The sequence below is a fragment of the Lingula anatina genome, chromosome 1, assembly GCF_051362555.1.
Source record: "Lingula anatina isolate TDL-2025a chromosome 1, LinAna3.0, whole genome shotgun sequence".
Lineage (NCBI taxonomy): Eukaryota > Metazoa > Brachiopoda > Lingulata > Lingulida > Lingulidae > Lingula > Lingula anatina.
In genome coordinates, this window is record NC_141767.1 from 3,949,378 (window position 1) to 5,091,790 (window position 1,142,413).

At 35.6% G+C, this 1,142,413-nt stretch overlaps 97 protein-coding genes, 8 long non-coding RNA genes and 1 other non-coding gene across 206 annotated transcripts; 55 read left to right on the forward strand and 51 right to left on the reverse strand.

The window, feature by feature from the left end:
* Positions 1-788: 788 nt before the first annotated feature.
* Positions 789-11,704, reverse strand: LOC106172086 (mitochondrial tRNA methylthiotransferase CDK5RAP1). The gene is made up of 12 exons (XM_013552677.2): positions 11,339-11,704; positions 10,844-10,947; positions 10,514-10,655; positions 10,073-10,198; positions 9,794-9,875; positions 9,479-9,599; positions 8,955-9,197; positions 8,576-8,729; positions 8,136-8,266; positions 7,493-7,642; positions 2,475-2,621; positions 789-1,564 (listed from the first exon to the last, which is right to left on the reverse strand). Exons 1-12 carry the CDS (start codon positions 11,682-11,684, stop codon positions 1,484-1,486), a joined length of 1,827 nt encoding a protein of 608 aa, XP_013408131.2. The 5' UTR covers positions 11,685-11,704; the 3' UTR covers positions 789-1,483.
* A 175-nt stretch (positions 11,705-11,879) lies between these two features.
* On the forward strand, positions 11,880-20,696 carry LOC106172104 (transmembrane protein 50B). 2 transcript variants are annotated; one of them, XM_013552698.2, is made up of 7 exons: positions 11,880-11,988; positions 12,637-12,802; positions 17,679-17,791; positions 18,018-18,085; positions 18,417-18,512; positions 18,812-18,875; positions 20,132-20,696. In XM_013552698.2, the coding sequence occupies exons 2-7, from the start codon at positions 12,704-12,706 to the stop codon at positions 20,175-20,177; spliced, it is 486 nt and encodes a 161-aa protein (XP_013408152.1). In that variant the 5' UTR covers positions 11,880-11,988; positions 12,637-12,703; the 3' UTR covers positions 20,178-20,696. The 2 variants fall into 2 exon arrangements, with proteins under 2 accessions (XP_013408152.1, XP_086855670.1); XM_086999544.1 differs by lacking the exon at positions 20,132-20,696 and adding an exon at positions 19,542-19,628.
* Positions 20,578-22,535, reverse strand: LOC147763850 (uncharacterized). Its single transcript, XM_086999543.1, has 2 exons — positions 21,304-22,535; positions 20,578-20,994 (listed from the first exon to the last, which is right to left on the reverse strand). The coding sequence occupies exons 1-2, from the start codon at positions 22,514-22,516 to the stop codon at positions 20,771-20,773; spliced, it is 1,437 nt and encodes a 478-aa protein (XP_086855669.1). The 5' UTR covers positions 22,517-22,535; the 3' UTR covers positions 20,578-20,770.
* A 1,700-nt stretch (positions 22,536-24,235) lies between these two features.
* On the forward strand, positions 24,236-31,108 carry LOC106172113 (polymerase delta-interacting protein 2). The gene is made up of 11 exons (XM_013552709.2): positions 24,236-24,541; positions 25,413-25,473; positions 25,789-25,886; positions 26,282-26,369; positions 27,971-28,022; positions 28,219-28,329; positions 29,124-29,266; positions 29,459-29,476; positions 29,672-29,815; positions 30,357-30,442; positions 30,655-31,108. The coding sequence occupies exons 1-11, from the start codon at positions 24,405-24,407 to the stop codon at positions 30,731-30,733; spliced, it is 1,017 nt and encodes a 338-aa protein (XP_013408163.2). The 5' UTR covers positions 24,236-24,404; the 3' UTR covers positions 30,734-31,108.
* LOC106172114 (polymerase delta-interacting protein 2-like) lies at positions 30,325-35,502 on the reverse strand. The gene is made up of 11 exons (XM_013552710.2): positions 35,351-35,502; positions 34,948-35,008; positions 33,746-33,846; positions 33,418-33,496; positions 33,175-33,238; positions 32,738-32,848; positions 32,436-32,566; positions 32,149-32,184; positions 31,791-31,913; positions 31,607-31,686; positions 30,325-31,381 (listed from the first exon to the last, which is right to left on the reverse strand). The coding sequence occupies exons 1-11, from the start codon at positions 35,425-35,427 to the stop codon at positions 31,285-31,287; spliced, it is 960 nt and encodes a 319-aa protein (XP_013408164.2). The 5' UTR covers positions 35,428-35,502; the 3' UTR covers positions 30,325-31,284.
* An 88-nt stretch (positions 35,503-35,590) lies between these two features.
* LOC106172115 (pescadillo homolog) lies at positions 35,591-49,773 on the forward strand. Its single transcript, XM_087001700.1, has 15 exons — positions 35,591-35,766; positions 39,791-39,870; positions 40,383-40,536; positions 40,756-40,865; positions 41,012-41,183; positions 41,435-41,524; positions 41,723-41,839; positions 45,714-45,785; positions 46,101-46,190; positions 46,629-46,762; positions 47,191-47,316; positions 47,589-47,761; positions 48,047-48,264; positions 48,393-48,560; positions 49,150-49,773. The coding sequence occupies exons 1-15, from the start codon at positions 35,746-35,748 to the stop codon at positions 49,231-49,233; spliced, it is 1,809 nt and encodes a 602-aa protein (XP_086857826.1). The 5' UTR covers positions 35,591-35,745; the 3' UTR covers positions 49,234-49,773.
* A 165-nt stretch (positions 49,774-49,938) lies between these two features.
* On the forward strand, positions 49,939-55,488 carry LOC106172116 (uncharacterized). Of its 2 annotated transcripts, none has more exons than XM_013552714.2 (4): positions 49,939-51,680; positions 51,937-52,034; positions 52,821-54,438; positions 54,721-55,488. In XM_013552714.2, exons 2-4 carry the CDS (start codon positions 51,968-51,970, stop codon positions 54,785-54,787), a joined length of 1,752 nt encoding a protein of 583 aa, XP_013408168.2. In that variant the 5' UTR covers positions 49,939-51,680; positions 51,937-51,967; the 3' UTR covers positions 54,788-55,488. The 2 variants fall into 2 exon arrangements, with proteins under 2 accessions (XP_013408168.2, XP_013408167.2); XM_013552713.2 differs by lacking the exon at positions 49,939-51,680 and adding an exon at positions 51,709-51,825.
* On the reverse strand, positions 54,931-58,275 carry LOC106172117 (glutathione S-transferase theta-1). Its single transcript, XM_013552715.2, has 4 exons — positions 58,085-58,275; positions 56,787-56,874; positions 56,320-56,470; positions 54,931-55,931 (listed from the first exon to the last, which is right to left on the reverse strand). Exons 1-4 carry the CDS (start codon positions 58,194-58,196, stop codon positions 55,596-55,598), a joined length of 687 nt encoding a protein of 228 aa, XP_013408169.2. The 5' UTR covers positions 58,197-58,275; the 3' UTR covers positions 54,931-55,595.
* LOC106172100 (unconventional myosin-XIX-like) lies at positions 58,264-96,487 on the forward strand. The gene is made up of 25 exons (XM_087001696.1): positions 58,264-58,426; positions 59,263-59,310; positions 59,881-59,982; positions 61,507-61,606; positions 61,845-61,996; positions 62,425-62,538; positions 63,505-63,563; positions 63,828-63,889; positions 64,094-64,163; positions 64,433-64,535; positions 65,301-65,394; positions 65,678-65,760; positions 90,274-90,358; positions 90,769-90,955; positions 91,244-91,311; positions 91,490-91,611; positions 91,865-91,975; positions 92,276-92,455; positions 92,705-92,833; positions 93,049-93,227; positions 93,564-93,784; positions 94,142-94,263; positions 94,483-94,600; positions 94,779-95,152; positions 95,586-96,487. The coding sequence occupies exons 1-25, from the start codon at positions 58,349-58,351 to the stop codon at positions 95,700-95,702; spliced, it is 3,078 nt and encodes a 1,025-aa protein (XP_086857822.1). The 5' UTR covers positions 58,264-58,348; the 3' UTR covers positions 95,703-96,487.
* Positions 64,634-73,648, reverse strand: LOC106150738 (uncharacterized). The gene is made up of 3 exons (XM_013523722.3): positions 72,712-73,648; positions 68,317-68,476; positions 64,634-68,025 (listed from the first exon to the last, which is right to left on the reverse strand). The coding sequence occupies exons 1-3, from the start codon at positions 72,844-72,846 to the stop codon at positions 66,233-66,235; spliced, it is 2,088 nt and encodes a 695-aa protein (XP_013379176.2). The 5' UTR covers positions 72,847-73,648; the 3' UTR covers positions 64,634-66,232.
* On the reverse strand, positions 74,922-78,979 carry LOC106150744 (uncharacterized). Its single transcript, XM_013523731.2, has 4 exons — positions 78,607-78,979; positions 78,005-78,164; positions 76,213-77,766; positions 74,922-75,515 (listed from the first exon to the last, which is right to left on the reverse strand). The coding sequence occupies exons 1-4, from the start codon at positions 78,724-78,726 to the stop codon at positions 75,244-75,246; spliced, it is 2,106 nt and encodes a 701-aa protein (XP_013379185.2). The 5' UTR covers positions 78,727-78,979; the 3' UTR covers positions 74,922-75,243.
* LOC106172102 (uncharacterized) lies at positions 82,290-85,462 on the reverse strand. Its single transcript, XM_087001699.1, has 4 exons — positions 85,195-85,462; positions 84,826-84,985; positions 82,907-84,610; positions 82,290-82,702 (listed from the first exon to the last, which is right to left on the reverse strand). The coding sequence occupies exons 1-4, from the start codon at positions 85,318-85,320 to the stop codon at positions 82,431-82,433; spliced, it is 2,262 nt and encodes a 753-aa protein (XP_086857825.1). The 5' UTR covers positions 85,321-85,462; the 3' UTR covers positions 82,290-82,430.
* On the reverse strand, positions 85,595-88,957 carry LOC147763851 (uncharacterized). Its single transcript, XM_087001697.1, has 2 exons — positions 86,823-88,957; positions 85,595-86,660 (listed from the first exon to the last, which is right to left on the reverse strand). The coding sequence occupies exons 1-2, from the start codon at positions 88,933-88,935 to the stop codon at positions 86,353-86,355; spliced, it is 2,421 nt and encodes an 806-aa protein (XP_086857823.1). The 5' UTR covers positions 88,936-88,957; the 3' UTR covers positions 85,595-86,352.
* Positions 96,488-97,406: 919 nt separating the features above from the next.
* Positions 97,407-111,478, forward strand: LOC106150725 (protein yippee-like 2). Of its 3 annotated transcripts, none has more exons than XM_013523703.3 (6): positions 97,407-97,576; positions 99,890-99,979; positions 100,347-100,601; positions 102,114-102,157; positions 106,005-106,113; positions 108,521-111,478. In XM_013523703.3, exons 3-6 carry the CDS (start codon positions 100,482-100,484, stop codon positions 108,608-108,610), a joined length of 363 nt encoding a protein of 120 aa, XP_013379157.1. In that variant the 5' UTR covers positions 97,407-97,576; positions 99,890-99,979; positions 100,347-100,481; the 3' UTR covers positions 108,611-111,478. The 3 variants fall into 3 exon arrangements, with proteins under 3 accessions (XP_013379157.1, XP_013379163.1, XP_086857828.1); XM_087001702.1 differs by lacking the exon at positions 97,407-97,576 and adding an exon at positions 98,654-98,678; XM_013523709.3 differs by lacking the exon at positions 99,890-99,979 and having other exon boundaries at positions 97,414-97,576.
* Positions 111,479-113,593: 2,115 nt separating this feature from the next.
* On the forward strand, positions 113,594-127,049 carry LOC106150783 (DNA replication ATP-dependent helicase/nuclease DNA2). Of its 3 annotated transcripts, none has more exons than XM_087000205.1 (31): positions 113,594-113,660; positions 113,969-114,038; positions 114,455-114,502; positions 114,938-116,475; positions 116,651-116,731; positions 116,928-117,161; positions 117,380-117,404; positions 117,591-117,739; positions 118,085-118,201; positions 118,470-118,535; positions 118,679-118,721; positions 118,943-119,032; positions 119,828-119,945; positions 120,248-120,416; positions 120,741-120,923; positions 121,152-121,265; positions 121,522-121,656; positions 121,907-122,029; positions 122,261-122,340; positions 122,587-122,639; positions 122,805-122,853; positions 122,988-123,103; positions 123,293-123,421; positions 123,654-123,847; positions 124,084-124,170; positions 124,344-124,458; positions 124,822-124,896; positions 125,181-125,273; positions 125,565-125,759; positions 126,066-126,212; positions 126,367-127,049. In XM_087000205.1, exons 2-31 carry the CDS (start codon positions 114,015-114,017, stop codon positions 126,397-126,399), a joined length of 4,623 nt encoding a protein of 1,540 aa, XP_086856331.1. In that variant the 5' UTR covers positions 113,594-113,660; positions 113,969-114,014; the 3' UTR covers positions 126,400-127,049. The 3 variants fall into 3 exon arrangements, with proteins under 3 accessions (XP_086856331.1, XP_086856332.1, XP_086856330.1); XM_087000206.1 differs by having other exon boundaries at positions 118,946-119,032; positions 121,519-121,656; XM_087000204.1 differs by having other exon boundaries at positions 113,595-113,660; positions 121,519-121,656.
* Positions 126,816-129,965, reverse strand: LOC106150765 (co-chaperone protein HGH1 homolog). Of its 3 annotated transcripts, none has more exons than XM_013523758.2 (5): positions 129,928-129,965; positions 128,793-129,284; positions 128,408-128,572; positions 128,023-128,213; positions 126,816-127,678 (listed from the first exon to the last, which is right to left on the reverse strand). In XM_013523758.2, exons 1-5 carry the CDS (start codon positions 129,947-129,949, stop codon positions 127,421-127,423), a joined length of 1,128 nt encoding a protein of 375 aa, XP_013379212.2. In that variant the 5' UTR covers positions 129,950-129,965; the 3' UTR covers positions 126,816-127,420. The 3 variants fall into 3 exon arrangements, with proteins under 3 accessions (XP_013379212.2, XP_013379205.2, XP_086856333.1); XM_013523751.2 differs by having other exon boundaries at positions 129,760-129,965; XM_087000207.1 differs by lacking the exon at positions 129,928-129,965 and adding an exon at positions 129,717-129,846.
* Positions 129,966-130,130: 165 nt separating this feature from the next.
* Positions 130,131-140,735, forward strand: LOC106150653 (microprocessor complex subunit DGCR8). 2 transcript variants are annotated; one of them, XM_087012334.1, is made up of 17 exons: positions 130,131-130,212; positions 130,442-130,502; positions 131,013-131,634; positions 131,881-132,023; positions 132,542-132,638; positions 132,872-132,985; positions 133,138-133,207; positions 133,381-133,441; positions 133,665-133,743; positions 133,906-134,007; positions 134,181-134,279; positions 134,514-134,605; positions 134,781-134,881; positions 135,112-135,211; positions 135,358-135,498; positions 138,187-138,306; positions 138,512-140,735. In XM_087012334.1, the coding sequence occupies exons 3-17, from the start codon at positions 131,037-131,039 to the stop codon at positions 138,599-138,601; spliced, it is 2,007 nt and encodes a 668-aa protein (XP_086868460.1). In that variant the 5' UTR covers positions 130,131-130,212; positions 130,442-130,502; positions 131,013-131,036; the 3' UTR covers positions 138,602-140,735. The 2 variants fall into 2 exon arrangements, with proteins under 2 accessions (XP_086868460.1, XP_086868459.1); XM_087012333.1 differs by lacking the exons at positions 138,187-138,306; positions 138,512-140,735 and adding an exon at positions 136,192-137,883.
* On the reverse strand, positions 140,529-142,818 carry LOC106150696 (RWD domain-containing protein 4). 4 transcript variants are annotated; one of them, XM_013523644.2, is made up of 5 exons: positions 142,743-142,818; positions 142,289-142,349; positions 142,047-142,127; positions 141,723-141,832; positions 140,529-141,228 (listed from the first exon to the last, which is right to left on the reverse strand). In XM_013523644.2, exons 2-5 carry the CDS (start codon positions 142,310-142,312, stop codon positions 140,880-140,882), a joined length of 564 nt encoding a protein of 187 aa, XP_013379098.1. In that variant the 5' UTR covers positions 142,313-142,349; positions 142,743-142,818; the 3' UTR covers positions 140,529-140,879. The 4 variants fall into 4 exon arrangements, with proteins under 4 accessions (XP_013379098.1, XP_013379116.1, XP_013379127.1 ...); XM_013523662.2 differs by having other exon boundaries at positions 142,765-142,783; XM_013523673.2 differs by having other exon boundaries at positions 142,734-142,769.
* On the forward strand, positions 142,713-162,000 carry LOC106170233 (trafficking protein particle complex subunit 11). The gene is made up of 31 exons (XM_013550027.2): positions 142,713-142,856; positions 143,233-143,433; positions 143,794-143,963; positions 144,342-144,627; positions 144,966-145,039; positions 145,261-145,357; positions 145,703-145,836; positions 146,118-146,259; positions 146,490-146,580; positions 146,830-146,909; positions 147,120-147,198; positions 147,329-147,383; positions 147,557-147,637; positions 148,025-148,089; positions 148,600-148,661; positions 149,045-149,180; positions 149,403-149,475; positions 149,682-149,739; positions 150,034-150,192; positions 150,738-150,937; positions 151,224-151,349; positions 151,583-151,632; positions 151,853-151,953; positions 152,154-152,213; positions 152,485-152,610; positions 153,031-153,138; positions 153,407-153,458; positions 153,659-153,764; positions 154,017-154,239; positions 155,834-156,001; positions 160,705-162,000. Exons 2-31 carry the CDS (start codon positions 143,233-143,235, stop codon positions 160,735-160,737), a joined length of 3,396 nt encoding a protein of 1,131 aa, XP_013405481.2. The 5' UTR covers positions 142,713-142,856; the 3' UTR covers positions 160,738-162,000.
* Positions 162,001-163,336: 1,336 nt separating this feature from the next.
* On the reverse strand, positions 163,337-174,041 carry LOC106170204 (sedoheptulokinase). The gene is made up of 4 exons (XM_013549975.3): positions 173,371-174,041; positions 170,155-170,330; positions 165,773-165,970; positions 163,337-165,514 (listed from the first exon to the last, which is right to left on the reverse strand). Exons 1-4 carry the CDS (start codon positions 173,994-173,996, stop codon positions 165,129-165,131), a joined length of 1,386 nt encoding a protein of 461 aa, XP_013405429.1. The 5' UTR covers positions 173,997-174,041; the 3' UTR covers positions 163,337-165,128.
* A 2,128-nt stretch (positions 174,042-176,169) lies between these two features.
* On the forward strand, positions 176,170-179,005 carry LOC106170224 (pre-mRNA-splicing factor SYF2). Its single transcript, XM_013550007.3, has 7 exons — positions 176,170-176,299; positions 176,575-176,661; positions 176,914-177,039; positions 177,655-177,772; positions 177,908-177,998; positions 178,252-178,350; positions 178,558-179,005. The coding sequence occupies exons 1-7, from the start codon at positions 176,288-176,290 to the stop codon at positions 178,721-178,723; spliced, it is 699 nt and encodes a 232-aa protein (XP_013405461.2). The 5' UTR covers positions 176,170-176,287; the 3' UTR covers positions 178,724-179,005.
* Positions 179,006-179,402: 397 nt separating this feature from the next.
* LOC106170207 (polyphosphoinositide phosphatase) lies at positions 179,403-211,551 on the reverse strand. 7 transcript variants are annotated; one of them, XM_086998794.1, is made up of 26 exons: positions 211,436-211,551; positions 210,214-210,315; positions 209,852-209,950; positions 209,180-209,306; positions 208,695-208,845; positions 208,495-208,545; positions 207,977-208,287; positions 207,406-207,540; positions 190,263-190,363; positions 189,881-190,043; positions 189,463-189,560; positions 189,052-189,185; positions 188,669-188,785; positions 188,321-188,456; positions 187,824-187,882; positions 187,357-187,523; positions 185,072-185,213; positions 184,452-184,517; positions 184,042-184,100; positions 183,634-183,778; positions 183,284-183,349; positions 182,017-182,097; positions 180,832-181,003; positions 180,472-180,551; positions 180,246-180,317; positions 179,403-179,967 (listed from the first exon to the last, which is right to left on the reverse strand). In XM_086998794.1, exons 2-26 carry the CDS (start codon positions 210,268-210,270, stop codon positions 179,790-179,792), a joined length of 2,967 nt encoding a protein of 988 aa, XP_086854920.1. In that variant the 5' UTR covers positions 210,271-210,315; positions 211,436-211,551; the 3' UTR covers positions 179,403-179,789. The 7 variants fall into 7 exon arrangements, with proteins under 7 accessions (XP_086854920.1, XP_086854921.1, XP_086854918.1 ...); XM_086998795.1 differs by lacking the exon at positions 211,436-211,551 and adding an exon at positions 211,190-211,266; XM_086998792.1 differs by lacking the exons at positions 182,017-182,097; positions 210,214-210,315; positions 211,436-211,551 and adding exons at positions 182,553-182,633; positions 210,356-210,642.
* On the forward strand, positions 211,516-255,794 carry LOC106170225 (intermembrane lipid transfer protein VPS13D). Of its 4 annotated transcripts, none has more exons than XM_024076460.2 (77): positions 211,516-211,658; positions 212,158-212,260; positions 212,626-212,703; positions 212,933-213,045; positions 213,382-213,459; positions 213,729-213,812; positions 214,157-214,273; positions 214,480-214,608; positions 214,906-214,956; positions 215,205-215,446; positions 215,692-215,860; positions 216,156-216,281; positions 216,469-216,676; positions 216,862-217,005; positions 217,211-217,386; positions 221,274-221,443; positions 221,820-221,944; positions 222,074-222,165; positions 222,375-222,561; positions 222,865-223,036; positions 223,376-223,598; positions 223,887-224,014; positions 224,314-224,420; positions 226,314-226,479; positions 226,738-226,937; positions 227,264-227,485; positions 227,721-227,875; positions 228,055-228,211; positions 228,403-230,188; positions 230,596-230,721; positions 231,719-231,872; positions 232,169-232,346; positions 232,630-232,885; positions 233,106-233,286; positions 233,667-234,323; positions 234,647-234,886; positions 235,140-235,365; positions 235,637-235,867; positions 236,008-236,090; positions 236,257-236,355; positions 239,625-239,852; positions 240,100-240,259; positions 240,533-240,726; positions 241,132-241,213; positions 241,451-241,568; positions 241,726-241,799; positions 242,059-242,155; positions 242,337-242,450; positions 242,639-242,747; positions 243,131-243,265; positions 243,663-243,813; positions 244,014-244,218; positions 244,421-244,637; positions 244,918-245,097; positions 245,321-245,487; positions 245,858-245,908; positions 246,073-246,153; positions 246,276-246,420; positions 246,637-246,812; positions 247,106-247,229; positions 247,516-247,588; positions 247,863-248,019; positions 248,328-248,433; positions 248,742-248,963; positions 249,440-249,700; positions 249,976-250,086; positions 250,380-250,526; positions 250,767-250,910; positions 251,024-251,160; positions 251,453-251,634; positions 251,804-251,877; positions 252,086-252,253; positions 252,647-252,847; positions 253,285-253,538; positions 253,769-253,929; positions 254,263-254,393; positions 254,665-255,794. In XM_024076460.2, exons 2-77 carry the CDS (start codon positions 212,164-212,166, stop codon positions 254,761-254,763), a joined length of 13,569 nt encoding a protein of 4,522 aa, XP_023932228.2. In that variant the 5' UTR covers positions 211,516-211,658; positions 212,158-212,163; the 3' UTR covers positions 254,764-255,794. The 4 variants fall into 4 exon arrangements, with proteins under 4 accessions (XP_023932228.2, XP_086854914.1, XP_023932229.2 ...); XM_024076461.2 differs by having other exon boundaries at positions 211,521-211,658; positions 212,162-212,260; XM_013550008.3 differs by having other exon boundaries at positions 211,522-211,658; positions 212,155-212,260.
* LOC106170208 (uncharacterized) lies at positions 255,761-266,330 on the reverse strand. Of its 3 annotated transcripts, none has more exons than XM_086998790.1 (10): positions 266,143-266,330; positions 264,314-264,536; positions 263,805-264,181; positions 263,575-263,626; positions 263,241-263,359; positions 262,747-262,992; positions 261,938-262,248; positions 259,137-259,257; positions 258,814-258,983; positions 255,761-258,312 (listed from the first exon to the last, which is right to left on the reverse strand). In XM_086998790.1, exons 2-10 carry the CDS (start codon positions 264,508-264,510, stop codon positions 256,627-256,629), a joined length of 3,279 nt encoding a protein of 1,092 aa, XP_086854916.1. In that variant the 5' UTR covers positions 264,511-264,536; positions 266,143-266,330; the 3' UTR covers positions 255,761-256,626. The 3 variants fall into 3 exon arrangements, with proteins under 3 accessions (XP_086854916.1, XP_086854915.1, XP_023932243.2); XM_086998789.1 differs by having other exon boundaries at positions 262,747-262,995; XM_024076475.2 differs by lacking the exon at positions 266,143-266,330 and adding an exon at positions 265,913-266,084 and having other exon boundaries at positions 262,747-262,995.
* Positions 266,331-266,447: 117 nt separating this feature from the next.
* LOC106170226 (trophoblast glycoprotein) lies at positions 266,448-271,100 on the forward strand. Its single transcript, XM_013550010.3, has 2 exons — positions 266,448-266,631; positions 267,549-271,100. Exon 2 carries the CDS (start codon positions 267,568-267,570, stop codon positions 268,750-268,752), a length of 1,185 nt encoding a protein of 394 aa, XP_013405464.2. The 5' UTR covers positions 266,448-266,631; positions 267,549-267,567; the 3' UTR covers positions 268,753-271,100.
* Positions 271,101-273,729: 2,629 nt separating this feature from the next.
* On the reverse strand, positions 273,730-282,688 carry LOC106170229 (src substrate cortactin). Of its 5 annotated transcripts, none has more exons than XM_024076467.2 (16): positions 282,511-282,688; positions 281,732-281,836; positions 280,692-280,765; positions 280,046-280,175; positions 279,108-279,218; positions 278,532-278,586; positions 278,275-278,330; positions 278,065-278,119; positions 277,703-277,813; positions 277,322-277,432; positions 276,901-277,067; positions 276,647-276,713; positions 276,299-276,447; positions 275,454-275,811; positions 275,046-275,101; positions 273,730-274,716 (listed from the first exon to the last, which is right to left on the reverse strand). In XM_024076467.2, the coding sequence occupies exons 2-16, from the start codon at positions 281,807-281,809 to the stop codon at positions 274,636-274,638; spliced, it is 1,659 nt and encodes a 552-aa protein (XP_023932235.2). In that variant the 5' UTR covers positions 281,810-281,836; positions 282,511-282,688; the 3' UTR covers positions 273,730-274,635. The 5 variants fall into 5 exon arrangements, with proteins under 5 accessions (XP_023932235.2, XP_023932234.2, XP_086854931.1 ...); XM_024076466.2 differs by having other exon boundaries at positions 282,517-282,684; XM_086998805.1 differs by lacking the exons at positions 279,108-279,218; positions 282,511-282,688 and adding an exon at positions 282,341-282,394.
* A 3-nt stretch (positions 282,689-282,691) lies between these two features.
* LOC106170227 (glucose dehydrogenase [FAD, quinone]) lies at positions 282,692-300,270 on the forward strand. 13 transcript variants are annotated; one of them, XM_086998800.1, is made up of 13 exons: positions 282,692-282,814; positions 286,586-286,720; positions 287,354-287,562; positions 287,918-288,107; positions 288,335-288,463; positions 288,799-288,920; positions 289,113-289,280; positions 289,642-289,795; positions 296,466-296,582; positions 296,791-296,948; positions 298,629-298,806; positions 299,015-299,237; positions 299,655-300,270. In XM_086998800.1, exons 2-13 carry the CDS (start codon positions 286,591-286,593, stop codon positions 299,797-299,799), a joined length of 1,923 nt encoding a protein of 640 aa, XP_086854926.1. In that variant the 5' UTR covers positions 282,692-282,814; positions 286,586-286,590; the 3' UTR covers positions 299,800-300,270. The 13 variants fall into 13 exon arrangements, with proteins under 13 accessions (XP_086854926.1, XP_013405465.2, XP_013405467.2 ...); XM_013550011.2 differs by lacking the exon at positions 282,692-282,814 and adding an exon at positions 282,821-283,153; XM_086998801.1 differs by lacking the exon at positions 282,692-282,814 and adding an exon at positions 283,195-283,369.
* A 412-nt stretch (positions 300,271-300,682) lies between these two features.
* On the forward strand, positions 300,683-328,334 carry LOC106170231 (chitin synthase chs-2). Of its 2 annotated transcripts, none has more exons than XM_024076464.2 (32): positions 300,683-300,971; positions 304,897-305,029; positions 305,229-305,294; positions 305,509-305,733; positions 305,989-306,103; positions 306,207-306,354; positions 314,147-314,261; positions 314,427-314,553; positions 314,711-314,782; positions 315,012-315,153; positions 315,496-315,721; positions 315,909-316,073; positions 316,330-316,472; positions 316,774-316,842; positions 317,006-317,054; positions 317,227-317,282; positions 317,512-317,661; positions 318,209-318,311; positions 318,499-318,741; positions 319,370-319,677; positions 319,881-320,106; positions 320,394-320,543; positions 320,719-321,671; positions 321,952-322,245; positions 322,452-322,531; positions 322,657-322,759; positions 323,212-323,371; positions 323,731-323,802; positions 324,060-324,195; positions 324,461-324,661; positions 324,766-326,719; positions 326,923-328,334. In XM_024076464.2, the coding sequence occupies exons 2-32, from the start codon at positions 304,925-304,927 to the stop codon at positions 327,089-327,091; spliced, it is 7,125 nt and encodes a 2,374-aa protein (XP_023932232.2). In that variant the 5' UTR covers positions 300,683-300,971; positions 304,897-304,924; the 3' UTR covers positions 327,092-328,334. The 2 variants fall into 2 exon arrangements, with proteins under 2 accessions (XP_023932232.2, XP_013405480.2); XM_013550026.3 differs by lacking the exon at positions 300,683-300,971 and adding an exon at positions 301,432-301,564.
* LOC147763852 (uncharacterized) lies at positions 305,380-309,744 on the reverse strand. The gene is made up of 3 exons (XR_015332056.1): positions 309,258-309,744; positions 306,224-306,341; positions 305,380-305,641 (listed from the first exon to the last, which is right to left on the reverse strand). It is a non-coding gene; the product is annotated as an uncharacterized LOC147763852 (long non-coding RNA).
* Positions 327,739-333,252, reverse strand: LOC106170230 (RUS family member 1). Its single transcript, XM_013550025.2, has 14 exons — positions 333,039-333,252; positions 332,561-332,638; positions 332,253-332,367; positions 331,763-331,808; positions 331,607-331,639; positions 331,339-331,444; positions 331,051-331,152; positions 330,714-330,784; positions 330,182-330,393; positions 329,999-330,056; positions 329,773-329,846; positions 329,451-329,557; positions 329,102-329,150; positions 327,739-328,716 (listed from the first exon to the last, which is right to left on the reverse strand). The coding sequence occupies exons 1-14, from the start codon at positions 333,171-333,173 to the stop codon at positions 328,544-328,546; spliced, it is 1,359 nt and encodes a 452-aa protein (XP_013405479.2). The 5' UTR covers positions 333,174-333,252; the 3' UTR covers positions 327,739-328,543.
* A 144-nt stretch (positions 333,253-333,396) lies between these two features.
* On the forward strand, positions 333,397-339,658 carry LOC106170237 (uncharacterized). Its single transcript, XM_013550031.2, has 5 exons — positions 333,397-333,566; positions 334,481-334,690; positions 335,054-335,938; positions 336,154-337,637; positions 338,480-339,658. The coding sequence occupies exons 2-5, from the start codon at positions 334,484-334,486 to the stop codon at positions 338,808-338,810; spliced, it is 2,907 nt and encodes a 968-aa protein (XP_013405485.2). The 5' UTR covers positions 333,397-333,566; positions 334,481-334,483; the 3' UTR covers positions 338,811-339,658.
* Positions 338,886-348,844, reverse strand: LOC106170202 (dynein axonemal intermediate chain 4). The gene is made up of 9 exons (XM_013549974.2): positions 348,680-348,844; positions 347,484-347,568; positions 345,832-345,979; positions 341,929-342,118; positions 341,374-341,514; positions 340,989-341,088; positions 340,694-340,759; positions 340,302-340,394; positions 338,886-340,029 (listed from the first exon to the last, which is right to left on the reverse strand). The coding sequence occupies exons 1-9, from the start codon at positions 348,820-348,822 to the stop codon at positions 339,901-339,903; spliced, it is 1,095 nt and encodes a 364-aa protein (XP_013405428.2). The 5' UTR covers positions 348,823-348,844; the 3' UTR covers positions 338,886-339,900.
* Positions 348,845-348,891: 47 nt separating this feature from the next.
* LOC106170215 (3-oxoacyl-[acyl-carrier-protein] synthase, mitochondrial) lies at positions 348,892-351,966 on the forward strand. 3 transcript variants are annotated; one of them, XM_087001718.1, is made up of 5 exons: positions 348,892-349,013; positions 349,479-349,634; positions 350,105-350,305; positions 350,482-350,639; positions 351,125-351,966. In XM_087001718.1, the coding sequence occupies exons 2-5, from the start codon at positions 349,508-349,510 to the stop codon at positions 351,914-351,916; spliced, it is 1,278 nt and encodes a 425-aa protein (XP_086857844.1). In that variant the 5' UTR covers positions 348,892-349,013; positions 349,479-349,507; the 3' UTR covers positions 351,917-351,966. The 3 variants fall into 3 exon arrangements, with proteins under 3 accessions (XP_086857844.1, XP_013405442.3, XP_086857845.1); XM_013549988.3 differs by having other exon boundaries at positions 348,990-349,013; positions 349,464-349,634; XM_087001719.1 differs by lacking the exon at positions 348,892-349,013 and adding an exon at positions 349,206-349,220.
* A 269-nt stretch (positions 351,967-352,235) lies between these two features.
* On the reverse strand, positions 352,236-369,495 carry LOC106170212 (kinase suppressor of Ras 2). Its single transcript, XM_013549984.2, has 20 exons — positions 369,161-369,495; positions 363,957-364,106; positions 362,912-363,056; positions 362,126-362,375; positions 361,696-361,878; positions 361,277-361,392; positions 360,632-360,695; positions 358,401-358,481; positions 357,645-357,742; positions 356,826-357,095; positions 356,476-356,572; positions 356,258-356,306; positions 355,979-356,059; positions 355,692-355,783; positions 355,245-355,335; positions 354,803-354,891; positions 354,356-354,586; positions 353,976-354,107; positions 353,573-353,702; positions 352,236-353,339 (listed from the first exon to the last, which is right to left on the reverse strand). Exons 1-20 carry the CDS (start codon positions 369,317-369,319, stop codon positions 353,187-353,189), a joined length of 2,661 nt encoding a protein of 886 aa, XP_013405438.1. The 5' UTR covers positions 369,320-369,495; the 3' UTR covers positions 352,236-353,186.
* Positions 369,496-369,627: 132 nt separating this feature from the next.
* LOC106170217 (replication factor C subunit 5) lies at positions 369,628-376,970 on the forward strand. The gene is made up of 11 exons (XM_087001722.1): positions 369,628-369,773; positions 370,366-370,430; positions 373,256-373,392; positions 373,647-373,726; positions 374,057-374,130; positions 374,696-374,855; positions 375,163-375,244; positions 375,458-375,587; positions 375,998-376,075; positions 376,310-376,364; positions 376,572-376,970. The coding sequence occupies exons 1-11, from the start codon at positions 369,736-369,738 to the stop codon at positions 376,669-376,671; spliced, it is 999 nt and encodes a 332-aa protein (XP_086857848.1). The 5' UTR covers positions 369,628-369,735; the 3' UTR covers positions 376,672-376,970.
* A 686-nt stretch (positions 376,971-377,656) lies between these two features.
* Positions 377,657-384,809, reverse strand: LOC106170216 (carboxypeptidase D). Of its 3 annotated transcripts, none has more exons than XM_013549991.2 (10): positions 384,645-384,809; positions 383,945-384,001; positions 382,280-382,472; positions 381,626-381,723; positions 381,225-381,397; positions 380,707-380,891; positions 380,104-380,259; positions 379,650-379,802; positions 379,291-379,433; positions 377,657-378,966 (listed from the first exon to the last, which is right to left on the reverse strand). In XM_013549991.2, the coding sequence occupies exons 3-10, from the start codon at positions 382,458-382,460 to the stop codon at positions 378,787-378,789; spliced, it is 1,269 nt and encodes a 422-aa protein (XP_013405445.2). In that variant the 5' UTR covers positions 382,461-382,472; positions 383,945-384,001; positions 384,645-384,809; the 3' UTR covers positions 377,657-378,786. The 3 variants fall into 3 exon arrangements, with proteins under 3 accessions (XP_013405445.2, XP_013405447.2, XP_013405444.2); XM_013549993.2 differs by lacking the exon at positions 384,645-384,809 and adding an exon at positions 384,385-384,546; XM_013549990.3 differs by lacking the exon at positions 384,645-384,809 and adding an exon at positions 384,335-384,477.
* A 15-nt stretch (positions 384,810-384,824) lies between these two features.
* LOC106170213 (serine/threonine-protein kinase NLK) lies at positions 384,825-407,054 on the forward strand. Of its 2 annotated transcripts, none has more exons than XM_013549985.3 (10): positions 384,825-385,232; positions 387,363-387,492; positions 389,476-389,531; positions 391,254-391,360; positions 392,080-392,165; positions 401,443-401,652; positions 402,081-402,269; positions 402,675-402,873; positions 403,095-403,188; positions 403,615-407,054. In XM_013549985.3, exons 1-10 carry the CDS (start codon positions 385,060-385,062, stop codon positions 403,667-403,669), a joined length of 1,299 nt encoding a protein of 432 aa, XP_013405439.1. In that variant the 5' UTR covers positions 384,825-385,059; the 3' UTR covers positions 403,670-407,054. The 2 variants fall into 2 exon arrangements, with proteins under 2 accessions (XP_013405439.1, XP_013405440.1); XM_013549986.3 differs by having other exon boundaries at positions 384,826-385,232; positions 403,095-403,225.
* Positions 397,194-399,821, forward strand: LOC147763853 (uncharacterized). Its single transcript, XR_015332054.1, has 3 exons — positions 397,194-397,805; positions 398,378-398,443; positions 398,798-399,821. It is a non-coding gene; the product is annotated as an uncharacterized LOC147763853 (long non-coding RNA).
* On the reverse strand, positions 399,181-401,103 carry LOC106166229 (uncharacterized). Its single transcript, XR_015332053.1, has 3 exons — positions 400,914-401,103; positions 400,289-400,363; positions 399,181-399,999 (listed from the first exon to the last, which is right to left on the reverse strand). It is a non-coding gene; the product is annotated as an uncharacterized LOC106166229 (long non-coding RNA).
* LOC106170221 (serine/threonine/tyrosine-interacting-like protein 1) lies at positions 406,864-412,163 on the reverse strand. The gene is made up of 9 exons (XM_013550002.3): positions 411,927-412,163; positions 410,901-410,962; positions 410,144-410,246; positions 409,819-409,884; positions 409,598-409,665; positions 409,254-409,399; positions 408,582-408,679; positions 408,266-408,378; positions 406,864-407,778 (listed from the first exon to the last, which is right to left on the reverse strand). Exons 1-9 carry the CDS (start codon positions 412,027-412,029, stop codon positions 407,647-407,649), a joined length of 891 nt encoding a protein of 296 aa, XP_013405456.2. The 5' UTR covers positions 412,030-412,163; the 3' UTR covers positions 406,864-407,646.
* Positions 412,164-412,290: 127 nt separating this feature from the next.
* On the forward strand, positions 412,291-420,387 carry LOC106159255 (malate dehydrogenase, mitochondrial). Of its 2 annotated transcripts, none has more exons than XM_013535475.3 (8): positions 412,291-412,475; positions 413,503-413,758; positions 414,030-414,139; positions 414,392-414,517; positions 414,765-414,869; positions 415,042-415,113; positions 415,317-415,469; positions 418,440-420,387. In XM_013535475.3, exons 1-8 carry the CDS (start codon positions 412,398-412,400, stop codon positions 418,572-418,574), a joined length of 1,035 nt encoding a protein of 344 aa, XP_013390929.3. In that variant the 5' UTR covers positions 412,291-412,397; the 3' UTR covers positions 418,575-420,387. The 2 variants fall into 2 exon arrangements, with proteins under 2 accessions (XP_013390929.3, XP_013390930.3); XM_013535476.3 differs by lacking the exon at positions 418,440-420,387 and adding an exon at positions 417,340-417,788.
* LOC147763854 (uncharacterized) lies at positions 419,411-427,844 on the reverse strand. The gene is made up of 4 exons (XM_087001717.1): positions 427,540-427,844; positions 426,686-427,321; positions 423,407-423,485; positions 419,411-423,239 (listed from the first exon to the last, which is right to left on the reverse strand). The coding sequence occupies exons 1-4, from the start codon at positions 427,619-427,621 to the stop codon at positions 422,402-422,404; spliced, it is 1,635 nt and encodes a 544-aa protein (XP_086857843.1). The 5' UTR covers positions 427,622-427,844; the 3' UTR covers positions 419,411-422,401.
* Positions 420,697-439,751, forward strand: LOC106170218 (inactive peptidyl-prolyl cis-trans isomerase FKBP6). The gene is made up of 13 exons (XM_013549997.3): positions 420,697-421,073; positions 428,415-428,541; positions 428,853-429,116; positions 429,415-429,504; positions 429,815-430,017; positions 432,261-432,320; positions 432,518-432,577; positions 433,005-433,202; positions 437,939-438,048; positions 438,299-438,366; positions 438,660-438,741; positions 439,163-439,289; positions 439,509-439,751. Exons 1-13 carry the CDS (start codon positions 420,996-420,998, stop codon positions 439,569-439,571), a joined length of 1,530 nt encoding a protein of 509 aa, XP_013405451.2. The 5' UTR covers positions 420,697-420,995; the 3' UTR covers positions 439,572-439,751.
* Positions 423,468-426,061, forward strand: LOC106172011 (uncharacterized). The gene is made up of 3 exons (XR_015332055.1): positions 423,468-424,061; positions 424,336-424,422; positions 424,691-426,061. It is a non-coding gene; the product is annotated as an uncharacterized LOC106172011 (long non-coding RNA).
* A 1,077-nt stretch (positions 439,752-440,828) lies between the features above and the next one.
* LOC106170236 (protein mono-ADP-ribosyltransferase PARP14-like) lies at positions 440,829-464,736 on the forward strand. 2 transcript variants are annotated; one of them, XM_087001714.1, is made up of 24 exons: positions 440,829-441,211; positions 442,354-442,595; positions 442,777-444,184; positions 444,446-444,523; positions 445,185-445,397; positions 445,778-446,221; positions 446,433-446,693; positions 447,314-447,559; positions 447,909-449,645; positions 450,039-450,515; positions 450,965-451,170; positions 451,528-451,764; positions 455,205-455,426; positions 456,009-456,105; positions 456,361-456,516; positions 456,760-456,825; positions 459,581-459,757; positions 460,138-460,350; positions 460,569-460,762; positions 461,213-461,421; positions 461,657-461,862; positions 462,040-462,188; positions 462,506-462,680; positions 463,102-464,736. In XM_087001714.1, exons 1-24 carry the CDS (start codon positions 441,031-441,033, stop codon positions 463,377-463,379), a joined length of 7,872 nt encoding a protein of 2,623 aa, XP_086857840.1. In that variant the 5' UTR covers positions 440,829-441,030; the 3' UTR covers positions 463,380-464,736. The 2 variants fall into 2 exon arrangements, with proteins under 2 accessions (XP_086857840.1, XP_086857841.1); XM_087001715.1 differs by having other exon boundaries at positions 460,138-460,329.
* A 1,633-nt stretch (positions 464,737-466,369) lies between these two features.
* On the forward strand, positions 466,370-478,558 carry LOC106159252 (uncharacterized). The gene is made up of 6 exons (XM_087001716.1): positions 466,370-466,772; positions 473,941-474,170; positions 474,369-476,328; positions 476,985-477,197; positions 477,570-478,004; positions 478,183-478,558. Exons 1-6 carry the CDS (start codon positions 466,592-466,594, stop codon positions 478,449-478,451), a joined length of 3,288 nt encoding a protein of 1,095 aa, XP_086857842.1. The 5' UTR covers positions 466,370-466,591; the 3' UTR covers positions 478,452-478,558.
* Positions 478,559-478,957: 399 nt separating this feature from the next.
* Positions 478,958-492,302, forward strand: LOC106165603 (protein mono-ADP-ribosyltransferase PARP14). The gene is made up of 10 exons (XM_087001231.1): positions 478,958-479,213; positions 479,604-481,316; positions 482,031-482,507; positions 482,923-483,122; positions 484,180-484,276; positions 484,544-484,699; positions 484,966-485,031; positions 485,414-485,590; positions 487,137-487,349; positions 487,571-492,302. Exons 1-10 carry the CDS (start codon positions 478,958-478,960, stop codon positions 487,744-487,746), a joined length of 3,531 nt encoding a protein of 1,176 aa, XP_086857357.1. The 3' UTR covers positions 487,747-492,302.
* A 1,526-nt stretch (positions 492,303-493,828) lies between these two features.
* Positions 493,829-502,753, forward strand: LOC106165627 (transmembrane protein 214-B). Its single transcript, XM_013543914.2, has 16 exons — positions 493,829-494,019; positions 494,953-495,158; positions 495,622-495,775; positions 496,240-496,371; positions 496,505-496,587; positions 496,851-496,956; positions 497,167-497,248; positions 497,484-497,622; positions 497,897-497,998; positions 498,373-498,464; positions 498,779-498,944; positions 500,034-500,151; positions 500,305-500,401; positions 500,832-501,000; positions 501,298-501,437; positions 501,565-502,753. The coding sequence occupies exons 1-16, from the start codon at positions 493,893-493,895 to the stop codon at positions 501,683-501,685; spliced, it is 2,034 nt and encodes a 677-aa protein (XP_013399368.2). The 5' UTR covers positions 493,829-493,892; the 3' UTR covers positions 501,686-502,753.
* Positions 501,489-506,314, reverse strand: LOC106165628 (deoxyribonuclease TATDN1). 3 transcript variants are annotated; one of them, XM_087001724.1, is made up of 12 exons: positions 506,181-506,314; positions 505,642-505,662; positions 505,429-505,473; positions 505,163-505,212; positions 504,833-504,896; positions 504,520-504,666; positions 504,283-504,325; positions 504,001-504,127; positions 503,723-503,799; positions 503,431-503,501; positions 503,123-503,255; positions 501,489-502,887 (listed from the first exon to the last, which is right to left on the reverse strand). In XM_087001724.1, the coding sequence occupies exons 1-12, from the start codon at positions 506,233-506,235 to the stop codon at positions 502,788-502,790; spliced, it is 933 nt and encodes a 310-aa protein (XP_086857850.1). In that variant the 5' UTR covers positions 506,236-506,314; the 3' UTR covers positions 501,489-502,787. The 3 variants fall into 3 exon arrangements, with proteins under 3 accessions (XP_086857850.1, XP_013399370.2, XP_013399369.1); XM_013543916.2 differs by lacking the exon at positions 506,181-506,314 and adding an exon at positions 505,862-505,945; XM_013543915.2 differs by lacking the exon at positions 506,181-506,314 and having other exon boundaries at positions 505,642-505,850.
* Positions 505,961-511,126, forward strand: LOC106165630 (mRNA export factor-like). Of its 2 annotated transcripts, none has more exons than XM_087001720.1 (10): positions 505,961-506,133; positions 506,941-507,148; positions 507,758-507,850; positions 508,086-508,172; positions 508,402-508,488; positions 508,870-508,941; positions 509,155-509,262; positions 509,455-509,634; positions 509,881-510,075; positions 510,525-511,126. In XM_087001720.1, the coding sequence occupies exons 2-10, from the start codon at positions 506,948-506,950 to the stop codon at positions 510,615-510,617; spliced, it is 1,116 nt and encodes a 371-aa protein (XP_086857846.1). In that variant the 5' UTR covers positions 505,961-506,133; positions 506,941-506,947; the 3' UTR covers positions 510,618-511,126. The 2 variants fall into 2 exon arrangements, with proteins under 2 accessions (XP_086857846.1, XP_086857847.1); XM_087001721.1 differs by having other exon boundaries at positions 506,006-506,137.
* A 46-nt stretch (positions 511,127-511,172) lies between these two features.
* On the reverse strand, positions 511,173-513,734 carry LOC106165631 (regucalcin). Its single transcript, XM_013543920.2, has 5 exons — positions 513,290-513,734; positions 512,727-512,909; positions 512,188-512,403; positions 511,763-511,915; positions 511,173-511,566 (listed from the first exon to the last, which is right to left on the reverse strand). The coding sequence occupies exons 1-5, from the start codon at positions 513,453-513,455 to the stop codon at positions 511,358-511,360; spliced, it is 927 nt and encodes a 308-aa protein (XP_013399374.2). The 5' UTR covers positions 513,456-513,734; the 3' UTR covers positions 511,173-511,357.
* Positions 513,735-518,527: 4,793 nt separating this feature from the next.
* On the forward strand, positions 518,528-592,890 carry LOC106165620 (neurocalcin homolog). Of its 8 annotated transcripts, none has more exons than XM_013543894.2 (5): positions 518,528-518,588; positions 520,763-520,820; positions 524,021-524,056; positions 585,438-585,928; positions 589,216-592,890. In XM_013543894.2, the coding sequence occupies exons 4-5, from the start codon at positions 585,551-585,553 to the stop codon at positions 589,414-589,416; spliced, it is 579 nt and encodes a 192-aa protein (XP_013399348.1). In that variant the 5' UTR covers positions 518,528-518,588; positions 520,763-520,820; positions 524,021-524,056; positions 585,438-585,550; the 3' UTR covers positions 589,417-592,890. The 8 variants fall into 8 exon arrangements, with proteins under 8 accessions (XP_013399348.1, XP_013399350.1, XP_013399354.1 ...); XM_013543896.2 differs by having other exon boundaries at positions 518,541-518,588; positions 524,024-524,056; XM_013543898.2 differs by lacking the exons at positions 518,528-518,588; positions 520,763-520,820; positions 524,021-524,056 and adding exons at positions 575,857-576,025; positions 576,153-576,280.
* Positions 539,914-563,270, forward strand: LOC106165618 (neuronal calcium sensor 2). Of its 6 annotated transcripts, none has more exons than XM_013543874.2 (4): positions 539,914-540,103; positions 555,347-555,511; positions 558,709-558,981; positions 561,196-563,270. In XM_013543874.2, the coding sequence occupies exons 2-4, from the start codon at positions 555,395-555,397 to the stop codon at positions 561,391-561,393; spliced, it is 588 nt and encodes a 195-aa protein (XP_013399328.1). In that variant the 5' UTR covers positions 539,914-540,103; positions 555,347-555,394; the 3' UTR covers positions 561,394-563,270. The 6 variants fall into 6 exon arrangements, with proteins under 6 accessions (XP_013399328.1, XP_013399339.1, XP_013399331.1 ...); XM_013543885.2 differs by lacking the exon at positions 539,914-540,103 and adding an exon at positions 542,604-542,622; XM_013543877.2 differs by lacking the exon at positions 539,914-540,103 and adding an exon at positions 544,073-544,277.
* A 647-nt stretch (positions 592,891-593,537) lies between the features above and the next one.
* LOC106165612 (dual specificity protein phosphatase 23) lies at positions 593,538-605,935 on the reverse strand. The gene is made up of 4 exons (XM_013543865.3): positions 605,785-605,935; positions 597,454-597,656; positions 597,109-597,212; positions 593,538-596,365 (listed from the first exon to the last, which is right to left on the reverse strand). Exons 2-4 carry the CDS (start codon positions 597,617-597,619, stop codon positions 596,168-596,170), a joined length of 468 nt encoding a protein of 155 aa, XP_013399319.1. The 5' UTR covers positions 597,620-597,656; positions 605,785-605,935; the 3' UTR covers positions 593,538-596,167.
* Positions 601,033-603,993, forward strand: LOC147763855 (uncharacterized). Its single transcript, XR_015331903.1, has 2 exons — positions 601,033-602,641; positions 603,795-603,993. It is a non-coding gene; the product is annotated as an uncharacterized LOC147763855 (long non-coding RNA).
* Positions 605,936-606,119: 184 nt separating the features above from the next.
* Positions 606,120-620,185, forward strand: LOC106165640 (uncharacterized). Its single transcript, XM_087000746.1, has 10 exons — positions 606,120-606,469; positions 608,421-608,547; positions 608,907-609,074; positions 609,816-609,989; positions 617,340-617,413; positions 617,945-618,142; positions 618,418-618,511; positions 618,823-618,956; positions 619,188-619,331; positions 619,578-620,185. Exons 1-10 carry the CDS (start codon positions 606,167-606,169, stop codon positions 619,701-619,703), a joined length of 1,542 nt encoding a protein of 513 aa, XP_086856872.1. The 5' UTR covers positions 606,120-606,166; the 3' UTR covers positions 619,704-620,185.
* On the forward strand, positions 613,890-615,990 carry LOC106165641 (uncharacterized). Of its 2 annotated transcripts, XM_087000747.1 has the most exons (3): positions 613,899-614,046; positions 614,077-614,129; positions 614,297-615,990. In XM_087000747.1, the coding sequence occupies exons 1-3, from the start codon at positions 614,035-614,037 to the stop codon at positions 614,688-614,690; spliced, it is 459 nt and encodes a 152-aa protein (XP_086856873.1). In that variant the 5' UTR covers positions 613,899-614,034; the 3' UTR covers positions 614,691-615,990. The 2 variants fall into 2 exon arrangements, with proteins under 2 accessions (XP_013399388.1, XP_086856873.1); XM_013543934.3 differs by having other exon boundaries at positions 613,890-614,129.
* A 4-nt stretch (positions 620,186-620,189) lies between the features above and the next one.
* LOC106165607 (uncharacterized) lies at positions 620,190-624,372 on the reverse strand. Its single transcript, XM_013543861.2, has 9 exons — positions 624,205-624,372; positions 623,959-624,010; positions 623,524-623,585; positions 623,061-623,271; positions 622,302-622,783; positions 622,014-622,095; positions 621,254-621,427; positions 620,785-620,936; positions 620,190-620,633 (listed from the first exon to the last, which is right to left on the reverse strand). The coding sequence occupies exons 1-9, from the start codon at positions 624,268-624,270 to the stop codon at positions 620,382-620,384; spliced, it is 1,533 nt and encodes a 510-aa protein (XP_013399315.2). The 5' UTR covers positions 624,271-624,372; the 3' UTR covers positions 620,190-620,381.
* Positions 624,373-626,472: 2,100 nt separating this feature from the next.
* On the forward strand, positions 626,473-629,426 carry LOC106181577 (uncharacterized). The gene has a single exon (XM_013566010.2). It carries the CDS (start codon positions 626,913-626,915, stop codon positions 628,458-628,460), a length of 1,548 nt encoding a protein of 515 aa, XP_013421464.2. The 5' UTR covers positions 626,473-626,912; the 3' UTR covers positions 628,461-629,426.
* Positions 629,427-631,376: 1,950 nt separating this feature from the next.
* Positions 631,377-637,090, forward strand: LOC106165611 (ribonuclease H1). Its single transcript, XM_013543864.2, has 9 exons — positions 631,377-631,583; positions 632,863-632,975; positions 633,418-633,537; positions 633,749-633,961; positions 634,184-634,295; positions 634,620-634,674; positions 635,078-635,162; positions 635,435-635,559; positions 635,772-637,090. Exons 1-9 carry the CDS (start codon positions 631,474-631,476, stop codon positions 635,862-635,864), a joined length of 1,026 nt encoding a protein of 341 aa, XP_013399318.1. The 5' UTR covers positions 631,377-631,473; the 3' UTR covers positions 635,865-637,090.
* Positions 637,091-637,197: 107 nt separating this feature from the next.
* LOC106165645 (elongin-C) lies at positions 637,198-640,126 on the reverse strand. The gene is made up of 4 exons (XM_013543947.2): positions 639,968-640,126; positions 639,451-639,658; positions 639,030-639,078; positions 637,198-638,090 (listed from the first exon to the last, which is right to left on the reverse strand). The coding sequence occupies exons 2-4, from the start codon at positions 639,620-639,622 to the stop codon at positions 637,949-637,951; spliced, it is 363 nt and encodes a 120-aa protein (XP_013399401.1). The 5' UTR covers positions 639,623-639,658; positions 639,968-640,126; the 3' UTR covers positions 637,198-637,948.
* Positions 640,127-640,210: 84 nt separating this feature from the next.
* LOC106165638 (RB1-inducible coiled-coil protein 1) lies at positions 640,211-676,861 on the forward strand. 4 transcript variants are annotated; one of them, XR_015332779.1, is made up of 28 exons: positions 640,211-640,370; positions 641,260-641,434; positions 641,671-641,797; positions 642,103-642,184; positions 642,457-642,542; positions 643,044-643,159; positions 643,577-643,663; positions 643,996-644,128; positions 644,520-644,576; positions 644,907-645,077; positions 645,332-645,516; positions 645,806-645,992; positions 646,342-646,423; positions 646,732-646,790; positions 646,959-647,068; positions 647,295-647,932; positions 648,281-649,686; positions 650,061-650,168; positions 651,220-651,328; positions 651,539-651,632; positions 651,726-651,827; positions 655,987-656,035; positions 656,335-656,382; positions 656,872-656,936; positions 667,032-667,159; positions 668,015-668,082; positions 669,133-669,322; positions 675,877-676,861. XR_015332779.1 is itself a non-coding variant. In XM_013543929.2 (27 exons), exons 2-27 carry the CDS (start codon positions 641,367-641,369, stop codon positions 676,015-676,017), a joined length of 4,506 nt encoding a protein of 1,501 aa, XP_013399383.1. In that variant the 5' UTR covers positions 640,211-640,370; positions 641,260-641,366; the 3' UTR covers positions 676,018-676,861. The 4 variants fall into 4 exon arrangements, 3 of the variants coding, with proteins under 3 accessions (XP_013399383.1, XP_013399384.1, XP_086860054.1); XM_013543929.2 differs by lacking the exon at positions 669,133-669,322; XM_013543930.2 differs by lacking the exon at positions 669,133-669,322 and having other exon boundaries at positions 648,392-649,686.
* Positions 676,862-683,189: 6,328 nt separating this feature from the next.
* Positions 683,190-692,930, reverse strand: LOC106165604 (uncharacterized). Its single transcript, XM_013543856.2, has 6 exons — positions 692,436-692,930; positions 688,352-688,472; positions 687,021-687,270; positions 686,531-686,721; positions 686,243-686,339; positions 683,190-686,026 (listed from the first exon to the last, which is right to left on the reverse strand). Exons 2-6 carry the CDS (start codon positions 688,463-688,465, stop codon positions 684,813-684,815), a joined length of 1,866 nt encoding a protein of 621 aa, XP_013399310.1. The 5' UTR covers positions 688,466-688,472; positions 692,436-692,930; the 3' UTR covers positions 683,190-684,812.
* Positions 692,931-697,352: 4,422 nt separating this feature from the next.
* Positions 697,353-706,930, forward strand: LOC106165617 (small ribosomal subunit protein eS7). The gene is made up of 7 exons (XM_086999415.1): positions 697,353-697,430; positions 697,829-697,903; positions 698,361-698,432; positions 701,179-701,319; positions 701,552-701,616; positions 701,925-702,075; positions 706,783-706,930. The coding sequence occupies exons 1-7, from the start codon at positions 697,428-697,430 to the stop codon at positions 706,858-706,860; spliced, it is 585 nt and encodes a 194-aa protein (XP_086855541.1). The 5' UTR covers positions 697,353-697,427; the 3' UTR covers positions 706,861-706,930.
* A 331-nt stretch (positions 706,931-707,261) lies between these two features.
* Positions 707,262-710,899, reverse strand: LOC106165616 (peroxisomal membrane protein PEX13). The gene is made up of 4 exons (XM_013543872.2): positions 710,766-710,899; positions 709,216-709,967; positions 708,812-708,934; positions 707,262-708,646 (listed from the first exon to the last, which is right to left on the reverse strand). Exons 1-4 carry the CDS (start codon positions 710,837-710,839, stop codon positions 708,324-708,326), a joined length of 1,272 nt encoding a protein of 423 aa, XP_013399326.1. The 5' UTR covers positions 710,840-710,899; the 3' UTR covers positions 707,262-708,323.
* An 18-nt stretch (positions 710,900-710,917) lies between these two features.
* Positions 710,918-722,002, forward strand: LOC106165615 (phosphatidylinositol-glycan-specific phospholipase D). Of its 2 annotated transcripts, XM_013543870.3 has the most exons (25): positions 710,918-711,204; positions 711,535-711,590; positions 711,858-711,936; positions 712,107-712,204; positions 712,547-712,657; positions 713,308-713,356; positions 713,537-713,597; positions 713,828-713,935; positions 714,108-714,135; positions 715,936-716,075; positions 716,305-716,491; positions 716,626-716,741; positions 717,060-717,172; positions 717,302-717,387; positions 717,688-717,795; positions 718,017-718,094; positions 718,274-718,427; positions 718,628-718,662; positions 718,914-719,011; positions 719,176-719,366; positions 719,712-719,866; positions 720,107-720,194; positions 720,455-720,558; positions 720,779-720,859; positions 721,208-722,002. In XM_013543870.3, the coding sequence occupies exons 1-25, from the start codon at positions 711,099-711,101 to the stop codon at positions 721,286-721,288; spliced, it is 2,511 nt and encodes an 836-aa protein (XP_013399324.1). In that variant the 5' UTR covers positions 710,918-711,098; the 3' UTR covers positions 721,289-722,002. The 2 variants fall into 2 exon arrangements, with proteins under 2 accessions (XP_013399324.1, XP_086855539.1); XM_086999413.1 differs by lacking the exon at positions 711,535-711,590 and having other exon boundaries at positions 711,057-711,204.
* Positions 722,003-722,615: 613 nt separating this feature from the next.
* Positions 722,616-738,663, reverse strand: LOC106165614 (uncharacterized). Of its 3 annotated transcripts, none has more exons than XM_013543869.2 (6): positions 738,478-738,663; positions 736,676-736,813; positions 730,981-733,746; positions 723,792-727,601; positions 723,450-723,554; positions 722,616-723,181 (listed from the first exon to the last, which is right to left on the reverse strand). In XM_013543869.2, exons 2-6 carry the CDS (start codon positions 736,794-736,796, stop codon positions 723,138-723,140), a joined length of 6,846 nt encoding a protein of 2,281 aa, XP_013399323.2. In that variant the 5' UTR covers positions 736,797-736,813; positions 738,478-738,663; the 3' UTR covers positions 722,616-723,137. The 3 variants fall into 3 exon arrangements, with proteins under 3 accessions (XP_013399323.2, XP_013399322.2, XP_013399320.2); XM_013543868.2 differs by having other exon boundaries at positions 723,450-723,551; positions 723,792-727,616; XM_013543866.2 differs by having other exon boundaries at positions 723,792-727,616.
* Positions 738,664-739,091: 428 nt separating this feature from the next.
* Positions 739,092-745,354, reverse strand: LOC106165642 (eukaryotic translation initiation factor 2 subunit 1). Of its 2 annotated transcripts, none has more exons than XM_013543935.2 (8): positions 745,178-745,354; positions 744,354-744,606; positions 744,043-744,122; positions 743,697-743,845; positions 743,138-743,244; positions 741,281-741,378; positions 740,741-740,884; positions 739,092-740,167 (listed from the first exon to the last, which is right to left on the reverse strand). In XM_013543935.2, the coding sequence occupies exons 2-8, from the start codon at positions 744,589-744,591 to the stop codon at positions 739,994-739,996; spliced, it is 990 nt and encodes a 329-aa protein (XP_013399389.1). In that variant the 5' UTR covers positions 744,592-744,606; positions 745,178-745,354; the 3' UTR covers positions 739,092-739,993. The 2 variants fall into 2 exon arrangements, with proteins under 2 accessions (XP_013399389.1, XP_013399390.1); XM_013543936.2 differs by having other exon boundaries at positions 745,186-745,325.
* A 592-nt stretch (positions 745,355-745,946) lies between these two features.
* LOC106165639 (uncharacterized) lies at positions 745,947-757,292 on the reverse strand. Its single transcript, XM_013543931.2, has 17 exons — positions 757,099-757,292; positions 756,842-756,888; positions 756,224-756,312; positions 755,432-755,553; positions 754,941-755,221; positions 754,334-754,480; positions 752,412-753,952; positions 751,993-752,085; positions 751,395-751,574; positions 750,814-750,972; positions 750,333-750,569; positions 750,041-750,148; positions 749,625-749,717; positions 749,232-749,360; positions 748,794-748,969; positions 748,286-748,376; positions 745,947-746,642 (listed from the first exon to the last, which is right to left on the reverse strand). The coding sequence occupies exons 1-17, from the start codon at positions 757,117-757,119 to the stop codon at positions 746,572-746,574; spliced, it is 3,585 nt and encodes a 1,194-aa protein (XP_013399385.1). The 5' UTR covers positions 757,120-757,292; the 3' UTR covers positions 745,947-746,571.
* A 118-nt stretch (positions 757,293-757,410) lies between these two features.
* On the forward strand, positions 757,411-772,641 carry LOC106165626 (HAUS augmin-like complex subunit 3). The gene is made up of 14 exons (XM_013543913.2): positions 757,411-757,567; positions 759,912-760,092; positions 760,320-760,427; positions 760,855-760,938; positions 761,078-761,189; positions 762,888-763,091; positions 767,888-768,030; positions 768,428-768,562; positions 769,204-769,387; positions 769,862-770,014; positions 770,286-770,382; positions 770,865-771,009; positions 771,542-771,719; positions 772,065-772,641. The coding sequence occupies exons 2-14, from the start codon at positions 759,917-759,919 to the stop codon at positions 772,191-772,193; spliced, it is 1,848 nt and encodes a 615-aa protein (XP_013399367.1). The 5' UTR covers positions 757,411-757,567; positions 759,912-759,916; the 3' UTR covers positions 772,194-772,641.
* On the reverse strand, positions 772,625-796,675 carry LOC106165625 (cyclin-G-associated kinase). The gene is made up of 25 exons (XM_086999412.1): positions 796,467-796,675; positions 795,478-795,539; positions 795,104-795,163; positions 794,753-794,867; positions 793,370-793,506; positions 789,862-789,987; positions 789,394-789,483; positions 787,955-788,090; positions 786,742-786,873; positions 785,978-786,149; positions 785,564-785,616; positions 785,261-785,409; positions 784,739-784,861; positions 784,177-784,310; positions 783,753-783,866; positions 778,817-778,897; positions 778,313-778,430; positions 777,982-778,061; positions 777,278-777,480; positions 775,903-777,090; positions 775,670-775,780; positions 774,722-774,892; positions 774,238-774,389; positions 773,753-773,929; positions 772,625-773,541 (listed from the first exon to the last, which is right to left on the reverse strand). Exons 1-25 carry the CDS (start codon positions 796,594-796,596, stop codon positions 773,440-773,442), a joined length of 4,116 nt encoding a protein of 1,371 aa, XP_086855538.1. The 5' UTR covers positions 796,597-796,675; the 3' UTR covers positions 772,625-773,439.
* A 12,580-nt stretch (positions 796,676-809,255) lies between these two features.
* On the forward strand, positions 809,256-813,361 carry LOC106165605 (uncharacterized). Of its 2 annotated transcripts, none has more exons than XM_013543858.3 (2): positions 809,256-809,428; positions 811,713-813,361. In XM_013543858.3, exon 2 carries the CDS (start codon positions 812,011-812,013, stop codon positions 813,037-813,039), a length of 1,029 nt encoding a protein of 342 aa, XP_013399312.2. In that variant the 5' UTR covers positions 809,256-809,428; positions 811,713-812,010; the 3' UTR covers positions 813,040-813,361. The 2 variants fall into 2 exon arrangements, with proteins under 2 accessions (XP_013399312.2, XP_013399311.2); XM_013543857.2 differs by lacking the exon at positions 809,256-809,428 and adding an exon at positions 809,669-809,876.
* A 2,843-nt stretch (positions 813,362-816,204) lies between these two features.
* LOC106165643 (uncharacterized) lies at positions 816,205-824,771 on the reverse strand. 5 transcript variants are annotated; one of them, XM_013543944.2, is made up of 3 exons: positions 824,551-824,771; positions 824,028-824,116; positions 816,205-819,765 (listed from the first exon to the last, which is right to left on the reverse strand). In XM_013543944.2, the coding sequence occupies exon 3, from the start codon at positions 819,760-819,762 to the stop codon at positions 818,206-818,208; it is 1,557 nt and encodes a 518-aa protein (XP_013399398.1). In that variant the 5' UTR covers positions 819,763-819,765; positions 824,028-824,116; positions 824,551-824,771; the 3' UTR covers positions 816,205-818,205. The 5 variants fall into 5 exon arrangements, with proteins under 5 accessions (XP_013399398.1, XP_013399395.1, XP_013399394.1 ...); XM_013543941.2 differs by having other exon boundaries at positions 824,450-824,771; XM_013543940.2 differs by lacking the exon at positions 824,551-824,771 and adding an exon at positions 824,439-824,546.
* Positions 824,772-826,591: 1,820 nt separating this feature from the next.
* On the forward strand, positions 826,592-838,223 carry LOC106165633 (uncharacterized). The gene is made up of 17 exons (XM_013543924.2): positions 826,592-826,659; positions 826,984-827,130; positions 827,913-828,128; positions 828,633-828,751; positions 828,979-829,087; positions 829,673-829,833; positions 830,101-830,223; positions 832,244-832,358; positions 832,704-832,885; positions 833,147-833,254; positions 833,461-833,538; positions 833,877-834,006; positions 834,132-834,305; positions 834,928-835,161; positions 835,345-835,460; positions 835,898-836,048; positions 836,228-838,223. Exons 2-17 carry the CDS (start codon positions 827,007-827,009, stop codon positions 836,371-836,373), a joined length of 2,286 nt encoding a protein of 761 aa, XP_013399378.2. The 5' UTR covers positions 826,592-826,659; positions 826,984-827,006; the 3' UTR covers positions 836,374-838,223.
* A 1,967-nt stretch (positions 838,224-840,190) lies between these two features.
* Positions 840,191-842,090, reverse strand: LOC106165637 (transcription elongation factor 1 homolog). Its single transcript, XM_013543928.2, has 4 exons — positions 841,999-842,090; positions 841,362-841,488; positions 840,955-841,025; positions 840,191-840,734 (listed from the first exon to the last, which is right to left on the reverse strand). The coding sequence occupies exons 2-4, from the start codon at positions 841,475-841,477 to the stop codon at positions 840,670-840,672; spliced, it is 252 nt and encodes an 83-aa protein (XP_013399382.1). The 5' UTR covers positions 841,478-841,488; positions 841,999-842,090; the 3' UTR covers positions 840,191-840,669.
* Positions 841,739-851,983, forward strand: LOC106165632 (DNA repair endonuclease XPF). Of its 4 annotated transcripts, none has more exons than XM_013543923.2 (23): positions 841,739-841,984; positions 843,040-843,168; positions 843,433-843,529; positions 843,678-843,760; positions 844,010-844,132; positions 844,396-844,453; positions 844,795-844,947; positions 845,446-845,559; positions 845,782-845,930; positions 846,217-846,270; positions 846,443-846,512; positions 846,736-846,829; positions 847,049-847,200; positions 847,443-847,514; positions 848,032-848,190; positions 848,334-848,543; positions 848,782-848,919; positions 849,204-849,338; positions 849,463-849,549; positions 849,808-849,981; positions 850,252-850,395; positions 850,632-850,727; positions 850,928-851,983. In XM_013543923.2, the coding sequence occupies exons 2-23, from the start codon at positions 843,086-843,088 to the stop codon at positions 851,168-851,170; spliced, it is 2,688 nt and encodes an 895-aa protein (XP_013399377.2). In that variant the 5' UTR covers positions 841,739-841,984; positions 843,040-843,085; the 3' UTR covers positions 851,171-851,983. The 4 variants fall into 4 exon arrangements, with proteins under 4 accessions (XP_013399377.2, XP_013399375.2, XP_013399376.2 ...); XM_013543921.2 differs by lacking the exon at positions 841,739-841,984 and adding an exon at positions 842,247-842,294; XM_013543922.2 differs by lacking the exon at positions 841,739-841,984 and adding an exon at positions 842,250-842,399.
* Positions 851,763-856,137, reverse strand: LOC106165634 (AP-1 complex subunit mu-1). Its single transcript, XM_086999103.1, has 12 exons — positions 855,974-856,137; positions 855,461-855,533; positions 855,125-855,281; positions 854,750-854,817; positions 854,305-854,435; positions 853,693-853,837; positions 853,393-853,519; positions 853,083-853,225; positions 852,828-852,899; positions 852,460-852,618; positions 852,108-852,233; positions 851,763-851,932 (listed from the first exon to the last, which is right to left on the reverse strand). The coding sequence occupies exons 2-12, from the start codon at positions 855,500-855,502 to the stop codon at positions 851,834-851,836; spliced, it is 1,269 nt and encodes a 422-aa protein (XP_086855229.1). The 5' UTR covers positions 855,503-855,533; positions 855,974-856,137; the 3' UTR covers positions 851,763-851,833.
* A 4-nt stretch (positions 856,138-856,141) lies between these two features.
* LOC106165635 (BET1-like protein) lies at positions 856,142-858,896 on the forward strand. Its single transcript, XM_013543927.2, has 4 exons — positions 856,142-856,313; positions 856,633-856,712; positions 857,296-857,352; positions 857,624-858,896. Exons 1-4 carry the CDS (start codon positions 856,271-856,273, stop codon positions 857,792-857,794), a joined length of 351 nt encoding a protein of 116 aa, XP_013399381.1. The 5' UTR covers positions 856,142-856,270; the 3' UTR covers positions 857,795-858,896.
* A 1,505-nt stretch (positions 858,897-860,401) lies between these two features.
* LOC106165613 (uncharacterized) lies at positions 860,402-861,874 on the reverse strand. The gene is made up of 3 exons (XM_086999108.1): positions 861,717-861,874; positions 861,378-861,486; positions 860,402-860,856 (listed from the first exon to the last, which is right to left on the reverse strand). Exons 2-3 carry the CDS (start codon positions 861,451-861,453, stop codon positions 860,621-860,623), a joined length of 312 nt encoding a protein of 103 aa, XP_086855234.1. The 5' UTR covers positions 861,454-861,486; positions 861,717-861,874; the 3' UTR covers positions 860,402-860,620.
* A 1,448-nt stretch (positions 861,875-863,322) lies between these two features.
* Positions 863,323-869,717, reverse strand: LOC106165623 (uncharacterized). Of its 2 annotated transcripts, none has more exons than XM_013543910.3 (11): positions 869,528-869,717; positions 869,076-869,232; positions 867,823-868,068; positions 867,572-867,637; positions 866,754-867,095; positions 866,473-866,581; positions 865,806-865,989; positions 865,482-865,666; positions 865,104-865,215; positions 864,875-864,941; positions 863,323-864,629 (listed from the first exon to the last, which is right to left on the reverse strand). In XM_013543910.3, the coding sequence occupies exons 2-11, from the start codon at positions 869,218-869,220 to the stop codon at positions 864,538-864,540; spliced, it is 1,548 nt and encodes a 515-aa protein (XP_013399364.2). In that variant the 5' UTR covers positions 869,221-869,232; positions 869,528-869,717; the 3' UTR covers positions 863,323-864,537. The 2 variants fall into 2 exon arrangements, with proteins under 2 accessions (XP_013399364.2, XP_013399363.2); XM_013543909.3 differs by having other exon boundaries at positions 866,754-867,104.
* On the forward strand, positions 869,625-871,065 carry LOC106165624 (uncharacterized). The gene is made up of 2 exons (XR_001238726.2): positions 869,625-869,951; positions 870,441-871,065. It is a non-coding gene; the product is annotated as an uncharacterized LOC106165624 (long non-coding RNA).
* A 191-nt stretch (positions 871,066-871,256) lies between these two features.
* Positions 871,257-888,479, reverse strand: LOC106165622 (uncharacterized). Of its 5 annotated transcripts, XM_086999093.1 has the most exons (9): positions 887,609-888,479; positions 887,247-887,379; positions 878,935-879,098; positions 875,632-877,840; positions 874,871-874,989; positions 874,202-874,354; positions 873,680-873,817; positions 873,081-873,359; positions 871,257-872,088 (listed from the first exon to the last, which is right to left on the reverse strand). In XM_086999093.1, the coding sequence occupies exons 4-9, from the start codon at positions 877,799-877,801 to the stop codon at positions 871,915-871,917; spliced, it is 3,033 nt and encodes a 1,010-aa protein (XP_086855219.1). In that variant the 5' UTR covers positions 877,802-877,840; positions 878,935-879,098; positions 887,247-887,379; positions 887,609-888,479; the 3' UTR covers positions 871,257-871,914. The 5 variants fall into 5 exon arrangements, with proteins under 5 accessions (XP_086855219.1, XP_086855218.1, XP_086855215.1 ...); XM_086999092.1 differs by lacking the exon at positions 887,247-887,379; XM_086999089.1 differs by lacking the exons at positions 887,247-887,379; positions 887,609-888,479 and adding an exon at positions 880,948-881,559.
* Trnaq-uug (transfer RNA glutamine (anticodon UUG)) lies at positions 887,877-887,948 on the forward strand. The gene has a single exon. It is a non-coding gene; the product is annotated as a tRNA-Gln (tRNA).
* A 176-nt stretch (positions 888,480-888,655) lies between the features above and the next one.
* LOC106151692 (large ribosomal subunit protein eL15-like) lies at positions 888,656-890,257 on the reverse strand. The gene is made up of 4 exons (XM_013525073.2): positions 890,189-890,257; positions 889,683-889,874; positions 889,289-889,425; positions 888,656-889,042 (listed from the first exon to the last, which is right to left on the reverse strand). Exons 2-4 carry the CDS (start codon positions 889,852-889,854, stop codon positions 888,737-888,739), a joined length of 615 nt encoding a protein of 204 aa, XP_013380527.2. The 5' UTR covers positions 889,855-889,874; positions 890,189-890,257; the 3' UTR covers positions 888,656-888,736.
* Positions 890,258-890,359: 102 nt separating this feature from the next.
* Positions 890,360-915,941, forward strand: LOC106151691 (dihydropyrimidinase). 9 transcript variants are annotated; one of them, XM_013525069.2, is made up of 15 exons: positions 890,360-890,531; positions 907,075-907,169; positions 907,993-908,066; positions 908,940-909,050; positions 909,375-909,539; positions 909,800-909,942; positions 910,090-910,158; positions 911,345-911,465; positions 911,802-911,958; positions 912,462-912,603; positions 912,892-912,975; positions 913,300-913,479; positions 913,758-913,844; positions 914,068-914,269; positions 914,573-915,941. In XM_013525069.2, the coding sequence occupies exons 1-15, from the start codon at positions 890,514-890,516 to the stop codon at positions 914,656-914,658; spliced, it is 1,734 nt and encodes a 577-aa protein (XP_013380523.2). In that variant the 5' UTR covers positions 890,360-890,513; the 3' UTR covers positions 914,659-915,941. The 9 variants fall into 9 exon arrangements, with proteins under 9 accessions (XP_013380523.2, XP_023933033.2, XP_013380518.2 ...); XM_024077265.2 differs by lacking the exons at positions 890,360-890,531; positions 911,345-911,465 and adding exons at positions 894,688-895,138; positions 910,583-910,703; XM_013525064.2 differs by lacking the exon at positions 890,360-890,531 and adding an exon at positions 894,688-895,138.
* LOC147763856 (uncharacterized) lies at positions 894,327-895,097 on the reverse strand. The gene is made up of 2 exons (XR_015332085.1): positions 894,933-895,097; positions 894,327-894,694 (listed from the first exon to the last, which is right to left on the reverse strand). It is a non-coding gene; the product is annotated as an uncharacterized LOC147763856 (long non-coding RNA).
* Positions 915,942-916,078: 137 nt separating the features above from the next.
* On the forward strand, positions 916,079-919,521 carry LOC147763857 (uncharacterized). Its single transcript, XM_086999101.1, has 2 exons — positions 916,079-916,664; positions 916,815-919,521. Exons 1-2 carry the CDS (start codon positions 916,593-916,595, stop codon positions 918,393-918,395), a joined length of 1,653 nt encoding a protein of 550 aa, XP_086855227.1. The 5' UTR covers positions 916,079-916,592; the 3' UTR covers positions 918,396-919,521.
* On the reverse strand, positions 919,283-921,456 carry LOC106151696 (2-iminobutanoate/2-iminopropanoate deaminase). The gene is made up of 6 exons (XM_013525076.3): positions 921,304-921,456; positions 920,894-920,999; positions 920,670-920,724; positions 920,448-920,516; positions 920,170-920,225; positions 919,283-919,931 (listed from the first exon to the last, which is right to left on the reverse strand). The coding sequence occupies exons 1-6, from the start codon at positions 921,369-921,371 to the stop codon at positions 919,863-919,865; spliced, it is 423 nt and encodes a 140-aa protein (XP_013380530.2). The 5' UTR covers positions 921,372-921,456; the 3' UTR covers positions 919,283-919,862.
* A 100-nt stretch (positions 921,457-921,556) lies between these two features.
* Positions 921,557-927,028, forward strand: LOC106151694 (ribonucleases P/MRP protein subunit POP1). 2 transcript variants are annotated; one of them, XM_013525074.2, is made up of 10 exons: positions 921,557-921,664; positions 922,035-922,183; positions 922,519-922,663; positions 922,784-922,968; positions 923,272-923,508; positions 923,820-923,907; positions 924,096-924,818; positions 924,978-925,118; positions 925,309-925,403; positions 925,542-927,028. In XM_013525074.2, exons 2-10 carry the CDS (start codon positions 922,052-922,054, stop codon positions 926,685-926,687), a joined length of 2,892 nt encoding a protein of 963 aa, XP_013380528.2. In that variant the 5' UTR covers positions 921,557-921,664; positions 922,035-922,051; the 3' UTR covers positions 926,688-927,028. The 2 variants fall into 2 exon arrangements, with proteins under 2 accessions (XP_013380528.2, XP_086855223.1); XM_086999097.1 differs by having other exon boundaries at positions 921,557-922,183.
* A 132-nt stretch (positions 927,029-927,160) lies between these two features.
* LOC106151695 (acyl-protein thioesterase 1) lies at positions 927,161-945,004 on the reverse strand. Its single transcript, XM_086999105.1, has 8 exons — positions 944,808-945,004; positions 941,520-941,551; positions 938,255-938,323; positions 937,147-937,194; positions 935,562-935,632; positions 935,132-935,307; positions 933,249-933,416; positions 927,161-929,273 (listed from the first exon to the last, which is right to left on the reverse strand). Exons 1-8 carry the CDS (start codon positions 944,982-944,984, stop codon positions 929,223-929,225), a joined length of 792 nt encoding a protein of 263 aa, XP_086855231.1. The 5' UTR covers positions 944,985-945,004; the 3' UTR covers positions 927,161-929,222.
* Positions 945,005-945,227: 223 nt separating this feature from the next.
* On the forward strand, positions 945,228-954,392 carry LOC106151699 (NIPA-like protein 2). The gene is made up of 12 exons (XM_013525078.2): positions 945,228-945,409; positions 947,743-947,811; positions 948,154-948,337; positions 948,717-948,776; positions 949,147-949,199; positions 949,686-949,754; positions 950,104-950,200; positions 950,597-950,732; positions 951,024-951,112; positions 951,897-951,960; positions 952,203-952,306; positions 952,553-954,392. Exons 1-12 carry the CDS (start codon positions 945,344-945,346, stop codon positions 952,696-952,698), a joined length of 1,137 nt encoding a protein of 378 aa, XP_013380532.2. The 5' UTR covers positions 945,228-945,343; the 3' UTR covers positions 952,699-954,392.
* Positions 954,384-965,713, reverse strand: LOC106151700 (microcephalin-like). Of its 2 annotated transcripts, none has more exons than XM_024077264.2 (13): positions 965,546-965,713; positions 964,911-965,139; positions 964,095-964,299; positions 963,765-963,852; positions 963,419-963,601; positions 963,058-963,184; positions 962,036-962,110; positions 960,480-961,791; positions 960,125-960,287; positions 959,821-959,898; positions 959,373-959,513; positions 959,001-959,088; positions 954,384-955,465 (listed from the first exon to the last, which is right to left on the reverse strand). In XM_024077264.2, the coding sequence occupies exons 2-13, from the start codon at positions 965,101-965,103 to the stop codon at positions 955,383-955,385; spliced, it is 2,736 nt and encodes a 911-aa protein (XP_023933032.2). In that variant the 5' UTR covers positions 965,104-965,139; positions 965,546-965,713; the 3' UTR covers positions 954,384-955,382. The 2 variants fall into 2 exon arrangements, with proteins under 2 accessions (XP_023933032.2, XP_013380533.2); XM_013525079.3 differs by lacking the exon at positions 965,546-965,713 and adding an exon at positions 965,349-965,521.
* LOC106151701 (protein aveugle-like) lies at positions 965,610-969,456 on the forward strand. 2 transcript variants are annotated; one of them, XM_013525082.2, is made up of 6 exons: positions 965,610-965,782; positions 966,388-966,508; positions 966,724-966,895; positions 967,119-967,185; positions 967,510-967,586; positions 967,798-969,456. In XM_013525082.2, the coding sequence occupies exons 2-6, from the start codon at positions 966,443-966,445 to the stop codon at positions 967,824-967,826; spliced, it is 411 nt and encodes a 136-aa protein (XP_013380536.1). In that variant the 5' UTR covers positions 965,610-965,782; positions 966,388-966,442; the 3' UTR covers positions 967,827-969,456. The 2 variants fall into 2 exon arrangements, with proteins under 2 accessions (XP_013380536.1, XP_013380537.1); XM_013525083.2 differs by having other exon boundaries at positions 965,621-965,782; positions 966,401-966,508.
* A 521-nt stretch (positions 969,457-969,977) lies between these two features.
* On the forward strand, positions 969,978-975,307 carry LOC147763858 (uncharacterized). Its single transcript, XM_087001271.1, has 2 exons — positions 969,978-973,025; positions 973,240-975,307. Exon 2 carries the CDS (start codon positions 974,402-974,404, stop codon positions 975,305-975,307), a length of 906 nt encoding a protein of 301 aa, XP_086857397.1. The 5' UTR covers positions 969,978-973,025; positions 973,240-974,401.
* A 13,016-nt stretch (positions 975,308-988,323) lies between these two features.
* Positions 988,324-1,000,598, reverse strand: LOC106175686 (trimethylguanosine synthase). Of its 3 annotated transcripts, none has more exons than XM_086999094.1 (12): positions 1,000,446-1,000,598; positions 996,879-997,028; positions 996,522-996,661; positions 996,172-996,257; positions 994,642-995,893; positions 994,346-994,454; positions 993,919-994,092; positions 993,125-993,705; positions 992,806-992,937; positions 989,581-989,799; positions 989,154-989,230; positions 988,324-988,972 (listed from the first exon to the last, which is right to left on the reverse strand). In XM_086999094.1, exons 2-12 carry the CDS (start codon positions 996,977-996,979, stop codon positions 988,853-988,855), a joined length of 2,991 nt encoding a protein of 996 aa, XP_086855220.1. In that variant the 5' UTR covers positions 996,980-997,028; positions 1,000,446-1,000,598; the 3' UTR covers positions 988,324-988,852. The 3 variants fall into 3 exon arrangements, with proteins under 3 accessions (XP_086855220.1, XP_086855221.1, XP_086855222.1); XM_086999095.1 differs by having other exon boundaries at positions 996,879-997,024; positions 1,000,446-1,000,592; XM_086999096.1 differs by lacking the exons at positions 996,172-996,257; positions 1,000,446-1,000,598 and having other exon boundaries at positions 996,879-997,023.
* Positions 1,000,599-1,000,812: 214 nt separating this feature from the next.
* Positions 1,000,813-1,017,922, forward strand: LOC147763859 (uncharacterized). Its single transcript, XM_086999099.1, has 5 exons — positions 1,000,813-1,002,773; positions 1,003,205-1,003,323; positions 1,003,597-1,003,644; positions 1,006,301-1,006,351; positions 1,012,921-1,017,922. The coding sequence occupies exons 1-5, from the start codon at positions 1,001,062-1,001,064 to the stop codon at positions 1,013,235-1,013,237; spliced, it is 2,247 nt and encodes a 748-aa protein (XP_086855225.1). The 5' UTR covers positions 1,000,813-1,001,061; the 3' UTR covers positions 1,013,238-1,017,922.
* A 49-nt stretch (positions 1,017,923-1,017,971) lies between these two features.
* Positions 1,017,972-1,020,561, reverse strand: LOC106175661 (uncharacterized). The gene is made up of 4 exons (XR_001239702.2): positions 1,020,396-1,020,561; positions 1,019,332-1,019,486; positions 1,018,635-1,018,789; positions 1,017,972-1,018,285 (listed from the first exon to the last, which is right to left on the reverse strand). It is a non-coding gene; the product is annotated as an uncharacterized LOC106175661 (long non-coding RNA).
* Positions 1,020,562-1,025,886: 5,325 nt separating this feature from the next.
* LOC106175662 (nucleolar protein 4) lies at positions 1,025,887-1,056,265 on the forward strand. Of its 2 annotated transcripts, none has more exons than XM_013557765.2 (10): positions 1,025,887-1,026,826; positions 1,031,937-1,032,080; positions 1,034,606-1,034,833; positions 1,050,979-1,051,072; positions 1,051,651-1,051,865; positions 1,052,453-1,052,587; positions 1,052,808-1,053,008; positions 1,053,225-1,053,341; positions 1,053,594-1,053,900; positions 1,054,228-1,056,265. In XM_013557765.2, exons 1-10 carry the CDS (start codon positions 1,026,551-1,026,553, stop codon positions 1,054,389-1,054,391), a joined length of 1,881 nt encoding a protein of 626 aa, XP_013413219.2. In that variant the 5' UTR covers positions 1,025,887-1,026,550; the 3' UTR covers positions 1,054,392-1,056,265. The 2 variants fall into 2 exon arrangements, with proteins under 2 accessions (XP_013413219.2, XP_013413218.2); XM_013557764.2 differs by having other exon boundaries at positions 1,026,080-1,026,826; positions 1,053,594-1,053,906.
* Positions 1,056,266-1,057,165: 900 nt separating this feature from the next.
* LOC106175684 (organic cation transporter protein) lies at positions 1,057,166-1,064,511 on the reverse strand. The gene is made up of 11 exons (XM_013557802.2): positions 1,064,357-1,064,511; positions 1,062,829-1,063,226; positions 1,062,244-1,062,475; positions 1,061,266-1,061,455; positions 1,060,825-1,060,957; positions 1,060,473-1,060,573; positions 1,059,815-1,059,949; positions 1,059,395-1,059,477; positions 1,059,084-1,059,204; positions 1,058,742-1,058,814; positions 1,057,166-1,058,611 (listed from the first exon to the last, which is right to left on the reverse strand). The coding sequence occupies exons 1-11, from the start codon at positions 1,064,391-1,064,393 to the stop codon at positions 1,058,264-1,058,266; spliced, it is 1,851 nt and encodes a 616-aa protein (XP_013413256.2). The 5' UTR covers positions 1,064,394-1,064,511; the 3' UTR covers positions 1,057,166-1,058,263.
* Positions 1,064,512-1,065,724: 1,213 nt separating this feature from the next.
* LOC106175664 (uncharacterized) lies at positions 1,065,725-1,069,885 on the reverse strand. The gene is made up of 6 exons (XM_013557767.2): positions 1,068,496-1,069,885; positions 1,067,970-1,068,091; positions 1,067,422-1,067,635; positions 1,066,970-1,067,152; positions 1,066,541-1,066,666; positions 1,065,725-1,066,199 (listed from the first exon to the last, which is right to left on the reverse strand). The coding sequence occupies exons 1-6, from the start codon at positions 1,068,623-1,068,625 to the stop codon at positions 1,066,120-1,066,122; spliced, it is 855 nt and encodes a 284-aa protein (XP_013413221.1). The 5' UTR covers positions 1,068,626-1,069,885; the 3' UTR covers positions 1,065,725-1,066,119.
* A 39-nt stretch (positions 1,069,886-1,069,924) lies between these two features.
* On the forward strand, positions 1,069,925-1,076,787 carry LOC106175663 (tetraspanin-9). The gene is made up of 8 exons (XM_013557766.2): positions 1,069,925-1,070,155; positions 1,070,706-1,070,792; positions 1,071,944-1,071,992; positions 1,072,203-1,072,255; positions 1,072,486-1,072,560; positions 1,074,580-1,074,648; positions 1,074,830-1,075,048; positions 1,075,580-1,076,787. The coding sequence occupies exons 1-8, from the start codon at positions 1,070,096-1,070,098 to the stop codon at positions 1,075,877-1,075,879; spliced, it is 912 nt and encodes a 303-aa protein (XP_013413220.2). The 5' UTR covers positions 1,069,925-1,070,095; the 3' UTR covers positions 1,075,880-1,076,787.
* Positions 1,076,788-1,078,229: 1,442 nt separating this feature from the next.
* On the forward strand, positions 1,078,230-1,081,326 carry LOC147763860 (uncharacterized). The gene is made up of 2 exons (XM_086999106.1): positions 1,078,230-1,078,334; positions 1,079,475-1,081,326. The coding sequence occupies exon 2, from the start codon at positions 1,079,591-1,079,593 to the stop codon at positions 1,080,359-1,080,361; it is 771 nt and encodes a 256-aa protein (XP_086855232.1). The 5' UTR covers positions 1,078,230-1,078,334; positions 1,079,475-1,079,590; the 3' UTR covers positions 1,080,362-1,081,326.
* Positions 1,081,327-1,082,121: 795 nt separating this feature from the next.
* Positions 1,082,122-1,084,051, forward strand: LOC106175667 (uncharacterized). The gene is made up of 6 exons (XM_013557769.2): positions 1,082,122-1,082,191; positions 1,082,494-1,082,611; positions 1,082,856-1,082,896; positions 1,083,039-1,083,156; positions 1,083,575-1,083,615; positions 1,084,005-1,084,051. The coding sequence occupies exons 1-6, from the start codon at positions 1,082,122-1,082,124 to the stop codon at positions 1,084,049-1,084,051; spliced, it is 435 nt and encodes a 144-aa protein (XP_013413223.2).
* Positions 1,084,052-1,084,135: 84 nt separating this feature from the next.
* Positions 1,084,136-1,098,817, reverse strand: LOC106175685 (phospholipid-transporting ATPase ABCA3). Of its 2 annotated transcripts, XM_013557804.2 has the most exons (21): positions 1,098,623-1,098,817; positions 1,095,317-1,096,366; positions 1,094,718-1,094,969; positions 1,094,287-1,094,543; positions 1,093,277-1,093,511; positions 1,092,580-1,092,759; positions 1,092,056-1,092,237; positions 1,091,572-1,091,712; positions 1,091,144-1,091,261; positions 1,090,622-1,090,776; positions 1,090,286-1,090,441; positions 1,089,727-1,089,937; positions 1,089,247-1,089,493; positions 1,088,784-1,088,950; positions 1,087,405-1,088,457; positions 1,086,989-1,087,195; positions 1,086,268-1,086,651; positions 1,085,921-1,086,054; positions 1,085,434-1,085,621; positions 1,085,071-1,085,241; positions 1,084,136-1,084,861 (listed from the first exon to the last, which is right to left on the reverse strand). In XM_013557804.2, the coding sequence occupies exons 2-21, from the start codon at positions 1,095,645-1,095,647 to the stop codon at positions 1,084,417-1,084,419; spliced, it is 5,214 nt and encodes a 1,737-aa protein (XP_013413258.2). In that variant the 5' UTR covers positions 1,095,648-1,096,366; positions 1,098,623-1,098,817; the 3' UTR covers positions 1,084,136-1,084,416. The 2 variants fall into 2 exon arrangements, with proteins under 2 accessions (XP_013413258.2, XP_086855214.1); XM_086999088.1 differs by lacking the exons at positions 1,095,317-1,096,366; positions 1,098,623-1,098,817 and adding an exon at positions 1,095,211-1,095,312.
* Positions 1,098,818-1,110,798: 11,981 nt separating this feature from the next.
* LOC106175681 (phospholipid-transporting ATPase ABCA3) lies at positions 1,110,799-1,128,727 on the reverse strand. The gene is made up of 21 exons (XM_013557793.2): positions 1,128,593-1,128,727; positions 1,127,343-1,127,833; positions 1,126,791-1,127,039; positions 1,126,366-1,126,616; positions 1,125,923-1,126,160; positions 1,125,439-1,125,612; positions 1,123,407-1,123,588; positions 1,123,039-1,123,179; positions 1,122,477-1,122,597; positions 1,122,201-1,122,355; positions 1,121,749-1,121,904; positions 1,120,886-1,121,096; positions 1,120,208-1,120,457; positions 1,119,781-1,119,968; positions 1,118,506-1,119,537; positions 1,117,768-1,118,004; positions 1,116,960-1,117,313; positions 1,116,396-1,116,529; positions 1,115,867-1,116,054; positions 1,114,288-1,114,458; positions 1,110,799-1,114,021 (listed from the first exon to the last, which is right to left on the reverse strand). Exons 2-21 carry the CDS (start codon positions 1,127,752-1,127,754, stop codon positions 1,113,604-1,113,606), a joined length of 5,262 nt encoding a protein of 1,753 aa, XP_013413247.2. The 5' UTR covers positions 1,127,755-1,127,833; positions 1,128,593-1,128,727; the 3' UTR covers positions 1,110,799-1,113,603.
* A 1,168-nt stretch (positions 1,128,728-1,129,895) lies between these two features.
* LOC106175682 (protein FAM110B) lies at positions 1,129,896-1,140,627 on the reverse strand. 3 transcript variants are annotated; one of them, XM_013557794.2, is made up of 3 exons: positions 1,139,682-1,140,627; positions 1,134,727-1,134,865; positions 1,129,896-1,132,206 (listed from the first exon to the last, which is right to left on the reverse strand). In XM_013557794.2, exons 1-3 carry the CDS (start codon positions 1,139,782-1,139,784, stop codon positions 1,131,096-1,131,098), a joined length of 1,353 nt encoding a protein of 450 aa, XP_013413248.2. In that variant the 5' UTR covers positions 1,139,785-1,140,627; the 3' UTR covers positions 1,129,896-1,131,095. The 3 variants fall into 3 exon arrangements, with proteins under 3 accessions (XP_013413248.2, XP_013413249.2, XP_086855228.1); XM_013557795.2 differs by lacking the exon at positions 1,139,682-1,140,627 and adding an exon at positions 1,137,801-1,138,253; XM_086999102.1 differs by lacking the exon at positions 1,139,682-1,140,627 and adding an exon at positions 1,137,294-1,137,647.
* Between the last annotated feature and the right edge of the window lie 1,786 nt (positions 1,140,628-1,142,413).

Sequence of the window (1,142,413 nt, forward strand, 5' to 3'; positions counted from 1 at the left end):
CATGGCAGTATTTCCAGGAAGAACTTGTCATCTTTCTGAAACGCTTTGTGAAATGGACTTTGTAACTTCTGACGTTCTAATAAATGGTATAATATTGATCTTTGATGGTAAACGCATTTGAAAGTGGACCCATTCTAATGTTTAACTCCCGAGTACAATTGTTTTTACTTGCCAACGCGGTTCGTTACATGCGGTCCATTACAGAAAACCGAACAAGTCTGCTTGAAGGAGATAAAAGCAGAACATCAGAAGCTCCCATCCTATGTATGATGAAAGTACAGCGTATCACCAACCTGCGCTGACAGCTATATAATAGGTGTATTTATATCAAAATACCATCAGTACAAGTCTTAAGTTAATGCATTTTTTATCTACTTGGTGCGTTGGCAGCCAGTTTGCACACACATCACACATATACTTGAAATTATTCCTTCTCATTTGCATTGCACATAGTATGAAGGAAAAAGCTTGATATTAAATAAAACGCAACACACAAATCAAGATATTTAAGAGAAACAATTACAGCTATGATCTTTTAATGTTAACTCGTGTAGCTGATGCAAGGTAGTTTGGCACATCTTGGATTTTCTTACTTTTTATGTTGCAAAATAAATAAATAAATAAATTAGTGAGTTAATAAATTAATAAACAATAGAATAATCAGAGGAGAGTGGTACATTTTCTTTTCAAAGTATGTTTTATTTATTTTTTTTTCGACAACAATCCCAATCCTCTTGTACTCTGACATAAGGCCTGATGCCGGTGTGGCCAGAGCGCACGATCAACCCTGGAGACTCAAAGTAGCTTTTATTTTCTTACCAATACTTAGTGATACATCTTATAACCATCAGAAATAGATTTTGCATTAGCACTTGGTAAGTGCTATTTCTCCCAGTGGAGTTAGGTCATAAAGTTGCGTTGTTGTTTTTTTATTTTATCAAGAGATCACAGCAAGTGCTTGTGTACTACAAGTAGAAAATGGGAGATCTGACTTGGCAATTCTATGATACTAAGGACCAGTGCATCTGCACGCCAATTATCAATCAATATAAAAATAGCACACACAAAAGTAGCCATCTTTGACTCAGATGACATTTGGCATCCATGCAATCATTACAGATAGATTTATGTCAATAACACTCAACTTTAGAGAGAAAACTTAAAAGTGGATTTCTTTGATCTATTTTAATGTTTAGGGCATAATATAATGTACGTTGTATTGCTCTGAATGTACTGAATTTCAATGTTACAAATGTGCCAAGTGTGGATTTTATGAAGGGGGGAGGGGTGATAATTCAAATATTCTAATTAGTAAAATGTGCAACTTTGTTTCTGATTAAATATCAGACTTTGTGATAATAAGTCCAGGCCCTTTATCATTTTCTTTAGTTTCTTGAATACTGTCTGTTTTCAGAGGTTTGGCTCTCAAACTGAAGTCAACGGTCTAAACTCCCGACTCCTTGTCCGTGTATCAGTGTGTATGTCACTCTGCTGTGGTGAATTCACGTAGAGAGTTGCGAGCTACAGGAACACCTCTCATTGTCTGACCTTCTGCACTTGTAACCTGATAAAGATTAAAAATATCATTTGACTCAGACCTTTTCCTTGTTAGCGGATATGAGGTAATTTTTATGAAACACTTTGAAGTAGTCAGTTCACAGGCAGATTAATTAGAACATAAATATGAAAAATAAAAATAACACTGGCTTTTCAGTCTAGAACTTCAATCATCTGTGTTTTATCTTTTAATGGTTGATTAAGAATAGAAATTCCATAATAAGAAAATATTACACAACAGCCAAGACATCAATTACTGCACATCACGATTCATTGATACATAGATCCCATGTGAGCAATTTTTAGATGTGAGCCTGGGTTTCATCTTCATGAATGATAACAATATAAACAAATGCATAAATGTGTGCCAAACACATAGTGGAACCACAGGCATGAAAAAGAAAAAAATCTCAAAAACCTCTTTCTCACCAGTATGAAGAAAGTGAAGCTGCTTAAACAATATGTAAAATTATGTTAATATTTCCTATTTCAAATATTATGTTTTTGATGTAAATTAATCCCCTGACCACTTTAAACAAATATAATTGTAATAGTGCAGGGGAGGAATTTAAATTTTTCATTTTTGTTGCAAAATGATAATAGTCTCTACGAGGATGAACAGCAAGGTTTTATGATGACTTTAAATGGTTTCTTCTCACTGAGAACTTTGTTAACTTCTGCCAATTTAATAGTCAAGATCTGAGTTTGGTTTACAATATGAGTTATATAACAAACTTATTTCACTCAGTTGTGTTTATATATTATATCTCTTGATTCAGAGACTATTTACTATAGGCAACGATTTGATCTGAATTAATTTACATCCTTTTATGTGTTGTACATAAAAGATTCAAGTTATAGCTTCACTGTAAAGCAATTGCAATGTTTCTTTAAAGCATGATAGAAATATTGTATACCTTCACAATAACATAATCACCAGGTTTCAAGGGACTTGAACTAGCTGCATCTTGGTCACTGTTCCCAGGTAAAGAGCACTGGGGAAAAACAACCTTAATACCTCCATCATTTCTACCAACCAGGTCAGCAGACGACTTTTTGCTGTCCTGAAAAATCAATCAAAGAAATGGCTGAACATCACTTGTAAATTAAGGGTCATCTAAAAGGTTCACATTTTTTTCTAAAATGAAAATTTCATAAAACAAATCAGGGTGGTTAAAGACAAAATTTAAAGAACTGAACTAAATAATCACTGCTATTATCACTAGAGCCACAATCGTCACCTTGAATGGTAAAAGAATCTTAATATCACACACAAGGCTTTTTTAATCTTCTATCAATATGAAAAATAAAACACAATCAACATAAGTTCCAAATCTAGAGCAATGTTAGCATGTATACAGCTGACAGACTTGAGCACTGACAAGAACAGTTTGTGTGTCTCTATTTTAAAACTCCTGCTGGTTAATAACCCAGGTGAACATGTTCACCAACATGAGCATTGGAATGAACACAATAACTGATGTTCCAATGTAAATTGAAAAGAACTGACATTATGGTATATTAATAAAAAAAATTAAGAAATGCTACATTTGAAGTAAAAATGCAATAACAGTTGGAATTACTGTCAGTGCTAATTAATGGATGATTCCAGATGTAAGATTTTAGTGTCTAGGGGGGATTCATGCTCTGTTATCAGACTTGATTTCATGTTCCAAGGGAGAAGTAGGAAGAAAGACAAAAACTGAAAATCTCAATATCCATCAGCATAGGATTTATAAAAAATAAGATCAGAAATTTTTTGGCAATTAAATGTTCCTCAATTTCATATTTTTCCAACAATAGAATGAAACTAGAAAAGATCACCAAGGCATACAAATCAATTAATCAATGCATCAACTCCAAAGTCTATTCAATTCTCAGTTAGCAGTTTCAGGCCCATCCTGAATGTCATATCATATCATATCAATATTTTTAGTTTGAGTTTAGGCTGCTATCTAAAAACCCAAAAAAAGCAAAACACATACCCTCCTTTGGAGGTAATACATGATACTTTTTTCTTGTGTGGAACTTTCACCCTTTTGCTATAAAAATAATAAAATAACTATCTCAAAGGCAGCATCAGCTGACCTTGGCAGAGATAATAAGTACTTCCTAGTTCTTCTGTGAATCTATCATTAATTGGTCCTTTCTCAAATCACCTAAGGTCATCACATAAATTTTCTTCCAATTCCCACATGCTTGGGAACTGAATAATGCATAGCAAGTATGTTTTCAAATTAATCTAGAGAATAATAAAATAATGAAAACCAAAGCAAGTCAAAACAAATCAGTAATGGGGGTCAACTGAAAATCTCTCAATGAAAATGATGCAGTTGAACTGTTGTTGTCATAATGACCAATGGCGCTGACTTAGACATTGTCACTGACCTGTCTTCATAGACATTCAGCGTGTTTGCATGGATGGGAGCAGATTGAGAATGTTAATAAAGGGTGAAAGTCTATGAACTATAAACTAGACTTCCTATCAACATTTTCATACAAAATACAAAAACTTTTGAAACTTGCTCTCCTAAATGAAAAGAAAATATCTTCAACAAGCAGGAAAACTCCCACCCTAAAATATGTTTATTATCAGTCATCATAATCATCATCACTAACATTATTATTATATACATATAAATAAATAGCCATGCTTATCTGAATCAAAAGTGAATATTGCACAATGGCTTTTGTACCAACACAACTGTTTTCACATCCAGAACTTTTTTTAACATGCTGCTGATCAGAGAACAAAAGCTCAACAGCTTTATTCATTTATCCATGCTTCCTAATTTATAGAGAAAAAAATCTGATCATGAACAAAGCTGACATCTTACCAATCAAATGATATGCAATTGGACAAAACTGCTAGTGATGAATATGCATGTATTACCTCAAAATGATGCCACTCAGTGTATCTAAATGAGCTCACACTGAAGATACATATTCAAGAAATGGAAAATACGTATAATCCAAGGTGACAACATATATTTGTATTGGCTCATTCAATAATACTCCGTTTTAATCTAAGTGCAGATACAAGTAAATAATGACTGATTCATTTTTGTAGAGTCCTCCTAACATGACACAGCCAGACAGACAGACACACAGACAGACAGCCAGTCAGAAAGACAGACCCACAGACAGCCAGACAGACACAGACACACAAATAAATACCCTTGGTCAAACTGAAATCATTTACAGTCAAAATATAGTTGTCTTGGTTTTTTCTTTTTAGTATTATCATAATGATTTTTCTTGCTTAAAATGAAATTTCTGTTAAACAGCAGAAATATTCCTCTAAAAATCAAAGAATACTCCACATGATTGATGATACCAATCAAGCATCATACACTGCAGCCGTCAGATTTGATAAATTTTCCACGAAATTTGCCTGCCTTCTGTCATTTATATTTAATATTCTGCTATAAATTAAGGACATAATTCACGGGAAGCAGTGTAAAGTTTTTGATGAAAACTCCATCATTGTATCTTGTTTCTAACAAGCTCAGCCTAAATAGAATCCATCCATCCTTATAACCACTGATACAGCATATCACAAAATTGACATCACCAGCAACAAAGACTGTAAGCAACAGAACTGAGAAACTGATGAGATCTGATTTCAGGAACTCTTTGGGAATTTTTCTTTCCTGTTATAAAAACCTCATCCACCATGCAAACAGGCCGTTAAGCAAATCAAGTATTTTGGAAATGGTATGATTCTCCAGAGTGATCTAATACCCAGCATCTTAGATAGAGCCTAAAATAAGGCAAATAACAGTGTGTGATGTTTTACAAGAATAGAAAAAGTATGAGGATCCATGTGAATTGGGGGTTACTTTTGGGCTATAAGAGTCAAACTCTACCTGCTGGGACTGTTGTGCAATAGACTATGATTGAGCATAAGAGAAAAAATACCATTTTCCGTGCTCAAATTCCATCAACTTAAATTCAATACCACTCTCACGGGTCCCAGCAATTTAAAGTGCAGAACTGGCTTGATAAACAGCTTTACATTCACTAAAGCAAAACACTATATCTGTCATGTGGTATCTCTGTTAAATATTACATAACTATAATCTTCACTTGTCAGAATGTATTGATCATTCAATCCAAGACAGCTAATACAGATCACTTGTTGACTGAGAGGTTTTTTCTCCCATCAGTCACCACACGTTTCTTCCAGCAGTCCCTACAGTCAACTGCTTCTTTCTTGCAGTGTACTCTTAACAAGGACAAGACACATTGTCTTAATTCAATCACTTAGAAGTCACCAATCCTGCTGCAGGTGGCTCCTAAGCCAGAAACACCATTCATGCACAAAGGGTAAGGTGTATATACGTGTTGTTGAAGCATCAGCCATTCAACCCAGCCCAGATTTACCCGGACTCTAGTCTAGTTAGACACTGGCTCCTAAAATCTGATCACCATCTCAAAATTCACACTTGCCAATCAGCACCAATAAATATGAAATAAACCTGAGCATCTTCCTTTGAACATACTACTTCATAGTGAAATAATTGATTTGCAATTTATGACCTGACAAAACATGTCCCCCAGCGACCCAGCACTGAATGGTGTTATTATGGTAAGAAAAATCCAACCGTGACATGAGCCTATTCTAGAAAACACATTTTTGATATATGGAAATTGTTTTCTTCTGATGTAGTAAATTGCATTTTGCAAAAAAAAAAAAAAAAAAAAAAAAAAAAAAAAAAAAAAATAATAATAATAATAAATAAATAATAAACAGCTTTTTAGGAAATTCATTTATAAGAATCTGACAGACTGACAAAGTATACCTTAAAATATCTCAAATTATACAAAAAAAAAAAAATTCCTTGGTTAAAATAATGAATCAATTTGGGCATTATCAATTTCACCCAACTTCTAATTAGCATGGGTGACCAGAGTTCTAATTAAGTGTCACCCAATGACTGATCAATCAGTGGGGGGCTGAAGGTCAACAGACAAGGGAATGGCTTAAAATGGACACTTTAATAAGATATATTAATTACAGATTGAAAAAACAATCATTCATTATCATCCCTTTTCCTCCACCTGGGAGCATATATTCATCACTGACAAAATGTACTTGTTGAAGTTCTGGTTGTGTTCAACGTTAAAGTATTATTTATAAAATACTTCGGAAGAAATAAACAGGATGTTACAAATTTCATCAAAAATGCATGATGCTTGTGGGAAGCTACATGTAACAGGCTACTGTTCAACATTCTGACAGAAATCCAATATGACTACTGAAATATCACTCAAAAAACAATCACTACTGTCTGGCTGAATAGCATACATGTGAGAGAGTTTCCAACTCAAGCTGACGAGCAATGCATTCAACATGGAAATATCGGGATCAATAATGGAAAGGTATACACTATTGACTCTATGCTCCAGACAGCACCTATCACTTATTTGTCATCACTCATCCATTATTTCAGCAATGTAACTAACATAGAAAGAAAACTAACAACAAAAAAAAAGACAGCCGAATGGAAAATATCAAATAGCAAGAGTTATTTATCAAAAAAACAGGATTTTGACAAGACTGATGCATGAAGAGATTTGCCTGACAGAGGACAATATATAACACATGACACCTAGCTCTATCAACAAACTAATTAATGCACAATATATGAATGGTAAACATGGAACCTTGGAATATCCCATGCCCACTACAATAGTACTTTATGTTAATCTTACTATTTATTTCATCTTTATGTCAAAAACCTCAAAATAAATGAAATATTTGATGTTTTATGGGGATATTAACAAAAAAACTAGTAAAAAGCAAACAACAAAATGTAATTTGAATATTACAACTGACAAGAAATGTCAAAATTCATTTCTGCAGACAAGCAATGGGAAAGACATGGAAGGAAATCTTCAGAATTTATTCCTTTTTTATTATTCTACCTACCCCATCGATAAGGACCAATTGCAACTTCCCAATTTCACTTTTTCTCTTCATTCCCATCTCTTTTCTTGCTGTATCTAAAATTTCTTCCATTCTCCTCTGCTTTACTATTTGTGGAACATCATCTTGTAACCAATGGAATGCCTTGGTTTTCTTAAATAAGAGAGATAACAAGTAGGTTTACAAAAATATACACAGTCTTATCAGGCAGTCTTCCTTCTTTTTTTCCCCACAAGGTAATTTAAAATGTTTACATAATGGCAGCATATTAAAAGTTTATGATTGGTTTAAAGGTAAAAAAATGCAAGTGTCATCAGGGCCTATTTATCTTTCATTGCAATGCAATATACTTATTCTTTTTCCATATTTCACATAAATAATAAAACATGTAATCAGTTCTTCAAGTAAATCGCAACTACTCAATAAAATATTTCAGCAATGTAGCTGTACTGGTATGCTAAGACAGGTTTTACCTGCTAATTAGGCTATAGGGGACTTCACTCCCTTGCACAAGTTGTCCACAAGTTACCTTCTTGTTGTTTATGCAGAAGTTAGTTTATTGGCATATTAGGGCCTTCCATAATAGCCAGCTATTTAGTTACCAATATACCTAATGTATCTATCCTTCAAACTGATCAACACACACCTGTCTCATACTGTACGGGAATGCCCACACAAAGTCATACTTGGCCAGCCTGAGGAGTGACAAAGTATCTTCATGGGCTTCTTCAGTCTCTCCACAAAAACCAGCTATGAAATCACTGGTCAGTGAGACACCTACAATCACAAAGAAAGGTAAGAGAAACAACATTCTTTACAATGTATTTCTCTATATGGCACCTAACCCTCCTCCATAACCACAGGTGTTAATGTATAACTCTGTAATGTCAAAAATCCATAATTCTTGATAGAATAAAATTCTGGATGATATGTAAGTCAAATTAGTAAAAATCATCCCTGAACAGGCCCTGCCCTGCCATGATAAATTAGTCAGATTCATATTCAGTAATGAAGGATATGGAAGTTTTTCCCTTTCGCAAAGACAAAATAATTTTTTAAAATGTCTCAAGAGCAGAATCAACTAACCTGGTAAGACCTCCTGAATGTGGTGTAACAGTTGTATATATGCCTCACGTGTGTAGCCTCTCCTCATGGCAGCTAACACATCAGAGTTCCCGCTCTGTGCAGGCAAATGTATCTGCTTACATATATTAGGCCTGTCCCGTATCAGATAGAGCACCTGAACAAAAGAAAGTAAGTTTCAAAAACTTCTATGTAATCTTATTAGGTTACAAAAATCAATCCTATTTATATCTTCTTAAATAATCTTTTCACACTTTACATAAAACAAAAGGCTCAAATTGTTGTAATATTTCAACACAAGATATAAAAATAAAGCATGAGAGTGTCTTAAACTCTTAATCTGCATTAAGCACTGTTACTATATATTGATGTAACATTGTACTTCATCTGGGAAGTCCTTAGGATGTGGTGACGTAAACCGTATTCTCATGTCAGGATCCACCAGAGAAGCCCTGTCCAGCAGGTCACTGAACCTCTTGCCACCATGTTTGGGCCTGTAGACCGTCTCAAACCCCTCACTCATCACTGTGGGCCTGTCACCACCAATACCCCCAAAATGCTGAGATTCAGAAAGGTCTCTGTAACTGTTCACATTCTGACCAAGTAGCATGACTTCTTTTACACCCTAAAAATGCACACAATTGATAATTACCTTTTGTTATTGGGCAACATATGGCAAGATTTCTAGTGCACCAAGATAAGCTATACGGGCTGAGCAATCATGGTAGTTCACTGTCTTATGGAACTGTACATGCAAGGTGTAAGAAGAATTTTTTTAATTTATGGATGCCCTTCTTCAGTATAGCTAAGCATATGTGGGAAATTATAATTACCATTTAAAAGTTGAAAGGCAGCCATACTGCTAGCTTTAAAATGCTGAAAAAGATCAAATGTGTTGCTTCATACCTGATCAGACAAAGTTTTTATTTCATTGATAATGGACTCAATAGGCCGACTCCTCTCCCTGCCTCTGGTAAATGGTACAATACAGTAGCTACACATGTTGTCACAGCCTCGCATTATTGACCTACAATATATCAGTTTACAAGAAGTTCAATGTGAATGAAGGATTTAATGCATACATACATGTAAACACAAATACTTATATAAAAACATGCACATGAATGTTGATATACACCACTCTCAGAAATTAAGTTGATTCTTAGCAACAGATCAAAATTTAGTATGACTGTTTCTCTGAGAGATGTAAATACTACTTACACAAAGGCAGATTTAGAATTTTCATTCAATCTGACAGGCATAATATCTGCATAGGTTTCTTCCATTGACAGCTGAACATTGACTGGAAGAAATGGAAAAACACTTTTTCTGCAATCTTGTAATGTATAGTTTATCTCTCAGTCTGAAAATTAGTGAGATAATATGAATAAATTCCATGAAAAGCTTTTCTTTTTTTCACAGTTGCACATGGATTAATATTCATGAGATTGCTTTATAAACTTGTGTTTTTATTAGTTTGGGACTGCAATCTGTGCATACCTGCTGAATGGCCAGCCTGTGAGGAGGCCAGCATCCTTGGTAGATCTCTGTATGAATCAGGACCACAGATGATGTCTACATCCTCTTGTTCTAAAAGTTTAGTTTTCAAACGTTCTGCCATGCAGCCTGATAGAAAAAACAGTTCGGCTCTCAAACTTTAAAAAACCCTGCCATGTGTCAAATTTCAGCTTTTTCATCCACTCAACAATATATCATTATTTTTAATATTTCAATACTCTTCTATTCTAGAATACAATCCAACTAAGTTGCAAGAAATACATTAGAATAATCAATTAATCAAACAGAAAGGAGACATCTAGCAAGTTTTGAAACTGATATAAAGCATTTTCAGGTAAAAGAATAAGATCTTACAAAGTTCTGTATTTTAAACATCTTTGTAATAAAAAAATTAACAATTAAATAAATTACATAAACCTTTACCCAAAATGCCTATCTTCACAGGAACTTTTGGGTTACGTTTTTGCCTTCTTTTCTTTAAACCAGAGTAATAGGCCAACCGTTTCCTAATCTTCTGCTCAGCCCCCTCTCTTATCGCACAGGTGACAACTAACAGGACATCTGCCTGAAAGATAATGGTTATAACTTTGATATCTTAGAATAATTAACTCACACCATATATACAACTCAACAAAGAACCTTTATTTTATAAGTTTAATGATTCTCCGTCAATTTATGTTTTTCTTTCAACAGCCAAACACTACAGAGACTACAAAGTGTATCTCATCATGAAAATATGAAATAACTTCATACTTCTGGTAGGCAATCTGTGCGTTCAAATCCTTTTTCCTTGAGAATACTCCAAGCAACCTCTGTATCACTAAAATTCATCTGACATCCATGAGTTTCTATACACACTGTAAAAGAAATATGTGGTAAACTACCTTATTAATCAAAATTTTTAAATTATCAGAATTGCTTTGAATACATAGTTATTTTTATAAATAAGCTCATTTCCATACAGTTACATGGGTGAACATAGTTTCTTCATCTTTCTATCCTTATTTCTATTCAGTTGAGTGCTTTATTTTTGCACAGCAACAATGATTAAATATAATATATTTCTTCAAAATTCTGAACTATTCTTAGTGTTTTTGCATAATGAAAGTCTAACATGCTATCATATTGGTTGTTTTGTGTGGTTTACAAATTCATAAAACAATCCAGGTGACAGCCGAAAGTGTCCGAAAATTCTTAGAAATAATAATAATTTCTCCTTGATACTGTCACTGATAAGAAGTTGGTTACCCTTTCTTCCTTTTCCACTGAGAATTTCTGGTGAAAAATACGGCACAATGTCTTCATTTTCGGATGGACCTACATACTGGTCGACTTCAAAGTTCGTGGTGCCTTTAGTAATAAAATAATGAAGCGAAGGGCCGTCTGCAAGCTTATTGCCATACTTTTTAATTTTCAAACCATTTTTAGATGTTTCCTTTTGAGTTTCCTCATTTTTGCTGTTTGATTCATATTCAGCGATGGTTGAAAACTCCCTTTTAGGTCTTATTGGGCTACATTTTGTTCTGAGGATTGCAGAATTAGTCAATATTCGACAGAATTGTTTAACAGCAGTTTCCATCATGGGCGCAGACATATTGATAATATCAAACGCGCGCGTTGAACGTTGTATTGTTCAGTCTTTGGTACTAAATAGCCATATTTTGCCAAAATAAAAACGACGAAACTTTACAAATCCTCATTCCATGTTTATAAAATATATCAACATCTTAAGTTGCTTAAGTGTTGAAGATATAATAAAGGAAGGAATGTTACTCAACATCTTTACGACGTGCTATACCAAATAAGTAAATGTGAAGGTCACGTGAAAAAGCCGAAGAATATTTGATGAATCAACTAGTAACCTAAAACAAGGTTGTGTTTTCATCTGAATGAGTTAGGTAAGATACCTGGTATTATTCTCATTTACTTAACAATAAACTTAAGTTTATAATGGTATTTTAACTTGATGGTTGAATAACTAGACTCAATGTTTGACGCGGGCGGAAATTAATGTTGTTTCCAATGTCCAATCCAGTTCCTCCATTTATCGGCTCCGACGACCCCTCTCATGTTCGAAGTAACTCATTACTGGTATATCTAGACATTCCGCTGGCTCATAAGTTTGGAATTGTTTGGAAAATAGACAAAAATAACAGGCTATTAAGTAGTCGCCCTCAGAATGGTGCAAAACTGAAAAGTGCACTGCACGATGTGAAAAACTTCAAAAAGAGTTAATTATATTGTAGTGTTTGGTAGAGGCAAAGGGTCAAATGTAATCATTTCACACCTAGAGGCTGGATTTTTGTTGTTCTTAAAATACAATGTTAATTAGGTGCAATTCTGTACTTATCAGAACAATGGCATATGGTGTTATACATGAAAATAGTACCTGAGTAAAAGTACACTTTGATATGTAATCTGAATAATTTTTGCCAATAATTTTGGATAACTTAAATTTCTAGTGCCAAGTCTCTCTGCTCCTCTGTTTTTTGGTATATTAGATACTGGTACTCTTCTATTGAAATGGATTTACTTTTATTTTGCAGATCAATTTCTGTGAAACTGGATTGTTGCCCTACTCGTGGTAGATAACAAACATCTTTTGAGCCAAGGATGGCTGGATGTTTGGATAATTTTCAATGGCCTTCGTGTGAGTGCTGTGAGCTGGGAGAAAAAAGGAATGCCATTGCATCTATTGTGTCAGGTGCTATGGTAAGAGAATTTCATTTAAGCCTGCCAGGCCTAACAATTTAGACAACTCTCATGAACAGTTAAAAGTTGTGTACTATCAGATTTACAATGAGTTGTTTTATGTAAGGAAGTGAATGTTATTTTGTTGATATATAATCGTTTATCTTATAATTTAAATTAAAGATATGTTGTTAACTTCTATTTTTTAAGTTGTAACATTTTTATGTACAGACACAGATGTGTCTGTACATATAGCCGTCATCTGCGTCTGTCGTCGCCGTCGCCGTCGTCGCCGTCGTTGCCGTCGTCGCCGTGCACTTTTACCGATAACACGATAAGTGGAAAAACGTTTTTTCTTTTGGCTTGAAACTTACAGAACTGATGAATATTCATAATACGCAGGTCAAGTTCGAAAATCGGCATGATCGGGTCACTTATAGGGAATTTATGCTGTTTTTTCACTTTTTTCAGCATATATGCAGCACCGATAACACGATAAGTGGAAAACCATTTTATCTTTTGACTTGAAACTTACAAAACTTAGAATATTCATAATACGCAGGTCAAGTTCGAAAATCAACATGATCGGGTCACTTATAGGGAATTTGTGCTGTTTTTTCACTTTTTTCAGCATATATGCAGCACCGATAACACGATAAGTGAAAAACCATTTTACCTTTTGGCTTGAAAGTTACAGAACTGATGAATATTCATAATACGCAGGTCAAGTTCGAAAATCAGCATGATCGGGTCATTTTTAGGGAATTTATGCTGTTTTTTCCCTTTTTTCAGCATATATGCAACCCCGATAACACGATAAGTGGAAAACCATTCTACCTTTTGGCTTGAAACTTACAAAACTGATGAATATTCATAATACACAGGTCAAGTTCAAAAATCAGCATGATTGGGTCATTTTTCGGGAATTTATGCTGTTTTTTCACTTTTTACAGCATATTTGCAGCACTGATAACACCATAAGTGGAAAACCAATTTACCTTTTGGCTTGAAACTTGCAGAACTGATAAATATTCATAATACGCATGTCAAGTTTGAAAATCAGCATGATTCGATTATTGTTAGGGAATTTATGCTGTTTTTTCATTTTTTTCAGCATATATGCAGCACTGATAACACAATAAGTGGAAAACTGTTTTTTCATTTGGCTTGAAACTTACAGAACTAATGAATATTTATAATACGCAGGTCAAGTTTGAAAATCAGCAAGATTGGGCAATTTTTAAAAGTTATTCTGTTTTTTTTTGTTTGTTTGTTTGTTTTTTTTTTCTTTTTTTTCAATTTTTTCAGCACTTTTATAACACCGATAACATGATAAGTGTAAAAATGTTTTTCCTTTTGGATTGAAATTTACAGAACTGGTGAATATTTATAATACGCAGGTCAAGTTTGAAAATTGGCATGATTGGACTATTTTTACAAAAGTAATGCTGTTTTTTTCCTTTATTCAGCATACATGCAACACTGATAACGCATTTTAAGGAAAACCAATCAGCCTTTTGTCTTGCAACTCACAGGAGTGATCAATCTGACCAGTATACAGATCAAGTTTGAAAAATAAGCTTGATCAGTTGAGTTTTGATGAAGTTATTAGCCTTTTTGTATATAAGTGGTTTTTCTTCAGATTTAATTCTTAAGCATGTTAACAGTCTCATTACGGAACTAATTGGATATGTAAAAGTGTTGTTTTAACATTTTCTGCTTCTTAACAATATTGTTAGTTGATTATATAAAAGTGACGGTTAACCTATTATCGTGCATTGTGTAATAAAGTATCAAAAATGGAAAGGAACTCATCATTGCAGTTCGTCAGATTCAATCATTCACTATGTTCAGAATCTCCAAATGGAGCTAATTGGACATTATAAATTGTTCTATTGATATTTTTCCTATGTCAACAATTTTCCTAGTTGATCATTTAAAAATGGCAGTTAATTGATTATGGTTTTATGTAAAAAAGGTGTTGAAAATAGAAAGAAAATCATTTCAGTACAGTTATCTCTTGTTAACATTTTGCCATTTTGAAAGTGTGACCCTAACTTCCATGTCCTTGGAGACTTTTCCATATCACATTTTCTGAATATCCATGATACTTTTATTTTTTTATAAAAAATTGATGGTCATTATGTTGTTAAGTATCATGTTATATTGCGTGAAAGTTAAAGAAAACCCTATTTTGGACACTGCTGCCAGGATAGCGATTAAGGGAAAACCATGTTACTTATGATAATCAACCTTACTGAAAAGACTGAAGTGCAGCTTGTGTTGGAAAACCATCGTAATTGTTTTCTGTTTTGAAAGCAATGCAGTACAGTGCTATTTGGTGCAATAAATGTATATGGATAGTAGGCAGTTAATTCAGGGTTATAAAATAATTTGCTTAATTAATTTTCAAGTGGGCATTAAATGAGATTACATAAACACACATTGAGATTCCATTGTAAAGTCCCATCGGTTTAGCTTTCTTAACTGTGTCACATAATTAGGAATCGATGATTATTATGCAGGTAAATGTTATTTAATATGGAAAATAAGTTTACAAAAAAAATTTTGTGTAACGCTTACATTAATGCTAAAGATGAATAACAGTGCCTTATTATTCTCAAACTCAATAGGGTTATTCATATCATGTTAGTAATTGTACAGCTAGATTAAAAGTTTGAATAGCAGCTTTATTGGTATTTTTTGTTATGTTTTATTTTACATTTTCTTTTAATTTTTTATGCTGTTTTTTTCACTTTTTTCAACACATATGCAACATTAATAACACAATATAAGAAAAACAGCTTAGCCAATTGTCATTATACTCACAGGAGTGGTCAATCTTACAAAAATGCAGGTTGAGTTCGAAAATCAGCGTTATCGGGCCATTATTTTAGAAGTTGTACTGTTTTTTCAAATTTCCTCAGATTCAATTCTTAGGCATGTTAACAGTCTCATTATTGAACTAATAAGATACGTAAAAGTGTTTGTTTGATATTTCCTGCATCTTTACAACATTGTTAGTTGATTATGTAAAAATGATGGTAAACTTGTTATCATGTATTGTGTAATCAAGTGTCCAAAACGGAAATAAACTCATATCATTGCAGTTTGTCAGATTCAATCATCCACATCTGCCATGATGACCATGATGGGAAAACTGTGTTACTTATGATTGTCAAACTTTCAAAAAAGAAACACAGGACTAAAATGCAGCCCAAGTTGGAAAAGCAGTCTAATGGGCTTCTTTTTCTGGAAGTTATACATTTTAGTGAAATATTCATTATCTTTTTGGCATATTCATTGTGGGACTCGAAGCTCCCATGGACATGAAGCCGGATGGTAATCAAATTTTCTACATGTTCATGCTATTTATAGTCAATAATCAAAAATTGGTGATAATTATTCTATAATTTATTATGTAATGTTACATCAAAATTGACAATAATCTTTTTGCACTGCTACTGCAAACATTATGAAAAGAAAACTGTGTTATTTATTATTATATTTAACTTAAGAGTATGATTTTTAGGATTGGCATGCAGTTCAAATTAGAAAGCCAGGTCAATTGGGTTATCATTTATTATTGAATTTAATGCAATTTTGTGTGAAATTTCATTTTTCTCATTCTGGCACTTTCTAAGTATAAACTTGAACTCTGATGGGCCTGAAGCCTTATGCTTTTACTTTCGTCGGTGTTACCTGTTGTGCAAAATTAAAATTTGATGTTGACTGTGCAGTTAAATATAATGTATTATTGCATCAGAAGTGGTAGTCTCCTATTTTGTGCATTATTGTTTTGTGCTCTTCTTAAGTTGTGACTAATGGGTCTGAAAGACCTTTGAGAGGGTCAGTCTATAAATTTCCCTTGGGTATCATTTCGCTAATTTCAGTTATAAAGTAATTTGCCTAATTGATAGGCTACATAAAGCACACTTGTGATTTGAGATTACATAAAGCACACTTGTTGATATTTCCCTGTAAACTCCCATAGGTTAAGCTCTCTGCTAGATTAATAATAAGGAAGCAGTGATAATTATGCAGGTAAATTTTGTTTAATATTGCAAATAAGTTTTTAATATATATATATATATCAAACTGAAAGATTAAAAGTTTGAATAGCAGCTTCATTGGAATTATATTTACCTCTGCCAAGGAGGTTATATTTTCACCCCTGTTTGTCATCAACATAACCCAAAAAGTTATGGACCGATTTTGCTGAAATTTTCAGGAACTGTCAGAAGTAGGCCAAAGAGGACAAAAATCAATAATAACAATTGCTACCTTGGCAGAGGTCTGCACTCTCGGAGTGCTTTTCTAGTTTTGTTATGTTTTCCTTTATAATTTTTTCTCAAACACTTGCATTTGTGACTTTTAACTCTCATCCGCCTGAGACTCTGACATTTCTGTATTTCCACATAAGCAGTTGTATTGTTTTTTATGTCTTTAAACATTATGTTACTTATGTAATATTATTTTATGCACTGTCATCATTTTTCAAATATTGAGACTTTCATCATGTGAATTTGAACTCTCATGGTCCTGAAACTAATCTTATTGAAAGGGTAAATTGAGACCATCTTCTGGGACTTCTGGAAGACAGTCAGGTTATTAAGTTTATATTGCCTGGTATCTATTTTTTCTTCTGTTGGAAGACCATCAAAATGGAGGATGGATCAAAATAGATACTTTGGAATACTGTCAGAGAATATCTCTGGGTCCGCTCATGTTATTGACCATTTTACCTGTTGTGCATGATTAAAATTCAGTGTTGACTGATAGTGCTATTATAAGCATTATTTATTATTGCATCAAAATTGACAAATTGACCTTTTTTGCATCTTTATTTTCTGTTTTTTGTCTGTACATTTGACAGCTTTGCTGCCTTGTTTATAAGTTCTTTAGTGGTTGGTGGATCGCCATAGATGCTGCAGCAGTTTTCCCCAATGAAGCTGATCTGCCTAAGGCAGCCCACATTTGTGGAGCAGTTGGAACAATAGCATTATTCATGTAAGAATGTGTTTTATTATTATTATTTGTCCTGAGTGATGTTGACAGTAGGTGTGGCAATTAATAAACATGATTAATTATGATATCTTTTGGTAAAGATTAGCTCCATAGTGGAAGTTCTATTCAGTTATAAATAAAGTCATTTAGGTACATTGTCCTGTCAAATACATGCTTTGTGTAGCCAAAGGTTCAAATGCAAATAAATAACTGAAGTTTTATATCACAGGATAAATTCGGTATCAAATGGCCAAGTGAGAGGTGACTCATATTCGACTGGTTGCCTGGGACAAAGAGGTAAAATTGTGTTTTCACTTGAGTTTTAGAAAATAACGTACTGTAACCATGTAACATTGACTTATATTCATGAAAAATTCCTTCTTTTGTACTTATGGGTTGCTGGCAGATTTTTCAAAATTGCCCCACTTGGTATTCTTGACTATAAATATCCTTTTCTACTTACAGAATGCTTCTGCAATGAACATTTGTATATATTGCCTCAGTTTGCCTGCCTTAGCATATTGATAAATAGTAGGCACACACACAAAAAAAATTAGTTTGTTGACAGATGAAGCTATGTAGGTATTGATTGGGTCTTTTGCATTAATATTGAGTTGTTGTTTTCCAGGAGCAAGGGTGTGGTTATTTATTGGTTTTCTGCTGGCTTTTGGCTCCCTTATTGCTGCAGCCTGGATTTTATTTGGACTTTATGTTGTTCCACCAAGTAAGTGATCATTCTATCAAGTTAGAATAAGACCTTCATCATTTGTGTCCAGGAACTAACAAAATTTTCAGCTTTTGGAGTTTCATTTTGCAGTTGGTGTCATCTGTTCATTTATAACATCTCTGCTTTTTTTAACAAAGTTTAGATGGAATTTTCAAATGGCTTTTTAATTAATTTAAATCATCATAAAAGCAAAAAAAGTTGAAATGATCACCAAAGTCCGTTTTTATATACATTATCAAAATGTGCATTTGTACAAGATCCATTTAGAATAGAAACCAAAACTAATTCAATTTCAGATAACATACCTAATCCAATGCCTGGAGTTCAGATTTTCCTCCAAAACGCCCTTATTTTCTTTGGGTGAGTACAAACATCCTTTTATAAAGATTTCTATTGCTTATCTATTAGCTGTTTATTTTTAGACATTGAATTAGATGCTTATGCTATTGCTAATGAAATATTTGTGCTGTGTAAACTGAGAGTAATTCAAATGAAAATTAGATAAAATGTGTAACTTGGAGCTTCATCCTCATTTTAATTAAAATGATGGTCCCATCTTTCTCACTGTAAACTTCTGTCATTTTTGGCTGTTAACATCTTGATCCTGTTATTTCAGAGGTTTTGTGAAGTTTGGAATGCATTTAATATAACATCTTCATCTGGTTATTTCAGAGCTTTGATGATGAAGTTTGGAACTCATTTAATATAACATCTTCATCTTAATATTTCAGAGGTTTAGTGATGAAGTTTGGAATGCATTTCATATAGCATTTTTATCCCGTTATTTCAGAGGTTTGGTGAGAAAGTTTGGAATCCATTTAACATAGCATCTTTATCCTGTTATTTCAGAGGTTTGGTGAGAAAGTTTGGAATCCATTTAACATAGCATCTTTACCCTGGTATTTCAGAGGTTTGGTGAGAAAGTTTGGAATCCATTTAACATAGCATCTTTATCCTGTTATTTCAGAGGTTTGGTGAGAAAGTTTGGAATCCATTTAACATAGCATCTTTACCCTGGTATTTCAGAGGTTTGGTGATGAAGTTTGGAATCCATTTAATATAGCATTTTTATCCCGTTATTTCAGAGGTTTGGTGATGAAGTTTGGAATCCATTTAATATAGCATTTTTATCCCGTTATTTCAGAGGTTTGGTGATGAAGTTTGGAATCCATTTTATATAGCATTTTTATCCCATTATTTCAGAGGTTTGGTGATGAAGTTTGGAATCCATTTAATATAGCATTTTTATCCCGTTATTTCGGAGGTTTGGTTATGAAGTTTGGAATCCATTTAATATAGCATTTTTATCCCGTTATTTCATAGGTTTGGTGATGAAGTTTGGAATCCATTTAATTTAGCATTTTTATCCCATTATTTCAGAGGTTTGGTGATGAAGTTTGGAATCCATTTTATATAGCATTTTTATCCCATTATTTCAGAGGTTTGGTGATGAAGTTTGGAATCCATTTAATATAGCATTTTTATCCCGTTATTTCGGAGGTTTGGTGATGAAGTTTGGAATCCATTTAATATAGCATTTTTATCCCGTTATTTCAGAGGTTTGGTGATGAAGTTTGGAATCCATTTAATATAGCATTTTTATCCCGTTATTTCAGAGGTTTGGTGATGAAGTTTGGAAGAACGGAAGATCTGTGGGGCTGAGGAGTTGTCAGGACAAACCACCAGATGTCACCTTCAGCTGGGATTATTTATTAAATTATGTTTTTTAAGTGCAATGAGAAACTTATTGCAGTTCATTGAATTTGCAGGATCTTTAAATATAAACTAGGACCCAGCAAACTTCATATAAAGGAGTAGAACTTGGGCATAGCAATCCTTCTTTTGTTAGTATTTATACATTTTACAAATAAAACAACGTAGCAAGTGTATTATGTTGTTGCATAAGGCATGTCTGTCACGTACTGGTATGTTAATTCTTTTCTGTATCATATTTGCCGTCAGTTATCCTTTACCGTTTGAAATCTGTATAGATTCAAAGCTGTAAATATTGAATGTTTTGGTGACTGAAAATTCGCATGGCAATTTTAGTCTACATTTCAGACTGTTTTCACTTTTTTCTTTATTGTTAAAGAACAGTCAACACTAGAGTGTAGTCTGTACGTGTGGATAAAATCTATTCTTAGTTTTATAAAACGTGTAAAATAAAAAATAAATACTCAATATTGTCTAGAGTTACAGTCTTTATGTCAAATTGTGCTGTGGATGTATATAATATTATTATTTAGTGGGATAGGTTAACTTGGTTCCGTTGGGGTGTAGCGCATTGGAGGACCTTGTGCCCGCGTGTTTAGGATATCCCTATTAGGGGGTATTTCTCTCCTTTTTGGTGCCGGTTTCTTCACTTTTCTAGGCTTTTGCACTGATACTGGATCACAATGAAGCTGCACGTTGAAATTGAGAAGAATCGGTGGCATTGCTTCGATTGCTTGGAAGTTAATGTTGCGAGCATTGCATCGACCTAAGGTAGAAGTTTATGTAAATCAGGAAAATGTTTCTATCCCATAAGAAAGTGACAAAACTTAAAATAACAGTCTTTTAAGTCCTAATACCTTAAAGTCATTAATGTTGTATGTTACTGCTTTGTATTTTCAATCCTATAATGTATACGTGGCCGATCAACACGTAAGTAAAATATTTGAAAGATCTGTTTTGAAATATTTTTGTCTCTTTTTTAATTAAAAAAGATATATACCTGTATCATTCAACCTTCCTTAAGGTGCTATTGAGGAAATTTGTACAAAACAAAAATTTCAGGGTTAAATCTTACCTGTTATCACTACGTTGATGGCTCCGTCTTGCCAGTGTGCTTTCGCGTGAAGCTCCTGTGGAATACTGGGAAATTGACATGTCGATCTGGCAGCGGTTTTGGTTATTGCAGCGTTTTTCTGACACGTTCCATTGACTTGGGTATCATGAGCCGAGAGAGGTCGATCTCGTGGTTTCTTGACATTTCTTGGTTTCTTTTCGGCTGTTTTCTCAATTACGACAGGCGCATCAACTAGAGCAAATGGTTTCGGTATAAGTTTTTCTTCTGTTGCTCTTGAATCTTTGTTCTTGGAGGAGGCTTTTTGTTTATGTTTCTTTTTAGCACTTTTGGCAGTCATCTCACTTTGTGGTTTACTTGGTGTTGAATTCTTGTCTATTGGTGGCAACCGAAAAGAATCCCTTCTCGGCTCAGGATCATAGTAGACGTACAGCATGTCGGAATCGGTGACGGGCGGATAGTGCTCCATCGGACTGAGTCTCCGATTAGATATTTTTCTTTTGTTGTGTTGAGGGCCTAAGTGAGACTGTGTGCTCTTAAAACTGTATGCGCTGATCACATTTGAAGAGAAGGCAGTACTCAAAGAAGCATTATTTCCGATAGCCTCTATTTCTTCAAAATCGCTCTCGTATTCGGTGTCGTTTTCGCTGCTTGAGCTTTCATCTTCTTCGCTACAACTTCTGCTTCTATTATGTTTGTAGGTAATACATTTAACATCTGAGGGTATATACATGTAGGTATAACAGCTGACATTTTTGAGAGATCCCGCAGTGTCGGCAGATGAATTTTTACTCGATGCCTTGTTACCATTTTGATGTTCCTTGCTTCTTTCTGAACGAACGGCGCTCTTCTTCTCAGATAGAGCTTTTTCCGATCTCTCTCGAGATTTGGCGGGTTTAGAAAGTGTACCCGATTTAATTTCAGGCTGTCCAGCACTCAGTTCATGCTGATAAACTTTGGAGGTATGATGGTAACTAGAATATCTTGAGACTGTTTCTGCATTGCCTTCATAGTCTTGCACTCCCGAGGTACTTGCTGATTCACGATCATGTACTTCCTTTTCGATGCTATGATTCCGCCTATTTCTTGGGATGTTTTGGGCGTAAAAATCAAGGAAGGAATCGTCATCTTCCATATTGTACATGTGTCGGTTGCTTGTTGTGATGATAGTTGTTGTCCTTAGTAACGTCAGTGACGTGAAAAAATGAAACGTCATAGCGAGAGCTACGTAAACTTACGTTGTACAAATGTTTAACGTTATGGTAGACTTTGAGTCACACCTGGAATCGCAGTTTCATTAAGTCATACGCTAAATTCCGTCTAAATAGGTATTTCTTTCAACAAAACTAAATTGCACCATCTCTTTAAATATTTTTTTGAATGTGTCGATTGCGTAATATTGTGATTACCAACGTCAGTGACGTAAATAAAGCAAACGTAACTTAGAATGACTACGTATTTAAACCTCTAGCGCATGGCTCTGTGTATAAACAAACTCACGCAAATTACTATAGTTACCGTAACTTGAGAAGGAAAGTATACTTAATTATCAAGGGAATAGAATTTTTATCAGTTTTTGCTAATGTCAAAATGATGATAATAATCTTTTCAATTTGTGAAATACATATAAAAGTTGACAACTTATCTTCTCAAAAAAAAAAAAAAAAAAAAAAAAAAAAAAAAAAACACCTTTGCATCAGAATATATAAAATAAGCATTTAGAGCTGCAGCCAAAGGAAAGTGTCTAATCCAAATGAGATGGGTTTTGGGTGTATTTTAACGTTGTGTGTTAAACCGTCCTTCCCTGGTTTTTATCGAAAGAAAAAAAAAATGGATTTTACTGATGTTAGGTGCAACTTTCTGAATGTTACAAAATTACATTACGTCTTTTCAAAATCCTAAAATGGTAGTCGAGTCTGAAAGAATCTTTTGTAGTGCCTTTGATGTTTTGGGAATGGGGTAGCAGTTTTAGGATAGTTGGTCTTCACACAATAAATAAATAAATAAATAAATAAGAATAGTGAAGGTCTGTTACAAAATGTTAAATGGCACACAGAGTAATTTTGTAAAGACCTACTGTTTTAGGGGGTCTTGATATCAGAGTGTAGATTTAATTTATGGTCGTTTTTTTAACAAGTGCATATTCAGTTGACTATCGCATCTTATTGAATGCGGGCGCCTAAACACTGTTTAAAAAAAATGTTTTCTCCTTTTTAACTAGGGGTTGGTATAGCTGATTTAACATAGGGTGAAAATATATATATTCATCTAAACGGTAGCCATATGTTTGATTTACGCTTCCTATTTTTGTGGATTTAAACGTCTTTTGGACCCCCCTTTTTTTTGACGTCATACACGTAAAAATGAATAGACCCGAACAATTAAGCAGGCCTATTTGTAGGCCCCTGTCACTTGCCTATTCTGCCAAAGTTTGTGTGGGGAAGGGAGCGAGGTATGGAATTTTTAAAAAATGCCGAGCGTGGCATAGGGGCCTGTTCATGCAGTTGCACGAAATTATTCCGCTCATAAACATCGATTCGCAGTTTGTCTTATTTGATAAGATACATGTACTTGATTTTTTTCTCTTACATTGTCTTGTAGGCCCCTACACTGTATCAACTCCTAATAAGCTCTAGGATCAAACTAAGATCCCATATAAAAACCTAGGAACAAACATACACGTAAATAGAGAAACGTTATTTGTCTGTCATGACCGTGGCGATACACGTACGCTTTATGCGGTTTCGTGTGTGTGTGTGTGTGTGTGTGTGTGTGTGAAATGCGAGTGCTTTCTCTCAGTGTGTACGACTCAAGGTATTCTAGCATATATCGCTCAGGTGACAGTGCATTATCTCACATTTAAAACATGGAATTTGTTGAATCCTAGTAATTTGCTGTGCTCTGCTTGGGAACACAACACTGTTGCATCGATGTTGATGTATTGCTTTTTTTAAACACACCTTGTCATGGTTTTGTTGTAGATAATTTGTTAGTTTTGTGATCAAGCTTGATATTTCTAATTTTCTGAATTCTAAACGTGCCAGAAATTAAGCACTCAAAGGGCATGAGCTATTATACAAAAGTTCTACGATAATAATGCAAATATGGTATTGCCCATAAGGATGTATTGTAAGCTCGTTTCTAGCTGTACTGGCAAGATTCTTAGGAATGGTGTGAGCTGGACCAAACCTGAAGTTATTTTGTCACAATGTAATAAGCGGACATATACGACAGATACCATGTAAGTATCAGCTATAGCAATGATAGTATAAATTTACAATTTGGTTTAATATTTTCACCTAGTTGATGGCGGGTGTTTGAGCAGTGTTAGGTAAATTTTGCCGTGACGGAGATAATTAAGTAGGTATATCAGAAAATTTTTCAAACTGATCAGAAAATTATTATACTTATATCTTCTGAAAGGTAATACAAAAAACAGATTAATTCTTTTGGAATTTTTAAAATATTCCTACAAGCAACAAAGATATTGAAGTTTTTTAACTGCAAAAATTCACCAAAAGTGTCCACACTTTTCAGCAGTGATCACTCAGCGATAGCTGCAGCTCAAATTGCTTGTGACCAATTAGGGCAATTAGGGGTCTATGTTAATCTAATGACCCGGAAAAAAACCAAATTGGCGACCGCACAAGCACATGGCTTCCATGCAGATCATGTACTATAAATATTGCGCATCAAATAAACTATACTTTGCATGGTTCAATTTTCATGATTTTTTGCCATAATATTGCAAATTTCATGAACTTTACATGGCATAAATTACAAAAACTTCCATGCAGTACTTATATGAAATTTTAAACATTTTGTCAAGGCAAAACTTCAAAACGTCCTCAAATCAAAGTTCTCTAAGACTGCAACACGGAAAAATCACATGACCGTTATTTACTCTTTGACTTACAGCTTATTTAGTAAATGGCTTGTATTAGTTTATTTACAAGGTGCTAAAAGAGGGATTTAAAAAAGGAATGTCATAGGCGAGCTGTTAGCAGGCCAGTCTCGGTTTTGCACTTCACTGCCCCTGGATAGTTACTACTGTGGCACCCCTAGCGGATTGTGATATACCTAAATTAAGTCATTTGTTTCTTCTCATTCAGTTGGGAGGAAATGGGCGTTGCTGAAACTCCTAAGCTGCAAGGGAACTACAGAAAAGGACAGGTAAACTTATAAACTGATGTTATTATTTGTCTGTTTTATTTGATTTTCTGGTACTTCGTACATGACAATCTAGCTGAATTGCTTTAATTTAGTTAGAAAAAGATTAACCAACACTTATGTAACAGAAAAGAATAATACATGTGAGTAGTGCTTTGTACATTTTTTTGTATATGTAAAAGTGGTTTCTTAGTCACAGTAAGCATTACCTGAAGAGCCTTTAAAATGGAAAATTAAATTATATTAAACAAAGGAAGAATGTTATGCTTTGTCTTTATCAATATATAAATACATACATACATTTTTTTTTCATCTTAGCATTTTATTCACAAAGTGCTAGGATACAGAGGAGTAGTGATACGTTCCTTTACACCTGAAGTCTTTGAGAGCAGCGTATTAAACAGCACCCTTGACAGGTGGATATCACTAGGCAATAGCTTGCATTTATTTCTGCTCATTTGAAATACTACTCAATTTAGCAAACAGATTGTTTTTTGATGAAAAAAACAGCATTTTCTTTTTTCTCTCTGTGCTTGTGTAAATACCCTTCAGCCTTAAACCATAACATCTGTATCCTTTTAACAAACTAAATATAGAGCAAAAGTAATACTGAGTATGCAGTTTTCTTGTTTATTATTGCAATTTATAAATCAGTATCATATATGGGAAGTTCCAATAAATTAATTTTAAAATGTCATGTATTTATTTTTAATAGTTCATATAAATTATTTGGCAAGTGTCAATATTCATCATCAATGTTGAGAAAATGCCTATAATTCTGGAATATTTTTTTCCACTGATTTTTTTTTAGCTGCAGAGAAACTATCCATGCAGGCTCAACAGTGACTGGCAAACCACATAAATATTATCTTGCCTTAGTGGACAGATGTGACCTGGATGTGAGTACTCCATAGGATGTGCATATAACTAACTCATCAGGGTTGCAAATAACTGCTCATCCCAAAGTTCTTGATGGTCTTACTTATAATCTTGCACATAGTGACAAAATAATAATTTGATGGTATTGGTGGTGATTTAGTAGAGCCTATTAAACAGGAGTTGCCCTATTCTAGCTCTGGCTTTGATAGTGTATGAAAAGATATAATCATTAAAGGTGGGTGGGTGGGGAAAAAACTTGGCTTTTCAGGAAGCCTTGGTTTTCAGTGGCCCTTTACTCCCCCACCCCTCCATTTGTGTTTATGTCACGTGACATACGCGTGATTATGAAATAATTGTATCACCAGCATTGGTGCTGGCAGCATGGTGGTAGTTTTACAACCAATACAAAATGTCAAATATTCATTAAGGGAACAAGAGACATTCAGAAGACCTAAAATTAAAACCAAACGATCTATGAGTGACTTTTTAACCAGTGCGATATACAAGTTCCAAAATTGACTGATAGACTTTTATTTCATTTTTAACCTTGCATTTTAGCTATTTGTTTTAAATTTATTCACACGTCTCTTGATATTCCTTTATTCTTATTCACTAGTGGTTTAATATAACTATGATGCAAAGAATGTATTTATCCAACCCTCGAGTTGCAAATTTGATGATAATAATAATTTGAAATTTGGTTAGTTCTGACCCATCTCGTCTTCGCTGCTGCCACATGACCTTTACCGCTTCTTCTTGACTACAAGCCCATGTTTCACCATCTCTTGGATTTAGGTCACAAATAATCTCAACTTGATTTACCTAAATTTGAGGGTCTGTCGGTGCATTGGCCTGGGTGTGACATTTGTTGCAATGTACCCTTGTCCGAATTTTGAAAAATTAAATGCTTAATATCTCCAATGTCAGAGGAACTATGGGAAAAGTTACTATAGAAGTCTTACTGAAAGTCATATGTGGAGATTTCAAATATGGATTTGACCTTAATTCAAGGTAAAATGGGCCTAAATTGTGTAAAAATGGGAATTTTCTGTGAAAAAAATATTTGTTTGTGCCAGTTTTCAGAAACTACATGGACCTAAGCTTTCATATTATAGTGTAGAGTTACGCTTGGGATCTTCTTCCACTCTTTGATTTCCGTCATGTGAGTTTGGGTTTGATTGGTGGATTATCACAGGAGAAGCAGCCAATGCATACTGAAACTGAAAACTATAATTTTTAATTTCAAGTAGTCAATGAAGAAGCATAAATCTTGTTGCCTTGGTAATTTCATTCATGGTGCCAAGTTTGTTCCTCATTCCAAAATTATAGTAGTTTACTGAAACATAATATAAGTTAGGGATTTCTGTTTCATACTATATACAGTTATTTCTGTGATATATTATATTTTACACCCACCACTGACCAATTTACTGTGCAGTGTGTTTTCATAATCCAATTTTATGTCAATATTTAATGCTCTTACAAATTGCAATTCAAGTCCTAAAACTTTTACAGCAAAGGCTAGTGTATAACACAAATTTTGAAAGGTATCAAGTTATTCACTTAATTGACAAGTTGAGTTAATTTAGATGATTTATGTCATGTTTTTGTTGATTTTCAGCTTGCTGATTTTGGTTCTTTATTTACTGGAAGCAAGATTTTACAGCTTGAAGGTATTTCTGATCAATACGAAACTTTATGAAATCTTAATTGCAATTTTATTTTATAATTAAGTATACCCTGAAATTTTATAGCACATAGGTATTATAAATTAATATAAAGTATTAAGTTATTTAACTAACATTATTTAAACATTTATGCAAAATATTGCAACATTTGTCCGAGTTTAGTTTTGTTTCTGATTTTCAGGACTTGACTATGTTAGCCATGATGAAATCTTTCCCTACAAAGATACTAATGTAAAAAATCCGGTGGAACATGTAAACTTGCAGGATTTATTGAGTTTTGATTTAGAATCAGGTAAGAGGAAGAGAAAAATACAGAACATAAAGTTCCAAATATTGTACAGAATAAAACCCTGACTTGGTTCCGTTAGTGACGTCAGAAGCTTACCCTGTTTATTTTATATCATATCAGAAATCCAGAATTAAATCCACATTGACTTCACCAAGCCCTCAAATATTGAACAAAACCTAGATAATGATTCCAATTTGGTAATAAATGATTGATAACACCCATAGCTTGAAGGTAATCTGTCACTTTTTGTTGTACATCCTATATGGTTTTCTTTTTAATAATATGTATTTAAAAAGACATAACTGATAATAGGTAATCCCTGTTGTAATTTAGGGGTGTAATTTTTGGTTCAGGAATTAGAGATGGGTGAAACTGTCACCATGAGATTTATGTTGTGTAAGATTATATGTTAATTCAGAGAAGAATTTCATCAGCTGTGTAATTTTTTAGGCAGGGCTTGACATTAAAGGTGGCCCACTGGCCCTGGGCCAATGAAAACCAACCTAGGGCCATTGAATCGAAGGGGTCACTGGCCCAAAGTGCAAGTAAAATATCATGTGCCAAATCATCCTTGCAATATTTACCAATATCTTGGGCCAGTCCCAAAAAGTTTGTGTCAAGCCCTGTTAGGGGAAAGTGATTTTCTTCAAATCAACAGCTCATACTGAAATAATGATAAAGATGCTCTAGACATTGAAATATTTGAGGTAAACAATTTCAGTGTTAGTTCTTTATCAAAAATCACTGTATTTCACATTTTTCTAACCTGAAGTAATCTTATGGTATTTTTGATGCAGTTCAGCCACACCACTTATTCAAACCTGAAGAACTGATTGCAAAAGAGAGGAAAAGACTAAAGCTGCACTTAGTATACAGAGAATCAGCACAAAATATCAAAATGTCATTTATGCCAGTGTATTTAGGAGAAATCAATGAAAAGGTATGCTACATTGAGTTAATATGCCTCCATCCATAAAGTACAAATTTGACACAGGTATAACATATATTATTATCAGATTTTTTAAATTCATAATGCTAGTTAAGTGTTCAATGAAATATATATTTGTGGTGAGTCAGCTTTTTTTGCATTTAATTTTTGTGTATTAACATAACTTTTTTGTATCAATTTCAGTTAAAATGCGAAAATGTGGTATGTATACTTGTTACTGAAATATCCAAGTAACTTTGGAAGGAATCTTTTATCAGATACCTGTTTAAAGAGCTTAAATAAACTGATATCTGTCAACAGAAAAATAAATATTATAGTATTATTTTAAACACAGGTTTGCATATTAAATTTAAGTGCTTCTTTCATAAGCTTGATTTGATATGTGTTTATTTGCAGTGGAGGCTAATTATAAGGATAGAGAATTTAGGTGAAGAAGAGCTACTTTTAGAAAAACAGGACTATAGAGTTTCATTTGTTGGGCCAGATTCACCACTCCAAGTCAGAAGGGTGCTATTTGACAAAGTGTTTTACCACAATAGTGTAAATACCTTTATTTTATTTATTCATGTTTGAAAACTGCCTATGTGCCTTGTATACCAAGTTACACTTTAATACATTTTATACACTTAAAGGGATTACAACTCTTCGTTTTGGCCAAAAAATGAATTTTCCTGGAGTAAACTATAATTTTCTAATAATTACCAATGGTTAATGAATCCATTTTCACTTTCAAAGTTAGTCCCCGTTTTTTTCCAAAGTTTTTTTTTGTTATAATCTCTTAAGAGATTATAACAGGATATAGCCATCAATGGAGGTCATGTGCATGGTCTAAAGACAAGCTCAGATATCAGAATAAATAGCTATAACTGCCATATTTGTGGTAAAACAGAATATATTATATTTCTGTGAGTTGTTCACAATGTTTTTATCGTGAAATATAGATATCATACGAAGAGTTATTATCCCTTTAAATACATACATTCAGTCATTTGTATTTTCACGAAAAAAAAACTAAAGAAATCATTTCAGAGGAATCATTGAATAACAAATTGTTTGTGAAGATTATTTATTTCTTTTTAAGCATATTAAACCTTGGCTTACAAAGGAAAGGCCTGCTATCCAGTTTAACAATACAATTATTGACTCCAATTCATCAGGTGAAATTTGGTAAGTACCACTTCTGTATATAAATGAAAATATGTTTAATAATTATGTAATTATGTATATAATAATTATGTAGTGCTTGTGTTTCAGTTAAGTTTGTAAATTTGTAATTATTAAAGAGCATTCATTGTTCCATATTAGACATCTTCTTAATGCTTTTCACATCAATCACACTGAACTTGCACACATTATTTGTTTTCTTTTTCATCTTTCAGGGGAACTATCACATTCAAAAGTGATAAAGGAAGCATATTAGACTTCAAAGTACCAAAAATCTCCATGGAATCCAGATAGGGGCACTTTACATTGTATGGAACACTTATGCTTACAAATGGCACTATTTAAAAAACATTATTGTACCTGACAGTCTGTTTCTACCCTATTTATATTGACAAAATGCTGCACTTATTGTTAAGTATCAAGCCAAAATTGTTACATTTGATTCATATTCATTTTTAAAAGAAGTAACACATACAGCGGTAGCAATGTTATGCAGATTGTTGTTTAACATTTAAAAGTTACAAAATGAATGAGTCAAAAAAGTGTTTTTGTTTTTTCATATATCTTGAATAACGTGGCAGCTTGAATACAAATGCAAACAGGCTTCAATGTCATTATAACATATATATTTCAAGTAGTAAGGTCAAATGAACAATTTTTTCAAAACAATGAGCTTTCAGCATGAGCTTTTAAACATGAAATATATCATGTTACAACTGAGACCTGTTTATTGTAAAGATAATTTGGCCTTGTGCCCACTTATTGTAAAAAAATTCTTGCAGTTTAACCTTTGCTCCCTTCCCCCTTCCGCAAAAATTGCATGTCACTAAATTTCATGCTTTTGCTCAGTTTGTTTCTAGGAAATCATGGGTTCTCAAAAGAAACACAGGAATTTTCACTTTAATCATGTCTCCATTTTTCTTCTCCATTGTGTATGCTCCCCTAAAAAGAGAAATATGATCAAAAGTTGGATACACAAGTTGGAATTGTGAGAATAGTTTCATTGGATCTCAGTTTTGATAGTCAAAAAAGTTTTCATTTATGATAGATCCACATATTTGATTTACCTGTTGACTGTTTCGTCTGTTCACTCTGACAGACTTGGTCACAACTGCATAGGACAGATAAAGAAAAGGTTTGGTTATGAGATGAGGGCACAATACTTACCACATGTAACCATTACTAGTGTGGAGTTCCACATAACTTCTGTACTGAAAGGTTGGCCTGTTCATGTTAAGTATAGGTTCCTGAATTTAAAAAATCATATTTGAAGTACACGATCATATTCATTTCTATTTTTGTCTTCTGAAATCAACAGCCTCAATGATAATGGTTATATGACAAACCTTACCTGCCCTACAACCCCTTTTCCATTTACAGTCTGATTTGGACCTCCTGATATATGCCAATGACGCGACCGGAGCTGAACCTGTTCTTTGTTAGTGTTCTCTATCCTTATACAATAAACCCAGATCTGTAAAAGAGTACATTAAGATTACAGTTAAATTGTTATTAAACAGAAAAATTAAAATCATCATTTCACAACCTTTACTCAAATGTAAAAAAAATAGTTTAACTCATTCAGTGTGGAACTTCCTCCACAATCAGATCAACTCTAGTAGTACTAATGATACTTACTAATATCAAAATTTTGCAGATACATTAGTAATTGTTCCAGATAATTACATATATGTTACCTATATACTTACATATTTGTTTTGGTCATCTAGTATAGGTATAACATCCTAAAATGGTTTAAATAAAGAATGTGTAGAAATTTAGCCTTTGTTTGAAGTCTTTGCTGTACTTTAAATATAACAATACTTGCTGAAATACGAAGAAATTTCTTCTATCACATGTGCTTCATATCAAGGTGAGTTAGATATATCATTGTTTAATATTGTCATTATAATCATTATGACATTGTTGTACAATACCAATGACAAAAATGTCACTGTGAAATAAACTATCAATATCACACAGGGTAAAAACATACCACAAGGGATGGCATAACTGTGACCTTAATTCCATGAGTGCAAGCCACATAGACATTTAAAGGCTCCTGTAGGTGCATTTTACATTTTTTCTTCCAGTTATTTAGATGAGCTCTAGGCCTACAGTTAGGGACTGAAAATGAAAGGAAAAGATCAAATATTAAATTGTTTACAGCAAATCTATTATAAAAAAACCAGTGATAACTCATGATTAATAAACAAATATGGAGCTTCTGGAGATGAAGGAAGATTGTAGTTATGTCAGGCGAAGATTTAAAAATTCCAAATTTTTATTCTGCCTTACCTTCTTTGAAATTGTATGTGAAAAAATTCTCGAATTCCGCATGTTCTACGGGCCAATCTGACACTGTTGATGTGTATGGTAACATGTCTTCATGGGCAACAAAGCCAAAGCCTGTAATGGATACGACACCAAACATTAACACACTCTTTGTGCCTTTGATGTGATCATATCATCAATATGAAAATCTTAAGAACTGGTCTCATATTAGAAATGACTGATAAAGCTTAGGTCACAACACAGTGTTATGATCTATATGTGGCCATGCCACATCACCAACTTGAAGGAACAGAGGGAATGCCTTGACTACCTATGATGAGCTAAACTTAATCAGATGCCACACAAAGCATTGTAAATGAATGCACACTGACACATTCACTAAGTAGTAATATAAATATATTGCAATTATGTCCTAAGCAGACTTTTACAGGTAATCATACCATTGAGTATCTGTGGTTTCAATTCACCCTTTTGAGCCATAAAAATACATTCTTCATTGCCAGCCTGCAAAAGACAAAAGTAGTTCAAATTAATAATGATTCATAAACCATTTCTACTATTGAACCATTTTGATTCTGTATCCACAAATTTCCAATTCAAAACATAAAAACATTATCATCGCTAATTTACCTAAAATACGTATTCAAAGATTTCAACAGATCTTACATTATAAGAAAACTTACCCCTTCCATACTTGTATCCTCCAGGTCTACAAGCACTTGGTAATAAATTTCTTCTGCTGGCAGTTTTATAACATCAAGACTTGTATAACAAAGAAATTAATACATTTACTTGAAACTGCAAAATTATTTTTTTTATTTTGCACTGAATATCAAAGCAACTCAATTCATCAATTGGACATGTCATGCTTCAAGTTGATTAAAATTTTATTTAAAATGCCATGCTTTCGAAAAGAAAAAAAACCCACAGCTTCCAGCAAATGATGCATCAGAAAAATGTAATTCCAAATATCATTTACTGTAGACAAGCATGTAATAACTATGTTCCTACCTGCCATCTGGTGTTACAGATATATCTCTGTCATCATAAATCTTTGCCTGACATGGATATAAAACCACTCCTCTGTATCCAAGTTTCTTGTGGATAAATAGCTAGAAAACAAGTTTTTTTTAAACAAGTTTTGTTAAAACATAACTCCTCTGTAGCTAAAAACAATTAACATCCCGTTTCACATACAGAAATTTTATCATTACTATTACTATTCACAATGCGGCCTTACAGGTACTATTACGTACTGCAAGATAATCGTCCTGTGGAGTACAGAAGCAAATTACTGAGATGTGATATTCAAACATTAAAAGTGAAATACTTGATGTCATGCATGGTTTGGAAAAGTCTCATTATTATGCATATGGCTGTAAAGTCACAGTTGAAAGCGACCAAAATATTAAGAATTCAATTTTCAAGAAGGATTTGAACAGGATGATGTTAGAAATTCAAAAATATGACATCAGCGTCAAACATGTGCCAGGAAAGAACAATCCAATAGCTGATGCTCTTTCCAGATTATCCTCATGCAAAGGCGTCACCATTGAAGGTGTAGATGTCACTCTACACAAGATTGACATGCAGCTAAATGCTAGCCCTACTAAAACAGATACTAGATGAAACATCATCTACTCCCTTCATAATTTCATTATACAAGGATGACCCAGTACAAGGTTGGAGTATCCTGCACCTCCAAGACTTTTGGAACTGCTGTGATGAATTATCAGTTATGATTCGTAGTGACTAATAGTTCAAATATTCAGTTAAGCACTACGGATATAGACAAACATTAAAATGCAAGTGTCTGGTGTCTTCAAGTCACCAATATCTAGTGTCCTTAAAGTGGTAGTGTAACATAAACAAGTCTGACAGCAGGGGCCTTTAAGGTCACCTCCTAGGAACAACGTCTTGTATATATCTCAGCACATATAGAAATGAAATCAGTTGTAGTAGTTTCCATTCTTCTTGAGAGTTGTTCTATGATTCTCCTCATGAAATTAATTAGTGTCCATTTAAACATAGAAGTACTTCTATGATTTAAACAACCCGTGAGACCATTTCATTGACAGTCACCATCTCAAATCATGAACATTTGATTTAATATCATAGATGGATAACACAATGTACATTAATCCTATACATAGCTATAATTCCTTTTAAAAAAATTTAATATTGTATACTCAAACAGTTATAATGACAATCACCTGCCCACTGTTGTATTGTCCTTTGAGATCATTTTGCTGATTTCCAATATGGACACCATAACTGTAATATAAAAAAGTTTTTTTAAAAATCAGTATTATTAACTAATTAATCTCACAAAAAACATTTCAGTTTTGTTTAATTGATTGTATTTTGTCTCTACTGCTAATGATGTAATTGACTTTGAATAAACGTGCACTAACTCTGGAATATGAGGACCCACAGAGATTGTCAGGAAGTGGATATTCAGAGGTATTTAAGGGCCTCAAGGTTCACATATCGTTATGAGGTCTTACCAGCTGTAAGGCTTAGGGTACCGTGGGAATGTAGGGCCAAAAACTGAGGCTAGTAGAACCGCGGACTAATAATGGCTATAATACTGTATTTTTGCATAGAGAATCGTACCTTATTTGCCTTGAAGTGCATAACTTGTTGTTTTGTTTGAAGGCAAAAGTAATGCTTTTCGCGACTTTTCGCATCATCGTCCCTTGCAGATATTTGGGACAAAGTCAAAGATCTTCTGGTAAAGAAGAGCAAAATAAAGTACACAAGTTAAATCAAGGACAGGCTGAGGCGAAACTGTTGTTTGATTTATTAATTATCATGTAAAATCTAAAGGAAAAAACATGATTAAAGTATTTATCTTAAGCTCAGGGATTTTGTAAATTAATGGTTGGGGTAAAACAGTCACACGTGACTCCAAAAAAATACGTTGGTCTTGCCTTGGGCAAAACACGTGTATTTGCTCTCGCCTGCCCTCTATAAACCGGAAGTTCTGCTATCCATGTGGTCACAGCAAAATGGTGAAGCACAAGAAAAAGGTATGTGTATCAAAGTGGTGGAGAAATTGTTATTTGAATTATCTAAAGCAGTCCTTACTTACTGATCGCACGTTTAACACATTATCATAGAGACTTGTCCAGTATTTACATGTACTGTAGTTTCTTGCCAAGATGCCCTCAGTACGCTGTACAGTACTGAGGGTTTAACATGCTTACCGTGTAAGTACATGTAGGCTAGGACCTTACATTGAAGCTGTGTGCCCCAATGGTGGACCCATTAGAAAACAACACTTAACTAGGGTTGTTGGAACCTAAACAGATTTTAAGTGAACAGTGAATTTAAACACAATGTATTTTTCCTTTATGATAAATGTTTGTATATGGGCATTTTTACAATCCTGGGCACTTTTCGGATTTTCCCACATATTGCTAATTAACAAATTACATACATATGATCAAAGAATTTTTTTATCACTATGTTAGAGAATGGTGTAAGTGAAGATAAACACTGAAAATAGAAACCAAATATCACCACCGAGTCCAAAGATATGCTAAAGCAAAGCCCGAAAAATGACCAAAAATTTTTCCCGTTTTAGTCATATGAAATAAAAAGCAATCTGAAATAAATTAAAACAGTGTTTGACATTGCATTTCTTTGGATTATAAAACACTCAGTAGTATGGTGGAAGCAAAAAAGTTTAAATATTAACAGGAGAGAGGTGTATCCTAGTAAAAAAAGTCTTTTAATGGCATGCTGGTATTTCCGTTAAACGAAATGTCCATTCCGAAACAAAAATAAATGACTTTCAGAAAATATATCATAAAACATACAGTATAATTTACCATCCTAATCATTATTTGGATGTATTGGTATTGTTTGCATCAAATAATGAAATCTGCGCAATGATTCTGGAGCTTGACATGGAGTGCAAAATAACCCTACCGTGTTTTTCCGTTAAATTTGTCCATTCCGAAACATTGGGTTTCTCTTACATAAAAAGAACATGTTGACACCTAGCCAGTAACAATATATATTTCTCTAAAGCCCAGGACATGTGATATTTATTTTTATATAAGAAAACCCCAGTGCACAGAAACCCATTTAACTGTGGTCTTTTTTGAGATGCTTGTTAAAAATTGTCCATTCCGAAACAAAGTACCTTTACATTGCCAATGTTATAAATAGAGAGAATTCTGTCTTTAATGCTGTATGTTTCACTTGACATAAGCAAATTACTGTTAGAGCATCATGCATATGACATGTAAATAATAGAAAAACATTTCTTCAGTGGCATCTTTTTAAATTTCTATATATATCCTCAACAAAAAAATTCATTTTTGCGAGTCAGGATCTTTTCTTTGGATCTACTAGAACTTCCATTGCATACTTTCCCAAAGTTCATGTATTTCAAAGTTAAATTAACAATTAATTGAAGAGATTATATCAGTATAAATAGAAATATAGGCAATTTGGATGCTTTGTATCGGAAAGGACATTTTTTAACACATTGTCTAAAACACTTGTTTACTCTTTGGTCTGCTCATCTATTTATTATTCATGAGGAAGAGGATGATGGGAAGCACATCAAATTTATGTAGAATATAATTTTGAATAATATAGCTTATCTTACTTTAAATACTGCTTACTTTTGATGTACAAAAAAGTATTCGAAAATAGTTATGAGGCTACACGTGTTAAAGTTGCAAAGGTCAGTTCACTGGCACGGTTTACAGAGGCGCTTGCAGGCAGACACAGGGTTATAATTAACTTCCTGTGATTATCTATAATATATACATACATCATGATATATATATATATACACCATTTAAGCAATTTCGTTAATGTTAAATAAATGTCCATTCCGAAACACAGGACATGCCTAAAAGGACATATTTAAAAATGTAATTACTAAATTTAAACCTGACCTTGTCAAATAATATTTTATACAGCTATGAGCTGTAACAAAAGGAAGTAGAATAGGGTATAATGGAGTGTAGAAGACTCTATTTTATATCATGATCAAATACTAAGGGAGTAACATTTAAAAAAAGAATCAAAAACTATCCAAAATGACCAATTAATGTAATAAAAACAATTCAGTTTTAATCTAGTTTACTCATATTTTGTCTAATGATTGCTTCACCTGTACCTTGTAAACCAACATACTATGAGATCTTAAGGCAATTTCATAAATGTTAAACAAATGTCCATTCCGAAACAAGGACATGTCTAAAAGGACATATTTATAAATGTAATTACTAAATTTAAACCTGACCTTGTGAAATAATATTTTATACAGCTATGCACTGTAACAAAAGAAACTGGAATAAGGTATAATGGCATAAAGAATACCTGGAATATATCTCAGAATCAATATTTAATAAAATAAAATTCCAGTAATGAATTACTAGTACAAAATAGACAAAACAAGCACAAAATGTAATAAAAAGACTTCAATTTTAGTTCAGCTTCCACCTATTCTGCCCAGTTATTCATAGACTTCACCTAAAACTTATAAAAACTCAAATACTACAATATATTAAAACAATATCATAAATGTTAAAAAAATGTCCTTTCCGAAACAGGGATGTTTCGGAAAGGACATTTATTTTAACATGACACTGCAATTAGCACACATGTCCGTGCAAAATAATATTTTACACAATCATGAAGCATAACATAAAGAACTAATGCAAGGTAAAGTGAAGTACAGAAGTCCTCAGAATATCTCAGAATCAAAAACTTCATGGAGTCACATTTAATACTGAAACAGGAAAATTACAAAATGTCATTGATTCGTCAAATTTTGGATATTTTCATCCATTTTTTTTGCAAATACATAAAAGAGCAATACTCTCTGAGTAAAACTAAGTGGTTTTTTGGAGATCAATACCTTAAATTACCATAAAAGTCACACACTTCAAGGTTTAGCTTATGAAAATTAAAAAAATGATTTTCAAAATTCAAATGATCATATCTTTATACATACACAAGGTTTTATCTCAGGATTGTCATTTCTTATACCCTTCAGGTCTATACTTTCAAGAAAAGTACACATTTCAACACAAAAATGACTTCTATTTTTGACCCTTGTTGGGAAAAAAAGGAGCCCAGGATTGTAAAAATGCCCATATACAATGTACATGCATTTATACTATATTCCATTTCGCCTCTCTTATATTCTCTGTTTACATCCGACTGTGTGGCTTCGTATCCTGATTGCTTGATTGTTAAGTTTGCAGATGATACCACCTGCGCTGGCTTTATTAGCACTTCCGAGTCTGACTATCGAAATCAAGTTTCGGCCCTTGTTTCATGGTGCTCTGAAAACGACCTCGAGCTTAACGTTAAAAAGACAAAAGAAATTATTGTAGATTTTAGGAAAAACCCAACAGAAATTAGCCATCTTACGCTGAATGGTTCTGAGGTTGAAATAGTCAGACATTTCAAATTTCTTGGCATACATATATCTGATGATCTTAAATGGCACATTAACATAGATGATATTGTCCGCAAAGCTCAGCAAAGACTCTACTTTCTACGACGATTGAGGTCATTCTATGTCAACCAAGAACTGCTGGCAAAATTTTACCGGGCTGTGATTGAGAGTGTGCTAACACAATCTTTCACCGTCTGGTACAGTAGTGCTACAGTAGAGGACAAGAATCGCCTCAACCGCGTAGTAAAAACTGCCAGGCGCATTGTAGGTAGGGACCTGCCGTCTATTGAATGTTTGTATACGAGACGAGTGCTCAAGAAAGTAAAGTCAATCACGAGTGACCCTGGTCACCCAGCGAATAGCCTACTTATGCATATGTCAACAAGCCGACTGCGGTCATTAAAAGCAACCTCCACGCGCACTAAGAATAGTTTTTATCCATCAGCAGTACGTATTTTTAATGAACAAAATGTATTTTAATAATTCCACTGTATCACATTTTATCGACAGATCATACCAACTTTCATTTTATATTTGTATAAATATGACAATAAATTATTATTATTATTATTTGATTAAGCAACACCACCTTTGTTAATGCCCATCGTTTGTTTTATTTCCAGTTTGAGAGTGGTGCAGCTACGGCATATGTGTCTAGAAACCGGGCACTGAAAAAATTACAGCTGTCATTACCAGATTTTAGGTGAGGAAATAAGATTTGAAGTCTCAGTATCTTGACATAATTTATTGAAGGTGCACTTTGATATTATATGTTAAAGATTCCTGAGAAAAAACTCATGCTTAATTAATTTTTTGGGGTTAACAGTATTTCTTCTTACTAGTCAACCTTTAATCCCACTTTTCTGATACTGGCTATAACTCAGTAACAATCTGGGAAAACAGCAAAGTCCTTATGGTTTAAAATATGAGCAATAAGTATTAATTACTTGTCCTCAGGTAACTTCAACAAGAAATGGTTTATAAATGCACTTGACATGTGTTTGAAATAGTACACTTTGCCTCTTTATAGTTTGTTATGAAGTCAAGATGATGATCCCAATAATGGTAGTGATGATGATTGAATCCTGTGATACACATCTTTTAGTTATTTAACTTAATACATTTAATTAAAGAGTAAATTGTAACATGTGTCCTAAGGTAAGAAAAAGTAATGGCCAAGCTCATCTTCACAATGGCACATGTATATTGTTCCAGGCGACTATGCATCTTAAAAGGCATTTACCCCCATGAACCCAGGCATAAGAAGAAGGTGGGGAAGGGCAGCACAGCCCCTAAAACCTACTATTTTTACAAGGACATACAGTTCATGGCACATGAACCTATCATACAAAAGTTTAGAGCATTTAAGGTAGGTGCTGTTTGAATTTATGTTTACGATTTAAGATTTTTTTACATTGGACAAGGGTTGTTGTGTTTTTGATGGTTTTTCATCAGAGAAGACCACTTGTTTTAAAGGGTATTGTTATTCTGATGGAATAGGACACTTTGTAGACATTTTTTGGTATTGGAATTGTTATGACACTTGGCACATTTGTTGTTATCACAACATTCCGTTTATAATTTACAGATTTTTGTCAGAAAACTGAAGAAGGCTCTTGCTAAAAATGAATCTGATAAAGCAATGCGCCTTAGAAACAACAAGCCCAAATATCAGCTGGACCACATTATCAAAGAAAGGTATATATGTAGATATCTTGTATCTTTCTTCACCCAAGAGATTATGAAATTTTGGGACTAAAATGTATTCAGTCAAGTTGAGCATTATATGAAAGTGCTTATAATACATTAGGTATATTCAGACAGTTTACTTTATTTCTCTCCAGGTACCCTACCTTCATTGATGCTATACGAGACTTGGAGGACTGCCTGTCTATGTCATTTTTGTTCTCAACTTTTCCTAAGACCAGAAAGACTCACTCAGAAATCATACACTTGTGTCGCAGATTAACAGTGGAGTTCATGCATTATGTTATTGCTTCTAAGTCATTGAGAAAGGTAAAATTATTCAGGTTTAACAGCAGATAATGTATTTTTTATAGTTTTTATAGCACTGCCATTGTTAATATTTGTTAAAGTCCTGTTTAATACACCAGGTGGATTTATATGTGTTATGGTAACAAGATTGAGAATAGTTCCATCTATATTCTCAGTCCTAGACCTGCTGAAATATGTATACTAAATCTAGTCATAGATTTAAAAACTATTTATATGGATGGTGTTGAACATACCAATGTATTTTATTTTAGGTATTCATTTCCATCAAAGGAATATATTTTCAAGTGGAGATTTTGGGTCAAACAATAACTTGGGTTATTCCTCACAAATATGGCTATGATGTAAGTCCTTGCGATCATTAAGTATTTCCCAGATCTTGATAGAATTATTTTCGTGATGCAGTTGTTGAGTAATATAAAATTATTGTGGCAAATTTGTTCTGTGTAAATAATGCCAATGCTATAAGTTTTTAAAATAAGCTGATATTTCTTAGCAACAGAATTCCCACTTTTATAAACAAATATGAAATTATATTTCAGCATCCTGAAGACGTAGACTACAAAATCATGGCCACCTTTGTGGAATTTTACACCACAATGCTTGGTTTCATCAACTTCAAATTGTACAATTCCCTTAATTTGCATTACCCTCCAAAGGTGAGTTTAACTTGTAATCCATCCATTTATTTGGGCATTTTTATGTACAGACACAGATGTGTCTGTACATATAGCCATCATCTGCGTCTGTCGTCGCCGTCGGCGTCGCCGTCGTCGCCGTCGTGCACTTTTACCGATAACACGATAAGTGGAACACCGTTTTTGCTTTTGGCTTGAAACTTACAGAACTGGTGAATATTCCTAATACGCAGGTCAAGTTCGAAAATCAGCATGATCGGGCCATTTTTAGGGAAGTTATGCTGTTTTTTCACTTTTTTCAGCATATATGCAGCACCGATAACACGATAAGTGAAATAACATTTTACCTTTTGGCTTAAAACTAACAGAACTGATGGATATTCATAATACGCAGGTCAAGTTTGAAAATCGGCATGATCGGGCCTTTATTTTAGAAGTTATGCTGTTTTTTCACATTTCCTCAGATTCAATTATTAGGCATGTGAACAGTCTCATTATTTAACTAATAAGATACGTAAAAGTGTTTGTTTGATATTTCCTGCATCTTTACAACATTGTTAATTGATTGTGTAAAAATGATGGTAAACTTGTTATCGTGTATTGTGTAATAAAGTGTCAAAAATGGTAGTAAACTCATCATTGCAGTTTGTCAGATTCAATCATACACTATGTTCAGAATCTCAGAATGGAGGAAATTGGACATTAAACACTGTTCTATTGATATTTTTCCCATCTCATCAATTTTCTTAGTTGGTCATATAAAAATGGCAACAAACTGTTTATTTTGTTTTATGTTAAAAAAATGTTAAAAATGGAAATAAACCCATTTCAGAACAGTGCTGTCTTGTTTACATTTTGGCATTTTTAAGATGTGACTTTGAAGTTTCATGAGCCTGCAGACCTTTGCTAATCACATTTTCTGAATATCCATGATACTAATATTTTATGATTAAAAATTGATGGTCATTATGCTGTTAAACATTATGTAATATTGCATCAAAATTTGAAGAAACCCCTGTTTTGTATGATGACCATTTAAGAAAAACCATGTCACTTACTGTTTTCAAACTTGCAGGAAAGAAACATAGGGCTAAAATACAGCTTCAGTAGGCAATGCAGTCTGTTTGGTAATTTTTTCTGGCAGTTAAACAGTTTTTTGTGAAAATTTAATTTTTCACATATTGGCATTTTCAAGGTGTGACTTTGAAGTTCCATGAGCCTGCAGACCTTTGCTAGTCACGTTTTCTGAATGTTCATGTTACTAATATTCTATTATTAAAAATTGATGGTCATTATGCTGTTAAACATTATGTAATATTGCATCAAAATTTGAAGAAACCCCTATTTTGGGCACTGCTCCCATGATGACCATTTAAGAAAAACCATGTCACTTATTATTTTCAAACTTACAGGAAAGAAACATGGGGCTAAAATACAGCTTCAGTAGGCAATGCAGTCTGTTTGGTAATTTTTTCTGGCAGTTAAACAGTTTTTTGTTAAAATTTAATTTTTCACATATTGGCATTTTCAAGGTGTGACCTTGAAGTTCCATGAGCCTGCAGACCTTTGCTAGTCACGTTTTCTGAATGTTCATGTGACTAATATTCCATTATTAAAAATTGATGATCATTATGCTGTTAAACATTATGTAATATTGGATCAAAATTTGAAGAAACCCCTATTTTGGGCACTGCTCTCATAATGACCATTTAACAAAAATCATGTCAATTACCGTTCTCAAACTTACAGGAAAGAAACATGGGTCTAAAATACAGCTTCAGTTGGCAATGCAGGCTGTTTGGTAATTTTTTCTGGCAGTTAAACAGTTTTTTGTGAAATTTAATTTTCCACTTATTGGCATTTTCAAGGTGTGACTTTGAAGTTCCATGATCCTGAAGACCTTTGCTTGTCACGTTTTCTGAATGTCCATGTTACTAATATTCTATTATTAAAAATTGATGGTCATTATGCTGTTAAGCATTATGTAATATTGCATCAAAACAGAAGAAAACACAATTTTTGGTGCTGCTGCTATGATGAGCATTATGGGAAAACCGTGTTATGACTGTCAAACCTTTAAAAAAGAAACACAGGACTAAAATGCAGAATGAGTTGGAAAAGCAGTCTAATTGGCTTCTTTTTCTGGAAGTTATACATTTGAGTGAAATATTCATTATCTTTTTGGCATATTCATTGTGGGACTCGGAGCTCCCATGGACATGAAGCCGAATGGTAATCAAATTTTCTACATGTCCATGCTATTTATTGTCAATAATCAAAGATTGGTGATAATTATTCTATAATTTATTATGTAATGTTACATCAAAATTGACAACAATATTTTTGCATTGCTACTGCAAACATTATGAAAAGAAAACTGTTACTTATTATTATTTTTAACTTACAAGTATGATTTTTAGGATTGGCATGCAGTTCAAATTAGAAAGCCAGGTCAATTGGGTTATCATTTATTATTGAATTTATGCAATTTTGTGTGAAATTTTCATTTTTCTCATTCTGGCGCTTTCTAAGTATAAACTTGAACTCTGATGGGCCTGAAGCCTTATGCTTTTACTTTCTTTGTTGTTACCTGTTGTGTATAATTAAAATTTGATGTTGACTGTGCAGTAAAACATAATGTATTATTGCATCAGAATTGGTAGTCTCCTATTTTGTGCATTATTGTTTTGTGCTTTTCTTAAGATGTGACTTATGGGCCTGAAAGACCTTTGAGAGGGTCAGTCTGTTAATATCCCTTGGGTATCACTTAGCTAATTTCTGAGTTATAAAGTCATTTGCCTAATTGATAGGCCATTAAAGGAGATTACATAAAGCACACTTGTTGATATTTCCTTGTAAACTCCCAAAAGTTAAGCTCTCTGCTAGATTAATAATAAGGAAGCAGTGATAATTGTGCAGGTTATTATATATATATATATATAATGTATAATCAAAGATTAAAAGTTTGAATAGCAGCTTCATTGAAATTATATTTACTTCAGGCTCTGCCTAGGAGGTTATATTTTTACCCCTGTTTGTCTGTCATCAACATAACTCAAAAAGTTATGGACCGATTTTGCTGAAATTTTCAGGAACTGTCAGAATTGGGCCAAAGAGGACAATGATTAGTTTTGAGTGGTGGTCTGGCTCAATAATCAATCAATAACCAACAATAATCAACAATTGCTGCCTTGGCAGAGGTCTGCACTCTAGGTGGTTTTCTAGTTTTGTTATGTTTTCCTTTACAATTTTTTCTCAAACACTTGCATTTGTGACTTTTAACTCTCAACCGCTCGAGGCTCTGCACATTTTCTGTATTTTCACATAAGCAATTGTATTTTTTTTATGTCTTAAAACATTATTTAAAATTATTTTATGCACTGTCATCATATTTCAAATATTGAGACTTTCATCATGTGACTATAGTCTCTCATGGTCCTGAAACTGTAATCTTATCGAAGGGGTGGATTGAGACCATCTTCTGGGTCTTCTTGAAGACAGGTTATTAAGTTTATATTGACTGGTATCTATTTTTTTCTGTTGGAAGACCATCAAAATGGAGGATGGATCAACATAGATACTTTGGAATACTGTCAGAAAATATCTCAGGGTCCGCTCCTGTTATTGACCATGTTACCTGTTGTGCATGATTAAAATTCAGTGTTGACTGACAGTGCTATTATAAACATTATTTATTATTGCATCAAAATTGACAAAATGACCTTTTTTTGCATCTTTATTTTCTGTTTTTTTGTCTGTACATTTGACAGCTTTGCTGCCTTGTTAAAAATAATGCTCTGTAAGGATTTCATATGTGTAGAAAATTTCATGGTTTGTCCTGTCAAGTAACATGCCTGATGCTTAGTCCTGTAGGAAATTATTTTGTATATTTCAGCTTTCATTAGAAACTGAGCCAGTTACAAGTGAAGATAAAGATGCATGTTCTGAGGCTGAGAGACTGGAGGAGGTAAGCCAATTGGTTCTGCAGAAAACATGCTTCAGAAATCTTGTATAGTTTGTGCTTGTAAGGAAATATAGCCTGGTGCAGTGTTTTAACCTTACGACCAATTTTGTTAAATTTCGTCTCTGTAGTGAATGATGGTAGGCTTTGTTTTATTGTGTTAGAATCTTTAAATTTTGAAAATGTATTGTAATTTTATAATTTACAACAGAATATGTTTAATTTCCATATTTCTGCATAAAAGATATTTTTGAATTTTCAAAATGTGGGTTAAGTGGATGCAGAAAAATTCATATCAAGCTTCTACAACCTCTGCTTTAGAGATTAGCAGCTATGACCCAGACGCTGAAGTCAGTGGTTGATGACAGCCAGGAAGAGGAGGTGGAGATGGATGAGTTTCCAGCTTCACAGGTACTTACAGTTGTGGGCAGGGGTTTTCCTAGGATTAGGGGTACAGGTTGCTCAGAATTAGCACCTGCAATTTTGTACTAAATTTCAGGGAGTCCAAGTATGCCTAAAGCCATCATATTTTCAAAAAAGCCGTCAATAAGCCGTCCAGCTGTCTTTGAAAATATAGGCTGTCCAGTGATGCTGGCGGCCGTCAGAATGATGGCTGGTCGGTTCACTGGGAAAACCCTTGGTTGTGGGTCATTTCACAAAGTTAACATTTGAGTTTTGTCAGTGAACCACACAATTTACGTGATATCTTTATTATTTTCAATTACTCTTGATATTTTCCATATTTTTATAATATAAAAGAGCAAAAATAATTATACAATTATATGAACATTACACACACAAAAAAAAATTCTCAAAGTTGTGACTTTATCAGTTGTACCTCTTCTTCAGTCAGATGATCCAGATATTATAGAGCAGGCAAAGGTGGAGCAAGAAAAGCTGAAAAAATTTCAAAATCTATTCAAAGGCTTAAAGTTCTTTCTAAATAGGGAAGTTCCAAGAGAAACACTTGTCTTTGTTATAAGGTAAGTATAAAGTTTGTCTTAGATTTTTATTGTAATGTGTAAGAGATTGAAGAAGTTTTGCTGGATTGAAATTTAGAAATGAAAACTTGAAAAATTGATGATTTCAGATGTAAAATTGTATCTTCCACCTTGTTAGAGTTGGCCCCTTTTCAGATCAAGTGTCATGCTTAATTGAATGGTTTCACTTTGTGAAGTCTTAACATGTAATTGCTCTACAGGGGTTTTTATCCCCCTTCACTAGTTTTCCATAGTTTTGCTGCCTGGTATTAATTAATTGGCTGTATTAAGTGTGGGTGTGACTCTTCTACATAATAGCCATGTTTCTAAGTTGTCAATTTCGCAAAGTGTCCGTGCAGATTAAATGTATTATGCGATAGGAAAAAAGACCATCCAGTGTTAACCTTAGTTGAAGTCTGTGTATTCTTCAGGTCATTTGGAGGTGAAGTGTCCTGGGACAAAACTGTGGCAGTTGGTGCTACCTACTCTGAGACAGATGAGACAATAACTCACCAGATTGTGGACAGACCAAATGTTGAGAAGCAGTACTTATCAAGGTATGAAAAAAAAAAAACAAATGCAAATAAGGGGGGAAATCAGTCCCTATATTGTATCAGTGCTCATGGCTGTATCTGTTTCGGTGGTTTTGCTGTTTCAAGTGCATTGCAGAATCCAAAAAGGTCCAGGAATCGCTAAGAATAGTTTCAATATCTCACGTAATAGTAAGGTTACAAGACCTGACTGTGATTAGATACTGTGGGTGATATTTGACCCAGCCATAGTTTTGGTTTGATGATTAATTTAACTTCAAATCCATTTTGATTTACAGGTATTATGTTCAGCCCCAGTGGTTATTTGACTGTGTGAATGCCAGGAAGTTGCTTCCTGTGGAGGATTATTTCCTAGGAGCTATTTTGCCACCACACCTATCTCCTTTTGTGGAAGAGGGAGAGGACGATTATTTGCCGCCAGAAAGATGTGAGGCACTGGAAGAAGATTCAGGTACTTGTGTCTTTTAGTACCTTTCAGACTGAACATTTTACATTGCTTTGTAATCCACAGTTACTAGATTATGTTATTCCAAAATAGTTACATTTCATTTTGAACATTTTTCTAACATAAAGATACTCAATGCAACAATAGTTTGAAACAAACAAGATGGGAATTGGAAGTTTATAAGGTTTCAGAGTATTGATATAGTTCAAAACGGTAATGTGATGTGTGGAAATTTACTAAAGATTTTAAAACAATTTAGAAACGAGTCAACCTGCATTGTTAATGAAATAGGTGTCAATGAAGATTCAGAGGAAGAGGATGTAGAGGAAAATGAAGATGAGGGAGGAGACGAATCAGACGAGGATGTTGATGAAGAGGAGGAAGAAGATAGTGATGTGGAGGAGGATGAGGATAGTGAGGAGGAAGATGCTGCTTTAAGAAAGCAAAAGAAAAGGAAGTTGCATGATGTAGAAATAGACCATATGAAGAAAAAGAAACGAGAAATGAAGGTAAACTAACATGTAATTGAATTAAGATGAAAAGAATGTTCCCAAGTTTTTATCTACTTTAGATCAATAATACAGGTTTTAACTCTAAGAAAATATTTAGTGGGCATACATGTTTCTGATTTTTGTAGGTCTTGAATATGTCTGTAGAAGCAGGAACTGTTGAGACAGATGATGTGGAGAAAAAACTAAAAAAACAGACAGACGAGGAAAGAAAACTGTCAGAAATGATGATTCCGAAGAAAAAACGCAGACTTTACAACAAAATAATGTATTCTAAGAAAAAGAAAGCACAGGAGGTGAGTAATGTGTTCAACGTTTTCATGTGAGAACTTTGATCAAATGTGTGAAATAATCTTATACTCTGATTTAGTTATGCCTGAAGGCTGTGCTTGTTGCATATAAGGAGACAGGTATTCCATACCTGCTCCATCATTGTATATTTATTGTGAAAAGAATGTGCAAAGAATGCATGTTGACATTTACATCGTTTAAGTCAAGTGAAATAAGTTTATTTAATGGTTTATCCATAACACTCCTCTAAGCGATAGTTTGTTACGATAAGAATTTTGTTAAGTACACCAAAGAAATTCCTTGTTTTCCAAATTTATTTGACTTTAAATAAATTCATGGTGTTAATATAGTATCTCAATCATCAGAATTTTTTTTATTCAAACTTAATTGCTTTTTATGGAAAATACTGAGATCAATATATTAAGACCGTAGTTTATTGCTTGAAATTATAATCTAGATATTTGTCACGATTTGGCATAATGGACAGTAACAAATGTTGTTTTTTCCTACAATGTTACATCCATTTATAAATGTTGTATTTTTTTTGTTTGTAATTAACTGTTTTATTTTCAATTTCAATTTTTCATTTATCAGGTCAACAAATTGAAACAAAAACGTGAGGCATATGATAAAGCTCAAAAAGCAGAAAAAAAGAAGAAGAGAAAAGTTGCTGCATGATTCACAAATTTAAGTCCAGAGATGCCTTGTTCCAATTTATGAGACTGAAAATATTGGAGAGTGATTGTTTTGTAGACCTGCAACTAAAGAAATTTCATGTATGATGTATACCCATTGGTATTCATGTATACATGGAATTATCTTTTTAAGTGTAAATCTTAAATTAAAGGACTGTCATCTGGTTCACAAAATCATTACTTTATCCTATTGTGTCATAAAAGCAAATGAGTAAGATTTTGTTCAAAGAATAGGAAAACAGAGGAGAGACCAATCCAAATGGTTCAACGTACGTGAAACTGTGATGATGAAAAGATAATAGTTAATGTTTTCATGAAGACATAAAATTGTATTGAACAAATGTGTAGAACTACTCAAACCTTACGTGTTTTTTGCGTCATGTTGAATATTACAGAAAATGTCATTTATGTTATCAGGAAGAAAGATTGCAAGGGAGCTTGCGATTGGTGTACACATTAACATTTTCACATCATTTAGTCATGCATGTATATATGGGAATCTGAATAAATCGATATCCTCTTACCTATAGTCTCTCCGTACTTCCGTATTTGTCAGCCAAGCGGTGACCAGGCGAGGTGAATAACAAGGTCCTAATATGGAAAAAGTAAAATGTGGCATGTTCAGACTTCAAATACATTTTGTTATATCACAATGTTTTCATTCGACCTGTTTAATTCGTTAACAATACGGAAACGAAGGCTTTTTTAAATGTATTCCTTAACATAAGTATATTGAAGGAAGATAGGTAATTTGGATGTTATTTTTATCAAGAACTTTGACATCGCAAAGAAATGTGGTGATATTGAACTGTTCGTGAAAACATTACATATTTCGTAAAATACCCAAAATATCCATCGATGGAAGATGCTCAAAATGTGCTAAAAACTCCAGATTTAAACCGTTGAATGAAGATTGCACACTTGTCTCTTTCCATCCATCCTGTCACCAGACAATGCCTGTGCGACCAACGCCGCTTACTTTTCTTATTAACAGTCACAAATCTGCTACTATCTTACTGAAGACATCTGTAAGGTTTCAATAAAAGTCGACCAAAATTATTTAGCGCGTATTGAAAATTTATTGGAAAAATGGGTCACTGATTTATTCCACATTTTGTGGAGTCATCTGTTGCACGAAGATGCAGGTGGATTCGAAAATCGGCGTGATTTGATCATAATTTAACCTGTTATTAGAAGGACGTAACTTGAAGGACTTCGTCATTTACCATAAAATGTATTTTTGACTAATTCATTTATCTAAATTTTGTATTGGTCACCGATTTATTTCCCACTTTGTGGAGTCGTCTGTTGGACGATGATCCAGATTTAAAAGTCGGCCTGATTGGATCATACTTTAACGGTAAATCTGTCATTATTAATTTTTGAAGGACTTTCTCTTTTACCATGAAATGTATTTTTTGTCTAATTTTATTTATCTATTTATTCTAAAGGCATTTATGTTCATCGAATTTCGTTGTATTTAGTTATTAATTTTGCACAGTCATGGAAAGTAAGACAGTGCTACAAGCTAGGTCTCTGGGTCAAAGTTTAAGTAAAAAATATGATATAATTTACCCTGTATCGGTGCGCCATAAGGAATAGAAACTCAGAAAAAATATTTAGTCAAATCCACGAATGGCAAAGTATTAATGCAAATTTAAAATTGATTTTTCTCGTTTACATGGGGGGCAAAGTATAGATTTTAAAGCATTTTTTGGTATTTATCCCTATTGTATAACAGCAGGTGATTAATGTAAGTACGTGGTAAATATCGGATGCAGCTTGAAGTGGTATTTGCTCCTTTGTGACTTGTGCTAATCTATTTGGGTTCCATATTTGCCTTTAATTTAGAGCATCGATGTCGTAGCACCGATACCGCTTCTAAAGTGTAATCAAATTGGTCGATATGATCAGACATTGATTTTTTTCATTGTGTATCCAAGTTGACAGAATAACAAAATGTGGCTTTGATAATATACTCTGTGGACTCACGTGATTGCTTGCCAACAATAAAAACAACAGTGAACTTTCCAATAATTCGATATAATGCAAATGTCAGTTAATTCAGTGCCTGCCAGTCTATATCTCAATCATCTGGACGAAGTGGCATTTATTCACCTTGCTTGATAGAAACGCGGACAAATGAAACACCGATGTGTTTTAACTTCAAATATTTTAATAATTTCGCGCATTGTATGTTAGCATTGTTTGATAAGAAAACAGCCTGCTAATGTCGCGGTCTCGCTGCTGAACGTTATTTCAACAATTAACTAGAGGACCTTAAGAGTGACAGGTGTAAACACGTTTTATTTTCACGCCGAATTTTGGGTTCAGCGAGGTTTAGACGAAAAGCCATAGTCACCCTAGCAACAATGTAATGGGAACAAGCTGAAGTGACATTTTACGGACGACCAGTCAGGGACGATAAAGGTACGTCTTAAATACCCGTTTAGGTGGTTTGTTCCTAGCGTCTTTCCTCAAACTTTTACGCTTGGCAGTAAGAACGAGATGGACGAACGTCCTACCTGCTCATTTTGAAATTTGCTGATATTTCAACAGGCCTACTCTTTAACAGGTTCGGCAATAATTATCAAACATGAATTGAAACTGTCAGGTTCAGATATTCACTATGTGTCTAATAACATTATTATTATTATTATTATTATTATTATTATTATTATTTCAGTAATCAGAGTAAGAAAGACACAAGAATCAAGATGACCACTTTGCACGTCCCGCAGATCTCCATTTCTCCCGTGGACTCAGATATTCACAGCTTAGACGGTAAGCTTCCCATGGCAAGAAAGAAAAAAAAACATTGAACGAAAATTTTGATTACCACATGCTACTCAACTCAAAAGTCTAAAACTTGTGAAGTATTAATTTAGGATTGCCAACAGTGCTCAAAATGCGTAGACCTTAACAATGAAATTACAACTGAAAACAAACAAAATCGATATCGAAAAAACACACTGAATATGTGTTTAAGTGTAGAGTAGACAGCCCTGTTTATTAAAAGCAAAGGAGATAACTTCTTTAGAGCGATCTTTGTTATTATTCGATTGTGAATTGCTATGTTTAACATATTTGTGAAAAATTATCAAATTCGAGCTTAGCACGGCTGTGCTTATTGGCGAAATGAACGGGGCGAATGAAAAAAAAAACGCTTTTGGTTGAGATATTTTTGATGGCTGGAAAGGATGGATTTATCACTGGGTAGTTAAGAAAATATTAAAAAATGCCATGAAAATCCGTTTTGAAAGGAACGCCAATAAAAAGCCACATTTTCCTTTCGACAAAGTGCCACACTTGTATTTCTTCAGAATAAACGGCTTAATTTAATTGGCATAATGGCCCTGAGTTTTGAAATTGCAAATTTTTGAATAAATAATTTTCGTTCTGTTTTTTTTCCATACCGTTTTACAAAGTTGATTGAATCAAATTCAATTGGCATAATGGCCCTGAGTTTTGAAATTGCAAATTTTTGAATAAATAATTTTCGTTCTGTTTTTTTTCCATACCGTTTTACAAAGTTGATTGAATCAAATATACAATAATATACACTTTCAGATCTGTTCCGTAAAAGCAGACGTTTACAGAAGGTTTTGAGTGACACTGAGCAACAGCTTATCCGTGGCATCATTGACGCCAGACGAGATGCTGCCATTTCACGCGCTGAGCTCGAGCGTGAAAAGATGATGTTAAGCTCTGAAGTACAAGAAAAAGATTCCCGAATGGAACAACTTCAAGATGAACTTAACGAGAAAATACAGCTACGTGCCGAGATGGCCGGCCGGACCGAAAAACTGTTGGATATTAAAGAAAAGCAGCGAAAACGGGACGTGACTAAATTAGAAAAAACAATTAAAGAGCTACATCAAGACATTTACGAAAAAGCCCAAACAATTGATCAACGAGAAAAAGAATTAGTCGATTTCAAGGAACAAATACGAGGGCTTTTAGAAGAAAATGATAAGCTTAGAGAATCAGTAGCAATCCATGAACGCGTTTTTGTTGAGAAAAACGAACTCCAAGAAGAAATCATTCGAGTAAAACGCGACCTAGAAGAAAAGGACAATCTTTTAAATAAGTTTGTTTATCCTGTGCAGGAAAACCAATCTGACAGTAAAGAATCGAACCTCCTAAAGCGTGTGTTAACCCCCAGACCAAAACAGCTGGAAATGGAAGTAAACCAACTGAAAATAAGACTTGCACAAAAAGAGAGGGAACTAGATGATATGGCAGACGACTTACAACAGAGAGAGGACGAAATGGAGAGACTGCAAGAACTAAACAAAAACCTCGAAGAAAATGTCAAAGCAATGAATGCGAAATACGAAGCGAAAGCCGTGGAGTTGGCGCAGCTGAATGAAAGGCAAAGCAAAAGAATGAATAAATTAAATGGAGAAGTGAAAGAACTGATGATAGAAGCCAGCAAAAATGGTGTGTCGGAATCTCAGCGCGAGATTAAAGCTCTAGAATGCAGCGTTTTACTCTTATCAAACCAATACAATAACTTACAACATGAGCTTCAAAGAATTTCTAGAAAAATAAGGGAAATCAGTGACCAGGATGTTGAATTATCAAGCGTTCCGGTGGCAAAACGCTTTTCCGTTTTGATCAACAGTCTTAAAGAGGAGAACATTAAAGAGAAAGACAAGCTTCAGAATACAGCATCAGTATTAAACGGGGATTTAAAAGGATGCAGTGCGAAGCTACAACTTGTCAAGTGGAAATTGGAAGCTAAGATGCGCGGACTGCCTGATATTGAAGAGCAAAAATTCCCGCGCAGCATACTCAAATATACGCCGTCTACGCCCCAGAAAAACTACACGGGGAGCGGGGTAAGCCCACAACTCAGTAAAGACAAGACGGAGGCTTCTTCGTCTACGCCATCAACTAAACCTACATCAGCAGATTCTAGGAAGCAAGTTCGCCTTCATTGTCCGCCACTGGATCAGAACGGTTCTCCCGCAAAGAAAGAAATCGACTATGCGAGGAGCTCATTTAAATTAGAGTCGCACTCAGCAAAGGGACATTCAAGAATGCAGCGAACACCCCACTGCCCAGCACAGGTCAGCCACGGGGCCAAACACAGTGTGACAGGGCTGAAGTTATTTAATCTACCGCCAGCTAAATCGACCCCAGAAGACCGTGAAGACAGCGGACACCTAACACGGCGTGCAAAGTAAGTTTACATTATTTTAAATCTCTGTCCCATGATGGAGTGTTTAACGCTTTAAAAGAATATTATCAAAGTATATGTTTGTACGCCAGACACGTTTTTTTTTACAAAACATTTTTCCAATCTTTTTGATAAGTGTCTGAGTATTACTTAAAATACAATCGTCACTGGAAATCGCGTTAAATGAACCCCGATGTCAACTTTGAACCTTTGCAAGAGGTATCTTAATGTGTTTGTTCAAGTTGTTTTGAAGACTCTAATCAAGATTTAAATTGTTGATAATAGGTGCGACTCTGGGAGATCATCCACCAACCTCCGCACCATGCCAAGCCGTTACCACATGTCCAGGTGATCAATACAATGACGTCACAAAATCACGTCGGGTCACATCCAAGCATGGGACATATCGATCTTCAAAACAACGGGTGAAATTGGTGGAAAGATCCAATTATTTAACATCACTGCTTCAAACTTCAATGGACAACAACTCACAAATAAATATAATTGACAAACTATATTCTTTAATGAATAAAAATTTATAGAATAAATCAAATTGCAAAATTCTTGATTTACTCCTTTTGATCTACATTTGCGCCAGTCATCCAATAATAAAAAAGAGCACCAAATCTAATGCAACTGCTTTCATTTTAATTACTTAAGTCATTCTAAATCACTACATGCATAGATTTATGTTAAATACAATTGATCTATAAAATAATGCTGGTAAAAAACTCCCAATACTTTTATATTGATCCTTTTTCATCAATATCAATGAACCTGTAGATCTGCAATAACAAAGTGCCACACTGGTTCTGTATGTCAGTTAGATTGAGTGCATGATTTGGCACTTTAGGAATTTATTACTTCAACTAGAACGTGCAGATCACCACCATGATCTTACTGTTCTTAGTCGGACCATTTCTGACGTACTCAGAAAAGTTTATCGAAATTCATCTTCAACTTTTTGAGTTAGGTTGTTAACTAATGAGCCAACAAAGGCAAAAATGAGAAAAGATTTGATAAATGTACATCAAATTTATAACAAGTCTCCAGTTTCAATAAAAATGTCATTTAACATGTTGTATTTTTATTTTATTGGAATGAATGAATCGACATGATTATGGTCTGGAAAGACATTCACTCTTTTTCACCTTCTGTTCCTAAAGTTTTGACTGATTACCAGAATTCATCTCATATACTTTGTAGATAAACTTAAAGGTACTATCAAAGTGGGGTTGCATTCTTTCCCTAACTCTTTCCATGTAGGCTCTCAAGATGGGTCTGTTTTTCCGGAAATCATATCCACCAGCGATAGGCTGCCACAGTTCACAGACTGCCAGGAGGTCAGCAATGGAGATATCATCATTACTTCTGATAAACTTGGTATCCTTCAGGAAAACATTCTCTATGTGGTCAAGGACGGTGTCCAGGTCACCCCTAAACCGTTCTGCCTTTCCTTCATTCACCGGCTGACCAGTGGCCCTTGGTATTATCACCTGAAAGGCAAAATGCAATTTGAATGCAAATAACTTGATAGCATCATTATTAAAATTCATGTATTACATTATATTTACAGTGAAGCATTTAAAAAAAGTGGCAATATGATATATATATATATGTACATATATATATATATATACATATATATACATATATATATACATATATATATACATATATATACATATATATACATATATATATATCCCACTGATACTGGAATTTATTACACCATGCTCCCATCCTCACTGCACCCTACACCTCTTTAGTATATTGATTTTTTAAATAATCACTAACAAAACAAAATTTGTCTACAAAAAACCAATAAATATCATGAAAAACAGTGTAAAATTGATGAGACTTATTGAGCTATTAGTTTCGTACCCTTGTCTGGAAATACATTGCTCCATAAAATCTAGTATTTGCATGTTGCCACTCTATGTACTCATCAATCCTTGCCCTCTGTTTAAGGTCATGTGGATACCAGTGGTCCTCCACCTTGTGCTTCTCAATCAAATAACGAAGGATGGCAACACTAATATGAAATAAATATGCTCCTATAATTTTTCCTTTACATGCTGATTTTTCTTTCATGTGTAAATCTTACATAAATTAATAGTGGTGAGTAGTTCTTTTAAGATTAAAAATTGTTTTCAAAAGCTAAAGAAGGGTTATTCTACATTTTACTAAAATATTGGATCAATTAAATTTTTCATGTCAAATTACTTCATATAAGATTAACTTTTCTTGAAGACTTTGTGACTACCACATGGTATTTATGGGTCTATATTGACACTTGGGCTATTGTGGTTACTACGTAGTGAAAGCAAATTGTAAAATTAAATTCTTGCCTTTCAGTGAGTAAAAATCCATCATCATCAATAACAGGCACACGCTGAAAGGGGTTTATCTTTTTGTACTCTGGTGTTAAATGCTCCCCTGGAAAATAGTCAAGAGTAAATGAGATATATACTATTGCAATATAATATTTGACTTGCCTTTACAATGGTTTATGTGTCTAGGTTTATTTGCCTGTTCAAAGTCTGGTATAGTGATGAGTATTGTATGATTTCACTTTAATTTGAAAACTGAAGAAATGAACAATCAGTGGATATATGAGATTATAAAATATAATATAAATAAATTTAAGGTAGGGTAAATAATAACTTTTTTATTTTTGAAAACCCAAGAGTGCAGCAGCTCTCAAATTTTTATTTTACATCTCATCTCCTCAACACGCACATTACTGTAAAGCCAACCAGTTTTCCCATCAACAGAGATATCACTTTCCTTAAATTCATCTGTCTATCTACCAGTTTGACCGTCATAAAATCATACACCCGTTATAAACAGATGAAAACTGGTTCAGCAACCGGTTTTCATTTCCAACTTTTTGAGGCCTTTGCTTTCATGCGTTAGCACAGACAGTACCTATCAGAATCGTCAATAGGAGTGCTAACGCATGAATTTTGGTGCTAAATAGGGCTGGGTGAATCTCAAATGTTTTGATTAAAAGGTGTTTTCTATGACAGAATTTGATGCTAGACACACATCTGGCAACAATAATTAAGGTCACAATTTTCAAAATGGCAGACAGTTAAAGGGACCATAGTTTGTTATACCCCTCTTCTTATGTTTTTTGGGGATTTTACACCTGTTAATCAAAACATTTGACATTCACCCAACTATTTATCTCAAGTTCCAGTATAAACATATAGGCCTACTGTCTACAGTTACACGTGATTTGTCTTTTTTAAGATGAAAATTGTCAGTTTATCACCTAAATAATTGTTGTAGAAATAAAAAATTGTCAGATGTGTTTTCAGCATCAAATTTCACCTAGAAAACCCATGTTATAATTTTTTTAAAAAAGATAAAATCAAACACAAATAACATTAATTTGTATATATTAAATGTGTTTAAATTGAAAGTTAATTCTATAAAATTACAATTTAAAAAGTTATGCCTACAGACAAACTGAGTGAACTTGATTTAAGCACGTCCTACTTTTTGACACTGCATGCTGCGATTTCAAAGTTCATGTCACAGTTATTTACAACTGAATGTGTCTACCGGTGCCTACAAAATTGATAAGAAAAACAAAAAGAAATTATGAGATGAAACTTGATAAAAGGAGGGATATATTCACCTTTCCTTAATGCAACAGGGGCATCTTGAAATTGTATTCCAGTGGCCTTCAAGAATAAATATACAGCCCTCGCCGGCTGCGACATCAAATCGTAATAATACTTGAGCACCATGTTGGCAGAATGTTTTGATCTTAGGTCAAGGTCGAGGTTGTACTCGTTATCAGCCAATAGAAATTGCTCTAAGGGAAGAAAAAGAATAACGGTCGCCATGATTGGTTGAAGTGAGCCCAATCATACACGTGAGTATCAATTTCGAAGTCAAAATGGAGAGGGGTGTTAGTGTTCTTAGCACTAGAAATGCCGATCTACCACGAAAAACACAGGTTGGAAGCATAACCAAGGTGAATGTTTATTTTTTATAAGTTAATTAAATGAACATGATAACATACTGATTTTCCAATGGTCAGAATTGAGTGAAACGACTTCTTATGTTTATACCCTGCTATGCAGAGGCTGCGTGTAGTACAGTGCATGTTTTACTTTCACCACATCGTGTTGTTGATATATATGATGTATTGCATTGTATCAATCTCTGTCACCCTTATTACGCTTTTATTAACTGACGAGTAGATTATAAATTTTTATCCCCTGTTAAAAGTTGTTTGTGTCAATTACCATCCTCGCCTGACGCATTCATTAATATTTATGATTTTCACTCAAATGTGTAACCGATGTTTTAAATTCACTTGAGTTTTTTTTTATTTTGTTTTGTTTTTGTGGGTTTGTATCCTTCCAAACATAGGGGGAGTTGACCAGGACAAAACTGGGCAAAGACACAGTACAATTCAACAGCTAATTTACAAAAAAGAAGCAATAAAAAAAAAAATGAATATTGACCCTCTATAGTTATCGACTGTTGTTATTGATTAACACTTTATCTTATGAATATTATTTTAAGCTTTCCAAAGGATAAGTTCTTAGACAGAAAATTGACATGTCATTCCCTGGTCTAAATTAAAATTTATAAAAGAATTGTGTTCTATTGAATGAATCAAATAACTGAGTTGGTCTGCACAGGTACATGTTTAGCACGAAAATTCATGCGTTAGCACTCCTGTTGACAGTTCTGATACATGAATTTTTGTGCTAGTACATGTTACAAGCATGTTCTTTTGACAGCAGCTGCTGCATACTCAGTAGATACATTTGATAAAATGTACTATTTTTTATATTTCAGAGTAGTTATAATGGAAATGGAAAAGATGACCAGTCTGTATTTAAGCAGGTACATTTATATATTAAATAGCAGCAATTAGGCTCAAATTGTAGGCTTACTAATATGCACCCCTTGAGCAAGTTAACTATCAATACTCAGCACTCAATAATATAGTTCTCATTTTGGTATGTAGACTTACAAGACTTACAAGGTTATACCATAGGAATTTCAGTTTTCTTGTTTAAAGCTTTTTAAAGATGTTCATGTTGGTAATGTTTTGCCTGGATGTAAATGCCTGGATCATTTATGACAAAAATTTAGAAACAATCAATAATGAATTTGTCAAAAAGAAAAAATAACTAGATTTTCTGCCAAATTTGGTTAAAAATCACTCTGCCTCAGTGAGTCTGTCTTGATATATCCATCCAAAGCAGCATTAATCAGGGGCAGATTTAGGTCGTCTTCTGGGTCTTCCGGAAGACGGTCAGATTTTCAAGTTTACATAGACGGATATTTAACTTTTTCTGTCGGAAGACGGTCAAAAATGAGGATGGATCATCAGAGATATTTTGGAAGACTGTCAGAAAATATCTCTGGATCCGCCCCTGTTAATGCAATCACACATGTCTATTGTTCCAGGGAATGCTGGTGTTTGTCCACCATGATGTAGATATCTGGACAGAGGGCACTGTCTCTGGGATTGAAGGAGAAAACATCCTTGTAACTCTTCCTTCAGGAAAGGTATGTTATTAGATGGAGGCATAAAATGTATATTATGAATAAAATATTGTTGAATCTCACTTAATATTATAAGTCAAGTATATTGGTGGGATCTGGATCTTTTTTCTGGCTGGAGTTGTCCATAGTCAGTTAAGTTGATGCTAAGATCTAATAAACAGATCTTAGGTTGATGGTAACATGGCAGTTTTACAGAACATTACAACAGACACTTTTATGTCGACCTAAATGTGTGTCATCTTTGCAACTCTCACTGGTGTCTTCTGGACCAGGCGGTGAGCTGTCCCTCTTTTCCAAGGAAAAGGTAGGTGGACTGTCGCAGTGTGATTCACTGCAAGATGATTTCTTTCCAGCGCCATGTATTTCCCTAGGGACTGTGAGAAACTGCATTTTGGAATGATCTGACTTTGTTTCTCTGGTTTTTATCTGTTGTTCAAGCTGCATCACAATCTTAAGGAGTTTCTTCTTATTCTGCGGAACTTTAGCTAGAGCGATTTGTTTCAATTTTGTAGCTCTAGCTTCCTGTGATGGGGCATGTATTTCAGTATGAGTAAGACTGTCATTTCTTTCTGAAAAACTTGTACTGGCAGCCATGTCATAATCAGACATTTATCACATCTTGATTATATACTGCTTTCTTCACACTGCTGAACTTATTATCCAGGCTAAAATTGTTTCAGTTCTTCTCAGTATTTTTGAGACCACTACAGCATTAAGAAGCACCTGAACACATGCACATTAGTCTTGAAGCCTCATCAGTCCTCGCTTATTCATACCATCTTTTTATGATGATTCAAAGTGCTGTTTCAGTGGGCAGCACAGGTACAAACCAAAAGGTCCTTAGTTCTTAGAATAAATGCACTTTCAAAAGTGTATTCATGACTTAAGATTGGATGATTAGGCCTAAAATCCCTGAGGTAGTCAGACTAATAGCGTTAGCTCAAAAAGCATTCAGAAAGTTTCAATCACATGCTTAGTGATGTATATTCTTCTGACTCTATTCCTGTCTGTGTCTTGCTGGTCAGTTGTTGCTTCTACTTTGAAAAGGAACTTGATTAGATATTTCTATTCAAAATTGGAAAAGCATTCTTGAGAACCATGCTGTTCTTTTCTAGCTGTGCCATGTTTCTTGAGAATTGCAGCTGTTTTCATTGAACATTTCTCAATTTTGTACCAAGCAATCGCAGTGTGTACAGAACTGTCCAGATTTTACTTTTTATTGAAAATGTGGGTGTCAGCTTACACTAAAATTTGGCTTAGTACTTCCTTTGTTGCAATTATTGATCAGCACACGAGAGTATTCTTGTAGGAAATCTATTGTTTGTCTTAAAGGGGAATTTAATATGTGATGATTAATATATGAAAATCTTGCATTTATATGAGAATGGATAATGATGTTTTTTTCATCACTGTATTATTGATTTGGTTAAAAAAAGTTATTTCCCCACAAGCAGCTTTCACTTCATGACAATAGAAATATTGGAATTGACATTTTATAAAAAAATTTCATTTCTTTCATTTTTACAGGAACAATGGGTAAAACATAAGGATATTGCATTGAGAAATGAATGTGATTATGGTTCCACAGAGGATCTCACTCTGTTAACTCCACTTACCTGTGCCTCAGGTATGTTTACTCAAAGGCATGTACATACATTTAAAGATGTTGAAGCAGATATGGTTGAAGATAGACAACTAAAACCCATGGAACCTGTTATAGTTTCTAGTTTACCATAGGGGGAATCCTGACTGTGTACACAAGTAAGCTCACACACACATATATGCATACATGCACATGTACGCATACATGCACACACACACACTGTTGTGATGTATAAATTAACGGTGTTTTTTTTTTAATCCAGTGTTCCAGTGTTTGAAGAAAAGATACCAACAAGATGTGTTTTACACAAGGGCAGGGGTCACCTTGGTGGCCATTAATCCTTTCAAGGATGTCCCTTCATTATATAAAAAAGAAGTCATTGACCGCTACCACCAGTTACATGGACAGAGGAAGGTATTCATAATAATTAGACGGCTAAATGATATTGAAATATCAATTAATATTGAACATTGCTAAAACAAACCTTCAGTTTTGCATGTACAAGCACTAATCCAACTTGATTGTATGGAATTGAAATAAAGATGCTGTAGATTGCATTGAATATGTTTGATTAAGTAATTGATACATTCAAGATTGTGTCTGACTATGGCCACATTCAGAATAGGGGACTAACTAGTCCAAGGGTCAAATATGGCGACCCACTACAAAGCTTTCCATCTAATTCACTAAAAGACATTGAATAGATATTCCATGGGGAAGTGTTCTGCAAAGTGGGTTGACCATATTTGACCCTCGGACTAGTTAGTCCCCTATTCTGAATGGGGCCTATGCTGTTAAAATTTGGTTTTATGTCTGTGACTTGGGGTTTGTTAATCTTTTAGGTGTTATCCCCCCATGTGTTTGCCATAGCCCAGGAAGCCTACAGTCACATGAGGCAACAAGTGGGGAGAATGAACCAGAGTGTCATAGTCAGCGGAGAGAGTGGCTCTGGAAAGGTGAGTACATGCTGTGGTAGAAGAGGGGACGTCTTGAGAAGGTCCAAAGGTTCATTGGTTCCAAAAAGTGGTAACATTTTCATCAGTTTTTTAATTAATTGGTCCGAAGGTGTCTGTTATGAACATTTGGACCAATGAACTTTCAGACTTTTGCTACAGCCCCGTAGGAGAGACAGAAGTGATGGAAATCACATGAGATCTATAGGAGGTGGGGTCAGCTACAGTAAGAGACTAGATGCAAAGATGACTAAATGCAGCATAGCAACCCATAAAAGCTAACAGATATTTTGTAGGAATGTTTTTATAGTTGTATTCTCTTATAAGTACTGTTGAATTACAGTCCTTTATATACCAGTATAAAATCAACATGTTTTGTGTGTCACTTATTTATTGCTCTCTAAGCTGACATTATAAGTATATATAGTTTCACAATATCAGCAGTTGCATTTGAGGCTGGGATGGTTTTAATTGGATTGTGAAAATAAGAGAGAGAGAAAGAATAACATAGAGTAGAGTAATAGAGAAGTGGCAATGGTTGTGGTAGATGTGACGGTAGTGATCCAGATACTATTTTCTGCAGAGATAGGCTCACAGGAGAAATGTACTCCAGATGCGATAGGTGTGATGGTGATAATTGTACTGGGAGATACTGAGTTGGGTTTTTTTTTCACCAAGAGAAATAATCTGCATGTCACTATTGGTTTATGATACAACAATAAATGCTGTGCAATTATGAAAAATTGTCAATTTGGTTGTTTTGGGGTATTCGACTAAAGAGAACTTTTCCCATCATAAAAATGTCACACAAAGCAAGTTATTTGAAAATCATCTGTTTATTTTTATAAATTTATATTAATACCAGAAAATACAGTTATATTTTATGATATTGCTTCTAATACCTTATTAGACTTAGACACTACAACTTTGAATTTTCATTAATAGCATCATTATTTTGCATTGTTTTAGACTGTCACTGCCAAACACCTGATGAAATACCTGACCAGTATATCCAACTCCAATGCTGGGTAAGTACTGAATGTAAACATATATTAAGTAGATTTCAACAGGATTTTTAATTTGGGGTTAAAAAATCACTGAAATTGAAATCACTGATGGAGATTTTAAAATGAAAATGAGTTTAGGAAACCTGGCAGTTTTGGTTATGCTTATGTAGATAATAATTTGTGTTTAATGTCAACATAAAGATAACTATTCATGAAAGTATGTCAATTACTGTTTCAAATATATGAACACAAATTGTGATATTTATTTACCACTTCTATTTTCAGTGATACTGGAACAAGAATTGAAAGCAGGATCTTAGATTCCAATCCAATTTTAGAAGCATTTGGTAAGATAAGAAGTATTGAATGGAACAGCATATATTTTCATAAAAATTCGTTATATTAGTTTTAAAATTTTTTTTGTCTATTTAACACTTTTAATTAAACATTTTATGAGTCTTATTCACATTTTTTAAATTTTACTTTATATCTTATATATTGTACAATCCAACTATTTTAGTTGCGAATAAACATTATTATTATTATTTTAGGAAATGCAAGCACCAGCAGGAACAGCAACAGCTCGCGGTTTGGAAAATACATCCAGTTACAGTTTCAGAGGTAATTTGAGGGACAGATTGGAAGCTACTGTACTTGACACAGTTTTAATTCTCACTTAAAATTTTAGTTTTTAATGGGGTATTATGTCAAGCATGAATTACTTAAAATACAAGCATTACTTAAAATGAGCCGTTTTTCTGCTTCCCATTCAAGGTTTATCTGTGTATCTTAGATTTTAAGTGATAAATTAAATCTTCAAAAAATATTAAGAAAATTTATGGTGGGTTACTGTATATGCTTTAGATAGATATTTAATATTAATTTTCCAGGAATGGTCAGATTCTTGGTGCTTCCATCCAAACATATCTCTTGGAGAAAACTAGAGTTGTTCATCAGGCAGAAAATGAGAGGAATTTCCACATATTTTATCAGGTAATGGTTGTTTACAAGACTTCTCAGTGCTTTGAATAATTTTTATGAAGCACATCATGCACAATCCTATTTATTTTCAAAATAACAAATAAGCAGTGTTTGGATTTTTATTGTTTATTTATTTTCAGCCTAGCAATCAGTTTGAAAGGCATTACATAGTATAATACACTTGAAACTTGAACACAGCTCTGAACACAGAAGTTATTCTTTAAATAAATAAAATGGTAAAGTGGGCACCCTTTGCCAAAGCAGATGGGTAAATGGCCACAAAGCATACTTGACAGTATAGAGAATTGCACATACATGTACTTACTTAGGGCTGTGAAAAAATTCTCACTTGTCAAACATAAATGATTTCCAGAAACTGTTAATGTGAAACAAACTAAACATTAAATTAACACTAAACCTACTCATATTAATATTCCAATGTAAAATTGTTAATAAAAAACTGTTTCAGCACAATGTTATGTTAAATATATAGCACACAATTGAGCATGAGTAATATACATGGTCTAACCAAAGTTGATGGACAATTATGGGGAAAAAACAAGAAAAAAATGATAAACTGAACTAAACTACTGTAATAAATTCAACAACTCCAATGTCAAATAAATAAAATCTAAAGAAAATGCATTTCTACAGCAATGAAAATGGAATTCAATATTGTACACACACATTTTAGTACATTACAGGACACTCACAATGAGAGGAATGCCTACATTACAAGAAGTGAACAGGATACTAATGTCATGTACTATATTTCAGATGTTAAATGGGGGAAATGATGTGGAGAAGGAAGAATGGCTCGGACACAAGGACTCCTTGTTTAAAATGATTACAAATCATGACGCATGCACAGGTGATTTGTCCCCATGGCTATACATAGCTAAACACTTTATATTTAATATTATAATATCATAATATTTAAAAAACTGGTCTTTTGTTTTTGTGTCTGATAATTTTTCCTTTCCACTATTTCGTATAAAAATATCAGTCAGTCTTAAATGAGATATGCATATTCATGCGTACTCAGCTCAAACTAAATGTTATTCAGATATTCCTTGTTACTGTCAGATAGAACTGTTTAAATGGTTAGTCATCTGATTCTAGTCTAACTGTTATTTCTAATAATTATTAAACAGAAGACCAACAAAGTTGGAGACAGACGAGGGAGGCAATGGGAGACATTGGGATAACAGCCCAGCAGCAGGATAGCATATTCAAGGTAAAAACTGAATGGCTAGCCTATTTCCACTGTGTGTAAAATAAATAACCCTAATTGCATCTGTTATCATTTTTTCCCTCCCCAGTGAGACACATGGTTGTTAATATACACAAATAAACATTTGACAAAATTTAAGATATAAATGACATATTCTAAAAGAATTTCCCATCATGTTGTGGCTCATGGTCACATAAATAAACACTCAAACACCAGACACAATTTAGAGATCAATAATTGGAATGGATCACATATAGCACCCTTTTTACTGTGACTTTCAGTCACTGCAGTGAGCAAGATTTCACATTTAATGCCCTAGACCATTAATTTATCAAACAAATACCCTAGACCATCAATTTATCAAACTAATCTATCAACATGTGCGTCTCTACTTCATGTTATTTCATATTTTACTAATTTAAGTGGAGATAATTAGCTCAGCTCTACATTTGGGCTATCAGTTGAATTGACACTGCTAAGTTGTACTGGATCTACCATGGAAAGATCGCTTGTTTGTAGCAATTTCCAACACAGCTGCTGTCATCTGCGTTCCATTCGTCACTCGGTCAATTTGGATAGATTTTGGCAAGATTCCCTTTTCTAGGGTCACCTTAAACTCCTGCCCTTTGCCTCGGACACGCTGCATGTCTATGTTACAATATAACAGTTCTGCGTTGTTGTCATCCTTGAAAATGAGGGCATCTTCATGATGGAGGCAGAGCCTGCCAGCTTGGTAACCACAGTTCAGCAGAGCCTGGTGGTACTTCCTTAACAGTGGCGCCATCTTTTCTACTTCCTGGTTTGAGCAGACTATTGTCAGGGTGCGCACAGGAATCTCCTGTGGCAGGAATGCAGAGAAGTCACACATACACACACCAAGGTTTCTCAGGTTTTTCAATTTCTTTCTGAGCTTACGAATGGTCTCTTTGTCTTTTTCCATTTGGACCACCCAGTACTCCTGGTAGTCACCAAAGTCTTGGATGGTATATTCAACTTTGTTAGAATCTGACATTTGTGAATGGCACTTGTCTGTCACATCCTCAAATGGTTCGATATCACCGTCAGACATTCGCCGTCTTCTGTTCCTGGACTTGTGCAAGACTAGTGACTCGTTTTGGGATTGAGCAAACTCTGGATTGGAAGGAATTGTTGTGGTTACTATGATTTCTTTAACTTCAGTGTCAGGATTGCTGCTAATAGTGAATCGCCGTCCAGGTCTGATCTGATCAAACATCTCTCCATGCGCCAGCTCCTCAACTTGCAACATGGTGGGTTGGTATTCAGCAGTGCCCACAGTTGCCTCTGTTTTCATTGCACCAGGTGGAAAATTAAAAGTGAATTTCTCCAGGGAAATCACAGCACCTATTTCTGAAACTCTGCGGGTCATTTTGTGTCTCTCTGTTGTTTGGGGTGTACACAGGGGTAAGAACGGCTTGGATCGGACTGGATGGGCTGATTTAGCTTGTCTCATTTTGTTGTTGGACTGGATGAGATTAGGTCTGTCAGTATGGCTACCTAGATTCCCCAGTTGTGCATGTTGCTCTTGGCTTGGCATTTCAAAACTTCTGCCAGGAAGAGCTGCAATAGGGAACCTATTAGCTGCCTCAGGTTTTGGTCTGAAAGGCAGTTCTTGGTTTTTGATAAGAATTATTTTCTTTGTTAGAGCATCTATTTGTTTTTGAAGTTTGTCAATCTCCACAAACTTTGCAGTGGTTTGTGATTGCACACTGTTGAATTCCTTTATGATTTCCTCAGTCTGGACTTCAGATTCTGAAGTTTGGACATATTCTGTCCCGACTTCTGCATCTGCATATTCAGGCTGAGGCTCTGGCTCTGGCTCTGGTTCTATAACTGGCTCTGGTTCTGGCTCAGGTTGCATTTCAACTGTCATTTCAGGCTCAGAATCAGGTACCTCTGGCTCTGGCTCAGGTTCGGGCTCTGGTGGCGGAGGGGGTGGGATTTTGGCAGCAGTCTGTACTAAAAGTACTTTCAAGCTCTCTATCTCCTCTTTGAAATTTGAGGCATCCTCTTTACTTTTGGCTATTTCTTTGTACTGTCGGCGTATCATTTCTTCTTGCATTTTGATCTTCTGCCTTAGTACCATTTCTTGTTTTTTGAAGGCTTTCTCATCTAGCTTTTTATCATCTCCAGATTCTGATGTGTGAAGTGTAACTGCTGTTGTCATGTTGTTTGAAAGTCGTGCCTCTACTTCCCGTAACTGTATGCTTAGCAGGATCCTGATGATGACTGTCTGATGGCGCTCCCATGCTAAAATGAAGAGATACTTAGTGTAATAATAATAATAATAATAATAATTATAATAATAATAAAATTTAAATGATAAAATAAATGACATAGAAAATTAACTTCCAAGGCATCTACTTTAATAATTCTGCTTTACAAATATACTATCCTCATTTTAGAAAATGCGAAACTTTGAAGCTAAATTTTGGTCTAATTGAAACACTATTTGCACCATTTATCACTTCAATATATTGCAACAAAATAATTTTTAGTGAATTAAAGAACAGAGAATTTTTTTGAAGAATAATTTCCTACCTTCTGTGAGAAATTCGGAGTTCATCTGCCTGAGGTGTTGCTCCGAGTCCTGCTGGGTATTCTTGATGACGGTGACCAGCTTGGTGAGCCCCACCCCTCCCAGTGGCACCATGCTGTGTAGGAAGGTGGCAATCTCCTGAACCTGGCTCTTGGCATTCTCCTAAAGAATGGCCAGAATTGTTGCAGTTAAGACCCATATTGTCATAATTACGTAAAGAAATGAAGATATATTTTGTTAGCAGTTGAATATGTAGGATTGCTTGTAAAAGTTATAGAAATCTATTTTACTTTCTGTCTGCCAATCACCAGTGATTTGTAGATTTGTTTTGGTATTTGACTTAGACCCCATTTCTATAGATTAGATCGATCTACTTTAGATCGACCTAACTCCCTGGGGGTTCACGCTAAATAGTTGTCAGCCGAGCGGACACGAAAGTTAATTACCCCCTTACAGCTTGTAGTAGGTGCGACGGACATTTAAGCTGGATTATCTGACAGTAATCTAGTGGGACTCCCCGCGGGGATAGATCGATCTAAAAGCCCTGGGAATACAGCCTTAGAGATTTATTTTGCCAGTTATTGACAACATTGCCAGTAAAAATAGCACCTCAATCATTATTGCTGATAAACTTATGACTTATGTAATAAGTTATTTATAAAGTCATCTATTTCACTTTAGACTTTAGTGTGCCAATCACCACTGAAGTTGTAAATTTGCTCTGACAGATGGTATTTGACTGAGAGATATATTTTGCCATCAATTGATAAAGTTGCCAGTGAAAGTAGCACCACAATCATTGCTGCTGATAAAATTATGACTTATGTAAAAAGTTATTTATAAAGTCATCTATTTTACTTAAGACTGCAGTCTGCCAATCAGCAATGAATTTGTAGACTTGCTCTGATAGTTGGTATTTGATTGAGAGATGCATTTTGTCAATAATTGAACAAATTGCTTGTGAAAGTGCCATCTCAGTCATGGCTAATGATAAACTTACAATATATGACTTATTTTTAAAAATATTTATTAAGTCATCTATTTGATTTTAGAACACGGTCTGCCAAACACCACTGAATTGGAAGATTGACGCTGATAGTTGATATTAGACATGGAGATTTTCACAAAGCTTGTTTTATTCACTTTTGACATTTTGATACATCTGATATTCTGCATGAATCACTCATCTAAAAAATCAATGAAGATAACAGGAAAGCCTGTCTTATTGATTTCATGATTTCATCTAATGTGATGTAACGGCAGCTTTCCAGCGGGAATGCATTGTGAGATGAACGCTCCAGACAGATTCCGCTTGGATTTGGTCGTCGTCTTGACAACCTTTTCTCTGGTCGTGTTAGCTGAAGGCCCCATTGTTGTCTCAGCAATGATTTAGATTAACTGCCACTGATTACATTCACTCTCAGTTATTAACAGTCTCCCAAGGGCTTTCTTGTGCGGTATGTTTGCTTTTATAGTGAAAGTCTGATCTTTGCAGGTGTTTGAATATAATTCATTAAATATGCAGACTGATACAATTGCTCCTATTTCTATTGACTTGGCCCATTGGGTCACTACTTTTCCCTGGCTTATTATGGGCATAACAATACATCCAAAATATTGTATGGAATACACTGGTCTATCCAAGTTTGAAACCACTGCTTTATGATAGTTATCCGTTCCACAGTTTTTTTTATTTTATTTAAGACTGGCTTAAAAGGACACATTTGAATTAATCTTTCATGCAGAATGCAGTTGGAATAGACCTTTATCTCAAGAGAAAATGATGAAGTTTGTGAAAGATTGATATCTTCAACATTGTAGTAATACTAGAATTGGGTTTTAGTTTGGATCATTGTCATTTACTTACAGTATGTACCATATCTTTGAATTAGAATAATTGTTTTAAAAAAAAGTATTCCAAACAGGTGTGTTTAATTTAGTAAATTTAATTGTTTGGGATTTTCTTGTAGAAATTGTGCTTAGTTTTAAGTGAAATGATTATATTGATGTGATTCAAAAATCCTTGATATAAAAAGTAACACCCATTCATTACAAAAATATTGTTATAGGCTATTGTGTTTCATATTTGACAGGCTTTGTGATGCTCGCCACTAATACATTTCTAAATGTAATTGGCTCTATTCTAATCTAACTGCAAACATGACTGTTGCACTTAGAGAGGAGGCAAAGTAAATAAACGGTACAAAGATAAAGTGACTTCTGATGTTCAGTCCAATGGGTAGGCTCTAAGTCGGCCTAAAGCACCGCGGTAAAAGAGGGAAATGCAAATACAGTATATTCTCTTCTTGCTGCTGTCTTTTGGCAAAACTAAACAAAAAATTTGCATACAGTCATGGCCTGGTGCCAACCACCTGACTAGCACATCAAAAACACCGTTGTGAACTTGGGTGACTTAACTTAAAACAAACTTTCTTTAGCTTTTCAATTGCACTTGCTTACGCCAGTGACCTTAACTATGCATTGGCAAATGACCCGAACGCTGGGCGCAACCTCAACAAGGTTTACCTTTAGAAAAGAACAGTGTTTGTTACCTTGACATGTTTTTGGAGACAAAACTACCCATGGGAAAATTGTAACCACCGTTAGAGGGAATGTCGTTGCACTTAGTTGGAGAGCTTTATCTCCTCATTGAACTGCCTTTGGTATTGATTCATGTAAAATCAAACTCTTAGATGTGAAACTGCCCTGTGGTTTGACTTACGTTTGATGTTGATTTAAGTGTTAATAAGAAAGCAGAAAACTAATTGTACCATGAAAAATGACTATGAAATAGTCTATTCATATTGCTTCAGGTATCTTATCATTTATAAATGCATTCCGCCTGGAATCTTCCGTCTTCATTTTCTCAGATACACTGGGAATATGTCACAGTTTGCTGGTTGGTAATGGAGATATGCATATTAGGTTAAAATATCCACTCATCTGAAATTTTTTCTTTCTTTTTGTATACCAGTTCCTGTTTTAAAGATAAAGCTTACAAATTGGCCAAGGTACTTTTTAGTCAAACTGATTTATTTTGAAGATGTTTGTTGTAAAACGGTGCTCCTTGGATGTTTCTTATAAAACTGAATTTAGTAAGTACAGTAATTAACCTAAAATATTTTTTTGAAAACCTGTAATAACAAATCAGATTGCCAGGCTTCATCAGTTCAAAAACACTCCTGTCTTTACAGTTTTTATATTAATGTTTTTTTATATGATATGAAGATTAATATTGAAAATAGTCAGTGGAAGTTTTGAATGATTTATATCAAATTTCTATCATTCTTTTTTATGTGAATTATTTTTAAATTTATATTGAATGCTAATTAATATTGTTTTAATTTATTTTCATTTTTTTAATCTTGACAGTGAAAAGTTTTTAAAATGATGTTAATAGATATAAACCAGAGTAAAATCTTGTTAATTTTTATAAGCTTCTCTTTACAAACAAAAACTAAACTGTTTGCCCTCTTGATAATAATCTCTAGTTATATATATATATGAATGAAAACCTTTGATGCATGTGTACACAAATTAAAATTCCTGTTTGATTTGAACATCCTGACAAAAGTTTCATTGAGCATGACTCTAAAAGACACCTCCATTTCATTGCATTGAGTGGTGACACTAGAATGGACCCACTCTATCTCATTGGATTGAGTGGTGACACTAGAATGGACCCACTCTATCTCATTGGATTGAGTGGTGACACTAGAATGGACCCACTCTATCTCATTGGATTGAGTGGTGACACTAGAATGGACCCACTCTATCTCATTGGATTGACAAACCAGAAATAGTCAATTTCATACAGGATAAATTATATTTGAATAAAATTCAATTAAACTAATTTTGTGGAATTCAGTGTTTTTTCATTCAGGAGAAAATCAAAATGAATTTTTTGGATTTTTTCACTTGTTTCAAATGAAATTTATTGAAATCTGTCACCTATATGAACCTCTTGTGTTTATCTCTAATTTTATTGTATTGAAACTTGTGTAAGTTGTATAATGTTAACCATTCACAAAACTCAATTAAGTTTGATACAAAATCTGCCCCCTTTGCCATTCAAGATAATTATTAGATATAAAATATTTAAATTGAAGGCAATAAAAATGAATAATAATGAAATATGGGTTGCTCACCATTGAAAAAATATTTAAAGTTTGTATTAAATTTAAGATGTAGACAGAGGTATGGGAGCTCATCAGTAATTTCTGTGTGAACTTTACCAAAATATTTTTTGTCACGATATTTTTTAAAAATATTTTCTGTATTCAAATGGTAAGGAAAAAACTAGATCTTTTCTCTTTACTTCTTACAGGTAAGAACATACAATGCACTGGTTAGCTTCTACTGGAAGCCATTTTGTTGTGTTTGGACATAGCCCTCACCTTGATAAATCGTTTCGTGGCATAATCACAGAGACCATCGTTGTTACAGGCACTGTAGAAGTCATCTGAAGTAATCAAATGTTTACACAAATAATCCAAGTTCTTTTTCAGTTCCTGTTCCTTCTTATTATCCATATTGGAAGCTGTGTTTATCAGAAATGGTTAGTTTCATCGTCATCTCCCGTCATGTCTCATTGCTGTTTCTGAACTTCTAACAACCTGTTTTTCAGACGTCTGGTTAATATACAGAACAATGATCTTGGTTTCACGCCAAACACATTTCACTTTATGCTCATTTCACAAAATTGTTTTGAATCAACACTGAGGTTTGCTACCTGCATAAAGGAGATGTTGTGATTAGAAAGGTGCACCATTCTTCTGATTGTTTGTGCTTCTGAGGCGCAGCGTGTGAACACAATGCCGTGTTTGCATGACTTAGACCATGGGCACAATCGGCTTTTTCTATGCAAACTTTTGAAATTTCATGCATGGTGCATTTTAGTTTTCTTCATTAAAATCATATTCATAAATTCTCCTACTTGAACTGGTTGGCGAAAAGTAAAGAGTTTGTTCTGAAACAAAGAAAGGCTGAAATGTACAGAAATCACCGTGAATGGACACTGAATGGCTACCAGCTCTGTTGCTATACAGTTCAAGTGTGTATAAGCACCATGGGCCTGCCGACCAAAGCAGTACCATTTCCACAAGGGGCACTTGACGTAAACAAGCACCTGCTTCCCCTCTCACAGGGGGTTATGTCATATTGGTCATTATTGATAATTTATTATGGTCATATGGACACGGTTCAACTGTGTCAGCTGCATATAAATGGGAATGGTCAGCTTTTGTTTGGTTTTAATCAAGTGAAGTTGTTTGCTTCATCTAATTACATAGTTTGATTTGTGATATCAATAACAATTTTCGGTCAAGCAGTGCTTATATATATTTTTTCATTTTTCAATTTTGTTATAATAATCTAATTTCGAGGAATATTAAGTAAACTGCTACTAAATTTTTCTTTCTTTCTTTTATTAATTTTTTTTTTATGTATAATAAATCATAAAAATTGCAGTGTTCCAAAATTAAATAATATTTTTGGTTATGGTAGGTGAAAACAAACAGTCTAGTATTTTACTCTGTTTTGAAAAATATAATCTTTAAATTTAAACCAAGACATGACAATTTGTAATATGAAAAATTAATGATATTGCTTTATTTTTGCAATTTTCTTGTTAACTACAAGCTGAACTTTGCCCGTTTTATTTAAAAACTTGTGATTATTTCATTCACATAATTTTTTAGAACAGCACAAATTTAAAATCAGTTTTTTCTATCTTATTTTTCAGTGTCTTTAGATAGTTGGTAATATGTTTAATGGTTGAAGTAATTATTTCATTAAAGCCCTTCAGTGAAAATGTGCTTCATGTAATATTGGGTATATTGTGAAATAGAAAACCGCCTCTCAACATTTATGTTTATGTAATTGTTGCCGGCTTGTTGAACATGAATACATTGTAGCGACTCAAGTTGCTAGTCCAATCAAAATGCTTTATCAATGTTGTGAGGTTATAGAGTCTGTGAGTAGACCAGAGTGCCATCTATTGACTGTTTCCTTTTTGTTGACTGTGTCTACAAATTATGTGCCACAAATTTAACACAAACCAATGATTAAAAATAATTAATTTTTGTTTGCAAATGTGTTTAATTGGCATTCTTCAGTCAAATTAAAAATACTGATAAGTGTAGTTTGTATATTGTGCTCTTACCTGAATGGACAAATCAGTGCATGTTAAAGGGATAATAACTCTTCGTATGAGGTCTATATTTCACAATAAAAACATTGTGAATAACTCATAGAAATATAATATATTCTGTTTTAAGACAAAAACAGCAGTTAAAGCCATTATTCTGATATCTGAGCTTGTCTTCAGACCACATGACCTCCATTGATGGCTATACTCTGTTATAATCTCTTAAGAGATTTTAACAAAAAACCAAACTTTTTAGAAAAAAAACAGGGACTAACTTTGAATGTAAAAATGGATTCATTAACCATTGGTAAGTACGGGAAAATTGTTGTTTACTCCAGGAAAATTCATTTTTTGGCCAAAACGAAGAGTTATTATCCCTTTAAGTTTCTTTCAAATGAGTTTCTGGCAGACTTAATTCTTGCAATACTTCATGTTCATCAAGTCTCATACATGAACATATAATGATTGCATTATTTGTAATATGTGTCAAGAATACTTCTGTTGGAGAATGTAAGACTACATTGCTTGTTGGACTTACAAAATTTACATGGAAACATTCTACAAAAAGATAATTAACTGTCCTTCTGTCTGACTTAAAATTAACATGCATACATTAAATGCATAGAGAAATCTGTCTGTCTTTTTGTCTTTCCTTGCATTCATCCATTTAGAGTATATAAGTGAAAGTTTTACTTGTTTCTGACAAATAATAAGCCATTTTTTTTAGATATTTTTCTTCAATTTTCACACTGTATAGATCTATGGTTTAACTTTACTATATTCAAGCATCGCGCAGTTTTTTAACGAGCCACTGAGACCCCTCGCTTTGGTCCAATGAAGTACAGAAAATTTGAAACCCCTTTTCTCCAGCAGTCATTAGTATTTCCAAAAGTTTTTCATTTTTTTCTTCTTTTACATGCTTGCTCTTGATCTCATTTTTTTGACGGCCGCTTATGATGTCTTCTTGAAACATGTAGTTGAGGATACTGGAAACATCCAAATTATCTACAAGAAGGCACCAGTGTTTTTTCAGGCACTTCTGATAAGGCATACCTGAAAAGATGAGATCTTTCTTTAAATCCAAGGAATCACAATTCAGACATAAAAGTGATGTGTAAGCTTTACCTCTGTTTAAAAAATTGATCACAGCAGTGAAGCACACATTTTGTTTCATGTTGGCATATTTTTGACTTCTTTTTGATGTTTTATACTATAAAACCTTCCAATATGGCAAAAAAATCAATAGTTCTACGTTCAACATTTAAAAATAAAAAGGTGTTAAATTGACAATAAATGCTCCAAAGTGCCCTTACGGTACTGACTGGATCATTTCAACTGAAAAAAATTTGAATTCAACAGATACTTTATTTTTTAAGTAATAATTATTAATATTAGGACATCCCTATTGAGTGGTAACAACACAATTGAAAAGCAGACTACCTAATTGTTCTAATTTATACAGTAAAAGAACCAAGATGTTACATAAAAATGTATTTTTAATTATTTCAAAATTATGAAATTGAAAAACTGACAATTTTTCAGAGTTGAAACGATCGAGCCATTATTATGTGCTTATGCTTAGCAACAAGAAACACAAATGCTAATATTTTATATTTTATCTCAGAAGAAAGGAAGAGGGATTAGTGAATATTTAGATGCAGGAAAAAAACTCATTTTTGGTATTTTGATGATCATAAACCTGTCAGGACCCTTAAGCTGTTTGATATACTCACCATATTGATATACTTACTGTAAGATAAAGGAGAAGGTGAAACAAGGCTTGCAGCACTAAAGGTCAGGGTGCATAGCATGACTGGATCATTTTCATGTGTTACACAGTAATGTGGACTGTGAAGTATAGACACTTCTGTAGGTATTGGCTCCTTCCCCAGTGGAAGCTGGAAGTTCTGTCCTTTTGCTTTCATTTCGGTCATGTCAACTTCCATTTTCAGCATCACTGTCTTCTGTTCCTTTTTGAATATCAGAAGATCTTTGTGGTGTATAGAGTGAGAACTAGGCTGATTGTCAATTTCTATCATGTTCTTCTGTCTGAGCTCTTTTATTTTAGGGCATTTTCGTGCCAGGTCTTGATTTGTGGCTGATATGACAAGTCTGTTAACAGGTGGCGCTGGGGGTATGAAAGCTGTGAAGTCACAAATGCAAGTACCTAGGTTTCTCAGATTTGCTAGTTTTTCTTTAAGTGTGTGAATTTCTTGATCTTTCGGCTCCACTCTGATGGCCCAGTACTCTTGGTATTCTCCACACCCATTGATGGTGTATTCCACCATGTCAGCACCAGATTTCTTACAGCCACATGTACTGGTAACATCTTCATACTGTGTTTCTCCAGGGTTTCTTCTCTTTCTGGTTTTGTGTAGCATAAAACTTTGCGGCATACACCTCCGATATTTTGCATCTGGTGGAATTTTAGACTTAACAAGGATCTTTTTTATTATAGTGGAAGGCATTGTTGTCAGTTTGATACATTTTCCAGGTTGGATTTCTGAAGACACTTGCCCTTGCTCTAGTTCTTTGATTTGGTCTTGGCTAGGGAGGTACGTTGCAGCATTCATGGTCACATGACCGTCCACTGAGTCAGGAGGAACGGTGAATGCTGCATTTGAAAGTTCCAAGGCCCCACCCTGCTCATCTACTTCCAGAGTTCCACTATCAATTTCTTCTTTAGGTTGTTTTACTGATTTAACAGGACTTTTTTTGCTTGACTTTTGGGTTTGAGGAGGTATATATGCTGTTGTAGGACGTCTTGGTTTCTGTGTCTTTTCTCTAACCATTTTGTTCATCACTGAAAAAGTGGGAACAGTTTGTATCTCTTGCTCTTTTGTATCTAGCTGTTTTCTGAACCTTTCTTCCATCAATTTGATCTTTTGCTCCAATTTCTCAATGTTGGCAAGAGTCATTGTGGTCTGCATGTCTTTGTTTTCAGACATTAATACTGTCATGGTACCAGTTTCTTCATGACTAGTGTTTTCTGTCTGAATTGCTACAGGTACTGCTCGTTTGATTGGATTGTTTTTCTTCCAAGCATTATATGCCAAAGATTGCTTTTCTTGACTCTGCTTTGCCTGACTGTTTCGCCACAGTGTTTTATAATGCTGAACTTTGTCCCTCAAATCACTGATTTCCTTCTCAAGCTTCCTAATTGTTTCACTATTGTGAATCGGTTCTGTTTCTACCTGTTTGAGGACTGGTTCCATTCTTGTTTGCTCTTCATGGTGAATGGCCACTTCGGTGTGGATGAAACTAAGGAGAACTTTTATAACTTGTTCACGGAATACCTCCCATCCTGAAAAAAATAATTTTAGAAATATCCTAAAATAATATTGTATGATATTGTTTTTAAACCAGCATCAAAAGTGTTCTGAAGTCACATCAGTAATGCGACATTTTTGTGTTCCAATGTAAGGAATGGTGTAATGTTATTGGTAGAGACAAATTTCCTCTCTGCTGTCTTTAAGCAAGGACTTCAAATTTATGTTCATTGTTTGAACAGTTAAAATTTTTATATGTTATGTACTATATACCTTCTTTCATGAAGTCTTTCATTTGCTTCACTTGATCTGGTTGTAGCTGTGGCTGAGTAGATTGAACCAGTTTGATGAAGTCCTGAATGCTATGACTTTTCTTTGAAGTCAGAAATAGCAAACAAAATGCCATCTCTTGCTGTGAAGAAACACTTCTTTCCTGAAGAGAAAGAATAGAAGATCCAAGAAAAACACCCAGAGAGGGCAGACTTCTGCTAAGGCGCCTCAGTTTTCATTATAATTAGTTAATTAATTATAAATGGATCACCACCAAAATCCAATTGTTTCAAAGTAAACCAATTTCTTACATATCCAGAAATAGTTCATATTCTATCTATAACATTTTAGTTAGGCTGTTAACTAACAAACCAACAAATCAACAAAGGCAAAAACATAACCCCCTTGACAGAGGTTAAAATATCGTGAAAGTGAGGGAAAAAAAAAAACAGGTGACAGCACTCAGAATTCAAGTTTTTGATATATTGTAATAGCTTTGATAACAAGGTATTCCCCACGTCAAGCAGTTTGCCTAGATAGAAGCCCGTCTTTACCACACAAATAAACTGCATTTCAATGGATCACTTGTTTTTCAAATGATTTACCTTAAATGCTGAGATTGCAGCAGCATCAAGCAGCCCTGATGTTGTCATTGCTGTCCAGAAATTCTGGGAAGGAATGACATTAGAACATATATATTGCAGATTTCTTCTAACTGCATCCATTTTGGATTTGCAATGAGCTTAAATTTCCATTGTGCAGTTTTCAATTCATGATCCTAATCTGGGTTATGTCAAACAATTTCTATTGTTCAATACCCTTTTGTCAATTTCTGTTCAATATTCAAACACAAAATGTAATGCAGAAATATTCACTTTTCTAAAGCCTTTGAGATGAAAGTCAGCTCTAAAAATAGCACAGAAAAATTTCATATCTGGAGATTGCAAATATGGAGATTTTTCAGCAATCTATTTTAGATATTATTGCTAATCTGTAATCAATTTTTGTGTGTGAAGATTGAAGCTTTTTATAATTTCAGATTGAATAAAGAGTTGTTTGATATCATTTGAGAAATATTGTATGATAAAATTTGTTTTATATAATTCTTTTTTTTTACTTAAAGTATCTGAAGTTCATGCTGCAAGTTGGTGATCAGTTAATAAAATAACATACAGAGTGGGAGAAGGCAATTTCTGTTTCATATTTTAGGTGGTTTTATTTTTCTTGAAAAATTGTTGCTACTTCATTTCTCTTACCCCAAAGTATTGAAGGGAATTTAAGCAAGATTCTTGTATGGGCTAAGGAGTGATTGAAAGCTTTTCAGAGTAAAAGAATACCAGAGAGGAAAGAGTGGTCTGTAAGATTTTTTCATACACAGTTTTATTGTACCACCAGCGTTAGCGCTGGCGGTACACATGGTTTCGGTCCCGTCCGGATCGTTCCGCCGGCTCCGCCAGCTCCGCCGGACGGCTACCGTTACCGCTTCTCCTCCTAGACGGTAAGGGCCCCCGTACCCATCTCATGGATTTAGGTCACCTATAATCTCAACTCGTTCCATGTAAAATTTAGGCTTTGTCGGTATTGGGGTCTGGGTGTGGCACTCATTACAATGCACCCTTGTCTAAAAATGGCAAAATTAAATGCTAATTATCTACCCTACGGAAGGAGTTATGGGAAAATTTTCTATAGACGGCTTTCCAAAAGTCATATGTGTAGATTTCAAATATACCCTTGGATTTGACCTTTGACCTTTACTTCAAGGTCAAATGGGCCAAAATTTTCAAAAAAATGAAATTTTTTACGAAAAAAAATTTTTTTGCCCTGTTATTCAGACACTACACAGACTTAACCAATAATATTATTGGAAAGTGTTACCCTTCAGGTCATCTTTCATCTCCATGAATTTGGGGTCAATCGGTGCATTTTCACGGGAGTAGCGGCCATAAGATACCGAAACTGAAAACTGTCTCTAATTCGGGAACCGTTAATGCTAGAGACCCATTCTTTTTTGCATTTTGTAGAGCATGTTAAGCCCAACACTGGAGGTGGTCTCGGTTTTTTTGTATTCCATACGGTTTTCGTGTTACGCTGTATCAAAAAGTACATATTGGTGGTAAAAGCAAAATGTGCAGTACGGTAATGGATAATAAATTTTGAACTCTAGAAAAATAAAACATAAGGCTTGGCAAAGCAGACAACTTGTGTTCAAAAATGACATTATTTCATCAAATTTGAACTTCTGAAACTTCAGAGCACCTCCTATTTCAAGAATTTTGACCAAAATGACATTTTCTTTATTTTAATTAATTTTTTCTGTACGAAATTTAAGGCACATTATGGTAACTCCAAAATTATAACATTTAGTCCCTTATATCTCCAAAACTGGCAGAGATAGGTCCATAGTTACTATTGAAGTTGAATAGGAAGTCATATACTGGCTATCTTTCTGTGACCTTGAAATTGACCTTTGACCTACTTTTCACCATGAACTGAACTTTGCAAATTTTGCTTCCCTTTTATCTCCAAAACTGGCAGAGATAGGTCCATAGTTACTATTGAACTTGAATAGGAAGTCATATACTGGCAATCTAAATGTGATCTTAAAATTGACCTTTGACCTACTTTTCACCATGAACTGAACTTTGCAAATTTTGCTTCCCTTTTATCTCCAAAACTGGCAGAGATAGGTCCGTAGTTACTATTGAACTTGAATAGGAAGTCATATACTGGCAATCTATATGTGACCTTAAAATTGACCTTTGACCTACTTTTCACCATGAATTGAACTTTGCAAATTTTTCTTCCCTTTTATCTCCAAAACTGGCAGAGATAGGTCCATAGTTACTCTTGAACTTGAATAGGAAGTCATATACTGGCAATCTAAATGTGACCTTAAAATTGACCTTTGACCTACTTTACACCATGAACTGAATTTTGCAAATTTTGCTTTTCTTTTATCTCCAAAACTGGCAGAGATAGGTCCGTAGTTACTATTGAACTTGAATGGAAAGTCATATACTGGCAATCTAAATGTGACCTTAAAATTGACCTTTAACCTACTTTTCACCATGAATTGAACTTTGCAAATTTTGCTTTCCTTTTATCTCCAAAACTGGCAGAGATAGGTCCGTAGTTACTATTGAACTTGAATAGGAAGTCATATACTGGCAATCTATATGTGACCTTAAAATTGACCTTTGACCTACTTTTCACCATGAATTGAACTTTGCAAATTTTGCTTTCCTTTTATCTCCAAAACTGGCAGAGATAGGTCCGAAGTTACTATTGAACTTGAATAGGAAGTCATATACTGGCAATCTATATGTGACCTTAAAATTGACCTTTGACCTACTTTTCACCATGAATTGAACTTTGCAAATTTTGCTTTCCTTTTATCTCCAAAACTGGCAGAGATAGGTCCGTAGTTACTATTGAACTTGAATAGGAAGTCATATACTGGCAATCTATATGTGACCTTAAAATTGACCTTTGACCTTCTTTTCACCATGAACTGAACTTTGCAAATTTTTCTTCCCTTTTATCTCCAAAACTGGCAGAGATAGGTCCATAGTTACTATTGAACTTCAATAGGAAGTCATATACTGGCAATCTAAATGTGACCTTAAAATTGACCTTTGACCTACTTTACACCATGAACTGAATTTTGCAAATTTTGCTTTTCTTTTATCTCCAAAACTGGCTGAGATAGGTCCGTAGTTACTATTGAACTTGAATAGAAAGTCATATACTGGCAATCTAAATGTGACCTTAAAATTGACCTTTAACCTACTTTTCACCATAAACTGAACTTTGCAAATTTTGCTTCCCTTTTATCTCCAAAACTGGCAGAGATAGGTCCATAGTTACTATTGAACTTGAATAGGAAGTCATATACTGGCAATCTAAATGTGACCTTAAAATTGACCTTTGACCTACTTTTCACCATGAACTGAACTTTGCAAATTTTGCTTTCCTTTTGTCTCCAAAACTGGCAGAGATAGGTCCATAGTTACTCTTGAACTTGAATAGGAAGTCATATACTGGCAATTTACTGTGACCTTGAAATTGACCCTTGACCTATCTTATGAAGAACTTAAATTTGATTGTACCATATATATTTTTTGCAAAAGTTTAAAAATTCTTGTTGATTGCATTTTTACAGCTTGTCAAGCACAAAACTGGTGGCTGTGTCCCTTATTTTGTGTATGTGGGGGTCTATACGAATGCGCTTGCTCCAGCTGGTGGTACAATATTCGGAGGCGGTATCGCCTCTCTGATCCTCTAGTTAAAATTACTTTTTCTCCTGGCAAAGTGGATGATGAAAATGTCTAGGCTAAATATATCCTGCAATTTTATTTCAATAAATATATGATCTATAAATATAAGACAAAATTATTAGGTTGTGGTTTATGAATTATTTTCAGAATTTCTAAGTGTTATTTAGACGCTCCTCCAACCATGCAGACCCTTCACTCTGACGCAGTGCATCACAGAATATATGATATCCTCTCTCCCCGACTGTCATCAGTATTCCAAGCAGCTTTCCATTTCTCTCTTGCCTCACACTCTTGTCTTTGACCTCATTCATCTGACGACTGCTGAGGACATGTTCCTGGTACAAGTAATCGATGACACCAGAATCTTCCAAATTTTCTATGATGTCACACCAGTTGCTTCTCAGCCTGTCTTGGTAAGGCATCCCTGTAGTGAAAAAGAATGGGTCGAGTTGTTTACATTTACCTTATACATTAAGATCAAATAACATGTTTTTGAAAACTTATCATCATACCAACAACGATGTAGAAGCCCAAAGCTATGTGTATGCTGTACATATGTTAAGAAGTAGACACATTGGTAACAGCGACATTCTTATTTCATGACAGTGGAGTGGTATTATTTCCTTACCTTGTTCTATTTCAGCAGCTAGTAATGTTGGAATGTTACACAGTACTCTCCTCCTCTTCAGTGTTGTGTTGACTACTTGCAGCATGCTGGGGATGGTACTGTTCCCTAGACCTACTTTCACTTCCATACCCTTGCCTCTCAACTCCAACATGTTCACTTTTAACACATGTAGAGGTGCTTCTGTTGTGGGATTTTTGATTGTGATCTCGTCTTGGTGGTGAACATAAGCACTGGACGGCTGATATGCTCTATTGATGAACGATGGGTTTGTGTTGTATTGAATGTACAGTGAGCAGTTCCTTTGCACCTCTTGATTGGTGAATATAAGGCAAAGATAGTTATTGGGGATTGTTTGTGGTATGAATAATGTGATGTCACACATACATATGTCCAACTTTCGCAGATTTGCCAAACGTTTTTGTAATCGTTTGATTATTTCCTTTTGCTTTTTCAAGTCATCTTCCTTTTCCTTTAGGATTACCCAGAATTCCTGGTACTGACCAGAACCGTTGATCTGGTAGGTCACTCCATTGTCATCCTGAGTATAATTTAATTGGTCTGTGATATCTGTTATGTTGTCATCTGGCAAGGCAGCAGCAAACTTTTTGTTTGGTGATGGGATACCTGGCTGAAATGACTGTGCCTTTCTTTTGTGAACTGTACTTTGATGAACAAACAGAGAATTGAACTGCCCCGGAGGTTTTGTGCGGACGCTGCAAGCAAAATTGACGTCTGGCTGTGAGTTGATATTGTAACAATTTCCAAGACAAATTTCATCAGATAGGTCACCTTTTACCAGCTTCTGTTGTAGCTGCATGTTATCTTTACACATCTTGGCAGTGACTTGTGTCTTGGTTTTGACTGCACCACGCTGTATACTAATGGAGGACTTGTCGTCAAGGGTAATGAAACCACCAGTCTGTGGAGACACAGTAACTGATTGGTCAGTTTTTTCTTGGAATCCTTGAGCAATAGGTGGCAGTGAAGGGCCACTTGCAGGATGTGTTTTGGTTCGTGAACGTCCGCCAATGTTTTTCAAGTGCACGAAAGGTCCCTGTTCAGGTAAACTGACTAGTTTGGAAGGTAAGCTTAATGAACGATGCATGGAGGAGGATCCACCAGGATCACTTCTAACACTATGGGGCCTTTCTGACAGAGCTGGCAAACCTTTCCTTCTTTCATGAAATACATCATCATCGTCATCTCTGGTATCTAATGATAAGTTCCTGAGTTGATGCATTAAAATATCTGTCTGGATATTCTGATCACTGAATTTGTACTTTGCTGTTGAATTTCCAGTGGCCTCTTTCTGTGAGTTGGCATAAGGATGCATATCATCTTTGTGCTCCTTTTTTTGTCCCTGTGATTTTTCACTTGCTTCTGAAAGTAGTTCATTGTTTGTGTTATCATGGTTAACCTGCTCTGTTTTGCTTTGGGACTGGGTCAGGAGTTTCTTGTTACATTCTGCAAGATTAGTTTTTAAATGTAAAACTTCACTCTTCAAACGGTTGCATTCTCCCATGAGATATTTCTTTTCACTTTCCAGTTTTTCCCTGGATTTGTTGATCTCTGCTAGTTCCACCCTTACTTCTTCTCTTGCTTTTTGTGTTAATATGGAAATTTTTTGGTTTTCAATGGCATTTCCTTCACGTTCTCGAATGGTTATCAGAATACCTATTATCTGTTGATGATATCTTTCCCAAGCTGAAAGAGAAACCCACAAATATGCATTTTATCAGAAACTGTTGAAAGATCTTGTGATTTGTCAGTCAGTTTATCACTAAAAATCATGAAAACTGATGGAGAAACTGTTGATATATTAGAAACCCAATAGTAAACCCTTGTGCAGCAAGACTTACAAATATTGTCACCAAAATCTCACAATCTCTAATGTGTCAAAATTAAGTCTGGTGACTGACCTTCAGATAGGTGTTCCCTTGCAGTATAAAGCTGTGCCTGGTTGATGTTATTTCCAGTTTTCTCAATGATCTCCACCAGCTTTGTGATGGCAACTCCACCTAGTGGGGTCAGGCTGAGGAGGAATGTGGCAACGCCGTGGCCTTGGAGTTTGATATACTCCTGAGGATATGAAAGAATAGGAAATTATACTAGTCATCTTTCGAATTTTATCATGGGTTTGAATTGTGCATGATCTTCATTTAAACATGAATGCAGTAAGCAGCAGATTGTAACTTGCTGCTAAAAAGAGTGTATGATTTGTAGTTTTTTTTTCTGGAACATACTTCTATGGTGTGAAATGTCACCTGATACAGTTTGACATCACTCACCTTTATTTTATAGAGTGTTGTTCTCTCAATTAACCCTCCATCTACACATGCCCTGTAAAAACTGTCAGTTGGAGTGATAGTGAAGCATAAGCTTTCCAAATGCTGTTTAATTTTCTCGTAGTCCATGATTTATTCTGTGTTCTGTCTGCTGACTGACAAGTTACGGCTTGTTGGTCTAAAACTGCCGTGAAACCCCAAACGGTTGTGTAAAACCTGTGAGCTCATGCAGAATTACTATTGACAAACATTCAATCCCTTTGATCCAATGTTTTGTAAATATAATGGTTGCAGTGTAAAGAAAATACGTGGCAGACCGCCTTAATAATTGCTTTTGTTATGTGGGTTAAAGCTTTACAGTGAATGAAGGGTAAAAATCTGGTGGATTTACAATCAGCATGCCTTTTAAACCTTTTAAAAACATATTTACTTTCATGAAAAAAATTCAGCACCTCCAGTGAAAAGTTTTAATAAGTATTATGATGCATTTATAACATTGGTTAATATTTGAGCATTGTTTGAAGCCACAGTACCTCATTGGGTGATATGTTCCACTCCACCAGACTTGTATAGGTATGAAATCAGATATGGGACTAGAAAAGATTGGTCTACCAACCCCATAATGTTCAATTGAATTGTATGTCATTACAACTAAAATTGCATTTTTGGCTGATGTAAGTCTTAAAATGTTATGATTTTACATGGAAATTGTTCATATTTGCATTATGTGCAGTAACATCAAAACACTATCTTTATTGATGTGGTATATTTGTAGTTATTACAGTTGATCACATATAAAGTCTGTTTATCATAAATAAAATATTTTATAGACACATATAAATGAAGTGAATGAAATTCTGTTTTGGCAGCACCTGTAACATTAATTATTTCTCTTTCTTCACTTATTCCTGCATGTTTAATTCACTGCAGTCATTCAGTTGAAATACTGTATCAAAATTGTTTTTCTTCCAAGCATTTAGATAATTTTTGAAAATGTGTTGTCACCACATTTATTTATAACTTTCATTAATTTGCAGCAACTGATGCCTAAATGTTCTTAACATGGCATATTTCAGTCATACGAAGGATATCTACCACAAAACCTGCTTTATTTTGATTTTTTAAAATTCCCCATTGCCTTAGCTATAGTAAAGAAGTTAGTTATGTGCCTGATATAAATTGGGCTTTTAACTGTTGGAAGCACTGCTCCATCTCAGTTGCCAGCCAGTCGTAGGAATCTTGAAGTGAACCTAGGAAGGAAATAAACCCTTTCTCCTGTCTATGTGCTAGTATGTCTAGAAATTTAGCCATTTTGTCCATCCGTGTCTTTTCCTGTTCTATCTCCTCTTGCATACGCTCATTTATTGTGTTGTCTTGTCTTAGGGAGTTAACCAAGTCCTTGAAGTCTACATCTTTAATGAGTTTTAGACGAAACTGGCGCAGAATTTGTCCATGAGGGGCCTCAATTTCTGGAAAAAGGAGCAAAAATTAAAGTCAAATTGAATAAATGTGTTTTTTATTGAAGCTACATTTATATTCCTGGGTGTAAGTGTGACATAAACTTAAAAGAATTGTTTACTTTTGTGTATATTGAATCTCAGTATCTTATTCTATAAAATAATAATGATCACCTATGCCGTTAATATTGATGACAATAGTGCATATCCTTTGGGGCATGTAACTGTCCATTTTATTTCTCGCAACTTCCATACTGCTGGGAATGTTGGAATTTGTTAAAGAAAGTTTGAATCTCTGTCCTCTTGTTCGGCATTTATCAATATCTAACTTAAAACTTCCTTGAACAGTGAGGAGTTTATCAAACATGAAAACAATGTCATCCTCATTGCAGAGTTCATAATTGCTGACTTCTTGGCCACATTTTATCATGTTTCTGTCCTTTGACTTGAAGATTTCAAGGCATTTTAGTTCAAGGCTTTGGTCAGAACAAACTACCTCTATGAAGGACACTGGTGGAAGTTGTGGCAGAAAGAGAGTAAAGTCACAAGGAACACTGCCCAAATTGTGCACACTGAGAAGTCTGTTTCTCAGCGCACGATTTTCCTCCATAAGCACCATCCAGAATTCTTGAATCTCTCCAAGTTGGCCGAGCTTGTAGTTCACTGTGTTTTCCTCTGGCTGTGACTGGGAGATGCACTTGTCTGTGATGTCCTCCCAGTCACTTACGATGCCCCTTTCTGCTAGCCGCTGGTGTACCACCAGTGCTGCCTGGGGCTGGTCACTTGGTTTGCTGGTGGACATGGTGACTTTTTTCTGAAATTTTATGTTGTTTGGCCTGAAGTTATACCTGCTACCAAGTTTCACAAATTCAGACATGCCACACCTTTTGACGTATTCAGATTTTGCTGGGTTACTTATGTTTTTTGTACACTGGATATAGATTGGACCTTTTAGTGCTTCTGGAGGGATTGTTAATGAGGCCCCCTGCATGTCTAAAAAGCCTCCTTGGGGTGTCACTTCTTCACATACTGTGGTTATATTTGGGTTGACTTTTTTCAACCCAGGTAGTGGTTTACTCCTTGATTTTCCGCTTGAAACAAATCTCCTGCTTAGGAAACTACTGGAACTGGCAGCAGCATCTATGCCAGGGCGATCTTCTTTCCTTTGTAGGGAATTCAAAACTGATTTGTGGGATACCGACTCTGATTCTGGTGGTGAAGAGAAATTTGGCATGCTGGCTCTTCTGGGAGGAGCTCCACTTTGCTGAATTGTCGGCAGTTTGTCTGATTTTGTTGCAGATTGTTGCCGTGGAATTCTGACTGCAGATGTGATCCTAAGAGGTTCTGACTGTGGTCGCGAGATGTTACCACGCGGGGATGTGACAGTGGAGGAATTTGACAGGAGACTTCTCAGATGGTCATTTTCAGCACTGAGCTTATCTATGGTCTGTTGAAGGTTATACAGCTGTGTCTTCAGGTTTTCTATTTGTAGCTGAGATGCACTTCTGTACTGGATGTAGATTGATTGTAACTCTTTTGTTTGAGCATCAAGGTTATGGTTTTGTTTTTCAAGCAGTCCAAGTTGTTGCGTTCGCATTTCTAGTTCATGTGTCACGCTTTTCAGTTTTAGAAGTATCTCCTCTGAAATTTGCTCCTGATGAGGACCATCTTGGGGCAAAACAAACTGGACTGTCTTCTTGCCAGAATTTTGTAGTTCAATTTCAGTTTCATTGTCATGGCAACTACAGTCACAGCTCTTAGAAGAGGTTTTGTCCACAGTTGTCTTTTGACTGAGTTCTTGAATTTCTTTTTCTTTCTCTTTTAGCTTTTCCTCCAGTTGCATGGTATACTTATCTTGTTTCGACCTTATCTCTCTCATGTTTTCATGAATCTGTTCCTTGTCCCTGATTGCTTCTCTCCTTTCTCTTTCTTGCTCTTCTGATGAGATTTGCAGCTGAGATTTAGCCTCCTTGATTTCTTCTTCCAGGTCCTGTATCTTTTTTTCCTTTAGGGATAAGAGCTGGGCGTACCTGTCTATTCTGCCTGAGATGTCAGTCTGCAGTTCCCCCGAGATCTGGGAGTGTCTCCTTTTTAATTCATCATTTTCTTGTTTCACCTCCTCATGTTCCTTGTCTCTGGCCTCTAGTTTAATCTGAAGCTCCTGTAGAGATATTTCAAGCTGAGAATTGAGTCTTTGAAGTTTTCTGTCCTTGTAAAGGATTTCATGTTTTAGCTTGGTTGACTCTTCATGCGCTTTTTCTTGTTGGTATTCTAGTAACAGTTTCATTATTTGTTGCTTGTCAGTTTCCCAAGCTGAAAAAGGAAAAAAAATATATTATAGTAAAATCCATTCCATTTTGAATGTGGTACCACTTAAATTCAATAATTTTTAATTTAGGACAGTCGGTTTACAGATTCTGAGATAATTGTTGAAAAAAGACCATCCAACCATCAATGATGGTTATAATAATCATAACATTGAAATAATCACCTATATACTATTAATATTGATGACAATGGACAGGTTACCTTCAAATATTGCCGTGGTGTCCTTCCAGCACCATACTTCTTCTTGACCACAACCTTCCAGGACATTGACCAAGGAGGTCAGGCCAGCTTGACCCAGTGGAAGGACATAGATCAGCATCATGGCGACTCCATGAACATCATTTTTCATTAGACCCTCAAAAGAGAATATTTTACAATGTTTTTTTTTAATTAGGAGTTTTGAGTCCATATATGTTAATGAGAACATGAAATAAATGATTTGCACGTAATGTAATCCATACCCTTTAGAATAATAAAAAATAATGTAGACAGTGTATCCTGAAAGTATTAAGTACCAATTATAATACTTACAGTGTCACCCAGTTATATGTGACACCATGTTTCAGTTTAATCTTGTTTATGAGTTAAAATTGACTCACCCTCAGGGACTGCACGATGTTTTTATGGAGAAGTTCCTCTTCTAGTGCTTTGGTAAAAAACTCCTCCGTTAGCCTTATGTTTTTGATCAAAAAGTTAACTAAGTCACAAATTTTGCACTGTTTTGTCATGGTTTTATCACCTTATCATATATATATATATATATTCATCATGCATATCTCAATCTTTCTAAGTGTATAAATTTCAGATAAAATATTTTAATTACCTTGGCCCCCAAAAGATCAATAACCAATCAATCTCTGCATATTGTTACTAATTGGTCAGCCCTTTATCACTACTGGTAATTGCCAAATCTACCAACCACAATATTGGCGGCCCAGACCTTTGATTGATTACTTTCATCAATATTGGAATAAATGGCTCTGTGTATTTTGTGTAACAGGGTATGGGTTATTGCATAAAGTTAATTTAGCCATGCATAGTACAAATGCTGTAAAAGCATAATTTAGTATTAATCACAATACAGCTTATCCTTTCTTTCCTTTTGACTGATTTTATTTGGTTTGACTTGTCTGCTCAGTATTTTGTATGTAAGTATCAGCGCTCTATATTTATTTATTTATTTATTTATTAAAATATTTTAAAGGACAAGTTTTATGTGTGTCAATTTGATGTTATCAGCAAAAAAAAGGCATAACAATAATTCAAGTATATATATATATATATTTGTCATCACCAGGTCCTAGGTGCCATCCTTCACCTTGGTAACTTGGTGTTTGATGGAGATGGAGACCAGGGATGTTATGTGGACACTGATGACCAAGGTGAGAATTCTTAACATGTAGTTTATTATCAGGGGCAGATCCAGAGATATTTTCTGACAGTCTTCCAAATTATCTTTGTTGATCTTTCCTCCATTTTTGACTGTCTTCCGACAGAAAAAATGAGATTCCATCAACGTAAATTTGAAAATCTGACCATCTTCTGGAAGACACAGAAGATGGCCTCAATCCGCCCCTGATTATCTAGGTTTACTTTTTTATAATTTAGCTTGTCATCTATATATTTTATATGCACTGAGATTACTCCTAATAAAAGTTGTAATGCAGTTTAAAACTGCCCTTTAAGATTTTCTTTTCAAAATATCACAAAATCTGAGATATTTTAAAAGCTTAATATAGTTGTTTGTAAATTTGATATATTTCTCTACACCTCTCTTTCACCTCTCTTGCAGACTGTAATGTTTCCCTGGACCTGGCTAGCAAGCTGCTGGGTGTGGATCCCTCAGTGCTAGAGAAAGCTCTAACATTCCGCCGTATTGCTGCCTCCCACAGCCGCAGACAGAGTGTCTTCCATAAACCATGTAATGAGCAGGAGGGGAGGAGCAGACGAGATTGTCTGTCTAAGACCCTTTATTCCAGGTAGTTTTTACGCTCCTAAAATTGCACTGGCCTAAACAAAAGAAATATTTCTGAAACTTTTTGATATTTTTAAATATTCTTAAAGAGATTTATTCTTTGCATATATATATACATGGAGGAATGTTGTGTTGATTTGTAATTGTTTTTCCCTAAGATGTTTTTTTTAACCTTTATATAAAACCCTGTTTTCTATTTGTTATGAAATATGTTTAATATATACAGCTCAGATAATTTTAATGTTATTTATATTATTTCTCATGTCTAAAGATTAAAATGTAATATTTTTAGGTTATTTGACTGGTTAGTTTCCTTCATCAATGGATGTATCAAAACCAAGGAACTGTACAGTTTTATAGGTTGGTAAAACAATCTGATTCTTAATATTTCCACCTTTTTCTGAAAGAAAATAACATAATTGTTCACTTTCATATGAAGTTTTGCAAGCAAGGACAATTTTGACTGATATTGTCTTTTAAAGAGTTTACACTAAATGACTTTTGAGTTGCTGTGATATCAGTTCTTGTTTTCCTGAAGGGTTGCTTGATATCTATGGTTTTGAGAGCTTCATAAACAACAGCTTGGAGCAGCTGTGCATCAACTATGCCAATGAGAGGCTTCAGCAGCACTTTGTGGCACATTTTCTGAAAGAACTGCAGGTAAATGTTAGCTTTAAAGTTTGATTCTTAAATTCACTGCAGAATGGATTAGAAAGGAAAATTGAAGAACAGTCTATAGAAAAGTTTTCCAATGCTTAAGTTTGGTGTATTCTCATTTTCTTTGAAAGATAGAGAGATTAATTTTCAAGAATTTTTGATAAACTGTGAGCAAAATTAACACGTTTTCAGACAACATGGTCATAAAAAGGACATTGATCTAGTTTTTACCAATTACAAACTTATTCACTTTTAGGCTGAGTATGTTAAAGAGGCATTGCCATGGACACATACAGACTTTGTGGACAACAGACCATGTGTGGAGCTACTTGATGGGAGTCTGGGAATCTTCTCACTGCTCATAGAGGTACTTGTATCACAGGCTTTAGTAGCAAAATAGAGAAAAACAATATATATATAGAATACTGGACTCAGTGTGATTTTAGCTTGTAATTACTTTTAAAAGTAGTTTAAATGATTTATTTAATTTACTTGAGATAAAATCATCAAACAAAACTATTGATTTTTTTGTCTGATAGAACATTAGATCATAATATAAGTAGGTGTATATTGAGCTTGCCCTTTCTGAACAAAATGTATATCTGTGCATGGTTTTAAGTCTTCCGTCTGAAGAAAAAGTTAACTTTTGATATCAACTCTGTTTCAGGAATGCAACCTCAATAGACCATCCTCTGTCAAAATGATCTGTGATCGGATTTTTACCTCGGCACGAAGTCACCGTCACTTCCAGCAGCCCAAGAAAGACCTTGAGAACCCTTGGTTTGCTGTGAAGCACTATGCAGGGACGGTACAGTACCAAGTCAGTGGACTGGTGGATAAAAATAAGGTGAGTTTGGATGGTGAGGTATTAGTGAATATTTAATGCTGAGTATTGAAGATTGGAAATAAAAAATATGAGATAATAAATATAACATTTTTTTATTTCACATATATAGGAAACTTTAGAAAAGTGACAAAATATTTAAAAGACTATCAGAATTTTAATAAAGCGACTAGATATATAGATCTCTGACTTTCAGCATTTTTCATCCTTAAGGAGTAATTCACATTATCGCCTAGTAATTTCTGTTTTCAGGACAATGTTCCAGCAGAACTGGTGGACATGTTGAAGAACAGTGATAATGACTTCATAGCCTCCTTGTTTGCTGACTTTGAAACAGATCAACCTGGCAAGAAAAAGAAGACTGTTCTTGCCAAATTTAAGGTACTTTTGTAGTTTTCTGTTTTTTTAATTTCACTTTTTCATGATCTAAATGAAATAATTAATGATAATTTGTAATAATTTGATGTGATTCATTTGAAATGTCATAAAAATTCAAACAAACATTACAAGTTGCCAATTATTAAGAATAAAGCAGATAAAAATCAAAACTAGTAGACATGGAGAATCTGCATCTTTTTCACTACCATTATTCACAGAGTTCTTTGGATGCGTTGATGAAAACCCTGAACAGCACAGAATGTCTCTACATCCGGTGTATAAAACCAAACCAGCAGTGTGAGGCAGGCCACTTTGATGGCCAGTATGTTATAACGCAGCTGGAGGCCTGTGGAGTGATGGAGACAGTGGAGATTAGTAGGAATGGATATCCAGCAAGGTGAATATTAGTGAAGAGTGAGGAGCTGTACAGGGATGAGATTTATTCAACAATGGGCAGATTTGTTGAATTTTTGGGAGCCAAAAATGTCATTGGCTAGGCACCCCTGTCAACCCCATGCCATATTTTCCAACTATTTCACTAAATGGCAGTCTCATCCCTGGCTATAGCATTATAGAGATAAAAGGATGAAAATTAGGGCCATTAAATTTTATAAAATTAAATAGAATGTGTTGAGCAGAAGAAAAAAGGAAAGTCATACCATGATGATTAGTGATTGTCTTGTATTTGGCCATTCATGAAGAGAGAAATAACTTTAAAAATATTTTCTTATAGAATTCCTTATGACAAGTTTGTACAGAAGTTTGGAATAATCATCAAAAGTGAGCCAACTCATCCGGTCTCTCTGTCATCCCAGTCAGAATCAGACCGAGACGCAGAGAAGGAGAATGACCTTCTGTTTGACCCTCTGGACAAACTGTTTAAGAAGCAGCTGTCCCTGCTGGATACCCCCAAAAAGAGTGGCACCCCTAAAAAGAAACTTCGAAGAAGGACAGGTAACTTTGACTCAAAGTCAGAAAAATATATATTGCTCTGTCATCAACTGCATTATTTGACTATTTTTCATTCTGCAGTGAACCATCACAAGGAGATGTATAACCTCCTTGACTAATCTCAGTAAAGTTCATGTTTTATATTTAGAAATATGCTTACTAGCCAATGTTTAAAATCTTCAGCTTTATGGAGAATGAAAAAGTCCACCTGTAGAGTGCTATTCCTTAAAAAAAAACATATAATAGTCATATATCCAAAGTTAACTTAAAACATAGTCTTATCTCTATAGTTAACTTAAAACAGTGTTTATTTTTCATTGACATTACAGTATGTGCAACTTTGCTTTATATATATTTTAGGCCTCTCCAGCTCTGATCATACTAGAAAGTGCTGTGCTTCTGTAATGAAGATTGTTTTTGGTTTTCAACCAAACTTGAGCAAGCAGTTTGGCAGGACCAAACTCTTCTTGCAAGATGGCCAGGTAATAAAAACTGAAAGATTAGTCTTTCTGTTTTGTATGTTACATCCACAAGAGTCTTACTTATATGTAAATGTCAACAGTATCTTACAAAATCAGTGAAGTTATTTTGAAATTTAAGAATGAAAATGTTCTTTTAAATACAGCAAAAGCACCTGTTTGTGTTAGCTTTTGCTTTTGCAGAGCTCCAGTTACTTATGTGTATTCTCTTCTGTGCTGTAGCTGGAACAGTTAGAGGCTGCCCGGTGCAAACTTCTGAGCAGATATGCCTTTACCATACAGTGTGCTTGGAGGAGGTACCAATGTAAAAAGAGGAAATCCATCCTGAAGATACAAGCTGGTATGCTTCCCTTAATTTTTTATCTTTCTTTCTTTTTAGTCTTTACTTCTATTTCTGTCTTCACTTCACTAAGTTGAAATCTCGGCTAACGTGTACAACTTCAAAATGGTGAAGAGCTGTTTATGCTTTTTTCACACAAAATAAAACATGTTGAAAAGAAAATTAAACCTCATTTCAGTTATGAGAGGCTGGCTGGTGAGACGAAAATGGCAGAAAACCCTAGATGCCGTCAGGACAATACAAGCAGCTTGGAAGCTATGCAAGGCAAAGAGGGTACAAGCCATGTGTAGCCAAACAGGGGCCATCACTGATATTGAAAAGACATCCCCCAAAACGCCAGAAGAGCAGATGGTATCTCAGAACACTAACAACGTACACTCTTACTCAGTGCATGAGTGGAGGCCCTGTGATAAAGATGTCAGACATGAGAACATGCTGCCCTCTCCCAGGCTGGTGAAGTCTTTACAGGACCTCAGTTTGTCAGTGGGGTTACCAAGACTGAGCCATGTTGAGGCACAGGATGGAATTGTGTCTTTTAGAAGAATGCCTAGGGTAAGACTGGGTTCCCATGCCTAGATCGATCCATCTGGATTGGTCCAACTCCCTGGGGAGTCTCACTAAATGACTATCAACTAACAGGCCTCAATGTCTGTCACACCTACCGAATCAGCTAGAGGGGAAAGGTAATTACCCCCTAACAGCTTTACTAGGCGAAACAACCATTCAAGCTGGTTAAATTAATAACAATTAAGTGAGACTCCCCAGGGAGATAGATCGATCCAAATATCTGTGGGAATGGTACCCAAATCTTTTCTAATTAGGGTACCCTTTGGATTCTAGCTCGTGGAACAAAGAACTTACCAAATTCTAAAGAAGGTTTTATTCAGTTTTAGTAAATCAAATATGATGTCTTTATTTTCTATGCTATAGATTGTAATGGCATGTAGAAGTTATTGTACAAATTGACTTTCATTTTGTTTTCTAGGTCCACATAAAATTCCACACTAAGCCAAATAAGGTGCTGAAGTATGCTCACTTCATCAGTCAAAAGGAATTCCTGTGTAGCTTGACAGACTGTCTTCCTCAGTATGATCCAGTATAAACAAATATGTACAATGTGGAACTGTGAAATATCTTCTTTTTATTTTTTTTCTCTATGCCAATCATTGCATTTGATAAAGAAAAAATGATAAATATGTTATTGCATATCATTCTGCTTATTCCAGATGGTGAAATTGGTTGTAAATACAGTAATCTTATGCTAAAGTAGGATTGAGTTAAGTGCAATTTTAAAAGAGATATTACTAGATATGGGTGATGGTGTTGGTAGTATCTTGTACCAATTGATAAGGTGTTGTCACTGCTGTGTAGCTAAATTCCTGTGATTAGTAGAGATTAATTACATTTGTTGACCTTTTAGTTTGTAAGATATTTGAAATGTGTTATAGTAAAATGTATATTTTATTTATTTCAAACCAATACAAATATGTCATAATTATATCAAAATACCACTCCAGTTGTACTGAGAATTATAATTAATAATATCCATTTAAATACAGATTTTTTTTTTTTTTTTTTTTGAGGGTGGGGACTTAGTTGTGTTGTCTGATGTTGTTGCACAGCATCGGCTCAGTGAACCAATGACTTACAGGTTGTTCATGTCTTTTGCACAATAGATTATTTGTGTTTAGAGTGGTGTTCTAAATGTTTTGTGATATCATCCTGATAAATTGAAGTATTTTTAAAACTTGGCTACTCCAAACTTAGTTATTAACAAAACATTGAAATTCAAAATCACACACAGGTGCAAGAGATGTTGGTGAATACTATCTGCAGATAAGGGAAAATCAATTAAATAAATAAATTGGAAAACATACTTAAAAACTATATTCTAAGTGATTGAATAGGTTGAAGTTGAAACTAGGCATCCAAGGGAAATATGCTTCAAAAATGTAGTCAAAGTTGCGTTTTCAAAGAGTATTGTGTGCCAATAATCCATCCATCTCAGTCCCTTAAATATTTTTTTTTAAATGATTAATGGCTTTGTCTGCTTTCCAAACAATGTGATAAATAGCATTTATTATTTGGATATAATGTATAATGTCACAAAAAGTTATTAGAAGGGTTTTTTTACAGAGCCCCCCCCCCCCCCCCAAAAAAAAAAAAAAAATTATAACCAACAGTAATTGCATTTCACTAAAAAACAAACAGGCAGCCATCACCTTATTATTCATTCAAATGATAATACCCCCCCCCCCAAAAAAAAAAAAAAAAAAAACTACATGGAAAAAAACGTGAAACAGTTTGTGATAACCAGCGTTAACTTAAAAATGTACACCTTGATCAGTAATTTAATGCACCTATGTTGATTGGAATTTTATTAACGTTCAATTTGAATCAAATGCGATGAAAAAAATTATTACATTTTTTTGTCATTGCATTGTTTATGAATCTTGTATCAAGTTTTTATTCCATTTCTATGGTGGTTATTTGACATCAATAAGAAATATAGGAGTAAAATTCATAATCAAAGCAGTCATTTGTTTTCCAATCATTAACAGTGATGATTCAAATATCAAACAATTGTAATGCTAGTATAGAGAAAGTTCGTCAATACAGTGCAGATGTTGCAGAAGAATGTTTTTAATAAGCCTTTAGTTCTCAGGAAAAGTGAAACCCGTTACTTATAATAAAGTTGTTAAACGTGTGTGGTAAAATGATAACCCCAATCGTATGTCAAGACACGTGCCGTTTGTTTATATTTGACAAGGAAGCACGTGTACCGGAAGTATATGTAAAATAGTGTCAGACACGTGACTGACGTCAGCGAATTTCCGCCAAGCAGAAAAAAGGTAAACACGGACAACCAAGTCGCCATAACCTTCACAGCTGACATCGAGAAAAAGAAAGGATTCTGACATCGCAGAGCTTAAAATTTCAAGAAAGCAATCTTCACGAGAAAGATAGATTGTATAGGTAAGCATTTATCTGGTTTGTTGAACAGGTTATTTTCCAGGGATCGCAGAAACCCTATTTGATCGTGCGTGTTTGGATCTGCTGCTGCCTCGTCAAAACAAAGACATGCACGTTCTCTTTAACACAGTGTTTTCTTTTATGTTTACAACTCCATGCGACAGTTTTGATTTAGAGAATTTGTAAATCCCTTAACCTTGAACATTGCTGAAACTAAGACAAATATGTCTATAGAACTAACATACTGTATAGAGCGTGTTTACATGCTGGAGCCATAACCATGTGGGATTTTCCTGATCAACTTCATTTGCGAATTCAAGCTTTTTCTCTCTCTGCGTGATCAAGACATTTTAATGGGCATTGATACAATCTCACCGTGCTATTCAAGGCGTATGTAACTTAAGCAGTTACAGATACAGACATGTGAAGCAAACAAAGGACCTTTGTCGTGGTCGTGGCGAGGTGTTAGGGGAGGGGGGAGGCGAGGACGGGGAGGGGACTGATACACGACAGATAAAAATGATACTAGCACTGAAGCGTAAATGCATATAAAAATTGACATTGCCAGATAAATGGTCATGCATTTAACCTTGGGATGCCTATCTTATTGCCATATTCAGGCAGTATTCAGGTTGTTGAGTCCGTGGTAACTAATATTGATTTTCATGGACTTCTGATGAGTAGAGTAGCTGAATCTGTTCTTGGAATGGGTAAGGTGAATGAGTTTAATGTCATTTGGAATTGCCCTTTTATAGTGGCAATGCTTCTAACCCAAGAAACTAAATATAGGGCAGCTTTCTGTAGAAAGATTAAGAAAAGTTATCATCCCTTGAATAATTATATATGACTCATTCTTTGTTCACTTTCTCTTTCTTTTTTTACTTCAGTCCTTTGCACATCATTTTCCCTTTTCTCAGTTTCTTGGTGTGAATTTTAACACAGTATTCTTCTCTGTGCTGTTCAACTTGACACCATGTATCTCTTTGTTCCAGTCACCTTGATCATGACTGTTATATTATTTACATGTAGACAAGAGGTTTTTATTGATTCCAGGTAGAAAGAAAACTGAATTATTCATATAAGCCCCGGGGAGACTTGCAAAAAGGTACAAGAAAACTGAATGTGAACAATATAAAGATGCAATTTAAAGATATTGCGTTTCAAATTAGTAGCACATAAACCATGTGTATTAAAACCAGGTCACGATATCTCAAGATTAGGTGGTCACAATAACAATAACAATCTGGTCTAATCCCTCAGCCTGATTGTTATTATTGATTTCAGCTATCTTTGCTACATAGCAGGGTATTATGTGGTATTTAATAAGATCATGTCTGCAAAATGGAGCTGCAATAAAAATATAAAGAACTTTTGTTCAACGTCTATATTCTGTCCAGCTTTAATATAAGCTGATATCAGATCCACACACATGTATTGGCAAATGCATTCTTTTGTCCTGAGAGTGGAGAGAGCTTGGAATGATCTCTGCTTTAGAAATGGTGAGGAAATAATCTGATAACACACTGCAGACTTTGTGGCTTCTTTGTGTGTGTAGGGACAATATGTAAAGCTGGAGGAAATGCCCATGTGACTCATTAGAAGCCCAGACTTGTTTGTGTACAATGTTCTTTTTCCAAGTCTGTGTGTTGGGACAGTTTGGGAACCTGAAGGAAATACCCATATGACTCATTAGACAGAAGCCTAGACTTCTTCTTGTACAATACTTCCTCTTTTGTTATGTACTTAGCAAGTCATTTGGAAATGGTTATGTTACCATGCAAGTTTTTTTTTCTTGTCATGCAATTGAATGATGAATAAGCTTTCTTAGTTCTGTTGTTAACCTTGACCAACATCTTAATACTGGATACTAAATTTCACATTTATGAGAGAAATTTGCTAATATTATGATGAGTAAGATGTTTGCTGAAATTTTATTTTGGAAATCCCCATATATAGTGTGACATTATCTTTTCCTTTTGTCAGCCTAGTGGAATTGTCTCTATTGTTCTACTTGAGTATCATGAAGTATGCTAGAATAGAACATAAAGCTCAGTCATGACATTGTTGATTATAATCTTTGTTAGCATTGTATTGAAGTTAGATATTCATCTGTTCCCTTGATTGTTTCTAAGTGATATAGTAATTGAGACAATAAAGCTATTATCTGCAATCATGATAATGGTATAATGACAACTAAGAGTCCAGGTGTGAGGTAATAGCCCTCTGGAGACATCACTTTTAGGAGACCTGCAGTTTAAGCAGACACTTTCACCTATTTAGTCATGAAAAGCATTTAAAGTCATATCATTGTTTTAGTTTCAGTTCCTGTGGATTGAGACGTCTGAAAGTGATATCTCCAAAGTCTGGTTACTGCTGACGGCTGCCCTCAAATTACTTTTATATCAGGTAAGAGCTGACAGCTGCTGCAGTCCAGTTTTGGAAGTAATTGAACAAAGAAAACCAACCAACAGCATCTGCTGAAGTGAAGTCTTTGTCAGGATGTACCTACTGACTCTCAGCTTCTAGGGGTTTTGAGTGATTCATTTTGACTAATTAGAGCTCTTTTTTCCATGGTCAATATATCAAGTAAATTAAATTTCAGGAGGTGTTACCTCACAGTAGTGTGGTGTATCTCCAAGGCATCACTAAGTAGACAAACAAAGCTATGAGCATGAACGAGTTAGCAGTTTATCATGACCTGAACACAATGCAGTAACCCAAGAGACTTTAATTCCATGTTCCCATAATTTTGACCAATTGCCTTTGTTTTCAGATGAATCGCATGTGGAGTTGGATGACCTGAAAGATTAGTGAGGGAGAAGCGAGGCATCAGAGGATCATTTTGCCTTTGTTTCTCTCCATGATTATCAGTGATGTGGGTCTGTCTTCATAATAGTTGCCAGAATTGATGTCTACACTCACCATGGTGAAGACGTTCCAGGCGTATCTCCCGAGCCAGTGCCATCGCACTTATAGCTGCGTCCACTGCCGAGCTCACCTAGCCAATCACGATGAACTGATCTCAAAGGTGGGGATACTTTTCATTTAACTTACAGGCATGTAGTTTTTGTTAAAACCATAAATCCATTTTTTGTATGTTTTATGCCTTAAGCAGCCTGAAGATCCCCAGTCATAAGGCCACTGGGCCATTTCTCCCAACTTTTTTCTCATAACCCTAAATCATATCTCCAGAAAAAGGTTGCACAATGGCTAGGCTTTTGGGATTCACCATTATAATGTACTCTTTAATAATCCCAAGTATCCCACTTGAGCTTGATTTCCCATGCAGTATTTCAGCTCATGAGGCCCCTATATTTTCATGTAAACATATAACAAACTGACGGAACAGATTTCATTCACACCATTTTATGAAATTGATATGTTGAACAAGTCCTCATCCCAGATTGAAAGTGAACTGCAACATGCATACATAGCTATAAAATATGTGATGCAAGTTTTGTTGAATAGAACATGTTGAGAATGATGGTTGGCTCATTTTTTTCTTCTTTTTTCATATGTAACATATGATCCATGAAAGCAGGGATCTTTTTTCAGATTGCTATTTTGTATAGGCTGTGAAATACAGGGTGGTTTAAAGTTAACATCACAAGGTAAAGATGGACCGATTGATCAGAGCATATGCAGCATTATACCTTGACATCATTTTTGTTGTGTTTTGGAAACTGTAACCAAATTAAGTCCCACACAAAGCAAGTCAATATCCTAAAAGGCTAGAAACTCTTGTTTACTGAACTTTGTCATGGTGTGTTTCCGATACACATCCATTAGTTTCTGTGTGAGCTTTCCATTTAAGGTTTCTTACAGTCCACCTGCATTTCATACTGAGGTATATTGATTGCATGCAAGGAAACTATTTAGACCAGGAAAACATCAAGGTGGCAAGCCCAATACATTTCACTTGATTGGTTAACTTAATGTCAGCCAAGTATTAGATTAATTTAACAGAATGATTTGATAGGCATTGGGGCCATATTTCATTTGTCTCAAAATTTATTTTCAATAAAAGAACAATGTTTATTTACCATACACATGTATTAGCCTCAAAACGATTGCCAATGGTAATTTGTTATGCTACCCTCATGTCAGATAAGAGATAACAAGTTTCCCTGTATATAAGTGAATAGATATACTTGTGTTACATCATATACATATATGAAGTGCTGATGACATTTATTGATTTTTACACCCAATCAATGGTGATGAGATCATAGTTTGGCACCAAGTCCTGTTTGCTCCCTTGTCTGGAAACCGTAAGATAGGAAAGTGGAGCTAGTTTACACCTCCTGCTTTTGTAAACAATGTAATTTGAGCAGGAAATTTGTCATCTTGTGTCTTAAGGGTGAAATCCTTGCGGCTTTCTTTGTCTAAACAGCATCAGCATGATACTGTGAAGATAGTGTGGATGGATAGTGTTATTTGATGGGAATTGTGTCCAAAATATCTTTAAATGTTAAAAAGAACATGCCATAAATATCTTATCATTAATGTGTAACTTTCTTTTCTTTTTTATCTTTCACAGTCCTTTCAGGGCAGTCAAGGCAGAGCATATCTCTTCAATTCTGTGTAAGTATAATAAAATATTTATTTCTTTATTGGTGTAGGTCTTTTTTACATGTCTATGACCTAACTTCTTGTACTAACATATATGATCTTTACATTGTAATCTACCCAATAAATATTTACATACATTTCCTTTGCCAGTCTCTCTTGATTGCCACACTGAGTATATTCACTTAGGGACAACAAAAGAAGTATAAAATGGTGGTCAGTCCACTAGGGAAGTGTCCCTGTAGCTTTGTTGACTCTTGTAACCATAAAATTTATTCAGGTGTAAGGAGCAATTCAGGTAAAAGAAATTGATGATATAATAGTAAGCAGCATTATGATGAGTAAGATGTTTGCTGAAATTTTATTTTGGGAATCCCCATATATAGTGTGACATTATCTTTTCCTTTTGTCAAGGGTGCTGAAATGGCCACAGTGTATTCAGCTGCCATTCTCAGGCCTGTAAGAGGATGGGGGTGGGGTGGGGTGGAGAGGAGAGGGATGGGGGGGGGGGGGGGGTAGGGTGGTTGCAAGGACTGCACTTTTGGTCAGAAAAGGTCTATTCTGACTGAAAAATTGACAGGTTCCATGCCATTTTTCAAAATGGGTCAATCAAGGGAGTAAAAAAGTCTGCTGTTTTTACAAAAAGAACCCCCTTTTGAAATTGCTGACTGCAGGCCTTCATTCACATTACAGTATCATATCATTTTCTGTAACTGTTCCAAACAAATTTTTTAATCAAATTTGTTCCATCCTGGGGCCCCTGAGAGGTCATGCAAAGAGATGCAGTATGGGAAGAAGAGTGTGGGGAAGTTCCAGTGCAGGGAAGTTGAGTACTGGCCCTGTTTTTCTTGAACCTCTCAATTCAAATCACAGTAGAATAGGATTTACTTTATATCAAAAGTCCTGTTCTAATTTCGTGTAACGTGAACTCATAAAAATCCCATATCCTATGTCGTTGTCGGTAAACAGTATGGCTCGATAATACATTTCAGAGATAAAGTATGCAAATTACTTGTGCAGTTTACTCCCTTGAAACTGAGTTTGGTTCTATTTATTTGATTTCAGTATTATTATTAAAATCATTATCAAAAAATTATTTGTTATTAAAAATTGTATAAAGTAATAATTGAAAATTAAGGTTGATATTTGAGGACCACTTTGCCTTTTCCATTCTTTCAAAACACTGTCTCCAATTTTTTTCTGGCTCACGTCATTATGGACCTTATTATGTGCATGATGTTGAATTTTGATGGCTGCTTTTCCTGATCCTGTTGAATTTTTTTTTTTTACTTTTGGCACATTCCATTATTTCATGCACATTATACAGAATTCTCTCTACATTTTGATTTAAAAGATGGTGTTCTCATTAAGATATCTTCTCAGATGCAGGATCCTTATAGTTAAAGGAAAGGGGGTTTCATCAATAGTGCCATCGAGTGGTGTACTTGTGAGGACTAGTTGATCGTATTATATGTAACCTCAACTAACCATCTGGGCAATACACAGGCTGAGGTAAACCTGATAAGGTCTGTAGGGAAATGGGCAAAGTGTTGATATTGTAAAAGGATGAAGCATTAAAGTAAGCCAGGACACCTGGCACAGTAAGGCACTTTGAGGTCAGGTATTCTTTGGTTAATTTAATATCCTCTTCCCAACTTCATGAATCTTGACATGTAGTTAAAGTGAATGTCAGTGTTGCCCATATGATGTACATGCCAATTTGATAACATTTGCTTGGCAGTTTCGCTAGCCTGAGCTTGCCAAGTAGAATGCAATCTTCGTGTATTGGTCTATTATTTATTGTATCCCTTGTGAGATGTTTGGGTTGGAGAATTTGTACCATTTACTAGAGGCAGCAAATATGATTACATTGGCTACTTCTGCCTTTATCTTTCATGAGGCTCAGCTGATCATTAATTTTTTCGTGTCTTTTGGCAATAGCTTTTACATTTGCAGTTTCTACATGTAAGGTCAACTTTGTTTCCAAAACACTCCAGTATCATAATCATTTGTGGAACAATGCCAGAAGGGTGAAAATATAAGGGTACTATTTATCTTTACTGTGGTAAAGTGGGCTCATGTTATAAAAGATTAGATACGAAGTTTCATGTTGTACTGTTGACATCACATATGGATTGTCCCTAAAAGGATAGATCAGTATGTCACCTGATGTTTTGACTCCTTTGTCAACCTTAAAAGATCAAGTACCATTCATAAAACATTTACTTTTAGATATACTAATCTGCACCCTCGTTAACCAAGTGCAACATATGGCCGTAGACAGATTATTGTGCACATGGGCAATTTTGTACTTGAGCTAAATAAATCAAATACTGTACTGAGGTATGGTAGGTACTAGTAGGATTGGTAGTTCAGTTTGTGCCTTTTAAATAGAGTGCCATGCTAAGGTGAGCTTATACAAATAATGTTTATTGGTGCTTTTATCCGAGTTGCCCAGTTGGTTCTGTATAACTTTGAAAACCTGTTATTGATCGGATTCTATAAAGTAGGGCAGCACGTTTCTTAAACTTGTGTTTAAATTGTGTCATGGGCACAGGTAAATCTCAAATTGATATCAGGAAAGGAAAACGGTCTGAGGAATTACAATGCTGTTCTCTTAAATGAATTTCATACCTTGCAAAGTTTTATAAATGTTTTTTTCTGATTCTGCAGTTATGAGAGACTTGCAGAGGTAAAACTGTGGATTAATTCAGTGCTGTCTGTTGTTTTCTCTTCTTGCCAAGTTTGATTATAGTTTTCTCCTTTATAGAATGTAACTTAAAGAAGATACTGGCAAACCATGGACTAGATATAGTGCATGCAAAAAGATTTTGATGTTGTTTCTTTTACTTTTTCTCTAAACTCCCAAAACCTATCTTATCCAAAAATTTAAAGGACTGAAATCAGATACATTTTAAGATCAATTTCTCAAATTCAGATGACCCTAAACAATGAATTACAACCTTCTGTTTTGGGCCCTAATGAAAGCTCTGGTATCGTAGTTTCAATATTTATACAACTGATGCAACACATTTAAATTTGACTTCTTCAAATCGTGTAATCCTATCCAAATGCACAATTCATTTGACACAAAGTATTTGCCATCTCCACTTAAAATATTCCATGGTTAATTTAAAGCTTTTAGTTAGACTAATCAGATATGAAGAATTAAGTAGATAACATGTGCACATTGTGAGCCTTTATAGATGAAAATTTAAGATTGCTGGCTAAAATTAAAAGCATAATGGTGTTGTGTGAATGCCATGATAGATTGATTTTCCCTTTCACTTACATGTCAGCCATTGTAAAAGCATTGTGTTAATAGCCCAGTTATTACATGGACCAACTCATTAATGGAATCGCTTTCATGCAACTTGTTTAACAAGACTATTTTTCTTTCATCAAATACCCTTGGGATTTGTCCATTAAAACCAAACCAACCAATTAAACTTCTCTGAGTGGAAGTTTAGATTAAAGTGATGGCAGAGAGAGTTAAAGTAATACTATAGATTTTCTGTCAGATCTGCACACTGATGAATTTGGCATTGTACTTTTTCAACGTGAGGGATGTAGCGGTGCCAAAGTTAAAGATTGATTCAAAGATAATGTAGTTTCATGTGCTTAGTACTATGTGTGTCCATAACAAGTTATGCATGGTGGAATCGGACCAATGCTGCCAATTTCTACTATTGATTTCAGTTCACATTGTTAAAAAAACCTAATTGTGAAACCAGTATGTATTCTGATGTCTGTAATTTGCAAACATAGATAATAAAAAACAATCTTGTTGATGTTGTTGAAGCAAGAGATAATTTGTTGTATTAAAAACAAAAAATAAAAGGATGATACATTTTTATTTCAGTGTCAATGTTGGGTGTGGCCCTGCTGAAGAGAGGGTGCTTTTGACAGGGCTCCATGCTGTGGCTGATATATACTGTGAATGCTGTAAAACAACACTGGGCTGGAAATATGTAAGTTTTATTGTAGGATTTACACACAGCTTGATCTGCTAGCAGCAGGGGTTTCTGCTCTATATTGTACTACTGTCACATGTATTGGAGACATACTCAGGTTATCATAACCTGTCGTAGATACCTGGTGCGGCAGGACAGACTGGTCACATGGGGTCAATGGTGTCTCAGTGACTTGACTTCCAGCTAGTGTCATGTGGTCAGTAGGTGACATTTGTCCGGTCCTCTGACCCCCGTTCATTGACCAGCCTGACACTGGTTCAGAAGTTCAACTGCATCAGATATCATAACCCATTAGTCCATATCCATCTGACACCGAAACATTTTGCACGATTTATAGATGGATTGTGTGGCACTGTAAGTGTGAAGTCTATTTCAAATGGAAAATGAAGATGTAGCGATTTGTTTACACTATTAATCATTGCTAGAGTATCCTGATTCCTGTTCAGATAAAAGGTGCCTAGCCTACAGTGTACATATATCAAGCTCACCTGATTTTTGTCCTTCTAAATAGTTATGTCTAAATATTCCCTTCTAAGAAAAGTGAAGGTTTCAGGTATGATTCACTATCCATCCAATATATTGCTATTTTCATAGATTGACTAAAAACATATTAAACAAACTGTTATCTCAGATTTTAATGAAAAAACTTTTGTTCAACTGTTATAACTCCCTGTAAGATGATAAAATCTGCCATACACCAAATTGAGGTCTTATTCTGCAGTTTTTTTTTACCCAAACAATGCTGTAAAGTTGTAATAATAATGGCTTCTCTAATGACTGACAAACTGTGGAATATAAAAGTGATATTTTTACCACAAAACATTATTACATCACCAGTGAGATTGTGCACCACAGCTTTTAGAAAAAGCAAACGTGGATAATTTGTACTTTAATTTTGTTCATCATTTGACATGTTAACAGTGAGATTATGTCCCAGGTTAATGTTGCAGACATATTAAAATGTTTTGGTTTTGTATTTTAATATAATTGGACTGTTAAAGATAAACATTTGGGACATTACAAAAGGACAGAGGCACATTTTCCATGCACAAGGAGATTTAGGAATCACCATGAGAATAATAAGATAGTAGTTGCCATGGAATTTTCCGTGCTCATGCACCCAAGTAGTTTTCTTAGATCACTTGAATGGAGTCATCACTGATATAATGGCCACTGAATTGTTCATATCATGATCTGACATTTAATTTGAGCTGAATTTAATTGCTCAGTGGAGATGGAGAGAGAAATCCATTTGTTAGTGAAGCAATGAAGTGTGTGGAAAGTGGCAGACGGATATTTAAATAGAAGATATCTTTGCAGTGCACGGTCAGACCAAAGGGAAATTTTTCTCTCAATATTTTATCAAGATATACTCCTTGGAGAATTCTAGTTCACAGTTTCATGATAAGACCCTGCTGATATTTTTGGTTACAGTGATGATTTTACATTCAATATGATATTTCTTTATGGCAATTTGTATATTAGTACATTAGTGTAGAGAGAAATTATTTACAGTTAGTTATACCATATATTTGCATGATATATGATATCTTATTCCCTCCTTTCTGCTGATTAACTTTTTTGGGTGACAGACAGATATTAATAAACAACATGAGATGAAATGTCATTCAAAGTTTTTAAAAAACCTTTTAATATGTTTTGTTCTATTTCTGTGGTTTTGGATATACTGCTAAATAATGGTCTTTGTTGAAACTAATGGGCCTCGTCTGATTTTGTTGTCAGTTAATGCATTGCAACAGCTACCAGTCTTATTTAAAATAAAATAGAATTCACCATTTTAACAACAGGGATTTTGAAAATTAATCATAGAAATGTAAGATTTATGCTTATTTTGGTAGATTAGAGATGTGTCAGTGCTGGTAGAGCTACAAAAAACTTGTCAAACAGCGTGATTACCACTAAACTCAACTTAAAGATGTAAAGTGGGTTGATTTTTACGTGGAAAGTAGAATGATAAATTGGGACATTTGTCTGTCTGGAAAGCCAAAATAATTACACAGTCTAAGTTGTCTGATTCACCATGAGTGCAGTGCTATTACTTTTTGTACTAGATTTATTAATGAAATTCTCCATGCAAACAAAGGAGAAGGAGCCAGTTAACTGAGTACAATATCTTATGGTCATACAAAAGATGTGGTTTTTGTTGCTGTTTCCCTTTTTTTTCACAACAAAAGAGTCCTTTTCAGTTTCCTGTCTCACATAAATATATTCCATGTTTTACAATATTGTGTTTCAGGAAAATGCAAAGGTTAAATCAGTTCACAGCAGACTGCAAAATGGAAAATGTCAGTAATTGGATGGCCATATTGATGAGGTTGAAAATTAATGTCGTGCCTAATCATGATTCAATATTTTACTCACTGATTACTTTCTTGTTTTACAGGAACATGCTTTTGAATCCAGTCAAAAATACAAAGAAGGCAAATACATCATAGAACTTGCACACATGATTAAAGACAATGGATGGGATTGAGCTTTACAGTTCAAGATTTTCAAGATCTGCTTTTATTTCCAAGAATCACAGACAATTTGCTGTTGAAAGTGATACTATGTTGCCATGGTGATGGCTGAAGATTCCATAGGATCTAATTTTCACTTAAGGCATATATCATGTTACTGAGCATGTGAGGCTGATGTCTTCTTGCTGCATTAATGGCGTTTTCACCATGGCAAACATTATTTTTCATACAAAACAAGAAGAAGGAGGATTATCCATTTTTTCATCTCATCACAGACATTATTCTGAACATGTTGATTGACTCAAGAGGAGCTCAACAAGGCACCATCATTTCATTTTGAGCATTACACATTCATTTATAAGTGTTGTTAGACACAAACACACCTTTCGCCTTTGTTGTTAAGAGCCATGTATTGGCACTACATAAGAATGTATTGATCAGACTTTGTTTTTGCAACATGACTGCAAAACCTATAAGCAACAGAACCTGCATATAACATGTAGCTTTATTAGTTGGCTAGGTATTGACTGTTGCTGGGTTCCAGGGAAATGTGTATACATGATGCAGTTTATTTTCGTCCACCTGTTGTTAAAGTGGAATCTACAGTTAAGGTTAACATGCATTTTGCTTGTTAATAACAATTAAAGAAAATTGTTATTTGGACCAAAAGTTTTTTTGAAGCCATTGCTTGCAATGGTTTAAGTTATGTTTTTGTATTATTTGGCCAATTGTACCAATTATTTTAGGATGCCCTTGATCTGTCATCTCAAGTTTCCCTAGTTCCACATTAAGCTGTCAGGTTTTACCATTTAATAACATGTCTGGGGATCTAACAAGCTAGATGAGGTAGAAGAACATTCCAGTAAGGTCAGGAAACTCAGAGAGCAAGAAAGGATACTTCCTGTACCTGAATACAGCACCAACCCTGTGCTGCAGCTAACAGCAAACTGCATACTTTGGTGCCAGTCCAAACTTTTTACCGATATTATTTGGAATCCAGGCATCTTTGAGCTTATTAACCTCAAAAAACACTAAACCAGTCAAATTTCTTTTATCGTTAAGTAATTTTCCCTTAAATTATTCTGTGAGCAATAATAAGTCTTGGCTCCATAAAACTGGTTCAGCATGCTCATCTGTTCTTGTGGTAATAGGTAACCTCACAGGTGTGCATGCTTTACTGAGCTGTCAGCTGTCAGACTACCACCTGCAGGCGTTCTACCCTCACCTCCCCTGACCTCTGCTATCATATATACATGTATATGTATAGAACCCTGGTCTTTTCAGGCTTATTAGCTGATATTTTTATGGTTAAAAGGGTGTCTTCACTTAATTTCGCCATGCACATCGATCTTTTAATAAAAGGTCAGTTGTAATATTATAATGATGTGCTTTTCATGGTCAAATAGAAACTTACATCTGAAATGGTGTATCGTTTATTTTTTCACATAAGCACAATTATCAAGTTTTTACTCACTGAAATTTGCTACATTTTGTTAACGAATGAGACTTTTAACTACCATGTTGTTAAAATGAAGGGAAATCCTAACATGTCCCTTTAGATGTGTTTAGTTAAAATGCATGGACAGTGCTGCATTGTCAGCTGCACATTTAGTTTCAATCGCTCATGTAGCCAACGGAGCTTTGGGTGTGATTTAGTTCATGCACAAGTCGGTGGTAATTATGGATCAACTGAGTCTTTTGAATATTGATTTCATGTTGTTTTGTGGAACTGTGTTAGTTGCCTACAGTTTTTTACTGTTGTTATCTTACCTTTGGGTAATGGTTTTACGATATTGGTTTTGCTGCACTAGAAAACAGTGAATGCGTTGTGGAAAGGTAACGCCAGAACAAGATCTTATTTTAATTAGGTTCAGTGAGACATCGGTTTAAATAGCGTTTCAGCTGCAGGCGTAATGTAGTGAAAAAAAAAAGCAAAAAAGATCACTTATCATTCCTTGAGCAATATTGCTGGAAAGAAATGGACCGCTGGGTGTTAAACGTTGTTTTAAATCTACAGAGAGAGATCGATATCATTGGTGACTGATATCGCACAGAGAGCAAGTGCGTTGCGGTGGTTGGCCGTTTCATTTATTGTGGCCAAGTGATGAAAGCCATTTCAAGCCGACTAAGCTCTGTTGAATGTGGTTAAGCTAAGTCACAGGTGATCTTATTGGTATGCCAAACACTATGCTACTACTGTAAATGAAAAATATTGCAAGTTGTTAGTATTATGTAAATCGGAGTCTTCGTTTGAAATGATGATCTTACCTATTGCAAGATGCGTAATTTTCAGTTTCACACAGATAAACCAGACTTTTCAGCTTTGATTTTGGACGTTGTGTGCTAACAAATATTGTGAGAGTTGATACCATGAATTTGACGCAAACTTGGCTTTATCATCCACAAACCTCTCATCTGCATTCATTGCAAGACTGGAGTTTTGATAAGTTTAAAAGAAGCAAAATTTCTGAAAATGTACTAGCGTCAGATATAAACATTCTCTGTTGTAACATTCATTTGATAAGTTATTAATTTACAAATTATTCCTCGTCTATGAGAGGGGAAACGTATTTGGTTCGTCACCAGGTTAGGTATGTCAAGATTACTTTTTCATTTATCCATTGTGTCAAAATATATCGTAAAAATATATATATATTCTTATAGCGTGGATGTGACTGAGTGACTGTTGTAGTGAGTTATTTATTGTATTTGTGGAATCTCTTGTGTCTGGCGTCATTGAGGTAGGGGTGTTATTGACGTACTCAGCAGTACGCTATCATCATGTATTATTCTATACTGCGAGACGTGCTTACTGGAAAGTGTAATGATGTATGCTATCACTTGCATGTACATGATGTTTATAATAAATGGCATATCGAAAACATCGTGTTTTTTCTGGAACGGATTTGAAAAAAAAGTAACGATATTGGAATGTTTTGGAAAGCGTAGAAAACTTGTTCGTGAAAAGATGTCTCGCGCATTCCCCCCCCCCCTCCTCCGTCTTTAAATTGCTAGGATCCTGTGAGGATTTAAGAATAGCATATTCTTGTGTCTAGGACTGGTGGCATAAGTATTCAATCAAATATTAGACGTAGAACAGTGGGACAAAGAGAACGGATATGATGGAAAAAAAGGCAATAAATTACCCGAAAATATCGAGTTGATACAGCCACTTTTCAACACAACTGGAAATGCGTGCTCTGAGACGTCGATATTCTCCTTCAGATTTAAGGTAGTGGATACCGCCACGATAATTAGACTCCGTATTAATCTTATCGGTATTGGCATTATCCTTATTTGAATCTAATGATACTGCAGCTAAATGGCAACTTTCTGTTATTGTGATTTGATATTTTAATAATCTGGCATTCCTAGTCGATAAGCCCCGGTATTCAATCAACCTGACGTTCTTTCCAATAAAAAAATTAATTTGGGCTCACAAGATGTCTTGTCGGGCGTTTGTGAACTTTTTTTTTTTTGGTCTTCTTTGAAACTATTTTCATGTGATCCAAATATATCGATCAAAATATATATATATAGGGAAAAAACGGGAAAAGGGTGTTATGAAGAGGTTTTGCGTCATAGAACCAAAGGCGTGTAACAAAGTTGCAGTAAATACCAAAAGTTGTGTAACTGATGAGCATTGCATGTCCTAAACACTAGCCATCTTTATACATTGAACTTAATTGGTTGTTTTGAAAACCACATAATTTAGGGACTCTATAAAGGCTTGATTAGAGATGGATTGAAAGCCAAAATACCAAAAAAAAATTGTCTTTAATAAGAATTGTTGTAATAAGAATAATAATGAAAACTTCTAGTGGAATTGACAGCGGAGATCGAGCGAAACGTATTAAAAACGTAGTCAGAATCCGTTGTCTAGAGTGTTTCGCGCACGTGTTATCTGGCGTTAAAATTTCCGAGCAAAGCTAGTAGTGGTTAAGTCCAATACCATATCAGTCTAAAAGGTAATGGCTTAAACCCAATTATGCGACAGCTGAATGACTATCTTCTGTATGTTGTGATTTCGATATCTTGTATATTCCGACAGGCTCAGAACTCAAAAATGATTTCATTACCCATGTGGTATGCGATTGGCATCACTTTCATACTGAAAATAGTATTTGATAGCGTGCGCGCACGCCTGCAAACACAAACATACACACTATAATAATAATAATAATAATACTAATAATAATAATAATAATCCTTACAATAGTTGCAAACATAATCTTTTCTGTTTATGGGCAGGGGGAAATCGTGAATACAGCAGTTTTGGTTGCTAAAGAAAATCCGCTTTTGCCTGATTACATTCAGTAAAAAATATGAGGTACGTATTGGCTCTTGACATTATCAAAGCACAATGAATATCCGCTGAACGACACGTTGAACGTCTTCATTTTCAAATATCCATATGTATCGGAGGTTATTTGAACAATAAAGCATGTACGGAAATAGAAAAAAATGAAGAAACTGTGCATCGCCTCAGAAACTGAGGTTATTTGATACTGATCCAAACACGCCTTTGGATAGGTATACAAGTTTTTTTATAGTGAAGATAAAATTGAGCGTTAAAGGAAATTGTAGAAAACGCCCACTAATCGCTGCCTCTATCTTAAAACGGTAGGCCTATTTTGTTATGGTAATATGAAGCGTCTGTACTTATTTGCTGAGAAAAAAGGTACCTAAAAATAACACTCTTCTCTTATTGTACATATACTTAGTAAAAAATAATTCATAGACATCTCAAAATGATAAATTTTCTTACGTTTTCTTAGTTCGTTGGCTGTTCCCTTGTTTGTGGACCTGTCCTTTTCTCTCTTATAGGGCCTAATGCCATTTTCTTAATTATTTTCTTTCTAATTACAATCAGAATTAAAAATAAATAGGTAGTAGGCCAATTTATGACTCAAATACTGGGACTTATTGTATGTTGGCTTATAAATGTAAAATATATCTGTCGACTTAAAATCCCATACAGCTCTTTTCTATTAGAGGTTCAAAAGACGGAGCGAAAGCGAGGCTGAGCGGCGAGAACTTGGAAAATGTTACAGATAGAAAAAGGTGATTGCAATATGTACGGGTATAATTTGAAATGAGCACTAATGGATAAATGAAGTGCACATTTTAATCGGCTTACCGCAGTTTTAAATCAAACTTTGTAATTCGTTTTGATTGTCACTGGCTAAGTTCAATGATGCAAATGTTGTAGATCCAATCTAAAGCATTTTAAAGCATTCTAAAGCAGTTTAGATTAGATATGAAAGAGGGTGTCTCTAGATGGATTAAACATTAGCTGTGTGTTTGGCTTACCCAAGACTACCCCCTTCATATACTAGTTTAAAAAGTTATGTTTTACATTTTTGGGCCAGGTTTGGTTGAAGGAGAGTCCAATATCTGTTGAAAATCCGGACAGCAATGGGAAAGTTAAAGAAAGATATGGTATGTATAATTGATAAAGAAAAGTTGATGTAGGTCAATATGATGGTATGAGATATAGAAAAGTAATGCTACAAATCAGTGTTTGCCTCTTAGGAAAATTAGGTGCTGGACCGAAAGTCCAGCCATCTTGAAAAGTAGCTAGACTGAATGTCTGCCGGGTGGGAAAACTTCTCAGTCCGTTCTGAAAGTTATCAGCCCCGGGCAGACGGTCCAGCGTTAATTTCTAACACTGCTACAAATAAACAATTTAGTCTAGAATGACATGGGTAGGGAGAATGAAAATATTTGGGTGATGATTTGATTATTAAAAAATGTATGTAAATATATATAAAAAGTATTATTCTTATGTCACTTACTAGCAGTAGAGAATTGAATTTAGACGTTATGTCATACGTACATGTACTTGTTTGTTTTAGTCTGTGAAGGAGGGCGCAAATCAGATGAAGATTTTGTCATTTTTCAAGGTATGTGTGTAATTGAACTACAAATTTTAAAATTACATTTGCCCATATACTATCTTCACATTAGATAACATTTAACAATATTTAGTAAAATCTTTAAATAGTGTAATTGTGGCTGTGTCTCAATCTTTTCAATAGGGAAAATCCTTAAAAAATTATATACTGTAAAGCCTTCTTGGTGCTTTACTATAAAGAATAGAACTATTTGGTAGCCTCCTTTCAATATTGTCTCTACCCCTCAATAGAAGTGTGGTAATTTTGAGTATTTATGACTGAAAAAATATAGCATATCGGTAAAATTCACTATTTCCTCCATTGTCGTGTGTACAGTGCAACTTCAAGTTTGTATTTGCAACGGGTATTAATATTAATATCTGTAAGTAGAAAAAAAGAAGTAACATTAATCTTTTAGAAAGTAAATATTTTTTATTTTTTTAGCCTCCATCATCAGACCAGCCAAAATCTTTGTTCAGTGCAATAGGACAAGGTGACATGGCACCAAAGAGTAAACTGAAACTTAAGAAAAAAACTCAACCTGAGATTTCTGTAACCACACATGAGGAAAAGTCAGAAGTGGTTGATCTTTTTACTGAGTCCCTAGAGCAAAAGAACACACATGGTCATCAAAGTCAGTTGATTATCCCTGAAACACAAGAGTTTACTTCTTTAGAATCACAAAGTGAGTGTGCCAGTGAAAATGAAGACAGGGTGGATATACATGGAGGTCAAGATGGAATCATACCTGATACACCTGAAGACCCACTGAAATCTGTTGCTTGTAAAAAGAAACCCCTACAGCGGAGCTTTTTAACACCTGTGTCAGTGCTCTCTGTTAAACCAAACAAGCAACAAAATAGTAAAATAAAAACTAAGCCCAAGAGTAGACCATCTAAATCTGTCGTTGATTTACCAAACTTGACTTCACCCAACCCTGTCCCCAACTTCAGCATGGAGCAACCACAGAATACTGTAGACTGGAAGACAACAGTACCTGTAGACTTTGTACAACCAGTGCTGGGAGTCTCTGTTGACAGAAAACCACCACAGGGCAGTTCAAATAGGAGTAAACCCAAGGGAGTTTTTTCCTCTGCCAAGTCCCTGTCCCCATGGAAAAAGAATAGCAGCAAAGGAAGTACCAGTGGGAAAAGAAGATGGCTTAGCAAAGGGCAATCCCCTGACCCTAAGAGATTAGCAGGAGAAAATGGAAAAGAGATTGATGATAAAAAAGTAGAAAGTGTAAAGAAAGATCTGGATTTTGATTTACCCAAAAATAATGGTAGTCAGTCAGAACAGGGTGAAGTGCTTGACATTTCAGATGACTTTCTTGAGGAAATTTTGCATGAACTGCAGAGCCAAAATCCCAGCAAGCCAAAGCACAGCATCACAGAGATGACATCACATGGTTTGAAAGTAAAAAAGAAAAGAACACAAATAAAAATGGGCAATGATAAAACACAAGAAAGTGGTGATAAGAGTGGTTTTACTTCATTTGGGAATCCAACGTCAATTTCTAATAAGAATGATGAGATTCTTGCTGAGGTGCTAGGGGAGTTGAACAGTGCATCAGAAATTTCTTTGAACAAAAAACCTGTGTCTGACAGTGCTGGGGATACAGTGATGACAGAAGAGCCTGAAATCACAGATTTCTTGTCTGGTAGTTGTGTTGACTCTGAAAGCTGTCAACACAGTGATGTCTCAAAAGGCATCCCAGAAATCGATTCTTTCAGCCAGGAAAAGGAAAAAAGTGTATCACAGGAAATGAAGATAGAAACTGTAGAATCACAGGAAGAAATGCTGCAATCTGATACAGATAATAGTTTCAAACACCAGGAAGCACCTGCTGAGAATGATCATCCTGGATTGTCTGTATCATTTGGCAATGATTCCTGGATGTGTGATGTTGACTTTGATAACATTGCAGATGAAGAGCTGAGTAGAGGAATAAAACAATTAACACCATTTAAACAGAAAGGGAGGTACGTGGACTGAGTTTAGGATTGCTAATGATAAACTGATTTTACAGACAAATTTTCTTTTTAATTCTGGTATCTTTATAAACTCAGTGAGAGGTGAGAATGTCTTCAGTCACTTTACTTGTCTTTTAGAATTTTTTGGATAAATAAATATATTTAATTTGTTTTTTTTTATAAGGAAAAAAGATGAAGTTATAGACAGCAGAGCCCCTGCAGTTCAGTTTGGAAGACATCTGGTTCTGGCAGTCCATCATGAAAGGTTATCAGTTTTATAAAACTAATTTCTGCACAGTTTTGATTTCTAAGTTAATTGTGAGTTCTCTAGACTTCCAAAAACATAACAAGCAAGCACTCTTTTAATACATTGTAAAAGTCATAGGTAATTAAACTTTTTGTATATATTTGTGGGAAGACTCATGAGTCAGGGTTCATGGTACTTTGCCCTTTCATTTCAGAAATGAAGTTATTTTAGATGTAGAGTCAGCGTCTGGAAATCAGAGAAGGAAATGTGTTCTCTCTGGATTCTGGACAGATACATTGGTTCAACCAGGAGACATTGTCAATGTTCTTGGAGACTTTGATGACAGTGGGGTGTGTCATATTAGTGATAACCAGGGTCTCTTAGTCATCAATCCTGATGTACTGATATCTGGGACATCTGTAGTGGGAACAGTGTATTGTATGAGAAAGTGAGTGTTTGTCTACACAAAAAGTGTTTAATGTTAATCATATATCCTAACTTGTTTATCAGATAGTTTGCATTGCTTGCTCTGTATGAAGATGAAGATTACAATATTATTTTGTGTTGATTTATTATTACTGGTACTTTAAAAATTAAAAATGATTTAACTGGATGATAGAAATATTCATGTTCTTTGCTGTCATTAAAGTTTTTCTCCTTTTTCAGAACACTGCTAAATGAAAAGTTTAGGGTAAGTGTGTGTGTTTTATTTTGTCATTTAAAAGGAAAGTAAAACATTGAAAAGAAATCCAATGTTTATATATATGGCTTTTGGTCAGATTCAATCTTGAAAAAGTAAAAAAGGGAAGAAAAAACAATTGCAGTTGACCAGTAAGAATATCTCTCATGTACTTAAATAAACAATGTATCATTCCAGGGCTGTGACAGTGGCAATATGGCCATGCTCCACGGGAGCATCATCCATGCCTTGTTCCAGGCTGTGGTACAGCAGAGGGCATTCAGCAAAGACAAGGTGGAGGCCATTGTGAAGGAAATTCTTCAGCAAAAGAAATTCCTCATTGAAATGTATGTTCAAACATATCCAGAATTCATTGATGAGTCACTGACATTTTTTTCTTGATTATATACATGAGATTACTTTGGATTTAGCACTTTATGTTAATGTGATAATTGTTTATCTTTTTGAAAATTTACCAGTCCAACATTTATTTCTTTTTCAAATTAGTTAAATATATTTTTCATTTTAATATAATTTCAGTTTTATTTCATATGAAAATAAGTTTGTATTAATAAGTTTGTATTAGTTTGTATTTTATTATTATTATTTTTTTTGTGATAATCTTGAATTGAAACAAATGATGATTTTATGATAATTTTTTAATGATTAGAAAATTTATCCGTCTATACAAGGTATGGACAAGATGCCACAGAGGCAGTGGTGAGGGCTGAGATAGATAAATATATTCCTCCTATGTTGGCGTGGACTGAGAAATACATGCCTCCACCGGTACATAGTTTTGGTGCAAGGTAAGAGTATATTGTTCTTTTAATTACAGTGGAGTCAAGGTTATACACGTCTAAGCAAGCATTAATTCTAATATTAAATATGAAAGTCCTTGTAATTTTTCCATGCCATTTTGGTGAATTGCATGAATTTTGCATGCTGTTATTTCAAAGCAACTGATGCAATTATTTTACCAGTATACAATTTATTCTATAGAAGATGGCCTGTGTAAGTTACATTTTTGAAAAGGCTAAGCATATTTTATATTTTTGATTTCACTTCTCACACCAGACCGTCCACCTCTGATCTCCATGTTACCAAAGTGATGGACATTGAAGAAAACATCTGGTCTCCAAGGTATGAAGAGAGAGAACTGGCTTTGAAACTGGAGTAGAATAATTGATGAATTAAAGTGAATTGTCAGCATTTGTTTGTTCAAATTTTATTTTTCATAGATAGTTATAGATCGCTCACTCTGTCCTGACTTCAATAAATTTCAGATATGGGGTTAAAGGCAAAATTGATTTGACAGTGAAAGTAAAGGTAAAAGGCTTTTTTTTTCTTTTAAAGGGTTTGTTATTGCAGAATGCATGGCATAAATTATTAGATTAAGAAAGACTGGTACTTTTAGCTACTGTACTTTTAGCAGTTGATCTTTAGCTACTGTACTTTTAGCTGTTCATCTTAACTTAAATGGTAAAGCCTTATATGAGTGGCAGAAGTCACAAGTCATTTGGGAACTTAGTAATTTCTTTATGTTGCAGCAGATAAATGGCAAACAGAAATGTGAGAAAGTGATGCCATTAGAACTGAAGACTGGGAAACCATCCTTTTCAATAGAACACCAAGGGCAGGTAATACTGAACAGAATATCCATTCAGTTGTATTTATAAGAAAAGTTATTAAATATATTATTGGACTTACACGTTACAATGAAGTCTTTATGACTTGCTCTCGAAAAAAAAAAGGTTAAAATGTTTACAGTTGGCATAGATTAAAGGTAGCTCGTCTGCATTATCAATCAATTGTGTTTTTCTTCATTCATTATTTTATATTTCCTTGTCATAATTGATGAAAAGATTGTATTGTTCAAGGTTTAAGCAGTGAAAAAACTAACCCTCACCCCTGAATATGCTGCATGCCATTTTTAATTCAAGATTCACTTCATATTAACAAAACTCACACCTTTTGATAACTGTAAACTGCACATAACCAGAACACCTGGACTGGAAAACTTGTGTAGTTAATGAGAAGATGTGAGTTAGGTTTTGTTTCTCTGATAGCAGAAAAAAACTTTTTTTTTTTTTGAGAAAATACAAGTTATAAAGTGACAAGTTTATGCAGTCTATGGGACCATTCCCAGACCCTGTCATACTAACTGTAGATCTATCTGTCCCCCAGAGGATTTTGGCTAAATTGCAATCAACTTAAGTGGCTTATATATCTGGCACGCCTACTGAAGCTGTTAGGGGTAATTAATTATCGTTTAGCAGCTTAAGTAGGCGTGCAGACATAAAAGCTACTTAAGCTGAAAGCAATTTAGCGAGAAACCCCTTGGAGATGGATCAATCCTGGTAGATCGTTCCAGGTATGGGAACCCAGTCTATTATAGTTAATTTCTTAATAACAACTACTTGCCTTGTGGTCAGGTTACGTTGTATTCCCTGATGAGTTCAGACAGGAGAGAGGATCCTGGGGGAGGACTGCTGCTCTACTTGAAGGATGGCAGCATGAAGACTATTACAGCAGACAATGCCAAGAAGAGAGGTGAAAGAGGATTTATATCACTCAGCATGTGCCATTTTGTGTTTGGATTAATAAGCAGTTAGGTTTTATGTACATGTATTAAGTCAAATGTGATTTTGAGTTTTTGTTTATTAGTTTAGTATATTGAGCAGTAATAATTGAAGCGCTATGAAGAACTGCTCTGTGGTGAATCACATGAATTTCCTGTAGTTCAATATAAGCTTGATGTCACATTTTAATATATGGTAGTAATTATTGTGTATAAATATCCATAATGCACACCTAATTATGACTGTATGTCAATAACACATTTTATAATTTAGGTCTCCTTCAGCTGAGAAATGAACTAGTTCACTACCTTAGTCTAAATACAGAGAAGGTTGAAAGTGAAAGTGGTACAACCTACCACCTCCCCAAACTACCTCGTCCTATTAACAACCCCAGGTCATGCTCCAAGTGTCCACAGCTTCTGAACTGTGCTGTCTACCAGAGGTAAGACTGTGTGTGATTTCATGCATTTATATGGGGTTTTAGGCAATTTTTAGAAAATGAAAAAAGTTACTTTTTTGATGTTATGTAATGTGGGCAAGATCTTCACTTGGATAAGGAAACTGTGCTGTTGTGAGTCTATACATGTATTTGTGTTATTTCACAAATATGTAGTTTATATTTAATTGGTGTATGGATACATCATTGTAGCTGAGAATGATAACTGTTATCTTTTTCTAAACAAAGTTTAACTTATGTTGACAGTGAACAAATGTTAAAGATATCAATAATTGTTATTTATATATAACATGCAAATGTCAAAAATAGGTCCATAGATCACCATGATCTCCCAGACGACCATGCCATGACAAGCCTGATCCCAGCCACCCTGGCACACCTACGCCAGAGCCACCTGGAGTACTTTTCACACTGGTGTCTGCTGCAAGAACTGGAAGCTAAAGAAAGCTACAAATCTCTCAAAGACATTTGGTGTAAAAGTGCTGAACAAAGGTGAGGGCAGCGTAGCTCACACAGAAGTATGAGACTAATACAGTTATGGTCATTTGTTTGTATAGAAAGAATAAGTGTCAAAGTAATATGAAGGGATAGCTTACTGTTAATGCCTTCAACTATACTTGTGTATTTTAAGAATTTAAAATAGAATTTAAGGACTGGTATAATAAAGCCTGACCCAACCCTGGTCACTTTTCAATCACAATTTTGAATACTGGTTTGCAGAGAGAAGGAAGGGAATTGCCTTAGTGACATGGTTTTGGTGGATAGACATGATGCAGTACTAGCTTTGGATAATGGTTCATTTATTCACACATTTCACAAACAACCTTCTAAGCAGTAAGTGAATTAAGAAAACTTTGGGTTTTTAAAATGCATAAGATTTTTTAGTATATTAGTAAAGATTTCTTTCACAAGATATGTCCTAATATTAAAAATACTGTTTGAGCACATCACCTTAAATAACAGTTCATGCTGAACAAAAATATAATATGATATAGAATTGTGCACTACCATTTTAATGCAGTTTAAAGAGGTAAAGAAAATACCATTATCACCTTAAACAAGTATTTATGACCCTACTCTTTTTCAGAAGCCCTAACATATCCCTAGCAGGATTTAGTAAGGGAGATTCCTTGGTAGTGAGTGGCCAGACAAGTGGACACATTGCCCTGTGCACTGCCTCTGTGGTCCAGGTGACACAGACAGAGATCACTATGATACTTGACAGGTAGTTTTTTAATAATATCACATTGTGTTAGGTGAGACAGTGTGCTGGTTGTGCTTTTACCATTTCCCTTAGATGTGTTATAGAATATATTGAAAATGTCTTTATTACAGTTGGTATAAATTTTTATTTGTCTTTCTTGTCCTACTGATAGAAATTTGTAATAAAAATTTTTCAGTAATAGTATTTTGTGATTCATCACACTTGTTGCAAAACAGGTTATAACCATTTTGAATTTGTCTTACTTATTCAGGAATCTGCAGAATACCAATTTCAACAGTGATGCTGTTTATCGACTGGATAAAAATGACTCCTTCAACTCCATGGCTTCTAATTACACAAATCTTTCCAAACTTTTGTCAGATAATCCACACAGGTAAGAGTTTGTTTTTCAGGTGTTATTAATCATGTCAAGAGTTTGTTTGACAGTTTAAGATGAATATATATAATTTCTCATGTAAATAAAATTTGAATTGATCCAGAATTTTTTTTTAAATTTTTACTCACGGTTTTAAATTTACAGGATAGGTCAGAAATACAGGACACAATCATTTATTTGCTTTTATCATAAATTTTTGGGATTTTAACTTTGACCTTTTTATTTTAGTTTGAGACTTAGGGAGCTGATCATTGATGCTAGGAAGCCCGAGTTTGAACTAACATTAGCTAAAGGAGCAATAGAAAAAGGTATTCACAATTTCTTTAGGACTTTGTTTATGAATTTTGTTTATATTTTAGTAATAGTTTTGGTAAAAGATATTGTTCAACAAAATTCATCTATATTGCTGTACAATATTGCCCCCAGCTAAGCAGTGAATCATGTAGCATGTGAACCATTATTTGCATGGCAATGGTAGGTTACACCAGCAAATTTTTCATGCCATCTCTCTTGTCAACCTTTGTGTTGTTTTAAAATTGAATATTATCTTACAGTGAAACATATATTCAAATCACTCAACAAGCCACAGAAAACTGCCATATTGAAGGTAAGTTTTGTAAAAATGATAGTTGAAGCGAGCATCTGTTAGAAAATGAAGAAATAAATAAGTAAAAGTTTTATGCTTCAAACATACAAAAGTTAACAGGTTCTAAAAGTGCTCTTGATGAAAAAGAGCAGCATGGCAATATTAAATTTTGTTGTCTATTTTTAGATCCTAATGTGCAAAGACTATGTGTTAATGAAAGGCTATCCTGGCACAGGTATTTATATTACATTCTTAAAACCTCATTGCAATTGATTTTTAAGTCATACAGTTTTCCATCTATAATAATTGGAATTGTGCAATACTGTTGAATCTAAGCGTGCTGAATTATTGAAACTTCTTTTATTACAGGAAAAACATCCACAATTGTTGCTCTTGTTCGTATTCTGCACCAGTTGGGACTTTCTATTCTCCTAACAAGTTACACTCATTCTGCTGTGGATAACATACTGCTGAAACTGAAAAAGGTAAAACATTCGTCAGGATAAACAATCTTAAAAGATTTGACTTTGTTTCATTTTTTTATTTGTTGAGGTTTCGATGTAGTCTTGAATGTGACAGTGATAAAACATTTGATCATCAGTGAAACATCATTTTGTGTTTATTTTCATGACAGACTTTTTGATTATTTAGTTAAATTATATTTTATTTTCAAGCTTGATCTGAAATTTTTGAGACTTGGCCGAGAGTCCAGGATACATCCAGATATCTTGCCGTATTCTGAAGGTACTCTCACAAAGAACATCAAAACTGTTGGAGATCTAGCAGAATTTTACACAACTAAGGTATGGTGATTAAACCTTTATATGAAAATAATTTTTTATTATCGGGTATTTAGGATGCCTAGATTTTTCCTTGTTAAGAGTAGGATGTTGTTTATTTTCATTGCATAGCATTGGTTGAAATCTGATGTAGATTATTTAATGGTTCGTTTCTTCAAACATATATGTAACCTCATAGTAAGCATGATACAGATAAGTTTTCTTAATCTTCATCTTTGATCTTATTACTTTACAGCAAATTGTGGCAACCACCTGTTTGGGGACCAACCACGTGTTGTTCACAAAGCGCAGGTTTGACAGCTGTATCATTGACGAGGCGTCCCAGGTCCTCCAGCCCACCTGCTTTGGACCTCTGTCCTGTGCTGCCAAGTTTGTGCTAGTGGGGGATCCTAAACAGCTGCCACCTGTGGTACAAAGTACAGAAGCAAGGTAAGATGGTGTCCATTGTCAAGGCTCAACAGTCATTGCTTCAGGTTGTGGTTAAATTGAAGTTAGTTCATGATACATCCACTTAAAATTATCTGTAGATTTTAATGTGACAGACTATATGTATTGTTTCGTTAACAAAAATAATATTTCCAGAGAAATGGACTTTAAGCATATCTGTAGTTTAAGGGTATATGTGATCCTCAGTTTAAGTATTTAAACCTGTAATTTGTTTGCAGAGACTTGGGAATGGATGAGAGTTTGTTCATGAGGTTGGACAATACTGGAGCCACATATGAGCTCAATCTGCAGTACAGAATGAACAGGTGAGGAATGCTGAATGTTTGGAATCTCTTGTGACCAACCAATAGAATAAATAGTTCTTTCAGTCATAAAGTACAAAATATATATTTTATAGGTAAAAATGGGCTATGTCTTTGTTTGACTCAGTAATGAACTTCTTATTACTCTTATACTATTTTCTCCTTGTGTTGAGTAGTTCAATAATGCGTCTGAGTAATGAGCTGGTGTATGAGGGAGCATTGAAATGTGGCTCTCAGGACGTGGCAGAGGCCCGTCTCCAGCTGTCCAACATAGAGGATGTGAGAGCAGAGGTAAGTAGAAGACAACTTTAAACTAAAACAGTGGTGGATAAGAATGTGTCTTGTTGAATTAAGAATACTTAGAGGTTAAATTTTGTCAAAAATGCAACAAAAATATGTTTTATAAAATAACTGCAGCTAATGCTTTTGATAAGTGAAGATTTGGATGAGAATGGAAACACCATTTATAAACTTATAAAAATCTTTCTTGTCATGCTTATTAAAACATACTCTTAAGACTCTTTGTATGTTACATTTGTTAAAAGTATTTCAGTATTTTATACATTTATTTTGCTGAACAACTGGAATTTTGTATAAACTGTATATGTGCTATAAGATATTTCACAGTAACCATTATATTTGTAATCCATTTAGCTGAGTGGCATGATGCCTGCCTGGCTGGAATGTGCATTGAGCCCGCAGCCTGTTCTTTTCTTGGATACAGATAATGTAAGTAAATTCTTGTGATTAGACACCTTTTAAACAAGCAGAAATATTCTGAATATTTGAATTTGTGTAAACTTATAACTTTCATATATTTTTCAAGGTCAAATAATGTAGATTGATTTATCTAGTGCCATGTAAAAGGTTAATGCTCCTCAGAACCTCATTCACATGTATGGAGAGAGATTTCATAGGTCAAGTCTCATTCACAATATATATATATATATATATATATATATATATATATATATATATATATATATATATATATATATATATATTTCTCACAGATATCAGCTACAGAAAGTTATGATGCTCAGGGATTGGTGAAGAACGATTTAGAGGCAGAAATTGTTTGCCAATTAGCCAAGTGTTTTCTTAGGGTAAGTAATATACAGATTTCATAATCTTACATCAAAATTAAAGAAAAGTGGGGTTGAAACAAAAGGGTAAGCAAGTTAATATTTTACTTAATCTTCCTTTCTTGCTTCTTTCATATAATTTGCAAATAAAGATAAAACATTTGTATGTAATAAGTAAACCCCCCCCTCAGAAAAATTACTTTGATTTGTAATGTTGTGATTTATATACAGTTTTTAGATGACAAAGTTCTTTTAACATTAGCATGTAATGATATTTAAAAAGTTCACATTGTGAAATATATATTTATGTAGGGTGGGTTATCCCCACAAGAGCTTGGCATCATAGCCCCATACAGAAACCAGGTGAAAGTCCTTCACACTCGTCTTGGTGGCTCTGGAGAGGTGGAGGTGAACACGGTGGATCAATACCAAGGCAGAGACAAGAGTGTCATCATCCTCTCCTTTGTCAGGAGTAATTCCAAGGATGATTCCAGCAGTAAAGGCAGGGTAGGCAAACTTCTCCTAATAAATAGGCATTTTTCTTTTTTAAGAAGGGTTTGTTTAATGCACAGCACAATTTGGTCTTTTTTTTAATCAAATTTCATACACAAGGTCAATGCAAGAGATTTGATACACGATGATAGGCAAAGATGCCTTCCACACACTCATTCACACAATGAGAAAGAAAATAATTAGAAGAAACAATTTGGTCTTATGAGTGCAGGTCATTGCATCTGTATATGCCATGGTGTTGTATGTAAATTACCCCAAAAAGGAGTAAAACTTAAGCTAAGTTTTCAACTGTCTTTTCAGGGTGGAACAGAGATACTTTGTGACTGGAGAAGACTGAATGTTGCTGTGACAAGAGCAAAACACAAGCTTCTCTTTGTGGGCAGTGTTTCCACTCTAAAGAAGTATCAGCCTTTACAGAAATTGATCCAGATATTGAACCCAGAGGAAATATCCTTTTTGACAAAAATGCTGTAGTTGTATTTGTCGAAGATATTGATAAATGTAACTTTGGGGTTATTCTGCTGGCTAAGTGTTTCTATGTGAACTGAGCATGACCCAATTCCGAAAGGTTTTTATTTTAAATTTCCTTTACTCTTCTTACATATGCCAGATAACCTCAGTACCAGACAGATGAAGGCAGTCTGTGAGGAGGCCAGCTATGCCAATACATGAGGAGCTATGTCACAATAAACTATATCAAGGGCAAAAGAAAAAATCTTTATACAATTAATGACTTTGGTTGAGGTTGATGTTTCAAGATTATACCAGAAGCTGTATATTTTTGATGTCTGATTGACATTTCCTTTTTTTTTTAGATTGTCATGTATGGTGACGTCTTCATTGTTCAGTTTTGCATTTTCTCAGGACTCGCATTTCCAGATATAAAATCATAATAATGCTATTTATATCATTTAATTTATTGTGAAAGGAAATGTTGATAGTATTCTGAATGTCTTTTCTCATCTGCCAGTATACCAAGTGAACAAAAATGTGCAAATAATTTTGCATTTCAAGTTTTAAGTTTTTGTATTAAGTTAAAACAAAATAACATTTTAATAAACATATTATATTTATTTACACCAATTTATTTTCTGTGTAACCAAATAAAATAAAATAAAACTGCCAGTTGCATTTGTTATTTTTTATAAAACTGCTTCCATCCCCTTCAGACTGGTTTGCAGTTCCCCTCTGCTCAAAGCCAGGCACAAAATGTGTACCTTGCAGTTGGAAGATCACTGCAAAACTTGAAAAATTTCTTTGATAATCAATATATAAAGTTGACCTCCTAAATAAACAATTACTCTGTATAAAAACCATTAAAGTTTGCAGACTTTGACTTATGAAACTTTGAACAAAAGAAGTACACAGAAGTTTTTTAATTGAGCACCACTGAAAAAATCAGTACTTGATATATTTTTAAGGCATCAAATAAATGGATCACTCTGTTGTGAATAGATCATGCTACTGTGGCATGTATCGGGTAAAGAAAGATATCAATAAACTCCTGCAGAGGGTCAATATTTCCCAACATCTGCATTTCCACACTTCACCTACATGCCCCAAATAGAAAGTTGTTTAAATTGCACTGCATGCACCCATTTCTTTGAGTTGAATGGAAAGACATTCCTCTTCCCTACAAGAGATATTTTAAAAAATTAGCTGTCCTTTGCATCTCCCCCTGCATCCTTTGCAACTCTGCTAGCTTTGTTCAATTTTTCTTGAATGTCTGCTGGAATTTCAACTTCTTTGAGGTTTGCATGCTCTGGTGCTGGCTCATCACCAATCAGTATAGACACTACATCTTCACATGCTTCTATTACTGCTTCATTCTTTTCCCAGTTGTGCAATTCTCGCAGTATGATGTATGCATTTTTGTCTTTAAGGTACTCCCTGCCTTCTTTTGTTGCACAGAGCTATGAAAAAATTATAAAAATTAAGTTATTCAGGTCTTCAGAAATACCTGATGGTGCTTGACCTATTAATACACACTGGGCACTGCTTCTTTAGTTCACAGAGCTATAAATGCAAATAAATCAGTTATTCAGGACTTCAGAAATACCTGGCTGTGGTTCATCCAAAACCTACAAATTGGGTACTACCTGTATAGTTTAGCTTTAAAATCAATGAGCAGCAATCACATCACACTGATTTTCTGATCTTATTTGTGTTATCCCATCTCAATGAGAGTCATAATAAAAATGAAGTCACTCAACAGATATTTTAATCACACTACTTAGTTATCAGTGACCAGTATCACCTGGTGGACAGCCTCTATTAACATGACCCTGATATCTGGCTCTGGTTCTCTAGTCTTGGTGGGTTCCAGGTATTGCAGCTCCACTGGTAACTTGTCATTGTCCTCCTCATCAAACTCCTCTGGACCAGCCAGGGGGAGGAGAAGGTGGGGGAGGAGATCTACTTGAGGACTTAACAACCACTGGTGATTATCTGAATGAGAGAAATGTAATTACTTCAAATACAGTTACTAGTAACTTTTTTTTACTTTAAGTGACTGTCTGATTACATCAGAAATTATACATCATAAAATGAAATAAATGATTGGTTCAAATTTTTATCTGATACAAAACACATGCTAAAACAAATTTTCTTAAATAATAAGATTTCATCAAATAAAATCTTACCAGTTTCAAAACTGCAATTTTTAAGTGTAGCTACAATTCCTCTGCGTCTAACTACCGACTCAGGATACTGCGTGTATGGAAGCAGTCTCTGGATGACACAGCCATCTTTATTGAGAATGAACTGGCGAGCCTCGGGAATCTGGGTCAGATTACACAGGAATGGACCTAATGAGGTAAAAGAGGGTTCACGTTTTATAACAATAATACATTGAAAGTGCATGTAAAATTCTGAGTTAATAAATAACAAATGCTGCAACAAATGTCAGTTTATCAAATTTTAATTCAAAGATACGATATATTACTTGGACAGTAGACTTTTCATTATCTTCATAGATTTCTTTATTACACAATTTCTATGTATGCACAACACGAAAATTGCCCTCACCCAGATGATGTAGTTTTGCTTTGGGGTTGAATCCCTCAGTACAGAAGACCTGTATTAGTTTGTCAAACCCAAGTGTCTCCTTTTCCTTCTGAATCACTTCCACCATTTTCTTGGCACAATCTAATGGTCTGGACAAATTGCTTAACAACATACATGCTTCGTCAGCAAGTTCACTTTCAGGATTACAAACATATTTCATAAGCTCCTGGAGAAGATTGGGTTTTGTCTTCAGAGACAGCAGCTTCGGACACACCAAATCTTCTGCAGTTAGATTCACCAGGGCTTTGTATGCCTGTTTTGATATGCTTTGGATGTCATCTTGCAGTAAACCTGCAACTGCCTCCAAGTACACGTCTCTGCTACACAGCAGAGTTCTTCCTTCTGATGTCCCTGTAAGACCTGTCACATAGTCTATGGCTATTGCCTTTACATCCCCCCTTGACTTGTGTGACAGGAAGGGTATTACCTCATCTAACTGCTTTCTGCTCATGGCTAAAATGAAATACAGAGCATTTAATAAATAATGTAAAGAGGCAAGAAGAGGAGAACAACAAGAAGAAATATCTTCGTTATATAAAACATTTAAATGTTCTAAATTTTCAATGGCAATAATCATTCAGAATAACGAACACCCAAATATTACCCTCCTGGTAATGATCATATGCTAGTGAGTATATGGTGGGAAAGAAGTGTGTATGTTATATACAGCGTATTATCACATCATCATCATTTAACAAACTGCTTACTTTTGAAAGTATAACCTCAAGTTAAACCAAGCTTAAGTTAAAAGTTTTGTTATCTTTACCATTTAAATAATAATAATTATTATCATTATTATCATTATTATCATCATCATCATTATTATTATCATTATTTCGCATTTATTCTATTTCCAGGCACATTAACTTATAAGTCTTTATGTACCAGTACTCCCCAATGCAGTCTAGTCTACTAGAGTCTAGATTACCTAGCTGTTGTGTATGTATGCTCAGAGCCGACACAAGATATTTGTTTGAATCGCTTGATTCTGAAACTTGCAAGTAGGTTTTCAACGCCCTAACAAATGTTTTGTAGTATGTCAGAGATAAACATCTAAAACCGTTCATACGTCATATACATAACACCAGACATTTACATTTCTCCACTGCCTTAGCCATGTGTTCCAAAAGCAAAGCCAGTATTTTTATAAGGGTTTAGTTTCGAGGAATAATTATATTACGTGAACGCATATAGAAATATAATCACAGGAAATAATTGAAATTAAAATGTTTATTATACTATGATAAACGGAATTTTTTGTACTTTTACATGTTAAATGGATGTAACTTATAGGTATTTCTTTCGATAATAATATATACATAAAGTTTAGCTTCGGATTCGCCATGTTTCTTGTTCCAGAAGTACCAGTCAAAAACTGCAGGTTTTTAGCTTTTGTATTCGACCTGTGTTCTGATTGCTTCTTAAAACAAGAGAATAATACTACCAGTTCACATTGCGTAACTCATCTTACAGATAAATGGAGATGATTTTGTAACAATGAGATGTGACTTGCAACTTTTTATTCTTGACCTCGCTGACAGCAGACTTCAGTGTCAACCAGACGCTGTTGCTACTTGTATTTTCTAATTTATATTTGTTCTGTATTTCAGATGGAAGTGCCGTTAGAAGAGAAAAACTAACATATGCCGTGTAATCTTCGAATGAAGTGGAGTGAGTGTCAGTTCCGCCGATTGAAATGAAAATTAAGCGTTGAAAATAATGGTTTATATATTTACCCTGTTCAAGTTTACCCTTAACAGCCATATTGCCTTTATCATGATTTAATAAAATGATGCACTTTCAAGTTCACATAGATAACATGCCTGAACAATTTTTTTTATTCCTGTTGAAAGGAAGCTCTGGTGCTGTCTTCACAAAAACTTGGGAAGAAAGCAGTCACCCCTTGTACTTTCTAGCATCGTTTTCTGTTCTATTGCTTTCTTATGTTCTTGGCATTTACAACTTCACTGTAAGTAAATAGTTAGTTTCAACATTTTTTAACAATAGCCTGTTCTCAAAAGCACTGAGATTGATACTAATGAAGTTAAAAGTGAATATTTGATCTTTTTCTTTATTAGTACTTGAACAGTGCATTTGAGTCCTCGTTTGGAACAAATCTGACTGGCAGACAAGCAGGATTTTTGTCAGAATACAAATTGTATATAGGAGTGTGTATTTCAGACAAAGACATGTCTATGCTGAACCATGAGTAAGGAGCAGAAAGACGCGCAGCCACCAACTTTACCACCAGCATCAGAGCAATCGTCCAATCACATTTCTCATGTATTGGACTTTGGCCATGGTGAAGGTGGTAATATGCAACCCAAGGTGGAGAGGGACCAAGAACCTGCCTTTAAAAAACGTAAACTAGACAGCCAAAGCGGAATCTCTAGTAACAATGATCAATTCTCTACAGGACCAGACTTAGTTAGTATTGAATGTGAAACATCCAAAAATCTCTCATTAGAATGCCAAGCTTCCAAAGATGTAGACTCTGATTCACAGATCTCTATGATCATTGAGGACCAGAATCACAGGCCAGAAAGTCCAGTAGACATTGAGAAAACCATGGCCTCTTCTCACAATGCTCAAGTTTTTGAAATTATAGATGATTTAGGCTCTGATAGAGAAGAATACTATGAAAGTGAGGATGACTATGATGATGATGACATAGATGCTCTGCTAGATGAGTGCCTAGATAAGCCCAGAAATACTTCTGCCTCTGAGGCTGATGTGGATGGAGATGTAGACACAGAGACAGATCCAAGTGCCCCTGAAGAAAAAGAGAAGGTTGTACTGATAGGTAAGTGACAAGAGAAAGGGTGACTCTCAAATATTATATGAACAAGTTACGAAAATCCCCTTCCCAATTATGCCAAATATGGAGGCTCTGTTTAGCTTTTATCAAGTTGTGGACATACTGCTTTTGATTTTTAAGAAACTGTGTGTTAATGAACAGAGTGTATTTAAATGGGACTTAAATAGAAAAGACTTAAAAATGCTCTTTTTGCAAAGGTTTAACTTCATATGAATTTTGTGAATATTACAGAAAAGGGGCATGATCCTTTTGAGGTGCTTCCAGAAGGCTGGGTGACAGTCACTCACAACAGTGGTATTCCAGTCTACCTTCACAAGCAATCCAGAGTGTGTACTCTTGCCAAACCATATTTCCTGGGGCCAGGGAGTGCCAGGGTAAGGTCCTTTTCACATCTGAGTGTTACAGCATTTTGTATTGTGCCAAGTTTACTGGTACTAACATTGTACTAATCAAAATTTATCTAGTTAACTGAACACATCTAGCATGGAGCTACATTTACGTGACTTGCATGACATCCAGGCTATTGAGTTGTCAGTCTCTAAAGCTAGAGTGGAGCAGAAAGCTGTACTGCGTGGTTTTTAAAGGGCATAAGACTAATTAACTATGGGTATAACATCACACCACATTTACAACTGAAAGAAAACAACTGCGACATATTTATGTCTTGGTCAATTTTAACATTCTTTTCATACACTTTTTTGAATAGGTTTTCTTCTACAAAACAAATAACATGCATGAATGAATGAATGAAGTTAATTTGGTGTCTTGTGATGCAGTTTGTATAAGAGCCAGCTTACTCTTTTCTCATGAGCACTATAATTAGCCTGATATCTTTTTGGTTCCCTGACATATTGGATGAGTAAACCACTGAAATCAGAAGTTATATTTTCAGAAACATGACATCCCTGTCAGTGCCATCCCTTGTCTGCAATACAGGAAAGAGTTGGAGAAGGAGTCAATGAAACAAGATCAAAATGGCAGTGAAGATTGTATGTTAAAAGGCTACATGTTGTCAAAGAGAAAACTATCAGATATGTTATGTAAAAAGTGCTTTAAATTTTTATTACACACTGCATCTCAGTTTTGGATATTTTTTTTGTTTTTTGTCAATTTTATTATTACTACTGCCTGTATGTTATTCTGTAACTTAAGATTGAAATATAAATATGACATCTTAATGATAAAATCATAATTTACTATGAAAATCATTTGATTATTTCAGATTCCCAAGATAACTGCACACCCAATCTAGTCAATGGAACTAGTCCGCCCAACCTTCCCTCCATCCCAGTCAAAGTGATGAGTGTTGAGGAAAAGAAAAAGGAAACAATATTAGGTAAGATCTTTGATTATGTCTTTTGTTTTCAAGAAAAACTCAGGTGTGAAATGTTGAGAGTGAAATTTAGTATTGTAATTGATGATGCTACTTTTTATGGCGTTTTATGGCTTTGTGCAATTAATTATATATCTACATGATTTCTCTTATAGACCACAAACAGCTGCATGAGTATTGTCAAAAACTGTTCCAGTTTAAGACCATTACAGTCAGAAGGTTTAAGTAAGTACTGCTTCGTGTTATAAGAATACAAACATTTATGAATATAAAAGACATAACATAAGTCACTTGAAATTGCCTTTATGGTGGTATTGATTGTGTCTGTACATCCTTGGAAGAGCAAAGATGATTTATCCTATAACTTCAAATAGATAACATCTGAATATCAATTCCAGGACTTGGAAAGACAGGAGAAAACATCAGAAGCAGAAGAAGAAAGAAGCAAGGCCATCAATGGTACAAACTTTCAGACTGTCTTATCTGACAGATTCTACTTCTTGGCAGAATTATTGTGCATTTTTCTTTTAGAAGCGCATGCTTTCTCTTCTGGAATTAGGCTATAATACATGGTATTCTGAATCGACTTTTTATTTCCAAGTAATATGGTTAAACTTATTCTTCTGTAATCAAGGAATCCTGTATATCAAAGTCTGTTACATGTGTCCGTTTTATTGTGCAGCCTGAAAGTGCCAAACTTATCACCTGTCCACTTAACATTGCCAAAGATGCTGGTGGTGGAGCACCAAGTAGACCAAAAGGTAACTATTTCTCAAAATGTACACGGTAATTGTGAAACGCTAACAATGGCACCAGTTTTGAAGAAGAAATTTTTATTGTCTTTGACAAAATAACTTTGCTATAAAAAGAGAGAAAAGGTAAAAAATGCATTTATAATGGCAAACTCATTTTCTTGTTTTCAGCATATGTCCTCAGCCCTCATGGCAAATCCTATGTGTGCATTCTTCAGGAGTATGTGCAACACACTATGAAACTGCAGCCCAAATACATCTTCCAGGAGATTGGTAAGATCAGAATTATAATACTTTTTTTTTTTTGATAAAGAATTTTAATAACTCAGGGGTAGTCTTTAAATGCATGCTATTCCATGGATCAAAATATTGTTTAAGAATTTTAGCATGGGGGGTTTGTCAATTTTTTCCAGGTGTGAGTAAATAGGTTTTTTGTAAAATTTCAGATAATTCTGCCAATCCCCACCGAGCAACTGTGGTTATTGATGACATAGAATATGGCTCAGGACTGGCCAAAAGCAAAAAACAGGCAAAACTTAATGCAGGTAAATTTTTTTTTTTGTTTTGTGACAGTTAGCAACATTGTCTTTATACATGGAAGTAGTTTTTATGTGACTGAGACAATATGGATTTCATTAATACTTGGATTTTCTACATCCTATAGATTTTTCTTTACCAGATGTATAAAACTACACATTGTTATCATTCTGTGCATTTGATGTGAACACACCTCTTTTCAATTTTCATGCCATTGAATATGCTTATGGTTTGTCTTACAGCCAAAGAAACATTAAATGTTTTGATACCAGAGATGAAGAAATTTACAGAGGAGAAGGAATCTACTTCAGAATCACTGCTTTCAGATGTTTCAGTGAGTAAACCAGAGATATGTTTTTTGCTTGTACATTTATATATGGCATAGACATATATGTTTAACTCTGATATTGGAACTTACATAAGCAACTGACCTGGGTGGAGTGTTGAGATCCTGTATTTTTCAGTGAACTTTATATTAAAAGGTTGGTGTGTGATATACTTTGTTTCAGTTTTATGATGAAATTCGCATCGAAGATCCCAGGGTATATGAACTAAGTCAGAAAACCGGCCACCCCTCTCCCTATGAAATACTACTAGTCTGTCTCAATAGGTAAACAGCCTTTTCTTTTTAAATACTTAAATCTTTTACTTGCTGTGCTGTCAAACAGGTCTGTAAGCTGTATATCTAATCTTCTTCATCTTCTTACTTTTTTGAAAATGAACTATTTCCATCACCAGTTTCATGACCTATGTTTGTAATAGAATAGTGTCAGCCAACATTAATGATCGATTGTGAAAGTATTCCTGTGTTCTATTACTGCCATTTCTTATTTTGTGTAGGAACCAAGGTATGGGTGATACTAAAGTAAAAATGACCATGAATACTCTGAAACACCAGAAAGTAGAGTTTACCATGACAGTTGGAAAGCACACTGCAACAGTGAGTATGATGTGTAGTCCAAATACTTTCAGATATAGTCATCATGTGATAATGTCTCATCACGAAGCATATAGTTCAGCATTAAACAGATGTTGTGTTGGGCATAAGTTGGTGAAGATATTAAGAGCAGTGTGTCATGTATGCAGGTGCCATGCAAGAACAAACGTGAAGGGAAGCAACTAGCTGCCCAGTCCATTCTCAAGCTGTTCCACCCCTATGTCTACAACTGGGGCTCCATCCTGCGCCTGTACTCTGTCAGCGATAAACAAGTGATGGAAGAGAAAAAGGTAAGCTGACATCAATGAATAAGAAACCCCAAATGAATTTGAATTATTTAAGTGCTAAATATGGGCTCATAGGGCTATATTGCAACAGATTTGCTTACAAAGCTAAATAATTCCATGTGAAAAATTTTCCTCTGCATTAAGATAGTAGTGAAAAATGACACTCTTGGAATGGTCAGGCTGCTTTACCTCTTCAGTTCAAGCTTTTAGTTGCGTCTTGTTTACACTGACCGCTGATTAACCTCTGTTTATGATAAACATAAAATATCTGTGGGCGTGGCAGCTACATCATTATTCCTTCATGGGAAATGAGATAGAGAAGACAGTATATCAGGAAGGCCCAACAAAAGGTCAGTGTCTCAGTTGATTGGATTTAAAAGCAACCCATTGTCCAAGCATGCCACAACATTTATAACTATGGTTTTGTGTGTTTAATGATTTATAATTATTGTTTGGTATGTTTAACTCTAACCCATCATTAACTAATTTTTTATGCATTATGTTATTTACATGTTTATTTCCATATTGAAATATGAACATACTTTGACAGGCTTAATAAGCAGGTGTTGTAGCTTGGTTAAAATTGTACAAGTTTTATCAAGAAAGTTTTATATATCCTGTATATATTCATATAAAAACCTTCTGTAATTTGGACATATGGTTCACTTAAATTTCTTAATTGATTCTTTTTGATAGGAAGATGATGAGATTGAGGAGACCTTTGGTTTCATAGGTCCACAATTACTAATACATGCTGCCAGTCAAACAGAAGTTATTGGAAACGTCACATTCCACAAGGCCACCCAGTTCCCAGATGTTGTGTATGACCCAGAAAACAGATTACAGAAATCCAATTCTCTTCTCAGAACCAATCCTAATAATGGCTGCCAGAAATGCCAAGACAAACCACTTGGGAAGTCTGAGCCAGCTATACATAAGGCTACACAATTTCCAGAGTGTACCTACAGTAGTATGGATGACAACTGGGAAAGTTCAAGACCTCCAAGAAGTCAGAGCAACACCAAAAGCAGCAGTCCAGTAATACAGCACAATCCATTACCCTTCAAGTTGAACCCAGCAGGGTATGCCATGAATCCATATGCCTCTCACATGTTTCGATACCCAGTAAGTGTAGGGATGACCAGATATCCCAGCAGACTGCCCTGTATGCTGGCCACCACTCCTAGTTCCCAGGGGTATGCTCCCTACCAGCCACGCCCTAGTCCAGACATACAGGTTCAACAAAAGGAAAAAGACATTCAAGTAATGGGAGCAGGAAAGCCTAATGTGGTCGAAGCCAGCTGTTATGCCAGAGAAGTGACCAGCCCAGAGAGCTCTCAGGCTGTCCCTTACCAACAACAGACCTGGTCTGGGAGTGGTCAAGATGCCCATCTGCATTATCCCTGGCCCCACGGCACCAGCAGTATCCCCATCACGCCCAGCACTGTGGGGTTAACAGTACCCTACACTGCCCAGCCATTGTCTGCAGCTGCTGTGACTGCAGCACCCAGTGAAAACCTCTACCACTTACCAGCAGATGCTGCCTCATTCTCTCAATATCAGTTAGCTGCACCAAGGTCACAGAATGTCACCAGTGGGAGTAGACATTCTAGGCAAAAGTAGAAGCCTTTATGTTGACATTCACATGTTAAGTTCAGTAATCTGCAAGGAAATGCAGATTGCATTTTATTTGAACTTTTTTGTGTTTTTTTATTCCCCTAAGAGCATAGGGTCTCATGTTAGTTGTTGAAGGTGAAATATTATTAAGGTTTTGCAATTGTTTAAAGGGATGTTGGAAGTGATGCATGCCATTTTTGTCATTCAATCTACTTCTAATTGCATGACCAAAGTGATTTTATTGTTGATCAAATGCGTGATGTTAATTGCAAGTTTGTTATCAAATTTTACTCATAAGATGAGTGGAATATCATGACTTGTTTGTTTTCTTGATGTTTGACTAATTGATGTTCATTCCAGTTAGATTTATTGAAGTTCCATTGTAATCAAAACCTAATTATTTATTGTTAGTAGCTCAAGGGGCAAACTTTGTTATGAATTTTTTATTTCACAGAAATGACTCTAATTCTACCTGTGTTTTGTAATTAAAATTGTGAATTAATTATTCAAGTTATAATATTATGTTTTCAAAAATTTTATCTTGTCTTTTGATTGCGGTCACTGATAATAGCAGAAGCACTGAGAAATATATTTTAAAACCAGGATGGTAAAATGGGCTCAACTTACTTTATGTTGGGAATAACTGCATCTGGGGATAAGGTGCCGAGTTCTGAAAATTATTAAGTAAATTGATTATTAACTTTCAGCACAGGGTTGTGCTTAAATTGTAGCATTCTTTAGTCTGTGATCAAATAAATTGTTCAAATTTTGTGTTTTGACTCTTGAATTGTTACTGTAATGTACATGTACATAATGTACGTGTATTCCATTGCTAAATTTCACATTTGTATTTCAAGTGTTTTGGACTTTTTAGAAAAATCCTTAGTGCCTGAATTCATTTTCTTTGCAACTTGACTATGCTGTTGTAGGAAGGAAAATTTGTCACAGAGGGAATTTTGAACTCCAAACTAATTGACACTTACAAAATATCTGCCTTTTCTGGACCAGGATGAAGAAAACATGAGTTTAAAAATGTTTTTTTACATTATGCCACTGTATTGATTATTTTTATAGCAACATGAAGACAGTGTCCTTCAGCTAGCAAGGGATTTTGAAGAGAACAAGGTGAACAAACCAAATTATGCCATGCTTGAAAAACTGAAGAAAGAAATGGACAAGTTATCCTCACAGCAGGTAAAGTCTGTTCACTCTTAGAATGATTAAGTGTTAGTCACATTGGGGAAGAATTCATTTAAAGTAAGCATCAGGTTTTTGTGTCATTTTTCTGAAATTAATTTTAAGTAAGTATCAGGTTTTTGAGTAATTTTTCTGAAGATTTTTAAATAGCAGTCTTGTTTATGGTTGGTTGGCTGTTTTAATTAAAGTTATTTCTTGACAGGATTTGTTCAAGTCCAAAGGAAAACTTCATTTAGAAGATGGACCCAATCTTCCCTCTTCCTCTGTCATAACAGCTGTGGACTTGGGGTAAAATTACGTATCAGGTTTATTTGACCAGGGATGTGTTTGGCCAGAGTACATGGTTGACAGCATCATGTGGGTATTGCCAATTGCAAGTTGCCAATGGATAGGTTGTGCTTGCATAGCCAGAGTTTTTGCTGTTATATTTTTCTTTAAAAATGCTTGTGTTGACATATACAAAAATTAACCATCCTGGAAAATTGAAATTTCTTTTTTCCATTAAATCTACCTGCCAAGTGGTGATTGTTACTTAGGAACAGGATAAAGTTTTAACTCTCATTCTTAACAATATGGTGGAATGGGATGTGCCTCTGCAAACCAAATGTTTGGTGCAGACACAAAGAATTTCATTTGCAAACCTTTTAAATAGCAAACATTTGGACTAATTACTGGGCACCCAGTTTTGGCATAAATATGTATCACGGTGTGTAGTATTTTTTGACTATCTGAAAGTGATCTAGACCAATGTCCTTGCAGATTAGATCTTTGAAGTAATCATAAAAAACTTGGATATATTATGAGATCTGCAAAAGACAAGAAGTGATAATGAATGCAGCATAAGATCCTGTCCAAATGTTTTCTAGAAGTTTTCATTTAGCTTATTTGTTTGTTTGTCACATATCAAGAACTGAAACACTATTAATAACCAAAAAATGCATTTGATTTTGAACAATGCAGATTTATCTAATGTTTCATATATAAATTGACCAAGGGAATAATACCAAAGAAACCAAGTTTCTTTTTTCATCCGACTTTGCCAAATATCTCTTGTACTATCTCTTTACATTGTTGTGGACCAAAAATACAGAAACTACTCATTCTTAAACTTGTGAAAGATAATGAAATCAAATACTTATTTTGAGATTTTTTGTCATTGTATATGTTTTTATTTATGTGCAGTTGCAATGAATACACAAGTGCAGGCTTCATAGCTTTCATACAACTGCTGGTAGTTATATATATTCAAGAATAGTGATATATTTAAGGCATAAATTGTGATTATATCATTTTAGCCCAGTACTTTGCCTGCCTGCCAATGTGCTTTTGATTATTTGTCATATGTATTGTGATAATAACTCTTATATCTGCTATTATAACTAGACATGTAATACAATGTTAAGCTGTAGTGATTTTTGTTAGAAGTGGCATTTATTGTAACCTTTGTTCCACTTCATAATTTAGTGATCAATTTATTGTCAATTTCAATTTATTCTATCCAGGATTTTCCTGCCAAATTGAATTTTCCTCAATTTTCTACTCACGAATCATTGTTTGACCAGTCCCTGAAGTTTGATTCAATGTTTTATATCATTTCCAATTTAGTTATAAGTGACTGGAAGGTCAATAGACAACCAGGTCTTCCAGTAGATTTTTGAAGGAAACATCAACATCAGGTACTTTGATTCGAGGTGTTCTATTGTTTTTAAGGTATGGATTGAAAAGGTTGCAGGACAAGTAGACATCGAAAATATCAGCGCTGATTGAAAACCTCTGAAATTTGCAATATTTGGAGAATAATACACAAGAGCTGTAAGAATTAGCATAATTGTTGAGATGCTGCTCTAAGTTTAAGATTTTCAAGTCTGTACATGTGACAGAACAGTTTACTTAATATAAAGGGTAGTTAGACAGTTGATTGTATAAGGTTGTGCTGGGTAGGGCTGTATTCATCTTACTCTATATGTTGGTGGAGGTGTTTGTATTTTTAAAGCTGTAGTGGATGTTAGTGGTGCTGGAAATAATCTCTAGATCAAATTGTTAGTGAAAATTGTAAACTAATGAAATGCATTTATTGTCTGTACAGGAAATGGCTCTTACAGTTGCTAAGAAATTGAACTCAATTTTTTTAATCCACGCTTCCCAAGTTGAAGATCACGTTGGTTCTCAGAACAGAACAAACTGAATGTCAGCTATAAATGACACATCTGTGCGACATCTTCCTGTTCAGATGAGGTTTATTTTATTGCACTCATTCATTAGACAATGTATTATGATATTTCAATGTATCTCTTGTATGAAAGCAAACTGTTAGACTCCTGCAAGTAGTCTCTAATGTAGTAGCAACATACCTCAAAGAATAATGCTGAAAAAAAGCATTGTCTATTTCATAGATGGCTATAATAAAACAGTGCATGTGCTCAAAATTGGGTATGACTTTTTTTAATGATTTATATAGTATAGTGCAGCATGGTTTATTTGAGCATTAAACATCTTCTAAAAGCTTCTTTTTATTAGTAAATATCTGCCTCAGAGCACCAAAAATATAAATATTTAATAATCTTTGGAAGTTAAGACTCTTCTTTCTGTTTTCCAGTTTGACTAAGATGTTTCACTACATCCACCCAGTCATACCCCCTGGGCTTCTCTCCTCTGTTGTCAAGTTTGTCAAACATTCGTCTTTTCTGAGCTTTCGTCAATTGTTCTTTCTTTTCTTTTTTCTTTGAGCTTTGCTCAGGAGTCTCTTCTTCAGTTTTTATCTCCTTAGCAGCCTGAGGAGGTGCACTTGGCTGGTCTATGAGCAAGTCTTCTGCATTTTCCTTGGCACATTCTATGAGGGTGTATGTCATTGCAGTCTCTAGTAGAGGCTCTGCTTCCTCAAGGAGTCTTGCTATTATTTTCTTTTTGACATCCTCTAACCTGAAAAAGTAAATGAAAGTTAAGACTATGAGTCAAATGCACAGTTTAAGATATTCTCAGGCAAAACAAAATGGCTTTCTCTCTCAAGCATACAGTTTAATGTATTTATCTGTTTTCCAAACTTGTGCTCTCTGGATGTTTTCTGCATCTTAAAGTTCCATCATATGTCAATAAAAACAGTTTTTGGAGGAGAGGTTTGTAATTTCACTACTCTGAGAGGATGTTTCATGCTTTGAATTGTACATATATACTTTAAATGAGACAAACAAATCTCACAATGGACACTTCATCAATATAATTCTAAATCAGAGGCGTTTACTGCTAAAAAGCAAATGATATCCTATCTGCAGGAACTTATCTAGAATTTTGTTTGTTATTTGTATTAACAGCTGACACCTATTTCCTCTTAAATGTATGCCACTATTTTTTGTGAGCACAACTTCAGCAAAATGCCACAGGACAGTCTTGGAAACTAGGATTTTTACTCCACTTACAAGTGTTTATTATAAAAGGTATCCAGCTTGATATTTGGCAGTTCTTCTGGGTAATTCTCAGGCCAACTGATTTCCAGCAAAAATGATTTGTAACTTCCATCTTCTCCAATCTATAAGTGCAAATGGATATTTCTGAGTGAAAAAAGAACTGAATGATGGAAATCATGAAAATAATAATAAAATTCCAATAGAAAATAATTTATGAAAGAAAATTAAAATCTACAAAAGTCTTCAAATTAGATATCAAAATTCAGCACATGAAAAAGCATGAAATAAGACTGGCACTACATATCAGACCTATCACAATAATTATAAACCACAAACCTTGTATTGAAAGGAAGTCTCACTGGCTATTTTAAAACATTCATCGCCATCATAAATAGATGTTAAAACTTCAACTTCTTCCTGTAAGGCAAAATGACCATTATAAATTAACACCAAATAATTATAGAAATATCTCTATCATGGCCTGACATTTACAGAGTACATAATACTGAGTGTCAATCTTTGATACATGTACTAGTATTTAAAGCAGAATAATCACTACCTTTGGAACCGAATATTACCTCCTGCAATTCTTTCGCTGTCATTTTAAATCAGGTCCTAGCAGCTAATAGCGAAGAAGTCCTGAAGAGAGAAAATATAAATCACTGATTACCATACAATAACTAGTAGCTGTAGGATTGTCATCTCGCGGTTGTCTAAGAGAAATATGGTTTTCAGTACACATAATTAACTGGCAGATAATGAGATCTTCCATCTCCTCTTAGCGAATAAGCAATAACAATTGTGATAGGATTACTTCTACGTAACAGGGAACAAATGTAAATTACTAAATCCGCCGGACAGAGGATTAACAACCTGGCCTTGTCAAAGCCAGCTACTGTGACTGATGGATTACAACAAAGGGATATGTGGTTATTAGTATAAAGCAAATCAGTTGTGATAAAAGCATGCTACAAATTCGATAACACACAGGGTAATTATGGCAATAGGAATAAAACGAATTACGACTTGTACGTTTCGCGTGGATTATCTTCACCTGGGCGCGGCCATCTTGGATTTACCCGGCATTCACCGTGAAAGCCACTTCCTGAATCAGAAGGCAGAACATCAGGACATGTATTAGGAAAGGTAACGAAAACATTTTATAAGGGGTAGTTCTATTTTTTAACACAGGCAGTCTTCCCTGTTTAACCTTTTTCCATGGTAGATATTGCGTCTGAATATTTTGTATAACAACATCCTAGAGTTTATATGAAATGTGCAAAAATGTAGAAGGGGTGGGGAGGGGGGGGGGCGTCCTATTTTAACAGGTCATAATTACCTGTTGTAAGTTGGTTGAAGTGCTGTGCACCCTAGTGTTTTTTCGTGTTTTTACAGTGCTGCACTGTGCCATGCATGCATTCATCATGCATTGCCATTTTGCAACTGGTTACTGTTGCCAGTGTTGCTATATAAATGCATAAATATATAATTACAAGTACCAATTCACGTATTTCTCTTGTAGATGTCTTGGGCAAGTGAGCTTCCTCCAGACCTGCTGTGTAGGCCACTTGGGCTGGTGGTGCTAACAGGGTTGGACAACACCTACAATGCAGTCCATAAAGCTATCTGGGATGCTTTTTGTAATAACAGAAGGGCTGACAGGGTTCCTCTGCAGTTTAAGGTGCTCAACTTGGACCATGACTACCCCAAGTGCAGGACTAAGGTAAGTTTTGTTTTCAATTTTTTTTCTATTTTTTGCTTCTTAATTAAAGACAGTAATATTTTAGCAATTTTTTTGTCAAATTTATCCTTGATTTGGTGTTTGTTTTTGTAAAGAAAGTTAAGTCGAGAAAAAGCCCAGTAGTTGGTGTCTAAAACATGTTGAATTAAACATTATCACTTTTCATTAATGCCTTAATAGTTCTTGTTAATGCTTTGCATTTACATGTATTTTATGATTAATTTAGAGAATCGGTGACTATTTTAAATCAGATTTAGACTCAGAATAAGCAAAATGAAGGCCATATACACCTTGTAGAGAGTGCTAAAAGTGATACGACATGGTATATCTGTAAATTTCCAGAGGACCACATACGAGTGGTATGTTCCCAAGGGGATCCTGAAGAGTGCCTGGATGAACAAGCACTTAGACCAGGTGCCCTCAGTTGTGGTGGTGTTCTTTGACCTGGACTGGGATGAGCCACTGTGGAAAGAGAAGCAGATGGAATGTGCTACAAGAATTGAGATTGTCAGGTGATTTGAGGGAGGGATCTTTTAGATATGTGCTACAGTTGATAAGTGACAAAGTTGCTGTAAAATACATTTATGACATTACTCAATTTGATTTGATTTATATGATTTAAGTGTAAAGGCATAATGACTTTTTAGTTTTATTTTGATTGAATGTTTTAATCCAGGTAGTAGATATCAGGGGCAGATCCAGAGATATTTCTGACAGTCTTCCAAATTATCTTTGTTGATCCATCCTCCATTTTTGACCGTCTTCCAACAGAAAAAATTAGATGCCTGTCAGTGTAACTTAGAATATTCTGGTTGTCTTCCGGAATACCAAGAAGACGGCCTCCTTCTGCTCCTGGATTTCACGAATTATAACATTTTTTTCTGCTTCAGGAATAGTCTTGATGGCCGCAGCACCAGAGTATGTGTGGTGCTGATCCAGAAGAACGCTCCACTCCCTCCAGGAGAAGACATGGTGGCAGCAGAGAGGGCAGCCTCTTTCTGCAGTGCATGTGAGCTGTCTGCCAAGTCCCTGTTTGTTCTCCCTAACACTGACCACCTGCTGGGCTATGTGATTAGGCTGGAGAATGCCTTCTATGAACAGGCCCAGAGTTATTATCACACTGAGGCTAGGAGAGTGAAAGCACATAAAGAGTTCCTGAATAAGACTACTCACCAGGTATAACATGACATGACATAGCACTGTCATCATGGGCATAGCAGTAAACAGTGAATATTTTGTAATACATTATATTGATACTGGTGTGACAAAATGTCGTATGTAACAGTATATAATCAGTGTGTAACCAATGACTAGAGATATTGTGGCAGGGGGGAGGGGGGGGGACTTGGATAGCGCGTACGGTATCTCCCTTCCTTAATTTTTTTCTACCTTTGGGCCTCCACCTTTTTTGCCAAACCCTGGGCTAAATAGAAACATGTTAGGCATCATATCATGTTATTGCGGTTTGTAGCAATTTTTGATTTTTAATTAAAATTTTCTTTTTCATTTTTCAGCTATTATATGTGAGACATCAGTTCAAAATAGCATTCTTTAATGAGCTGAAGCAGGACACTCACACAGCCCTCAAGTGAGCACCTTTTGTTATTGATAATATTGAACATTATTCTCAATAAAATCTTGTTATAGTTTTGGTATATTATTTTGATGATATATGTATTAATCAATAGGACAAAGTAGTGTGATACTGTATCTTGCTTGCAGAAAATTTGTTCAGCTTGTCTAATAACATACACATCTATTTCTCTCTGTCACTGAAATTGATTTAGGGTTATTATTGTGTGTTCACAGGCACTATAAACAGGCTTATGGGAATGTTCTTGAACTGAGGATGCTGAATACCAATATGCTGGAAGTAAAGACAGTTGCTGGATTTATTAATTACAAGGTATGTGATCTGAACAAAGGTGAGGTTAATATACTGTTTGTTATCATTTTGATCATTATTTTAAAGTTTAGCTTAATTGTGATTTATAAACAATATATATATTTATTGTATTGTATTGTATATTGTACATACATACGTAAAGTACAATGTTTAAGAATTTACATAGAAGGTGATTTATAATATTGTTATATTGGTAATTCTTCATTTCCTCTAAGATGGTTGTCTTAAAATTGTTCCTGATTTTGTTTTGCAACTGGAATGCTTCCAAAGCAATTATATCAGTTCTCAATTACAACCCTTTCAGCAGGTGATAATCAATTTTTGAAAACTCTGCACTGTAATTAGATTTGCAGATTGTCTTTCCAACATAATGCACCCCTGGACGCCATCAGTCAGTTCAGAAAGCATATTGATTTCTTTAAGAAGAAGATTGGCACTGGAGAATTGTCATTTGAGCATAGTGCTTGGATGTCTAGACAGTAAGTACCACGGAGACATTGAAATAACATGAGTGAAAATATACCCTGCACTCAGCGGAATTATTAGTCTGCAGTTTTTTATGTTGTTACAGATGAACATGATTATTAAGATTTAGTGTTTTAGGAATGTGTAATGGAATCCTGATTATTGAGATACCACAGAAATGAAGAAAGTATTAGTTGGTTTCAAAAGAAACCTTACTTTTCAGGTTCCAAATATTTGGTAACTTTGGGAAATGAATAAAGTATTAGTTGGTATCAACAGAAACATTACTTTTCAGGTTCCAGATATTTGGGGACTTGTTTGATGAAGCTATCAAGCTGGGTCTCACTGCCATTCAAACCCAGCATCCAGGGTTCTACTACCAGCAGGCTGCCAATCATTCTATATCAAGGAAACAGTTATGTAGAGGGCTGTGCCATGTTAGTACTTTTTACCTTGCTCTCTCAAGTACATGTTGAAACCTTAAAAAAAATTCATCATGCTCTTAATAGTTTCTTCAAGCTACAGCTAAAATTAAGTGTACTAACCACAACAATAATGCCGCGTCTTTCATGTTTTGAGGTGTAGGTGAACTAAAAAATATTTTTCAGTCAAACATTTTTCGATTATACACTGAAAAATATGTTAAGTTGTTGTTTGTCTCCTTCAGCCCAACATCACCTACCCTTCCCCTGACCCACTGGAAGGCTTGAGCAGTCTTGATTACTATGGCCAGAGACCATGGAGGCAAGGACACCAGAGTAAGCATTAATTACTGGAGTCATTTTCTTTTTATTATTACTCTAGACCCCCATAAAGTATATTACTAAAAATTACAAGTTCCATTCTTTAGACATCATCCTTCACAATTTTTTACTCTAGACCTCCCCATCCGTAATTTCTCAAACAATATAATACACCAAAAATAGTTATAAGATCCATTCTTTGGACACCATCCCCTTATATGAAACATTTTGAAATCTTGTTAAAGATTGAACTCTCCCTTCCAGGCATAGACCCTCCAGATGCAGCCAAGGAAAAGGATGGTATCCTTGCTCTGCAGTACCTGGAAAGTACAGTGGACCATGAGGTGGGTTAAGAATACTGGAGGTGGTTTTGTTACCTCTTCTTGTTATTCCTGGTTGGTGAATTTAAAATTGATTTTGAAACAGGTTATTTTAAAATTGTTAGATATAATATTGAATTGCATGTTCCAAGCAAGCAATTATCTGTTTCTTAGTGAATTGTAAAAACAAGTTATTGAAAATTGCACTGAGACTCAACAATTCTGACATTTCAGTGGATAATTATTCCCCTATTGAGCAGTGCTGTCACACAGTTTAAGAAATACAAGTCCCCAAGAATGAAGAGATATCTCAGTAAGTACAGCTTTTTGCAAATGTGTTGTCTTTAACAATATTTTCTGATGTACTCTGGAGAAAAAAGTACTTAACTTACTTACAAAAATCATTCCAAGTATTCTATAGCTAAAATGGAATCTCTTTTCAGTGGTCCAGATGGGAGAAGAGTATTATCATGCTAAACAATATACCAATGCTTTGTCGTAAGTATTACTTTAACTTCGACCAATTTTGTCTACATTTGGGTGAAGTAATTCCAATTGTTAAATATATTTTAGTAGTAATGATTTGTGGTGACTGTATGTCTGTTCTCCTTCTTTAATGAAGATATTCATGAGATGGTGTTAAAAATGGTATTGTTTTGTATTTTATCTAGGTTGCTGAGTCGTGTAACATATGATTACCGTGTTGAGCACTGGTGGCTGCTTCTCACCAATATCTTGATCACATCACTCAGGTAAGATACCCTTATTCAGGTCACATGCTTTATGTTTTTGTATTTCAAAGTAGATGCATTTTGTCATAGTTTAGAGATATGCATAAAGTACATTCACTCACACTTTGTTTATTATTATTTGTTAAAGTTTAGTGGTAACTAAAATATCTCTAGTGACACTAAAGATAATGAAGATGTTTTCTTTTCATCTCAGCTATTTCTGTTACATCTGTTGCAGAGCAGAATGCATCAAACATATTTTGTATTGTGAGTTTTAAGTGATGTTCAGGATGGAGTCAATTTGTCAATTAGCTTGTACAGATCTATGTATTCTTTAATTGTTTTACTCAAATAGCTTCAAAAACCCAGACAACCATTTAATATTTTTTTTTATTGTTCTTACTTCAGATGCGCCTACCTGGTGGGAAATGTGGAAGAATATGTCGCTTTATGCCTTGAGTTGATCAGCAAATGTATCCTTCTCATTTTGTGTATATGATATCTCATAACTGATCATTAATGCTTTACATTCTATTATATTATTCTAATATTATGTAAATAATTATGTTATAATGAAGAGATAGTTCCATTTTATTGTCCATTTTATTGACTGGCTTCTGGTCATGTGAAGTATCATTTGTCAGATTGATCATCAGTGGAGAATTTCATTCTTAAATTACTACTTCTCACTTAAGTAAAAGCCATTATAGAACCAAACCTGTTCAGTGTGATAATTTTTCTGCGGGTGTTGCTGTAATTGGAATTTGCCTTTATTCTGTGTCCAAGTCAGCTCAATATTTTTTTATTTGTTGGAGAGTTCTTGCTTTGGTTTTAAATTCTCTAACTTATTGTATGTTTGTAAGAAATTATTGGGAGTACTATTACAGTAACTGTCTTTTAGCCTCATTCTTACTCGTTTCTTAACTTATTGTTACTGTTTGTTGCTGTTATATATGATATCAGACCTTGACGTGAACTCTAAGATATTCCCTTATCAAAAGAAGAGAAAACTAGGATACAGATGAACCTGATCCGGGTGATGTCAGTGAGTACTGCTGTGTTCATGAGTTTTCTCTTTGAAGAGCAGTTTAAAAAAATTAAAATATGTGTAAACATTAGAGAATGCTAAAAGAACAGCATTTTCATGCATGTTTTTCGGAACTAAAAGACATTTTTCAAATTATTTTAAAATAAAAATATCATGTCCCATGTATCCCATTTGATATATTGGGTGAGCTGAAATTTTAGAACATAACTAGAAAAGCACTCATACAGCACACATACCTCTGCTAGTGCATTCTCATAGTTATGAATTGCTTGATTGATTAATATATCACCACCAAAATCTAACTGATTCTAAGGCTGTATTCCCAGAGCTTTTAGATCATAATGACAATGTTAACCCTTCTATTTGTTTGCCATCTTCAGAGTGACCCTCCAGAGCCAGAACCTGGCTGTGATGCTGACTGTGTAGAGAAAGCTAAACCTTTGTGGAAGTGTGAGGCCTCCAAGGAGCAGGAGCAGTGCATGTTTACTGTGGAGATGCAGAACATTATTCCATTTGGTAAGATTGTGCAAAGAAGAGATTTATTAAATATTTTTTAATATCAGCTTTGTTTTGTTGAAAATGTTTTAACTATTTCTTTATTTATTGATAAGCTGATGAGTTAATGTGTCATACATTTGATCTAGTTCAAATAATTCACAAATAATATATTTATAGAGTATTATGAAATGTTGGTGTATACCAGGTTTTTCACCTCTAACCTCCTTTCTTTTCACCTAGTGGAGTGTAAAGCAGCTTTCAGTGAGGAGACATTCACAGCAGATGTACCCATTGTCCTGCACATATTTTTAAAGTAAGTGATATGAAATGCTATGTTTACTTCATTTTTTAAATGAAGCGTAAGTTATTAAAAATTTTTTGGTCTTGCAGAATATTTTTTCAAATTTTGAAAAGAATGAATAATCTTTTTAATGGATTGTAATTATGTACCATCTCAACTTAAACTTTGATCTCAATGTAGTGCAGTTTATGTAGTGATGACAATTTTTCTAATTTCAGAACTACCTGCCCATTCCCAATGAGATTTTCAAAGTTGTCTGTGCTTTTAAACAACCAGGTAGAGTAGTCTCCTCATATAGATTAAATTTGAATTGACCATGATATTTTATTGAAAAGACATGCATTTATATATAGGAAATAAAAATATTAAGACCCACCCTTTCCTCCTTAAACCTGTTTTAACCCCTTTCTTTCTTTCTTTCTTTCTTTAAACCTATTTCACCCCTATTCACCATCCCCCTTCCCCTCCCCCCTATTTTAAGCCTCCCTTTCTTCCTTAAACCTATTTAAACCCCCTTCTCTCCTTAAACCTTGTCACTCCCCTTTCATTGTGGTATTGTTCTGTATCCAGGTGTACAACCAGTACTGTGTGGTCAGTGATGGGCAGGGTATAGGGTCTGGAGAGTCCTCAGAGGAACAGACAGGAGACCTGTACCTGGTGCCAGGCAAGCCAAAGATGTACACCTTCACATACCTACCCAGACAGGAGGATGTGGGGAAAACACTACAGGTAATACTTACCTAGGACTAGCTTTATTGTACGAATATTTGCTGAGGATGTACCCTTGGTAAACATATTGGCATAACTGGTATTGTAAGCTTAAGCCCTGCTTTGATTGACATTGCTGTGTATTTGTTTTCTGTCTTGGTTTTCTATTTGCTGTGATCTGAGCCGCACAGATTTACTTCTTGTTGGCCAGCTCAGCTGATTGATGTTGTTGTGTGGTTTCCCATCTCGCATCCGGTTTATCAGCAAATCTTCTCAACTTGATTTTTTTTTATTTGATCAATGCACTTCTTCAGTAATTGTATTCCTGACTTGACTTCACCATTTTTAAGTTGATTTTTCTGCTAGTTGAATGATTTCAAGAAGTTCAGTATTGAAATCTAACTACTTTCTATTTCTTTTATATCTACAGTGACCCTTTCACCCAGTGTTTATCAAACTGAAACTGTAATATTTTCATCAGTGTGAGTACACAGTGTGCCCAGTCTATGCAAATGCAAACGGAGATGTTGTCTTATTGTCTTTCCAAACTATGTATTGTTTTGCAGATATCTTCCATTGCCCTTGAGTTAGGCTCGGAGACTTCCCGTTGCTCTGTCCTTCACTGGTTACACTGGAGTGACAGCGGCAGTGAGGGACTGATATTACCTGCACCAGAACACAGTGGAAAGAAGAAGAAAAAGATCAGCTCACAGGAAGACCTAGAGACTGTGGAGTGGGACTTGATTGATACCAATTCCTCTGCAAAGTAAATTAATTTTTATTTCCATTTGCATCCAGATTTGTGTTTGAACACTTCATTTTAATATTTGTTATTAAGATGTATGTAACATTTCTCATTCCTTCCGTTATCGAGGAAATTTATACCCAGAAGTAAAACCAGTCCTTTTGAGGGGATAGTGGGGCCTTTTTTGCTCATTGTCACTTTGAAGATTTTGTAATTTTAAATGGTAAGAGGCAGTTAACATACGAAATTTTGTTGAAAAGTCTCTGTATCTCTGTATGTAGTTGCTTATATCTGTTCTTTCATGTAGCTTGGTCCCCAGGGTGGCCTGTGTGGATGTTAACATAGAGCATCACTCGCCTGCTCTTATCATGGAATTTTACCACATCAAACTCAATATAAAAAACACAGAAACTTCCAGCACCAGGAAAAACAGGTATCACATCCTTTAACCTTTTGTGTACCATCAGTGAGTTGTGAATTAAATAACTTATTCTCAGACATTTGTAAATTGAAGGCTGTTACAGTTATTTGAGTATTTTGGATTTTCATTATTCTGGCCATGTAGTTGTTTGAGATACAGATTTCCTAATAAGTCTGCAGTATAAGTAAAATATATATTTAGAAGGAAATGCATATCTCAGTCTTGACTGCTCTTTCTTGTTTCAGTTTATCTGTAGGACAAAAAGAAAAACTGGATACTTTCTTGGATCACACAAGTAATATTGCCATATCAAGCATTTCAGATTTATTGTGGTTCTGCTTTACCTTGTAATTTTAATCGATTGTTCATGTCACAATTTATGTCATTTCCTAACACAATCTTATGATTTAAAAAAACACATGATTTAGGTTGTTATGGTAACCATATGTATATAATGAAAATAATTGGTAATTAAAAAAATATATATAGATATATTGATGTTCCTGTAATTTCAGCCCATGTCACAGTGGACCATGCTGAGTACCAGGACAAAGTAGTGCCCAGACGTGAGCAGGTGCCCCTAGGGAACCAGGGGGTATTAGAACCTGGTCAGGAGGTGAGATATAGCCACTTAGTGTTAACTGATGTATCTATATATTACCAGTCTGTTACCAGTTTCAATAATCAGAATACATATTTGATTGACATGTGTTTCTTTTAATACAGTGATGAGATGTTTCAGAGGATAGGCACAGAATTTATGTGAGGTAGTAAATTTTGAACTCAAAAATCCATAAAGATTTTTTTCTATTTCAGAGCAACAAAAGCATTTTTGTGAAATGCCTTCAGCCAGGAACAAGAACAATAGTTATTAGGGTAATGTCATGAGCTTGTTTATTGTTATATATTTTAAAAATATGATTTTGACAAATTTACATGGCTTTTAGTTGTTGGTTAATTTATTTTCTTTAATAATTAGCTGGTATAACATGCCATTGACATGTTTGAGTTACATATAAAGGATACATATAAATTGTTGAGTAATTTTAATTTTGTGTTAATTGCTCCTGTGATGATAATTATGATGTGAATTAGACTGTTTGGTCCATTTGTGAACATGACAGATACTTTTATGGATTTTTTTCAGATTACTTATGAAGTGGATGTGGACGTCTCGGGTCATATGGTAACTTGTACCTGTGAGAAAGAAGAAACTATAACTATTCCTGCAGTGCCACCCTTTGAAGTCACTTTTCTAGTCAAGTCAATGAAGGTGAATTATAGCTTGACTTTGCATTTTGAATGGATTAATACTTTGTCAATTATCACACTTTGCTCTATTAAAAGGAATTGTAAAAAGTTTCCCATTGTTAGTAATAATAAAGTTAAATTGCATCTCACGTGCTATTCTGTAGTGCAATCTATATTTCTTCAAGGATTTAAATTAAATGATACCTCCTAAGTTTCCAATACTCCTTTATTATTGACATATGGGGGAATTTTCAGGCCTCTGTTTCACACAAAAGAAACTTATTTAAGTCAGGTTCCCTGGCGAAGGTCTTGGTTACCAACATCACTTCACTATACGCCTAGTCAACTACGGATTTAAGATTCTTTGTGAAACAGGGCCCAGTAGGCTCTTGTTTAGCCAGCTCACTGGCCTGTTATAACAATATTTTTGACCATTTTTCAGTTTGAGGCTGTAGAATCTGTCCATGCTGACTGCCCGTTCATGGTGCTGACTGACATCAACAATAGCTCCCAGTGGCCCATACAGATACAGACCAGTGAACTCAAGCTGGTGAGGAGAAATTAAAACTGAACACACTAGTTATGATGTATTGATCTCTACCCAGTAGATGAGTTTGGAATTTAATTGGATTAGTCTGTGGTAATGAGATTTAATGCCCCATCATGGCTACTGTTTTGTCCGTGGAAAGGTTTAACTGATAATTAAGATATATGAATAATATTTAATGCAGTTTGTTAATAAAAAAGACGAAGTAAATTAATATATATTTTACATGTCATAGTTATAAGAATTATAAATACTCTTATTTCTTTTTCAGTCACCATTTATAAAGAATGTTGGTGAAAATGTGCAATCACAGTTGGAATCAAGTATGTTTAAATTAATTTCAATGCAGTATACTGATTATTTTAATTACGTTTGCACTCTAATGCAATTCTAATACTTTTAACAGTTGTTAACTTTAGAAAGGACTGATAAAGTGAACTGGAAAGTTAAATTTAATTCTGTTTTTGTATTGTTTAAAAAGAAATAAAAAGCAAAGTTTTGATTAAGGTGTATGTAATTTCAGTATCCCTCAAGTCCAGTGAGCATGCTGGGGAGTGTCTTTGTATGGTGGCTCCCCCTGTCATACAGCCCACTGTACCCCTGGGAAACTACGTCATACACTGGAAAAGGTAAGGTACACTTACTTCAAATGTGGAAGGTTTTGATTCGGAATTCAACTGAAATGTTTTTTTCTCTGAAGTGTATTTTGTAGTTAGATTCAAATTTTATACTTAATGATTTTTTACATTTTTAATTATGTATTATTATGTCGGTGCATGTTGGTAGAGATCCAAATTTATACAGAAGAGGAAAATGATACTCTAAACACACAATGAAATATTTTCAGTAGTATCAAATTCACCTTTATCTGTATTTTCCAGACATGGTGATGACACCCTCCCGTCTGTGACCACCACCCTCCCCCTGCCCCATGTGACTCTGGAACACATCCCGCTGGCCGTGGATGTAGACATTCCTTCTAACGGCTCTGTCAGGGATACTCTACCTGTGACATATACAATCTATAACAAGACTGGCTACATACAGGAGATAGAAGTGACCATGGATTCCAGTGAGCTTTTTATGCTGTCTGGGCACAAGCAGGTATAGTGACTTATACAGATGGCTTTATTTATGTGTCTGTCTGTTTTTGTATGGTGATCAATATTCTCTGTGCATCTGCCTCGTCGGTCTGTCTAGAGATCATGCAGTTGATACCGTAACAACGCAATTTCCTGAACACAGCAGGTTTATTGTAAAATGGTGTGTCATTGTTTTAGGCTAGTAGATTTAGTTTTTCATTTCCAAGCTCTTTGTCCATTTATTTCATCTGTTGCATTTTTCAGTTTGTCAAATAATGGCCTCTCAGTTTGATATAAGTGGCAAATGATTCCTTTTGAGAATTAAATAAAATAGGCAGTCCAGTTATGGCACACCATCAATATCCACCATTAGAAAATGTGATAAACCTAGACATGATCTATATCTAATTGACTTTTTGATGTTCGATTTGGTTCATAATTCACTTTTTGATGTTAGATTTGGTTCATGACACTTAAATCTGCTATTGATTTGTACATTTAACGACCTCTTTGGTAGATAGAGTAAGTTAAGTGCATTTAACTGCCTCTATTTCCCCGTCTCAGTGTAATGATCTCTTTGATTCTGCACATTTGTTACATTCATGTCTTTAAGCAAGTAATGTTTGACAAATAATGTGCAATTGGCTGCGTCTATTCCATCTATTTCTTGATACTCAGCTCATGAGCAGTTTGACAGACTCTGACCGGTTGTTGGTCTTGTACCTGCAGAATAATGTTTAGAGAGTTTCTGTGTAAAAAAGTTAATCCTGGTCCTGTTAATCGTCATAGATCTCCTCCAAACAAGGGGATCCACTCACAGAGCATACTATGCTACATTTATCACACTTCCCACATTAACATCACTTATTGATTTTTTTTTTAAAAAGTCAATAAAAACAAATGAAAGTACACCATGAGTTAGAAAATATCAGAATTGAAGGCAGGATACAGCTGAGGTATCATAGGTAGTAAATGCTTAAAAGCATCAGGAAACAATGATATGGTTAAGGCTTTAACATCAGATCGTGTTATTGATTCAGTCTGTTAATCCAGGGATACCTCAGTTAGCATTGCTTTGTTGAGTTTTAAGCTTCAAACCACTTGAATTATCTCATATCTCAATATAAAGGCACCTCCTTCAGCATCAGATACACAATAGAGCAAAATTCAATTATTGATGAGATGCTCCAAGAACTTCACTCAGCATCAGTGTATTAATTTTATAATCTGCACATTTTAGTTGTTTTTAACAGTATTTACCATGTAACAGTGTCTTTCTTTATTTCTTTTTGACAATTGTTTCAATTTAAATAAAAATAATATATATTTTAATTTTCTTATTATTTCAGAGGAATTATTTAGGTTTATGCTAATATAGCAATAAGTAGTTTAAACTTTTAAATATTTACCTGAAAAAATTAATGAAATTAGGTTTTAAAAGATTCATCAAAGGGTAAAACCAACATAAGCTTACCAATGATCACACATAATTCAAAGTATAGATACTTAGTTGAACTTGACTGTCAAGTAATAAGGTTTTATGGTATGATTTAAACACCACGCTCAAAGTACAACTGTGATTTATAAAAAAAAAAAAAAAAACATTCTCGTTTCAGCTTCACTTCAGAATCCTCCCCAGCAGCAAGTATAAGCTAAACTATAACCTGTACCCCCTGGCTCCTGGTCATATCCCCCTGCCACGCCTACATCTGAACATGCTCAGGTACCCTGGGACCATGGACGACATAGTACATAAGATGATACCTTCACATGTATTTATCATGGTAAGAAAAATAAAGTTCTCATTAAGAGTTTGAACTCAAACAAATTTGGCTTGTTTATTATTGTACCACCAGCGTTAGCGCTGGCGGTACACATGGTTTCGGTCTCGTCCAGATCGTTCCGCCGGCTCCGCCGGCTCCGCCGGACGGCTACCGTTACCGCTTCTCCTCCTAGACGGTAAGGCCCCCCATACCCATCTCATGGATTTAGGTCACCTATAATCTCAACTCGTTCCACGTAAAATTTGGGCTTTGTCGGTATTGGGGTCTGGGTGTGGCACTCATTGCAATGCACCCTTGTCTAAAAATGGCAAAATTAAATGCTAATTATCTACCCTACGGAAGGAGTTATGGGAAAAATTTCTATAGACGGCTTTCCAAAAGTCATATGTGTAGATTTCAAATATACCCTTGGATTTGAACTTTGACCTTTACTTCAAGGTCAAATGGGCCAAAATTTTCAAAAAAATGAAATTTTTTACGAAAAAAAATTTTTTTGCCCTGTTATTCAGACACCACACAGACTTAACCAATAATATTATTGGAAAGTGTTACCCTTCAGGTCATCTTTCATCTCCATGAATTTGGGGTCAATCGGTGCATTTTCACGGGAGTAGCGGCCATAAGATACCGAAACTGAAAACTGTCTCTAATTCGGGAACCGTTAATGCTAGAGACCCATTCTTTTTTGCATTTTGTAGAGCATGTAAAGCCCAACACTGGAGGTGGTCTCGGTTTTTTTGTATTCCATACGGTTTTCGAGTTACGCTGTATCAAAAAGTACATATTGGTGGTAAAAGCAAAATGTGCAGTACGGTAATGGATAATAAACTTTGAACTCTGGAAAAATAAAACATAAGGCTTGGCAAAGCAGACAACTTGTGTTCAAAAATGACATTATTTCATCAAATTTGAACTTCTGAAACTTCAGAGCACCTCCAATTTCAAGAATTTTGACCAAAATGACATTTTCTTTATTTTAATTAATTTTTTCTGTACGAAATTTAAGGCACATTATGGTAACTCCAAAATTATAACATTTAGTCCCTTATATCTCCAAAACTGGCAGAGATAGGTCTATAGTTACTATTGAAGTTGAATAGGAAGTCATATACTGGCAATCTATATGTGACCTTAAAATTGACCTTTGACCTACTTTTCACCATGAACTGAACTTTGCAAATTTTTCTTCCCTTTTATCTCCAAAACTGGCAGAGATAGGTCCATAGTTACTATTGAACTTGAATAGGAAGTCATATACTGGCAATCTAAATGTGACCTTAAAATTGACCTTTGACCAACTTTTCACCATGAACTGAACTTTGCAAATTTTTCTTCCCTTTTATCTCCAAAACTGGCAGAGATAGGTCCATAGTTACTATTGAACTTGAATAGGAAGTCATATACTGGCAATCTATATGTGACCTTAAAATTGACCTTTGACCTACTTTTCACCATGAACTGAACTTTGCAAATTTTGCTTCCGTTTTATCTCCAAAACTGGCAGAGATAGGTCCGTAGTTACTATTGAACTTGAATAGGAAGTCATATACTGGCAATATAAATGTGACCTTAAAATTGACCTTTGACCTACTTTTCACCATGAACTGAACTTTGCATGTAAAGCCCAATACTGGAGGTGGTCTCGGTTTTTTTGTATTCCATACGGTTTTCGAGTTACGCTGTATCAAAAAGTACATATTGGTGGTAAAAGCAAAATGTGCAGTACGGTAATGGATAATAAATTTTGAACTCTGGAAAAATAAAACATAAGGCTTGGCAAAGCAGACAACTTGTGTTCAAAAATGACATTATTTCATCAAACTTGAACTTCTGAAACTTCAGAGCACCTCTTATTTCAAGAATTTTGACCAAAATGACATTTTCTTTATTTTAATTAATTTTTTCTGTACGAAATTTAAGGCACATTATGGTAACTCCAAAATTATAACATTTAGTCCCTTATATCTCCAAAACTGGCAGAGATAGGTCCATAGTTACTATTGAACTTGAATAGGAAGTCATATACTGGCAATATAAATGTGACCTAAAAATTGACCTTTGACCTACTTTTCACCATGAACTGTACTTTGCAAATTTTGCTTTCCTTTTATCTCCAAAACTGTCAGAGATAGGTCCATAGTTACTATTGAAGTTGAATAGGAAGTCATATACTGGCAATCTAAATGTGACCTTAAAATTGACCTTTGACCTACTTTTCACCATGAACTGAACATTGCAAATTTTGCTTCCCTTTTATCTCCAAAACTGGCAGAGATAGGTCCGTAGTTTCTATTGGACTTGAATAGGAAGTCGTATACTGGCAATCTTACTGTGACCTTGAAATTGACCTTTGACCTACTTTTCACCATGAACTGAATTTTGCAAATTTTGGTTTCCTTTTATCTCCAAAACTGGCTGAGATAGGTCCGTAGTTACTATTGGACTTGAATAGGAAGTCATATACTGGCAATCTATATGTGACCTTCAAATTGACCTTTGACCTACTTATAATCATGAACTGAACTCTGCTAATTTCTTTCTCTTTTAACTCCAAACATGGCAGAGATAGGTCCATAGTTACTATTGAAGTTGAATAGGAAGTCATATACTGGCAATAAAAATGTGACCTTAAAATTGACCTTTGACCTACTTTTCACCATGATCTGAACTTTGCAAATTTTGCTTTCCTTTTATCTCCAAAACTGGCGGAGATAGGTCCATAGTTACTATTGAACTTGAATAGGAAGTCATATACTGGCAATATAAATGTGACCTTAAAATTGACCTTTGACCTACTTTTCACCATGAACTGAACTTTGCAAATTTTTCTTCCCTTTTATCTCCAAAACTGTCAGAGATAGGTCCATAGTTACTATTGAACTTGAATAGGAAGTCATATACTGGCAATCTAAATGTGACCTTAAAATTGACCTTTGACCTACTTTTCACCATGAACTGAACTTTGCAAATTTTGCTTCCCTTTTGTCTCCAAAACTGGCAGAGATAGGTCCATAGTTACTATTGAACTTGAATAGGAAGTCATATACTGGCAATCTAAATGTGACCTTAAAATTGACCTTTGACCTACTTTTCACCATGAACTGAACATTGCAAATTTTGCTTCCCTTTTATCTCCAAAACTGGCAGAGATAGGTCCGTAGTTTCTATTGGACTTGAATAGGAAGTCATATACTGGCAATCTTACTGTGACCTTGAAATTGACCTTTGACCTACTTTTCACCATGAACTGAACTTTGCAAATTTTGGTTTCCTTTTATCTCCAAAACTGGCTGAGATAGGTCCGTAGTTACTATTGGACTTGAATAGGAAGTCATATACTGGCAATCTATATGTGACCTTCAAATTGACCTTTGACCTACTTATAATCATGAACTGAACTCTGCTAATTTCTTTCTCTTTTAACTCCAAACATGGCAGAGATAGGTCCATAGTTACTATTGAAGTTGAATAGGAAGTCATATACTGGCAATTTACTGCGACCTTGAAATTGACCTTTGACCTACCTTACGATGAACTTAACTTTGATTGTACCATTTTAAGTTATATATATTTTTTGCGTATTTTGAAAATTCTTGTTGATTGCATTTTTATAGCTTGTCAAGCATAAGACTGGTGGCTGTGTCCCTTATTTTGTGTATGTGGGGGTCTATACGAATGCGCTTGCTCCAGCTGGTGGTACAATATTCGGAGGCGGTATCGCCTCTCTGATCCTCTAGTTTATTTGAACATTTTTTGTGTCGCTTTTATTTCAACTTTTTGTAGGGAAATGATTATCTGTCATATCCCCCCATTTTTAATTTGCTTAACCAATTGCTTTCTTAACAGATTAATGTATTTAGAATAAAAGTCTTTTTTATTTTTTGTTTTTTTTTTATTGATAATAACTGCTTAAACGTTAAGTGTTTCAGATAGGACAAGTTCATTGAGTTTTTTTTTTTTTTTAATTTGGTACGCTCAGTGAGGTTCTTAGTCACCTGAGTGTTAACCATCCCGTCATTGCACATTTATTCTTTTGAATAGATGGGCATGAAAAGATTGGCATAAAGATGAAATTATGATTTTTGTCAGGAAAATCTTTTAATGTGTTATTCATGGAATTCATTCTCATTCTTTACCTTTTGGGATTTGAGGAGTTGTGTAAGCTAATATAACTGAGATAGGGAGGCTGTGAGTGTATTTCTTTTATTGCCTCATATCTTGCATGCTCCATTTAATTAAAAATACCATATCTGAGGGAAGAGTTATTAAAATCGTGAGTGCACATTTTCAATTCAATCTATTACTTTTAAGACAGGCTGCATGCTTGGTTTGTTCAGTAATCTAAAGATTACATTTGTCCAATAGCATACAAAACTCAAATGATTCCTGACAAAGAAAGAACATTGCCTGATTTCCAATATGAAAGCCTGATGAAGTTTTTTGAGAGCCTGGAGGCCAAGCTCACAATAAGGTGCTGCATACTCTGCATTGAAGCACCACTCAAATCAATATGTGTTATGAAGTAAACAAATTGGCCAATGAATGGTTATTGCTTGGTCTGAGATAATAAGGATAAATGTAGAGTCTGTGAAAAGTTGTCACAGTGGCAATTAAGAAAATGAACTTGGTGTATTGACTTGCTATGGTAAAAGGAATCCATTTAGCTAAGTAATCCAGCTGCTGTCTGTTTTTTTTTCTTCCAGCCTCAAGGGAAAAGCAATGGTATAACAGTGTAATGGAAGCCAGCCTAAGGCAACATTGTTGTTTCTCTATTTTGTGGATGAGAAGAGTAAATTCATGAGATGCCAATGGAACATTTGGCAGGAAACATTTCGTGCAGACTAACATGAAAATGCGTGCATTAGCACTCCTGCTCGCATGTTTGATATGTATGAACCCATGACTTTTCACGCTACATGTAGAGCAGATCAAGATCTAGTATATATTCTTTTATGTATTGAATTTAAATGTCATTGCTTTTGTATTCATGTTGTGTTTTTAATGAAATCTGAATGTTAAAGAGAGGCTTTTGTGATATACATGGTGGGGAGAACTTCTAGGAAAGAATTATATACATACATAATTGAAGGAGAGGAAATCATACGTTTCAGGTTTTCTCTTTTATGGCATTAAAATGACATATTTTATTTAGATTGGTTATGTAATTTGAAAGCTTTTGGAAGTGTGATAATTTGTGTTGCATTCTCACCTGTATGTTTCCAGGATGTGGGTATCAGGTTTGGAAAAATTGTGATTTAGAATTTTTGATATTTGTTTCAAAGCTTCAGCAATATTATATGTTAATAATAAAAATTATTGCCATTATCTGGCAAGCACTTAAGGATACTTTTAAGTTCAATTGTCCATTGAAAAAAGTCAATGAAGTTTATGCTTATCTAAAGAATTGTTATAATTATTTTTTTTTATTTTTTTATTTATTTATTTATTTATTATTATTTTTTTTTTTTTTTGGTGAAGCTGAATGGTCACTTATGTGTTATCATTTTTGGTATCAGTGCAACAAAACATTCAAAAACACTGACTTTTCCTTATTCTTTGTACAATGCATGAAATGTTAATTATGTGTGCCATCATCATCAAGAAGGAATGTGGTGCTCTGCTGCATTTGTTACTGCCTTAAGTAAGTTAACACTATTTTCATTCTAACCTAAAAAAAAAAAAAAAAAAAAGCAATTTTACATCCACGTTTATCAGGCGCATGGTGTTTTGCAACTCTCTGTGGAGAGACATTGGATTATTTTGAAATCATTTAAGGAAGACGCAAAAACAGGGTAAAGTTTGTTTGAACTTTTGCGCTGAATCCATCTGTATGTGAATACTTACTTTATTGCCTCCACCAAATTGTTCAGCTGAATGGTTTGTAACAAATAAAAACTAAGGAGTGCTGAAAGGTGTTCAGAATGAATCCAGGCATGTGATGCCATAATCAATATCTTTTCATTCTGATAATAAATTGGGTATGGATATAAGGGTTTGGACTAACATTTAGAGTGGTTTTGGATGTCACCAAGATATTGAAATGACATAACCAACAATAAATTTAATCTCATCCAGGTATAATATCAAAGATTTTTTTTTTTTTTTTTTTTTTTTTTTTTTTTTTTTTTTTTTTTTTTTTTTGGAAAAATTTGGTGCATTTAGGCCATTTTTTTCTTCAAATTTTACAAACACAATTGGGAATTTAGTCTATCAACTGACTGAATTTTATGACCTGTATTAAAAAAAAACACCTTGCTGCATATGATAAATCAGAAATGCATCTCAAGTTGATAGTGGTCAGTAATTGAGACAAAAAAAATTACATTCTCTCAAGATGTAGCAGAATTTTTTGTTCTTATCAAAAAACGTTTATCCATAGGTCATAAACACATTCTGTGTTTGATTCTCAGCAGTGCAACCAACAGCTGGCACACCAGAGCTTGGGTTAATTTTCAAAATGCTTCCAAACACAGAATTAACAGTTGCCATATGGGAAATATCTACAGAATGAAAAGCCAAGCAAAAAAAGGGGGAGGGGGACTTAATTTGTTGCCAGGTGTTCAAAAATTGAATTCACAGGGAAAACATCTTTGTGGGCTTCTTGTTTAAACATACATAAGTCTATCAAGTAGGAATTTTAAAGAAATTACTGACAATAAATAAATAAATGAATCATTAAAAATTCAAAACAAAAAGGCTATAATCAGTTTAATGTGAAGTAAGTACCCATACAGAAACTGCTGTATTAATGGTGGTTAAAGTGGGACAAAAAATCTAAATGCTTTCTCGTGATAAAAAATCTGGAGCTAATCAATAATTCAACTAAAAACTGGCCAAACATCTACCGTGGTTTAGATGCCTGTATCTGTTTAAACACGTACATTGTACATCCATGTTTACTGTACAGTTATCTAGCTACCATACTGGTAATGTAAGTGCTTCCAAGTTGAATATCCCTGTAGAACATGGGAGACCACATACTGTTGTATTTAACGTGATCCATGAGTTTAAGACCACAAAATAATGGTTAACTATGGCCAGCTGGGCAATAATGTCATTACTGAAAATCCATGCAAAAATTCTTGCTGGAGAGTAAAGTAATGTGCACAAATAAATATCTCTGTGGTCATTGTAGAGAGGAATAGTTTAAAACCATAAGTTACTCTTTTATACTTGGCTAACCAGAGTATTAATAGTACACAGATACAGATATGTATCTGATGAAGGCATTCATTTTACGCACACACACACAATAAAAAAACACTAAAATAAAGAAAACTTTCAATACATATTTTGCTCATTCACAAACATATTAAGCAGATAATACAAACAATGTAATTCACTTTGCTTTATTTCAAAAAGAAAAAGGCATGTTTAGGCAGCTAATGTTTAATCAATCAACTGCACTTTTCATTACAAATCACTTCGCTTACCCAAATACACAAGTGTACATCACAAAATCATTTGGAAAATTAACACCCTATATATTGTAGCTAGGACACAATATTGCATCGTAGATTGTAGTATAAGTGACAATTGGCAAACTCCTATACCCAGCATATACATCATCATTTAAGTATACAGGGGTGTTGGTTTGAATAGAGGTATATTCAAAAAGACATCTGGAGTTTTCAGGGTGCTGGTTAAAGTGTCCGACTCCAGAGGTATATGAAACTCAGGGTGATAGATTTCCCTAGATGGAATAAAAAAATGTCCAATGTAGTGTATGTACTAAATAAAAAGGTTATCACAATGTAAAGATAAAATTAAGTAGAGATATTTTATATTACTGCAATATTAGTGTTCATAAAACAAAACAAATGTGTTGTTGACAGAGATGAAAAGTTCTCCCAGGAAGAAAACTAGTTCTAAAATGTGCTTAGACATTATTTTACTTTGCACAGGAAGAATGCCAGAATTAATTATCTTGTAGCTTCTGGGTGATATACTTTTTCTAGACTGTCACAGACGTTCATTACACCTTCAAGCAGGATAGTTAACATTCCACACCAGGAAGGTCTCATCTATAATTATGGCACAAATTGTGTCTGAATTCATAAAGAAGGATTGCTATTTTTACAATCCCTGGATTTTATTTTAATATTTTATTAATCCTAGGCAAAGTGTTGCTGATGAGAGCGTTAACCACATGCCTTTGTTGAATCATGATGTGCCAGAGGCAATACTGTGCAGCAGTATCAAAAGAAACTCCAGTGAATGGCAGAGGGCAATGACAGAGATAAAAACGCTTGGAATCACCCATGGCCAAAGCCTCACCATTTGGCATAAAATCAAGTTAAATTTTTATGAGATTTGGGAGAGAGTAGGGTTAGAAATAATGGCAGATTAGGTAATGCTGTATTGCAACGAATGACAGCTGACAGAATTTATCCACTGACATGATGGGAAATATTTACCATCTACTGTAGTGCATAAAATTAAGCACGCATTCACCATGTTTTTTGTCAGTAGTAATTTGTATTCTACTGGTAGCACAACATTCCCAGCACATAAAGTTTCACCCTTATGGCTGAAATGTTAACCCCACCTCACAGAGATTCTCATACATTTTTCAGTCTCGTATGATTCATGTAATCCCAAAAGCCTTGTTATAATTTCCACTGAAGTTTGGTGTGTGGCTTATAATTATCCACCTAATGTGTAAAAAGGTACCAAGATTAGAGCTCAGCTCCAGTTTTCAAAACGACCTAGATAATGTCAATCTTGATCACTGGTTTCCAAAAGCTACTTCAAACTAGAATACTGAAAGCTAATATAAGCATTCCATTACCATAATCACAATATTATTGACTAAATTCTGATCCCATTTAACCATTGTCCATACTACTACAGTATAATTTACTAGTGCTTCTCATGTTCTTAATCTACAGAAATCACCTCTGATGAACATCTACTGATTTTACAAACGAAAAAAAAAAAATTAAAAATTAAAATCTGACCACCAACATAAGATGCCTAACAGACTGAATGATGTGGGAATTTCTTTGGGATACAAGCTTTTGCTGACAAATACTGTGAATACTGAATAATGTTACTGACTGCAAATTCACATATCACGTCAAAATGTTCCACTTCAAGCATTATGCAAGATACTTTTCCTTTTCTACTAAATCATTGCAATGGCAGCGCCAATGGCAGAATCAGTTCCTTGAACATAAGTAACAGGCAGACTATACAGTTTCTCAATTTCCCTCTGAATCACTTTATTTTTGGTTAGCGCGGCACCACTGCCAACAATTCTCTTCACTCCTGCTCCAAGTAAAAAATCTCGTGGCATCATGGTGTGCAGATTGGTCACTACTCCTTGGCACAATGCCAGCGTTACACTGCCAAGGCTTAAGTTGCTGGTATTGATATTACTGACAGTGGCGTGCTGATTTGGCATATGGCGTTCACCATAGATTGTTGGGCTGATCACCAAATCGGTGCTCTCCTCTTCCTCTCCCTGTTCTAAAAGAGTAGCCCACACTTTGGTGTCTGGAACTGCATGACCTTGAAAGGGAAAGAGAGAGAGAGAGAGTAAAGAATTGTGCACTTGTTTTCCTTTTAACTTGAGAAATATATTAAAATGTTTCTTTTTGTAAGAATTCAATACCTTTATTTCAATCTTGTTGTAAAACTAAGCAATACCTTTGCTAATGATAAACTAATTATAATAGCATGTGAAAGTACATGTAACAATTAAACCAATCTTACCAACAGAGATTGTGACAATGATCAACTTTCACAAGGAAAAAAACCTAGTCCTACCCAGTTCATGAGTCCATTGCTGTAGCATCTTCACAAAAGCCGCCATGACATTTCCCCCTGTCAAACTGGCAGCCACTGCAATATAGGTGTCACTGAAGTAGGGGAAATACTCGATGGGTGATTTCAGGTCACAGGGGGGTGGCGTGAATCCCTTGGGCATCGCAAATGCCACCTGGGCAGAAGTGCTAATGTTTAAAACTGAAACAGTAGAAAAATGTTTTACCACTTAATACTGCTATCAGACAGCGTGACTTTGTGTACTGGTTTTATATCTTATTCTAGCTATTAAGTGCATTTAATTTGAAAATATGTGAAATGTTTGATAAAATAAGGTTTGAATTCACTGACATGTGCCTCACGACTCAATTTCTCATTATCTTACAAAATCTCATGAAGCAGAGACATGCAATTTGAAGTAAACATGACACAATCTATTCAGCAAATGCCTCTTTTAGCAAAGAGCACACACTGTGAATCTATACAGTGTATCTATCTTTGGTTCCGGCTGCTTGACGACCTGAATAGATTGCATCAAGCATGTAAAGGTATTCTTTATGCTCCTTTCAAGTTCCAGTTGTCACATAAATTTTAGTGCTCTTTGAAATCTATCTCCAATCTTTCAGTAACTGGCAGAGAAGTAATGTTACCATATAAATTATTGCCTTCCTTAAAATCATCTTGATTGAAAAAAACTGCAACATTACAAAACATCATACCCATATATGATGGGTACAAGAAAGGATTAATATTTTAGTATACTGTCTCTTACAGTAAATCAAATTAACTCCACTCCTTTGCAAACCACTTTTAGGGAAATTTATACAAAGGTGTTTTACAAAAGACATCACATTTATGATATTTATCACCTGCCTTGCAACTATGAAGTAACTTTAATCACACACACACACACACACACACACACACACACACAAAAAAAAAAAAAAAAAAAAAAAAAGATGATTGTCAGTACATATAAATGTGTTTTAATAAAACATGGCGATGTAAATGTGATCTTTCATTCAGATTCCACACTGAATCTTGGCAGCCATGTACCAGCTTGCCCTGGTCAAACAAATCCAGTAATATCTATCCTTAAACAAATGTAATGGAGTTGGCATTTATAAATAGAAACTCAATCAGCATAATGAAGTATGTGAAAACAGTTCACTGTACATATGAACAAATCCTATACTGCCAGGAGGCAGAGACATCTACAAATAATCAACTTGATGATCCACTGGCAGTTACAGGCCTTCCCAACTACCAGACTCGGCACCTACGGGTCCAGTATAAACCGGTTTATCAGACCACACTACCCGTTTTCAAGGTGTGTGTCAGATCGCATTACAGAGTATCAGCCACCACACCGATTTTGCCTGGTGCGCGATGTGATAGCAATGATCCTAATCGGGGTTGGAAAGTAGTGCATCTCATCTAGATTCATGCGCTGCTGCAATTTTCTCTGTTTATGCTAAAATCTGACAGTACCGCAATTTTTAACATAAAATTTAGGTTCGGACATAGCCAATGATGTTTTGTAAATAAGAACTTGCAAACTTATATATTAATTTAGAAAAGTAGACTTAATTTTGATAGCAGAAGCATATTCTGTCGGGGGTTAAATTATTTTCATGACTACCGGGATGGACGAGATTGAGGGCAGGGGTAATCCTAGAGAGGGGTGAGAAACGTCTATTGTTCTCGTCAGCGAGGCTGTCCTTTTTCAGGGTTTGTATGCACGGACAGAAAACTTAAGTATTGTGGGAACGTTACTAATGAAGCCACTGGTAGTACTAGTAGATATCAGCCTGTAGGCTTGAACAAGCGCCTCTTTTATGCGATCTGACACACACCTTGAAAACGGGTAGTGTGGTCAGATATACCGGTTTATTCTGGACCCGTAGGTGCCGAGTCTGGTAGTTGGGAAGGCCTGAGTTAGCTAAAAACCCAACATTGAGTTTTCTGTGCCATCAAAATAAAAGAAAAGACAAAATGATAGATGCAAAAGTGTAGTATATGTATCTTCATCACTAAAACTGACATAAAACATTCCTCAATAGTTAACCCCTGGCAAGATGAAAAACATCAAATATGCATGTAAAGCTCACAGAAAAATTAGAATTGTGTTTGGAAAAGCATGATGGATTCCCTTATCCCTTCATACAAGATACTTGTATCCAGTAAAAAGCACATTAAAATAATTTGATAAAATACATATGACAAAAAGCATGAATGTCAAGCACCAGCATTGTGCAGGGCAATTCCACAGGATGATCAATTACGGGGCCTGCACGGGTGCTTGAGGCCCGATTGAATTATTCAATTTTTTAAGAATGATTTAACATGTACAAAGCCATTACGAATATTCTTCCGTTTTATGATGTGCTAAAGAGCAAGGGAAATTGTGTCTGGTGGTGCCATATCCTTTTCTCAGGAATTGAATAACCTTGCATAACCTACAACAATACTGGCTTTAGAAAAATCACAATGAAATTCATCTACCACAAACAATGGCATCAGTGTGGTTGAATGTACCTGGATAAATAACTGCATTTTATTCAAAGGTGATAATAAAAGTTAGGGAAAGGTTGGCTGCCAAGGTTGAATAATGGTTAAACCCTTTTATCTGTTCCAATACCAACAAGTAGTCCTTTAATTTTTTTAATTAACAAAAGTAATTTCTATTCAATTTCCAAGAAACTGGCACAATGGTAGAACTAGCATACAATGTTGTTGTTTTTTAAATAATTTCAATAGCCAATTTGAATCCCTCTTTGTCTTAAACATCAATTACTTTGCAAGACATCTTCTATTAATTGCTAGATAAATTACAAAGTAATGACATTTCCTCAAATTTTGCTACAAGAATCTTGATACTCTCTGAAAAGACCCAGAGCCAAAACAAAATGGAATTTCCCCACAGGCTGATCAATAGCGTCTCTTAATCCATCTAAATTGCCTTCAATATCATTTACCTAAATTGTTTCATCTCCGCAACAATGCATTGAAATGTCTTCACTTCTCTCAGACAACAGGATGGCTCAATAATGCTAAGTCAATTGAGCCTCAGTGGTATATAGTGTGATATGAGGATAAAGATATGCTTTCTGCAGCAAAATGGCATGTTACTGCAATACATGAATTATGTCAATTTCATCATATTTTTTGTTTGTTTGTGTTTCTTGTAAAATTTATCAGCCAAAAACTAAGACTAAAAGACTACAGTGTTTATTGATTTCCAGTATGTTTCACCATTGAAATTATACAATTTGCCAGTTTTTTTTTTCAATAAAAATACTACACAGCTAATCTGGTAAATATACAGACATTTACAAGTAAAAAAGAACACCTATGAAAAAAATAACTAGAAAAGCACTCAGAGAGCGCAACTTTTACCAAGGCAAATAATTAACTAATATTTTACTATTACTTAATTTAATAAATTGAAAATCATCATCAAAATCTAATCATTTCTTCCTTAGCACATTTGTGACCTATTCTGAAAATTTAATTAATCAATTAGTCAATTAATAAATTAATGGATAATCACCAATATATAATCATTTCTTCCTTGGTTCATTTGTGACCTATCCAGAAAATTTCATCAAAATCTACATATAAGTAACTAATTTTTTATCTATATATTAATGGATTATCTCCAAAATCTTATCACTTCTTCCGTTGTCTATTTCTGAGCTATCCTGAAAATATTTGAAATTGGCCCATTTGTGACTTATCCTGAAAATTAAAATAAATAAATGGATGGATCATCACCAAAATTTAATAATATCATCTATGGGCTATTTGGGACCTATCCTCAAAATTTCTTCAAAATCTGTCATTACTTTTTGTGTAATGGTGTGCACAGACAGACAAACAGTAACAAAAAAATAACCACTTCTGCTGTTGAAGGTAACAAATCAAAAGACACAGATTTAATAACACCTAAATAAGATAGATAGCAGAACAGTGTCTGTATATAAAAAAAGAAAACTTGTACACCTGGGGTATTCATTTGTGAAAGTAATTCTTAGTATTTTGTTATAATGAAACTGCCTGATCCTTCATCTTTAAACAAAGCTTTGTGAAGGTCTCCAAGTCCATTTCATTTACAACTAAAAAAAAGGCCGGATGAATCTCTTGAGTTTGAACAATCATTGATTTTTCTTGTAAGGATTTAGGTGCTTTTCCTGAGTAGTAATTGTATGAAATCAATATTCAAAGGTTGAGCTTAGCTTTAAATCTGTTAATATACTCAAATAACAATGCATCTTCAGAGTTGAAAACTTGTGATTCTGTGGGAAAAATATCTTTTTTTTCCTCACTAAATGAGACATATTTACTCAGAACTGACTGGATTAGAAATCAAACAAGGAAATTACCTGCATCATGTTCTTGCTGTATGCCAGAAAGGATTGAACACTGTAGGTCCCCCATTGCGACACTGACTGGGGTCCCCTTAGCCAAACCATACCAATCAGAAGATAGGTGGCCAGCTATGGAACCTGGTGGTCGCACCTCAGGCAGAATGTGAACTGGAAACTGTGCCCTAGAAAGTCTGGAAAATTTAGAATTTTATGAGAGAGAGCTGGAGTCTTAGCATCTTAAGTTTTGGAGTTCCATATAAAGATGAGATAAATGACAGGTCAAATCTTTATCAGGGGTGGATTGCGACCATCTTCTGGATCTTCAGGAAGACAGGTATCTAATTTTCTCTGTCAGAAGTCAAAATTGGAGGACGGATTAACAAAGATCATTTGGAAGACTGTCAGAAAATATATCTGGATCCACCCCTGTTTATGCTTTCATCATATTATTTTTGATTTATTTTTTGCTCTCCTTAACTTACCTGACATCACCATAATTTACCTTCTCGTTTCAACTATATGAGCACTGTATTTAAAGAAATCTAGTATCTTTCTTTTTCCACAAGATGTAATAATCATTGTCTCTCAAGAAACCTTTAATAGATTTATGAAATCACCCCCATCATCCTTCAAAATATTGACAAACCTGTTCAACACGATATTGCATTCAGTCAATTAAGATAATAACTTCAAGAACAATCTAAGAAAGATCAATGACATTTTCATTGCTCCGTTTTCTTGGAAATTACTCTTTGATATACTGCACAAAAATTTTCATTGATTCTAGAAATAATTCTCTTTCAGTTGAAGCATCTTTCATCCAGCCTACTTTCTTTACTAATTCAATCAACAAGTGGGGCACTATTTTATCCCTGGTAACAAGCTGACTGAAATCACCAATGTCACATATAGAACTATGGTCAATGTCCGATAGAGTCACCAGAGGAAAGCCTTTGCACTAAACAGAACATTCAATGAAAACACTTTGATCCATTTATCAAGAAAGAGAAATGGATCTTCAAAGGGTTTTATGGTCTATTCAGAGAATGGTCAAAGAATGAAAAGTTCAAGTCGATAATAAAAACTTATCTTCTCTAAGACTGCATTCCCATAGATTTAGATCGATCCATCTAGATTGACCTAACTCCCTGGGGGTTCACGCTATATTGATGTCAGCCAAGCGCGTACGGTAGTTAATTACCCCCTTACAGCTTTTAGTAGGTGGGACAGATGCTTAAGCCGGCTAAGCTGACAGTAATCTAGAGAGACTCCCCTACAGGGATAGATCCATCTAAAATCTGTGGAAAATGGGGTCTAAGCCATATCTCAAAGACACCTCTTCTTTGCAACTTAAATAACTGCATTTTTACTAAAATATTCAAAAGTTATTAAAAAATTTATTCCAATCTCTAATTCCTACAAATTGATCAGAAATATATATATATGATAACAAGTCTTATTAGACTGCTCTAATAAAATATGATCTGAACTCTTAACTTTCTTTAAATATCAGAGTGTCACATACAAGAGCTGTGCAAGGAGGGTTTCAATCCATGTTAATTGCCCTGATAATTGCTCAAAACAGTTCTGTTACCTCCTTTACACTTAAATAAAATTCCTTTTATTTTCCTCAAGTGAAAATTGGAATAATGCAATATTATCTCAGATTTGTTCATTCAAAAGACAGTAAGACTTAAATACAGAAAACAAGGTAGCCACAGAAGAAACAATGTTAATGTTTGAACATTATTATCTGAAGAACTTACAGAAGTAATTGCCAAGTTTATTTGATATTATCTTCTGTGGATGCATGATTCTGCTGTAAGTTAGTCTGTGAAGTATTGTCAATCAAGTAAAATAAATTTTGAACTTTTCAATTCCTACACAAACTTTTGAATTAAAGCACACCTATGGTGAAAGTTTTCAATGCAAAGGTTTGTGTAGGAACTGAAAAATTAAAAATCTACTCAACTCAACCTCTGTGGATGAGTTTCTTTTTTATACCACAATTAATCAGCATATGTGTGCTTTATGTCAAAAATATAAAAAAAAATTGTTCATTCTGCTTGGATAAAATCAAGAATACTAGAATTTGCCCTGTCAAAAAAAAAGGGTCAAATAGCTTGTGGGCACTGAAAGTCAGTTGACACTGCAGTCATTACAGCTCAACAGGTTCATCATTAAATAATGAAATCTTCATTAAGGTATAAGGTCAGTATACTGAGTATGGATGGACCAAGTTTGACATTATTCCAAAAGAGAAAAGGGGTCCAGTGCTTTTGTTAACAAGAAAAACCCTCAACCAAAAGAAAAAATGGAAATATGAAAACTACCACATATAATAATATTTCTGAGTAAATAGAAATGCATTTTTTATATCAAGTGGATACAGCTGGACGTTTACGTACTTACAGGTAAAAAGACGATTAATGATTTAGTGCATACCTCAGCAGTAATATAATTGCATCCAGCTGTTATATGATATAAAAGGCACAACTCACATTACTCTAGATGTTATATTTAGAACTGATATAAACAACCTAATTTGTTATATAAATATAGAACTGATATAACCCTTGATAACTTACACAGGCTGTGGTAATAATGCAATATTGCATTTCTTTGGGAATGATTCTTCTGGTTGTTCACAGTGGGGTCTATTTTGAATTTCTTAAAAGAGTGTGTGTGTGCAAGGGTAGATCCAATATTATTTGAAGGTGGGGGGGGGGGGGGGGGGGGTGAGTCTGCAGATGTGAAGCCCACCCTCCCACTCCTTGGTGTGGGGCCCTGGACCCGCTTAAGGGCCGCAAAAAATTTTGGTATTTCAGAGGGTGAACAGTGCCATTTGGTACTGTTAAGAAGTATGATTCAGCGAGTCAAAAGTCTAATTTCAAGAGGGGACCATTGGTGTGATTTTTTTCCAGAAATTGAAGGGGGGGTGGGCAGGACCCTCCCCCCTGACCACCGCTCTAAATCCGCCACTGTGTGTGTGAATGGCCAATCTTGTCCTACCTAGAGGTAGTGAACTACATTACAACCTGCTGGGTTAACCCCCAATCCAAACAACTCAGATCGTAACAAGGAGGAATATAATCCCCCCCCCCCCCAAGTACCTAGCTCTTTGAATAATTATGCAAGGATAATAAGCAATTGGTCCGTCAAAACAAAACATAAATAAATAAAATAAAAATAAATGAAAAATTTAACTTTGAGATTTTATACCAGACTTACATGTCTGTATTCCATGAATTTGCAATAGTGCTGAAGTAGCCCCAACTGGCTGCATTTTGTGTTGACATCACAGGCTTTGACAGTTCACATAGAGTGGCCACAAAAAAGTCTTGGATTGTACCGGCACAGTCATATTTATCTAAAAGCTCAGGGTGGTTCTTTTTATACCAGAATATAGTAGCACACCCATAACCAGTGGACAATCTTAAGTGAGAATCATGCCGTGGCAAGGTCTCTAAGAATTCAGGGGTACATCGACAGTCCTGCCAAGTGGTAAGGTTACTGGTGCTTTCCACCTCAAACCTCCCAAACGGGTTCTTGCTCCATGCCTTCCCCCGCTTCCAAAACATCACCCCGTGCATCTGTCCCGATATTCCAATTTTAAGGACATGAGACAGCTTATCTCGTGGAAGACGTGACACCATGTACTGTAAGGCCGTGATGATCTTCTTCGGGTCCTGCTCGTTCGCAAGGGGACCATTGTCACGACTGGAAACTGACGCCTGGGTGTCCGCAGAAGACGCCGCCACTACCTCGTTAGTGGCACAGTCAACAATGGCCGCTTTGACAGTCGTTGTCCCTAAGTCGAGACCCAGAACGTACCTCCGCTCCGAACTTAGCGCCATGTTGTTGATTGCGCTTTAAATCGGTGTGTGATTGGCTGTGACGCTTTGTCCTACTTAAAGTGTGTTTCTGTTAAAAGGCGTCTTATCTGAGCAGGGTTAAAGTGCACACGTTAAAGATCTTTGGATTGCAATATATCCGTAATAACATATTGATATCATCATGATGATTTTTTATTCCTACATTCTATAAAGTTATTTTTGAAAACTATTTTGAAAATGAGAATTTAATAAGGAGAAAGAAAGGTAAAGACAATTATGGATAACTGTCAGTGTTTCTTTATCAAGGTTAAGAAACTGATAGTATGAGTTTGTGCTCCGTGTAGGCCTATGTCCCGTTTTATATATTTTCATTTTTATGTTTTTCAATTAATTTTGCAAGATTAATTAATTATTTTGCTGCCTTAAGGTCTAACGGGCTGTGTAGCCCTACAGTATATGCCATTTAAGAAATCTTTTGTATCGTTTTTTTTTTTTTTTTTTTTTTTTTTTTTTTTTTTTTTTTTTTACATTATTGAATCATAAGACATCAGTTTTGTTTGGGAATTATACAGGGTGGTTATTGACAAGAATGACGAGAATAAAAGATAGACATATGGTTTACACACAAGCCACTTTTTTAATGACATGAAATTAACCGTGGTTAAACCAGAAAAACACTCGATCTGCCGATCGGCAGCGGGGTATATAGGGAATGTGAAATTGATGTGTCGGATGTGTAACTATTTAAACACCTGAATTCCCTGATAACACACACTTTGGCGACTTGTGTTTACAGTAAATATCCGACCTGTCATTTATGAATTAAGTATTCGAAACCCCAAGAATTCAGATACTAAAAATTGTTCGTCACCAAAATGACATGCATGAGCAAGAATCACGTCAAAATCACACACAGATATATAAACCAACGCTTTTTCTTAAATATTAGGCTTTACGAGTCAAACGATTTAAAAGCAAATCACATAATTTAAAGACCAAGGGTATTTAATTGTTATTTATTATTTTTTTTCACGTGTGTTGAAGTTTTGAATATCATGCTACAAGTAAATTTAACAATGCATGGCGGCTGAAGTACAGTAATCAGTGGGGGTCATGTCGATACTCCCCCGCACCGATACTTCCCCGCACCAATAATCCCCCTTAGTAAATTTCTGTGTATTATGCAAATCGATACGACCCCACACCGATAGATCCCCGCATCGATACATCCCCAGTAAAATTGCCGATGTAAAATTGCCGCTACTCCCCCACTCCGATACTTCCCCACTTCCCGCATCGATACTGCGGGGAAGTATTGGTACGGGGGAGCATCGGTGAGGGGAAGTATTGGTGCGGGGATGTACCGGTGCGGGGCAGTATCGGTGCGGGGACGTATAGGGATGTAATCAATGTATCCTCGTCGATGGGGCAGTTGACAGTGGAAAACACGGTTGGCACAATTAGTAGTTTTAAAATAGTGGCAAAGTAGGTCTAAATGGCCAGGTGTGGGACTAGGGCGAAGAGAAATAGAAGGTAAAGGCTAAAATGCATTTTAAAAATAATTAAGAAAAAGAGTACCGCTGGGGGTTCGTCCTGGTACATAGGGTCCCTCAGTACGGTTCCCAGGGCTCTTTTTTTTTTTTTTTTTTTTTTTTGGGGGGGGGGGGGGGCGGGGGCGATGTGTAATAGGGGGAAAGTTATTTGCATTTTGACATAAAATGAAAAAAAAAAAGACTTTTATTTATTTTTATAAAGCAACCAAACGAAATTTTTTTTATTTCCTGACGAAGTGAAAATCAGTTTGTCACCGCCTACAGCGGTTTTTTGGCCTCATTATCCTAATGAAAAATGTCCAAACAGAACGTAAAATTGTTAGAAATAAAATCAAAATGAACTAGACTGAGAGGCGACTGTACCCAAAAATAATAAGACCATTTTGAATTTGTTTATCAGACGACCAATTTAACATTTGTCAGGCTGCCTCTACCCCTACCCTTCCCCCACCGCTCTTAAGGCTGCTGAATCTAGGCCCTACTAGATACTCTCCCCTCTCCGGCATGGAGCCGGGCGTGCGGCGTTTATCGAGTTTATCTCCGTTAAGATTATCATTTAGTCATTATTCTCATAAACCCCAAGTTTTTCAAGTGACAACAATTAATTAAACAGATTTCAACAAAAGGAAAACAATTTTTTGAAGAGACATTTATTCCGATAAACGTGAGACGACGCAATCTAGTTTCGTTTGTTCTTTGCGTACAGCTAGCACAATCAGCAGGGCGAGCTTCTGTAAAAAGAGATCTGAAAACGAGACAATGTCTACACAGGTACGTATTGTAGAAACTTTGTTAAAATAAAATGACAAATTTCACCAATTTTCAAAATATTTTATGTAAGAATGTGCTGTATAAAGTTAAATGAATATTATATCTATGGGAAATGAGAAATAGATGTGGTATGTTTACCTTATTTATAGTGAAACAAGAGTAGGCTTTGGAAGTTCTTGAAACTGGCTGTTTTGTGTTAACTCTAGTTGAAACGTAATGGGGTCATGTCAAAAATAATAATTAACAGTTGTTTGTGCTGTTTATCTTTTTTTAAGGATCCAGAAGCAGGCACTTCATCAACAAGTGGAGCATCTAGCAGAGAAGACAGACTCAAAAGACTTAAAGAACTGCATTTGAGAAGGGTAAGTAAGCAATTCTAAGTCTTGTAAATTAATAATAATTAGCGTACATGTGAATATAAAATCTCGTAACAGATGTAGTCGTAACAAGCCTTGGAACTTAACCATGTACATGCAGTTTGTGAAAAGGAGAGAAATGCTAGTGACGTCAACAGTTTTAATACAGACTTTCTGGTGAACACTTCATTTTCAAACAGCTGTCAATCGATGTATTTTATTAGTTTATTCATAGCTTTAGAAATCAATATTTTTTAGAATGAAGCAAGAAAACTTAACCACCAAGAAGTAGTAGAAGAGGACAGGAGAAAGAAACTTCCCACAAATTGGGAAGCTAAGAGAAAGAGGGTGGAATGGGAGGAGGAAGAGGAAAAGAAAAGACAAGTAGGATATAATATTTCCCTAATCATACGTCAACCCTCTACCTTACCTGCCATTAGGGTTAACATCAGTCACAAATTCATAATGTACTTAAATGTACCATGCTCTTTAATACAATCTAAGGCAAAAATCTGAAACATGTGACAATACATACAAAGATAATTTTATTAATTATTAAATTTTTACACATAAGGTTTAAACAATACATTTTTCATAAATCAATAAAGTAATTAAATATAAAATAAAAATTTACATTTTACTACTCTACATTATTGAGCTTAAATATTTACGGTATGACATGTATGCATTTGTGTAACAAGATGCGTCACCCACTGTATGCTTTATACGAGTATGATTATTGAGGTATATACTTTCCTCTATTTGAACTAGCTTATGTATATGGAAGCATCAGGTGAAGCATGGTGCGCACTGAAGTATATTTAAATACAAGCAAGTGCACACCCCTTGTGAATGATGTACGAGTGTGATTTTCCTTTTTATCAAAGCACAACTTGTGGGATAAATTAGGGTGACCATGTATTGAAGTTAAGCACTTGCCCTGGGAGAGGCTGGGACAACTGTTTCTAGTACTGTTATAAATTGCTGTCCTTATTCCAGGAATGTGAGGCAAAAGGAGAGGACTATGACAGGGTGAAGTTACTGGATGTGGGGGCGGATGAAGCTGAGAGGTGGGAGAGGAAAAAGAAGAAGAAAAACCCTGATCCTGGTTTTTCAGGTAAGTTTTGAATGAAATGATTAACAGACATTTTGCAGAAGGAATTTAGTTTCTTTAATGTAAAATGTAGAATATTTTTAATTGGTTGAGTTTAATTGACTTGTTTATTGAACTTTGAACTTTTGTTTTCCTCAGATTATGAAGCTGCCACACACAGACAGTATCAGAGGCTGACAAAACAGTTGAAGCCAGATATGAATGATTATGAGAGGAAGAAGGAAAAAATGTAAGATATAAAATGATTTTGAATTGGAGTAATTAGAGTGAAAGTTGCCTGGTAAAGGTGACATTTTCAAAACTTTTTAAACATAAGCAAAAGAGGTGTGTTTGTGTGTGCATGTGTGAGAATGATCGAAGTATTTCACAGTATGATTTCATCTAATACTGATAAACAAACTATAAGATGATAATTATAAACATTTGCTTGTTCTCTATTTTTGAAAGTGGAAGACTGTAATATGAATGTATTGTTCCCATAGGGGTGAGGAATTCTATGCTGACACCAGTACTCTGATCACATCACAACCAACTGACAGCAAGGAAGCCATTGACAGGATGGTGGAAGATGTGGAGAAACAGTAAGTTAGACTTTGACATCAGTTTATGTTGGTCACGGTAATGGTGACCTTTTTTTACGGTTGGTTTAAAATTGGTTACTCTTATTCCGTTTTATATCTGCAACTTTTATTGTCTGTTTAAGGAAATCTAGGGTGTTAATACAATGAAGACAAAGGTCTTTTCATATTTTTCATGCTTAATTTTGTATAAAATCATCTTTATTCCAGAATTGAAGAGAGGTCTAAATATAGCAGAAGGAGAGCACATGATGAAGATGCAGATATTGACTACATTAACGACCGTAATGCAAAATTCAACAAGAAACTGGAGAGATTTTATGGACAATATACCACGGAAATTAAGCAAAACTTGGAGAGAGGAACAGCTGTATAGTTGAAGAGATTAACCTTTGTATAGAAGTGTGACTTGCAGGACTTAATTATCTTCATTTTAATGATTAAAATATTTTTTTAGTTTTTGCACATTCATTAAAATGTGCCAAGTTCAAATACATTGGGTGGACCACAAATGCATATTGTAAAAAATAAAATAACTGTAGTAGTTCAGCATGTTCTATTTTATCATGTATCATATTTGAAGACATTTTGCATTACATTTACATAATCATAAAATGAAACATGAATGTATGAAAAATAAATAGAATTTGAAAATGCATTTAGCAGGTTTGTTAATTTATTTTGATATGTAAGCCTCCTTGAAATGGTGAATTGTTTCTTTTCTAATTTATTTCATATTTTAAAGCTGCAAGATGTCGTGGGCATTACCTTGGCTGAGAAGGTAGTACTGACATTATGTAGGCTTCATATAAACTTATTTATGCAGTTTTATTGTCTTTAGATCTGAACTGGAAAATATAAGTTTTGCAGAATAGAAATATGATTAGGGAATTTTTAGCATATGAAGGATACCTTTAGCAGAATTTCTGGGATAGATTGTATTTTATAAATGCGAGAATTAATTACTTCAATTTCTTGTCTGTAATGAACAATCTCACAGCGAAAGGCATTTGGGCACCCAAACTGCTGAGCAATTGAAGACGCCAACACTGCAATAAGGAAGTTAATTGGAAATGTTTTTTTTATTATTTCTGTTTAGATTTTACAGTTTAAACTACAATACTTCCATTTAACATTTATGTTGTTTATATCTAAGTAAACAACATTATCACATTAAATTCACATTTAATACAAGCACCATAAATTAATCAAATGTTTCTTTATAAATTAATAAAAGTTAGAACCCCTCTGTTTGTACGAGCAGCACTTAGACTGTTTAGATTGATAAGATCCATAAGCAGCAATTCCTGTAAACTGCAGCATTTCTATCACAGTTCAAATCCAATACTGATATAGTTAGTTAGTAATAGGTGCCCTCCCTTAGCATCCTCATCCACAAACACATGAAAGTGACAACTGTTCCTAACAAATTCTTTGTTTTATCATCGATAGAGAAAGCTGACATATTCCTGGTACTTCTTCAAGCTTGCTATACTAGGGGTCTGAGCCCCTTCCTTCCCCACCCTGACACAGTTGGTGTAAACCTCCCTGGAGTACCTGCTGATGCAAGGTGGTGTCACTTCCTTGGAACTGTCCAATGTGAAGATGCTTCTTCTGATTCTGATGAAGGAGTAAAAGGAAATCAATAGCAAGTAGTAACAAGTTGAGTTGCTAGAAATGGTGCTATAGACAGTTAAAATGACACTAAGCTTAAAGCTGAAGTTACAACATTAAAAACCCTTTTTGGTATGTAATACTTCTGATATGGTACTGGGACCCATATCTCGAGGTTCACGCTACACTGGTACGATATGGATATATGGAAATATGTTCAGATATGGATATTACATATCTTCAAATAAACAAATAAACAGTTACATTTAGTATCTAAAACTTACAGTGTTGTACTTGCACGTGCACCGTCCTCGTAATCCAAATTGTTGGATGCATTCTCGCCAATCTGAACGTACCTGGAGATTAAAAAGAAAACTTAATACTTTTTCACAAACTTTAAAAGATGATTTTAACTTGTTTAACTGTGAATCGATTGCATAAAAGTTATAGTTATCATTTTAAAAGGAAGTTGTATTATAACAAACAAAAGAAGAAAAATAGCAGACTTGCCTTTTATAAACGCTCTTGTCTGTTTTTGTCAGGTCTGTAATCTCCACTCCATAGGTTTCTTCCATTGTTGGGAAAATGCTCTAAAATATGACAAAAATATCTGTGATCAGAACAATAGAAAGCCATCAGAATCTGGTATTAATTTGGTTCCAGTTTTTATAACCCTTTCATATCTATCAAATTGTAACCTTGCTTCCCTGAAATCCAAAAAGGCAAAACTGTCTGCTTATGAAAGTTACAGGGTATCTAGAAAATAAGATTACCTTCAAATGAAACAAAACTTGTATATAATAATAAATAATCAGATTATTATCATTATATTCATCACACTAATTCTTGCCCTTTCTATCCGACATTTACCTGAAAAGAGATGTATTTTGACTTGCTGGCCATACCGATGCTTTCATCAGAGTCTGAGCTCTCTACATCTCCCTCTATACTGGCTTCTTCACCGTCTTCTTCGCTGTCTGAGGACTGTGTGGACATTGTGGAATCCTTGCCAGATATGTTTGGGTTTGGATCTATGGCAGTGCTTTTAAGAGAAAAAAGCAATGCAGTGCAAAAGATAATTATGCACAATATATATATATATATATATATATATATATATATATATATATATATATATAAAGACTTTTAAAAAGCATACATTTAGGTCTTCATATTTCATATGATTACAAAAATATAAACAAAGAAAAGATTAAAGATTAAATGAATTTCTAAGTCCCTGATAATCTTTTCTGGGTATTTTTCAACTAAAGAACAAAACTTAGTAAAGTCAATGACTTCTTAAAATGGATGACATGCAGCTTTATGATGGTGTTAATTCAACACTCTTACTATATATATCCAAGTTCATCAGATTAGTTTATTACCTCCGCCAAGGAGGTTATGTTTTCACCCCTGTTTGTTTGTCATCAACATAACTCAAAAAGTTATGGATCGATTTGGATGAAATTTTCAGGAACTGTCAGAAGTGGGCCAAGGAAGAGATGATTAGTTTTTGGTGGTGATCCGAATCAATAATCAATCAATAATCAATAATAATAAAAAATTGTTGCCTTGGTGGAGGTCTGCGCTCTTGGAGTGCTTTTCCAGTTAAAAAATGGACTTCATATAACTGCAGGGTATAGAGTGTACAAGCTGCAGGTTTTATCAATACTTATCGTGTTCAAGCATAGTGATACAGTGTAAATCTATATTGTTATTTATTATATTATTGTTAGGAGTGAAATAAACCAAATTACTGCATTCCAACTGTAGTATTAAGTGCTCCGTTGTAAAATCATTAATTTAAAATAGAAATTTAAAGATTTGGCATTATTTTTCTTTATTAATCCACTGTCTATACATAATAATACCAAAACCCTGTAAATAATGCAATATTTTGACATAGAAATAAAGGTACAGGTGAAAAAGTCTTAAATATAAAACTACATAATACAAGAGACTATACTGTCATGAAAAAAGTATAAACCAAGGAAGCTTTGTAGGGGAAATAAAGCAAGCTTGTCTGTTAGTACATTAAATAACCAACACACCAACCTTTGAATTAATACTGATGACTCTTGCCTGGTCAAGGATGAGTTTTTTGAAGAATGACGGTTTTGGTAAGACAGAGCAAGCCTACAACACAAATACCAAGCAAACACAGCGTGCAAACTTAAAAATGTAGTAGATGTGGATGCTGTAGCACAGATCAAACTTTCACAACTTTTAAACTTTATCTTGCCAAAACTGTAAATATTAACATTATATGCTTATATTTTTGAGGTGTGATCAGAAAGTTTGTTTTTGCCGTAAAATTAACCATTTCCAATTACACAGTCCATGCCAACTCCGCTAGGAATTTCTGTCACAAGAGAACTTAAATTAAGCCCAAAAATTGATCCCAACTTTCAGACCTAATTATCAGGCCAAGTCCTTTTGTGACTCTCATCCACATCTTCACCAAGCACTTACCACCAGAAGTTTCAGGAAAGGTAATTTTTTCAGGATAAAAGCATATTGTGGGAAAATCATCATCTTTTTCATCACAAAGGAAAAGCCCTATTCGAAAAGTTCAGCCATGTTTGTCTTACCACTCCAATTGTTTAGAGCCCAAGAAAAAGTATATAAACTTGAGTAGTAAGGAACTGGTTTGAACAGGGCCTGCTATCTTTCTGGAATATACAGACAAACAAGGCCCCTACCCTCACTAATTGTTATCAAATTTTGGACTGTCAGTGCAGGTGTCAAAAGGGAAAGGGGTTTGAAGTGAAAATGTTTTTATAAAAAGCAAGACAATAAATAACACAACCCAATTCACCTAATCTTTTCTGCCAAAGTTAAAGATAAATCCCTGAAACCACTGATTCGTAAGTTTATATAACTTAAAGAGAAGAAAAGGAAAATATATCTACAGTTATTGTGTGTACTTCTAAGACCAACTAATCTACTTATTCAATAACAGACTGACAAGGTGAAATAGCAAAATAAAAAAATAACCACACAAAAATGTATAACACAACAAATCAACCTTCATTTTAGTTAAACAAACACCACTATTAAACATAAATACCAAACATAAAAATAAAAATATGAATTAAGATATTCCACTTATGCTCAGAATTTGAAACCTTGTTACGTCCCACAATTAATGATTGCTTTTCATTTCAGCCTCTTTACGGTAAGACATTTAAAATATATTCCAAAATAAATTGAAAATACAATTGATTTTGGGATCTTAATTGTGTGTAAGGTTCATAAATTCTGTCCACAAGATAGCAAAAAAGAACAATATACTAATTCCAAATTCTTTTTATAAACATACCTCCTGGAAGGGGCAACTCTGACAGCAAAGGGACTGAAGTTCTGGTTGGTCTTTGGCATGAAATTTCTTTAAAAAATCATTGTTTTCAAGTTCATATTACTGTTTTAACTGTACATGCATCATACTTACAAAATAGCAAAGCTGGTACAGTAAAACTAAATTAAATTTAGTGCGTACAGTATGCTAAATATTGTCTACATAACACTTTCCTTATACAAGCTGGTACAAAACTGTATAATATGTGAACTGTTAAAGAAATCTTTCAGAACGTTGTCTATGCTTATTCAGATACAATGTGACCAATTCTGATCAATGTAAAGATATACCATTCTTTATATCTTAAGTATTACCTTATGGAGTCAGGCATATGAAAAGCAAATAAGTCATCCAGTCTAGTCAATTCAAATGGCCTGTAGTACTCAAAATAGGAGTTAATTCTTTCATCACTCTTGTGGCTCCTGATGACAATTTGTTTTCCTTCTATGCCTTTGGATTCTGAAACACATTATTACATATATCTCAAAATGTCACCATACTTAATGACAACACAAACCATATGTGTCGAAATTTCTAGAAAATCAGGGTTGTTAGTCATTCCTGTTTATTCTACATATTTTAACACCAATATTGTTATTTTACAGGTTGTATTGGAAATAATACTATACACAATATTAGTAGCACTGCAGCACTGGAAACAATGATTTGAGAAAAGCCCAAGAAAAAGTAGAGGATTTCAAAATATAATGCTTTAATCATACCTTCATCATAAGGCAAGGGAAGGCAATCTCTGACTGGTTTCTCCCACCACTGAGAATAACTGGGGATGGCAATTGTAAATTAATGTTAATAAAAAATAACAATCTATTTGAGAAAATATTATGACTTTTTTTTAACAAGATAGCATTTTGTCAAAGTAACACCTTTTATCAGAGTGCAGAACAAATATTCAATTTATCATTTTATGAATTGTTCTTTAGACATATCAAACAGATCAACTGAAACCTGTTTATAAATTACATACCCTTTACCAAGAAGCAATGATATTTTGAAAAACTAAATCATGGGTCTACATGTTCTTAATATAATTATTCTTTAGGTATTACATGTACCTTCATCATTACAACAGTATGTGCATCAATCACTTAATCGCAGCAAACAAACAACAAACCTTTTGTTCAATTTTGAATTCATCATCAAAATGGACCCAGAGCCCTCCTGATCTAAAACATCTAGGCTACAAAGATACATGACAATACAAAACAAGCTGAACCATCAAGTCAAGGGTTATTTCTCAATATGTGCCAGTGGCCAAAGAGCTGCTACCTCTATCCATACTAGTGGTAATTATTCTATCTGGTAGTAAAATGTCAAGATCTTAAAATTATTTTGCCATATTTAAGACTGTGAAAGTCCACATTAAAAAAAGTTCATAGCTATTGAGATAATAACCCTCACTTGTTATGTTTCAAGCCAGCAATATACTCCACACTGCGCTACATTAGAAATAGCCCGTGCAAGTGAAAGCTTAGTGAAATACATCAAAATAAAGCACCTGTGATGCATTAATAATAATAATATCATCTCAAAACACAGCAATTATGCAAAGCGACAGTGTAAAATCAAATGCATTAATGCAGACATATGAATTTAAATAAATGAATAGCCCCTCAGCCGAGATTACTTCCCACAAGATGTTTCAGGACACACATACACCCAAGCTCAAAACCATAATTGGAGTGTATAAAAAATAAAAAATAATAGTTTTTTTAAATTTTTAATCTGCTGTACCTGCGTTGATTTTTAGGAAATCTCCCCATGGCCAGACAGTTGTGAAGGTAATAGTCAGTGGACAGGTCCCAAATTGCTGCATGTCCTTTCTGTGGTTGAAAAACCCCCAGAAATACATTGATAGCATTCTGTTTTTCATTGTCTGTTACAAATAGAAAAATATTTATAACTAGAGGATCAGAGAGGCGATACCGCCTCCGAATATTGTACCACCAGCTGGAGCAAGAGCATTCGTATAGACCCCCACATATACAAAATAAGGAACACAGCCACCAGTCTTGTGCTTGACAAGCTGTAAAAATGCAATCAACAAGAATTTTCAAAATATGCAAAAAATATATATATTACTAAAAATGGTACAATCAAAGTTAAGTTCATCGTAAGGTAGGTCAAAGGTCAATTCCAAGGTCACAGTAAATTGCCAGTATATGACTTCCTATTCAACTTCAATAGTAACTATGGGCCTATCTCTGCCAGGTTTGGAGTTAAAAGAGAAAGAAATTAGCAGAGTTCAGTTCATGATAATAAGTAGGTCAAAGGTCAATTTCAAGGTCACACTTAGATTGCCAGTATATGACTTCCTATTCACGTTCAATAGTAACTATGGACCTATCTCTGCCAGTTTTGGAGATAAAGGGGAAGCAAAATATGCAAAGTTCAGTTCATGGTGAAAAGTAGGTCAAAGGTCAATTTTAAGGTCACTTTTAGATTGCCAGTATATGTCTTCCTATTCAACTTCAATAGAGACTATGGACCTATCTCTGCCAGTTTTGGAGATAAAAGGGAATCAAATTTTGCAAAGTTCAGTTCATGGTGAAAAGTAGGTCAAAGGTCAATTTTAAGGTCACATGTAGATTGCCAGTATATGACTTCCTATTCAACTTCAATAGAGACTATGGACCTATCTCTGCCAGTTTTGGAGATAAAAGGGAAGCAAAATTTGCAAAGTTCAGTTCATGGTGAAAAGTAGGTCAAAGGTCAATTTTAAGGTCACATTTAGATTGCCAGTATATGTCTTCCTATTCAACTTCAATAGTAACTATGGACCTATCTCTGCCAGTTTTGGAGATATAAGGGACTAAATGTTATAATTTTGGAGTTACCATAATGTGCCATAAATTTCCTACAGAAAAAATTAATTAAAATAAAGAAAAGGTCATTTTGGTCAAAATTCTTGAAATGGGAGGTGCTCTGAAGTTCCAGATGTTCAAATTTGATGAAATAATGTCATTTTTGACCACAAGTTGTCTGCTTTGCCAAGCCTTATGTTTTATTTTTCCGGAGTTCAAAATTTATTATCCATTACCGTACTGCACATTTTGCTTTCACCACCAATATGTACTTTTTAATACAGCGTAACTCGAAAACCGTATGGAATACAAAAAAACGGAGACCACCTCCAGTGTTGGGCTTTACATGCTCTACAAAATGCAAAAAAGAATGGGTGTCTGGCATTAACGGTTCCCGATTTAGAGACAGTTTTCAGTTTCGATATCTTATGGCCGCTAATTCTGTGAAAATGCACCGATTGACCCCAAATTCACGGAGATGAAAGATGACCTGAAGGGTAACACTTTCCATTAATATTATTAGTTAAGTCTGTGTGGTGTCTGAATAAGACCGCAAATAATTTTTTTTTCAGCAAGAATTTTGTTTTTTTGAAAATTTTGGCCCATTTGACCTTGAAATAAAGGTCAAAGGTCAAATCCAAGGGCATATTTGAAATCTACACATATGACTTTTGGAAAGCTGTCTGTAGAAATTTTTCCCATAATTCCTTCCGTAGGGGAGATAATTAGCATTTAATTTTGCCATTTTTGGACAAGGGTGCATTGCAATGAGTGCCACACCTAGACCCCAATACCGACAAAGCCCAAATTTTACGTGGAACGAGTTGAGATTATAGGTGACCTAAATCCAAGAGATGGGTATGGAGGCCATTACCGTCTAGGAGGAGAAGCGGTAACGGTGACTTGGCGGCGGAGCCGCAGGAGCCGGCGGAGCCGCAGGAGCCGGCGGAACATACGGGTCGGGACTAAAACCATGTGTACCGCCAGCGCCTACGCTGGTGGTACAATTATATAAACATTTTGATCAAAGTCAAGTTCAAGTGATAGTATAGCTATATGTAAAATAAAACACTTCAAAACCCCTCTCCTCTTTTTCTATTTCAGTATGCATGGGTGTTCTTATATTTACTTAGCAATATGCATCAAATATTTCCATACATAAGCTGAATATTGTTGGAGTTTCGATCCCCCACCCTTTCAATGTGTTTCTCCTACCTGAGAATGTGTTGCTGTAGTATCTGGAGAGTGTGTGCATGATGTCCCTGGAGTGAGAGGTCCATGGGGCAGTCTTCCTGTACGTCTCTATCCTGTGGACGAGCTGGGAACCACCATACTGTAGAGCCAACACATCACCGTGGTCTTCATAAAGCTCCTCAAGCATTCTAGACCAGAGAGAATTAGATTTTACTGTGTGTTTTTCCTTCTCTGCAAATGTGCGTGATAATTCTTATAGCAAAATATTGCTTTTAGAATTCTATGTTATCTATAAAATACTCTTTTGATTTCAATTTCTCATGTGTGTAATAATTCTTATAGCAAAATATTGCTTTTAGAATTCTATGTTATCTATAAAATACTCTTTTGATTTCAATTTCTCATGTGTGTAATATTTCTTATAGCAAAATATCGCTTTTAGAATTCTATGTTATCTATAAAATATTCTTTTGATTTCAATTTCTCACCTGGTGCAGTCAGTGTCAAATTCCAGCTCAGGTTTGTGTATCACTCCCAATGCGTACAACTGAAACAAAATATCAAAAGTAAATTGAGATCCTTTGTAAATATGATGTTAACAGTTTTGATAAATAAGGATTGAAGAGTTAATTAAATTAATTAATATACAATGTTTTGTGATATTTCCAGCAAAAATTATCCATAAATAAGACATAAGTACATGTTATTCATCAGTTACTGTTAGTGTCTGAGCAGTAGTCATACAAGTGAGCTAGCCCAGCTGGTCAGGTGCCCTTGCCTTTAGGGTGCATACGTAGTTGCTGCTTTCAGCAGTTAGTCATCAGTCTTCAGTGCTGTCTAGCAGCCAGGGAAAACTAAAAACTTCCACATATCTATGGTGTTCAAAAAGTATCAATGCTATCAAAGCTAAAAGTTAATTAAACTGAACAACAATCACAATTTTTACAAATTACAGGCATTTGGTGTAAAAATAATTACAGCCTACCTGATATGCTAGTGCACATTTCCCAATTGCAAACTGTGCTGTGTTGGTTCTGTCCAGACAGTCCACACAGTTGGTCCTAACCACCCCTGTCTGCCGCATCCCCTGTTCATCTCTATATCCCTGGAGACTCTTCCACCTGTAGACAAATAAAGTCTTAAATAGATATACAAATACATAAATGAATAAATCCTTCGACCCAAGGCAAGATTATGTGTGGTATGTTTTTTGTGAGGCATTAGCAAACTTTGATGCTAACACAGCTTTCTGCTGTATTTATTTATTTATTTAGTTAGTTAATATTGAAGAATTAGTTTCAGGTCATTTACTCTGGTCCATGTTGCTGCCTACCTGAAATCCTGGCTCCACTGGTGACAGTGGAAGTCTGGTTTACTAGAAAATATCCCATTCTTCCGCACACACCACTGGGCTATCTTACCAAGATCATGCATCACATTGGCATTTTTCCTGAAAATATTTTTGATAACATTTTAACCCTCAATTTCACATACTACTACGATTGAAGACTGTATGTATAGAAACAGTTACATTTACTCATATTTATCTATTCAGAATAACTTTTCAATGATAGACAAATATCTCTTTATAAATTTAAATTTCATATTATATATTATTTTACACCATTTCATAAAAAACTCATGCAAATAAAGGCATCTGTGTGTGTGCACATGTGAGCATGTGTGTGTGTGTGTGTGTGTGTGTGTGTCACATACTTTTTGTTTGCTCTAGCCATGTCAAATCCTATGTGTTCTATTGCATGCTCAGGTGGCAGGAACTGATTCAGGTATTTGATAACCCTGATAAACTCTTCACTTATCAAACTTTCTCGTTTTTTGTTTTCTCTAGTCTGCAATGAAAATTTGTGTTATAGATAATGTAAAATTACCTGTCAATTATTAGTATTTTGGTTTATATTTGTCATATCAAATTGTTTTATTTCATCTAGGATCCAAAATAAATAATAATTAATTATTTTGGATCCTAGATTTCATGTATTAGACACTTTTTAGAGAGAAGATGCCATTAAAACGTCTGAACACCTTGTGGCAGAACAACAGTTTTAATGGTAACTGAAAACTACAGACCTATTAAATTATGTATCGCCTTAAGGTATTCAAACTTACCTTGACAAGGTTAAGGATAATAATTGGGGCCCCATATCGCCTCAGTAACTTATTAAAGTGTTGACCTGGTGCTGTGCCATAGGGGTCAGTGTGGTCAACTGAAATACCAAAGAAGCAATGAAATTATTGAAACAGATGCAACAATATTCAAACAACTGACAGTCATCATTCTAATCATAATAATTCTTAAAAAAACAGATGTATCCTTGTTTTTAAAATGAATTAATCATGTTTCACTTTGAAACATAATGGAAAAAAGATGTAGCAAAATGTATCTTAAAATGATATTCTCAATGACAATCTCCATCCCAATCAAACTATTTCTCTTAAATATGAGAAAAACTAGGCAATAATAAAAGATATATCATAATGCATTTTTCCTGCCCTTTATAAAATTACAAAATAAATCTTGTCTTACTCTGAATAGGGGGCTTTGGCATGACCTTGGATAGATCATGTGACCAGAAAAGTGGAATGGAACCTCGCAATTGCACAAAGGAAGATATCCTGGCTCTTCTTAGGTCTAAAATTGTGGAATCATGCACAATTTGCTCGGTCTCTACCTCATTGGCAACTTCACCCTGAATATAAAGAAAATGTGTACATTCTTCATTTCTACAGAGCATTGTCTTTATAAGTAGCAAACACATTGAAAAGATTTTCTTATTGGTGCCATTCAGTGCCGCTCGGTGAACATTCACATATAATGGAAAATTTGGAAATGATTTAAAATACATATAAATTCAATGATGCAATGAGTTATGTGTGGAACAAACTTACAACTGTAGAAATATTCTTACCATACAATTAACTCCTCTTTTCAAGAACCTGGTCCCTGCCATTCTGGTAGATCTCCTAGCAATCACTGTCAGATAGATATTACGACCATACACTATCACATCTGTTATTTCTGTTAAGTCAGTCTTTAAAATTGTGAAGTAATACAGGTGAAATAATTAAATAACTAGAATATCAGAGAGGCAATACCACCTCCGGGTATTGTACCACCAGCTGGAGTAAGCATATTTGTATCTAAAACAAAAAAAAAAAAAAAAAAGGAAACCACCTCCTTTGTTGTGCTTGACAAGCTCTACAAAATGCAGTAAACAAGAGTTCCCAATTATTTTACTGAAAATTATAATTTATAACAAAGTCATAGGGAAAAAGTAAAATCCAGGGTTGCAGTAAGACTGTGAACATAGGACTTCCCATCCAAGTATATATAGCGCAACATTAATCAAAGCGCAAATGTCAATAAAATGACATTTTCAACTAACAGCTATATGATTCTGTTGTATTGTAAAAACAAAATTTTTGACAGCAAACTAGCCTCAGAGATTCCTCTCAATTCAAGCACACATAAAATGGTCTTTTAAATTAATGTAATACATACCATGGGGCTTATATCACTGGCAGTGATATCAGTGTGTTCTACTCAAAATAGGGGTTTGTTGAAACATTTAAGATTTCTATTGTACGTATAACAAATAATGCAATGCTACCACACCTAGCCCAATATACACGACGCATGTGTCACAGGTCAGGTCCCAATCTAGTCTACTTCTTAAATGGCCCAGACCACATCCCAATTAGGACGTGGCCCATACCATAATTGGGTCTTTGCATTGTTAACAGCTTAATGAGCATGTTAATTGGCCAAGTAATTTACAGGTGAGCTGCCAGTTTGTTTGTATGACAGTATGAAGCAGCATTCAGAACTGAAAATATAACACTGAAAGAAGAGATCAGGGCCCCGTATCTCGAAAGCTTTGCTATGTTGCGCACGTGCGCAAGCGTCTCGATTCCATTACTCGCCCATACTCTTCTCATATAATACACTGTAGCCTCTTATTGATATAGCGATTCGCAATACGCGATGCTTTCGAGATACGGGGCCCAGTTCCTCTCCTTTGTCAGAGGAATTTTGAGAAAATGATTAATAAGTTCTGAATTTCACTGGTTTTCCTAACTTTGCTCTTTAAATGATTGTTTTTGAAGAGAATCTGCCAAGTATTGTTATTAGTTCTCAATTCCAAATGTTTATCACAACTCTGTAGAAGCCCAAAATAATTCTGCGATGCCAGTTAATTGCACTCGACTTTAAAGTGTCCTTCTCATCTCTTTCAAAATTTTGGCCACAGGTAACAATGTCCTGTATGTACACTCCAAACCTTTCGTCACGTGGCCTGACTGGGATAGTTAAAGAAAATGTATGCCCAAAGTCAAATGTGCAGTGTTCATTGGTTGTTTTGAAGTTGTTATCCTGATATCTTGCACACAACTAGGATAGGTATTCTACTTATTCAGAATTGTGAGCAGGAACTCACTTTTTCTTTCTCATAATTTTAAAGGATAAATGGAGAAGTTTGCAAGAAATATAAAATTTTGTATGGTGCACTTCCCACAGATAGTCTGATATGCAGAAATAGATGGCTGTCCTTTATCAACAAGAAAGCTCTTGTAGGTTGTGCTTTCTTTAAATTATGACCACCAGTTGTTGACTTCTCCTAAATAAATTTACAATTAAGTTTCTTAGGCTGTATTCCCAGAGCTTTTAGATCGATATATATACATATTTAAAGCTAAATCAAGGAAACCTTAACTTAAAGGTCATACATATACACCCAACATATATTTAGCCATCAAACGCGTCATACCATTAAACACATCCAGGGTAAAAGCATGTAACATGCTTGGGAGCAAAACGTGCTTAGGAGCTAAATGCATTGAAAAAATGAGACAAAGCAGGCACTAAGAATTGTGTTTAGGAGCTAAATGATGTTTTTACAGTGTACGTTATAATTGTGTACCTGTGTATTTGTATAAAAATAAAACCATTTCAGGTCATTTTAATGCCTTTTCATGCAAGAATGTTGTCTAACAACTGAGTTGATACAATGTTGTTATTTGACGTTGATCCTACTTTCAAATCCAATGTTTATCCAACGTCTTGTCAACGTTGAATTCAACATTGTTTCAACGTTGAAACAAAGTCATTTTGCCCGCTGGGTACTGACTGTGAGCAGTGCAGTGGTTTGCTTACAAACAGAGGGGTGCACATGTTCAAGTAATGCTGGAAAGAATGTTTACTTGATGACAGTATATTTTTGTGCCATTGCGAGTTATGACAGTGTGTCTGCTGTCCATGGGGATGGGAAATGTTTCACCCATTTATTTTGTTCACGGAGTTTTGCAGGCATTTCTTAGTATGGCTGTTAATGGGAAATTATTTGGTGGTTTAAAGCTTCCACTTGTATATCCTTTTCCCTTTGGTGTAGTCAATCACAATATGTAGCTTACTTTATTTATTTGGTTCATATATATTTACACTACTATTCCCTGTTGTTTTTTTCCTCCAACATGGTCACGAGACTATTGTTACGGAGCAAATATGACGTCACTGAAAATGGGTAGTCCATTATTTAGTAATATATATATATACACCTTGTAAATATTTCGATAAATTGCTCTTACTGCATTTTTATTGACTTAATACATACCTACAGGCTTTTTATTTACACCATGTTTGCTCACCAATAAAAAATGCAAACCTGGCCTTTCACAGACTCATAAAATAACCTCGATCAACAAAAGCACAAAAAAATTCTGAGTGTTGTTAACATTATTCAACACTCACTGTTATGGCATGGGGTATAAACCTCTGTCAGACCACTTACAAGTATTGATATACTGAAGACATAAGTAAATGTCTGAAAATATCAGCTTATCGCTACCACTGTATCTTTCAACCCCTTCAAGCACACCGCGCGGCCATTTGTAAACTGAAGGCACTGCAATCTGAATTTGATCGTAAGAAAAATGTTCCTAAATAACAGCTCTTAATTAGCAAAATGAAAAGTTTGCAGCAAAATTGCAGCAATATTTTGCAGGAGTTTGAAAGAAAAAATTTATTCCTGCTAATTTGCAGCCATACTGCAGATATTTGTTGCCATTTTGCAACACAAAAAATGTATTGTCATTGTTATAGTGAGGAAAGACGACAATGGTCTGGAGCTTTCAAACGTTTATTCACCGAATCATTTTTTAAAAAAATTTCACAAGTATTTATACTCTATTTTCCAAAGAATTTTCCATTCTCATGTTACAAAATGCTATTCAATATTTCCTTATTAGGTAATTGCAGTGAGAAGTACTCGTTTTTAATTTAAATATTAAAAATATTATTCGAATTACTCAAGCTTGACCTTGTCCATCTCGAGTTTGCATGAGTTTTACACGTTAGAAAAGTGCAAATCTATTAAAAAATTAACCAATCAAATCAAACTATATGTGACTTTGAAATGTTCCATTTGTTGACACTTAAAGAAATTCAACTTGCACTCAATAACTTCCTATCCTTTTACACATTTGATTCTGTTTTAATTGTTATCTGTACTTATTTTAAGTGTAAGTCATTTGCTTTAAAACATACACCCCTTCTTCAAATGAATTCCTCCTCGAATTCGAAAACTTTACAACATCATTTTTGTTCCTTGCAGAGACACCATGAGTGACCAACAGAAATACGATGTTCAGCAATTCATTGCATTAAAAAATAAATCTATTAATCCAGTAGAATGCCAGGATACATCTAGTCAATCAAAACCTTTAACAGGATCTGGGAAAGGAAAGGTAAGAAATACTTCAAGGAGATAACACACTTGAGAGCAAGAATGAGGGCAGGTGAGGTGAGGATGAATAACTGCACCCTCTTTATTGGTAAAAACTATGTCAAATAAATAATGATGAGGTGTTGCCTTCTATTTCACCTTTGTGGTTTCTAACATGTTAGTCAAAATACTTTTAGATTGTAACTTATAAGCCAAAGATACGTAATGTGTGCTCAAAACTGACAAAATGTTTTTCTTTCTTTCTTTTTTTTTTTTTTTGCAAGTTGCCAGAATTAATTATTTTTTCCAAAATGATGATTGCACTATCGATAAGAGAAAAAAGAACCAAGTAACTGGCTACGAAACAGCAAACAAAACGAAAATAGATGTTAACTGCTCAGTGTTAAGTCTCATCTACCCAGATAACTCACCAAGTTGTGCCAGAGTTATTTCTACCAGGGCTCATACTTCATATCTGAACTTTAGGGACCATTCAGATCGAGAAGAGCTGAGTGGTAGCTAGGCCTCGACCTAAATATGGCTGCAACCTAAATATGGTGGACCTACATTAAAGAAAGATAGCCTTATCCTGTAATGGTCTCTCCATCCATCACACGCCTACCCATGCGTCAAATCTCGACCTGTTGAATTGAGCCGAGGTTTCATGGGGAGGCATGTGAGAGGCGGAGAGACCATTACACGATTAAGCTATCTTCCTTTCATGTAGGTCCACCATATTTAGGTTGCAGCCTAGCTAACACTTGGCTCTTCTCAATCTGAATGGCCATTTATTGAAAGTTAACTACTTTCTCCATTATTTTTTCCAACAGGCCAGATCAAGTGAAGGACTTTCACTGACTAAACAAATAAAAAAGTAATATGAGTTCTACTTTAACAGTGTACATGTATATGAGCTTCATGTATGTGGACGTCGTGTGGGAGATGTAGATTTTGTCAAAGATTTCCCTTACCAAATATCAGACCTGCTGCAAATTTGCAGCAAATATTGCTGCAAACTGTTATTCCTTCTTGCAAATTAGCAGAAATAAAATTTTGCAGGAAAACTCATGCAAACTTGTTGCTGCAAATTTTTGATTTTGCTAAGGCAGGATATTGGTTAATGGTAATACATTCTTGATCAGCAGCATTTTGTTAAGAGCTGTATTGTTCTTGCATGCTTTTTATTGTGCATTATGTGCTAAATGTTTATATTGCCATACCATAACAGATAATTAACAGAAGCTTAAAGAGTAAGGGTTCCGAGTGCGTTTTTTGTCATCTTTAGACACTTAATGAACAAATAAACATAACCCAAGATTGAAAAATAAATCGGTTTCGATTAAGACAATATATCACTAGATTTGTAAAAATACACACCAGAAGACTAATCAATGTGACACAGTACCGGTGGTCTCGTGACCCTCCTTTCTAACCAGCATTCTATGGAGTGTGAGTGCAGGTGTGCACATCAGTTTTTCCTGTGTTTAACAAAAATGAGGAGAGTTCAAAAGAGAAAGGGACACTTCTGTGTAGCTTACGGCTGTTCAAGCAGCTCTGTTTCATTTCATTTGTTCCCCAAAGCGCCAAAAGCACCTGCAATTAGAAGACAGTGGATTGCCTTTGTGAAAACAACAAGGAAAGATTACATGGAGCCCTCCCAGCATTCGGAACTTTTTGAAAAACATTTCGATGTTACGTGCTACCCTTTTAAGTACCAATTGCTAAGGAATATGGGGAAAGAAGATGAAAAAGTTTGAAAGAGTTATTACCCGACGCTGTACCAACCATACACGTTCTCAATCAAGTGAATCAAGTTGCCCAAGCCGAGTCAAGTGAAACTGCAAGTGCAACTGTTAGAGCAGATGGAGATATAAACCATTGAGGTCTATATACAGAAAAAGGGAGTTGTCAAAGGTAAGTAATACCAGTTTAAATCAGTATGAATTGATAAGATGTAAGGGATATAGCGTAGCAACATGATATGTTGTACATGTACTGTGGGAATAATGCTTATTGTCCCTCAATTTTAAACATTATAACAGGTTATATCACTTTACTTAAAACATATTTTAATAAAATGTTGCAAGAGTATGAAATGGAGGTATCCATTCCTCAAGTTCAGAGAAGAGAATCTGCAGAAACTCTGACTGATGGTCAAGAGATAGGATCTGGAGAAGATCAAATGGAATATACAGACATGTTGGATGTTCCTTTGGTGAGTTCTTGATAACATATACATGTATGTCTTCATTTCGTCTCAATTGCCCTATAGTTTGAACATTTGATAGATTTCAAATGTTAAATCCTGTTATTCACTTGTGTTGCTCATTTTATTACTCTTTAAGTTGATGGGTATGGATTGTTTATGGTGGGATAAACATTAATATGATGGTTGAAAATATCTGCAACTATATTTATTGTACTTTTGTACATGAAATATCTTAACCTTTCAGGATATGTTCACCAGCTCCTCAGATGCCTGATGCAGTCTATGCAGGAGGACATCCTTGATGAAACTGCACTAGGGAAAGCCCCCTCCATTGTGTGCACAATACAAAAGACCAAGACTTAAAAGAAATTCAGAACTTGTCTAGATTTAATAAGTAATTTGGATAAGTGTGACATTCATGAGGACTAAAAAAATGTCAAAATTCTAGGTTTACAATTTAGTTTACAACACTACTTTTCACAGAAAACATCCTTACTGCTATTACTACAAAAAAGAAGTCCAGATCTATTTTTTTTTTTTTTTTTTTTTTTGGATTTAGTGGACCTTAACATATTCCTTCTTTTCCCACAAAAAATTTATGGTTACATAATTTTTTGAAATAAAGATTCCACAGAATACTCAAAGACAAAATTTAAACAGCTAAATACTTATACAAAATATCTATGTCATGATTCAATTACAAAAAAAAAAATTAAAAAATTATTCTGTCAAATATCATTACTTTAACTAACAATTGTAATTAATTCAGTTCATTGTCTATTCCATTGCTGTACAAAGACATCATTATTCTAATGAAATGAAATTAGAATTTTTATGCTTCCAAAATATTTTGATAGAGATAAATGTCCAGTTATCATACAGATTGTTTAAACAGCTTTTCTAATGGACTGTACATTTAAAATCTCATCATTTAAACGATTCAGTATCAGGTATATCATGAAACTATATTCTTCCTTCTATAATACATATCTTGGGAATCTCCCCACATGTTGGAAATTTACCATTTTTGAATAAAAAAACCTACTGTCACATATTCTTTATAATTCAATTTAACCTTATCTGTAAACACAATTTATGTTATTATTTTCAAATATGTAAGTCATTTGGTGCAATTTTACTTAAAACATTGAAACAAGAATATCAAATACTGAGCCAAGTGTAAAATATCTATAAATCTAATTTTTCCGAACCTACAGTACAGCTCTAACTGATGCATTATCCTTTAACTGAATAAAAAAAATCATATCTTAATTTGCAGTGTGGAAGAAGTGTCCATTTTAGTTTCTTTGCCATAAACTTTCTCTGCACCTTTTTGTTGTCTCTGTTAAAGTCCCATTTTACACCTGTCCATTCTTTTGTGTTCTCACAAACATTTTCTGTGTCTGAGCCTTGTTTGTCTTCATTCTCTACAACTTTTACTACCTCACCTGCACTTTGTTTCATCTCTACTTCAGAAACTTTGTCTCTGTCTGTATCTTTAAAAATAGGAAAGTCCATTCCCATCCGTTCGTCAGTAAGTCCTTCATGAGCATTATTTTCAAAATCTGTCACAGCCCTTTCATCTACAGCATGTTTCTCCTCATACTGTGGGTCATCATTATCAAATCCTTCATCAGCACTCTTCACATTATCTGTTAAAACATTATCATCTACAGCAAGTTTCTTATCATACTTCAGTTCACCCATTTTACTCTCACTTAATCCGTTGTCATCATCATCATCAGTTTTCTTCCCTAGCTTTTAATCATAATCTTTCTCGACAGACACTTTGTTTCTCCCCTTTTTCGAAATCAGTTCTCTGTCCTACCTCTTGATCATTTACAAAAATAATGTCCTCGCTCAGTTCATTCCCATCATTTTCTTCACCTACAACTTGTTCCTTCACAAACTCCATCATACATCCATCTTTCTTAGCAGTACTCAATGTCTCGACTTCAGTTCCCTTCTCCATTTCTGATGGTCCATCTACTTTGCTTTGGTTTCTATCTTTAACTTCTTGTTTCATTTCAGATTCTGCACTAATGTCATTATTTTGTTGCTGCAAACAGCCACATTGTTTTTGTAACAAGTCGGCTAGTTTAGATAGGCATTCTACAAGCCTGCCGTTAATATTATAGTCCTTTTCAGAATCCCAGTCATCATCTTCGTACACATACTAATCTTCAAAGTTGGATCCATAGCTACACTGTATATCCCTCCCCTGCAGTGATCCTGGTCGAGCTCGCCATTATGTAGGGGTCCATGTTCCACCCTACCCAGGTTCTTCTAATATTTTGCTTGTCACTGATGCATGGGAGAGGGAATATAACCACAAACTCACATATTCAGTTCCAAGTCTAAAAGTGTCTTTATTAGGTCCCAACATTCAGCATTTATACACATTATCTACAGGGAATCTATCTGCATGCTACAGTGGCAGCAACTCATTTAAATACTAATTGCAATGCAATAGATAACAAGTGAGAGCTTCTACTTTTAAGTTATATCAGTTCTACTTATCATGGATAAATATACAGAGGATGATAAATATTCATTCAAGACTGAAGCAAGGTGAATGCTAATATGCTGACTGATTGTATAAACATAATATGTAAATGAGTGATTTCATCACTTGCATTTAGTGGACCTTAACATGACTTTGCTGGGGGCTGACATTTTTCTTTGTTTCTGGCTACCGGCACATGCGCATTTATTGTTGGCATGACTTGAGCAATCAGCGCTTGCACCCCACACACGCTGAGCCATTTACCTTAAGAGGCCAAAAATATCAAACATGTGAGATGTTTTGCTCAGCTGTGCGAGAGGCAAAAATCTCACCAAAATACCCCTGCAAATGGTGAGCAATTGGCGCGCCCACTTGCGCTGCGCCGTTTTCTCACCGTTTGCTTAAAGTTAGATGTGAAGCATGTGCATGTACATGTAGTTTATCTGTAATGCAAGTAAATCACCACTAACACTCAGTCAGAAGTCATCAGTGGGTCAGAAAAAAAACTTCAAATCTGCACCTTCTTCAAATTTCTGGTCATAAATTTGAACTAATTATCTACCCCTCCAAAGCGTATAAGTCAAATGACATAGCTATGAATGACATATAACTGCTACACGTGCAAGTGCATAATCATTCAAATTAGAGTTAGCAGAAACAGCCAAAGGATATATATCTATATAGCAAAGAAAGAGAGCAAAAAATATACCTGCTCAAATATCATTTTTGGAGAAATATGATAATAAAAGTGGAGAGAAACATTACTCAGAAAGTTATCAAGAAGAAAGAAGATCCAAGTTGGGTTCCTTTTCATTGATTATACCAAGGCTTTTCACTCTGTGTACCACGATGCCCTCTTGAAGACTCAATGACTCAATGACAGAGCCCCACAAAGCCATGATAATGCCAAAGGAGTGATGCGGGTAAACAACCAGCACACTGAAGAGTTTTCATCTAAAAAAGGATTGAGACAGGGGTGCCTGGTATCACTGCTTCCTACAACACAATTGGTAAAAATCATGCAAGGAGCCTTAGAAAGACCACAAAATTGACTGGGCAAAGACCATGCAGGGAGAAATATGGAACATAAGATATGCAGAGGACACTGTAATGAACCTTTTCATACATATGGAATGAATGTCCTAAACTTATATAATTTTGTACGCTTAATTCAACCGTGGGCTCAAAATAGGACATTACATTTTTGACTTACTGAGCAGATAACGCAATCTAAAGATTCCACAATTTGCATCAGATTTACGTGAGGCCGCGCAAAGAAAACCAAAGTCAACACAATGACCAGTTAAACGATTTAATCATTGACGCTCAGTATCTACATATTCTAAGTGAATTAGTCTCCAACTCTTAACTTCTCGAAACCATGTCTGTCCATGCTACGTCTCTCTCCCATCTCCTCCTCTTTTTCTTCCCCCCCCCCCCTCCCAAAGGTATCAATTTTCATTGCTTATATACTAATTTGTTACCTTACATGGATCTAAACTTTAATTGCTTATAATTGTATAGTTAATTTCTTTACTTCGGCGTTATACAAAGAGGCCGCCACACCTCAAGAACTATTGGACCACAACACTTTACATCACATGACCTCATAAGATTTTTATGTCGGACACAATGATGCTGGTGAAGTCCAGAGAAGAATGCAAGGAGATGGGAAAGACTTTTATGAATGTAAGCAGAGAAGTGGGCCTCAACAAAACACCTGCAATGACAGTGCATGGGGAGGGAGAGGTGGAGATAGAAGAGGAAAGGATTGAGAAAGTAAAAAGGGAGACAGTAAGGACAACATCAAGAGCAGAATTAGGCAAGCAAAATTTATTACCAACAAAATGGAGGAAGTGTGGAAGGCAGAATTGAGCACATTTCAAAGTAAGATTAGGTTATGGCGTGGAGCATACTTCTGTCTGGGTGTGAAATGTGGGCCATCAGAAAACAAGAAGAGAGTCACAGGTGTTATGACTCAATCCTGTTTTGATTCTTTCAGACACACACAGGACAGCAAAACTGCAGCAAGCAGTATCGTGTCTCCATTCAGATTCAACCCAGGGACCTAGCGTACTAAGTGGAAATATCCATTTATGATGTAATGACTGACATGAATATTAAATGTGATTAATTAAATTAGCTATATCCAGTTCCCACTTTTTGACACGTACGGTAATGACTGGGTCTTTTCAATGGAGGAAAATTGTGAATTTTACAGATACTGTATTTTTTTAAGTCATAATTTCTCAAAATAAGAGCAGTCCTATTGAGTGGTTGCAACAAAATTGAAAAGCAGACTACCTTATAGTTCTATTCTATGCATTAAAAGCACCACAAATGCTTTACAAAAATATAACTTTCATGATTTTAAAATAATGTATCTGAAAGTTTGATAATTTTTGCCCATTGAAAAGATTGAGTAATTACCATAATGCATGAGAGAAAACTTAATGTCAGGGTTATTTAAGTGCTGATTCAGGATCCCCACATGCTTTCCTGGCTCAGTGAAGTTCAGTCCACTCTAACCTGATAATTTTCATGTGATCTATTTTACATTTTCCAAAATTTATGAATATGAAATAAAAATCGATGCATATTCTAAGCAGAAAGCATGCTCACAAGATCAATGCCATGTTGATATTTTAATGCCCATGTCCCATTTTTGCTACCCAATATTGTGGACATATACATACACACACCTGTACACTATACCTCTTTTTTTAATGCCAATTTCATTGAAAGGTATTCCAATATCTTCCACGATAATCAGTATTTTGTGATGTTGCAATCGATCAAATGCTTTGTTGTAATCAATCAAACCAAAAAAGGTAATCTTTCTTTCTTGAATTCTGTGCTTTCCAATTGTTCAAGTATGTAATTTCCACCTCATGTTCTGTTTTTCTTATTATAAGCCATCTTGCCTTTATCTTTCACTATTTCTTAATTTTCATCATCAGCAATATTCTGTTAAGGATGAAGTTTCCTGATCTTCATATCAGGATGGCAGCAAAAAGATAATGTTTATGCCTGAATCATAACATTTCTGTTTTAATAGTGCAAATGAAGATGAAAACAAGCAGCAAAAGATTAGTGATTACACTGATAAAGAAAGTACAAAGGTATGTAGATAAATAACAGCATGACATATGTTGTATACTCCAAATTCAGATTTTTTCTCATGTTAAATCTATTGCAGCAACCATTTCTGACATAAATGTACCGAATGCTGCACTATGCAGGATGTTTGCTTATATAGACTATATGCGTATGGTGACATATCATAGCCAAGCATGCATCATAAGCTCTACCCTTCCTACTTTTGAATATTTAACAAACACTGTACTTCAAATCCAAATGAAATACTAAATTTATCCAAATAAAATGGTTCAAGGGAATCGCAATCCATTCAACTTTCTCTACATTTTAGAAACATGAACCATGTAGTGTTGGACGTTCAGTACAACATGACAACAGCTATAAAGGTCACCACACTTCCCCTGACCAGGTAGGTATGATATATTTGTTTAAAACAAAATAAAATGACATTTTTAATGCAATGCAATACAAAATTTGCACTTGAAACAAAGGGCTCAGTCATCTTTCAATAATAAAAGCATGTATTCTGCTGCAAATCCAAAAGTGGAAAACACAACTTCTGTACAAATTCTGCAGGAAGAAACCAAGTCATTTCCAAATGAAGAAAGTGAGTCTCCTGCTATCAACGGTTGGCCAGAGAAAAGATCTGCTCCAGCCAAAGATGAGGCATCAAAGGATTCTAAGACCAGGCCCCCCTTACCAGACAAACTTCCAGATGGTTCACTTCCAGCAGGTTACACCAAGCCTAAATACAGAGGCTGCAATAATACCCTGATGAAAAAGAGCTACAAATCTTATATCTTTAGTATAATTTTAGTATTTTTCACTTGCGATGTTTATGCCCCTGATGTACGACATGTAAAAAATGTTGATAATCCAATGGTAGTTGATGGTGTTGACATTACCTTATACCAATATGTGCATCCTGTTGACCCACAACTCCCAGCACAAGTTGAGGATAACGACGAGGATATCCATCACCAGCCAGGTCAGCACCCACAAGAAGGGTTTGATCTTACCTTATACCAAGATTTGCATCCCGTTGATCCACAACTCCCAGTACAAGTTGAGGATAACTGCGAGAATATTCATCAACAGCCAGGTCAGCAACAAGAAGGGGTAGATCTTACTTTATACCAAGATTTGCATCCTGTTGATCCACAACTCCCAGTACAAGTTGAGGATAACTGCGAGAATATTCATCACCAGCCAGGTCAGCAACAAGGAGTAGATCTTACCTTATACCACGAATTGCATCCTGTTGATCCACAACTCCCAGTACAAGTTGAGGATAACTGTGAGAATATTCATCACCAGCCAGGTCAGCAACAAGAAGGGGTAGATCTTACTTTATACCAAGATTTGCATCCTGTTGATCCACAACTCCCAGTACAAGTTGAGGATAACTGCGAGAATATTCATCACCAGCCAGGTCAGCAACAAGAAGGGGTAGATCTTACTTTATACCAAGATTTGCATCCTGTTGATCCACAACTCCCAGTACAAGTTGAGGATAACTGCGAGAATATTCATCACCAGCCAGGTCAGCAACAAGAAGGGGTAGATCTTACTTTATACCAAGATTTGCATCCTGTTGATCCACAACTCCCAGTACAAGTTGAGGATAACTGCGAGAATATTCATCACCAGCCAGGTCAGCAACAAGGAGTAGATCTTACCTTATACCACGAATTGCATCCTGTTGATCCACAACTCCCAGTACAAGTTGAGGATAACTGTGAGAATATCCATTACCAGCCAGGTCAGCAACAAGAAGAGGTAGATCTTACCTTAATATACCAAGATTTGCATCCTGTTGATCCACAACTACCAGTACAGGTTGAGGATGACTGCAAGAATATCCATCACCAGCCAGGTCAGCAACAAGAAGGGGCAGATCTTACCTTATACCAAGATTTGCATCCTGTTGACCAGACTGCATCAATGGACTAACAGATCTGCGGATCAAATTTGGCTGACCTACCTTGAAAGCTTGGCCATATTTGATCCGCGAAACAACTTTGGTTATGAGTGCAGCACAAGATCCAAACAAAAGATACCTTATACAGTCAACTGTTGCTGATGAAGCAGTGTTGGTGCCATTGTTGTGGGATGTTACGTGTAGAAGTGTGTGTTGAAAACAGAAATATTTAACTTCAGGGTATATTTATATATTAGCTGAAAAAATTATTGTTATTATTATTATTATCAAGCTTTAGAATGTAGTGGGGAGGGGGGAACACCCACTGTTACCCCCCCCCCCCCCTTGCAGGCCCAGGCACTACATTTTTAAATCAAGTAGCCATTAAAAGTTGTATTCTAATATATGAAATCAACAAACAGAAATATGAGTTATAACACTTCTTTTATTCATATCCGTTTGGACCCTTCATTCAAATAGTTGATTTCTCTCTTTTTGGCCAGACACACTTACCTTTAACAACACACAGGTGCACACTTAAACAAATTTTTCTCTTACTTAACATTTGAGTTTATTTCCATTTTTGACACTTTATTATACAATAAGAGATTAACCATCATTTTTATATAATCAATGAACAATATTGGTCAGATGTAGAAAATGTCAAAAGAACACTTTTACATATCTAATTAGTTCAATAATGATACTGTTAACATACTTAAGTACTGAATCTGAGGAAAAACCACTGATATACAAAAAAAAAGGCAAAACTTCATGAAAACAGAACCAACCAAGCTGATTTTCAAACTCAGCGAGTATTTTAGTGAGATCATTCCTGTACGTTTGAAGACCATAGGCCTATTGGTTTTCCTTGAAATGTGTTATCAGTGTTGCATGTATGCTGAAAATTGCAAAATATATATGAAAACTAAAGATATGTTAAAGCAAATGGTTGAGGGAAAAAAAGGGAATAGGTTGGTGCAGACGGTTCTTAGCACTGTTTTTCATTTGCTTCTTCAAGGTACTGCTTGTTCTGAATCAATATTATTACCTTTACTATCCTAAAATCTTTCATTGTATATAAAGGTTCTTTGGTGTTGTTTACATTATTATCATTGTTATTTTGTAACCTTTCAATGTATTTACTTTTCATGGTGATGCTTATATTAAAACTTGCAGTGTACACATCTTGATGGCGCTTATAGCATTGTTATTGCTATTGTCAAGGTACATAATTTTAAAGGTGTTGTCAATATTTTATTTAGTATAAGTTGGTGGAAGTCATTTCCATGGCACTGCTTACAAAACTCTTACTGCACATAAAGTAATATAATTATATATTTCAATGGCAACTAACAAATATCCCATTTTTCTTGTTTGAAAAAAGGAGGAATGTGTTAGGAACCACAGTATAGAAAATACTGTATCTAGTACTTTTAAAACATCCATACATGATGTAGTATTAATTCAATCAGAGGAAGCCATAGTTTGATAAAATTCACACACAGAAAGCCAAGATGTATAAGTAGCTTTAAACCCCATTCCCACAGATTTTAGATCGATCTATCCCCATGGGAGTCTCACTAGATTACTGTCAGCTTAGCCAGCTTAAATGTCTGTTCTGCCTACTAAAAGCTGAAAGGGGGTAATTAACTTCCGTGCGTGGTCGGCTGACAGCAATTAAGCGTGAACCCCCAGGGAGTTAGGTCGATCTAGATGGATCGATCTAAATCTCTGGGAATGCGCTCTTAGACTGGGTTCCTATGCCTAGATCGATCCATCTGGATCGATCTAACTCCCTGGAGAGTCTCACTAAATTGCTGTCAACTAACGGGCCTAAATGTCTGTCACGCCTACCTAATAAGTTATAGGGTAAAGATAATTACCCCCTAACAGCTTTACTAGGCATGACAGACATTTAAGCCGGTCAAGTTGACAGTAAATTAGTGAGACTTTAGATAGATTGATCCAAATATCTGTGGGGATGGTCCCTTAGATTATATTTCACACTTAGCAGTTCAAATTTTACTTTCCTTTGTTTGAAGCCAGTAATTTATTAGAGCTTGATGACATGGAGTTATTAGGAGTGCCCACAAGAAGGGGATAAATTTGTGTCTAAAGTAACCAATCAGTTTTTAAGTTATGTGATTGACAATTTAATTGATAAAGTTTGGCATAAAAATCTGTGAACTTAAATCTAGAAAGGAGAGAGGAGATTGACAGAGAACAGGGGCGCATCCAGAGATATTTTCCAATAGTTTTCCAAATTATCTTTGTTGATTTATCTTCCATTTTCTTCCAACAGGAAAAATTGGATACCCATCAATGTAAACTTGAAAATTTGACCGTCTTTCAACACCCAGAAGACGGCCTCAATCCACCCCTGGAGAAGGGGGAGAGCTAGAGACCGTACTTGTACCATGTAACTCTTAGTGTAGTAAAATAAATTCTGTAGAAGTTACAACATGGAGTCCTTTCATTCTTTTCCGTGTGTAGAGTTTAAGGCTAGAACCTGGGATTCTCTGTAACAGTATTACATAGGTTTTATATAAAAAGTTATTAAATGTAATGTGGAGGCCCCGGGATAAGTAAAGGGAGGTACCCAACACTAAGCATATGACTTCCTATTCAAGCTGAATAGTAACTATGGGTGTATCTCTGTATCTCTGCTAATTTTGGAGTATTTCACATTTTAAAGGGATAAGAACTCTTCATATGAGGTCTATATTTCACAATAAAAACATTGTGAATAACTCATAGAAATATATATTCTGTTTTACCACAAAAATGCAGTTATAGCTATTATTCTGATATCTGAGCTTGTCTTTAGACCACATGACCTCCATTGATGGCTATACTCTGTTAAAATCTCTTAAGAGATTTTAACAAAAACCAAACTTTTTAGAAAAAAAACAGGGACTAACTTTAAATGTAAAAATGGATTCATTAACCATTGGTAAGTATGGGAAAATTGTTGTTTACTCCAGGAAAATTCATTTTTTGGCCGAAACGAAGAGTTATTATCCCTTTAATTTCACCACTGAATATTGCGACATTGTACTTTTTTATGTAGTCCAACTCGTAAAACATACTGAAAACAAAAAACAAACACCACTTCCAGTATTGCTCTTGGCAAGCTCTACAAAAAGCAAAAAACAAGAGATCTGTAGCATTTACGGTTGCAGAATTAGAGAGAGCTTTCAGTTTTGGCATCTTATGGTTGCTTCTCTCATGAAAATTCACTGACTGACCCCAAACTCCTGACGCTGAATGGAGTCCCTAGTTGTAACCCCTCACTATAATTATAGGAGAGATTAGGTCTGTGCACTTTCTGAAAATTGGCATATATACAAATATTTTTTCCAGAAAATTCCCATTTTTAGACAATTTTGACACGTTTGACCTTGAAATAAAGGTCAAAGGTCAAATCCCAGGGCATATTTGGAATCTCCACATACGACTTTCAGTCAGACTTCTGTAGAAGCTTTTCCCATAATTCCTTGGGAGATATTAAGCATTTAATTTTTTTAAATTCTGACAAGGGTGCATTTCAACGAGTGTCATGCCTAAGCCAATGCACCAACTTTAAAAAGGATACCCATCTGTCCAATGAAACCATGGATTAAATACAAAATCCAGTCTGAATTTGCTTGAGTCTTGAAGTCTTTCAGGAGGTAGCTGTTCCACACATACTTGTCCTCTGGTTCATTTCTTACTCCATAAACCAAGTCATCTGGAAGGGAAATGAATGGTGATTAATTAATTGATAACTTCAAAACAGAAATACCCATTTTATTTAGTTTGAAGCATCTAAAAATGAAGACTTGCAAGAGGCCCATGGCCAGCAATTTCAAAAGGGGGGTTCTTTTTCTGAAATAGTGGGCCTTTTCCCATAAAAACGTCATGTACCTAGATCAAATTTTACCCAGATTGGACCTTTTCCCAGCAAAAGGGGCAGTTCTTTCTAATCCCCCCCCCCCCCCCCCCCCCAGGCTACGGGCCTGTGTAAGATGTTGCCTTTGCATCATAAAATTTAGATGTTAATGCACAGTCTATTTTCAAGAGGTAAATATCCTAATGAATAGTACGTCTGGCCAGAAAAGGTCAAAATAATAATTCATTTTCCAAGAAACAAAAGTGGCTGATTAAAACCCCAAGCATATGCTTACCTTCCATTTGTGATGAAGCAGTTTTGTTGTTGTTTTCCTCCTTTTTTCTGGCACCATTCCCGTTTGCGTCACCATCCTCACCAGATGTGCAGTCATCCGAGGTGTCACCTATCTCCAACTCCTGTACATCAGGGACATACGTGTCTGCATCTTCTACCTCTTCACCTGTAGACTCAGGAACATATTTGCTTGGCTTGAGCACAGAAAACTTCCTCTCCTTCTCCTCAATGTTTTCTTGCATAAAATGGTTCTCTAGGTTTTTGCTTGGCGTCAGGTTGTACTGAAGGGTGTGTGTAAGATCATAGCTGTAACTGCACAGAAAAGAGAATTCTTTACAATATCTTTAAGTCATCAGAAGTTTCCATAATAAAAGAGTTCTTTCTGAATATGATAAACATCCTATTCAAGTATTTTAGTAAAATCTATTTAGCACGAGTGTGCATGCGTGTGCACACGTGCATGTTCACAAGCACATGTGAAGGGGTGGGAGGGGGCTTGTTAAGGAATGTGTTACTTACCTAAAATAAAAGTTACTGGACAAATCATTAGCTTGGAACATCTTCACATACCTTGAAGAAAATAATAAAAACATAAAATGATATAGATATATTGTGTAGCAATCCAATTAGTACAACATATTTAAAAGAATCAACAGCTATATAACTGAAATGAATCAGTGTTTATTATCAAGTAATAATAATAAAATACTTAAACTTACTTTGACTCGTCAGGATGCGAAGGTCTTTCATTAGGAATGTAAACCATGCTGGTGTCTTCTATCTTATAAATAGTGTGGTGTCCAATAATTGCAACCTTCCTCCTCTTGGTGATGAGAACCATGTAATAGCCCTCCAGAAATCTCACAAAGCCTGAAAACAAAAGATGCTGTTTTTTACACAATACAATTCTAAAGAGAGGATGGCCTAAAACATTTTTACAAAGGAAAAGGTACACTACCCATCCCAATACATCTCTTAAGCATCATGCCCACAGGTGGGGGCCAGTTTCAAATGAACCACCTTTTAAGCTTGAAAGGGTCCAATCTGAATCAATGATTCATCTACCTGTAAGTTCAATGCCATTTTCCAATCAAGGAAGAAGAACACAATCTTTGAAATTGCTGGGTACCTGTCCACCTGAACTTGGTAACAAAGGAAAATGAAGATCTGTTAAATTATTTTTTCAATGAAGAGCTCTAATTACCTACAATTCCAAATGCTGACACAGCGCGGTGCAGACCTGCCACCACTCCCTTGCTGCCCTCTTTTGGTCGGTTACCAGAGTCTATCATATGAAGTAAGTTGCGAATTTCTCTGTGGGTGTATTCCAGCTAACAATGTAATAAGATGTTTTTAGGAAAAAAAAATTGAATGTCTAAAAAATCATTTCAAAAATTAAAAAAAAAAAATCAGATGGATACCTTATAACAACAAATACAAATTGCCTAAGTCTAATTGAAAAGGAAATTATTCTTTCTTGAAATAGAATAACGATTCACCATCTCCTTGAAAAAACATCATCTTTTTACTTAATTAGCATTAACAGCATGTATAAATAAAACAATGGCAAGTGACATGTATTTAACAACAAAAATGATCATTAAGGACTACTGAATATTTGTATTTATGGACAGCATATGCAAACAAAATAAATGTGACTTGTTATAATGTAAGGCAATCACATTAACTCATTACTGTTTCTTTCATTCTATCAAATTATAATATCTGAGAACTCTGATTCTTAGCACACAAGAAAAAAAAAACATCAAAAAATGGAAATACACAGGCTTCACACACTCATTAATTGATATTTATATTACACTGGTGTCAACTGTGTCTGAACTAAGTAAGATATTGCCTCAAACTATCTGATTACCCCATCATCATGTAAGACCAGGTCCCTGCTCTCCTGGCGGTCTATTTTAAGAACTCTGAACCTGCTTTCAGTATTGTTGGAACCAACCACATAATAACGCTGAAAACAAAAAGACATCTGAGTTAGAGGTGAGCACAGTGCAATGCATAGCTCCTTTAACTGGTTATTATACAGTACATTCCATAATACTAATGTATATAATATTTGTATTTCATAAAAAACAGTAAAAGAAACAAACCAACTGACAATAAAAAAAACAAAAACTCTTATTCCAAACGTGTATTAAACAGCAAACACTGACATATTCTAATGCATTTTTATTTAGTCTTTATCTTGCACTTAATATTTTGGTTTTTACTCACAGCTTTAGTTTCATAGACAACAATTCTCTGCATACAACTTATGCAGAATCTCTCCATGCTGCACTGTGGATAGTGCTACAACTTATAATGTTGATGTCATATCTGAAAACAAACATCTATATACATGTACAAACATACTTACAGCTCTTGTAAAATACACATCAATCTTATGCATCATAGTCAACAGGAAAGATGGTCTCATATTTTTCTTGTGTCCCTGTATCTCTGCCATCTATTTGTTTACTTTCTCTGACCTACTTGTTGATATGTGCTTGTGCATATGTACAGCTCTATTGAATGCACAAGCAATGCTAGGATCAATCTCCACTATCTGATAGCAAACCACATATATCATAAACTAAAAGAGAACTGTCTGAATTGCTTTGGGGCGTGTGACTAGCATATATATACAAATAAATCATAGCCGGAACAATAACATTTGACATTTTTAGTGAGAAAATTATGTCAAGGTTATTGTTGTTACTATTAAAAGATACATTTCTGATAAATAATATTTCCCCCAGAATATAACATTATGAGCAAACATACTTCTCTCTTTTTTTTTTAGCTGAGCGACTATAATACATAATGATGTACATTTATGTCCCATATTTTAAGGAAATGTCCTAATTTGACTACATGTATATGCATCACCTTGCAGTATTTCAAGTGCTTTTTCTTTATCTCTACTGCACCACCTTGCTTAATGAAGCAACTTTACTTGTCATTTTCAGTCTCAGGAGATCGATTTTAGGGTCAATACTTATACAATTTTTTAACCTTTTGTCTCATGCTGGGTACTTAACATGATAATTAATCAAAATATTTTCAGTTTAAATTCCTCTGGCAGGCTTTATGTTTAACCCAGTATATATAATAGTAGCATCTGTACTAGTACCCTGTACATTTGTATTATTGAATATTTTCCACTGTTGACCAAACCTGAACCTAGTCGGCCTTAAGTCCCCAAGATTACCTCATCTTATGTCACCCTGACCCAGTGCAGGAGGTCACGGCTACATGTAGAACATGCTACATAACTAACAATAACATGTAATGAATGAAAAAATGTCAAAGTGCAAGGATCTAGCAGCTGGGAAGTAGTTGCATATAAATCATGATAAATAAGGTTTGAAGAGGGATGGGGGGGCAAATTACACAAACTGAAATCCTCTGAAATATATTCAAGGTAAAATACAACATATTTGGCACCTGTCATTACCTTGGGGATTTTATCAGTGGGGCATCTTCACCTTCTCTCTTACTGCGGAAGTGTGCCGTGAAAACAGTGAGATATAGCGAGATATCACGAGATCAGGCATGGCGAACATCGTGAAAGCGCAACTGCTCAAAGATTAATTTTAACTGAGTTCACAGTTATTTGATGGCATAATCATTTACTGCTAAGCGTTGTTACGAGCTGAATTACATCTGTACTATATCAGGTACACATTTGATAGGTTGACCTTGTAATTTGACCTTTTGCAGCGTTTGTTTACAAGTAAAAGTGTACGCAAAAGTAAAAATATCTGTGCCATGTAATGCAAGAGCACGTTCAAAGTCACGTTCTATTGCGTCATTAGCATCGTTGTTTTGATATTTTGTCAGTGATGTTAATGTGTGGTGATTACTGAAGTTCAGAATTTCAGTGTGCCTAATGCATCAGTTTTTAAAGTTTTTTTTTCGTCAGTGCATCATTTTCAGCTTTTTAAGATGGAGTGAAATTAAAATATTAAAGCTAGGTACGAACACAATCCACTTAAGCCTGAATGTAACAAACATGATTGTTAAGAACTATTTCCAGTATGTGTTTGTCTCATAATTTCAGTATATAGTTGATTCGATAATCCAGTAAATAACATTGCCATGGGCACAGTACATACATGTGTGATATATCTATAGGTGTAGTATGAATTCTGAAATCATGTTATTAATTTGCACTAGGCAGTTATGCTTGAGGGCCTTGCAGCATGGGTTCTGAACACATATGTAGGGGAATATCTGGAGAATCTCAACACAGATCAACTTTCCATTGGTTTACTGCAGGGTATGTTGCCATTGATTTTTGATCTTGGTTATCCTATGTGTATTGTATCTGAATTCAAACCTTCATCTGCCTGTTACATCTACTTGTAGTTTACACCAGATCAAAGTGGTTCACATTGAGGTACAGCCGTATTCATAAAACTGCCAACTGGACAAGTGCTTTGTTTTACTTGATATATATACCCGTTTTAAAATTCCAGTGTGTGTGGCAGTTGCTTTCCATGAATTACAGTCTTAACAAATAAATAATATGGGCTTTAAAGGTTTAGGTTATCAAAATTAGATAACATTTATGGGCTTTAAAGGTTTAAGGTTATCAAAAATTAGAGTGATATCACATTATTCATTAACTGATCATTTTTGTAGGTGCGGTGGAGTTGGAAAATCTTCCATTGAAAAAAGATGCTCTCAAAAGTTTAGACTTGCCAATTGAGGTCAAAGCAGGTAAGGGTGACTTTAATATAGATATCTCATTGTTTAAATATCTTTTGTTATTGTTGTTGGCAAAGATGATGACTTATGCTGTATAAAATCTTATCTAAAAGCACACATACTTGGGGTATTTTAATTCTCAAAAAAAGATTTGTCTGTTTTAGTAAAGTGATACTAGAAACTTCTGCTAATTATAATATATAAATGCAGAAAAGTGAATCTTTATTTTATCATATTACAGGATTTGTTGGTAAAATCTCCCTGCAGATCCCAGTGAGAAGACTGAAGAGTGAGCCTTGGGTAATCTCTTTAGATAAGGTCTACCTAGTGGCAGGGCCACTGTCACATAAAAAGGTAATATATACAGTATGAACTAGCCATCATGATATGTCTATGACTTATTGTTTTATAATAAATGAGAAAAGGAAACTTTTTTATTAAGTTACAAATTTCTATCTCAGTTAGAGGAATATGTATGGAAGTGAGGTATAGTTAGCTTATTAACTAAGTAAAAAGGAGTAAGTTAGATTTTCACTAAATTAAAGTAGACCAAATTGCACAATCATTCTACTTCAGGAAAGTATCCCATAGTTTCAGGTATAGGTGGTTGTAGACAAATTTTATTAATTAGACTGAATTGGATGTGGATTGATTGCTATTATTGATTGTATGTGTATTATATCATTACAGTATGATGAAGAAAAAGAGCAGAAAATTAAAGATGAAAGAAAGAAAGCACAACTCCTTGAGTTAGAAACCAAGTGGAAGGTATAGTTGAGCCTTAAAGCAATATTAAACAATGTTGAGTAGCATGATTAAATAGTGTATTATTGCCAGCTAAATGTTTCAGTATTTTGAATCCTTAAGTACAAATTTTGTTTTGCATGGTTTTTTAATGCTAAATTTGTTTAAGTGAGAAATGAAGCAACTCAATTTTCCCTGGAATATGTTACAATTAGAATATTGACCTTACATTGGTGAGTAGCTGTATTCATGTTAATTCCCAAGGTGAAATGTAATTTTTTTAATGCTGCTAGGTAGCAAGACAAGCTCATGTAGAAACCTCTTCATGGCTTTCTCTGGGATATTCTTTGGTCTCCAACATTGTGGAAAACCTACAGGTATACATAATGTATATTTGATTATATATATGCTTCCACTCAGTTATTTCATTGACATTACTCTCATAAATAAAAAATGAGCAAAAATTTGACCTGTATTTAACTGCATGTTAAGCTGTGAACATTTAATGAAATATTCAGTTCAATCTGGCTCAACATGTTTTGCCTCATAAATAATGGATGACTGACTGTGATAATGTTACATTCAACACTTTAGAAATATCCACACTATCTGCTCCATAAATTGAGTGAATATTTCATTATTAATGAAGAGTTGTGACTTTATTACATGCCAATTCTGTTTTGTGATGCTTTAACTTATTTGAAATACCCTGTCCTTGTAGCTGAAAGTCAACAATGTCCACATCCGCTATGAGGACAACCAGACCATCCCTGGATGCTCTTTTGCCTGTGGGATAAGGATTAAAAGCCTGTCTGCTCAGAGCACAGATGGAAGTTGGGTATGTTTACATGAAACATATATAACAAAAAACATTAAAAAACAAATTTTGAAACATCTCTTGGCTTTCATAAAAGTATGCAATTTTATAAACATATTTATTTATACTGTACAAAAAGCTACATAGATGTGGTCCAGTTTTTGCCTGACTTAAAAAAATGCTGGTGTATATTTGCACTACAGTCATTTAATATTTAATTTTTTAAGGTGCCAAAGTTTGTTCACAAGGCAGAGGCTGGGGTGATGCACAAGCTGTTAGATCTCCAGGATTTCTCTATATATTGGGACACAGATGCAAAATTGTGTGGAGACATGACTAGCATGCAAGAGCTTGCTGTAAGTGTGGTACTATAGGCTCATAGTAGCACGTGAAATATTCACCCAATGCTTAAGTTAAGTTGCATTGTGTAAGAGGATGATTTTTTTGCCAATTTAACTGTGATTTGATAAAAAAAATAAATGATTTGGCTTATAGAAAAATCTTTCTGTAGTAACCATCAATATTTTCTTTTTTTTATTTTTGATTTTATATACTATAATAATGTGTGCTATATAGGTTTACATTGTATGGTTTAATTGAAAAACTTTCTTTATGTTTGTATATAAACAAATTAAACTGTTGTGGTTTTTCAGGATGTTTTAATAAGAGACATGGGCCAGTCTGCTTCCACTGGGATTTTCAAAGTGAGTCTGTAATTGTTGCTCTGTGGTGTCCATCTGGTGATAATTAACCATTTACTGAAAATAACAAAATAATTGTGAAAATAGTGACAGTCTTGCCATATATAAGGGAAGTTGATTTTCTGTAGATAGGCATCATTATATTTTTGGTTAAAAGTAATTAAATGATGAGTAGACTTGACAAAAAGTTCCATGACATGTTACATAATTGAAAACCCTTAAAAATTAGTTCATTATTCCCCTACTTTCAGGATCACAATTTCATCCTGGAGTCAGTGAATGCAGAAGCCAAGATGAAGAGGAACACATCAGAGCTTCCAATTAGGTCCACGTCCACTCCTAGGATCAACCTGGACATCAAACTACAGCAGCTGCCCATATCCCTGAGTGAGGGCCAGTACAGGGGAATGGTGGCTTGGATGAAGGAGTTTGACAGATATGAAAAACACAGGAAATTCATGAAATGGAGGCCTTTCTGTACTGTGATAGAAGAGTATGTTGATAAATAGAAATTGATGTTTTTGTATGCCTTTCTACGTACATTATTTTGCCTTGTGCTGTAAAACTGCAACAATTACTGAAATGTTTGTAAAAATGTATGAAGAAGGCAGAAGAGTTGTATAGTCTACCTGAATGATTTCATGTGATATGAAATGAATCGCCTGAAATTTGTAGACTTCTCTTAACTTATACTACAATTTGCCTTTCTGAAAACCATTCTTCTGTATGCTATTTCAGTCCTAAGGCCTGGTGGTTGTATGCCATTAACTCCAACCTGTTCTCCATACAAGAAAGATGCAAGAGACAGAACAAGGAGTACATCCTACAGAGGGCCAGGGATAATGTTGTTTATGTTGAAGGATACAGGAGAGAACTCAAAAACGAATATCTGACACCTTCTCAAATAGTATGTGCTTTGTTTACCTGTGTCTGTGCATGTCCTGTTATAATATATGGAAGATCTTTCGCAACAGAAGAAAGCAGAAGGGCAGATTACTGCAAAGTATTATATTATTATTTAATTAATTTTTTCTGAAATTCACATCGTTTGAAAAAGAATTAGAATAATCAAAATTATAGTACTTCGGAATCCACTTTTCTTCAAATTTAGGTTGGTACATAAATACACAAAAATAGAGTGTACCATTAGATGACACAAGAAACACTAAAAAAATAATAATAAAAGAAATTTACCATTATAGGCTGTGAAAGAAAAGTTACTGAAAGAGTTGAACTTTGAAGAGTTGAAAATTTTGCATGAACTAGCCATGGAGTTAGTAACAGCAGAAGAGAAGCTCAAAGAAAGGGAGGAGCAGAAAAAGCAAGAGGTGTGTATTCAGTCCTAAACTAGTAATATAAATTCACATCTTGTTATAAATAACTTTAATTTACTTTTACATAAAGATGAATGAAATATGCTTTTGTTGGTAGTGTGGATAAAGAGATGACAGTGTTGATATTTATATGTAGCTCTTAATCATTTCATGCCTCTCTCGCATTCTTTTTGTCTTTTAGAAATCAAAACAAACTGGGAAGGGTGCTCCCCAGGCCCAGCAGCACTACCTGGGGATGTTCCAGGGGTGGTGGAGCGGCTGGGGTGGGGCCTCTACAACAGCTGCTAAGTCTACAGGGGAACCACCCCCACAGGATAAAGAAGAGAAGCACCCCCTTCCTGAGTTAGATGAAGATGAGCCTCCTGCAAAAATAGCTAAACATGAAATAGGTAATTGTGAACATGTTCTGTTTTATCAAAAGCAAAGGTTATTTCAGAGCATATACACTATACTGTTTCACTTTGCTTTGATCATCAAAAATTGAATTTTATGACAGATTTAAAATACTGTATGCAAATTTTACATCATGTAAATGATGTTTAAAGTGTGATCTATATTGCTGTTTGTTTTTCAGAGCAAGAAATAATGGATGTTTTCCATGAGGCTGAAGAAAATACTTCACTGTTGAAGAGGGATTTTGTGTTTGCCAGACTGAACTTCTGTCTGCAGAGTGGCTCTTTCCAATTAAAGGGTGAAAATGCTGCATCACTTACTACAGGTGTGTTTCATCAAATAGTGGTCACTTGTTATGTGATAGATAAATTTGATTTACTGTATTTGCGGTGAAGTAATATATAAGAAAATTTCTTTTGTGCAAATATGGAATGAGTCTCATATTCAGAATTTTTTTAATAATGTATATTGAAAATTAAATGCAAGATTTGTTAAATTTTCCCTTTGAAATATTCTTCTTATCATTCCAGACGCCCATGGCTCAAGTCCCCTCCTTGTTCTGGAGTGTACTAACATCAAGATGGAGTTTGAGAGTAGACCACGGTTCAAGTCTCTGCTGTTTGGCATCAGTGTGGATGGGTTGGTGCTGAAGGACCTCCTGACACCCAACACTGTCATGCCCATACTAATCTCTCCACAAATGAGGGTAAGGGACACTGGGTTACTATGTGCCTTTTTTAGTCTGCTTGTCCTTCAGATGCCAGGGTATAAGAATTTTCTGGTCCAAGGCAGAAATAAGGTCCAGTAATTAAAATTTTTACAGTTTCACTGGCCTCAGTTCAATTTTACTGATGTGGAAAAAGTGAACAGTGCTGACGGACTTCACTGTGTTTACAGTGGGTAAATGATACCTCTTTATATAATTCATATAAAGAAAACTTGTATCTTGAGTTAATCTGAAGCTACTGTATTCTAATTATTTCATTTTAGCAGTAAAGAGATTCACTGTTGTGCAAATTGATTTATCATTATTATTGTACCACCAGCGTTAGCGCTGGCGGTACACATGGTTTCGGTCCCGTCCGGATCGTTCCGCCGGACGGCTACCGTTACCGCTTCTCCTCCTAGACGGTAAGGGCCCCCGTACCCATCTCATGGATTTAGGTCACCTATAATCTCAACTCGTTCCACGTAAAATTTGGGCTTTGTCGGTATTGGGGTCTGGGTGTGGCACTCATTACAATGCACCCTTGTCTAAAAATGGCAAAATTAAATGCTAATTATCTACCCTACGGAAGGAGTTATGGGAAAAATTTCTATAGACGGCTTTCCAAAAGTCATATGTGTAGATTTCAAATATACCCTTGGATTTGACCTTTGACCTTTACTTCAAGGTCAAATGGGTCAAAATTTTCAAAAAAATGAAATTTTTTACGAAAAAAAAATTTTTTGCCCTGTTATTCAGACACTACACAGACTTAACCAATAATATTATTGGAAAGTGTTACCCTTCAGGTCATCTTTCATCTCCATGAATTTGGGGTCAATCGGTGCATTTTCACGGGAGTAGCGGCCATAAGATACCGAAACTGAAAACTGTCTCTAATTCGGGAACCGTTAATGCTAGAGACCCATTCTTTTTTGCATTTTGTAGAGCATGTAAAGCCCAACACTGGGGGTGGTCTCGGTTTTTTTGTATTCCATACGGTTTTCGAGTTATGCTGTATCAAAAAGTACATATTGGTGGTAAAAGCAAAATGTGCAGTACGGTAATGGATAATAAATTTTGAACTCTGGAAAAATAAAACATAAGGCTTGGCAAAGCAGACAACCTGTGTTCAAAAATGACATTATAACATCAAATTTGAACTTCTGAATCTTCAGAGCACCTCCTATTTCAAGAATTTTGACCAAAATGACATTTTCTTTATTTTAATTAATTTTTTCTGTACGAAATTTAAGGCACATTATGGTAACTCCAAAATTATAACATTTAGTCCCTTATATCTCCAAAACTGGCAGAGATAGGTCCATAGTTACTATTGAAGTTGAATAGGAAGTCATATACTGGCAATCTTACTGTGACCTTGAAATTGACCTTTGACCTACTTTTCACCATGAACTGAACTTTGCAAATTTTGCTTCCCTTTTATCTCCAAAACTGGCAGAGATAGGTCCATAGTTAGTATTGAACTTGAATAGGAAGTCATATACTGGCAATCTAAATGTGACCTTGAAATTGACCTTTGACCTACTTTTCACCATGAATTGAACTTTGCAAATTTTGCTTTCCTTTTATCTCCAAACCTGGCAGAGATAGGTCCGTAGTTACTATTGAACTTGAATAGGAAGTCATATACTGGCAATCTAAATGTGACCTTGAAATTGACCTTTGACCTACTTTTCACCATGAATTGAACTTTGCAAATTTTGCTTTCCTTTTATCTCCAAAACTGGCAGAGATAGGTCCGTAGTTACTATTGAACTTGAATAGGAAGTCATATACTGGCAATCTATATGTGACCTTAAAATTGACCTTTGACCTACTTTTCACCATGAACTGAACTTTGCAAATTTTGCTTCCCTTTTATCTCCAAAACTGGCTGAGATAGGTCCGTAGTTACTATTGAACTTGAATAGAAAGTCATATACTGGCAATCTAAATGTGACCTTGAAATTGACCTTTGACCTACTTTTCACCATGAATTGAACTTTGCAAATTTTGCTTTCCTTTTATCTCCAAAACTGGCAGAGATAGGTCCGTAGTTACTATTGAACTTGAATAGGAAGTCATATACTGGCAATCTATATGTGACCTTAAAATTGACCTTTGACCTTCTTTTCACCATGAACTGAACTTTGCAAATTTTTCTTCCCTTTTATCTCTAAAACTGGCAGAGATAGGTCCATAGTTACTATTGAACTTGAATAGGAAGTCATAAACTGGCAATCTAAATGTGACCTTAAAATTGACCTTTGACCTACTTTTCACCATGAACTGAACTTTGTAAATTTTGCTTTCCTTTTATCTCCAAAACTGGCAGAGATAGGTCCGTAGTTACTATTGAACTTGAATAGGAAGTCATATACTGGCAATATAAATGTGACATTAAAATTGACCTTTGACCTACTTTTCACCATAAACTGAACTTTGCAAATTTTGCTTCCCTTTTATCTCCAAAACTGGCAGAGATAGGTCCATAGTTACTATTGAACTTGAATAGGAAGTCATATACTGGCAATCTAAATGTGACCTTAAAATTGACCTTTGACCTACTTTTCACCATGAACTGAACTTTGCAAATTTTGCTTTCCTTTTATCTCCAAAACTGGCAGAGATAAGTCCGTAGTTACTATTGAAGTTGAATAGGAAGTCATATACTGGCAATCTATATGTGACCTTAAAATTGACCTTTGACCTACTTTTCACCATGAACTGAACTTTGCAAATTTTGCTTCCCTTTTATCTCCAAAACTGGCAGAGATAGGTCTATAGTTACTATTGAACTTGAATAGGAAGTCATAAACTGGCAATCTAAATGTGCCCTTAAAATTGACCTTTGACCTACTTTTCACCATGAACTGAACTTTGTAAATTTTGCTTCCCTTTTATCTCCAAAACTGGCAGAGATAGGTCCATAGTTACTATTGAACTTGAATAGGAAGTCATATACTGGCAATCTAAATGTGACCTTAAAATTGACCTTTGACCTACTTTTCACCATGAACTGAACTTTGCAAATTTTGCTTTCCTTTTATCTCCAAAACTGGCAGAGATAGGTCCGTAGTTACTATTGAACTTGAATAGGAAGTCATATACTGGCAATCTAAATGTGACCTTAAAATTGACTTTTGACGTACTTTTCACCATGAACTGAACTTTGCAAAATTTGCTTTCCTTTTATCTCCAAAACTGACAGAGATAGGTCCGTAGTTACTATTGAACTTGATAAGAAAGTCATATACTGGCAATCTAAATGTGACCTTGAAATTGACCTTTGACCTACTTTTCACCATGAACTGAATTTTGCAAATTTTGCTTCCCTTTTATCTCCAAAACTGGCAGAGATAGGTCCATAGTTACTTTTGAATTTGAATAGGAAGTCCTATACTGGCAATCTAAGTGTGACCTTGAAATTGACCTTTGACCTACTTTTTATCATGAAGTGAACTCTGCTAATTTCTTTCTCTTTTAACTTCAAACTTGACAGAGATAGGTCCATAGTTACTCTTGAACTTGAATAGGAAGTCATATACTGGCAATTTACTGTGACCTTGAAATTGACCCTTGACCTATCTTACAAAGAACTTAAATTTGGTTGTACCATATATATTTTTTGCAATAGTTTAAAAATTCTTGTTGATTGCATTTTTACAGCTTGTCAAGCACAAAACTGGTGGCTGTGTCCCTTATTTTGTGTATGTGGGGGTCTATACGAATGCGCTTGCTCCAGCTGGTGGTACAATATTCGGAGGCGGTATCGCCTCTCTGATCCTCTAGTTATTACAAAGTGTTTGCCAACTTTAACCATTAAAATTACAAATTTAACTTAACAAGTCAAGTTACTGTTTTGCCCCTGATTTGACTTTCAGGACAGAAGCAGCCAGGTGAAGCATTTCTTCACAGGTTTTGGTGGTGTTGGGGCAGACCAGCACCCTCAGGAACACGGAGGGGCTCTGTTCTCACACTCCAGAGTGGCAGAGGAGGCCATATTCCAGTTTGAGTATGAACAGAAACCACTGGGGAGTACAGCTGACCACAGGTAGGGGGCAGGGATGAGAGTTCTGGATGACTGTGCAAAGTAGAGGTAGTCACTGTATTGTTGCAGTTGATATCAAACTGAAAAGAAATGTTTTAGATATTGTACTAGCTAATACAGCTGACCACGGGAAGGGTGCACTGCTGGTAATCTGGGTGACTATGTGAAGGTTTTTCTCACTGAACTGAATTAGATGTTGGAATTTTATCATAGGCCCTGGTTCTCTGCAGACCAGAAAGGCAGATACTGATATTTGAGCACAATTATGTGTATGTGTATAGGTAATCTTTTGATACATCCTGCAAATTCTTGTTATAACTGGATTAACAGCTGTTTTCTTACAGATGACTGTTTTACTTTGCTGATATATTCATTCTAGGGTATTTATGAAGACAAAGCCTCTGAACATTGTCTACAACCCTTTCACTATTAAGAGAGTGAGAGAGTTTTTCAAACAGAGAGCAACTGGCATTGCACAAAAACAGTCTGAGATCCATTTAGCAGGTAAGAACTCCCTAGTGTCAATAAAACTTATAAAGTATTGCATAAATATTGAAAAAATGTATAAATCAGGCTATATTGACATATCTGTGGGAAAAGTGCCTCAGAAATTTATATTTCCGCGTTTTCTAGTTGATGCAAGAAGAAAATATGAAGAACTGAAAAATCAAACTAAAGCTGAATTGAAGCATACTCTAGATCAAATGTTGGAGGGAAAGGAACAGGTAGGCCTTGCTATCACAGTTATGTTTTAATTATCTCTACCAGATAAGCATTTAAGAATATGGAATGTTTTATTACATAGATATTTCAAAATGGAATAGATGCCATGTTTAAAATTTGAACACAGATGGTAATGAGATATATTTTTGTTAAAGTGTACTTTGATGTCTTTCTTTTGTATCATTCTTTAAATTTTTCTTTCCAATTTCAGAGAAAAGCCAAGCGTTGGGAATTCAATCTTGATATCACTGCCCCACAGTTTGTGTGCCCAGAGAATTTCCAGGATCACAACACGACCTTAGTGGTGTTTGACTTTGGCCACCTTTACTTCAGGAATTCCTCAGCTAAGATCAAGAAGAAAGACATGGAGATGCAGGCTTCTATTGATGATGATGATGGTGAGTAGATGTGTGGATACAAACAGGAATAGTCTGAATATAAATATGATAGCGATAAAAACTTCATGAATGTTGAAGCCCATTTTAACAGGTCATTTTCATCATAAAAATATATAAATGTTCATGGATATTAGTTGCTACCCTCTAGGTATGTTCATGTTTTTCATTGCTTTTAACTTCAGAATAGCTTATTATCAGAAGACATTCAAATCCCTAATAATAATTTTTACCTCGGTCACCTCTTAAGTATGCTAGAATTCTAGAATTTATCCCTATTATGACCCAAGAATGTTTCATTTTCAGAGGACTTCCAAACTCCCAGCAGTACTCCCCCAGGTGAGGAGGAGGAGCCAGCTGAGGGGGAGGAGGACTCTGACACCGTCTCCCAGGCAACCACAGTGACATCCAATGAGCTGTCAGAACTTTTGGCTGCCAATCTTCCTGCACACGATTTGAGGAGCAGACTCTATGACAAGTTAGTGTTATGGGATATTTATTATTTATACTGAATTTATTCATACAATTATAACAGAAAACAATTATATAAAATGAAAAAAATGTGACAGAAAGATGACTGATAATCTGAATTTGGAGTTGGGGTAGGAGCATTGGCATAAAGAGGTGAATATTGGGACAATTTTAGTCATTTGGAGGACATTCTACCTGTCAGACATTGAAAACAATCTTTGTTTTGTGTCAAAAACAGTACTGTAATGCCATCTTTATGTCCTTTTGGATACGAGATGTTTCTTTGAAAGTATTGAATTGTAACATTCCAGAAAAGATTATAAGTACACCCATCATTGTTTCACAGGTATATCCTTGAGCTCACAGAGTTACAGGTGATGGTAGGCAAAGGAAAAGACAACTGGAAACAAGCCCACTATAAAGGTTCAGGACACATGCACATCCTGGACAGGTTCACCATATCTCTGCAGTTTGAGAGGAGACTTCTGTACACTGATGATCCCTCCTTCCCCAGTGCATCCATGTCAGGAAATATGCCCAGTCTGGTGATGCATGTTAATGAACAGAAGGTGAGAGAAAATTGACCTGATTTATGTAGTTATGACATTCCACAATAAGAACAGTCATTTGTGTTATGCCCGGAAATATGCTATGCTTTGAGCTTCTTTTCTGGTGTTCTTAAATGTGCACTTAACAGCCCATTTCGCTACAAATTATATTTAAATTCTCACCATCTGAGACTGCATGCAAGACAGTTATGTCATATAAAAGACCTGTTATGACCAAAAAAAGCAATAAATCTAATATAGAAGATTTTATTTATTTGAGCTTTTTATAACTATTTTTGCCATCTTCAGGTGAAGGCGTTGAGGAAGTGTATAGACACCATCTCCAGTGACCCAGTCCGCCCCTCCCCCACTACCACCCCATCCCCTGCCACACCCGACACACAGCATACACAGCTGGGACAGTCCACATACCAGCTGTGAGTAGGAATATAGGAAGAAAGCTTATATTTTAATACATAACCTTATCACTTGCTTTTTCTTTAAGCATTAAAAGATAAATAATATTCAGGAGTTGACATTGATATCTAAAAAATCTCAGCATATTGCTTTGAAGGAAATCTGTCACATTTGCTTTGTAACAAATGTTAGTGTGATTTTGTTCATGATTTATGATATTAACTAAAGCCAGAGTGTATGCACATCAATTTTAGATTAACAAAAGGTGAAAGATAAATAAGCAAGTTGTTTTAGACCTCAACTTACAAAACTTTTTCAGTATGTCAGAAGCCCAGATGCGTCAGCGCAGAGAAGCATCTCAAGAAAGTGTTTTATTACTGCTGCAGTTCACCATCAGTCAGATGGCCCTGGATATCCAGAGTAGAGGTAAAGATATGTGAAGGAGAGAAAAAGATAAGAAGTGTTTTAAAATAGTTTTAATTATTCATGTATTTCTCATTAAAAGAATCCAGTTTTATGTTTATAATAACGGGTACCGGAGAAGATCAGCATTGGTCAGAATTGTGCCGGAAGTGACGTGCAGTGGTGTTAGAAGCGAAGCTGAGTGGTCATTTTTTTATAGAGGTGAACGGCAGTGAAGACGGGTTGTCGGAGGAAAAAGAAGTTTTCTAAACAACATGGTAAGATAACTCTCCTTTTTTACGCATTTTGGGCAGAGAATACTTGTAGAAATAATAGACGCATGATATGAAAACGTGACACGGAACTTGAAGGTGCAAAATCGTGCTTAATTTGCGGTCAACTTGTTTAGAAATAAATGCTGCGTCGACCGCCAGCGCGACAAAAAGCGTAAAGGGGAAATAATTCCCGGGAGTCTATAAATCGTTGTCATGTGGAAATTTGGCATTAATATAATCCGATATGTCCATATCTAAGTATTTTTGGGTGTTTTATGGTATGGGCTGCAATTACAACGATGTTTTAGAGGTCTTGAAGGACCTTGTGAAAACCAGGAAGTAGTTCGTAACTAACAAGTGGAATGAACCGATCTCCGACTGCTGTGCACAGCTGTATCTTTTTTTTCAATATATTGACGAATTTTTAGATCTTTATATGTCCATCTTGCATGAAATTCCACACACATGATCACACTGATACACCTTTTACACTGGGGAAGGCGCTAATCAGTGACAAATGCCAAGACAAAGGTGACATTCTGACAGCCTCTTATCTGAGTTAAAAATCACTGACAAAAGAGACTGGCAATCACTTTCCTCAGGCTGGCAATCATTAGCCTATAGAAATTGGTCATGTTACATCTTATCTACCTGTGAGAATCGTTTTACCAACTGAGTATTGCATAATAATGTCAATTATTAGTACTTTGAGCTAGTCTTAATTACCTGTCAGCTCACCTGAATTCTCTTTCCGTCTTTTTGGGAAGATCTTGTCAGTGAAATGTTTTATTTGTCCTGTGAATGCATTGCACTTTATTGTATATTTGTACCGATGAGCGCCTTCCCCAGTGTAAAAGGTGTATCAGTGTGATCATGTGTGTGGAATTTCATGCCAGATGGACATATAAAGATCTAAAAATTCGTCAATATATTGAAAAAAAAGATACAGCTGTGCACAGCAGTCGGAGATCGGTACATTCCACTTGTTAGTTACGAACTACTTCCTGGTTTTCACAAGGTCCTTCAAGACCTCTAAAACATCGTTGTAATTGCAGCCCATACCATAAAACACCCAAAAATACTTAGATATGGACATATCGGATTATATTAATGCCAAATTTCCACATGACAACGATTTATAGACTCCCGGGAATTATTTCCCCTTTACGCTTTTTGTCGCGCTGGCGGTCGACGCAGCATTTATTTCTAAACAAGTTGACCGCAAATTAAGCACGATTTTGCACCTTCAAGTTACGTGTCACGTTTTCATATCATGCGTCTATTATTTCTACAAGCATTCTCTGCCCAAAATGCGTAAAAAAGGAGAGTTATCTTACCATGTTGTTTAGAAAACTTCTTTTTCCTCCGACAACCCGTCTTCACTGCCGTTCACCTCTATGTTAAAATGACCACTCAGCTTCGCTTCTAACACCACTGCACGTCACTTCCGGCACAATTCTGACCAATGCTGATCTTCTCCGGTACCTGTTATTGGAAAGATTTACTCACCAAATTACTGCAAATTTAAATCTTATCAAACTTTTTCTATATTTTCATTTAATTAGTAAATAAATATAAATTCAGTGAAAAAAACAACTGTGTTCCATATCTGCATACCCCAGTTCCCTCTGTATAATCCCAGGTCTCCCTGTGGCAGAGATCCAGGTTTCAGGAGTCAGTGTGAACGCCACCAAGAGGACCTTTGACACCTCAGCCAAGTTCTCTCTGCACAGCCTACTGGTGGTAGATGCCATGCAGACCTTTGGAAGAGATTTTGAACTCTTAGTTGCATCGCACAAACGATTAAGGTTGGTTATGGCGCTGTGTGAAGAGATAGTATGGATACATGTAATAATGTACACTTCGATAAAGGGTAATTGAGTTTTCAGGTGAATAATAATGACATGCTTATTCAATCTCTGTGTTTGAATATTACATATTCTGAAATAGTATAAAGCAGGGCCTGCTTTGCATTTTGTCAGTCTACATTTATGTATTTGCTTAAAATAATGCACTAAAAGTGAAAAAATTATAAACAAAAATTGCGACTGTTTGACTATTTCTAGCTTAGACAGCCACAGTGGCAGCATGCGTGACTCAGAACCTACCTCCCCCACTTCCCCACATTCCCCCCAGTCCCCGCAGTCCCCCTGCTCCCCTCAGTCCCCCAGTGATAAGATGCTGGCCTCAAGGAACCCTCAGACCAGCCTCAGTGCCTTCCAGTCAGCCTTCACCACAGCCTGGCAGAGCCTGAACCCACTGGCAGGTAGGACACACAGCACAGTAGTCTGGTTATTGCTTATAGGAGGAATGGCATAAATACACATTAGAAGAGTTTCAACTTGAAATTGGAATGAAAATGAGAGGTGAAATTGAGAAAAGTTGTCATGAAATTTAACAACACTTAAACCTGTACACATAAGAAAAATCATGATTTTACTGTTGCAGTCTGACAGACTTGTATATAAAGTGTTTAATAATTAATGTAAAAAGTAGCCAACATTAGAATAATCAACCTTAGAAGTAAAAACAATGTCAGCTCCTAGGCTTTTAAAAGTTACTGACATTATTCCCATTATTTCCAATATTAAGCCAGGAGGAGGGAGCGTTCATATTCCTTTGACCCAGATCGTGCCGCCTCCCCAGTTCCTCAGCAGCAGCACAATTTTATACCAGTAGACGACACAAATCAAAGTGAGGATGCTCTGATTTATCTGGAGTTAGAACAAGTAGAGCCAGGAGGGCAGGCTGGCGGTGGCAATGAGGAAACTGAGAGGATCATCAACTTACAGTTTAATAATTTGGATGTTGTAGGTAGGTAGCATTAATTGGCTAATATTGCTAATTTGCAAAAATGACCTTCATTTGCACTAAGATATTATAAAATTGGGTATTTACAGCAAATGGATGCACTCTCTTTATTATTGTTTAATTTCATTGATTGACAAATGAAACCTAGGCAGACATATCTGTTAGTTGGAAAAACTTTTCTATCACAGTATGATCAAAGATGACAGTAACTATTCTGTTTGCTCTGCTTGTTTTCTAGTCAACCAAGAGACCATAGTGGAGCTGCTGAGGTTTTTAAAGGAGATAGCTCCACCCCAAGCTCAACACAAGTCCAAAAAGCATTCAAAGAAGAGCGAATCACTTATGAAAAGCATGCGGAGTATGAATAAAAGTGAATCAATTTTGCTAAATCCTGTGAGTAAAATGTCATGATCTCATTGTTTGACTTAAATTTTATATATCAGTATTATTCAAATTAATTGATATCTGAAAGTTATTTGAAAATGAATTTCTGTTAATATTACTTGGAAAACTATCTGTAATGTTTTTAAAATGCCATCTTTTCTCATTGTTTCACCGTTGTTTTTCTTTAGGGCCTGGGTGCCATGAAAACCACAGTAACAGCTGATGTCCGTAGGTTGAATGTAATGTTGATGAGAGTTGTAGAAAATGATTATGCCAAAGAGGCAAAGAAGGTCGCTATGGCAACCATGAGTAGAACAAAATTCTGCACCACATTCCATAGCACAGGTATTTCTTTCAGTTTTACCTTTTGTTGGATCATTAGTTTGTAGGCATATTTTTTGAAATGGGTTAATCTGTAAGTATGTAACATTCAGCAAGTTAATGCATATAATTTTATTTGTATTTTATTTGAAAATATTTGATTATGTGTAAGTTTGTGTCTAAGACAGTTGGCATCTAGTCAATTTGTATTCCAGGAGAAAAGATGTGTTTCGATGCCTATCTGGGTGGACTTCAGCTTAAAGACCTCACTTACGACGGTCCTTTTCTTCACCGTAAGACAGTCTTCAGTGTGGGTCACGACCCAGAGTGCAGCACAAACTATGACGAGTTCTCTCACACAGAGATATACAACACGGCATATGAATCTGTCCTGGATGCAGATTGCCTTGATAAGGCACTGATATTCCAATATTCAGAAGGAGGGAGATTTATGGATGAGTCTGAAACTTTTGATAACTCCCACTTTCTTAGGGATGACAGTGCCAGATGTGTAGAAATAAGAATGGCGTCACTTCATTATATTCACTCCCCTAGCTTCCTTAGTGATCTGACATTGTGTGGGTCTGATATCAAGGATTATCTGACAGGAGCCATGGATAACATCAAGACTGCAGCCACAGAAATGGCCATGGGGTTTGTGTCTAAGAAATCGGACCACATGGGCACCTCTCAGTACCCCCTGGCTACATCCCACTTAGGTGAGCCTAGCAGAATGTATGGTTCGGAGGAAGATGTGTTCAGCATGATGGACAGACAGGGTGACATCCATGAAGGGGACGACAAGAAACTCGTGATCAGTGGCATACTTCAGAGCCCAGTGATAGTGTTGCCTCGCACTCCTACAAGCTCTGAAGTTCTGGTGGCTTATCTTGGGAAAACTTATTTCAGAAACAAACAGCTGGAAGAGGTGCCGGCTTTGCCTAACATTCCCTTTTCTGAATCTTTCCTCAATGTGGAAGAAGAAGAAGGAGAGAAAATGTTCATTGAAATTCGAGACATAAGAATGTACAGCAGAGATGAAAAGGACATTGTTGAGAGCGAAGCTGTAAATCATTCACTGCCTGAAATTTATTCCAAAGCTCGCTGCGGAGTCCCAATATTACATGATACTATTATAGAACTCAAAATAGAAAAACAAGAGCCCCAAATAGGCTATATCAATAGAAACTCAACCCAAGAGTTTTCATTGGATGAGAATGTGTTTCCACAATTTGGGGACCAGACTCTGTCATATGAGTCTCCAGATACTGTGATACAGATCAGTGGCAGGGTTGTGACTCCACTCAAACTAGCCCTTCACAGGCAAGTCTATGAGCAGATTTTACAAACATTGGACAATCTTACGCATAATAATGAGGAATCACAGTCAAATGAGTCTTTTCAAGGCAGTGAAGGAAATGAGAGCATGCCGACCACAGAGTCCAGCGTGATGTCGGTGCCTAGTATGTCAGCCTTGAAACTTGATATGGGGGAGGTGGCCTCAAGTACCAGTATTACAAGCATTTCCAGCTCAACAGTCTCTAGTCAAGCAAGCAACCCCATTGCAATAAGAGCAAAATTTGACTTGCCTGTATTTGATATTGAGATGCAGAATGATCTGGGAGGGGAGCCAAATAAGTCCATTGTACTTGTTAGTTTCAAGGATTTTGTGGTGGATTATGAGAAATCCAACCCTTACATAACTGAAATTGAAGTGGCCCTCCAATCACTAACTGTGAAAGATTTGCTGCAGGATGAACAAACTAAACATGGCTTCCTGATGGTGTCAAAAGGCGCTCTTCCCACAGGAGAGTTTGCTGCTGCGGGTGAAACTAAAATGTACATGTCCACGTCTTGCCCCGATAGTATGATACAGGCTGCGGCTCCTGACATGCCGCCATCTTTGCCAAGCAGTTTGCGACAGGAGAATGTCTTCACCGCCCGAGCTGCCCAGTCTAAAGGCAGCACAGCAAGCAGGACACATAGGTCCAGACAAGAGAAGTTAGTAATATTTTTAGATGTTTGACCTAATATTCAATTATTTACTTAAATTAAGATATACACACTGATGAAAAATATCATATGCATGTGTTGGTGATTGTGTTCCCTCTTTACTGTACATTCGTTTTTTCTCAGCTGATTGGGGTTTCTCAGTAGTTATAGAATATGGATATCTATGCATGTTTTGGTGTAGTAAAGTCACATACCAGTATGCACATATGCTAAAACTTCTTTCCTATGCTAAAACGACTTTCATTACCTTTCTTTGTGTTAATGGATTATTATCAGTGGCCTACATAGTAATGACTTAATTGTCTCTTGTTGTGCCTTTTGAATGCATACAATCTCTTCAGTATAGTGTAGTTATCTTCACTCTCTCTATATCTGACTGTTCTGTTGTTTTATAGGGATTCAGATGAGAGGGATACATTTGCCAAAACCAGTTTATCTGCTGGCGTAATGCCGATACCTCGCTCTAAAATGTCCCATGTTCCTATCCCCAATCTACTTAGAAGTCAGCGCTTGCCTACATGGTACATCTTAGAACCCTAACACTAATTAACCCAAAGAAATATTTATCTAAATTCCTAAATTTGCATTTGAGTTTTTTACAATGCTGATTTATCACTAACAACGAATAATTTTTTTTTTTTTTTGACTAGATATCAGAAAGATGTTTTGACTTATAGCAATTTGATACCCTCATGTTTGCATAAATCTGGTGTAAAACCTTGACACATAATTTATTTTTTTTAGAAGTCCGCTTTTTTCTGCTTTAAAAACCCTTTATCGGTGTCTTCATTACTAGTATATGCATGGTATTAAGCCAGACTATAGATAATGTTACAATACCATGTTGAAACTAGAAAATGCTTCCTTTTAAGAATAATACCTTAATATCTATTTTATAGATGATTTTCATCTTCTCAATGAGTGAAATTGCTTTGTGGGAAAGGGAGGCCTTGTTATGTCGAAACAGGTGTTGGGATACTAAGAACCACGCTGGGAATTAGATATTGTGTGTCCCACTGCTACAATAATGATAAGCAAGATGGAATTCCTGTCATGAGCATTAGTCATTTCCATGAAAGAGGAAAATCATCAATTAATACAATAAAAAAGATTCTCTTCTACCCTTAAATTTCCGATTTTAATTTTCAACCATTATTTTGCTTTGGTTTATAATCCTTGCTTGACATTTTGAATTCTTGTTTTCTTTCATTTTTCACTAATATGTTATTGCCTTTGCATGCTTTCTAGGGATGAAATGCTTTTTTTTTTTTTCTTTAATAACATCTTCACATATTAGTCCATTAGATTACATCATAAGTAGTCTAAAAAAAGAAATAAGCCATGAAGTAGCTCTTTTTATTTTTAAAATGGTTAACTTAAAGTACGTTATTGTTCTTTACATGGAGGATTATAGTAAAGATATCCTTTTTGATCAAGTAAAAGTCAACTGTACTTAATAGATATATTTTTATATGCCCCAATTCTTCAATATTGCTAATCCATGTGTTATATCCCCAGGCCCAGTGAGTACCCCAGCACACCCCCTCCCACCCCCCAGCTGTCCCTGCCTGCCATGCTGCCCCAGGACAGGGACAGGGGGGAGGCCCTGGTACACATCAAGGTACAGCTGGTGGATAGGAAGTGCCCTGAGTTTGCTACCACTTACAACAAGGTGGGCTGTGTTTGGCTGAAGAAATTACAAATTTTTTATATTAATTATGTTGAAAATGTTACATGTAAATGTAGAAAGAATTACTAAAATGGGAAAACAGATGTAAATAGTATAGCCATATACAGGTACATACATCCAGGCACATTTTTGTGTTAAAAATGTAAAGCGCTAAAAACACTTGATATAAGGTTAAAAAATTTTGCAGGTTGTAAAAGAAAGGTTACGTGATGATTAAGCATGATATGTAAAGGCTTCTATTAATAAACATTAACAGAATATATCTCATACATTTCCAGACAAACCGTTTTATAGATGTTGACTTTAATGGCCTAGACACTACGGCCAATCTCAACACCTGGGTGGTGGTGTTGGACTTCTTGGGGATGGGAGCCAAGATACATGACACAGAGGCTTATTCCGAGAAGACTGACCCAATGACCCCACCAGCAGCAGATACTGTTAGTGAAGAGTCAGGTACTACAGCATAATAAGGATTAAGTCTGGATAACTCTATGAATTTAAGTCTGTTATAATAATACTTTTTTGTTTTTTTTTTCAGAGATTTTTTACTACAGAAAGTTGTGCCTGTCTTCCTTCACTGAAAGTTACTGTGTTATTCCATGGCTGGCATTTATCTTTAAACATGTTTTGAACATTTTGCCAGTTCTCTAATCTCAGTTTTCAAAGAATAAAGCCAAATTTTCACTCCTTTTCAAACATAAATTTCTAATTGATATTCAAATAACCTCTGTATTAGGAGAAAAGGAAACAGTCAACTCTGAAATAGAACTGAAGGTGAAGAGCCTCAACCTCCTGCTGAACAAAAAAGAATATGAGCTTGCCAAGGCCAACGTGTCCAACTTGAAGTGTCACCTGAAGCTGAGAGATGGTAACATGGCTGTTTGTGGTCAGCTGGGCAGTATGTCCTTGACTGACCAGTCACCTCATGGGGTGCTCTACAGGGAGAAGTTCATGACAACAGGGACACAGGCTCTGGACTTTGACATATTCAAGTAAGAGGAAATCCATTTGGAATGTGTAGTGCTAGGATATTCTATCAGAATATTTCAACAAGTTTGGTCTTTGTTGTTGAAGTGTTCACTTTGTGAGGGAAGTTTGCCATACGTTGACAATTTTGGGAATGTATGTACTGATACCCAATTAAAATCACACATTATAAAGATGATGTACTCTGTTACAATATTATTTAACATGTTCTTCCCCTCCCTGCAGATATGGCACACCAGACCCGATGTTACGACGTGAGTTTGACCTGAGTGTGAAGCTCCGCATGGCCTCTGTACGCTACACGCACTCCCAGAGATTCATATCAGAAACCGTGGCATTTATTCAGCACTTCAACCAGATGCAGGAGGTGCTGGGGCGCATGAGAGCCTCCAGCTCTGGACAGAAGGTAATGATGAATTCTTCTACTAATATCAATCTTAAAAGTAATGTTTTATGTGCTTTGACATAATACAGGTGACAAGAGGGTAAGGCTGTAGATTGATCATCAGAATTCATATGTTAAATTCAATATCAGAAGTACTGATTCAGAATTAAACTTAAAAGACTAATAAACAGCTAGACAAAAATATTATTTAGAACAGCCAGTTTAATTTACACAATCAGCATTACTAATAGTTAGATTTATAAATAATGTAGTTTGGTATTGTTTAGTAAAAACGTAAGGTGTAAAATTTGGGAAAGTTTCAAATTATGTTTTGAAATTTCGGAAAAGTTAGGCTGGGGCATATGTTCAGTTGATGATGTGGTATTTTCAAATCCTTCCAGATTGATGAGAAGGCATCTCGTGGTGGCAGAATGAAACTTGACATAGTGGCAGGTTCCCCAATCATTCTTATTCCTCACAGCTCTAAGACCACAGACATCTTGGTGGTAGACCTGGGCACACTCACTGTGAAGAACACTTTCAAGTTTGCTGACAATACAGTGAAATCTGAGTTCACTCATAAAAAGAAAGAAAGGCATTCCTCTTCTAGCTCTGTGGGTGAAGAACCAAAAAACTCTACCCATTCCATGCCCCTGTCTCCAAAGAAAGCTGTTGACCCAATGTCCATGAGTATTTATGGGGGTTTGGACACAGATTGGAGGGAAGATACTATGGAAGCCACTGAATCTAGTGCAATAAGTGAATCTGCTCAAACAGCATCATCTACAAGTCCCAGGTGTAACTCATCAAAACCAAAGCTTGAGAAAAAGCCCTCACTCCAAAGACAAGACAGTGTGAATGGCAGAAAGCTGGGGTGGATTCTCAACCCCCCGCCTTCCTATGAGGAGAGTGTGGAACACGTGTGTTTGTTGGATGTCCTGTCTATCAGCCTGGAGGACATGGACCTGTACTCTGCTGAGAGGGTGGAGAAGGGGGAGTACAGCAGTAGTACACCACACCTGGACTTTGTTTTCAATACCTGTGTTATACAAAGACAGGTGAGTATGAGCTATCACATCTTAAATTACCTTCTGATAATTTTTAAAAAAAGGGACAGGCAAGGTTCCTGCTACGTTAGACATGTAAAAACATTATAACTATTAAATAATGTTCAAGGTTGTTTTCATTGAAATGAAAGGGGTCAAACCACTGATTCAGAGAAATAAATCACAGCAAATTCTACAATTTTGCTTATCAAGAGTTGAAGATGTGTTAGTATTTGTAGAATATTCAATTATTTTTCTTAGACTAGGTCAATGTAATTAAAAAAACATTGTCTCTTGTATATGAAATTAGTACACATTTTCTTTCCCTTCTTCAGGCGGTCAAGCTTCTGAAACAAAAATGTGCTCTGAACCTAGAAGTGGAAAGAAACCTGGATGGCGACCTCAGTCACAGTGTTCCAGATTTCAACATCAACGGCACCCTGTCCTCAGTTCACTGCTCTATAGATGTTAACCAATACAAGCTGGTCCGAGGGTTGTTGGATCACAACCTGGGGGAGGCTGTGGAGGAGTTCAAGAGACCATTGCTCACTGAAATGCAAGATCCTAAGAATATTGTAAGTGGAGTGACAAGGAGGTTGTATGGATTTTAGACAAATTATGTTCTTGTGAAATATGTTAGATTAGTGTTATTCTGAGCAGACTGATGAATTTTTGTGGCAGGGAGTGAGATAGGTTTGAACCCGTGGTGCAAAGTGGAGATTGTTCAATATATTTCATAAAAATAAAACAGTGGCACTGATAATGATTGGTGGTTCAAAATTTAGATACTTACCATCAAATAAATATTCAAATATTCATTATTTTCAGACTGTTTTGAGTGGCCATGTGTTCAAAGCCATTGCCATATGTATAGAGCTGAAGAATGTGAGCGTGGAGTTCCTGATGGCCCATGAGCAGCCTGACTGTCCTGAGGTCTCTCTTGCCAGGCTGGACTTCATCAAATCCAAACTCTGCTTTGAAAGCTACTCAGATCAGACCAAAGATGTGGACTTGGTGTCTCATGAAATCAGAGCTTCTGATACAAGATTTAGAGGTAAGTTTTATATACAGAATACATGGGAGAATAGATAATAAATAATTTTGTTTTAGCCTACCTATGGTATAAAAAACCTGAAATAAAATTTGAATTCATTAATAGAAATTCATATTTATCACATACTGACTGTATTTGCGAAAATTACAAAATGGATTAAACACAAATGATTTGATTGGTCATTTGTTTTTCTAATCACAATGAAAAAAATTAGAAAACCAAATGATAATTGAAGGAATGTTTTAACTCTTTTATCTTAACCAATTTTAAGACTTCCCAGACAACCACAAATCCAGCATCTTCCAAGAAATTCTCCACCCGACACGCCACCAGGGAGAACACAGGGCTCTGCAGATGGAGCTCCATTACCGCTCCACCAAGGACGCTGTCCACTACACTGCACTGCTCAACAACATGAGATTGCTCTGTATATTTGACTGGCTGCTGGAGGTGCAGGAATTCCTCTCCACCAGCCCCGAGGACCCCTTCAGCTCCAATTTTAGTGAGTATTTCTTCAAATTAGATATCAGTCAATAATGTGTGTCAGTTTATTTATTAGTAAGAGACTGGTAAAAGGTTGGAAAAATTTAAAATGTATCAGTAAATCACAACAAAATTGTTTTATTTCATGTACCTTGCCAGACAAGAGGCACCCCAGCCAGCATCAAGTAGCAGTGAGCATGGTGGATGGAATTGCCACAAAGAGGAAGCCACCTCAGTTTCAGGTAATGCACTTATTTAATAGGATTTTTTTCCACATTACTGGTAAAGTGATGGAAATATGGACACTTGTAAATTGTTTATTGCAATAATACCCTGTGTAGTGCATTTTGTATACATAAAAATATGTCAGTTGTTATTTTGAAATGTTTTGGTCTGCTTTTTTTACAGGAACAGAAACCGATGGATTTGAAACTGAATATCACAGAGACAGAGTTTGTGGTGGTGGAGAATATGACCACATGGGACACTAAGGCAGTCATTTTGAAGGTACGCAGTAGTCAACTTTTGAATATTTTTTATAACTCTAGACAAGGACCTTCAGAGAAATGTGTTTCTTTACTGACCTTCCAGTGTCAAAAAATAACCTTCTTGACAATAGTTGAATGGAACTACATGTCATTTTGCCTACCAATAAGGTACCAATGCCAATAACATGTAGCAAGGCTGTTGCAACATTAATTTTAAAATTGTACCTTGTACCTGAACTCTGCAGCCTTATAAGCATATTATTTTTATGTACAGACACAGATGTGTCTGTACATATAGCCATCATCTGCGTCTGTCGTCGCCGTCATCGCCGTCGTGCACTTTTACCGATAACATGATAAGTGGAACACCGTTTTTGCTTTTGGCTTGAAACTTACAGAACTGGTGAATATTCCTAATACGCAGGTCAAGTTCGAAAATCAGCATGATCGGGCCATTTTTAGGGAAGTTATGCTGTTTTTTCACTTTTTTCAGCATATATGCAGCACCGATAACACGATAAGTGGAAAACCATTTTACTTTTTGGCTTGAAACTTACAAAACTGATGAATATTCATAATCCGCAGGTCAAGTTCGAAAATCAGCATGATCGGGTCATTTTTAGGGAAGTTACACTGTTTTTTCACTTTTCTCAGCATATATGCAACACCGATAACACGATAAGTGAAATAACATTTTACCTTTTGGCTTAAAACTAACAGAACTGATGGATATTCATAATACGCAGGTCAAGTTCAAAAATCAGCATGATCGGGCCTTTATTTTAGAAGTTATGCTGTTTTTTCACATTTCCTCAGATTCAATTATTAGGCATGTGAACAGTCTCATTATTTAACTAATAAGATACGTAAAAGTGTTTGTTTGATATTTCCTGCATCTTTACAACATTGTTTATTGATTGTGTAAAAATGATGGTAAACTTGTTATCATGTATTGTGTAATAAAGTGTCAAAAATGGTAATAAACTCATCATTGCAGTTTGTCAGATTCAATCATCCACTATGTTCAGAATCTCAGAATGGAGGAAATTGGACATTAAACACTGTTCTATTGATATTTTTCCCATCTCATCAATTTTCTTAGTTGGTCATATAAAAATGGCAACAAACTGTTTATTTTGTTTTATGTTAAAAAAATGTTAAAAATGGAAATAAACCCATTTCAGAACAGTGCTGTCTTGTTCACATTTTGGCATTTTTAAGATGTGACTTTGAAGTTTCATGAGCCTGCAGACCTTTGCTAATCACATTTTCTGAATATCCATGATACTAATATTTTATGATTAAAAATTGATGGTCATTATGCTGTTAAACATTATGTAATATTGCATCAAAATTTGAAGAAACCCCTATTTTGGGCACTGCTCCCATGATGACCATTTAAGAAAAACCATGTCACTTACTGTTTTCAAACTTACAGGAAAGAAACATGGGGCTAAAATACAGCTTCAGTAGGCAATGCAGTCTGTTTGGTAATTTTTTCTGTCATGAAAAACCGTGTTATGACTGTCAAACCTTTAAAAAAGAAACACAGGACTAAAATGCAGAATGAGTTGGAAAAGCAGTCTAATTGGCTTCTTTTTCTGGAAGTTATACATTTGAGTGAAATATTCATTATCTTTTTGGCATATTCATTGTGGGACTCGGAGCTCCCATGGACATGAAGCCGAATGGTAATCAAATTTTCTACATGTCCATGCTATTTATTGTCAATAATCAAAGATTGGTGATAATTATTCTATAATTTATTATGTAATGTTACATCAAAATTGACAACAATATTTTTGCAAACATTATGAAAAGAAAACTGTGTTACTTATTGTTATTTTTAACTTACAAGTATGATTTTTAGGATTGGCATGCAGTTCAAATTAGAAAGGCAGGTCAATTGGGTTATCATTTATTATTGAATTTATGCAATTTTGTGTGAAATTTTCATTTTTCTCATTCTGGCACTTTCTAAGTATAAAATTGAACTCTGATGGGCCTGAAACCTTATGCTTTTACTTTTGTCGTTGTTACCTGTTGTGCATAATTAAAATTTGATGTTGGCTGTGCAGTAAAACATAATGTATTATTGCATCAGAATTGGTAGTCTCCTATTTGGTGCATTATTGTTTTGTGCTTTTCTTAAGATGTGACTTATGGGCCTGAAAGACCTTTGAGAGGGTCAGTATGTTAATATCCCTTGGGTATCACTTAGCCTAATTTCTGAGTTATAAAGTCATTTGCCTAATTGAGAAGCCATTAAAGGAGATTACGTAAAGCACACTTGTTGATATTTCCTTGTAAACTCCCAAAAGTTAAGCTCTCTGCTAGATTAATAATAAATAAGCAGTGATAATTATGCAGGTTATTATATATATATATATATATATATATATATATATATATATATATATATATATATATATATATATATATATAAAATCAAAGATTAAAAGTTTGAATAGCAGCTTCATTGAAATTATATTTACATATAATCTGCCTAGGAGGTTATATTTTCACCCCTGTTTGTCTGTCATCAACATAACTCAAAAAGTTATGGACCGATTTTGCTGAAATTTTTAGGAACTGTCAGAATTGGGCCAAAGAGGACAATGATTAGTTTTTAGTGGTGGTCTGGCTCAATAATCAATCAATAATCAACAATAATCAATTGCTGCCTTGGCAGAGGTCTGCACTCTTGGTGGTTTTCTAGTTTTGTTATGTTTTCCTTTACAATTTTTTCTCAAACACTTGCATTTGTGACTTTTAACTCTCACCCGCTCAAGGCTCTGCACATTTTCTGTATTTCCACATAAGCAATTGTATTTTTTTTTATGTCTTTAAACATTTAAAATTATTTTATGCACTGTCATCATTTTTCAAATATTGAGACTTTCATCATGTGACTATAGTCTCTCATGGTCCTGAAACTGTAATCTTATCGAAGGGGTGGATTGAGACCATCTTCTGGGTCTTCTTGAAGACAGGTTATTAAGTTTATATTGACTGGTATCTATTTTTTTCTGTTGGAAGACCATCAAAATGGAGGATGGATCAACATAGATACTTTGGAATACTGTCAGAAAATATCTCAGGGTCCGCTCCTGTTATTGACCATGTTACCTGTTGTGCATGATTAAAATTCAGTGTTGACTGACAGTGCTATTATAAGCATTATTTATTATTGCATCAAAATTGACAAATTGACCTTTTTTTGCATCTTTATTTTCTGTTTTTTGTCTGTACATTTGACAGCTTTGCTGCCTTGTTTCTTTTCTGAAGAGCACAGCAGTATTATCCTACAGATCAGCCACAGAGAGGCCCCTGTCCTGTAGCCTACAGAGCCTAGAGGTGTTCTCCTGTACACTGAATGCAGAGAATGAGACTGCCCTCTCTATCATAGACCCTATGACAGTGTCCATTGAGCTGAGTGGGACAGGGAGGAGGGGGGACAGTGGGGCACATGGCCTGGCTGATGCTGCTGTAGATGACAGACCTCCTGTGTTAGAGGTATGTACCTGGGAGTGAATTGTAATGAACCTTTTAGGAAAGAAATGAAGATTGGATCATGTGATGTGACCGTGGGTGAATCTGATTCATAAATCTGCTTTGATTGATTTAAAGAAATAGTAAAAATTATTTTCTTTGAGTTAAATTATGTATCTAGGTTCTGCTATCTTATTTCTGCAATGCTTTCAGAACTCGATGATTTTAAAATGCATATGTATATAATCATGCAATCTTGTATCCTATACAGGTCGGCTTCAGTACATTAAACATCAGGTTGTCATACAATGACCTGAAGTTGTTTCTTGCCATCATTAACTCTGTGCCAGAGCAGGCGTACCAAGCCAAGAAAAGCAAGAGTGACCTGGCTATCACAGCAGACACAATACCAGCTGAGTCTAAATATTCAGGTAAGTCTGAGGTCAAAAGTGCTTATTAAACAGTTTTTGAATCTCTGTTTATAAAAAATAATCTTTAAAAATCTTAGTATTATCAAATTGCTCCAGTTACAGGACTCTCTTGTTGGAAGTTGAACAGCATAGTTTGATACTTTCTATCCTATCTAACTCTGCCATGTAGAATAAGTGACAAATATTATCTGGACTAAATATTCCGGTGAGAAAATTCTGTATAGAATGACATTGGTTTGAAAAAGAAATAAAACTCATCAGTTTCTTTTCCAGTGGAAGCTTTCCAGTCCCTGCACAATCTAGGTTTCAAGTACATTGACTGTGAGCTGGCATTACAGGAGTGCGGAGGGAAGCTGGATGATGCTGCCCTCTGGCTTACAACCAATGCTGAACCGGTGAGGAAGGCAAAAAGTGGAGAGAAGAAAGATGATGGCCAGCTAGGAGGCATGAACATTTCTGGAGTAGAGGTGAGTTTTATTATCTCAGTTATAATATAATCAGTAATCATGATGATTTTTAGATTTAAAAATTTAAGATTAAAGATTAAAATCTTAAGTATAAAATGAAGTACAAATTATCTGGAATGAAATAAACTCAAACAGTTATTTCTGTACATATCATATTTTATATATTACTAATATACAATATTTTAAACTCTTGACATACATTTTTATGGTTTTAGCTATCTTAAAGATATCCAGAAGATTCTTGCTGCAGCAATGTTTGGTTTGTTTTGTTTGTTTTGTACAGAAATCCTTCATAAATTAATGTCAATTTTTGTACCTATGTTGCTGAAAGCAGGCAGTATCTGTTTGGTCTGTTTAGTACAGAAATCCCTCATATATTAATGTGTATTTTTTGTACCCCTGTAGCTGAAGGCAAACAGTATCTGTCTGTGTCTGATTGATGATTGTCTGGATGCTGATGTGCCTCTTACAGAGTTCACCATCTCAGGTGAGGTCACTGTTAGTGTTACACTTGGATGCTGTTTATTTGAGAATCAGTGATACTGTATCTGACTGGAGTTGTTTTAATTATAAATTTGTTTCAAAGAAACAATGTTATTTAAAGAATGATTACATTGGTTTTGATTGATCTATTGATTGAAGAATTATATAAAGCCAAAGTGTAAAATTTGACCTTTTTTCACCAGGTTTTTCAGTATAACTCATAATTTATTTTTGATTGCAGGTTTATCAGTTCTTCAGACCTTGAGAAACAAGTTGACAGGAAAGGCCAACTTTGCCTTAGCAGCTGATTACTACAACAGAAAACTTTCAGGCTGGGAGCCATTTATTGAGAGTTGGAAGTGAGTTGTTTGTAAACTCCAAATTACCAATGGTGTCTTTGAAGACATGGCTACTATACTGTATAACCTTGAATGGTTGAAATAAAACCTTAATATTTCTTCTTCATGTTTTTATAGCATTTCTGTATTTAATTCAAATATTTTTTTAAAATTTCAGTTGCACTGTGGAATGGCAGCAACATATGTACCATGAGACCCCTGAAGACAACAGTTTGACTGTATCAGTGTCGGGTAAGTAGCTGAATAATTTAATGACCAGTGTGTTTTCTTGAAATACTGATTTAATTGAATTTTATATTTGGTGGTTTTGAGTACAATAACAATAGCATACAAAGAGAACAAAAGCTCTTTTTTTACACTTAAAAAATCTTTGTTTTACCCATGGGAGGTATTTTGATGTGCAATCAACCACCTTCATCACAAATGCAACACGGGTGGCAAGTCTAACTTTATGAACAAATGCTTCAAAGGTATTTTTGTCTTTCACCAGCATTTAACCCTTTGAATATCAACCTGACCAGTCCACTGTTAGACCTGTATAAGAAAACCAAGGTGAAGTGGACTGAGGATTACTATAAAACTGAAAGGTTGGTGGCCATTAAGTGCATAACTTTTATCATAGGAAGAATGTACTTCACTGAACATTAGTCATATTGAGTTGTTTATTTGTTAGAAAATGACAATTTTCACAAAGTAATGATTTTCATCCTGCATTGAAAGTAGTGCTTCATGGAACCCTTTGCTTACCTTCTGTTTGGTTGTCTTTAGTCCTCAAGACATGCCCTCTGCTGGAAAGAGAAGAGTCCCTTTTGTACCCTATGGACTGAAGAATCTGACTGGATGCAAGCTGCAGTTTGGCACGACAACTGATATGACTGATAGGTGAGGACACACCTGTATAATTCAGGAAAATCTAAAGATATTCGCTGAAATTTTAAAGAAACATGAAGTCAGAAATGGGACTCGGTGCAAAAAACTGCACCTGTGCAAAGTATTGTAGTCTGAATTGTTTTTGTTTTTCTTATACTTCTTCCAGTAATTTTCTTACCTTCAAATGTTATTGTTTCCAGCTGGGGCAGAACCACATATCTGGGTGGCGCCATCTACAACTGGAGAACAGTTATGCCTGGAGATGAAGTGTCATTTCTGTTTGAGGAAAAGGGAAAGATGAGACATCAGGTAGAGAAATATTTTTTCTTTGCTTTGTAGGCATTGTCTGTGTTAAAATAGTGAACACATGTTAGTTGCAGTAGCATTTATTACTACTGTATGATTGCATACTTTTGAAATAGCATGCAGAATCAACATAAATAACAAAATTAAACTTAATTTTCAATTGGAGCAAACACTATAATTTTCAAAATCCTGTTAATGTCAAAAGATTGTATGCATAATTGCATTTCTTTTCTGTCATTTGTACCTGTATTATCCTTTTTAACCTTGCCAATTTTCAACTTTGCTCTTTGTCTCTCTCCTTCTTCTGACCCCATGTTGACCTAGGTGTGATCCCTTTGGAGGAAATCTTATTCAGTTGATGCTGACTAACTTTTGTTTTGTTCTAGAAAACTCACGAGCTGAAAGTCCACCAGATTGTAGTGAAGGTGGATGGATGGAAGACAGCTAGTCCAGTATCAGTGGATAAAGTGGGGACGTACTTCAGGAATGCTGATGCCGAAGTGAATACATCCTCCAGTTTGGTAAGTCAGTTGTTATAGAGACAACTGCACATAATTGTTCATATAGGGTGGTTAGGTGACTCAGGACACATGGTGAATTTATGTATATTTGCAGGTCTTGGTTCGGAGGGTTACAAAGACTGGCACTTTTGGTCAGAAAAGTCTCCTCTGAATCAAAATTTATTCTTGATACCATGACATTACTAAATTTGGGTCAACTAATGGTTTAAAAAAAATGAAGAATTAAAAAAAAAACTATTATCAAACTGCTGGCCACAGGCTACTTCAATTCTTCTATCTTATCTAGAAATTTTTAAAAAGTAATCCAATTTTTGGTGTGGATTGGCTTATTATCTCTCTCTATTCTCTTCTTATTTTGTGATCATGGCTGTTACATTAGTAATATTTGTACCTCCAGTTTAAAGACCTGCCCACAGCCAGGCTGGTGTTTGACATCAAGATAGTGGGCAGTGCAAAGAAGGTGATCACAGTGAGATCTGCTCTGAAGATGGTGAACAGGCTGGAAGATGTGGTGGAAATACAGGTCCACAATATGCTGAACAACACTGGTGTGTACATAGTCATCATCTTCATGCAGGGTTGCATATTAAAGACTATAGACTGTTAGTGTTATATATAATTTAGAATATTGCTCAAGGTACCAGTTGACAGAATTTTACCCTTCATCAGAAATGTTAAATTTTTTTTACTGCTGTGTTACTATAATAACCCTGTAATTACCAAACACGTTATATTTTCATACTTGCAGAGAAGCCCCACATCTTCTCCCTGGACCCAGGCTGCCCCCTGTACATCCCTGTACCCCTGGTCCACTGCCGTCTCCACGCACGTCCCCGCGGCTGGAGTATGGCCTACTGTCAGAAACCCATCTACTGGACACATGTCCAGAAACCAGGCGAGGTCAGGGACAGCTTGAGGAGCTGTCATACTGTCAATGGAGAGGGCATATACAGGTATGAATGTCACTATGATTCTGTGACTTTTGTAAAGAGAAGTTATTTGATACCCAACTTGTGTGGTACCATGGAAGTCATGTGAGATTTTAGAAAAATGTTAGACTGAAATATTTAATAAGAAAGATTATATTCAAAAAGACAGGTCGGAACTCGATTACAGAAAGACAAAGGCCTATAATGCTGTACAAAATTCTTCCAGATTCTGTGTTGAAGTTAAGAAGGAAAACTTCCCCATGGACTACGCCACTAAAAAGACAGACACCATGGCTGAGGTGTTCATGCATCCTGGACACACCCTGACACTAGTGCCACCTACTGTCATTGTTAACCTACTCCCCATAGAGCTACAGTACTACATTAAAGGCACTCAGATCAAGGGAGCCATCAAACCTGGGAAAGAGAAACCTTTATTTGCTGTAAGATGCGTTGATTTAAATATTGTTTTGAATATATTTAGAGCCATTTCTAAGCTCCTATTTATGGACAATCAAAGTGAATGTAGGACAGATGTCTGCTATTAAGATATGACAAACCATATTAAGGACAGTATTGTATTCTTAACAATTGCAATAGAAGTACTAAAAATTGGAAATTGGAAAAAATGAATTTTGATTGGTTTTAACATATTCAAATTGAAGCTGTCATTGAGATGTTGTATGGTGGATGTTGTATCATTTTTACCCTGTATCTTCCCAGGCTGACATCAGCCAAGCCATAGAATTAGGTATTCTGCTGGAGAACTTCCCCACCTGTAGAGAGCTGGTCATCCCTCCAGGTGTGACAGATTACCTGGTGAAGATTAGACTGTATGACACGTACAACAGACTGCTGGAGCTCATGGTGAGAATACACGCAAGGAAAGGAGGAGCACTGAAGGTATTGATCAGTGATGAATACACAATTGCTGAATGAATTTTATCAATCAATTCAGTTTATCTCACCTAGTTAGGTAAACAATTTTCATTAAGAGAATTTTGTAAAATTCAAATCCTGAACCGATTTCGTAAGAATTTACAAACTCTGCATATCATGCAGGGTACTGTGTAACCTTAAGTCACATTGAAATCAATTATTGATATTATTTTATATTCTACTTCAGCTGCACATCTTGGCCCCCTACTGGCTGGTGAACAAGTCAGGCCTCCCATTGCTGTTCAGACAAGACAGTGCTAAGACCGAGGCAGCGGGACAGTTTGAAGAACATGAACTGGCCAGGAGTCATGCACCTCTGCTCTTCAGTTTTGCAGACAAAGATGCTCCATTCCTGTGAGTGATTTTCGTGTGTTAGAATTAAAAATGTGTACACATTTTGAACAGTGCTTTTCAAAGATTAGGTATGCTCTTGTATAGTAACAGCCATATTGTTAGTTTTTGTTAGACTTGTACCAAAACCAAATAAGGGGGTGTGTGAGCACTGAAAAACTGAAAGCTTTGGTGTCATGATGCTGAAATAAGTCATTTGTGTGAAAGAAATGTTTTACTTCAATGTACACAGGTCTCTATTGTTTTAGACTTTTTATCTGGATTTTAAAATGCCAAATATGTGTAAAGAATACATGTTAGTACTTATATATATCCCATACAGTAGCCTGTCATTAGGTGATGAGTTCCTGAGGTATGTTTATGATTATTACAGGTGTATTATGAGACTGGGGAAACATGTACATGAAAACTCCTTGTCACAGTGGTAAGTACAGAATAATGTTATTTTCCTATTATGTGACAAAACTTTGATTAATGCCTTAAATCATTCTTCAGATAGACATTGTATTTCCTTTGTTAATTTCACATATGAAATGTTAAAATTTGGAAATTTTATGAGTTACGACATGCTATAAACTTGTATTTTAGGTGCCACAGATTCAGTTTGTCAAGAGGAGTTGGCATGCGCCAGCTGCACGTCACACCAAGAGATAACAGGAAGGTGGACAAGTGAGTAACTTCTGGCTGTGTAAGTCTTTTTCTGTTAAATAGTATCACAATTTCAAGCTATGACAGGTGATTTTTAATGACTATTTCAAATTTTTGATCCAAGTTATCAATTGTTTTTATAGAGTGTATAACATTGGCATAGAGATTCGGCAAGGCCAAGGTCGCCATAGAGACACCTATATTGTGACCTTCACCCCAAGATTCACCCTGGATAATAAATCTTCGTACAGACTGGCATTTGCACAGAGACACCAAGTGACTGGCAAGGTGAGAAATAATGGGCAGATTGACTTAAAAACATTAACTCCTTTGATCACTGTCACTATTGAGGAGATCACCCAAGTCGCCTGTGCTTCTGTCTCACCCTTCCTTTTGTAATACTACACAATTTTATAGAAAAACTACGTAGAGATCATAACATGCAATATCACAATATAAACATTGCATTTCACACATACAAGAATACTTCATACTTTTCCTCAGGGCCCTGAGAATCCATCAGGTGTGTTTAGTGCCTACCCCAACTCCAGTCTGACTTTCCACTGGCCGCGCCAAGACCTGGATACACTGCTGTGTGTGCGCAGGATGGATGACATGGACTGCTACTGGTCAGGGGGATTCTTTCTGGATAAAGTAAACTCTTTTCATGTCAACATGAGGTAGGTAATACTAAATGTGATTAACAGTCTGGTCATCAAGTGTAAATGTTAAACCTCTATGGCAGTCTGACAAGCCTGTCTGTATGTTCGTGAAAAAAAACATTAGAATTTATCACCATTAGCTCAAGTTGATTGACATGTGTTCATTGGTTGTTGTAAATTTTTGAAAAGCTCTTCTATAATTTTATCAAATCAACAAGGCCAGTCTTTCACACTGTTGTAAACTTTTTGCTTGACATAATAATAATACTGGACTCAAACATAATCCTTTTATTTTGTCATTTTATTTCAAGGGGTCCTCAGAAGATGCCACTATTTCTAAGAGTGGATGTAGTATTACAGGGAGCCACTTACTTTGTGATATTCTCTGATGCTGATCAAATGCCTCCACCTTACAGAATTGACAACTTCTCAGAGGTAATGAGGGGGGGTTCACTTGATATACCTTTTGATTGAGGCTATCATATGTCAGAAGGAAACTGGGGTTTATAATAAACTTTACAACTAATTCATTACCAATGTGATTTGTGGATTGGATATTTTTCCTTATATTTACAATTAAAAATTATGTTTATAGTTATAAGGCTTTTACTAGTGAAATTCATGTTTTTCATTGAAAAACTTTTCAGATACTGACAGAGCAATTTTGTCTAGTTTTATCTATGTATGTCTAAGTATTTAAAACATTTTTGTATTTATGCAGGTGCCCCTTGTTGTGTACCAAAGAGATGTGGTGGATGATCGACTCAGAACATTGATAAAACCAAAAACTTCATGTAAGTTTTACTAGATATATTACATTTGATTTTAGGCCTAATGTTACTGTTTCTTGAGAAGTGCATTTTTTGGAAAGTATGGATTTTATTTTTGAAAAAAAATGTGCTCCCCTTGCTTACTAAATTAGAAACACAGGTAGCTGCTCTAACGTCCTATCTTTCCAAAACCATGGCAGATCAAGCAAACATTGTTACTGAAGCAACTGATATCAACTTTTAATGAAAGTCTTGATTATATGTCCTCTTTCTTTAATTCACTATACTGTGTTTTCAGGGCCATATGCATTAGATGAGCCCAGCCTGCAATCCATATTAGCTTGCTGTGTCCAGGGCGGGACCAAGGCCTACTATGATCTGGACAGGATAGGAGACGGCCAGCAGCTCCATTATGAGAACTTCTTTTATATAGCTGTCACAGGCACTTTTATCAGGTGAGATGATTTGAGGAGATGTTAAAGCCTGGGAATTAACAAAAAGACTGGATTGACAAACAGACAGGTTGGATTGGACAATGTATGAAATACTCATAAATTTATTATTGTATATTGAGAGAAAGAATTTGCATATGATTTTGCATGGATTAAAAAGTTGAGTTGATAACAAATCTAATTTCTGAAAAAGTCACTTGACACTGATTTTTGATGCAAATTATATTTTTTCTTCTTAACCATTTATAAAATATGTAATACTATTTTTCCTCTCGGTCATATATAACATATGTACCTATATCTGTGTTCAGAGAGCCCCAGCCAGGTTCCCTGCAGCCCCTCTCCTCAGACTTGGAGTCCCAGATGTTGGTGTTGGATGTCCCCACAGACTCCACCGCTGTGGTCTTCAAGAGGAAAGTAAGTAATTACTGGTGTATGTGGTTTGAACGTATTGATGCTTCCTAATTTATTTTCACTGTTCAGCCATTTATTAAACACCATAATTGGTGCATTTTTGGTATACTTCTGATGAAACATTTTTGACCAGCCTTTTGATCAACAATTGAAAAATTTTTCATAAGAGTGAATGTCAAAGGTAAAACTTTGTTCAAACCAAGATGAATGTGTTGTCTATTATCAATCTACTTAAAACCAATTTAAGACATTAAGTTTGATAAAGTAATAAACAACATAGAACTAAGTCAGTTCAATGTATTAATCTCCAGGAGACAGGTAAGAGGTCTCAGTTATGGAGGATGACCACCAGTGGTCTGATACAACATGAGGGTTCTGCCGTCCCCAGGGACCCCAGGAAGAGTCCAGCCAAGGACAATGTGTTTGTACTGGACATCTCGGCCATAGCCCCGCTGCCCACCCAGTATGTACCCCTGATGCTGAGGAAGATGGACCCCAGGAGGAGGGCCACACAGACATGGCAGTTCACTGAGGTAAGGGGGCAGGGGGGTTAGATATTAGATATTGTAAAGAATCCAGCTTCTGGCTCCAGTTTCATAAAAGAGAACTGAAATTGAAAGTTTGTCTATACTTCATGACTTTGGTTTACCTCAATCTGTGAAATAAGTGGTCTGATATTGAATTGACTCAGTAAGACAGACAGCCTGTGACAACTGTGAACTTGAAGTAGAATAGTATTACAGTAAAAGTCAAGTATTGCTGTTTCTTGTGACCAGAAATTGAGTTTTCTTTGTGCTTTCTTGAATTTGTAATCTGAGTTTATATGATATAGCATATTTCTTTGAGTGCTGTTTGTATGACATTATTTTTATGACTAGTTACATTTTTCTCCTATCTGTGAAAGCCCAAGTAAGTCGAGCGTGGATTGCAGGCTTTATAAATCCCAGAGTCCATCTCGGTAACAATTTATATTGACTGTGAATGTAACCATATGTACTCTGTGATTCAGGATGGTCGCCTGGTCAGTGCCTTTGGCAGCCTCAGTGTCCAGTCCAGAGACGGGGTCACTGGACTGAAGGATGGGGCAGCGGTGGTGGTGGGACCTGGTCTACCACTGACCATTACTGGCAGTTCAGAGTCCAGCACCCCTGTACCTGTGTACATGGCCCTGGGCAGACAGAAGATGAGGAGTGGTTCTGGTGTACTGGCTGTCAGGGTGATACCAGATGGTCCCACTAGAGTTCTGGAGATTACTGATCTCATGCAGAGGGTAAGGGGGAATATGTGTGTATGTTTTCTAGCTAGTAATACATGGTAAGCTAGGAATGGAAGCCTGTAAATGTTAGGAGCCTATTTATCTTCTTATCACAGATAAATGTGGAAAATATGAGGGAAAGAACCTTGTAAGCTGATTTAATCAACAAACTTATATACAAGTATTTATACTACATTGTACAGGGACAAGACATTCATTGTGAACGAGTTACCTTTGGTTGATAATGTTTTCTGATAATAATTGCTTATTGATATTATAACTATTTGTAGGATGTAGCAATATCAGACTCTGATGACTACACCATGGTGACAGAGAAAGGGACAGAACAACAGAGAAGAAGTAGTTCTATAACAGACCATGACAAGATTGGGGAGTTGAAGGTGTGTTACGAAAACAGAAATTTTGCCACAAGTCTATACTACTAATGGGAATAAAATACATTTGATATTGGAAACACCTCTAGGAAACACCATTTGGAAAATAGTCCTTTTAAAATATTTGAAAGTGATGTTTAATAATAGAGACACCACTAGGAAAACAAGATTTTTGATAAGGTTTTGGAATTGATGTGATAATGTGTTTTATTTTGAAAAGTTATATTTTGCAAATCCTGTTTCAAACATGTAGTGTATATAGCATTATGTTTATAGCATGTTTTCATTTCATCTTCTAGGTATCCTTAAATCTCCATGGCGTGGGGATTTCCCTGGTCAACCACATCCCTGAAGAACTTGTATACATCTCATTCATGGACATTGACGTTGGGTTTTCTTCCAAAAGGGGATCACAACTTCTGGAGATGTCTGTCAAGAATGTGCAGGTTAATATGACCTAGTTGGATAAGGATTTACAGCATCAAAACTTTGAAAGTTCCGATCAGTAGAAAATGACAGTGGAACATGTTTATATTGTCAGATGTATCAAATTAAACTTTGTCAAGAAATTATCACTATAATATGTGAAGTACAGCAATTTTATTTGATACTTTCTCACTGTGTCATATTGTAAACCAAACTCCCTATGTATTATCTAACCATTGAGCCATCATTCTGTGTTTTAGGTTGACAGTCAGTTGTTTGGCGCCCTGACCCCAGTGGTGCTGTTTGTTACCAGGTTAAAAGAGGGCATCAGAGACGACTCTCCTGCACTGCAAATCTCTGCACATAAAGTGGCCAATAAGGAATGGAATGCTGAAATATACAAGGTGTTTATTTCATATTTTACTGCTCACAGTAAAAAAAAAATAATGGTAAATTATAATCACGTTTATAATCATGTTTCATCCCTTAAAGTATTAATTCATATTTGTTCTGCCAGCACCTTGCTGTCTATATGAAGAGAATGACTTTGATCATTGAGGAACGTTTGTTGTGGAAACTACTGCAATTTGCTGACATTGGATTGGATGACAGTGACTTGGAGCAAGTTGATGAAAGTGACTTCTCAGCACAAAGGTAAGTTCATCCTATTTTGTCTTTGGTATTTCCATTATTCTTGGGCTTTCATTGAAACATGTTTATTTTGTAGGTAGGTGATATCTTAGCAGTGTATGGGAGTGAATGTCAATCTAAGCAATGTGTTGTTGCTCAACAAAAATATGTTGACTTTTGTATGGGATGTACTTCATGGTGAGGTTGTTGAGGCAATCTATAATGACTTGATCTGCTCTTAGTTTAGCAAAGTTATAGCACCAATACTTTTTACTATCAAATTAAATAATTATCACTGTTCTAATTTCTTCTATAGAAACCAAGCAGTAGCCACAGCCATCCAGGCCAAGAGATACTACTTTGGAGTGCTAAAGATCCAGACGCGCCGTATCAACCTGGGCATGCACACGTCCACCAAGCTGCCCCCTGACCTGGAGGCCATCAAGGTCAAGATGGGAATACCTCTCATCAAGTTTGAGGATGCCAAGGTTGAATTAGGTAGGTCAAGGTGAAGGTGAAGGGCATTTGTTACCAATAATGCTACTCATTTGCAAGATAATGAACAAAAAGTTTATTAAGATTTGGTTGTGGAAAGGATAGTTTTCTATAACATATTTTGAATACCTACTTTCTTTGGTATGATATATTTGTTCAATTTGTTTTTCAGACCCTTTTGTTCAGTACCATCCATTTGAAACCAGTGCTTTGCTTATAAATTCAATCATCACTCATTACACTGAGGTAGGTGACATTGGTATAGACAAATGTAAATTTTAAGATGTTAAAAGTAATTTATCACCCTACAGAATTCTTTGTTTCGTTATTTATAGTTAAATTGTTGACAAATATTTAAGATGCAAGTAATATGTCAATCAAAGAATATAAAGAATATAAGCTTTATACTGTGGATTATTTAGTACTGACAGTTGAATTATTTTATACTTCCCAGGAACTAAAAAGCCAGGCAGCTAAGATCCTGGGTTCTGTAGACTTCCTGGGGAATCCCCTGGGTCTGGTGAATGATGTGACCGCAGGGATCTCTGGGGTGGTCAGAGAGGGCAATATAGGGGGTCTGTTTACCAATGTGGCCCACGGCTTCACCAACTCTGCTGCCAAGGTAAGCACAGTGCATTAGGTATCAGTTTGTGTAGAAACACAGGTATTTGAGGTTCATAAGATGGAAGTGATATTGCCTCAAAGTATCATACATATACTGTATATGTAGTCATTTAAAAATTGTCAATGTGTATTCTTGTGGCATTTCTTATTTTGTGCACATCTTTTTCCTTTGTTCTGTAAGACTGCTTTGTAGTCATGCTCCACGCTACTACACTGTATCAGTACATCTTTATGAGTTAGACATTTTATCTGGGGATATTCAAAGAGCTAAATAAACTGAACCATCTTTGCTATTTCCTATAGCAGTACTCTTGTGTGGACTGTTTAATGTAAAGGACAGATTCAAGTTAATATGGAACAAGAATGAAACCACTGAATCATTTATTTCCAGGTGACTGGTTCTCTGTCAGATGGTCTTAGTAAGCTGACCTTTGATGAGCAGTACCAGACTGTGAGGCAGCAGATCAAGAATGAAGGGGACAGTGGAGGCAATATTATAGCAGGAATCAAAGGGCTGGGTCATGGCTTGGTGGGAGGTCTCACCAGTATTGTACAGAACACAGTACAGGGGTACAGCAGTGGAGGAGTAGAGGTGAGAGAACTGGATATACTGTGTGTATGTATTTATAGTGGAGAGGCACAGGTGAGGGAATAGAATATATTATGTGTATATATGTATTTATAGTGGAGAGGCACAGGTGAGGGAATAGAATATATTATGTGTATATATGTATTTATAGTGGAGAGGCACAGGTGAGGGAATAGAATATATTATGTGTATATATGTATTTATAGTGGAGAGGCACAGGTGAGGGAATAGAATATGCTGTATGCCTGCATTTATGACTGCATATGCATACATTCTGCCACACATGCACATACACAATGTAGAAAATAGTGAGTAGGAAAAAAACTTTTGTGACATTTCTGTGCTGGAGAGATATAAAAAGAGTTTCTTGTTGTAACATATATATATTTTTATTTTATAAAAAGTTTTTTAAAAATCACCATCCCCCATTCTGATTTCAGGGTTTGATGGCAGGGCTGGGTCGCGGTATGGTGGGCACTGTCACCAAGCCAGTCACGGGAATGCTGGACTTTGCCTCCCATACAGCCACCGCCATGAGAGACACCAGTCGCACTAGTAGTGCAAGGAGACAGAACAGGCACCGCAGTACCAGGCATTGCCTGGGCCCTGGGGGACTCCTGCCAGAGTACTCAGAACATGATGCCCTGGCACAGACCTTCCTCTACTTGCTGAATGATGGGGATTACTCTGAAAGGTAATTAGAATGGGGTGCATTTGTTCTTTTGGAGTCTGTGATCATGCTGACATATATATATATTTGAAATGTATAGGCATAAAGGGCCCATGATGCTCTCTGATATGTAAGTATACTTAGAATTGGATTATCCTGCATTCCTTGGATTATCCTATCATATGTATTTCTTATATTACTAAGCTGTAGTACAATGTTTAAGCATACAGATACATATCTTATATCAATTCTAGATACATTGCCATGATCCCAGTGAAGAGTGGTCGGGAGAGTCTGAGAGTTCTGATCACCAGTGACCAGCTGTATTTTCTACGCCATGAATCTCCAGACATGGACAATGTCACCCTGCAGGTGCCCTATGAGGAACTGAAGGGATGCAGGGTCATAGATTTAGGTAATAGAGACATCAAAACGGGAAAAATGAATGTTTTATGTTTCCATTTTCATTAAGTGATTACTGATCTTGATGTATTTTATCACTTGAAAACACTTTATATCATTAATATCAAGTTTTATTTATAACAATTATGTTTAAGATCAAAATCTGTAATTTTTATGGTCTTGATATGTAGTAAGTGGATTGAGAAATTATATAAAACAATTCTTTCTGGTTGCTTGATATTTTAACACATTTATGTGTACTTAGTACTGTGTAATAAATGACAAATTCAATTTTGAACCATATTTGCAAACACTTATACAGTTGACATATTTTCCTCATATACAGTCCAGAATGATGGAACCCTTGGCTACTATGTCCAGTTGTCCATATCCAGCAGTCAAAATGGAGGGGCAGCCCCTAATATACCTCTGAGGACCCCGCAGATTAGATGTGATAGCGAGATGACAGCCATGCAGGTGATGTAGCACATATGTTGTAGTGTAATTTGATATGAGTATAATTAGTACCTGGTTTGTAATTGGATAAAGGTATACATGTCTATATCACAGTAGTTTGAAGCTAATACATTGTTTTTGGTTAGATTAATCACTAGTATCTCATTCTTTTCTGTCTTTACACTGTAGAAACCACAACTTGTTTTACTAAGTCAGTGTATTTTGTACCTGGTAAACAGTCATTTAGTATCATTTATGTATGATGACATCTTTTCCTTTGACTCAATTCTAGGTAACAGAGCAGATTCTATATGCTAAAAACCTGTTTGATGAAAAAAGACAAACAGTGGATGCTGGAGAGGAAGAAAACCAAGCAGAATTATTTTCATGAGATTCAAAAGATATGCAAAAGTTTATTTTGTGAAGAAAAACAAAGATCTACTTCGAAGCAGAGTATAGGGTTTTGTGCAGTGTGAGAAATTGTAAACTGACCTCTTGGATGTTGACAGGGAAAACCAGCAGACTTTTGGAAGTTGTTCTTGAATGTGCCATAAGAGTTAAATGTCTTAGTGGTTGGTCTTACCAGAAATGTTACAGTGTCATTTGCCCAAGTTCTTAATTTGAGCAGCATCAACGTGTATTTGCAACTGGAGAAAAAAGCTTTTTTGAAAAATAGATTTTAATGGTGCTTGTAAAAATAATGACACATTAGATGAGAATTAGTGGTTGTTTATGGAATTATTGTGCTTTCATTGCATCACATTGAATTATTGAATTTTTTGTGCCAATATGAGCACTGCTCTGTTATTAATTTACATGGCAACTGTGATAGATAATATATTAACATGGTCATCTAGTCGGATGGTTAAGGTTGTGTGTATTGGTGCTTGTATTGTGGAACTTGTAATTATATCTGATATTTGTGGATGTGATCAGCAATACACATGTATTTTTAATTAACAACAATATTGTTGGTGGATTGGGGCTTGCTTATCATCAAAGTTTGCTGTACCTTCATTATCCATTTGTGCAAAAAATACAATAGTTGCTCAAGTCCAATGATGTTACAGAATCTTTTTACACCATTTAACAAAAATTCCTAGATTCATTTCGTTACTAAACTCAGGAGGCATAGTTTGTGTAGACTGCATGAATTACATCTTGAGAATGCCTTCATTAAATATTGTTACAATTTAATAATTATATTTTACCCCAAAGTGCAAGGAATTTCATTTTTGGAGTAGAAGTATTTTTGGCAATTTTAGACAGAGTTCCTGTGCTACAATGTCTGAACAGTCTTAAACATTCAAATTCAGACTAATGTTATAGAATTTCATAATGCTTATTTTGAATGGAATATTTCCCTAAAAAGGAAAAAACTTGTAAAATGTAAATAAAGATTTTATTGTTGAATCCCACTTATTCATGTGTTCACAAGTTTCAAATTATTTACATATCATGTAAGTCTGTATTGGGAGGAATCAATTCTTGAAATCAGTCACCAAATGACCCTACATATGACAGCCCTTTTGTGTACTAGCTTTTCTACAGTAACTAATATTTCATTACATGTTGATTACATTATTTCTTAAAACAATTCGAATAGTAAATAAGTTCACCTTAAATCAGCAACTATCTATGCTTTGAGATCTAGAACTTGTCATCCTGTGTACTGCAACTAAACCCTGCCGATTCTGTACACAGCTACATAAATATCAGAGCCAAGGCATAACAATTGTATTAACATAATATTATAGTTAGTCTATAACTAATAAATCAATGTTCACGTTCAGTTTCTTACTTCTCATACTAAGATTCTGATTTAACTCTTGAAATTTTACATTCAAAAGAGCCCACTGCACACCTATTGCTGTAACTAATAATTCCATAAACAATTTTCCAACTGTCCAGTGGCTTGAGTTATTTAATAAAACCCAATCTTAAATTCTGGTCCAAATAACTCCTGTTATTCCTATTATAACATAGAGCAGCTCACTTTCCAATGTTTGAAGTTATTTTGCTTCCTTTAAGAGATTTTGTTGACAATGTTGCTAATCACCAAAATTAATCAGTCTATCTTGAGCATCTTGCTCAGAAGATGAGGCTATCCAGGTGAATAGCCTCTGTCCAGGTAATGTACTTGCCCCCCTCCCAACCTACAGACTTGGAAATTGAAGAAAAATTACTGCCTTATTCTTAGTGCATAACACAGCCCACAAAATTCTCTAAATTGAATGCCACAGGTTTTCATCCACTACTCCTGATGTACTACCAGAGTATTCTGAGAGCTGCTTCCTGGAGAATCATCCGAAGTAGTGAACTCAACTTTGTACATCTCGCCGTTTATTTCGATGTAATCTCCAGAAGACAGATTCATCAGCTGTTCAGCAGAAAGCTGAATGTCTGAGGCAGCATCTCCAATGATGGTTTTCCCTCCCTGCGCCCCGCCAGTCACTGACACAGCAGTCACGGTGGCTGCAGGCATAGTTGGGACATTGTCTACCATAGGGGGAGCAGCACTCAGGGTGCCATCAGACTCAATGACCACATCCCCTGCCAGAGCCTGGAGACCCTGGATTGCTTCCACTGCCTCGTGGTGGACCACATTACTATCATAGGGTGACAAGGAAACGAACTGGCTCACAGTATGGCTATTTCTTCCTAGGATATTTGGAGAGTTGCTAATAACACCTGACACTTTCTGCTTACTCATGAGCGATCGGGCTAGGTCAGTCAGTTTGACACTCTTCTCTTTATTGGTAATAGGGTCTCTTTCAATGGCAACATTTTCCCCTGAAGTGCCTTCTTCATCTCTTTGGACTATGGTGATACAGCTGGAGTCCTCCACCACACAGCTTGCAGTACCATCTTTCTTCAGAAATATAGAGATCTTGTGTTTCTTCTTCATGTGGTTGAACAAATTCCTGCGTTGCTTGTTGCGGTACTCGCACAACATGCAGGCATACGAGGTGTAGGGGTCATCATCTTCTTCTGTATCCATTACATTGTGTTTGCGCATGTGAATGAGAAGATTGTTCTTCTTGGAAGTTCTGAAATCACATATGACACAGGAATACACGCCTTCTTCATCCTGGGGGTGAACCTCCCCATGCATGGAGTGGACATGCTTGTACAAGTTTAACAGCTTGGCAAAGCTCATGGTGCAGTAGCTGCAAGCAAAAAGCTTATCAGCATTACTGTAGTCTGGAGGGTCGTACTTCTTGCGTGGCTTGCCATCGAGACTGGCATTCAAATCTGGCTTGGCTTCAAGGCTGTCTGGTGGGACCTCATTCACTGTCTCCACCTGGGGTTTGATTTTATCACTAGTGGCCTGTGTTTCTGCCTGTTGATCTACTTGTGTTTCTGCCTGTATTTCTGCCTGTGTTTCTGCTTGTGTTTCCGCCTGTTGATCTGCTTGTGTTTTTGCCTGTGGATCTGCTTGCAGATCTGCTTGTGGATCTAATTGTGGAGCTGCTTGCAGATCTGCTTGTGGATCTGAAGCAGAGGGCTGCTGGCTCTGGCTAGGATCAAGTTCTAATCCACTGATTGACTTCTTCCTAGATTTCACTGCTACACTGATGTTGTGCTTAGAACGCATGTGGCGATACACATGTTCTCGCTGAGTGGCACGATACTCACACAACCCACAGGCATAGGGTTTCTCCTTGGTGTGAGTCAACTCATGGCGAAACAAACGGCTTTGTGCTTCAGTAACAAAGGAGCAATGGGAACAGTAGAATTTCAGCTCTGGGCCTTTCTTGTGAAATTTCATATGCTGCTTTAAATCCTTCCTTTTACTGGTGGTGAAATTACATATGTGACAGATGAAAGTGCCTTCCACTTCGTCCTTTGCCTCGTGCCTGCGTTTGATGTGCTGTTTCAGGTCTGGGTTCTCGTTAGCACAGGTGTAATCACAGTACGGGCAGGTGACTTTCTTTTCCTGAAAGAAAGCAAATTCTATAATTTATCATTCTATTCTTCTGTGCACATTTTTTCAAGATCCTTTTATAGTCTAAAAATCAAAGAATAGTTGTAATCTATAGCCATCTCCTTAAACAAAGTAGTGAAGATTACTTTCAACACACATAAAACATGTTTTGTGCACTTAAATTTTTTTATTCTATCACCTTTAATATTGAAATTGCACTATACTGTAAATTTTTTTCTACTTCCAACTAATGATAGCTTTTACTCAAATCATTAAGTATATATTCTTTACAATAACTGGCAAACATTTAACACCAGCAACAACAGTGATCAAGAGCAATATTTAAACAAACGGCAAAATAGGTGTTTCATTGCCTCTTGTATAATATCATTATGATGATTATCAAGTGCATGGTTTCTACATGTCATGCCTCATAGGTAGAAACACATGTTCAGTCCCTTTAGAAACACTTTACATTTTGATCATTTTAAACACTTAAAGTTATAACATTACCTCATGCCTATATTTGATGTGTCTCTCTAAGTGGATCTTCTGCCTGAAAGCCAGGCCACACTGCGTACACTTAAAATTCCTCTCGTTAGTGTGCTGGGACATATGGCGCTTCAGGTTGCTGCTGGTGGATGTCTTGTAGTTGCAGTGCTGGCAGACATGGGGCCGAGAGGCTACAGAATAAATGAATGAATATAACTGACGTTGTAGGAATGCAAGTACCGCAGCAAGTAATCACCATATAATTTTATTTCAGGTCATTTTTTTTTCAAGATACACTACACAGAGTAACAATGCTTATGCATAAACAACCAAGCAAAACTTACTCATATGTATTTTCCTGTGCTTGTAATAATTGGTCTTCTTGTTTGTGATATAATCACATTCTTGACATTTGTACATAAACATCCCATCCTTCAGTACCACATCCACATACACTGTGGTGTTCTAGAATAATGACAAGTATATTGAATTAGTACAGTTTTGTTCATCAACCAGGGCTTCTCCCAGGATTGGGGGTACAGGCTGTCCAAAATTAACATCTGTAATTTCTCACAAAATTTCAGGTAGTCCAAGTATGCCTGAAGCCATCATATTTCCAAAAAAATCTATAAGCCGTCCAGCCGTCTTTGAAAATATAGACCATCCAGTGATGCTGGTGGCCGTCCAAATGATGGCTTGACAGTTTGCTGGGAAAACCCTTGTCATCAACACAATGAACTAGAGGATCAGAGAGGCGATACCGCCTCCGAATATTGTACCACCAGCTGGAGCAAGCGCATTCATATAGACCCCCACATACACAAAAGAAGGGACACAGCCACCAGTCTTATGCTTGACAAGCTGTAAAAATGCAATCAACAAGAATTTTCAAAATATGCAAAAAAATATATATAACTTAAAATGGTACAATCAAAGTTAAGTTCATCGTAAGGTAGGTCAAAGGTCAATTTCAAGGTCACAGTAAATTGCCAGTATATGACTTCCTATTCAACTTTAATGGTAACTATGGACCTATCTCTGCCAGGTTTGGAGTTAAAAGAGAAAGAAATTTGCAAAGTTCAGTTCATAGTTAAAAGTAGGTCAAAGGTCAATTTCAAGGTCATATTTAGATTGCCAGTATTTGACTTTCCATGCAAGTTCAATAGAAACTATGGACCTATCTCTGCCAGTTTTGGAGATAAAAGGGAACCAAAATTTGCAAAGTTCAATTCATGATAAAAAGTAGGTCAAAGGTCAATTTCAAGGTCACACTTAGATTGCCAGTATATGACTTTCCATGCAAGTTCAATAGAAACTATGGACCTATCTCTGACTTCCTATTCAAGTTCAATAGTAACTATGGACCTATCTCTGCCAGTTTTGGAGATATAAGGGACTAAATGTTTTAATTTTGGAGTTACCATAATGTGCCATAAATTTCCTACAGAAAAAATAAATTAAAATAAAGAAAATGTCATTTTGGTCAAAATTCTTGAAATAAGAGGTGCTCTGAAGTTCCAGATGTTCAAATTTGATGAAATAATATCATTTTTGACCACAAGTTGTCTGCTTTGCCAAGCCTTATGTTTTATTTTTCCGGAGTTCAAAATTTATTATCCATTACAGTACTGCACATTTTGCTTTCACCACCAATATGTGCAAGTATATGACTTCCTATTCAAGTTCAATAAAAACTATGGACCTATCTCTGCCAGTTTTGGAGATAAAAGGGAAGCAAAATTTGCAAAGTTCAGTTCATGGTGAAAAGTAGGTCAAAGGTCAATTTCAAGGTCACAGTAAGATTGCCAGTATATGACTTCCTATTCAAGTTCAATAGTAATTATGGACCTATCTCTGCCAGTTTTGGAGACAAAAGGGAACCAAAATTTGCAAAGTTCAATTCATGATAAAAAGTAGGTCAAAGGTCAATTTCAAGGTCACATTTAGATTGCCAGTATATGACTTCCTATTCAACTTCAATAGTAACTATGGACCTATCTCTGCCAGGTTTGGAGTTAAAAGAGAAAGAAAATATAAGGACCAGAAAACTTGCAAAGTGAAGTTCATCATGAAAAGTAGGTCAAAGGTCAATTTCAAGGTCACAGTTAGATTGCTAGTTAATGACTTCCTATTCAAATTCTATGGGCGTATCTCTGCTAATTTTGGGAGTATTTTTTTTCATTTTATGTTAACTACTGAATATTGCATTGTTGTACTATTTAATAAAGTGCAACTCCTAAACCGTATGGAAAATAAGAAAATGGACACCACCTTTAGTATTGTGCTTGACAAGCTGTACTTCATGCAAAAAACAAGACGTCTCTAGTGTAAACAGTTCCACAATTACAGAGTTTTTAGTTTCGGCATCAAATGACTGCTTCTCCCGTGAAAATGCACCGATTGACCCCAAACCCACGAAGATGAAAGGAGTCCCTAAATAGTAGCCCTCACTATAATATGAAAGCTTAGGTCTGTGTAGTTTCCGAAAATTGGCACAAACAATTCTTTTTTTGCAGAAAATTCCCATTTTTAGAAAATTTTGGCCTGTTTGACCTTGAAATAAAGGTCAAATGTCAAATCCAAGGGCATATTTGGAAACTCCATATATGACTTTTGGTCAGACCTCTATAGTAACTTTTTCCAAAATTCCTTCAGTTTGGGAGATATTTAGCATCAAATTTTCAAAAATTTTGACAAGGGTGCATTTCAGTGAGCATCACACCCAGACCAATGCACCAACTGAGACAAAAATACCAGGGGGTTCAAGTTGACATTATATGTGACCTAAATCCAAGAGATGGGGACACAGGTCCTTGCGGTCTAGGAGGAGAAGCGGTAACGGTGACTTGTTTCCGGCGCCCGACTGCGGAGCCGGCGGAGCCGCAGGAGCCGGCGGAGCCGGCAGAGCTGTACGAGACGGGCCGGGACTAAAACCATGAGTACCGCCAGCGTATACGCTGGTGGTACTAATAATCTTAGCCTTAAACTAACAAGGAGTCATGTTTCTCTCCATGTCCACATTTACATGCCTCTTACACATAAACCTTTTTTGTCAGCTTTATTAGAACTTTTGATTGATTAAAACTTTTACATTATTTGGTTAATAAAATATGGCTTCATATTGAAAGACATGTCCCTTACTAACCTCCAACTCTTCTCCCGTCTCTTCTACCACCCCTGACCCCCCTTCCTTCCCCTGCTGCAGGCTGCTAGGCTTCACTATCACAATGTTGGGCCCCTTGCCAGCAGGCTGCATAATACGCGTCCCTTCAAAGGTCTCTACAATTGTTGCTGTTGCTGTCGTTGTTGCTGTCGTTGTTGTTGTAACAGGCACAGGGACATCAAGCTTCACACTGCTGTTTCCATAACTGTGGTCATTGGAATTTGATGGTTCACCTTTATGGGGTTCCACCAGTAATACTACTGAATTGTCAGCAGCGGCTCCATTGCTGGGCTCTGTTGAGAAGAGCACAAAATCAATGAAGTCACGTAAAGTAGATTTATGCCAAATAGGTAAATATACTGTATACACTATGAAAGAAAACTTTCAACAGCTTAAATAGATCCCAAAACGTATCTTCAGATTTTTTCCGCATTAACTTTTTATTTACATAGATAACCCTTGTTACTTATAATGGAGTTGCCAGCCTTTATATGCAATTAATAATGGACTTTGTTTTATCTTGTTTAAATTTAATTTTTTTTTAATTAAATTTTGTTAGGATTTTAATTTAGTTAGGACATTAATTCTTTATATACCAAGATTAAAGCAAGTTTAAGATTTTCAAAGTAGAGCTGCTTGTGTTTCCTCATCTTCCTATAAATAAATCTAAAATCAGGAATTGCCAGACAGACCTTGAACTTCTGAATTCAAGTGCATTACACCCAGTTGTAACATTATGTAATACTGTAATAAAACTCAGTCCAAGCTCTTCCCTGACCTATCAAACCTACCTAGAAGCTCCTGCTGAGGGTTCTCCTCTGCCACCCCCTCTTGTTGCACTGGAGCATTCCCTGTGATAGAACTGAGCACATCAGACAGTTCCTGCAATATGGCTGCCGTCTCAGCTGTCTGCTGCTCCATACTTATGGCCTCTGCTGCTTTGTCAACATCTTCTGGCTGAGCAGTTACTGAGACTTCTTGGACTTCTGCAGTATTTTCTGTCTGAGTGAGGGCCTCAGTTTCATCTTTTTTTGAGTCTTCTGGTTTAAATAGAATTTTTTTTTCAAAATAATTGTGAATGACTTAGGAAGATCCCTGTTGCTTTTCATTTAATTAACTACTATAACTTATATTTATTCAAAACATTAGTTTGTTTATTAATGTCACAATTTCCCTAATTTATATCATAACATGAAATTTCCCAATACCACCTTATTTTATAAAGAGAAGACCTAATTGTTTATCTGTATCTTTAGATCACATTAACTGCAATATTAAAATGTACCTATCATCTTGACATGTATTTCCACAGTATCTACTACAGCACTAGGAACTGGTTCAACAGGAACACTTGCCAAAGCATCAACAGCCTGGTCACCTTTAGCAACAGACATCTCTTTTTTCCTAGAAAGAGATCATTTCAACGGTAGTTGAATGTTTTTTAATACTAAACATTTTAGAGAGAAACCTTTAACAAAAAATTTCAAAATTTATAAAATCAATAAACAATTTTTTAATTAAAATTTAAATAAATACTGAAGTATTTACAGCAGAGAGAACATTTTTTTTTCTTTTGCTTTTATGAATGAAATATCATACAGGGAATTATCTTTTTTTACCTTCCTCCTCTTGCCATTCCTTCTTTGGTTTCTGGCGACTTTGCATCTTGGGCTGAAATTAAATAGATTTAAAAGTATTTTCATTTATATTACAAACCTTTAATTGCAAATTACGTTACTTCAATGGTCCACTAAAAAATTTCATCTATGCAAACATTTGGCTTCACTGAAGAACATAAAAACTAGGAAGAAATTATGAAAAATAATGTGTAACTTGATTATATAAATACCTGTTGTTGGTTTCTTTGCTGATTGCTGTGTAATTAACTCCACCTCCATGTCTTGGAATCTCTTACTCAAGACCCTTTTCCTGGAGGTCCTCCTCAGAGGGGATCCCAATGTATCAGACAAATCAGTTGAGTTTGAAGTTTCCATAGGCAAGGTTTTGGGAACCTGAGTTTGCATCTTACACTCATCTGTCTCTGTTAGAGGCTCCGTCTTTGCAGCTGACTTTTGGTTTGTGTCTGTCTGTTGCTCAGCTTGTTTCTGAACAGCATTTGACTTATCAGGCTTTTTGACAGGGCTGTTTCTTGTCTTTGGTGCTGTTACTTTTGCTTCCCTTGTGGTAGTTGCCTGTGCTCCAGATGTTGTGTTTCTTTTTGAGGATCTAAGAATAGTATAATAAATAAAAGCCAAATACTAGAAACTTAAACATCAAAAAGTGCAATTATCACCTATTTATTTGTTGTTGTAAATACAAAAGCACCGCGTAATAAATATAACATTGCAATAAAATTACCTTCCAACTTCAATTTTAGCCTGGTCACATTCTTTCTCAGACTTAACATCTTCCACAGACTTATGTCTTGTGCTTCTGGTGGGAGTCACAGCAACTTTCCCTACTTTAGTTCTTTTACTTGGAGGTGATGAAGTCTTGACATCTTCGACAGTTGAAGCACTGGCGGAACCCCGCTTTGACCTGGTTGTCATTGACATGGTTGTGGGCAAATGTCAGCCAATGCCTATATTAAAACAAAATGAACACATTATGATAATTTCTGTGACAGCACAACAGTGTTCTCATTTACGGCGTCCCAATATGTGAAAAACGCAATGAAATTAAAAAGGACGTAAAATAATCAACACCCTTTCGTCCCAGGGACGAAAAAAAATGCGGTCCTGTTTAGGCGGGTGATTAGTGGGAGAGATAAAAAAAAACAACTGAAAGGGATGATTATCTTAGTGACCACGAAAATTATACAGAATGAGTGATGTGATTGGTGAAACTAGCGTATTAATTTACAAAAACACACCGTGTTTGGCAGTTTGCTGGGGCTGTCACATCACTTAGTGCGCCATCTACCGAATGACGCAATACGCAAAATGGCGCTCATTACGGCCGAGGTTATCCCTGACGAAAAAGACCGAGGTGTGCCGAATGCAGGTGGTTGTAATGTCTCAAAATGGCGCAGTCCCATGCTAAAAAAAAAGATCCGGACTTTCAACAAAACCTGGCTGGAAGATCCCAGTTTTAAAGACTGGCTTTATGTCACGGACAACTTTATGTTTTGCTCCATTTGTAAACGTGCCAAGAAGAGTAACGTTTTTACAACTGATCCTGGATGCAGTGATTACCAGAGATCTACACTTGTTCGACACGTGCAGTCCGAACAACATAAGCAAGCGGCTTCTACTCTTAAGGGCCAGTCAGCTCTACAGCAGGCTATATCCACAGCGGAACAAAAAACAGATGACAACCTCGGTCATCAGATGAAAACTGTGTACTTTTTGGTATCTCATAACTTGGCTCTAAATCTCTACCCGGACCTTTGCCTACTTCAGTCAATGAAGGGACACTATACGTCAGCTAAGATGTTATATTTTTATTTTGCTATATTTTTACATAATTTTGACCTGTTACATGTATTTCAATAAACACATTTGTGCAATTCTAAATGGTACTTATTTTTTTTTCTTCTTCAAGAGAAGGACTCGGAAAATTTACATGGGACTCACATTTTGTCAAACATGTGAGTCCCATGGACTCGGATTTTAAAAAAATTATTGAGAACACTGCACAATGTAACAAAAAAAAATGATACAAGATTATGCTCTAACCTTCTGGCCAAAATATTAGAATAAAGACCTTTGAACATATTTACATGAATCATATCCTTCATTTATCTACCATTATCCACAGAAGTAGAGAAAACAAAACATGTAGGAGGGCGTAACATAAACGGGATATCAGTAGCACACCTTAACCACCAGATTATATCTGGTTTGATGAATTTTCTACAATTAATTAAACAAATATTAGAGGATTAAAATGAATTAAGTTTTAAGAAATAATCCATCAATGGATAAAGCAACGCGAACTGTTCTATTTGTCGATAACCTTGATCAACTGTGGCTCTCTGCAAACTCCCAGTTACGCACTCTAGGAATTCAAGCATTCGGCAGTTTATCCGTTGCTTAAGGACCTTGCACGGAATGCCTACACTTAAAATGATTGCTTTACAACCTTTTCAATTACTCGGTTTTAAGATTCTCTCCATCTAGGAGGTAAGAAAACATCGAATTCCATTTGTGATCTCCAGTGCATAAGAAGGCAATCTGTAAGCTTACCTTTGATCACGTCATGTACAGTCGTCCTTGGCTATCTTCAACACTGAAAGCGTGTCAGCAGTGGTTTTCCGGGTCAAAATATTCTTTTAATTCGCTGTTTTAAACCAAAAGTTGCCTTCATCAAGAAAAATACAATATGTCTTCCAATGCACGCGCTTGGAAGTACATCTTGATTGGTCAAATTTGTCAGTCCCTGGGAAGGCGGGAGAAGGTTTTCTTGGTATTTTATGAATAATTAACAAATTGTTTTCATTTTTGTATTCAACAGATATAAAAACCATGTATCTGCACTAATGACTTATCTAGTATTGCCAAAAAAGCCCAAAATTATCAGACCAACTTTCACAAAAGCCATCCAATCATTGAGCAGAAAGAATTTAAGCCCGATTATTTACACCTTTACTTTGACCTACTTTTGATTCGCCGTGAAGCAGGTACCTGTTGCGTCGTGGTGTTGCGGACGGAATGTGATCTCAACATACTTTAAAGGTAAACAGATGGATTGTTTTGAAAAAGAAGTTCGCAGTTATAGCTTGTAATATATTTTGTATTTTTTTAATGTTAACATCGATGGCCTGTGTGTATTTTTATCGCATTTTAAGATAATTTTTATTACTCCAAATTATCTTTTTGTCCGACACTGGCTGCATGCACTGTTAGACTTGAGTAGCGCAGCATGGTTGGGTATACAAAAAATAACAAGCAGTGAAGTAGTATTGAGCTGGTGCTCGACATGCTTTGAAAATTGCACACTTGGAATTTTATAGTTCATCTTTTAAGGCAAATAAATTAAAGATATTTGATTATTATTATTATTATTATTAATTTATTTTCAATTATTTCCAAATTGAAATAAAATAAGTTTGATGCTTGATCATTCTTCAATTTGAAGTCCTTTGCAAGACTTTGTTAAGCTTTATGTAAAATACTTGTAATGAAAATTTCAAAAACGGAGATAATGCTCAGAGCATGTAATATGCTGACAAGAAATGTTGATGAAATTGGAGGGTTCAACTGTCTTATGATGCGAAGATTGCCATCAGATAACAAACAATGTGGGAAAATACACTTCTGAAAGCATGATAATATTATTATTTTTTTATACAAACAATTTCATTTATTTTTAGTGAAGTTTCATTAGTTCATTGTATATAACCTATTCATATAATTTTGTGTTAGATTAAAAGACTTTTAAGTAGGCATTATAATTAGCTTTCATTTTATCTCGTTGGTTTTTTCTGTGGATTAGATTTTTACTGTGTATTGTTTAGGCAATCTGCAAAAAATGGGCAATTACTTTTCTGTAAGAGACATGTTTATGTTCCTATTGATTTTTTCTTGTTGGTATGCATTCAGTGCACTGACTTATATATAAATTCTGAGTTTTTTTTTTTTTTTTGTTCCAGGTTCGCCACAAACAACAAAATGGAAGTGCTGCATCACAGTTCTGTTTTCACTGTAGCTGCTTTCACAGTGTTATGTCTCTCTGGTTGGGGGATCAGTGCCCTGCCCAACCTCACCTGTCCCAAGGACCTGCCACAGGGGTGCTCATGTAACGACACCACAGCCACATTTACTTGCCGAAACACAAACTTTCAAAATGCTGATGTTCTAAAACAAGTGCCACTGAATGCAAGGACAGTTGTGTTCACTGGGAACAACATCCAAGAGCTTCCTATCAACGTAGTGGGAAACTGCTCCCATGACAGCACACTGCAGCATAAGAACTTAACCAGTCTGGATCTTTCCAATAACAGCATCAGAGTGATACCAGGCCAGTCATTCCATTGCATTCCTAATCTAAGAATCCTCACATTGAATGAAAACAACTGGATGCTGGACAACCACACGCGGGTGTTCAGCAATTTGGGCAGTTTAGAGACTTTGAACTTAAGGAATGCATTGCAGGATAATCCTAGCACACAGTATATGACTTTCATGCGTTTTATTTTGACTGATAGTAATATAATTCAGTTGAAATACTTGGATTTATCCAAGAATGAGATAGAAATTTTTCCCATTAATGCACAGGATATGTTGTGCAAGATCCCGAATCTCCAGTGGTTGGATCTGTCTAACAACAAGATTGGCTCAATAGGCACAATGAACCTGAATGTGACCTGCTCTAGCAAACTGAAACATCTTAATCTGACTCAGAATAATATCTCAGTGTTGAAGTCAGAATTCCTGACTGCTCTGAAAAAACTGCAGCTCACCAATGTATATCTTGGTAACAATCCATTTCTCTGTGATTGTGACTTACAGGATTTCTATAATTGGCTGAAGGTGAGTAACAGCAGTCACTTCGTTATTGACAAACAAACACTCCAATGTGAATTACCAATACAACTGGCTGATCACAAGATTTTAGATCTGACCCAGGGTGAACTGGTCTGCTCAGAGGACTTCCCTCAGAAGTCACTGCCTGGCTCCTATGTGGCACTTAGTGTGGTCTGTGGCATCCTGGGCGTACTGACACTAGCCGTTATCTACATGAACAGACACAAGGTCCAGGCATGCATGAAAAGGATGACCAAGCCATTCAGACTTACAGAAGACACCCACATCGGCTACGCAGCAGTGCAGACCTCTCAGACAGGACAGGTGTGATTGAGATATAGACAGTGTTGACTGTTCTCTTGCAGATTTCCTGTACATCTCAAAATATATGTAAAAGAGTATTTTATTTGTAATGAGGATAGATGTCATTGTGATATATATATATATATATATATATATATATATATATATATATATATATATATATATATATATATACCTTAACTGTTAAAGCTAAATTTTAAAAGGTGGTGATGTTTTTTTAAACACAGCATTTAAAACTGGAGTCTGCACCCTCTCTTTGAGTAGTTCCATCAATTTTATGTCAATTTAATGCATGCTCTAGATGTATAAAATATAGCATTTCAGTATTGAGGGTTAGAGCACTGCAATGAATTCTAATGGAACCTTGAATGGTATCTATTTGGTGATTGACATTTTTCAATAATTGGCTATTTGACTATTACCCATGATCATTTCATTATCTCAATCACATTTCTATCAACTAGTATTATTGAATCATTTTCATTGTGTACTTATGTGCCTATTTCTCAGAAAATTGCCATTTTGATATATTTGTCTGTGTCTAATAATCATGTTATTAGATGCCAGTCCTGAGTTTTATATTCTTGCAGATTATCGGCTGTTGGGGTCAACTAGCCTACTCTATGTACAGTACTTAAAACCATCGCCTTCCTTTTATTCATAGTTACCAATTACAATCAGTTATTTTTTCATTGGTATTTCTGCCATCTTACAAGAAAGTATCTGGATTAGATTGACACCAGATTGGGTACCATATAGATTGGAGTCTGTAAAAGGCAAGGTTTCAGTTTTTAAATGAACCTGGCAGCTGTATTGGGCTCTAAAACTTGGGGGGAAAAACATCACTAATCTTAATTCACAGTACAGGGTTGTCGTGATATTACCCTTCACAACTATTGATTCTCAGTCATACTTTATAGTAGCTCATAAGAACAAGGCTAATGAAATTGTCCTTAATTAATAAGTAAGGTTATGCCCTATCTGATGTCTTGGCAATAGACATTTACAGCTTGTAATTTTCTTTTCCTTTCATGCAAGCTCCAATACATGTGTGAAAATCTCTATATGCCATTGAGGTGTTTTATCATTATCATTTTTTATGCTGAGAAGTGTTGTGGTACATTTGTATTTATCACAGAGATTTGTGTTGATGAGGATTTTGCATGGCACTGTGTGTGTTGATTGTATTGCAAGGTGGAGTAAAACCTTTGAATCATGAATAATGTACATGTAGATAAATGTGCTGTTTTGGAATACAGAGATGCTGTGATTTTTATGTATTGATTTGAAATCTACCTTTATATATGTATATATACAGGCTTTAATGTTAAGAAATATAATTGTAATTGTCATGGTTAATGTAGATTAGTGTAAATATGCTGTTTTTAACCAAAAATATTAACTTATGACTTTATTAGCAACATTTTAACCTTTTTATTTAATGGGAGGGGTTTAAAGTATTATAAATGCATTTGTTACTTGTTTGAGTATTGAGCCATCAGAAGTATTTAAACATAAATCCTGTTAGATCAATCCATCTTTAGATCAAAACTGACATATTTTGAGAATGAAGAGTAAAATTTTTAGAAAGATCTCTGTAGATTTTTCATCAAAGACTGATATTATAGCTATTATCTTTGTCCATTTCCTTGATTGGTCAATTGGCATCACATCCCAAGTTGAAAAGATGCTGAATTGAAGGATATGATAGTTTAGACAGTAATCAGCATTATGGGAATGTTTTTTTTTTTACCATTCAGTGCTTGTATCGTGCCCCTGTGCACACTCCAGGCAAATGAGTTATACTTAACAGATAACATTCAAATGCATGAAGTAGGATAGCATAATATCAAGCAACTTTGGGGATATTATCTTTTTCATTGGTTGATGGAAAATACCACGGAACAATTGTAATCTGTGTTTAGGGAATATTGGGAAGTTAGAAATTCATGAAACAGTAGCTAATTACATAGTACCATATCTGCCCCATGAGACTAATATGTCAATATAAGATAATTGTGTAATCATGTTGCAGTTTTTGGAATACTTAAGAGGGAAAAAAAAGATTAAGCAGAAGTAGCTAGAGAAATTGACAACAGCATTGCAAATATGCAAAGCGTAGTTCTGTAGTTATACATTTTTTTTTTCAATTGAGAAACTGAAAAATGCTATTTTGTATAAGTATATGGCACATCTTAAGTTTTGATTCAAGAGTGACTCATTTTTTTTTTTTATGCATTTTACTTTCATTTTTGCTTTAGAGTTTGTGAAGCACAAGATCTTAAAAAGGCATTAGATTTACTCCAATGTTCCATGTCTTCCTGAGAATAAACTGAATGCTAATTTTTTATTAATTCATGGTTTTTCTGATCTTGTGTTTTGTTCTTTTTACAGTGTCTTTTGTATTTCTGTCCTTGAACCTCCACCTCGGTCTATTTTACAATGATCACTTCTCATTTGTTATCATATGATAATAAAACTACAATACACTAGAACTTATTACACAAACTGAACAAATACAAACAAGGACCCTTATAAATGATAACAAAACATTCCTGTATTGTAGTTTAACGTCATAATTTGAGCTTGGATTTAAAGATAACATTATTGTTGACTAATGCACCTAAAGCTTTAGAATGTATGTGGGAGCGTGTCCACATCACTGATTAAAAATCACTTTGCAGTCTGAACTCGTTCTGCTGCAGGTTAATATGTATTGCTCATATTCTACTCAGCTCACTGGCAAATGTATTTGGGATAGGCATTGATCTTCACAAATTAATTGCGTGATACATATCAATTCATAATAGGTTTTAAGAAAATGAGTACATTTGAAATCTTAATGAGTTTCATCAATTTTCTGCTTTCGATAAATTTAGTTTGTTTTTCTGATCAATGTTTTAGTACAAACACATTCTTTTTGCAAAAATCATAAAAATAAGTAACGCTCAAGTAATCCAACAGTTTTTATTTTATCATAAATTTCATTAGCTTGAAGAAACTACCCTGGTAATGTGTGGGTTAGAAAATGCTCTGAGCTATCTTTGCATGTCACTTATGCTTGACAAAAAGCATCAACTAGTTGAAAGTTAATGGTTCATAAGTCCCAAGTGTACTGTATTCTCCAGATCACCTCCTAACAGGGCATTTTCCTTTAACTGTTTGCTTTACTATAGCCTCTTCTGCAAGTCAAACATGGTTATCTAATGTATTTGTACATCATACAACTGTCAGACATGTCCTAACCTCTTCTGCAGGTTCTACGCCCAAAAAGCTTCCAAAATATATACACAATAGCCTTTTTCCTCAATGTACAAAAGCGCCATTACATTTCAATGAAAAAGCTACCTGTGTCAAATAAATTGTGAATTATGTCAACAACCAGTCAGTGCAGGTTATGTATTCTAATATTTTTGAACATGAATACAGCCTGCTGTTATCTTTACCTTGGTGTATTATAACAGGCTTGTTGTGACAGGCAGACAGATGTGAAGTTTCATTATTTCACCCTGCAAAAGAGAGTAAACGGGCAACAAGAGCTGGTAATATTTGCAGTAGAACACCTGGAACCAATAATAATATTGCAAATAGCAGTGATAGGTGAGATAAAGTGGATAGTAAATGGGCAGAGGAACTGTATCTAAGATGTATTCACAGTGAAGTTCTTACACACACTGACACTTACAAGCTGAGTGTCAGACGGCACATGGTGTACAGACGTCACTACACATTCCACACTGGAAAGTGCACCCCCTCTTCTCATAAAGAAACTCCAACACAGTAGTTGATTATTTTATTTACAGACCATAAGTATGCACCCCTCGTAAAGATGTAATCTTGAATCGATGAAAAGAAACCACAATTACCAAGGGCAAGTATGTTTTATCTTAGACTATGAAAAATGAAGCTACTATGGAATATAATGTTTTTTTTTATATTGGCCCAGTACATATTGCTGAAGAATGTCTGCAAGCTGGTTAAGGGGCAGCTCTTGTACATTGCCGTGTAATTGAGGGTAATTTTGGAGACAGTAAAGCAAAATAATAGAATAAATATATACAATGGTGATTCATATGCAGCTTTACACATCTGTTGGTTGCAAATATCAATCACAAAGTCTGCCCACATCAAACTGATTTTTCATTATTAATAACCATATTGCAGCAAAATAAATTTGCAGCCATGTTATTTGCAAGTCAACTCAGACATGAAATTGGAGACTAGTGCCAGGTTAAAAACAGGTTACATCATTTCAATATAATTTTGCATCCTTGTTCACCACCCAAAAGTCTTGCAAATACCTTGCTCAATAGATTATCTTGGCAAATTAATTTTGTATTCAGGGAATATTTGTGATATAAATGTAAGTAATGTACTTTCGTGACATCAAAATTATAATGTGATTTTAGGACCACATAAAAAGGTCATGAGACCACAGAACCATATTTTTTGCACATTCATCTTCAGTAAAACTGCATCATTGGGGCAGGGTATTACAAAAGCATAACTTGTGAAACTTTTACTTATACCTTTATCCTCACAATGGCTATGTTATGTGTGAAACAATCAAGCAAAAGGTTTGCAATACTGGTAAGCACATGATAAATGTCACAATAAAAATCATTACTGCAGCCAATTCGAAGAAAAACTTCCTTTTCATGTTTAGAAATTCAGATGAATACAGCTACCCAAAATTTTTTCCATAAATTGCTGTTGGAAACTTAAAGTGACCACTACCAATCTCAATTTACATTTAAGGCCCATGATTTACACCATAGAGATTAATGGAAAAGTTTTCAAGTCGGGATACTTGGAACTTCATTCGTACAACTATTAGTAAGTAGCATCAATTTATTTGCAACCAGTAGTAAAAGATGTTATATTCAACATAAGTACCTCCTTGGTATAACAAATAACAATGAATATTATTGTTGAACGTCCAGGACCATCAAAATATTGAAGTGAAAAACAAATCCATCCAAGTTTTAATTCATGTACAAATGTTTGGATTTATTTCATTGTTTTTCCCAAGTATACAGATTTCAATTCTAATATTAAACTTCTTCACAAAATGGAAGAACCAATACCAGTTTTGTTGATATTTTGCCCATTAATCTTCTTTAAAAAATTTAACTACACACAACCTCAGGTAATATTAGTTGCAGTAGTAAAATATTCATCTCTACCAATTAGTAGCACACAATATTTGTCATGAAACCACTGGCTACATTTATAGCTTAGTAAATCATGATTATGAAAACTATTTTATACACCGGCTGTTGCAACAGTGTGCTATCATTATTTCGTCATTTAGAGATGTAAATTCTTGCATAAATGGTGGGAAAAACAATCCATTCTCATAAGCTCTGTGCCTCAAAAGTATTATATTTGCCTGAGGCACTTGCTTTGAAATGACAATTACCATAGAAATAACTGTACAAAATATTGTAAATACTGCAAATGGGAATGCATCGAGTTTAAAAATCCAATTTCACGTCCTATTTAAATCTAAGGCATGATGAGTGACCCAGAAAAGAAATGAACCAACTATTTCTGTTTAATATAAGCATATTACTATATATTAATTAACACTTCACTGAGCATATGGAATTTGGAAGCATAATTTATATAAATATGTAACGATACAATAATCTGTAAATGAAAATATTTTATCTTAGCTGGTAAAGCAGTTAATCTGTAAAGTTCAATTCTAATTTACCTCTACAGTTACTTGGATTGAGTAGCTTTTTGAAATTTATAAAAATGGTTGGCTGCTGTAATTGTTTCCATTTGTTGCTTTGTAATAATACACAGCATATCTGTCCAGTTTGATCAGCAATGGAATAAAGTGGTTTCCCTTAAAATATTATTTACAAAATGTATATTTTTTTATTCCTGAAGTTCCACATAATTTGCTGGAAAAAGTCCAGATTTGCCATTAAACTCTCCTTTCCACCATCCTTCATCAATCTGAAATGTAAAAATAACCACATACAAAACAATATACTGAATACCAAACCAATGTTACATCATCTTACTAATTTACAGAACAAAATTAATAAATCAATGTTTTTCCACTGTTTTCTTGCCATAATAAAGGATTCAATATCTACTATAATGATTAAAAATTTCTTGACTGTAATTATCTACATTACCTTCTTTGGTTTATGACTTTCAAATACCAATGGTCTTGCTCATACTTAACTAACTACTTCATTCATAAAATGAAAAGTCTTATCTTTTAATATGCGCATATGCAAAACTAAGTTAAGATATCATTTCTTGTATTCATTACTTACCATTTCAATATTTGTAATAATATCATCTGGATCAAATGTTAGTTCATCATCATCCGCTGTAATAGAAAAGACAATTTTGTCAATCTAATTGTTGACATATTGTTGCAAACATGTAACAAGAAATACATAATTTCAGTTATGGGTCTTCCACAAAAAGACTGAGTCGCATAAATTTGTATAATATTTCTGTTCTATAATCATATCACTTCAATTACTGTTAATATATTTCCACATTGGAGGGTACCATAGTACAAACCAACAAATATAATGGGGCATGTCAGAATAATGAAAATATAACACAAAATGTGTGCATCATTGAGAGTAACTTTTTTGTGAAATGACCATTATATGATTGTATCTAAATAGAATGCTAAATTGATTAAATACATGCAGTATCATTCAAATTACCTGCTTGGTAATCATACAATGCAACAGCTGTGCGACCCTTCCCAGCTGCACTTGGCACATTGTCTGGTGGTGCTTCGTAATTGTTGTCTTCTTCCTCTTCTTCCTGATAGACAGGTTCTGGCTCTCGTTTCTGGGGTACTTCTTCAGCCTCGTTGTACACTGGCTCTGGCTCGTAGCTGGGCTGCCCTGCCTCTTGGTATTCCGACTCTTCTGGTTCATAACTGGGCTGCTGGACAGGTTCTGGTTCATACATGGGTTCTGGGGCTTCCTCTTCTTCTGGCTCTTCCATTGGTGGTTCCTGTTGTTGTTCTTGCTCGCGTCTCCTTGCCTCCTCTTCTCGTTCTCTTGCTCGCCTTTCCTATGGTAAAAAACAACACAATAAAGGTTTCTTTCAATTCGTTGTATATATTTTAAATACTGCTCACCCAACCCCCGTCAAAGTACCAAGAAAATGTCAAATATTTAAACCAAGTATGAAGATGAAAAGGAAATTACCATGAACAATAAATAACAGTTGACAAATGAATCTGTTCACCAGTTCTAACATCAACTACCAATCTTGATTACTGATATCTGCAGTCAGGCTGACATCCAGCGGATATACACTGCCTACTGTGACAGTTTTAACATTAAAATGACCATGACAGAATTTTTATTAATTACATGTAAATTACATATTCCATGAAGATGAATTATTATTTATTACTTAAAATGAAGATGTTCTTTAAGTTGGAGCTGTGGTTTAAAAACATTTTCCTTAACCCCTGGTAGCAGTTGAAGCTTTCAAAGACAATTACAACTGCCTTATAACAACATTTTGTTTCTGTTATACATAAAGAACCCACCTCCTCTTTTTTCTTTTGTTCCTCTCTTTCCCTCGCTTCCCTTGCCTCTCTTCTTGCTCTCTCTTCTTCTGCTCTTTTCCTAGACTCTTCATCATTTTGTTTAGCTAGATTTTCAAATCTAGCTTTAAGACTTTTAGCACCATCTGAACCTAATAAACAACAACAACTGTCATTCATTTCTCTTTATATCTTTAAATGTCATCACATATACTGCAAATAAGTTACATAATATACAACTGGTGTAACAGTGAAGCTCTAGATACTTTTTATTGGCTTAAATGCCTTTTATGATGGTGCCAAAAAAATCAACATCCCCAAAAAAATACCAGCTACATTATTTCAACTTACTCCCAGTTCCTTTCTGTTTCTGATACCCAGAAGTTGGTCCTTTCATATCTTCAAAGGATCCAGCAGACTGAAATCAAAATACACACCATACAGATTATCAAACATATTCAAAGACTAAATCATAATGCAAGCACAAAATACACAAACACACTTTACATGTAAACCATAAAATAACCCACATTCGTTCATTCATGATATTTATAACATGGCATTGCATTACATAGAATTTATGCAGTCACAAAGTAACCACAAACCTGATCTTTTCTGTCTGCCTGCACTCCAAATTTGCCGCCATAGCCTTGTTTAGCCTCAGTTTGCGATGGATGCAATTCTGTTTTACTGACATCATCAAAACCCTTGGCAGACTTATCTTGTCTATCTGTCTGGACTCCATATTTACCCCCAAATCCAGTGGAATAATCTACACAAAATTACAAAAAAATGTCTGTTTTCATCGTATATAACCAACATAAGAACAGTTATCCTGAAATACATATTTTTTTCAAAATAATATTTTTTAAATCAAAAAATGAAAATTTCTTTCATATGCATAAATGATATTAGTTGCACATGAAAATCAGAAAAAAAATATCAAAAATACTCCATAAAACATCATTTCATTTGTGTTCAGAGTTTTGTAGAACATCTTCACCATTCATTCATTGATTTTCATACCCTTCTGAGAGGCATGCTGTGCAAGTTTCTCTTGATGCTCATAACCCAGAGCCGATGCATCAACCCTGTCTTTTTGGATGCCATATTTACCACCAAAACCTGTTGCATAATCTGTAATCCAAACAATTATCTTTACAGATCAAAAGGGCAAATCATAATTCAATAATCAGGATGAGGATTCATTAATTTATTGCCACTATTTTCTGCTGCCAATCATTTCATTTGCCACATGACTATAATTAAATAATTTCCAGAAATCAATAACATCATTTTACCATTGCAGTAATCAAATGCACTGATCAATTCTCATAATTAATTTATTTATTTGTATCAATGTGATACAAGGTAAATTTGAAGGATAATGATTGTCTTGATTGTCACCTTTCTGTGAGGCGTGTTTGGCCAGTTTTTCCTGGTGTTCCCAACCCAGTGCTGATTTGTCAACTCTATCTGTTTGTACACCAAACTTTCCTCCATAACCTGCTGCACTATCTAAATAAATCACGTCCAATTCACAGGTAAATTTAACAATTTCAAACTTTCATACTGTTATGGTGCTTATTCAAAAAATAATTCAAAATATCAACGACTCACTCAAGAGATATACAATCTTCTAACAAAATAGCAATGTGCAGGTGAAAATGGTGAAAATAAATCACTACCACTTAATGTAAAAGGATGAGGTTAAAAAGAGTGCTCAAAATCAAGAGGACACTTTTTGTAAATTTTGAACGCTATTCTACCTTTCTGTGATTCATGTTTTTCTGTTTTGCCTTCATAATCCCAGCCAACAGCAGCCTAAAAATCAAATCACGTGTTACAATGATGACTGTTTTTGAAATTATTATTGTAATTGCACAAGAAGAGATAACATTTAACATCTACCTCAGCAATCTGTAATCAAATATTCATATCCCTTGTCATGGGTTAAATGAAATGTTCTATGGTTTTACCTTGTCTACCCTATCTTTTTGTACTCCAAACTTGCCTCCAAAACCTGTTGTATAATCTGAAAAAAAAATTAAATGTGAACAGTAATTTCAAATATATAATTTTATAACAAGTTGTACAGTCATATTTTGTAATGTATCTTACTTTTAAACATTTAACACTATCTAACTTAAAATGCTGTTTTGAAACAAGTGGAAAAATAACTAATTACCACTCGAAAATGTCAAAATGATATCAATAAACAGGACAATTTTCTCACCTTTCTGTGACGCATGTTTAGCAGTCTTTCCTTCGTATTCAAAACCAACAGCAGCCTTAAATAGCACAAAAATGTATTAATATTTCCACCTACATGTTTGGATAAAAAGCATGCAATTTCCTGCATTTTTTTCCTGGTATAATGCATCTATGATACATATTTCAAATATCTTATTCTTGTCTAACATTAATAAAAGAAAAAATTCTAGAAATACACTTTTTTTTTGTTCTACCAGAAAGACTCACCTCTGTCTTGATGAGAAAATAATCATGCACAAGATTTTTAATTTATCTGTGAAGCATTCAAAAATTGAAGTCAACAAAAATTCTGAATCATCCTTGCAAATGCTTCTAGAGACCACCACTAAAATCACTAATTTTACACAGACATAGACAAGACTATATTTGAATAATTAGCTGTTAAAAGTGAAACCACTTTACAAACTTAGTTACGGTACCAGGATACTATAGTATCATGAAGACAAATTCAACACAGAATGTTGGCTCAACAGCACCAGTTGTCAAGGTCTATATAACAACTTCTAACATGCAAACCAATGTCAGTAAAGGGTCTCACTTTATCTTTTCTATCTGCTTGAACACCAAATTTGCCACCAAATCCTTTGGATGCATCAGTTTGGCTGGAATGTTTGGCTAAACTTGCTGTATATTCATGCCCCACTGCAGCCTGCAGAACAGGAAACTCCATAGGTCAACATGCTGAACACTATAATACCAACACCATGGAACACAAAACATTTCTCCCCCCATGCATGGCCAATATGAGCCAAACAAATATTAAAAAGCAAACATAATGATATTGAATTGGATATCTATCTTTCCTAAAAAAAGACTGTCCATTTTTTTTCTTTTTAGAAAATCAAGAATGAAATATTTAGAAAATCCAAATTTACTGAAAGAATGAATCACATGATGGTTATAAACTGATTTAACTGTATTTGTAATTTTGTCGATGATCAAATACTGAAGTTTTGCTGAAACAAAAAACAAACCAAGAATTCAAAATTGTCACGTTACATAAAAAACCATACCCAGAATTTACTCAACAGCCAATATCACACTGGCTTACATTACTGTACATGTAACATTAAAAAAAAAGAAATACCATCCCTACATTTAAATTATGAAAGCATGATCGATTATGCTGTGATTGTATCAAGAAATAATAAATTTTAGATATCCAAGTATGACTGGCTTACACATTCAGAACCTTCCTGTATATATGAGGCATTTCAAAACAGCATTCCTCAATGCCATGCAGGGTAACAGCATGTGTAAACTAGTGTATAAACTAAAGCACATAATGAAGGACAAAAAGCTATTTCTGAAAATGTGCAAGGAAGTGAAACCCAACAATATAAAGGAAACAGCTCTCAAAAGTCATAAATTAGTTTGTTAATGTTTTAACAAATGAAATGTTTGTTAAGTGATGACAACAGTGTCAACTGTACTGAACATATCAACAATATCAATAACTGTCGGCCACAATCTTACTTTGTCCATTCGGTCGGTCTGGACTCCATGCTGACCGCCATAACCATAGGATGCTTTTGGACCTGCATCATACTGCTGTTTCTTAAATGTGGTGTCATCAGTTTGTACCTCCTGTCTAAGCTGCTTCAAACTGTATGAATAATACATAGCATTCACCAATAAGTTTTGAATAAATAACAGAAAAATGTTATGTGAAGTGGTAACATCATTTTAACTTCATTCCACACTTGAGCATTTAATAAAAGATGAAGCACTAAAACAACCAGTTATCAGAATGTTTTTCTTTTGTTCTCTTTGTTTTTACTACATTTTCAGTAATAATCTTAAGACCATGACCACAACACTGTTCACTCAATATACAAATCTATAGGCCACTAACAATGCAGGCCTGTAGCCAGGGGGGGTTCGGGGGGGTTCGAAAGAACCGCCCCTTTTGCTGGGAAAAGGTCCATTTGGGTAAAATTTGATCCAGGTACACGAAGTTTTTATGGGAAAAGGTTCACTTTTTCAGAAAGAGAACCCCCCTTTTGAAATTGCTGGCTACGGGCCTGCAATGAATCTCACACAACATACCAGACTGATATTACACGCAGATAAATGTTTACAATTAGTAACACTCTACAAATTTCAGTAATTAAAATCTTACTCAATGGAACCTTGGTGACCCGACCCCTCAATAGTTTTAGCACCCCATCGTTGTTCTTGCTCACTGACATCATTCTGAAGACACAAAGGAAATTTCAACATTTAATTTAATAGTATGATATATGAAATTAAAATACTAGTATGAATAAACCATTTGCAGATGATAAATGTAAAGTCCTTGAGATGACATCACAGAGGACATGAATACAAGGGCTTTTCAGCTCTTCCTTGCCATTTAAGCTTGTTTGCGAAAGGAGTAAGAGCCTCTCTTAACCCCCCCCCCCCCCCCGCCCTTTTGAGTCAAAATGGTGATTTGAAGTATTGTAATAAGAAATACATTTAGATGAAACATGACTAAGGTAAGCAAAACACATTGCCTTTGTAATAACTTTGTCTTATTATGCCGAAAAAAAAGCTCTCAAATAAGCATTGCAGTGTACTGTACGCAGTTATCAAGACCTACTGACAAAGTAATCCAACTTGTTTGTTGTAATTTATATCATTGTCCTCTATATCTGTAATGTCATTTTAAGGATGCTTTTTTGACTTCAAAATCTGCTATTAGTAATAGCCTGTTTCTGTCTGAACTCTCATAAATAATCCAGTAAAACAAAGAAGACTGTAACATACAAAAAAAGCTGTAACAGAGGTAAAATTTTAGTATTTTGATAAGATAAATACATAAGGGTAGTCTAGAGAAGATCTGAACTTGCTAAAGCTTCGCTTACTTAAAAGACATGAGGTGCATAATCAGTAAGTAAATTCTTAGCTTCACAGCTCAAGAAAACAATGTTATCTGAGATTTCACAATGATAACACTGTTGACAAGTGTAATGGTGCTATAACATGCAAACAGGAAGAGATTTTAAATTATAAATTTATGCAAATTAATGTGACTTGACGTCCATTTCTGATACATTGTGTATTAATTTTTGTGTACAACAAACAAATAACATTCTTTGATTTTTTTCTTATATTCAGCAATCTCAAGATATGTTTGATTGCTAAAGCATACTTAAGGGAAATTTATAGTCAACCTACCACAAAATCTGGGTCAGTCTCCCAGTCATCATCATCATCATTAGCAACAGTTTTGATGTCCACTCCAGCCCTCCACATCTTGTCACTGTGAGTTTGATCTCCAGACTAAAATAAATCAAATCTTGAGTTAAATGTTTGGAAATTCTGCATATCTCCTCTTTGAGAGTGACAGGTTATATGTAACCCAATAAAACTGAATATACACTATACAACAAACAATAAATAAAGTTTTTGTTTACACAAACAATACTGGTAGATGTGTGTTGTGCAGCCCATTTTCTACTAAACATGGAGTGGAGTTAGAGGTATAAAGACCAGGGCTAAGACAGGTTGCTCTCTCTATAATAACATTCGCTTCTTGTGAAGTCACAGCACTAAATGTATGTACCAGTACAGTGCAGTACAAATTAATTAAGCTATCCTACAACTTAAATGGCAAAACAATATAAACTATGACCCCTGTACCTTTACCTAATGAACATTAAAACATATATTTATATCATTTTAAAAGCCGACAAACAATCTAAATTTAGTGACCAACAATCATTAACTGAGTCAGTGACTAAATGATTCATTCATGAAAGAGACAGACTTGAATGTTAAACACACCACCCGGTGTACCAAACACTTCCTCACTATAATCGCCATAAGCCGTGTATAAATCAAAATTTCGATACAATATGCAAGTGGGAGCGATTTAAAGAAGCCATCTGTTCATACTATTCCATGCAATTTGAACATTCAAATGCGTTTAATTAAAACACGTCGACTTTACTTACTCTTACCGTGTTCAATCCAACGACCACACTTCCTTATTGCTGTCACGTGATCGACAGTACTTCCGCAGTTTCTTTAGACAGAGATTGTAATTTTGTATAACTTTGATTTACTGGGATTATCTATTCTTAACTTTAATATGAACACTATTTTTCCCAAAATAGATAAATACCAAAATATTACGGGCTTTGTTGAGTAACCGCCCACTTCGAACTACTTGAAGCGATTTACTGGCGCCACCTACAATCATCAAGATAAGCTCGTGCAGCACCAGGCTGCTCCTCTGACTACAGCACATTGCAACAGGTGCGTTATAATAATGTTATGTTTATAGAGCTGATTGAGTCTAGATGTGATAAGCTTTGTACAGTTGAACATCGGTATGGACGTCACACATCGTCAGTGACCTGAAGGTGGGATTATCTTAAGGGATTATCTGAAGGGGAATATCTGGGCCACAAAGACGTTTTTTTCTCTCAGGATTAGAGGTCTTGCAGGAGATGTGCGCCGGAGAAATCTGACTAGCGACACAACAACAATATCATTGCGTTTTGCAACAACTGAAAGCATAGTAATCGGAGTCGACAAAAAGAAATTTACACATGCTCGGAGCTTTTGCAGTGAACAATTAAACCGCAAGTTTACGTAAGTCTGCAAAAGGTATTTTTCTATGAGTAAATGGTGTGCATTAATATCTGCTTTCAGGAGTAGGATATTTGTGTATGCCTTTGGCACTGTAGTGTATGTTTTTTCGCCGGCTGAACCATTGTAGTTCTCAACACTGGTACTAATGGAAGTACAGGTAAAAGAGACCTGCTGACTCGCCTTTTATAGGCCTACCCTGAGACTCCCAACAAAAAAGTAGGCCTACGTCCTGTACTTTATATATATATTTATATATATATATATATATATATAGAGAGAGAGAGAGAGAGAGAGAGAGAGAGATATTGATTTAATTGCTTTTAATTGGTTTTCAGTGTTTATCTTTAGATTTGAAAGATTGATGTTTTTTTAACAGTAAGCTCCATTGTTTTCTGTATTACTTTTCAGTTTGATTTTGAAATTGTGTTGACTTGAATGACTTGAATCGATGTAATATATAGGGCCGACCAAATAACTTGATTGAAGCCAAAAAGTTCAAAAGCACAGTTTACTTTATTTTAGGAAAGAGCATAATTAACTAAAAAAACTTATAAGGATGTGTTGTGACAAAATGTCGAATGGCTAATTGATATGATTCTTTTTTGTTCATAAGGACATGGAATTAAGTAATCTGCTGGTTTTGAAGGATACACACTCATTTTTTCATGTGTCTTTTATTATTAGAATTGACTCAAATTGCAGCTTTTGTATGGGGATGTTGTTAAAATCCCTGAATTTGTTGACTTTTAATGCATACATTTTATTTTTTATTTTTTCTTTCAAATGTCCATTGCAGCTACGTTTTTATCAGTCTTCAAGAGAGGTTTCATAGTATAAATTACGAGGGTTTATTAATCTGGAATAAACAAGTGATTAATTGCTGTCTGAATAGGATGGATCTTTTGTTCTTGACACTTGTCATTGTATATTAACAAACCAACTCTAAGACCAGTGGTCATTACTGACACTAATTAGGTTATCCATTGCATGGGCATAATTCTAGTTGTCTTCATTCCTGCAAATGTATTACTTATGATCTATATGAATTATAGTTGATATTCTAGTCTACTTTATCATGAACACTTGGAGAATTTATGATTCCCTGTTGTTATTATAGAAACATCTTGAGTAGTTTTCCTTCATTTGGAGACAGGTAATATGCAGGTCTGGTAAATAATAGATATCATGAGGATAGAGGTAACTGATATTTTGATTGCTTGGCTGAACTTAAAAAGAAAATTGAGGTGAGATGTTGATAGTGAACACTAACCTTTGTGAAAGCCATAGGGAGCCAATTATTGGCACGAAATGCTCAATAAATCTGATTTTTCTTTATTGTCTTATGTCAGGACTTCCTCATTTATTCCTTCACTGGAAGAACTGTACCCAACTGGGTATGTCAATTTTTTTTAGTCCTCAAATTATTTCTTTACCACCCCTCCATTGGTTTGCCTGATTTAAAGGTTTGATGGTTTTTTACTAACAGAGTCTATATGATGTAGAAATGATATGCTGGCCTTTTACACAGTTGATCAATTACAAAACTCTTTTAATTTTGATAAGAAAAGCCCCCTTTGAAAAATACTATTCATAAAATAAAGAGGGAATAAAAACAACAAAAATAAATTGGTGTGCCTAATTCAAGCAGTGGATGGAGGCTGCGATATCTATTTTCTCCCTGCCTGTTCCTGTCACCATACCAGTTGTTTGATGATAAATGTGAGAATTCTCATCTTACAGTGCTTCCTTGGGAAAACAATTTTCTGGGACAATTGATTTAAATGTCACGATTTCTTGGAAAACTCTTTTATATTGCATGCTTGCCATGATCAATCTTTTTAAATGATTTGACGCATTCCTCTGTTGTTTGCGTTTCCTTGGGCAAATTTATACTTCATTCTTGAAATAAAAAGATGTTAGTAAATAAGAAGTCATCTGAATTAAACTTGGTTTTTAAAACGGGCTATAATCAAATAGTGTTGATTGATAAATTGCCAGTTCTCTTTCATTCTTATGTTAATTTGGCTGTGTATATTGCAAATGAAAGTTTACATAATTATTAAAGTGTTTTGTTTTGGCAAATTTTGTAAACTGTATAGCTTTCACTTAAAATCTTAAATAAAATTATGAATTCAATGTTTAAATAGATCGAATTGCTGAGGTCATATCAGGGCTTGAGATAAAACTATTTTCAGGCACTTGCCATTTGAAAATCTATTTCATTGCTACTTTTCTCTCCAAAATTAATATTTTTTTAAAACTTGGGAAGGGAGATTCAGATATTGGTGGTGGAGTTAGTTGAGCCAGGCCCGTAGCCAGGGGGGGTTCGGGGGGTTTGATCTAGGTACATGAAGTTTTTATGGAAAAAGGTCCACTTTTTCAGAAAAAAAAAACCCCCTTTTGAAATTGCTGGCTATGGGCCTGTGGGCATTTATATCAACTTAGTATGAAGCTCAACTGAGTAAAGTGACCAAACCAGTCTGATGTGTAGTTATGCATATCACATCACATCACAGTAATCAACTAGTAAGGAACAGACAAAGATCCAGACAGATTGACATCTCCTGAACACCAACAGGTTCATTAGAAGTTACCTTAACAATTAACTCATACACTAGGCTGTTTAATTGTACTGACAGGGTGTAGCACTAGCACTTATTTTATATACTTGGATTGGACATCAATATTATCTTTATGGGTGAAAGATTTAATAAATTGAAGTAAATTGAATAGGTGAAAGATTACTGGAATAATTATGTAAGTTAGAATGATTGCAAGTCAGGTGACCCCTGTTACCTGTCAGTCAAAGCATAACAATAAGAACTTTCCTACCCCTACTGTAAACTATCCAGTAAAAAATTAGACAGTATCACCAAAAGTGTGATTACCTCTGCCAAGGAGGTTGTTTTCACCCCTGTTTGTTTGTTTGTCTGTCTGTCTGTCATCAACATAACTCAAAAAGTTATGGACCGATTTTGATGAAATTTTCAGGAACTGTCAGAAGTGGGCCAAGGAACAGATGATTAGTTTTTGGTGGTGATCCAGATCAATAATCAATCAATAATAAAAAATTGCTGCCTTGGCGGACCTCTGCGCTCTCAGAGTGCTTTTCTAGTTATCATTGTTCTTATAGGCAGTAGGAGATAGTTTGAAAGAAGTCCTCCTGAGACACTGAAGCAGACCAGACATACACTAGACCAGTGTAACTGAAATATTAAATTAACTATTTTTATTGTTGAACTACAGAAGAGTCCAGTTTTGCTCTATGTAACACCAATAGGTATGCCAAGGCCTGCATTGGTTCCAAGTTGCATTTTATGACTGCTTAAGACCATATATAAAATAACATACTGTAGATAGAAAATAAACCAGTATTGTTGTAATAAAAGAGAAATAGTATCTTTGCCTTGGAGATGTTCTTTTATATTACAGATGGTATGACAATGGGCTGGAAGTTCACAGGGTCAATAGTTGTGGCAGTGGTCGCTGTCTTTGTGTATTGGAAGGTGTTCTCTGGACCATCAAGAATTGTTGAAATCTTAGATGAGGAGTATGATTATATCATTGGTGAGAAGAATGCTTAGACTTACATAGCTTATAAAATATCGGTGACTGAATATGATCTCTCTCTCTCTCTCTCTCTCTCTCTCTCTCTCTCTCTCTCTCTCTCTCTCTCTCTCTCTCTCTCTCTCTCTCTGCATTTTAATTTATTAGCCATCTCCATTTTTAAAAAACAAGCTGATGTTATTTGAATTATAGTTTTCTCTTGATAGGGCTACGCTGATTTTATTTTAAGGATTTTAAGTGATTTATTGTTAGAGACCAGTTACTTTAAGATTCCCCAGCAGATTGAAAAATGTGAAATCTGTAGCTGTGTACATAAATTCAGTTGCCATTCTAAATTTATCCAAAAATCAAACAAAGGTACAAAAGCATCTTTCACTTCCTGCACAGAACTATTTGAGGGCATACCTGTGAATAAATGTGTTTATTATATATTTGGGAGAAAAGCTTTTACAGGTACACTTTCAAAAGTTTTTGTAAAGAGTAAAAAGTTTAATTTTTTTTTCTCAGCATGATCCATTTGATTCTGTTGACTTGATAAACCCAAATGTTTTTGGCTATAACTTTCAAGCTCCCTCCACAGCATTTTCCTCATCATTGTATACTTGTATATAGTAAAACCAGATTTTTTTTTAGTTGGTGCAGGATCTGCAGGCTGTGTGTTGGCCAACAGATTGTCTGAGGATTCAGATTCCAAAGTACTGCTAGTGGAAGCAGGAGGGGAGGAGAAATGGAACCTGTTGATTGACATCCCCTTGTTAACTCCAATGACACAACTCAGTGATATTGATTGGCAGTTTAAGACAGTTCCCCAGCAACATGCCTGCAAAGGAATGCATAACAATGTAAGGATGCCATGTGTTGTTTCTTTATTAGGTACAGTTGTATTTATATGTTGTAACTCAGATTACATTGGTCTTTATATTTTTTGTCACTATATGGACATGTCTTTTGTCTTTGTTTAGGAGACAGATAAGAAAAAAAATATCTCACAAGGTTATCAAAATTTCCAGAATTCGGTAATTTCTGTCTGAAGCTTGATTGAATGTTACAGAAAGGTTGCATTAATAACTATATCATACTAAAGTAGATCTGGTTTAAAAGCAGCTAACTACTCTATCTGGGTCACAGCAACAGAAAGCATAAAAATTAACATCTTAAATTTCATAATATGAAGATATTTTAATATATATTTCCAAGCAATGTCGGTGGCCAAGGGGTAAAGTCCTAGGGGGCAGCAGTTGTCTTAATTACATGATTTATATTCGTGGGAGTCGACATGACTTTGACCAATGGGCTGCCAGTGGCTGTGAAGGATGGGGCTACGATGACGTTCTTCCATATTTTATGAAATCTGAGGATAACACAAATGCAGAATATGCAAATTCAGGTGATAATGCAGAAAAAAAATTTTTTCAGTGAAAAGTTTAAAGTGCACTCTCCTAGACAAGAAATAGATAAATGAACCCACAAAAATGCTTACCTTAGACTATTTGTAATTGGTATCATATTTTAATTTTATAGGAACCAGTGCCCTGTTTGCCTAAGGTGATTTTAGATTATCTTGTTTGTGGTATAGCACAAAATTGGTAGTAACTCATATAATTTGTTTTTAAGGTTTTCACGGTAAGGGAGGCCCTCTGACAGTGTCAGATTCCAACGTAACAGAACTGACATCTTATTTTCTTGAATCTGCCAAAGAGCTCAACTACCCAGTGATAGATGTCAATGGAGAGTCACAAATAGGTAAGTGCTGGTGCAATGGTAATAGATCAATATGAACTGTGCCTTTGAAAAATACCAAATATTAGTACTAGTAGGTGTGTGGTAAAGAAGGAATAGCATGTCATTAAATTAAAAACTTTTAATTTAGACCCAAAAGTGTCAAAAGTTCAAATATTTTGAGAGTTGTATTCCAGAGTTGTAACTGCTTGCAAATTAAGGCCTTTTCCACAATTTTATCAACTAATTTACATATCATGCCATTTAACTTAACTTTTAAAACAAACAAGTTATAATTCAGCATAATTCATATATACATACTGCATATGACTGATAACCTAAAAAATTGATGTCCACAGGATTTATGCACTCCCAGGCCACTGTGAATAAGGGTGTGCGCCAAAGTACTGCTAAAGCTTTTCTACGACCAGCAATGGATAGAGAAAATCTCCACATATCCATCAAATCACATACAAAAAGGGTGAATATTCACTATCTATTTACTTTGCAAGAATGTGTGTGCATGTAAGTGTGTGTGTGTGTGTGTGTTCTCTAGGCTCAGTTATAAGTGACATGTGGATGATGGATGTCAGTTTTAGCAATGTCAGAAACTGAGGGTGCTGTATAAAACTGTCGTGAAGTGCTTTTCTTGGATATATCTTTTTATTCTCAGGTTCTGATTGAAAACAAGAAGGCAGTGGGTATAGAATTTATCAAGGATGGAACTCTCCGGAAAGTCAAAGCAAGAAAGGAAGTAATTCTGTCTGCAGGGTCAATTGGTTCACCCCACATACTGCTGCTGTCAGGTGTTGGGCCCAAAGAACATCTGAGAAAATTCCAGGTAAAAGAATTTCTACAGCTGTGGCTTAGTCTGGATAACTATCCCATCCTTTGGATTGAAGAAAGAAAATATTTTTAAGTATCAGTTGCTAGATTTGCAGTAGCAAAATTTAATTGGTTGAAAAGATTTTGCAATAAGCATGAAATAACAATACTATTATTGTTGGAAACCATGTATAATGTAATTGAATTGAACCTGCAGATATATTCAGTTCAACAAATAAGAATGAGAAAAAAAACATTACTAATCATTATTAGATCTCTCTCTCTGATCAGATGTAAATAAAGTCTACTGTATGTAGCAGTTATTATTATTATTATTACTATTATTACTATTATTATTATAAAATATTTATACACAGATCCCAGTAGAGGCTGATCTCCCAGTGGGTGAGAACCTAGAAGACCACATCATGACTGACATTGCCACGTTCCTAATTGATAAACCTCTGAGCATAACAGAGGACAAAGTGCTGTCTGTTTCTTCCTTTTTTGATTACCTGCTTTATGGTAAAGGTATGGTGTCTGAGGACAACATGTTTGTTTGTTTGTTTTTATGTGTATGTTTTGTGTTTCAAGCATTTTAAGTGCATAGCTGAGTATTGATTAAGGTCATCAGGGAGGGTTATAATTAAATTGGCTTTGCTGTATTCCTGCATTACCTGTTTATGACTGAGGTTTTCCAGCTGTCGTGTTTTGCTAAAATTTAATATCATGTTGAAGAATACAGTTATTAATTATGAAGGATATAGAAATATTTGCCATGTATCAAATTACCCAGAAAATTGAATCAGTTTCTTGCTGATAAATATCTTATTTGACAGAAAATTGAATACACCTATTTGATGTTCAACAGTGACTGTTTTTTCATAAATGTAATTATCTTAAATATGTTCTGTTGTGTAAAAATTTCCAATAAAAATGTTGTAAAATCTGCTTTAGAAAGTGTCTTATTAGATCTAATAGGATTGTTGGATTAAATTGAATTACCTACCTGTTAGATTCCTATTTGATTCCTGTTGAAAATGATTTTAGTTATGTCCATTAAAGTTGAGTCAGTTTTTTTAAGTACAAATTTTCATGGGTTCATATAGGGAATAATATTCCATTTCTTTTATAGATGACTGTAGGTTTCCTATATAATTTTTTATTGGATCCAATAGGAAATTTTTTAAATAGCTGGTGTTTCTAGATTTTGTTCTAAGTCAAATTATGGATTGACCTTAATGTATGCTTAGCTATCTCTTTAAGTTGAAGTCAATTTCTTTAATTTGTCTTAGTTATAATCATCTTTATGTTTTCATCTTTTAAATTTTTCAATTTATAATTTTTTAGTCAGTCTTCACATTTTTAAGTGTATTTGTAATACTATGTTAAACTTTCTAACATTTTGTAGTAATTTTAATTGTTATTAAAAATGATCTTTTTTATACCTCTTAATACATATATAACCTTTGATAACCATATATTATGTACACTCTGCCTAATACATTAACCTTCTTCCATGTACATGCTTACACTCTAAGGGACCATTCCCAGACTCTATCGACTAACTATGGATCGATCTATCTCCAAGGGTATTCTTGCTAAAGTGCAATCAACTTAAGCAGCTTATATGTCTGTCATGCCTATCGAAGCTGCTAGGGGGTAATTAATTATCATTCAGCAGCTGCAGTTGGCGTGCCAGACATCAAAGCTGCTTAAGCTGAAAGCAATTTAACAAGAAACCCCTTGAAGATGGATTGATCCTGTTAGATCGATCTAGATATAGGAACACAGTCTAACTTGCATGTCTGATGCTGTTGGACTAAACTTGGCATCGGTACTTACCAAAAAAAAAAAAAAAAAAACTAATAAATAAAACCAAGGCATTCTTCACCTTATCCACTTTGAGAGGTCCCAACAGAGCAAGAGGGATTTTTACTCCTTTACACAAGTTCATTTCTCCAAAAGTTCCCTCCCTAACTTGGCCATATCATGCAAAGGGCAGGGTCAGTTAAGGTGACTCTCTTACACAATAGGCTAGCTATTTAGTTGTCAATCTCTCAAAGTGCGTACAGGTCAAGATAAGTGTACCCTTCAATGTGAAAAGGGCCTTACTATACAGTTACGAAGTTATCTAATGTACACCATTCTTATGCTGTTGGCTGCAATTCCAGCTAAGGTAAACACAACTAGCTTTTGTCAAATAGTGTCACCTGAAAAAAAAAATACATCATCTCCTCCAGAGTTTAATCCACAATGTATTAAAAATCCACTTTTGGCATGGGAGTATTGGATGTCCTTAACCAACTTGATCTCTGCTGAAACATTAAATTTAATAACTACTGACACTAAGATCATTTTTGTCACAACTTTCCATCAGTCCTATTGTCTGGGTATTCAAAATAATGTAGCTGGGTATTTAAAATAACGTAACTGTAACCAACCCTTTTTTGCCTGGTTTCCAATGAAATAAACACAACAAATGATAATTAAAGATGCAGTGTATTTTTTAGTCTAAATGTTGCTGCCATAAATACCACATGAGAAACCATGAAGATGATTTAGAGCTCAAGTGCCTTCTGTTGTAGGTGTGATAGGGTCTAATGGTGTAGCAGGGAGTGGGTTTGCACCATTAAAACATGTCACTCTAGCTGGTGGCAAGAATCCTGAAGTAGAGCTATTCATGATATTAGGAACATACGGGAGCTCTGGAAAAAAAGATCTTAATCCCTTTTTTCAAGCAATGCATTTTAAACCAGAGGTACAAAGGTGTATGTTTATGGTAACACAGCATGGATGTTTTTTTTTTCCTCTGAGCAATTTGTTTGTCTACTATGCCTCTTGTTACGTCAATTAAGGCTTATTGACAGATAAGTTTCCTAACCCCCTCTCTCTGGATGCATGCTTATTACAAGGCAGCTGGAATGGAAATTGCAATTACTTTACTTGATGTAACTATGTCCCTGGTTAATAATTGCATAGTGAATGTCTTTCAGTATTAGTTGTTTTTCTATGTATGTCACCAGAATTTCTCCGAGTTGATGCTGGAATTGTTCGTTTTGCACATTTCATGTCATGCTGTTGCTTTTTAATTTGCACTTTAACATGCTGGCATGACTCAAGGTACTAAACAAAATGTCACATAGATCAGCTTGTTTATAAATAGTTTTACTGGTCTTATTTGTTGGCATTTTCTGCATTTAGCATATTTTGATGTATTTCAATCACCTTCAAAAAGAAGGCAAATGTTTGCACATCAGTTGGAAATAGTTAATCCACTAGCTATAGCCTAGGTGGTTGAGAAGTCAAGTTGCAGTGATATAAAAAAAGTCACCATTATGCTTTTGCATTCTTTTAAATGCTGTGTCTTTTCTTTCATTATTTTTTATTTATTCATTATTATTATTTTGATTTTTCCTGTACTCTAATGCTGCTATAGAAATCTGTTAATATCTGACAAACAGTGTGAAAATAGGCCTAATGAGGTTTTATACTAAAAGTATAACCTTCTGTTTTTATTGCCCTTATAAATAACAGGCTATTTTATGTGGGTGGCTTCTTGATCTATTTTTATATTTAGGATATGATCTTGAATCCATGTCTGGTTCTCCTCTTATTCAAGGGTTGTTTACCTCTATTGCCGGTGTGGATGGTCTTGCCTTTGTCCATTTAACAGAGTTATCACTCAGAGCTGTCCCTTCAACAGAGCTGATGTTTGGTGTTAGTTTAGTTGGTGCAGATAGCTATAGTAAAGGGATGTTTATAAGCCTGCTTGGTCTGCAGCAGGGGGTAATATTCTTTTTTTTTTTTTCACTTTTGCCAATTAGATGTAATATGTACTAATTGCCTCTAGTCTTTTTTTTCAAAAAGTTTTATTAAACTTCTAGATATGTATATAATACTATAATACAAAAAAATGCAAAAGAAAAAAATGCAAAATACCTAACTGAAAACCTCTTTCACACACACACACAAACTCATTTGTTAAATACATGCATGTATTAAATGTCTAACAGTATAGTGCAAAGGCATATTTCAGGCACGTATTACATATGACATTGCCATGTATAAACTTTATGCACCCATATTAGAAGCTTATTACACCTTTGCAAAAACATAAGCATCTTAATTTACAGGTCAATATTAAAAACATTGCAAAATATAAGCACACAGCTTACTTGAAATAACTGAAGCATGAAACTGTCTTGATTCTACTTAGAAACTAGTGTCTGCTGTAGATTATATTATTGGAATCATTCTGCCTTAAGACTTCATATAATCTGTACTTACTTTTTGTGGCTAAAAAGGGGCTTAGATTCTTATATTCAATATAAAGGGCACAAAACCCCTCTGAGGGTATGGTTATTAGCAGGTCTGTTACATTTAGGGTGGCATTCAACCAGTGGCATTGATGGGATTGCATTTTTGAAGAAAGCCAGACAACCTTCTGAAATAGTACCAAGTTTGCAGTTGTTTATGTTCATGGGACATGCTGGGGTGACATCTAAAACAGATGTTCCCAAATTAACAAATATGGCTAAAGAGGTAAAAATGACAATATTATAGGATTGTCCCCGAGACATATTTGTCAATACCCTATCAAAAATTACCAGATCCAATTGAATGTGAGAGTTAGGTACATTTTTTAAAACCCTGATAATAAAAAAAAGGGGGGTAGCATTTTGAAGAGGAAAAGGTAACTTGTTTGTTTTCAGACTAGTCTTGGTTTACATTTGTAAATTCTATAATCTGTTTTGGGGAGTTTATGTAGCTATCTAATAATATTTTGTGGGAACGAGGCTGTAAGTGTATGGAGACTGAAGTAACTAATTACAGGACTACTGAGTACAAGTTAATTTAATTAAATTTATTCCTATACTGGTGCATACATTTTTATGATCTTGTACACTAATTAATGCATTACACTTTATGCAAATCAGAGTAAATATGTCCATACCTTAAGTTTAACAGTTAGTATAATGTAAAGGACAATGATAAGACAACAATTGATAACATCTCCCATGTTATGACATGGTCATAATTGTTATCATTTTTATGAAGGATGTCATTATATTATATGGAGTCTCCTTGTAACTTGTAAAATTACAATATTGTTTCTTTTTCACTCCAAACCCCAAATATTTCAGGCCAAATCTGATTTAAAGAGAGTTTTATGTACAGAAAAGTCTCTCACCTAGAGTTTCATGTTTTCCTACAAGCTTCTTCAGAAACTCAGTGGAAGAGAGTCCTGAGCATGAGCATCAGGAAATGTAAATTATCTAAACTACAGCCTTGTTATTATTTTGAACCTAATTAAAACACTTGTAAAATAGGGAGTTGATTAAGGGATGTTTAAGGGGCTCAAACATACACACACAGACAAAAAAACAAAAAGGACAGAAAAACAAATTGCGAGCAAAAAATCTTGTTTTCCATATAAGCAGTTTTCTTACATTTAGGGTTACCATCAAATACTGGTCTGGAAGGAAGTGCTTTTTTTGACACAGTAAGAGAAGTTTCTGATGCAATGTCAGGAATGCAGTTACATCTTTTTGCCACTCATTTAGGGAATGATCCACATAACCTATTTGTGGACAATGCAAATTTCAGAACTGAGGTAAAAAAATAAGTTGGTATTTATTGCAGAAAGTGAGAGATTGCTGAGGAAATTTTTTCATCAGAATTGAACAGAATCATGCAATTGTGGGTGCAATCAAGATTTTATGGTAAAGGGTAATTTTGTCATAATCTCTATTTCAAGTAGACCACCCATTAAAAATCATCCATTATTAACATGATCTCAAATTTTCAAATTTAATTCATTCACTTTAACTAATTCTTATGATTGAATTTAATTTGCTTCATGAAAGAAAGAAATCATAGCTTCTAAAATTGAATGTTAAACACTGTAAGCTTAATATTTTATGTGAAATAGTAATATATGTCAAGATTTTTGAAATACGTTAATTTTTTTTCAGAACATTGTCAACAAACACAGCACATGACATGGCTATCAATTGGTACTAGTTTTTACCATTATCATGTAGCCTACCACCAAAAACAACTCTTACTCAAATACAATTAAAGGGATAAAAGCTCTTCATTTTGGCTGGAAAAGTGCTATAAAACAATACATCCTAGGGTAAACAATGATTTTCCCATACTTAACCAGTGGATAATGATCCTTCCCACATTCAAAGTTAGTTGATTTTTTAAAATGTGTTGTAGTGATAAATAATTATGGAGGGTACAGCCATCTATGAAGGTCCATGTGGTTGGATGGCAAGCACAGAATTTCAGAATAATTGTGAGAACTGCCATTGTGGTGGTAAAATGGAATTGATTATATTTCTTTGTGTTGTTTGCAATGTATTTATTGTGGAATTTTGAAAATCTTTTGAATAGTTGTTATTCCTTTAAAAATAAAAAGTCAGTTCAACGTTTTTATATGATTTTTATGTTGACTATTATTGTTAACATTATTATTACATGTGTCAAAAAGGAAAATTGCTTGATATTGCCACTTTTTTTATTTATTATTATTTTTTTTTTTTTTGGGGGGGGGGCGATGAGATTAAAAAGAAGAAATGGGTACCTCTGAAGCTAATAAACTAAGCAGGTGCCCCCTGTGCCCCCCTCCTCTGCTTTCCACTATCTTCCCTTAATGAAACATTAATGTTTTTAGAGCAGATTAATAACACTTATATTGATGCTTTGCAAAATATAACATTGTGACACTGATTTTTTTTTTTTATTTTTTATTTTAAGGCTTATATGATGGATTATTTGTAAATCAATATAACATTAAAAGTTGAAGGCTAGAAATTTGAATGTGCACAGGATTTTAAAGTAGATATGGTGTTGTTTGGTTCAATTTTGTGTTTATATTTGGAAGAGAACCCTGTACTGAGTATAAATAAGTTAATTCAATTAGATTTATTCCTGTACTGGTGCATACATTTTTATGATCTTGTACACTTATTGATGCATTATATTTTATGCAAATCAAAGTAGATATCTCTATTACTTAAAGTTCACAAATTAGCAGGAGTAAAGGACAGTGATAGACAAATGATAACATCTCCCATGTTGTGACATGAGGTCGCACTTGTTCTCATTTTTATGAAAGATTATTTGTCTCCTTGTTGCTAGTAAAATTGTAACTTTGTTTCTTTTTCACTCCAAACCTCAAATTTTTCAGGCCAAACTGAGAGTTTTATGCACAGACAGTCTCTCACATACCTTGAGTTTCATGTTTTCCTACAAGCTTCTTCAAAAACTCTGTGGAAGAGAGCCCTGTACATGAGCATAAGAAAATGTAAATTATCTAAACCACAGCCTTGTTATTATAATAATGAACCTAATTAAAACACTTGTAAAATAGAGAGTTGATAAATGGACTGTTTAAGTGTCTCAAACACACACTCACAAAAGCACTCAGGCAGACAAAAAGCAAAAAGGACAGTGAGCAAAAAATTGTGAGCAAAAAATCTTAGTTTTCATATAAGCAGTTTTCTCACATTCAGGTTTACCATCAAATTGTGGTCTGGAAGGAAGTGCTTTTTTTGACACAGTAAGAGAAGTTCCTGATGCAATGTCAGGAATGCAGTTACATCTTCTTGCATCTCATCCAGGAAATGACCCATATAACCTGTATGCGGCTAATGTAAATTTTCAAAATGAGGTAAAATTAAGTTGGTATTTATTGTAAAAATGAAAGATTACCAGTGAATTTTTTTTCATAAAAAATTGTGGGTGCAATAAAGATTTTCAGGTAAATGTTGATTTTTTTCTCTAGATCTCCATTTCAAGTAGAACATCATCTAAAAATCGATTGTTTACTTTATCCCAAATTTTCAGATAAAACATATTTACTTTTATTCACACTTCTTTGATTTAGTTTAAATGTTCCATGAAAGAAATGAATCATAGCTTAAAAATTAAATTTTGAACACTGTAATCATTGATTTAATATTTTATGTAAAATAGTAATATATGTCAGGATTTTTTAAATAAGTTGATTTTATTTCAGAACATTATTGTCAACAAACACTAACATGACATGGCTATCAATTGGTACTAGTTTTTACCATTATCATGTAGCCTACCACCAAAAACAACACTTACTCAAATACAATTAAAGTGATAACAATGCTTCATTTTGCCAGAAAAAGTGACTTACCAATGGTAAATAACATTCAGAATTAGTCAATTGTTTTTCTTTTTTCTTTAAGTATATTTTTTGTAATAATCTCTCAAGGGATCATTATGGAGGATAGCCATCTGTGTCCATGTGGTCTGATGACAAGCACAGATTTCAAAATAATTGTGATAACCGCTGTTTTAGTGATAAAATGGAATTTATATTATATATTATATAATTATGTTAGTTTTCTTTGTGTTGTTTACAATTTATTATGGAATTTTGAATCTCATATGAAGAGTTGTTATCCCTTTAAATATAAAAAGTCAGTTGAACATTTTCAAATGATTTTTATCATTAACATTATTTTTTATTTTATTATTATAAAAAGAAAGTATCCGTAGTTGGCAATGGTTGGGTTTTCATCAATCTCCCTGTGAATTTCCATTTAAAATTTTGGAAGATTTTTGTAGTTGTTGTGTGGACATTTTGTGACCAGTGCTTTATTTTGCAAGATTTTGGTGCACACCATCACTGGTGGATCTTTGATTGTGTTAATAAGGGGATATAACAAAAAAAAAAAAAAAGAAAAACCAATAGATTTTTATTTCATTTGTCAATAATTAGGAAAAAATTGGTTAATATTTTCACTTTTTCAGTGGGGGAGGGGTAAAAAGGAGGAAGTGGGTATCACTCAAGCTAACATACTAAGCAGGTGCACCCTGTACCCCCCACTCTCACACACCAAACCCACCCACAGATCCACCATTGACTTTATTTTGCTTGATTTTTAAGTTGCATTTTTAACTGTAGGTATGGTATTTGGTGTATTGTAAAAATTGGTTGGGTGTTGTTAACATGGTAATTTTGTTGTAACCATGGTCTCTGCTCTTTCCACTATCTTCCCTTAATGAAACATTAATGATTATACAGCAGGTTAATAACACTTGTGTTAATGTTTTATAAAATATAACATTGTGACAATAACTTTTTGAAACATTTTAAGGATATTATGAAGGAGTTTTTGTTATTTCAAACATTAAATTGTTAAATTGGTTAAAGTGAAAGACTAGAAATTTGAATGGTTTTCTAAAAGGAGATATGATATTGATTCAATATCATTGATATCATTGATTCAATTGTTTTTTTTTTTTTTTTTTTTTTTTTTTTTTTTAATTTTTCACAATGATAATGCATGGTTTATTTTATTGCTTTTGCCAGGTATTTGAAGCTATACATGGGGGCAGAGCTGGAATGCATGGCTTCTCTATCTTTCCCATTTTATTGCACCCTAAGAGCAGGGGAACCATACGCTTGAAGAGCACGGACCCGTTTGAACACCCAGAAATAGACCCCCACTATCTGGAACACCCTGATGATGTTAAAGTGATGGTGGAAGGTAAGACAAAAAGGGTTGAAAGATTTACTGATGTAATCCTTCCCAAAAGTCATTGATTTTTAAACATTTATTTTTATTTGTTCTTTTCTTTTTTTTTTAGGTAAACATTGTCACACTTCTTTCTGTATGGTGTCTGTATATTTGCCATGTTTGCTGTCTAATATTAAAGACATATATCTATATAATGCATCTTTGTTACTCATTGCAGCAATGAAGCTGGCTATCAAAGTAGGCAATACAACAGCATTTAAGAAGATAGGAGCCCAGTTGTCAGACAGAGTACTTCCTTCCTGTAGCCACCATAAGCCACTGTCAGATGACTACCTGGCGTGTTACATTCATCATATCACTCTGACTGTGTATCATCCTACCAGTACATGTCGTATGGGGGCACCTGCTGATGCCATGGCAGTAGTGGACCCACAGCTCAGGTAATACACTGTTCATCTCAACTAATGGCAGATTACTATAAAGCTCAAGTAGCGTGTGGCATAAAAATTTACAGTTTTGACATTTCAAAGGTCTGATTTATTTTTTGATATAGAATGTAATGAAAACTTTGCGAGAAAAACAATCACCAGAGGAATTCCACAATTTACTGCATTTGAGCAGAATTTTGTTTATTCTCATTTAAAACTTTCTAGACCATTAGGATACCAAATAAAATTCACAGACCAAGTCAAGTTACTTAGAATTGTCTGTGGCTGTGTCTCACAAAATGCTTCAGATGGGGGGAGGTTACTAGACCACACTTTTTTGAGAATAGAAAGATTGTCAAATTACATGAAAGAAAGTTATTTAAAAGTTAAGTATTTAAATTTCAACTGTGTGTTGCTATTGTTTTCCAGAGTGAAGGGTATAGCAGGACTGCGTGTGGCTGATGCCTCTATCATGCCTCATGTTGTATCAGGAAATACCAATGCCCCTACCATCATGATAGGAGAAAAAGCAGCCGATTTGATCAGGGGAAAGAAAATGGCAAACAAAAAATAAATGATTTGTTATCAACATCTGTTGTATTTTTGATACAATATGTACTTAAAAAGTTCATTCAGATATTTAAGAGAAGTTTTAAACCATATGCGACATTTTTGCTCAGTTCCGAAGAAAACCAGTGTTATTTTAAGCAAGTATTGATATGAGTCCTCCAGATGTCATGCGCATACAATCAATTTTTCAGTAACACAAAGATATGAACTGTCTTGAAGTGGAAACTTTTAAATATTATATTAGCTAATGATATAGTTTTATAATCAGAGCTGACAGTTTGATTTCATTGCTTGTTCATTTACCACCATTTTCGATACATTCCATATATGTTATTGTAATCTTTGTTACTTGAATCCATATTTTGATTTTTACTCTCAGTAAGTAGCTATTATAATTTGGTATATTTCACTCGATGCTACTTAATGGATTTTACCTCAAGCACAAAGGTTTAATAAAATATATTTGAGTACGTTTCCTAGGAGACTATTTTGATAATTTACTACAATTCACGATTTTGTCTTTGGTGTGTTCGTGCTCTTTGTTAACATTCAAGATGGCTGTCTAATATTTGCATTTATATTTGAGATATGAACTAAAGAAATTTAAAGAAAAGCAAAAAAATTCATTACACGAAATTTACTAATGATGAGTCCGCGTCAGATGGAAAAATAAGGGTCTTACATAACGTTACGTACCCACATTTATTAAAATACCTTTTTCGTTTAACCCAAGGCAACAACGCCAAAAATTCAATGACGCAAACAATCAATGCGCACACAAAAAGCCTTATTTGTTAAAGTTAAGAAAAAAACGTTCATTTCATTGTGCTCAATCAAGTGCGCAGTTTCAACAGAGCTTGCTCCGTCTTGAGACAGGGGATTGGGGAGGCTGAGGCACATTGTACCGACATCGCCACTGTAAGATTTACCATGTGGTATCTTTGAAACAGAACATTAACGTCCATTTGAGACGTCTTCTCAATATATTCATTTATTTGTTGTCTCTGAAGACGAAAACAAAATGTACTCCAGTTTTCCATTCGTCTCTCCCGAAAAATGGACCCAATAGCTATATTATTCTTTACACGTTTTGAGACGCCTGCATTGTTCGAAGTTTACAGGTATTTCGTGAGACCCTAGGGACTAAATTCCTTCACTTTGCATCCGGGGGCCAGGGTAAGTATTTTACTTCCAACTGAAAATCCTTTTTTTACGCATTTCATCAAAATGTTCCAGATATGTTATTTGTCGAAGTCGAAGAAATGTGTTCAACAGTGCAATGCTGATTACCAACGTAAAAAAATTAAAATAAAAAACATGGTCGCAAACCTTTTCATCGTCAAAAGTCGTGAAAAGTGCAATGTGTGTTTTGTAATACATGACTTACATAAGGATAAGAAGAATTTTTTTTAAAGTAAGCACGGTTTAGGGTATTAACGGGCAATTAGGAACACCTTCAGGCTAGTGCATCAGCCCGCGTTACCAATACATCACCTCGCTTCTACAAATTAATAAACTTCTAAAAAAGTATTGTTAATCGTTATCCAGAAACAATAAGTACAGAAGGTCCAGGATTGGTTTTCTACTCGAACAAGGAAGTATAAGTGAAAATTCGATAATCAAACTATCGTACCCAGCACTGGGTCAATTATATAACATTGATTTCTATGGCATTCCTTCCTTGTTCACACAATAGTTTGGGTTAAGACTAATTCGAAGAAATTGAAAATTTTATATCTTCGCCAGAACGAGCATCAAACAGAGCAAGGGTAAGTCGCACTGCCTTATTTTCGGAGTGCTTTTCCTTTTTTTGAGTGGTTCAACACCATAATATTGGCATCATATGCATGTATTGAACAATCATATGTTCTAGAACAAAAGTTTTTGATCCAAATGTACTCTTTATCAAAATCAATGTGAAAAGCGCTACATATATACAGTTGAAATACGCATGCAAGAATTAACGCACAAACTTGTAAGTCAACTTAAATAGGTTGCCATGTAATGAATCCAAAGTCGCAAACAAGGCCGCATTTTGTTTCTTAAACTGATTCTTACTGTGTTTGTGATTTTTTTCTATTGCTCATAGTTTACCCACACCTTTTGGTGCATTATAAACACCGCCGTCAGAAGTGGGCACTAAGGTTGACAGGAATATACGCGGAAACGTGTATCGATATTCTGGGTATAAAAGTTCTGCCTCTTGTTGTTAACAAAAACAGTCCTATTTAAAAAAGGAAATTCTTATGTTAAATTACATCATTGAATTTAATTGCATCTAATTATAATGTAACTACGTAATTCTAGCCAACAGGGTTTAAATCGACTAAGTCTACCACTGTACGTATCTTTTTTACTGTTCAATAATCCACTAGGATGTTTGGGATAAATTTTGATAGCCCTATATAGATGTTAATATCAGCATAAATTGGTTACCATCAGCAAACTCTGAGAGCTTGAACTAAAGCTAGGTGGCCTCTATAGAGATGTTAATGTTTTTTTTTTTTTTTTTAATTCATGACTCCGTGGGATAAATGCAACATATCAAACTACTACTTACCATATTTTGCACAATTAAGGTTATTTAAACATTGTCAGAGGGTTAGCATATATAAATATTAATTAACAAATAAACTTTGATTGATATTTTTGCCTCGCTGCCATAAGTGACTGCACCAGTTGGAATCTAAAGGTTTACATGACCCCTTCGATTTTTTGTTGAGCATATTTGTAACTCTGACGGAAAAAGGGTTCTAGTTGACCTGCAGAACTGAACACGGAAGTAATGTAAAATAGCAGCTATACCAGTATGATTGTCGCACCTGCGTTGAAATGACAATAGGTTATATTGGTTTAGTTATGTTTACTTTAGGACCCACTGTTAAATGGAGGGGAATATTTGAATCAGTGCCTGTATGTTTATTAAAAGCTTGATTAAGACAATTCAAGTGGAAAAGGTCGATTTTCCTTTTGGGGGTGCATAATTTTGATATATCTGACTACTGACTACTTAAGAAATGCATTTTTTTAAATATCCAGTGTATTTCTTATTTATTTGAGAAATCAAGGGGAATTCTAAATTTTTCTAGATTTAACTACATAACATAGAATGTTTGTCGAAAAGTAGCGCTATAATTGAGTAAGGAGCACATTTAAGTTTTCAGGGTTTGGCTAAACATTAAATCAATATAAATGAAAAAGGAACTTTTGAGATGTTGAAAAATAGCACCTAGACGACCGTTGGTGCCAACCTTAAATAACAGTGCGTTTTATTTATTCAATTATGTACACTTAGTGAGGGTCCCTTTGAGTATTTGCGTGACTCATCAAAACCACTTTTTATTTCACGAGATGCGTTGAACGTGCATTTTATTTAGCGTAAAGAATCCTATCCCCGTGACTGGTGAATACTGGTTTTCGTTACTTGTCATTCTTGAAACGTATTCATACTCCGTGATTCGCAGATTTCAACTCGTATTTCTTTCATGTTCTATGTTCGACAACATAAAAAGCGTTTAGGGTGGTACTAGCACACAAAAACTCAACTTGGTTTGCGCTTACCATCGCTTCACTAATACTGCCCTCCATTACTGAAGTCGAGAAAACATTTATGTGACGGCATTTTTCTTGTGAATCGGGTGGATGAAGAGTCACCCAATCATGAACCTTGCTGTCTGTGGAAATGTGGGCATATATGTACTCTATCAAGAAATATTTTACCGTCACATGACTGCAATACAGATACCTCGTGAAACGGAAGAGAGAATGCGTTTTCGTCAATATTGTTGCAATATTCCATAATGCTTAATCATCAATTTTCAATTATGTAATTTCGGACCCGTGGAACAGATGGAAGTTCAAACCCCCACATTGATGTGAATACGTGAAAAATGAAAATTTCCAAATAATGATAATAATGATGCATAAAAATTAACAAAAATCCTGTTAATAATTCAGATATAAAGCCTTTCATTTCTGTGTAACCCCAACACTCCTCTAGTGGACTTCCGCACGTGCACGTATCAAATACGTAGGCCTATTTTAATTTTGTTGCATGTAGTCATTGCTAATTTCTGTGAATTGTGATTTTCAAGTTTTATTTTTTTTTAATTTGTTAATATTTCCCGTGAACAATAATGTATGCCCCCCAATGGGACCCTCTTACCTGGCTCACTCACACACACCAATGTGTTTTTTCTTTCTCATTGTGAACGGAATTTGATGTATGATTTTTATATCGAATGCGACAGGGAAGTCACCGAACCTTCTCAGCCCAAACATTTTAAGTGTCAGAAGCATAACACTCAATTTCAGTGGCGGATTTAGGGGGTTGTCAGGGGGCCCTGACCCTCTCCCCCTTCGATTTCTGAAAAAAATGGTCACACCAATGGTCCCCTCTTGAAATTAAAATTTTAACTGTTCTAAACCGCACGAAATGACACCGTTCGCCCTAAAATACAAAAACTTTCGGTGCCCGCTGCGGACCCCCCTCCCCCCTTCAAATAATCCTGGGTCCGCCCCTGGTAGCACTAAGTGACGTTTCGTGGAATTATGGTGGATACCTGCGAAATTGAAATTTAATCCTCACTCAGTGCCAAGAAGGAAACATTAGCATTTATATTCATACGTTCACGTTTACTCAGTGCCATGTAGGAATCATTAGCATTTCCATTCATATTCATTTAAGTTGCATACGCTTATTAGCTTACATATGTCATTCATCATAATAAACACAATAATTTTGATCTAGCTGTGCCATTATTACGCTAATTATTTAATATGTTTATATAATACCAGTATTGAATTCGTATGAGAAAACCTATAGTCATTCTTTTATGATTTTTTTCAATGGACAAGTAACAGAGGATTTTTTTTCTTTGGCTAGATATGCTAACTTTACTAGGGTCAATCTAAATCAATAAGATCAATAAAAATATACAAGTTAAAAATATACATTTTGTTTAGTATCCTGTTTCCATACACGTCAATTTTCAAACACACACTCAGCTAGTAAATGTTAAGGGCTTCATCTCTTTGTATGTAATTCAATGGATATTCGATGAAAAAAAAAAAAAGGATGATAAAAATTAATTTTTTACAGCAATTTCGAAGTTTCTACCTCAGTCAGGATGGCTGATATCGGCGTGGATGATTTATCCACCTTGGAGGAGGTAACAGAGGATACTATCCTAGAATGCCTTCACAGCCGCTACACACACCGAGATCAAATATACGTGAGTCATTACCATAGCTTTACATAAAAAATGACAATTAAAATTAAATATCTCACGAATATTTCAAGCATATCTAATGTTTGTTTTTAATAACCATAATTTTTTCTATGATGATTTTATTTAATTTTCTGCATGTAGTGTACATAGAGGTTAATATATTTGAAAGTGCCACTGTCAATATGTTTCTCTTCATTTTTAGACTTACATAGGAGATGTTCTGGTTGCAGTCAATCCGTTTAAAGACTTAAAGATCTATGGAAAAAAGGTACAACTCGCCCATTTCATTTATACATCTATTCACATTTTAAACTGAATGTGAAGAAAAAGAAATGATTGACTTGAAAGAAAAATCAACGCATGTTATTTTATTCAAAGAACGTCTAATGTTATAAGTGTAATTTAGGTAGGCCTACATTACAAGAAACTAACAAAGAAAAAAGCATTCCATCAGTCGTTACCCTTGGGTGCTAATCTTTCAGGATCACGAAGAGTTTTCCGGCGGTCAACCCCCCTCTACCCGGCCTCATGTTTTCGGGGTGGGCCAGCACGCCTACCGTCAGCTGATTGGTCGAGCTAGACCACAGTGCGTCTTTGTGAGCGGAGAGTCGGGGTCTGGAAAGACAGAGACCACAAAACTCCTCGTCAAACACATCACCTGCCTCAGCAATGCTGACGTTAAGATCATGAGCGAGAAGCTGAATAAGGCAAAAATAATTCATTTTCTTTTTTCACTGGCTGTTTTATATTTTAAGGACTGAATGCCGTTTGTTCTACATTTCTTTTCGTTACGTGTCGACCCCCATAAGGAGAGAGAGAGAGAGAGAGAGTTTACTCTGCTTTGATATACCCAAAATGTCTACTTCCATAATTTCTTGTTATGTTTTCAAACTGTCACTTAATTGCAATAATGATTTCACTCAATTTTTGTTGAAATCTTTCTTTATACACTTACTCAACAGGTGAACCCTCTCTTGGAGGTATTTGGAAACGCCGAAACAGTGATGAACAAAAATTCAAGCAGATATGGCAAATTTGTAGAGTTGTTCTTTACCAAAGAGGGACACATCATTGGAGGTAACTTCCTCTTTTTCTGATAATAAATGTGCACTTTCTATGACATTCTCCTCGTCTGAAACTTGGATCTAAAATTATTTTACAATTTTTCTCACAATTTCAGGAAAAGTTTCAGATTACCTGTTGGAGAAGTCCCGCGTTGTTCGCCAGGGAGGCAGAGAGCAGAATTTCCACATATTTTACACGGTGTTAGGCGGGATGCCGCAGGATCGTCTGCGTTTATTTGACCTGAAGGCACCTGAGGATTACAGGTAATAATATATTCCCAAATAATCTGAGAAGTAACCGAAAGAGATTTTTTCATATCATGCATGTATACATATATGATACGTATGTAAGGCAGACAAGAGTGTCCAACTTGAAACAGGGAGATCAAATTTGATTCAAAGTGAAATTTGCTTATGTCATATCCTAGACATGTCATATCCTTTAAATTACAAAAACATACACAAGAAATTATGAAAACTATCGGTAGGGATACATGTAGCTGCTGGGCGTACATGTACTGGATACATTGTTAGTCTGTTGAACTCTCGAATAGGCCTATAGCCAACTAAAGGTAGCATTTTTTTTATCTAAACAAGACCCAGCATGTACACTTTGATAAAGTCTTTTTTTGTAGACTAAGTTGCCTTAGTTGCCTTAGCTAACGTGTAACAAAATTGACGACTCCATTGCAAAATATATACAGACTTGACATTTAATATGGAATATTTTTTTCGAAATAATTTTTTATCAGTTTATTCCTATTTTGCTGACTGATAAATGAAAATAAGGATTAAAATCGTGTTTTAATAACTTAAAATTATCTCTTTGATGTCATTGTGACATCAGTTCATTAATGGAATTCGCCAGAGAAGCAAACAAAAACACATTGCCTATTCTATGTCATACGACTCCCATTAAAATATATATTTTGGATCTCCATATTTTCCAAATTATTGTCTGTAAAAGGGTAATACGCTCCACAAAAGACCCTCATGTCAGTTGCTAGTCACAGTAATGGTCGTTGTTACTCCTGGCCTCTTCGTGGCTGTTGCCAGCGCTCTCAAGCGGCAAGGCATTTCTTGGGGGTAGGTTTTTAGAGTTCAATCTGGAATAGCATTCCAGGCATCGGTCTAAAATTGTCCAATCTGGTCCAGTTTTGTTGTAGGACATGTAGGCAGTTGATTGGTGAGTAATGGTCTACCGAAATATTGTCTATGTGGCTCAAATGTGGCGATTTTGATGACCAGGGCAGCTGCTCATTCCCTTGGTTCTGTAAGTTATCTGCTATTAAAAGTGCTCTGTGTGAACCTGCAACCTCATCGTGCAACTTAGAATTGTTCCTAAGGTGCTCCCTATCAAATGATAGTCAAGTGGTTCCGAGATTATTCCTTTATTTGATCTGGTTCAGGTTTTCGTCGATGACTACCACTGGTGTTTTGGCACCAATGTGGAATCTACTCCAAATACTGACGCTGTCAATCACCCTTGTCACTTTAGACCCGGCATATGCTTCGTCGTAGGCCTCTTCTGAATATCTGTAAACTCTGTTTTGACTAATTGGGCGGTACAGGTGAAATCTGACCTCAATAAGGAAAGCCACGCAGTTTCAGTGTTCTACCCAGAATCGTTCATGGCCCCCAATTCATTAGAGAAACAGACGACGATGTTTTGCTGTATACAGTGGGTACCTCGGAGGTCATTTGGTGTTCTTACCTGCTAAAACCAGTTTGGTGTTCGCTAAGGGCTTTGAAAAACGCATTTTAGTGGCAATTTACCCCTCGTTCTGAACGGACTGTGTTTTTTGTTTAGTTGCAGAAGCGTATCCCGAAAGACAGTGGGTCCTGTACCCTGTAGGTAAAATTTTGATACTTTGGGGGTGACCTCTGTGTAGGTACATCAGGCTGGGCATTACTCTATAAAACTGTGGGGACCGTTCCGTTTGGCGCTATGATCTGTCTGGTTATGTCTGTCTTTTTCGCGCCATTCTGCCTTAGATTAACAAATTTGTAATGCACTACTTGACTCATCGTACGCACTGCAAAACTGACGGCTTGCATGCAAAATTTCGAATTCTTCTATGCAATAGTTGCTGAAAAATGGATACTTTTTTGACAGAACCAAGCTTTGCCTAAGCCAAGCTTTGATCAGCCCAAAGGAACACTACCCAATTAAATCACTGCAAATTACATAATGTAGCAGCGCAACAGGCATGAAAGTCAGTTAATTGGTAGTGACACACCTGACTGCACACTTTTACATTCACAAATCTTATATGAGATAGGAGTTTTTTGAAAAAAGAACGTATTTTTACCTAGGTATACCTTCGAAACTGAAATATTCCATATTAAATGTCAAGTCTGTATATATATATATATATATATATATATATATATATATATATATATATATATTCTAAACACATTGGTTCCATGAACTCACTACAATATTTACGTACTACCGTCAGTGTCACTATATGGATAATAGAGTTATAGCAAATTATATTATCGACTTAGTTTCAACCTTATCTTGGAAAATCCCCTTTATATGACACAAAAAGTCAATTGTCAACACAATCTCATCCATGCATATATTAGACATATATTTGTGGTGCTGGGATTTTTCCGCACCCTGCCCAGGAGGTCGACAAAACGACCAAAATCATGTTTTACAAATTCGTAGGCACCTTCAAGTTCTATGTCATGTATACCCAAATCCATTAAAACCACATCAATGCTTGTAACAGAAATTTTGTGAAATCTAGACGAGAATGAACGGATTGCTTTTAGCAAGTCGGGAGTCCAGGAAGCCCATTTAAATATAATATTGCTCAGACCTATCAGCTCCTTCCCATCCGGCACAGGGTGGGTTGAAATTATACCAGGAGTAATACATGGGCGTCCTGTAAACGGAGATATATGATCAAATTTCGACAATAATTGATTCAAGTAATTACTAAGATATCTGAGGTGAGAATCTCCGAGGATTCTGAAAGTGGTTTTCCGATTATAACATTTGCAAAGGTCTGCCTCACTTATAAAATGGAAAATGCGCCTGCTTCTAGTTCCCCATTTCTAGTCTCCTCGAATATTCCACCAGCGTCCATTCATGTATTCCTCATTGTTTGTATTATTACAATTTTTGCCTTCTGTTCTTGCGTTCAGTTTACCTGATTTTTCGTGGTAAGCATAATCAAAGGAATGGATCTTTCTGTGGATTCTACAAGGATTATTTTGTTTTGGTCCAGTACCGTGGTGTCTGAACGCAACAAAATCCGTGTAGTCCAATTGTATCGTGCGAGCCAGAGCTTTGTATTGGTCAATACACTGAATACTGTTCACGATACTTTTCTATTTTGTGGTTTGCGTAGTGTCCTGATTGATGACTTCCTGTTATTTGCCATATGACGACACTCTTTGTCTTTCTTGGAAAAGATTGAGAAATGTATCTATGGAGACACCAAAAACTTCTGATCCATATAGAACGCGTAAACTATGTTTTGTAGCAAAAATAAAGACGTGAAAAGAATTCGCACCGCATATGAGAACTCGACATCCATCGTAAATCATGACAATTCCATAGCCACGTGTCCTCACATTTAATGGGACACATAACAATGTGGAAATTACTTTTAACAGATGTTGTTTTCTGCTGGAACTAAATTATTCTGTCATATCGTGGTGCCAAGCATATGCGTTTTACTTATGAGATATACTGTTTAACTAAAAGATTTCTTTCAAAGGGATATAATAACAAGGACTTTTCAGCCACCACACTAGTTTTAATTTTGAAATAATTAGTGAATTTTGGTATTCAACAAAACATTCTCAAAATTACTGATGATTCATAATTATATTTTTTTCGCCACGATGTCTTCTTAAAAACTGAAAATGAAAAGGAAAAAAATATTAAATGAAACCAGTATGTTTACTTTTGGGAGTTCAGTCTAATACTATATATTTTACGTAATCTACTGCATACGTAAATATTTCAACAGTTATCTATATATCGATACATATGCCAAATACAGGTGTCACATATTCAGCACTTACCACTTCTGGCAAATGTTGTGGGTACATGTAGCTGTTTACTCCAGCGTGGGGTCGTACTTTTTCAAAAGCTTAAATAAAAACAATATTGTAGAACACAATTATTAATGAAATTTTCTGAAATACTGCTCATTAACCCATTTATTTATAAGCTTGTAACATCACAGTGGGACTTTTGGTTTCTATGAACTATAACAGTTTCAAACACTTTGAATGGTGATTGTTTAGACACAATTATTTTAAATTTCCTCTCAAGTATTACTTTTTCATAAAATCAGTTATTAAATCCTTTTTACTACTAGAGGTAGATATATCAAACCGCACTGATTCAAACAGTTAAAAAGAGCGGTTGCTTTCATAGTAATAATGGTATATAAAATCAACCATACCTTTTCACATAATTCAATACATTCATCCTTGTCTGTTCGCCCATTTCCTGAATTAGATAGACATCTGTAATTTTATGCGCTTTTCCATGTCGTATACACACGCATATATATATATATATATATATATATATATATATATATATATATATATATATATATATATATATATATCATCATTAAACATATATATATATATCATCATTAAACATATATATATATATATATATATATATATATATATATGTTTAATGATGTGAGGTAAGGTTAAGGTTGAAAGCTGTGCACCGGGAATGGTGTATTAGAAAGCAATATGACAGTAACACGCAAACTTGGTAGGTACGCACTGTTGTGCGAAAGACCAATATAAATCACTTAGCAGAAAATAGCCAGAAGAAAAATACCCATGGATGAATTATGCCAGGTCTTATTCTTTGTCCACTCCCATTAGTTATAGGCTGTCATTATTTCTGATCCGCCCCCCTCGCCTTCAAAACCCACGAAATTTCGCTATATTTTACACTAAGTCGCCAGATTTCTTACGGATGATCCCATTACGAGCATTGTCATAACGAACACTTAGGAACATTTTATTTTTGATCGACGCTTAATGTCTTTTAAAGGATATCCTTACTCATAAATACTGCATTGGTTTTTTAGGCAAAGAGTGCGTTCTTCTTCAGTTGTTTGAGAAACAGGACCATGTTAGACATAGGAAACACTCACCATTGGCATCTAGATTCCCAAATTTGGCCATATCATCTTCTGTCAGTACTCCATCTTTATCAAAATCACCCACTTCAAAGAGTGCACGAGACCACAGTGGGCGAATTCTGCTATCCAGTTTGACCAGATATCTCTGTATCTCACTGTGCGTGACTTCATCATTGTCTGAAAACCCAAAGAATAATGGGTATTGGCCAATACCAATTTCACATGCAATCAATTCATAAAATTATTCTTTTAGGCCACGCAACATTGGGTGAGTTTACGACACCATCTTGTGCAATGCTAAATTTTCGGGTATTATAAGAAAAGACAGGACATGCTAAAACTTACGGTCAAAGTCCATGTTAGCCACTATCCCAACCCATTCCAGTTTAGTGAGGATGCCATCGTTATTGGTGTCCACGGCATCACAGATCAATTTCCCAATCTCTCTTGCTGTAAGCTGAGGGTTTGCTCCATTAACAGGGGTACAATCCCTAAAACAATGTGAAATTCAACCTTTCTGAAGGTATTTGCAAGTATGGCTTTGTTGTGTTCTTGGACGTTGATGAGGAACCAAAATAGTAGCATTTTATGAATCTGATAAATACCATCAGAGCGATCTTTTGTATTCTTAACGGGAAACCATGTTTGTGCATTTCAAAATCATCCCACATTGAACATAAATCCATCCTAATTAAAAAAAAATTAAAAACATCTCAACGGATTTAAACAGACCCCTGAAGGACGAAAAGCAATACACCGAGAGAGAGAGAGAGGGAGAGAGAGAGAGATTTGATCATGACCACAAGTGCTTACATTTTTGTTGTCATGGAGACAACACAGCAGCCCACGATCATCATGTTTAACTTCATCTTCATTCTGCAGTTTGTGGTACTTAAACAGAATTCAGATATCAACTTAATACATGAAATACCTCGTTGTCACACGCATGTTGATTTTGAATTCACGTAGCATTACATTTTAAGTATTACTTATAAAGGATGGATTAAGCTTTCTTTCTTAATAGCAATGCCAGACTTAAGAGATCATAAGAGAACAGGAGAATCTATTAAACAAAAAATCACCGCTATGTAAGCGGGCACATAACTTAGAGGATAACCTGTAACCATTCGCGATCAAAATTACTCTGAGAAAGAGTTGACGCATTACAAAATAATACACTGATAAAATTCCCTCTAAATAAGCGTTAGTCTCTATGTTTGGTTTAACTTTAAAATACATCAATTTAATTCTTGAAATTAGATGTATAATTTTAACGTAACACGGATTAGGCAAATGAAATATATCATAGATAAGTAATATGACAACATATATCAAATAGAAATAAAATTTCGATACTTGAAAATAGGTAAAATATGGATAACATTTAAAAACTCACCTGATATCGTGGATGTTCACAACAGCAATGTTTATGAATATGATTCTGCGACTGAAATGACAACGAAAAAACACTCCACTCTCTACACGAAAAAAATTTTTGAGGGTCACATACGGGTAGCCCTACTTTGGAAGTATTCGGTGAACGTAGACACTAAAACCGGCTGTGGCTTGAAAGGTATGTCATACAGACATGTCCGGCTTATAAGAGTGAGACTTAAATTATTACAAAAAGAAAATTTTGCCAATAACATATGTTAAAGACATACATGTAACATACATGTATACCTAACTATAAGCATATAGGACGTTGAGATCACGTAGGAATCGAGGCTCAAAGGATATGACGCGAGATTCCAGCATAAATTTTACATGCATAAGGTAACAGATAACAGACATATAAAAAGCAATATTGAAATGCAGCAGTGTCACATATACATATACTAGTACATGCCAGTATAACATCTTGTCACATTCAACACTACCATGTGCATTTGAAAAACGGAGTTTATTATACTTTTTTAATACTTTCAGGTAAACAGTAAACGTGTGTCCCGGAAAGCTTAAGCACAAAGCTTGTGTAATTTTGTCTCATGTTTTCAAATAGCAAGAAATATTTCGTGTTTATTTGAGTTGGGATTCATACCGCGTCCGATTATTTATCAATGTAAATAGGTGGTTTTTGGTCCGCCAGACGGACCACTGGACATTGAGACCATTCTCAGAGCCCAGAAAGCCAGACAAATTACCTATGCAAGATTGAGGGTAAAAGCTATCCAGCAAAGAGTAGTAGTCCTTTTTTCAGTCCTATATGGGTGAAAATCAAGGATCCTATGTCACCACCGTATTTGGCTATTAAAATAATTCCACACAAGATGTATATAATCGTGGTTAAAAATAGCAAGATAGGGTCACCAACCAAAAAGTGGGGGGTAAAGCCGGGTTGGCCAGTGATTAAGCACTACAACGCCTTTGTTCGGATTTCAATTTTACTGAATGAATCAGTATTATGCTCTAGGCAATGCCTTGCTGGGTAAGACAAATCATCAGAATAGATTATAGTAGTACCCCAAGAAGCTAATGTAAGTCGAATTTTAGGAGGAAGCACGTACATGTAACCGGGTAGACCAAAACTAAGACACTGAAGCAAAATCTCACAAGGCAACAGCCTCTTTCGAGGCTGGCAGAGCTATTTTAGTTTCCAATGCAAAACACACTTGTTACCAAGCATATGGCAAGACTGATAATTTGTAATAAGTTATGTGTGTCTAAAAGGACATTACATAATGATTAAATAACAATAAATATTGAAGGCACCATATAAGTTTTTATTTTATTGACAGTGGTTTGTAATATTTTTGTAGACGAAGAATATAAAAAAGATAAAACCGTCACAAGTACGCTGTATTTCTGCCCAATTTGTCCTCTTAAATCAGTTCAGTGCAATTTCAATTATCACTGATGTATTTATTTATTTATTTATTTATTTACTTATTTATCATTTTGTGATGAAGAATCATCAACGGCAACAGAGGATGTCTGGAGCACATGAAGAAATTTCCCAACATCTACCAGCAAAGATTTAAAGAACTGGAAGACCAGCTTCGCTGGGAGGGCTTTACACCGGAGGCAAGTCGTTCTCACACAACAAAAAGTTTATTTTTGAGACCATGTCTTGATATTCAAATGTTCCTAAAACTCAAGTCCGTTTCTAATCTCAAAGTCTTGGAACATTGTTTAGCCTACAGTGTACATGAAAAAGGTTAAAGTTTACTTTATAAAATAATATTCCAGGACGTTACCAACATTTACCAAATGCTGGCAGCTATTCTTCACATAACGAACATCAAATTCGTGCCAGTGGACAAAACTGAAGAAAATTCTGCCGCACAGATTGATGATATGGAGCCCCTAGACCACGGTAAGATTTTTATTTATTTTTACTTTAGATTTTAAATAAAATGTGACTAGGTAGGCCTAATAAGCTATTGAGAAGACCTCAGTAGATGATAAGTTTCGTAATTGTGCAAAAGAATTTAAAGACTGAGAGGTAAAATCGTGTTGTTTTTCATATTTAGCATGTCGTCTGCTCTCCACGGATCCAGAGAGTATGAAGGCAGCATTTACTTCCTTTGAGTTTTGGGCTCAAGGTAAGCACAATTTTGTCTAAGTATAAATCTGGGCAGTGAAAGTAACTTTCAATTTTCTCTTGGCGCTAACAGACTAACATTCATTTTGAAGATCACGAAAGACAATCGCCCTTTTCTGTTCCTTCCTTAATGAATTTCATTTGTGAATTAGTTAAGGTGAAATTCTAAGTTAAAACACTAAATAATAGCAACTATCTTACTTTATAACTATGGTTGTACTTAAAATTAGGAGAAAAAACAACCAGAAAAAGGACCGTACCCTGGGCAAGCGACTGTCGTGACGCTTTGGCGAAATGGCTGTATGAAAGACTGTTCGGCTGGGTTGTTAGAAGGGTGAACGAGAACATGGGCCCTCAAAGTGTAGCCGACACGTGCGTACACACCTAGCCATTTCTTAATATTATCATTCTCATTTATAAACCATTTCTTAAAATGATTCATATTGAAATATTTTCATTTATGAAAAAATAAACAGATAAAAGTTGTTAACTGTTGCAACATGTATAACACGACATGTATTAGGGTTAAAATCTGCAAGCAAACTAAGCACTAAATGTATTTCATAGTTGGTGATAATTATCTTTAATACAGTTTTATAGCCCTTTTAGCTCGGTACATTAAAATGAAGTATCTTTTTTAATCCAGGATGGTTGTCGAAATACGTGTACATTTTCACATTCCATTTTCTCAAAACATTTTATTTTATGATATAGGGACAAAATACCACACGTGATTGGCATTCTGGATATTTCTGGGTTTGAAAACCTTCAACAGAACAGTTTCGAGCAACTGTGCATCAATGTTGCAAACGAACGCCTTCATTCTTTTTTCAATGAATGCATTTTCTCTCAAGAGCAAGAGGATTACGAGAGAGAAGGAATAGCATGGAAACACATCGACTTCCAGAACAATGAAGCCGTTCTGGAACTTTTCTATAAGGTAGACTGACGATTAATTTCATAAATATGTGTGTGTGTGCGTGTGTGTGTGTGTGTGTGTGTGAGAGAGAGAGAGAGAGAGAGAGAGAGAGATGATTCTGGATGGGGCGGGAAATTAAAATTTACAGAATGGGATAACACAGAGATTTAGTAGTCTACCACTCCAATTTGTACCTTCTTTTTTCCAGAAACCTATCAACGTCTTCTCGTTGTTGGATGAACAGTGTCGCCTTATACCGGTCGGATCAGACGTTACCTACGTACGAAACCTAGACGACCATTTCAAAGATGACAAACATTACGTTTCATCCAAAGCTGAACTTTTATTTGGCATTCAGCATTATGCCGGCAAGGTTGGTCATCACCTGTAATTTGTAATGAGAGTTAGAAATGTTGCAAAGTGAAGGTTTTTTTTAATATCATTAAGTTGGAAATTAGTTATCTTCCACTAATCCTTACCATCGTTGTAATACTGAACTGCAGGACAGAGTCAGACGAGAAGTGAAATAAACGTATTTGCCGAAAAAACTTTATATAAGAGTGTCATGAAGGACAGAACGCATATAGTATGCGATGACATACATCTTTTTAACTCAATTATTTTTCAAGGTTGTGTACGAGGCTCAAGGGTTTGTGGAGAAGAACCGGGACAATCTTAGCCCAGATATTCTTGACTGTATGAGGGACAGCGACAATTTACTGATAAGTGACCTTTTCTCCGCGGAACTGTCCTCCACGGGAACGATTTCTCGGTGAGGCCGCGCGTTAGACCTTAATTAAAATAAAACAATATGAAGTAAAAAAAATCCAGAAATTTCAGCAATTTCCTTCTTTATCGCCAAAGTATATCCTATCCAAAACTTATTTCCAAATTCCATGCCCCCGTTATTGGTGAAACTTCCAAATATCTACTTTTTACTAATTATTCTTCTTGGTAAATGAAAATGAGTTCAGAAGTATAGAATCTGAATCCAATTTGATGTTCTCATAGTTTAAAATCCAGGGCCGCTTTCAGTGGATTTGGTATAGCCTATTCTGTTAACATCTTTGCAGAACGAAGAGCAAAATTCGCCGAGGAATGACAACCAAGAGAGACAAAGCAACGCCAAAAAAAGGCACTGGGTAGGTTAATAATATTGTAGCTTTATATATTGAAAATTTGGGTCGCTGAAACGCGGCATTTTATTACCTTTGGTCTGCATACATCAGCTATTTGAATTCTAGTTAAATGGAGGTTTATTTTTCATATGCACAATTTTGATTACAACTTTCATCATTATTTCAGAGCAAACGGAAAGACAAATCTTCAGAATTCACTGACCACCTTTTTCAGGGTAAGCTACACACAAGTAATGCACCGTTTCTTACTCACATGAGATAAAATTGACTGTAACGATTTTAGACGCGCTTTTAAAATAGTTCTTTTATCCAGATAATTTTTATTCCAGCAATTTTGGTTTTAAGCACCCGATATAATAATTACTGAATAATTACTGAATCTTTCAGAACTCACTTAAAGAATTGGTTGATAAGATGACGAGATCAGAAACTCATTTCATACGGTAAGAATCCGTGTACTATCGATAATACTTTTAAAAAAGCAAATAAAGTTTTCGTGCCCACCGCAACTTAAATAAAAAACCTATAAACATTCCCTAATCAAATAACCAATCAACCTAAATCAATTTAACCCAATCAGGTCTAATATAAACTTATAAAAGTAATATCATTTAACGATTAAGTAAGTAAGTAAGTAAGTAATAATAATAATGATGATAATAATTGTTGTAGCTGTTTGAAACCAAATGACGACTTGGTTCCCGACGCGTTCAGAGCGGATAAAGTCCGCCACCAGTTACTCAGCAATGGGATTACAGAGGTGGTGCGCATCAGAAAACAGGGCTTCCCCGTCAGGATATCTATCGAGGAATTCAACACAAGGTTAGGGATTTTTTATTAGAAATATAAAACGGCATTCTTTATCGTTACTTAATCATTTTCGTTAAGTCTGTTTCATTAAACAATTCACTGCGGATTCAACTGACTTTTCAGATTTATAAAATGCGCACGGTGAGCGCTAGACCTTTATATAGCAAAGAAAAGTATTTCTTTTTGAATTTTTTTTAAACTTAAAAATACTTTTCAGTCTTTCACCAAGGTATACTACGTCTGAAACCGTTCACATATCTGAAATTACGATCCATACAGAAGTCTTGAGTTCCTAGTGAATGAGTCACTTTTGTAATAGCGGAAGGGACTGGTAAATTTCCCTGGTGGCTATAAAATTAGAAATTTAGAACTTCTTATAGATGGATTGTTATATATCGTTTTTTCTCAACGGATTAAGATTTAGTATATACCTAGATTTAGAATATACCTTGGTGATAAAAAGAAATTTAAAGTAATTACCAAAAAAAAAAAAAAAAATCAATTATATTTCTAAGATTTAATACGCACTGTATAGCTTGTATTGTCTTTTATTAACTAGATATCAAGCGTTGTGCAGTAGGCCGATTTCCGGGAGAGATTTGTGTCTTCTCATTCTTGGGAAACTTGGACTTGGCAACCAGTACGCTGTTGGAAAACAAAAGGTACTGAGTACTGGCAAATTAAAATTTGGTAACAAATGGTTAAATCAGGCACCCAGGTATATAAATGTATATTGCATGTGTTTAGCTTATTTGACATCAATGTTAATCATACAAAACAAATGAAATAGTCATTTTATTTCGCGTTTTTTCAATATGTGATAACATAGAATTGTTTTAACCCTGGTAGGTATTCCTGAAGTTGGAAGCAGTTCAAAAGCTGGATGCATTGAAGTTGCAGAAACTCCACGCTGCTGTGACAATACAGCGGTTCACCCGAGGACATTTGGCCAGATCGAGATATCGACCTCAGATTCTTAAAAACATTGAAGAAAAGAGGCGTCAAGCAATGAAGATTGCAAGAGAGAAAGAATTACGTTATATGGAGAAACATACGGAGAATTCCTCTCAATTAATTTCTGCAGAACAAGAGGTAAAAAAATCGAGCATTTATTTTTCCTCCCTCGTTTTACAGCAAAAATAACATCAAAAAATATATACAGAAAACTTATAAATACACACTTGACAGTATAAACACTTACATTATGATTTCTCCCTTTGAACTGTTACAATACACTATACTACGTTGGGAAATACGGTTAGCTGCAGGAGAGACCCTTCTTGTACGGATTCTTGTAGCGTTATGACCGAGAAGCATTCAAATAAGCGCGCTACTCACACAAGTAATGAAAACTACTCATAACTGTTATAGCTAAAACAAGGAATCTGTACTTACACCTTGTTTATATAAAACATGGAATCTGGCACTTACACGCATTATGGGCCCAAAGATTAATAAACTCAAAAATGGTAGTCACGAAGGTATCATGCCAGTTACAAAATATCAATAAAGAAAGGAATGGCCCCTGTGTATTCAGTGTACCTGCTACTAAAAGGTGTGAAAATAGTAATCGCATGGGTACTGTTATTTCCCAATGTTTTTTTTTTTTTGAAAATGAATAAATTAAATAAGGATTTTCCACATGTTAACCATATAGTAATATTGATATGACCAATAAATGGTCCTTTTTCAACAGAAACAGACTCATTATTTTTTTCAGAATTCTTCAAACACAAGAGAAACTATCCCAATGACTGCAAGATCTCCGTTAAAGACCGGGTCTGCTTCGTATGACTCAAATGAAATAACCCCCAAAGCCCCAATAACAAATGCATCAGAGAGCAAGACTTCTACGTCCAGCAGCATCTCTGGCACTGGGTCTACTGGAGGGTCGAGTTCTACTTCGTCTAATCAGCGCCTCAATGGTGGACGAAAACTATCTCGTCTCGACACGCAGGATGAAATCGCGATTATCAGGATTGATGAGGAGGAGGACATGGAATCCGTTTTTGAGGATTTTGATTACGTGTATGTGTTTTTCTGTGGTGAATTGTTTTAATGTTTAAATACATGATATATTTATTCCAGTTCCCATTAAAACCAGCAGGGGCAAATATTGTTTTTTTCAAAATGTGTAAATTTTTGACATTTTACCATAAATCGTGCCATATTGGAACATTTTCCAACTTCTGGGTCCACTGCTACATGTATTTATCTCATTGGTGTTTTAGCGATGCACGTTGGGACAGATTCAATGTGAACGACCAGGAAGATTGGGGAGAGGGGCATTGCTATCAGAACACTCTGAAGGTTTTGAAGATATGTTTGTATCTGGTCCTGTTCCTCTTGGTGATGAGTTCAGCTTTTGTTGCCAAGATTTCCCTACTGATGATGACATCTGGCATGTACTACCTGAGACCCTTCTTACAGGACCCCAGAAATAATGGAACCATGGCTGTAAGATTTAGTATTATGCTATCTCAATACATTCATCAATATATGCAGTAGTTTTTAATCACTCCTCTTCCCATGTTTTGAGGTAGGGTGGAGCAATTCATATGAATGTATATGTCTTGTAATCTTATGATCTTGTGAAGGAATTATGAAGGTAAACTAGTCATAAAGTTATAGACAATATCTTCTGAATTATTCAAACTTACATTTGATCAAACAAAATCTTTTGACAAAACATTTCAAGGGGCAACTTACGCTTTATTTTCTATTTTCCTCTATCTTATTTTCAGAACTCTGAGGGTTTCCATGAGATGAAGGACACCATCTTCACATTCCTAATTCTATGTATCACATTCCCATACTTCATCATTTTCTTGGTTTCTTTCTTCAAAACCATCTTTGGAAGTCAGCAGTGGCCATCATACAAAATCCTTATCTTAGTAAGTATAACTACAAAGATTCTGTCGACTCATTTTCTACTGCATGAAACTAAATACACTTAAGTTGATAAGCACTTTGTTTTGCAAAAGTGAAAAAATAACAAAATTGATAGATTTTATTGTGAATAATAATAATATCACACCAAAGAGCATGTTTTTATTGTTTTTTTTTCAGGTCTTGTTCACTGAAGGTCTACATACACTGGGGCTTGTCCTGTTAGTATTCTGTGTTTTGCCATACCTGAGTCTGTTACAAGCCCTGCTGCTGGTTAATGCTACAGGTCTCATTCCTGCATTCTTCAAGTTGATTAGTCCTTTAAGGAACAACCAAGAAAAAGGAATCCGATGCACCTTGATCAAATTATTTGACTTTCTGGCATGCCTTGCACAACTTTCTGCACCAGTTGTGTTGGTCCTCATGAAAGTCTTTGACATAGATTTTTCTGAGACAGCACTTGTCAATTTTGTTTGGCAGGCTCCTCTTGGATTGATCCTGACATCTGTGCCTCTATGGGAGAACTACACTGGCAGTAGATTTTTCGACACAAGAATAGCATTGCATGCTGGTAGGCAGAAGCTGACCTGTGTGACCAGCTTGTTCAAATTCGGTTGCACATTCTTGTTTGCCTACTACTTGAATGTCATTAATGGCAATGAGTTGAACTTCGATATTGATGCATTCACACTCTTGATTCAGGGGACCAACCCCAATTCAACCAACATCACCCACACCAGTGATGCAAATATATCTGTTGACCAGGTTTTCATCCAGTTGTCTCCATTTCTGGCACAAGTGCTTGGTGTGCTGATCTGTGTGTTTTTAACACACCAGGCCTGCAAGCTGTGCATGCAGCTCATTGCCTTCTCTCTTCCAATGCTGCTGCTCTCTCCCATTGCAGTTACAATTCTTCTGGTTAATGAAACTTACAACTTCCTGCCTACTTCCCTATCTGCACCTGATGGTGCAGACAACCATGTGGTATATGTGTTTGACTTCCATCACGGACAGAAGGATTCTGTATCGTTTTCATTGACCATTATTTTGGGAGCAATCTGGTGGTTCTCCATGATGTGGATATCCAGACACATCTGGTTTCCTCAGTCCAATAGATTTGCCAGGAATGAAGAGTAAGTATTGAATTCTCCCCATTTTTTTCAAATAAATGTGAAAAAGATTGTTCCTTCGTCCCTTTGCATGTTTTGTATAACTTATAATTGTTCAAGCGAATACATTCTGGAAATAATGATAAAAAATTGCTCCTTTAACATGCAAGGTCAAAGAAATGTTGAAGAGTATATCTGATCTAAATCTCCTAAATGCTGGTGGATTTCTTGATTACAATTGCTGTCCTGCATATTTTCTTAATTGATATAATGATAATGAAAATATTCATGTGTACTTTTCTAGCCTTTTTGTCTCCTCATTCTACTGTGGTGCCCTCATTGACATATGGAACATGTGTAATCGGAGAAGCCACGACAAGGAGAAGTACCTTAAATGGAAGGCAGAAGACTTTGAAAAGTACTTCAAAAAAGAAGTGCCGAGTGGAGATTACCTCTTGGCATCAATGACCTCATCTGAGCTGAAAAGTATGAAAGGAGAGGATTCTACTGACAGTGCAGTTCCAATGATTTATGCCTGTGCTACAATGTGGCATGAAACGAGAGTAGAGATGACACAACTGATGAAGTCCATTCTAAAGTAGGTCCACCTCCTGAGAATTAATTTAAAAAGTTAAAAACATTCAAACCTTTTTTGAAAGAAAGTTACGTTTAATGCATTAGATACCTCGAGCTCTTTACAAAGTCTATTTTTGGATTATTGTGATGGTGCTAAGTTAACAGTACAAGTAGCAATAAATGATATTATCTGGGCATTTTCTCATCAATTGTCTTTTTCTTTCATAGAATGGACGAGGACCAAAATGTGAGGAGATTACAAAGAGAACATTTCAAGATAAAAGATCCAGATTACTATGAATTGGAAAGTAAGTTAAAATAAAGCTTACCTGTATAACAGTAGAGACAGGTAAAAATAACATAATTACATAGTAGAAAAAATGTTGTTAAAATTATAAATAGGCACAATATTAAAATTTAAATTCATTTCCAGCTCATATTTTATTTGATGATGCAATGGGGAAGAATGCAGAAAACCAGTGGGTGCCGAACAGCTTTGTGCAACAGTTTGTGGAAGTGATGGATGAAGTTTTGAGGTAAATGAATATTTCAAAGTCAAATAAAAAGTGCAAAGATGGTTTGTATGCTCTTGTGTATGCTTTTCCAGTGAGGAGAGGAAAAAAAAAACTACCTTACTCACAAATCTAACAGCAAAATGACTGGCCACCTATAGTCTGTACAGAGATGGTTTTATTTTGACCATTCCAGAAATCTGAAGAATTCACATCAAAAGATGGGGCATTTAAATTAGACGTTTTTGAGCATTCTGAACTCGGCATACATTATGTTTTTCTAAAACTCCTGTTATTTCAAGAACCATGTGAAACTGCAGGAAAGAATGAATTTGTAGAATAAAGTACAGCAAGAGTTCCAAACTACCAGTACATATGAGCACCAAAGTATATACAAGAATGTTTTAAAGAGAGGGGTTTCAAGAGCATGACTCTTAATAGTTCACATAGCTATCTTATAAGTTGTATATTTTCAGTGATGTGGTATGCACGGCAGATGGCAAAGCTTTCAAACCACCCACCAAATGGACCACTCCATACGGAGGTCGCCTTGAGTGGACTCTCCCTGGAGGAACTAAACTGATCACACACCTTAAAAACAAAAATAAAATTAGGCATCGCAAGAGATGGTCACAGGTAAAAATTGAACTTTTTAAAAATATTACAGTATGTACTACTTGTAAGAAAGATTTTTTCTTTACTGCAAGACTGGCAGAGCATATTTGAAACAGGTGCTACTATAGTTGTAACTTGTAAATGTATAATGTAGGTACAGCTATCTTTGTTATAGAAAAGCAATTGCATACTACACGGAATATTATCCTTAGGTGCTAGAATCAATAAAACTGTTCGATTGGCAGATAAAATTTATTCAAAATACATTCACTAAAATAACGTTAGGTAATGAAAAACATTAAAATGATACCTATAAAATCATTCTTTTCATTTTTATGTCCTTCTTATACATTAACTTTACCAATGACACTACTTTCCAGGTGATGTACATGTACTACCTTTTGGGCTTTAAGACCCTTCAGGACAATTCAATGGGAAATTCCCACGAAATTGTAAGTAACAGTCCAAACTCCATTTTATATTAATTTGGAGTGAGTGAAATTATAAAGTGTGATATTGTGCATTTAAGTACATATCCGCATAACAACACAAGTGAAATCTATAATTTACCTTCATTTTTTCCTCTATCTTGTCACTTCTTGATGAAGGTACCAGTAAGACTGGAGGCATATTTGTAATGATAGGCTTGAATTATGGTGGTCTTTACTGTGCTACATGCACATAATTTCTTTCTAAATCGACATTTAAGGCTGACAATACATTCCTCCTGGCCTTAGATGGAGATGTGGACTTCAAACCAGATGCAGTCAGTATGTTGGTGGATAAGATGAAGAAAAACCCCTTGGTTGGCGCAGTGTGTGGACGCATTCACCCTATTGGAACCGGTAGGTTTTACTTTTGTGAAGAGCACTCTCCACCTGACTAGTTTAAACAATTGCATGATACCTTATGAAGATAGCTTTATTAAACAGAATAAGTACAGCAACTCTTGACAATCAATACAATACTATGTAAGTATTGCTAAAATTAATCGGTTTCAATACTAAGGCATATCAAATATGCAGGGTAAAGTTGCCTTTCTCTAAAAATGTGAGCACCTTGAGATATAAGGGATGTTTTATATTTTGAATTTTCTTTTGCATATTTCAGGTCCTATGGTGTGGTATCAAATGTTTGAGTATGCCATTGGCCATTGGCTTCAGAAAGCTACAGAGCACGTGTTGGGCTGTGTACTGTGCAGTCCTGGATGCTTCAGTTTGTTCAGGGGATCTGCACTAATGGATGACAATGTCATGAAGCGATATACTCAGAAGCCAGAGCAAGCATCGCATTACGTCCAGTATGACCAAGGTCTGTATAAAACTGATGAAAAACTTGCTAAATGTTTAAGTATGTAACCCAAGATATTTGAAAAAAGTCCAATGTTTATCCTATTTTAAAATTTCTTGCTACAGGAGAGGATCGCTGGTTGTGTACCTTACTGCTACAGAGAGGCTACCGTGTAGATTACGTGGCTGCTTCAGATGCTCTGACTTATGCTCCTGAAACTTTCAATGAATTCTTTAATCAAAGAAGGCGCTGGCTTCCATCCACAATGGCAAATATCTTGGATCTATTGAAAGACTACAAAAATACTGTTCGCCGGAATAACAACATCAGTTATCTCTACATTGCATATCAGTTCATCCTGATGGTGACAACAGTTCTGGGACCTGCAACAGTGGCATTGATGATTGCAAGCTCTATCCGTTCCTTGTTCCCATTTCTCGATGTTTATTTGTCAAACCTGATAGCATCTGGACCCTTGATCATTTTCTTCATCATCTGCTTTGTTGCCAAACCTCCCACCCAGTTATTTGTGGCAGGGATCCTTAGTGCACTCTATGCTCTTCTCATGATGGCAGTCATAGTAGGGACTGTGGTGACAGCTGTGACAGATGGGTTCTTTAATCCTTCTGTGGTCTTTTTGATTGGTCTCAGTGGGGTTTACTTGGTTTCTGGACTGATCCATCCCAAGGAATTTTTCTGTCTTATTCACGGGGTTCTCTACTTTCTCTGCATTCCATCAGGTTATTTGATCCTGGTCATTTACTCCTTATGTAATCTTAATGTGGTCAGCTGGGGTACCAGGGAAGGTCCTGCCAAACAAGCTTCAGCACAAAAGGAAAGTCCAAAGTCCAAGGGACTTCTATCCCTTTTTAAAAGTGGTGGGTTACAAGAGCTGAAAGAGTTGTTTGGAGGGAAAAACAGTGATGCCCAACAAAGGATTATCAAACTGCTTGAAAACTTGGATGAAAAGGTAAAATATTTAATTGCCAAAGACAAAAAACCCAAGAATGATGTTGAATTGGGAGACTATGACACACCTGAGAATATGAACACAGACACAATACCTGAAAAAGTGTTTGAAAAGCCCGAGTTAAAACCAAGCCAACCAGAACCTCAGGAGTCTAAACAAGAAGATGGTGATTTTTGGGCAAAGCAACCATGGCTAGGGTCAGGAAAAGAAAAACAAATAACAAACCAGGAAAACACCTTTTGGAAAAACTTCATTGAGAAGTATCTCTATCCTCTTGAAAATGACCCAGAAGAACAGAAGAGAATTGCAGCTGAACTGAAATCATTAAGAAATGATGTGAACTTCGCTTTTTGGATGATCAACGCCATTTGGATGGTATTGAACATGGCTCTGCAAGATCAACGTACAAAGCAGCTGCTGAGCTTCAGATTGGGCGCTGACACAACTGGCAACAATATCAATGTAGAAATTGTCAGTTTTGTTTTCTTGATCACATTTGCAGTTATTCTGTTGTTCCAAGTATTTGGAATGTTTGTCCACCGCTGGGGTACCTTTGTGCATCTTATGTCCTTCACATCCCTTTCTTTGAAATCATTTCGTAGGATGGACATAGAGGACATCGATAAGAGTGAATTTGATGAAGAGGACTTGCCTCAGGTTTTAAGCTTCACAAGACAGTTGGTAAGAGAGCAGCTGTTGGAAGAACCAGAGCCAGACTACGACTGGAGCGATGAAGATGATGACAGCACGTACTGTACAAGGGGCCATGCTTATCACAATACATATGAAGATTTACCAGAGGAATCCATTTATGAAGAAATTCCTAAAGGTCCAGATCTGCTACGTTCCTTGAAGAGGGGCATGACAGAACGCAGAAACAGAGGTCAGACGGAAAAAAGGGACGTTCGTAGACGTCGTCTCCCAAGACGTGACTGGGATGAAGTTGGTCAGCAGCAAACTAGCTTTAAACACAGGGTTGTTCCACAGTTGAGGTTCCTGGACAATGTGAAGAATATGATGCCTCCCCAGATTCCACAGAGAGGAATCAGTCGTAACCGCCCAACAAGATACCAATCAAGATATAATGGCCAACGTTTTGGAAATAAAAGGTAATTTAAAATTACTTTCTCCAGAGCAAAGTAGTAAATATTAATGGAGATGACACAAATATAATTACAGCAGTTACATCAATACTGCACAAGAAAAATCAATAAAAATGCATATAAAATATTTGTCAGAAATGCACTTCGTCCAAGCACATAAAAAATATAACATTGGTTCATGAACACTGCCTTAATCTTTTTAAATTCAGGGATATCTTTGGTCGAGCATTTGAAAGAGGGCTATCCAAGTACATTCGATATTCTCAGAAGAAGGCGAGACGTAGCGTCCCTCACAATGGTAGGATTACTGAAAACCATACATCTACCAATGAAACACGCTATATGGTCAATAGTCATGACGACTTCACTTACTTGTAAATGAATGAACATGTTTCAATCTGATGATAATCAGGAAGAATTTGTAAAGGAAGAGATTGAACAGTTATTGCTATTCAAGATAAATTAGTTACAAAAAATTGTTACATGGTATATGAACATATTCATTTATTAATCATGCGTATATTACGGAGTAAACAAATTCAATTAGTTTATACGGTAATGACTTGATCTTTTCTCTGGGAAAATTTATCTAACTTTCAGATACATGAATTTGGAATCATTGAAAATATGTTTTTAGTAGCATTTGTTGTGCTTTTACTTATAGAATGGAACTACAGAGTAGCCTGCCATTTAATTTTGTTGCAACCTCTAAATAGGAATGTTGTGATTTTAAGAATTATTGACTTAAAAAATAGTATCTTTACAATTCACAATTTTCCCCATTGAAAATATTTGAAAGCATTTGTTGTGCTTTTACTTATAGAATGGAACTACAGAGTAGCCTGCCATTTAATTTTGTTGCAACCTCTAAATAGGAATGTTGTGATTTTAAGAATTATTGACTTAAACAATAGTATCTTTACAATTCACAATTTTCCCCATTGAAAATATTGAGTCATTTCTGCCTGTTAGTTCCAAAAATATATCATAGCATTTTACCTTTTTGCATTTACACATGTACTAAATAGCACTTACACAGGTACTTTCACCTGCCTTTATTGAAAAAAAACAAAATTAAACAAATATTTTCATCATAATCACCAGAAAAAAGTTATGGATGTCACTATTTATATTTATATACTGAAAATAACAATATTATAATGATGTTTTTTTTAACACACTGGCAGATCTACTGTTCTTACCACAGTCAGAGAAAAGAAATCAACTCTTAAGCTTGTAGGGAACAAAGGGGGGTGTTCAGAATAAAGTTATCGTACCAGCAGGAACGATCTATCTTTGCAGGGATTCTCACTAAGGTGCATTCAATGTAATAAAATTAATTGTCTGGCATGCCCCTGCAAGAAGCTAGTTTATTAAATGAAAGTTAATTACCTCCTAGCTTTTAGTTTATTCTGAATACTTTCAAAGAAAACTTCATAAATTTTCTTTAATATTTTATCTGATAAATTTTTCATATTATATTTTTGAAGCACATACTATTTTTATATAAAAATTAAGTTCTTTCTCTAAACTAGTTATATCAAAATATACATATATACGGTTGGTTTTTTAACCACAATGTATTGTTCATATTAGTTAAATAAAGTAATGTATAGTTCAACTTATTACTGTTACCTTGTTTCAAACTTTTAAGTTGTAACCTTTTATCAAAGAAAGAGATGAAAAATGAGGAGACTTAACAGTGGCACAACTGTACTCTTAACTAAGTAAAACCAACAGTGGCATTTCAATTGAAGAAAGTGTGAAAAAATGCAAATAAATAAATGTAGTCAATTCAATCAAAAATTGCGAGGATTTTTGACATCATGTTCAGTACAACTTCTTTCCCAGAAGCTCTGTGTCCAGCCATTTTGCTCTCCATTCATCTGCTCCTAACAATGCATAGGATGTTAACCAACCTTCCCTTGGCAACTCGGCCATGAACACGGGGTAGAGTCTTGATACTAGTCTACATGATTCCTCTAACACTTCTGCACAATTTCCTATTACGAAAAAGAGCCGATTCACTTAAAATGATGAGCCTCAAAAAATTATAATAAATAAACATTTCAAATATTTAATTCAATTGTTATGTAGCAATCAATGAATGTAATCCATAACATCCAATACCTATACCAATTTGGCAGATAGAATACCAAGAACAGTGATGAGATTAAGTTTTAAAACTGGACAGACAAAAAAGAAAAAAAAAATTATATTTAAGTGCAAGGTATTTTTGACTCAGTTCTGTCTTGTGTTTGGAGTTCATAAGATTTTCCAGTCCCAAGGTGAAGCATTTATGTTACAAATAGGGAGGCTGAATCCATTCCTTCCTCAAGTACATAAATATGTACCGTAAATATTAAAGTTTGATTTTCAATCACCTACCATTTTCTGCTATAGCAACTACATTTTGAAAATCTTCATTAATGTTTTCCTGAAACACACACAAAAAAAAAGAAAAAAAATCCTTAATTAGTGTAACTGTGAACCATCAAGATTTTTATTTATATGTTTTAACAACATTCATTTTAACACACATTTACCTCCTCCTAATGTTTCTTCAGTGATTCACTTAAGTCCAGTTACTGCTGAATAGAGACAGACATTGGATGCAAAGCGTTTTCCTTAAGGATATTGTGAGACCTGGATGTAAGCAGATTGGAACAAAATACCTCCATGCATGAAGTGTGACATGGCTTCCACTCAACAATCCTTACCTATAAAGTGCTCTCACCTTTTTTCCTATTTTTTCCACAATAAAGTTTACAAGTTCAGCATGGAAACATGCCTTAATCTGGGAATCAACTGTTTGTGTTTCATGGAGAAGAATGTATATTTTTCCTGTAAAACGAGAAAAGGCTGTTATGATTTCATGTTAAAACTCACATGTAGGAGAGGTGAGTAATTAATTTGCCAAATCACTGATAAAAGTTTATAAGTCATCTGCTTTTTAGTTTTTTCCTTTATAGATAATTAACATCAAGTTAATATTAAACAACCTAAATGAATACAATTCTAATTTTAGTCCTTCATTTACAACAAAAAAGTTTTCCTACCTGTACTAAGGTCCAGATCAAGTATATATCTATCACCAGCATAAATCTTTTTTAGTTTACTGAATTCACTGGGACTGAAATATAGAAATTATTGCATTTTGATATTCAACACTAAATATATGCTGCTATTTTGTTATACAGTTTATACTGAAGAATAATAACAAAATTAAATAAATAAATAGAGAAATAAATAATCATTTATAGTGAGATACACAACTTACAGTACCTTTTCATCATAGCTGCAAATGAGGTTCCTAGAAATATTTCTAATTTTCTTCTGGTTCCTAAAATCAAGAAAAGGTCATAAAATAGGTTGTAAGCTTCATCAAGTTGTTTTTAACACTAAAAATTGGAATCAGCTTGGTACCCTTTGTTCCTGAACATCACAGCTAGGCAAAAATATACTTACTCCATAAAACAGGTTCTTGCATGTTAACTATCTTAACAGGAAGTATATCACTACTGATGGCACCATGGAATGTCGTCTGAGCTTGTAGATAATGCTGAACAAGAATATGCAACCTGGCTTGATTCAAGGTCTCCATTTTCACTGCTTTGACAGCCATGAAGTTGGAGAATAAGTGCAGCATAGTAAACAGGAAAAAGAGTACCCATGTCAACCTGGAAGATGTAAACATAAAAACAACTGAAGCAACCTTTGACATCTTGTGCACTTCAGTTACATAAAAGTAATCCCATGTGATAAAAGTGTCTTTTGCAAATCACGTATCTCCCTTTGTGGAAAGAATATTTTCTTTTACTAGAAATGAGTACCACTCAGCAACAATTAAGAAACCATAACATTTGGAAAAATATAACATGGGTATAACAATCAGTACCAGGGAAAAATATTTGAGCTAGTGACTTTAATATTAGGAATCTTGTGAAATTTGAATGACTGAAATAATGTAGAATCTACCTAGCTTACAAAATGTCCTTACATTTGGTGACCAGATACCACTGGCATCATTAACAAGCCACAAATCAAAGCTGCCAGGTTTACCAAAGTTTCCTACTTAAGAACAACGTAAAAAGGTATTAGGATAATTGACAAAAACTATAAGGCAACACCAAACTTTTATGTCTTTTAATATAAGTCAAGGAATTTTTATACATTAATTTTTGTATAATTTGCACAAATTTAGAATAAGTCTCTTTTTGTCAAATAAAAAATGTAAGGTACTTATTTTTGGATACCGAAGTGAGATATGAAAACAGACATCAATTTATATCACATAAATATTAAACAGACTACCAGCTAGTATGCCTGAACTTTACCTGGCTTCCATCTTTGGCAGAGACATCTGCCATGTTATTTCTTCTAGCCTGGTGTTGGGTTAGTGCTGCCCTTGTGGCTCCCCCAGCAACTCCAACTATGGACTGAATTTAAGTAAAAAAAAAAAAAAAAAAAAAAAATGTAATCAGTATAGGAATATCATTTTCTACATTTCTATTTCAGAGCAAAAAAAAAATACTCATGTAACCACTGATGGATAGGCAAATAGTTTTAAGAAACAAACAACAGGATTAAGCTTATATTCAAGAAAAAAAAATAATCAAATGTACCTTGCTTACACCAGCAATACAGACGATGAGTGTAAAATATCCTTGAAAAAGGGGAGCAAGAATCTCAAGAAATATTGCACAATCATTCAAGATGTCAGCAAACAACCTGAAATGAAAACATATAAAGAAAAAATATTTAAATGTTTATGACTTATTGGTTTACTAAACATGAGACATTTGGTTCACATCAAAACTACTTAATAGTCTTTGTTATATCCCTCTGTAGTTCAAGGAATAAAGTTTGAGGACTGTAGAATGAAAAGCTCACCTCCATCTCTTGGCATCACAATCTAAACTGGTTCTGGAAAATACAAATTGTTACAATTAGACCTGCATCATCTGATTAACATTTCTCTAGAACTGTATTACCTCTGAACAATTCTTAAAGAGACAAGCACAACTAAGTATTCCATAAATTACATACCCTTGAAACCAAGCAAAACCAATCCTCCCAAGCATACCCATACCATCTGAAAAACAATATATTCATTTTCAGAAAATTAAAATCAGTTATATATCATTTCATTTTAAAATTATCAAATATAAATAAATAAATAGGTATCTTCAACAAGTATCTGATAATACCTAAAAACCATCATTTTATGTAATTCAAAGGTCAGAAACACTCTGAAAATATATAAACAAGATTATTTTGACTGATTTTACTTAGCTAAAAACACAATTTTTCAGCAAGGTTGCCAATTTATTAGTACAAAGGCTGTAACATGCCTTTGGAATGTAAACATAAACTACCTTAAAATAACATACACACACACACACTAATCAAATTAAAGCAAACAAACAGATTTAATTAAAAATACTTGTGGCAACAAAATTCATTACATTTCATGTTTTATGTGGTGCTGATAATAGTGAAAATATTTACTGCATAAATCAATTTTATGCATATGTACCTTTCAACAGCCATGTTATGGTAGCTGCCAATGGTGTTGCAGACTCATCTCCAACACCAACACCTTTCAATACAGCTTGGGTTGCCAAGGTTCCAGTAATGGAACTTGCAAATGCCTTAAGTATCAAATATTTATTATTTACAGGTTTTAATTAAAATTTGAATAATCAGATCCATAAACAACAGCTACTCTTCCTTTTTAAAATTCCTGAGAAGAAAATTATCCAAAAATATACTCTAATATATATATATAATGCAAAAGTTTAAACTTTAATGTTGGTATAAATAAGATATAAATTAATATAGCACCTGTAGAGTATCCCACAGCTGGTACTGCATGTAATCCTCGCTGACACTGTCAGGGTAACCCTGGGGCAAGAATACAGACTGAAAGCATAGGAAAAATACAAATAAAATCACTTAAAAATATGTGACTAGATTTTAATGGATTATTATAAACACACATATACAGTATATCCTGAATTTTTAAATGAGAAAATAAATAAAACTGAAGAAATAATACATGAAACAAAAAAGCTTCAGTCTAAAATTCCCAACATAAAATTATTTGCATCTCATTGATTAAGCTATGCAAATATGCATGAATGCAATTTCTTTGACGTCCCTTAATTGTCACTTTGAGTCTGTGTGAGCATTTTCGGATTACATAGGTACAGTGTCATTATATCATTTTTACACTAAAATCTAGTTACTTTTTTTCAAGGAATAAAGACTTTTTTTGCTTTTTACCGTCAAATTTCAATTTTTGCAACGTTTTGACATTTACCCTAAAAAGATCGAAGACCGATGTGAACCTCTCCGACCGGTCACACGTGATGAGACGTCCATCAACAGCCTCTATATATTCTTTCTTTGCGGTGCTAGATCCATAACTTTCCTTAAGAACAACTATATCACCCATAATGCTATTTATTACTAAATCAAATGTTCGTGCACACACGTAAACAATTCAATGTGATTAGTAGTGGATAGACGGCACTGCTATCAGATATCAAGCAAGACGAGTATCTTTTGTTTCACACATTGGAATGTTTTTATTACAATATTGTTTATTTGGTTTAAATCTATATTTTTAATCAATTGGTATTATTATGTAATTCAAATTTATCAAAGGTCAGAATTTTTACCTTACCATTCGGAATTGTTTTATCTTGACTATTTTGCCCTCTATCGGCACGTTATTCAAGTAAATTTTACTTTTTCAAATTTCCGGAGCCCGGCCGAAGGGGAATGTGTTTTATGCTGCATTATATCAAACATTGAAGAATCTCACATAGTCGAAGCCCCAGGACAGGTATGTATATTCCCCTAGTAATCTAAAGCATCAATTTTTATAGTAGTCAGTATGATTACGATGATGATCAAATGAGTTCTCGATAGATTTTATTTTGCTTTAACTTGAAGTGTGTGTGGTTTCTTGAACATTAGTACTATGCACACTGCCTGCGGTCTCGTGTTTTGTGGTTTGAATAACCATAACTGCCTTAACTGAAGTTAATGATTTTAGAATTTATTTAGAATTCTGATGGACAATAAACACCAGACGAAAAATTCACAAATTATGTAACAAGACTACTTTGGCTGAAACCATGAAAGTGAAAAAGTCTAAAATAGTCTAACCAGTTAAAATTTTTGGCAATTTGATATTTACACACATTTCTCTCTTTAGCTGAAGTTGAATATCAACAGTTAAAGCTTGATAATTGTTAATGGCCCTCTCAAGTTCTAAATTTCTGAAAGCAACCTAATCATATATATGTTATATTTCATTTTCTGTCAGGATATCACAAGTTGTTCTTTACTAAGTCTTTAATTCCTGATATTGAACAAGAAAAATTGATCTAACTGGGGAAAAAAGGTGACGCAGTTATACCACTGTAACGTTACCATTTGTTTGTTTCATCCACCATATTGCCAAGAAGAGCCAATTTCATCTTGAGTGGCAAAATAGTGGAAGACCAGATGGTTTATAAACAAATTGATGCCACATTTATTTGGAATTCCCAAGAAGCAAATGATATTGTTTTGTAGTATGGCAAGCATTAAATGTCCTGACAATCCATAAACAAATAGATTCAGCATCTATTTTAAGTTCCAAATAGCAAAAAATATTGTTTATGTTGTATGCCAAGCATTAAATGAGTTAAGGAGTTACTGGTAAGCTCAGTGAAATAAGTTGTGAATGCCATATATTGTTTCTGTTTTCAGAAAATGGAGTCCTGGGAGCTTGACCTGCCTGACTTTGAAGTCCCAACATTTGAGTCACCCAAGGCAAAGAAGGATGCCAGTTCTAAGCAGCAAGGTCGGCGCAGGTCCTTGCGCCTGCTAAAGAGGCAATCCACTGATGTTGGGGGAGAGTCACCTGGAGTGGGGTTAGGCACTTATTATGATGACAGTGCTGTTATAGTCCCTGCAAAGGTATGTTTATCTAAGACTCCATTCCCACAGATTTTAGATCTATCTATCCCTATGGGGAGTCTCACTAGATTACTGTCAGCTTTGCCGGCTTAAATGTCTGTCCCGCCTACTAAAAGCTGTAAGGGGGTAATTAACTACCGTGATGATGCTATAAGTAAGCTTATTAATTTTTATGTGACCAAATATGTTTAGTTTACCAAATGTTTAATCGTTGGGAGGTACATTTTAACTCATTTGTAAAGGAATTTTCAAAATTGAATTTAAAAAAAAGAGATGGGGTGAGTTCAGTATGATTGGGATAGAAGTAAAAAAATTATAAGAAAGAGAGAGATAAAAAGTGAAAAAATTCATTGTATATTTCAGGTCCAGAGAAGAAGATCAACTAACAGAAGAAGCAGAGCAGCAGCACCACTGGATCCTCCAATTACTGATCTGGAGAATGAAATATCTGAGCAGGCTGATAGATCAGAGACAGTTAGTGTTTTACAGTCCATTTATGATGACGGAGAAGATACAGAAAATACAGATACCAACCAGTGTACAGAGCCAATATTGTCTAGAGGGAGAAAAGTAAATGGTGGAAAAAGTGGCAGGAGGCCAAAGGCCAGGGGTAAAAAGAAATCTTGCAAAAATTTGGACAGTAGGCCAAGTGAAGAAGAATTGGAAACTAGGACAGATTCTTTTTCCAGTGAATTATTGCATCTCCAGACTGACAAAACTGACGTTGAGAATAACCCTATTCAAGAATCTATTGATATTGAACAACCTGTACTTAGGAATGATTGGGAATCAGAAAATGTGGAGAAGGACCACCAGGACTCGCATTGTGATGGAGAGACAGCTCCTGCTGCACATCCTTCAAGTGAACTTAACATCTCTGACTTAGGAACTGCATTGGAGACTGTTAATTTATCTAGTAACAAAGACATGGTTTTACCAGATGAATTCAGCGATCTCGAACTTCCCTTCTGTGAGGAGGAAGATCAGAAATATGAGAAAAAGGCAAAGAAGGAAAGTAGACGATCCAAGAGACGATCGTCTGATTTTTATGTGATGGAACCAACATATTCAGTTGAAGAAGAACTGAATGACATTGACATGATAGATTCAGTTGAGGAGGAAATGGAAACATGCAGAAAATCTAAGAGACTGAAAAGAAAATCTATTGAGATTTTCCGTCAGAGTAGCACTCCTAAAAAAAATGAGTGGGATGAAGATGACCTTGACACTGCTGAGGAAACTTCGAAGGTAATTTTACAGTACAAATATTCATGTAGGTAATCATTTATAAATGAATTGGGTAGATTAGGGTAGAAAAGGTATTGTAATTTCACAGTGGATGAAATGAAAGGAAAAATTATGAGTTTTTGTACCTTGCTGTATAAAAGAGCCATTTTGCTTTTCAAACTTGAAAAGGTTATTTTTATTATCAATCATTATGTAATTGATATTTTTTCCTCCAGATTTGCTCATCAGATGATCAAGATATGGAGAGCTTACCACAAAAAGAGAGCATGGATGTTTTGGATGAATGGGACAGTAATAATCATAAGAGTCAAATGTCAAGCAAATGTCCAAAAGAGGCAAAAGGGAAACAGACACGAAAGAGAAAAAGTTCAGAACCATCTGTAGAAGAGATTTATTTGAACAAGAATTTTTCCATGCCTCCAGCAAAAGTTTGGGAAACTATTTTTGAAAATCCACTAAAAAACAAAGCTGGTGTGGAACTGATGACAAGTCTTAAAAAAATGAGGCGGTCTATACAGTTCAGCGAGTTTGCTGCACCGCCATCAAAGACAAAGTCCAGACACAAGAAAGCATTAGGCATGGGTTGGAAACCACCCACAAAGAAAAGTTTAGAGAAAATAGAAAAGTTGCTTGAATCCAAACTTGCTGCTCTGGATGCCTCTCTGCAGAGGAGTCCTTATAACACAGTGCATGAAGAAATTGTTCCAATGCAAGAGGAAGATTTTAGCTCCCTTGACTCTGACGTGGACAGCACACTAGCTGCATTGGCCACCTCTGTCAGCAGAATGAGTGATGTGTTCTTAGCAGATGACGAGGAAAAGTTTGCTAGCTTAGACTCTCTTGTTGAGACAAAAGAACCATCCAATAACGAATCAGATACTGAGGAAGATGACAGTGCCAATATTGGTGAAGATAACAACAGGAAGAATCTAGGTGGCAGTAATGTAGTAAATGATGAAATAGACAGCAATGACAGCGCTTTGTTTGAAAACACAAACAGTATTAGCCATGAGGCTGGCAGAGCAGGTGCTGGAATGATTCACATGGACAGTCCTCTAGAGGAACTGCCAGAAGATGAAATGATTTCTGAAAAGGCTGAAGAAACATATGGTACAGCGAATGCAATTGCTACTGTTCCTACCAACGAACAAGATCAAGATGATGTATTTTTCACACCAATGAAATGGGCTCCACTTGGAGCCAAACCACCAAATGAATCACATAAAAGTACAGTTTCTAGCTTGTCTGATACAGACCTGACGTTCAGAACTTGCCGCTCCGAAACAATTTCTGCCACTGAAACAGATTATGAAGTGTTTAAAACACCAAAAGCAGAAAGTAGGTGCAATGTAAACCACTCTGCAGACAGTTTAGAGCAATCTGATATATCAGAGCAATCTGAGAACAGTACAAGTTTTCAAGGGGATGTTGATAATATAGACTCCTCAGACCACTACAACTTAGATACTAGTAATAATAGCCTGAACACTGCCATGATGATGCTTTTAAACAGCAGCAGGGAGACATCGTCCAGTGAGACAGATGACTCCAAGTCAACACTGTCATCTCTTCAGTCCCCCAGGGACGTTTTCTCCATGAGTGGGGTGGGAGATGCTCTTCTCAGTGATGGAGATGAAGAAGAAAATGCTCTGCTGGAGGAAAGCTCGGCAAATTCTTCCTCATTTTCAGACTATGATAGGTGAAAATGTTGATTCACAACTGCATGCATTTGTTTCTAGCACAAAGGTTGGATCATATATACGCGAGTTGGAGCGCCCATGCATGTCTGTTTTTACCACATCCCTCTTTTGGGGCTGCATGTTGTTTGAGTATGAACCGTTGAAATGAAGGTGGAAAGGACAGTCCAACTTGTGCATTTCTTTTGCATTTTGTAGAGTGTTAAATGAGAAATCAGATGTCAAAGTTGCCATTTATTTAAATGGTAGTTTGGAGGTAATTTGGTTTATTTGAAGAAATATTGGTTTAGTAGGTTGGTTAGATATTATGTATACTTTTTATTTTTGTAAACCTATCAATCCCATGATGTAATTAAGCCTTTGAAAGTGAACACTTTATCTATTTTAATAACTCCTTTTTTTCTGTTTATTCAGCATGAAACTCAAATCAAAGTCAATGAGGTTTTTAACTGCACTAGTATTTTGTTGTCTTTGGGTATGTGCATGTTAAGCAAGTGTACCCAATAAATTATTTTTTATAAACAGCATGACTATCTTTTATGATATTGTTTGCATGTGAAAAATCCTACACCATTTTAATCTCACTTACACAACTGCACCATTTTCAAGTATCTGGTGACCAATTTACCTTTGATTAACTTCACTCAAATTTAGAATAGTACATGATTAAATCCAAGGAATAAATTGAATCTTCAAGTGCAAGCAAATTGGAAGTATGCAATCTGAAAACTAATTTTGGATAACCTTTTGCATTTATCACAGATATATATAAGTACAGTCATCAATAGAAATGGGTGTCATTCTGATATTACATCGTCATTTACAGCGACTTTTGTTTTTTTAGTCCTGGAGAACTATATAGAGCCAGCCTACTGTTAGATGTCCCACCCTGTGCTTCAGTAGAAAAGAAAAATGCATGCATTTTAGCCAGATCCTTGCAGCTCCTCTCCTACAGGAAGTTTGAGGAAAGTAGGTCACCTGTTTCTGAGAGTTCGAGATCTACGCAGCATGTTCATTGGTCTAACCCACCAGTACAAATGATTTTATATGATGACAGCATTCAGTGCTCAAGTTTGGATGACACTCTTTTATACTCTGTTCCAGAGGTGCCACAAACCAAATCAAGTGATGGAGAGAACATTTTAGGTCCTAGTCTGAACTCCTGGGAATTGTAAATCAGTAATTAAAATTACCATATCTGCCAGCATGGTTGCTTTGTGAAAATATTTAAAAAAACTTTACAACTCGCCTTTGAGTTACTGAAACTCAACTTTAATGATCACATTTTTCAAAATATCACAATGATGCAGGAAGAATACATACACTTCAAATGAAGCTCAAATAATAGTCACAGACATTTACAATAAAATTATCCATTTTAATATGTAATGTACACACTTAACAAAGACCAGTATTGTTGCCTCTTAAGTTATGAGATTAGGGAAGCACTTCTAAACACATATATCTTGCTCTGCTATGCTAATAGATACAATACAATGTCTTTAAACACAATATACACATTATATAATACTAAACACTATAGTCATTCTATCTGAACTTTGTAGAGTAGCAAATCCACTGTAACTTAATAAGCAATATTTTGAAAAGGACATCGGTATCACTTCTGAGTATACATCAGCATACTGAATGGTTATGCCTGTTACATAATAATAAGAACTTTATCTTATAGAGAATGCCAATAACAACACACTAACAATATATAATGTGGACGGAATATGTGCATGCTGCTTTCAGGAATGCATATCTCAAAAATCTTTTTTTTTTACAAATAAAATGCTATTTAGTTTTAAAATACTTTTAGACACTGCAGTAATGTGGACGGAATAGTGCATGCTGCTTCCAGGAATACCTATCTCAAAAATCTTTTTTACAAATAACATTGTATTTTCTTTTAAAATAATTTTGGACACTGCATTCATGTTAAAAAATGTTAAACCATATGTAATTATGGAATAAAATAAAGTGGCGAGCAGTTCTTTGCCTCTTTTTGCTGGTTTGGAAAGTTTCCTGTCATTTTTACTAGATTGTCTCTCTATAAAACGTTGATATGTATATATTGTACAAAGTATATCAATATACCTGGATGGTTGTTGGCACAAAAGAGGTGGGCAGACATTGTGTATACATAACTCAATAGTTTGAGTAGTATCTTGAGCCACTGTTACATTTACCATATTCACTACAGTAGGTCCTCTAAAAAGGTCTCTCATTCAACATATAGAAGAAATTGTGCTAAGTCTCCTCTCACTTCTTTTCATTTTTGACAATGTATACTTGGTGTTCAGATCCAATGGCCAGCTTATGGATGGCTCCTGTTTTTGTGCTGTCCACACAGTAAACACCTTGAGGGAGATCATACACCTGCCCAGTTACCTGTGTATTACAAACATCACATAACATTAGTTTTATACTTTACTCTAGATAGTTAAACCATCATATTGGATTGAATTAAAATTATTCCCATCAAATATGTGTGAAGTTTTCAACAAGCTGTGATGCTTATAATTTCCATTAATTAATATTTACATATTTAAATTCAACATATAACAATACGTAATTAATAGCCAATGGTCATGGCATTGTGTAGAATCTTGATTTAGTTGGTCTGAATTTTAAAATGCTGTAACTCAAAAACCCAAACTTACATTCAGTGTGCCTCTGTCAATGACCATGGCCATGTTGTGGTCACATCCACCACACACCATGTAGTCTTTCCCCAGCCACTGGGCACAGTACAGCTGGAAGGAAACCAGAACTTTTCTATTACAACTTCAGTCTTGACTATCATAATTAGACGACTGAATTGACTTCTGTTTAATGATAAAAAAACATCATGAAAAACCTTTGCATTCACTTGATGCAGATTTATTCTACAGTCTCAGTAAAATACCCAATATAAATGAAAACCGTGACTTAAAACACACACACACACAAAAAAAAAAATAAATAAATAAAAATAAAAAATTCATTCTGCATTTGCAGTACAGTGCAGATATCTGAGGCCTGTGCCATTTCACTTCCATACTGTTTCACTCACCAGACTTGAATGCATGTGGTCTATGGGAACATCTTTGATCTTAGCTCCATTATTAAAGTCCCAGATCTGCAAGTAAAGCAGAACTTCACATTTGAAAATATGCCTTTAGTTTTCTCTAATGAAACAGACACCGAGACATGAATTTAACATCCTTTGTAAACGGTACTGATATGTAGGTTCATGCAAATCTAATGATACCAACTCTCTCTCTCTCTTTTGTTCTATTCATTTATGGATTATCTGGGCTACCATATGCAATATCCATAGGAGTGGTACATGTAATATAATCTTGTACCTGCAGTGTGTTCTCCTTTCTCCAAGAGCCTGTGAGGATGTGGTTATGAACTGGATCAATATCCAAGGCATCTCCACATATGTGTGGACCAAACAGTGACCTTCAACAACAATAACATAACTGTTATGATTGAATAGATTATCTTTAAAAAATTTAAAATATGCTTCACTGAAATATATTATGTAGTGACAAGTTTGAAGAACAACATGTTACTCTAGCTGTTTTGAAAAACGTTTTTTCTTATCTAGACTCCCTTGTAAGGATTAACATTAAAAAGAACGAAATTTTCATATCTGATAGCTTTAACAATATCCCCTGGTTGACAATATTATGATGGATTTTGACCGAGACTTGAGGAGTGACAATTCAAATGCAATTTCCTCACCTGGTGGACCCTTTCTGTCTCAGATCCCAGAACTGTACAGTATCATCCCACCCTCCTGATATGAAGATGTTGGGTTCATATGGATGGAATTTCAAGGCAAAGACCCTCAGCCGATGACCATTCATCAAATCTCTACTATCACTGAAAGGTGACAAATAAAATACATTGCTGGATTATGCTCATAGCCCAATTGCTCCTCCTACTTTTTTTTCAAAATATTGATGTGCAAAGACTTCACTGAAGATGAATTTTATGAAAAAAAGACTGTCCTTATTTTGGTTATTCTACATATAGAAATAATGAATGAATCTATTTTTCCTCAATTTTTGTCTGAACTTATCGGCTTGATAAATTATGTATTTGCTTTTATCAATACAGGAGCTATGGGGAAGAATTTACATTATTTGTCATTTGCAGCCTACAAATTTTTTTTTAATATTAAAACTCTAAATGGCCTAACTAGCAGTTAATAATATAGACGTGTATCTGCACCAATCTCTTTTTTTTTTTAAATCTATCCTGCACAATTTTTCCCCCACCTCCACAGTCTCATACCTTGGCTCACAGGTAAAAACTTTCCTCTTGCTCTCAGTGTCATAGACATGGATCTCAGAGTCAGCACCAGCTGTGATAAACTTTTCTGTGCTAGGAGTGAATGCGGAAGTCAGCGTCTGCCTCACCTCATGGATTGTGTGGATACAAGAACCAGATGTGTAGTGCCAGAACTTTATCTGTCCAGAGGCATCTAGAAATAATCAGTTGTGTAGTTTAACAATTGACCAATTGATCAGATCTTTGAAATAACTCAAAAATTTCTTTTATGAAAATTAAGAAAAAGTTTATTGCACTGAAGCACAGCTGGAACTAGAGGAAAAAACATTCAATTTCTTTCCAGCCATTAATCTGGCTGAACACTGCACTTCATAGCATGAAGCAACTCTTTCACACTGTTTTGCCACCTCTTTAGAATACTGTCACACGGTACTTTGTTTGTTTGTTTATAGGGGCGTGTGCATTTCTGAGAAATCTTAGTGTTTCACCTATTGGGCTAACCCTGCTGCCTTACTAAGAAATCTTAGTGTTTCACCTATTGGGCTAACCCTGCTGCCTTACTAAGAAATCTTAGTGTTTCACCTATTGGACTAACCCTGCTGCCTTACTAAGAAATCTTGCACCCCATTTCCAGAGATTAGATCGATCTACTTTAGATAGACCTAACTCCCTGGGGGTTCACGCTAAATTGCAGTCAGCCGAGCGGACACCATAGTTAATTATCCCCTTACAGCTTGTAGTAGGCGGGACGGACATTTAAGCCGGATTATCTGACAGTAATCTAGTGAGACTCCCCGCGGTGTTAAATCGATCTAAAAGCTCTGGGAATACAGCCTTAGTGTTTCACCTATTGGGCTAACCCTGCTGCCTTACTAAGAAATCTAACACCTCATTTCCATAGATTAGATCGACCTACTTTAGATTGACTTAACTCCCTGGGGGTTCACCCTAAATAGCTGTCAGCCGGGCGGACACGAAAGTTAATTACCCACTTACAGCTTGTAGTAGGTGGGACGGACATTTAAGTCGGATTATCTGAAAGTAATCTAGTGAGACTCCCTGCGGAGATAGATCGATCTAAAATCTATGGGAATAGTGTTTCACCTATTGGGCTAAGCCTGCTGCCTTACTAAGAAATCTTAGTGTTTCACCTATTGGGCTAACCCTGCTGCCTTACTAAGAAATCTTAGTGTTTCACCTATTGGGCTAACCCTGCTGCCTTACTAAGAAATCTTAGTGTTTCACCTATTGGGCTAACCCTCCCGCAGAAAAAAAGCACTTTAAAACGTTATGATATTTTTATTGTCCATTGCTAACTTTCATTGCTTTATTGCCCATTACAATTTGTGATCTTATATGTGTTATTGCCTGGCGTTGAGTTATAACTGGTGCTTTTTTCTATAAAACAGCAAATCGATTCATGTTGCTGAATCAGTGAAAATGATGTATATCCCGAGAACCCATTACTCTACTGCCTAATGTTGTAGTTAGGGTTGTGCAATGTTCTCAAGTATAGAAACGTCTGCTTTGATTATGCAAAGCATGTGTGTTGATGCATGAAGGGAGCAAAATATTCAAATTAAAGAAGAGAAAAATCTAGGCATCATCATTGAAGTTATTGGTGATGAATTATTATTTCTAAACGAGGAGAGAGGAGGAAATGACAGTTAATGATTTAGTAACTATAACAATAAAACAGAACTCTGAGGGGGCTTCTGGTAAAGTAACAGCTGGCCAACACCATGTAATCTGACAAAGAACTGAACTGTATGCAATAAAGAACAGAAATATTTGAATGTCAAAAAAGAGGACAATGTTTTTTAGTTTATTTATAAAAGTATAAAAATGGCCTTACATCAAAATACTGATTTTCAGTAGATGCTGATCTTCAGTTGGCATTTTGCTCTTTCAATGTATGCTAAAAACATTTTTGGACACGCTATTATACAAAATAACTGGGTAATTTATAAATTATACATTTGTGGATCTGCAAGGGTGAATTAAAATTAGTTGCAGCTCTTCTTCGTTATTCTTTTCTTCAGTCTCAAGATGATAATCAAGAGTTATAAACCCACTGTGTACAATTTCCGACCACCTTGCAAACACACAAAGGCCATGGTTCTTTACTGTTTTCCCTCAGGTGGCAGTGAATGGTTTGCTGGTTTTTCACCCCAGTTATATGTGGTCAATGAAATAACTAAATACATTCGGTGGTCATGCAGGGCCATTTCAGCCATTAAATACCTATGTTCTTACTTCATTGCAAGTGACACAATGATAAATGTATAGCCCTTGTTTTATAACAGTGCTAGTAACACTGACGAAGAATGAATACACTATTGTATAAATACATCTGCTATACAAGTGGAGTTAAAACAGCGGAAACAAGTTGAGCAAACTATGCAAATGTGTTTTATGTGTTGGGTTAAATAAACAACATGCTTCTTTGGCAAATTTCTTCTTGCTTGAACAGAAAAGTAACTTTTTTGAGATTATCTGAAATACTTGCTTAGGACTTTGAATCTTTGCTTAGTGCAAACATTACGTGGATCAATAGCTTTAGATAGTCAAATTAAAACCTTATAATGCTGTTTTAAGAAATGCACTGGCTCATATCTAAAAGGTTTCTGTCAAATACTGAAGATCACAAGAGCCCCCACTGCAATAAAATTGAAACTGAAACTCATTTCTTACTGAAATGTAAAAAGCATAGTGACAGAAAAACTAGATTAATGATACCACCAGAGCAGGAAACGACCCTGTAAAACTTAAGCTGCTGCTCAGTCTATTAAGTGAATCATGCTTAAGAGCCATGCATGTATATATAACTGAAAGCATTAACAAAACGAGATACCCATTACTTGCCATTGTCTATGATCCTCTGCTATTTTCTAGTCCTCATGCCTATTTTGTTAATAATATATTTTGTATAAATATGTGTGTAAAAAGCAATAGTGTAGAGAGCCTATAAAATATAGTTTTTACACATTTTAGTTCTTAATTAAGTATTAATATTTATAATTGTTATTATAAATATCAATGGACATGGTACTCATCACTGGTGTAATTCAAATTGACAATTCACTAAAATGACAAGAAAACAACACTGATAATGATTTGCACATTTTGTTTCAATAAAAATTAAATGCCTGGTGTCATTTTGACGCAGGGTACAGCAGTTATTTGCACTCTGGCCACACACACTTTTAATGCTTTTAACGAAAGGCATTATTTCCTAGGGAGCCTGCCAATACAAGAATTACAGGATATGCACCTTGTTCTCCTACAGTTAAATTCCCACGGTTGTATGCACAAATGATTAAAAACACATCAAGAAATATTAAATGTGATACTGAGTAGAATTATCCATTATACTTTATGTGTGATAAAGCAAAATTGAGGTAATCTGATGATTAATCTGTAAATTCGGAACACACTTGATTTATTTGATCTTTAAATGTGATCTTATCTCTGATAGCTATATAGAAACACCTGTCACTCACACAGCAAGCTCACTGCCCTGCTCACTTGGGTTATTTTGGGCTGAACAGTTGACATTGCTGCCAACAATGATGAATGAGAAACAAGTTTGTTTACCAGCTCTACAAGTTTACACATTGGACCCTTCACGCCAAATACTGGTTACAACACCAACTGTTAAAACATCTAGCTAATCCTTTACAAAAGAGACTTGCTTTCAAATTTGATACCACAGCATTGCTGGTTTAAAAACACATGCTACTTCGACAAGACACACTTAAAGAATTAAAAATGTTTATTCTAATAAACAGAATTTTAAATTTCCAGTATTGCTTGTAAAATATGTACAGATAATGAAATATTTCTGCAATATGAAAATAATTTTAAACAGAATTCTATTAAAAAAATCAAAACAAGGAGACTTACATGTTGCCATCAGGATGTGAGAATGTTCAATTTTGTCATCTCCTGCCATTGCTATGACAAAGTTAATGCTGGTCACTGGTAAATGAGTGTGGATGGTCTCATCATCTGATAATACATGGAGAAGCTGCCCCGTGTCTGGATTGAAAACCTAAGAAATGAGAAAATGCACCCAACTTACTACATGAAATCAAATATACTGAGCGTGAGTTTATTTTGGTATAATTCTAGTAGCTAAGAAATGATGTATCTATGTATATATATTTTAAACATATGAGATTTAAGTGTTGGTGGTATCGCTAATTGATTTACAAGATATATCTGCTTCACTTAAAGCATGGGCATAGAATCCACGCCCTACAGGTAGCAGCAAACATTTTCTGTATGCTGAAATGACAAAGATATAATGTTGAGAGGTACAGTGTATGAATGCTGCCATGAATATTTTAGTAACTGTGTTCTACTGCCTTGACTATGCAAGGCCTGATAAAAAAAATCTTTAGAACTGCTGTAGGGCCAAACAGAACTGTTACTGATATATATTGGTTGGCGAGTTTTTTGTAAAGAGGTTTTAAGTACATAAAAACTGTTAATGCTGGTCAAATACATTGTGGGTAATTTTTCAGTATACAAACGACACTGTCAATATTTTTCATAATGTCACTTTTTCTCCACTTCTCCAAACCAGGCCAAATGCATTTTCCTCTTTTAAGAGGAAAAAAAATCAGATTTGGTTGCACATGTCAACCAACTTATCAATGTTGTCTGGCCTAAAGCAATAAAAATCCTAAAATTTATCATCGATTTTTTTTTCTTATAAAAAATAAAGCAGGAAAATCAGAAAATGTATATTGGCAAGTTTCTGGGAATTCTGAGCTAGTGCATTTGATGACTGGAAATCATTGAAAGTTCACTTTGAATAATTTACAGCAGATCAATCGTAGAATTTTCCAGCCTTGAGCACCAGTGTTCTATTCTGCGTCTAATGGCATCACACACACACTTTACTGCTGTTAGTATTCTACCTATTGCAGGTAAATCTGATAAATAGTACCCTTATTGATTTTTGATAATTTAGATTTAGTTCTGAGAATTCTTCTTAATGGCTTTTAACTCTCCATGTTCTGCAATCAATAAGTTTTCTTCCCAAGTGAACATACTTAGGTAGAAGAACCATCAATTCAAGGGTTGATTTTCTTTCTTTGGCACTATATAGTTTCTTCACACACATACACAATGACACATATAAAATAGATCTAAATTAATTAAGAAAATACGAAAATAAAAAATTAGAATCTCAGGCATGTAAAAAGTAATTTTACTGAATTTTTAGATCAAACATGAAACTAAATGATTATTTTCTCTTCAGTTCTGTAAAACAATTACACAAAAGTATAATTCCACCATGTTTTGTGCATCACCTCCGTATAATTGCTTTTAAAGATGATATTACCTGCAGTAATAGTTTCCATCTTATCTTTAAAAACCTAGCAACACTTTATGTGTATTCTCACCTTTTCTAGTCTCATAAGATGCCAACCAGAGTTGAAAGTTTTGTTTTTCCTATCTCCATTACAAATTGAAATACTGCACCGATTTTGTTATCTGGCCAATAAATATGCCACAGGGTAAAAAGTATCTCTATCAAAGCTTACTTTGATTGTCCCATCTGCTTGACCCACTGCCAATACATTTCCCTCAGGATGGAAGCGACAACACATCACTTCATGTGAACATTCCCTAAAACAAATAGAAAAAAAAAACATTAAAGTTTCAACTATTTATACAGCACAAAACTGTTTGTGTGTTTTTTTAATCTACAAAAGATATTTTTCCCCTAACCTTTATTTTGAAAAAATCTGAGAGTCCTCGGCATTTTGGTATTTTTTTTTTCATTTTCCGCTGACTTATTATCATTTATTTACTTAAAGTTCAACTATAAATTCTATTTATTTTCAATGCAAGAAGATTTTTAAAAGCAAATGACTGAGATAAAAATAAGGGAGGAGCATGATCTAAAATTGCAAGAAGTAAGGCTTATTATATACTAGTACAAAAGTGACCACTGGCCTATGAAAAACGCTGTAGGAAAATTGTACTAAAGCTAAATCGAATGAGACCAAACCATGCAGACTTCTGCAAACTTGCAGTATCCCCCCACCACCACCACAACTCTGTGATATTCAATATCTCTTCTAAATCAATTTGTGTGATGACTTTAAGCGGATGGCGTCTTGAAAATCCAAAGGTTCATTTGTCCTTAAAATCATATATACACGCCTCTGATGAACTTCACTTTATTGCCAGTATACCATACAGTTTTCTTCATGCATTAATTAGGACTATCGAACCTTCCGATCAACGAACCTTCAGACTATGGCTTTTAAGCAATGTCTCTGCTACTCAAATAAATTAGTTGGCAATTCATTTATTTATTTTTAGATGTTTTTTTTACATGAAACTTTATGCCTTTCAAATATGATTCCAGGTGCATTTTCAATAGTTTATAAATTTGTAATAAATGATGCTGTTCACAATTGCAGATCCTGTCAATTACAAACAATATGAAAAAGAAGCTGTTAAGTTTCATGCATCTATTTGCATAACTCGACATTTTTAATGGTTAAATGCATAAAATCCCATGCACCTGCACTTGTCTTGTTAGCTCCCTCCCCCCCTCCCTTTAATAAATTAAATTATTTTTTTTCAGAGGTTGTCCTAAGCATCGGCACTATTGATGTGGGCCGGATCACATATAAAGCAAAAATCATTTATCGATTTAAAAATCAGGTTGTTTTGTGTGTGTTACAAAAAATAGAAACAGTAAATATTGTGAAGACTTTAAACTTACAGAGTGTCTACCCATTTCAGATTTCCCTCCATACGTGGTTGCCTTGAACGAAAAGACTCCATGTCTGAACTCACACTTGTTCTCCTAGTAGAAGCGACTGAGCCCACTGACCCAGACCTTCCCCTTGGTGTGAACAGAAACATGCTGACATGGACTGTTGAACCGTTTAATATATCCGAATAAGATCTAACGATATGGAAATACTATTGTGCGTCGGTCGTCACTCAGCAAAACGTAAACTATGTCAGAGCAATTGAGGTCAAAGGTCAGAGGTGATAGCTCCGCAGTGAATGGTTATCATGTGCTGGCCAGTGGAGTAGAACCGTGAAGGGGGGTGGGTATCTATTTACTTCGTTTATTTTTAAATATCTCACACGTGTTTGTAGTTAAAACTATAAGATAAAGTATGTTGTATAAATACAGTTGAGAAAGCTGATTTCAGATTGACTGGCATGCAGTACTTTAGTAAAGATGTTTTTTTAAAAAGTATTTAATCTGATTCTACTGTAATTAGGTACATGTACATGTACTGGTACTACAGGTATTAATTAATCCTGACGTACATTACTTCCTGGACTTGTAGATTGTAGTAACACGGGTGTAAATTACACTAGTACTGCATATCAATATCAATAATAGTATTAGATTTTATTAAAATTCCATTCTTGTAAATAAAATTTATTTTTCTTTTTACTATGAGTTTTGGTGTCTCAGGATCCCATGTCAAACTTCATGATTTGTAATTTAACAGTATATTTTAATGGGCTCATATACTTGATCAAAGCCTTCACCTTTCAAGGAGGACTTGGAAGATTAAGTTAAACAGCCATGCTTCAACCAAGGCGTGTGGTGGTGACGGGTCTGGGTTTGGTGACTTGTCTGGGCTGTGGCACGGCACATGTGTGGGAGAGAGTCATCAAAGGTCACTGTGGCCTGACTAAACTAGATGGCAAAGGCAAGAACCAGTTTTCAATTGTGTCCATTTATTCCTGTTTTCTCCCTGAATTCAAACTGGAGACAAGAAATAGTGTATTTGAAATATTGAAGTACTGCACAGTATATTATAAAAAATATTAAAGTATGTATGAAATACATTGTAAATGTCCCAATGTTACATTAGTTCCAAGTTTCAATTAATAGACTGAAGGTTCAGTTATCAGAAGATATAAGCTATAATTGCTTTTTGATACCTATTTTCTTAAGACAACATTGTTGGTGAAAACCTTTCATTTCTCTAATTGCTGTTCAATGAACCTCTTTGTACAGATCAATTGAAAAGTTTCAACTAGTGAACACCCATGAATCTTAAGACTTCTAAAATGATAATTAAAGTCTATTCAAATTATTGAAAATTAATTCTTGTGTATTGTTGAAATCTAGAGTGATATATCAATATTGATTGATGCTGTTTGCCATTTGGTGTAGAATTTGCAGGTATTCCCAGTCAGGTGGCAGGGCGTGTGCCCATAGGAAGTTGTCCAGGAGAACTGAACCTGGAGGACATTGCTTCCTCTAGAGAAAGGAGATCCATGGCACAGGCTACATTGTATGCTCTAGCAGCAGCTAGTGAGGCCTTGTCAGATGCCAACTGGAAACCAGAGACTGACAAGGAAAGGCAGAGAACAGGTGAATTAAAAGTGAATTGTTATGTATAACAGCATGCAGTAAGTGCAAAGATTAAGTAATGAATACCTAGTGTTAACTTGATAAAAAATCCCAATGACATATAGAAAAATCAAAATTATGATTTTTGTTTAAAGGGATGAAATGGCTCATTAGTCTATGTTATTTTCTATTTTTAGGGGTAGCTGTCGGCGTTGGAATGGTTTCAATGGAAGAAATACATGAGGCTGGAGCTTTACTTTCAGATGGCAAATACAGCAAAATAAAACCTCACTTTATACCCAGAATCTTGGTTAATATGAGTGCTGGACACATTAGTTTGAGGCATGGCTTGAAGGTATGAAAGCCAGTCAGTTATCTTTCCAATATAATATTTTTCCAAGAAAGTATGAAGTAGGCCATGGAGGCAGGATTAAAATATTGCTGTTCAAAAATTTATTTTATTGCTTCAGTAATTGATATTAGAATTTCTATTTTACTATTTGAATGTAGAATTAGTGACTTCATGGTCTCTGTACAGGGGCGGATTTAGGGCGTCTTCTGGGTCTTCCAGAAGACGGTCAGATTTTCAAGTTTACATTGGCGGGTATCTAATTTTTTCTGTCGGAAGACGGTCAAAAATGAAGAACGGATCAGCAAAGATAATTTGGAAGACTGTCAGGAAATAACTCTGAATCCGCCCCTGCTGTACTATATTGGTGTACAAAAAATTATTTTATTGCTTCAACAATAACATAAACATACCCTCATTGATACTATAATTTCTATTTCACTATTTGAATGTAGTATTAGTGACTTCAAAGTCTCTGCTCTCTTTTTCAGGGCCCAAACCATGCAGTGTCCACAGCATGTTCTACTGGACTCCATGCCCTGGGGGATGCTTCCAGGTTTATACAGTATGGGGATGCTGATGTAATGGTGTGTGGGGGGACAGAGGCATCTCTGTACCCCCTAGCTGTAGCAGGGTTTGCCAAAATGAGAGCACTGAGCACCAACTTCAATGACACACCTGCTAAAGCCTCGAGGCCATTTGACAAATCTCGCGATGGTTTTGTAATGTCGGAGGGTGCTGGTATTGTGGTTTTAGAAGACTATGAGCATGCGGTTAACCGAGGAGCTAAAATGTATGCTGAAGTACTTGGATATGGATTATCTGGGGATGCTTACCACATTTCTTCACCTTCCGAAGATGGGACTGGTGCACGCAGCTGCATGGGAAATGCAATAAAGAATGCTAATCTGACACCAAAAGATGTGACATACATTAATGCTCATGCTACTTCAACTCCTCTTGGCGACGCAGTTGAAGCACGGGCCATTTCAGAACTATTTGGACCTGAATGTCAGCACCTCTCGGTTTCATCTTCCAAAGGTGCTATTGGACATTTACTTGGAGCAGCAGGAAGTGTTGAAGCAATTTTAACCATATTGGCAATTAACAAAGGAATACTTCCCCCTACACTGAATCTCGAAGACCCAGAACCAGTGGGGACTTTTAACCATATCAGAGAATCTCAAGACTGGAAACAAGGTCCAGGTCGTAGAATAGCACTTACAAATTCTTTTGGGTTTGGTGGAACAAATTGTAGCCTATGCTTGGGCGAACTTGTATAATATACATTATAAATTCAAATTGCAAAATAAAAAGTTCCTAATGTGTGTAAGCTGGTCTCAAACATTTCACCTTTAAAAACACAACTTTGTGGAATCTTTTCATGCAATTGAAAATTTGGTGGGACATTTTTAAAAAGATTGTTAATAATTTTTAATTAGATTAATTATTTTCAATTAGGGTTACGCAATGTAGTAAAATACATAATCATAATGTACCCATTCAAATGATATTTATGGTGGACATGACACACAGCTCTTCATAGCAGTTAAATAATTTTCTGCTCAAAAAACACTGGATGTTTACTGACAAACATATCCAGAAGTTAAATACAATTTTATTCATGTCATTATTTACAATTATCGTTTGTCCAATATATTATTATATCATAATATTATTGCACTGACATAAACTGATGACGTATGGATGAAGTGGAACATGTACAATTCTTTTTACAGCATGTTACCATACACATAATTTGGATGCAAACAAGCAGGTGTTATCTTACAACAGCACTGTGCAACTTTCACATGCTGAAATGAACAAAACAAATTACAAGATAATGTGGCGTCTAAACGTTGCTCACATAATTAAGAGAAAACTTATAGCACAAGTCTGGTATGTTTTAAAGTAATACGTAAGATGTACAAGTCTGACATGAAGAGTGGACAGATGCACTTGTCATAGGGTGTTCTCAAACTTCTTGGAAGTTTGTGCGAGATGATCTTTACACATCTGCACTAATAAAAAGTTGCCTTACACATACTTAAGACTGAGAGGAAGTTAACGTTTCACACTGGGTGTAAAAGAGAATACAAATTTGTGGCAACTATAAAAAGGTATCAAACTAAAGAGAGAACAGCAGAATTGTCAAAAAATTTGTCATGGTACAAGAATGTTAAGTAAACCAAAATAAAAGCAACTATTTCATTTAAAAACGAACTTTTTATGTTATTACAATACAACAGATGCACTCTTCAACAGCATGCAGACTGCACATCAGCTGCAGCAGTGGTATGGCCGATTCCTTTTAATACTAATTGTAACACTAAGTGTTAAATCCTGTAGTATCACTGAGTGAATCACAGCTTTGTAACAGTAAGGGTTTTGCTCTTCTGGAAAATTCAACCTTTATTCCCTCATCATTGTCTCCCACCATCTGCTGCTTGCTTTTATAAGAGAACTGCACCATCGTATAAATGACTTAAATGAATGGAAAGCCTGTTTCCTAGCCGGATGAGTCTCTTCTCTCAAGTTAACACTTCACTGTATTTAGAATACTGATTCTGCGCTGCGGGAAAGGTGGATAGGATGTGACGGACTTCTTGATAGTGGTTTCTTTGGTAAACGTTCAAGTATCTTTAAGAATCTGACAAACTCCGGTCTCGATTCTGGATTGTAGGACCAGCACTGCATTAATACATCCTAGGAGAGGGAAGACAAGCCAGTCTTAGGATAAACAATAGTACAAGAGAGTAACTGAAGGTTATACATCAGGTTTTTACCTCAATAATCTAAACAACCTGAGCCAAAAATATAGTGCGTTTCATTAAATCAAATCAAATCAAATCATATTTTCTATCAATATATCATATACTAACAAAAAACCCACGTCTTCTTTTATCTAAAGTACATAATGCGACCTTGTCACCACTTACTTTGACGTCTTTGGATGCATTGACGTTCCCAAGAGATTGTTTCATGCCCCTCCCCACCTGCCAAATGATGGACTCTGGGGGCTGATTCTTGAATGGCCATTCACCACAGAACATCTCATACCAAACAGTTCTGAAAAGAATCAATGTTTATTGTCATTTTGATTCCGGTAAGCATTTTTTAAAACTTTTTCTAAAATAAGTAATCATTATATAAAAGTATTTCTAAAATAATTCATGCTCACCAGCTTTATTAACAAGTATCTGCATTTAGCATTTACTTAGAGAAAACAGATCTGAATTGCTTATAGTCAAGAATTGCAAGCCTTTGAAAAACTAGAACACAATCAACTGTAAAAACAACAAGATTTGCCACAGCAACAGCAAGCAGAAATAGTTCACCTACCCAAATGCATACACATCTGAATGCTCTGAGAAAGGCAAATCTTCATTTCTCTCTCCAGCATGTAAGGAACGCATGATCTCTGGGGACAAGTAGCACAACCAACCTGGAGGAATGACAAGGAAGTCCCCCTTCCTGAAACAGAAGATCATGAAAGAGGTAAGATTTGTGTAGTAACTCGTCAATGTATCATAGGGGGAAATTATCTATTCTACATGGATTCTGTTTATATCAAAAAAAGAAAAGATGTGTAACCATTTGGCTTTGGATGAAATAACATGATAAAAGAAAGCAAGAAACCTAGGTAAAGATATCTACATTTATGTTTATGGAAAGTTTTAATTTGTTATATTCCATCCAATGCAAGACACATAACTACTCACCCATTTCCTTGGCACAACCTGGTAACATTAAAGAGACCAAAGTCAGTGATCACAACTTTCCCATTTTCCAGGAAAATATTCTTGGTCTTCAGGTCTTTATGGACAATGCCTCTGTGATGAAGATAGCTCATACCCTGAACTATCTGAGATGAGATGATAACTATTCTATTCATGGTGAATTTTTCTTTCCTCATGTGGATATGAGTATAGAGAGTATATCCTTTCAGAATACTGAAAAAATTGAAAAAAGATTTAACTTATTGTAAAATCAGTTAATCACAACTCAAAATTATGTCGTTTTTAAAAAAATACAATAGTAATAATAAAAATCTAGTGATAAATATATCATCACCATCAAATTAAAACAGAAATCAATATAGATAAAACTTCTTGCAATTGTAACACTTCATCTAAAATCATAACTTGTTGGCAGTGAATGAATGTTACCTTGTTACAATGGCTAAGTGCGGAGGCTTCATGCAAGCACCCATGAATAATACTAAATTGTCATGCCTAGTTTTTCTCAGCATTGCCACCTGGAAATTAACAATCATATCCAAACTATGTTTGCAGATAAATATTTCACATATTTAAAACCAAGGATTTATCTGGATGATCTTTTATGTCAACAGTACATTTCGTTGTTCTTCCAACACAAAAGGCATAAGCTTTTTTAAAGTTTAATGCAAACTCATATTTTTAAGAAACTTACAAAGTGTGCCAATTAATTTAATAAACTAAGTATTTTTAATGGTACATTAGAATTTTTAGTCAAATTTATTGGCCTTTTTTAAAGTGCCAGTAATTTTCAAATTTAAATAATTTTTATAAGGAGAATAGAAACATCACTGGATGTGCCATATAGAAATTCATCACAAATATCACCTACCTCCATTTTGAATGCTGATAACTGTGCTTGATTGTCTGCATTAGGGTCCATGTTTAACATTTTGATTGCTACTTCTCCATGCCAATGACCCCTGAAAAAGACATTGTGATCCTAATTAGTCTGTACTACAAGGAATGGGATCATGAGCCTTGTGTCAAGGATATTGGGGGGTGGGGGGGGGGGGGTGGGGGTGGGGGGTGGAGAATACATTACCAAGCAATAAGAAATCATCTCTTTACAATCTTAACACATTCTGGACACACTTGACCTTTAAAACCACAAGAATTTCAAAATAAATTCTATGACAGGTGTGGATTTTGTGGAATTCTGAATGAGATAGAGCTTGTCATTCGCTGCTTTTTTAAAAGACACATGCACCAACATAAAAAATATTGTTCGACAATTGTCAAAATCAATTTGAACTTATTTCTAAACAAGCAAACTTACTTGTATACAGTTCCAAACCTTCCATGACCTATTATATCACCCCTTGTTAAGTCTTCATAAGGGATGTCCCATTCTTTTATCTGAACAGATATCTGAAAACAAAAACAGTACACTGTCAAGACCCAGTCTGTCAACAATTGATTAGAACATGACATGTATCTGAATTTGTAATATACAAAAGATGTCTTAATGTAACAGATCTTGATCTTACTGAATTGTGGTCTAAAACACATATTAAAGAAAGCAAGCAACTACTTCAGTAAAATGTTTTAGTAATATTAACTTACACTTAAAGCCCGATGCAGCAGGGCATCATCTTGACTGTCTATGGAATCTGTGCGGTCAGGAATTATTTTTTCTGAATTACTCTGAAAAAAAATCGTATTATTTAATCAATATTTTCACACACACACACACACACACACACACACACACACACACACACACAGTATGGTATTCATAAAAAATTTCAGACATAAAGAAGTTACCCAATACTTCATTTGATCTTTTTCACTTCTAATCTCAGATTAGTAGCATTCAGTATTATTATACAGAAAAGTACTTACTGTTATTGTTTTGTCACTGTCATTTGACGTGTTGGTATTTATAACATCTCTGAAAACAAATAAAATATTACCCATCAGTTAACTACCTCTGGAGAAAGGTATTTTAGAATTTATTGGTTGGAGGTCTCTATCCTTCTAAATTCATTTGAGAGAGAGAGAGAGAGAGAGAGATCAGCAATGTAACTATGTCATTCAAGTTTGCTAATAAAAATACTTACGCATTGTGGTTATCATTCACCCTAGGTTCAAAGCCATTGTATGTATTCAGATAGCCACTTGTTGTAGAACTTACAATGCTGCTATTATCATTTGTTTCTAAAGGGAAAAACAAAACAAGCCAATAAATATTTCATTAAGTTGGTGATTCACACAGGTTCATGACACACTCAAAATTTACATTTCACCTGCTGCACTGCACACACATTTTGTTTATCTCATGCTTTCCCTAAACTGCCCATCAATTCACCTATCAAATTCAGGATCTATGCTTCCCAATTTTATCTTTCCTCCTCTTGCATTTATATTATGCAAATCAACCCTGACTGTAACCATGGTAACATCCACGTACCTGGAAACTGGAACTCTGTGACCCTGATCACTGGAGAGTTGGGTCCTGCTGGGGTGGGTGGGGTCATACTGGTGGATGTGGATGAGGGGTTGGTGATCAGCGCGGGGGATGAGGGGGTGGATGAGCTACAGGAGGAGGGGTTTGAGCTGGAGTCTGGCACTGAAACAAAGGTGGGGACAGACTGGACAGGCTTCATCTTGTTGTTACTTTCGTGGTTGTGGTTGTTGCCTGATAGGTCCATCACATGTCTTGGAGAAGCTGGTGACCCGCCTGAAACAACAACATTTAAAATCTGGGTTAAGCTCACCGCACATTTTGTTATCATCTAATCACAAAAATAGTTATCTCCAGTTGGAAAATAACAATGGAAATGCACTTATCACCTGTTCTACTTTTTCCATTTTATCTCATATATATAATAAAGTGGAAAATTATCTTTTTTTTGTGGTTGGTTTCAAGAAATTTATCAATAAAAATGTAATGAGCATATTTACCTTTGGTTGTTTCATTTTTAAAACAATTTGTATTTCATTCCATTTCATTTTTTTCTCTATGTTTAAAATATTATCTGCTTTACAGCTTTGATTTACTATGTGTGAGATACATCCTAACTAAATACCATTTATATCAAACTAAAAGAAAAAAGAGCTTAAGTCAGTGAATGTGAATATAAATTTTTTTGCTCAAGCAAAATTAATCCAAAGAATGGAATCAAATCAACTGCTACCCAAAGGTGACAAAATAATTAAGGTCAATCATTTTAGTTATATGGGAAATTTCACTGGCATACATGAACGGTGGTGAAGTTTCCTGACTTACCATCTTGTCTAATGAATTCTAAGTACTTATATAAGAACTCGTCCGGTAGTCCACATGCTGGGGCAGCTTTGGTAGCACACTCTCTATGGAATTTTTTCCTAGGATATGAAATAAAATTAGATTCTTTCATAGAAGTCTCTAAAAAACACTAATGACAGATTGAATATCATTTTCCAATTTTTTTTTACTTCAACAAAATTTTGTTATAAATAGTGATAAAAGACAAAGCTGGGATAAAATTTTTTTAATCAAGTTTAACTTCTTCAAATTAATAAAATTGCAAGTTATTTTTATTTGTTAAGCTTAATGTTACTTTATATATAAAGAATCATTTTACATCATATTATAAAATAACTACACTATACATTTTGCCAGCATAACATTTTACGTACTCAAGATGACATAATATCTGATAATTTTGAGAAAGGATAGCTTGTTCTCTGAAGCAATTTCTAGGAGAAGACATATAGTGATACATTTATGTACAAAAGAAATTCAGAACCCAACTTCAATGAAATATGTGAAGATAATGCAGACAGTGGTTGGTGTTCACAAATGTTTGCTTTTCATCACAAATTTCAAAATAAAAATGTATGCAATTTCGTTCATTTTGTTGGTTAATATCCTCACACATTAAATAAATCTGTTCTAATGTGTGATGTGCCTGTACCATGTTTAATACCCATTTATATTTCAACTTGACCCCCACAAACTGCTGCAGAGAACAAGATTGCACACACAAAGGTGTCCACTTACTTGCAATATTTACACACTTTTCCTCTAAACACATGTTTACTGCAGTAATCACAATCTCCGAATATAAGTTTACTGCTGAATCTATGCAGAAAAACATACAAAGCATATGGTGAACAGGTGAGTTATACAGAAAAAGGGTAAGTTACCATATATATCCTACTACATCTAAAAACTGAGAACTCAGAAAGGCCTTGTGGTAAAAAGTGGTAAGGTTATATACCCACAAATATATTATTTTGTCACCTTGAAGTTATTTCTTTCATTTATTTATCAATCTATCATGTCTGTCATCTGGCATATACTAAGGGACTATGTTGACCAACAAATTGATAAAAGGTGGGTATGTCATTTGACTTAATAGCTAAGGTACCAGTTTTATCTGTCAGAAAGCTATTTTCAACATAATTCAAAATTTCTTATAGAATGTAGACAGCTATCATTTTGGAGGCCAACTCCACAACCGCTTAGACCTAAATTACCACAAACTGCACTTGATGCAAAAGCTATGAAAATTAATCCAGTGACACAGATTTTGATTTGACATCTGGTTACCTGATGTTAGGCAATTTTATTTACAAAGGTTCATTTAAAATTCATCATTTAAAATTCATTTTTTTTTATAAGGAAGTAATTTTCATAAAATCAGTTGCACCATTACAAACATAGTTCTCATGTTCCTATTTGTTCTTAGATATTTTTTGACAAGCTGAGACAACAGAGAACATCAAGAAGCCAAAAACAGCACCTTCAACCCCCCCCCCCAAAAAAAAAACTGCCAATATATGATGTCATCAGAAACTTGACTATGCTTTTATGTGAAAACTTGCCATGTCCATAAAATATTATATGATAATACATTAACAACCAGTTTATACAAATATATTTTTACCTTGTTTTGTCTAAGAGGGTATATAACCTTAAGCAGATTGGAATACTTGATTCAAATTCAGATCATTGGAGAAAAAAATATTTGACTGAAAAAACAAATCTGAGTACTCAGTTATCAGAAGTATTTAACAGTGCAGTATTAGGGTTCACAAACTGCTTGGCTTTCACTAACAGAATTTCAGTTTTAGGCAAATAGCAACTTAATCATGGCTTAACTATTTTCATTCAAAATTAAACATAATTTGTCTTTTTTTGTCATTTTCTTCACTATAATTATTTATTCATTGGATCAAAATGCATATGTTAGTTTCAGCCCAGCATTGTATGTAACCCTACATATATGGCTTTAGAAAGTGATTCACTATTTGTGAACATCATCAAAAGAAGGTGAAACGATGACCTTTGCTATGAAAATAAACAGTTCATTTCAAGAGACACCAATTTCTGGAAGAAACAAAAAAGATCTCCGAGTCCCTAAAGGCTGTTAGATTAATACGTATAGTTGTTTAATGATACAGATCCAAAATAGGAGTAGAATATAATCATGCATTAATTCTAATATACAAAAGAGAGGGTTTAGAGAAACAAAGCAAGGGATATGCTCATAGCCACATTGCTTCTATGAAATTAAACCAGTGTCTGCACAAACAATTATCAAGTATACATGCACCACATTGATATTGCACATTGGCACTGCCCAACTTTCACCAAGCTGGCAAAACGGATCTTCTTACTTGCAGTTTTTACATTTATATCCACGAAAAAGTGGCCGATAACAGTAGTCACAGCTACTGCTAGTTAACTTAAACATGTTAGTAAACCTTGGCAGCAGTTGAAAAAGAAAGACTTTTCATTACTGACTAGACAATAATCCCCACAACCAACATCTTTCTCACTATTTCATGCACTGACAAAAAATAGCTATTAATATAGTAATGGGTAAATCTAAGTCATGTCATGCCTTTCTTCATTATCACTGATAGCTAATAATAATTATCAGCTTTAGGCAACAAAATTGTGTACATCCTAGAGTAAAATCCAAAACATGCAAGTGCAAAATGAAAACTTTTTTATGTTTAAGACCATAACAAACTAATTTTGTTTTCTTTTTTTCAACAACATTCATCAGGTTGTCTCAAACAAACACAGCTTAAATGAACTTATAAAAGTAAATAATAAATGAACAACAATAATACACTGCACTGAATTAAGGATTATATAACAGATCTATAAATTTTAACATACACCTTAATCTTGTTAACTTATAGTTAAAACTTTTTTTAGCTTAAAGTTATATATATTGAATAAACAAACATATATAAAAATTTTGCCATTCATTTTACCTGTGGTTGATAGAATGTAACATACTCCTTGCAGTTTTAGGGGACTTTTGCACCATGAGAGTATCTGGAAAAAGAGGTGATTAAATTGTTGTATTCATTAAAAAACAATATATATATTATTATATAATATTTAACAACACAATCGGGACAATGAGGTACAGTTCTCGCAGACAATTTTACTCTAGGAGGGTGTCTGCTTTTAACCTGATGCTTTGGGTTAATAAGGATTCATAACATGCAGGCAACATGAGTGAGAATTACCTGACTTTTGTAGTGTATCTCCTATACTATTTTGTTGTATTGCATGTACAATTACAAATTAATATGTAAATCTGTATGTAAACTGCACCTGTAAACCCTACTGAGACACATCTGCGGTGGGGCATATAAGAAGCGAACTTTACTTTTACTTTACTATGAAATAAAGTAGTTGTATTACAATCAAAGATGGTTTCGTCTTAATTAATTTGCAAATTAAAATCCACAATCATAATCAACAATAAGATTTCAATATATGTATAAGAACATCCAATATGTTTGTGTACATAAATGGTGATTCATATGGGAACAAAACGTAATCAAGCTGCTCTGATTCAGGGTACTTGGGATTGGTGCCTTCAATTATTAAAGACCAGACAGACATACCTGCTCTATTTGTCCCTCCACTTTCTCCACTGTCTGTGGACATACGGCGGCCATCATAAATGGTGTCATGGCTGCCATGCAGGTTTAAATTAATTGGCTTCTTCTTAGTTGTAGATCTTTGAAACAAAATTTATATGTCAAATTTAATATCTAAAAGCAGATGTTTTCACCAATGTTAAACACTAGAAATACTATTTCAGACGATGACCTTAAATAAATTCAGTTATGTACAAGACTAAATGATAAAGATTAACATTTAATGATGACATATAATGCATCTTTAACTATAGCTAAAATATGCAAAACTGAAATAAATAAATAATACCAATATTGTGACTACATATATACCAAAGAACTACAGACCTTACATTTCAAGTACCAGGTAGTAAACTGTATAAAAATTCACATCTGGAACTTACTTGCTACTTTTCTGTTCTGTTACTCTATTTGCCAATTGCGACTCATGTGATTTGCTTTTAGTCAGGGGAAATTCAGGTAGTATGATGTGGTGTCTCTTCAATGGAGGTGGAGTGCCTGTCGGGTGAATCTTTGGCTTAGACTGCCTGCCCAATGGAGGTGTCGGTGGTGGTGTTAATCTTCTTCTGGATTTTGGAAAATAAAATCTAGATGAATCTAATGGCAGTCAAATAGTTCAAGTATCTGTCATGAATGAATATTTTATTGCTAGTTTCACATGTACACTTTAACTCTATTTTTAATAATTTGGATGATAATCTCAAGAACAAAGTGGTCATCTTCTAAATTTTCTGTATGCCCCTAGCATAATCCATGACCAAAGACCAAAATTCTCATGTGGTATTAAGAGAGTATCACTTAAAGAGCACTTACCTGTCTGGTGATGGATGAGGACCAGGTGAGTTAGGTGTGCTGTGAGATGGGGTGGAGTCACTGGAATGTCTGTCAAGAACTGTGTTTGGTGGCAGAGATGACGTGGAAGGCCTGCTGGTGGGCTTGGGGTGGATCTCGGGTTGTTCTTCTTCCCGCTCTTTCTCCTGCTCTGTGGTGGGGGTGCTGGAGCCAGAGGGTTCCCAGTGGAAATCATCACTGCCACCTGGCTTCTCACCATGGGTCTGGCGATCTGAAGGAAGATGACAGAGGTCAATGACCGACTCTGCTTTTTGTGAAAAGGGGCATCTGCACTCCAGAGTTGTATCATGGGAGCACGACCTGTGTACCCTTATGAACATGACAAACACCTATTCCACATTAATTGGCTGGACATATAGATCATTTTGTGTGCAAAACATGACAGTCGCAGTTTTACAAGCAGCTAACACAATCCATTGGCTTGACGTATCCCAACCACTGTTGCAGGGCTTCGATTAATAAAATTTGGGTAACATTTACTCATTCATTACCAACAAAATTACTTCTTTACAGTAATTCAAGTGTTTGTGCACCTATGTGGTGCAGTACTTTGTTACCAATCAAAGAAGGAAGTTGTCATGCCTTTTGACCAACTCTGATTTTTGGGAAAAGATGCACCTGCACATGCTCACACAGACATGTATCAACTGAGACAGAGTAATCAACTGTTGACAAAATTTTTTGTAATATTCTAGTCTATTTGTTGCAAAGATGTATGTGAAATCTTAGAATTGTGTCACCTATTACCTAAACAGATCTTCAGTTTACACAAAGCCTTGTTAAGTCTGCTGGTCTCATCAAACCCTCCTTTATATCTCTGCAGCATATCTGTTACTTGGTCAGGGCTCATTTCTAACAGCTTCTCCACTGTTGCACTCTCTGTGAGGATGCCCTGAAAATATGATTTAGATCTTATAGAATGCTTTGGTTAAAGTGAAGAAATCATACATCTTTTTTTTTCACTGGTTTCGCTCTTGCTTGAAAAGTAAAAATTTTAAGTGTTTGGCACATTTTCTGGTCAACCTTTATGGTAACTTGTGTGGTCACTTTGATATTTTAATTTAATCAAGATATCCTGTAATAATGTGAACAAAAAGCTTAATCAATGGCAAAGAGAAAATTCTATTATGTTTCAATTAGGCTGATATGGATGCTTCAAATGGAATACCTGCATGGAAAAAAATATGACATGACTTCACTTAAATAAAAACATTATGCATCTTTTAAACATTACAGTGCAATACACTGACAATAGAGGTCCCAGGCACACTACGTACAAATATTTAATACTGTACATAAAAATCAAAACATTCTTTATTTGTTATAAAACAGATATTAAAATAATCATGAGGTATCCGACATGAGGGTAGTAAAAAAGTTCACATTGACCAACATATTCTAATGGCATTGAATAATTGTTTTTGCAGGTGTCATATCTGAACGTATTTGTCTGCTATCAGTCTAATACCAAAAACTACAGCTGTTAATTCAATGTGTATTGCAAAAGACAAGACTTTCATAAGTAACCCAGAATCTGACAGCATTGGTTTTTGCTTAGAGCAAGCAGCATACACACATTTCCCAATTATTACACAGAATACTAGAAGATTGTTTAAAGTGAAAGTGAAATACAGAACAGAAGATTGTACTTGACCGCCATATCAAACTGCAAATTTAGGTGGGAATCATTTTTTAAATTGACTGCAGAGAAGTCCTGTAAAAGCCATTAAATAATAAGCTTCACACTGAGAATTTTCCTCTGGACCATATATCTTCAGTTTATAATTCTAACCTTAGTGACCTCCTCCTTCAGTCCCACTATCTCCAACCAGCTGGCTGTGTTGGGGTACTTGGTGAGCGTCCCTGGCAATACCCCATTATTGGCTGCCCGAGCTCGCTGAATATGGATCAACTGATTGGTGAAGTAGGTGATCAGTTTCGTCTGAAATTAAATTCAAGATTTTACATAGAGATATAACAATATCACTTCAATCACTTATTATAATCATGTCACCTTGTAAAATTTAATTCATCACAGACTGTGACTAAGATCTCCAAGAGATTTGCAGGTTGTCCAGGTGATTCCCTATACTATAGCCATTAGAAATAATATAATCGCCAAACAGAACAAAAATGTGTAGTTCTTTTTTTTCAAGGTGGTATAAATAATATGACTGAGCTGAATTATTTTGCAATCTTGTGATATACATGTAAAATAACCAAATAAACAACTGAAAAAGAAAGCTACAAGTAACAACTGGAACATAAATCTGGCAATAACAGATAAACTAAAGGAAAAGCAATATGTACAAAGTTCAAGTTATCTGCCTTACTAATTAAGTCACTTATTCTGATCCTTTTGGCAGTAAAGTTGATCAAAAGATGATCAAATGCAAACTTTCCAACCACTTTATTTTATTTCATTGTGTTTTGTTGCTTTTATAAACTGGTACTTTGATAAATATACAATGATCACAGTAATATTCTTGACACCTTCATTTTAATTTGGTTTCTCATTGTTACCTTTTAAAAGATTTTTTACACACCTTATAAAACCAATTCTTTAAAGACTCAAACACCTTTCTTTTTTTCAAAAATGGGACAGAATAAGTGTAACACTCTATCTGTATACTAACAACTGCTCTGTCTGCCTACAAAAACACTTCCAAAAACATTCCAAAATAGTTCATCCTCTCCCAGCCCCCCTCTCCTGCTGTGTTCCCACAGTTGTACAAAGTCATGTAGACTTTCACCAACCACTTAGACATGAAGGCCAGAAATTCCTGGTAAAAAACCCTTGAAGCAATAAGCAATGCAATTGTTATGCATGTCAAATATGTGTCAAATTTGACCCCCTGTCCTTTGATGTTATTGTTTTTGTGTAGTGGTGCGCAACAAGAAATCTTTCTACCACTGCCACACTTGAAAACAATCTGTGTTGTAGCTGATTAAAAAGAGTTTGTCTCTGAAAATATGACCTTTGTTCATGTTTGAATACAATGCCCATAATATGCATAACTGCTCTGAATGACAAAAGTTGATATTCAACAATGCGATCCAAATTTCATAAATGTATACAATTAAAAATACCACATGTCAGTATAAAATGCCACATGCAATCACTCAATAGTTTCAAATATGATATAAAGGCCCATGTCTAGTTGAGATAAGTTGACCGAACTTAGACTATGAGCGGATTCTCAACGAATTGAGCCAGGCTTTACAAAGCCGGTGACCTAAAAATGGCAGACGTACATGAAAGAAAACCGCCTAATCTTTTAATAGTCTCTCCGCCTCCCCACACGTCGTCCCTGCGGGATACAGTAATTAAATCTCGGCTCCGTTCGCCATGCGGAAGCTACCTGAGAAATATTAAGTGCGCATGCTCATCAGTTAAACTCGTGGTGAAGAAAGCATGGCGGCTGAAGGCGTTCGAAGGAAAAAAGCTCTTCTGTTTTATTATCTGTCAAAACAGAGACGAAAAAGGAATGAATTGGCTCGTAGAGCAGCAACGAATCGACTATCTACGGAGATAATATCACCAGAGATATTCACAGAACTACCCAGCCCCAGTAGACGTAGTTGGAGGTTGGAGCCGAGATTTAATTACTGTACCCCGCAGGGACGACGTGTGGGGAGGCGGAGAGACTATTAAAAGATTAGGCGGTTTTTCTTTCATGTACGTCTGCCATTTTTAGGTCACCGGCTTTGTAAAGCCTGGCTCAATTCGTTGAGAATCCGCTCTATACTTGCTACGCTATGAGGGCAAGTTTCCAGTGTAGATAGGTCAACCTAACTTCATGCTTCTTAATTTTTCAATTTATTTAGTTGATAACGAATCATGAGACAGTGAAATAGATGTTTTAATCCCAATTCACTCATGACAAAAGTATAATTGCTTCATCCGTAAGCAATCCATTTTTTCTGTGATGGTCCTTATTGTCCTTTTATGCATGATAAATCACATGTAATAATAATTACTTAAACTATTAACATAGTTTTATATTTTCAGACATGTACATAGTAATTCAGTTGCAATACAAAACAGCAAAGAGCTCCATGTTATGACTTCAGTTGTTGTGAAATCAACAACCCAGATTTAGCCCTAAGTGCATTGTTCCACTTCTAGACATGCAGTACAAAACAGCAGTAGGCTACTCAATTTGGAATTCTTCCAAAATATTTACCTGATTACCTTTATATCTAGGGGCTGAATGTATGTGTGGGGCCTACAGAGAAGAATGACTGTATACCATATCATTCCAATGTTTTCAACTGATGTACAAAGTACAGAGCTTTGAAATACTTAGGAAGCAAATGGACTATCCATTCACTGCTATCTGAAAGCATCACTAGGTCTTTCCAAATAAGAAACAAACATGTATAAGAAAGCAATTAAAACATTTACCCCAAAAAATTACACACCAACACAACTGACCAAAAAGATACTGTCCCTCTAAAGGAACATTATAAGAGATTATCATCATCCAGGCTCATCCTTCACATAAACTTTTTTTTCAATAATCCAAGGGCATGTTACACCTTATTCAGTTAAGAAATAAGTGTCACCTGTCCAAGAATGACTTTTTTGCATGATGTGAAATGCATGAAAGTTTGTGCAGTTTAAAAAAAAATCTAGAAAACTGCTGAGTTTAGTATATTTGCCCTGCCATAATATATTAATGATTATTAAAATAGTTATCCAGCCAAAAAAGAAATACTGATGACCCCTCCCCCCTTAAAAAACGTGCTTATATTTCTCAAGCAGAAGAAAACAGAGCGTGTGACAAAATTTTGATGCATCCCCAATGAAACTATCGCTCAACAAAGATCGTTCCATACTGTGGGGACTCTTTGTTAAGTACAACCAGATTAACTGAATGACATGCCCCCTCAAGCAACTATGGGGAGATAAACTTTTGTGTGATTTTGGTCGCATTTAAAACGAGGTGAAAAAATTTTCAAAGTTAAGTGCACATGAAAGTTAATCACCCCTAAATGCTTCAGATGTGTCATTCACCTGATTGCATTCAGCGAGAGTCCTTGCAGAGTTGGATTGATCTGTGCAGAATGACAGTTTCTCTGGGAACGAATCGTAAGAAACAAACTAAGGACATCTGTTCATGTGTTGCTCCAAAAATAAAGTCCTAATTCTACATATTAAAATGTGAGCAAACTTTTTTATTTCTTTTTTTAATAAGTTCTACTGATGAAAATTGAAGAAGGGCATAGTGGCTTACTGCGACCTCTTCTTGCTCCCAGCTGTAAATTCCTAACTGCTAGCTTTTTAAGTCATTGTGCACCACAAATTAGTTACTAGTTATCAATAATAATGCCAACATACAAAAAATTGGATGAGTTGATAACTAATTACTGATAACATATTTTTAAACATCCTGGGACAATATATAAATAAATACCCTATGGAAATGGTGCACAATATGTAGGACCACAAGTGATAAACACAATAAAAATATATGCCAGGTAACTAACAGCGTAAATCCAGGCACTCACAGACATGTATCACTTGCATGATATGCATCACAATAAATTACAGGCCTCTCCACAAAAATACTCTGAAAAGTGACTGTTGTCAAAACCCTATATTTCTCCACACCCAACATGTTTTGCTGTAGATCTGTAATATTTCAGGAAGTCTCATGTGTCTATTAATTTATCTTTGAGTCAAAAAGTCAAAGAAAATGCTATTAATAGATTGGTGTTTACACTGACGCCTAATTTTAGATCTTGCATATATCTATACAGGGTATTCTGCTGCAATTTAGCCAAATAAATGAGAAGAGAAATGCAAGTGTAGAACTCTCATTTTATGTAGGTAAGTTTTTCCTAAACTAAGATCGTCTAAACTGCATTACATGTAAAAATTATCTTACTTTGATATACATTCAAGAGACACAGCTAATTTAGTTTTACTACAGAAAAATGGTTTCTATTACCTAAATTTTAAGCTGTTTCTGTGGTTTGAAATGTATCAAAATTATAAAAGTTTATTTTCAAATTTCAGGTGAATGTCAAGGCTTCAATTTCATTAACTTGCCTTTAGAACACTCGAGTTTTGGTGATCAATCACATTCAGAAATAAGGAGCGATGAAAACTGATTCCATATTATTTGAAGAAAGTTAGTTATACAATATCACTGAGCTTATTACAAAATTCAGAAGCAAATCTTCAATGAATTCTTAACTGCAATTCCAGAAATTAAAAAAAATCTAGCCCTCCTCATAACAAAGAGCTATTTTCATCTTACCAGCACAGGGATGCTTGAATTTTCAGTTGCCTAGTGTCAGATGTAGTATAGACAGACACCGAAAGTGTTATCAATAAAGGTAGAGAAAAATCAACTCTGAATAACTTCAATGTGTGAAACCTTGCAGCATTTTTCAAATCTTAAATGACAGACCTGTATTGTCATTAAAATGGTTAAGTGATTTTTATAATAATTCATAAAATAATAAAAAGCATTTTATGACTATTCAAGATGGGTGCCTACTTGAACACAGAAGTAGTTTTTTGCATTTCTTTGATGTAATCTTGCCTGGTATCACATCATTGTTGAAAACGTCCTGGTAATGCTGCTTCCTTATGACTCAAATGAAAAGTGCAACTCTTCCTTGTATTTCAGTGCCTTCATCCAAGTGCAAATGTACCAATCTTACAACATGACGAAGTAACATTTCTGTTAAAATCACATAATTTTGGGCAGATTGGACACTTGGGTAATTTGACAAAAGTAAGATCTCCATGTGAACTTTTTGGTGATAATCCAAGAATTATAAACTCTATTAATCTCAATGTATACCTTAATCTTATTCAATAAGGTCCCTTAATAGCATTACATAACAAAGAAATTATGTAAAGAAAACACAGAAAAAATATAAAAACAAAATTGAATAGAGATGTTAAAAAACTTGATGCACAGAAGCGGAGGGGATTGTCAAATCAAGTATCGTTTGGCCAAAATATTGTCTACCAACCTCTGCACCACGTATTTCTTGCTGCGTGATTTCCTCTGTAGTTGCACATTGTGTTCTAAGACCACGCAAATGTTTCGCCGTGTAGTCGATCATACTCTGTGCAATAGAACAAGTCCTCTCTGCCCTTTTGATAGGGTCTTCTTCACTGACTGAAGACATCACGTAATCTTTTCAGCATCAAAGTGTATCTTCCACATACATCATACCATGCATCGTATTTTGCTGTTTGCAAACTCAGATTTACGCCGTCTATTTTGGTAAACATTAGTCATATTTTCCTTGGGAGTGAATCAACACATCGGCCATATTGTGTTTTTCTTCTCGTACAATATGCGCGAAAAAGCGAGACTAAAAAAAATCCCCTTGGTTAAATCTAAAAATGGAAATTTAGTATGATTAAATTGTTATTTGCTTTCATGTTTGAATGATCATGACTTTCTCATAATAATTCTTTACAGTTTCTGTAGCTAAAACACGTGTAATATCCTTTTAACTACATTTACAATTATATCAAAACAATTTTGTTAATAACATTCCATGTTTCCTACGTTATCGTTCCCGCGAAATTTACGACGATGGCTGGGAGAGACCGAATAAGTGCGAATCTTCCATGGTAAGAAGCAAGGAACACGTGAATAAGAACGTGAAAGTGGAGCAAAAGGCTCTTGTTAGTTAACAGCACCAAACAGAAAGCAGTTTAACTTATTGCCGCTGCTCTTCTCGTTCTGCGACTATTGTAACTGCATGTACTTCAGCTGCTCCAGCCACTTTACTGTTTGAACTACTGGTATTTGGCCTAGGCTCTACTCTAGGTTCAACCTGACTGGAAGTTCCAACATGTCAAATATTAAGCAGCGATTGTATTGCTAAATTGTTAAAAGAATGCAGAACGATTGCTATTTTGCTGTTTAGATTAAGCATATAGCCATTATAACGATACGAACTAGTCTGAGTGATGTTTGTTTTGAAATAATTAATGCTTATGTCATGAAATCAAGATGATTATGATAATGGATTTACTTAGCATACCGTAATGCATGTTAAATACATTTGTTTGCCCTCTTTTATAATACATAAAATTTGAATTTATTACTTGTTACTTGTATGTAGATATATCAAATGTATCTACATGCAACATACATGTATATAAGTATTGATAAATTATAACATATGTATGTTGGTGCATTTTGACTGTTTAATTACAGGGTTGAAAAATACAGACCAAAGCAGCTAGATGATCTGATTTCACATAAGGATATAATTTCTACCAGTGAGTATTTTACTTGACTAGATGAAACTAAGTTTAGGATTTATCAAGCTTATTGAATAATCTGGCATCATCAGTTAATTGTTTATTAACCCATTACAGTGACGTCATATTTGCTCCGTAACACTCGTCCAGCGGCCATTCTGGAGGGAAAGAACGACGGGGAATAGTAGCGTAAATATAGGTGAACCAAATAAAATGAAATAATCTTCATATCGTGATCAAGTACACCAAAAGGAAAATAGTATATACATGTGAGAACTTCAGCTGATCAGCGTGATCGACCCATATTAACTCAAGACAGTCCAAAGACGTGAAATCCTGACCTACCCCTGTATCCCAACATCGTGGAATGTTGTCAGAAGCTAGTTCAGTTATCTTGTACTTCATTTTTCTTGTTCATTGGGTAATAAAAGTTATAGTTTTAGAGTTTACTGTGTAATCATAAGTTCAACCTTTCATAGAAGCACCTTTGTACATAAAGGATAGATATAAGGAGAAATTTGAGCTGACTATCGGGATCAACCCTTACGGACTCAAAGAAGACAGTATGCAGGGTTGTGACAAGAAATATTGCTGTCAGATATGATTTAACTGTACATCATGAAGCTGTCAGAAATTATTTCAGCATTCTTGTGCTTCATTTTGGTTCATTAGGAAGTATTTGTAACATGACTGTTGTTTGAGAGTTCAATATTTTACCATGAATTCAATCATTCACAGTAGCAACATTGTTAGCATTTTATTATTAGTCCAGACCTTCACAGAAGCAATGTATTTTTCAAACTTATGACATTCAATGTAACATAACAACAAGTCAGTTCATGAATTGATCTTTATTTGATTGAAAATATAGAAAATGCACATTTTGTATGGATAAAAGTAAACATAAAATGCAAAACACTGTTGCACAATTCAATGACAGATTATCAGGGTCCCTTTCCTTTTGGTTGATAACACTGACATGAAAAATATTTCCATACTTTTAATGATGCAATGCAACATGTACATAAGCATATCAAGTCGAATCAAGCCACCATAATTTGAGAAACCTGTTTAGTATATTTTTAATCTATGTCTAGAGAAATGCTTGATTGAAGACTCACAACTGATATGTGGTGTGTGGGTATGTACATATAAGGCCTTAGATGGTGTTACTAAGCAGTTTGTAATTTTATTTAGGAGAATTCCTCAACTGGTGGTCACAATTTAAAAATGCACAACCTACATGTACAACAGCCATCTGTTTCTGCATATCAGACCATCTGTGGGAGGTGCACCATACAAAATTTTATATTTCTTGCAAACTTTTCCATTTAGCCTTTAAAAATATGAGAAAGAAAAAAAGTGTTTTCATTTCTTCTTGTGCTTCTGCTCACAATTCTAAATAAATAGAAAACCTGTCCTTGTTGTATGCAAGCTATCAGGATAACAACTTTAAAACAATAAATGAACAATTAAATAAATAAACAAATCCAATTAAATAACTCCTGTCATGCACTGAATTTCACTCTCCTGATGTTCAGATCCTGTCTCCTCAGCTGGTCACAAAGATATAAGAATATTTTTCGCTGCTTCTACCTTGTGTGCCATCTAGCTGCCTTTTGTACCTGTCACCTTTTTTTTTTTTTTTTTTTTTTTTTTGATAACCAAGATTTATTTGCACCCAATCATTCAGTGTGGCTTGGCGGGAAAATGTCAGATCAATTTCCTAAATGTAAATTAACAAAAAAAGGTAACAATAGTTATTTTTATTCATATTGTAACTTGCATCATAATACAGTAGGAAAACACAGAATTCAACATTTTTCAAATTCATTTCATTAAGTTCATTCAGTTAAATGGTACCTGAGCTAGAATATATACTTACAAACCAGATTTACTCTTAACACTACACTAAATCTAAAATCAAGCCACTAACTTCCAAATACACATGACACAGGTAATTGATTTAATTGGCCCAGCTGAGCTGTGTACATTGTACTGTAGCCTTGACACTAATTGACAATAATGCTAACCAGGTATTAAAGAGGTAGATGACAGCAGATAAAATCCAAAGAGCACCATAACTGATAACAAATTACACCCAAGGCAATAAGTGAGTCTTCATAATGAAAGTCGAAACCCTGCCTGAGCATTTCCACACGTTTTTACAACACACTCTCCACCAAGACTTTTTGGGCACTACTAATATGCAGTGTACGTGCGCTCATATCTTATACACCTCGGTCATTGGTTTTCTACTTTTTTCTTTTATGGTAAAGGCTGCACAGCTGGGTCTTCATTCTTTGCTGTAAAATAAATTAGTTTTATCCTTTACTTGTCCGATGAGTCGATTCAAAGCCACTCCTCAGTCTCTCCTCCGTTTACGGTTTTCGTCCCTACACCTTGGATTGTTACCACTGCAGGCAGTCTGTGAACGCTTGTTAAGTTATTTATCTTCTCTCTATCATATACCCTGCAGTAATTCATCATTTTACTTGGTTTAATATCAAAGAAAACACAGAAATTAAATGCTAAATTGTACATGTAGACATGATCATGCGCAGCAGATGATTCCGGTCTCCCTCCAGTATGGCTGCCGTTTGTTTTGATGACGAGGGCTACAATGGGTTAATAGTAACTCCGGATTAAGTGGCTTTTTCTACTCTGTAGAAAAAAAATTGAGAACTTGTAAAAATGTGGGTTTTCTCGCATTGTCCATTTTTCTGCTTTTTGAAATGATGAGCCCTAATACAAAAACATTAATTTTTTTGAACATTTTAAAATGGAGCAATCAAGTCATCCTGTGCAAGAACTTAATTTTAGATGGCCAATTCTTGTTTCAGTTAACAAGTTTGTTGTGGAAGACAGACTGCCACATCTGTTGTTCTATGGTCCACCTGGGACTGGGAAAACAAGTACTATTCTTGCAGTGGCAAAGCAGTTATACTCTCCAAAAGAATTTAACTCCATGGTTTTGGAGGTATGATAAATGCCCTTCACACATCTGAATGTGAGTGCTCATGTGTGTTTGTATCTGTGTGTGTGTGTGTGGAGGGGGGGGGGGGGAGGGGTTCATAATGCCTTGCAATATGTGCAAATTGTCAACATATTTTCCCACATGAAGAAATAATAATTTGTACTTAATATACATGTGTATTATAATAGTATTTTTGATAGACAAATTGTATGTGATAGTTATGGAAATGTTAAACAGGTTTTCTTTGTGGTATTAAGCTCAATGCATCAGATGACAGAGGAATTGGTATAGTGAGAGGGCAGATCCTGAGTTTTGCAAGTACAAGAACGATTTTTAAGTAAGTTGCATTTTTGTAAAAATAGTTGTCATTTTATATGATAAAATAAAGATGAAAATATAACATCAACTGGAAGGTTATTAAAAGTGTAATGAGTAGTTGGCCATGATTAGTTAAGGCTATAATAATTCTGATAAAAAAGACAGTAGTACAGAACTTTCCAATCACTTACTATGATGTGCAAAATAAAAAAATTCATAAGTAAATTAAAAATAACTGAAGTTAAAAAAAAAAAGAAAAACATAATGAGATAATAGTGCAAAATATACAGGAAAAAAGGTATGAGCATCAACTTTTACATTTATTGTTGTGAACAATATAAATTTTCAGAAAAGGGTTTAAGTTGGTCATCCTGGATGAAGCAGATGCTATGACACGTGATGCTCAGAATGCACTCAGGAGAGGTAGGTACAACCAAACAACTCCCAGCTGACTTGGGACAACTAATATCATTGCAAGATTACTGATAGTCAACACAATGCCTGTTTATTTAAGTACTTTTTCCTAATGAGTGGTATACTTATTGATACAGTCTGTACTGGTACACCTTTAGAGACCCTAACATGTAACTACTCTACAGTGGGTTTTAATTGCTTTCATGTTTGCTTCATAATGGTTGGGGGCAAGTTGACAAATTGGATGTGTCACGTAGTGGGCGTAATAGTCGGACTCTTTTAAGTTGCCAATCTCTAAAGGTGCACCAATTCAGACTGCATCACCAAAGTAATCTGCTTGGTGTGAAAAAGACCTTAGTTTATAAAAAATAGTGCATTTGTTTCTAACATATGTTGAGCAGCTAATTACAGAAGATTTTGCCTTTCTTCATTAAGGTAAGTTGAGAATATTGCTGGATTTTAAAGAAATTTTAAAGTTGACCTGGTTGCAGGACTTGTAAAAATGTTTTTTTGGTACAGCCACCTTTGTGCATTTCTCAGTATATGACTGCATCAAAAATTTCTTTTTTTACAGTTATTGAAAAGTTTACAGAAAACACAAGGTTTTGTTTGATCTGCAATTATCTGTCAAAGATCATTCCTGCACTGCAGTCCCGCTGCACCAGGTTTAGATTTGGTCCTCTCACTCCTGAACAGATGCTGCCAAGATTGGAACATGTCATACAGGAGGAGAAGTAAGTCCAAGAATTTATCATTGTTTTTTCTCTGCAAAAAAAAGGGGGGGGGGGATGGGGGGGGGGGGGAGGGGAATAAAACAGTTTCACATGATTCAAAGATTCTGTTTTTTTTTTTTTGCTAAAATTTAATCTTTTTAGCTATTCACAAAATTAAATGTTGACAACTCAAAAGACCTTTCAAAAATAAATTATTGGCAACTTGATCACTGCAAAACCAATAGACAATTGCCAATGAATAACTTGGGATTGTGTGAGGATAGTAATCTAAATATTGTCTCATCTACCACATTTGATGTGCTTTCAGAGTAAATGTTTCTGAAGATGGTCGCAAAGCTTTAGTAACATTAGCAAATGGTGACATGAGGAAGGCTTTGAATATTCTGCAGGTAATGCTCTATTTTCCATTACTGGCATGTCAGGTATACAGGCTTATAGCAGGTGAAAAGTTTTTAACACTGATGAACATATAATACATATCATAGAACTTTTAAATTGTTGGAAATTGCAAGTACACGGTACGCGTAAGAATAAATTAGGAATTGGTTGTACAAAGAATAGTATGGGAGGAATTGAATTTTATATTTTATGCATATTTCCAGAGTACTCACATGGGCCATGAAGAAGTGACAGAAGACAATGTATATACATGTGTTGGACATCCTCTAAGGCAAGACATTGAAAATATTGTCAATTGGATGCTGAATGAAGACTTTACTACAGCTTACAATAGTATCCTTGATGATAGTCACATGTTGGACCAGTTCTGTATTAGAAAGACAGGGCTTGACATTAAAGGTGGCCCACTGGCCCTGGGCCACTGAAAACCAACCTAGGGCCATTGAATTGATGGAGTCACTGGCCCAAAGGCCAAAGAGCAAGTAAAATGTCATGTGTCAAATCATCCTTGCAGGCCAGTATCGGCCAGTATCGTAAAAAGTTGGTGTCAAGCCCTGAAAGATTTTGTATGTTTCCTAAAGATGCTAATTTTTCTTTACTATATTAGCAGTAAGTTCTTTTAAACAGCACTATGGATTTTAATATTTTGTAGCTATATGACTTGTAACATGGGGAATTTATTACTGTTTAATGTAGAATGCTGCAAATACTCAATATTTTCTTATTTTCTTAACTTCACACAGATATTTTAAATTTGAAGACCTTGAAAGGGCTAGCTTTACAAGATATTTTATTTGAAGTTCATACCTATGTACACAGAAGTAAGTAGTCAGTTGAATTGTTTAACACAAACATTACCTCACCCCCCCCTTTCAGAATATGTACTGGTTTCTGTCCAAAATAAAGCATTGTTTCTATTGGTAATAGTAAGACATCTGTTTTAAATCTTTTGAATTGTAAATTTTAGCCTGACTAGTTGCTCTTTAGGTCTGCTGGTTTGGCTAATCAAATAATGGTATATCTAATATAGCTTTATTTTGTCCAATTTCTTGCAGTTGACTTTCCTATTCATGTGAGAATACACCTTTTGGAGAAAATGGCTGATGTGGAGTGAGTATAAAATTTTTACTTTTATTTTAAGAGCTATACAAATTGTATTGGGAAAATGCCTTTATTATAATTTGATATGTAATTGAAATTCTGATCAAGCCTTTTAGAATTTTTACTAAGAGAAACATGTTTGAGAATTTCATTCTTTTAAGGATGTCATCCCATGCAAGTTATTTAATGTAATTAAACAGCGCCATTCTATTACAGGTTTCGCCTTACATCTGGTACCAATGAAAAGTTACAGCTGAGTTCTCTTATTGCTGCATTTCAAGTTGCTAGGGACTTAATAGTGGATGAAGCAAAATAAAGTGATCTAATAGCCTAAAAAATGAAATAAGATGATAAAAAGGACAACTTGGGCCCATTTAGTGATACGAACATTTTAACGTCACTGTACCTTTCTGACTGGAACTCTTGAACAGAGCTCTGATAGTCAAATGCCTAGTTGCTGGGGTATTAACAAAGACTTCCTGGTAATTTAACTTCATTTATGGATGAATTGGAATTATGGAACTCTAACATTTCGAGCAATATTTCTTTAATAAAGTTAAACGTGTAACAAATGTCAACTTCTTTATAATGGAAAAATATATGAACAAATTTTCATTAAGTTTTATGATTAAATACGTGAAGCAACTTTTAGAGAAGCCTGCACATGAAACTTGATCGTAACGAAACTGATGGATGGTCCATGTTGGCCTTGTTTATTTGGTCACAATATGGAGGTTTTCCTTAACCAAAATATTCTTTAAGGAACCTTGGATTTCCTTGTTTACCCTTTATTTGGTTTACACATTTTTAAGGACGGTCCATTGGGTCAACCAGAAACTTCAGGACTGTTTGGCAGACATGACATTTCAAAAACTAAAATTGTTTTATACTTTCCCACCATAAAGGATATAGGTGCAAAAGGTATCTACCTATTTCTAAAAAGTTATTAAGTGACCCAATTAAAAAGAGAAATTCACATGTGAGTAATTTTTAAGATTAAAGGGTTACTGTTCCGTTTGCCTCTTCACTTGTACAAATTCCTTAAAAAATATGAAAAAAACGCATGGAACAGGAGCAGGTAAATACAAACCTAGCCTCTGAAAGACGTTTTGTTTCAACTCCTAATTTTAATGGGGACTGCTCTTCAGCTGGTTTCCAAAATTCTTTTTGCAGTTGTTTTGGTGGATAACATTTTGACATTTTTGTTTACTTATGAATCTTTTTCTCAACCATAATAAGGTGTAAAGAATCGGCTTTTTCACAAACCCTAAATAACTCGAGCCAATAACAACACAAATGCCTTGGTTTAAAAATTTTATTCTTTTAATACATGATTGTACACGGGATGTTTAAAATGTTTAACTTCTTAAAATAAAATTTTGATACTGCATGCCTAACACTTGTGCTCACAATTCTTACTCTAAGTCCATTGTAATACTTATTATGTTAAAGCATAGAATGGCACTTATAAGAAGAATATTCTCCAGTCTGGAATTAAAAATAAAAACTTTCAGACAAATTGCAAATCCACATCAACTACGATGCACTGAAAAATACAATTTCCTTATGACTCCCCACTGAAACCATCCTTTCACGAAACTTATCCTGTGAAAAAATTTGCAAAATATGACAAAGTCATACTAATTTGCCAAATTGATCATAAAAGTTTCCATGTTTTTACATGCACGAAAAAGTAACTTGTTAAATTTTCTGAATCAATGAAGGTAAATTAATGCCTATATTCTTGGTAATAAACTGTGTTTCCCTTTTACTATGTATTGTTAGAAATAAAATACAACTGTGCGTTATAACAATATAAAATAAAATGTAAAAATAGCATATGATTACTTATACCAAACTACAGCATTTCACTAGCCAACTGGCTATTAACAGTAAGTAAAAATGCTAGTAAAAATCCAGAAATGCTGCTCTTAGTTCTTAAAAACAAATACATCTGCAGAAAACTTTACCTTATCATGTTAATTCAGGAGACAAAAAGAATGTAATAAATTGCATAAAAGTTTCACTTCATTTAACCCGACAGTCTTTCATGTAAAAAAAAAAACATCTTAAAATAATACCAATAAATTGATTATCAAAGGCATTGATGCATGTGACCCTCAAAAAGGATGTTGCATATATTTTAAATATAATTTTTTGCACTGCTCTTCACTTTAAAAAGTCTGGATAATAACAGGAATTTAATAGGTAGTATGTATATTCATTTGAAAGTAGTAGTAGCAGTAGCAGTAGCAGTACTATATTCAGTTGAAAGCTTCTGGTTAACTTGGGAACAATATAAATGATTTCAAAAGAAGTATTAGCTAATATTAATATCACATTTAACAGCAAATTGCTTGGAATGATTATTCAACTTGATATGGTACCCCATATATAAAAACAGACATTAACATTAACATTAATAAATTGTTTAAAAGAACTTTTTTAACAGCAAGTTTAAAGCTGAAACTCCAATGCCACTTAAAACAGCAAGTTTGGTTCCCCCTGATGCTGCAGTCTCTTTATCAAATAGTGTCACATTCTGAACTGTGACATCTCCCTCGGAAATTTGAACAGTTACCAGTGACTCGTTGGTCCCATGAGCAGTAACCTATTTAAAAGAAATAAGTCATAAATGTAAATATTAGGAGTGAACAATAGCTTAAAATTTCAGATATATTATGGGTGTTCAACGCTTATTGTGCACCAAATGTTGGCTAAAAATGCTTGATGAATTTTTTTTGTTCCTGTTGTTTCGTAATACATGTATCAAAAATACTTTTAAAAATGCTACACAGAGAATCATTACTTTTAAAATGGTAATAAATGAAGGTTCCATTTTACCATTCAAAACCAATTAGTTACCGACCTGACAGCCAAGCAGAATAAGAATTAGGCATGCCCATTTTATATATTTTGAAAAAATACAACTTACTTTGAGATTATATGTGCCAGGGAGTAACAGTTTCCAATATTCTCCTAGTTGTGTTGTTTTCACTGGATGTATGCGGTCATCAATTGTCACCTCAGCACTGGGTATAGGGGTTCCAGTTCTGTCACGGACTATACCTTTAACACCTAAAATCAAATAATTGGAAATGCTGCATTTAAAGAGATGTCTTTCCTCTGACACCTTGTTACACATTGTACTTTAATCACTTTCCTTTATATCATAAATGTTTTCAGTCATGAAACCAGTTCATAAAAAATGTCTCGTTGTTTTAGTTGGGAATTACATCTATGCACATATTTTATGCATAAACTATTAACCACAGCTTATAGAATATCTCTTACCCATGAATGCCTGCTGAAGGTAGATTATAAGAGGATTCTTATTTTGCTCCCAGTATGATTCTAACTGAGATGCCAAAGGATATTTACAGCAACTGATTTCAAGGGTGATTTCCATGCAACCTTTGTAGATGTAATTGTAGTCCTGCATTCCTCCTAACAGAAAAGGTGTCAAATTTACAGCTTGAAAATTAAGTACAGTTTTAAGAAAATTTACATCTTCAAGGTGAAGATGTAAAATAAATAAATAAATAAATGAATAACTTGGAAAATGTGCAATTCTTCTACTATTGTACAACACTATTTTCACATATAATGTCTGAAAAAAATTAGTAGGATATAACTTTGCTATGGAAAATATAGATATTAGAAGAAATAAAATTGTATTTCAGTTTCACTCAATAAACTAAAATAAATCATGAAAGAGTTTGACCAGATTTTCAGACCAATGACCTACCTGTGATAACATACCACTGTGCCCCATTGGTAATGCCCCTGAGAAAGCTATCCCCACACTCCTGTCCTCTGTGCATGGTGGGATGTGCAAGAGAGTAAGACAATGCAAGGACTTGAAAAATGTCATCATCTGGGGACTTGGAATACTGGTTTATTCCTGGAATGATAACAGACTGTTTATTCTGTTTCTGAAAACAATTCTGAAAATATACCAGTACAGTTGGAAAACATGGCGAATTATCTGAATTGAGCATTGTATCGAGTCTTTTCTTGTATCATTTCCAAATGAAAGTGACAGTAAAATGTGGGAATAATCACAGCCAACCTTAAACACCAATTTGCTTTCACAATTTCACTGCCTACTCTTTAGGTGAAAGTACTATCTGGAGCATGTGCTCTTTAAAACAACAGGCAAATCAGTTTAAATAATTCAAGGCAGTGAAACTGTGAAAGCAAATTAAGTCACCCTAGTGTAATTGCATAGCAGAACTTCTCAAAACATATGCCAGTACATACAGCTGGAACACTAAGACATGATGGTAGCTGTTAATGGGGTTCAATATAGAGAAACTGAAAAGGAAATGGTCAGTGCCTGTTATCTCACCTTTAATGTTAGAGTCATAGGGATAATTAGCTACAACTGCACCTCCGTGAAAGTTGGCTGACAAGACAAACTGGTTCTCATTTAACCAAGAGATGACAGCTTCTGTCTCTGGAGCTCTGGCCACATTGTTCTCTCTAAAGAAGTCAGGGAAGTTTCTGTGAAGATCAATGTCATCAGCATTATACCTAAAATGAAAAGTATTGGTGAAAAATAACGAGAGACTGGCAAATTACAAATTACTGAAATTTTGTAAAATAATTATCAAAAAGATGGGAGCCAATTTTTCCATCAGTTCCTTGAAGTAGTCCTGAAGTTTGTAAATATGTATATCATTTCTTTAAGCATTTTGGGGCCAATGTATTTCATCTAGTTACTTATCCATTAAGGTCATTTTATTAATAATTTTAATATGATTTTCTTACTTAAATACTCCTATTTAGAATTATGCAATATGATAATATAGGAATTCCAGCAAACAACTTGTAAGATAGAATGACTCCATTGTATACATGGCTAACCTGCCCAGATCTCCTAAACACTGGCCTTCCTTTGAGATTTCAAACCCATCTGGATTCATGCTAGGCATAATGTGAATCCTAGCAGAAGTCATCAAGGCCTTTATGGTGCTGTTACTTTGGAAACTGGAGGCAAGATATTCAATAAGATGTATCAAGACTTCTCTGCTTACTGCCTGAAATAATGTTTTGTACATACTGTTAAACACAGATGCAAGAAAGCAAAATTTCAAGTAAGTCACAAAATGTAAATTTCCATGTATTTAATTCAGAAAAACTTGCTCTCAGCAAAAAAATATTAGTTGATTAATAGTAATAACTTATGACATATATAGAGAAGAAAAAAAACAAGAACTGCTTACTTGAAACCCACTAAAAAGTAACTGTAAATATAGTGACATTACCTCATTTCCATGCATGTTTCCAATATATTTAAGTTCAGGTCTCAGCAAGACATGCTCTTTTGGGGACTGTCCTAATGCCATCACCCACAGTTCTCTTCCTGGAAATGAAAGATGGGTTGGTGAGTGAAGGAAGGAAGGAAGGAAGAGAAGGAAGTGGATGTGAGAGGGGTCAGCAATAATCTTAAACTTGTAGCAAAAGTTCAGTACCATAGGGACATTTTCTGCATTAAATTTAAAACTTCGTAAATTTTGCAATTAATTAGCACATCATTTTTCAAAAAATCAAAGCAGTGCATTCTTGAAACATACAAAAGAATAACTGGCAGGTCATATTACAAATTGGATTGTGCAAGATGACACACCATACCATAAAGTGAGAGATATGGAAAATTATCTATTGGCCTAATAAAAAAATTATGTCATGAGTATTTTAAATAGGTAGGAAAAATGTAAAGTTGACATTGGTCTCAAAGGGTGAAGACCGACCAAAATTGCTTTTAAAAACCATAATCTCTTACTTTGCATACTTTTTGATTTATTACTTCACAGTCCTGATTTCCTTAATTCAGTTATTATTTTAAAATATTGCAACAAAGTCCACACTAAAATTTGATTGTGCTGTGTTAAAGGTAACTGTTCTCAGAAGACATTTACCTTGCCTGGACTGTCCAACGCTGTACAGGTGAGTGACTGCAGGGTACTGTCTGGCAATCTTTTCCAGAGTGGCCGTCAAAGAGGTATAGTTATGATACTGGAAAGGCACTTTTCCCCTGACAGCAGGCACATGTAGCAGACATCCCCACACAATGCTGAGAAAAGTCCAGCCCAGTGACATGATGTGAATTATCTGCAATATTACAATTTTACATGAAATTAAAATAATCTGCTTGGTTATTATTTTCACAATCAAAACATTACAGTGTTTCCTTAGGGCAGAGAAGTTTTTCTGTAATAAATTACAAGACTAAACAGTGGTTAAAGTGGCTCTGGTTACCTCCTACTGAGTACCGGTAGTCTGTAGGTGCTTAAAGAAGAGGCAACAACCAACTGCTGTACTTGTTTTCAGTTTAAATTTCTTGTCCAGGGAAGCAATAGTCAAAATATACACATAAATTGGCCATAAAATGTGACACTGACAAAAATGTGAATAAACTATGGGTGATATACAGTGGTCGACAATAGTTTTGAATCAAAATATCTTCCTTTGTCTACATATTTTACTAGATGAATCAGATATTGGTGGATGCACTTGAAATACTGCAGGTGATGTAGCTTAAAATATCATTAGTTTGTAATTCTCAAATTAGGCATTTAATGAATGCTCTCACAAGAGAAAAGAAAGATTACCAGCTGCAGTTGTACATGTTCATGTATGATCAGCTTGCCCTCTTCAATGTAATGCTACAAACTTTATACCTTTATTCCTCATCATAAAAAAGTTGAAAGAGCAAATCCAAGATGAAGATCTCAAACCCTATGCTGGTGATACAATTTATATCAGTAAAAAAAAAAAAAAAAAAATTAAAAAGAAAAATGGTAATGCCAGCTTTTCTCCAGGCTTAAAGTACCTACCAGTGAATATCCACACCTCTTCCTATAAATGACTATGCGTGTTTGCATGTGAGCATAAACACCAATTTTTATAGCATCTCGTCCTTGCATTGATAATGTAGTCTGCTGGATCATATTATTCTATGCTTAACAGCCAAATGTTTAGTATCATATCAAAAGCCAAACCATACTGTTGCTCTTTATATGACAATAAAAGTCATTTTGATCACAGGATGCAGCTTAATTTTAAGTTTGATATAAACTGCTGTAAATCATGCATTTCTACCTAAAAGCTTGATTTTGTACAGTTAGATTTTGAAAACGGCACACTTTAAGTGCAAAATTTGTCAATGATTTAAAGGGATAATAACTCTTGGAGTAAACAACAATTTTCACATACTTACCAATGGTTAATGAATCCAGTCCCTGGTTTTTTTCTAAAATGTTTTTTTTTTGTCATAAATTCTTAAGAGATTATAACAGAGTATAGCCATCAGTGAAGGTCACGTGGTCTAAAGACAAGCTCAGATATCAGAATAATAGCTATAACTGCCATTTTTGTGGTACAACAGAACATATTATATTTCTGTAAGTTGTTCACAATGTTTTCATTGTGAAATATACGAAAGATCTAATACGAAGAGTTATTATCCCTTTAACTTTATATATATATATATATATATATATATATATATATATATATATATATATATATATATATATATATATATATATATTAAAATGTCTTATCTACAAAATGACTCTTACCTATATTTTGGATTACATTGCAAGTCTCATTGCCCAGTGGAGGTTTCTCCTAAATACCTAAAACAAAGTAATCACAATATTACATAAAAAGAATATCCATCAAAGTTCAGCATAAGGAATGTTCAACATTTCTGCAAAATCACTGCATGTTTAAAGTAGGAAATAGAAAAAAAGAAAAAAAAGCAAAGCTTCAAAAAAAAAAAAAATGCATGGCACAATTTGCAGTATCCTCCCCCCCCCCCCCCCCAGCTGTATCTCTGTGAATTTTAGTGCTAATCCAAATAAAGTTATGTGGTAATTTAAATCAACGTCTCTGTTTACTGATCAAATGAAATATTACTCTACTCTAACTGTACATTTTGTCAGTTAAAATTAAATCAGAACACCAACACTGATCCAGTCATGTTCAAATGAATTGTCACTCCGTGTCACTTCTTTACCGTACTATGGTACATTTTGTCAGTCAAAGTAAATCAGGGCACCAACTTTGACCCGTCCTTCAAGGAGGAAAAAGGTTGACCTAACTTTGTTCCTGTCTTTACGTACATGTACGAAATATTACTTAAGCAAAATGAGGACATACGTCACACGATGTATTTTTGTAAACAACGGGTTCGGTTCACGGGCGATTTGATGTCAGCAGATGAGATTTAAGTGGGCGTGATGACTGCGTCAGTGAGTCAGTGGATTATCTACTCACCCACAATTCGAAGAATTGTCTCAAGTTACGCCGATTCTGAACAAAGATCATTTTGCCAGTAAAGAGAAAAAGGCTGTTGGTTACTACAAAAACATCGCTATATGAAACGAAGACGTCCAGTGGGCGCTGTCATCTTGGTTTGAGCACCACGGGTAATCTTTACGCTAGTCACGTGACTTCTTTGTGCGAGGCTCACCGCGTGTGAGTTTATCCTCCCTTTCTTTTCACACTCAATTTTATTCTCAAAATTTTATTGAAGATCCCAACGGAGGATCACCATTTTCACCAGACACGTAGGTGAGAGCACCATTTCGGCATGAAAAATTTGTGAAGATGCAGACGTAAAGGGAAGAAGAGAAAATCGAAAGACTGTGCAGGCACTTTGTCTGAGCAAGCAGACAGCTGAGATATTGTAATGGCGGTGGTAAGCCAGAGGCACACCCGACATATGATGGCTTTTCATGGTTCTGGGGCACCTCAACACGCTATCCTTGCAGCAGCAACAGTACCCTACTACCAGACAGTGATTCCAGCCCAAGATGTGCAGCCAGACCGGCCGATAGGATATGGAGCTTTTGGAGTTGTATGGTGAGTTCGCGTTTGGGGCCATTGTTTGGGTGGACTCGGTGAAAAGAGGGTGGGGGATGGATGAAGTGAAAAATATTTCATATGCATAAAAATATCCATAATGTTGTATTTTTTCATTACAATTTGTCAATTTATACTTATTAACTTTGTGTAAAGGTATTTTTAATTTAAAAAAGAGAAGGAAGAAAAAAAAAAAGAAAAAACACATTGCCCTTAGATGACCCCAGTCAGGGCATCTCAGGCAGGTGCCCCCAAATGGTGTCATAGCAGGTATTGTGTCATATGAGGATTTTTTCTTATAAGGACATGTTTAAGCCTTAAATGGCTTCAGTCTGTGGAAATTAATCAACATAACCTTTTTATGTGAATTTTTGTGGGTTTTCCATGGAAAGTTTATCCGGAGAAAAAATTGTGGGAGGCAGGGTTCTTTAATTTTTAACCTTGATGAAATAAATGACACTGTGATTAGGGGTTTCAGAAATAAAATATTTTTTAGTATACTGTAAATTTTGATACCCTGTTAACTATATTTTTAAAAATTAAACTGTATTCAAATTATAAACGTGTACCAGATGTCAATACAAAATAGCTTGATGTTTAATTTTTATGGAGTCTTCATTGGAATTGCTCAGGAAAAATTAAAGATTTTAGCAGATGGTCAAGATTTGTACCTTCAAAAGGAGATATACTACCTCTCTATTCATTGCTGTGTTATCAGAAAGCGGTATTGTGTGTGCGGCCCTAAAATCTGTCCTTTTGTCCTCTGGAGAGTCCTGCTTGATGAATGTAGTTCTCCCATGTATTATGTAAGCAAATCAGCCAGAGGGACTGAATGGGGAATATTATTGCTATCAGCTGGTTACCTTTTCTTCTAATTCCTGACTGATAAGCCCCTAGCGCTTTTTGTTTTCCTTGGAAGAAGGTGGTTTTAAAAACGATGATAACATAATAATACAACCAGTCTTTCAGGTCAGCAATTTCTTTAATTTATTTTCATGTTTATCTAAGGTTATTTTGATGCTTTTGAAGTTTGAAAAAAAATGCAAGTAAATTCAATGTGACCTTGCCTCTCATTAATATGTGATTTTCGTCAGGACAAAGGAACTGCCAAATTGTGCATACAACACCTTACGGGACATATTGGACAAAGGCATTTATACATAGTAGATAGCAATAACCTGGGGTCATTGAATCAGTTTGTGCTATCAAAACAGAGGAGAGGATCAGAGGAGTGACCACAAAGGATATGAGAGAATGGAAATTGTGTTTGAATTACCATGAGACTGATATCCTCAGATAAAAACTGAACCCTTGTACCCTTTGTGATATGATACCTCGTGTTTTGTTTGCTTGGTTGCCATGGTGATATATGATAACAGGGAGCAGCTTTTCTAATGAAAAAGTAGTCATTACTCCATTTGATTTTCATGATATTCATGTTTTTTTTTTTCTTTTTTTTTTTTTTTTCTAGAATTGTTTTACTGAACTGTGCAATCATTCTAAAAAAAGTTGTTTGGAAAAATTCTCTGCTCCTGATACTATAGAGAGGAAAAAGGAGAAATTTCCTACTTAGCTAGTAAATTTGTGACAGATTTTGCTATATCTGTTGCTCTTAGATACTACCAGTGTTGTGAAATTTTACCTGACATTCTCAAAGGCAATAATTCTTCAATTTTTGAGTATAGGGGTAACCTACATTTTGTAGTCACTGATGACTTTAAGTGATAAGATAATTACACGGTGTGTAGGAAGACGTAATTAAAATTCAAGATAAAGAAATTCACAAAGTATTTTCTAAGCACAACTTGGTAAATTATTTTTGAAGTGATATAAACATGGCAGTTGAAATGATTGAAAATGAATTCTGGTACCGTAAATAACCTTCTTACAATCCTTTCTTACAATGTTTACCCAGATAAAAAATTAAATAAATGTGGTTTCTGTTCAGCAACATATTCTGTCTGAGTAAGAGTTTTTTATAAACCAAACTTGTCAGTGAGATATTGAGGAAAAAAAATAAAAAAGTTATTCTGAAAAAAATTGTTACTTGCTTCATTGAACTAAAAAAATAGGTATTATGATTAATTCTATATAACCTAACTTGACTTTCTTATTTTTATCTAATTACAGGTCTGTAACAGATCCCAGAGATGGCAAGCGTGTTGCTCTGAAAAAAATGCCAAATGTCTTCCAGAATCTTATTTCTGCCAAGCGTGTTTACAGGGAGCTTAAGATGTTGTGTATGTTCAAGCATGAAAATGTAAGTAACTCAGTTTAATATTAATTTAGTTGTTTATAAAAAATCATATGTAAATGTATTTAATGTGCATATTCAGTCTAGTGATTTTTTTTCTTTTTTGCAAAAATTCAGTATGAGATAATTTCCTGACTGACAATGAGAACATTGCATTGCGCATCAATGCACAAGATAACAGAGAGCAGTGTTTTTGAAATGGAATGAGTGTTAAAATGTTGCATTAATGGAAAATTGATACAAATGAGATGTGTACCTTGACTCTTTATTTTTCTTTGTCCTTTCAAGTACTCCATCCTTTTTTTTGAGCGCCTTGTATTGTCACCTTAACTTTGATGTATGAATTACTTATGGTTCACTCCAAGTGCCTCTCTAGGATATTGTGATCAATCTCCATAAAATTGTCTTTGTACAAGTTTCATAATGGCAGAAAGTGTTCTTTACAAGATCAAATCATTGGCTCTTGGACTTTGTATTGTCTGCAGTTGTGCCTGTGTGTGTGCTCCAGTGTATACTTAAATATAGAATTCATCAATTATTTCCCAAACCACAGACCATCTTGAGGAAAGCTTGCCTCCAGAAAATTGTGCCCTAAGGAAGTGATATTGTTAATGAAATTGAGATGTCTTCTTGCCTGTCTCCATAAATGTTGCTGTCTAAACACACTGTTTTTGATAGTAGCCCAACTTTTTATTCAAGATTTAAGTCTAAAAGTCCAGATGGTTATGTTTGTCTAGTAGGTTGATTTACCTTCTGTTCAAGGCTGTGTTCAAGCATGTGTATATGGACATTTTAGAAGGGTTGCACTGTATGGGTTCAGCAGTGATGTGTATATTTCACTTCTTCAAACAGATTTGTTATCATTTTAATAACAGAGACTGGTTGAGCTGTTATTACTGGTAGCACTGCATGAGAAAATCGCCAAATTATCCTGCGAAGGTCAGTTTTCCTTTGAGACCCATTTCTAGTGTAGTGTTTCAGCAACATAACTGCACAGGTGTAGAACTGGTCTAAGGAAGTCTGTTGATAAAAATGAAATCCAAGGAAATTTCAACTCAGGGTCAGGTCAGAGTTTGTTTTAGTAGGCAGTAATTAAGATGGACTCTTCTAGCCTGTAACAGCAGGTGCTGATTAACCTGTTCATGATAACTGAACTAGCAGTAGCCCATAGACTAACATACAAATGGTTTGGTAAGATAAATTAACCATAACATAAATGGTAGCATGTGTGTGTCTGGGTTGTCTGTAAGCAAGTCCCCAGTCCTGTAATGTCTGTGTGTGGCCAAAGTGGATATGCTGCATAGAAATGAACACAGGGTAGCTGTTACAACAAAGGCATTTACAGCACAAAGCACTTTAACATACCTGGGTGACTCAGTCTGGCCCAGAGAGGCTCAGTGCTGCCACAAAAATCCTACCCAACAAGAAAGATAAACAACATACCTAAGTGAAAAACTGTATGAAATTCCAGCACTGGCACAAAAAGTTCCAAAAATGTGAGTGAAATTGACTTGAGCATGTGCGCAATTTCGCTCTTTTTAAATGAGAAAAAAAAAAGAATTTATCCTCAGCTTATGTAATGCCCTACTTCTAAGCACTCATTTCAGATATTATAGGCTTGGATTAACCTTTTGAATTAATCAACCATTATATATACGAGCGGCTCTTCAGATAAGAGGACTCTGCCTATCATTTGTTTTTGAAAAGGGGAAAATACAAACATCATAGATAGATACCTTGGTTATCACTGATTGATTATTGTCATTCCAGACATACTTGGCGTGGTGACGCTGACCAATGGTTTTGGTATTACATGTTACATACTCTGCTGGCACCATACCAATTTAACAGAGTGCTGTCAGCCAATTCATTGATATTACTCCCCCCCCCCCCCCTCCTCTTTTAACTTGGTTCCCATGGCACTTCAATATTATAAATTTTTTCTGTAAAGTATCATGTTTTTAATAAATGTTTATTTTCCATTTTCAGGTGTTGTCTGCACTAGATATTCTGCAGCCTCCACACATAGATTTTTTCGAAGAAATGTATCCTTTCCATCATGATTAAGATATTGTTCTACAGACTAGAAGTTATTTTTAAAGACTACATGAAAGAGAGCTGCTTTATCTGCTCCCTCTATTAATAGAATGCCATAAAAGTAGTATTTATGGTGTGCTTTTGAATAAAACAAAAAGGAGAAAACTTATTGGGAGTTTCGAAGAAATTTTGAACTTAAATAGCAACAGCATCAAAATAAAAATAATTATGATAATGATAATATTATCATTATAATAATAGGTAGATTTACAATTTAGCAAAATATGTAAGCTGAAAAAAAGGTATATCGTTTTCTTGCAATTAATGATTCACAGTGTGTTACTGTTGGTACAGTCAGCTGGGGATTCATTCTAATGTCAACATCTTACCTATAGAAGACATGTTAAGGCAGGTGCTATGTCAAGTGTGTTGCTATGGGGGATAAAATAAAACATACACCCCCAAACAACTGGTCTCATAAATGAAGTATTGCAATCAATCATCTCACCTTAATCTACACATGTTGTACCTTTCTGTTAGACAATAATGACAAGAACCTTGAGGGAAATCACCTGTTGGGTATAAAAGGTAAATTGCCACATAAAAACAACTGTTGGCCACCAGTAATGTTAAATTCTCATTTTAGTCGGCAGTAAGGAAAGGGGGAGATTAATATATACATGTACTTTGTGGAAATGTCTGAGAGGAAGTCATGCTTAGAATGGTTCCACTGCAGTAATTTGCAAATGTATCTCCATGATGAATTATTTCCTGTAGGCATTATTAAACACTTTTTGTTCCCGATATGATAAACATTTTAATAATTTTCTAGGTGTAGAATGCATACTTGCCTAGTACTGAGTAGAAATATTTTTTCATCCCCAATGTGGTGGCATGTAGTTCTTTTGAGCTCAGTATTCTTATTAGTAGCTGCAGGAAGTGAAGCACTGATGGTGAAAGGCTCCATGATTATCTCTGCGTCTGGGGAATATAGTATAACATATGCAGTCCCTCCCCAGGCTAACTTTTACCCTAGACCTCTTCATTCAGCTACAATTGAATAAAGAAAGAGCCAGCACTGTATTGATGTGGTTTCATCTTTAGTAACTTTGCTTTATTCAAGATCATTTTGTGAAATAAAACCCTTATTTTTCTCCAGAATATTTATGATGTGCATTTCACCTCCTGTAATATGATTTTTTTATGGAATAATAAGAACTCTGAACCAGATGGATTATAGGCTGATGTGTGTGATCATATTTCTATAAAAAGATTGGGGAAGGTAAACAGTATTGACTTTGAACACAAGTATGCTCACAACTTAATCATGCTAGGCAATCTACTATGCTTGGATTTATATTTCAAAAAGGATACACTGACTGACTCTATGCTAGTGTTTCTATTTTTGTGAATCATTCAAAAGTATTATAATGGAAATCTTGATAAATTAGAATGGTTATCAGAAATTACAGATTTTTTTCACCAGGAGGTTGATCATTATGCTACATTAAACTTAAAACTTGTAAATATGAAATGATAATGTTTGGCAGTTCAAGAGTCACCTGTTTGGCTAGGTTATGTGGGTAATACAGTTTGTGATGCTGCCTCCATTGAGGGGACATTTTCAGATACATGTGTATGTTGAGTATATGGGTAAGATTGGGAAGGGGGATTTCAGTAATGTGTTCATTATATCTGGACAGATCTTTTTTCCTTGATGACGCTGTCAGTTATGTGGTAACAGAGTTGATGCAAAGTGACCTGCACAAGATCATCGTTTCTCCACAACCTCTTACTTCCGACCATGTCAAAGTCTTCTTATATCAAATACTCAGAGGTGAGTAGTGAAAATGGGGGAATTCTGTAGTGAAATTCTACTGAAATATTTATATTAACAATAAACATTTTGACTTGATTTGTTACTGTCCAACTTAGCAGAATGTTTGCAAATTAATGTTTCTTCACAGATGCCTCTGCCTCAACTGGAAATGTTGTAGGGTCTATTGAAAAATTCTAATTATTCTAACATTGCCAAGTTTTCATTTTGCGTAGGGGATTGCTCTTCAGATAAACATGTTTTTGTTGTGTATAAGGTGATTAGCGTCACAGTGGTTACTCAGTATGGTAATTGATTGGAGCTGTAATGTGGAGAAAAATGTTCCAGGTTTCTATCCTTATCTTTGTGGGCTTCCTGGAATAAGTTTAAGTTGAATGATTAAAATATTCAAGGAAAAGACAGTTCTGTTTAGTGAAATGTTAACTTAATTTGACAGGCAAAGCCAGCTAATTTCCTACATATCCAAAAAAAAAAAAAAAATGAATTGCACTTTAATGAATTTTTCAAAATGTTTTGCCCGTTTTTTACAGAAAGACATGTTTTACATAGAATCACCATTGGGAATTGAATAAAAATCTTTTTAAAATTTTTCTATTTGAATTTAAATGTATTAGTTGACTGGGAATAGTATGTGTACAGAATGATGAATTGAATGCTTAGTTTAATAATAACTTCTATTCAGTATTGAAAGTGAGTGAGAAGTTGTTCATTTTTTCTAGGTGTGAAATATCTCCACTGCGCCAGAATACTACATCGAGACATTAAGCCTGGAAACCTGCTTGTAAATAGCAACTGTGTCCTTAAGGTGAGTCCATTCTGAAGCATACTACCATTAATAATAAAGTTGTAGCTGGCAGAATCCTAGGCGCTGTAATTACTCAATAAATTTGAACTTGTGTTTGACTGTTTCAGTAGCTAAGTACTTTTATTCAGCACTAAATGTTTCAATACAAACTGTATTCTATGTTTAGTTCTGAATATACTATTTAGGTAGTAAAGGATTGGCAATAAGAATCCATCATATTACAGACTGACAGTTAAGTTGATAGTAGGAACCTGGGTAAATCAATTTGATGTTTTATCTCCCAAAACCATGTTTCAGTTTGTGAACCAGATAAAAAGATAGAGGTATTAATAATAAAACTTAATTGCAAGTTGGGGTCAAGTAAGATGAATTGTTTACTGATGATTACATCGAGAAATAATACACACTTTGTAGTAAGTGAAGTGTTCAAAAATTTTGAATAATACCATATAGCAGTTGCTGATATATATTCCTGAAGCAACCATCAGTAGTTTCAATTCAGAGTAGTTTGGTTAGGTCCAGGTTAATGGGGTAAGATCAGTCATGTCCTTGAATTTATTCTATCCTGATACAATTTATCAAATGGGGAAGGATATCATCTTGCAGCTTCAATAATTGACCACGGCTTGACTTGGTTCAGAGAAAAGTTTTGTCATTGAAGTAGATTTTAAAGGAGAAAAAGTTCATAAAGAAAGGTTGAGATTTGTATACCTGATTGATGGAAAGGTGTTAGGAGTGGCGTAAATGTCTTGAAACTTGATTATCAGGATGGGAATCAAAATATATTGTAGACAAAGGCATGCTGACAAGGTTGTTCATTAATTTTATCAGCAGCCGACTGCATGGGTAAAGAGGGCATGGCATGCTGTAGACCATGTTAATAAGGGGTGATTGCATTCAAAGTGCAGCCTTAAGGGCAATATGGAGACTAAGTTCAATTTGCTAACTTGTCCCTATCCCCTCCCTGTTTTAAACATGTCGTAATTATTGTCATGATTAAAATAATTATCTCAAGTGCGCCATTTCTTGGTATCAAATCCCAGTTATGAATTTTTTATGAAGGAGTAGGGACTTTTCTACAATGGTTTGTTTGGTTGCGTTGTTAAAAGTAATTGTGATTGCGTAGACTGATTAAAACAGGAACTATTGTTCTATTCGTGATAGTTCAGAGATGAGTAAGGTCAGGAAATGTTCAAAGCAATTTTGTCGGTATCGTGACACCTATTTGTGAGGGAAATTATGTTTTTATGACTCAGTGCACACATTTCTTTTGGATAAGTTCCTGTTAATTTAGATATATCATTTGTATTTTTATGGTGATTATGATGCCTCATACTTTTCTATCGTACCAAGAAAAATCAGGAGTGTAGTAGTTTTGCAGTCTATGAGACTGAGGGCTGCATTTTTTTCATTAAAATATGATGTTTTATTTAGGGTAAATTAGAAAGTTAGTTGATTGGATCCTTGTCTTGAGACTGAAAAAAAAGTCTTTATTGGTATATCATAGTGAAGTTGGAAATGATTAATAAAAAATATTTTGGATGACCTCCAACAATAGATATCCCATTTCCAGTTAATGATTTATTTTTCTTGGATAATCATATCTTCCTAGAAAGTGTTTTTTTTTCCTGATGAGAGTATCATTTAGGAGTCAGTTCATTCAGTGTACAGCTGTATATCTGAGTGTTTTGTAATGTTGATGAGATGTGACCCTGAATGTTCCTCACAGCTGTGGAAATATATGGAGTTGAGATGTTCACCATCTGGACAGGCAACATGAACCATGTATCATTATAGCTCTTGTACCTATGAAAAATTCAGAAAGAAGGCCATATATTCCTTGCATAGTCACTTGGTCTTTGTTTGGCCTGTTTATCTTCTTTTGGCTGTTAGCGATGAGGATAATATACAGATATATTACCTTTAAAGATGTAGTATTGATGTGGAAATTATTTGAAAAAGAAAGGAGAATATTAGAACAGCTTCAAAGGCTAGTATTCTCTTGGTTATGGTGGTCTTTGTAATGCAGCATTGAAATATTGGTGCATAAAGTTGTCACACTTCTGCATCTGGTTATTTATGCATACAGTTTGTTTGGCTGTCAGTAGCCCCCATCTTATAACGCCCACCTGCCAAGAAAAAAAGATGAAGATCAAAGATGATATTTTTTCAGAAATAAATCTGATGCAGTGAACTAAGAGCTCGAGTCCAGTTAAAAGTTAATTGGTGATTTGAGTTCCCTTGTATAACCCAGGTCACGGAGAGGGCAGTGATCGTAAAATGTCATCTGGAGGGTTGAAGTGGGCAGGTGGTGCAGCAGAGATAGGGAAAAAAACAGGGCAAAATGGTCGTTTTTGTAGGGGTTGTGATAACAGGAATTTTTTGTGTTGTAGATGGGCAAAATGGTTTGAGATATACTAAATAAGAAATGCTTTGATTTTACTGGCTTATTTGATAGAAATTTGGTTAAGTTAACTTTGAATCTCTGCCTCTTTTAAGCTGTTTGATGAAAATGAAATAGCCTGTTTGTAGTTGGAAAAACGGGTTAATATTTCATTTACTAGACAAACCAGCTTCTGTGCACAGACATGGCACCAGTGGAAGCAGGTTTTTTGTGAGGAAGATAGACTCCTGTTTTAAGTTAAGTGCATGTATTGTGTCAGACAATTTACCCAGACATAAAATTCTTTTTAGAAAGGAAGCAGTGCAAAGACCATAGTTAGCACATTTTGTCAATGTTTTTGTTTTCCCCTAAAAAAGATATATATGCATCTGTGTCTGGTATGCATGCCAGTCTTCTCTGACAGCTGTTGTAATTTTTTGCTTTATGAAATCTTAAACATGAAAGAGATGAAAGAGATGCACTTTCAAATAGACATCAGGCAATATGTGAATCTTGTTTATTAAAGTATGGATGCTACCAAACAGCCGTTAAAATTTTGTTCATGAAATCGGACATGGCAACAGATTTGAAGATGACCGGAACACACTTTGTACTTTATATGGGCAGTCAGTCAAATATGTAGATTTTTTTTCAATCACTGAAATGCATATTCTATGAAAGTGATCCCTTTTATTAAATTTGTGGGTAGGGGCCTCACTCTTTTTTGTTTGGTTTTTGTCTTGTGTGGTTATCTTAATAAGTGCATTAGGTCGAATTTGTCTGGAAAACATCACAGAGTATTCTAGCTGAATAGACAACTGGTGTTTTGGTAGTACTTGTTATGATGATAAACATGAATATTTTTTACCTGCTGATCTATTTCATTTCAATTTAGATTGTTTTATTGATGTCACTTAGCAGTTTTGTGCATACTAGATTTGTTTGGTATCTGTTTTGTCAGCTAGGCTGCCTTGTTAAAAATTAAACTATACTCTAGACAGCATCCGTCATATTTTAAGCACATTTATTACTTCTACTGCCCTACTTTTTGTATTATTCTCAAGTTTATAGAAAAAGAAGACCTTCATCATTTCAAAACTTACAAGTATTTTTTCATTTTTTTTAGCATTAGGAGAGTGATTGTCTGGCACACTTCCTCTAAACACTAGCAACATTGTCTTTGTCATTGTAGTACCTTAGTTGTGTTACAAGAGGAAATATATTGAGGTGTAAAGACTCATCAATTTGATTTGATTCTGCTTGAAGAATTGGACTGCTGAAATGTAATCATTGGTCATGAATATAATTGTGGCATGAATTTGTACATGTGTTTACCTTCCTGTACTCCTTAATGCTATCATTGTCACGTCCTGTGAAGGAAGGAAAAGACAAAGCAAACAAAGACCACTACTCTTGCCATGAACTCTAATTTTTGTCTTATCAGCAGAAGTCAAATTGTCACGGGACATGTCAGGTACATAACATGATAGGGAGGTTGAGAATCTGACTGTTACCTGTCAAAATCTTCAGCCTTCTGTCCCCACACTGACCCTAGTTGCTCCCATAACTGACCTTGTAGTTAGCTTTCCATCATTCAGCGTGACTACTTGTGGTACTCACGCAAGCGTGTGAATTTTTTTAGAGCCATGGTGCTAAAAAAGCTTAATTTTTTACTGAACGAAAGTGTGAAGTTGTTTGGTTTTTTGCCAACAAAAAATACACTGTCATTTTGGTAGAAAGTGATAGTAGATTAATTTTTTCCCTAAGGAAAAGTATGCTAGAGCAATTCCAGGAGAAATAAAAAAAGATCTTACTATATAAGAACTTAAAAATAAAACCATTACCATTGTTATTTTGGAGAGAGAGAGAGAGTTGTCATTCTAACAAATAGCCATCCTACTTTGTTCATCTTCTTTGTCTTCTTGCATGAGATATACTGTAACTTGTAAAACTAATCATTTATTACTCATCAGTCATGAGATAGTAGGTTTACCTTTTTATGAGTCTTATGGGGAATACTTAATTTTGAACATTAGGATAAGTTTTCAGTCCTAATTTTTTAAAGAGGAAATATGCATTATATTGTGCAAGTAGGCATTTTGCAATGGATGTCTGGCAGTTATTTCTTCTATTTAACCTGAAGGCAAGAATTTACATTAAAGAAATGGGTAGTATGGTTAAAAGGGCTGGTTTGGTTCCAGTGATGGCATGTAAATCACCTATTATGCAAATGTATCAGCTGTGCAGTCAGACAATGGCACTTCAGACAAAAGAAAGTATTGAGTGAATCGTGTAATTTTCTCTGTGTGATAAGTGCGTGTCTCTATTTTAAGCCGAGTCCGACAAGGTCCTCTTTATCCCCGTGATGTGATAGCAGTTAATGTCAGCTGATGGACGAGTCACCTGGTGACCAGGGGGACAGAACAGTTCCCCTCCACTCCAGCTGGGGCACATGTGTGCACTGTCTGACCCCGCGGTCACAGGGAGCTGGTTAATAGGAGACATACCTGCTATCAACATTATCTCCCATCTCTTAGTCAGTCTCTTTATCTGAACTTCAAAGATGCTCATCTGCATACTGGGATTGTCTGGTTTCAAGATTTATGTGACTATGATATACTTTACTAGGTACTTACATGGGGAAATAATTAAATTAAGATGAATAAGCTAGTGAAGTGTTACCTCCCCTTTTAAGTGGCAATATCTTACTTGGGGTATTGCTCACTATGGTGATCTCCATCAGGTATATCAAAGTTGAAGAATGATGTTTCTTAAAGGATGTCTTTCCGCTGTAGACGCTTAAATAGGCCTTTCTCTGAAACTTTGCCTATTTGATCCTGAACCCCAAAGCATGTCTCACACGAAACCGTTGAGAAAATAAAGGTCGAGGTATAGGTTTTTAAGATCACTTAAAGAAAAAAAAGCGCAGCATTTTTTTTTTCGTCTAAACTTCTCGCCATTACTCCCCTACGCATGGAATTCTGGGACTTGCCTCAATTTGCATATGACTGAATACTACTGTTTACTACGCTCTGGAGAAGACCCGGATGTCACTGCAAACCAAGATGGAGGGTAGTCCGAGTACACGTGAGTTGAAAGAGAGAAGAATAACTCTACGGGACAATGAAAAAGGAAATAAAACGGGAAATGCAGAAGCAGAGGATGTTATTTTCATTGGCAGGCCGGTGAGGTAGACAAAGCAGAAGTAGGAAATAAAACTGACAAGCGAGAAACTGACAAAATTCTGCCGGATACGGGTAGGTTATTTCGATCTCTTATCACGTCCGACTCTTTCATTGAGAACATATTCAGGAGGCGGATTTAGGGCGTCTTCTGGTTCTTCCGGAAGACGGTTAGATTTTCAAGTTTTCATTGGCGGGTATATGTAATATTTCTGTCGAAAGGCGGTCAAAAATGGAGGATGGATCAACATTACTCGGAAGACTGTCAGAATAGACTTATATCTCTGGATCCGCCCCTGTTATCCCTGCTGTACGCAGAAAAGTTTATTATTCTTTAGAGCAGTCAGTACAAACAAGGATTGAGCTAAATAGTCTTCTATTAAAGACTGGTTTTTGTCGGCTTACTTAACGTCGTTATATACTCAAGTCCAAAAAAAAAAAAAAAAAAAAAAAAGAGAGAAAAAACAACCTTTCACTATTTACCTTATTCGAATTTAATTTAAATTAAAAGATTTAAAGCGAGCACATTAATTGCAGCATCTGATGGTAGTAAATGTTTATTCTCTGTTTATGTTTTTAAAGTTGACTTCATGGGGAATCTCTGGAGAATAAGGATAATACACTGGTATATATATTTTTTTATCCAGGTAATATGCATGTGGTAACATCTACCCCTACATCAGGTTCAAGGCCAACATAGAGCCAGAGCCAAAGTAAGTACCTGACACCCAGAATCCAAACACACAATAGCTGTTTATTTTACCATGTTCAGTACACCTTGCCATCAATATCAATCTAATGCATGTTAGTACTTGGAACAATGCCATTTTATTATAAAGTTTAACACTGCCATGGCAGCTAGTCCTAGAATTGTGACAAGCACAGGATATCAGTACTTATTGTGGGGAACATTATATAATAAATTGGATTTTGAAACAAATAATTTTGATAACCATGCTCTATTCAGTGCTCTTATGTCTGGCGTAGACATTACAGATAGTGGGTGCTATTAATTTCACAAAAAAAATGCATTGAAGTCTTTCCAATAGTCAATGTTTTGTTTTTAGGTATACTAAGCAGCAAAGCAAGCACTCAAAATCATGGATGACAGTAAGACCTCAAGCTGTTACATAAACAATTAGCTCAAATAAAGGTACATTCCAGTCTTACAAACCAGGAATTTGACATGGGAATTACAAGTACACATTTCTAAGCAGCCATGGTGCAGATGGAACCAAGAGACTCAAGGCACCGTGGTCCTTATATGTATATAAGAATTTTTTTTATCAAAATGATGATTACCTCACATGAACTTTTCATTTATAAATCCATCCAGACATACATTATTTCCTTGTATGACATTAACTTTTAAAATGATTGATTTTATGAACAGATTGTGTACAGAGTTGCATTTTACTTTTGATATGAGAAAGGGATAAATGAAAGCACCTTGTTTTTCTATGCCTTTATTTTTTATGTTCACTGAATGGTTGCACAAATTACAGTAGAATGAAAAGAATCCTTCTACTCAGTGACTTGCATATTACAGGTCTTATGAATGTTTGGTCAGTAAACTGATACTCATGGTAATAGTTATTCTGTGATTTTCTTCAAAGTGAAGTAATCCAGCAAATTCAACGGCAGTCAAAATGTAGGGGACATTACAGTGAGTGGGAGATGGGCCAGTCCCATCTCCACTGATGCTGAGTCATTGCTTGGTAAATTCTCTAGCAAAAGCATCTTTATATCCAGTGCAAGGCCAGGATTTCCATCACACTTGTCACAATGTATTCAGCACTTTCCTTGGCAACACCATCATTTTCTTGGCAACACCATCATGTATGCTCTGATAATGAAAAAAATATATTCACTTTTATATCTGTCATTTCTGTTTTGATATGTACAATAGCTTACTTCAAAAATAAAATATTTGAAAATGTATGAACACTAAAACAACCATAAGGACTGGATTTCACACCACCAAATTTTATCGAATAAATTTACTTTGAAAATAAGAAGGAATATGAATGGTGTTTGTGTATTGTGAGAAACTTAGAATTTATCTTTTCAATAAAGATTTAATGAGTTTTATACCTCTTCTGCGAGTAACTGAATTCTCCTTTCATGTTCTTGAGTCAATCCTCCTGATCTCACACCTCTTCCAAGCCTTGTACTACTGGACCTAGAAGTGCTATGTATCACTGCCAACTCTACTAAACCTTTATACAGGGCTTTTTTTCTAATGAGGCTGACATCACAAGATAGTATGCTGTAAAATAATAATAAAACTAATAATAATAATAATTGGCACTGATTTAATTGCATGCTAGTAATAATATTGTGAACTGTTCAAATGGGTTTCACTTCAATTAATCATTGTCCTGCACTCAAGCGTATCAATTGTTATCCCTAAACTATAAGTTTTTTGTATGTGTGGATTATTACATGTGAATATAGGTGAGGGTAAGGTGGGTCCTACACATTACTATCAAAACTAAGGAATATGCCAGATTAACTAAAAGGCCTGTATTATTTAAAAATAACAGAAAACTCTTTACCTCAGGGAGCTCTTTACCCTCTAGTTCTGGACTGCTCTGACTGCTTGCCTCATCAACAATAGGCCTACTCTCGATCTGAAAAGTATAAAAACAGATCGACTAGAAAAGCAAGATAAGATACGTGTGTGCGTAGCACAAAATTCAGGCACTCCTATTGACGATTTTGACATCTGCACGATGCTCACCACTACTGCCAGTAAGTATCAAAATCGTCTGGAACGCATTTGTAGTCCGTGCTACGCTGTGCGTGCAAATCGCGATGTCAAAATTGCGGCTCAGAAAGCATAGCAAACAACAAAAAAAGTAACAGTCGTTCATAAATATCCAACCGAAAAGGGCTGGTTCAGTTGACCCGAAAAATATCACTGTCTCTAATCATGTCACCGGTATATTTCCTGATACAAGTCACTCATTCGGTGAATCGGCATTGAGAATTACGGCATCGAGCACTGTTGACATAATAGGCTACACTCCGTCGTAAATATTTCCAAGCCATTCGTTGATTTTTGGACTATTTTAACCGACGAGAAGTTAAATGAATTCTTTAAATGTTTAAGTGCACAAACCTGTTCACGAACAATGAAGGGAAAGAGTTTTAACTAACGTGCATCTGTAAACGACTTACTTCGAACTCCACCGCGCCATATTTGTTTCTCCTAGTGTACGAGTGCTATTTTAGGCAACGCACTCTGATTGGCTAAAACCTTGCGGTAGTCGTCTTCTCTTTTTTGGGGAGAGGACGTTCTCCAATACAGACTCGAATGTGAAATAATTAATTATTTTGATTGCCGTCTACCTCAAAGGCGAATTTTGGTTTAGATCGTGACTTTCATATATAAGAAAAAGTTTGGGATATGTTTTATTTTCCCTCATATCGGAAAGACCCCCTTTAAGGACAGTGAAGTTAAGAAAAATACATTTTCTTAATATAATCTAGGCCTAATTACAGGTGAAATCATTCTCTATTCACATTGAAAAAATTTTCAAATGCCTGTTTATATATTTATTTATTCATTTTATACAGAATGATACACTGTCTGAATAAAGACCCACATTGGCTTTTAACTATTCAGGCTTGACACAGGCTTAGTCATGTCTGCCTAGTTACCTAGCCACCTTCATGTATACCTGATACTACCCATTCATTTTTACAGATCTGTGATTTTGGGCTTGCTAGAGTGGAAGAGCCAGATGAGACCATCCATTTGACTCAGGAAGTGGTCACACAGTATTACAGGGCTCCAGAGATATTGATGGGGGCCACACACTATTCCTCAGCTGTTGATATCTGGTCCGTGGGCTGCATCTTTGCAGAACTGCTGGGAAGGAGGATATTATTTCAAGCTCAAAGTCCAATTCAGCAGGTGAGAAAGCTGATAGTGTTGTGTAGTCCATTGGAAATGTTGAAGACCATCTAGTCACTGTGGGGTTCTGGTTGATGTTTTAGGGCGCAAAGATGACTGATCAATCTAATGTGTGGACAAGAAGTAGTTCCTGATTTTGGGAACTGTTTGATCTACTTTTCCTTGCTTGTCTTATGCTAATATTTTTTAAAGCAACTGTTGGAAAAAAGAAATTAACTACCCTGTGTAGAGATTGCAGTTTTATTGTAGACATGCTTTTGGCAGTTTTGGAAAGTAGTTGCTTTTTAAAGTTCTGAAAAACTAATATTTCCAACTTATTTTGATATTCCAGTTTGTATCAGTTATTGTCATGTTCAGAAAGGGCTTGAAAATTGTTGTAATTTCCATCATTGCATTTTTGATTCATTATTAACTTTGTGTCATTTCAGTTGGACCTCATAACTGATCTCCTAGGTACACCCCCATTAGACGACATGCGTACAGCGTGTCAGGGGGCAAAAGCTCACATGCTACGACAACCACCCAAACCTCCGTCTCTCACTGCACTTTATACATTGTCCAGTCAAGCCACACACGAGGCTGTCCACCTGTTGTCCAGGATGCTTGTGTTTAATCCTGTGAGTATCAGAAAGGGACCATCTTATATGTATCAGAAAGTGACCATCTTATATGAAGATTGTGTTTTATTGTGAAAGCCCATATGAAAAGCTAAGAGACTTTCAGGGAACTTGTTGTGTATATTGGCTATGAAAATTGTAAAAATCCTCTGGCACTAAATGGAATATCTCAGAAGGATTTAGCATGTTTTGATTTATGTTTTGATGGATTTTATTTAATGCCATGAGTCTTAATAACTGAGAATATGTTAGCTGAGACAATGTTTAAGTAAAATTTGGTTGAAGATATTTACATCATTGTACCTCCTTATTTACCAGTCACATAATTAAAAATGTGATGCATTCCTGTCCTTTTCAATTTAAACATAAAAATTAACATTTGTCATTTTGTCGTTTTTTTTTAAGGAAAAGAGGATCAGTGCCACAGATGCCTTAGCACATCCTTACTTGGAAGAAGGCCGTCTTCGTTATCATTCATGTATGTGCAAGTGCTGCCATAACATCCCTGCTGGAAGGCAGTACACTGTGGATTTTGAACCAGTGTGCTTGCATCCTTTCAGCTATGCTTTTGAGGACGAGCTTACATCTACACATCGTGTAAAAGGTGGGTATTTTCCTTATTAATGTAACTGAATATCATATATATTTTTCCTTACTTGATTATTTAGCTCTAGCTTTAAATATGAAATATTCATATTCATTGGACAATAATTGTTAAAGCCTATATTTAAGCTTCTTTATGGGTAAGAACTGTAACCATTGTGGTGTCTGAGGGGTAGAGAGTGAAAAAACAAAGTTGCTGAACTTTACCATTATAACTTTCAGACAAACTACACAAGTTTATTCTTGAGCAGCAACAGGGCAATCGTGTTCCATTATGCATCAACCCTAACTCTGTGGCCTTCAAGAGCTTTGCTAGGTGAGCCACACTCACTGAGGAGTAGTGCATTAGACAAGTAAGATCAAATTCACTGTGCTAAAACCATGTGAATGTATGCATATATATATATTTTAATGTAGACGTCAGCATGCATGTAAGAAGTTTGATGCTTGTATTAAGACAGTGGATTAATTGACTGAATTGTGGTAAGTTAAAAAGTAGAGGAATTTTTAATGAATGTTATCCTATTTTAAATGGAATAATTATGGGGATCTGTTCTTTTTCTTTCTTTGCTGTAACTCTTCACATTCTTTTGCTTGTACAAATGACAGACAAACATGAGCATTTCTTCAAAATGATGGGATGTTTACATCTAGTAGATTTAATAATATATTTAAATATTTAAAAAGGGCTTTGAAATATTTTGAGTACAGGGCTTTAAAACTTCTACATTTGTGTTTCCAGTTCATCAGTTGCCCATCCATCTGAATTGCCACCATCGCCTCACGTGTGGGACTGAGAGATTCCATCATCCCTGTGCATAATCTGTGCCATTCTAACCGCAGGAGTTTGTGTGCCTGTGAGCAATGGACCTACTTCAGCTGTCCAAGTGTTTTTTTACCAACATTTTTTTCAATTTGAAGGATCAAGGCTCAATGATATTTAAAAGTTCCCAGACAACTTTTGGTTTTGTATTCATTTTATTGCTAATTTGATGGATTTTGTGCATTTTGTGATGTTGTCATAATGAATGGAAGCTGGACACATAGTGCGCCTTGTAATAATCATAGTTTTACAGAATCCACTAAGCACCGTTTGTGGTGCAACAAGAAAGGTGGGGAAAGCTCTTGTGAAATTTCCTCTACCTAGTTTTGATGGTCAAAGTTGAGGCCATGATGATAGTTGTTTATCACTAGTTAAAAGTTGGTGAAGGGTAAAATGGATGACCATTACCATTTAGCTGGTTTCTCTAATGTATCTCTATGTGATTGTGTGTATGTATGTATGTTTGTGCAGCCTGAAAAAGATAGTTGTAAGTAGATGTAAATACTGAGAATCTATCCAAGGGCACTTTTTCGCTGGAACAGAATACCTCCCAAAAAAGAAGTGCGAAAATAGAATATAATTAAAGGCAATGCAAAGACTGGTTATAATGTACAAATACTGCACATCTATATTCTTCAGGCACACACTATTATTTTAAGTTATTACTGTATTAAAGAACAATATTGAAAACTGTGCTGTCAGTAACTTGCCATACAGGACTTTGGGGCAAAGGCAATATTAAAACTTGTCATGTGTAAACAGCACAATGAAACCTCTTAATTAAACTAATTCACTGTTGGATGACAGCATTTTACATTTTAGTATCTTGATAAGAACAGTTTGTGTTTTTTTATGTATATCTCTTAGATGTTTGTGACCAGATGCACTTAATCTAGTTCTTTGCACTGGCCAGTCTTATATTGAACCAAAGCAGAGTTTATTCTACCATGTACATAGATTTTTGTCAGGGAGGAAGAGGGAGAAAGTGACAACTTTTTAAATCCTTTTTGTGTAAGTCCTGTATTGTGAAACTTGTGTAACTTTTGACCTATAATGTGTCATCACAGAAAATATGTGTTGAGGTTGTTTATATAAACTTTTCAATCATTCCAACAAATTGGATCAAAAGACAAACGTTACCATGGTGCTTTCCTATGCAAAAATAGACCTAATGTAGTAAAACATCCACATCTGTACCTCCCAAAGGGGTACTGAACAATCTCAAGGACAGGGTGAAAATATGTAAGTTTTATATACATCATATCAGCTCTTCCATATTTTACCTTCCTAGTTTGAGTGGTGCACTTGAGAAACATTTGCAGTTTTAGGCTTTGTCCTCCTAAGTACTACACCCAACTGCTGAGAGATCTCCATGGTCTTGAAGAAATCAATCATATTTTTTATGGTCCAGTGCAATTTTTAAAGCTGTTGACTTAGTTAACTTGCACGGTGGTCAAATCCTCATAATTATACAGATCACTATCCAGTTAATAGACTGTGTCATTTTAGATAAGTGGCTGGATAATCATGTCAACTTTCTCTCTTTGTTAATTGTGGCATTTGGAGTTCATAATTAATTTGTTGTAACCCTCATGACTTTGTGCTTTCACATGTTTGAGATTTAGTGGAGGCTGGTTACACTGAAACTTTCCAGTGGTGCATCATAAATGAAGGCAATTATTGACCAAAAACTTAACGAAGATCTCATTTTTGGCTTCCATTATCAAGCCGACAGTATGTCTTAAATAAGCTGCTGCATTATCACTTACATCAGCTTTACTTGTATTTTGTCATTGTTGTGTTAAAAAGTTTAAGATGTTTTTGCCATTTTGTATCTTTAATTTACAAGTTAATATGTCATCTCCAGTATTCAAACACAGCGATGCAATCTCAGTACCTGTATACTGCAATGCAAATGTTATAAACAGGGTATAAACTCAAACATTTGATACTTCTTCAGGAGAAAAAATTCTCCATGTGGTTTGAATACCGTGCAATACAATCTAGAAATGAGAAGAAATTCTATCTAGTAAAAGTGGACTTTGTGTCGCTTTGAGGAGTTGTGGATATTGCTGCCACCTGTTGGCAAGCATTTTAAACCAGTTGAGGATTATGCAATATTTTAGAATCTTGCTGTAAATCCAAGTAAGACCAAGAGATGTTTGAAGAAATAGCATATCTTTAAATATTAGTCTCGTAGGTCCAATTGACTTTGTGTGTATATATCAATCTTGAGCTTACAGTTTATGGGAGTGTAGTATTTTTTGCATTATCATGTGATTGTGCAATGGGAAAATAACCAGTCACTGTGTGTGTTTTAGCTAAAGGGTTGCCTCATTTTTATTAGGAAGTTTCAGCTGAGCAGTAAGGATGTTGCCAGGAAATGGCAGAGCCCTCTGTCTCCTTAGATATTTTAAGCCAGACTTGTTAGTAATATGAACTAAGTGTTCTGTGCACCTCTTTAGGGTGTTTAAGCAGTTTGCTTAAACAAAAATAGTGTCTTAAATTTAATGATGTCACAAATTATATGACATCTGTTATGCCACTTATATTATTATAGAAATATATACTGGTATTGCACCTTAGATAGTTATCACAGTATTGTTTGGTGTAAGGGGTTTGAGTGCATAGCGCATATTTGTAGATGTCAGACAGTTGGACATCTCAAGATGGCAAGGCTAGTATCAATATATTCCGGTACTTCTTGAAAGCGAAAATGTTGATAAGAGGGATGATAAACTTATTAGAAAGGATTGTAAATTAATGAAGTTTCCCATTCAATAGAAACTCATTCCACAGTCATCTCTAAGCAATTACATTGTTATCAAACTGGTTGTTTCCACATATACTTCACTTAAACAAAAAATCACATCCTTTATTATAATTATTATGGAGCAATTTCCCAATCTTTCCAAAATCGTATTTGTAAGAATTCTAACAAGTTGACCAAATTAAGTAATGTTTAATCCAAATTCATCGGAGCTTACGAAAACATCAATGTAAATAGATCATTGCCATCTCAAGGATTGTTTTATTTATTTCAGTAAAAGAGAGATGTGTAGAATATTGTATAGTGCATGTTTCATATTTACGGAGATCTGGGGAAGTGTTTCTACAAGTCTAGTAGCACATAGTTGACAATAATTATATATGCTGTTGTCAGAGGGTTAGTTGGCAATTAAATATCTATTCTGTTGTCAAAAGTGATCAATGTCTAGATGAGTTACTAGTCAAAATGTCCAATTTCAGACCCCATGTGTTGTGATCACTTCATGCTCTTTGGTTTGGTGGAGATAGAAAACTGACCTTTATGTACAAATTATAAAAAAATGAAATCCAATAAAAACATGAAACTTTTATGTCTGAATTTTGAGATTGAATTCTATATTTCTTTTCAACACTTCCTTTGGTTTTGATGACATTGCTGGCCAGAAAAAAAGTTTTGTATATGAGAACATTGGATATCAAGTGCTTGACAGAACGGGTGATTATAACTGGAACATACCCCACCAGTATGGAACTAGCTGGGAAGTTTTCTCTTCAATGTTTTATTGTTTGGATAGATAAATAATTACAATGCTCAAAGCTAAAAGAAAGAAATATTTACAAAATGTGATTAAAAGAAAATATTTACAAAATGTACAAAATTTATATTAATCAAAAATAAACAGTTTGTGCATGTCAACATGCTGTAAGTACTTTGTAGCCCTGATGCAACCTCTCCCAAGTTCTTGCATTATAGACTCTTATCCAAGAAGAGCACTGTGTAATCCAACAATTTTCTTGCTGTTTTATCACTTGCTTTCCAACTCCTCAGATGTCTCAAACTTCAGGACTGTATTCCATGATATGCAACTGAAGAAGTTTGACATAAAAATTTTAATGATTTTACTTTCTCAGCATATATATATAGCAGTGCTTGCTAACATTTGCCTCATGAGAATTCGTCTATTAGAAATTAGGATCACTAATATCCGTAGTCTTTTGGCCTAACACTTCTTCTTCCCACTTTGCTAGCTGTTCTACAAACCCCCTGTTAGGTCGCACTGTAGGACTACACCGTAGTGCATGCTGGTAGGCTTCCTGTAAGGAAAAAAGAAGTAGGACAGTTTTTCTAAGTTGTAAAATCACAATGAGACCCACCAGGCTGTGAGTTGTCACATCTTATGTGTCACAACAAACACAATCAATTAAAAACATGAAACTTTTATGTCTGAATCAATTAAGTTCCATCACGGGAATTTCTACTGTGGCCATGCTTGGCAAGGATACAAAGGGCTCATTCCCATGGTCTATGTAGATCGATCCAACTCCCCGAGGACTAACTGAATGCAATCATACAGATTAACACACCTTCTTTTGTTTGCAATGTACTGTAATAATCACCAGCTTTTATGTTTCTACTCAACCCCAGACCTGTTTAGCTGATTGCATTAAGAGAGAGTCCCTCCAGGTAGACTGATCTACAGAGACCGATATTATCAATGGGCATGAGCCCATCCCTGCAACATGGACCAATATAGCTGTCATGTAATATATTGAACATATGCAAGCAATATAAATTATATACCTTAAGTGTCCATTTATTGTGGTGCATTAGGTATGCCATCACAATGCAAGCACTTCTGCTGATTCCTCTGGCAGAATACACAAGAACAACACGATTCCCATTTCTGTGCTCGTCTGAAAAATAAATTATAAAAATGGAATTTTGTTATTCATATTTATGTAAAACTAAGTAGTCCAAAACTGAGGTAAAAAAAATTATTTAAACATTTCTATTCTTGGGTACCTGCTTCCTTGAATATTTGAATCAGTCTCAAAAATGTACAAATAATTATTGAACAAAGGAATAACTGTGGTTTCAGTCAGATGTTTAAACTCACCAAGAAAAGTACATGCTTCCTTAAACTGTGAATACATATCTGCCTCTTCATTGTCCTCAACAGGAATATGTAAGAGTTGCGGGCCTTGTTCCTTGAAACTAGAGTCATGAGAAATATACATGTTCAACTGAGTGTATTTTGTTTAATGATAAATCTATAATATTTCTTTTGTATTTTAGTTTTTTTCATTAGCAGGTAAAAGACTTAACTTGAAGTCCATTTATAATAATTTTAGCAGAAAAGAAATATACAGCTCTTGACAACTGGCACATGAAACAACATATATTAGAACATACATTTTTTTTTTTTTTTTGAGAAATTATGGCCCCAGACCTGTGCCTTGTAATACCAGGCATGTAGGTGCTCAGAGGTTTAAGAAAACAGCCCCTTTGGCTGGAAAAAGGCTCACGGTCTAAATCAAATTTGCTTTGGGTTTTATGCCACCTCTTAAATAGGGTCAACTTAAAAAATAAAAAAGGTCTTTTTCAGAAATAGAACCCCATGCGGAATTGCTGGATACATGCCTAATTACTGCACACTTACACGTGCACACAGTTGTTTCCATCCCTTTGCAATGGACCTTTTTTGTCTGTATAAAGCATCAAATCCAATGGCAAAAGCAGTATCATCATCATGAAAATTAGTATTTATAAATAACATCTATAAACTCACATCTCTCCAGGTTCAACACAGCAGTTGATGTGACCCTTGACCTTGAGATCTTTCTGTATATAAGCTGCATTGCCTTGTCTCATATTTCCCATGTATAGGAAACCTGGAATAACCTCAATGGGATACGTTTTCAAATTATCCATTTCCTGGAAAAGAAACAGAAATAAGATTTCTAAGATGTCAGTCCTTGTCACGTTCATTTCTTGAAACTAGGGATAAAATCAAGTCAGGATGAATCTTTATGTTAGAAATGTTTGAAAAAAATCGTAAACCCATTCCTAAAAAAATATTTTAAAATAAGAGAAAATTAAAATTTGAAATGGATTGACTTTTTAATTTCTTACCTGGGGCATGAAAATTATCTTCTGTGTCCTGAGAAATGGATATAGTGCTGAAAAATCTTCATAACCTCCTAAAATACCAAACAATATTTTACACGTGAGACAAATCATGAGAGACACTGTTTGCATATTTTCCCATAAATTTTTATTAACCTCTCTAAACTGGACATATGCAATATCAAAAGTTAAAATGGATATCAAAAGTTAAAAAGACATAAGATTACCTTTAAGTATGTTTACAGGATTCCTACTTGTTTCAGCCATCACACTTGCACACTGATATGCAGGGCCTGTAAACAAGATTTGAGAAATTTTGCTTAAAGTGCTATAAGAGTGTTGTTTTATCTTTTTGCAACAGATAAAAATAGCTTAAACAAAAGTGAAATATATGAACTGAATTATGGCTTTTTATCTTAAAAAAAAATGAACACTTATTCCTTTAACAAGAAACTACAATATTTGAATTCAAAAACCAAACTACACTCGCTGTTCTAACTGTAAAAGGACTTCTTGTAAGATCATCAAGCAGTAGATTTTGGATGTAGTTACTTTCTGTATCTTTTAAGCTGTCTGTGTTGCCATCATATACCACCACATGCTGTTTGCACTCAAGTTCAGCTCCATATGGCACTGTGAAGTCCCCATTTTCATTCTGAAGAAAAAATTGTTAATGTAAAGGAAAAAAATATATAAAAGAGCAAAAAAGTGCAAAGATCTTTAAAGCACATACGGCAAATAACTTTTGCTAAATACACCACAAAATAAATTTTTTGGTCTTCAGTATTTTCTTTTCCAGTTCATTTGAAACACTGTAACTTCTTTTTCTGTGTATTTTTATTTTGTTCATTTCAAACATAAACTCTTCAACATCTTTTGCCATTACAATTTATGAGTTCTAGTGTTTACAAAATCAATTTGTCCTTAATCTTTCACAACTAATTGAGTATAAATTTTCAAAGGAGTTTTAATTAGTAACACAACAATAGTAATGAAAATAAATTGATCTCTTTGAATGAATTTTTATATTAACTGAAACATGCACACACACACACACACACACACACACACACACAAATTCAAATTTACTATGATTGAATGCAGTTTCTCTCCATTATCTATAGTAACTGATTCTTTTTATGACACGTGACAGTGTAACAAAACAAATACAATCATTCACCAACAAAATACCATTCCGTAAATCCAAATTTTCTATCACTGTCTTACAAACAGTATATAAAACCAGATCAGAATCAGTAAAACAGGACATTTATTTTAGATAAATCACATAAATCATGTATACAAATACCTTGGGAGCTTTTTTGGAGGTTACCACATGACTCTCATTGTATTCATGCTTCTTTCTAGCATCTGAAATTACAAAGCAATTACCCTTATAAAACACAATGTAAGGAAAAATCTTTAACTTGTACATATCATGAATGTAAGTCTGTTGTTCACCCCCACCCTGTAACTCTCTACCAATTTTTTAATACTAAGCAAAATTAAATTATGTGGTGACTTTGATCAATGTCTCTGCTATTCAAATTAATTAGTTTAGAAATTTACTAACATATTTTTCATCTTTTTAAATAAACCTCCAAGTTAATTGACCAATGAGATTTCAGCCCAGCAAAACATCAACTCTCCTAATATTTGAAGGGCATAATGTTTCATGTAAAAAAAATTCTTAAAATTAGTAACTGAATTAATTGCCAAACTTTATTTGAGTCACAGAGACATTGCTCAAAGTCATCTCAAAGATATTTAATATCACAGAGCTATATGGTGGGGGGAGGAGGGATACTGCAATACTGCAAAAGTGCCAAAAAGTGTACGGTACATCTATACATCTTCTAACTGCATATTTTTTCAATTGAAGTGCATTTCAGTGAACTGATGAAAACTGTATCATACTGGGTATGCGACAGTATCATATCTCTACAGTTGTACAGATCCTTTTTTATTTACAGAAAACTAATAATGACTTATTACATGTATTTTTAGCATCTAATATATGACATGTACATGTAACTTTACATGTTTAATTACAGTACGTATATACCCCCGGTACATGTACTGGTATGTCAAAAATCAAAATTCAACATTTTAACTTGTAATTTTACTTGATGTTTGTATATTAAATGACAAATAACACAAAAAGTTAAAAAGCGTTTGATATCTCTCCAAAATCTAAATGACGGGCCTATACTGAATCCATATGAAGTTGTTATTTGAAATTACTGCCACAGTGGCACTGACATATATGAACTGTGAGCAAACGAAGTAAAACTTACTGTGTTAATCATTAATAAAGCTAATTAAAATAACTTACCAAGAAGCATCATATAATTCGGGTCGCTTAAACATGGATATAAAGTCGCTGCATTTAATAAATTGTAAAGATCAGTCGCCTCTAGGAGCACTATTCCTGCCATCGTTATATTAAATTTGTGTTGGTTTTTTATTCTAGCAGGTGCTGAAGAACACAGTTTGTATACAAGTTTACCTCCTCACTTCCGGTGACAGAAAAATAGTCCTCATGTTATTCATCTTAATGTTACTTTCATGTAGAATGTTTAGAAAATACAAGATGACCATTACAACACAATTTTTTAAAAGAAACAACTGTTTGAATCAGCATTTGATTAACTTTAATGAAAATGTTTGTAAATTAATACGCAAACGTAAGATGTCTGCTATGTTGCTAGCCCTAGACGAATGGAATTATGGGACATTATCAGGTTGTGCTTGGCTGGGGAACCATTTTGATTGTCCTTGTTAAGTTAATTTCGCAATATCTGCAATGTTTTCAAGGTTTGCAAGACCACGAGCCATTTCCCTCGTAGGGAACGCCATGAGGAACTTTTCTTCCAGCTCTCCAGTAAGTGTTACCTTATGTCTATGTCGTATTTAGAAGGTACGCGGCTCATGTGTGGACTGTGCACAGTGCCACAGTTGCACAATAAACGTGTTGAGAAAGAGCTTTAAGTAGGTCTAGGTCGTAGGCTACGTGCATTTTGTCATCTGAATAATGACGGTGGCTAAAAGTAAAACCTTGTTAAATATGCCAATTATTTTACATCACATGTTAACTTGACAACAGACTTTTTAAAAAATCTAAATAGAATTAGGTCGACCTAGTCAGACGAATGTGTTTTTAATGAATTTAAGCACACTCAGGCTTATCTCCAGTACAGCCAGTAAAGGTGAAATAAATCCAAGTTTCATAACTTCCTCAGCTTATGTCAGTGGACAATTCTAGATAAAGAGTCATTTATATAGATACCATACCTTGCAGATTCTTAGGAGAGTTTTTTAGTATTTCATTTTGCTATTAAACAGCAACTTTGCAAAGTTCTAAGGTGAAAAAAAGATAAAAGCCCTTATCTAATTTTCTTCTGGCATTGTATGCCCTGTTCACACTACCAGAGGTTTTAGCCCTTTTTACAAGTTCACAGTTCCAAGCCAACCGTTTGTCAATCAGAATTACTCATAATCTGGTCAATGAACTGGTTGTGTTGAGCACAGTGGGGACATAATTTTAATGACTATCTTACATTATAGCCATGCTATTTAGTTGTCAATCTTTCAAAATGGTGAGAACCAGAAAAGTGTACTACATGATGTGGAAATGGCCTTAAAGTTAGAGAGAAATCACTGGATCCCTAAGCCTAGTAAAAGTAATATGATTTTGCCTGGTGGTTTGAATGTATGTGCTCTCAGAATATTTGGTCATAAAAAAGCTAATGATGTGTTCAGATCTGATGGATGCTATAATTTAACTGAAATTATTTTAAAACCTCAAAAATTGTTTTCATTCTTCAGCACTATATACCTTTATGGATTATATACTGGTTTGTGCCTGTATGTAATAAATTGTGTACTAATAAGTTTTTGTTACATTTCAGCATAATGCCAGAGTGGCAGTAATGGGTGCTAGTGGTGGTATTGGACAGCCTTTGGCCCTTCTCCTTAAGGAATCTCCTCTGGTTACCCAGTTAGCCTTGTATGATATTGTACATGTGACACCTGGCGTGGCCAAAGATCTGAGTCACATATGTACTAAAGCTCAGGTCACAGGTTACATGGGCCCAGAAACCATGCAAGACTGCCTCACAGGATGTGATGTTGTCATGATCCCAGCAGGAGTTCCTAGAAAACCAGGTAATGTTGTTGATAACTCCATCAGGATTAGATATCAGTCCACTTACTGTGGGATACTACTTTCTTAGACTGACAGGTAAATTACAAAGTTTTGCTTGGGAAGTGATAAAAAAATATAAACCTACAGGGCATTTGCTCCATAATATGAAAGTGACACATTTTTAGACAGATTTATTGACATACACTGCCCTGGAATTTTTTCTCCAAATTATTATATTAGATTTGCAGTATTCAGTAAACAGAGGTATTTATGATGTTTTCCTTCACGTAGGCATGAGCCGAGATGATCTTTTCAACACAAATGCCAGCATAGTGCGGGATATTGCTGATGCTGCAGCTCAGTATTGTCCGCAAGCAATGATGTGTATTATTACAAATCCAGTGAGTATGCTTGTTATGTATTTAGGAACTACATTGTAAACATGTAAGCCATTGAAATAATTGTCATGTAAACGTAAAATTACATTGTTTTTAAAATATGTACTGGTGTTTATGATTTTTATGCACAGGTCATTTTTAGCCATTTTAAAGCAAGTTAGGATAAATTAGTTTGGTTTAATCGTATTACATAGCTGAAAAGAAAAGAGGTTGCTTTTATTAGCAAATTTTGAAATATTACCATTATCTTTGCAGGTGAATTCTACAGTCCCGATTGCGAGTGAAGTTTTCAAGAAGAGAGGCGTATATGATCCAAACAGGATATTTGGTGTAACAACTCTGGATATTGTCAGGGCCAATGCATTCATTGCAGAGGCAAAGGTATACATTACAAACTGCATTGCTCAATTAGGGTAGTTAAGTTACAGTGCATTCCTTTTGAAATTAGTTGTTTGCAGATATATGCCTTTCATAATCACTTGTTATTGATCAATTAAATTTGTCCTCTTGTTGGATTGAATAATCATCAAGTATTTTTCCCTTTTGCATAGTAGCAGAAAAAGAAACTGTATGGCTTGTTTATAATTAAAACAATTTATTGTCACTAATCTGGGTATAAACCTTTCAGGGCTTGGACCCCACTAAAGTTAAGGTCCCAGTTATTGGTGGCCATTCAGGTGTAACAATTATACCTGTTATCTCCCAGGCAACACCTGGGGTGTCTTTCAAACAGGTAAGAAGAATTCTTCGGTGAAATAAGTAGTTCATTTTGATATGAATAGACTTATTCCATATCTGTGTGAAACAGCATTCGTCATTTTGTTAGATGGAATGTAAATTATTGTTACTAAAGCCATTTTTATATGTCTTTGGGGAATGATATTTGTGTTGTTTTATGTATTCAGGAGGAACGAGAGAAAATAACGAAGAGAATTCAGAATGCTGGAACAGAAGTGGTAGAGGCAAAAGCAGGAGGAGTAAGTTCATTGGGGCATTGCACTACTTGTTTGGGAGGCTCTTTATGTTGTTTGCATTGTAAATGGTATCTAAAATCCACAAAAGTGGATATTTTTTCCAGCAAAGATAAGATTGGTATTCATAAGTCTTTAAATGGGGGAGTGGAGAGGATGGGTGATGTAAATATTATGCCAGATACATACTTAGAAAAACTGTGTTTCAGGGTTCAGCTACTTTGTCTATGGCTTATGCTGGGGCTCAGTTTGCGTTCTCTCTCCTACAAGCAATGAATGGCAAGGAAGGAGTTGTGGAGTGTGCATATGTGAAATCAGATGAAACGGATGCTAAATACTTTTCTACTCCTTTGCAATTGGGGGTAAGTTTTTTTTTTTTCTTGCTCTATTTTTGTTCATTAAGATGTCTATTATGAAATGTAATGATTTTGTGTCATCTTTTTGAAGAATATTCACATTATTTAATTAATTGGAGCTCTATTGTAATTGTCATCCTTTTCTATTTATATTCATTTAAGGATAAATATTGAAGATCATTATATGTTAAATACTACATAATTTGAATATTTTAGTTTTAGTACCGCATGCTTTTGCTTCAAAATGATTTGATCAAGCTTGGCTGAGCCTGCATCATTTGCTTGTCTGCTGTAGTTTTTATGCTGAAACCAGCATTGTGTGTGGATTGACAACAAGGTTTTTGGGGCACTTGTCCTAAGGGCAAGTGCTGTCTCATATTAAATTGCTAAAAAAAAAAGGATTTTTACACATTATTTTGAAATGTCATTCAGGTCAGCAAAAAGTTTGAAATCTGTGTCAACCATGGCAACATTGTTGTTTTTATTTGCCCAAGGGTAGCCTTATTGTCAACCCTTGTTTGTATATTATGTTTTTAAATTTGATTTTTGTTCCTTAGTTGTCAATCTGAAATAAAAGAAATATATTTCATTTTCATATAGTGGGATGAATTTTTCTAATTTTGGTTGTTTGCTCTGAAGTAATTTTTATCATGTTAACCTGATTAAATGAGTGGCATTTAGTCCATTCTGTTCCCAAGACATTCCAAAATGTTTGCAATATTAGTAAACATTTAACATTTAAGTCCAGCAATTCAGTTTATTTGTCTCGCAGCACATGTAAACACTGTTTAATGTTGGAAACAACCAAACCACAGTGAGTCAGTGACCATCCAGTTGGGCCAATATAATGTGAATCCAACTGACCTGATGGACTTGTTATATTTCGCCTTGGTGTGACATACTCTGGGATTAAGTGAAATATCTTTAATAGCACAAAATTAGTGAAGACTAGTCAGTGTACAAACTTTAAAATTTTGTTTTATAAATTTGAAACCAATTAGTATTTTCTCCAAACAAGTGAAGAAAATTATTGATAAGGCTGCTGGGTCTTGTAAATATGTTAATCAAAATTTTAGACTTTTTATTGAACACATAGCAGAGCGATCTATTAAATGATACATTTCCATTTCTTTCTCATTGTTTTTTCCAACTTTTCACCACAGGCTGTTCAAATCCTTTTCATATTGTTAAAGATTTCTTGTTTTGCATGTTTATATCTGTAACATTTTAAGTACAGAAATTCTGAAAAAAAAATGGGCCCAAGAGAAACAAAATTCTTGTATTAAAGGTTTTACTTTTGTGATTTATAATGAAAACTCAATTTGAATATATACTTACATTTCACTTTTCACTGCATTCATGGCAACATCAGTTTTGCTTTTTGTGTTAAAACCTGATTGTATGAGATAGTTAAAAGAGGGAAGATTTGCACCATTGTTTATTTGCTTTGTTACTAATTTTTTTTTATTATTTTAGATATTTTTAAAACTTACTTTTATCTGATTTTAATTCTGCTTTTCTAGATATTACCATTTACAAAATAAAAGAATGAATAAAATTAATATATTAGATAATTTAATATTCATTACTTTCTTTTATCTGATTTTAATTCCTCCTTTCTAGATATTACCATTTACAAAGTAAAAGAATGGATAAAATTTGTATATTAGATAATTTAACATAAATAACCATTTTGAAACAACACTAACATTTTGCACACACATCACTTGTTGGTTCTGCAACTTTCTTATTGTTTCCCTTTTGGGAATAAAACAAAACCGAGCCTGACTTTACAAAGCATTTGAAATGTGTGGATTTGCTTGCTGCAGCCATATGCGCATGCCTTAAGCTCATGTTGGCTTTTGTTTAATTTCAGCGCAATGGTGTTGAGAAAAACCATGGAGTTGGGAATCTTATTGAATTTGAGTCGCAACTTCTTGATCAAGCAATGGATGAACTGAAGGCTAATATTAAAAAAGGAGAGGATTTTGTTAATCAGTAAAATAATTTGCTGCTGACTTTACTTGCATTAAATTGCGTTATGTTACAAAGCTTCATTTGCACTTTTGAAATTGCCAGACAAAAAGCACCAAGACAGCATTTAGAACTTGTGGCATTTGAGAAACTTTTTGTAATCTATGCTTTATGATACTTAATTGAATACTCAGCAGAGCAATTATGATCTGGTTTCATTTGCAGTCATAAGTGTTTAATTATTGTAGATGTATATATGATCATAATAAAGAACAAGAGGGTACAAATGAAAGTAAAGATTTTGTTCAAGATAAAATCATTCTTGTAATAAAATTCTGAGTTGGATAGTAAGTGGGCTTTTTTCTGTGATTGTAATTTTCATGTGAAGAGGGTGCATTCTATGTGTGTAGGTAGGACAACATGCCTGACATACAAGCACAGATTTGAATTTTTATTAATTAGATATAAAAATCCTGTCATTAATCACGTTAACCAGCAGCTGGTGATGGACAGCAGTCAAATAAAGTCAAATATGATTAACTTTTATCCCATTTATTGAAGAACTTTTAGGTGAAAGAAAATATTGGTTAATAGACTACTGCAAATGGTTTACTGCTTTGCTTATAGAAAGGGGAATATGCTTCTAAAGTCAGGAACCACATGCTAGCCCTCCGTTTAATAAATGTGCTGAATTAGTGCAGAATGGCACTTGAAATGCAAATTGTAATTGTACTTTAAGAGTTGCAGAACTGAAGATGAAATTCTTTGCACCCTATTGCAAATAAACAGCACTAACAGTAGCATGACTTTCAAAAAAGCAAAATTTCCATTTTCCTTCTTTGAAATTGGTTTTACTTTATTGCATGCATAGTGGGCTAAGGGAAATAACTTTTTTTTTTTCATCTCAAAACATAGGGCGAGAACTTACATTTCCACTTTACAGGATGTGAAACACCTATTCCTGGCTTATGCTTTTCATCATGCAATTTCTTTTCATTTTAGCCAAGTGGTATGTTAGACAATTTGGGTATTGGACACTTAACAGAATTTGAAATGAACTTATTAAGAAATGCAATGCCAGAGCTGAAGGACAATATCCAAAAAGGAGAAGACTTTATTTTAAAACAAGCAGAGTAACCAGAATTTTCCCCTAGACCACCAAGGACATCAGTGGATATACTTATTATAAAAATTGAAAAAAAATATCACAGGTAAAGGTTTTCATCAGAAGATAATCACCTTTTCTCATGTGATACATAAAGCTGTTGCTGGATATGGGGTACTGTGTTACAAGAATTAACCACAAAGCCAATGCATTTAGCTGATGCAATACTAAAATTCATCAAGAACATAATTTTCTGTGTAGCCTACAATGTAATATTACATTTTTGTTGACTTCGTTATAGCAAGTCATTGCCTGTGGCAGCGTGGCTTCATGTAAAAATAATTTGCAGTTTTATGTTATTTTATTTTTATAAGCTGAGGATCTATACTAAGTCACAACTGATGTTTTACCTCCCTACATGCTCAAGTCAGATGGTGCATGCGAAAATGCCAAGTATTTTATTTAAAGGGATAACAACTTTCATATTAGATTGAAAGTTTCACAACTAATACATCGTAAACAACACATATACATATAATAAATTCCATTTTACCACCAAAATGGCAGTAATTGCAATTATTCTAAATTCTATGCTTGCCATCGGACCATGTGGACCATTATAGGTGGCTATCTTCTACAGTTATCTCTAAAGAGATAATTTTTTAAAAAATCGCCTTGTCATTGGAAATTAGAAATATTGTTGTTTACCTCAGGAAAATCTGTTTTATGGCACCTTACCCACAAAAAGTAAAAGTTGTCATCCCTTTCATGTTTCAGTTCGTTCACTTAGGATCAGAATTAATTATTTTTTGTGGTTTTTGGTCAATACTAGGTTCATAGTAAATTAAAGATTTTAGGGGAAGTCATATAGCCTGATGTGCAATGCCATATTTTGTCTATAAATAGTTTTTCTAAGAATCAGTACTGTAGTAGTAGTTGTGGTAATCTTTTGAAATATTAGTGTAATTACCTGCTTGTTTATCAGGTATATATATGCCATTTATGATCATTCACTCGAATCCTGTTTTGTGAAAGTATTATATCAAAATAGTTTTTTATGTTTATGTTTGTTTTAAAGGTTGTCTGGAGATGCATTTAAGTACGAAATGAAGCCAAATTTATGCCAAGATTATAAAGCCTGACAATTACTGTGTCAAACAGCGTTTCATATATGATAACCATTATTTTTACTGTTTTTTTTTTTTTTCAATTTACACTTTAAAGTTAGTATAATTTAGTTTCTTTCTCTCACTATTAACCTAACCCTTATGTATCATGAAAAAAGTTTTTAAAAACTTTCTAAACACATTTGGAGACAAAGTGACAAATTTATTGATCCAAAAAGAAATCCATTGCCATCTCGCTTTAGCATTATATATGCATGATCTTGAATCAGTAAAAGTAATGAAAACTCTTTTATAGCAGCTTCACCCCAAAAAAGGATGAATTCTAAAGCAGGCAGCTTTTGAAGTATCTGTCACTAATTTCCTGAAATCTGACAAGACGGTAATGTACATGTACAATTGCAAATGAACAAAGCAGAAACTGCAAATGCGCATAATTCCATGCAGTTGGCCACACATTTCAGATCAAGATGAACAATTTACTTGACTTTGATGTCAGGTGATGTGATCTTCAGGCATGAACCAAGGGGAAGGAGTACTAATTAAGGCAAAATTTCGTGGTAGACTTTGGGGGTGTACAAATTAATGTACTGTAGTTTAACAGGCAACTCTGAAGAAGTAAGTTTTTATTTTTGGTGTGTGCGCGGCACATGTTATCACTTTCAAGACAGCTAGACTCATTGATACATACACGTTGGAATAAAATAACTTACCTAATAAAGACATTTTGTTTCTTTTATTATTGTTCAAAGTAACTGCTTCAGATCAGTGTTGCTTCATTACGTAACGTTCAGTACAATACAGAATTTGTCATATTTTCTGAAATTTAAAAAAAAATCCAAAATCATACGTAAAATAACAATCTAGATAAAAATCAAAATTTTTTCGTTTATTAGTTTGCAGAGGGTACAAGACGTATTTAAAAACAAGATTCCAGAGTTATTCCAAATATTCATGTATTGGGAGAGTGATTCAAAGATTGGCGCCATGTATACGCACTGATATTTGTACTTATATACACTAATAAAATATTCTGAACAGGAGAGTTGTAGACGAAAAATACAAAAAAAAACCATTTTATTTGCTTATTTTCATAGATAGATGTAAACTTGGACAGCTATGTCTACATGCTGCATATTGACACTCAAAGGCTGAAGGACCTGGGCCCCGTAACAAGCATCGCGCATTGAGACCGAGCGCAAGCGTCTCGATTCCATATTTCGCCCATACTCGCCCCATATAATACACTGTAGCCTCTATGTGACATAGCTATTCACCATACGTGATGCTTTCGAGATACGGGCCCCAGGGTAGTGAGGAAGCCACACAATGGAGCACGTTGATTATGACCCAGGAGTTCACGTTACGGCTACGACGGAAACAAACGATGAAGTGGAGGAGTTAGAGGTGAGTTTGTTGCACGGTGTCTTAGGGAACTCTTTTATATACATGGCGCATGATTAAAGAGCAAAAATACAAAACATTTCGCATTGCATGCCGTGTTATCTCAGATCTCCCGATCTGGAGGGGGGTGGGGGGGAGAGGTCAAATTCATGATGTTCGCTGCATGTTTTGACTGAAAGAGGGCATACAACCAGCTGGTATATTCTATTTATATAAAAGGTAATTCGTGTGCTTCAATTGCCTTCTAAGTGCATTGTAAATACGCAAGACACCCCTCAATGCAGACATACGAGGTTATTTTGAATGCTCAGCACTTACTCGGAGCAAGGAGTTATAACTCAATCCTTGCTCGGAGCAACCTTGCTCGGTAAAAAATTACGTACCTACAGTACCTTCAAAAAAGATTTTAAAAGAGAAATATACACACAGTTAATCCACAAACCCAAATCTACATTCCTTTGCAAATTCAGGATAAGTGCCCACAATTTGGCAATTGAAAAGGGGAGACACATGAATCCTAAAATACCCATAGAGAAAAGGCTATGCACGGTGTGCAACATGGGGTCAGTTGAGGATGAGTTCCATTTTATGATGATATGCCCCTCTTATGCTCCACTAAGAGCCATATTCCTTAACCAGGTTAAAGATATACTGGGCAGTGCAGCCCCTGAGTCCATCAGTGACCTTTTTATTACCGTACTGCAATGTAATGATTTTGATATTGCAAAATGCACAACTAATTTTCTTTATGATTGTTTTAAAGCTAGGGATATGAAAATTGCATCCATGCTGAATAAAACCTAGATTAACTGATGATGCAGTTTTCATATCCCCCTAAATAATAGTTAGTTTTATATAAGGTTTAGTGTAGCCTATTCTAGTTGAATCAGTTTTTTTTTTTTTTTTAATTATCCCTATATTGATCTTTATTGAGTAGTACATGTACTTTCCCTGCTTTAGTCTAGACATTATATAATGTATATCAAACTGTATATGGTAATCACTCTGCGGATTACTTCTTGTATTTGTATTTGATCATGCCCGGATGTAGGGCGATAGTCAATAAACTTCTGATTCTGATTCTGACTATAATTTGTTGTAAATTCATTAAAATTTCAATTTGTTACATGTTGGTCACAATAAAACCTGTTATTTTTGTTACAAAGGTGTAATCTGCGTATGTTTAACAGCTGTCATGGCCAGAAATTACATGGTCAGAATTATAATGCATCCCACCACATGTTTGACTAGTAAGCTTATAGTTGGAACTTGCACTGAAATACAAGTAACTATTTGTTCCTCCCCCATATTTCTGGGTTATCTTGAACATGTTATTCGTCTTCCATGTTGTAAATGACATTTTCAGTCATCACAACATCTTCTGCAGAGCCAGCTGTCTCGGCATTTTTAGAAAATGCATCATTTGACCTTCTGTGCTTTGTTGATATAGCATACAGCATATTCAGATCTACAGGGCTGTTTCCTTTTTGGTCTTTATCATCATCACTTGCCTGACAGTGTGTCGTCAGATCCCTATCAGGTGTTTCTACCTGTATTTCATTTTCAATATCAATCACACTGTAGTGGTTTCCCTCTAGTTCTAGTTCAAAATACAAGGGGTCATGGGACTCCTTTTTAGAATTACTTGTACATGGGTTATTGTAATTTTCCTGATCCTCCATATTGATATCTTCATATTGATTGTAACATCGCTGATCTGTTTTATAATTTTGTTTGAGCAATATTGGATTGGGCTTGTTTTCTAATTCACAAGGGTTGTGATCGTCCTGATCCTCCATATCAATATCTTCATAGTGGTTGTGACGTCGTTGTTCTTTTTTATCAGTGTTTGCTTGGAGCATTGCTGAATCAATTTCATCATATTGGTTATGGCTTTTTGGATTGACTATTTCTGTATAGTGGTGGATGGTCCCATTATCATCCTCACTGAATTGTGTGCTGCCTCCAGCAATAAGGTCAACAGCAGTGTTTTGATGACAACTTCTGTGCTCACTGGCCTCAGCATAGTACAAGCTGTTTTCCGTTTCTATCACATACTGGTTGGGCTCCCCCTCACCCGTTCCCTCTTTGCTAGGATCTCTTCCAGAGAGTAGTTCTATATTTGAGCTCTTTGTAGTTGAAAGAATTTGACAATGTGGCATTCTCTGTCTAAAAGAGAAATGATAAATACATTGATAATCTGTTGTCTTTCTTTTCTCTTTTAACAACATCTACATAAAGGGAAGATAATGTCTGATAGACCATTTCAAGTAATTATGATCATCTTGAATTACTTTCTTAGCTCATTCAGAAAGGTTCAAAGTTTTCAGTTTTACCTGCATACTAAAATGACTGCTATGAAAATCAGCACCACCAGGAAAAGGCTTCCTCCCACTGCTCCTCCAATAATGGCACCTTAAAGAAGGACGGAAGTACATACGTTTTTTTATGTAGTCCGACTGAGTAATTTTTTAATATTCGAGTCCCAGGACTCCCGTTTCCGAGCGATAGCCTGATGCGATGTAATTGACGATAATGCAAAACCACTCACCTGAACGCGACTGCCTAACACTCGCTGAAACGGAAATGACGTAACATGTTTGGTATACTCGCTTCACCGTCATGCTGCTAAATAGTTTGGAAGTTTGAAGCGGGTTGTGTTTCTCATCATATTCTAACTGAAACAAGTTGTGTGGTGCATGGAAGCAACAGTACTAGTTTCTCTATTGACGAAGTTTTGTTTCATTTCTTTCGGGTAAAAAATAGAAATTGAGAAGACAGTGGATCAATTTTGTTTGCGTGCCGTAAAGATTTTGATCTGCCGTCGAAGACGATGCGGATATGTGAGAAACAATTTGAGATTCGCGCTACCTGATATAGTAACGACAATTGAAAACATTGAAAAAGAAGAAGAAATGTAAAATTTTGCTGACAGAGATAGTTACGACCACTCGCCTGCATACCAAGATATTCATCATACAGAGGCACAAGGTATCATAGATTGTAATTAGAATGCAGTCTTCCATAAGTACTTCCATTACTTTTTATTTATGATAAGTTTATATGATTTGAAACTAACTGATGACACTCAGTATACCAGTGAAGGGCAGAAGCTGTGGAGATTTTTTAAATCACTTGTTCAGATTATCTTTTTACCCTACCTATAGTTTACTTCTGTGTGTGTGAGTGTATTTTAATAGAAAAGATTTGAATTGTGTTATTAAGTCTGTCCACATATACATAGAATGTTTTCTTATATTTTCAGATACTAGTAACAAGAGGGTCCCAGCTGAAGGGAATGAAGGTTCAATATCATTTGCTGTTCAGTCTAAGCCTAAGCTTCAATGTAAAGGTGGGAAAGCTTCATTATATATTAGTTCATTTTGTGTACTTTAATTTATGACAATTGCATTGATTATTATTATTATTATTTTTATTGCCACAGATGTCCAGACAAACAGAAATGAAATATGTCACATGCAGAATATTCTGGTCACATCATTTATGCCTCTGACAAATCTCTTCAGCAGCACTTGGTCAGAATTTACATTGAATTGAGTTCATAATGGATTTGAATTACTTTAAATCATTTTAATTACTTTAAAAGTACATTGTTTTAGGTTTGGTCCACTGACTGCTGACGGTTGAAGAAAATTCAGTGACATACCTCTGGTGGGAATAGCCCCACCCCCTTTGACAGCACAGTACAGGAGATCACAATTTTGTGAGACTGTCTCAATTTAACAAGTGAAGGGCAGCTCTTTTGCAAGCCATGAAAATTTCTATGTATATTTGACTTGGAACCAAAATGTTATAGGGTCCACAGAGGCACCAAATGGAGAAATTATGTTCATAATTAATTTTGACACCCTTCAATATATGAAAGCAAAACATGAAAACATTTCACATGAGATGAATATTTAATATGCATTTGTACCATGTGAAACTTAGAGTTCAAGCCTTAATTCATATGTCATGAAGTCTTAAATATTGTGCAATAAACTTGCAAATGAAATGTGTATAATAAAGTGTACTGTGAGATAATCATATAAATTCAATTTGAACTTCTTTTATCTTAAGCTTATCCCATAATAGTAGTGTGGAAAAATAAAACTGACTTAATATAATGGAAACGCTGGACAAGATTTAACTATGAAGATTTCTATCTGACACTTGTGATAAATGTGCATATACAGTATATATTTTTATTCTTTGATGATTAACCATTTCTTTATACAAGATCAACTCTATGTCACTTCAGTCTTCGTGCACGTTAATGGAATAGAAGTAAATCCAAGTTGGGCAATTTTAACTGTCCACTTGATGTAAGCATGCTTCTAATCTTAATCAATGCACAAGCAGGTAGGGGGACCCTGCATTCTTTTCCCCCAAAGAAATCTGCACCACCACACCACTTGGCAATAATATATTTGAAGATATTTCCTGTAAGAATATAATACAATTGCCCAGTAAGTTTCATGACAATAAATGAAAAAATATTATATATTCCATTCGGGTGAATTAAAAGCAATGTATACATTTCAATAAAATGTAGAGGAAGATTTAGAGAATTTCAGAATTGTGCTGATGGTAGTATTGCTTGAGTAACTGACTGAATATGTTTACATGTACCATATGTCTGATTTACCGTATGATTTACTTGAATTACTATTTCCTGTGCTGAAAGTATGCAATTTCCAATGTATAGGGATTTAGACAGCCCTGATCAAATCCTGAGTGCATGGTGATATAACAAACACCACCTTTCTACAAATTATAAATAAATAAATAAATAAAAAACGCTGGTAAATTAGGTTACACATGGCATATATGTATGTTAGACATGCAGACATAATTTACATAACTTATTTAATTCAAAATGTTACGTTTTGCTCCTATTCCTGAAGTATTTTGCATAATACTTCTAATGTTATATTACTTACCACTAAGGAAGTAAATATAGAACTTGTAAACTGGAAGTGACACCAGTGCCACCGCCGTCTCCCTCGTCTTCAGAGTCTGACTGAAAGGGTTCAAATTTGTAAGGGAGTACCGACTGTGTCAAGCTTCGGACGCTTGCCGTGCTCGCCTCATTTCTTTCATCATCTACGTCGTCCAGACCATAGTCCGACGCGTGAATCTGCCTACCAACTCAGTCGCAGACAGTGTAGGCCATACCCCTGACGTCACCTCGCAGTGGCCTCGATTTCGGCTATTTCCAGCCTTCCTCCAAACGAGCGGTTTTCACAGGTGAGAACCCGTGCATTCAATGCGCTATAAATAGGTCACTAGTGTACGTATTGAAGTCGCGCTTTCGGCGAGTCGTATTTAAGAAAATACACTATTGGACTACATAAAAAAACGTATGTACTTCCGTCCTTCTTTAAACATGAGCAAATGGGACTAATTTATAAATAACCACTCTCATTATAGGTTACTGTTAGTGATAATAAGAATAAGCAATTTGGCTACATATACATTTTTTTTATGATTGGACATAATTTAAAGAAGTTAAGGATTTAAAAGAAATATTGCTCAGTTAATGAAAATATGAAATCAAAGTATATCATATATATTGCATATTGTTTAATGTGTATTTTAGTTGAAATACATACCGGAATTTTCATCTTTCCATATTTTTCTTGTAGGATTCAGCTTGATTTCTGTTGATGCATGGGCAGAAAGGTGCTCTGATTCAGTTGTGGTGACATATTTGATTGAACTTAAAACAGTGGCGTTTATGTTGGTTTTGTCAGTTGCTAAAGTCTCAGAAGTGTCAGTAGTTTCCCATGCCCTGGTATATGCAGTAGACTCTGGTAAAGTTATTTCAGTGATTCCCTGTGTTAGTGTGACTGGCATTATTGCTATTGATGTTGTTGTTTTCTGTGTACTGGTAGACATTGCTAAGGAAGATGGGTATGTGGATGTATATCTCATGAGTGGTGATGTTGTTGTTGTTGATGATACCACTGCTGCTGCTGAGCAGGTATATGTAACAATAAGGTAATTGGTCCAGTTAGATGGACAATCAGACTGTGAAACACTCCTGCGTGTTATATATATACTACAGTTTACTTTGTCCTCACACAACAACTGTACATCAGTTGGGAGGTTTCTATTGCACTTTGGTATACTTTCCTCTAAACAGTTGTTGTCTGTGGATAATGTGTAGCCATACAGTGCCTCCAACACTGTGATATTGTATCCTGGGAGACACATAAGAACCATGGTATCTCCTTCACATCCTGATACTGTAATATTACCCGTAAGAAATATATCAGTACTTAAAGTTAAATATGCCAAGTCTTGTATTTTTAAAGAGAAGTCACCATTTTCTAGATAAGAGATTTAAATACTGTGCAGACTGTAATACAAGAAATATCTAACTAGTAAGTTTGTTTGGATTTGTACACCCAAAGTTACTCATTTGTAATGTTTTTTTCTAAAGCAAATATCTCACTCCTCTTACCTGTAGTCTGTTCACCAGTGGTCGTTAACATAGTAAAAGTAAGTCCAAAGACTAAGATAAAAAGAAATGTTATCTTTGCCATATTCTAGTCAGCAGTTCTTTTTCTCATATATCCTGACCCTGAAGGTATTTACTTTGAGTCTACCAAAGTCCTCCTTGAACAGCAGTCAAAAGATCTTTCTTGTGAGCATTTGGTTATCTGGCTATTTAAAATTATTTCAGTGGATTTGAAGAAGGGTAACATAGTAGCACAAAAGATCATTTCAGTAGTTTCTTCTGGTTGGAGTTTTGAGGTCACTTCCTGGTTGTGGTTACTCCTTTGAATAACAAAGTGTGATTGATTTAATTCTAGGTCATGTTGTATTGGTTTCTTTGCAGTGTACCAGCATGCAGGGGCTTGAGGTGAACTAAACACTTTTGTAGTTTTCCATAGAAGTTTTTTTCAACGAATATTATAAAATGGTTTTTACAGAAAATATCTATGGTTGTTTTGGGGTATCTAATAAGCTAGGGAAGACAAATGAGGCTCCATTTACCTCTTTTTGGATCAATAAAAAGATCTGAAAATGTTCATGTTTTAATCAAAATTGACTAATTCTTAACCGAGACTCTGCATGCAGTTAGCAATTTTTTGTGGATTACTGAATAGTTTGGTGGCAACTGTTTCTCCAAATGTTTCATAAGATTTTTGAGGTACTTATACAATAAATACATTGTTTAGACAATAAGGACTATGAAAGTGACACGTTGCAACTTCTTGGAATTCACTTCAGTATTTCATCACCCTAAACATGTTTTTGAATTGTGACATTTTTTCCAAACTTTATATAATAGTTTCAAAATATGTGAACTGATATTTTATGCTTACATTGTAGGATGACGGCCCAGAAGATTTAGTCTCCCTGAAGCAAGGCCTAGATTTGGCTCAGCTCCAGCAGGGAGATGGCACGGTGTTTGAGGTGGATGAGAATGGGCTGGTGGAGAAGATGGGAATCGCGGAGGGTATTTGTTATTGTGACCATTTAGATCATTCTTTTAACTTCTTTGTTGTGTGTGTATTTTCTTTTATTCCGTCTTTCTTTAATTCTGTCATTACTTTGTGATGAAAATGTATTGGGAAACTTAGAACTTTTATTAAAAGTAGAAATATGAAAAACTGCAGGATGTTGTAAGTGTAGAACTTTTATTAAAAACAGAAGTATGAAAAACTGCAGGATGTTGTAAGTGCTTCCATAGTGTTCCGTGAAATCTGCACAAAACGACAGTTTCATCATGATAATTTAACTGTCACAAATTTTTTCCTTTTTCTACAGCACAAGAAAAAGAATACTTTTCAAAGGAAGCCAAATTGGCAGTGTACAGTTCCGTAGCAGAATGTGGTCTTCCAGATGATGATGAAAGCGCAGAGCAGTATCACTCAGACGATGACAATGACACTGATGATGAAAGTGGTCCGTCACCCTTTCAGTTATTAGCAAGAAACATGCAGGACCTGACTCCTCCAGAGGGAGGGGTGTTAAAACAGGTGCTGAAGCCTGGCACAGGGGATGTTGTTCCAAAAGAGGCATTTGTCCTAGGTATGTACTGGGGTATATGTAGGGATTTGATGCACTGAATTATGTGAAGGAATTTAACTTAATAAAGAAGGGTTGAAATCATTTTTTTCTGAAAAATTTTGTTCATACAGAGTTAATGAATAAAATTTAATGTTTTTTCATCTTTGTCTTTTAATGGAGCTTTTGAGTTGCTGCTAAAAGGTCTTTGTTTAAAAGTTGAATTTTACAAATGAATTGCTACTTTCACCAATTACAAATACTCTTACTGGTTAAGTTGTATAACAGTGATTAATAGATCACTCTTATTTGACCATTTCAGTGCATTACAATGGATACCTAGAGTACTCTGGAGAACCATTTGACAGCACCAGATTGAGAGATAGGCAGTTCCGCTTTCAGCTGGGCAAAGGTAGGTCCAAAAGTAACATAAGCTCTAATTTGGGAATATAAATGAGATGTAAGTTTTTGATGACCATTTTAATTGCTCCATAATTTTCATAATTTACTAGAATGAATCTGCCAGGCATTGCAATGAGATGGAGAATGGTGTGATAAATTTTGTAAACGAAAAAGAAGGGGAAATGTAAAAGATGGTGAATTTTGAAAGACGATACCTTATAATGATACAAGTATTAAATTTAAAAGCAAAAAATCACTGTGTCAGTTGATGATGGATTCTGATTTATCACATGCCTAATGTTCCCAGTTTTAACTTGTAGGAGACACCATCATGGGGCTGGAAATAGCAGTCTCTTCCATGAGGAAGGGGGAGTTGGCAAGGTTTATATTTTCCTACAAATATGCCTATGGAGAAAGAGGTTGTCCTCCAAGAATTGGAGAGAAAGCAGACGTTATGTTTGAGGTGGAACTGCTGAATTTTTATGACCAGGGTGCTGTGGATGCATTTTATGAGAAAACTGAGGTCAGGGAGGTTGCCATTATTATTATGTCGAATTTGCCTTTGCAGCAAGTTACTGTACTTTCATGTTTTTAGATGTTACCAAGAATGTAAAGTGATGTGCATGCTTTCTTTATGGTTCCTAATTGTAGATTGAGTTATATGCATGATTTCTCGTGACTTATAACTCAAACCTATCACAGTTAATTGTTTCATAGAAAATATTTTTGAGTTTCATTTTTTTTTATGTACAGACACAGATGTGTCTGTACATATTGCCATCACCTGCGTCTGTCGTCGCCGTCGCCGATGCCGATGCCGGCGCCGTGCACTTTCCTTGTAAACACGATAAGTGGAGGGCAGTTTTACTTTTTGGCTTTATATTTACAGAGCTGATGAATATTCATAAAACGCAGGTCAAGTTCGAAAATCAGCATGATCGGGCCATTATTGTATAAGTTATGCTGTTTTTTCACTTTTCAGCATATATGCAACACTGTAAACACATTTTAAGGCAAACCGTTAGGCCTGTTGTCATGAAACTCACAGAAGTAATCAATCTTACTAAAACGCAGGTCAAGTTCGAAAATCGGCATGATCGGGCCACTATTTTAGTAGTTATGCTGTTTTTTCATTTTTCAGCATATATGCAACACCGTAAACACAATATAAGAAAAACAGATGGGCCAATTGTCATTAAACTCACAGGAGTGGTCAATCTTACTAAAATGCAGGTTGAGTTCGAAAATCAGCATAATCGGGGCATTATTTTAGAAGTTAAGCTGTTTTTTCACATTGCCTCAGATTCAACTCTTAGGCAATGTTAACAGTCTCATTACTGAACTAATAAGATACGTAAAAGTGTTTGTTTGACATTTCCTGCATCTTTACAATATTGTTAGTTGATTATGTAAAAATGATGGTAAACTTGTTAGCGTGTATTGTGTAATAAAGTGTCAAAAATGGAAATAAACTCATATCATTGCAGTTTGTCAGATTCAATCATTCACTATGTTCAGAATCTCAGAATGGAGGAAATTGGACATTAAACACTATTCTATTGATATTTTTCCCATCTCATCAATTTTCTTAGTTGATCATATAAAAATTGCAGTAAACTGTTTATTTTGTTTTATGTTAAAAAAAAGTGTTAAAAATGGAAATAAACCCATGTCAGAACAGAGCTGTCTTGTTTCACATTTCCTCAGATTCAATTCTTAGGCATGTTAACAGTTTCATTATTTAACTAATAAGACATGTAAAAGTGTTTGTTTGACATTTCCTGCATCTTTACAACATTGTTAGTTGATTATGTAAAAATGATGGTAAACTTGTTATCGTGTATTGTGTAATAAAGTGTCAAAAATGGAAATAAACTCATATCATTGCAGTTTGTCAGATTCAATCATTCACTATGTTCAGAATCTTAGAATGGAGGAAATTGGACATTAAACACTATTCTATTGATATTTTTCCCATCTCATCAATTTTCTCAGTTGATCGTATAAAAATGGCAGTAACCTGTTAATTTTGTTTTATGTTAAAAAAAATTGTTAAAAATGAAAAAAAAAAAAACATTTCAGAACAGTGCTGTCTTGTTTACATTTTGGCATTTTCAAGTTGTGACTTTGAAGTTCCATGGGCCTGAAGACCTTTGCTAGTCACATTTTCTGAATATCCATGATACTTATATTTAATTATTAAAAATTGATGGTCATTATGCTGTTAAACATTATGTAATGTTGCATCAAAATTTGAAAAAAACCTATTTTGGGCACTGCTCCCATGATGACCATTTAAGAGAAACCATGTCACTTACTGTTCTCAAACAGTACAGTAAATATGTACAGATGTGTCTGTACATATTGCCATCACCTGTGTCTGTAGTCGCCGTCACTGTCGCTGTCGCCGACGCAGTGCACTTTCATTGTAAACACGATAAGTGGAGGGCAGTTTTACTTTTTGGCTTAATATTTACAGAGCTGATGAATATTCATAAAACGCAGGTCAAGTTCGAAAATCAGCATGATCGGGCCATTATTGTAGAAGTTATGCTGTTTTTTCACTTTTCAGCATATATGCAACACTGTAAACACATTTTAAGGAATGTACTTTTGCATCAGAATTGACAGTAGCCTATTTTGTGCATAGTTATTTCCTGTTTTTTGTCTGTACATTTGACAGCTTTGCTGCCTTGTTCAAAATATTAAGTTACTGAAATTTACATTAATGTTTAAGTTGAAACATAATTATTACCTGAATTTCAGGAAGAACGTCGAAATGCGCCTTTAAGTGAAATACTCAGAGTTGTGCAGCATGATAAACAGGTAAGATTATAGTTTGCCTTTTTGTTTGTTCCATATAATCCTTAACAGCTTTTTCTTTGCTGCTGAAATATGTTACCTTTGTCATAGAAAATACTGCCCTAGAATATTTTTCATCAAAGGCACCAATGTGGTATTTTCATTCATTTTCATATTATGCAGACATTTACTTTTTGTAACATCTGTTTTTTTTTTTTTAGAAAGCAGGAGAGTTATTCAATAAACAGAAGTACAGACCTGCCTTGAATTTATACAGAAAGGTAAAAGTTAGAATTTCTTCATTTTTATTTTGAATAATGATTAGAAAAAATAGCCAAGAATCAGGATAGGTGTAAATGTTACAGTATATTTTGCTAGGACAGGTATGTGGATATATGTATTAAAAGGAAACGAATTAAATCAGTGGATATGATCTATGATGGATGGTGTAAGACTACATACAGAATGGCTTAAAACAAAAAAATAAAGAGACACTTGATTACTCCTGTGTAATCAATCTGTAACCTTTGAAATAAGCTTAAAGAACAATAACCAGTGACAAGATTAGTGAGGCAATACATGTAGGGGTTGTACTAAAACAGTGATTGTTAGTTTAAGAGAAGTTCTGCAGGCAGCCTTTTAATATAATTATTTGCTGTCATTGCCATCCTTTTTACTTTAATTCATTTTTTACTTTTTTTTTTTAAGATAATCAGGACTCTTGAGGGAGTCCATCTTCAAAATGATGATGAGGAAAAGGAACAGCAAGACTTATTGCAGAAAGTGTATCTCAATTCAGCCAACTGTAACACAAAACTTTCAAGAAATGCAGATGCTGTGAGAGACTGCAAGATGGTGATGGAGAAGGATAGGAACAATGTCAAAGCAATGTACTTACGAGCCAAAGTAAGAAAATGTGGTGTGTTGCATTTAGTGTATTACATTTTTTATGTACAGACACAGATGTGTCTGTACATATTGCCATCACCTGCGTCTGTCGTCGCCGTCGCCGATGGCGATGGCGATGCCGATGGCGATGGCGATGCCGGCGCCGTGCACTTTCCTTGTAAACACGATAAGTGGAGGGCAGTTTTATTTTTTGGCTTTATATTTACAGAGCTGATGAATATTCATAAAACGCAGGTCAAGTTCGAAAATCAGCATGATCGGGCCATTATTGTAGAAGTTATGCTGTTTTTTCACTTTTCAGCATATTTTTCACATTTCCTCAGATTCAATTCTTAGGCATGTTAACAGTCTCATTATTAAACTAATAAGATACGTAAAAGTTTTTGTTTGACATTTCCTGCATCTTTACAACATTGTTAGTTGATTTTGTAAAAATGATGGTAAACTTGTTATCGTGTATTGTGTAATAAAGTGTCAAAAATGGAAATAAACACATATCATTACAGTTTGTCAGATTCAATCATCCACTATGTTCAGAATCTCATAATGGAAGAAATTGGACATTTAACACTGCTCTGTTGATATTTTTCCCATATCATCAATTTTCTTAGTTGATCATATAAAAATGGCAGTAAACTGTTAATTTTGTTATATGTTAAAAATTGTTAAAAATTGAAAAAAAAAAAAAATTTCAGAACAGTGCTGTCTTGTTTACATTTTGGCATTTTCAAGTTGTGACTTTTAAATTCCATGGGCCTGAAGACCTTTGCTAGTCACATTTTCTGAATATCCATGATACTAATATTTTATTATTAAAAATTGATGGTCATCATGCTGTTAAACATTATGTAATATTGCATCAAAATTTAAAAAAAAAACTATTTTGGGCACTGCTCCCATGATGACCATTTAAGAAAAACCATGTCACTTACTGTTCTCAAACAGTACAGTAAATATATATAGATGTGTCTGTACATATTGCCATCACCTGCGTCTGTTGTCCCCATCATCGTCGTCGCTGGCGCCGTGCACTTTCATTGTAAACACGATAAGTAGAAGGCAGTTTTACTTTTTGGCTTTATATTTACACAGCTGATGAATATTCATAAAACGCAGGTCAAGTTCGAAAATCAGCATGATCGGGCCATTATTGTAGAAGTTATGCTGTTTTTTTCACTTTTCAGCATATATGCAACACTTTAAACACATTCCAAGGAAAAACCGATAGGCCTGTTGTCATGAAACTCACAAGAGTAATCTATCTTACTAAAACGCAGGTCAAGTTAGAAAATCGGCATGATCAGGCCACTATTTTAGTAGTTATGCTATTTTTATGTACAGACACAGATGTGTCTGTACATATTGCCATCACCTGCGTCTGTCGTCGCCGTCGCCGGCGCCGTGCACTTTCCTTGTAAACACGATAAGTGGAGGGCAGTTTTACTTTTTGGCTTTATATTTACAGAGCTGATGAATATTCATAAAACGCAGGTCAAGTTCGAAAATCAGCATGATCGGGCCATTATTGTATAAGTTATGCTGTTTTTTCACTTTTCAGCATATATGCAACCCTGTAAACACATTTTAAGGCAAACCGTTAGGCCTGTTGTCATGAAACTCACAGGAATAATCAATCTTACTAAAATGCAGGTCAAGTTCGAAAATCGGCATGATCGGGCCACTATTTTAGTAGTTATGCTGTTTTTTCATTTTTCAGCATATATGCAACACCGTAAACACAATATAAGAAAAACAGATGGGCTAATTGTCATTAAACTCACAGGAGTGGTCAATCTTACTAAAACGCAGGTTGAGTTCGAAAATCGGCACAATAGGGGCATTATTTTAGAAGTTAAGCTGTTTTTTCACATTGCCTCAGATTCAACTCTTAGGCAATGTTAACAGTCTCATTACTGAACTAATAAGATACGTAAAAGTGTTTGTTTGACATTTCCTGCATCTTTACAATATTGTTAGTTGATTATGTAAAAATGATGGTAAACTTGTTAGCGTGTATTGTGTAATAAAGCGTCAAAAATGGAAATAAACTCATATCATTGCAGTTTGTCAGGTTCAATCATTCACTATGTTCAGAATCTCAGAATGGAGGAAATTGGACATTAAACACTATTCTATTGATATTTTTCCCATCTCATCAATTTTCTTAGTTGATCATATAAAAATTGCAGTAAACTGTTAATTTTGTTTTATGTTAAAAAAAGTGTTAAAAATGGAAATAAACCCATGTCAGAACAGAGCTGTCTTGTTTCACATTTCCTCAGATTCAATTCTTAGGCATGTTAACAGTCTCATTATTTAACTAATAAGACATGTAAAAGTGTTTGTTTGACATTTCCTGCATCTTTACAACATTGTTAGTTGAATATGTAAAAATGATGGTAAACTTGTTATCGTGTATTGTGTAATAAAGTTTCAAAAATGGAAATAAACTCATATCATTGCAGTTTGTCAGATTCAATCATTCAGTATGTTCAGAATCTTAGAATGGAGGAAATTGGACATTAAACACTATTCTATTGATATTTTTCCCATCTCATCAATTTTCTCAGTTGATTGTATAAAAATGGCAGTAACCTGTTAATTTTGTTTTATGTTTAAAAAAATTGTTAAAAATGAAAAAAAAAAACAAAAACATTTCAGAACAGTGCTGTCTTGTTTACATTTTGGCATTTTCAAGTTGTGACTTTGAAGTTCCATGGGCCTGAAGACCTTTGCTAGTCACATTTTCTGAATATCCATGATACTAATATTTAATTATTAAAAAATGATGGTCATTATGCTGTTAAACATTATGTATTATTGCATCAAAATTTGAAAAAAACCTATTTTGGGCACTGCTCCCATGATGACCATGTAAGAGAAACCATGTCACTTACTGTTCTCAAACAGTACAGTAAATATGTACAGATGTGTCTGTACATATTGCCATCACCTGTGTCTGTCGTCGCCGTCACTGTCGCTGTCGCCGGCGCCATGCACTTTCATTGTAAACACGATAAGTGGAGGGCAGTTTTACTTTTTGGCATAATATTTACAGAGCTAATGAATATTCATAAAACGCAGGTCAAGTTCGAAAATCAGCATGATCGGGCCATTATTGTAGAAGTTATGCTGTTTTTTCACTTTTCAGCATATATGCAACACTGTAAACACATTTTAAGGAATGTACTTTTGCATCAGAATTGACAGTAGCCTATTTTGTGCATAGTTATTTCCTGTTTTTTGTCTGTACATTTGACAGCTTTGCTGCCTTGTTTTTACATATTTGAATTGTTGTACCACAAAATTGCAAGTTAAAATGCAGTAGGATACCTTTTCTAATTCCAATAATTGTACCACCAGCGTTAGCGCTGGCGGTACACATGGTTTTAGTCCCGTCCGGATCGTTCCGCCGGCTCCTGCGGCTCCGCCGGACGGCTACCGTTACCGCTTCTCCTCCTAGACGGTAAGGGCCCCTGTACCCATCTCTTGGATTTAGGTCACCTATAATCTCAACTCGTTCCACGTAAAATTTGGGCTTTGTCAGTTTTGGGGTCTAGGTGTGGCACTCATTACAATGCACCCTTGTCTAAAAATGGCAAAATTAAATGCTAATTATCTACCCTACGGAAGGAATTATGGGAAAATTTTCTACAGACGGCTTTCCAAAAGTCATATGTGTAGATTTCAAATATGCCCTTGGATTTGACCTTTGACCTTTATTTCAAGGTCAAACGGGCCAAAATTTTCAAAAAAATGAATTTTTTTACGAAAAAATAATTATTTGCCCTGTTATTCAGACACCACACAGACTTAACCAATAATATTATTGGAAAGTGTTACCCTTCAGGTCATCTTTCATCTCCGTGAATTTGGGGTCAATCGGTGCATTTTCACGGGAGTAGCGGCCATAAGATACCGAAACTGAAAACTGTCTCTAATTCGGGAACCGTTAATGCTAGAGACCCATTCTTTTTTGCATTTTGTAGAGCATGTAAAGCCCAACACTGGAGGTGGTCTCGGTTTTTTTGTATTCCATACGGTTTTCGAGTTACACTGTATCAAAAAGTACATATTGGTGGTGAAAGCAAAATGTGCAGTACGGTAATGGATAATAAATTTTGAACTCCGGAAAAATAAAACATAAGGCTTGGCAAAGCAGACAACTTGTGGTCAAAAATGACATTATTTCATCAAATTTGAACATCTGGAACTTCAGAGCACCTCCCATTTCAAGAATTTTGACCAAAATGACATTTTCTTTATTTTAATTAATTTTTTCTGTACGAAATTTATGGCACATTATGGTAACTCCAAAATTATAACATTTAGTCCCTTATATCTCCAAAACTGGCAGAGATAGGTCCATAGTTACTATTGAACTTGAATAGGAAGTCATATACTGGCAATCTAAATGTGACCTTGAAATTGACCTTTGACCTACTTTTCACCATGAACTGAACTTTGCAAATTTTGGTTCCCTTTTATTTCCAAAACTGGCAGAGATAGGTCCATAGTTACTATTGAAGTTGAATAGGAAGTCATATACTGGCAATCTAAATGTGACCTTGTTTATTAATTTCTCTTTAAAACAAAATATTTTAAAAATTTATGTAATTGCCATATTTTTTCTTTTACAATTTCAAATTTTGTTGGCAGGAATGATTTTTTAAAGCAGAAGAAATATACAGCACATAAATATTATACTTCCATTCACTTTTTGCTAACTTCAGGCACTTTACCAGGATGGAAAATTTGATGGTGCTATAAACTGGATTAAGAGGGCACAGGCAAAAAGCCCAAATAACACAGACATAAATAATTTACTGGGAAAAATAAATGAGTAAGTTACTACAGTGACCCTCCATAGCCATTGACTGGTTGCACATTGCTTAAAATACATTGCTTTTATTTTTTTCTATTTTTTAATGGTTTTAAAATATAAATAGCATTATAGAAACTGCTTTGATGCTTTAAATGCATAAAGAAACTGAAATGTATCATGACTGTTCTCAATGTTTTAAGGTTATTATGTAGTTTTGAGCTAATCTGTATTTTGTGTACATAAGAATACATAATAATTATAATTGCAGTGACATGAACAGATTCAGGCAACTAGAAATTGACGTTTGCAAGAGGATGTTTTCACAGCCAGGGCCAAGTATGGCATTTTTGTGACTAGAACATTAAAAGTGAATTCCTGTATAATAATATTTATCCTTCACACTTCTAATATCTTAGATTGAGTGCTGTACTTTTTAGTATTGATACATTGGCATATGAAAGATCCAATGGTTTCTTATTTATCTAACACCTTCATAACTATTGTTATGATTGCTGTTGCTGCTTTATGAAATATGGCAGTAGCTATCGAATATAAAAGATAAAATTTAAGATTTTCATTATTTGCTAACAAATAAGTACATATGTTTCTCTTTAACCGTTATGCTTTAGAGGAAGATCCCAAAAAGGAAAGTGAATCTTCAAAAGGAAATTGTTCTGAAGAATTTAAGAGATCTTCAAGAGAGGGACTTCTGTAAGTATTTTCTATTTTAGCATAGAGCTGTGGGGACCCTAGAACCTTGATAGCTTCATATCTCTCAAGACTTCAGTCTTCACAGAAGATTTATCAGTTTGAAGATATTTAATCAACAAAAATTCTTTGATGTTTATCATTTGTAAATATGGTGCAGAAAGTTTGGTATAATCCTAATTGTTAATCATTTCTGTATATAATAATAACAATAAATTTATTTGAAAAACTAGGCGAGGACCTTTACAATGGAAGCACACCACAGGGTCAGAGGTTCCCTGAGATGCTTCCCTATATACTGCAGCATTTCAAGCAAGTTAAGAATAGAAACTCTTTCTTAAATTTTATATATTATTTGAAATTTCTGTCCATTGTTGAGTTAAATCATTTGTCTAAACGTTATTCTTGTGTCTCATCTTTCTAGGGCATTTAAAAACAATCCAAATTTAGAAGAGATGCCATTTACAGTTGCCACTTTTAGCAAGGAAGAGATCGCCTGTGTTCTAGAAATAGCTGAGGAACTTGGGCTAGTCAGGGATGTTAATCAAAAGGTAGTAACATTCTTCAGTGAATATTAAAATGTATTTTGGTAATTTTGTTTAGTTTAAGTAAAATAATACAATGGTAGTAACATTCTTCAGTGAATATTAAAATGTATTTTGGTAATTTTGTTTAGTATAAGTAAAATAATACAATACATTCATTTTTTTTTTTTTTTTTGTAATTCTTTGAACAGGTGTGCTTAAACAAAATTTGTTTCCTTTTTATAGGGTGGAATCCTGACAGTCAAATTTTTAAAGAAGAAATGTGCTACTGATGATGTTGTACAGTAAAATTATAACATCAAATTATAAAATGGCAAAATAAAAAACAGTTCAAGCATATATTGAAGTATGATGATATACAAAAATAGATCATACCTTTGCTGTATGCTGCAGTGTTTCATGCATAAAGACCCACATGAAAGATAAACTATGATAGATCAGAAGCAAAAATAAAAACAATACTTTTTACCAACTGTTAGATTGCATTCACAACGAGTTGAGCCAGGCTTTACAAATCCTGGGGACTAAATATGGCAGACGTACATGAAAGAAAAACTGCCTAATCTTTAAATAGTCTCTCCGCCTCTCACACGCCTCCCCATGTGTCGTCCCAATGGAGCCGAGATTTAATGACTGCCTGCCCCCCCCCCCCGCAGGGATGATGTGTGGGGAGGTGTGTGAGAGGCGGAGAGACTATTAAAAGATTAGGCGGTTTTTCTTTCATGTACGACCGCCATATTTAGTCCCCAGGATTTGTAAAGCCTGGCTCAACTCGTTGTGAATGCGATCTTAAATTAACTGTAACCAATATCAATAAAAAAAGAGAACAAAATAGACCTGATACATATGGAATATATTTCAGAATTTAAAAGTCAATAGAGTGAAGCAAAGTTATTTTCCTGTCTTTTATATCAAAATGATTTTGCTTTGAGTAACCTTGTTCATTTCATACATTCAGGTCTCTTTTGTACCCAAGTTTCATTGTATAAATGTATATATATTTGAAAAAGAAAAAGAATTCAGAATAAAGATAGTTTTGTACGTTTATAAAATAAAATAATAAAATAAATGTAAACATATCTAAAAAAAAAAAAAAAAAAGAATTCAGAATAAAGATAGTTTTGTATGTTTATAAAATGGGATATGTTTTTTTTTTTTCCTTTCTGTAAGCTGTAAGAGAATTGGGGAATGTGCAGTGCAGTTTACACAGGTTTTAGTTGATCCTTTTAATTTTGAATTTTATTTATAAGGGATCAACTTAGATATATTTTAACCTTTTAATTTTTTTTTTTTTTTTTTTTTGCGTTATATCAAAGAATGTATAAATGATTTCAAAAATATTTTATGGAAGATTGGAATACATATATCTTTATGCAAAATAATAAATAATTTTGAAATCACAATCCTGGGATTTTTTGGAGAAGTATTGTTCTGGACAAAAAAAATATTAAGCATGGCTTTCACTTAGTGGGTTTACACGAGTAGTAAATATCCAAATCCCAAGATCACGTGTACCATTACGCAGAAATCGTGTTGCTCAGAATAATCCGACATGGTGCTATATTTGGAAGGGGATTCCCCTACATCGTCTCAACGTCATCAATTTCATCCAATGGGAGCACGCGAATACCGGAAATGTCGCACTCTGAGACTTTGCACTGTATTTTTCCCCCAGCGCAGCCATTTTAGTTGCAGATAATTCAAGAGGAAAATGATGGGTTAAAGAGCTCACAAATACCACTATATCATGAGTAGTTTACACCCAGAAGTTTCTCACGTCGTTTTGGTGACAACAAGTCGTCAGGTGTTATTGGACGACTTGATAGTGTACTTTCAACAAGGAAGTATCGGCGGTGGCGATGTTGACGAGTCGAAAACGAAAGTACTTGGCAAAACCAATTTCTCTATTTATTTTGAGGATGATGCAGGTATTTATGTTTAGAAACACTTTTTTAATCTTGGTAATTTTCTCTGTGTTCACTTGTCGTTATTTAAGATTTTAATCAGGTTTAGTTGGAAACAAGGGCACGTGATGCGTTTACAGTATGTTTATAGAAAAATTGGAAAATCCAGGAAAGGGGGGGCTTCGTTTTGTGTGTAATGACTACCCTAGTTCATACCATGATCTTCTAAATTTGGCAGGATTTAAGTGCTTTACGCATTAGTAGACTTGGAATACCACCTGCAGAAATTTATATGAAGTTGTAAATGGTCTTACACAACCTGCAGTATTGGAACTGTTTCAGAGAAGAGGATCACACTGTGATCTTACTTTTAGAGGGAATGATATTCTTAATATACTTGAGACAAATAGAAAAAAATCAATAGTATACTTAGGGTCAAAAATATGGAATAATATACCAGAGGAAATTAAACAATGTGTTTCTCTGAATGAAGTGAAAACAAAGATGAAAAATGGGAATAAATTAAGGACCTAAGTGCAGGTGTAATCTTTGCAACATGTATGGATAACGATAAATTTGCACGGAAATATTGATATCTAAAAGATAACTTAAATTACAAGTTGAAATCATGTATAACACTGTGTCAACTGTTATGCTTAAATTTACTGTGGTGATTTCAATCACTGGACAAGAAGTAGTAGTAGTAGTAGTGGTAAACATTGTATCATTATTTAATTTATTCAGTGTGAATCACCTAATGTTTGTACATTCATTTTTTTTAAACGAAATAAACTTTATTGTTTTGTATTGTATTGTTCACCGTGATTTTGTATCTTTTTTGTAATTGCTTTAAGAAATAAACGCCTGCCCCGTTCATAAAATGAATTTGAAATTTATTGGTTTAGTTACTGCGTGTCCTCCTTATTGCCTACTTTTGTTAAGTCTTTTTAATTTGTGTTTTCCTCTTTAAAGAGCTCCGTTCAAGACAAGGAAGACACTTCAGTATGATACACAAGTTTCTATAGTAAGAATTTCTACAAGAGAACTGCAAAGGAGATTTTTGGGACCTTGTTTGTTAATATTATAATAAGTATATTTTCAGCCTTTTTCTTTAAAGAAACTAACCTATAACTTGCCTGTAATAATGAAAACAACTTATTTCATAGTTGCAGCAAAAGTTCTCCAGAATACACACACAATCCAGTCAGAAGGATCACCTGTTGAAGTTAATGTGTCCCCCTGTACAGTAGAGATTGCCAAGCAGCACAAGTTGCTTTCAAATGAAACAACTACTGGTAAAGTATCACCAGCCTCATCTAGCAGTGACAGCTTCATCATCCTCGATAAAGAAGGGAATGAGGTCGAAGGAGAGAGTAATGGTCCAAGTTCATTGAAAGCTTATCCAGAGGTATGAAGTATTATATATTGTCCTTTAAACTATAGACTTATCATTTGTTCAGTCTAGTTATAATAAGTGAAGTAATAACTTATGTATACAAAATGCCAGGTCCTTGTTTGAGTAAGAAGTGCCCTTAATTTCAGATTTGATCTCAGTTTTTATTTATGAGAGAAACGTTTAATTTATACAGAATCCACAGTCCCAGCTCCTCGCAGAGAGAGGCATTGACAGTGACAACCAGGACAGGGTAAAACAAGCAGACGAAAAAACCAAAAATCAATTTGTCTCTGTCGAACATTTGGCAGAAAGTATGTCTGGCCTAAATCTAGTTGGTACTTTAGAGCATGAACAGACAAATAAACCAGATGAAAAGCAAGTCGGAATGAAGAAGGTCAAAAATAAAATGGATCAGTTTGAGAGGAAAAAAGGGAATGATGGCACACAAGTGCCTCCTGCAGAAATGTACATATCTGGTGGTGGTAGTGATGCAGAACCCAACATGGAGCAAGAAAGTGGGAAAACATATACCAGTGGTGGGCAAAACAAAGATAAAATACAACAGTCACATCCATCTCAAGTCTTGCGTCCCCATTCGCTTCATGTAAGAATACCTGAGGGTGGTAGTCATGCAAGTGAACAACAACTCACGCTGAGTTCCATGCCATTTCGGTCACTAACACAGAGTGAAGAGTTCCGTTTAAAACCAGGGCATTCACCATCTCCAGTGAACACTGATCTGCCAGAAGTTCACCAGCTGGGAACTGGTGCCAAATATGCTGCTACAGAGGAAAGAATGGGAAAAAGTTATCTTCCAAATTTGTCATGCAGTTCTGCAGGGCATACTGATGACATGAAAAGTGCCAGAGGGAACCCACAGCAGACACAAAGCACAGCTTTTAGGGAATACAGAGAAAACAGTCAAGCCCAGACACAACCTGCCACAACACAAGACATTGAGGAAGAATTTGGAAGAAAAAGATCGACAGGGCATACAAATATTGGTCACCTGCATCCAAACACCAACCTTACTGGTAGCAACTACATTGTGACCAATGAGGATCCTGTCCAGAGCTCTGGTCACACACATCACCACAAATACAGTCAGCCACCTCCCATAACCCGTTCCGAACCCCATATTCAGCAGGATCCTGGTCACTCTGCAGGTGGTCATGCTGGTCAAATTCATCAGTATGGAGGGCCGCAAGAAAAGATGACCATTCCAGGAGATGTACGTGATCCACAATCAGGGCAATCTTCCCCATGGCTTCTTCACTCTCCTCCTAGTGGTGATCAAACCAAGCAGGTGCCCCATACGACACAAAGTATACAAATACCAAAGACAAGAGAGTCAGCAGATAGAGGGAGAGAAAGGGATTTACCCCCACAAGCTGAACAATTGATACCTCAAGATAAATTGATTCAGATGTTATCAAAGACCTTGCCGGCCACGGTACATTCTCAGCTTGGCCTTACAGGAGAACAACTGAGCCACAAAGACTTGGCAGCTATGTTGCTGAGCTTAGCTAATGAAAATGCAATGCTAAAAGCACAGCAGCTACCAGATTGTGATGAAGATACAAAAAAGTCTGTTGCTACAAGTAAGGAAATTAGTTTTATTCATTTATTAATTAATTGTTTGCTGCATTGCCATTTCTGTTACTGTTCTGATTTATTCTAACATTATTATTATAATGAAAAAATTAAAGTGTGAAGTTCCTCAAATTTAACTATTTTTTAAAATAATTTTTATTGCATTTTTTAAAAATGCATGTTACATTAACTAGTGAAATATATTGTAAAGAAGGTAAATCAAGTAAATATAAAGTATCATTTAAAGAATAAAACCTTTCATTTGGTAGATGAAGCCAAGGCAGTAGGAGCACCACAGATGGGTGCTGAAGAGGAAAATCTGCCACACCTCCAGCATGAGAAAGAAGGTTAGCATTGATTCTGCAAAAGAAGGAGATCAGCAACAGATTGGCACTGAAATAGTTTTTATAGCCATGTACATGTTTTAGAACTTGTTTTAAACATGGTGTCAAGCCAAAAATGTAATAATGATGGTACCTTAGTACACCTGCCTTTCCCATTGGCTTAGCAGCCATTTCTCACTAACAAAACTTTGAAAATTTAGTGGTGCAAAATTAACTGACTTTTGGCCTTATTTTGGGGACAGCTGTTCAGCCATCAGATAATTATTCATTTAGAAATATATTAAGGGTTACTTTCTGGAGTCTTGAAAGCTAACTGCAGGTGCGTACGGAAGCCGTCTTCCAGGGTCTTTCGGAGAGGGTCAGAATTTTTAAAGTGTACATTGACCATGTTTTTTTCTGTCGCAAGACAGATTAAAATGGAGGATGGATCAACAAAAACAATTTGGAAGACTGTCAGATAAGATTTCTGGATTTGCCCCTGAACTGATTTGAAAGTGTTCATTAGCAGCATGTAAGTGAAGAAGGGTATTTAGGATACAAACTAGATAGCTTAGCAGCATTTTGTTGTGATATGTCTCATTTATATATTTATAGTCATAAGTAAAATCTCAGAATTAATCAATTCAGATATTTTGAGATTAAGAGACAATTGGCATATTTTCAGTGGTAGAGGAAAGAAGTACAAACGCCGAGTTAACAAATCCTGGCAGAAGTATTTTAGTTGAAGTCATTATGTCTGGACCTGCAGAGCAGTTTGAGGAAGAAGAACTGAAATTCTTGTTTGAAAGTGCCAAACGTACTGGAGGGGGAGACATTGACAAGTTTTATTTTTACCGTGATAAAAAGAAACTTATCATTAGATATGAGAAGAATAAAGGTATGTTTTAGTGAAGTAAAAACTGACAGCACTTATTTACAATTAATGAGAATTGATTGTTAATGCCAAGAATAATGAACTTCAAATTTATGAAAAATCAATGATAATTAAAGTACTTAAAAGACAAGTTATTATATTGAAATTTCTGTATGAACATTAACAGGTTTTTCAGAAACCCTTTGTGGTTTTCATCTAATTTTCACAACTGAAATCTGTCAGCAATCCAATAACCAGTTTAATTAATTTTAACATTTGAGTTAGTGTTTACTTATACTTTTAAGATAAAGCCTTTTCTAATCATATTCAAACTCCATATCATTTATTTATTTTATTTAAGATGATAAGAATGGTAAAATTGTTATCCAATATATAAATTTCAGATGCACAAGGTGTTTTGAAAAATGGATCTTTTGACTATGAAGGGGTAAGATTTACCCCCACATTGTACCAGTCTCCAAAACCAATGCAGCAGCATCAAAAACATGTCCAAGAGCATTCCCACAGTTCAACTGCTGCAGGCTTGGAGCATTTTGGAGCCCCCCCTTCGGAAGCAATAAGCACTCTGAAAGAAGAAGTGTCTCAATCCCAAACACAGATCCAACAAGATCCAGTGGTACATCCTCATCAGCTTTCAGAAGAAGAAGAACAAAAATCAGAAGAACATATTGGTACAATAGAAGTCAGAGGTTTCAAGGAAACTACGACTGATGAGGTTATAAAATATTTCTTCAAGAGCAAGAAGAGATCTGGGGGTGGTAAAATCAAAACTATCGAGATCAAGAGAAAAGAAAATAAAGCCCTCATTACCTTTGAGGAGGCAAAAGGTAACTTTTAGTTGTTTCACGGATTTTCATTTTATGATTTTCATTTTGATAAAATCTGGAGTCACTACAAAGAAAGAGGCATTAAGAGAAATGTGGCACATTTGCATAAAAGAATCTTTTGGGAATCTTGCCGTGTGATGTTGACCATATTACCTAGTTATTTTTTGCACACTGCACTAGAAAAGTTGTAAATGATGGTATGTTGTTCCAGTTGTATCCCGAATAATACAAAGAGGCACCTTGACATTGGAAGACTCACCTCTTCAAATCTGTGAGTTACTTGTCCCCCAAAAGCCTGCCAAAGTGAAGACACCATTGGAACCCAACAAACTACTTTTGAGGGGCCTGTTGCCAACAACCACTCCAGACTGCTTGAGGTTATTTTTAGAGCACATCATTGAGCAGGACACATTTGATATTGTGTATGGACCACAACCAGGTGTCATACTGGTAACTTTCCAGGAGAAGATAGGCAAGTTATCTTATCCTATTTTTTTTCGTCAAATTTGTATGGGCATTCTGTCATCTTGTGCCTTTATATCGGTATCATCAGCATGAATATTGCAGGGGCAGATGCAGATTTTCCAAAAAAAAAAATCTCAATAATGATATTTGTGTGACACATCTTCTTGCTGCATAATTTGTGCATGTGTTTGTAATTTTGAATTACGCACTTCCTTCAATTCCCTCTCCTACTGGAAAAAAATATGTCAAAAACAATGTAATTTGATTAATGTTTAAGCATATCACGCATGATGCTACTGTGGGATTACCTGTCTTATAATTTAACATAGAGCTGTAGAAACTTTTTATTATAAAAAAGTCGAGAGTTAATTTTTTAAGTGATGCAATTTGAATTGCAATTTTAAGTGTTTTAATTTTGGGCATTTCAAGATGTATAATATCTTATTGGGAGACAGTAGTGTTTGAAAATTAATCCCATCTGATAATCTACCATAGAACTTTTTGTATTATACAATTTAAAACGTTTGTTTTCTCTTAGATGTATATATTGAGATTGCTTGTGAGTAATATTATTAAAGTCAGCTATGATAGCAGTTGTTTAAATCTAGACTTTACGTTTGTTTTCAGATTTTGAGGTTGTCCAAAGAAGGATCCAGAAAAAGAAAAACAAACAAAATTCAGAATTTAGTAATGTCGATGCTGAACAGGTCTACTTTCCAAGTGCTGTACAGGTCCATGACCTACCTCCTAAAACCACAAAAGATGCCCTAGAAATCCACCTGGAAGCTCAATGTGACAGTGATGCCCATGCGAATGTTATTCAGCTAAATGCTGATAAGGGATATGCTGTGGTTGAGTTTTCTGATTACAGAGGTATTCAGATCTTTGATTTTCTTATACACATGGTCATTAACTCTGTTTTTAACTGAATGAATTATTATTAATATATTGTGTTTATATTAATTTAATTTGTGCAACATAGCTTTCACTTGCTTTTTTTACACCTAAGTTATGCTGGGGCAAATGTGTTTTTCAATTTTTTTAAATGTAAAACACCATTTTAAGATAAACTGATAAAAAATAACTAACAAAAAGTATATTCATGCTTGCATGACATTATTTTTGTAAAACTGAACAAAATATTAATATATGCATAATAATTAATGCAAAGCTTCAGTATTTGAATGGTATAATTATTATTATTATTATTATTATTATTCAGATATTGGGCCTTTATTGACAAAGGAGCACAGAGTAAACGGACAAGTGATCACTTTAAGTCTCTATTATCCCTTTTTTGGAGAGACCTCTCCAGCCTGGGACCCCAGCTCCCCTCATCTGCCAACCCCAGGGCCTGTTATAGTGAAAGTCAACCCAGCCTTCCTTAAGTATGTTCACAAACACCCTCAAGTTCATGGGAGGAAGTTTGCAGATGTTCTTGAGAAAGCACATGCCCAAGCCCAGTTCACTGATGATGGAGAACTCCGTCTCTCTTGCACCATCACAGATGGTGCCATGGATGCCTTTGCACTGATCCGAACATGGGAACAAGATGCTGTATTGAAAGTCCAGGATTTTTTTCAGCATTACTCACATGAGGTTTTTCAAATTCAACCAGATGCATGGAATAACGTTGTGGAAAGAATTGCAGAGAAGCACTTAGTGGAATCATGTGATATTATTGTGGATATGGACCCTGACACCATGAAAATTACCCTTACTGGTGAAAATGAAATGGTAATGCTGCTGTCAAATCAAGTGAAAGTCATTCATGATGCAGAAATGAAAGCAATAGAAAGGGAGAGGGAGAAAATAAAAGATGACATTTCTTTGGATGAATACAAGCTGAGACTATTGCTTGCTTTGAACTTTTTGAACAATATGGAGGAGCAGTTTCATGACCTATCCACCAAAATTGATCTTAAAAATGGCATTATATCCTTTGAAGGGGTTCAAGCAGATGTTAGGAATGCTAAGTTGCAAATGTATGAGAGAATTACAACATTAGTTGAAGGCAAGGTTTCTCTGTCTCAGTTGATGATTGACTTCTTGAAATTTCAAGAATGTCAAGATTATCTTGATCAGTGCCTTAAGTCAAGTGAAGTAGTTGCTGTGTGGACCTTTGGCGATAAAGAAATATCACTGTACGCACAGTCAAGAGACCAGTTAGAAACTGCAAATGCTATCATTTTGAGGGAGGTTCAAGAAAAGACCTCTGAGTTAAATGCAGAGTCTCAGTCATTGTTGAAGTCAAAAAAGTGGCAGAAGATGTGTGACAGCCTCAATAAAGACTATCCTGGATTGTTGAAGATTTCTTCAAGTGCAACACATTACACCATTGTGGCCCTGAAAAAAGACATGCAAAACATTCTTGGAAGAATTGACAGGTTTTTGGAAGAAAATACCATATTGACTGTATTTGAGCCAATGGAATATGGAAGAGTAAGCTACATGAAAAACTATATGATTGAAGGGCTGAGCAATATAACTGCGAGCCTAAAACCATCTGTCATTTCAGTTGAAGCAGACGACACCAAATCAAAGCCAGGCATTTTGGTTAAAGGCACAAAAGATGGACTGAAGGAAATTATGCCAACTATCAAGGAGTTATCCAGTTCAGTCCAGAAATGTTCACATCCTGTGGGAAAACCAGGCATGCCAAAGTTCTTTAGTGAAAAGAAAGGGCAGTCTCTGCTTGAGGGTGTCGCCTTGCGTACAAAAACCATCATTGAAGTTAACCAGCCCGAGGAGACAACACCTCGAGTCATTACAGGGAAACGTGAGAACCAGGAGGCAGTGGAAACCAGGGTTGTGAGGAGTCAAGTGGTTCATAGCAGCGGAAAGAAATTCTTGGTGTGTAAAGGAGATATGAGCAAATACCCAGTTGATGTTGTGGTCAATGCAGCCAATGACCGTTTGGAGCATACAGGTGGTCTGGCAGGTGCTCTATTAAGAGCAGGTGAGAAGGTTACATTACATTATATATAAATTTTTTGAGATTTGGGTTTTGAAAAGGGCTATTTTTAGATAAACAAAGAAACATTTTTTGACGAAAAGAGATAAACTTGGAGGTTAACTGGTCCACAGATCCATAAAGATTTTGACTCCCCCCTCCCCTTCCCCACTGCCTCATCTCAGTTACTGACAGTAAGTGATATGATTTCGAACAGAATGTTACCAAGGTGATGTTGCTATGCCAACGGACACCTGACTAATTTTGTATCATTTGGTGTCAGTCATGGAAAGAAGGCTGACAGGGGTTAGGATGTCATTCCACACTCTGCAGTAATGACCCAATCAGATTGGACTGATTTTATGCCCTCATTATTAACCTGTTTGATTCATGTTCCAGGAGGCAAAGCAATCCAAGAAGAATCAAAAAAATTCCTTGAGAGACATGGATGGTCAAGGCTCATGGAAGGTCAGATAGCTTGGACTGGTCCAGGGAAACTACCTTGTAAACTCATTATCCATGGAGTTGGACCTATGTGGGAGGGAGACAAAGCAGGAAAAGAGAGACTGCTCAAGGAGGTAGTCTACAAGGCTTTCGAAAAGGCTAACCAAGATGGCTTCAAATCCATTGCCTTTCCAGCCATTAGTTCTGGCATTTTTGGTTATCCTGTGGACAAAAGTACCAGGGCTATAGTTGAGGCTGCTGATATGAGTTGTAGTGAAAATCCAAGCTCCAGTCTCAAAGAAATTCACTTTGTTGATACATCTGATTCTACTGTTGATCTATTTAGTAAGGCTGTCCACAGTGTTTTGGGGATCAGTAGTCAGTTTGGGCAGCCCAAGACCAGATACAGTGGATCACCAACATTAAGGGAAGGTAAATAGGTTGAATAGTTTTGGTATATTCTGTATTTAATGATTAGTTTGTTAGTGTAATGCAGGCCCGTAGCCAGCAGTTCCAAAAGGGGGGTTCTTTTTCTGAAAAAGTGGACATTTTACAAAGAAACATTCATGTACCTTGATAAAATTTTACTCAGAGGGGACCTTTTCCTGGCAAAAAGGGGGTTCTCTTGAACACTCCCCCCTCCCCCTGGCTACAGGACTGATTATGTTTATTTCTCCCATGCAATGCAAAAATTGAATTCTCCACTACTTTCCCTATAAATTATATGCTCATTCTGAGAAGTAATAACCAGGTGGATTGCAGTGTAATTTCTCTTTAACAAGCCAAAACTATTCATTAAGTTGTCATGATCATAGCCAATCTTTATGTTACATATTTTTTTAACCATTTATATTGATTTTACAAGTCGATGAATTATTTAGATACCAGAGGGGATGACAATGCTCAGTGGCAAGACCCAGATGATATAGATACAGATGATGAGCTCCAGGCGGCAGTAGCAGGTGCAAGGGGTTCTCGCAGAACAACACAGAATACAGATTTCCAGCCAGGCCCTTCACCAGACTCTGTGGAGACAGCTGAAGGCATTACTGTGACTCTTGTAAAAGGGCAGCTAGCACAACAGCAGGTACAATTACTATACTGATTTACAGGGAAATAACTTTTTAAAATTTATTAGCACCATATTTTGATACATTGATATTGTATAACAAATTGCTTTAAAACCCACACAAACTGTACTACTTCTGTGTATTTTATGCCTATATCATGACTGAGTTCAAGTGTATGCTTTTCAGTTAATACATATTTTCCATTTGATGAACCATCTCTGGAAATTTTATGCAGCTAGTTAGATGCCAGAATTTTTGTTTATGTGCTATTACAATTTTTGTTATTGTTTATGTGCAGCTTAATGGTATTTAGTCAGCATATTTTTAATTCAGTTATTTCACATTGATGAATAACACACAATGCTTCATTCCAGGTTGATGTCATTGTCAATACCACTCACCAGTCCTTGAACCTTGGCAATGGGGCAGTGTCAAAGTCCATCCTGGTGACTGCTGGGCCTCAGATTCAACAGGAGTGCAGTAATAAGTATCCTGGGGGAGTCAGATTTGGTGATGTGGCACCTACAAGAGGATATGGCAGGCTACAGTGCAAAATGGTGTATCATGGAGCTTGCTGTAACTATGATGGTGGGAAGGGACAGAGCGAACAGGTGCACTTTTTTATGTACAGACACAGATGTGTCTGTACATATTGCCATCACCTGCGTCTGTCGTCGCCGTCGTCGCCGATGGCGATGCCGATGCCGATGCCGTGCACTTTCCTTGTAAACACGATAAGTGGAACACAGTTTTATTTTTTGCTTTTATATTTACAGAGCTGATAAATATTCATAAAACGCAGGTCAAGTTCGAAAATCAGCATGATCGGGCCATTATAGTAGAAGTTATGCTGTTTTTTCACTTTTCAGCATATATGCAACCCTGTAAACACATTTTAAGGAAAACCGTTAGGCCTGTTGTCATGTTACTCACAGGAGTAATCAATCTTACTAAAACGCAGGACAAGTTGATATGGTTTACATCAAGGTTCAAGGCAAATAGAAAAAATGTAGCAAATGCCAACATTTGCATGGGAGATGTTCTTATAAAACCATCTAGTTCTGTAAAAGATCTGGGAGTTACCCTCGATGAAAATGGCACTATGGGCAAGCGTGTATCTGAAGTGTGTAAATCAGCATCTTATGCACTATGGCGCATTGGAAAAATAAGGAAAGTGTTAGATAACAAAACCACTGAAAAATTAGTACATGCATTTATATCAGCAAGATTAGATTACTGCAATAGTCTCCTCTTTGGTATTTGTGACTATCAGATTAAAAAGTTACAAGTTATTCAAAACTCAGCTGCAAGACTGGTTTGTCAAATTAAGTACAATAGTACACACCATATCACTCCCATTCTGAAAGAATTACACTGGCTGCCTGTGAAGCAGAGGATTGATTTTAAAGTACTCTGTATTATTTTTAAGGCGATCCATTCACAAGGACCATTATATTTATCTGATCTTATCTGTTTTAACTTACCACGGCGGTCCACACGTTTTAATACTGAGAATGATTTTATTTTAGAACATTCTGTTTTAGAGAAGGGGTGCCTAAAAAGTTATGGAGATCGTGCTTTTATAATCTACGCCCCAAGAGTGTGGAATGGTCTACCAAATTTTATTAGGAAAACAGAAGACTTTGACAATTTTAAATCTCTTTTAAAGACCCACTTTTTTAATTCTGTCTATATCTCTTAGATTTTATTTTAATATATATATGTTTTTTTTTTTTTTTTTTAATAAGATTGATTTTTAGTAGTGTAAATTTTAAATGGTTTCCAATGAGAGTTTATGATTAAAATATTGTAGTCATTTTAATGATTTTAGTATATTAGCCATAATTGTAAGGCGCCTTGAGATAGAATGTAAGGCGCCATATAAGAATCTTATTATTATTATTATTAAGTTCGAAAATCGGCATGATCAGGCCACTATTTTAGTAGTTATGCTGATTTTTTCATTTTTCAGCATATATGCAACACTGTAAACACAATATAAGAAAAACAGATAAGCCAATTGTCATTAAACTCACAGGAGTGGCCAATCTTACTAAAATGCAGGTTAAGTTCGAAAATCAGCATAATCGGGCCATTATTTTAGAAGTTATGCTGTTTTTTCACATTTCCTCAGATTCAGTTCTTAGGCATGTTAATAGCCTTATTATTTAACTAATTAGATACGTAAAAGTGTTTGTTTGACATTTCCTGCATCTTTACAACATTGTTAGTTGATTATGTAAAAATTATGGTAAACTTGTTATCGTGTTTTGTGTAATAAAGTGTCAAAAATGGAAATAAACTCATATTATTGCAGTTTGTCAGATTCAATCATCCACTATGTTCAGAATCTCAGAATGGAGGAAATTGGACATTTAACACTGTTCTATTGATATTTTTCCCATCTCATCAATTTTTTTAGTTGATCATATAAAAATTGCAGTAAACTGTTTATTTTGTTTTATGTTAAAAAAAGTGTTAAAAATGGAAATAAACCCATGTCAGAACAGTGCTGTCTTGTTTACATTTTGGCATTTTCAAGGTGTGACTTTGAAGTTCCATTGGCCTGAAGACCTTTGCTGGTCACGTTTTCTGAATGTCCATGTTACTAATATTTTATTATTAAAAATTGATGGTCATTATGCTGTTAAACATTATATGTAATGTTGCATCAAAATTTGAAGAAACCCCTATTTTGGGCACTGCTCCCATGATGACCATTTCAGAAAAACCATGTCACTTACTGTTTTCAAACTTACAGGAAAGAAACATGGGACTAAAATACAGCTTCAGTAGGCAATGCAGTCTGTTTGGTAATTCTTACTGCCAGTTAAACAGTTTTTTTGTGACACTTTAATTTTTCACATATTGGCATTTTCAAGGTGTGACTTTGAAGTTCCACGGGCTTGAATACCCATGCTAGTCACATTTTCTGAAAATACATGATACGTATATTTTATTATTAAAAATTGATGGTCATTATGCTGTTAACCATTATGTAATATTACATCAGAATAGAAGAAAACACAATTTTGGGTGCTGCTGCCATGATGACCATTATGGGAAAACTATGTTACTTATGATTGCCAAACTTTCAAAAAAGAAATACAGGACTAAAAATGCAGCCTGAGTTGGAAAAACGGTCTAATTGGCTTCTTTTTCTGGAAGTTATACATTTTCAAAGTGCGAGCTTGAACTCCCATGGGCCTGAAGCCTTATGCTTGTTACACATTTTACTTACATTGGTATTACCTGTTGAGCATTATTAAAATTTGATGTTGAATTTGCAGTTTAACATAATGTACTTTTGCATCAGAATTGACAGTAGCCTATTTTGTGCATAGTTATTTCCTGCTTTTTGTCTGTACATTTGACAGCTTTGCTGCCTTGTTTATTCACATGTTTAACATTTATTTGTTTTGATCTTAGCTACATGGTTTAAGAAACTGTGCTATAGCTTTTACTTGATACAGGATTTTTGGGGATAACTGAACAAATTATAGTTGATATCTCTTTAAAAGCTTATTTACATGTACCAGTATATAGAATGGGATACCTCCATCCAGATTCCACAACCTTGATAGAGCAACATTTTTGGAAATGTTTTAGCTGGATCCACTTTATTTCAAACACAGAAGCATCTTAATTGTGGGTACCTTGCATACGTTTGCGAATATTCAGTGCCTAGGTCACTATATCCAGTTTAGTGTTTCAATGCAGCATATAATCAGCAGTGTATTAAACTTCATGTTATTTTACTAGGAGACGAAGTGCCTTTTCACATCAAATATTGTATATTTATAATTACATCTGTAACAGAGGTATATTTTGGCTGATTAACTGCTTAATAGCCTGGCTATTCTGGGATAAAAAAACCTAAGAGGAACCCATGAAGAACCTCTCATGACACACTGCTTTAGATGGCCTTAAGACCAGGCTTGAAATAATTGAAAACTGAATTAAACAAGGCAAAGTGAAAATGAGTTTAGACAAATGTACTATGTTCATAAATATAACATATTCATAATATTGCTTTGTTTGTTTTTTGCAGGTCTTGAGGCAGTTCATTCAGAATTGCTTAAATGAGCTGAGCAGGACAGGATTTCTGTCCATTGCATTCCCTGCCATAGGCACAGGGAACTTGGGCTTTCCAAAGGATCTTGTTGCCAAAGCCATGTTTGAAGAAATCAAGAATTTTAGTAGCGCTAATTCCCGCACAAGCCTGAAAGATGTACTCTTTGTGATTTATGAGAAAGATTTTCCACTTATTAAAGTAAGCACATATGAAATTTTACTGTATGAAATACGAATGATGTCATCTGGTGATGTACATGTATTATTACACTGTTTGAAAATAATCATGTAGCCAACTATAATAATCACCTTGACTTTTCTACTTATTTCTACATGTATTAAGGAAGATGATGAAAAGAAATTTGCTGAATTTTTATAAATTGTTAAATTATTGCATGGAAGTATACTTCCATGGTTATAGATGACTGAAAACTTTAATTGGGTCTTGAAGAGAAATTTATTCTTAGGACCAGACAGCAAGATAACTTTGTCCTTGCTGTTTGTAGATTTATCTATATAACCTTTGGTATGCTTGATGAGGACTGACATTTGATCGACAGTATTTTTCCCACTAGCTTGCTTGTTCATGAAGGTGACATTTTTTAGAACATGGTATGTAATTTTCTGCAGTTATGTGAACAGTGATGGCAGATCTGTTTATCTCAGTCTGCTGTAAGTGAGTAAAAAAAATTGGATGGGCATGCCATCAAGCCTAGAGAGGGTTGGGCAAAATTGAACTGAAAAGTCATTCATATTGCTACTATTTCTGAATTTATTTTAGGCTTTTGAGGATGAACTTCAGCGTGTGCAAGGCAAAGGAGGGATGGGAGCAAAACCTAAAAGAAAAAGAAAGAGCAAGGCAGGAACTTCTGAAGGTGGTAGGTATATCTGCTTTTTTGAAAATGTTTCATTGAGGATTTGTTTGCTTTAATAAACAAAGAATCGTAATCTACCGTATGCACATCTTTTATTGAATGTGTTTATTGGGGATTTCTAATTAGGTTTAGAAAAACAAAAAAAAAGTGGATTGGTAAACCCTAGTTTGATGTGGGTTGCCATGTTTTTAGCAGAGAGAGATAGCTGAATGCGCAACTTGATGTGAGAATGCTATGTTCTTGGTTGCTTTGTTACAGGTGGCTCCCTCTATACCAACCTGACAAGCCACACTCCTGGGGGTTACCAAATGAAGATTGGCAAGATCTGTGTTCAAATCCAGAAAGATGATATTACCAAAGAAAATGTGGGAGCAATAGTTAACAGTTCAAATCCCACTCTGGACTTGTCAATGGGTAAATGTATTTTGTTTAAGCTTGTCTTGTATGAAGTTAAATATTATGATGGTTAAGGCACTGAAGTTTCTTTATTTAACAAAAAAAATTTTTTTTTAAATGAAGTAAAAAGCATTCATTAGGCCACCAAAATATATGGAATATTGTTCATGCCACGCAGCTATACTTTTTTATCTTTAAATACAGCAATGAATGTGTGCATAGAAATGAAAGTTTCTTAACCTGTCTGAATGCTTAACACAGGTGGTGTGTCCAAGGCAATTGTTAACAGTGGAGGGAGTGCTATCCTGGATGAATGTAGAAAGAAGGGTGAGAATAAACAGCATTCATATTTTTAACATCAACTTAAATTGTAAATATTCTTGGAGGCTTGGCATTGTCAGAAAATATAAGATACATAATAATATTGGGAAAGTGTGAAAAAAAGATTTTATTTTTTGTATGCATTTTTTCTACAGATATTTATTGATGTTTGAAATATCCATTTTCTAAGATAAAAGGCAATTTTGGAGAAAAAAAATTAAAATAACTTACATACCTGGAACTTGATTTTACATTTTAACTTTTTTTCAGTGTAAATTTTGTAGTTTACGGTAAAGTCTTGAAAATTTCGTCGCTTAAAAATTAATTAATATTTTTAATTGTGTAAATCCGACTAATTTTTCAAAATCACCTCTCCCCGACTCCTGGGTATGACGAAATTTTCAAAAATCCGGCCTTTGGGCTTTTATCCTTAGCGACTGTTATCTTTGACCTTCCTATATGGTGGGATATTTATTACTACTTCCTAAGTCATGTTCTGGTGGTAAATAGTAATCTATTTATTAGTGCATCTCGATTAAGTTATATTTAACATACTGTACCCGAAAACATGTTGAGAATTATTTTCTCGGTAAGAAACATACCTCCTGATAGAGGAGAAGGATCAAGATAAGCCTAATTGCAACCTTGCATCATAACCTGGACGCGACATGTTAAAAAAAAATTACGCACTTGGGAACGTTTGTTTCATGCAGGGCTTTCCCCAGGATTGAGTGTCAGGCCTTCTTAAATTACCATCTGTAACTTCCTAAAAATTTACAGGGAGTTAAAATAATGATCTCCCGTTGACGATCTTCCGCAATTTAAGTTCCTTGAACTAATATGAAAACTGCATTTTTTTTATTGCTTACATCGCTAACAATCTCCCGATGAAGATGTGAAAATTGCCTGTTCGTCTAGCAAGGATCGCGAACGATCTCCCGCTGACGATCTTCCGCGAACGAAGTTCCCTAAATCCCTTGAACTAATATGAAAATTGCATTTCATTCTTGCTTACATCGCGGACGATCTCCCAATGATGATTTTAAGCGAACAAAGTCCTGACGATAGTACGCAAACGATTATCCGCCGAAGATATGCCGTGAGCGGGGAAGTGGGGGGTTAAAAATAAAACTAAATATATATATATATATTATTTATAATATTCAAAGGGGGAGACGGATTTAAAATAATGATCTCCCGCTGACGATCGCAAACTAAGTTCCTTGAACTAATATGAAAACTGCATTTTATTATTGCTTACATCGCGAACAATCTTCCGATGAAGATATGAAAATTGCCTTTACGTCAAGCCAGGATCGCGAACGATCTCCCTCTGATATGATCTTACGCGAACAAAGTCCTGAGGATATTACGCGAACGATTCTCCGCCGAAGATATAACGTGAGCGGGGGAAGGAGGGGCGGATTAAAGATCAAATGAAAATGAATATTTTGTGTGGGGGGGGGGAGGGAGGGGGGGTTAAATAATCTCCCGCTGACGATCTTCCGCGAACAAAGTTCCCTAAATCCCTTGAACTATTATGAAAATTGCATTTCATTCTTGCTTACATCGCGAACGACCTCCCGATGATGATATGAAAATTGCCTTTTCGTCTCGCTCGGATCGCGAACGATCTCCCTCTGACGATCTTACGCGAACAAAGTCTTGACGATATTACGCGATCGATTCTCCGCTGAAGATATGCCGTGAGCGGGGGAAGGGGGGGGGTTAAAGATAAAATGAAAAATATATATTATTTATAAAATTCAAAGGGGGAGGGGGGGGGTTAAAATAATGATCTCCTGCTGACGATCTTCCACGAACGAAGTTCCCTTGAACAAATATGATAAGTGCATTTTATTCGCGCTTACATCGCGAACGATCTCCCGCTGAAGATCTGAAGATTGCCTTTTCATCTCTCTCGAATCGCAAACGATCTCCCGCTGATGATCTTATGCGAACGGAGTCCGCTACAAATATGAAAATTATCTTCTCGTCTCGTTTGGATCGCGAACGATCTGTTGACGATATTACGCGAACGATTCTCCGCTGAAGACATGAAAATTGCCATCTCGTCCCATTCGCATTGCGAACGATCTCCATGCACGAGCCAGGTAATCGTTAAATGGTCCTAAATTGAACATGGACATGAATAGAAGTGACGGGTCCATTTCACTTCGAGATAATATCTTGATTTTTTCATTGTGTCTTCCTCATTTAGGACAGCCGCCGATAACAATAACGGCGTTACAAATGACAAAGCCGCGGCCTGTGACTTCTATTTGCCGGCTTGATAACGCACCTTAAGCCAGGTAATAGTAATGCAACTAAAGACAAAAGGCCGACGTTCCCGCAATTGAGAACGGGAATTCACATCTAAACCATCTATATTGTGAGTAACCGCTCGCAGGGGCGCACTATTGTTCCTATCTCCCATTGAGAGTGTTATCGGCAATGATATCCTGATCGTATCATTGTCTTGAATCAACTGACGCATTACCTTCATGTTTGAGCTGGACAACGCGGCCATATTTGGTGACGAACTTTTCAAAAATTATCGATTACCTCATTTTTAAGGTCGACGAAGTTTTCAAAGGGAAAAAAATTACGTCGGCGGAAAATCTGCCGACGAAATTTTCAAGACTTTACCGTACTCAAAACTTAATTAAATAAGTCAACTTTTAGAGAATTGTTATTTGGAGATATTTGGGAAAACATGAAGTTATGTTCCTGTGTCTAACCTCAAATGCATTAATTACAGGTCAAACGATGGGTGGTCTAGCTCTGACAGGAGCAGGGAAATTGAAATGCAAGTACATAATTCACTTTGATGCTCAGGTGTACTTCTATGGTAAATGGAAGGAGGCTGTCATCAAGTGCTTAGAAATGGCAGAGTCTCTAGGTCTAAAGTCTGTGGCTTTCCCTGCACTTGGAACAGGTAATGGATCAAAGCATTTGCTTTTAACTAAAACTAGAGATAAGTCTATCCTCTGTATATGTTATGAGTGCATCTGAGACGATCCATCCATCTTTAAGAAACTCTCCTTTTCTTAGAACCCCTCCTCCAGTCATATTCGTATTTAGAATATTCTGGAAAGATTCTTTCATTTCCTAATTGACACCTTGATTGGCTGTCATTTAGAACTAAGCTTATTAAACTAAGAAGTAGTACAACTATAGAGTAGCCTGCGTTTTAGTTTTGGGTGTTCTAATTTCAAGAAATTTTGACTTAAAAATACAGTATCTATCTATATATTCACAATTTTTCCTCATTGAAAAGATTGAGTAATTATAGTATATTTTTATCATATATTGTAGGTGCACTTGGATATAATAATAACCCAGAGTCAATTGCCTCATACATGTTGGAGGGTATTGCTGACTTCTACATTAATGTTAATCCAGTTAATGTCATGCTGGTAAGGATTACTCTGTTTCAACCACATCTGCTACCTATATTTCAAAAGGTGATGAAGAACAAGCATGGGACACCATTAAAGGACAACAGAGGTATCTTAAAAAAAGTGTGGGGTAAGTTTGATATAATGTTGTTTAAATTACTATGTGTTTTACAAGGCAGTAATGTCACATTAATTTGATCAGAAAGTGCATGTAAATGAAGGAGATCTGAAAATATTTTTAAAATATCTTTTCACATGTGATGTCGAAAAAAATTTAATATATTTGTCATCATACTATGAACCATTTTCATTCATTGTAACACTTTCGATATTCTTTCTTTCTTGAAGATACCGTTCGAAGGCATTCATGGAAAGGGAGTGAAGTTTTGGAAAGGGAGAAAAAAGTGTTGGTTCTTGACATCTATGCAAAGGACAAGAAATCTTCTGATGCTGCAGTGCAGGGTATAGAGGACATAGTGAGAGATGAAATGGAGGACAGAATGATAACAGATGATGAAATAGCAAGGTTCTCACCAGAACAGGTATGTTTTAAAACAGTTTCTCTAGATCTGTGGCGGAATTAGGGGGGTGTCAGGGGGATCCTGACACCACAACCACCACCACCCCCTTCGATTTCTGAGAAAAATCACACCAATGATCCTCTCTTAAAGTTAGAGTTTTAACCAGCTAAATCATAGTTAGAACCCTACCAAATGGCATGATTCATTCGCCCTCCAAAATACCAAAAATTTTCAGGGCCCTTTAGCGACCCCATAACTCACGCCAAGGGGGGTGGGAGGTTCAGCTAATTCACATCCGCAATCCCCAGACACTTCAGCATCAACAGCTTTTGTTGATGCTAAAATGATTGAAATGAAACTACTTAAAAGTGTGCATGTGTGAGAGAAAGAGGAGGAGGGGGAGGTAAAATGGGGAATATGAATAATAAAAATATGTGCACAAAAATACATGTACTTTCCATATTGCCATAGGTGGATAGACTGAGGGATCTGGAAAAGAAACTGGATGTCCAGATGAACATAGAGATTCTAGGTGTCAATAGAGTCAACCGCATTCGTATACAGGGTCACAAACAAGATGTGGCCAAAGTAGTGGAAGAGTACCATAAAATCCTGAGAGAGTTGAAGGACCATGACTTGAAAATTGCAGAAGCTGAGGCATGTGCCAAGGAAGTTATGTGGTAATTGTTCTTTTGTGTTTTTTCCCATATTTGATAATTAACTCTAACTAGATTGTTATGCCTTTGAAATAGAAACTTTTTATATTTTCCATTTTATATTCTTTGTGTTTTAAAAAACGTATTTTGAATGGAATTATTTCTGTTGTACTCAAGCAAACAAACTTTAAGAATCAAATTTCCTTGAATAAGACTTAAAAGATTATTCTCACCATTTAATATTTTGTTTTTGCCAAAGGATGTTTATTGATGGTGGAAAAAATCATCAGTATGACATGATGCTGAATGCTGATATTGAGAAAGCATATCAAGCCAACAAAAGAGGGAGATACAAGTACAAGATCGAAGCTGGACAAACTTTAGAAATCAACTTTGCTAAGATGGAAGAAATGGTGTTGGCAGATACAACTAGTGGCATTAAAGTTCTGCGAAAGAATTTGAAAGGTATCTTAAAACTGCTTCCATGTATTTATGATTTTTTTTTCTAAGAAAAAATTTCAGAATGAAATTAATGTTTCCCTTTCACTTTTCTCCTTTTTAAAATTGATTTTGAGGTTTTTGCAAACAATGGTCTAAATTTCCCCAGAAGACATAACTGCTTCTTTAATTTTATGTTTTCAGAAATGCAAAACCTCCCTGACGATTGGAGCCCCATGCCTAAGGGTAAAAGTCAGGTTTCAATACCAATTGCACAGTCCACACAGGAATACAAAATGGTCAAGACAAAGTTAATGCATACTGCTCAAGGTTGCATTAATCAAATTCTTAAGGTAATGTGCATGCGTAACTGCATGGACTTTCTTGCATACATCTAAGACTAAATATATGCATACTGTGTATATGGAGTCCTAGAATATATAGTGTACAACCCCTCAATTTAGTTTAATTTTCTTTGAAATATAAATTTGTTATGCGTTTGAAATACTATTTCTTTTAACTATCCTAAAGATAATTTCAGTGTCATCCCTTCAAAGAAGTATTAGATCAAATATTTTTAAAATGTGCAAGCAATGCATTTCACTGTACCTTTTGAGTGCTGAAAAGTTTGAAGAGCACGTTTCAAGTTGAACTGTTCATTGTATATTAGATTGAAAGGATTCAGAACCCCACACTGTACAAGTCGTATATGGTAAAGAAAGAGGACATGGAGACACGCAACCCTGGCTTACAAAATGTGAGAGAACTTTTCCATGGAACCAGTGAAGAGACTCTACCAAGCATAAATAACACTGGTTTCAATAGAAGTTACTGTGGTAAAAATGGTAAGGCTTTGTAGGTGTTACATAGATCACTTTAGTTGTACTCCACATAACTTGGCATTTTGAGTGCTGCATTGAGACCAAAAAAAATCTGTTTTTGCAAAAATTTGTTTGGCTATGTTGATACTTATGTTTTAGCTATAATACCAATTAAATAAAATATGGGGTGGGATGGGGCCAGTTAAAAAAAACTCCCTGATCTGAGTCAAAACTTAATTCATGTGCAATATGTTTTGTGAGGTCTACCAAGTTAGGGAAAAAATACATGTATATCAACTTTTTTTCAGAAAACTAACCTCTCCTTTGAAATTGCTGGCTACAGGCTTGGCTACCACCAAAATGTACCAAAATGTACATGTACCTCTAGAAAAAAAGAAGTATGATATGTTCACAGTTTAAGTTCATAGTATGGTTCACATTTCAGCCACCATGTATGGTAGAGGGGTGTATTTCGCAACCCAGTCTGTTTATGCTGCAAGGGACCAGTATGCCAGACCAAACATCAATGGAGAGTGTCACATCTACCTGGCTAAAGTTCTGACTGGAGACTATACAGCAGGGAACCAGTCTCTGATTGTGCCACCTCTAAAACAAGGGAGCCAGCACTATGATTCTGTGGTTGATGATCCAAACAACCCTGGGATATTTGTGATCTTTTCCGACAATCAAGCGTATCCGGAGTATTTGATAACATTTAATTGATTCCTGATTGGAAAAGTTAAGACCAGTTGGAACTGTTGGGTGAACTGATGTTTAAGTAACTGAGGATTCGAGGAACCAAACTTTCAGTATCTGTAGAGCACATTTTCGTGGTTAAACATTTAATCAATTACAATGAATATGTATCACACACATAGTGGAATAATTTCAGTCAGAATTAATTTTCTCACATTATTTACAAATGCATTCTGTGTATAAGAGACTAATACCTCATTCACACCAGTACTTTTAACCGCAGTCAAGGCCTGACCTGGGTCCTATCACAGTTAACTTTTCTAATGTGAACGGATGACGTAGCCCTGACCGTGGTCGAAATTAACCCAGATCGGGGAGGTGGGTATAATCGGAGTAAACTCCTGACCGCGGTCAAGATCAGATGTCTACATATGAAGCGCACGCGCACATGTGTATGTCATTTGAGCTCCTGCCATGTTGCACAATGCTAGTAAGAGCGCATGCTTGACAGGATGCTGAGATTCTACCGCTACTGATCGCTGCCAGTGTCAGTGTGAACACGGTTTGGACACGGTATGGTTGACTGCGGTTAACGTTCTAGTGTGAATGGCCTATAAAACTTGAGGTTTTTACTTAATACCCAATAATGAATAAGAAATCATTATGCCTATATTCTTTGAAATGATTGTATTTAATTTTATAGAATTAGTGCGTGTATTAGATATACCTTTGCTTCAATCTTGATTGTTTCTATTAACATATATATATATATATATATATATATATATATATATATATATATATATGTTTTTATAATTGCCATGTATACGAAGCAGTACTTAGTTTCAAAAAAAATTATTCAATTTAATATCTTCTTTTGACATAAAATTTGATTTTCAAATTAACTGTGTGATATCTTAAGCTATGTGTGGGTTTTGTGTTTCAGCATCTTAAAGTAATTATATTGAGTAATAGTAGTAATAGTAATTTTTTTTTTTTTTTAATAGTAAATAAGTAAATATTCTTACTCATTGTGATTGTTTAATAACATATTCACAAAAATTATATTCATATTGTCATTTTCATCCACACAAGTGGATGCATATGTTACAGTGAAATAAACTAAACTATATTATAAAACCCATCATCAAGTGATGACATATGTGTATTAATTAATTGTAATCTGTTGTAATAATCTAGCTGGTAATTGGTACAGCAATAAATTGAATTGAAAATTGCTCTACCATTGTAGTGTATTGTACTGCAATGGTGCAATTTATTACAAAGAAAATTACAAAGGATAATTTAAAGAAACATAGAATAAGAAACTGTATACATGTACTTACAAGTATCATGCACCAATAAAGCATCGCCATTGATTATATACATTTTTCTATGCAATTTAATGCAAACCTAAGACATACAAAACAATATGCCTTCTATCTCTACACTAAAGTAAAAAAAATACAATACTCCCCCACACTGATACTCTCCCGCATCATTACTCCCCTATATGCAATATTTACATATTACCGAAATTGTTCCTCATTGATATTATTTTTAAAAAGGCCATATAAATTTGGTAAGTTGGCTACCTTATCTTGGATGAATCAATTGTATGAATATCAAATGGAAATATGGATTGGGTATTGGTGTGTTACGTTGAAAAATTTACAACTGGGAAACCCTTGATAATGTTGCTTTTATGATTTTAAGTTAGATTTGACATTCCCCTTTGAATAAATCGTATTTTTTAAAAAATACATAGAATTTAATTGTTATGCTCATTAACCATAGTTAAATTTACAAAATGAAATTCGTCTACCAACTGTATACAGTCGCTGCTTGTTAACCAACTTATCAATTTTGTTTAGCCTAAGGCTATGTAGATCTACATTACCAGAATTTTTAGGGGCTCAAAAACCGCTATTCTCTTCATTAATGTAGAGTTGTTCTGTCCTGCACCAGTGATTGTAAATGTTAGTTGAAATACAGTTATCTAACATCGTCCATCTTTGTTAATGATAGGTCTATAATTAAATCCTTTCTTTTGACTTGCTTAACCAGACTGGATGGGGCACATGTACGTAAAGGTGGTACAAGACAAAAGGTCAGTGCTATTCCTGATTTTATTTATAACGATTTCTCCACATGCTGACAATATGAACTACATGTATCAGATGTGTAATCTGTGTCAGGATGCAGGAATGCATTCAGCCATATGGACCATAGTATGTTTGAATTCCCCATTTATTGGTTCTATGTACTGACCCCGTTACGTGGGTTAATCATGTTAGTCCCAGGATTTTAACAATATTCCACCGCTCTGAAGGATTTCTGATGTTACATTTAAGGCATTATTTTCTTGTCCTAGATTTTTATTACAAATAAAATCTAAAGACAACACAATAATTCCTAGAACCCCCAATAATTGTAAAATCTTACATTTTCACAAAGACAAAAGGCAGTAATCGCTTAATTAGCCTAAACTGCCTTTTTATTTTTCAATAATTCAACGAATGGAGCGGTTCCTGGAGAAAAGACTATGGTGCGTAATTTGTCTTTGGATAAAACAGACTTAAAGTAAAATAGATAAATAAATAAATAAATAAATAAATAAATAAACATGGTGCGTAATCTGTAAAAGAACAAAGTGAAGTATACAGACAGTCAAAAACATCACAAAGCAAAGTTTCACACAAAGATTGACGTGAAAGACTGACTATAGATAGCCCTATTCTAAGTTACAAAGCAGACCAATTTTAGTGGGCCTATTTATTTCCTTATTTTTCCACAATATTTCGAATAAAATGTTTCACTTTTGGATTCCGAGAGGGTGGTACACTAGAAAATCGTATTACAGAAAACTTTTAAAACTAGAATTGTGTTTTGGTGTCACATTTCAAAGGGAATCTACATGTATCATACTATGCTGTGGGGGAGTATCGCTATGGGGACGTAAAGATGCGGGGATGTATCGATTCAGGAGACTATCAGTGCGGGGGATTAGCCCATACATCTACTAAAGATAAGTGCAGATATCATGTTGGTTCAAGTTGTATAATTTTGTTCGTGGTGTTATTTTTGGAAAGGGAATCACCTGCCTCCGTCAACGTCACCGGAAATGTTGTTCTCGGAGACTTTGCACTGTATATTTTGACAGCAGCCATTTTACAGGTAGTTGCAGAATTTCAAAGAAAGAAATAGTGGGTTAAAGAGCTCACAAATACAGCTGGATCATGAGTACTTTGCTTTCAGAAGTTTCTCACGTCGTTTCGGTGACAACAAATCGGCGCGTGTCTGTGTATGACTTGATAGTGCACTTTCAACAAGAAAGTGTTGGCGGTGGCGATGTTGATGTGTCGAAAACGAAAGTACTTGACGAAACCAATTTTGCTATTTATTTTGAGGATGATGCAGGTAATTATATTAAGCATCAGTTTTTATGATTCTTGGTAATTCTTTTTGTACTTTTTAATTTAAGGTTTAAATCTGGTTTTATTGACGGCACGTGATAGATATATTAGGGCACGTGATATGCCGTAGCAATAGTCCGAAGGTCCATTGGTATGAAGGTTCGGACTATCATGATATATTCAGTCCAGGGCCCCGTGATTTGGAAGCATTGCATAAATTTGCGAAGGGCCCATTGCGAATAGCGATATCACATACTAAAAGTAAAGGCTACAATGTATTATATGACTTATATGGGGCTAGTATGAGCTAGTTATGGAATCGATCGGGACGCTTGCGCTCGGTCGCAATGCGCGACGATTTCGAGTTACAGGGCCCTGTAACCGAACGGAATTTTCCCATTGAAGTTGAAAGAAAAATCTTAACAAAGGTTTCTCAACTGAATCCTGTCTAGTTATGGGCCAATATATATAACCACCCAGCAGGCATAGTCGCGTTGGATCAACGTTGAAAACAGGTTGATACGTTGAATTGCCGTTGATCTACCTAAATTCAGCATAGAATCAACGTTGATCCAGCCACGTCAAAACACCGTCATAATGAGACGTTGACTCAACGTTGTATTTTGGTCATTGACACAACCTTGCAGACATGGATTGTAATTTAAAATATTAATTATTGAAAACGTGATACTTTTTTATCAATACTGTAACTAACTTTTTCAAAATAATAAAAAAAAGTGTTTTTAAGTGAAAGTGACAGTTGTTTTGTGTCTTTAGTGAACAAGTGAATTTTTTTTAACTTGTTATTCAGAAATACCAATAAACTGAATTCCTTGCAAGGTCAGCTAACACTAGGATGAATGAGTCGCTGTAAATGTGTTGGAGTGAAGTTAACAATATTGACAGTTCTCGGTACCCTAGGCCTGTTATAGATAGACAGGCTGAGGTGACTGTGACTTTGTTATATATATATATATATATAAACCTTAGAAATCCTAACTTAAAGGCCATACATACATACACACACTGGACAATAGAAATGTCACCCCCTACTGATCCAAAACTTTGGAGGAGATAAATGACTGTGGAATGATATGCTCCTGGTATCATTTTATTAACATCAAATTTCACCAAAAAAAAAAAAAAAAAAAAAAAAATGAGAACAAAACATACATTCTACCAAGATATGCAGTTTCAAGTCGAAAATTAGTACTTAGTGGCATAGCCACGTGACCGGATAATAGCTGCCAGTCTGAGAGTGCAAGGATTCATATAATTGTCTGATGCGTTCAGGGCTTATGCTGGCCCAAGCATGAAACACTGAATCTAACAGAGTTTGTCTGCTGGTAGGACGGGCATTTGTCCAAAAGTTTGACACATCATTCCACACATTTTCTATTATGTTTGCACCCGGACTCTGGACAGGCCACATCACCCTGCGAATGTCTTGTTGGTCAAACCAATCATCAACTGCTCTGGGTCTGTGACAAGGAGCATTGTCATCCTGGTGAACAAATGTATAATTCCTGTCACCAAACATGTTAGTAATAAATGGAAGCAAGCCTGACTCCAAAACATCGATATATTTCTGGTGATTCATGTTTCCATCAACCACTACCGATTAAATAATCAAACACAGTTAGCATTTTAATAACATGCTTGTGACATCAATTGCACCTCTATATTGGGTTTGGGTGTTTGCTCTGACCTCTGATGACAGACGGGTCCGATGCTGGCGAACTGCTGGTAAAGCATTTGAACCACATGCACTGAATTTTTGAACCCGGAGCAGCATATCCATCATGGTGTGGGGCTGCATCAGCGTTAGGGTCTCACATGAAGAAGCTTGTATTAAAGTTTCACTCTCCTGGAACCATGAATAATTAAAAATAATTCATCGTTTAACCCCAAAAAGGAACATACGTTACTGTCACAAATACAAAACGTCCAACTGTGAAACGTTCTATTCACTTTGAAAATTCAGCCATCACTGGTTTTGTTGATTGATTTATCTCCTACAAGTAGCCTATAACGTTGCTAAAAATTATAATAATCTTCTGTATAGAGCAGTTAATTGTTTTTGAGCGACTTCAGTTTGCTTGTCACAGAATGTTAAAAAATGGGGAAAATACACCCTACCAACAGTAAAATAAGCATTAAATAAAACATTTTCCCTTCATGATCCAAATATTATATCAGAAATGTCAAACTATCATGGAACCACAATATATTGTTCGGTCAGCAAAAGAAAACATTGTATCTCTTGCACACAAGTACTTGAACAAAATGAAACATTTTGACAATTTTTCTAGGGAACATACGTTACCTAGTATAAGTGATGACGCAAAGCCCTTTGAGATACAGTTTAAATATTTATAAAAACGTCCTTACGTCATGTCTAATTTACCATGACTGAACCACTAAAAAATATATCGGAACGCAGCATAAAAATGAAAATGAAATGGCAAGAACATACGTTACCGTACGGTTTTTGGAACATACGTTACCATATAGGGCTCTTTGCGTAATGTTAAAGACATGGTAAAATTAAAAAATTGAATTTCAGTTGAGACAGTCGTGGATTTTTGTTCTATACACATATATGTTTTGAAATATTGTATACAATTTTGAATTCATTCATTTTTATTTTTTGACACTTCAGCATGTGAAATGCACCTCTATATTGGGTTTGGGTGCAAAGCGACACTCATCAGAAAAAAAATTATATGACCAATTGTCATGGACTGTCCGGTTCCAGATTCTGTTGGCCTTAGTTCACTCTTCGTTGCCTGTTTTGTAACGATATAAGAGGTTTCAGTCTTGCAACCCTGCTGTACACTCTCTGAGCACGTAACCGACGACAGTTTTCACAGACAGATTCTTATGTGTGAAATTGTTCCACTGTGTTGTCAACTGACAAGCAATGTTGAACCTTGACAACCTGGACATCAAAATCAGTCGTCGGTCTTCACGGTCAGTAGTTTTTCTTGGATAACCCATCAGAGGCAATTTGTCTCTTGATCCAGTGTTTCTATACCGAGACCAGACCATCTGCACGGTTCTAACTGAACAATTCAACTGTATCGATATTCTGACATTGCTTATATTCCACCTCTTCAGGTTAATAACTTGACGTCTATTATCGTTAGATAGTATCCTGTATCTTGTCATATTGGAGAAAGACAGGAATGACATTTGCTGTACATGTACAAGACCAACAATACAATCCCATGGTGCAGCGGTTTTATACTCATTAGTCACATTATAAGTAGACCAGGCATTATAACTGCCCAAGATCTGCCTACTTTGATTACTCTGATTTAGGGGGTGACACTTCTATTGTCCAGTGTGTGTATATACCCTACATATTCTTAGCCATCAAACATGTCCTACTGCTAAACACATCCAGGCTAAAAGGGTGTAGGCCCCTACCATGCTTGGGTGCAAAACATGCTTAGGAGCTAAATGCGTTGAAAAAATCAGACAAAGCAGGCACTTGGATGTTTTTACAGTGTACGTTATAATTGTGTACCTGTGTTTTGTACCAAAACACAATTTCATGCAAGAATGTTGTCTAACAACTGGATGGGGTTGATACAATGCTGTTATCTGCTGTTGAGTCAACTTTCAAATCCATTGTTTACCCAACGTATTATCAAAGTTATGGCTCAACGTTGTTTCAACGTTAAAAGAACATAATTTGCCCGCTGGGCAATGTGTTGAAACTAATTTTCATTTTCTTTTTTATTGTTTAATTGATTCAGGTATATTTCCAGGATAATGCAAAGTACACTACGTATAGATTTGTAGACCCCTCTCCGTGAATTTGTAGCCCTTTCCCTTCGCTAGCCTCCTAACGCTCTCACTGTATTGGGGTTAACTTATTGTTTGACGGGTAGTGGCGTGTTCAATCTTGGGAGGGGTGTCGGCCGGACTTCATTTGCCAGTAACCCCCATGTTGCGGGGATAAGTGGCGTGATCGATCTGGTGAGGGGTGTTTGGCTGGATATTATTGGCCAGAAACCCCGATTTTAGTTAGTTACACTTAGAACGTTCTTCATTCACTCACACGATACCCAGAAAATACACGCCATTCAAGTTCTAGGAAGAAGCAATTTCGTCAACCGTAGGAGTTTAAGTTTGATTTTGTTGATAAGTTAAAGTGAGTTTATAGTAAGTTTTAAGTTTGTTTTATTATTTAGTTATTAAATTTAGTTGAAAAATATAGCTTAAATTGCTACCGCGACGATCTTTGTTATGGTTCAGTATCCAGTAACGATGTCGATTTACTTAGGGTGATTTCGTGTTTGTTTTTGTTCACGGAAAGTGTCACTATATACGATTTACCTGGTGTATTTCATTGTATAAACCCTATGTAAAAAGCTAGAATTCGATCGTAGAACGGATATTTGGCTTAGCGCAAACTTGCCGTATTACTGTGTTAGCGTCGGGATACAAGTGATCTCGTTTATAGAGTTTAAAATAGCGTATCAGCGAACTTATTGTTGGCTCCCGTTTTCAGGTCACTGCGAATCTGTAGCACGTTTTCAGTACTGCTTCGCACGTTTTAGCCGGTGACACCACTTCTTGTAAAAATTTACACTTGTTTAACTAGTAGGTTACTGTAAATGCTCTTAAATTTAGTACAGATACGTTCTATTGTGAAATGGTAAATTTGCACTTAAGCTTTAGTACAAAGAACGTTCTTACCTTTATTACCGTAGCGTTGAGTTTTACAAAGCATTCTAAATATTGACACAACTGTGTTACCGTAATTGGCCTTCAGTTCTGGACGAAATCTTTTTGTAAAATTTACTTTGTTATTGCCTTTGTAATTATATTTTGTTTTTTTTTCTTATTTAAGACGTGTTGTGTTGTGTTGTGTTGTATTGGTATGCTGTCTGATGACAAAAGTCAACGGTCAGAACAAGAAGTTATAACTTCTTGGTCTGTTATAACTCCTTGGAACAACCAAGATAAATTCCCATCAGAATCCACCCATGGCAAAGTGCCAAAATCCAAAGTGGCCACCAATGCATAGGAAATGGGTATTTTTTGGGCATTTCATGGAAACTGGATAACTTTAAAACTTGTGAAAAGTATCATTTCTTATGTTTAAAGGCATGGCCATTCAAATGTTTAGAAATCATCAGAAATCAAGGCCATGCCTAAATTTCAAGGTCAATCTAAAAAAAAAATTAATAGCCTAAAATACAACATTATGACTTTTTTTATTCTTTCAAAAATGAACTTTTCATGATTTTTCTAGCTCCTATTGAGAACTGCATACAAGAGATCACCAATGCGGTTGAACTATAGATGAATTTATTGAGCGTCAAACTGGCAGGTCATCTGTAAATTACTTTGCCAATTAACATATATGTTCATTATGCTGTTAAAAATGCAAAAACCCAGTTAGGAAGTGGACTAGATAAGGATCTGGCCAGTGACATATATATGTCACAAGGTTCAAACTCAAACAAGGTCAAACCTAAAAATGATGTGAAATACACAACACTCTATATTTTTACAAAAATATAAACTCATGATAAAATGATGGAATATTCCAACAAAACACTTGATCTGTAATTTCAACAAGGTTTCAATAAGGTTTCAATAAGTATGACAAATGCAATGTTCAACCAGATCATTAGTGTATTTATTCACAGAGGTATTTTTTTCTTGTTGTAACTTCCAAGTTACAGTATTTTTGTTGAACCTTTTCCATTTGAGTTCCTTTTGGCTAGCAGTTGTTCATTAATCCCCAATTTCTAAAAAAAAAGCAATTGTGCAGATTGCCAATGTCACCCTGTCTCCAATGCAGAGTTGGGATGTTGTAAAAGCCCTTCATGTGTTCTTGAAGTCCTAAACTCTTTGTACTGTAGATGCATCTTTGATTACCATTGACCCTGTTCCTAAATAAGACCCTATCTCAGTTTGTCCAATATATTTCCTGACTCTCTTTCATCCAGCCCAGTATAGAGTACCCCAACATTGCCCTTGGAATACAAATCAAGAGATTAAACTGGCCAGGCGGTCCTTTTGCTCAACTTCTTCTCAATAAAAAGTGGTGTTGGCCTGGTACTATAAGATTGGGCGTTGACGTTTTGAAATGTAATGGTCATTATGAGTTGTAGTACAGGGGACCATCTGTGTCACAATTTCCTTCAGAACCTATGGAATGGTCTGACACAATAGCAGATAGTAGTTCACAAAATGGGCTGATGATGATCCAACACCATGAGCAATTTTTTTACCACACTTTCTTCAGAAAACGTCACACAAACATAACATTGATGACAAAGTTAGTCATCAAAACAACGAACTCCAAGTAGGAATCTCAATTTATGAGAAATTCTGACATGCCACTAGTGGAGCAATTGACATAATTAAGTTGATGGAGCCATTCATTATTTGTTAGGTCAAAAGTGATCCCTTGTGTGTTGTGCTTACCCTATAGGCCATCATCGAAGGGCCTTTCATTTACTTTTCCTCTGGGAAAGAAGGTTTTGACAGGATGTTGCCACTTAATAATAATAGTTGCTGACAATGCTCTGCCCTAACTACAAATCTGGTTATCTTAACAGGACAACCAGTGCAAATAACTGTATGGTCCTGCATGTCGCATGGCTTTTGCTGCTAGAACAACAAACTAAAAGCATGAGCCATTTTAAGGTGACCTTCTGTTTGTGTACATCACGCAGCATCCACAAGTACCGTTTCAAATGTGCTTTTGCAAGTCGGTGTGGGTGTGTTTCTGCTTGCAGGCACATTTTTGCAGTGTATAATATGTACATTTTTTATGTACAGACACAGCTGTATCTACATACATAGCCATCACCTTTGTCTCTAATTACGCAGCAGGGTATTCAGGGCACAGACTGTGATCACAAGATACCGCAAATAGATTTTTAGATTTTTAGAAAATAGATTCTTCATGTGAATGGTCCCTAAGTCTGTTGATGAATTCATTGTATTTAATTTGTGTCTTGTCTAAAGAATTCCCTTTGTTCAAGACAAGCAAGACACTTCAGTATAATATAGGAGTCTTTTTAGAAAGAACTGCAATGGAGATTTTGGGAACCTTTTTAATGAGTGCTTTTTAAGCAAATTTCTTTAAAAGAAACTGACCTCTAACTTGCTTGTAATAATGAAAACAATTTATTTCATAGTTGCAGCAAAAGTTCTTCAGAATACACACACAATCCAGTCAGAAGGATCACCTGTTGAAGTAACTGTTTCCCCCTGTACAGTAGAAATTGCTGAGCAGCACAAGTTGCTGTCCATTGAAACAATATCACCATCTACATCAAGCAGTGATAGCTTCATTGTCCTTGATAAAGAAGAGGATGAGGTGGAAAGAGAGAGTGATACTTTAAGTTTTTTGAAAGCATATCCACAGGTATGAAGTATTTTAATTTAAAAATTGTCTTCTAAACTGTAGACCTATCATTCATGCTATTTCAAATATCCTGTAAGTGATGTAATTAATTATGTTTACAAAATGCCATGTTCTTTCTTGAAGTCAGAAGTGTCCTTAATGTCAGATTTTAAATGTCTCAGTTTTTTTATACATGAAAGAAATGTTTTATTTCTACAGAATCCACAGTCCCAGCTTCTCTCAGAGAGAGGCATTGAGAACCAGGACACAGATAAAGGAACAGATGGCAAAACCAATAACCAGTACATCTATTTTGACCATTTGGCAGAAGGTCTAACTGGGCTAAATCCGACTGGAACTTTACAACATGGACACATAAATAAACCAGATGGAAAGCAAGCAGAGACAAATATGGTCAAAAATGAAATGGATCAGTTTGAAAGGAAGAGAGGGAATGATGGCACACAAATGTATGTACATGTATCAGGCTGTGGTACTGAGGCAGAATCCTACATGGACCAAGAAAGTGGAAAAACATACAGCTGTGGTGGGCATAACAAAGATAAAATACAACAGTCACATCTGTCTCAAGTCTTGCATCCCCATTTGCTTCTTGCAAGAAGAACTGATGGTGGTAGTCATGCACATGAACAACAACTCACGCTGAGTTCCATGCCATTTCGGTCACTAACACAGAGTGAAGAGTTTCGGTTAAAACCAGGTCATTCACCACCTGCTGCAGAAATGTACATATCAGGCTATGGTATTGATGCAGAATCCCATATGGAGCAAGAAAGTGGGAAAACATATATCAGTGGTGGGCATAACAAAGATAAAATACAACAGTCACATCTGTCTCAAGTCTTGCACCCCCATTCACTTCTTGCAAGAAGAACTGAGGGTGGTAGTCATGCACATGAACAACAAGTCATGCTGAGTTTGATGCCATTCCAGTCACTTACACAAAGTGAAGAGTTTTGGTTAAAACCAGGTCATTCACCACCTCCTGCAGAAATGTACATATCAGGCTATGGTATTGATGCAGAATCCCATATGGAGCAAGAAAGTGGGAAAACATATATCAGTGGTGGGCATAACAAAGATAAAATACAACAGTCACATCTGTCTCAAGTCTTGCATCCCCATTCGCTTCTTGCAAGAAGAACTGAGGGTGGTAGTCATGCACATGAACAACAAGTCATGCTGAGTTCGATGCCATTCCGGTCACTAACACAGAGTGAAGAGTTTCGTTTAAAACCAGGTCATTCACCATCTCCAGTGAACACTGACCTGCCAGAAGTTCACCAGCTGGGAACTGGTGCCAAATATGCTGCTCCAGAGGAAAGAATGGGAAAAAGTTCTCTTCCAAATTTGTCATGCAGTTCTGCAGGGCATACTGATGACAAGAAAAGTGACAGAGGGAATCCAGAGCAACCACAAAGCACAGCTTTTAGGGAATACGGAGAAAACAGTCAAGCCCAGACACAACCAGCCACAACACAAGACATTGAGGAAGAATTTGGAAGAAAAAGATCGACAGGGCATACAAATATTGGTCACCTGCATCCAAACACCAACCTTACTGATAGCAACTACATTTTGACCAATGAGGATCCTGTCCAGAGCTCTGGTCACACACATCACCACGAATACAGTCAGCCACCTCCCATTGCCCGTTCTGAACCCCATATTCAGCAGGATCCTGGTCACTCTGCAGGTGGTCATGCTGGTCAAATTCATCAGTATGGAGGGCCGCAAGAAAAGATGACCATTCCAGGAGATGTACGTGATCCACAGTCAGGGCAATCTTCCCCATGGCTTCTTCACTCTCCTCCTAGTGGTGATCAAACCAAGCAGGTGCCCCATATGACACAAAGTATACATATACCAAAGATGAGAGAGTCAGCAGATAGAGGGAGACAAAGTGATTTACCCCCACAAGCTGAACAAGGTAAATTGATTCAGATGTTATCAAAGACCATGCCCTCCATGGCACAGCTTGGTTCTCAGCTTGGCCTTACAGAAGAACAAATGAACCAAGAAGGCATGGCAGCTATGTTGCTGCACCTAGCTAATGAAAATGCAAAGCTTAAAGCACAGCAACTACCAGATTGTGATGAAGATACAAAGAAGTCTGTTGCAGAAGAGGAATATCTGCCCCATCGCCAGCATGAGAAAGGTTAGCATTGATTTTGCAAAAGAAGGAGGTCAGCAACAGATTGGCACTGAAATAGTTTTTATAGCCATGTACAGGTTTTAGAAATTGTTTTTAAAATGGAGTCGAACCAAAGATGTTACAATGTATAATGACAGTGCCTTAGTACATGTGCCTTTCCCATTGGTTAACAGCCATTTCTTACTAACAAAACCTTAAAAATTTTGTGGTGCAAAATTAACTGAGTTTTGGCCTTTTTTGGGGACAACTGTTCAGTCATCAGACAATTATTCACTTAGAAATATATAAAGGGTTACTTTCTGGAGTCTTGAAGGCTAACTGCAGGTGCGTACGGAAGCCATCTTCCAGGGTCTTTCGGAAAAGGGTCAGAATTTTTCAAGTGTACATTGACAGGCATGTTTTTTTTCTGTCGGAAGACAGATTAAAATGGAAGATGGATCAACAAAAATAATTTGGAAGACTGTCAGATAATATTTCTGGATTTGCCCCTGAACTGATTTGAAAGTGTTCATTAGCAGCATGTAGGATACAAGCTAGATAGTTTAGCAGCATTTTGTTGTGATACGTCTCATTTATATTATATTTATAGTTGTAAGTAAAATCTCAGAATAAATCAATTCAGATATTTTGAGATTAAAAAACAATTGGCATATTTTCAGTGGTAGAGGAAAGAAGTACAAACGCCGAGTTAGCAGATCCTGGCAGAAGTATTTTAGTTGAAGTCACTATGTCTGGACCTGCAGAATGTTTTGAGGAAGAAGAGCTGAAATTCTTGTTTGAAAATGCCAAACGTACTGGAGGGGGAGATATTGACAAGTTTTATTTTTACCGTGATAAAAAGAAACTTATCATTAGATATGAGAAGAATAAAGGTATGTTTTAGTGAAGTAAAAACTGACAGCACTTATTTACAATGAATGAGGATTGATCGTTAATGCCAAGAATAATAAACTTCAAATTTATGAAAAATCAATGACAATTAAAGTACTTGAAAGACTAGAGTTATTATATTGAAATTTTTGTATGAAGATTAACACGTTTTTCAGAAACCCTTTATGGATTTCATCTAATTTTCACCTAGACATATTCACTACTGAAATCTGTCAGCAATCCAATAACCAGTTTAATTCATTTTAACATGTGAGTTAGTGTTTACTTATACTTTTAAGTATCCATATCATTTTTTTAATTTTATTTAAGATGATAAGAATGGTAAAATTGTTATCCAATTATATAAATTTCAGATGCACAAGGTGTTTTGAAAAATGGATCTTTTGACTATAAAGGGGTAAAATTTACCCCCATATTGTTCCAGTCCCCAAAACCAATGCAGCAGCATCAAAAGCATGTCCAAGAGCATTCCCACAGTGCAACTGCTGCAGGCTTGGAGCATTCTGGAGGCCCCCCTTCAGAAGCAATAAGCACCCTGAAAGAAGAAGTGTCTCAATCCCAAACACAAGATCCAGTGGTACATCCTCAGTGGCTTTCAGAACAAGATGAACAAAAATCAGATGAACACATAGGTACAATAGAAGTCAGAGGTTTCAAGGAAACTACGACTGATGAGGTTATAAGATATTTCTTCCAGAGCAAGAAAAGATCTGGAGGTGGTCAAATCAAAAGTATGGAGATCAAGAGAAAAGAAAATAAAGCCTGTATCACCTTTGAGGATGCAAAAGGTATGATCTTCATTTTCATAAAACCTGGAGACACTATAAAGACAGAGACCTTAAAAGAAATGAGAAACGTTTGCATAAAAGAATAGATTGTGAATCTTGCCATGTGATGTTGACATTTTACTAGTTATTTTTTGCACATTGTGCTAGAAAAGTTGTTAATGATGGTTTGTTGTTCCAGTTGCATCCCGAATAATACAAAGAGGCACCTTGACATTGGAAGACGCACCCCTGCAGATCTGTGAGTTACTTGGCCCCCAAAAACCTGTCAATGTGAAGATGCCATTACAACCCAACAAACTACTTTTGATGGGCCTGTTGCCAACAACCACTTCAGACTGCTTGAGGTTTTTTGTAGAGTACATCAGTGAGCAGGACACATTTGATATTGTGTATGGACCACAACCAGGTGTCATACTGGTGACATTCCAGGAGAAGATAGGCAAGTGATCCTATCTGATTTCTTTCCTTGAATTGGTATGACTGTGTGTCATCTTGTATGTTTGTATTGGTATCATCAGCATGTATATTGCAGGGGTAGTTGTGGAATATCCAAAACTGAAAATAATTCTCAATAATGATATGTGTGACATACTGTATATCCTTGCTGTATAATTTGTGCATGTGATTGTAAACCTTGAATGCTGTTCATATGTAAAAATTCTTTTCATTGTAAAAAAGTCAATAGTTGATTTTTTTTAAGTGACACCTGGTGTAATTTGGGGCATTTCAAGATGTATTATTATTCTTATTATTATTATTATAGATTTTTAATTGTCTGGGGGTCAGACAGTATTGTTTGAAAATTAAGCACATCAGTGAATCTACCACAGAACTTTGCATATTATATAGTGTTTGTTGTGTCTTAGATGTATATATATTGGGAATGCATGTACATGTAAGTAATATTATCAAAAACAATTATGGTAGCAATCAAATAGAACTAGACAATATGTATGTTTTCAGATTTTGGTATTGTCCAAAAGAGGATCCAGAAAAAGAAAAACAAACAAACATCAGAATTTGGTAATGTCGATGCTGCACAGGTCTACTTTCCAAGTGCTGTACAGGTCCATGGCCTACCTCCTTCAACCACAAAAGATGCCCTAGAAATCCACCTGGAAGCTCAGTGTGACAGTGATGCCCATGCAGAAGTTATTCAACTAAATGTTGATAAGGGATATGGTGTGGTTGAGTTCTCTGATTACAGAGGTATTCAGATCTATGTTTTTCTTATAAACAAGTTTTTTTTAAAGTCATTAACTCTCTTTTCTACTGAATGAATTATAGTATCAATATATTGTGTTTAATTTAAGGTGTGCACCATAGCTTTCACTTGCTTTTTTACACCAAAGTTATGCTGGAGCTAAGGTGTTTTTCAATTAGTCAAAATGTTTTTTAATGTAAAACACCATTTTAAGATAAATTGATGAAGAATAAGCAACAAAAAGTACATTCATACTTGCATGACATTACTTTTGTAAAGCTGTACAAAATATAAATATATGCATAATAATTAATGGAAAGCTTCAGTATTTGTATGATTTTATTATTATTATTATTATTATTATTATTATTATTATTATTATTATTATTATTCAGATATTGGGCCATTATTGACAAAGGAACACAGAATAGCTGGACAAGTAATCACTTTACATGCATATTATCCCTTTTTTGGAGAGACCTCTCATCTGCCAACCTCAGGACAAGTTATAGTGAAAGTCAACCCAGCTTTTGTGAAGTATGTTCAAAAACATCCTCAAGTTTGTGGGAGGAAGTTTGCAGATGTTCTTGAGAAAGCACATGCCCAAGCCCAGTTTACTAATGATGGAGAACTCCGTCTCTCTTGCACCATCACAGATGATGCCCCGGATGCCTTTGCGCTGATCCAAACATGGGAACAAGAGGCAAGATTGAAAGTCCAGGATTTTTTTCAGCATTACTCACATGAGGTTTTCCAAATTCAACCGGATGCATGGAATAACACTGTGGAAAGAATCGCAGAGAAGCGCTTAGTTGAATCATGTGGTATTATTTTGGATATGGACCCTCACACTATGAAAATTACCCTTACTGGTGAAAATGAAATGGTAATGCTGCTGTCAAATCAAGTGAAAGCCATTCATGATGCAGAAATGAAAGCAATAGAAAGGGAGAGGGAGAAAATAAAAGATAACATATCTTTGGATGAATACAAGCTAAGACTGTTGCTTGCTTTGAACTTTTTGAACAATATGGAGGAGCAGTTTCATGACCTATCCACCAAAATTGATCTTAAAAAGGGCATTATATCCTTTGAAGGGGTTCAAGCAGATGTTAGGAATGCTAAGTTGCAAATGTATGAGAGAATTACAACATTAGTTGAAGACGAGGTTTCTCTGTCTCATTTGATGATTGACTTTTTGAAATCTCAAGCATGTCAAGATTATCTTGATCAGTGCCTTAAGTCAAGTCAAGTAGTTGCTGTGTGGACCTTTGGCGATAAAGAAATATCACTGTACGCACAGTCAAGAGACCAGTTAGAAACTGCAAATGCTATCATTTTGAGGGAGATTCAAGAAAAGACCTGTGAGTTAAATGCAGAGTCTCAGCCATTGATGAAGTCAGAAAAGTGGCAGAAGTTGTGTGACAGTCTAAATAAAGACTATCCTGGATTGTTGAAGATTTCTTCAAGTGCAGCACATTACACCATTGTGACCCTGAAAAAAGAGATGCAAGGTATTCTTGGCAGAATAAACAGGTTTTTGGAAGAAAATACCATATTGACTGTATTTGAGCCAATGGAATATGGAAGAGTAAGCTACATGAAAAACTATATGATTGAAGGGCTGAACAATATCACTGCTAGTCTAAAACCATCTGTCATTTCAGTTGTAGCAGACAACACCAAATCAAAGCCAGGCATTATGGTTAAAGGCACAAAAGATGGTCTGAAGGAAATTATGCCAACTATCAAGGAGTTATCCAGTTCAGTCCAGAAATGTTCATATCCTGTGGGAAAACCAGGCATGCCAAAGTTCTTCAGTGAAAAGAAAGGGCAGTCTCTGCTTGAGGGTGTTGCCATGCGTACAAAAACCATCATTGAAGTTAACCAGCCTGAGGAGACAACACCTCATGTCATTACAGGGAAACGTGATCACCAGAAGGCAGAGGAAACCAGGGTTGTGAGGAGTCAAGTGGTTCATAGCAGCGGAAAGAAATTCTTGGTGTGTAAAGGAGATATGAGCAAATACCCAGTTGATGTTGTGGTCAATGCAGCCAATGACCGTTTGGAGCATACAGGTGGTCTGGCAGGTGCTCTGTTAAAAGCAGGTGAGAAGGTTACATTACTTAATATTTTTTAAAGATATGGGTCTTGAAAAGGGCTGTTTTTAAATAGAGACAATTTTGATGAAAAGAGATCAATTTGACTGGTTCACAGATCCATAAGGATGCCCCCCCCCCCCCCCCCCACTCCCCCACTGCCTTATCTCGGTTACTGACAGTGAGTGATATGATTTTAAACAGAATGTCACCAACACTAGTGGGCTTGATTTGGTCTTAAAGTGCAATTTAAGAACACAAATAGTCTTACATGATCTTAAAACATGAGTAAGACCATTTCTAGTCTGACAGCCAATTAAGTTGTCTCCCCTTACACATTCTCTATTGTGAGCAGAGGTGTCCTCTATTGTGAGGGGAGGTATCCCCTATTGTGAGGGGAGGAAACTGCTTGACCACTTAAGTAGATGTTAGATCATTTTTTATCTTAAAAGCAGATTCAGTCCATTTTAAGACTACTGCTGTAACGATTGTGAACTTAAATTGCACTTTAAGACCAAATCTAGCCCACTAGTGCAAGGTGATGTACGTTGCTATGTCAATGGACACCTGACTAATTTTGTATCATATGGTACGTGTCAGTCATGGAAAGAAGGCTGACAGGGGCTAGGATATCATTCAACACTCTGCACTAATGGCCCAATCAGATTGGACAAATTTTTATTCCCTCATTATTACTAGTATTCTGTTTTATTCATGTTCCAGGAGGAAAAACAATCCAGGAAGAATCAAAGAAATTCCTTGAGAGTCATGAATGGTCAAGGCTCCTGGAAGGTCAGATAGCTTGGACTGGTCCAGGGAAACTACCTTGTAAACTCATTATCCATGGAGTTGTACCTATGTGGGAGGGAGACAAAGCAGGAAAAGAGAGACTGCTCAAGGCGGTAGTCTACAAGGCTTTCGAAAAGGCTAACCAAGATGGCTTCAAATCCATTGCCTTTCCAGCCATTAGTTCTGGCACCTTTGGTTATCCTGTGGACAAAAGTACCAGGGCCATAGTTGAGGCTGCTGATATGAGTTGTAGGGAAAATCCAGGCTCCAGTCTCAAAGAAATTCACTTTGTTGATGCATTTGATTCTACTGTTGATCTGTTCGGTAAGGCTGTCCACAGTGTTCTGGGGGTCACTGGTCAGTTTGGACAGCCCAAGACCAGATACAGGGGATCACCAACATTAAGGGAAGGTAAATAGGTTGATTAGTTTCAGCAAATTTTGTATTTAATGATCATTTTGTTAGTGATATGCAGGCCCATAACCAGCAATTTCAATAGGGGGAGGGTTCTTTTTCTGAAAAAGTGAACCTTTTACCATGAAATATTCATGTACCTAGGTAAAATTTTACCCAGAAGGGACTTTTTCCCCGAAACCTGGCAACAAGCCTGGTTATGAATATTCCCCCATGCAATGTAAAGATTGAATTCTCCACTACTTTCCCTACGATATGCTCATTCTGAGAATTTAGTAATAACCAGGTGGATTGCACTGTTTAACAAGCCAAAACTATTCATTTAGTTGTCATGATCACAGCCAATCTTAATGTTACATATTATTTTAACAATTTATATTGATTTTACAAGTCTATGAGTGATTATATTTAGATATGAGAGGGGATGACATGGTGCAGTGGCAAGACCCGGATGATATAGATACAGATGATGAGCTCCAGGCGGCAGGAGCATGGTGTTCTCGCAGAACAACACAGAATACAGATTTCCAGCCAGGTCCTTCACCAGACTCTGTGGAGACAGCTGAAGGCATTACTGTGACTCTTGTAAAAGGGCAGCTAGCACAACAGCAGGTACAATTAATTACTATACTGATTCACAGGGAAACAATTTTTTTAATTTACTAGCTCCATATTTTTATACATTGAAATTGTATAACAAATTGCTTTAAAAGCTTTACTATTTCTGTGATTTTTATGCCTATATCAAGTACATGCTTTTCAGCAACAGCAACAGTTAATACATATCTTATGCAGCTAATTATAATTAGAGACCAGAATTTAAGAAAATAAACTGGAGTATATATGCTATTCAGTGTTTGCCTCTTAGGAAAAATAGTTGCTGGACCGAAAGTCCAGCCATCTTGAAAAGTAGCTGGACTGAATGTCTGCCGGGTGGGAAACTTTTCAGCCCGTTCTGAAAGTTGTCAGCCCTGGGCAGATGGTCCAGCCTTAATTTCTAACACTGATGCTATTACTTAACACCTGGGTGCATGGTATTTAGTTGCCATATTTTTATTGCAGTTATTACCTCCACCAAAGAGGTTATGTTTTCTCCCCTGTTTGTCTGTCTGTCTTTCTGTCTGTCTGTCTTCAACATAACTCAAAAAGTTATGGACAGATTTTGATGAAAATTTCAGGAACTGTCAGAAGTGGGCCAAAGTACTGATAATTAGTTTTTGGTGGTGATCCAGATCAATATCAATCAATAATCAATAATAGTAAAAAATTGCTGCCTTGGCGGAGGTCTGCATTCTCGGAGTGCTTTAATTTCTTGTTTCACATTAGACTCCAACAAGGCAGCAAAGTCTCCATCCAATGTCGTTTCACCCCTAAATTTTTTATATCTTTTATTATTGATTTTATTATTATTACCTGTTGTCCGGGCATATCACTTTCTTTTGTTTATATAGTTTTCTTTTTTTGGTATATAATTTTCTGCAGTTATGTGAACAGTGATGGCAGATCTGTTTATCTCAGTCTGCTCTGAGTGAGTAACAAAATTGGATGGTCATGCCTTCAAGCCTAGTGAGGGTTAGGCAAATCTGCCAACACAGAGGATCAATACATAAATGTTATTCTAAGAAATGAAAAGTTTTACATATTACTATTATTTCTGAATATATTTTAGGCCTTTGAGGATGAACTTCAGGGTGTGCAAGGCAAAGGAGGGATGGGAGCAAAACCTAAAAGAAAAAGAAAGAGCAAGGCAGGAACTTCTGAAGGTGGTAGGTATCTGCTTTTTGAAAATATTTCATTGAAGATTTGGTTGCTTTTATGATCAGATAAAAAAAGTGTTATGATGTACCTACATCTTTTGTTGAGTGTGTTATGTAAGAAGGAGGAGCTTTTATTAGGGAAACAAATGGAAAAAGACAAGAACAGGTGATTGGTAAACCATAGATTAATGTTCACTTTCATGTTCTTGGCAGAGAGTGATAGCTGAATCCACAATTTGAAGTGGAAATGCTATGGTCTTGGTTGTTTTGTTACAGATGGCTCCCTCTATACCAACCTGACAAGCCAAACTCCTGGCAGTTACCAAATGAAGATTGGAAAGATCTGTGTTCAAATCCAAAAAGATGATATTACCAAAGAAGATGTGGGAGCAATAGTTAACAGTACAAATCCCACTCTGGACTTGTCAGTGGGTAAATGTATTTTGTTTTAGCCTGTCTAGTTGAAGTCAGATTATAATATCATTGAAGTTTCTTGAATTAACAAAAAAAAAAAAAAAAAAGGAAAAAACATTCATTAGGCACCAACATATATGAAATATTGGCCATGCCTCACAGCTATGCTTTTTTATCTTTAAATAGGGCAATAAATGTGTTTATCTGGCAATAAATGTGCGCATAGAAATGAAAGTGGCTTAATCTAACTGAATGCTAAACACTTTCTGTGCTTTCACCTGCAGGTGGAGTGTCCAAGGCAATTGTTAACAGTGGAGGGAGTGCTATCCTGGATGAATGTAGAAAGAAAGGTGAGAATAAGTAGCATTCACTTTTTTAACATCAACTTAAATTGCAAATATACTTGCAGAATTGGCATTGTCAGAAAACATAAGATACATAATAATAATATTGGGTAAGTGTGAAAAATAGATTTTATTTTTTGTAAGCATTTTTTCTCCAGATATTTATTGAGGTTTGAAATAACAATTTCTAAGATAAAAAGGCAATTTTGGAGAAAAAAACTTACATACCTGGAACTTGATTTAACATTTTAACTTTTTTACAGTGTAAATTTCGTAGTCTGCTCCAAACTTCTTTAATAGATAAGTCAAATTTTAGAGAGTTGTTTTTTGGAGATAGTTGAGAAAACATGAAGTTATGTTCCTGTGTCTAACGTCAAATGCATTACAGGTCAAACACAGAGTGGTCTAGCTCTGACAGGAGCAGGGAAACTGAAATGCAATCACATAATTCACTTTGATGCTCTAGTGTACTTCCATGGTAAATGGAAGGAGGCTGTTATCAAGTGCCTAGAAATGGCAGAGTCTCTAGGTGTAAAGTCTGTGGCTTTCCCTGCACTTGGAACAGGTAATGGAAGCATTTGCTTTTAACTAACACTAGAAATAAGTCTATCCTCTGTATATGTTATGAATGCAGTTATTTGACATGAATCCATCTAAGAGGATTCATGCATCTTAAAGGAACTCTCCTTTTCTTATACCCCCCCCCCCCAGTCATATTTGTATTTAGAATATTCTGGAAAGCTTCTTTTATTTCCTAATTGATACCTTAAAGACAAAGAACCCCATTTTAAAATGCAAGTTTATCTGAAGTGTACTTTTTTCTTCTCAGCCTTCATGGTTGCTTGCAAAGTCAATATAATAATACATTGTAAAGGGTCGCGATACACAGGGCCGTAGCCTCCGGGGGGGGGCAGGGGGGCAGCTGCCCCCCTGGGATTTGAGGTGCAAAAAAAAATAATCGCAAAGGTAAAAAAAATAATTGCAAAGTTGGTATCAATTCTGTGAGAAAATGCACTCATGTTAAAATGCACCAGAATGCAGTATTATACATACAGTTTTTAAAAATTTTCCACACCGTGGGAGGGGGACACCCCCTCCCCCCTCGGGGGCTTCGCCCCCTTGTGTCCGCTTACTGCTCCCCTTGGCATTTTGCTCAGGCTACGGCCCTGATACAACATCCTGTGCCATTTCCTTGTGTAAAAATTAGGCTGTGAAGGTCAGGACTCAGGAAGGCTGTGTTGTTCTAAATGATCATCTAGAACTAAGCTTATTAAACTAAAAAGGAATAAGGCTTCATTCACATGGAATGTCTATTTTCTAAAAATCTATTTTCTATTCGCGCTGTCTTAGGATCATGGTCTGTGCCCTGAATATCCCGCCGCGTAATTACTAGCAGCGCGAGTCAGTTACTTATAGTAACTTATAGTAACTGGCTCGCGCTGCCAGTAATTACGCCGCGGGATATTCAGGGCACAGACCGTGATCATAAGACATACCGCGAATAGAAAATAGAATTTAGAAAATAGACATTGCATGTGAATGAAGCCTAATGACATTGAATTCATGTGCAATGATTTGTGAGTAGGCAAAAATTGCAATTAACCCCAGGAATATTCATTTTGGCAGGGGTTCTGTGAAAAAGCCCTTTCAAATACTTGTTTCACAACTTTCCTGGTATATAAAATATATAACCTTACCTGTAAATGCTAATATGAATTAAATGTAATATACCTGATAAACAAATATGGACATAGGTTGTTTTAGTCACATGGGGCTTTATGTATAAAAAAGCCTGAAGAATTGAAAATGTTTTTCCATAACTTTTCTTTGTGTGAGATCAATAACTCAATCTTTTCAATAGGCAAAAGTTCTCCAACCTTCAGATGCATAGCTTAACAATCACAAAATGTATTTCTATATAGCATTTGGGGTGCTTTTGCTGCATAGAATACAACTATAGAGTAACCTGCTTTTTAGTTTTGTTGCTACCACTCAGTAAGGGTGTTCTAATTTGAAGAAATATTGACTTAAAATAGACTATCTGTAAAATTCACAATTTTTCCTCATTGAAAAGATTGAGTAATTACAGTATATTTTATTACATATTGTAGGTGCACTTGGATTTAATAATAACCCTGAGTCAATTGCCTCAGACATGTTGGAAGGTATTGCTGACTTCTACATTAATGTTAATCCAATTAATGTCATGCTGGTAAGGATTACTTTGTTTCAACCACATCTGCTACCTATATTCCATAAGGTTATGGAGAACAAGCATGGAACACCATTAAAAGACAACAGAGGTATCTTTAAAAAAGTGTGGGGTAAGTTTGATATAATGTTGTTTATATTATACAGTGTGTTTTATAAGGCAGTAATGTCACATTAATTTGATCAGAAATGTACACTGAGGAGATCTGAAAATATTTTTAATATATTCGTTCACAATTTTTGTGATGTCAAAAAATTTAATACATTTGCCATCAAACTAGAAGAACTTTTTTTCATTTATTGTAACATTTTTGATTTTCTTCATATCTTTAAGATACCTTTCTAATGCATTCATGGAAAGGGAGTGAGGTTTTGGAAAGGGAGAAAAAAGTGTTGGTTCTTGACATTTATGCAAAGGACAAGAAATCTTCTGATGCTGCCGTGCAAGGTATAGAGGACATAGTGAGAGATGAAATGGAGGACAGGGGCTGTATTCTTGAAACTTTGTAACTTACTACAATTTGTAACTATTTATGCGAATTTGTCACTTGGACTTACGCGGTATTCTTGAAACACTTGTAAGTCGTGGACTTACAAACTCTTGTAACTTTTCAGGTAACTTTCCGGAATTGACGTTCGGCGCATGACTAACCCACAAGGACGTGTTCCACTCCCGTGTTTTGGGCCGATAAAATGCTTAGCTAGACATAAAAAGTCTCTTGAAATATATTGAGAATAATTGTACCACCAGCGTAGGCGCTGGCGGTACACATGGTTTTAGTCCCGATCCGTATGTTCTGCTGGCTCCGCCGGCTCCTGCGGCTCCGCCTACAAGTTACCGTTACCGCTTCTCCTCCTAGACGGTAAGGGCCCCCATACCCATCTCTTGGATTTAGGTCACCTATAATCTCAACTTGTTCCACGTAAAATTTGGGCTTTGTCGGTATTGGGGTCTAGGTGTGGCACTCATTGCAATGCACCCTTGTCCAAAAATGGCAAAATTAAATGCTAATTATCTACCCTACAGAAGGAATTATGGGAAAAATTTCTACAGACGGCTTTCCAAAAGTCATATGTGTAGATTTCAAATATGCCCTTGGATTTGACCTTTGACCTTTATTTCAAGGTCAAACAGGCCAAAAAAACGAAATTTTTTACGAAAAAAATTTTTTTGCACTGTTATTCAGACACTACACAGGCTTAACCAATAATATTATTGGAAAGTGTTACCCTTTGGGTCATCTTTCATCTCTGTGAATTTGGGGTCAATCGGTGAATTTTTACGGGAGTAGCGGCCATACCATAAGATACCGAAACTGAAAACTGTCTCTAATTCGGGAACCGTTAGTGCTAGAGACCCATTCTTTTTTGCATTTTGTAGAGCATGTAAAGCCCAACACTGGTGGTGGTCTCCGTTTTTTTGTATTCCATACCGTTTTCGAGTTACGCTGTATCAAAAAGTACATTTTGGTGGTTAAAGCAAAATGTGCAGTACGGTAATGGATAAAAAATTTTGAACTCCGGAAAAATAAAACATAAGGCTTGGCGAGGCAGACAACTTGTGGTCAAAAATGACATTATTTCGTCAAATTTGAACATCTGGAACTTCAGAGCACCTCCCATTTCAAGAATTTTGACCAAAATGACCTTTTCTTTATTTTAATTAATTTTTTCTGTACGAAATTTATGGCACATTATTGTAACTCCAAAATTATAACATTAAGTCCCTTATATCTCTAAAACTGGCAGAGATAGGTCCATGGTTACTATTGAACTTGAATAGGAAATCATATACTGGCAATCTAAGTGTGACCTTGAAATTGACCTTTGACCTACTTTTCATCATGAATTGAACTTTGCAAATTTTGGTTCCCTTTTATCTCCAAAACTGGCAGAGATAGGTCCATAGTTACTATTGAAGTTGAATAGGAAGTCATATACTGGCAATCTAAATGTGACCTTGAAATTGACCTTTGACCTACTTTACACCATAAACTGAACTTTGCAAATTTTGTTCCCTTTTATCTCCAAAACTGGCAGAGATAGGTCTATGGTTACTAGTTAAGTTGAATAGGAAGTCATATACTGGCAATCTAAATGTGACCTTGAAATTGACCTTTGACCTACTTTACACCATAAACTGAACTTTGCAAATTTTGTTCCCTTTTATCTCCAAAACTGGCAGAGATAGGTCTATGGTTACTATTGAAGTTGAATAGGAAGTCATATACTGGCAATCTTAATGTGACCTTGAAATTGACCTTTGACCTACTTTTCATCATGAATTGAACTTTGCAAAATTTGGTTCCCTTTTATCTCCAAAACTGGCAGAGATAGGTCCATAGTTACTATTGAACTTGAATAGGAAGTTATATACTGGCAATCTAAATGTGACCTTGAAATTGACCTTTGACCTACTTTATACCATAAACTAAACTTTGCAACTTTTTAATGCTTTTATTTTCAAAACTGGCAGAGATACGCCCATAGTTACTATTGAATTTGAATAGAAAGTCATACGAGGCAATCTAAGTGTGACCTTGAAATTGACCTTTGACCTACTTTTCATCATGATATGAAGTTTACAAATTTTGGTTCCCTTTTATTTCCAAAACCGGCAGAGATAGGTCCATAGTTACTATTGAACTTGAATATGAAGTCACATACTGGCAATCTAAATGTGACCTTGAAATTGACCTTTGACCTACTTTACACCATGAACTGAATTTTGCAAATTTTGGTTCCCTTTTATTTCCAAAACTGACAAGATACGCCCATAGTTACTACTGAATTTGAATAGGAAGTCATATACTGGCAATCTAAGTGTGACCTTGAAATTTACGTTTGACCTACTTTTTATCATGAATTGAAGTTTACAAATTTTGGTTCCCTTTTATCTCCAAAACTGGCAGAGATAGGTCCATAGTTGCTGCTGAACTTGAATAGGAAGTCATATACTGGAAATTTACTGTGACCTTGAAATTGACCTTTGACCTACCTTACTATTAACTGAACTTTGATTGTACCATTTTTAGTTATATATATTTTTTTTGCATATTTTGAGAATTCTTGTTGATTGCATTTTTTACAGCTTGTCAAGCACAAGACTGGTGGTGTTGTCCCTTTTTTGTGTATGTGGGGGTCTATACGATCGCGCTTACCCCAGCTGGTGGTACAATATTCGGAGGCGGTATCGCCTCTCTGATCCTCTAGTTCAGAAAGATGTGTCTCAACATTTTCTTTCAAGTTTTCATCAGAAAATCCACTCATATTTGACTGTGCTTCCTCCGACATGCAAGCTCAGAAATCGAACTTGGCTCCTCTTATGGGATTCTCCTCTTCTGGGAATTGCCGCTAGCAAAAAGCACTTTAATTTATTAAATTTGCAATGAAAATGTTCAAATATATTTCCTTAAGTTAGTAGTTTATAATAAACACTCACAACATAGTTCAAATTTGATACCTGCTTGGATTGCATGTTGTCTTAGGATACCAAAGTCATACAAATAAGTTTACACCAGGTGTATATGACATTCAGTTAGATACAAAAATGTAATTTTATTTTATTTTCAGTATATTTTATTTTCAATATATAAACATTGTTATTAAATGTGAGTTGGTATAAATGTTTTTCTGTTGACCTTTGCTGTAGATGTTTTATCATGAGATCTGAGTAAATGTTATTTTCATATTAAATCACAAATAATAATACAAATAAAGTCAAATAAGTTGGCTCAACTTGTCAAAAATGACATTCAATTTAATATTAACATGTTATTTTTAATAAAATGGAGAGATTTGATGAATTTTAATTAAAATACACACTGGTATAAATGTGGAAATAAATCCTCTAAACCTTTGTTGTCATCATGAGGAGTGAGTAGGGTTTTTTTTTCATGTCAGTAAGAAATGCAAGTTACATGTACATTATACTGGTACGAATGAACATGTACCTACATGTTGATAGTGCAATCTGTACAAAAAAAAAAAGAGAGAGAGAGAAGGATTAAAATAATAATAATAATGATAATAATAAATGACCAAATGTGCTCACTGATTGTTCAATCATATTTTCAATAATTTCAGGTATTTTTTTGTTTCATATAATATTTACACACACAATAGAAGTGTCACCCCTACTGAACCAATACTATGGGGGAGATAAATGACTGTGGAATGATATGCTCCTGGTATCATTTTATTAACATCAAATTTCACAAACAAATCACAAAATGAGAACAAAATGTACATTTTACCAAAATATGCAGTTTCAAGTCCAAAATTAGTACTTAGTGGCATAGCTACGTGACCTAATAATAGGTGCCAGTCTACGAGGCAAGGATTCATATAATTGTCTGATGCATTCAAGGCTTATGCTGGCCCAAGCATGAAACACTGAATATAACAGAGTTTCTCTGCTGGTTAGACGGGCATTTTTCAAAAGTTTTGACATATCATTCCACACATTTTCTATTATGTTTGCATCCGGACTCTGGGCAGGCCATGTCATGGTGGTGATTTCACGGTAAATATGAGGACATATTTAGAAGGGCCCCAGGGATGTGTCATAGTGGTGATTTCACGACCAAATGTCATTTTAGAAATTTCCACATTTAAATCAAATTAAATCAACATTTGGTAAAGATTGTTCAGATGTCTCTTTTATAATGACATTATATGAATCTGTTAATGTATGTTATTCATTGAAAAGAACTGTAACCAAGTTTTAAAGGATGTTTTCAGTTTAAAAAGGATTGAATAACTTTATTTACTGCTTCATCCCCAAGTTAGAGTTTAAAGCAGTCTGACTTTAATTATGTTAAAGGTCTCTAGTAATATGTCTTAATTCTGTTAATTGGCTTCAATATCTCTGACTTGTTTTAAGAATCACTGTAATGTATTTTGTGTGTATTAGTATATAAGGAGAAGAACTTTGTATAAGAGACAGGGATTGGAGATCAGAGCTCGGAGTGAGTTTGGTCAGTCGAACCAATAGCTGGATTGTCCCTGCTGTCTTAGGAGACTCCAGATCTCTCAGCCAGAGAAATAAATGTAGAGAGAAGTCAGTTTGTAGTTGATCTCTGGAAAACATATCACTGCTGTTGTGTTACCTGCTGGAGAAGTAAATCAGACCAAAGTGTCCCCTGTGATACAAGAAACATTTTTCTGCACAATTATTCACAATTAGCAAGGCTGGCATGCAGTCAGTTGTTAGCATAGCAACAATTTTCTCACTATCACTTATGTAGGTGTTTTTGTAATAATCACGACTTGCGCATCAATATGCCGGATCTGCATACAGACTGTGTAACAGAAGGTATGGGATATGCAGTTAAAGTACACAAAGCTAATCGTTCACCACACAAAAAGAACACGTGATTTTCAGGCAGTATTTTCATATTATCAAACATTGTCTTTCATTGTTTAAGATAGTTATCAGTATGGCTAATGAAAATGTTCTAGAAAAGTCTGACATCTTTCAGTGAAGTCTCTTTTTCATTATTAAAGAGTTGGCTTTTAAGAGTATCACTTGAGATAGCCTATCGTGTTTACAATGAAAGTGCACGGCGCCAGCGACAGCGACAGTGACAGCAACGCCAGCGACGACAGATGCAGGTGATGACGATATGTACAGACACATCTGTATATATTTACTGTACTGTTTGAGAACAGTAAGTGACATGGTTTTTCTTAAATGGTCATCATGGGAACAGTGCCCAAAATAGGTTTTTTTCAAATTTTGATGCAATATGTTAAACAGCATAATGACCATCAATTTTTAATAATAAAATATTAGTATCATGGATATTCAGAAAATGTGACTAGCAAAGGTCTTCAGGCCCATGGAACTTCAAAGTCACAACTTGAAAATGCCAAAATGTAAACAAGACAGCACTGTTCTGAAAATTTTTTTTCCATTTTTAACAATTTTTTAACATAAAACAAAATTAACAGGTTACTTCCATTTTTATACAATCAACTAAGAAAATTGAAGAGATGGGAAAAATATCAATACAGCAGTGTTAAATGTCCAATTTCCTCCATTCTGAGATTCTGAACATAGTGAATGATTGAATCTGACAAACTACAATGATATGAGTTTATTTCCATTTTTGAAACTTTATTACACAATACACGATAACAAGTTTACCACCATTTTTACATAATCAACTAATAATATTATAAATATGCAGGAAATGTCAACCAAACACTTTTACGTATCTTATTAGTTCAATAATGAGACTGTTAACATGCCTAAGAATTGAATCTGAGGAAATGTGAAAAATATGCTGAAAAGTGAAAAAACAGCATAACTTCCACAATAATGGCCCTGATTTTCGAACTTGACCTGCGTTTTATGAATATTCATCAGCTGTGTAAATATAAAGCCAAAAAGTAAAACTGCCCTCCACTTATCGTGTTTACAAGGAAAGTGCACGGCGCCGGCATCGGCATCGCCATCGGCGACGGCGACGACAGACGCAGGTGATGGCAATATGTACAGACACATCTGTGTCTGTACATAAAAATGACACTTCCGTGATACTTCCGTGTTGTGGCTTCTCCAGCCTCGTTGTCACGAAAAAAGTAAATGTGGCTGGCTCAGACATGCGCAGTAGAGACGGCTCCAGCCTTGTACTCTTCAAACCAGAAAAATGGCAAGCGGAACCGGTTGGGAAGTTGTCGGCAAGGGCCCAAAGAAAACTAAAGGCCAGAATCAGCAGCTTACCAAGGAACAGAAAAAGGTTTTAACCGAGAATATGCCGAGAATTGAAGTTGCTGGTAAGTGGTTCACTAAAGCTGGAATTATTGCTCATAAACTTGGGCACTGACCACAGATTGTTGATTTCACGGATGCATTTCACCGGTGTCCCAAGTTGAAGTTATGACGTGGGCGACATGTTGTCTCAGTTTCTTATGAAAAATGAATTTTGGAATGAGAATCCGAGTATATTTTACTTCAGTGCGAAATCATGCTCATTTGTTTTCGGAGGACCATTGTACGCGTAATCACACTAGAGGCAGATGGACGTGGCTTCCAGTTTCACGTCTTCAATTTAGTTTTACATCTTGCTTCGATTATCCTCAGTCAATGTTTCTAAGTACTGCAGTTAGTTTATGTGGTGTCATAAAACAGTTTTGTTGCCTATTACATTGAAAAGAAAAAGACCACAAACATTTCATTACTTCGATTTGAATCAGAAGGTTGATGCAATTTCTAATACCATCAAAGTAATAAATACTAATATTAGGAGAACTGTAATTTTGGAAACTGGATAGTTTCACATTGTTTTACAAATCTTTTGCAACAATTGCTTTCCTCTGCAATGAGTAATTGTTGTGTACACCATTGATTGTTTCCAACCTGGTCAAATTGACTTTTACATATTGCTTTTTTAATCAGCTGTTTGAGAACCTTCAGAGTACTTTTTGGCATTCTATTAGGTTTCCCATATTTACATATATTATGTACTGACATGTATTTGGATGTATATTTTCTCTTCTCAGTTGCATTGCAATTCTGACTTATTGAGTTGAAGTAGTGGCAGACCAATGGCATCACTCTTGAATGGTTAATATTCATAAAATTAGTTAAATGATCTGTTATAGATGCACAAAAGCAAGCTGCAGTTATTATCAACTCCATGCTATTTTACTCAGTAGAGATACTTATCAGACAGGAAGATGCAATCAGTAATTCCTTTTCTTTGATAGCTCCTCTTAAGGAATCGGCTACAATTTATGATGCCTTTGTGGAAAAGGAAAGGAAGAGGCAGGAGAAAATGAGTGGGAAGGAGCAGGTGAAGCCCAGTGGGGATAGTGGCAATAAGAGGTCCAGTCAGATACCTGTATCCAAGAAAAGGCAGCAAAATGGACATAGACAGCAAGCACCCATGACTCTGGATGAGGCTCTGGTTAAGGTACCACTACCGCCTAGAAGCTGTCATCGAAACTTTTAGTTCATCATGCGAAAAGTCTTTTGTTGGAAATATAGAGATAGATTGCATTAGGATATTGCAAGGACTAGCAAGCTATTTGTCCAGCCATTATTTAGAGTCTCTGAGCAGAATATTTTATTGATAGATAGCTTGTTAAATTTCTTACTTAGCATTATATGATACTGATTTAATTTGGTTGTCTCGTGTTGCCTTCACTTTCTGAAATTTTGCTTGATAAGATAAGGACACTGCGCATATAATTTACCCATTGGAGAACAGATTACATATAATTAGGTGGTTGCAAATGGCATGAAATAATGAGGTGTTACTCTTTAGCATATGCAGCAAAAATTTTTCAGAGTTTGTGATATCTCAATGCAAATTGGGATTGGCAGTTTGAGTAACTTCATTTACATGAGTCTAATGTATTTTATCCTTTTTTTAGATTGATAAGAGTGAGCTTGAGCTGATTTTGACCAAAGATCAAGCCACTTTCCCAGAGAACCCCTCTGTCTGGTTGAAAGATATTGCATCTTTCATCAACCTCAAACTGGAGAATGTAGAGGAAAAGGACCCTGTGTTTGCAGACCAACCAAAAGGTGGGTGTTAGAAAATAGATTTATCATGATTTTTAGAAATATGCATGACATTAACTAATTTTTCATTTTTTAACAAAATCATTTAAATTATACCACTAAAAAGAAATGTTTTGAAAATGTTTGAAGTGTGAAAACAATATTGTGAGTGTCTAGAAATTGTATCTTAGTAACAGTAAGTACTTGGTTGAAATTAAGAAAAGATTATATGAAAATATATATTCTGTCATAAATTGATAAATGTTATATTCAGGTTTAGTTGTCATTAGATGCATTAAGTAACTAAGATCTTTTAAGTTCAGCTTGGACAAAAAAAAACTATCATGCTTTGTATTCCCCTATCAGAACATTGCAGAAAATGAATCATTTGTAAAATGAATGGCTCTTGAAATAAACTTGTAATTGATAAATAACTTGCTGAGCTAAGGGTTAAGTCACACAATTTTAAGGTCTTGAAATGTTTTCAGATTACCCTGTCTGCAAGCTACCTAAAAACCTGAGGTCCTTACTGATGAACACACTAAACCAGTGCTCAAACCAAACATTGGAAATTTTCTGGGATCACTGCATCCAGTCCATGGTTGCAGATATGGGAAAAGGTAATGATGAAAAAATCTTTTTGACATAAAAGGCTACTGTTTGATATATTACTTATGCATGATATATTGAGTTCACATTTTCAAGCATTTCCCTTGTTTAGTGTGGTAGTTATATTTCTGTCTCTTGTTACAGGTCTGTCAACATTTGGCTACCGTATCTTCATTCAACTAATGGCACAGTCCAAACCTGCCATTCCGCTGGGGCAACTGAAAAAGGTAAGGTTTTCCTCTTCATGTAAGTGAGGGTTTTTAGTAATTTTAAATGAAGATTTTTCCATCCATAAAGAGAGAATGAAAAAGAAACGCCCATACAGTTTGATTGTATATTTCCTCTTCAAATCTCGGTCACTACCGAAAGTGGGTATGACTAACATGCATTTTCAATAGTATTTTTAGATGTGATGTTCATTATTTATTTGTAAAAAATGAATTATGTATGCCTTTTATCATGATACAATAAAAAGATTTATTTTCTGTAGAACTTGGAGCTGATGAAGGGAAACAAGAGCAGAACACTGAGATGTTTGTCCATCATGTGGGCCTTGGGGCAGACTGGACACACTGACTTTAGGTGTGGTCTTAAAGGTTAGTCCAGTACTTTTAGATTCGATAAATAAAAACTTTGATGTGATTTAAATAATAATGCTGTCACATGTGTTTAGACCTGAGTTTAAGTCAATCTTGAGGGAGTCATTCTTGACTTGGATTGCTTCTTGATATTATAACCAGAGAACATTTGCCTTGAAATGCCATTTTTGTGGTCATTAATGATGCTATTTTTTACTTTAATTTTAGTGTGGTTGGAGCTGATGATGCCAATGACTGGAATGAAGACACTTGCTGGCTATGCTGTGGACTACTTGGAGATGCTTTTCAAGTAAATTTATTAAATTTAATAAATTCCATTATATTTAATAATTCTTCTTTATGTATGTCATCTTGTATAGGTGGAATTTTAAAAGAAGTATATTGGCAGTAAGTGCTTTCAGAAAATTTCATAGAAAAGGAGCAAATTAAAAGTTTGGTTTTTTCGTTGATGGGTCTTGCAGTAGAGTTTGAATGCAACTGAGGTATGATGTGTTACATGATTGTTACCATACTATATCCCACAGGAACCATAAAGATTTGAGCTCAGCATCCAGTGTGATTGGTTTCAAGGAATTCTTTCCTGTGCTGGACTTGATCTACAGTACAGGAACACTACAGGCCCATCAACAGAGTAGATTACTGGCCATCTACCCAAAGATAAAGGTGAGAAAGGAGGTGGTATAGTAGCACATGCCCAAATTTTAAGGGCATAGAAAGGGGGGGGATACATATTAATTGCTAGACAATATTTGGATTAATTTCTTGTAATTTTGTTTTACATTGTTTTATTGTCTAGTGCATACAATTTAATTGATAAATCACCTTTAATCTTGTACAAAAATATTTATAATGTATGAACTGGTTAATAAGTCAACTTTAATCTTCTACAGCACTCTGTAGTTGAGATGATAATCTGTGCATGCTGTTTGTTTTTAAGACTCTGGCATTTGGAAAAACTCCTCAAAACAGCCTGAGGCACTTCTTCCCTTCGTTCCTGTCCAGACTAGGGGGATCCTCCTCCCCAGCTCTGAAAAAAGAGGTAAACCCCTTGTGGTTTTGATGATAGACATTTTTTTCATGGATTGGTCTTAATTCATCTGCAGTGTCATTCCAAGCTTAATGTGTAATTATAGGTATAGTGGGTTTTGATATATAATTATAAAAATGCCTCTGTTGCTAGCTCATGTCAAAAGAAAGATTTTTTGCCTTTTGAAAGTACATTATATGTTTGGAGTTGATGGCAAGTAAAATCATTCTGCTCTTTGAACAAATTTGATCTCTGTGTAATAATATTTAGGCTCTTATATTCCTCTTAATGTAACCTTTTGTCTTAAACCTGTTGAAGCTTATATTGATGTCTTTGTTTGTTTGATTAATTGATTGATTGAACGATTTTGAAATTTATTTGTGTAGTTGCTGTCTTGCCTGATCAGCTGTCTGTCTACAGACAAGCAGTGCTATAGTGTGTGGATGCAGATGTACACCAAACATCTCAGCCAGTCCAGGTAAAACATGCACCACCATAATATTATATTATTGAAACTTTTTCCCTTTTGACACAATATTGAGTTGGATGTTTTGGTAAAAAGTAATGCATATTGGGTAAACTGCAATGTTGAATTTTTAGCAAATTTGTATGATGCTGTAATATATTTCTGTGCGGTCAATATTCTTGCTATGTTTTCAACATGCCAACATTCCTCAAACAAATGAATTGTTGCACAGAGCATTTGAGCATTTGATACTTATGTTAACGTAATTGCTAAAGCAGATTGGAGTGTGAGGCAACTTTAGCCAAGTACATTTTTTACTTTTAAAGTATTTTGCTGGAGCACATCTTGAACAACTGGCCATTGGTGTCCCGCAGTCTGGAGAAGAAGCTTCTGAAGGAAACAATCCGAGCCTTCACCATTACAAATGAGGAGCTTGCCCAGCAGGGGAAGACATCAATGGAGGGATATAAAAACCTGCCTGTGGTCTGTAAGGTATGGTGCTATGAGAGACTGAGTGCTGGCTGAGCATGATGGATTGGTTTAGTATGAAATGTTATGATGTGGAACTTGCCATCAAGTATTTGTACTATTTACTTGGCAGTGGTGTATGTTGTATGCCTAAAGTGGGTCGCTGTTGGCAGATATTCTCTGTCAAGTTTAAATGATTTATGAAAAAACTAAATGAGATATTGCTCTGCTTCTCCACACCTGCAGCTACAGGTGTTTTCATGAAAAATGTACTATTTTCTAATTAAAGGGATAATAACTCTTCGTATGAGATCAATATTTTACAATAAAAACATTGTGAATAAGTCATAGAGATATAATATATTCTGTTTTACCACAAAAACGGCAGTTATAGCTATTATTCTGATATCTGAGCTTGTCTTTAGACCACGTGACCTCCATTGATGGCTATACTCTGTTAAAATCTCTTAAGAGATTTTAACAAAAAAACAAACTTTTTAGAAAAAAACCAGGAACTAACTTTGAATGTAAAAATGGATTCATTAACCATTGGTTAGTATGGGAAAATTGTTGTTTACTCCAGGAAAATTCATTTTTTGGTCGAAACGAAGAGTTATTATCCCTTTAATGTTTAAATAATACAAGGCTACAAAAGAAGTAAAGTGTTCCATATGATTGTTATTTGTGATTTTTATGGAACTTAAGGTTTTGGAAGTATACTTTTTAAACATGGATGTTGTTTGATGAGAGATCTCACCACTTAAACTATTTGCATGGAATTTTATTGTGAAACAAAAGAGTCGTGTCATCTCATTAGTACATTGTTAAGTAACATTTTCTGTGTGGTAGCTTAGCTTTAGATCAATTACCACCTGTTGGTCTGCAAAACATGTAGGAAATAGGGGTTTAATTCTGCCCTACATAAAGGGATACATATGTATTGATCAAATTTTTATCAACAATAGGTGTAATTTAATCGTGAACAACATAGTAAATATTATCAGCCAGTAGGTGGTAATGTGCTTAGAGTATGATGCAGTATAAGGAGAAAAGCAGCTGCATTGGTTTTGAATAAGGAGTTATTGTTCAGTATTTGTTTCTTTATGTTTACAGCAACTTCTCCAGAAGATGACAAGCAGTGGTTTCCCATGGATGCTTCTCTTCCTCCTCACATTTGGAAGTTTGGGTGCAGTCATTGCCTTTGACATCTACAGCAGTGGGGGGTTTGAAGGTATGTTTGTGCTCATGGAAACGGCAAAGGTATTGCTTTTGAACATATGTATTTTTTTTTCTTTATTTGAAAGATAGTGTTTTATCAGTATATGAATATTTTGCCTTAAAGAAAAGAATTCCGACAGATTAAAATTTTCTCATGTGGTTCCAGGTTCAAGAACAGAAGGGATTTTGAAAAACACTGGGATATTGGCCTTTTCTGAGCAAGTTTGGAATAGGACCCAACTGTATGCTTCTAAACTGTCACAGTAAGTATTCATAGTTTAACAACAATACTAAATAACTATTTTAATAGTTTTATACATATTTTTCCATGTTTATGACTTGCTTTCCCTCAAAATTATTTATCAGCAGTTTATTGTTATTCCAAATGTGGTTGTTTCCCAACTGGAAATGCTACAAATACAAGTACTTTCAGCAAAAAATATTTTAGTAATCATCACATTTCTTAATTTAATTATGCTAATAGTCATTGCTTTTCTTTTGACATCTTCCTAAACAGGGCTGATTCAAGATATCAGTTTGGGAAACTGCAAATGCTTAATCCATTTTTATACCAGTTATAATGATAGACTTTGTTGTTGTTTTTTTTTAATTACTTTTAAAATTTTATTTCTAAAGTGGTGTTTAAATCTGCTTGAGTTTCTAACTCATCTTTCTGGTTCCTCTCAATTGTAGATGGTTGTCTGAGAATGTGCCATATTACTGGGCCCAGTTGTGTGCTGTAACAGGACCCTATTTCAGCCTGCTGTGGGAGAAAATACAAATCTTCTGGACATTCCTGGTGGATGTGACCAGGTCGCAGCGAGAATGGCTACAGGTTAAGATTCCAGAGTTACTTATTTGGGTATGTCAGAATGAAATTTCTTCTTTTAATTATGTAAAACTTTGCCAGATGCAAAAAATGATTGGTTTGTGTTTTGTTAGAGGACTTGAGTATATTTTTCTAATTTATTTTTGATTTGAAAGAGGTTGTAGGAGGGAATTTTCATAGGCAAATGTAGTGAATTTGTTCAATTTTTCCTTTCTTTGATTTCATATAATTTTGATGTTCCTGTAATGCCATTTTATCTCTGAAATGCATATTGTTACTTAATCATCATACTACAGAATTTAGATTAAGTTTTTCTGATCCCTTTATTAGGTGGACACAAAGGTGCCCTGGCTGTGGACATCTATAAAGTATTACTCAATGCAAGCATGGCAGTTGCTATGGTGGCTCTGGGAGCTCTTACTCTCAGGCCTTATTACATTTGGAAAGTGGCTACATGAAAATGTTTTCACGTAAGTGTATTTATATATTACAGTTTAAAAGGATATGAAAATACTTAGTGATAACCTTTTCATATTTTATTCGTTAGTTTCCTGAGGTAGTTTATTTTTTAACAATTTCAATTTTGATCCTTTCCAGTGGAAGCCTTTCTATAGAAAACATACAACAGAGCATATCAAGCCTGCTTTTGGCAATACAACAATATATGAGACAGTTTATGCAGTGGGTTATGGCACTGTGGACTGCCAAAACAGAATAATCCATTCCAGCCAACCCTTGAAATGCCAGTATTTATTACTATTATCAAAGTCACATGATGGACAATATCCAGTTCTGAGATCTGAAAATAAAATCCATGTTATATTAGGTTGATATTTACGTTCACATAGTTACTTTGTGTTCGCGTTATCAGAACACTAGCTGCTGTGGTGTGGGGAATTTTGGTTATCATTGTAGAGTCACAAATAGCAAATTTTATATCAAGTATTGCTGTATATGGTGAATTTTAATGGTTCATGCTTAAGTTTGACTTCTAGTAGGATCACAACTCCTAGAGTACCAAGCCTACAGTGATGTTTGTTTCAAAACAAATATACAGTTAACAATGTAATTCTGACTTTAAAGAGTAGTACACAATGTTAAATCATGTGTAAGTATTGCACAATGTGGGCCATTTCCAAAGTAGAAATGGGGTAAGGCAAAACTTCCCATTTTGAGATGTTCCTAACCCAAGGTGCTAACAGAAAAGTAGTATTACCCCTATTGTCTACACTTGACCCCACTTTACATTGGATGGCATCCTTTCTGTGACCCTAAAACTGGCATCGTTGTGGTTGTAAAAAGAAAGCACAAGCATTGCTTTTGTTGCAAAATGAATGCTCAATGATCGGCCAGTTGTTGGCATGTAAAGTATTGTTTTTTTTACTCTCAAACAGGACTGCACAACGGAACGCAGAAAGGATGCTGTCCAGTGAAAAGGGAGTTTTATAAATATAAATACATGTCATCTGTTCATGACATATTAAAATATGGCATTGCTTATTCATTGCTCATGAGCAGTGCTTTTAATATAGCAGTTTGTAATATGAATATTTCCTTTTGCATAGCACAATGCACATACACTACTATCTTCACTGCATCACACTAAAAATGTATATTTATTATTGAAGTTTTGATAGCATGACATAAATGTCATCACAAAGACCCTTTTATTCAGATACAATCTGTAAGAGACTTATTATTTAAGTAATATTTTTTCTGGATTTAATTCAAGACCTTCATGAACTGTTAAGTTCTGTTCATAAATAAAGTTACTGATACAAAGCTATATAGTTTACGTTATATTATGAAGATTGTGCACATCAAGAGTTAAAGAACACATGCTTGGTGTTCTCGTACAGTTTATTTGCTAATTCACCGATGTCTTCTTTTCTTGCAGCAGCCATCACCTCCAATACTTGTCTGAAAATAAAAAATATGAAATTTCACTTGAGGAAAAAAATGAGAAAGGAGTTCTAGAAATACACATTTAAGAAGAATGGGATTGACATTAATTATAATAGTTCATCGCTTAAATCCAAGTATGTTTTTCTTTAGAAACAGATAGAAATCTAACTAAATGAAACAAAGCATTTCTAAAGAATACTTTTTATCAAAATTTATGCACTAAGCCCCAGCAAATAAAAACTGTCCATACATAATAAAGGCTGGTTCATTTCTGCTTTTCACTGTGTACCCAGATTCCCATTTCTCTTTCTTCTTGTTGGGAAATGTAGTTTTAACGGACTTGGCGCCAGCATGTGACGGCCTGATCTCACACCAGGGGGCATCTAGAAATGATCAGTTTACCAATATTCATATCAAAATGAATGGCAGTCCCTTTTCATTCTTTTAGGTAATAAATACATGTGTAATGTAATTTTTTTTTAGTCTGTGTATTACGTAATTTTTTTCAAAAACTATGTGGTAGTAAATTCTGTAATAGACTGAAATGAAAGTGTTTACCTGTTTCAATCATTAGTCTCTCACTTGGTATGGAACACATAGCATCAATATTCTCCTGTGTTTTCAGTGAACTGAAATGATAACATCACACTTAATTTCAGTATCATAACTTGGTTCTATCTTAACAAAACTCCAAAAACCAACAAAAATACCTTAGATCTAAATATATATATATATATATATATATATATATATATATATATATATATTCTGTTTTCATGTAAAGAACTAATATCATGACATAACTTTTTACAATTTCTCTTATCTCTAGCAAACAACAGTCCTGACATACCAGCCATTAATACCAATATACATTCCAATATCTGTTAAGGAGCGAGCTTCTTCTGCAGTCCCAGTAAATGAATGAACCTAGATAATGTACAAAGCATATGAACTGAAATTAAGTTTTCAAGTATTAACTTACAATAACTTAATTAAATATATGTTAAAAATACTTGTTGAAACAATCTATAAAAAAGTGATAATCAAGAGTTCTCATGTTGCATTCTACCTTAAAGGCTATGTTTAACACAAGGTTTTAAGCCGTCAATGTACAACACACAAATTTACCACAGCTTTGGAGAATCGCTCACGGTTTCGTTTCAGTATGCTTAGAAAATCCTCATTACAATTTCTGGAGTGGAGAAACATGGGAAGGCGAGTTTCTTCTGCAAGCTCAAACTGCTTTTCAAAATACCTACAATAAGATAACATTTAACAATTTTAAACAAAATGGGGAAACCTATAGCTACTTTTTCACAAGACCAGGACTTTCATCAATCAAAATTCACTTTGATTTTTCAATTTTGTTCACCTCAATAACAAGAAACATATTCAAACAAATTTGCTTACTTCAACTGCACATCTTTGGGGCAAAAGTGTAGCCTGTCATAATCTGAAAAACAGACAATGAATATCCAAATAAAACCTGCTTTAACACGTTTTTAAGGATCCTAGTGGTCCTGGATAATTCTGTAAATATAATCCAGATTTTTTAATTCAATGTATCCAGTTATAAACAAAGATGTCAAAGTCCCTAGCAGTGAATTGCTTTTATATACAAAAATCACAAATCTTCACCATATTTACCTAGACCACATTCACCTACAGCTACAACCTTGTCCTTGTTTTCTCTTATCAATGTTTTCATGTCATCCAGGTATTGCTCTGGAGAACCTGTTGCCTCAAACTCCTGGCATCTGGTTGGATGACAGCCAACTGTGCAGTGTAAGGCATCTGGAGGTAGCAGTTTTTATGTATGTTCACATATTTACTATGGTTGTTGTTATCAGAATACAAGCTTCTCTGGGTGGATTTTTGATTATCACTGTAGAGTCACAAAAAAACTCATCATTTTATATTAAACATGACTGTACTTGGTAACTATTTAATAGAGTACTACCATTAGTTTTAGCTAGTTCAAGAGCTTCCTTGCTGTCTTTTAAACTCCCTCCTGTAATGAGAATCTGAAAGATGAAATTATAAGATGATCAATATTTGGTTATTTAAAGCTAAAAATAACTGAAAAAGTAAAATTCTTTCTTCTATCTCAGATCTCTCTCTCATTTAAGTATATTTACAGTTTCTTTGGTTTATTCATGAAATCCACAAATGTATTTTGTGTGTTGTTTTGTTTATCTGCTTTCATTTCTATTCATTCTTAAATGATGATGTACATGTAGTATGTACACCACATACATGTATACCTCCATCACCAAATTTCAAGAGTTACCTTTTCCACACCAATGCCAAATGCCCTTTGCAGAACTTCTTGCAAATCATCTGAAAATTGTAATAATAGGCTAAAATTAACAACAACTTATACATTTAACATTTGCCCAAATTTACTGCCTCTACCTCTTTTTTTCACATTTTCTGAGTGCATTAAAATGCAGTAAACATAATACGAGTTTACAGATTTACACTCAGTTTACAAGAAACACACAGTCAAACTTAACTTCTTTGGAAGGATACACAGTCATATACCCCATAACATACCTTGATGCTTTTTAGAACCATGGTATAACCCTCTGAACATAGGATCTACAATAAAAGTATGTGAGTTAACAACATCATAGAACATGATCTTTCAAATTTAAACAAAAATAATAATTAATTTTTATTACTTTACCGATTAAAGCATTAAAAACACCAAAAACAATATACACGTTACTGACGGGGATTGCATGGAAAATCTTTCAATGAGTTTACCTGTCAAGTTTGCTCCGATGTCTGTGAACACATGAACATCATGAAAGGACGTAGACGATGACACCGGTCGAGGAGCACACATAAAAAAAATATAAAAAGATAAACAATTTAGTGATTAAAAAGGAATTTGCTATTAAATCATTTGATTAAAGCTGCATCAAAATAATGCGTTATGAATTACAGTATGTGCGGCAATGCGGTGGACATACGATAAACGTACCAATGAAACGAAATGTGGTTCTTATGGGCGCAGCCATCTTTATTTTAAACACAGGGATCTGTAGAGCAGCTTGAATGAAATTTTTGTCTTGATATACCGTTATTACTTACGATGATATTCGAAAACAATATACATATTACAATTTTTTTCTTAATCTTTTACCAATATAATACGTATGTTTTGCGGAGATTATTCATAACGAAACAATTCCCTATGAATCGCGCGCCACCTATAATGCAGCGGGGAAATTTCAGGAGCAAAACAACTGAATGGTGTGTGAGTACTTTAGACGAATGTGCACCTTTATATTATTCTTTACCTTCTGTAGTTAACTTATTAGAGTTCTTCCTAAGCCTTAGCAGTGAGTCGTTCATATGTTGTATTTTGATTGTGGTTGGAACAAGATTTGAGCTCAAGATTTGATTCGTACCCTTTCTTTTAGTTTGACATCCTCAATCTCATGCATTGACTGCTACATTCTCTCTCAAATGGTGCTCAGAACACAAAAGGATGGTCTCCATAGCCTCTTAAAGCTTACTCTGAATCTAGAAGCTCTGTTGGTGTAATTTAAAAGAAAAAATGATGTATATTGTGTAACTTGTGGCTCTATGGCTAACAAACTGCTTACAAATTAGAGATATTCAGCAAAATTTATCATGCGTAAAGATTGGAATAAGGAGAACCAGTTTCACATTACTGATATTTTTATTCTACCTGTACTTATTTATTTTACTTATTTTACTTACTTATTTCAAGCACAAAATATATTCCTATGCAAGCTTAAGTACTTAGTACGATATTTAGGGTGTTATTATTCACAGTGATGCTAGATAGCTGTTGCTCTAGCTGTGGTCGTACATTGAGCATTTGTTGGGAGTTTATTTGTTTTCTGTAATAATACCGTTGTTTTATATTAACTCAATTGCAAAATAATTGTTTTGTCATCCTATCATTTCAAACTGTTTGCTGTTTGTTGTTGAGAATTAAATATGTAATTTCTAAATCATATATGTAGGCAATGCAATGTTTTATGTATGGTTACCTTTTATATGAAAAAAATTTCTTGTTTTCCTTTCTAGATTCACAATGAATTTATTTGGTGGATCATCAACTGGGTCTTTTGGTGGAGGCTCCTTGTTTGGAGGTAACCAGCAAGTGGTGGTGAACTATAACCCTATGAAGGATGTGGAGGTAGCCTCTCCACCAGATGACAGTGTCAGTTCTCTCCAGTTCAGCCCAGGGACGCTAACTTCTACATTTCTAGTGGCTGGAAGCTGGGATAACAATGTAAATTGAATTACATATTTCAAACTGTATAGTGTCTAACAGTAACTTAGTGACGCATAGTGTGCATGTCACTTGCCTGTCTTCTGACTGACTGGAAAATGGCAAGTTTGGGTGATCAAATATAATTATAAAACCATGGTGGGGATAAAAAGGTGAAAGAAAATATTGTCAGCATATGGTCCTAAACATATTTGTTCATACAATGTGAATAGCTGAAATACAAGCTACTTAACAGAAACTGCTTATTATGGTGGCTACTTTTGAAGTAGGGGGAGGGGTTGAGTGAAGTTTGTGCAAGTGATCTGTTGTTTGTATATGTTTGGTTTTACACTTATTCTGCTGCCAATCCTGGACTTAATTTAAATCTAATCTATTTCATAGTGCACAATTAACTATAAAAATAATTCAAGTGCTGATATTTTTTTAAAAAGCACTGTTAGGGAGAAATCTTCTTTACTGACATTGATACCTTCCATACACTATAGGGGTTCTAGTTAAGTTTTTCAAGTACATAAAGTTTTTTTTAGATATATAAATAGAATATATTTTTTGGTATAAAATTGTATTTCAAGAAGAACAGCATGTAATAATGACTTGTATATATGTCAGGTTCGGTGCTGGCAGGTAGAACAGAATGGCCAGACAATACCCAAAGCACAACAGACACATACGGGGCCCGTGCTGGATGTGGCATGGAGTGATGTAAGTATAAGGAAAACTTAGGTGTCCAGGCAAAAAAGATTTGATACAATCATGGTCATGCTGCAGCAGCTTTAAAAAAATAACTAAGTAATGTCTGTAATCTTATAACTTAATGCAAGGAGACAAATGTTAATTACGAGATTGACACAGGATCTTTTTTGATAGAAGACAAATTGTTGTTGAAAAATGATGGGTCTTGCTGTCTATATGATATGAATGTGCTTCTGTTTGTCAGGATGGCACAAAAGTTTTTACTGCCTCTTGTGACAAAACAGCAAAAATGTGGGATTTGGCAAGCAACCAAGCCATGCAGATAGCCCAGGTAAAATTAATGACTTAGATTGTTATATTACCTAAAATGTTTTCCATTTTGTGCTAAAGTAAGAACAATAAAATTTATCGTCAGGTAGTTCTGATCAGTACATACAAGCCTCAATATGCTCGTGAACAGTAATAGATTATAACGTTTTGATATATTTATGTTTTTGTGTTAGTATGTGAAGTGCAAAAAGAATTGTATAAAAGACTATATCTCTTGGTTCTTTCCCCAGCATGATGCTCCCATTAAAACTATCCACTGGATCAAAGCCCCGAGTTATAGCTGTGTGATGACTGGCAGCTGGGATAAAACACTAAAGGTATCATGACCAGAAACATCTAATATATCACTTAGTAGACTGGTGTATCACTTGATATATAGGCTGGTGCATGGGTAGCTGATGTTTAACTGGCTTTGATGTCAATACTTGTCCTAGTTTTTGTTGTGTTAAATTTGGCTTTTGGCTTAAAACTGTAGTGATGATACATGGAATCCTTTCTGGTGATTTTCCAATTTCAAGTATTGGTTCAGTTTGTCTGCCAATTTGCCCATTCATTTCCATACATCTCAGACAATATTTCCAGTCAGTGGCTTTTCTGAATTTTGTCAGCTTGTGTTAAAGTGCATAAATGAATTTTAAGTAAGACAAAGAACTGGAGTCATAAATTGGAGTTCTTAAAAGAAGGTTTTCACTTTTTAGTTCTGGGATACTAGGAGTCCCAATCCAATGATGACTATAAACCTTCCTGAAAGAGTTTATTGTGCAGATGTGGTAAGTTTAAACGGAAACAGTGTGAAAAGAATTGAAGCAAGACTTTAAAAAATCTGTGATACCTATAGTTGTATTGAAGTAAAGATATTAAAATTATAAAAAAAGGCTGATCTTCAAATATGTTGTCTATCCACATATGTAAAATTATAGCATTATGCTGAATTTTTAGGTGCTTTTACTTTAAGATAAATGTGTCTTTCTTTACATTTTCAGCATTACCCAATGGCAGTTGTAGGCATAGCTGGGAGAGGTATCATCATATATCAACTGGAGAACCAGCCAAGAGAATATAAGACAATGGATTCTCCTCTCAAATATCAGGTTAGACATGAAATGCCCTACAACAGGAAGAAAAAGTACACTTTTTTTCAAGTTTTAAGACCTGTAACTGATTTTCAACTTATCATAGCAAATATTGACAAAAACTAATGCTTTTATGCAAGAAATTTTACATAATAATTTGTGGGTAATTTAATTTTTTTCTGTTGATAATATATTTCATAAATCTTTCAGCATCGGTGCATCAGTATATTCCTGGACAAGAAAACCAATGGCCCGGTGGGTTTTGCTCTGGGTAGCATTGAGGGAAGAGTGGCCATACAGTACCTCAGTCCTACAAACCCCAAAGATAACTTCACTTTCAAATGCCACAGATCCAATGGTACAACAGGAGGGGCACAGGATATTTTTGCAGTAAGAAAATGATGTATTACAGCTTTACTGGTGTCATCCAAAACTGATTATAAAAAATCTATTGTAACTTTATATGCAGAAAAGTGATCAGAATTCATTATGTGGAAGGAAGGTGTCAGCTTGTAGACATTGACATGTGAAAATCCAGGGGGAGGGGTCTTGTTTGTTTAAGTTGTGCCAAAGATTTGGTTTTAAGATGACTCCATTGAGCACACTATATGAAAATATTTTCAATATATTATTCAGGTCAATGGCATTGCTTTTCATCCAGTCCATGGCACTTTGGCTACAGTGGGGAGTGATGGAAGATTTAGCTTCTGGGATAAAGATGCCAGAACTAAACTGAAAACCTCCGAGCAGCTCCCTATGCCCATCACTTGCTGCCATTTTAATGCAGCAGGAAACATTTTTGCTTATGCTTCAAGTTATGATTGGTCAAAGGTAATTTTATAGATTTTAATGATAGTTAACAATACAATAATTGCACTTGTATTTCACATACAGACTTGTATTTTCATCCTATTGTTGAAAGCGTCAGTTGTGGTATAATTCAACTACAACTACTGCGCCTTGATATAATTACACTCTTGTATGTCAATTACAGTGGGTGACTTGTGTTGTAACTAGTACACACAATGCGCAACATTTTAACTATACTTCTAAGTGTAACTTAACATGTGAAAGTAACAAAAGCTTTGGTAACCCAAAAAACTGCTAGTTTATTAACTTTTATCAATACCTCAGGCAGTATTCTTCAGGGGAACTTTATGGTCTTGACGATTTCCACTATGCAGATTTACATTTTAAGGGATTCATTTTATGGATAGTGTGATTTGTATGGAAGAGTTTCATTGCATGATAAAATTGAAAGAAATCTTTACATATTCCAGGGTCACGAAGGGTTTGATCCCCATAAGATGAAACCGCACGTTCTTCTCAGGTCTTGCTATGATGAGTTAAAACCAAGTAACAAGAAATCCTAAGAGAAGTATCAACATATTTTGGGAACCCAACTTGACTACAGTGCACAGTAAATACGTATTCAGCCAAATTGTCTGTCGTATGTGCACTTCTTGTGATTTTCAGAAAACTGAACAAGAGAGTCTAACATTCGTTATTTGCATGAATATTTAGTTACACCATTAAAGTATGGTAAACAGCACATAAAAAACCTTGTATCATTGGTAAAATAGTTTGTCTCCAGTACTGAAAAAATATACCAGAGGCCAGATATTACAGTAACGCAGAAAATAAAAAAAAAAGCAGACAAGCTAACCTATTGTCAGTTTAAAATATATCATTTATATGTTTAAAAATTTTGTTTTTGAGATTAAAGGCTGTAAGGAAATTACTGTGTGGAATTTGTAAATTATTGTTCAATCACCAGATTACCTTTAAAATGGAAAGATCTGATGAAGAGAACTAAAGTTGCAATTTGGAACAAAACACTAATGTAACATAACATTAATTAATTATTAAAGATCAACTTAAATTCATGTTGTTGTGTGATTCTCTGTTCTGATAACTGCAAGACGGTGAAAATGAACAGTATATTTATTGTCTGTGAGTACAAATCCAATAGACATGATGCCATTAAGTAGATAGACTTCTTGTATTCGTGATTTGAAACTATGTTTCTCACCACTTAAAATGCATCAATTTTTCATAGTTCTTACCAGGTAATTAAAATTAATATCACTCAATTTAAATTAAGTATCAATTATTATCCTTGAAAGTTTTGACATGGTGTGCCCTTGATCCCTAACCCTGTGACCTTGAACACAGATCCAGCAAGTGCCTGCTCATTCTTTAGTTCCTCCTCTGTACAGCCCTGGACACCACTTGTCACATACAGCTCATCCAGGTTAGGACCACCAAAACAACACGAAGTGATTCTTTCAGCAGGAAAGGTGACCCCCTGGATTTGTTTTCCTACACAGGAAAATAAAAAGTAAATGAGACAAAAAAAAGCTGTTCTTTTATATGCCAGTGGATTTATAGTAAAAGCAACATGGCAGGTGGCTGAAAGCCCAAAATATTCTGAAGTTTTGATTTCAAATAATTTACCACTAATTATGACATTTGCTTAAAATATGAGTATATTTGACAGCATTCTTGTCTAATTTACCTGTGACTGGATCGAATCTGACCACTTTCCCTGCTTTGTAGCATGCTACCCACAGTTTTCCCTCCACATCTATACACATACCATCAGGGAATCCCTGTTCTTTGAGACCGCCCTCTGGCTGTGTATTAAAGTCTATGGCAGTGCGCTGGTTGCCTGAATGGCAATGGATTCACACCATATATTAATATAAATTCACAAAACTTGATGCTGTGAAATACCGAAATAAATATGACTATATTTTGTTACTTAAAAATCGAAGGTAACATTTCAGAAATGAAAAGATTGTACTTACAAAAAAAAAAAAAAACAAATTGAAAACGCAAATATACATGTTTTACTTTTATCATATTATACTGATTAATATTTTACGCGCATGAACGAAATAGAATGCGATTCCCATTGGATTGCAACACGAATAAACTCACTTATAGCACCAGCATTTATATCAAAATCAAACGCATAGACTTTGCGTGGAACAGAGTCGATGTAGTACATTATGGTGTTGTCATTGCTCCAAGCCAGACCGTTGGATATGTCTATTTTATCCACATGCTTTGCCAAAGTACAACCTGTGCTGAGTGAGAATAAGGAACCCATTTGCCGCTCTGGCTGTGCAGGAACAGTTTCATAACCCATGGTCCCTGAAGTTCAGCAACAAATGATTATTTTTAACTATGTGACACTTGAAAATTAAAGTTTTATAATATTAATTTCAAAATATACAAGACCAAAAAGATTGCTTTATTTGCCATTTGCAGCATAAAAGGACAAGTATTTCTAAGGTCCTTCGTGAAAAACGATGTATTTCTATCATAGTTTTAGAACATGTTTTACACATCAAAAACTAAAAAAAAATACTACACAATCCGTTTTAAAAATCCACGCACGACGTACGGTATTTCACTCAGATAAGCGCGACCTCCAAGTTGCATACAGGCGATACAGGCCGATAATGATGGCATACCTGCCCACAGTCTGCCTGACGGATCACATTTTCCATCATTAAAACGGTTCTTGGTGCCTTGATCTACCTCTGCCAGGACGCTGGTCACTTCCTGCTTCTCCCAGTCCAGTCGGACCAGCTTACGACCAAGGCTTACGATGAAATCTCCCTTAGTACTCGGCACCACCAGGCTGAGAGGGTTATCTGAAATGACACACTTCAAAATATGGGTAATATGTATTTCATCTACACCAAGTGTCCCCAGTTATGTAAATGAACTAGTTTAACGCTAGACCTCCAACAATTTATTTGCAATACTGAGACACCTATAGGCCTAATAATTTAAGCGCACTTTACACTGGACGGCGTCCTTTCTGCGTCCTGTAATACGGCCCCGTTTGAGAGTAAAAAAAACTTTACGTGCCGACACCTGGCCGATTACTGAGCATTCATTCTGCAACCAAAGCGATGCCAGTTTCATTGTCGCACAAAGGATGAAGAAAGGACGTCGTCCAGTGTAAAGGGGGTTTAAGAGAGCAACTTAACCTGAACGGTTTGCTCGAAGTCTTTAAGCAAAAGCCTACCCAGTTTAATTTGGGACTCTTCTCCAGTGGCAGGTTTCCAAGAGGCCACGACTCCTGACAGGATATCTACGTAATACAGTGTTTGGTTCTTGTCATCCCAGTGAGGTCCTTCCCCGATAGTCTTAGCAGCATTCTTCAACGCAACACTTACAGTCCCAACAGACATGGTTCGGATAGTTTCACCTTAGATCACCCCCACCTTTTAACGCTGTTATAAAGTCCGTGTGCGCTATATAGTTAGACACAACCTAACCAAAGACCTGAATATGGGACATGGTCCACAGATTATCTGCCAATGGTTCATATTTACACGTGGCGTGTTGTCATACAAATTGTTGACAATGGACATCACTCAGCCGTCATTCACCCGCCCTGATGTTCTAGGTATTCAGGCAATGCTTCCCTTCTGAACATTGCTAACTTGTAGTGTAATAAAGCTTTATTCCACTGATATCTGTTACAGGGTGCTAGCTGTCAACTTGATTGGTTGGTACATCTTGAACCTATATAAAGTGACCCTTATTATAATTCCAAACTACACACACTGGACAAAAGAAGTGTCACCCCCTAACTCAGAGTAATAAAAGTAGGCAGATCTTGGGTATTTATAATGCCTGGTCTACTTATAACGTGACTAATGAGTATAAAACCGCTATACCATTGAATTGTATTGTTGGTCTTGTACATGTACAGCAAATGTTATTCCTGTCTTCCTCCAATATGGCAAGATACAGGCAATTATCTAACGGTTATAGGTGCAAGTTGTTAACCTGAAGAGGCGGAATATAAGCAATGTCAGAATATCGATACAATTGAATTGTTCAGTCAGAACCGTGCAGAGGGTCTGGTCTCGGTATAGAAACACTGGATCAAGAGACAATTTGCCTCTGATGGGTCGTCCAAGAAAAAATACTGGCCGTGAAGACCGACGACTGATTTTGATGTCCAGGTTGTCAAAGTTCGACACTCCTTGTCAGTTGACAACACAGTGGAACAATTTCACACATAAGAATGTGTATGTGAAAATTGCTAGGCGTCGGTTACATGCTCAGAGAGTGTACAGCAGGGTAGCAAGACTGAAACCTCTTATATCGTTACAAAACAGGCAACGTAGAGTAAACTAGGGTCAACAGGATCTGGAACTGGACAGTTCATGACAATTGGTCCTATATATTTTTTCTGATGAGTGTCGCTTTGGTCTGACCTCTGATGACAGACGGGTACTATGCTGGCAAACTGATGGTAAAGCATTTGAACCACATGCACTGAATTTTCGAACCCGGAGCAGCATATTCATCATGGTGTTGGGCTGCATCAGCATCCATGGCTTGGGCGAATTGATAGTGGTTAATGGAAACATGAATCACTAGAAATATATCGATGTTTTGGAGTCAGGCTTGCTACCATCTATTACTGACATGTTTGGTGACAGGAATTATCCATTTGTTCACCAGGATGACAATGCTCCTTGTCACAGGCCCAGAGCAGTTGATGATTGGTTTGACCAACAGGACATTCGCAGGGTGATGTGGCCTGCCCAGAGTCCGGATGCAAACATAATAGAAAATGTGTGGAATGATATGTCAAAACTTTTGACAAATGCCCGTCTAACCAGCAGAGAAACTCTGTTATATTCAATGTTTCATGCTTGGGCCAGCATAAGCCCTGAACGCATCAGACAATTATATGAAACCTTGCTTCGTAGACTGGCACCTATTATTAGGTCACGTGGTTATGCCACTAAGTACTAATTTTGGACTTGAAACTGCATATTTTGGTAGAATGTATATTTTGCTCTCATTTTGTGATTTTTTGTGAAATTTGATGTTAATAAAATGATACCAGGAGCATATCATTCCACAGTCATTTATCTCCCCCATAGTATTGGCTCAGTAGGGGTGACACTTCTTTTGTCCAGTGTGTGTACACTACCACAATATAAAAAAACGCCATCAAAAATTAATATAGTGTTTTATATAATGGGGGTAAACATTCAAAATTCCTGTGATTCAATGACATCAAATTCCGTTTGTATTTAACTTAGAATGGTTGGTACACCAGTGGCGGATTTAGGGGTTGTCAGGGGGATCCTGACCCCCCCCCCCCCCCCTTCGATTTCTGAAAAAAAAAATGGTCCCCTCTTGAAATTAGAATTTTGACTAGTATATGTGAATCATAGTTCTAAACCGTACCAAATGGCACCGTTCGCCCACAAAAACACCAATTTTTTTTTTTTTTGGGGGGGGGATAATCCTGGATCCGTCCCTTTACACGTAGAGCTAAAAAAACACACTAAGTGACCGTTATTTTAAAAACTAGACTACCAAAATATAAAAAGGGGTTCTCAACAAATCCATAGATCTATATATTAGGGATGACTTTTTTATTTCTATGATTTAATGAAATTTCATTTTTAAAACACTCTATCAAATAAAAGTTTTGACTCTTATGACATAAGTACAAAAAACGATGGAACCTTTTAGAAGCCTTACGGAGTTTTACCTGTGATCTCTTCTTAATTCTGTTGCGTTACATGTCATGACCAAAGTATATCTTCCCATCCCTTGAGATAGGATCCTTTAACTTGACTTTTTATGTATCTTAGACTGCATTCCCACAGATTTAGATCGATCCATCTGGATCGACCTAACTCCCTGGGGGTTCACGCTAAATTGCTGTCAGCCGATTGCATACTATAGTTAATTAGCCCCTTACAGCTTTTAGTAGGCGGGACAGTAAACTAGTGAGACTCCCCCACGGGGATAGATCGATCTAAAATCTGTGGGAATGCAGTCATAGAGTGCATTCCCAGAGATTTAGATCGATCAATCCGGATCGACCCAACTCCCTGGGGGTTCACGCTAAATTGCTGTCAGTCGAGCGCGCACCATAGTTAATAGCCCCTTACAGCTTTTAGTAGGCGGGACAGACATTTAAGCCGGCTAAGCTGACAGTAATCTAGTGAGACTCCCCACAGGGATAGATCGCTCTAAAATCTGTGGGAATGGGGTCTTAGTCTCCCGAAAATTTAAGGTTAAATAATAATGGTGCTAACATTATAAGATATGAATAGATTTACCTAATGAAGTTCAGTCGACCCTAGGCCACTTTGAAAAAAAAATGCAATTGCCATAAAATGTCGATTGGCTATTCCAAAATTTTATTTTCGACGACACTGGCTCCAGTGTTGGGATTCATGGGACTGAGTGCGTTTATCACTTTTTGTTTTAAAATTGACAAAGTTGGTTAGGTTTTTCTTATGTGATTCAATTGAATTATAATAAATGGGATGTAATCACGTTCTGGGAAAAAAAATTAGCTGTTGATTTAACAGCCTGGAAAGCATCATTCATCGCATGATTACGGCGTTATTTTCTCGGACAAGCATCTTTGCGCTGAGCGTAGCATGAATATAGCAATGGTTATTAGATCAAAAATTTTTTTTTTGTTTATCAGGCAGAAACAATGATGTGTTACAGTGAAATTTCGTGGAATTTTTGAGGACAACTGTGAATGTAAAATTTTGAAATTTTGTGCGATTTTTAGCCCACCTTACATATACATGTAGGCCCTGCATTGAGCTCAAATGCACTTAAATGTACTTAAATGCACGGGAATCGGGGCGACTTCAGTAATCAGAACAAAGTGAGTTTTGAAATTGAATATTGTGATTTGAATAATCAACATGTATATTCTATGTATCCAAAATATTTCAACTAAATTCTTGATTAAAAAAAAAAAAAAAAAAAAAAAAAAAAAAAAAAAAAAAAAAAAAAACCATGAAGATCCCAGAATTTAATATAGAGGCCTACAGCATAATGAACTAACGCGAGATTGGGACGTCTTTGAATAAATGTCGGGACAAGAGGAATTCTCAACTTGATCTGGAAGCACTTTTGGAAAAAGAATTTTGAAATATAAAAAAAAAAAGAAGAAAAAGAAATAAAATAAAATAAAATTTCAGGCGCCAAGATTAACGCGGTAAATCTAATTACCTGGAGTATTTCGCTCCAACGATTCTACAGTGTTTTTTCTTTTGTTTGTTATAATTTTTCTTGTCTTCCTAGTGATTTATTATAGATGATGCAGCAAACCAAGTCCCTTTGTTTTCCTGTATATATTAGATATTCGATTGGAATACAACTCGTCATGTAGACCTACATACGATATATATATGAGATCGCCACTTCCGAAGTATGCGTGCACTTCGGAAGAAATATACCCCTTTTTATACTCGTCGAACAAATACTGGTAAGTCCAAACAGTGGCCAAATTACCAAATTATGTGTCATATGTTTTACGTATATTTTGCCCAAAATCCATGGATTGAGACAAAACAAACACTATAAACACACAAACACACACATAGGCCTACTGCCCAATATCAGCTTTACTACATGTATATTCACGCATTCAAAACATTTTAATTCCATTATTATTATTATTATTAGTATTATTATTGCTGTTGTTGTTGTTGCAAACTTACCTTAGCTATCTTGAGCATCAAATACACCGCTTTTTAAAACTTATAACTACTTTTTTGTCAACATAAATAAAAGAAAAAATAAATAAAAGAAAAAATAGATAAAAACAATAAAGAAAACTCGTCTATAACAAAGAAAGAAAATCAGTCAACCTTAAATGTTCATATTCAACCTGAAACACCCGTCGCCACTTACTACCACGACCGCCACGTTATATTTAGGCATGGAAACAAAAAGCACAGGGCTCTCATTCCAGGTTTAGCCCGCACGAAAATGCAGTAGTATCGAAGTAGCAAAGAAGCATTAACGCAGTAGAGGCGTGGAGCATATTTGCAGTAGAAATGCAGTATAGCCTACTGCAATTCTACTTCAAAAATCACATAGGGTTGTACAGAGGAGGAGCATTAATGCAGTAGATTAGCAGCATGATAGAAGCATGTTTCAAATATGCTAATTAGCTCCCACATCGAAGCAGATTTGAAGCATGTTTGCAGTATGATTGCAGTAGTCTACTGCGCTGGAGTATCTACTTCGTTTTTGTGCGGGAGATTACAAATTATGTACGTTAGATTAACGCCAAATTACATTAGTGTTAAAATAAGCCCAAATCATGCATTGTTTATACGTTATATTAAATGAATATGTAAAACATTTATCTTAATAAGAAGAATCCGATCATTTTGTAATTTCTGAAGGATTCTACTGTAATTTTTTCGTATTTTCCGCTCGCAGCGGACTGCGGTGACCTTTAAAGTAACCTTGACCTTAATTTAGATTGCCCCATAATCCAGTGTGGTTCAAGTTTCCGGACGGTGGTAAGTGTTAACTACAAATAAACTGTATAAACTATTTACAGAAGTACTTGCGACATACTCTGATAACACATTCGCATTACAGGGTTAAAGACCCTAAATGTCAGACGAGCCACGGTTTGTAGTGTAATGTATTGGCTGTCAACTCTGACAATTAAGATTCTTGTAAGATCTTACAATTTCTCAACTCCTAGAAACGGATGAATAAAGTTGAATTGAAAACACTGGCGCTGTCCTCTGCTTTGGCCCTGGCCCTTTACAAATTAGCAGTAACTTTGAATTATCCTGTCATTATCACAGTGTTCTCTAATTTTCTGTATTTCCTCTCGTACGTTTGTTTAACCCCGTGTGTGTGTGTGTGTGCATGTGTGCCTGTGACTGAGTGAGTGTACTCGGTACAGTACTGTACAGTACGTGAGTGTGAACATCTGTACGTGTGAATAGATTCTGTCTCAAAAGTTAATAACTAAACATGTCATCAACAAGTTACAACCCATATCTGTACTTCCATGCTTTTAATCCTAGTCTTAATTATGTACAAGTTATACAGTACTGAGTACGTGTAACTACTGTAGTGTTGCACTGGAAAACAAGATTTACAGTAGTAAAAAGTAAAAATGTTATTTTATTAATTAATAATAGAAGTCCATTTAACGCATGTACATGTAGCTATTCAATGTACTCAAGCACGTGTAGTTAGAATTGCTAGAATCTGTACATATTCAATGATATTCATTGAAATAGGCAAGGGCATATGGTGATATCTGCAGGGTGCTTTTTTTCTGATCTTCCCAGCACCCTTATATTATTTTGAATATTTGACATATTTGTGAGTATTAGAGATATACTGTATCACAACCATAGTCAAAACTGTCAGGAAGAGGGTATTTTGGATTTTTAATGGAAATTACAAGCACATATTTTGATGGCACCCAACATGGAACTATTAGTAATCACTGATGAGTTTTTTCTGACTTTTGTCAGAATTCTGACTTTTTCAGGATCATTTGGGTCATTCTTGTGAATTGTGTAAATCCTGCTTTTTCAGTGAGGACTGGTCTCATGCCTGAGTAATAGTGGAAGGTTAAGGTGGGTGGGGGTGGGGGGAGGGGACATTGGCTTTGGCTACCCAACCATCTGGCATGAAGGAAATGCTAACAATTCCCCACTCCAAGCCCCATTCATAGCAATTTCACCATATCCAACTTTGTTCAGAGATTAGTGCATATTCATTGTAGTACTCATCTTACAGTGTATATTATCTTTTCCCCAGCCACATTGTTTGAGGGCTACTGGTATACAGTGTAGGTGTTTTAAGCTTTCCATTCATGATGATATTGCCAGCTTCATAATTTGTCAAAATCTGAAATAACAACAAGTTTATCATGCACAGCAACTCGTAATTTACACCTGACTACCTAAAATTTGATCAAATGAAAATGGATCATGGAGGATGTCTGCTTTCTGGTTTTTATGAAACCTGCCAAGTGATATTTGAATTAATTGTTTTCTTGGCTTGCATACTATGGCTTGTTTGAAGTCTACTGCTTTTTTTCCTAGATGAATTGACAAGAAAATCTACTTATATACTTGCTTTAAGCTGTTTTGATAAAATTAAGAGTGGCAGGTGATTTCAACAATTTTATGCACTAGCATCGTGGTTTAATTTCTTTTCATATAGGATTCCCTTATTTTTGGTATGAAATCTATTTTGTTTTCCTTTGAGATCTGGTAATTAATAAGATTAGCCATATGGTGTTAGCACCTTACTTTGAGATGTGACGGTGTTTCATTTTTTTTTACCCTCCCTCCTTTTGGAGCAAGGTGTAGACATAGCCCACTCAAAACATACCCTAAAAAAACATCATCAGATGTTTCCATACTACTGTGCAAATTTTAGCTAAACATTGATCTGCTAATTTGGCAACTGAGCCATTGATATTTTCAGCATCGCCAATCTGTTTTAGCTTGTCTGTTCACAGAGTAGAAGATATTGCAGAGTTGGCAACTCTACTCATTGACACTTATTCTAAGTGTTGTTTAGGACATACTTATATTGTTTACAGGTGCTATTCTATTGTTATTAAGATATTAGACAATAGATTTACACATTTTGAGTACTGACACATTGGCAATTCTGATATTGGTTTTCACGAGGTTTACTTATATTTTATTAGAGCCAGATTCCTACTGATAAAAAATAAGAGAAGCTGAAGAAACTGAAAATATCATAAGGTAAGTATTATTCAGCCAATTAAATACATATAGTATATGAAGCCATTATTGATATAGCTGTATGTAAACTGTATTGTAACTACATTCAATGAGCTTGTCACTGCATAATAGTTATTGTGTACTGGTATATGTGTATGCTGGTACTAGTAATAGTTTATTCATTTTATCATGTGGAGAACAATGGAAAGTCCCAGTTTTTTGGTTAACATATTAATGAGATTTATTTGCCAAAATGGATTTCCCAGGAAAATAAGCAATTTTCTCATACTTGGGAATCATTTATATTTCCCTCTCTGCACTTGGTTTTGTTTTTTTTTTATTAAATTTTATAAAGGTTATTATAACAGCGGCCATTTTCCTCCAGTGGAAATATCAACACCAATCACTCTCCAGAAAAAATATGTAAGGGGTTAAACATTTTTAAGGTGTATATAAGATTTAATGAAAAGCTGTGGATGGCAAAAATAAGCAATTTGGGGATTTTCAAACTCATGGAGTGAATTAATTAATTAATTAATTGTAATTATTAATGTATATGTGATGTACTGCAGTGTGCGGTTTTAACAGGGAAATTTTGAGAAGACGAAATTACATCAAAGTAAGTGACTACTTTGTGCACTCTTTGTCAAAAACATTCATTGATACTGGTTCTTAGGCATTCATGGTTCATCCTGTCACCTTCACATGCTCAATTGCCCACAATATTATTTTTGCATTAGCAGAGCTGGTTATAATTGCCTTTGATAAAAAGGATTTACCTGTGGAGAATGATGAGCACCTGTGTAAGATGCAATTCTATTTTGAAAGATAAAAATGATTGACCTAATATTGTTTATTCAGTGTTATAAACAGTCAGTAAATATGTGCCTGATCCTGGCATTGGTGAACAGTTCAGTCTGAATCACACTCAAGATTTGTTCAAAATTAGATTTATGTGTTTACTCTAGAAAATATTCTATGATATGTTTAAAGACAAAAGGATCAATTATGAATCTCGTCTCATTAACTTGTCATTCTATTGTGTTATCCATTTTAAATGTTAGTACCTCTCAAGTAGTTAAAGACATTTGCCATGGAACAAAAAAAAAGTAAATTATCTGTAAGTTGGATAGACTGCTATTTAAATGTTTTATCCTCAGTAAAAACAATTTTAACAAATAACAATAACAAATGGCAAACAGATTTTATCTGCTCGGCCTTATATACAGTATGGAATACTCCTAGGTTCCATGTACACAAAGTTATTTATTTATTTATTTATTTATTTATTTATTTATTTATTTATTTAATTACATATCCACAGTTGTTTTATTAAATTACTTGTACTGTTTCAGTGCAAGATGTATTTTAAGGTACAGGACTTAAAATATTCTGAACAGTGTTGAGAAGATAGTACATTGACTTATGATAAAAAAAATGAAAGCAATTAGTTTAAAGTGTGTTTTCCCACCAGACCTTCAAACTGCGTCATAGTAGTCTTCAACTAGGGCATACATATTGGACCCTTTATGTAAATCCTTCTTAAAGATTTTTTATCCTGAAGCAGTTAAACCTTTGGTAGCCTGTCTGATATACATACTGCCTGAATTTTTTTGGTTGGCATAAATATTGTCCTATAAAAAATGTTGTCTTACAGTTTTTAAGAAATTAACAGAAGCAGATAAAAGGTTACATGGAATACCTGTACATAAGATCTTCAGAGGTACATTTTTTTAACCAAATGTTCTCTTGCCAGTTGATTTTTAAGGCTTGCTTAAAAAGTGATCTAAATTCCTTTAAAAAGAAACAGACTATTTTTCAAAACAAATATCAAAATCAGATATCAAAACCAGATGATCTGTTACACAGAATTTTTTAAGGAGCCACAAGAATTTTGTTGCATATCAGTTTTGCCTTAACTAAAACAGTTTTTGTGTATTGTTAAAGGTACATACAAACCAAGCATCTGTGGAACGTGGATTCCCAGTAACACATGTAAACCACTTCTACTAGATTCTTATATGACTCAAATAAATTCGACATGCCAAGGGATAAACTGATCAGCCATAAAAGACCTTTAGACTGCTCCTTTCTTTAAATTTTTGGTTGTCAATTTAACCTACTTTCGTGACCTTCTTTCCTGCCCCATTGACATACAGCTTAGAATGCCAGCAGAAAAATCCGTTCAAACATCATTTTCGGGTAAAATTAAACAATGCCTTTTGGTAATTCTCTTCATTATACTACTTGGTTTTTGTGACAAAAAATTGACTTTGTATGCATCTTTAAGGGTGACTGAAGGATAGAAAGAGGCAGATGTGTAAAGTCTGTAAATCACCCTATTATTTAACTACAGTAGGTAAATCAATCTTGTGATCGGATAGAGAAGAAGAGGCTGTGAGATCAGTGAATTTGTTTTTTGATGGTGGCCACATCTTTAATAAAGGTTACCATAATTTATTTGACCCTAAACCCCCGCTGCCACTTTACTGGAGATTGTCTTTTGACAATCAATAGCAGTATAAAATTAAAGTAATATTTGTATCCAATTTATTTATGATAGATGACTCCTTACTCCTTGTTAGGAGTATGCTTTATGTAAGGCATTGGAGGTAGAATTATGGTTCATATGTTTAACTGTGGATATGCACTTGACATGTTCTTTTGACTGAATGCCACATTTTACAAAGCATTATTCCTTCAGCAATTTACTCTTTGATACAGTTTCACAAGTTTAAGAAAGTAAAATATGAGTGTTATTGTAATCCCTGCCTGCTAGAAGTAATGCTCAAGTAACCCTTTGACAGGGGATAGCTGCCTACTACTTTACTCTATTGTAGAGGCATGAAGAAAAACATTGATACTTGGATATTAAGTTTGTGTTTCATCATATGTTTTGCACATTAGAATAACAATTAATTTCTTATTTTTGAAAATATTTTTTTAGAACTAAATTATTATATTATTTGTAAAGGGATTATTCCATTTTGTAATCAAGCTACAATAATGGTATTATAGAGTGCATTCTCAAATAGCTGACTGCACAAATACCAAATGTTTGGATTGTGCTAGTTGGCAGAAGTGACTATTGTGTCAGAGATGTTCTCGTAAAATTTGGTTCTGAGCTTCCCTATCACAATTTGTGATTGAAATTGTCTTTTTGGCAGTAAGGCAACATTGTTAAATTTAAGTCTTTGATAATTTTTCCACTTCTTTTTCAGCAGAAGGCAACAGTTGAGAAAACCAAACCCAATAAGGTAAAAGTCCAAAATATTTAAGATGAGATTAAAAAGTTGATTTTAAGGCCAAGGTAAAAAAGTTGCACCTGCAATATTATAGTTATTATATATTTATTAAACTATTTTGTTGTGTGAAATTATCGTCCTAATTATATACCAATATAGCATTTGTGCTTGGTATTGAATGTTATAAGTATTCAGGTGTGAACTGTGAAACAAGCCATTTGCTTCCAGTATTTTTCCAATCAAAAAGCTGCACAGTCATTTTCCAAGAATGATTTGCCAACTGCTTTTTTGCTCCTCCGTGGCAACAGAAACTATTATTTGTGTCTATTTTTACACATGTGATTAAGACGAGATTGTGTTCCATTTCAAAGAGTTTTTAAAGCTCGGAATGATAATCTTCATCCCCATTTTTTTTTTCAGCCAACTCTGCTCATGTTTGCACTATCTTCATATTTTAGCTGTTATTTCTTTATTTCATGATTTTTAGAAAGTATCATTCTGCTTCCAATAAATGATAAGCAGCTGACTTAAACAAATTAAAAAAAGTAATGAAGGCATTACCACTTGCCTGGTAGAATTCAGTTACTAAGGGCACTTGCCACTTCCTATGTGCTGTGCCTTCTTATCTAGCCTCTGGAAAATTGCTTTCGTGGGCATTTATAAACAATTTTTCTTTTTCCCCTGAGCTTCTGTCACTTGCCAATAAAGGTGTTTCTATCCTTAAAACGTTTACTCCCTGTATCCATCACTATACCCATGAGAAAAACAGACAGAAAGCTATAATTTGAAATAAATCACAAAATATTGTTTTCAGTATGTTAGACCCAAGACAACGATTACAACGTAATACTTTTTTGGCAAGGGGTAGACTATGTACTAGGAAGAAGAGCTTTGTAATCAACATATCTATTCTGTTCATTGATTCTAGAAAAAAGAAAAATAACCATAAATAAGAAATGACATGCTAGTAACTTCTGGGTACCTGCTGTCTCTGCCAAAGAATTATTGGCGATGTGTTTTCATAGGTTTAAAAAATGTGCCCATTTGTGATGCTTTATTTACTTCTGCTATGAGACAAAATGAAAAAAAAAAGCGACCATAGCCAAACATGCATACAAACATGGATACACATACAATAGATATAGATTTCTGTTGAAAGTCTGAATCCAGACTTTTCTTTGCTTTGAAAACTGTAAGTGATTTACTGAACACACATCACAGTATGGTAATTTGCATTCTATTGTCACGCAATGATTCCCAAGAGAAGTTGATATTTTAACCTTAAAACACATCTAGAAAAAGCAATCTCTATCATATCTCTCAGCTACCAGACATCTGCCATTTGCCATACATTTTAAAACAGTGTATCCACAGCAAGTTTTTCAAAGATTTAAAAATTCCCTTTAACACATAACAGAAAATGAGAAAGATGGAAACAATTGATTAGTTCATATTTATTGTTTATTTTCATAATACTTTATTACTATTCGGACACTGTCTAAACTGTATGCTTGTTTTGCTCGGTCAGAACTTTGTGAACCAGAACTCCAGCATGTGCATGTAAAGAATAATCAATAGGAATTGATTGGGGCATACTAGAAACCATGTAGATTAGTCATGTGTTGGGATACCAACATTAGACCTCTTCCTTGCCAAATATTGAACTTTCTGGTGTATGTTCCTTATGAAATTTGATTTGTAACTCTGCTCAGAGTTTTGTTATCTGATTAGTTTGTAGTATCAGATAGTATTCCAGATATTAAATAGATCATGATTTGAAGTGGAGACATTGTGACTTTCTGAACCCACAGTGTAATAGCATTTTACAGTTACAAATGTGTACAACTGTCATAATATTAACATTTTTTCTTGCTTTCCAAAATAAAAATGCTTGCACAGACACAAGGCACGAGATTTTTAAGACACGTATTGAAAATTTAAGTTCGTTTTTTGAGACTCTTTGAAAGCATTAACTTCAAGCCAAGTATGGCCTATGGATTATCAGTATAATAGAGACCCACTGTTCAACAAGGACAGGTTTGTCTTGAAATGCTGCCATCTGCTGGAGCAGGAAGATTTAAGGGTAAGTTCATCTTGTTACTCTCTATCAGTTGTTCTTTGACTTTGCCATCATAAACATCCAGGCATGTATTAAACAATGTGATTACTGCAATAAATTAACAATGCCAGCAAATAATGTACATTCTTAGCATCATTAAGTAAAGACAAATACTGTTGCCTGGCCTCTTGATTTCTCCAGAGGATGGCTTTGCATATGAGGTTTATAGATTTTTTTCCCCTTACCAAGTGCCATTAGTCTTTCAGTTCATCAATAATTTGGCAGCTTCGACATCCAGGGAGCCTCCAGAGTGAGCGGGACACTGCAGAACCACCACTGAAAATAGATACATCTGTCATCTTCCCTCATAACACTGGTAAGTTTTGCTGTCAAAATCTGCTGGATATTTTCTTTTTCTTTTCGGTCAGTTCTGGGAATGTGCCATTTGAGTTTGCTGTCTTTTCGTATGAGGCTTGTTTAGCTATGCACATTGAATCAATTGTATGAATCCAAAATGATCTTGCTTGCAGTAAGGATTGGCAAATAAGTAGAACTCGGTTGCCAATTTCCTTAAATGGCACCCTGTTGAAAACTGCCTTGCCAAGTTGTTATGATATTGAAAAAATAGTTTTTTAAAAATTATATTGAGATTTTATATAAAAAGCATGATTAGCATTTCAACAATGAACATTTTCAATCATTTAAAATTAATAAATTAATATATTGTTTTGTTAATTACAATGTTATCTTCAGAGGATGGTTGGTCAATAGAAAGGAGTTTTTATATATATGTATGTCCAGTTATACAGCTATTTGAACATTAAGTCTTATTTTTCTCCTATGAGAGTACTATTTCCCCAAACAACCAGCAACATTTAGATCTGGTGCCCAAGACATTTCTTGGTAGACTTGACAGACTATTAGAGATTGAAGACATCCTTGTTCTAATATATTTACTGTGATGCAGATATTATTTTAGCTTGTCACTCCTCTGTTTAGTACTGCCCTTATTTCTGCTATTACAGAAACAAAATTTTAGTTTTTGTTATAATTTAATATACCATGAAAAAAAAGAGATGTAACTCAGGATGGATATAGTGGTATTTTGTTCCGGTAATTTATATTACTGGTACATGTAGCTTAGAAATTCTGATGGTACGAATCTAAGATACATGTACATGTATATACCTTATAATGCAGTTCAATTAACATCAGGCAATATTTCTCAATGCTACAGGTTTAAACATTTTTATGGCGATGTTTTAATATTTTTCAAGGCTGATAGTGAATGGTGTAAACTGGAGTTGATTACATCGATATATTTTTTAGAGTACCTTGGATAAAGAATGGGGAGTTTGCATGCAGTAGGGTACTTATAACAATCTTATAACAATCATCTTGAGGCACAATTAGAATATCAATAATAATAATTCAATATTTATAGACAGGTATGGAAAGTATGTGATCTATGTAGTTGAGGTTCATGATTATTTAATTAGTTCAAGTGCCCTGCTTGTTTATGTTGGTAAATCCACGTATGTTGTGGAAGTGATCTATATCACAGCAAATTGGGGGAATATATTTTTAAAATAGCCAAAAAAAAAAAAAAAAAAATTATGTAAATGTCCTTTCTTCTCTGGGTATTATGAAGATAAATAATTGTTGGCACCCAACATCAAGCATTGTAAATGGAATCTTGCTTATGGTCTCAAGATGACTTGAGGACAGAAAATCCTATTTGGAAACAAATTCCCATGTGGCACTTCAGTGAAGGATTGTGTGCATGGTCTCTATTATATACAATATTAAACGTTCGCAAGAAATGAAAGCAATAAGATATCAGTTTGATACAAATGTTTTAAGCAGTGCAGACCATACAGTCACTGTGTTATTACAAAATTGTTGAAAGTAGCATTCTGTATTTTTGATTGAAGAGACCTTAAAGAGCACTTATCCTCACTTCAGGGCTGATTCAGAGGCAGACGACAATACGCAGTTCATATTTTAGTGTTGTAGCATTGTGGTGAGTGATCATTAAGTGTTGTTTCAGCTTGCTCTTACATCTCTTCTTTACTTAGATAATGTATGAGCAAATATGTTAGGCTGACACCCAAACAGTATTTCTGTCAGCTTTAAAAGAGTTTTTAGTCTATGGGTCAACAGAAAAGGGCAGAACATCCCAACTGGCTATCTCCCAGAGGACTTCATATTGTAACTAGATACCAGAGGTAGCATTGATGGCCAGTAGAACTTGTGATGTCATTTGCACAATGTCTTTTCAGTTTTTCAATTAACATCTAGATAATGCAGAAGAATATTTGCATAGTGTCTGGATTGAATATTTGACAAAAGTATTCTGTATTATTGTGAAAAATTTTGAAGTGTGAGTTTTAACATTTTAAAAAATGGAAAGAAGTTGTGTACTGGTATGTCTCATACTAATCATTGCGTTTGCTGGCTGTCAGTGACCAGCAGGCTGTTGAAAGTCCATAGTAGAAATCTGGCAGATGTTATAATTCTATCACCAGGATGCACAGTTACTGTGTCTATAGGCATATGTCTTTGGCTATAGGCATGCATAATTGAATGTTGTAATAGCATTCTACATGTACTTTTAAGCACATGCCCAGCTGGTGGTTCCTACTCAGGAGTGTCTTTTGCCTCTCTTAAGAACAAGTTTCTAAAAGGGGGCTCTTCCTTAAACTTATCAAGTTTTAAATGTATTGAGTATATATGCCAACCAGAATAGAAAGACATATTTTATTTACCTTTACCTCTGTTGGCTGTAGTCGTTTAACATACAAGTTAGATGACATTGGGAAAAGATGATTCTGCTTCTTATGCTGGTTTTCAACCTGAGAACAAATCTTCTTCTGACAATATAGAAAAGACATGGTGTTGTTTGTTCAACAGCCATCTGACATCTGTTCAGATCATTACTACAATTAAATTGGCCTGGAAACTGCAGTGTCTATAGCAAGTGTTTCATGCTATAAAAGTGAAATTGATTTTTTATAGACTCCTATTATGTACTGGTTCACAGTGTCAATTCTTGGCCTCTGCAGGCTATGCTTGGCAGGTTTTGAAAATGATTCTCTCCTCATAACCCACCAGCATTGACACTAATGTGTTGTACCTGCATATTAAATAAAGCTTAGTCTGGGCATGGGGGTATTTTCATTGTAGTTTGACCATGGCAGATTTTGTCAGATTCTGTGGGATTCTTTAGGGTTTTGACATTGACATAGTTAAATTGTAGACTAATAAATGGGATCTCAGTGGGCAATTACTCAAGTAATGCTTTTGGTGCCTTTGAATTGATGGTTTTGGAGTTCCAACTTTCTTTTTACTTGTGGCATTGCTGAAACATTTAAGAACGAGCTGATAATTTTATGTGATTTGTAAAATACATCTTTTTTTTTCCTTGGTAAAAAGTATAAATGACATTTGGTTGAAATAGAGATAGGCCACTTTAAATGTGCACAACCTCAGTTTCTTTCCATTTCTTGGGTATCAACTGCTACACTGCCTTGAACAATCTGCTAAGTACTGGTAATTGAACAGGAGCCTTTTTAATGATTAAGTTAATGGAAGTTTCTAATGTTGCATCTTTATCGAAATCAGTTTTTCTTCAAATATTGTATCCATTTCTTTTATTATTTCTGTATAAACATAGACTCTAACTTTACTGTGATGACAGGAAGAGAGTAAACAGTTGAATCAATATTTTCCAAGTGGTCTTTGATAAACTGGCTTCCATTAAATCAGCTGAATTGTCAGAAAATGGGACAGAAAAAATCAATCTTAAAGAAACTTGGGAATAATTAGCTTAAGTGATATCTCAAGAGAATCTGGAAGTGTTGACTAGTAAAGGTAAGAGAAGGAGTGTGTAAAGTTTACAAGGGAAGCTGGTGAGCACTTAGCACTTCTGTGATGAAATATACCTTTTTTGTCTTGTCTCTTTGTCATATTTCATTTAGAAAATATCTTTTAACAAATTGATTAAATTTCTTAAATTAATCTTATTTATCTGACATTATTTTTTTTTCTTATTTAAATTTGCGGTCTGTTTTTTTATATTTGCGGCTTTCTAACTGAAGTGAATGCTGGCCCCTTGGTTTTGAGACCATTGAGTCATTTCTTCTTACTTTTTCCCCACACCCCAATATCATGTCTGATCTTTACAGAACATTTCTGGGATTGTGTCTCCAGGTCTCTTGGCATTTGGCCCATTTATCACCTCTAGAGAGTACGATGAAAACTAATTTTCAAAATGCTGTTGGACTGCGGACTGTCAACTTGCTCAGATTGATTACTGATTAGCTGATCATTATCATTCCTGTTGGAAATCTATACTGTATCTGAAATAGTAACTGGAGTAGTGTGGTGCAAACATTCTCTTGGCACAGAACTTGGCTCTAACCTGGGATGCAGCAAGGTGATAGCTTTTGTAGTATGTAATTGCTTGACAGGCCATAGTTAAGTATCACAAGGGTCACCACCATTTCAAATATTTTTCAGAAAAAGACACAAAATAATGTCCTTTCTCTTGAATCTGCCATTTAGTTTAAAGGAATAATTAAAGCCTCTATTTGATTTGAAGGAATAAACTTAAGATTAGGCTGCTGTGAAATGTTCAATATACATGATGTTGTGGTAAGTTTTCCAGTCAGTCCATGTTTTATAAGGTTCCTAGGGGAAGAGGGGGGACCATAGGAAATGGAGCAACATCCACATTTTACTCTTTATCTTCTGAAGAAAGAAAAGAAAAATGTTCTTCCTGTGGGCAGATAACCACATCACATGCTCACAAAGCATAAAGAGATAACACAAGTGCAGACAAGATCATGGTATTATTATCTGAACATTGAGATAGTGGAACAACTGCAAGAACAACACAGTATTTAAGTACCAGCAGAACCATTATTGTAGCTCTGTCATATTTATAGAAAAATGTCTTTCAGCAACACCATTTTATCATGCCATAACCGTAGTTTTTCATCATTTTCTGGCTTAAACTAGTGATTATAGCTCTCAGAATATCTTTATATATCTTCTTTCCTGCTGATTTCAAAAACATTAGAATAGGTACTGGCTGAAGTATTGCATTTTAAAGTGTGTATGGCCTTTAGGATAAGGTAGATGTATTTACCAGCAAAAGTTTAATGTTCTAATATTTCAAGGTAGAAGATGAAGCAGACCTCTAAGGATTTGCAAAATGATTGCATCTTCCATTAGATACTGCAGTTGTTTTGTGCAATCCTTGGATTGTGGCCTCATAAAGTCTGTGTAGAAGATTTGTCATAAGTGTTATAATACTGTAAACCAGAATGATTTCTGTAAGATTGGATCATTGTTGAAAGAAGCTGGGTAAAAAAGAGAGATCATTTGCAATTTACTGTGATCAATTTTTTCTGCAGGAATTTGATTTTATGCTTGATTAAAATTTGTGATTGAAATTCTTTTTGCTTGAGATTGACAGCTTTTTTGCATTTTTTTTTCATTTCTGAAAGAAAGTCGATTTTATGGCTGAAAGCTATTTTACATGAGAATCAGTTTTTGCAGGAGATTGACAATTATTTTTCCTGTTTTTGTTTCCCAGGACAATTATGTCACAAGCATGCAATCTTGAAAGCTAAAACTCAAGTTGAGAAGGATATCTATGACCCCGTCTGAGCATAAACTAGAGAAAAGAGTGTGTGTATGTGTGTGTGTTTGTTTGTGTGTGCGTGGGCACGTGCGTACATGTGTTCGCACACTTTGCTGTATGTCCCTTTTTGCCCCAAGACACCATATCACAGGAATTGATTGATCTTAGATTGGGATCTTGTCATGGTTTGCCACCTTTGGTGATTGGATTCAAAATGAAACGGACATCTTGATTGCTTACGTTTCTCCACAGGGGAAGAGTTATTGATTGTGCATGCATGGTTACCGATTGAGGGACATTACTTATATCGATTGGCTACGATAACATTATCACCTGGATTTTGGAAGGATTGGAGATAATTGCGGCGAGGGGATCTAAGTCACTGAAAGGAGCTTTCCGGATAAAACCTTAAACTGAAAACCAATCTTTGAATTCCATCCTTCTCTTCTATAAACATATAGTATATATATGATTTGGCATCTGATGCTTTTCAATTTTGAAACAATCGTAAATGGCAAAGAAAAATAAAGAAAAAAAAAGATATGGATCATTTTAGGGGAAGAAAAAAGGGTAAGCGGAATTAAATGTCTGTCTGGTTTGATGCCAGAAATCCTAAGAAGATTAAAACCAAGATTACATATTAAGTTGAAGGGCAGGTTTCTTCAAAAGCTGGCCTGTCTTATTTCTATTTTCTAAAAAAAAAAAAAAAGATTATTAAATTTTACATTTTATCCTTGTACATGTGTTAAATAGAATAGCCATCAATATTCATGCTGACTCAGAATGAGATTGAACATGAAACCCCGCCCTGAATCTTATTATGAATAAAGTCATCAAAGATTTGTGCAGATTCAATGATTCTTACAAGGAAAAGGTGCATAGTACTTCTGACCTCCATTTTTGTAATATTCCTTTGAGATCCAATTTCTGCTGATATCCAGTTGTTAATTCACTTAGTTGTCTATTAAGTGAATACATCTTTTCTCTTATTGTTGAGTACATTATATTCTTGGTGTGTGTTTCGTGAAATAAAATGCTTGAAGGCTTTGTCACACAGTAATGTCTATACATTTATCAACATCGTTTTTGATTTTAAAAATATTTATTGACTCTTTTATCTATATTGGTTCCTGCTGCATGACTGATCTGAGTTTGTCACAGAGATGTCTGTACATTTATCAGCATTGCTTCCTGGGCAGAAATAGCTACATTGTTTTAGCTCCAGATGCAGAGATATAACATTAAATTTTTTTTGCAAGAGTATTTTGGCAGACAGGCCAGTCTGTAATTGATCTGGATTACTTCATGATTTGGGGTCAGAGTGCAGCATGTGACAGTTTAAAAAAAATGAAAAATATTCTGCACTGGTTGTGTGCTATAATCCCAAGGGCCGAAACCTTTCTAAATGTTGTGCAGAAGAATTGCCAATAAATGATAAGTTATTTGTGGAGCTGAAGCAGGTTCCCAGTGGAAAGCTTACATTAACATTGATAGTGAGTCTGTCTAGAAAATGGACCTCTAAGAATTGTCATATAGATAACCGAGAGAAACAAGTGTATAGTTATATTGTGTGTCACTGTATCACTGTTTCTCATATACTTGAATGAGGAGGGGTGGGGAATCTGGTAGTGGCTGGTTGGTGGGGGTGGGGCATTGCAAATTAGTACTATATGATGGTGACAAATGAGAGAAAAAAAAATTTTTTTCTGTCACCAAGTATATTCGGCTATGAAAATGTATGAAAGGGACAGTTGAGGTGAATATTGTTGTTTTCCAATGTTCCTCATTGATGCTATGACCCTGGACATGGCCTTATTCTCAGGACTGAAATGAACTGTTAGCCATTGAAATATTGACTTATGATTGTTTTTCACTTATATTCTGAAGCTGTTGAATAAATGAACTGTGGCTATGATAATATTTTCCAACATTGCCTTGACTAATATCTCAGGGATATGCAATTTCTGTGAAATATTAGAATTAACACCCTTTCCCAGAAGCACTTTTACTAAGTGAAAATACAAGAATTTTGTGTTATCATTCACTTATCTTAAAGAGGGTATTTCTGAATTTGGAGGTAGACAGAATGATGGTTGAAAAGAACTTGGTAGTTGTTGAGCACCCAGGATTATTTTCTGAAATTGTACATTTTTAGGACATTAGGTTGACCTTAATTTGTTTAGATTAAAGCCATCGGTGGATTATGATTGCAAAACATGACTAAAATCAATTAAAGAAGAGGAAAAATAGGTTCAGACACGATTCCCCCTGCTTGTTTGTATGTTAACACTTACTTATAGTGATGAAATTGGCAGCAGATGTAGAATAAATCTCTTCAGGGCAGATTTACTTTGGTAAACCATCTGCCATCATTTACATTTTCTAATTGCTTCTTAAAAGGGAAAGAGAGAGCACGTGACGAAAGAGGATATTTTTTTACTGTTGTCGGATATGCAGAACTGGCTGAATTATTACAGATATTGCATGGTTCTTGGATATCTACACACAGTAAGTGGGCAGGAGGTCTGGTCTAGTAGGAATAGTGAGCCTTGAAGTCACTGGATTAATAGACCAGGGTTAACCTTTATATATTATGCATTTAAGGCCTTGATGTGTTTGAGGCTTCACATGCTGCTGGCATATAGTGGTTAATGTTGGTCTGTGTAGCTCTGGATACAAAATGCATGGCTGTTGTTTGATGTCTTCATACTGCAGGTATGTGGTGATGGATTTGCTTTGAATAATGGTTCATAATGGACTGATCTGACTGTCAGGTATTCAGGTGGGTTCTACATAAATCCCTGTGTGTTACAGGAATGGCTGTGTTCATTCTGTATCACATGGCCTAGAATTGCTTCAGTCTTGAGTGCTAAACACCAATAGAGTAGGGCTGTTCACTTATGGTTATTATACATGTGCTACCTACTTGCTGTGGAAGAACTCGCATTGGAGCCAAAGAGACATTACTTTTCCAGATATCATTATCCATCATTGCTGTTCTCAACCTATAGGTGTTGGTGAGTCCTAGCAAGTTATTATTATTTTATTATTATTATTTTTATTATTATTTTTTCATTCAGTGATATCAGTTGGGGCTGGGAGGGGGGGGGAGGATGCAAGCTGAATGAACAACCTTTCCACAAGGCTAATGTTTCATTAAAATCAAATAAACTAGAAGACATTTTCTGTGGTATTTATGTTTTATGTGAGGGTTAGAAGTCTGTTTTTAGACGTGGTTTCTCATGGTTAGTGGTCCATTTCCAAGGGCGGCCTGAGACAGGAAAATTGTTAAAAGGTTTATGGCATAAGGCAGAAAAAAAATTTATAACAAAAATGTTTTTTAAAACAACATTATATACATGCTTCAGTTGGAAGTGATGCCATCACTTTATGTTGATTTCAGTTTGGACGGTACCATATTCAACTATTCTCATACAATATAGATAAAAACTGATGTACAATCTAATATTGCAGTCAAGAGTGGCTATCAAAATAGCTTTATAGTGTACAATGTGAGATATTTTACCAGTAATACATATCCTGCAAGACTTATTGACTGATGTTGCAGTTATCAAATGAATCTTTCCTCTATTCTGTCAAGATAATATTTGTCGAAGTGTTGCTTCTCTTTGAAGCTTTTGCATTGCATTGACTTATTCAAGGCTTTAAAAGCTTTTAAAGTTTCAATATAGCTTAATTCTTTGACAGCCTGTAAAGGGGAGTTCCACCAAACCGTCTATTCCATCCCCCCCCCTCCCCACCGCTTTTTTTTTTTATTATTATTATTTCATAAGGTCTGGAATTTCAGATTAAAGTAACTTGTAATGAGCTACATAGCACACACTACAGTGTCTTCAGTTGTGTTTCCCAGCATGTCATCTGCTATTGGTTAGGTCACCTCAGCCAGTCTAATCTGAATACAGAGACCTGGTTGGGACAATACAGGGATAAGATGTAATCAATATAGGGACCTGGCTGGGACAAAACAGGGATCTGATGTAATTGTACCACCAGCGTTAGCGCTGGCGGTACACATGGTTTTAGTCCCGTCCGGATCGTTCCGCCGGCTCCGCCGGACGGCTACCGTTACCGCTTCTCCTCCTAGACGGTAAGGGCCCCCGTACCCATCTCTTGGATTTAGGTCACCTATAATCTCAACTCGTTCCACGTAAAATTTGGGCTTTGTCGGTTTTGGGGTCTAGGTGTGGCACTCATTGCAATGCACCCTTGTCTAAAAATGGCAAAATTAAATGCTCATTATCTACCCTACGGAAGGAATTATGGGAAAAATTTCTACAGACGTCTTTCCAAAAATTATATGTGTAGATTTCAAATATGCCCTTGGATTTGACCTTTGACCTTTATTTCAAGGTCAAACGGGCCAAAATTTTCAAAAAAATTAATTTTTTTACGAAAAAAAAAATTATTTGCCCTGTTATTCAGACACCACACAGACGTAACCAATAATATTATTGGAAAGTGTTACCCTTCAGGTCATCTTTCATCTCCGTGAATTTGGGGTCAATCGGTGCATTTTCACGGGAGTAGGGGCCATAAGATACCGAAACTGAAAACTGTCTCTAATTCGGGAACCGTTAATGCTAGAAACCCATTTTTTTGCATTTTGTAGAGCATTTAAAGCCCAACACTGGAGGTGGTCTCGGTTTTTTTGTATTCCATACGGTTTTCGAGTTACATTGTATCAAAAAGTACATATTGGTGGTGAAAGCAAAATGTGCAGTACGGTAATGTATAATAAATTTTGAACTACGGAAAAATAAAACATAAGGCTTGGCAAAGCAGATAAGTTGTGGTCAAAAATGACATTATTTCATCAAATTTGAACATCTGGAACTTCGGAGCACCTCCCATTTCAAGAATTTTGACCAAAATGACCTTTTCTTTATTTTAATTAATTTCTTCTGTAGGAAATTTATGGCACATTATGGTAACTCCAAAATTATAACATTTAGTCCCTTATTTCTCCAAAACTGGCAGAGATAGGTCCATAGTTACTATTGAAGTTGAATAGGAAGTCATATACTGGCAATCTTTCTGTGACCTTGAAATTGACCTTTGACCTACTTTTCACCATGAACTGAACTTTGCAAATTTTGGTTCCCTTTTATCTCCAAAACTGGCAGAGATAGGTCCATAGTTACTATTGAACTTGAATAGGAAGTCATATATTGGCAATCTAAATGTGACCTTGAAATTGACCTTTGACCTACTTTTCACCATGAACTGAACTTTGCAAATTTTGCTGCCCTTTTATCTCCAAAACTGGCAGAGATAGGTCCATAGTTACTATTGAACTTGAATAGGAAGTCATATATTGGCAATCTAAATGTGACCTTGAAATTGACCTTTGACCTACTTTTCACCATGAACTGAACTTTGCAAATTTTGCTGCCCTTTTATCTCCAAAACTGGCAGAGATAGGTCCATAGTTTCTATTGAACTTGAATATGAAGTCATATACTGGCAATCTAAATGTGACCTTGAAATTGACCTTTGACCTACTTTTCACCATGAACTGAACTTTGCAAATTTTGGTTCCCTTTTATCTCCAAAACTGGCAGAGATAGGTCCATAGTTACTAATGAAGTTGAATAGGAAGTCGTATACTGGCAATTTACTGTGACCTTGAAATTGACTTTTGACCTACCTTACGATGAACTTAACTTTGATTGTACCATTTTTAGGCATATATATTTTTTGCATATTTTGAAAATTCTTGTTGATTGCATTTTTACAGCTTGTCAAGCAGAAGACTGGTGGCTGTGACCCTTATTTTGTGTATGTGGGGGTCTATACGAATGCGCTTGCTCCAGCTGGTGGTACAATATTCGGAGGCGGTATCGCCTCTCTGATCCTCTAGTTAATATAGGGACCTGGCTGGGACAGAACAGGGACCAAATGTAGTCAATGCACAGATCTGGCTGGGACAGAACAGGGATCAAATGTAGTCAATGCACAGACCTGACTGGGACAGAACAGGGATAAGGGGATAAGATGTAATCAGACGTCCTGCTAAGATGAGTTACACAGAGAGAGATGGCTAAATAAGACACATATTACTTTGATCTATCAGTGAATGAAGACCTGTCCACTAGATTCTTGGTTAATTCTCACGAAAAGTCTTTTTGGTTTTCCTAAATTCTCCAATCAATTTGTTGATCACAGGTCTCTTGTATAAAAATATTTGACAGAGGTGATTCCTTTTTAAAATCTATTGCATGTAGGTCATATACTATAAGATTTAAACCCCTATATGAATAATATTAATTTGTCTGTACTTATTAATTTACATGAACTAATTGCTGGAACTGGTATGATGAAACTTCTTTGAAAGGGAACCATTTTGGTTTGTGTTTCTTACTGTGGAAATTCAGCTTTGGTAAACAGGTTCAACAACTGCATGGATCCAAAACCAAATTCAGATTGACCTGCAGGTGATCTCTCTTCCTTTCTCCCAAGTCACCAGGGAGAGGTTGCTGCCAGGATAATCTATTAGACCAAGGTCAGGGTGTAGATGTGACAATACGCTGAAGGCCAGTATAAGAGCTTTGTAAACTCTGGCTGGACTGGCTCAGTCAACTGGGAGAAGAAATTGTAGCTGTTTATTGGTTAGAATTTGATTATTGATAATTGGGTTAAAGGCTTTCTTTAGTAACACTGGGGTTAATGTTCTTTTGGAATTTCTCCTATTAATGAAATATTTTTATCTTATGCAGTCTCAAATGGATAGTTTATTGATTAGAAAAAGAAACAAAAATGGCAATTCCAAATCATTTTTTTTTTCAAAGTCACAGTAAATTGGAATGCTTTTCACCTTATGTTATCACGAAAACTACTTAACCCAAGGCAAGGGCACACACTGGCAGGTATGTCAGCACTTTGACTTCTCAGCAACTGTGATATATGGGAATTGGCTGGCTGACAGGTTGAGGGAGAAAGGGGATGGGGGGGATAGAATGAGAGAAAAAAAGAACTGTCAAACTGACCAGGATAATTTATAACTCACATAAGATTCCATTTACAACCTTAATTAAGCATCTGTAAGGTTAACTACTTTCCAAGGTGCTCTCTGATGTGGATATTGTATGGTTGATAGCTAGAGCTCTGCAGTTTTGCTTGGAGCCAGCATACTACGCGCCACATGTGTACAAGTATTTCAGATTTGCATAATGTTATTTCATGCAGAACATATCTAGTTTTGGCACGGAAGTGGAAAGACAGTTGACGACTTTTTTTTAAAGAAATGCTTGCCATTTTGGTAGAGAAAAGAGAATATTATTAAGGAAGCAGCTTTATTTATAGGTATGTTTTACAAATCATTTTTGTATATTTTTAAGCCAAATGTTGAATGTCAAGGTAAATATACCAAATAAGATGTTTTTTTAGATTAATATTATGAAGGACTGGAAGCTGATACATGTGTTTCCCTTATTAAATCAAATATTCAAGGTAGAGTGATGTTCAATGTATACATAATTTGTACAGAATACTTTAACCATATAGTTGTTTGTTTTCCCAAAGGTATTTTACAAATAGCATTTATTTGCAGAATAATGTAGACAATTGTTTTCTAATTTAAATTGCAAATCAGATTTTTTTGTTGGCAGTTTCCTGACCCCCAGCAGTACATCAACTGAGCCATTTTTTTTCAAGTTTGGAAAAAGTTAAGTCTGGATTTAGAAAAAATTACTGAAGTCAAAGATGCAGATAGGAACAGTGTATGTTTTAATATTTCTAACTACGCATGCTATTTTGTTGATTTGTAGATTAGATTTATACTTGATAAGTCTAAATTATGGCTGCGTTCCTCGTACAGTCAGGACCCCCAGTCAACACATTTACTGTGCTCTACATTTAAGAGTCCCTCAATATGTTCCACCTGGATGAGAAATGAGTGGTCAACGCCCTGTCTCTGAGTTACTCCACTGTCTGACAGGATACAATGTCTCAGATGATGTAGCATCCATAGAACATATTAAGGTGACATTATAGACGCTCACAGACTTCAAAGTACCCTCCCTGTTATTATGTAGATGGCTGCTGTTCCAGCTACCTCCCCCCTGATCTCCCACCCACTGACCACTAAGCACGACATGCATTGAACCGGAAATTACACATCTAAAGGGAGGCTGTGTATTGTTATGTGGCCCCTCCAATAACAGGTCCCATACAGGAGTAGTAGTCATTTTGTTTTAGCTGTTGCATAACACTGTTGGAGACTTGTGCATTTTGAAAAGTAGACCGTGTCACTTCAGGTGTTGGGATATCTTCAAGGACAGCTTAGCAGAGCCGGCGACAGTAACTCAGTATATTTATTCTCTCTCTCTCTGTGAGTATAAGAATTATTTTTCTTTAATGGGGTTGTTTATCTGCTTGGATTAAGGAGCACCAGGTGAAAGTTTATGTGGTCACGTATGGCAGCCCTTCATTGTACATGTGCAAGGGAAGCTGGCACATGTACCCTCAGTGGTAAGGCTGTGGTGGTGAGCTATGGGTTGTTACAGGTTTGTCAAATAAACTATGGATCAGATGGGGGAATTCTCATCTCTGAGACTGACAACTGCTCATGTCATGTTAAGGCAGTAAAGCATTAGTATTTGTAAGGGTTATTTTGTGTCACATGGTTTTCAGGCATGTTTTCAGCCATGTTGGGTTAACTGTATCCTCGTCTCAGTCTGATTATGTTAAGCTCACCGAAGATGGCCAATGTAACCCTCTGTCTTAACAACAAATTATTGGATACTGAGGGATTTAATCCATTGTCTGATGTCAAGATTATTATTATTACATAGATTTCTGTGAACCGAGCCAGCAAAAGTGGTTTGCACCAAAAAGAGCAGACCTAACTTTATTGTAAGTGCTCCTGCTTTCAGTACTCTGGCATTCGATCACTTAGTGACATCAGAATACATGTATGAAAGGGTTAGTAGTAGCTTACAGGCAACAAAGTAAAATGTATGCTAAATTCTGTCGTGCTTTAAATCCCTCAGCAAGGTCCTTGAGCAGTCATACTAATGTAGGAGCAGTGTAGACCCACGTAATTAGCAGATTTTTTATAGCATTAACTATGCTTTGTATTGAACCATTTGGAACACAGATGCTTTTGTGCTGTTTGGAGAAAGAAGAAATTTAGTGATATGTTGGTGTCAAATCTCAATGAAGTGTAAACTGATAGGTGGTAGTAGAGCTTGATGCCATATTTACATAGATTAACTATGTATCAGTCCCCCTCTAATTGTTCTCCTGAATAATTCAGGTGATCACAACATTCCTGGAGGTATTTTGACAATTTGCTGAAGACCTAATGACCATTTTCCTGTCCCCATTAATTAAGTTAACGAGAGTGTGGAGAACTTGAGGGCATTGAGGACAGAAATGTATATACCCTGAAGTTGACAAATTAAATCAGGTGCCATATTGTGCTTGTGCAGCTTCCTATCTGTTAAATTAGCCAGGTAATTTATTCAAACCAGAAATCTTGTGTAGGATCTGATACACACCTTGGCCTTTTACAAAAAATGTGAGAGTGAATATTGAGTGAAAGCCTAGCATTTGAACTGGGAAGCCTACCAGGGAACCTTTAGAGTAAGAACATGATTGAAAGAACTACGTAGTATTCTGTGGCAACTCAAGTATGGGCTGGAGTTGGCACTGGTATAATAGAAAAAAAACAAAACACTTGTATTTGTCTATGGTATTGTGGCCTGTTATAAGAGGCAGATCAGCACCTTTTGTACATACAGATGTTGATAAGCTTTCTTATTGGTTACATGAGTTTCTCTGCACAACAGTATAGGTTGCATATTTTCCTAGTGAGACATAATAAAGGTGAGATGATCTGTAGAATTGTTACACCTTACTATTATGGTATGAATGGCTGCAGGCTGAGCCAAAAATACCACAGATGAAGTTAATTTGACTTCAAATTAGTATGCACTGCATCATCTCCAACATCAAACCATATACTTTGTGGCGATTCCGACTTCACAGGTAGCCATTGACTGGAAGATTATGTTGTTAAGACCCGCATTGGAATTGCACAATAGCTGGGATCCTTTTTCACAAAAGAACTTGGGTCAAAAGTTGGTCATAATTTTAAGTCGTCTTTCACCCAGGATAAAACAGAGCACTAGTCCATTTCATTGTGGATTTAAACCCCGTGCCATAAATGTAATTTAAATGTTTTGGACCAACAGGTGCCTTCTTCGGGTGAACCATTATTGATTTGTCTCTGATCAAAAATGACTTTAAATGACTTAAGTTGAAATGTGGAGAGCAGACACATTAAACAATTATAATATTTCATATTTTATTTTGATCCAAATGATTCGAGGTTACTTACCTGACTAACAGTTATCCAGGTGATACCTTATTGGGACATGATATAGTGTAACTGTCAAAACAGAGCAAAAAATAAAAAATAAAAAGAAAGATTTTTCAGTCATATTTGAAAGGAAGATGAAATTTTAGATGAGATGTGCGCATCTTTCAAGGAAACAACTTTTATGAAATGTTGTGAAGAGAACACATTCTTTCCACTCTGTAATCACAAAGCTGGACCTGAGGACCTTAACCTTGCTTAATTTCTATCCACTATGTAACAGCTAGGGTTAGCTTTTAGAAGCCATTAGTGCATACAGTGTGCAACAGTGCATCCATCTATCCAATCTATCATAATTCCACCTGCATGAATGTGGGGCCATGATAACCCTAGTACCAGGTAGCAGCCATTCAAAGCAGTCTCTCATGGTTTAAATGGTGTATCTACTGGGATTCTGGCCATTTAGATTATGTCTCAGAAATACCTGGTGTTTGACGAACTGGGAACAGATTGAGGCTGGTTTCAAGGTGTGCTTTTACAATGTGGTTCAGTGCAACGCTGCGTAAAACATGAATTATTGAGGTTTTAAGTCAAAAACAGATTATGAAGAAGTTTAAATCGTGTAGATTGTGAAGTATGTATACCTTGAAGACAAACAAGCCGGAACAAAAGTCTTTTATATATGTTTATTATTTGTTTTGCCATCTGTGCAGTGTGGACAAAAGTGATTTATGTGCCAAGATTGTATATAAAAATATTCCTTTATTTTACTAGTGTTTTATACAGGGTGTCGCAGCATTGATGGTGAATACAGGCCCTTTTTACAGATGATCTTATGACATATGGTATATGTTACGTGTTTCTGAAAATGATCCATTATATATGTATTTATCTGAATTATTTATTCCGAGTGCTCAATACGGGTTTCTGTTTGATAATTTGATGCACATAGCAGAATATGTTCACAGAGAATATTTTATCTGATTTCACTACTTATATTTATTACCAAACTTTCAACCAAATAGACAGCGGAAAAAAGATAGAAGCTAGGTTATTTACAAGAGAAAAGGTTATTTGCTGATAGGGCTTTACTCCTTTAATAGGAGGTCATTCAACCATAACATGGATTTTGACTTTGCTGTGGTCACAGTATTTATTGATCTCCAGCAAAATGCCCCCTCCTCCTTCATTTCTATTTAAAGGAAGGAGGTTAGATCTTGGGATGAATAGAAGTTAGCTGAGAAAGATTTAGAGCATCAATATGGTAGCATTATTGACCCACCAGAATGCCCCTCAGAAAAGCTTAATTTGAATGGAAATCAATGATGTGACGGTCTAAACCACCAAATTGCCCATGCAGATAAGGAATTACTTTTGATAGATTCTGTCCATAGTCCCCTTAAATATCATGTTCATGTGGATTTATTGCTCCTGAATGATTTAATCTTAATAGCAGATGTATTATAGGAGGTTTATGTAAACTTGGAGAGCATGTGGAAATCCCACAAGTTATACAAAAGCCCTGCATTGGGCCAGTCAGGGTTCAGAGTCGAGAAGTGCCACGCCTCTGTAATCAAGAAGTTAAAGTAGTGACCCAGAATTTTCTTACTTAGCCCTGAGGCATTCTCAAGTTTACCCAGCTGTATCCATTGCCTTGGGATATTGTTATACACTGCTTGGTTTGTCTCAGTTAGTTGTTTTCCCCATCATTCAAGCATTGAAAGGATCTTGTAATTACCTGTACTAATTATGTTTATAGCAGGAGAGCTAATTAGGTAGTCATCTGAATGCTAATTGCACTCTTATCACCAAGTTCTGACATTGATATTTCTGGCTGAGGTGAAAGATCTTGAATCAGCAGTCACCATGGTAGATTCACACTGCTGATATTTTAATTGATCACACTATTGTCAGTGTCATGTGTCAATTACCGTCTGGCTTTGAAGTGTGTAGTACACTATTGTCATATACCAGCAAGCCTGTGGAAAAGAAATACTGTGCAGCACTTGGATGAATAATTAATCATTTGTATCTGTAGAATTTCTTAACATTCTTAACAAGTTTTCTGGAAAAGACTGGCTGCTAGTGACATAGGAAAACAGCTGGTAAAAAATAGACGTTTGTCTTTGGATTGGCAGTAATTGCAGTTTTTACTTCTGGATTCTGTTAACTTGGTAGTAAGGTAAGCAACATTATGTGTACTATTTTCTCTTTCAGTTCAACTTTATAATTTGCATTTATTTGCTTATAAGTTTGCATTCTTTGTGAGATGCAATTTAGTTGGCTTAAATTCCTAGTAGTCTTTGCTGAGGGAGATTTTCCACTTTAATCATTTTGTGAGACGGTCTCATTGTCACCATAATGGCCTTACCACTGTGACTGGGACCCACCTCTTCTCAAGGCCAAAATTGCCTACTGGAGAAATAAATTGAGCATGGAATATTGAGAAGTGACTTATGGATAATGTGTTTAATCTAAAACCACCAGCATTTCTGTAACCACAGAGCAGAAAATTTTAAATGAAAGACAAGCCTCTAGGCAGGGGGTTTAGGGGTTTGGAAGGAACTGCCCTTTTGGCTAGGAAAGGCTCCTCAGCTGTCTCAAATATTTGAGCTGATTTCTGTGCCATTTCTCAAGTTTGTTAAACTAAAGTAGGTCTACTTTCTTGGCAAAAGACCCTGCCCCCCTTTTAAATTGCTATCCTTAGCAAAATATCAGGCTTGCAGTAAACTTTTTTTTTGCAAATTTACACAAAGATATTTTATATTCTAACAAATTCACTGCAAATTAGCACCAATACAATTTTTTTTGTAAACTCCTTGATGCAAACTTTTTATGGTTGCTAAGGGTAACTACAGCCCTGTTAGAAGCAATGGTTGGATACTTTCTCTTCAAAGTTTTAGCTTATTGTAGAGGTTATCCCGTTTGAAATGCATATTTGTATCTTGGAGCTCATAGAATTTTAAATCATATTCAGCAAAACTTTGCAGAGGTAAGAACCTTAACATGGTATTAATATTATTTTCTTAATTTTTCTTTGAAATTTTTAATGACTTAGGGAGCAGGGGGGGGGGGTATCACATATACTCAGTAAAAGGTTTTTTAGATTATGGTTTATTTTAAAGGGACATTGGTTATAGCTTTTCAATAAAACAATGTTCCCTAAATAATATATGTACATATATGTTTGTATGTGTTCCTGTGTATAACAGGGAGAAAACACTGAACAACTGGATTAAGCTTTGGGTCTTCTATATAAATACCAGTCAATATCCAAAATATTACTTCTTATTCTTCATGAAACCATCTGTTTTCTTGATTCAAGCCTTTGGGGACTGGTCAGTCTTAATGATATTAGCTCTGCAACACAGAAATGAGCTTCTTTCTGCCTGATTTGACAGGGTTAACAGTTGGTTTGTGAATTGATAATGCATGGTTTGATTCATTGATTCCTGTGCCAAGTGGGTGAGATGTAATAAGCAGTGTTACTTGTCATTAAATCATTACAGAGCAGTAAAACATTTCTTAAGCAAAATGAATAGTAATTGTGCGGAAGTGTAGGTGTGCATAAAGTGACAAGATACTCTTATTTTACCATCTTGTAACATGATTGCCTACTTTTGTAAGCATCTTCAACTATGTTTTGTAGTGCTGTTTTTGCATATCCATTTGATGTTGTTACATGTCTACGCTGTTGGAGCTTTTTTATTTTACATCCACGAGAAGATCATCAGTTGGCCAAATGTGCATATTGATGGTGTTATGGACCTGATCATTTTTGATTTGATCATTGACACTGGTGTCATTTGTAAGAGAATATCAAAATCATGTGGTTGAACCATGTTTTTCCAAGAGCACAAGGAAAAAAATCAATGCTAATTGCAAAACAATGTTAAGAGGAGAATAAATGGAATTAGTTTCAGTAAAGTACTCTGCAATTCTGCATAATGGGATATTTTTGTTTATTACAGCTAATAGACATCAATCAGTGCCTTCGTTAACTTACAGTCAAGTCTATAAACCATTTGACAGCTACTTCTGTCTTACAAGACATCCGCTTAAAAGAATCTTACCATTGCATGAAGGAACTATGTTACATGTAACTACTCAAAGAACTAGATTAATCCAACATAAGAGGGATTAATTTATCTGTCTGTCTTCATGTCGACTTGATTATCCAAGAAGCTCCCAAGTTGATAATCATTTCAGTCTTCAAATGTAATAAACTCACTTTGTCTTGAAGTAATGTAAATGTGAAAACCACATTTTGATCTTAAAATGTGCAAGTTTTAGTGGGTAGTATGGTGATTATATTGAACATTTGTGTTTGATGTTCTTTATTTATAAGTAAGCCAACACAGCATTAGAGCACAATCCCTGGTATGATGTATTGGATAAATTTGCTCATACAATAAGATGTGGAAAAAAATGAAGAAAAAATCAATTTATGAACATGTTACATGTTTGAGAAGTACTCTATCACCATTGAATGGACTGACTCTTAATGTAACAGGTGTTTTTATAAATGTGCGCATGACTAGGAGCAGGTAGACATAATTTTAGAACACCAAGTATGCATATTAATGGCATTAAGTATTGATCCTATTTGCATGTAAGCTAATATGACATATCATCATTAGGGTCACTCAGCAATTTAAAATTTTCTTAATCATTAATGCATGGATCTAATTGCTAATGGTGTTTTGATATTCATTTGATAAAGCATTAGAACAAATAATCATTGGTGAGCTAAAGGTAGGTCTCAGGTGAGAATTTTTACCTGTTATGCAGCTAAACAGGTCTGTAGGTGGTAAGGTTTTCTCAGGCAAAAACCCTGGTTTTTCCTGAGGTCTAATATTTGCCTGAAGCCTAGGTCCCAACTACGTTTTGGACGCACAGTTTTTTAGATTCCTTGCGTCCAGCCAGGATGTAGCTAGATCGCACGTAGCAGCTGTCGATCAAGTTTCTACGTGCTGTTTGTGTCCTCCAAAAGTCGCACGATGGACATGCTCCTCACGCACAAACTCCCACGTTTTCCCCATTTTTTTGGCTGTAGACCACACGTAGCAGCCTGTACGTTCGGTTGGGACCTAGGCTTTAACAATCTAGAAAAATAAGAAGTAAAAAAAACTTTAACCCAAAGTCCCCCATTCTTTCAGGTTCTACAGGGACGCTCTGTCAGGAAAGTGGACAGGGTGTGAGATTTTGTTTTTGAGATAATAGATAAGATTATGATTGGGGACAATTATTCAAAGCATATTATCTGTTAAAAAATTTTTTAAAGTATCAATTGCCCTTAATTAAGTGCAACAAGAAATGGTTCATGTGCTTTGAGATAAGAATGTGTGTTTGTAATCTTACACTTTGTCTTTTTAACAGTATTATACCATTAGTCCAGCTTTCACATCGGCTATTTTTGATATGTAAATTCATTTAGCAAATGGGTATCCATAGTAATAAAAAAGGACATCTTAATTTACGTTGATAGCTAAGTGTTTATATGTATGTGTCTGTATTTACGCCAGATGCCATCACTTTTCACCTCTGAACATCACCAGAAAACCTGTGACATAGTTACCTCCATCTATCACCCAGTTACTTTAATGTTTAATCTGTCTGATGCAGGATGTGTAAGAAAGGTGTGGAAAACAAATATAAGAAACAAGGCAATACGGTATGTGGTTTTAGATAAAACAAGAGGATGCTTTTATGAAATATGCTGAAAGTACTTGTTGGTGAATGCGTTCCGTTCCTAGACTGTATTTACACAATAAAATGACATGTTAAGAGAAAGGCATATGATGAATTATCTAAATGGCTTTGTATAACTTCACTGGCAGATGATTATTTGTATCATGATAGTTGATATGTAACAGAGCTCGGCAGCTGAATAACACAAATGGTGTTAGGAACAGTAGGTGAAGAACACCAGGTGGATATGGCTCGGGAGTATTGATTGGTGAGAATTTATACACCTACGACAGTGACAAGATACCTGTAGAGGTGACATCTCTATTCCTCTGGCGTCAGACAGACAGGCGGACACACAGACAGCCAGGCAAGCAGGCAGGCTGATCTTGTTTCTTGGCATCCACAAATTGAGTATGTTAATTGATTACAGAAGTGTAATTTTCATATTTAAATGAGGGGGACGTGTCCCATTGCCTTTGTGGTTGAGTTGTCACTGTCATTATTGATGAATTGTGATAACATGTTGTTGACATTGACATGGAGGGTGGGGTCCTTGATTTTTTAAAACTATGTTGGGTTGTCACGGAAGAGTACGTTTTATGTAGGCTTTTGAAATAGTATTTTTTCAGTGTAATTGAAATAATGCAAATTCTGTTTATATGAACAGGCACAGTATGATTTTGTGGTTTTTTATTATTTAAGATGATATACACATTGTCAGGAAATTAGGATTTAAAGGTGATAAAAGATAGAAAAATAGCAGGACATTCATAAAAGTGAGATATATAGCAGCAGATTGTACTGTTATGTCAGCAGCCTGGAAGGTGTGGCACTTGTTAGCATAGTTGTGGTATAAGTGAGATTCACTTCTAAATATTTAACCTGTATATGATATGACATTTGAAAGATATAGCTTTGAAGCAGTTATGTAAGTGCTGAACACAATATTATCTATTATTAGAATGATTTATTTTCAATCATATTGTGATTGTTGCACGATTATTTGATATATAGGACAGTTAGTGCTGGCAGTTGAATTACGAGACTGGATCTTATTGAAGTATAATCATTTCAAAATGTCAGCCAGAATTGATACATTAGTAGTTATGTCATATTTGGGTGCTGGTTCAAATACAGATAACATTCCTCCTTATCTTCATTTGAAAGAATGATTGATTTTTTTTACTGCCTGTCCACTGGCTTCTTTCTCATTGGAAACACTAGTTATGAATGAAATGGTGGAAGAATCTTATCCATCCACACCCTCCCCACCTAAAACTGAATTAAAAGTTCCAATCAGGCTATTTTTACATTATCACTTTTTGAGCCCTTTTTTCTGGTTTAATTTTTTTTAACTTGTTTTTTTATTTTATTTTATTTTTTTTTTAATTTATCTCTGGGATAACTACACAACTTTATCAAGTTTCATGTTTTCACATCCCTGTTTGTGTTTCACGCCATTTTGAGAGATTGACAACTTAATAAATAACCTGGCTATTATGTAAGAGAGTCATCTAAATGGAGGCAGGCTGCCACACTTGACATGGCCAGGTAACTGGATTAATTTTGACAGCTCCAAACAGTTGGAAGCAAATATGTGAAAGATAGGAAACCCCCTATAGCCTATTTACATGTTAGGGCAAGTAAAAAGGGAAAAGCCTGATATGAAAGACTCTAAATGAATGGTTGAATGAATAAATAAATGAAACAGTTTACATGGACAGGAAATGGTAAAAAGTATAAAAAGTAGAATGCTAAAAAGTAAGGAGAACCATTGTCTGTAAAAACTGGAGTTTCATTTGATAGTGACTTAAATTAGTTTTTATTCATTATGTGATGATAAACTCACTTTATCTGAAAGCAGATAAAACTATGAATGTGCAATATAATGAAAAAAGGGGAAATATGAATATCTGGTACCTACAGAAAATGCCAATTAAAATTTAAGTGCATGTATTGTATTTGATATCATGTGTATTGGTTGAGATATAGCTACTTCTGTTTCATGTTTTATCAGCATTTTGATAAAGTATTTAAAAGCACAGGAAGCCAGAAATGGAAGTTGAAATATCTTTCAGATCTCTAACTCTGATGCTGTGATCACATTCTCTTTCCAGCTATTACCTGGTTGTCATGCAAACATGATATTAATGCTCCAATTATCATGCTGATAGATGTAGTGACATGTGACAAACCCTGGTATGTGGGCCCCTTTCAAAACAGTTGGCCCCAAATAGGTATGATCAAAGCCAGAGGTATTCTCCATAATTCGTAAGAAAATGTCATCAGAATTTTCAGGTAATAGCTGACATTTGTCTGATGAAGTGTGTAGTGACATTAGAGCCCACTCTGGCTCATCTCAAGCTTTCAGTAAACGTGTGTGCGACTGGTGATTATTGATCCTAGTTTTGCTATAGATCATAATTGTTTGCAGGCTGTCCATGTTAGATAAGGTGGCTGAATGCAGCAGATAGCAGTCACAGACATTTCTGTCATCAAGAACTGGGTGGACATTCTTTTTTAGTGACTTATAACAGTTGTGGGCGTAAAAAAGGCTGAGTGAATTATTTTTGGAATTCAGACTTGTTCTGATGTAAAAGAGGAAAACTGTTTGTCCAGAAGGGAAGGAACAAATTAAGGTAGAACAAAACTGTTTTCCAATTCTATAGAGATACGCTTACAGTATATTGTTTTTGGTGTTCATCTTTATGCTGTGAGAGAAATATGATAGGTAGTATGAATTACAAAATTTATTCACATCCCCACTTGCAACCATGTGGACAGCTCATTTAGGGCTGTGTTATTGAGGTAAAAGCAGCATGATGTCCAGCACAAAGTGAGTCCTAAGTAAGTAGTTAATTGAAAGTAGAGACAAAACAGATAAATATTTAGGTGGCTGAGGTCCCTCCACCTGAGACTGAGTAAGCCACAGTTGAAGGTCAGAAGAGGAAAACTGTCAAGCCTATCCATCATTTTGTGCAGGGAAGTGTCGTGATATCCTCTGCCTGCCTGCCCTGCGCAGTCAGAAGGCAGTGGTCACAGGCAACAGTTGGCTGGTCACCTTCTCCTGAGATTCAACTGTTGAAGTGTAGTGGACTTGGATATGGAAGGGCTCTCCACATAGGTGGTGTTCAAGGCAAACGAGGTGGTTTGAGGTTTGGTAGCAGTACGTAGGCATTCGGTAAAATACAGATAGTGGTAGGTGATGCTGTGAGGGTTGAACTCTGATTATTTTGTGAAACAAATCATTAAAAAATTATATACAATCAAGCAGGTGGGTATGTTTAATAGTTAATTGTCTTCACAGTAGAGTAATTTTAAATACTTTGTCACAATAGTTGATAAAAAAGCAAGTTCTTTTTGAAAGATGAAGATTATCCCCTTGAATTTAGGTTGTATGAACTCTAACATGGAAGTGAACAAGACTTATTGAATACAGCAATTTGTATGTGTGTGTGTGTGTGTGTGCATCATGGAGATATTGTTGAATGAATATCTGGGGCTGTCAGAGAAAGGCAGATTTATGAATGCTTGGCATAATGTTGTTAGATACAGCCTGATGAATGGGAATGCCTTTGATATCTTCATTCAAAGCACGTTGCATTATGCCCTTCAAAATGGCTGCTATACCCAAAGGGGGCATCTCAACCAAGACGTGAAAAAGGGAACATGTATTTTGATACTTATTAGGTTTGTAGCAGTTTTCAAAGGCATTGTTATACCTTAGGGAAAATTTCACCATTCCTGAAACTCTCTCTCTGTCTGTCTGAGTACAGAGCAGATGGATCTGATTGGACTCCCCAGTTTTCTTCCATTGATTCCTGGCAACTTTGTGATGAAACCCTGCTGACTTTTATGATAGCTCCCAGTTGGTGTCAGCTAGGTGGTCTACACCTTAATCAATTATTTACAATGTCCAGCCCCGTTGCTTACTGGACCAGGTATGCTACACCTCAACAAACTGCCTACGCCACTATGTGACTAATAATAATCAAGACTGGAAGTAGCTGTGGTGTAATATTTTGGCAAATATCCATTGCTATAAATGCTGTAACCATAGCAACAGTGTGTAGACCGGTTGGCTATTTACTGACTACAAATTAAGGCGGGCCTGATGTCTGTACACATAACATGTTCTCATTAACAAGCCTGGTACAATACAAACAGCACTCTAAAGGTTGATGAGCCAAGCTATCATTACCGGGGGAAATAATCAAGCTACCACCATCATCAATGCAGTGTTTGTATTATTGATATGGTTAATAATGGGGAGTTGGAAGAGGTTGAGTGTCTCGGCTTTGTTTGCTTTCTTGGTTGAATAACTCCTGATGTAGAAAAATTGTTTGTATAATGGTGTCTGAGATAGGCAAGATGTCCATTACAGGGAGACACCAAACATCATTTAAGAGATTATAATTGAAAAAGATGGGAAAACAGACTACTGCAATCTGATCACTCTAAGCTGACAGGGAATAATTGAATATTAGCACATTTACAGTCCAAAAGGTGTCATTTATAATGATGCAGTGCATCATTTAGCTGTGCTGAGGAAAAATTGTGTATGTGAAATGGGGAAATATTAGTAATCATTTGCTGTGACCTTCCTTTTTGTGACACACCTTAAGCTGACTCTACTGCATCAACCATTAAGTGTATGATTCATGATGATGTGAAAGTTTTAGAGTTTTTCCGAGGTAGATTGACGCTTTGATTAAATGGAGGGCCTCTTGTTATCTGAGTCTTGAATGTCAACTGAGTGGATAAAGTCTCTTCTCTATTTCGTGCCAGTCAAGATGTGATACCAAGAAATGCAGAGGAGATTACAGGGAATCTAACTGAATAGATTTTACTTTGCATAACATGTTTATCTCCTGGGTGCTTAATTGACTAGTCATTCTATACAGGTTCTTAGACTGTATTAAACAGTGGGGCCAAATATATATATAAATGCAATAACTTAGATTGAACAACCAAATGAGGCAATGAACCAAGTGCTTGTAATGTTTCTACTTTGGTATAAATGGAAGCAAACTTGATTATCTTAGGGGTAATTTCATACTAATGAGAACGCACTTGGCATCCTCTGTGGAATCTTTTTTATTTCATTTTTACAGAAAGGGCACATTTGCAGTTTGATGCTTAGCACCAGTTAAAGAATAAATTTTGACTTGCGTGTGCTTCAGCTTGTTGCCTGAAAGCAATTCCTAGAAGCATTATCTGAAGTATTCTCTTATATGCCTATTGATGACCCACTTTCCCTAGGAATGAGGCTGATACTAGGCAAGTGGTAAATTATTGAAATACTGGTGAGTTGCTTAAAATTTTGTGTGCTTAGTAAGCAAGGATCTTCACACCTTATTTAGAGATGCTATGGTGAGAATGGATGGTTTCCAAAATTATTATCAAGTCTGATGTTTTTTTTAGGCTTGTATGAAATTTAATGGGTTTTGACTGACTGTAGCATAGGTAAGAAACACTGTCATCTCTTGTATCATCACATATGGCAACAATTGATGACTGGAGTGAAAGCATCATTCATTCAGTTCTCCTATACAGTTAACACAGATGTAGCAAACTAACAAGGCAGTTATTGGTGATATCTGTATTTTTTCATTTAGCCTTAAAGACGTTGAGTTGATTCCCCGTGCTCCAGTAAAATTAATTTAATTTGTTCACGTTTCCACATGGGTATTGGGTCCCAGTAGTGCTCCACAGACTGGGTTGAAAGCAGTCAGAGGATGGATGGATAGCACAGCAGTTACCTGGAAAATCATTACAGCTGCTGCTGCAGCTAAGTGGACAGAGTTATTATATTTTGTCCAAGCTTGCATGGGGAGATAAGAAGCCGACAAGTATTCTTTATGGAGTAGAATTCCAGGAGCTGTGCTCAATGGAGATTATTGATAAAACAGAATTAGTAACCTTGTTTACTGCTGCTAGCTGTCAACCCCTAATAAAAACCAATGGGGAAAATAGTGAATGGTTCATTTATACATTAGGGAGGTTCTGGGGTAAGTTTTGATATATGGTGCTGATACAGGGAGGCACATGGCTGGACATTTTTTTTGGGGAAAAGGTGTAATGTTTGTTTAGAAAATGACCTCTTTTGTAAGTTCATTCCATTTTATTAGTGAACCACTGCAGTAACATGGCAGATAATGGGGCTCTTTGAAGATATTTTTTCCATTTTTTTGCCATGGGACCAGAAGTTTCCCAGTAGGACAGAAATGGCCCCTGTTGTGAAAAGGGACTGACTTCTAAAATCATGTGAAATTTCTGTGTTTGATTACCCCGAGTTTCATTTCAGCTGAAGGTGATCTTGTTTTCCTAGATACCCCTGAAATATCCAGCTATAAAAAGGATGATGGTCAAATTAGAAATGTATAAGTGGACAGTTTTGCTTGGACAAGGGAAACCTAGGGCAGTTGTGAATATCACTTTTAATATTATATAGGCAGGACAGGGGTGTGGTTACATGAAAGTCACCATTATTGTACTGTATTTTATTTAGAAAAAAATTACAAGAAGCCTTCCCTACTTAATTAAGGACATGCTGTTCAAGAGGCTAGGGTAATTGTATAAACACAAATTTTCATCGACTGCGTTCTGGAGTCAAAAGTAGAACAGTAATTAACTGGGAAACGGAAATGAAAATCACGAGAAAAAAATATATATCTCTTATAACAGGAGTGATCATTATCTCATATTGATTTTTTTTAGGATAGTTTGGGTTAAATATGCAGCTGCTTTCTTTTTAATAGTTCCCCTGAGGTTGTGATCCAAACTGGTGCAAACATGTTGAAATACTTGATATGCCAGGACTGTAGGCATGCAGAAAGAGAGATTGTAGGACAGTAGTGAATTTTTTTTTATTTAGTTCTGTAATCTGTACCAATAAGCTGGTAATGTTTCAATTTGTATGAGAGACAGCTGACATGGGTATTAGCATTAAGAAAATAGTTTATAGTGTTTTGGATGCCTGTCTGTTTCTTCTTAGCACTTTCAAATAATTATTAACTAGGTATGTGCATGGCCATATATTCTCTCCCTGATATCTTTTATGGTAAAGCTTTTTGCCACATCTATTCTTTCCAGTTTGCTCCAAGAGGTGTAATGATAGTTTTTTTTTATGGGGGGGGGGGGGGGGGGGGGTCAGAGAGATTTAAGGTAAAAAGTAGATGCAACTATGGGCAAAATAGTGAAATACTCATATATAACTGATAAAGATGTTTGTTTATCTTTAGAAAATCTGAGTAATACCTCTTTGTAAAAGGAATAAAAATATCAAATTAAACAGTGACATCATGACATGACATTAACCATATTATGGTTAATTTTTAACCTCCACAAAAGCCAATAGACCAACAGTTGAGAATATTTGGTTGAATAGTGGGCCACTCCCATCTAATTTGGCACAGTGGCACATTAAGATGATGGGCTCAAAGGTAAAGTATATGGATTCAACATGAAATGTTAACAGTTAAGCACGTTAAGTACCTACACTTGCATATGTGATATACTAAATACATACCTGTATACCTGCCTTTTTTATCATTTCAGAACTGAAGATCACTGAAACTAGGACTATTTTTAAAAAAATAAATCACAATGGGAAATTCTAAATCCAAGAACAAGAACAAGTTATCAAAAGAGGATGTAGATTATTTGGTTGCAAACACCAATTTTGACAAAATGCAGATAAAGCAGTGGCACAAGGGGTTTCTGGTAAGTTCTGTTTAGTTTTGTCTTAAGAAAAATGGCACATTGTAATTGATGAGATATAAAGCTATCCTTGCTAAGATCATATCCTGATGACGGTAATGCCTATATTTTTGTGATGAGTGATGTTTTTCATTGTTTACTGATCTTAGAATTGTCTGGGATTGGAAGGAAATGATGGGGAAATGACTTCTTCTGAACAATTTACACAGCCACAAAAATGATAGCTGCAAAAAGCAAGACATTCATGAGGTCAGGTGAACTGGTGATAAACCTAGCTTTTACCAGAAATTGAAAGCTTTTTCAGTACACTTAAGATTTAAAAAAAAAAAAGAAAATTGATATTTTTTGGTTACCTGAACATGAGAAACAGGTGCATCTAAAACCCACACCTGTGTTTGATTGTTTTTATTTTCTTATGTTTAGTTTCTCTCATGCAGACCTTCTGTTTAAAAGAAAAAAGAGTTCAAATCAGCTCAGTGCATCTGTAAACATTGTGATAAACACTAGTATCCTCAATGACCCTGCACTTATGTGTAATAATAAGGAATCAGCTCAGAGTTTCATATGAACCAGTGATATTATACAGGATTCTTGCATACATTAATTAATGACTGAGCTTGCTGTGGGATGTTTGTTATTTCATTGTGAGCCAATGATTAGGTTCTAGGAAAGAATATATTATTGATGCTGATTTTGAACATTTTGGTTGAACATTTTTGGTAATAAATTCGAGATTATAGTTGTACATTGGTTTCCAAATCTCTTTATCAGTGAGTCACTTTTCTGGAAATTTGAAATTGGAATGAAAGTCAGGACGCTCAAATAAGAATATTATAAGGGTGTATTCAGAGCAAGTTGATCCATGGACTAACAGATCCGCGGATCAAATATGGCCAACCCACTTGAAAGCTTGCAGCATAATCCTCTAATAGACATTGAAGAGATTTTCCAGGGGGATTATGTGGCAAGCTTTCAAGTGGGTCGGCCATATTTGATCTGTTAGAGTTAGTGGATTAACTTTGGTTGTGCATGTGGCACAAGAGGCAAAGCTGTCTTTTCATATATATCTCTAAAATAGGTCATGTCTTATTTATTTTGAAATGTTGAAACAAAACATATAACTTCTTGTCTGTTTTCCCGTGTAACAAACATCTGTGAGAAATGATATAAGACGGTATTTGAAGGAAACTATCATTAGGGCATATCTGTAAAGGCAATCTGGTAGCTTAGAGTCATGAGCCATTCCCTAGTTTGAATGAAACTGAGACTTTTTCATCATTTTATATTTTTGTGTTTTGAAAATGCACGTCTTCAGTTTTATGCAGCTTCTTGTTATTGATTTTTATGGCAAGGTTTTAGAGATATTAATCAAGTGAGTTAGGCCCATTTTGGGAAATTAGTTCCATTGTGCAACCATTTATATTTCTAATCCATTTAATATTTGTTAAGTGTGTGTGTGTGTGTGTGTGTGTGTGTGTGTGTGTGTGTGTGTGTGTGTGTGTGTGTGAGAGAGAGAGAGAGAGAGAGAGAGAGCAAGAAAGCAATAGTGGGAGAGCATGCATTAATGTCTTTTTTCTGTTTTGTTATAGATATAGATATAAATATCTGTTTTGTTATAGATAAAGATAAGAAAATATGCACACATCACACAACTCCCTGTATATATTATATATTATATATGGCTCATTATGTGTAAATTATCATCTGGGAAACTCGTAATCAGATTTTAAATTGGAACCATTGATGATTGAACAGGATTATTGATTAAATTTTCTGCTGCTTGGGTGATAGCAGATTGTTTCACTGTGTCAATTTTGGGTGAAAAGCCAGTAAGTGTTAACACAAAGTGTTGAGAGTTTTTCCACTGAAAGATGTTCAGATCTGCCTTGCATTTATCAATATCGTGTGGTATGGCTCCCCATCCATTTGTTAACAAATCTTTTACTGCTTACGTAAGGACTATCCACTTCTACATCATGCAGTGCTGTATATCATACCAAGCTGTAGAACTACATATAATTAGTAATCCGGCTTTAACTGACTGATGTAGGACTGGTATTTTCTGACAGGCACTTATACGTCATAACTAAGGCTTAAACTTGTGTTAGTAACTTTTGTACAACATGCTGTCTAACCATGCCCTGCAAATCAACTGTCTGGCTCGTTTTCTGCCCATCCTGTTTTTAGTTTATCTTAACCTAAGTTTTTTCTTATACCATCTTGAAGTAATCCATGATTTGCAGACAGATATGTGGATCTTGTTAGACCCTGCTTATCATTTCATAGATGTCTTTTTCATTTCTGTTGGTGAATACCTGCTAATGATATAGCCCAAACTAACATAAAATTTATTGTATTGTATATCATACTGTAAACAAAAGTTCATACAATCCATTGGAACATAGTCAAATTTTTGGCTTTCTGTAAATTCTGAGTCCATCCTTGAGCCATGATCACACTGCAGTATAGCTCAGTCCATGTTCATATTGCAGTACTGCTCAGTTCATGTTCACACTGCAGTATAGCTCAGTTCATGTTCACACTGCAGTATAGCTCAGTTCATGTTCACACTGCAGTATAGCTCAGTTCATGTTCATACTGCAGTATTGCTCAGTTCATGTTCACACTGCAGTATAGCTCAGTGCATGTTCACACTGCAGTATAGCTCAGTTCATGTTCACACTGCAGTATTGCTCAGTTCATGTTCACACTGCAGTATAGCTCAGTTCATGTTCATACTGCAGTATGGCTCAGTTCATGTTCATACTGCAGTATTTCTGAGTCCAGAAAATTGTACTCACTAGGTGAAAAGGACCTAATGTGCTCACAAGTTGCACCAAAATGACCTCTGTACTATTTGCATAGGTTGAAAGAAGAAACCAACAAAAATGACTGCCCAACACGATATATTTCATTGTGCTACTTGTAATTTTTATAATTGTCACGCAACAAGGTGAAACCTATTATTTGGGTTGAATGTTTGCATGCAGTCAATTTTCTCACACTTATTCTAATTTTATTGCTTAGATAACTGGTAGGTCTAAGTAGAGTAGCTTTAGTTACATACTCTGTGCAGTTTGATAAAATCACTTATGTAGTCAGTTTTATCATAAATAAATGTGTATTTGAAGAGATATAAACATAGTCAAGGGTTCTTATAAATGGATAAACTGATTTCTCATTATCTGTTTTCTTTTCAGAGAGATTGTCCTACTGGACAGCTAAGTCGCACTAAGTTCCTGCAGGTGTATTCTGAATTTTTCCCCAGTGGTAACGCGGAGGAATTCTGTGAACATGTATTCAGAACTTTTGATACGGACAATAGTGGGAGAATTGACTTTAGTGAATTCCTATTGGCTATCAATATCACTTCATCAGGAGAGCCCAAAGATAAGCTCAACTGGGCATTCTCCATGTACGACATCAATGCAGACGGAACAATAGAAAAGAAAGAGATGGTGCAGATTATAAGGGTAAATATTTCTGTAAATAGTTTACTAAATACTAGATTGGCTAAGAACAAGATTTGCTTCATCTAAATGTATTTTCACTAAAGAGGAGGCTGAATGTGCATCCTTGTCTGTGGAAATGTACTTTGGATGAAGCATGTCCGATCTTTTCAGTAGCTTCTCTTCTCCCAGTGTACTTAGTATGTTTTCTGTCATTTTGCTTTGGAAGAAAAAGAGCCATTAGCTCAATGTCAGTGTAATTGGATATATAGCAAGCAGTCTCGGGAGTTAATTCAATGAAAAAACAATGTTAGGTCTGAGGGGACTCCTCAGGTGGCACTTCCCTACTTAGGGTCTATTGTCATTGACGTGTTAAGTGTTCATTTTCAACAGCCCTTCACTGAAAATTGCCCCCAAAGAAGCAGATAATTTTGGCCACCGAGATGAAAATTATAGCAGTTCAAATATGACAAAGTATTTTCAGAGTAATTTACACTGCTTGCGTCTCAGGAATGAAGTACCAGCACTTAGTTAATCTATACAGGGGATAATAAGACTGGGTTCCCATACCTAGATTGATCTAACAGTATCGATCCATCTCCAAGGGGTTTGTCTCTAAATTGCTTTCAGCTTAAGTGGCTTTGATGATAATTAATTACTCCTTAGCAGCTTCAGTAGATGTGACAGACATCAAAGCTACTTAGTTGATTGCAATTTAGAGAGAATCCCCTCAGAGATAGATCGATCCACAGTTAGTACGACAGGGTCTGGGAATTGTCCCTAAGTCCAGCCATGAAGTATTGCTGGTGGTAACATATCTACATGTAAACTTCCGTGTAAAAGAACTTCTGTGGCATGCACCCTAAGTGGTGATTTGATAATCTGCAGATTCATGGAAAAGCAAGAAATTGTTTCAAAAAGTTTTGGTACAGACTGTTCTCCATCCAACCAGTCTTGCAAGAGAAATAACCCAATAAGTCTTTTTATCTCTAACCCATAGATGGAATTAGGTACCTTCTTACTTTTTCAAGCTCAAATATTTTGTTAATTGTATAAAGTTACATCTAAAACATCTTGAAAGATATGTCTTAAACATCTTGAAAGATTGAAATATATTGCATCCATGTTCAGTCACCATGTTAGTTTGTCACAGACACTTTACTTCTGGGGTCTTAAACATGCAAATGAGATCGCATCATCTGCTTCAGATACGGATTAATCAAGTCTCTCAATTTGCTGTTAATCTTAATGTTTTGATATATGTTAGTATGTTCACACAGTGGACTGTTTGGATAGCTCTGTGTATACTATTTCTACCAGTTAAGCACTGTTTACCCCATTCCTCTCCTGTTAAAACACATAAAGGATAAATCTATTGGAATGATGCAAATTTCCGAGAGCCAGTGCACTATAGATAATTATTTGCTTAAGTCATTTCAGTGTGATAGAACAGATAATAGAATGTCAATACTTTATCTTGTGTAAAAGCAGTCAACTTTTCCTAATATGTTTACTTCATTACCTGCTGCAGTAACTTCTGGGATAAAATGATCTGAAATGTCTTTCAGGGTTTGCACTCAGGGGCTTCTGTCATGTTTTGTCTAGATGGCTGTTATATTTTGGCCAAAAGCAAAAAAGATGTATTCTTTTTTTTTTTTTTTTCATACAAAGGAAAAAAATGCAAAATGTTGGAAATAGAATATGGTAATAGGAAAATGCATTCCATTGGTAACACAAACATGCTATAAGCATGTGAAAATGTGCATCTCCTAGGTGTAGGAATATTTTCCTTTATGAAATAAAACTTCTGGGAATTGAAATGTGAAACGTAAGAATTTACATTAAGATGTCTCATCATCAAGTCTAGTCAAATCCTGGCAGTGTGTTTGTATTGTATTTGGGTAAATTGAACATTCTGTGGTATTTTATTAATCTGTCTCCATCTGCAAATCAAACCCAGACTAAAAGATGAAAAACCTTTTAGTAATAAAGGGCAAGATGCCTGGGTATTTCAAGTAATAACAAATATGGCTGAATTTGAGATTCAGCTGGGTCTTTTTTTTATGAAGTCAAAGTTGTGTGATTAATGCGAACTGCTGTTGTTGCTCTATATTAGTATTCCATACATGTTTCCAGTAAGAGCCATTATTCTGGAGCAAACATCTACTTTGAAAAATAATATGCATACCGAGGGAGGTTTTAATTTAAACATTTATAGATGTCTTCTCCTATTTTTAGGCAATTTATAAGATGGTTGGCCACGAAGGAGTGGAATCTGACACACCAGAAGATCGCACCAACCAGATATTTGATAAGATGGACATAAACAAAGATGGTGTCCTTACTAAGGATGAGTTTATCAATGGATGCATGAATGATGAATTCCTGTGCAGGATGCTCACGGCAGATACCAAGGGACCAGACGGCTTAAAATAAGAATGCAAGCAGAAACATCAGGCCAGCAGGCAAAAATGCAAAACATGAGCATTATTTGGCACAGATATTAACATTCTACTAATGAAAGAAGAGCAACAGAGCAGTCTGGAGGAAGCATCTGCAACAGCAGCCATTTTAACCATTTCTACCATTTTTTTTTGTCCATGACTGAATTTACTTTGTATTTTATATGTATGTTGTAACCAACTTCTATTATGTAAGCTTCACTTAAAGCATCACATCTAACTGATAGGGTTTGCTTAGAAGGAGCATGTTAATGACAACACAAAATATCCTAGTGGAAAACTGCCTCTTAACTGTAATGTTATCTTGACTTTTATGAGAATGTTGATGGATGTAGTGATCCAAATAATGTGGTAGTTGTTCAAGCACAATGAGTGTCACAGCAAACACAATCATGTAGAAGACCGCACTAAGCTTGACAAATACAATCTAAAAAAGTGAGTGGAAGGTTGTTTTTAAAAGATAATGTTCTTAAGACAGATTTATTTGTAGAAAAAAATCTGTACTACAGGTAGGGTTTTTTTCAGTTTTCTAAAAAAAGAAACAATACATATTTGGCTGAAGGCTAGTTAGTGTTCTTTTAGAGGTCAAAACTGACAGCTTCTAGGTATTTTTCCAATGAATTTACTGGTATAATGGATGCTTGACTCCAGTTTTTAAAAATGTTGTGGTTGTGACTTGTATGTAGTAGTAAATGTAGACATATAACAACTTACATGTACTTTTGAAAACAATGGATAAGTGTTGCGTAGCACGCACAGGGAGTGGTATGAAGCAATATGGCTAGTTTTTATTGAAAGTATTTAAAAGATGGGCGGGTAGTGAATAGGACTCTTGTTAACTGAAGGAGGACAAATAATGCATTTAAGATCTCGCATAAAAAACTGTTTTATAGCTATTGACATGTGACGAGAGGAGAAAATCTAACATATGCAGCATCTGATAACACATTGCAGACCATACCTTGAAACATTCATGTTGTGTTTATAAGTTGTTGCTTTATGTGCAAATATATATAGATATATATTTACTTGTAGTAGGTAGTTCTGATTTTAGCTAGAGGAACACGTCATCATGTTGTCAATTAACTCAAGTTATTTTAACTTGTCTTGAATTATTTGGAGATGTCTTAACAGTGTATAACCTTTCTCTTGGTAACAGAGTTGATGCTTACCTTTGTTTGAATTTTAGGGTAAAACTTAAGGGATTTTAGACTAAGATATTTCTTTATAAATTAGCTGCAACAGCTTCCTTTTGCTGAAAGATGTGATAGATAAGCAGATCACGATGCACTGTCTGTGAATCTTGACTATTTTAAGCTGCCTGGAAGTCTTCTGACTATAAGATGGTATAGATAATAACAGGCATACTGGATTGCACTGGGGTCCAGAGTTCCAGACTCACAGGAAATGATGGCAGCAGCCCACAAAATGGCACAAGAGAACACAGAAGAAAAAGACAGCATGGCTGGTATACAAGGAATATCAGTTGTGCCATTTCATCAGAGTTGAAGATGACAAAAACATATCTGGCACATTGGTTTGAAAATAAAGCTATATCATTCATATTCCTTACATATATAGAAATATCAATTTTCTTCAAATTGGCTGTGTGGCACTGTATAGTTAGTTGCCATGGAGATGTAAACATCAAGTTGCGTGTAAATGAGAAACCATTCAGCTGTGAACATTGTGAGGGCAGTCGTACTGTTAGCAGATACTTCAAGATGTCATCTAGTATATTGATGCCAGGGAGAGACCACATCTGGCATCCTGTCGACCATTTGTAGTCCAGTTTCAATTTAGCTTAGTTTACACATCTTTCAGTATAATAAAAACTACAGTATAACCATCCTTATTTCTTGGTTTTTATTTTCAAAACTTTGGCCTTGTCTAGGACCCATGGAGGCATTGTCACTGAACATTACAGTGCAACTTTACTTGAATACTATATCTGAAGAAACTGTCTCTATCTTATTTCCAAGCAGAATCAGATTCTGTTACGTTTTTACGAAAATTTGGCGCCACCCAGATATGTGGTTCTTCTGATTAAGACTGGGCAAATTCAGATGAAATGTGTATTTCCTTTGGTTGGTATTTGTAAGTTTTTGCCAATTTTTTCACAAAAAATACAAGTACATTGTTTGATTTTGATGCCATCAATTTTTTTTTTTTTTATTGTACCATGGTCTTATTTGAACAACAGATATTTCTTAAATAGTGCAGGGGTGGATTGAGGCCATCTTCTGGGTCTTCCAGAAGTTGGTCAGATTTTCAAGATTACATTGACGGGTATCTAATTTTTTCTGATGGAAGATTGTCAAAAATGGATGGATCAACAAAGATTATTTGGAAGACTGTCAGAAAATATCTGTGGATCCGCCCTGTAGTGGGTGTGATTCAATGCAAAATTGTTTCTGGATGCAATTTGATCAAAATTGATATCTTATTTGTGCCCAAAGATATGTTAAAACTACACATACATGAACTGGTTACCATCAGCAGAAACATAGTAGCCTATGGTCACAGTGAATGTCCATATGTTAGGGTGTCATTGAGCGCCTTTTCGTCTCCCACCACACATTGATTTTCAGAACACAGTTTACGGCCAGGATTACAGAACTATTCCTGTTCTACTAATGCTGCCATATGCATAGAGAGATGTTTGATGTACAATAATATTGCTGTGGGACTGTGTAAAGAGTATTGAATTTCCCACAAAAATCTATTGGTTCATTTTGAATCACCAGATAAGCCGCAAATGAGCTTGGATCTTTAGTTCTGAACATACAAGATTGATTGCAGTTCTTTGAGTGATTCACACTTAGATTTTATATACGTGATTTAAGTGATCTAAGTTACCCACACACATGCAGACACACACACATGCACGCGCAATCTCTCTCTCTCTTTCTCTCTCTTCTCTCTCTCTCATGTAATACTATATACTTTGTATGTGAGTCTCAATCAGTTTCTTATACCATGTACAGATTTCAGTTGCCACATGTAGGAGAGGTTTTGTTTTAGGTGACAAGTGCCAAACAAATAATCATATTTTGTAAGACATTTTTCAGAATTGAACTTAACACATTTTTTTATACCACCAATCCATATAGTCTAAAAGCAAAGCCTTGTATTTCACCACAGATACTGATAACAGAGGCCTCTGGGAATTCCTTCATCCAGGTATGAACATTTTCTTGCCATTGGGGGATTTCATCCCTTTTAAGCAAATAAGAGTCTAGAATGTCGTCTGATTTAGCATGAAATCTAAAAAAAATGGGGAATACAGGGTACTCAGAGTTTTCCTCCATCTTTGCCAATTTCTGTTCCCATCCCTGTTCATCTCAACTGTTGCATTAATAGGATGGAGGCTGCAGCAATAGTCTGAACGTTCAATAGTCCGAAGGGTCATTGGACCGAATGTTCACTACAGAACCTTCGGACCAAGGAACCATTGATTGAAAAACCAATGAAAATGTTTCCGTTTTTCGGACCAATGAACCTTCAGAATATCGAGAGGCCCCCATAAAATGTGTAGACTGAATGTGCATGCATTATATAGTAAACCCTAATGTAGGTGTGGGTCAGCCTGGTAAAAGAAACATCATCATAGCATGTACCGCATTACTATAGCCATAGAGAGAATATCTTCACAGGATATTCATAGATATTTCTTTGGTAAATACTACACACATATCTGTACTGTGTCCATCAAGAAAGTTTTTCAAAAAAAAAACAGACTGGATCACCGAGCTAACATCTGACAGCAGAGAGCTTCCACAGCCAGTGGGTACTGAGGGTAAACTGGAGGCAGAGGGTCACATGAAGATACAATCTGACATTTATACATTGATGTGCATTGGTTAATAGGTTTCTAGAAATAGTTGTTTTATCCGAGATTGATTTGAAGCATCCTCTCATTCTAAATTTACGGCTAGGTTTAAAAAATGGGCTAAATATGATGGTTCTAAACATCTAACCAGATAAAAGAATCTGCTAAATACAAGCTATATGTGAAATGTTATGAGATTGAACTTTTCACTTTCCTTACTAAATTAAAGCTTTGCCTTACAAATCTTTCGGTCACTCCCTGTAAGTTAAAGCTTTAATTAAGTGTAGAAAGTGAAAAGTTTAATCTTATAACATTATCAACATACTACACAGATGAATTTCCATTAGAACAAGTTGTGTTTGTTTCACATCAACAAGAAAAGGAATAAAGGTATTGGAATTGACTGTGTGTTACAAAGGAAAATGAAAAAAGTCGTAAGATACATACATTGGAAATCAAAATGGAAACCAGTTAGGTAAAAGAAAATGTCAATTTTTCGATAGAAAATAGTCGCTTTGCCCTGTTGATTTACCCTATAAAAGAAATCGTAGATATGAATGAAGTTCCATTTGTATATGTTGTCCAGGTTCAGATCTTTAAATAAATATTATGAAATGCAGCTTAATGGAACAATGCTGCCACATGATTTTCAAGCTTTTTCTGTCACGTAAGGAAAAATATCAAGTAGAAATGTCACACTATTCATTTGAGATTGCAAGTAAATGTTAAAGAACAGTGTCCTATTGACAAGATCAAGTCTGCATTCTCGGGTCCTCGGGTGCTGATGGATTGCAAATATGCATTTGACTGAAAGTCTTCCACAAGACAATAAAGTAACCACTTAGAGCTGGTTCAGGGTTAAAAGCATTGCGGCTAAGCTTTCCGGGTTAATTACTACATTGTTTGACAGGTAGGCAGAGGAAATGACGGCCGAGTTGTCATATTTTGTTAGATTTCATGCTTGAAAATATAATAGACCAAGAAATGAATCATATTCTGATGCCATCTATAAATTATGGCATGCCTTTAAATATATCTGATATGTCAAGTATTAAAAATTCATTGTGTTTCTATGAATGTGATGTTGCCAAGGTCTAAATGTGACTGGATCTTTTCTTCCTGTAGTTGTATTGCCAGTGTACAGGTAGTGCAACAGACTGATACAAAATAGGCATAATGTATGGCTTCTCCGTGTTTCTGTGCGGTAGTATATACTACACTGCCACACACCTGTTCTTATTCTTATGTTTTCACCTGGAAGAACATCTTATAAATAACTTAAGATGATTTATATTCACCATGAGTGGAGACAATTGCTAATGTTTAGTGTGATTTAGGAATTTGTGGAATATTTTGTAATTGTCATGCAATATCTTGTTGTAAGTTATACCTGTAGGACTGCACCATGTTATATATTTTTAACATGATCCTCTCCTTTGTATCATGTGTCAGAAATATTGGGAAAACACTGGTGTAAAGTATTTTTGCTTTGGTGAGAAAGGACTTCAGTAACTACTGTTATTACACTCTATGCATCTTTGCATGCACATTTGGGAAAAAAAGCCATGCCTTCACAACCACAAAGCAACTATCATAATTTGGGCTATGGATGATGTATTGTCGAATGAATACATTTTTTGAATATTGCACAAAAAACAGTTTTAAAGAAATATCCTGTCTTTTCATAATTTAATGTTTTATTTTAGACACAGTTTGAGTAATTTCTCTTCTTTTATAGAAACAATCAACAGTTATACTTTGAGGTACTGACTGCAACATTTAATTTTGTTAATGATGCATTGTACTAAACTAGCTTTTTAAGTGAAAATTATTTATCACAAGCCATCATCTTCATTAATTGTCCGTGTCATACTCGAGGTCCAGTGTACTTATATCTATTATATTAATAACATATACATGTTAAAGAAATTTGAATTCCTTACCTTTGCCAAAAAAACTATGATCATGAGGCATCTTATTAGAGGAACACCAGTAATATAGTTTTTATGAAACAAAAGACTTATTTAGGCATATGACTGAAAGAGATAATTACCTTGCTGTAAATCAATACACAATCTTGTAATTTTTTATTTCGTAACATCCATGCACATTGGTGAGCAGAGCTCCATGACATTGGCCCACCAGATGATTCTTCAAAATGGAACTAGTTCCCAAGTTGAAGTTGAAATATGTCACAGAGAAGCCCTTTATCATAAGACAGCTTATTAGACTGGTGACAGATGCTTATTACACACAAGTTTAATTATTTTATCGAAGGTAGAAAAATTAATACCTAATGTGGTTTTGTATACACGCGAGATGGGTTTCATTGCATGTTTTACCAGTCCTAGTCCCACCCTAGGTGTGATGTATTTAGAGGTATTTGAAAAAGCTTGATATAAGCACTGTGTTGTTTAAATACACATCCACCAAGTGGATATATGCTGGCTAGAGTAGTTATGAGGGGTTGATGATAAACTTTCTGCAGCTGCATTCAGTTGTAACAGTTACAGAGGTTTTGCCTTAACAGTTGGTGTGTTTTTTTGTATGATGGAGAAGCTCCAGGTCCATTAACTAATAAATGTGGCGTACATGTATTTTTATACAATTGATGTTCTCCTGTTTATACACCTTGTGCAAGCAACAGCTTGGTTTTACATATCAGACGCACCTTGCATTTTTTTTTCCTATTCACAACCACGTTGTACAATGTAGATAATAAAATATAGATAAAACACATTTTTGTTAATTAGTCAAGTCTGAATATTCACATTTGGGACGTAATGATGAGCATCCTGATGTTAAGTTTACATGTGATGACATTTAATACATTTAATTGGTTTTGTTTTCTTAATGATAATTTAAAATGTGAGTGACATCAGGTAAAATCAGTACAACATCAGAATCCATATCAAATATCCTTGATCTCCAAAATCAGTAACACCTACACGAGGGGTCAAAGTACTATGAATGGTTCATCAATATTATTGGTTTTTATATTACCTTCATGTATACACTGTCTGGACAAGGCTTTTGTATTTTTGGTAAGTGCAGCACTGGAGTAATTAGTTTGGTCCAGTTTTCTGGACTGTCCATAAGGTCAGACACTGTTGTTTTCGGTAGTGGAAAAGGGAATGGGGAGCTGGAAGACTGCTGGTTTTTACTCAGTGCAGTGTATGTTTTTTGTTGTGATTGCCAAGTTTTTGTTTTTTATGCTTAAAAGACTGGTATCAGTCACTCTGCTTGCATGTCAGGTAACATGAGGTGGTTTTACCAGATTATTTTTATAAGATTACGTAAATGTAAGTTCTGTTTTTTCTCTTCATTTCAATATATTTTTTGTTGAAATTTGCCTTGTGAGGCCTGAAAAATTCAGATGTCTTTTTGATAAACATAGCACTATTTATTATGATTCATATGAAAATTAATTGAATTGTAATCTGAGCCCCATGCATGTCCTAAGTTGTAAGAGCAGTTTCAAAGGAACTGAGGATCTATTTGCATTACACAGATGAAGGGCCTTCAATTACCTGAGCAAATCTGAACTTGTGTATAATCAATAAAGAAGCTGAGAGAATGCTGCTATTGGATTTCCAACTCCAGCACAACCAGGTAATGCACAGTAGCCAGGTCTTTTTAGCTTCATTAATTATTCACTAGGAAACAGCCTCACAGTATTGATGTTTCCACCTCTGGTATGTTCACAAACCTGGGCAGAGCTGACGTACACACAAGCACCCTAGTTCCCGTCCCCCCACCTTTGGCAGGTGGTTATTTGGCCAGACAGTTCATCAAGGTAAGACATGGGACTGTGATAACACTGAGTTCATCTGGTCTTCCTGTTCTATGTCATATGATATATGTTGTCAAGGGAGTACATGTACACAGGAGGCTGTTATGACGTCTCTTTTGAGGGGACAGGACAGTCACGGTAGTCATGGTAAATATAGGGGCCTGAGGCTGTATACAGCTTAAAAGAGGAATAAGAATTTGCTTAGCTGTGCTTGAACAAACTCTTAATATATTCAGAAAGTGATGAGAGGTTTTATATTTAGAAAATCTTCTATCATGGCTGTTGTACAGACAGATAAACTTTTTACATGGACTTGATGATTGACATTGATTTAAACGTACTGTGACTGGGATATTTATTTAAATGGAAATTGAACCGATTAAAAACATTTTTTCAATAAACTTAGGTTTGTAAAATATAATGCACGCTTTGTTGCATTTATTTTCATTTGAATCAAAGCAAGTGCCTGTTTTATGTTCTCATAGAAAAATATTGTCCATGACTTTGGAAAGTCTGACTGTAAAGACATTTTAAAACTATAAAAACAGGTGCAATGATTATGTTTTGTATGTGGTTTTCTATTATTTTTTACTTTGAAAATAATTGTGTCATTGTAATTCATCTGAGACAAATGAGGCTTTTTCTACTGCATGATGTCATGTGAGACTGGAAAATGTGTGAGAAACCATGTGAGGTGGTGTTAACTTTTGAGCTGTAAGGGTGAAAATCATTATGCTGGAAATGTCGTCTTAGAAAGCAATACAAAAGTGACTTGCAAGACAGGTTGAATTTGTACTGTTGTGTAAAAGACTGTAACATGACAGAAAACCAGAAAAACACCCACGGATAAGTTCTGTCAGCTTGTATTCATTGCCTCGCTGCACTCCATAGTCAGCCATTATTTCTGACGCCACTTTCCTCAAAGTCTTATGGAATGTTGCTTGATTTTATGCTGTGTTGCACAACTTTGGGCTATCTTAGCTAATTTTGAATAGTAATAGAGAAGAATGATAGGAGGAAGATGTTGATCCAATATACACTTTATGAATTTTATCTGAAATTTTTTTATTTATGAACATGTCCTATATTTTGTTCTGCTATCTCAGTGCATTTCATTGTTTTTTCCACAAAATAGTATCTAACACAAATTGTCTCAAAGTAAATGCCTTGTACAATCTTCTTACAAAAGCATTGTGTGGATTTTTTTTTTAATTTTTTTTTTTTTTTACATTTTTGGCCCAAGGACAATCTTAGGCTCTATTCATAACCAAGTTGATCCAGAGACTAACTGAGCCACAGATCAAATATGATGTGTCCCACCTGAAAGCTTGCCAATGTAATTGCTCTGCCCCTGCAGGGACGTCCACGTGGGAGGCAGGAATCCATGAGAGAATTATGTGGCATTGACTTAGTCAGTGGATCAACTTGGTTGTGAACTGGGCCTTAGTTTGGCAAATTGCTTGGTGATTTCGTTGGCTTTCCAGGTCATCTCCTCACATTTAGTTGCTGGATTTGATACAACGTAACTGTTGCAGTGAATCCTGGGATAGGCAAGCTGTCAGACCAGGATTTCTTCCTTTTTATGGCAAATATGTCGAAATATAGTTAATTATCTAGCTATTTAAAATCCCTTATGTCCTGGCAAATGTTTGATGCACAGCAAAGACCAGGTTAATCTCCTGTGGCTTTACAGTTGTTAAAATTGTTCCATTTCCTTTCCTGCAAACCTTGCCTCTTGAGCAAATAGAAATATTGAGTGGATTTTATTTCCAGCACTGGTGGTAATAAGTCTGCAGTTCAGTATATTGCTCCATTAGGAATTGTGTTGTGTGTTCCTATAAATTTCACTCCATCCAGGTATGACCAAGATGAGTTCAATGATAAATGTGTGAAATGATTAAGACCCATTCCCACAGATTTTAGATCGATCTATCCCTGTGGGGAGTCTCACTAGATTACTGTCAGCTAAGCCTGCTTAAATGTTTGTCCCGCCTACTAAAAGCTGAAGGGGGTAATTAACTACCGTGCATGCTCGGCTGACAGCAATTTAGCATGAACCCCCAGGGAGTTAGGTTGATCTAGATGAATCGATCTAAATCTATGGGAATGCACTCTAAGTCTCAGCCACTGAAGCAGCAGCTATTTCTCTTGGCAGTCTGAGGATCTACTTTAATTGCCATCCACATGTAAACTCTTTACTTAAGATCGATCTGAAGGAGATCAACATCAACCTGTTTTGATGATATCAGTGATATGATAGAAAACATTAACGATAGATATTTGCCCTACTTTGGCATTGCCAGTCAATACTAGAGTGTTTATCTTATTTCTTGCCTCAGAATACCTATTTATTAAAGTAAAACTTTTAGGGCACATTCAGATTCACATGTACTATAGTTGGGTTGTTTCAACTCTGCAGGAGATTCTCACCTAAGTGCAATCAATGGAATCAGCTTTATCTTGAGGAGGCATATTGTACAATTAAGCTGATTCCACTGATTGTGCTTCAGCAAAAATCCCTCTCAAAGTTAGACCGACTCAGCTAGTACGATATTTGAAACTGAATGCAGTCCTAGTATTTTTTATGTAAGTTGGCCAATATGTTTTAAAGTTAGTTTGATTAGCAGTGCTGTATTTATATTTAAAGGAGGCTTGTAAAATATCCCAACTCATCCACAGTATTTGTCACAGGGTATGAAGTACCTCCCTGTACTTAGCCAGTAATGTTACTCTTCTTCATCTGTTGTGGCAGTAGCTGCAGATGTTTTAATGTAGATATTTTGTAAAATAATATTTCATAGATGATCATTTTTTGTTGATATTTCTGATGGAACTTGGGGTCATTATTGCACCCTTGATGATGATTATGTGCAGTGCCGTCTGCCTCTGACATTGTAATATCTGTCCCTAGACTGTAATAATGGCTGTAGATCTAAACAGGTGTGAATGCTCGGTTAATAACAGCAGGTAACTAATGCTTCATATTGAATCACAATATGATAACACAGCATAAGTTGCCACATTGTCTTTCATCAGGGTGAAAGTTGCCATTTTGCCTGTCCTTATGTATGGCCTATAGAACATGATGATGTCAGCACAGATGGTTTGAGGACATAGTTTTTGGGTACTTCTGTGCTAATTGTAGTGTCTCAGAAAATTGAGATTATGACACCTTAAAGAGTTTCGGATATCTATGTGACCTTTGGTTTTATGACGTTTCTGAAAGTACTATAGTGCTTTTATAGATAGGTCAGAGTTATACAGGGTAGCCGTTTTTTTCTTCTCCCCTTTTTTTTTTTTTTTTTTTTTTTTTGATGGTTCTTCACTAATGGCTTCAAGTTGAGCACATAGAATTTGGAAGTACAGAATTACACTTTCCAGTGCTCTTAAACTGTTAACAGGTACAAACAAGTATGGAGTGTTGACTTGGAGTAAATGTTTGATCATCTCCAATATTTGTTACGTGTTCATCTAAGCAGCACAAAATAATTATTCATACTGAATCGTATACCATCTTATCAATCAATGGGGGCCTTGTAAGTAGGTGGTCTCTTTATAAAAGAGTCCTTTAAACCTGTGTACTATGATCAGAATGAATTGGGCATTGATCTGATGAATATTGTTAACGTCGACATACAACGATATTGGCCACTTATAGTATATTAGAAAGTATTCTAAGCTTAGCTTTGGCATCTATTTCAGTTGTGGAGAAAAAATTGGAAAGGTAAGCTGAACTGTTCCAGTCTTCCTGGCAATTGCAGTGTGTGTCATTAATGTTCAAGAATCTCTTTTTTAAGCCACTAATTCACCAACATTTTATTCTGTGCTTTCTATCCTGCGGCAGTAATTGTGCTCACATGAGTGTCACTGGTAATCTTTGTTTTAGAGCTGATTCATTTCAGAATCATAATTTCAGTCTTGGCTGATTTAGTTGGAAATCATTGCATGTCATATTGTATGACTTCCCCAATAAGGAGTAATGGCAGGTTGCTTAACTACAGAATTTGAAGAGATAATGGTCTATGTATAAAGAAATGTAACATCTGTCTGGATAACATACTTGTGATATGAAATGGTAGGTTTTTACTCATGGAAAGCATCTCTCTCTCTCTCTCTTCGGAGGACTCAAAATGCATAGATCTATAGAGGTCTAACATCGTATTATTAAGGATAAAAGAATAATACTTTTAATAATTGGAATAAAACATAGAACACATATAAGCGTAGAGTTGGCAACTCTGTTCTCCACCCCCCCCTCTCTCTCTCTCTCTCTCTCTCTCTCTCTCTCTCTCTCTCTCGTCTCTTTGCTAGTGCACATAAGTACAATTTGTGTTGTGGTAATATGGGTCATGCAGTCCCATGTGAATGGGGTACGTGTCAACACTGAAATGCTCATCTGTCATATATTAATGGGTGTACGTGTAATATGGGAAGATTGGCAATATTGTTTATTACAAGTGTAACGGAAATTAAAATATATTAAAACACATGTACAGACCAAATAAACGAAGTATCTAACTTAATTAATTCCCTATATTAGTGCACACACATTTGAAAAACCTTGTACATTGTAAGATAATGTTGTTTTTACATTACACATTATGCAAACATATGATCTTACCATATAACTAAGGCCACTATCAAGTGGAAGCAATTATTTCTTATCTAAAACTCATGTCCTTATATTGGATGAAACCACAGGTAATTCCATATGAGTGAGCTGTATGTGTATTCTCTAGAACTGTGGGGAATGTGTTGTGGTTTGTTGTGGTTTGGACAAGGGAGAAGGATTCTAATCAGTATATTCTAGGTCCATGCTGACTTATAGCAAAGCAAGAGGTATGTAGAAAATAGAAAATGGCATGACACAATTGGATTAAGCAGTTGTGAATCTTGCTATCAATCACCACTGTTTCAATGTTGATTGTGTTCATTTATTGTGTAGAGAAGTCATGCAATCACTTGAAAATTTTAAAAATCTATCGCTGGACTTTGCATTAAGACTGGGTTCCCATGCCTAGATTGTTCTAACAGGCTCGATCCATCTCCAAGGGGTTTCTCGCTAAGTTGCTTTCAGCTTAAGCGGCTTAGATGTCTGGCACACCTACTGAAGTTGCTAAACAATAACTAATTATCCCTTAGCAGTAGGCGTGGCAAACAACTAGGCCACTTAAGATGATAGCAATTTAGCAAGAATCCCAGTTGAGATAGATCGACCCAAAGTTAGTATGATTGGGGCTGGAAATGGGCCCTAAGTCTAGTTGACGGCTTTGTATCTTCCTCTCAGAGTCTTCAGCCAGTCTAGGGTCTTATAAACGAAATTGCCGAATTAATGACTTGAACAGCAATTAAATATACAAACTTTAAAATACTTATAACAGGCGTCACAATGTACATGGCAGTCTGGTAGTCCACGTACCATGCTGCACATTCTGTATGTGCTCTAGAGATTAAAGAAATATGTAAGTTTTGATTAATTTTGAAACTTTTTCGTAATTTAAGTTAATTTGTTAATTTAATTATTACCTCCATCCTGATGGTCAGCTAGTGCAGTTCCTTATCTGTTCTGCCATATTGAAAATAGTTTGGGAATAACCTGTATCTTAACAATTAGAGATCTGGATAAAAGATGGCCAAATCTTAAGTGATACATATTGTTCATGTTCAGGAAAAGTATTTTTACACCATGAAATCGCGGTTCAAATCGCAATCGCTATCACCAACCTGTTGCTCAAGATCACAAACAGAAATTGTTTATGAAGCCTCAGTCCACTAAGAATAAAGGTGGAACTTATAGATTTCAGAAACATATTTCAATCAAAATGTGTCTAGGGTCTGTATCTCTGCCTACTTTGCTATTTTGTGCAGAAGAGTATTCAAGCTAATAATGCTGTTTTCTATGCAGCGTGACATGGTAAATGTAGCATATGATTATAGATTGAGTCACAACATATACCTGCATCTCAATTTATCTCTGTCCAAGTCTCTGAGTATTAGGAGTAAATTTTCAAAAGATAGATAGGTCCACCATTTGTTTTGTTTTTAAGTTATAATTTCATAACTTCTGACATATTGTGGTGCCATATAAATCTTCACTGTTGATTTGTTTTAAAATATTTCAAAGATAAATAGACAATTAGCTGGGTTAAATCAGCTTCTAGGAAGCTATGTTAAGTATCAGGGTTATCATTGCCTAGCAGGCTTAAATAGGAGTCTCAGGGGGAAAGTCATTTAGCAATCATCTGCAATGGGGCAGATCTCATTAAATGCTTCTTAAGCTTCCTGCCAGGGTGGAACAAGGATTTTGACATATTTCTGACACTTGGAAGAGAAATCTGTAGCAGGTCCGGGAAATTTTGATTCTTTTGATTACCATACATATAAACTATATGTAAAAGGTGAGAGTGGGAAGACGAATATTTGGTTTTGAATATTTTAAAACTTTGTAAATGACAGACATGAAAATTTAATTTAAAGACACACTGCACCTGCTGATGCACTCCCCCCCCCCCCGACACCCTTTACAGAAATAAGTAATATATCAGGCAAAGAATTTTTGATGAAATAAAAGTGAAATTAATTAATTTTATATAAAATCTTGTCATTGCTACAGTCCAGAAGGGAAATAAAAGTCTAAAATTAGGGTTTAGTGTCCGTAATAAAAAAGAGATAACGAATGCTGAGAGCTGGCCAATGCTTTGCCATACCTGGGCATGCATATTTGCTATTATCTCAGAAGGATAAATGTGCTGAGGCCCCATCAGAGTCCCACAGGTGTGTTAACAGTTGGTGGAGGAGTATATTACTAGACAAACAAATCTGCTATTCAGGTGCCTGGAGTGAAACACAACCTGTAGGAACACCAAGGTGCTCTACTGTATATAAGACACTATTAAATAAGTACAGATGTTCACAAATTATGTCCACAGCCGTATATTACTGTGGGCTTTCAATACCTGTCTGTATATTTGGCACACCAAGGTGAGACCTCATTACAGTATGTTTTCACATAGGCTGTATGTATTGCGCTGTACGTAGAACATTTTTGGATTCAGAGAGCGAGGGTGAGAGAATAACATAATGTGTTTACTTTTGTTTGGTTGTATAGTATGAGCAGAACAATGCATGTCCTTGACTTGACATGGGACGACATGGTATAGCAGCAGGGGTCATTTGAAGAAGGCAGAGACAGAGCAGACTTAACCAGGAGGAACTCTTCTGGTTTATAACTCAAAGGTAGTGAAGGTATTTATTAGGATAGGTTTATAAAAATATTTAATTGAGTAAATTAGCATTAACTTTGTATTAAATAGTGTCCTATTTGGATCTTAACATTGATCTGTTCAAAGCAATCTTAAATCACAATGATACACTGTACTGGTCTGTATTCTAAACTAATTGGCATCCACATCAAAGAAATATAGGGTTTACTAGGATGTAGTTGCTTGGGCATAAATATTTACATTTTCCAATAGTCAGTAGAGAGTTCAGTGCAGGTAGAATTAATTCAGATTCAGATTCATTCTCCTCTCAACCAGTTAAGGCTTATATGTATTGTGAAATTTTGCCCTATTGATCAAGGAAGGTTTCGTGCCATAACAACTGTATTCCCAAGGCCCTGCATTTGTTTGTTTCTGAGATATTGATAATGCTATCCTCCAGTTAGTACAGGACTGAGACCAGTGGGATTTGACGTGTTCTTATCATCAACATTGCATGCGGTTTTATTCTGGGTATGTGACATTTTTGGCTGCTCAGCTTCAATTTGACAAATTGATTTCCTTAATTATTTATGGTGGATAGTCAGTTAATTGGCATTTCTGCTGTTAACTTGTGGCATAAGTTTGATTTTTCATCGAGCTAATAATATTTTGTTATCACAGAGCATTTACATGGTATTTCCATTGCTGGGTCTTGCTTATGTGACATCTCTGTGAGAGAAGTTCTGGATGAAAGGTTTGGATGTGTGTGTTTGCTCTTCTATGTAATTGAGGAAGATAATCTAATGCATGCAATTCTTTTTGGAGAATCATCCCAACTTAGAGCATCAATCAGGAAAATTCTAGGCTGTCTGTGTAATTGATGTGTGGTGTTTACAATTTCAACACTGTTTCTCATTGTGTAGTCAGATGAGACAAGCATGATTTTTTCTGTCTAAAATGTTTTATCATATGCAGGTATTTTCTGATCATAAGATTTTTTCACTTAAATCATAAGATTTTTTCACTAAAACAAGCATAAAATCCTGATCTAACAAAACTTGAAATTTGAAATTACTCATTTGAAAGAAGAAGGAGAAGATGATAAAACAGAAGGCTTAAATACCTGCTTTGCTTTCCCACAGGTAAAAAGATTCGAAAGAAAATTCAGGCTTTATGTAGTTTCTTTTGTTTATTCTTACCTAGATGAAATATGTATATACCTGTAGACACTTATCCAAGTTGACAGATAAATCCAAACAGATTTATACAAAAATGACATCAATGTTTCTCTCCTCAATTGAAAGCTCGCACACAAGGCAAGGATTAAGAATAGGGTATATTTCATATTTTATATGGGCTTAGTTCATCTAGGTGCACACTAATGATACATAAGTTTAAGACATGTCACTAACTGTGGTTTAAGAAAAAAATGTGTGCAATTAAGATTTTATTATTTTGATCAAATAATTTTTATATTTTATTGGACTTCAATTGACACTTTAAGATATTTGATGTATTGAATAAGAAAAAAAGGGGTTAAATCATATGTTTCTAAGCCAGCAGTTATTAGGATAGATTTTTGCATGTGTGGTCAGATAAAGCTGATATTATTGCAAGGGAACAGATGATATCTCTTGCTCAGTCCTTTTAAATAAAATTAATCCAAAAATCTGTACAGCTCTCTACATCTGAGACAACACTTGAAAAGATACAAGGTAGGATGGCAGGTGCTATATGGGATGCATACCTGCTGGATTGCAATTAGCACAGTATTTGTTATTTTGAGACCAGTTCAGGTTTACTCTGTCTGAATCCTATGTGCATACAGTCTATGGCTTTGTTCACTGCAAGGCCAATATTTAGCTGTGGATTAGTTGGAAGGTGCATTTGCAGTCTGGATGGGATGACCTGACTTACTTTCTTTAATTAATGTGCATGCAGTCTTTGCTTAGGTTCAAAGTCAGACTGATCTGATTATAATTTAGTCTAAAGACACACTTTCATTCCACTTGTGACAGCTTAACTTTTTTTTTTTACCTACTAATGAAATTTGTGCATTCTGGTTCTATATATAGATTCCAGTATGATCTGATGACAAACCTTTGACTAGTTCCAGTCATGATTTGCCAGATTAATTGGAAATGCAGCCACTTTCTCCTTGTGTGAAACATAACGTAGTTCTACTGACAAAATGATAAATTTTTACCAAAAAAAAAAAAAAAAAATACAGTTGAGGTGATTGTACAGTGCACTTTTTTTAAAGTAACCATTGTCATGAGGGCATTTGTAAGCCAGCTCTTGCAAAGCACATTGAACTGTTTCACAGACAAGTAGTAAAGTGGGTCTGTACTAGGAAGAAAGGTATCAATGACTGATTGGAAATGATATTATAGTATGTGGGTGCCTTCATATTTATAATGGCATAGTGGATTGAAAATCTATTCCTGTTTACAAAGAGACAGTGTGTCTGAACAGTATGTACATCCTGGTATTTTATATTCTTCATCGACAACTTCCATAATGGATGGAAAAGCCCACTCTATTGCAGACTACGGCAGTCTTTTTCAGCAGAAAATCCATCAATTTCCAGCATTAATGTGTATGAATAAGCATAGAAATTACCCTTTTCACGGAACCACTCCCTATTAACTGAAGTTATCAGCCTGACAAAAAGGCATCATCATCATTATTATCATTACAGGTAGGAACATAATAAAAACGGAGTGAAAGCTACTTTGTTCAGATTGAGATTCTGATTGCATGAGGGTAGAATGTGAATCCTTGTTGTGTTCTGTTTTCTCTTACTTCTTCATGTCTTATGCACAGTACATCAAAACAAATTATGAAATACTAATTAAGCAGACTGTGATTGAAATGTGTTTATTATTGAGGCACAAAGCAAATAATTTAGGCTCGGCTTCAATCTATCCACGAGGCAGGCTAAAAGCAGGGCTAAATATTGTGGATTGATTAATCAGAGAATTGAATATTTTATATTATTTTAAAGATTATATACTGTTCTTAATGTACTATTTAAAAAATTCTCATCTGTTCAGGTAAGAATTCATTTTACCATGTTTATATGTGAATGTTATCATCTCATGCCCATCCCACTAGCTGATACACGCAGAGGGCATTTTTATCCATTTAAGAATGACCAATAACTACTTAAACATGTACTTTTTTGTGAACTTTTTTGTCTCAGTTCATTGAAATTTTTCTGAATGTTCTGTAAGGGATAGGTGTTGTCCTCTTCCGGCTGACATGACAGTTTCACTTTTCCCACAGTATAAGAGATTTGGGAGCACTGAACCAGATATATATGATCCTGAATAGGATCATAGAATACTTTTGCTCTAGGAATGTTTTGTCCAGATTCTCCAAATGATAAGTGAACTCTGTTTCTGTTTAGGACCTAATTTTGTTATGTAAATGTGTGTGTGTGTGTGTGTGTGTGTGTGTGTGTGTATGTGCACGTCAAAGCCTTTCAGCGGCAGCCAGGATTTTTTACCAAAATTCTTGTATTTAACACATTTTCCCAGGTAAATGGCAGTTTCCCCTGACTTACCAATCTATAATACTCCTTTTCTGATTAAAATGCACATTGCCTCGTTCATGCCATTGACTCGACTTAAGGATATAGCGAAGTTTTTTTTCAAACTTTGTCAAAATTCCTGACTACCGAGGTTGAACAGGGGACAGTGAATATGATTATATTTTGCAATATTAGTTGAGGCCATTTATCTGTCAATTTATGTTTTAAAAGTTTTAATTGTCCTCAAGAAACGCTTCATATTCTTAGAATGTGTTTAGAATCCTGGCTTGGATCACCTTAAGTTCTGACACTCCAGGTGTGGTGAACTGCACATTCAATGGGTGACCTTGAGACTTATTTTCTAAGGATTCATAACTGATTGAAAGTCTCAATGAAAGAATCATGAACAATGCAGAGACAATATTTGTAGTCTTTTAAACAATACTAAACACCATGAATGTTTAGAATAAGCATGGATAGGAAACTGATTAATTGCTCACATGTGTAAGTTGATTTTTTGATGTGTTCTAGATTTTCTGTATTTAAATTATGCAATATACCACACCATACAAGTACTGGTGACTCATTTTTTTATAACATACACATATTCCCCACAGATCATGAATCCATGTAGAAAATTTATTTGTATTATGTCATTAATCATCTAGAGTTTCTAGGATATTGTATCTGGCTGTTCCATTTATAGTTCAGTGGTTTAATTGGAGCTCTTCTCCAAGTCTACAGTGACCATCAGCAATTATTCTTTGTCTAACTACATTGCTGTTTTCTCCACCTCCAGTGAGTTTTTATGTTATAATAGTCATTCTGCCAAACAAGTTTATAAGCTGTGTTTTTCGAACATAATGTAACTTTTTCATATATCATTGTAGCAATAAATCTAAGACATATTCCCTACATTACAAACTTATTTAGATGTCAAGGTCTTAGTTTGATCAAGTCCAGGTGAAATATTTGATGGTATAACTTACTTATCATTAATAGCTATTGATAAAGGATAAATTAACATGAAAATGTTTTACAGTATCCTGCCACTCCATTTATCTAATTAAGATTGTATAGTTTGCATTATTACAAGTGTTGTCCAACATTATGCCATACAAAATGCGTTAAATTCAGAATTAATGATAGTATCATACCTGCCACATTAGTACATGGCCGTATGTACGAGTTGGGGGGGCTGGTTGAAAGAACCATTCCTTTGATAGGTAAATCTCTGCTCTAAATTCACTTTTTTTCCAGGTTTTATGCATTGTAGAATGTATTACAGAGAATTGTCCCATGAGAAAAGTTACATGTCTCAACTTTACTTTGAAAGCTCCCTGTGTAAATTAAATAAGTGCTAAATGCAGCTTGTGCAGTTTCACCACAAATGCTTGCATGAGTACCCAGTTTAAAGACATGTAGAAGGTTGGAAAAATCAACAATTTCTTGAGTCACACATAGGCTTGTAGAAATGCAGTGGGAATGCTTGTGTGGCCCATACAGTATTTTCTTTGGAAATTCAATAAAAGTTATTGGATTTTGGTGGTCTTCCATGTGCCTTGCATTGTAATTTTATCAATTTGTACCTTAAAATACATCAGTTATACATCACGGTGTCAAGTAAAATAGTTCTATGAAATCCAAGTCAGTTGTCACCAAAAGATAAACAGTTGTTGCGGATGTACATGTACTTAGTTTTCATAAGGCTAAAACTACAGTGAAATATGAGATTTTGACACTGTTTTCCCATTTTATTTAAAATGCAGTTTTTATCTAGAACCTTTGTATTTAATGCACAATCAATTTACACAGTGGATTTTTGATAATATTAATATCCTACTTGATTATAATTATCAGCATACACGTATGGGAGGTTATTGTTTTTCATTGTCATGGTTTTGCCTTAAACAGACATTTTTCATACCCATTAATTGTAAGATACTTCACCTTGAAGGTACTCTGCACAGGATTTTGAGGAAAAATTAATTTTCCTGCCAGGGTAAAGTGCATCTTTCTTTAACTCATAATTATACCTATCCTTGCCTTTGGGTTCAATGTCTTATTCCATTTTTGATTGATAATTTAGATGTTAATGACTGTCATTTAGAATGCCATTTGCCTTCCCTGACATTTACCGAGCATGGCCTAGTTTTCACTTCACAACACAAGGAAATGGCGCCATGTTTTGTATTGCACCCCCGTGTCAAGTATAATACAGATGTTGTGAGGTACGATGGCTACCTGACAAGGCTGAGAAGATGACACTAGTTACGCTTCAGATAAATTGTTATTTAAAGGGTTTTATCATCTTTAAGGTCTGAATCGGGGAAATAAAAAAGGCTTTGCAGGATATTAATAAGACTGTGGGGAGTTTCAAACATCTGGAGAATCCCTTGAAGCTTTTTAATTAGAATGCCACATCACTGAATTACATTTTATGAAAAAAAAAACTTTATTGCACAGAAAATCAACCAGTAAAGGCATCTTACCTTATTCACCTGACTACATGTACCCCATACTTTAACAAGATTTATCAATTCTTTCGATACCAATATAGCCAAATTGATAGAATGATTTTAACAAACCTTTTTTGAAAAATTCGTTCAGCATTTTTCATCAAGTTTGAATAGATTTATTTTGAAAAAAAAAAAGATGTGAAAATACAGTATTCCCTGAAAGATGTGACAATAAGATGGCAAAAAATAAATAAATAAATAAATAAATAAATAAATAAAAGAAAAATTTTAAAATTAAAAAAAAAACAAAAACAGTCAGGCACTGGATGCAGAGTGCATTTAAAAATCTAAAATCTGATAAATTTAAAATTCATCTTGGCAAATATGAAAAATGTAAAATGGTACCAAAGAGTTTGAAAATACATGGATGTGACAACCACAGAAAGAGTGTGTAAATACTAATTAAGATATGATCAGGTACTAGCATACATATGTGCATGATCTACTCAGTAAAGCACTTTGGTTTCATTATCGGAGACAGGTGAAAATATGATCTATTTGTTACATCTGATATTTACTTTCACGGCAAAACTGATAGTTCTTCTAATTATCTCGGAACATTTATGGAAAAGACAATTTTGAACCTAAAGCCTGTTCATTGCCCATGTAGGTTTGATCATAGGACTGAAGAGCTAGATGGGCCATTCACTGAGACTGAATGTGTATAATGTTTCTATGGAATCTGCAATTGACATCCTTTATAGCTTTCTGTAGGTTTCCAACTGGTGGTTTGTATGTGCTCACAAATGTTTCCTGAGGGGTGTTATTATTGAGTTAAGAGGATATATGACTGAGTGATTTTGCATTGTTCAGCCACTGATCAGTCTTGCCACCAGCAGATCGTCACCAAATCATCTATTGCCAATTTCCAGTATGCCATAAGAATTGGCTTTTGAGCATATTGGCTTGATGAACTAAGCATTTAAGGTACATTTTAGGACAGTGACTCAAGGTGGTTTTTAGACTACTGGTACATGCATATTCAGGAGTGGTTGGGGAGGTTTGATTTTTCCAAACAATCTATTGCCAATTTCCTATGCCATAGGAATCGGCTTGTGAGCATATTGGTCTGATGAACTAAGCATTTAAGGCACATTTCAGGACAGTGACTAAAAGCAGTTTGTGGACTATATTCAGGGGTGATTGGAGAGGTTTGGTTTTTAAATCAAAGATATAATTAAACTACCCATAAGTGAGTGAATATTATTTATGACATATTGCAATTTGCCAAATTAAAAAAAAAATAGTTTTTTTGAATCCAAATCCATTAGTAGGGTTCCTTGGAGTATCCATTGCCAATGTTCAGGGGCCTGCTTTTACATTAGCTTATGTATAACCTATGTGGTCACAGTTGAACTGCTGCTGTTGCTGCCCCAAAGCAATGATCCTTTCTGTGTTTCAAAGTTATGAACTGCTTTTTAGTGAAAGTTTGTTTTGCTTGGTGGTGCATGATTTAAATGCTCCATTAACATTATATTCCAGTGGCATGCTTTTTCAGGTTTTTTTCTTTTTTATTTTTTTCTGTAAAGATGTACAGTAATAACTCAAGCTTTTCAATGGGGAAAATTGTAAATTTTACAGATGCTGTCATTTTTTTAAAGGGATAATAACTCTTCATATGAGATCTATATTTCACAATAAAAACATTGTGAATAACTCATAGAAATATAATATATTCCATTTTACCACAAAAACAGCAGTTATAGCTATTATTCTGATATCTGAGCTTGTCTTTAGACCATGTGACCTCCATTGATGGATATACTCTGTTAAAATCTCTTAAGAGATTTTAACAAAAAACCAAACTTTTTAGAAAAAAACCAGGGACTAACTTTGAATGTAAAAATGGATTCATTTACCATTGGTAAGTATGAGAAAATTGTTGTTTACTCCAGGAAAATTCATTTTTTGGCCGAAACGAAGAGTTATTATCACTTTAAGTAACTAGTTCTTAGAATTATAAGATTTCCATCGAATGATAACAAAAAAAAATAGATCGGTTCTATACAGTGAAAGGACCAATATCAAAATATGATTTTTATGATTCAAAAATTTGCTGTGTTTTTGAAGGATTGTTAATTTTTCCCCATTGAAAAGATCAAGTCATTTATTTCTCTTAAAAATTTTTAGCAACAGATTATGTTCTGTCAACAAGGTAACGTATATATATATATATATATATATTTACAGAAGATGACATACGTTTTACAAAAAGCTACTAATCTTTGTATCAACTCAAATTATTTTTTATTCATAGAGGTAGAATGCATGTGTGCTATATTTGCTAATTCAAAGTATGAGTCAATACCAGTGCAAGATTACATGAAACCATGTTTACTTAGCTTCAGTACTGTGTGTCCTGTTATCATGTAAAGCTGATAATAATTGGAAGTTGATTGATTTATTTTATGACAGTAATGGTCATTACTGATGCCTATCCCACGGAAGACTACACTAAGATTAATCAGCCAACAGTTGATTATACATCTTTCAACTATTCACTTGAACATATTTTAAGTAGTAAAGATACATTGTTAGAAAATAGGTGGAAGCATTTGATGTAGTTACTATCAAATCAAAATATTTTAGGTTTTATTTCAGCGGCCATCTTCTGTCTTTGTATGTAATATATAGGGCTGTTGTATAGCTGCTGATTTGTCATTTATTGTGATCAATTATGAAAATGCAATGACACAGCTAATCATTTGTGTGACGATTTAAAAAAATTATTAAATTATTAGTAAATACTGAGGTAATCTATCCATAAGCATGTTAGCATTGAATTTCAAATAACACATAATGGTGCTTTCTATCCTTGCTGTTGAATGGAAGTCGCCTTCAAATTGACGTGAAGTGGATTTCCCACCTTAAATTCAATACCCAGGGAATCAATTTCTGAAGTTACAGGAATGGTTAGAGACGTGTCTTGACTATTAGGACTGGTTCTGAGAGTTGTTCATATTTTGTACAAATGGTCCGTGGCCTCTGAAATTGTGTAGAAGTGGACTGTTTGTATAATTGATACCATACATATTTCATGGTATTGCTTTATTACTGTGGCCTAGAGTTTATATTCATGCATTGTACTTGCTGTTATCGTATGACATTTGATGTCAAATATGCTTGTTTCATTTCAGGTAGTGCTTGTTACATGAGGTGTGCAGTCAATCTGGAGGCTGCAAAGATTTACCAGTGACTAGGGTGTCATAGCAACTTGAACTTACAGAAGTATTATATATAATTATATACCATGGGGAAAACAAACAGCAAACTGAAACCGGAGGTTCTTGAAGACCTCAGACAAAACACAGCATTTACAGATGAAGAAATTCAGGAATGGTACAAGGGATTTTTGAAGGACTGCCCAAGTGGACATCTTTCTGTGGAAGAATTCAAAAAAATCTATGGAAATTTTTTCCCATATGGAGATGCTTCGAAATTTGCAGAGCACGTGTTCCGCACCTTTGACCAGAATGGTGACGGTACTATAGATTTCCGTGAGTTTATTTGTGCACTAAGTGTGACCTCCCGAGGGAAATTAGAACAGAAGTTAAAGTGGGCTTTCAGCATGTATGATCTGGATGGAAATGGTTTTATTTCAAGGCAGGAAATGCTGGAAATTGTGACTGTAAGTATATGTATTGGCAGTTAATTCATTCCTGAACCTCTATGCTATTCCAAACAATCAGACCGTAACTTCCCTTTGGGTATTATCATCAGTTCCTGTCTAGTTATTTTTCTGGAAACCATATGCCTTTTTAAGTTTCTTAACTGCCAAAGAGAATCAATGGTACATATTGGCATTTTTTTCAAAACTGCATGCCTGATGTTTGGTATTACTTTGTCTACATCAGATAAAAACTACCTATCTGATGACGGCTGACTTCACCTCTTATTTTTAAAGATGCTCATGCAATTGAGTCTTATTATTGTACCACCAGCGTAGGCGCTGGCGGTACACATGGTTTTAGTCCCGACCCGTATGTTCCGCCGGCTCCTGCGGCTCCTGCGGCTCCGCCGCCAAGTCACCGTTACCGCTTCTCCTCCTAGACGGTAAGGGCCTCCATACCCATCTCTTGGATTTAGGTCACCTATAATCTCAACTCGTTCCACGTAAAATTTGGGCTTTGTCGGTATTGGGGTCTAGGTGTGGCACTCATTGCAATGCACCCTTGTCCAAAAATGGCAAAATTAAATGCTAATTATCTCCCCTACGGAAGGAATTATGGGAAAAATTTCTACAGACAGCTTTCCAAAAGTCATATGTGTAGATTTCAAATATGCCCTTGGATTTGACCTTTGACCTTTATTTCAAGGTCAAACGGGCCAAAATTTTCAAAAAAACAAAATTTTTGCCGAAAAAAAAATTATTTGCGGTCTTATTCAGCCACCACACAGACTTAACTAATAATATTAATGGAAAGTGTTACCCTTCGGGTCATCTTTCATCTCCGTGAATTTGGGGTCAATCGGTGCATTTTCACGGGAGTAGCGGCCATAAGATATCGAAACTGAAAACTGTCTCTAATTCGGGAACCGTTAATGCTAGACACCCATTCTTTTTTGCATTTTGTAGAGCATGTAAAGCCCAACACTGGGGGTGATCTCGGTTTTTTTGTATTCCATACGGTTTTCGAGTTACGCTGTATCAAAAAGTACATATTGGTGGTGAAAGCAAAATGTGCAGTACGGTAATGGATAATAAATTTTGAACTCCGGAAAAATAAGACATAAGGCTTGGCAAAGCAGACAACTTGTGGTCAAAAATGACATTATTTCATCAAATTTGAACATCTGGAACTTCAGAGCACCTCCCATTTCAAGAATTTTGACCAAAATGACCTTTTCTTTATTTCAATTAATTTTTTCTGTAGGAAATTTATGGCACATTATGGTAACTCCAAAATTATAACATTTAGTCCCTTATATCTCCAAAACTGGCAGAGATAGGTCCATAGTTACTATTGAAGTTGAATAGGAAGTCATATACTGGCAATCTAAATGTGACCTTAAAATTGACCTTTGACCTACTTTTCACCATGAACTGAACTTTGCAAATTTTACTTCCCTTTTATCTCCTAAACTGGCAGAGATAGGTCCATAGTTACTATTGAACTTGAATAGGAAGTCATATACTGGCAATCTAAATGTGACCTTAAAATTGACCTTTGACCTACTTTTCACCATGAACTGAACTTTGCAAATTTTGCTTCCCTTTTATCTCCAAAACTGGCAGAGATAGGTCCATAGTTTCTATTGAACTTGAATAGGAAGTCATATACTGGCAATCTACATGTGACCTTGAAATTGACCTTTGACCTACTTTTCACCATGAATTGAACTTTGCAAATTTTGCTTCCCTTTTATCTCCAAAACTGGCAGAGATAGGTCCATAGTTACTGTTGAAGTTGAATAGGAAGTCATATACTGGCAATCTAAATGTGACCTTGAAATTGACCTTTGACCTACTTTTCACCATGAACTGAACTTTGGAAATTTTGCTTCCCTTTTATCTCCAAAACTGGCAGAGATAGGTCCAATGTTACTATTGAACTTGAATAGGAAGTCATATACTGGCAATCCAAATGTGACCTTGAAATTGACCTTTGACCTACTTTTCACCATGAACTGAACTTTGCAAATTTTGCTGCCATTTATCTCCAAAACTGGCAGAGATAGGTCCATAGTTACTATTGAACTGGAATAGGAAGTCATACACTGGCAATCTAAATGTGACCTTAAAATTGACATTTGACCTACTTTTCACCATGAACTGAACTTTGCAAATTTTGCTGCCCTTTTATCTCCAAAACTGGCAGAGATAGGTCCATAGATACTATTGAACTTGAATAGGAAGTCATACACTGGCAATCTAAATGTGACCTTGAAATTGACCTTTGACCTACTTTTCACCATGAACTGAACTTTGCAAAATTTGCTTCCCTTTCATATCCAAAACTGGCAGAGATAGGTCCATAGTTACTATTGAACTTGAATAGGAAGTCATACACTGGCAATCTTAATGTGACCTTGAAATTGACCTTTGACCTACTTTTCACCATGAACTGAACTTTGCAAAATTTGCTTCCCTTTCATATCCAAAACTGGCAGAGATAGGTCCATAGTTACTATTGAACTTGAATAGGAAGTCATACACTGGCAATCTTAATGTGACCTACTTTTCACCATGAACTGAACTTTGCAAATTTTGCTTCCCTTTCATATCCAAAACTGGCAGAGATAGGTCCATAGTTACTATTGAACTTGGATAGGAAGTCATATACTGGCAATCTTAGTGTGACCTACTTTTCACCATGAACTGAACTTTGCAAATGTTTTTCCATTTTATCTCTAAAACTGGCAGACAAAAAAGACAACTTTCAAATTGTTAGCGAAAGATCGTCAACTAGTGAGACAACCCCTCCCCCTTCTTTTTCCTTCCCATACGAATGCTCTTACTCCAGCTGGTGGTACAATACCAGGAGGCGGTATCGCCTCTCTGATCCTCTAGTTTCATTGGCTAGTATATACATGTTCCATATTATTTTGAGTGTTCAGGAGGGGGGGAAGCAAAACATGTCTTCTTATAACTATCAACATTGGGCTGTTAACAAATTGTTATTAACACTTAACCCATGACAAGGCCAATGGAAATTGAATCATCTGTGTTCTGGCTTGGATTAAAAGTCCTTTATAAAGTTATTTAGCTTCGCAGGATATGTAGTTAGAAAAATACGGTTTTGGGGCAGTTTTAAATGCATACACTTAAAAGAAAAAAAGCAATTTTTCAATATCAATAAATAGGATTTAAACTGAATATCTTATTTTCTGGGAATCTTCACCTGGTAATGGATTTTTTTGTATATTTCTACCAAAAGTTGAATTTTTCATTTCATTTTTTTATTGTCATTACAGGCGATCTACAAAATGGTAGGTACAGTAATGAAAATGCCAGAGGATGAATCAACACCTGAGAAAAGAACAGATAAAATTTTCCGACAGATGGACAAGAATCTAGATGGCTATTTGTCCTTGGAAGAGTTTATAGAGGGTGCAAAGAGTGATCCATCAATTGTCCGTCTGCTTCAATGTGATCCTTCAGGAGGACAGAGCTGAAACTAGGAACTCTAGACTCTGGGACACCTTCATTGACATCTGAATAGCTGCATTTACAAACGTCATTCATCAAGCAGATGTCAAACAGAGGAAATAGCACAATTTGATGGAATCGATATAAGACAGCACAAAGTGAAATACAATAGCAAGAGAAAACAAATCAAGAGAAAAATTGAATGAAATGGGTTACCACTGGTTACAATTTGTTTTGTGTGGTTGCTCTGCATTCAATATTTACCCGGAGGTTTTGAGTAGAATCTAAAACAAGGAATTGCCCTGCCCTGAACCATTTTTTACCATTGCGCATGCACATTGTGTGGAGCAACTTAATTTTAAGTGATGCTTGGCACCACAGAGAGCATCTGATTGATCGATGCTAGCCAGAAGATTAACATGGATATTAGTAAAGACTCGTTAATGGCCCATTCGACCTTATTTCACTTATCTACATGAACATCGGTATTGAGACTTGAAGCTTGTAGAAAAAGATAGAAAGGAAGTGAGCAACATGTAGAGGCAATTACTTCAGTGATCTGGTTAAATCAGTTGATAATGGATTATTTTTCCATGTTTCACATTGAGTCCAGAATGGCCAGATCACAGGGACACCATTCACCATGTGCTGTTTAATTTTCAGCAGCAGAAGCATGGTTGTGTGAAGGAATGTGTAAAGAAACCACTTTTTTCTGTTATTCCTTTTGAACCAAAAATGAACGAAAGAATTCACCATCTATAGAGGAGTTATGATATTTACACATGTTTATATATCTAGTATATTATCTAAAAGATGCATACAAATCCAACTGGTCCCCCTCCAGCCAGTCCATTTCCATGCATGTTTGTCATGTCTTTTGGTTGTTTTCTTACCTCTATTTAACAGGCCTGTAGCCAGCAGTTTCATAGGGGAGGGGTTCTTTTTTAATAAAGGCAGACTTTTTAACCCTGTTAGTTGACTGACCTTGAGAAACACCATAGAAACTAGCTGAAATATCAAAGAAACTAATTCAAATTTTGATTCAGAGTGGACTTTTCCAGCCAAAAGGACTGTCAGTCCTTTTCAACCCCCAAACCCCCTGCCTATGGGCCTGATTTATAATCCACCATTCCATTCTGCACTCTGCTGGATGATATGCTAGATTGACCACAAACTCTGTGCTTTGATGCTGTTTGATAGATGCTTGTTGTATAGGAGTGGCTTGTTTGTTTGAATTTGCATATGTGCTATTTTTACATACCTTATTCAGGATTTGTATTCATGATTGATCAGTTTGTAAAGGAAAATAACTGCCATCTCAGTTTTTTTTTTTTTTTTTTTTTTTTTTTTTTGTATTTTTAGTACTGTTTTCCCAAGATGGTGTTGTTATTATCTCTAATGTAGATCATTAGCTATTTAATTATTATCTACAATTGCTTGATGTTTGTGCCGAGCTGTTTACATTGTACTGTAGAAAAATACATAGATAAGGTAATTTATGACAATTTTCAAAGACTGTATGTACCCATTTCAAACATTGTATTATTTAAGATTAAAATGTTTTAGTCACTCACCCTCTAACTTAAACTCATCTTGCTGTGGATAACTTTCTAATTAAAATCTTGGAAAGTGTGGACAAAATACTATTTTTTGAAATATAAATAAATTATTGTTCCTATTTGAGGAGAAATTACCATAGTTGCTTGGCATTGTTAGGGTAGAAGCACCTGTTTGGCTTGTTTCTGCATCCATGTGGGGTTAGTTTATTCTTGTGTGCTGCCATTTTTGCATCTTTTTCTGAACCATAGGTGCGTGAAAGTTAAATTTACACCAAATTTTGAATTAAAAAATCATGCCTACATTATATGCTCTCTAAGATAATACCTCAAACATTATTATGAACAGTTAGATATTATCATAGAGTTTCCTCAGAGTTCATGGATATCCCTGATATTTATATGTTTTGGCTCATTTATATTCAGTATTGTCCACATCAATAGCCAGTATAATTGTGGACTAAAAATAAGTCCCAAGTGCCCAGACATTCATACATACATACATAGTCACCAAAAAAAAAAAAAAAAGATTCCATGTTATGATTTTTTTTAGAGCAAGTATGATATCACTGCTGTTATAAATACACAAATACTGGTCATTAATTATGTTGTCATAATCTTTCTTTTTCTAGTTTTCTTTAATTGAATTTGGTATTACCACTTGTCCCCATAAATATGACTTTTATTTACTTATTAAATTGCCAAGAATTGGACTCCTTAGGAATATTTGCTAGGTATTTAACATATTGCTTATGAAAATCAAGATTAAGATGGATATTTGGTATGTGTATAATGAATGTATCTATTTGTCACTGCTTTGTATGGTTAACATTATACAAGTTAGGAGAAATCATAAATAAACTAAAAGTCAACAAAGAAAAAAAACTTGGAAAGTTGTGTTGACAATTTTATATATCATGCTAGGTTTCTAGTTGCTTTCTATTAATACCTATTAAGAACTATTACTTTTGACTCAGTTTCAAAGATTGAAATTTAAAAGAATTATTCCTCTCTCTAGGATAAATTGTAAGGGGGGATCAAAGGTACAAACAGCCAGAATACTTGTCTCCAGAAATGATAGACTAAAGGGTTTTCAAGTCTTTTCTTGAACTTGGTTTGATCATTACATGTATTTATATATTTGCCAGTCAAATTGAAGTACATGTCTTAACAGGAGTTGTGATTTCACACATGAAGGTGGTCAGCTGCATGGTACAGGAAAGCTCCTGGAGTACAGGTGATTCAAAACAATAAATAACTTAAAATAACTTATATACATATACATCTTTAAAAAAAAAAAAACAAAGATTTTTCAAAGAAAAAGATATGAGATTTTGTAAAAGTAGTCTCCAGAACTTATTTTACAGGACCTTTTATTTTCTTATTTGATAATACAGTTACTGATGATGTATTTTGAAACAGCTGCCATCATTATCATAATTTCACACAAAAATGAATAATCCCTTGATTACTAGACTGTCAGTTTGTCACTAAAGTTAGCGTGAAAGCAACAATGTACATACATTTGCTGCTGTATAGACTTGATAAAAGTACCACTCAGAGATGTGCATTAGTTCATGCTAGGTTATGGCTTGTCCTTATTATAGTTGCTTCACATTTGCAATGTATAGTCTTAGTACAGAAGATCAATATCGTATTATTCCAAAGATAATAGGGTTTTATGGCAGTTTTTGTTAAATACATACCAAGCAAGTGACACTCAAGGACCAGACAGCAGTGTAGTTGTACTGTGAATTATCAGTTTGGTTTTGTTATCTGTGCAAATGTGATATATTGTTAGCACATGGAACACTTATTTCAGGTTCTCAACCTTTCAGTGCACTGGATGAGGTGTTTGATCCTTCAGAAAGCATGGTTTGTTCTTGTCCTGTTTTTTTTTCCTCATGTGACACCAAAGAAAAATAAATGAAATGTGAAGATATAGTGGATTTTTTTTTATTTTGCTGACAACAGACTGGAAGAAAAATGATAAGCTTTCGTAAAGCAATTTTTTTCCATTTTTTTCTGTTCTCTTTTAATGAAGTATTAAGTGACAATAACAAATTACACCTTGGTCTTTTACATAGCACAAATATTCATTACCAGAAAATTTCTGCAATTTTCACCCCTCTCACAAAGATACACCTATCCCATACGAGGGTAACTCAAAAATTAGCAACTTAAAACTCAAAAACTGGTTTATAAAACATGAATTTGCAAACTGCTTTGGATTCTGTATCGTAATTAAGGGGAAAAATAGCTGAAATTTCCAAGAAAATGAATTTTTTTCTATAGGAATGTCCATGTCTCATTGTGTGACTTGGATGCAAATGCTGGGTTATATCACAGCAACTCCCAGCAATGGGGACACCAACAGACAGAAAGGTGCCAACATATTTAAATCAACTTCCTGCCGGATAAAAAACAATTTATAACATATTACATGTATCAAAATTAACTTAGCACCCACAAGCACTATACTTTGTGTACACAGAGAGAGAAATACAATCACTTCTGTGTCTCAGTCTTGCATAAAATGTGAAGTCTTTATGTGAAACCCTTTCAACATCAGCAATAAATAACACTCATAATGAAATTGTCAACTTTTATTTGATATATATATAACAAAATATATACCTGCATTTTTAGAACTTGATCCTACTTTTCCTGCATTTACTTGTTAACCTATTAATAACTTAATCAATTAAACAGTTCTATCATTTACTAAGTGATATCTGGATAAATATATGATCCCAATTGCATTTTATTTTTCACATACCAATATTAAATATATGCCTGGTCCATGTACATTATAATTATACAGAGAGCACCTTATTAGCTACATGCACCCTGAACCCCTGCTCACCTCTTCAATTCTTATATCAATGAGAAAAAAATCTTCCTTTCATCATTTAACATAACTGCTCATAAAGCTCGACATTTTTAAAAGGCACTCAAAATATTAAATAAAATTTAAAAAAACAATCACTGTAATACTATGTTAAACTAATTGAAACTGTGGTGGCATTTGGTTGGGTTGGGTTTAGTGACAATATTTAACATATCTACTTGCTAAATGTGCACCTTTAAAAATACAATTTTAAATAATTCAATAAAATTGCACAATCCTCAGTGTCAAGTTAAATGCTTTTGTAATATCCCTGTGAAACACAATAAGATAATTTTTGTCCAGAAATACAATGCTGGGTTAGAAAATGCGTAATCTCTTTGAAAAAAAGATTAATCTGTCACCTGCCTACTTGATGTTTGCAGGTTTTTTTTCATCTATTATTAAAATAATACATGTTATGGATTCTGCTACAACTTGATCTTTCCAAATCTCTGAAATTTAGATTTTATTTGCTCTTTCAACCACTGTGTACTTTCCTAGAAGGCAAGCCCCAGTCAGTGTTGTAAATTTGGAATTCCCCCCAGGAAGACAAAACTTGTCCAATATATTCTTACGTTACCTTTCTGGTATGTTATAGTGCCCATCCTGATTGAAACTATAAGTGTTGATATTGCAGAGGCTACAACACAGGTCATACAATCATACAAAGAGACTACAGTGTCCTTTATTGTGACATTTTCTTTTTCAATTTTGCAGTGCCACATGGACGTAACACTTATTGTGACAGCAGTAAAACAATGTAGTAATAATACAAAAATTTGTGTTTAAGTAGATCATTTTTGAGAAATTCAAATTTTTTTTATCCATGCACAAACTGTAATATTATGTATACTTATAAGTGTATTAAAATATTAAAATACAAAACAGTGTTTGACTCATTTAACTTGAAAATAGAGCTTGCCAACCTAAGTTTACTACTCTATGCACCACAATGCTGGTTAGTACAGTAGGGTAAAACTAGTTAATGGTCACTGAAATGTAAAGGGTAAATACCTACTTGACATAATCCATACTCAATACATAAGTGACTGCAGAATTAAGTAAAGTGCATTCTGGGTCCTGCCCTTAAGTGCGATTGCAATGACAGGCACAAATCTATCAAAGAAAATATGATATGTCATCATGAAATGTCAATAAGACTGCATATAAGGAGATTGCATAATACATCAGAACACCCAGAAGGGCTTCGATGAATCAAATAATCAAAATGATGACTTAAGCAAACTTCCCAGAACTTCCAAACAACTCAAAACATTTGAGCATCAAGTGCAGCTACATCCACATAGTGCGTTTCATATATAATATACAATCAGCATAGACAGATGTGCTTTGAGAGACATACAGCTGTATCACTCCAGTAACAATGACAAAAATCCATCCGTACATTTCACAGGCCTGTAACCAGCAATTTCAGATAGGGTTCTTTTTATGAAAAAGTGGACCTCTTATATTTCTTAGGCTGCATTCTGAACAGTGGACTTACTAGTCCGAGGGTCAAATATGGCAATCCACTAAAAATCTTGCCATCTAATCTGCTTAAAGATATTGAATAGATTCCCTGCTAGGAAGTATTCAAGTGGTTTGGCCATATTTGACCCTTGGACTAGTTAGTCCACTGTTCTGAATGTGGCCTTAGTTGACCCAACTCGCAAAATAGCACAGAACCTAAGATCAAATTTTGGTTCAGAGTGAATTTTTTCAAGCCAAAAATGTGCTGACATTGTTTCCTGCATGCCTATGGGCCTGTGTCATGACTATGGTGATCATCCAAGATAACCTAAAAAGAGGCTGTCGGCAAGTGGGGTCACTTTTTAGCAATAAGGGTGTAATTCTATGCTCCCGAAATAATGTCTAAGACCCCATTCCCACAGATTTTAGATCGCTCTATCCCTGTGGGGAGTCTCACTAGATTACTGTCAGCTTAGCCGGCTTAAGCGTCTGTCCCGCCTACTAAAAGCTGTAAGGGGGTAATTAACTGTCGTGCGCGCTCGGCTGACTGCAATTTAGTGTGAACCCCCAGGGAGTTAGGTCGATCCGCATAGATCGATCTAAATCTCTCGGAATGCACTCTTAGAAAACAATGTGACAGAAAAAGGTGAATACACACTATTGTGCAAAAGAGCTGAAGAGAAAACCACCAGAAAATTACACAAGGGTAAATTCTGCCAACTTATTTTTTGTTGTCGCACTGCACTCACAATTCTGCCATTACTTCTGACCCCACTTCCTTCCAACTCTTGCAAAATCTCTTTATTTTACAGTAATTTTGCAAGATTTTAGGTTATCTTGGTTGATTGCCATCAACACTTCTCATTTACTCTGCTTCTTTAAATGTTCAACATATGTTTTGATGAGTTCTTCTTGCTCCACAGTTTCAATGGAATGAGGCCTCAATCGCCGTGTTTCTTCGATAGCTTGTTGCCCTGTCAAACCATGTTCTCTGGCAAGATAACATGCAAGCATTGTACCCGTTCTTCCTCGGCCCAACATGCAGTGCACTGCCACTCCCTGGAAAGCATTGCCATAGTTACTGTCTGACAGAATGTTAATTTTTGCATTATGAATTTTATTTTCAGTTTTATATTTTCTTGCCTAGGTTAATTTGAAAAATCACTTGTTATCATACTGATATAACTTCAATTGCTTTTGTGTTAAAGCAATATCAGAAACAAGAATATATGCAACTGCAAACTAAAAGGATTCAGCACCTGGTCATTGATTTTGGCAGAAACACAAACAGTGCTGCTAACATGCCTTTAAATAAGCATCACATAATCCCTTTTACAGGCACAGGGAAAGCTCTGACGGTATTGCAGGCTCAAGGGTCTGCTGAAAGCCAGACATTGCAGGCACTGCCAAGATGTTCTTCTGATACACTATTTATACATAGCACTGAGATCACATAAGCAATTTATAGGTTTTCCTTTGCCAAAATTCATTCTTAGAAAATTTTAGAAAAAAATTGGAGAGCATTATGATCACTGAAAATGTATGTACACCTTAGATTGGCAACTTAGAAATGATGGCCAGGCCCTTAAATTCAAATTATTTTTTTTGAGAGAGAGAGAGAGAGAGAGAGAGAGAGAGAGAGTACCGGTATATGCTAAATCAATTTTTGTAAAATCATAAACATAAAGGGCCTTTTCTCATATTTTCTGGCTATGGCAGACATAATTATCTTCAAATCAATTTTTTTCACCCAAAAAGCCATGTTTTTCCATGTATACAACTTGATGTGTATTTGTAGCTACCTCTCCCTTTTGTCTGGCCTCATCCACAAATCGAATAAAATCATCCACCTGGTAAACAGTTGGGGATGTAAAATCTTTTAACTTGATCTGTATGAGACGAAAACCTGAAATAATCAATGTAAATCCGATTAAAAGCAACACAGTGGTATGCATGGCAGCACAACATATGTCTGAATGGCATTTAAATCCAACTAGTGTGACCTTCCTGTGTTTGCAAATCAATTTCTATTATTAAAGTGATAACATCAAATAGAAGCATGTAGATATCTTTACCAAAAGAAAATCAATATGACAAAGGAATCTAATCAACACTATTTACCCAGTTACCTAGTTACCTATTATTACCTGTGAATCCTTGAGTAGGTGGTGTCCTCTCAGCAGTTAGACTGATTAAATGTTTGACACCATTGTCTTTCATGTATTGTATATGAGCAGGGCTGGAAGGAAAGCCGCAGCCAGCCAGTACATTGTCTATCACCCAGGAAAAGTTTGGTGGCTTTTTACTGGCCATGGCATAGCCCTATTGAGCAGATGTGGCAGATCCTAGCCTACAGTTAAAAGTCACATCACATATTATCAACTAGAGACGTGAAAAGTTAATCTAAATTGAGTTTTAGTTCAGAATATATGACATGTATATGATGAGAGATACACGAAATTGATCAATACTTTCTGTGTAAGAGGTTTTTTGTAGTATGCTCATGTATGCCTGCACCTGAATGATCTCTGGCCCACCAGATTAATGCACTGGGGTAATATGCTGATTATGACTATGTAGATGGAATTACATACTCAAGAATGGGAAAAAAGTATGAATAATTATTTTAGCAACTCCTTTGAAATGTCAATCAAGATAACATGATGTTAAGCAAAAGTAGACTGGTTTGAACGCAACTCACGTCACCAATGCTTCTCAGGAATTTACTTTAACATATTGTGTTGGGAACGAAAACTCCTCTCATTGCAACATCATGTGGCCGTATTCTAAAGGCCTGTAGCCAAAATTTTCAATTTTTTTTTTTCTTGGAACTCTCTGGACCTTTCACCCTCTTAGGTGACTCAACTAGAAAAATGGCACAGAACCTAGATCATTCAACACCCCCCTCCCTAAAAAAGAAAAAAATGCCTGAGAGCCTGCTGTATTCCATTTACATTGATCTTAATTCCTCCCATGTGACCACTTCATAATAGTGTGAGACATGTATCATACTTGGTACAGCATAAAGACATTAGTGAAATAAAGAAGATTATTCAAACTGGCATATATAAAAACAGAAGTGAAAAAAATCATAACTTTGCATGTCAACAACTGACTGCATTAAAGGGAATTGAAGTTTTCCATTTCGTAAATTGTTTTTTTACCTAGCAACCAAATCATGTGCCCAAAGCCACCATAATGGATCTGTGTTTTTTCCAGCAAAAAAAAAAAACATATTTCTGGAGCAAACAGTATATTTCTTTGACTAACCAACCTTTTATACTGTATTTCTGACACTTAACATAACTCTGTAACAAAGTTCCAGGCATTTACCAGTTAAAATATGATCAAAAAGCAGGGGCGGATCCAGAGTTATTTTCTGACAGTCTTCCAAATTATCTTTGTTGATCCATCCTCCATTTTTGACCGTCTTCCGACAGAAAAATTTAGATACCCGTCAATGTAAACTTGAAAATCTGACCGTCTTCCGGAAGACCCAGAAGACGCCCTAAATCCGCCCCTGAAAAAGCATTACTTGTCCTCTACTTATTTCAACAAGAAGTCCATTATGTACTTAGTATGTGTTTGAATTTCTATGCTTTGTCATTAAATATTCACATAAAATTTAGTTCTAAAATGTAGATAATTCAAAGCTGATCAATCTAAACTTTTTTTTTTTGCTAACAGTTTCACATCCCAGTGGTTTCAAAGTATTACCCAATGGTTTACAATCATAACATGTAAGCCTACTGGACATGACATGACCCTGCAGATGTTTGAGCATCTGCAGTGGAGGCTAGAATTTGCCTTTCAGCACTCTTTTCAAATGTTGATTTTGTGCTCATTCATCCTTGAAACAATGTTAAATTGAAGTTGTATGGACTTTACAGTTACCAAAAAAGGAAGCTTTAATCTGGGAATAAATCTACTTTAGGACCTTTTTTTCGTGGCTCATTTTGGCCAATTAGGTTGAACCTTCTTGGAAACATTCTTGATAAATCTGAACAGCTTGGAAACAAGTGTAAATTATAATGCATGAAACTACTTGCTACATATGCTTAATACACGCTCGGCTGTCACCTTGATTGGATAGTAACGAGCGACGGGATGATGTAGCCTGCAGTATTAGCGGTAAGCGTGCCAAGTTTTAGGCCGCTCCGATGCCCGGCAGTATTTTATTTCGATTATTCTGTTGGAACTGGGTCAGGTTTGTTTCACAAGCTTCTTCTATTTTATTGTCTCTATGGAGGTATATGGGGACTTTACGACATTCGTTTTGAAGGCTTTAACCACTTGTTATAGTTTATTTTTGCATTGTATTGGATTAATGTGGCAGTCTTAGGTTGTCCTAGGTGGTTTTCAAGTTTATGCACCGGGTTTTAATATCATTTAGCGATTTTACGACAACCGTTTACTATCCAATCAAGGTGACAGCCGAGCGTGGCTTAATACAATCGGTCCTTTAAAACATAGAAATGGACCGAAATGGATAGAAATGGACCGAAATGGACCGAAATGGGCAGAAATGGACCGAAATGGACGCATGGCAAACCTCTATGAGATCGCACTTGGGTTTTGCATAGTAAAAATAAACTTAGTTTTATACCAGAAAGAAGTTTTATTGAATTTTCTGGTGATACACCCTTCGAGGTAGTAATCGGGTCAAGGTCGCCATTTTCAAGGGATTCCACAACGAGGCTGTGGCGGTGATTCCACAACGAGGCTGTGGCAGTGTACCTAAACATCGTCCTCAACCTAGCACAACCGACCACAAGCGTCCTCCCATATAAAATAGTAAAATACGGTAATAGTTGGAAATTCCACATAAGATGGTGCTTTACTGATATAGAATATAGGGGAGACCTGAGCTAGTCAATTTATGAAAAAGTAACTAAAACAATTTAAAAAAATTGATCTCATCATTTTGTAAAAGGACAACATCTCCAATAATACCAAGAAAACACTGGTGTAAAATGAAAACCCGACTCCCGTGGATATCTGACTCCCCTAGTCAAATTACCATAATGAAAATCTGACTCCCCCATGAAATTTTGACTCCTCTCCAAAAGACTTCATGAATCTTAATTTATTTGAGTATATGACTACGATCTTGTAGTATGTAAAATGGGGGATACATTGGCACTATATATTTCTTAGTTTGCAGGTGAAAATTTTCATGAAAAAATAAATATGAAATTTGCACTTAACTGCCCATTCTCTCCCCTCTGAAAAAAGCTATTTATTTGATATGGGGTGATCATTTCTACACCTTTCTTTTTATTTTACTTTATGAAGATTATATTGAAAATATTTGAAAGTTTGATGTTTGAATATTAGGTGAGAAAAAATTAAAAAAAAAAACACGAAAATTAAGAAAATCTAAAATGTGCATTTTACCACCCATTGTCTCAATCTATCAAATATCAATAGCTTTTTCATAGGGGAGTCATTGGGTGGTAGAATACTAATCTTTCATTTTCTTATTATTATCCAATATATTCTTCCTAAAGTACGCTAAAAGAAAATATTTTGAAAAAATGTCAAATAAATACTTTTTCATAGGGGGAGTCCTTGTGTGGTAAAATACAAATCTTTAATTTTTTTATATTTTTCATGAAAATTAAAACAAAAATTTAAGTGCCAATGTGTCCTCCATTATGCATACTACAAGATCATAGTCATTTACTCAAATAAAATAAATTTATGAATGTTTTGTGTGTGTGTGGGGGGGGGGGGGGGGGAGTCAAAATTTCCCAGGGGGAGACAAATTTTCACTATTGGACTGGGGAGTTACATTTCCATTAATCATGAAATTCTGACTCCCCTAAAATGTGACTCCCCAGTCAGATTTCCATAAATTATGGAAATCTGACTGGGGATCGAGTCACATTTTAGGGGAGTCAGAATTTCATGGTACACCAGTCATAAAAATGTTTTTTTTTAACCGGATAGTGAAATGAAAGAAGTCGGCATCTAAAAAAAATTTGTTAGAGAATTAAAAATCTACTTTCATAGGCTTGTGATCGAATATAGTATATGTATAACCTGTATAGGGTATCAAAGTAAAGCTATAGTTGCTTCAAGTTTCACAGAAATGTAGGCCTATCAGCGTTGTTCATTAGCACAAAAAGTCAATGGTTTTCTAAAATAATACTGGTTCAAAATTGAAATCATTTGTTTTCTTTTCATTTTATTATCATTAGTTTATTCCTAAATTAAAAAAGAAATAAGTTCGCTTAATAGATATTAAGATTCTTTCAACACATACCATGCAACGTAAAGAAACCTCAATATATATCTGCCGCGTCATCAAAGACCAAAAGAATCAATTTAATGAGTAAAAATCTATTTCATGGCGTTTACATGGAATTATAACTGCATTTGAGTGCAAGGCCCAGAAACACGGCCTACCTCATTTGGCGGCACATTCGTCCACTCACGCTGTTCTACCTCTTACAGGTAAATATTGGCTTGATTGGTTTGCTTTTTTATTTAAGAGTTTCATGTTGTCTTATTTTGTTATACAGATAATTATTTTTAGTTTAGTTCATTTAGAATACTATTCATTTATTTTTTAGTTTTAGTTCACGTAAATTGTTCTGTTCGTTTCATCACATTATTCAGACATTTGTCCACTCATGCCGTTCTATCTCTCATAGGTATCGCAATAAACAACATGTTTATAAAAAAATACCACTTCAAGTCTCTACCAGATCAGTCTGAGTCGTTTTTAAATAACAGTCCTGTTACAGTTTCATCAAGCAGTCATGCTAGGTATTCCTGTATTATAAAGGGTATATAGGTTTAGGTAGTTAATTGGAACATATTGGAAGCCTTTCCTGAGAAAAGTGGGTGGTCCTGAAAAGGACCGTTTATAGGTAGGAAATGAGATTTCCTCAGTTTTCTTCGTTCAGCAACTTTTGGAGGTGCCCGGGTACCATTGCCAGAGCTTTCTTAACTTTGATGCTGTTGATCTGCTTTCAGTTTGGGCAGTGCGATGTAGATGCCAGGTCGTAGTGCCACCCTGAGCCGCATTTCCATGGTCGTAGTTCCGCAGACCATTCACATGGGCGGCATTGCAAATCTGGAAAGAATCTGCCCCCTAAATGCAGGCAACATTATCACGGAAGTGCTGAAAGATAACCCCTTCACCTATTGGTATTTTGTAAAACAGATACCAATAATAAAGTACCAAACTACTGGACGTAGTGTCACACTGGGCCATCCTCAAGGGTCGTAGTGTCGCAGACCTTTCACATGGGCTGTATCACAGATCTGATGCCCCAACTCCTAAACGCAGGCAACATTATTATGGAACTGCTGAACCCTTCACCTGTTAGTATTATAAAAAACGGATATTAATAATAAAGTACCAATCACTATACTCTGGGCCGTCCCATTTTACTATATATTTTACCTTGTCAAACTGAACTGTCGATTAGATTTACTTCGATTATTAAAGGCACATCTTTTCCATCTACATGTAGTTACAACTTAGTTGCTGTTTGTGTCTGGAAATGAACAAACCATAGAATACGATTAAAATATGGTACCGCATTGACTCTTGGATACTTTAAAAAAATCCAAAGTAAAGTTTCATATAATGAAATGTTATGTAAAGTTATGTGGGTTTTAGATTTTTTACTAAAATATTGCCTTTTTTGCTTTATTCTCATACCTATTATTACTTTCATTTGATTCAATTTTACTTCGTTATTGTCATAATTTCACTGATAAATTTATTCCTCTTTTTTTCATTAACACAATATTTTATTCTAACCCCTCAGAGAGGTATGTGAAAGAAATGTATACACTTAACAATTGTTTTATCCTCTTTAAAGTTAATTTTATTTACTATATAAGACAAAGTGTCCCCTAGTGAGAAGAAATGGACAATTAATTTCCAGACACAAACAGCAACTAAGTTGTAACTACATGTAGATGGAAAAGATGTGCCTTTAATAATCGAAGTAAATCTAATCGACAGTTCAGTTTGACAAGGTAAAATATATAGTAAAATGAGATGAGTTATAGGGTGATGTCAAATGGCTATGACACAGGTAGGGACAGTGATCGATATATATGAGTCGGTTGGTATACCAAAACACCAGCTACAACAAATAATAATGAAATCCCCTACATACATGTAGCACATCACTTCATAACAATAGCAAATCAAAAGCAGTCCAATGTGAAAAATTTTTTTAAAAATTATTCTGTGATCTGAGACAGCATTAAAACCTAATCCATTCTAAGCTAGTTAATCCAATTTACCTATTCAGGGATGAGACTACCATTTTGTAATAAAAAAGTATAAGATTAAAGTTTTTATTGCAGATCTGCATCAGCTGCAAAAGTAATATTTTTGGTTCCCAAAAATTCCAAAAGCTACCTGATTATGATCGTAACAATTATAACAACCAAATAAGTAGACAAATTTTGTCATCCAACCCTGTAAGTATGTTTTCTTACTATCTTATCAATTCAGCTTACCTGTGAGTCCATTGATTGCAAGAGGAACACTCAATAACATCGTATGTGCAAGCAGTTGAGCAGACACTGCATGGGTATCGAGGCTTCTTAGACTTCATATTAATACTTGGTTGTATCTTAGAACTCTATACGCAAGGGTTCATAAAGAAACTGATGGTTAACTGGCAATCTAAAGTTCTGGTCTCAGAGTCAAAGAAATAAAAAACATGTACTTATCTGAGTTTTTTTCACATTTCTTCGGGCCTGCATGGATCACACTTTTTACACCTTTCACAACACAAAAATAGAAAACTTTCAGCTGATATTCTCTCCTAATCTTGCCATCCTCATTTTTAAGTCCACAAGCCTTGATCTACACACCAAAGTGTATAGACCTCACACCTGCTGAACAAGAAAGAATGTTTTGTTATTCATGACAAATTTATGAAGTACATGTATGTATACATGCACAGTTGCATAACAACCATTACCTTGTGGCAAAGACTTTACTAAATGGTTTGTTAAATAAGAATAGTTCTTTGTATAAGATTCATATTTCACAATAAATACACTGTACTGTAAATGAAAATATAATAAATTCTTTTTAAACGCCAAAAGGATCGTTATGATAATTAGCTTGAATTCTGTGCTTGCCATCAGACCACATGACCTCCTCATTGATGGCTCTGTTATTAATGATAATCTGTTTAGAAATTGTTACAAAAAAAAAAAAAAAAAAAAAAAAAAACTTTTGATGTTGGGATGGATTCATTAACTATTGGTGAGAATGTAAATATTGTGTTTTTTTTTTTTTTTTTTGGGGGGGGGGGCCAAAATGAACACTTGATAGAATGGATCTGTTCAATGAAAAAAGGTGGTTAAGATCCAAATATCTTATCATAGGACCTGATCTGATAGTGGTGATTAATTAATGAGGTGTTAACTCCACAAGCTCACAGAAGCCAAAAGGAATATAGTAGCCAAATCAATTTGCACTTAATTAAATAAAGAATGTAAGTCTGACTTACCTGCAGTGACATAACTACTGTACTCACTTGTCACATTTTTATCATTATCTCTACCAGCTAGCAGAGATCGCTAACTGGTTGTTAATAACTGTAATGGTTCACTGGCAATCTGAAGTCCTGGTCTCAGCGTTAAAGAAACATCACTTTTCTTACCTGAAATTTTTTTCACTCTTCACCCATTTCACAACACTAACAGAAAAATACAGAAAACTTACAGATATGGCAATGGACATGCCCTATGCTATAGAGATCAACAGTTTCAAACAGGTTTATAATAAAATACACTGCAAGTTCCACATCCTTTAACTCTTTCGGTTAAGGATATATAAGGATATACAGTATATTTATTCCTAATTATAATCCAGAAATTTCATTATTTAACTTAGACTATTAGTCCCCTCCCTGCTGATAATTCGCAAAAAATAAATATATATTATCATGTTGCACACATTATTGTAGCTTTCTTTGGTTCTGGTTACTTAAGTCAAAGGTTTGCAGTTTAAATGATCTAATTGGACTTTTAAACACGTGCATGATACAAGCAACTGTGTTTTTAAACAGAGCCTCGTTGTGGAATCCACCTTGAAAATGGCGACCTTGACCCGATTACTACCTCGAAGGGTGTATCACCAGAAAATTCAATAAAACTTCTTTCTGGTATAAAAGTAAGTTTATTTTTACTATGCAAAACCCAAGTGCGATCTCATAGAGGTTTGCCATGCGTCCATTTCGGTCCATTTCTGCCCATTTCGGTCCATTTCGGTCCATTTCTATCCATTTCGGTCCATTTCTATGTTTTAAAGGACCCGATTAAATGTTCAAAAGTGTACACTACTAATTTAGAAGTTAAGTGTGAGGCCTGATATTTATAAGTACCAGCTAGTACAGTAACTTAGATCTACTGGGTAGTCTATAAGTATGAGGCAAGCTTGAACTGTTCAAGTTTGGATGAAACTTCAAAATAGTGCTTGTACTTACCCGTAAAAATGCAAAATTTTAAAATGCTAATGGTATCTCCATGAGGTAGATGTTCTATAAATGAGGGGCAAATACAGCGAGGAACTGCATTCCTTGCTTCACTAACTTTCGGAATTGCTCTCTTCATGTGAGCCCAAAATGGTTTTTTCTCCAAGCGTACTATTTCTTCTTTCTTAGATATCTTTTTTCTTAAATGAAAATTGCCTGAAAACCAAAGTGGACATATTTTATATATAATCATAGACACGTATATCTATTTAGCAAAAATGAAGTTTAATTATCATGCATTTTAGCTGTTTTTAATTGGTAATGGTTTGGGTTTATGATACACCGGCGTCAGGTCAAGGTCATTGCATTTCCGCATTGGCTCAGATTACAATCGATGATCAGAATATGGTTCAACTCGTTTTTCAGAAAAGTTGAATCAAAAACTAAGTGGAGAAGTCTTATTATCGAAAAAATGGATCTGAAAGGGCGTATAGTCATTTATACCATAACAGGTTGCCCTCACTGTTTACGCGCCAAGTCCAAATTACGAGAACTAGAACTGCCGTACACGGATGTCAATTTGGACAATTTTCCACAATGTAGAGAGCCACTCGCGGAGAGGACTGGCAAGAACACAGTTCCGCAGATCTTTTTTAACGCAACACATATTGGCGGCAATGATGATTTTCAAAAGCTTGTAAGTAATGATGCAAGGCCCGTTATTAAACTACCTGTATGTGCTCGATTTAATGGCGTTGTGTGTGGTTCGTAGAGTGGAGAGGGAGGGGAGCAGACGATAGTCTTACTGCGGAACAGTAAGTAAGTCAGTATAGATGTAATTTGTGGTCTTCTTGACCAAACAGCCAGGCAGGTAAGATATGTGTCTAAATTTAGTGAATTTTATGCAGAATCTTGACAGCCGTGACGGAAAAATGATGAAAGTTATAATTATAAAAATAGACTATAAATTATTAGTTTTTTTAAAAAAAACTGAGTATCATTTTATTTACAGGTACGTGAAGATTAGGGGTGTACCTAATTACCGTCGACAACCGAGAACAATCGAACACTACCGAACACAAGCACTAATTACCGTCCACACAACAGTCTACAAGCAATAAATACCGCCCACAAGTGTCCTCCCATATGAAATAGTTGTAAAATCAACTAATAGTTAGAAATTTAACACAAGATGGTGCTTTATTGAAAAAAAAAAAAAAAAAACGTCATGGACGCGGTCATGGACGCGGGTCTGCAGACGTTTTCAAACGGAGAACCACACTCAATTGTCACATTTGTCGCATTGAAAACTACGTTAAATGATGTTAACTGTTGTATTCTAGGCTTCCAAAATGCAAAAAGGGGAAAAAACGTTCATAAGTAGGCCCTATACAGTTATACATATGGCTAGGTTGCCTTTAGATTCAACAAGTGTTCAAGGTGACAGCCGAGCGTGCAGTGAACGGGCTCTGTACGTGTAAAAGCTACATTAGTGCACTGAATGCGGTTATTTCAAGCAATATCAGATGAGAAATAAAACAAATGTTTATTGACAATTCAGGTCTGACATATGTGCATAGCAATAGCATTAGTCGGTGTTACTTTTCTGTCAAAACCTCGATCATTTTCTAACATGTGAAAACTTAACAGTGCACTAATGTAGCTTATACACGTACAGAGACTGTTTTCGGCACGCTTGGCTGTCACGTTTAACGTTTATTTAATCTAAAGGCAACCTAGTTATAACAATTATTATTACAAAAGTGAAAATCGTTTTACGTCGTTTTCAAAACGTCCACAGCCCCGCACCTGTGACCTCTTTCAGGGCCGTATACGTTTAAGCACCATCTTATGTTAAATTTCTAACTATTAGTTGATTTTACAACTATTTCATATGGGAGGACACTTGTGGGCGGTATTTATTGCTTGTGGACTGTTGTGTGGACGGTAATTAGTGCTTGTGTTCGGTTGTTCTCGGTTGTCCTCGGTTGTCGAGGGTAATTAGGTACACCGGAAGATTAGACTGTATTGATAATGAAGGTCCACTAACTGTCCATAAGATATTTGAGTAGCTCAGCAGCTGTGCCACATTTTGTGGACATATAGTCATTTGGAACAAAGAAAGCCATAATATGGTATAATATATGTACAATGTAGTTGCTCTGTGTACATACTGGGGAACTTTTTTTAGACTGTATTATTTGGAGTGTACTTCTTGTGAAGAAAGAAAAAATGTACATATTCATCTACATTGTACCACACAGGGTACATCTGTGTAACCCCCTTGATGAATACTTCCATAAATCTAGTTTTGTTTTCTGAGGCCAGCACACTTGTATAATATTTTTATATAATATATTCATAACATGACTGTGATTAAGATAATAAGTCAAAGCAAACAAGGTGCATATGTTGCTACTCCTCCTCCCCCCCCCTCCCCTTTTTTCTGTCAGAAGATGCTAAAAAATGGAGGATGGATCAACAAAGATAATTAGGAAGACTGTCAGAAAATATCTCCATGTCCGCCCCTGTATAAAGTAAATGAGACTTTTAATTTCCATGCCCCTCTTTCTCCCCCTTCTCCCCCCCCCCCCCCAAAAAAAAAAAAAAAAAAAAGTCACATAAAAGGAAACTTGATTTTTCTTCAGGTAGAGGAAAGAGAAAATTTTGAAAAGCTTGTAGAAGATGTGAAGAACACCACCCCTCCCCCAGAGGCTCCAGTTCCACCAGACCCCAGCACTGCTGTGGAGCAAGATCAAGATAAAAGTAAAAAAGGTAACAAAACCCCAGGTTTGTGTGTCAAGGGAAGCTTTGTTTTCACAAAATGGAAAAAATTGCTTTGTTTGGATTATTTGGAAAATGTAATAGAGAAATAAATGTCATAGGAATTTATCTGAGGTTTGGTGTTAAAATATTCATCTTGTCTAATGCAGCAATGAAAAATATGACAGAACTTCACTATGACGAAAAAAGGTGGAGGACAGGAGAAAGAGAATGTTAGGTTTGTGAGATTGTGGGAAGGATTAGGACTAATTTGCTTTACATTTACATTTAATATGTTGCAATGGGGGACTGGCTTGTTTTTAATTTCAGAGAATTTTGATATGAGTAATATCTTTTATTTTCTTATTTAGATGAAAGCAGTGGTTTTTCATGTGAGCCTGATGAATATGCAAAACTTGTTAAAGAAATTAAGTCCAGTGATATTATACAGAACCACCGTGCTGGCTTGTTTACAGTCCACAAGAATTCTTTCAGTGGAAATGACTTGGTAGATTGGATTGTAAAGGCAAAGGCTATTGGTGGGTAATGGTCTCCAGCAGTTTTTATTGTTTTGCATTAACATCTAACTTCAATAATAGAAGGATAATCATTGCTCTCTGGGCATACAGTTACCATGAGGTAATAGTTAGTGCTGATTAAAGATGGACTTGGTGGGGATGGCAAGAAAGGGGCCATATATATTCTGCCTCACACCCCTGCCTTCCTTACTGGTCTACTTCACTAAAAAAGAAGGAAAAAACTAGCTTTGTTAACAGCTGCAAGAAAAATGTTTACAAATCACTTTGTCATTACAGTAATTTTACTTTTCATGGTTCTTTTATTCCCTGAAATTCTCAGTATTTTGTACATGTCATTCCTCCTCTTGATGTAGCTCAGATTCTCTATTTGTTTGGTCTAATTTGTGTCAACGGGGGCGTCTCGATAGTCCGAAGGTTCATTGGTCCAAAGGTTCATTGGTCCGAAAAGTGGTAACATTTTCATCGATTTTTTAATCAAGGGTTCATTGGTCCGAAGGTTCTATAGTGAACATTCGGACCAATGAACCTTCGGACTATCGCTATGGCCCCGTGTCAACAGCCTCCCTTGTTTCAAGGTGCTGACCTTTTTTTCATGAACATCAGAATCACCTCTATTTATTAGCTAAGAAGGGATTTTCCGGTTAGTTTTGAAACTTGGGGTGGTGAACGACATTATTTCTCAAGGAATTTCTCTAATTTCCACTTTGATTTACTCTCCATGCTGTATTTTACATTATACAGATCGTAGCAAAGCCATTGAAATGGGCCAGCAGTTGGTAGACAGGCACTATGCTCATAGTTTGAGTAAACACCCAGAATTTTTGGATAACCCGAGCAGCTTCTACCGCCTGGTTGAAGATGAAGAGACCAGTGCACTGAATGTTGGTGCGGGGTCAGAGTGCTTGGCCAGGCCAGGTTAGACAACATGAGTTTTTTTTTTTTTTTTCTATCTTTTTTCTATCTACAATAAAGTTTAAAACCTGAGCTGTTTAGGAAGGTGTGGAGAAAAATGAAAGAGCGGAGATTTCACACAAGCCCAACCCACATAATGGTCGTTTCTTAATATAGGGCATACATGTAGGTTCTGATACAGTAGACGTGTCCCAACAGCCCTGGGCTTTTGAAATTAATAATATTGTCATTAAGGCACCTACCATCAAACCCCAAATTAACAATAATCAGTTAACCATCAGACCAGATCTAAGAACCTTCTTTATGATGTCCAATATCAATTTAAATTTTTTGGATAAATGATAACTTACCAAAATCGAATATTACTTATTTTCATTGTGCATTCTGGCATTTTCTACTAGTTAAACCTTAAAATTGTATATGCAATTGTCATTGTCATATTGGTTGCCATGTCAACAGTGACATGGTATTTGTTTACTATTTAACTTAAATTCCAAGTACCAAGAGTACCAAGTACCAAGAGTATTTCCCACTTCATATTCAGTTAAAAAATTCATGATAATCTGTAAAAAAATAATTCAAACTGTTACCATAGCAACAGCTATCATAATGACGTTTTCCATAGCAACAGATACATTAGAAGCAATTATTTTTGTTTTTAGTGATGGCACATTTTTCAGAATCATTTTCATCCAAAAGTAACCTTTGGGCAGTGATGCTGAAGCCTTAAGGTTGTAAAATAAAAAAAAACAAGGCAGCAAAGCTGTCAAATGTACAGACAAAAAGCAGGAAATAACTATGCATAAAATAGGCTACTGTCAATTCTGATGCAAAAGTACATTATGTTAAACTGCAAATTAAACATCAAATTTTAATTATGCTCAACAGGTAATACCAATGTAAGTAAAATGTGTAACAAGCATAAGGCTTCAGGCCCATGGCAGTTCAAGTTCACACTTTGAAAATGTATAACTTCCAGAAAAAGAAGCCAATTAGACTGCTTTTGCAACTCAGGCTGCATTTTAGTCCTGTATTTCTTTTTTGAACGTTTGGCAATCATCAGTAACATGGTTTTCCCATAATGGTCATCATGGCAGCAGCACCCAAAATTGTGTTTTCTTCTATTCTGATGCAATATTACATAATGGTTAACAGCATAATGACCGTCAATTTTTAATAATAAAATATACTTTTCATGGATTTTCAGAAAATGTGACTAGCATGGGTCTTCAAGCCCATGGAACTTCAAAGTCACACCTTGAAAATGCCAATATGTGAAAAATTAAATTTTCACAAAAAAAACTGTTTAACTAGCAGAAAGAATTACCAAACAGACTGCATTGCCTACTGAAGCTGTATTTTAGTCCCATGTTTCTTTCCTGTAAGTTTGAGAACAGTAAGTGACATGATTTTTCTTAAATGGTCATCATGGGAGCAGTGCCCAAAATATTTTTTTTCCAAATTTTGATGCAATATTACATAACGTTTAACAGCATAATGACCATCAATTTTTAATAATAAAATATTAGTATTATGGATATTCAGAAAATGTGACTAGCAAAGGTCTTCAGGCCCATGGAACTTCAAAGTCACAACTTGAAAATGCCAAAATGTAAACAAGACAGCACTGTTCTGAAATGTTTGTTTTTTTTTCATTTTTAACACTTTTTTAACATAAAACAAAATTAACAGTTTACTGCCATTTTTATATGATCAACTAAGAAAATTGATGAGATGGGAAAATATCAATAGAACAGTGTCAAATGTCCAATTTCCTCCATTCTGAGTTTCTGAACATAGTGAATGATTGAATCTTACAAACTGTAATGATATGAGTTTATTTCCATATTTGAAAATTTATTACACAATACACGATAACAAGTTTACCATCATTTTTACAAAATCAACTAACAATGTTGTAAAGATGCAGGAAATGTCAAACAAACACTTTGACTTATCTTATTAATTAAATAATGAAACTGTTAACATGCCTAAAAATTAAATCTGAGGAAATGTGAAACAAGACAGCACTATTCTGAAATGGGTTTATTTCCATTTTAAACACTTTTTTAACATAAAACAAAATTAACAGTTTACTGCCATTTTTTTATGATCAACTAAGAAAATTGATGAGATGTGAAAAATATCAATAGAACAGTGTCAAATGTCCAATTTCCTCCATTCTGAGTTTCTGAACATAGTGAATGATTGAATCTTACAAACTGCAATGATATGAGTTTATTTTCATTTTTGACACCTTATTACACAATACACGATTACAGGTTTACCATCATTTTTACGTAATCAACTAACAATGTTGTAAAGATGCAGGAAATGTCAAACAAACACTTTTACGTATCTTATTTAATTAAATAAAGAGACTGTTAACATGCCTAAGAATTGAATCTGAGGAAATGTGAAAAAACAGCATAACTTATAAAATAATGGTCCGATTATGCTATTTTCGAACTTGACCTGCGTTTTAGTAAGATTGATTACTCCTTCGAGTTTCATGACAACAGGCCTATGGGTTTTCCTTGAAATGTGTTAACAGTTTTGCATATATGCTGAAAAGTGAAAAAACAGCATAACTTATAAAATAATGGTCCGATCATGCCGATTTTCGAACTTGACCTGTGTTTTAGTAAGATTGATTACTCCTGTGAGTTTCATGACAACAGGCCTATCAGTTTTCCTTGAAATGTGTTAACAGTGTTGCATATATGCTGAAAAGTGAAAAAAACAGCATAAATTCTACAATAATGGCCCGATCATGCTGATTTTCGAACTTGACCTGCGTTTTATGAATATTCATCAGCTCTGTAAATATAAAGCCAAAAGGTAAAACTGTCTTCCACTTATGGTGTTAACGTTGAAAGTGCTCGGCGACGGCGACGACAGACGCAGGTGATGGCAATATGTACAGACACATCTGTGTCTGTACATAAAAATAGTATTGATCGCTATTGATATTTAGCAACAGTTGCCATGGAAATAATGGATAAATTACAGAAAATTATATCTTGTCAGATTCTTCTTGGCATAGTGTAACTTTACAGAAAATTTCAAATGGATATTTTACCCCATTCAAAAGTTATGCCAATTTTGTTTAATTGTTTGGGCAATTAGGTGACACTTTTGGCTTCCACTGTTACCTATGCTTGCATACAAGACTTTTTCAAAATTTTGTGGCCGACTAGCATTCTTTTAATTTAAAACTTTTGATTGGCTTGCTTGATTTTCAAAAAATAAAATGTTTTGGAAAGCTCATGAATTTCTCTGAGGTAAGATCATTTTGGCTGACATTTATGTTACTATCAAAGTTGACCTGACCTCCCTACTTCTAAACAATGAAGCTGAACAAGTGGCACCTCGCCAGCCTACTAACTTACGCTTAGCTGGAGGCCTAGCAGTTCGATTAGATCTACTATAATAAACAAGTAGTTAAGTTGTTTTAGTAAAAAAAATTGCATCAGTATTTTTGTCACGAAGAATAAAGAAAATTAGACATCGCATAAAACTTGTTATTTTTCGAACGCCATTCGTAGACAACATTGCACATAGAAACATTACTGGCTGTGGGAAGACGTATTTTTTTCTGAAAACGGTTTCGTGGTGGAGCTGCAAATTTCTGTTACATTTTGTTCAATTTTTTAACTATGTTTGTTTTCGTATTGAAATGCCCAGGTCTCATCACTCTTCTCGTTGGATAATTGCTTTGGCGGTAGACGATAAACAATGATAACATAGCAGATGTTTTATAGTCGCAAATGTACGAGGGACGATCAGTAACATTGTATCAAAATTGTCTGTGGCGGCTTCTCTGATCTAGGAAGTAGGATCAAGTTTGGCTCCATCCAGTCTGACATCGTTTTCAGCCAGACTGTCAATCAAAAGTGAAACATGAATTTGCTGCCACCACGCGCTGTCTCAGAGCAGATGGACCAATCAAGGCCCAGTCTCAGCACGTGGAGGAAACAACAAGTCGTTGTCATTTTCACAGAGAGGGTCATTTAGAGGGCTTCAACAGCAACAGATAAGATCCACAATGGCATACGACCTGAATTCAAATTATTGCACCGACCCAAGGCTTCTCGATGTTGACTATATCTTGAACCTGCCGCGTTTCCAGGACTTGAATGGGTAAAACATTGCACTTCATCCGATTTTAATTGCGCATTACAATAATTTTTTGATAAGAATTTTGGTATAATTTTGCGGTTAACCTCGAGTCAGATATAGTCTGGTAATTTGTGCATTTCTTGCATTGTGGATGTTTTCTTAAAGTGTTATATTTTGATTTTTTTAAGGGGTTTAGAAAATTTGCAGACTGGATTTCTGCCTTTCACCCCAATGACAGCAATCCCCCCTCAGGACAGCCTTGCAGTCGACGAAGTGCAAGAACTACTGCAATCAGTCCGTATTTCCGAGGAGACGGTGAATGGCAATACACCCTTGGCCAGACTTCTCAGGAAGAGAAGACACGGCAAGACCAAGACACCCACTCGCGTCTGCGTGTTTTGCAGAAACAATGGAGAAGAGCCCATAATCTACCGGTCTCACGTCCTACGAGACGGCTTTAGAGTTACCTGCCCAATTCTCAGGGCATACAAGTGTCCCCTGTGTGGAAAGACAGGGGACACTGCACACACTATCAAATACTGCGCCCTGTACAATGGTGAGGAAGTGAAAGTGAAGAATTGATAAGTGAAGAACTGATACGGACGAGAAAGATAGTGAACTGTTACTGCTGTCAGCAGCTGTACTAAACTGTGCGCAACATGTTTTTATTAACTCTTATTAGAGAACGTTTTTTTATTATGTCAAATCTAGCTTTGTTCTATATGGTTTGAAAGAGCAACACCTGCCCTTTCATATGATATAAAATGCAGGGGTTTACTATTAAATTTAATACTGAAAACGGGCCTTGATAATGACCTTTTTGGCCCTGTTAACTTAGCAGGTTTTCATGTTTCGTGACTTGCTTGCTGTCGGTACCTAGAACTATTATATAAGCAGATGACTTCTGTGGGATTATCTTAAGTAATCTGTTACTTCCCCCTTGAGATCTGTTGATTGTAAATTCTTTTACAAAGGGAGGGGAGTATTATGGTGAAGTCTGTGCAGCTGCACACATTGTCTGGAAAAGAAGCAAGTGGTTCAAGTTCCAGATAAAAGTTTCATTGTACATTTTAAGTATTTTTCTTGACAGTAAACGTTTTAATATTGCTTTGGAATGACAGTATATTTTAAGTATTGTGAAGATATGTTTTTACAGGAGCATCTTTTTTTTGGTGACCTTAAACATATTGGGCCTTTTAGGCTTGATAAAATTGAAATATTTCTAGTTTGAAGAGTAGATTCATTTGCTGTTTTAGATTTCAGTTTTGGTATTACAAGCTTATTTAACAATTTAAAATGTATAAGTACTGTGCTATATTTTCCATTCCTGTGTTGATGCAAATTATTTTGAATTTTCATATCACATATACACTTTTGAGTGGTGTCAAGTCTACTTATTTCAACAAGGTTTCATATTGATTTGTATTTCTGTCATTGTTGTGGAAGAAAGGTAATGTGTGGTCATTTTCTCCTTGTAATTGTTTGAACAGCCTTTATTAACAAGCTATCAAATTTGGTAGTTTTAACAGTTATGGAATTAAAGTAAGGAAAGATTGTGAGACAAATGATTTGATTTCATTTTCAGTAGTATGGGAAGTCCAGTCATTGCAGGTATTTGTGCAATGAAGCTAGTTGAATAGATTTTATTTTGTGCCAAGTTAATACTGTTAGTTTTAATAATGTACATATTTGTATATAGGTGTAGTGTGCTATTTGTATGTTCATGATATTTTGTTTTGCATTCATGTTTTACCCTTTTTTCACACAGAATATTCTGTAGTTTTTGTGCTAAACGATGCAATTTGATAAGCTGACATGTTCCATGAGTGGTGCACTGGTTGTACGTAGGATAATAAAAAATAAACTTATTTTATTACTTAAATTTGTGTCAGTTCTCACATCTATTAATTCAGTTTCTTAAATTGATGTTTTTGGTTTACTGAGATAAAACTAAGCTGGTCTCTTTTCCTAAAATTACATTTGAGTGATAACTCTACATTACAGTCAAAACACTGTAAACAACTCGTAGAAATATATTCCATTTTACCTCAAATAAACTGCAGTTTTAGCAATTATTGAGAAATCTGTGCTTGCCATAGGACCACGCGACCCCCATAGATGGCTATACTCTATAATTTCTTAAAGTTCTTCAAAAAAAGATAAAGCTCCATAAAGGGCTATACTCACATAATCTCTAAAAATTTTATTTTAAAAAAAGTTTTGGAAAAGAAAAGGGGAACTAACTTTAAATGTAGAGTTTAATTCATTAAGTATGGGAAAAGGGTCATTAACCCTAGGAAAATTTCATTTTTGAGCTAAAATGAACAGTTGTTATCCTTAAAATATGTATCATTTGAATGGTGTGTTCCAGTGTGGTTCTTATGAGCCAGTCACATTTCCTAGTTGGCCAGTGCTTGCGGAGTGCCTTAATTTCAGCTAGGAGGATGATGGCGGGTACATTGACATAACTGACCTTCACCCAATTCACAGAATTAACCACATCAGCCCTTCCTTTAAACCTAAGGCCCATTCCCAAATGAGACTATCGTTCTATGTAGATTGATCCAACTTTGTGGGGGGTCTCCCTGAATGCAATCAGATGAACATCCCTCCTTTCCGCATTCAATAGAATACAAGGAAAACCTATTGAGTCTACATAGGAAACGAGGAGGCATGTTTATCTCATTGCATTCAGCAAGAGTGCCCATGTAGTTGGGTCAATTTTAGTAGAAAAATAATTTCATTTGGAATAGGCCTTTAAACCCATAACCACTAACTCGAAGTGCAAATGACAATGAAGTAAAATAATGTTTGGTTTTTATCAAATTCAAAATTGAACAAAACAGTTGCAAATTTACATCTAAATTTTAATCATTAAAGTTCAATTTATATCCATGAATAATTATATCCATGGAAGCAAGCTTTCGGTCTATTCAGCTGTCTATTTAGCAGTCGATTCACTAGACCTTGATCAAGATGGCATCCACTACATGTTACTGCTGCCACATGTAGGTTTAACTAGTAGATACAGAAAACTAAATGGAGAAGTGTTAGGAGGCATTGTAACTCTAGCCAACAATGCCAGAAAGTGATGCTTACATAAATTAACAAGTAGCAATTAATAAAGTGATAAATTTGAATGCACATAATATAAATTAGTGAAGGTTTCTGGAATATAAACCTACTAGGCAAAACTTGCTAAACAAAGAAGTTTCTCATCTTTTACTTCAGCGGTGGAATTGGCCAGAGATCTGAGAAAGTTGATACTGAAGCTATATGGCAGTTTCTTGTCTGAAGATGGCAAGGTGTGTATGATGTAGAGCTGCAAATCTAATCCTGGGGTCTGCTTTGCATAATAAAACAGAAGCCCAAAAGACCAAAACTTAAGTCCACTTTGACCTGGGATAAATTAGTATTAGTAACATGGAAAGAGGAATATTGCATCTGCTTTTACCTGGGGGCTGACTACCATGAGTCTTGATTTTCAAACTTTTTGCATACCAAGATCAATACCCCCCCCCCCCCCATCACAATTTTTTAAATAGGAACTTGAGTCTCAGGCCAGCACTTTAATTTAACTACTTTGAATGTTTCTTGAAATGAAGTAGAATTAATTTTTGACAAAAAGTTTAGAACAATTTTTTGGGCTTCAGGTTTTTATGTGAAACCAGTGCCTGGTACTTATACTAGTTATTTTTTACATGTACGTGTATTGTTGTTAACAATGATTTTCAATAACTAGGTTTGAACAAAATTTATATTACTTGTTACAACTCAAACATGAACATATATTTATGTGTGTGTGTTTGTGTATTGATAAGTCTGTCATCTATTAGGCAGTTGATTACAAGGGCATTGGTCAAAGTGAGGACTTTCAGAAGTATCTTGAGATGACCAGAGACCTACAAAGGGTTCAGATAGAGGATGCTAGTCGAGAAGAAAAGATTGCCTTCTTCATCAATATCTACAACGCTTTGGTCATTCATGCCACTGTGAAAAATGGGCCAGCTGTCAACATTTGGCAGAGATACAAGGTAAGCCTGGAACATCATGAATTAAAAAAGTTATGTGGATAGTCGTACAAACACATTAAGATACTTTTTAACCCACCCACCCACCCAAAATAAAAATTTGATATTAATAATAACAACATTGGGGGGAGAATGTGTAGACAGAGGGCGGTGCAGAAATGGAAAGTGTTTACCCTGCACTTTAAAATAAAAGCACATGCCCCATACACATACAATTACTCCCAGATTTTGTGTTCCTTGAGCAGTTCAATACTAGTATATCTTGATACTCGTTTCAGTTTTTTAACAAGGTACGATACATTATTGGTGGTTATTCCTACTCTCTTCAAGACATTGAAAATGGTATTCTAAGAGCTAATAGGAAGGGTATTGGTAAGTCCAAGTAACATTGTTGCTTGTTTTGAATAGGAAAAAATGTGGCTAATGAGAGATTATGTATGAAATATTTCATTAATACAGAAATTGTGTTTCATTATGCATGAAATATTTCATAGGTACAACTTGTAAAAATGAGCTTTATATAATACAGGATACTAAAATGGGCTCTGCCCAAAAATTTAATGGACATTATCCAATGGTAATAACATGCAAGTACATTGTAAACCAATCATATTATTTTACCAGAATCTCAGACATGACAAGACATTTAGTAATGCAAGTGCTTTTCTTTAACTTTCTTCTAGGTATGCTATTTAAGCCATTTGGAAAAAGTGATCCCCGCTTGAAAGTGGCCTTACAAAAGCATGAACCACTTATCCACTTTGCCTTGGTGTGTGGAGCAAAAAGCTGTCCACCAATTAAGACCTATACATCTGAGGTAAGTTTTTGTTCAAGAGACACCCCAGTGTTACTGTTATTATGCATACATTTCATGTCTTCATATTTGTTCCATGTACACACTGAAAAATTTTAAGAAACATGAAAATATTTTTTAATATTTTTAAATATTATATTAACAATAGATTTTATAATACAAAATGTGAAACCTACAATTTATTCTGGTGTTTGATAGGATGGTGATATGGGTATTTTTATTTTTCTGTTGCAGCGCATTTATGACCAACTGAACTTGGCAGCAAAGTCTTTCTTGGAGGGCGATGATGGGTGTTCAGTAGACATGGAAAACCATCATGTCAAGTTGTCCAAAATTCTGAAGTGGTATGGGGAAGATTTCGGATCAAATGACGAAGAGGTATTTAAATGGCATGTTTAAGACACTTAATGGTTATTAATCAGGATACTTTTATGTGGTGACGTTTTACACAACATTTAATTATATTGTGTAGATTAGTTACCAGCTATGTTTTATGGCAGTAAAATTTTCTACTGGACTTACAATTGAGACCATTTAACAGTGTTAGTTTAAATCATATTTAGCAGTGTTAATGTTCTCTTGTGTACTGTAAGTTAAATTATTCTTTTACTTTGCATGTTGTAGGTTTTGCTGTGGGTCCATGAACATTTAAGAGAAGGGGACAAGAAATCTCAAATTGCAGAACTTCTTGCAGAGAAATCATTTAAAATATCCTACTGGCCATATGACTGGGCAGTGAATGCAAAATAAATAGAGATATCTATATATAGTTAAACTTCAATTATATAAATGGAACATTACTTTTCTCAGTTGCTGTTAAATGGATTTCCTTGTAGAGCATTTAAAGGATTTTATGATAACTTTCACAGCGAAGACGCCGAGAAGACATGATCTGAGTTGAGAATATATAGCCTGAACTCAAGATTTGCAGTACTATGCAATAGAAAAGAATCTATACTTCTTAGATGTAAAAAAATTATACTTAAAACATTCTTGTGGTTTCTCAGGACTGCAGTTGTAAAATTATACAATTTTGGATGTTATATTTCAACGTTGTTATGTAAAATTATGTCATATTACAATTTCTAAAACATTAATTGGTTCTAAAGACCATTCCATGTTCAGGTTGAAGAATATTTTTAAATGATGTTGTTAAACCTTTGTCTTTTGGTTTCTTTTAAATTATTTCTTGTTCTTGTTTTAGGTAAATGAATAAAAAACTATGAATGCCATGAATGAAAATTTTTGTTTATAATCTTTTCTTGCATCTTTTATAATCAAAACGTCTCAAAATTTATTTCTAACGAATAATCTATCTGTACACAAAGGAATGCAAAACAACTTTAAAATGTTGCAACTAAAATAAATAGGCAAAAATTGTTGAGTGGTAGAATTCATGGGGTTTCAAGTCCTGCAAAAGCATAATATTTAATTCATTGTGGCATTAAGTGGTCTCCAATCTTGTTGAATTGGGCTTTTTGAAGTGTATCTGGGTCCTGGTATCCATGGGCAGATAACAAAACACTCTTCCTCAGTGTGAGGGGAATATGCTCTAAATACTTGTCGAAAGCTATGACCTTGAGGTATGTTTACAGACTTCATGGTGTCCCATTGTTTCCAGGCAGTTCGCACTTGCTTCTTCCTCAGGGCTGAGTAGTATTTATTTACACACACGGATACCTGTGTTAAGAAGTTGAATTCAAATATTACATTAAGCAGATCCAACATAACTTAGTTTTGAAACAAATTTAACAAAAAAAAACAAGAATTTTAACTTACAAATGTCTAAAATATAAAAGGTTATCTAAAATATACAATACAGAAAAGTTACCTTTTTCCTGATGTTTGGCAAATCATCTATAGTTGGATTTTTTATTTCCCTCTTACTCAAACGCAGAATGGGCAGAGGGACCTGGTTGCGCTCAATAGGTGGAGCTGTCCAACCTCTGCATGTTCTCGAGGGTTCACGATGTGGTTTGCAACCTGAAAAAAATTCCAGAAGAGATATTTGTAAAAATGAGCAAATAGAGGAAAATTTAATGCAGCAATCCTACTAATATACAACTGTTCTCGATGATATTAATCCAAACTAAACATGTTCAGAAAATACTTTATATTCTTTATGTACATTACCTGTCTTTGGTGCATTTATAATTTGAAATGAAATGATTTTAAATTCAACCACATCCTTCATATTAAATTGAACTATATCCTTCTTAATTTTGCTTAAAATTTCAATTTTGCTAATTGTAAACCTGGACAATTGGGATAAGAAGTGAGAATCGGAAAGTTATCTATACCTGCAGTAGGGGTGGTGCTACTCCTAGATGTCTCATGTACAGGATCATCAGTCGAAGGTGATGATGGCGGGCTAGGAGTACATTCAGTCAAAGGAGGTGGTATTGATGGGCGACGATTATCACGTTTACGTGTACTACTTCTAATAGGGAAATCAACACCATTTGCTGCACTGGCTGAAAATTTTAGATAAGTAGAGGATCAGAGAGGTGATATGCCTATGGGTATTGTACCACCAGCTGGAGTAAGCGCATTCATATGGAAAACAAAAACAGGGACATCACCTACAGTGTTGTGCTTGAAAAGCTCTACAAAATGCAACAAACATGAGGTCTCTAGCATTTACAGTTCCAGAATTAGAGAAAGTTTTCAGTTTCGGCATCTAATGGGTGCTTCTCCCTTGAAAATGTACTGATTGACCCCAAACTCAAGAAGATGAAAGATGACATTAAATATAACACCTGCCCATAACATTATTAGGTTAGGTCTGTGTAGCTTCTGAAAATCAGTAAATATAAAATTTATTTTGCAAATTTTTGTGTAATACAAGCCTGAACTTTTTTTTTTAATATAAATACATGGTATAGTGAGGATGATAAAAACAGATAAGTACTAAAATTCATACAATCAAATAACACAACCAACATCAGAACCTTTTTTTTTTTTAATTTTCACTTAAATAAAAAAAACTTGAAAAAAGCTTGAGAAAAAAAACAGCCTTGTAATGATAAAACTCAAGACAGTTGAGAGAAAGTCACCTACCAAGCCTGCTCAGCTGTGGTAAAAGATGTACCTCAGGCAGCATACAAACTACACTTCCCTTCTCTGCCATGGTACGGACTGCCTATAAATTACAATAAATTATTTCTTCTAAATACTCAATAATGGTAGTTTTAGGGTATCTTCAGAGTGTCACTTATTCTAGTAGGGATCGTAAATATAAACTAAACAACTTACTGCTATACAAAATTATAATAATAAATAATAAACATTATGATGAACAATTAAGACATTTTTAAATTAATACAATGAAGCATGTAGCATATTCACCGTCAAATCCGCGTTATCTGCGTAAATAGCTGTCCTCCTTGCACGCATGGCACCCTTGGATCCTATCTGCTCAGTTGCAAAAGTAAGCTTAAGTTTAGCCTTCTTAAAATGTTTCCCATCTTTGTCTTCATCTTCAAGAATTTTATCTCGCTTCTTTTTAGCTATGTCAGGACTATGCTTCTTTGCAGAGGATCCAGCTGGGACAACGAATAACAAAGGTTTGGCATAGGGTGAATCTTGGTCCTTTGCAATGGCTTGCATGTCTTTTAAATGCCGTGCTAACTGCCTGTCCGTCAGCCCAATTACTCTGGCACCGGCTGTGTAATGACTGATAACATGTGGTACTTGCCTGGCTTTCTGAGCGTAATAACGTGTTATCTCTCCAACTGAGTTCTTCAGCGCAAATTTTGTGATGGCAGAAAAAAACAAACTTTGACGTTTGCTATATTTTTCTCTTTTCTGTAACCTTGCTCTATCAGGATCTGCATTATAAAAAAAAAATTAATAGAAGTGCAGAAGAGGGCAGTTCCAGTAATGTATGTTTACTGTATATGCTGGGTATATATATGTTATAAGACAAAGCCAATCACCAAATGGCTGACCATATAAAAATTAGAGTTTTATATTTTTCTTTTATTCTTGAATTTTTCATTAGGTACATGTACATACAAAGACAACATGCATGGTCTAACAGATTTCATGTCATACAACACAGTGTTGTTAAAAATCACTCACCAGTAAAATATGAAGCTAACGTACCTTCAGCCAGCATATCCAAATAGCGGTCTGTGGCAGTCATATGGTACAGAAATTCATCAAAGTCAATCTCACCACTGCCATCATTGTCTAGTTCTTTAAGAACACTGCTGATTTCTTCCTCAGATAATTCTACGTCCAGTTCCCTCATCAACTTGAAGAGTTCCCTACTATCTAAGCTTCCTCCTCGATCTGAGTCCAAGAGATCAAACACCTGAATTCAGAACAAAAAATGATATATGTCACTCTAAAAGTGAAAAATATAAAACATTTTATCATACCCATCCAAGAAACTAAATATCAAAATAATGGATGCATGTTACTTACCATTTGAAAGGTAAACAGTGATTTCTATTAAAATTGTTTTTTATCTTTCTATTGTCAACATACTGTACTTTAATTATAAAAATGATAATTCTACCATTTTATCACTTATTTATTTGCCCACTTCTTTCAAGTTACAAACCTCCTTAAACATTCTTATCTGGTCATCACTCAATTCTTCATACCATCCTGGCTTAACTGCACCTATTGGAGTGTTCAATAATATTAAAATTATCAAGAGACTGTAAGGATATTGGTCAAGGGAGTCAGCCATAAACATGCATTTCATCAGAGGTTATAATTAAGTTTTGTGTTTTAATGTTTTGTGCAATTCTTATTCTAATTTTTAGAATGAATTACATGCTAAATACTTATTCTAATACAGTAATAGTACATGTAGTAGTGGTACGGACAAATCGATATTGCTATAAATGTAATGTCACTAAACCGCCACTTGGACCACGTTACAAAAATGAAAACGATGACAAATTCAAAGCGCTTGGTCTTAAATCCAAACTTTTCATAGAGAACAATTCATACCAAAAGAGCCTAAAATAACAATACAAGATTCACCAACCTTTATCATCACCGTCGTCCTTGTCCATCAAAATTTCTTCAACAAACTGAATCTGCAAAAAAAGAGGGTTATTGTTTAGTCATATAAAAATATATATATTTAAAATAAACAAAATGCGACTGTCATACAATCGGGAATAAAGCTGCAAAATCACAATAATATTAAAACGGACAGAGAGTTTGGTGACAAAAAACCTCGTTCGAAATAACTCATACACAAGGTAAATGTGATATCAAATCCACCTACTTTTCGCTCTTTCTTTCCATTTTCTTTGTTCTTTGACCCTTTCCCCTTCTGGCTGTTAGATATCATTATTCCAACTTTTAGAATGGTACTGCGTTATATCTAAGTTATTGTTGTGCCCATAATGTACCTCATCATGTGCAAATCGCACATGGTAGATGTAAACAACGTATGACGTCATAATAGAGCTTGCGCATGCGTATACTTTACGTCATCACATTTTTTTTCTTTGCACGAAGATATACATGTAACTTATAGGCATTGGAAGTTTAATGGTTTTGATCGGGCTCATATCTCACTAATTCGACTTAACTTTTTTATCTTTGTTATTTCTTGTCAATACAAACATCTATTTATGTAGGTCTGAATTTAGGGATTTCAAAAACACAAGTGTAAATAGGACTAATAAGTGGGTTTTTGTTTTTTCAAACTGAAAATTTTCCGGGTAGGACCTTCATGGTCCATAGGTGATTTTTTTCTTAAATCCATAAACACAACCTCCATCCAATTTCCCCAACCTACATGTAAAACTAGATGTTTTTTTTCTTTTGAGTTGATGACAAACCGTTTTAATTTTAAAAGAGAGAGAGAGAGAGAGTGAGAGAGAAAGAGAGAGCCTCCGTTGTCTTAACGCATATATATAGAACTTAAATTAGGTCTCTTCAAATGAATGCCCACTACGTTTCGCGTGCACTTGGCTTCTGGAAGTTTTATCACTTCGTTTTTTGAATGCACACGTACGAAAGTTCATTTTCCCCCCTAGCTGCTTGATTAGGCGTCATTCAGTTAATCCAATGAGCTTTCAGTTGCATTTCCTTGGTCAGTCTGGTTGCAAACTGCCGCGGAATTGGATCGATTTACGTAGAACGATAATTTCATTGGGAATGCGACTTAAGAGATTACGTCGAATAATGATAAATCGGGTGTTTTCAAGAAAATTTACAATATTTTAAAAATAAACACTGAGAGTTTCACGAAGTAAGCGAACAAGCCTACTGGTAAATGATGTCAACATCCTCATCCCAACTTACATAAAAAGTTATAAAAAGGTATGATTCATTATGTTTCAATGTTATAATTCAACTTTAGATAATATATATTAGAGTATTTTAACTTTATAATAACATTATGATTCACTGCTTAAAAGTAAGACGTAAATATTTTTTATTAAACTAGCATTATAGCAACATTATGTTAACGTTACTTTTTCTTTTAAGTTAAGTTACAGTAACAGTGCATCACTACTTTCAAAGTAATCAAACGCGTTTTATTAACGTTGTGTGACGCTGGGTTTTTTCCAACATTCATCCATCAAGTCTCCCCGGGAAACGTCTATTCAATCCAATAATTATCATACTTCATTTTCTCATAACGTTAATTATTATATAATACATCTTCGTGTCAATTTATTTTCCAGAAACTCTTGCTTGTTTTTACTGATGGTTTTAAATGGAGACCACGCTGTGATGTGGGATCATAGAACTGCCCATTGGTATTTATTGCTTCGTGGCGACTGGTAGCGACTACCACGCTCAAACTCCAAACGACCCTCTGGGTTAACTAATCATTAAGAATCAATAGTTAACATGCAATTTACCACGCATTCGGAACGACAAAGTGGCTTTCAGACCGCATACTACAATAACGGTTCTTCCAGGTGTGAAAATCTATTCCATGTCGTCACTATCATGAAACCCCATGTTGCCTGGGTAGTTGCCTCTGACTTTCATCGTCACGCTTCAGAAAAGTTATGAAGTACATTTACATCCCTTTTGCTGGTCCGGATTAATTCTAAATGTATGTTTCTTGTTATGTGGATTTGTCCCGTGTTGTCATATCATTTTCACATCTATTGAATAAGATAGGGCTAATGCGATTCATTGATTTGCGTTCAAAGAAATGACCATTAGAAAGAAGACAGGTGCTCAGATTTACTCTTCCGATTAATTATCATTGTATTTGGGCTTTTATTATTTACCATAGAGTGTAGAATGTCCCATTTCCTTTGTGCACCTAAAATAAAATCAATCTTTCCAACGATGGATTAGTGCGATACATAAATGCGTTTGGTTGCTTCCGTTGATATAACGCGTTTTTCCCATAGGTAAAGTTGACGGAGTTATCGCATTTGAATTTACGTCCTGAACAGATAATCATAGCTGTATTACCGGTATTAATACCAGGTGAAAAGCCCTTGACAAAAAATTGTATTTATCTTTTCAATTTTTATTGATGCACTAGTGGCAGTTGAGGCCGTGTAAGGACGAACGCGATTGGCTGTTGAAGGTTAAAACGTTTATGAAGCTTTGCTATTGACGGTGTTTGTATGTCAACAAAACTCCATCATGCTCTGCCATTATTCAAGTGAAATGAGTGGCAAAGCAAACAGGGTGAAGTACAGCGTATTCATTAGACCTTAACACTCAGCAACAACGGACTATTTACATCAGTTTGGGGACCTACTGGTTGAGGCTATGACACCCATAGCACAAGGGGATTGACATTTACAAGTGATACTCGTACTTCTAAAAGATGTTCACACGGTGACATGTCACCTTTTTAATCAATCTGGTGGTGTGTTGACATTTTATCTACGGGTTACCAAGGAATTATCATATGTGGACTCCTAATTTGAGATGAACTGGGACACGTGTTATTTTAGCCAGTTGGAGGTAAAATCCATAACGTACATGATTTAACTACTTTTAAAAATGACTGGTAAAGGAGGGAAAATGGACTATACCATCAATACAGCCATCAAAAGAGGCTTTTTCCAACAGGTGCGTTTCCTTATAGAGCTTGGGTCCGATGTGAACGGAAAAGACGAAGATGGTTTAACGCCATTGATTCTGTGTGCAATGATAGAGGAAGAGGAATGGGGAGTTGGTCTTTCGAGACTCTTGTTAGAAAAGGGAGCGTCGGTAGGTTTTCGTGACAAGCGAGGACTTAATGCTCTACATTACGCCTGTCTTTACCAACGTCTAGAACTGGTTCGTGTTTTTCTATGCGCAATTGACTACGACCTAAATCAGGGAGATAAATTTGGAAATACGGCGTTACATTACGCAGTTTCTGTTGGTAACGTTGACATTACACGGTTACTGTTAAGAACACTGCATAAATATGGAATGACGGTGGACAAACCCAACCGACGTGGATTTACTCCTCTCATACAAGCATGGAGCACTGGTCGCGTTACCTGTGCACAAATTCTTGTAGACGAGGGGCACGCAGACCAGGAGACCGCCGACAAAGTAGAGGGGAAAACTGCTAAAGAGTGGGAAACTGAAGTTTTAGCCAAAATGAACAAACTTGTGATAAATCCCAAAGTAAGACGCCATAGACCAAGTACCGCGTTACGCGTGTCATCTGCGCCAATTTTACGTCGCCGGAGACCAAGCACCGCGATGAGCTTAAGGGGTAATCGGAATGCACCTGACAATGGACTCCTAGTCAATGTAGAAAAAACAGATATGTTAATCCGCAGTGCCAGTTTGTCAGACTTGAGAAATAACCCCGAATTCGTTTTTAAACTATCTGCCGTGGACTATTTCAGTCAAGAAAACATGAATGACTTCCAACCCCAGTATGGGGAGGGTTATGACGGTTTTCAAGGACATTATCAAAGACTAGCCCTAGATGGCAACTGGAAAGGCGAAGTGAAATCTCTTTTGCACGAATTTCAGTTCCAGTGCTCTCCCTCTTACAGGGACAGTATAAAACCACCTCCTCCGCGACAATACATTCGTCCCGCCACGCCCCCTAGTCAACTCTCCGACGGTGAAGTACCAATGTCTGATCGGGGAAGCGCAACTGGACGTAGGTCAATTGCTGGACCCCGTGGTAAGAAATTAGAACGTCAAACATCCGACGCGAATATGTCACGCCGCGGGTCTGTGGTAAACCTTGGTCCAGCAGGGAGACGGAAAAATTCCATCGACGCCGGCAATTTGCCTCCTGGTTCCAGAGGACAGCGCAGCAAAAGAGGAAGTGTTGACATTGTACAAGAAGAGTGTGATTCTAGTCAAAGTGGGGGATCAGCAGGAAACAAGTCTGGGCTATCAGATTCCGCCAAAGCTAGTACAAATAGAAAAGAGACCGAGAATGCCAAACTTCCCCCTCGACCCGTAAGCAGAACTGGGCAGTATCGGAATAACATACCAGTGGTCAAGGAAACAAAAGTGGATAGTGATCGGACTCAACTGGATAACGTTTATGAAGAAGATGACCCAAACTATTTGTCACCATCACGGGCCTAGCTAATTATTATCATCATTATTATTTACTGATAAAAATGCATTTTCCATCTTAAATCCACAATGTCAACTTGTTTTTAGGACTTGTTTCTAGATTTGTTTGACATCATACTTATGATTTCGGAAAATGTTCCGACGGCGGGGTCCATAATACTTTCACATATTTTAGTGCCATTTTACACACGTTTTAAATGATATCCGCAATCAAATAATTTTGGTTATTGTATTCAATCACTTTTTTGTGCGCATATTAGTTTTGTTTTTCGTTGGATTTGGAGTCATTGTACATTATTTTAAAGACAGGTCAAAGTCTTTGGTACTTTAAGCAACCGCTTAAGCCAAGTGTACGTTCTGCAAGTTTACATTTAATTACATAAAAAACTTCAAAACGAATAATAAATCTAGTCGTATGTATTATACGTACAGCCAAGGAATGAAAACTAGAAATCAAAAAGACAAACAAAACCAAAGTGAGCATTTATAGATGTTTTGTGTTTTAAAATATTTTTTCCTTAAAAAAGGGTGAATTTTTTTACGATGTGAGTCATTCGAAAGCGCTGTTCGACTTTTTTTTTACATTACTTTTGGTCTAGGCTCTACGTCTGTGGTATGTAAAATATTATAAACCTTTTATTGTACTAGGTCAATTCATTATGCCTAGGTGTTCAGTATATCCCCCTTTTCTGTTATTTTAGTTGTGAACTAAATTCAGTAAAATGACATTAGCTGTATACGTTTATCAGGATTTGATCGTAAATCGATACTTTTCTTTTTTCATGTGGTAGGTTTTTTGTCTCTGAATGAGAATGTACAGGGCATTTGTCTTGTTTTTATTGTGATATTTCAGTAGTTTTTGATAAAATGTATCACAATATGCTGAACCCCGGTCTTTTTCAGTCTTGCACGTTTCAACCTACAGGGCCGATATTCGAATAAGACTGTTTTACAAATAAAAAAGAAAGAATGAAACGATCAGTTGTTGTGTTTATTTAATTCTTTATTAATGGTCTTAGCTGAACAAGACATTTCTTTGAACAAGCATTGTCAATATTTTCGAAAGAGCATTGATGATTGTAATTGAACTAGCAGCCATTTGAGTAGGACAAGTAAGCAGTCAGGTTCTTTATTGTTTGGCAACAATCAAAGCAGTGGCTTTCGGCTACGCAATTTCTTTTCGTCTGTTTGGATCAAAACACAAGACCCTAAGTCAATTGACTGAGCACATGTAACAGATAGGCCCTCGAGTGAAGTTAATATAACCATATTGATCCTGCAAATATTCTCATGGACATTTTAAAATGCTTAACCTATGAGGAGAGGCGTGAACAACATGTTACTTTGCTTTATAAAAAAATGAAGTCGCTCTTTTTCAAATAGTTTTTTTCTTACGTTGTTTAGTTCGCTAACTGTTGCTTCTTTCCATAAAGTTCTTTTCTTACATTTTCTGGTTCCTTTAATTTTGCTCTGAGTTTCTTCAATTCGATCTTTAGAGTTTATCTGACAGAGTCGCACTCATGAAAAGAAATACGGATTCTTCTGGCACATCGTCCGGTGCTGGCACTCTGCCTGGTGCATTCTATAGCACGGTATTGCAAACCAATTTTGATTCACATATGTATACATGATTTTAAACTGCTTTCCTCTTCTTTCTGTTCTGCTACTTGTCGGACTCCTTCACAGCCCCGTTTTCATTCTTTCTTGATCTCTTCTCAGGCGTGGTGGAAACTTTTTCTTTGATGCTGCAAATTTGGGGAACTTGTGTATTAACAGTCTGCACTTGCTGGTATCATGGGTCGTTCTTCCAGTTCATGCCAATTGTAATGGTCAGCTTATCTCTATATAGCCAGAGATATTAAAGCGTATTTACTAGAGTCCTTAATACATTTAAACTAAGACTAATTTTAAGTTACCTTTTAATTGAAAGCATTATTTTAAAGTTGATGACAGTTCTTTCTACAGCATAAAATGCATAATTAACAGATTAAGGTAAATCATTATAACTGAGACGTCCTAACAATCTTTTCATTGGAGGTCTGTTCATTATAGCTTTTTTTCCTGAATTTAGTTTAAGACTTGAGTTATGCCTTCACGATGACTGTTGTCATTAGCCTTCGTACGTGATCGCGTATTTCGATGTATTCTAATAACATGTTTACTGAATAGAAGTGCAGTAAGTGGGCATTTGACTTGCTTTTAACACGAGATTCAAAAAGCATAAAATGAAACTACTCAGAGAGCAAATCAACTGGGAAAATTGCAAAATGAGATTTTAAAATCAATACATTAACAAAATTATAGAGTACACAAACACGAGCCTTTGATATATGATAGGCTCATGTTTGAATGAATATGTGGCTGTTTTTTAATTAACAGTTTTATACTTATTCGCAAAAATAATAAACGAGGCAATTAATTTATCAATTAATTAATTAATTAATCATCACAAAATAAAATATTTCTCCCTTGGCCCATTTGTGACTTATTCTGAAAATTTTATCAAAATCTGTACGTAATTAATTAATTAATTGCACTAAATATCAAATCAGTTCATTCTAGAATCTATCGAAAACAAAATTTGAAATAAGAAATAAAATCTCTGGACAACAATTTACCACAAACAAACAAACTCACTCACAAACCCACAAACGCACAAGCAAGCAAAAAAAAAATTTTTTTGCGCAAGTCATAAGCTCCCCTGCCTGCACCATCCCCCTTATTTAGAAATAAAAATCTCGCTCTAATCTACATGTAAGTGAATTAGGTACTTAGTGATCGAATCATTTATCTTTTAGCAATGGCAGTTCTTTAGAATTACTGAGAAGCGATTAGACGCAATTTTGGAGAAACACATGATCAATCATCGAAATTCGACCGAAAAGCTCCTCTTGCAGATGAATGCATGACTTCTTTTGTAAATAGAGTCAAATATCGTACAGGGCATTGGAGTTGTTGTGACCAATGTGTGTGTCACCGTAAACAGCTCAGGGTTTATTCGAGAGGTCACCTGCTTGTGATTATGTTAAAACAGTCCACCTGGACTAGACAGCACTTACTCAAAACATTTTTAAATAAAATGCCATTCTATGCAGTAAGAACTGGAAAGAGACCAGGAGTATACAATACTTGGTACGTATCACTGTATCAGGACTAGGGTCGGGAGGCAGGACGTGCTACTTTTAGTACTGTCAGTATTACTGTTGGTGTTACTGTGTTACTGTGTGTGACTACACATAAGTACAGTTCAGACACAACGTATTTCCATTTCATTCGACATCCGACATTTACTCCTTCAGGCATGATCTGAAATTATATACCATTGTTTCTTTTCTGGTTGACACGTGCAATGTACAATGTACTGTACCTTAAATCAGACAGCGAAAGACACACAGTGAGTGTTACTGTTAGTCTGTTATTTATTTCTACAGCAAGAATGTAACTTTCCTTGAAGTTTTCACAATCTTCCCTCACTCCAAGGCATACCTATTCAATCAAAATAGTCACAGTATTATGATTCACTGTGAAATCATAAACACGTTAATATGGGGAACGGCAGTAACAAACACACTTCTTTATAAAAGAAATTAGGTAGAACCCCAGAAACAAACTCTCCAATAATCATGTTGCTCATGCAATTTATAATGCACTCCATTCTGTGCAGTAGTTTGCTTTCTGGCTATTTGACTTGCGGTACCTCGTGCCTGGTGGCCTTATGTCCCACACGGGACAGAGAGAAATGATGATGAAGATGACCTCATGCCTACAGAAGTCTGTTTTGGTTTAATTTGGTGGTTACTAAATTTCATGATGGCCAAGCAGAGTAATCTTACCTTACTGTTGGGAAAACTTGTTGGCTTTACAGGAATGTGCGAGTCGAGGAGATGAGAGGTAAGATAAAATTTGAGAGCTCCCACATCATGGTGGATGCCCAAACTGTTGTCATTTTTTTATTTTTCAGGCCTTTGGTTTCATGTGTTGGCACATAGTACGAGTCAGAAATCCTCAATAGGGGTGCTTACACATTAATTTTGTATACTAGGGTATACCTTGGTGATAATGGGAAAATTGTTTAAATTTCCAAGGAAAATTGCATACTGGACAGACATTGTGACTGTTTACTTGCAACCCCCAGCTTCCATCTCAAGGTGTCAAATGTTGTTTTATAACTTGATGAGACAACGAAACATATACAACATGTTTCTGTTAGGTGCAAAGTGTTTGATTTTTTCAAGAAAATTTGACTGCTTGAGGCCATTTGCTCATCTTATTTATAGAGCATTTGCCGGTCACTAAAGCAGAAAAATGACTGTGTATTCGGGTTGTCTCAAATTGACATTTAAGTTTTAGTTTAGGGTTACAGTGCCACTTTCATTATTAACATTAATATAATATCACTGCCATATTTCAGGCCAGAATGTCAAAGTCAGGTAAAAGGGTTTCCAAATGCAAGGTATAAAAAATTTGATACCAAGGCAGCTGCATGGGATTTTGTTCATGGTGCAGATGCCAGTTCAAATAAGGGTATGTAATGTTTAGTTTGTGTGTTTATCCATGTGTAGTAAGGATATTCTATGCTGTAGCCAGCACCCTTATCACTAGAGATGGTCCCACCATCCTAAAGGGTTAACTATAGTGAATTGATTGGGAAGGTGTGGGCATTTCAACCCCTCTTACTGTAACAACTATTTATACATGTATTTTACAGGTTGTAGCCCTCAGACAGCATTCTATACACTCTAGATCTGCACATAGCATTCTATAGACTGAAAAAATAGTCAACTGCTATAGTGTATGACTTATGAATACTGCTACCGCTCACTTCCCTGTTAATTTTAAGACCTTTTTAAAACTATTTATGAAATTTGGATTCTCTTGCTCTTCAAATGCTCATTTTATGTGCTTTTCCATACAGTAATTTTAAAATGTAAGAAAACCCAGTCTCATGATTATTCATAATTGCCAGGATACAACAGCAATGCACAACATCACTCCACTGCCCCAAAAAGTTCAGGCTCAAGTTCTGGTCTGGGTGACATCAAAATGCAGTTGAATTTGCTGACCACTACATTGGTTGGATGCAGAGGTAGGTGAAGTGAAAGGGGCAGTACAGATAGTAATGTTTGTACAGTAGAGATTGATAATCTTGAACTAAAATCAGAATATTCAAGGGATACAATATATAATATGAATTTATTATCCATAAAAGTGACATTTTATCACAAGACTTATTTTCCTAGCCATATAACTTTTTGCAGACCGTACATGGTGATTGAACTTTTCACAATATTTTATAGTCAATCTAGACACAACCCCTGGTCGACGTTCGCTATCTACCCTAGCACAGAAGCAAATGCAAGTCTTTTTGGGAAATGTGAACCGCCTTGAAACTGAGGCTAGAGAACTGTCATTTGTGATAGATCAAGAAGATAGTGGCAATGGAAGCAAAAGGCCATCAACATCAAGTGAGGAACCAGAATATAAAAAGATGAAGAAAGGAGAGTTTGGTGGTAACTGAGGTTTTTTAATCTATATCTTTAAATTTTCTTCTTTTTTCTTCAAATAATGTTTCTTCAGATATTTTTTAAAAGGTCAGTTTCAGTCAAGTCTTTTGTTTCTATAGATACACTATGTTATAATATAATTATGATGCAATTTAGAAGATTTGAGAAAATGTAAAGATTTGTTTTATTATTGATCTAGCATTTGCACCTTTTGCTTTTATTTTTTAGATTCAGATACAGGCTCTGTTGTGATTGTCTACACTGATGGGGCATGTATCAACAATGGGAAAGAGAATGCTAGAGCTGGCATAGGAGTATACTGGGGTCCTGATAATCCTATGTGAGTTAGAAAGTTAGTTGGGGGTGCCTCAAAATAAATGTCAAAAAAAAAAACACCATAGCTGATGTTTTATGCTGATAATTATGAACACACACTTACTCACACACGCACGCACACACACACACACACACACACACACACACACGTTTGTAGACTGATGAATGAAAACAGTTAAGAATATTATTGGGATATTCGATTGTAGAATCCACTTGTTGTGGGGAAAATAAACTCCCTTTGAACCTAGAGAGTTCCGCTTTCTTTTGATTCTCTTTCATTTATTTACTCATCTTTTGTCTATTTCTTTATTTCATTATTGGATAAAAGGAATGTGTCTGAAAGGTTACCTGGAAAACAGACAAATAACAGAGCTGAAATTCATGTAAGTTGTAAGTACATTTTTCATATGAAGTAATTAACACAGTCATATGTCACAAAATGGGCTGCATCACAGCAGACAGAAGTTACACTGCTTCCAGTGTTTTCATCTTTGTTCACCTCGAGCTGTTTTAGTCTCAACCTAAATGAGGATGTCTCTAAAGTAACTTTCAGAACAATTTATCTTTGGAGCATTGCTTAGACCAGTGACACTCTTACTAATGTACCTTAGAATTTTTGGAACATGCACACTAAATCCAGACATGCAAGATACAGGGTATAGAACATAACACTTGTAAGTGGTTATCATGGACCATTTTGGTGATATCATTTCATCTTAGTTTTTCATTTAACCTCATCTTTTCTTATCCTTCTTTCCTGACTCTTTCTTGTTGAATACAATTCAGGCAGCAGTAAGGGCAATACAACAGGCTAAAGAGATGGGAAAACATGATGTTATTATTCGCACAGATAGCATGTTCCTTATAAATAGTAAGTGCCTTTCAAGATAAATTTGATTAAGTTATGTATTTATTTATTTATTTTTTTTTTTGACAGCTTAAAACTCATTAATACATAATTAATAAAGAAACTCTACCAGTGTTATCCTTGTTCCCCTCAAAAATGAAAATGTGATTGAATACTAAAAATATTTTACAGCAACCAGACTATTTAACCATTGTCCTGCATATGCTGTATGACAAGCACTGCCTGTATTTGGTTTGATTTTGTTTGAAATTATCTTCCCAGTGCAATCATTTCAGGTATGACACAATGGATAGAAAAATGGAGAAGCAATGGTTGGAAGGTTGCCAAAGGAGCAGGTGTACTGAACAAAGATGATTTTCTAGAATTGGAGAGAGTGAGTGAAGGAATGCACATTAAATGGGTAATTACTTATCCTTAATTCTTGGCTTTACAATTTCTAACTGTACATCTTCCTTTTGAGCAGGTAGCAACTTTACCGTTATTTATTTATTTATTTATTTTTGCATGTAAGGTATATAATAACTGACATTTTTGCATGTGGTGTTTTCATTTTACATTAAAATAGCATTTTTATATAGCACTGAAGTTCTAAATGATTATTTGTACTTTCAGGAGCATGTACCGGCACATGTTGGCATTGAAGGCAATGAAGCAGCAGATCATCTAGCCAATGAAGGAGCTGCTAAACCTCTGAAATTTTCTTGATGAACAATGAAATCAAACATCTTTCTGAATTCATGGTCATTTTCAAGTGTATATGGTGCTGTTGAACACATGCAGAAAAAACAAAGACAAACTGTAAAAATATTTACTGTGATTTCTTTATTTCATTTATTTTTGCTAGAATATACAACTTAAGTTGCTTAAAAAACATTGCACTGAGATGATGCATGGTGCAGTGATGAAGGGGGACATTTTGAAAAAATCTGGAAAAAGAAGCACCTAAGGTGCCAAGAGGGTGAAATTAACACAACACCCATATTTGGATTGCCAGATAAACCCTGAATATTTGTAACTCAAGCTGACTCAAGGTGATGATGTCTTGTTGGGTGTAAATTGTAATAAAAATTAAAGTAAATTATGCGAATAATTGAATGAGTAAGCTGGGTGTTTGTCATTTGCATTTAGAAATTGGTGTTTTCACATTACTTGAAGAACAGTGCTTTTAATTGTTTCAAAGAGTGTTGGATGTAAGATTTCTATGCAGTATTCCATTACTTCAGCACAGTTTTGTAGCTATCAACCCTCAAATTGATAAATAGATCTAACAGATTAAACCCATACAACCCTGTACACATTTAAGTAACCATGGTCATGGTCAGTCTTAACGTTATGAATTGAGTGAGTGTGGATTCCTCATGAGGCATACAAACCACTTCTACTAGTTTCTTATATGACTCAAACAAAGTTGATAAACCAAATTAGTCCCTTGTTCAGCCAAAAAATACCTTTAAAACTGCACCTTCTTCAAATTTCTCAACATAAATTACTCTGTCCCTTCAGTTGGTGAGAGTATGCTTAATGACTAAATACTGTGCATGCATAGTGAAGTCATCACTCCCATGTATGGGTGTAGCTGTGTTCCCAGTTGCCTACTTATTTAATCAAGATGACTGAAACGACCAATGGATATATATATATACAGCACAGAAAGAAAGCAGAAAATACAAGATCAATTGTCATTTTTCAGGAAATATGAAACATTATGGTTTTTCCTTACGATGTGCTATTTGAAACTGTGGAATTTCAGTTGAGTTTGTGCAGAAATTTGACATCTTCTTGCTTCAGATGCATTCTTAACTGTTTAGGTTTTTGAATATCAGATTATCTTAAACATCTTGAACATTTACTGCAGCAAAACAAAAGTTCAGTTTTTTTAGATGTTGAAACGGCAAAGCTCAAATAAACAATTGAAGCAAAAAAAAAAAAAATCATGTTACTGCAGTAATGTGAAAGGTGTACCATTGCCCAAAATGGTCTGTACAAAAAAAAAGTTATAACTAACAAACTTGAACAATAAATTTACACTAACAAAAGCTGTTTATTATAATCCATTTATTAAACGTCAACAAAGGTACAGTCATTTCAGGTCTACTAGTTAGTAAAAATGCCAGCCCTAGAGTATACTTGGCATTGAATAAATATCCCAATAACTTACACTATTTATGTAACAACAGAATACAATACAAAAACTTGTGGTATCGGAGTTTTTAAGGATTTTAATGCATTTTCTTTCAATTATTACAACTTTGATTTACCTTGATGTCCAAATGTCAATTATAATTTAAATTACAAAATACATTTCACGTCATAGAAGATTTCGATCTAGCCACCCTATGTGAAAATCTGATAGAAACCAGCTTTAAATGTTTTACCATTCCCCTCCCCAAAATCAAAGGAAAAAATGAGAACACAGCTGAGCTTAAGAGAGATTTATACAAAAAGATGAATAAAATAGCAGCACAGGATATTGTACAATACACTTTGAATACTTATTTCAGATGATTCATATATTTCTTTGTTTAAATATCAAACACATTAGCTCATTAATTTATTAAAACGGAAAGTTACTAAATCAACAACAAAATCTGTTGCTGTTGAATGCACAACTGTTTTTTTTAATGAAGCACTGCTTCATAATGTATGTGTGAACGTGCACTAACTACACAATTTAACCAATAAAGAAATATCAATAGCTAATCCACAGCAAACTAGATGTTTATCCTTAATTGAGTTTTAAAGCTTCCTAATTCAAAGATGTTTTTCTTTCACATAAACAACTGCTATATCTAACAGTCCAAGAAATTAGCTGCCATGAGTAGTTCCAATGCAATCTCTGGAGCTATGGGAAACTCGGGAATTTCAGTTGCACTGTTTGTATACCTCACTTTGTATGTAAAATACATGCACACTTTTTGCAGGACATGAGATCTAAAATAAAAAAAAAACATGAAATGGTGTTATTTTTAGCTCTACTTGTGATGCCCTATATTGGCTGAAAGAGAAAGAATGCATTTAACAATCATCAGGCCCATAGCAAGCAATTTCAAAAGGGGGGTTCTTTTTCTGAAAAAGGGGACCTATTACAATGAAACCTTTGTGTACTTAAATCAAATTTTACTCAGAATGGACCTTTCCTGACAAAAAGGGCGGTTCTTTCTAAACCCCCCCCCCCAACCCCCCTCTGGCTACGTGCCTTCCTTTTTTAAATTGAACATACCAAGGCTGCACAAATTTTACACTTAGAAAGCATCTATCACCCCATTTCCATAGATTAGATCGACCTACTTTAGATCAACCTAACTCCCTGGGGGTTCATGCTATAAAGCTGTCAGCCGGGCGGACACGAAAGTTAATTACACCCTTACAGCTTGTAGTAGGGGGGACGGACATTTAAGTCGGATTATCTGAAAGTAATCTAGTGAGACTCCCCACGGGGATAGATCGATCTAAAATCTATGGGAATAGAGCCTATTTTTGCTCTCTACATTCAAATGAGTTATTTCCACTCTTACAGATGTTATCTAAGAACAAAATGAAAAGCAAAAGTCAAAATAAAGCAACTGCATTGTATATTATTTTTCTGGCTCTGTGTGTTCTTCGTAATCTCTTAATTTTTTTTTCAAAATGTTTTGGTCTTTATCAATAGGGTCCCATTTCCCCAACAATAACCAGAGAAGAAGCCAGTAAAATTGCCACTACAAGGTGTCCTTATGGGTTAATAATCAACAATGAAATAGAATGGGAGGATATGTGTGAAATGATAATTTCATATACTAGTTTTGTGAGACAAATCCTTCAGGGAGTCTAGCTAAACACGGAATAATTCCAGGTAACTGTAATGGGATTCCTTATGTTATAAATACTTACGGTATTTCCCTAAAATTAATTTCATTCGTTTCATTTTCTGCAAACTGACCTGAAAAAAATTAACAGACACTTGATATGTTTCCTTAAAAAAGATAAATATAGAAAGGTAGAAGGACTAGAAATAATAATAATGACACACTTGATATGTTTCCTTAAAAAAGATAAATATAGAAAGGTAGAAGGACTAGAAATAATAACAATGACAATCTTTTTTATCTTCTGTCATTCTTTACCAAGCCAACCACTTTTTCAAATTCTTACAAACCTAGATATTTTTTTTCTGAATTCATTAACACTTGTTATATTCTAATATACTTTAGTGCCTTGTTAGTAAGTGACCTAGACATGAACTTGACATACTTTATGAAAATTATATCATACCACTTAATTTTTGTAAGAAACGGTAGAAAGCTGTTCATACCAGGGCCACTCAACATGGCTTTGATAGTTCCCGATGTCAAGGCATGTTCTCTCTTCACTATGAATTCATGTCCATCTGAAGACACCAACTTAACGTACATGGCATCGGGTCCCTCGCAGCCACCATACACCTTCTGCTGCTCTTCCCCTTTCTCATCCTTGGTGTCAGACATGGCCGGCTGATCTTGTAAAGGTGCCCGCTGAGTAGTCTACAAACAAGGCATACAATACTGTTTCATTCTAAATTAAACCATTTATTACTGGGAACGATTCTTGTGGTAATTATTTAGAACTTCGAGTTGAGATCTATGACATAAATGCCAAGAGATAATAAATATCATTAACATAGGGTGTCAGATTTCTTTCCTCGTTACTCGGAAGAAAAACTGACATTCATTAAATCAAGAATATATTCCAAACCAAAAGAAAAAGGGTAGATCTAACTATCAATCCCCAATTTATTGAAACTGAAAGGATCAATGAAGAATATTATCTTATTATTACCTGTATACACTTACTTTTTAGTTTAACATCCCAATCAACAAAGAGTTCACGAGGCGTTCTTGCTTGCCAACAGTTCCCCGGATGTCAAAATTCAAGGGAAGACAAGACCTTTATCCTTGAACGGGTCATTGATTTTGTTTTGAAGCTGGTTAGGAAGATTTATTGTACAGATGTATTCAAATTTCATAAACAATGGGCTTTTTGTTGGTTATAAATTAACTAAAATTGTTATTTTTTTATTTATCTGTAGATCTATGCTGTACGCCTTGGGTTGATGCGCCATCTATCATATTGGAGACTATTCTTATTCAGCTGTAGCAAAATATTTGTTTTGTTTTCCACATGAAAATTTTTCCCTCGAAAAATGGGATGGATTACATATTTATGCAGAAAATGACAAAGGACAATAATATGCACGTACGTAGTTCGCTAAATGTTTTCTTGGCATAGACCAACGATGACTATGAAATGCATTTTTGTGAATCAAAATACAGGTTTCGAGCAAGGACTTTTGTGACGAGTCAGCTTTATATTTAGTGCTTTAAGGAAGTATATAAAATAGTGAGCTGTTTGAATATCTTATATCATGTAAAAATAAGACTAAAATTTGCGTTTCTATGAATGTCAAACTGTTGCATGCAAAGGAATAGAATATGAAATCTAATATGTTACTTTTTATGATAATAATCAGTTTCATAATCTCATATCGTATGTTTCTGCGTTTCTGTGACTTTTTGCACCTAGAAAACATTTTTGTGTAAAGTAACTGTGAAAATGAAAATTAAAAAGAAATGTCACATATGATGACATAGATGAAGTAGACATTTTCGTGAATACTATGTATTAGATTTTAAACCTCTGGAAATAACTTAAATATGAATAATATTAGTCATAGTAAATGAAATGCTTTTGTTTTAAGTGATTGATTTACTGTAAGTGTGCAGTTTATTCATTTTTCACTTTAATTATATTTTTTATATAGAACAGGAATGAGTGTTTGGATCTGTTTCAGTGTACCTCTTTTCATATTGGTAATTTTAAGCCATTAGAGTAACTGATACACTGTATCTGGGGTAGCGCTAACACTCGCCAATTTAGCCAAATCTTGAAATACTTAAACTGACATAAATTGGCTCAACAAAAAGGGCTTGGTTTGACTTGTTTTAGTCTAATTATAACCATTTGGATAACAAATTGACAAAAAAGTGGTGATTTGGCTAAGCGAAAAAAAAATTGCTAACGCTACCCCAGTGTATGAACAGTCTGATTATTCAAGGAGAGTGCACTTGTGTAAACGTCTTTTCAGAAATGATCCAGAACACTGGATGACAGGAAACAAATGGTGCTGACTTTTTCAAAGCAGCCTTATTTGAATGCACTTATTCTTTTGGAGTGCCAAGGAAAGAGAGCAGTATGCTGTACATCTTCCTAGTCGACACTGGTACAATGTACCCCATGGAGATGAATTTGGCAATGGATAGGTAAACTAAAGCTTTCTGGGACATTTTGATTGTATGCAATATATAAATTTTTTTGCTAAGGCTTATGGACAAAATCAGATGTATTATTGACATTTAATTGCAAGTATTTGTGTGCAAATAACTGTTGGAATGTTTCTTCACATAATTTGAAATTGACTTGTATATTGAATTGCTTTTTCTTAATTAATATGATCATAAACACTGAATGGACATTTTGAATTATTATCTGATTTCAGTGTCTCCAATCTGCGCCAGCACATTGCTTCTAGACTGGGCATTCCAGAGGATAAGCAGGTCTTGCTTATAAGTGGTGGAGAGAACCTGGATCCTGATGCTAGAGTATGCAGTTATAGTGCTGGAACCGTAAGTTATATTTTAGATCATTCACACATGACTGTAATTACTTTGGTATTTAAGATGTTGCTTTGATAACAAAAATCATTTATCGGAATGGTGTAGTAAGTAATGATACAATTTACTGGTATCATATTCTTTAATGAAAAATGAAAATATTGAGATCGTTTCAGCTTCTGATTTACGACATTTTTCATGAGTTGTATGAAAAAACAGTGTGTGTAGATAAACTTCCCATTTGTTCAAATGAAAGAAAATAATTTGTGTAATATTTAGTATGTCAATAATGTGATATACATTTATGTGATTTACAGGACACCAACCCCATCTTTTTGTTTAGTAAAAGTACAATTGAATCAGCCACACCTCCATCACCCAGTGTTTATCTAGGAACAGGTATACTCCTCCGACATGTTGGAAACTACTTAGTATTTTTTAATAAATGGAGTGACTTAATTGTTGTCAGAGTTAAAATTATTTTTCTAATATTTATGTTTAGAAATGATTTGTGAAAAATAATGATATAATGTGTTGTAAATTTAAATCACAAATAAGGATGGAGGGCAATTATCAGATATCTGTGTAGAGTTACGGTTTTGTTTTTCATGTTATGTATATCAGTCTGAAATTTCAAAGTTTCATATTCATATATGACCTATTTTGTTCAGATTTAGAGATGAGGGAGCAGGTGGAAGGAGCATTGCAAATGCCTCCAACATATGGAACAGTTGTGTCTAGGGCACAGTTAGCTTTGGTAGGTACATACTGGTAGTCTCTGTTTTCAAATGATGCAAGTAGTAAAACTTTGATGAAAGGCATGTCATTAACCAGCATCATTTTAACTGTTGAATAGATGTGTGAAGCATATGTGCTATAAATGCTTTATAAGTAGCAAAAAATTTATTAAAGGTATTCTACATGGGAATTGAGAACATAATTTCATTTTTCCTGAGGAAAAAGCAAATTTCTGTTACTCTCAATACATTGCTTGAACCATACCTGCTCTTGAAATCAATGTTTTATACCATTTCTTAACTTGGTTCTACATGAATCATGTCTTCCTAATGTTCAAGAAAGAAATATTGACATTAGGTACTTTCATTTTGGAGATATTATCATTTGTAGGTCTGAATTAGGAATGATAAATAGTTTTGCAGGATATTATGACAAAAAAAATGCTTGGGACATTTTCAAATATTTTTACTACACCTTTAACTTAATTTATTTGACAATGTATTTACCCACTGATTTGCAGCACTTCCATGAAATGGCAAGGGATCTGTGTAAGGGATGTGAAAACTTGGTCCATGAACAACATCTGCAACACCAGGGATGGGCTGCCGTCATTGCCAACTTGGATGATATTTCTAAGTAGGTTTCAATTACTATCTGAAAAGGTTCTTGTTTTATAATTTATTCTCAGCTGTTTACTTTTCCAGTTGTGTATACAGGTGTGTGTGTGTGAGTGTCAGAGGAAAAGAGAGAGTGTGTACACTAGCATGCATGTATGTCATGTGTCCAAAACAGGTGCGGATTTAGGCCGTTTTCTGGGTCTTCCGGAAGACGGTCAGATTTTCAAGTTTACATTGACAGGTATCTAATTTTTTCTGTCGGAAGACGGTCAAAAATGGGGGATGGTGCAACAAAGATAATTTGGAAGACTGTCAGAAAATATCTCTGGATCCGCCACTGCAAAATATATACTTTTATTAAAATTTAGGTTATCTGATTATTATATCAGTTACTTGTGAGCATTTAGGCATTACTCTGTTTTTTCTCCCCTTAAAGGTCATTTGGGGCAAGATCAGGGGTGTTTCAGCAACACTATCGGGATTTCTTGGAGAACAAAGATAAATACAATGATGTCATTCACACGTAAGTGTTTTTATTATTATGATTTTTTTTGACATGTCCAGAACTAAAGAATATTTCAAATCACATCAATAAAACTGTTTAAATTTGGATTATTTGTATTTAAAACATTAGATAACAAAGCTGAAATGTTTGAAATGTCTGAAAAATGGGTATAAAGAAAGCAACTTAACATTGTATTTTCCAAGGGCATGGAAGTATAAGTTGAGGATCTCATCCCCTTCTAAACATCTTTTTTGAATAATTGCAGTTTGGTTTCTTTGTAAGTAAAGAATTAAGGTAGAATTAATGTTTAATGTTTTATAGCAATGATATGCTTTACCTACTCTTTGTAGGTTTCCTAACCAGTTAGAAGAACTCTCCCACACGCCACTCTTGCAATGCTTGGTACCATCTCTTGAAGGAGAAGCTGGGCTGCTTACTGAAAATCCTCGACCAAGGACTCTGCTAGAGTGGATTAAGGCTCAGGTTATATAGGAATTGTTCACCAACTTCTTTACCAAAAACTTGTATACACGACTGTGACAAACAAATTGTTAAGCAATTTTCTCAATATTTATGCTGTGTAAACATCACTTTAACCCACTTTATTTTACTCATACATGAGATTTTTAGACTTGTGACTAAAATCAACCTTATTAGCTACCAAGGAACTTTTAGTGGAATGTGTCAGTCTATCTTTTAGAATATATTTTCAGAATTTTTCTCAAAAGTAACTCTGATGCCCATATATTCCAGTACCTCTTTCAAAAAGGTTTTCCAGTCTTGTTTGTGATCCGAATATGATATAAAGTTGCTATTTTTATTTTACTATGTCAATACTACAACTCAAAACTTATTTCTGTTTGATCTTTATTAGGACCCCAGAGGAAACATTGAGCAGATGGTTGAGCAAGCTGCAGGTGCTATAGAACAGGTAGACAGACTGAATATTTTAACCATATATGTGGTTAGGTTGAAACTAGTCATTGTATGGTATCTGCCCCACAGCTACATGTATAACTGAATGAAACAAGGGTGTCCTAAAATAGACACATGGGGCATTGAGAGCTCACTTTAGTATAAACAGCTCAGGCATTACTGAATGATCTTAAATTTGATGTAGACAGGCTCTATGCCAAATTACTGCAATTTTAAGAAATTATTTCACAACACATATCTGTACATTCCCCCAACTTGATAAAATGTATTTTTCACTGTCACTGGTTTAATACATTTTCCATTTTCATTGTACTTTTAACATAAGTTCCAGTCTGAGAATCTTGAGCAGATCATGGTGGAGGTGAGGGATATTCTAGATCAGGTGAACAATCCCAGTATGAAGGAAGTGAAAGGGTTGGAGGACCGGCTGTATGGCCTGGACCAGCTGATGTATGGAGCCAGGCGGGTGGTACAAGAACAACAAGATATGGCTCAGGTAAACAACAGGTGGTAGAAGTGACACCATGACAACACTGATGCATTTTACTAGGGAAAATCATGTAATGTTGTTAACTGTGCATAGTGATCTGAGCAATCTGAGCCTGCTAGAAAATAATAACTAATTTTTTTTTTGTTTTTTTTTTACTGAAAATTCTATCAGAATGTCCATTTTTAAATTGTAGAAGAAAGTCAACGCCTTTTAATGAAACGATAAAATATTAGTTACCATTGAGTTCTTGCATTTTTCAGGGATTTGTTCAAAACCAAAATAGAGCCAGTAATTTAAGGGACACCTCAGTTTTACCAGACCTGTGTAACAGCCACCAAAAACAGCTAAAGGTTATGTTGAAAAATCACCAACAACTGAGGGAAATCATGAGAAAGTGCACAGCAGCCAAAGAAGAACTGTCAATTAACCTGCACACCAGATTGAGGTATAGCAGCTGTATCTGCTGTAGTCTGTGTTTATAGAAAACAAGATAATGGAATAGGAGAGCTTGCTTCCTTATTTTAGATGCAATGTTGTACAAAATGCTCATTGTTCATTTCTATCACATTAAGCAAGAGTTGATTGTTCGTACCTTACCCACCTTCCTTAAAAACTATTTTTTTAAAGTAGCCAAAAGATCAGGTGTCACATTTATTGCTTTTCTTGTGAATGCATAAATACCCATTAAGTTTGCTAGAATATTATACACACCTTTTGTTATATTATTGTATCAGATGGATCATGTATGTTGAAAAAACCATAGTGGATACAGACAACCGACTGATAGTGCAACATGAAACGTTGAGAAGACTAAAGAAAAGAATGGAGATACTGAATCAGATGTATGACGCCCCTAAAGTATATGCAGCAGCTGTGGTGGAAGTTGTGAGAAGGAAGAAGTTCAATGCACGTTTCTTAGAGGTAAGTCTTAGTAATGATTACAGAATAGAATAGGTTGAAATATTGAATAAAAAGTTTTGATATTGTATTTATCACACTTTTTTCTTCAGTGGTCCTCTGCACTTTGAAAATATTGGTAATTTACACAATGAAGAAGCAAGTTTTGTAATACTATTTTTATCAGTATGAGATTTAAAGATGAAAACTGTTGTCAGCTAAGAAATGCTAGTGTGGCTAGAAATTATCTATTATTTGTAATTTGTATTTTTTCTGTAGTAAAATTAATTTGTGTAAGGTATTACAATGAATCCTTAAAGACCTTTTCATAATGTGAAATTTATGTCTAAAGAATTCACACTTTTTTCTTTAGTGGTCCTCTGCACTTTGCGAAAATGCTAATAATTTACACACACAAGAAATTGCTAGAAGAAAAGAATTTGCAGTGTTCCTGTGTAAGTTGTTTAAAGCATGTCATCTATAAGTGTAATTGTATATACAGTATGTAACATCTGCACTTTAGTGGATCTTTACAATATTAATGATGAGAACTTAGATATCCAGAAAGGTCGTAAAATAGATCTGAAGTTCTATTTTCAAAGAATCATTCTAATACAAACTCAGGATTTTTCATTTTTTAAGTCAGCCCAAGGGCATAATCTAATAGGTAAGATTTTAAGTGCATGACACCTTAGCCAAAAGCTAAATATTAAATGAACAATTTTCATGTACATCAGTTAACATTTTGTTGTCATATTTTCAGCTCATCATTTCTTACAAACCCTGTTCCCTGGGTTCCAGGATGTTCCCCCGCACTTTGCAGTAAGTTTCAGCTGTTTCCCCATGAATTTAACCTAAATACTGAAATATATGTTGCACACATAGCTACTTTGTATAAAAATATCCTTTTTTAGGTTTTTTTCACATAAATTTCTTTAAAAATATTTTTTAATACTTTGTTTCACTTTTTGGGTCAATTTCTCATTTCAGAATTCATTGCCAGACCCATTTGATCTCAACCTCCCTCTGATAGTAGAACATGATGTTGAAATTCTCAGGGAAGAAATGCAACGATATCCAGAAATCACAAATTTGCTGAAGTAAGGTTAAGGGGCTTGATATAAAGAAATGTATAAATACTGATTATCTTTATAGCATCTTTTTAATTTCAAGGTTGATTTACATAATTGTAATTTTTATATTTATTATTTTGGTTAAAAATAAATAATTTTTTTATGTAAGCTAGGGAAATATATTGCCATTATTTATTGTTTTATATTATAATTGATTACAAGGCCATTGCTTCATAGCTTGAACTTTTTTCAGTATTCCAGATGTTCATACAGATATTTTTTGCCAGCTCATGGAAAGGATTGCCTTTCAGCCTGGAAAAGAAAAAGCATTAACTCAGCAATGTTTGCAGGAGCAACTTCAATTCAGTAGACATTCCAATTCTGATATCACTGTTCTCAGTGACTCGTCTCCCCCAGTGCCTGCTGGGCAGGGAACAGGAGATCATCAACTGTCTCTGCAGGTGGAGGACACCCATGACTCTGAGGATGAAATGGTCCAGGTGGAGCCAGACTTGCCTTCACTGGAGTCGGGGCCCTATCAGACTTTGCCTAAATACATTGATACAGAAGTGCTTCCTGTTGCTGTAGACTTTGAAAGAATACCTCAGCAACGCAATACAGGAGAAGAAAGTGTTGAGGTGCTAGGGAATGAGGATGCTGATGAAACACTTTCAAAAAGAGTGGTAGATGCCTTAGAGAGTGATGATGTTTTATCTGTGACTGACGTTGTCCCTAGGGAGGAAGATAGAGCTGAACATGCTGTGATTGAAGGCAAGGCTGGGGAAGATGACTCAGACGCTGTCAGGTTTGACCTTGGTTCTGAAGGCACTGATGATATTGAAGTGTTGACACCTTCACCTGAGAGAAACAGCGAGGAGAGAGAAGATAAAGGTAATTACTGGGAAAACTTATAACTTTGATAACTGGTGCAAGTCTAACTTCTGTTGCACATAATATTCTGTTTAACTAAAAACCATCCTGATATTTTTAAAAAATATGAAGATTAGTGTCTAAGCATTTACTCCTGATGTAATTCTATGTAGAACAACTGCATGGTGAGATATGTCATTATATTATGGTTTTGAATTAAGTTGGGGAGACGGAATTTTGACTTCCTCATTAACTGCTCATGCCACAACTGAAATCTCTGGTTAAAACATCATGCAAGATTTACCTCTTTTTGAGAATAACTGTAAGGTTAAGATCTGAAAGCATGCCCCGCTTCTTCCTGTCTTACAGTCTTAGATTGGAGAGTAACAATGGCCAGCTCACCTACTACTTCCCCAGACATAGAATCCTTGGACTACAAAACTGCAGATTTTTACATTGATGACTCTATGCCTTCTTCAGCCACAGATGCTTCACCCAATTACAAGCAGGCAATTGAGAAACTGACAGAGGACCTGTCCCACAAAGAGAAACTACTGCTTGAGAAAACGGCTCTTGCTGAAGAGATGGTCGCTACTGCGGAATCGTACAAGGCTAAGCTTCTGGTTGCTGAGGACAAGTTGGCAAAACTACATGACATAGCAGACAAGGCAGTTCTGAAGTTGAAATGTGAAGTTTTGACAGTTGATAAGCAAGTCCAGAAAAATCATGAAGATTTTTTGGAGTACATGAAAACTGTTTCAGGACAGTTATTCGAGACTGTTCAGAACTTTCACCTCCATCAGCAAACAGAGCATGAAAAAATCCTCGAAAACTTGAAATGTGAGCATGAAAAAATTGTTCTTGAGTATCAAGAGAAGCTGGAGGTGGAAGTCACTGCAGCACGTGATGTTCAACAAGAAATAGAAACATACAGGACTCAGTACAATGCTATATCGGAGAAGTGTGACCAGATGACTATGGACTTCGATCAAAAGATTATTGATTTAGAGAAACAGTATAAAGAGGAAAAGGATAGACTTATAAAGGATATGATGCTGGAGCATGAGCTTGAGGTTGAAAAAGTTCACTCAGAGATGGAGATTGCTGTTATAACAAAAGAACAAGAAATTGCTGAGATTGAAAGTGAAATGAGAAAAAAAGAGGAACTGATTGCTCAATTAAAATTGGAAAATGAGAAAATAGCCACAAATATGTCTCAAAAGTTTCAAGCGGAGAAGGAGGAAATAGTGAACATTCTAAAGCAGGAGGGTAAAGCAAAGTTGGAGAAGGCTTTGCAGGAGGAGACAGCAGCGCTGGCCCAGAAACATTCAGAGGAATTAGAAAAGTGTGTCCAGAAACATAAAGAAGAATTGAAAACAGCTCTTGACAAGTGTTCTAAGGATTTAGGTGAGAAACATAGAAAAGAACTAGAAAGCGTAAAAGCTGATTTAGCTACCCAAAAGGAAACTGAATTAAAAGGAATGAAGTCTGAGCTCAAACAAAAAGAAGAAGAAAACATTGAAACCATTAGGAAGGAATTGAAAGAAAGACATGAAGAGGAAGTTACTGCTTTAAAAGCTAGATATGAAAGGGACCGAGAAGTACTAATAAACTCAGCAGATTTTATAAGCACAGAAAGGGTGGAAAATGAATCCCAGACCGATGATGCTCTTAGTTTGGACACTGAGAAATACATGGAAATTGTTGCCCACAAATCTGCTTTACAAAAGGTAGAAGAGGAAAATGCCAAAAAAGAGGCTGATGCAGTAAAACAGGTACATGATCCCCTGGTCCTTTTATTAAACATGCAGTATATATGTATGGAAGTTGGGAGCTATCATTTGTGTAAATTTCCAAGATGGTCTGTTAAATTTTCCATTTTCCACAATGGTATTTTCCATTGTATCTCAAATAAAAATGTTTTTTATACTGGAATTAAATTCATGTCATTTACCATTGAATTCATAGTGAAATTAGTTCTTTATACTGGAATGAAATTTATTCTTTTTCGCCTTTGTATTAGTGATGAAGTGGGTTTTTTATGCTGGAATTGAAGACCTTTTTACAGTAGTGACAGGTTCTTAGATAAATATAATCGGGCATTCTTTTGAAATGACATACATTTTTCAATTTCGTACTCTAATTTTAGGCAGTTGATGCTCTCAAAACAACTCACCAAGAAGAAATAAGTCAGCTTGTACAGACATTTGAGAAAAATAGACAAGACAGCTTAGCTTCCTTAGCTAAAGAAAACCAGGTTTGTATAATTAGCTTTCCTGTTGGTATTGAACATTCTGTTGCTGAGTTGATGACAAACAATGTGTGTGTAGTATGGGCATGCAAGTGTGCTTGTAAGCACGCCTGTCATTCTTGACTGACATGTAGCAGATTTGGTTTTAACTTCCAAGAACTAAATATAACAAACATAGTTCAAAAATGCAGTCCTTCAATTAAATAATATCCTCTTACCTACCATTATTATGCATATTTCAGTTCTGATGTTGCTGGCTTTGCCTGGAAAATATTCCAAAATTTTCAATGCAGAAATGTGTTTTTACTGACAATTTATCTGCTAAGCTGGAGAGTCCCATACTTGGCAGTGCTTCAGATTGTGATTTTTTGGGATTCAGTCATTCTTTTTGTGAGCTTAAACCCTCCAAACTAGTATATTCCTTCTATAAATAGTCTCATATTTCACAGTTTCACATTTTATCTTGAAATTAAAGTTATAAGAAAGAAATTGATATGGAATAGACTAAGATTTAGAATTTTGGAATGTTGTCAGTGTCTGTGTTTGAACAATCATTCATTTTGAACATCTGAAACGAGATACTCTAGTCATATTTTCCTTTCTGGAAGGCTTGGAAGAAAAATAAATATTTTTTCTCAATCTAAATCTCCTTCAAAATCTAAGTTTTCCTCATACACTTTTTTTTCTGAAAATATTTGATTAAGATAAGTGTGGGCATCTTTTAAGCATACACTTTCAAGAATGCCCTATTACATGTACTGACTATAATACTTGCTTTCATTCTCAAACATAATTTATGTTTACTACCCCTATCCTCATTTTCATAACATTTTCTTTCAAGTACCATAGGTGTGGTTATGGTAGGACACCTGTTGACAAAAGACAGCCAAGTACAAGCGTGCTAAGTTGAAAACTAACATTTACTTTTGGGGTTATGTAAGAATGTACATGTGTTTTATGTTTATATTTTTACTTTAACTGTTTAAAAAAGCTTCTGTCACAGTTTGCCAGATTTGCCTATCAGTATGCCTGATAGTGATATTGTTTTTTTTTTCAGGTATCTTTTAATGAAGCTGTTAGCAAAGTTATAGAAGAAAAAGACAAATTAATTGAAGAACTTAGGAAAAAATATGCCTCTGTACAAGCTGAACAAGAAAAAGAACAAGGTAAGATAGGAAGGAAGTATACAGATTTTTTAAAAGACCCCTTTTTTTAAAAAATTGTGCTTGACTTTATAAATACTCCCAAATTGCACATAATCTCCTGAGGGTACAGGCTTGCAGGTTTGCCTTCTATAAATATATATCTATTGACTAAAGCTGCATGGTACCCACACCTATGTATTATTTACATATACCTGCTTTGAATGATTTCAGCCACCATCCAGCGTCTGATGTCAGATAAGTGTAATCTTGAAGAGGAGAAGGACAAGGCATTGATACAGGCTCTGCAGCGGGAAAAAGATGCAAGGTAGGCCGCAAAACGCACTCAGAGATCATAGACAATCTGAAACATAGGATGCAGGGACTATTTATATCTGTGTGTGTGTGCTTATTTTTTCAGAGCACACAGTAAGAGGTTGGAAGAGGAGCTTGGTGCCCTCCAGCTACAGCCATATGGAGCTATGGGACAGTCAGCTATGGGGGCATCTGTGGTCCCCATTAGGTCAGTACTGCGTGGCACTGTTAATTTAAACAACCATAAAAACACTGATTTTCATAGATGGACATAAAATATACAGCAATGTGTAGCACTGAATTGGAGAAAGCTCTTACATTTGTACTTTGAAGTAAAAAGAATACATTTCCATTTTCCATTGAAAAACAAAGGCTTTTCATCTGAAGGAGAAAAAATAATCAATTTAAAAAACAAACAAAAAATACTGTAATATCAAGTTCTGAATCTGAAATTTTGACTTGAAAGAGAAAAATACTCATATTTTTTTAAAGATGAAGAGAGGAGTACCAATGTTAAGCTTTGAATCTGAAAAAATTGGTGAAGATATGATTGTGGCTGCTAAAGGCCCTGCTCTAAACAGATTGTTTATGTACACTGGCTGCCTGCATTACTGATTTGCTTGTGTAAACCAAGGGGACCATTTAGGAATAAAGGGTTTGAAGGGGAGGCATTAGATGAATCAAAAAGTATTTGATGCAGCATTTAATTACAAATAGGGCACTACAACAGTTGATTCACGAGCAAACAAAATACCTTATTTTTACACTACCCAGCTAATATTATAATAGTGTTATTCATTTAAAGGGATAATAACTCTTTGTTTTGGCCAAAAAAATGAATTTTCCTGGAGTAAACAACAATTTTCCCATACTTACCAATGGTTAATAAATCATTTTTACATTCAAAGTTAGTCCCTGTTTTTTTTCTAAAAAGTTTTTTTTATTGTTATAACCTCTTAAGAGATTATAACAGAGTGTATCCATCAATGGAGGTCACATGGTCTAAAGACAAGCTCAGATGTCAGAATAATACCTATAACTGCTGTTTTTGTGGTACAATGGGATATATATTATTATTCTATGAGTTGTTCACAATGTTTTATTGTGAAATATAGATCTCATATGAAAAGTTATTATCCCTTTAATGTTGACCACTGTACAGTCAAATATGTTGCACTTCAGTAAAAAGGCGAAGTCAATCTACTAAGACCCCATTTCCAGATATTTGATCGATCTACTTTAGAATTACCTAACTCCCTGGGGGTTCACGCTAAATAGCTGTCAGCCGAGCGGACATGAAAGTTAATTACCCCCTTACAGCTTGTAGTAGGCGGGACGGACATTTAAGCCGGATTATCTGACAGTAATCTAGTGAGACTCCCCACGGGGATAGATCGATCTAAAAGCTCTGGGAATACAGCCTAAGTGTTTGCGAACCACACACTATTACAACACTCTACTCTGAAGATCCAAATAATTGTATTGTCTGAATCATTGTACTGTGTGGAAAAATCTTCAAAAATTAGTGATTGTACCATGTGGAAAAATGTTTGAAAATTAATTATTGTACTGTGCAAAGTAATTGTACAGCATGGAAAAGGTTGGCAGTTTCCATGTTTATTGTGAAAAAAAAGCCATTGGTTTGAAAGAATTTTTTTTATTTTTCAAAATATTTGTATTCTGTTTTTTAACCTGAAAATAATTAAGCAGTGATCTAAGCTTGGAGAAGTGCATTACGTAAAATCTAGCAAGCAACTACATAACATTACTCAAATGAGATGGCATGTCTATCGATGAATTTATGCATTAATTATATGTGATTATTACACTGCTGCAGGGCTCAACACTCATTTTTCAGGTCACCTGTCCAGTCAGGCTTATTGCTCACAAGTTTCATCTGTCCCCAGCTAATTTCCACTTGCACCCCCCCCCCCTCCCCCACCACGCACACACACACACAAAAAAAAATTTTTTTTCAGCTGGTTCATTTAGATGGATATAGTAATGGACAGGGTTACATCCTGACTGTGCCATTGTGTAATTCCCACATTGAAAACGATTTTGTCCCTCCTTTTGAGACATGTAGCACCACTTAAGGTACAATATTACAACAATGTTCATTAAAATTAAGTGCAGAGCACGTCTTAATAACAGAAATGAATATTTCTCTTTTTCAATTATTGATTACTCAACATCTGACTGAAGCCATATTTGTGTACCCAGCACGTGTAGTTAGGGGTTCTATAACGTCCGTGAGCGGCCGGTCATGACCAGTTTGAGCAGTCCGTTTTCAGTGTTTTGACCAATACATGGTTTTTCTTGTTTTTTCTTTGACCCTGTTGTTAGTGGTAACTTGTAAGTTTCTTTCTTTACATCAAACCGTTGCTAATCTTCAGATGTGACTACAATGACTTTCATGTATCAATGTGTGACCTACTTTCTTCTTTCAGTAGCCAGCACTGAAGCCAGGGTTCCCTGGTATTTAAAATGCACCCGTCATCGGACTTGACTTACTCTTTGTAATCAAAAAATGAAATAATTATATGCTTGTCAAAAAATTTGGTATGTGAGCTGCTACATAATTGTACAGTGTGGAATTTTTTTGAAAAATTAATAATCATGAAAGATGTGTACCATATGGAAAAAATCTTGAAAAAAAATTAATTGTATAGGTACGATTACTTGGAATGTCAGAGAAGGTATTTGGCTTGTATACCTCTCTCTTTGTGAATTACAATAGTCTCACATGACAGTTAGCGGACCCCTGTTTATTTACACTTTGTGAGACACATTTAACTAAGTTACGTACAATGTCACTTTATTTTTGGATCAATAAAAACGAATGCATGTCTTTTTGTTCATCCAATTCAATAAAAAAAAAAACATTGTTCAGCATAGTCAAATAAACACCTGCCTTTGAAATATTTTGTATACACCTGTTATGTCAACCAATATAAACATTTTTTTAACAAAAAAATGGCTCTGTCACATTTTCAATAGCTCTGTCACTTTTTTGATAAGCTTCTGGTTTTTATATTACTACTGGCATGCAGTCAACCTGTCTAAAATTAGGTTTGGCACCAGCTTACAAAAACACTGAAACTGTAGTAATGTTCTCACGACTAGCCAATTCATAATGTTGCCATTGGCTTAAATGTAGGGATGCCGTGGTTTGGTAGCTATTATACCATGCCATAGAACTGTGTGTCTACAGTAGAAAATGGTATCATACAATGAACCTTTTAACTGCTTCACATCATTAACCCATCCTTGCATATTATGATGGCATGTCTAACTTGAACTTGGCTGATTTGCTAGGTGAATCAGTGCATTTAAACTGGTGTGACTACCATAATATGCTCAGATAAGATCTATAAACATTGCCAACACTATATGTTCTAAGGTGGTGTCTTTTGATACATTTGGTGTTAATTTCAAGTCTTAAACAACCTAAAGCCTCTTGTCCTGCTCTTGAAGGAAATTGTCTTTGTTTAGTTTTTTTTTTTTTTTTTGGGGGGGGGGGGTTCTTTGATCTCTTTTCAAAACTTAAGTTGGTTACCACTGTTGGATTTTACTCTGATTTGTCAGAGATGTGTCAGAGTCAGAGCTCATAACCTATGCCAAGTTAAGCCTTGGATTGAATTTATGACAGATAGATAATCATATATGTGGGCTTTTCTTTTGTCATGCTACCTTGGATGACTGAGAATGCCTGATATTAATGCCACATAAAGTTCATTTTTTTGTAACTCAAAGTACACCAGAAATAACTCACTAGCAATATGAAAATGACAGATGATAAATCATATTTATTATATAACCTCAGACTTAAAAAAAAAAAAAACTTCTCAGACAATCCCATAATGATAACTGTAGTTGGAACCTAGGATTATATTTGTGATAAGGGAGGTCATGTGGACATTTCCAGACCTGTGAACATACTACTGCAGCATTTGCCTAATTCTGGGGGTCTAATAAGAAATTAATATGGACATTGTTTTGCAGCGGTAGTTTTATTGAGAACTGATATGTTTTTAAGGTTATATATGAAATGTTAATTTTGATACAGTGGTTTAAGACTGTATGTGACCATAAGTAACAAGGATGGTGTTTAATTACTTGGATAATGATCAATAAAGCAGTTTTTCTTCTATTGTTAATTTTTAAGGAAAAATAAAAACATGCATAATATGAGTATATAATAAATTTTGTCTTTGTCATTCATTAACATTGCTGATGGTGCATACTTCAGGAAACGGCCTAATCGTTCATTTTTCATTCATTCATTATTTTATATATTTATTTATTTATTTATTTATTTATTTATTTATTTATTTATTTATTTATTTATGTTTATCTATTTGCAGTGAGAGTGACTCCTCCATGCATGTCTCTAGGGTACAGGATTTGCAAACTGTAAGTGATAATTTTTGTTGTCCTAACTGCCATGTTGCCTTGGTGTAGTTGTTAGATAAAAGTCCAGTAATATGTTTGTAAGGTTTAGGCTATTGAAATACTTGGAAATGCTAAGTATGGTTAATGAAAAGTTGTAAATGGAGAGCAGGTTTATATTTGACATACCAGTAACAGAGTAAGTGAAAACAGCTTGTATTTTTTTTCTTTTAGCTGTATATGTAATAGTTACAAATATCCATGAAGGTGTTATTTTAGCTTTTCATTTTCAAGATAACGTTTGTGAATTATTATTTATTCAGTCTCTGAAGAACAAAGATGATGAGATATCAAAGTTGAAACAAAGATTGGTAAGTTGATATACATATTATGTCATATCTGTGAAAATATTGTATAAAGAATTAAATGTGAGATGTAATTACAAAGGTGGAAGATAAGTGAGTATTTAGATGATTGTTTATGACTATATACACTAAACAGTCATTTAAATAATTGCATTGTATTGAGTGTAATTCTCGTTGTTTACAATCAGAACCAAGGAACATAAGTTCAGCAGATGATTTAAAAAAAGAACTAAAAACTAATTTTTTGATAAGTTCTATGATTGACCATTTTATACTTTACAAAACGGTATAATTGGATATTTTTCTTTTTATTTTTAATGCAGAACATTATAATTGGACATTTCTCTCTTTACTCTTAGTACCATTATTTTTCAATCTAAATTAATACTTTTAACTTCATAATTTAATTGTATTTGTATTGTATTTGTAAAGTCTACAGAATGTATTTTTATGGATTTAAGATTCTAAATAAATATATTATTATTATTATTGAAGATGGAGCTTTCCATGACGGGTAGTGCCCGGGGGACAGTCCAACAGGACAAGGTGGCAATCACCAGGTAGGTTTGCATTTAAAACCAGTAATACCAATCTACAGTAACACGTGCGCATACAGACTGACTGACTGACTGACTGTATGACCTAAATATGCCATTATTGGCAGTGTCTTACCTGCAATAATAAAAAAAAAAACATTAAATTCACACATTATGCACAGAGATGGTAAAACAGATGGCAATAAATTTCATGTAACTATAATTGATCTAGAAGGAATATGTGAATACAGCATTTTAAGAGAACAAAAGATTGAAATTGGCATTGGGCTTAAAGGGAAAAGATCTGGAAACCCAATCAAAATATTTTAATGGAGTATTTCTCACCCTTTATGTGCAACCTGGATGTGTATGCTGTTTGGTTTGTTAGATATAGTAGTAAATTTGGTCCAGGTTGTTTATACTTTCTCAACATCAGAGCGGGTATTTTGAATAGAAAGACAAAATCATACATAGCCTAGCCTGATCACTAAATTTTCAAATAAATGTTTCATCAAACACAAATTTTAAGATAATAATCTACCAAATTAATACTGAAGAATTGGGTAAGAGACATGTGCACAGAGGGGGAAAAATGGGCAGCTTATGAAACATCTGCCACACTAGAACTTAAGACCATGGCATTGTAGCATTGGAGCTCCTACTTCAACCTTGATTACTTTGTGTATTTCGCTCCCATTTTTTAGTTTGTGATCAGTTAATTTTTATTTGTGCAGATGGCATATAAAATCTGAGATAAGGTTCAATTCATTTTAAAGCAATTACCATTAGCGTTCTTCTTCTTGTTTACTACGGCTCTGAAAGAAATAGGAAAGCTCCATTTTTCAAGTGTCCTATACAGACATCACCCCTGCTCATCTTGAAGACTGTGGCAATTGTGGCATAAACATTTCAAGTGCTACTGTTCTTTATAATCAACCTTGACTAATTATTGCATCAGCATATTCTACCCCCACTTTAGAGTGCAGATGGTACATAACAAATCAGTCGTTCAGTTTATTTTAAGTCTTGAATTGTTGAATCAATAAAAGGTCTAAATACAGAATATGGTATTGCTTATCATCAGCTTTCATATTTCCTACTATAATTATGAGAAAATAAGAAAGCTTCAGAAGTGAGCTCAGCTATGACAGAGAAAAATTGTCATGATTAACGTATCATTTTGCCCAGAATTGTTGTTGTTACCACACATGACAATAACTCCAGGTCAATTCCCCTCCAGTCAATTGCCCTTCAAACCAAATCTTCTGCAGAAACCATCAGTTTTCTTTCTCAGGTATGCTATAACTTTGAAAGAAATAAGAAAGCTCCATTACTAATTTCATCTGTTTAGAGAAAAATTGTCATGAATAGCTTTGGTGTAGGTGAGACTGTTACCACACCCGACAACAGTTCATTTGCCTTCTATACAAAACCTCATGGACTGCCCCACCATCACCCTTACAGATTTTGTGAAATTTCAAACAGGTGGTGATCTGTGAGGGGTAGACAGTACTGTCTGATGTTATCTTAAACAAAGACACTAGCAACATTGAAGGTGTCAGTTAGGTATAATATGTGCATTCAGAACAACTTGATCTGCAGACTAAGGGGCCATTCAGAATAGATGATCCCAGTACTAACTGATCCCCTGACCAAATATGGCCGACCCCGCTTCAAAAGCAATGCTGCTTATTCCTTGATGGTCTCCCCACCTCCACATGCTGCAGGGGTCTAGCAATTAAACCTCGGATCCGAGATTTAATTTAACAGTTTAATGGCTCTGAACAGACTACAAAACACTTAAGTGCTAAAGGGATCCCGATATGTTCTTTTGCCTTTGCAATTTCATTTTTGTTTGATTTTTTACATTTTTTTTCAATAAATGGTGTATGAAATCAAATGTTTTGTACTTGGCAATTCATTAAGTCCTTTTTTATCATGTAATAGATTGATAATATACAAAGGTATTTTTTGTTTTCAAGTATTAAAACTATATCATTGTAATCAAAGTATATTTTATTCAATATCGGTGCAACTTTGACAATATGAAATCAAAACATTGGATGCATTCAAACCAAAATTAGATTTTACAAAGAAGACTAATGACACTAATCAGTGCATCCCATCCGGGGAGTGGTACAGGGGACCTGCAGTCTCAACTGACACCCAATTAGCTTGACAACCACTTAGCTCCACCCCTTGGTTATCAAGGGGGTGGAGCATAGTGTTCAATTTCCTTACAGTTGCAAATGAAATAGAAAATAAAATGTTTCGCTTCAGAAACTTACAGATTTAATTTAAGTGATATTTAGACTGTATATTAAGGTTTTAGACAAGGTATAAAAAAAACGATTTTGTCAGTTTAGAAGACCAGAAACCCAGCCCCCCCCCCCCCAAGTTTATTTACACCTGGTCAGTTTTAGAGTTTAAGAATAAAATCTCAAGTTTATTTAGCAAAAAAAAGTTTGTTGTGAACAAAACCAAGGTGTGGAAAAGTTTGGATTGGAAGCCTGTGAAATAAAAGAATTATATATGATAATATACTTTGTTCAGAATCTTCTCTAAACCTTTTCCAGAATAACACCTCTTAGCACATCTTCCAAGCAGGCATTTGAAAATGGATACATTCCTATTATGCTTTTTAGCTGGTGAAATGAAAACAATATATCATGTTTCAAAAAACCCAGCTGACAGTGACACTGCCGGAGTGATCTTAGCCTGTTCTGCCCCTCCCTACTTGTTTCTTTCTTTTTAGGGAGACGAATACATTTTTCCAGATGTCTAGTTCTATTAGACTGCGGCAACTTGAAATAACTTAAAATCCTGAGGGCAATGATCCAATATGCAATTACAATATAGGGCTCTTTGGACAGGTTTTTATGTATATATGGGCGTTGTGTGCATGTGTGTGTATTCGCTAACTTTTTTCATTATAGTTTAAAGACAGGTTGACTGAATAATCAGTTTAAAGTTCACCTGTTTGACTCTCATGGGCCACTGCTAAATACAGACCCTGGTTACTGCTACTGCTCATTAGACACTTCAAAGCTCCACACATCATTCTTATAATTGCGGTTAATCACATAACAAGTGCCCCTACATCATCTTGGTTTTGAGATTGTCCATTGCTTTTTCATAAGTTTGGTAGCAAATTTTTGACTTAACAAAAAATTGTTTATATCTTAGACTGCAGAAAGATTTTGGAACTTGGGTTTGGTTGTAAACAGTTCGGTGATTTCAGAAAGCCTCGGTTGCATGCTTACAGTGTTCAAGTTTCTAGTCTGAACTGTACAAATTCAGACATGGATATAAGAATCAGTTTTTTTCCCTGTCTATTAATCTTTCTGCTATCTTTTTATCAATTTTGTGAGAAAAATCTTTTCAATCGTAAGCCTGGATATTGATTAATAGAATTTTACATGTACACACTAATTCATCTATATATGTTTGGATCACATGTGACTGTCCATGCCATGTGACACAATGGCCATATGAATTTTTTCCTAGAAATGCAGGTCCGTAAAGATACCGAATTTTAATATCCCATTAAATTTGTAACATTAAACTTTTATGTTTGATATCTATTTCCATTCCAGCCTTGATGTTAAGTATTGAAAAAAAATGATATGTATACATTTTGCACCATTGTCCAGTCATCTAGCTCCTCTTATGGTTCTCAGCCTAATTTATTGAAAGCTTACGTGTATGAAGACCAAAACATATATGATTATGCATTTGGATATTTATCTGCACTTTTAGAATATGACCAAAGGCGTCTGTTGTTTGGTCTGTCCATCCATGTGACAAACACACAAATATGATTACATTAGGAATGTGTAACTAGGGCAAATTTATTTCAGAAAACAAGCTCTGCATGGATGAATTGGCAATTGATTCCCCCTCACCTACTTGTCAAAGGTCATGAAGGTTATCATAAGAAAACTTCTAAACTTGAAAACTCAAAGAGTTGAGATGGTTAGAGGGAATAGTAGTTCAAGTTTAAGGGGGATTTCAGGGCTAAATATGGAAAAAATCTGGATTTTTTAAAACGAGTTTCTGAAAGTTATTTCACATTTATGTTCTGTTACTTTGTAAGCTGAGCTTAAAAAAAAAAACTTAAAAAGAGTACTTTAGAAAAAATCCGAAAAAAACATTACACAAAAGATAGAGGTTCGGTTACTGTGGCAGCTTTGCATTTCACATTCTCATTACTCCAGTTGAATCTCAAGTTGGAATATTGTTAATTGTCTGGTATCTTTTTCTAGTAATGTTCAGGTACCGTGATTGGGGTTTACTTTGTTGCCCAGTCACCAAGATCACTACAGGTCATGTGGCTGACATTTCACGCTTGTAATTTAATCAACCGTGCTATGACTTAAAGTATGTTCCCTTGGGTCATGTTTATGATTTATTGCTTCCAGAATACTCGGAGGATAATGATGAAATATGGTATTCTTGTACTTCTTACTTTAAAGAGATATTTTAAAATGAAAATCAGTAGAGTTTTGTGGTTAAAGTATTAAATACTGGGCCTGGGGTTTTGTCTCAAATGAATTTAAGATATATTTGAATAGCAGTTCAAAAATTGAACAATTTCAAAATAATAAAAATGATCTAAAATGAAAACAAGGACATAGTACTGGGAATGATGTACCTGAAAAAATAAGTTACAAAATATTTCATTGAATGTATGTCAGTTTACCAGATGCACATGCATTTTTTTTAGCTGAAACAGAATTGATGGTAAGAAGTCCTTGTGATGCCATGTCCAGAAAGTTTTTAAGGGTTGGAGGAAATGAAAGTGAAAGTGAATAAGATTGACTCCAGCAAAATTTGTCTCAATGTGTCTTATGGTAGAATCAATTAAAATGAGCTGATGTGTGTAGGTTATTCCTTAACAACATTCCTGTTCTTGAAAATGTCACCAAATGAGATCACTTAACATCATCATGAAGGCTACAACTCATATATTGATATCCTATGACAATTTAATATGGTAAACTTTTGATTTAATCCATGGTATCAATCATGTTTTGATAAGGTTTTGTCAATTCTTATACATGTCCAACACAGGGCAGGGCGTAAGCAAAGAGGGTAGAGTTTCCTACACATCAAACGTGATTCATGAACGTGCCTTGGCCATTGAAAAAGGGGGCGATGGCCTCAAATGTTTTTTGAGAGATTAGCCTTTTTGTTACTGTCACAACTTCTTACGCTTGGGTGAAAATTGAAAATTCAGTGAACACACACTTTTCATTACATATGATGCTTTCTTTTGATAAAGCCTCTTTATCCTTAAGCTCACACAGACAGCGTCTAACATGTTTTTTAAGAGTAGGTAAAGATTGGGTTAAATTTGTCATGAAAATTTAAATGTGCCCCTATATTTTACCAGAAGTTGTTTGCTTCAACTAAAGCTAATTATGGTCAGATGTCTTTGTTTCTTGGTCTTTCTTTGTTTCTGGGTTGCAGCTTCATCAGACAGCTGCTGTTAGGAGTAAGACAACCCCGATGTGATGGTACCCTCATGCAGATGGCTGTCATTTCACTAACCTTAATAAGAACATGTTTGTACACACTTTGTATTCTTAAATGGGGCTCTGTAAGGGGCCTTGGTATAATATGTGGTTGACTGTGACATTAGCAGGTTTTTTTATTTTCATCCAGTATGATACATGTTTTTGCAGGTATGTTTGCTGTTTGATTTAGGCCACCTTGATGTCAAATAAAGGCATGACAGAATATTGAAAAGTTTGGGTAAATAAGGGTCCAACAGGCAGTCTAACTTATTGTGTGCTAGTTGTCAGTAATTATATGTTATTTCCCAGACTTATTTTTGAGAGACACAATGTAATATTCTTAAACTAAATGACGTTAAGCTGCCAAAGGGTAGCCATTTGTGGGTCCACAGAGTTCAGTGACTTATTTTGTTGGTGTATCCAAGAGAGCTGGGAACATATCTGAAACCAGATGGAAAATATTTGATTATTTACCATATATAGAGTGATCAAAAATAAGACAGTTGCTAGTTCTCTAAAATTATCCCACATACATTCATGTTTTTTAACATGAACTATACCAATGGATATTAGTTTATATGTAAGAAAACAAGAATTTGACTTAACAAAGTTATCATAAATCTTAATTTTTTATTCAGAAAGATAAAGATTTTAGCACACCCACTTTACCTTTACCTACCCCACTCCCAAACCATCAACTCTCACTTTATTTACAATATCTTGAGCGAATGTGATTTCATAAATTTTGAAGGATCTGTAATTATGTTTTGTACTCTGTGATGATTTTGCACCATGCTACTAAACTACCAGAGTGGACCTGTAGGCAGGGTGGGGTGGGGGGTGTCAGGGGGTTCAAATGAACTGTCCTTTTTGCTCTAAAAGGTCAGCTCTGAAGCAAAATTTGATCTGGATTCCATGCCATTTCTCCCTCTGTGTCAAACAAGGGGTAATAAAAGGTCCATATTTTCAGAAAAAAAGAACCTCTTCTTAGAAATTGATTGCTACAGGCCTGTAAAGCCACATCTACACTTCAGGGCCACACGTAGCTAGTTCCTCAGTAGATATGGCCATGATGTGTGCTGTGCAAGTGTCTTCAAATAGCATCAAGCAGCCAGTGGAGGCCGATCATCAGTGTGTAGCAGAATGCAGTTGTTTTACCAGTGGCGTCATCTCCAGTCCACAAATGCATTCAGCACATTGTTTTTATATCATATGACCTTGACTCATCTGCATTAGGTACATGTATACCTTAAGTGATTCCGTGTGGAACAACAAAAGCTGGGCATAAATCTGACTGGCTTGTCAGCCAGTTACTTATTACAATATTATGAATTTATTATACCATGATATCTATATATTCCAACTCAAGAATTCCTTCTTAATGTTTTTTCTTCTTTGCTCAAGCTCAGGCAATAATTGTATGCATTTGTTGCATTTTCATTTTTTACAAAAATGAAATTTTTGTCAGAAATACTTATCTAAAACCCTCTCCTCCTTCCCCCCTTCCAAAAAGTAAATGTTGTATGGCTTTGCAATTGGGACCAAAGCATCCACATATGAAAATACAAGAGAGCAAAAAAACCACTTGTGATCTTTTGAGCTACAGTTCCAGTACAAAGCGTGTCAGGTCATTATATCAATGGTGGCATCATCCTGTAGCAAGTGAAATAATTATCAAACCTGTTAGTTTCCATAGGGTGTGTAAACTGTGAAGTTTTTATCCTACAAGAAATTGGCCTCTAAAATCTGTTTGCTTGGACAGTTTGTAAGGTGCTTAACTCTCCAGTATGAACAAGAAAATTGTGTAGATATCCAATTTTTCAACAGATTAATTGTTCCCATGCAATATCACGAGCTCTTAAATTTTTCTTTTTTTTTGGTGGGGGGGAAACTAACATTTGTAAATAGATCGGTGAAATTCGATGAAGTTCACACCTGCAGTATTTGAAATATTGCACTAAAACACAAAGCTCGGGTAAATTCATGGTTTGGAGATGGGGTTGGTTAGATAAGTGATCTTCAGCACATTGAAAAAAAATTCAAAATATACAATGTATAGTTTATGTTTGATTGGACATTTCATCGTAAAATGTGAAGTTTCTTTAAGGGAATTTTAAACTTCACAGAAGAAGCAGGGTAATAGATTTCATGCCATGCATAAGGATTCCTTTCAGTATGGTTAAATTCTTCATTGGTATGCAGCACAGATGCAGTTTGAATAAAAATAATTGTCAGCCGAGAGTGACATAATTTTTTTTTTACTTTGTAATAATAGATGTTACACAAGCTCTGTTGTGAAAAGGAAATGTGTAATGTTTCAGTCAACCATTTAATGTTTTATACTCATATCATTATTACTTGACCAATATCAACATCACCTTTTATCATAGTAGTTTCTTATGATAAACATACAAGGAGATTTTAACATCCCTTGTGCCTATGATCAAGCTACACAGCACGTTTCATGCATATATTTTGTATTTTTCAATTTCCTTATACTCTTTTATTTATAACTGGACAGTGCCTGACAAGAACACTTTTGGGTTAATTCATTTGTATCTTTTCATGTGAATTTAAAAATGTAAATTGTCAGTATCTAACATTTCAGTCATATGACCCTGAAAAAAGGCAAGTTTTGCAGCTCTCCCTAATTGGACATGCAATTTTGCATACAAAAACCATCACTTTTGACAGATTGATTGGGTGGTGACTTATTTTGAATGACCTGTATATTATCTATAAATATTACCAGCAGCAGTGCTGTTTGATAAATATCAGTGTGATTTCAAATACCATATAGAACATGTTCAATATGCTGCTGGTTCTTGAATTTTTTATCTATTCAGTAATGCAGTGAGTAATCAAAGTTAGACTGAGACGAAACTGATACAGAATCTACACTTGATATGCAAACCCCTATGTGACCTTTTATTTATTTATTTATTTATTTATTTATTTATTTAAATCTTGTTTCTGGTATAAAATTAGAGGTATACACTGTCTATAAATTGAACAGTTTTCAGTTTTATACATTGAGGTCTATTACTGTTTGGGGTTTATTGTGATATTGTTCCTTCATTTTATGGATAAAAACATTTACATTACACTACATATCTCTAGACCCTTGTTCAGTTCAAGCTAACTTCATTAGACCACACCCATTGCAGTTCAAACATCTCATAATATATATTTTTTTGTAAATTTTGCACTTGTTTATTTAGTAAAGGATTGCAAAAGCTACGACAAAAACAGTAACCCAACATGATTTATATCAATACCAGCACACCCTCAATATTATATATCAAACATTTGTATCATTGTAGTATATAAAGAAAGAAAGAATTCCTTGCAAAAATTATTGATGTATTTTACAAGTTTTTACAAAATGTTTTACTCTAGATTTGTATACATGAAGACAGTGATAGACCAAAAAATGTTGATGTTCATCAAATAGGAAGAAATACAATCTCACAAAAAATCTCTTTGATTTTCCCACCGCCCTGCATCTTGTAGCAAGAACTCAACTAGTTTACATAAGGTTAAACATTGGATCTGTTGGGGCCTTTCCATGTACCCATACCTTTGTAACACCAGTTATATGTCAAGGAGACCCCTATAAGGTCAGAGAGAAAGTTTATTTTATGGATTTGTAGTACTTTCAATGATCTCCTCAAAGGTGTCACCAGTTTAGAATCTTGAAGTTACAGTGGGTGTTGGTGCATGGGCCATTTTTATATAGAAATTGGGTGTCCTTATTTCCATAACACTGCACTCACACCAAAAATAATTAATTTGTAGGTATTTTTGATAATGTAGTCGATAAAAATACAACTGCCTGTGCAGGGTGGATATTTCTCTAGGCTTTGAATTGAAAGTACACCTCTACTGCAGATCTTTGAAATTTGATAGCAATTAAATCTTGAGAGATGAGGGTCCCCTATCTTCTTATTACAGACTGCAATTGTACAGAGCAGATGGTTTCTTGCATCTTTGTAAATGTAAGAGAAAAAAGGAAAAGCAAGCAGAACTTGAAAAAAAAATTGGAATTGGCCTTTTCTCAGATTTCAACTAGACTATTTCATAATTTCAAACATGTAGTTTTTAAGATAAACCAAAATAGAGCAGTGTTTTAGATTATTCATTATTATTCATCATTATTGTTATTGTAGAGTATCAGTTTTGTTGGGTTTGTTTCTTTTCCCCTCTCTCTTTCTTAATATTTCTACATAATTATATTGCTGGCTTTTCCAAAAAAAAAACAAAAAAAAAACACACACACACATTCCCAGAAAGTGAAAGGTAATATGCCTGACAGAAAAGAACATGCAGTTATTTGCTAGTCTTGTTATCTTGTCTTCTGCACTGTTTATGGTTTTTATCCTAGTCTTTTTTATTAATGTTTTAAAATATATCATACATATGATAAAGTTACAGAAATCAGCTAAATCTCCTGTCTTGAAAATTGATAGTGTGATTAAGAAAGTCTGTGCATGAAATTGTTCAGAATGTGGCTTTTACATGAAAAAATTACCCTAGCCATTCTTCTAGCTGTAAAAATTGCAAAGTCACATTTACACAATTCTGCTTCCTTCTGTTGTAGTTGCAATGTTGGAGACATAGTGCTACTGTGCCTTGATGAGCGTCATGATCAGTATGTTGTATTCACAGTGGGCACTACACTACATTTCCTGCATTCTGATTGTCTGGATGCTCTAGGTCTCAAGACAGGTAAGTGTGAGGATTATTGGGTGGGAGGGGTATATTTCACAGGCTCTTAGGCATAGGGTAGAAAAAAAACTGCAATTTTTGCCACAAAAGTCTATGAATCAAAATTTGATCTCATTTCTTTGCCATTCCTTAAGTTTGGTCAACTTGGGGGTAAAAAGGTCCCCTTTTTTGGAAAGAAAACCCCTATGAAATTGCTGGCTACAGGCCTGTTATTCATATTACACGGAAAAACTGTTTGATTTCTTAACTGTAATGTTAGTGACTTTTTTCATACTAGAAAAGTAGATTTTTTCAAATGAAGAGAACCAATGCAGTGAGTGTGATGTACAACTTACTGCATAAAAGTACTGTAAAATATATCCCCTATGTATATTCATTTTCTCTACAGATGACTCAACAAAGATGTGTTTTTTAGCTATTTTTATTTATTTATTTGTATGTTATTTTTTTCTAATTTTTTTCCTGTCCCCTTTGTGCCAGAAAATAATGAAAATTGCAGTTTGTTAAGCAGTCATATTGATACCTGCATATTCAAAATTAAATTTATGCCTACTGGATTCAAGCAAAATTCTAAACATTTTTTTTCGCCTGCAGTTTCAAGTTTGGTGGCAATGACATTAAGTCTTGTTTAACATATTCCTTTTACCTTGAGTTTTTGGTATACATGTGGGAAGATGCTGGTTATTTAGTGAAAAGGAAGGGACCTCGTGTTGGGATGCTACTTATGCAGGAACAAGTTAGGAGTTTTCCCACAATTGATTGTTTAGAATGAGGTGCATTGAAGATAACATTTATAAATTGACATTCATCCTACTTCATGACACTTGTCTTTGAGGACTTTTTCTGCCATTTCAGTCACTGGTGATAGGAAATCTTGGGTTTTAGCTCAGGTTACTGATAAAGAATACTGTCAAGCAAAGAAGGTAGGTAAAGTACCAGAGATGTTAATGTACACATGAACAAGTCTATGATTCATTGAGACATTTGGAAACCAGCATAGCTTCTTATGCATACACGCTGCTTTAAATGTGCAAACTAAACATAAGAATAATTTTGTAAGGAAATCTTTTGTTTTATAGATTTTGATTGTAAGTTACACATTTGTTTTTTGGATTTGAAAGAAAGTTGGGAATAAAATCAAAATCAGTCGGCAAAGTTTCTGTGATATTAAAGAATTAGATCCCATTCCCATACCTAGATTAATCTAGCAGGATTGATCCATCTCCGAGAGGATTCTCGCTAAATTGCATTCAGCTTAAGCGGCTCAGATGTCTGGCATGCTTACTCAAGCTGCTAAACAATAGATAATTACCCCCTAAGAGCTTCAGAAGGCATGCCACATCAGAGCCCCTTAACCTGATTGCAATTTAGTGAGAAATCCCTCGGAGATGGGTCAATCCTGCTAGATCGATATAGGAATGGGAAAGGGTCTTAATGTTTTGTACTGTATGGGTCTCAGTTTTTCTTGCTGGTGTACTTAGGTTTTTTTGAAAAGGCTCTTTCCTCAACAAAGTTCCATGCATGATTTCAGTTAGATGTTCATTCATTATGTTTTTAACCTAACTGTGGAGACAAATTACATTCTACTTATGAGATTATTTGGAAAAATGTAAGCATTTCAATGACGTTTTCTTCAGTTTCACAAACACAAAAAAAATTTTTTATTCTCACTCAAGATAAAATTCCCTCTCTCCACATCAAGTATGACTAAGGATACAGAAATGTTTTATAAACATATCGTAGGATATAAAAAAAAACTGAAGTAGAAGAAAAAATTCTTTGAAATCTTGTGAATGACTAAGGTTAAAGTTATTCAACGAAAAAAGAAAAAAGGATAATGTGTTTAAACCAAACCAGCCGATTCTTGATATGATTGAACGCAACATAATGATATTGTTACTGGTAATTGATAAATATTGCATTTCAAGATGCTGTGAAATATATAGCTTTATTCATTTTCATTATTTTTTTAGTTCAAGGCTTCTTTTTGTTAACATGACATACTAACATAAAAGAAGTTGAGGCAGTCTGGAAGTACAAAATGTTGGCTAGACATATTCAGTGTTGTGAGCAGTTATCCAGAGAAGAAACCATTACCTATAAACTACCAAAGATTTATAGTATGGTGGTCAGAGGTCAAATGATGACAGCACTATGAAAATTGTAAGCTTGTGATGTAAAGTCATTTTGAGGGTCTGTTCTCATATGATTTGGGTAACAGTTTCATAGCTCTGATTGATTGCCTCTGACAAAGTAAAATTGCTTGTTGTCTTTTTGGTATTTTTTCCTTCTTCTTTTGTAAGTGGAAAACATTCCACTTAAGTCAAAGGCTTCCTAATAGTTATATGTTGAAAGTAGCCACTGGTGACTGTCACATTACTGAAGCTGTGTCAGAGAAGTTAGGAGTTTTGTGAGATGGAAAGCATTTAAAGTATCATGTTTAGGCACACATTTTCTTGGGTGCATAGGCATGAGCTGGAAGTTAAAAATCAGCCTACCCTTGTTATCTGTGAGAGTGTAGAAATGAAAGAATGCCTTTCAGTTGTGCCTCTCCTATTACTATAATGACTATAGAACAGTAGATAGTGAAAACATATATTTAAGGAACGTTTAATGATGATGATATACAATTATTGATTTTGACTGAAGTCAGTATATTGATAAAGTTTGCCTCAGTTGATGTCACTTTTTTGAGGCCTGCAAATTGACAATTGACTGAATTCTTAAATCTGTGCTTTTTTGATTATATAATATAATACCAGAATTTCAATGTCCTCTGAAATAACGCCATTAGTTGCTGTCATCCCACATTGTTGTCTGATTGATAATTTTTATTTTTCTCTGATTGGTAAAAAAAATCAGCAGTCATGTCTCTGGTCAGTAAAATGTTTGGTGATCATGCTATCTGTCAATTTTGAGTTTAGTCAGACTTCACATTCCTGGATAAAAGACTGTATTCTATGCTAATTATATGATAATATATAATTGTAATCAGAGCAGTGGGTCCGTATTGTGAAATTATTCTAAAGTAGTTTAAACATGAACTGAAATGGAATTACAAGTGAAGTATGATAAAAGCTTTTTAAAGTTTTATGTAAAAAGTAACCAGGTATAAAAGCTTTATCAGTAGATAGGTTGACATGCCTCCTCTTGTTTCCATGGAAGCGTGTCATTCAGATAAGCTGATTGCACTCAGCCAGAGTTCCCGCAGATTTGGATTGATATACATAGACCAGTGGTGTCTATGGGAATGAGCCCTTAGTCTAAGTGAACATCACTACTCAGCTTGTAAACACAACAGTGACTGTTGATGATTATAAGCAGTTCTGCACTTAAAAACATCAGTATAAAAATGCTATTTGATATAAGGTAGCACATCAAACATTGTCTGCTTGTCAGCTCTTTCACTTTGGGTTCTTAAACCCCATATTTTTTTAACTGACCTAATGTTGGTCCATTCACAATTTTTTTCTAGATGCAATTTTTCATGCATTTATCAGAAAGATTATTGTTGAAGTATGATCAATCATCTATTATTACTTTGAAAACTGCTTGGTGGATGTCTTGAGGAATTGTGTCTGTTACTGTTCAGATAACAATGTGTGATATTAGATGGCAAAACAACACAGTATTGTGTTACATTTACTACTTGTTCTTTGGCATTTTGCCAAATTGAAATGTTTTGATAGTTTTGTAAAATTTTACTACACAGGACTGTTCTGTGAATTGTAACGCCCATACATTGATAGCATTACTTAAAGAACTTGGTAATTATTTCCAAACGTCCACAGTTATCAGACTTGAAGATATAGTAGTGGCAAATGAGAATTTAACAATGAATAACAGATATTAAGTTTTACTAAGTTTTGGCAAACGAAAAATGAGAGGTAACTCGAGTTTCAGAAAAAAGTTTTGTGGTCATTTTTCATTAAATACTAATTTTGAATTATACGAATGCATCCATTTTAAAGATATTGTTGAAAAGTTGTCCCTCAAAGCAAATGGAGGAGTTTGTTAAAACAAAATTTAGCTGGATCCATTAGAGAGAGGTAGCCAGTTGTCTAACTAAAGATCTTCCATATAGGTTAGCAGTCTTTCAGTAATTTCACAAATTAAACTTCCCATTTTACATTCAGTGATGATCTTCCAAAAGACCACCTAACTCTGCCCTGTGTTCATCGGTGTCTGTATCAACCAACTGCTCAGAGTCACTAGCACCTGGAATCATTTAGAATTGAAATGTCACTGAATTACAATCTATTTTTATTGCTCTATTTATCCAAGTTGCTCATCATCAGCTGATTGGTGTAATATATCTGTTGAACTGGAGTAAAGTATCCCATGTGTCTCTGTTCTGTGATTAGCTGTGATAGATCTCTGGTGATCAAACAGGTGAGCCAGGTGTTGGGACACTCTCACTTGATGACCACCAATTTTGGCTTTGTTTTAACACTTAATACATTGCCTAGTTCTGTGTCCCCCTACAATTACATCAAGATTGTTGGTCAATTAAAGGCCAGAAAAGTGACCATAATGTTCCTCAGGTGCAGGCCAGTGAGCCCAGGCCGCCTGGAGCCTGAAGGGACATCCAAATGATGTGGATGAGTTGAAAACAGCCCAATTACTCTCTGGACAATTTGAAAGTAAGCACCTGAAGCTCAGATGATTAAAGGGGCTGATTACTAATGTATATATGATGCAATTGCCTTCCATTTTCTTTTAACTCTCGTGACATTGACAAAGCAGCACTAATAATGACACACATTTGAGATACAGAGTGATTTGGGCTCTATTAGCATACGCTAACTGTCAAACAGGCATTCTTTAGTTCTATTATGACCCATGAAATATCCCAGTCTGTAGTTTTCTTGTAACTGAGCTCTTCTGTGCTAGTGGGTGTTGGTGATGTAGGACATAAGAGGGTTGTCTCTGTGCTATCATATCCAGTGATATATGTGCAGCATATATAGGATAATAGACATTATGTAGTAGACATTATCTTATAGACTTATGTTCAGCAATTTGGAAAGAACTTAATTTTGTTCATTTAAGGAATATTATTTTGGTTATTTTCTACCTTTTACCAGCATGACGGAATAAAGATTATTTTTCCATAATATAACTAATGATTTGGTCATAGAGGAAGCAAATATTAAATATTTAAGAAGGTTTAGTGGACCTCTGTACAACTTAGTTTGTGTTCGTTCTTTCCAATTGGCCCTCAATTTGTAAGAGGTTGTTCTGAATTTGAGCAAAGCAGCAAAATATAATTGACTAAAAATAAAGCTGAAATTTGGAGGTAATGCGACCGTGCTATATCACATATCAAATTGTAAAAGGCAATCTTTAAAATGTACTTTTGTAGTTTCTGAAAGTTTGAGTTCATACACAATAGATGCCTAAAACTTAAATAAAAAAAAAAGCATGATAACAAGTGAAAAAAAATGTAAGCATTGAATCCAAAGAAAACTTTCCTATTCCCATGGGACACAATACCACCGTGAAGCTGTAATTGCTGTACTTATGACCTTGTGTGCCCTTACTTATTGTATCATGTTTGAAGAATTTTATATAGACTGATCTAAAAAATGGCTTTGCAAAAGACAACCATTTTTCAAAATCACTCTGTATTATTGTTCAATGTGACCTTTGCCACTTGGGTAGGTAACTTGTGGTATCACCCTATAGCTTAATTGGGAATGCAGAACATAGAGTCCCCCTAAAAAATATGTTCATGTACAAGATGGTTTTATCTCTGCCTGGGCCTCTCAAAGCGCTATGTGAAATATAGAAGGTACATAGTAAAATCAAATGGTCCCACCTTTTATTAATGTGACACGGCAGCGTTGACAAATGATTTAGCCGCATTGATCTATCTGGTCACCAGAGCTGTTATTATGGTGACAGTTAAATGCTGGTGATTAAATGGTCAATTGGGCAATTTTCTGTCTGCTTTGGTCAGTTCTATAGCTGATTGTAGAGGTTGGGGCCACTAGAGAGGCTTGTTTGTATTGATAATAGGATAAACTGTAAATTGCTGTGATTGTTCCATGGGCATGAAAACAGACAAGAAGTCACATAGTGTTGTAGGTACCCAGGGGTACCACTGAAACATTTCATGCTTGTTGCCCAGTTCTGATGTAACTAGCCACCCAGTAAGTGGTGTAAAAGATATGGACTTATTGGATTTTGTTTATGAATAGATACATTGACATATCCCCTTTTCTTGATTCACTTTTCAGGTAGTTACTCTTGCACTGATGAGGCTTTTCTGACTTTTGAAGGGTCATTTGAGTCATTCGTGTGAATCGTGTACCCTGGACCCCCGGCTAATTTTCCTACTTTTTCAGTGAGGACTGGTCTCAACCAGGTTCTTAAAAGCGCATTTTCTTTTACCGGTGTAAGAGCGAAGACAGTCTGGGGTGGAAAAATAGGTGACAAAAATGCAATATGACTCATAACTTAAAGCCCACCGCAGTGCATTGCTTTTTTAAAAATGGCATCGATTACAGGTTCTTTTTTCACAGAGGTTTCTTTCCCATGCTAGTTAGTTTTTAACCTCTTCGCACCAGGACCATGATTTGAACATTTATGAAGAGATTTCTTTTATTAGTAGTGGTAATTTTTACCACCTCAAATGTAAAAAGAGAAGATAATAACACCACACTCATAGCCATGTGATAGCTGTACATAACAGTTTGAATAGGATTCACTTTGCACCACTAACCTGTCATTTCAAAACCGTCTAAAAGGATATCCATTTCGTATCTTATACATCAAGTAAAATAATCTTACATTTTCAGTATGAAAAGCTCTCTTGCTGAGGTGTCTGCATTAATCAAACTGTCAGATGAGAAATCTTTGGCCCCTTCTAATTTGAATTGATTCAGAAATTTGAATATGTAAAGGAACTTTTTACATATTTCAAGTACAACGATGTATTGACATATATATTGCTGCCCTAACGTAAACTTTCAAAATTGTGTATAAGGCATCTTTGTCCCCCTCCTTCAGTAAACCTTTTTCATGAAAATGAAAGAACTAAGAGTTGAATGTATAAAATCAAATGTTATTATTAATGTTGTCATTATTATAATTATTACTGTGATTGTTATTATGATAACCCACTAAAAAGTGATTCAGATATTTATCCTTGAAAACATGTTTTGCTTTATTTCTAAACCATTGTGCGCTCGTGTCAATGTGGGATGCCACTATTTTGGAGTAAGATGCACGTATCCTTTGAAGTGATCTTCTGATGAATAGAGTCCTTCTTTTTGTCAAAGCAGCAGCACAAAACTGTGCTCCTAGTCGTAAACAAATTGTTCCATGTTTGTGGCATCAGAATCTCCATATCTGCTCTAAGGACAAATGTGTCTTCAAATGTTCTGCCTTGCTAACCTTTTATAAAAGCTAGAATGTTCTGTAGTATGTCAAATCTATTTATCAAACAAGGGGAGACAGACAGTCAAGCCTCAATACTTCTGAAAATAATACAGTCACCTCTAAAGATGTATGTAAAACATAAAGATTGTATTTTTTATTTTTAAAATTCTTATTATTAGTACTTGAGTACAAAAAACAGTTTTAATACTTCCATTTCATGTGAGAAATAGCAAAGTAAAATGTCTTGTGAGTGATTTATGTTAACATTTATATTTGCACTAATAATAAGTGACTTTGCTGTAGAAAACTCTGTGCCCAAATATCCTTTCACTGAATAAGCTGGCAATCTAATAACAGCCGTGATTTGTTGTTCTTGAGATCCTAAACTTATAATTATGATTGCACAAATTTCCGTACCTTTAAGGTGTGTTTTCTGACATTTTAACACTGCCAGACAATGCAGTGCTGCATGCTTGAACAGAACGGAAAAGCCATTTTTCTTAAGAGGTGTAAGATCCAGGTGAATCCACATAAAAGGACAAAATGTGATGTCACCTTGATTTCAGTTTTGTATTCTGACGATGGTGAACATAAAATGTGTTTGTCCTGAAAACTTATTTGAAACTGTTTTATGTGAAATGTGCATTCAACGAAAAAAAAATGTTATGCCAACATAAAAGAGATCTTTATGTAAATATACCTAACCCATAAGGTGTTCTGGGTTTGTAAGGGATTGATATTCAGTTTTGCCAAAAATAGCCACTTAATCTATTTTCCTATTGAGGTCCCTGAGAACCAACTCATGCATCAATGAAATATCAATTAAACACAAACCTTACAAACTGAACACAAATAATGTCCAGGTTGTAGTTCTTGTTGGTCAATGGGTCAGAATTTTCACATTTGAAGTTGGGGTCATTTAGATCTACACTGAAAAATACATGGGGGGGGGGAGAGAGGCAAGTGTAAATCAGTGTTGGAGAGATGTCAGTATCCTGTAAAGGGTGCAAACATTTCTTTTAAAAATTGACCAAATGAAAATTTAGAAAGAAGAGCATTAGTTTGGTCTTGCGTGATTTTATAGCAAATGTTCTTGCGGATTTTATAGCAACTTTTAGTTTGAACATATAAATTTTCAATAAAAAGATAGAAATATGAATATCTAGACTTTCAGTTTTAGCTAAATCTTCCTGACAGCTTATATTCTTATTCTATTCTTATTTAATATGTTTAAGTTTTTTCTTTCTTTTTTTCATTTTGATAAAACATGTAATGTATACCTTTCAAAATATGAATTTCAATTTTTGAATTCTTAACTATTTTCATTCCAGCCCAACAACCGTTTCCGTGTCCCAGTAGGCACCAAGTTTTACCGTGTGAAGGCCAAACCCTGGGACAGAGAGGCCACTGCAGGGGCACCTAGGGAACCAAGTAGCAGCAGTAGTAGTAGCCCAAGCCATGTGGTCCATTGATGAACCCTGCTACCAGCATATACCACACACCAATGCAAGCAGCCACTGTATAGGGCACACGACTAAATGGAGAAGTCAAACATAATTCTTTGCACCAAGCATGATGATAGTGATGCGGGTAATTTGGAATTTTACCGCTATAACATTATTTGCTTTTATAAAAGTAGCAAGTAAATATGCCAGAGGGAAGTCTTTCACCTCTACAGGCCTGCTCATATTCACTCTGCAGGTGGATTGACTCTTTTCTCAACCACATTTTACAGGAGTTACCCAGGAATGTTAACAACATAGGACCCCTGTCTGTATATATAAAATTTTCAAGGGATTCCGTATACTTTTTAGTAAGAGAAATGATGACTTTTTGATGGTGTTTTTATTTAAAATTTGGACAGTAAAGATGGCATGTAACTCTTACCTTTATGTTCTAAAGGGAGTAACTGTTAAATTTGTAATACTTCTCGGTAATTGCTTTTTTTGCCTGAATAGATATTATGTATTGTGAAGGCAGGGGATGTCATTTTGATGGCCTGAACCAATGTATAAACATTGCATTATGTGCTGTACAAAAGTGTTGCCCTTGATTGGTTTTAGTGCCGTTATCTAATTTCGTTCATGGGAAGTAATCAAACAGACCAGTAACATGATTACGGCAACCTTTCCAGTTTAATGTTAAGAATTAGACAGTGACAGAGTGTCGGTATTGTATTAACACAAACTTTGAATTAATTCCCAATCTAAAACTGGTTAAGTATCACAATATTTATTGTATTCCATATATCCTACAATGAACATTTGCAAAGTGTGTTTAATGTTCCAGACACGATCAGAAAATAAATCTTAAAAAGTAGAACTATGTTTGAAATTGTCTTTGAGATCATTTTTCAGTTCAATGAGGAACTATCTTATTGATCTTTTTATAATGCTGTTTTTTCTTAGTTTGAAACTAATTTATATTATGGGTATGTTGCCATTATTGGTGCCTACTAGTTCAACAGTGCTGCAAAAAAAAAAAAAAAAGGAAGGAAGGAAAAAATGAATTTTAACCGTCAAAAATATATTTTTGGACAATATATAAAAGATCTGTAACTGACAGAATTTTTGGAAGTGAAAATGAAGAAAAAATAATTCATGCTGTGTCCTGTATGAAGAGGTGTTCAAAACAAATCACCATTGACCAGTCACATGCCAGTGGGTTCACACCAGGGAATAAAAAAAGTTGACCCTCACTCCCTAATTATAATAACATAACTCAACATAATAACAATAATAACGTAACTCAACCAAAAGTGCATTGATGTATTCTTTTGTCATAGAATTGTAACACAATATCAGAACTGATTTCGTACGGATTATTATTTATTTGATGTGTTATCTAACTGCTTCCCTCTTTCCTCTCTAGGACCAGATTTCAGACTAACTAACCAGAAGTCAAGTTCTTGTTATGGAAGCTTTAAAAAAACTGAGTATGTGTAGTGCATTTATAATTTCAATTATTCTGATGAAATTGGAGGCCACTTGTCAGGACTGAGCATGTGTCAGGTATCTTGCATAGATCATCTTAATCTGATGAACCAGGGTCTCGGTAAGTTGTACAAAAGCTGGTGTGTTTTGGAGTAATGTTGTCGGATTATTATGACAAAATAGAGACTACTTAGCCCAGCTAAGTGTGTGTCAGATCATAATCTTCTGAAGTCTGACAAGCACCTAGACTGCCCCTGCATGTGTAATATTGGCCATTCAGTGTTCCATATGCCACACCTTCACTGTAACCTAAAACTGTTTAAACAATATGTAGGCACTACTGTATTAACACTGCACACTTATTAGGGATGTGTGATTTGCTTTTTACCTGTCTTTATCTTCACTTTTAAGATCGCTTCGCTTTTGTTGAGCTGCATATATTTATATACTGCTGCTTTTTCAGACTTGATGGTTATGATGAGGGTGATTATATTCATCTTTTGATGTTTAAAAAAAAAACTGAAAAGCCTATTAAGTATTTTTCTGATAGATGTCTGCAAGGTTTGCACTTACAAATCACCAAAGCTTTGTTTTCTTTATCTGAACATTGTCCCAGAACATAAATATTGCATTTTTACCTGTAGTACATAAAAATGGGTGTGAGATTTAATGTTAAGAACGAAACACAATAAGACCAAATTTTTGATGACAGGGATGTTTTACATACTGGGCATAAAAGATATATCTTCAATGAAAAAGAAATGTTAACAAAATTTCTCAGTTAAAAATTTTGTGGTACCAAAATATTGTTTTGTTGTCTTAATCGGTTTCAACTTGAGATTTACTTATTATGTCTGTAGGGAAATGGAGAAATTATTATTATTATTATTATAAAAAATATTAATAACGGTTTTCCACCTGAATAGCAGTGTCAGTAACACCCTGTCCAAGGTAGGAGTGGGTCTTTTTAGTTTATCAGCCTTAAGCGTGGAAAGTCTGAAGATTTCAATGTGCTGCTGTTTTAAGTGGGAAGTTGATCGTATTTGTTAGAAGTATGAAAGGTGTGTTTGATCAATCCTCTGTAAATAGTCTTGAACCCTCTTTGAAATCTGCAGCTTTCATGATTATACTAGACACGAGAAAAAGTGAAATTAAAATGCGGTGGATGGCTCGATCGAATATGGAATATGGATAACATCTTGACCACTTGTCCTGCATGCATGTGCATAATTGAGAAGTGAGGTGTAAAATTTAGTCTTTGTCCTAAAATCTAAAGTAAGAGAAGGAAGTTGGAGTGGAAGCGTAGGAGTAGGGACGTAATTGGTTGAAAGTTTAATAAAGGTTCAACAGGGAAGTAATGCAATGTTTAAAAGACATCTACCATATAGAAAACTGGAGAGAAAGCCCATTCTTTGGTGTCTGATTTTTATGTACAGACACAGATGTGTCTGTACATATTGCCATCACCTGCGTCTGTCGTCGCCGATGCCGATGCCGATGCCGATGCCGATGCCGATGCCGTCGCCGGCGCCGTGCACTTTCCTTGTAAACACGATAAGTGGAGGGCAGTTTTACTTTTTGGCTTAATATTTACAGAGCTGATGAATATTCATAAAACGCAGGTCAAGTTCGAAAATCAGCATGATCGGGCCATTTTAAGGGAAGTTATGCTGTTTTTTCACTTTTTTCAGCATATATGCAACCCTGTAAACACATTTTAAGGAAAACCGTTAGGCCTGTTATCATGTAACTCACAGGAGTAATCAGTCTTATAAAAACACAGGTCAAGTTCGAAAATCAGTATGATCGGGCCACTGTTTTAGTAGTTATGCTGTTTTTTTTCATTTTTCAGCATATATGCAACACTGTAAACACAATTTAAGAAAAACAGATAGGCCAATTGTCATTAAACTCACAGGAGTGGTCAATCTTATTAAAATGCAGGTTGAGTTCGAAAATCAGCATAATCGGGGCATTATTTTAGCAGTTATGCTGTTTTTTCACATTTCCTCCGATTCAACTCTTAGGCATGTTAACAATCTCATTATTGAACTAATAAGATATGTAAAAGTGTTTGTTTGACATTTCCTGCATCTTTACAACATTGTTAGTTGATTATGTAAAAATGATGGTAAACTTGTTATCGTGTATTGTGTAATAAAGTGTCAAAAATGGAAATAAACTCATATCATTGCAGTTTGTCAGATTTAATCATTCACTATGTTCAGAATCTCAGAATGGAAGAAATTAGACATTTAACACTATTCTATTGATATTTTCCCCATCTCATCAATTTTCTTAGTTGATCATATAAAAATTGCAGTAAACTGTTTATTTTGTTTTATGTTAAAAAAAGTGTTAAAAATGGAAATAAACCCATGTCAGAACAGTGCTGTCTTGTTTCACATTTCCTCAGATTCAATTCTTAGGCATGTTAACAGTCTCATTATTTAACTAATAAGACATGTTAAAGTGTTTGGTTGACATTTCCTGTATCTTTACAACATTATTAGTTGATTATGTAAAACTGATGGTAAACTTGTTATCATGTATTGTGTAATAAAGTTTCAAAAATGGAAATAAACTCATATCATTGCAGTTTGTCAGATGCAATCATTCACTATGTTTAGAATCTCAGAATGGAGGAAATTGGACATTTAACACTGTTGTATTTATATTTTTCCCATCTCATCAATTTTCTTAGTTGATCATATAAAGATGGCAGTAACCTGTTAATTTTGTTTTATGTTAAAAATATTGTTAAAAATGGAAAAAAAAACATTTCAGAACAGTGCTGTCTTGTTTACATTTTGGCATTTTCAAGTTGTGACTTTGAAGTTCCATGGGCCTGAAGACCTTTGCTAGTCACATTTTCTGAATATCCATGATACTAATATTTTATTATTAAAATTGATGGTCATTATGCTGTTGAACATTATGTAATATTGCATCAAAATTTGAAAAAACCTATTTTGGGCACTGCTCCCATGATGACCATTTAAGAAAAACCATGTCACTTACTGTTCTCAAACAGTACAGTAAATATGTACAGATGTGTCTGTACATATTGCCATCACCTGTATCTGCCGTCGTCGCCGTCACTGTCGCCGGCGCTGGCGCCGTGCACTTTCATTGTAAACATGATAAGTGGAAGGCAGTTTTACTTTTTGGCTGTATATTTACAGAGCTGATGAATATTCATAAAACGCAGGTCAAGTTTGAAAATCAGCATGATCGGGCCATTTTAAGGGAAGTTATGCTGTTTTTTTTAACTTTTCAGCATATATGCAACACTGAAAACACATTTCAAGGAAAACTGATAGGCCTGTTGTCATGAAACTCACAGGAGTAATCGATCTTATTATAACGCAGGTCAGGTTCGAAAATCGGCATGATCGGGCCACTGTTTTATTATTATTTTATTAGTTATGCTTTTTTCTTCACTTTTCAGCATATATGCAACACAGTAAATGCAATATAAGAAAAACAGATACGCCAATTGTCATGAAACTCACAGGAGTGGTCATTCCTGCTAAAACGCAGGTTGAGTTAAAAAATCAGCTTAATCGGGCCATTATTTTAAAGAAATGCCGTTTTTTCACATTTCCTCAGATTCATTTCTTAGGCATGTTAACAGTTTCATTATTTAATTAATAAGATACGTAAAAGTGTTTGTTTGGCATTTCCTGCATCTTTACAACATTATTAGTTGATTATGTAAAAATGATGGTAAACTTGTTATCGTGTATTGTGTAATAAAGTTTCAAAAATGGAAATAAACTCATATCATTGCAGTTTGTCAGATTCAATCTAGTTATTTCCTGTTTTTTGTCTGTACATTTGACAGCTTTGCTGCCTTGTTTAAAATACCTTTTGAGGGTTATCTGGTTAATCTGCATTTAATAGATCGATGGCTAAGAAGCAAAAAACTATTAATTTTTTTGTTTAGTGAAATAAATATTGTGCACCTGAGACTTTTCAGGTTTTACAGTCTTTTCTTTCTAGAAAAAATGTAGCTTTGGCAAGATTTTTTCATTGTCTATTATATAAAACCTATTGTGTTATGTTTGTTTATAGCCCAAGATTAAGAAGAAAACAGAATGTTCGTAAAAGATATCTGCCAGGTAAATTTATATAAAACATTGTGGGGGTGTCAATAGGGGTTGATGCACCTTATTATGGACATGCTACCTTTTTTTATGTCCATAAAAGAAGTTTTATTGTAATAAAACATCCATTATGGTAAAAAAAAAAGAATTACAATTTCATATTAATTCCTGTCTTCAATTGAACCAGGTGATTCAAAATTAGAGTTAATATGGTGAAGTGTTGGATTCTGTGTGGCCTTAAAACATACTTGTTGACCTGTTTGAAAATAAAGGCTTCTGACTGAAAATTGAGATTTTTTTTGCAAAATTAAATTGTGTATCTTTGTTCGCAATTAAGTGAGATGTTGATAGATTATAAATGAATATGTGAGAAAATGGTTCTCTTTTTAAGAGCTTAAGGAGTCCCCCCTCCCCCCATGTCAATATTAAAAGAGAATCCTGATTGTTAGTTATATAAAAAGTACACTGTCTAAACAAGCTGAACTTCCAGTCCCACTGGGTATCTCCAGAATACTGACTTTCACTCTTTTCTTTAAAAAAAATTGCATTTCATGTGAGGGTTACTCATTCTGATCAGCATTTAAAATATTATCCAAATTAGTGTATTTTATCAAAATAGATTTTTTAAATTATATAAGTAACACAATTCACATTGATGAATGAGCAAATTATTGTAAATCTTCAAACTTAAAATCTTATTGGGCAGCTGTAAAGATTGCAATCAGGGTATGTAGCAGGGGCAGATTGAGGCCGTCTTCTGGGTCTTACAGAAGATGACCAGATATTCGAGTTTACATTGACAGTTATTCAAGTTTACATTGACATTGACAGTCAAAAATGGAGGATGGGTCAACAAAGATAATTTGGAAGACTGTCAGAAAATCAGAAAATATCTCTGGATCCGCCCCTATGTAGATTGTGCATTTCTGTCAGGCCTACCGAATTAGCTTTACTAGGCGTGACAGACGTTTAAGCCGGTTAGTTTGATAGAAATTTAGTGAGACTCCCCAGGGAGATAGATCGATCCAAATATCTGTGGGAATGGTCCCTAAAAAATCCTGTTCATTGATAAGTGTTAATTGAACCATGACTCCTACGTGCCTAGGCTAATATTTAGCAGGGATTGAAATGTAGACTGATCACTCCTGAAGGGAATGTACCACGAGTTACTTGCCAATAGTTTCATGTCACACTGAGTAACATGCTTATCATTATCAAGGGGGTCCTGTTTAAAAACCTTTTATAAAATACTGGTTGTTCAAATATTAACATATAATATTCATGGACCTCAATTGTGTTCAGAAAAAGTATGGTCATTTTTCTGATGACATTATATCGGCGGAGTGTTATTTCCGGTTTCTCGATTTTCTCCATCACCTTGCTCGTACCAGAAAAATCTCAAATGGGTGTGACTGATTTCCTTACAACTAGTCTGTTTACATTTTATCTCTAATACTGTTAAATGGCACCAAGTTTCACTGGAATTCTGTAAATAAAACTGCCTTAAAGTTCTTACCCAGAATCTGCTCACCTAATATGTGCTTTTTGAAGTTTTTATTAATGTTTTTTTTTTTTTACAAATAGTATGAGTAAGTCCAACAATTTTTAACCCAAAACCTTTATTGGCAAAAAATTATTTGAAGCAATTACAAACAACATGTAATCAAGTAAACAATCAATAGTTAAATGGACATTAAATGTCAATACTCAGCATTTGACATTTTTGTATCAAATCACATTTTATAAATGACAAATGCTCTGAATCATGAAGTCAAAGATATTCTAAGCTGTAGCTAAATCAGGAGTAAAATTTTAGCATGTTCTTCACATTCATCATTTTTGTGTCAGTTCTTAAAAACTGAGAACATTATTGAATTAAAGTGCAAATTGCAGCAATTTAATAAAAAAAGCATACACAATGCAAAAATATACAATATTTACATGACAAATGATAAAATGTGGTTTAATTGTGCATATCCATCCAAGTGTCATACACACTGACCCCTTAAGAAACCGCAGACAGTGTTGCATTTTGCATTATTCTATTAATCACAACTCCAGAAAAAAGATGCTCTAAAACCCTTCCACATGGATAACCATGTTTTTACTGTAATTTTGTAGAGATTTGTAGCATGTATATGTATATACTAAGTACAGTAAGGCTAGGCCTGAGACAAATAACAAAGTTTATGATTAACATTATAGCAAATGTATTCAAAAACATATATATTATCGTTAACAAATCCACTTCAAAAGTAAAGTTTTCCATAAATACAATTTAGGACTTAGGTACTACCTGTCCTTGTAAAAGCAACAGCTGTTAATAAAGCAGCAGTTATTACGTATGTACAAGATATATTGCAAGCATTGTACCGCACAAGATATATATATATACATATGATAATATCTACAATTATTGGTCGTGCCTCTGGCAGATCTCATTACTGGATCAAACAAAACTTAAATTTAATGCATTAAGTCAACAATGAATGAGATAAGATGAACTTTGGTTTATCTGGGGATGTCAGGTAGGGCAAGTGCCCTGGGCACCACTTGAAGCAGATTCCACTTTAGAGTAAAGGAACCTAAAAATAGGATTTCATAAGTTTAGACAGGGGGTGTAATTTTACTGCTTGCCAAAGGCCCTATTTTCCATAGATACATCCATGAAGATGAGTGATAATTGTAACCATTGTTCTTCATCTTGCGTAAGGCTCATTTTGACTCTTGCACAATGCCACTATTGATGGTTAACATTTCCAGTCAATTTTAAAAAATGTTCACAATAGTAAAAGACCCCAAGCCATTTGGTAATTTTGCAAAGCCATGGTTATTTTTGAAGCAACAAATCTTTTTCTGTTTTTTACTTGAAAAATAAGGCTTGCGGATATGATAAACATAATAACTAAATCTAAGTATTGTTAAAAATTAACAGCATTTGTCATAAAAATATGTACATAGTCCACAGTATCATACTGCTAAAACTACAGTTGCAAGGTAAAGCTTCATGTACATATGAAAAATCAACTTCCATCTGCTAAAATATTTCTATAAGCCTTATCACATTTTTTTTTTTCAAAGACAAAGCAAATCATATTTCAAATGTATTATTTCAAGGCTTTTTTCCAAAATTTCATGCTCATCTTTATACCCCTACTTATAAGAAAAAAGTTACCAATAATAGCAGGATGCCACAAATACGGTCATATGCAAAATGTTCTGCGATTATCGAGCAAATCCAAGGAGAGATTTTTCTGGGGACACAGGGCCCTTTGGTGATTGCCAGTTTCCACCTTGGTTGTAGGTTAGGGTGATGTTAATGCTGTGGTTTGGCAGGCAGGGGTAGGCCCCTATGGCACACTGGTAAGCCTCGACATCACTCATTGGGGGTGGGCAACTTTCTGTTAAGTTTGAGCCATGGAAGCATCTCTGGTCTGGAGGCACTGCCCGGGACTGGTTGTACAATGTCTGGAGGTACAGAGTACTGTAGGGCTGGAAGGCACTTCTGGCTTCAGATGATGTGTGGGTGGGGGTGGTGGTTCTGACCTCTGAGGGAGGAGAAGTCTCGGGCTGGGTCCAGCTGCCTTTGGACAACCAGTGTTGCATGTCAGATGCTGGAATTGGGTTCAGTTCTGTCAGTGTCTTAGGACTTGAAGCTGATCTTGGGTTGTGGTGGCTCTCAGTTCTTGGTGACTGATTTATCATGTTCTCCTCAGTAGAAGCATTGGCAGCAGCATCTGATTTGGCTTTCTGTTGTTCTGCCAGGAAGTAGTCTATGGAAGGAAGGTTTGGATCAGGGTTGACATCACTGGCTGGTGGGGTTCTCTCAGCTTCGCCCTTTGGGGAGGCAGGGGTTGGAGAGGCTGTAGGTAATTTTTGTGCCATATTATGCACTAGGTTTTTATCCAAAGGCTGGTCAAGAGACAGAATGTCTCCTGGCTCATTAATCTCAAAATCATACTGATCTGGCATGAGCTTGTTCCAGTCCAAGTGTGTGCTGTCATAATGGAAATCTGGGTTGAGAGACAGAGGCCAAGTGGACCAGGCACCATGGACATCATAGCTGGAATTAGTAGGAGAGGTGGAGGACTTGGCGACGGTGGTAGTCTCAGATGTTGGACATCTGTTCAATGGAAACATACAGTCCTTGTATGCATTGGTCTCAAACCTGGCATTGGATTCTGCCAAGAATGCCGATGAGGATAAGGAGGAAGACAGGGATGAAGCCACAGTGATGCTGTTTGCCACTGCAGATTGGGAAGCCAGAATGGCTGAAGATTCTGCTTTGCCAAGAATTCCTTTTGTGTGCTGCATGGTTTTCTCCATTTTAAATGACTCCATCACCAGATTGAGTGGCTCCCTGCTGGTGTAAGTGGATGGGAATCCTGGCTTAGAGCACTGGCATTCAAATGGGGGACAGGAACACACAGCATCTTTTCCTGCAATATTTTAAAATAATTGATTAAATTATTGTTGAAATAATATATCTATTTTTCGCTTTAATGACGCATCAATGAACTTTACCTTTTAACGAGTTTACTTGGAAATAAAACGCTATATCCTTACCTTTAACCTCATAAAACAAATCTTATATTCATTAATTAAATGGCAATTTTAACCAATGAAAGTTATTATCAAAGGAATCTCATCTGTACCTAAATGCACAGGCCTGGGAACCTTTGGTGGAGTCGGCATTGAGGATCGGTTGACATTCCAGTTTGTTCCAGATGCTCTTCGTCTTGCCACGCGCAGCTGTAAAATAAGATGAAATGTTGAGAACTGTCTCCTTGTATTAAAATATACAAAAGAAATGAATGCTGGCAAAATTTCTCCCCCCAAAAAACAACATAAATTTTGAATCAGAAACCACAAAATCAATTTTTATCTTATTTATGTATATATGCGCTCCAATCAAGGTGTATGTGCTTAAAATGTATACTTACCCATGTTCTTCTCAACTGGAGGTCGGTTGACGCTTTAGTTTGGGGTTTGGCGTGGTCATGCTGTCCTTTGCCTTGGAAGTAGATGAGCCCGCTGCTGTGCCGCCAGAAATGGGTAACAGGGTAACCAGCGTGGCCGTGACACGCCTTCAGTGTAAGGACACCTCGACAAGACACATTTGGACATGGTCGTCCTGCAATATTTTAACGATTAGCAAATAACAAGGAGTAGAAAATATTTATCAAGGTATATTATATGATATGATGGCCTATCCCTTCTTCGTATCAATATTAATCGTATCTTGTATGTATTGAAACTAACATTTGAACCCACATCATTATAGCTGTGCATGTTGCCAATAAATATTAGAAAATGTCACAGTTTCCGCCAGATTTTGATGTGTTGAATATGACCCGCATTCGAATGAATTGCAGCAAACAAAACAAAACAAGAAAACACTAGAAACAGACGTGTTCATTTCATCCGACCTACCTAGTTGCTTCCTTCTGGCTTTGTCACAGATAGCCGGGCGCAGCAGCACTTTCTTTCCATTCTCAAGAGTACAATTTTCACTGCACACTAAAACCCCCAAACATGACTTTTTCAGGATGTTCACGTTGTGGTTGTTGGTGTTTCTCATGGCCCAGCCGCTTGCATGGCGGGAAGCCTCCTCCTGGGTGCCCGTATAGATACGGTGGGTGTGGCCGTCCGGCCATTCCTCGAAAATATCCACTTGCACGGGCTAAAAGAAGGGAGAATAAAATTGCATATGAATATCGTCATATCTATACACTACGTGTACATTGGATCGTTTCATATTATTCACATGCATGGCATTTTAAATTAGCCTACTACTTCATGTGAAGATGCATTTAACAGAGGCATGGGACAGTTGGCAAATATTTTTTATAACTTTGAATTGAATGGTATATGGGATTTTTATGAGAAGCAGTGGCATGAACGTATTTTCTGATGACCACAATATTTTTATGCACAAGTTTATTATTTTATCGGGTTCTGAATCCAGGTATACCCTGTTTGAATTGATATCAATCAATGGCGGGTCCAGGGGTGCCAGGTGGACCACGTGCGCTCTCCCACTAAAATTCGAAGGTAACCCGACCTCCTTCTCCCCCTCCTACCCTCTCCCCAGAAATACGAGGCCCCTTATTACTAGAGGAACAAGACAAAACTAAGCGATTTTCCATCCCCTGTATCAAAGACGCTACAACCTAATATTTTACACTAGCCTTGGCAAAAAAAAAATTGTGCACATCCTCTTTCTTGAGCAAAACTCTAGCTGGCCGAAACAAGCTGTTTTTCTTCGATTAGTTTAAGCTGATATAACGCTTACAATTTGCACGCCTTGTATATTCACTTTGGGAGAAAGTGTCATTTTCAGCACTACGTTCCATGTTTAAAAAAAACATTTATTTTACCTTCGTAACAGAAACCATGGGCTTTGTACCAAAATAAAACGGAAAAATTCAAAACTACCAAAATTACGTCTGTGGTTTCTATACGAGTAAAGAAAATAAGAAAATTTTATAATAATTTTTTCAGTTCCGTGCGTTTGAGCACGAAAGGATAAAAACGATCGTTGCATAACGTAATTCCCACGATATGTTAAGTAGCCTCATCCTATTCTGTCGGAGGGGTTCATAAGGTGATATTTGAGCATAAGTAAAATTCAATGGCGTGTTTATTAAAGCATTAAAATGTAACCAAACACCGAGCGCGGTGGGCCTTTTGCGTGTTTTTAGTGCTGGCATGAACCTACTATCCCCGGTCATCTCGACAAATTGGTGACAAAACAATCTTACCACTGGAAGGACTCCGTCATTGATGTCCCACGAGTTACCAGTCGCCTTCTGGAGGCTGCCATACCTGGGCATGGAGAGCTTCAGGGAATGCCGTGAAGAGGGGATTGCCGACATGCCAAAACTGAAAAATAAATTTTTTTTTTATTTGATTTTTTTTGTTTGTTTGTTTTATTTCATAACCCATACTAGAAAAAGGTCACTGTATTTATTCACCGTGCATTTTCATAGACGACCAACGGCAATTATTTCGGGAAGCTTAAACTTCTGTCTATTTCTTTCAAAATGCAAATGATCTAATCACGGTTACCTGATATGATCTTAAGGGGCTGACTTTTTATTGATAAAATTGTTGTACTTAAATAGAATGGACTAGAACCTGCTATGGGTCGAGAAAGTTTGAAACCGATATGAAAAGGTACGCGGTTATCATCCGTTGCAATGGTCAAACAAAATGGTTGCTTAATTGACCGTTAAGGTGAGTAGTTGAAGATCAATTTGTAAATCGGCAATGAAAAGAATACTAAAGTTCCGCTTTGGGAATTTGTCAAAATATTCCACATATCATTTTTACCCTTTCTTTAAATAAAAGGAAATAGCGGAACATTCGAACCCGATACGACCTTTCTTCACAACACAATATCTCACGGTAGAGTAACTTTGGCCTGTGGTGGCATTAAAGTCAAACAGATCTTCTTCGTGCCATGAGAACCATAAGCGTTGTACAATTCGGCACATTCTCATGAAGATAAACTCAGTCGTCCGCAGAAATACAAAATCATCTCACAAAGGGGACACATTATCAATCAGAAGTTAAGGTTGTCTGCCTACAAGACAGCCTTGTTCGGATAATATAAAATTTAAAAGAGGAGCGTGTGCTGTTGTCCAAGTATGAGAAATTAATATAAATGAATTAATCTCTCACTTAAAACCCAATTACACTGAAGTAGTTTAACATGTTAGATTTTAAAAAACATTTTTTTTTTTTTGGGGGGGGGGTTGCTAGATGTCTGTCATGCGGATTTCTTTGGCGTATACAAAATGTGCTATCATCCATCCTATCGCATGTAACTTCTGCGCAAATAGTACAAAATCAAGTGACCTGATAAACGTGTATGGCACCGTTAACAATCATTGGAACAAGGTGAAAATGTTTAATAGAATTGTATTTGAGAGCAATTTGATAGCACATTCATCACAAACCGAAATCAAGTTTTTAATTTGACCAGTGTTGCATGATACGGTGAAGCTCTTGTAGAGGCGCAGTTTCTTTGTCGGTAAATGCCATTCAGAGTGCCTTAAATTGTCATCGTCTCTTGCCACATTAAGGTCTCACTAGTTTTGTGCTCACTTAAATAAATTGACCTTATTCCATTTTATGCTCGAAAATAATGATGCATCATTCCAAATTATTATTCGTGTATTTCTATCCAGAGATGAATCGTCTCTGCAAAACTTGCCGTCACGTGAAAGGTCGCTATGTTGAGATTTCTTTAAGGAAAACGCGCACAAAAGACCGAAATATCTTATAAATACACACCCAGGTTGTTAAAAGGAAATGCTTAGATGAAAACATAATTCATCAAATGAGCGCGCGTAAGAAAACGCTCTCGCAACACACACCAACTGCAACCCACGTTAACAAAATGGCATTAGTTTACCCCGCTAGCATATCAAAACTAGACCCCGCTTTTTGATGAAGGGATAAGTGCCGCGACAACACCTTCTAGTTGCCGTGCCTTAGCAGTATGCCTGGGGCTACAGGGCCAGCTAATGTGACGGCAAAGTGACGTCGTTCACATTGGTTGACATTGCATGAACTTACCTAAGTTCAGGTGAACACGATATGTGCCATATATTCAGCATGCAAATTAGAACGACTGTATGCAATCAATGGAGGACCGTAATAATTCCAGACCAGTAGTTTGTAGCTAGTTTTTTCTTCTTATTATTTTTTACCATCTTCAAACTGGTAGACAATAAAGTGATTTATATATGTATAAAGCATAATTGTTTTTATAAATTACATGTAAAATAATTATAAACATGCAATTACAAAAATTTATTTAGTTATGTCCTCAAAAGAAAGGTTAAGAAGTGATCAGATTCCGATAAATCCTCAGCAACAATTTCTTGTCTGTTATCAATTAAATGCCTATTGCTGTTTGGAAATGGATTTCAATAGTCCGTTCGATTAGTTGAAACTGAACAAACTGTCTCAAGTCTCTTAATTGTCCTCTTCACCAAGTGAAATAATAAATGGATAAGTTGAAGTATTCCCGAATCGTATAAATAGCGGAAATTTGGCATTAACATTCCTGTGATATGAAATGAAACGGGGAAGTATCAAGTGTGATCTTTTTAAATCTCTACACAAACAGAGCAAACAAATCACCGCTGACAGCACAGTTTTTTTACTAATTGAATTCACTATATTGATTTATGTAAAAGACACTCCCAGCTTTTGCTTCTTAAAATGTACCACTTACTAAAACGTGCCATTTCCCGCAAAGTTTGAAACGCTCTTCAAACATTGAATTCATCAAATACGCGACAAAAGGGAAAAAAGACCTATTATCCCAGTAACTGCACACAATACATTTGCGATACATTTCACTTCTTGTGTTCTGTGTTGACGGAATGTGTATAAGTATTGCTTTATTTGTCAAGTTTTCAACTTTCACCTCCATTAAATCTATGTACGGTTAAGCTTACGGTACGGGGATGGAAAACCTCGATTTATTCAGAAATAGGATGTTCATTTTGCATACAAAGTTACGGAATTTTCCGCAAATAAATAAATTGTAGCGTGGAAAATAAAACACAGATGCGCTCAAGAGATTTTTATAATTTTGTTGAAAAGGCATGCTTTCAAATTTAGCTTTTGACCTGCTTAATCCAATCGTATTTAATCTCTACGTATAAAATGACTGAAATGAGTATTATTTTCGTCTTGCATTATGGTGCACTATTCGCTCCTTTGAGAGACTTTCTTTATTTTCAGCCCCGCAGTGTGTACATGCAGGTAGCAAGATGTGGTCTCGGTCGTACGCCTGCCACGCGTACGTTGTCTCTCTGTTGTTCTTTCCCCCTAGGGGTAAAATTTATGCGGGTGATCCACTTGAATAGCCCTTATTTTATTAGCACCCGGACGAGAGAACGATTCTGACTGTGTACTGAAAAGAAACACGAGGTTTTTTCTCCGAAAAAAAAAGCGCGCAAAAAGAACTCCGAAGACGTCTGAAATTAAGCTCTGAAAGTTCGATGTTCAGTCTATATACTGCTATTTCAAGGTCAGGCTAAGGTTGAGTAAATACCCTGTTTAAATAAAAATTCAGAAGACATTTCTTTTGAAATTTGTTCATAAGCGTGATGTTAATTGTTTGTCTATTTTAAAATCTCCCGAAAAAATGTATTAATAGCGACCACTAATTCATTATTTCACTTAGCTCAGTTGAAGGTAAGAATTGTACTAACATTGTAAACCAATTCAATTTAAATGTTTAAAGAGCTGGGTGAAAAATTGTGCTATACAAATAAGATGGGACTAAACACAGCTAAGACCTTTGCAGTCTGGAGGAAACGGCGCATATTCCTGCCATGTTTGTGAGGTAAGTTGCAATGATGTTCCGGAGATATTTTTCACGATATTTCAATGTTAGCAACATCTTACATTCAGACAATTTATAAGATATTAATCATTTAAATGAGTAGAAAGTCATGTGCATCACTTTTTTTGCTTTTCTATTCTTTTGTGTCACATAGTTGTGAAAAAATCCCTTCCTGCCTTTGCGCGCATCCTGTTTGAATGAAGTAATGTCGTGACAACATCTAAAACGGGCGTTTTTACATTGTAAAACCCATATGTAATTACAAATTTAAAAACATGCTTCAAAATTCTAGTTTGATGACTGCCGTCACTGCTGGCGAACGCTATCATGGACCAGCTTCGTTGGCGGTCCCGCACATGCCTGCAGACCCTCATGTACCCCCTTCTTTAAAACGTGAAAACTTAAAAACCCTTCTTCTTGCTGCAAATCAAACAGGGATATAAACAGAATGAATAAAATTGATAGAAAAAACTCACCTTTTCAAAGAATACGGGAAAGCTGCTGAGTATGCCAGCGTTGCAGTTTTTCGAAGACTCTTCTATACACGTTGCAGTATGCAAATGTGCGTGACAACTGTCTCCATCATGCTAAATTTATATTCTGCAAACTTTAGAACCAATCATCGATGGCGAAAGTCCATCTCATATGCTGGTTGCAGGGCAAGCCATCATTGCTGCCGTCAACAAATGCGGTGCGGGCGGAGGGCACGATTGCGATCACGGATGATCGATGGAACAGGGGCGTCAGACAGTGTATGAAAAGAGGAGGGAGGAGCGAATCACCGTAGGACATACCCCTAAACCCTGCCATTTACATGTCAAACGACAGAGTAGTCCTTAGCATCAAACAGGTTGACAGCACACCCATGTCATCACGTTAGTCTGACAGTGTTACTCCAAAGTCGGCAAACTTCAAGTCTGTTGCACGCTTATGAAATTAAAGATGGGAACCGCAGAGGTAGTCAGCCTGAAGTAGTACCTTATTTGTTGCATTAATCAATAGGCACTTCCTAGCATAACCATCCTGCATTCTGTAAAGTATACTATCTCATCTACAAAGTTCTGTCTGATTTTCGCATCAAAGGAAATACCCAATACCTAATAGTTGCAAGAACGCATTAAAAAACGAACAATTAGATTTTATGGTAAGATTCTGAACAGCGACCCTAACGTAGCGAGGTTTTATACAATTCTGATGAGGTAAAGATATCAGATTTTTAACTCAAAATTAAATATGCTTGATAGCATTAGTCTCTTTTACTAACAGAGAAGAATAGTGCCATATCAGTTCTCACTACTAAGTCTCAAATTCTTTTCTGATATCTATTTCTTCCTGTGATATTGAGGGAATCAGTCTGTACCTAGATTTCTAACATGTCGTCACCATAGACAGAAATTCAATGAAAAACATCTTTATTGAAATGGTGTCACATGGCAAAACAAGTCAGTCAGGCTTTTTACATATCACACAGAAACTTTCACAGATGCAAAACATACAACCATGACACCCATGTGAGTCCATTTTTCTGGCAGTTAAATTTTGATAATAACGCATCCGGAGCTTTATTTCAACACTTGATCATTTTGTTGTTGTTCTAGTATAAATCACCCGTATCTTTCTGATTCAAATGGATAGAAATGACGACCAGCATACTGATTATCTATTGAGTCCTACGCTCCCATGAATTTTTAATGATTTTTCATATATGTCGCACATAAGTAACGTTCAGCTGTTCACTCTGTATAAAGGTAATTAGGTCTCGGATATTTTAGAAGCATTATCATCAGAAACAGAAAAATACTGTAGTGCTGTGGGATGACGTGACATTTCTCCAGCTCCTTCCCTCCTAGAAAAATAACAAATGTAGCTGTGCACTCTTTTGTATTGGCTAATACTTTGGTCCGGGGTTAATCTTAATACTAATCCTTAGCTAAGTACAAGTCGCAATACTTACAAGCCACAAAGAATGTGGCTGTTAGTTTTGCCTCTCAGCAGTGCTACTTGCTTACGGCTCTAGTAACAACTACCCCACCCCCTTATTGTCAACAGCCTGCGTAAGTGGCCACGAAATTATCTATGACACATCGACGTACTTCGTTTCATGCAATTGCTGATATTTCTCCTGTTGACAAACTCGCTATTGCTTTGGACCAGTGGTATTCATGTCCGAGAACAACTAAATACTTCACTGGGTTATTCTGTATTAATATAGTATTAATGATCCCCTCTTCCATCCTCCATCCCTCCCTCCTTCTCTCTCTCAGAGAGAGAGAGAGAGAGAGAGAGTTGGTCTGCTGGAGAGGGCGGACTAGGCAGGTAACCACATCTTATGATTTCCGACCGGTTATGTCAGCATAGTGCTTTGGTCATTCATTAGATGGGGATAAGTTACCGGTGATGGGAAGGCCTAACTGCCGTTCCCAGTCTATTATCCGCCCAGATTTACCCGTTACCGTATAATTAGCCAACAAATACCGAGCAATCAGAGCTGTAGTTACCCGTGAAAACCATACCTATACGATAACAGAAAACATGACTTGCGTCAAGATGTAAGTGATTTATGAAAAGAGAAAGTTCGTTCAGTGATATCGCAAAGGTAAATACAGAGGTAAATAAAAAAACCTGAATTACACGTTAAAGAAACACAAAACTGTATTATAATCAGGATATAATTTTTTACTTTTTCTATTCTTTTAAATTTAGTCTTTCATACATAAAAGGGAATTCATTGAGTTGTTATAGCAAAAGACAATATGCTTAAAAAGACGAAGAAAAAGTGAAGAAGAAGCTGTTTTTCAAGGGTCAAATCCCGAGAAACAAAATAGGCCTATGTTTAAATGGGTTGGAATTTGTTTGTTATTAATTTCCGGGGACATATTTATTTGGTGAAGTGCTGTTTGATAACCATTGAATTGCTGCATGAGAGACCTGTCATAATTCAAGTGCCACCATAAACATCGTTGTTTAGCTAAAATATCTAACACAATAGTGCCTGTTTGTGTACGAGAAGACTCCCTTTGATGCATTCTATTTTAAATCGGTGTAAAGAAAATCACGTCATTAATTTTGTTTTATTCCTTAAGCTTCTATGCAACAAGTGCAATTATCAAATTTGCATCACTAAATAGTTTTTAAAACTCATATAGCCTATAATCTACAGTTTAACAACATTTGAAATGCGAATATAATACCATAACAGTTAAATCAGAGGCGGATTTAGGCCGTCTTCTGGGTCTTCCGGAAGACGGTCAGATTTTCAAGTTTACATTGATGGGTATCCAATTTTTCCTGTTGGAAGACGGTCAAAATTGGAGGATGAATCAACAAAGATAATTTGGAAGACTGTCAGTAAATAGCTCTGGATCCGCCCCTGTAAATTGTGATTGCTTGGGCACAGATTAGTCCTATCTTAATTTACATATTAGAATTAGGTCTACATTGATTGATTTGTCAGCTATCTGTAGGCATGTGAGTGATATTCCTTACATTGTAGATTGACCATTTTAAATAATTTTCATTGGTGTTCAGTCCTGTCCAGTTTTGAAGAAACTCATAGCGGGGACAGTCAAATATACAGCCTCAACTTCAAGTTATATATGATGTAAAACTAAAAAGTCATGTTATTAGAAACGCTTTCCATTCCCCACTCGAGGACAAAAAGAGTCCGTGAAGTAGTTTGCTTTTCAGACTCCCTGTCGAAAAAAAAAGCAGTTTCGTCACAGCTTGACCCACCTAGAACAATAAACGGTTTAAAATGACACCACGTAAGAATAAAGTCTTTTGCGCAAAGTGATCGGGTAAGTATTGGAACCGCGAAATAATATCGCACGCAATCGACACCTCACGATCCAGTTCATAGGTCATTTTTCTTTTCCCTTCAGGATGCAAATACACGTCTGAGTGGCACACGTCTTCAATTGGTTCAAGTATCAATGTGAGCCTTCAAGCAAACACCGATGAACCGATAAATATATATGCGTTCCAAATTTAAACGACCCTGTTATAATCATTTGTGTAATTGTCCCAGAGTTAGGACTTGGGTACTCCGTAAGAAATCAGTTATTGTTCGAAGATCGACTTTTCACCTCTTGTCTTAATTCTAGTGCCTTCAAGGCGGCAAAGACAGTTGTGAGAGTGGGAGGGTGTTTGCATGACATAATGAGATCAGGCCAGTCGGGATTATTGCCCACCATTATGATATCGAATCCTTGGACACAAACGATGTGCACTTCTGTAGGGTGACTGGACAACTGTGTGTTCTAGATTTATGTCAGTCTAATTAAAACATAGGTCTATGAAGGGGGAGGGGTAGAGGGGGCGCGACCGCTAAAGTTTCATTTTCCTACATCACCCCGGCTATCACCTCACCCCTTCAACTCGACCTTTTCCCGTAACTTACAGCGCCTGTGTTTGTATATCTTTAATTTGATACAGCAGCCGATATCCGACACGTGGAATATTTGTTTTTGTCTGTTAAACAGACAAATTGGAAACCTAAAGCATGCCACTGTTTACTGCTTTGGGATTACACAATTTTCTTAGGATTTGTAAATTTGTACTTGCATTTGTGTTTTTATTGTGGCACGTATTGCAAGTTGCATTTTCTTTGACGATAAAGGGGTCGAATTGTGAGGGGGGGGGGGGTCACTGCATTTCTTAGATTCCACAATGGTTCCAGTCCGTTCAAAATCATTGAACTTCTGTCGGTTCTGTAATCGCGTTCTGTAATCGCATCGTGTGATGCGTGATCTCATATTTTTAAACCAACACACCCCGCTTAATTTATTTACACACAGCTTCTTTGTGTAAAGACTTATGTCCGACACCTTGCGCAAAACTGGTTTTCTTTAGACAGAACTAAACCCAGTGGCCCTTCGGTTTCTGAAAAATTGAAATTAGAATTTTGATTGGTGAAACAAGTTCTAAACCGTACCAAAGGGCACCGTTTTACCCTCAAAAACATAAAAAAAAAAAAAAAAAAAAGATTTCGAGGTCTTTGAGCAGGCCCCGAACCCCACGCCAAGGGGCGATGGTCGGCTGGGCATCCGAGGCTGTCGTTCAGAACCCCCCCTCAAATAATCCTGGATCTCCCCCTGTAAAGCAATCACTGTCCTTTACTTTTATTCAAGTTTTCATCTTATGAAAATATGTGTTAATCTAATGAATCAGACTGATCAAGTGTCGATTAATTTATTCGGTCTTTGATAAGATTAAAGTTGGATTTACATTTTTATAATCTGCACGTAGTGACTACAGACTAGAATTAATTGGCTAGTTTTGATTGTGACTTGGTGTGGTTTTCATGGTGCGAAAATACATAATAAAGGTGAGGAAAGTAAAGCGACTTAACTGTTTGACGCCTATCATGGTCAACGGTAAGCAACCAGTCGCAACAATCGCAATGATTAGTCTCGCATTTTAACGAAATTTTACGAGATGTCGGCCTCTTCCGTCGCCGCCATTGCTGTATGGTGTGTAATGATTAAATCTGTATTAGATAATCTTTATTTTCTCGGCTGGTAGACAAAGTTAGGTCAAGATTCGTACTTGAATGTTTAATCACACATGTATATTCAATTCTATGTACCATAAGATGAAAGATGGGTTGTAACAATGGAGATTGAAGACGATTGTGCAGACTTAAAATGAAACCAACACATCAATACACATAATAGTATTTCTCTCGTAATTCACACAAGGCTTAGATGAATCCAAAGCTTCAATTTGTGACAACTCCCCGTTGAACAATAAACCAACGCAAGTAAACGATAATGCCCATTGGGTGGCTGGTTTTAAGCAGCATGTTACAAGTCCGTAAAGTGAATGCTTGTGCACCCCATGTTTAAAGACATGTTTATGCTTATTGCAGATGTATTCGGCGAGCGCCAAAATCGTGAAGCCACAAGGCGAAAAGCCTGATGAGTTTGAATCTTCAATCTCACAGGTAAGTAAAGTCTCACGACTCTGAATGAAATTATATATTCGCCTTACTCCTTCTACATAGTAGTAAAATGTCAGTACATACATGCAACGTTGCCATCGACTGTCGTGTTGAGAGGGGCAAAGATTTATCTTCTTATTTCAACTCTCTTATTAACAACTGCAAAACATGTGAATCCTTCCGTTTTAAGTAAGTGCATCAATTATGTGACAAATCCAGTGACATTCAACATCTATTCACATCATTACTTCCCTGTAACATTACTCCTCTGGATCATTACTCCCTAACAGTGTACATGTTACATATTTATATGGGGAATGATGGAATCTTTACTGTTGGATGCTTACTCCCCAACAGTAAAGATTCCACCATTCCCCCTGGTAAATATATGTCATATATTTACAACAAATAGAAACCAAAGAGTGCTTAAGTAGGTGATGTGATGTTTGGTCTTTTTTAGGCTCTGTTGGAGTTGGAGATGAACAGTGACCTGAAGGCACAGCTGAGGGAGTTGTACATCTCTGGGGCCAAGGTATTGTCACTGACCTTCTGTGAAGTTAGATAGCTCCATTTGATTTATTTATTTATTTATTTATTTATTTTTGCCTACATAATAACTTTGAAAATAACTATAAAATTGATTTAAAGGACAATGTTCATGTAAAAATCCATTTCTCGAATTTTGAAGATACAGCACTCAATCTATACACTAGAGGTATGTTTTAATCGATCCCCGCCATTTAAAAATTATAAAAACAATCTATTAGTAGAAAAAAAAGCGTTTTAGTAAACCTCACCTCAATATGCAAAAATGAAGCAACAGATCTGGGTCACGTGGTACTGTGACGACAATCACGATAAAGGTCTATGAGACTCTGAGCTGCATGTTGCATACAGCCGGAGAAGTTAAGGAAAGTTGTGTAGAACGGAGTTGAGGAATTTTCGTTATGCCTCGGTGTGTTGCCGTGGGATTCAGCAAAATTGCAGCTCTCGTTGACAATTTTTCTTTGTCTGTGACAGTCTTCCGTGACTTACTTACTAACTTCGGTGACAATAGTTGCGATGCTCTAGATCATGGTCACCTCAGGTGGTTTAGATCATATCAAGAGCTGGTAGTCTTTCAGATTAACTGTCATCAATTGGCAAACTTACTGATTGCTGATGCATTTTAAATGCATTGTAGTTGACCAAAAGCTCGTTTACAACAAACCTGTTAATTATGCACCGCTGCAATTCCCAAGCCAGGTAATAACAGGTATGAAACTCGTCTTGGTGGGCTTTCATATTTTTCAATATATCTCATTTATTTCATGGGGTTATTTTATTGGTATTTGTAAATGACGTTAAATATCAATACTTAAACAATTAAGTTCAAACACGGTCGCGAACATTAATAAAAGAAATTGCTCTCAGGGTATCTTGAAGCTTCCGTGGAAGAAAACGTGTTGAGGAAAAACAGGAAAAAGAGCGTTATATTAAAGAAAAAATGGGAACTGCTATAATAAAATGGTTCGTTATCCTAATTCGTTTATGCTTTGAGGATTTGTTTCTGAAGATTATTTCATCTGAAATATTAAATAATTTAAAAGATTGATCATTTTATAACTTGAAACGCAAATTCTGCGTCAGTACGCAATTTTTTTTTTTGCAAATTTGTAAGCTTATAACACCGTGCTATTATAAAGATCTACTCAAGAAAAAAATTTGCTTGGGTAAAATTGAGTATGGAATGAACTGGAGACACTTGGCTTGTCATTAAGTTTACACGAAAATATGTCAGGTAACTTTATACTGTCTTTGAAAGAGTAAAGATTGAAAGATAATTTTAGACAATTGACGGGGGAAATACCTACAAAGAGTAATGGGCTATTTCGCCAACATCTTGTTGAAAATTTTACACTGCAATTCTATTCAAATAAGCTAAGGAACTAATTGCCAAATTAATACTCTCATCACGTAACAGGGGGGTAACCAGACCTGCAAAAATTGTACGCACATATTTAAAAAGATTACAAGCACATACAGCAAAATGTAGACTTACGCAAAACATGAAGGACAGCGTACCGTAATCACAGCAAATGTACCTCATATAGTAGCTTAATTTCCATTAATAATAAAATCATCATTTAAGTCAAAAATATTCTTGCGTTTTAATAACTATTTTAATTTACCCAGAACGGTATATTTATTTTAAAGGCGGTTAACTGAAATATAGTTTTATGATTTGTTTGTGAAAATTGCCCATGTCACCCTGTTAGTTTGGAGGTCTAAGCTGGATCAAGTCCGTGTTAAAATTCCTATGAAGTTGTGCAGGAAAAATTCTTCCTTTCTTTCTCTAGCTCCTCGATAAACCTGGTGTTCAGATTTTATCTAGTACCCCCAGGTCTACGGGAGCTGCGCTTTGTAACTAACGCACAGGTAGATTTTTACCTGAGATAACTGGAGTAAAGCTTAGATAGAGAGTGCGTTCGATACAAGCAAGACAAATTGAATGCCATTTAACCCTCTAATTAAGAGGTAAAGGAAGTTCCAGTTAGATGGATGATTAAGATAGGACTTGTCAAGGTAACGGGCATTGTTTACCTCAGTTTAATAAAAGTATGCAAGACGGAGTGTCAGCGGTTTAATAAAATAAATTGAATTTCACAAATAACATGGACCTCATATGCAATAATCAACATTTCCCTTAACTCATTCAAATGCAGTGTTTTATACAACTTGGGATAACCATAATGAAATGCTTGTTAAAGAAATGACTAGACGGGAAATGGTTTTACACAGCTTCACGAGGATTTAGACCCCTCGGGTAAGAGATTTGAATGAGTATAAACTTTTATCAGAAGCCAGATAGAGAAGTCATCTTACAGGTAGACAATGCAGCTCAGTTTGACCGCTAAGCACGCTCTGTTCTCCAGTGGCTCGATTGTCGTCATTGGACCACGTGACCACGTAGCTCATTAACTCCCAGGCCGAGCAAATAGGACGTTTTTTAAAGCCAAAAATTTACAAAATGAGCTTTTAATTTGTGTATTTGGATTAAGATATCGTTAGTTGGGCATGTTTTCTGAAGAATATGTTCCGTTCAGGCCATTCTGACGGCATGAAGCAAACCCTTTAAGTAAGTTTTATTATATCACCTTGCACCTTCTTCTGGGGTGCACCCTGCAGGTATATTTGATCTTACTTGATTTTATGTATAGTTCCAATCTAATCAGCAATATAAAATTTCAACATGCCAGCTGATATATTACTTTTTTTTTTTTTTTACACAACCTTAGGAAATTGATGTCCAGGGCAAGAAGGCGATCATCATCTTTGTACCAGTACCTCAGTTGAGGGCATACCAGAAGATTCAGACTAGATTAGTCAGAGAACTGGAGAAGAAGTTCAGTGGAAAACATGTGGTTTTCATTGCACAGGTAGATTGGATTCATATTTTACTTTGCTCTAATCAGTGCCTGTAGTAAAAAAGTGCAATATATATAAATATATATCAGCAGTAGATCTGATGTTGTGTAAATAATAGTGTTTGCAGATATTTTTACTTTCATTTGAAATTGCAAAACTGGTTTTGTTTCCAGGAGGGCCATGTTATCTTGGTGTTGAATTTGAAGAAGTTTTATACTGAATATTTGTGATTAATTTTTCTAGAGACGTATTCTGCCAAAACCAACCAGGAAAACCAGGACCAAGAACAAGCAGAAGAGGCCAAGAAGGTAGTTTACTTATGCGGTTCAATAACTACATAAGTGTCCAATTATCTGCAGTGTTAAGTGTATATCTACTAAATAATAGTATAATTTTTCTTTTTATGCTTATATGAGGTTTATAGGGATCGGGTAAAATTTTGCATTGCTCCACTTGGGTTCATACATGGACTGCTGTTCTTTAATTAAAACATGCTAATACTTAGTGCAGAAAAAAATTAAATTGAGGAGGAAAAACTGTTTTTACATGTAAGATATAAAAGTCTTCAAAATGTACATTATGATATATTTTAAAAAGTGAATATTTTAATTTGCAGCCGGACTCTGACAGCAGTCCATGATTCAATCCTGGATGACCTGTGTTACCCTGCAGAAATTGTTGGCAAGAGAATCCGTGTAAAATTGGATGGCTCCAGGCTTATCAAGGTTCATCTGGATAAAAACCAACAGACAAATATTGAACATAAGGTTAGACTTATTGTTAATTGTACCACCAGCGTTAGCGCTGGCGGTACACATGGTTTCGGTCTCGTCCGGATCGTTCCGCCGGCTCCGCCGGCTCCGTCGGCTCCGCCGGCTCTGCCGGACGGCTACCGTTACCGCTTCTCCTCCTAGACGGTAAGGCCCCCCATACCCATCTCATGGATTTAGGTCACCTATAATCTCAACTCGTTCCACGTAAAATTTGGGCTTTGTCGGTATTGGGGTCTGGGTGTGGCACTCATTGCAATGCACCCTTGTCCAAAAATGGCAAAATTAAATGCTAATTATCTACCCTACGGAAGGAGTTACGGGAAAAATTTCTACAGACGGCTTTCCAAAAGTCATATGTGTAGATTTCAAATATACCCTCGGATTTGACCTTTGACCTTTACTTCAAGGTCAAATGGGCCAAAATTTTCAAAAAAATGAAATTTTTTACGAAAAAAAAATTTTTTGCCCTGTTATTCAGACACCACACAGACTTAACCAATAATATTATTGGAAAGTGTTACCCTTCAGGTCATCTTTCATCTCCGTGAATTTGGGGTCAATCGGTGCATTTTCACAGGAGTAGCGGCCATAAGATACCGAAACTGAAAACTGTCTCTAATTCGGGAACCGTTAATGCTAGAGACCCATTCTTTTTTGCATTTTGTAGAGCATGTAAAGCCCAACACTGGAGGTGGTCTCGGTTTTTTTGTATTCCATACGGTTTTCGAGTTACGCTGTATCAAAAAGTACATATTGGTGGTGAAAGGAAAATGTACGGAAGCCCACTGGTGCCATATGTAGAAAAAAAAATTATCTCGAAATTTCGAGATACTATTTTGAAATTTGAACAAAAAAATTTACCACCAGCGTTAGCGCTGGCGGTACACATGGTTTCGGTCCCGTCCGGTCCGTTCCGCCGGCTCCGCCGCCATGTTACCGTTACCGCTTCTCCTCCTAGACGGTAAGGGCCCCCGTACCCATCTCATGGATTTAGGTCACCTATAATCTCAACTCGTTCCACGTAAAATTTGGGCTTTGTCGGTATTGGGGTCTGGGTGTGGCACTCATTGCAATGCACCCTTGTCTAAAAATGGCAAAATTAAATGCTAATTATCTACCCTACAGAAGGAGTTACGGGAAAAATTTCTATAGACGGCTTTCCAAAAGTCATATGTGTAGATTTCAAATATACCCTCGGATTTGACCTTTGACCTTTACTTCAAGGTCAAATGGGTCAAAATTTTCAAAAAAATGAAATTTTTTACGAAAAAAAATTTTTTTGCCCTGTTATTCAGACGCCACACAGACTTAACCAATAATATTATTGGAAAGTGTTACCCTTCAGGTCATCTTTCATCTCCGTGAATTTGGGGTCAATCGGTGCATTTTCACAGGAGTAGCGGCCATAAGATACCGAAACTGAAAACTGTCTCTAATTCGGGAACCGTTAATGCTAGAGACCCATTCTTTTTTGCATTTTGTAGAGCATGTAAAGCCCAACACTGGAGGTGGTCTCGGTTTTTGTAGAAAAAAAAATTATCTCGAAATTTCGAGATACTATTTTGAAATTTGAACAAAAAAAATTTTTATCTCGAAATTTCGAGATAGCATTTTGAAATTTGAACAAAAAAAAAATTATCTCGAAATTTCGAGATAGCATTTTGATATTTGAGCAAAAAAATTTATCTCGAAATTTCGAGATAGTATTTTGAAATTTGAACAAAAAAAATGCTATCTCGAAATTTCGAGATAATTTTTTTTTTCAACATATGGCACCAGTCGGCTTCCGTAAAAATGTGCAGTACGGTAATGGATAATAAATTTTGAACTCCGGAAAAATAAAACATAATGCTTGGCAAAGCAGACAACTTGTGGTCAAAAATGACATTATTTTATCAAATTTAAACTTCTGCAACTTCAGAGAACCTCCCATTTCAAGAACTTTGACCAAAATGACCTTTTCTTTATTTTAATTAATTTTTTCTGTAGGAAATTTATGGCACATTATGGTAACTCCAAAATTATAACATTTAGTCCCTTATATCTCCAAAACTGGCAGAGATAGGTCCATAGTTACTATTGAAGTTGAATAGGAAGTCATATACTGGCAATCTTACTGTGACCTTGACATTGACCTTTGACCTACTTTTCACCATGAACTGAACTTTGCAAATTTTGCTTCCCTTTTATCTCCAAAACTGGCAGAGATAGGTCCATAGTTACTATTGAAGTTGAATAGGAAGTCATATACTGGCAATCTTACTGTGACCTTGAAATTGACCTTTGACCTACTTATCACCATGAACTGAACTTTGCAAATTTTGCTTCCCTTTTATCTCCAAAACTGGCAGAGATAGGTCCATAGTTACTATTGAACTTGAATAGGAAGTCATATACTGGCAATTTTACTGTGACCTTGAAATTGACCTTTGACCTACTTTTCACCTTGAACTGAACTTTGCAAAATTTGCTTCCCTTTTATCTCCAAAACTGGCAGAGATAGGTCCATAGTTACTATTGAACTTGCATAGGAAGTCATATACTGGCAATTTTACTGTGACCTTGAAATTGACCTTTGACCTTCTTTTCACCATGAACTGAACTTTGCAAATTTTGCTTCCCTTTTATCTCCAAAACTGGCAGAGATAGGTCCATAGTTACTATTGAAGTTGAATAGGAAGTCATATACTGGCAATCTAAATGTGACCTTGAAATTGACCTTTGACCTACTTTTCACCATGAACTGAACTTTGCAAATTTTGCTTCCCTTTTATCTCCAAAACTGGCAGAGATAGGTCCATAGTTACTATTGAAGTTGAATAGGAAGTCATATACTGGCAATCTTACTGTGACCTTGAAATTGACCTTTGACCTACTTATCACCATGAACTGAACTTTGCAAATTTTGCTTCCCTTTTATCTCCAAAACTGGCAGAGATAGGTCCATAGTTACTATTGAACTTGAATAGGAAGTCATATACTGGCAATTTTACTGTGACCTTGAAATTGACCTTTGACCTACTTTTCACCTTGAACTGAACTTTGCAAAATTTGCTTCCCTTTTATCTCCAAAACTGGCAGAGATAGGTCCATAGTTACTATTGAACTTGCATAGGAAGTCATATACTGGCAATTTTACTGTGACCTTGAAATTGACCTTTGACCTTCTTTTCACCATGAACTGAACTTTGCAAATTTTGCTTCCCTTTTATCTCCAAAACTGGCAGAGATAGGTCCATAGTTACTATTGAAGTTGAATAGGAAGTCATATACTGGCAATCTAAATGTGACCTTGAAATTGACCTTTGACCTACTTTTCACCATGAACTGAACTTTGCAAATTTTGCTTCCCTTTTATCTCCAAAACTGGCAGAGATAGGTCCATAGTTACTATTGAAGTTGAATAGGAAGTCATATACTGGCAATCTTACTGTGACCTTGAAATTGACCTTTGACCTACTTATCACCATGAACTGAACTTTGCAAATTTTGCTTCCCTTTTATCTCCAAAACTGGCAGAGATAGGTCCATAGTTACTATTGAACTTGAATAGGAAGTCATATACTGGCAATTTTACTGTGACCTTGAAATTGACCTTTGACCTACTTTTCACCTTGAACTGAACTTTGCAAAATTTGCTTCCCTTTTATCTCCAAAACTGGCAGAGATAGGTCCATAGTTACTATTGAACTTGCATAGGAAGTCATATACTGGCAATTTTACTGTGACCTTGAAATTGACCTTTGACCTTCTTTTCACCATGAACTGAACTTTGCAAATTTTGCTTCCCTTTTATCTCCAAAACTGGCAGAGATAGGTCCATAGTTACTATTGAAGTTGAATAGGAAGTCATATACTGGCAATCTAAATGTGACCTTGAAATTGACCTTTGACCTACTTTTCACCATGAACTGAACTTTGCAAATTTTGCTTCCCTTTTATCTCCAAAACTGGCAGAGATAGGTCCATAGTTACTATTGAAGTTGAATAGGAAGTCATATACTGGCAATCTTACTGTGACCTTGAAATTGACCTTTGACCTACTTTTCACCATGAACTGAACTTTGCAAATTTTGCTTCCCTTTTATCTCCAAAACTGGCAGAGATAGGTCCATAGTTACTATTGAAGTTGGATAGGAAGTCATATACTGGCAATTTACTGTGACCTTGAAATTGACCTTTGACCTACCTTACAATGAACTTAACTTTGATTGCACCATTTTTAGTTATATATATTTTTTGCATATTTTGAAAATTCTTGTTGATTGCATTTTTACAGCTTGTCAAGCACAAGACTGGTGGCTGCACCCCTTATTTTGTGTATGTGGGGGTCTATACGAATGCGCTTGCTCCAGCTGGTGGTACAATATTCGGAGGCGGTATCGCCTCTCTGATCCTCTAGTTTTTTTCATCTTTGCAGTGTATATAGATGCAGCATACTGTTCAACGAGAAACTGGACTTTGTGACAATTTTTTGACTAAGTTTTGAAACATTTTATGTCAGTTTTTTTTTACAAAGGCTGACATGCTGGAATGTAATTTTGGGGGGATTTTTAAAATTCTTATTTAGTGTATTTATAGTGGAAGTATTAATAAGTAGATGCTCAATTTAATGCGAAATAAAATCTGTTGGTAAATGTTTGTGTCCATTAGAATACGATTGTGGATATCCAAGTTTGAGGAATTTTTTTTTCTTTTCAGATGGAAACTTTTACAGCAGTCTACAAGAAACTGACTGGAAAGGATGTTACCTTTGAATTTCCAGAATACGTACTGTAAATGAGATAGAAAAAAAATGGAAGTTGAAAAAAAAAGTGTAAAATAAAGACTTATCATTGAAGAAGAAAAATGCCTTTGTATCAGTGTCTGATGTGCAAATTGTATTCTAGCATTGGTCCTTATGCTCCGAGTGGGCATGTTTACTCAAAGTTTTGTAGGAACAACCAACAAATTTTAGTACTCAAACCAAAAAAAGGACCTGTTGAACGTGCACCCTTACTACTTCAGTAACATTTAGTTTTCCAGTCTGTTTGAAATTGTGTATTGCATCAAACCTACTAAACAAAGATTGTCAAAATTAAGTGTCAATGGATGAACAAAGCTCTAGAAGTGATGGAATGGGGTTGGTTTACATGGATTGTGATGAGGTCACAAGATAATTTTAGACACTAAAATCTTGGTATATTTTCTTTCTGCTTATTATTGAACCATTCTTTTCAGTAAATTACACTGGGTTGTAATTTGGGGTATATTAACTCTGTTCCTCTACTCCAGTTGGTATTGCAAGATATAACAGAACTTGCCAAAATAATGTATACAAAGGAATGAAAATAGCTTTAAAATTAAGTAATAGTTCAAAATGGCACGCAATCACATGAGATGGTTCCAACAGTTAACTAGGTATTTTCTTTGATGTAATGTGGTGTCCCACAAACGCTGATTTTATAAAGCCCATAATATGATTGAATAGCTTAAGTGCTAATGGCACACATGCTGAAAACTTGAAAAATGGCCAGGCATTTGGATAGATGTTACAAAAACTGCCATATCAAAAGATTTTGCCCAACAAAATGTCAATTCAAAATGACAGTATTTGAATCAAGTGAACTTTCTGGTCCATGAAAATTTTACTGGTCAGGGGAATCCCGACTGGTAAAACCAAGTGTGTTTGATCAGTAACATCATTATTGAGAAAATGAAATCTAACACTGGATCTTGCGTTGAAACATCACAACATTTCCACCTCACTGCAAAGTCTTCTTCAGTACCGTAATTTTCTCATTATCTCAGTATAACATAAATGGATAATTCAAAATATTCATTTTCATTGACAAGAAAAGCTTGGTATTGCAAAAGAGACAATGATGAGGTGACATCTTTGTTTCAAAGAGGATGCAAAAAGTAAAATGTACAAAGAAAAAGACAGGAAAGTTGGATACTTCAAAAGAAGTATGTAAGCAAGCTGTTTAATCAAGAAAATGACATAGCATTGGTGCCAAAGCACTGAGCAACATGGATTATATGATTACCAATTTAATCATTTTTGTGAAAATTTTAAGTGGAAATGGATTCCCGAAAGCTTGTATGCGTAATTTGTATAGTTGAATACAAATGGAAATTTTGTAAGTATGAACTGTAAAAAAAATTCCTTCTGATTCTGACTTTGGCAACTATTATTTCTACCATTGGCTAATGCATGTGGTCAGACAACCATATAAATAGATTCTGCCATAGGACCAATGTTATGAGCTGTCTGCTCGACTAGGCAATTCTGAACTGTTATCTTCCAAAATGTCTGCAGCAATTTTATCCTCATCTTTAGTCTGGGTGGGAAAAGCACTAGCAAACTGTTGTTGTTCCTGTTCCAAGTCATTCTGTGGAAACTCATCGTTTAATAGTCTTTCCTCATCTACAACGGAACTAACAGGTTGTGCTGGTTGTTGCTGGCGAGCATTCTTTCTTCCAATTCTTTTTCTAGGGTTTTTGATATAATTGACAGGTATGAAACCTTCACTCTTTCCATCAACACTTGCTAAAAGCCAACCTCGCATCCTGGGCTGGAGTTCTGTTAACAAAAGAAATAATATTCATAGATGAAAATGTAAACTATTACGTGAGAAAAATTACCTTGTCCTTTCCGATACTATCTAATAAACTGCTAGAAATAGCTCAATAAACAAAAGTTCTTTTTCAATCTCTTTTCAATTTTTGAATTATTGAAAAAAATTACCCTTGGGAGCAATGTTAATCCTCTGACCAGCACGGAAAGATAGCTCGTCTTCACTCCTTCCTTGAAAACTGTACTCAGCCTCCGCCTCAAAGTGATCATCCTCACCACTAGCCCATTCTTGACCTAGAATTAAATAACATATGACAAACCTCACATAAGTAAAAACTGAAATGGATGTATCAAAAGTGATTTTGAAAATTGTCACTATTATCCAACAGCACATCTGCTAGGAGTACACTAAGTGATGCCACATACACATGTATCCAAAAAAAATTCTACAAATTACTCTGGTCATTTTCACTTGCAAAAAAATTTGATACGTCTGTTTTCAGCAAAACATTTCAAATGTAATAAGTATAAATCATTCACAAAGTCTAAGCATTAAAATTACCAAACAACTTTACCCTCATTCTTTTTAACTGATGAGAGCAGTCTCCAGATAAGCCATGGTCCTCCAAAAATCACAGCAAAAAACAACAAGATTGGCCAGCTAGACTTCTGTTTGTCATCCTGTGGTAATGAAGCGCCTGCTCTGTTCACTTCAGTCCAAGCATCCTCAGAGCTAACATTTTGTGAAAATCCAAGAAGGCTCCTCAGTTTCCTCCATAGCCATAAAAAGGGTCTGATAAAGGCAACAGAAGCAAATATCTGAGCAAAGTGGCTTTTCATTCGTGTAAAATGATCTGCAACACCTATCACAGCTCGGAATGAATTGTACACTGCGCAAAACGTGGAGTCCAGCATCATGGCTACTGAACCAAAAGCACTGACAATGTTCTCTATAGACTGGAAAGCTGGTCTTGAACTTTCCTCAGCCATCCTGGCAAATGTTGATTGCTCTGCACCATAGCCGGTGCCAAATCTTCCATAACCTCCACTCAGTCCACCATAGCCACCGTATAACCCCGTGGAGCCATAGGGACTATATAGTCCTCCATAACTACTGCCATAGCCACCATACCCTCCGTATCCCATGCCATAGCCCATACCACTGCCACCGTAGCCCAGTGCTCCATAACGTGGTGTTAACCCAGTATTCTGTGATCTAGGAGGAGGGGCAGGGGGTGTTCTTGGTGTAGCTGTGTCTCCCAATGCTGATGTTGATCTTGAACTTGAAAGTGTCCCCCTGTTTGGCGTGGGTCTGGGAACATCATCCCTGAAAAATAAAAGATAAAATCAATTATAAAATGGTGCTATTTTTTATTTTATTTTATTTTTGTAACTGGTACGTAATCATCACGTTTATCATGTCTTGGTAAATCTAATAAATTTCAAGATTTACTTAAAGTGACCACGTGCTTTCAATCTGACTTCTCACACTGTTGGCAGTACATTGCCACTGTCACCACATCCAACCCATGATAAACAATTTTAAAGTGGGCGGATGTTCCAAAGTCCCCCCCCCCCCCCCCCCCCCTTCGCTCCTCGCAAACAAATTTTCAATGGCAACAATGAAAATTAATAGCTGAAGCTAGTTGACTGGAGTTGCAGTGGATAGCCAGCAGTCCTTTATGACAGTGCCCCAAGTCTCAAACCTTACTTTGGTAAACTGTCACCTTGAACCAGGTTGTTAACACTGTACATAGTGCTAGTAGTAGTAGTAGTAGTAGTATTGTATGTGTCATTCTGAACCAAAACAAACGTCATGGGTGGGTGTCCCATGAATCTCTCAGTATTAGATTCTGTGCTACAGTTCATCACATTTACATGTACCTGCCGGTCTCTGTAGTTTACTAGGCAGCATGAAGACATAACTCTTCGTGCTATTTACTCGCGAGTGGCTGCTGTTTGGTCAACAACAGTTGAACTCGAAAGTTGAAACCACCCCCGAAACCACGTTCGACCGTTTGTGGATCAATGACAGAAATTACCTATCCACATCAAATATACATTTTCAGAACTATCCACATTCGTACAAGAAACTCTTGGACAATTATTAGACCCTTTCACAAACCTTGAATTTACTGGAGTGGGTTTGGTGGAAGTAAGTCCATGTCCTCGCTCCCAAGGCTTTTGCGGTGCCGACATGATTCGTGTTCAAAAGCATTTGTTTGACGTCAAGTACAAAGGTTAATGTATTGAAACGAGAAGGGAACTACAGTTTTAAAATGTTTTCTTTTCAATATGTAACATTTTGACAAAATCAAATTCACATGTATTGTTCTATATCTATGTTTATTTATCTTTAGTCGCTCTTTGTAATTTTCTTAAGAAACGTCCTTCAAACAGCGAATTAGGCTTTTCTTGATTATTAGTGCATGTGACTATTAAAAAAATCTCTGCAAAAATGAAGTGCAGTGTTTACATGCTGATGGTTACAGAGTGTATCTTCGTTTTGCTCCTCTGTTCATCATTAATACATAGTTGTGGCCTGACAACGCACACAGAGATAGGTAAAAAATTGGGTTTTTTCTTTTTGCAATTGTGCACACCATATGATATATGTGGCCGGAGGGGCGGGAGACCCCCCCCCCCCCCCCAACCCAAGGCTCCTGCACTTACATGTAACTGTTAAATTTTATCCAGTCATATATTCTCTGACAATGTATAATGCACACGAAGGAAATATAAAATAATAACAATAATAATAATAATAAGTATAATTAGTATATAAATATGTATAATAATTAATAATTTAGAAAAATATTTGTGAAAAAAAAACTAATATTATTGGTATCATGTATGTTTGTGTATACTTGTTCTATTTTCTGCATATACTGTAGCTCATAGAGCCTTAGAATATTTCAATGGCAAGACTAAAAGAGGGGATTACAAAACGGTAAGGACCATATTGATCAACATGATTGTCTGTATTTTTACATGTTTAACTGCTAGCCCATACAAATTCTGTGGCCAGTGTTAAAATAGTTTCTTCAACAGATTAATAATATTTTAAAAATACATTTTTACCAAATGTTATGCATGTTAGCATGAATGTATAATAACAGTATAAGGAACATATATAAAAGCTTTTTTTTTCGAAAGACAACTATTATGGTTTATTATAGATGTATAACTGCAAAATTTATATATTTATAAAATCCAGATGATGGTCAAACATCAAGATGCTTTTCAAGCAGGCAATCCCTATCCAGACACTTTTTTTGACAGTTTATGTTTCAAAGGTAACTAGAATATGAATATATAGAACTTCTTTGATTATTTACCTTTCATATTTTAATGTTGTAGAAAAATATCAAAATTATTGTACATTTTTATTTTTTTTCAAAAGGTTTTGATTCCATTTTTTTCTTATTTAAGATATTATAAATTAAAAATTAAACTTAACTCTCAGGAAGGTACCATGACATATCAGAAGACACTCACTGGGCCCCATTCTTGAATGTGACCATCAACTACATCAGGCAAAAATATCCATATCCATGGGACCAGGTAAGGACACTTTTTTTTTTATAATGGTTAATTCCTTCCATTTCTATAAGTATAAAGGATGAATTCACAGAGAAATACTGAGGTGGGTTTTGAGTTGGAAAAGAGTAAGTCAAAGGAGTGTATACATGTGAAGTACTAGTACAGTAGTGAATTCTCTCTCTCTGTTAATTTTTTTTTTCTGGCAAAAAAAATTCACCTCAAGCTGAACATTTTTTATATTTAAGTAGGAGTTGCTGTGTTCTTTGTTTCTAACAGAAAACATATAAGATACTAAAATAAAGAAAATATAAAGATAAAAGTAAGTCAGTTTTTCTCTCTATATATATTTAATTTTGCTCCCAGGATACAGAGAAGCTAATTGTGTTCATGTTGGGCTTTGTGAGCCATCAGATAGCAGACATCACATGGCACAGTCTGGGAATAGACCAAGGATTCCTAGAAACAATGGGGAAGGTAGTACTCTAGGTTTACTCATTGAAAAGTAAAAATGAATTACAAAACTATGACATTTTCTTTTCACAATTCACACTGAAATTCCCTTCCTTTTTCATTCAGTACAATTAATCTGTTCTGCACAGAGAGATTTTTCCGTGCAGTACAATTATTATTTTGCTCAGTACAATTATTAATTTTTGAACATTTTCCCAAAAGGTACAATTATTCAGACAACTATCTGCCTTTTACCCACTTAATTTAAACTGCAAATACATATTATGAAAATGTTAAAAAAGAAAACGTTACATGTATGTTATTTGACATGCTGAAAAATGAGGCCACTATTTCCCAGTGAACTTGATGTGGGCACTTTTTTGTGTGGCTGTCATTGGGCTTGTCTTTACAATTAAAACATGAAAAATGACATGCTTTTCAAATGTCTGACATGATCAGAAAATGTCTGACATAGAGATGTTTTTATGTCAGACAGAAAATCAGGCTGGTGTCCAAAGTTTTTCAGGAACACAGGAATGTCAGTATATATGAAGTGTTAGTGGTGAATATACATTATCTGTAAACATTCAAGTTCAATCTGGTAATCAATGGCTTGTTTGAAAAATCTAAAGTGACTGTTATTATTTTATAAGAACATTTCAATTTGTGTTTAGATTGATTTCCATGGCTCATATGGTGATGCTCATAATGTGGGAGATTTTGGTAAGAAATATCTGATAGCCTATTTTAACAAGTACCATTTTATGCAGTGATCTTAATAGAAGTTGAAAATTAAACATCATCATTTATGTCATGATAAGAGTTAAATGAAGTTATTTTTAAGATTGTATTAAATTCAGAAGTTTTTTTACTTCTTTTTTAATTCCCATATCCTTGTTTTAGGCGGGGACATATTAAACCTATTTGAAATCAAGCTACAGTATATTCACTCTTTAGAGAATTGGTGAGTTTTGGTGGCCATTGGTTAGATTTTGAAGAGTAGTACACGTCATCAAATTTCATTATTAAATGCAAAAAGGCATTTACAACTTATATAAATATACATCACATTAAATTGTTAATTTAAATGTGTTTATAATGTACAACACATTTGTGAACTATTTTGATAGCATTAGAAATGAAAATGCTTTATTTATTACATAGATTTTGACATCCTTACCTGCCTTTTCCTAGGTATGTACCTACTTTCGATCTCCAAAATATTTATAAGATATATTATGGAGATGGCAGAATGACTGCTGACACCATACTGGAATGTTCTGTGTTGATGTTTCTTGCCAGGTAGGCCATTTATTTACTGATATCATTTAGAATTGAGATACAGCTAAAGCAAACATTTCAAACTGATCCTAACAACAATTCAAAGTTTTCAAAACGCATGTTTTTAATATGATTATGCTTTCTTTCAAGTATGTAGTTTTTAAGATAATGTATATATTTTTCTTTTTCAAAGAGCTGGAGAAAAGTTGGCAGTTTCTAAAGTAAGTACATGTTTATACATTGTAAGACCTTGTATAAACCCAGTTTGTACTTTATTGCTCAGATGCTAAAAGTTAGCAGAATGATGAGGTTTCTTTTATATATAATTCAAAAATAGTAACCCAAACAGTTTTATACCTGTACACATGTGTGTTCATACACATTTAAAGGTATACTGTGATGAAAAAACGGGTTAAAACTATCCATTAGGTGCCCAAAAGTCATTTTTGAGTAATGAAAAAAAAAGTTCTTACGTTTATTTAGTTTTTAAAGCCGATTTTATGCAGGTGTGAATGTAGTTTACGATACTCCCGCGTGGTGGCGCTTTGAGGCGAGTGACGTCACTTGCGTCGAGGCTCAGAAAGCCATATTCGATTCAGCAAACTAAAAGCGATACACGCAATTGATTACTACATGATCATTTATAAATTCAAATTTTTGAAGATAGATACACAAAAGAAGATGAATTCCCTACGTGGTTATCATTTATTAACCAACAAAATACACCAAAACTATGTTAACAGTAAAGGTTTGGAAGCAGGGCAGCGAACATAGTTTTTCACACATGCCCATCTGTCGCGTCGGCTGAACGTTCTTATCCCGACTGATAAGAGAAAGTTACCTAATACATGCAGGTGTGACAGCTAACATTATTTTTCACACCCGTGCAGTTTACCAGTGTCATTCCAGGAGAGCCAGGTCAGTGGACAAAAGGCCAAAGATATCGCACTGATAGCATCGGACACTACATTTCACACCTCTGCAACTTACCTCGCTACTTCCGCCTTACACGTGATCAGTGCAGCAGTATGTCGAGTAAAAATTTGATTCCACTATCATGTTAATATTAAAGTTTTCACTAACATAACCAAAAAATTCGACAACGTCCTGCACACATCCTACAGGTAAGACTCTCGTCGGCAGCGCTCTGGCATTTACTGTCGCATTTTGGTACTCCGAAAAATCGAATATACTGGGTACAGCATCATCTTTTAGTTTTCTCCGTGCTTTTTCACCGAACAATTCAGCTCGCAGGTCACGTACGAAGCATTCCGGCTCGAAGTGGTCGCTACAGATCCTCGCGTGTTTTGACACTGTGCTGGGATTTTTTAACTTCAGAGAATTGAGCCAAATTTTACGTTTTGCGGCATCCGCAGGCAGGATATAACAGCAGATGTCTTTCTTATCGTAACCTACATTACGGCACCCGGGAGCAACACAACTTTGCGGCATTTTGTTTTTCTGACACCTGGATGTTTAGTCACCTACTGCATAGTATATACTATTACTAGTACAGCTGTGGGAAGCTACTACCCAGGTTACGTCACTTGAAACTGACCAATCAGAATTTTTTCATCTAAATCTCATCTTCTCTCTCTAAAACTTAAAAAGAACAATTTTTTGACGTCGATTTATAGTTTTTATACTGTAAAAAAAGCATTGAACGCTCTGTGTTCCTAGAGCATAGTAGGCCTTTAATGTCAGTGTAAACTGTCTAAGGATGCATTCCCAGAGATTTAGATTGATCCAGAGATTAAGATTTAGATCGACCTAACTCCCTGAGGTTCACGCTAAATTGCAGTCAGCCGAGCGCGCACCATAGTTAATTACCCCCTTACAGCTTTTAGTAGGCGGGACAGACGCTTAAGCCGGCTAACCTGACAGTAATCTAGTGAGACTCCCCACAGGGATAGATCGATCTAAAATCTATGGAAATGGGGTCTAAAATTTGCCCTAGATTGAAATTATTTAAGTAAATTTTCTGTCTTTTGATTAAGTGAATAATAACTTGCATGTTTCAGTTGTTCCCCACTTATGCAGAAAAAAGTCCATTCATGTTAAGCATGTTGAATGACTTCTTCCTAGGAGGGATAGATGACATGGCAGCGTGGACTGACAACTTGTGGCATACGACGTTGTACATGTTGGAGAATGGAACTGAGTAAGCTTAGACTTTGTACAGTCATGTAAACTTGTGATCCATATAAATTAAAGAGCTTCTTTTAAATGGTTCATTTTTAATTGACCATACAATTATTCAAACATTATTTTGTCTTTTGCAGCCAATAATTTTAAATTTACAGTTTTTGGATTTTTAAAACATACTTGTATACATTATGTGTTTTAAGGGCTTTTTTGTTCAGAATAACTGCTAATCTTATTTATTTCAGATCTTGTCAAATTCCAAAAAATCCTCTTTATATAAATTGTGGCAATACTTCAAAGTCATTTTTGGATAAAAGGAAAGTGAAAAATGGTTTCTTTTCTAAACCTTTGATGCATGGTTTATCCCCAAAAGATGTGCTAGTGAGGAAATCCAAACGTGGTGCTTATCTGACATTAGGAATGGAACTTAAGGTACTTGATATTTTGTAATGTTTCTGTGAACAATATAACTAGCAATAATCTGTATTCTGACAATTATTTCTTAAGATATAAACAGGCAGTTTCTTTTCTTTTTTTAATTTTTAAATTTTTATTATTTTTTTCAGAAACGACTTAGACTAGCCACAAGAAAGATTTCAGATTCAACAATAAGAGCACAGCCCAAACAGGTCCAGCCCAAAGCTGTATACAGAGTCAATAGCACATATGCTAGATTAGGATGGTGAGATGGTTTTTATTATGATTTCAAACTCTAAATGCATAAAATAAGAATAGATTTTAAAATTATTTTATAATTGTACGGAGGGGAATGGTGGCATTTGGTCAGTATTGCATGGAAGTGTTTTGTTTGTTTCAAGAGCTATTGGTTTCCAGTTTCAGATTTTTTTTTTTTTTGAGACAGAAATGGTTGTATTTTGGAGGGAAATTTTTGGTTTTTCAGTTGTGTTTCGTCTAGATGTACAGAAACCTTTACCAAGAATGTCCAAAAATTGACCAATATTAGAAATTTAGATAAAATGCAGTTCAAAATTTTCTTCAGGTCACTTTTAAATGGAGATGTTAATCATGATGGTTATGAAGACTTAATCATGGGATCCCCAGGTTATAGTGTGGAAGGAAACTATCAGGCTGGCAGGGTGTACATTGTATTAGGTAACTTATCTGGTTAACTCTGAACATTGATCATCTCATATGTGAAGATATACGTTTTAGCATTAAATTTAATTACCAGAAAGAACACTATTGAATTCAGAACAATTCTGTTTTGGACTTCTATTTCAGGTGGTCCAAATGGTCTTCCCAAGAAAGATCTAGATCTTAATAAGGAAGCCAACATCACCATTGAGTGTCCAGCTTTATGTGGCAGGGTGAGACGCCAAGGCTGAGTTTTATCCTGGCAGTATTAATATGCAATGATATTATTGTGAATATTTTATTGGGAGACTAAACCATATATTGCAATTGTGTTGGCTTACTCCAAAATGCTATAAATATTTTATTGTATTTATACCAGCCTCCTTAAACTGTGGCAAAATAAAAGAAACTCTAGATTTCCTAGCATATTATCTCAATTCTTCACTTGACCTTAAAATGTGATTTTTGATTTCTTTAGCACTTTAGCATAGGTGCAAAAAATATATATTCATTTATCTTTTTTTTATTTTTAGCATTCACGGTTTGGCAGTGCTCTTGCTGTAGTGGATTTGAATGCTGATGGGATTAATGACTTAGCTGTCAGTGCACCTTCAGACCTTACTGATTCTCTTAAATATTCTGTGAGTAAAACTTAAGATTTTTTGTTTAATGTTATGGTAAAGCTGTGGCAAACCATGCCTTTAAATTATATTGTTGTATCATTGCAAATGGCCTAATGTTGTGTATCATCATGTGTATCATCATATGATTGTATTTGATTCTTTGCTAAGAGGTTTTGAAAAAAGAATATTATGAAGTGTTGGTCAGTGCTCAATAAAATTCCTTTTTTCTTTTTTGTCAGGGTTCAGTCCATGTTTATTATGGACCACTTAAAGTTGGCATAGTACTTCAGGATCCAAGTGCGAACTACTCTTGCCAGGTGAGAACTTGTCCTTTTAACACCTTATACAAAGACAACCAGGTGACAGGACTGTAAACATTAATGGCATTGGTCATATGAGTTGTACATCACAAATAAATAACTTTCATGGATCATTATTTTTGGTGAAAAGATAAATTGTTACATGGATAATATTTTCTTTTTCAAAATGACCTTAGGAGACCTACTGCAACTTTGGATGGACATTATCTGGGGGTGATGTGAACAGTGATGGGTTTGCTGATCTTGTTATTGGCTCTCCTTTTGCTCCTGGGGGTGGAGAACAAAGAGGCAAAGTGACTGTCATTTTGGCAAAGAAGGGAAAAATTGATAGTACGCACATTTTTAATTAAGTTATATTATTTTACCACTGAAAAAGTAAGAACTGATCAAATAGATGAATTGTAGTGTTATTGTGAGTTGTGAGTGATCAGATGATTTACACATCTGTTGTATTCATTCTGAGTAATTCTCATGTTGAATGCAATATTACAGGGAACTAAACAGTTTTCTTTCATATTATTTTTGAACAGGTGGGAAGTTTGATTGGGTACAGAATGGTGAACAGGTATATCTAAGAATCTGCTCTTTCATTTCTCAGAACACTTTTGCAAGGTCATTTCTCTACCAGTCTTCACTTTTTACACAGAAATCTTTTAGTTTTATGCCCAGTGCTTTACAATATACCAGTATCTTTGTCACATTTAAAGAAAAAAAATGTCATGCAAAATAATTACACCTTCAACTGCAAATATAAGGGATCAAACATGTTTATGGCTGTCAGCAGACTCGGTATCCACAGTAACAATTTCACTTCAGGATTACAGTTGGTTTGGATACAGTGTTGCAGTGAAGAAAACTAGTCTAGCAGGCAACTGGTTGATGATTGGAGCTCCCACATTCAGGAAGTGTGCCCTGTAAGTTCGTTAATTCATGAATTGCATGCACTTTGACCATTATTGACTTCCAAAAACAGTATTGATTTATTCCTGAACAGATGTTCTTTTTTTTGTGAATTATAACAGGTGTTTTTTTTTTTAAATACTTAGAAGATATAAATTCTTTATTATTTGCATTTCAGAGCTAACTGCAGTTTTAATGCCAAGGACAAACAAAGTGTGGGGAAGTTGTACATATATGTGTTGCCTACATACAAGCTGACATACTCGTTTATTGGCAGTGAAGAGCATGCCAAGTTGGGCAGTAGTTTTAGTGTGGGAGCACCCTTTGAAAAGTATACTGATATGTTAGCAATAGGCATTCCAGATATTGGTAATTATGATCACTAATGTTTTCCCTTTTTCTTCAGAAAAAGATTAAAATACTTGATGAAATATAAGTGATACCATTGCTATAAAGAATGAATTGCATTGTTTTTTTGAAAAGAAATTAAGTTTAGAAAATAAATTGAAAACATGATCTGTAAAATATAAAACAGCCAAAATCTCTGTCATAGTTAAACTTGCCAATTTCTATGAAAAGTCTGCAAGCTACAGAAAATTTACATAGAAATTAGAAGGTTGGCATTAAATCCATGCACTGCCGAGTAATGCAATTATGAGAAAACATTAAATGAAGCAGTTCTGTGACATACAGAGCTATCACTTTGTTTTGTAGATGTCCAAGGTTCAGTCGTGGGGTATTCAGTACCATTTCACCAGGCAGGAGGGGTTTTGGTGTATAATGTTTCAAACCTTCTTAGAGACTACAAGAGACTAGTAACATCTTTCTCTGGTGATAGAAGATTTGACAGATTTGGAGTCACTGTGAAGGTAAGACATAAATATCCTGTAGAATATAGCAGGATAAATACTTTTAATGGGCCATATTAATTGTGTTGCCATTATTTCCTTGGTGATTTTTAATATAGAATTGTATGGGCATTTTCAGTTGATATTTACATTCTGTGCAAGGCTCTAAATGTAATTGCACTTACATGTACACAGATTCCTTGAAGTATAAATGAAATTTCCCAAGTCAACAGGTTGTCACATATGATATTCTTGTATTAGTTTGCAGATTTAAATGGTGATGGTCTCGATGACTTTTTGTTGTCTGCACCACTGCGAACAGACGACATAACAGAAGAGCTGGAAGGAGGTATTTTCTCATCTTATTAGTTTTGAGAATAGAGCAATTTTGAATGGCGTATTTAGCCTTGGAATTCTGGAATATTGGAATATTCAGGATATTGGAAATTAGTTTTGGAAGGTAAAATTCAAGTATTGGATGTTGAATTTTTCTTAGAAATTTTTATTGAAGCAGGAAAGTTTTCAAATCTGTTTCCTTTCTTTACTGAATTGACCTGCATGTAATATATCATTTGACGGCTATTAATATGTGTGCATTTTTTTAAACAGCTGAACAAGGCACAGTGTATGTGTATTTAGACAACTTTCCTATTGGAAATACTACAATGAATGATTGTAAAGACAGCAGAGTGATACCATGCCCTGGTGAAAAGGTAATAAAGACACATTTGTGATCGTTCTATGGGGGTTGGGCAGGAAAATGCTAACTTGACTGTAAATGTGTGCTACTTATTCTTTTACTGTTGCATTAAACGCTTACAACATTTGATTATTTTATGACACAGAGCAGATATGTTAAGTCATACTTGTAAAATTAATTTCAGTTTAATGAAGTATTAACAATGGGTTAAATTTTATAATGAATCTGTTCAGGCATATGGTCAGTTAATATTTGGTGAAGACCAGGCTAGATTTGGGAAGGACCTTGCAGTGGTGGCAGTTACGGCACAAAAGGTAACCAGATTTCAACTTTGGAAGGCGTATTTTATATCAGTTAAAATTTCATTCTTTATTTGTCGGTAAATAAATTATGTTGAAATGGTTTCAACCACCCCCAGTATGTAAAAGGGATAGATTAATGCTGCAGTGAGATAATCTGTGGGCATATCAAAAGATTTCTCTTACTGTTTGACTCATCATGTTCTGAAACACAACAAATATTCAGGCACTTATTGTTACCACATAATTTAATGTTACTTGCTGCTGGACTTCTTTTATGAATGCTCTCCTATGTGTTAAAGTTAAAAGTAGGTGTAACTCCTTTTCAGCTCAATAAATTATAAATGGTTTCTCATTTTTCAGAGAGAGATAGCTGTGTCAGCTATTCACAGTTCTAGCACAGCTAGGCTAGGAGGAGCTGTTGCCATTTACACTCTTCAGTAAAGGAGAACTGTTCCGTTTTAATACATTAAAGCGCACCCAAACCCAACTATGCAAAAAAAGGTTCACATTCCCTTACAGATCTAATGGTTTTGTGCAATATTGGACCATGATATTTCAAATGTGATATTTGACAGGTCATTATTAAGTTATAATTAGCTCTAACATATGTATTGCTCTATTATTCAGGTAAACTGAACATACAAACCTGAATTAAAACAGATTTTCAGGTTGTGTATTGTGAATACAGAGGTGTTGGCATCATGGCTCCTGAAGCCAGTTGTTGCATTAAGTTGACATCCAAATACTGATCATGGTACCCATTCCAGTTATTGTCTGTGATTGTTTTGGCAATTTCTCAGTGGAAACTTAGCTTTAGCTTATATTTTTATAGCATTTTATAAATGAAATTTTGGCCAGTTTTGTTGAATCAGTATCAAAATATTTCAAGAAGAGATTATCATTTAGGGCACATGCCTATTCAATTTTGATTATTATTAATTCCCATTTTTGTTTCTGACAAATTCATGTCAATCATCTGTTTAGACATCTTTTATCTCTGGACATCCACTTGTAGTTGTGTAATTACTGAAGATCTGGTTCGATTTGGGGCACAAATCAGAATACTTTCATATACTTTAATTTTCAATTTTTTATTCTTCCCGCAATCTAAAAGCATTAAAATTTGTGGCACAAACAAGGTTATTTTTCACTGAATTGTGCATTGTTTTATTTTTGTACAGCATATGAAAATACAAAATGCACATGGTAATTAGGAAACACTTGGTTTAATCATCAGTTTTCACATTGACATGATGATGATGTCTACAGCTATATACATCAGACTTGAGCACAGGTAGATATATATGTTATATATTATATATAGATATATAGATTCTGCTGTACACCAACATTAAGTGTATAAATGCATGTACCTTTATTGGTATATTCATACTTAGCAAAGAGTCAATGCACTGAATGGTGTTTATGTTAACCTGCCACCAAAACACCATGAAATAATTACCACTACCACCTACGTGTGGCTGTCTCCTTACCAAAAAAATATGCAAAATATTGTGAAGGATACAAATGTTACTAATTTCACAGATATACATATAATAATCTATGTTATGGAACAATCTTTCAATGTACAAATGAATGTACAGAAGTATATGGCCACACCTATAAACAGTATATACATGAATGTGGTGACCATTTTGATTTATATTCCATAGACACCTTTGTACATGATTGCAACATAATGCACCAAATTTATTTGCACACTTTGCCCCTAGGGACAATATCTCGTATGTTGTAAAAAAAAAATTAATATATTTCAACAGAGTTTTTATTAAAATAAATGTCAATCTCTCAAAGTATCTGAAAAGGTGTTCTTTTGTAATTTAATAAAATAATATTCCCCAGTGGCAATAACTTCATATTTTGTCTACGGACTACGACACCAACAGTTTGACAACCAAGGCACCCACATTTTACTACAATGGTACACAGGTTTTCTATATACATTATTCTTGAACAGCAAACACGCTCCTGATAAATAACACAACATGTACCATTTACTCCTGCTGCATCTTGAAGAAAAACAAAATATTGGCAAATAGTTTGGGTTTGAAACCACACACTGATTGTTAGAAGTGCCTTGTAACAGGTCAGCTTTTCTAAAAAAAAATCCTCTCCATGGATGGATGACCAATGCTGCACACATCAACCCTGCAAAACCCTCTATATACCACTACCACTACATCATATGGCCCCAATGTAGAATGAGAAGTTTGAAGACTAGATTTGTTCATTAAGTTCCTGTGGGATTTGTCACAGAGGGCACCAAGGGTCACCTACGCCTCTTGCCGGTCAGGTGAGGGGGGTCTTGTTGATCTGTGGAATAAACATAAACCATTTATTATCATACCTTTTATGAACAAAAAAAGGGTATTAATTTTAATTCTCTGACACAGAAACATAACCAGTAGATCTTGCTCACTGATGTATTTCAAACCAAACTAACAAGTGACAATGCAGTTGACGACAACAGTTTTATGTAACACATTTACACTGAAGATACAGAATTTCCCAAAATGAAAAAAAAAAAAAAAGATTTTACTGCTCTTGTCACAGCAAAGTGGTTTAAAAAACTGTCTCTCACCTTTTGCTGATCTAGTTGATCTTGTGGTTCTCTTTTGTGCAGGTTCCAAAGATGACTCGGGTGCATTTTTCAAACCTTTATTCTTAGCACCAGGTTTTTCTTCTGCTGAAAAATTAAAATAAAAGTTTCAAGTATTTTTTCAATGTCATGTAAAGAAATGCAGTCTAAAAGCCTGACAAGCTTTTGCTTGAATAGTCTACATTTATGAAACATGGTTATTTTACCCACATGACATGACATACAAAAATAAAATAGTTCTGTACATTCACATCTGACATAAGAGGAAATCACCATTTCATACTTCTATTCAATATTTCACGAGCTAAAACTATGTTTTTTTACCTTTATTTTTTGCATTCTTTCTGCAAGGCCCCTTTTTGCCGTCCCCATTTTCTGAAATGTCCTCTTTTTTCACTTTCCCCTTCTGTAATGGTTCTGCTTCATTCTGGTTATCTGAAATAACTTGGGCTTCTTTGTGAGCTCTGCTTCTAGTTCTCGTACCCCTTGTCAACTGATCTGCTTCAGTCTTAGTGCCAATATCAACACTTTTTCCAGCAGTCCTTCCCAATTTTAATGTAGCCTTTTGGGTCTCTGCCTGAATTGGGCCATTTTTGGCTTTATTGCCACTTACTGGTTCTTTCCTGCGTGCATTCCTCCGATTTCCCATCTTTAAATCATTGAGAGAGACATTGTCATCTTCACTAGACAGAAGTTCCTCAGAAAGCACATTTTCACTGTTCTCATCTTTCATCTTTTTCATCTGATTTTGAGTCATTTCAGGAGAAGGTTCTTCACTCACCTCCAACTTTCTCTTTCCACGTAATGCCCTGACACTCTTATTGGTGCCCTCTTCTGTATTGTTCACTGGGGTGGTAGCATTTACAGTCTCTACTTTCTGTCGGCTTCTTGGAGTGGATCTCGTTACGGGTGTGGTTCTGGTAACTGGAGATTCTCTCTTGCTTGCTCTTGTTGCTCTGTGTCCATCCTTTTCAAGACTACCATTACTGTGATTTGATTCAACAGATTCTCGGTTTTTTCTCTGCATCACTCGGTCTGCTTTCGGTGTTATTTCTGCTTTTGCTTCAGAGCTTAAGTTTTCATTGATATTTTCTTGCCTTACAGAGCTCTGTTCCTCCATCTCTTTACATTCATTACTTGGGCTATGAGAACCTTCATTCTCTGGAGGATTTTCAGGTAGAACTTCTTCCGCTTGATTATTTTCAGGTTCATTTTCTTTCTTTACTTCTGAATCTAATTTATTTATTTTGGTACTAGAATTTTCTTCACAACCTTCCAGCTTCCTTTTTACACCTTTACTTGGGTCTGTCTGTTTGGCATCTGTCTGTTCTTCTTGCTTCTCACTCTCTTTGTGCTGTATTTCATTCTCTTCAGGTTCGTGACTAGTTGATTCAGAGGAGCTTAGTTCAGGTTTATGATACATGTGATCTGAAGTCTCTGTATTTACCGTATGACTAACACTCTCTTTAGAGGAAGTTTCTACTGAAAATGGTTTTACCATCTGAACTGGAGGGACTTGGACCAGTCGTCCAGGTGAGTGGCCTATAGAGGGAGGCACTCTCTGTACCTGTACAGCCTGTGTGACTGGCACTGTGTGGTGTGACTTAACGGTACCGACTAGCTGCTGAACTGGAGTAGGGCTGGGTGACTGCTGGCAATTTTGCCCTGGACTTGACTGTTGGTACTGTTCTTTGGACTGGGCAGTCAACTGTCCATGTGAGCTTGCTGTGGGGCTAAGTGGGCTTACCTGTACAGGAGAAGGTGTGGGAAATGTGGCATTAGGACTCAAGGCCCCCAATTCCAGCGGACTTCTCCTACTCTTGGGACTGTGACTCTCAGACCACCTAGCTAACATCTCCATATTTGACACACCATCCTGCTGAATTATTCTAGTTGGTACAGTCTTGGGGAGAACTAAACTAGGAGGATGTCCTAGGATGTGAGTTTGCATAGGCTGTGCTGTGGCCAGGGTAGCCAACGGTTTCACAATGGGTGTGCGCCCTTCTTCAACAGCTCCCATGGGTGGAACTAATTTTTGCACAGACTCTGTTAACCCATAGGGAAACATTGGGGCTGTGACAGTGTGTGCTTGACTCGTTAACAGTGAAGGTGCCGTATGAAGGGATTTCTGAACAAAATTAAGAAATGAAGGGTTGTGTGCAAAGGCTATACCACCTGTGTTGAGAAGACTCCTGCTGGCTAGGGGTGAAGCCTTATGTGCTGCTGGGACGGGAGCTTTAGTGAAGGCACTGCTTGTTAAGTGTGTGCTTGTGATGGACTGATGTGTTGTCACCACAGAGGTCACACTGGGGGGAGATCTACTCTGATGGGCAACTAAAGAGACAGGGGAGGATGATACTGGCAACCCATCAGTTCTGGTCACCTTTTCTTCGTGCAGTATACTGTCAATGGAGAAGGATGAAGACTTGGCTGGGTGCTGAGAGGAGCACACAGGTGGTGCTTCAGGGGGAAGCTTCATCTCTGTTGTTGACAAGGGTTCTACTTCTGGCTCTGGCAACTGGGGTTTTTCCTGGGCATCAACTTCAGCACTCTCAACGGCAGGGATCTCAAAGCTCTTCACATCAACTGGAGACTGAGTGGGAGCCAGCTGCTCTGCAACATCTTCAGTATTCTCTGTTTGGTTTGACTCAAGGGGTAAGGCTGATACTGGAGGAAAACTACACACTTCTGGACTGGGAATTTGTGCCTCTCTCCTAATTTCTGCATCTCGATCATACATAGGTTTTAAAATAGAGATTCCTTTATGGCGAAGCTTGCTGGGAGGTTTTGATGGAGAAGGGCTTGCTTCTTTTGTATTAGTGTCTGCATGACTTAAAGGTACATCCTCTTCTGTGCACAAATTTTCTTTGCTGATAATATCATTTACAGCAGAATTCATCCCACTTTCTCCAGGTGGTTGCTCTTCTTGATTACTATCAACAACATTGGTATTTTCAGAAGTTGGAATGTGTACATCTTCAGTTTCTAGAACTGACTCAGTAACAGTGTTTGTCTCTTTTTGTTCACCTTCCACAGGTATATCTTTTATCTCTGAACTATTTATTTCCTTGGTCTCAAGCTGCTGAATAGGTAAAGAAGGTTCCACTACTTCTGCTTCTGGGGTCATATCTGAAACATCTTTATCACCAGGCTCATCTTTTTGCTGACCTTCATTAATTGGCATAACATCCTCAGTGACTACAGAAGCTGGGGGATTAACAGTGTCTCCAATGTCCATAACACCTTGGTCAATATTTGGTGATGAGAGGTCAGATACATCACCATCTTTGTCCGTTTCCTCTACAACAGTTGCCTGCTCAGTCTGATATTCACTCACCGAGTCCTTCACTACAGAAATCTCTGCAGATGTATCTTCATTAGCAGATGCCATATTTTCCTCAATCCCCATGGGAATATTTTCTGTACTTTCATTAACAGGAGTTTCTGTTGCATTTACTTCAGTACTTTCAATATCTGGCTTCCCCGCACTCTCTCCTTCATCTTTCCCATCATTTCTCAACTCATCTTCATGAGCTATACTGCTGCTGTTATAATCAGTAACTTCATTTTCATTTTCGCCAATAGATGGCAGCATGGTCACCTCTTTCTCCACTATAGCTGTCTCCTTTTCTGAGTTAGTGAGCTCCCCATCTTTACAGTCTGGTATAACTGCTATCTCATCATTCCCAACAACAGGGGCATCTTCCTTGGGAATGTTAGTCTCCATTGCAGAATCACAAACGTCCAATTTTTCTTCATCATTTCCAGTATTGCTTTGTGAATCAATTGGTAAAGCACACTTCACTTCAGAGTCATTTCCAGCATCTTCTGAAATTGAATCTGTGCTCTCTGCTTCTAAAACGCTACTAGCATTGTCAGTGTGAGATGTGTGAGACGTCTCAATTGGCACATCCATAGACTCCACTAGTGGTGATGAGGTATTCAAGTTTGTTTCATTTTGCTCAGTTTTAATTTCAGCAGCTTCACATGGTAAGGGATTCTCCTCTATTTGTGGTGACTTGGTTGTTTCTACAGCAGTAGGTTGTTCTTCCATATCCATTTTGCCTTGTTCAGGAGACTTCTCCTCCATATCTTCAGATGGCACCTTGGAAATCTCTACTTTATCTTCACTCGCTGAACTTGATGGTTCTGAAAGGAAAAGGTAAAAAAATAAGAATACTGTCTGAAAATTGCTATACCAATCTTTAAAATAAGCTATATTTTGCAATAAAATCTTTCAAACTGGCAAACAATTAAGTCCAGGGCAGTTTATGGTCTGATAATAAAATTCAATACCCTAATATTACTCTGTTGAAATGATGATGACTCTAGCTGGATTTACAATAAGCATTTTATTGATCCGAAGCTACAAGTACAGGAAATAATAGGCTTACTGTGGAGGGCAAATCTAGATTGGGATGACTTCCAAATTGAATGAATGAATGAATGTATGTGAACCCTGCCAGAATCAAAAGCCTTCCTTAGAAGGTTATTTTCCCCAAAAAACTTTATTACAAAATATAACCTCAAAGTTCATTTTCCTTCCAAAGATTGTTACAATTAATAATATAGCTTCAAAGTTCATTTTCCCCCCAAATATTATAACAAATACAACCCAAATTCCCAGACCGAACCATATTTGCAAAAACGGTATTTCTTTGGTTTAGGTAATGATTAAATTAACCTGGCTTTTTGTAAGCACAGTTTGCAGTTTCAATGGCTACCAGGCCAAAGATACTTATTTTAGATCAATATACCTCGTTTTCTTGCCAAGAAAAATAAATCTTCATTAATAATATTACAAAAAATTTTAACCATGTGCAATATTTGCAGAGGTAAATATTTATGTTACTACACACAAAGTATAGAGCAGATTATAAATCAACACAGGAATAAGTGAGTTGTCTATTATCCTTCAGACAGTGCACAAGATTAATCTTGCCTTTCACATACCCTCTTTCAGTCCTCTCTTATCTATAAGCCCATGTTGTGCTTGAATGTTGAAGTTAAATCACTGAACTGACATCTTACAAAATTGCACACATACACACAAACAAGGAAAAAAGAACAAGAGCAAGGCAAAAGGAGGTAGTAAAAGGATGTTATAAATAAATCTTTTTTAACAGTTCAAACAATATTCTTAATGGTCCACTTCAGATTATGTCAACTTCCTTCAAGGCAGCTGGTACATGAACAATGCTGTGTGGTTTGTATCACCCAGTCACTGGCAACTGTTACAAAAGATTTAATGGAGTTGAAATTTTGTCTTTTGTTGAGATTCTATAGTCACCCTACCCTTTATAATGAAAACTGGGGTCATGCAAAAAAAAAAAAAAAAAAAAAAAAACAACAACAAAAAAAAAACATTATTTAATTTCCATATTTTGATTAAATCATCTTGGTTATGTAATCACAGAAACCAAAACCAACCTGTGTAGTAGCTGCACATATAACTGTACCTAGTCTATAAATATCATGCCTGTTTAAACTACATAAATTTTGCAATGTTTTTAGAGCGATAACAGTAGCTTTTAGACATCTGCATACATTTGTCACACATATTTTACAATGGGAGTTGTATGTTTTCAGACTGGACAGACTGTAAAATATTCCCAGAGACCAAAGCAGAGTCCCAGGTCGTTTGCACCTGCACTTGAGTTTGTCTACACATCACACCTACTGACAGTTACATTCTATCCATTACAATGCCTCCCTTCTCTACCTAACCTGACATGACTGCAAATCCACTAAGCAGGTAACGTCTGATTGTACAAGAACCCAAAGAAATTCCCATTTAAAAGAATAATAAGAAAAAACAATCTATATTTAGGTATCCTATTTCCCCCACCTTTTCAGGAACTGTGGGAAACACCAGTCATTTATCTTCCTTCACAAAATAAGCTGCCCCAACAGCAGTCTTTCATTATGTGCTTGGCTCTCGCCCAAACCATTAGGAAATCCAGGCACATAACCTAGTAACATAATCAGCAATATGCAACTCAATATTTCTCTGCATGCTGTCTCGCAAAACTGCTGCCATTTGCAATGCTGCTACTGTACACTAGGAATATATAATTAAAATATTGACACATTTTAGAGTGAAGAGTGAAGTGGAAATTAAATATAATCTTTTTGATTCCTAAGAAATCTTTTCCTGAAGAAGCGGAATATTTAATCAGCTACTTATCATTCTGACCTAGAGCCCAAGCTAACCAAGACAGAGATGATCTGATCAGACTTTTCTTAAGTTCCACTCGAACAAGCAAAATCCTTTCCTTTTACCTTTTGACCTTCCTAAGTTGTGTATCCCGTGCACCACCAAGAGGCCCCAGCACCAACGTGAAACTGTTGTCTACCAGTGCAGTGCCACAGTATATAGCACACATGACATTTTCATGCAGGTCATGTGACTTATCAGTATGCCAGTCTAATCCATCAAATAAGGCCAAGCCTCAGCACAGTCTCAAGAAATAGAGCTCTGATTTATGGCACTTGTCCAAAACTAAGCTCCATAAGATTTAAATCCCAGATTTTTTTTTGGAGGCATTTGATGTTTTGACAGGAAAACAAATACGGCCTGTCTCATGAAATCAGCAATGCAACTAAGATACATGTAGGTTCGAAGCGTATTCTATATATGTAGTTGAACCCAACAGGAATAACAATTATTTTTTAAAAATGAAAATTGCAAGGAGCTACTTAAAGGAAGTAAATGTGCACCTTAATAAGGAAAAAGAAAGTTTCTTATTGATAAAACTCTGAATTAAAATTACCTAACTATAAAGTTCACAGCAGATAATTCATTTTTGATTCACAAACAACCATCATTTCCATGAATACTGGTGTACCCTCATTTCTAAGCAATTGGTATATGCCGTCACACATTATTTTCATTTCCAAGCACTGAGCCTCAGTTCCAAAACGACCCTTAATTGGGACAAAACTAGCTGGAAATAATCACACAGGAAGACTGAGCTAGACTAAACCTCTCTTTTTGTATTTCTAATATGAAGCACAAGATGCAGTTTTGTTCCTGCATGCTAGTTAAAGTTTACAATTGAAGCCACTTGTAATATACACAACAGTCAATTATAACCACAGACTCAATGACACACCAAAATGTCGCATTTAGACAGACCATTTCTACACTCCGACTCTTTTTTCAACAATAAATAAATGCAAATTAGAGGTGGACCTACATTATCACTGAGACAAACAGTGACCTCTCATTGACTTCTAAAATTATCTGTCAAAATGATGAAGTGGTGATAACACCTGTTGCCTTTTTAACCTCAAATACCAAGCAACAAAAGTGAGGGTTGTGTAAGAAAAAAACTGACCAACTTTTATTTTGGAAATCCCTATAAAAAAATCTACTGCCATTAGAATCATATTTTAAAACTAAAATGATGTGGCAAGTTTTCACACATTTAAGAAACCTAGATCATCAATGACCAAATAAAACTGCCTCTTGAGATGGACAGATAACAACCTGCAACATAAGAAGACTAACCTGCTACAAACAAGGCACTCTCTTGGGTTTCTTCTGAAGTGGTAGGTAAATCCGTCACTGGAAAGGTTTCTTCTTTAGCTGTGCCAATGGGTACAGGGGATTCATCAATCACTGGCCTGATACTATCAGGTTCAACTTTTGATTCTGATTCAGTGTCATTCACCTCCTGACTTTGAGTGTCCAGTTCTACAGGAACTTCACGTGAAGTTGTCTGATCTTCACATTCCTTGAAAGTGCCACTGGCCGTGTCTACATCTATCCTTTTGGAATCTATTTCTGTATGACAGTTCATCACATTGTTGTTTTCTCCTGAGTGTGAATTGGTCAACATTTCAATTTTTTCACTTTTAAGTGGTAGAATTTCACTTGAATGAAAATTCATGCCCAACTCCTTTTTCTTTAAAATATCCAAAGATTTGGTATCTGTGAACACATCCATTGCATTTTGCACTTCAATACTTCCAAAGCCTTTCTTGTCATCCGAGAAATCAAAATGAGATTTGAGCAATGTTTTCTCCAATTTATTGTACTCTATGTCTGGTGGCTTTGGTGAAGTTGAAAGTGCATAATTTACTGTCACAATATTCACATCTCTCCTATCAGCAACAATGGTTGACTCACTGACAGGAGGATCATGCATGCTCTCCATACTACTGTGTGGACTTGAATCAGAGGAGCTGACAGAGCCAGTATGATTTGGCCTGGAGTTGGAGTGGTCATGTTGAATGTGATCATCAAACGACTGACTGCTGAGTTCAGAATCATGGTTATGATTGACAGTCAGTCCAGATGGATGATTAGGTGATTGTCGGCCCGTGTCCAGCTTGACCCCACTGCCTTCAGAATTTTCAGTTCCCACTCCACTTTCCGGAGAAACATTTCCAACAACATCATTGACAATTGTTTCTTTCAGCTTTGCTTTTACATGCTCCTCATAATTTTCTAACTTATTCACAATTGGGGTTTCAACAGTTTCTTTGGTCCTGATATCGTCTTCTTTGCTGACATTTTCTGCTGGATCGTTTTCATAGGACGATTCCTGCTGTGGAGATTCTGGATTCAGAGTCTTTTCCTCTGTGGTATTCACAGGTTGTGCACCCTCCTGTTCATTCATTACACCAGTAGACACTGAGGGGACACTGAGAGAGTCCTCCTCTCCAACTTTACGTCCTTCATTATGATCAGTCACTGAAGTTCTTTGGAGAATTTCTCCATTTGGTGCATCAGTGTCGCCCTGAGTTTTAGACACGTTTTCCTCCACAAAATCTACAGATACCCTAGCCTCTGGAATCAAGTCACTTTGTTGAGACCCAGATGATGCTTCAGACTTCGGTATTACATTCGTATTACCCGTCTTTCGTGCATTATGAGAAAATAAGTCACTAGGCCTGTTATATAGCCTTGTATCATGTGGCAACCAATTGTGTAAATGTCCAGCTGCAAAGGATCCAGCCCCTGCTGCCAACCTCTCACTAAACTGTCTTTTCTTTTCATCTATAATTAGTCCTTCCGAGTCCCTTTCAATGGGTTCTAACTGACCAGTGTATGGATTTACCATTTTTTCAGGACTGAACTCTGAAAAGACTTCAAACCTCTCTGAGGGAAAAGTTCTTTGATGAGGCACCTTGCCTAATTTTGATAATCCTGGTACTGTGACAAGCTCTGGTAATGATTGCGATGTTAGGGTTGAGGTTGATGCGGAAGTTGTAGTCCTGATGCAAGCTGAAGCTGTTGTGCTCAATGTTCCAGTGGTACTTAGAGCTGCAGGGTTCAGCTCTGCTAAAGGGTTTGGTATGCTCTCTATGCTCACTTCTCCCTGGACAGATGTGGGAGTAGCCACCTTGGCCTGGCCATCTTTGGGCTTCCTGGGACGCCGCTTTTTCTTTGGGGGAGGTTCACCAAAATGAGGGAAGGGTCCCTGCATAGGGAACTTTCCCACTGATGGCAAATGATTTGCATGACCACCAGACAGGTCCATCTGCAGAAGGTTCACCAACAGAGGACTGGATGTGGACAGGTCTGTGCTTGGCCTTGGAAGATTGTTCAGCTGATGAGGGTAGGCCATGGGCGAGGGCGGTGATCCTGGTGCCTGACTTACAGTTGTGGACAGCCGTGGTGAGCCAGCCTGTACTTGGCTGGTGGTAGGGGAAGGTAAGTTGTGACTAGTAGTTGGTGAAGTATAGCCAGTCAGGCTCCTGCCTGGAGGTGTGTTATAAAAAGGAGTATTCCTCCCAGGTGATGTGTAAGCTGGCTGACTAATGTGGTGAAATGGGATGGGATCACTGCGAGTAACAACAGTATTTGGGGACTTAAAGCCTCCTGGCTCAAATATTGAATCAAATATTGTCCCTGATGTGGAAGAAGATGCTGTTGCTGTAGCAGTTGATGTTGCTGCTGCTGCCGCTGCTGTAGATCCCTGCTGTCTCAAATATTGTGCAATGTTTTTCCTTGTAGATTCAACACCACTTGGCCCTGCTCGATTCATGGAATCAGAAGTGGCCATGTCAAACATATTGCTACTACTAGATCCAGACTGTCCAGCAGTACGAAACACCAACTGTGTCCTTTCATTGTTCTTCCCAGCTATTGTTAATGAAATGACCTCATCTCCCTCTATCTGTACAGCTAAAACCCCCAGCTCTAGCAGGGTCCTGTCTCCATGGGCTGCTAGCTGACGTAACCTGACTGCAGCTTCTTTGGGGATATTGAATGTGACCCGCACACTGTTCCATGGTTCAACCTTTTTCAAGATCAGCTTTTCTTTTTCTGAAAAACAAATTGAAAAACCTTATGAAAACATGATCAAAATAACCTCTTTTTTTTGTTGTTTTTGTTCAGAATATCTTTCTTTAAATTCTTTCTTCCATTAAAAATTAATGAGGACAACAGAGCTTAAAATACTGAATTTGCTTTGCAGTGCCTTTCAATTTATAATGTATATTTAGGTCCTGGAAACTAGTAAGTGGCAGTTTTCCTACATAACACATAGGCCTTATTTTTCTGCATTTACTTTTATAACTTCAATTTTTAAAATACTGTTTACTGTTAGGAAATGACAAATTTTTGAAAGATCTTTAAAAATCCAAGTAGGTCACACCAAATAAACAAAAGTTGAAATATACAAAACATATTTTAATGTATTTTTTATGAGTAATTTCATTATTTATGCTATTTCCTTAACAATAAATTAAATATAAAAGCATTGAATTCTGGGATTTTAAAGAAAATATCAAAGAAACAAAACATTAATTCAATAATCAGTTAATTATATAGAACATACAATTTAAAACAAATTTCAAATGCAAATGACCATTGGGAAGATAAATTGAACTGACAAAAAGCAATAAAGAAATCATAATTTATGCATATCTGCAAAATCATCTTGATTTCAAACAATGTGATGCTGGAGTATTTGCTCACATCTCCGTTCACCCACTAATATTGAAAAACTACAGATCATTTGCTGAGAACTATTTCTTTCCCTGCATTATCACTTGGCCTAGTTCTTTCTATGCAGTTGTTGACTTAACTGTAGAACTGGCATATTGCCAACTATCAAATAATTAAATTCAGAATTATTCCCAAACACCATTAACCTGCATAGACCACAGGTAACATATCTGATTAGATCAACTAATTAAAATATGACATTAATTGTGATTGATCACCATAATACAACATTACCATGGCAACCAATACCCTTTATATAAATTATTATCAATGAAGAAAAATAATACCAACTAGAGGATCAGAGAGGCGATACCGCCTCCAGATATTGTACCACCAGCTGGAGTAAGCACATTCGTATGGACCCCCCCCCCCCCTCCTAAAAGGGACACCATCACCAGTCTGGTGTTTGACAAGCTCTATAAGATGCAATCAACAAGAGTTCTCAAAATATGCAAAAAATATAACTAAAAATGATACAATCAAGCAGATTTTCAAATTGACTTGCATTTTCCTACCCTTGCTCACTACTGTATTCTCTAGACAAAAGGCCTATTGGTTTTCCTTGAAATGTGTTGTCAATGGTGCATATATGCTGACAAAAGAGAAAACCCAGGGGAAACAATGGGCACATCTCTGCTAGATTTAAAGATATGAGAGGCAAGAAAATATGCAAAGCTCAGTTCATGGTGAAAAAGTAGGTCAAAGGTCAATTTCAATATCATAGTATATGAATTTCTATTCAAGTTCAATAGCAACCATGGACATTTCTTTGCCAATTTTGCAGATTTAAAGGCCAGAAAACATGCAAAAAGCAGTTCATCATAAAAAGTAGGTCAAAGGTCAATTTCAAGGTCACAGATTGCTAGTGTATTACTTCCTATTCAAGTTCAATAGTAACTATGGACCTATCTGTCAGTTTTGAAGATAAAGGTGAACGAAAATTTGCTAAGTTCAGTTCATAGTAAAAGGAAGGTCAAAGGTCAATTTAAAGGTCACAGTAAATTGCCAGTTCATGACTTCCTATTTAAGTTCAATAGTAACTATGGACCTATCTCTGCCAGTTTTGGAGATTAAAGGGAACAAAAATTGGCAAAGTTCAATTTATGGTGAAAAGTAGGTCAAAGGTCAATTTTAAGGTCACTGATTAATTGCCAGTATGTGACTTCCTATTCAAGTTTAATAGTGACTATGGACCTATCTCTGCCAGTTTTGGAGATTAAAGGGAACAAAAATTGGCAAAGTTCAATTCATGGTGAAAAGTAGGTCAAAGGTCAATTTCAAGCTCACATCTAGATTGCAAGTAAATGACTTCCTATTCAACTTAAATAATAACTATTGACCTATCTCTGCCAGTTTTGGAGATACAAGGGACTAAATGTTACAATTCTGAGTTACAAAAATGTGCCACCACAAAGTACTTTTTAATACAGCATAACACGAAAACCGTATGAAATACAAAAAAACGGAGACCACTCTCAGTGTTGGGCTTTACATGCTCTACAAAATGCAAAAAAGAACGGGTCGCTAGCATTAACGGTTCCCGAATTAGAGACAGTTTTCATTTTCGGTATTTTATGGCCGCTACTCCTGTGAAAATGCACCGATTGACCCCAAATTCACAGAGATGAAAGATGACCCAAAGGGTAACACTTTCCAATATAATTATTGGTTAAGTCTGTGTAGTGTCTGAATAACAGTGCAAATAATATTTTTTTTCGTAAAAAATTTCATTTTTTTGAAAATTTTGGCCCGTTTGACCTTGAAATAAAGGTCAAAGGTCAAATCCAAGGGCATATTTGAAATCTACACATATGACTTTTGGAAAGCTGTCTGTAGAAAATTTTCCCATAATTCCTTCCGTAGGGTAGATAATTGGCATTGAATTTTCAAAAATTTTGACAAGGGTGCATTTCAAGGAGCGTCACGCCCAGGTCAATGTACCGACTGAGACAAAAAAACCTGGGGGTTCAAGTTGAGGTTATATGTGACCTAAATCCAAGAGATGGGGACAGGGGTCCTTGCGGTCTAGGAGGAGAAGCGGTAACGGTGACTTGTATCCGGCGCCAGTACGCGGAGCCGGCGGAGCTTACGGAGCCGGCGGAGCCGGCGGAGCCAACGGAGCCGGCGGAGCCGGCGGAGCCGGCGGAGCCGGACGAGACGGGTCGGGACTAAAACCATGAGTACCGCCAGCGTACACGCTGGTGGTACTAATAAAGCACTATTAATGTTTTTCATTGAAAATTACCTTTTAACAATAATTTTGTTAATTTCCTTTCCAGACTTTTTAGTCTAACAGGTAGGTTGGGGTCATTGAAATCTCCCTCACAGGTGAAGACAGTCTCAATATAGGTCTCTTGTGGCCCCATCTTCCAAGCACAAGATCCTGAAAGGAAAAAAGTGAGGTAGGTGTCATCTCTTCTCATGAAATCTCATATTAAAAGAAATGACATAACATAATCCATTAGTTGTGTTGGTTGTTATTTTCCAATACATACCACTATTTCATCTTAAAAACAGCTAGTAGTTACAGTGATCCGTCTCTGGTTACCCCTGAAGCTACATCCTATAACCGAGTACCAAGCACGAAAATTCATTTGAATCAATGGTATCAATGTATTATAGGCAAATACACATGTACCACTATGCCACTGAATTATTTAAGTTACCAAATATTTCTATTTAGTGGTTACTTGTATTTCAATATTCTTCACTAAAAGTTACACAGTTCAACAACATTGTTCCTCCAACAGCTGACTTGAAGTTCAGTTGCAATTCATAAAACAAATACTAGTTGTGTTAGGTGTGTCTGTCTTACACCAATACAAAAAAGTTCTTGCTAAATTATTTGATGCATAGAGGAGGGGAGCTTAAAGCTGGCAGGAAACAAGCAAAAATAAAATCTGTTGTCAGACATCTTAAGGGATGTGATGATAACACTTCCATCATATTACCTTCACTGATTACATAACATGGTGATATAACACAGAAAATAACATTTGAAATAATGAATAATGATCTTACCAAAGTTTAAAAAAATACACAATTACTGGAATGTCTCATGTAAAATGAATAGTTTCAGAAGTGTTTTTTGTTTTAATTTCTTGTAACTTGTAAGCATACACAAATTCCACAAATTAAAGCTGACCCTCACAAATGGAGGTTACATACTGTATGTCAACAGAAAATTAAACAATATACAAAATGTCAGACAGATGAGATAATAGACATTCTTAATGACAAGAATATTTAGATGTCAAATAAATCATCATAACTTTCTGTATGCATATATTAATCTACAAAAAGGCTGTTCAAAAATGTTTACAGATTTTGTGACAAACAGTGTTATCTGCATCATGACATCTTTATGACCAGCAAATCTGCAATGGTCCTAAAATTAATGAAACAATACCAGCATATGTTTGCATCTGATTTAGAAGATGTCTTAAAACTTCTTCTAAGGCCTACTTTTTCTTGAAATGCAGAAACTGTATATATTTGCTCAAGGTAAATTCGCAAAAAATCTAACAAAGAAGGCTGCTTAAGTCCTACCAAAAATTTTAAAATACCGTTTTCTGCAAATGCAATCACGTTCGGATGGAGTTGTGTGATGCATTAAACATTTCAATTTCAGAATTCACATGCAATTTTCTAATGCGCAAAAAGGACCGCTATTCTGTGTTATTTATTTTATTGATATCCATGTGACGCCAAATCGCAGTGCAAGCGATCCAGATTGCATGTTCAGAAAGAAAGGTTCGAAACTTATCGTTCGGAGACGCAGGGACTTCTTTAAAATCCAACCCACTTATACAAAATATCTAACTTGGGTATTTACGTTAAAAAATATGCAAATATATTTGTTAATTATTGTTTGTTTGGAAATTTAATAATAATTGGGGGCTGACCTGGAGATGGAGGTTCATGGCGTGGCCCTTACTTCAACTTCTTGTAATTATAATAATTGAACAGTACGACAGTGCGCCCTGCACGAGTGAGAAGAAATGACATAATTCAATTCATTCAGACTGATGACTCTTGCAGACTTACCCTTTAAAGGAATATTTCCTGGTACAAAATCCTATCTTTTATGTCTGCCATTGAACAATAACAAGTGCCGCCATTTGCAATCCACTGATGACGCATGCGTATTGGGTTTCAAGAATGACGGGAAATTTTTCATTAGCCCACCAGGTGTCGCCACATTGCTATGGTAAACAAATTTTCTTCTGGCAAGGGCGGTCATTTCTCGCAAACATGTCAGCAAATATAAGTAACCTGCAACGAGACAAAACCAATGACGCTTCTCCTCCGTAGGAAAGAGAACCTTGCATGCGTTTCCTTAATCCATGGGCATAACGTTGATTATTTACGTAAGAATAATTACTTCAACCTTGGAAATGAGCAGCAGTTGGGTTAGTTATGTGCAAAAAGTAAATAAATGCAGTAATGATCTGCATGTGGCAAGTGCAGTTTGAAAACCAATGAGAAATGACAGAAAAAAAGAATGAAAAGGAAAGTGATAAAAGAAATTAGAACAGGTGATTCCCTTCAATAGGCTACAATCATTTACCAATATAATTCCCTGGTTAGAATTACTGTTAAACTGAATTTTGATCGCAGTCTTAAGAGATTAAGATCTGACAGCAAAGAAAACTGATCCATTCACTAGCAAAAAAAGTTTTTCTTTATTATTCAATATGATAAAGGAAATTTAATATACCCCTTGTTTCCAGAAGAACATGCACAAATGCAAAATGCCTGTTTGATTTTCCATTATTTACAAGTTGGGTCAGGATAATTAATACCCATTGCCATGTGGACCCTAACACACTGTTTGACTTGTCATACCCTGCTATCAAGGAGGAGCTGAGCAAGCACAAATTTTACTTTTCTGTAGCCTTGAAAGTCTCCTAAATTCAAATTTCTGTTAAAAATACCAAATACAATTTATTTATATTTGTTCCTTTATTAACTTCAGAAAATCTTTTATATTGTTATCTTTGAATTTAACATTATAGTCTTGTACTCTCACTGGGAGAATAAAATTCTTCAGTTGATGTTGCCTCTGTAGATCATCTGGTTGGAGCAACATATTCAGCTTCTCCAACAGCATCTCAACTAACACACTCCATCAAAATAAGTTTCAAGATATTCAAAATACCTTCATTAATATCAATGCATTAAGTGACAATAATTTTCATATATGGCCTCAAGCCTCACAAATAAATACAAGACTCACTTCTTTCAACTCAAGAGTACCATTTCAAACGGCACATAAACCACATTCACTGATAAAATGGTTAGAAATATGTAACAGGGGGCTTCAGATTCAGTATTGGTTTTCTGCTTTTCCAAGCAGTTAACAGATTCTGTTTGAAATGAGTCGGGAGTGCTTAGATATATCCAATGGGCATTCCATTGAAAGTCATCCTTTTTAAATTTTAAATAAGCATCCTCATCAACATTTCCTTTATTTCCAACCCCCTCCATGCCCTCCAAAATGTCCAAATGTGCACAGCCTCTGTGAAATCCAAGTCCTCATCATCATCCTCATTCCTCAGCATCAGTCCTCCTCAGCTTCTCCTTTTTCTCCTTCCTCTTCCTCCTCCTCAGCTTTTCCCATTGTTTCATCAAAGTCATCAGCGTCATCATCACCATCCACCTCTCTGTTCATTTCCTCCAGTTTTTCCAGCTGCTTGGCAAGCTCCAGCTCATCAGTGTCTGATACAACCTTAGGCTGGAAAAGCAGGAGGGATCATTATTATAAGACAGAAATTTTGTAAACAAAAACTTAGACATCGTGCTGCTTATGGTTCTACTTATCTTTCTAAGGGGCTGTTCAAAATTAGTTAGATCCCAATAGCTACTTTGCACTTATTCTATGGGGACTCTTGTTGAATGCAATCAGTTAAACAGACCAACACGCCTCCTCTTGCAATGCTCCTCAATCCCCAATCATCCCCCTCGAGTACTCATAAAATCACCAGCTTTTCTGTATTCTACTCAATGCAAGGGGTGTTAATTTGTTAATCTCCCAGTTCCCATGAAGTTAGTGAGCACAGGCTATTGCGACCTAACTCATTCTGAAAGGCCCCTTAACATTAAGTAAAATCAAGAAAAGAACTGTCTTTTGAGATTCTGTTTGAATAATAAAGGTAGTGTAAAACAAAGATTATAATATGCCTCAAAATTGAAACAATATACTGCATTGTTATTCTTCACACAACAAGGCACACAAACTAGTATCAATGCTCTTGTTAAATGGTATTCATTATGCATGTGCTCAAACAAACAGATTTTAAAAACCTACATCCATAATAATTTTGAAGGATCCTCCCTGATCTTCTATACTGTCCTTGATCTTACTCATGGCTGCATTGAGTTTGGCCAGGCCTTCAACTCTCTCTAGTGTTGTGGTCGTCATCACATATGTTGGGGGAGCTATGAGATTGATCTGAAAGTAGAAAATGGTAAGTTACTGGGATGACTTTGTTTAACTTTAGCGACAAACTAAGGGTCAAACAACGAAAAGCAACAACTCTTAAAATGAATGATTAACCAACAAAAGTAAATCTGAGTTTAAAAGAGCAGTACATAAATAAATTGGTATGATAAAAACCTTTCAATAAAATACTGGTTGGAATTTTCCACCAACATGAAAAAAATTGACAAAGGAGGGGGGGGGGAAAGAGTGACCACTTGAAGAAAAATAAAAGAATGAAAACTTGACTTAATCAGTGCCTTGTGATATACTGCATTCAATGCTGCTTTCAACAGCAAAATATTTTCCAGGTATTACAATCTCTAATTTTAGATATTAATTAAGCCCTTTGAACCAAATGTTCCTTACTTTAATAGGCATGTCTTCTGTAGAAAGGTTTAAGCCTGCATTGAGAGCTGATTTGACTGCATCAATACCTTCATAGCCATAGCACCTGACATCAAGATCTGAAAAATAATGCAGATAAATATTAACCGTATTTTTTCTGCAAAAATAATCTTGGTGTAAATCATTTAAGATGGTAAACAGCAAACACGTTATCTTTGGCAAAGTGAGCAGGCTGATATTATAACATAATTTTAATCAAATTCCATATAATATAAATGTTCATGAACTACAAAAACGGGTGGTAAAAGTACTTTGTCATTAGATATTTGTTATAAGTAAACAGTAGATAGCATGCAACTATAATGTGAATCACACTAGTAAATTATGCTCAAGAAAACTTTTCTAGCAAATAGAAAGAATGTCAAGTGTTAACAACAGACTTTACGAAAGGCGTCGGACCGTCGGACATGCCTGGCAAATTTCGTCTCGGTCCGATAAAAAATCCTGTATCGTCGGACCTTATGTCCGGCGAGTTTTCAAACTGACTGGGAATGTGTAAATATAAGGAATACGTTTTTGTTTCTTTTCTGGACGATATGTTTTACTTCATTCGAAAAGAGAGACGGGGTGAAAATCTAGGGGAGTTCCCAGCTAATTATACATAATTTATAAACCTCAGTTTCACTCACAAATACTATTTTATGACTGGCTGAGGTTGGGGAGTTCCTGAATGATGTAATGTACAGTCTCGTTTTCATTTTCGTGATACCCTACACAACAAAATGGCCGCAACACATGTGCTCGTGCTATTTGCGTTTTTACCGACTTGATCCTCTGTTTCTTCATTATCAGTCGTACACAGTACTCCTGGATAAGCCTTTTGCTTAGAAAATGACGTTGTTGAACTTTAAACACTTCGTTGGTGTAAAGCGTGGCAAAAATGAAAACGAAGTGAAGAAGAGAAACGGAAGTTTAATAAAATTGGAAAGAAGGTAGGCCCTGGCGGACTTGTGATCTGTAGGAGAGGAAAATAGTGTGTGCCGAGTGACAGGAGTACTAAAGTTATCATTTTGATCAATAGCAACATAAATGTGACAGCTTTACTACGGGTTCTTAAATTATGGAACATATGTACGTATTTGCATGTACCGTTCATCACGAGTTGGAAAAAGTGCACATGAACTTGATGAAAGCTCACAGTTTGAGTTTCTTTTTATTAAAAAATATAATAATAAAATGAAAAAGGAACTTAGACTCGGACTGGACAGTCCCTGTCCAAGCTTCAATTGGATGAAAGAGACTGCCTTACTGTGCTGTTTCAAAATGCATATGTTATTGCCAAAAACAACGTGTGAAATGGTTATCTGATTAACAGACGTTTTTTATGGACATACATTTGATATTACTAGCTACACATTCTTCATACTTGTATTGTTTTTAGTCCTTGTGTCATTCCACAGCGTCTTTTTCATTAAATAAAAAACAACTTATTATGCAAGTAATTTTTTGCCTATTTTTTTCTTTCTTATTTTACTTTTTTACAAATAAATATATATCAAAAAATTAATATTTGATTAAATGTCAGTGATTTAAAACGTTAGAAAATACACATGAAAACATGAATAATGGTTCATATTTCTATTATTTTACTTCGGTTTGACAGATTTTGTTTCGGTCTGACAGAATTTTCAAGCTTGTCAGACCGAATGTCTGACATATTTTTTGGCCTTTCGTAAAGTCTGTAACAAGTACTCTAAAACTGTAGGCAAGCTCTCTGAGACTCTCTTATATACTGGGTCTAAGAAAACATCAACAGTTTAAAGAACGGATGTTTTTATATTCACAAATGTTATCATCATAAACTATGAAAATGCCAACCTGCTCTGATCTTGACAGCCTGCGGCGTGAGCCTTCTCTTGATGTTGGCTGCTAGAACTTTCTTTGTGTGGTCATCAATATCACACTCATCAAGGATTTCTGGGTTCCTGAAAATCATAACATTACAGAGTATGTGAAAGCTTTGCAAACGAGATGGACTATTAAAATGGTAATTTCATAAGATGTGACTCTCCATGTCAGGTCTGTGATGTAAACATTTTGTGTAGTACTTGCTTAACAGTTTTATAGCAATTTTTAATTACTGTTGATATCCTTTAACACTAGAGGGCACTTTGGTATAAAACAAAAATGGGCAAGTCAGAATTTTAATAATATTAAATGTGAGCAACACTGGAATTACTGTGTCACTTTTTTGTGAAATGGCCCAAAACTCTATCCTTTCCTTCATATAAAAATAATTACAACAGGTAAACAAACCTAGGAAATCAACTTTATCTAAATATTATCTAGTATTAAGCTTTTCAAAGATTATGAAATGAAACAGTATAATAATCAGTTGTGTTTGGTAACATGCAACCTGAGTTTTTAAACAACTTACGTAACAGCGTGTTTGAATGCCTCGTAGGAAGCACCTGTTTTTCCATATTTGTCATCAAAAAACCATGCTGTCTTTTTATACAACTCTTCCAGCTGTTCATCCGATTCATATGATAAAAGCTCACCCACATGCCTTAAGATGCTGTTGACCTTTGAAAGAGAATTTCATATTTTAATGGGCATTATAATGATACTTCTCATAGCGACAATAATAATGTCTTTAATTGTTTCTTTTCTAAATCACCTCCAATGATAAAATATCTGTTTTGATTTATATGAGGAAAATGAACATATCAAAACTATTCATTGATTTATGCCTTTTGTCAATGGTGTTAATTGTAACTTACTGTTTTAGCTTTGGCAAATTTTTCTTCACATCTCATAACTTCTTCTGTTGATACTCTTCTTTTGGAAAGATCAATATAACCTGGAATGATACATCCAAGTTTTAAGGAAAAAAAACTGAGATTTGCAATATCCGAATTTACAACAGTAATTCAAATACACAAACGACTCAGTACATAATATTGATCTTTCTTTTGGTGCTAATAATTGCTTTATTAATGTGAAATTTTCAGCAGTAGAGAATCGAAGCCAATCAAGACTGGCAGATTGGAGATTATTTTAAAAAATAGTGAAATATATCAACAAACAATACCTTTGTCTTTGTCCACCCTGATGACTACGACGCACTCATTGCGACCAATCTTGATTAATTTGTTGATGGACCTGATCCTCCTCCTAGACAGTTCACTAAGAAGTATCATACCCTCAATGTTGTTGTATTCTAGGAGATGGACATAGGCTCCCATTTCTGCTATGGACCGCACATTGACCATTACAACATCTTCCACCTCAGGAAACTTATGTGCATAAAATCGACAGAACAGCGGCATCTTGAAAAAATATACCTGAAACAGGATGAAGATCTTTTTAATTTGCGGTATTAGAATGTTTCCATCACAAAGAATACAAGAACATGTGGTGTTAATTTTGGAACATATCAAAATATCATCACTTTATTGCTTTTGAAGTGGAAGACTTAAACAAAATATAAGGTATTGATATGAACCAATGTTATTATCACTGGTAAGTAAGGATAGTAGTGCTACAATCATTGTAGTAGGCCCTTTCAAAAACACTAAAATCTGTGAACAGTTATCGGAATATTTGAATAAAGATACATGACGCCGTAACACGTAATTTAAGCGGTCAACTGTAATTCAAAACTTAAAAAGAACAAGCATTAAGGTATTTGATCGAATTTGAAATTATGAATATAACACCAACAATGACAGTCTCTGAATAACATACGGAGAATTCTAGATGCCGGAGAGGGATTTCTCAAAGTATCGCCGGCGTTAACCGTAAGAAAAATAGTAAACATTTCAATATAGATTTAAGGAACAATATTTCCAAGTAATTTTAATTATGAATGAAACCGAAGACCCGTTATGTACAAGAATGATTAAAAATACACACGTGCAAACCTGATGCAATGGCGATTACAACAGTCTTTTATGACTGTAGACGGCAGCACAAGACGGAAAATGAATTTCTTCTATCAAGAAAAGACACTCACGAGTAAACTTCTAGGCATGCGTTCTTTTTATCATGACAAAACGGTAAATTTTATTACAGCTTTAGAAATCTGCTGTCCTGATAAGCTGTGGTCAGTCAGTGAACAATGAGTATAAAATTGAACCAGTAGACTATCTTGAAAACCAATTCTGGTACCGGCAAGTGGCGCCTCATAACGTTCACATTGATACGTGTACTAGTGCCACACCTCTCCGCAGCTCGTTACTAAAAAGGATCATCACCTTGTTAAAAGAAAACTGCATGAGAGAGGTGTCATTATGTGGGGGCACTTCATAAACGTTAATGCATTTACCCAGGCAGAAATATGCACACTGATATACCGTTATATAATTTGATGGGTCATAGTTAAAAACCAATCTAGTACTTTCAGTTTCGTGATAATTTTAGTTGAGAGACTGTCAAGTTTAGATACATGATCAGCAATTTTGCCAGAGGTAGCTGTTTTTATTATGTAAAAAATTTTAATCAAAATGTAGCATCTTTCGAAAATTTAAAATAAGCAGTTGTTTCAAAGGGAAAAAATCTGACAAAGAAAATTATATCAACTGTCCAAGCACCAATACAAGTGTAACCATTATAGCATATACAGATTTTTTAAAATTATTAAAATTAAAAAAAAAAAAAAAAAAAAAAAAAAAAACTGGGAAAATCCAGATGCCCGTCTCTTTATTAGATACATTTAAACAGTTACATGGCGATGCTTTTTATGCTAATGATATATATAGGGTAAGGATAATAATGAAATGTGATTTTATGCACTTAATTTTCATGCTTTATAAATTTCTTATAAAATCTGTACATTAAAACTTTTCACCAATAAAGAGTTAATGAAATGTTTTTTTTTTCAATTACTCATTACATCACCCCAAAAACAATGTTACACACAGGTGAACTGGGTACGTTACTCTCTACAATAAAAATATCATTTCACTAAAATTAAGATGCACAATAGGTAAGATTTTCATTACTACAAGTTATTATTTACAGTAAAAATTTTATTCTTATTCCAATTTTGATCAGTAAATGTAAAAAAGACATCAATTGAGGCCTTCAATTTACTTGAAACATTTACAGATAGACCAAAGGCAGGAGCCTTCAAACAATATTTACAGTACAGTTATTCTCAAAAGCACAACTTTCTCCCAACATTAAAGTGATTCTCACAAGAATACATTTCTGATAATTTTCTATCAAAATGATAGTCCTGAGAAGTCTTGAATGCAGCATGAGTTTTCTTTCCATTTCTTTCTTGAAAAATGTCAATTCCTTGCCTATTAACCTTTGTGTTGAAAAAATACAAGTTTTGCCTCTTCATCTCTTAGGTTCTTGATGCTATAGCAATTACCTAGAAAAAATACAAATATTCTTTACTGTTACAATAACAGGAAACTGATATTTAAATATGTGATAGTACACACAAAATGATATGTGCCAGAGTAACAGTGATACCTGACACTTCACAGAATCTTAGTATTATGTGAGATAAGGGTTTGTCACCTGAGAGGTACATGTCAAAACACCTGGAGTGTCAGCAGCAGGTGTTCAAGACATATATTCCGAGAAAGTGGCAGTGTACCATTTCACAGAAAAACACCCCCCAAAATCCACTTTAGTGTTTATTGCCGGTCACGTAGAATCACCATGTATTTATTTTTATCTCAGTCAAGGAGGTAGTTTTCACCTCGTTTGTTTGTTTGTTCGTCATCAGCTTAACTCAAAAAGTTATGGATGGATTATGCTGAAATTTTCAAGATAGGTCAGAAATTTGCCAACTTAAAAGGGATTTGATTTTGGTGGTGATCCAGATCACCATGTGAATCCAAAATTTTTTAAAGATTCTTAAATCTCCACCATTGCGAGGTGGGGCCAATGAGCTTGATCCATTGTGCGATGAATGTGTTCTCAACTACAACATTTTATCACTTTTTATGATCTTTTCTATTACTATTATTTACTTTTTGTAAATAGAATATGAAGTTTGGTCACTTTAAAAAATCTAAATCATTTCAGTTAAATACATCATATTTAAAATACTTAAATTACATTAACTATCAAGGAATGAAACCAAAATTTTAGATCCATCATGGAGGCTACATGAGGTGAGAGACGGCAATTAAATTTGTAATGTCTGCTTAGAAAATTATTATAGATACAGCATTCTACATAAAAGAATAACAGGGAAGTGCCATGGTTTTTAACAGAAAAGTACTAAAACAGGATTCACACAGGAATACTAGGAACAATTTTCAAGGACTTTTGAGGTTTTAATTCAACCATTTTAAAAGAAAATGAGGGCAAAAGACAGTACTTTTATTTGTAAGTGTACATACCAAAGATAAAAGAAAAGTTATATTTCATACAAACTTTTTATTTTAACACATTAATGATCAAACATAAAAGTATGTGCAGTACTGTGCCATTTAGTGGACCTTTATGAACTGGAAAGTCAAGTAAATAGGTCAATTGAAGACCAAAAATTTGAAGAAGGTGCAGTTTTGGTGTTATTCTTTGGCTGAACCATTTGGTTAATGACTTGGTATGACAACTTAATTTTAGTTGTATAAGAAACTAGTAGAAGTGATATGTTATATGCATTACTGGAAATCCACACTCACTTTATAAGTAACTTTTAAATGACAAAACCTGAAATAATTTTTGACAAATTTCTTATTGATCAAATTCAATTACTTTTCAAGGGCAAAAATGATGGAATACAAGCCCTTTTCAAAGCTTATTGTAATTTTCAGGCCAGAAACTAAATTCAAAGTGAAGGGCTAAATTCAAGAACTTCTCAAGGGCTGTATAAATTCTGTAAAAAGAAAAACCTCGCTCAAACTCCAAATAAATTTATGGAATATTTTGTGTTAAATATTCACTATTTAGGCTCACGGCCACAGATAACTATGAATTAACCATCACCTATCAATTGTATGACACGAAAGTCGTGCTGCAGGTGCTCTAAACATGTGTATATTTGCTGAGGATTACCTTTTGGCACAAAGAACACATCCCCACTCTCCAGTATAGTACAGGTCTTGTGGATTGTGACAGCCAGTTTACCCACATTTATACGGAACACCTGTGGGACAGAAGTTTTAAAAATGATGAACTTTAAATATTAATGGATATCTTTCCCTTTCTTACCTCATGTAATGAACTGGCTATTGACAAGAACAAATTCATATTTCTAACAAGGTTATTACACATACCTATTCAAGTGAGTGAATTCTTTTAGTCATCCAGTAGAATTAGAATTAAACTACGAGTACCTTTAATACTGGAACTTACGTCAGCAACCATCCAGGTTAATACCTAGTGAAAGGTCTCACGCTGAGGCTTCAACATTGGTCAGTTGCTAACATAAGTTCCAGTATCAGAGTTATACACAGTTCCAAGAACATATTACATTCTTGATAACTCTTATACCTATTCAAGGTTAATTATGTATAACGAACAATGACAATGATTACAGATTAATTTTTCGACTCCTGCCTACCATGGTGTCATTCTTGACAAACTGCATGGGTTTCTCCCTCAGGGGTCTCAGTATCAGCTCCCCCACTGAGAACGCCTTCTGCTGGACACTCTTACAGAGAATGAGGTCATCTGTGGGCTCTGCTAGCTGGGCACTGGGTCCCAGGAAGACTAAATTATCACGGCTTTTAATACAATCTGAAACAAATAAACACATTACAAATGAGACCTTTGTCAACCCATTTTGGCCAGAGTTTAGCATCTTATACATCATCATCATCATCATCAGCATAATAATTATAATAACTGAATGTTGTACAATGTTAGTTAAACATACTTTTCAAGTCCATCTGACTTTAATTCTATAGTTAGAAAAGCATGTTTAAATTGCACACTAAATTCATCACACTGTGTGCGACAAATTGCATCATCTCAGTTTTACTTAATGTATTGTCTTTACCAACATAAACTTCTTCCTGTGTCTCAGGGTTAACTACAGCCACCAGGTCATCCTCATATGCCAGCTCTGTATCAGAAGACACATCAACATGCATGGACATGTTACGTGGCGTGTGAGGGGCACCTGCACCTGAAGTGAGCATATAGTGTGCACAGTTATCTTATCTGATGGTAGTTATATAAAAGTCTGAAAATAAACAGTTAAAAGTTTAAAATTTATTGGAAAAAGAATTCTACCATTTTCTCCTAATCTTCCGTCTACCTGAAAGCACCTGGACACACCTTTATGACTTAATGAACCTCACAGCTGTTAATCACACAATCCAAAATTAACACATTCCAATGCTGGTGCTAACTCTAACACCCTGGTATTAACAAGATGTGAACACGTCACCTTTTCTTCTGCCTTTGGCCTTTTTCAACTTTTTCTTTGATTTAGGCTTTTCATCAACTGGTGGAGGAAGAATCCCAGTAACAATAAATCCACCTGAAATTAAAGAAATATTATCCTGTTTGTTTATTTATTACTGAATACATACATAATAGTGCAGTGTGTCTTCTTAATCATTTTTCAGTGTTAGTGCAGATTGCATTTACAGTTATCACTCACACTGAAATAAATATCAATAAAAAAAAAGACAATAATTGAAAAAAAAAAAAAAAAAAACACACACACACACACACACACACACACACACACACACTTTTTAATTACATTCCACTTAGACACTGTATTTGAACCCCCCACCCCTCCCCTGTCAAGAAGTCTCATATGTTACAGTTACTGTGTATTATAAAGTGCACACTGACCAGACTTGCGCCTTGAATATTTGGGTCGTTCATTTTTATACCACTGCAGTGGGGGAATTCTGGTCCTGCTGGATCTCCTCAAACCATCTGGTGCAGGCTCAGGAACAACTAGACACACAGAGGGAAAACCAACACTTATTTGGATCTTAAAAGGATTGTATTTGAATTTGGTTACCAAATATTGAGAAAAAATATGCAACTGTATGAGAAACAGTCTTAAACATTTCACAGTATGGTGAAATACTTATCAACTCAAACAATTATCAAATCTTTGTATCACAATAATACTCACTTAGTTTAACTGTCTTTGTTGGTTTCTCAGGAATCTGAGGTGTTTCTGAGGCTGTGACTTCAAAGAAATGTTGAGGTGGAGCTGTAGAGAACCTCGGAGTGCGACTGACTCCTACACTGTCTGACAATTCAAAGGAGTGCAGAAGACTCTTTTCTGCTACAACAGGGGAACTTTCTGCACTGTAGGGGGTGCCACGAGGGGTTTTCTTCAATATTGATTTCAAGACAGTCCCAGAACCTACAACAAGTGAGATGAACATCCATCATGTAAGCCCACATCCAACCCACCCATCCACATTAAGAAAACAGGTATACAGATGTACTTGAACCAAAATTTTGAAAGCAATATCATAAGTCATAAAACTGTGTACAGTGTTAAAATCTTGTAAATATGACACAATACTGATACTATGACTAGTAAAACTTGAGCAGAACATGATTGTGAAGTAAATTTATTCTAGTAAACAGGATCTGCATCATACCAGAGGGAGTAGGCAGGGCCGGGGCTGTACTGACAGTTACGCTCTTTCTTTTCTTCTTTACAGTTGGTGGACTTGGGAGAACATCATCAGCATATTCCTCACTTTCATGTGGACTGTCATTGTCTTCAGCAGGAGGAATAGGGTCACTTTTGCGCTTTCCTATTTTCAAAATACAGCCACAATTTAGACCATATCATCTTTTTAGTAGAGTTTCAAGCACATGGAACTAAAGTAACTAAAACTGCAAAGCAGCTTATTCAAAACATGACAAGCAATGACTCAAATTTATTTTATAAAGATGGTAACATCTGCACCAGTCAGGCAAAGAAAAGTTATGTATATCATAGAGATAAGGAAAGCTATTTAATACTGTATCAAAATCACAACCAAACTCAGGGTTACATGACCTCCTCTGATCTGCTTTCAGGCATGATTTTTTGGGTATGTGAGAAAAAATGTAGCAAGAAATGACCCTATGACATTATGACAGGGGTTCCTAGGGACATTTCAGGTGAAAAAAACGGAGAAAAAACTGGGTTTCTGATTTAAATGGGGAAAAAAAATAATTTCTGTGCTTCTACCTTTCACAATGCCTGGTTTGTTCCGTTTCTTTTCAGCAGTTTTCTTTGTGGATGTTTCTTTTACATTCTTCCTTCCTTTTTTCAAAGATGGTGGGCTGGGTGGTGGGGCCTCTTCCTCATCACTCCCCTCCTCAACATCACCATTTGGTTTAGAAGAAACACTTGTACTTCTGCTCTTGCCTACATAAAACATAATCCCAGTGTCATGAATACCATACCTAATGAAGTCACTAACTAAGTCTGGTTTTAAACTTACAGAGCCACTAACTTTTAAAATATATTTCTTGATAATCATGAAGAAAAATTTTATTAGCATTTAATATCTTATTGCACATTATGGCATGGTGGACGTGAACTTTATAACATGAATTATCACAGGCAATATTAAATATGATCTTTAAATCTGCCACTGCAATACTGGGATTAGTTTCGCCTATGGGCTAGATTCAAATCTAATTATATCAAATATATCTTTTGAATAAGGAAACCCTATGTGTTGTTCTATAAACAAATAACATTTACCAACATGGTAAGAGATGGTCATTTCCTATCAAACTATACTTGATATTCAATATTCAGCAAAATAATAAATACTTGCCATTTATAGTTCCATCTAGGCATTCAGAAAAGTAATCTGAAAATTCATCAGCTGTCTCCTCTGTTCCAGAGTGCACACTCTTTCTAGGACGACCTAAAACAACCACCATGGTATGAGTGGGAAAACGCACTTACTACATCACTATATTATTCAATCTAAACTCTTAGATAAATGCCGCAGCATCAAATGTGCTGTTTTGAATAAAAATAGCATGAAAGGTGAAAGTTGTAAAAAACTCACCAGAATTATACAATTTGAGAAAATGATAAAAATGAAGACTGACAATCCTGGCATAATTCAGAAAATTTCACCCATGTTATAAAATAACTAAGCATGCTTGCATTATTAAGACTTCTCATTCACTACATTGATAAGTGACTTCCTCTATTCTTAATCCATCACCTAATTTATACAATTACCTTTCCCTTTCATTTCTTTGCTCGCTTCTCCCTTTCCTTTCTTGTCCAGTTTAGACCGAGACATTCTCCTTTTGGCCCTGATAACTTTGCCTGACTTTAAAGCACTAGCAGGTTCTGGGGCCTCACCTACATGGCTATTCTCTTCCTCAATGGTGGAAACATTGGGAGTCATATGGGCAATTGTTCTCCTCTTATTCTGCACTACACTGGAAATATTGGGGGTGACACCGTCGGAAGCAGCTGTCCTCTCATCATTCTTATCCTCCATATATTCACCTATTTCTCCTTGATTCACTTCACCATGTTCATCAGCGGTGTTATTTCTATTGCTGTTATTGTTCCCAGTGTTCCTGTGGCCCTTTTTACCATCTGAGTCTTTAGTAATTTTCCTTTTTCTTCCTGGCCCCGAGCCTGTGTCTTCACTGTTGGGTGTGAGTTTTTTGTTTTCAACAGGTGACACATTGAATAAATTTTCAAACGAGCGTCTGTTGTCAACTTTCTTTTCCCCATGCCCACTCTGAGGCTGACCTGCAAAGCTGTCATTTCCACCTCTTGCTTTCAGAGGCTCTTCATCCTCTGACTTATCTTCCATGGGGGATGACAGTTTTTTAGACTTACTACTGGACTTATTTCTGCCTGCAGTATTCTTACTGCTTTTTTCTTTCTGGTGCTTTTTTTCTCTTTTCTTTCCTTTAGACCTTTTCTTAGGTTCAGTCGTCTCAAGTGAGGAGTTCATGGTGGTAGAGAGATCGGTGACATATCTGCTTGGTATTTCATCTATGATCTCATACTCATCTTCATCACTCTCATTTTCATCTACTATTGACTTTCTCTTAGATATAAGGTTCAGTGTGGAAAAGCGGTCAGTAACGCCTTCCCCAGAATCATTGTGAGGGAACAACGTATGCAAAGATGTATGTTTTGGGTGAATTTTCTGCTGCAAATTTGTGTTTTGGCTTCCTGTTTGCAGTTCATTTTCAGATTCTGAACACTGTGCTCTTTTTGTTGCTACCTGATCAGATTTGTCACTGTTTTTGAATTCATCTGCATCAAGTTTTTCCTGCTGTTGAGAATCATTCTTTAAGCTACCCTTCTTAACTTTGCTTTTTTGTTTAATCACACTTCCTTTCCCCTGTACTACGTCACCAGTTCTTCTCTCCACATTTCTGCACACCTCCTCTGCTCTATCTTTATCTCCATTCTGAGAAATATCCTGCTCTTCCAAGAGCTCATCTTGGTAATTGTCTGTACAATGCTCAGGCAGGTTTTCCTGTACTCCATTCAACAACAGTTCCTCAGTATCTAATACTGGAGATACCTGCTTTGACTGGATGGTTTTATTTTTGGAGGGTTTTGTTGATGATTTACCATGTTTCTGATTGCTTGATCTTGTAGACTTTTCCTGGACATGTGAGTCAGTCCTTTTAGAGCTGACACATGGTGTTTGCTGGCTTCTTGATTTTGCAGTCTTTTTGTTGTTTAATGAAAGTAGTTGAGCTCTGCTCTGGTGGTCGTTTCCTCTGTCCCCATCCACTAGAGACCTTTCGGTTAAAGTATATAAGCATATTAATTTCATGGATTACCATGACATAACTATGGCTTCTAAATATGGTTTATATAAATATGATACAAACTAGGCAGAAAAAGTTGCCAGATATGTACTGATTACAACTGATGTAGCTCTTGGTAAAACAGTCTAAAAGTTCTTTAGTTCAATAACAAGCTTATTTTGTAATCCTTCAATATACAAATTGCCTGCAACACAGACGTTCACTTTCTACATATAAAAAAAGTAAATCTAAAATTGAATAGAACACTGAGGAATTTTAAAATATGCATAAAGATAGTTCTTGGTGAAGAAACGCTTAAACATTTTAGCGTTATTAATGCTATGAGGATGTAACAAAAAGAAATCCCAGTACCTAGAAGAGAGGTCGACCAAGGTGGCATCCAAATCTTCTTCCCCTGCATCCTCTTCTTCTTCTTCTTCTTCTCCCCTATTGTCTTTCTTGTCCCTGAGCTCTTTCTGTTCATTTAACCCCTCTAACTGCTCTCCTGAGTAAGTCAGCCTGAAAGACAAAACCCACTACATGTAAGATGACAGCAATTTTGAAGGTATTCAAACAAGTTGGGTTTTTTTTAGCCACTTTGACTTAATACAAAATATACATCCATAACTGTGTCAAATATTGCTTTAATCTGTGGACATAAAGCAAAAGCAATATCCTATATACTGAGTACTAATACATGGTATTTTAAAATGATTAAAAAAAACATAAAAACTTATGTGATAAATTCTCAGATATTCTTCATTTTTCAATTGCAAAACACTGTTTAGAGACATTATCTGGCAATTAAGGCAAAGGACTTTAAAACATCCCACAATAGAGTTTTAGAGCAATTAGTGTCTAAGAACTAATCTATAGGAAAGAAATGGACATGTGGTTTACTGTGTAGTATCAACTAAAGTCCACAGCAACTTTTCACTTGAACAGTCATCATTTCAGGTCAATACATCCCTAAGCTTACCTTTTTCTTGTCTGAAAACTCTGTAACGGGGAGTTGGGTACAGGTCCTGATGATTTATCTTTAGTAATAGACCCAGACACATCCCCAGCCTGGTCTATACCTGAGGTGGACCTCCCATACCTCTGCTGAGGAGTAATGGCCACTGCCACAGAGGTCCTGCTCTTTGTGAGGGTCCCATGATCACTCGTCTTGTCTCTCCTTTTGCTAGATTCTAATGTTTTTCTTACGTCAGAATTAACGTCCGGTGAAAACGGGGAAATGGACTTTAGAGAGGAATCAATCTGAAACAAGCCAACAGCCATGATCTGTCACAACCTCTATTACAGAAAATTTCTATTCAATTAGCATAGGCTGAGGACATATTAAACAAAGTATTTAAAACACGGTAAATCAAGTGGTGACCACAGCTCTATTATACATATATATTTATTTTACACACAAGTTTACTTTACAAAATACAGGCAAAACAAACATTATAGAGGAAAACATACCTGAAATGCAGGCTTCACAACTTTTGACAAATCTGGATTTTTGGCAAACGCCTTGCCTTTGATTCTTTTTTCATTTTCTTTTTCCTTCAGCCATTTGTCATCAGAATCTAATGTAGATGCATCTGGTGGAAAAATTAACATGATTGAAAGAATATATTCATGGCAAATGCCAGATTGTAATTCTTTATTGGGTCAAAGTATATAATACCAACATTTATGTTTGTTTCATTTTTGAAAAAAAAAAATAATGCCATTCTAAACATGGATTTAGGCAAACGGTTATAACTGATTATCTATCAACCTACCAATCACAAATCCATTTTTTAGGTACAAATAATTAAAGTAAAAATTTAACAAACTTTGAAAAAAAATGGGAAAATTGGTCAGACATGTTTGAATTTAATTAGCTTCAGCAAAATAATATTTTGCACTTTTTGCTTAATAATATGTTGTAGTTATGGATGAATACATTGTGGTATCGATCTTTATTATTATTATTATTATTATTATTATTATTACACCTATTGTTCATGAGACTATAACCTTATATTCGTGTGTGTGAGAGAGAGAGTGTGTGTAAGAGAGAGAGTGTGCAGTGTGCATTTACCATACTTGGGTATATGTACTTTCTTATACTAAAATTTTCCAAAAAAAAAAAAAAAAAATTTAATGTGGTCAGAGCACCAGCTTCAATACTGATATTTGCTGGATATTACACTTAAACCTCTGTTGGTTTTCTTATCTCATTTAATCACATCATCTACTTAATATTCACTGTGGAAACACAGTTACCTGAATCAGACCAGTAGTCATCAAAGTTCTCAATGCCATCGTGGAATATTCTGATATTCTTCCCTGCTCTGACATCTCTCCCTGTTCGCCTTAGTAAGTAAATAAACAGATGATAAAGAAAAACAAATGCATTCTTGCTAAATTAAAAATATTAGATAATTTCCTGAATAATGAAAATTTCATAAATCTTCTAGTGCCATGAAATTATAAATATAAAGTAAAACACTATTAACATGATGATGAGCATCAAAGTAACAAAACAGTATCATCCACATTAAGTATCTTAAAGTGGCTGACCAATACTGCTGTCTCACTATTTAAAGAAGTCCGTAATCCACAAAATGTAACAAAATTTGTGATTGAGCAACTTCAAATGTAGGTCCACCATGGGTCATAGGTTTTAAATAGCACAACAGGATCATATAGAGAATCTAAAATATGGGGGGGTGTCTTTCATTTTCCTCCCCCCCCCCGCCCCCCCATGACCAAATAATATATCTGTTTCATGCCTGCAAACTTCAAAATATCATAAAACGATATAAATGAAATAACCCAATGGTCTAGTCTGTAATTTAGGAATAGCTGATAAAAGTACTTATGTATCATTATTTATCTTACCTTCCAATATTTCTGTTCTCTGGCTTGAATGGGTTCACAAAAACTGCCTGCAGTGGAATAATATACATGTGTACTTGCATCATTAAACACTACAGACTACTCCAAGAGCGCAGACCTCTGCCTAGCAAGAAAATCCAGTCACACAGCCTGATTATTTGCCATGAAAATTTTCTATTTGAAATGATAATTGTTTAATTGGAAGTCGCATATTCAACATAATCATTACTCTCTTGACCTAGTTGCGGTTATTTGCTTACTTGTTTTCCAGGTCCTGGCATATTTCTGTGATACTTCGTAAATTCCACTATGGTAAAAGTGTTAACATAACAAATTTACAAGACTTTAACAAAACTTGATCATCCATATAATTCTTTTAACTCTAATGAGACCAGGTGAAATGACCGTTCCATTTATCCGCCATTTTACGCTGAGCCGCCTGTGAAATAGATGGGGCTTCCCGACCAAGAAATGCTTGATAAATGTGACGGTTGCTTGCTAATTACTTAAACAGAATCATTGGCAAATTTCTTTATAAATACTTTTGATTTTTTCTTCTGAATCGGTCTGTGTAAATAAGATTGCAATACTACCACTAATCAAGGATGAGAATTCATATTGGGGCCTCTTGTAATGTAGCCTCCCCTATCGGGAAATTAATAGATCTGAAACTGGAGGGAGAAACGAATGGCACTGAGCTAATCGTAATTCCTAGTGGAAATTTTTAAGGTTAGGTTAAATCAATAACTTGTAAGACTTTAAGACAACTTAACTTTGAAAAAATATTAATCCAGATTAGTCTTTATAGATGCGGGAAATATAAAACTATTGACAAAATCCACAGCAAGTTCTACCGCCGTCCGAATTCAATATCTCCAGTACTACCACAGTAGCCAACTTCCAAATTTTATTTCATTTTTAAAATGTTGATAAATAGAAATTGCCTATATATTCAAGTAGAGTAGTTGGATTGTACAAAACCTTTTATTAACTGTTGCAATTATTAAATTTATTTTATAAAATTAAATGGCAATGAATTAAAAATTTTAATGGATGTTTGAGTCCTATGTAAAAGTACTTTAAGAGGCCAGAATGAGAAGAGCGGAGTGCTAGCTAGGCCAAGACCTAAATATGGCGGACCTACATGAAAGGAAGACTGCTTAATCTTGTTGTGGTCTATCTGCCTTTCACATGGCTCCCCACGGGTCGTCCCTCTACCAGTTTAATTGAGCCAAGATTTAATTGCTGTGCCCCTGCAGGGACGACACGTGGCGAAGCGTATGAGAGGCGAAGAGACCATTACAGGATTAAGCAGTCTTCCTTTCATGTAGGTCCGCCCTATTTAGGTTGTGGCCTGGCTAGCACTTGGCTCTTCTTATTCTGAATGGCTATAAAGTGACTGCCCATTAAATTTTAAAGGTATTCAGTGCCCATGGTGAATAAGACCTTTTTTCATCGAACTGTGGTTGTGGCTACATGATTGAATTTGTGATCTTTGAACACAGTACTGATTTTGAGAGCTCATCTCTACTGCATGCAAGTGTTACAATGAATCTCTGAAGAGTGATACCATTATACACATTACAGCACAACATAGCGCACAAGAAAAAATGACTCTGAATGCGAATAAACACAAGGAGCAATTATTTGCAAATTGCAAGAAAATAGGGTGATATAAAAGTGAAATGAATCATTAGGTAATTAATATAATATGTTGATCCAACTTGGCAGATCTGGGGCTGTGTTATCGTAAAGGTTGTAAATTACAAATAATGTAACTTGTCACGTCAGTGGGATCGTTTTTGTAAATTGGTATTTTCGAAGGTTTGTAAGTTACAAACTCTTGTAAAAAAGCATGTTAATTTACAACTGCCTCCAAACTGTTGTAACTCGTTACGAAAAGTTGCATTTGGTGAAAACTTGCAGAGAGAGTGTCGTCTGCGGAAATTCTATGCTCATGTTTATTGTTGGATATTTTTGACAGCAAGTTAAAATTACTAAACCATGGATCTTTAATTATCAGCAAGAAAGGTTAGCCTACACTACATAGACATTGCAAATATAATTACTAAATGACATAGTGCATTTAGAAAAAGTGACATCTTGAGAAAAAAATTGTTTGTGAAAGAAGCCTGCTTTATGCAATTCTTGATTTCCTTTCTGTGCTGAATAACATGGTTTAATTCATAGAACAATTATGAATAGATCTAGATCTTTAAATTTGTTAATTTTGTTATAGCAACAGCTAACAGAGACTCTTGTTTCAGGATGCCAGAATAATTTGTGATGAAATGTAAATTGCATATAAGCACATTTAGGTAAACAAGCTGAATGTAATTTAGACTTTAATCCTTTATCCAAGTAATTATATTAGCAATTTCTGTATGGTGCCAGACGGGGGGAATGTGTGTAAAATCATAATTTTTTATTCATAAAATAAAGAAATTGCTCAGTCAAATGATAACAGACAGTGGTCCAGCTGAGTACAGGGATAAAACATATTTGTAAAAAATACACCACAAATCGAAATAAAATGTAGAATTCTGAATGGTACATGAATCACAATTGCACATTGATGGAAATAAAACAACACAGACTAATGGATCTGTGGATAGAGGGTTATGTGCTTCCAACTAGTAATTTTTCATACAATTTGCTATGCTGTATTTAAACTCAGAAAATGATGACGTTTTCCCATCTGCATGTTTTTAGAAAGGTAATATGCAACTTAAAATACAATTTTTCATACATGTGCAAAGTGATTAAGTGCCCAATCTAAGTCAAGCATCTTTAGTTTAAGAGGGCACTGGAAACTATCCTCTTTGCTATCAGTTTTAAGAGATCTTTTAAGAAGTCAGAATTTAACATGTTTTTGCAATATATTTTTTCCTTCCAATAGTTCTAAAACTACAAAGAATACTTGTTTGAGTTTCATTTTCTGTTACAAAGTCCAAATTATTTACATTAAATTACTACACAGTATAAATATTGCTGTGAAATTGTTTTTTGTATTTTCATCTTTGTATACATCCAAGTTCCATCTATAAACATTTTTCATGCTTATATATTTTAGACACCATGAACGGTAACCAGTTTCTGACAACTTTGAAGAAGTTGGGTTATCCACAAGCCAGTAATTTAGATGCCCAAACATTTGATTGGATATTTGAAAATGATGCAGTCTTACCATTTTTAGAATGGTTTTGTGACCATGCCCATGCACTGAATGTTTTACAGGATAGAGAACTAAGAGAGTAAGTGCTTTGGGTACCTTGCATTTGACACATACAGGCAGAACTCATCAAACTTATTATACCTCCTTCTGCCTCTTTGGTTATACCTTGGTTCCACCAGTAAATACTAATTATAAATAATACATGTACATGTATGACAGAGTGGCCCTAACTTTTTCTGTTACTTAATAGTTGAATAATATATGAACTTGTAATGAAATTCTGTTGCACATAAATGTATGTTTCAGATACAGATCTCTAGAGGAATCCACTGGAGTGCTGGAAGGTCCACAGTTACAAGATGCATTGAACAGCATTGAAGGAGCCGAGGATGACATTCCAGTTGCTGAATTGAGGTTAGGTGTTTTCTTGATAAGAAGGTCAAATTTTGAATAGATATTGTTACAATGTGTACATTCTGATCCTCTGCGTCTGACCATGTTGCCACCTGTTTGCCCCTCAAATGATAAATAGTAGTTTTGTTTTACCTGAAATTTACAGGAAGTTTTTAGTTTCCTAAATAATTCAATATAGTTTAGGATTTATAATTTACATAGATAATTTTTACTGAAGCTATCTCATTTTTTAAAAAATTATTTTTATATATACTTGAATAATATTTGTCCCATTTTTTATGATTTAAGTTAATTTCAAGAAATACATTGTTTTCTTAAATAGCTAATTGCTTAGTGTAATTTATCTGTACATTTGTGATGGTATGTTTTCTTTCATAGCTAATTGCTTAGTGTAATTTATTTGTACATTTGTGATGGTATATTATAGAGAGCATGTAAACTCTATGAAGATGGAGCTAGATTTATGGAGGGGAAGAAAGGAAAGTATACTGAGGCAGAGAAACAAGCTAAGGTGAGGGGAAATTTGTCATCAAGGACCATGGGCATGCCATGAATTTAATGCTTGTGTTTAATGTTTTATGAATAAGGAAACATACAAAAAAACTTCATATTTGAAACGGAATAAAGGAATGTACTATCTTACCTTTTAGTTTACATAACACTTCTGTCAACCACAAGCTATCAAAGCTGGGACCCATGGAAACTGTTGCCAATAAAGACTACAAGAGATGCCTTGAACAGAGCCAGGCTGACAATTCAAAGGTACAGCATTGTAATAGTGTACTTTTTATGATTATAGTACTTAACATAAGTGCTCTTAGACAAATATTTGGTCATGTTTCCTAGCTCTTGGGTGAAGATGGCATGATGGCATTGCACAGTTCCTATACAGGCAGTGTTCAGTGGACTTGTGGTGATCATGATAATGCGTGAACCTGTTGTTGGTCTCTTTCCCTTCCACATTTGGTGGTTTTAGGAGGCATAACAATGGTGAGGTGTTTAAAACGCAGGACGTTCAAGATACGTCCTTGTTAAAATTTACTGAAATTAACTTGCATGAATTTGTAGTTGTGTTTTCTCATTCTGCCACCCTGAGCTTCAGAGATAACTTGACACTTATAACCTCTTCACTATAGACTATCTTCATCGTGTCAAGTTACCTCTGACCACATTCGATTGCCCCCGCCGCCTGCCAATCAAATTTAAAGCCCGCACTCAATGACTCATTGAGCGATCTAGCCAATGAACGCGAACGAATCAAAGCGCGCTTTGTTCAAATCCGGACCAATCAAAGATAAGGCTGAATATCAGGGACTTGCCGTAACCTGTGGGCAGCACGCAAAATACATCATCCCTCAGTAGATAATGATGCAGGGCATCAAACTGCTCTGGTTTCAATTCCGATATACTCCATGCTTTCTTTGTGTACGGTTATGCATTCGGAACTACTCGGATGTCTCCGCACTCGACAATAACTATGTTGTTAGTATGGAGCTTGCGGAATCAGCCGAGGATTGCTGATTGACGGTCAACCAATCAGCGTTTTCACCAAACTTTAGTGAAACATTTTGAAACATGGATTCGATTGGCTTATATAAACTAGGTCAAACTATTTTCGTCAGAGGTAACTTGACACGATGAAGATAGGCTATAGTGAAGAGGTTAGTGTCAAGTTATCTCTGAAGCTCAGGGTGCATTCTGCTCACATGGGTGCCAAATACTGAGGCTGCATCAACAACGTTTGATCAAGGAAGCAGAACTGAAGGCACATGGCAACTGCACCGAGACTGAAAGAGTTTCATATGATCACTTTTCAACAATCAAAATGATATTTTTCTACCTGACCTCATGGTCACATCCCAGAAATGACACAATGCACCCACACATAATGTTAACGTATTGCCTTAGCCTGTTACCACAGCCCACTCACTGTCCAAAAAGTCATACGGAAAATCGTGTAATATTTCATTGCTCACACCCATGGCAAATATAATCCAGGCTTATATAACTTTACACTTATGTTGGTAGTGTGGAAGTTCCCAGATTACCCCTTTTCTTTTTCTAATTGAATATGTGTAATAGGATTAACTGTTTTACAGCAGCTTATTCTAGGAAGAGAAATATATCGGTATTTGCCTGCTGTTTTAAGGTTAAGACATTTGAGCATTTGATGCTGTGCAAATGACTATAAAAGTAACAGTGTTGGCATTAAGGTTAGTCTAATATGTGAAAAATTAGTCCAGTGTGAATCTTTTTGAATAATAGATCTTATAGTTCTGACACTTGAAACCACTGTACCTACCCCAATCCTGATTTAAATCTTTTGTTTGTAAGAGACTTAAGATATTCAAGATTAAAAAGATTAATTTTTCTGATTTCAGTTTATCTGAAATTATTTCTAATACAGCTCGTCTCATTTCATTTTATTTCATTCAATTATTTTCTTGAATCTGATTTCAGGTTAATGCAGTGTATGAAAACATAACAGAAGCGGTTTCTAAACTCAGCAGTTTCTATGGTGCTGCTGGAGGAGAGGGTAATGAGAGCAGAGATATGCAGCAGGCGGCCACCTTCCTGTCACAGATGTCCCTAGAAGACCATCAGCAGGCTGAGGAGTGCTTTACACAGGAACTGACCACTTTCACCAAAAAGCAGTTCTTTCAAGTAATCCACTTCTCTTATTTTAGATTACCATTCCCTTTGTTTTATTATCAAAAAGTATAAATAGTTTGGTTACTTTATGTTCTTTTTATTGCACCAAATTGTGTAAGCTCAGGGTACATGTATCTTGCTTTTGTCCCTGTATTGATATCATTTAATGCTAGTTGTCGGAAACAAATCATAGATGCCACTTTTCCTCATTAAAAATGGAGATTTGGTCTTCGTTGAAATATGAAGAGAAATCCAAGCCCATTGCTGATGGTTGTGCCCTTTTTTTGTTAATTCAAAAAAGACTAATTGCACAGCATAATGTTTAACTTATCATCTGTAATATTTTTTGACTAACCTAAGATGAAAAAGGAGGGCAGACACTTCTAATTTTCGAAATGATGAATACGGGGTTGCTTTTTTGATAAACTTCAGTTGTCTTTGTTCTGTCAATAGCCTCATTTGCACATGTGTCAAAACATTATATCTCAAAAGTGAAAAATTCTTATAACTCTGTTTTGAAATTCAAAATTTGTGATAAGTATGACAGAGTGGCACCAGCCATGTGGAGATGCTAAGCCTAAAATCAATTTCGTATCTATGTTAACATTAATGACCTCATGAAATTCAGCAAACTGACTTTTACAGAATTTCAAAATCTAACATTAAAAAAAAAACAATGGCTCTAATTGCTAATTATTGAACTTGTTACTCCCTGCCATCACAGAACAACTCCATGATTAACACTGAACTTCCACAAGTACATTTTATTAGTTCTTTAATGAGTATTTTGTGTGTATTACCCAGCTTCTGGTACATACCCAGGAGGCAGTATTGTCTCCCTGATGCGCTAGGATGTGTCACCTTAGTTTGAGGTTGCTTTAAACCAGATCTAACAATGCCCAGTGAAAATTGGTCATCCTGGCAATTAAAAAACATTTACTAAGTCTGATTCCTCATTTATGAACCTGTTACTCCCTACGGTCACAGATCAACTACATGATTAACACTGAACTTCCACAAGTGCATTTTATTAGTTCATTAACGAGCCATTTGTGTGCTTCACCCAGCTTATGGTACATACCCAAGAGGCAGTATTGTCTCCCTGATATGTGTGCTGATACGTATGGGTCAGATTGGCTTGAGGTTGGTTTAAACCAGATCTAACTGCTCAGTGAAAATTGGTCATCCTTGCAATTAACATTGAACTTCCAAAAGGACATATTGTTAATTCATTAACGAGCTTTTCATGTGCCTCATCCAACTTTAGGCACATACACAAGAGACAGTAACACCTCCCTATTGCTCTAAGATGTGTCATGTTAGACCCAATTTCCATAGATTTTAGATTGATCTATCCCTGTGGGGAGTCTCACTAGATTACTGTCAGCTTAGCTGGCTTAAGCGTCTGTCCCGCCTACTGAAAGCTGTAAGGGGGTAATTAACTATGGTGCGCGCTCGGCTGACTGCAATTTAGCGTGAACCCCAAGGGAGTTAGGTCGATCTAAATCTTAATCCCTGGATCGATCTAAATCTCTGGGAATACACCCTTAGTTTGAGGTTGGTTTAAACCAGATCTGACTGCCCAGTGAAAATTGGTCATCCTGGTCATTAACATTGAACTTCCACAAGTACATTTTATTAATTCATTAACAAGTCTTTTGTGTGCCTCATCCAGCTTTAGGCACTTACCCAGGAGGCAGTAACACCTCCCTATTGCTCTAGGATGTGTCATGTTAGTTTGAGGTTGGTTTAAACCAGATCTGACTGCCCAGTGAAAATTGGTCATCCTGGTCATTAACATTGAACTTCCACAAGTACATTTTATTAATTCATTAAGGAGCCTTTTGTGTGCCTTACTTAGCTTTAGTTTGACTACTTAATGTTCCTCTTATTGCACCACAAGTGTTGTGTAAACTGGAGTTACGTGTATCTTGCTTTTGCCCCTGTATTGATATCATTTAACGCTATTTGTTGAAAACAAATACATTATTAGCCTTTTTCATCTTTTCCGGAAATTGAAATTGCATTGTGGGTAGGGGAGCCCTGCTACGTCGAAACACTTACAGCGGTGCTAAAAACCATGGCTGGGTTTACGTGCTTTTTGTCCTGCTACTACAATAACAGTAAGCAAGATCGACACATGAGGTTTAATAAGTTCCCAACAAACCCGTTAGAATGAAAATATGGTAGAAAGAAAGGAAAATATAGCAGGTTTGGATCAAAAGCAGGGCACCACGTTTGCGCTGAACATTTCGAAAGCGGGAAGAAAAACTATAATATTAGGAGATCAACTGTGCTTTAATAAAAACAGAAATGCTTAGTTAAACAACGGATATAACGAACTATCGGCAAATAGAACTCGGGGGTAAAAAATGCGAGAAAAAAAAAACATTATAAAGATTTGAAGAAAAAATTGAAGAATAGGCCGGGGCCTAAAAATTAAGAAAAGACTTCAAGCATGAGATTATGGAAAAAGAAAGTAAAAGCTGTGAAGTTTTACACGGGGATTCTACTTACAAAAAATTCAAGAACTTTCAAGACTTTTTGTGTAACAACAAAGAGAAGGTTTAAAAAGTTTTGTATGTAATATCCTTTTTGTGTGTGTTTTATTGATAAGTGATCATTTTAAATGTTGTAGGCCCATCACAGGTTTTAGTCTCTAATAACCCTTAGCAGGGTGGGTCCTATTTTTTTTAACGTGAGACGTTGATAAAATTTTTATTATTATGTATTCAGTCCCGTATACGTATTACTGATTTGTACAAACGGGGCTCATATTATCAAGATCAACAGAGACATACGAAGAAGAAAGTACATCGGCTCTTGTTGAACGTGTTATCGGCGAAATAAAAAGTTATTTATTTCTGAACTCAATGACAAGAGAATTGGAAAATACAAAATATGCAGAAAAGCCTTTCTGTAAGCTACACGTACATAATACATGACATTGTATGGTAAAGACAAAATGGATAATAAACATAATCCAACAACGTATTTGTAAAGTAATACAAATATGCTTAGTATTAAAGTAGGCCTACGTATATTTAACTGTCTTAGATAGTTGAAAAGTATGAAATGTGTGGGAAACTCTTTATTTGAATGATTTGTCTGTGATTGAAAACGATGAAAATATGCATGAAAACATTTAAAAATCAAATAATTTGGCCTCTTGCTATAATTTTGTTTTTGTTTCAGTTTGACAAAATTTTCATACTTGTCAGACCGAAAGGCTGACATTTTTTACCTGTCGTAAATTTTGTACATATACTAGAGTAAGACATGGTAAACTTTAATTATCATCTGGGAAAGAGTCGAGAATTCCTGTCTCACCTATTTAACACTTAAAAGGTTTTAATTACAGAGGAAAGGTCGTAGTTGTGGCTGCCCATGGCTGCCGTGCTTCAGCCACCTTTTTAGTTGCACCTTGTACATCATCTACACCTAGCATTGCCATGCTGGAAACAGCAGAGGACCACTATGACCCCTGTGGCGCGCGGTTCCTGTCATGCGCACTTCGTATTTCCGCAAAAGATGAAAAAGGTTAATAAGATACCGTTTTTCCTCATAAACAATGGGGATTTGGTCTTTTTTGAAATATGAAGAGCAATCCAAGCCCAATGCTGATTGTCGTGTCCTTTTGTGTCAATTAAGAAAAATTGCACAGCATAATGTTTAACTTATCATCTGTAATATTTGACTAACCTAAGCCCAACATGAGGGGCAGACACTTCTTATTTTCTAATTGATGAATAAGGGGTTGCATATTTGATATACTTCAGTTGTCTTTGTTCTGTCAATAGCCTCATTTTCACATGTGTGTCAAAACATTATATTTCAAAAGTGAAAAATTCTTATAACTCTTTGTCTTTGAAATTCAAAATTTGTGATAACTAGGACAGAGTGGCACCAACCATGTGGAGATGCTAAGCCTAAAATCAATTAAAGTATCTATGTTATCATTAATGAATTCATGAAATTTAGCAAACTGAGTTTTACAGAATTTCAAAATCTAACATTAAAAAAAACAATGAAATTAATTGCTTATTATTGAACTTGTTACTCCCTGCCATTGCAGATCAACTACATGATTAACATTGAACTTCTACAAGTACATTTTATTAATTCTTTAACGAGTCTTTTGTGCCTCACCCAGCTTTAGGTACATACCTAGCAGGCAGTATTATGTCCCTGATGTTCTAAGATGTGTCACATTAGTTTGAGGTTGGTTTAAACCAGATCTAACAATGCCCAGTGAAAATTGGTCATCCTGGCAATTAAAAACATTTACCGAGTCTGATTGCTCATTTATTGAACCTTTTACTCCCTGACATCGCATATCAACTATATGATTAACATTGAACTTCCACAAGTGCAGTTCATTAATTCATCAACGAGCCATTTGTGTGCTTTACCCAGCTTCTGGTACATACCCAAGAGGCAGTATTGTCTCCTTGATAGTATTCTAGGATATGTCACCTTAGTTTGAGGTTGGTTTAAAGCAGATCTAACAGCCCAGTGAAAATTGGTCATCTTGGCAATATACATTGAACTTCCTCAAGGACATACTATTAATTCAGGAGTCTTTTGTGTGCCTTACCTAGCTGGTGGTACATACACAGAAGGCAGTATCACTTCCCTGTTGCTGTAGTTCCTTTTAAAGGGTGAGTCATATAAGTTTGAGGTTGGTTTAAACCAGATCTAACAATGCCCAGTGTAAAATGGGTAATCCTGGCAGTAATTCCAAGAAATTGGCCTTTCACTTTTTTTTTACTATATGTTTGAGATTTTTCATTATCACTATTCATTAGGGGATTGCAGAAGTTGCAGGTAATGACGAAGAATCCAGGTATGAATTCCTTGACATCAGCAGCCCTGAGAACCTGTTAATAAGGGGAGAGAAAGCAGACGTCAACATGTCAGATTGCAGGGAGCTTGCCAGATTACAGGCTATGTGAGCTATTCTATTCTTTTCCTCAGCTGATGTTTTAATCTACTTAATAAAAATAACTTCTAGGTGTGATAATTTTATTCTCAGAAAAAGAAAGAAGTCAGATCTGTTATGTGCTGTGAGTTGTTAAGACAGCAGGGGTTGCTTCCTGATTTTTCAGTGTTCACATACTCACTGTTAAAGAATATGTGAGGAATATGTGCTATTCACTTTTTTGTGCTTGGAGGTGAAGGGGTTGCGTTATGCACTTAAAAGGGGTCTGTGGGGTCTTCTTTTCTAACAATATTGTTTTTGTCAAAAAGGCATCCTAGCCATTCCTAGTATGTCTACAACAAAATGTAACTTTCACCATGATGACATGTCAAACTGTAATCCTTTCAACCCATCTTTTTCATCATAGATACGCTAAAACAGAATCTCAGTATATTAATGCAGTGGTAGAGGAACAAAGTCTGGGTGCGGCATGCAAGTATGCAGAACAGAAACTGAGTGTGTTGAGAAAGCAAAGATGCACACAAGATGTCAGTCAGCTCAGGTACTGTGTCTTTGTGGTTGTGCACTGAAACATTGTATCTATATCGAGGCTTTCCCCCAGAATGACATCCAGACTCCATTTGGACAGTCAGTTTCCTCAGGAGATGGCTGATATTTTTGATGATGGTCCGATGAATCGAATAAATTTGGAAGAAATGAGGCCTTGATTTGTAAGGAAAGGTAGACATCCCAGAAAATCCCCTCTGGCACCAATCCAACCCAACATTTACCCAACCCAACATAGACAGCCTGTAACTACAGTCTTTGGGAAAGCCTTGATCTGTATATATATATATATATATATATATATATATATATATATATATATATATATATATATATATATATATATATATATATATATATATATATTGAATGGTTTTGATTGATTTTGTGTATCATCTTTATGTTTGGGATAGGAATTTGGTCATCACAGATGAACTTGATTCCAAGGTCCTACTTATCAAAATTGTCAATGCCTTTTTGATCCGTTCCATTTTCATGATGAACACCATACTTAAGATATTTTTAAAGATGTCCGTTAAAAATTTTATTGTATGAAATTAAATTTTTATACATGCATTCAGTATATGCTGTATGCAAATAGAGGGTACAATAAACCCTTATTGTTTTCTTTCATAGCTCCCAACTTCAAGATGCCCAGTCTTCCCTAAGTGGCTTACAGAAAGGACTGGCCAGGTTCACAGAAAGCGAGCTTCCTGTCACCATCAGACACAGTGCATCACTCCAGGAGTCCAGAATTCTGAGAGGAGACTATGATCTGAAGATTGCTAGGCAGAATTATTTTTCAGACAACCAAGACAAGGTAGACATCGCCCCTTGTTACAAAAGATTGCCTTACATTCAAGTAATCACGGGCTGTTAATAGGAGTTAATTTTACAATTAAGGGTCCAGGCACTAATGCCCTTAGTGTACGTAATTATATTGGTTTGTTTTGCACAATTGTGCCTAATGATGTCTGCATAGTTCTGGATATTCGAGCCCCAAATAGAAAAGATCACTATTATTTCTTATGATTTTACCAAACATAGTCATGATTCTGCAAACTCCAAAATATTGCAGTCCTTGAGTTAACTAATCAACTTTACAGATTGAGATAACAGAAAGTCCTTGGAGACAGCTTTCCTGTTTATGTACATAACATAGCATATGGTCTTCTGAGAAGTATGTGTTCACATACAACATTGATCAAATTTTAGTTGATAGCTGAAAGTGTGGTTCTTTTAAACCCCCTCCCCCCCTCAATGACTACAGACCTGAAATTATTTTAATTTCTAGGTTGTGGAGGAGCTGATCAAACAAAGATCAAGAAATGAATTCCTGACGATGGCCTATGAAGCCGAAGAAAGGGGTCACAGAGATACCCATAGACTTCTCACTGCTGTCTCCTTAAAACTAAAAAGAAACCTGAAGGAAGTTCAGAACCGATTGGTAGTGGTGTTTTGAGTTAAAATTTTCTTCATATTGATAAAATGATAGATAACTGGATTAATTTCAGCTATTTGGTGAAAATAGGGGTGCTTTTTTGACAGCATCATACACTGATCTTTTCTAGTAGTGGTGTGTATTACAAGGATTAGTCTGAATAGATGAAAAAAACTAAGAACATATCAAAACTTTAAGGTGACATTCTTAGGCTATTACATACATTCTTTACCTGTTCTCATTTGTCGTATTATTATAGATATAAAATCTTTAATAGGAAATGATGGCAGATCCTGGTTTATCGGGCATGAGGTACAAAAGAAATACAATTGACTCCAGAGACAAATTTCTCAACCGTCTTTATGAAATCACTGGTAAGACAGGCAACAGGTTAACTTAGTAATACATGGAATTGACAAGTCATAGTAAAAGCTAGCTATTTGCTGTTTTATAGGTGTATCAGTTCAAAAGATTATCTCTAATGTGTCAAATTAAATGTTGAATACCTCCAAAAAAGAGGAATGTGAGTCTACAGTTCCAATATATTCTTTTAAGAAGTTCAGATGCATAAAAAATACATAAAAATTGAATTATAGTCATGGTGGTAACCGAAAACCTATTTTCATCTAGGTCAAATTTGGGAGTTGAGGTTTTACACATTAGAATACTAGAAAACTTGCATCTTTTGCTCTATGTCTCTTCTTCTGCTCTGGACTTGTGCAAATGTATTTGCATGTATTTTTGTGCATGCTCAACATAGTTAACATGTCCTTCTAACTTTTGCATACAATAACAACACATGAAGTGAGTCCGTCAAAAGCCCATTTGTATGCAGGTTTTTGTTTTCCCCCTACAGCTGGAGAACAGGAAGAAAATGAGAACTTGTTCCAGACATTTGCTGGTCTTGCTGAGGGCACTGGGAGACTCCACCAGAGATTGGTCTCACTCCAGGGTGCTCTGACCTCCGCTAACAGCAGTGAGGACCATATGTTGGCTGTACTGTAAGTTGAAGTCTTTCTATTACTCACTAGTGCTAGCAGTACTTAAAATAGGAACAGCACTTAGATAAATTTCACATGTTATGTACACTCAGGCAAAAAGGTTTTTAAGAACATGATTTTACTTAAAAAATTAAGGTAGGGTTTATCTTTGATGTCAGGTTAGAGGTCTTGAAGATTATGTAAAAAAAAATGTGGGTTTTCAGTTACTGAACACATATCATAGGTTAAGCTGTTTTGAAAGTTGATCTCGATTGTGATAAGAAATTCACACCTGCAAGTCTATAAAAAGGTAATGAAATAATATTCTCCATATTAGAATCCAGAGATAAAATGCTACTATTAATATTTTACATCATTTCTTAAAAAACAATTTTGCATGCCTTTTAAAATTGTTTTTGTTTTATGATAATACTTTTAGATAAGACTTAAATTGTCATCTTAGCCTTAGGTGTCAAGAAACAGCATGTCAGAACTATGTTATCATTCTTAATTTCATTATTTTGCTTAAATGTTACTTTGTTTTATTTTTTAGGGAGAAGAATCTTTCATCTTGTGAGGCTCTTGTATACTCCGGATCATCAAGCACAGCTGGTCAGCCTTTGTTAAGTCCACAGAAATTATTGGACAGCATGGCTGCCCTGGATGATATGTTGAAGAAGTTGGAGCATACCATCATGGATGCTATTAAAGACCTTGATGCCAAAAAGAAGGTGAGATGTCGGATAATTTGCCTATGGTAATGGTATTTTCCTCTTCTTGCAGCATTTTAAGTGATAGTTTAAATTATATTTATTACTGTTTATCAGGTCTAAGAGAAACAACATATTGAAGAGAATAACTTTTTATCTAAAGAGGTGCAGGTTCTCGGGTAAAAGGGGACTGAAATAATAAAATGAAATGATAATTGTATGTGTTGGATACATGGCAAATTAACCTCAAATTAATTTTGGTTATCTTGACTTGGGTCTGATAGAACAAAACAATACAATGGATTTGTTGTTATAATGATTATTATTACAAAACACCTTTTAAGATAAATCAATTTTTCCTTTCAGATATTAAAAACTGACCCACTACAGAAAACTGAGAGACAGCTATTTTATTACTTTCACAACAATCCACAAAGACTTGAAGATGCTCTACAAGATGTTTCAGCACGTCTCCAAGCACAGCAGATTTCATAAAGGGCAGCACCTTTTCTTTTTGCAGAGTATGAATTATGTTTTGTATGTACTTGTACTGTAAGGGTGCATGATGCAATTCAAGACTTGTATGTACCCTCTACTGGGTGGCAGATATTATAGGCAATTTTTCAAAAAGCCACCCTGTGACTTTTGGCCAGATTGAAGCAATTAAATCTGCACACACACAGATGGCACTGTACCCGATGTGTAGGGAGCTACTACAGGAGATCCTCAGTTGACTTCAATCTGAACTAACAAGCTATTCCTAAGGGGCTATTTTTATTTGTCACAAAAGAGCAAGTGATTAAAATCAGAGCAATTACCCGTCTTGATTGCTGTTAAGGGTGCTTAGCTTAGGCCTGTTGAGTGGCAGTGCCTGAGCAGTTATCCATACAATGACACGCAAGAAAGTTAATAAAAGCAAAGAATGGTTTGATTTGGTGTACAATCATTAGTCTATAATTTATTTCTGATTCACTTTACAATTTATTTTATATTCACAGCCTTGTTGACATATGGTGCACCTAACTTGTTACACAATCAACAAATATAAATTCATTTGTACACTATCAATAATTGTGTCACTGCAGATTCAAAATTTGTGATAACTATGACAAAGTGGCACCAACCATGTGGAAATACTAAGCCTTAAATCAATTAAAGTATCTATGTTTACTTAACATAAATGACTTCATGAAATTCAGCAAACTGACTTTCACATAATTCACAAATCTGATATTAAAAAAAAAAAAATTACCGAGTCTGACTGCTAATTATTGAACCCATTACTCCCTGCCATTGCAGATCAACTACATGATGAACATTGAACTTCCACAAGTACATATCATTAATTAATTTTTTTGCACTGCATAACTAATTTATAAGTCAACACCAACTTATTCCCCTTATTCAAGATGTATAATTATATATCACATGTATATGTATATATCTAATAATAATACCTGGATTTATATGCAGCATTAAACATTTTTTTCTTTACTTAATTGTACACTCTTTGGGATTTCATCTGGTGACATATTTATCTTAAAAAGTAAAATAATAACAGTGTCCCATAGTTTATGCTGTTATATTTGATAATCAGTAAAATCTGCTGTGACACGGTATGCATTACAGTATTTTTCTCATTTATTTGTTTTTATTGACAGTGCTTTAAAAGTAAAAGAACTATACAGTTTCACTGGTTCCACATTGAAATCTTCCTATGCTTACTGCCTGGCAAGATGGGTTAGTAGAGTGACTGCATTCCTGAATTTTCAAACTCAGTCCATGCATCATTTAACTCCATGAATATCAATTTTGCCAGGTTTTCCTGAGGAGTTCCAGTGAGCTAAAAATATAAAAATAATGACAGATTTGTATTAATAAAATAATTATCATTTCATGTTTTAATACATGAAACAAAATGTATTCAATTCCTCTCCAGATAACAACTGTCATACAGACGGGAAGAGTATTATCAAGTTAATACATTTCACATGGGAAACTTGAACCAAACAGCTATTCTTTGCTGGGTCTATAAATATATAATCTATACTTACTTTATCAGGATGTATAACTAAGACTGCTTTCCTGTATGCTTTCTTCACTTGTTCTGGTGTCACCAAGTCATGCATGCCAACATCTTTCCACCTGTTTTCACCTTCCCAAAGTACAGAGTTCATAGAGCCAAGAAGGGCGCGGATATTGCGTTCTTTACCTTCTACCCACTCCTTGACCTGCAAATGTTAAAACAATACCACTAAGAATCAAAAAAATTGGGGATGATGCATTCTGGAAATGTCACCATTTTTACCTCAGGAAATTATATATATATAATATAACACACACACACACACACATATAAATGAAAACACAAACAGATGCAGACGGTTGTCATAAAAGAGACTGTTTACAAGAATAGTACATTCAATTAACAAGTTTGTGAAAATGGTTTATTTGGCAGTATTGTCACTGCTGTCATTATTGTTATCCAGGGTTATCAACACTACACCTGCAAATTTTGTTGAAAAACACCAGACTCTACCTTTAGCATCTCAGGATCCATTATCTGGGCTTGCACATCTTTTCTCATTTCTTTGATCGTCTTAGGCTCATTTTTACTAGAGGATGCTGAAAACCCGTGAGTTCCCAGCAGGTCTTCAAATGTATTTTTGGTCATCTGTGGTTTTTCATAACCTACATTCATGAAAAGAAAATTCCATGTTTTAAATGTAATTCATCTTGAGGTGATTGTTATCAGTATTCCCTACAGCATCCTAAAGAGAATAGAACAAATAAACATGACTAAAATTTGCAAAATACACTGCAAAAGAATCAAAAACGTGTTGGAACTTCACACCTACAGGCCATGACCAACAAAAGATCCAAGGACCATGAAATTTTATTGTTCAGTTGGACCAGGAAGAAATTTTAGGGTCACCTTTGAGAATTTACAGTCAGTCCTGCAAAAGATCTTTTCAGCATTATTTCTCATAGCTGCTGGTCCGAGTGTCTGCAAGCCTACTCACCAAAAGGTTTTCTGGGTCCCCTGTCCTCTCTCCCTCCCACCACACTGGAGAACCCTCCAACATTATAGTTGGGTTTGGCAGCCTGGGGCTTCTGTTGTTCTTGTTGTTGTTGTTGTTGTTGTTGTTGTTGCAGAGGCTGAGACTGTTTTTTTGTTGGGGACTGCCATGATCCTAAAGCAAGTTGGAAAAAATGCAATAACATCTCCTAATTACTCATAATTACTTGATGCTCAAAATAGCCACTAACAGTAAACATTTCCTAGATTGAACCAGACAGGAAGCTCAGAGAGGGTCTAATTAAGTCCACTCAAAATGTCACAATACTGATTCTTTAATAAGAAAGTTAGTAAATCAAGCACACTCAAAATAGCAGAATAATATTCCTTGGAATTAGACAGGGAGGTCAGCAAGAGGATGTAATTAAGAAATCTTTGCTAATTTTGCAAAACTATTTTTAGCACTCCTAGATCTAAATTCAAACAGATCCAATGGCCACTTAATTAACAGAGTTAACACACAGGATTGACACTTCAAAAACCTTCCAAAACAAATAAGCCATAAAGAAAGACCTACTTCGAGAAACTCGAATATATTAGAGCATGACAAAATTATAAACAATGGTCATGAACACTCAACTTAGACTCAAATCCATAACTCAACTACAAACATTTCAAATAGTGTGTGTGTAGTCCAGTGAATACCAATAAGAATCAATCCAAAAGTTCTCATAAATAACCTGATCATGACCAGTTTCAAACTTGACCAGCATTTAAACCTCATCAAATGCTTATAGCAAAATAGATTCAGAAATAAACTTTATGTCCTTTAGTTTATATAATACATAAAGATATACATCTGAAGGTAACAAAACTGCATTTTGATTCATAACAGCAGGGTATACTGCTTGAGAAAACAACTAAGAGGTCACTGTAATGAAAGTCCCCTTACCTCCTGCTCCTTGCATTTTTTGTTGTGACTGTCCAGCAATTGGCACATTAGGCATTGCACTGAAACTCTGACTGCCCTTCATACCTTGTACACCAAGGCTGCCAAAGTTACCTGGCAAAATAGACACAAAGGTACCAACTTATTAAATAGTAGGCTCTTCTCGATCTGAATGGTCCCTAAAATCACCAACTTATTTCACTGTCACTTAAATGATTTTGATAAGTAATACCTACCTAAATTTGCAAAGGGATCAGCTGGTTTGGCATCAACATTTCCTCTGATGTTTTGTGAGCTGCTGTTTCTCTGCATGCCCATCCCTGCAGCAGCTGTGGTGCTGCCACTTGTGGTTTGGAACCCCATTCCAGGGAAGCTGCTATTGCGGTGCATTCCCATCCCAAGGTGCGGCCCAAGGTGTGCCCCAAGGTGGGACCCACTACTCTGGTGGGCAGCAGTGCCATTATTTCCACCACCCATCAAATTGGCACCTGGGTTGGCATTCCAGCCGCCCCCCATTCCCCCCATGTTGGTGGCACTCCCATTCCTGGGCAAAGAGGTGGCAGTTGGATCCCAACTCCCCATCAAATCGGGACCATCTTGTGCTGTACCACTTGCTGTTGTTGTCTTGCCTCCACTGCTTCCCGTGAACCCTATGAAATCATCATTCCCTGACTGAGATCCATGGAAGGGATCAAATGCATCAAAATGATTGGCAAAGTCTGTATCATTCTGTCCTTGTTTTGTGTTTTGAAATGTGTTCTGATTGGAAGATGGTTGTTGAAATGACGAGGCTGAGGAAGATGCTGGGGCAGCATCTTGAAAGGGGTCAAATGTGTCTTGACCACCCAGCAAATCTGCTGTAGTGTTGCTTTTCTCACTGCCACCGTATGAAGCTGATCCACTTAGGAGGTCAAAGTTAGAGGCTTCCGTTTCAGTGTGACCAATGTCAAACAAATTTATGTCACCAGAAGTGGTCTGTGCACTTCCCATATTCAGTAGATCCACCTGGGGCTCTGCAGGCTTGTTATCTGCAGTTGTCCGGGTAACATGGGGAGGTGGAGGTCTTGGAGGAGGCACATGATTTACCTCGTCTTCCTCACCGCTCACATCTCCAAGAAGACCTGCTCCCTCCTCTCTCTGCAAGTAGCTCTTGTTCTCCTCTTGCTGACCATGTCTTTCATTGGTAAAATCAGCAAAATCATCACTCACACGCCTGTTTCTCACATTGTCACTGGGAACATCATCCTGCCATTCAATGGTGTCAAAGAAACTGGACTTGCCAACTTTTGTCCCTCCTTGCATGCCCTTTTGGGCATTGGCCTGACTGAAGAAGTCATTTTGGTCTTTAGATGGTGGTGGGGTTGTTACCTCCTCCTCTGAAGTTGTACTCTCAGACCGACTCATGCTTTTCTTCTGCTTAACTCCTGCAATTGAATCAATAAGCCACCATTCTAAGGTGCTAAATAATGTAAACCTTGAAACTATAGAAAAAAATATAGGAGAAATGCTGACTAGCGTTAAGACAAAAGAAAAAGTGGATGATATTAAATTGAAATTTGCCATTAACAATTTTTCCTAGGATTTATGTCATTTCAAAAGTCACATTCTTACCAAATTCTGCACACACTCTTTGGAATTCTTCCTTATTTGAAAAGAGGATTCTAGGTTTCATCTCCTTTGTATTGGCTGACTCCCATATGGGTGGTTTCTCTCCAGGTCTCCGCACACGATCTTTTGGGGCCACAGCGAGTGACAGCACCACATTGAACAGCTCTGGGTACTTCTCTGGGTCTTCTGTCTGATCCAAGTCATACCTGAAAGTAATGGCAGATACTAAAAGACGGAACAGTGGAAGAGACTAAAATGCAAAATACACTCAAAGGCTGAACATGTAATATGTATATTGTGGAATGAGGAAATAATGCTTAGAAAACATCAACAGAATAACAGACAATAATAAATATATGAAATTATATAAAGTTTAAATTCTTTGGCTCCTCTTTATGAATCAGAGGTAATTAAGTATGGCCTTTATCTGAAAATTAACCTAATTAGACTTCACCTAGTTATTCATAGATCTACTTGGATGGATAAAATCTTTCAAGTCTATCAAATGATGTGTTAACCATTTCAGTTTATATATGTATATAAATATAAAGTTTGAAACCAAATTGGAATGAAAAACCAAAATTATGTTAATCTTTAAAATCATAATGAGAAAAATCTGAGAAGGTTCATATGTCCTTTTTGTAACCAAAATTATTCTAAAAAACATTTTTAAACTCTTTAAAATATACATTCAATTTTACACTTACTTGGAAAACTTGATGTCTTTTTGATCTGACTTCAGATATCCCGTATGGAATTGAACTTGAAACATCTTGAAAGATGTTATCTGGAAATATATATTCAGTGTTCTGCCACTAAATACAGTGTAAAGCAAACTGCAAATACTGATTAAATTCAGATAAAATGAAATAAACATAATCATCTCCAAAACAATGTAGTACAAGTAATATATAAGACACTGATTTAAGATTTCTAAAAAGAAATAAGTAGATTTTTAGTATACTTTTGTAAATATCAAAAATGTAGTAAAATTAAGGAATGAGCATATCAACTGAAAACTCTAAGTAATCGCCATACCTTTCCTTGCACTTTCCCCCCAAAGGTAGACCTGGCATGGTAGGCCACAATGGTTACATCTCCACATACTGACACATTCAGTGGAATAACAACCTTACTGTCAGAGACATCATACCCCCTAAAAAGAAAAGAGCAGGTAACCATCAAACTAATCACAATAAATAAATAAATAAAATAAATTAATTAATTAAATAAAATAAAACAAAAATCAATACATCATATTTTGTTCACAGCATGAATGCACAGATGCAAAAGCTTAACAAAATTTGCCATCTGGAATAAATGAGAGTGAGGTGATTTCTCCAGACAATGCTGACATTTTACACCACTTCTCAATAAAGCATACCCTGTTTTCTTTTAATAACTGATATTTTTTTGCTTTTTTTACTCATTATCAGCTTTATTAAACAAATAATTTTTCAACTACAATCTGGTGTGTGAAAAACTTTTAATAATATGAAATGTCCTTCAACCTATTCTGACAGCTGGTTTGCTATAGTATACCTCATTCTATCATATTCCTGTGATGTGGATAAAACTCTTTCTTCACCAACATAGACCTCCACAAAAGGTCTACAACCAGACCTGTAAAAAAAAGTGAACGTGAACAATAACTACACACATTTTAAAAAAGACATACCAATGAAGTTAAAACCATCAAAGGCATTGCATTTATTTAAAATTCTTTACATATTTTTAATACAACCCATATCCTGAAAAAGGGAATGAAAAGAGAATTCCACTAAGGGCTCAGAGAGGCAATGGCTGCATCAAGAGATTGTACCACCAGCCTAAAAAGTGGTAAATGGGACATTCCACAAAAAAGTAAGCTTTGAGTCAGCAATGCCTACATGTGGTGAAATATCTGCATACCTGCTGAATATCATTATTGGTTACTGTTGGTTTCCATCCATACCGGAGAATATCATTGTATAAAATGGCAAAAATAAGTCCAAATTATGCAGATAATACACCAAATGTGTGCAGACCACTGTAGTAACTCAATTTTTTTTCTTTCTTTTTAGGAATGACCCAAATAACATAATTTGATTGACACAACTTCTCAGTTGACACACAAATTGGTATGAACTTCAGGACACAGGATTCTCTATCAAATTTACCAAGTAAAAGAATCATGTAAATATATTGCGGCCCAGATGTTTGGTGTTGGATGCAAACATACACATTTTTTTTGCAAATACAATACGTTCAACCTAATGGTAAAATTGCATAAAAGAGATCGCAGTACAATAATGACATACTATAATGGAATGGAAATGTATTTATAAGATGAACAGAAATTAATAATAATTATAATAATAATAATTTATAAAGATTGCAACCTAGTGTGTTGAAATTGTACCTAAAATGATAACATTGCAATTAAATAAAATGCTACATGTTTGAATGAAACTAAGTTAAACGAATTCTGCACAAAAAGGGATTTACAGGCAGTATATATACAAGGTATAGATATTGCTATTAACTGTTATCTTGGCTTAACGATCTCCTGTTGACAATTTCTGCTATCAAAGTGCGTTGAACTGCGTAATATGAAAACTGCTTTTTCTTCTTGCTCAGATCACTAACCATTTCCCGCTGAAGATACAAATAATAATATTCTTAGTTTTTCTAAATATTAGGTTGTGTATTTTCAAAAAATTTGTCAGTTGTCCACCCCTCTTTGAAAATAAAGGTCATCCAGTGATGCCTGGGCCCATTCAAATGACGACTGGACAGTGTGCTGGGAAAAGCCTTGACGCCCCGCCTAAAGAGCAATCATGGCTTTGCTGGCATCAGCCAAAGAAACTTGTACTGATCTATTCTTACCATTTGACGCAATGAGTGGCCAATTTAAATTAAACCCATTACTGTATACATACTCTGTCAAAGGAACCCGCAAATTTCACATGAGAATTTCTGAAACTGCCATTTCAGACTTGAGATGGACATTGCAAAAAGAAAGAATATGACATTTTATAAAAAAAAGTATTCTCACCAGCGATAATTATGAAATTCCATGGGTTTTCCAGTGAAATTCTCAAAAATCAAAATTCCAGGTTTTTCCAGGAACTTCAGGGGATGTGTACCCTGAGTGTCAGAGCAACGTAAAAGCTAGCTTGCTAAATATACCTTGTGGTGGAGTCGCTTTTACTAACTCTGAAGACCAGCGGCCATGAAAGTTTTCCATCAATCAAATAGAACTGCTCCGCAGTGAAAATGCAGTTGAATGTCATCAGACCAAAATAAAACGTAAAACAAATTTAATTCTGCTTTATTTAATTTTATTTGCTGTATTTAAGATGTAAAGTGAAAAAATAAATAATATTCTTCGGAAAAAAAAGATATATCCAATGTTTTTGTATTTTTTTGCTTATCAAAGAACATTTAGTCCTGAGATATACACGTGCACAATACATGTGCTTGCCGTGTGCCAAATTTGACAGCTACACTGTATGCCCGATACCACTATAAGGGCTGCGCAATGGCTACACGAAAATAAGTTTTTACAGCAGAATGTTGCTTGTATTGTGGCACTGACCTTTGACTGCAAGATATTTTCATTTCAAACTTCTAACTCCGTGTCAGACATTTTAATTGCTTCTTGTCTCGCCTGCACGAGACTTCAGCGCAAGGCGGGAAAGGCAGCTATAGGCGGCCAAACCTGTGACGTACGAGAGTTATGACTTCCAAATATGGATCCAGGCGGACACAGCTGTGACGTGTGACTTCCAAATATGGAAGCGCCCCAGGCAGAATTTTGAAGAAGAACGCCCCCGAGTTGCCACTGTTCACTAGAGCCTGGTATTGCTACTATGGGTTATATATGAAATCAAGATCGAGCTGGCAATACCGGAATCTAGAACCTTGGGTAAGGATGTGCCAACCCTGTCATAAGTTCCTTTACAGGCAATTTTCCTATTAATCATCAAAACATGTTATGTTCAAAATATTTTTATAATATCTTATTAGTCCCTTCAGGGGAATCACAAAATTCCACAAGGGAAATTCTCCAAAATAAAAATTCCAGGTTTTTTCAGGAATTTCAGGGACTGTGCAATTCCTGTTATAAGCTAATTTATTAACAATTTTTCCATATAAATCAGCAAAACATGTTATGTGCAAAATATTTTTACAATATCTTATTATTTGCTTTAAAGGCCAATGCACAGCATAACAAGTATGTCCTTATGGATTCTCAGACATCAGGATATACATCTCAGACATCAGGAGGTACAATGTAGACATCAGGTATATTTCTAAGACACCAGGATATACTTCTTAGACATCAGGATATACTTCTCATGCATCAGCTTATACTTCTTTGATACTATGTGCCAGCAAGACCTGATAAATAATATCTCCTGTACCTGCATTAACATTTAATTCATAACAGCTCACTTCACTGTAAAAGCAGGAAAATCTCCTTGTATAACTGAAGAAAACATTCCGTCACAGTAAAAAGCATGCTCTTTGGCTTGATGTAAAACTGAAGAAAACATTCTGCCACAGTAAAAAGCATGCTCTTGCTCTTTGGCTTGAAGCTTAATTGCTAGTATAATAGAACAGGGGCCGGTTTCACAAAGCAGTAGTTAGTTAGCGATCGGTAGTTAGCCTCTCGCTAGTTATAGTGCCGTTTCACGAAGCAATCGCTAGTTCTCTCGCTCGTTATTGTCTCGTTGTTACCTTGGATATTTAACGACTGGTCAGAGCATGCGTCATGAGTGAAATAAAAAGGTTGCTTAGTTACCGTTGTCTGTCGTTTGTCTTTGTATCCAATATGGCGACGACCTTTCTTGCTATCCGTACCGCCAGACGGCAACGTAGACTACGACGTTTTCATGATAGGCAGAATCTATTAGAATATACACGCGATGATGCAATTTACGAGAGGTTGCGCCTAGCTGTGACAAAAAGAGCGGCAAAAAGGTGGTGGATATCCTTTACGACGACCTCAAAGCAGACGTTCTAATGCATTTCCAGCCACCAAAAATTGGAGAGTTAGTGCTTTCTTGACACTTTTACGCAAGAGTTCCACTTCCGGCAGACGGTTTCGAGACTACGGTGAGTAACGAGAGAACTAACGACCGAACTTTACGACTGAACTTAGCGATAAGTTAACTACTGCTTCGTGAAACACCCCTCGAAAATCGCTAAGTTTGCTCATTAGCAAGGTAGTTCAGTAGTTAGTTCTTCTAACTAACTACTGCTTTGTGAAACCGGCCCCTGCTATGCTTTTGTCTTCTTAATTCTTTTTTCCTTATCTTGCCTTTTGAAATCTACACCTTATATTTTTCTTTCTGTGAAGCCCTTGGCAATAACTTATATAAAGGTTTGGACTGCAAAATCAGCATAATTGAAGAAATTAAACAATCGTTAAAAAACAACACATAGAATAAAAGTCAACTGAAGTTGATTTTGTATATACTTGCATATACAATAAAACTGAACTGAGGCCAACTTATTAAGATCCCAAGAAAACAGAAATGTTTCCAAGATGACTTAACTTCAAGGCAAATAAATTCCAAAAAGGAATCAAGAAAAATTATATAAAATTTCCCTATATGGTCTTAATGAAGAAAGTTGCATGTTTGCAAATGGCTATGGGCATGACATACACAGGTGATGACTTATTGTTCAGATACTTAATATGTAGAACAATACACACATACCAAACTGAATAAAAGTGAAGGCTATCATAAGCTAAAGAAAAACATCTTGCATAACAATGAAAGTATTCTTAAAATTCAACCTAACAACTGAGTAACAATAACAAAAACAGAGGCTTAGTAATACTTTTCCAAAAACACAATTTTCTTGAGAAACTAAGCACATGTATATACACACACTACATTAATTCCAAAAAATCATCCAATCAAGCTACATGTACTTTTCCTACTTAAGATGCATTTTAGTCATAAAAATCATTCTTGTAAGTTAGAAATGATATGTAACACTGTTTTCCTTTAATAATGGTGGCAGGCTTTTGTTAATTCTTATGCAATATTACAGAGTGTAAAACAGCATTGACCACACCATTTTTTAAAATTATTTACTTTAAATACCAACGGCATTAAGAAAATGTAACTAACAAAGGGCCTCAGGCCCACAGGATTTAAAAGTCAGACAAAATGCCAAAATGAAAAATTCACAAAAAACTGCATAACTTCAAAAAAATAATCAAATAAAACTGTTATTTGAGCTTGACCTGTATTTTAGTGCCATAAATTACTCCAGTACATTTGAGGATATTATCTCACTTTTTTCCATAAATTGCCTTAAAGGTGAAAAGTGCACAGCAATAATGATGACTCAGATGACAACAAATGTAGGTGACGGCAGTGGACTGCTGTTTAAAAAAAAATACAGATTGACATACTTTCACTTATTTCATCAAAAAAAGCAAAATCTGCTGTAAAATAAGAAAAGCATCACTTACTTTGTCTTATTAAATAATGGAATAGGGACCATGGTCAAACTAGACAACATCAGTGGTTTGCTATGGGGCATGACAGGCTCTTCATTCATCATGTGACACATATAATCAATATACCTAAAAGAATAATACACCCATGTGTTAGTTTTTACATTTTTACAAAGACAAATTTAGTTCAACTGCGATGAGGGAACTTAATTTTTTCATATAAAAGTGATCTAAGTATACTGTTAAGTTGATTTCCTCAAAATCTCAAAATTTTCTGTTTTCAAATGCAGTACCAGTCTTAACTCTCTAAAATCCTGAGCAAAAAAGTGCTTTCAAAACACCAAAGAGCAACTCTTACAGCATTGCCAAAACACAACAAAGCCTCACAAAAAATATGTATCCTTTTCTCTAATTAAAAAATTCAAAGACATAAGAGTACCTCTTCTGAGAGGGCTGCATTGCCGGGGCACATCTTCTTACTGTGAACAAGTGGATAGTGGAGGCAACATTGTCAAACAGTCTACAGAACACAAGGAAAGCCCCTATGACTGTAGCAGAATTAGCTTTGCCATCCTAAAAAAAAGACCAGGTAAAACAAGTCATAAAGTGACCAGAATAAAGGAGCACTAATAAGGTAAAGATAGACATAAAATGGGGATCCAAATGAGTCAATTCACCTCTAACCATGTATTGACTATTTAACACTTTAATTTTACATACTTTGCAAGCTGCTGCAGAAAAAATTTAAAAAGACAGTAACGGTGAATCTAAATACTGACTGAATTTATGACAATTTTAAGTCAACAACGATCGAAATCAGATATACTTGAATAAGTACCCATGAAAACTAGCTTAATTTAGAAAACTGACTAGCAGCTTCAGAAATACAGTAACATGATTGCATACAACATAAACGGATATGTTCCCTTTTCAAAAAAAAAGTTAGCACATTTTGCCATCCAGTTCCTTGAAAGTGATCCCTAGATATCTAAATATCTTACCGTGCAGTGGACCACACACACATTCTTTGGATTCTGACGCAACCAAAGGTGCATGTTCTTACAGATGGCAAATAACGCTTGCAATGATGGTGCTTTTTTAGCTGGCCAACCACATTCAGAGACCTTAAATTAAAATTAATTTGTTGCTAACAATTATAAGCTGGAATCAACCACACAGGCTTGTTCACAAAACACTGCATTAAAATGGGTATGTATTTATGTATCCTTCCCAGGGAGACAAGAACGTCACTCACCCCCCAGTGTGTATCTTAATCAGCCATCCATTATATATTCATTAGTTATATTCATGTACAACGTCAACCCAATGGTTTGCAATTTTCTAATGAACTTACTAGTATTATTATTATTATTATTATTGATATTATTTAGTAGATTTCCAGTTTAAATGAAAGGGAGCAAATGACAGAGATACCCACAGTGCATTTACATCATCATCTCAAAATCCACTCCGCTTAGAAACACATGATATCAAGTACACCCAATGAAGCATGGTTCACTTACTCTGTTTTGAAATTTCACTGATTTGTAACTTCTTTGAGACAAATTGTACACTGCATAAGAATCAGGATGCCTGTCTTCCAGGTAATTCCTGACATCATCGATGTGATTTTTGATAGCAGACTCTACCCCTTCTGCTGGATAGGACATGACTGAACCAAAGAAGAAAGGTCAATGTATAAAATACAGCATATGTATACATGTATGGTCTTGAATTTCAGGTCTTTTTGGGACAACTATATTCAGTTTCCTTGATTAGGTTCTTAATGAGTATTTTGGCAATATGCACAGAGCATGGTAACTTACCTATCAACCGCGATGTAATGTAAGCTATATCTAGGTCCCCTTTGTTCATAGTGCTGAAAACAAATATCCCATCATTAAAAAAAATCAAAGATACTCCTCAGGGTGTACCTGAAACTATGATTTAAATATAATGCAAATAACACAAATATTCAATTAAAGGTACATTTGAACTGGATGGAGTGTGGATTCACAGAAATGCATATAAAGCACCTCTACTAGTTTCTTATACAACTCATAAAATCGACATGCTTTCCCATGTTTTCCCCCGACATTTTAGAATGAAATTTCAACATTTGGGGCTTTTATTTGAGGGGTTATATCAATTTAATGGTCTGAATCAAGAAAGACAAGTAGCTTTAGGGGATGTTTAGACATAAAATAACTTTTATTGTGAACAGTGACCTGAATACTTACGCTTGAACAGTCTCCATAACTTTAGAGGAGGCATCTTTGATATTTTTCATCAGGCTTCCAGCGCCTCCTTTAAGTGAGCTAATAAGGTTGCTGGTGGAGGACTGCCCCCCCTGGGGATAGGGCTGATACTGCTGGGGTGGGGGCCTCCTCTCTGGTGTGCCTGGGGCACTAGCTGTAACAAAGCATGAGGCCCAGGTCAGTAAACGTAGGCTTAGGTCCTCTCCCATCAAGCAGCCAGTATATTCAAATCATTCAGACTGTATTAGCTCACTTTGAGTGATTGGCAATTTAATAGATTGCTATTACATAAGGGAGTTGCCCAAATAGATCCTTCAAACTCACAATGGCCAATTAATTCATTATATGCAGTTTAACACCCCACCTTCAATAATTATCCTTCACTTTACTATCATTATTGTATCTTGTATTACTTTATTCTCTCCAGGGCGACTCCTGATTTCGCCACACAGAATAATTACTGAACATAGCAAATAATCTTTAATCTACAATTTCTATTTCCCTCATTTTCACAATGTGTGCAATCTATAAATAAATTAAACTAAAAGAAGGAAATGAAGTTGTGGAGTACTTGCGAAAGGAAGTATACGTAACCTCCTGTGCTTCATTCACAGAATACCTTTACTTGACTGTTTCTTCCATTTTTAACTGCTGACTTTATCAAATCCCAAAAGGAACCTTACATCAGTTTTATTAAACAGGATCCAATTGGGAAATTCTGTTACACTGACACCTGGATAAACTACCTCTGTTCTGTGGAATTCCAAAATTCAAGGGAACCTTGAGGTCAACCCCTCTGGCAACAGCTATCTCCTGCAGCCTTTCTATCACCTCTCCAACAGCTGGCCTCTCCCTGGGATCTATCTTAAGCATGGAGCCTGAAAGCATAGAGAGGCAAAATGAATAACCCTCAGCATATTCTTTCATTTAATTTTATTGAGACAGCAAAAAAATTGTTAGTCTTGGGGGGGGGGGGGGGGGTTAGCAAATTTAGTATATTGACTAAATTGATCACATACTGTTAAAAAATAGAAATACAGACCCCTTACAAGGAAAATAACATCAAAACATCATACATTTTTTTGCAATAGTAAAAATACTAGACGATGATAACTAATCATGGGGTGCCAAGTGATAATTACTATACTGATTATGCACTAAAAATAAAACAAGAAAAAATATACTACAATAAACAAAGTACCCCATAGACAGCTAAAATGTATTCAAAGCAATACCACACAGGTGGCTGTGAATTAACAACTTTTTAAAGAATAAAACAAGGGAAAGGCTGAGGGAAAACAAAACAAATAATTTCTTTCAAAAAAGGAAAATTATGCAACCAATATCAACTTATTTGACTTAAACATGCATTCAGCGTTATAAGCCAGTGGCTATAAAAATAAATCTTGCAAATAAAATACTGTTATACAAAGGGATAACAACTATTCAGGAGATTTATGTTTCACAATAAAAACATTGTAAACAACTCATGGAAATAAAATTAATGCCATTTAACCAACACAACAGCAGATATAACAATTATTCTTGCCATCTGACCATGTGGGCCTTTACTGATGGCTATATCTCAGGAATAATCTCTTAAGAAATTATTACAAACAAATTTTTAAAAAAGGACTAACTTTGAATGCCTGAATGGATTCAATAACCATTGGTAACTATGGTTAAATCATCGTTTACCCAAGGAAAATCCATTTTTTTTGACCAAAAAGAACAGTTGTTATCCTTTAAACAAAAACTGATAAATGATCCCACAAACACCCAAACCTAACAGAGAATTTTTTTCTTTTATTCAAGGATATAATGGACACCAAATTTGTGAAAAGGCACCAACTCATGTCAGAGTTTGCCCCAGACTTCAAAATATATAAGTGTATAATATCCTATGTTTGCACAAATTTTTACATCACAATGTACAACATATAATATACATTTACTTACGTATAAGACCATGGAATACTTTGTACTTTGAGTCTGTGGCTGGAATGTTATATTTTCCATTGATTATCCTTAGCTTGGCAGAATCCTCAAAGGGATGTTCCCGGAAGCACAACATAAACAACACGCAGCCCAGTGCCTAGAAATCCAAGGGACACTGTTGTAAGACATCTAGGGCATACCATACAAGCTATTTAAATGGGAGGGGAGGTCATATTCTGAACAAGTGCACCTTGATATCCCTCACTTGTCCAACCCTGAGAAATGGCATTTAAAATAAACCTTTTTTTTATTCAGACTGGACCTTTTGAACACCAATTTACCCCCCTCCCCTCCAGAACAACCCCTGTCTACTGGCCAGCCATATAGATTCCACTGTGATAACCATAAATGGAACTTATATTCAAACAAAACTTTTTAATGCAATGCTAGAGGTTTAAAGAGGTGTGGGCCACCCCTAAGGTACAAACCACCAGCCAGAGAGTTCATTCAGTTTACAAGTTTTTTTTGTGTGTGTGTGTGAGTGTGTGTGTGTGTATGTGTGTGTTTTTCTCTTTCTACTTTAATTAAATATGAGTTTTTTTCTTACTTCAACCTCGAAAATATGTGAAAACCTATAATCTAGATTTTGTGAACATTTATTTGCATTGCTCTTTACTGGACTTCAAAACTTTTGGTCAACCTCGTATTGTTTTGGAGATATTCAGTACTTTCATTTTACATTGTACAATTATACATTTCGTCAAGTCAATGTGTTAATTTTAGTTTGCATATGTGCATTTGAGAAGCTAAGCTTTCAGCTGTCACCGACAGCGTCTGGGTAAAATCAAGTAAAGTCAAGTGTTAATGGACTAAGTTGTTAAGACAGCTGGCACTTCAAAATGCAGCAATCATTAAAATATCTGGACTTTTCAGGGACGGAATGTTCTATTTGTACTAGTAGACAATTATTCCACAGTAATATGCTTGTTGTGAAGGAGACAAATGTCCTTTCTTATCCCAACCAACAGCAACAGTAACTGCAGTTTTTGGTAAATCCACAGCACCATTTACTTTTTGCTAGAAACACAGTTTTAAAAATATAGCTTCTGACTTTCTCACTATTATTAACATTTAAGTACAGCGATGCATTCTTTACCAATTCTGTGTTTACATAAAAATTATTCTTAAAAAAGGAAAATAAGTCCCACCTTCTCTCTAGATAGGACTAACTTACAGGTAACAAATTAGGGGAAGGGGGTGTAAGGAAACTGAGGGTCCACGTAACAAAAACTCCACCCTCCACTTATAATTATAATCGTTTAGGTTAGCCTGACGTAAGTGGTTCAAAATCTAGGGCGAGGCTTACCTGTACAAATTAAAGGGAAATGGACTCTTTATTATGGGGGACTCTCTGTCACATGAGAGGGGGACCTTAACTCACAGCTCCATATCAACCTTACCCATATATCGGCCTTCTCTGTTATTGGGAAGTTCTGATAGAGATCAAGCATTTCTGGTGTGCGATACATAGGAGTTGTATGCTTCGCAATCTGAAAAGCGCATGACATCAGCAGTCAGGATTGCAATGAACCACTTTTAGCTACTAGTATGAAGACAGTAATTGCTTATTACGGGTATAAAATGGTTAATATTTTCAGTAGTGTTCAAAATGTTGATTCAAAAGTTTTAAAATGTTAGCATTACTTGAGCAGTTCAGTGCGTAACTTTTAAGATGATAAATATTGAAAAAGAAAACTAGAAGAAGTGAGATATTTCAAAGTAATCAGCACACTTTTAAGGGACCCATTATCAACTTTGGCAGCAAATACAGGTGAATATTGACTGTACACATCTCCTTCTTTAATAAATAACATTTCATTTATGTCATATTTCTCTAATCTCAACAATATTTGTAAAGATTTTATTACCTCATCCTCTACTAAGCTTCTTTTAATTGCTGTCCAAGAATGGTCTGGGTTATGCATCTTTGTAGTAGCACTTCCAAAATCACACAGTTTAATGGATCCCTTAGAACTAAGCAATAGATTCTCCACCTGAAAATAGTTACATTATCATTACCTGGGGTAGCGCTAGCAATTTTTTTTGTTTAGCCAAATCACCTTTTTTTTGTCAATTTGTTATCCAAATGGTTTTAATTTGACTAAAATGAGTCAAATCAAGCACTTTTTGTTTAGCCAAGTTAAGCCATTTTTAGCATTTGGCTAAATCGGTGAGTGTTAGCACTACCCCAGATTACATTATTTGAACACAGTCACCTAAATTCATAAACACATAATCTGATTGTTTGTAAAAGCAGAGATAAGGACCAATAAAACCGTTTGAAAATTTCCCAGTAATATTTTCTATGTCGCAATGCTAAATTACTGTTCAGTCATTTAAAGGTAAATCAATAAATTAAAATGGAATAAAATATTAAATCCAAGTGGAGGAATGGATCAAGCAATGTTTCATGAAAAGGTTTATTTCATAATTGCTCCCCCCCTCCCCCCCCCCCCCCCCCACACACACACACACACACACACACACACACACACCAACACACATCTTAAAGGAAAATTTATTTTGGGTGGTAAATCCTGTATAGAGTACCCTTCACTGATTGGGCTGCTCTGGTGACATTATGAGATCACCTATAGACAAATGTAATCTCATTCTAATTTTTCACTTAGCAGAAACCCAGAAAGCTGCTACATGTGTGCAACAATTGCCTTATGTACAAAACTGTTGTCATAAACCCCGCTATATATTCTTTCATTTCTGCAACTTGAAATACTGCAGACAGTTGTCACATTGAAGAAATTACTGACAGATGAACAGATTGCACACAGTTTATACAGTGACAGCAGTGTTAGCAGGTTAGATGGTTACTGTAAGGAAGGGGCTGGGCTTGTTCGGGCCTACCTTCTTACTGTTTGCATGCAAAAATTCCTACAATGCAGTTTGAGACCCCTGCTGAGGCAAAGCCACAAAGTGAAGAATGGGCATTATCCAAGATCAAGCCAAGAGTCATAACTTGGTGAAAAATCAAGGAACGTTTCATAGGATTTGGAGGAGTGCAAAATATCAAAAATAATGACAGACTAAATATAGTGGTGCAGCAACAAAAGATGACAGAATTTATCCATGGATAGTTTTTGGATATTTCTCTTAAACTGTGTCTATTGCACAACAAATTCACTATGTTTATGTGTCATATTTTGTATTGTTTTCATCCCCAGCATACAGTTTCACCCTTATCACTAAAAAATTCACCCCACCTCACATGGAATCTTGCTAGTTTAGAGAAACACAAAATTGTGCAATGTCTGCAACTCTTCATAGTGACTTCTGTGAACCAATGTTTTTCTGGCTATTTCTGCTAATCACTTCAAGTCCAGCCTCAAGAGAACAATCAACTGTAGTTTTCTCACCTTTCTACACAACCACTAAATATTATGATAATAAACCTTCTGGTTACCTATCAACCTGGAAGTGTTTAGGCTAGAAGGAGACCAAATTATTCTCAGAATTGTTTTGAAACCTCATATGAGCAATATTTTCAAAATCTTAAGGTTTCCTACATAAAATTAGCTATAATTATACTTTCACATATAGTTCATAGACATTGTCTAACTTCAGAAAAGGTATGGTCATTTCACTGATGCCAATATATCAACAGTTTTTAGGTAAAAGTGCTATTTTTGGTTTCTTCATGTTCTCTACAATCTGTGCTTGTATTAGACGTGAATCAATGGCTTATAGGAGCTTTGCATGAGTACTGGAGGACAGTGCCACTGATATTTTAAAAATTACTCTGTTTAGATTTTATCGAAAAGATTTTATAGAAAATGAAAGTGACATAAGGCTTCAGCCAGTTCAGGCCTATGTTATTTCAAAGTCACAAAATATAAAAATGTCAGTATGTGAAAAATAAAGATTTCAAAAAAAAAAAAAAAAAAAAAAACAGCACAATTTAAAGAAAAATAATCCAATCAGGCTGGTGTTCCAATGAGAGCTCTGTTTTAGTCCTTAAAATGATTTTTTGTAACTTTGAAAAAAATAAACAACACAGTTCTTCTTTCACAACTGCACGAAATAATTTTCCTCAATTTGATGCAAAATTACAGAATGCTTTATCACCAATTTTTAAACACTAGTATGTACTGCTGTTAATACAGTCATTCAGAAAATGTAACTGGTACAATGCTTGAGGTCCAAGGGGGGGGGGGTCAACACCATGAAAATGACATGACAATTTTTATGAAAAATGAAAAATTCACCAAAAGGCCTAAAAAAATTGTGCTTCAATATGTATTTAAGTGCTTTGAATCACCCTTATAAGTTTGAGGATAGTAAGCTACATGGTTTTCCTTCTATTGTTGTACCAGTGAGAAGTGGGCCGCGATGGCGTGACAATGAAAGACTCAGGTGATGGCTATTTGTACAGACACAGATACATTTATATGCACTTTCCATGAAAATTCTAATAAAAGTATTCTTATCTTAGTGTTAGTTGTTTAACAATTTATGTAAGGTCCACTAAGAACCACTCAATCAAGAAGTATTATCTTCAATCCAGACAATCATGTAACTATTTATTTTATTTAATTTATTTTAAACATCTATGGTCTCTTATATTATATCTGGTATATTAGTCACATCAGTGGGATCTGAGATTCAATCCCAGAACCTCTATTTCAGCATCATGATAATATTCCTACTGTGCTCCACATAATTCTGTGAATCAAGGCATTGATTTTCTTACAACTTCCACAAACTAAGAATCTCCTAAGAAACTTCCAACCAGATCAATAGTTATTTGATTATAGCCACTATGAATCAATGCTCTCCTTTCTGTCAGAAATACGTGCATTCTGGTTTAATACGCTTAAACTAACAAATTTTGTCCCACAGACATATATCTTTTAGGTTCTTCATCTAAAGTAAATAAATCACTACTAGTGCCTGTGTTTTAAATTGCACTATCCTTTGGATTTAAATACAACATATCATTTATATTCAAATTTAGCTGACTGATTAACTATCCTTGAAAAAGTATGTAAATATATTTTTGAGTTCGTAGGTCAACAGAATAATGGCGAGCAGGTTATGGAAAATTGGTTGTGTGAAGGTAAATCTTTTCAAATCTGGCACAAGACATCCACATTTCTCCACATCAAATGCACTGTTTGATGTTTTACATCAATTGTGCTGCTTCTATCCATGTTTCTGGAAAGTATTACAGGCTTGTACCCGGGGGAGGGGGAGGGGGTTCAAACCCACCACTTCATTCAACGAAAAGTTCTGCTCTGGGTAAAAAATTATTATAGTACACAGAGGTTTCATGGTTAAAGGTCCACTCTTTCCAAAAAAACTTTCCCCCCCTATATAATTGCTGGCTACGCGCCTGTATTATCTGACTTTCTTTACACCTACCTTTAAATCCCTGTGTACGACAGGCTGCTGTTGCTTGTGCATGTGTTGCACAGCTCGGCATGTCTGATAGAACACCTGTAACACCTGGTCACAGGACAACTCTCCCACAGCATTCATAATGTCCACCATTTGACCACCTGTAAAAGTAACATCAGGGGGAGAAACATAAGTAGTAAAAAAATACAATTCTGCATGCTGTAAAACCGTAGCGCCAAATTTACCAGTTTGTCTTAGTCCAAGTCAATGGCAGATGTCACAACTGCAAATAAAGGGAGAGAAAGGGAGACACATATCATCATTCAACATTTTTCTTACTATCCTACAACCAGTTGAAGAGTAAGGTTTTCTTCTGAAAAGGTCTTTTAAAGCAAACAAAATTATATTTAATTTTGCTGCTCCTCAGAGCTGCAATTCTGAAAATAAAAATCTGAACTGGAAGATATATGCTTTGAGTAGATATATTATCTTAATTCCAGCTGCATTTTAACACTATCTTTTAAATAAAAATCATATTGAAGCAACACAACACATTTTCCCTGTTCAAGCGAGTTGTAATTCCTAAAAAATAAAAATATTTAACAAAAAGATCCATCAAAATTGCAATCTCTACCTAAAAGCCAGGCATGGGATGGGAAAATTGCAAACAAGGCAGCAAAGTTATCAAGTAGATCAAGGTGATGACTACATGTACAGAGACAAAGTTACCATCACCACACAAAAAAATAGGCCTTCTTGGATATACACTGATCAGGAAGTGTTCCTTAAGGTGGATATATGCTAGAAGGTAGTGCCAACACAGGACACAAAACTTTACCTGCCACAGGTGTTAAACTATGTCAGCAACCAAGGAAAGTCTTGCTAAGATGCAACAACAGCACTCCTTAAAATCTTGATTTAAAATATTAGAGTACTTAACACATACTTTGACAAACCAGGAATTCCATCATTTTCTGCTTTACAGGCAACAATTTTCAATCTGCTGACTGAAATTGAATCTTAATAGTCCTCTTCAAACTCTATTTATTCAAAACCCTTAACTAAGAATTTGATAGATCGACAAAATGTTTTTACTAATGATTTAGCCCAGGGGTTGACATATATTACGAACATAAGTCTTTGAGGCATTATTATTTTGAATGGAGGTTTTAGATTTCTGTTAAAATTAGTAATTGTGGTACTTTCTTCTACTGTTTTCTCTCTTTTTTCACCATCTTTATAAGATTATTATTCTTCAACTGGGTAATAATAGAGATTTACAGTGGTAACAAACAGGTTCACCTTAATGACCTTTCTGTCAGCTTATACAAAACTATCATGCCACCATCCAGCATCTGAGTAGAGAAAAGCAAAAAACTTAATAGAGCTTTATACAAGTTTACATACCTGTGCAGAGCTCAGTTAGGATAAGAAATTCACTCATTCCAGTGTCCGACTCCTCTTTGCCAATTGATGCCGCTGAGACAAACTCAAGGATATTGGGATGCCCAGACAACTTTTTCTGATCAGATTTAAGGAAGAAATTTAACATTATCAACAGCATTTTGCTTCTGATTTCCCAGTTTTGAAACTTATATTCTTTACTTTTTTATTATTAATAAATCTTAAACTTGGATACATTTTTAAAAATGTATCAACTTATCAACTAAAACCAATGAATGTCATTATTTATCTTATTTATCTTACATATTTATCTACCACATTTTCATTACAGCATACTTGCTGTGAAAAGGATACAAGAAAGCAGATTTCTTGATAAATCGCTTTACTGTTTTCTTCCTCACTGGAGAGAAGCCTCTGAAATTTTGAAATAAAAACTAAATTATATTAAAAAAATTCAACAGAAAAATTGTAATAATTTAAGTCACTATATAACTATTATTACCTTAACTACACTTACTAGTATATCACTGAAAAATGTCACAGCAGTAATGATCAATCTAACCATTTTTAATTATCTTTTACATGTGCAATTCTGTACAGAAACATTTAACTTACCGAAAAACGCCCACGGCCTAAAAATGTTTTCAAAATTAGCAAAAAAAAAAAAAAAAAAAAGCTTATATAACAGACATTAAGTAACAATTTGGAGTGAAACATGAAAACCATACCTTCAAGGCATATTCTCTTCCAGATGCAACATCTTGTGCTACATACACAAAAGCAAAACCACCTGGAAAGGATGAAAAATGTTTGCATCTTGAATTGCCACCTTTTTGTACCAAAGTTGCCTCATGGTTATACCTAATAGTTATATTTATGCTGTTTTTTTAATGCCAAAATATTTCATCTAGCAGTGATATATAAATAACTAACAAACAATAAATATTATGGAATGCTGAAAAGGAGCCTCTGCAATTTTAAATATGTGCCTAAATTTCATGCCAAGCACTGAAGCAGGATACTTGGACAATATAGCTGAATGCTTGACAGAGCCCACACACCAATTTATCAACTTCAGGCCTACCCAACTACCAGATCGGCACATAAGGATCCTGAATTAACCAGTATATCAGACCACACTACCTGTTTTCAAGGTGTGTGTCAGATCGCATTTCGGAGTATCATACCCCAGAACAAATTTTGTAGGACGACTGCAGGTTCATCCTGTCGGTGTTCTAACTGATACTCCGAAATGCGATCTGACACACACCTTGAAAACAGGTAGTGTGGTTCGATATAACGGTTAATTCAGGATTCTTATGTGCCGAGTCTGGTAGTTGTGTAGGCCTGAACTTCCATTCAAACTGTAGGATGCAGACTTGTGAAAATGAGTAAATCCCACTGAAATGTACTGGTGTAATTATGTTTAGAAAGGTACTGGTTCAGGGGTGTTGATAACGTTTACCACTCAATGTGGAAAGCAGTTTGACTGAAAATTGCACATAGGACTATAAATAAAACATTATTACTTGATCAGTTGATATATAATGGCTCATTACGTCAAATATGTTGAGTTTGTGGCAGTAAAGGGGGCAGGAATGGGTGGTTTTGTGGAGTGTAAAGATAATGCTTCGTGAATATCTTAATATACACTCACATTTCGTTCTAACCCTCCCCCCTACTCAAATGCAATGTAAGAGACTGAACTGTAACTCACCTTCCGCTATGACTCGCTTCACTCTTAATTTAAGGTCACCAAGTTCTACATATTGTCCAACAAAATCATTTTCGGTTCGGCCACTCCCTGGACTAAAATATCCAAGGGCCGATTTAAAAAAATCTGCCATGTTTATCTCACAAAATTTGTCCAAATCGATCCATCATTCAGCAGGTGGAAGTGTGATGTCACTGTCGGAAATGGGTACGCCGCTCGTTGTCGTAAAGTGATTGTAACTAAATCGGAAGGATTATAAATATGCTCGTATTTGGATAAATTTTAGCTTTAAATCTCAAACTCTTGTTATTTTAAATAATCAAAGTGGAGATAGACGAGAAGGGAAAGGTGACTGCTTCGCCGCTTTCGCATCTCAAGAGAGGGAGGGTACTTGGTATTCAAAAATAGACTAATTTTAAAAAGCAAATTTGTAAATGCTCAATGTTTGTAAATGCTCTTTTACCACAATTAAAACATTTAAGCTTTAACCGCTGGCAAATTTAGGTATCAAGTTTCTCGACCACAATAGGCTTATATGGCGAGATTGGTAACTACAGTGTATAGTTGTGTGTGAAAACTTTGAAATTACATGTGTCGGATGTATTTCTATTGTAGAAAACACGACCAGGAGGAATATCTTAATAATGGTAATGTATTAATAGCCTCAGTTATGATTGAAACAATGGGTTTTTAATGTTTACATACACATCAAAAGTATAACAGTAAGGTTAAATTACTAATTGCCATTAAAAACTGAACAGTCATCTATTAAAGATTCACTCCATAGTTTTGAAAATGCTTATTTTTGCAATACACAGATTCTTATAAAAATTTACATACATGTAGGCCCTACACCTTAAAATTATTTAACTCCTTAAATGTTTTTATCTGGAGCGTGCCTGATGGTGATATTTCCATTAGAGTTTATAGGAAAATGGTTGCTTTTATAATGACTTATCAGTCATTTTTAGCTAAAATCAACCTTTATAAATTTTATCAAAGGTCGAAACCAAGTGCAAAGAGGGATTGATGAATGATTCGTGAGTAGACTAGTAGGTGAGCGGCAAACCCCCAAAAAGTGCTTTATTTAAGGAGTTTAGTGTCCCCTTTATACACAGACCTGAATTATATATCATTTGAAAGCTCAGAGTCTGCTGGTCAAAGTTAGCCATGATGTGGAAATGGCAATTGCTTGCGTAGCCATGGAAACGGACAATTTCCAAGATGGCCGCCTGTTTTTTTGCATTTTTTCTAAAAATACAAATCATTGATAAACATACCTAAAACATTGTCTATCATCTAACCTTTACATGTTTTGTGATGAGGGAGGTTATGGGCTAAAAAAAACACCATAGCAGGATTTCAAGATGGCCGCCGTTTTCAAGATGGCCGCCATTGTCTATGAAAAATTGGTCAAATTTTCTCATTTTATTCCAAATCTTTACATATAGAATCAAAACTGTGGTGTCCACAAAATAGTTTTTGCATGAATTATACAAAGTAGGTATATTTTCATTTAGTTATGGCATTTGGTTAAATTTGGGGGATGGTAAAGCAGTCAATTTTCAAATATTCAACATGGCCACCATGAAATGCCTATTTCCATGAGGTAGCTGCTTTTGTGCACTTAAATAATCAAAAAAATTATTTTTATTACCATGCTCAAAACATATTTTTGCTAGATGCTAGATTTTACATGATGCTTCATACAACTTCTTCAAAATGGCCACCATTTTCAAGATGGCCACCGTTTTCAAAATGGCTACCATCATTTGTGAAAAGTGTTCGAATTTGCTCATTTTATTCCAAATCTTTACATATAAAATCAAAACCATAATGTCCATATGACTATTATGGAATGAATTATACAAAGCAGTCATTAATTTATTACATTATGGTATTTTGTTTCACTTCAGTGATATTTTAGCAGTCATTTCTTAAATATTCAAAATGACTCACTGCCATGAAATGCAAATTTCCGTAACTTGGGATTTGATTCAGCTAAATCATCAAATAAATAATTTTTGTGTCCAAGTTCTCATACATATTTGTGCTAGATGCTACTTGATGCTTAATACATCTTCAAGATGGCCACCATTTTCAAGATGGCCGCCAAATGGAGTTTTTTTCTCAAAATTGTATTACGCACATCTAAAGGATGAAATTATTCGCAAAGCATTACTACATATATGGTTGTAAAAGAAAAATAATTGTAGGATATGTGCTATTACTGCAACTTTTCACTTATAATAAAAAATTTTTGGATTTTCCAATATTTATATGTACTAACACATGTTAAGTCAAGTCAAAGTTAATACTGTGTTTCTTGTTGTGAACCTTTGTGCACGATTGTCACAGTAAAAAGAAATCCCATAGTTTGGAAATATGTAGACAATTTTATAAAAAATTATTTTTTTTGATCTATCAAATTTAATGTATTTACCAATACCAAAATGTCTGTCATATTAAAACAGGAACCTGTCTTTATTTGAAGTGCATCAGTCCATATAACCCACTGCAAATCCATGATGCATTTCTGTGGTCTACATTTATCAAGTTGACTTCTCAGTAAAGAAAGGAGCACATAAATACACTATTTTGCCGCTTCAATTATCTTCAAAATTTTATCTCAGTACATTTCTAAGTACCCATACTCTCATATATACCTAGTACCCATACTCTCATATATACCTTAAAATGCTTGTGCCTGCATGCGTTATCTACTCACACACACCCACGAACACATATACATGCTAAACCCTTAACGTGTTCTTTGTGTCTACATTAGTGACCTGTCACTCATGCTTTTTCATCAAAATCATAATCAATTTCAATACATGTCCCCAGAGAATATGGATTCTGACATATCTAGTAGGTACACTGGGTCCTTTGAGCATAGTTTGTCACAAACAATTTGGGCAACATTGCCCTTACTGACACAAGCTGCATCTCCCGGTAACCAGTGCACCCTGTTCTAACACAGTTTAAAAGAAGAGCTTGAAGGAGGCAGTCCCAAAACTGAAATGTAGGAAATTCCCCTCATCCCCAGGCCTGGGAATCTGAGAAATTTGGCAGCAGATCTTCAGACATACTCTCAGATACATGTTGGTCACCCATAAAACCCACAGCACAAGACTTGTAAAACTCCTACACATTTGACACCTCATACCACATCAACTGTGAAACTTCGCTATTCTTTCTTTGGTACCAAAATAAAAAGCTGACAATCTGAGAGATATCAAAGCTTTAAATGCCAAAGTAAGCCCTCTTATTGCCATGTTGAATTGTTTTCCACACAACCCTCTGCGCTGAAGTGGATGCTGCATAAACATCAGACTCTACAATGCCTACCAATGGCCAACAAATCTGCAACGGCCCAAATTTTCCTAATAGAAGCAATGAAGCATGACAGTGTATGGGAACCACCCATACAAATGACATGGCAACCAAACTCTTCAGGAAAAGACCAGTTTATTTGTTGGGCTATGGCATATAGCTGTTGGTCGTCCGTTTGTACAGCAAATTGCTGTGCAAGTGAAGCACTCGTACCCCAACACTTCAACATTGTGGTGTAAAATGTGTACATGTCATTAGGTTTAACATCAAGAAGTGGCATATATGCAACTGCAGTAGAGGTCGTTTTCTTCACAGACAGCTGATTGAATCCTGTCCAAAAAGAAATGACCTGCAGGTGCCAAAGCTAAACTTTATTGTTTACAGGTAGGCGATTTCGATGGGACATTCATAAAAGACTCCATGCAATAACATTAACTTGCATTACATTCTCTTTGTAATAATTGAGCTGTTCTAAAATCTCTCTTCTTGGTGGCTCAGCAAGTGTCTTAGGTTTCTAAAATGGTGTGTATTCCATTGGTGAATTGAATTTATCAGAGAGAGCAAGTGACTTGGACTTCCCAACTTCTAATGGGATTCTTTTACGTACTCACAGGGAGGTGTAGAACTTGCTTTTGAAAAACTACTGGCTCACCATAGCATGGAATGTGTTTTCCCATCCGTAGTTTCTGCACTAATGTCAATGTTGTCGTCACCCTCATGGATAATATGACCACCATCACAGCGTGACACAATGCCATGTGGAATGTAGACACCATCTTGCTGCCTTTCTACTTCTAACTCAGCAATGTATGTCATTAATCCTTCTAATATCACCATAGGAGATGCAAATACCGTGGCTGTGAAAGGTATCTATCAAACTACAAGACCCAAAATCATTGTGCAGCAAGTCCTACTTGTAGAGGTGGAAGAACTTTGCAACAGCTGAACATATGCATTCAGCAATAGCCAGGCATCTTCTGTGTACACCATCAGAATGCAAATGCATCTAAGTTGGTTAATCCAAAAAACAAACTTTAAAGCAAATCTGGGACAAATAGGCTTAATTTCTGAGACTAATGTCACTTGGTAAGGGGTAGTATTCTGAAAGACCTTTTTTTTCTGTGTTTTCAAGATAGAAACTGCTTTGTATACATTGATTAATTGGAAGACAAGTGATCAGCATCTTCTGTCACTGTATCTTATGGATCTAGTGAGATTGATGAGCTCAGGTCTTGTATGATTCTTTGGGCAGCTTTGATAGCGTCACCTAAAGAAATCTTACTACAACACATAACAGCTAGTGGACTTCCCTTGTCCGTATTATACAAGAAAATGAAACAGCATCACCATAATGCTTTGTAGTCTCATTTTGAGCTTTTCACCTCGATAGTTGGACGCCACACTCTTAAATATTACGTACCATAATAAAATCTCTTTATTAAATAGAAAGTATCAAAATATTTAAAATAGTAATTTTAACATTGATAATCCACAAAGGTGCAATACAAAAAATAAGAATGATAATTTAACATGGGCGGCCATATTGGATTTGGCTGTCATTTTGAAGTTAACTGGTAGTTTTTTTTAATTTGGGAAACACACAGCATTCTTCAAAGCAATGTTAGAAGAGTGATATAATTTGTTGCATGCTGTTTACTTTCATGTGAGAATTTGACTGACAGGAAGTCACCAGCATAAAATGTGTAAATAATGTCATTTCGTTTAAATGACATTTAAATTTGCATTTATCATATTAAAAAAACAATTAAAATCTTATAAAACAACATCAATTCAAAGCCAAAAACTTATTTTAAATTTTGGAGGTTTTTTGTTTTTATATTGTATATGATTTTTTTTATTGTATAAATTTTGCCTTTGGAAAATGCTATTTTAGTGAATTTTAACAGGAAAATGGACGCCATCTTGAAAATGGTGGCCATTTTGAAAAGGTTGTATGAAGCATCATGTAGCATCAAGCATCTAGCACTAATATATGTGTGAGTTTGGCATTTAAAGATATTTTGTGATGATTTAGCTGAACTAAAGTCCACATCATGGAAATTTGCATTTCATGGCAGCCATTTTGAATATTTGAAAATTGACTGCTTAAACCTCTCCCAAATTTAACCAAATGCCACAATGTAATGTAATAATAACTACTTTATGTAATCCAGGCAATAAAGGTTATATGAACATTGTGGTTTTGATTTTATATGTAAAGTTTTGGAATAAAATGAGAAAATTTGACCAATATTTCACAAACAATGGCGGCCATCTTGAAAACGGCGGCCATCTTGAAATTCTGGTATGGTGTTTTTTTTAGCCCATAACATCCTTCATCACAAAACATGTAAAGGTTAGATGATAGACAATGTTTTAGGTATGTTTATCAATGATTTGTATTTTTAGAAAAAATGCAAAAAAACAGGCGGCCATCTTGGAAATTGTCCGTTTCCATGGTTACGCAGGCAATTGCCATTTCCACATCATGGCTAACTTTGACCAGCAGACTCTGAGCTTTCAAATGATATATAATTCAGGTCTGTGTATAAAGGGGACACTAAATCTGAAAATTTTGGCCTTCTGCCGCTCACCTATAGGAGAATATTGATATTTTCCCCGGAAAATCAATTTTGGCGGGTATTTTTGATGTACTGTACCTTTAACTTAGAAACAACGGGCTTATTCCGGGAATACATTAATTATCATTTCATTACCAACGGAGGTTAGGCTTTAGGTGAGTGTAGTGGGAAAAGACTTAATCCCTATGCGTAGGCTTTGTATTAATTTTTCGTAACGCGTTTCCTGTGTCGTTCGCGGTTCTCTCGCTCTTTGGCATCGTTCACCTCACATCCAAACCCAATAGAAAGGTGCAAATGAGGTCACAGGCATGTGCTCTTAAAATATTTACTGCACGTATTACAAACCCTGTTTGATTATTTTAGGGTCCCACATGAGGAAGTTTGTATCAAAGTTTAACTCTCCTGGAACCATGAATAATAAAAAATAATAATAATTCATCGTCTAGCCCCAAAAAGGAACACATGTTAGGCCTACTGTCACAAATGCAAAACGTCCAGCTGTGGAAACGTTTTACTCACGTTGAAAGTTCAATCATCACCGATTTTGTTCTTTAATTTATCACATACAAGTATAACGTTGTAAAAATGATAATTTTCCGCATAGTTATTTATTTATTTATTTATTTATTTATTTATTCAGTGACTTTAGTTTGCTTGTCACTGAATGTTATGAAAGTGGGGGTTGATACACCCTACTGACATTAAAATAAGCATTATATGAACTATTTTCCATTCGTGGTCCAAATATTATATTAGAAATGTCAAACAATCATGGAATCACAATATAGGCCTATTTTTCAGTCAGCAACAAAATTATTTTTCTGGGCAACATACGTCACGTAGTATTAGCCATGACGCGAAGCCCCTTGAGTTACAATTTAAATATTTATAATAACATCCTTACCTCATATATAATTTACCATGACTGAATCACTACAAAATATATCGGAACGACAATTAAAATTGTATGACCCAGAACATATGTTATTGGAACATAAATTATCATTTGGGCTCCTTACATAATGTATAGACATGGAAAGAATTGAAAGTAGACGTAAAATTGAGACAGTCACGGTTTTTTGTTCTGTACAATTACATGTTTAAAAAAATGAATACAACTTCGAATTCATACAATTTTATTTATTTATTTATTTATTTATTTATTTATTTATTTTATTTTATTTTTATTTTTGTTGTTGTTGTTGATATTTCAGCATGTGAAATGCACCTGTATATTGGGTTTGGGTGCTCAATGCTCAAGAACTTTTCCGTCTTTTGCTCAATACCTGCCGAAACGATTTTTAAGGTAGATTAGGACTATTCAGATATCTAAGTTAAATCCAAATTGTTTAAGAGAATTTGTTTATTTATTATTATTGATTGATTTATTCCAATGGTAGACCCAATGTACGTGCCTTTTTGAAATCGTGGGTCGTTCATTGCTTGGGATCTACACCGTGTAGGCTATGGTAGTAGGCCATACAGTTCGTGACTGGTGTGGCGAGATTCGGGTGGTCTGTTGTGCTCAGATAGTTCAACTGTCGTGCTCAGATAGTTCAACGAGTATTGAAAAATTGTTCTGAGTTTTCTTCTGAATAAAAATGGTGCACCGCTTTTGTTTTTATTGATGAGGCGTAATACAAATGTACACTTAAAGCATAGATTTATTGAAGAAAAACTATAACGGTCCAAGCACTACCGATCAGGAATCGCCCTGACCAGTAACAAGAAAAGTTTTCGGTCATTCATAATTCGATTTTGCTGATATTGACCATGTGTTTAATTGATTGCTTATCAGCAAACCTCGAGATTAACACGAAAAAGTATAAAATAATGAGTTGTTTTAAAATTCGTTAAAATTAAGATAATGAAATTTCTTTCCACCGTTTCGCTCTAAGCAGAACTATGCCCTGAGAACGTTACACGCCGTCAGGTTACACAGGTTAAGGAAATAAGATCTTGTTTCAAACTACAAACAGAGCAACAAGACAATATTCATCGTGAATGTGAACAAAAAAAAAGCCATATGAAATTATGTTTTACATACTATGTGCATATATATATATATATATATATATATATATATATATATATATGTACATTGGCTCAGAGAGAGAATCTCACGATTATGATACTGTTTTGTCTGCAACATTTCCTTTTTTTCCAGCTATTCGTCGACGATGTACCCTTGGCACATGGACCGACTTGTGAACAAGTGCAGCGTCTGCTTTGAGCAGGGCAGCTCCCGAAATTAGACTTTCCGTAACTGAGGCTCGTCACTTTCTCCTTTCAGTGTCAGTCAATGCTTCAGATGTTGAAGGGTTGATAATACAGTGACATGCCGTTATGTTCAAAATTGCACCTTTAACCTAAAAAAGAAAAAAAAGAGTGCAGGCAGTGGAAAATCCCCTCTCCGGAACACCGGTTACGCAAGTACATCAAGAACACCCGGTTTTCTCTTGCCCTTAACTTAACGACTCACACTGCAAACCCGACCGCAACACGCAATTCATGCAGGTTATTTTTGAAAACCCAGCTCTTGGTCCGACCAATCAGAGCACAAATACTCGAGACACCTACCTGTTTCATTCTTTCTATGTCTGTATTCCAATAAAACCAATAGGTGCTATAATTTTTTCAATTAGCGCATTAATTAGTGCCTAGCTGCTGCTATACTTATTCGTGCCGCAGTGTAACGAGCTCAGATGAGGCGCAGCTTTTGACTCGGTAGCATTACGAGGCTTGGGTTAACGCTTTAGATCTTTCCTCTGAAAGCGCTTTCTTTTCCTTTAAGTTTTTAAACGACAAAACTAGCTAGTCACGGAGCAGGGCCATGCTGGTCCCATATTACAGCATATTCTTAGGTGTAGCGCTGAGCTGTATCGGTTGGGTATGCAGCGCAATGAGAATGACAAAAATTGGAAGCAGGACTTTTCTGTTTGTTCCCCAGACGCCATGCCGCACTCTCTCGACCGAAGATCTCCACCGACAGCTGCGAAATGCCGAGAGTGACAACGATTTACAAGGTCGCGAACGGCGTTCTTTGGACATATTTAAACAAGACGAAAGAATATCTAAGCCTAATGGAATGCACGGTGATTTAGAGCGCAAGTTTGAAAAACAACAGGAAAAGGACGTACTACAAATGCTTTTCCCTATGCAGTCATTGGACAGCCTTTTTGATACTGAAGACCATGGGGTAGAAATGGACACTAGAGAAAAAAGCGAAGTACATGAACATATTCCAAAAACAAATATAAATCTGCATAGACATAACAATAGATATTTATCAAAACATTTATCAAATATTCGACATGGGAGGTCAATCGCCCGTCGCCGCCTTTCTCTACCATGGACTTGTCCGATGCGGACGGAATTTATCAAATCAGAAGAAGGTGTTTTTCCTCAGTACATTCAGTCGGTAACATGTACATCGAAAAATTGTAACTTTGGACACTGTGAGTGTGTCCCAATCAAAAGAACTATGAAATTGCTCAAATTCAATCCTTTCCGGTGCAATCCTGTCCCCTTGACAAACCACGGAGAGACAATCTACGAAGAAGTCTGGGAAGTAATTAGCAAAGAGGTTACCGTCTCGTGCCAGTGTGAACGTCGTGCGTAGCGATTGTCAAACTGTTTGTGTCATGGTATGGGTGCACACGGTGACTTTTCTTTTCATTTGAACAAAACTAACTGAGTGTCACTGATAAGACGTAAACGAGGAAAAACCTGGTTGGTAAATGAGACATGAGCGTGCTAGTGTTTACACATGAGCTCAAGAATGTACATTCCCATTAAAAATAATAGATGTTATATTTGTCAACCTAAGTTCATTTAGATTGGCTTAATTTAATTGTTATTATATCTTATTAGTTGTCATTAAAAGGAGTTCATGAAATTGAAACTAATGTAACGATTAGAAATAATCTATATTTTGTGCTTGCCTTAAATGACGATTAATCGGACGGATTAATATCGTTTCGTATGACATGGACGTTAAATGTCACGATAACTGGTAGGACCTAACATACGTTGTATAGCTGAACTTACTGTATAATTAAATCCGACTACATGTTTCTTACAAATCAGCGAAAGTGTAAATCCATTTGTAATTAAATATCTTTATGTTATCTAATAATTGTTTATTGGTTTGGCAGTTCATAGATAAGACGGGCATTAGATTTTGCTTGTTCAGTTGAAACCGTTTTTCGACAAAAGTTGTAATTAAATATATTTATGTTGTCTCGGATAATTGTTTATTGTCTTGGTAGTTGATACCGTGGGTGATAAGAGGGGCATTAGATTTTGCTTGTTCAGTTGAAACCGTTTTTCGACAAAAGTTCTAGATGTTTCTAACAAATCAGCAAAATTGTGAATCTCATTGTAATTAAATATATTTATGTTGTCTGATAATTGTTTATTGTCTTGTTAGTTGATAGCGGGGGTGATAAGCGGGTGATTAGATTTTGCTTGTTCAACTGAAACAGTTTTTCGACAAAAGTTCTAGGCCTACATCTCGTGCTATCGCTAAAAATAACATCTATGAACAGATCCATATAAATTTTACCATTACCAAAAGAAAGGGGAAAACATAAAGACCTAAGAGCTAATCTTCCTTTAACATCGAGTCTCCCAGCAGTTACTATATCAAGGTTGAATCTGGGGGGGGGGGGGGGGGGGGGGAGCAGGCAACTACCCCTCCTTTACCTCCTGAGGTATCCCTCTCTCCTTCTCCGCAACAAAAAGGATTTTGATCAAAACGAGACGAAACCAAGCAATATTTCAATCACTACAGGCATGCCTTGCTTATTATGACTCCATGCTTGTGTGGAGTCGGGGAGACAATCAGGAATCAGCCGCGTCGCTTTTGAACTATGGTCGGCCATATTTAGTCGGCGAATGAGTAATTACTTGGATCATCCATTCTGAATGGGGCCATAGTAAAACTGTCCTCATCTACCGTTTTATTTTTTATGCCCATGCCCCCCCCCCCCCCCCCAAAGCAAAATCGTGGCCCCGCCAGTGTATATTTAATTTTTTTTCACAGTAATAACTCTACACAGCTGTGATATCATGTTTTTATTTTACACATGATATTTCCACAACACGGAAAGAAACTCCCACTGTCGTTGAAATCTTGTATGAGAACCAATGTTGGAATCGTGCCCTATATTTTTCCATGACATGCATTAGAAAAACCCTATTCCTGCCACGGGGTGCTCTTCTTGATAATCTTTTAAGTACCAATATATACGCGGTTTGAAATAATCAAAGCGACTACGTTAAAAACACAAAATATGATTAAAAGAATGTAAAACTTATATTGTATTGAATTGTTAAAGTTAGACCCTACACGTATAGATGCAAAGATAGAAAAAAAAGTTCATTAAGTTCATAAAGAACATGTCTCCGTTTTATTGAGCGTCTGGAGGTCTACCGAACGATATTCCAGTGTAAACGACATGGTTGGAATGTGTCTGCTCAGTTTCTCTTGGATACACGCGTTTTCCTCCCATTTGGGACTTTAAATCGCCGACCTAAATAATAATAATGATAAACCCTTAAAGGATTAATAGCTGTTGAGGTATGTGTGAAATCCCAGGGTAGAAATCGGTTCTTGCAAATTCGGCTTGTAAGTTTTAAGCAACAAATGGTTGTTTCATAAGTTGGCCCAGAAAAATGCAAGCACGGTTCCACTGCGTTAATGTGACATTGTACCCGCCAACGCGTCTAATTGTTTCAGCACATTGAACAACAATGTGAAGACAATTACACTGGATTTACAATTATTCTCGAACAACATAAACTAGATTGCAGAAAAATTAAGGGGGGGGGGGGGGGGAGGAAGTGCCAGTCAATCTAATGAAATTGCATATCACCTTATTGTATTTATATTATAATGATACATCAATATATGTCTTGTATACATCTGACGTAGAAAAACACCCTATGAGGTATTGTTTTAACTCTTTATATGTCAAACTGTGATTTGAGTGCAAGGAACAAAAGATTTTTCTCCCATATGTAAGTGCAACAATGCTTATTTTTCTTTCTTCAAATATGGGTCATCTACAGTCCATATTTCTATCGCCAGACAAGAAAGCTTATGTTTTTAACTCGTATTATTGGAAAAGTTAAAGACCTCAAGAGAATTCAAGTATCTTTTCTGTAATTTGACTCACAATTTAATGATCATACGTAAATTAGTAAAGAAGTAAAGAAAAACATTTAAATTAAATGGAGTGCTGAATTTTAATAATTTTTGAAAACCTTAAAAACCCTCCTCAGAAAAAAAAAGATTTGCCCAAAAATGGTTAAAATGCACTTTTAGATAGAAAGGCCTTATTGTAAGAAGTAAACTTCTACGGACAGACCAGGAAAGTTCATGGTATACAAATATTATGATGATAAAAGTCATGATTTGCTGTGAGAAATAAAAGGTGATAAAAGTTATCTCGCTGCACTGAGAGAGACGAATTTGATTTGCATTTGTTGGGCCTTCTCAACAAACACATTACGGTTCAATACGCAGTGCATGCGAATCCGGCGTCTCCCTATACCCATCGAACTACCACAATTTAATGAAGGGTGTTTTGATCTTAAGATGGTTTTCTGCTATAGATATTTATTTTAAAGTGTTGTCCAAGAAAGACGGCATTTTCAAATTAATTCTGACTCACCCTCCCTCTATGTTTCTCTCTTTCTCTCTCTTCCCAACAAAGGGTTAAATTTGCCTATCGTGAACAAGATCTCGGTAAATTCAGTATGAAAACAACCACCCATTATGCAATTCTTAGATTGTTGTTAACTATTCAGGTGTCAACCAAATTATTTCCTTTATAAGCAAACTTACTGTTGTTGTTATTGCGATGATTGTAGATTTTGTTTACAATCAAATAGAGAACTACACTGTGTCAAACTTAAGTTATCAAAGAAAGCACCGTACATTGCTAGGGACGTAACAAGGCAGACAGGTGTTAGCTTAGTATATGGGCAGTGTATCCTGATTTGGATGGACTTAAGTTGTCTTACCCTGCATATTGTCAGGTAAGCCAAAACTGATAAATTAGTAACGAATTAGTTTTTTAAGTGCATTCCTAACTGTATAAATTCGTTCTTATGCTTTTCGTGAACTCCTTTTCATTTTTAGAATAATCTTATCTAAGGCGTTGGTAGGTGAACTCGCCCGAGTGAATAACTGTGTACACTTGTTTTGTTGTGGCAATGATCAGTTCTATCGTTTGCTCCAAACGGGTTGAATATAAAGTGGCCCCTTTAGTTCACGGTCTGTGTTGCGATAACCATCTACGTAACTTGGGAACAACAAGACTGTAATTGTATATTTCATACATTCAAAGAATTAAATTAAACGGCGTCATATATCACAACGGCATAGTACACAAAGTAACGAACGTCAGCACTTCGAGATCAATCGAAGTTTGGTGAGGCCTTGTCACGTTGTCTGTGGACTACCGAAGAAGTTCTCTGAATCAGGGTAAATTCATGTGTTTTATATTCCTTTTTTGTGACCATTTCTTAGTGCGGTGTGTTGAATTAACGTAGTTCGGTGACTGGTGGTTAAAGACTCGGGAAAATTGGTTCAGTTTTCCCACCAGAATTTCCACTAAAACACTTTGCTTAGTTAATAGTGGATAAATGCCATCTTCTGTGTTTTTTTTCTTTTGTCAAAAAGAATCTATGTAACTCTTTAGGGATATAAACAGGTACCTGTACAGTATAATAAAAATCCGAGTCTTGATGCTCTTTTATTTGCACGTTTTTTAATAATAATTGTTCACACAAAAAATACCTAAGTTCATCACCTGCTGCTTTAATACTTTGTACAGGTAAACTAGTTACACCTTGTGTGGTGTTTAAAAAAAATGTAAGTTGTTGTCCTCTGTACCGCCTAATGTATTGCACTGCAAGAGTGGAAAACTGCAGTGCGTTTTAATCTTTTCTGAACAGATTCTTTAAATACAAATGCCTTTGTTGCCCAGAACATTTCAGTTGTTGTTTGTGGTAGATGGTCGCGAAAAAAAGAAGAAAATAGAAGAAGAAAAAAAAAACTAGATTTTCTGCAGTTTTAGACTTCTTTCTGATACATGTAGGTAACTAACCGTTCCTCTATCGAGTTCCAATCTTAAAAAATAATATAAGGCATTTCTATCGCGAAAAAGAAACTTTTTTCATAATTTTTCATAACTTGAAATGTGCTTTTTCACCAATTCAAAACACTGTTTGAAAATCATTCTTAGTGGTTTTGAACTTTGAACAGGGATTTTAATTTCCTTACATAAATAGGATAGAAATGCCCGAGTGACGTACAAAAGCACAGGTATTTTTAACACGAAGACATAATACAAGGTTGGGTTAAACCTACTTATATAAAAAATACAATTTTTACATTATATTTTTCGATTATGTAAGTCACACAAGGGAAAGCTTAATGTTCCCCTCATTACCACTGATTTGGAGAGAATGAGATGGGCTAAAGGTATTCAATGCAGTGCAACAATGACCATATTTGTTTGAATCAAAAACATTGAATATCCAAAATAGTCCGAAATTTTAAGTCACAATAGATCAACAAATGTACCTTAACTACCGGCGAATTATTTTATTCATACTTTTTGCTGGTCAATATGAGATTACCAAGAGCAGTAAGCAATAGTTTGTGCTAACGGACTACTGGTTACGTATATGCGCATCAAAGGAAGTGTAGTGTCAACGACTTTTATACCCACTTCCAATCAATCCACGTTGCCTTGACTTGACTAAATAGGGTGAACAACGCCAAATTAAAATTCTACAAGTGATAGGGGAAACAATTCTAAAATTCTAGTATGTAATAAGATCCTTAGCCATTTACAGAGGCCCAGATTCAATATTTGGTTTAACCAGTACTTGATGTTCATTACCTACATCGTGCTGCACCTTACACACAAATAACCGCCCAACAATCGGTATCAATTTCGTTTTACATATTAGATTGTATAGTTTCTTCTTGCTTCGAACTATAAATCTAGAGTTGTTCTTCAGTTGTGCGCCGGGATAAAAGCTGTAAGAGGAACCGTGAATTGTGACATATAATGCGATTGATGAACCCATGTAAAACAAATTTTAGAATAATAGAAAAGAGGTCCTAGGTAGAAGAGGCGTCGTGCCCATTTCGAAGGACAAACATAGCCAGACTGAAAACGGTCACATTTCAATATTGATCCCCGAGATTAGGAGGGCTCTGAAAGGGTATGCAGAGATTAAGGATGTTTGCACGATACTTATGTGGGAATATCTCTAATTTCATTTAATGTGTTTGTATTATTTACAGGTTACTTTGGGCACCTGTCACAAATAGCAAGGCGACACGGACGACGTGAATATGATCATCATACATCCCGAAAAGTTAATGCATAAGGTCTACAGCAATTATTGAACCAGCTTCGATTTAATCCAACGGGAGCTTCACATATCCACTGACAGGATAAAGTAAATTGTGGAACAAAAGACTGAGAGAACACATTCAAGATGCATATTGATCAATAACACATATAACATAAAGCGTTGTAGGATAAATCAATATTCCTAGAGGCAAAGGAAATTGAATAGAGGGCACTGTCAGATTTGTTATGATAAACATTAGCGTGTCTATGCGTTTGCCATCTACTACATGTACCATGGAAAATGGCAGCGAGTCAACGCGGGCGCAATCTGCACGAAGGAAATCAAGCACTAAGTACGCTTGGGGTCCAAGTGCTGGGGAAAAAGATGCGGACAGAAGAGTAAAAGATGAAAAAACTGAAAAGCTTCCCCGATTACTGCGAAAAAAGGAAGGTTTGATCACAGCAGTGAGGCGCTCTCAGTCATCTTCAGCGAGAGAACAAGAAGACGAGATCGAAAGAATAAAAAGGGCCAACCGGCGCGAGTCGCTTGCTTTTGGCAACGCTACTGCTGATGAAAGTCGCCCAAACTCAGCGAGGTCCATTTCTCCAGATTCCTCGGCTGTGACAGGAGGGGAGGGTGGTGGCAACAGCTCTCAGAATATCTGGATTGAATTTGAAAATCATATCAAAAGTATAGATGACGATTCTTCGAAAATTAGGACTTTTCAACAAAACAAAGTTAACTTCCGATCTAGCGAGACATTTCAAAAAGTTGCTGGAGAATTCCGGAGTGAAAAATCAAGACAAAATATAGGGTTTGGGACAAATTTGAGGATAAAAAAATTCACAGCAAACAGGTCAAATAAGCACCAAGAAACGGAACCACAGCATGGAGAGAATGAGACAGAGACAGAAAACCAGATAAACCCAGAAAAAGAAACAAAACAAGGAAAACCAATGCGTTGGTCTGTTATAAAGCAAGGGGTTAAGGAAGTGCAAGAGGAGAAAAAGGAAAAGACGCAAGAAATCTTACAAGCAGCATCACAATTAAATGAAATAGACCTTAAAAAGCAAGATCTTTACATTAGGTACGGGATCATTCCTGCAAAGGGACATGCCAAACCAACAAATACAATGATACCTAAAATCAACCCACGTTTTGTATCAAAGGAATTTTTAGCGTCATATAAAGTTCTCCACCCGACCTTAGACTATTTGGACTACAGAGAGGGTCGAACTAGACGTGGGAGAAGGGTGCAATCCGCTTTCACCTGACACATTCTAAACATAACAACTTTACATGGCGCTTGGTTCAGTATGTTACATTTCTGAGTCAACAATGAATGGGTCATGTGGGTGATACAAATAAACCGCCCGCATTAAGTCAAACTATATCGGTTGGTTGGTTGAAGCTGGGTGACACAAGAGAAGCATTCCAGTTCTTTTATTTGTCAGTTTTTTTATTCTCCAGTTACGCTGTATATATTTCGTTAAGCGGGCTATCATATTTTGTCACACAATGTTTTGGCTTCAGAAGCCTTTTTTTAGTTATTCTTTATAACGCAATGCAATAATTCCAAATAAAGTATTTATAGAAGAGGAGTGTTGAATCGATGTACCTAGAATTAAAAATATACTCAAGCCGGCAAGTGGGCTACGTCATCATGGACTCCTTACAGTGGCTGCCTCTCCTCCCTCTACAAAATACCCTGATCCCCTGTCGTCTTTATTCCCTTGTGATACGTTGGTGAATGTGTATCTTCACTAAGTATGAAAAAGTATGGCTTGATATGAGCTAGTAAGCACTTGTAGTATTATACATGTAGGCCTATATGGCGTTTGGGAGGGGCCAGAGGGCTAGGCCTGCTTATTCAAAACCACAGCTGGTTTAAGTTGTTCAATAATAAATTTAATACTAAACAATGTAGAGAGTCATCCGGCCGTATTTACCCAAATAATTTTTTTAATCTAATACTGGACTTTCAATTTACTCTTTGGTTACGTACCAAGACAGAATAGTTCTACCTGTCTTTTCGATCAGCAGACGGGCTGAAATCTCCGAGAGGGAGACACAAATTAAATTAAGTCCAGTAAAGTAATATTTATTTATCAAGAATTATAATATTCATCATCATAATCCTTTTAATATCTCTATTTCGTATCAGATCAACTCAAAAAGTGAACAGAAGTCCGATACGAGAAGAAAAAGTACGCGATCTGAACAGACTATTTCATATTAAATAAATCGTTGAAATGTAAATTGCTGTAGTTGAGCAGTGTCTGAACACAGCGCACTCAATAACGCAACCAAACCAGTAGAGCTGGTCATTGTGATCCCACTACCAAGGAACGTCGAGATCGTTATCAATACTAACATGCACCGGTATTTTATCATAATAGGGGAGACCGGGGCTAGTTGGCCCAGTTAGACACTTTTGGCCTTGTCGAGCCAACTAGGAGTGGGTTAGAGTAACAAAACCGGTTTCAAAGTAAGCCCCATGAACTAAGCTACGTATGCAACGTCATTATTTTTCAAATATAATGCCAGGTGGCTCACAATTTGACAAAAAACGCAGTTGACGTCAGGGGGGCCAACTTGCCCCGCCATGGGGCAAGTTGGCCCCAGGGTCGGGGCAAGTTGGCCCCCCTATACGAAAATGAAGTATATATCCCATGTAAACGCCTTGAAATACATTTTTATAAATTTTTAATTTATTTAATTGATTTTTGAGAGTCTTTGATGAATAAACAGTTCAAATGAGGCAGATTTATTGAGGTTTCCGTACGTCACGTTGTTGGGGGGGGGGGGGGGGGGGTATGTGTTGCAAGAACCAAAATATCTATCAATAAAATGTGTTTTGTTTTAATTAAGAATAAATAAATAATGGTATAAAGAAGGTTTTTAATGAATGAAAACGAATAATAAATTTTCTTTTTAAAAGAAAGTAACAAATTCAGTTTTAAACCATTGAGTTTGTTTCAACAATGGTCTCTAGCTAGGGAGGGGTGGAAAATCCCCTTGGGGCCACATATAACACTATAAATACAAAGGGAATCCCCTTACAATGAATTAAGGCAAAATAAATGTTTTTCTACGGAAAGTCCAATGGATTTGCTTTTTAATACTTACAATCAACAGAATATTTCTAATATAAATTTTCAAAAAGACATCAGAGAGAAAATTAAAAAAAAAAAAACAATCAGACGGTAATAGACATCGGCAAGCTTTGTCAATTTCATCAACTTGTTTATTTCAAACAGCGTTGCGCGCAAAGGTTTGTGGGTAATATGAGGGTCCAACTTGCCCCGAGTCAAGGGGGCCAACTAGCCCCGGGTGCACATTATTTATTTTAAAGGATGGTAGCCATTTATGGTGCTAGAATGAGCAACGATGATACATATCTGTGAAACTTGAAACAATGAGCTTCAGTTTGATGCCCTATACATATCTTATATTCGATCAAAAGCCTATGAAAATAGATTTTTAAATCTCTTAAACAAAATTACTTTTAGGTGCAAAAATCATTTATTTCGACTCACCGCTTAAGTAAAACTTTTTAACGTCCGACACTTCCTTAGCATTGTAGGCTACGGTCACTTTGCAAGAGTATGTGGCCAATTTTTTTACCTCGTAGTTACTTTTTCATAAATTGACGGGGGGCCAACTTACCCCGGGGTCCAACTAGCCCCGGTCTCCCCTAGTCTCTGATGGCATTGCCTCAATATGCTTCAAGTCAAATTTTGAATTCTACCAATGTAGAATCATATAAATTTTGTTAGCAGGAAGTAAATATTAAAACAGATTTTGGTGTTTTTCCTGTCTAATTAAAATCTAACCTTTCCGTTTGTATAATATACTTTTTAAAACATATGTACAGAAAAATCAAAAGCCGCGAACGCAATCTTTTAAATCAGTCTTTCATATCTTTTTTTCTTCCTGTAAAAGGCAGTCATTAAAAACATAAAGCCCCCCCCCCCCCCCCCCCCCCTTTGTGCGATAGGTGAAACTGGCATCGCTGTGGTCGTAATAAAGGGGCACAAGCATCGCTTTGGTTGCAGAATGAATGCTCAATGATCGGCACGTCAAGTATTTTTATTTTACTCTCAAACGAGGCCGTACTGTGGGACGCAGAAAGGACGCCGTCCGGTGTAAGGGGGGCTTTAAGAAATGCATGTAGAGTTTACAAGACGGTTTATAGTAGGTCCTGGGAGACCCGCGGTTTAACGGGCTATATAGGTACTACAAACAGGTAGTGATTTTCAATAGTGGTATCTGCAAGCCAAGATATTCAGAGCGATTGGAGAACTGTCTCTTCACAAACATTAAATAATGAAAAATAATAAATAAATAAATAAATAAATAATAAAATACTCATAAAATACTCATTAAATATTATCGTTAAAAATCACAAGTCAACATTCAAAATTTGCCCAATAAGAAACAGTTAAATAATTTTATTGTTCTGAACAATAAACAGAGGAAAATCGTCACACAGACAACTTTGATATAAATGCGCCGAAAGCAATACATTTTGACACACTGGAGACAATGCAATTTACACACTACAAACACATAGTAAATAAAATACGATTCAGCTACGCATTTCACACCATCTACTTACAGGACAAGAAAACCGTATGGTGCAGTCGAAATAACGAAGACTGCTCGTCTCTTAGTTATTATATTAATGTCTCATATAATATGTTACCTAAAGTAGTGAGGTTCCTAGTTTTACAGATATTGTGACCAAGCTCATAGCCGATATACACAAAGCGGAAAAGAGAAATTTTAAAAATACTGCAAAGTAACCAATATATACAATATTCTCAAAATATTTTCTAATGTTATTCACCAAAAGAGGTAACGCTGTAGTGTTCCGTAAAACTAAAATGTTCCCCATCAACCGCATGTCGTAATGGTTTGACCCACAGATGCAGTATTTCATTGGGGAACAATCGAGGTATTCTTCTATACAATAATGCACATACTTCTTTGACAAATACACTTCCTGCGCAGATAAGTGTATGTGTTATATTACAACATTTTATTTTTTACACACATAGTTTTGTCTCTATTCAATGCAGAATGTTGACTTACACATTAATTATTCAATAAGCTACTTTAATGTCTCTACATTTTAGACCATATGGCACTCGTGAGGAAAAGAAAATCCCCTAAAAGCATAACAATTCAATAGTTTGAATACGAAGAACGAAGAGTATTTCGCATTAATACGAAGAGAATCATCCTCTGTAGGAAAATCGAGTTTAATAAATCTGTTCACATTCAGAATACATTATGAAACCATCGTCGGGCTTTTGCAAAGCCCCGCTTACATGCACATATTTGTCTTCACTTTAGGAAATCATCAACAACTCTTACCCTATGCAAGATGTATAACAATCTCAAAATTCACGCAGTGCTAGTCCTTTGGTGATAACTACAATCATGAGGTAATAAAGTTGTTTGTTTTTCTTGCTTGCGATACCTGCCTGTCAATTCTACATTTAAAACTACCAATTGTCATGTAGGTCCAATGGAAATGATATTGCATGACATTCTGAAAGCACAGCTCTCTGAACGAAGAGATATAGAAAACAGTGCTATTTGTTCCTTCAATTCCCTTAGGATGAAGTCTACCTGAGATGCTATTATACAAACAGGTTGGTCAGCAGCTCCCGATGCTGCATCGGATACATGTATTATACATATTGCTGGTGCTGTTTGCCTCGTCATTATGATATCTTTTCTTTTCTTTTTTTCTTTTTGTCTACATACTGCATGTAAAACTGCATCACGATGATGAAATGAGGTAATATAGATAATAGCTATAACGGCATAGCCGTACATAACTTGTAATAGGTCCACAACAAACACTGACATTCTAGAAAGCAAAAAAAAACTTTTAAACAGTTTTTTCACAAAAGTAGCATCCCTTATAATAGACATTAACCCTGAAATACCAATTTCGGTTTTATAAACTTAAAAATGATCCAAAAAAAATTAAAGATTGTATTCAGTAATGTTATACAATTAATTAAACACTATATAGGTAACTATTATTAATATGATTTAAAACAATTTGTCTTGACAACCTTGCATTTTTCAAGCATCTTTACACATGAAAAAAGTCTTGACATCCAAGAACAGCTTGACAAAACTCACAGGCTGATCCAAAAACCGATTGAAGGGTCCAAATACATGTTTTGAACGGCACTCAAAAGCTTATCATCTTCTATGGCAGCGTTACACCATCCCTCGCATACCGTTCTAGCATAGGCACCTGAGAGATTTACTGACCAAAAATATATATTCCAAGATAAACTTATACCCGCAAGGAACCCGCTTATAACGAGGGTATGTGGATTTTACTTTAAGTGTAAGTTATATATATATATATCTATATATAAGCCGCATTTCCGTTATTTGATCCTCGACACCTATTTGGAATCCGTATTTTCCTCTGTCGATCCATTTTCACTTTTCCCACCAGAGGACCGCTTTTTCTCAATCATTCCACGCAGCACCGCGATTTCTTCTGCTAGGCCTTGTAGTTCTGTCCGAAGCGTCTTGTTCTCGTTCTCTAGATGATCTGTCTTGGCCTTACGCTGTTGGATGAGAGCCTTTCTGTTCTCGCGGCATTTGCGTGCAGCTTCGTTATTTCTTCGGCGGCGCTCGGCATATTTCGGATCAATGAGGTATCTGGAATTCCCTGCCCCATAAGCAGTTTCAGAATCTGAGGTATGAGAGGCGGCCTCCGAATCACTGTCGCTGGTGTATGTGTTCACATCTTCTGCAATGACCAAGCGGTTTTGGCCTTCCACGTCTTCCGCAGTGCCTGGCATATCTGGCTTACCTTGATGAGTTGGTGGCACGGACGAGGATCCTGCGGTTGACGGTGTCTTGGACTCGCTTGGCTTTTTTGGAACGCACGTCAGGTTCAGTGGACTTTCACTTACAGCCACCTCAGCGAGGGCATGCAAACCATCAGGGGCGTTTTTTCTTTCGGACAGCTTTGTGATCGCAGGAGGTATCACTCTGAAATTATTGACCATTGGCAAAACATTTGGAGCAAGTCCCGAATGCATCAATAACGTGTTGAAGGCACTGGCATTCATATTGTGCGGGAACATGGCCGAATTAAGATGCGCAGGAATAAGAGGTAACTGCATGTGAGGAAGAGACGTTTTGGAGCCCATAAACTGAGGAAAAGAATTTACTGCGGCATGGTTGGTGTTGACTTTCTCGGGAGTGCATGCTCCTGCCGCCCTGAGCGCTGCAGAGATGGAGTTCTCTGGTGGTGTAGTTGTGGTAGACATGCTGGTTTTGATTGAATGCGTTGTGATACCAGTGGCAGCGACGTGCTTGGAAACCGCCGGAGATCTGGTGATTACACTTGAGGTAGTTGAGTCGCGAGAGTCATGGAGAAAGTCATCTGGTGGTTCTACTTTTATCTTTTTTGTCGGAGGTTCCTCACTCACCTGTTGCCCGGACACAGGCGGATTGGTGTTGCTGTTGGCGCTTTCGCCTTGAGAATCTGAGTCTACTTTCATTGAAGAGTTCTCGTCAGAGAAACTTGTGTCATCTGGAACTCCGAATTTCTGTTTTAATGCTGCCAGTTCTTTCCTGAGGGAATCGTTTTCTTGACTAAGTTTAGTTATCTGTTGTTCTGTTTTCATATCATGGAAACGCCTTTTTTCGCGAGATCTCTTTGCGGCTTCATTATTGCGGCGTCTTTTGTCCCAGTATTTGAGGTCTTTTCTTTCCTCTGGAATAAATTCTCTCTGGCGTCGAGGAGGTATGATTTTAGGGGTGACTGTTGGACCACCAGATTCTGCGCTGATGGCTCTGGCTGGTGTATGGATATTGCTTACTAACATAACTGGTTTTACTACCGCTACGCCCGATGTGACCACAGACTGGGGGTACGGCTCGTTGGAACTCAGAGCAGCTTGAAGCTTGGAGTACTTCGGTTCAGCTTCTTCGTCGGTGGACATCCTCTAGAAATGGATACATTGATTAACTATAAAATTATACAACAAGGCAGCACAGCTGTCTAATGGTAGGTATGTAAGTGTCATTGACATTAAAACAGTCTAAAATTTGAAACACATGTTGCATCTTCAGTATATTTCAATAAAATTTTGAATAAATCGTAATTAATGTTATTTTCAGATTGTCACTGAAAAATCTGTTGAAAATTTTATTTGCCCAGAATCTCCCTCAACTTGTATTTAATATGTATCGTTTTTCACTACTGCACTGCATTTTCCTTCGCTGCATCGTGACCTTTAAACTTGACTATAATCCCCGCAAAACGAACTCGACTCTACCCGCCCCCCCCCCCCCCACCCCAATACACCAAAAGCAGAATGGCAATTTGTGAATTTATTTGCTTAATTCATGAAGAGTGAAATAATAACACTAAATTTTAAATTATGTACTAGTTATTGCTATTAAGGACACCATTAAAAACATAGAATTGAATAGCCATGGCGATGACATCTACAAAATGACAATTTGTGTAAAGCATAAAATCACAAAAAAAAAAAAGAAAAAAAAACATAACCTATAGAAAAAGAACGCAATCAAATTGTTTTTGTTCAATTGAAGCTGCATATTGGTTCTATGAAAATTTGGTTCTATTGAAAATTGGGGAATGTTAGCTAACACGATATTTCATTTATTTTGTTAATAACAAAATCGTATTGCAATATAATAAGTAGCACATATACCGTATATGATCATGCACTATTCATATTGTGGACATAAAAAATTATGACTATCTCAAGGATTACTACCCATGAGAATCCAAACACACATCTAAAGATTGTCAATTGTAATATCAAAACTTTTAAAGGATTAACATGCCTTTGGGGTAAATATACAGGCTATCAAAAATAGATGGAATCGATAAAAGGTAACATGTATCCCCCAACGTTGAAGAACGCAAAATCCTTTCCCTTTGGCCTTTACTTTCGTGCTTTCTCAAGTTCAAACCTTGTTTTTGAAGACTGCGTCCAAATTTGTCCACGCATTTCATTAAAAATGATGAAGCTTCAATGCAGTCTCGCCCAATGTGTAACTGTTCACACACTAAATCTTTTGATAAAATCTTTGTAACGCTCACTTTTTACCGTCATCGGCTTTGTTCAAAGCAACATGCATTATTCGACAAGGAGCAAAAAAATCAATACCTCGAGCGTAATACGTCATACTTTCGTTTTGCTATTTTTTCTGTGCCTGGGCATTGACATTTGAAACATTTGACATGGAAGTGGAGTGGAAGTGAAACCCGTTTGTGTATTATCAACAAAGTCCTTTGTTCGGAGTGAATTTAGAAAAAAATGACTGTATGAGGATTAATTTTTACACTGTTGATTATCTTTAGTTCTACTGTCACTAATCCCCAATACATGCCTACAAATGTGCTCATTATTGATTGAAAAGATCGACTGGCTAATACCTCTCCCGTCGACCCGCGTATTGAAATAAAAGATATATACAAAAACAAATCCAATCGGGCTTTTTACGCCCAAAAAGGAGCATAAAAATAACTAAATTCATTATCTTATGTGGAAAAAATCCTAGGGTTCTTACAGTGCACGTGTCTAAATGGCCGCTAACCCAGTTTTACTGGCCTATGTCCTGGTGGCCCGGATTGAACTTAGCCTCAGGTGATAGTTGCTGAGGTCGTCCACATACAGCAATATTGATTTCTTCTCCGATGCCACCTAGGGGGCGCTTTGGGTTGTATAAATTAAAAACATCGAACCTTCAATTGAGATTTGAATTCGTTAAAAGATTTAGGGGTCAGTCAAGTTTCCATTACGCGTTTAGGTCTTCTGAGTTGAACATGATACTGCCCCGTGCACAGGTTAGGTAAACACCAAGAGACAGATGCATGGCGTTAAAATGTCTAAGGTTGCTTGCTTTAATCATGCTGAAGTTTCACTTCTCTAAAGGCAAGGGCATTTTGATAAATATTCCTCTGATTGGCGGTCGTTTCATTATACCACGTTACTATTCATAGCGTTGACCTCATTTTTGTAAGAAAGCAGGTAATCTCGGGTCAACCATAACGTCACGCGAACAATATATAACCAGATAGTGTAGATACCTTTAGATCAATAATGGACTTACGTAAGTTTTACTGGTATAAAGGGATTTAGACCGCGCCTTGTCAAATCTTGCCGGTGTAGAAGCGTCTTCCTCTTTAGATAGCCGGGATGCTATTTTGCAAAGGTTTCATGTCTGAAACCCTTTAATTTTTTTGCCTGACAAACGAAATCTTTCGTTCCAAAAAGAAGAAACATGCAGCACAAATAAATAGCTTAACGACCTTCACGTCGCACACGCACTAGTTAACGCGCTTACCGAAGGTTCAATGTACTTTCATTCTATCATATTGTAACACATGCAGATAAATAATTTATCCATAAAACTTATTGGTTCACTTTTTCCCCTACTAGCTGTGCCGTTGTTAGGCTACTTCTGTAGACTACTCGCCACACTCCTTTTGATGGGTATATCGACAATGAGATGTTTACATGTTCGGGTCACTCCAGGTCACGAGGCCTTAGTTCACCATCATGAATATTCTACGCTTTATAAACAGGCTGCGCTGGGTCGATAAACTGTTACCTGAGCGCACAGCAGGTTTCATAAATACACGGGTAAAGAATAAACTGATCAAACAATGATGGGCAACCTGAATTCACAAGAACTCGCACAAACAAGGCGAATTGAATAACCAGCGGATGTATGTGCGGTGAATCGACCTCACATTGCATGAGCTAATAGGCAAATGACGAAATACTTGGCTGATGATGCTTGGGTACAAAATCTATATGGCCATTATACTTAATGGAGATTGCGATTCATTTTTATAAAATATTTCAAGAAAATAAATGCAAGACAACAGCGATATTTGCATTAGTCGATAAGGAACTTAATTACTCAGTGCATATAGGTCTTTACTTATATTATAAAAAGTTACCAGACGAATCAATACGATATTTAGAAATCAATACAAAATGTTTAGGCGTCCCTCCGATTTTTGATACCACGAGTCTGCTCATTACATTTGGTAATATTAAACTACCTGCAAATTTGGAAGGGTGGTCGAAAACAGCATTTAAATTGTTGTTTACTAACTACTGAATTTCACAAAAGGCTAATTTAGCGTGATGTAACAAATGTGTCCACGCCATGCATGTTGTTTAACATGTTGTTAAATATTTTCATCAAAACAATCATAATTTTCTCCCGGTTACATCCTTTCTTTGCTCCTGGGCTCGAGCTCCAGTTAATCGCACACGATAGATTACAGCAGACGACCACTGGATGCTGAAATATTTACTCTGATATTTCCTGAGAGGTTACGTCAGCTGATCCTTAAGACCAGCCTGCAGTATTGGCCAGGAATGATGTAATGGTAGGTCGGGCAAATAAACTAATGAAACGCCAATCTTACGAACTTAATTCTGGACGCCAGAGTCATATATGTACTGCAGTCGATCTACTTTATAACACTTTTGAGAAAACCAAAAATCGCGGTGAAGGATGGAAACATTTTATCAAAATATTTGTACGTAAAGGCAAATACAACACTGATAACACGATCCTTTCTCCTGAACATATAAATTGCAGCATATAGTTTAAGCTGGGTTATACGGATTTGTTGTGTAATATCATTTAGAACGTGAGATAACAATTTGGCCACTCTGACACGGTACTATACCGAAAATTATTCGGGCCAACAAAAAATATATTTTGTTACAATGTTAAAACTACATACAGTGCGAGTGGATATGAACAGTTTGATAATTTTTGTTAAAAGTTGTTGACATGAATTTACAAGATAACAGATGTTCACCAATAAACTCATGATAACGTGCTGCCGGTGTGTTAAATGTGTGTCAAGATTACCTAACATCTTGTTACTGAAAAAAAAAGGAAATTATCTTCAACTGTTTGACCATCTGCTGCTGTAAACATACCTTATAAGATCCCATATTGCATGAACAGTGGTTTCTTGGCTTAATCTATATAAATCCTTCAGCAGTTGTGACACTGTGACAATGTTCTGTCGTAGTTGTTTTCTGTCGATCGGACAAAATCCTTCTGAGCTAATTCAATTTGCTAAAGGGTACTTCAATCGAACTCTAAAGGCATTTCCGTGTCACAGGAGGATTGCGATTCTATTTACGTGCGTTACCTTAAATGAACCCACTTTAATGGCACTAGCGACTGGACTCACCTCATTTCACCTCTGTTATTTCACCTCACGAGGACATTGGCATTCCAGTTCAATCGCGCCCAGTTTTCTATGCTCTATCTGCGGCATCCCTGAAAACGTAGTTGGATAAGCTTCACAGAACCCAGTCTTATGTAACATTAGTATCTAATCTGACGTAACAGAATTGGACTAAAACCACACCTACCGCTCTGACGTCTATCGTTACCAAATGACCTTAGATAACACATATATGTGAATGCAACTATAACATCGACAACGCTTGACCCGACTTCATCAACAGAAGGCCTTACCCATATCTGTACTGCTTTAAATGGTTCCTGATCGAGTTTTAAGAATCTTTAGTGATCAATAAACATGACATACAACACAAAACTACGAACTGTTCGACTTAAATGCAATAACCATACTTACATAACACTTACATAATTAGTGGTGGACTGCAGCACATTTCTAGATTAAATAATGACCTCACTATTGCGCGCGCAGCGCACAAGCAAAAAAATTCAAGATGTCTACAACTAACCCAGTTTTTGGTGTATTCTTCCACCTGATGACGTGTGCGTACTGGTTTACCCGACAAGGTCACCGGCTTGGCCGCAATAAAACTACTGCTGCCTATGAGGTCATCGAGACGCAGAGATTTCCAATTTAACAGTAAACCAGGCCGGCAGAACTAACGGATGATTAATTGAGATAACTTCTTGGCAAGCGTGGTTATGACAGTGTTTTTCGGTCCACCTACATTCGCTCGATATTGCCCATGTTCTAAGGTCATGTTAAGGATACCAGCCGCCTGCTGCATTAATGATTGTGTTAGATACGACAGCTGTGAACTTTTATACTGGTTCATATAACATGATATAAAATTGTTCATCTTAGAATTTACGTTAAGGTCACAAGGGATTCAATTGCTGTCGAACCCACAGAACAGCTGAAACAACACGCCCCCTCTAACTTATCACAAATCTGCCACATATAATAAACGGTCAAAATTAGAACAATATCCAACAGACGTCTTTTATATGAATTTCATAATAATAAAATTAATCTTTCAGCAAATAAATGTATCTTCATGCACGTACGTAATAACATGTGCCCTGCGTTACGTTAGTGTTATATGATCAAAATATTTTGACCGGAAGTTTCTCCAAAATATATAAACCATTTTCATTGAAAACAAAACCAAAAAGAACGTTACTGCACTGATTAAATGATATTATAAAACCATGCGTTATACATGTCAATATATCATAATATAGTACGTTGCATAGCATAGGGCTTGATATTAAGTATGTTTATTTATTCATGATGGCTCTTCTTTGAGGTACTGGCAAGCGGTTTGACGGTTCTCAACGATGGCGATGTGACAGTATTTCCGCTCTCTTGTGTCAAACAATTCAAATCACAAAAACAAGCACAGTGATTCATTTTTCTCAGAATGGCATTCGTAGTACCAAAATACAACACATTCAATACATTTATTAATTTTATTTTATTTTCATTTTTTATACGACCTCTCAAAAAGTTCTGATAATTTTTGATTTGTTACATGTGTGAAATGTGGAACAGACATTGGCGGAAAATACTCTAAACAAACCAGTTAATATTCCTTTTTGATAATATATACACAGGGAAAAATCTACCAAAACATTTACTTTATTCAACGAATCGCTTTGTATGGAATATGGAAGAAAAAGCTTACTGTCCATTTTCCTAACATTCTCTTATCTGGCACCGCGGATGGCACTAGCATTTTTGTTGAAATTTGAAGGTCATGAAAAGTTATCTATGAATTAATAGAATATTTTTTTCTTAAATTATGAGTCTGATCAAGAAAAAAAAAACAGCAAAGTTTGAAAACTGCAACATTGGACCTCATGGGCAGTTAGCGGTGAATCAATATTACATCTAGATTCTAATTAGTGCGGGAGATCACGTGATGCAGTTTTGCACAAGCACAGCAATCTCTCAGCCGACAACAATGGTCAATAGCTTCGAAGCTAAATTTTCTGAAAAAAAAGTTTTTTTTTTTAATCTATTTTTGATATTCTCACATATGGAACCATGACATTGGACTGCCGTTGGTTAGATTAGCTTTTTCACGATGGGTCGGGGGAGTAAGAGTGTGAACAGTCTCACTTAGGATTATCACACAACTTCAGAAAATAGTTGCTGATAGATTTTATTTTCCTATTTTTGTTGTCTCTAAAAATGTAGTTATTCGTTTTTTGGTCGGGTTTAGAAGTGTTGTTTTATCTGCTTCCGGTCTACCCATCACCGATCGCTAAAAAAACCTCCCGCGTGAGTTTTGGTGTAGACCCAAACGGCTGAAATTATAGAAGGGGTAACAATTTTTGGTTTGGACGTGAAAAAATGTCAATCCTAGATGTGAAGAACGCAATTAAAGCTAGAAATTAAAACAACTTTGGAAGTTATGTTCCTTACTTTCCTACGAATACCCATCTCTCCCAACAAGGGATGCGTCCTACCTCAAATTAGGATATCCAAACAGAAGTACACCCATATCAGTAGAATGGTTAATCAAATATCTGTGACCCTGTGCACCGGAGATAAGAACCTCATGTAGTTGTATTAATGTAGCTCATCTTAAAACTCGTTGCATTGCGAACAGGTATGTTTACACCCCCAATGGCATTTCTATTGTTAATAATTTTTTGGACAATGAAAGCAAGCTTGATGGATTTAGCGGATTTTTGGACATGTTATGGTTCTGTAACTAATTTGGTCAGCAGCTTATTGATGTATGAACGTCTGTTGTCTTTACTATTTTATTGATTAATTATCAGCTTGTGCAGCATGTCACTTGTAAATACATTTGGTTTTCACTGCCTTTAGCAGACATCACCTTCGGGTGTTACATGTATCATGTTGTTATATGTAAACAAATTCATTTTTATATTTTTGTATATTTTAGTTATATTTTGAATAATTTCAGTTTCATATCTTTATTCCATCAAAATGATGCATGCATTGGCGATACCAGTGGCTGTCATAGCATGTCTGGCGGCAGTAACCAATGGTCAAAACCAACAATACTGTACAGCTTCCTCCATTAGACCAACTACTGCCACCAACATAAACGGTAAGAAATTATAACAGTGTAAGATCACACTCACATATAAAGTACATGTATTTTAATATGTAGGCCTACGCTTTTATATTTCACACTGTTAATATTATTTATCAAAGTTTTGGAAAGTGAGAGGCGCTTTTTATACATTTTTTACCCCAGCTTTCTCTGAAGAATCCCCGACCATGTTTATTTTCAAAAATGTCAACTACATAAACTAGATTTAGTACACACACGTATTTCAAGTTAATATGATAAGTTACAAATTAACACAGTGCGGGGTGACATCATATGTTGTTATCTGATGGTTATCTGATATTAAACTGAATTGTGCTATGAAGGTTCACACACTTGATATACTGAAATCTTAGGCACTCGAGAGTATACTTTAATTAAGATAATATCTAACTGCCGTTGATGATAATAATATAAGTATTGCAATATGTTTTGCATTTTCAATATGGCAAGTATACAGTTTATATATATTTTCATTAGAAAGCGAAAATAAAAATATCAATCATATATTATATCATAGATTATATAATTATGACATCAGGACGAACAATGGAACAAATGCTTTTAAAAGCAAATACTTCATTTATGAATTTAAGTCATTTTGATGTGGAAAGCTCTTTTTAAGGATTTCATTGAAAAAAGAAACATTTGCCTCTACATGATTGTTCTACGGTTTATTTCAGAACAAACCACTTTTCATGAATATAATACTGCATTTCCAAATCTAAACGCTCTCATATAACAACGCTTGATACAAATCATTTATATTTCTATCTTAGCTCCCCCGCTGCCAGAACTACCAACGTCTTTTTATACCCAAGTGGAAGCCAATATCGTGAACAATGCCGGCAGTTACACAATGATGGCGGAAGAATTCTACGACGGGGTAAAGAACAGAGGAACGCTGCGTCTAAAACGAGCCGGTGGCGTGAGGCAATTTAATTATGACTACGTCACTAAGCAATTCTACGTTTCACGGATAGGCCCTGATGGAGGTAATGTTATTTTTCTTTCAAGTTGTAAATTGTTCTTTTACTCATGACAAATCTACATACTTCTTCAATATCAGGATTCTGCATTGGACATTGGTCTTATAAGAGGGGGAAATGTACAACTGGTCCACGAAAATCTTATAACTATATATATATATATGCAATAAAATCGCTAGCACTATGTGTGCGACAATTCCTCCCCTGCCTTAAAAAGTTCGATCAATACCACATTTTAGTTGCTATGCACATTTAACATCATATGTTAAAAAAGAAGCTAAATATATTTTGTCTGCCACGCCTGTTTTCAGAGAATCGCCGGTCGTTTACCAACTTCTTAATATAGTCTGGCTTAAAGCAAATGTTACGTGAAAATTCTTCAATAATATCGTGTAGTGGTTGTTCGTGTTCCTAATGTTCTATCACACCAGATGTGACAACAAGTAAGACAACAATAAATAACTAGCACCTTCGCAATGTTCCTTTAAAGATGAAACTCTTGTTTTACAGCTGTTGATTGCATCGCAGAAGACATTCGTTCCCAAGATGGCCAGTACTTTTTTGGCTACAGCAATGGCACAATATACACAGTGGATAAAGTTCTGCGGTTTGGAAAGAAATTTAACGAAGTAAAACTCAATTTGGCATTTTTTTCTGCATTTACTTATTAATTTTAAATCATGATGGGCGAAGTGGTTGATGGATTTTAAAGTTAAAACTTCATATTTTCCACACCATCCTTGCTGTTCCAAAACATTTCGAATAGTTGAAAAAATGTAGACACAATGCATGTCGCCATGATTCGGAGCCACCTTTGTCTGCAAGGCTTTTACTTACAAGGCCTGTTTGTATTTAGGTGTACATTGGGCGGGAGACGGTGAGAGGAATAAGCGTAGACCACTACAGAAGCTGTATTAATGATGACGCGTGGTCAGGGAGCTTCACGGTGGACTATTATTTCACAGGTACAGTGTATGTCAGTCAGTGATGTATCAAGTGATTTTGGAAAAAGGACTTCACAGTGCTTTTAAGGTGTCTTGGTGTAAAGATGGTTGTTAAATTCAAAGCTGTTTACTCCCCATGGTTTATAAGGATCATTTTATAGGTAACATCACACACACACACACACACACACACACACACTCAGAGAGAGAGAGAGAGAGAGAGAGGAGGGGAGCTAGGCTGCGATGGTAATACAATTAAATGCATAGATGCATTTTTTTTTCTGTAAAACATGGATGTAAAACTGAGATTTATTACCATCGCTTAACGTAAACGCATGTTTGAACTGCGTTATATATAACGTTTTATATAACGCTTCGAGGTCATCCACAGAAATATTATCGTGGTGATAATGGAAATGTATTCCGTTTGTCCCGAGCGGGATTAAGAATTTCATCAAGGGCTTGGATGCAGTTTTGGAATGAACGAATATGAAATCGACAGTGGATGTAAATAATAAAGTAAAAAACTTAATTTAATCGTTGATTTCATGCCAGTTATTTGCCTTAGAATATATGAATTTAATATTTTTTCTTTCTTTTTTTCAGCATCGGGAGTTTGGTCCCCTGTAAACCAGCGAGGCGTTCCAGTGCCAGTCAGGGCGCTAGTGCAGGGGTTCAGCACGCGTGGAGAAAGCCATAATTTTACTAACTCGTACGAGTTTTTCTCTTTCCAACCAAACTACACTTTTTCAGAGACAGATTTTGAGGTAATGGTTTTTAAAATATAGCTTTATCTATTAGATCTATAAACATATACAGCATTACAATGCTGTCCAAAAAATACCAATCTTAATGTATGATTAATATGAACAAAAAAAAGTCTATCTGATTACTCAATGACCGTATTTTGGATTTTTGTATCGTTTTACTTTAATTAACAGAACCGATTATATTCCTTTTGCAGTGCTCTTTAAATCGATTGCAGTTTTAACATTCTTGGTCAAAGAAAAAAATGTTTGTCGCCAATTTTCCAGACCCCAGTTGGTGCTTACTGTGCAAGCCGCCTGAACCCAAGACCCATGAAGCCTTTAGATTTACAGTTCTCGTATATGCAAGAAATCTACTTACCGAGATCTTCCATTATTCAACTGGCAACTGTAAGTTTCAATATCATAATCACCGTTTGATACATGTACATATATATATATATATATATACTATACGCCTTCAGAATAAAGCATTACCCTTATGTAAAAACACTGTAAAATATTAAGATATATGCAATCACGTTATAACCGGCATCAAATATTTAATTGCTTTACTTCCATTTTATAAATAGCACATATTTTTAAAAGAATGATAATATTAACATGTTGAATGTTTGCATATTTTATTGAAAACCCAAACGACTCCTCTGCTGACAACTCTCTCTCTGTCTCTCTCTCTCTCTCTCTCTGAAATGGAGTACTTAGTTTCGGTTTAACCTGCTCCGGCAAAAACAAAGCTTAGAAAGCATTTCAGCACAAAACCATTTGATTATCTTTTCACTGATTACAATGGTCTAATTGATAGCCTTGACGAAAAATCAGACGGACGTAAACTGTACTGGCAAGCTATTAAGAGCCTGATGGGTACAAAATACAGTACGTCAATTCCAACTATCGTTTTAACGAAAAATTAAAATTCTTCGACGGGTATATGGCTGCATACACTGGGTTGGAAAAATCGTCAGCATTTCTGAGGTATTTCTCGCAGAGAGATCACTCTGACGATGAGACTGACACTGCAACGCTATTCTACCCCCCCCCCCCTCCTCCCCGAACAAGTGAAACTCTATCTGAGGTGGATGTGACTGATACGGAGATCAGATCAATAGTTGATAGCTTGGATAGCTCAAAGGCAAGTAGTCCAGACTCTGTGACGACAACAATGCTCAAAATCAGCAGAGATTCTATTGCGAAACCATAATGTGTTCTATTTGAATACATTTTACAGAGCAGTACCTTTCCGGGTTAATGGAAAACGGCTTACATCTGCCCGATCTATAAAAAAGGTTATAAAAGCTGCATCGAAAATTATAGGCATGTTTCACTACAAAGTGTGGTATCAAAGATATTAGAAAATAATGATATATAAAAATATGATCAATCATGTCATAAGTAACAATTTACTGTTTAATAGACAATCTGGATTTTTCAAAGGTCATAGCACAGATCAACAGCTACTGGCAATTCAAAATTTCATAAGAAGTAATTTTAGAAAAGGACGGGGCGTTAGAGGAATATTCCTATATATTTCGGCAGCCTTCGGCAGAGTTCCGCATAAACTGTTATTACTTCAATTGTCAGCGTGCGGGTTTGAAGGTTAATTATTTTCACTTTTATCGTCATACCTGCAGAACAGAAAAATGATGGTATCTATTAGTGGCACGTTATCCGAATCAACTGAAGAAGGCTATATTAATACCAGCGTCCCTCAAGGATGCTGGTATTAATCCCTGCTCTTTCTCCTTTATATTAATGACTTACCTGACAACTCTCTTCTGATCGCTTTCTGTATGCCGATGACACGTCAATTTACTTATGTCAGTTACATTTCCTTGTACTGTCAGATCATGCTTCAGGTGTAGCAAATTTTAGAAGCCAACGGGTACAATTCCTTATTCCATTTTTAAATGCAACTTTAAAAATCAGTCGGATTACAAGCTTTTTTTCAAGCATGGCGCCCTCTCTTGACATAGATACGGTATGGAGCATGTTATTATTGTATTGTTTTTTTTTATAATCTGCTATATTCAAGATGATAAATGCAACTCGAAATCCCCATTGCTTTTTGATAAGTATCCACACCTTATAAACGTGCAAGCGGATGCAACTCAAACTACAATTTTTCTGAGACTATCAGTAAAATGATGCCAAAGAAATATTTTGTTACTTACTAATTAGTCTACAAATGATAATGACTACACGATGGAAACCATCTGTCAGCACTGGTTTGTGCAATATTATCAAACATATGAACAACTTTTGAAAAAATCACTGAACAGCATAATAGTCTGTTTGCATATTGCTATGCCACTTTAAGGGCAGTAATGGAACAATGCTCGCAGGAGTTTCAGAATATATTCTGACCCGGCAAATTCGTAAGGAGGCCTATGGTATGGTTTGTTTTTTACAGGTATACTACGACTTTCAGTACAAGCTGTTACGTTACGACTACAGAAATCCTGACGTTGGAATACCACCTTGGTATACGGACCACATGCTCAAAGAAGTTCATGATTATAACACAGGCAGGTGTAATTGTATACAATTCTGAATATAATTAAATCTGTTTTCAACTCGCGATATAAATGTGGTCGCTATTTTAAGATTTTGTAACATATTGTCGTGCAGAAGTTAAGAATATATTAAAACCCGCAAAGTGTTATCTGATAATCTTTATCAAACTACTTCTCACTTATTAATGTCCATATTAAAAAAATCTCTTAGTGCATGAAACTGTAGTCAATACGATTTAAAAATTAAAGTAAACCCATGTAGTATAATGTGCAATCACAGAAAATCTACGATATTAAGACGAAAACTGACATTGTGGCAGCGTTGGTATTTACACACCTTTTCCATGTTTTCTTCAGGTGTTAAGTATGTGACAGACACTGTGCTTGGCAACTGTTCAATACGAGCTTTGGGGTTGGACGGTTTTGATTCAACGATCAACGAGAAGGAACTACAAAAAACTGGCGGTTATGCCCTACGACTGAAGAATCCTATGGAATTGTTCTTCTTAGACTCCGAATCCTATGTATATGTTGGCCAGGTAACTTGTGGATAACCACGTTGTTTAAAGTCAATATTAATTTATTAAATACACTTTCAGTTGTGGGTTTTGTGCACTTATTCAAACATTTGTTAAATAATGGTGAATGATTCAGTTCAAAAGATATATAACGATACCATGACCACTCATACTTATGTAGGAAAAAGCATGTGAAACTACAGAATATTTGATATAGCTAGAAATGATACAATCAGCGCAGAAACTGTTTTCTTTGTATTAATAAGTTATCCGTCTTTCCAGAGACTTACACGAGGAATTAGAGCCGACGTTTATGTCACACAGAGGAACGACTACCCAGTGCCTGGTCACGTTGATACTAATGTCACGATTGAGGCATACTTTTTGTCGGTGAGAGTTGCCCTCTTACATAAACTAGTTAAACAGGTTCATTAGTTTAGCATAATAACACACGTACCACATACACCTATATGCACCTGAAAATGTGATGTTCGCAACAAGAGATTTGATTAAGTTAACAGGAATAAAAATACTTCGAATAGCGACCTATTCATTATTAGATAAAAAAATTTGATTGGTCAATGTCTGTATTCTAGAGTGATGTCAGGGAAGTCTCCCCAGGCTCTATTGTCGATTCTGGTTTCCCTATACAGCTAGTGATCACTTCAGCTGTAGTAAGTATAAGAGAGTATAATCAGGTTCCTTTAATTCCAATACAAGATAATACCCATGGAACGAGGTGGCCAAATAGTTGGGGAAATTAACATGTTTAAAATTAAATTTTAGTTGATTGTTCCAAGATATACGCAAGGCATAAAAAGTAGTGGTAATAGACCTACATCGCCCACGTTTGTGAAGTTAAAAAATCGGGGTTGAACAGACGATGTGTGTATAATTTAATTTAATAATGTCTATTGAATAGTATATTTCTCTGGAGTATTACTTATTAAATTGCTGTGTGTAGTGAACCATGTAATGCAGACGCCTTAAAACAATTTTCTTGAAATTACAGCCGGAAGTAGATTTCAAAATAAGCTACAACTTCTTCAACTTTGATCAAGAGCACCCAGACCTGAATAATTTTGAAATCATTGAATGTTTCCCAGAGGCAGTTAAGAAGCATTTCAGAATTACACTTCCCAGTAAGACATTTTGTTTCTTTTTTTAAAACAAGATACTTGTAGATGTCTCTAAAGAATTGCAATATGCATAGAAAGGAAAACCCAAAAACGCCAGACCAAAAACACCGTTATAATACATGTTACAGGGACCTCGCCAGGACTCATCGTGGACTTCATGGGGATAGAGACACGCGCTCTTCAACTAGAACTCGCCCAGCTTGCAGGGGTGTCACCTCAAAGAATACAGAGACCACAGATACAGTACGACTCGCAGGCATTTTACGTGGTTTCTACCCTATTGGAACGGGCACCCTACTCAGGTACTGTCATAAAATTTCTCAAAGGAAAAAAATAACAAATCTAACATGTTTTTGCATTTATACGAGTGAAATCTATGCCTTTGTGTTCTGTAAAATGTATGACAATAAGTACCCTCTACCAGGGCCACAGATTGATTTTCCGCAGATATTCTCAAATATGTCTCTAGACTAAATAGACTGTCATTTTGGTCTGGTGCTTCAGCCAAAAATGATAACTGCGGTCTTGGTAGAGGGTAGACAATTAGAAAATGTCGAACTCTAAAGAAGCACTTCTCAGAACAGTTGAAACATTTCTTCATTATTTTAACGAATTTTAATTCGTATTCCTGTTTTGAATCAAAGCAAAGAGCAGTATCGCACTAACAAAATATACATGTATACCATAGCAGTTAAATAGGAATTTTATATTTTATAAGTCTGAAGACTTTACATGAGAATTGGAAGCTTTTTGCATTCCTTATATTTATCTTTTGTGATCTCCGTTTGGCATTTATGAAAAAGCAAAAAAAAAAAAATAATAATAATAAAAAAATAAATTAAAAAAAAAAAAAAAAAGTTGTTAGGTTTTTAAATATTCATCAAAACTGACCATTGTTTTCTCTTTTCCTGGTTTACCTGTCAGCTCAGTTCACAGTGTTTACTGACGAGACGGCGTATTATGGCAGTGATAAAATTATAAACAACATAGGAGACATAGATAGTTGCGGAGAGCTTTGTCTTGACCCTGCTGCCGGAGGAATACCATGTAATAGCTTCGACTACTGCCCCCAGGAAAAGATGTGCATCCTAAGCCGCACCCACCAAGGCAATGCGACTAAAGTGAACGGAAAGAACCCGCTGTGCTCCCACTGGACTCGTAAGGACCTATAAATCTTATTAAAAGCATTCTGAATTGTATTTTATATAATCTGGTAAACATCTTGTAAAAGTTAAAACTTTGATTAATAACGTCGTACGTAACACAAATCTTAACATTTTGCAACGACACGTAGGCTAAATCAAGGAATTTATATTTGATAAACGTATTTATTAATTCAAGGCAATGTCGACTTTCCCGGCAAAGCAGAACTTCCCCTACAGGCTGCCTGGTTGAATCTCACTAATAGTGTCAACGCTGGGTCGGTGTGGTTATCGGTAGCGGCGCGAAATGGTTCGGTATGGAGTTCATTGTTATGGACTAGTTAAGGCCGCATTCACAATCATATGGCCGTTCCACTTGAAAGTTTGGCGCGTAATCCCTGCGGGGAATCTATTCAATATCTATTGGGAATCATGCAGCAAGCTTTTAAGTGGGTCGGTCAGATTTGATCCTCAGATCTGTTAGCCAGTGGATCAACGTGTTCTGAATACGCCCTTAGAGTACAAAAGTCAATTATGAATTGTTCAATATAAAGGATTATCCTAAAATAACATTATAAGACATAGAATCCAACTGAGAGCAGAATAATCCGAAGGCACCAATGAGACAAAAGCAACCTGTAATGCGATTCGAATATTATGAATTCAGCAAAATAAAACTACACCATACCAATATTTATAAGTGCTGTTCGGGTACTTCTCAAACAAAGGTGATACCGTTTCTTGAATTCCAGATGTACAAAATAAAGTCCAGTTCAATTCGAGGCGACATTGAGAGACCCACCCTCCCAACTCGCATACCAACGACCACGCCAGGGCCTTCCAACCCCACCCCGGGGCCAACGGCAAAACAGCAGGAGGTGCTGGTACATGACAGTAACACAGGCAAGCTCGATTTACGTGGCGCGTTTTTTTTAGACCTCAAAGGGCCATTGAAAACCATTTAAAATAGAAGAGAGGATGGGGGAAGAGAAGAATATAAACGATATCTCAAGATAAAAGCTTACTCAATTCTGCAAACTTCCGTATGTCATATTGATTTCAACGACTGTTTCTTTTTTCAGGAGCAATGGTAGGGTTGGCTGTCGGCATGTTGGTCCTAGGACTCCTGCTCGGCGCAGGGGCTCTATATGGGTTCCTTAGACTTAAAAGACACACACTTCCAGATAATATGCAACTTTCATTTGTAAACAAAGAAAATTCTGAATGATTTTCTGATGAGCATGAGCTGAGGCAGAGTAAGGCGCTGTATGAAAAGTCAAGAGGGGCGGCAGTGTTAATGCATTGTGAAGTACGTCGGAAATCCGTTTTTATAAAATAAGACGTGTAAATAGCATTGCTTTTTAAATTAGAAAACGACTTACTTATCCAGCACTGTATGGCTTATTATCAGGTTGCATTAAATGTACACGATACTCCCACATTCCTCATTTCATACATCATCACTAAGTCCTTATTTCGTATAATTGTCTATTTATAAATAAACAGGCAAATGAGATTAATGAAGTGCCGCCGGCACGTGCCCGTAATGAATTCTAAAAAAATACGCACGAATCGGATTAAATAAGACGTTTTTGTACTCGTTAAATTAACAAGGTTTACCTTTAGAACTAACCGGAAGTTTGATCATTTGAAATCTATAGAGTTAACGTAGCACACAGAACAAGTGCACTGGACAATGCAACTGAATGGATCGCATACTGATAGTATTAACCGATTACAGTGACGTCATATTTGCTCCGTAACACTAGTCCCGCGGCCATGCTGGAGGGAATGAACGACGGGGAATAGTAGCGTAAATATAGGTAAACCAAATAAAATAAAGTAAACTTCATATCACGATCAAGGACACCAAAGGGAAAAGGATATATACAAGCTGAGGCTTCAGCTGATCAGCGGGATCGACCGATATGAACTCAAGACAGTCTAAAAACGTGAAATCCTACTAAATGCTACTTACCCAACATCGTGTTGTCAGAAGATAGTTAAGTTATCTTGTACTTCATTTTTCTTGTTCATTGGGTAATAACAGTTATAGTTTGAGAGAGTTTAATGTGTAATCATAAGTTTAACCATAAATAGAAGCAACTGTTTTCATAAAGGATAGATATAAAAAATTTGAGCTGATCATTAGGATAAACCCTTGTGGATTCAAGGAAGAATGTATGATTGTCTTATGACATGAAATATTGCTGTTAGTTATGACTTATCTTTACATCGTGAAGCTGTCAGAAATTATTTCAGCATTCTTGTACTTCATATTAAAAACGGTTCATTAGAAAGTACATGTAACAAGACTGTTGTTCATTCATATAAGCAGCATTGTTAGCATTTTATTATTAGTTCAGTCATTCACAGAAGCATTTGTTAGGCACTACAAATATGGGAATTTGCCATGGGACTATACACTTGATATCAATGGAGCAATAGAAACTATGTCAATGATGAAAAAGACGTGTCCTTTGTATCAAAATAAAGCTGGTGAGTTGTGTTGTAAATAAGTTTTCAAAATACATCTACTGTCATAAAAAGTATTGTATCAAACTGATTTTATAAAATTTTATATACCATTTGCATTGAGAATATTTTGCTAGGTATTCAGTGAACAAAATTCATGTATTTTAAATTTACTTTAAAACTGCAATATCAGGTATTTGTTGTTCTCTTTTTTTAATGTAAAGCCTAACTATATTGGGGATTTTCAGATGCTATTGTTAATACAGTACAGAAGTAAAGTATGCAGAACATTTGCTCTATACCATCATCAACTTTTTAAATTATTTCAGCATTCTTGTACTTCATTTTGGTTCATTAGAAAGTAAATGTAATGCGACTGTTGTTTGAGAGAGTTTAATATTCACCATGAATGCAACCATTCATATAAGCAACATTGTTAGGATTTTATTATTATTCAGTCATTCACAGAAGCAAGGCATTTTTCACAATCATGTATTTATGATGTCCAATGTAAAATAATAATTCAGTTCATGAATTGATTTCTGCAACCATTTGCTTAAACATACTGTATAGGAAAAGTGCACATTTTGTATGATTTATTCAACACAAGTCGAAACACTTTTATAGTGAACATGAAATGCTGAGTTCTGAGTGTCGCTTCAATTAAATAACTCCTGTCATGCACTGGATTTCACTCTCCTGATGTTCAGATCCTGTCTCCTCAGCTGGTCACAGAGATCTAGGAATATTTTTTGCTGCTTCTACCTTGTGTGTCATCTAGCTGCCTTTTGTACCTGTCATCAAAAGCTTCCGTTTTTTTTTTTTTTTTTTTTTTTTAAATAATTTACTTGCACCCAATCAGTGTGGCTTGGTGGGAAATGCCTGATCAATTTCCTACATGTAAATCTAAATTAATAGAAAGATAACAATAGTGATTTTTATTCATATTATAACTTACAACATTACAGTTGAAAGGAGCAGAATTTAACATTTTTACAGAGGAAAGTGCAAAATTATTTCATGAGGTTATTTAAGTTATATGTCAATTACACTTGAGGTAGAATTTACTTGCAAAATAAAATTACTCTTATCACTACACCAAATCGAAAATTAAGCCACTAACTTCCAAATACACTTCATACAGGTAATTGATTTAATTGGCCCAGCTCAGCTGTGTACAGTACAAATATAGCCTTGACACTAATTGGGAATAATGCTAACCAGGTATAAAAGAGGTAGGTGACAGCCGATAAAATCAAGAGAGCACCGTAACTGATAACAAATTACACCCAAGGCAATAGGTGAGTCTTCATTATAAAAGTCGAAACCCTGCCTGGGTATTTCCACACGTTTTAACAAATTAACACACTCTCCATCCACACTTTTTGGGCACTACTTTAAATATATACGTGCGCCCCAAACGTACACACCTACGTCTTTGGTGTTCTACTGTTTTTTCTTTTATGGTAAATCTGCACAGTTGGCTCTTCATTCTTTGCTATAAAATAAATTAGTTTTATCCTTTACTTTTCCGAAGAGTCTTGATTCAAAGCCACCTCGCCGTCTCTCCTCCGTTTATGGTTTTAGTTCCTTCACCATGGATTGTTACCACTGCAGGCAGCCTGTGAACGCTTGTAAAGTTAGTTATCTTCTCTCGATCAAATAACCTGCAGTAATTCATCATTTTGCTCGGTTTAATATCAAAGAAAATACAGAAAACGAAAACTGAACTACAGACATGGCTTGTTCATGCGCAGCAGACGATTCCGGTCTCCCTCCAGAATGGCTGCCGTTTGTTTTGATGACGCAGGCTCTAATGGGTCAATTGGGATTCAGTAAACAATTTCAAGATTATTCAAAGATCTGTTCCAGATTTACTCCTCCTGGTCACGACTGTGATCACCATACTAATGTTAACAAAGCTAAGAACATCAATATTGTGATCACAGCGCCGAAAAAGCAGGTGGATAGTTCTTCTGAGATACACAGAATGTTATCATCACCAATACCCTCCTTCCCCAAGGTTTTAGTACATATTAACATTTAGATATCGGGCATCTCTTGAACGCCTGCATTAGCATGAGTTTGGGCTATATTAAACTGTGAATGACGGCGCTACGGGTATCCGAGAAAACTGCACGAAAACCGGTTGTGTCCTTTTCACGAGGTGAAAGATGAGCTACACTTAAGTTCCATTGCATCAAATATGCATCAGAGATGTTAGGGTTATAAGAACTAACGGGAATACGTATCCCGAATTCCCTGTTGAGAAATAATGAGAAATGCATTGCTACTTGTATGCTACATACTAAGACCACACAAACCTTGCCGAGTGTAAGTCATAAACGTTTTCAATCTCCTAGCAATTGATGCTTCGTTGCTACTTATAGTATGAACAATGACGTACGTTAGATAATTATATTTTACCTTCCATTGTATGTTTTTTTTCTGTCATTCATTGTACTTAATCACTGCAGCTGTGGTTAATTTGATTACAATAAACAATAATTAAAAATAATTATGACATCAGTTCTTCAGTTTAATAAAAAAAAAAATGAAGTAACCAAACCTCGTTTTATACATAGAAACTTTAATGACACTGAAAAGATGACAAGGCGAGACTTCAAAAGTGATTGGATTAATTGCTTAAACTGCTTTTCATCATCAATTCAATGAAAAAATAACAAGATTGCAAAGAGTACTGTTAATGGATAAACAGAGCATCATTTTGATGACTTTCATGTACTCCTTGAAATAATAAAATATTGACCCAAAATGAGTGTGAATAATAACTTTAGAACCCGTGTTCTAGTCCTACATACAGCAGGCTCCAACTTGGATACGTCGCACTGTTTTAGTAAACATGGTGTGTAAACACTGTCAGGTCTTCCAATCTTCCATATTGTGAAGATAAGATTCTCAGTGACTAGCTCCAGGCTCCTTCCAATTTCATGAAAAGAAGCAAATGACATTACCATGTGTCTACTGAGTAGAATGTGGAAATAAAAAAAAGCCTCATCACAAATTGTATTTGTGATGAGAGTCTATGCTATTGGTTGGCCTGTTCACATGCATCGATCCAATCACTGTACACATCAACTGCCTCTGAAAGATCTGACAACAGTTAAGATGCATAACAAATGTCAATTAAAAATCTAAACCAGTGTACCTTTCATGATTATTATTTGGTTAGTTTTATCATGAGATTGATTTATTCTAAAATGTTAAAATCAAAGGCTGTGCTATTTTTAAAATCTCTTTCTTTATTGTCATTTTTTAAAATTATTTTTACCTAGTCAGGAAGTGTAAAAAAAAAAGCATAATAAAAGGATACAATTAATTGTGGTCTGAAAATCTTCAAGACAAACATTGCAAGTTATAACTCCCACATTCCTTGCTCGATCTCTGAAAAAATAAAAAGAAATTTAAATGCAGAATATATATTGACACTGAATAAATTTTTTCTTTGACAGCAAAAAGGAATCTAATTTATCAACAGTTTAAGACTTCTTGCAGCAGGATTGACTATATTCTTATCTTAGCCAAATCCCTTTCACTTATAAGCTAAATGAAATCTATCGGTAAAAGAAATTCTAATCTGGTTAACACATGATTTTTGGTTTGTTTGTTTTCTTTTCATACATTTTATACTACTAACAATGCTAGCGAGAGCCAAACATGAAGTAGCATGTTTTATTGTGCCAATCATCTCTATTAACTGTAAGGTTTTCTTGTACTTACAAATTCACTTCACAGGACTTTTCGTGATTACAAAATGGGCAGTTAAACATGGTATCCAACTTCTCTAATATCTTCCGTTTGGGAGGGGGCTTATTTGCCTTCTTTCTACGTCCCATTTTCTGGTGATCTAGAAATACAAAACTTTTTATAACATTTCATACACAAACTCTAAGCAATTAAGAGATTTAAGTCACAGAAATGAAAGTAAGCTATAATCGCATTCTAAAACAAAGGAATGAAAGTGCTGTTATTTCAGACTCTATAAATGTTTTTGCTTATTAAATTGTGCCTCATTTTGTTAAAAAGTATGGGCACTAATTGACATTCATTGTGAATACCAAAAGTTCAATATACCTGGGTATATATCAAAATGTGTGGCGAATACATTGTTTGCTACTATAGCGCGCCACACATGCATAAACACTGCCATAACCTTAATACGCAGTTGTTACTATAGTACATGTACGTTTCATTTGAACCACATGGCGAGGCTATTTCAAGCACAGACGGGTGGTTTGCTTCAATACAACTATCTCTTTCCTTTGAACAGACCACATTCTGAAAGATACTAATCTTAAGGACCAAGGAGTGTGGTAATAAACATGAGTATCATGACAAATACGGTAAGTAACGTTACCTTATCGTTTGTCTTGTGGTCCCTTTCACGCCGGAAGTTTGAAGAGAATAGAAAATGGCGATTATACAGCTAACCGATTTGGGGAGAAATTTTGACTTAAAAATAAGAACACATGTAAGTGAGAGTTTTAAAAAATTACAGTAACATACAATTTTGAATATTGAACAAACTGATTAGCTATGATATTATATCAATATCACTTTTTTTATTTTTGACTTCAAGATAACCTTTGTATTTTCCGGCCTAATCTTTATTTTGAATGTTTACAATATGTCTTCGTACACGCGGGAGAGGAGGCACTGTTTTGTTTTCACTTTTAATTATGCATGAAAGGTCGCAATCGATTCAACATTTTAGTTGATTTATTTTTTGGTGAGAAGATTCTGAAAAATAATTTGGCGGTATGTTTCCAACTTTTGTATATTTTATTGAAATAAATATATTTTTGCTGATGTAGCTATATTTTACGCTCTTACTAGGCTTACCCGGTTGTTTAGTTTGCCAGCAAAAAATCTGGGCTGCGGGGTCTATTAATGCCTGTTGAATTGTTCACAGTTTGATAAAACTTAAATTCACGAATGACGCGTGTGATTCTAATACGTTATTTATTTGTTTATTTATTTATTTATTTTTGCATGTGAAGTCTATTTGTTTGGTTGCCTCAGTTTTCTGCCCTACAGTAGCTTACATGCACTTACCGCAAGTTAGGCAACGCATTGGTATGTAAGGGCTCATAAAACCTGTGTTACAAACTCCTGAAACTTTAAATAACCACATCCTGGATATACTGTTTGCCCTCCATCGCACCTTGTACAGGTAGAGAACTGTATATCATATGAAAGTTATGTTCATTTTCATCACCAATTTTGACAGTACTGTACATAGCACTTTTAATCCAGTTATCCAGCAGTACTACCATTTCTGCATGTCATCTGTAAGTGACATCACATATAGCCTTGAGATTTGGGCACACAGGGTGTTATGACCCTAACCTAACCAAGACTGAAAACGAAGGCAAATTTTTTCCTTTGATTATTTCAGAAAACATTGTATATTAATAGAAGGTATGGGGCATTGAACATCAAAGATGACTGAAAAAATTATGATTGAGTATGAAAACCAAATGTTTCTTGATCTCTTCCATGAAGATGGACTTCTAGTCACAGGAAGGTATTATAGTTTGGTACAATTAATCACCTTGTATGATAAAATTGCACATGATCTTTTCCTCCTAGCTCGGGCAAATGAAATTAATCTAAAAAGTTAAAAATCTTTTTTAGAAATCAGTTGTCAAGTGACATCAAGGGTGATCAGATCCATGACTTAAATTTCAGTTACAAAATATAAGATCTTAATTTTTTTGTAATTATGTAGTTGATTTGAAGATTTTAACTAACAGAACTAAATGGTTTTATTTTTATTTGCATATTTCAGAGGTCTTGGCATTGACAGGATTTTTATTGATTTTCTGAAGCTGTACTGTGATCCTGGCAACCTGGTGCTAGTTCTTAATGCAGGGGACAAGGAAAAGGTATGAGTAGCCTTTTGTTTATGTTTTGTTCACTGCTGCCCCCTACTTAATACTTTTCAATTTTAAAATCTCAATGTGATTGGATTGGGATTTATTTGTTTTCTTCATTACGATATACTTTTCATAATCTTTGTCTCTTATTTTTCAGGAATACTTTATAGATGAATTAAGAAAACAAGGGACATCTCCACTGCCAAAAATAATCACAACAGAATACAATGCCAATGATAGGTAGTTACTCACTGACCATTGCTTGTGTAATATAATTATTTAATATGATTTAGCTTTAATGCTTGATGAATATCACAAAGAGTTTGACAATGAAGACAGAGTTAACCAGTCTGTTTTTACCTTTTGGTTGTGTGTCTTTAAGCAATATACCTGAAGGTACATCCTGAAGTGCATCTTTAATAAGCAAAAGGCATTGTGATCCTTTGAGAATAAAACCAACTTAACAATTGAATATTTTTATTACACCAGGCACTCCATTTACATGCAGGGAGGGGCTTTATTTGTCACTTCCCGTATTCTTGTTGTGGACATGCTGACAGAACGCCTACCTATAGATTTAGTCACTGGCATTCTGGTATTTAAGGCTCATAAGTAAGTACTATTTATGAATGTTCCAACGTTAAATTGGCCCCAGTTAAGATGCACTTTGTAGAATAGATACGTACATGTGTTTAAATTGGTTAACTGATTTGTTTACTTTGATTGGTGAGCTATAATCACCTGTTTTGTCAGTGCTATGTCTATAAAGTTGAGAAAGATGGGTGTAATGAGGATAAAGAATATATATGTGCCTATCTATTATATGTCTGTTTACACCAAAGTTTAAATAATTCAAAATTTTTTTTTCATTTCAGGATTGTTGAATCTTGCCAAGAAGCCTTCATTATAAGACTATACAGGCAGAAAAATAAAGTAATTTTTATTTATTTCTTTATTTTTTGCAAATTTTTTATGTTGATTTATAATGAAAAAATATAGAATTTCCATACACACCTGAAACAGATGTGGTGTCAGTTTTTAATGGTCTACATTATCTTTTCCAAAAAGAAAAAGCAATTAAAAGTTATACTTAAACAAAATAATTGATTTATTTAATCATTATGTTTTCAATTGATACAATATTAAGATTCATGCAATACAATATTAAGATTCATGCAAAGTAAGAACTTGGAAGCTGAAGTTGCATGTATTCTGTCTGAAAATCTGTCTGAAGTGTACATGTTCTATGATTGGATAATTATTGCATAATTTAGGTTGGGTTTGTGAAAGCATTCTCTGACAGTCCCCAGTCCTTTACAGCAGGGTTTTGTCAGGTGGAAAGGGTGATGAAGAGTTTGTTTGTCAGGAAGCTGTACCTTTGGCCCAGGTTCCATGCCTCAGTGGTCTCTTGTCTTGATGAACACAAGGTAAAGCCCTTTCCACATTGAGTGGCCCATTTCATCAGACTGGTTTACTTTGAGAGACTGACAAATTATAGCCTGATTACTATGTAAGAAAATAACCTAAACGGAGCCCTTATCTTCGACATGGCCAATTCAGTAACTTGACAACAGAAAGTGAATTTGTGATTGTTGGAAACTTGGAAAAGGGATGAAATCCTCCTGTAACATAATTACATGTTAAGACTTCTCAAGTTAAGTATATCTAAGGGATGTGAAAAGGGCTCAAGTATATTCTGTGAATGAACTAAATTTGTGATTCTGGTTTAACTTGGAATTTAGACTTATGAAGCGCCTTAGGTAATATATAATGTCAAGCACTGTAATACTCTCAAAAACTTGATATCGTCATCATCTCATTTTGAACCAGTTTACTTAAACCAAGGAGTTACAACTGTCTGTTGTAACTCCTTGCTTAAACTTATTATGTTGCTATGCTGTATTCATGAAGCTACATATTTCCAGGCTGAGGTTGTTGAGCTCCACCTACAGCTAACTCCAGCAATGCTTGCATGTCAGACAGCTCTTCTGGACCTGATTAATGCTTGCATCAAGGAGCTGAAGAGATATAACCCAACAGTAAGTAGCACGTAGGGGTTTAACAGGAAAAAAATATATACAACATTTATCATTTTCATAGGTCAGATTATGACAAGTACTGAATATCTATAAAGATCAATTACAGGTGAAATTTACTAATACAACAGTAGCATGAAAAATGAAGCAATCATTTCATTACAGAAATTTTTATTGTTGATTTCTATTTGATACTTTTTGACATGCTTTGATATTTTTCCTCAGTTTGATACAGATGAAATAACTGTAGAAAATGCCATCACCAAGTCATTTGACCAAATAATTCGCCTCCACCTGGACCCTATATGGCATCAGCTGGGAGCAAAGACCAGGCAGCTAGTTGCTGATATCAAGACTTTGAGGCTGTTGTTGAAGTAGGTTTCTTTATATCTTTGTAAAAGTATCTTGAGAATCTTGAAATTGTGGACTGTATTAATTTTTGTGTGGGTGTTGGTTCATCTAACATATATTTAATGTGCTTTGTTTATATGCATATGCTTGATCAGTTAAATGTGCATGTACTGTAGTAGGTGGGAAGCAGATAAATGAAACAATCTACACTACTTGTTAATACCATAGCACATATCTTACCATATTGCTTTCATTATACTCAGTTCTGTACTTAAATTTATACATATACATAATTTTTTTTTGTTTTAGACACCTGACACAGTATGACTGCATCACATTTTACAATCTTGTAGATTCTATAAGGTAAGTAGGGAAAAGTAATCACATATTCAGGCTGCAGTATCATAGGATAATGATTTTGAGAAATTCTTTAATTTGGCAGTTGAAAAAAAGGCAAATCATTCTATACATAATAATTATTTGTACAATTATTTGGTTTATTGCATTTAAATGAAAAATAGTCTCTTTTTTTCAGATCAAATGAAATAACATTTGGACAAAATTCTGGATGGCTGTTCCTAGAAGCAGCTGATAATCTTTTCACTGTAAGTCTTAAATAAAAAGAATGTCATGCCATTTTAAGTCAGTACTGGTTTGTAACTATTTTATATTAATTTATATTGTGTATTTTATTTTACAATTATTTAGATAAAGAAAACTATTTCTTTTTAACTTCTAATATTTTGTCTTCATTATTTCAAAGATAATTTTTAATCATGATAATACACTTTTGGAATGTTGAGAAAATTTACTTTTATGCCATTATAGCATGCAAAGGAAAGGGTTTATGGGCCAGCAAAAAAGACAAAGAAAGTAAAATCATCTGAAGAAAATTTGGATCCTGTTAAGTCAGATGCTAAAGGTATATTTGTTAATAGTGTGAACTGTTAATTGGGATGAAATAAAAAATGTTATATAAGAGTCACTTCTGCCCTACATTGTGTATTTTGATTACTTTGAAAGCATTAACTTCAGTAAAGCATGTAACAAGAAATAAAAACATTTTTTCAAACACTAGTCTAGAAATATTGTAAATACTTGTGTCAAACAATATTTAAAGAAAATGTATCTTGTATTTTAGGTCCAGTCCTTGAAGAATGTCCAAAGTGGAAAATTCTTGCTGAGATCCTAAAGGAGATTGAGGAAGAAAATGAGAGTGTGTCCAGTACACTTGGTCCAGGCAGAGTACTGATTGCTGCAGAGGATGACAGGACTTGTAATCAAATAAAACAGGTAGATATGTGTATATTTCATCCTCTTTTCTATTTTGAAGGAGTAAATGGTACAGAAGAAGAAGAAGTGAATATGGAACATATTTTTGTTTCCTCTTTTTGAGCTTTTTAGCGGAACTGATACAGAAATGAGACTTCACTGTTTGGCCTTGGTCAGAGTATACTAATACATTACTTGTTCTTGAAATATATCAATATTGTTTCATTTGAATGCATGCTAAGCTATTGTTTCTATTATTTCAGTATTTGAGTGATGGAGGACATACTTTGCTAAAGAGGTTATTTGATAAATCAGTTGGGAGAAAGACAGGACAGGTAAAAAAAATTGGACATTTGTGCTTAGTGACAAATCATGGAAATGCTTTATAACAGGAAACAATGAAAAGAAGACACATTTGTTGTATTGATTTTAACTTTCATATTTGTTCAATAGAAATGGTAAATTTTAGTTAAAGGTACATATGAACCGAACAGCGGTGAAGCGTGGATTCCCAGTAACACTTATAAGCCACTTCTACTAGTTTCTTATACGACTCAAATAAATTCAACATGCCAAGGGATAAACTGAATAAATTACTCGATCAGCCTTAAAAGAGCTTTTGACAGCTAATTTCTTTAAAATTTTGGTCAGAAATTTAACTCACTTTCGTGACCTACTTTTCTGCCCATTGATATACAGCATAGAATGTTAGCAGAAAAATCCATTCAAATATAATTCTTCGGGTAATTCTCTTAGTTATACTACTTGAAACTATATGTCGACATTTGGTTGGCTTTTGTGGCCAAAAATTGACTTCATATGCACCTTTAAGATGTGAAATTATTCTATTAGAAAGTAGCAGAAGAATCTTCAGCAGCAACAAGGGGCAGGTGGAAAGGGAAAGGAAAGGGCAAAAGTTCAGCCAAAAATACAAAATCCAAGTCAGAACTTACCTTAACCCAAATGGTAGATAGCCACAATAAAGAAGAGGCTGATGATGATGATGATAAGGTATCTGCCTCTTAATATCAATAGATATGAATTCAGCTGAAGGATATACCCATGCTGCAATACAGTAGTCAATAGTCTCAATTCTCTATCTCTCTCTCTCTCTCTCTCTTGCACTCTAATAACATTTACCATTGGTATAATAGACTGAAGAAGACACAGATTCTGTGGAAGAAGAAGACAAGCAGCCCCCATCTTCAGATGCTTATTATGGTGTGCTACAGGAACCAGTGACAGTGCTCCACCCACTGCATGGCTGTAATGATCCCTATGGGCTGGTGAGAACTCTGAAGGATGTTCAACCAAGATATGTCATTCTGTATGATGCTGACATGGTTTTTGTAAGACAGCTGGAGGTAAGTCCTTAGTAGGAGACTTTTTTTTTGGGGGGGGGGGGGGTGGAGATTCATATTTAATTTAGACATAAAAGAGATGACAGCTCGTTGGCAGATTGTAAATTATAAAGAGCATACGTGTAAGGAGTGAAGTTGTTCTGTTATTCAAAGGTGAAAATAGATAGAGCATGGCAATGACATGTCAAAAATGATAAACTTTACATGCCACTATTCATCAAAACTTATTAATCATTTCTAGCTATTTAAAGCTTCGAGGCCAGGTACACCATTGAGGGTATACTTCCTAGTGTATGCTGGCTCTGTGGAAGAACAGCGCTACCTCACCACTCTCAGGAAGGAGAAGGAAGCATTTGAACTCTTGATTAAAGAAAAGGCTGTAGGTCAAAATTTCATTTTCATGAATCAGTGGAGTTGTGGTTATTTGTTAAAGTTAACAAACTATTCTATTTTGGTCTATTTTATGTTCTAGAATTTCTGAATTTGTAACAAAATACTTTGTCCTATGCACAGTTTATTTATTTATTTATTTATTTATTTATTTATTTATTTATTTATTTATTTATTTATTTATTTATTATTATTTTTTTTTTGGGGGGGGGGGTTGTATGGATAAGAATAAATAAATAGACATTTAATAAAAAAATTTTGCTCACTCTGCAGACAATGGTCATCCCTGAGGAGAGAGAAGGGAGGCTGCAGAATGATCCCAGTCTATCAAGGGATCCCAAGTCTACTAATGCAAGTAGTAGTACCAGGAAAGGAGGGGTGGAACCCGAGCCACCTGTACAACAAAAGGTCAGTCTACAGGAATTGCAAGGAACAATATAAGGAAATGGTTTACCCCTTTAAAAAGTCTACAAGTGTTTCACTTCGATGAACTGTGTCCTCTTTTCCTCCACCATATCTTTTGTGGTTTCAGATTATTGTAGACATGAGAGAATTTCGCAGTGAGCTTCCGTCTCTTATTCACAGGAGAGGTATTGATATTGAACCCGTCACCATTGAGGTAGGAGTTTATGTGTGGCTGCATGAATAGCTTATTTGTTATAAAATTGCTTATGTTCGGAATCAGTTAAATTAAATAATAATAAATAAATAAAATAAGATTTGGTACTGCTATAACACATTCCAATTTTCTTTTTATTTTTGAGTTAAAGTACCCGGTATAATGCTTACTCAGAACCCGAGTGCATCTTATTAATAAGCCACTTCATAGATGATAATGTTCAGACTTTTTGATAATTTGAAGTTTAATAATTCTTAGGTTGGGGATTACATCCTTACTCCAGACATTTGTGTTGAGCGCAAGAGTGTGAGTGACCTCATTGGCTCTTTGAACAATGGCCGCCTGTACAACCAGTGTGCTGCTATGAGTAGGTACTATAAGCGACCAGTGCTGCTGATAGAATTTGATGCTAGCAAGCCATTCACATTGCAGGTAGGACAATAGGGGAACATTAAGCTGACAATATTTTATCATACTTCAACTTTTCATTTTGTTAAAAAAAAAAGAAACGTATTCTAAACAACTATTATAAAAGATAAAGATTGTATCAGAGGTACTGTAACTTTAAGATTTTGTTTTTTCATGCAGACCTATATAGATTATGAATACTCGAGTAAAAATAAATACAAGAGAAAAAAGAATGTTGAAGAGCTCTGAATGGTGTTTTGTTAAGTTTAATCTTACTCACGTAATCCTATCTAGGGTAAAAGTCAGTACATGTCCAGTGATATCAGCAGTCAAGATGTGACCTCCAGGCTGGCCCTCCTCACCCTCCACTACCCACAGCTCAGGATACTCTGGTGCCAGAGCCCATATGCCACTGCTGAACTCTTTGAGGAACTTAAGGCAAGTGATGACAAAGACATATTTTATACCTACTTCATACCTACCATCAGTATATGTATAGAAGTAATGTTAATGACATTGGTGAGAGCCAATATTCACCAATTGATGGACTGAAGATGTCAGAAGTGTTAGTTAGTAACATGCAAGACAATTCAGAGCATACAAAGATGATAACAACATGAATATTTTAGGTGTAATAAATATGACATGTAAATTTATCTTTGTTTACTCAAAAGGTTGGCAGAGAGCAACCTGATGCTGCAGCAGCTATGACGGTCACAGCGGAGACAGAGCTGACAGAAATTCCAGAGAAGTACAACATGGGCCCACAGGTTAGCAGAAATAGCATTCTAAATTGGCATTTAAAACATATCTGAATCATTTTTATATTCACTATTAAATTCAGAATATTTTAAAATATATGTATAATACATTTTTTTTAGTTAGACATTTTCTTGCATTGATCACAAATTTTTCAAACTTTGTGAAATCATATTGCCTGAATAACCAATTTAGAAAAAATATCTTTCAGAATTTTCTACTGAAGCTCCCAGGAATCAGCACAAAGAATGTCTATGCTGTCATGAATGCTGTTCATGACTTGTCTGAACTTGTCTCTTTATCTGAAGAAAGGATTGCAGAGATACTGGAAAATAAGGCACATGCCAAAACTTTGTGGGATTTCTTACATTCTGAGCAAAAGCAAGTTGAATCCACAGCTGTTCAGAAACAGCCATTAAGTAAATTTGGAAAAGGATTCAAAAGAAAGCGGTAGCAAATCTTGTTTTGTATTATATTGTTATTTATTATTTTTATTACCTTATTCAAATTATGTGATAGTGGTGGTAATTTGGAAAAAAAAGCTGCACACTAGAGTTAAATCAGAAAAATGTAACAGTTTAACAACGTGAAGCTTTGTAATTCCATTGTGACCAATATTAAAACATCGAAATTTTGAAAATGTCTCTTGCTTTATTATTGACGATTTTTTTCAAAAGTAAGAAAACGACAATTTGATGTTCAAGTAAACTTTTTATATTTGCCAGCAGTTGTAAAATAACACAAAATAATTCAAATATGTTAAAAAGACAAGATTTTGTATAATTTTTGATGGATTTATTAAACATATAGAGAATAAACATAAACATCAATTTTAAGATCTTTCTAAACATATTTCTTTTTTCATGCAACACATTTAAATGCTGATAATTTCAATAACTTCAAGATATCTCACTAGACTTTGTTCAAAATAAAGGTTCAATCATCATGACTCATTGATGTAAGATTTTTTCCTGTCTTCAACATTAAATTTTTTGTCCACTGTCCTGAACACTTAGTAGTAGTAGATTTATACACAATTAAAGCATACAAATACATATGCTTCCTTGGTTCTCCAGCTTTCGCCGGCTTTCCCACCGTAAGTGAACACAAACTGCAATTAAGAGGTTCTAAGCTGGTAGTCTCCATTCTGTGTGATGTACCGTACCCATGGCAGAGCCTGGTAGCCACTCTTTTCTATGATCTTTAAGTAACGGACCTGAAATGTACAAGTCTCATCAATTATGTCAAAATAAAACGAGAAACTTCATGTTCTGCCATCTGTAAACATTACACAAAATATAAAATTATTACAAAAAAACCATTTCTGTGTTTGTATGATAATTTGATATTAATTGTAAAATCAAAATCACACAAGATTATTTTTTACAAACCTGTATGCCAGATACAGTAAAATAAGGGATTTCAAACTTCACACTGATTGGAGGTTTGCCCTCAGAATCTTCAGACTCCACACTGGGAAGGCCAAAATGTGCCCTCATCAAATACTCCTTTCCACCCTGAACAGTAAAAAATATAAGGATGCTGAGATACAAATCTATAAAATCTAATAAATTGTTCCATTTGTTTGATGTATATACATAGACATTTCAATGAAAAGAGAACAAGGAAGACGAGAAAAGCCTTAAATGCACTTTACTCTCTTATAATTAAAATAACCAATAATAATCTAAATGTGTACTGAAGTTTCAGTCTGAAACACACACACAAAAAAAGTAGACTTACAGGGAATGATTTAATAGTCCAAACTACTGAAGAAGTTTCTGGAACATATTTACAACTACCAGTGGTTGTCTTAAACTTTGGAGAGTCAGCATCTGCAGGAACTGGGATGATAATCTCCACATTGTTGGCTGTGGATCTCCTCTTGAACTGACTCTTGGCCTATGAAAGATATGGAACACCTGAGCATAACACTTCACAATCTCATATTCTTACAGGACACAACTGTTGATCTCACAATAAAGCTGCTACACTAATGCTTTTTGTTGCCTAGTGCATAATCAAATATCTGAAAGATTTCAACCTCAGCAAATCATGGTACAATTGCTACTTTAGAAAGCACTTCATGTCCACAAGCTTTTAATACTAACCTTGATCATGTACTCCACCCTGCTGTGTGCATGTCGCTCTATCACAGACTCCACCCAAATCAATGGTTTCACCTGGAAGAACATGAAATCACCATTTACACTGTACCTCTCATCTTTGTAGTGCATATTTTTGTCAATAAATACAAAATTTAATCTTAAAACAATGCCAGTCACTCATTTAAGTGCATTAAACCTCGATTTTAATGTTCTTCAAAAGCACTCAATACTGGAAATATACATATAGCAGCAACTTACATGTGTGTTGAGTCTGTAGGACATTAACTCAAATTCTCCATCAGGTGGGATAAAACTAATGGTGCGATCATTTTCAAACCTTGACAGTCTGACACACTGGTGAAATTTGACATCTTCCAGCTCAACAGACTTACTTTTACCTCCTGAGAATATAAAAATTCCATTGTATACACCAAGGATTTATCAGGAATATCTTACCCAAAACTAGAAAATAATGCACAAGAAAATGTAGCACTAACTGGAAACATTTTATATGTAATTGATATAATTTATAATTCAAAAAAGTCAAAGGTACTTTTTCATCACTTACTTCCTGTACTTTCAAAGAGCACCTTGTCATTCAGTCCTAGCCTAAGTTCTGGCATCCCAGAAAGGAAAACGCGCATCTTGATTGCACCCACTATTTCACTTCGTAATACATTTCCATTGGCACTCACCTTGTAATGGAATACAATCATGATTAATAATGTAACATTCTCTGAAACTCAAAGAAAATGTAAAAACACTTTTTAAAAGATGGAAAGGAAATGAAGCTGCATTATTTTCTGCAATAAACAACTGAAGTCAACAAAATTTATGTTCAGATAAACCAGCAGATGCCTTTTCTTACCAGCAAGTTAACAGACTCTATGACATCAAGGAAAACTTCATTTTTTCTGTATTTGATCCCTTCTGATCTCCAGGACACTGCATTTGTTACTGCCATGGGAGGACGTGGAGCAACCTCCAGCTTATGTCCTTCTTGGGTTATATACCTGGAAGTTAACAAGGATGTACACTAGAATACTATATCCTTAACATACACATATAGATCAAAAGCTTTTATGTCATAAACTAAGTATAATCTTATCACTCACATGAAATATTTCCACATCCCATCAGCCATCGAAAAAGTCTCAATGTCACTTTGAGACTGATGAAGCTGGCCTGAGGGCATGTGGGAATATTTCTCACAATGATAAATTAATACTTAATTTGTGACAAAAGAGCTTTTGATTGCTCTCATCTACCAAACTGATGAAACTCTTTTAAACAGAGACACAAATCTGGCAGACCAACAAATTTCATGGTGAAAATAACTTATAGATAAAAATAATACAATCAAGTAAGTGATTAAATATATATAATCTAGTTTTCAATAGCATCTTCCAGTTTTAATAGAACAAATAGAAGAAGAAAGCAATAGATTAAAGTCAGTGTATACACTCTTATATTGACTTACTCTTGTAGAATCTTGCTGTCTGTTGTTTGTGGGTATCCGAAATCCATCAGTTCATCCACTAATTCATAAACAATGACAAAGTTATCCCTTATACTTTCTTCTTCTAACTCTTTGAAGTATTCTGTGAAAACCTAGAAACATACAAGAAGATTAGGTAAAATCAAAGAAAACTGTGATTTACATTCTGTCCAATCTAAATATAGCTGCCTTATGTTGCTCATAAATTAGTAATTGTTTTTGGTGATAATAAATTAATAAGGATTGACTATCTAAAAAGAACGTAAAAAATGACTAGGAAAATAAAAGTATCCAACATATGGCAATTTTTCATCAAAAACTTTTACATTAAAAAAAGAAAAGTGCACAGCTTTGGCAGCAGATTCAGCACATTTAAATGATGACTATGTTTTCAGACTACTGTCTGTGAATAAAAAATAATACTTACTGAAACAATTTTATGTAAAAAAGAAAACACCAATGCCACATTGGCATTTTTCTTGGACAATGCCACTACTTTTTATGTGATTAAGGAAAAACAACATGATGACAAATGAGCAAAACGACTTAGACTAACTGACATTATAGCATGGATTATATCCTATTAAGCAGGAACAAAATGAACAGCTGACTTGATGATGACTTTTCAGCACATGTGTGAAAATTTTATTTGATATTTATCCTGTAATCAAAGGTCAATCCATAATCCAAAGTCAAAGTCAACTTAAATATTGTTACGAACAGAGCAAAGCTTGGATAAATAAATTACTAGTAGACTGACAGTCTTGGCCTTCTTCATAAGTCATGGGGATTTAAAGGATACTGTACAGATTGTTGCACTTGATGTACATATAAGCCGCATTCCCATGGATAAGGATTGGTGTCGTACTGCCATCCTCTTCTATATCCATCAACAATGTCATAAACTTGTCTATCACATTACTATCAAATTCCCCTCTGTAATTCCTCGAGATCATTACCTGATAATAAATCATACTTAGGGCTTACTTCAACTGAGCACAATATTGTGACAAGGCAATTATACCCATAAATAAAAACATGCAAGAATATATTTTAGAAGACTGACATAAAGAGATCTCTTTACAGTTTTAATAAAATCTACTTTCATGGTCAACTTATAAGAGTATTGCCAACTTACCTTCCCCTTGGCATCTAAGATGTATAGTGCTGACACTGACATCTTTATTGATTTTTCAAACTAATTTTTCAACCTTGGAAGAAAAAATAAAATTACTAACATATCATAATGAAATAACTTTAAACACTATGACATGTACAAATAACTACTAACACTGGTATAAAAACATCAAACATATTTATATTTCAATTATCATTATTAGCAAAAAGAGACCTTAAACAAAACCATTTACAAATTATGTACTGGTCACAATGGTAATCTATCACAGCAAATGTATATTAAATCAATCTGAAACATATAAGCAACAAGATAATTCTGACATCGGCACAGTACTGTGAGTACTCCTCCCCCATTCAGTCCCTTCAACTTTGCGAAGACAGTATACCAATGAGGTTTCCAAGACTTTGTTAACAAATACACATATGCAGTCGATTAGACACATTAACCAAGTGGAAACATAATTGGTAGAGATATAAAACAGCATTAGAATGTAAAAAATTGTATCGAACGTACCTTGTTTTTTAATTAAACGTTCTGCTGTTACCAGAAAGCCGAAGCCGGAAGAAGTCACGATAGAACACCTGCCTTCCCACAATGCTTAGAGCAAAGCTGACTTCCGGAGTAGATTCATTTTGTACTCTATTGGTAAGAAATACGCCATTTCAAATAAATGTTTTACTTTTAAAATATCTGATTTGAATGTATAAACTGCATATCTTCTCGCTTCCTTTGCTGAAGTTGACAAAGACATTTTTTATAATTACACTTGCGGTGTTGGCACTGACGTCATCACAACATTGTCATTGAGAAATGGCAGACTGGACGAGAAGAAATGGAAATGGCCTTGGCAAAGGTAATTACACTGAGTTCATTATGTAAAGTCAGATGTAACACGTCTCTGTCAGTTGATCACAAAAGGTATTTTTGTTGCCTTTGCACGTTTTAAGTGGTCTTGCATGGGAGTACTGTGAACATCTACTCAGCTAATGTTTGTACTTTCATTCTTTCTGACATGAATAAATTCATTGTATTGTATTGTATTGTACTATCACCTAATATATACAGTCGTATTGTGATTCCAATTTTACTTAACTTTGATTGACAGAGCATTGAAGCTTTGAAGTGATAGAGTGAAATTAAAGATACTGATATTTTATTTTTGCATATTTAAGGCCAATCAGAAGAAATACTGGACAGAGAAAATCAGCAAATGACTGAAAACCTATCCAGGAAAATGAACAGGCTTAAAAACGTAAGGTCATGTACTGAAGTCCACACACAACGATTCTAATCAAGCTCTGTAACGACTTAAAACTTAGCACACAGATAGCTACATACCTTAGTATGAATAAACCGTCAATATTTTTATATAATTACCTGTATTTGGTCTTACTGGCCTTTGCTGATTTTTAAGAAAATTTTAGTTAAGAAAATTTTGTCCTTAGAAAATTTCCCTTTTAACCTTTCTTAGATAGTCAAAACATTGACCATGTGGTAGTACCAGCTATATTTAGTCATGTGTCAACACTAGGTCAGTTCCCAATGCAGTAGTTATGAAGCAGCATGCTGTGTAAAGAGTGGTAGAAATCTGATACTCTGGGGACACTCTTTATGGCTGTTTGTGTTAACAAAGAACTTGCTCCATCTATTACCATCTTTGCTCCCTACAACTTCTATACAACTACTGAGATAGTCAGAAACATGACATGAGCAAATAGTGTTTTAAATATATTTTCGGAAAGGTTTCCCAAAACCCCATTGCAGAGATTAAATAACGTACCAGCAACTTATACTAGTAGTTATTCAAACTAACAGGTGCATTTTACTTTAAACAGGTAGCCTTTGACATGCAGACAGAGGCAGAGGACCAGAATAGATACCTGGATGGGATGGTAAGTGAGCCATTTGATGACTTAATTATATCTTAATTATATTTTATATTTTTGTGTATACGTGTAGCTAATATGCACTCACTCAAATCCTGAAATATAACACCAGGTTTCACCTCTTGTCATATATAAAGAACATACTTGTAGGTCACCGTTTTCTATGATGATTTAATGCATTTTTGAAAATGTTACTTCTTTCTCAAAGTAAATCCTGAGTAAATAAAAAGAAAAAAAAAACACTCAAGTTTACATCCTACATTATCTTTCACTTCAGGGCAGTGATTTTGAGAGCTCCCAAGGACTTTTATCTGGCAGCATGAACAGGATAAACCACATGATAGGTGCCAACAAATCAAACAGAAAAATTATGTGCTACATTGTACTGTTTTTGGTGATCATATTCTTTGTGGTTTACTTCCTGGTCACTCGTTCATCTGGCTCCTGACAACCAATACCCAGCCAGGGGTCCAATTCTACTACACCCCAAGTTTGATAAGGAACTTAGGAATTGCATGGTCCATATCACTTTCCTGCCACAGGTGGTGGTTCTTTTGGTTTAGAATGCAGAGATCTTTCCCTTCACATATTTGGCATTCCAAACCTGCTTTGTTACACTGACCAGACGGTGGGAATCTGTATTGTGTTTTTATTAATACTGTGCTAGTCAATGGATGGATGGATTTTGTGGCCCTCCCCATGTGCCATACATGTGTTAAACCAAAATATGAATTACAGGGTATTTGTACCCAAGGCGTAGTTTTAGCTCTATGTCAGACTGTTTTATGTATATTTGTAAATAACTGTGTAAATGATATTTGGAAAAAAAAAACTGACATGTGGCAGTTGAATAAAATATTTTTGAAATATTGATTTAATTTCCATCAGTTGTAAGGTCTGGAACCAAAATGTTTTTTAAAACAATATTTTTATAGAGTTAAATATTGGCATTGAATAAAATGTAGTGTCCTTCCGCTCCCAAAACATAATAGGTTAAGTGATAAAGCTTTGTTAAATTAGCTAACAATATCTTTATCAATTAAAAGGTGTACATATTATGTTACAAATTGATAAGTGATCTGTTTTATTATAAAGACTCATTGATTGTTTATGCACAAAATTCTGGCATTCTAGAAGTGATTTTGAAAAGATTATACGTAATCCTACAAAAAGATATCCCAATATTTAAGATACAAAATGAAACATCCTTGCATTGATTCAGTTATATTCCTATTCTTCTTACATTTCTTAATAGAAAGATGTATTTAATTTCTGAATGCTTTGACATATACCTAAGATTTTTGGACCAGAGCTTGTTTAGTCAAAGGAATTTACAAGTACAACTAAGATGAAAGCAAAAAAAGAAAAGAATTTGCATTACAAGATTCCCTTAGTTACATTTGAAATTGTAAAGAACATGTTGACCAAAGTACTTAACTTCTGTAACTAGTTTAGTTTCTGTGTTAACCTGGTAAAACTGGTTACATTTGCTTATGGTCTTAAGTTTTATCACTAAGCAAAATAAAAGAGAACAATTTTTAAAAAGTTAATCAGACGTGTGTTCAAACTCGATAGGATGTATTTTTCAAAAGGTATTGTACATGGCATAGTAGTCCTCAGTTTGTTGGGGTACGTCCTTCCTACATGTGAGTTTCTGAAGCACTTCAATTAGTAATACCTGTGGATATACAGTAAGTGCGGTAAGTAAACCGTACCCTGCATCATAGCATCACTTAGGTACTTGAAGTGTGAGCTGCATGGTCCATTAACATGGTTCCTTTTATCTTGGGGGCCCTCGAGTAATCTGCGCAAGCTTTTAAATGAACACGTAGTTTTACTGAAGATTGGCATCACTACTTCCATGCTGAATTTGCGAGGTGGAGAAGGGGGGGGGGCAAGTCGTGGCATTTTCTTTAGAACATCCTCTGTGTGAGCGTTCAGCAAGTAGCTCTGAGCCTGCCATAATTTGCCATTACTCATAAGTGTCAGGCCTTGGAAGCAGTGGATATATAGTTAAAGGTCAAGTTTGATAGCTATCTGTGTACCCAACTTTCCAGACATATAGGTAAACTTGCCAAAATGGGCAGAAAGTCAATAGATAGTATCACCGGTGAGACATGGCACTGAATACTGAAGTCGAACCTACGATGACATCTGGATATGCCTTTTGACGTCACTGGTATGTCATTAATAAACTGTGACGTTTTGCTTTATTCTAGTGAGGTGGTCAGAGTCGACTGAAGGACTCGATAGTGATGCTTTCTAATTGGGAAACTCTTGTGCGGAAATTAGCCCCTGGTGAGATTTATGTGAACCGACCACTCCACCAAAGGTTATTTGGATTTAACTATATAAAAACACCTGTGCCTGATGAACAGGTTAACCTTTAGAGCTCATTAGGTTCTTTGGGATTACTCTCAATTTTGTGCTTAACACCTACCAACGCGAATTGATGTTTTAATGCACTATAGAATATTTTGATTGGAATGCATATCATTTAAATATCAAAACGCGGTGAAAATGTGTTCATGAATATCAATGAAGTTCATTCCATTTTTGTCAGCACATTGCTTTATCGATATATATATATATTGATATAAATCTGGATTATGATCAATTCATATATATTAAGAAACAAGTTAAATGTTGTGAGCAGTAAATGACCCAAAAAAGTATTCTACGTAATAAATAACCCTGTGCAATGATATTCTCCTAGAATTACTCTAAAAACTGCCTGAATGAAACATTAACCCAGTTTCTGACATTTGGAAGCAGTAGAAATATTCCCGCCATGTGCAAAATAACGTGCAGTTTTCCAGAGAACACAGATACATCAGAGCTTCACAATTTGACACATTGTGGCAGAGAACAGAGTTCGCAGTAATCATAAAGTTTGTGAAGAAACGGTGCAAGGCCCAACTGAGGTGTTTTTAATCAATATGCCATCACACCGGAATGTTGGTCAGTGCACAAATTGCTCAATGAAAAAAAAAAAAAAAGATTAGTTGGTGTCGACGATAAACACTTACTTTGGTGAAATATAAAAAAACTAATCTTGGGGTCCAATAAGAACATTTATTTCCAATTAACTTTGATTAAGGATATTACAAAAATGGACGATGGAATATTTATTTCTCAGTGCTGGCTCGAAGAGATGAAAGAATATAATATTAATCCATCACGTTCCTTTAAAAACAAGTAAAACATCAAAGTTGTTATTCCGCATCTTTTAAAAAAAGTGCGAATGTAAGTAGGAGGCCATGAGATCAGACTTTCACTCACTACCCTTTACGACAATACAATCATCATAGGCCAAAAGTCCAATGATCTGGTCACCGTTTTCTCCGCCCAAGTGGAGTCCGATGTTTCCCACGCCTTTCAATGGATCGTTCTTTCCTGACGCCCCTAGTAGCCATACATTTTTGGAGTCCCCTTCCATGTCCGCAACTCCGTATTGCCATTTGCCATTTCCAAGATCTTTGCGGCCCATTATATGGAATTTTTGCCAACCTGGAAATCAAGCGCAGGTATAACATTGGCGCCAAGGGATGAAAGGAAGCGAGGTGGGAATTTACTGCTTCTGACTCAGGTAGCAAAGTCAGTGGTCAATACATGAACGTAAAGCAGTATTTTTTCGACGGGAAACACTACGCAGTTTCTACGAGAGATCACTGCCGGTGCTTGCAAATGAGTGTTCTAACTTAGGTTGAAATTAGATTATCAAGTGAGAAATAATTTGAAATCGTATTTGTTCGAAGTGTAACTGAAATACTGTTTTGCAAACAGGGAGTTTTTTCTTTCTTTTTTTTTCTACAAGCGGAGTTAATCTTTTCAGTGCAGTTTCATAGGTCCAATATAACATTGAAAACTTAATTGGAAATAATAACTTCGTCCCAAACGTGAAATAAATACAAAAGTTTGTTCGCTTACCATTATCATTGTTATAATCATTACATGATTATCAAAAAAGAAAAAGATTCATTGCCATTAAAGTTCATTGCGGGACGAGATCATATAATATTATGTCTTACCAGACGGATGGTCCGTGCTGTGGATTTCAGGCCTGTTCTCCCATACTGAATCGTCGAAATGAAACATCAAATCCATGACACCGGCTTAGTTAGACAACTTCGCAGAAACCTGCAAGTAAAAATGCAGTGAAAACAACAAGCAAATCGCGATTTGACTCTTATTCGATTAACATCTGTTTGCGGAAGGAATTTTGACATCAATTCAAGAAGAAAACGTTGCCCTCTCACACGGATAAACAATGATAACGACTTTTACCGAACGTTAAAATGAGACTTTTTCTGCGTTATTGTTGATTATAAAAAATAGAACAAAAAATCACGGCGAAAGTAATAACTTACTTTTCTGAAACCTGCACTTCACAAGATTCACAACGAAATCTTTAACGTTATTCCACCGTTTTCCAGGTAAGTTTCTGTGAGGAGGCGTTGCCTGCAAATGCCGAATCCACGAGGTAGCTGCTCAGTGTGTGACCGGGGTCGGCACTACCTTAAAATGTTCACCTTTATGTACTTGCTCAATGCGGCATGAATTCTTTACTGGAGCCGTTGTTAAAATACAGGTCGAACGAGGAAACGGGCTTGTTATCGAGAAACTCATGCCAAAGCAAATATTTTTGGATTAGTTTTGAAGGCGTTGGCAGGGAAATCACGTTTTAGAATTTATTCAAATGCTCCAGCCGTGAATCGTCAACAAACAGGTAGTAAAGAAAATTTAAAAAGTGGTCAGAATCACCCACTTAATACAAGAACGTTTACAAAAACGATTTGTCCTTTTTTTGATGAAAGAGTTGAAAATGTGGAAAATTTTGAGCGAAGATAATTTCAAAACCCGCAGAACTACAACAACACGGCTAGTCTTTAAAACCCGAAGTGCCCCACCTGGGGAAATATGATGAATAAACCAAGGGAGCGCAGGCAGTCGAAATCAACAAAACCATCAGTTGAAAAGGTTCAGGTACTTGAGAATATTTAGAAACAGAAATTATGAACTTACCGGTAGTCCTTGCATTCATGACATATGAATTATCTTTGCATGGTAGATGAAAAAAGAATAATAAAAAAGATACATAGACAAAAATGTTAGGTCTTGTTAGATTGTTTCAATGTACTTTATTGCAATTTAATATGTCACTTTGTATTCAGTCTTTCGAGAAGATATTGAATACTAAAACTGTAATAGCTGCGTGCTGGCTTTGTTTACTATTGGCTAGAAACCTCCAAGTAAATAAAAACAGCAAACTTATCTATTAGTGTGAACATTAACCATAAACTTCTGAGAGATACGAAAAGAGATTTTATGTGCAACTGGTGGTGTAGGTACAAGTAAAATGCCAAGTGCCTGGTAGCTCACCCATATCGACTCCACTACAATATTGTTTTTCACGTTTTCGAGAAGTCACCCACATGCCAATATACATATTCTTCAAGGGCATACAAGGACGACCGATGTTCTAGGCAGTTCTGCGAGTTTTTTTTCATAACTGAAAATATGATGAATTTAAACCAATGTGTACTGGTCATGACAGAGTGTCCATGTTTAAAAGTACAAACCATATCACTATTCCCAGAGATTTGTTGTATCTTGCTGCTTTATTTAAGTAAATGTTTGCTGGTCTGGGTGGAGTGCTGAACATATCTAAAACACAGATCCATCCCGTTCGTGCCGTGTTTTATGAGTTATCAGTTCAGGCACTTGCTGCCTTTTTTTCGGTGTATTTCCCGGGTTAGCAGACAGAGTGTTTAGTGTGGCAATAAAACTTAGATCTTCCTTCAACGTGATCTGGATGGAACTAACAGCTTTCTTCTTAAGGCAACACTGAATCCTGTGCAAGGAACTCCTAGTATATCATATAGGTCGAGTAGATTCTTGATGATTTTACAGGTCGTACTTCGGTACGTTTTGCAGGGTGAACATGTACATGTATACAGACAAACACATACGGTCTGATATTTTAAAATAATTACTTTATTAGATTCTAAGACAAATGTACCCGATTCATTGTAATAACCGTTAGTTTTTTAAAGCAAACTATATAACCAGCACAATCTCTATTGACAAACAAATTTTTCTTAGATCTGAACTTGAAAGCCTGCCTTGGAGATTGAGATTTCCTCTTCAAAATAAATTCTTGTGACCTACAAGTAATTTCAGGCAGTCATTTAAACATTTTGCAATTAATAAAAAAGTCATTTTTATCATCAAAAACGTTTATTTTATATTTAACTAAAGCTAATTCTCCATCTAAAATATATTTTCATCAAACGTTTGAGAGAGAAGAGTTGTCTATAACACTAACACACTCTGGACAGTTTATGGCTTGAAAGCAACAGTTCAAACAACAAGGCACCATCTCCCCACAGCATGCTGTGTAATTAAACCACTCAAAGCGGACTGGAAAATAATTCTACCACCATGGTGCCACTTAGGTGCCAGTGGGAAGGATATAAATTCGCCAAACTTTCCTTACCGACAAGTCAAAGTCGACAACAGATCACATTCTTACAAGTAAGGATGGGCAAATGAGTGAAATTCTATTGGATTATTTTGGGGGATAGCAATTTGCTCCATTCAATAAAGGCATAAAACATTTTAAGTAATCCCAATTCCTGGAACCTATGTTGATAGTTATTTAAAACATACAGACTGCAAAACTATCTTATGTGAATACTTCCAAATCGGTTGTTTCTCTTAGAATGGGATATATATGTTCTGTTTCGAATATATGAAGCTGAGGGCATAATTAAAAAGAAGTACCTCCTGTTATACCAGGTAACACTTTGTGCACAATCAGCTCAATATCTGTACATCTGCTGTACTCTGCACCTGAACAAAATTACAGGTATAGTGTTCTCTTGCTGACCTAGTTAACCCTACTCTGTCATTATGGCACCACACAAAACTAGTGATGAAAGTTTTGTTTATTCTATTTATCTGTTACTGTGTTACTGTACACTGGTCTCTTTTCACCTTCATACATAACTATAATGTTTTGGTCTTGTTTGTGATGCACTTCCAGAATGACATGGTGCCAAAAATATGAACTTCACGTCACTTCATTTCAAACAAGAAGAATGTACGGCAAAGGGCAGCCTTTATGACATCTCATGAGTGTTATGTACAGTAAGTGTCAATAAGCTGAAAATCCAGCAAAAGCTGCATTCAGTTGTAGGCTAATCTGAAGTTTCTTTCTTGTTCCCTTCTTCTTTGTTCTGCCAATTTGGAGATCTCATCCACCCTTCTCTGAAGCAATGCTGAAATGATTAAAAATAAAATGACTGGTTATGACACATTCATAACCCTCCTACATGATTTAAAAGGAGTGAACAGATGTTGCAAACAATGGCATTCTAATATGGCTGATATTATAACTTAACCATTAAGCATCTTCTTAAATTTTTGTGAGTAACTGACAACATTTAGTTGAGGTAGAACTGAGCTTTACTTCAGTTTTATTACTAGTTTAGATATATTACTCTATACAATATCTACATCGTACCTGTATTCTGATCCACCCACTGTAGTGAATCCATGTGTGCATTCAAAATCTTTGAAACTTGCTGGATCTGAAAAGAAATCATGTGAATTTTATAAAAATCTTTTAGACCATACAACTTTTTCTGTCTTTTAAATGAAGTCATGATTTTTTTACAGAAACGTCGTGGTAGTTGAGACAATATGCTGTAACCACTGTATTATATGATTGTGCTGTTTGCTCATCCACTTACTGGATCATTGGAATCCTGGCTTGTATTTGTAGCATTCAAATGTTCAATTATCTCCTTTAAATCCTGAGCCATTCTCTTCAGTTGTCCATCGATATTTTCGGCTAACTGGTACCTAAATGCATTCAAGAAAAGTGTTGACTTATTTTATACGTAATATGAATTAACCAGCTACTAAAACCAATGGTTACCAAAACAGTAATACAAGCACATCAAAACTAATTACATTTCACTCTGCAATATTTATAAAATATAAGTTTCCATGAGAAGCAAGATTAAACTGCTGTTTAAATGGACTTATGCACAGTAAAAAAAAACTATAATAGTTTTATCCATATTAATTTAATACAATACACTTTAAATTCTTGAACTACCACTTACGTGTGTTCTCTTTCCAGGTCTGCATGTTGCTGGTAGCTGATAGGTGGCAGTTGCTCTATGGTCTTTTCAAGAGGGACCAGCATCTCTTCCAATTCTTTCTGCTGAGCTAAGATAAAGTCAAGCTCGTGGTCCAATCTCTGCTGATCTATCTTCACCTTTTCTACATCCGAGTTCAACTGGGTAATCTGAAAATAACACACTGGTCTGTACTAAAACTGCCTTTGTTCTGAGTTAACTGCTTCTCAACTACCTTAATCAATATAATTATATTGATAAATATGTGTCAGACTCAGTTGAATATTGCTTAAACCAATACACACTCACCTTTTCTCCGTTTTCTATTAACAGCCTGTCCCAGGCATTAACTTGTGTTGCCTGCTGTATAAATATTTTCTCCTGCTCTTCAAGTTCATGGGTCCACTTGTTGATTGCCTTTTCCAGCTGGCTGTAGTTCATAGCAGGCAAAGTTGTGGTGGTTGATGTGACAGAAGTGGAGGCTGTGCCAGTCCTAAGATAAATGTAGAAATGAATGATACTGATGTTGAAACAAAAACAGGATACAACTGAAATCAAAATATGTAAATGGGACACAGATTGCTCAAAGGAGAAAATTCATCTTTTGAAAGATACCATATGTCAAATATTACAGTTCCAAGTGTGTACATATGACTAAATATCACAATTAAAACCTGTAATGATGCATGATTTTACAAGGGGGGGGGGGGATTATACATACAGTGGGTTTGCCACTGAATTCTTGAATGCTCTTTTTTCTTCCGTAAAAAAACAGAAATTTGGGTTGTTTTACAAAATAATGTATTTCTATTAATCAAATGGGATAGTAACAATTTTAAATTTCCCTTAAACTTCATTGAAACGAAATATATGAAAAACGGGTATACTTGGTTTAGATTTGCTGAATGGTTTTGTGATTGCTTGCTAAGGTATAACACCCCATTAGATAGTCTTAAAAGGGAAACTTCAAACCTACCCCAGAGCTGTTGTGGTAGTTGCTGTGGACAGGACAGGTAATGAGAACCCTCCTGTGGATGATGCTGGCGTGGATGTTGTGGCTGTGACACCAAATTTAAGTCCTCCTCCTGTGGAATATCAAAACAAGTTGACTTATATGATGTGAATTCTTTTGTCATAAAGTGACCAAGTTTTAATGAAAATAAATTGAAATATTATTTGATGATTTAAAAAAAAATTCAATGGTATAAGATTTCAGGCAGTAAATTTGCATTACTGGGTACTTTTTCAAAAACCTACCTAATGAAAGACCCGAAGATGATGTAACTGCTAAATTAAAACCAGTCCCAGCTTGAGTGGTAGTAGTTGCACTGCTTGTTGTTGCAGTGGTTCCACCTAGACTTGGGGTTGTGGTAGTGGCTCCACCAACACCTAAGGACGTAGACTGTGTCCCGCCAAGACCCACGGTTGCAACAGGAGTTCCACCCAATCCAAGGGAAGCTGTGGTTGTTCCTGCTCCTCCAAGACCAAAAGATGTGGTAGCTGTCCCACCCAGACCAGCTGTTGCAGCAGTTGTCACTGCCTTGAGGCCTCCAAAAGATACATTACTAGGAGTGATACTGGCTGTGGTAGTTGTTCCAACTACACGCCCTGCAAATGTTGCAAGGCAATTTATAAACAACTAGAAATGAACTCGGGGAACACAGACCTCCAACAAGGCAGTTTAATTTTCATAATCAATTCATTTATTAAGGGATAACCGTCAAAATCTAATAGAAATCTTAGAAATCTAAGTTATCCCATTTTTAATCTATCCTGAAAATTTTATCAAAAACCATCCGCAACATTCAATTTACAAACCCACAAAGCATAAACAAAAACTTTGGAGTGGAGGTAAAAAGGCCATAAACCTCCAACTAAAAATCAGGAGATAAGAAATATCTATTTTACATTATCAAAACAGATGTCATCAGCTTACCAAAATATCACACAAACTGAGTTTAATTTTATTAAAAAAAGATGTAAACACATACTTCTTATTACAGATTCATCCAAAATTAATTTGAATCATGCATCTAATAAGAAAATGTAACTGCTGGTTGCTTAAATACACTCACCAAATTTCAGTCCACCTGCAGGGGTGCTCGTCAAAGTACTTGCCAGTGAGGCTGTAGGTTTGGCAGCTATAAAAATAAAATATTTTAATAATTATTAATATTTTATTTTAAAATGTGGAATCAACTTTAAGACAAATAATGGAACATAAAATCAAATTAAGATACGAACATTATAGTTATGAAGTTGAATAGATAAAGTCTCCATAAACATAAATCACTATGTGTATGTCCAAAGAGCAAACATATTATACCTGTCTGTGCAGCAGACTGACCAAATGAGAAGCCTGACGACTGTGGAACTGCTGCAGTTGTAGTCACACTTTGCCCCAAACCACCTAACCCAGTTGCCTGAGCTGTGGCACTGCCTAATGTAGCACCAGGCTGTCCAAATGTGAACCCGCCACCTCCAGCGCCAGCAGGAGCTGTGGACTGTTGTGTTGTCCCAAATGAAAAGCCACCTGATGTTGGTTGTTGGCCACTTGTTGCAGTGGTAGACCCTGAAAAATTGGTTTCCTTTGGTTTGATTTAAGCCTGCCTCCCTTCAAATTACAATTGCATACCACTAGTATTACTAGATATGAAGTCCCACATGAGAATGACAAGTTTACAGCTGATAAAAATGAATATGTTAAAACTGGCAATATTTACTCAATTTTATTTATACAATTGAATTTTTTGACATATGATCTTAAGGGGCCCGCACACGGTGAGCATTTGGCGCGTGCCACTTGCGCTGCGCCATTTTCTCATCGTGTGCGGGGGTATTTTGGTGAGATTTTTGCCTCTCGCGCGGCTGAGCAAAATTTCTCACGTGTTTGATTTTTTTGGTCTCTTGAGGCAAATGTCTCAGCGTGTGCGGGGTGCAAGCGCCGATTGCTCATGCCATGCCAACAATGCGCATGTGCCGGTAGCCGGAAACAAAGAAAAATGGCAGCCCCCAGTGAAGTAAACAAAAATGTACACAGTTATAGTTAGTCTGATTGATTAACGTGGTCACCATTGTCCATTACTATCAGAAAAAACAACAATATGTAATGTTTCCTTAAACACATGATCCAACAGTTCACAGTGCGTCCGCTAGGGGCAGGCCGGGAGGCACCTCTGCTGAGCAAAGAGCACAGCGTTTGCGGGGAGCTGAGGAGCGCGAGCGTCTGGCTCAGCAAAGAGCTCACCGTGTGCGGGCCCCTTTAGGTCATTCAATGTTAAAACATTTAGATAAAATGATAAATTTTATCATTTTTTCAGAAAATGTGAAATATTGTATCAACAGTTATTTAAAATTCATGCTTAATCAAAGGAGTATTTTGACAGACTTCTCTCCATTTTCAAAACTACTAAACTGTTGAAAGAACCATTTTATTATGAAAATTGAGTGGTTTACAAATATCATTTGAAGTTAGAGAGCTGTATGCCTAGGTTTGCCTCTATTTTAATACAAATGGCATGAGTTTATGTTATGAGCATAAAATACATAAAATCATCTCTGGTATTTCCAAATAATTACCAAATCCAAACCCTGTACTAGTGCTTTGGGTAGTTGCATTCAGATTAAATGACACTCCAGTTGTGGCAGTTGTCTTAGGAGTGCCGAAACTGAAACCACCAGTGCCTGATGCTCCGCCACCACCACCTAATGAAAATCCTGACATGTCTCAAAGCATCTGAAAGGGTAAAACCAAATGTTGAAATCAGTAAGAATATTTACTTCATACTTGATAGGGACTGAGAGAGATAGTGTTTGTGTGATATAGAACATTAATATGATACAAAATTCGAACATAAACCGTGTACGCAATGTTGTATTAAAGCAAATATACCGCCTTAGACTAGTCACTTTAATTTTATTCAAAAAACGAAAGCAAGGCTTTGCCTTTGTTGCTCTATCATTGCCGCTTATTTTTTCAAATGTGGTGAGTTTATTTTGAAAATTGATAAATCAACATAAACTTTCCTTACCTGCATATAAAATGTTATACTTGATAACCAAGGGGGATACTTGTAACAGCGGCTGTGCTTTTATTGTAACCAACTTGTGAAAAGACCCAAAGCACGGCGCAAAATCCCCTATAGTACCTACACACGTTAAAAGTTTAATCAACATAATAAAAATGAATGATTTCTTATTTTTCTGAAAAAAAAGTACTGTTAATGTTTCCTGATTGGGATTTAAACTAATCAACAAACATAATATCATAAATACAAATGGGAAATACCGTGAAAATTAGTAAATACTCTATTACGACGTACTGTTTTCCGGTAGATTTGAGAACCGAGCAGGGAAAGAAAGGCAGGTAGATATGAGTCGGCACGCTAAGTTTATAGCAAGAACGGTTTTATGTGAACCTGGGAAAGTAGAGCAAGGGTTTATGAAGTTAAGGAAGTAAGTCAACAGCTTTGCTTTCAACTGATCTAAATATCATCAAGTTTTGAAAGTTGTATTATCAAGTGAGCGTGCTTTATTGTCGCCTTACAGTAATTTTAACTTTTGCATTCTTAGTTCATATATTTTAGGTAACATTTAATCTCCATCTTCAACCAATACCTGTTGTAAACAGGTTTAACACTTTGTTCAACAGCATATAATCCAGAAAGGGGAAAGACTGAATCGTTTAAAATTAAGAAAAGATGGAATTTGGGCATACATTTTATGGTGCATTGTTAACAACCACGATGGTAGATGAAAGATGAAAAAATTGGTCATGTTTGGTATTCATTACACTTCTAGATGCTGTCTGATAGTTTGAATCTGTTGTACCATTTGTCTCAATATTAAGACTGCGCAATATCAACCCTTTTGTTGGATGTTAATGGGTTAATTATATGCTAGCCAAACCTGTGATTATTACTATTTTCTCAATCTTTCTCCTAGAATACTTGTAGTAGATGGAATAGAAAGGGACCTCCAGAAGCAAAAGCACAGCATGAAGCCATATATTGCCAAGGCAAAAAAAGTACAAGCAGTAAAATCAAGAATAATAAGGAAAGAAATGAAAATAAAAACAGATTTTCTTACATCTTTGAAAAATAGGAGGAATCCATTTCCAAGATAGCACAGAAGAGGATATGAAGGAAATAAGGACACATTTTCAATGATTGAAACTGTGAACTTCAAATATGCAGACTGTCAGTTTGAATTATTTGATCGAACTTCAAAACTGCAAAGAAAAGCAGTATTGACCCCTGAACTGAAAGTACGTTCAGTTTGTATACCTCTACCAAAAAAGACGGTTTCTTTGCACTTTGACCTAGGTGTGTAACTCAGTTTATGGTTTGCAGTACATATTGACTGCCTTATAAAAGCACAACTATACGAACTGAAAGAACATTAGATTAATTCATGTACTGTCTTTAAGGAAAAAATAGTTTCTTGGACATTTAATTCACACATTAAACCACAGCTTTTATAAATTCTTTATTTTTAAAACAAAGATTTTTACAAAAGCTCGCATACTAGAGTACAAGGAAGAAATAAAAAAATAATAAGTGCACTACAATTCTGACTTCTCTACAGTTTTTAGAAATTAATTTGTAAATTTAAAATTTACAATCATCAAAATGTTTTTCTCTTTTCTCCAAATCTCATTTAACTCTCTTTTGATGACGTTCAGAATTAAAGTTGTAAAAAGTAAATCTCTCTTCATCCTTAGTTTCTCAGACTGCTTTAAATTTACAAGACTAAACAAAGTTATGCCTTTTACTTATATTTTATTTTGGTAAAGGTAAGAACACCACATTATATTTCTTTTCATCAACTATCTCATAACAGGTACAAATTCTTCACTTGTAAATTTTTATAGTTTTTTGGTCTAGACCTACATATAATTTCCAGTGAATGTTACCTGGTGTGAAATACTGCACTTAAAGATAATTTGTCATTTGACAATTATTGATCATCTTTTAATAATCTTAACTGTTACAGCACAAGTCAAAGAGTAAGTGCTGTCTCTTTGCAACAAAAAAGCACAAAACACAAAACTGCTTAGCTTTTTTTCAGATTCTGACAAAAAGATGACACTTGAGCAAATTCTGTACAAAATAAATAGAGCACCAAAAAGGAATGGAATGTAATCTTAACAAAATCAAATTATTAAAACTAACACTTCAGTCCTGCTGAAGTCTAATCTGAAGTATAACAAAAAGTTGGGGGCATTTATCTCAAATACCACTGACAAAGGACAACCATATGCAGAAACTCATGCAAGAAACGAATTAACTGAGAAATTGTAACTAATAAGATGTGAGTGAACACCTAATGCTTGGCAGTTCTGTGATGTGCAGATGCTTCTGCACTCCATTTAAATTTTTTCTCATAAAGTAACACTTTTTTTTTGGCAACATAAAGACTATGATAATGCCACATTGTAGTGTCTGTCATCCTCTGCTATCACAGTCACAGTGGGGAACTGATCCCTCATGTCATCTGGGTAATAGGTTATGAAATCTTCAGCACCATGTTTGGAAGGCCTTGCTACCTGAATGGTTACACCCAAGGTGTGGGCTAGGAGAAACATTTCAATCTGAAAATACAAAGTATTAAAATTATATCATACAAGTCTTAATAAGCTTTTCTTGGGGGATAATATGAAACAAATGTAAATGTCATGGTAACATATATAATTTATTAGTTTCAGTTTCCCATACACATGATAAAACACAAATAATATCCACATGCCAAATAAACCAACTGAAATTAATTTCTTGGGCAGCAGAAAAAATGGGGTATTTCTTTCAGTTACACTATTTTAAACTGGTGGCATTTGGTTGGGTTCAATGTGTGCCTCTTAGGAAAATTAGTTGCTGGACCAAAAGTTTGGCCATCTTGAAAAGCAGCTGGCTCGAATGTCTGCCAGGTGGGAAAACTTCTCAGCCCGTTCTGAAAGTTGTCAGCCATGGGCAGACGGTCCAGCGTTAATTTCTAACAATGGTTGGGTTCAGCAACAATAATTTGATATAAGTAATCATTTTATATGCACCTTTAAATTAACTTTTGTTCTTGGAAATATGTAAGAAGAAAATTAGAACAGATAATAACATAAAAGTGAACTTTACTGAAGATGTGATGTTCTCTCAGAAATGTTCATATAAAAGAAAACAAAATTTGTTCGAAATCCAATTATCAGTTGTGATAGCACATTATTAAATTCATTTTCAATGGGGACCACCTATGATAGCTCTATGATGGCTGTGCGTAAAATCCAGAGAGATTTCGTGGGATTTGATGGAGAGAGTGTTAAGAAATAATGGCAAACTAGAGAGTGCAGTGCCAAAACAAATTAAACTTCACAACAGGTATTTTCAGGGTTTTTTTTAATTCCTGTAGAAAAACAGTCTGTAGCAAAAATGGCATGATTTCACTGTGTTATGAGTGTTACTTATCTATATTGCATTCTATGACAACATTCCTAGAACATAGGGTTTAACCATTAGCACTTATAGTAAACCCCACCCGCAGGTTTTCTTGTCTTGTATGACAAGTAATGCCTGTTGTAGTTTGTTTTAGCACTCTTACCTGCTCCAATCCAGCACTGTCACCAACACAGTTTAAATGGTTGGTCAAAAATGCCTCTGGAGTCTCTGAGGTATCCCTGGCAAACATCAGCCACACAAATGTGGGAACTCCTCCCCCATTCTGATAGTCTCCATACAGCTGAATGGCCTTCAACATCATGAGAATTTTCACTGCTTCCATCATACAAATGTCAGAGAAGCAATCTTCGTCATCGTTGAGAATTTTTAAAAGTTTTGACTCTCTTGCTAGTTCTGTGGCACCATTTTGTGATTCTTCCACCTGTAGGCAAAAAAATTATTGTAAAACAATAAATTTAACATATTAATTTCTAATATAATTAACAAGATCTTAATGTTTTATTTTCATTTAATGGAGAGGTACACAAAGAAAGAAGAGCACATCTTGCTTTATAGGCGCTAAGAGAATAGAGTATGGGCAAAAGTCTCAAAGAACAGAAAAGGAAAGATGGAGCAAAGTTTGAATAAAAATCATTTTTCTAGAAAATTTGCCAGAAACAAAATTCTTGAATATTCCTTACAGTGTGATTTCATAAAACTCCCATGTTAATAAAATAAAGCATGATAATACATGTTATGTACCTGTTTAAAAAATGTCTGTACACAAGTGTGCATAGTAGGCAAGAAGTCATCCTGGTTCTTAACATGTGGAAGACGGTGTGCGAAAGTCCACTTCTTTGCAATGTAGGGGTGTGTCTCTACAGCAGCATTTTCTAGTGCCTACAATAAAAATAGAATCTAATTATACTTCATAATTAAATTATGTAAGTACCTTTGTTTGAATTTGCTTTTATATAATGTCATATGTATTTTGTAAAAGAGCCTGTAAAATGTAACCTGTACACATTTTAGTGTTCAATAAAGAATTATTATTATTACTATAATATTATAATATTATTATTACTATTATGATATGATATGAATAAATAAATGATAAAAATAAAATGAAGATTTTTATATTTTAAAATAAAACTTACAATTCAGCTATATTGGATAATTCCACAGATTAGTAATCAATAAATGCTGTTGCATTCTGAAATTATCTAATTACCAATATTGTGACATTAATAGGATACAACTTTAGGTCACAATCAGGAATCCTACCTTGGAAAGAGATTTCAGCTTCCCAATATGTTCTAAGATGGGGACTTTATGGATAATAGCTTGGTAGAGAGCAGCACGTATTGCGCAGTAATTATCTCCACGCACACACCGCATGTGCTTAAAACCAAGCTGTTCAACTATTGCATGATAGCCCTGAAAATATATGAATATAAACAAATCTATGAATATCAGTTCCATTTAACAGCATGGATGCTTATTTGTGCATTGCTAGTTGCACTGCAGACCAGCAGGGTAAGCCTGGATATATATGATGCATGCCTACTTGTCAAAACATGGATATACCACATGTTGTTTAAGCACATAGCATGTCTATTAAGATAAGGTTGTTTACTGCTTTTTAATTGAGGGAAATGACTCCTGACCACGTAGAATCATATGAATATGGTAATTGCAGGGATTGGGGGAAAAAATCAACATTTACATATAGTACCATTTTAAGAACTTGTATTGGATCAAGCATTTAGAATCTCAAAAAGCACCCTTCCTGTTACGCCAAGAAATGGGGGCATAAATGGGACCCCAAAATGCTGTCTTAATTAAAAACTTTTTTATGTAACATTATGTGGTACAATGTGTAAGGCTTTTAAACAAAATAATGGTGAACATTAAGAAAAAAAAGCACTTTCTGCTTTAAAAAACATCACCAACCTTTTTCATTGCATCAGCTCTTTTTGTCGTTCCTTTCCATTCCTGTTCAGCATATGTAATGATATCATGTTTAGCACCAATATTGACTTTAGATACCTTATCCATTCGATTTGTGACATCTGAAATATCAACAACAGTCGTGTGATTTCATAGCATTACATGAAACTTTCACTATGCAGAGTTCTGAGAAATTCACTCAGGATGCTAAATCAATTAGAGGTTCTCCCTTCTTGGCATACATGCATCAAATAAAAATGCCTGCTAAGACAGACTGGAAAACAGACTTATGTGATCCATAGCAAAAGGTTAGATTGACTGACAAGGAATTTGTCTATAGTTAACTAGTCTGATAGCCAGGCTAGAGTGGTTCCTGTCTAAATTATCCAATATACAGTCATTGGTCCTAAACGGACCAACATATTTCTGCTGCTAGTTCTATTCCTTTTCTACAAGATCACTGAGTGAAATAAAAGTCATGGTAACAGATCACATACATATTAATATACTTTTACCTCTGAGCAGCTATTTATCATAATTATTCCAAAATACAAGTAACATATAATAAACATTTTACGCTGTGTGGAAAAAAAAAAACACTGCCACACCCGATTACACAACTATGCAGTGTCGTAAAAGGACTGCAGAAATCAAATAGATATCTTACAATTATGAGAAGCCCTTTTTCAAAGCAACATTTCACAGTGGTGATCTTTTACAAAGTTATTTTCATAGTAACCTTGTTTATAAAGTAAACATTTCACCTTGTAAGGAAGTCCCTACAGCCCCCATGGAGCTATGGTGTTTATCATCAGTTTGTTCAACAGTGCTGTTTTCCTCACTGCATAAAGTATCTTTCCCTTGACTACTAAAGGGGCCTGACCACCTAGTTCCATGCGAGCTTTCAGCGAAATCATTATTTTGCTCAACGGTATGTATTTCCTGGTCTTTTGCATTAGGACTACATGACAAAATATCTGTACTCTCATCAGGAAGGGTGCCATGGTTACTAAAATGTCTGTTCCTGTCATGCATATTACTATCCCAAGGTGTGTTCATAATCCCAGCTAGTCTATGAGATCTTTCGCCACAATTTTCATCATCATCTGAGATATTTTTCTGAGGGTCACGTTTTTCACAGTCACTATCAGAGCTGCATCCATCTGTCTGGATTTCTGAATGACCTCTCGGAGTTATTAGAGAAACAGGACCTTCCATTCTGCTTGTGTCTGCATCATAGGATGAACCATGTAATAAGAAGTCTGTATCAATATCACTGTCTTCATGTTCACTGTCTGATGCCAACTCATTCAATCCAAATGTAACTCCTGTATTGACAAGCTTAGCATGACCCTGACCTACTTCTAATACCTCATCAACCGCAGAGTCAGCTGACTCTGGGTCACTGCATTTGTTGGATTTATTCAATGGAGATTCCTGTAACAGCCTCCGCACTGTTTGTAAAGCACTTGTGTCTATTTCTTTAAATGAAATGTTATCCCACTGAAATGCTGCATGATTGGGAGAGTTTGTAGTGTCACTGAGAGATTTCGTATCTGCTTCCACATACTCCCTCTCTTCCAGAGGCACGCTTCCATACCTGATGTGTCTAGACCTGAACTTGGTTAAAAATTCCAGAGCAAGTGCCATAGGTTTAGATGGCTCTCTTCTAAGAAAGCCCTCTTCCCTATCACCAGATAGCTGACAAAAACTGTAGTCCATTTCTTCCATGTCCTTTTTTAAATCTTCCATTTCTTTTTCAATTTCTTCAAACGATTTAGCACTGGGTTCTCCAACGTGCTCAACACTGAAAAAGTCACTCTCAGGCAAGTCTATAATCCCAGATACACTAGAAAGATCTGATATATCTACACTAAAGTTTCTAGGAAAACTAGGTACCTCTGGCTTAACAGAAGTGTCTTTCTGTGAACAGTCAATGGCACTTTTAGAAGAAGGATATCTTAAACTACCACCTCTTGGTCTTGTTAAAACCTCTAAATCACTCCAAGAATCACTTGCCAATACTGAAGTCTCTGAAGGCTGTTCTACAGTAAGTGTGTGTTGGTCTACTTTAGCTACAACATCCTTTTCATCTGTTGGAATTTCCTCATTGAAGTGTACATGTCCTTTACTTCTAGAATCGTGTCTCTGTCTCCTAATTCCGCGTAAAGGTGTCCCCCCTGGAGATATGGGTTCAGAATCAGTACTAGGACTGAGTGGAGTCAGAGTAGTCTGTACAGTAATACTGCTTTTAGCAGAATGTGTAGGAACTGTTGATTCACTTTGTGCTGAAACATGTACACTTGGAAGTGAAACTAGTTCAAAATCCTGAGACACCTCCGTAGTTTCAGTTTCATTTTCATTTTCTAATGGCGTTGTGAGTACTTCCTGGTGACCCAATATTCCATTCCTTTCTGATAAAGAGGCAGGGCTAAAATTGGCTATCATAGATGTGGTGTCTTCAGTGCGGTGAGACTTTCTGTGATGATATTGATCAAAATCATTTGATATGTCTAATAGGCCAAGAGTGTTTGGTCTGGTAGGACTGCAAGGATTGGGACCCGTCCCTATTAAGTCAGATAATGAATCGTACTCTCCACTGTCCAATATATCATTCAAAGGTTCTTTTGATTTGTGAATTGTGTTTGGCACTTGGTCCTGGGTTGTCACACCCTCAGCATGATCCCCCTCAGCATCCTTGGTCTGCACCATTTCATATGATCCATAGGAACTGTCCGTGTCTTTATCTACTGACAATAATACTGCATTGAATGGAATGGAAACAGAGTCATCAGAGCTCGTGTCCTCTGTTGTGTGTTGAACTAAGTCATAGTCACTGTTGTTATAATAATGTCTGGGAAACTTCACCTTCCCCTGAGTATTGTCAAAATATGCCAGGTCTGCAGCGGGGTCCACGGAGGCATTGTTCCCCATGTTTGATTCTCCTGTGTCATGTGGCTCCTGATCACTTGGCTGGAAAAAATACAGGGATCTTAGGTCAATCACAAGACATTGATCATATGCTGTTAGAGGAAGGCAAGTGCATGCTTGTGTATAAAGCAACAAATAAAGCAGGCTGAATGACGTTATGAAATCAGCATGGCATATCTTATGCATCTGTGAAAATGAAATGACTAAGGAATTCTTGAAATGAATCTCAAACCCTATGATAAGCCATATAGTCAAATTTAAAGTTGGCATCATGGATTATAAATAAATTGGTTTGATGTACCCCTTTCTATCACAGGAATTAACTGAGCAAGAGAGAGGTAAGCACACATCAATAATAATTAAAAGAGGGGAGCACACATCAATAAATGAAAACAAATATTCAACCACACAAAAGACTGACATTAAAAACACTGTTTACAAAAAGCTTTCAATAAAGCTGTATATTGAGTATGATGTAAAAGGATATTTTTACATGATATGAAAACATTGCATAAAAACAATCAGACAATACAACGAACAAAAAGTGACTGGCTATGACAAGACTTATTATCTTTATGTTTACTTTATTAACATCTCATTAACAAAATATAACATTATAATGGAAATCCCAGATTAAAAAGAAATTAACTTCTGGTACTTGGGACATTATATATCGATTTCAATCATGTCTGAAGATTAGATACAGTATAATTCCTGTAACATACAATGTAAATGATCAATAGCACAGTTGCCCTCTTCTATGTACAACATAAACAGCTCCTGTTGTATTGTGAAAATGTTACAATATAAATATTTCCCCTTCATAAAAGTAAAATATCATGAATCACCTATCACACTCAATTTATTTTGCTCAGTGCAAAGCTTTTTCCAATCAAAATACTAATGAACAAAAACATAACTAATACAAGACTGTTATTTGCCCAAAAGGCATACTGATTTAGCAGAATTGGTCTACCAGAGCAGTCAAGCAAGGCAAGTATTATCCAATTGCACCATCAGAGATTTTAAGCTAAAACATCAACTGTTAGTTAATCAGGTAATCTTTGAAACATTCACAGCCTGCAGGTATGACGAGCACGTACAGAGATATATTTGGCAATGTGCTGCTAACTTACCTGGTTTTGACGTGTCTCTGTAGAGTTCGATGAATCTGAACTTTTCCTCTTAGTTTTGTCTCCACCAGACACAAACAGCCGGTAGTATAGCTTGTATACCAACAGTGAGCCTAATCCTAAGCCCAGTCCTAAGCCTAGGAGAGCTAGCAGACTAGTGGCTTTAGCTGAAATGGTTGAAGAGAAATGAAAACCATTAGTGTCTACTAATGACAATTTCTCATATTTAATTTCATAATCATAATTGCCAATGCTGAAATGGAACACTTTCTCATCGGAAAGAAGATTTGTCTATGAGAGAACCTGCACAGCTGATTCAACATGCATTAGTGATTATCAAGCCTGGATAGCAATAGAAGTTAGTCACCAATAGAAGTTACACCATATTGTCTACTTTTTCTCTATAAATTCCTCTGATACATATGCCTGTACTTTAGCCGGATAAACCTTGGATGGGGACAAACCAACAGCCAATCTATGTCACAGCAAACGTTTATGAACAGATCAATCAAAATTTTGCTCAAATTAAAAAAAAAATGTTGAAAACTCCACAGCACTAGTACCTGAGTGAATGTCACCAAGAACATTCTCAATACTGAATACAAGAACACAGTCTACATGATCTCCACAAAGCCTGGTTCTGCGAAGAGCATGAAACAAAAGATAGGGTAGCATCCTGCCACTCTGATCTTTAAAAGAACGCGGCATTGTCACAGTTAGAACCAGTGACTGTGGTGTGCCAAAAGTAAAAGGTGTACCTGGTTTTTCCTCAGTCATTCTAAAAAGTGGACGTGCTATTCCGCATGCTGTCGGTGACCTACTCAATGTTCCTCGTTGATAAGCTTTGCTAATCGTGATGTTTAATCAGGAGAACATGCACCATGGCACTCTTTTAACCAGATCGAACTTTTGGATCACCTGGTTTTTTCGTCCCTAAACAAATCCCAGGTCTTATCTGGTGTGTACTCAGTGATTCACTTCTGCTCTGCTGCTACGTAATTAACCCATGTCAACAGACTGCATACATGAGGTGCTGGCACCTTACCAGCACCTCACATCATATGACATAGCAAAAAATTATAGTTGCTATAAAAGTGAAATATTAATCACTCATAAGTTGGACAATATATCATCTAAACAATTTATTTTCAATGCACACACTTAACATACCAAATTGCCTGAGGTGCCTTATGCATTTCCTGGGCAAAAATTGTTTAGCAGTTATGATATACTGTAAATGAATTATTGCTTTACACTATCATTTCTCTCTGTCTCCAAGTTAGAAATCTTTCCAAGTTGAATATATTTGAAACACAAACTTAGAATAACTGGCATAAAAGCATTTATGTTTTTGAATTATCATTATTATCAATATCTTTTATGCTAAAAAATCTATTTATTATTTATTGACTGGTATAAACTACTGGTGCCTCCACTTAATATAAAACTGAAAGAAAAGTGTATACTTAGTGATCACGGTTAGGTAACTACTCTGGGTAATAATTCCAAGAATTATGCACAATGGCAGAACAACCTATAACTGGAATCTTATCAAATTCCTACTAAGTTAAGTTATTTATCAGCGCAAAACACCTTATCTAAATTGACGTCAAATAACACATTTCTACACTGCCCATAGGAATCCAAATCAATATTCAGGCAATTTATTTGATATCTAATTACGATGGCTTTTTCTAATGAACAATCCATTTCAAGGGACTGAGTTGTCAGCTTTTGACAAAGTTACAATGTTGATGGAAAATTGAATTCTATTCCCTTAAACATCTTCCAATGCATTAGCATAAGAGCATGCAAGGACAAGGTCGCTGTGTGATCAGTCACTTTGGAGAGCAGTTGCGAAATGCTCGAGATTTGATATACATTATCTGTGCTGCTTAACATACATATATAGATTCTTGACAGTACAGCAGGTCAAAAGTTGCTGATATCACTGCCAAAGCATATGCATAATTAACAGCATAACAAGCACCACACATACACATATGCATATCATACCTGTTTCCATCTTAACTTGAAGAGATGAATTATCTAATAAGAAGGTGAAAACAATCACCTTCCGACTCGTAATTTTTCCAACTCCGCTTGAGATTTTATGAAACATTTTCAGCATCAAAGAAATATCCAGACCGTCATGTCTATAAGCAAAGTCAATGGAATTTCTAAGCTGGTCTACTTGCAGTACAATCCGACTCATCTTCTGGAGTTTGTGCAGGTATTGATCTGCCGGCACAGCTGCAGTTCTCCTGTAAGACTGGGATTTGCCAGCAGAGGTCATGTTTGCTACTCTATTTACCATGTTGGATGATTAGGTAGTCTATTCCTGTACCCTTTTTTCACTAACAAACTGCATCACCTGACATTCTCAGGCCCCTTTAAGCCATCCATCATAAGCTTAAGCCAGCTAGGCGTGCTCTCTCTCTCACTTGGTGGCATGCCTGACCTACTAATGTGATCTTCAAGTTTTGATCAATAATGTGAGATGCACTTGGTCCAACCCATTTTCATAATGGCTTTCTGCTTATTTTTGTGATTAACTCCTTTATGTATATGTAATTTTGGTCAATGTAAGCAAGATAAGTTTATTTGTCCTAGATTTGCATTGGGGTAAATATCAAGTTCAGAAATACAGTAGAATCAACTTCAAAATATAATTTATTGTTCTGATTTTTAATTCAACAATAATTATCCTTTGCAATATTTTCCAGAAATTGTACAATATATATATATATATATATATATATATATATATATATATATATATATATATATATATATATATATATATATATATATATATATATATATATAAACAAAACAAAACATGAATAGCATAATTATTTATGAATCAAAATGGAATATAGAAAGGGGATTAATAATACAACAGACTACTGGTACATCCCTATCTAATAATTAATGCATCATTTCAACCAGTACTCGATGATTCAATACTTAGAAATTCATGCTTTAGGCACAAACCACAGCATGTAAAACAGACCCTAAGTACTATATTTACAAAACAATCACTTCAACAAATACTTCACATAGTGAATAAGTTAGCAACCCACATTAATATGGAGGTAAATATATTTAAAAATAATAATAATTATGCCACAATAATGACCAGCCAAAGGTATTATTTTTAAAACATAGTTCTTTCTTTGGGAGATGCTGAGGAGTTCCTCAGTATTCTAATATCATGAAGGCAGAAAACATTGATGACACATATGTCTTATACAAACTCTCAGTGAAATCAGAAGATGCGAAAAGACAAGGTAAAAACCTTGGTTATCACCACCTACTGCTTAACAGGACATGAGTAACATTACCCCTGCATCTGTTCTTGATTCTACACAAATGGGAGGATAATTGAAATAAATAGTTGCATAATAAAGAGAATTATACCATATCACAAGCCTGTAATGTGGCAGCTTCTCTCGGGGTAGACAATTCTTATTACCCATAGGGCACATGAACCAAATGCACGAAAAGAAAGTTCTCCTTATGTAACATGAAATACTTAAAATACAATTTTTTCATTTTAAAGCTATTCTCTAAATATTTTCATTGCTTTCTTTTAAACAAAAACATAACTAGATATCATTCTTCTCTTCTAATGATATTCTAATAACTGAGGCAAATCCCCATTTTTTTGTTTAAAATCCAGTCTACATACCGTGTCTTGCAAAAAGCCACATTTGACAGTTTTCCTTTTTCTTCTTCTTATTTTATTTATTTATTTTTTGTTTTTGCAAAATGGGGGGGGGGGAAGGTTACTTAACTGCGAGTCTACTTTGCCTAAGGCAAACAATGTAATATATTTCAAAAACAATCAAATAAAAATTAAATAATTGAATAATTCTGTCATTTTTGGATTAAATTTGGTTAGTTAATTTTTTGGACATAAACAAAATGTGTTAAAGAATTTCTGCAATGTTTAAAATATATATATCAGTAATTACTCGATCTTTTTCAATGGGGCAAATTGTGAATTTTACAGATACAGTATTTTTTAAGTCATAGTTTTTTTTTTTAATAAAAGTGAAAAACAGAAACAGTGAAAAACAGGTTACTCTATAGTTATATTCTATGCAGTAAAAGCATAACAAAGGATTTACAGATATATATTTATGATCTTAAAAATATGTTATCTCAAAGATTGATGATTTTTGCCCTTTGAAAAGATGGAGTCATAATTGAATATATCACTTAAATACCAACATACTAAATAAGTTATCATCAAATAAGGAAATACACTGAATATTGAAAAGTGAGTAGAAACAAAAAGGGATGGTAGTCAATGGTTTTTCTTTATTATTTGTCTTCTTTAGCTTCTCTCCTTTCCCTATCAGTTATGACAGACAGTAAATATAGTGGAAACAAAATATTACACAAACACCTAAAAGTGCTTTTATTGGCCATGCTATATATTCAAGTTTACATAACCATGATCTAAAATTGAGTTTTACATGTTTTATACATCTGACTTTTATTAATCATCAGTCTAGTACACTGTCTTGAGATTGTTTTTCTTTTAGGAAATTTTCAAATGAATGCATAAAGCACTTAGGCTTTCTTTTCTGCCCTCAGGGAAATAAATAATGAAGAAAAAACTGTTTTCGTTAAAAATATCTGCATAACAGTACAAAAGATACACTATGTGCAGCTCCACAATACTCTGAGTATTCTGCATGACAATAATATCATCTCTTCTCATCAGTAACTGATGCCTACATGTATGCAAGAAACATAAAGGAAGCTATCAATCTCATGTATTGCATCCTTTTCACAGACTGGTCCTATGATTATCTGATAGTTACAGATTTTCATATTCAATTATATCCCGTTTGACCAAACCACAGAGTAGTATGCTAAATCAACTAGGTAAATAACAGTATTTCAACCATAAAAATGCTACATACTTGGTATGCCTGTCACTTTCCTAGACATGCAACTTACCATCAGTCTGATAATCCATTGCCTATTTGTCTGGATTGCTCCAGTTCAATATAAGGTCCTAAATGATTTAGCTGCTTAACTGAAGCTTATGTGCTGTTTCAGGTGACTTAAATTACCAGCTAATACCTTCCATTCTTATTGGCAACTCCCAAGATCTTTATGCAACAACCTGACCATGCCAGTGAACTAAGGTTAGCTTTTTGCCACAATATAGATGCGGGTTTGATTGTCACCTAATCTCCAATTGATCAATATCGTCACCTATGAAAAGAACGATATCCTTATCTTTTCTTTGTCTTGCCACGACATTAAATACTAGTATGTGATCATTACTATGTAGTGAACTTGCCTTTCTATTAACACATAAATTCAACCAATGTTGCTGCAATGTTTAAATGTACAGTTCTATGATTTATTCTGATTATACTCTGTGAACTAACCTTGTCCATCTAAAGCCTGATCCCTGCCCTCTTGTTTGGTACCATTTAAAGTGTGTGACACATTCCCAATAGCAATCAAGAGCATCTTCATCTATATATGGTAATGGAAAACTGCACATGACTTTGCTACAAGCCAGTGGGCATTTAAGAACAGATCAATTGAATTAGTCTGTGGATATAAACATGCCACGCCATTGGGTCTATCAAAAATACAATATCCAAATTGGTGTAATGTTATGCTAACACGATGGTTGCCATTACAGCAGGAGGCAGATAAAAAGTATACACTAGTACAGCACAAGCTGACAGAAACAATGTTCACAATGCCCTGGTAAAAATCTATAAAACTGTTCATATTGCATTATATAGAGCTGCAGTGATCCAATTTAATAATTGTGTGCTCTAATCTCTACAGACTAAATTGGCGTTCAAAACTGTGCAGATTGGAAGAAGATATCAATTTTCAAACATCCTTTGTTTTCCCATCACATAAAAGAAAGAAGTATGAGTAAGCACTGTATGTGCCAGAGATTTACAGGTGCTTTTCATAAATAATCATATCACCACTAATACAATGCCTCTGTAAGCACCATGGATCCTGTCAATGCAGCTTGCATTTGAATGTACTTGAACTATCAAACAACAAAGCAGTATTTTTCAGCCAATACATTTACAATTAACATTTAAAGAGTTGCAACCAACGGCAAATTTAACAAAAGTTACCCCTCATAATCCATTTAATTTACCTAGAATATATAAATCTTTTATCAAAAAACCAAATTTGCTAAATGTTTATTGAGCAAAATGATGTGAAACATCATAACCAGCTAAAAACTTTAAGAGCTTTCTTTTAAATCATCCCAAGAGAAAAGGTGACAGCACATAAAATCAATACCAATATCTTTGATGTAAGCAAATCTAGAATTTCAATTATTTGATTGCACTGGGTGGGCAAGGTCACAAAAGTTCACAGTTTCATACATACATGGCAAAAAATATCTATAACAGTAAGTATTTCAGCAAGCATTTTCATTTACTAGTACTGGCAACTAATTTCTGCAATTCAATTTTGATTTAACAATTAACTCTATTTCACATCTCTATTTCCATAAATGAACACTATGTAAATGGGTTCTCATGAATCAAAATATACACAGCAAGCCAATGACTTAAGCGGTTTTCACTGGCACTATCAACGAGTGTTATTTGATCAAACATATAATTTGAGATCTCTCTAGAGATAACCAACTGTTACTGGGATATCTGCATGTGCTACAATTTCAAAATAGTATGTTCACTCATTCTTTCACCCAACTTCTGTTCTATAATACTTCCAATAGTGGACACAGCTATAATGGCACTCTGAAGGCAAGTTTCCAGGCAAAGCCTCACTTATCGTAAACAGACAGGCTGCTGCGGCTGGGATGGGTCAAACCAAGTTTGGCAGACCTTACTTTGCTGAAAATGTGTCTTCAGTTTATTTGTGCTAAAGACAGCATAATTCACAGCAAATCATGAGCACTACATAACTAGATAACAGTTACTGCTCGTATAAAAGACAGCCGTCAATTTACAAAATATCTGACCAGTAAAACATGACAACTTTCACAGTGAAAATATGGTTAAAGTGTTATAGTAATTCTGTGTATTTTGGGGATGCAGTCCATCACATAGATCTACATCATGTCACTAAGATTCCATCAAAAGGTGCCCCATATATCTTTGCACAGAGGTAATTTTTAGGAACATTAACTAGCACTGATATTGCCATTTTGCCAAAGCCGATCTGGGCTCCGTAACTAAAAGCATTGCAAATTGTAACCAAGTGCAAGTGTCTCTATTCCATAACTCGGCATATACTCGCCCCATGTAATAGCCTCAAAATGAAAGGTGATATCGCTATTTCAATTCGCCGATGTTTTCGAGTTACGGAGCCCTGATCATCCAATAGTGGATTTTCTTACCCACTGATAACAGGGGCTTCTCAAACAGTACACAAAATAAAAATGTAGCATACAATAATTTTGTAACAGACTACTAGTGCACCCTGTAGTCAGAGAGGATTTAGCTACAGATGTGGCAACACGACTTGGACAAAAGTGGCATATTGGATATGAGTTTATATTAGAAAAGTTCCTTTTGATTTATTTTCATTGTTATTACTGAAACTTGAAAAAGGAGTCAAAAGAGGAAGTTTAAGGCACTGCAAGATGCATTAACTCCTCTCCCCCCACCCTAGAAAAAAGATAGCCGTTAATGATAACTTACTGGATAAGACGATGCAGAATTTTGGACAAAAAGATGTTTTTTTTTAAATTATACAAAATGGAGTTTAAGTGCTTGCTGGTTGTAATTTTATAATTATTTGCACATTTTCTTTTATGCATTTGCACAATTAGTCCATATCAATAAAGATAAATAGCAGTCGAGTGCTAATGCATGAAATTTCCAAACCACTACCAGTAGTAGTAGGAGTAGTAGTACTAGTAGTAGTAGTAGTAAATAGCAATACCATTTAATATTATTCCAACCCAGCCATCCCCTGGATTGGTAATTGAACCTTAAAATCACATAAAACAACGTCAGGATACCATTCTAGTGTACCAAAGTAAAATAATAAATAAATAAAAATTGTTTTATAATAATAATGTAAGCTTCAGAAATAGAAACACACCTGATAAAAAAGAAGTGCACTTTTTACTTCAATTGTTGATTTCATGCAAAATCTTGTTCAGTGTACAAATGAAGAATGGGATGGTTTAACATCTAAAGGACGACAAACTTGGTTTGAGAACGATTTGATGTCTGTCTGTATCTTTATTCAATTTTTATTGAAGCTGTCATTATTTTGTAGACTCTATGGAGTATGGGGTTTATGTGGCGACTTTATGAAATTACCTGAAAAATATCATATCGATTTTGATCGTTTTTTTTCACTATGGTAAACTTGTGTGGTGTTCTTAAGTTGTTTTATGGGTTTGAGTTTCACTGAACAATTTGAGGTGACAGCCGAGCGTGTAATCCATAAACTCTGCAAAGAAATAGAGATCACCACCAAGGTAAAGTTATGCCATCTAAAACAATGCTATAATTTACTTAAAAAAGCATGCAATGAGTATAGTCTATTCTACTTCTCTAATTATAACATTAAACTTTTTCTTCATTTTCTTCAAACCCTTTGTTTTTATTTTTTTAGTCATTTGACAAATCAAAACAGACGCCGAACATTTCAGCTGTTGGTATCTATAGATTTCACATACCTACAAGCACAACCCGACTTCTTTGGCTTTCCTCCGTTGTGGAGATATTTTTGATCGTCTACTAAACAAGTGAGTAAATACCCGGCACTGACTCAAAAGTAATCAAAAATTATAATTTTTTTATGTACAGCGCCATATTGTTAAGGATAACGGTGAATATTTAAGACATTTTCATTGGTTAGAATCAACAATATCACGTGGCCTCTGCACTTAGTCATGTGGCAGCCTTTCTTTCTTATTGCATAAAACGCCCCCTCTCGCCAACAGCGGTCCCATGGTGTAATGGTTAGCACTCTGGACTTTGAATCCAGCGATCCGAGTTCAAATCTCGGTGGGACCTCCACTATCTTTTTTTTTCACCTTTTGTCCCATTAGACGTACTAAATTTGATTCAAGACAAAATGCTAATCTGTAAAAATGATCATAAAGTAATATCAAGTAAAATATGGCATAAAATCCGCTTCACCACAAAGGTATTAGCGATGGAAACTACCAGACAGACCATAAAAAATAAACGGATCCTTCCATCACCTTTGGTCTAATCCAGTCTAGTTATTGATCTTGTAGACTTACTTATTTGAGTTTCTTTTGAAATTAAACACTTTGTTTGCACACCCATATTGGTTAGGTTAATTCACATTGTGCCCCATGAATTAAATTAGACTACAATATTCCAGTGTAGGCGCAATAGTAACACTCTAGCACTAAAATACGTTTCAACCCAAATAAAGCTTCTAAAAATTAAAATAATAAAACATTTTGAAATAAATATTGAATAAGAAAGTTTTCCATTGATCAGAAAAAATTTAAAATATATCTCACCGATGTCGGGGTGCCAAAATTGAACCAACTCACAACCAACTTGGCAGCAAACATTCATCGATAAACATTTGATATTTTTTTAAAACCAACTCTTTTAAAAGTTTTTCTCCTTTTGTATGGTAGAATTTTATCATCAATGGTTTGTCATCTAAGCATTTGAGGAATTCTGAACTGTTTACATGTGCACTAAGTTTGCTTACAGTCACACAATAAATAAGAAAAATGTTTTTACTTCAGTGTAATTTATTTTATTTCACCAAGTTCGTTTTGCGAAAGTACAGAGGACAAAATAATGAAAAAAATTTTTTAGCGCTTCCTGGTCAAGGAGAGCGTATTCTGTCGCTTCCAGTTGGCATGAACAGATCCACCAATGGTCTTGTGGAACTTGTGACCCTTGCCCAACCCACGGGATCTCTTGCCTGCTGAAGTAAGTCCACGCATCTCGCGGTGCTTGTGGACTGGCTTGCAAATCCATTGGGTGTCTGGATTGCGGCGGATGGCCTTGTGGAACGGATCCACAAGAATAACCTCATAGTACTTGTATGTGGAGTCCTGAGCCACCCAGTACGAGTTCAGCACTCGCAGACCTCCACAACGCTTTCCAACACGCTCCTGTAATGAAAGGAAGCACACTTATATACCAAGTTGCCTCTGTGAACATTATATGTTTAGGTGCAATTTAAAGTGTGTGTAATGTTTTTGTGACTATATCTATTCATTAGCCAATTACAAACTTTGAATGTTTATACCTTTGTTGTAGTTTTTGTTTGAAACACCATCTTCTACTTTTAGAGCATACAACACCTTTGCTGTTCAACTTCTTTAACTAATTTGTTGATTATAAAGTATAAGACAAACCTCAGCAACTGATTGCAGGCGTCTTGCAAACTTCAGTTCGTTTACACCATGGGTCTTAGGCTTGCCATATGTGCATCCCTTTTCTACTGGGCGTTTACGGCCACCACGGCGCAGACGGATACGGTAGATTACATACCCTAAAAAGGTAATAAATTGTTGCTTTTAAGACCAGAGAGATGAAATAATATCAACTTACAATCTGTATTTTAACGCAATTACATTATTTCTAGAACACATCAACATTAATCCACTTCACAGTGTCAAGATATTGCAATTTGACTGACATACACACAAATACTTTTATTTTCAAGCAACAAAATAAAAGAGCAGTCCAGTCCAGTCCAGTTAGTCACACCCTACTAATCTGACAATCTGTGGAGGTAAATAATTTTACCTTGTTTGGCTTTGTAACCCATGCGCCTGGCCTTGTCTGGGCGAGATGGTCTTGGTACACGATGGATGGCAGACAGCTGACGATATTGCCAACATCGTACTCTCAGCAAGAAACGAAGCACGTCACTCTGCTTCTTGCGGTACAACTCTTGCATGTACTTGTATGCACCCATTGTCGATTGGTCGTCTAGATCTGATAATTAAAATCATGCAATTAGCGTTTTGCCACGCAAAAAGTTCACCTACAACCACAGTTGCATAATTAAAACATAAGACGGATAGCAAAAATTGCTTGACAGTTAACAAGTCTTCTGCCTCTCCAACCTGCATCTCAAACAGGCATTAATATCTTGAACCTTTCTGTGATATTTCGATAATCATCTTAAGTTATAAATAAATAATAAAAAAGAAAACATAATGCACTTTAATATTAATTTGTGAAAAAATGCAGATTGCTGTTAAAAGTATACGATTTGGGTGGATATTTCTGCCGATCTCAACGCTTACCTTGTATCAAGATGGACGACACGTTGAAAAGGAAGATACGGTTTTCGGCATCCAGTACTTCCTGAAATTCTAGATTGGTTTCTCTTGTACATGTGTTTTTTTCGAAGCATTTATATATCAAAATTTCATATGTTATGCATGGAAAGACTATAATATACCGAATTCATTTTTTGATCGCATAGTATTTTGTTGGCAAATCTGCTTACCCGTTTCTGGCAACAGCGGGAAGTACAAATATTTTTATCACCAACACAGGGACAGATCAGCTCGAAATACGGTCTCGAAAATCCAGTTGACGACGCCTAGTGGAGGTACACGTTACGAAATGGAATCTGGTGATGATGTAGGTGTAAATATTTGCCTTAACGTTCGTCGAAGTGGTTACAATTTTGTCTATGATCAGTCACTTCTCTTTTTACAAACTTCTGTATGCATTTATATAATTCCGCATTTTTTTTTTTGTTTTTCTAACAATTTTGGGGATTTAAAGTAAGTTGGTGTTCAGATAGCCACATGTCTGAATTTGAATGAACCATTTGAATTACTACATGTAGTTACTAGTACCTCATTTACATAAAATATATACAGTATGTCAATGTTTTGATGACACCTTGTTGTCAAGATGCCATTAAAAAATGCCCAACTTGATTTTCAGGAAGGTTGAAATTTTCAAAAAGTGTTGAAATTTTGTTTACTCGTTTTTGGAAATTTTTGTTCATGTGTTTTCCTAAAGCTGAGAAATATATGCATGCGAACAAGAATGATGTGAAACAGGCCAAGTAAATGAATTTTGGTCAAACAAACCCACATGCAGCATATGAGAAATACAAATTGATATAAATTGTATTTTCAAAATCATATATGCAGCAGAACTTGGCCTCCTAACACTGGCTTTAAGGGGGATAACAGATTATATCAAAAGACATTTCCTCAAATTTCAAAAAAAAAAAAAAAGAAAAGAAAATGACATGCTTAATAAAAGTCTTAATCTTTATTCTGCATAATAGATGATATGGTATAGATTTATTTGGTATTGCTACCCTTTGTTGACTTTTGAAAAAAATCCATTTGAAAGTTTCTCCTTAGTTTCGACCTCCCAAAGATAGTCAACAGTACCGAAAATCAGATTGCATGTAGCCATGTGTAGACCCAATGCAGTAGTTGAGAAGCAACACACAATGTAACCATGGGTAAAATCTGATAAATCTGTAAAATCTGATACACAACTAGCCCCAACTATAGGGTTCTATGGACACAACGCAGAGCTTGACATTCTTGTAGACAATTTTGAGAACTGTGAAATCGTTGTGCTCGAATCCTCTAAGCTTCACCAACCATGATAGTTACCCATTCATTTTTTTTCTTAAAAGAAGAAAAGCTATAATTACATATGCTCTTGCCATAACTGATTAAAATATGTGATTTTGTCTATAAGCAGATTACTGTTATGTTAATGTTTATTTAATGGGATGCTCTGTTAACAAGCCAGTTGCTGAGTAAAAAAGAGAAGCATGTGTTTTTATAAACTTTAAAGATTAGCCCTAGACTTTATTCCTCACTTATTCAACTTTTTAGACAGACTTATATGTTACATCAATACTATACATGAATAATTTGAATAAAACGATAATATGCATAGAATGTAAAGTTAAGTTTTAACATCTTTTAAATTGATATTTAAAAGATGTGCCTTGGTGTGGATTTTAACCAGGAATGGATGCATTTCTTTTAATTTTATTACCTTCAACTAGGAAATTTTTTATTTTTGTTACTATTAGTTTGTGGGTTATTTGTCTGTGGAGAACATAATACAATTTTGATGACCTTTTCACAATAGGTCACATATAGGCTGAGGGGTATCAGGACAATTCCCCCCCCCGGACTATTCCCCCCCCCCCCCCCCCCCTGAATAATATATTAATTTATATACAAATATAAAGTAAAGAGTACAAAGTTCAAATCTTTTCATCTATTTTCTGAATATTTCTTAGTGTGATGATGCAACTGGAGGATAAATAATATTAATTTCATTAAACAAATTACTTTCATGGAGTACAAGTACATAAAATTTTCAAGATAGAAGTACGGAACATTTTAATAAAAATCTGATCAAAGTTGTTCTCCAGGTAAAGGAGGATAAACAGATGTTCTCATTCATTCAGGTAGCCCTTTGATGAATTAACTGTTACTTTTAATTGTTTTATTACCTCCCCCCCCCCCCCCCCCTTGATTGAGTAAGTCTTGAATCAAGGTCACCTCTAGAAAGATGTGGGGTAAACAGATTTTCTCGCTTATCCAGGTATCCCTTTGACTATTTGTCACTTTCAGTTGCTTGACAACTACCCACCACCCACCACACTAAAATATTCATAAAATATCTGTTTACCTGTTCATCTGTTTACCCCACCTTAACCTGAAGGATAGGTGGTTATACTTTGATTAGATATTTAATAAATCTTTCTGTACTTGTACTCAATGAAAAAGGAATTTGTTATAAAATAATTTGTTTCATGATGAAGTTGTATTTTCACACTAAAAATATCAATAAAAAGGAAGAAATGTTTTTAACTTTACACTTTCTACTAGTACTTTATATTTGTATATAAATATATATTTCTTAGGGGGGGAATCGTCCGGGGGGGAATTGTCCTGGGGGGGAATTGTCCGGGGGGGGGAATTGTCCTAGAATCAGGCTGAGGACATGATTAAATTTTGGTGATGATCCATTGATTACTTAATTAATTTTATAATTATTTAATTAGTCATTCAATTAATTGATTAAATTTTCATTTGTGATATATCACAAAGAGCCAAGAAAGAAATTATTAGATTTTGATGATAATTTATCATTTAATGGATAATAATAAGTAACTTATATGTCTTGGGGGAGGTTGCTCTCTCTGAGTGCTTTTCTAGTTATTAGTTTTTTAAGTGAAGTATTTGCTTCCTTTTTTTTTTTATCAATTTTGAATTAAGCCAGTAAACTAAAAATCATCCATTTATCAGCACTTGTTCTTGTTCTTAACTTTGGGGTATAGTATAATGAAGATTGCCATTTTATCAGAACGAGGTTTTAGTTCAGTGTTTTACCCCTAGCCCTCTAGTCATCTTCCACATAATATGATTGTTTATATGGTTAGTTCAATGTTTCACCAAAAGATGTCAGCAGCATACCATTATTACTATAATGATAATTTCTCGAAAAAACAAAAAGGAAGAGTTCTGTCTGTCTCCAATTTTCTCCTTGGATATATATATATATATATATATATATATATATATATATATATATATATATATATATATATATATATATATATCCTACAAAGGTTAGATTGGCATTATATATGTAATGCTCCTAGACCCACATGTTTGAGGACCTTGGGCTTACATATCTTGTATCATCATTATTAATTTTAATGCTAAACCATTCATAGTATTGTTAAGTATGAAATGTAATTGTCATGAAAAATCTGATAAATTCTACAACAATTTTTCATTGCTTAGAAAAGCTGCTTCATTGAAGATGCTTCAAAGTACTTATTTCTGCATAGTGTGTTTCTACTTTTCAATGTGCAGATTAAGTTTCATTCATGAATAATGTTTTAAAACATTCTGATTGTGCAGTATTTTATTCACTGTATCATGCGATACATTATGACTCATAAGAAAAGACTTTTAAGCAGAAATCAATAACAAAATTATGTATTTTGCCTAAAAGCATAAAAAATTGAGTATCACGAATTTTTACACTTTGACTACATGAAATTACTGGTAAGAAAGAAGAAAATTTATATCTCAAGTCAGAAAGATGTTGCCTTCATATGGTCCTCTTCAAACATGATATGCATGTTGTATAATAAAGCTATTTCTTATTTTTAAGATTTTTACATTAGGGATTGCTGACGGCAGGAACTAGAAACCCTTGTATTAATTCACAGAAACAAGCCATGAGACAGACAGGCTATGACTCAGGAAAAATCAATATTATTACACTACCAGACAGTTATTCCCGCCGTTATAATTGACAGAGGGAATTGTTGGTTTTTGCACATTATTTTGATCTTTCTTCTATAGTTGCGCATGCATTACATTTATGGCTGTCTGCCTAAAGCTGATGAAGAAAAAAAATTAATCAAATGTTTCAGGTAATTTCCCTCGTTTAATTGGAAAATACAAAGGTTAGATTGGCATTACAGTTTGCTCATTATTTTATGCAGCTGGCAATCAATAAATGACAATGGCTTTGTGCAGCAGCAAGCCAGGGCCCTGGCAATGAATTTCCAATATCAGTATCTCCTGGGATGATGGGCGGTGAGCAACAGACTTCCCAGAGTTCCATGTGTTCCCCTCGTGTTACAGCTGAGCAGACTGTCTCTCTCACTGTTAGTGCCAGATTAGATCAGTAATTTCATTGACTCTAGCCTGGTATTAGTGATCAGCTGCCACAGAACTCCACCACTACCACCCTAGCCTTGCCTGTCTTCTTGGGGATGCCATCTGGACCTGAATGTCAGGGATTGATTGAGTAGAACAGCAAAGCATTATAAGGTGTTGGGGAGGCACTGTGTAAGGAAAAAGTCACTGTAGTTAATTCTGAAGCTCTCTGTATACCAGCCCTAATATATCACCCACCAGACCTAGACAGACAGCATGGCATCTCCCTCACCTCACAAGAGCCCTGCCAGAGTGAAGAATAGTATGTTTGGGTTTGTGCCAGATGCCTTTGGAGCTAAATCCCTACCTTTAGGCCAAGAAAGTCCCAGAAGACGTCAGCAGGCCGCTCCCAAAATGCAGGACACCCCTGATGCTGCCCCAGAGAAGAAGCCTGAGGAGAAATCTGATGGACAGAATGGAGAAGCCCCTCCAGTGGAAGAAACTATTGTACCTGACACAGGGGTGTCCACTGAAGCTCCGGCTGTCCCCTGTTTGGATCCGGTAATATATGAGGTCGTGTAAGCTTTGCTTCTTTCTATTTTCTTCCCCAGCATACCTGCAGTGGGTATATGCATGTTTGTTGTGGTCTGTGTAATGACTAGCATGTACAATATGTGTAAATACCATCTAACCAATAGATCACCCTGCCTCCTGGCAAGTTTGTATGTTTATCAACAAAGATGATGTAATTTTGGGAGTTATTTTTACAGTTACATTGGGATCGTTTACAGAAATAATTGATTTCGTGACAGTATTTCAGTAAGTGTTTTTTACCTTGGATGAAAATAAAGGTGTATCCTGCCATAACTGCACGGATTTGGTTGCTCTATTTGTGAACCTTTAATGTTAATGTTATATTAAAACAGTTGGAGCTGCTAGTGCTAGTACCTAGGTACTTTATGATAGTTCTGAATGATTGTGAGTGATGTAAGAAAAGTAGACAACAAAGTTTAAAAGGTTTGCCAAATAGTTATACCAAATTATTAAAAAAAAATACTAGTTCATATAAGATTTGAGTGGGCATGTACCAGTATTTGTAAGGCCACGCAAGGTGATACACCAGTTAGCTTTATCAGTGTGAAATGATCAGGGAAGTTCCATATGTTGAAACCAATCTGTATGTATCACAGTTCTCTGTTGTTAATACCCTGATGCCATGTTTGATGTACGTTTTGCAGCTGTGTCTTTTCTGCAGTCACTGTGGGAAGTTCTGTTGCTATATTATGATTACTTGGCATATCTATTTTCTGTTTGATTGATATGGTTCAGAAAAAACAATACAGATGAAAACTAAATATTAACAGTGGATCATATAGGGAAAAAGCGATAATGATTAAAAATTATAATGCTACCTTTTGTATCACTTCAAAGTGTGTATGATGTGTATGATGTGTACCATCATGTTCAAATTGCTTTTGTGTAAGCTATCATTTGGATTTGTAAATAATATTATATTAAGGTAATTCCAGGTGAAGATACCTCTGGTGAAACATCATATAGTCTCATTTTCCTAAATAATATAAAGTTTGATTCTTTTTGGTGCTATTATATTTTGTTTTTTATTTGGAAAAGTGTTGTTTTTAATTTAATTTATTGTTGTTTTTATTTTTCTTTACTCTGGGGAAGGGGAAGGGGAAGGGAGGGCCACAAAGATGTCGATTTGTTGGTGAATTTCAGAATAACTGTTTTATCCTTTAAGCATTCATTGTATGAATTTTTTGTTCCATTGTTTCATATGCTGGAGGCTGTTTAAGTGTTTTAGCCCTGCTTAAAGATATTGTTGCTCAGTATGCACACATTAAATATGAAATCATGTATATCCTAAAGGTCATAATGATTATATTAAAGGCTAAGTCGCTGTAAGGAAGGGTCTGCTTACAGGCTATCTTGGTCATTTGAGCTCTTCATCAGATGAAAAATAACATTTATTTTTGACAAGAGATCCTTTTAACTAATTGCTATCTTATTTTGGCATTTCAAGTCCTGCCAATTATAATGTTTCAGCTTGATGCTGTGAATAAAGAGAGTTGTACATTCATTGATGCCTTCTGCTGTTTCAGGATGGTCAGGGTAAGACATAGGGGCACACTTATTGTATAATATATTTTGCATTGAATTTTTTAGGATAATTACATTTATGTGTATTTTTGTAACATTAAGGGAGAATTTTTAAAAATTAAAGAATTTGAAAGGAAATAATTAAGAAAATTATTTTAGGTTTACAAATGAAATATTTTATATGAAAGTTTTGTTGCGAGGTTTCATTTCATATTGATATGATTGTAGGGTTATAATTGACATTTCATGAAAATGAAAAAAAATTTAAAAAGTCAGATCTATTTACTTTTAAGAAAGAGGGTAAAATGAAAAAGAAAAATAGAAAAAAATGAAAGCTTTGATCTCTGCCGCTAAGTATAGTGTTGTGCCAGATTTGCTATGACCGCATTAAACAGTTTTGACCTATTTAAAGTGTTCATTGACTTAACCCAGTGTCAGTTGTTAAGAAGTACCTTGGAAGGTGCACAGCTTTATCTAGAGGTAGCAGCTTGTCAGCAGAGATGTCAGGCAATCAAATGAATGGACAGGTAAACTGATGAAATGTTACTGCAGCTTAAACCATTTGTCATACTATCTGAAAACATTACCATAATTTATGTGATATGTATTCTTTAAACTTTGTAGTCACAATACTGGGTTATTAGATGGGGTGTGGGAACCCTGTCCTTCAGACCTTGCTTAAGGTTTCTATATCATAGCCACTGTGCAGTGTTTAGGAATATTCATAAATGTTTGAATTTTAAAGAAAATTAATTATTTGTATGTGGGCCTAATAAAGCAGTTTTACCTTGTTGAATACATGGAAATACACAGAGCACTTAAATGTTTTATGTTGAATGGGTAGTTTATCATCATCTACTTGGATGCTAATATAGTGAGGACAGTCAAGATATGATCTTGTGCTCATATTCATTTGTTGTTAATGTGCTCTTCTTGTGTTTGATACTGTCATTAGTGTCTTAAAGGTGGAGGGGTACAATGCCAGAAGTGGTTTACCATTGGTTCAAAGAAAGATTTACACAGTGGGTCACAATGGGGGTATAGTTGTGCATTCCATAGCAGGTCAATTCTCTGTTAGTTGGTAATACTGCATTTAGCATGGCCCAATTTTTTTATTTCGCCTGAGCTTAAAGAGCTGCTTGTGCAATACGTTTGTTATTGCATGTATTGTATACTACTCAATTACTTCATTAATCATTTTTATGCCTTTCCGGATCAGTGTATGCATCAGTATGTGAGGTGCCCTGGTACACTAATGTAGTTTGTGATGGAAGTGGCATATGATGTAGACACTTCTACCTTCGTTTATGCATTATCATTATTTATATTTGTAAAAAGTTGCCATGGTATCACATTTAAATACTGGTAAAACCTGGGCATTTTGTGTTCTTAAACTTGAGATTATAAACTATGACTTTTTAACTGTCTATAACTTGGCCTTAGGTATACAGGGCTAGTACAAGTTCAGGTTGTTGTTGTTCTACTGCTATTGGCTCTAGTCTGTATTCAGACCACCTTGCGAGATTACAGCTAGTCTATAATATATGTTCCTCTATGAATCATAGTGTTTTCATAGTGGGAACATATGTCCTTACATACATTAAGGACTTGTAGAAATTGGCTGTATGATGGAGCAGCTGGGAGGAGAGATGAGACACGAAAGAAAAATCAATAGTCAAAAAACACTTGTCTGGCTTCTTTTTATGTGACTAATAGTCTTACATGAGAGAGGAAAATACATCAAAGTTGTCTTTTCAACAGCATATTTCAATCCATTGCTGTATTTTTTTAGCATGATTTGTTCACATGGGAGCATTACTAAAAGCCCTGACCAACCGCAAAACCTATGAGTGATAAAGATGTTATTTGAGTGGAATATTCTTTTTTGGTTGATATTGATATGAAGAAAGATGGGTATTAAAATAGCTTTTAGTAAGTTTCCCAGGAAAATGATAAAACTAAAATACTGCCTCAAGAAATTATGTTAATTAAACATAACCTTGTTCATTAGAGGTTATTAGTCATATGTTGGGCTTTTGTTACCTATTGGGAAATTGCTTTGTATTTCACTTCATTTATGGGTGTAATAACTCCTTTAACACCTCTGACTTGAAAAGCTTTGTACTGTGTTAAGATAAATATATTAAGCCTCCAAGATAATAACCTCACACTTCGTTATAATTATTCATTACATCATTAATCAGGATAATTATCATTTGACAATTACAGCCATTTGTCAGATGTAGATAAATTATAAATGACTTCTTGAAGTTGTTGGCATTTATCAGCTGCATGATGTAAGAAAATTATATGATAAGCTGGTTGCATGCCATCTTGCCAGAGTTCCAGGAGAAGAAACTGTAAATGTTGAGAAAGGTTAGTCATTCTTTGAGCTGGTTGACCTGCAGAAGACACCATTTCCACTTAGGTTAAGCTGTAACACCTGTCACAAAACCGAATTTTGGGTACTTTGCATGCAAAGATCAAGCTATAAAGAATACATAAAATATGGAAAAAGTATTGGTGTATTGCTTTTCATTCTTGGAAATCTTTAAGTCTAAAGGCATACTTAACCTTAAAAGTTTGAGCCGAAACTAGAATGGTTGAAAAATGTGGTAAAATAATAGGTCAACCCCACATTTTGTCAGGTTCAGTTTAAATAAAAAAATCCCTAAATATTATCTAATTTTTGATAAATGAAACTTCTCAATGTAAATGCTTGCATACATTTTACTTATATGATATTTGGAAAAAAAAATGGAACACCCTTTGTTTGTTTTGTACCTACTGCACAACTTTGCTGGTCTATGAATCATAGATTTAATTTAATTTCATATCAAGATAAAGTTTTCTGCATAAAAATTCTGATTGATTTAAAAATATTTAGAACAGTTGCATAATATTTGTGTATAAATTTGTTTGGGTGTTAATGGATCAAACAGCTGCAATTCCACATCAAAAAAGTAATTTAGCTCTAAACAAAAGTTTAATGCATTACCAATCACAAGACCTCAGTTTTCATATCAGGTGCTTTAATCAACAGATTGTTTTTTTAATATCTTTGAACGTTATGTAGAGATTTTTGCATGATGGATCAGTTGCACATAACTGGCATGTATGTATTAATGAAATAAAAAGGCACTCCTGTTTAACATGGTAATACATGTACTTATGTTCATGAGCGAGAGTCTTCATGTTATTTTCCATATATTGTAATGCAGCTTGTTGCCATTATTGTGTGTGCACATATCCTGCAAAGATTATTTCATTTTAACAGATAATGCAGATCTCTGCCAAGACAACTCAGTCCTCGTTATAAATTTATTAATTTCAGTAGCTTCTAATTAAACCCATTTCTGTCCTATCCTGAAAGTTGTATCAAAATCTGTCCATAATCTGCCCATAACTTTTTGCATAAAGCTGCTAACAGAAAAAAACTCCTTAGAGAAAGCAGTAATCATAATTTATAACATTCTATTTGCATAGATTTATTTGAAATCCAAGTACTGGTACCTTATTACCTGAAACCATACTAGTAAAAATACATCAAAATTTGTACTTGTGTTTCCACATGTTTTAGATTTGGAAGGAATTCAGTTGCATGTGTCCTGCGATTTACATGTATACATTGGTGCAATATGGCCTTGCAGGCATGCTGAAGTGTGTTGATACAGACTGGAATTGAAAATTTGTTCAATGTTTTGGAATTGCATTGTTATTTCAAACAGACTTATTCAAAAGCCTCCTCAGATAACTCAAATGTGTATCAGAGATTGGCCTTAATTTCAGCCTTCTTGATTCTCTTGTACTTTTATATACCAGTGACTAATCTCCTTGCAGTCTACATAATGTATTTCTTTTAATGGGTTTTCCTGCCAGGCTAAGATTTTTTCTAAGTCAATGCTTTTTTTTGGCATAGAATATCATTTTAACCACATCTGGTCTTTAGGTGTATTCCAATGAATCTGACAGACCGTGATTGAACATTTGTATGGATTTGTGGCAGAGATAGAAAGTCTAGACAGTATTATTAAATGTGATGACATGAAACGCGGCAGATGTCTGGATTATGCTGTAATCTCTGTCAGTGCCCTACTTCAAATTATCAAATGTCACAGAATATTAGCTTTGACACTTGTAAATCTTCATTGGATTTCTTTGGTTTCACTTGTTATATCTCATTGGTCAGCAAAGAAGGATTTCACTAGCCCCTTGTTAAGTAGTGTGATTTAATTTGGTTTATTGTGTTTTAAATGCATTCATAGGGTTTCTGTTCTTCTGTATTAGATCTAGTACTTTATAAGCTCTAAGATGTTTAACATATTGCACATAAGGTAATAGTTAAGGCAATACAGTTAGGCCCGAAGCCGGAGGGGGGGGGAGTTCAGGGGGTTCGAAAGAACCGCCTCTTTTGTTGGGAAAAGGTCCACTCTGGGTAAAATTTGATCTTGGTACATGAAGTTTTTATGGGAAAAACTCCACTTTTTCAGTAAAAGAACCCCCCTTTTGTAAGTGCTGGCTACAGGCCTGACAGTGTAGAAAAATGGTATCAATAACAGGGTGTCAGGATCATCTCAAGCCGGGATTGTCAGGAGTTCAAGAGACAATCCTGACAAGGGTTTCACATTATGGTTTACAATAATTCATGCTTTGGTATATATGCCAGTCAGTTACTATTAATGTTTTAGATTGTATTTTCTGTGAACATAGACACTAATGTTGTTAGTAGAATATATCTTTATAAGTATTAACGCACTGATTTTCCATTACCTGTTTTAAGTGTCCTTCAGTTTGGTGGGTGTGGGATAAGGGGGGGGGAGGTGTCGTGGCATAAGAGTTAATCGACAGCCCTTTGAAATAAGCAAACAAACAGCAATATTTACTAACAAAGAGTCTTTCTTAATGTAATCTGTAATTTTGTCTTTGCTATGTAATACAGCATACTGCTATGCACTTGTATCAATGAAATAATCTGTGTAGGTATGTGGATGAAAATGCTAACACTAGTCTTGGCCAAAGACCATTCTATTGTCATTCTAGAAATAATTCCCTTCCAACTCTTGACATTATCAGATTGATGGAATCTTTTTTGACCCTTAATTTCTTGCCAGGTGTATTTAGCCATAGGCATGAATATGGTTACAACCAAGGTTATACCTCGCTGGCACCATTCCTTTTGATTATTAGAGCATTGTATCTTATTGAGCCCTGTGTAAGGATCAATGGCTCCGGGTCTCTTGGTCAGCGTACTAGCGGAAATCTGTATTGTCAAGGTCTCAACCTCCCATCTAGTGTTTGCAGGTAGATCGAGATCTGGCTTGGTGATAAATTGAGGGGCGTCAAGTTTGCCTGTGGTCACCGAAAAAAAGCATATAATAGAGCAAGCAGTGCCAAAACACCTGTTAGTTGGTCTGACTTGTTTTGGGGTTTAAAGAAACAGGATCTTGCAGTTGAAGCCATGAATTTGCATGTAGGTACAGTATATGTATTTTTTGAAGTTTCAAATCACAGGTGTATGTTTCCATACTTCAGCAAGCTGTGTTAGGTTACACCTGGATAAGACTTCTCTCCTCACTCATTCATTGATGAAGGAGAGTTTTGGATTGTGAAGTAGTATTTAGCTCATGTATCAATAGAAATTGTGCAAACAAGTGTCATGTGGCCTGTTGGTTGAAAGCTACCACAAATATATGGTCAAAGGGGAACATCCTAAAAATCTATTTTGTGTGAGATTTTTTTTGTATTGAATTTTGTATGCATTATTGGAAACAAAAATGTGAAGTGCTTTGCCAGAGCAGTGCTTTTTTTTTTCAAAATGATTTGGAGATAACAGTTTTCAGATGTTTTTAACTCTATTAAGTTTAAATGTCGGACTCTCATGCAAAATCTGTTAAATTATTGTTAGCATATTGTGAATGTTCTTCACCTATGTTTATAAACATTTTCCTGCTGCATTTGTAGTTTTACTCTGCAGTATATAAAAGTGTAGCCAGGGGGGTCATATCGATACTCCCCCGCACCGTTACTCCTCCACACCGTTACTCTACGGCACTGATACTCCCCCGCACCGATAATCCCCCTTAGTAAATTTTTGTGTATTGTGCGCATTGATACGACCCCACACCGATAGATCCCCGCATCAATACATCCCCAGTAAAATTGCTAATGTAGGCGCACCGTTATTCCCCCACAATGATACTCCCCCACATCATTGCTTCCCAGCTTTGATACTGCGGGGAAGTATCGGTGGGGGGGAGTATTGGTGGGGGGATGTACCAGTGCGGGGGAGTATTGGTGTGGGGATGTATAGGGATGTAACCTAGCCAGGTATAGTGTTAACTCTTGGCATATTGTGTTAGCTTGTGGGCTGGGTGTATGAAACAACTGCTCTTCATCTGGAATAGGTGTTCTGAATCAAAACTTGATTGGGTTCTATTCCTTTTCTCAGGTTAGGTAAGAAAAAAAATGATGCCATCACCCAGCTGCTCACTTCTAGAGAGACACTACAGGCCTGCTTGTTCAATCTAGAATGTATCGCTAAGTTCCTTGCTATTTTAAGTATTTAGTTTTTTTAGGGACATAGTTTAGCAACCTGATTCTATCATGAAGACATTTATCTGGGTAGTAATAGATGGAGTGGTGGTAATAGCCTTCCAACAGTTATATTGCTCAAGGATATGGGAAGTACAAAGTATGACACTTATGATAATTTCCTATGTATCATGACTACTATTCCAACTATTGAACAGATGTGCCATTAGTGTGCTGTGGTCACATGAAAGGTCTTCTCCTAATGGTTTAATAATAGTTCTTTATAGATGTGATCAGCAAGACGAAGTATAATTAGTTGTGTATTACATGGTCAGTGTGATGTCCAGCTGTTGAAAACTAGAGGAAATCTATTCTGTCCAGTATTGTTGAGCAAGAAAATGAATTTACTCACAGGTGCATTCACTGTTCTCCTTAGTGAAAGTCAGTAGGAGACTTCTTCACAAATGCATTTTAATGTGTGTGTGTGTGTGTGTGTGTGTGTGTGTGTGTGTGTGTGTGTGTGTGTGTGTGTGTGTGTGTGTGAAACAGAGAGAGAGAGATTATTATTTGCCACCCTTAAAATCTCACTGAAAAGATGTATTTATGTGTATGGTGTTCAAGATAAATTTTATCACATCTGCGGATAGCATAATAAATTATGTGATCTTTGCTTTGGAGTGGATTCTATTGAGATGAGCAATACTCATCTTATGAACTGACATCATGCTTAGACAAGCAGAAATGATATCTGAAAATGTCCATGGAATATGCAGAGATGTTTGGCCAGTAAGATCATCTGGAAGCTGTGGTATCAAGAAGAAAACAGGTGCTTCTGGCGATAAACAAGTTTCCATTTATTTAGGAGAGCCTCTGCTGAGATTTTGCAATATAAGCATTTGAAAAATGAGACCATTAAGGCTGTCTAGATTGAGTTTTTTTTTTCCTGTGGTTATTTTTAGAATAATTACTTCTTCTCCTCAGAGGCTCAAAGTGAAATCAGTTCTAAATGTTTTTTTTTATTTGTTTACTTACTGTTTAGATTTATTGCCCCAAATAGGCTAATGTGTCAGAGTTCAACATATTTATAGTTTTCTATTGATTCAAGCATGTTTTATTTAGTCAGGCAGTTGTGTACAATTGTAAGTTAATGTGTTTCGATTTCACCCTAGCCCATTGTTTACCATGCCCTGTTCTATTGTGGAGTCTGACATTAATTACCTAATGCCAATTACATCATGAGTCAGTGAGTAGAGCCTCATCTGCATAATAAAAGGTGCACCAAATCAATCTTGCATTGTCTGGGGAGAGAAATCAATACAGTTGGAACTCCCGCCTCAATCCATGGTTTGGGGCCCATCTAACACAATCAATACAGCATTCACAGGCTGAGCTATTAACATAACAAATGTGCAGGGTTCAGAATAGCACAACCACAGTGCCACTTGCCAAATGGTTGGTGTACCTTCCTTCCATGTTCCACTGAGTTGATTGACTGGACTCGACCCAGCTTGTGCACATACCAGGGTCAGTGAGACAGGAAAGAACTAACAGAGAGGATTTGGAGGAATTAAAGCTGGGATATAGGCTGTTCAGACTTGCAGGTTTCATTCTTCATCAAGGCAGCATTTCAGTTAGAAGGGACTGGATTGAATATTTGACTCAATAACGGTGGACATTATATTGCAAGGACCATGAGCAATCACCCCACACCTGTGAAAAAGGTTCCGATTCATCTTCAGGTAATTCTAAGGGGATTTATATGTAAAGCACCAAGGTCATGTTTGTGTTACCAATGAAACAGTGGGGTAACCTTCTTATCACTAGCTGAGAGACCGGCTTCATGTTAATTCCACCGGCACGTTTGGAATTAGGTCAAAGTGAACCCTACACAACAACGGCAGTGTGTGTAAGGCTATGCTCATGGTTTTAAAAACAGTTGAAGATTTACAGTGGGATAAAATTTACCAGCAGATTGGTGGTTGATTGTTGTATTGAGCATAATGTGTAGTGTGGTAAGGTGGATAATTCCCAGGGTTATTGTGAGATATGAAGGGCTTAATGTTGCTGTGCAAGAGAGGTGTGCAAGCTATTATCTGCCACTGTGTAGTTATCAGCCTTGTCTCTGGGATATATTTATGTAGGTTTTCCTTGTGGTTGGCATAACAACTGTTCATTTGAAACACTAGATTAAAGGTGATTGGCAAAAAATGGTTCAAATTATGCAGTATGCTGGAGATCTAATCACAAAGGGAAATGTGTCAATGCATAATGTCATGTTTGAAGTGATGTTTATACTAGAAAAAGGAGACTGGTGAATTTACAAAAGAAGTACTGTATGCTATCTTTTAGGTGAAGATGTGTGGAGAGAAGTTCCCATTTCTCCTGCTAAGCCATCTATCTCTTATCTCCCCCATGCCTATATGTTAGTGCATCAGATAATATCAAGGAACACTCTTTACTTGGTTGATCAGGTATGCTAATGCCATAAAGGTGTGAGAAAGTTACAGGAATATCAGACTGAAGACAAATCACTGTTCATTAAGAATGTCATTAGTAAAGTAAGGCCTCCAGGGATATTCAAATTACAAACTTAATTACCTGCTCCATCTGTCTTCTGCAGTGTCCAGTTAATTAGAAAAGAGAGATTGTTTTCGTAATCATTTGATAATCAGGTTGCATACAGAGATTGTTGACTCATCATTACCAGTTTATTACATATTGAGATTCCTAATGGTATAACCCTGTGTCAGATCTTAAAATGTGATTGGTCTGTGTGATTGGTCAATACTTATCTTTTTATGTTAATTTCATGGTATTAGTACTAATCAAATACCTTCTTGTGGATACTTATGGTGAATTATTCAATTTTGATTTCAAGGTTGGGCTGGTGACTTGCCTGTATATTTTTCACATGAATACACAACTTGATTTCAAAAATGTCAATACATTATGAGAAGTGAATATTAACTATAGAGGCTTTGGCGTGCAGAAAGTAATTTAGGACAGATGAATGAGAAAATGAGTTAGTTCAAATACATATTAAGAAAAAATAAACTTCTGTGTACCTTTACCTGGAATTTATTTGATTGACAGACATTTATTTGATTAATCCTGGAAAATTCAGCTGAATGTTAAGTCTATGCAAGCTGATGTACCAAGGGGAATGGATGATTAGCTGATAAACTAAATAAATGTAGGCGAAATTTAACAGTGCAGTTCCATTAAAACACTGGAATGTATAAAAAGAGTAGGGGAGAGTGTTATGTTTAGACTGCTTGCTGTAAAGTAGGGGTTGGGACAGGTATGTCAATACTGTAGAATGATTAGTGATGCTTTGGGGATGTGTCTGGTAATATTGGATAATAAATGAGCATGGATATTTGTACATGCAGCAAAATAAACTGATTATCTTGAAGAAATGGAGGATAAGATGTTACAGAACTGGAAGAGATGTCAGCGTCTGGGGTACACTTTAGGGTGTTTTTGTATAATTTAAGTTGCTTAGGTGGCTTCAGTATAAAATGTGTTTTGCATTTACCATGTGGGTATACATAGATGCCGCTTGCAAAATTTTAAATAACAGGATCATGTTTCTACAGAGCAGATTGAATTGAAGTGATGAAAAGCAGGAAAAGAAACTTACCCAAGCATTCCAGGCAAATGACATAATCTTGTTATTATTCTGAACAGAGAAACATACAAGGAATCAAGTAACAGAGGTTTAGTGGGGGATGAAACGAAATAAAGGTCATAACCCCCCCCTCCCCCTTGCTCCTCCTCAGAAACTGGACATATGAAATGTATAATTTATTAATATAATATGGTGTGATATTGTTTAACTCTTAATAATATATTTTCAGAGTGCCCAGTCCCGTGTATTTATCAAGGGGGGTCGTGTTGTCAATGATGACTGCTCTTTTGATGCTGACATCTACATAGAAGATGGAGTCATCAAGTAAGTATGGCAATGTTACATTTGGCTAAATATGAATAAGCCCACCAAAAATAAAAAGTGACACTTAAAATTGATAAAAGCAGTGAAAGTATAAAATATTGAAAGGGAAAAGCAGAACAGCAAAAAGGGATAAAGAAAAAAATGATAAAAGAAGAAAAAGTTACCACGTTTGTTTTGTAAACATTTTTTCATGGTGAGACAAAAGAAAAATAATGTGGTTTCCAATTTCAAATAAGACTTAAGTATTGTAGAATAGAAAAAGGATGTAAACCTCTTCTAATCCATGGAGTGAACACATTTCAGCTTTGTTTGAAGTAGAGTGTATTGATTGAATTTGATATCAAAGGTAGAAATTCTAGGGAGCACATAGTGGTAGAGATCACTGCTGAGGTCTTTTGAATATGAAACAGAAAATCAATAAGATGATGAACCACAGTATTAGTATTAACTAAAAGGGTTAGATTTTCAGACAGACAGATGCATGTGATGAAGCCTTTCACAGACTTCTTTGTAAGCTTTTTAAGTTGCCAAGTGGATTGATTGATGCAAATGGATATGTAGCCTTATTAGACTTGGATATTTGTCTTCAGAAAAAGTATGACGAAGTGAAACTCAAATGTAGAGTCCCAACTCTTGCGCTAACTTACTATACTCATATCAATAAATTATTGAACCAGTAATTTTAGCTGACCATATACACCTCTTGAGGAATTTTTCACAGCTTATAGATTTTAGGGCTTCCAGTGCAGTCAATAATGCATTAATTTTTGATGGCTGAAGCTGTTGGTGATAGAGATTGTATAACTTAGTGTTGTTCTTTTAGGCAGCTGGGCACCAACCTTATTATCCCAGGTGGTGCCAAGACCATTGAGGCCAAAGGAAAGATGATCATACCAGGTAACAACAGGGGGACATTGGACATCAAATGTCCAAAATGAATTTATTTTCTCTTTTTTTTTTTCATTTTTCAAATGGGATTAATAGTTTCAAAATGTTCATGAACTTGATGTTTTCAGTTCAGGTTTGAACTTTTTCAGAATTCTGAAAAAAAAAGAAAAAAGTTAAAGCTATTCCTGGCACTGCTCATGTCAAAGCTTCACTTCCATGGTTAATCAACATATATCTGCACTTTTCCTCTGAAATGTGTTATTTTGACTAATAATTACTAGTATGCATTTTCATTTGTAAATATGGCATTTTCTATAGAGGAAAGCTTTTATAGAGGAAAGCTTTTGATAATATGAATTATAATAATAAAATATAAGTTGTTAACACTACAGTAGTTGACCTAGTTCATCTGGCTTGTCCTTGCCACTATAATGTAAGCCAGCTTTGTTTTGATCAAACATAAGTACATCTCTAATGAGGTAGGGAGAACTGGGTTCAATATTCAAAAGGATAGATTGTCATCTCTAAATCTTCTTAGAATCTTAGCCAGCTAAGTTGCATTTGATAAAATATGCTTACCTCAATATTATTTTTACAATAATTTTTTCTCACATTGACTACTATAAGTCAACAATGTTTTACTTGGCTGATCCTACTGAAAACAGTCTAAGATTGCTATTGTTTACTAAATTTGAATACTTAACTTTTTGATTTTAGCAAGCTTAGCTGAGTTTTTTTTTTATTTCGAGGCTCTGAGAAATAAAGGAAAATTATATAGGCAGATTGGAAATGTAACAAGATACAAAATGTTACGAGTACATTCTTCTTTCCTATTTCACAATTATAATGAAACATTGATGATGCTTATGTTTTATACTTCAGGTGGTATTGACACCCACACCCACATGCAGCTCCCCTTTATGGGCACCTTTGCCTGTGATGACTTCTACACAGGCACCAAGGCTGCCCTAGCTGGGGGCACCACCATGATCAGTAAGTCTGGACCACTGGCTTATATTACCATGTACACTCTGCCTCTTGTGGCTTGTATACTAGTCTGATGTTACAAATTGGCACTGGTTGGAAGGTCAAAGGAAAAGCCAATTTAGTCTGATAGAGTTATAGGCACCTAGCTCTTGCATTTTCCTGTTCGTTTATCATAAATACATAAAGTACTTGCTATAAATACGCAGTTGTCATGTTACAGGAAGAAGTCAAAAAAAAGGAAATAACATAGCAAACTTATGTACATTTGATAGAATGCAATAATATGGACATGTTAATTTTGAAGGAATTAATAGAACCTGTATTTTTTAGTTGACTTTGTATTGGACCAAAAGGGGGTGTCACTTGTGGAGGCCTATGACAAATGGCGTGGCTGGGCGGACCCTAAGGTGTGCTGTGATTATGCTCTTCATGTCGGCGTGACGTGGTGGAGCGATGAGGTGGCCAAACAGATAGAAGAGTTAACTCGGGATAAAGGTATTGCTGAGAGAATTGCACTTGAACCAGTTGTGAAGATGATGATGATGCATAATAGAACAGCTTTGTTTTTATGATAGATGCGTAATATTATTATTTTAAACTTTTATGAAGATTTTGAATTTTATGTGAAAGATATGATATGGAAGATGCATCAGTAAATTTTCCTATTTTTATCTTCATTTATATGATTTTTTCTCATGTAGGGTCATAAGATTTGGACTTCATCAGAAAGATTATATATTTTGATTCTTATGCAGGTATCAACTCCTACAAAATGTTCCTTGCCTATAAAGATGTGTTTATGCTCAATGATGATGAACTTTACAAAGCATTTAGAAAGTGCAAAGAAGTTGGGGCAATTGCACAGGTACATGCTGAGAACGGACATCTTATAGCCGAGGTAAGCCGACAGAGAAAGAACATCAGATATAAAGCAATTGTGCATAGAAAAAAAATAAGATTTAAGTAATTCCTTATTCTCAAGTGAATATTGCCTAAAATGGTGCTAGTAACATCTTATTTAAAATACAATCTGTTTTATTTTCAGAAATCTAAAGAAATGATAGACATGGGAATCACTGGGCCTGAGGGTCACATGTTGTGCAGACCAGAGGAGGTAGCTTATTTACTTTCTTCAGATTGATTAGCTTCACTCTGCTTTTTTTTCGTTATTTAGACAAATACCATTGTTATCTTATTTTGAATGCAAATATTCTCCATTTCTCAAATGATTTTAATGCTTATTGGTATTTAATGTGATAAGTATTACTTTATAACAAATAACAATTAGTAATCAATGCATTAGCATAAAGAACACTTGCACCGAAACATGTACAGTTAAGATGATTTTTGACTTATTGATTTATTGCTAGTGTAGAATGTTTCAGATGGTGTCTTACTCTGATAAAGTTCAGAGCAGGAGATATTTGTACAGATTAAAGATGTTAATACATTAAATGGTTAGTTTATAAAATCACACCATGAAATACTTCATATCAGTTGAACTACGATTGGTATTATAAAATACTCACATTCCCCAGGGTGAAGCCGAGGCCACTATGAGAGCTATTACATTGGCCTCCACAGCCAACTGTCCACTTTATATCTGTAAGGTGATGAGCAAGAGTGCTGCTGAAGTCCTAGCTAATGCCAGAAGACGAGGTACCATGGCGGAAGCTGTGCCACGATCATTGTTGTTTTTGTTCTTATTGCTATTATCTTTTGTTTTATTTCCCATCTTTTGCCACTTTCATTTTCAGTTTTGTTGTTTTGGGGCTCTATTTACAAAACATCTGCTTACAAATAACTGTTGGTTGATAGTTTGTTGTGAGCTTAAAACTTACAGGATGAACAAAAAAACATGTTGAATAATGACATTGTTTTGCAGTGAAAGGCCCTTTTTTATGACATGGTATACTTTAGTGATACATTTCTATTGGTGTTCTCTGAGAGATTCTAACATAAGTTGTGCTACCGGGGGTTATCCCCCTTCTGCTGTTGAGTTAGGATAATTAATTGGCTGTGCCAAGTATGGAGGCTGTTTAGGTTTCTGTCAATCTCTCAAAGTGCACTGATACGGGCTGTATTTCTATGGACCGAACTGCATGTGAAAAGGGCCTAATGCACCCTTTTGATGTTTGTTAGATATTGCCTATATTTTGCTTTGAATTTTTTTTTTTATTGTTTGTGCTTTATTTCCAGTCGGAATGATTCTTGTCTTCCTTGAGCTTACAGGTGTGGTTTATTGACTAATGCATGTTTTTTGTTCTGTTTTGACATGATTTGTGTCTTCTTGGTCAAAGGTTGAAGCTGAGGCTACACAGAGAGCTATCACGATAGCCGACCAAGCTAATTGTCCCCTGTATATTGTACATGTCATGAGTAAAAGTGCAGCTAAAGTTGTATCAAGTGCAAGAAAGAAAGGTATAACTAATTTGCTGCACAGTGTCCTAATGTCTGCTTTAAATGGTGCCAGAATTTAATTTGTTTTGAATAATCCTTTCCTTGCCAGTTTCTCTTGATTGTTGGTTGGTACCATAGCCTAAAATTTCTTTACTGCATTTCCAAGAGTATAACTTAGAAGTAACTTTATAAAGCAATTTAAATATTTTTAATATAATTGTATTGAATTTAATTTTCCAACAAGATTTAACACCCAAATGTGATTAAATGTAATTGTTTGTAGTGTTTGGCAAAGCTTAAGATAATGAATTGTTTTAATATACAAGCATGTTATAATTATGATTGTTCTTTCATTAGGAAACATAGTGTTTGGAGAGCCTATTGCAGCCAGTCTTGGCACCGACGGCACCCATTACAATAACAAGTGCTGGCGCCATGCAGCAGGTCATGTGATGGGACCTCCACTTCGCCCTGACCCAACCACACCAGGGTACCTCATGGATCTGCTGGCAAAGTAGGTCATCATGACATAATTCTTCTTCTTTTCCATTTGGTATTTTTTAGTAGACCATGGAGCTTAGAGTAACATTCACTTTGTATTTAGGATAGATATGCATGTAGTGTTGCAACAAAGAATTGTGTAATTGCACAGGCAGTAAAACTACGCAGTGTGAATGTTATTGATTAGTGTTTGTAAGAATATCATGACAGGTCCAGGTTACTGCACTTAAATATATATTATGCCATCCAATTGAAATAGCTATTGCTCTTCTCCAATTGAGTGGTATGCTTAACTGGACCAGTCTGGTTTGCCAGGCCTTAACTATCTCTCACAGGTTCTCCACAAGTTTGCTCCTTGCTGTTTAGTTATATCAGTTAATTGTTGTGCAGGGTCTCTTTTAAGCCAGGCTTTTAAGTTGTCAATCAGTCAGAGAGGACCGATTATTTGAAGTTCACTGCTTGATGTGAAAAGGACCTTTCTTTAATGACAATTTTAACATTCCATGATCATTTTAGTGGAGACCTTCAGGTGACTGGTACAGACAACTGTACCTTCAATGCTGACCAGAAGGCTCTCGGTGCTGATGACTTCAGGAAGATCCCCAATGGTGTGAACGGAGTGGAGGACAGAATGTCAGTCATTTGGGAGAAAGGAGTCGTAAGCAGAGTTTGTTTGTTCATGTTGTGGGTTGGCGCCATTTACTGGCTGCCATGTCTCTGCATAGTACACAGTGCACCGCAGTCCTTTAGTTTCCAGTAGAAAATTCTTGTATTTGGTTGGTTCATTTTGTCAGCTGTAGCAAAGTCTTAAACAGAGATTTAAGATTGGAAAGATGTGTTTGAGGACTGAAAATGTTTGCAAGATACATCTTAAACACATAACTACTGGAATGTTTATGAATGTACAGTTACAAATGTACAAGCCACTGATTCTGCTTTATTTCAGCACACTGGTAAGATGGATCCTTGTCGCTTTGTTGCTGTTACAAGTACCAATGCTGCCAAAATTTTCAATATTTACCCAAGAAAGGTATTAATTTTTCTCTATTATTGGTATTTCGTTAGAGCTGTTTAATTTGTTTTAATATTATGCCAGTGAGTGCCATAATTTTTGTCTTCTGTGTAAGTCCCAGTTTTTATTTAGACTATAATATATATAATTCTATAAAGTATAATTCTTTGTGAAATAAAACTAAGTCAAAAATAAAAATGATGATATGAAGTAGTATATTTCTCATAAAGTTGCCAGCTAATCACTATAAAAACCATAGGTTAGGTGAAATACATCACATTTAGCAATTAAAACCATATTTTTGAATCCAACATGAAGGATGTTTTTGTTGCTGCCATGTAGGGTAGAATAGCAGTTGGATCTGATGCAGACTTAGTCATCTGGAACCCTAATGCCACCAGGGTGATCTCAGCCAAGACGCACCACCAGGCTGTGGACTTCAACATCTTTGAGGGCATGGAGTGTCATGGCGTAGCAGAGGTTGTTATAGCCAATGGAAGAATAGTTCTAGAGGATGGACAGGTATGGGAGGTGTCTTTAAAAAAGTGTCATGTTTTTATTGCTGTTTTAATTGTATAAGTGTCATGTTTTTATTGCTGCTTTAATTGTATAATTTGAGAATTAAGCATTGTGGAGTTTGGATAAGAGAAGAGAAAAAAGATAATTTGGTGTTATGATTAAATACAAGATACTGAGGCAAGGAATGAAATAAGATTTTATTGTGTTGATTGATATGTTGATCCATACACAAAAAGAAATATTCATGGTGTCAAGTTGTTATTGTTTTGTTTCTGTTCCAGCTTCATGTTGTTCAGGGCATTGGGCGCTTCATTCCAACTCCACCTAATGCAGAGTTTGTGTATGGAAGGGTAGCAGGAAGAGAAAATGTAAGCATATGGTACTTCTTGATACAGAGCTGAAGGACAAGTTACTGTCTTTAGTGATTGATATTGATAATGGTAATGCGATATATCATACTTATTATGGCAGTTACCACCTCCAGTCATCATAATTATTTTCCCATTGGGTTTGGAATTGATATATTCTGAACAAATTATGGATGGTCTCTATGGAAATAATTTATCATGAACAAATAATGAATATTTCCAGGCAAAGAAGCCACAGAAAGTTGAACGTGAAGCCTATGGTGGCCCTGTTGTTGAAATAAGCAAGACAGCTCAGCAGACCGAGAGTGCAGCTCACGTGGACAAGGAAGAGCAGGCCTTCCATAACCGCCCACCCACACGCAGTGGTGGAAGGAATTTACAAGATTCCAGTTTTACATTAGCTGGTAAGGGGATCAACACTCAGAGTAAGGAAGGATTGCTTTCTACAGCATGCTTATGCTTATTCTAATGCATGCTTAGGCACTGTAGAAAGAATGGGATTTAGTGTGAATTAGAGCTAGGTCTAGAAATAAATTATAAAAACAATTTAAGATTCAGAATTGAATTATGACACTGCAGCAAGTTTTAAGATGTGTTTAATTAATTTGCATTAACAAAAAATATTATTAAAGAATTATTGAGTAACACTTTTGTGTACTAGCTTGATGGTAAAAAGCACCCCCCTTCCTTCATTAAAATTTTGACAAGCTGTTAACTTTTTTCTCCAGGGGATCAGTTTGATGATTCACGTCCGTACCGACCACATACACGATCTGTGAACCCACCTGGTGGAGCGTCCCAGGGACTCTGGTAACTGGTCAAATACACACTTTCTCGATGTCCAGATACTAAGTTAGGAATACAGACTGTCTTCGTTGTCACTGCCCAGTCTCGCTAGGTGGACTTAGTTTGATGTAGCATTTGCCAAAGACGTGGCTTTTCATTGTAGACTGCCATTGTGGCTCACCGGACATGGAAATGCAATGACTGTAAATTCCTCTGTATAAGAATACAACTTGGGCGTAAGGATGCAGTGTGTGAATTTAATTGCAGTTAAGACACTCTGTGGTTGCAGAGAGTTCAGAGATAGAAAGAACTATAGTTTTGTAGTAGTTTGATAGTCAGATGTTTGAACAGAAATGAGTGGTCTGTCATAAAAGTGACAGGTTTTGCTGCCAAGGATACTTAGGTAGAGAGTCATTGATAAAAAGTGCAGATAAAAGAAATGAACATTTAGTTTGTCCAGTGCCAGATCTTTTCTCCATGTTTTGTTCTCAGGCTATTTTTAACTTGCATTTGTTTATATTTGAGAGATTGAAATGGTGATTGTTAACATGAGTAGATGTGCCTTTGTAATGTAGCACAAAAGTGGCTTCCAGTACACTTCAACTTTAAAAGTGTTAGAGAAATTGCTGGTTGGTGAGGAGCTTCTGATTTTCAAGTTTGCAGATATGGATGTACTATGCATGATCTTTTCATGGAATTGAAAAGGTTGCCAATTAGTTGACAATCAGTCACCTGTCAAAACCCTTCCCTGTTCTTGTCTGAATACCTTTGTATGTTAGAGCTGAACTACCATTCCACAACAAGGTCATCTGTCATAACTGTAGCTTTTTTAATTTACAAATGCATTCCTTGATTAACTGTAGAAAAATCACGTTTTGTTATATCAGATTATTTGTTACAGTTATTTACAGATTTTATTAGCATCCTGTATTAATATTATGGAATTTATAATATATTTTAAAGTATGACTGAATTGTGTATAGGTTTGATGAAAATTATTTAAATTTAGCATGGTAAGGACAAGTTGTGCACTTTACATATAATATTTGCATTTTCCCTCAGATTTTCAGATGAATTTCCAAAAGTTTTAATGGTGTCTTTCTTGTGTCATTGCATACTTATAGATTTTCTTAAACAGATTCATTGCCTTCCTGTACAATCTTTATTGAAGTAAGCAAAGAAAATTGCATGAAAGATGTTGTAGTTTTGTGTATGTATTACATTTAGATTGCAGTTAGACTGAATCAGGAAAAACTGATTAAAGTGTTTTATACAAATGTGCTGCTTAAATAAAAATTGAAGGATGGATAATGTTCGTCTTGTATTTTGTACTATATTACAACATGGTGGATCTTACATGCAAAAAGAAGTTTTTAGCAGACATGCATGTATGCTAACAAAATATTTGATGAAATATCATTGGCTGAGGAAATTATGTTACTGGCAAGTAGCAGTTATTTTCACCAAATTAAATTTCCTACATGAGATTCTTACTTTAAAATTCTTTTGGGAATTTAAAAACTGATTTGACAAGCATGACAAAATTTGTTTGTGGAGGGAATATGTTGATGACAAGGGCTATGTCTTATCTTTGAGTGGCTTGATATGTGACCTTCAGAGTGATAAGAATGTAACTAAATAGCACGAGTACAGTCACAGCACCAGCTGCATTGTTCTGTTTAAATTGAGCTTTGCCTTCAAGCACCTCCTTGATAACCCAGCACCCACCTGCTACTGTAAAATTCCTAAATTGTACAAAATTACTATTTCTTCTTGCTTCCTGGCTGTTTCAAGCACAGTGATGCTACAAACAAAATTTGAAATGGAGTTCCAGTTATTTAAATATAACAGCATCTTTTGGGCCACAATACAAAAAAATGAAAATGTGACATTTACAAAGTAAAATCCCTGTATAAAAATTATATTTGGTGTTCACGTAACAGTATCAAAAGGCAAACATATATGCAGCCATTGAGCATTTGCAGAAGGACTGGGACGGGCACTCCACCTCCTCAGCTTTTCAAAAAGAAGAAGGTAAATCTAACTAAAAGACATCTCAGCTTTTGTGAAAATTGAAAAGCCTTTCTGGACAGCAGTTCAGTGTATTTAATGACTACTTATCATGTGAATCCTGTATAACAGACTTCACAAAGTGAAAGTGAAACCTTTTTCTTTTCATATCAGGTGACCGAAAACATGCCTGGCAAGAGGTTTTTCATATTGGTCATCTTCCTTGAAGTATTACTAAGCCATACAGATGCCCAGATTCCTGGTGAATACATCGCTAGTTTGAAAGAAGGGCTTCCCAACTCAGTCCAAGAGCTTGAGAGGCTGACCACCCTGATAACCAATTCCAGTGTCACTGGTAACACACACCTGAACCACACATATCACATTGGAGACTTCCTCGGGGTGGCATTTGAGACCACCAACTCCAGTCTTCTCTCCTTGTTGAAAAACGACAGTTCTGTGGAAAGCATTGAAGACAACCTGTGGCTTGACCTGACCAGTACTTGTATGTATGCAGACACTGTCTGGAATTTTGCCTCTGTTTGGGGCCTTGCCAGAATCAGCCAAAGATCAAAAACGAGTAACACCCTATATATATACGAGGAGGAGTCTGGAGATGGTGTTCTCGTATACCTTGTTGATACTGGGGTAAACTTGAGACACGATTTTGGGGGGCGTGTATTACAAGGTCCAGATGTATCTAGGAGTCAACAAGGTTTAAGAGACAGCAATGGCCATGGGGAACATACCACTGGCATAGTAGTTTCTTCTCAGTATGGCATAGCACGCAACAGCACAGCCATGATGATAAAAGCTGGAGACGGTACAAATAACCGGCTAAAAAATTCCAATGTTCTTGCTTCTTTAAACTGGATTGCTGCTCATCACACGAACTTTTCAAAAGAATCCAATAGTTCCCCAGCAAAGTCCGTCATCAATCTCCCGGTTTCATCAAAGGTGAAATCCAATGCACTTAGCAGAGCAATCAGCAATATTGTTGGCCACCAGGCATTGCCTATAGTGGTAGGGGCTGGGAACTCGCTTGAAAATGCTTGTAAAGTCTTCCCTGCTAATATGACTGAAGTTATTACTGTTGGGGCAATGGACAGTGAAGACGTCATGTGGGAGAGAAGTAACTATGGTGACTGTATTGATATCCTAGCACCAGGTGTTCAAGTGTGGTCAGATGATTTTTTACCAGGGTCTGTGGGTACCAACAGAACTGGAACCTCTGTTGCTGCAGCCCATGTGACCGGTGTTGTGGCACGTTACCTAGCAACCCAGGCTGCCATGCCCTCTCCAGCTCAGGTGAAGACCTGGCTGATAGATGAATCAACTAAAGATGTGTTAAAGGTCACCCCGGGGACACCCAATAGGCTTCTGTACATGGGGTGCAATCAGTCTATAACAACCGTAATCCCAATTCAAAATATCACTTCAGCATTGCCAATCAATTTAACGACAATTCACATGTCAAATATGTCCACGGCCATTCCCATTACAACAACAGTGATGCCGAACACCACATCCCATACTTCCATCATGACAACATCCGCAGCCCACACTTCCGGCATGACAACAACCATGGGTCACAACTTAACAACGTCAGTGTCCAATATTTCGTCAACAGAAACTACAGCTTCCTCTACAAAAATGACACCGCCTCAAACAACACCCTCTGCTTCAGTCATGATGGAATTCTCCAAAAAATTGACAGTCTTTTCAATCATGGCATTTCTATATTTAGTTCCATGAATTTATGATCCCTGTGGTTGCAGCTTGATAAGACATTCCTGAAGGCTTCAATGTTAAAAAGGATTTGAAAATAATATTCTGCCTCTAGTCAGGTAATTTTTGATACAATGAGATTATGTGTCAATTTATAAACTTAATTTATTTCCAACATAAGTTTAAATTGTTCCCTTTTTATGTCAGATTACAGCTGCATTGAATGATGCAGTCAACGATAACAATGCAGTATCGTTACAATAATAGTAGGCATGAAAAATTAGGACTCTGTCAAGATTAAAAGGTAAAGGCACTTGGAAAGAAATGATGCAATGCAGTAAATAACAGTGATTTGTGTAAGGGTTCATACACATCATATTATTGCAGAATTAATGAAAAAAGTGAAATATCCTTACTAATCACACATGTAATATGGTCTATAACAAATTTAGTGAAAGATGGCCCAACACTGTCCCTACTGCAACTTGCCATTGTTTACTTAAAAGCAAAGGCTGTTCTCCTACTTTGTCTATGACAATGACAAGTATAATTTGTACCCTGTGCTCCTGCCTCGCATTCCTTCTGTCATTATATATAAGTAACCCTTACAATTTTTTTCATTTACTTCACTGCATCTTTTTCTTCTTTTCCAAGTCTACTCACCTACACAATTAGTACATGGCTTACAAAGATAAAGTTGTGCTTATGTGTATACTAAGTCAAGCAAACATTCATATTTACTTTTAAAAAACTTGATCATGTTATTATGAAAGCTGATGCATAGACAATCACTTGTTTCCAAGCTCACCAAGTATCAAGTGGATTTTTGAAAATATATCAATTTGTTGAAATGAAAGATTAACGGATTGCATTTTATCTTGAGGCAAAACAAAAAGTAACATCAAGAATGTTAATAACATGCATGTAAAATAGTGTTACTTTATTTTCTGTATAAGAAATTGCTTACTCTGACAGCCGATTTATAATATTTGCAGACAAAATTTAATACCAAAAACAAAATATATATATACATATATATCTAATTCATTCCCTTCATAATAAGTGACACACTTTAAGTCTATGACTTAAATCGATATTGTGCATTATTGTGCTATTTCAAATGCAATAAATGGGCAGCTTATAATATAACAAGTATACGACATTGAATGCCTTAAGTTCTTTTAATCAGTGTTCTTACTGCATGAGCAAGATTTTAATATGTTAATGATAAAATTGATTTCAATTAATATTTATATACTTTAAGCCTAAACAACAAAATAACAATATCTGTAATATTTGCAATATTGATGAACTGGAGTTAAGCAGCTGTGTTCGAAACACTGAATTCTCAGTTTAAACTGTGCCAAATTAATTATAACTGTGGTATAGTTTCAATGGCAGTAGTCATCATCATAATCCATGTTTGTCTGTTCACCACATAAAACATAAACATGAAAAGTCCTAAAAGATAGGACTGGTCCCAATCTTAATGAATTAGAGCTTAGGCTGATGGTCCACCATGTGTCCAATCTTAGCAATGCACTCTATTTCAATTCTGGCCCCCTAGAAAACAGAATACCATGATACTTTTGTAGGGAGAGCTTTTTAGAAAAGAGCACAAAGGCATTTTTAAAATTTAACCAGAGATTATTTGTGATCACTGCACATTTCTGGTACTTATTATTCATCACAAGTACATACACATTCACTCCATTAAGCCATATGTCCATTAAGACACATTCTTTGATAATTTTCTTAAAAGCTTTATTAGTTTTATGCCTTCAGTGCTAGGAGCACTTACTTTAGGAAGTGCAGCAACTTGGAAGGCAGACCTTGCTGGGAATGAACCACTGAAGTCTGTAATATAAAAATACTCAGTTAAAAATAATGAACCACTGAAGTCTGTAATATAAAAATACTCAGTTAAAAATAATCAAAGTGACATTTCAAATTCTTGGAAAAATTGAAAAAAAAAAAAAAAAAACACACACACACACACACATATTAAGGATATTGTACTGTAGCTAAAAGTCCTTCATAGCCATTTTGAATAAAATGCAATAAATTTTTAATTCTTACATTTAGCATAGACTTCATTTACTGCTGTATACTCCCTGATGTCTGCCAGGAAAACAGTGGTTTTAACAACTGGAAAAAAGTTAAAGTAATGTTATCTCATGAAACTTTTCACAGTAGATATTTCATATAAAACCAAGAAAATATAGCCACTCCCTGAATACATTGAAGAAACAGTATAAACAAACATATTTCTCAGGCAAATATTATTTTTTGTACACTTACTATTGTTGAAGCTACAGCCAGCTGCCTCAAGTACTGCGTTTATGTTTTTAAATGCCTGAAATGTAAAAATTAATAATTAACAGAAAATTGCTACAATTTCCTTGTCAGGTGGTCAATGAGGATCCTGTGGGAAGATGCCAAAACGAAGTTAATTTAAGTCCCCTGATTGACATATTATTAAAGTAAAGATGTCATATGAATTTAGATCCTGGCTTTGTCCTTACTTGTTCCGTCTCCTTTAGCACCCCTCCCTCCACCAGCTCTCCAGTAGCAGGGTCCATTCCCACTTGTCCTGACATATACATCGTGTTTTCAGCAATAACAGCTTGGCTGAAAGAAAATCATTCATGGGTAAAAACTGAGAAGGTCAAAAACTCCATTTTCATTGCCATCTTAAATTCTTAATTATTATTAGCATTGAGAGCACATGTTAAAACTACTGTATATATGGAATCGTTCGATGTGGGTGTGTTCGAACGGCACCATCTGATTGGACAGCTCACGCCTTGCATTAACTATCGAACTCTAAGCGTGGCAATGCCAACTTCGAAAATATACTTTGGACAAAATGTCATGCTATTCTTCGTTATTAAATTTAAAGATTGACGTTTTATGCACAAGCAAGACATGTTACCTATAGGGACCTATAGCTTTTGGAGCTGCAGCCGTTGAAACTACCTTGCGAGCAACGTACGAAGCCATGATGTTGTTGTCGAACCAGTGCGTGCCTTGTGTCACGTGATTAAACTGTCTATTTTTGGTTAATTTTATCAAAAACAGGGAAATTATAGAGAGCTATCTGTATTTATAGAAACAATTTATTAACTCCATTGTGTTTCATATAGTCTTGTATTCCATGCAAATGACATGGTGCAGCTGTGTCATTTAAAATTTTCAAAGCCACACGGGAGATTGCGAGATGTAAGATGGTAGCTTACATTTGTTTACACGTGAACTCCCGGACTACTCTTTAAAGTTGTGCTTTATAATTGATAGTAAGTACGTTGCCCAAGGAAAAGTCAACGGGAGCCTTGGTGCAAATTTTAATTTATATTTCAGCAACCCTTTTGTGTACGGTAAACGGCAGAATTTTATCAAATCAGCTGAATGAATAAGGTGACGCTTGTGACTTGTCTGACATGGAGCTTGGACCCATCATGTATCATGGGTCCAGAATCTGAGTGTCCAAATTACACAGTATTTTCAAGGAGCCTGTTCGGAGGGAAAATGAAACATATCGGGCCCCATATTGACATATAATATAAATGCATGAACCCTTCAGATCAATGAACCTGCGAACCATCAAGCGCCCTTAAATTAATTATACAAAATTTGGGATAACCGTATATGTTCATTTATTTAAAGATAAAAAACCAGTTGACATGGACAGTTTTGCAAATCACAGCTATGATGCAGATGGCTTGGAGGAATACAAGCAGACCTACTATCCTCAGGGAGGAGGGGATGACATGGAGAAACTTGTGGTACAGCAAGTGAAAGATTATGAAGAGAAGGTGAACTTGTTGTGCTTAACTTAAACATTTATTAAGGTGGCGCTATTTATAAATAAGCCCCAGTCATAAGCTCTATGTTTTTATTTCTACATGCCGGTACTTGACTATTATAACTTGGCTGTAAAAGATTATCTATACTTAATTTTATACTTAATTTGTAAGAAAAGTACTGGAGTATGCTCATTAGAGTGTAGGTCAAGATTAAGCCTTGATTTCTCGGTGTTATTTGGATTGAATTGTTCATGTCATGTTATAGGGAATAGAATATGTTCAAGGTCCTAATTTATTACGTGTACTTCAACATAATTTCAAATACTAAATGTGCCTTTTTTCAGAAAGAAGAAGATATATCACAGTCATCTCAGAGCAAGCACCAAATTATAAACACAGCTGCCATCAGGCAGGGCCAAGGTAGAAAGAGGAAAATTGGAGAGAGAGACAGTGATGATGAAACAAGCATTCTTAGTCAGGCTCCCAGGGGTGAGTATTCATTTTGCTTGTTTGTATATATCAACCCGAAAATTGGGGATAAATAGGTTTTGTGTAAGATATACTTTGAATGGAACCATAAGCCTAAATTTGATCTTTTCAAATTTACAGAGATAAATATAAGTGAATTTACCAAAAGCAGGATCAGCGAAATAGAACTATTGACCAAAACTGTTATGTCCAAGACCAGTAAAAGAAATCCAAGACAAAACATGCCCCGCCACATGAGAAGACGTGCAGCTAGTCATAATATCAAAAGACTGCCAAGACGCCTGAGAATGCAAGCTATGGCAGAGGTTAGTGGCCACTTTCTGAAGAGTTTTGTTCTTATTTTCATTGATTGTATTACATGCAGTTTTATTGTATTTTAAAAACTGAAAAGGAGACTAGTTTTCTTTAACTCAGTAAATGTAGCTGTCTGATTCATAATATTAATTTTTTGTATGCATAAATGCTTATTCTAACAGCCTTAATATGTTAAATATTTTTTGTTGATTTTGTCACAGATATTTTCATTTTAGAAAGGAGTGGTTTTAGATTAGGATTGCTCTAATGCAACATCTAGATAACTGTTAACTGCATTTACCTTTTCATACAAGATTGAAAGTGCTGGAAAGAAGCCTAAAACTCCATCAAGATACCACCGCAGAAGACCAAAAAATCTGATGGCAGAATATAATCGTAGACAAAGAAAACAGAATTGGCTTGAGACACACATCTGGCATGCAAAAAGGTTTCATATGATTGAAAAATGGGGTTATGTGATTCCTCATTTCCCGAATGACAAGAGTCTGAGAGCTATTTATAGAGCTACATCAAAGTATGCAGTGCTTCAGGTAAATTGATGATTTTTTGTCACTAGCACAAGCCTCTTTTTTTACAGAATATTGGTCAAGAAATTTGGAGCCAGTTTCTGGAAAATAGGAAACAATATTGCAGTAAAATGTTTGAAATGAATAGAAACATGAATAGAAGTTAAATGTGTTTGTATTTCACTCTGTAGCAATTAAAAGTGTGAAATTGCCATTCGGATATATTTGGCTGTAATGCACTTTCTTTGGTTTCTTATTACATTTTGTGATTTAAAAATATTTAAAAATATTTAAAAATTACCTACATATCTTGACAGTAAACTTGTTAATTGCAGGATATATCTTATTTGGGGTGTATTGAGATAACTGGGCCATTGAAAGATATTCTGCATGGATTAGAGAAACTGACAAGTTCGGAAATAGGTAATTTGTGGTTCACTCAGTCAGTATTCACCATTGGCCATAGTTGAATTGGTAATTGCTTGTTATAGATATCAATGGAGTCAACTGTAAAGTTTAAGAAAAAAACCCAAGCCTTTATGGTAGATTTTTATGCAACTAAAATTGCATTTAAATTCTCATATATAGTTATGTCATATATATATTGACAGGGCCTATTTTTGGTGACATAAGGTACATACAGGGGACCAGGCAAGGATCAACCATCCTATACAAGGGAGGCAGCTATCCAGACAATGCTATTGGAGAGGTTTTTTTCCACTGGAAACCTGTCACTTTGATCACCAGTGAATTTTCTGGGTCAACCACAGTTTCTGAGCTTTCTGACTGCTCATTGGATGATGAAACAAGGACTCTGTGGGTGTGGGTACATCCATCATTTTGGGATGAAGCATTTGCTGAATTCAAAGCTGCTTTGAAATCAGGTCTCTCAGGGAAAGATGAATTATACAGTAAAGAGATGAAGCATACTTCTCAGTTACAACAAGAACATTCGAAGGCTACCAGTTCAGTGATAGTGAAGTCTTTAAAAGATAACATACTCAGGTACAGACTGTCTGGACCTATGTCAACATCAGTATTAGCAGAGGTCTTGAAACCAGCAAAGTTACAGAAAGAAAACCCAGCAGGTGCCCCTGATGATGATTCAACAGTGCGGGGTGTGACTGTGAAGAAATGGTGGCAGAGGTATTATTCTGATCCCAAGATCAGTCAGGTTGCCACCCAGCAAGAGGAAATGTGGAGGATTTTGTGTGGGAAGCAGACACCAGCACAGGCGCCATCTGGTGGCATTCTCAGTCTGACAGTAGGAGACCCTAGGATACTTATTCCACCCAAGAAGTCAGTAATTGATTGTACTGATGTAGAGAGCACAGGTATAACTGGGAGGGCTAGATTGTAATTAAATTTTGAATCTCTCTGATGAATTGTTAATTTGTGCATTATAAAAATACTAAATTATTGCTTAATGTTTCAATGAAATCAATGCATGTTTAGATATTTGAAATTAAGAGCAACTGAAATGTTCATTTCAGGGTGTAGAGAAAATACTGTGTCCTTCACACCAGAGGTTTCCAGTTCTCCAGTTTGGTCCCAAATGGTGAGAGATGAAGTGAAATTCACTCAGCTTCCTCAAAGTGAACTGAACAGAAGAAAAGGGAATATGTTGGTACCAGGTAGATAAAAATAATATAATGGACATTTGTGTTTAACAAGAAATTGTTAAAATCTATAATTGGAGAAATGAAAAATTGCACTTATATTTCACAATTCAAGTAAATGCCATATAATAAATTTTCACATGGAGATAAAAATCACGTCAAGTCACACAGAGTTGAGTATAATAAAGTGGCGTTATCATTTTAGGATCAACTCTTGATCTGGGAGATGACGAATCAAGAATACCACTTCTTCTAGTTCAGAGTCCAGGCTTTCAAAGGACAGGTCCTGGGCCAGCACAGGTGCAGTATTTTTTTTACCCTTTTATATCTGACTATTATAATTCTGCATTAACATTGTTTAAAAGTGATTAAAAATTTTGTATGTTAAATAACGGTAGGTTCTTCCAGTACAAAGTATGCCACATTAACTATTTACAGAGTCATACTTCCCCTGGGTTTGGCAGTGGATGGGACCTCATCCTACCCTCTGGGTGGGGCATGGCTTTCTGGATTGCCCTAGTGTACCAGGGGGCTAGAGTTGGTGGGCTAAGGGAGCTGAACAGCAGTGCAGTGGACCAAGGGCTCCTTAGGATTCCTTACGATTACCCAGATACCCAGGCAGGAGCTGCCGAAGAACGCAAAGAATGGGAGGAACTTGAAGCCAAATACAAGAGGTACCCACCTGCAAAGAGGCCAAACTACATCAAGTTAGGGGTGGCCAGTCCTTTCAGTTATCCATGGTTAAGACTGGTACAAGAGTGGTCTAATATAAAGAAACAAGGTGATCCTTTTATTGATCGCAATATCATCACACAGGACTCCAGGAAGTTGGACAGGTGTTTAGACCAAAAGACACATACTAACCAAATTTCTGCAGAGATTCTAGAACCAATGGATAGTGAGGAAATTGAAGAATTTGTTGTCTTAAGGACTCGGAGGGTCTTGAAGTATCTTGATAGAATTTGTCATTCAAAAAGCATGGAAACAGAATCTTTCCCTTCTGATATGGAGATGAGCAACAGTGACAAAATTCCATTAAATCCACCAACTGACACAAATAATACAGGTGGCATAGATAGTCAGGAAATGCTGTTAACATTATCGCAGATGCACAATGCCATAGTTCCTGTCACCTTGAATCTTGTGAGCAGAGGGGCCCCTGCTGACCACTCCATGATCTGCATTCCTACACAAGACGACTTGGACAGTCTGGCAAAAGACAGTAGATATGGTGGACCACTGGAGCAGAGGAAGCAAGACTCTAATAGTAGGAAAGTGAAGAAACAGAAAATCAAACAAAAAGGAGCACAGCAAGGAACAGCAGACAAAGTGAAAGTTCATAATTTTCAGGATACCCTGATTGAACCCAAGGATGTGGCAGTGACATCTAGTCGCGTGGTAATTGGCTATTTAAAAACAGGTGGCTTCACATACACCAGTGGAAGAGGCACAGGCAGAGGATTCTGTGCTCTACAAGGCATACTGCATGCACTGGAGCTGAATCCTGGAAAAGATTTCATAGTACTTGTCAGGTCTCCAGCATCTTATCAGTATAGATTTGCTTTTATGAAAATACTTTGCTGAAACCTTATGATGAAAGCAGTGTAAATCTAGCAAACAGAGTAAAATATCGGCAGAAGTCTTCATTTGTTGTTAAAATGGATGACATATTACCACCCAATAATAACTTTGGTAAAGGGCAGAAGGATGTTTTTCTTGTATGAAAACCGATTAATAAAATGTGCTATGGTTTCCTTTGGAACATACTGCTTAGGAGAGAAAAGTGTATTCCTTTTCTTTTTTTCCTATTTGGTGACACCTGTAAAAAAAACAACTGTAAAATGTAGGGATCTGTTTTAACAGTTTTCAGTACATATTGTTATTTAACTTACATTTCTGGATAAAGATTGCATTGCCGAAAAATACCACTTTGGGTTGTATTTTTGTTTTCAAGTACACAAGATATACTGTCAGTTTCACAATCTTCTAGAAAACCTTGTATGGCATATGAGCGTATAAAATGTTGATAAACATCCAATTAAGTAAAAGAAAAAAACTAACACATGTAACAGGTATTTATTTAGCTCATCATAAATTATTTCATAAATTTTACAATAAACCAGAGATACTGTTCATGAGTCTGCACCAGATTTCTTGTTTGATGTTTGACAGTTATATGGCAGTACTTAAACTTAATCAGCTGACTGAACAGAAGTTACTAAATATATTTGAGTGTAGGGTTTAAATATTTCAGACTTGTACTGCAAAGTTAAGATTTACTTTTTCTGTGCCATAAGTTTTCATGGTGTGGACCAAGTTGGCAAAATATATTTTGAGACAGCTGTCACTATTGTAAAATATCCCTGTCATCATTAACACTGCTAATGAAGAAATGAATTGATGATTCAAGATGAAGGAGGAGTTAAAGAAAAAATCACTAAAGATGCACATAAAATGGAATTATTTAAAACATGTCTACCATGATTATTTTCTTGTTTTGTGTGTTCTCAAAAAAAAAAAAAAAGGAACAATTTTACTTGAAGTGGAATTTCAAGAAACTCCACATGGATTGTTTTCCTCTAGCTTGGGGTTTTATCTGCTGAAACCATATGCACAACGCATTAATATCTTACTGTATTACTCTGATTCTAATTTGAAACATTTCTAATACTTTAAAATCCCATAACATTCTGTTTGATATTTTAAACTGTCCCATAATTGTAGGCCACTGAAAATACATACTACAAACTGAAACAGTTTACCAGCATTGTTCCATTTTAGTTTAACATACAATCCACCCTCATTATATGCATGTTATGTGTCACCTTTTTGCTTACCCCATATATGATTGGATTTTTTCTACTCACAGAACTATACATAGCTGGATCTTGTTTCCAGCAACCTGCTGTACCTAGCTGTTGACTTTGTAGCATCAACTCTGAACAACTAACCACCCATCATAAACACCAACAAAATATGCTTTTAAAATGTTAAATATCAAATTAACAGTGGTTTGCAAGAAGAGTTTGGGAATGATCTCTGAATGATAAGTAATATTGTCAAGTTACTTAAATTTGCTTAAATGTTTTATGGTAAGGACTTTTCACATCGAGCAGTATACTTAGAAATGCTGCTGTACTGGTTCACTTTGAGAGGTCCCAACATGCAAGTATGCTACAGGTGGTTTAACTGGCTTTTGCAAGTTTGCTTCCAACTATTTGGGTAGAAGTTTATTGCGTGGCTCAGTGAGGGCTCAGTTTAGGTGACTCAAAATAGTCGGGCTAATATAGGGATGAAGCATATGATGTTAATCATCTTTAACTTAAAAGGACACAAACCATTTCTAGAGGAACTTCTGTAAAAACAAGTAATAGTTTTTAAACCATTTTAAAAGATAAATGCCATGAATGAAGGCTGCCAAATAATCTAATTTATCACCTGATGATCCCTGCCACCTGACAACTGTCTTGATAAATTTTTTGATCATGCAGAACCCAGAAATCCATGCTCAAAGTGATCACCCAATTTGAAAAATCCATGCTCGAGAGAGGGTTAAGGGCTTCAATTTCCCCAGATTGTTACAGACTTAAGGCAAGTGCCAGACAAGGAGGATCAAAGCTTTGTTAGTTGGAAAAAATACAGTTTACCCCAGGGAAATTTGTTAAGTGTGAATTTTTCATGGGAATATCTTGCACAGAGCAGTTGTCTATCTGTATACCAGTAAGTATATCGGTACAGCAGTATCATTAACGCATACTACTAGATATGAAAAGATCTTCAAAATACTGGTGTCAATGATTCTAATAAGAAATCATCAAAATAGACAAAAGTGTACTGACAAAGTATCACATATGTCATGGACTTAATGGCCTCCACACTCTGGTCATTGATCAAGATAGATCTAGAGTGTATACAGCGCTCTAGTGATATTTCAAGAATTTTGACAATAAACGACTACATAAACATAAATGTCTAGCTGTTGACCATGGTGTCACTGTTGGTGTGTCATTGTGAAATACTGTTTCAATTTGTTTCATATTGATTATCTCTACTGGAACTGTTCACAATAATGTCTATCTGGTGTCAATTGTCCGATGCTCTATGCTGTCCACAAGAAGATCATACTGGAGGCAATGTACTCTCCAGGAAGGACTTCACATCTTCCATTTCCTACAAAAGAAATGTAAAATTTGTCAAAATTGATAAGAATACAATAAATTATGCCGTGGCGTATATCAGACTCTCCAGACATTTACTTAAGCTGTATGGACAATGGAGCTTGTCCACCTGAAAATTTCACAAACGTGGAATTATTCACCTCCATATGAGGGCCATGTGTAAGATAAGTGTATACACTTAACATGTGTTACTCTCTTTAAATGAAGTTTATTCATAATTATCTCGTATTAGCATGAATTTCCACGGAAGCACAGGCCAGCTCCTTTATTGTCACATTTTCCCATAAGCATGCAAATTTAGAGAATTAAAAAGAACTCATCAGACCTGAAGCTTGGTAATTTGAAATATGAACAAGGCAGCAAAGCTGTCAAATGTACAGACAAAAAACAGGAAATAACTATGCACAAAATAGGCTACTGTCAATTCTGATGCAAAAGTACATTATGTTAAACTGCAAATTCAACATCAAATTTTAATTATGCTCAAGCAGCACCCAAAATTGTGTTTTCTTCTATTCTGATGCAATATTACATAATGGTTAACAGCATAATGACCGTCAATTTTTAATAATAAAATATACATGGATTTTCAGAAAATGTGACTAGCATGGGTCTTCAAGCCCGTGGAACTTCAAAGTTACACCTTGAAAATGCCAATATGTGAAAAATTAAATTTTCACAAAAAAACTGTTTAACTGGCAGTAAGAATTACCAAACAGACTGCATTGCCTACTGAAGCTGTATTTTAGTCCCATGTTTCTTTCCTGTAAGTTTGAGAACAGTAAGTGACATGGTTTTTCTTAAATGGTCATCATGGGGGCAGTGCCCAAAATAGTTTTTTTTTTTTCAAATTTTGATGCAATATTACATAATGTTTAACAGCATAATGATGAGTATTATGGATATTCAGAAAATGTTACTAGCAAAGGTCTTCAGGCCCATGGAACTTCAAAGTCACAACTTGAAAATGCCAAAATGTAAACAAGACAGCACTGTTCTGAATTTTTTTTTTCCATTTTTAACAATTTTTAACATAAAACAAAATTAACAGTTTACTGCCGTTTTTATATGATCAACTAAAAAAATTGATGAGATGGGAAAAATATCAATAGAGCAGTGTTAAATGTCCAATTTCTTCCATTCTGAGATTCTGAACATAGTGAATGTCAATGATTGAATCTGACAAACTGCAATGATATGAGTTTATTTCCATTTTTTGAAACTTTATTACACAATACAAGATAACAAGTTTACCATCATTTTTACATATGTTGTAAAGATGCAGGAAATGCCAAACAAACACTTTTACTTATCTTACTAATTAAATAATGAATCATGCATGTTAACATGCCTAAGAATTAAATCTGAGGAAATGTGAAAAAACAGCATTTCTTCAAAATAATGGCCCAATTAAGCTGATTTTTAAACTCAACCTGCGTTTTAGCAGGAATGACCACTCCTGTGAGTTTACTGACAATTGGCCTATCTGTTTTTCTTATTTTGTGTTTACAGTGTTGCATATATGCTGAAAAGTGAAAAAAAAAAAGCATAACTAAAATAGTGGCCCGATCATGCCTATTTTCTAACTTGACCTGCGTTATAGTAAGATTGATTACTCCTATGAGTTTCATGACAACAGGCCTAACGGTTTTCCTTGAAATGTGTTTACAGTGTTGCATATATGCTGAAAAGTGAAAAAACAGCATAAGTTCTACAATAATGGCCCGATCATGCTGATTTTCGGACTTGACCTGCGTTTTATGGATATTCATCAGCTCTGTAAATATACAGCCAAAAAGTAAAACTGCCTTCCACTTATCGCGTTTACAATGAAAGTGCACGGCGACAGTGACAGTGACAGTGACGGCAACACCAGCCACGACAGACGCAGGTGATGGCAATATGTACAGACACATCTGTACATATTTACTGTACTGTTTGAGAACAGTAAGTGACATGGTTTTTCTTAAATGGTCATCATGGGAGCAGTGCCCAAAATAAGTTTTTTTCAAATTTTGATGCAATATTACATAATGTTAAACAGCTTAATGACCATCAATTTTTAATAATAAAATATTAGTATCATGGATATTCAGAAAATGTGACTAGCAAAGGTCTTCAGGCCCATGGAACTTCAAAGTCACAACTTGAAAATGCCAAAATGTAAACAAGACAGCACTGTTCTGAAATGTTTTTTTTCCATTTTTAACAATTTTTTTAACATAAACAAAATTAACAGGTTACTGCCATTTTTATACGATCAACTAAGAAAATTGATGAGATGGGAAAAATATCAATACAACAGTGTTAAATGTCCAATTTCCTCCATCCTGAGATTCTGAACATAGTGAATGATTGCATCTGACAAACTGCAATGATATGAGTTTATTTCCATTTTTGACACTTTATTACACAATACACGATAACAAGTTTACCATCATTTTTACATAATCAACTAACAATTTTGTAAAGATTCAGGAAATGTCAAACAAACACTTTTATGTATCTTATTAGTAAAATAATAAGACTGTTAACATGCCTAAGAATTGAATCTGAGGAAATGTGAAAAAACAGCATAACTTCTAAAGTAATGGCCCGATCATGCCGATTTTCGAACTTGACCTGCGTTTTAGTAAGATTGATTACTCCTGTGAGTTTCATGACAACAGGCCTAACGGTGTTCCTTAAAATGTGTTTACAGGGTTGCATATATGCTGAAAAGTGAAAAAACAGCATAAGTTCTACAATAATGGCCCGATCATGCTGATTTTCGAACTTGACCTGCGTTTTATGAATATTCATCAGCTCTGTAAATATAAAGCCAAAAAGTAAAACTGTCCTCCACTTATCGTGTTTACAAGGAAAGTGCACGGCATCGGCGACGGCATCGGCATCGGCGACGGCATCGGCGACGACAGACGCAGGTGATGGCAATATGTACAGACACATCTGTGTCTGTACATTAAAATGAGCTTCATAGTATAAAAGCTATGAATATGTCAACCTAACTTCAGATATTATCATAAAGAAGGTTAAACCTACGCATCACTACTACAACAACCTACTGGTAAGCACATTGGTGACATTTGGAATACTTTTTAGCCAAAAGGACTTATTGATCCATGTGAAAAGATTAACTAGTCATAAATGTCTTTCAAGGCTACTCTGTTACTCTCTCCTTGACCACAATGCATGAGTCTAAATACAAACCTTATACTATCAGCACATTTTCTTTCAAAATATTTCTAATATAATCTTATATTGCACTCTATACAATTTGGAATGTTTTACAAATTAGTTGAAGAGCAATAAAAAATAAGTTAATTGATAAAGCTAATAATAATTATAACTAATTATAGAATAATAACTTAAAAAATCATCACTCTTATTTGATGTAATTACAGTAATTGAAGTACTACAACATTTAAACTGATGGTCATGATGGATGAGCCTTTTTACATTAAACAGTATATTGATTTTTTACACATAAATGTCAATGGGAACATCTTGTTTCATCTGAATTCTATATTCTGATGTACTGACTTATTATATCTAATTATCTAGAAATTCTTTAAAATTGAAGAAAATTGGTCATTTTAAGGACTTTAAAAATCTACAAAATATACATGCTCAAATTATCTTCAAAACCTGTTGTTAAATGCAATTTAACTTAAACATGTTGTACAGCAAGTATATCACCTTTTCCTAACTGTAATGTGCTACATTTTTATTATGTCCTCCAATCAAAAAGCAAATTTCCCAATTCCCATTCTTTTACCTTACATCTGAATAATATTTTAATTTTTTTTTCCTGTTCATTTTACCAGTAATATTTGATCTCTTATGGCTCTACATAGAGCTACCATGTATTTTTTTTTTAATTTCTTACTGTGTAACTGTTTCCTGTGGGTGAGACTATTATGAAGCTTCATGATATCTGAACCTTGAAACTTTTAAAAGAAATCACCTGTTCACTGGAGCTGTGCATGACACCTGCATATTGCTTGAAGTCAGCATTTGGTGTGATAGTTTTCAGTGCTTCATGGGTCATCTGGCCCCATTTGAATGGAACTACTGGGTCAGCTGTTCCATGGCATTGCAATATCTTGATATTTTTATTGGCTTCACTAACAACCTACAATAAAAAATTAATCAATCTCATCAGACTGAAAAACATGCTTTATTGACTTAAAAAAATTAAACAAACCATTCTAACAAGCAATAAATAAATGTTGAAGTCATCAAAATTTTAATCTCAAATTATAATAATAATTTCATGATTATGATGCAATTCTATGACTTTGCTGTCTTAAATAGACATTGCAGACAACCGAAAAAAAAAATTGTACAACGTATTATGTTGAATTGTCATTAAAAAAATGCATCAATAAAATCGTGCAGCTTTGAAATCTTGAGGCCTTAAGACATATGATAGAAAAGCATCTTTGAAATTAACAAGAGTAGTTCAATCAATTGTTATTCACATCCTGCACTAAGATCCTTTAGGAAATAGCCTATTTATTTGCTTTTAGAATGACATATAATGGTAATTATCACAAACTGCTGAAGAGGTGCAGTTTATTACCTGCCAATCTCAGAGACTGAGATAGTCAATTCCACAGAATAGATATACATAGATAAATATAGTGTCTTTGCGTGCTAAGTGAAAGACACAACAACACATGGGAGCAGATGACAAAAGGGTTTTTCAAGGTTACAACTTCAAAGAGCACCATAAGTCATAGACTCCCATAAAAGATCTAGAGCTTTGTCTATCTAGATTTTGCAGTTACATGACCAAATAGGAAAAATGATTTCTTGAATAAATGTCCTTAGGTGCAGTCGAATACTTGTGCTACAGCTATACAGCTTTGTCATTCTAAATTTTACAGTTATCTGTCCATAAATTGAAAATGGATGCTTGAAAAAATGTCTTGGGATGCAGCTGAATACCTTTAAGAGATCATTTTTACTGGTGCTGCAGCTGAAAGTGTAACATGATAAGAAGATGGTATTTGCCTTGATAGCCACTTAATACAGAGGAGCAGCAGTACGGTCATGGATCAATATCTGTGCATGAAAAGAGAGTGATTAAATAATACGCCATGAAAATAGGATTCACTGCAAATCAACTGATCGTTTACTGATAATGGAGTGTAGTACTTTGGGATTTAATATCAATGTTGTTGGTCTATCAGATACAGGAATATCAATCCATCTTAACTGTGGTATGATGAAAAGCCATTACTCCACAAAATAATCATCTTACAATGTGACATCCTAGAAGCTGTAACCAACAGCAAATCTACACTGAAATCAAACAAGTTTACAGAGATCAGCAGGTTTTACTTTTATTTGTCTAATCTATTTACTAACCTTGTTTAATTTTCATGGAAATGAATAGATTAATATTGATGATAATAATTATGTAAATATATATTTTTTTAATTATACAAAAGGTAACATATCCAGTAAAATTCTAAAACTATCATGCACTTTACGTCTAAATTGCAGACTTGACAACCTTACATACTGAGTGTTATATTTTAACATTTCATCTGCAGCCTTTGGTTATAAGAGGGTTTTCTGTGTAATTACGCTGCAAGGGACTTAACTTGCTTCTTACAGTTTGAGCAGAAATACTACCTGAAGCACACACTCTCTGCACAAAAACAAGTGCCAACCAGAAATAATTGACCATGTAGAGCGTAGGCTGAGACTTCATTTAGTTAATTCTCTTACAAAACAACCTGGTTATTAAGCTGACAATCTCTCAAAGCATACTACTACAGGTGAAACAATAACGTTCAATATGGAAAAGTCTGTAACACAGGTACAATACACACATACCCCAGGAATTTGCTTGTGTAAAGGCAGCCAAGCACTAAGTCCCAGGATACCAGCCAGAGGTTTTCTGTGGGACAGAGAGGCATACAGGGCCACAGCCCCTCCCTGGGAGAAACCACCAATTACTATACGATCACTGGGAATACCTGCCTTCTCTTCTGCTTCTATTAATTCTTCCACTAAAATGTTAAAAGCGTTATGTTACTACAGTGGGAAATTGATCAAAAATTTCTGGATTTAGAATTAATAGCTAAGAGAAAAACACACCTGTAATGATACCTAGTATACACCTGTACACAAATAATAGACCTCGCAACTGATCTTGTTGGATATATAAATAAATTTTATAATGTCAGTGACAATTAACAAGGATTGTATATATTTTTGCTGAAAAGTTTTGACAGATTTACTCATTTGTCTCAAGATGACTTACATGAAGCTGCTGCTTTCTTAATTCCCTCTGCATCCTCAGGACTATCTGGACTTAACCCCCGTATATCAAACCTGAAAAAAGCAACTTAAAACTTACTTGTAGCTGAATTGAAATACAAAGCTATAACTATCAATATACATTACATACATTTCTTCAAAAATGAAAAAAAATTGAAATAAGATTAATGGATGCCTGACTGTTATGTTTGAATGCCTGACATTTGACACACCTTTTTAGAATATTCTTTTGATTATTTGAAGATACTTCACTTGAATCACACAGTTGCAACTACTGTGAAAAGATATATGTAATACCTTGCATATATAGTCTTATATGTTAGCAGGGGAGTGTGATAGTTCAGTGACATCTTTCCATTGCACCACCCTAATTTTTTCAGATTATCTTGCAGATATAGAGAAAACCCACTTTCTATTAAATGTGAACATAGTATATCTGGTGCATAAAGCCTACTCCAACAAATTTAATGCTTGGATTTTTCAAGAACATACTTGACATTTACTTAATACATTCACTCATTAGAAAAGCATTTCCATCTATCTGGTAAAGTAAAATTGAGAAGAAAGTAGATCTCAGTTTAGGATTTAAGATTTAAAAAGCGAGAATGGGTTCCCTGTTAGGCATTTAAGTCACTTCTACTAGTTCTTATATGACTTAAACAATGCCAAGGAGAAAACCAAATCAGTCAGATGATCAGCCACAAAATAGCTTTAAAACTACACCTTCCTCAAATTTCTGGTTGTAAATTTGAACTACTTATTTGTCCCTCCAGTTCATAAAAGTCTGTCAAATGACACAGTAATGAATGCCTATGGCATGTTAATGTTGCATGTGCAATATCACCATTATTCAGATGAGTTGTCAAAAACAAATGAGGGTTATATAAAAAAATATGAAATGATTCCATTCGGTATTTATTTAAGTTATGCTATTTGAAACTTCTTCAAATACATCTTTAATATATATATATATATATATATATATATATATATATATATATATATATATATATATATATATATATATATATATAATTTCTTCATCTTATTAGTTTAATTTCCACCAAACACCAAACTTTTCTGAAAAGATTTTCTTTTATTTTCATTTTTATTAAATTTTGTTACTATTCCTTTTTTTAATGCACCACAGAAATTTAAATGCTTTTCTGGCTTCAATGTATGGAAAAATGAAGAGACACATCAACAATGTTCACATACGTAATTGCATCAAGATAATCAATGCTTAATTCTGTAAATGGCACATATGACTGAAATAAGAGAGAATTTTGACAATATATCACTTCTGGTAAATGCCAGCATAGACTGGGGCAGATTGATTCAATATTACCACCATGGATAAAAGTGAAAAGCAATCAATAACCCAAGTCGCTACGAAGGTGCAAATTTGAAAATGAAAACTAGAGCACTGCATGCACTTGGCAATCTTATTCAAAGTGCCACATTTATAACCTTTATTTTGGGGGGTTATAAAAATACTACAAAGTTCCAAGAAAACAACAAACACGTGGTGTATTGAAGAAATCCTACGAGAAGGATCAGATACTCACCAAGATGGCATTTTAAATCCTGCGTTTAATGTCACTGGCTGTATAGGACTGAAAGGGCAATGGAAAGATGTGTTATTCACAGGTACATACAGTGAGAGCACTTTGATAGTTTGAAGGTTCACTGATTCAAAAGTCCACATGAAGGAAACATTTATTTCAAAATATATGGATCAATGAACATATTAAAATCACACATTAGACTTACCTAATTCAATCTAAGAAAACAAATTGTAATAAATTATGATTTAAAAAGCAGCTTGCAAGATTAGTTCTAGATGTATACTTTATTAATTAACAAAGCGATGAAAGAAAATACATAACAGATAATTATTTCAATTTATTAATACCTTAAAACACAGTAACATACAGCAGCAGTATTTTCCTCTTAATCAATAAATTTTTAAAATTAAAAACAGTGAAAAAAATCACAGCAGCAAAAACACCATATATATATGCAGTGATAGCTGAAAACAAAGGAAATCTATTAGCAAAGTGCAATAATCACCTGCCAATAAAAAACAAATGTTTTCTCAAAGCAAAAAAACTTGAGTAATTTTTATGTCATGCCCCACTGCATGATGTACAGTGACAATGACAGATGGTGAAGAAGCCTTGAATCAAGAAGAGTTAATCAACAATTTTTAAAGGTATTCGTGTGCAGTGCTTCGATAAAGTTCAAGGCAATACATTCAATTCCTGCTTAAGAAAATTGAAGCAGCCAGCATTATTCATTAAAAGTCATTCTTGTACCTTATCAAAATCATCTGCAATCACTTTCCAATTGTTAACATTAGCTGTTGCATCTGACACTAATAAAATCACAAAGCTGCAAATGTTCATAAGGAACAAGCCTTGTATACTCTATATTCATTAGTGCATTTTAATCTGACAGTCACGCAGCAGGTGATCTATTTCTGAATTTCAGAACTTCACCTGGATATTGTATCTTCATCAGTGCACCCTAGGTTGATACGCAGTATATGTGTTCAATTCTCATGAATCCACACTAGACGTCACATACACCATGGTATTCAGTATATCTAACCTTAATACTGACCAATTACACTTGATATTATAACTAAATTTGTATTATTAAGTTGATACTCACGCATTAGGTAATATATACTTGATGTATGGTATTCTGGCTTGTCTTGCAAAAATTTCTGACCATCCATGACTAAAAAATAAAAATAAAAAGCAAATTATCAGAAAAATATAAAAGTAGAGAAGTTTTTTAGAAAATAAAAACCATCTCATATCTGCAGAAGTTTCATCTAGGAAACAAGTGCATGTTAAAAAATAAAGCTGTGCATAACAAATAAAAATGAAAAAGATCAATCTCAGATGAAAAATTCAGCTGGGGGAAAAATAAAAAAGGTAACTTATTTGATCTTTTGAAAATTGTGCCCAGGATTTTATGTCGAAAAATATATTTTATCAATAAAGTCCAATTAAAATGCTCTCAACATTTCACTGAACATCACTCTACATTTGACGAGGGCAAATATTGAAAGGGATTGGCCATGTGTTGAGAAAGGACCCAAGTTCCACCACAAAAGTAGCTACGTACTGGACACTGAGGGACATGGAAAAAGAGGAAGATCTAAGACAACATGGACAAGGACCATCAAAGCAAAGCTGAAACAACTAAGAGAAGGCTGGGGAACCATTCAACACCTAGATTTTTGACAAAGAGCAGTGGAAGATTTTTGTTGGTGCCCTAGACACCAGATGTCGTAAAAAGGAATTGATGATGATAAAATATTGAAAGGATTTTAACACCTTGAGTGATGTCCAATGATGTTCAGCAGTGTTCAGTAATGTTCGGGGGAGTTTGAACACAAAGTCAAAAATGCTCAGTGGGTTGACTCAACATTTACTGTTGTTGAGAGCATTTTAACACCCCATCCAACAATGTTCAGCCTACACAAGGGCACTAGACCCCTCTTTTCACACTTAGCAAACTGAAGGGGCTCAAGTAGATTCATATCATTTCCCACAATGGCTTATTTTCATCCATGCTCTTGTTTTCCTTTTTTTATTATTCTTGCCCTTGTTTTCCTCAACAACTACAAGCTCTAACACTGTCAGAGCTGTAAGATCTTTCACTTTTTTAAAATGAAGCCATTTTGCTCACAAAAGTCAAGGTTTATAGATTTTGCAACATTGGTTTTTAATGCTTTGGCCACTTTCAGGTTTTTGTATTATGGTAGAATAGTATGGCAGTCTAAAGTTTTTTTTGTTGTTGTTTTAAGGTTAATGCATCCGGTTTCTTAATAATATGCCGATTTTATCACACTCGTTCAAGGTGACAGCAGTGTGTGTTATCATTGCTCAACTAATGTTGTGTGAAATTGTTGAGCGTTTTAACAGGGCTTAAAAAGTATGTCACAATCTTTTTTTTTCTTACACTATTTCTTCCATTATACACTTCTTTGCACTCGCAAAGTAATTTACATTCATTCTCGTAACTGAATTTTTACAAAAGGAAACAAATTATGTATAAAGATGAAACTGTCAATTTCAATTCATATTTGGCAAGTAACTTTCATTATCTTTTGGGAATTGTGCCTGGGGTTTTCTGATGACAAAATTATATTAATCCATAAGAAAGAATGTCACAGTCATTTTTTTCGTAAGCTTTTTCTTCAATTATACAATTTCTTTGCACTTGCAAAGTAATTTCCCATTCAAAAAAGTAACTGAATTTTTACAAAAGGAAAGAAATAACATATAAAGATGAGACTGTAAAGCGAGGTAAAATAGTTTAATCAACTGTGTCTGGCAAATAATTTATAAGTTTTCAAGTCCATGAAAGTGCGTCAAGGTATCAGAATCTCCTCCGAGCGCAGCCGAAAATTAATTACAGCTTTGGAAGTAACTCGCTCGTGCTGCCAGTAATTACGCCGCGGGTATCCAGGGCACAGACCATGATCACAAGATACCGAAAATAGATTTTCCATGTGAACGGAGCCTTAATCTACTCTCATACCACAGGGTGCATTAGTTGTCTATTACCAAAATATTGTATTGCACCTTGTGCCACTTCCAGCACACATTCCTCTTCAGCCATACTCTTTATATTTGTCAGTGGGGGGAGGGGGGCCATTTTACTCCTAGGTGCGCAGTTGTACACATCCCTGTCAATCTTACCTAATCCACATCCAGCTAAAACTTGACAACTTCCTCCTCAGACTTACTCCAGATGACCAGCTGAGTGATTACACCCAACCCCGCAATTAGACTGGGTTTCTATCCCTAGATCGATCTTACAGGATCGGTCCATCTCCATGGGGTCCCTCGCTAAATTGCTTTCAGCCCAAGTGGCTTAGACGTCTGGCACGCCCACTAAAGCTGCTAAACGATAGTAAATTACCCCCTATTAGCCTCAGCAGGCGTGACAGAGATCTTAGCTGCCCAAGTTAATTGCAATTAAGCAAGAATCCCCTCAGAGATAGTTCGATAGTCTCTGGGAATGGTCTCATACTTCTCTGCTGCTGGGCCCCCATTTAGGGTCGGGTAGGGGCAAAGTAGTTATGTAACACCAGACATTCAAATTGGATGTTTTCTCACTAAAGCTCCAACTTTAAAGAGATAACAACTGTCCAAAAGATATTCATTATTACAATAAATACATTGTAAACAACTCAAAGAAATATAATAAATTCCATTTTACCAACAAAACTGCAGTTATCGCAATTATTCTGGAATTTTGCTTGTCATCAGACCATATGGACTTCCATAGGTAGCTATACCTCTGTAATAATCTCTTAAAGGAAGATTACCCCCCCCCCCCAAAAAAAAAAAAAAAAAAAACTTTCTTTGAATGTTGGAATGGATTCATTCACCATTGTTAAGTATGGAAAAATCATTGTTTACCCCATTATTTTTTACCAAAATGCAAAGTTGTTTTCCCTTTAATTATTAAATATACTATTTTAGGGACCACTGATAGTCTAAATCTAAAATCTGCATCTTCTTTATCTTGAAAGGGGAGTTGAGAAAATGGAATGCCCTGAGAATTTCTGATAATAAAAATGTTTAAAAAAAAGGGGGGGGTAAGATATTACATGGCTATAGTTTCAAGTCTAAGATAACACACACACACACACACACACACACACACACGACTCCTTTAGAATCTTTTTTGAAGTCTAGATTAACACAAAATCTTTTTAAAAAATATTACAAGGCTCAAATCAAGAACATAATTAGACACAATATTATTCACTGCACTAGCATGGTGTATCTTATCAGATGAATTGATGAAAGTATAAACACAAGGGATTAAATATCTTTACTCTGCTCATCAACTTTACTAGTAATTCCCCCCCAATGTACAGAAAGAACACGCAGCACATAATTTTACATACCCAGTGTCACCAAGCCCATGTAGAAATATAACCTGAAAACAACAAACAAACATTAAAATAATGCAATAAATAGAATCATAGTATTCTGAATTTGAGGTTTAGGAATAACACATTTTCTGATATGTTCTACAATTTTCTGGTACTTACTGGGCATCCCTCTATAACATGTGAAGATATGTTATTGATTTTCACTTGTCTTACAAATGCTGTTTTTGAACAGGAGTAGTAATTTAATTATTTTGTTATTTATAACATAAGCACACTAAGAAATCTACAAAGTAAATAACAAGATTCAAGACAAAAGAATTCTTATTCATCATACGCTATACTGACTGGTAATTCTCAGTTAATTTTTTCAATAGCTATTGACAAATGAAACTCAAATTGTTTTTGAAAATTCTGCTGTGTACTTTCTCATCAGAAATGCTTTAGAAAAGCACTGGGATAAATGTCTATACATGCCCCATCCAGATTATTAAAAAAAATTATACAGTATATCCAACTCACTGGCTTCAATTGCTATTTACAGTAACCCCACCTGACTTTCTTTTACCCCAAGAAAAATCACAGTTTAATACCATAAAGATGGATCCTGATTGTTTCAATTTTACAGGTTTTGTGCAAAAAGTACTTTCCATTTTAATTCTTGGTCTGTGCATCCACAGGGGTTGAACAACTAGTGGTCTGGTTTATGTAGATAATACATGTATGGAGAGAGAATGCTATGTCATGTATATACTGAGGTTATAAACCACAGTTTACACCTTTGTAGGTGAAAACAAGCCTTATCATAGCTATATTCAGAATACAAAACAATTAAATCGAACTGAAGTGAAGTGTAATTGAACAATATCCATTTATCAACAGCAATGTTTGTTTTCACCAGGGGTTACAAGGTCTTGCTAAAAATAAGACTGGTGCAATTTTAACAACAGATTTAAGTTATCATGGGAAAAGGTGGTTCTAAAGTGGTCTGGCATTTTTGTGGTCTTACAATGTAATATAATTTACTGTAATTTTGGTTTTGACCCTTTATTTGTCTGGGGTAAATTACAAATCAATAATTATATAAGAAAAACTCTATGAATAGGGACCAGGGATACCAGCTGGCCCTTATCTTTAACTGTCCAGGTCATTCCGCCAATTGCAACCCAAGTAAGGATGCTTCACAAGTCTAGGAAGGCCCAACAGTCTTTGGGCCATCAGCCAGATGAGGCTCTTTTGATGAGTGAAATGTAGCTGTTTCATAAAATATTTTGAAAGTATAATCACTTGAATGTTAATAACTAGAAATCCTTGTAACCATAGACAATTAAAATTACTAAAACTGTATCATATATCTCAGAAACAAAGGAGAAATGTTTTCCATATCGAAATAAAGCAAAATGATAAATAACAAACACATGATTTAAAATATGCAATGCTTTAAACATTTCAATAAAAATAAATCAAAACCTTGCATTGCGACTCAAAAAAGTTTGAGCTACTGGTGACTTCCAATGGAAACCAACAAAATTTGACAACTTTTTTTTGAAAAACACTTCAGTCTGGTCTATAGTGCCAATAACTAGTCTTGAGTGCCTTTAAACGTTTATGTGATCTTAATTTCAAGATAGTATTCAAAACATAGTGAATGTAGCCTATGAGAGTCTCTTCTCAAATTGTAAGCACAAAAAAAGCACTTTCTTACATTTTTATATTAGCTAATGACCATCATATCCACAATCACCAACATATCAGCAGAACCACCCCTTATGGCCAAGTGATACACTTCTCCACTCATTGTGGAGGCCGTGATTGCATCCTCCACAACAATAGTTTGTACAGCAAAGTAAAATACAGTGAGGCAGCCCAACAATATGAAGCAGGGAAAATAAAGCAATCAGGTCAAGAGGGTAATGGTACTAGAAATAACAACGTCCTGATTAATGGAGGAAATGACAAATTGCAATTTCCATGCACTACACTAGCAGATCAAGATATATAATTCTTTAGCTTGGTTCTCAGTGTCAGGCAGTGGTTAATATAAATACTGAACAGAAACAAAAATAATACACCTTTTAATTCAAAATTAATTAAATTCATTCAACTTTGTATAAAAACCTTCTATGATAACCTATCTAAAATTTAAGAAGCATTGACTGCACTGAGGGCTAGAATTCTATTTTGAATTTTTTTTTTTTAATTCGCACAAGTATGACACCTAGGAACATAACAGTTGTGAAAAAAGAAAATTAACATTTTGTAATGCTGCCATATGAAAATTATTGTGGTGCAATAACCATGTACATAAAAATTGTTTTGCTGTAATTGCAATGTAAATTTTTACTCCAAATTATGTCAATTCATTTTTCTAACAATAATAAATTTCTTGGTTTTGCTCATTTTATAACCTACCAGAACACTGTGCTACTATGTTCATGTTCACTAGTATAATTATTCATAAAAACCAAAATTGCCTTCTGGCATGAGTGGGTAACAACTGATATCACGGAAAGTAATTGACCTGGCTTGCCAGCATTTGTGCCCTGGTGTCAATAAATAACATGCAATTGAGGCAAGATGGACACTATTTCACTGCTCACTTTAAGACTATCCATTTAATTATCATAGGAAGGATCCTTTGTGGATATCTGCTTAGATGAAATTTCTATGGCATTTAAAATGCTGAAATTACAAGTTCAAACACTTGATTTCCTCCACTGCTTCAATACAGTGAATTAACTGTTTCTCGTCATTTGCAACTACATATAAGTCCAATTAGCTGCAAGTGACTTATGTGCAAACTTCTTATAACTTATAAGTGCTGTTCTGATTAACAAAGAATATTATATTGTACCAAACATGGAGAACACACGTACTACAAAAAACCTGCAGGTCCTCCCACAGCTGGTCCGGAAACTTGTCTTTATTTTACACCTTCTGCGGCTTTTGTTTTAATGCGTTAGCACAGCGTATACCTATCAAAATTCTTAAATGGAGTGCTCATCATCTCACTATGGGTTTCGTGCTAAAACCTTCTAGTACTGGCACAAATTTACATTAATTTTTTGGCAGGACACATGAGCTGACACTACTTAAAACGCCCGAGGCAAAAACTAAAAACAGTTCTCAATTAAATCTAAATTATTATTTTTTTTTTCATGAAAAAAATTCAAACAGCCACATTGCTCATACTCAGAATTGCACTTCACTGCGATGTTGTTATGTTTCATCACGTTCACTTCACTGGATACTGTATAGTACCGAGACACCAAGCTTCAGGAGAAAAATAACTCACGAACTTACCGTAGCAGTTTGCTTTATCGAAGACTGAACAACAACTGCTGGGGTAGCCATTGCAGAAGGAGAATTCCCTCCCATACAACACCAAATCACGGCCACCAGTACTACAAGCACAGTGCATGCAATCAATAAGTATTTCACTGAAGGAATGACTCCGTCGCTGCGTTTTGTGGGTTGCATTCGAAGAATGGGCAATAAGTAAGGTCGATACAATATAACGTATGTGGGGATCGACTAATTTACACTGTTTAATGGATTAATATCCAGCTATCAAAGTAATGTATACATTTGTTTTCAGGTACACAAAACTCACGGTTAATTTTTTCAAATAATTGTTTTTCTTTACTTCTAATCAACTTATCAAGAATAAATAGATTGATTTTAAGCAACCGGTTTTTGTTAGTATCGGTGGATAGCATATGGTTTTCTCATTTATATGACCTACATTTTAGTCTGATGTATATCATATATCTACGTGCAGAGGTGGATGGACAGAAGTCGTTGAAGTAACCCGTCGTCCCGGTGAGGTTGCTCACAAGATGTCAGACCCCAATTCTACAGTCTTCCCAACAGAGGGACCGACAGAACCACCGTTAACATACCAGGTTTAGTATAATTTATTAGAGTAGCTTTCACTGATCAATAACTGGGCTACTGAAACTAGCAAGACTTGCTGAATGAATTATTTATGAGATGACACTGACAGATCACCCAGAAATTGCCAGAATGAATAAGGAATAATTCATAATGTTTGGTTGCCATAGCATTTTTTTATTGTAATATACTACTTCTTCTATAAAATGCACTTGTAAGTCAGAATTTGATTTTGGGATCAGTGCAATGGGCAGTGTGGATTGACAGGCCAATCTTACCCGTGTGTCTAACATATATTTACAAATATTTGTAACTGTATTGATGCATATATTTTTCTGAGGCATTTTACCCAAAAAAAAACACCACACTTTGTTCATTATAAAGGGTGAAGTGACCGGTCAAATCGTGTGGGAAATTTTAAAGAAAAGTAAATACTCCATATATCTAACCACCAAAAATGAATATTATAATTCATTACACATTCATGTATTGATTGGGACCGAAACTGTAACTGTCATACAGTCCCATGTGTCACATGTTGTGGTCAGTTAGGCGATGTGTACTACTGAGTGTCACATGATTTTGGTGGTCGTCTTCAACAGATAGATGTGGTCAGAGGATGTCACATGACTTTGTCACATGTATAGTGAGATTCGCTCCAGATTATTTGTCTTCATGTTCTACTTTTTTGAAGTTTAGGGTTTCCTATGGTTGGACAACTGTATTTTATGAATTGTCGAGATGAATACAATCGAAGAATATGTATACCTTTTTTTTTTTTTTTTACAAAATTTCATTGTTGCAAAGTGTTACTGAAAGACAACACCTGTTAAGTGTACAAACAAAATATTCTATTCCTAGTGCAGTCTGGCTCTGCATACACGTGATAAGACATTACAAGTAAACATGTCACATGGACAGAGGGAAATGCTGTGGGGCCCATGCCTTAGGCTCATCAGGTGTCTTGTTTCCATTTATAATAAGAATTGATGTTCTTGTCTACAACACAGATACTTTGATTTGAACCTTGAAACCAGTGCACAATGAGCAATGTATTTTGGTTGCAAATTTGTTATTGTTTAATTTTTGAGAGAACAACCTTTGGAAGTATTACTGCTGGAACACTGAACATAAGGCAATTTACAGTACTAGTAGCAGGATTTATTACTAGCAGCACATAAAAACCAAGTTTTCTTTCAGAAAAACTTTTATGGGCTCTATATTTTTAACATGTCCATTACAACAGAATTTAAAAAAAAGAACAGGATTCTGAGTTTTACAAAGTAATATAGTTGATAAGTGCAGAATACCTAACCTAAAAATTTTTTTCTCATAAAATGCCCTGTATATAGATTAATGTAAGTAACACTAATGTATTTGACATTGTCATCTTATAATATTCTTTATTACCTATAGCACTTCCCATAAAATGTTGAGCACTGTAAAATGTGTAAGTTGTTGATGTTGGAATGAAAAGAGCTCAGTTGTGTGAACTTTAATGTTAATCAAGTGAGTGTTTTGATAAGCTGAAACCTTTTAAATTTAGTTTTTAATGATCTATTGATCCAAAAAGCTGAAAAAGGGCGAACTGCTAAATGCCATTTTCCCCATTTTAATCTTCATATAATTTTTAAAAAACCAGTTGAATTTCAAGGAAATGAAATTGCATACTCTGTTGTTATAGAGGCTTATGCTAAAAAATCTTTATCTGGATATCCAGTGTGTCCCATGCTATCAAAATGCTATTATTTATCCATCAGTCTACGCAGATGAGATATATATATATTTATAATTCACTGACATTTACACAACCTTAGTCCTATGTTATCCTGCCACAATATTCATAGTAATATCAATGTCTACTCAACATACTATAGTTTAGGTTACTTTGAAAAAAAAACATAGGACATATATTGGAAAATTATGTGAAGACTGGTGAAGGTTTAAGTGGTATGTACTTGTTTGATCCAAGATGAATGAGTTATCATCAAATAACTTTTACATAAAATATAGGTACCATAATTTTTACATAAAATAAAGCTGGGGTGGTGCTAACACTCGCCGATTTAGCCAAATTCTAAAACTTACTTAAATTGGCTAAACAAAAAGGGCTTGATTTGACTTGTTTTAGTCAAGTTATAACCATGTGGATAAATAATTGGCAAAAATGTGGTGATTTGGCTAAGTGAAAAAAAATTGCTAGCGCTACCCCAGTAAAGGTAACAAAAGTTTTTAACAAAATTTTTGAAAGAAAAGAAAGACATTTATTAGAGGGATTTAAGAAAAGTTAAAAGAGCTTCACCATGGTCACACTTATTGGTAAATTCTTTCTTTGTTGTTCCAGAATGTTTTGATAGGATGTCTTCTCTGCATAGGTGGAAACTTATTGATCAGTGTCTCTCTCAATGTTCAGGTAAGATCATATACTTGATAGAATGTTTTGTTTTACTTAAAGTTTTACTCATAATTTCTTGTAATTTTCCGGAAAAAAAGATAGGGTTTTGCAAAGTTACGTAGAATTTTTACAATTTGTAGATCTTTTTTTTTTCATTTATGTTACACTGCATAAGCAGGATCTGAAAGCAAGGGTTGACTGTACAAATATATGAAGGATTTAAGACCACTTCACTAAACTTTTGCATTACCCACATGCCTTGATTCTCAAAATTAATGATTTCCTGATTCCTTCTGGGGTTGTAAATTGCAAGTGATCATCTTGTCATTCAGACATCATTATCTTTTTGTCTCTTTGTAGAAATACACTCATATGAAAAATGAGGAAAGAATCAGTCAAGAGAATGAAAGTTTTCATTACACCAAAGATCCATTATGGTGGATTGGGATCATATTGATGGTTTTTGGAGAAATTGGGAATTTCTCTGCCTATGGATATGCTCCAGCATCCCTCGTGGCACCTCTAGGGACGACAACAGTCATAGGTACGCTGTTATCACAACAAGCTTTGATGTCCTTGGATGACATTCAGAATTAATGGTGCCTGAATTTCGTGGTTGATGTCCCCAAGGTTGTTTTTGAAGATGTCTTGATATTTCATACTTGTGGTCTGTGCTTTTTTCATTTTATTTTATCCAGGGCTGTTGATATGAAATACTTTTTTCACTGCCATAGCCAACACCTTATGAAGAAAGTGTATGGCTTTGTATATTTCAACCCAGTCATTAAAAGCTTTTGAAGATGTTAAGTGATTCTTAATATGTTGATTACTACTCCTTATAAATACACAGTTACAATTTGCATGTATTAACAAAAGGTTTACAACTAAATATAATGTGGAAAAATGTATCTGCCTGTTTTCAGCTAATATGTTCATAGCAGTGGTGTTTCTGAAAGAAAAGTTGAGACCACAAGATTTATTTGGTAAGTGATTCATTGTAATAAAAACTGGATATTCTCTCCTGTTTGATAAAAAAGTGTGCACGGACATATATGCATCGAATATTCTTTCTGATTTTTTATTTTATTTGAGAGATGAGGAATTATAGTATCATTTGTTTTAAAGTCTTTCACCTATGTTAATTTCATGGTTGGATTTGCTTGTATTTGGTTTTTTAACATATTTGGGCATGCTTATTCTATATATTTTGATAAAATTCATTTAAATGTGGTTGGTTTTCAGCACCAATATAGTATTACTTCAGCATCTGTAATTTGCAGTTGCAATAATTTTACTTTTTGCTGCTCAAGTCATTGTATTGGCTTGACTTGCACTGATATTTCAATGCTTCAGGTTGTGCTCTCTCAATTGTTGGTGCTTTCCTGCTGGTCAACTTTTCTCCTAAAGTGAGTAAAAACCATTAAGCCATAAGGCTTCCATTAATACGGACAGAATGATTTATCACTCAGCTGTTGTTTTATATATTTATATTTCATTTTATTGGACGTTTTAAAAACTTTATACATATTATATATTGGTGTGGATGAAATATGCTGAAAATGCATCATACTTTTTTTGCTTGGATATATATGTTTGATAAAACAGTTACTAGTATACTCAGATCATGTTAATTTTTTAATTCTATCCCTGCTTTGTGCAGTTAATGTATTATGACAAATCAATTTCAATGACTTTATATTCAGTGAAAATATATGAAGGCAGTATTTGTAATATAGATTTTTGTAGCCTTTTTCAGTGAAAATATACTGGCTTGAATTACTTCAACATAAATACCTGCAGGACCTGAGTCATGTCACATTTCTGTGTTGTAGCTGATGATTTATATATTTTCTTGAAAACTAAAAAGCATTTTTATGTGTTGTTTTGTGCAGCATGAGAAGGTGCTCACTGGACCAGAAATAAACGAAGCATTAAAGCAGATTGCATTTTTGGTGTATATTGTAAGTATTTTGTTTGGAATGTCAGTTCCAAATAGTTTATTTTAATGTTCATGTGATGATGATGATGATGATGATGATGATGATAGGCATAAGTAATAGCAGATTTCATTATTTAACATCATTGTCAGAAGTTTCTGATTTGATAATAAATGTTTTTTTTTTTAATTTCTTGAAAAAAAGGAATTTTCATTGCTAACAAATTAAAAACTCTCTTTATTAAATTAAGTTTTAAGTTTTTAAATTTATTGAATTTAGTGTTGGTGGATGAAATTTCAATATTAAGTAAGCATGTAGCTAAGGGACACATTATTCCTGATATCTTACTGTTTGTTCCTGTTGTTTGTTTTAGATCATAGAGTTCCTTGCATTGATTGTGCTGTTGGTGTTACTGTACAAGTTCCAGATTGACAGTGTGTTGGTGTTCCTGTTAATCTGTGCCATGCTGGGTAAGCATCCTCTCCACTTACTGGACACGGGGTGTCTCTAACCTGGAGAAATTAGTTTTATGGCTAGATATTCACATTCATTTCTTGGGCTATTTCTCTGCTTTTTTCTGTACTGTGAAAATTTTCACAAAAGTAAAATGATGTTAATATCCATCTGGTCTCTGGTAAAAAGTGTGTGTCCAGAGTGAATTTTTTTATGAAAAAAAAAGGCGTCATCACCCAGTTGCTGGAGAGTAGACAGACTGATAGTAACAAAAAAGGAATGATTTTGTGGTATTTGTATTAAATGTATTTAGCAAAAAAGATTTTTTTTTGCACAATATCTAGCTAATTTGTTTTGATAAGAAATATTGTTCACCTTGGTATAATAATCTGTTTGTATTGTATTGTTTTCAGCCTCCTTTACTGTAATCTCAGCTAAGGGAGTGTCTGGTTTAATTCATATAACATTCATGGGCTACTCCCAGTTTGATCAACCTGTTCTCTATGTGATGGTGGTAATATTAGTGGTCACAGCTATATTGCAGGTCAAGTAAGTGCTTCATTTTTATCCTTTTATATTTTTTTTACTGAAATTACTAAAATCTTTGGACTTAACCCCTGTGTGTATGTGTCTGTGTTTAAATGATGATCAGACATCAGCTAAAGCCTATAATTAGGATTAGGATTAATAATGGGATTGAAGCATATACATTTGAAGGTTTTACTTCAGAAATCTTTTGCAAGCATAAAGTGGTGAAAATAAATGTATGTATATAAGCATGTATGTATATGGCTGGATGTTGCTCTACTGAGTTGCCATATTGTATTTATTCTTTTCTAGATATTTGAACAGTGCCATGAAGTTGTTTGAAGCTACAGTTGTGGTACCAACCTACTTTGCCTTTTTCACCATAAGTGCTATATTATCAGGTGATTTTTATTTCATTTCTTTTCTTTTTGATCTTGAAAAATGTATTTCTTATAACTGTCAGCTGTAGCCTATAGCTAAAGAGATAAATGTACAGCATTCTGATAGATGTAAACCTTGGTCCTGGTCACTCAGTATGTTCTAGCACCATGACAATTTAGAAAACAAATCACTTTCAAGAAGACTGTAATAAGTTTTCCTGTAAAGACCAAGAAAAAAAACTCTTTCTGCTGGAATTCTGTCTTTCTTTATTGGCTTCTTAAACCAACGGGGAATACATTCACATGCAGTTTTCAATTAGTTTCCTTCTGTATAGATTTTGTGGATATGCTTTCATCATTTCATCAAAGATATCTCTTGGCATCTTGGAAAGACTTGAGATGTTCCAGATATTGATTGACGTGATATTATCTTGTTCTGTTTCTGGTCGGGGGACAGCTCCAAGATTACTAATCATGCCATTATGTCACTGCTTTCTCAGCACTATACATGTTGTCATTTTACTGCTATCTGTTCCAAAAATGATTTGCTTTGGTTATTATATAATTTGTTTTTTGTGTCATTAAAAATTGAAGTCCTGTTACATTGTTATTTTTATCAAGAAAGTGGATCTCTACTTTTTTTGTTATAAATAGTACATGGGTGATTGTCAGGCATAGGTTACTTTTTTTGTATCTTTTTTTTTATTTCAACTAAAATATTTTAAAATTATGAAGAACTTCAGTGAAAATAAAAACAGCTTTAATTTGTTGAGTTTTATTGTGATGGATTTTTACTTTTTTTCAGGTATCGTTTTCTACAGAGAGTTTTGGGGTATGAATGGTTTGGACATCTTTATGTTCATGTTTGGGTAAGTTGGCGACAGAAATGTTTTACAAAAAACAATAAATAAATAGTTTTGTACTAGTATAAGTGAAAAGTGTATTTTCTGAAGTTCAACCTACTATTCTCCATCAAAAGCTCTCTGAAAAAAAAAAGAACGGTAAAATTTCTACTGGAACAAAAAAAAAATGAGATGGGAAAGCATGCTTATTAGCAACCAAAAAATGATTGATGAATATTATGTGTCACACTTTATTTGTGTTTTTTTAGGTGCACTCTGTGTTTTATTGGCGTATTTTTCATCACGTCAGGAAAAGGACCACCTCCATCTCCTAGCAATGAGCCAAAACCAAAACTGGCTGCCATACTACCAGGTGAATATAATAGCAGTTATAACTTGTTTTTTAATTTCATATTTAATAGTAATTCTGAATGAGGATCTCAGCAGTCATTAGACCATTATAACAGTTAATTTTTTTAAAGAATTTTTTTTCTTTTTTTTTTTTTTTTTTACAAAATTAAAGTCTATCATAACAATAGTAAAATCTTACTTCGTGAAAAACCTTTTTACATTAAAAACTGTTGAAATGGTATCCAATATAATTTAATTTTGTTTTCAGACTGGTTATTATCTACCTACTCAAGATCAACAGTTCAGCCCAGGTCACAAGAGAGAAACCCAATCTTGAAAGATCAAAGCCCCTCAGAGGAATCTCCTGCTAAAGAAGAGATGCCAACTGATGGTTATGGTGCAGTGCAACCTTAACCAACACTTTCAATGTTAGACAACTTCCAGGATAATTGTTTTGCTATATTTGTCTCCCTTTAGGGTGCAGAATTCATCTCAGTCTCAAGTTATTTTAAGTAACTGTTCAAAACTGCACAACCTTAAGACTCCATGGCCAGTGTATTTGGTTTTCAGGGTTTATTTGGTTTTCAGAGCTGAAACAGTACCCTGTGTATGTGATCTTTGTGTCTTGTAATTTAAGAGATTTTTATGTAACAGATATGTATCAGTGGGGCTTTTGGGTTGATATGAGCGCAATGTGATAGATAATTAAGTCAGATGGCTACGTAATATTTTGTCTGCATTGTAAGAGCAGTATAGTAAAATAAAGCATGCCATTATCTGTAATGTATGCTGCATAATATTTTATCATGTTTAATATTTTTGTTACCTTTGCTGTATATAATTTCTTAAATTTAACATGTCTTTGCTTGTGATAATTAAGGTTTGTGTCGATATATTAGTCAGTGTGCTGGGTATGATATACTTGGGAATAACTTGTATGAAGTAGAAAACAGTATTAAAAATCTTCTTTTAACTGGAAATACCTGCTGGAAGATGGTATAGAAAATCATGTATGGTAGATGTGCAGTAAAGATCTTCTGGTACTGCAATATATGGCTCATAGAGGTAGTGTCTAAAAACAGATAAAATGTGCTGCTGAGTACAACTAACACAGACTTTACTATTATGCTTCAGACTGGAAAGCATTAATAAGAAATTATAAGAAAAACGCAACTCTTTGCTATTTATATTTAGAGAAAAGTTACACATAGCAAACAATTGTTACAGCAATATTGAACCAGCTCTAATATCTCTTCAGTTTACAGACTTTTTTTACGTTATTTTTGTACGAGTACTGCAAGCTTTACACTTTTTTTTTCAAATCTTTTGTACAATGAAAGAGATTAGAATGGTATGTATAGGCCACAAGGCTTAGAGAAAAATGCTCACTCTACATAGGCATCAGTCATACAGAAAATGCCTTTTAAATATTCAAACTCTTGGCATCTATCACTCTTGCAATGTCTCTCATCTATGTTGGGTACAACTATTATTACCCACTGCAAGTTCACTAGGCTTGATCTGCTCTCATGAACAACAGTCCTGTACAGAAAGCAGTAATGTGTAGAATCTTCTGCCACAAGTCCATGAAATAGTTTGATCAAGCTTTCGGTTGCTTTATTGGATTGTTTTAGATATATTGGACTGTTTTAGACTTTTCAGGTTTTATCTTGTTAGATATCAAATCTCTGAACTTGTAGAATCTCACAAGAATATTTTGTATATACTTATATTATATTATTCTTTTTTGGTCAAGAACACAAAGGATAAGGACAGTTATACATTATTTCTGTGTCTATACACCAAAAGGGTACTTTGTACCTAACCAGTTTTTTTCATTTTCAATCAGTTTTCATACACATTTTCATGCTGAAACTAGTATAAATTAGTTTATTCTAGAAGCATATCAAATGCTCATATTTCTATCCCATTTAATATACATTTTTTACCTTTTAGCTCAATGTATAGGTTGTGGAATATAGAAACTTTGTATGCATATATTAATACCGGTTATATTCCTGTTGACATTCCATATCTTGATGAAGACTGCTGGAAATAGTTTTAATGCAAGTGTATTAAGAACAAATAAAGTATCAATGTTGTACTAATTTCATTTTCTTTTATTACGATTGTTGTGCTATACATTAAAAAACAGAAATTGGGATTTTAAATAAAAAACTAGTCTGTAAATTGATACAATTTGGAACATCTAGCTGTTTAATTGGAGACTACTTTAAATTTATGCTGATAACAATGGATTACTTATCATAACAGCCACAAATGTTCAGTAAATTTAATACATAAAACTAAAATATAGTATAAAAATTCTTATGATTACATTATTAAATCATCTAAAGCAACAGATTTATAATTTCTTTGAAATTAATACGTTTAAAGCACTGCCATTTATTTTTAAACAAAAATGACAGTAAACAATTTTTTGTAAGTTGTAACTATATAAAAACATTTTATATAAAAAATTTTAATTGCTTCACTTTATGTAAGCTTACACTGTAACAGAATAATACTGACGGATCACATTACTCAATCATGTCCAAACTAATCCCATCTTTCATTTTCCTCATGTTTGATTGCTTATCACATTCATTAAATTTAATTAAAGAAATAGTAGATCCATGTGTACTAGTTACAACACAAGTTGTCCACTGTATGCAACATAAAAGAGTAGTTATATCCAGGTGTGGAGAAAATATAATTTGCTCCTGTATGTTGCATAATGGGGATGCGGAGTAGTTGTAGTGGACATATCCCTTTAGGCTGGTGCTTCAAGCAATTAAAATACAGGTGAGTGTGTAAGCAAAATAAAAGTGCCATTATCCTTTTGTTTGTGGGATAAATGTTATGTATAGGTATAAATAGGATATGTGTTCTTCTTTATCTACAGTTTTATTGTTCAATCCATTCTGGCATAAGAAAATCATTCAAAGAGTCTGAATATCATTTGAAAAGGTACGGTAATAAGATTGGTGGTGTCTAAAATTTCACTAGCTCTTAGTTTATACTGCATGGGCAGTATTCAGTATCCATATAACTGTAATTAATAAGGTCAACAAATCAGCTTCATGAAATGCTGATATTTAAAAGGCTGGACTAGTTGATCTGCTTTGTTTCTTAGCAGTATAATCACTCAATGGCATCAGCATGTGTGCAGTTATGGAATCTGAAATAAATGACTATGGATTAATAGCAATTAACTCGTGGCTTTTTATAGGACATATTACACATGATTTTATAAGATATTTAGAGTTAGATTAAGATTTTAATGACACCTTTAAACCACAGGTCCCATTCAGATGGAGAAGAGCCTAGTGCTAGCTAGGCCACAACCTAAATATGGTGGACTTACATGAAAGGAAGGCCACTTAATCCTGTAATGGTCTATCCGCCTCTCACATGCCTCCCCATGCATCGAATCTCAATCGGTTGAATTTAGCTGAGATTTAATTAATGTGCCCCTGCAGGGACAACGCGTGGGGAGGCGTGTGAGAGGCAGAGAGACCATTACAGGAATAAGCAGTCTTCCTTTCATATAAGTCCGCCATATTTAGGTCACAGCCTAGCTAGCACTTGCCTCTTCGCGATCTGAATGGTCCCATACATATGAAAAAAAAAGGTTGGATGCTAAAAAAACTAGAGGATCAGAGAGGCGATACCGCCTCCAAATATTGTACCACCAGCTGGAGCAAACGCAATTGTATAGACCCCCACATACACAAAATAAGGGACACAGCCACCAGTTTTGTGCTTGACAAGCTGTAAAAATGCAATCAACAAGAATTTTTTAACTATTGCAAAAAATATATATGGTACAATCAAATTTAAGTTCTTCGTAAGGTAGGTCAAGGGTCAATTTCAAGGTCACAGTAAATTGCCAGTATATGACTTCCTATTCAAGTTCAAGAGTAACTATGGACCTATCTCTGTCAAGTTTGAAGTTAAAAGAGAAAGAAATTAGCAGAGTTCAGTTCATGATAAAAAGTAGGTCAAAGGTCAATTTCAAGGTCACATTTAGATTGCCAGTATAGGACTTCCTATTCAACTTCAATAGTAACTATGGACCTATCTCAGCCAGTTTTGGAGATAAAAGGGAAGCAAAATTTGCAAAATTCAGTTCATGGTGAAAAGTAGGTCAAAGGTCAATTTCAAGGTCACATTTAGATTGCCAGTATATGACTTTCTATTCAAGTTCAATAGTAACTATGGACCTATCTCTGCCAGTTTTGGAGATAAAAGGGAAGCAAAATTTGCAAAGTTCAGTTTATGGTGAAAAGTAGGACAAAGGTCAATTTTAATGTCACATTTATAATGCCAGTATATGACTTCCTATTCAAGTTCAATAGTAACTACGGACCTATCTCAGCCAGTTTTGGAGATAAAAAGAAAGCAAAATTTGCAAAATTCAGTTCATGGTGTAAAGTAGGTCAAAGGTCAATTTTAAGGTCACATTTAGATTGCCAGTATATGACTTCCTATTCAAGTTCAACAGTAACTATAGACCTATCTCAGCCAGTTTTGGAGATAAAAGGGAAGCAAAATTTGCAAAATTCAGTTCATGGTGTAAAGTAGGTCAAAGGTCAATTTAAAGGTCACATTTAGATTGTCAGTATATGACTTCCTTTTCAAGTTCAATAGTAACTATGGACCTATCTCTGCCAGTTTTGGAGATAAAAGGGCAGAAAAGTTTGCAAAGTTCAGTTCATGGTGAAAAGTAGGTCAAAGGTCAATTTCAAGGTCACATTTAGATTGCCAGTATATGACTTCCTATTCAACTTCAATAGTAACTATAGACCTATCTCAGCCAGTTTTGGAGATAAAAGGGAAGCAAAATTTGCAAAATTCAGTTCATGGTGTAAAGTAGGTCAAAGGTCAATTTCAAGGTCACATTTAGATTGCCAGTATATGACTTCCTATTCAAGTTCAATAGTAACTATGGACCTATCTCTGCCAGTTTTGGAGATAAAAGGGAAGCAAAATTTGCAAAGTTCAGTTTATGGTGAAAAGTAGGTCAAAGGTCAATTTTAAGGTCACATTTAGATTGCCAGTATATGACTTCCTATTCAAGTTCAATAGTAACTACGGACCTATCTCAGCCAGTTTTGGAGATAAAAGGAAAGCAAAATTTGCAAAATTCAGTTCATGGTGAAAAGTAGGTCAAAGGTCAATTTTAAGGTCACATTTAGATTGCCAGTATATGACTTCCTATTCAAGTTCAATAGTAACTATGGACCTATCTCTGCCAGTTTTGGAGATAAAAGGGAAGCAAATTTTGCAAAGTTCAGTTAATGGTGAAAAGTAGGTCAAAGGTCAATTTTAAGGTCACATTTAGATTGCCAGTATATGACTTTCTATTCAATTCAATAGTAACTACGGACCTATCTCAGCCAGTTTTGGAGATAAAAGGAAAGCAAAATTTGCAAAATTCAGTTCATGGTGAAAAGTAGGTCAAAGGTCAATTTTAATGTCACATATAGATTGCCAGTATATGACTTCCTATTCAAGTTCAATAGTAACTATGGACCTATCTCTGCCAGTTTTGGAGATAAAAGGGAAGAAAAATTTGCAAAGTTCAGTTCATGGTGAAAAGTAGGTCAAAGGTCAATTTCAAGGTCATAGTAAGATTGCCAGTATATGACTTCCTATTCAACTTCAATAGTAACTATGGACCTATCTCTGCCAGTTTTGGAGATATAAGGGACTAGATGTTATAATTTTGGAGTTACCATAATGTGCCTTAAATTTCGTACAGAAAAAATTAATTAAAATAAAGAAAATGTCATTTTGGTCAAAATTCTTGAAATAGGAGGTGCTCTGAAGTTTCAGAAGTTCAAATTTGATTAAATAATGTCATTTTTGAACACAAGTTGTCTGCTTTGCCAAGCCTTATGTTTTATTTTTCCAGAGTTCAAAATTTATTATCCATTACCGTACTGCACATTTTGCTTTTACCACCAATATGTACTTTTTGATACAGCGTAACTCGAAAACCGTATGGAATACAAAAAAACCGAGACCACCTTCAGTGTTGGGCTTTACATGCTCTACAAAATGCAAAAAAGAATGGGTCTCTAGCATTAACGGTTCCCAAATTAGAGACAGTTTTCAGTTTCGGTATCTTATGGCCGCTACTCCCGTGAAAATGCACCGATTGACCCCAAATTCATGGAGATGAAAGATGACCTGAAGGGTAACACTTTCCAATAATATTATTGGTTAAGTCTGTGTGGTGTCTGAATAACAGGGCAAAAAAATTTTTTTTCGTAAAAAATTTCATTTTTTTTGAAAATTTTGGCCCATTTGACCTTGAAGTAGAGGTCAAAGGTCAAATCCAAGGGTATATTTGAAATCTACACATATGACTTTTGGAAAGCCGTCTATAGAAATTTTTCCCATAACTCCTTCCGTAGGGTAGATAATAAGCATTTAATTTTGCCATTTTTAGACAAGGGTGCATTGCAATGAGTGCCACACCCAGACCCCAATACCGACAAAGCCCAAATTTTACGTGGAACGAGTTGAGATTATAGGTGACCTAAATCCATGAGATGGGTACGGGGGCCCTTACCGTCTAGGAGGAGAAGCGGTAACGGTAGCCGTCCGGCGGAGCCGGCGGAACGATCCGGATGGGACCGAAACCATGTGTACCGCCAGCGCTAACGCTGGTGGTACAATAAAAACTCTCTCTGGCTTGGCCTTACCCAAGACCCACTGTTCTGTCACCAAAGTGGCTTCAGTTCTTCTTGCTGGTCCTACACACACTGCTGCTTTTCTGGAACATGTGGTTGTCTGGAGAAAAATTAGCTGACGATGAAATCCACCATGAAATAATTCTACTACTTCCAAACACAGCTCTAACAACACCCTTCTAGATGTGAAAACAAAAGTTACTTAAAAGGTATGTGTTTCAGTGCTAAAAGCTTAAAAGTTAACAAATAGTTAACAAAAATGGATTTCTGGAAGTAATTCAATTTTCCTAATGCACTTGTGATCCTTAAGCACAGTTAAGTACTTGGTGGATTTAATATAATAAGGTGTGAGGGGTCTTGGCTGTATTAAAGTGTTTAACTTACCTTTCCACCACACAACTGAATTAATGAAATCAAATGCTGCTGAGATGGAGAAGTGTTTTCTGATACATAAATCTCCCCAACAGCAGAAAAAATATCTTGCTGATAAGACGGTCCCGCTGCATATCGTTCAAGTCTGCTAAACTGAAAAAAAATGTTGAGAAGTGGTTGTGAAAACAATTATCATCATTGGCACCATCAGACAAAAACTATGGAATCACGCTTTGTGCTTTGAGTTGGACCCTGTATCCCGATATCACAGCACGGAGTATGGTTGTTAAGTCCAATACCGGAGATGACAGTCTCTGGCAGTGTGTGGACACTTAAAATATGACCCTATATACCACTTTAAAGTCCATCTTTCATATTTCACATGCCATATCCCACAGCAGCTTTTGTATGTAACCAGAGCTACAGTCTCTTACACATAAGTTATCATACATTTTCTTACCTGTGCTGCTGGAAAGAAATCATGTGCCTCAAATGGTTCTTCATCCAACCACTGACCTGCTTCAAGAGACTTGAGCACCTGAGGATAAACACTTCAAGATAAATTCAAATCTCTCTTCTTTAAATAACAGAATAAATACCGTTTACCATTTTTTCTTCTTGCATTTTTATTTTTCATATTGTTAAAATAGTATTTGAAAGGGATCATTTACATGCACAACTCAATTCTGACAGAGCTTGTATCTGAGAAACTAATGAAAGAATATTTTCCTGTTGAAAATTGTTGCAAAAAGACAGTGTCTCACCCATTCTAGAGAAAGCACCCAGCATCCTCTTGCAATCCCACGTAGAATATTCAGTGTCCGCCGGCTTTCACCACAGACAATGTGACTGGTACTGTCGTCAACAGTATCAAGCATATGAAAACCGCCCAGTTTCTTCACTACTGCATGTACAATCTCTTGTTCACTGAAATTGAAGTACAAACGGCTATTTATTTGATATTTATAACTAACAGAACCAATATTCATTCTACCATCAAAGGAAAGTCATCCAATAATAATTCTACTTCTCACTTTAAATTCACTTGAATTTGTCATATACTATTAATTCAATTTCTCACTTTACATTCACTCTAATTTGTATCTGTAAAAAACTTACCTGTTATGTAAACTTGTAGTGACCATGGATCTCCTTGGCACTGGAGATGGATTCTTAATTGAAAATTCTTTCTTTTTCCTTGTAATCTTTTTCTTAGGCTCGGACTTACTTGCGATACTTGCAATTGTATCATCACTATCTGAACTGTTCACATTTGCAGATCTGACAGCCTTTTTCAAAGACTGGGAAAGCTTTCCATGTTCAGCAAATTCATCAATGCTTCTACGGCTTTTAGCAAGTTTGGAAAATGAGTCTGAAGAGATACTACTGTTTTGACTTGATCTTAACAATGAATCTGTATTTGTGCTGTATCCAGTGTCTTGTTGGGCATGACTTGTGTTTTCCTCTCTATTCCCCACACAGACATTTTTAATGGGGACATTGCTGTCAGTGTCAGATAACTCTTCTATGCAGGACATCCCAGGGGTTCGTTTCTGTTTTGAGTCCAGATGAGCTGCTGGCCCAGACACAGTGCCAACAGAAGACTTTTTAGGTTTTGAACGACTAGTTTCATTAGATGTTGTATCATGGTCCTCAAGAGCAGGCAAAGTGGATAAGGATCCACCACACGACTTCCTCCTCGAAGTCTTGGGTTTTGAGGCAAGGGCTCCAGATTGTGTATCTGTGTCACAGTGTTCTGTAGAAGTGGTAGTCAAGGTGGTCAAGCAAGATTTTCTCCTAGAAACCTTAGTTTTAGTTTTTCCATCACAATCAGACTGAGGACCAGCTTCAAGGAAAGCCACAGAACCAGCCTTGTTGTCTAAGCACGATTTTCTCCTGGAGCTCTTTGCTTTCTGTTTGCTGTCTACCTCAGATTCTGTGACCTGGGAAGTTGCAGAACTGCTCAGGATGCTCCCACATGACTTCCGCCTTGCTGTCTTAGATTTCCCCTTTGTATCTGCCTCACACCAAGCAACATCACTGAGCACAGTGACTTTGCTCTTGCTGGGCATTCCACTGCCACTGGGTTCATTTTCAGTTTCCACAGGGCTTTCATCTGATGTGTCTGTGTGTAAGGTATCACTGTCTTTAACTTCCTTTCGTCTTTTACCTTTGGGATTTTCCAAAGATGAACCAATTTCTTCCACCGATGCACTTTTTCTCTTTTGTCCTTTCTTTCTCTCATTCCCACCTATTATGCTGGGCAGTTGGCCAGATGCTTTTGTGGGTGCTACTAATACTGATGCAGGTGATAATTCTTTCAACGTCATCAACTTTCTCTTCCTAGCTGCTATTCCTGGCTTGAAAAGATCATTCAAATTCTTGACAGCATTGGTAGCTGCCTCTGGGGATTGCTGTCTTTGAATATTATCTAAAATATATAAATATAGAATTTTTCCAATTATAGGCATCATTAAGAAAGTAACATAATCATGTAAGAATCTTAACAAACTCATACAATTATCGAACATTGGAAGTTTCATTGTCTAGCAATCATACAGACACAAAATCGAAAAATAAATAAAACTGATTGACAACTTTCAAAAAATAAATTCAGAAAAGTGTGTGCAGGTGTCTTTATTAGGAAGGCAACCTAGTCTCTCATCCTGTCTTACCAAATAATCTTCTTTGCAGAGGTGTTGTTCTCACACCACTACACACTGGTGAGTCCTCCTCTGAAGGTACATCAACTGAAATTTTTGACATCAATGAGAACATGTCAACAAGACATATTTACCACTGTAAACAGCTGTCAGACTTAAATCAATCACCTTGCTGTCTCGAGATGGTCTTCCAAACTTTCTGCCATTATATTTATTTCTAAAACATAGTTAATAATATATCTTATTTAACCATGAGGATTTCAAAAGGCAGCTTTTTTCAGCACATTGCTGATTAATAGCAAAAATATTTTAAAATGTTAACTATTTTCCTTAAAGCAATAATAACTCTTCCTTTGAGATTCAAAAATCCGCATGAAATACATTGTAAACAACCCATGGAAATATATTCTATTGTATTTTACTACTAAAACGGCCTCTATTGTAGGAAAACTAAAATCTGTGCTTGTCAATAGGGCTTTCGATGCCTTTTTTCCAGTCGACAAGTGCATTCGTTGCTAATGACGTAATGGTGTCACGCGGATTCTCGCGTTCATTCGAGACCAAAATAACATGGCGGGAAGCCCTCAGACGTAAGTTGCGAGTTTTTGTACAGTGCGTCGGATAACGAAAAGCCCAGAATGGCACACATTGTGGATATAAATGCATTTTTAACAAAAAGACGAATATATCTCATGAATCTTATATGGTGTTGTTGTTGTCTGCTTTTACCGCGGTTTTAAGTAGGTCACCAGTGACTTTGCAATGTCAGAGAGAGCTCCGTCAGTTAAAATCTCTTAAGAGATTTTAACAAAAAACCGTACGTTTAGGAAAAAAACCCTGGATTAACTTTGAATGCAGGAATGGGGTCGTTGGCCATTGGTAAGTACGGGAAAATTGCCGTTTTTTCCAGGAAAATCCAATTTTTGGCCAAAACGAAGAGTTATTATGACTTTAAACAAAGTACAATATCAATAGCATTAGGTGAAAATTCATGTACCAGTTTGGACAAATAAAATAACAATATTTGTACAAACCAATAGAGCCAGTGCTCTGTCTGCTGCGCTTCTTTTCTGTGGTCTCCTGCAGAGATTCCTGCCTTGCCCTCATGCTTGGTGGGGTGTCAGGTATGGTAACATTAGGGGAGGGGTCATCTGACAAACACTAGAAATCAATATATTCCACATAGAATGACAAGGTGCACATTTCATACTAGAAGATCAGAGAGGTGATACTGCCTCCTGGGTGTGTACCACCAGCACATATTAACAAAGGGCACATTTCAATAACTAATTGAAGTAATCAGTATCTGAAACTTTACATTCATGTGATAATTTACTGCTTCCGCTTTTAAATCTTAAAAGAAAAATATTTTAAAAAGGTAGAAAAAAGACTTACTGGACTCTGTGGCTGAGTTTCTGCAGCCAAAATAAGCGGTTTAGATCCAGGTGTATTGAAGTCTGCCAAACCAGCATTTTTCCATTTGTTTGCCAAAGCAATCCTCTTCCTCCTCTTTTCCCCTCTCTCTGCACTATTTGCAACATCATCATCGAAATCTGTAGGTTGCATAGACTTGGCTTTCTGCAATTGAGCAAATTATACATATAATATTGGTACAGACACTTTGTAAGTCCACTGTGCTTTATGGACAGACTTGACAAATATGCACTTTATTTTAACATTTGTCTGGACTTGTAGAATTTCTCAACACTTCCCCGTAAATTTTGGAACACTGTATTCTTACCCTATATCTGCCAATAAGAATGGGTGTTTTATCTTCTGCTGCCACAGGATACTGAGATTCAGGGACCTTCACCTGTTGTTTTTTGCAACTGGAAACAGAATCAACATCAAAAATAAATTTCCTGGTGTAATATTAAACAAATAAATGTTAACAATCAACATAAAATTAACAACTATGTACATTTTTAAATGATAACAAAATTTAAAAATACTCTAAAAAAAAGTAGGTTTCCATTTCAGTAAAAACATTCTTGATTAATTAACCATTAAAAATTTAAACACATGTACAAAATTTACTAGAACATTACTATTTTCTGTCAGTTGAACAAACCTGTCCACCCACAGGACTGTAACTAAATGAAGGCCCTTCTTTTTTGCCCTGTCTCTGGTACTTTTCTTGCCATCCTTGAAGATAACATGTGTCACTTCATTGGTGAACTTCTTGACAACTGTGGCACCTAAAGCTTCCAGTTCCTTGCCTATAGCTTGGCTTCTGTTATCTGAATTTGTACGGACTTCAACATATGCTACAACATCTGAAAATATATTTTAATTTCTCTCTATTATTATTATTGTGTTAGATATTCATGGCCATTTCTGGCATTTTTTTATTTACATGTATCTTGTGCATTGTATGCAGGTGGTTGTGCACAGGGAGTAAAAATAAATTAGGATTTATACAAATTGGAAATATAGTAAGTCAATGGCACAAATTCTGAAATTTTCATTTTCTGGAAACATAAGCTATTCCTAGACAATGCATTAGTTGTCTAATTAGACAATGCATTATTTATTTCAATTTTTTTCTAATTTTTGGCTGTTACTTCAGTTCTAGGCTTCATTCACATGCAATGTCTATTTTCTAAATTCTATTTTCTATTTGCGGTATCTTATGATCATGGTCTGTGCCCTGAATATCCCGCGGCGTAATTACTGGCAGCGCGAGCCAGTTACTATACTCGCGCTGCCAGTAACTTATAGTAACTGGCTCGCCTTGGCCAGTAATTACGCCGCGGGATATTCAGGGCACAGACCGTGATCATAAGACATGCCGCGAATAGAAAATAGAATTTAGAAAATAGACATTGCATGTGAACGAAGCCCTAGTCATTAGAAATATCAGGGAAAATCTGAAGTCTCCCCTCACCTTTTAAGACACTACTAGAACTTTTTGCTGGGAGACTGTTTTCGTCAGTGCTGTTATTACATAAAAGAGACACACTTGAGCTGCTGATGTTCCTCTCCAAAGTGCTCTTCAAGTTGATGGAGGCAAAGGTGGAATTGGGGGTGCTAATGGACCTACGACCGTGTGAAATAAATGCTGGTGTTAAAGTCTCCATCTTGACTTGATCTTGGTTCTGTCAAAACCCTTCTCCCTAGAAGTAGAAATGTAAATGCTATGCTTATAATATTTCAACGATCAAAAGATTACCCCTCCGGCTCAACCTATGCCATTAAATAAAACGAAGTAAAAAGTGTGGAGGTGTATTCGTCTTGTAAAGCATCCCGAGCCTTGCTGTAGGGTGATTCAGTAAATAAATGTTCGAAGATTTCTGGCAATGAAAATCAAACATTTGCCTCTCACCTATTATGACATTGTGCTCAATATCAGTTCAGGATCTTTTGCCAAATCAAACCACAGACAACTCACAGGCTGGTGTTTCAAACTGCTAGAATGGTAAGATTCCTCGCACAAATAGCCTCTGTGATCTCGTTTCTATCACTTTCGAAAATGGCGCTAGTGCACGTCGAGACTTGTTGGTCACATGGCAGCTTACTTACATTCTCGTTCATAGACCCATGGATAAATTGCAAACGTGTCGCATATTTCTGATTATTGTCATAGTCAGAGAGTGTCAGGAGCGGGTTAGCGATTACCAACAACCATGTATTGTATTTCTACTTGATAAAATATTTTCGGAATCATTTCGACCCATTTCTAAGTCTCGCATTATCTCCTTCCGTATCTAGGTCAAGAGGAAGTTGACATCAACAACGGATGGCACCTGTAATAAATGAGTAAGTTTTGTGATTATGATAAAAATTTCTTGGACTTTAAGTATCATTATACGTACAAAGGCTCTGTTAACTACTGTCCAATTACAATTTTGATTACACGGTATATAAGATGGGGGGCAATGACGTTGATTTTTTTTATTATAATTTATATTTAATTTTCAGTATTTATATTTGCCTCATAATAATAATATAGATAATATAAGAGCTTTGGTGTCAATTTAACCATCTGAACATCTTGGGTTTTACATGGTTCAAGTTGATTATTCCATAGAAGTTTAATTTGATGATAGAGTAACAAAAGTCAGATTATTTTTCAATTTTATGCATCATTGGATTTGTCCTTGAGGCAATTAACATATTTATTTGCCTGTGCATAATATACAGTGTACTGAGTATATATATTCAGTTTTATTTAACTGCGTTCTTATGAGTCATATGAAATAGAGAAACAAAAGCTTTAGGCCCACCTTTCAGATTACTTAGTCCACATGTGTAAATGCAAGCCATGAATTAATTTTGCTGAATTTAACTTTTTAACTTAGTACACTGTACATGTACTTTGCCACTGTACATCATGTCACCCTATCTTAAAAATAATTTCACAGAAATTCCTGCTAGGCCGGGTCAGTATGTGTTCTTGACAACCACCTGCTCAGCCAGATGGAGGCCACAGAGTCGGTTCTCTCTAGGCCTCACTATGTGAAGAATGTGACTGCTTCATCCAAGGTAATCACTATTTTCTAAAGGATGTATAGCCACATGGGAAATACCCTCACTGGATTTAATACAGGAGTTTAATGCTTGTTAGAGTAATGTGATTGCAAGTGGCTTAAAGTCTGTATAATTCGAATGTTTTGTTTTCATACTGTAATTCATTATGTGTATATCTTTTGTTTTTTTTATTCATTAATGATTGCAATTATCTTGACGCCGTTTTGTAGACAGTCATAAAATCAAGACAAAAGGAACCTGCCAGCAAAAAATCCACCAAAGGCAAGGGTCCTAAGCCCCTTTATTTCTGGGGCAAAGCAGATGTTAATAAATGGTTGAGGAAACATGGAGGCAATTATTATCAGCTTTATGGGCAGCTGTTTTTGGACCATGAAATATCAGGTATCATTTACAAACTTTGTTACATTGACAAAGAAAAATATAAAATAGGCATTTAACATAAACCAGTTTTCAAGTCCATTTGTGTTGAATATGCAAAAGTGGAAAATTTATTGAAAATAGTACTCTTGATTAATCTGTTTTGACAAATTTATTTGAGTTCCACACACATTTCATGTTCACATTTCTTTTAGATTTGTGTTATTTCTTTTATTTTTTCTTTAAGGAAGAGCATTGATTAGACTCAGTGATATGAAACTTGGGAGAATGGGTATTCAAAACCCAGAACACAGGTAATGTAACTGAGTAAAAATATCTTGAATATATTCAAAGTACTATAAGCATCTTACACAAGGCTCACATGAACATGAAATGTGTTCTAGCCACAAAGATGAAAAGATCAACAATTCTTAATAAAGTCAGAAAATTATAGAAAAAAATTCTCATTTATTTTAGCCAAATGATATTTTTGCAAGCATTTTGACATTTTTATTTCTAGTAGTAGTAGTATTTGCCAGAAAAAATTATCTATCCTTTTATCCACATAAGACATAAAAAGAGGATATTCTTTATTTTTCTTGAAATTCTGTTTTAATTCTGATAGTTTTCATTTGCAGAGAAGATTTAATGCAGCTGATCTTACACCTGAAATTACGCAATGAAGCGGCAGAGTTGAAAAATTTGGAACAAAAGGGTATGTTAACCCAAAAAGTTCATCAATTTAAAACTGAGTAAAATGACAGCAGGCAAGTTATAAATACATTTTATTTATTTTCTTTGATGAAAGCAGGAGTTCTAAATTTTGTTCTCAGTTATGTCATTTTACTAGTAGATACTAGTAGGTGGGTCCTAGTTCTGAGCAAATTGTTTTCTCAATGTCAAATTTTATCTCCATCTGACACCAGGTTTGTCCTACGACTCCAAGAACAAGTGATTTGTGGCTAATAACAAAATGGTGCTACCCAGACATGAAGAGCTGACACCTCTGTATAGAATTTGTGACAGTTTAACTTCTGAAGAGTTCCTGAGGCAGACTGACAGCCTAAAAACGTGACAGTAGATTGCAAGTAGAGAATAGCTATACTATTTAAACTCTTTTTACATCTTAACTCTATTTTTTAATGAGGTGCTGCGCTATCAGCAGTAACTGTATTATAAAAGGAACTTCTTTGCAAGAAGTGTTTGTCAAAAAATTTGGTTTGAAAGATTTTTTTATTCATCACAGTTGTGCAACAATTGTTGTCAAAAAACCCTTGTGAAAACAGTATCAGGGACTCTCATGTCTCACAACAATTACGATAAATCCTCTAGTGTTTGGTGTAGATTAAAAACATTATGGGTTCATATATGTGGTGATTTCTTTTATTTTCCTAAACAGTGCAACTTTTTTCATCTAAGAACCATAGTGTCTCATAAATAGTGTGAAAAACTGCATTCTTTGGTTACTTATCAATATTACAACTGCATTTTCTGTCAATGTTAATATGTGCTTTTAAGGTCACAGGCAACTTTTAAACAGCTGGTAACTAGAACTTAGTATTTAAATGGACAAAAATGTAAAGGGATCAAATTAATAAAGTGAACAATTCTGAAGACTTTCATGACAGTTGACACAAACTTACACTAGTTTTCAAAGTAAGCACACTTTTATTTTATCTTTATTGTGCAATTATACTTTGTGTCATGTATTGTATAGGTACTTAGTATGTAAGACATTCATATTTTCACGCTTATTTTTAAGTCATGGATTGTAAACTCATTCGTAATTGATTTTAAAATCATTATGTTTTTGCATCATTTTACAGCAGCTGAGACACATTTTAAGAGTTGGGCTAATAAAAAAGGGATGTGAGACAAATTGCATTTTGTTAAAAAAAAAATGATAAATTATTTAACATTGTAATACGCTATAGCCCAGTGGCCCCTGGATAGCAAATGGCTCAAATAAGATCTGCAGTCCACTTACATGTGCCGGTGATGTCTGCAGGCATTTGACATTTTGTTAGCCTTTTCCTCTGAACTACAAACTTTTTTGGAAAATGTGTGTACACAGTACTTTTGAAACATGAGTGATGGGATATTGACAGAGATTTTTTTTAGTTCAGTATTTCCATGCTAACAATTTGTCACTTTATCAGTAAGAACAGAGGCAGTTTGATTGTTAATTCATTTTTTAGATGTAAGGTATTTTTGAATCAGTTTGATGCAAGTCTGAGTTGGAGCATGCTTCTCTTCAGCTTTCAAAGCATATAAAGATAAATAGATAACAGCCAGTCAGTATAATAAAAGGGGATATTGAAAACAAAAGGTACATAAAACATTGTGGGCACATTTGTTTTATACAGTACAGAAGTAAAAGAAAAATGCATTTCAATCATTCATTGGTTTTTAATTGAAGTTGTTCTTTTAATTATTAAACATATACTGAATTGTCAGTCTTATTCTACTTAGAGATGTTTATTCATATGACATACTACATATATTGGGTGTATTCATGTAATCATTGCTTGAACTGTTATTTTATTTGGTCTTGTACTCTATATAAATCATTTTGCTCTTTAAAACATCTTGGTTGATTTTCTCTCTATATTTTTCTTTAATGTGATGAACTATGTATACATTAAACACAGCATAGGTGAAAGAGAAAACAATTTATTACAACTATTTCCATGCTATTACATAAGACTAAAAATCACATTTGAGGTGGTAAACTATTGGTTTCTTGTAATGACAAAAATGATCTTTGATCTAAGAAACTTTGCACTAAAATGTACATAAATATAAATCAGCAAAGCTGACAAACGTTCAGAACAGTGTCTGCATCAAAAATGAACAAGGAATGATTTAGCTTAAAACAGGGTCACATAATATATGTTTTCCCAGTTCTGTTTCGCTGGAAATTTATACACATATATTTATATGCACATTTTGTATATTATGGAAATATATCATCTATCTATGTCACTTTTACAAAAATAAACAATCCTGTAAAACAGAGATGATATAATGAAACTGTTTACCTACCAAGATCAGAAATATGAACATAAAAAAAAAATTTTAAGGAAAATAAATATGAGATCACATGAGATGCATGAAGGGTCCTAGAAGTCGGCGTACAGCTTACTTCTAGAAGTCTTTGAACACAACTTTTGTTGCTGCAAACTTATTGATCTTTATTGAGAAGAAAATGATCTAACCTCTGCACCATTTCGGTTCACTTTTTGACTGTCCAACAAACACTGCAGGTGCTATATATTTCATTGTTTTGTTCACCATGACTAAACAAAGACCCTAAGTAAGTCAGACAAGATAGTGTTGATATTTTACAGGAAATCTACACAATCGCAATGAGCATGCAAGAGATGTGCGCTGTGGGAAGAAGAAGACCATAGGTAAGTCTTTGCCTCTATAACCATGACTGACATGCAATCAAAACTGATCTTGTCAGTACAATTATTGGAGAAATGGACAAAACAAGACTGAGGCCCAAAAGAGCGCAGAAACGTTAACCAAAAGTGAGAGGGCAAGTGCTAGCAAATTTGTGCCCTCAAAAAGGCCTCCAGCAGCAAATAAGGGTACAAGTACCACTACTAGATCTAAAGACAAAGCAAGGCCCGAACAGGAGATGCCAATGCAGGCAATCAAAGCCAAAGAAAATTTTTCACGAGCTAAAGGGCTGGAAAGTGCATCATGTGATGCAGCTATTAGTGAAGTCGCTGTGACACAACAGCTTGTTTATGAGTACGCGACAACTTCGCTGCGTGACCCACAAGCCCAAATTGATACTCTTACTAAGGCAGTGTCTATAATTTTGCCTGTGGTTCAGCAATATGCAAGTTAATGATTCATCAGAGGAAGTAGACATTGTTGAGGACGATTATGCCAAAGAAGAATTATGTCAAAGAAGAATCAAGCAGTGACGCTGGGGGTCACTCATACTACCTTGTGTGTCATTATTAACATTGGAGTCAACAATGCATACATTGTGTTCTGGTCTCTCAATACACAAACATCAAGTCACGTGATATCAAGAGACAGCACGGACGCAACATTTGGCGGAAGACTACAAAAGGAAGATCTGCAGCAGGGTGAATAAGGTTTAATAACAGTGGGCCCATATTCAAGCACTAATCATCAGGTTTAATAACTCTGTGCCCCAAGTTTCAGATACTACCCAGTCATTATGATGGAGGAAGCTGGCACTAGCAGTGGTTCTGTGCCAAATGATCAGTTTCTTGCCATGTCTCAGGCAATGGACAAGATTGTGAAGTCCATTGACCACATGGCCAAATCCCTCATGGATAAAATGGACGGCTTGAGTGGGATCTTTAATCAGGAATCAGCAAGTGTAAAGGGAACTGCCTGTGATCCAAACCAGTTGTTAATCCAGAATTATCGTTGCAAACTATAATTACTTTTATAACCAAGTACTTGCTGGCTATATCACTGGGAGTCTCCCTTCTGAACTTAATCTAACATCTGGACACCAGACTTCATGGCTGCACATGCACATTTCAAAGGGTGAGCATTACATCACATTGTCCATTGGCAGGTCACTACTGGTCCACAAGGGTAAGTAACCACAACTTTTACTGTCTTACAACCAGACAGCCTTTGGCCACTCAGTAGGACAGCAGGGAAACAAGACTGGTAGGACTAGACAACAAACCTGCTTAAGAAAGCAAGGTAGGACCTTTTTTATTATCGTTCATTGTACACACGTACCAGTACGGTACTTTAGCAGTCTGTATTATATTAGTAGCTGCGACGTGCACTTGCGCCAGTTTCGCTCGCTTGTAAACAAAAAAGAGCAAAGGTCAAACATGCGCATGCCTCACCACTAAACTTCAAAAAATTAGTCTTTTCTCGCAAGTTACCTTCGCTGGCATTCACATTTATCATACTGTTTACCTTACATACTATCTATTACTGGAGCTCTATTTGGCTATGCACAAAAAGTAAGTACACGAGCGACCGTCTCCTGCTACAGGTACTTCATTTTCAATATGGCGCTTTTTCATATAGTGCATCCGGGCACGGCATAATTACCTTGCACCTGGCCCAACGGCAGTTGCCAAATGCACGTGTACTACACCACACTTTCTGCATCCATTTATTTAATCTTGTTTTACACAGCTCGTATAGTCCTTACTACGCCATATGCTTCATTATACATGTACTCCAAAACATACACAGCGGAAGGATACATCTCTGGCGCAACAACCGCACCCTCGACCTCCGTCTAAAAAGGGGGTATATATGCCTTCATAAATACGATTTTGGGTATCACAACATATCCTACATCTTTCTTTACACCAGCCTTGCACCTAGGGCGAACACCGCCAACCTTATTATTATTAAGCGCAGGCTATTTATATTCCGTCCACTTACCTATACCCTCAGCATGTTCCTGCATGGTAGCCATTATAGCTTCCCCACTTTTCATTATTTATTATCACCTATATTTCACTACTTAACCGCTACATTAAACATGTTCTCCAGCCAGCATGTTCCTTCCTTCCAGCATGCTGAATTCTACAATTAATGCAGAATTAATGGGACTACAATTAATGGGACACAGCTTTATATCAAGACTACAGGAATACTCACAGGAGGACAACAGTTTTGATTTGGATCTCCAGGAAACTTTCAGTGGTCAACGTGGCACCAACATATACAGCTTTCTCCAGCAACTGCGAGCTCCCCACTCCCCCTTGAGACACCACATCCGCGCGAGCAACATAATCATCTGCCAGCTAGGAGAGACCAATCTCGCCACCGGGATTTCACCGATTGAAGTCACGACCCAAGCAATGCGGCTAGTATGAGAATGCCACCGCATAAATCCCTCCCTTCATTTTATCTGGTGCCAGCTGTTTTACCGCTGTCGATCACCAAGAGGCAGAATAACAACTAAACAACAAGAGTTTACTTTCAACATGTCCATAGACGAGACCAATCGCCTTCTAAAACATAAACTCAAGGACATGAATAAGGCCAGGTACTGGCGCCACATCGGGGCAACTCTCCATGGCAAACAAATGCTCAACATAGATGGCACCCATCTAAACCACTGGGACACCACAAAGTACTACCGCTCCGTCAGGGACGCACTCTTGCATGAAAAAAAAGAGTAAGTCCAATCATCACAACCCAGCATGAATATAAGCATACCTTTCCTTGCATACATAGTTATATAGAACATATATAGATAAATCTATTATATATATATATATATATATATATATATATATATATATATATATATATATATATATAAAAAAGCTGGCAGGGCTTTCATCTCTGCCAAGGGAGTCACCATATATATACCTTTTCCTCTCTTTCAGAACTCCAGAAATTACAAAATGAGTACCGGACCTCCAGGTCCTCCAGAAGGGAGACCCTCCTCAGCAGACCTAGGTCAACCACCTCACTGACCATCAACTTCAACCATGCATCAGGGAGGACTCGGCCCATCTACGAGCCCGCTAGACCTGAGACCAACAGCAGGGGCCAGCACTACTGGACACGCCATTCCAGCACAAGGAGCCGCCCCACAGCGCGAGCGAATTTACACTCTTTTCCCCAATGGTCGTCCCGACGCCACAGGTCAGATGTCACATACAGGAAGTAATGTGTACGGATTTGCACCCACCCCATCACACGTGTTTCCACCCTATGGTCACCCTTTCCAGCCATTTGTCTTTTCGTCACAGCCTAGGGCACTTGGCCCCTATGGCTGTCCCTCCAACTTGGCAACCATGGACACACTCTCACCTTCCGTTCAACCATCCAACTACAGTACAGGCAACGGCGCACATCCCACCACAAGAAACGCAAGTGGATTTTGAAGACTTGCAAGGTAAGGTTGCATCCAATCTCCTTTCGGCACATCTAACAAAAACTATATGCCATAAAATATGGAATCAACAATATGTCCCCGTCAAAGAGCTTATACCGTGCACTTCGAACACTTCCACCACGACCGACCATGAAGCAGCTGATGATCTACCAGAAACCAACCTCTTAAAATCATTGGGCCTCACTAAAGACCAGAAGAAACCAAAGGACATCACTTTCGGCCAGTGGCAACAAGCCTTCACTCTTTTCCAAATTGTGCATAATCCAAAATATACAGACCAAAGTCATAACCTTATTATTTACGGCAGTAGGATTTTGGAAATGTGGGCATCAAGGACCCTGAACTGGAGAGCTTACGATGAACGCTTTCGCTCTAATTCTATTCACTCATCCAGCATTATCGATCAACCGAGATTGCGCATGCGCTCTGGGAACGTCATTGCGTGGTCATCTTTGAGGACGTCATACACGTGGGAAGAGACGCTCTAAGTTTTTGACGGTTTATTACGTATATTTTTTGTCAGGAAGACATTTATACCTTATTTACATTCTAACTGGGGTGGTACTGTGCCTCGACAGGCGCACCTCAAGTGTCAACTGAACACTCTTATACTGCGTGACACAAAAATTTTTTTTTTATCTGAGCCAATGGCTGAAACGGCCAATATGGCAACACGTGCAACTTCAGACAGCACGCTAAATCCACCTGTTGTAGTCGCGAAAGGCGACTTGGTGGGTGAAATTCTATCGAACTCGATGAACGAAAGTGCCACTGAGAGTCCTATAAAAGACTTCTCTCACAAGAAGGCAAGTTCGGACAAAAGGAAGACCGAAAGGTCAAACAGCTCGGCAGCTAAGAGCAAATCTAAATCTGAACTGACAGAGATTACAGATCAGTTAAAAAATATCAATGCAGCAATGGCAAAACTGATGCCTGTTGTAGCCGAGATGAAGGCCGCGTATGATGAGGCAAGATGTTACCATTTACAAGATAATGACTCTGACTCCGATGGGGGCAGAAATGACAGTGAGTTACAAGTATTGTCTGATAGGGAATTACAGGAAGATCTGCCAGATCTAGAACCCCATAGGAAAAAACACAAGCCTGATACTCAGGGTATAGAATTGTGTGACAGACCTCACGTAGCCGGCGCAGTCAAAACCGGAAATGGGGACGTTTTACGCAACCAAAATGGCGGCGCCCAGTCATGCCAGAGCAACTCCGAAACGAAACTTAAAACCTGCGACAGGTTTGTTGTAAAAAAGAATGTTATGTCTGACAAAATAGACAGCGCTTTAGCAGAGAAAATTTCCGGTTATTTGATGAATGGGATTGACAAAACTGAGAAAGAAATCACTATGAAAAACGTTCTGTTTTTGCCACCAATAAACTGCCCGCGCCTAGATGTGGTACTTGTTAATCAAGGTGTGTTCAACAAAGCGGACAGGGAAACTAGGACGGGGGATGTGATCCTACAGAATTTCCAGAAATCCCTTCTTAAAGGTATGACTATCTTAGCAAAATCAATATTACATCTGATTCTAACATTCTGAACATAGTGTCGAGCTGTGACATTGATTTCGAAAAAATCCCTTCACAAAATACTGTAACACCCTGTTTTTTCTCTGAATCTGAATCTGCTCAGATAAGGATTGAACTGGGAAAACTATTAGAGAAAGGTGTAATTTCTATTAGTAAACCAGAAATGGGTCAGTATATTTCACCCATCTTTCTTAGGCCCAAAAAAGATGGGAGTCACCGGGTAATTTTAAATTTGATAACTCTGAACAAACGCGTCAGGTACAGGCATTTTAAAATGGACAGTATTCATACTTGCACACAACTTATGACTCCTAACTGTTACATGGCTTCTATAGATCTATCAGATGCATACTATACAGTGCCTGTCAGTAAAGATGCACAAAAATACATGAAGTTTGAATTTGAAAACACCTTGTATCAGTTTCAGTGCCTAGCTAATGGATTGTCATCTGCTCCTTTTCTGTTTACAAAATTATTGAAACCTGTGCTTGCAGAACTGAGATCTAAGGGTTTTGTTTCTAGCAATTATTTGGATGATTTTTTCCTCACAGGGGACACTTTTGAACATTGTTTACCCCAAATGGTCAAGAACTTTTGTTGGTGTTATGACTGATTTTTTGATATTGATGAAAAAACCCAATTTTGTAAGTAAATTCAAAGCTACTCATCAGCAGCATAGAGATCAATCGCCCACCTCAGATCCCACCCTGACAACATCTTTTCACATGGCTTTCCTGCTTTAAATAATGACGTTCCCAGAGCGCATGCGCAATCTTGATTGATCTCTATGCTGCTGATGAGTGAATAGAATTATAATCAAACTTCAACTTACAGGTAAGTCTTGTTTAATTTTAAAATTTCAAGGCCTTAAACTACAAGTGGAATGAGACGGATCCCATTCTCATGACGGAAATTAGCCTCATGAACAAACCTCAGTCCTTTCGTATCCAACAGATTTGCGGAAGATGCTATACCTGTGCCCGTTTTCACCCCTACATACGATGCTTCAGAAACCAAAAATCATCCCACTTTGGGATCAGATACCAACAATAGCAATTCGGGGTATGCTTGGGAACACAGATCAAGGTTCTCGGGCCTTGCCAACTTCCAACCCCCAAAACAACCTGGAAAACACCCCTTTGGAAACAGAACCAAAAGATCATGAACTGGACACATACCTCTGTCACAACAAACAGGCAGCAATCAAACTGTCAGACAATGTCACCCCTGTAAACCCCAAGAACTTTTCAACATATTATCGGGTTACAATACAACAATCCATACTTATCTAGTACAAGGTTTCAGAGAGGGATTCTGAATTCCATTTCATGGGCCCCTGCCCCCATCCACTACAAAAAATCTCACATCAGCCTATGAGTGCCCTCGGGCACTCCCAAGACAAAATCAACATTGAGTTACAGGCAGGACGTATTGCAGGCCCCTTCAAACAACCGTCATATCCTTTCTATACCATATCACCAGTCGGTGTGGTGCCTAAAAAGATGCTGGGGAAATTTTGATTTATCCACCATCTCTCACACCCCAAAAACCTGTCAGTAAACGACGGCATCAGCAGCAGAGACTCTTCAGTTGATTACAACACCATCAAGGATGCCATCACCATCATTCGATCACTAAAACCAGGAGCATTCATGGTCAAAACGGACATCGAAAGCGCATTTCCACTAATACCAATTCACCCTGATTTTCGCTTCCTCCTTGGCTTCGCTATAGAGAACAACTTTTATTTCGACAAAACTTTACCCATGGGACTTTCATGTTTCTGCAGAATATTCGAAATTTTCAGCACGGCAATTGAATGGGCTGCAAAAACTAAACTCCAGATCCACAAAATGACTCATTTGCTGGAAGATTTTTTCATAGCAGCCGAATCATATGAACAGTGCTCCCTTCACCTACAAGAATTTTTACACATGTGCAGCACTCTCGGCATACCCATCTCTCAGGAAAAAACCACACCCCCAGCCACCACCATGTCTTTTGCTGGCATAGAACTAGACACAGTTTTGCAAGAGGCCCGACTCCCACAGGACAAAATTGCTAAATGCCTTAACCAAATTGACTCTCATTGCACACGCAAGAAAATAACACTTCAAGAACAGTTGCTGTTATATTATACCATCTGGTAGAGCTTTCCTTCGTCGCCTGATCAATTTGACCAGAGGCATCTCCAAACCTTATTACAAAATTAGACTCACCTTTGAAACACGTGCCGACCTACGTATGTGGCGGTCATTCCTACAGAACTTCAATGGAAAGGCATTCCTACACGATGAAGAGTGGGACAATACAGAGACGTGCCACATTTACACCGATGCATCAAGTCAATGGGGTTACGGAGCTCTTTGAAATAAACAATGGTTTTGTGGCATATGAGATATAGAACTACGCAATTTAAACATAGCAGTTTTGGAAATGTACCCAATAGTAGTGGCTTTCCTTATCTGGGCTCAAAATTTCACCAACAACAAAGTAATCAAACACTGTAATAACCAAGCACTGGTTCACATCCTTAATAAATGTACTACAAAAGAACCCCAAATTCTTCACCTTCTACGCATCATGATATTAACATGCATGGAATACAACATCATATTTAAAGCCGTCCACATACATGTAGCTAGTGAAGAAAATGTTGCGGCTGACGCTCTATCTCGGTCTGATTTTCAGCGCTTCAGAATAGCCAATCCGCAAGCAGACCCAAATCCTCTGACCATCACGCAAACCTGGCTACCCGCCTCCTTGATGCACAACTAGAAACCACATTGCAACATGCAATATCTCCAAGCACAAACAGGATATATTCTAAAGCAGACCAGCTTTTAGAGGAATTCGGACGAGAGATAGGAGAACAAATCTTCCCAACTAGTCCACAAAACGTGGCCAGGTTCGCCCAATATTTATCGAGATCTTACAAACCATCCTCAGTAAAAACCTATACATATGCCACTGGCTATAGACACAAACTGCGTGGGTATCCAGACCCCTGGGAGTCATTCCTGGTGAGACAAACTTTAAAAGGGTTAGAAAAACAGAACCCTTCCAAAGATACCAGGCTCCCAGTCACCCCACAAATTTTGCTCAAGTTTGTTACGGCAACGGAAGTAGTCCTCGATTCTACATATGACATAGCCTTATACAAAGCCATGTTCACATCGGCCTTCTTCGCCCTGTTTCGGCTCAGCGAAATGACCACTGGAGCCACAACCAATCACACCCTGAGAATACAGGACATTACCTTTTGCCATACCCAACAGCACTACACGGTAACTTGGAGCACCTTCAAACACTCTTCCCCGCCCTCCAACTGCCAGGTAGTACTTCGTCGTCAGAGCAAAAAAATCTGCCCCGTTTATCATCTACAACAATACTTAGCAGTGCGACCATCCATCTCTACCTCTCCGCAACTCTTCATTCAACAAACAGGAAAACCAGTCACAGGAAGCTACTTTGCAAGCATTTTAAAGAAATGCGCTATGGCTGCTGGAGAGCACGGATCTCAATTGACAAGCCATAGCTTCAGAATCGGTGGAGCAACCTGGGCTGCTCAACAAGGGATGTCAACAGAACGGATTAAGAGGTTAGGCAGATGGCGATCAGATGCCTTTTCTCGTTACATTTGCTTTTAATTTTCACTTGCCATTATACAGGGTATACGGACCCTTCCTCCGTCATGGACATAGTTGCGCAAGGCTTAGCAACATCAAGAGACATGTGATAACGCTAGAACTATGACAATAGAACAGTTACTATGGCCACAAGCCATATTTATTAATATAGTAACCATACGTGCATCTTTACATATATATATATATATATATATATATATATATATATATATATATATATATATATATATATATATATATAAAATAGATTACAACTTATACCAGAAAAGGTGATTACAACCAAGTCAACTGTATATATATAGCATTACTCTCTTCAGCCACATACACTGCGAGTTGCTCAACGAGTTAGTCACCTTTACCTATTACGGCCACACTACACATTCAGCAGAGGCAAAATAAATGTACTTATATATATATATATATACATATATATATATATATATATTTCCCTACTTCTGTCTTACTCTCTCAATTTAAAAATTATTTGGGTGGGGAGAAAAGACAATCGGCGCAGTCTTTTCTTTGGCGGCATATCAAAAGCCCCACCTTTTATAATTATGTGTTACGTCATTCTAACTAATTTTACTTAATTTCATTCATAAGTTACCAACCTTCATTCAATAGGGTGACTCCCATTTTCACCCACATCCGCACACATAATTATAAAACTTAGCAAATAATTTTATTCCATAAGTCTTGGTTATAAGATTTGTTTCTCCAAACATCTGGGGAGGATCAAGAACACACCGCTGATGAAGCGAATGATGAAGCAGCTGCAGCAAGACCTGGAAGATGTCCGATAAAAAAATGAGGGAAAGGCTCAATTTCTACTTAACTCCAGAAAACATCCCATTGCTATGTAAAGTGAAGGTTAACAATGTTATCTGGGACTCTCTTGATGCCCACTTCAGATCTTTTGATCTGAAAATGCAGAAAGGCCTAATCACCAAAGCAGTCATTGCAGGGGTGAATGCAGTCTCTACACTTAAAGCAGCTGGAGCCAATGATGACCCATTACACCAGACATTAAAACACACTACAGACAGTGTGGTCTTCATGGCAGCAGCATCAAAGGAGATAAATCTCAGAGCTACTTAAGCCAGCCATTAATGCAGATTTTGCACAACTCTGACACCCCTATTACTGAAGAGTTATTTGGACCTGATTAGATGCAAAGACTGAAAGACCCGAAGGACCAAGCAGTCCCTGCTTCCCCAGAGAGGGAGATTCCAGGTATATTACAGCTCATGGATAGACGTAATATTTTGATCATTGGAAGTAGCAAAATACATTGGAAGGTGTAAAATACACCTAGAGCAATATCCTGATTTGGAGCAATGTTTTGTTATTTGAACAGAATTTTGGAATGCAAATGCTAAATGACTCAACTGGCAATTATATGATGAGAAATTTCAGCACAATCAACAGCAGCCAGGTTTCCACTGAGAGGATCCTAAAGGAATTTTATAAGCTGAAGTCAGGTTTGTTACTCGTCCCTCCAAGAAACACAGGGAATTTGGCATATGTTACAGATGGAACAGGGGTGCTCTAAGTAAAGAAACGTCATGTAGATTTTTATGCATGACATGTAACAGCACTCATCGGCATGTTCACTGTCCAAGGAAGAATTACCAAAATATCAGTATTTATAAGTTTTGTGATTCAGGACCATGCTTCCCTCATACATTTCCATATGCAAAAATGGGGAGATATCAATGTAAATAAAACGCGATCACAAATACTTGAGGGTCAGATGCAATACATTATAGATGAAAATAAGTTTTCACTAGAAATAGAAACAGATAATATGACACCTATTTGTTCCTCTGTATTAGAAAAAGATATACAAGAATATCATTACACACTTTTGACAGAAGGCCTCACTGAAGGTTTTAGAATTCCATACAATGGTCCACTGCTGAAAAATTCAAGTACTAATTTGATATCAATGATGGAATGCCCCCAAATCCGATCAGAATAAGCACCAGAAGAATGTCACACCTACATGAAACACCTGCCAAATACCTCAAATTATCTTCCATTAGAGTTGTGCCCAAGTCCACCATGGGTTTATTCACCATCTGTCTCATCCAGAAGGACACTAGGTTAATGATGGCATTGCCAAGGAATAATTAACTATACAATATGCTATGGTTTAAGATGGATTAAAATTGTACGCGATGTAGGGACATACATGTATGCGTTCATGGCAAAAACAGATATAAAAAATGCATATCGTTTAATCCCCATTCACCAAGATTATCGATTTTCGTTGGGACTGAAATTTAATTTTTTTTACATATGGTCATGGGGGTCACTTGTTGTAATATGTGCACTGATGTGGCACATCTTGATCACGTGACCTGACATAGCGGAAATAGTAATCTGGGATGCGCCATGTCAGATGACACATTGCAACGTTTTCCTCCATAAGATTTCCATGTGTTTCTGTTGATTTTATTTTAAATTGAATCACAACATTTGGCGACAAGGATTAAAAACTTCAAAAATATAGCGAACAGTGATATTACAAATCTAGCGTTGCAGACTGCAGTTATGGATACATTGCTAGTGGACACTCATATAGAAGACAGTGACTATTCACTTATTGATGCAGCTTATGACAGCCTACTAGAGAAAAGAATATGCGAGGCAGAACGAAAGGTGACTCTAATGGAGAGGCGCATTGTAGAAATGGCTGATCAGCAAGCAAATATGGATAAAAATATCAGGAGTATTGAAGAGACTGTGAATAATATTGGACATACTATGAGAACAGAAATTGAACAACTGTCTACGTCTTTAAAACAAAGCATGGACGAATTTATTGACAATTTCAATCATAAAACTGAAGCCATCCTGAAAAAACATTCACCAGAAAGACAACCACAGCGTCGGCGTCCAAATCCGTTCAATTATAGCCAGTCATTATTGCATGAAGTCTCAAATATTCTTGTTCCTTCCGGTGCTGAGAGATCTGCCATGCCCGATGAGCCCATAGAACCTGTCCAACTTTATACAGGAGAAAAGATGAACCGTCACTCAGACGTGCCGAGCGATGTTCCAATACCTCCAATTCAGCAACATAAACAACAAGATTGCGCGTTTTCATCGCCATCACCTCCAATGATACAACGCATCGTAACTTAGGCCCCACCACCACATCACAAAGCCAATGATACAGTGTGTACTGACCATCAAGGTAGCAGAAACAAAGTGTTAGTTTATAAAATGAAACCTTTCGATGGATCCACGAAATTTAGTCATTTTTTAGTGAAATTCGATTTATAAGAGTAATGTGTTAGATATTTTGATATATAATAGTTTTGAGTTTAAGTTAAAGGTTGTGTTTATATATATAATTATTCCATAATGTGAATCAGTGCTTATTATATCACTATTATCGTAGTAAAAAGGATAAGTAACATTTAGTTTTAAGGTTGAGTATGTTTATATGTGAAGTCTCAATAAATGGATGTGGGTTCCTTATTATACTTGGTATTATAGCCATTATAAAAGAAAGGATATACTTAGAAGTGATGGGTATTGCCACACTTTGTGTCTTAATCATATTTTCATAGATGCATGTACATGTGTGTTAGTAAAATATGGGTAGTAAACAAATTTGACTTATTAAGAAGTGTAAATACTAATACACTAGTGCCGTTTTGTGCTATTTATGAAAGCATTTAAGATCAGTGGTTATTAAGGTATAAGGTTGTTTAAGATAATAATGATAATTGTTAGAAAATAAGTTAAAGGGCCCATTGTTATGAAAGTGACAAGCTTATTTACAGGAGTAAACCTGCAGTTCAGATTGATTTAGGTCAAGTATTAGTTATGATATACTGGGAAGTGAATCAAAACTTATAAGCAGTCTCACCTTAATTATGGATTAATTTATTATAAGATACAACAAGACTTATTTTTTATAGAATATAATAAATATATTTTATTGTATACTATCTTTCTGATTGCTTTAAAAATAAAACGGGGAAGAATGTTGTAATATGTGCATTGATGTGGCGTGTCTTGATCACGTGACCTGATATAGCGGAAATAGTAATCTGGGATGTGCCATATCAGATGACACCTAGCAACGTTTTCCTCCATAAGATGTCCATATGTTTCTGTTGATTTTATTTGAATTGAATCACAACACACTTGTACTATCTTGTGTGTCATCATGAACATCGAAGTCGACAATGCAAACATTACATCCTGGTCTCTGCATCGGGAATACATGAACATCAAGTCGTGATATTAAAAGACATCAGGGGCACAGGTCTCTTAGTCCACGGACCAGGTAAGGCCCGCCCCACCTGAGTGGTGATTGTTCCCACATTATTGGTCTTGTGCACACTACCAGCAATATGGACTGAAGGAGGTGCCAGCGGAACTGTCAACCACCAGTTTGCCACAATAGTGGCACAAACTAAGAGGGAAAAAAATTCTCCCCTGCACCAGTTATGGCAATGATTGTGTCAAAGGCCAAATCTGCTACTGACAGGAAAAGAAAGCCTGTGTATACTGCCATATTACAAGAAAAGTATGTACTGCTTTGAATCTTCTTTAAAATATAATATATACCCCAGTACGTTCATTTTATACTACATAAGCATATTAAGTAGATAAAATATTAGAAGAATTAGATAAAATAAACTTGTCCTTCATTACAGAATACCCGTCACTGCACAATCTGAAATATTACAACTGAAAAAGAAGAAAGGGACGGCAATGGAGTAATTGCTACAGGAAACCAGGCCAGAAGTGGATCTTCCACTTGGCAGGGTTCAGATGGGACATTTGACATTTTTCCCCCCCCCATTTCAGCATGAAAAAAATGCTCACTGAAGTTGAGGTGCTGAAAGGTATGGTGAAGACCAACACCATATACCTCAAAAAGTTGCTTGACAAAGCAGCAGCTTCACTGGAAACAAATGAAGAGCAACTTCTTGAAGAATTTGATCTTCCTACTTCTAGTGAAGTTGCTCTTGAGAGGGCAGAAGAATTGTTGGGAAGCCAACCCCATGGGCAATGCTTGGTAAGTTTTAAAATAATATTTGTTATATTTTTGCTTAGTATCCAGGAGGATACTGGATATTGAGGCACAAGTTAGAATACTTCTAGTACCATCTGGTTTATGCACTGGAGTATTTACTACAGGAAACCCATCTGGAAGTGGATCTTCCACTTGGCAGGGTGCAGACAGGATCTTGTCTGATCCAACATGTAAGTTACCCAGATACCTTGTTTGGTACATTGACATTAAGTATGGGCATGCGGTTGTCCACACAGCCAATTCAGCGTAAAGAATATAACAAAAAAAAACATATATATATATATATATATATATATATATATATATATGATGAAGAGAGATGGGGGGAAGCTTACCCACTAAAACCCCTTCCAAAGAAGAAGTTCAAAAGGCCCACTGGGTCCAATGTTGCACCTCTACCAAAACTTGCTGCTAAACATCCAGCTAGTGACAGAGTCAGCAAAAAGGCAGAATGCCCGAGGTCTCTCTTCAAATCAAAAATACTGAGGACTTCAAGAGCTACCCCTCTGTACGTTAAGAGTCACCTCAGGACACTGCCGATGATGAAGACAAGCTTTCTCTCAATTTGGGCTTGCCATTGCGACACAGTAAATTTAAGAGCACATTAATTTCTGTGAAGCTAATGGTGGATCTTACATACAAGAGGGTCCCCAAAGAGATGTTGACCAAATGGGTATGCTCACTAGAACAGTGTCTCAGTAAGGCTTCAGAAATGTAAAGAGAGACAGGGGGGTTTGGAGGCTTCTCCACTGAAACCAGCACCAAAGAAGGGCAAATGATCCACTGGGTCCAACGCTGCACCTCTGCTAAAGAGGCATAATGTTACCAGTGCCCAACAAATGTACACTGCCCTTTAGTCTTCTGGTGCTCATGGCTGCTACCCAGTGGTGTATAAAGTTTACCCTGTCAAGTAGACAAGCTTCAGTCAGTGGACTGGAGTAAGCTCATTTCAAAACTTTGAATTTCCTCAGGAGGGAATTTGCTGCTGGAAAGCTTATGGCATTAGGCAAGAAGAGCCGATCCCTGTGTCCAGGTTGCAAGAGTTTGGCAGTACAAATGCTACCAACTAATTAGTAAGACTCCATAGACTTTTAATTCACATTTTAAGTATCAATTAGATCAAATCAAAACTAAGAGAGGCACTTTTTCATGTACCCAGACCAGTAGTAGCAGTCCTGTAGGAGGTCAGATTGGGCCTACCCCATAATTCCTGTCTACCCCATAATTGGGATGAACTTAAAGACTGCATTGTCCTTCATCAAGCCCATACAGGTATAAGGCAATGATCCTTATAGAAAATGGCTTCAAGAATAAAATATACTAAAGATAAGAGAGAAAGGCAGTGCAAGAAAGCAACATTTATCTTTGATATAAAAGAACATGGAGGATAATGGACTAAAGAAGACAAATGAATTTTTTGAAGGATCTCCTTTTCAAAAATTCCAATACACTCAGTCTCAATGACCCCTTACCAGACAAACAATTTGTCCAAAAACGTAAATAAGATGCTGATGGTAATCTCCACATGATACTGGAACCAGTCCAGAAAAAATGCCCCCATCACCTTTGTCCAATGGCAGTCAGCTTTCAGCATATATTTGGCAGTCTTTTCAGCAAGAGAGACAACTTTTTAATGTATCCAGACCAGAAGAAGCAGTCCTATAGGTCAGATTGGGCAAGTCCTGCCTACCCCATAATTGGGATGAACTAGAAGACTGCATCGTCCTTCATCCAGCCCAAACAGGTGTAAGGCAAAAACCCTCACAGAAAACCACTTTGAGAATAAAGTACATCAAAGATAAAAGAAAAAGCCAGAAAACAATGTTGGTCTTAATAAACTATGATGTACTATTAGTATAAGGAGAAACAAGGAGGTTGAATTTGAGATGCATAACAGCTTGTCCATGAGTATAAAGCATTCTCTTTGGTTTGAGATTGCTTTCTGCTGATTATAGACAGATTCATGCATGTAAAAAATTATGGTCAGTAAGAAGTGAATCAAATCTGGGTAGAGCCAAGGAAAGTGTCACATCATTCAAGAATATATTGAAATGTACACATCCAGGAAAATTAAAGGTAAAAAATAGGCACATTGGATTATTCACCTGGATAGAAGATTTTACCACAAGCAAAATTAATGAGGTTGTTGAGTCACCACAATTAAGACCCCATAGAAAACATTATCTTTCACTTGGCCAACAGCTCTTAACAAAACAGATTTTCTTCTCAAGGCAAGTATTTACAACTACTGGCCAAGAGATCACTGATATTGATGTGACAAGTGTGCCCTATAGCTTAGACCCATGGATCACTACCTGGAATCTAAATCAGAAGAAAACTGGTTGTCTTGATATCATGGGAACCAGAGTTGGAAATAACTGCCCGTCCCAACGTCCTTGACGGTCTAATTTCATGAAGGACGGGTAAAAATAATTTGGAGACCGTCCTGTGGTCGGGCCGCACTTTGATGTCGTTAGTAGATCTGAGCGTGAAACATCGCGTCTTTCTTGATTTTGATTTTCACACATTTACCTATATATAAGTATTTTTAAAATATAAATCACATGAGCATTCCGAATATGGGAAAATAGGTCAGAGACACGTCATTACATCCGAGTACTTCCGACTTTTACCGCAGGAAGATTCGCTGCAATAAGCCAATCAAATGTAAGGTAACATCAGTAATATGATAAAGAAGACAATGTGGCGAGCTAATGTAGCGTACATTCACAGTGCCTTAAATTTTGGCATCCTTTAATGAAGAGTCCATTTTTATACCGTTTAAATTTGTCCAGAATGTTCTTCCTTGACGAAAGCGGGCCGTAAACTGAACGGCACGTGTTGCAATATAAAATTTGACGGTTTTCGTTACATATCAGCCAACTAAACTCTGCTTTCCAACTTGGAACAATCGTCTGCTTATTTTGGTTGTAGTCTTTACGGTCCTCCGTCGCTGGTCGCTTTTCACGATTTTTTTCAGGAAGGCCAAGAAACTTTCGAAGTGTTTCTAAAGACGTAGAAGACAATGTACGCTATATTAGCTCGCCACATTGTCTTCTTTATCATATAACCGATGTTACCAAGCATTTGTAACCCATTTAATATTGAGCCAGAATGGATAGTTTTGAAGAATTTACTGTATAAAAAGTAGGTTGCATATTTAAGGTTAACAGAACTATATATTATTAAGAGAGTACAGTATCAGTATTGGTAAGAGTTCATGTTTTAACTGTATTGCAAATGAAATACAAGGTGCATGTCATGTCGTGGACCAAAATCAATGAGCTGTATGGAGAGCGGTGCTCAAATGTATTAGGTTTAGTTGATTTACTTCTGTCACTGCATGCTGGTACAGTAGAGTATGAACGTGGGTTTTCCCAGATGAAGATGATCAAGAATCAATGGAGAAACAAGTTGAAAGCATCATCTATGACTCTGCTAATGTCAATCCACCTTCATTCAAGCACAATTCAAGAATCTGCCCCCAAACCAGCAATAACTCAGTGGTGCACTGGTGCAAGAAGAAGGCCAACTTTCATGGAAAGATGCAAGCCCAAATCTACTGTTGACCCATTTGAGGAGATTATTGTTGATGTGGAGCAGGGTAAAAGGGAGGGCACCAGCGTTCAGGTGCCAAGTGAGCAGCCAACAAAATCTGTTGACTTGGACTCTGAGTCAGATTTTTCAGACATGGAAGAGAGGGATGATGACTACAGTGAATCTGGTGGAGATGATTAAGGGAATTTATTTAGCAAAAATCTCATGAGTAAATGCAGGGGTTTTTCAATAAATATTTTGAAGAGTTAAAACAATTCAAACAGAATGACTTGATCTTTGGTAAAGTGAAGTTTTCATATACCAGGACAAGCACTGTGACTTGCAGTTGACATTCACCAATTTTATTCACCAAACTGATACTATTTTCCTTGCAAGCTGCTACTGCTTACCATGCCAATGATTTGATAGTTAAGTTTTGAATTTTAATGCTCCTTTCATGAAAATTGCAGTGAAGTAGATACTTCAGTTAAATTAAAATACTTGCTCTTCAGTACTGACTGTATTGACTACGGTATTGTGCATTTTGTTTCTGGCAAACGGTTTTGCTATAATTTTGTTTTAATAGATATTAGGTAAGGTGCATATATATGTTTATTTTTATTTATTTATTCATTTATTTATTTTTATCTATTTTATTTTTCTATTTTATTTTTATTTATTTTATTTTTTATTTTTTGCAATCCATGATGTATGGGTGGGGGTACAGACCATAACTGAATAAAAAAATTAATTTGATTCTTTGGTATAAAGACAGCACTGGTATTATGACTTTTATTTATGAAGTTTGAAAGAAAACAACATTCAAAAATGTCTTGAATTATTAAATTTAGTCATACATGCATTCTATTATCATAGTTCTGTCGATTTTATGAGGACAGGCTGGTTTATGTTAGGACGGGTAACTTTCAAGAGTAACCTGTCCTGCTGTCTGGTTGAATGTTAAGAGGAGTTTCCAACCCTGCTGGTAACAAAAACTAACATGCCAAAAAAAATAAATAAATAAATAAAATAAAACCAAAAAGAAAAATATGCAAAACTTTTTTCAAAAATCCAATCAAGCAACTTCACCAAATAGATAAATGCATGAATCATCAGATAACATTACCGAGTGAATTGTATAAACTACAGCAATATGGACAGATGGAAGTGATTGCTGCACGCACAGACATTACTATCTGTACATTATACTAAAAACTAGCAGGTATAAAATGATTGCCATTTGTTCAAACAGTGCACTGTGTACACATTAAAAATTAAGCAGTCTGAATTACAAAACTAAATCTACATTAATCACTGGTGTTGGCATCTATGAGATCTCCATAATAAGCTGTCACTGTTTTAAGCTTTTTGTTCAGGAAGTTCTGCTCTATTTCCACCTTACCACCTGGACCAGCAAGGGAGATCAACTGAAAAGAAATGTGCAAATATAAAAATTACTTTCATATTTTGATAAAAAAAGATCAAAGTTTTTATAACATTTGTTTCTGCAATATGTCCCAGTTTCCTTTAAATCTTCCCTTAAAGTGAACATTATGCCACACACCTAGGCTACATACATCATTTTCAAATAAAGACATGTTCCGTTACCTGTTCCACATTTACATTCCTGGGTGCAAAATAAGCAATGTTGTTTGATATTTTCTTTGCTTTCTCAAATATGGCAAATGTATGAATGTTAAGGATAATACATACAGTTGGTTTACACACACACGTTTTTATGTTGGAAAAATTGAACCATGACATCGAGAAAAAATATTCTTACTTCTTACGGGTTATCAATTTAATTTTTAACTCACAATTACCAAGACTTAATAAATAGCATAAGATCAATTTAATATTTCAATTTTCAATTGATTCCCATGGAGAACATGTTATATTGTACTAAATAAATGTTAATGATATAAAAAAAGGATCTGTGTGCCTCTGTAAACACACAGATGGTAGCTCAATATTTCTTTCTTCTTTTTGTCTCTGATATCTATTTAAGCTTAATGCCATACAGTTTTCAAAGGATATCCATCAATCTGGATCATAGTGTGGAGGTCAAAGACCTCTGCATTGAGGTAGTCTGGTCCTCCCCAGGGCGGACTCAGGAAGACCACATCTGCCTTTAGCTCTGTGGCCACTTCCATGTAATCGCCCTGGATAAACTCAATCCTGTCAGCCACACCATACACCTCCGCATTGTGTTTGGCACATTCTAGCTTCACTGGGTCTATGTCAATTGCTATCACTACAAAAAAGACAAAAATAATACATCCTACTGAACTGAGCAATTTTCTTTGAGAGTAATATTCTACTGTGAGCAAACAAGGAATAGTGAAAAAGAAATCAGCAAGACATTACTACACTCTGTAGCTATTTGCATAAATACAAATGTGAAACTGTAAAATAATTTTAAACAAGGCAGCAAAGCTGTCAAATGTACAGACAAAAAGCAGGAAATAACTATGCACAAAATAGGCTACTGTTTATTCTGATGCAAAAGTACATTATGTTAAACTGTAAATTCAACATCAAATTTTAATTATGCTCAACAGGTAATACCAATGAAAGTAAAATGTGTAACAAGCATAAGGCTTCAGGCCCATGAGAGTTCAAGTTCACACTTTGAAAATGTATAACTTCCAGAAAAAGAAGCCAATTAGACTGCTTTTCCAACTCAGGCTGCATGCCAATTTTCGAACTTGACCTCCGTTTTAGTAAGATCGATTACTCCTGAGAGTTTCACGACAACAGGCCTATCGGTTTTCCTTGAAATGTGTTTACAGTGTTGCATATATGTTGAAAAGTGAAAGAAAAAAGCATAACTTCTACAATAATGGCCCGATCATCCTGATTTTCGAACTTGACCTGCATTTTATGAATATTCATCAGCTCTTTAAATATAAAGCCCAAAAGTAAAACTGCCTTCCACTTATCGTGTTTACAATGAAAGTGCAAGGTGCCGGCAACAGCGATGACGGCGACGACAGACGCAGGTGATGGCAATATGTACAGACACATCTGTACATATTTACTGTACTGTTTGAGAACAGTAAGTGACATGGTTTTTCTTAAATGGTCATCATGGGAGCAGTGCCCAAAATAGTTTTTTTTCAAATTTTGATGCAATATTACATAATGTTTAACAGCATAATGACCATCAATTTTTAATAATAAAATATTAGTATCATGGATATTCAGAAAATGTGACTAGCAAAGGTCTTTAGGCCCATGGAACTTCAAAGCCACAACTTGAAAATGCCAAAATGTAAACAAGACAGCACTGTTCTGAAATGGGTTTATTTCCATTTTTAACAATTTTTAACATAAAACAAAATTAACAGTTAACTGCCATTTTTATATGATCAACTAAGAAAATTGATGAGATGGGAAAAATATCAATAGAATAGTGTCAAATGTCCAATTTCCTCCATTCTGAGATTCTGAACATAGTGAATGATTCAATCTGACAAACTGCAATGATATGAGTTTATTTCCATTTTTGAAACTTTATTACACAATACACAATAACAAGTTTAACATCATTTTTACAAAATCAACTAACAATGTAGTAAAGATGCAGGAAATGTCAAAAAAACACTTTTACATATCTTATTAATTAAATAATGAAACTGTTAACATGCCTAAGAATTGAATCTAAGGAAATGTAAAAAACAGCATAACTTCTAAAATAATGGCCTGATTATGCTGATTTTTGAACTTGACTTGCGTTTTAGCAGGATTGACCACTCCTGTGAGTTTAATGACAATTGGCCTATCTGTTTTTCTTATATTGTGTTTACAGTGTTGCATATATATATGCTGAAAAAAGAAAAAAAAGCATAACTACTAAAATAGTGGCCCGATCATGCCAATTTTCGAACTTGACCTGCGTTTTAGTAAGATCAATTTTTCCTGTGAGTTTCATGACAACAGGCCTATCGGTTTTCGTTGAAATGTGTTTACAGTGTTGCATATATGCTGAAAAGTGAAAAAACAGCATAACTTCTACAATAATGGCCCGATCATGCTGATTTTCGAACTTGACCTGCATTTTATGAATATTCATCAGCTCTGTAAATATAAAGCCAAAAAGTAAAACTGCCTTCCACTTATCGTGTTTACAAGGCAAGTGCACGGCGCCGACGGCGACGGCGACGACAGACGCAGATGATGGCAATATGTACAGACACATCTATATATATTTACTGTACTGTTTGAGAACAGTAAGTGACATGGTTTTTCTTAAATGGTCATCATGGGAGCAGTGCCCAAAATAGGTTTTTTTCAAATTTTGATGCAATATTACATAATGTTTAACAGCATGATGACCATCAATTTTTAATAATAAAATATTAGTATCATGGATATTCAGAAAATGTGACTAGCAAAGGTCTTCAGGCCCATGGAACTTCAAAGTCACAACTTGAAAATGCCAAAATGTAAACAAGACAGCACTGTTCTGAAATGTTTTTTTTTTTCCATTTTTAACAATTTTTAACATAAAACAAAATTAACAGTTTACTGCCATTTTTATATTATCAACTAAGAAAATTGATGAGATGGGAAAAATATCAACAGAGCAGTGTTAAATGTCCAATTTCTTCCATTCTGAGATTCTGAACATAGTGAATAATTCAATCTGACAAACTGCAATGATATGAGTTTATTTCCATTTTTGAAACTTTATTACACAATACACGATAACAAGTTTACCATCATTTTTACAAAATCAACTAACAATGTTGTAAAGATGCAGGAAATGTCAAACAAACACTTTTACGTATCTTATTAGTTTAATAATGAGACTGTTAACATGCCTAAGAATTGAATCTGAGGAAATGTGAAAAATATGCTGAAAAGTGAAAAAACAGCATAACTTCTACAATAATGGCCCGATCATGCTGATTTTCGAACTTGACCTGCGTTTTATGAATATTCATCAGCTCTGTAAATATAAAGCCAAAAAGTAAAACTGCCCTCCACTTATCGTGTTTACAAGGAAAGTGCACGGCGCCGGCATCGGCATCGGCATCGGCATCGCCATCGGCATCGCCATCGGCGACGACAGACGCAGGTGATGGCAATATGTACAGACACATCTGTGTCTGTACATAAAAAGTCACCTGAAACTGACAAATGTATGATTGTTTTTTTTGTACAACCCAATGCCTGCATAAAATCCAATAGGAAATTACCTAATTTTACATCAGCAGAAATCCTTCAAAATGACCTTGCAAAACACAAAACGTACCTCTTTCACAAGTCAAAGCAAACTGAATGGCATTTCCACCAACTCCACAGAAAGCATCAACTATCAGGTCACACCGACATCTCTCAGCAATATGCTCAGCAATCTTTTCAGGAGTAACAGAAAACCAACCCTCTACAAAAAAAAATTAAAATAAAAAATCAATTAAAAAATTACAACATTTTCATCTTTAAAATTATAATTTGGTATACTTAAGTTAAGATTTATTCAGACAAATGCATCTAACAAAATATCTAAGAAAAGTTGTAGGTGTTACAACGCAAAAAAAAAATTATATGAAGAAAATGCTCTACAACATTACCTCTGTCTAACATCACTCCTTCATCAAATCTAGAGAAAAGCCTATATCTTTGTGCCCAGTATTTCCTCAACTCCGGGTCCTTAGCAATAGAGTCTGGCATTGGAGTAAATTTTCTTTTATGTCGTTTCTTTCTTGGCCTTTTGCTATCTTTCACAACTACACCTACTTGCCCACTACTTCCAGGTCCGTCAAACTTCTCTGTATCCGAAGAAGATGATAATGAAGAATCAGATTTCTCTTCATCTTCATCTCCTTGGTTCTCATTATCCACTACTGCAACTCTGTCTGCTCCATCTTGTGGAAGAATAACATGACCAGTGTCTGATATGTAATCAGTGGTACCACTTTGTGTTTGTGGTTGCTCTCCATCCTCAACTAGTGGTTCATTTGGGTCCCCTTCCATTTTACCAAGAAAATGTTTAACTTTAGTTAAAGTTTTGCTCTCTTTCAATATAGACCCATCTTCGTCAAATTTTATGTGGACAGGTTTTTTGCCCAAGTTGAGTTCCTTGTTAACCTGTTTTAGTTTCTTTTCTTTGAATGTGACATGAGCTCCTTGAATCTTGGATTGTGAGCCCAGCCTGAAAATATCATAAATTTAAACTTGCTGCTTTTCTTTCCAGTGCAGATCTCAAGCAATACGTGCTTTGAAATGTGCTCAATTTTCAATACAGACACTCACAAGAAAAAAATTAAGTTAATATCTATTGGCCAGTCTTACCTAAATAATTACAACAGAGCACACATGCATTTTTTCTTATTATAAACAGTAATCCCATCTGATACAATAATACCTGTTCTCGTTTGGAGTTAATTTATAACCCATAAGTTCAAAAGCACTTGTCATTCTTTTCCTTTTTTTCTCTGCAATTTCAGAATCATCTCTACAATTTTCTTCATCTATTTGGTCATCAGTATCATCATCATCTTCATCAGCTTTTTCCTCATCATATATGTCAGCTTCATGGCTATCAAATAGTATTAATAATAGATTTAAGATAAATCTAAGACTAAAAGAATGATAGCAAGCATTATCAATCATAGGCATAGGTGTGTTGTGGCTTTTTCAAACAACTTACAGCATTTCCTAGTTATGTAGTGGTTCACTGTTATTTACCAAAAATTAAAAGTCAAAATTTCCATGCCATCCATATTAATTACTAACTGACTTTTCAAAATTAGTTATTGATGTGCCATTTTTCATAGCGTAGGAGGTTTTACCCATCTATAGTCTTTGATGCCCTTTCCTCTGGTGGTTCGTCATCTCCATCTTCTCCACTGACTGAAAGACTGCCACTGTTGTGCTTATGTGCAGGCTGTATATGAGTTGCTGAATATATTTATAAACAAAAAAGTTTTGATCTTCATTTAACATATTATTGAAGTTTAAATGATATATGAAAGACAGTTAACCAGTATTCTAGTCAAATGAACGATCCTGAGTCATTTCATTTCAGAAAGATGATAAAACAAAGCATGTTAACTCTAACAACAGACAACATACTGTAATGCCTCACCAGTGCTGCCCTCTAGTTTTTGATTTTGCCCAGCTCTTTTTTGTCTATTTCTTTTACTCCCACCATCCTGTGGCCCATCTTCATCATCAGCATCATCAACTCTATCATCAGAATTTTTAATGTTCTCTGACAGATTTTGATCAACATTTTCCTCACAATCTCCAACCTGATCAATATCATTTGTTTGACCATTGGGTTGACAAGTGCCCAGACATGGCAGTTGCTCTGGCTCTTCAACTTGTTCGGAAGACTGACTGTCAACTCTGCTGTAGGCAGAACTAAACTCTGTGAAATAATACCAATATACTTCCATATAATGTTCATCCCACAGGGATTTCCACTCCTCAGCATATGCCTCTTCATCATTCAACTGTGCACTTCCGTAAGTGTTGTCTTGGTCTGAATTATGGTAATCATAATCTGATGCTGCAGCAGCATCTGATATTGCATTACCACTGTTATTATTAGTATCAGATTGTGCTGCATAGTCATGGAGAAACTGTATTTCCTGTACTTGGGAACTGCTTGACAAATCTCCATTCACTTCCTCATTACATCCCATATTCAGATCCTGTATTTTTTCTGTCACATTTTTCATAGTGACTTCTATTTTCAAATCAAATTCAGCATTGTGGTCCGTATTCAATTTTGGTAGCGACATGTGAGAATTAGAAATATTTTGATAAACTGCCTCTTCCCTATTTTCAGACCCAGAGTGTTTGTCACATGACAGGGCATTCACATCAGTAGCTTTAATAGTCTCACTGGTAGCTGAAAGTGTATCTCCAGTAGATACAGGCACCATAACATCAGAGTGAATCACATGACAATCAGAGTTTGACTGTGAAGCTAATCCACTGATATCTCCATCTTCTAACTGATGTTGACTTGTTTTTGGTGCACACCCTGATGAAGGAGAGTCGGAACAATTCTTCGCAGATTCCACTACCTCATCCTCATAATCTACACTGTCTGTCTGTTCACATGAAGATATCTCTACTTCCATCATGACAGGCATCTGATTGAGGCTATCACAGTCAATGTAATCTGGGTATTTCTCCAGCCAGGTCAGCCACACCAACTGGTCTCCATACTGCGCCCAGTAGGCCTGCCACTGCTTCTCTACCTGGTCACTGTAGGTATTATTTGTGTTGAGTAATTCTGTGCTCTCCATCTGAGATGTTGTGAACACTTCTTGGGGGTCAGCTTTAGACCTTTCAGATACTAAGTTTCTTGGCTCTTTTCTTCTTTTCTATCAAAAGTAGACAGCAAAGATTTAGACTTTTGTTGAAATAATAACAGTCCACAAAAAGGATTTTCTAATTGGACAATATATGGTTTCAGATCTTATTCTGTGATGACCTGAGACAAGCATGTTATATAAAAATAGCTATAAAAATACAATATTCAATGTTTTTCTTTCACATTCATAATCATTAAACTTTTTCTTTATGTTATTACTTTTAATGAAGATCGAATGTCATTAAGAATTGCCATTATTTTACATTAGCATCTAAAGATTCACTCAACCTTTGAGTTAGTTTTCTTAGCAGCACCAAACTCTACTGGCAAGCCAAGCTTCTTCATCATTTCAACTTCAAGATCAACATTCAAATCTGCATTGAAAATGTTAAGCAAAATCAAATGCGACTTTATAACAGCATCTTTTAAATGAATGGTCTTTTCACAAAAAAAAGTGCAAGATTTCCTGTAATTTATATAAAGTAACTTAAGAATACATTAACAAGAGAATGTAGTCTCACATCCACTAGCAGCAATTTTAGTAGGGTGGGTAAACATAAGTGATTTTGGTGAAGTTCACCAATAAAGGAGTGTGGAGGAACTAGAATAATTATGTCTTGACAGAACACCCAAACTACCTGTGCAATTTGAATCCACTTCTGCAAATCTCTGTTTGTCATCAAAGTTTTCATGGATTTCATCTTTTCCTTCCTTTGTACAATCAACATCATCATTTACTGGTTTCCCAAAGATGCCCATCTTGTATAAATCACTGTCCCTTTAAACGAAGTATAAAACACACTTTCATCAACATTTATAAGTATTGATAAACTTTTAATTTTTTCAACCAGATTTTTACTTCAAATGATCTGTCTATTCTACAGATCTTCTTTGCACTGTGACTAAAACAAACATCCTTTTCTTCAAACACATGGATATTATATAGCATCATTTCAATACTGCAATCCCTTTTTAATTAATAGTATTTCAAATACCTTATGAGAGCTCGTGTACAGTGGCACTCCACGGCATATGATACCTCCAAACCTTGTATATACATTTTTGCCTCAGCAAGTCTACTCCATCTGTAACACATCTTGAAGTAGCCACTCCACACAGCTTGGTTATTGTTGTTGATTTGCAAACTTAACAAAAAAGGATTAAAATGATTCGATTATTACTTCTAATGCAAGTGTTAACTAGTATCTTGGACCTAAATATGAAAGGACATGAAACGCGGCATCTTCCTTTGAAGCTATGTGCGTTCGTGTAAACATTTGCCCATTGTCTCAGATAAGCTGTTTTGATAGCTCCATGGGAGCCTGAACAACTTATTATCAAGGTAGCACGCGCTGTGCCTCATTGAAATTCTTTTGTTCTGTTGCATGGATAACGCAATTTCTCGCGGTCCCTCGTGGTTGCTATGATACAGCATTGCCTCCATCTTGCAGTTGCTAGCACATAGACTTGCGCCAACACGTGGAAATTTGTTTCGGGTTTTCAGTATCTTTTCCTGTTACCTCATTAAAACGACCATTACCCAAGTAAATATAATCATGAAGTTTGCATGTGTACATGTCCACATTTATACTTTAATTAAAAGACCAATGAGGGTGTTTGTCCATCGTCTCTATGCTGTTTAGGGACTCCAATTTAAAAATGAAAACTATTAATTATCATTCTCAAACTGGAGCAGACCATCGGCGGTAATGTGTAAATATATATATACTTCAGAGCAGTGATAATGTCAACTTTGATAAAAGAATATTAAAAGGCCCACAGGTGCGTTTTTGTGCGTAACGAATGTGTGTGTGGTGCCATATTGCAATAAGAGCCCACATTGAAAGTTAAAAAAATAATAATTTTCATTCTCAGACTGGAGCAGACCATAGTCGGTAATGTGTAAATACATATATACTTCAAAGCAGTGTTAATGTCAACTTTGATAAAAGAATATTAAAAGGCCCACAGGTGCGTTTTTGTGCGTAACAAATGTGTTTGTGGTGCCGTATTGCAATGAGAGCCCATATTGAAAGTTAAAAAAATACTAATTATCATTCTCAGACTGGAGCAGATCGTAGCCGGTAATGTGTAAATATATATATACTTCAAAGCAGTGTTAATGTCAACTTTGATAAAAGAATATTAAAAGGCCCACAGGTGCGTTTTTGTGCGTAACGAATGCGTGTGTGGTGCCATATTGCAATAAGAGCCCACATTGAAAGTTAAAAAAATAATAATTTTCATTCTCAGACTGGAGCAGACCGTAGTCGGTAATTTGTAAAATTATATATACTTCAGAGCAGTGTTAATGTCAACTTTGATAAAAGAATATTAAAAGGCCCCCAGGTGCATTTTTGTGCATCAAGAATGCGTGTGTATTGCCCTATTGCAACGAGAGCCCATATTGAAAGTTAAAAATATTAATTATCATTACATAATTCGGGCTCACATGAGCAAGTAACATAAACCTTTACATATTGTACACAGCAGTGTAAATGCCACCGTTATCTAAACGGTACGTAAAAAATACCAGACCTAAAACGATGTCACCGAGTTGAATAAATCGGAGAGGAATTGCGTCATTTTAATTCAAGACACGATTGAAGGTTTCATTATTGCCGCGTCTCAGGCTAATTTCTCACATAGAGAGAAAAGTTTGACACTAGAAATATTTTCCAATCGGACCATAGCTGAAAACAAGTATACTACACTACAATTGTACAATTTTGAATGCTCATTTTACGGCAACAAACAAGATTGCCTTTACCACATAGGGCATTTTGAATTCCTCCATGAACAAACATAACAAATTCTCACATAGTTTCCAAATTCACAGAACAAATTGTACTAATACTTAATCTCTATAAGTGTATTGTCCCATCCACCCGATGGATTGACTCACGTTATCGCGAACTACCTGCCCAAATGACACAAAAAGTCATCGACAACTGCAATATGCTCGCTACTTGTACAGGAGGTCACGTGATCCGAACGCACATGGTTTCGCGAGGAGCTCACGTTAAGCCGATTATCCTTTGATGTAGCTCAGCGTTTCATGTCCTTCTCTTATTATGTCCATGCTAGTATGAACATAGAACACGTTTTTGGTGGTGCTGTTGAAGCATCCCAAACTCGATGGCCAGGTTCTGTTCAGCTTTAAATATTTTAAAGTCCTAGTAAGAACTACCGCTTAAAGATGCATACAAAGTCAATTTTTTGTCACAAAAACCAACCAAATACCAGCATGTAGTTTCAAGTAGGACAACTAAGAGAATTACCAAAAGGCATTGTTTAATTTTACCCGAAAATGATGTTTGAATGGATTTTTCTGCTAGTATTCTATATGCTGTACATGTATACAGTATGCCAATGGGGAAGAAAAGTACCGGTAGGTCCGAAAGTAGGTTAAATTTCTGACCAAAAATTTAAAGAAAGGAGCAGTCTAAAGCTCTTTTATGGCTGATCAAGTGATCGATTCATTTTATCCCTTGGCATGTCGAATTTATTTGAGTCATAATAAGAAACTAGTAGAAGTAGGTAGATCACAATCCGCTAGGGGCGCTACAGTCGTAACTGTCCACGGGCAGTGAAGTGTTAAACTGAAGTCGGCCTGCTGACAGTTCGCCTATGGAACCCCTTTTTTAAATCTCTCTTTTAGCGCTGCGTAAAAAAACTAATACAAGCCATTAACTAAATAAGTTGTAAATCAAAGAGTAAAATCCGGTCACATGATTTTCCCATGTTGCAGTCTTTGACAAGTTTCGGTTCTGCTTGTTTTAAGTTTTGCCTCTACAAAATGCTAAAAAATTTCAGGTAAGTGCTGGTATCATCTTTTTGAAATTTATATCCAGCAAAGTTTATGAAATTTGCTATATTATGTAGAAAAATCATGAAATTTGAAGGTTGCGAAGTATAGTTAATTTAATCCGCAATATTACATGATGTGAAAATTACCACAGGGAAATAGCTCTGCCCTGATTAGTCACAGGCTATGTGAGCCAGACAATAGGCTGAGCACACAAAGACACACAGGGTGCTCTGCTGCGCCTGAGTGATCACTGCTGGTCAGTGGGCACAGGTTTTGAGCTGAGAAGTGTGGACACTTTTGGTGGATTTTTGCAGTTAAAAAACTTCAATATCTTTGTTGCTTGTAGGAATATTTAAAAAATTCCAAATGATTTCATCCTGTTTTTGCATTACCTTTCAGATGATATAAGTATTTTAATTTTCTGATCAGTTTGAAAATTTTTCTGATATACCTAGTAGAAGTGGTTTACATGTGTTACTGGGAATCCACGCTCCAACGATGCTCGGTTCGTATGTACCTTAAAAATTTTAAATGCAGTTAAATATGTGTAGCACGTTTATATTCCACTTGCTTTGTAACTACAGTTAGCACTCGCAATTAATTTAATGGTCTAAATTCGGGTTGAGCCTGCTCATAAAGCCTACTGAGTACAGTACAGTACGTCTCACTCATTGCATTCGTATCAAATATCTCATCTGACACGAATTTTGAGCTTTTGAAATCATGTTTTAATTCTCTCAAACAAACTTACCGCGCTGATAGATCACAGCTGACTGCTTTAGTTCATCTTCAAACTGACTGCATATAAAATTGAGAAGTTGTCCACTTTCAACAATGTGCTTGGGTTTAGCCTTGACCTTGATAGTTATAAGGCACACTCGGTTCAGCACAACACTTCTATGAGCACAACTAGCGCACTCAGCGCACCTGTTATATTTACTACAGTAAAACAAAAACGAAATCTAATGTCTCAAATGGTGGTTTTCGTTTACATGATTTCTCTGTATCAGGGTTGCAAATTTATTTCTCTTTTCGCAATACATAATGGTGGTTTAAGATCGAAGTCCCAACGATCAATCCCGCCTGAAAGTTCATAGAGCCTCGTTTTGAACGAGGAAGTAATTGTTATTGGACTACTTTCGCTTTGTCAGTCAAGGTAGCCAAGGTACTGTTTTTTTACGTCAAATGTTCCGAAACGGCGCTACTTCGTGACGCGGACTCCACTGAAAAGTTTCAAATAACGGCCATGACGCTATATTTGTCATCCAGTTGTCATATGATTGTTGTCGGCTGTCTTGGACCTAGATCTACATGTATGTTATGCTTGGGCTGCATGAAAAAATTACTTACGTTGTTTCACTACTAAGATGGCGGAGGGGGGCGAAGACGACGACATCTCAGATTATTGGGAGGATGATACATTTGTCGAAGATGTTTTTCCTTTGAAAGATTTTGTCGAGTTTCATGCTCTGCCGCAGATGGTAAAAGTGACACAGGGAGTGTATTCTGAACTAGATATTTCAAACGGGGATGTTTACATGCTGAACAAAGTGGAGGTAGAACGCAATGAAGTGACGATGAATTGCCAAGTGGATGGGAAGACGATACATTTTTCCTTACCGACCTGCCACCCTGCTAAATTTAGAGTTTTGCCATTTCACGATAATTACCAGTACTCTTACAAAACAGTTGCAGACTTGATAAATGAACGTCCGTTTGTTGTGAGAGCCAGATTGGCCTACGCAGAAGATGGGGTTAGTGTATTTGAGGCGGGAGAACAACTCAAACTCATAAGAGTTTTAAAATTGAACGGCGAAAAGTTTCTTGAATGTTTGCTCATACGCAAGTCAAAGCTAGTACAACTACCAGAGTACTGCATTGGTAATTTTGCAGAGGTGGACACTGGTGAGTACTTCACTGTAAAACAAATGGTAGAAAATCTACCCCACAAAAGAAGACTGAGACTAGCACCAGGGGTGTTGAGTGCAAAGAAAGGGATACCAAATCTGCCTGCAAATTATGCTGATGACATCTGGATGGAAGAACCCAGGTTTGTTGTCAATGCCAGCCCTCGTGAGAGCCCAGGTGAAACAGTGCTGATACCATTGGATTTAGGTATAGAGGTCAGTCCTAGAGAGAGCATGTATGGTGGATCAAGTATCACTTATTATCCTCTGGAAGAATTTGTGTCAAAGAATGTACAGTTTATGCCCTTAGATGTGGTAGTAGCAGAATGGGATGAGTCAACAACTGTCTTGGAAAATAATAACATCCAACCTGGCACTCACTTATTGATGCATGATTTGGTTCCAAATATCCCTAAGGTATTAGCTCAGTCAGGAGACATGGTTTTCCTCATTCCAACTGACTATCTGGGAGAATTTAGTCAGATTGAAAATATCTATGAATCCATGGAAAGGTTACAAAATGCAAAGCCTACAGGTGTCCTCCGTGTAATGGAGGCAGCATGCCCAGAGCCCCCAATGATGGAGGGTTTCCACCAAGGAGACTGTATAAGGGTGAAGAGTTATGAGCTGTGTTATAGCCGCCCAGAGGAGGGTGGTCCTGATGAAGAAGTAGAGTGCATCTGGATACAGAAACTTGATCAACAGACAGGAGAAGTCATAACAGAAATACAGGTACCAACATCTGTCCATCTTAAAGTGAGTGAATCCATTGAAGACAGATCAACTTCTAAATTCTCCCTTGGAAATTTCCGATCAAAGTTGCACCATTTTCCAGCCACGGTAAAAATCATATCAGAGGATCCCCACCTACCTGCTGAAGATGACCCCTTGCAAACACATCTGAAGGTTGGGGAAATAATGTCATTTACAGGTATTGTAATGGAAGACTGTGTTCTTGTTCGTTCAAGTGACACTTGTTTCAGGCTACCTCTGAGGACTCAGATTTATGTCCGCCATACCAAGAGCGTAGATGAGGTGAAGCCCAATGTTCTACATTTGTCCCCTGTAGATCGCTGTCCAGAGTTAATAGTGAACAAGGATACTGTGAAGAAACTGGAGAATCTGGCTGCAATGTATGAGCAGGTTGACTCCTCTTCACCTCTACCAGTTGGGTAAGATGTTTATTTGCAAAATGAATAATTTCTAAAGTAAAAAAATAATAATAACAATTTGAGCTTTTACTATATTACATTATAAATAGGTACATTGTATCACCAAATTTATAAGGAATAGTTATTATCCCTTTAATAACATGACTTTGGGACATTTTCAGATGTGTGTAGTATACCTTGTAACCTATGGTTTAAGAATAAAGAACAACTCAAAAAATCCTAATTAGAATAGACATTTTTCACTGTAATTTTAAAAAAATTTAATTATTGTACAGTGTTAGTTCTAATCATCATTTTCATCTAGCACCTTTTATTAAAAATCCTCATTTGAATTATAAAGTATGCAATGGTAAAGTATGTAATGTTTCATTTTCTTCTAAGTCATCTGATTGTATGTGTTTTTTTTACTGTGAATATCTTGCACTTCACAGGAAAGTGGCACGTTACAAAAGTGTGGGTACTCCACCTAGGCCACCCAAACCTAAGAGGAACAAATCCTTGCCATCTGACTACACGTATGTGCAGAAGACATTGCCGCAGCTGGATACAGGTTGACAGCTTTATTTGTATTTTGTGCCATGTAAATTGTTTAAATATGCAGTCGTATGATGATATTTTGGCCAGACAAGTTATTGCTGTTGATGCCCAAATGAAAGTGTACCTCTGGGAATCATATCATTGTGGATTTGATATTGTAGAAAGATGATAATATTTTACCTGTTTTTATAATAGGATAATGATATTTAATCTATTTTTATTTCTCCAAATCAAGTGTTAAGTGTTCACCTATCTTAAACATATACCTGTGCCATTTCATTTTCAGAAGTGAACTATGATGATGTATTTGCTGAGGAAAACTTAAGCAATGAAGGTAATGTATGGGTATTTGATCTAATAAGATGTCAATCTTTTTGTCTGTTACCAAGCAGAATGAATCAATTCTTTTAAAAAATTAAGCAATAATAACATTAATTGTACCACCAGCGTTAGCGCTGGCGGTACACATGGATTTAGTCCCATCCTGATCGTTCTGCCGGCTCCGCCGGATGGCTACCGTTACCGCTTCTCCTAGACGGTAAGGGCCTCCGTACCCATCTCTTGGATTTAGGTCACCTATATCTCAACTCGTTCCACGTAAAATTTGGGCTTTGTCGGTATTAGGGTCTAGGTGTGGCACTCATTGCAATGCACCCTTGTCTAAAAATGGCAAAATTAAATGCTAATTATCTACCCTACGGAAGGAATTATGGGAAAAATATTTATACAGACAGCTTTCCAAAAGTTATATGTGTAGATTTCAAATATGCCCTTGGATTTGACCTTTGACTTTTATTTCAAGGTCAAACGGGCCAATATTTTCAAAAAAATGAAATTTTTTACGAAAAAAAAAACTTTTGCCCTGTTATTCAGACACCACACAGACTTAACCAATAATATTATTGGAAAGTGTTGCCCTTCAGGTCATCTTTCATCTCTGTGAATTTGGGGTCAATCTGTGCATTTTCACGAGAGTAGCGGCCATAAGATACCGAAACTGAAAACTGTCTCTAATTCGGGAACCGTTAATGCTAGAGACCCATTCTTTTTTGCATTTTGTAGAGCATGTAAAGCCCAACACTGGTGGTGGTCTCTGTTTTTTTGTATTCCATACGGTTTTCGAGTTACGTGGTATCAAAAAGTACATATTGGTGGTGAAAGCAAAATGTGCAGTACGGTAATGGATAATAAATTTTGAACTCCAGAAAAATAAAACATAAGGCTTGGCGAGGCAGACAACTTGTGGTCAAAAATGACATTATTTCATCAAATTTGAACATCTGGAACTTCAGAGCACCTCCCATTTCAAGAATTTTGACCAAAATGACCATTTCTTTATTTTAATTAATTTTTTCTGTACGAAATTTATGGCACATTATTGTAACTCCAAAATTATAACATTTAGTCCCTTATATCTCCAAAACTGGCAGAGATAGGTCCATAGTTACTATTGAAGTTGAATAGGAAGTCATATACTGGCAATCTAAATGTGACCTTGAAATTGACCTTTGACCTACTTTTCATCATGAATTGAACTTTGCAAATTTTGTTCCCTTTTATCTCCAAAACTGGCAGAGATAGGTCCATAGTTACTTTTGAACTCGAATAGGAAGTCATATACTGGCAATCTAAATGTGACCTTGAAATTGACCTTTGACCTACTTTACACCATAAACTGAACTTTGCAACTTTTTAATGCTTTTATTTTCAAAACTGGCAGAGATACGCCCATAGTTACTATTAAATTTGAATAGAAAGTCATACGAGGCAATTTACTGTGACCGTAAAATTGACCTTTGACCTACTTTTAACCATGAACTGAACTTTGCAAATTTTGTTCCCTTTTATCTCCAAAACTGGCAGAGATAGGTCTACGGTTACTATTGAACTTGAATAGGAAGTCATATACTGACAATCTAAATGTGACCTTGAAATTGACTTTTGACCTACTTTTCATCATGAATTGAACTTTGCAAATTTTGGTTCCCTTTTATCTCCAAAACTGGCAGAGATAGTTCCATAGTTGCTATTGAACTTGAATAGAAAGTCATATACTGGAAATTTACTGTGATCTTGAAATTGACCTTTGACCTACCTTACTATGAACTGAACTTTGCAACTTTTTAATACTTTTATTTTAACTTTGCAAATTTTGGTTCCCTTTTATTTCCAAAACTGACAAGATACGCCCATAGTTACTATTGAATTTGAATAGGAAGTCATATACTGGCAATCTAAGTGTGACCTTGAAAATTACATTTGACCTACTTTTTATCATGAATTGAAGTTTACAAATTTTGGCTCTCTTTTATCTCCAAAACTGGCAGAGATAGTTCCATAGTTGCTATTGAACTTGAATAGGAAGTCATATACTGGAAATTTACTGTGACCTTGAAATTGACCTTTGACCTACCTTACTATGAACTGAACTTTGATTGTACCATTTTTAGTTATATATTTTTTTTTTGTATATTTTGAGAATTCTTGTTGATTGCAGTTTTTACAGCTTGTCAAGCACAAGACTGGTGATGGTGTCCCTTTTTTGTGTGTGTGGGGGTCTATACGATCGCGCTTACTCCAGCTGGTGGTACAATATTCGGAGGTATTATCGCCTCTCTGATCCTCTAGTTTCATAATAACTTTGGTTTTAAACATTAAAACATCTAATATTTTGTTGTGTTTAACTCTGATAAGAAGAGCAATTATTTGCAAAATGGCAACTCTCCTGTTTTAAAATTTAAATTTTTTAAATATTTTAACAGAACAATTTGAATACCACTGTGTATTTTTTTTTTTTTTTAATAGTTGTTGTGGATAAGTTGCCTGATCTGGTTTTATTATAATAAATAGAAAAGATACCAAGTCCCCAAATGTGTAGCAAATTTTTTATGAATAAGTATTGAAAAAAATGTGCAGCTTATGAAATGCTACTGAAAAATGGTAAATACATAAAAAAATACTCATTTAACACATAACATTACTTTCTTCAGAAGATAATGATGATGATTATGAGGAAGACAGCTATACTTACATAAAACCAGGTAAGATTTTCACACTTATTGAGATATTTTAAAACAGATTTTCTTGTCTTTGAAGCAATATGTCAAAGGTGGGTGCCTTTTAAAATACCCTTTTTTATGTACAGACACAGATATGTCTGTACATATAGCCATCACCTGCATCTGTCGTCGTCGCCATCGTGCACTTTTACCGATAACACGATAAGTGGAAAACCGTTTTTGCTTTTGGCTTGAAACTTACAGAACTGATGAATATTCATAATATGCATATTATGAATATTCATATTATGCATATTATGAATATTCATAATATGCAGGTCAAGTTCGAAAATCAGCATGATCAGGTCATTTTTAGGGAAGTTACGCTGTTTTTTCACTTTTTTCAGCATATATGCAACACAGATAACATGATAAGTGAAATACTGTTTTACTTTTGGCTTGAAACTTACAGAACTGATGAACAGGTCAAGTTTGAAAATCAGCATGATAGGGCCATTTTTAGGGAAGTTATGCTGTTTTTTCACTTTTTTCAGCATATATGCAGCACCGATAACATGATAGGTGGAAAACCATTTTACCTTTTGGCATGAAACTTACAGAACTGATGAATATTCATAATACGCAGGTCAAGTTTGAAAATCAGCATGATCGGGCAATTTTTATGGAAGTTATCCTGTTTTGTTTTGTTTTTTCAATTTTTTTCAGCATTTTTATAACACCGATAACATGATAAGTGTAAAAATGTTTTTCCTTTTGGATTGAAACTTACAGAACTGATGAATATTCATAATACGCAGGTCAAGTTCGAAAATTGGCTTGATTGGACTATTTTTACAAAACTTATGCTGTTTTTTTTCCATTATTCAGCATATATGCAAAACTGATAATATATTTTAAGGAAAACCAATCAGCCTTTTGTCTTGAAACTCACAGGACTGATCAGTCTGACTAGTATACAGATCAAGTTTGAAAATAAGCTTGATCAGTTAAGTTTTGATGAAGTTATTAGCCTTTTTGTATATAAGTGGTTTTCTTCAGATTTAATTCTTAGGCATGTTAACAGTCTCATTATGGAACTAATAAGATATGTAAGAGTGTTGTTTTGACATTTTCTGCTGCTTAACAATATTGTTAGTTGATTATATAAAAATGATGGTAAACCTATTATCATGCATTGTGTAATAAAGTATCAAAAATGGAAAGGAACTCATCATTGCAGTTCATCATATTCAATCATTCACTATGTTCAGAATCTCCGAATGGAGCAAATTGGACATTTAAAATTGTTCTACTGATATTTTTCCTATGTCAACAATTTTCCTAGTTGATCATTTAAAAATGACAGTAAATTGATTATTTTGTTTTATGTAAAAAAAGGTGTTGAAAATGGAAAGAAAATCATTTCAGTACAGTTATCTCTTGTTTACATTTTGAAAGTGTGACTCTGAACTTCCATGGCCTTGGAGACCTTTCCATATCACATTTTCTGAATATCCATGATACTTTTATTTTTTTATAAAAAAATTGATGGTCATTGTGCTGTTAAAGGGATAATAACCCTTCGTGTGAGGTCTATATTTCACAATAAAAACATTGTGAATAACTCGTAGAAATATAATATATTCTGTTTTACGACAAAAACAGCAGTAATAGCCATTATTCTGATATCTGAGTTTGTCTTCAGACCACGTGACCTCCATTGATGGCTATACTGTGTTATAATCTCTCAAGAGATTTTAACAAAAAACCAAACTTTTTAGAAAAAAAACAGGGACTAACTTTGAATGTAAAAATGGATTCATTAACCATTGGTAAGTATGGGAAAATTGTTGTTTACTCCAGGAAAATTCATTTTTTGGCCAATACGAAGAGTTATTATCCCTTTAAGTATTTTGTTATATTGCATCAAAGTTGAAGAAAAACCCTATTTTGGACACTGCTGCCAGGATAGCGATTAAGGGAAAACCATGTTACTTATGATACTCAAACTTACTGAAAAGTTTCATAAGACTGAAGTGCAGCTTGTGTTGGAAAACCAGTGTGATTGTTTTCTGTTTTGGAAGCAATGCAGTTCTATAGAGTGCTATATGGTGCAATAAATGTATATGGATAGCAGGCAGTATGTTAATTCAGGGTTATAAAGTAATTTGCTTAATTAATTTTCAAGTGGCCATTAAATGAGATTACATAAAACACACGTTGAGATTTCATTGTAAAGTCCCATAGGTTTAGCTCTCTTAACTGTGTCACATAATTAGGAATCGATGATTATTATGCAGGTAAATGTTATTTAATATTGAAAATAATTTTAGAAAAGAAAAATTTTGTGTAACGCTTACATTAATGCTAAAGATGAATAACATTTCATTACTATTCTCAAACTCAGTAGGGTTATTCATATCATGTTAGTAATTATACAGGTAGATTAAAAGTTTGAATAGCAGCTTTATTGGAATTTTTTGTTATGTGTTATTTTACATTTTCTTTTAATTATTTTTCAAACACTAGCATCTTCAAGATGTCACTTTCAACTCCCATCCACCAGAAGTGCTGTGCATTTTCTGTTTTTCCACATTAGCAGTTGTGTTGGTTTTTATGTCTTTAAACATTGTGTAATATTATTTTATGCACTGTCATCATTTTTCACATATTGGGATTTTCATTATGTGAATTTGAACTCTCACATATGGTCCTGAAACTGTAATCTTATTGACCATGTTATTCTGTCGCACATTTTTTTGAAATTTTTATCTTTCACTTACTGGCATTTTCAGTGTGGGACTTATAACTCCCAAGGGCATGTAACAGTTCACTTTTATTGATACTTCCTGTTGTGCAATATTTGCAACTTGACTTTGCAGTTAAAGGGATAATAACGGTTCTTTTTGGCAAATAATTAATTTTTTTTTCTAAAAAGTTTTTTTTTTTTTTTTTGTTATAATGTCTTAAGTATAGCCATCTATGGAGGTCACATGGTCTGATGACAAGTTCAGATATCAGAATAATAGCTATGACTGCCCTTTTTGTGGTAAAACAAAATATATTATATTTCTGTGAGTTGTTTACACTGTTTAAACTCAAGTTGGATGATTCATATCATGGTAATGCAGCTAGACCGAATGGCAGCTTTAGTGGAATATTTTTGTAATTTTTTCTTTTTTAATTTTTAATTTTTCAAACTGGTATTTTCAAGATGTGACTTATCACTTCCATCCACCAGGAGCCCTGTACTGTTACTTTATAACATTTTCTGTATTTTTTTAACTGACAAGAATGAATCTTAGGATTGACATTAATTAGACAAACGGCTCTATTAAATTATATATATATATATATATATTTATATATATATATATATATATATTTTTTTTTTTTTTTTTTTTTTTTTTAGTTTAAGCAATTTTTTTTTGTGAAATTTTCACTTTATCTCATTCTGGCATTTCCAAAATATGAACTTTAAAGGACAATGTTCATGTAAAAATCCATTTCTCGAATTTTGAAGATACAGCACTCAATCTATACACTAGAGGTATGTTTTAATCGATCCCCGCCATTTATAAAAATTATAAAAACAATCTATTAGTAGAAAAAAAAGCGTTTTAGTAAACCTCACCTTAATATGCAAAAATGAAGCAACAGATCTGGGTCACGTGGTACTGTGACGACAATCACGATAAAGGTCTATGAGACTCAACTGAGCTGCATGGTGCATACAGACGGAGAAGTTAAGGAAAGTTGTGTTGAATGGAGTTGAGGAATTTTCGTTATGCCTCGGTGTGTTGCCGTGGGATTCACCAAAATTGCAGCTCTCGTTGACAATCTTTCTTTGTCTGTGACGGTCTTCCGTGACTTACTTACTAACTTCGGTGACAATAGTTGCAATGCTCTAGATCATGGTCACCTCAGGTGGTTTAGATCATATCAAGAGCTGGTAGTCTTTCAGATTAACTGTCATCAGTTGGCAAACTTACTGATTCCTGATGCATTTTAAATGCATTGTAGTTGACCAAAAGCTCGTTTACAACAAACCTGTTAATTATGCACCGCTGCAATTCCCAAGCCAGGTAATAACAGGTATGAAACTCGTCTTGGTGGGCTTTCATATTTTTCAATATATCTCAATTTTTTCAAGGGGTTATTTTATTGGTATTTGTAAATTACGTTAAATATCAATACTTAAACAATTAAGTTCAAACACGGTCGCGAACATTAATAAAAGAAATTGCTCTCAGGGTATCTTGAAGCTTCCGTGGAAGAAAACGTGTTGAGGATCAAAAAACAGGAAAAAGAGCGTTATATTAAAGAAAAAATGGGAACTGCTATAATAAAATGGTTCGTTATCCTAATTCGTTTATGCTTTGAGGATTTGTTTCTGAAGATTATTTCATCTGAAATATTAAATAATTTAAAAGATTGATTATTTTATAACTTGAAACGCAAATTCTGCGTCAGTACGCAATTTTTTTTTTTGCAAATTTGTAAGCTTATAACACCGTGCTATAAAGATCTACTCAAGAAAAAAATTTGCTTGGGTAAAATTGAGTACGGAATGAACTGGAGACACTTGGCTTGTCATTAAGTTTACACGAAAATATGTCAGGTAACTTTATACTGTCTTTGAAAGAGTAAAGATTGAAAGATAATTTTAGACAAACTTTGACGGGGGAAATACCTACAAAGAGTAATGGGCTATTTCGCCAACATCTTGTTGAAAATTTTACACTGCAATTCTATTCAAAAAAGCTAAGGAACTAATTGCCAAATTAATACTCTCATCACATAACAGGGGGGTAACCAGACCTGCAAAAATTGTACGCACATATTTAAAAAGATTACAAGCACATACAGCAAAATGTAGACTTACGCAAAACATGAAGGACAGCGTAATCACAGCAAATGTACCTCATATAGTAGCTTAATTTCCATTAATAATAAAATCATCATTTAAGTCAAAAATATTCTTGCGATTTAATAACTATTTTAATTTACCCAGAACAGTATATTTATTTTAAAGGCGGTTAACCGAAATATAGTTTTATGATTTGTTTGTGAAAATTGCCCATGTCACCCTGTTAGTTTGGAGGTCTAAGCTGGATCAAGTGAAGTCCGTGTTAAAATTCCTATGAAGTTGTGCAGGAAAAATCCTTCCTTTCTTTCTCTAGCTCCTCGATAAACCTGGTGTTCAGATTTTATCTAGTACCCCCAGGTCTACGGGAGCTGCGCTTTGTAAGATTTTTACCTGAGATAACTGGAGTAAAGCTTAGATAGAGAGTGCGTTCGATACAAGCAAGACAAATTGAATGCCATTTAACCCTCTAATTAAGAGGTAAAGGAAGTTCCAGGTAGATGGATGATTAAGATAGGACTTGTAAAGGTAACGGGCATTGTTTACCTCAGTTTAATAAAAGTATGCAAGACAGAGTGTCAGCGGTTTAATAAAATAAATTGAATTTCACAAATAACATGGACCTCATATGCAATAAGCAACATTTCCCTTAACTCATTCAAATGCAGTGTTTTATACAACTTGGGATAACCATAATGAAATGCTTGTTAAAGAAATGACTAGACGGGAAATGGTTTTACACAGCTTCACAAGGATTTAGACCCTTCGGGTAAGAGATTTGAATGAGTATAAACTTTTATCAGAAGCCAGAGAAGTCATCTTACAGGTAGACAATGCAGCTCAGTTTGACAGCTAAGCACGCTCTGTTCTCCAGTGGCTCGATTGTCGTCATTGGACCACGTGACCACGTAGCTCATTAACTCCCAGGCCAAGCAAATAGGACGTTTTTTAAAGCCAAAAATTTACAAAATGAGCTTTTAATTTGTGTATTTGGATAAAGATATCGTTAGTTGGGCATGTTTTCTGAAGAATATGTTCCGTTCAGGCCATTCTGACGGCATGAAGCAAACCCTTTAACTCTTATCAGCCTGAAGCCTTAGGGACCATTTCCATACCCTATCACGCTAACTGTAGATCGATCTATCTCCAAGGGAATTCTTGTTAAATGCAATCAATGTAAGTGGCTTAGCTGTTTGTCACGCCTACTGAAACTGGCATGCCAGAATCCTAAGCCACTTAAGCTGAAAGCAATTTAGTGAGAAACCCCTTGGAGTTGGATTGATCCTGTCAGATTGATCTAGGTATGGGAACTCAGTCTAATGCTTGTTACACATTTTACTTTGATCCTAATCCACTGTTATGCAGAATTAGAATTTGATGTTGGCTATGTAGTTACAGTAAGCATAATACATCAGTGCATCAGAACTGACGGTGTCCTATTTTCTGCATTTTTATTTTCTGGTTTTTTTGTCTGTACATTTGACAGCTTTGCTGCCTTGTTTTAAAAAAATAAGCATCTACATTCATCTCTTTGATTTGTAATTTGTCCTTCCAATGGTCAGTTTTTGCTGAGCACTGTCAATTTGGATATATATATATATATATATATATATATATATATATATATATATATATATATATGCAACTTGTTGTTCGTGAACACGTTGCCTTCTCCTGACACATATATGTACACTCATTAAAACCTTTTCAGGGCTTTGATTATTTTCTTTCTTATATTCATAAGATGAATCCTGCCCAATACCTCTAAAAAACGTGGAGCTGCCATCAGATGGAAATCTGTACCATCTCAATGTTGTTGAAATGGCCTCTGCGTTTGCCATTATGGGGTTATCAGAAGGAGAAATAGCAAAATGTGTAGCACGCAAAATTAATGGTAAGAAGTTCTCCAAAATGACCAAGGAGGAGTTGTCGGAGATGGTGTCAGTAGATACAGCACAAAAATGCAAGCCACTAATAATGCATTTTCACAAGTGCACGAAGAAAACTTTGATGAACGCTGTGAAAATAAAGTTCCATAGTGTTATGAGCAAGTTTCTTTAAATAAAGTTACATATGAAGAAAGCATGTAACACTTTTTAATTGCAACTGTACATTCTTCAAATTTCTTGGAGTAAATTTGACCTATTTATTTGTCCCTTAATTTCGTAAAATTCCACTAAGTGACTTGGAAAGAAGCCAGGAGTGGGGGGAGGGGTTGAAAGAACTGCCCTCTATGCTGGAAAAAGGTTGGCTCTGGTTTGGCCTATGTACAAAAAGGTTTCATGGTAAAAGGGTCACTTTTTAAAGAACAAAAAAAACTGAAATTGCTGGTTACGGGCCTGTAGTAATGTACAACGCATTACTGTTGCATGCACTAGCATACCAGGAATTATTCAAATACGAGTTGGCTAAAACAACTAATAGGCTATTCACACTAGCACTTTCGACCGCGGTCAAGGCCTGACCTCGGTCCTGTCGCGGTTAACTTTTCTAATGTGAACGGACAACATAATACTGACCGCGGTCGAAATAAACCCAGATCTGGAGCTGGGTTAAATCCGAGAACAGATGTTTACCAATGGAATGCATGCGCATGAGTGGGCAATTAATCAACTGATCTTGTTCGCAAGAAAATCCTGGCAGCAATTTGAGTACTATGAGTATGAGAAGCAGCAAGAGTACCATGGTCTGAGGATGCCGTCTAGGGCCTCCTTGCCATATGGCCAGAGAGTGAGGTACAACGAAAATTAGCAGGAAGCGCCAAGAATAAAACGGTCTGCCACGAAATGGGCTTTAGGTTATCTGTATCACCGTGCCTACATGTAGAATTAGTATCTTTTGTCACCGTTATGCGGTCAACTCATATATCTGAAATAGAATAATTTAAATGTAAAGGGTCAGGTTTTTACTTATCCGAACAATAGAGCGCATGCTTAACAGGACGTACGATTGCTGAAATTCTATCGCTACTGATTGCTGCCAGTATAGGTGTGAACGCAAATAATCTCGGTTTAGTTGACCCCGATTCGATCGAAGTTAACTTGACCGCTGTTAACTTTCTAATGTGAATGGCCTAAAAGGGTTTTAAATAGCACAGAGAAAAGGCAGAAAAAATTCATTACAAATGTCAATTTTTGGGAAATGAAAAACAATACCCTTGCTATTACTGTTAGTTATGCTATTTGAAACTATCTATTGGCATTTGGTCAGGTTAGGTGACAAGATTTGAAACAGGCTTGAAACGCATCTAAGTGGTTGTTCACAGAAAATTAAAAGTAAGCTAGATATGCTTTTTGCATGTGTCTGCCACCTTTTTGAATTGAAATACCTTTTTAGATTTTTATAATCTGTTTTCACTGTTAAACTGGGCACGGTTTTCCTCTTGAAATGTTTTGTTAACATTAAGCTTGCCATATTGAAGATTGAAGAATTTTAGACAATTTCTTATTCATAAGTCGGGTTTTATATGGAAGTATTATGACTAAAGGAACAAAATGACTTGGAAATATAGTCTGTAGCATTCCCTTTGCGAATATCATATTTACCGATACATTCCTTTGAGAGTTTACATCAGAATACAAATAGTAATAAATAGTGGTTTTAATTAAATAACTAATATAATCATTTAATTAGAGAACTAAGGAATTGTAGATTTGGTAGTGGCATGAGATGTACTGGTAAATTCATATCAGTTTGGCAATGTTACAGTATTAGTATAAACATTTATTTCATGATTGTGGTCTTTTATATTATGTACAAAAGTTTTGTTTATAATTATGCTTCAGAAACTATTTTTTTAATAATTTTATATTTGAACTGCAGGTTTTTCTACCTTCCTGTATTTGTAATCGTTTTGCTTTTATTTTTTTGAATGTGGTTAAGGCTGAAGATTTACATCATTTTCAAGCTCTGAATTTAAAGATTGGCTTTATATAACTCAACTGTGATAACTTGTTTAATAAGTTTTAAGGTATGCCGAGTTATTAGAAAATCTATGACAAATGACATTTCATAATTGTAAATGAAAATGCACATATCCATTATATCTTTGAAGTTTGATCAAGACATATCACAGGATTCGAGCAGTTGCAAATATGGACAAATCAAATCACTTAAACTTTCGTGAAACTTTCCACGATGAATGACCATTGGGTGTTCGTCTATTTTGGATCGGGGGGTTGACAAACACCCAATGGTCATTCATCGTGGAAAATTTCATGCTTTTATCATCTTTTGCAGAATTCTAGATAAAATTTGGACTTAGCCGCCTGACTACTTTTCACCATGAACTAAACTTTGCATATTTTGCTTCCCTTTTTTCTCCAAAACTGGCAGAGATAGGTCCATAGTTACTATTGAACTTGAATAGGAAGTCATATACTGGCAATCGAAATGTGACCTTGAAATTGACCTTTGACCTACTTTTCACCATGAACTAACCTTTGCAAATTTTGTTTCCCTTTTATCTCCAAAACTGGCAGAGATAGGTCTATAGTTACTATTGAACTTGAATAGGAAGTCATATACTGGCAATCTTAATGTGACCTTGAAATTGACCTTTGACCTACTTTTCAGCATGAACTGAACTTTGCAAATTTTGCTTCCCTTTTATCTCCCAAACTGGCAGAGATAGGTCCATAGTTACCATTGAACTTGAATGGGAAGTCATATATTGGCAATCTAAGTGTGACCTTGAAATTGACCTTTGACCTACTTTTCACCATGAACTAACCTTTGCGAATTTTGCTTCCCTTTTATCTCCAAAACTGGCAGAGATAGGTCCATAGTTACTATTGAACTAGAATAGGAAGTCATATACTGGCAATCCAAATGTGACCTTAATATTGACCTTTGACCTACTTTTCACCATGAACTGAACTTTGCAAATTTTGCTGCCCTTTTATCTCCAAATCTGGCAGATAAAGGTCCAAAGTTACTATTGAACTTGAATAGGAAGTCATACACTGGCAATCTAAATGTGACCTTGAAATTGACCTTTGACCTACTTTTCACCATGAACTGAATTTTGCAAATTTTGTTTCATTATCTCCAAAACTGGCAGAGATAGGTCCATACTTACTATTGAACTTGAATAGGAAGTCATACACTGGCAATCTAAATGTGACCTTGAAATTGACCTTTGACCTACTTTTCACCATGAACTGAACTTTCCAAATTTTGCTTCCCTTTTATCTCCAAAACTGGCAGAGATAGGTCCATAGTTACTATTGAACTTGAATAGGAAGTCATACACTGGCAATCTAAATGTGACCTTAAAATTGACCTTTGACCTACTTTTCACCATGAACTAAACTTTCCAAATTTTGCTTCCCTTTTATCTCCAAAACTGGCAGAGATAGGTCCATAGATACTATTGAACTTGAATAGGAAGCCATATACTGGCAATCTAAATGTGACCTTGAAATTGACCTTTGACCTACTTTTCACCATGAACTGAACTTTGCAAATTTTGCTTCCCTTTTATCTCCCAAACTGGCAGAGATAGGTCCATAGTTACTATTGAACTAGAATAGGAAGTCATATACTGGCAATCTTAATGTGACCTTGAAATTGACCTTTGACCTACTTTTTACCATGAACTGAACTTTGCAAATTTTGCTTCCCTTTTATCTCCAAAACTGGCAGAGATAGGTCCATAGTTACTATTGAAGTTGAATAGGAAGCCATACACTGGCAATCTTTATGTGACTTTAAAATTGACCTTTGACCTACTTTTCACCATGAACTGAACTTTGCAAATTTTGCTTCCCTTTTATCTCCCAAACTGGCAGAGATAGGTCCAAAGTTACTTTTGAAGTTGAATAGGAAGTCATATACTGGCAATCTTAATGTGACATTGACCTTTGACCTACCTTTTGATGAACTTTTGATATATTTTTTTGCATATTTTGAAAATTCTTGTTGATTGCATTTTTACAGCTTGTCAAGCAAAAGACTGGTGGCTGTGTCCCTTATTTTGTGAATGCGCTTGCTCCAGCTGGTGGTACAATATTTGGAGGCGGTATCGCCTCTCTGATCCTCTAGTTTATTTTGACCAACATTACCGTGGACAAATACACCCTTGAAGAATCTGTTGATTAATAATTATAAATATGACAAAAATGCGTTTTGTAAGGTAATCTTTTTGCAGCACTGAACTTGAAAACCAAGTCAGTCTGTTTAGACACAAAAAAAACTTTCACTGAGAGAGTACTGAAAAGTGGTGTCTCAGAGGAACACATCCCAAGGAAGGTCACAGCAGTGATCTAAAGCCGTGTTACGTTCAGCTCAAGAAATTGAAAATATTACTTGACAAAGATGTGTTAGAGAAGACAGATAAGTGACCATGTATCATATATATATACACTGATATAGAATGTTACATTTTGAGATGGGACAAAAACACTAAAATAAGTCGGCAGTTGTAACAATTTTTACTAGTCTTGTCCACAATCACTGTTGACAGTGACACCTAGGGCAGCCTCAGGTGATCTCATTGAATATAAAAGACATTCAAGTATCTGCAGATGTATATTCAAGTAGAGCAAATTATTATTATTATTTTTAAATCCAATATGAGCCCCTTTCAGAATGGGCCAATTATTTGTTAAAAAGACTGTGTATACATGTATGGACTTCATTCAGTCTGGCATCATGACATTGTCAAGGTTACATTTTTCAACTTTGTCTACATACACCAAATAAAAATCTGTATATATGAAGATAATAAAGTCAATTGAAAGTGATCACTCATATGTAATACTCAAAACTTAAATAATTACAACCAACAAGCAGTTTGTTCAACATGTTATTTTTATTACATTTTTTACTTAACACGTGTTAGGTAGACCTCCCAATGCAAAAACATTGTGAATCACTTCGGAACATATCTATGTCACCAAACAAATTCCAATTCTTTCTTGTCAGCTAGTGAGTAGCTTCTGCCATTTGGTTTGATCTGCAACATGTAGTGAATCCAATTTTATGTTTAAATAGTGCTGTGAATTTTCACCTGTTAAGTGAATTTACAAGTATTAAAAACAAAACAAAAAACACTGGCTACATCAAGTCTGTTGGGTAAATTTGTAACTTCTAGGCCATCTTCTTTTCTGTAATGAGTAAAAATTATACATAAAACATATTCTGAAAACCTGTGAAAAATGTTGGTCAATATAGGTGACTTTTATTTTACTTCTATTTATATAATAATAATAATATTATTATTTTTTTAAATATTTATCTCTTTATATAGCTCTAACCCCTACTAAACTATGCAATAAGAATATTTTCATATTATCCAAATCAATACACATTAGGACCAATTTATCTTTGACTTATGCATCATGTTTGTTTAAACAGTTTTCTTAATAGAAAATCATGCCTTTTACAAACATGAAATGAATGTGGAAACTTTATGAAAAAAATTTAGTTTCACCCCAACACAAAAATTTCAATTACATCAATCTTCATCTTCGTCCTCATCCTCATCTTCCTCGTTTCCAAAATATTCACGTTTTTCTACTATCGCTGGATTAACTGTTCCATCAGGCAGAATAGTCTTGTAGCCTCCCATTGTAGCAATTCGAGCCTCTAGTACTGTTTGTGGGATGCCCCTAATATTACAAAGAACAAGATGTCATATATCAGCTCACTATAATATTTCCTCAATTCAATGCTCAATATTGGAATTATCCATTCTTGCTTCTGAAAAATCATTCTTAAGATTCTCATACATGTTCCACAAACAGAAGCCTAGCAGTACATCTTTCTATCAGTCAAACACTTCATTACATATTCATAGTCATGACTACTTTGAAGACAGCCTCATGAAGCCACTGTGTGACATAATACACTGTTACCAGATCAATATATGCCAGATCACCTCTGAGTGTCAGCAAGGTGTTCAAGGCAGATATCTAGAAAAGGTGGCAGTGTATCATTTGAGAAAAATACTGACAGAAAGTACTCGCATTTTAACGAAAAACACTCCCAAAACTGAATCAAGAGTATACTGGTACTGCCACAGTCAAATAACCTCTCATTATGTATCATACATTACATATAGAACATTTACACAAATTAAAAAATTCCATGGAATATATTAGACTGTACATGAACTAACACTTTTATTAATATAAAATAATTCATGATTTACCTGAATTGGCTCACTTCATCATAGAAAGGTTTTACACCCCAATGGTAATACCAGTAAGAGGTGACTGGGGAGAGAACAAATACTGAAAAAGCCATCCCTCTCTTGAAAAAGTCTGAGGTTGTTGCGAAAAATCTTCTCGACATTTCGTTTTTAGTCTGAAATGACAATGAGAATGTGTGTTTACATCGTGAAATTTCTGAAAGAGAACTTCATTATTTTCACTAATGCTCCTTATCAAAAATGCTTTAAACAATTAAACATCCATAAGACTGAAAACATCAGGAGAAGACTCCCACTGTAATCACATCTATGCTGCACTGCAGGATGGACCACTGCTGCTCATGATCAGTGGTCACAGCTTTCTGGCTAAAATGTTAGAACACATTTGACCTAATCTGACTATTTAAACACTGTGATATTTCCTTTAATTTTAGAGATAATTTCAAGATTCCAACAGAATAAGATTCTAGATAAAAATACCTTTCAGGAGGTAAAACTTGTGTGTACATTTGGATATATATAACACTACTGCATAACTGGGATTAAAAGAGTAAAACTTTATCAAACCGACTCGTGAACTGATCCCAAATTACTTGAAATGTGAATGATATAGTTCAAAGTGCAACGGGGGACAGACAGTTACCCCAGGATGTGGATATTCACAGCGGAGAGACTTTGAACACAAAACGCTAAGGCCTTACCTACTGTACGTGAGCATGTTAAGCCGAAAACTGAAGCAAGGGCGACGTGTGGACCACACTACATACATCTATTGAGACTATCATATATGGATGACGTACTTTTTATAGCATTATATGCCATGTTATTTCATTAAAGTGATTAAAGAGTGCGCAAAACGTAAAAAAAACTTTCTTGTGGTCAATATAGTAGCGTACCTAGCTTTTTACGAGTGTTTAGCGAGTACTATTTAGAAAAAGTAAGATGTAAGACAGCAATTACCATCACCATCAGTGATTTCACTTAAAAATACTACATGATAATCACTTAAGGTTATATTTAATCCATCCAAAAATGATGAATTCAAAACTAAAGGACACGCTTACGTTTGTCCTTGACTCCAACCTCTGAAAATGGCGACAGTGTTTTGGTATCCCAGACTGCACTCGGAGGCACGTTTACCCAAGACAAGCACAATCCGATGTCTTACGAATGTGATAATGTTAGGAGGAAAAAGTCGTGCCTCGACATAAGAAACTGTAGTATCCACGACTAACGTTAACGTTACTTGAGTCGGTCCAACTCTCAGGTCTGTGAGGGCTCTGGCTAAGTGCAATCGGCTTAACTGTTAGAGGCAGGACTCTTCGAGCAGTTAATATAATTATACTATTATACTATTATTTAATTATATAATTATATGGAGGGTGGATCTGTTCCACGGATCCTCAGTTTCGTCACGCCGGTCTCTCCAACCTCCTTGCACACCGGTACAAGTAGGACAACATTTGACACAGACTGTGATGGGCGTCTTAAAGCATATAAAAGTTATAAACTGATTTTACGGGGCCGTAGCGATAGTCCGAAGGTTCAATAGTCCGAAGGTTCATTGGTCCGAATGTTCACTATAAAACCTTCGGACCAATGAACCCTTGATTAAAAAATCGATAAAAATGTTACCACTTTTCGGACCAATGAACCTTCGGACCAATGAACCTTCGGACTATCGAGACGCCCCCGATTTTACTATTTGAAATTTGGCAGAATGATGGTCGAAAAGTTCTGGGTAATTATTGTTACAATTATAATTACCACATTAGCCCTATAGCAATTATCATCATTACTACTATTATTATTTTTACACAACCTGGGCAACATACATGGCCTACATGTATTTAGGCCTACTGTCTTACAGAGGTCTTCTTTAACTGTTATAAATTTGGTTGACAGACCTCTTTATTAAGTCGTCTAAACGCTCTTGCAAAGCAGCAGAGGAGATTACTGCTGGGTTTCGTCCAATTTTGCAACAGATAGCCTTGGTTCCCATACCTAAATCAATTTAACAGGATCGAGCCATCTCCGAGGGGTTTCTCGCTAAATTGCTTTCAGCTTAAGCGGCTTAGATGTCTGGCACGCCTACTATACTGAAGCTGCTAAACGATAATTAAGTACCCCCTAGCAGCTTCAGTAGGCGTGACAGGCATCTAATTAAGCCGCTTAAGTTGATTGCAATTTAGTGAGAAACCCCTCGGAGATAGACCGATCCACATTTAGTACGATAGGGTCAGGGAATGGTTCCACAGAGAACCCCCTGGTCAGGCTGGTGGAGGATAACGTAATCCAAAATCAACTTTAAAGCACGGGCAGACATGCTCGTCTTTCGGTGCCAGTAGGCATACTGGACTGGGTACTACTCTGTTTGTCAAATGTATTTTGAGTTTTCTCCACTTTACCATTAGCATACTAATCAAGCGTAGACTGTGTACTAGTGTATTCCACCACCTTTAATTAATAAGCCACACGGTGGGATTCACTCATTTGATATTGGCCCTGAAGTGACTCGGATCCTCGCAGATTGGTCGTAATCTTTAAACAGTGCAAAAGTATTGACCCAGATATAGAAAGAAATATTAGATATGTCAGTCCACTAATGACCGTAAAATAGGTCTTTATTGTCTATCATTTTCTATCTTTCTCTCTCTCTCTCTCTCTCTCTCTCTCTCTCTCTCTCTCTCTCTCTCTCTCTCTCTCTCTCTGCGTGTATTTTTTTCTTTTTTTTCTTTCAAGTCTTTAAGGATATTATTTTAGTATAAGTCTATTTCGATACCTTGAAAATTCAAACTTGACGTTGATTTTGATCTTTAAAGGTGAAGATGACAAATTGATAGCTTTGTAGTGTAAAGTAGTAGCCTACGTGTAGCTTTTGACCCTTTTGCCATGTTCTGCAACTTCGATGTAAACATGTTGTGTTACGTTATTGTGTAAGTTATGTTTGGATATCAGTTCAGATTTTAAATTTTAATGCGCTTTTAAGTGAATGTCATAACTGCTGTATCTAAGCATATATATTAAGCCAAGAGTTATAAGAAAAAAAATCCAGAAGAGTATGAAGTTATAAATCTAATCGAAATTCATTTTATAAAAAAAAAGACGTTTGTCTTAATGGATCCGGAAGACCGGACTTCGTATAGGGGCCCGCAAACTCTAGATTTAGTTTGGTTTTGTATAATTAGTGTAGGTCTTACTTTAAGGTCTAGGTATAAAGGCCCACAACTTTTAGAGGCATATTTTTCGTAATTCAAGTACAATATTATAACTATCTTGAACTGCCAGACATCGTTTGTAATCTCTTGTTTTACTTTCGGGTCGGAATGAAAATAGGAGACGAAGAATTCAGATCCGTGTTCCGCCCGAGTTCTGTATTTCTTTAATTGACGGAACTTTGACAGTGTCTCCTTGTTCCATGGCTCAGTGTCTTCATAACCCGCCTTCTTTAAAAGTCTTATGAGACCAATTGCGAAATTTTGGCGCGAAAAATAAAATATAATGAACAGACTTGTCGAAAACAAACGAATTTTCATGATGTTCAACCAGAAAAATAGGGCTTGTAACGTAAATCTTCATATTTGGTGCCCATTTGCACACACCTCCTCAAAAAGGAGCACATTTTAGTAAATACTAAATTAGACTGGGTTCCCATGCCTAGATCGATCCATCTGGATCGGTCTAAGTTAACTCCCTGGGGAGTCTCACTAAATTGCGATCAACTTAACCGGCTAAAATATTTGTCACGCCTACCGAATCAGCTAGGGTTAAGATAATTACCCCCTAACAGCTTTACTAGGTGTGACAGACATTTAAGCCGGTTAAGTTGATCGCAATTTAGTGAGACTCCCAAGGGAGATAGATCGATCCAAATATCTGTGGGAATGGTCCCTTAAAGCATTTTCACGTGACCTTTACAGACATGAGTTTTTTTTTCAGTGAAAACGCGGAATTTCACGTTTTTTTAATTCAATTCTATGGCGGTCCCCGGACCCCCGGCCGGTTAGGTGTTGGGTCCCATGATAAATGTTCAGAGTTTTTTTTTAACCTAGGCTCATGTCTGCTTTTACCATTACGTTTCTTACCATGATTTATCAACCTTGTGTCATTTATACAAATATGAAAAAAGACACCCGAAGAAAAAAGGTTTTTGGAGGTTCTGTGTGACACAAAAATACTTTGGTTTTCAACTAAACATGAAATTCCCTTCAGGCTACTTGAAACATTCTACTTAGACGAAAGAAATTGGCACAAAAAAGGATTCGGTGATGAAAGACAAAAAATGTGTCCTGAAATGTATCCGGACTTCCACAGCTTCAATCGTGATGATTATTACATTTTGAATAAAAATTAGGTGTTATCAAAAGTCGCAAAGTATAAGATATCTTCATTTATAAAGACTGGTGATTAGATTCATGATCCCCTAATTACTAATCCAGAGGTTTCTCACATTGGATTCTGTCTACCCGAGAATGTGTGTATAGTGGTCAGAGTGGAGAATAAGGGGACTATATTTTGGAGGGTTGGGAAAATATAGCCCCGGCACCATGCAAAAAGACCAATTTATTACTTTTCTTAAAGAATACAAATGATACTCCCTGACGCATTTTTTAATGCCTCAAAAGTAATTACCAAGAGGGGTTGAGTCAAATCTTTCTGCCAAAGGCAATAACAGCTGTTTGTATATAAAGTTAAATTTCATTTTATTTTATTTTTGTAGATATTAAAATCTAAATTTCGATGCAGTTTTGCGCCATTACTCCACTTTAAATATTTGCTTTTAATTATTCTTCTTTTACAGTTCTTAATTTTCTATTGTGTAACGTGACGACACTGAAGATGAAATAAGTTGGTGAAAGTAGATGAAAAAAGACGTTACACCAGATCGCCGTTTAATACAATTTTTTAAATAATATACCACCTAACTACTTTTTTCTGAAGACAACAAAACGGCTTCACAAATGTGAGAGGTGAGATCGGCATTGTGTTTACCTTTCCGCCGTTAGATGATAAATAAAGGAATAGACGATTTTAGGGTACCTGATAATTAAAGCAAATCCCTGCCCGCGTTTGCAAGAAGAAACACGTGAGAACTTCTCTGCACCTTAATGAGATATTAGTGCCAACTAAAAGCTAGGTAAATGTTTCCCTAATCTAAATTTTCACGTAAGCTCCAACAATTACCCCGACACTGCAGCGGGTTGCTTTGCACGCACTTCCTGTAAGTGAGTGGGTCCTTGGATCGCAGATCGTGGAGAGATGTTAAAAAAATCTCACGCGGACTAATCATTTGCAGAATATAAATATGCACACTACATAGGCCTATACTACACACACACACACACACATACACAATTTATTCTAAAAATTAATCTGTTTAAACGGTGGATGACATAAAACAAGGCGGGTCTACAACATCTTCGATAAATGTCAAAAAGATATCAAATTACCCAGTATTTTTCACAAACGTGTTGACAATTCAGTAAGCCTGCGTCATTTATTAGGTATGCTTTCTTCAAGGACTTCTGAGAAAAAAAGATGCAATTTCTAATCATACTTTTCCGTTTTCCGCGTGTTAACACTATTTCTGATAAATCAACAGGACTCCCCGTGCAGTATTGTTCGCATGGGACTGTTGGAGTGGATGGCTTAAGTATTGGTCAGGTGCTTCCGCTGCACGAGTGTCATTTTCGAGCTCTTGCCAATAATCACCTGGGCAACTTCCACACGAAGCGCCCATTGTCCTCTATCCTCATCAAGACGCTTTTCAAAATTAATTCCTGTTCGGGCCACAGCCGCTACCGTGCCAGTAATAATGTGTGTGTTAGATGTCAAACACAACTCATTAGTTTCCCGAGAAAATCGATAATGCACTGTGCCCTGCCACCGTCCTTCATGAACGAATATTTAACTGCCGCTTAGGACTAGCGGCGTATCAAAATATTAGCAATATGTTTGCAGGGCCCTGGAATTGAATAAATCAACTTGGTCCTATTGATAGCGATTCCCTATCGTTCTTTGCTATTTTGATATGTTTACGAATCATATTTGCGAATCACGGTCTCGTAATTTGGGACAGATGACACGAAAAGATACCCATATCGATAAGAGAAAGATTAATCATATATCTCAAAACACGATTTCCGAGCGCTATTAGAAAATACGTTATTTTAACGAGTGTTTGACTCTTCACCCGCAGGTGAATATAATGTGCTCTTGTTGCCTTCATTTGCACGTAATTTGAGTCGTCCAAGTTGAAATATGACTCTGAATACAATATAGACACATCTAAGGTACAGCGCAGATATCTGTTAGCTAAGTAGATTTCCGTGAATCTCGGGGAGTGAATGGAAGCAAGCTGGGCTTGCATGGCCGACCGGGCGAGGTCGATTTCCCATGAAAATGGAAATGAGAATCTCTTTCTAATCTAACCCGCATAGTATAATGTCGCTCCGCACTCTTGTGTTCATATTGAATGGAGGCCTTAGTCAGTCGCAGCAGGGAATCGCACGCGAGTGGCACGCGCAGCCTACCTGAATTACGGTCCTTTTAGACGAAGCTAAGCTCCATGCACCCCTCCATAAAATATTTAATCTTGGGAGTCGATCGATTGGTCAATAGTGTCCAGTTAAGGACCAAGAAAGGAGGGATTCCGAAATGGGACATCTGTCTACGGCAGCTGTGATTGGTCGATCCAGTTATCAACATTTGTCCGACTTTATATAGTTATCACGATTCTAGGTGGGTATTGTTACTCGCTAATTACAACGTCCGCGCGATGGAAGCTTTGTCAACTACACCACAGAAAACGGATTGAGGTAATTTTCGAGAAGACTTATATCCACGTATATTAGTCCGCAGCGATTAGTTTCAAGCACTCTCTGCGACAGACACCTTGATTTTTATCTAGTGGACAATTGTCCAGTGCGAAAACCAAGCGAAAATTAAAAAAAAGAAACGGAGAGACGCAGCTCATAAACGCTGTAAGTCGAATGTGAAACCCACACATGCAACTCAGCTCGAGCTTTGCGTGATCTCCGTGACGTCCTGGGATTCTAGTGCATGTCAGGTGGCAGGCTTAGCAGCAGCTTTAGGCAGGAATCCATTTATCGCTATTGAACTAGAGCGCAGCAACAACAGCAGAAGATTACTTTGATTACTGAGCGAGCGCCAGGAGAGCCCAGTCCCCGCGCCGTAGCGGAGAGCTCTACTCGTCTACATGGCCATGGGCGATCACCTGGAAAACAAAGCTGAAATGATGAAGATGTTTCAGAGGTGGGCCTCACAGAATTACGGGGATTCAGGGAAAACTAAGACAGTCACCAGAAAAAAGTATGAAAGAATTGTCAGAATCTTAACGGGAGAAGAGCAGCCAAGCTCTGAAAACTCTAAATTCCGTTTTTGGGTAAAGGCGAAAGGATTTCAGCTGGGCTCCCGGGAAGAGGGCGCAGAGGATGAAGAGGATAGGGTGCTCCACGTTCCAACCAAAAATGTGGTAAGAATATTTGGTCACAAATGAAAATTGTATTTAAATGTTGCGTTTTATTGTGTAAGCCTCAAGTATTATTGACTTTTGACGAATATTTCGCCACGTTTTTAAACCGACATTTCACCTCTCAACCCAACTGGTTGAACAGGGTGTTTTTTCACACATATTTCACCTTCCTCCTTTGCTCTGAAAATAAAATCCAATTATACAAAAAGGGACGGGTAATATATTTGTCCTGCACACAATGGCGCTCCTAGGTGTTTTGCACGAGTTGGTCTGACAAACCGATCCCAGGTGTGGCTTGTAAAGGGCTGTGTCGTGATGGATATACGGTTGGCAGGATAAATATTCCCTCACGCTAGAAAGAAAAAACTTCGAAGAGAAAGGCGCATCTATGCCAACAATTCTAGCCGGCGCATTTACCCGGCTTATTGGAAGAAACCAAACAAGCGTCTCAGTTTCAACGCACCTGAGCCTTGCTGCGAGATGAGTTAGATCCGGGGACATTGCAACAGACTCATCTCTTTCTCTCTTTTTCTGTACTTAGTGCTGTAATAATAGAGTTATCAAATGCCAGCCGGTTGGGCAAATTGAAATTGAGTGGTTTAGGGCGCGAGATCTATTTTTAAGAAAGAAGGGAACGCACAGCGGTCTGGACAGAGGAGAAAAAACAAGACCTTTGTTTTAGACAAGGGGAAATTGGAATTTAGACGAAAGAATGATCTGGGGTTGATGCATTGACACAGTGTGCGGCGTTATTGAGTTTTACCAAAGACGGCCAGCCTTCATCGATTCCAGAGACCTGGCGGGTTTCCGAGAGTCCCATTTCAGGATAATAGACCGCATACACTGCCAACGTTTGTTCATCCGACAAGGCAAATCAACATCATATAGAGCTCTGAGCTGCGCATGCTTTCACCCCCCTCCCCATGATATAAAGCATCCCATGATTGAATCCTAAAGCCCTCTGAATCACTCGTCTTTTCATGCCCCTATCATAAGCAAAATTAATGAGATCCATATACCTTGTCGTTTGTTTGAGACGCTAATAAATTGATGACATTTTCTTTCATATTTCATGTTATGTATCTCGGTTCAGTCATGGGGGTTTGAATGCGTAGAAAGCAATAGGGAATAATCTATGACATTATCTAGGGAGGTTTTTAAATATACCACCTCAAAATATATAAATAAATAAGTAAAACATTTTTGCGTATGTAATAGTTTTTGTAAAAAAACAAAAAAAAAAAAAAAAACAAAACAAATAGAATAGAAAAGTGTATCGTAAAAACAACGCGTCATCATAACCGGCATGAAAGGAACTTTTTTGGGGGCTGGGGAGAAGGGTCTATAAGACTTGTACACGCATTGAGCAGAATTAAATTATTTCCCTAGAAAAACCTCCATGGCTTCTCTCCAAACATGCAGGCGATAAACGACCCTGACAATCAAAGGTGGACTTTATAGTAATAGGGTGTTTTTTTCAGTGTACATTTCATGTTATTCTGAAAATGTAATCCCATCCTGTAGTCTCTTGTGTCTCAGTCTCCTAGTAACCGTGGGTATTGGAGAAGATTATGGAGTAATCTCGTCATTAACATACGGGACAATTTAAAACCCCAAATAAAAATAATTTAGCTTTTTTTAATATATACCAAAGACTTCGCCGTTAATTGTTTTGTGCCGACTGACTGATTCCTTCCTTTATATTTTGTTTATTAATGTTGGCAAACAAAGAAATAATATTTATTTGTGCCACAAAACACGACATCACATAATACAAAATCGCAGTCACCGTTAACATTTCTCTCAAATTCTGGCAACAGTTTTCCATTCGTTTCTATGTGCTCTAGCTGTCTGTTTTTAATGATTATATGGCCACCAAGCAAAACCACGCTCGGTCTGTAAAAGGATTTGTGACAATGGTTCTTGGCCTACCGGGGTGTAAGCTAGATTAAATCGAATGGTTTCTCTGAGGCAGTGGGGATTGAAGGAAACAATCCGATCAGGCGTCACAAAGCAAGGCTTCCCCAAGCCGGATGGTCGGCCACGATTTCATCTCGACATTCAATTTAGAGATATTGGGCATGATGCAGTTTGAGGTTCAGCGTCACCCTGCTGTCTGCCGGGTTGTTTTACATTAGTGGAGTCTGTCAGTTGAATAAGTCTTTAAAAATGTCACAACTTCTTACAGATGTAGATATGTAAAAATCATTCCCACCCACCCAGCCCAGCGGTAGAAGCTTATCCGCGTGTTCATATTTCTCTGGACGACATAGAGTTCCGTAAGACGCTTCATCCCGCTAGATCGCAAATGACTGTCTAATAATCTTCGGATCATGACAATCTTTCTCATTATGTAGGATATCCAGTGATTAGGTGTCTGTCGCTTACTTGCTTTGCTGTACGGTTTAGCTCAGTGGTTCAGAACGCACCTTATCATTGCTTTGACCAAGTGAAAACAACACTTGCTGATATAGACATGTGATATATGATATGGATGAATTAATTTCTTAAAAAGTATATAACTAGAAGTAAAAGTAGAGAAACTCAAAAAGTTAAAATTAGTCGCACTGTAAATGTTCAGGTACATTTATATGTGTGTGTGTGTACGAGAAAATGTTTAATTAAGTTATATTATTAAAGGTAGAACAACTGACATAGTGAAGTGAAACATTGAACTGTGTTACACGAGGCACATGTCATTAACCGATGCCTGATGTTTACTAAAATTAAATATTTAAAGATATGTTTAAAATAACCACATTTATTTCACTTTTTTTTGTCCAGTGGCGTCAAGAATGCATAAATAAATAAGTTATTGTCAACACCAGACTATTCCGATTAGCTGTCTGCTGTTTAATAGAAAAAGATATAAAAATGTTCAAAATCGCCCACCTTAAACGACATTTATTTCAAAATTTTCACAGTTCACAATTTTTACAGTTTACCTAGTGGTTACATGATGTCCACTGAACAACATAGTTATCAGTTCAATTAGACAGTGTGCCTGTCAAAATAAGAACAAAGATTGTTAAAAGTTTTACAGTGTTAGCTACTTTTCAAAATAATTTTGCATTATATGTCACATCTTTTAACGTATTTTCGAAAGACAGTGTTTTTAAACCAGATAAACCAAATATTAGGGCAACCATCTTTTTTTTTTTTTTTTTTTTTTTTTTTTTTTTTTTTTTTTAAGAAAATGTCATTTCGGAAGTAAATTTGTGGTGAAAACGTAAACGATTTTCTTCAAGCGTGCAGTGCAGCAAACTTTTAGGAAATAACCTTATTTAGAAAGCAAATGGTTAAATTATTCTTCCAGAATACGTGTTATTTCAATTTCAAAATGACATATTGCTTTGCATGCATGTACAACTGAATTTTGTGGAAATAAAGGATGAGTTGCATGTTGGATAAGTTTGGAATTGGAGCGCAGTCGGACTAATGTTGTGCGCCAGTGTACATATATCAATCTCAACCCGTTTCCCCGGATAAGCAAAATTCCCTTTTGTTCGACTACCTGGATATGACTCTGAGGTAGCCGGACTAATCTACCAGTCTCGTGAACATGTTGTCTAGGTGATATTACAATAGCATATGATTAAGAAGCGCACTTGCGGTCCGATCATTATTCGGTGTAATCGGGCCAATAAAAACCATGCTACTCCTAATGTAACTGCGATGTTGTAGTTATTGTTGAAGTCAGTTCATTTTTTTAGTGGTACTTATCTTATTTTCAAGTTTTGTTGCTGTCATTTTTATGATATGAGAGAGAGAGAGAGAGAGAGAGGTAGAGAGATTTTTAATGACAAAAATTTATCAGGATCATTATCATTATCAACCATCTAATATTATTTAGTTGGATATGCCTTCCTGTTTGCCATATGACATACATTGTTTAGGGACAATCTCTGAGGTAACCGTGAAAAAGGAGTTCCGTCACATTAACATAACCAGAAAAACGCCGCCATTACCCAGTCGGTTGGTTCTTCGCTCGGGACTTAATTATCTGCGACAATTATTGGTTGTCATACTGAAAACTGATATGGAACCTGTGCCGTGTGGCTTCATTTCCTGACCTATAGCGCTCTAGCAAAATATCCTGATCGGCGTGAGACATTTATAAAACTGTCACATGAGACGTTCCTCAGTACGGTAGACTTATTTCCCGTTCTACATGTCTCCAATGTTACTAATGCGAAGGACTTAGTTTCTCAGGCCCATGATCTAGTGGGACCTATGGATTGTATTGTGTAGCTGCAAATATATATGTACTATCATATTCCTCTGCCATTTACCAGGATTCCACTTCAGCACGCAATCATAGGTGCATCAATATATTGAGTAGCGAACAGCAGACAGTTTTTTTCGTTCTTTTTTTGTCTTTTTATTTTTTAATCATCACGCGCCTGCGCACGTGCGCACAGCCGCGCTCGCTACGTAACCTCTTGGTGACTCTGTCTCCTCATCATACTAGTGACAGAATCATCCTAAATGGCTTGCCAAAACCACAAGAAACTAATAACTTTTTCAACTGAACATGATACGACAAACGTTTCTCATATCTATAACGGCCAAACTAATTGTTTTTGATAGCTACATTTTATTACGCTTTTTACTGAAGGAGAATATTTATTATCATTATACTATTATTTACCAATGAGCCAACCATTTTTTTCAAAATTTGCTACAGGTTTGCATTGCGAAGGGGGGGGGGGGGGGGGGAAGAGAGGGGGTGGCGATCTTTATGTGATGAAAACGTCACTTTTCCCCCTTGAGTAAGATCGCTTTGTGCCTGGAAACATCTCCTGTCATGACAAATTCAAGCAGCCGAGAATAAACTTTTGCTTTTACTTTCAGCACCACAAACCTTTTCCAACGAAATATAGTTATATTGATGATGAATTTTGTGGCTCTCTATGCGAAAGATGACTATGCACTACTGCCACAAGCGCAAAGGCAGAAGCTTTTAACATCACGCACCAGAGAACATGGAAACTGGCGAAAAAGCACAGACCCCAAAACCAACATTATATAAATCCAAATTTCACATTTTGTTGTTCTCAGTATCAGCAAAGATTCCGTGGTATAATTTTTTTCTGGTTTTTCATTTCAGACAAGCAGTGGCGTGCCAGACGGAGACAAGGAGTACCGTCGTGTGGCCGTGGTAGAAGATTTCTTTGATATCATTTATAATATTCATGTGGACATGGAAGGCAGAGGTGGAAAGCATGCGGGGCAGAAGAGAACGTACAGAGCGGTAAGGCAGCCTCTTGCAGACCCGCAGCCAGCAATTTCAAAGTTTAAGAGGTTTCTTTTTCTTGATTAAATAAGTCTACCTTTTTCATCCCCTTAGTTGGTTCAATTTGGGAAAATAATTTTAATTCAAAATGAATAATTTTTACCCAAAATGATGGAACTTTCAAATCCCCGAACTCCGTGCCTATGGGCCTGTCTCATAAATCTTCTAAGTCGTCTGCTAAAAGTTTGGAAAGGTTCAAAACAGGTCCTGACGGAATCCGCGAACGGCTCCACTGAAAATGACCACATAGCTCTTGTTAATCTAAAAAAATCGAATTAAGTTGCATCACGAAGGGTGACAACATAAATTCCACCTTTTCCCCAGATTCTATTATTTTCAGAAGAAAACTGACTTTTGGTTAAAATATTCTTGATAAAAATTACCGACATTACAGATCACGTCACCCAACTTTCATTTATCTACAAACTTCTTCCACTGTTTTTGTCCACTCTGCGAGTCATTTTAAATTTTTCGTCTTATGTGTTATTCTTTGTTAGAATACTCAGAAAGAATGTAGTTTTAAATCTTTCTGCGACACACTGATTTTTACTGCAGCATTTTGATTTTGCACTGAAAATTGGCGTTTAAAAACATTTAGGTATTTTGAAATAAGTGAATAAATATCATATCCTGGCTATTTTTTAAAAAAGATAGAGAATACGAACATTAAAATACAGGAATACTTCAGACAGCAAGGTATTTCAGCAGAAAAAATTGAAAGACACATTGAGCCGTTATTGATAGTTGGCGTTTAAAACGTTACATCCCCAGTAAAGTATTACTTGTGTATGAAGATAGGAGAGGAAAAAAACACTTCTTACACACCCCTCATAACGCTTGAACTGCAGTCTAGCACTGGAATTGATTGGACGCCCGTAGGCTTGTCCAAGCTCAAGAGAACTTTCTTTGGAGAGCAATCTTTGCACGGTATTTAGATATATCGATCCTTGAAACTAGATCAGCTCCGTGACTTCCTGGCGGTAATTTGGTTCCATCAACCTCCGGCTTTCTGGCAGATTGGCCATAGGTTGAGTAGAGCTCGGAACGCCACTTCCCATAGGTTCTCATGGCGTCCCGCAACTCAAGCACGAGATCTTTCAAGCGGATTGAACGCTTCGTTACGTCGGTCAAAATCCTTTCTAGTCACGCAATTACAATCACAGGGTTTCTAATTACCATCTTCTTATTATTACATCCGATATAACAAAGCGATGGACAGTTTTCTGTAGGTGCATTTAATAAGTACACTCCTTTGTAGATTAACCCCGGGCGTACAACCGCTAGTTGACGAATTTCGACCCACTCTTATAATATGCAGAAAAATATAAGGCTGCAATATCTTCATAAACACTGACGTATGGTATGAATTTGATGTTGAATATCAAATTTTGTCATAGCCCCAGTTTTGGGGGGGGGGGGGTGAGAGTGGGCAAAAATTCGTTCTACAAGCGAGTCCAGAGTAACGGGTTTTAGGACTGAAAAGTGATACCTTGGATTGTAGGAAAATACGTTAAAAACAATTAGCACTGTACTTCAACATACACTAATGAGATGGGAGTTTCACGAGTGTCCCCGAACTCAAAGTAGCAGACATGGTTGATATCCGTGTCCCATGATGAGGGTATAAGACCAATACCAAACCAATATGTTACTTTGAATAGGCACACATTTCTGATATTTTCCCCTCAAACACGCACCCGCCACCATATTAAGTCTTAGGGAAGGTGTGTTCCTTTGTGAGTCGGCATCGACGTCTTCTAACAAAGTAGACGTGTTACCTACATAGAGAAATCGATCGAAAGGTGCCCCATCTGGAAAATCGGCGATCCCGCGTAATCACTAGTAGCGGACTCCGGTTGTTAAAGCTGTTTTGACATGCGAACCAGGGCATGAAGTCGTGATTCCCACATCATCTACAGCCGTCATTTCACTTGATGACAGGCTCTTTTCTGTATTGCCTTTGTGTGCAGTGGGAAGACATGGAAGGTGCTACATGCCATATACATGTAATAATTTTTACCTGTCTTACAGTCATCTAGATAATCAGACTGGCTGAAATTCAATGTTTTGATTGGCCAAATTATTTAAGTAAGATAAAACTCATCTTCTTATATCTTGTTTGTAAATATAAGTGATTAATAATATTAAAATTATGAATATAAAACTACGTTCCATCCTGTCCCATTATTTCAAACTGTTGAGGTGTACTCAGGTCTAACTTACAATGCCGCGTGTTATGTTAATTCTTGATGTTGATATTCTAAATATGATCACGATTAATCCTCATATGTTGTTGATCTTTATAACCAACAAGCAAGCGAAAGAGAAAAACGCCGTGCATCAATTGTGGCCGATAACAATATCTTATATAAGTTGCATGCGCGATGGATGTGTTTCGCTAGTATTTCGATCGATATGAACTTAAAGATCCCTCATTACCTTTTACATATATACAGCACGCTTTTTTTTCTTTTATTTGACAGATCGCCGAAACCTACGCATTTCTTCCCCGTGAAGCCGTAACTCATTTCTTGATGGCCTGTTCTGATTGTCAGAAGAGGATGCACCTGGGGGAAAGTAACAACAATAACAACACTCTGACGTCTGACCTGCCCGTCATCGACTTCAGTCTACCCATCACGACCACCTACTTAAATCATATGCGAGGAAAGGGCTATACCAAAGAAGACATCCTGTACAGGGATCACGAGGTTTGTGTGTGTGTGTGTGTGTGTGTGTGTTTTAAATTATTTTTTTGCTGTAAGTCTAACAACGTGGTGTTATATTTAAAATACCCAGATAAACTTGTGTGAAGGATATGACGGATATGCCAATATCATTTTACCTTTAATCTGGAAATGAGATAACGATTCAGTATTGATATTGATATAAATATTGATAAAAATAATTGTCAAAATTTCACTAAGAATAAATAAATAAATTAATTAATTAATTAATTAATAGTTTAATAAACACATAGATAAATAAGTAAAAAATAATAGAAAATTAAATGACAGCAAAGGCAATAGTTTCATAAGAGACTGAACATGTTGTAACCTATGATGGAGGCATGACGGTCTGACCACTCATCGAAGGGCCTTGATCACGTGGCTGACTGACAAGAGACAATGAGAGCCTATTTCATCAAAAAAATCACATATCTTCAAAAGTCAGACGATCTGATTACACATCTTACTCTTATCACTTTTAAAAAGATCAACAGTCTTTCATTTTCTGGGCTATTTTGTTTCTTAATGCTGAAAGGAACCTTACTGATTTGTTTTTTTATTTTTTAACGTTGAAAAAAGACAACCTTAACATTAAAACTTCTGGTATGCCACATTGATATTTAATGCATTAAGATGAGCTGACTTTGGACTGATACAAGTCTTCGCCTAGGTAATCACGAATATTGCAATCAAAAACGTACCGCATCAAAGTTTTATAAATCCATTGACTGGTCGTCACTAAAAAGAGCATATATGGTTAAATATGGTGCGCCTTGTTCATATCAATGTGAATAGTTTAATTCATTTTCAACAGTTTTATTATTCAAGTTTTACGTTGTTAATAATCACATCAACCCAAAACTCACTGGGGACCGTGCCTCCCAAAATAGTGACCAAATGAAATTTTAAAAAGTCCACGCAGACTCGTGTGGATAAGGGTATTGCAGTTCATTTTTTTCACTCAAGTATAGACACCCTCTGTCGCCAGAATTAGTGAAGCAAGCGACGGTGCAATCACTGTCGCGGAAATTGTTCACGGAATACGTCTGAAACCTAAGCATGACAGCCATGTTCCATCCAGACGTCTGTCAGATTCTAAGCCTCCGCTTCACCAAATGTCTCCAATCAGTGATTTATTTGAAAAGTGTCTAGTTTCTCACAGTAATGAAACAAAATTATCTCATTACGATATGTTGAACGTACTATTTTGGGACTAAGGATTACCGTAAGAATCTCGTCTTTATGTTATCGGTGGTTGGGGGGGCCAATTTTTTATAGCATAATAAAGAGCGCTTGTGACGCAATCGCAATTTTAAATATATTCCATATGAAAGTTTTGAAAAAAAAATCGTATCTGAAACCGACCATTCCTCCTCAAACGACAGTGGTGATTGTTGCAGGTGAGACAGCAGTTGTTTACCCAAACGCAGTTGCTTCAGTTGCGTTTAACACCATCCCAACAAAACCATTTTAACAAAAGCCGATTGTTTGATTCCTATCCACGTAATCTTCAATAAGGCAGCAGAAGTCTTGTCAGAGACCGTAAATAAAAATGTAAATTATATTGCAAAACAAGAAAATATACATTTCAATGTTATACGAAATGTCATGTAAAAATTTCCCGAATATGGCAATAATAAAGTGACACTTCAACACTTCAGTTTTTATCGCCAGAATATTTTTGCTTGATTTGATTGTTTCAAAGTACAGCGGCTAGTACAGCGTTAGCTTAGGTAAAGGGATAACAACTCCTCATTTTGGCGGGAAAAGTTCCATAAAACTGATTATCCTGGGATAAGCGACAATTTTTCCATACTTCCTAATGGTTAATGCAACCGTTCCAACATTCAAAGTAAGTCGATTTTTCTTGAAGTGCAGTTTTTGTAATAACCTCTTAAGATATTATTAGGGAGGGTAGCCAATTATGAAGGTCCACGAGGTCCGATGGCTAGCACAGATTTCAGAATAGCGATAACCACCACTTTTGGTGGCAAAATGGAATTTATTTATTTATTTTGTTTACAATGTATTAATTGTGGAAATTTTCAATCTCATATGAAAGGTTGTTATCGCTTTAAAGTAAAACGTATTTGAAATATCAACCAATTATCAACTATTTAGTAACGGAAAACTAATGTCTGAGAGCACCATCGTTAATATCGTTAATAACCACGAGTGCTGCATTGCAATTGTAATCACACTCTGATAGACCTATAATATCTCTACTTTTGTTATTCTCTAGAGGGAAATGTCGCAATTCTCCATTTATAGTGCTAAGTACTATTGGACACTTGGGGTTTTGATATGCTACTATATTCTTTAAAACTTGCACGCTGTTCTCCCTAGCGCAGTCACACGTTACGTGTCAATGATACTAGACAATAAGAGCCCATAATTCTTGAACTTCTGACTTTCTTGTTACATATTTGTCGAACCTGACCAGTAAAAACAGATGTTTGAAGAGTTACGCCCGTTCCGCATGAAGAATGAGTGCTGTGCCGCAGCATTCTTTGCATTAGCTGGTTAAGCAACGGTAAGGTTGCATGTAATGCTTAGCCTGGAGGCCAGTCACATTCTTACTTTCAAAATAGAAATGATAAATGTGAATGAATAGATAAATGAAAATACGAGAGGAACTTAATGGTAACTATGACAAACACTGAGAAACATTTCGACCCAAAATATTTTAGAATATAGTAGAGCAAAGTGAACCATCTGTTATTTATTTTCTTGCTTTGGTCTTAAAATCGCAGAGAATTAAGTCAATACCCGAGCTAAAGTATATTGAGTGTGCACAGTGTCAACCTTTGACTTTGGTGTCAACCGTACATTGAGAAAATTGGAACATGGTTGGAAGAGGAAAAGTCCATGGCCACCATGACGTGTTTAATTGCAAAAAAAATTTAGTGCTGTACCTTAGATGGCCCTTATTATTAAAATTATCATGCTGAGTTATATGCTGCGGGTTATGTTGTTTTATCAGAGGTCGGGAATTAAAATGTATATCAGTACCCGCATATAGTGACTGGGAGATACAGTTCCTTCACTGTGGAATGGCAGCGAGTGACAGGGCAGCAGCGGTGCTGTTTAGAATCAGGAGTTGACATCAGGAGTTGCCGTGGTATCTTGAAACGTTTCTTAACGGACACAGTTCCTTTCTTATCTTATATCTAATCTGCAGCAGAGGGATACTGTTTCATTAGTCAGATCATAAGAAAGAAGGAAAAAACAGGTGGTTTGTATAAAGGTCAAAGGTGCATATTTATTCCTCCCCCCTCACACCCCCCCCAAAAAAAAATTATATATATATATATTGAAATAATAAGTCAGCATCTAAAAGCCCCTGAAAAAACACTCTGAACGGTGGTGACATTGCCAGATATCTCAGAAACAAATTACTACTGAGATCAATACGCCGTTGTTCCGCCTGCGTGGCACGTTCTGTAGAGCGTCGCCCATCAAGGAGTACCGGGGAAGATATTATGACGCCTACCATGTAATGGACGCAGTGCTCGGTGCTCCCTTGTGATGAAAATCGCGTCTTGAACACCATTGTCTTGGATTAATTTACCTGGCTCCTTTTCCGCGCTGAGTCATTTGAACGTTATGTTGTCATGGAAACTAAATTCTACTCCCCGTTTTAAGTCCTTGTCTCTCTCCATCAAGCCTCCTCTGAATGCAAGGGAGCATGCAAGAGATAAACCCCCGCGTGCATGCTAATGCACAAATGTCATTTTCACTTAGAATGAAAGGTTGTGTCTCAAAGAAATCAAAAAGCAAGGCGAACCCGTATTTCTGAGGTGGTCGCGATATGGGCACTCGTGGGAATAGACACAAACCGGTTGACGCATTCAGATGGGTGTCCACGGCACGGGGTATCGATTGCTTTCTTTCTCTGTGTCATTGTAATGTTTACGCTGTGATTAAGCATGGAGAAAATAAATGTGCGAGTGTTCTAAAAATCTATGAGTGGGAGACCGAACGAAACAGAAGAAAGGTGTATAATTTTTTTGCATTGTAAAATCGTCCTTTAATTGAATGTATAATAAATGATTTTTTTATTACGGCGATCAAAATTACGTTAAAGGGTTAATTTGTAGTCAAATGTTGTGTACTTCCCCCTCGGTCTGTGTCCTTAAAAGGTATTTATCTTATACCGGTCAACGCTTATGAATTTAAATTTCGATATATGACTTGTGTTTAATTTCTGAGTAAAGGCCTCGGGAAATGTATCTTTTTTTCAAAATCCAAAAGCCAAAATACACTCTTCCACCGTGCCCTTCACGGCAGTTATTTCTCAAATTGCAAACGGGGCAAAAAATGAAACGTTTATATATAATTGAACCGAAAACATTAAGACTTGTAATCTAGTCTCTCATTTTATGTACAGACACAAAATAGCCGAATCTTCAATCTCAGCAGAAAATTGTAATGCACAGCATTTCATATTTTGAACTTCAGCAAAAACCCACGCCTTGCCTTGCATATACATGTATAAACTGACCTAGTGAAACACGTAGAATTACTACGGCTGTCTCAGTTGGTTACCACTGTCAACATTTCATATGCCCAAGGAAAAACACACTCAGTTGATGCACTTTCTGCTTAATTGAAATTTGTTTTCTGGCGGGTATATTACCGGTGGACACAATAGCACGCCCGTAGATTGCATTATTAATCTTACTAAAAGAAAGGGGTTCTGATAAACACGATCGCACAAATCAACGCGAAAAGAAAAAAAATGATTCTAACTGAAAGATTCTTAAAATGTGTTTACTATATGTAACAAAAAGAAAATTCTCTTCGGTCGTGATGATTTACTGTCAATGATTTCATGCCAACTTTGAAATCGAAATATTCACAAAAGTTTATTGCCAAAAGATTTCATGTACATCGCCTTCTCGGGTGAATTCTATAGAAAAGAGGCTTCTTGCCTTTTGAAAGTTTAGCTATTTAACATATAGATTACCATAAGTAGTCGAATAAGTTATGCATAAATTCACTGCTCACGTTGATGTCGTATCCTTATTAATTAGCCCCTGTAATCGTTTTTCTGATAAACATATTTCCATCCGCTGTATTGTTAGAATTCAAGGAATACAGTCGTTCGCTTGTGTAATAGTCCTACAGCATGTTTCTCTGAACATTGGTCCTGTTTCCTGTCAGTTGAGATTTTAGGATGAATAATTTCCGACTGTTTTTGGTCTTTTTTATACTGGTGAACGGATATACTCCAAAGTGAATGTAGATTCTTACATACAAAATATTTGAATAAATATGATTGAGTTCCGCTGGTTGGCTTCACAAAATAACTTTTACCCGAAAATTGGTCTAAAAATTTGGTCAGCAAAATTCGGTCAGCTTTAATTAGGTACATCCATAGTAATCCATAAAAATGAAGTAAGCAATAGTCGGAAACTTTAGCCATGTCTTTCTTGTTATAAAACACGTGCATTGTTTCACATGATTGGACTGCCACTGATACATCTTGGGTCAAATAGACTAAAATTGTAGTCTAAAATCAAATTTTGGGCCTAAGTCATTTCATGAAAAAGGTCTCGGATATTTAAAATTTTATTTTAGCCTCTTGAGGCGGGAGGTAACTTCATCATATAAAACCCAACAAATTCGCCAAGATCATATACAATTAAAGTTTCATAAAGTGACATAACGAGCAATCTGTGTCAACAAATTACCCCTGCAACTAGATACAGGTGAATGTAAAATATTGATATTACTCTGATTGGCGCCCAATTTGAGACCGCCCAGGACAAGCGTTTGTTTTAGTTGATTGGGTTCCGTGAAATAGGTCAATTAGGCAATGGATTTCTGATCTACACACTTCCTCTCTTGGGCAATTGCCCCCAGTGTATACCAATATGACAGCCAAATATCAAGCTTTAATCGTGAAAGTTGCCACCGATTGCCTTTGAAAAAAAAAGAAAGTGGAGAGTAGAAAATTATTATGATCGAAATTGGCTCTCATGGTTTTAGCTAACGCAAAAACAGTATAAAATTTAAGATTGTAGGCCTTACAATTATTCACTGCAAGAAAAGTATTTATCTCTCTCACCTTAAGTTAGAAAAATAATGTAATAGCAAAGTATATCCAAATTAAGATTTTCTCTCACCTCGCCAGTTAAATCTGGTCTTTCATTATGCAAAAGGCAGTCGCTTGGGATACGATCAGAATTCCGAAACAGCTATATTTTTCTCTGACAAATTTGTGTTATTTATTTCGTACTAAAGAGATTATAGCTCTTAGTAACTAACACGTGTTTGAGACTGCTTAGAAAGAGTCCCAAGAGTTCGGTTCTACAACCAAATAAACTTAACGTTATGATTACGTCTTAAATGTAACAGGATTTAAAGAGAATTTGACGGGGCATTTTTTAGCTTGGTTCTGCTTTGACCAAGGACACCTGCAATGTAACTTACACATTAGAAAAAAAAATAAATGTCTCCGTCTCCTTATATATACACATTCCCTTTGTGTTGTACCAAAATGTCCATTCAATTCCCTTTCCGTTTCTCGCTCATGTGCCGTGTCAATAAGGATAATTAAAACTGATGTAAGCATTCACAGATGACCTGGTGCCGCAAGTGATAAAAGAGAGGGAGAGAAGATAGAGAAAAAAGAAATCAACTCAAGCACGCGAAGTGAATGCAAGTGACATTTATGCGGAACGGAATCGCGTCTTGCTATTGTTGATCTAGTTATAAGCCAGAAAGTTGATTGTCTGTTGTAACTTGTGTCTCTCTATTGTTTAAAATGCAACCAAAATATGAATTTCCGTACCTGGTCATATATCAATATTTTCTCGACTAATACGAACATCACCTGATTAAGCCTCTTTTTGTACCAATTTAATATTGTCTTCTAATGGCCTCCGTCGGATTCATAACGCGAGCTCTACCTACAGTCTCGTCTCCTGGAAAATCTGGCCGTGTCAATATTTAAGATATGAAAATAAGAGAGCGTGTTCGATTGTATGGAAAATTGTGGGATTATTCCCACCCGCTCCACTTAAAAAGAATTTCATTTGATTAAATGTCACTCCCCCCGCACATACAATCCGAAGTCTTGACAAACCCCGAGCACATTTCTACTCAAGATTCGCTTATTGGGAATCTTTAGAGCAGATAGTTGGATCAAAGAAATGCGATTTCCCCTCTGCGATCGACACGGTATGCCTCAGTGCTTAATAACAACGCCACAAGATGTATAGCGGTGAAACATCCACCTTTTGTTCATTATGATAGGCTTATAGAATCCAGGCTAGCTACACGAAAATGGCTGGAAATCCTCTGAAGAATTAGATGACGTGCGATCAATATTTAAGGGGTACCGTTCTCCCCTAGGGTGTGCTATTACAGTCAACTAAGTCTTTGTTCTCGTATCGAAAACCGATCGCACGTTTCCCCTACAGGCCCCTTCCTTTGTAGCCAAATAACCCCCTTGTCACACTTAATGGACCTGCGGGCCCTCGGACGCATGCTCAAATGGGGTATATTGTTACGCCTGTAGAATATTTGGATAATTGCCTTTCACCCGTATGTGAGCTTGCAAGCCGCGCTGAAGTGTGTGCATGAATAGGATCCAATATTATTAATAATTCCCAGAGTAACTACTACTGTCGAATTCAGCACGCAGTACAGAGCTGGCACTGCGGTGACTTGACATCTCAAGTTAATCCAGATTAACATTCATCTGGTGTGTTTTCACTTCGAAAAAAGAACTTGCCAAGATTTCGTTTCTTTATTTCCGAGCGAAGAGAGGACAAGTGGGAGAGCCATTGCCTGTCACAATCTGCCTCTCAGAATAAGGGTGTCATCACTAGAGACAATATATTTATATAATAGACAAGATTCGCCAAAGACATCTCTGTCAAAGCCGGATCAATGTCGAAGAGTACAAGTAAGACTACCAAGGGGAAATTAGAGGTAAAGTTTCACTGTTATAATAACACAGTGGGTAGAGGTAGGATTTCTCTTTGTGGGCAGATAATTACCCTCCGTGGCACGCGCCATGTTAATCCTTTTGTGTGCCTTCAGCCAGTCAAAATGGCGGACAAGGGTACAAGATAATAGTCGGCGCGTGCCACTATTAAATACGTGAACGACAGCCCCCATTCTGTTCGCTATAGTGAACAAACAGTTTCTATTGACCTTTCTGTGAATGTAGGTTGAAAGCACTCAGGTGGCCTGATATGACAGATGATAAAATGAAAATCACGGCCACGAGAAATAGATATGGCAGTTTTGTAAAATTAAAACATTTTATTTTTCTACATTAGAGGTCACCTTTATCATTCACACTTTATTTTAATAACAAACTCGAAAGGTGCGCAGATGACGAATGCATTACAACATCCTGTATAACACGTTTCGTGGTCAGGGAGACATTTAATAAAAGTGAACTAAAATGAAATATGTAAATACAAGTGAATTTGAAAGGAAGAGTATGAGTTTCATTGAAGCTCACGCTTTCTGCTGGCGAGGTCATAAATTTCACTCGAACGATCACTTATGGCACTGCAATTTTCCCAGCATAACCTACTGCCGAATATAGCTATACGCTACTTCCATACAACCGGGGCGGTGTATGCGAATTGCGTGAGAGCGAAAAATCGATAATTCTGAGCCTTTTGCTGAATCTAGAACTCAAGATACCATGATAATTTTGGGCATGTCTTGTATAAATTAAGCTGTTTATTCTCCCGTAGTCGAACCCAATCTAGCGGCAGCCAGCTGTTTCCACACATAGTACACTGCCTTATGTCGCATCGCACTGCCTCTCCTTCCGTGCAGGAGTAAATTTTGCAAGCGAAGAAAGAATCACGTTTGCAATGATTGAAAGAGTAGTCGCAAATTAATGCCAAACACAAGCAGTTAAACCTATCCCCGTGAAGCAACACGAGACATTGAAAGAGTGAGTGAAATTGACAAAAGGGATCGCGGTATTGATGGGTTCTTTAACAGACTTTTAACTGCTTGATAAACAATCGATCGCCAGTCATGCCCTAATAATTTCTAGAAAAAGAAACAACAGAGACATTACCACTACGACGAGTTAAATTATATTTCAATCACGTTAGTTAGTGAATGGAGGTCCCTCGATACGTCCCGGGGATCAAGACAAAGAATGGCACTATTAAAAACGCGATCTAGAGAGGAGGGGGAAGATCATGCTTATTTCTCTCTCCCATTTGAAATCCTCCTGGGGCCCTCCTTGAAATCAGTCTTGAACGAAAGCGGAATTGTAGAGAAAAAAAAGAGGGTCTCTAATAACGATAGGCGCGTGCATAATATCTATGTATACTCGGTGCAAATAGTAACATTTTCGTTTTTCTCGCTGTGACCTCCGTGCATTATGCATATTCAAATTACCACTTAGAGCGCACAGACAATGCAATATGTGACCATCGTCAACCCTCACAGAGGTGTTGGATATTGATCTGAAAGCGGCAGGTGGTACGCCACTATAGAACAGATCTTATAAGCCGCTGGCGGTCAGTGGTGTTCATCTACGCATAGGACACCGGTGAAAGCCAGATTGCGGGCCGAATTTCAGTAGTAAGGTGGCAGTAGGGGACACTTTGTCTACGTGACCACATCGAACTTCAAACGACACCTCAGATAAGACGTGCGTGGAGCTCCGCAGTACCCGACTGAGCATATTTTCGGATTATCCTGTCCGATCTTGCCATTCAGGTCTGTATTTTTGTATGAAGAAGAAAATTAAGGTGAAATGAGGTTGTTATTGAAGACAGTCAATTGTGTAGTATAGGGAGTATCCTGTTCATCACAACATGTTTTCGTGAGGTGCATGGCTACCTCTCTCCTTTTGATTCGAGGTAATCGTGCGGTACTGAAACAAGATCAGATCCTTCATTTTTTGTTTATTTCATAAGAGAGGATAGGTTCAATATTAGTCATTTTTTAAAATAATTAAGCGACATAAGCGTGTGAGATAATAATTTACCTTAACTCTTTAGTTGGTATAAAAACGACAATACCACCTTTAAAATATGAAAATGAAAGTGTGAAATATCCCTTTTGCGTTTTGGATAAAAACTGACGTCACTTTCAGTTGCTGTGTATTTCCTGCTTGTGTCTTGATATTTCTCAGTTTTGGTTGACTGAATATTTTAACGCTGACTATAGCACGCGTTTTCTTGGTATCAACACTACGCTTTCACGAGAAATTAATTATATAGTTGAATTTGACACAATAAGATTAATTGTGTCTAATTAGAAGTCGTTTCAAATTTTATATTTCATGTTTTACTGTCAGTATGGAATTTTCTGAAATAGTATTTCCTTGGTGAAATATAAAATCCTCCTCTCTGACTTGTGTTTAAGAGCTTAAATACAACTCTTGAAAGAGGCACTTTTTTTCAAGTGTCAAGTTCCTATACGTACCAAATACAGTTTGTATTGTTTTTTTCCTTCTCAAGCGAAACAAGTTTCACTTTATTCCAATGATACGACGGAAGGATAGAGGTCTTAAAATGGATGGACCAATTGTGCTTTTCGGTAAATGCATAAGACGATGCACCCTTTTGTTGTAAAATGAACAGTAGATGGTGGTCCCGTGTATTTGGCCGGGGAAGTGTGAGTTGAGGGAGCACCTGCCCACGTCTGTTTAATCAGTCGGGGACACGGGGGTAGAGGACAATAGAGGCCATTTATGGGGTCAATAGAAAACCGGCCGCCAGAAGTGTGCACCTGTCGTGACGTCACACCCATGGCACGCGTTTGCACGTGTATGCGTGTTTACACGTGAATTTGTAGAAATATTTTGAGGGTTAGAAAGCATTAAAAGAAGAAATTCGAATTCTCAGAGGTACTAAACACCAGACACCCCCATTTTGCACCACTGATTATTTTAAATGGGGTTTTATTGCTATATAACATACACACTTTACACTTGTTAATAAGGATAACCTTTATATTACTGTAATATTAACACCCAGTCTGTTCCCCGGAGTGATAAGCTACGGATGTCACCGAGATTATGCGTTGCGTTCGTTTACTATCCGCCTGTTAATTATAACATTTTACTAACAACCATTTTACACCATATGGCGGATACTCCAGTCCCCCTTTTAGCAATCAAGTAGACACAGCTGTCACCGAACACCAACGGCGGTGACTGCTTGCGTAGGCACATCTTTACCTACGTGGAATTCGAGTGTTTGCCCCGATATCAGTAGATTACAAGATGGGCTCGAGTGACTGAATCGTGAAACCCCTTACAAATTGATTGCTTAACGTGCCGGGGAGGCTTGCTAGGTGGTTTCAATATTTGAAATGAGAACTTATAACTTGTACACGTGAGCAAGCAGGAGAGCGGTGAGATCATTTCCCATCCCACTGTAATGAATTGAATCGATTTTTCTCTGGTGACCATAGTCTACCCGGCACCCCAGCTCGAGTTCCCACCGGCGACGTTGGTACCGCGTCTTTTACAGATTTTGGGGGCGCAAGAAGAAATGCATTGTTTTTTAAATGTTGTACAGTCACGATTTGAGAAGGAACAAAACCTTAGCCTCGGTTTACTCAGCGGTGTTGTTAGACTGTATCCTGCTCCCCTTTTCGCCCATCCTAATAAATTAAGTCCGTTTATTTGACGTCATCAGTTTAAAGTAGGAGTATGATAGATTTATCTAAAAAATCACAAAAGTCGATCAGTTAGCTTGTACTTCTTTTTCGCCAGTGAAACAGTTTGTTATAGCTCTTGTTAAACTATTAAACTTAAATATAATTTATATGTCGTTTAAAAGGAGAAGTTCGTGATTGTTTCGTGTCGCAATAAAGCGAGTTTTAAGGTTGATTAATAACTGTGATTTTGATTTGCTGTATCTAAAAGAAGTTGACGGGAGGCTGTGGGTAAACTGTGAATTTCGTACTAGCAGAACGAAATCAAAACGATCTTGAAAAGACATTTTGATATAGCTTTTTGTTAGAATGTCATAGGTGAAGCTGAAATTGAGCACTATAAAAAATATCCAAATTCGACCAAAATAATTTTATATGTACATTGAAAAACTTAGCGCTAACGTTCGCTTTCTTCAATTTTTAACCAAGTGCGTGCGCAACGCGCAAAGATCAAACCGTATAATAAGAATCACATATAATTGTTTCGATGATAAGAATAAGAAACAACTTATGATAAGTTTAATCAAAATAGGTTGTTATTATCACATCACCTGCAGATCTTTGCAAAAAAAAAAAAACCTTGTTATTGTTTTTTTTTTTTTTTTTTTTTTTTTTTTTTTTGTTAAAATAGACAATTGTGAGAAAGTCAGGAATGTAGCTTTCTCAAATTAGTGTTCTCAAATTGGTGTTCTATGCGTTGATTTCATTTTATGTCAATCGTTGGAACCTAGTTAGCCCCTAATAGTAATGCCCATCAAATATATTGACCCTGATACAATAGGATTATAGCTTAAATCATTTTTCTAATTCAAGTCCGTTTCATGCATTTGATATTTAAAGGAATATATCCGTATTCTTCCCTTTTACTTTTAACACATCTGGAGTTGCAGTGCAATGATATAAATTATTTGACGAACACACCGTGGTCAAAACCCACGGTGGTCAAACTTTTCCGTTTAGAAAAAAAAACAGATATATATATATTATTTCCTCTCCTTCTCCCTAAGAGTCATCTGGTTCAATGCACCTCTTTGGTTTTGATGGCCAGATAAAGCGACGTATTCTCCATCTGTTTCTAGGTAACACATGATGGGCGGAAAGGTGCACCTTAATCGATTAATGCAGGTGCATTGTGGCGTCTACGCTTTATCTTGTGTATTTAAGCTTAGTCTTCAGGTCATACCTTTCCTGGTAATCTGTTCCTGCTTTAATAGCGCAGTGGAGGGATGCTTAGAAATCCTAGAGGCTGGTGTTTATTCTAGATAGCGGTATGGTTATAAGGCCATATCGAGTGTCTTAAGACTCGACTGCGTCCGCCCTTTTGCGCTGTTGAGGTAAGGCTTTTCCCCGTATTTATGGCTCTCCCGTTAGAACATGTTCCCAGGACAGCCGAGAAGAACGATCTGTTATCGAGACAAGCAGGTAATATTGTCTACAAGGGGAAAGAGAAAAGAGATTTCTAAATGACAAAACTGTGTGATGGTTAATTCGAGGTGAATCATAATGACTCATAATATCTTTATAAAGGGCTCTTCTGTACCAAATATGGTCATTTCGGTAATTTAAGAGCCCGTTTGGGACGATTTAACGTCTTTGTAATATTTTGTAAATGTTCCGGAAAGAAAGAGCAGTGCGGTTTATCTTAGGCTGAAATGATCGCCCATCGCTTCGCCATTGTTCTGATGTTGTCCAGCGTGTTTATCATTTTGGCAAATAGGATTTTTAGTGTTCTTTGACTACAATCGATATTCCAACATGCGGAATGCGTATATGAATTAATCACTGTCCTTCCTTTTACTTACTTGTGACTCCAATTTTTATGATGTACCTTTAATGATGTATTTATAATTATCGCTGCACATTCTTCCCACACAATGTAGTGCATCAGTTTAAGGTAATCATATTGTAACGGTAATACACCTTTATCTAAATAGTTTTTGCGACGTTTGACGTAAAGAGGAGAAAATTGCAATCCTGTTTATTGGTATCATGAAAAAATCCTATTGTTTAATCACACCTAATAAAGACAAAAACCACAGGTGCGACAACCCACCATGTTTTCATTCTACTAAGAAATGCCACATGTATGCTCGAGTTGTGTATTCACTAGATAGGTGCATTTCTTTCTGCTATCATTTAGAAATGATGATATCAATAAAGAGTTTAAGATATTTTGATTGCCTGTAAATATCAAAATGTTCCTTAATGTCTTGATAGTTCTTATATGTATATCTTGATTGAGATGATTTAAATGGTTGTTAAGTCTTGTATAGGCCTACTCAATTCTTGTCTCACAGTTTAAGGAAACATGTACCATCGAAGAATCAAAAAAAAAAAAAAAAACGATGAAGTTTTTATGGAAAGAAGGTGTGGACTTCAGGCAACCCCGTAGGTTCTAGGTAGGAGGGGCCTTTTTCTTCGAATATTTTAGTGAACTTGTTCCTATTCAAAACCCTCAGGGGAATGAATTTCCCCTTTGAACAAAGGTTGCGTCTCAATATTATTTTATCCATTTTGTAACTTCGTTCCCGGGCAGAAGTTGTGAATGCATGATATGGTTTACACATCACAGGGGCAGTTCTTGATGTTCATTTTCTTCGGGGTTATTAATTTGTAAGATTTTGAGCACGGTTTCACCAGAATAACTCAGGTCTTACTGTGGATATCAAATGCTGTACACGTAGATATCTTCCTGTTTGCTGTTTAGTTTTCTGTTAAACTAGTAAGACGACACTATACAGATAACGTGACAGTACGAGAACATCACCACAGAGCGTCCATTTTGGAGCCAAGTCTGTTTAAGACTCCCCCAGCATTGGTCATATAACACGATTCTTTTTCCCCCCGAAACAATCATAGGAAAGATGAGTGTTCTGATGAAATGGGCCTGGCAAAAATAATTTTGGTGTTAAAGAACAATATGAAATCATGTTTGGCAGAATGAACTGGAAACATTTGTAGGTATGTTGTTGGCACTTTTTGGAGGCATGGTCAACTGTTAAGGTTGACATAAAGTAAAAACGTTTTCGGGCACTCATTTAACCATGATTTGGTCAAAACATTGCGCTTGCACACAGAATAAAAAAGTAAACACTTTCTACGACGCCAAAATCCGGTTAGATTACACCTTTGTCTTCAATCATTAATGGACGAATGTCCGCCTTCTCTCCCCCCTGGTTCCCATTAATGCAGCAAACTCTTCGTCAATCGCATGTCGTGTTTTAAACAAAGGCGCTTGGTATGATTTGTATGGCATCATCTTGGGTAATTATTCTCCGCACACATTTTTGATCTTTTGCTTTTTCCAAATCAGTTTGCATTGAGAAGGCAATGCGTCATCCCTCGCGAGTCTTAATGGCTGTCTTTAAAGGACCTACTGCTTGGTTCTTTGAACAAAAAGTGCCGAGCTACATATGTAACATAGAGGGACTGTTGACAAATGTTTGTGCTTTGTGTTCCTAGTGCTAAGCATCGATTTTTGCCTGACGCTGGAAAGGTCTATATTTACCACCAAAATCAGTGGCGACACTCTGCTTAACGATTTCAGTGCGCTAGATATTAGAGTTAAGACCTGAATACAGTGATATTATTGCTGGCGTTCGTGCGACTGTTGCCACATTGGGAAGATAAGGAAGAGTTGTGGTATATTGTCAAGCGTGATATTGTCGTGTGTCCAAAATTGACTTTGAACATCTTCCTGATGATTTTCTTGTGTTCGCGCTTTGCCGAATAAGACAATCGAAGTTTTATTTGCTCTATTATCAGTTTATGAGATAGACATGACTTCTTTCGATTCTCATTCAAGATAGTGCATGTATTTGACAGAAAGTGGGTCAACAGATCTATCCTTTACCATTGGCAAGATTTTTTTTGCTCAGTATACCTGCGTCATCTTCGTTATCAGATATGATGGCCATACAGATAACTGGGTCATGCATAAATGATAACTGCGTTAACCTTGATACCTTGTGAAATATTCCCAACTGAAGATTATTGACTGCTATATTTACAAATTGCACTGAAAATACATGACGGAGTTAGGTAAATATTTATGCCCAATATGACAACACTATTCTGAATCCTTCGCGCTCTTTCTTTTTTAGTCTCTCAATTATTGATAAGGAACAAGAACAAGGAAGGTCCAATAACCTAAAATAACAGCTACCGATGCGTGCCCCTGTTCTTTTTTTTTGTAAGATATCACATAAACCACAAATTATTCTGGATGATTTCTTTTCAAATCTCTGTTAAAGACATTCTATTGCGGTGTGTCACGAAATGTCAAGTTTCCCTCTTTTTTCGGTGCGAAAGACTTACAGCAGCGTATAGAATTTAAGACGCCCTTGGAAGTTGGTGCATTTCGATCAACAGCAAAGACAAGGGTCACAAGAACAGTGTGATGTTGCTTGGAAATGTGTTTTAATGGCTAGGACCTCTTTTTTCATGTTTTATTTTTATTGCAGGACAGCATGACCAGTGGCGATAGTGACATGAGTCGAAGCCAGTCCCCGGCCATTGAAGACTCGCCAAGTCCAAGGCCTTCAGAAATCAAGCAAGGTAAATATGTCTAGAGATCTATAATTCTGTTAAAATTTTAATGTAATCAAACAACATCTTTGATACCATAAGTAGAACTAAACACTGTCATAACACAGGACGTCATGAGTGTTTACTTCTCGGAGAGTGGCGTCACACTTTGTCACGAGCAAAAACAATGACGCTCGCGACACGTGCGACTGTGACAGTGCAGTGTAAGCACGAGACGTTACGAACGTTACAGACGCGCAGCATACCCATCGGGTACGCCGTGCACTGTAAGTACGCCATTGCTAAAACAGAAATTCTCTTTAGGTAGGTTCTCCAGGTAAGTTTCAGACTGGATTTTTGAGTCAATGAACCGTGGCATCCCTCCCTAACTGCAAATTGGGTCTTTTTGCATTAAAACGTATCTAAGTGAATTAATTTCTTTTTGTGTTTTGGGGAATGGAAGTGTTTAAAGTCCTCCCCCTTTTTATTTTTGGGAAAAGGGTGCTTTGGACACACCTATCATCATTGGATCCGCCAATGCAGATATTTTTTAACTGTTGACAGCTGAACTTCAACAAAATTGAGAAAGAAATGTATTGATTTTACAGGAGTGGAATCTTCAAAAAACAGTCGCGCAGCAAGCCCTGTTTTAAGCACGAGTATGCCTTCTGCAGCCCATGTCAGCGCAGCCACGGCGAGCGCAGAAACCGACGAACAACCTCTAAACATGACTAACAAATCCGCATCCAACGGAAGCGTGAAAACAGAAGAGAAAGCACACCCGGAGAGGAAAAGGCGTGCCAGTGATGAAATTAGCCTAGATGTAAGTTTTAGAACCCAATTGATCAAGACTCTTATTCGAAGATGACGCAGTTTGAGTGTAACGGGTAGGCCCAGTAGCCTATAACTCGAACTCATATTAGATGAATGACCGGTATAAAACATTGTTACAACCTACCCATACCTTATTTAAAACGCTGTATTTTTAAGTTTAATATATAGTAAGAATTTCATCAGTGATACAGTTGTTAAAGAAATGCATTACACCTAATATAACCCGCATCGTGCTTGACTTAATTTAGGCATAGTTTTTATTGCGTAAATATGAGATTTCACAACCGTTTTAAAATATTGTTCAGTTGTTTGTTTGTTTATTTATTTATTTGTTTTCCTAGTAAGCATGGGATTTCACAACCATTTTTTAAAATATCGTTTATTTATTTGTTTGTTTGTTTGTATTTTTTTTGGTTTGTTTTCTGAGTAAATATGAGATTTCACTACCATTTTTTAAAATAATATTTATTTATTTATTGTGACAGATAAGATATTGCTGGCCTATTGTACATATCAATTCTCACAATTTATACCTTATTCTCCTATAACAAACAAAATATCTTACGACATTTTCAGAGTTCGTCTCGGATAGCAGAGATGGAGGGAGCGGAGGATATGTCGGGGTCAAAAGATGACGACGACGATGATGATAACGACGACGATGAAAGACCAGCACCAGATATAGACCCAGAGAGACTCAAATCCTTCAATGTAAGAAAAATTGCTTCGATCCAGTGTGCTTCCTCATAAATATTTATTTTTTATTTGCATTTGGATAACTTCTTAAACAAACACTAAATGAATGCGCCTTCCAAACAAACTGATATAGATTTTTCACTCGTAGATTTATAAATATGATCACCAAAGTACAAGAAGTGACATTAACTTCCAAGGGACCGACATTTTTTCAAATTGCTCTCTATCTTTTCAGATGTTTGTTCGCCTTTTTGTGGATGAAAATCTTGACCGAATGGTGCCTATATCCAAACAACCTAAGGACAAAATTCAGGCTATTTTGGAGGCTTGCGACCGCCAGTTCCCAGAATTCCACGAGCGGTCTCGCAAGCGCGTCAGAACCTACCTCAAATCCTGCAGACGGATGCGGCGTTCCAAGGAAAACGGTTGGGAACCGGTACGTGTCCAATTACATCGAACAGATATAGAAACCACTCGCAAACTTGTATATAATATTATGTCAATAGCGTCAGTATTCAGTATGCATGCGTGTAAAAAATTATTCAACATTAAATTTTAAATAGAGAACAGCCTAGTCAGCTTTGTATGTTACATTTGAACGAGTCCATGTATTCCATGCTGTGCTATAAATTGCATGACCTTTTCATCATAGCTGCGCCCGACACCGCCACACTTGACCTCCGCCGCCGCTGAGAGCCTCCTGGCCCAGGCCTGTGAAAATGAGAGCAATAATGCTAAAAGAATGAGGATGGGACTGGAACCGCTACCGGTAACTATCCTTCCAATAGATAGATAGATAGATAGATGGACAGATAGATATGTTTTTGTTTTTATCAGTCTTGTAATCGTAGTAGTTGAATATATTAGATAGCCAGCAATTTGTGTATTGCATTTTTTTCGCTTTGTGTAAAAAGTATATCGAAAAATCCTTAAACCGGAGAAGGATTCTGCCTTACCTCTTTGCATATATAAATAATTACTTATAAATGCATCTAACCATTTTTCTCTTTGTCTCTCTTAGGCTAGCGCAATGAATGCTCTGCAGCCCCCCGTATCAGCACCTCAAGCAACAGTGACCACACCACAGCCGCCACCGCCTCCCCAGCCACAGCCACCACAATTAGAGCGACAACCTCAGCTCAGCACAGCCGACTTTCTCCGCCACTCGCCGCTGGCAGGATTTAGACCACCTCACGAACTTCCTCAGCCGTTTTTCGCCAATGGCAATGGCCTGTTTCGCCCAGCGTTCCCCCCTGCCTACCAACACCCCGCCCACCACCATCCGCCCGTTATCCAACACCCACAACTTGCCAACTCGGTGCAAAACGGTAAGGGTAAGAGTCATTTTCTGTATTCTCTTTATTCCAATCTTCAAGAGTAGATGGCGTTTCGTTTTCAAAGTTACAAACGTCCGTGCACTTGAACTTGTTTCTGTTGAAGTCATGTTGAGGTTTTATGCTCACGTTCTGTTACCTACGAGAGCGTAATATCAGGCTTACTTGAACATTGGAGACAATTCAATATTTCAGATGGTTTGATTAAATGCTAAAGCAGTGATAAGGGTCAATAGAGGTTAATTGTTTTCGTGTCTGTTGGGAACTCTAGCTGTTATGTCTTATTTTTCTATCTGATTTAATCTCTTTCTTTTTTTTTAGGACCAACAGACCTTAGCATGAAGAAGGGAAGTTCTCGAAAAAGTCAGCTGAATCCAAGTGAAGTGGCAACTATCAAGTCACTGATAGCCGGCTACAGGGAATCTGCCGCCTTCTTGTATCGTTCTGCAGATGAACTTGAGCAATTGTTATTGCAACAAAACTGAGATGGCGTTTTACCCCAGCCAGCTAGAAGCTGGCTGACAGGCAATTCCAAACAAGTGCTTTCAAGTTCACGGAAACACAAGCAGAAAACATGACGTCATTCCATAATATTCAACTAGACCTAGTGCTCGTTGTAACAGTGAATATGATGAAGGTTTATATGTGAAATTATCAAAGTGATTGGCGAAGTCATTTGAATGTTCTATCAGAAAGTAAGGCGTTGAGGTGGAAAAGCATAGGCAAGTTTCTATAGGTAGATTATACGTTGTAGGCGCACACTTGTGGTTCGTGGATGCAAGACTGCTCCCTGATGTAACCTTGTTTGCTCGTTTATTTAGTCAGCAAAATATGGTGCTCTTTTTATTTTCGCGACATACGCGTGATGTCTCAAGACTGGGTGGTGGATATATGAAAGGTAAAGCACAGAACAATCAAGATATTATTTTTTTGCAGATAATTAAGCCGAACTGTCTACTTTTATATATATACATATATACATATACACATATAAATATATATATTTGCATGTTAATTTCGTACGAATAATTGAACATTGGTGCAATAACTACGTTTTAAGTCAGTAGCATTTGCTCGAAGATGCAAAAAAGTAAAAGAAAAAAGCACCCGCTAAATATGATATTGTGTGAACGACAAAGAAACGTTCCTAATATAAGGTGGTGAAAATCCTTTACAAAGTAGATATATAGGTATCAATATTTAAAGTAATCTTTTTCTTGTGTTTATTCAGTACTGTGAAACAGTTGTTGTTGTTGTTGTTATTGTTGTAAGTTATTCAACTTATTTATTGAAGCGCCAGTGCACTGAGTGCAGCCGAGCAGGCCGGAGTTCCACTGATGACGGTGCCAAGTCAAATTAGACTTCTTTATCTCTTTTCTTTGATATATCTCTTAACTATGCGTTCACCACCGGTGGGAATAGGTAGACAGTGGGTTTAAGATTATAATACTGTTTCTAAGAAAAAGATGGAAACTATTTTTGTGTAAATTGCTCACTGTGTCCCATGCTCCCGCGACAGCTACGTTTATCCGGGTTATTAGGCCTACATCTCATTGCGAGCTATATTTTTGTCACTTGCTCGTTTTGTTTTGATTCTCAGATGGAGAGATTGGACGTATTTGGTATTAATATTATAACATCCATGGTGCATGGCATTATTTATTTATTTGTTGATGTTGTTTAGTTTTTTGTATTTGATATAATATTTATTGGGTGTTCTGGTGCATACCATACATTCCGCTCAAATATTGCCTTTATGTAACTTTCAGTATTTGTAACTTTTATTTCCATTCCTTATGGGGCAGATGCCACTTTTTTCAGGGTTATTGTGTTTACATAGTGTATTACTTTATTTCATGTATATTTTCTTTCTTCATAAAGAGGGTTGTGGCTCCCCTTCCCAAAGATGATAATGTTTTTGCGGGGATTAAAATAATATCAGCTGAACAACAAACTGTTCATACAGTGGGTTTTTCAATAAGAAATTGATTCCACGTAAATATTTTGTGGCGTTGAGCTATTCTACACTAAGCATTAGGCTGAAGATTTGGCAGTGTTAACAACTTAATATGAAATAAGAAAAACTGTTCACGGTTTTTGATTTTGGCCAAAAACTGCTTTATAGATATATTATACGTCTCTCAAACGTTGTCTTAAAATTAACTGCAACTGAATATGCAAAAGCCATTGATATTTTGAAAAAGGATAATTTCAAAGTGACTAATAACTAGTCGTTTTTACTCTATGATTATCTTTAAGAGAAACAGTCATGTGAAAGCTGCTGTTGCACTCCAGTACCCCCCCTTCCCCAAGTTATTGTCTCCCCGAATACTGTAATAAACGTTGTCAGTAGAACGACGATGCTGGTTTTTATTTGTATTGTTCTATACACTACCCAAGCTTTACTCACTTATGGGCACGAGATGATCGAAAGCGTTTTGAGCCAAGTGTGCAAGCGTGTGGTTTCTCACACTTGCAGCAGTGTGAAACACCCGGATGCATCTGAGGAAATTCAGGTTTGCCACTCGTCTCTCAAGTTCGGTGATTAGGGGAGCTTGAAATACGGTTGCTATGAAACTATACAAGTTTGAGCACACTACCGGCAATTTGCTTCACACGTGTACAACCAATGTAACTGAAAACTGAAAAACAAACTTGTGCCATAAATAGCTGACATGAAATTCCCTTGCGTGTCAAAGAATATGTATAAGGATATTTTCTTTATTGAGTTTTTATTTTTCCCACTGACAATAAATGACACACACTGTAAGGTCCAATTCTCATTTACAAAAAGTATTGTGCAGTTAAGAGAAAAAAATACCACAGTGCTTACACAAATCAAAAATGCTAAAGTGGACTTGACGATGGGCCGGATTTTTTCCCCCAGGTGAAAGTGAAAGTCAAAACTTTTGATGCCTAGTTATTCTGTGGCAATTTATGGAACACCCCATGAAGGCAAAACCTTTTAAAACAAAATTTTAGAAATATTTAATTGCACCTTAAGATAGCCAAGAGCACACCATCGCAGGTGAGATTCTTTCTTTCTCTGTTTGACTTGCAGTCTAAATATATAATTTGCAGTCTAAATTATGCTTTGAAGTTTGTAAGGTATGAAACATTCTCAATGCGACTAAAGTCAGGCAGATGAGATAAAATGTGCTGAGATCTAACAAATTATACACAGATCACCACATATTACAAATATATGTATATTTATGTTAAGATACATATATTTGTAATATATGTTAAGATACATATATTACAAATATATGTATCTTAACATAAATATGATAACATTCTTCATCTTTTAATACATAACCTTTGAGCATTTTTAAGGTAAGGTAAGACAAAACTGATGTTGGTTAACAAGGTACCAAAACATTTTTTTTTATTTAAGCATATATGAGCATAGCAGCTAAATATCAGGATGAGTCATTTTCCTGTTTTTCAAGGAGGGACATAATGTCAAAAACCACAGTGTGGGTGATATAACAGAGTAAAAACCACAGCCTTAAGGTTCTCCTTGGGTTAAATGTAATTTTTTCTATTTACCAACTCATGGCATTTTTTTTCATTTGACAAAAAGTAGCAAATAAAATAGATTTCCTCAAATTAGAGCAGAGGTGCTTGTTAACCAACATATCAATTTTTTCTGTCATTATACATTTCTATATAGGTCAGCTAAAGCTGAAAAATGCACAGTTAAGTACCTGCATCTGCTCAATATGCTAACAACCAACAACCTCCATTCTGTAAACAAGGACAATTTAAAAATATATAAATTAGGCTGCAATAGATACATGTATATACTTAATAAGATCATATAAAAACATGATTTTTTAAAAATAATAATCCGAAGGGACATTTTCAAAGATGACATATATATAAGACCTTCATATGACTCTAGCAAGTTTGAAGGGAAACATCCATTTTTAAGATGTAACAATATAGCAACAGTATTCTTGCAACACAGGTAAATATTTAATCGAAAAATGTTTCAAATACATCAAAAGATTTGGCCCATTTTTGAATTCAACCAGATCATTTGCCCATCAGGTGGTCTTAAACATTAAAAGCAAAAATACCTTCCATTTCAAACTATTACAGTAAGAAGGAAGCACAGCTTCAACTCTGGTTCCAACTCCTTTTTTGTCCTGTGACCCCTGCATGGAAAAACCACTACACTGCAGCCTACAGTGACTACCTCAACTGTTCAAAATATTCATCTCTGAAAAAATGTCTTTGACACAAATGCAACACAAAAATACAATATTTGTTCATAAATCATGGCCATTGGAAACAAAAAACAACTCAATTTATTTAAAAAATCTAAATCCATCTAGAGAAAATATTTTTCTCAATGTGACTGTTCCACCGATTCAGAGTCAAGGTCACCGGTGCATGAAGGTTCCACAAGACATGGCTCCTGCTCTTCAACTAATGAAGGGCACACCTCAGAACCACTAATTTCACTATTTCCCTCCACATGTAGACAATTACCATTGCTTATTGAACCAGTTTCAGAGAGAGGCATCTCACTTTCATCTTGATTACTTTTTATTGCAGAACTTTTCTTCCATTTCCAGAGAGGAACCGAGTCTGGTAATGGCTTCCCTCTGGTCTCTGGCAGAAAGGCATTGGCCAAGGCAGATGTAATCCCCAAGCACCCAAAGATAATGAATGGCAATGGCTTTGAAAAATTATTCTAGAAAGAAAAATTATTGTTCAAGTGATTTTTTTCTTATTTTTCAATTTCCAAAGGTGAACCAAGATGAACTTGGAAAAGTAATGTCAAATATACATAGCATGTTCAAACAATCTGCATGGCAACTTACCATATAGACCAGCTGAGGTGCTATAATCCCGCCTATCCTTCCTGTGGTAGATGCTAAACCCATTGCCAAATTCCTATAAAATATGAAATTTAAGATTATTTTTTGTTCAATTACATAAGAACCAAATTACTTGCGATTCTGCCTAAATGACTGCAAAGGCATGTTAAAATATATCACAGAATTCAGGAAAAAGAAAATATCAAACAACTGCCTTTTTATAGAAACTTTCCAACAACAGGGATAAGCAAAATTAATAAAGCAGTGAACTAATTCTTTCAACATCTGCAATTAATACTGTTGCTTTTTAAAAAAGATATTAATTACAATAGCAATTAAGCATACCTTACAACAGTTGGAAACAATTCTGCACTATACAAATAGGCTACACTCCATGAGGCAGAGATCCCAAACTTGCCAATTAAAGCTAAGATTTTTGTAAGCAATGACAGTTCTTCCATCTTTCCTACAATAGCAAATACAACAAACACTACTTTTTAAAGTAATTGACATAATATTATGATTTGGTAAATATAAACTGTAAATTTATTAAGAAATCTACCCCTTTACAACTGGGCACTAAACAACTTTATCTGAAGCTGGCATGCATTACTATAAAAAATATGAAAATATTCATATTCATTTTAACATCTCACCTGCCACATCTACAAACAGTACAGCAAAATTAGCTAGTCCAGCAATTAGCATTGACACAAATAATGTTTTTCTTCTTCCACACCTGGAATTGTGACATTATTAAGTGCTGTGAACTGAGACTTTACTCATCCATATTGCTGCCATTCTGGATTTCAATTTTCAACATAAAAAAAAAAATGTATATTCATAATGTTCCTGAAGCGACTGCATCATAGAAGAATACAAAAAGTGAAAAATTATATTATTGCTGGTATAGAAAACTGACCACATTCAATTCAAATATATATATAACATGAATACATGCCCATTCTTACAGGAAGTGCACACAAAAATTAAAGATATGTAATAATCAAAAATAAAGTAGCCTAATCATGCTTCCCATTTGGAATATATCTACAGTAAAATGACACCCCCCTTACCAAGCATTGAAGAATATAGTTGACCAAACTGCTGGCATGTCAATAAAGGAAACCAGGAACATGTTGAGGTAACGGTCCCCTGCTAAGTTCTTCACATTGTAGTTCAAGCCATAAAACACTGCTGCACAAACAAACCTAAAATAAACAATCACATATCAGGTCTATAGGTTAATGATGGATGATTAATAAATCACTACATTAGTTTATCAATAACTACAGATTCAGCTTTAAATATGACATGCTGCACATAATGCTACGTACTTAAGGTATTGACAAAAACATGTATTCAAACTGAAGACAATCATATTCAGCTGTATACTCTGATTACATGTAATGGATATATTTTCAACAACAATATAATATTGTATTCCTACAGGTATTATTCCAACTAGGTAGGTTTGCTTAAACAACAACTGTGACGACAATTACACTGATCAGGAAGAACTGGGGTTGGTTTCATAAGAAGCGTAAGGGTTTAGATTGCTTTTAATTAAGATCCTACTATTATGACCAAAAAGATCATGTAATTAGACTCTTCAGTTCTTTAATTGTGAAACAAAATATAGTTGTGTCAGTTTCTTAGCTGACTTTGAAAAGACCACACATCAAATCAAGTTCTTTTATTCTAAGTGGTCTCAACACTTCACATGATGCTTACCATGCATACATGACAATCAGCATGTTTTTACACATTGCAGGGGTCCTGAACAAGTCCCAGTAACTGTAACTCTTCATCTTCCCCAGTTTGGCCTTTTCTGTCTGTGGAAAAACAAAATTACAGCACTGTCAACGTAAAATATCAAATACTACAATTACTGTTTTGAACATTAAAAGACTATTACTTATATGTATGAACATTACTTGTATCTGTAACAATTTTTTTCCAAATATAAAAGTATTAAATCAATATAAACAGACTTATAATTTCACTCATATAATAACATGAAATGAAATCTTACAGTCACCAATAAAACTTAGAGGTACATTTAACAGTCCATAGTAAAGTTTACCTCAGCAAAAGTTCTAAGTTTGGAAAAATCTGGAACCGGTCTCTTATTCCACTTGGCCATTTTTGTCAAAATAATTTCTGCCTCTGCAAATCTGTTTTTCATAGAGAGCCACCTTGGACTCTCTGGTATGGCCCTTAAAACAAGAATTAAACAACTGTAAAAACCTCCCATCCAGCAACACAAAATCAACAGACCCATAACACTGCAACAAGAAATCAAAGAATGATAACTTATTGCTATAAAATTCCAATAAAACTCGACTACACAAAGCACAGATGCTTCAGCATATAAAGTTACAATTCTAACAAACCACTTTGTGTAAAAGCATACGTATTTGCCAAACATACTGTTCTTTAATTTTTCAAATAAAATGCAGTTCTCATTTAAATATTTCTACTTTTATTTTATAAGCATGAAAAAGACAAGCAGATGGCAACCTACCACCATGTAAACATTAATGCTAGAGGTGGTAAAGAAGTGGCAAGGCAGAGGTTCCTCCAATCACGAATGAAGTAGGCTAATAATGCTAACGTCATACCACCCACTTGGAATAAGCCTACACATCCACAAAATGTGCGCCATCTTGGTCCAACAAACTCCATAGGCCAAATGTAGTTAATGTTTAAAAGTCCTAAAATAATTACATTATTTTTTTAAAACAAGGATTTCAAAAGACTTGATTTCCTATTATTCATTATTCATACATTGCCAATTTTAGTTATTCTGTATACTATGTATACTTCAGTATCATCAAGACACTACTGGGGGGGGGGGGGTAACTTTAACATAAGGTGCACATGCATGCTGTTTTCAATACACTTATGCTACATATAATACCAGAGTAACATTCTGTAAATAATATCCAGTGAAACAAGTGGAGTTACTGCAGATTCTGATGTCAATATTCACTCAGTATGCTTAACTGGACCAGTCCCCATTAAAAAACTGTCAAGCTAATACAGGGGTATTGTTGCTAGTACAGTACATCAGGCCTACCCAACTACCAGACTCGGCACTGAATGATCCAGAATTCACCGGTAAATCGGACCACACTACCCGTTTTCAAGGTGTGTATCAGATCGCATTACATAGTATCATACCCTGAACAAATGTACGGGCTGCTACGTGTGGTCTACGGCAAAAAAAATAGGGAAAATGTGGGAGTTCGTGCATGAGGAGCACGTCCATCGTGCGACTTTTGGAGGTCGCACACAGCACGTAGTAACTTTTCGACATGATCAACAGCTGCTATGTGCTATCTAGCTACGTCTTAGCTGGACGCAAGGAACCTAAAAACCGTGCGTCCAAAACGTAGTTGGGACCCAGGCTTTAGACAGGTCCAGACCAGATCAGTTAAGTATGCCACTTGATGTGAAAAAGGCCAAACATTAAAAAATCTTATGTCCCCAGTGCTCTCACCTCCCATACAGAAGCCATTCATGAACCTGCATGCTGCAAACAGCTGCCATGATGAGGCAAATGCCATCACAGTGCCAAACACAGAGTTTAACGCTATCGTGGCAAAATAAATCATCTTGCGACCAAATGTGTCCCCCAGCTGTCCTATAACAATTGCACCGCCCAGCACCCCTATCATCTGTATAGTGGTGATCAGGGTGCCTATGTACTTCTCGGAACAAAGGAGATTCCACTGAGAAAAAAACAAAAAACAAAAACAAAAAACACAATGTATTCACTTGGGATCTTGAATTTTGACTACTTCAGTAAATGTAAGTTAAAATTATTGTTACCAATTTACAATTTTCGCTTCAGGACAGTAATATAACTATTGATGATATGACTCTGTTATGACTGATTTACAGAAAATACCAGTCTTAATGTTATTGGAAATTAAACCAATGGAACAAATGAGAGAATTGTACATCTTTTTGGTACCTTTTAATCTTTTTTTTTTTAAGTTTGATGATGATAAGTCTACAGATTTGCAAGATACAAACACAGTACACAAAACATTAAAAGAAGTACTTAAAGATCAAGCCTCACCTCACTTATAACTGATGTAAAATCTGTAGAATATGTATGACCTTCACAGATACCACCATCACTGGTACAAAACCCTTTTATATAGCCTCCAGCCTCATAGTACTGTGACATATTGCTATCAAGGGATTGAGATTTATATTGGACCATTTCATGTAAAATTGTAAAGTTGATGAAATCTTTAGCACCATCTGAATATGTCATACTGTCAAACAGTGTTCCATTTTCTATATGTGGAGACACTGATACTGTACTGTTATTGGTACTGTTATCTGCTGTATTGGGGCAGTACCACTGGGGTCTGGCACTGATGAAGATAGGGAGTAACATGGTCCATGCTGTGACAACATCACTCAACTGCAGTAGAGAAAATACAAGGACTTGGTAGCCTCTAAACTGCCCTGGAAAAATCAATTAAGGCAATTATTTAATGCATACAATAGATTTTAGACCCAAATCTAAGACATTTTCCTAGAAATGTTAATAATTTCCCACTTATCACTAAGATATAGTGATTTATACCCTATCCAAAACATTTGAGATTATCATAAACCTGTCTTTAAGGGTGCATTCCCGTAGATTTTAGATCGCTCTATCCCCATGGGGAGTCTCACTAGATTACTGTCAGATACTCCGGCTTAAATGTCCGTTCCGCCTACTACAAGCTGTAAGGGTGTAATTAACTTTCGTGCCTGCTCGGCTGACAGCTATTTAGCGTGAACCCCCAGGGAGTTAGGTCGATCTAGTTGGATCGATCTAATCTCTGGGAATGGGGTCTAAGTTCTAAATTTTAATTTTTACCATCACAAGTGAAATTCATTGTGTCTTTCTCCATTGAGAAAGTGGCTCAAAAACTAGATGTTCTGGAAACTTGGAACTAAAAAACAGGTTAAAGCTGGCCAATATGTGTACTGTATTGGATGAAGCATACAATTTCCAGCAGCTTCTGAGTTAACAGATCTTGCAAAATGGCTGCCCACTGCTGTTGCAGCTGCAAATTAAAAACACTGGTTACAGATCTTAATTGGACCATAAATATTGTATTGGGTCTAAGACAAATGCAATGTGGGATGCAGAATTCAAATAGCAAATTATTTTAATTTTAAAAGCAACATTAAGGTGCGCTTGCATGTTATTTTGTGTTATTTCATACATCTCGGTGTTAAGTGACACCGTAGATCTCGGTGAAGATCTTTTGAAGATCATAACTGTGTAGCAGACTAAAGCCAGTAGTACAGTACACGTACTGGAATGAACTAAATGACCCCTTTTCCAAAATACCCAGAGGGTTGGGTGCATATTTTCTTAGGCACTGACAACTACATGAACTCGGTTTGCCTCAGAGGAAGGTACACTAACGTGAATTTCACTGGAGGACATTTCAACATCTAATACAAACCTGCACCTGTACCGTACATATGTGATTGTGAATATAAGGAACACGTGGTCGTCTCATTTATATATTCAACAAAACATCTTCACACATATATTTTACAATTTTAAAATGATTTTGGTACACCAAAGACTTCACCTAGTTTGTCCAATATCTGTTCAAATTCGTCTCCCATGCTCTTCAGTTATAATCTGCATCCAATTTGCCCTTCAGCAGTACACGACCTTTTCATCTTCTCATCCACGATGTTTACAACGGAAGTGGAGTCAGCCGCCGTACGCAGTTTACAGTTTCGAACCACTTCCCCTCGTTATGCTTACTCTACCTTCAACCAAGACGGCTATTTCAACGCAACAAACACAATAATCATAATAATAGTGAATGCGACAGTCATCTACAGTAATTTTTCTGGTCAAAAATAGAGGATGGGTCAACAAAGATAATTTGGAAGACTGTCAGAAAACATTTCTGGATCTGCTCCCGTAAATTACAGTTGTATCATATTTTGATCGTAAATCTTTGAAGCAAAGTGCACGATTATCCAACCCCAGTTCTCACTACATTGGAACCATACCAGTACAGTTAGATGGATCCAGATTGGGATAAACTGAGGTAAAATCAGTTATATCTCTTGTTTAAGTCAAAAAGGATTTTTTCGTGATGCCCCCCGCCCCCCCTCCCCACCTCCCCCGACACAGACACGAACACGTGCGTACGAATAGGCCTACACACCCTAACATTAGGCCTATTTGCTTTATTTTTCCAATTTTAATAAACTACTATTTTGCTTATAGAGGTTCGCCATCCACCATCACCTACATGTAGGGCCTACATTATGACGACAAATATCACAAAATAAGACGAAGAGGAAGAAGAAGAAGAAACAGAAGAAGAACGCTGATCATTTAAAAAAAAAAAAAAACGCCAGAAACATAATTTAAAGCTTTTTATTTATAAACACTTTACATTCACTTTTATAAAAATCAAGCATATTATTCATGTAGCGTCATATCACCATTTCACGTCTTGCCATATTACTTTTGTGAAAAGCACGTAGCCTACCGGTACATGTACAAATAGGCCTATATTCTACCAAAATTCCGGACACAATGGAAACACAGAGTGAAGGGCATGTATACTAGATGTATGCTAGACAAAAAAAAATTCCTGATCCCGTCCAAGATTATCAAATTACCATTCACAAAATATGAAGATTTAATAAAAGATTTAATAAAAAAAGATTTAATAAAAGAAATACGACTTTCTTAAGCTTGGCAAGTGCTTCATGTGTTTGGTGCCCCGAACTTAATAAGCAGGAAAACCACAAAAATCAACACTTGCTAGCCGTCATGGAGACACTACGTGGTACGGTCGGCTACATCGAACAAACATGCAAGACATAAAATTAACACACTTTATCAAGTTTGGACAAGATTAAATTAAATATTGTCACACCTTATTAGCTTGTGTCTCTTTAAACTATTGTTTGTATAAGTTAAAGTTAAATCCTGTTATATAAACTTTTATTGCTCTTTAAACTATAGCCGGTAATTAATCTCCAGAATCTTTGTTGCTAATACCATGAAAGTAAAGTAGAAGAATTTTAGCATTCTTTTCTTCCATATGATACTTGAATTATTTTAATTGCCACAATCCCTTGTATAGTACCCGGCTTCACCAGACAGAATAGAGAATCGAACCGTCTTTGAAACTCCAGAGATTCATGGGGAATTTTCCTCTCTTAAATTCCATGGGTTTTAATTCACTTTCTGTGTTTTTCATCTTAAAATTTTTGTACTGCATAAAAGATTTTATGTTAAATATCTTTAAAAAATATATGGTGCTTTATACATTAACCAGCAAAATACACTCCCTCCTCCATGCTCTGCAATAGGTGGCATCTAACCTCGAAGAAGAAAAGCCAAGACAGTGGGAAACACCATCAAAAGCATTACAAAGGTATTGTGACCGGCTCCGTTTTCTAAAATAAAAAAAGGAAATGAATCGGTGCGCAACCATAAAGCAGCGCTCAAACTGGTGATATTTGAGAATAAGTAAACCTGAGCCGATAAATGTATTCAGATAAATGAATAACTTAATTAATATTTTCGGTGGAAAAAAACAGCACTTCTCTATTTACATGTACCTTTCGTTATATTTAATATGTACTCGTACATGTAGTTTAAAAAACTTACGATGTGATGCCTCATTTCCCCTCTCCTAAACCCCAAACCCCAAATCAAGATACAGTCCGATACGAATTGTCAACTTAGCCCCTAACTGTTTAACGGATAACCTGTGTGGCAGTCACCATGAACTTACCCAGACTCTCCACCAGTGTTGTCTCATTTGTCACATTGGTAGACAGAGTGGCTATACACCTGTACGTCTGTCCATGGTTGGCGACCACTGGGGTTATACTGATATAACTGGTGGTGTCACCATAGCCTAGAATTTACATTTAACATTTGAAACATATTTACCTACAGTGTATATATATATATATATATATATATATATATATATATATATATATATATATATATATATATATATATATTTGAGGGAAATGTTTACTTTTAAGCAAACAGTTGGCAAGTGTGTTATGTATATATATCAAGTTTTTTTATATCAAGTTTTATTTTTGAGAAAATATACACCTGCATGTGTCCTCTTATTGTATGGAAGTACTATTTTCACTAGGAAAAGAAGTGCGTTTCAAGCAAGAGGATAAAAAAGAACACGGCTTACCATTATTCTGCGTAGCGTTTGATGTTATGGTTGTGGCTTGAGCCGTGATATCTGTGGTGCCCCTGTACCACCGTAGAGTGGCCGGCGGCCTACTGTTCACAGATACACACGTAGCATTGACGGCAACGTTTTCCTTCAGTGGAGACGGTAACGACCAATACGCCGTCAGATTAGTTGGCATAGCTGTAAAAAATCATATAGAAATGAAAATAAATAATATAACAAATAATGGACGTGCCATCTTTTGAAAAAATGTTAAACCTGCTGTTATAGACATATGGTGTATTAAAAAAGAGCCACAGCTGTGCGTGTTTCGCATATTTACATAACATCCAAAACTAGCTGGCATGTCTCCTCGCTATCCCTCGCATCCCTTAATAAATGATAATAATCACATTTACATTTACATATAATCTATCTCATCTACCACACTCAAACGAACAAATCCTCACCTATCACATTCAAATGGGCTGCTGCTGTGGCTGTGATTGCGCTGGAGACCTCTGTCTCACACTGGTACAGCCCTTCCTCTGCAACACTGACATTATATATGGTGATGTTGTAAGTTCCGACGACCGAGTACTTATTAGCGTCCAAGACAGAGACAGAGTCCAAGCTAATGAGGGTGGATGACGCCTTGTCGCACTGGAGACTGTTAATAGAACACTGAAATAGAAATGTGGCGCTAACATATTGATATGGATATTCTATATCTCTTGAAAAATAAGTGAATTACGGATAACTTATGAATTTGTTTTTAGATAAATTAAGCAGTTTCACAAGGTATACGGGATTATGTTGATAATTTATGCAAGTTGGCCTGCAAATGGATCCCATGTTATCATAACTGTGCATGTTATCATAACTGCGGCTTGAAAAAATAAAGCTCTTGAAAACGTTGATAAGTAATGAGTTCTTGTGGCAGTTAAAACTACAAAAAAAAAAAAAAAAAAAAAAAAAAAAAGCAACATTTCAAGGCAGAATTATGAATGAAACGTACCCTCCTCCAGTACACTCTGTCGGAACTTCCTTTTCCGGATATTTGACACCCAAGAGTTACGTTATCCCCGACCAAAACTGTTGAGTTTTGAGGAGCCTGGTCGATTTGAATGGCGTTACATACTGGAAACAGACACGACGATAAGTAACAATTTTGACCCAGTGTGCAACTTGAAGGAAAAAGTTATTTATACACTTTCCTTTGGAAATGTAAGGTCGAAGTTTATTGTTTCTACTGGCTCAGCAAAAATATATTCTAATTTAATAAATACCAAAATTTCAAGCGTATTTTAAGATAAGTGTATGCTATGCGCCCTTGAAAGTGTCCCAAAATCATAACTTTTTTCGTCAGAATTAATCACGATTCGTTAAGAACAAAGTTATTTAATTAGAAATGATGCAGTGCACTGAATAAAAGCGGGAAAATTGGGAAATGAGTAGAAAAAATTACATTTTTCTCGAAAAAATTGTTTTAACGTGAAATACCTTTAAACTAACCTCTAAAACCTGAAAAAATGTTTACTTACGAGTCATGAAGAAGCATACATGTACGAAGAGGAATCCCAGGACGCGTTTAAGATTCATATTGTGTTTTGTCTCTCGATTCAAACTGTTTCCTGTCTTTCTCTGTGCTCGATTATCAGTCGTTTTGACCATGGGTTTTGGAAAAGGCAAGTTTATCCCCTTTGTAACAATGGGATCATAACACGAATGTCACCATAGTAAACAGATTAGTCGATGTATCACACTCCATAACATGCTGTCTTATTTGTTTACTAATTAATTGCCTGGTTAATCAGTCGTCGTATTTGCCCAAATAAAATTTTCACATAGTGACAAATACATGCTTTCACAATTTAAAGTGTCACACTCAACTATTGCTTGTTTAGCACTTAACAACAAGAGATTAGAGGGCTATAAACGTAGTAAATAAACCTAATTAAGATATTTGTGATTTGTGGTTTTGGTAACTTGTGTCGTCATGAGGATGGTTCATTGCATTGTTACAGGATGAAACGCCTGAAGAAGTCCAGTGATAATGCAAAAGAGAATTACATCTATGTGTGAACATACCGATCAGGTGATCGAAACATTATATTGGCAAAGATGAGTATGTGAATAAATTGTATCTTTCCACGTACTACTATCATGCAAGTTCGTGGCGGTGTGCCCGTGCTTGAGAAGAGGTTAGACTAGGTCTTGTTTTACATTTTTTTACTCTTTCACAAAGGTATTTCTCTATTTTTGTAGTGAAATATTGACACAAAAATAGTTTTCAACAAAACAAGGGCCTCTGTTAGGATTGCCTAAGCGATGCTGTTTTTTGTAGGAAGTCGCTTCTCCCCACCAGGGCGCAAAGGCTGCTACATGCCCGATTTCATGCATCAAATACAACATATCTATAAAACGTCGGGCAAAGTAAAAAGGTTGTACCAAGATTGTGATATTCCATGAAAAACAAATCCATTACTTCTTTTTTAGAGTCCAATAATGTCATAATTTCTGTCTAAAACAGTTAACCTTTTGGGCCTTTAAAAGATGAATTTTTAAAATTAAATTTGATCCACAGTTAAAATTTTATTATATTTCACTGCTAAAACACACCAGTTTGGATATATTTTTAAAATTCTTCAAATATAATAACAATGTGATGCTTATCAGTCCTTCAGTGAAAATTTAGCCACTCTGTCTACACCGGTAGAAGAACAAGAAGAAACGGAATGTTCAATTCTAGATTAAGAAGAAAGGTCAAAATCATCACTGATCCAAACCATTATTCTCCAAGTAAATATTTATGGGAGACTAAGCAGCAAACAGCCTGACTCTAAATGTGGGAAAGGGAACACCACAGTTCTATAAGCCCAATGTTAACAACCTTTTCAGCCTAACCGTCAATCTCCTTTGTAATGCGTGCTTTTAATGCCCAGGTAAATTTGCTTTTGTGATTTAGACCCTTTATACATCCACAGGTAAACGAAGAGGCAAAATGGCTGCCGCACCAAAAATATAGTTGGTCGATCCGATCAAAATCGTTAATTAACCATCCTGGAAAGCAGAATTATCTTGAAGACGATAGATAAGCAATAAGGTCGTGATCGCTTACAAGGTGGACCTGTTAGAGAAAACATGGCGGCGAAAGTGGGGTGTATGAAATACCTGCTGATTTTCGTCAATTCTCTGCTGTGGGTAAGTGACGGCTCTCGGTGCATTTGAACGCGTTACGTGATATATACAGGTCTACTTGCATGATCACCTGGTGTAGAAAGGAGAATTAGACATTCCGGTTTAGTTTGGACAAGCTTTTATCTTTCACATCTACAGAGTATGTAGGAAATATATGTATGCGACTCTCCAAATTTACTAGAATATTTCCCTGGCAGCCTGCCATGAGCAGAATTCACAATGGCAACTGCTTGGCTCTCGTCTCTTCTCTCTCACTTTAGTATGTATATGTATTCCCAATGGTTAACTGTTGATTTGGCAAAGAAGAATGCTTTTATTGGCAAAGAAAAGTCCCTTTCATATGTACATATCTATTCTATAGAACTTTGGGCTATCCTTATGAATGGATGTAACATATACGTGTATAAATAAACATCTTTGAAAATTTCTGTCAAATTGTAACTATGGAGCTATTACACGATAAGCGACTGCACGTTGCCTGTCGAATAATGAAAAACAGCCGTATATAAATAGATTCTAACTTTGCACTAACGGTGTTCAATTTCTCCTGCAGGTGATCGGTATTGGTGCTATAGCTTATGTCGCCTGGGCTATGGCGACAACCGGATCCATCTTGACAAGTTTTATGTCGGGGTCTTTGGTAAGTATCCCCCGTACTACAGCTCACATTAATAGAAAGTCTCTTACCCGCCCCACTTTCCTATAGCCGAAGACGAGTTTAAAAAGAGAATACATTTTACTTTAATTGTCATTCATAGATTTGACACAAGTCAGAATAGTTACGAAATTGGACACCACGAAGCAGGCTTTATTGATCAGGATATAAAATTTGTTGGCATGAGAATTTCAACTCAACAGTTTAGAATTAGTTTTGCCAAGGTGTTGTTTATATTGAAAACGTGTTGGAGCGTGCCGGTGTCACAGGTATACAAGTGCCCCTTACTGACGGAGAGATAAGGATTATTACAGAATTTACCCCTTTGCAAACTTGTTTTATAAGATAAATGCAACCTGTGTTACACTTCAAAGACGATGTAAGGTCATGCCTGTGTTTCTTTGGTTGATAAGGTTTGGCATTGACATAAAAAGTCGTTTCGATAGCGGTTTAAGATTCAAGAGGATTATTTTTCGTATTATTTTGGTTGGCTATACCCCGGTAGTGTAGACATTAGCTTTCAAAATGATACTTAACGCATCGTTTCAAAATGCTATAACAAATTTTCTGTCACAGATCAGTCAACACTTGGATTTCAGCTCAACCACTCCGAATTAAGCCATGTTTAACTTAATGTTACCAATGGCAAGGATGTATAGGCCCTATGATGGCAATCACCTCCTTGCTAATACTCAAAACAAAACACATTCCTGGACGTAACCTAAAGCAATTTTCAAATAAAAATGTTTTGTTTAATTACAATTAAAATTACATTACAAAACCCTCTTTTAATAGTCTCACTTTCGCATATTTTACTTACATGTACCTCTTCTATGTACCTTCTGTTCAGTTACCGTTGTCGTTATTTTGTCTACTGTTTACGTCTGATTACATGTCACTTAACTTTTATGCATGTAACACATATTTCACTCAGATGAGTAAGAAATAAATGTTAAACCAAAATCAAGATAATTCCCTTTTCTACCCATTTCGATAGTTTGCAGTTATAGTCTATGCATAGGCTCTCTTCATATTGTGTCGCCTAAAAAGTTGTGTTCAATAAACTCATTAAGCCATTACGACTTTGATTATACAGAGAGAAACAGAACAATGACTTATTTATTGTCCTCCTCTAGGTTTTTACGTACACGCTGATAGCACTGGGAGTTCTAATCTTTATAATTGGTAAGTACAGTTTTAACATATTTAACAGTTTTAAAATATTAAAATATTTATTTACTTACATGTATAGTTTGTATTGTGCCTCACTTTATAGTCTTTGCTCTAATCCTGAAACACGTTTTTTATTTTGTTATTTTGGTATAATTCAAGTAATCGCTTGATTATTTTCAATTTCCAGTTTGAAACATTTTCTTACTGTTCGTTCTATTCTAGGCACAGTGGGCTGTATAGGGGCACTTAAAGAAAGCACTTGTTCAATCAAATGGGTAAGTATAAATTTTCACTCGCATCCCTCGTGTATTAGTATACACTACATGTATTTTAAAACAGTTTAGCCTTCAGACTGCGTATTTGGTATTCTTTATCAATTTAATTATATAAACTTTTGATGAGACTGTCTTGTGCTCCTCGATCCTTTTGTTTTTAATTAATTAATTAATTAATTAATTATTGCAACCCTTTACAATTTGATAGTAATGACGTTTTCTACTTCCAGTACATTGGTTTGCTTATCGTTCTCATTTTCCTTGAAGTCGGCGCCGTCATGTACGTTTATATAGAAAAGGACAAGGTATGTAATTTGTAAATCAGCTATCTCATCATTTATAATGAAACCTCAATTCCACATGTTGGAAAAACTGCGGTACTACCAGAGTACATATATAATTTACTGTATATACAGACTTGACATTTAATATGGAATATTTCAGTTTTGAAGGTATACCTAGGTAAAAATACGTTCTTTTTTCAAAAAACTCCGATCTCATATAAGATTTATGAATGTAAAAGTGTGCAGTCAGGTGTGTCACTACCAATTAACTGACTTTCATGCCTGTTGCGCTGCTACATTATGTAAATTGCAGTGATTTAATTGGGTAGTGTTCCTTTGGGCTGATCAAAGCTTGGCTTAGGCAAAGCTTGGTTCTGTCAAAAAAATATCCATATTTCGGCAACTACTGGATAGAATAATTTGAAATTTTGCATGCAAGAGGTCAGTTTTGCAGTGCGTAAAATGAGCCAAGTAGTGCTTTACAAATTTGTTAATCTAAGGCAGAATGGCGCGAAAAAGACAGACATAACCAGACAGATCATAGCGCCAAACGGAACGGTCCCCACAGTTTTATAGAGTAATGCCCAGACTGATGTACCTACACAGAGGTGACCCCCAATGTATCAAAATTTTACCTACAGGGTACAGGACCCACTGTCTTTCGGTATACGCTGCTGCAACTCAACAAAAAGCACTTAGTCCCTTCAGAACGAGGGGTAAATTGCCACTAAAATGCATTTTTCAAAGCCCTTAGCGAACACTTAACTGGTTTTAGCAGGTAAGAACACCAAATGACCTCCGAGGTACCCACTGTATACAGCAAAACATCGTCGTCTGTTTCTCTAATGAATTGGGGGCCATGAACGATTCTGGGTAGAACACTGAAACTGCGTGGCTTTCTTTATTGAGGTCAGATTTCACCTGTACCGCCCAATTAGTCAAAACAGAGTTTACAGATATCCAGAAGAGGCCTGCGACGAAGCATATGCCGGGTCTAAAGTGACAAGGGTGATTGACAGCGTCAGTATTTGGAGTAGATTCCACATTGGTGCCAAAACACCAACGGTAGTCATCGACGAAAACCTGAACCAGATCAAATAAAGGAATAATCTCGGAACCACTTGACTATCATTTGATAGGGGGCAACTTAGGAACAATTCTAGGTTGCACGATGAGGTTGCAGGTTCACACAGAGCACTTTTAATAGCAGATAACTTACAGAACCAAGGGAATGAGCAGCTACCCTGGTCATCAAAATCGCCACATTTGAACCACATAGACAATATTTCGGTAGACCATTACTCACCAATCAACTGCCTACATGTCCTACAACAAAACTGGACCAGATTGGACAATTTTAGACCTATGCCTGGAATGCTATTCCAGATTGAACTCTTAAAACCTACCCCCAAGAAATGCCTTGCCGCTTGAGAGCGCTGGCAACAGCCACGAAGAGGCCAGGCGTAACAACGACCATTACTGTGACTAGCAACTGACATGAGGATCTTTTGTGGAGCGTATTACCCTTTTACAGACGATAATTTGGAAAATATGGAGATCTAAAATATCTCTTTTAATGGGAGTCGTATGACATAGAATAGGCAACGTGTTTTTGTTTGCTTCTCTGGCGAATTCCATTAATGAACTGATGTCACAATGACATCCAAGAGATAATTTAAAGTTATTAAAACACGATTTTAATCCTTATTTTCATTTATCAGTCAGCAAAATAGGAAAAAACTGATAAAAAATTATTTAGAAAAAAATATTCCATATTAAATGTCAAGTCTGGATATTTCTTGGCGAGTTACACGCCGTTATGCAAAGGTCTCAGCTAGGCGCCGAGTAAAGGATCGATGAATATGTATCGTACGATTTAATGTTACTGCCGTTTATGCATTCTTTAAATTACTTTTGGTGTAACACAGTTTCAAAAATAATGTGAATGTGTTAACCATAATTTCATGTTCAATGATGTGTTAAGAATACTGAAATGATGCCATGAAAGTTAAGCGGCTTTAATACGCAATATGATTTCAGATTTCAACATTCATTGCATCCATTTGGAATGGACTGAATCAAGAAACCAAAAACCTTGTCCAGAGAGATGTACGTATAATGTTAATATTTATCGTGAATATTCATATCATTACATGTACAGTAGCACAAACATCTCAGTTCACATCCCTATGACTTTTATTTTTAAATAATCGACGTAACACTAAAAGTCAGTGGACAGGCACTTAATGTATTGTAACATATGTTCATGTTTTGTTGATTGAAATTTCAGCTAAAATGCTGTGGTTTCAACGGAACAGAAGAATATAACAGCAATGGGCAACTTAATGTCGATTCCAGCTGTGTCAACACCACCTCATCTACTACAACGCCATCTAGTGTGGACCCCAGTCAACTCTACAAGACAGGATGCGGAGAAAACATCTTGCAGTGGCTGAATAATAACAGGGTCGTATGGGCTTGCATACTTGGCGTTCTGGGTTTACTAGAAGTAAGTTAACCGCTGTTGATTAGGCCTATCTATGCAACTTTTTTTTCTGTTTGCGTTACAAGCCACATTTGTCGGCCAGTAGAAACGTGTTTTTTTTTCGCAAGTACATTGTAACATTTCACTGGTGGTGTTGCCTTCATTTGCCACTGACGATTTTTTTATTTTCACTTCCACGCGCACAAAAGTGCTAGATCTAAGATTACCATACAGTGAGAACGTACAATAATATGTTTGTAGATGGTTTAGTAATTAAACGTTAAAGATGCTTTGTTTATTGACTTCATTCTTCTATTTTTTCTTGGATTTAAGCCTCTGTGCGTCATATACGGTTTTTTATTTATTGTTCCAATACATAAAGTGAAATGTTTTAAATAAAACATATTAAAAAATATTGCTGTTCCGTCACATAACTCGCATCATTTTGAAAAATTCTAAAATAATTACCACCAATTTGACATTTTAATGGTCCTTTTTTTTCTCAATTTTCCTACTTGATTCCCATTTATATATAAAGAAAATGTTTTGTTTTAGTTAGCCGCTATCATGGCCGCGAGCAACGTGGCAGCAACGCTTCACGTAATGCAGAAAGTGAATGTGTCAAGTGAGCGTGTGACGTCTGCTACGACTTCCACCACAGACGGCACGGAACTGTCGGAATTAGATTCCGATGATTCCGAGGAACCATGGGATCCTCCTCCTGCATGGAACACGAGATCTAACAACAAAAAGAAAGGGGTGGCTCCTCATAGTAATCAGTTCTCAGTACCAGGACACTCACCCCCTCCGTACTTCAGCGGGAAGCGCCCGCCGCCTAACGCGCATAGAAACTAGACAATCAGGAAAAATATTAAAATGAAAACCAAAATGAAAATTAGACTGTAGACTTATGAATGGTTGTAATTTGTGACTAGTGAAACTGTTTACAAGGATGTGAAACGTTTTTGATCTCGTTTCTTCATGGCTGTTTTATTTTTTATTATATTTTGTTTACCAATTTAATATACAAAGAAAATATGCCCACCACATAATTTTTGAATTCTAGGATGTAAATATTTCTTCCCAATTGTACAGTATTACGGCGTTGAGCGCATAACGTTGTATATAATTGTTATTTAAAAAAATTATCAATCAATATGTATATGCTATTACCGGGGTATAGGCACTCTGAGCCTCAGAGATAAGCTTGAAACTTATCTCTAAACTATATAATATCCTTGCCGTTACAAGTTTTCTGAAACAATAAGGGTATGATTTAGTGTAGAGGTAAGTTTCAAGATATCTCTGTAGTTCAGGGTAGATATAGGGGGAACTGTTGAGGCCGGCCTGAGCATACATCATTTAAAATCCTGTTTTCATTTTCACGAGATATACTGCATGTAGATATTAAAAGAAAGAAATGTTTTTCAGTAGGAACAGGATGAATATGCTCTTTGATAGGGCCTATAGATGTATGTAGGCCTATATATATATAAGTACCTATATTTAGAGATGAAGTTAAAACAAATATTCTAGCTGTATGTGGGGTATTGACTAAAATTGATTTTCTATGAAGATATTATGTACAGCACTTTCCATTTTTGCATATATAATGTAGATATTTGTTTTTTTTTTCAGGAGAAAATGTACATAAGCCAGAGTTTCAAATTTATAATATTATATTTTTTACAGAAAAGAATGCCGTCCTCTTCGACATGTGTGCAAAGAAATAAAAAATCTATCTTTATGTATAATATTTTCAATGCCTGTTGTTTTTTTATTTTTTATTTTTTTTGATGATAAACTCTGTGGATATGCTTATTCAACCACGTCTTTTAATATCAAATTTCTAAACAAAAAGTCCAACCCAGAGGTGGGAGAGGGGGGGTGAGAGAAGGGAGGGGTCAATGTGCCTGTTTCATCAGATATGCTCAGGGTGCATTCATTCACATAAATGAAAAGGTCATTGGTAAAATCAAAACGCATGATCAGTAACATCAGAACGGAATCCATTCTATAGTGAGACGGAGAGAGAGCGAGAAGGTCTGATCGCGTGCATTATATTTTTCGTCTGCCTCCCTCACCTATTGTTGCAATCTAGTGAATTATTCATGGTGGTGAAAGAAGTAATTTGGCAATTCATTGTAAGTTCTACTGTTGGTTTCACACCTTGAGTCGTTGAGTCTGCTACAGAAAAAAGTAGTTAACACGCAAGTAAGACATTACTGAGGAATTTACACATTATACATGTACGTGGCTGCCAGGAGTACAAGTCAATGTCTGTGATGGACACTTCACTTACCAAATGATTCAAGTATAAACGTACATATACAGAAATACAAAGAAATTAAAAAATACACTCTTGGTATTTAGAAGAACGCTTATCCTTACGATATAGGATAAGCGATATAGACTGTTTAGCAATTGTTTGTGAAAGAGCGAAATTCATTTAACAAAGCCAAAACAGGAATGGTGCGCTCACCTGGTGTATGTGTGGTGAGAGTCGGGCAGAATATAGTGCCACAAATGAGGGAGTTGATGATGGGATGGGTGGATTGAAGTAGCATGTCTCACCGCAGTTATACACACTCGTCTATATACAAACTTGGTGTAGAGTTTGAAATGGCTTCTGAATCCACAAAGTGGCGTTCCTCTGGCACTGACAGGCATGTGCTTTCATGAGTACGATGTTAGGTGTTCATCAACTTTGCGTTTTCTTTCCATCCCAAGACAGTTTTTATTCAGGCACAGAAATCCGATTCCCCGCAGAGAAAATCACGGTTGGAAAAAATCCTTAAAAGGGGGTATTATGGTGGGTACCACGAGTGAAGATTCGTGGTAGATTTTTTCCTGTGAGATCATATCGATCGGATGGTACTTCTCTTTTGTAATGGTTTATTGAATTCTGCAGAAATCGATGATCAATTATATCATTTACTCAAAATAATTATTTTTAAACATTATTAAGTGGAACAGTTGGGAATAAGCTTCCTTTGTCTCTACACGTGTATGGAATGTTCTCCCGACAGAAAAAAGTCCTTAGTCTCGTGTTGGACTGAAATGCAAATTTTTACATGTTCCGAAAGTGAAACTTCCTTGCGGAGAGTGTTAGCTCTGACTGGGGTGAGCATTGATTTTATAGCCAAACACGGTGATTAAGTGGAAAAATATCAATAAGAGGAGTCGCCAGGTGTGCAAAATGCATGAAAAAGGGAGGTTCGTATTTGGGGAGATCACGCAAAGCCACTACGACACACCTGCAATAGCTACAGGTTACTCCTGGCGTCTGACGGAAAACGAAGCGTCTGTGGTAAGTAAAATTGGTTGGCCGTTGCCCCTTGTCGGCTGTGAAAGCCTGGTGTTATTTTATTAGAAGGTTGTATTTCTATATCGCTTTTCTTTTTATTTAATCCAAAGAAGTAAATAGCTGTGTTGCAGTTAACTATTCATAACCCGTTCATGTGATTGCTTTGGGACGTTTCATGTCATCAGTAAATGATTTTAATTTCAGTTTTCAAATTAAAATTAAGAAATGGGCGTTTTATTAATAACATGTTAGTTGATAATTAGCGTTTGTTGAATTTGTATTTTTTTTTTTATAATTGCGGTTTTAAGAGGCGTAGCAACAACAATATTAGAATCAGTTGCCTACTAAAATACAACCCTAGTTTTGTAATATTGTCCCATATTAACTCATGCTTTAAGGTTAATTTTGACAAAAAGGTTGGGGTCAACCCAATGAACATTACATCATTTAACATAATTTGTGCAATAGCTGCCGAGAGGTTGTGATCATCTGCGTTGATCTCGGGTTAATCAATGGTTAATAATTAACACACACCTCGATTACATCTGGAACGATAAGCTGTACTATGCGTGTCAAACGTCACTGACTAAGGAGTCAAAAGGGTTCCGTCTTGCTGGTATAACTAACATCTACAGCGTTTCGATTATTGCATACCCTGTATTTTAGTTGATGGGCTGTAAGGGGCGGGGCGTGGAGAGTGGATGTGTAATTTTAGTATTCAACGTAAAGATAAGAGGGGTGTTTTTTCGCCGCCGAAATTGAGTGTGTTGTGCGGTTTCGAATATTTTTTAGAAACACGAAAGGGTTGCTGCACACATCAAAAAGGTATTGTTAATCGACCACTATAGGTATGTATTCTTAACGTGGTCGATCGGATATCGATAAATGCCTTTGAACTAAATCAAGCTCCATATATTGAACTCAATATCTTCAAATTTGCGTTGTCTTCAGTTTATTATAAACGAAATCGACAAGCTAAGATTACCATTTATCTGGTTGGTGGTAGATCTTTTGTTCTCTGGTGGTTTCTTAAAATAGAATTTTCGTCCATAATTGTAAACAGAAATTTCGATCTTTTTGAGGTGAAAGTATTATATATAAAAAACAATTAACGATTAATTCTGTTCCTCTATAATTTTTCAGTGAATTAGGACACCTATCTGGAATCCAAAAGTCGCCTCAATTCCGTGTAGGGTATCCGAGGAAATCTTTGCAAAATTTTTTGTGCGTGGGGGACATATGTGTACGTGTGGTTCACCATGTCCAGTTTGATCATAAAAGGTGATTTTCAGTGCAGGAACAATACGTTGGTGCTGAGGGACACAGGGCTGTTGTTACCATTAAACTGCTCGTGTTTAGTTCAAAGGTCATGTAATACTGGTAAAGTCTGGAACATAGTAAACAGCAAGGCGAACAGCAAGGGCGAACTAGACCCAGAAGGCGCCATGACGTATATAGTTATTGTTGTTGCATTTTATGCGCTTGCGTTGGTGCTTGTCATGGTAAAACTGATGAAAGGTAACAGGGCTTTGGACAACGCCGACGAGGAGAAAGAACTGAAAATGTTCATTAAGAAACGCCAGCTGGCGAAACTACAGACTGCAAGTCCCGTGGGACCTGACATCAGAAAGGGCCTTGTTGAAGCAGCGCAGAGTATGAAGTTTGAATTCCCCATGGGTTTGGCAAACATTTCACCACGGTCCAGTGTATCCTCAATGGGGGCGGGTAGCGGGAATACCTCTCCATCACAGTCCCTTGGCTTACCGTCGCCAATTGAGCGCAGGTCCCCAGTGTTAAGCCGTATGTACTCCGTAGACATCCCCTCTATACAGCCAAATAATTCCTCAGTACTCTCTCTCACTGATCCCAAGATGACGTATAAGCGGATGTCGTCACTGGACGCGCCGTCGCCATTTGTTGAGAGAAAACGGAAACAGTCGACGATATCTGTCCCCGAGGTGATAGTGACAGGGCCAGAGGAATCTGAGAACGTGTTCTGCTCGGAGAGGGACAAATGTCTACCACCTTAAATTTAAACTTGTAGACTATTTAAATACTTTATACTGATGTCATGTCAATACTTACTGCACCTTATGATTCATTACCATCTAAGATACTGTGACTCAGCAAAGAAAGTCATACGTTGCTCTTTGGTTATGACGTACATGTATGTATATGTGCGTGCCATCTGTGTGGACATAGATTAGATGTTTAAATGTAATGAATAATGAATTTCCAAGGGTTAAATCTGCAGATGCTATGAGTATGGGCCCATGGAATCATATTCTATTCAACAAACCTCATTTTAACCAACATAACATTATAATGGTTTTAAAAGGAAGCGCTTCCGAAGTTTATCCGTCCAAAAGTAATTGCTTAAGGAAAAGTTAAGAATATCAGTATGATTTTTCAGTATTCGACAGTTTTCCAAATTCTAAAAAGTTTTGATTGGATGGGAGGTGTCGGATTAGCATATATAATCTTCTTCATCTTTTTAATCTACATGTATGTCAGTAGTTTCTGTGAAGGTGTCCGTAAATCTTAACAGACATTTCTCCGCACACAGTATCGCTTTTACATGTGTCACAAAACATACTTCAGGGTTCACATATATTATCAAGAAGCTAGGGTGACGTTTCTTGTATCACACATATATAAAAGTCTGAAATAATCGAATATTGTTATGCCTTTCATACATATTTTATCAATAAAACAAAAAACGATTGTATTTGCAGTACAAAATATATACAATATATATTCAAAGTTAATCATCGTTGACAATATATATATAGTTACACAAACATTGAGATAATTCTTATATGGGAATGATATGCCTGTGCCTACCTAAAATATATATTATAGTCTTTGTTGCCAGGACATACGGAACGAACCCAATAACATTTTGATGAAAACAGAATAATGAACGTCACGCACTTTTAATTTGATTCACTCAACACAGAAGGCAAAATAAAATAAAGCATAAGCAATTGGCTGTGTTTTTTGCCATATTTTAAATTTTTACTTATTTATTTATTTGGCAATTTTGCATACCGCAATTTTGTCAGTCGCATCTAAAACAGCATTTGAATGGTTTCCACAATATCAAATGTCCAGCTTATGGCTACTCAGGTCATGGGTACGTAACCATATGGTTGAAACTTATTATCTTTAGTGGCATACAGATATGATCACATTCCTTCTGGACCATCCTCATGAGAACGCAACAACTGTTCTATAAATATGGTGATTTTCGTTATATATATCAAGGCGATTTACGTAACTAAGGGCCTTTTAAAAATGGAGTTAAATTTTTTCTTGTCTCTGCTAAAATAACTTTTTAACAAATATGAACAAACAAAAAAGCCAAATATTTCAAATGAACATAACGTGTTCATTTTGTAACGTTTTGGCATTTGGCAACGTAACAATGATAACCTTTTTAGGCAGCAATGCCCTGAATTTCTTATCTTCATAAATTTCGTCATAGCCATACAACGTGACCCCCGCATTCTAAGACTTCTTTTAACTATACATTCTTATTCGGCAACAGCCTTTATTTCGAACAGTTGACACGAAAGTCGACGTTCAGGATTCAACACGTGGATTTCCATGTGAGTTTCAGTTTTAACCTCTGTACGCTTAACACGCTTACCTAACGTAGGAACGCCGCACGTCACACCACGTGCTTACGGTGACTTTATAAGAGCCGCTAGCCTGCCGTATCTGTCTCTCTTACTTGGTAAACTAGGCAGTCAAAGACCAATCTCTCTTAGAAAGAACCACAGTCGACATGAACACATTTGTTGTTGCGTTAGTTATAGCTGTAGTTGGAACTGAAGCTGCTTCCCTCAATGGGCAAAGTGAGTAGTACCTGCAGTATTGTCTTCTTCGGTAGTAGGGACAACAAGTTGTGGGAAAAGAAAGGTCCTTTCTGACGATAATTTGCTTTTAATTTTGAAATATTTAGAGAAAAATTAAAGAATTATTCTGTTTAAAAATGAAACTAATATTGACATTGGTGAGCATAAAATGACTTACATGAAAATGTGTCAAATTAACTCGAAAAGGCGCTCAGTACTCATTTCGGTGGAGTATTTTATGCCAAGATTTCGCCACCTCTGCCTTTGAGTACTAACATTAATTATGTGAAATTGACATCCAGGCGGCTGTTTATATGACGGCAAAATATACGCAAAGGGAGCAGAGATAAGATTTGGGAATTGTTTGGGTGCCATGACTTGCGATGGCGACAACAGTTACTCCAATCTGGTCCAATGGGGGTAAGTTAAAACCAAATATTTTATTTTGGTCTGATGGGGCAAGTCAATTTTCTTCAATGAAACTCTGCAATATGTTATAGTTATACGCATACATGTACATGCAGAAAATATTTAAATTAAGTAAAAGTTATGTAAATGGTTAATGAGTCCAAAGTTTTTCTGAATTTTTTAACGGACTGGAAATCATTTCAGGTCGACTCCTTCGTTGTAATTATTAGTATTGACTTGGAAAGATCTATTTCAGTGGAATCTGCCCAGAAAAGGACAGCAAAAGAGAGAACAAAAGTGAGTACGAATTTCTTTCCTACTCGGTATTCTGATCTCAAACACCATCCAGGCGTGCATGTACTTTATAATATAATTTATGTCGTTACATTTAACCAGGTCCCAATCTTCATAATACTTGTAACTTAACTTTAAATTCCAGATGGCTGTTGGTTTGATGGCAAAGAGTATGCCAAGGGAGAGCAGATAGTTTTCGGCAATTGCCTGGGCGCAATGACGTGCGATGGAGACAATAGTTATTCAAACTTGGTCCAGTGGGGGTGGGTGAAGATGTTACGTTTAGTCACAGATCAGAAATGCCTCTTAATCATATATCTTCTACAGTGGATAACTATATGTGCTTATTTGTAAACAATGAATTGAGAATCAAGTGTTTTTTTATACACCGTATATCAACTTGTTAACATGCAAATGTTAACTTCTACTGTATATATTAATCATAGCAGCACGTTAGAAAAGTATACCGTAGCTACCATCTATATTTCATTATATTTGATGACCTTAACATATTTAAATGAAGCAAACTTTTGTTTTGATATATTCAACTTGATTCACAAAATTGTATTATATTCTATATGTATTTATCTTGTGTTTCAAAAAACGTCTTTGTTAACATTTGTATGTTTATCTCACGTTTTGCAAACTGTTTTTAATACTGTTACTGTTACATGTGTACAGGAACGTCTGCCCTAATAAAGATAGCAAGAGAGAAAGCATGGGTGAGTATCATAATCTCTACTTTCATTCCTTTCATCCCCTTGGTTGTTTGTCGGTCTTAACACACCTCCTGCGTAATTACTGATCAAATGTCATCAAAAACAACTTGAAAGTCATCTTTTTTAAACTTTCAGATGGATGCTATTTCGATGGAAAAATGTACGCGAAAGGAGAACAAATAAGGTTTGGAAACTGTCTAGGTGCAATGACTTGTGATGGCAACAACAGCTATTCAAACTTAGTCCAATGGGGGTAGGTGCCACTTTTAATATAATTTTAAAATATTAATAAATCTAAAAATAGCTTTAATGTAAAGAACATATTTTGAAAATAATGTATGTCGACATGAGTGAAATGTTCATTCTAAACTTATCATTTATATTTTCTCTAGGAATGTTTGTCCCGGCAACTAACAATGAAGACCAAAGGGATCACTAACAAGAGTCAAATTTTACATTACATTAAAAAGTGATGTATTGAGATTTATATAATTTTTGTAATAAAAAGCGAAAGTTTACATGACACTTTTGTTTTATGATAATCTTTTCAATATATTTATTAAAACCAAACATTAACAAATGTTGCATTTGTGGTCATATAAAATTACTTCTCAATGAAATGTGAAGGAAAACAGTAAACACAATCCAATCGCACTGGATAATATACGTACAGTACATGTAAATGTGCCAATAATGTAACTCCAGTGTGTCCATATAATAAGCATGACGTTCAATAATGTAAAAAGGGAATAGTATGCTAGCCGGTATAAATGAAAACCACCAAGTAAAAACAAGGCGCAAAAATCACCATAAAAGACAACAATACTTCTTAAATTGTTTTCCCATATCCTCTTCCAGATTTGGAGGTGGTTTCTGAGAACGTGTAAAGTTTAAGAAAAGTTGCTGTAAATTAGATTTATATATCACAAAACTTTCAATGCAAAACCTGCCCCTCAATCGTTCCATGATGCAGAATAGTTTGGCAACAGGAATAGAAGTGTCCGTGACCACGTAGTATAAAACATCCTGGTAAGCGTTCTTTAATACAGCTCCTGGTATTGAAGCTTCCAAACTGGCCATGAGCGGCTGCACTTCGGGTTTGCCTCCCTTGCTTGGGTATCGGATTCGTACGAGAATTGTGTACGTGTTGCAGAATTTGTTGCGCAGGTGCTCTATGCTGCCTAAACATGCCAGTCTTCCGTTGATCATGATCGCCATTTTGGTACACAGGGCCTCGCATTCTTCAATGCTGTTGGAAAAAGCAATCCAATCAGAGTATTCTATACTTACTTCACTCTCATAATCAAACGTTAAACATAAAAAATGGAGCTACATTTCGCCCATAAAATAAGGCTTTCAGGTTCCTATTTTCTAACAAAATTTAAATGAAATGAAACAAGGAAACATCTTTTACAATCAAATATCGATTTGGTCAGCTGAACACGATATTTCAATTACCTATTGGAGAATATTACGATAGTCCTCCCGCGGGCATGGATCTCTTGTAGAATAGCCCACACTCTTTGACGGCTATCTGCGTCCATTCCCGAGAGAGGATCGTCCAAAAACACCACTTCCGAATCCCCCATCAGAGATATGGCGACGCTCAGCTTTCGTTTGGCGCATAAACTGAAATACGTTTTTATATGTGTGTACTTGTATGGTGGATGGTTTTATGATACAATTCCCATGTGTGACACAATTTTAGCAATACGTATTTAACTAAGCACTTGTAGCACACCCAGAGGTAAAGGGGCGATCAAAATAAGTTATCCGCGAGATTAAGTTGACATTATGGAGTACATCTTCTTCATATAGTACCTGTATTTGCATATCTTCTTATGTAGGCAATCCTCAATGTTCAGAGTTCTTCCCATGGCGCCGATCACTTTGGTAATGTGCTCTTTGTCAATGCCCCAAAGCTGGCCTAATAGCTTCAACACCTCGCCGCCTGTTAGATGACCAGGGACAACGTCGTTTTGGGGACAGTACCCGATGCGCTGTGGTACCTATTTTGATCATTTGGAAATTATATTCAAAAAAATTATTAAAAAATATAAAAGGCCATAGCACATAACTTTTATATAAAGCGACCATGATAACTGAAACTTTTGGGAATGATTATAAAAACATGTTGAAGTTTAAGTCCAGCAAATTTTCTTGAAATTTGATGGACATTTATAGGATTTAATAAAATTTTCATTTTTTTTTTTTTTTTGGGGGGGGGGGGGGGGGCACCCTGAATAAAAGACGCTAGCATGACTGGCATAGCGTACAGTCTTTACAGAGATAAACTGAACATGCTTACTTTGCCAATAGACCGTCGTAGATTGCGTCCTCTCAGATACACGTCTCCGGCTGAGGGTCGTAATGCACCCGTCATCAGTTTCAGGAGAGTGGACTTCCCTGCCCCGTGCGCGCCAATAAGTCCAAATATTTCACCTATTAACGAATTCCTGTAGATTAATATACGAAATGGCACTTGTTAGAATGAATCAAATGCTAACAAACAATTTAATTTTTTTATCTCGTCAGCTGCGTGTTTAACAGAGTCCTAGCGCGTTACAGTACCTGGATATTCTCAAACTCAGAAACCTTTACGGGATACTGAACGTGGCTATAGTTCCATAATTTAATCTACTGGCATCATCTTACCTTTGGGCACGCTAAGACTCACGTGGTCTATGGACACAAACTCATTGTGCTCCTTACAGACCCTGTGTAGTGACACCGCCTGCATTTGGCGCAACTGATACTCTGGGGTTTCCGTCAGCCGTTGCTCCTCCAACGTGACATCATTATCCTCCGGCACGGAAACTTTCAAGTCCTGTTCACGAAAGAGCATAGGGTATATGTTTTTATCTGAGGAAGAGAGTAGTCCTCTATAGAAGCGATACAGCATGCCGCTCTCCGAAAGAGCCAGCAGGACGAAGTAGAACGCAGCCTGTATGAGGAGGAAGACGAGGATCCGTCCGATCCCTAGTGCATATATACTCACGGGGTTGCTCTGGTAGGCTTTGCAGGCATCGTCACAGAAACCTGTAGTAACAAAGTGATCGTGATGTCAGTATGCAAATGAAAAACGGGCTATAAGCATAATTTCGGCTACCGGTTATGTATTGGAACGATGTACATGTAGGCCTACATACATAATTGCCGCAATTCAGGAATTGCTGATAAAACAAACTTTGGCATTCACAACGCAAACTCTTTAAGTTTCCCCAATAACAAATATACAATGAATGTGATCATGAAAAAAGATATAAATCAAAAAGTCCTAAAATGAATCCGTTTTGAATCACTGTGTAGCTGTATAATATGTACTAAATTCCATACTGAAATGTTAGAAAGACTCAAGTAAAAGCTGTCTACAAACCGTGACAGCATACAAAATCAGCCATATGTAAAACGTCTTGGCAATCTAGTTTGATGTTGTAGTTGACATAAAGTTCCAGAAGCCCCTCTCCTAGGCAGTACTGTGGAAACAGGGCCAGGAAGAGCCAATCCAAGACCTCGCCGATCAGTCTTTGGTCAACGGACTCCGATGTTCGCAAAAATATGACAGTTGTTAAAGAGCCAATTCCTGAAAGGAAACCAATCTGAATAATTTTAATTATTAAAACAAATAGTATCCACACGCTAAACGTTAGGATAAATAGATATATCCCAACTGAAAAGAGATTAAAAGGTCAGTATACAAAATCAGACCCGTCGCTAGCTGCGCCCTTAAATGTGACGTTTTAAATGAAAAGTATTGGTCATCAAATTCACATTACATAGCCATAGACTAACCTACGATGAGATTGAGGAAGACCAGCGTTGCCACTACCCTGACTGATGTCTCCACGGACAGTGACAGGCAGTACATCAACGGAATTACAGCAAGGCCGTGAAAGAGCATCAGTAGCAATAACCCGATGAGCTGGTAGTCGGCAAAATATGCATCAACTTGGAAGGCAAGGATTGTCAAAACCATCAGAAAGCAAAGTCCCATATAGATGATCAGATCCCACAAAAAGTTTCCTAGCCAAAATGTCAAAGGTCGGGCGCCATTAATGAACTGAAGATGCTTAAAACCGGAGATGTTTTCTTGCTCGACCGGACTTGTGAGAACGCCCAAGAATATAGCCATACCGGAGACTATGATCACTGCAACAGTGTAAGCAATTTCGAGTTGTTCTTGATATTTTTGCTCAACAGATAGAGGCAGGGGGTGATTGATCACCTCGATAGAATGGTTTTCGGGTGACATCGTTCTTAGTAACGCATTTGTCAGAAAGTTAATGGAAATTGGTCTGCTGTGGTACGCTTCGCCCCCGTAATAAGCCGTTACCAGTTCCACTTTTTCCATTTCTTTCGAGTAAGAGGTAGTGTTACCAACAAGACCAAATGCTGCACCTGCTATATAATGTCTGTTGTAGTCTGGGATGCCAACTTGCTCGACTTCTTGCAAAATGGCGGAGTCAATGTCAAGGTCAGTGTAATCTAACATGAAACTACTAAAGTTCACTAAGCTCATGCCGCGTTCTTGGATCTCTCTTGAGTACACATGACCAAAAGTGTCTATACCAGTGGTAGCGTTGGGAGCAACAACGGCCACAACCTTGGCGTGCTTGCTCATGGTCTCCATGCCAACGTTTAACGGTTCGTAGTTGTGGATGTCCCTGTTGACAACATGTACGGAGAGTGCGATGGCAAGGACCAATAACGGTACCAGAATATGACAAATTGTGAACACAGGGTTTCGTTGTGAATATAAAAACCTCTTCATAAAGAGACTTTCCACTTGCTGAACGAAGAGTGCAGTTCCACTTTCACGTATGCTTCCTTCTGGAAGCACCAACGCTTAAAAGGTGAAAAAGTATGTCTTGAAGACAAGTTGCATAGATTTATAAGTACATCGACTCTAGTCAAATCTATGAAAAATCCAAAAATTATGAAGGATAGAAAATGAAAATATAAAACAACGCCAGCATAAGACGATTGCTATATACACACTCCTACTACTAGTATGTATTCTTATTTGGCGTATTCGTATTTATGCAGTAGACCCACTTTATCGTTATACCATTAATTCCCCACGTTTAAACAGTACAATACAGTATGTCATGTACAATGCATTCAATACAATAACAATGCTGCCTTAAAACTAAGCTTTCATAATATCTTACTCAAGGGCTGTTTCCCAAGATCCTGAAGAGGAATGGCTTCTTTTTCGTGTCCTTCAAGAATAACGTGTTCTGAGTCATTCTGTTCCGATGGTTTCAGGGATGACGTGGACAGATAGGACGAGTAGGACGGGTCAGACTTGAAGAGATCAGGACCACCTTCGGCAAGCCTGGGAATAGTTACGTGGGAAACAGGTAGAAAGAAAACTGACAATATATAGCCTCATATTTACGTCAACAGTTTGTAACTCTTCTCTTTTGCAACTTTACTGAGCGGTTGAAATTGTTGATGAGTAATATAATAACAATACCGGACGTAAAAAAAACAAAGTAACAACTGACAACACCGTGAGTATTTACTCATCAGTTGAGAATATTAATGTAATCAAGACAACTTTAAGACCAATGGAAAACAGGTCATAACTTCACCATCGTACGATCATAATTCGAGATGGAAGACCTTTACCTCTCATACACTTCTTCCATTGTGTTCATCCCTACATCATATGTGCCAACTCCTAAGGAAGGTTTGTGGTCATCAAGGTCTTGAAACAATGCTTCAAATTTACCATTATCTTTCGGTATAAGAAACGTTGCCCGCGTCGGTGACTCACACTTAAGATGCGAATTAGGAACATGTGATTTGATTAGCGACGACGTATCTTCTATACGACACTGGATGTCTTTGCTGACCTGTATTTGGTAACCGATTCCTGGAAAATTAAATTCAACTTAAGAGACCTCTGAGTAAGGAACAAAATATGTCATGATTTGGAACACGTTAAAGAATACAAGTATAAGCTACATGTATGAATACAATTGCATACTATTTCCTAATTCGATTTATAGTGCAACAGGTTCTACGTCCTGGAGGGAACAATATTTTCCTCCAAACCAGGCAAGTTTTAATGGCATGAAAGGGATTTAGTACAGACATCAAACTAACCGTAGCAATTGTTAATAAAGTCTGCACTTCCGCAACAACGGACTCGCCCACCCATCATGAAGGCGATTCTGTCCCCCAGGGCCTCCGCCTCCTCAATATCATCAGTGGCAATGATGATGGTGCGGCCGTGCTTGGCGCTTCTGAGGACGTCCCAGGCCTTTCTTCTTTCGCACGGATCCAGACCCGTGGTGAAGTGGTCCAATATTAAAAACTGCAATCATGATTTTCAGGTAATTGATGGAAAATAAATGTACAGTAGCACTGGCATTAGAAGTGAAATTATCAAAGTACAGTCCCAAACATCATAAATTTGATACAATCGTTTCCAATTGCCACATCACGGTAAAGAGAACCGTGTTTTAAAATCGCAAAGGTACTCTGTGCGAATTCTATGTAGAAAGCTTCATGTTTTATGCATAAATTCGTTTTAAGAATCTCGCGGGCCCTATAGCCTACAATTACATTATTTGCTAATTAAAACCCTTATCGGCTTCTGGCGCTTGTATCAAATCTCTAGCGAGTCTCGTGTATATCATCAGCTGCCAGCACTGCATCATACCTTGCTATCACCAAGAAGAGCAACAGCCATGCATAATCTCCTTTTCAGAGAATCGGGGAGTTTGCTGGCCTTGGTATTGCGTTCTGGTGCCAAATTGAGCAAAATCATCCATCTCTCTGCCTCGGCAACTATCTGTTTCTTTGGTAATCCTTTTAACTGAACGAAAAAAATGTATGTCTGATTTTAAAGAAAAGTTCGTAATGATACCAGAGACCAGCGACTGAACTTGATGTTAAAGACTAAGCTCTTTTCATTGGACATAATTTCAAGTAATCAAGAGCATACTATTTACTGGAGGTATGAGAGAGAGAGAGAGAGAGAGAGAGAGGGAGAGACCTTGGTAAACAATTTCATGTGTTCCCATACTGTCATATCGTCAAACAACACGTTCTTTTGTGGACAGAAGCCAAGCTTTGGACGTATGGCGTTCATGTTCTTTGTGACGTCATATTTCTCGAAAATAGCACTGCCAGAACTTGGCTGCATTCTTCCTGCAACGGGGATAAAATAAGTGGATTAATTTCATACTTATATTTCATTAACGCCCGAACTTGTAATATTAGGTTGATAAATAATTCAACATGGACCTGTGTTCTTGCAGTGACGTATACAATTGCTTTGTTGTTTGATAAACTGTGGAACTGCATATCTTGCAACATTCAGCTATGCCTATGAAGAGTTTGCATAATACTTCTTACGCTGATTTTAAATACATGTAATTTCACATGTCAATAAAACATTTACGCCTGTATTGACTACTGCAGAATTCATAGTATAACAGTACCAGTTAAGAATGTTAAGATTCACTTGTTGGCAGTATTAATCTTGGCAGTCCTGTCGGCAAAAGATCATACTCACCAGTGATTATAGAAAGAAGTATCGATTTCCCTGCCTTGGCTTTGCCATACAGTACAAAGATTTCGTTAGCGTATATTGTAATATTCACTCCGGAAAGGGCCGCCTTCTTCCCAAAATTCTAAAATATTAAATATAAAAACCAGTCAGGGATGAAAAAAATTTCATTTAAAAATTTGATGTGTACAATATAGATACAGCTTGAAATTTTTTTCTTCAAACCCCAATTAAAGTGAAATAAAACTATTTACATAAATCAGTTGTGGAAAATGCTTAGTATGATTCTTTTGTCTTTTGTCGTAAAGATACATGTAGGGGTACAATGTCTAACTGTGTTTTTTTTTGTTGTTGTTACAGTAAATTACTCCGTAACTTAGTAAATTCAGTACAACTCATCTTTCTTTAAAAGCAAGGTATTTTGACTCATCTACCTTGGTGAGCTTTTTTATGACTATTTCTGGAACTTGTTCCTCAGCCACATCTTCAAAGAATTGCGACTCTTTCTCCGTGATCATATAGTCTGTTGCTCTTGCACTGTCTTTGCCACTTGGGTCACTTCGCCAATATGTAACCTGGATTGACATAGAGCATAATCATAATCATAATCATTTCAACTCACCACGCTGAAGTTATGACAATACCCTGAGGTATCCAAAAGGATCATTTTAAACAACCGCGACTCTATTGGATTATGCGTAATGGGAATAAAAATTTATGCAAGATGACATATTTCAGCGGAAAATCGACCCCAGCCTGGAGACCTGCCTTGGAAATTGCCCAGAAATTAGCTTAGGTCGTCAATAAGGTTTTTCCAAGAAAAATACTGCATACATAATTCCATATATTAACTAATTAAGGCCATGGCCCTGCCATAAATCATTGTTTGACACGTCACAAAATATTGGGTCTACGTACCGTAAATGGGAAATACCAAGGGTGAGCCCTGCCGTAGGGGCCTGGTGTGACCTCACCCAGGTACCACGTGACCACTATTAAGATCAAACTATCCACCAGGAACATCAGCATCACGTGCAGGAGGGTGAAATTGTCATCTTCTACCGCCGGCTTGTAGAAATTCGTCCAGTCCGCACCCTCGCCTAAAATTATCTCCTGATTAAAGCCAGTTATATCTTTCTTCTTTCCATCTATACTTTGTATTTGATCTTAATTTTGTCTACTTCTTTGTTTTCGTACTAATGCATTTTATTACTATGATAAGTTTTGTATTTTTGTCTTTCATTTTCTATTTGAAAACTATACAATAATTTGAAAACAATAAATGAATATATTCCTTTGCATAATATGAACTTTACACTTTACAAGCAAATGTGGCAATAAAACTTCATTTAAATACATATACATGGGTCATGACCATGGGCACGCCCTGAGCCATATGGGGTCAACAAACTCAAAGTGTCACAAGTGTCCTTAGTTCTTACCAGCTGCTTCGTGCAATCCAATTATTTTGGTTCCAAAGGCAAGAGCAATATTAGGTAGCAAGCATGCAGCGAACTTCTCAGTTGTCGTCATGGTGTCATAACTGCGAGCATGCTCAATATAGATGTACGGGACATAGGTCAGCAGGAAGACAATGCTTGTGATGATGGCGGCCACATCGGCTGAAAATACCATTATAAAATCAATACACAAATTTTTATAATTCATATTCTATAATCTTAAAATGGGACCCGATGTGCAGAACTCTCCTAATTTCATCAGTCACACAGGATTTGATAATCATCCTTTCTACGCATATAGGCTACTAGCAGGTGCAAAAGTAATAAAAGTAAGGAGCATTACGATATCAATAAGAATTCAATTAGGTCGAAACGTTCTCAAACGAGTTCACATCCCACAATAACAAGTTTTATTCTGAAAATGATAAGAGACCTTAGTCTAAATGCACTTTTCACAAAGTGCCAATTGGCATTATTTGATAAAACTATTGCGCTTAATACAGTTCCCAAACACATTAAGCGCTTGTGACACTCTTGACAATGACTGCGTACTAAGAGCGTTCTGAAAGATAGGTAAGGCATTATTCAAAACACGTTCCTTCCACATCGCGCAACTCAATTATTATATGAGCGCACAAATAAGCACGCATGTAAAGCATGTCATTAAAAAGTCCATTACCTTTCTGAAAAAAAGCACTGGCGGCAAAACAAAACCAGGTGGTTGCTATGCCATACAGTACCAACAGCAGGTAAGTTAAGATACCGGAGGTTTTGGTCAGAATACTAACATCCCCTGCGTCCAGCTTGAAGAGAGCAGTCAATATACCCATTATGATGGCGTAATAGACGAAATCCTTGATGAACCAGGAGAGCCACTGGAGGGTAGAGCTGACACCCACCATGTTTAGGCAATCCTACAAAGGAGAATGATCTGAGTAAATATCCCCATTGCAAATAAAGTCAGTGTATGGAATAATGTGGAACTCAAGTCCATGCACGAGGTAGGCAAACTGCCTTTGGCATATAAAATCATAGATCAGACCTAAAATGGAGGATAATTTAAAGAAAATATATCGATTGAAAGTAAAGCCCATATTCACGTATAATAAGATTACATAACAAATGCGAGGTATTCATACTGCCTTCATACTTTGTACATATATATATATAAACTTCAGTTAATAATTAATGTAACAAACAGCCAACTGAATATATTGCAATTAAAATTGTAGAAAATATCTAGATTGATAAATTTTTTTCTTTCAAAATCCTGTAACTAATCGTATTTCTAAAAAATATGAATGCTTTTTTTTTTTGCTACAAAGGCCTGAGATTTAGCTAAGGAATTATTCAATCGATCTGCCGTCATCCTGGGAGAGTGGCAATTAGAATCAAACACACGCCAATGAATTCCAGAGCGAATGTGCAATTAAGAGCAGGTCAATTAAGTCATATTTATCTAATTAAACTGACCTGGAGAGATTGCAATATCCGACCTATATGATATAAGTCTTAGATCAAAGAATACAGTCTAGCAATTAATATCTCTGTCTAAATAGTCTTTTCCTTTGGGATTGATCGCATGATATTTCTGGCACGTCTCTTCTACAAGTAACTTAGTAATTTTCTCTACATTTTTCGATATGAACCATTTGTATTATAATTGCTGATTATTTTAATTATCCTTACCTTCAGCAATTTCTCTTTTTCGTATACCACTGCTCTGGTGATGTGAAACGTGTTGAATAATAAACTGAAGACGATGAACAGCGCTAATCGAGATTCGATCATGTTGACAAAGACGTCATGGGAATAGAAAGCATGGGGCATGCGTTTTAGGGTTGTTGTCAGGTTGGTTAAAAACGCAGTAGCGTTCTTTTGCACTGCTTCTATGATACTTATGTCCAGCGCATACTGCAGGGTAATGAAACCAGTTTGCCAGTAGTCTGAAATAAGGTTTTGGTTATTAAAAAGAGAAAAAATGAAAAATGTATTCGACTGCATTGCAAATCTATTGTATAACATTTAGCAGGAACACAGTATTCGTAGTAAGGCTGAAGCAATAGAAGTGTATATTAAGGGTGTGGTGTGAAATGTAAGGACATCATTAAAATACTCACCTGGAGGCGAGTCTGAGGCTCTCGGTCTCAAAGTATTGACAAATGGAAAACGCTCAGTCGTCTTCCACGGTTTGTCTGCCGTCGACTTTAAACGGATCTTGTAACTTATTACTTCTGGGAACAATTTGCTTTGGTTCGACTTCCCTTCTTTTGTCAGCATGAGAAATGCAATTCCGCCGAGAATACTGCAGTTTGTGCGGTTCTGTTTTGTTACAAAGTCTAGCATTTCATCCTCAGAATTGAAAGGAATAGCTGTAAAATCATTAATTCCAATTTTTAACTTGTGAATATTACGGATCCTCTAGTTATTGTAATCTATAGCAGACTATGAGCGATGATCAGAATCTTTTGAAGATTTGCCTAAGTAATGCATTTTGTGTCGCTAATGAATTATTTGACCAAAAAAATGACAATCAATCTTATTTCTATTATTCATAATATCGACAATGATATTTGATAACGAAAAAATGTGACTGAATTAGCTTTATATTACCTATGTTTAAAGAAACAGTGTGGCTGAGCATATTTTCAGTTGTCGCTTTTGTGAAGGCCTATGAAACTCAAGCATGTATGAAACGCGTCTGTTTGTGACTTCTCACCTGTGATATTTAAAGCGTGTTCAAATTTCCGAGTCACTTTGTTCATTATGTCTTCTGTTTTTCGCGTGTATGGCGTATAAGCAATAATCAATGTTTCATGCGTCTCCGAGCCGGGAAATGCATAATCCGACAGAATTGTTCCATTGTAGGTCGTGCTCTCCTTCTTTTCTATGGCAATCCCCATCCGAAGAAATAATAAAACAGCCGCAAAGAACACAGGGAAGACGATTTCAAACAGCGTCACCCAGGGTTTGCGCTTCTGAAGCAACCATATTTTCTTGAGCAGGAGCACTACCTGCGCTGGTTTTGATACACCCGTGGTTCCCTTCATCCTTTTAGCGGGAGCTGTACGTCCTGATGTTAGCGTTCTAGATATACCCCTGCCGTGTATTTATCTGGCGATGAGTGGGCTTTTACGGCTCTCTGCGTTCGGTAATAATGAATCAGCAAATCCTGGAGGAAGTGCATTGCAAAATCATTATGCCAACAGCAACACAGTCCTCTTAGCAGGAGTCCTGCTTTCGGAATACAAACATTGTTTAAAGTACAGTATGTATTAATCCCCAGCTCTCCAAAGAACAGATCGTCAAGCACGAGCGTTGCTACGAGCCATCGTTTTAACTAACTCTAATTGTCGATTTCACAGAGCATCATCAAACTGCAACAACCACTGAGGCAATATCATAATCGTGAACAACGCATCGTGAAATAGTCTGTGGTTTTGGTAAATGTGAGAACCCTCAAGGGTTTGTGAATTGTCAATAGTATCGACTTCTCCTTCCCCGTTGCACCTTCATAAATGCTGTTGTCAGAAAGCATTCCACGGTGAAATAAAAAACAATAGTTTTTTTTTCACTCCTGTTCCCTATGCTTCCAGTAATAGCCAGTTATTGTGCGTCACTGTCATCAATGATAAGCTGTAGCTGTGGATTGGTTGAAACTGTCGCTGATATCCAGGTGGCATTGACTGCATAGTTCAATCCAATACAGTAAGAAATGCCACCCAACGCTCAATGTTCCCTGTGTCTCGCAGCCTGCAGCACGGCGTAACTGTAACATTAGACAATAAATAAAATGTTCGGTGGAAGGATTCCATTAAGAAGGACTACATCCATGCAAACTGCCTCGGCATCACTGGAATTATGTATCATCTAAACAAATGAGTTCATACAGCTTTCATAATATACACTGGGGAGAAGTTATCAGACATGTAAGATATTTCTTGCATAATTGGTTTTTTAAATGTAAAACAGCGACCGGAAATTCACTTTAGTCACACACAGAGAGTGATAGACTGGATATTTGCACCCAGCCTTTTCATCGTTAGAAAAACCAGCCAAACAGAAACAGGAGAGCGTGCGCTATACCCAGGGCTCGTTAAGAGCAATTCGCTATTTGATCCGTGATATTCCGCATCATAGAACATCATGGTGTTAACGAATCCAAAACAATTAACTGTAGATAAATGTAATTAAAGTTACTTCAATTAACAGACGCTTTACGAATCCTGCACACCACATGTGTGTCAAAATGAAAGTTTTGATTCGTCCAGTTATATTATACTAAGAAAATGAAAAAATTATTTCTGTATCATTTCACCCGAAGAAGACCTTAAGTCATAACATCATGATCTCCGTTTCAACATAGGATCCAGTATTAGATATTATTCATTGTCTTTACAAGTATGTTGTATGCGTCAATATATCACGCGCATTTAAGACAAAGTTGTTTACAGAATATGTGCACTTTCAGCTGAATTTGAAACAGATAAAAGAAACGTGTAGGCATTAGCCATACCAGTGCATACATCCAGATGATGGGTACAAATGTGAAACTTTCCTCAATGTAAATAACATACTCTGAAAATTATATTGAAAAGGTTGGGAGTAATTGGACACACACAATGCAAATGGCATCGTGTACGGTAGATCCATGTATGAGTGCGTAAGGAAAAGCTGTATGCCTTGTACAGCAGTATACGAAAACTGCGCAGAATTTCAAGGTCAAATTATGACATCTTTGACAAACTACGTATTTTTCTCATTAATAACAATTATCAATTGCAGATCGTGGGGGGGGGGGGGGGGATGGGAGGGGGTTTGTATATACCTGTCTCTAACGCACGCACACACATACACACACAAACGCAAGCACACACTACAGTTACAAAAAATTAAAAAATGAAAATAAAATAAGAAAAAAAATGTTCTCGTCTCGTTTCAAATAGACAAGTCTAATTGACAGCAAGTCTAGTCACCAAGAATAGCACTGATATCGATCTGCAAAGCTTATCCAGATGAATGTTGTCCTGCAGATATGTACCTTCCAAGACACAGTTTCAGATATCAACTGATTACGGATTTTGTGTTAACCTAAAACATGTGACACAGATCCTTTTTCTTTTTTGTCGGCGGAATGACATCACTTTCAGTTTGCTGCAATAGTTATGTTGCTGCTGAACAATTGCGCGCGTGTGTGCGTAAGTTAGTGCATGATTCACATTATGTAGGACGACACACGCAAACGCCTGCAGGCACACATACATACATTGGGTATGAAAATACACTCTTCAGGGCAACACCAGGTAAAACACTTGGCTGCTATACTTTGAAACAGAATATTGCAAAGTAGATAACATCGTGACTGAAAGCTCAGTACAGGAATCCTAATGGAACATCATTTTCTATGGCTTCCTAGTAATTCAGAAGATCGTTAAAATATCCAGGTGTGCACAGTTAAAGCAAGATATCTATAATTCATAAAACTATTTGTATGGATTTTTGCAGCGAATTTACACATTATAGAATATCCCATCCTACAGTCAAACAAGGCCAAAAGCATTAAACCGGGCCTACATCATTCCGGGCCAATCTATGTCTTTATACAAACGTCAGGTCAAGATATTTTTTCTGTACAAGGTTTATTACCCTTCTTATTCTTTGACGCACGGAATGTATGCATAGTCCGCGTGGCCTGGGTTGTTTCTAAATAAAACGAAAAATGCCTCAATTACACAGTATCTTTTATAAGTGCTTATTTTAGATTAATGTCTGTTATTTTATATAAAATTGCACTCAATATCAATACCAACGCCAAGCACGTTCGCGTGAAAAAGCCAGTTTCTGTAGTCTGCTCGACATAACCCTTCTCTCACTATTCTGGTCTACTATATGCAGAACGACGTCAGCCGATTAGCCCATGGTTCTCATATCCAGTAATCACCACAGCAAATGCTATGTTGTTTGTTGTTGGTAAAAAATGCCTTACACATTACCTTCAAGCAGTTGGACTACTCAAACTACTTACCGTAAAGCACCGTATCTTCTTTCATACATAGGCCAACGTGGCTTAGGCCTACACTAGCTATATGCCGACTGTTGCTGAATATCGACAACGCATATATCGCAATGCTGAATATATCTTTGTAGACTAATGTAGGTTTCGGCACAGAATTATCTCTGCTTATTTATGACTACAGATGATTCCTTGACATCATCAGCCGGGAGATGTTTCTGCTCTTGGACATAAGATTGATTGTTTGCTTCTCTCGCGGTGAAAACTCAACACACTCCTATCAGCCTCATCAACTTGTCATTATCCCTCTCTCGTCCTCTGATCCGTTAAAACTTTACTTGATTTCTTATTAGATATACCGGCCACTTAAGCCGAATATGACAGGATTCCATTGATCATGTACGCTAATGTGTTACAAAGCACCCCAAGTAACCATCCTCCCACGGAATCAATGTTCACTCACACACAGACAGTGCAAATAAAGGCATGTTTTTACCGATGTCTTGCATAACATGATTCGATTTGCTGGGTAATTATTACATTAAGGCCGACGCACGACACTAGCATTAACGATGAAATATATCACTTGCTGCTTCAACGCAGGTAAATGTTGAAGATGTTGAACGGCAGAGTTCCAGCGGGGCCCCGGGATATTCCCCGAATGTCCCTTTGGGGCGTGATACGTGTAGTTACTTAGACCATTCTCATACACATTTGTGATGGTCAGAAAAAACTTTGATATACAAGCAGTCGCTAACTTGGCTAATTTTGCTAGTTTAATTTTTTTGTGTGCCAGAAGAGGAGTCCGAGACTTTACTCTAGACGCCATAGTCTCAGGTTTATACTAACCAGTTGAATTCAATTGTTTTCATGGTATTGATCACTGTCATTTTGGAGGTTTCATTGGATGGATACCAAACAACAAACTGAACGAAACAATGCCACGTATTATAAATGCCTTTCGCGTCTCTAAAATGATTTGATCGCAGTTTCTTATAAATAAATAATCGTGCAGTGATATTGTTCCCAAAAGCATAGGGCCTTTATATAGACGACAATGACATATACAAAATAATTAACTTTGTTTATTTTGTGCCGATAATGCCTATTTAAAAACTGGAAATAGCATGTACTCTTTATGTTTTATTCAGTATAAAGCATACACAGTGAATCATAAGTAATTTGATCATTTCCAACTTTGCTGTTTTTAGCTTGTATTGTTATTTTTGCGAAGCCTGAGAGAATAGTCGACTAATTCAGTTGGCATATCTGCAATAAAACAAGCCTTTTTAGACCACAGGGTTTCTCTTTTTTTTAAACACAAGTTATTGACGACAAGAACCCTCTATACAAAGTACATGCCACTGGAAATATTTCCTTTGGGGTCAATGGGAATAAAGATTCCCAGTAATCCTTGATATTTGCCAAGATTACCGTGGGGCAATCAAATACGTATTAAGGAACTAAATTAGTATCGTCTGCGCCAACCCAACAGCAAATCACTTCGGCAGTAAAAAAGAGGTTACCGGCGTTAAAACACCACGTTGCGCGGTGGCCAATAGACCCTATGTAACTTATTTAGTCATCCGTGCCAAGTAGGATTGATGGCATACTAGAGGGAGAAAGGGATTGGAGTGGGTGCAGTATTTTCTTTTATCCATTATTCGAGAACCTAGTCTTGCACAAAAGTCCTCCGCGTTTTTTTCTTTATTTTCCCAAAAACTCGGGAGGCATGGTGATATTTTTATTTCACAATGTTAGACCGGTATTAAAATCTATATTGAATACACTAGTAAATATGTAGGTCTACGTTACATTGTTATTGCCTTAGTAAATACATGTATACACACTACAAGGTGAAGGTCGTCGCTCGGACGGATTGAAGGTCAAGCTAATGTCTAAACAAAGGTTGCTGCATTTGGACTTTCACTATGCGTAATTGATTAAGCCCTAGAGCAGAGACACTCATAACATTCAGAACATACATTGTTTATATCAATAACAGACAACGTGACGCTTATACCTCGATTTTTGCTTTCGAAACGAATTCAATTACAAGGTTTTTCAAAACAGTTCTTAAAATCCCCATAGCTACATGTACTAGTAGAATGAGGCTATAGATACATGTCATACTAACTTGTTACATATGATGATATTTTAAATTATTTCCGTAAGCATCCATACACATAAATACACGCCAGAAAAAGAAATTACCTTACGAAGCTATGGCTTACTGTAAACCGATGGTAGGCCTATTGCTTTGATGAGCTCTACACTCACAGTTTAACGCGCTATATAGTAGAACTATCCCCACAATATGTTGCGATCCGCCTATTGCACGTGTATTCACCTCAACGTGAAATAGATTTCTTGGTGGCCGCTCCACCTGGATTATGGTTCACCTTGTTGTATATGGGATTTAAGCAGGTGTTGCAATATTCTCCGTGTACATGTATAAACAACGAGCTCTATTGAAGGCAATGTAATGGATGTCTACAAATTACGGTTAACCACAGCAAAGATTTCTGTTTATATATCACTATATATCATTTTTATTGGCTTGAAACCATCAAATTAATAATAAAACACTTCAGTTTTGCAACCTCTGAAATATTATCATTGCGTCTTCTGCTAATTAAGGTTTCTGAATAAATTTGTTGCGGTATTTTATGAGAGAGTCTCGTCTGGGGAAGGCATTTGGTTAAAACAATAATAGCGAAAAGGTCATTTTAACAGAACAAACAGCTAGAATGGTATTTAAGTTCTGACTCATTGCGCATCTCTCGTTATATTATTGTGTCTATCACAGACCAGGAAACAATTACCCAACTGCCATCTCTTTTCTTACATGAACACTCTGAACCGATACAATCTTCGGAAACCCGAAATGCCATAGCAATAAGTCAGTCTAGATGAAAACTAGTGGCTCCCCAATGGCCGCATGACATGTATCAATTCAGCTAAGATTAATGTTATTGGCAATGATTTCAGAAAATGCGGCACTTTCTAAACTGACAGCAAAATCTTGACGTTTCAGGGAAAGCTACAATGTACTTCCATATTTCTCTCTCTCTCTCTCTCTCTCTCTCTCTCACACACACACACACACGCACACGCACACGCACAAATGGCTGCCCTTGTATTTTCAATCTAAAACAGATTGCAGTGAGTGTCAAAGCAGGACAATTTTAATTCACTCCACAAAACGTGCAAAGAAGTCAGTATAACGCTATAGAAGTCTCTCTAGATACCACATACCTACAACAAAAAACCATTCTTTAAAGCTCCAATAAGAAAATCATAGCGTCTTTAAAGTCTGGCGGCCTTGGGTCAATACTACATTAACTGGACACAACCCTCTGGAGCAAGGTTCTAATCATCTGGTTTAAAGCCCGCAACCGTTACAGAACGTCAATCAATGTCTTGTTACTACTGGACGTGTCCACATCAATCAGGGCCATCCAGTCAATCCAATTCTTGAGGAACGTACATGTACTTTATCACTGGAAGATAAAATTGATGATCCAATGTCAGTTCTGTTTGGGGATCAGAAATGCATTGGTGACTTTCTGAAGTAACATGATGTCACTGTGAACGAAAATAATTCTACTACATTCCGGATTTTTTTATATGGACATCATTGAAGTAAATAGTTTTTAAATGCGTTATCTATTCAATTATTTATCATTTTCAATTTTTTTTCCTACATGGTACTCTGCACTGTCATTGGCCCGATGCGGGATATCTCAAAACCTGGATAGCATGTGATCGGATAACGTCTACACCTTGCACTGTACATGTTCTTTAACGTTATTAGGCATCATATGCCGCCGTCAATTTGATTAAGATACGTGTAGGTTCAGAAGAGGAGGCATTAATGACCCTTTTGCAGTTTCTCTGCACTTTCAAGTATAGAGCTAATCTATCTATTTTTAACGTATTTCCCTTGGTGAAAAGTATAATCAGCAAATTAGAATATGAAGAATGTGTAAATCAGATAAGGGATAATTTGAGGTTTTAAAGTACTAGTGAAACCGCACGGATGAACCTATGGATTTTTTTTCCAGATTAGATATACTAAAGACCATTAAGCATGCTCCTTCAAAATGGAATCACCATTTTGCAGGCTATTGTATATATCTTTATAATGGGATTTGAATTGCTTTCATGGCTTTCCCGGTGGGTATTAAGTAAAACCATATATATTTTATTTTACCTCCTCCTCTTCTGAGAAAAAATAGAAAAATGGAGCCTAACGATAGAATAACATACGAAGTTTGTTTTATTTTTCAATACATATCATATGAAGACGGTAAGCTGCAAAATTTGGAGTTTCAAATACGCTCTTCTCTTTATACCATATTCGGTCAAATCACGATTGCTTTATAGAATAAAGATTTTGAATTGCATTTGTCCTAAGAGGAAGCAAGAGTGTAAAGATCGATCCTACAATCATGAATAAATAATTGGTCATAACTGCACAAGCTCCGCAATAAGTAAAACTGAAGGGCAGTAAATAGTGCTGTGGCAGTCAATTTGCATGCAGCGGGGTGTCGTTGAGGTAAATGACACTATAAATCAATGGCAACTCAACCAGTCAAATTAAAGATACTTGAAAGTATATATACTAAACATCATGGCTGCTGCCGTTGCTTCCCAGTCTTCCAGGCAGATTCGTGAACTAGGGCGACGTCGGTTCGTATATAACTAAAAAATCGATTTCATTTCCGGAAAGAGGCGCGGTAAAGGCTGTAAATAATGGTATTACATGCTAATAAAAAATTGAGTGTAATGTAGAAGCCTTGCTGAAAAACACCCTGTTCTACTCTTCTCTTTCATGTTCGGAAATTGGCTGACGTGACAAAGTGATGATATTGAGTCGGATACTAATGTGCGGATACGCCGAAGTCGTTAATGAATTTTACAGTCCAAAGCCCGGATATGGGATCAATGAAAAGGGGATAGGTGTTCGGTGGGTGAATGTTATAATACTTCACGTGGAATTTTCCGTTTTATGAATGCATACATTTAGGAGAACTTTGTGACCAAAGAAAGGTGTCTGCAAGGCACTGCATTACTCTGTACAAAACATACGGGTTTATTGTCTGTAGAGTAGAGTGTTTTTTTTTTCTTGTCATTGGATCATACATGATAACCACGTCTTGGCTGGAAGGAAACTTTCTGCACAATCCATCCTTGGGCCTATGTATCTGCTTCAAAAAAATGAACTTGGTAATTGAAATCAAGCTGATATTAATCTAAATACTGTGAGTGAGTTTGAAGTCATTCAGAATGAGAAGAGCTGAGAGACCATTACAGGATTAAGCGGTCTTCCTTTCATGTAGGTCCGAAATATTAAGGCCGTGAATCAGCTAGCACTCGGCTCTTCTCATTCTGAATGGACCTTTTGTGCCCTACTTTTAGCACAATTGCTAAAATTAATTCTGCCTTTGCTTCACTTTTTTACAAACCATCACGTTCCCAGTGCTTTTTTTCACATTAGGCAGGAAACGGCATCAGTCATTAGTTTCAATGGAAGACACTTGTTGATATAGGCATTGCTCACAGGGTGATTAAACTGATAAGTTTTACATTGCCATTAAGCTTGCTCATGATATTCAGACAATTTGTGCATCGACTTTCCTTCATAAGCCATGGGAGTAATATATCATTTTTTCTAAAGTGAATGAAAGCATCGTTTTGTATAAGTGTTCATCAATCCTTTGTAATCGATTTTTTTCATTAAATGTGTTTCTTTTGTAAATGGCTGATATTTGTTTAATTCTTTATGATGTTTTTGTGAGCTTTTGAATTCAAGCAAAGTTAGGTTTGATGATTAAGACCGTCTGTGGAAAAATTGCAACCAGTTTTTATACCCAAAACTTACAATTCACACCTTTTGAAATTGTGATTCTTACAGTTTTTAACTCTGTGTCAACGAAAAACATTCGAAGCAATACATTTTTATATACGTATGTTACAGTTACAAATGTTTTGTGTAGCTACGAGTAAGGGCTGAGTCATATGCGGTGACTTTGACATATTTAATTGATTATAAAGGTTGTCGAGCATCATTCACGCTTATCAGAGCCATTGAAAACTCCCCATGTGTGCTCTGGAAGTGCTGTGACAGATAACGGCAAATGAGTACGGTATTCATCATAGGACCTTGTCAAGAAAATAATGTTCGACGCCACCACTGTCCTTGCTATCATAAAATACCTTGCTTAAAATGATGAGCCATAGGAACATTTGAACACAAGTTGAGCACGCCACGTGCAATTGTGAAACACCAGGATGTACACATGAACAAACCAAACAGACCAAGAAAGAATAAAAAACACCATAGAGGCATCTTGGAGGATACGGAAACCCATTACTTACTGACAGGCTGTAAAGAATTAATGCTTTTTATGGCCCTCTTAGAGAAACTCTCTAATGGTTTGGCGAGATGCAGCAAACTAAGTCGCTCAGGTGTGATAGCCTTTGAAATGGGTTTATTCAATCCAATTCTCGAGATCGACTCTATTACTGAGTATGCAATATCGTTAGCTAGTGCTTGCACACTAAGTGACGTTTATAATCACCATATCCGTCCATCAACCGCAATTTTTCGTGGCAATAAAATTAGTTGACGTTGAATTTCTAATTATATTGTTGCAGTTTTACTTGAAAAAAAAGGAAAAAAGAAAAACAAATTGAAACTAACTTAAAACATACAAATAAGTAGCCAATTTAATATTCTAGATCAGATTATTGAATTGTTAACAAATTTAGAGCATTAAAAAACACGCTACGCGCTGAGAAGACAATTTCCACTAACAGCCATGGAGTTTTATTCTCTGCCTAGGGTCCTACATCTTTAGCTTCAAATCACATATATCTGAAGAGAAAGTTATCAGAGCTTCAGAGATCGATCTGATGAAAAATCGCACCAGAAATGCTATCAGAGGTACGATTCAGAAGCACAGAAATTCTTAGAACCCCCATGAAGCGGAAATGGTATCAAAGTATCTAAAGGAATATACTGACTATGCCTTTTTGTTGCTTAATTCATTATACCACTCACCTTTACGCGAATCTCTCCATATCACCCCTTACTAGAACACATCCAATGTTACGTGAAGACTCCCGCGGTTGCTTTTTATAGAGACCACGGCTACATGTAAATTTGCGGAGAACTAATCGAGTAGAACATTCCTGCTGCATTAAGGCGAAATTCCCAAGACAGTACCACTTATTTCTTTAAATGTGGAAATGAATAATTAACTGTTCTTCTGTCCTTATCTCTACATTAAAGCGTTGTTAAGGGCACTTGCTTCCGAACAGAATGGATAAGTGCTAGTGCACTGCGTTCGATGCACTACGAAAGTTTATTTTATAGGGCTGCAGCTAAGAGATATGATAGACGTGTCCGGGCAAACGAGGCTCACACTTTCACTTTGCAAAACTCAGTTGTATTACTTTGTCTACGCTGTATGATACATCAACAAGAAAAAGGTAAAAATGCTCATTTGCATACGCAAGGGAAATTCTATATTATTTGAGACTTTTACATAATCATTTTGCACCAAGAACTGTTTTTATATTATAGAAAATGTCAAAAAATGAACTTTTTTACTTCATTTCACAAGATTGAATGCTTTTCCTCTCTTTCTTATTGTCTAGATGCTCTCATCCAGTTTATGGCGCGTCTGTTTTCTCAGAAGAAGACCTTTGGTATCCCGCAGCACGCCACATTGCATTTACATGAAAAATTAAAGAAGAACATCAGAAAACACCGTCACTAATTCATACTGACATCATGTTTTCTTTAAATAAAACCCGTGTGGGGAGTTGGAAATGTTCTGTTCTTAGGACGTTGAGCATTCAAACATCTTCGCCATCTTTGCTATATCAAAGAAGACAGCAGCTGTCCCATGGGCAACGCAGTAAACGAGGGAACGCCGGGAAGTTATAGTTCACTTACTTAATTTTTAAATGACGCAATATGAGCTTAATGCGAAGCTGATATCAACCAATAATGTCTGCCTCCAATTAACACTGGATTAAAGTCATTGGATTTTTTGAAACAATCCCGGTTCTTTTGGCTTCAGAATTATCTGACTCACACCGTATTACGTCATTCTAATTACCGCCCCAAAGATAAACTGTAGGATGAAATCAAGCAACGAGCTAATTAAGAAAAGGCAATCTATGTTAGTTCAAAAAGAAATTAATGAATGATTCTTTCTGTCTAATGGATAACCTATATCAGCCATTTGATATATTTTTTTAATTTTTACGAGAACAAAAAAGGGTACTTTGGAAATAAGCATTTGGTTAATGTCTGGAGGAGAAATAAAATAATATTTCCTCTGCCTAGACAGACGACTTATCTTAATGATACACAGGATGGAATCCACAAGATTTAATGACTTCTCAAGACAAGATTGTATGAAAAGGATGGATAGATCTTCACGCCATTAATAGACCATTCTTTGTATATCACATCATATTGTTAGTGGAAATCTTTCATTTCTATGATCCGTATCTGAAAGCACACAAAGCGGCAAAATTGAAACAAAAATCGTCTGGATATGAATTGTTCAAAATGCAATGATCATAATGACGAGTGAATGGCTATGATAAGATTTCCAGCAGCACTTCATTTTGACCAAATAAGAATTAAAGTTTGAAGACAAGATTCACGGTCCATTTTCTGAATGCGGACTTAGCTACATATACATATGTACATATGCCAAAGTTTACAATAATGCTTTAGAATTCTATTTTGGCAAAATCTACAATACTCCCCTTTGAAACAGCTCGAGGGTGACAACTATAAGTTTCATTGTTATGCTGTAAATTATTAGATGACACACTATACATGTATCTCATTTTGGGGACAAAAAATATTTCCAAATAGTGACGCCAATGTGTTTCTCGACTGTTTTCCCACAAATACTGTGAAGCGCAACGTGGTAAAGCACGGGTAGACAGAAGCAAAACATTTACCCATTTTAATTCTCGGTCTGTCAAGAAATGATTCATTTATGACTGATTTTGATGGTATTCATTTAAATCTTAACACGCAATAACGCATCTTGCTATCCGTCCGTCGGTCCGGTCCATCCTCGACACAAAGCTAATGACTTTGACCATTGCGGCCGTGGCTTGCTCACCATCTCATTACTGTTGATCTGAACTCTCGTGGGATAAAACTTTTGCCAAATGGTTTTGCGGAGTGGCGATGTTTTCTGTGTTTGGCCAGAAACGGATTTATCTATTATAATGGTGAAGGCCTCACAGTATTTAAAGTATGTTGACCTTGATTTGCCCTTTTGCAGAACTTATTTTGTACGTGCACCGATGTGATTTTTCCTAGTCGTGGATTATGTTATGATGTATTCCTCGTTGGCATAGTCACAATCAACATATACCAAGATCTACCAAGGGCAGACATTTCAAGCAAAAATTGTAATTCCTTAAACCCCTTTTTGTTCATGACATGCCTACAGCTTTATCTAACCATGATCTACCATAAGCCAACAGCAAAATCTTTCCACATATTGTTGAGTAAACTCTTTCTTTTCGGGACACAGTTCAGTGCAGTACATGCATTTCAGGGGTATGTACACTACCTAATTATGAATAACATTCATGCTTGAAAGCAGGTAATGTAATTGCTTTGACATGAAATAACATGGAAAATTTTGAAGTTGAGAGAGAAAACAAACAAGCAAAGTCACCGAAACGCTACAAAATAGATAACACCAAGAAGTTATACTTCTTGATAACACTAACAAACAAATTCAAATACATGTACATAGAGAGAGAGATATCTTATTTTATTCACTCGTCACTCTGTAATGCCATGATTTTTTAACTTTACTGGCATAAACAGTCAAAGACCTGAGTATTGCCACTGAAGGGGTATGGACGCTACAAGGATATGGACATTACAAGGGTATGAATACTAAGAGGAGAATTAGTGAAATTCACACGGAAATTATCTTATCAGCATAACCGAAAGGAGAAGACGGCATGTTAGAAATATTTAAATTTAATCTGATTACTTGATATTTCAGTCTTATGTTGGTTTAAACCTGAAATCATTATGACCATTATTGAGATAAACACAGTTTTGGAATGTTGAAGCATTGCACATAATTTCAGTGAATATTTTTTTATTTCTGGACATTTTATGTAGTCTAATAGCAATGCACAGTTAAACTACTGATTATTCATACTTGCACGGATTTGTCTCACAATCCATTTTAAGCCCAGTAAAATAAGATTTGGGTCGATTATCCAACATTATTATGTTATATAGATTTTATTATAGGTATATTAAGACAATGGCGCTTGCATATGAATAACGACGTTGTCATTTTAAACGCTATAAAGGTTACAAAAACCATTGCACATCTGTTTGAATTAAAAGTAAAACATGATAAGATAAAATGGATTATTCTGAGAATAATTTCATTCTTTGAATATAAAAGACACTAACTAGAAATGTGATAGCTTACCTCAAGAGAGTTGAATAGACACGCGTAGATTTTACATCCAGTATACTTTTACCGTACAAGATTGATACAACCTATATATCTTTCTTATATATTTTACCCTCTCTCTTTCTCTCTCTCTCTCTCCTGAATTTCACAATTAAATTCCTTTACATGTGATTATACCCTCTGCCAGGAGCCAGCTTAGTGATAACGTCACTTCTGTGCAAATATTCCGCACTAAAAACCTGACAATACAGAAATGGGTACAGAATTAGGCAGCAAAAATATCTGTATATCTGTGACTATCCACTGGAAGTTATCCTTGTCACTCAAGGAGATGGTAGAGTGATTGTGTTGAGTGATATCTTCAGGCCCTTAGCCGGGGGGGGGGGGGGGGGGGGGTCGAAAAAAAAAAAAAACCTTTTGCCCAGATTTCATTCCCTCTGGATAAAATATTATCTTGATATACACAGTTTTCATGGTAAATGGTCCATTTTTTTAGAAAAGACACTCCCTTTTGAAATTACTGGCTACGGTCCTGTTTTTCATCGCCTCCGCGCTAGTCCTCTTCAACGGGTCCACTATTTCGACTTTGTGACATCGCGAGACGATATGAGACCACAACCAATGAGAGAGAGAGAGAGTTGATCAAAACCCGCCAAACGATGGTGGTTTAGTCTAGTTGTGGTGAATCGTAAAACTAGTTTGCAAAAGTTGCTCGTTTTGAAAAGGTGGGAAACATGTAAAGATTCCAAATATTTATTAGACTACTTACAGAGCAGTATGATTAACTCAAAGCGACGAGGCCGCCGTGCAATTAGTTTTGGTGTGATTTCAATTTCCACAATTTTCAGATAAAAAGTAAGACAACGTTTACTCCAAGTTCCTATAATTTAATAACGATACAGTGTGCTCTATTTCGTGTCCCTTGATGGTTGCTTTCTGATGAGACTCGGATGTCAGACAAGGCCATTTGTAAGAGATGTTTATATCCTTTGAGACTGTTACAATAGGCTCTTAGATAAAACAAGAGATACATGTACATCTTAACGAGGTGAAACCTAAATTACAAGTTTCCCCACACCCACCCTTTTATTTGAATCTGGAATAAAATTTTATAAACCACAAATGTAGTTTTGAAAGACAAAAGTGATTCCAATATGACAATAATGAACATTCATTATTAGGCCTATCATGGGCAGTGCCACTTGCTGGGTTTTTCCAAGCACAACGTGCGCATCACGTCCGTTAGCTCACAAATTCAGGTGTAACATTATCATTTCGTTCAAAGTGAAAGGAAAAACAGCTTTAGAGGCATTGATCTTTGCATGAGGAGTGTGTGTCGCAGTTTATCGTTTCGTTATAATCGCATGTAAACACAAGGGGTTAGATTTAGTATTAGGCGTTCGTTTGGCAAGGTGGCATTTTGCACAGTATTCCTTCGAGTAGCCTTCCTTCATTATTTTCGGAACATTGGGATGTTGCTGATTGCAAATAAAACAGTTTGGAGTGGGAATATAGCTCAAACTGTAGTGTCCTAAGCGGGAATTATTTTATTCAGTTTTTGAGATTAACGTACGTTCAGCTTTTGTGACAACGTAAACTGACACGATCATGTACGACAGAGATCCATTAGACGATGGCTGCGGTCTGATACTAGAAAAAAATATACCGTAGGAAAAAGTCTGAAAGCAATTGACACATAAAACATTTATTTCTCCTAAAAGTTAGAAACTCGTTTTTTTTTTTTTCTTTCCGGTAATGGCATGTTAAGAGCGTGCTTATTCCACTTCTTACACACTTAAATACGCCCAAAGGCATTTTATACATAAGTTTACTGTCAGAATATAACAAGGCAAATCCTCCATAAAACCTGAAAACACTCAACGTAGTTCTTCATTTGGTTCATAAAAAAGCAACAAAAGTTGAAAAAGACACTTTTATAATTGGCTTGTTCGCTTCATGTTAACTGCCCTGTTCTCAATGTCTGTTCTTTAATTTCTAGACAAGGTTATAAAATTTAATTTCCGCAAATGTACAACAGATAACTTTTACATTTCCTCTAAAACCTAGGTATTCGTGGTTCCTTTATAGCTAGTCACCTTTTATAATCTATGTTAAAATATATTCCTTTTATAATCAAATGTATCTAAATTTCCTTTTATAGTTTACACATTTTGAAAAACAAATATATCTCAAAGAAAAAGTATTCTCTTGACATAGTTGTCATTCTAAATAAAAGCCCTGAACACATCTCTCTAGAATAAAATACTGCCTATTCTTTAAAGCTTATCCAACTTGCTAAATAAAAGATTGCTTGAAGTTAAACTGCATGCCGACTGGTCTTAACTAAGCAAATATAAATTAATAACCCATTTCCATTTTCTGTTATAGTCAAACCATCATAAAATAGAGGCACCCGATGAGCAAATATCTGCTGACAGTGGATACCATTTTGTAGCTCAATTTCCTTAACGCATCACTAGAGCATAATACGGAGAAGTCTCCAAAATTTCATCCAACAAGTTGAGTACAACCTTCTTTGGCAGTTACATTGTATGTTACCAAAAGAAGAAATATGCAATATGAACCCCTTCTCCACCATATGAAATAATAATTAATCAGTTAAAAAACAAAATAATAATAAAAAAGATGGGGAAACTTGACCTCAAATGTTGAAATCCTGGAACAAGGTTGACGATGCCATTGTCACCAAATAGTTGCATCTTCTGGGGTTCATCTGTTTTAACAGATTTAAAAATGTTCTTTTCAACTGTTCATTTTAGTCAACAGAGAGTTAAGAAAATCACAACATTCGGAATGTTCACATGCATGTGCTTACATGCATTATCACAGTGATGCACTAAAATAGGGTTTTCCACATATCAAGGTGTACTGATAAATAAACAATAATAATAAAACCTTAAGAATAACACATGGCCAAACTTTGAGTGCTGTAGAGGTAATCATGAGACTTTGGTCCAATATAGATTTATGATTATCACATTGAATTCAAATTATGATCACAAGAATGGGAGAATATACAACATACTGACAAATAAATACAGCAGAATGTAAAAAGTTTACATGTTATGAAATGTAAAATTTTCTCTTCAGATAATAATGAACATAGACACAGACATGCTGAAACTGTCAGTCCGATCAGTCATGACCGGCAAAATTTGTCTGGACCGGTAAAAAATTAGACTTAGTCGGTCCAAACAAGAGTTTAAGAGCTGCAATTTTGAATTCACAGCCATCATTTGACAAACTTCACTAATAAAATTATATAAGACCCAAAGCGTTTTTCCCTTCCATTTCAAACCTATCACATTCACAAAAAAAGTAAGCTACCCTTATATTACTGGTAGTTTCTGTCTCAAACGAATAGGGTGTATTTTGGTCTGACAAAAATCCAATCAGTCCAGCAAATTTTTCATTACGGCCGGTCCAAATGTCCAACCATTCTGAATAGTTTTCAGCATGTCTGTAGACATATATTTATTTTTTAAATCTAAACTTAAATAATCATTCACTAAAGCCTTAAATTTTAAATAATTACGTACGTTTGGCCTTCAGGTACAATAAATATAATTTTAAAAATAAAAATCTATTGTAATAATCACTATTTTACAAATAATTTTATCTTAATAATTTAAATCACTGACAATACTGCAAAAATAATTTACTTGTACAATTAGCTTTAATAAACAAGCGCAACAACTGAGTACAACACTATACTCATTACATTAGGCAACAATAAAAGGCAATAAATACAAGTAACCAACAAAAATTGGTTGTTAGATTCAAACACATTTACACATACTTGTTTGTATAATTGCAGCCTACCCTATCAAAGTTATGCTGTCACGATGGGATGGTTGTACTATCAGGCCCTATTTCACATCAAACAGTTTACTGGAGGAGTCCACTTACATTGACAATGTAATAGCCTGGTAATTACATAAGAGGATCACCTTAACAGAATCCCTGAGCTGGACAAAAGTAATAAATTATTAATTAACTAAACAGTGACTTTAGGAGAATTACAAAGGTAAATACTGCTTATTTCTGTGTAGATTCTTTGGCTAGATGTCTGATCAATTAATTTTAAACCAACTAAAACTAATAAATAAAAATGTATAAACCTTTGATAAAATTTAGTTATTGAGCTGTATAGAATTAAGTTACTGACTTTGCTGTCATGGATAACAATATAAGCGACAATAAAAAAAAAAAAAAATCAAGGCAAGATTGACATCTTGAATAATAAACATCAGTTACACATATAAAAAAATACCACCAATTTTAGCAACTGATGCCTCACATAAACACAATAAGCAATCCATACCACATATAGTATAGTATAGTATAGGTAAAATACTGAAAAAATGTAAACACAATACATAACAAACATTATATTCCAGATATTTAGGCAAAATATACTTAAACTTCAGTTTTCAAATAAAATTGCTGCAAATCATTAACACCTGAAGAGCATCAGAAACAACAGCAGCCTCGCTTCTTCTCATGGGGCTGCCTCTGCCTACGTGCAAAATTCAGAAACACCTGCTCCAACGTTGTCTGGCTGATGGAATAATCCTCAATGCCATACACAGGTTTAGCTTTTTCCATTGTACCGAACAGATAAGCCCAGGAAAGGGAGGTGTCGGGGAGATTATACTGGACGTAACCCTGGTGGACGTCCTCCAACTCACACGTAGGAAACGTGCTCTGGACGAATTCCATGAAAGGGTTTACATTGACAGGCCCTCCACTAGGGGGTGCTTGGATCTTAGCCAGCAAGGTGAACCCCTGGCCAAATCTGTTCTTGAGGTGCTGGACACTGCCCAGGCACATGAACTGCCCATTGACCATGATGGCCAGACGTGTGCACAGGGCCTCGCATTCCTCCATGCTGTAATAAACAGATAGACAACTGTGGATGAGACTTGCCTCTCATAAGTCTGTTATCAATTGCAGTCAAAATTCATCATATTTAATTTCATAGGGTTGGGTAAAACATGGTTAAAAATGGGACAAGTGAATCGTAAATTTTAAGATGTAAACACCCTGTGAACATGACTGTAATTGTTTTTAACTGACAATACTATTGTTAACTTTCATTCAGAATTTTCAAAGTTTAACATGATTATAAGTGCCTGTGGCTGTGACCAGACTGACCTGTGTGATGTGAGTACCAAGGTGGTACCACTCACTCTCACTTTCATCAGTGTATCCCACAGTTTCCTCCTGGCTGCTGGGTCCAGGCCAGTGGATGGTTCATCCAGGAACACCACAGGAGGGTCACCAATCAGAGCCAGGGCCGTGCTCAGCTTTCTTTTGTTACCACCACTTAAACACAAACATAAAACTTGATTTAAAATCACAGGCAAGTAAATATCTACATACACACACACACTATAAATCTACTGTAAATGAAACCTGTAAATGAAAAAAAGTGCAAAATATATTACAAGTACAGTACTGAGAAATGATGAAAAAATATGTGAGAACTGTGCAGAAATATTTTAAGCCTGCAGCGCCCGGACACGGAAATAAAAGAGTGGAACTACACATACGAGCCTGATGTCCACACCAGTGATACATCTGTTCTCTTGGATCAAGAGGAGGTTGCTGACACCAAAGACAAGAACAAGGTGACATTTGTGAAGATTCAGTATTGAGGAAAGAGCCAATATCAAAGACACAAGCACTGTGACAGATGCTGAGGGCATTGTAGAAAGAGGTAAGACAGTTGATATCAAAGACACAAACACTGTGACAGATGCTGAGGGCATTGTCAAAAGAGGGAAGACAGTCAATAACAAAGACACAAACTATGACAGAGGGCATGGAGGAGAGAGTTTCCAAGGTCCACCGCCCATCATGCTGGAAAAGTGTTTAACCTGTTGACATCTTACTTCAGGTGCAGGTCAAGCACATAATTGGATCCTCACTGCAGATCTAGCCTATCGATACTTAATCCGCTCTACAGTAGGTGTACAATTCAATGGATCCCTTTCACCAGAAAGATACCAGTACAGATAAAATTGAAGAATTTCAAAGACAGGTAGCACATTTCATAACTGGTAATTATGCTGATAGAAAACAGGGTTGTGCCTCCAAAATGTTAAAAGACCTAGGCCTAACCCCTTTATGTGACAGGTCAGATGTAAAGAACACAGATCTATATTCTTCTACAAAATGATTGAAGGTCTCATGCCATCAATGTGTCACCAGAAATACCTGACCAAAATCCATGGTAGTAAACATAGAGTCAAAGTCAAGGACTTTTCTGCATATGACTCAGACAATCTGGCTGACAACTATGCAAAAATAATGGCAGTTGTTTCCATTCACTACAAGACAAGACAGAAATTTACAGGAACTTCTTTAGACTGAAGCCACCTAGGGGACAGGGTAGTTTGTTCATAGTGTATCGACTCTTTTAGAGCAGCAATACTAAGACTAAACACCCTTCACAATTACGCCTTGCTAGCCCTGTGATGTAAATCAATTTGGATTTTTTTTTAACCTCAGACTAGTACTGAAAAGTATACAGTGCTCTAATAATTCGATCATGCTCCTGTATAAAACATGACCAACTTATCTCAATTTGATTCAATAGATTTAATTTAGGTTTTATGCCAGCTTGATATGTAGACCTGAAAATGAAGAAGCTGACCTGAAGCTCAGGGTAGTCAACTATGTAGTTCTACATGACTGAGCCTAGTAAAATTCTACAGAGGCAATCAAGTACCTGTAAGTTCCACACTGCTTGTCTGCATGCTCCTCTATGAGCAGAGCTTTGAGGATGTCATCAACCACCCTGGATATTTCTGTCGAGGAAATACCACGGAGCCTAGCAAAGAATACCAGCAGCTCTCTGGCTGTCATCTGCTCAATCAGGGCATCAAACTGGGGACAATAGCCTATCATCTGTCTCACCTTAAATAAAAAGCAACAAAAATATTTTCTTCTCTAGAATAGAGAAAACATTCAACTAAATGAGCAATACAAAAATAAACATAATGAAGCAGGCATTTATAATGATGTCACTTTCTTAGAAAAAGAGTAATTTTGAACCATGCCATTTTCCATGAATTCATGATGGTGCTAGCCTTATGTATAACTACTACAATGGGACAATGATGCTAACATGGCCCTCTGATATGAAGAACAGGCTGAATCTGTGACCAGTGTTATTTGGTATACAACCTGATCCTTGTCTCAGTCAATGCCATGTGGGAGAAGGGAGGCATAGTTCAAACATCAGAAATCACTCTTACCTTATCAGCCTGTTCCCTTATTCCATAATGTCCTATGAGTGCATTGCCAGAGGAAGGGAGAAGGTCCCCAGTCAACATCTTGAAGGTTGTAGTCTTCCCTGCTCCATTCACACCCAGAAGACCAAATAGTTCACCTGATAAAATTATAAAATGTTGCAACAGTATTTCAGAATCTGTGTTTAAACTATTTGGTTGATGTATGCAAGGAGCAAAGAGCTGCTTGACAAATTTAGTTCTACTTTAGTGACATTAATACGAAGTTGCCTGATGTCCAAGATAAAGGAAACAAGGCCATTCTGTCAAGGGGAATAACTGTCAGATCTTGTTGTGGTTATACTATAACATGCAATGGGTAAGGTGTTTTCACTAAGTCTAGATGTAAATATAATTACCTGTTACCATGCTACATCCTTTGATATAAATGAGCAAAAAACTGCTATTTTGCTGAATTCAGAATCTGTTTTTGTTTCTTAAATTAAAACTTCTGCTTTAAAACATTACTATGATATTTGCAATGGGAATTATTGCTATTGTCAAAGAAGAAGCAGTAAAATATCCACACACCTTTCGGTATACCTAAACTGAGATGGTCAACAGCTAGCATATTCTTATAATATTTGGTCAACTTCTTCAGCACCAGAACATCATTCTCACAGGCTATTTCTTGCTGAACTCTCCCCTGTTCTGTTAAAACATCCTGATCTACAGCCTCCCCAGACTGGACGAGGTCCCCATTGGCCACCCGGGCTGACTGCCTTCTGTATACAGTGTTACTGATGATCTCAGACTCCAGCAGGGCCAGGATGAGGAAGTAGAATACCCACTGTACCACCAGGAATATCACCATACGTCCGATTCCAGGGGCAGGCCATGCAAGGTAGTTCTCTTCATACTTCAAACAATTGTCTCCACAGTTATCTAGAAAAATATAATACGTAATCAGAATAGCTGTACCTCCCCTGGGATACTTTTTGATGAAAACATTTCTTTAGTAGTTGTGGATGATCCCCAAATAGGCCATTGCTTGGGTCATATGATCACCAGGGACGTGAGATCCTTTCAGGATCCAACAGACCCATAAAGGCAGATCTTGCTTTATATCAAAGATATCAGTCTACAGATCCAACCTTTACTTTTATCAAAAACACCAAATACCTTAATATCCTCAATTTAGCACAATGAAGTAATAAATACACTGAAGATAAATAAGAGAGCTCATCATAAACATTACATATATGTACAGATGCATGTGGTGTCTTATTATTAGTTGCTAAGAGTGCAATTCAATAATCATTACATTAATTTAATTTATGCCACTTATTTCATAATACCTCACTCTCAGAAATTTTAGAACACTTGGTGCCTAAATTACCTTTGCAACAGGGATTACCAATTCCAAGGTCACACAAGTCCTGTACCTTGGTGTCTGTGCACAGTTTGATGTTCTGGTAATTATTATACATGTCCTGCAGGCCCTTGCCCAGGTTGTAGTTTGGAGCCAGGACAATGAATATCCAATCCAGGACAACAGCTATAGGCCTGGTGTTTGTGTTGGTATCTGGGTCATGGAGGGCGTCCAGGAGGTACACTGTCAGCGTGGCAGTTAGACCTGAGATAAGTTTGAGGTAAAAAGAATATGATAATGGCTACTTCATAACCCGTACAAATAAATGCCAAAACCTAGGCTCTATTCCCATAGATTTTAGATCGATCTATCCTCGCGGGGAGTCTCACTAGATTACTTTCAGATAATCCGACTTAAATGTCCGTCCCGCCTACTACAAGCTGTAAGGTGGTAATTAACTTTCGTGTCCGCCCTGCTGACAGCTATTTAGCGTGAACCCCCAGGGAGTTAGGTCGATCTAAAGTAGGTCGATCTAATCTATGGAAATGGGGTGCTAGAGACACTGCAAGAACACATTAGGACATCAAAGGAATATTAATTCACAGATTCAAAAAATTATTAAGAACAGCATAGAAGACAGTTTAAAGTTTTGTCTATCAACAAACATTTGTTCACTTATGCTAAAGAAAAATCAATATGAAATCATATTAAAATTCAAAATACATTATAAACATCAATGCATAAAAACCAACAAAATGTCAATACCTAAAAGAATGTTGGTAAAGGTCAACAGAGTTGAAGCAGTCACTGGCGTCTTGAAGAAGAATGACAATAAATACATTAATGGTAGCATGCCAAATGGAAACAGTAGCAACAAGAGAGCAACAAAGCCCAGACGTCCACCCTGTGAGTATGCCTCTGGTTGGAATGCAGCAAATACTATGATAATCAGTGCAAACACAATTGCGTAATTGATGAGATCCCAAATGAAGGTGGACAACCAAAATGTCACAAGGCGTCCTCCGCTGACTATCTGCAGGTGCTTGGCATTGTTGTCCCTCTCCCTGACGAGGAACACCACAAAACTGCTGGCCAGGTAGGACATCCCAAACAGTATGCACAGCTGGATCAAGAAGCCAAACAACATGCTGGAGTTGCTCTGCAACTCTCTCTTGAAATCGGAGGGAAAGGGCAATGGGTGGTTAGTGACTTCAATGCTGAAGGACTCATTGACAAAATATCTCAATAGGGTATTGGTGACCAGGTTTACAGCTATAGGAGAGTTATGTAGAGGCTGTCCATTGCTATGAGCTATGATTTCCTTCACTGCTGATGAGGTATTGGTATCAAAGGAGGCTGCTGCAATGAAATACTTGTTGTAGTTTGCAATACCAAGTCTATCAGCTTCTTGAAGTAGGTAACTTTCCACATCACCAGAACCATTAGCAGAGGCAGCATTGACATCCTGAACTTGTGTATTGCTTGGCATTTTCAGACCATATTTCTGGCTTATGTTGCTCAGCACCACGTCCCCTGGCTGGTACCCTGCGGCAATATAATTGGGATCACTGCCAAACATCTCAGTATTCATCTTGAGGGCTGGGTAGTCACTCTGTGTGCTGGCGGGGATCAGGTCCAGCGCCAGTGCCAGCATGGTGAAAATGGCTGGCACCAGTAACTGCGCCAGTGTCACCACTCTGTTGCGCCAGGTGTGCAGAGCTCTCTTCACGAGCATGGCATACAGCTGCTGGAGGTGGAGTTTTAGGCCAGAGTTTTTCTTCAAGTCAACATTAAATGCTGGAAAAAATTATACCACAAAAAATGTCTCTATACATGTAGGTAAAGGTATAAGCAAATGTTGGTGATTTAATTTACATGCTTGGGTAATTAAAAATTCATTATTTTTTTCTCTGCAATAACATTTTGTTGGTATTGTTCAAAATATAAATCTATACTATATAAAAATTTCAGTTAATAGCAAATTTAAACTGACAACAAATGCTAACAATTTATATTTTAATCTACTTGTTCACATTGTACCTGGTCCTTTGGTCACTCCCCCGACTTCCTGTAGAGGGATATCACCATTGCTCTTCACCATGATAACACCACTGGTGCCGTCCTGTTCTTCCTCCAGACTGGCATATCCAACAGCTGGTTTGCGCACACTCAGTTTTCTTGAGGGGCTCTTGACTAGTTCTTCATTCACATCAATACCTTCGCCAACTCTGTACAAAGTATTAATAGGAAATAGAAGCATGATGAATATCTTTTTATTGGAGTTTTACTCAAGTGATCTGGTTACATGTTTGTGTAGAATACCAAATATTTCCAAGACTACATAATTAATTTACAGTAATCCCCATCAATGTTTAATAACAAAATGACACAAAAGACATAAAAACCTGGTCCCCTATTTGTACCTTACTCCCAGGCTCAGTTTACAAAGATACTTTGAAGCCCTTACTTGAGAAACACCTCCTCCATGGTTGTGAGAGACACACCAAAGCTGGACACCCCCAAGTCTTTGTGCCTCACCTCCAGGTCAGCAAACAAGCCTTCAAAACGACATATTTCTTCCCTGGGCAGGACATAAGACAGCTCAGCACCTATGTCAGTCTCCAAGGTGGAGGAAGGCACATGGCCCTGGATCATCTGGGTCACTGCATCTATATTACATGCCTGTTCTTTCACTAATACCATGTGAAAACCAGCCCCTGTTAAAGTACAAGTGAACACTGATAGTATTTGCATTGTGCTCTACTTCACAAATGACACATCTTACAAAAGGAACTATAGTCTTGAAAAGCACAAATAAAAACAAACTGTATGTACTCAAGCTATCTAAAACTGATAAAATTCAGTCAAATGTTTTCTTATGTGCCTTTACTAAACATCAATCAACTCTGGTTGTGACAAGCAATGTACATAAACACAATATCTGTTCTTTGAAGAAGAGAGGTTCATAAATATTTCCTGTAAAAAGCTTTACCAGTAAATAAAAAAGCTTCATGTTGTGGTATTTTGCCAGAGATTGAAAGAGGGTGGCTGGTAAGTTAATTACCCTGCTTTGTTCATCACTATGCAGAAGAAACACTGGTCTCATTGTATACGTAAATAAGTCAATCTTAAATATCACCCTCACCATATTTATTCTTGAGAAAGAGTGAGCTCCCACAGCACCTCAACTCCCCCTCAGCCATGATGGCAATCCTGTCTCCCAGCAGGTCTGCCTCCTCCATATAGTGTGTGGTCAGAACTATGGTTCTGCCTTGCCTTGCCCCCTGGATGATGTCCCAGGTCTGGCGACGGGCACTGGGGTCCATACCAGAGGTGGGCTCATCAAGCATTACAATCTGAAAATTTATTAAATTCAGGGTTTTCTTTTTTCATTCAAGTTTTATGTGTTTTCTGAAATTCTTATAATATATGTTTCAAATTCAACTTGACCCTTCATTTTTGCACAAAAAAAATCCCACTAAGCTTAGATACAATACTCATTTTGATATAGAATTTATCTGTAATAATAGGAAATGTGCACAGCCTCTACTCTGACTTCCATTTCTGTGACATGGCTAGACACAGGTGTTTGCTATAAAATCAATCACTGTTGTGTACTTAATAACCGGATGTAATCAAGAGAAATAAGTAACTTAAACTTGGAGAAAAAGGTAGAACGTCATCATTAATCGATTATTCAGTCTAAGGAAAGTCATTTTGGAAACTTCAACATAAAGCTGTTGCTACTCATACATGCATATAAATAACCTTGAAAGAGCACAAACAAAAAGATTAACTCAAGTAGATAAAAATCAATAACAGGAAATATCACGGTATATAACAATATTTCCGTAGGTGGATATACAGCAAAACAAATTTGTCTCTTGCCATTTTCAATCTTGAATTCATGGCAATAAGCAAGTTACCATGGTATTGTCTCTCCACGTGTTGTTACTAATGAACACTCATGATTCAGCTTCTTAACAAGGCCCCACAGAGATAAATTACCTTGGAATCTCCAATTAGAGCTATGCCAACAGACAGCTTGCGCTTCATCCCTCCAGACAGGCCTGAGGGGAAAGATTTCCTTTTGTCTAGCATTCCCATGATGCCAAGTGTCTTGTCAACCTCCATTTTAACAGCAGACCCAGTCACACCTTTCATCTTCAAAAGACCAATATTCAAGAAAAATTTATGGAATGCAGCACAGCTCCTTTTTTCTTTCTTTTTTTCTTTCTTTCTTTCGACAAATGTTATTTTGGGGATGGGTAGGTGCTAAAAAAAGAACACATTTGGCAGGAAGGGTTGTTCCTGCTCTCATATTAACTCTAAGAAAGAAAAATTCAAAATCAATAAACAACTTAAAAAGGTTAATAATATGCCATTTCTAATGGCTATTTTATATGAAGCAAATTTGTCCTCATCAACAAATCTGACATTCAAATAACATCTTACTGTACCTGCACATAAAATTCCAAGTGTTCTTCTACTGTCAGAGCCTCAAACAAGACATCATGTTGAGGGCATAATCCAAGGCTCTCCCGAGCTTTTGCAATGCTTTTTCTTATGTCATAACCATTGACGACTGCTGTGCCCTTGCTTGGGGGGATGAAACCTGAAATCATCATAAATTGGACATTCATAAATGCTGCATTAAAATGTAATGGTAATAAAGCTTAGATAAAAGCACAATAGATCATTCAAAATGCCATCCCTTTATTGAAAAATTCTCTTACCAGTCAGCATGGACATGGTAGTTGTTTTCCCTGCACCATTGTGCCCCAGCAAAGCAAACACCTGGTTCTCATACATAGTCACAGACATCCCAGCCACTGCTACTTTCTTTCCTTTAAACGTCTGGAAATACAAGGAAAAAGGAAAGTGCACATATTCTTATAAAATAACATGGATCTTTGATTAGTAACTTAAGGGAGCAGCCGCAATGCAGGAAAATTGTGTGCTATTCACATGCTTAATAATACATAAAAAAGGGAATTTTAATGAAGTGCAGATTTCAAAGCATGGGAAAAATAAATGTTTGGTACAATATGAGTATTATGAGAGTGTGTCTTACACCCCATTTCCATAGATTAGATCGACCTACTTTAGATCGACCTAACTCCCTGGGGGTTCACGCTAAATAGCTGTCAGCCGGGCGGACACGAAAGTTAATTACCCCCTTACAGCTTGTAGTAGGCGGGACGGACATTTAAGTCGGATTATCTGAAAGTAATCTAGTGAGACTCCCCGCGGGGATAGATCGATCTAAAATCTATGGGAATAGAGCCTAAGTCATACCTTTCTTAGACCCTTGACCTCAATGCCAGCATTAAACCCTACAGGATCAGCTTCAAAGAACTCTTGTTCCTGACCAACTCCTTGTGTGTGGTGTTCCTCATCATGATCATCGCTCACCTTCTCCCCGCACCAATAGCTTCTCTGCAAACAGAACAACCAAATACGTAAAAAGCATATATATTTTGTTGTCTTTTTTTTTTTCTTCTTGAACTCAAACGTGTGTGCATCAAAAATTCAACTTCAAGATCGTTTACAGATTTCTTTCCAGTCAAATTAGACAATTACAATGACTCAAAAAACCTCTGGATAAGACCTGTGGGAAAAGGACTGCATTAGCTATATATAGAAGAAAACTGTCAATGGCTTACAGTGCAGCAGAAATACCATGGCTGTGGCACTCCATACTTCCCAGGTCTGACTGCCTCCACATACCAGGTAAGTAGAAAACCAAGCACGGCATCAAAGAGTAACATAAACATGGCATCCGCCAGGGAAAAGTCATCATCTACCACAGCAGGCTTGTTAAAGTTGGACCACTGCACTCCCTCACCTGGACAACAAGAAAAGGAGGTTGGGATGAAGTAAAAACAGAAGTACAATATGCCTTGAATTGCTTCTGTTTGTTTCATTTTCATACCTTTCTCCCAAAGAGCAACTAAATGATTTAGCTAACATATAATGTTGGTTTACAACCAGGCAGCATACCATCTATGCAGTTTATAACATAATACAACCATTTTTTAAAGTTACTCTTATGAGTTGATATTTTGCAAGGAACTACCCGGCATTAAATACAGGGGAAATCCTATGTAGCTGTTACAACAGCTTTTCTTCAATGGACATCAACCATAAAAAATGTTTGAAACAATATGCCTGTACAGTATGTTACTAATCTATTCTATCGTGAGATTGATAAGATAACTCCCTTGTATTGCAATTATCAGACCTACAAGGATCATGTATCGCTTATTGGATTAGAAACCCAGTCACAAAATTCATTTGGTTGTCAAGGTGATTGAAGCATATAAGGCTTATCATGAAGGATTCACTCTAAAAATATCCTTATCCCTGTACTTTACTGATTACTTGTACATATATAACTTAGATGATCAGAACCTTCTTATTAGGAACGCATTTTGCACTTATTTTAAAATAATCACCATTATTTCCCCTATGCTGTGTTTATGTTATGAACAGCAGTGCCCCTTAAACAAAGATGGTTCTGGCCAACATACTAGTAGACCTGAGCTTGCATACCATTCATTATATTTGTTTTTACAGTATATGTTGTCAAAGGGAAAAAAGTGGAGGAAATTTCATTTTAGCAGAGAATGCACTTTGGTAAAAATGTTTTGGCAACCTTTTATCATAATCTGTTGGTTATTGTATATAGCTCAACTTTTTTTCAAATGAATGTCATCAATAATTCATAATTTAATACCAACATGAAAGTAATATTGATTTTCTAATACTTTACCCTCAAATACAGCACAGGCAAACAGCATACTTTATCAACACATGCAATAACATGACTTCTTTTCACTTGACAACTTGAATAGCAATCATAAAGTACAGACCTCAGCCAAGGCAGCTCAATTAGTATCATCAATTAATTAACTAATGAGAAATGAATCACCACCAAAATCTAATTCATTCTGAGTTAACCATGAAAAACCACAAAAATACTATAAAATCTGTGCAGAAAATTTTGAGTTAGGCACTAAACCAACAAATTAACAATACAAAGGGGAAAAAAAAGCCTAGGCAGAGGTGATAATGCTTTTCCTGCTGAGGTACACCGTTAGCTAGCATTACTGCAGCAGTAGCTATTCTGCGTGCACATATCCAGATATTTATGAAGGAGTTATATACATAGTCATTTACAACCTGTAACATGCCTCATGTGTGTCTGTATCCAATACTGTATGCAAGCATTTAGTAATTTTACTGTATGAATAGGTCAACAAAGAGTATACAAAATTATTGAATCTGCAGGGTATTCATTTAGAGCTAGCTGTCATTGTAATATGTTTGCAAATTAAATGAATGATTGTATGTTGTCATCTGTTCGATAATCCAATTACTGGCTGCAAGCCCATAGGCGGGGGGGGGGGGGGGGGGGGGATTCGGTGGTGGTGGTGGTGGAGGGGGGGGGGGGGGGAGGGGATTTACCAACAAACTGCCTTTTTTGCCAGGAAAAGGTCCTCTCTGGGCAAAATTTGATCTATGTACACAAAAGTTTCATGGTAAAAAGTTCACTTTTTTCAGAAAAAGATCCCCCTCCCTTTGAAATCGTTGGCTACCGGCCAGGGATGTGGATTATATGTACAAAGTATGGTAATAAATGAAAAATTATTGCAATACAGCAATATACACACATTAACCCCATTAACACCCTACCTGTTGACATGTGTTGTCCTACAGCATAGGTGCCCAGAGAAAGAGCCAGGTTGGGAATCAGGCAAGCAATCACCTTGTGGAACCTTGTCATGTTCTCATACTGGTTGGATAGAAAAAACCATGGGACATAGGTCAGGAAATAGAGCAGTCCACACACACCAGCCCCCGCATTAGCTGTAATGAAAAAAAAATGTAGCATACTTATCATAATTTCTAGTATAAACCTTAATTCAACCTATGGAACACTGGCAGAGGGTAAAAAGAAAACGTGCAGAGCTGAGATATAGCCTTGGCCTATGCCTTAAGACAGATTGGGAAATTTTCAACTGTAAGTAATACTTGTTTATATCTTTAGCAGCACAAAATTTTGCACATGGTTTTAAAACTCACAAGGAATATTGATAACATTTTGAACTAAAAAAAAATGAAATAGCATAGAATAACAAAAAGTTTTTATTTTCATCAAATTGAACATTTTACTCACCATTGTCAAAGAACACACAGCAGACAAAGCAAAAGGATATTGTGGCAACCCCATAGATCAGAAGGAAAATAAACATAACAGAAGCATCACTCTTTCCCAAGACGCTGAATCCGCTATTCACTTTTAAACTGAACAGCACAGTCATTATTGCTACAGCCACCAAAATGTATATGAAGCATTTGAGAAACCATGTCATCCAGTAAAGCCAGTTACTTGTCCCCATCATACGCATATACTCCTGTGGAAAAAAAGAGTTAATACTTTTAATACATCTTGTAATCATAAATGCATAATGAGCATGCAAAGTTGAAACTCATCAACATTTTCAGGATTACTGTGCATGTTACCAATACAACCAATTTCTTTTGAAAAGAATGTCAAAATTCAGGAACAGGCATAGGGTTTGATCTCAGAGGTATCGGAGGTATATTATGTAGACTAACCTTCAATCGCTTCTCCTTCTCATATACTATTTGCTTTGGGATTTGCAAAGCAAACAGCAGGAAGCTGAGGATCATAAAAAGTGGCAGGTTACCAGTCACTATCAGCACGTATACATCCACAAAGTAGGAGGGATATGGAAACCGCTGGATATGAACTGCATAATCTGCAACATCTGCTGTTGGATCCAGCTCTAGAATGATGCTCATGTCTACTGCTTGTTGGATTTGAAGAAAACCCTTTCCTTTGTATGCTAAAATATATTTCGAAAATGTTTTATGAATAAAAACCTAACTTAAATCATTGTCAAAAAATAAATAAAATTGTAATTTTGTCATCTTTCTTTATATATGGTTTTATAAAGCTTAATAATATCTCTGCAATGCATAAACCATAATATTTTTACATGTTATTCCCTTCAACTTACGGTCATTAGTTCCGTCACGAGGTCTTGAACCAATATTAAATGTAAAAACTCGGTCTGTACGCCAATTTCTTCTTGTGTATGAGCCATCAGGTAAGAGGTCTGTTGAGTTGAGCCTAATTTTGTATTGAATAGCTTGTGGCAGGCTTGAATTTTCAACATTGGTGAACACAACTCCACCAAGAGCACGTATGGCACTCTGATTACTGTCCATGAAAAAGACCATATCCTCTTCTGAACTAAATGGCAAAACTGCAAAATAAATAAATAAAAGAACAAATATAATAATAATAATAATAATAATAATAATAATGATAATAATAATAATAATAATAATGATGATGATGATGATATTTGTCTACTGGAAATCATGGTGGTTGAAAATAAACTGTTTGAAAAATTTAAAATAGCCACATTTAAAGAGCAATCAGGTTTATTCATAAAAAGGACTTTCTTTATCTTATTAGGTTAGTTATGATGGTGTATACGTGTGTTAATGTTCTGATTAAACAAGCAACATGTTGACAGACTACAGTACAGAGTTCACATGCCTACCTTCAACTTTATTGTCAAGCCATGCTGCACTTCTCTCTATGATTCTCTTGATAAGAGGTGTGTCTGGTGTGTATCCAATTATTCCCACTATCCCAGGCTGCCCCCCACCAAAGGAAATAGCACTGAGAGGAAACCAGTACGGGAGTGAAGCACTTGCATTAGTGGCTTTTAAAAGTGCTAGAGCCTTTAGTTGGAGTGGATACTGAAACTCAGGAGTAGTGTTTAAACTTTGTGCAGGATAATAGGTAGTTAGTTCTTCCCTGGTGGACACCAAAAGCCGTATGACTATCAACAGCGCAGTGAAAACCACAGGTAGAAGAACTTCGAAAAAAGACACAGCCACCTTGCGCTTTTGAATGAGCCAGTTCTTCCAGAGAAGCAGAGTGAACTGCTTTCCTGAGCTTGCAACCATGTTGCGTTTTCTGTGGTTACTGCAATGCCTACAATACTTCTATAAATCAGTTTGGTTCATGCAGGTCTTTATTGTGAACCTGAAAAAGAAAAGATGCATGTACCGTATTTGCTTCTGTACTTCAAACAATTCTGCCTACTACTGCCTAATACGTGGTACGTGTCATCAAAATTATATTCCCCACAAACAAAAGGTGTAAAATGCACAATCTGAAATATTCTAGATTCTCACATTCATATGTGCTACTTTGCCTTTGGAAGAGGCACCATTTCTCCTTAATTTAATTTTATCAGTGAATCGTAAGTCTGAGGCATGTACAAAAACAATAAAGAAATGATTTAGGCTTTATACATTAGTTTAGCTGAAATAAATAACTATAGTCTACCCTAGCTCCCTTAAGGGTGGGGTTGTGGAAGGATCTAAATGTCTTAAAGATACAATCATGCAACACGTGATGAATGTGATTTATTTATTTATTTGATATGGCATGCCCCCTCCCCCAATAAATAATAAATAATTTATCTTTGGTTTTCAGTGTTTTTCCAAATTCATTTGTGTGATTACATTAATCAATGTCTCTGCTCTTCAACTAAATTAGTTTGACAATCCCCTTAATACTTCTTCGGTGTTTTAAAAAGAAAATTTCAGCCCTTTCAAATACTGTACAAAATGAAACCTGAGGTACATGTACATGTTATTTGAGTGGGTCTACAGACGAGAGTTTCAGCAAAAAGAAAAAAAAGAAAGAAAAAGAAAAAAAACAGTGAGTAATTTGCAAAAGTAATTTATGACATTAGTCAAAGTCTCTGCATGAGTGAATACAGAGCCATTTTCTTACCTGTGCCATTCTGTGCGCGAAACGACCACACCACTTCCTCCTTGCCACACAGCGTCGAAGTCTGCCTGACGACTGCTCAGTAGTTGTGTAATATAACGCAACTAAGTCACCTCCTGAAGATGGCGCGTCAGGCGCTGATGCCAAGACAAACCTTAGCACCAGCAGAAGCTTTCGGTCATAAACCGCAACAATCGCAACACTCTAACACACTCGCCTTCACGTTTCGTGAACAGTTTACGCAGAGGATAATTAAAAGACAACAATCAAATGCTTATCAAAAACAATTCAATATCTGCTCAGTGATAAGATATTTTTTTGCACATGACGCTATAAAAAATTAATCTTCAAACTTTCAAAGTGTTCTTTAATTTATCGTTCTAAATGGCCACATTTAGGCATTTTCATTACAGTTAATAGAACATTTAATAATGGGATTTTAATCAAGGCAACACGTACTCTCACATTCGACTTGTAAAGACACTGATCACCCAAACCCAATATAGAGGTGCATTTCACATGCTGAAGTCTCAAAAAAAAAAAAAAAAAAAAAAAAAAAAAAAAAATTATAATAATAAAAAATAAATAATAATAATAATAATAATAATAATAATAATAATAATAATAATAATATACTGGGTAAGGTATGTTCCCTAGAAAAATTGTAAAAATGTTTCATTTTGTTTAAGTACTGTACTTGGTGCAAGAGAAAACAATGTCTTCTTTTGCTGACCGAAAAATATATTTTGATTTAATGATAGTTCTGTAGTTTGACATTTCTGATATATTTGGAGCACGAGGGGGAAAATAATTTATTTAATGCTTATCTTACTGTTGGTAGGATGTATTTTCCCTGTTTTTTTTCTTCTTTTTTTAATATTCAGTGACAAGCAAACTAAAGTTGCTCAAAGAGCTCTATACAGAAGACTATTATAACTCTTTACAACGTTATACTTGTAGGAGATAAATCAAAGAACAAAACCAGTGATGACTGAATTTTCAAAGTGAGTAAAACGTTTCATAGTTGAACGCTTTGCATTTTTGACAGTAACGTATGTTCCCTTTTTGGAGATAGAAAATGAATTATTTTCTAAAATCATGGTTCCAGGACAGTGAAAATTTGATACAAACTTCTTCACATGGGACCCTAAAATAATCAGACATAGTTTGCAATCATAGCACTAAATATTTTTAAGAGCATGCCTGTGAATTGCACCTCTATATTAGGTTTGGATGTGGCTTGCACTTCACATTAGACTTCCTCATTGCGATAGTTGTGACGGAAAAATTGACAAAAACAACCAAATGCATTTCGTTCAGAAATTTTTATTTAGTCACATTGAGGGAGCAAATAATATATCATTTGTGTGATATCATTCAAAAATTGATGGAACTAAACAGTTGGCCTATGCTTTGGCCTGAGGCATCATATTTCATCAAAACTTTATGAGAAGCGCCTTTTACCTGTCCAATATTTCAGAAGCAACTTGCTCTATCTTTTAAAAAAAAGATGCAAAAGCGAGTTAATTTGAAAAAAATAATAATAAAATAAAAATAATAAATTTAAAAAAACATTTAAACTAGGTAAGAATCAGTTAAGTAATACATAACCTAGATTAAAGGTATATGATTATTGCACATGAAAAATTGAAATACAAGTTTAAACAAAGGCTTCAAATGGAGAAAGAAGGCAAATAATTTGTCAGATTTATGTGGAATACATGCACAATTGATCAGAAATTGTATTTAATGCAACTTTTCACATGGAAAGGGCATGTACAATTGACACTGGTAGGTAAAGTTCAAATCAAAATGGTCATTTTAATTAGGAATTCCCTATCCATTACATTTGTTCATTTGATCTTCAACTGCACTGAACAGTGCTACACTGGTTAGTTTACTGTTTTCAGCAAATTTCTTGAAGGTACATATAGTTCACATAATTTTCATTCTTTCTTTAAAATTTTATGCCTTCTTACAGACATCAGTCTAAAATTATTAATGCAATACTACTCTGTCATCATAATTAAGGTAATAGTAAGGTACTCCACAGGTTGTAAAGCATACATGTAATTTTTTTTGCACAGTATGTATAGTTTTATAGATTGAAAATAACTTACACCTTGTACTTTTTTTCCTGTGTTTCAGCACCCTATGTCAGACTTATTTTTACTTTTTTGCCTTTTTTTTCTTCTACGCAATTCCTTGGGTCTACCTTTCTCCCAAAACCAATTAACATTGATTTTTACGCCAAAAATGACTTTGTTGCATGAGTTCTTTCATATAGTTTCAGATATAAACATACATTTCATGCAATCATCTGTTATTTCAAGATCATTTAAATGGATGCAATTATCTTACTTCATGGCTTGAAAATGCTGAAGTGTCAATATTGGTGTTCTGGATCCCAGGAAACCTCTTTGAAGAGATTGACTGCCTTAAGGTTATTGTCATTCTGTGATCAATACTAACTTGTTAATACAATATTGTAAGCTAGTGTTAATGTCTATTCCAGTTCTGACGTACTTCTAGACCTTGCCTTCCGCACATTGCAAAGCCATTTTATTATCCTAGCATTTCTCTCCACTACTGAAGTTGGGGTTGCCTGGCCATCTAAGTCCAGTCGAGAATCGCCGCTGCATACACTCCATTTAGCAGGAGAAGCTAGAGAGCTGGCACTCTCAAAAATCTGTAATTCATCTTTTGACTCAGTCTGTGACTTCAGCATGGGTCCAATGACACTACCCTCCAATCCCATCTCATTGAAAAACTTTTCCAAGTCTGTACTGGTGCGAGAAAGCCGAGAGCTCATATCTGAGAAGTCATTACTATTTCGGTTGAACCTGTGACTGAGATCTGATCGTGAACGCTGTATACTGTATCTTCTAGGACGAAGGCGTACGATGCTATCTCCTGTACCTTCACCCTGTGAGCTGCTCTGCTCATCTGTGGTGTACTGATTATCTGATGAGTTGGCTGTGCCACGGTAATCTCTCCATCCACTCTGGGGAACAGGGTGGGAGGAGGACTCGAGATGGACAGGTTCCAGAATGGTTATCTTAGGCCTGACATCAATCCTTCGAGGTGATCCATGTCCAGTACTACCTCGAGAAGAAGTAGACTTAATACTGGACTTGGTTTGACTGTTTCGATCAATAGAATTCATTTTTTGATTAAGCTGCTGTGAAGTAATATTGACAGAATCCTGCTGACGAGCTCTTTTAAAATAAGGTGACTGTCCAGAGCCTGTCGCTCCCCCATTACTACTAGCTATTATTGCACTTGCATCGCCTCCAATTTGCTGCCTTGTTCTTTTATACAAGACTGATTTAGGAGGGGGACTGTCACCAACTGGATCCCTGGAACTCTCTGTAAAACTGTCTAAATCTTTGGCAATCTGAGCATTTGGTCCTGAGCAGCAGGACTCTTGGCCTTGCAGTTTCAGTCTACAATGAAGTTCAGCAGAACCTCTTACATGTGCCGCTGAAAAGTTTGGGCTGGACCTACATTGAGCTGTGGCTGTATTGGAAAGAACATCTGCCTGCAACTGTCCTCGATCAATGGTAGCAATGTTGTTTTTACCATCCAATTCACTGGGGGGTGCTAAATTCTTCTGCCTAAATGCAAAAATGAGAAATAGAAACATATGAGTCAGCAGTGGCAGATTCAATATACAATCTCTATTATTTATCCCATGATAGCACCAATATTTAGGAAATACAAATTACTAGATCCAACAGACTTGTGGGACTAATATGTTTCCCTCAGCCTGAAAGCTGATTGTGAAATAAGTAACCTGAGAGATGCTCTGAAATCAATTTTCTGCAATCATCCTTGCGTGGTATCCTTTAGCAACTAGGCTAGTTTCTTTCTTTTACCTCTTGAAAATAATGATTTTATCTAGGTTACAAGTTCATCTATTATAAGCTGTTAGCATTATTCAGGGAACTGAGCAGTCTTGTGTGCACATGGCCTAAGCTTGATTTGATAAGGCAATCAAGCAGTGTCTAATGGTAGATTTTTCTGGACCTTATTGATTTAAAGAGTATTCTTACAAAGAAATGGCTGTATTCAGGATCTTGGCTTAGATTAAGTAATAAAAAAACACATTCTTTTGCAAATGATTGATGGTAACTGAGTTGACATTTTAACACAGCAAAAGTGGCCTTTGGGTAAATTGTTATTAATTCACAATTGAAGTAGACCCAACATATGTGTTCTCTACCCACATTTCCACTCTTCCAACTATAATTTTCAAATTTTACCAAACTGTTCATATTATTACATTATCATTAGTATGGATTCCAAAAATCTGAATTGATGTCTTGAGACATCAAGTCCACCTAATGAAACATCTGAAAATAGGTATTCATTTCTAAAAAAAAAAAACATACCTTAAACTTATTTTTATTCAATATTTTACCATTTTTAATCTTATGTGCCATGATTTCTTTATCTCTTTGTTAATTGGCATATATAATATAAGAAAAACAAAGAAAGAAAAAGAATATTATACTATTACAACTTCTTTAATGAAAAATAAATACAACAGACTAATGAAAATTTTCAGAAACTGAAATCGCTTAACAAAAAGTACACCATGCATCTATGTCATAAAATTTTGCCAGCAAATAAAAATTGTAAATCAGATCCTGTATGAAGAGTGCCTGAAGTGTAAAGACCTCATTTCCTGACATGCAAGTTGGCAGCATCCATATTGATTTACCATCAAATAACACCTTTTACATTGTTACTGCGATTGTACAGCTAGCCCAGTCACATGTTTGAGGAATGTAAATGAAGGTATATAATTACATTATGTCTACATCTGCTTCCAATCTGAATTGTATTACATGAGGTGCTCCACAGAATTGCATGAAACAATGTCAAATACATAAATGTCTGGTAGCAGAGTAGTGTGTTAATTCTGATATGGAATTCAAGTTTCAATATTAACAATATTGTAAATCAACAAAGGACACCCTTGATTCTTGCCATACATGTATATGCAAGTAACATGTCCTTTACTTTATGAACATAGCCATTTTCTTATGTGTGAGCCTGGTCAAGGGGACATGATATCTCCCATGATAAATAGCATTGCAGAATCAACTACACATGTAAAAATATACCATAAACACAAAATAATCATCTTGATTATTGCTTAAATTTGTTTTTTTTTTCAAAAATGCCCAAAAAAAATTATTTGAGAATTTCTTATAGAAAAATCTGACAAATGTTCTGCGTTTGAGAGGGCTATATTAGATTTGAAATTTAGCTCTGGCAGATTCACAAAGAAAATTAAATTATCTGTTAGAACCAAGTCCCATGACAGTTGACAGCTGAGTAGAGTTCTTGGCCATTTCATGATTTGTATTCTTATTTGTATCCATATTTAGAGTTAGATGTGTGTTATGAATGCATATTTTAAATACTATGACTGAAATCCCATTCATCCAATCTAGAATCCAAAATAATGAAAAGAAGCATTATGGTTTGAAATATATGTTGACACATTATCATGCTGGTAGTATGACATTAAGTTAAACAAATTACATCATATTTTACCTATGAATTAATGTGGGGATTGATGAACAAATTAAATGCAATAGAAAATGTCAAATGCACAAATAAAATACATAGGGTCTTAAAAGGAAACAGTTATCAGTACAACTAGTCTAGTCATACCAGAAAGACATACAGTATTGTTACCTAGTAGGATTGCAGTAGAGGAGATGGTCATCAATTAAAAACTATCCAACCCTACATATATACTAAATCCTTTTCATAAACTGAAATTACTCATAAAGGAAATGTGGGCAACAGCATGAAGAAAAAGGGGGATCCTAGTAACCCAATGTTTCTATAATAGGACTTCTTTCCAGGAAATGTGGGCAACAGCATGAAGAAAAAGGGGGATCCTAGTAACCCAATGTTTCTATAATAGGACTTCTTTCCACTACAGTTTGGTGAGCATCAATAATTTGCTGATGATTCTGAAACATTTTTTGAATGTTTTTTTTTCTTTGATATACGTAACATTTGATGAAGTAACATATGACAGGACCAATAACGCTTTACAAAATGTAAATAAATGTTTAATAAAATTATATCCCATAATAAGAAATTAAACAAACCTGGTTCCAACTTGAAGATTTTCAGCATTCCTTGGTTTCTGCTTGTTGACTAGAACTGTTGTACTTTTCACATACTGGGATTTTGTTTCTTCCAGCAGTTGAACAGCACTCTTACATCTACTTGGCACCATCATCATACCTGATTAAGAAGTCATTTAAGCCATTAACTGATATCACATAACTATAAGATAAATATGAAAAGTAGAAACATTATATTGAATTCAGTAAGTATACATAAATAGACTGTATTTTAACTGTTGGAGATGTTCTCAACTTCTTCCAATCTGTGAAATGCAATTCTGACATCTGTTAGAACTGCATAGTTGCTTTAAATACTGTTACTTGATATTATGTTTGTCCCAAGTTTGTTGGTACTAAGAAATGTACTAGGCATTAAAAACAGGCATCCATGTAGACTAAACAATTCTGATTATAAAGAAGTTTTAGTGCAATAAAAAGTATTAAGTATCAGGTATCAATTGTACCAAAAAATATACTAAATGCAATCAATGTTCAAGCCAAGTTTTATCATGCGATAAATACCAACTTCCTCATTCATTCTACAAAATTGTTTTCATTGTTCAATAAAACAATCTTAAGGAGCTATATGAGGGGAATAAGCTTTCTTAAACCTCCCCATTTTCCTTTTCGAAAGCCTACATTCATTGCATCCTAAAATTTTAAATAATAAAATTCCTCTTCAAAACTATATATTTGCACAAATTAAAAAGAAGAGAGGTGCGGCTGTAACTGTTCTCTTGGTTTAAGCCATGTGGAGGAAAAGGCCCCATAAAATGTGTAATTGGATCTTGACATCATATAGTGGCAGACATCTTAAAGAATGTCAAAACAACAACAAGAATATTTGTGTTTGTTTTTTACATTAAGTCCCACATATAAAAAATACTCAAATGCTAACATAACAGTAGTCAAATGCCAGATTACATGATGCTATTAGTATACCCAGGAACCAACTACAGCAGCTTGAATTCCTGATTATAAAAACCAACATCTGTGCCTGTGTACTAAGAGCACTTAATGTGAATTTTATACTGCTTCACTCTGCTGGGTCTTTTCCTGTATTAAATATGATGAAAAAGATATCAGTCTTTGTAAAGAAGTCATCTGAGTTGCTGGTTGAAACCAGTGAACAGCGAAAATGGCAGCATTGTCAGCATTCTATCTGTGTTAATGTTCACTCAACCACAAATGCTCCAATTCCATCAAAGCTTGTAAGAATGTTATCATTTGTCATTGACAATCTATCCCATTACTAGACCTTGTCTTGAATTCAAAGATGTTTTCAAACCACAAGTCTGTTTGTTCCCAAAATATATATAAAGCTAAGTAGCTATGACAAAATATATGTCTAGTTTCTTTTGCAGTCAGAAATGTTCCCAAGTTGTCTGAGTGCCTCCTAGTATTAAGTCTCTGACATAACTTCAGGTCTCTAAGACTGGGTTCCCACAGATTTAGATCAATCCATCTAGACTGACCCAACTCCCTGGGGGTTCACGCTAAATTGCTGTCAGCCGAGTTTGCACGAAAGTTAATTACCCCCTTACAGCATTTAGTAGGCGGGACAGACATTTAAGCCAGCTAAGCTGACAGCAATCTAGTGAGACTCCCCTCAGGGATAGATCGATCTAAAAATCTGTGGGAATGCAGTCTACGGTGTTAAAAATATTGGGAGCCCTTTTCCAGAGAATACAGAGGTTCTATGATATGTTCCTGATTTAAATAACCTTAACATTGTGTCATAAAATTATGCAATATAAAATGATCATGATAATGATATTTCGTAAAAATAAATAAAAATATAAAATGAAGCACTCAGGAAATACTTGGTCAGGTTGTGGGTAGTTGTCACGTATAATGAATGTTGACTGTGATAAATGACAGACATTTCAATGACATAAGCTGTGACATAGTTGCTTTTATCATAATTATGTTAGTCCTTATAATTCAGGAAAGTAAATTCTTGATTGCAAGGCCTGGACCAGTTAACCAAGAGATTACATCTACAAACTTATAAGTGAATTGCAATCAACTTTGTGCTTCCTGAATTAAGGCCTAAAACCCTTAACCTACAACTATATTCTCAGTCCAGATGGTACTCTTATGAAATTTCTCAAATTTCTCCAGGGAAATAAGTCCTAGGAATATTCACGCTTATCCAGCATCACTCATCTAATCTTCTAGGGCACTTGTGAGCATCAATTTTTGTACTACACAATCTAATTAAACTTGCATCAAGCTGTCAAAATGACCAAGGCTAAATTGCCAACAGTTCAAATAAGTGCTTTTGAAATCAATAGATTATCAAAGCCCTCTGAATTTCCAGCAGACAGCTAAATGTATAACTTTTGAAAATTTCAATTACTAGTACTATTGCCAAGAATGTAATTTTCAATGAAAAAAGGTTTGATAATTATACATTCAATTTGCATGCACACAATATCAAAGGTTCTTCAAACTAAATAAAAGTAGAACTCATAAAATTTCTTTTCAGACTAATATTTTATAAATACTCTACTTCTTCAATTATATAAGTAGGTGAAACTTACATATATCTATGGTACAAGAGTCCCTGCCAACATGACCAACTATACCAGGCATAACCTTACCTGATATAAACAGTATATCAATGACTCACAAACTAGGCTATGACCGTGATGTGATCCCTGACTGGAATACCTAATTAATGACATGATGCCATCCCCCCATCCCCCCTGTGAGCAGCTGCACACTCCATTAACTTAACTGCAGTATGTAATCATCCTTTTGGAATAATTTTAAAGACTAGTCATATTTCTGACAATAACAGCTGTGGGTTTATGAAATCCCTTGTAGCATTAATATATCAGCCAAACTGTTATTAGCTTTCACTTAACATGCACTCATTTGTTACTAGCCTTCTTCACAAAGCTGGTAATTTTCATTTAATGAGAACTGTTGTCCTTCACAATGTGGCACAGCATTATAGTAATTAGTAAGCAGCATGAAGTGCCATAAAACTGAGCAACCCATATATCACTGATAACTTCGTTACTTTCTAGGGCAAGGGTACTTACCTACAAGTTAAAAATATGATAACACCCATAATTCCATTATTTGACTGGTTCACAACATCTATTTTGACTGCATTTATAATAATCAACTTGAACTTTATCCCACTATGCATTATCTCTAGATATGACACATGAACTTGCCTTAACCAGGCAGAGTTAAATGCAGGACACACCTGACGGCCTTAATAACACACATGAGACAATGACAAGTTAACGAGCTGTATACCTATAAAAAGTTGTGCTTCCAGTCATTTTGGACCCCCTTTACATGGACACTGATCTGCCGATCCAATCCCTCTTTTGCCCTGGGGCCTGCTTCATTTAAGTATATCAGCCCAGAAACTGGTTTTAATTTTTAGACCAAAAATTTGGTCTACTTCAGTTTAATATAAATCCATTGTAGTCCACTAATTAAATAAACGAAGTATTAGCAGATGGGAGCAGTGTCTTTCTTGTTATAATACAGGATTAATTTTACCTTAACTAGACAAGTTGTTTATTCATCTTGGGTCAAAATCCACAAAAAATCTGGTCAAAAAGGTAAGACCAATTTTGGGGATCTAGTTTTTTTGTGAAAATGTCCCCTGTCCTCACCACTGAAGATTATTTAGTCTCATACCTTTTTTGTACTTACATGTATGACTCCCTCTAGTGGTATAATCTTTATCTAATCTTAATTAGACAAAAGGTCAATGTGACTGGAAACAGGACTTGATGGAGCTTTCATTGGAAGGACCAAAATAAATGCTACACTGTACTATTATTGAATCCATTAAATAAGTGATAGCAAATCTCATGCTGGTCAGAATATATTACAGTACTACTGTTAACCATCAATACTTATTTGCATTTGTTGTTCATAATAAACACTAATTGTCATGGTAATTAATCATGCTTAGAACAGAAAAAAACGTGTAGTGTTTTTATTCTTTTTGATAAAAAAAGGAGTAAGAAATATTTAATTTTTCTTTTTTAAACTTGAAAACAAAATATAGAAATAAAACACAACTATAATTCATTTGAAGAAAAATTAAAATAAATATTAAATAAAAATTCATAAAAAACAAAATCACCCGTCATAGGGTGCATTACATGACATCTCTGTGGCTATTATTCAAATGCTTTCTTCAATCCAATTACATTACCTCATGCTCAGCTGGCTGAACCTATCAAAACTACAGCTGCATGTTCGTGCTAGACAGTGAGGTATTAGCCCCCCAAACTTGTTCAGCATTTTTAGCAAAAGAAAGAAACATTTGCATATGCCAGATCTTATAAACCATAATATACACATTATCCATTTTTGACAACCACAAGAACCATTGTAACACATTCTACTAAGATTCTAGATATAAATCATAAGTAGTTACAGTGTATGTAAGGAAGTTCAATATTTGCCACATACTGAAGATTATTTTTTGCAACAAATAATAATAATAGATAATAATGCTAATTACATAAGTTGAATATTTGATTGTATCTTTCTCATTTTTTTTAATTCATAGAAAACAGTTATTTAAAATAAATTAATATGTTCCCAGCAATAGTGACACAGCTTTCATTTTCTCATAGAAGAGGATGACTCAGTGATGGTGGTCCCTTGTACCAGAGTGAGACTGATATTGCACAGCACAATACATTGATCCACAGATTAGATGTGCCTTGTGCAATACTACAGGGTCAGGGGTGGAGATCAAATTAATACAAATCCCACCCATACTAAACAAATGCACATTACATCATGGCGAATTCAATGGCGTATTTACATGTATTTCAAACACCTCTCACAGATTAGTCACCATTTAAATGGATGTACCAATACCTTTTAACTTTTACACTTTACTATAAATTATTAAAATAACTGTGATATTAATCTGTTTTTACCTGATGATCTTTTCATCACTCGCTCCCTGAAGTAATCTGGTCCCTTGTTAAGAATTTTCAGGGGTGTTCCCTTGCTATAACTGTTGCCACTGGCTGGTTTCATGCTGTCAGTTCTCTTCTCTTTAACTCCTACAGTACTTAGTGGCACAAGCAGGAGGACCAATGACAAAAACTCAATTCATAAATTGCTCTTCAGTGTGTTTCAGGTGTTAGACGGGAGAAACTCTCTTTAAAATAGTCATTTTCATATGATGGCTCTCAGAGAAGTGGTTTGGACCAGTTTCAATATCATTCACAACTGCGGTGTGGGGGAGGAAATTCCACCACTCAACAAAGTCTATTTGCAGATGTCTTTTATCACTGTGTCAACACAACAATCATTCCTGTGCTTGGGGGTACAATTCAATTTATCCCATACACAGCCATTGAATTGTGAAAAAAATATTCATGACACTTATAAAGTCCATCAGGCTCCTATCTAATCAGCCGTTTGCTATATACCCAGTAGTTCCACTTTCACAAGCACCTGGTAAATCCATCTGTGATGAGTGTTTGACTTTGATCACTTCAAAGAAAGTGCATCCTCATCCCGGCTATATCAGCTCAGAGACATTCTGTGCGTCTACATCACATACCAGTTATTACTGTATAATCTCCCACACACCCTCATCTAATCTTCTCTACGAGCTTACCACCCCAAATAATCTCAGCCCTCCTTTGATTCATTCACAACAAGGCATGACAGCCACAAGATCTTTGTTCTCTGACTGCTTCATTTCCTATACATTACATAGCTAAGTGTGACCTCTTTGCCATTCAGAAGCACTGCTCACAGCTTCATGCATACAAAAAGGCCAATGTCATGTGGACTAGTTGTTGGCCCTGTAAAGTAACATAAAAGGTAATATTATGACTAGGTTTCCATTCATACCTAGCGAGACAGTGTAAAGAGGAAAATAACACCTTTGTTGAAGTATGCTAATAATCCCTCCTTCCTGTTGACATTACAGTCAGAACTAATACACTGTGATATCAATTCTAATGTCTGACTTTTGGAAGACCTGGGTGACTATGCATTATTATACAATAGGGGCTTATTTTTAGCACTCAGGGTTGCTTTAAACTGGTAAACTTAATCAATAATATACATTCAAACTTGATTCTTTGAAGAAAGATTTACATTGAAGAAATTAACTGTTCATTTCTGCATAGTTTTCCTCTTTTTAATACACTGTACTATAAATTGCTTACCTTTTACATATTTCTTGAAATATCAGCCAACCTTTTTTACAGACTCAAATTGAAAGCAAGTTGTAAAGTCCTAGCTGACCCATCCCATAATTAATCAATTAGATCAATTACTAGTAAGCTAGCTGTTCAACACCATGTATTATATAAAAGATTATTGATTGAATTACAAAGAAAACACCACGAAGTCAAATATTATGAAAGTGCAAGGTGGATGTACCAGTGTAGGGTGCCAAAGTCACCAATTAATTATTGAAGGCACTTTTTGTATAAGTATGCATCACACAAAGCAAAGAATGGATGCATATTGCTGACGTTGGGGTACATTATAAATTCTTGGACTTTTCTTTAACTCTGCTGATGTACCTGTACAGTAACTGTCTCTCAAAGATATCAGTGGAGGGGAATTGAACTGAAAGGGTGGACCAATCCAGTCACTAATCGTGACTAGACCTAAAACGGCCTATTAGTACTGGCGGCGAAGGAGGCATTAATCACATGTATAAATGGTGCGGACAATGCTGCTCATATCTTGGCAGTCGTACATGTCAGCCGACTAGTGGATAGGTACCTCACCTGGCGCGGTCCGTCTAGCACGGTTTTCGCAATGAAATACCGCCTCCACTTGAGTCTGTTCAGAATGTTGTGCTTGTAAAGAACATCCGTTACTTTTGTTGAGCAGAAATGGCACGGTGAAAAAGCTGAACAAAACTAGCCCCTAAAAATTATTCGTACTTGTACACCAAATCATTTTGTAAACTTTTAAATAGTGTATTTGAAAAAGGCAACTTTTTATACGAATTATTGTTTTCATGAAAGCCAGGTTGTATTCAGCACATAAATTGTCAAATTGGATCCGTTAATTTTGACGAAATAAAGAAAAGAGATAAAAAAAGACACAAAAGTTAATTTTGTCAATAAATACGAAACTATTAATATTGATTTAATTCTGTAAAACCATCGCTAATGTAACTTAAAGGAAACTTATGGAATAATGTGTCAGTTAAAAATAGTTTCTTTTATTGAATTAAAATTTTTTTCTCAAATAATAGAACGCTGCACGTACCTCTTGTAGCATTTGTGGAGTCAGTGTCTGGTCGATCTGTCCAGCATGAGTGATATAAGCAGAGGAAGTCGCCAAAATGCGAGATAAATGAATCCTAAACACGCATCACATCCGCCAAACCAGCCACCACGGTAAGTGCTGCATGCGTGTGAACAAGGAGTTCCTTGGTGTGACTAATCGCACGACTTAAACTGTATAAGTTTGTGTTCACTTAGGGCAGTCGTGGAAAGGTCGCTGTGCATCTTTAACAAATAAAAAAAAAACAGGCCCGTTCATTACGTATATGACCAGTATATCCTGCTTATGATGCTTATGACATTCTTTTTGTCAATAGGTCTAATCAAAATCGTTTATGTTAAAAATAAATAAATAAATAAATAAATAAATAAAAATCCGGCCTCGTCGTCGTCGTCGCCGT

Excerpts from the sequence above, each read along its gene's own strand:
- LOC106172086 (XM_013552677.2), bottom strand. The coding sequence starts at position 11,684 with ATGTCTGCGCCCATGATGGAAACTGCTGTTAAACAATTCTGTCGAATA. Across the intron at positions 9,876-10,072 it reads ACAGGCTGGCCATTCAGCAG|TCAATGTTCAGCTGTCAATG; the intron begins GTATGCACAGAT and ends CATTTCTTCCAG. Across the intron at positions 8,730-8,954 it reads CTAAGGACTTCCCAGATGAA|GTGCTCTATCTGATACGGGA; the intron begins GTACAATGTTAC and ends TCTTTTGTTCAG.
- LOC106172104 (XM_013552698.2), top strand. The coding sequence starts at position 12,704 with ATGGCTGGATGTTTGGATAATTTTCAATGGCCTTCGTGTGAGTGCTGT. Across the intron at positions 12,803-17,678 it reads CTATTGTGTCAGGTGCTATG|TTCTTTAGTGGTTGGTGGAT; the intron begins GTAAGAGAATTT and ends CTTGTTTATAAG. Across the intron at positions 17,792-18,017 it reads GGAACAATAGCATTATTCAT|GATAAATTCGGTATCAAATG; the intron begins GTAAGAATGTGT and ends TTTATATCACAG.
- LOC147763850 (XM_086999543.1), bottom strand. The coding sequence starts at position 22,516 with ATGACGTTTCATTTTTTCACGTCACTGACGTTACTAAGGACAACAACT. Across the intron at positions 20,995-21,303 it reads CATCAACGTAGTGATAACAG|GTCGATGCAATGCTCGCAAC; the intron begins GTAAGATTTAAC and ends CTTCTACCTTAG.
- LOC106172113 (XM_013552709.2), top strand. The coding sequence starts at position 24,405 with ATGGTATTGCCCATAAGGATGTATTGTAAGCTCGTTTCTAGCTGTACT. Across the intron at positions 26,370-27,970 it reads TGGACAGATGTGACCTGGAT|CTTGCTGATTTTGGTTCTTT; the intron begins GTGAGTACTCCA and ends GTTGATTTTCAG. Across the intron at positions 29,816-30,356 it reads AAGTGTTTTACCACAATAGT|CATATTAAACCTTGGCTTAC; the intron begins GTAAATACCTTT and ends TTTCTTTTTAAG.
- LOC106172114 (XM_013552710.2), bottom strand. The coding sequence starts at position 35,427 with ATGATGCGAAAAGTCGCGAAAAGCATTACTTTTGCCTTCAAACAAAAC. Across the intron at positions 33,497-33,745 it reads TCTGTAACACCAGATGGCAG|TCTTGATGTTATAAAACTGC; the intron begins GTAGGAACATAG and ends TTGTTATACAAG. Across the intron at positions 32,567-32,737 it reads CACATACAATTTCAAAGAAG|TCCCTAACTGTAGGCCTAGA; the intron begins GTAAGGCAGAAT and ends TTTCATTTTCAG.
- LOC106172115 (XM_087001700.1), top strand. The coding sequence starts at position 35,746 with ATGGTGAAGCACAAGAAAAAG. Across the intron at positions 39,871-40,382 it reads CTGTCATTACCAGATTTTAG|GCGACTATGCATCTTAAAAG; the intron begins GTGAGGAAATAA and ends ATATTGTTCCAG. Across the intron at positions 46,191-46,628 it reads ATGAGTTTCCAGCTTCACAG|TCAGATGATCCAGATATTAT; the intron begins GTACTTACAGTT and ends CCTCTTCTTCAG.
- LOC106172116 (XM_013552714.2), top strand. The coding sequence starts at position 51,968 with ATGACCACTTTGCACGTCCCGCAGATCTCCATTTCTCCCGTGGACTCA. Across the intron at positions 52,035-52,820 it reads AGATATTCACAGCTTAGACG|ATCTGTTCCGTAAAAGCAGA; the intron begins GTAAGCTTCCCA and ends ATACACTTTCAG. Across the intron at positions 54,439-54,720 it reads CACCTAACACGGCGTGCAAA|GTGCGACTCTGGGAGATCAT; the intron begins GTAAGTTTACAT and ends TGTTGATAATAG.
- LOC106172117 (XM_013552715.2), bottom strand. The coding sequence starts at position 58,196 with ATGGTGCTCAAGTATTATTACGATTTGATGTCGCAGCCGGCGAGGGCT. Across the intron at positions 56,471-56,786 it reads GGATTTTTACTCACTGAAAG|TGTTGCCATCCTTCGTTATT; the intron begins GCAAGAATTTAA and ends ATTTCATATTAG. Across the intron at positions 55,932-56,319 it reads CAATGTATTTCCAGACAAGG|GTGATAATACCAAGGGCCAC; the intron begins GTACGAAACTAA and ends TTTGCCTTTCAG.
- LOC106172100 (XM_087001696.1), top strand. The coding sequence starts at position 58,349 with ATGGAGAGGGGTGTTAGTGTTCTTAGCACTAGAAATGCCGATCTACCA. Across the intron at positions 94,264-94,482 it reads TCTTCTTGCAAGATGGCCAG|CTGGAACAGTTAGAGGCTGC; the intron begins GTAATAAAAACT and ends TCTGTGCTGTAG. Across the intron at positions 94,601-94,778 it reads CATCCTGAAGATACAAGCTG|TTATGAGAGGCTGGCTGGTG; the intron begins GTATGCTTCCCT and ends ACCTCATTTCAG.
- LOC106150738 (XM_013523722.3), bottom strand. The coding sequence starts at position 72,846 with ATGGATAATAAGAAGGAACAGGAACTGAAAAAGAACTTGGATTATTTG. Across the intron at positions 68,477-72,711 it reads CCACGAAACGATTTATCAAG|GAGAATGCCAAGAGCCAGGT; the intron begins GTGAGGGCTATG and ends GCCATTCTTTAG. Across the intron at positions 68,026-68,316 it reads CTCCGAATTTCTCACAGAAG|CATGGGAGCGCCATCAGACA; the intron begins GTAGGAAATTAT and ends TCTTCATTTTAG.
- LOC106150744 (XM_013523731.2), bottom strand. The coding sequence starts at position 78,726 with ATGGATGCAGTTAGAAGAAATCTGCAATATATATGTTCTAATGTCATT. Across the intron at positions 77,767-78,004 it reads GAAAGACTTCATGAAAGAAG|GATGGGAGGTATTCCGTGAA; the intron begins GTATATAGTACA and ends TATTTTTTTCAG. Across the intron at positions 75,516-76,212 it reads ACCTTCTCCTTTATCTTACA|GTATGCCTTATCAGAAGTGC; the intron begins GTAAGTATATCA and ends TCATCTTTTCAG.
- LOC106172102 (XM_087001699.1), bottom strand. The coding sequence starts at position 85,320 with ATGGACTACGAGAAAATTAAACAGCATTTGGAAAGCTTATGCTTCACT. Across the intron at positions 84,986-85,194 it reads CAACACTCTATAAAATAAAG|GAGTATATCAAACTCCAAGG; the intron begins GTGAGTGATGTC and ends TCATATCCTCAG. Across the intron at positions 82,703-82,906 it reads AGCTGCTGAAATAGAACAAG|GGATGCCTTACCAAGACAGG; the intron begins GTAAGGAAATAA and ends TTTTCACTACAG.
- LOC147763851 (XM_087001697.1), bottom strand. The coding sequence starts at position 88,935 with ATGAAACTGTTACTAGAATACCAACAAGAAAAAGCGCATGAAGAGTCA. Across the intron at positions 86,661-86,822 it reads CATCAATATTAACGGCATAG|AAATTGAGGCCCCTCATGGA; the intron begins GTGATCATTATT and ends TCCTTTTTCCAG.
- LOC106150725 (XM_013523703.3), top strand. The coding sequence starts at position 100,482 with ATGTCTACACTCACCATGGTGAAGACGTTCCAGGCGTATCTCCCGAGC. Across the intron at positions 102,158-106,004 it reads GCATATCTCTTCAATTCTGT|TGTCAATGTTGGGTGTGGCC; the intron begins GTAAGTATAATA and ends TTTTTATTTCAG. Across the intron at positions 106,114-108,520 it reads CAACACTGGGCTGGAAATAT|GAACATGCTTTTGAATCCAG; the intron begins GTAAGTTTTATT and ends CTTGTTTTACAG.
- LOC106150783 (XM_087000204.1), top strand. The coding sequence starts at position 114,015 with ATGGGAAAGTTAAAGAAAGATATG. Across the intron at positions 120,924-121,151 it reads TGTAAAAGTGCTGAACAAAG|AGAGAAGGAAGGGAATTGCC; the intron begins GTGAGGGCAGCG and ends ACTGGTTTGCAG. Across the intron at positions 122,030-122,260 it reads TTGTCAGATAATCCACACAG|TTTGAGACTTAGGGAGCTGA; the intron begins GTAAGAGTTTGT and ends TTTTTATTTTAG.
- LOC106150765 (XM_013523751.2), bottom strand. The coding sequence starts at position 129,898 with ATGAACGGTTTTAGATGTTTATCTCTGACATACTACAAAACATTTGTT. Across the intron at positions 128,214-128,407 it reads AAATTGCAGTTTTGAAACTG|ATAATCACCAGTGGTTGTTA; the intron begins GTAAGATTTTAT and ends TCTCTCATTCAG. Across the intron at positions 127,679-128,022 it reads TAATAGAGGCTGTCCACCAG|CTCTGTGCAACAAAAGAAGG; the intron begins GTGATACTGGTC and ends ATTTTTTCATAG.
- LOC106150653 (XM_087012333.1), top strand. The coding sequence starts at position 131,037 with ATGAGTAAGGAGCAGAAAGACGCGCAGCCACCAACTTTACCACCAGCA. Across the intron at positions 132,986-133,137 it reads GAAAAAGGAAACAATATTAG|ACCACAAACAGCTGCATGAG; the intron begins GTAAGATCTTTG and ends TTTCTCTTATAG. Across the intron at positions 135,499-136,191 it reads AAGTGATGGAAGAGAAAAAG|GAAGATGATGAGATTGAGGA; the intron begins GTAAGCTGACAT and ends TCTTTTTGATAG.
- LOC106150696 (XM_013523644.2), bottom strand. The coding sequence starts at position 142,312 with ATGACAGCGAAAGAATTGCAGGAG. Across the intron at positions 141,833-142,046 it reads AGACTTCCTTTCAATACAAG|ATTGGAGAAGATGGAAGTTA; the intron begins GTTTGTGGTTTA and ends TTGCACTTATAG. Across the intron at positions 141,229-141,722 it reads ACCTTTTATAATAAACACTT|GTTAGAGGATGTCAAAAAGA; the intron begins GTAAGTGGAGTA and ends TTACTTTTTCAG.
- LOC106170233 (XM_013550027.2), top strand. The coding sequence starts at position 143,233 with ATGTCTTGGGCAAGTGAGCTTCCTCCAGACCTGCTGTGTAGGCCACTT. Across the intron at positions 145,837-146,117 it reads AGTGCTTGGATGTCTAGACA|GTTCCAGATATTTGGGGACT; the intron begins GTAAGTACCACG and ends ATTACTTTTCAG. Across the intron at positions 154,240-155,833 it reads TGCTGTCTGGGCACAAGCAG|CTTCACTTCAGAATCCTCCC; the intron begins GTATAGTGACTT and ends TTCTCGTTTCAG.
- LOC106170204 (XM_013549975.3), bottom strand. The coding sequence starts at position 173,996 with ATGGCGCTAAGTTCGGAGCGGAGGTACGTTCTGGGTCTCGACTTAGGG. Across the intron at positions 170,331-173,370 it reads AATTCATGGAATACAGACAT|ACTTTCTAGGGCACAGTTTC; the intron begins GTAAGTCTGGTA and ends TAAATTTTCCAG. Across the intron at positions 165,971-170,154 it reads ACAGCAAGAACATGATGCAG|TTTTAAACATTAGCACTTCT; the intron begins GTAATTTCCTTG and ends CTACTGTTTCAG.
- LOC106170224 (XM_013550007.3), top strand. Across the intron at positions 177,773-177,907 it reads CCCTGATCCTGGTTTTTCAG|ATTATGAAGCTGCCACACAC; the intron begins GTAAGTTTTGAA and ends TGTTTTCCTCAG. Across the intron at positions 178,351-178,557 it reads GTGGAAGATGTGGAGAAACA|AATTGAAGAGAGGTCTAAAT; the intron begins GTAAGTTAGACT and ends TCTTTATTCCAG.
- LOC106170207 (XM_086998792.1), bottom strand. The coding sequence starts at position 210,445 with ATGGCAGAGATACAGGGACACAAGAAAAATATGAGACCATCTTTCCTG. Across the intron at positions 207,541-207,976 it reads TGCTTCATCACAAATGGAAG|ATGACTTGGTTTATGGAGTA; the intron begins GTAAGCATATGC and ends TTTCCCTTCCAG. Across the intron at positions 190,044-190,262 it reads AAAGAGGAGTTAATTGTATG|GGTGAAGTTGCCAATGAGGT; the intron begins GTAAGAATATTT and ends CTTTATATTCAG.
- LOC106170225 (XM_024076460.2), top strand. The coding sequence starts at position 212,164 with ATGCTTGAGGGCCTTGCAGCATGGGTTCTGAACACATATGTAGGGGAA. Across the intron at positions 227,486-227,720 it reads TAATAATTTGGATGTTGTAG|TCAACCAAGAGACCATAGTG; the intron begins GTAGGTAGCATT and ends CTTGTTTTCTAG. Across the intron at positions 248,020-248,327 it reads GTCACAGGCACTTTTATCAG|AGAGCCCCAGCCAGGTTCCC; the intron begins GTGAGATGATTT and ends ATCTGTGTTCAG.
- LOC106170208 (XM_086998789.1), bottom strand. The coding sequence starts at position 264,510 with ATGTCAATGACAACCAGGTCAAAGCGGGGTTCCGCCAGTGCTTCAACT. Across the intron at positions 263,360-263,574 it reads GGAATGGCAAGAGGAGGAAG|GAAAAAAGAGATGTCTGTTG; the intron begins GTAAAAAAAGAT and ends ATCTCTTTCTAG. Across the intron at positions 258,313-258,813 it reads ACATCAAATATAGGCATGAG|GAAAAGAAAGTCACCTGCCC; the intron begins GTAATGTTATAA and ends GCTTTCTTTCAG.
- LOC106170226 (XM_013550010.3), top strand. The coding sequence starts at position 267,568 with ATGGAAGTGCTGCATCACAGTTCTGTTTTCACTGTAGCTGCTTTCACA.
- LOC106170229 (XM_024076467.2), bottom strand. The coding sequence starts at position 281,809 with ATGTGGAGGGCTGGAGTGGACATCAAAACTGTTGCTAATGATGATGAT. Across the intron at positions 279,219-280,045 it reads AGACCGACCGAATGGACAAA|GCTGCAGTGGGGCATGAATA; the intron begins GTAAGATTGTGG and ends CCTGTTCTGCAG. Across the intron at positions 274,717-275,045 it reads TTATTACAAATATTGAAATG|ATTGATGAAGGATGGTGGAA; the intron begins GTAAGTAATGAA and ends TTTACATTTCAG.
- LOC106170227 (XM_086998800.1), top strand. The coding sequence starts at position 286,591 with ATGACAATGGGCTGGAAGTTCACAGGGTCAATAGTTGTGGCAGTGGTC. Across the intron at positions 286,721-287,353 it reads GGAGTATGATTATATCATTG|TTGGTGCAGGATCTGCAGGC; the intron begins GTGAGAAGAATG and ends ATTTTTTTTTAG. Across the intron at positions 287,563-287,917 it reads GCAAAGGAATGCATAACAAT|CAATGTCGGTGGCCAAGGGG; the intron begins GTAAGGATGCCA and ends TATATTTCCAAG.
- LOC106170231 (XM_024076464.2), top strand. The coding sequence starts at position 304,925 with ATGGCTGATATCGGCGTGGATGATTTATCCACCTTGGAGGAGGTAACA. Across the intron at positions 315,154-315,495 it reads CCTCAAAGTGTAGCCGACAC|GGACAAAATACCACACGTGA; the intron begins GTGCGTACACAC and ends TTTATGATATAG. Across the intron at positions 324,196-324,460 it reads CATTCACCCTATTGGAACCG|GTCCTATGGTGTGGTATCAA; the intron begins GTAGGTTTTACT and ends TGCATATTTCAG.
- LOC106170230 (XM_013550025.2), bottom strand. The coding sequence starts at position 333,173 with ATGGGTGATATAGTTGTTCTTAAGGAAAGTTATGGATCTAGCACCGCA. Across the intron at positions 331,809-332,252 it reads CATAACATGGCTGTTGAAAG|ATGGTATGGGTATGCTTGGG; the intron begins GTACATATGCAT and ends ATTGTTTTTCAG. Across the intron at positions 328,717-329,101 it reads AGTTGCTATAGCAGAAAATG|GAAATTGTGCAGAAGTGTTA; the intron begins GTAGGTGATTGA and ends TTTTCGTAATAG.
- LOC106170237 (XM_013550031.2), top strand. The coding sequence starts at position 334,484 with ATGGAGTCCTGGGAGCTTGACCTGCCTGACTTTGAAGTCCCAACATTT. Across the intron at positions 335,939-336,153 it reads CTGCTGAGGAAACTTCGAAG|ATTTGCTCATCAGATGATCA; the intron begins GTAATTTTACAG and ends TTTTTCCTCCAG. Across the intron at positions 337,638-338,479 it reads TCATTTTCAGACTATGATAG|TCCTGGAGAACTATATAGAG; the intron begins GTGAAAATGTTG and ends TTGTTTTTTTAG.
- LOC106170202 (XM_013549974.2), bottom strand. The coding sequence starts at position 348,822 with ATGTTTCTGTTCACACCAAGGGGAAGGTCTGGGTCAGTGGGCTCAGTC. Across the intron at positions 347,569-348,679 it reads CTGAAATGGGTAGACACTCT|GGAATGTTCACATGAAGTGA; the intron begins GTAAGTTTAAAG and ends TATTTGTTTTAG. Across the intron at positions 341,515-341,928 it reads GTTTTTACCTGTGAGCCAAG|TGATAGTAGAGATTTGATGA; the intron begins GTATGAGACTGT and ends GTCACCTTTCAG.
- LOC106170215 (XM_087001718.1), top strand. The coding sequence starts at position 349,508 with ATGCTTCAACCAAGGCGTGTGGTGGTGACGGGTCTGGGTTTGGTGACT. Across the intron at positions 350,306-350,481 it reads CAAGGAAAGGCAGAGAACAG|GGGTAGCTGTCGGCGTTGGA; the intron begins GTGAATTAAAAG and ends TTCTATTTTTAG. Across the intron at positions 350,640-351,124 it reads GTTTGAGGCATGGCTTGAAG|GGCCCAAACCATGCAGTGTC; the intron begins GTATGAAAGCCA and ends TCTCTTTTTCAG.
- LOC106170212 (XM_013549984.2), bottom strand. The coding sequence starts at position 369,319 with ATGTCTTCAGTCAGTGAAGAAGACCCTATCAAAAGGGCAGAGAGGACT. Across the intron at positions 358,482-360,631 it reads TTACATTCTATCAACCACAG|ATTCAGCAGTAAACTTATAT; the intron begins GTAAAATGAATG and ends TTTTCTGCATAG. Across the intron at positions 355,336-355,691 it reads AGGTTTGGAACTGTATACAA|GGGTCATTGGCATGGAGAAG; the intron begins GTAAGTTTGCTT and ends TGTCTTTTTCAG.
- LOC106170217 (XM_087001722.1), top strand. The coding sequence starts at position 369,736 with ATGGCTGGGAGAGACCGAATAAGTGCGAATCTTCCATG. Across the intron at positions 369,774-370,365 it reads ATAAGTGCGAATCTTCCATG|GGTTGAAAAATACAGACCAA; the intron begins GTAAGAAGCAAG and ends GTTTAATTACAG. Across the intron at positions 375,245-375,457 it reads AGGCTTTGAATATTCTGCAG|AGTACTCACATGGGCCATGA; the intron begins GTAATGCTCTAT and ends GCATATTTCCAG.
- LOC106170216 (XM_013549991.2), bottom strand. The coding sequence starts at position 382,460 with ATGTCACTGGGCTGGACTTTTCTCAGCATTGTGTGGGGATGTCTGCTA. Across the intron at positions 379,434-379,649 it reads CCTTCAGCAGGCATTCATGG|GTGTTAAAGGTATAGTCCGT; the intron begins GTAAGAGATATT and ends ATTTGATTTTAG. Across the intron at positions 378,967-379,290 it reads CTGGCACATATAATCTCAAA|GTTACTGCTCATGGGACCAA; the intron begins GTAAGTTGTATT and ends TCTTTTAAATAG.
- LOC106170213 (XM_013549985.3), top strand. The coding sequence starts at position 385,060 with ATGGCGGTGGTAAGCCAGAGGCACACCCGACATATGATGGCTTTTCAT. Across the intron at positions 391,361-392,079 it reads CTTATATCAAATACTCAGAG|GTGTGAAATATCTCCACTGC; the intron begins GTGAGTAGTGAA and ends CATTTTTTCTAG. Across the intron at positions 403,189-403,614 it reads GCCTTCAAGAGCTTTGCTAG|TTCATCAGTTGCCCATCCAT; the intron begins GTGAGCCACACT and ends TTGTGTTTCCAG.
- LOC106170221 (XM_013550002.3), bottom strand. The coding sequence starts at position 412,029 with ATGGCAGGAATAGTGCTCCTAGAGGCGACTGATCTTTACAATTTATTA. Across the intron at positions 409,400-409,597 it reads AGATAATTTTCATGCCCCAG|GAAATGGATAATTTGAAAAC; the intron begins GTAAGAAATTAA and ends TTTCTTTTCCAG. Across the intron at positions 408,680-409,253 it reads TGTGTTGAACCTGGAGAGAT|TTTCAAGGAACAAGGCCCGC; the intron begins GTGAGTTTATAG and ends TCATGACTCTAG.
- LOC106159255 (XM_013535475.3), top strand. The coding sequence starts at position 412,398 with ATGTTTTCAAGGTTTGCAAGACCACGAGCCATTTCCCTCGTAGGGAAC. Across the intron at positions 414,518-414,764 it reads CATTCATTGCAGAGGCAAAG|GGCTTGGACCCCACTAAAGT; the intron begins GTATACATTACA and ends TAAACCTTTCAG. Across the intron at positions 415,470-418,439 it reads CTACTCCTTTGCAATTGGGG|CCAAGTGGTATGTTAGACAA; the intron begins GTAAGTTTTTTT and ends TTTTCATTTTAG.
- LOC106170218 (XM_013549997.3), top strand. The coding sequence starts at position 420,996 with ATGGAGCACGTTGATTATGACCCAGGAGTTCACGTTACGGCTACGACG. Across the intron at positions 429,117-429,414 it reads AAAAGAGGCATTTGTCCTAG|TGCATTACAATGGATACCTA; the intron begins GTATGTACTGGG and ends TGACCATTTCAG. Across the intron at positions 438,367-438,659 it reads GTTTTCACAGCCAGGGCCAA|AGGAAGATCCCAAAAAGGAA; the intron begins GTATGGCATTTT and ends GTTATGCTTTAG.
- LOC147763854 (XM_087001717.1), bottom strand. The coding sequence starts at position 427,621 with ATGGCAAAGATAACATTTCTTTTTATCTTAGTCTTTGGACTTACTTTT. Across the intron at positions 427,322-427,539 it reads CACTGGTGAACAGACTACAG|TATCAGGATGTGAAGGAGAT; the intron begins GTAAGAGGAGTG and ends GTAATATTACAG. Across the intron at positions 423,240-423,406 it reads GCAGTCATTTTAGTATGCAG|ACAGAGAATGCCACATTGTC; the intron begins GTAAAACTGAAA and ends TTTCTCTTTTAG.
- LOC106170236 (XM_087001714.1), top strand. The coding sequence starts at position 441,031 with ATGAGTAGTTTACACCCAGAAGTTTCTCACGTCGTTTTGGTGACAACA. Across the intron at positions 446,222-446,432 it reads TACCTTTGAGGAGGCAAAAG|TTGTATCCCGAATAATACAA; the intron begins GTAACTTTTAGT and ends ATGTTGTTCCAG. Across the intron at positions 451,171-451,527 it reads GGCAGCTAGCACAACAGCAG|GTTGATGTCATTGTCAATAC; the intron begins GTACAATTACTA and ends GCTTCATTCCAG.
- LOC106159252 (XM_087001716.1), top strand. The coding sequence starts at position 466,592 with ATGAGTACTTTGCTTTCAGAAGTTTCTCACGTCGTTTCGGTGACAACA. Across the intron at positions 466,773-473,940 it reads TTATTTTGAGGATGATGCAG|TTGCAGCAAAAGTTCTTCAG; the intron begins GTAATTATATTA and ends TTTATTTCATAG. Across the intron at positions 474,171-474,368 it reads TTTTGAAAGCATATCCACAG|AATCCACAGTCCCAGCTTCT; the intron begins GTATGAAGTATT and ends TTATTTCTACAG.
- LOC106165603 (XM_087001231.1), top strand. The coding sequence starts at position 478,958 with ATGTTTTCAGATTTTGGTATTGTCCAAAAGAGGATCCAGAAAAAGAAA. Across the intron at positions 485,032-485,413 it reads GGATGAATGTAGAAAGAAAG|GTCAAACACAGAGTGGTCTA; the intron begins GTGAGAATAAGT and ends AATGCATTACAG. Across the intron at positions 487,350-487,570 it reads TATCTTTAAAAAAGTGTGGG|ATACCTTTCTAATGCATTCA; the intron begins GTAAGTTTGATA and ends CATATCTTTAAG.
- LOC106165627 (XM_013543914.2), top strand. The coding sequence starts at position 493,893 with ATGGCAAGCGGAACCGGTTGGGAAGTTGTCGGCAAGGGCCCAAAGAAA. Across the intron at positions 495,776-496,239 it reads GTTTGCAGACCAACCAAAAG|ATTACCCTGTCTGCAAGCTA; the intron begins GTGGGTGTTAGA and ends AAATGTTTTCAG. Across the intron at positions 501,438-501,564 it reads CTACATGAAAATGTTTTCAC|TGGAAGCCTTTCTATAGAAA; the intron begins GTAAGTGTATTT and ends GATCCTTTCCAG.
- LOC106165628 (XM_013543915.2), bottom strand. The coding sequence starts at position 505,723 with ATGTGTGCTCCTCGACCGGTGTCATCGTCTACGTCCTTTCATGATGTT. Across the intron at positions 504,667-504,832 it reads TGAACTAGCTAAAACTAATG|ATGCCTTACACTGCACAGTT; the intron begins GTAGTACTCTAT and ends TGCTACCTCCAG. Across the intron at positions 503,800-504,000 it reads AGCGATTCTCCAAAGCTGTG|GTTCATTCATTTACTGGGAC; the intron begins GTAAATTTGTGT and ends TACATTATCTAG.
- LOC106165630 (XM_087001720.1), top strand. The coding sequence starts at position 506,948 with ATGAATTTATTTGGTGGATCATCAACTGGGTCTTTTGGTGGAGGCTCC. Across the intron at positions 508,942-509,154 it reads GAGTTTATTGTGCAGATGTG|CATTACCCAATGGCAGTTGT; the intron begins GTAAGTTTAAAC and ends TTACATTTTCAG. Across the intron at positions 509,635-509,880 it reads GGGCACAGGATATTTTTGCA|GTCAATGGCATTGCTTTTCA; the intron begins GTAAGAAAATGA and ends TATATTATTCAG.
- LOC106165631 (XM_013543920.2), bottom strand. The coding sequence starts at position 513,455 with ATGTCTGTTGGGACTGTAAGTGTTGCGTTGAAGAATGCTGCTAAGACT. Across the intron at positions 512,910-513,289 it reads AGAGTCCCAAATTAAACTGG|ATAACCCTCTCAGCCTGGTG; the intron begins GTAGGCTTTTGC and ends GTGTCATTTCAG. Across the intron at positions 511,567-511,762 it reads CAGATTCGATCCAGTCACAG|GAAAACAAATCCAGGGGGTC; the intron begins GTAAATTAGACA and ends TTTCCTGTGTAG.
- LOC106165618 (XM_013543874.2), top strand. The coding sequence starts at position 555,395 with ATGGGAAATTCTAAATCCAAGAACAAGAACAAGTTATCAAAAGAGGAT. Across the intron at positions 555,512-558,708 it reads AGTGGCACAAGGGGTTTCTG|AGAGATTGTCCTACTGGACA; the intron begins GTAAGTTCTGTT and ends TTTTCTTTTCAG. Across the intron at positions 558,982-561,195 it reads AGATGGTGCAGATTATAAGG|GCAATTTATAAGATGGTTGG; the intron begins GTAAATATTTCT and ends TCCTATTTTTAG.
- LOC106165620 (XM_013543894.2), top strand. The coding sequence starts at position 585,551 with ATGGGGAAAACAAACAGCAAACTGAAACCGGAGGTTCTTGAAGACCTC. Across the intron at positions 585,929-589,215 it reads AAATGCTGGAAATTGTGACT|GCGATCTACAAAATGGTAGG; the intron begins GTAAGTATATGT and ends TTGTCATTACAG.
- LOC106165612 (XM_013543865.3), bottom strand. The coding sequence starts at position 597,619 with ATGGCCAGTAAAAAGCCACCAAACTTTTCCTGGGTGATAGACAATGTA. Across the intron at positions 597,213-597,453 it reads ACCTACTCAAGGATTCACAG|GTTTTCGTCTCATACAGATC; the intron begins GTAATAATAGGT and ends TGATTATTTCAG. Across the intron at positions 596,366-597,108 it reads AGGCCAGACAAAAGGGAGAG|GGAGTGGCAGTGCACTGCAT; the intron begins GTAGCTACAAAT and ends AATGCTTTCCAG.
- LOC106165640 (XM_087000746.1), top strand. The coding sequence starts at position 606,167 with ATGATCAGAATATGGTTCAACTCGTTTTTCAGAAAAGTTGAATCAAAA. Across the intron at positions 609,075-609,815 it reads TGTAAAGGCAAAGGCTATTG|ATCGTAGCAAAGCCATTGAA; the intron begins GTGGGTAATGGT and ends TACATTATACAG. Across the intron at positions 618,512-618,822 it reads AGCTAATAGGAAGGGTATTG|GTATGCTATTTAAGCCATTT; the intron begins GTAAGTCCAAGT and ends ACTTTCTTCTAG.
- LOC106165641 (XM_013543934.3), top strand. The coding sequence starts at position 614,035 with ATGGCATACGACCTGAATTCAAATTATTGCACCGACCCAAGGCTTCTC. Across the intron at positions 614,130-614,296 it reads CGTTTCCAGGACTTGAATGG|GGGTTTAGAAAATTTGCAGA; the intron begins GTAAAACATTGC and ends GATTTTTTTAAG.
- LOC106165607 (XM_013543861.2), bottom strand. The coding sequence starts at position 624,270 with ATGATATCTAACAGCCAGAAGGGGAAAGGGTCAAAGAACAAAGAAAAT. Across the intron at positions 622,096-622,301 it reads CAGATAACGCGGATTTGACG|GCAGTCCGTACCATGGCAGA; the intron begins GTGAATATGCTA and ends TGTAATTTATAG. Across the intron at positions 621,428-622,013 it reads ACCACAGCTGAGCAGGCTTG|CCAGTGCAGCAAATGGTGTT; the intron begins GTAGGTGACTTT and ends TAAAATTTTCAG.
- LOC106181577 (XM_013566010.2), top strand. The coding sequence starts at position 626,913 with ATGACTGGTAAAGGAGGGAAAATGGACTATACCATCAATACAGCCATC.
- LOC106165611 (XM_013543864.2), top strand. The coding sequence starts at position 631,474 with ATGTTAAAACAGTCCACCTGGACTAGACAGCACTTACTCAAAACATTT. Across the intron at positions 633,962-634,183 it reads GAAGAAAGGAGAGTTTGGTG|ATTCAGATACAGGCTCTGTT; the intron begins GTAACTGAGGTT and ends TTTATTTTTTAG. Across the intron at positions 634,296-634,619 it reads TGGGGTCCTGATAATCCTAT|GAATGTGTCTGAAAGGTTAC; the intron begins GTGAGTTAGAAA and ends ATTGGATAAAAG.
- LOC106165645 (XM_013543947.2), bottom strand. The coding sequence starts at position 639,622 with ATGTCTGACACCAAGGATGAGAAAGGGGAAGAGCAGCAGAAGGTGTAT. Across the intron at positions 639,079-639,450 it reads AGCCATGTTGAGTGGCCCTG|GTCAGTTTGCAGAAAATGAA; the intron begins GTATGAACAGCT and ends AATTTTTTTCAG. Across the intron at positions 638,091-639,029 it reads ATTAATTTTAGGGAAATACC|ATCTCATGTCCTGCAAAAAG; the intron begins GTAAGTATTTAT and ends TTTTTATTTTAG.
- LOC106165638 (XM_013543929.2), top strand. The coding sequence starts at position 641,367 with ATGCTGTACATCTTCCTAGTCGACACTGGTACAATGTACCCCATGGAG. Across the intron at positions 642,185-642,456 it reads CAGTGTTTATCTAGGAACAG|ATTTAGAGATGAGGGAGCAG; the intron begins GTATACTCCTCC and ends TATTTTGTTCAG. Across the intron at positions 668,083-675,876 it reads AATACTGTCAAGCAAAGAAG|CCCAACAACCGTTTCCGTGT; the intron begins GTAGGTAAAGTA and ends TTTTCATTCCAG.
- LOC106165604 (XM_013543856.2), bottom strand. The coding sequence starts at position 688,465 with ATGTCGGCAATCCCCTCTTCACGGCATTCCCTGAAGCTCTCCATGCCC. Across the intron at positions 686,722-687,020 it reads AGCCAGAAGGAAGCAACTAG|GACGACCATGTCCAAATGTG; the intron begins GTAGGTCGGATG and ends AAAATATTGCAG. Across the intron at positions 686,027-686,242 it reads TCCCAGGCCTGTGCATTTAG|GAAAAGATGCTGTGTGTTCC; the intron begins GTACAGATGAGA and ends AAAATATTGCAG.
- LOC106165617 (XM_086999415.1), top strand. Across the intron at positions 698,433-701,178 it reads TGTACATCTCTGGGGCCAAG|GAAATTGATGTCCAGGGCAA; the intron begins GTATTGTCACTG and ends ACACAACCTTAG. Across the intron at positions 701,617-701,924 it reads AAGCAGAAGAGGCCAAGAAG|CCGGACTCTGACAGCAGTCC; the intron begins GTAGTTTACTTA and ends TTTAATTTGCAG.
- LOC106165616 (XM_013543872.2), bottom strand. The coding sequence starts at position 710,839 with ATGTCGGCACCGCAAAAGCCTTGGGAGCGAGGACATGGACTTACTTCC. Across the intron at positions 708,935-709,215 it reads ATCAGTTAAAAAGAATGAGG|GTCAAGAATGGGCTAGTGGT; the intron begins GTAAAGTTGTTT and ends ATTTAATTCTAG. Across the intron at positions 708,647-708,811 it reads GATTAACATTGCTCCCAAGG|AACTCCAGCCCAGGATGCGA; the intron begins GTAATTTTTTTC and ends TTTTGTTAACAG.
- LOC106165615 (XM_013543870.3), top strand. The coding sequence starts at position 711,099 with ATGAAGTGCAGTGTTTACATGCTGATGGTTACAGAGTGTATCTTCGTT. Across the intron at positions 712,658-713,307 it reads TCCTAGAAACAATGGGGAAG|ATTGATTTCCATGGCTCATA; the intron begins GTAGTACTCTAG and ends ATTTGTGTTTAG. Across the intron at positions 719,012-719,175 it reads ACATTCAGGAAGTGTGCCCT|AGCTAACTGCAGTTTTAATG; the intron begins GTAAGTTCGTTA and ends TTTGCATTTCAG.
- LOC106165614 (XM_013543866.2), bottom strand. The coding sequence starts at position 736,796 with ATGGGGCCACAAGAGACCTATATTGAGACTGTCTTCACCTGTGAGGGA. Across the intron at positions 727,617-730,980 it reads GAGTGCCTTGTTTGTAGCAG|AACCATCAAGTTCAGCGAGT; the intron begins GTTAGTCTTCTT and ends TTTTCCTTTCAG. Across the intron at positions 723,555-723,791 it reads AAAGAATGCAAAAAATAAAG|CAGAAGAAAAACCTGGTGCT; the intron begins GTAAAAAAACAT and ends TTAATTTTTCAG.
- LOC106165642 (XM_013543935.2), bottom strand. The coding sequence starts at position 744,591 with ATGCCGCTGTTCTGTCGATTTTATGCACATAAGTTTCCTGAGGTGGAA. Across the intron at positions 744,123-744,353 it reads CAGGGTGGACAAAGACAAAG|GTTATATTGATCTTTCCAAA; the intron begins GTATTGTTTGTT and ends GTATCATTCCAG. Across the intron at positions 741,379-743,137 it reads GGCTGTCAAGATCAGAGCAG|ATCTTGATGTCAGGTGCTAT; the intron begins GTTGGCATTTTC and ends ATTATTTTTCAG.
- LOC106165639 (XM_013543931.2), bottom strand. The coding sequence starts at position 757,119 with ATGCCAGGACCTGGAAAACAA. Across the intron at positions 751,575-751,992 it reads CCTAGATGGAACTATAAATG|GCAAGAGCAGAAGTACAAGT; the intron begins GCAAGTATTTAT and ends TGTTTTATGTAG. Across the intron at positions 749,718-750,040 it reads ATATTCAAGGCGCAAGTCTG|GTGGATTTATTGTTACTGGG; the intron begins GTCAGTGTGCAC and ends CTTTAATTTCAG.
- LOC106165626 (XM_013543913.2), top strand. The coding sequence starts at position 759,917 with ATGAACGGTAACCAGTTTCTGACAACTTTGAAGAAGTTGGGTTATCCA. Across the intron at positions 770,383-770,864 it reads CCGTCTTTATGAAATCACTG|CTGGAGAACAGGAAGAAAAT; the intron begins GTAAGACAGGCA and ends TTCCCCCTACAG. Across the intron at positions 771,010-771,541 it reads GACCATATGTTGGCTGTACT|GGAGAAGAATCTTTCATCTT; the intron begins GTAAGTTGAAGT and ends TTTATTTTTTAG.
- LOC106165625 (XM_086999412.1), bottom strand. The coding sequence starts at position 796,596 with ATGGCAGATTTTTTTAAATCGGCCCTTGGATATTTTAGTCCAGGGAGT. Across the intron at positions 795,164-795,477 it reads GAAGAGAATATGCCTTGAAG|AGGCTTCTCTCCAGTGAGGA; the intron begins GTATGGTTTTCA and ends TCAAAATTTCAG. Across the intron at positions 786,874-787,954 it reads AGTATTCCATGGTCTTATAC|GCTCCATGCTTAAGATAGAT; the intron begins GTAAGTAAATGT and ends CTATGCTTTCAG.
- LOC106165605 (XM_013543858.3), top strand. The coding sequence starts at position 812,011 with ATGATAAACATTAGCGTGTCTATGCGTTTGCCATCTACTACATGTACC.
- LOC106165633 (XM_013543924.2), top strand. The coding sequence starts at position 827,007 with ATGATGCATGCATTGGCGATACCAGTGGCTGTCATAGCATGTCTGGCG. Across the intron at positions 832,886-833,146 it reads CCTATGTATATGTTGGCCAG|AGACTTACACGAGGAATTAG; the intron begins GTAACTTGTGGA and ends CCGTCTTTCCAG. Across the intron at positions 834,306-834,927 it reads GGAACGGGCACCCTACTCAG|CTCAGTTCACAGTGTTTACT; the intron begins GTACTGTCATAA and ends TTTACCTGTCAG.
- LOC106165637 (XM_013543928.2), bottom strand. The coding sequence starts at position 841,477 with ATGGGACGTAGAAAGAAGGCAAATAAGCCCCCTCCCAAACGGAAGATA. Across the intron at positions 841,026-841,361 it reads AAGTCCTGTGAAGTGAATTT|AGATCGAGCAAGGAATGTGG; the intron begins GTAAGTACAAGA and ends TTATTTTTTCAG. Across the intron at positions 840,735-840,954 it reads TTTTCAGACCACAATTAATT|ATCTTTCAGAGGCAGTTGAT; the intron begins GTATCCTTTTAT and ends AACTGTTGTCAG.
- LOC106165632 (XM_013543923.2), top strand. The coding sequence starts at position 843,086 with ATGACTGAAAAAATTATGATTGAGTATGAAAACCAAATGTTTCTTGAT. Across the intron at positions 845,560-845,781 it reads TGAAGAGATATAACCCAACA|TTTGATACAGATGAAATAAC; the intron begins GTAAGTAGCACG and ends ATTTTTCCTCAG. Across the intron at positions 848,920-849,203 it reads TCTTGATTAAAGAAAAGGCT|ACAATGGTCATCCCTGAGGA; the intron begins GTAGGTCAAAAT and ends CTCACTCTGCAG.
- LOC106165634 (XM_086999103.1), bottom strand. The coding sequence starts at position 855,502 with ATGTCAGTGTCAGCACTATACATCTTAGATGCCAAGGGGAAG. Across the intron at positions 855,282-855,460 it reads TCTTAGATGCCAAGGGGAAG|GTAATGATCTCGAGGAATTA; the intron begins GTAAGTTGGCAA and ends ATTTATTATCAG. Across the intron at positions 854,436-854,749 it reads TTTTACATAAAATTGTTTCA|GTTTTCACAGAATACTTCAA; the intron begins GTAAGTATTATT and ends GTATGTTTCTAG.
- LOC106165635 (XM_013543927.2), top strand. The coding sequence starts at position 856,271 with ATGGCAGACTGGACGAGAAGAAATGGAAATGGCCTTGGCAAAG. Across the intron at positions 856,713-857,295 it reads AAATGAACAGGCTTAAAAAC|GTAGCCTTTGACATGCAGAC; the intron begins GTAAGGTCATGT and ends TACTTTAAACAG. Across the intron at positions 857,353-857,623 it reads ATAGATACCTGGATGGGATG|GGCAGTGATTTTGAGAGCTC; the intron begins GTAAGTGAGCCA and ends CTTTCACTTCAG.
- LOC106165613 (XM_086999108.1), bottom strand. The coding sequence starts at position 861,453 with ATGGATTTGATGTTTCATTTCGACGATTCAGTATGGGAGAACAGGCCT. Across the intron at positions 860,857-861,377 it reads CAGCACGGACCATCCGTCTG|GTTGGCAAAAATTCCATATA; the intron begins GTAAGACATAAT and ends CTTGATTTCCAG.
- LOC106165623 (XM_013543909.3), bottom strand. The coding sequence starts at position 869,220 with ATGTCAGGATTTTCATTAGGTGGTGGTGGCGGAGCATCAGGCACTGGT. Across the intron at positions 867,638-867,822 it reads TCAGTCTGCTGCACAGACAG|CTGCCAAACCTACAGCCTCA; the intron begins GTATAATATGTT and ends TTATTTTTATAG. Across the intron at positions 865,667-865,805 it reads TAATAGAAAACGGAGAAAAG|ATTACCCAGTTGAACTCGGA; the intron begins GTGAGTGTGTAT and ends TGTTATTTTCAG.
- LOC106165622 (XM_086999089.1), bottom strand. The coding sequence starts at position 881,248 with ATGGTAAATAGAGTAGCAAACATGACCTCTGCTGGCAAATCCCAGTCT. Across the intron at positions 879,099-880,947 it reads TCAAGTTAAGATGGAAACAG|CTAAAGCCACTAGTCTGCTA; the intron begins GTATGATATGCA and ends CAACCATTTCAG. Across the intron at positions 877,841-878,934 it reads CAGAGACACGTCAAAACCAG|CCAAGTGATCAGGAGCCACA; the intron begins GTAAGTTAGCAG and ends TATTTTTTCCAG.
- LOC106151692 (XM_013525073.2), bottom strand. The coding sequence starts at position 889,854 with ATGGGTGCATACAAGTACATGCAAGAGTTGTACCGCAAGAAGCAGAGT. Across the intron at positions 889,426-889,682 it reads GGGTTACAAAGCCAAACAAG|GGTATGTAATCTACCGTATC; the intron begins GTAAAATTATTT and ends TTACCTTTTTAG. Across the intron at positions 889,043-889,288 it reads GCCTGCAATCAGTTGCTGAG|GAGCGTGTTGGAAAGCGTTG; the intron begins GTTTGTCTTATA and ends CTTTCATTACAG.
- LOC106151691 (XM_024077265.2), top strand. The coding sequence starts at position 894,842 with ATGGCATCTCCCTCACCTCACAAGAGCCCTGCCAGAGTGAAGAATAGT. Across the intron at positions 909,051-909,374 it reads TGGGGGCACCACCATGATCA|TTGACTTTGTATTGGACCAA; the intron begins GTAAGTCTGGAC and ends TGTATTTTTTAG. Across the intron at positions 910,159-910,582 it reads TGTTGTGCAGACCAGAGGAG|GGTGAAGCCGAGGCCACTAT; the intron begins GTAGCTTATTTA and ends CACATTCCCCAG.
- LOC147763857 (XM_086999101.1), top strand. The coding sequence starts at position 916,593 with ATGCAGCCATTGAGCATTTGCAGAAGGACTGGGACGGGCACTCCACCT. Across the intron at positions 916,665-916,814 it reads AGCTTTTCAAAAAGAAGAAG|GTGACCGAAAACATGCCTGG; the intron begins GTAAATCTAACT and ends TTTTCATATCAG.
- LOC106151696 (XM_013525076.3), bottom strand. The coding sequence starts at position 921,371 with ATGGCTTCGTACGTTGCTCGCAAGGTAGTTTCAACGGCTGCAGCTCCA. Across the intron at positions 920,725-920,893 it reads TGCTAAAGGAGACGGAACAA|GCATTTAAAAACATAAACGC; the intron begins GTAAGGACAAAG and ends TTTACATTTCAG. Across the intron at positions 920,517-920,669 it reads TGGCTGTAGCTTCAACAATA|TTGTTAAAACCACTGTTTTC; the intron begins GTAAGTGTACAA and ends ACTTTTTTCCAG.
- LOC106151694 (XM_086999097.1), top strand. The coding sequence starts at position 922,052 with ATGGACAGTTTTGCAAATCACAGCTATGATGCAGATGGCTTGGAGGAA. Across the intron at positions 922,184-922,518 it reads TGAAAGATTATGAAGAGAAG|AAAGAAGAAGATATATCACA; the intron begins GTGAACTTGTTG and ends GCCTTTTTTCAG. Across the intron at positions 924,819-924,977 it reads TACTGATGTAGAGAGCACAG|GGTGTAGAGAAAATACTGTG; the intron begins GTATAACTGGGA and ends TGTTCATTTCAG.
- LOC106151695 (XM_086999105.1), bottom strand. The coding sequence starts at position 944,984 with ATGCAACCCACAAAACGCAGCGACGGAGTCATTCCTTCAGTGAAATAC. Across the intron at positions 935,308-935,561 it reads TAAGAAAGCAGCAGCTTCAT|TGGAAGAATTAATAGAAGCA; the intron begins GTAAGTCATCTT and ends TTAACATTTTAG. Across the intron at positions 929,274-933,248 it reads TGCACAGCTCCAGTGAACAG|GAAATGGAAGATGTGAAGTC; the intron begins GTGATTTCTTTT and ends TTTCTTTTGTAG.
- LOC106151699 (XM_013525078.2), top strand. The coding sequence starts at position 945,344 with ATGTCAGACCCCAATTCTACAGTCTTCCCAACAGAGGGACCGACAGAA. Across the intron at positions 947,812-948,153 it reads GTGTCTCTCTCAATGTTCAG|AAATACACTCATATGAAAAA; the intron begins GTAAGATCATAT and ends GTCTCTTTGTAG. Across the intron at positions 949,755-950,103 it reads TTGCATTTTTGGTGTATATT|ATCATAGAGTTCCTTGCATT; the intron begins GTAAGTATTTTG and ends TGTTTGTTTTAG.
- LOC106151700 (XM_024077264.2), bottom strand. The coding sequence starts at position 965,103 with ATGGAGACTTTAACACCAGCATTTATTTCACACGGTCGTAGGTCCATT. Across the intron at positions 964,300-964,910 it reads TTCTAGTAGTGTCTTAAAAG|ATGTTGTAGCATATGTTGAA; the intron begins GTGAGGGGAGAC and ends ATATATTTTCAG. Across the intron at positions 955,466-959,000 it reads GACAGAACAGTGGGTCTTGG|ATTCCATAACTGCACACATG; the intron begins GTAAGGCCAAGC and ends CATTTATTTCAG.
- LOC106151701 (XM_013525082.2), top strand. The coding sequence starts at position 966,443 with ATGGAGGCCACAGAGTCGGTTCTCTCTAGGCCTCACTATGTGAAGAAT. Across the intron at positions 966,896-967,118 it reads TTTGGACCATGAAATATCAG|GAAGAGCATTGATTAGACTC; the intron begins GTATCATTTACA and ends TTTTTCTTTAAG. Across the intron at positions 967,186-967,509 it reads ATTCAAAACCCAGAACACAG|AGAAGATTTAATGCAGCTGA; the intron begins GTAATGTAACTG and ends TTTCATTTGCAG.
- LOC147763858 (XM_087001271.1), top strand. The coding sequence starts at position 974,402 with ATGGCTGAAACGGCCAATATGGCAACACGTGCAACTTCAGACAGCACG.
- LOC106175686 (XM_086999094.1), bottom strand. The coding sequence starts at position 996,979 with ATGTGTTACAGATGGAGTAGACTTGCTGAGGCAAAAATGTATATACAA. Across the intron at positions 993,706-993,918 it reads TTAACTCCAAACGAGAACAG|GCTGGGCTCACAATCCAAGA; the intron begins GTATTATTGTAT and ends TGATATTTTCAG. Across the intron at positions 988,973-989,153 it reads GGAATGTAAATGTGGAACAG|TTGATCTCCCTTGCTGGTCC; the intron begins GTAACGGAACAT and ends ATTTCTTTTCAG.
- LOC147763859 (XM_086999099.1), top strand. The coding sequence starts at position 1,001,062 with ATGGCGGAGGGGGGCGAAGACGACGACATCTCAGATTATTGGGAGGAT. Across the intron at positions 1,002,774-1,003,204 it reads TCTTCACCTCTACCAGTTGG|GAAAGTGGCACGTTACAAAA; the intron begins GTAAGATGTTTA and ends TGCACTTCACAG. Across the intron at positions 1,003,645-1,006,300 it reads GGAAAACTTAAGCAATGAAG|AAGATAATGATGATGATTAT; the intron begins GTAATGTATGGG and ends TACTTTCTTCAG.
- LOC106175662 (XM_013557764.2), top strand. The coding sequence starts at position 1,026,551 with ATGGCCATGGGCGATCACCTGGAAAACAAAGCTGAAATGATGAAGATG. Across the intron at positions 1,032,081-1,034,605 it reads AGAAGAGAACGTACAGAGCG|ATCGCCGAAACCTACGCATT; the intron begins GTAAGGCAGCCT and ends TTTATTTGACAG. Across the intron at positions 1,053,907-1,054,227 it reads CTCGGTGCAAAACGGTAAGG|GACCAACAGACCTTAGCATG; the intron begins GTAAGAGTCATT and ends CTTTTTTTTTAG.
- LOC106175684 (XM_013557802.2), bottom strand. The coding sequence starts at position 1,064,393 with ATGGGAGACGAATTTGAACAGATATTGGACAAACTAG. Across the intron at positions 1,060,574-1,060,824 it reads AACTTAGAACTTTTGCTGAG|ACAGAAAAGGCCAAACTGGG; the intron begins GTAAACTTTACT and ends GTTTTTCCACAG. Across the intron at positions 1,058,815-1,059,083 it reads TTGTTTCCAACTGTTGTAAG|GAATTTGGCAATGGGTTTAG; the intron begins GTATGCTTAATT and ends CATATTTTATAG.
- LOC106175664 (XM_013557767.2), bottom strand. The coding sequence starts at position 1,068,625 with ATGGTCAAAACGACTGATAATCGAGCACAGAGAAAGACAGGAAACAGT. Across the intron at positions 1,067,636-1,067,969 it reads ACAGAGTGTACTGGAGGAGG|TGTTCTATTAACAGTCTCCA; the intron begins GTACGTTTCATT and ends TTTCTATTTCAG. Across the intron at positions 1,067,153-1,067,421 it reads AGCCCATTTGAATGTGATAG|CTATGCCAACTAATCTGACG; the intron begins GTGAGGATTTGT and ends GATTTTTTACAG.
- LOC106175663 (XM_013557766.2), top strand. The coding sequence starts at position 1,070,096 with ATGGCGGCGAAAGTGGGGTGTATGAAATACCTGCTGATTTTCGTCAAT. Across the intron at positions 1,070,793-1,071,943 it reads GTTTTATGTCGGGGTCTTTG|GTTTTTACGTACACGCTGAT; the intron begins GTAAGTATCCCC and ends GTCCTCCTCTAG. Across the intron at positions 1,075,049-1,075,579 it reads GCGTTCTGGGTTTACTAGAA|TTAGCCGCTATCATGGCCGC; the intron begins GTAAGTTAACCG and ends GTTTTGTTTTAG.
- LOC147763860 (XM_086999106.1), top strand. The coding sequence starts at position 1,079,591 with ATGTCCAGTTTGATCATAAAAGGTGATTTTCAGTGCAGGAACAATACG.
- LOC106175667 (XM_013557769.2), top strand. The coding sequence starts at position 1,082,122 with ATGAACACATTTGTTGTTGCGTTAGTTATAGCTGTAGTTGGAACTGAA. Across the intron at positions 1,082,192-1,082,493 it reads TGCTTCCCTCAATGGGCAAA|GCGGCTGTTTATATGACGGC; the intron begins GTGAGTAGTACC and ends ATTGACATCCAG. Across the intron at positions 1,083,157-1,083,574 it reads TCAAACTTGGTCCAGTGGGG|GAACGTCTGCCCTAATAAAG; the intron begins GTGGGTGAAGAT and ends ACATGTGTACAG.
- LOC106175685 (XM_013557804.2), bottom strand. The coding sequence starts at position 1,095,647 with ATGAAGGGAACCACGGGTGTATCAAAACCAGCGCAGGTAGTGCTCCTG. Across the intron at positions 1,092,238-1,092,579 it reads TGGATTGCACGAAGCAGCTG|GCGAGGGTGCGGACTGGACG; the intron begins GTAAGAACTAAG and ends AGATAATTTTAG. Across the intron at positions 1,088,951-1,089,246 it reads ATGGAAGAAGTGTATGAGAG|GCTTGCCGAAGGTGGTCCTG; the intron begins GTAAAGGTCTTC and ends AACTATTCCCAG.
- LOC106175681 (XM_013557793.2), bottom strand. The coding sequence starts at position 1,127,754 with ATGGTTGCAAGCTCAGGAAAGCAGTTCACTCTGCTTCTCTGGAAGAAC. Across the intron at positions 1,125,613-1,125,922 it reads CTGTGTGTTCTTTGACAATG|CTAATGCGGGGGCTGGTGTG; the intron begins GTGAGTAAAATG and ends TTTTCATTACAG. Across the intron at positions 1,119,969-1,120,207 it reads ATGGAGGAGGTGTTTCTCAA|AGTTGGCGAAGGTATTGATG; the intron begins GTAAGGGCTTCA and ends TACTTTGTACAG.
- LOC106175682 (XM_013557794.2), bottom strand. The coding sequence starts at position 1,139,784 with ATGAAACCAGCCAGTGGCAACAGTTATAGCAAGGGAACACCCCTGAAA. Across the intron at positions 1,134,866-1,139,681 it reads AGTGATGAAAAGATCATCAG|GTATGATGATGGTGCCAAGT; the intron begins GTAAAAACAGAT and ends CTTCTTAATCAG. Across the intron at positions 1,132,207-1,134,726 it reads AATCTTCAAGTTGGAACCAG|GCAGAAGAATTTAGCACCCC; the intron begins GTTTGTTTAATT and ends TTTTGCATTTAG.